Genomic DNA, 1,142,348 nt, shown 5'->3' with positions numbered 1-1,142,348 from the left:
CATAATACATTGACCTACATATGGAGTCTCACTCGGGAGTAATCAACACATTGCAGCAAAGGACAGGAAGACTGGCAGAAGCTACAGTAAAGCTAAACGACCTCTCACTCTAGTTATCCAATAACTTACTGTTCCCATTTCAAGATGGGTGAATCAAAAAAACACTTATCAAAGAATAGTGTTCTGTATCAACATACTTTTGTCAGATACCTCCATGATGGTCAACTCTAACGTTCTCTTCGACTGCTCTCCCCATGCCACATTCACATCACATAGCTGAGCCTAAACTCATTTTTAGGGATTTTTATTTTCCGGTCAGTGTGTTTACTCTTTTTGATGATGCAAGCCACTTTTTCTAGATCAATCAGTCCATGTTTTTAAAATACAAAGTCTTAGCAAGACTCAGACAGGAAGGGATGAGAGATGCTATCCAAAAGAGCAATTGTATCCCTTCAATTTGATATGAAAAATTATAGTTGAAATTAAACTGATGCTAAAATAATTGCTGCAGATTCTTATTCTTTGAGGCCAGCACTAAAGACCTTTTAGAGTTGGAGAAATCAAGCTTCAGTATCTTGCCTTTAGCTTTCTTGCTGGGGTAGCCTTGGCCTTAGATTTGAGGACATTAAACGTGCCATGTTTGGACACCAGTTGTTCCAAAATCAAAACCAATTATGTTTAGCAGACAAAATAGTTTGCATTGTTACCATGTTTACTTAAGTGCCAACAGTATGCTCAGCTCTGCACAAGATCCAAAATAGAGATGGTACCAGCCTTAAAGAGCTTAAATAATAGATCCTGCATAGAGAGGATGTGCTAGGAAGCCCAGAAAACGGGGGAGAGTAAGGTTTTGTTTTTTAATGAGTCCTCATGTTAATCCTGGAAGGAATAGGTAGTAGGGCAACAGTAAGAATACTATCTCTCTACTGCTGCCTAGCTTACCATATGTGCAAAGGCAAACTGGACCTGTGCTGCAGCTCCATGTACTTTGTACACTCACTTGGAGATGCTACAATTGAATGTTCCTTAAGAATGCTTCCATAATCTACACTAGCAGTGAAGAAGCTAAGTAGGATGCCCATCATGCTCTATGCATTGTCAGATCCAGTCTGCAATGCCATCTGCTATCATGCAAATATGCACCTAACTAAGGAAAGGGTGGGTTGTCAATAGCTATAGAAAAATAGGATGCAGAAAGCTTAACGCTGCTACCAACTCCTGAATTAGTACAAATAGTTCTAACCTCTCCCAGCACTTGTGCCTTGTGAGTACCTGCCTGAAAAGCCATGGCTTCTAACTGGCAGACAAAAGGCCAGCTAACACACTCCCCTGTAACTGTACACCACCTTCCCCACTGTTAATCAGTACAGTCATTTGATGGATGTCTTATTCTGTTGGAAATGTACTCTTGGTGTTAGTATGCCATTAGTTCCTAGTTGAACTACCTTTTGTAGTTCTCCTTACACAAGGTTCATTACTGCTCACTAACTTTAGAAGTCTCATAGAGGAGCAGCACTGGTGACCTCTGCTCTTTCACATTAAAGATCCAGTAGTAGTGTCGTTTAAGGCAGGAAGACTAAAATAGTTGCTCAGTGGAATAGAGGTTGGAAAAAAAGCATCTCTCTGTAAAATGGCATAGTAAAAGCAGCCTCCTGTCCAGTGTAGCTTTTTGTTAGGAGGCAGGGTCAAATTTTCTATTTGTCTTATAGCTAGAAAGGATTATGAGCATAGATGATACAGTAGGGTTCTGTGTTGTTTGAGTGTATTAGGACACAGCCTTGCTCCTAGGAATGTGCTGGAGATGGAAGGCTCCCTCCATGGCTAGACCAGTGAGTATACATACTAACATTCATACTTCAATCTAGGTAACTAAATCAGGAGCCAAACAGTAGTTCGGGAGCAGAAACAATGGAAATGGCATCTTTTAAGGTATGCTCTTCCCTGCCCCCAAGAGCTATGCAGAAAAGAACAAGTGTTTTGAAATTTTCTGCAGTTCAACTGAAAACCTGTCTTAAAAGATTGGATAAGTAGAGGAAGATGAGTATACAAAGCAAAGTGAACATGGTAGTGTTAATACTAATATCTAATGCTTTTTGTCCATAGGTCTCAAAAGTGCTTTACTAAGTGGTATAAGTACTATCCCCATTTTACAGATGGGAAATGGGAGGTGCAGAGAGGATAAAAGTGAGAGTTGATTACAACTTGGGTTTCTGACTCCATGCTCTTAACTACAGGCTCCCTCTGTCTCGTGGATACACAGATTTTTTGGGGGGGCCAAAGTGCTCACTCAGGCTTGCATTCAGGATAGAAATAACTTTATCACCTCTTCTCTCGGAAATCCTCTTGGTGCATTCCACTAGCTTCAGGGAACCAAGTAGTATCTATTCATACAAGTTTTGCATTGCACCTTTTGGTGTTTGGGATGTCACAAAATAACACATGTTGAGATAACTTCAGTACCCAGGCAGTAACAAGTGTAACATTTGAAATTCATAGCCTATTTCTGTGCTGAATGGATGCTCCCTACTGTATTATCCTACACTTCTTACCATGTTTCCCTGAAACAATGATGTGGGAAGACTTCAGCAATTCACCTCTTCTCCAGTCCCTTTAACTGCTACCGTATCTAAGGTGTTTTCTCAATATGAAGGTCAACAGTCTAAAGACATTGTTACAGCTCTTAAAATAACTTCAATATGGTGGATGGTCCAAAGGGTGGTAGAAAATGCTGACAGCTCACCTATAGCAACACTCTGACCACTGACACACAGGAGAGTTGCTTGAAATTGCCAGTAGAGACAAGGCAAGGCCTGTGTGAGTGGTAAATAAACCATTGTACTTGAGGGCTACAGGGGGAAAATGTGTGGTGCTTACAAAGGAAAGGTTGCTGTAGCTGGACATGTGGCTCAATGTATATGTATGTACACCAGTTAAGTGCCCATTGTGAAGTCATTTAACATAATTCCAGGCAGGAGGCAAGGAACAACCAAGGTGAGTACCAAGGGTGAGAACCCTAACCACCTTGCCATCTGAAAAAAGTGCTACTAGAAGACTAAAGCTGCCTCCTTCTAAAAATAAATCTTTCCAAATCTCATCATTATGTACATATCACCACTTACAGAAAACCGTATCTTGAAAAGGAAGCCTAATGTCCCCTGGGCAAGGTTATTGGACGTAAGCTTGTGTGGCTTGAGCTAATGCACTACAAGTAGCAGCACAGAGACTGTGGCTTGGGCTTTCAAGCTGCAGGCTGAAAGTACCCACAGCAGATCGTATTCAGGACTGTAGTAACTTTAATAGGGCATCCTTGTGGCACATTCTGCTATTGTCAGGGAAACAAGCACTCTCCATTACTGGGGGTTTGAGAGTCTGAGCTGCAACATCCATGCTATTTTTAGTGCACTAGGTTGATATCTGTTAGCATGAGTCTGTAACAAGGGGTGAAGACCTGGGGGTGGGGTGGTGGTAGAGTAGAAACATACCCTTAATGATTTCAGTAGGGTGCTGATTCAGTCCTAAAAAAGGCCATCTTGAAAAGACAACTACTAAGGAATGGTTTTCCAGATAGCTGCTGCATTTCTCCCTCTTGTCACAGACTCACTGCTCAGGGCAGTGACTGTTGCTTCAGACTGATTTGAATATATGGGGCAAGTAAATGGTGAAGAGCAGACATGAACACTTCATCTTTATAGATGGCTTAAAATTTAGGGGTTTTGTACTTGCTCTTTGGCAATACAGATTTCAGACCTTGCTGTAAAACTAATGGTTGGTTTAATGCCATGACTTTCAGTAGGCTTAGGGTGACTAAGAGGGGAGAGGGCAGAAAGAAAGGGAAGTCTTGCCTTCTGTCACATGATAGCTACTAAGTTATTAAATGGCATTTCATAATAGAAATGACACTAGCCTCAATGTATAATTACACTGCAGAAGCTAAGAAAATTTCAGCTAGTGCTACCACCTTGAAAGAAGAGAAATAATGAGAACCTATATTAATACATACATAGACTATTTGAATGGTTTCTATTGACTTTTAGGGTGGTGATGGTCAGAATTCACTTTGAAGAGTGGGCAGGGTAGACCCAGTGCAGCCTAAGCTTGGATGCTGGTGCTGTTAAACTAAGAAGATTCCCTTCCTGATGTCTGTAGAGATATATCTTTGTTGGTAACATCTACTGTGGAATGGAAAAACCACTCAAAAGCCATCTGTTCTTCTACCCTCCCTGCCCCACACAAGTATCTTAATATGACTGACTCCAATCTCTCCCCTGATAAGCAGCTGTATGGCTAAACAAGCACTTTAAGGAACTATACTTGAGTGACTAAAGCAATTTTCTAATTACAGTATCAAACTACTCAGATATGAACATAACTTTACTTTCAAAAACAAACAGGCTAGAGCTAATAATCTGTCTCTATATTACATACATTGGCTCAACGGTTGAAATGGGCACATGCTGGGCTAACACTAACCAAGGTGCAGGCTTTCACTACAGCAGCAGTTTCTCAAACTTTCAGAATCTGAATAATATGGATTGTGTTGTAGGACCTTCCCCACATAGCATAGGTCACTTCCCCTCTTAGTCATGAGCTTATCACATATCTGTGGTAGCTGTAAGAAGTGCTAACAATACAATTCATTAGCTGGACATGAGTGCCAACATCCTACAGAACCATTGCACAGTCTGAGGACTTAGAGGAAAATATATAGTTATCAGAAGACACTGAGCACAAATAGCCTGAGAGGAATGCATAGTAGAGTCTTCATACTTCCAGTTAGCAATTAAGTTAGTCTGGATTTCATTCTACCTTACTACAGAAGTCAGTAGAATGATTCAGATTTTAGTGTTTAGAATCTGACTATCACTAGAATTTACGGGTGGGAGAAAGATGTATTCTAGATGATCAATAGGAGGGAGCGTACTCCTTTGTGAACAAAAGTGTTTTTAGCATCACTTTACAAGAGAGGGCCTTAGTCCTTTACAGAAAGCCCTTAAAAGCTTGCTAATAGTATGTCAGCCTTGGGCTTTAACTTTTTCATGTCTTTTCAACACTGGTACAGTTTTATACTAATTGTTTATATTATAGTAGGACCTAGGAGCTATTGCACCAGAGACTGTGCCAACACTTTAAAAAATGGTCCCAGCATCCTAAAAAGTTTACAATTTAAGTATATAACAAGAGGCAACACATAGAGACAGCCAGGAAGAGCACAAGGAAACATTGTGACAGTCAGTCTGATAGCCAGTGAATTCAGGGCAGCAGCTGCCTCTGTTGTCAAGATTGTTGTAGGGGTTATGGCCAAGAAGAGATTTAAGAACGAACTGAAAGGTCAAGGATGTGGCTTTGCAGAGGATTACAAAGCCTCTCCTCTAAATTTGTAAGGAGCCCCACAGCAGAAAGCAAGAAGGTGCTTATTTGAAAATTTAACGTTTAGATGGTGGAGACTGGCATCAACATCACGGTATCAGGTAAGAGAACAGAGAGCAGGGGAAGTGAACGCATGTGGTTTATGCAATAAAAGGGGAAGCTAGTAGGAGGAATCTCCTTTAGGTCAACACTGTAGTTTCAATGCTAGCCTCAAGCAGGACCTGACTTAAGGTGGTTGGGAAATACCTACCCCAAAAAAAGTAGTTTAATACTGCTGCACAGCATTACCTGGGAGGTCCAATGTAGCAGCACCCTACCGTACTAGGTGCTGTATAAAAAAATAAGACAATCCCTACCCTATAGCATTTACTATCTAGATTATTGCCCTCTCATATGAATGGGAAGGATTAGTCAGTCAGTGCTTGTACTGTGTTTTGAAAGTGCACACATTAATAGGATGTAGATAAGCACAGACTAAGATGCTAAAAAGTAAAGTGCTGTAAGTGTCAAGTATTACAAAACAGCTAGTGTAGGTTAAACCTGAACAAGCAAAGCCTAGGAGTCTACACATAGATATTTTGAGCCAAGTTAGAAAGGGTCAGCTTCATTTAAGTTAGATTCAAAAACATATTTGGGAAAATATTCACTAAAAATGCTAAAATATTGAAAGTTCTATTTTAATTGTCAAATCTGAGGTGTAATGGACAGCCAATTGACAGCCATGTAACTGAAGGTTAGGAGTGTTAAGAACTATTCAGTCCAGTTATTCATTCTGTTTATTGAACTGAAGAAAGGGAATACAAACATTTCTGTTAAGTGCTGTGCACTGACATGGAAAAAGTGTTTTTTTTTTAAAAAACCCTAATAAAAACAAATCAGAAGTTATGTAGTTCCAATTGAACAATTTTCTTTTTAAAGATGTTTAAAATACTACACATTTATAAAATAAAAAAGTTAACAAAGGGTGTTCTGTAAATAATTAGTAAAACAAGTGAAAAATAAATATGAGACCCAACATTCTTATATTTTAATGTAATAATATAGCAAAGAAATTTAAACTACTAAATATAATCCAAGAGGACAGTAACAAAAAATCCAGAAAGTTTAAGAACGCAATCCTTTGAAACATTTAATATCAGTCCATAGCAAATAGTCATTACATACCAAAAGCTCTAAGTGTTAACTAGTTCCACCACAACTCCATATAAATCTTGACAATTTAGAAATCTTGAGATCAACAGTAAAGTTCTTTTCTTGATCTCTACAGCTTGGTTTGTAAGTACATACATGCTTTGATGATCCATTTTGTCCCATACATTTTCAAGGAGCCAATAACTTTTTTCCATCTGTGCCTAAAAATGTTAAGATTCAAATCTAGCACATTTCCCTAACAAGGAAAAATGTTTAAGTGAAAGATGGGGCACACTGAATTTCAAATTTATAAAAATATACCGATATTAACTGATGCCTGTAGTCAGAGGACATTTCACATACACACAACATGACTTAAAGTATGCAGTAAAACATGACCAGTACCTAGAACACTTGGTTCCATGTCTATGTAATACACACACTCACACTCTCTCTCTCTCATATATACCAAATAGGAAAACGTTCACACTTAGCTGTTTTACTGAACCCAGGTAATCTGGTTTAGCAGACAGGAAATGGGTTTATAGTTTGTGTTTCAGCAACAAGAGGCAGCTACTGCAGCAATTCAACACTGCACAATTCAATGAAGTCCACCCTGTTTTAAAAAGAAAAAAGTGTACAAGAGTTAATGAAGTTTTGCTAATTGTCTTTAAAATTAGCAGTTCTTCCTAAATCAAGTATGGTAGCTGAAAATGGACACGAACCAATGTGTATTTTTTTAAAGCCATATATAGGATTGGTGCTCCTCGTTCTAGGAGTTTCAAATAAATTAAATTGAGACAACTTATTGTTTTAGGGATATGGATTTGAAAAAGAGTCTACTGAAAGTCGGTCTTCTCTCCTCTCTGGTTGTCCCTCACATCAGCCAACAAATTTGGCTGTAAACTAGACCTGTATGTTGATTTCCCCCACCTTTATGTATATAATATACTCAACATAGACTGATTGTGTCAGTTCTACTTTCCAGGAAGCAATATCCTAATAAAGAAACCTTCAAACTTTTGTTTGAATTGGGAGCATTATTTATTGGTGCAGCGAGATGCCACTAGACACAAATACTGCCAATAGTGAATTGATTGCATTAGACGTTAATTGCTTGAAACCAGGATGACAAGTTATTGGCAAGAGTTGGATAGTTTTCCAGCTTGCATCTTTGCACTAGTTTTAAAATTATTAGGGTTACTTCTTTTACATTTGAAGAACCTGTACTAAAAGATTGAGGGAATTGGACATAAAAGTTTTTCAGAACAGAGATTTGTAACAGCAGCTTATTTCCCCCTTTGCGTTCCATCATCTCTCTCAAAAAACTACTTACCTGAACAGCACAGGCACATTCAGATAAATGGTTAAGCATAATTCAGGAAAGATTTACATTGCTGATAATGAGTAGCTATTGTGAATATTTTAATCAACAGCTACAAAAAAAAATGCAAAAAACCAAGCTTACAGTATGTTCCCCCAGAAGTATAGCATCAGTTACTAGATATAACTGATTGTTGGGGAGAAATAGGACTCTTATTTGCTCCAACCCTTAGATCCCAGCCTAGGAACATTTTTAAGCACATGGAAATGAACACATTGCAGATGAGTCTACTGCATTTGCTTTTTCCATAGCCAAAGTCTTATTTTTGGTCTATGGGCAAAAAGTATTGGTACTTTTCAAACCACACATTATGATTATGTGGTAGCATGTTAAAAATAGTTTAGGCTGCTCTTTTTAGTCTAGAGTCTAGAACAGTAGCCAGTCATCATTCACAGCCTATAGGCCTACAGGTAATCTTGCTGTCAGACTAAGTACCATAAAGCCACAGTCTCACCTTTCTATCAGTATCTGCATATCACGTGTAAGACGCAGGCACAATGTATATAGCAAACTTGGTAAGACAGACTTCTAGAAATGAACCACACCATCTAGCTGGTACAGAAGCCTTCCCATCTATATTGCATAGTTGAGTTACGTAACTAAATTTAAATGGCAATCTCAAAATGTGCTTCTCACTAACCCCATTCCAAAGTGTTCACCATGTATACATTAGGAGTAGACTCTAAAGTCCAGAAGCTTGCCGGGGGGGGGGGGGGGGGGGGAGGAGGAAGAGAAGAAAAGTATTTTGGCAAGAGAATTAAAGTTTAATATTCTTTGTCACAATTCTCAATGAAAAAGAAGGTACTGACTCAAGTGTGCTGTACTGTAGCTTACACTAGATATGGAGTCCCTGCTAATAGTTTTAGCTATAGGCGCTATGCTGAAAATCCTGTGAAGTGACTAAGCACAAATCAATCTTCTGGATTTATATTAGGGGCTTGATCCCACATTCCTTACACACACACACACAAAATTCCCAGTGAAGTCAGTGTTAGTTTTTGGGTGAACAAAGAACGACAGAATGGGCTCCACGTCATCTAAAAGTATAAAGGGTTAAAAAAAAACCACCCTTCAGTGACTGCATTACATGCTCTTGGTGGAGAAGAGATTTTTTTTTAGGTTTAAAGGAGACAGTAATGCTCTAAAAATGCTTAAAATGCCAAATTAATAGAATATATGTGAAGCCTGAAAAGTATAAATAGCAGCACAGTTGCTGTTATCAATTGTACGCTACTTTGAAGATGTAAAGCACTGTAAAATATTCAGATATTTGACTTTTATTTAAACCAAAATGGTTAGCTTGCCAAGACTGAGCTCAGTGTTCTTTGCTTCTCCTGAAACCTGTACGAGTATCACTGACACCACAGAACCAAGACGATCATCTTAATGCTGTGACATGCCATCAATGGTGGCAGGAGAAACAGAATGTTGATCTCCAGAATTAGCAGGTCAAGAGAAGAGAACTAATTTTCCATTTTTTGGTTTAAAGTTTGTTTGTAATCCAAGTCTACACAGATATTGAATTCTAATATTAAACAGTATTTTATATTTGTTTAAAAAGCATTTCTGATGAATTTTAAAGTCATTTTAGGAAGCTGAAGACAAATGAACGAGATTGAAGGTACTGAAATTCAGTTCATATTTCAGATGGGAAAATATCAAAATATAGGATGAGGTCAAATTAAGGATTGGTCTCAGCAAAAAGTGTATAATTTTTTAAGTGTTTAAGATTACATGCGAGAGTCAAAGAACCTAATGGCCATAGTCTGTTAGAATCTCTCTTGTATTATATGCCTTGGGAGCATCCATTTGGGTCCTGGCCCCACCCTTTAAAAAAAAAAAAAAAGGGTCTTATGACTGTGTTATTTCCTCCATTCCCATTACCCAACCACAAGTCTGTTTGTTCTTCCCATAGACAGTTATCCCTTCTCCCAGAGTTATCCCTTCAACCAACCAAGGAGGACACTAGAGTACTTACTTAGTCCCAGTAGGAGACTTAGCCACCCTTTTGTTCACATCTTTCATGATGGCCTGCCTTCTTCCCTGCTCCCTCTTTACTTCATGGCAGCCCTGATACTACCTTCACCATCCAGTTGAGAAGAGGGAATTTAACACCATTCCATAATCAATTGCCGAGTAGTGCAGAAGCACACTAGAGATACCAGGCCACCTGTTTATTTTGAGAAGCATACAGTACTCAAACTGTCTTTTTAATAAGAAATTAAGGAACCATTCCTAAAAATGTCAGGCTATTCACAGCACCAGCACAGAACAAGGTCCAGCAGACACATTTAAACCTGTAAACTTCAAAATACCTCAAAAACCAAAAATCTATGCATCTTTGTTAGTCAAATACTAAGGACAATTCTGCAGTTGTATTTAAGTTAGGGGAAAAATTATACAAATTGTCAATATGGATTGTAATTTGGATGATAAAGGTACTTTTAAAATTACAAAGCAAAACAACATTATCCTTGTTTCAGGTCCTTCCTAAGCTTTTATCAGAATTGTTGCACAAGTTAAGACAAAACTTGTTGCATGTATTTATGTAATCTAAAAACTGACCTTTGTCCTGTTTATTAAACTACTAGTCTCATGGTGCATTTTGATAGCTCTCACTTCTAAATAATTCTGTTTCTTCATTAAGATGGGAAATGAGGTTTCTTTTAAAAGAATACTTTACGTAGCCTGTGTAAAACTCCTTCCAGCCACTGCTTTTGACCATGTCTTGCATGATACTCTAAAAGAGCATCAGTTATACTGCATTTCATGACACTGTTTTTTAAGCTGGTTTAAATTCCAAATGTATACAAATGAAGTCACTTTAATCCTATAAATAATTTATTTTTTTTTAAAAAAATTGTGCTGTTAACCCCTTTACAGGGCAACGAGCTATGTGAAAAGTACAAAACTTTTTGTCAAGTGTGATATTGAGAGTGCTTTTGACATAGTTCACTGGTTTATCGTCTGGATTGATATATACTGCGCAACGGGCAAGGCTAGAGTCCATGAACCAAGCTGCAAAGATCTCAAGCTAAATAAGGCGGAGAGAGATTTAGAGAAACAAGAGAAGGAAATACTTTCCTATCCAATGTATACTCTTCAGACTAAAGCACTCTTTCTATCAAGCCTTCTAAACTGTTAAATAAAGTTTTCCAAACAAGCATTTAAACTTCATTACACAGAAGAGCAACAAGAACGGTAGCCCGCCAGACAAAAAGGCAGGAGGGAAAAAATATATATACTGAGTTCAATGGTTAGCCTGAATGTAGCACAGTTCTTCACAACCGATGGGGGGGGTAATTCGACACGGCGTCCAACATCGTTCTGACGACGTGCTTCATCTCAACTGGTTACTATGAAGCAAGGTGGTAAATGTTTGGCCCCGATCGGGCTTCAGAAATGGTTCTTTTTTCATGACGAGCATGTCTGTCCAGCTATCAATCATGTTGTTTGCACCAAATCCCAAGCCATTTAAAATACGACTAATTTTAAGTTAAAGAGAAGTCGTCTGCTCCAAATTCGCCATCAACTATCCATGCTACTGCATTCCTCTGAGCAAAGACAAGATGAAAGGTAAAAAAGATTAAACTTGGATAAGAAATTTTTTCAAGGTGTAACAACCTCCACTACAAGATATATAATTATAACTTACTTATATACATGTAACATACACACAAATTTAACACGCTTCAGAGTAATCATGTGCTATGGATTTTATCCTCCTCACTGAAGGGGAGCTACTCTTTTGCATTCTATTAATATATGTAACCAATAATCTTTTCGCTTTAACAAAAAGTAGCGCGCTCTGACTTCCAAATATCCTCTCCTCTCTTTCAGGAGATTAATACACAGTATTTGGGTAGGGTTTTTTTGTTACTCAACACACACTACTTGAAACAAAAAACAAACAAAAATTAGTGACACACTAAAAATAAGCAATGGAGTGGACACTGATTTAGAACGGACATGATTTTTTTCCTACTGGAATCTCTTACTTACTCTGACAATTTTTAGATATAGATCTATACTGGGAAAGGGTCACTACGGAGACAGCCCTGTTGGACTTCAAAAGTTCCCAGAGAACATTAAGTGAAAACAATTACAAAAACTGTTTGCTTATTTTCAGATTCCTGAAGTATCAGAACACTAATCTAACTATTCCACCTAGGTTATACACAGAGCACTATATAAAATAAATCCACATTGTTTTTACTTAAAGTTTACCCCCCTGCCCCACTTTTCCTGTTACTCATGTTATACAAGCATTTGCTTTCCTGTGGGAGGCAGATCTTAAATTTTAGATTAGCATACAGGTGGTAGAAATGTGAAGGGAAAGAAATGAGGAGAACATGAGCTGGAAAGCATTTTGGGTTTGTTGGGACTGGTAATAGAATACAAAGTACAGGGCTGATTTAGTTTAAGTCATTACCACCAGACAGCTATTCAGTGGCAAGTATTCATACAAGAGCTACCATCAGCAGCCACCTTGTTAGCAATCTCAGTAGAAGGGCTAGGGACTGAATAGACATGGAAACTGAAATACCCTCATTGTAATACAGGGAATTTCCTCAATAGAACTGAGACAACAGTGGGTGGGAAAACTTGCAATTCTACTGCCCGTGCTGTACCAGTTCTCTGGGGAAGTGACTAGTCACCAGGGCTATCTTTCAGGGGCATTAAATTCACTTAAGGCTAAATAACCTCATTCTGTTTCCAGAGTGAGGTTAGTATTTGTTATTTAATATTTGCATAACAGTTTGTTATTCTACATGCAGTGAACACAGGCAATGTTAAGCCATCTTGAGGTATCTAGGGACATTATAATCCACTCTAGCTCCATGCTGGGGGTTTAAATGGTTCCTGGATGCCTCTGATAGCATCACTTTCCAGCTGCATATGTTTGGGGGAATATGTAGACAGATTATTTTGTGGTCTGATTATTGAGGCCTTTTTCAGGAAACTCAATTTTGTTTGAGGGTTGTTTACTATATTATTTATATTCTTATTGTATGTTTTAATTATTGTCAAGAAATCCAAAGCAACTGGATGGATTATTTCAATTACAGAAGCTTTCTATTACAGTTTCTTTTTAAAATATACATGGAAGTTGCTTTACCTTCAATATCCTGGTTGTCTATGAAAGGTGCTGGTCCCCATATTCTAACAGTGCCATCATCGGAGGCGCTGGCCATCATGGATGGAATCTGCGGGTTCCAGCTCACACAGTTAACTGTACGCGTGTGCCCTGTCAGCTCCGCAATTGGCAGTTCACTACGTTTGTGCCAAATATACACTTTGTGATCTAAATAAAACATCGATTTGAAGCAGAAGCATGAGAAATATTGAATTAAAATGTTCTAAGCACATAAATCTCCTAATTTTTTTCATATTAAAATTGCACTCTCCAGAGACCTAAAAACATAGTATGCAAAAAAAAATTAAGTGTTGCAAATTCTAAAATTGAACCCCGCTAATGTGCAACAACACAACAAGCTTTTGGTTTCACTGAAGTCTAAATCAAAGTCTAAAGAGAGGATCTAATCAAGAGTGTGGGCACAACGCAGACATGTCTTATTAAGACTTACAACGCTAGTGAGCTCATTATCTGAGGGAAAGCATTTAAGATGGCACTGAATCTTATAATGGTCAGCCAACGCATGGCCAGAAACACAAAATCAACCTCCTCCTAAGTTAAGGCTATGCTGTTGCAAGTGGATTCAAGCAAAATACTGGTGATCAATGAACAATGTCTTGATAGATATAAAAAATTATATAAAAACTTAGAGATTTTATATAATTTTTTATATTATATACACACAGATTTACATGTATATATATATATATATCTATATATCTATATATAAAACATATATAGAAACACAATATTTAGAGGACAATCCATGTGTATTATTACATGGACCTTGTGTTAAGATGCAATATTTATGAGTAATAAATAAGGCTGCATTTAGAATAGTTAAAGCACAAGTCTTGGTACTGAGGCCTCCAAAAATTCTAACCAACTTGGTAAATGACCTAATGGGGTCATGCACCTTTAAAATTTTGCTGTGCCTCTGTTTCCCTATGTGTAAAGTAGAAACAATTACTGACCAACCTCACAAGGTAAGGATTAATTAAATGTTTGTATGGCATTTTGAAGTTGTAAAGACCTACATACTACATAGATTTCAAATAGGATTCTAAAGAACCTACTTTTGTGAACAGTAGCAACTCCTATTAAAAAAAATAGTAACTGGTCAAATAATCCATTGCAAATCTCTCAAATAAAAAAAAAACCCACACTGCTTTATAATGAACTGCATTTTATTTAAGACCAACTAGTTAAAATGAGATATTTTCTCCTAATGTAGATTAACAGCTTCTGACAAACCTGTAGATTGACTTGTTACTAAAGGCTGCATCAGGTTCTCTCAAATGGAGCTACGTAAACTGAGCTACAACAAACTATCTACTCACATGTACGTACACTACTAGACTACCTTTTCAGAATTAAAGCTTTAAGGAACAGACTAAGACAACACTTTACACAATCCAATGTGATTCTGAAGGTTAAAAACAAAAATAAAAACACACCTTACCCTGGGCCCTTACAAAACCGGCTCAACTCTCTGACCTACCTGCTAGAATAGGATCTGGGAATCATTTGGTAAAGAAATTGCTTTCTGCTTAATCAGCTCATTATGGTATTTGCATGAAATACACACCTTGTGTTTACATTTTTCTATCCCCTGATTTCAGAGGATAGAGATAAATATCCATTCTGTTATCAAATAAAACAAAACCAGTGCTCTCTCTATTCTGGGCCATAAGCCCAGCATCTGCTGTGTGGAGAATCAAAGTGTAAACACAAGCCAGTATTTTGGTGCTTGACAGTGGATGTGTGTGTAAAAGGAAAAAGGACACACCAGGTAGATTAAGGCAGAAGTCAATTTTACTTTCAAAAGAGATTTCTTATTTTCTTCCTATAAGTGCAGGTGGTAGCAAAAAGCCTATCTAGCTGACAACATACCTTTACATTTAAGAGGTTATGGCATTCTAATCTGTTACTTTTTTTGTACAGAGAGACTTTCACAGCAGCCACATTTGCAACAATTCAGTGCAAAGAGGCAACAGCCTCTGGCAGTCCGAATCTAAATAAGGTGCCATCAGCTTCAACTACAGCTGGGTAGTTTTTAGACACTGAAAATAAAAAAAAATAAAAAAAGCTGTTCTTAAGATGACCTGGAAAAATTCATTACCACATTAATGTCACACACATAGGTCATAAGTGAAGTGTCAATTAAAAAAAAAAAAAAAAAGACTGGTGTACTGTAGCATGTACACTCCCCCACACAAAGCATCAGTATGGCCAGGCACACAAGTACTAAACCCCACACTAGACTAGCTCAAAGATGAGGAGGATGACACTGCATTAGAGGTGCTATCTTTCAGCTGGTATCTTCCACTAGGTAATGACAGAGGAGAAACTTGGTTTAAAATGTAAAGATCTTTCTGTAGTTTCCACTAAAATAAAATATGTAAGAAAGTGTGTCATAGTCAACACCTCCTCTTTCTGAAGAGGCTCCACTTTGAGCTATTAAGTACAAACAGTGGCTACTCAGTTTACCTTTGTGCACTACAAATACTGGGCCTGAGCAGGGGTCAGCCCCCTCAAGTCCCATTGATCTCAAATGGGAGTTGAAGGAGCTAAGCCCCTCACAAGCCTGAACTAGTTCACTCGAAAGCAGTTTGGGACGGTAAACTAAATTCTATACTCACCATAGACTATTTTCAAGTACGAAAAACACAAATCTTAGTCACAAAAGAACAACCTTTGCTAGAGTTGCCATGTCATCAACTGCTGGATTTGTGACTTTGTTTTTCCTCCCATTATAATTAATTCCACTTGAGTTGAGATGACTGCTCTCCTGGAATTAAAATTATCTGACCACACCTGCCTTTGAAAAACTACCAATCAAATGAACTTAAGTTACTCACTACAGAACTACTTTGGCCAAAAGCACAACTGCTAATGTCATGCCTCTCAAAAAACCCAACATACCCGCACATAGTTAAAGCTTACTCAGTGCTATAAACCCATTATAGGAGAGAGACGGAAGAGGCAGAGCATACAGGCTATCCTTTCTGCTAGAGCAGGACTGTTCCTTACTGTATCTAACTTCAGCAGCACTGAGACACACTTTCGTTCACTCCTGTGGACAATAACTTTCTTTTACAGATGATCGTTGCCGGTAACAGCATTAACATTAATTAAAAATTCATTGCATCATCCCCTTTTATACCCAGTGTGTGCTTGAAATGTACATCAACTGACATCTGAAGTCTTTAAAGCCGATGTTACCTTCACTGCCACTAGCGATGAAGTCTTCGTTATGGCCTCCAAAACACGAGTGAATTGTGTAAAACCCTTGCGTAACACCTTGATACTTTCTCACTAAAACTCTGTCTTGCAAGTCCCATAAGTGAACTCCCTGTGGGGGGCAAAGAGCATGCCGAAGGTTATTTTTATTGTAAGACAATATCCAGCACCTACCTTTGAAGTATTCCACTTTTATCATTTGTTCATTTTTGGCATGTCAACAAGCTTAGGCAATAAAACAAACTATAATGTGAAACTGAATGGATCTCATGCACTAGAACAATGGCTTAAATGCTTGTCCTGTCTCTTATTCTAGCACCCAATTCTCTAGTTTGGGGTTTCCAAAATACTTAAATTCGGAAGTCCATGAAGAAAAGTTATGTGGAACACCAATATTCCACGGATGATAACTCTAGAATATTGCTGCAACGTTGGGAAGCCAAACATAGTAAAATGAAGTGTTTAAATCTAGCAGCAGATATTTTGTAATTTACAGTCAAAATATTTCTCTTCATACTATGTTTTGTTAAGCCTAAAAAAAAAAAAAAAAGAGAGATCTTCCCTTTTGGAGAATCCTACATTTGTTTATTTGTATATATGTACATACTGTGAACTTCATATGTTGTGTATGGAATACTGCTTTGTCTATTGTTTAATATCATTACAGATCCAAAATTCCCTCAGATTTTCTAAAAAAAATAAAATTAGCAGTGGTAAGAAAAAGTCTTATTTGTATTTTTAAATCTATCAACTTACCTGAGTTGCTACATTTAACAAAGCTAATCTGCCATTTTTTGAAATAGTAAATGACATAATAGGATGATCTTCTTGTACTCTGAAATCACAGGACAGACACCATAATGTTAGGAGCACTACTATTTGGACATTTAAAAAAAAAAAAAAAGTAACACCAAGAAAGCACAAAAGTTTTCAGTTGCAATACTTCCATTTATACTTATAACTAAGTGGGCCATTAGTATTATATTTGAAAGGGGATTACAACCAGAACTGAGTTTAAGTCATCTAGTTCTATTTCAGTATTTGCTGGGTCCACAGAGAAAGTATACAATGTAGATAGATATTCTGATACATTACACAGACTAACAGTTTTCTCAACAGGGGAATCGGACTAGATTTATGAGAGTTAAGAATTTGTAAGAAAAAAGGTAGTTACATGTTCCTGTCTGTAAGGTCCTCAAAGTTATAACCCCGAATTCGCTGGTGCGTGTCCGATGCCAGAACAGTCTTCCCGTCGCTCAAACACCAGAGGCATTGCACTCTCACCCCTTCCCAGGAGTCAAGGAGATTACCATCTAGATCCTGTTTAGGAAGGAAATATAACCAAGGTGTTCTTTTAAGTTAGATTTCTAAGCCCTGGTGTACAGTATGAGTTTAGGTCGAATTTAGCAGTGTTAGATCGATTTAACCCTGCACCCATCCACACGATGAAGCCATTTTTGTCGACTTAAAGGGCTCTTGAAATCAATTTCTGTACTCCTCCCCGACAAGGGGATTAGCACTGAAATTGACATCGCCGGCTTGAATCTGGGGTAGTGTGGACACAATTCGACAGTATTGGCCTCCGGGAGCTATCCCGGAGTGCTCCATTGTGACCGCTCTGGACAGTGCTTTCAACTCAGATGCACTAGCCAGGTACACAGGAAAAGCACTGGGAACTTTTGAATTTCATTTCCTGTTTGGCCAGCATGGCGAGCTCATCAGCACAGAGGACCATGCAGTCCCAGAACTGCAAAGAACTCCAGCATGGACTGAATGAGAGGTACTGGATCTGCTCGCTGTATGGATGAATCCTTGCTATCAGAACTCTGTTCCAAAAGACGAAATGCCAAAATATTTGGAAAAAAAAAAAAAAAAAAAATCTCCAAGGGCATGATGCACAGAGCTATAACAGGGACCTGCAGCAGTGCTGTGTGAAAATTAAGGAGCTCAGACAAGCCTACCAAAAAACCAAAGAGGCAGACGGCCGCTCCGGGTCAGAGCCCCAGACATGCCGCTTCTGTGATGAGCTGCATGCAATTCTAGGGGGTGCCCCTACCACTACCCCACCCATCTGTGGACACCTGCAAGGGGGGAGTCTCACGCAACTGGGATGAGGATTTTGGGGACAAGGAGGAGGAGGAGGAGGAGGATAGTGCACAACAGGCAAGCAGAGAAACTGTTCTCCCTGTCAGCCAGGAACTGTTTATCACCCTGGAGCCAATACACTCCCAACCGGGCTCCCGGACCATGAAGCCAGAGAAGGCACCTCTGGCGAGTGTACCTTGGTAAATATAATACATGGTTTAAAAGCAAGTGTGTTTAAATGATTAATTTGCCCTGAAGACTTGGGATGCATTCGCAGCCAATACAGCTACTAGAAAAGTCCGTTAATGTGTCTGGGGATGGAGTGCAAATCCTCCAGGGACATTACTAAGGGGACATTCAGAGGTGGCCGTTCCTGCTGGGCTGTTTGCCTGTGGCTGAAATCATCTCTACTTTTAGCCACGCCGGGGGGGGGAACGACGACGATGGACGGACGACGACATTTTTCACACTGAGCTGTTTGCGTTTGGCCAGCAAGGATCTTCCCTGATACTAGTCACGTAGTGGGAGGAGGGGTGAAGCCATCATCCCAGAGAATTCGGGGGAGGGGGATGTTAGTTGGGTTTGTGTTACCTGTTAACCTGAAAACCGCAGCCCCTCCTTTTAAATGGCCAACCCAACGGGTGCTTGGTATGGGAAAGGAGGGTGCTGCTGTTTGAAACCATTCCCACAAGGTATGAAGATTGAAGAAGCCGAAAGACTGTGGCTTACCATGGCTGCCTGCAAGCCGAATTCTGTTGCCTGGCCCTGCATGTGTGATCTCTCACAGCAAAACGGCAGGCCCTCAATACAAGAGGCAAAATGCGACCTTGTACCGAAGGCACATGTGCTATGTAATGTTAACAGCTTGGTTCAAGGTGAAAGTCTACCCATTGTTCTCTAAACTGTGTCTTTTTAAATACTACTCTCCCTTTTTTTCCTCCCACAGCTGCAAATGTTTCAACGCTCCCCCCTATCAACTGTGGGATAGCTATCCCACAGTGCACCGCTCCGTAAGTCTATGCTAGCCACGGTAGTGAGAACGCACTCTGATGACTTAATGCGCTTAGTGTGGACATACACAATTGACTGTATAGAGTTGATTTTTAGAAATCAACTTCTATAATATCGACCTAATTTCGCAGTGTAGACATACCCTTAGGAATTTTGATGAGAGGTTTTAGTAGGAGTAACTAAAAGAATGATGCACGAGAGAAGAGTTCTCTTGTCCCGTATCGGATAAAGTGTTGGTGATCATGAGAATTAGTATACTGTTTGGAATCGCCTTCCATCTCCACCCTCAAACCAACACAGAGACAGGAGAATCCCCTGTCCCATTTCCTTTGAGGTTTGACAGGGTCGAAATCTAAACTCCTGGCTCAAGTCAGCCAGTTATTCGACCTCAACTCTTTCAACGCCATTGCTATACCCCCAGACAGCAAGAAACCGGACCCCCAAATGGATGGAACTCCATAGCATATCCATAGGACTGATTCCTCCCTCCCTTTTTAAATGTAAATAGTTAAAAAATGATAGCTTCGCATGCTAGAAATTTAAATAGTCAATATGAATTCTATAGAAAGCTAGCTTCCTTGGCCTAAAGTGTTCACTAGTCAATGATTCCTGTGAACCAAAGTCAGAGAATGCTAAAGAAGTTGTTCAAATCAACTAAACTGACCCAGCATATTGATGTTTGTTTCAGTAATACACCTGCTTTGGTACCAAAGAATGAAAAAGTCTGTCAGGGCGTTAGTATACATGCTACTCTACCTCCAAACGTAGGAGGGCCAAAAGATTCCATGGGTAACTAAATTTATAACAAGTTAAATTATTTTTCATTACATGTTCTCTAGTGACTACCTCAACAGATAGAGAAAACAGACCCATTAACCATGTTACACCTGTTTTTACTAGAGTGGTCAAGCGATTAAAAAAATTAATCGTGATTGATCACAGTTTTAAGTGCACTATTAAACAATAATAGAATACCATTTATTTAAATATTTTAAAATATTTTCCATATATTAAATATAGGCTCAGGGCTTCAGCCCCCACTCCACTCCGCAAGAGGCTACCTCCCCGCCCAGAGATATGCAATTTAAAAAAAAAAGTTAAGTACTAATTTTGTTTTCAGGTAATCGCAGGCATTAACTGCGATTAATTGACAGCCCTAGTTTTTACTCCTAAGTACAATCTGCTGTTTTCAGCTGCAATGAAGCAAGTGTTCGGAGAGGACATGAACACACAGGTAGAACTTACACACTGATAGAACTGTCCACGTTGCCCTCCTGTTACAAAGCGTTTCCCATCTGGATTCCAAGCCACGCTGGTTAAACTGTCTTCATGAGATTGACTCATCTTTGTCCTCAGCTCCCCAGTCTGGAGAGGAAACAAAGAAAATCAACCACTACAAAGTCCAGTTTTGCCCACCCCTACAGACATATAATTAACAGATGTGCATGAAAACTTAACCTAGTGTTTCTAATTATGGACATTTCACTGCATAATTGAATAAAAAGGTTAAAAAAAATTTTAAAAAAGGTTGCACACTATGAAAGTCTTCTAGGGAGCAACGAGGAGGTGGAGCTGGGGTCATTCTAATTTTCTTTCAGCATGGGAAACTGTCAGCCATGTTCTGACTCCAGCTGCTGCAATGAGCTCCGCCTCATTTTGCTTCCACTTCAGATCTGAAGCCAGGACAGGCAGTGAGTGTATTTAATGGATTTTGAGGGAAGAAGAAAGGAAAGAAGAGATGTCAAGGAAGGAGAAAGTGAAAGATCAATGAAGGAAGGGAAAAGATAAATGAAAGGCACAGAAAGAGTGAAAAAAAGAGGAAACCAAAAGAATGCAGAGACAGTCCATTATTTTTTACTAGAAAGCAGAGTACCAAAAATCTTAAGAATGTAAGAATGGTGATAGTGGGTCAAACCAGTGGTTTATCTAGCCCAGTATCCTGTCTTCCAACAGCAACCAGGGCCAGAGGCTTCAGAGGGAATGAACAGAACAGGGCAATTAAGTGATCCATCTCATTGTCCACTCCCAGCTTCTGGCAGTCAGATGGTTAAGGGACTCCCAGAACAAGGGGGTTGCATCCCTGACCACTTTGGCTAATAGCCATTAATGGACCTATCCTGCATTAACTTATCTCATTTTTTTAGCCCAGTTACGCTTTTGGCCGGGGGGGGTGGGGGACGGGACACCAGAACTGCACCCAGTATTCAAGGTGTAAGTGTACCATGAATTTATATATTGGCGTGTGTTTATATATTATTTACTGTGTTCTTATTTATTGCTTTCCTAATGGTTCCGAACATTCTATTAGGTTGACTGCCACTGCACATTGAGCGGATGTTTTCAGAGAACTGTGAAACTGTGAAGCCACAGTGACTTAAAGATCTTTTTCTTGAGTGGTAACAGCTAATTTCGACCCTATCATTTTATAGGTATAGTTGCGATTATTTTTTCCAACATGCATTACTTTGCACTTAACACTGAATTTCATCTGCCACTTTGTTGCCCAGCCACCCAGTTTAGCAAGATCCCTTTGTAACTCTTCTCAAATAGTCCAAAGCTGCTTAAATTTTGTATCATCTGAAAATTTTGCAACCTCACTGTTCACCCCCTTTTCCAGATAATTTATGAACATGTTGAACAGCACAGGTCCCAGGACAGATCCATGGGGGATGCTCCTTATTTACCTCTCTCCATTGTGAAAACTGATCCTTTATTCCTATCTCAACTAGCTACTGATCCATGAGAGGACCTTCTCTCTTTTCCCATGACTGCTTACTTTGCTTAACAGTCTTTGGTGCAGGATCTTGTCAAAGGCTTTCTGAAAGTACTCTATATCCACTAGATCACCCTTGTCCCTATGTTTGTTGACCACCTCAAAGACTTTTTAAAGATTTGAGAGGTATGATTTCTCTTTACAAAAGCCGTGTTTACTCCTGCCCAACACATCATGTTTATTGCCGTTTCTGATAATTCTGTTCTTTACCATAATTTAAGAGCACCCTACCTGGTACTGAAGTTAGGCTTACTGGCCTGCAGTTGCCAGGATCACCTCTTAAAAACCGGCGTTACCTTAGCTATCCTCCAGTCATTTGGTACAGAGGCTGATTTAAGGTACAAGTTACATATCAATTAATAGTTCTGCAATTTCACATATGAGTTCGTTCCTTCAAAACTCTTGGCTGAATACCATCTGCCCCTGCTGACTCTTAATTTATCAATTTGTTCCAAAATCTCCTCTATTGACTCCTTAATCTGTGACAGTTCCTCAGATTTGTCACCTAAAAATAAATGGGTAGGGGGTGGGATTCTCTCTCACATCTTCTGCAGTGAAAACCAATGCAAAGAGTTCATTTAGCTTCTCTGCAATGGGTTGTCTTCCTTACAGTAGCTTACAGTTAACCATTCTCTGGATATTGCATCTTAAACTCTCCATGCTAGGATGGACTTTTGTCCATGGATTGTAAAGTAGGAGTGTCACACTCATCTGAAAGGGCCAAATGCCATGTTTCACGGTGGTCTGAGATATAAATCTACTGGGATATAAATTCTGAACTTCATACTCCCCTCAATCCTCATTGATCTCCCACTGGTATCACTGGGAGGTTTGACCAGAGTGAAATTTTATGAAGTGACTCTGCTGCCCTTTAGGCCACTACTTCTGCCTTTTGTTTCTCTCTTTTCTTTTCTCCCCTATATACTTCCTTCCCTGAAACAACTCCCTGTTCTCTCAAGGGCTACACACCCATCCCCTAAAATGATCAGCAATGGAATATGTAACCTTGATACTGAAAGGTCTTTTAAGAGTCAACATTCCAACAGAGATTAATAAGGAACAGAGTTTACCTCTCAGTCACGGTTTCAGGCTGTCTGCAAACATAATGATTATTGGTTTACACTGTTAACTTTATTTCAAATGTGATCTCTGCAGCCACAGGTGCTAGAAACCTTTTTATTTTAAATGACACCTTAGATTCTTCACAATCTGAACTTGTCCTTTAGGCCAGACACAGTCTGTATGGGCCACACACTTCTTCTAAAGCCAAAAAGTAAATTACTCTCTCAACTGTCGCACACACTGAACAAAGAGACAGGACCAAATGCTCTTGGATCACACCTACAAGCATTTCAGCACTATGTGAATGGGTCAGACTACCACACTGGCCACTTGGATCACAAAATTAAAGAAACCACAAAACTTGGATTCCTGGCTACTTCCTCACCTCGGAGATAAGCCCTGTAAATGTCACTTGAACATTAGAAACATTACAACTCATCTTTGTAAAAACCATGGCACTAAAGGAATTCACTCCTTATAAATCCTCTTGAAGTGTATCATCCAGACTTCAAAAACACCACACAGTAACTTCTCTCTAGTGTGGATGATCACTTGGAATGGAAACATTACAGTCACCCCTTGGTATTCCAGAATTGAAAGGACAGAAGATCCATGAAGAGTAGACTCACTGACAAATTAGTTTCAGTTCTGTTAACATTTAGTATAGACATTTTATATTCTACCTAGATTTTGGAAAAATCTGGGTCTATTAGCAACATTTTTAATAAAATGAAAAACTGCAATGTTTCCATGTTCACCTATATGGAAACAAGCTTACTGAAGTGATTTCATCCTTACTGAACAGTTCCAGTGCATAACAAAGCCAACTGCTAGAGTTAAACATGAAATTTTATATTAATATTGGATTGCTTACTTGTACATTCCAGAGCCAAAGCTCAGAGCAGTCATCTGGGCCACAGGCAACAAGGTAGTTGTCATCTGGACTCCAAGCAATGTAAGAAACACCATATGCATGGCCTTCTAATGTTTTAAGCAATTTTAGCTGGTGTGTATCCTAAGTAAAACAAATACATATATATTAAAAAGACTAGTCAATATTTGACATTAGAATTTGGCTGAGGTTGTCTTGACAGCAGCTCAAATTGTTTAGTCCTGAGTTTCGACAGCATTTCTACCCAATTCAGGCCTGTATGATTTGGCCATTATCTTTTAAAAGCAAAACATTCCCTTTCGAGAATAAATCTCTATTTGTAAGTGAGCAGTTATTACCCTATAGAGTAGATCCATATACACACAAAAAAGCCTTTCCAAGATCCCTAGCATACAAAGAGAAGTACTAGTAAGTATTCTGAGAATGTTACGTTCTTCCTTTATTTTGTTGTGGAACTCATTGACAGAGTTCTGTGCAAAATACTACAATATGGCCCATACCTTAGATTATGCACAATACCTAGCAATTATGCAATATTTAATTTTCAAAGCACTGTAGGAACTTTATGCAGTGGAACCAGTCTTTACACCCTTGTGAAGTAGGCAAGTATTGTTAACCAAGTTTTACAAGATGCTTAAATAAGACAGAAGTTAGGTGAGATGCCTTGGGTCAGGCAGTGAACGTGACAGAATTAGGATTAGAATTTCAGAGTTCCTGGATCCTAGTGCCATAGTCAGCTACGACACTTCCAACTGCTAGTTTGAAAATAAAATATTCAATGGACCATAATAAGAATATTTTCCTCCAGTTCTTTGTAGTTTTAGGAATGTAAGAGCCTCCGTTATTAAAGTGATATGTTTCAGGACTGACAGCCAATTATGAAGAAGTGCCTTTGTTTTAATTCTATTTAGTCATTAATACTGACGGTTTAGTTAATGCAGGAGGCATTCCTTTTGCCTACTGAATCACTTTAAAATGGTAGTAGAGTGTAAAATGCAAGATAGTGCTGAGCGATAAAAATGGTAGGACAGCTCATTAGAGTGAAGTCTTAAGATATTTATCAACTATTTGACATATTAAGGTGTTTATGGTATTCAACACCTTGTCAGTTGCTGGCTTGATCCAAACCCTGAAATGTTCCAGCTGAGTATTGGCCCATGACACTGTAGTCACACTAGTGTCAAGTCTCATGAGTCTGTCCCAAGTCTCATTAAAGATGCAGCATATAGTGATCACAGCTTATAACTGGTCAATCAGGGGAGTATTTATTAGGTATTTTTACTCTCCATTATTTGAAAACATTTTCTATTTGCCCACTATCCTTTGTGGCGTTTGTCTTTTCCCATACTGAAAAGTCTCTTCATGGATTTGGAAAACAAAAACAAAAAAAAAACACCCAACCCCACTAAATCACCCCAGCACGTAAAGAGTGCAGAGTTAACCTTCTGAACCAGTGCAGTACTGAGTCTGCACACAGATCCAGTTCCTTTGTCACTGTTCATTGCTGCTAGCCAAAGCTGAGGAAATGGGATTAGTTTAGTCATTTTCACTGCTCCAGATCAGAACCTTATGGGCAGAAGAGACCGTTCTTGCCATTTTCACATTTTCCCAAGCACTCAGAATGAAAGCAAGGACTATTCTTGCCATTTCCCCTGCTGCCCATAAGGGTCCAAACTGCAGCAGTGAAACTGACTAGACTCATTAATTACCAACCCCTTGGGAAAACAAGGACAAGCACAAAGACAGGCACTGGAGGTATTTATGGAACCTGAAAACAGGCTAGAAAAGGAGATAGATTAGGATTATTTATTTGTGCTTACCTGAAAATTTCCTTTCTTAAATAGCAAGGTCCATAGATCCTTAATGCAGAAGGCCCAATGCTTACTGCCTGAAGCAGACAGACCTCAGACACTGGCAGCAGCCTAAACTCCTTCCTCTGAAGTTGCTCTCCAGTTTAGGTTAAGATTTTTAGATTTAATTTAAAACATATGCCTACTTCAGGAAACGAGTTCACAGTTTTTTAAATTTAAGTACATGAACACCTTCACATACCCCTTCGTTTGCCTCAGATGGGCTAGGTGTACAGACCTTGCTACTTCACACACACACCCCCGTTCAGACAGAGGAGTTTTCCTATTCTTTGGTGAAGCAAGGTCCACAAATCCTATAACAGAATTTTGAGCAGTGTAAGAGCTTTAAGAAAGGGAACAAAGATACTGAAATAAACAGATTCTCTCTTACAAAAAACTTGTCTGCAGTGAAACGTGCAGCACTCCCTCCTAAGACTGTACCCACTGAAGTTTAAGAACTATTTTGCAGAATTTAGTCAATGCATTGGTTAACAGCCATATGGTCACCTGAATGGCTTTTTGCGTAAGGGCATTAAAATAAGGTTATATTTTATATAACCACAAAAATGCCTGGTCAACAAGGCTGTTCTAGAAATTGCTGGATGTCCAGGTGCACTGAGGTGTTTTTGTTGTTCGGCCAGTTTCTTAACCAAAGGATGCAAAATAATGCAGAAACTTTATCATTCCCAAAGCTATGCCTTCTTGGAGGATTTCTACTACTTGTGGAATCGTAGTATCAGTCTCTGTTCCAGTCTCTTTGCCAAATTGGAAGGAATTTGAAGCGGACATTCAGGGAAAGATATCCTCAGAGTAACCATGATTGTCAGAACAACTCACAACCAAAAAAACTCTCCCCAATTAATTCCTTTTAAATGCCAGGCAACCCATGGTGAAGCACTGCTACAATACAGTCCTTTTGCAGTGTAGAAAGGGGACAGGTCTCTTCTATCGTGCTGTTATTGTAAAATAAGTCCCCTTACGCAGTAATAATGGGGCCTCTCATTTTTCACTTCCAGATGGACCCGACTACAGTGAGAACAGTAGGAATGGTTAGAGCTACATGCGGGTTTTCAGCTGGACAGTGTCTCCATGGCAGCAACCTTCAAGTATCTTCTCCTGGACAAGAATGACTTTGCTGTGCCTCCTGGACGTGAAGAAGCTCATGGTTGGTAGTCCAAAAAGTTGTCACACACTAAAAGGCAGGGGAGAAGGTCCCATTCCTGAAGTCAGGTCTCAGCTTCCTCTTGTCTATGAAAAATCCTAATATAGAAGGGACTGGCAAAGTAGGCTATTGCCCCATAAGAACAAGATATTTGCTTCTCTCTGATGGGCTGAAAATGAATTGCCAAGAATCAGGTCCCAGCTGCATTAAAAACCACATCTCCATCTACAAACTGCCAAGAGATCTGCACTCCTCTGCGACAATGTAGATAACAAAGTAGCCGAGTACCACTATCTAACGTTAAAGCTGAGGGGATCCAGCTCAAACGGAACAAGCTTTCACTAAAGATTAGACTAATAATGGATAAAGTCTAACCAACTTCATTTTACTCTTCAAGACCTCTTTTGAGGTTTTCCTGCTATAACCAGATGGACTTCAACAACTTCACCAATATCAAAACAAACACCCTGCCACACCCTTTGCAATGTCTCAGAAAACTTACACCTAGGATTGCAGGGGTGAGTCACATGTGTCTAGGCACTTTTCCTTTTAGCCATCAGGGCCTTGAATCTTACCTTCAACTCCTCTGGCTTTTTTCTATGATGGGGAGGAGAGGAAATGGAGTACACCTTGTTGCATCCATTTTTTGCACATCCTCTTGTTCAGGGGACAGGCAATATCTCCCCTTTTGCTTGGGGCTCTTTGGACTCCTTGGGATATATATATAGGAACTCTGGAATGCATTCTGGGACCTAGTGAGTTCTCCAACAATCCCTCCCTCTGTTTTAATTTTAGCCTTATTCAAGGCAGCTCTTTCACTTGGGATCTTGGAGAGAATTCCACTCCCCCCTGACAGAGAGAGGCAGTACCTCCAGTGAAGGAAGCGGAGGGGTGCTTGGGTGGCACAGGTAGGAAGGTTCCATGAGAACCAAGATTCCACTGGTCAGAGAGCCTGAGAGGTACTTCCAAGGTTTAGATTGTCCTGTCCTTACCTTCAGGAGATGGAGAACAACCCGGGTATTCCTTATGTCCATGGTAGAAAACTCTTCAATTTATTATAGCTAAGTTAGGTTTTTCTATTATTTACTTATTATCAATATCTTTTACATCAACTTAAGTCAACTACTCAGAGTGACAGATACTACCAAACAAAGATGCAGCTATGGTTCAGGATTTTGAAGACTGCCCATGTTTTTGAACCATATTTGAATGAGTTATCAAATCCTCATTTATGTAAGGCAATACTCAGTTAAGATTTCAAACCATGGAAATTGCTGTCCTTAAAGGCTGCTATGGAAAGGTTCCTTCCCATCTTTGTTTTTGCCCATATAAATAGAGAGTGTTGGAAGATCCACGTCCTCTTATGGATTGTAGAATTTCCCAGCTTTTGAGTGCATGTTAGATTTTGCCTTTTGAGATGGTAATAAATACTTTATACAAAAGAGATAATGTTTTTAGTATTTTCTCAATCACCAGTAATTAAATCAGTGGCAGTTTTTGCCCTTCACACCTTACGTTGAAGAAGTTCCGATTGACATTTTAATGCATTATATGGATGTTGCTGTTTTAAACGGAGTTTCTCTTTTTGTATTTGCATATGTGATTTAATAAAATTGAATTGACTCAAGCCGTACCCTGGAAGTGAGCAGTCCCCAACCTTGGAGAATCTGCGATAAGACCGGATAGACAGGTGAGCTGGATTCTTGAGTGGAGATATGCCCAAACAGAAAAACCCCTCAAAGCACACAGAAGAGGGCTAGATGAATGGCTGAGGGCAGGTCCTAAAGTCCCCCCTCACTGGTTTCACCTTGCTGTTCTTCATCTGCAAACAAACACCACGATCTCTCTGTGGCCACACTGGTCCTCAGTCACTGAGGACATAGGCTGAAGGCTCTAAGATACTGTCAGAAACTGTCTGCCCTCACCAGCTAGGGGAGGGCACGTCAGTCACCTGCCATTTCTCTTGCACCTCCTTCTGTGTCCACCGGGAGAGGGACGCCTAGGCAATCCCTTTGCTAGAGAGGCTGCAACCACCAAATCCTTCTCTTTGTCACACAAAAGACAAATCTGTCCACGCATTCGATGATGGGGGTAAGAGCAAGAAAAGCAAAGTTCTCCTTTCTTCATGTTTCACTGCCAAACCACTTGCTGTTCTGCTGCTGCAAGGGGAAAATGTGCTGCTGCAGTACCTCAGGCAGGAAAGATTCCCCCCTATAGCCAGTTATGTGCTCCCCATGCCCTCCAAAATCTTAGGTCTTTTTGCTCTGAAATCCAGTTGCTCCAGATTTTAGAAGTTTGCAACAGACCAGCAGAATTCGGTTATTAATCTAAACTTTGCAAGGAGAGGTCTGTTTTTCACCTGCCTGTAGTTGTGGAGTCAGAAACTGGTGAACTAGTTAGGAGGCGGAGCCCATGTTACTCCCAGAGATTGAAAGGTCTGTTTCTACCAAAATGCTGAAAGTCCAACGGAGGATCGATCAATGGCCCTTGTCTTATTGAAGAATAGCAGGCAACCTTTCTTCCATGAGACAGATCTCACCCCACTCCAACTGCAAGGAGGCGCTGAGGAAAGGGAAAGATCTAATCTTCCTTCCAACAAGGAAATTATAGGGGAGGTATAACAACAAATGTAAGTTTAACACACACCTCAAGGCCCTGCCCCTGCAGCTCCATTCCCCAAGCTTCTGCATTGGCTTCTGGTAAATATTTTTAAGTCTCTTTCTTTGTGCCTGGTGATCAGCTGTGGCAGCACAGCTACAAAACTAGTATGGATTTACTTCAATTTCAAAGCCAAAAACGCCACAAAAAGTGTTGAACAGGGTCAACATAATTATATTGTTTTTCACAACACTAAGCTGATATCCCCTTACAAAACAAACAGTTACAACATTTCCTACTATAAGAACTCACATTCTAAGACAGACAAGACAAGACAAAAAAAGACATGGAACAATAGTTCAGGAAAAGGCGACCATGGCAGGAAACTTTTTCATTCTGCGTGTCTTTAAGGATGGATTTTGAGGAGAGGACACATGGTAGTTCTTCTAGATATAGCAAGTAGGCAAAACAGAAAGACCAAAGGTAGAGTAGAGTATCTTTCCCCATAAGTGGTCCCATTTAAGTCAAGATACTAACTGGCGTGACAGAATCAGAATAAGTGAGCAGTCTAGTAGGACTGAAAGTAGTGGAAGAAGGGCAGGAGAAAGTGAGAGCAAAAATATAGGGGCAGATAAGTTTGTAGAGCCTCTGGGTGAGGAGGCTGAAGCTGATGCAAGAGACCAGATTGAATTCAATGTGCGTGGGATAGTCAGAGTGACAGGAAAGAAAGAATTTCAGCAGCAGCATTTTCATTACACTGGACTTTCGGGGATGGGGATAAGTTTATTTTCAGGGCAAATATGAGGGTCTGAATACTCTTTGCTGAACTATTGATAGAACCCAAAAGGATTCAAATAGACTGAAAATCTGAAGAATGTTTCCCTATCAGCACATAGATAGGGAATAGAATAAGTTTGGGATAAAGTTTGACAATCTCTCGAACCAGTTATTTTGTTTACGTTCAACAATTACTTGAAACAATGGGAAGAGAAATAAATGAACTCCATATGCCCTGGTAACTATGAAACCAAATGACTGGTACGGCCTAATGCAATTTAAATCCATCTTCAATATGGCCTGTAACAAAAGTGTTCCCTTCAGCTTTACTCAGGAATGCATTTCAAATCTACTGATTGTTAACAGAGTTAATACAGTTTCTTGGAATTTCTCCAAATAACCACCATTAGAAAAGCTGTGTTTCACTAGTTTGTTCTTCTAGTGACCCTTGCTTGCTTAACATTTTGGCACAATTTCAAACACCTAAAGTGCATTTATTTTGGTATGATTAAATAGTATATAATTAATGATTCACTATGAAACTACTTGCTACTACTGGAGGTGCCATTTTGTACCACAGATCTGCCCTTAAAATCGCTTTCCTTAAATAAGCTAGAACTTTCAATCCATGTTACAAAAAAAAAAAAAAAAAAAAAAGAGAACTCTTTTCTAACAGCCTCCTGACATTTATAAACTATAGAGTGGTCTGGCTCCAATTAAAAATCATCTCTAGCACCAAGCCTTGAGAATCCTTAGCAGTAAGTTTTTCCAAGCTGTATGTACACACACAACTCGTCTGTTAACTATTTTCAAGATCCCCCACCGTTCCCCCAAAAGTAAAGAGTTCAACTGGTATATTCCCTCCTAATTTTTTTTTTTTTGGGGGGAGGGGGGGGGAGGGGTTAAGAAGAGGAGACTTTCCTTCAACTCAGATCCTGCTGCAGGACGCAGGAGCAGCTTGCAAATTTATAACAACCCAGTATAATTTTTAAAGTCTTCTCAAAAGGTTTGAGTTACAACTCTAAGAAACCAGAATATTGTGTGTGCACATGCACATTGATATGTATATACATATATCATATAGTACATTATGTATATGTATTTGTGGCACATTTCCTAATATGTTTTCAATTAGTAACTGAACATAATTTCATCCAATTCATAATGCGGTTGAAACACCAACATATCACTAGGACCTGAATAATCTCAGAGTGACAGCTCAAGCATTTTATTTACAAGAAAATACAATACAGACAGGAAAGATACTGATATCCAATAGCTAGGGTAAGGAGATTTGGCTGGTTTCTTGTAGCAGAAGAAAATAAGCAATATATAGTAACAATTTAAAACGTCAGGAGAACTTAGTCTTGAAGGAAAAAATCAAAAAAACTGTACATCCTTTCTTGATGAGTTTTGCCAGGTTTTCACAGAACACGAATCAAGAAAAGTTCCTCAAGTTGTATGTACAATGGCAACTAGTAGATAGTTGATGAAACTTCTATATGGTCTGTGAACATTTTATCATTCAAAGATGGGGTGGCATGTTTAAATGGTGAACAGGACTTCTATTTAAAATAATTCAAATAATTAATAGTAAAGAGGATTTAAAATAAAGGTCTTCACTGAAATAATACCAAAAACTTTAGGAAAGCCTTAGGCAAAAGCACAATGAAAATTTAAGAAACACTGCATGATTCAGAAGAAATGCAGATAGTTTAGGTCTTTTTTATCTTTAAACACACACGTTAAAGTCTGAGCACTTACTGGATCAACCTGCCATATAATAACAGTTGTGTCCTTTGATCCCGTTGCTAGTTTAGTTCCATCATTGGAGAATTTACAGAACCATACTTCATTACAGTGCTCTGTAAGTATTTGCTGTGTGTAACATGGGAACTGTTTCCTGAAACAAAGCAAAAACAAAACCATAGGGTTTGTTAAACACAATCCGATAAACAATTGGTAAAAACTAATTATAAAAGTAAAGATTTCTGCAGTTAACATGTATGTTCAAAAAAAAGACAGGATCGTCTTCAAAGCTCATTATGAAGATTAACTAGCCAGTATCAGTCTAGTTTGAGGGCCACTAGATATTGGTGATTTAAAAAAAAAAAGTCATATTCATTAAAGAAACCCCCCTAAATGACCCAAAAACATTAAGATGTGAATATAGCCAATCTACTAAGTCACAAGATCTTACTGTTATCCTCAGACTTCCCTCTCCATTCCTTCCTATTGTTTGTTACACTCACTGTGTCTCAAATTAAAATAAGATCTTCAGGACACTAACTGGATCTTCCTAAAGTTTTTTAGGACATACAACAGTCAATGCACCAATCTGATTGGGCCTCTAGACACTAGTGTAATAAAAGTTAAGGTTAATAAATTAACAATTTACAAACTTTTCACTTTAGTTATTTCTGGCAACTCCACAGAAGTGATTAATTATGTGCTAAAAAGGAGTAATGGAAATACTAACTTTTACAAGATCATTTTCAAGAAATGAAACTCACAAGATTTTTAATATAGTGTTTATCACTGAGGTATTTTGTTACTCTGCAAACTACATACAAACACTACCCCACTTCTGAGCAAACAAAAACAGAGCAGTAAGCTATTTCAATAGCAGCTAATCCCCCTCCCCCCAATTATGTGTCAAGGAAGATCCTACCATCAAAAAGTTAAATTCATGCAGAAAAATGGAGAGAAGTTCGGTTATGTTTGCAGCTCACCAACTGGCACTAACTACAAGTAGTTATACAGTGTTTGAAATCACCTGGCTGATTGTGTGTGTTATTTATGTCACTATAACTTCTAGAGATGCCAATGTGCAAGACATTGTGCAAACACAAGACACTCTCTGCCCCATACAGCTTACAAGTTAACAGGAGCAGGAGCCATTTTTTATGTATTTGTACAGTTCTTGGCACAAAGCAGTCCTGATCCATGACTAGGGAGTTACTGCAATAAATTAATACAATTTAGGTAAAACTAGTCATAAAACATTGTTACAAAATCTTACCTTACACTCAATACTGACAAATTCATGACACAAGTGACTGTCCTAAAATAAGTTCTCTCTCTTTATTCAATAATTTTTATTGGTAAGAGTCAGTGAAGTAATTAAGCCAATGCTGCAAAAAAGTACTACAAATTTGTTTAGTATGCCAAAGATGTGGATTCCTTTCAAGATACTCTCTGTGCATTCTTTAAGTAGCAAAACACTCTTGGTATTACACTACTCAGAGCAGCAAGCAATATCCTCCCAAAAATCAGAAAAACATAAGGCAGGAAAACACCACCCCACCTCCCCCCTTACAATTAGTTAGAACTGAAAAGAGTTGGAGGCATGCCTCCATAGTCATGGCTTTGTGGTTTTTAAGAATGGTTAAATAGAAAATTAGCCTAATTCAATATGTTCTGAGGGGTTACACGGTATTTTCAAATGGCATTTCCCAGTACCGTAACTGTTTCTAGACAATCGAGAAGTTTGTGATCTTAGGACTGTGTAAACTGAATTTGAGACACGGTGGTTATAGGAAGACTTGTTTTAAAGCATAATTTGTTATTAATGTTTACTACTGCTCTGCCAGTTCTAATACTGTATTTCTAAAGCTGCTATCCCTTTTTTAAAAAATGGGACATGGTTAAAAAAAATACACTAAATGGTTTTGTGCAAGAACATATAAATATCAACTTAATGAATGAAAGTCATGGTACACAAGCATCATTTATAGCAGCAGACCTGACCGTCACTGACAGATTCAAGGAGTCCATGCAAGTAACTTACGCTAATGCAAGGAAACAAGGAGAGAAAAGAGACGTTTTTCTCACTCAACTAACGAAGCAAGTTGCTCAGAAGTTGCACCTCACAGATAGTGATGTATGTATTAAACAGGTACTCAATCACTGTTTTCAGAAGATGTAACCACCCAAGAATATCAAGTTCTGTTCCACAAGACAAGATGTTGGTTAAGAGGGATAGTAGTTTGAACAGGTTTTGTTTAGTTAACTGAGTACTCATGCTCAATCATACTTCTCATACTGTTATTACCTAGGGAGGTGGTAGAATCTCCTTCCTTAGAAGTTTTTAAGGTCAGGCTTGACAAAGCCCTGGCTGGGATGATTTAATTGGGGATTCGTCCTGCTTTGAGCAGGGGGTTGGACTAGATGACCTCCTGAGGTCCCTTCAAACCCTGATATTCTATGATTCTCTACATTTCTGCTTTCACAAAAGTCCTTTATTACTCATCTGCTCAGTATAGCGCACTTAAACTTTAGGTCTTGTCCATACTAAAAACTTAGGTCGATCCAGCTACATTGATTAGGGGGCATGAAAAATCCACACCCGAGTGATGAAGTTAAGCCTACCTAACGTGCCATGAAAAAAAAAAAAAAAAAAGAGCTCTTCTGTCGACCTAGCTACTGCCTCTCGGGGAGGTGGATTATCTGTGCCACTGTAGTGTTTCAAGTGTACACAAGCCCTTAATGCAGGGGTACTCTATTTTTTTGTCAAGATCCAAATTTCTCGGTCAAGGTATAATCAAGGTCCAGACTCCAGAGGAAAAAAAAAAAAAAAAAATGTTGGATTTTTTTTTTTTTTAAATAATAAAAAAATTTCAGGGTCCATTCAATAGCATCCGTGGGCCAAATCCAGATCACCAGTCTACCTACTGACTACCCCTGCCTTAGTGTTTCCTTATGCTTTATTCCACCATGTCAACACCATGGTTCACCAGTTACTGTGTTTTCACAGGTTTAGAATTCTAAATTTAATCCTTTAAAAACAGACCAAAAGAACTAAATTAAAATTACCGGAATAATAATTTAACAAAAACGTGAAAGTGAATTTATTTCCAGCGTTTACAATGAAAACATTGATTAATCAAACAGACACCATCAAAACTGACAGTGTTGCTAATCCAATATCGGCAAGAGGAAATGTTCACTTTGCTCCCAAAACCTTCAGTGTTTTTTAAATAAAAGTCATCTTCCTATGCATAATCCTACAACTACGAACTGAAGTGGTAGGAGAGGAGAACCAGGTAAGTATGCAGACTCCACTTTCTAGTTCTCAAAAAGGGTTGGGGGAGTTAAAATTGGGTTGATTATAAAATAAAATGATGCAGGAAAGGGTCCCCCACCTGCCCACCATTAAATTCTCCATTATCACAAGGCCAGTAATGTGAAAAAGCTTCACCCACCACCCTGAGCCCTCTCCATCATTCCACCTCCTGAGAAGCAGCAATCCTGTCTGTTTATCTCAGTATTGTATCTGTTAATGTGATATAAGCATGCCCAATTCCAATATTGTCAGAAATCCATACAGATTAACGCCATTAAAAAATAAATAATAATAATAATAAATATGAAAGTGGAAGTTACCAGTAGACTATCCTATCAATTTTAACATTATCCAAGTTTCATTGTCTTTTTAAACTATTAGATTACTGTTACTTTAATTCTATCAATTTGTTTACACATACTTAAAAAGGCCTAAACACAAAATCCAGAATCTGGCTTCCACTGTCTTTAACTCACCTCATTATGCCCAAGCATTGCAGCATGTACGGCGCACCACATACTGATCTCAGACCCCTGCAATAGGTAGGTACAATAGGTTGAGTTGAGGACAGAGTGGAAGCCTTTGTTTTGAAGTGTCTTCTTTTGGGGGGGAAGGGGGGAGGGGAAGAAAGGGGGTACATGAGACTATGGTTTAATTGATATATATATATATACATATACATACACACCCAGTATGCACATCTGGGTGTGGAGGATACAAAATTAGAAAAAGATAAAAGTTTGACCTATGTGGGCATATATTTCCTTTGGGTGGGGTTTAGACAAGCCCAGTCTCGTTACATTTGGCCCTTATCAAATATTATTGTATTATTTTATATCACTACATCTTAAAGGAGGTTGTCTCGATTGTATTGATATCACTCTCTTGTTAGCTGGATACAAAACACAGCATTAAACACACTTCTAGACTGGCAGTAAGTATTAAAAATCAATACGGTACACAATTTATTACTGCCCTAACGTTAAGAATCCTTTCTGAAGCACAAGGACCCCAATTCCTACATACATTAAAGAAAGCCTTCAAACCACTAGTTATTCCCCAGAATTGAAATGAAGTGAGACGGCCAAAAGTCCATTGAAGAAAGGAATTTAAGACATTGTGGCAGTTAAAAGCACAAAAGTCTAAAGCCAAAACAATTACTTGAACATATAGTTATATTAAGATGGTCATTTAGATTCTAAATAAAAGTATTGAAAAGACTATTGAAATGGAAATCTTCAGTTTAAAAAATAGATACCAAATAGTCTAAAGCTAAAAATCCCATGTGGTTGGAGATACTGGCAACTTTTAGAGACAAACAGAATTACAGGGGAGTACTGAGAAGTTAGTAGCAGCTCTCTGTAGTAAGTATTTAATATGAAGAAAATCTTAATTATGAGCCAAAGAATTGAACTGCTACTCCAACCACCAAAAATATAAAACACCATCCCCTTTTCTTGTGCTACTTCAGTGTCCGGCAACTTGTGGCCTTACCCCCTAATTATACCTTTGAAATATCTACAAGCTTTGTCCTTGCATTCATGTCACTTCTGCTAGATCCCTGAGGAGCTTTAATTGTCTGAAGAAAAATACTCAAAACACAGCAACTGTTTCTCTGTGTGCATGATATACCACCATTGAGTTACTTCCTCCCTGGTGCCTGCACAAGTTTCACAACATTTTAAATTTCTAAGCAACACCAATGTTACTTTAGTTTTAAAAAATTCCTTTATTATCTAAACAATCAATGAGTTTGTGTACATGTGAAACTTGCACTCATATGTAAGAGTTAAGAAATGTGTGTGTTTTCTTATGAAACAAACGTTGCCAAATTTAAAAACATGTATGTGTGTGTTCTGTCTTACTCAGTTTGCATTACACATTTTTAGCTATGACCAAGAATTAGAGAGTGGAATGAATTGCGTGTTCTTATTTAATTTCAACTTCTAAAATGTAATAGCATTCATTAATTAAAGGCTAAATCTGGAATATGACCTTGAACAGTAAACATAGATTTACCTTACGCATCCAAGAAGTTTGAAGACAAAGAATGGGTAGTAACAATTTGATAGCTATTAGACACTGACAGAATAATCAAACTTGCAGCCAATAAGTTGCGAGTTTGTGCACCTAGATTAAGGCTAAATCCTCAATACATACACCCATCACATTAAACAGTAAATTTCATTCCCTTAAGGAGAAGTAGCCAGACATTAAGAAGCATCTTCATACATGTTCCGGAGTTTGTCTGCACAAACAGTTAAAGTTAGTCAGCTAAATGGGCCTGGCTTTTCCCAGTGTACTCCAGCATGTTCCAATTTGAAACAAATGTACCTACAGTTCAAAGGAACAATATTATGTAAGTGGATTGTATTATATATTTTAAAAAAATACCATCAATTTTAAAAGTAGAAAAAGAAATTCTTACCTACTACAAACATGGTCTATAAGCAGTGACACAGAATCTAGATTGTTATCTAGTTTGGTATTATGATATAGGCACCGGTCTCGTTGTAGCTCCACAGCTTGACGTAGCAGATTCTGTAAACGCCTTGGGGGAAGCATCACCGACGGTGGTAGGTATGCTTAAAAAACAAACAAACAAACAAAAACAAAGAAAAAATACCCACAAAAGTTACAAATGCACATTTTATCTTTGAGATCTTTACTGAATAAAAACCAATAAAAAGCACTAAATTAAAAAAATCCAACTGCTCAACTTGGTTTACAACTGTGTAACTGAGGACCCAAAGATGAACTCAGATTCACTGACGTTTTCAAACAGAACTACACTTTTTCAGCTCTCTGTTGCTTTTGATCAGCAAAAGTTTCATTTATACAAAGTAGACTGCTGCACGCTGATTTTACCAGTAACATCCTCAACTGTGAGTCTCCACTAGACCACCTTTTGTACTCACTATGAGGAATTCCCAATTAAAAGATAACACACTGTTAGTACTGCTATTAATGGAGCAGTAGAGTCCACCACATTACAGCAGTGCTTTCCAACCTCTTTTCATTTGCAGACTCCTCAAACATTTCAAATGGGAGTGCAGACCCCTTCGGAAATCTTCGACCACCCCACCCCAAAGGTCAGCGGACCACAGGTTGAAAACTACTGTTTTATACGATAGACCCATAGAATTGAAATGAGATACCAATGCTCTAGGATCAGACAGTCTCCGAGTCAATATCAAGGGCAGCTGCAATACATCCAACATGTTGGCCTATCACAAGTAAGTGACATGGAAGAAGCAACCTGACAGAGCAGATAGCAGTGAAAACAATTCATATACTTTCTACATATAGCAGAGACACTGAGAACTGAAAGCTGTTATTACAAACAGCTAGAAGCAGCATAAGATTGAGAGGCACAAGACCTAAGACCCACAAAAAAAATCACTCAGTCATTCCCATTAACCAGAATTACCTTCCCCATAAAGCACCAGTCATTGATAGTAAGTGTAATTAAAATAAACTTTCCTCGAAAGTTATCCTATTAAATGGAATGTACTAGAAAAATATTTGGGGTGTATTTAGAAAAATCTATTTAAATGCTGAACATTAAACATCTTACTCTGGAGTTTGTCCAAGAGTTTAGATCTGGAAGCTGTTCCTTTTCCTTCCCATTCTGCTTTTGCACGCAAGTCTTCTGCATGACTACACATCAGATACCTGTTAAAACAAAGTGAATGAAAAGTCCTATTATGGTCTAAACCTTTTAAAATTTTTTTTCAATTGTAAGGATGGTGTATATGGAGATGTTCCTGTTTACAATTCATATTTAAGTGAGGTGGGGTAGAGGGGGTTCTAAGAAGAGAGACCTCTGTTTGGGACCTCCCTCTCACATCAACTTATTACAGCCAGAATGTACTGATCTTTAGGACACACAAAACAGTCACTCCTGACCAACCTGCACTCAAGTGAAAGCTTGGACAAATGTATGAGGAGTCAAAGACTAGACTGGGGCAAATTAAAGGGAACAATGATGCTTTATTTTGTAAGCAATATATTTTGTTTTCCCCCCCATGCAGATTAACCCAAAAGCTTATGAATTTCAATACAAAAATCCCAACTCAGTGGACTCAGAAGTTTGACTAGTCAATGATGGCACAAAATATACCTAGATGTAAACAAAATTTACTATGCTAACTGATCCCAGTGTGTTTGAGGTATACAGATGTGTTTCAAGCTGCATCATACTAAACTTCTGAATTTCTAGCATAATAGCATTGTCAACGCCGCCAACACTACCAGGCTCTGCAATTCGTCCTTGGGATGGTGATGATACAATGCATTAGTAAGATTTATTGTTGGAGTCCGGGTGATGGACAATAGCCATTTGCTCTAGTTCTCTTTTGCTTTGTCACTAACTAGAAAGCTTTAAGGAGAGAAGGTACCAATGCAAGGTAATGGATAAGAGACAAAACAGATCTTGTTTAGACTGGTCTTCAGGAGAGATGAAAAAAAGAAAGACTGTGCACATGTTGCACCCCCTCCCCCCACTCCAAAACAAAACAACACAACCACACACAACAAACAACCCAACCCCTACATCTACCAACTTGAGAATTATTCAGCTATAGGAAAAAAGAGACTGAACATGCTTCCTTCAAAGGACACAATTCCAGTCCTTATCAGTTTAGGTTCTGATACCATAAAGGCAGTATATATAAACAGTTATTTTGGATGAATAAGGATATGATATGAATCATGATACAACAATACTGTCAGTATAATAAATTTCTTCCCCTTGCCATTTTAAATAGTAGTGATCACCAACAGCATAAATAATTCAGATTTTTAAAACAAGTTAGTACTAAAGATTGAAGAAGGAGGGGAAGAGATAAGAGACCCTACTTCTGCAATGGAGTTTTCCCCACTGACTTCAACAGGAGTGGGCCCAAAAGGGAGAAGAGTGCTTCAGTTTTACCAAGACATTAATTTTACTTATTCCACATGATTCATGTGCACTTTTAATGTTATGAAGAGAGGGCTCAGGAAATATTGACCAGCACTTGTTTCCACAGAATTACACAATCCCTCAGGATATTCTGTAGAACTAATTGTCCAAGCTTAAACACCCTTACCCACTGAGGACATGAATGCGCTCTGTATTGTATTTCAGTGGTGTCAGTTCACAGCGTAGAACTTGAAGTGCCTCCAGGACCTTGCCATCCTCCAGATATTCCAGGTACTTCTGCTGTAGCAGCAAGAACTTCATCCTCTGACATGACAGAAAGCAGCAGTCAGGGGAAAAAGGTTGAATGAAGTTTCAGAAAATGTTTGAGCCTAAACAGAACAATAGAAGCCATTCTACTATACCCTTCAGAAATACAGCTACATGTAATGTATCATTACTTCTGCCTGGTCTTTCAATATAATTGTGGTAATTACGTTAGAAGTGACCCAAAAAAATTTTTTCCACCTGCCTACTGGAGCTCTGAATATCTTCTTCTCCCTATTTTGAACCCATATCCCTTTCAGTCACTATCCTTCAAACTAGGATTACATGGGATTCCCTCAATCTCATGCCCAATCTTTAAAAAAAGTATGCTGCATGCTTGTACAAAGCATGACCAGTAGGTCAGCAAGTCAACCCCCTAACTGGTTTTACACAGATTATGTAGGAGCTCACCAAGGGATTCTCTTTATAGTTGTATAACATGCTGTAGCAACATATTAACTCTGCAACTAGGCAAAACAAGGCACCGTGCAAATTAAACTTGTTTTCCATAAGTATTAACACTGCCATCTTCTTTTTACTGAAAGCGGAACGATATAGCTTCCCACATTTAGGGCTCACTTAGCCTATATTCACTCCTATCAGAATTCCAATGTGACCTTCACACATTTTCTCACATTTCTCATCAATAGTCATTATGTTAACATGTTCATGGACACAAAATGAAGGAACGCATTCAGTTACACATTTAAAATCTGGAGCCCCCAAAATTTCTTAACATGCTGATCCTTAAGATGAAAGTGAGACCGTTTAGTTGCTTCTACTTTATATAAGCACAGCCACTTGATGTATGCATCTTTTGCCTGTCTCCACTGCTGCTAGTGGCTATCGCCATGAGAAAAGACAAACCCCAGGCCTTCAACAAGTAATGGGGTAAGAGGAAAACCTGAGAATATCTAGAGTGAAACAAAATTAAATTTTTAATTAATAAATAAATAAAATAAATAGTGACTTGCTATGCTTTCCCCATCTCTATAGAAACTGAATGAAGTGCAAGACAGATCATAAGTACACTTCAATATTTGATCATCGCCTTTCCCCATGTGAGTCCAGCAGACCCCAAAGACCATCAGCTTTTCAACACTGTATTTACTCATATTAGTGCATTATATAATTGAGCAAGGTGCTAGCCTCTTCAAATCAAGACACTTAAGAAATATAAAACATTTGTTATACCTTAACTTTACATGATTTACTGCATGTTGTTCATTTTTGCACTTCACCTTGGATAGAGTAGCTACACTGTTCTATTTGATCAGTTTCATTTAATTCTGTTTTTCCATACAATAGCTCAATGCTGAAATGTTCTGAGCTGCTAACAATAGAATATTTAAATAACTAGAACTTAATTGAAAGATATATAGAATAATTTTTGTAAATTAAAAAAAATCCTAAGTTTTAAGACTAAAGGCTAAATTACTTGAGTGTCTCTTGATTTGAGTTTTACTCAATTTAACATTTGACTGACTATGCAAGCAATATTTTAAAAGAACATTAGTTATCTCTCATTCATGTTGTTTAAGATATATAGTACAGTCATCACAATGGCATGGAGAAAGATACACTACTACAATGAGTCTCATAAAAATCTCATTCCTGCTATGCATTTGACTAGGTGAGAGATATAGATCTTAAATATTTTATCTAGTAGTGGTTTTTTCTGATGCTTTTTGAGGGAACTTAAAACATTTAGGTAAAATATTTGTTTTTCTTCAACTGGAATGCATTCCAGATTGATTATGAATACAGCCTATGACTACTACACTTCATTAAAACATTGAGTGCAACAGACCTTCTGTAACTCTTGAGAACAAACCACATGTATCAAGTTTTCATGTACATGAAAGAAAACTGCTGACTTATTGTATAGCTTTCAGAATTGTATGAAGTTAGCTAGATATGCATCATCGGACAGATATTTGTAGCTAATTTCATACTATAGCATCTTAGTTTTCCAGTACTCTGATGTCCTGTACCAGATAGGTGAGAACCCCCTTTATATTATTCTCTGTCAGTGCACAGATATTCAGTTTGTTTGCATACGGCATGAAGAGGAGGCCCATTAGAAAACAGAGTATCTGTACAATTTTTTACAGGTATAATGTTGCAGATTTTGGGGTGATGAGTCATTAGAAGTCAGCCTTCCCCTTTTAGTACTTCCTATCCACTTATTAGGAAAGTGGAGGGGTTGGTTCCTCATGGTAGGTGATCACCACATACACTGAAGTTTGGTGGGGGGTTTTTTAAAACTTTGTTTTCTCAGTTCTTATCCAGAACTTCGTGTTGAATATTCTCCAATTCTCCCAGCATTATCTCAGACAATATTTTGTTTCCTATGTATCCATCCATTCACTTTTTCTTGGTTTCCCTTATCTGCATGGAGATAACTACTTCATCCAATCACTACCTCTACCCCTTTTTAGGACCATTATGCCAGGTAATGAAAGCCATTTCTGTGGAAGAAGAAAAGAGAAGAGAAAATAATAAATGTTTTTTTTGTTGTTGTGCCAATATCAGCAATTTCATGGAAATCCCTGTAAAAGCAAGGCAGAGGCACTGCCTCCATGACTCATTTTATCCATACTAGTACAAGAAGCATGTCAAAATTGACCAACGTTCAGCCTTTATATTGTGTATAGCAACCAAGGCAGAGTACTGTTGCCAAGACAGCTGAATATGTACATTCTCACAGTTGGTTCAGAGCATATTTTCCTTTTAAAAAGTCCTTTAAACCTTTCCTTTTAAACCTGATGTACAGCATTAAAGATGAATTGAGGAAGAAGTGTTGCATTCTGCTGTTTCTATGACATAATTAACACTAAAATTGGTTCAATGTTAAAGTGACCATACATAGAGAATTGCTAGGGTCTAAGCTTTGAACAGGGTTGAGCAAAATCAGGATTGAAAAATGTTACATGGTTTAAGTATATATATTGTCAGTGCTTAAACTATAAAACGGGACGAAACTGGATGTTTTGTACTTTTCCTTAGTTTCCTAGTTATATAAAGATTCTATATAAAATATGAACTTCTTAGTGGTTTCTCTTAAAATACTCATCCAAGCTGAAAAAGCAAAGTCAGGGCCCCATCAACATCCTTACTGTGAAAACCCTGCAAACCAGATAAGCAAATAGCCCATTCTAGAACTACAAGCAACACCATCTTTTGATATTCTGAATGTCCTCAAATTGAAATCAAGAAAATTGAAGTGTTTTGATCTGTGTTTGTGGTTTGAAGTCAATGGAATGTGTGTTCGTATATCATTTAGGAACCTTACTTTAGGCTTTTATTTTTGAAAAACTGACTTGCATATATAAAAAATTCATAACAATTTTATTAGTATATTGAAAATCTAAATAATTTTTCATTGTTAACATCAAAGCAATTTTGTTTTGAAGTGACAATCATCACCACTAAGAGAGAAGTTTAATAAAAATATAATTTTAGCCTCCTAATGCTGCAACATTTATGTACATGCTTAGCATAAATAGTCCTGTTGAAGTCAATGAGAATATTTATGTGAGTAAAGTTATGTGTCTGGTTTGAAGAATCAGGGCCTTAACTTTCAATATTCTGTTTTTCCACCTATGGCAGGTTTGTAAAAATCAAATAAGATACTCTACTAATAGTGGCACTTAACAATAGCACAATTTTTTCAAGCAAGTTTAACAAAACCTCAACCCAATTTAAATACCCCCCCCCAAAACAAAAAAAAAAAGTCACTTGATTGATGTCAGCAAAATAAGTTATTCTAAACTGGTCTGGATCTCTGCTCTCCTGTCCACAGGGAGGCTGTGCATGCCATTCCTGGGACAGAAACTCTTATGCTGTTGTTGAGTAGCCTCCTCTAGGCAATCCAGCAAAGCCATTGACTGAAACTAGAGGAAGCTGCATCTAGCAACTCTCTTTTAGGTAACCAGGTACAAGGCCTCTGAGTGAAAGCAAAAGGAAAACACGAGAGGATCCTGGAGTGTATCCCCTTCCAATAAGGAATCATTACATCTTTTAGGGCTTCTCTACACAGCAAATTACTCCTGATTAACCTCCATGTGTGGACACACTAATTCCACATGGAGTTAATAAGGAATAGTTAATCTGCTCTTAATTCACACCCTAGTTTATTCCAGATTAATTTTCATGTGTAGACAAGCCTTTATCTGATACCATAGAGTTAGGAAACCTGAGAGCCCCCAGTTGGAATTCAAATGATCATTGAACATAACTGCAGGTAGAAGTGCTATTTCTCTTAAAAGTGTGATGCTCAAATTCACCTAGCTAGGATGAATACCATTATCTGACAGAATAACCCCAAATCAAGTGTAGACAAGTGAAATTTCACTTGGAAATTACAAGTGCACTGACTGAAATGCTGGCCTGGGCCAAAAACCAAAGTGGATATCCTTACATTTTTTGAAAATACCACCTAACACAGGGGTGGGCAAACTTCTTGGCCTGAGGGCCACATCAGGTTTCAAATATTGTATGGAGGGCCAGTTAAGGGAGGTTGTGCCTCCCTAAACAGCCAGACGTGGCCCGGCCCCCCGTCCTGCTTCTTGCCCCCTGATGGGCCCCCCCTTCCCTGATGGCCCCCCCAGAACCCCGACCCCTGACTGCCCCCCGCCGCCCCATCCAACCCCTCCTCCCATTCCTGACTGCCCCCCCTGGAACCCCTGCCCCCATTCAACCCCCCGTTCCCCACCCCACCCCCATCCACACTCCCTAAGTACTCCCCCCAAACTCCCCTGTCCTCTATCCACCTCCCCGCCCCCTTATCACGCTGCCTGGAGGACCAGCGGTTGACGGAGCTACAGCTGCGCCACCTGGCTGGAGTCAGCCACGCCACTGCACAGCACAGAGCACCAGATCTGCTGTACTGCCCCAGGAGCTGCAGGGGAGGGAAAACAGTGGGGGAGTGGCTGGGGGCTAGCCTCCCAGGCCAGGAGCTCAGCGGCCGGGCAGAAGGATCCTGTGCATAGGCACCGACTCCGTGGGTGCTCCGGGGCTGGAGCACCCACAGAGAAAAATTGGTGGGTGCTCTGCACGCACTGACAGCTCCCTGACCCGGTTCACCTCTGCCTCCCGCTTGAGCGCGCTGCCGTGTCCTGCTTCTCCCCCCTCCCTCCCAGCACTTGTGCCGTGAAACAGCTGTTTCGCGCAGCAAGCACTGGGGGGGGGGGGGGGGAAGGAGGAGAAGGAGGAATGCAGCATGCTCAGGGGAGAGGTCCAACAGGAGCAGGGAGGGGGCAGAGGGGCACGAGCACCCTCCAGCGCCAACAAAAGTTGGAGCCTGTGGTCCCATGGGTCGTAGTTTGCCCACCTCTGACCTAACACCAGAAGAAAGTTTTGATTTTCATGTTTGGTCCACTACTCTGGATAAGGCTTTCTTCTGGCTCCTCACCCAACTGCATCCCCCATACTATGTTACACGAAGTACAGACATGACTAGCCATATTACTCAACGGTAGTACAGGGCACAATTGCCTTTCAGTGGTGTTTACATATTAACTAAGAGGGGAGGCTACTTTTCATTTTTAGCTCAGGCCAGATGCAGCAGCTGTTTAATGAACCCACAAGTTTAAACTTAGATCAGTAGTTTGTACCTTAATATGCAGCATTTATAGCACTTCCATCTGTGATCTCAAAGCACTTTATGGGCACTTTATGCCCATGTTCACAGACAATTTATAAAATACATGCAGTACAACTCTATGTTCACATAGCTCATTTTTGATCAGAAGTTGTGAAAACTTTGACATCCAGATCACCCTTGACCAAGTCACAATAAAAGTAAGATTCCCTAGCCTATTAAAGCTTACAGCAAAATGTCAGTAAGATTGACTTTTTACATACACACACCACCGCCCACTCAACTTCAGATACATGTGGTCAAACTGCCAGGTTGAGATTCAGAAACCCAAACCCATATGATCTTGGTTCATAAAACACAAACAGCATTTCTTTCCCTAAAGGATATGGCGATTTACTGCACTTATTCTACTAAGTGCTGTTCAACATCAGCTGAATGAACACATTTTTTAAAATCTAAAATTATGATAAAGTTTGACTTAAAAACAGAAACCAGAAGATCGTCAATATAAAGTTGCCAAAGTGCGTTCACATTGAATTGAGTTGTTTTACTTTTTTCATGATAGGGTGGAAATAGATGAAGTCCAGGCACTAGTAAGATTACTAGTGATTTAAAAAACAAAAAAACCAAAAACCTGAATTATTTAACTCCCCCCACCACTAGGGCCATGAGTGGGAGAAAGATAACCCCACCCCTTAAAATAAATAGAAGTACCTACAACATCACTGAAAGTGCAAAACCCAGAGATTTAATCATCTTTTATTAGATCTGATTATGTTCTATAGATTGTCACAGCTTAGACTTTTTTTTTTGTAAAAAAATTAAAAAAATCAAGTGAGCTTTCCTTTTACAGTTGCTACTTATTGCTCTAAATTGGACTGAAATCTTGCAATAACCATAACATAATCCAGACAAATATCTTCCAATCAGCGTTAAAAAAAACTTGATAGGTCACCCCTATAAAAGTTTATTAATAGCTTTTAAAAAAAATTCAAATACTAAAACGTCTGACTCTAAAGATATGGATGATAAAACAGATAAAGTCCTATCCCCATACCTTACATCTTTTTTTTAAAAAGAAGTCTGCCACATGTACAGTAGTAAGAAAATAAATTAAAGTCAGTATTTGTTACTTTTTTTATTCATCAGACTCAGTTTAGATGAACAAAATACACTTTACAGCATCAATCTAGTTTAGAGAAGGTAGAGTCTGAAAACAAAATTCACATTTCTATAAGTTTTACTCAGTTGGAGTACATTTTCCCCAAGGTTAGGGCTGCTGATAATAGCTCATCTCAACTAATTAGCCTCTCACAGTTTGTATGGCAACTTCCAACTTACTATATGTTGGATTCTATGCATCCAATGAAGTGGGCTGTAGCCCACGAAAGCTTATGCTCCAATAAATTTATTAGTCTCTAAGGTGCCACAAGTACTCCTGTTCTTCATACTTTGGATTCTCTAAAAGCAAATTGTCCTTGTTTTCCTCTTTCGTCAAGATTACCTATTGTACAAAAATCCTCATAGTTTGACAATTTTTTCATGAACTAGAATGGACAGCACCATTTTGAACGGAATCGCGAAAACGCATATCCCCAAAATGTAAATGTTATCACAGTTCTAAATTCAATAGATGCTACACTCTTGGGAATGTAACAGGCTTCTGAATTCTCACTCCTCAGGAGACACTGAAAATGTACACACTATTTTGGTATATTCTGTTTGTATAGTCTGTCTTGACCCAGGTTTTTTTTCCTGCTGTCTTTTAAAAAGCTTGCCTTTCAATATTAGCCTGCAAAGCAAAAAACAGGTACTAGAACTATAGCTTAATAGAAAAGACTTTGGAGGGGTTAAACTTTCACACAATTACAGAACAAGATGTAACTTCTTTCAGGCAGCCACTGATGTTTTGTTAAACATCTGTTTTTCCTACTTCACTTCCTGTTCTCTCTCTTCCCCTCCCCCACCAGGCAGGAAACTCTCCTCCTGACAACAAAATGAATCAGCTAGAAGTAAAAAGCTAAGCAGCCATCAGCTGATTCCTCACTGTGTACAGCCACAGGCACTTCAAAAAGCAGTGTTACTTTTTGCTCCTCAAATACTACAAAACTAAATTTAACATAGTAAAAAAGATGTTTGAAGAAAGACTAGGGCTGTATGTAACCATTCTGATCCTGGGTCATAGAAATAAAACCAGAAACTCTTTGTATGTCAGAGTCCACGAAGTTATTGAAACCACATAAGCTGTAACTCTGTCAAGTCACAGAATCGAAACCATAGCGTGAACACACATTACCAGACTGGTCTGCTTTAAAAATAATTTAAAAGAGGACAAAGCTCTACAAAAATTCCAAAGAGTGACACACACATATTTGTTCTTTAAATGCTATCTAGAAAAGCAACAGTATTGTTCATTTTCTATAACAGCGACTATATTCCCATAACATTCTATTGCAGTATGCAAACTCCCACAGTACCTAGGTATTCTACATTGTATCTAAGCTTGGTTCTTTAAGAAAACATATAAAAATTAGCTATTTCAAACTCAGAAGCACTTTTCAAATTTCTCTAAAGTAACTGAATTAAATAAACAGTTTCAACTGAAGTTATCCAATGTATGGATTTTAAATTAGATATACAGAGTACACAATCTGAATTCTGATCCATGAAGAAAGACTTTAATAAATTCACACATTAAATACATTGAGTATTGGTCTTAATATTTTTAGGCTCTCTCTCTCACATACTACAAAATGACAGGAGACCAAATTAGTATTGTGCTTGAGACTTCAAGCTGCTTACTAAAATAAATACATTAACTCTCAACTAGGTACAAAAAAAGTGTATTACTACAATTATTCCAAACTATATCTGAAACAATTCAAGATGTGTTTCTTACCACAATTGCGTGAGGAGAATGCACCAATGGCTTAAGTTCATTCAAGTCGTTCTCAGCCTGCAAAAATTGGTATAAAAAAGAAACATAAGCTTGAAGAACCATGAAATGCATTTCACATACTATACATTTAACAGTAGTTGTGCAGTCCTATATGCCCCACATACATTACCTTATCCCATTCTCCTTCCATTACATGATTGCGGAATTTGGTAGCAGAAGGATGTTCTAAACGACATCCTGACTCTTGCATGAGAAGATCAACAGTCTGGCTGCAGGAGAGATACAGTGTAAAAAAAAACTGACCAATTTTACCCTTAAAATGCACCACCCACTGCAATAAGCCTGCAATAGATAAAAACTGACTTTTTATGAAGCAAAAGAGTTATAACCAGATTCAGAAACATGTGAACAGATAAGTATTCCAATCACTCAATTCACTTCAATAGACAGCTCTCTATCCACAAGAGTGGTTGATTGGTTTGAAAACTTGCATGAAGTGCCAAGATGGTCGTCTTTGACTAACTAATTATCTCGGACAAGCATGTCTAGATAGAAATAAACCAGTTTTTAGCAGCAAGTTGTCTACACAGAGGAAAATATAGGTTATAAACACTAGATGTGCCTCTATAACCCTCAATAGAGAATGGGTATAAAGGGCTGCTACTGCTCTGTATTAAGATGTCTGCAGAGATAGTCCTAGCCTTTGTTCATGTCAGGACTTTAAAAGGTTCGTTCCTTAAAATAAAAAATAAGCAAACCCACTAACTTGTAACCCTCCCCCTTTTGTGCTAAAAATAGCATATTTACTGTGGTGTAGCCTATAAACAGTCACAAGCTGTCTCCTGCTGTGGAGAATCTGCCTCCTATGTCAGTGGTGCATTTTATTTTATGTACTAAGTTCATTAGAATCAATCCAGCCCCACAACAGTTTGCCATCTCTCCTTTGGTACTTCCCTTGTAGCTTTATTTTCTGGGGCATCATCTATAGGAGCCCTCCGAAAATCTCAGTATCCACCTAGTTGCTATTATGTTTTATTTAGAAAAGGGGGAGAGGGGTGTTTATAAAATTCAGATGGTTCATCTCTCTGTATTTTTATTTCGCCTCCCTCCACTGCATACTCACCCAAAAATACTGCAGTGCTCTAAGCCACGGAAGAGCCAACCTATTTGTCATTTTAATTTTTTCACTCTATAGATAGCTTTTGAAAAAGCTATTAGACATATGGCCAAACCAAACCTACAAAAGCTTTCATCCAATTACACGAACACAGGCTCTGCAGTCAGAATCCTAAATACTGGTTTAATTCTTTGGTTGGTTTGTTTACAATTAACCACTGAGCTCTTAAGACTTAAACAAAACAAAAACCTCCAAGTGTCCAGGCTCCATTATGTTCACCAGATCACTTCGCCCCCACTACCACATTTGTATTGATCTGAGTTTAGTGGTATGTGATTGGGCTTTCATACTGTCATCTCTGGCAGAGGAAGCTCTACCTGTTCCCCACCACGGTTCAGACAGTCTGTCTCGAATGTACAAAGCTTGAATGGAAGAGCCTTGAAGACAGGCCCCTCACGTCATTATTTTCAACACATCAGGTCTGCCCCACAGTTCCCCTTCATATACACTTACTGATCTCTCTATACAATGGGATATCAAGCTGTGACAAGGTAGTATGTGGGAGAAGGCGGCCCCTTTCCTCCCCTCCACCGTCCAAATCTTACGTATGTGGGTCATAAACAGATTTGTTGGTCTGTCTCCCATGGGCACAAATGGTGCCCTAAAACAGAACAAGTCTCCCAGCACCATTCTTTTCCCCCGGCCCACTCCTGCACCAAGCCAGCCCCCTCCCCCACTTTTGACTCCTCTCTCCTTATCGATGTGCAATTCAGCTACATCAGCGCGGACCTACAGCAGGGGAGGGGCCCGGAGCCCGATTCCCACCCAGCCTCCCTCCTGGTCCCTGTGGAGGAGGAAGCGGGGGGGGGGGTCCACATAGCACCGCTAGAGGGGAAGGGGAGGAAAACGGGGCCTCGCCGTGTGGGGCTCCCTTACCCCCACTAGCCCCCCGCCGTATGAGGGAGAAAGGGACCGGTCTCCCTTCTGAGAGGCGCGGGCACTTACTTGAGGCCCAGCCCGTGGAGGTGCTGCCCTATGAGCCGGATCACGTCCTCGTCGGACTGCGAGAGCCGCTTCTTCTTCTTCAGGGCGCTGCCGCCGCCTCCCCCCAGCTCCGCGGCGGCCGAGCCGGGGCCCCCGGCGGCCGGGACCCCGTTGTTGACGCTCAGGCCGCCGGGGCTGATGCTGCTGCCGCCGCTGCTATTGGCCGCGGAGGGCAGCAGCCCGTTGGCGTGAGCCAGCTGCTCCCCGGCGGCCGAGCCCGACGAGGCCTCGCCGTTCTGGGCGCCCAAGCAGCCCAGCTCCGGGCCCGCCGGCCCCTGCGGCGGCGGCGGCTGCTGGCCTCCTCCTGCCCCGTTGGCCTGCATGGCGCTGCTGCCGCTGCCTCTGAGCGGGGCGGCAGGGGGGGCGAGCCCGGCGGAGAGCGAGGGGGACTGGGACGAGGTGAGGCCTGCTCTGCCCGCGGAAGCCCCGGGCTCGCCTGCTCCCTCCGCCGCCGCCGGGGAGGCCCGGGCTTTCTTCCGCGGGGGCGGGGAGGCTCCGCCGGTGTCCGAGTCGGAGGAGGAGGAAGCGGAGGCCAGAGTTTCCTCGCCGAGAGCGGCCGTGGTGGGAAGCCGGGGGGCGGGGGGGGCGAGGAAGGGAGGTGAGGGAAGGAGGAGCGGGGCCCTGTCCCCCCCGGGGTCCCGGAGGCAGCGCCGCCGCCCGCTCTGGGCTCCCTCTTGTTATTGCTGCCGCCGCCGCTGCCTGGAGCCCCCGCCCGGCCGCCCCAGGCGCCCGGCCTGCTCCGCGCCGCTGGGTTTGTCACTTCTCTGCCCAGCTGCAGCCTAATGGAGTCCGGGCCGGGACGTCACAGGAAATTCCTATACTGCCCCCTACACCCACTTCCGCCGCCCGGAGCCGGTGTGGAGCCTATGGGGTAGGGGGCCGAGAAGAGCGGGGCTTCACCCTGCTTGTGCAGCGGCAGGGGATGGGGGGAGGGCGCAGACCCAGAGGGGGCTCTGCCACACACCTGTCTAGCTGCCTCCCACCCAGCCCGGTGTGCCTACCTAGCATGTCTCTGTATACACACTGAGTACATGTGTCCTGATCTGTAATACATATGGACAGACTATATCTAGGTGTATGCACCTCTGTAGGCGAGTGTGTAAATACACACACACGTGTATATATACACACATACTTAGATATATAGATGATACACACACACATACACACACACAAAGATAGATGGATAGATGGCACACACACACCCCAACATCAAATGTGCTAAAAGAACATTATTAAGGTTGCCAAGTGATCACTGAAAAGTTAAATGCCAGAGTTAAAGTGAAACCCTAATTTGGCCCCCTTGTGCCTATGCATTAGGAGATCATCTTTAATTACATGATCCCATAGTATTTTTTCCACAGAAGCCTACTGCAGTCAGTGCATAGTATAGACAGTTCTCACTTAATGAGCAACTAATCAATATTTTGTTTTCTCCTCATTGTTTAATAACATACTAGTCAAACCCTGCTCTCAATGCAGAATTATTAATTTTTCATGAACTTTATCATAGTGTTCACAAACCTCTATGAATTTATTTTCACAACATCCCTGTGAGGTGAGAGGATATTATTATCCCCATTTTACAGATGGGGAGACACAGAGATAAAAGTAAAAAGACACTCCCGAGACACAGAGATAAAAGTAAAAAGTTCCCAGTAAGTTTGGATGCCAAACAGATACCTAGGATATAATTTGGCAGAGTACATATCCTTACATAGCACTTTATGTGTTCAAAGCACAGTTCCATTAACTTCAATTGTAGCTGTGATTGCTCAGCAGTTTTGCAAATCTGGTCCCAGGAAATGAGGAGTATAAGAGTAGTGACCACATCTGAAAAAATTAGTTTCAAGTGACTTGTCTAGCAACACATAGGAATTCATTGCAGAGGCAGGGATGGACTCCAATTCTCCAGGGTGCATTCAGCTGCCATAACCACAATACTGTCCTTTCTGCAATCATCTGTCTCATCCACTCCATATCTATCACAAGCACATTTTCATGTGCAGGTGGTGGAATCCCCTTGGTGTGGCAGAGGATGTCCCGGCTGGTACCAGCAGACTTAGAGATCTCCTGGACTACGATCAAAGGGACTGGGTAGACCTGCGGCACTTGATCAGCACATGAGGCTGTCCACCCTGCATGTCTCCTGTTGTGTGCTCCAGGAGGTGAGGGCAGCCTTGTCTCCTGCTTCTCCCACTTTCCTTGAGCAGGTGCTGCAGGAGGGTGCTCCCTGACTATTCCTCACGCTGGCCCTCTGGATCTTGTCATCCTGCCTTGTGAGTCTCCCTGCTGTCCCTGACATGCCACCTGAGCTGGCTGCACAACATCCAACTGATCCACCTCTGAACCATGCCTGGAAAAGATCTGTATGCACTCACCCTTCATACTATTCACTTCCTCACCCCCGTGTTCCACACCGACACCAGGTGGCGGGACCTGCTGCCACTGGAAGAGGGCAAGGAACCCTGGTGGGCCAGTCTGTGCTCCACTCTGGTTTCACTTCCCACCAGGGATATTAGCTGGTGGCTCCTCTGAGCCATGAGCACAGGCGTGTACCTGACGTGGTTCATGCACTCCTCTGATACATATCCTTCCTGTGATGAGAGGGAGACACTAGTACACATCTATGTAGGGTATATCAGGTGGCAGCCCTTCTTCTGGCTCCTCCAGAACCTCTTACTAAGGTTATAGCTGCATTTTCCCCTGCTTTTTCTGATCTGTGCACCCCTCCTCGTCCATCTTCTCCTGGCTTTGGCAAAGATGGCCATCCATCACACCAGAAGAAGGAAGTTGGATGGGGGGTACTCTGTGACTGTGGAGTCTATTTCCATTCCCTTTTTCAATCATATCTGGGTAGAGTTCCTACCCAGGTGGTGTCTACAAATTCCTTAGACACCTTTGAGGAGTGGTGGGCACTGTCCGGGGTTCTCTGCTCTGTGTCCCCCTCTGGCTGCCTTATTTTTAACCTTTGACTTAATAACTTTAACCCTTAACCTGTTTCTGTTTTCTCTTTCATTGTCGCAAGTACTCAACTGTGACTCGGGCTTAGTGGTTCCTCCCACTTAGTTGAGGGGGTGGGCCTTAACTTTTGGACAGGCCTAGATCTGCCTGTCCCAGTGCTAATACATCTGTCAGAGGCACATCTTCATATGTAGGTGGTGGAGTACCCCTTGGTGTGCTTGAAGATAGTCCTGGGTAGTACCACCAGAATCAGAGACCCCTGGACTACAATTAGAGGGATTGGGTGGACCCCGTGGTGCTTGGCCAGTGGACCCCGTGGTGCTTGGCCAGTGCCTGAGCTTGACTACCCTGTGCATCCACCATTTTGTGCTCCAGGAGAGGAGAGCTTTTGTCACCTATCTTGAGTGGTCCTGTGTGACAGTATTCACATAAACTGTGACTGTATAGATCATCATTGCAGCCACTGTTATATATTTGCAGCAAATATTGTACAAAGGTTGTCATGTGAGGTGTCTATAAAAAGGTTATGATTTGCTGGTTGTGATTATGATATCTGTATTCATGTATCAATTTTGTAGTTGAAGTTATAAATATTGGCTATGTACTTGTATCTCAGTGTGTTTGATTCCAAGTAGCCTCATTTAAGCAGTTGGTCAGCTTCTTGAGAAAGGACTATTCTCAGTAAGTGCCCAATCAAGAAACACTTAACTGACAATGGACTTTGGGGGATGCCAATCCACATCTGAGCTTTCCTGGGAACATTCAAACTAACATGTAAACAGTGGTGTCGGCCTGAGTCATGCATGGACATGTGACTTGCCCATGACTCCAAACTCCATCTTGCTGCTGTGAATTCCACAGTAAGAACAAAGGGGTATCCTTCCACCTGGCAGAGAATATAAAAGACCCTGGAAACCCATCCATTTTATCTTCAGTCCTGCTTCTTACTTCTGGAGGAACCTTGCTGCAAACTGAAGCTCTGAACAAAGGACTGAATGACCCATCCCAGCTGTGGATGTACTCCAGAAACTTGATTTGAACCTGCAGTTTATCCCATCACTACTACAAGCCTAAATCAAGAACTTTACCATTATTGTATGTAATTGATTCCATTTAACCAGTTTTAGCTCTCATCTGTGTTTCTTTCTTTTTATGAATAAACCTTTAGATTTTAGATTCTAAAGGATTGGCAACAGTGTGATTTGTGGGTAAGATCTGACTTGTATATTGACCTGGGTCTGGGGCTTGGTCCTTTGGGATCAGGAGAATCTCTTTTTTCTTTTACTGGGGAATTGGTTTTCATAACCATTCGTCCCTATAACAAGTGGCACTGGTGGTAATACTGGGAAACTGGAGTGTCTAAGGGAATTGCTTGTATGACTTATGGTTAGCCAGTGGGGTGAAACCAAAGTCCTCTCTGTTTGGCTGGTGTGGTGTGCCTGAGAGGTGGAAAACCACCAGTTTGGGTCTGACTGCCCTGCTCTAAGCAATTTGTCCTGAATTGATACTCTCAGTTGTGTCCCACCAGAGGCAGCATCGTTACATCCTGCTGGAGGGCACTTCCTGCCAACTCCTCAACCTCAGCCCTCCAGTTCTCATCATCAGGCCTCTGCCCTGTGATTTCCTCTCTCCGCCACCCCGGATACCTCTAGTGCACCACCTAAGCTGGCTGAGCACCATCCAGCAGGCCCTTCTCCAAACCATGCCCCAAGAACATCTCTACATGCATGTGCTTCATACCATCCACTTCCTTGCCCTCATGTCCTACCCCAACACAAAAGTGGTGGGACCTGCTGTCACTTGCGGAGGGTGGAGAGCCCCAGTACACCATCGGGACCCACGATCCACTGGGGATCTCAGTTGGCAGCTCCTTCACGGACACATGAACATGGGCATATGTTTGGCAAAGTTTACAGAGTCCCCTGACACCTGTCCTTTATGTGGCAAGATGTGACACACATCTACATAGAAAGTGTAAGCTGCTGCCCCTCTTTCAGGTACTCCAGAACCTCCTGATGAGACCCACTCATCTCAGTACTTTCAATAGGTTTAAGAGGGCACTGAGTCCATGTGACATGGTATACCAGACCCTCTGAGGCCCCCTGCTGGAGATCTTGTGACCCTGCCACACCCTGCCCCCAAAAAGGGCAGTGGAGAGGGTCCTCCAAACTGCCTACAGTGGCTGTGTGGGACACAGCCAATCAGGCCCAGCAGCCTAGTATAACAAAAGCTGCAGGGCCAGAGCAGGGTGTTCAGTGCCTTGCTGCAGCTGTAGGAGTGTGGGTGTCTGATAGAGCAGTGCTGCCAGAAACCAGGGAGAGTGAGAAAGACCCCTGAGCTGGTTGCTGGGACTCTACTAGGACAAGGCCCTGAGGTAAGGGTGAAGATGGTTTGGGGCCATGGAGAAGTGGCCCTGGGAATTTGAGAAGCCATGTGATATAGTTAAAGGTACATAGCAGATGGCTGTGATCTACAGGGTCCCTGGGCTGGGACCTGGAGTAGTGGGCTGGCCTGGGCCACCCCTACCCCCCATTAGTCACTGGGGGGAAGTGGCCTGGGTATTGAGGCTCCCCAAAGGGGGAACTGAACTCCAGTGGCACAGCTGGAGAGCTATAGCCAGGAAGCCCCAAGAGAGTGAAGACACTGTCTCCAGGGAGGGAGCCTGGGGGCACTGCTCTATCCCAGAGTAGGGACAATCTGAGAGGGTGTGCACAAGAAGTGAGTGCACCCTATTACAGTCCAATACATCCGAACTGATTGCCTGCTGCCCACTTGGGCTTAAGGAAAGGTACCTGGGCCTTATAAAGGGGGAGACAGCTGCATTTGGTTGTTGACAGGTGCTGTGGGGAATAAGAAGGCTTCTGCAAGGCTGTAAGTTAGCAGAGAAGGCTGAACTTCAGGCAAGAAGTGTTGGGAGAGCAGGAAGACAGACCCTCAGGGAGGAGGGTCTCTGCCCAACTTGAGACTATGTAAAAGTAATGAATGTGAAGAGGACAGACCTTTAGTGAGGAAGGACTGGGCCCAGCTGAAATTTGGATGAAGAGTTTGAAAGTTTGAGTTTTTTATTTTAAAAATCTTTTCCAGGGCTTAATAAATTGGATCCCAGAAGGGGAAAGTTTTGAATGTCTAGAATGTGGCCTTTTTAAGGGTCCTGGGTGGGGTGGATGGAAAGAGGCAGTTTTCAGCAGAGCCATGGACACTGCAAGATAGGTGTGCCCTTTGACATCTTCCTACTTCTGGAACAAATGATGGCTACAGGTGATGGTCTCCTTTACTACACAGGTTTCAGAGTAACAGCCGTGTTAGTCTACCCCCCCCCCCCGATGTTCTGGTTTAACTTGGATTTAAACTTGGAGAGTGGTCAGTTTGGATGAGCTATTACCAGCAGGAGAGTGAGTTTGTGTGTGTATGGGGGTGGGGGGTGAGAGAACCTGGATTTGTGCAGGAAATGGCCCAACTTGATTATCATGCACATTGTGTAGAGAGTTGTCACTTTGGATGGGCTATCACCAGCAGGAGAGTGAATTTGTGTGGGGGGGTGGAGGGTGAGAAAACCTGGATTTGTGCTGGAAATGGCCCAACTTGATGATCACTTTAGATAAGCTATTACCAGCAGGACAGTGGGGTGGGAGGAGGTATTGTTTCATATTCTCTGTGTGTATATAAAGTCTGCTGCAGTTTCCACGGTATGCATCCGATGAAGTGAGCTGTAGCTCACGAAAGCTCATGCTCAAATAAATTGGTTAGTCTCTAAGGTGCCACAAGTACTCCTTTTCTCTTTACTACACAGTGCTGATTCATTCCCAAAGCAGTTCCAGCCTGTTCACTGAATGAACCAGGTGTTCTGTAGAAAAGACAGAATGTGATCATGTAATTAAAACTGTATCTTAGTGCATATGCACCAAAGGACTGAATTAATGTTGCATGGACAACCTTAAGTCCTCCATTTCTTAACTTTTGAGTGCTTGACTTTATTAAGATTGCAATGTTCTTAACATGGTTATTTTGACTGTAACTTTCAAAAAAGAAAACTTTTAAAAAATCCATTATGGGTCATCCGTGGGGTTGGGACTTCTAAATCTACTGCAGACATCTGCCACTTCAGCTAATGGACAACTGATAGCAGTGGTAGGTTGTTATCCTCTGTCAGTGATGGACAACCTGTGGCCCGTGGGCCACACGTAGCCTGTCAGGGTAATCCGCTAGTGGGCTGCGAGACAGCTTGTTTACATTGACCGTCCACAGGCACGGCCGCCTGCAGCTCCCAGTGGTCGCAGTTTGCCGTTCCCGGCCAATGGGAGCCGCGGGAAGCTGTGCAGGCCACAGGGATGTCTAGAGACTTGCTAGAAATGCAATAGTTTTTCAAAGGTTTATAACTTGGCCACACTTGGGTGGATTTTCACAGAAATACAAGAGACATATCCTTGACACACAGGCCATCACCACCCTGCTAAACTTAAGTTCTGCTCCAAAACATAGGGGCACTATACCATCTCAGAGAAAAGGTTGCTAGTGTGTGTGTTAAACTGGCAAACCAATGTATTTTTTTACTAGCCTTGTTCTCAGAAATGACAAAAATGTCAGCATGAGGCAAAACCCTGTCATGGTAAATTTCAGCTTAAGCAGTTCAGCTTTGGTAAAATGATAAGCAATTGAAAACAGGGTCTTATAATGGCAAGTATTGGGCAATCTTCATAGGCTGTGCAACCAATCCTACCTGTAATGTGTGTTTCTGTGCATTGGTATATAAGTAGTGTATATAAATACCAAATACATATTAAATATAGACTATATATTGTATATAAATTGTGTATGCATGCACACATATATCTTTACTACACAGATATTACAGGAGTTGGCCATAGTCTGAATAAAAGCTGTATGGCAAGAAACCTTGCATCCATGCAGAGCTGTATTGACTTTCAGTAGGGCTCTGCATGTATGCAAGATTGAGTTACACCCAGAGGCTCCAAACCTGAAATCAGATCAGTGTATCTCTCTCTGTTCTCCACTGCCTCGTATCACTTGTGCGGAGTATAATTCACTGATCAGAATTCTCCACTTGCTTACACCAGTCAGCATTTTAAATCCACATTACACGGGTGAAAATCACACAAGACAGTAGAGAATCAGGATTATAATGACATGGTTGCATCACAACTTCATTTAAAGATTTGACTTTTGTAAGTCTACTAAAATTGACATGCTTAGTCAGATTCCTGAGGCACATCAAATTTCAAAGGAGGGAGCATGGTGGGGATAGTGACCCAAATTTTGGGTCATTTGAGACTTTTTTTTAAAAAACTGAGATAGAGATCAAAGTATTGCTGTGATGCAGGTGAAAATGGACTCAGTCAATTTTTACCAAGGTAGTACGTGCCATTCTCTTAATCTTGGGGGACCCAAATTGTGAATGGGTAATTAAGAAAATGTTCACTTCTTCACTTGAATAGACGTGCAGTCTGGATGGATTACAGTGCACATTGCCAATAAAGAATAAATCTGAAAGGGTTCCTGTGCAGCCACTTTATGCATGCTGGGGTAGTTCGAGGGAATGTGCTGATGCCATTGCCCCCGGTGAACACCCTGCCACTAGTTCAAACCTCTGTACACCTGTGCAATAAAAATTGAATAACTCATGTTGCTTACTACAAGTTGCCTCTTATGTTAATGTGTTTTGTTTTTTATTCAGAGGTTCACTGTGAACACAGAACAGTCAGCAGCTGGTCTAAACAAAATTTTTTATTCTATTAGGTGGGAAGGAGCTGGAGCCAGAGGACTTTGTGTGGTTGGTGGGTGGGAGGGAGGGGGACAAGTAAGAGGGTCAGATAGGGATTGCAGCTGTGGAGGGGGCAAGAAATAAGGGTAGGTGGTAGGCAAGACTTAGATTTCCTGTTTGAGGAGGAAATCTGTGTATTTTGCTAGACCCTGGGGAACAGAAGGTGGCAAGTGGTTATTTCCTGATCTCCGAGCAGATTAATGTGGTGGTTTCTAAGACTTGTATTGTAGAGGCTTGTAACTGACTGCACAGGGACCCCTTTCCACTGAAGGAAAAGACATTGGCAACCCTGGAGTGCACGTGTGTGGATTTTGGGAGATTGCTGGATTACTAGGTTGTAGAAGTTTGCAGGAGAGCAAGGAATACACCATGACATGGGGATTGCTGACTATAGGCTCATTTGGGTGGAGAGATGACCTGCCTTGGCATCATGTTTTGCCCACTCTGCAATGTTTAATGAGTGACTCAAGAGTTTGTGATCTACTGGACATTGTGATGATTCACTTGGGGAGAAATTATCTGGGCCTTATTCCTGGTGGTGGGCCATAAGCACAGACTGGTAGGATCAAGTCGTCATGCAGACATGGGATGAGCAGCAGTGGCTCCAGAACTTTCACAAGAAGAAGCAGATGTTCCTGGAGACTTGTGAGCAGCTTGCCTCAACCCTCTAGCATCAGGATATACACATGAGGGAGGCCAGGCTGCTAATGAAGCAGGCTGCTAGAGCTATCTGGAAGCTGGCTTATGCCAGACCGTCACAGGTCCATAGAGATGCAGTTTGGTGTTGGCAAGTCCACTGTTGGGATCGTGATGGTGGAAGTTTGTGAGGCAATCAGGACTGATGTACCCAAAGGCAGTGAGCATAAACAATGTCCTGAAATAATATCTGGCTTAGCAAAAATAGGCTTTCCAAACTGTGGTGGGGCCATTGGTGGACTCCTGTGCCCTCAATTTGTCCACCACAAGGAGCGTGTGAGTACATAAGGAGTAGTATCCTTTTTGGTTTATGCAGGCCCTAGTTGACCCTCATTATGCAGTCCCATCTACCATGAGAGGTAGGTTCATAGACACTAATGTGGGACGTAGTGGCAAGGTGCATGATGCCAGGGTGTTCTGGAGATTGGAACTTTACCCTCATGGACAAGCTGTGGTATTATTTTCACCCAGAGACATTGTTATAAATGTAGTCACTGCCCCACTATTATTCTGGGGGACCCTGCTTACCCCCTCTTGCCATGGCTTATGAAACCTTCTCCTGATCTCAGAGGACCTGTCATGGAACAAAATACTCAAACAGACTCTGGTTCAGCTGCAACAGCAGCACAGCACCTAGTGGGCGAAGAGCCAGGCAGCCAGTGCATTGAGCAGACACAGACTGGCACTCCCTGAGTTCTTATGGTTGGTCTGAGTAGCCTCTAGTGGGAAACGACTAATGAGGGGTAAGCTATACTAAGTCTATTGCAAGACATAGACTCTATGAATTCCTTACAGAACATGACAAAAGAAGGTTCAACTACACACTTGGTACCTGTAGGGTGATGGTTGAATGTGCATTTGGCAGATTGAAGTCCTGGTGTCAATGGCATCCAAACAGTTCTGTAAGCAATGGCAGTCTGCACTATTGTTGCCTGCTTTGTCCTCCCAGATGTTGTGCAGAGCACAAGTGAGCTCTTGCCCCAGAAATGGGCTCAATGCACTGCTAGACTTCTAGACAGGTGCACTTTCTGGCTGTGTGTACTGGTCATTACAGGGACAGGATCCACATGTGCAACAAAAATCGGGGATGCTTTGTGCACCCACTTAATGGGCTTGCCTCCTCCAATGGGTGAGGGGAATGATATAATAGGAAATTAAACAGTATTTGTAATGTGTGCTACAGTCAGCCTGTAGGTGTAGGCCAGATCCAGAGGAGGGTCTTATGAACTTACATGATGCATTATGTATAATCCCATCATGTTCCTCATCACACAGTTTGATTTACTATGAGGGTATGTATGAAAAATGTTAGCCACATCATAAAAACTGGCCACATTCTTTAGACACACATCTTAATTGTGTGATGCTTTGAAATTAAAGGGGTGGTTTATGCATGTTTAAACATGCACGTCAAAGCCCAGTTTATAGATTACTGTGAGGAAGTTCCTCTGAAATACATGTAATACACCATGATAATGACATCTTCCCTATGGAACACTTCATTTGTAAACAGTCATGTAATAGACACTCTCCATGTTAAAAACCTGATAGGGCAGACCAGCTGCCAGCAAAACTAACAATAGAACAAAAAGTGCAAAACCCAGTGAATATTAGTTGTGAGGAAATGCAATGCACAACAGTGCAAAACACTCATGCTCTATTCAGTGTCACTCAATAACTAATTATATCTGGGAGTCCACTGTCTCTCTGTTCTTTGGCCATTCTAGTGTGTGTGTTGGAATGTGGGCCACTGCAGGAGGTACATTTGGTGAGTCCAACTACTTTGGCTGGGTGGTCTGTGTCACAAGTGTGCATGAGCTATAGGACATGCTAGCATTGAGGGGATTCAGGGCATGAGCATGAGTTGCAGCTGGTGGCTGCAATCTTGCTGCCATAAGCACGGGCATTCTTTCAAAGTCTTTTTCTGCTGCATTCTGTCTTCTTCCCTCAGCCTGCATTCTTGCTCCAAAACCTGTGCTGCCAAACTCTTTTCTTTCTTTCTCTGGAATTCCAGCTGAGGGTTGGCCTTCCACAGGATCTTAGCTGTTACTTCATTTTGGACCTATTTCCTCCATGCCCCACTGCACCAAAGCTGGCATCCAAAGGCTCCTGGCTGCTTATATGCGTCATGCAGAAGTTGAAGAGCCAGCCAAGGCAAGTGAAAACACAGTATTACATAGCATCTACTGCACAGGGAGGGGCTACAGCAACTCATGGGCAAAATATGCTACTTTTGTGTAGAACACGCATAGAACCCAACAAAAAAATTTTCTTTGCTCAGACAGTCCTGTGAGCTTCAATCAGCAGCAAGACTCCAGACATCATTGGAAGATGCACTTTACAAACTGAATTTAAATTATTTATAAATCTCCACCATTTTATCCTGGAGTTGCATGGGGCATAAGGGTATGAGGTTCACTATGCTTTACTACTTGTGGTTTTACTGTCCTTAGCCAGGGCAACAACTGGAGAACACTAGAGTTCTGGAGATTCTTGACTGGTAGCGTGACCTTCTGCTCCCAGTTAGCAGAGGCTGGCCATTCATCTATGCTAAAGAGCTTTCTAGGCATTTGGTGACTGACCAGCATGCTTCTGAATGGTGAGGGCTTGTGAGCTACAGAGGTGATCCTAATAAGTATGCCCTGTCCTGTGAGAAGTACACAACCATAACCAGCCAAGAATGGGTTATAATCCATAAGTCAATGAACAAAATAATGCTTTAGGTTGGAGACAGAAGGGAATGAGTTTCACCAGTAACAGAAATGTGCTACAATCCCTGGGTTATAATAACAATTTCATTGGTCATAAACCAGAAATTTCTCCCATTTGTATATTAAGAACCAATATGGAGGCAAAACATACCTGCCTCTGATGCTACTTTTGCCTCCTGTGCTTCTGCTGCTGGTTGCTCTTGGGGAGGCAACCCAAATAGCTCCTCCAGGTATGGTCCCAGGATGTGCTGTAGCTGCTCTGGTGGCATGAAAACTAGGCTCACGTCCCAGGTTTCAGCCGATGGCTGCTGGCTCTCTGGTGGCTCTGGTAACTCAGTGTTATTAGGGTGCCATGCCTGCTTAGCAGACTGTCATATTAAATAGTATTTGTAATGTGGCTGCTGAATCTCCCTGAATCTGGTCAAACTGCTTGTACACGAGGGAGGCAGAAGATGCATTTTCAGATGTGCAGTTACTGTTCCTCACATTGCACTAGTCAGTTTTAAGCCACTTCACTCGCTCCTCACTGATGGCAGTCTGGTGGATCCCTAGTGCTACAAACTTCAAGATTCCTTTGTACACATGATCTCTTGCACTCCTACTGAAGTTGAAGCTCTTGGTTGCTTTTCACCAGAGACTTACCAGAATTTGACTCTGTTCCTCCGGCCAGCAAGCAGTGCACTTGTTTCAGGGCTTCTTCCCGTCAGTGGCCATAGCTAACAAAGGAGACTGTTAAATGAGTTTCCAGATGAGTGGTCAGCATTGAGTGGTAGAGCAACTATACTAGAACCAGGTGGGAGTTGCTTCCAGTTCCTGAGAATTAAGTTTTAGTTTAAAAGGGATGAGAAACAGGATTGTAGGAGTAGCACTGGTGGAATCCCCTGACAAGTCTGGGACTCCAAGCTTGAGCTGCGTCCACACTGCAAAATGACAGGGCTTGGACCTGAGACCCTGAATGTCTTGGGCTCAGGCCCACTCCCCCAGGTGGGCCCCGAGGGTTAGCTGACAAATCAGAAAGGTGTATGTGGATGGTGTGGGGATTTGGGCTCAAACCTGAGTCTGCACCTGGGTTTTACAATGCACAGTAGACGTACTCCTAGGAGGCCTTTGCTCCAGTGTCTGCATGTGAGTTGGGTTATAGGAATGAGGGGGGGGGGTGGGGAAGTATCAGCAATAGAAATGTTTGTATAGCAGGGAGTGAGGACTTCAGGGAAATGCTTGCAGTGGAGTAGGGCTGGGTACAGTAGTGGGGAGTGGGCCAGGGTGGAGGGAAATCCAGTGAATGTGTCCAGGGCATACCTGAGGAGGTGTGCCTAAGCAGGGATGGTGTGGCCCACCTAGAGGCAGTGTGGAAAGGACAGGCTGGCTGGCTCCATAATCAAACTGCAGGACATCCTATGTACAACTGCTTAAGCAACTTAGGCTTGTTAAGGTGATCACAGTGAATTGCAGGAGGAATCACAGCCTAAATCCCCAGTCTGTGGGGAGAGAGCGGAACACAGGTTCCCACCCAAAGAGAGGTGATGGCCAGATCCCTAAGCATTGTGTGGTGCCATCAAGGGGAGGACCCAAAAGTGCAGTTTTCTCAGTAACTGGGATGACAAGAACCAGGTGTGTGAGGGGAGGGGGTTGTTTTTGTTTTAGGGGCTTGATCAAGTGATCCCAAATTTGGACAACTAACACTATCCTGCACCCCCAAAGAGACATAGCAAATTTCAAGACAATTCCAGTGAGTACGTAGGCTTTTTTTTTTGTTTTTTGAACACTTAGGAGAGTAGACCTCTAAACAGAAAGCACTGCTCAACTTTAACTATAGCGGAGCTGGGACTCTGCTGTAATATAGACGCATACGCTCAGACTTCGCAAACCAGAAGTAATATTTTGAAGAACAAATGCACCAGACTTCTGTCCAAAAGATAATTGACAAAGTTATAAACAGCTGAAAATGGAGTTCCGAGGAAGAGTGCTGGGTAACATTAACAGCTATCACAACAGCTCTAGCTATGATAGATGTACAAACAGAATACATGATGGTGTGGAATAAATATTTTTATCAGCACTGGTGGCATCTCAGCCAGTCGACTATTCTATATAGTCACATAGTTCATAGACAGATATTTTAGAAATGCAAGATGAAACTAATTTCTATGCTCCTCCACTGTTAATGGTAAGTGAAGAGCATTAAGGCTTTTCAGACTGAGGAGCGGAAAAGTAAAACAATACACCTAAGACAGCAGTAAAAAAACACCTAAAATAGAATACTTTAGAGTTTTGACATTTTCATGTTTAAAAGCGCTATCTTGAGCACTTGTAGCTAGCCCTGTAATGTCCCTTGTCCAGCTGGAAAACTGAATCCCGGCCCCCCCCCCCTTTTTTCTTCCCAAAAGTGTACAGCTCTCACTTGTAGACCTGGAAGGCCAAAAAATATCCATACTTCTTGTCACCTGTGCAGGGCTGAATATTGCCTGTCTGGGCCTGTAATCCTTTTGCGTGTTTGTTTTTTGTTGTGGGATTCTACATTTGAGGGGTGTTGTGGTGTGTGTGTGTGTGTGTGGTTTGTTTTGTTTTTTTTGGTTTTTTTTTGTAAATGGTGACTGACTGACAAGCTGCTCAGGGGTTTGGAATGTTAGAATAAGTCCTAGTGAGATGGATTAGTGAGCAGAGTGCAAGTGAAGTGGTCAAACATGCATGATAAATTAAGTTTGTGTGTGTACATGCTTGCTTTTCTTTGCCACCCATAGCTCATAAGAAGCAAACAAAAACCAAGGTGATTGAAAAGAAAGGAGTATCAGAATGATGGCATTTTCCAGATTCTAAGCATTCATTTACTTGGCAAAGATATATTTGTAGTCTCCAAAAGATGAAACATGGACTGAGAGCAAACACCACTTTTAAGAGGTTTGTCGTCTTCCAAAAAGCAGCTTTCAAGCAGACTGTGTTTGTGTGATTCCCAGCCCTTGTCACAAGCTAACAGTACTTTAGACTCTCAATACATGCCATGCCTGCATCTGTCATTGATGTAATGCTTCAAAGGAGTCAAAGGGGGCATCTCACCTTTTGGATGAGACATCAAATTGTGGTCTTGACCACTTTTCAGTAAAGATCCTATGATGCTTCTTACAAAAACAGGGGTGTTTGAACTTGGCCAGGACACTATAAAAATTAATTTTGGGTAATTACATTCCATCTACACTCTATCTAAATAACCTCTGTAATTTCAATGGGATACAGTATTCTCCTCCACTTCCTGCCATTAGCCTTGTGTAATGCTGCCCTGTGGTGATAAAAAGCCATCGGATTTCATCCTGCAGATGATTCTACTTGAGAGTGTAGGATGTCATTGAGTGCTATGGTATACTGCTCCTAGTTAAGATATATTAGAATGCTAGGTGTATTACAAGTGTAGAGGCAAGCAAGGTAGGTGTTCCAAATGGTAGGACAGCATACTGTTGAGCCCCTGGTGGGTTCCCAGCACCCTCTCACACTAAGTAAAATGCTGTCAGAAAGGAGAAGATGCAAATATCCTCAGTACAAAGGATTGGGTGGTTAAAGACAAACAGTTCTTCGTAGCTGGGGGGGAGCCCAATAGAGGGGTACAAAGGTAACTGTTCATTCCTAGTTGGGGGCAGGGGGAATGGTCAGCTTTGTCCTTTTATTATCCAGCTGCAGCAAATGCCTCACATTTACTACTTGTAGGCAGTAAACCTGGCCTTTCCTTAGCAGCCATCTCTCAGGCTGCTGCTCACAGCTACCAGCCTCTTATGTCTCTCCTTGAGCTTGATTATCACTTTTTTTTTTTTTCCTGGTCACTTGGGGTGACTCTGGGCCCTCTGTTGCCCAGATGTTGAATTGAGTCCCTGCCCCTCCAACAATGACATGAACTTCTTTATCTCCAGTTATTCTAGACCAGGGATCAGCAACCTTTCAGAACTGGTGTGCCAAGTCTTCATTTATTCACTTCAATTTAAGGTTTCGTGTGCCAGTAATACATTTTAATGTTTTTAGAAGGTCTCTTTCTATAAGTCTATAATATATAACTAAACTATTGTATGTAAAGTAAATAAGGTTTTTAAAATGTTTAAGAAGCTTCATTTAAAATTTAATTAAAATGCAGATCTTATCAGTTTAGTGTGATCCTTGCCCTTGCTTTTCCTTGCTGAGTTTTCCAATGTCTGGCATGTATTTGGATACTTTAAGCTGCACACAGGCTTCTGAGTGATCAGTTGTTAACCGGCTCCAAGAGGGACAGATTTCATGTGTGAAAATACCTGTTCACGCAGGTATGTGGATCCAAATGCTGAAAGCATTGCAAAAGCAATTTTCTTCAAACAGTTAAATTTCACTGGCAGGGACGTCCAGCAGGTCAGAATAGAGGCCCCATGATCTTTCTTGGTAGCACTCTGCAGATCTCCAAAGTTTGCCCACAATTCTGAGCTTTTTAACTGAATGAGCTGTATTTCGTAATCTTCAACACCCATCCACTGGAATACAGACAAATCCAAGTCACTTTTGTTGAACTTTTCAGGTTTAATTAGAAAAGAAAACATTGGGCCAAATCGCTTGAAATCTGTCAGAAAATTCGGATTCCCATTCTTGCATGTACATTCTAATCTCAACATCAAACACAGTGCGCTGTTCCACGTGGTGTGATAGTGATGTAAGCAGCAAATCAGGACTTAAAAATATCCCAGTACAGTGGTGCTGGAACAATTTTTAAGGTGGGAGTGCTGAGCTGCACCCCCTCACTACCCCTGTCTTCACACCTTGCTGCCACAGCTGGGGCCAGCAGCAGAGCATCCCAGGCTAGCAGCAGCCAGAACCCCAGGCCAGCAGCGGAGCCCCAGGGACCGGTGGCCAGGACCCAGGCAGTGTGAGTGCCACTGAAAATCAGCTCGTGTGCTATAGGTTGCCTACCCCTGATCTAGGATTACCAAGACCCTTTGTTTCAGTGACTTTGTAAAACCAAGGAATGGTTTTGTAAATAGCTGTTTTACCAATTTTCGCCCAAATTTTGGACCACGCAAGTAGACGAAAATACTGATTATGTTAAGAAAACCGAATATAGTTAGGCCATTCATCTGGTTTTAAAATGAACAGTCCTGTTTTCTATGGTTTGTCTCCTCTAGTCCTGAGACAAAACTGGACATGGTTTTTGTCCAGTATTGCCTGGGGGATGCCATTTTGAAGAGCACACCACTCTGCACCTGCAGCTCATGCAGGCAGGGGCAGGCCCACACTGTTCTTGGAAGTACCAGAATGTCAGGTATTTCAAGAATTCATGAGTGGCCACCCTAAACACATTACAGTAGGTAGATGTGTTTATGAGCCACACTACTTCCCACATCCTCAATGTCCCTCTTGGCTGAGCTGCTTTGGAAGGAATATTTTCTAAATTCAGCTACATCCAAGATGGCAGGAGAAAAAGCCTAGGAAAAGACACTAGCAAAACAACTGCTGTAAGCCTACACTACCCAGGACTTAGAAATTTAGACTGAAGCCCCTTATATCAAAGCATCACAACCATGAACTGTGTGTGTGTGTTTTAAACACACACAGACACACACACCCAGCATTAAACTGCTTTTATTTTCACTACTTTTACTTTTCTCTCCTCCCCCCCCCGTATTCCTATACCCCAATAGTTACTTGGAAAACTGAAGTTAATTTTGTAGACTGATTTTTTTTCACCCATTTTTAAATTTTGTACTAAACACTGAAATTTTAAACAAAATAAAAACGGGAACTGGAGGGCCTTAAAGGTTATCCAGCTATGAACTGGCAGGGTAGGGACTGGAGAGAAGTGACCTTATGAAAACCTAGATCTGTATATTGTAATTAATTTATTAGGGTTTGGTCCTGCAAACACTATTCATGGCGGGGGAGAAAAGGTCAGGTGCTTGTGTGTCACCTTATTACATAGTGTCAGAAGTTAATTAATATCTCTGCAAAAATGGAACAAATGAAGCTGCCTTAATCTGGAAAGGCACCCAGCAGACAACTATTGAAGGTGGCTGCAGTGCTTTCAAACTTCCCTGGAAGCAAGCGATATTGGAAAAGTTATCCTCCACACTGCTACACGTGGATGCATGTGAGCGATCAGAGTATTACTGTGCAGTTCAGCAGGAATCCAAAGGGGACTATGAAGTATTAAATAGTCATTCAAGAATAGTTTTAAATCTCTCAAGAATGTCACTTGTAAAAGGCCCAATGGCCTACAAGAAGCCAGCTGCCACGACAAACCATTGACCATTATTTTATAGATCTGCATAATAAAGCTAAATTGTGAGAATGTGAACAGCTAGCAGCTGGACTAAGTAGATACCAAATTATCTGAGATAACTAATACTCAGAGTAACATTATTGTGAAAAATGCACTAGACTTTGCAAACAATGGGTATTTGCAGAACTAGTGAAAACTGCGATTCCTAACTAAAGTGTTTAGCAAGAAATGAAAGCAATCAAGTACATATAATTAAAAATGCTTAAGCCAGCATTAAAACAAACTACACTGGCAAACAAATGGTAAAGTTTGGACTTATTTGTAGTCAAGGTGGAGGCAATCAGAGCATGCGGCAAAGGTGTCCAGCACAAGGATGCAGTGTCATTCATGCAACTATTGTGCATCCTTCGAAGAAATTGAAAAGGAATACAAAAGCAAACTTCATTCAGTAATTCATAGCTAAAGGATGAAGCTCTGCTACAGAAACTGAGTTTTTCAGTGGGTCTCTTGGACCTGGTCTAAATAGTTTTTGTACAATTTTAAATTTCAGTTAGCAGGTGATTTGATACCAAAATAGATAAATTGGTACTGATGTGGTCATGTGAAGATGCTTACATCAATTTACCTTATTCCCATACATATATGGGGATAAATTCTGCCAGTACAACTGCACCCACATGAGAGTGTTTTACTGCTTTAACTATAGCCATACAAAAACTGTGTGTAGACCTATACATTAGAAAGGTTAAAGAGCAAGGGCTTACAACAGATTTGGTTGGTAGTGGGGATAAATGAACAGAATCTAAATTTCACAATAGATACTGATGATGAGTGCAACACAACCACACCAACAGTATTCAAAAAGATTAGTGATTGCCCAATTTTAAAAATGTAACAACTATTTTTAATTGGCATACACAATATGAAGCTATGATCACATACTGGCATGTTGGAATAAGGGCAGGCAAGTTTGAAATAGTAGAGCAAAAAATCCTATTCATGCTAAAATTAAGTAGTCCTCAAAGGCAGATAATCAAATGGGTATATACCTGGTATACTGAACAAAATATATTCTTAAATAATCTGAGCTGTTTAACACAATGGACTGCATTAAGAGTATAATACATCACATTAGTATAGCTCTACTGTGCCAGCAAAGTACATGCACCACATAGTCTCATTAGCATTGAGTAATACATTAAAAGATGACTTAGACAGGATGGTAAAATTAGATGTTGTATGAATTCAGACATCAATGTACTGGGTTAACAGTATAGTCACAGTAAACCCCAAACTAGTTAAGAACTTGTATAGGTCCAAAAAAATTGGTTAAGGCCATCAAACAAAAGAGTGTCTCATGAGATCAGTTGAAGTAGTGCTGTCTGGATTTCAATAGGCAAGATTACTTTTAGTTTTGGATGTAAGTCAAGGTTTCTGACAGATCCAAGCTGATAGCGAAAGTGCAAAACTCAGCATATTGGTCTTCTCTTTTGGTAAACATATCTAAGTGACTTTCCTTTCAGAATGCCTTAAGGGACTGAGGTGTACCAAAGCATCTTGTCACAGAACTATAAGGGGATGGTGTGGACGTAACTGTTGATCTGCTAGTGCAGGGTGAAAAATTATCAACAACACAACAAGGCTCTGTTATGGGCCTATATCATGCCAGTATGGATACTGATCCCTGCCCTGTAACAGGGCTATAACCGTTTATAACCCTGACCACAATTTATATTACAGAAGCACTTGGAGGCTCCAATTAAGATCCAGATCCTATTGTATTAGGCCCTGTACAGACACATAGTAAGAGACAAACATTTTACAATATAAACAGAACTGCACAGAAAGGAAGCTATTATCCCCATTTTGAGGAACTGAGACCCTGAGATTAGTTATTTGATGATGTGGCGATTATTTCTTAAAGTACATGAGTAGTCCCATTTGAATTCAGCGATTACTCAAATGCTAAAGTGCTTTCCTGAATTAAGTTTTGTGTGATCTGCCCGAGGTCACCCAGGCTGTGGCAGAACTAGGAATTGCACTCTGGTCTCTTCTGTGCCAATTCAGTATATTAGCCACAAGATCATCATCCTTTTCTGGGACCAGAAGTTTCTTAACAGTACCTCAATGCATAGAACCTAAAGGTCCTTCATTTTAGTTCAAAATTTACCTACATTCCACACAAATTTGATGTCTCTCCAGCTTTCATTGCTGAAAATTATTTACATCAAAAATAAAAAATCATGAGGTCATAACAAGAGCTAGCTACACTAAAGAAAGGAATCCCACAGCATTTTAAGTTTCTTACATGTGTAATTTTTGTGTCCTTCCTTAGTCTTCACCCATTGTGCCCCACACTGAGGCCTTGGCAGATTGAGAGAGATGCTTCTGTCTTACACATTTGTCTGCCCACCTTCTTTATCCCCTTTAACAGCATCTTTTTGTAATTCTCCCTTTCTCCTCTCTTCTGTCTCACCCATGGTCCCTCTTTTTCTGTTCCCATCCACTTGACACCATTTCTCTGACTCTCACTTTGTTCTGTCTCTACTTTTGTTAGTCTCTGCTCCATTTCCTGTGATATATTCCCCCCCCTCCCCCCCGCCATGTTTCCTGGCCTCTTCTCTCTATTTGAAATATCAGGATGGTAAAGGAAGTGTCTGTGTGCTAACATTTGAAAGCAAACAAAGAGCTAAGAGTTCTAGTACTTATGAACAAAGTAATATACATTATTGAAAACTAGAAAGAAATTTGTCGCATATTTATATATAATATGGAGGTGATACCTTGCCCCTTTGACCATCTCATCCGCGGTCCGCCCTCTTATCCATCAATCCTGGAACTACTTCTACCTCTCAGCAGCTTTGGAATTGCTGTTTTTAAAAAAAATTTTAAAACTACCTGTCGTAAAAATATTTCTTCCCCCATCCCCAAATCGAAGCCCTCTCCAAATTTACTCTGGTCTAAGGCACAGGATGGGAAATATGGAGTCATGGTGCAATAATTTTAAGGTCTGATCACTCAAGCTGTCAGGGAAATGGCACTTATGCTGCTGGGAATCTGGGATCATCCTTTCCAGTAGAATACAGTTCCCTCTGTAGCCTGGGAGGCCATGAGAAATTGGACCTTTTTATCATAACCTTCCGACGTACAGAAAAGCTAATTTAGAGCCTTTCCACAGGTTCCTACTCTTAAATAACTCCCTTTTTCTTCTTCCACGCATACAGTTGGACTCTTGGTACTAAGACCAACCTGATTTTTACCAAGAGAAGACTTAGAAATATTAGAATTTTTAAATGTGTTTTTAAAAGTTCTGTAAAGCCTGTGGCATACACACAAGGAGTGGTATGACATGGAGGTGTTATTAGCACTTGTTTGGGATGAGTTGCATAACTCATTTGAGTCTTTGCCTTGCATGAGTAATGTAGTCATCTCAAATATATGCTAATGAAACCTTTATACTATTGTCTCTGAAAAAAGAACACAGGGAGGATACATGACACCATGGTATGGTATGAAGGCTTTATTGAATTTGGGATGGCCATATTACTCATGCATAATGTGAGTAATCAGTCACAGAGAGAGAGAGACAATATATTGCCAGTCCTCTTGTTACCTATCAATATATGTTAGCACTATATATGTGCAGATGACAATAGAAATCACTATGTTCCAAGTATTGTTTCTCTAGAAATACCTAAATTTGGCTACAGTTTTCTTTAAATATTAACACTTTACCTTAGAGTTTTAACAAATAGAAATGCTGTTTCTGTGAAAAAGAACTGTGGGCTAGTGGTTAGGGCATGGAATTGGAGGCAGACCCTCATGAGTAGGAAATATTCCAAGGAAAAATACCAGCTTTGTTAAATTGGAATTAAGGCCTTGATCTTACAAATACTTAAGCACATGTATAATTTTGCTCCTGAAAAATACCATTGACTAAATGCAGGATTGGGAACCTAAAATTATAAATATGTATTGCAACAAGTCTGTCACCTGGAATATCATGGCTGTTGCTATGCTGACCATAGCTACTCAAAACTTTTCAGTAGTATCTGGAAGAAACACAAATCTTTTCTAAAAGCACAGCCCCCTGTCACTTGAGCTAAGAGAATCTCCATTAGCTGTTAGAAGTATGGGGCCTATGATACAGTTGAACAGTTCTGATTCCATTTTGCAAGGGGTAATGGTACACATACATGCTAGGCAATTTGATACTGCTTGACTACAGTAGTGTCACAGGGGCATAAATCTGCTGTAATGAAGTGGAGGATCAGGCCCTGTATCAACATTGTCAGATGAAAAATCCTTGTTCTAAAAACACAAGCGTCTGAAAAAATAGGAAATCACTGTGAATCATTAAAACCAGACAAATATTGGAAATGAAATACACCCATCATAACATTCTTTGTAAGGTGCCAATCACCCTCTGACTACTGAATCTGAATTTATGGGGTGCAGTCACCATGAATGTAATACATTCAGGTGAGTCCTGATTCCCAGCAGAACTGCTCTCTTGCCCTAGTTTTGAAACAAGTTATCTCTAAACCCACAACCAGGCACTATCCCCACATTCCATAGATGGATATAGCTCTGTCTGTCAGCACAAAGGAAAGACTTAATCTGGTAATGGAACCTCCCATCTGCAATCAGACCTGCTGAATGGTACTTTTAGGCCTCTGCAGTCCTTAAGCAACAGCACTACCCAGTGATCCAAAAAGGAGGATATCCAGGGTCCAGTCAGTACAAACATACTGAAGTCGGTGTAAGGCCCACAAACCACTAGTCAGTGGAATTCAGTTTTTATTGATCTTTGCTTTCTTGATCATTGAGTATAACAGATGAATCAAATCTTTCTTTCCATACTTGGCTCTGATCAGAGTTGGGATATTCAGTCCTTACTCTTATTGACCAGTGAGGTGGACTTTCACTTAGAAAGATCAGATTAGAAATATTTCACTGATTTTCTTAGACCTTTTCAGAGGCAGGAAAGAATGACTCATCATTTTGAGTGACACTTGCGTGCAGATAAATAGCGCTGAAACTTGTAGGAGTGTTAATTAGAGCCAAGTATAACCTGTCCTGAACTTGCTTTATTTTCATACATGTGTCTGAGTTGGAAAGTCCATGGAATCATAGGGCCTAATCCTGAAATCTTTATGGGAATTTTGCCTGTGAAAAACTGAGTAAAAACAGAATAGGGTTCTCTGGAATATGGTCCACAGTGATTGCCCCAAATGATCCTTTTTTTAGCGTTAGCCATTGTAGTAGCTTTAGGTATACCATATATTGGGCATGATTATCCTCTTACCTATACTGACTTGACATTGGTTGAACTCCTGATTCTGATCTCACACTGATTTTATATCTGTGTAACTCCACTGAATTCAGTGTAGTTACTCCTGAATCCCACTGGTGTGAGATCAGAACCAGGTCCATTGAAACAACTGAACATCTACCTGAAGGCAGGAGTTAAGGGGCAATGTAGTAAAAAGACATATGGAAAAGTGTGCTTGCTACTAGAGAATTGTCACTGTATTGGGCTTGATTCTGTAACTCTACTGACAGTAAGGGATTTACACCAATGTAAATAAGAGGAGAATCTGGCCCACTGATCTAGCTTGATTGGGATCCTATGTTAGAGAAGCAGGTGTTTCACCACTTGCTTAAATTTTATAGATAATATAAGGATCAAATTACTCCATGGATTTGTGAGAAGAAGAGATACCTTACACTTGGCATAGAGGCTTAAATATAATAGGTTTACAGGAGCAATAAATCAGCTTGATTAACCAAGTTGTATTCAAAGAGAATATGTTACACAAATGCTGCACATCAATATTGTCTGACATGTATGGATGTAGATAGCGCAGGCCATGTTTGGGGTCACATACACTATATTTTTGTTCATTTTTTAATTTCCCAGGTACATAATTTTTCATGAAGACTTGTGGGAGTTTGGTTCCTTCTTCATTCCCTCACTGACACACCATGGGGTGGCTTCTGATCTTATACTGGGTTAATACTGTTCTGTTATTTGTATTCCAGTAGCACCTAAAGGCCCTTGCCCTGCCCCTGCCCCTGCCCCACCCCTTCTCTGAGGCCCTGCTCACTGCATCACCCTTCCCTCTGTTGCTCGCTCTCCCTGACCCTCACTCACTTGCTCATTTTCATTGGGCTGGGGCAGGGGGTTGGGGTGCGGGATGGGGTGAGGGCTCTGGCTGGGGTTGCAGGCTCTGGGGTGGGTCCAGGGATGAGGGGTTTGGGGGGCAGGAGAGGGTTGCGGTATGGGGGCAGGAGTGACAGCTCCAGCTGGGGATGTGGGTTCTGGACTGGGGCTGGCGATGAGGGGTTTGGGATACAGGAGGGGGCTCTGGGCTGGGGCCAAGGAGTTCAGAGTGTGGATGGGAGGTCCGAGCTGGGGCAGGGGGTTGGGGTGTGGGAGGAAGTTTCGGGTGCAGGCTCCAGGAGAGAGTTTGGGTGCAGGAGGGGGGCCCAGGGCTGGGGCAAGGGATTGGGGTGCAGGCTCTGGGCTCTGAGAGGGAGTTCAGGGCTGAGGCAGGGGGTTAGGAGGCAGTGGGGGTGTGAGCTCCAGGCGGTGCTTACCTCAGGTGTCTCCCCGGAAGTGGCAACATGTCCCTTGGTTCCTGGAGGAGGGGAATCTCATTGTTCCAAAGGGCTGAATTCATTTGGAGTTTCACTCCCAGCTCATGTGGCTAGGCCTAGGAGGGGATTGCATGAGACCTAATGTCCTAGATAGGGGGTGTATGATGTGTGTACCCCCATACAGGCCCTGAAAAGGCTAATGTGAGCCTGAGAAGCAAGTTAGGTTATCTGGCTGCACCTGGAGGGAGAGCCAGGCTTAACTGTTCATGAAACCCAGCTGGGCAGGAACAGGCTGCTTCATATACACAGAGGATGTTTGTAGCAGAGGGGGGCTGCAAGTTCTGCTACTGGCATGTGGTGCAATGATAACACCAGTATGTGTGCTGCAAATAGCTGCTGCAGAAGCACCGATACATCTGAGGAAGAAACTATTGGAGCTAACCTTTCGGCCAAAGGTAAAAGGGAATAATGAAAATAGAAGTGCACAACAGATTTATGAGGACATGGGGAGCTTAGTAGACAAAATGATATGGATTGCCACAGACTTCCTCATGCTATTGGGTCAAAATAGGTAAAGGGGATATGTAAAAAAGAAAAATTGGGAGAAATAAAAATGTTTAGTCATGGGAAGTCAAATTACAGCTGGACAGTTATTCCCCCATTTGTGGATTTGGAATTGTATGAAAAAATGAGAATATGACCAATGAAAGTTCTGAATTTACTTATGGAAAATGGGGCCAGCTTTGCCAAGTCTATACAGACGGATCAAGAGATGACAGCATGGATTGAGTGGGAACAGCCTTCTGTGTTCCTAGTCATGGAATCCAGAAATCTAAAAGGCTATAGAATTATGTAACCATTCTGACAGATGAACTAATAGGGATAATGTTGGCACTAGCCAAGTAAAAGATGGGCAACCAGCTGCAGCTGTAATTTTATCTTATTCCTTGTCAGGCATTATGACAATCAGAACAGGATTACAGAATGCAGACATGACACAATAAGTGAAATAATATTCCTAACTATGGAAATAATGCAACCTAGTGCCTGTGTAACAATAGCATGGATTCTGGCACATATCGGAATACCTGGAAATGAGATGGTTGACAAAGCAGTAAAACAAGTTCTAAAAAATGAGAGGCAGATATTAAGATACCCTTAAACAGGAAAGAATTTAAAATTGTGGTCAAGAAGGAGCTTGTGAAGGAAGAACTATGGACTAATGAAACAAAAGGACAAAAGTTTCATGATGTATGCTCAAAAATCAAAGATAATACTACGCTCTGCAGTTATGATAGAAAAAGCATTGTAGTCATGCTATAAATAGGTTAAACTTATTAAAAAGAAATAAAGATGGACTGTGTAATGTGTGCAAAACCAAAGAAACTGTTGATCACATACTACGGCATTGTGGGCAAAATTCTATGGAAAGAAAGTTTCTTTATAAAAAAGTAAGTTTGCTTGGAATCAAAGGATTTCTCCCTAAAGGAACTCGTGAGAATGTCATGAAAATGCAACAGTGCAAAAGAAGCCTTGCTGTATTTCTTAAGGATACTAGCCTGAGTGAAAGGAGTTATAAAGTGGCTAAAAATGAATGAAGAAAGTGATGGTCACAGCTTTGTATGTTGAGGCTGCTGCACCAATCAACAAAGAGAGACCAAGACAAAGGGGGCTGCAGGGAGAGAGTCTGCAGTCACTGTCTGGGCACTAGAATGTGGAGATACCTGGAAGACACAGGATTGGAGCGAGCTCCTATGACTGACCCAACCCAAAAGTAGGAACCTGTAGCCTCTAAGGCAGGGGTGGACAACCTGAGCCTGAGAAGGAGCCAGAAGTTACCAATGTACATTGCCAAAGAGCCACAGTAATGATTTTGTGTGTGTGTGTGTATATATATTATATAATTTGATAATATATATATATTATGCATTTATAATGTATAGTTAATAGGGCTGTGGATTAATCACAGTTAACTCACGTGATTAACTCAAAAAAATTCATCGCTGGGATTAAAAAAATTACGATTAATCGCACTGTTAAACAATAGAATACTAATTGAAATTTATTAAATATTTGGATTTTTTTCTACATTTTCAAATACATTGATTTCTATTACAACACAGAATACAAAGTGTACAGTGCTCACTTTATATTTATTACAAATATTTGCACTGTAAAAAATGATAAAAGAAATAGTATTTTTCAGTTCGCCTCATACAAGTACTGTAGTACAATCTCTTTATTGTGAAAGTGTAACTTACAAACGTAGAGTTTTGTATGTAACTGCACTCAAAAACAAAACAATGGAAAACTTGAGAGACTAAAAGTCCACTTGGTCCTACTTGTTCAGCCAATTGCTAAGACAAACAAGTTTGTTTACATTTACGGGAGATAATGCTGCCTGCTGCTTATTTATAATGTGAGAAAGTGAGAACAGGTGTTCGCATAGCACTTTTGTAGACAGCTTTGCAAGGTATTTACATGCCAGATATGTGAAACATTTGTATGCCCCTTCATCCTTCGGCCACCATTCCAGAGGACATGCAGTTAATGCTTGTTAAAAAAATAATTAAATTTGTGACTGAACTTCTTGGGGGAGAATTGTATGTCCCCTGCTCTGTTTTACCTGCATTCTGCCATATATTTCATCTTATAGCAGTCTCAAATGATGACCCAGCACGTTTGTTTTAAGAACACTTTCACTGCAGATTTGACAAAACGCAAAGAAGGTACCAATGTGAGATTTCTAAAACTAGCTACAGTACTCAACCCAAGGTTTAAGAATCTGAAGTGTGGTCCAAAATCTGAGAGGGACGAGGTGTGGCGCATGCTTTCAGAAGTCTTAAAAGAGCAACATTCCAATGCGGAAACTACAGAACCCGAACCATCAAAAAAGGAAATCAACCTTCTGCTGGTGGCATCTGACTCAGACGATGAAAATGAACATGTCAGTCCGCTCTGCTTTGGATCATTGAGCAGAACCCATCATGAGCATGGACGTATGACCTCTGGAATGGTGATTGAAGCATGAAGGGACATATGAGCGCATCTGGCACACAAATATCTTGCGACGCCGGCTACAACAGTGCCATACGAATGCTGTTCTCCCTTTCAGGTGACATGGTAAACAAGAAGCAGGCAGCATTATCTCCTGCAAATTGTAACCAAACTTGTTTTGTCTGAGCGATTGGCTGAAGTAGGACTGACAGGACTTATAGGTTCTAAAGTTTTACATTGTTTTATTTTTGAATGCAGTTATTTTTGGTACATAAACTTACAAATGTAGAATTAACTTTCATGATAAAGACATTGCACTACAGTACTTCTACTGGTGAATTGAAAAATACTATTTTATTTTTTACAGTGCAAATATTTAAAATAAAAATAATATTAAGTGAACATTGTAGACTTTTTATTCTGTGTTGTAATTTAAATCAATGTATTTGAAAATGTAAAAAAACATCCAAAATATTTAAATAAATGTATTCTATTATTGTTTAACAGTGCGATTAATCACGATTAATTTTTTTAATTGCTTGACAGCCCAAATAGTTAACGACAATAATGACAACTTGTCTTAACCTTTTACTTAGTGGGACTTCTGACAATCTTAGCTTTCAACAATTCCCATGAAGTTTGGTTTGTGTTCAGTTGTGCTCACACGCAGCAGTTCTCTTAAGTGGCTGTCTGTCAAAATCTATCACTGATTGGATTCCCCATGTTTGAGTGTCAAGAGAACAGATTTACAAAGATAGGTTGAGGTAAAATCGAGATTTATTTTAGGGCTGCACCTCCGATGTTGGGGTATTTGGTCCAGTTTTCCGGAAATTAAGGGTCCCTCTGTCTTCTGAACAGATTTCAATCTGTCATCTTCCAAAAGTTCTATTTCCATCTGGGATGTTGCTTAGTCAGTGACTAAAGGGGGCTTCAGGCAATTGGCTTTAGCACTAAAAGGGTCAATTAGAAACAGCAGCAAGGAGTGGCACTGTGCAGACCCTAGCGGCTGGTTATACCGTCCCTGGGCTGGAACCCAGTGTACGGGGGGACCTGGGGTCCCGTTTCCGCTCCTGGCAAGGTGGCATGAGTCTGGATAAAGGGACAAGGACATTGGAAAGCCCTGAGGGAAGGGTGTGAGGACCAGGGGTGCAGAGTTAGGTCCAAAGACAGTCTTGTGGGGACATTGGATTCTTTTATGTTGGACTTTCGATTACTCTGGAAGGGGAAGGCTAAATCTGCCCAGAGGGCTGAGTTTCGGGAAGAGAGACCACTGTAGTGACAGAGCAGTCATAGTCAGAGGGTGCTATACAGGGAGAGAGACAGTATGCCATGCCTGGCCACAAGGAGGCGCTCCTGCAGTGAGTGAACCCCTTCACATGGGGTCTCAGAGCGGTTGTTTCATACGCAAATCCTGTCTCACTGGCTGTTGATGTTCTACCTATTGATTTCAGAGGAATCACTCCTGATTCTCACTACGGTGTTAATGACCATAGTTTGTATTATAAGCGGTCTACTCTAGAAAATTATGGAGGCACTGTATAGAGGGGAGGGCAAGGGGGACCAGCAACATAGTGAATGAAAGTACAGCTTTCAAATTGCAAGCTACATTCTGGTAATCCCCGCTATTTTTGCTAATAAGATTTTCAGCATAGGAGACTTGGAAATTATAATGCCAGAAGAGATTGTTGTGATCATCTAGTCTGACCTCCTGTACAATACAGGCCACAGAACTTCCTTGAATTAATTCCTGTTTGAACAGGAGCATGTTTTTTAGGAAAACATCCAATCTTGATTTAAAAATTGCCAGGGATGGAGAGGTTTCAGAGTAACAGCCGTGTTAGTCTGTATTCACAAAAAGAACAGGAGTACTTGTGGCACCTTAGAGACTAACCAATTTATTTGAGCATAAGCTTTCGTGAGCTACAGCTCACTTAATCGGATGCATACTGTGGAAAGTGTAGAAGATCTTTTTATATACACACAAAGCATGAAAAAATACCTCCTCCCACCCCACTCTCCTGCTGGTAATAGCTTATGTAAAGTGATCATTCTCCTTACAATGTGTATGATAATCAAGGTGGGCCATTTCCAGCACAAATCCAGGATTTAACAAGAACGTCTTGGGGGGGGGGGGGCGGTTAGGGAAAAACAAGGGGAAATAGGTTACCTTGCATAATGACTTAGCCACTCCCAGTCTCTATTTAAGCCTAAGTTAATTGTATCCAATTTGCAAATGAATTCCAATTAAACAGTTTCTCAGTGGAGTCTGAATTTGAAGTTTTTTTGTTGTAATATAGCAACTTTCATGTCTGTAATCGCATGACCAGAGAGATTGAAGTGTTCTCCGACTGGTTTATGAATGTTATAATTCTTGACATCTGATTTGTGTCCATTTATTCTTTTACGTAGAGACTGTCCAGTTTGACCAATGTACATGGCAGCGGGGCATTGCTGGCACATGATGGCATATATCACATTGGTGGATGTGCAGGTGAACGAGCCTCTGATAGTGTGGCTGATGTTATTAGGCCCTGTGATGGTGTCCCCTGAATAGATATGTGGGCACAGTTGGCAACGGGCTTTGTTGCAAGGGTAGGTTCCTGGGTTAGTGGTTCTGTTGTGTGGTATGTGGTTGCTGGTGAGTATTTGCTTCAGGTTCGGGGGCTGTCTGTAGGCAAAGGACTGGCCTGTCTCCCAAGATTTGTGAGAGTGTTGGGTCATCCTTCAGGATAGGTTGTAGATTCTTAATAATGTGTTGGAGGGGTTTTAGTTGGGGGCTGAAGGTGACGGTTAGTGGTGTTCTGTTATTTTCTTTATTAGGCCTGTCCTGTAGTAGGTGACTTCTGGGACAGAGACAAACACCTACAAGATCTCTATCAAGCATTCTTACAACCACAGTACCCACCTGTGGAAGTGAAGAAACAGATTGATAGAGCCAGAAGAGTTCCCAGAAGTCACCTACTACAGGTTCCTCTAGCCAGCCCTCAGATGCCTGCCTCCCAGCCAAACCCTTAGAGCTTCTGCTACCTGTCAGAGACCCTCATCCAGATTCCCAACCCCTAGCGCCCATCCCCAAACTCACCAACAGCACCCCAACCCTAGGCAGCACCCAGCCACCTACCAGACTGACCCCACCTATCATATCACAGCAGGATACCCACCCCCTACCTGCCTGAGCCTCAGCTGCCAGGTTTGTGCAGCTCTGTGTCCTATCCCCACAAGTACTTGTTGAAGGGTGTATAGATCCTAAGTTGCAGTCTGTGATTACTTGCAAATGATTTAATAAGCTATTTTATATTGCTGCAAATAATTGGCATACATTGTCACACATGGAGTTGCACACAACTTGGCAGCTAGTGTGTGTACAACAGCAAAGTGTTTACAGCGGCAACTGGATTGCATATCCTTGTGTGGGTGGGCCAGGCCCACTGCATTCTCCTCCTGGTACAGAGTCCTCTGCTGGGATGATGATGGCAGCTTGCACCACAGCAGTAAGCCTGGGAGCTAATACCCCGTTGTGATGCCTGGGACAGTTCAGATCTCTTAGAGATACTGTTTCAGACTGTCTGCAGACTTGGGCAGCCATTGCTGCACTGGGAACGCTCGTCACATTTTCAATATTTTCTTTGCTACCATGTGAACTAGAAATTTACTTTTAAAGCAACAATTTGAATGAAATCTCAGACTCTGACAATCACATGACTTCAGGAACAGGGGCTGTAGTCCTGGGTTTATAGTGCCTATGTCTTAATCTGGCCCATCTCCCCTTCCCCAAACTTTTACATTCTCTTCTAATTAAACTGTTTTCTTCAAAAATTTAAAGAAATTTAAAGACCCTCCTTTCAAAGAATGCTTAAAAAAAGGAGGCCTGTGGGAATTAGTCTCTGAATCCATGAAGCTTAGAATCACCTTATTCCATACCAGCAATGAAAATGGCTTTCCGAGACACAGTTTAAGAAACTCTTACTTGTATGCAAAATTTTTAACACTTTTTCTGTTGAGCATTGGAGGACCACAGTCCACATGCTACTTCAACGGTAACTGATATCTCCTTTACTAATCCTACCCTTGCAGAGTTAAGGTATTTATGATCTTATATGATTTTTTCCATCTCTAATGTTTATGTCTGGCTCTAAAATGAAATATAAACTGATGGGAGCTGGGAAAATCTTGCAAGTGCAGAGTATACTGTTGATAACTCTGACACCTAGTGGTCATTTGCAGAACCATAAGGTAGTACAGCCTTAAAGAACCTTATTTAAAATACTGAGTTTTAACTATTTTAAATTATATTTTTGAGAGTAGGACTCCCTGTATGAGGAATGATTCTATTCAGTGTAAATAAACTTTGTTGCTAGGAATGTTGTTAATTTAGTTCACCCCTGTAAAATATTAACACTTAACAAATATTCAAAAAATCCTATGTGTCTGCTTGTACGTACTTGTATGTCACAAGCCAACTCAAAGAAATAATTGGAAAAATACTGAAAATTACCTTGCCACTAAGACATGTGGCAGGTCCTTTCATTCCTAATGGTTAGAGATTAGCTCAGAAGCCTGTAAGACTAGGAGGCTTGGGTTCTGTTCCTGGCACTGCCACTCACTGTGTGACTTTGGGCAAGTCCCTTCACCATCTCCTGCCTCAATTTCTATATGTTGGGGGATGACAATTACCTCACAGGGATGTTGAGAATTAGTTAATGTTTGTCAAGTTCCTCTGAGAAATTCAGATGGGATGTTCTACAAAAGTGCACAGTGTGATTATTAGTAGCCCAGGAAGCATTCACATCCAACCATGCAAACATCAAGAATGACTGCCTTATATACTGTGTTAATATATATCATACTTACTTTATAAATTATGATAGTATAAAGTATATACCGTGTCTGATTACTATGTGGCTTTAGAGCACTGGACAGAAGTTTGTCAGTAGCATCATATGCATGTTGATAGTACCCAGTGAATACAGAAATCTAAGCTTATTATTCATATATAACCACATAGGTTTGTGTACAATGCTTTACTATAGGTGAACTGTGTTAAACAAAGAGAAGAATCCTTGCCAGATATGCTTTAAATGTAATAGCAGTGAACCAAATGGCACGTGGGTATTATATTGGGAATCTTCATGACGGATGCTGGTTTTCTGGAGTTTCTTAAAAAGAGAAAGATAGGGAGGTGAACATTAATTGGAAGGCTGTGCTCAGTGTAAGGGGTGATTCAGAAAAAGCATGCAGATGGAAAACAGCAAATGAGATGAAGAAAGTAGTGGAGCATAGACACACACCGCAGACATGAGTCTGATGTCATTGAAGTCTATACTAAAAATCCCAGTGGTGCAGGATCAGCCCCAGGGAGAGGGAGTAGAAGGCAGCCCATGTCTTCTTCCGGACTAGTGAATTCAGTTTCATGAGAGCAACAAGGTATTCCCAACAGGGCACTTTGAGGTTATATATTGAATTTCTCAGTAGAGTTAAACTCACTTGGGTTTTGAATTTCTGCCAATAACCAAGGAGCATAGCAATCCTCAAGAAACACACTCCCTGGGTCTCGATGTTCAATGGGTGGGTTTTTTTAAGAACGTGTTACTAATGTTCAGGAGGAAGGTAAACTGTGCTAGTGAATGTGTGCATTTTGGCATGTGTGTATGGAGCAAGACAGGGCCGTGCAGGATCCATTATTCAGTTGACCACCACTGCTCACTCCTTTATATAATCTGGTTGACCCATCCATCCCGTTTATTTAAAAACTAATGTTGAAATCCTGGTCCCATTGAAGTCCATGGCAAAAATCCCATTGGCTTTAATGGGGTTAGGATTTCACCCCAGTATCTTCTTTTACCTAAACAAATGGTGTGCGGGGAGGTCAGGAGAGGAAACATATTTAATAAAATAACCCCAGACAATTCAAAAAACAAACTTTGCTTAAAAAAGGGGGCCGGGGGAGGTTGCTGAATGACAAGAGTAACATATTTAATCACTTACAAAATCCATTCCCTTATTAGCAAGGAAATTAATAGTTAAAGACATTATAACTCTTACACTGCCAACATAATAAATACATTACTGTATTCTCCTCAAATTCCTTAATGTAATGCCACAACCTTAACTGTGATCCAGTTAACTGTAAACTGTATTACATGAGTAACTTCAAAATATAAACAATCCTTTTGAAACACACAATCCTTTTGAAAAGGTAACATGACCATTGAAAATTTAGACGTTAATGATCCATATTGATCAGCCTCAAATATACACTCAGATATATGTATGTTACCATAAACCAATAATGTTTTGCATTTTTTTGGTTGAATCATATATACAGCATTATTCTCAATTTCAAGTATTTCCCCCCAAAGTTCTACTGTTAGTTGATAAATAACGGATGGTTTAACATTTAACATCACTTAAAAAATTAGCTGCTACAATTAAGATATTTAGATATTAAAATCAAGGTAATAAAATAACTTCCCATGGGTTAGACTTAAAGCTGTGGTGATGGAATATGCATTTCTTTACACTTGATAAGAATGTGTTTGCTTATTGTGTAGGCAGCATAGGGATTTTGCTGTTATTAACTGTTCATTTTGTTGCTATTAAATGCTTGGATTTTGTAAATGTTGTAAGAAGGAAGTACATTATCACTTAGCACACTTAACTCCTTTGTTAGACAGTTTTTGTTGTTGTTTTTGGGGTGGGTAAGAATACAGACACTTTGGTACAACATTGTTCTACAAAGATATATATAGTACGTAGTACTGTATTGTTGTTCATAGGTACATGGTACAATCTTATTCTATACTGATGGGCCCAGAATTAGATGGTGCAGTAGAAACATGGGTATTTGGTGTAGAAATATTACTTTCTGCTTAGCAGTCCTGTGTTACCTATTTTGTATGTAAATGAAAGACTGAATGTTCTAGTACAATATAGTTCTGGCTTATGGTCATAATTGTTTCTCTCTTTTTTTTTTTTAATGTTTAAAATAGCTCTATTAAATCTAGACTCACACGTTTGTGGTTTTTTTTTAAAACATGAGTTTAACAAAGTTTATCTTTGGTCCAACACAGGCTGGACAACTCATGTCAGAAACCGATTTGTCTGCCAATGTGTTTACAACTCATTCGTTAGCCAGCATGAAGAAGGCCTTAGGTGACAGGAAGATCCCAGTCCCAGCTTGGGAGGATTGCTACAATAAATTTCATGGTGTTTGTTTTACTTGTGCTGCTCCACTTCCTGCTCTCTATTCTAGGAGTGTGTTCCCAGCGCTCCAGTACAAAAGCTAAATTTTTGAAGAAAAGTTCTTTTAAAAGACTCTCAGAATGTGTGAACATTTGTATGAGTGTGTGTTTGTTGCCTTTGTTGGTACATGTATACCGGTGAGGATAGGTGGATGTGTTCTAGAGGGAGCGTGTCTGACTGATTGATTTAATATGGGTGAGAATGTGCTGGGGAAGGGGAAGGAGTGTGTGTGAGTTCAAGGGATGTGTGTGTCAATATCTACCTGGGGAAGAGTGTATAGGAGAGTGAAGGTTTTAGAGTAGCAGCCGTGTTAGTCTGTATTCGCAAAAAGAAAAGGAGTACTTGTGGCACCTTAGAGACTAACCAATTTATTTGAGCATGAGCTTTCGTGAGCTACAGCTCAAATCAATTTGTTAGTCTCTAAGGTGCCACAAGTACTCCTTTTCTTCTTAGGAGAGCGAAGGAAATCTACATTTTGGAGGAAGATAGTGTGAGGTGTCGGTACCCGCATGTATACTGTACTGTCTCCTGCAAAGTATCTTGGGCGGTAGTGCCTGGTGTGCAATTACTGAAAACGAATCTGCTTGTCATTGCCATACTGGAGAGACCAATGATCCGTGCAACCTTTCTGACAGTGGTCAGTGCCAGATGCTTCCGATAAAGATCTCACATAGTGCATATATTTCTGCGATACTGTATTACTGTTGATTAGCTTGTGCCCTAAGATCTGGTGATTACTAGTCCTTTTCATTTCCTCCTGGACCCCTCTCCCTTCAAAGACATAAACTGGGCCACCTGTGCTCATGTTAATTTCAATAGTGGATTAAAGAGTCTCTTCACTTCCAAAATTACTGTTATCCCACCCACTAGAACATCACCCTTCTGACCGTCAGGGACTGCTCCTGCAATTACTGGACACTCAAGGCACTCATTGGCTGTGAAGTCATTCAGGGGGAAAATAAAGGTGAAAAAGGGGAGCAAATACAAGAAGCAAGGAGAGACTGCCAGCAGCCGCCTCCAGAGCATAGCAACAGGGTGAGCTACATTGCCCTGCAGAGAGACCAGAACAGATGGCTCCACCCTTTTAATCTTCTCACACAACCCTTGGCATGGCTGTATGTGAAACTGTTTAGAAAAGATCTTCCCACAAGAAGAGGCAACAGGAGGCAGACTGTTGATGTACACAGCTGTTAGAGGAGATAGAAAGGAAAATCCAAACCAGCCTCCAGAGCCAAGGCTGCTGTTGCATCAAGTAAACTAACATATATAACAGAAACAAAAACCAAGTTGATTTATTACCTATATGCAGCATTGAGAGAGAACAGGCCAGATTCATTCTGCATGATATCTTGAGTGTTGAGGAATAAAACTATGCACCTGGAGATACAAAATACCTCTCCTGGAGAGGATGGGGGAGAACCGCTATTGTTGCTGTATCTTCTTTAATGCTGTGCCAGTAATTTAAATATAAATCATACCAACTCCATAGGACACTGGGCTTCCAAGCCTGCACCTTGAAAATGGTTCTTGAAACCTTAGTATTTAACAAGCACCAGAAACCATGGCCAGTCTAAAGCTGCCTGTAATAGAGACCACGCTGTTCCTTTTGATCAGCCTGATAAGGTCATGGATCTGGCTCTTTTTTTGAAAGTGGCAAAACCCTTCCCAGATCCCAGAAATAATGAACATTGAACTCCTCATGTTCATCAGTCAGGCACCATCAAACCACCCCAGAACAACCAGTGATGTGTTGTGAAGTTGAGCCCTACCAGTCCTCTTTCAGACTTGAATTTGGATACTTGAAGGATTTTGTCCCAACAAAACCATCTATTGACAAGTTCACTACAATATTTTAATAGCACCAAAATGACCGTTTTCACTCTAGCTCCTTCTACAAGGAGATACAAACGTGTCCTGAAAGAGTCTTGCTCACTGGGATATGAATATTAGCACATGCAAAGCTATAGCTGCTAACAAACCAATTTGAATCAGAATTACACCCAGTGCAGGGATTTCTGAACTGAGGTATGTTAGTCAACAAGAGGAGTGGTTAATTTGCAATTGGAGAGCACAGGAGGTTTCAGCTAGAAAACACAAGTACGTTTCCTGGACTGACTTGTGGGAAAGCCTGTAAATCAAGAATTGGATTTTTTTAGCCATCTATGAGTCAAGAAAAGGTCTTCCTAAATTGATCTACATAGTTCCAGGATGCCAATCACCATGGCGTGTAGGCACCAGATACAAGATTTTAAATGCGTCAGTGTCGTCTGTTCAATGGAGATTTTATTCTTTTGGTAATCTGTAGACAAAGATACCAAAGGGAGAAAGAAAACTAACTGATTAGTTTATTGCTTCTTGTGTTAAACAAAGGCCCATGCAAGAAATGCCATGTCTTGCCTCTTTCAAAGAATAAAAGACATGGAATCATCCTGCTCTCTAGCAACAGGAAATTTTGTAGATGGACACCTTTCATCAAAAATACTTTGCTTGCAATCTCTTGGGGCCTTTAGGTTCTACCATCATACAAATAAGAAGGTATTTGGACCTTGCTTGGTTTTGAAGATGAGGGCCAGGACCTTAAGCTGGATCCAGTATTGAATGAAGAGCCAGTGTAGCATGCAGAGCTTGCGCGTTATGCTACCTCAGAAGAATGCAGGCCTGAGGTGATCCTGCTGAGATTTGAAACTGTAGTTCCAGAGAGATTTTTAGATTTCTAGATTTTTGCAAACCAGAGGCTCAGGCCGCTATGCAGCGTCCCTTGGCAATGGACACTTACATTATTTTTCTTTGGTTCTTATTCTATCATGATATAGCTTTTTATATTTTTATCTGCCTCTCCAGGGCTCTGCCCCTTCCATAGACCTGCTGTGGAGTAAAATTCTGGTTTAAATGTGTCCTTTTGTACAGGCTGCCCAATCTGTCTTATTGAGGTGTTTTACACACTTTCACATCTGCAGTGCTTATACATACTTTCAGTTGACAGCTCAGATGGCAAAAGAAGGGACAGCAGGGGGCACCAAATCTGCATAATTCTACTAAGATGAGATCTGAAAAGAATTTAGGGTCCCATTCATAAAATTACCGCTCTTGTGTATATAGTATAAGTTTTCACACTCAGTTTGGCTCCTGGAATTTCTTCCAAAAGCTGCTTTTTCTATAAAAATAAACTTTATTTCCCAGCAGGTACCATGGCTGGAGTGAGTGGCTATTCTCCACAAAACTTCTTGCATTTCAGTCTTTCTCCTTTTTGTAGAGGAAGAGGTAGGTTCCAGAAACCAAACTGGGGAAGATGGTCTTTCCCAGGTACAATCCAACAGGCACTTGTGCAGGTGGTATTGGGTTCATTAATGGTCTGATCCTGCAGCCCTTAAGTGTGCAGATACCAGGGTGGCAAATGAGGAATAAGTAGATGCAGACTGAAAGATACAGGCAAGACTCTAATTAAATCAAACTCAGATTTCACTGAGCACTTTGCCATCATAAGGTATATATGAACTGTCATGGGCTAGCATATTGTGACGCTTTTACTTAGGCTCTGTTCTTTTGTACAGATTGAAGATTGTGGGTGTTATCTATTTTTGAACAAAACTACCTGCAAAACCCCCCCCAAGTTTTTGTTTTGAATAGCTTCCCCTCCTGCCCCCCCTCAAAAAGTTTCACCTACTTGTATCTGTGTGAGATTTAGAGACATAAATATGGGTCTTAATCTGGAATCCTTCTTCACATGAGTAGCCTGTACTCATATAACATCTCTGGGAACACTGGTGTGAAGAAGAGCTATTTGTGTAAGGAAGTGCTGCAGGACTGGGTCCTAACTTTGGTAGCGCATGAGCACAAATTAAGGGCTTGTCTACGTGGTGGGATAATGCACATCATGGGGGCATGATTTCTAAAGTACACTACCATGTTGAGCATTAATTGGCCCATGCAGACCCTGCTGGTGTATGCTAAAGTTTCCCTTGTGTACAATGCAGCCCTTTTAAATATTTTGAAATGGTTATTTCCTTCCCAACCCACCATTTCAGCTTGCCAGCTAGAGGTTCACTTAGGTGCCCTCCTTACAGCTGTTTAACACTTGAGTGCCTTAGGCCTTGTCTAGTCTGAAGAGAAACAGAGTAGCCAAATGGCCTAAATTACAGCTATCAGTGGCCAGCCGCTGATGTAGCTGCATTGGTGCAATCCCCAAGAGTAGACAGGCAAAGCAGCAATTTGCTCTGGTGCAGCCACCCTTCTTTTATGCAGGGGTGAGCACCACTGATGCAAAATGCAGCTTATAAGCAATTTTGTCTGTTTATATGAGGGGTATTGTAATACTCGCTTATAGGAATCAAAGGATTTATTATGACACTGCAAGTAACAACTCCAGCATACACAGGCTGGACTAAAGCTTCCTACAACCACCTCCCTCTGTCAAATACAACATAATATCAAGACAAGACAATAATTTAGCATTATGATAAAGATACAGCACCACCTTTGGCGGAGCTGCTGTTTACACTAATCATTACAACCCCTTCCACCCTCCCCGCCCTTGAGTAAGAATTTAAAAGTAGTAACAAAAGTTCTGTTATTGTTGTGACTCCTAGGAATCCATGTAGACTAGCAATTCTCAGAGGTTTTGGTGTTAATTTAACAGGCTGACTGCCATCTGAGTGCCCCCTTTTACCCAGAAGTCAGTCTGCACTGCAGCACCCTGCCTCAGTTTTCCTTCTTGGACTCCACATTGCAATCCAAAGGTAATTAAAATACCTTCTGGAGTCATGACACACATTGGTCCCAGTTCAATGTCTCCCTTTCCCCATGGGTAGGGCATCCCCACCTCTTCTTCCTGGACCTGGGTTGCACTTTCTTTACTCTCTGTAGACCCAAACTGCCCTGGTGGCAGGGTCTTCTCTGCATGAGCCTTTTTCATGCTGCAGTTTCCTGAGCTTCCCCATCCTGTTTCCTGCTCTCCTCTGGCTCCTGAGAGTATGTCTACACAGTGAAGAAAAATGTGCAGCTGGCCCGTGCCAGCCAATTGGGTCTCGGGCTGTGGGGCTGTTTCATTGCTGTGTAGACTTCTGGGTTTGGGCTAGAGCCCAGGTTCTGGGACCCTGTGGGTTGTCCATAGAGCTAAAACTCTCATCCAGGCCCTCCTCATCTCCCATCCCGACCATCTTTCAATCTACTTTTCGGTGGTCTCCCTCTCAACTTCTTCAGCCATCCAAAACACTGCCTCATGCAATGGCATCTTCCCTGCCCATTCTTATGGTGAAACCCTCCACTAGCTTCTCCTTTTCCACATATTCAAGTTTTTTGTCCTTCACAGATCTTCCCTTCTCTATCAGTCTACTCTGTGTCTTATCAAGTCCTTTGGTTTTATGTCACATTACTTCATACCTTCCCATTTCCTCCTTCTCCCACTTCAAATAAAACAAAAATACAGAAACATATACTTAACCAACGATCAATTTGGTTAGAGTGGGAGTTTGAAGTAATATGCTTGGATTCTATCACTTTCCAACCTCTTCCTGCCTCCCCCCCACTTAGGGGGACAGGTCTGACTGTATAACTGCTATAATATTTGTTTCACTACATATCTACTATCTATATGGTACATTCCTACTTCTGAATAATTTCCTGGTAAATGCATTTAGATCTAAATTGTGAATTAGATTCTTCAGCTATTTAGTAAACCTCCTGGGGGCAAGAACTACATCTTCTTTAGTACTTTGAACAGAGATAAGCACACTGTAGGTGTTTCCACGCCATTATTATTTGTTGGAGTTAGGTGAGTAGAAAGTAGTGGATCGTAAGTCTTTCAAGATGCTGTATATATTCACCCCCACTACATCCTCCATTTCTGAGTCAGTTTAGTGCAGAGTGGTTGCTAAATTGCATTCTTAATTTGCAATCTACTAAAGTACTGACACACATAACCTAGGTGACTGTCACTTTGATAACAAACTGGGAGTATTTGTAAATCAAGTATGCGTGACAGAAAAAAAAAAACCTTTAGAAATGAAACCCTTTGGCAGAGGCTGCTCCATGGTACCCCCTGTAGGGCAAAGTGTGGTACTGAAGGCCTCCCCTGCCTTAATCTAGACATTTGGCTGCTTGCTTGGCACAGGGTGGCCTGTGACCTAAATTCAGCAACATTTTCTAAACAGTTAAGTAACAAAACTCAGAATTTGGCTGTCTGCGTCTTTAAATAAAGAAACAAAATTCAAAGGCAAGCACTTAGTTGCAGTACTTGAAGGCCAGGCCCTAGGGTTTGGGCTGGCACAAGGACTTCCTCCTCAATCCCAGCCATCGGTAGGGTTGCCAACTTTCTACTTGCATAAAACCGAACACCCTTGCCCCACCCCTTTTCCGAGGCCCCACCCCCACTCACTCGCTCTCCCCAGACTCACTCACTCACTCGCCTCATTTTCACTAGGCTGGCTCAGGGTACTGGAGTGCGGGAGCGGATGAGGGCTCCGGCTGGGAGTGCGGACTCTGGGGTGAGGCCAGGGATGAGGGGTTTGGAGTGTAGGAGGGTGCTCCAGGCTGGGACTGAGGGGTTCAGAGAACAGAAGGGGGCTCCAAGCTGGGACAGGGGGTTGGGGCGCAGGGGGGTATAAGGGCTCTGGCTGGGGCTGCAGACTCTGTGGTGGGGCTGGGGATGAGGGGTTTGGGGTGTAGGAGGGTGCTTCAGGCTGGGACTGCAGGGTTTGGAGGGTGAGAGGGAAATCAGGGCTGGGGCAGGCGGTTGGAGGGGGTGCGGTCTCCTGCTGGGGTGTGTGCTCTGGGGTGGGGATGGGTTTGGGGTGCAAGAGGGTGCTCTGGGCTGGGATCGAGGGGTTTGGAGGGTGGGAGAGGGATCAGGTCTGGGGCAGGGGTAGGGAGTTGGGGCCTGGTTCCCAGCCAATAGGAGCTGCGGGGGTGGGGGCACTTGGGGCGGGGGCAGAATGCAGAGTCTCCTGGCTGCCCCTATGTGTAGGAGCTGGAGAGGGGACATGCCAGCTGCTTCCCGGGAGCTGCATGGCACAGAGGTTAGCAGGGAGCCTGCTAGCCCCACAGTGCAGTGCTGCCAACCGGACAGTCAATGGCCCGGTCAGCGGTGCTGACTGGAGCCTCCAGGATCCCTTTTTGAGTGGGTATTCCGGTCAAAAACCGGACACTTGGTCATGCTAGCCATAGGTGCTGGAACTAGGGGTGCTGAGGATGCTGCCTCACCCCCTGGCTTGAAGTGGTTTCCATTATATACAGGGTTTAAAGTTTGGTTCAATGGCTTTCTGTACCCCCACTATACAAATTGTTCCAGTGGCACTGATCCAGTGCCACTCACCCAGCTCTGCTACTGAGCAGTAGTAGGCAAGCCTTCTTAACGGGCTTGCTCTTGTTTGGGGCCACTTCTATTTAATATTATGATTCTGTTTTAGTCCTACTAGGATGTTATTCAGCCTTTTTAAATGGTAACTTAAAACTAGCAATACATAATTTTGCTTCATAACTGACCTATCTTTGTGTTTCAATTTATTTGTCTTGTTTATGTCTTTTTTTTTAATGTCTTGCTGGCTCCTGATTGGTCAGTGTTTGCTCCTGGCCCTTCTAGCATCTGGAGGACTGTCTTGAAGGTAGCCCAGTCTGACTGTGTTTTCCTTGAGAAGAGGATGTTAAGGTGCCCATACCTCCCAGGGCAGAGTATGCCTGATAAATGCCCTCACCAGGGCCGGCTCCAGGCACCAGCGAAGGAAGCAGGTGCCTGGGGCAGCCAACAGAAAGGGGCGGCACTCCGTGAGTTATTGGGGCGGCACGTCTGGGTCTTTGGCGGCAATTCAGCTGTAGGTCCTTCATTCCCTCTCTTCCTCTTCCGTGGCAATTCAGCGGCAGTTCAGTCAGGTTTTTCTTTTTCTTCGCCACTTGGGGCGGCAAAAAAGCTGGAGCCGGCCCTGGCCCTCACAGACCCTTGTAGGCCATGCTTGAGAGGGAAACACATTTTCCTGTCATGTACATAACTAGTGATTGAGTGGTACCTTAACACAGAGGTGTGTGACCACAGAAATGCTGATTTAGTAAAATCTACTACAAAGCTGAACCAAAGATTTCATAGGAATGCTCAATAAAAAGGAGCAACAGTGGTGATTAGGTGTTTTTGCAAGGATGCTTTAGGTCCAGGCCCCATTTTATCTGATCTCTGAGAGTTCAGGGGAGAAGGTTGCTGAGAAATTGTTCTTGTTTGGGACCACTTCTATTATTATGCACAGAATTCTCATCTTCAGAATGATTTGTAAATTGCATTTGATTGTGCTGCATCTGAAGCAAATTTTCATGAAGCTGTTCAGTCATTGACTAGATATGGAGTAAATTAGGGCCTTTTGTATTTGACTTTTTAATGAGATGATGGTTAACAATAATGTAGTTTGAGTAATTCATAACCCCAAACAATCCCAAAAAGGGAAAAGTACGGATGAGCCTGAACCATAGTGCAGAGCCGGATCCAAAGACCAGGGGTGTCTCTCAGACTCACTGCTAGAAAGGTTTCTATTTAAAAGGCTTTCCCTCAAAATCCTGAAGGGTAGCAGCTTTATCCATTCACCACCCATTCCTTGTGCTGAAGGTTTCCCATACCTATAATTTAGCCTAAATGAGAGGAGTTAGCCAATGGAGCTGCTATTCCCATTAGGTAAGGAACAAGCGCAGTGAATTTTGTAGGGCACACACCAGCAGAGCACAACTTAATAGTCCCAAAACAGAAAAGCCTAGGGAGTCATAAACTCCAAGTTCTCATCTGCTGATTTCTCCTTCTCTCCCCACCTCCTACACATTTCTGGAGTGGATGGGGTTATGGCTGGGAAAGGGGAGTTTAACCCTTTCCTTGCGAAGTCTTGTGTGAGGTTCATCAACCCTACCACACGGATGTACTGTCAAAATTAGCAATCTGAGCAAGGTGGCTTAAACAATTTCCAAGTTTTCATCAGAGGACTCTTCATCTGAAACTGTTTCTCAGTAAGAAGAAAAGGAGTACTTGTGGCATCTTAGAGACTAACCAATTTATTTGAGCATGAGCTTTCGTGAGCTACAGCTCACTTCATCGGATGCATACCGTGGAAACTGCAGCAGACATTATATACACACAGAGATCATGAAACAATACCTCCTCCCACCCCACTGTCCTGCTGGTAATAGCTTATCTAAAGTGATCATCAAGTTGGGCCATTTCCAGCACAAATCCAGGTTTTCTCACCCTCCACCCCCTCCACACACAAACTCACTCTCCTGCTGGTAATAGCCCATCCAAAGTGACAACTCTCTTCACAATGTGCATGATAATCAAGGTGGGCCATTTCCTGCACAAATCCAGGTTCTCTCACCCCCTCACCCCCCTCCAAAAACCACACACACAAACTCACTCTCCTGCTGGTAATAGCTCATCCAAAGTGACCACTCTCCCTACAATGTGCATGGTAATCAAGGTGGGCCATGTCCAGCACAAATCCAGGCTCTCTCACCCCCCCCCCCTTTTTTTTTTCCTGGGGACACACACACACAAGCTCACTCTCCTGCTGGCAATAGCTCATCCAAACTGACCACTCTCCAAGTTTAAATCCAAGTTTAACCAGAACGTCTGGGGGGGGGGGGGGTAGGAAAAAACAAGGGGAAATAGGCTACCTTGCATAATGACTTAGCCACTCCCAGTCTCTATTTAAGCCTAAATTAATAGTATCCAATTTGCAAATGAATTCCAATTCAGCAGTTTCTCGCTGGAGTCTAGATTTGAAGTTTTTTTGTTTTAAGATAGCGACCTTCATGTCTTGTGATTGCATGACCAGAGAGATTGAAGTGTTCTCCGACTGGTTTATGAATGTTATAATTCTTGACATCTGATTTGTGTCCATTTATTCTTTTACGTAGAGACTGTCCAGTTTGACCAATGTACATGGCCGAGGGGCATTGCTGGCATATGATGGCATAAATCACATTGGTGGATGTGCAGGTGAACGAGCCTCTGATAGTGTGGCTGATGTTATTAGGCCCTGTGATGGTGTCCCCTGAATAGATATGTGGGCACAGTAAGCTCATGCTCAAATAAATTGGTTAGTCTCTCAGGTGCCACAAGTACTCCTTCTCTTTTTGCGAATACAGACTAACACGGCTGTTACTCTGAAACCTGTTTCCCAGTAGGAGTTAGGGAGGCCAATAACCTACTTAGTGTTAAGGTAGAGCTTGAGAAATATGAGTGGGATTGTTGGATGGGGTTGCTTGTAGTAATAGGGGGCAGGCAGCTCTGAGGGTCCCTTACAGGATAAAAGGTTTAGAAACCCTGACCTAAGGGGGAAGGTTAAAAAAACTGGGCATGTTTAGTCTTGAGAAAAGAAAACTGAGGGGGGGCCCACCTGATAAGTCTTCAAATATGTTAGGGGCTGTTACAAAGAGGCCAGTGATCAATTGTTCTCCATGGCCACTGAAGGGAGGACAAGAAGTGATGGGTTTAATGTGCAGCAAGGGAGATTTAGATTAGAGATTGGGAAAAACTTTTAACTATAAGGGTAGTTAAGCTCTGGAATAGGCTTCTAATGCAGGTTGTGGAATCCCCATCAAACCACCTCTCAGGGATAGTCTAGGTATAATTGGTCCTGCCTTGCCATTGCACTAGATGGTCTCGGTGTCCCTTTCAGCCCTACATTTCTATAGTTCTGTTATTCTATGATATAGTTCCACTGGAGCTAAGGGGACTATTCAAATGAGTAAATTCACATCTGATGGACTGATACCATATTTCTCAATCATAGAGTGATTTACATGGGTGGACAATGCAGGCTTGTATAGAAGAGGAGACTCACCACAGGCAGATGGCTCATGGCTGGGTGTGGCATAGCAGGCTTTTCTCCTCTAGTGCCCCCTGGCAATGATTGCTTTGGTCCCTCAGTTGTCTACCTCTTTCCGTGACTCAGTCCTCCAGCCAGGTCACGTTTTGTTTTCACTCCTTCCTGGGTAATGGGATGGACTTTTGTTGTGTTGGATGATATGCTTACATCAGGTTTTCCACCCCTGATCGTGGGCCCCATATTCCTTACATCCTCTCATCCCAGGGCTTTCAAAAGTCCTTATCCCTCTTATCTCAGGGGCGGGGTCAGGTTTTTCACACCACCATCCCCAGTGGCAGTTAGGGGAAACCAGCCCCTTCCTTTCCTCTGGGTTTCAGTCCTAGGACACAGGCCCAGAATTTAAAAAGGTAGCTAGGTGTTGCTACACTCAGCATTTGTCAATGGGATTTAGGTTCTTAAGTGCCTACATCCTTTTAGAAAATGAAGTAGGCTCTTAAATCTATTAGGTGTTGCAAAACTCCAAGCAGCAATGCTTAAATACCTTTAAAAATCTGGGCTCCCTGTAATGAGCAGACAAGGGGTGTCTATATTCAGATCTGCCTCCTGCTACCTCCATACACTTCTTCCCACCTCAGCCTGTCAGAAGGTCTTTCCCACAGCCTCTTTCTGGCCTCCCTATGTAGCCTTCGCTCTTACTATCAGGGTTTTAGCCCACAAAAGCTTATGCCCAAATAAATTTGTTAGTTTCTAAGGTGCCACAAGGACTCCTTGTTGTTGTTTTTACTATCAGGAGAATGAATGCAGAGTTTCTCTTTACAGCCCCCACTTCTGCTCCAAACTTCTTCTGTTTATAATACCACCCAGCACTTCCCTATTTGGATTTCATCATTAATTAGGCCTGGTCTACCCTCCAGGGGCAAGCAGGTAGGCTCTGACTGCCATTAATCTTTGGTCATCTGTCTAGGATAGACACCCTATGCCAGCGCTTGTGATAATGAAGTTGAAATTTGCTTTCTTCAAATATCCTGAAATATTTGCTTGATATTTGTAGTATGCGTGAATGTTCCTGTCAGTAAACTGGTATGCTAGACTGTCAAGGTTCCTCCCCCACTCTGAACTCTAGGGTACAGATGTGGGGACCTGCATGAAAACCTCCTAAGCTTACTTTCACCAGCTTAGGTTAAAACTTCCCCAAGGTACAAATTAATTTTACCCTTTGCCCTTGGAATTTCCACTGCCACCACCAAACTCTAACTGGGTTTACTGGGAAACGTAGTTTAGACACATCTTTCCCCCCAAAATCCTCCCAAACCTTGCACCCCACTTCCTGGGGAAGGTTTGGTAAAAATCCTCACCAATTTGCATAGGTGACCACAGACCCAAACCCTTGAATCTTAGGGCAATGAAAAAGCATTCAGTTTTCTTACCAGAAGACTTTTAATAGAAGTAAAGGAATCACCTCTATAAAATCCAGATGGTAGATACCTTACAGGGTAATTAGATTAAAAACATAGAGAATCCCTCTAGGCAAAACCTTAAGTTACAAAAAAGATACACAGACAGGGATAGTCATTCTATTCAGCACAGTTCTTTTCTCAGCCATTTAAAGAAATCATAATCTAACACATACGTAGCTAGATTACTTACTAAAAGTTCTAAGACTCTATTCCTGTTCTGTCCCTGGCAAAAGCAGCATACAGACAGACACAGACCCTTTGTTTCTCTGCCTCCTCCCAGCTTTTGAAAGTATCTTGTCTCCTCATTGGTCATTTTGGTCAGGTGCCAGCGAGGTTACCTTTAGCTTCTTAACCCTTTACAGGTGAGAGGATTTTTCCTCTGGCCAGGAGGGATTTTAAAGGGGTTTACCCTTCCCTTTATATTTATAACATAGACTGTCTGCAGTAAATAGATAGGAAAAGGGAGCAAAGGTATGGTGTCTCACTCTGCTGGTGCCTGGGCCACAGCTAGAGTTTGATGAGCCCTGCTGCAGCCTTGGCTAGCACAGCTGAATCTTTTTGCTCAGACAGTAGAGGTTTGTGCATTTAAATTGAGAAGTCCAAGGTTCAACCCCCACACTGCCAATGACTCAAGAGCATGGCATTACAAGTTGCCACTGAAATTAATTCTGGAAAAAAAAATCTGGCTAGTCATTGAGATACTATTGCAGCACGTAAAGCTTACAAGGACAGAATGACCCTATGAAAGTATATGTAGCTCTGAGCTGATATTGTTTTGAGGATTGATTTAAAATGCAATTGAGAGCAGTCTCCGCTAATATATGGTATGGGAAATAAGTAAAAACCCACTCCAATCACATGCTCCTTCATACTATTTCATAGCTACTTTGTAGCCCAATAATTCATAGGACCAGGCCCATAATATATATATTGGGATGGATTCTGATCTTACTTACATCTGTCTAAATCAAATAACTCCATTGATGTCATCAGCATTATATCAATGCAAAACTGGTATAAATTAGATAACAATCTGGCTCAATGTTTCCCTTTAAAAGAACTAAATAATATTGTATTGCAAAATAGTGTTTTTGTGCAGTTCTCAGTGGAAAAAATATATTTGACGTTCTTGTGAGTCATGGTATTTTGTTATTGACTGTTCAGCTATCTCAATTTGACACATGTCATTATTCTCATCCCATGATATGATTAGTTAAGATCACATTTAGCTCTTCCATTTCTCCAGTAATCTCTTCACATTATATTTCATTGATCTCCCAGTCAACAATTGCTTCAGAGATCTAAGTGACAAGTAGCATGTCTCCAGGAAACGAAGTAAGATGAGTACATTGGGAGAGAAGAGGATGAAACAGCGAGAACAGGATGAAACAGCTGACACTTATTATTGCTAAGCTTCTTGTGTCTCACAAATGAAAGTGGGAACCAGTCTAAAAAAGCAGATAAACCTTGCCTTTGCCGTTACTGATGAATACCAGGGTTAATAGGGATGAAATAGGAATGACAAAAGAATGAGATGAAAACAATACGGAACAAGGAAAGAAAGCAACAGAACATGTATGAAATACTTTGTATTTCCTTAATAAAAAGCATTATGAAGGGCAAATTTTTTTTGTTTTGATACATCCCAGTCACTGTTTCTATTAGCCTTTCTTTGTGTTTGTGACAGTTAGCATCCAGACTCCTGAGAGGGAGAACCAAGGGGCTGAACCCCAAAGAATAAGCAATTGAATCAACTGACTCTATATAATATTTTGTAGTATAAAAGTGTGTCAAGTAAGATCTTTTATGAAACTAATGACACACTGGTGATTAATACCATTGTGCAATGTATGTATTAACACTATATAAGGAGTTATGGATACCTACTAATAGTATGCTTTAAAGTTTGTGATCAAACAAAGGGAGAAACAAGTTTTCTCCTTCTGAGCCTGACCGGGAGGGACCACTGTACTCCTTTTGGTGGTAGGAGCCATGCTGGCTTCATCCCCTGTGCTGGAAGCAGAGGGGTGGGACGAGAAGTATAAGAGGCGGGCTCTTCAGCTCAGTGAAGTGGGAGCCAGATGTCTCTAGCCTGCTGCAGGATTCTGGGCTTGCTGCCAAGCAGTATAGTGCCCTGCCCATGGAGAAGACCGAGTGTGGAGAGAGCTGCTGGCACTGCTCTCTGATGTTTACCTGGAAGAGACTGAAGACTCGCAGACTATGGAGCCATGCCAATGGACGGTGGTAGGAGGTAGTCCAGAGGAACAGACATTAGTCCGGTTGTGCTGCCGGGAAGTGAGTCAGGATTTTTTGTGGGATTCTTGCTGAACCGGTGGTGAGACCACCCGCCACTGTTAAGGCCCTGATCTAAAAGCTGGTGAAGTAGGGTGGGCCAAGGTCCCCCGCTGCCAATCCCAACCTTGGGGTAGTGGCCAACTCACCCTAGGCTGGAAGAGCTGAGCCTTGTTTGTGGCTTGCCCCAGACACGAGGCAGTGGGCCTTGACTGTGTTTGTTGTCTGCCAGAGCCAGGAGACTAGGCTAAAGATTTCTAGTTACTCAGCCCCACACAGAGAGCCAGGGCCTATAGACTACTAATCAATGATGGTTTGGCTGCCTGACACAGAGAGGCAGAGTGGCCTCCCTCTGAGCCTGGCCAGGAGGGACCACTACACTCCCAGTCAGGGAAGAGGGTTTTGACCTGCTGCCTACAGTTCAGCCAGTGGCTGAACCTCTTGCAGTATTGTAAGAGGAGAGGTGTGATCCCAGGTGCTCCTCAGTGCCAGCTGGCAGAGGTCACTCAAAACTGTAACTCACACCCAGGCCTGACATACTCATTGCCCAACACGTTGTTGTCTGACTATATCCCTCAAAGGTGTCATGTAATGTATCCAATGTAAACTGGTAGCATAGTGGTCATGAATATTGTGACCAATATGGTGTATTTACAGATAGTATGTAAAGAGTTATGTATGTGTGTTGGAAATATGTTCGTTTTGGGGGACTGACTTGATAAATGAGTTTGGCTTAGACAAAGGAATGGGGATTCATCTGTCTGGGTCAAGCTTCGTAAGCCAGAGGACAATGAAAGTACTTTTACATATAAGCAAAAAGAAAAGAAGTACTTGTGGCACCTTAGAGACTAACAAATTTATCTGAGCATAAGCTTTCGTGAGCTACAGCTCACTTCATCTGATGCAGTGCGCTGTAGCTCACGAAAGCTTATGCTCAAATAAATTTGTTAGTCTCTAAGGTGCCACAAGTACTCCTTTTCTTTTTGCAGATACAGACTAACACGGCTGCTACTCTGAAACCTTTACATATAAGGTAAACAAAGCCATCAAGTTAAACAAGCAGGGTAGAAGACCATTTAACAATCACTCCTGGGAACAGAATCTGCCTCCCAGAAAGCCTGCCTTCTCTTGCGACAGAGACAATGGACTCTGAGTAATATAAGGAGAGTAAAGAGACCCTTTAGTGATCCGCCACTTAGGGGACATAGGGAACAGCATCCTGTGAGCCTGTGAAAGCTGAATCCCCTAATCCCATGGTTCTCAACAAGGGGTACGTGTACCTCTGCGGGCATGCAGAGGTCTTCCAGGGGTACATCAACTCGGCTATACATTTGCCTAGTTTTACAGTAGGCTACATAAAAAGCACTAGCGAAGTCAGTGCAAACAAAAATTTCATACAGACAATAACTTATTTATATTGCTCTATATACTATACACTGAAATGTAAATACAATATTTATATTCCAACTGATTTATTTTATAATTATAAGGTTAAAAATGAGAAAGTAAGCAATGTTTCAGTAATAGTGTGCTGTGACACGCTTTGTATCTTTATGTCTGATTTTGTAAGCGAGTAGTTTTTAAGTGAGGTGAAACTTGGAGTTACACAAGACAAATCAGGCTCCTGAAAGGGGTACAGTAGTCTGGATAGGTTGAGAGCCACTGCCCTAATCTGAAGGGCTAGGGATCCTGGTAACCTGATGTAAGTAGAAAATTGCTTAGGCAAAGTTTTTAACTTGCTAAAATTAAGTTTTAGTGACTAGATACCATGTTTTGTTTTATTTGTAACCATACCTGTTTCTTTTCATCTTGCTTAGTATCACTTAAATTTCTCTTCTTTATTAATAAACTTGTTTTATTACAAAATCATCTCAGTGCTGTATACTAGGTGAAGATTTACTCTTCACTTCATGCTGATGTGTGCTCTGTCTGGAAGCAGCAACCTTAATTTCTGTGACAGGTTTCAGAGTAACAGCCGTGTTAGTCTGTATTCGCAAAAAGAAAAGGAGTACTTGTGGCACCTTAGAGACTAACCAATGTATTTGAGCATAAGCTTTCGTGAGCTACAGCTCACTTCATCGGACGCATACTGTGGAAAATACAGAAGATGTTTTTATACACACAAACCATGCAAAAATGGGTGTTTGTCACTACAAAAGGTTTTCTCTCCCCCTACCCTACTCTCCTGCTGGTAATAGCTTATCTAAAGTGATCACTCTCCTTACAATGTGTATGATAATCAAGGTGGGCCATTTCCAGCACAAATCCAGGGTTTAACAAGAACGTCTGAGGAACAGTGGGGCGGAGCGGGGGAGGGAGGAAGGAATAAACAAGGGGAAATAGGCTTGAATAGAGACTGGGAATGGTTGAATCATTATAAACACCCATTTTTTCATGGTTTGTGTGTATAAAAACATCTTCTGTATTTTCCACAGTATGCGTCCGATGAAGTGAGCTGTAGCTCACGAAAGCTTATGCTCAAATAAATTGGTTAGTCTCTAAGGTGCCACAAGTACTCCTTTTCTTTTTTCTTAATTTCTGTGAGTGTCCAGTGAGAGAGACTGGACACTACAGAGAAATGTCTTTGGGAAATGGGGTTCACTGTTACCTGCAAAGCAAGGTTTAGACTGACAGTCTCGAAGAGTTTGCTGGCAAGGCAGACAGGCTGGAGTGTCAGGGAGCAGACACACAACTTAGCAGTAGCAAAGCTGCTTAGGCAGAGTGGTAATGCAGTGGCTCACAGTTTTGGGTGTCCTGACAATGTCGTCACAGTGTTATATTTTGTTTTTTCTGAGTAGCTGAATATTTATAAAGATCCAGATCCAAACTTCTCCAATGTTTCCATGGTGATGGTTTAGATTTGGTATTGTGGTTCAGGCTCATATTTATCTTTTGTGGGGAGAGTCTTTTGAGGCAACAGACAGAAAAAGAAGAAGCACAAAGAAAGAAAAAAGAATTTCTTTATTTATATTACAGCAGTGCCTAGAAAATCCAGCAGGGAATGTGACTGTGACCGCATTGTACTAGGTGCTGCATAAGTACAGAGTAAAATCACAGAAATCATTACAGACCGCAGGGCTGCACCCAGCTCAGAAATATTTTCTATAGTATTATAAAGAGAGGGGCTAGTGTGTCCAAGATCTACATTTAAAATATGAGTTATGTATGAGCATGGCCATTCTCATAAGACTGTATTTTTAAATAAGCAGTAATAGCCCAAAATGCTGCATCTTACATGATATCAATATTGCAGATATTGCCACTTCCTATTATGGTTTTTACAAGGGATTTTGGCTGCATTGATTTAGGGCCAAAACTATAGGTGTGGGATTGGTTTCTAATCTACAGAGCCAAACACCCTAAAATTCAAAGGTGTTCCAATTTGAGATTTTGTCGCTTACTGGTACAAGGAGAATAGTCCATTTCATTAGTTTGTTTGTGTTAATTTGGACAATCTTGAATTAAATGCAGAGTCGCAAGCTTATAAAGATCCTGTTTTTGGCAGATGACCATTCCATCTTAAAACAAAGATTAGCAACACTGTGTGCATCAAACTGCAAAACACATTTTCTGAATAAACATTTTCATAATTTAAAATATTTATATATACATGTTAGTTTGCTCATTCATGCATGCTAAACACTTCTAACAAATCATTAATTCTTTTAGAATACCCAGACCAGCCTGGTAGTCACTTCTATTGCTTTATACTATAGCACCAATGATCAGGTTTGATTTACTGCACCAATTTGCTGTTCATTGGCCAGCCAGGAACTAGGAGTGCAGCTGTGATAACACTCTCCATCTAGTGAAAGAGAGGAAGTGCTATTCATTCAAATAGCCTCTTCTCCATCTGATTAGGAGAACTGCTGAGGGACATCATAATCTGCTTTGTTCAGTCATCTGGCTGGAATGGTGGTGTCATGAGTCATGGTTTAGGACACAGGCTTTCAAGGGGGAAGTGGTCCTCAGAGCTTTTAGAGTTGGAAGACAACTTAGAGGGGGAAAAAAAGACAACACAACACCATTAAAATCTGCTGAATTTCTTCTATGCTGAACTTGGCCCAGAGCCTTCATTTCAAAGCTTAGACAAATGAGTATCTTAAGCAAGTTACCTTATCAGTGTGGATGGCACAGCAGGATCTTTAATGACTGTCCAGGGAAAGATTTCTTTTGTGTTACTTATAGACAGTCCCCACAGAAGGTTAATTGTTTTAATCTTAGCTTCTTTATGGAATTCAACCACTCATAAGATAAATGCTTATGTTGCTATGCAAAGATTTGCACTTAAAAATTCCATTTAATGTTAACAGGACTTAATAGAGATTAGTGAGAGTTATGTATGTAAAATTCCCATGCATTGGTCATAGGCATAGAACTTAGTTCCAACTATAGTTAACGTTGCCCAACATTTCCCCTTATAAGACCCTGTTTTCAGTTCCTTATAATTTTGCCAAACTTTAACTGTTTGGACTGAAATTTTCCATGCTGAGTTTCTGCCTTTGGTTGAATGTTTTGGAAAGTTTCAGGAAAGGATCGTTCCACTATTTCCTAAAACAACATTAAGAAATATGTGGTGTTTTGCCCAAATAAAAAAATTCCTGCAGCTGTTTTGTTGAGGTGCTCTAGTGCCTCCGAGCTTTAGAGCGGGTCTTTAAGGCAGAGGGGCTGCCTTGTGCCTTTGCTGTTCCCATGAAAAACTACTCCAAATTGCCCAAGTTGTAAGTCTTTGGAAAATCTTAATTCACACGTGCTCGACAGAGATTTGTTAGAGTTTGACATCTAAATTCTCTGAAGATTCCTGTATTGCTACATGGGCAGGCTGCTGCATTCTACAATATGTGGATCTTTCCCCAAGATTAGAGTTCTTTTGCTCCAAAGTACAGTGCATGGCAGCAATCGAGCTTAGAGGTCATGAAATTGTAAATGGCTGTGGTTAGTCCAAATGACTGAGGATGGGCCGAGTATCCTTGTCAACGGTCAGTGGAATAGGGCATTTTTGCAGCTGGAAGCAGAGATCAAATTATATCATTGACATTGGCTTCATGAGCTGCCACTTTTTTCAGGGCTGGCACCTTGTGCTCCAGAATCTAAGCTTTCATTTAAAATAAAAAGTCTCTCGGCTTTTTGGTTGCAAAGATAATCTTCCATAAGTAAATTGAACATAAACTGATGCAGAGATTTCTGCTTGAGTCCGCACACAATCTAAAACAATAACTCTGAGGTATGAAATGTTTCCATTCGTTTGTATGAGTTTTAACACTAATGCCCAATGATGGTGGCAATTTAAATATCAACTGTAACTATTTCAGTGTTATCAATATTCATAAGAAAGAGGGGACAATCCTATTATGAAGATCTGCTCAATCTAATGTGTGCGGCATTTCACTTTGGAATCACGAGTGGTCTGAGTTTGGTTTGTGGACAGAATTTCGGAGCGTACCACCACTTACATTTTTCCAAACTGAATCCAGTAGCATTCTGGGCTTGTCTACACTTGAAACACTACAGCACTTCAGTGTAGACGCTACATATGCTGACAGAAGAACCCATTCGCTCTTCGGCATAGGTAATCCACCTCCCCAAGAGCAGTAGCTTGACAGAATTCTTCCATCGACCTAGCACCGGGCATTAGGTTAGCTTCTGTATGTCTCTCAGGGGTGTGGATTTTTCACACCTTTGAGAGACATAGCTAAACTGATATAACTTGTCAGCATATTAAAGCCAAGTATATATATTACTGGTCTGGACTTTATTCTGCTTACACCTGATAAATGTGATCAAGTCATGATCACTTGTACCTAAGCTACCATTTAATTTTTTTAGAACCACACTGGGAGCCATTGGAGGGACCAGAGTACAGGCTTGATGGGTTCACAGTGGCCTAAACCATGCAGGAGGTGGAAAGCCACATTTTGTACCATCTGAAGCCTTTACATTGTTTTCACATTCAACTTCAGATATAGTGAATTATAGTAGTGCAGTTTGGAGGTAACAAATGAATGGCTCCCTGTTGCCAGGTCCCAATCTGTGAGGAAGGTGTGGAATGTCCTAGGGAGATGGCGCTAAGGAAGACATTTTTAATAATTGATTCTCCTCTTTGACTTATTGCTGAACTTGGATGAACTGGCCTCCAAATCTTAACACTTTGATGAATGGTGGCTGTATGCCTTCAGTGAAAGGTGGGAAACTGTGTTTGTTTTTCTCCTGGCTGACCAGAATAATTTTGGCCTGGCCTGTCAGAACCCCTTGTGGTTAGCCAATGACTCAGGGCTGGTTCTAGGGGCAGTTGAGCAAGGCAGTTACCCTGGCCACTGACTTCTAGCGGAGACCATACTGCTACACCATTCAGCCTCTCCTGCCCCTTTTTGCCACATGGCCAACTAATGTGCAATATATATTTGAGATGACTATCAGGAAAAATCATGTGCCAGCAATGCCCCTCTGCCATGTACGCCAAACCGGGCAGTCTCTGTGTAAAAGAATAAACAGACACAAATCAGATGTCAAGAATTATAACATTCAGAAACCAGTCGGAGAACACTTCAGTCTCTCTGGTCACTCGATTACAGATCTAAAAATGGCAATTCTTCAACAAAAAAACATCGAAACCAGACTCCAACGAGAGACTGCTGAATTGGAATTAATTTGCAAACTGGACACCATTAAATTAGGCTTGAATAGAGACTGGGAGTGGATGGGTCATTACACAAAGTAAAATTATGCCCCCATGTTTATTTCCCCCACACACCCCCCCCACTGTTCCTCACATATAAGAATATGGAAATGGCCCACCTTGATTATCACTACAAAAGGTTTTTTTTGTTTTTGCTTTTTTTTCTTCTCTCCTGCTGGTAATAGCTCACCTTACCTGATCGCTCTCATTACAGTGTGTATTGTAACACCCATTGTTTCATGTTCTCTGTGTATATAAAATCTCCCCACTGTATTATCCACTACATGCATCCGATGAAGTGAGCTGTACCTCACGAAAGCTTATGCTCAAATAAATTTGTTAGTCTCTAAGGTGTCACAAGTACTCCTTTTCTTTTTGTGGATACAGACTAACACAGCTGCTACTCTGAAACCAGGAAAAACTTTGTTATCACAGGAGGTATTTGACTGTGGAGCAGTCTCCAAAGAGAAGTAGTGGAAACCCTATTTCTTTGGTCATGTGCCCTGAGTGCGTGGCTGGCACACAAATGATGATGGTGGCAATAATAATACATTTGACAATATACTATACCATATACTGTGGGGAACAATCCTGCAGTAACAGGGAGAAAGCCTGAATGAGATCTAATGTCTTGTATGGTTCTTTATCACAGTAATGTATGTATTTGCAGAATTGCTTCAGAACAAAATGTTTTCCCTAGGCTTGCTATGAGGCATCAGCTGTTCTTTAATCAGTGCTAAAGTGGATGATAAATATTCAGGTGTTGGAAGAACCGTGACACAATACAAAGTATGAGGGTTTTTTTTAAACAAAGACCTATTGTTCAGCAATCTATTTACAGCCTCTCTTCAAAATGTGCTGTTATTAATAAACCCTTTAATTTCTAAAGACAGTGCTACATTTCAGGGGGAAATGGCCTTTAGATACAAAAGGATAAAAAGGTCAAAGGATTGCAATGTAAAATTTTACTGCAGCCCAGCATAACTGTAAAGCCCATTATCATTTGCAGCAACTTGCCCTCCTTAATGAAATCATCAAATCACAAGTACTTTACTGAGACTCTGTATTATAAAACATTGCTTCTAGCTAGCCATCCTAGGCCTGTTTTTTAATTACTGGCGTTGGCACTGGATTCAAGTCAGTTCTGTTTCCATGAGTCAAAAGTGTACATTAGTTAAAAATAAAACCTCTTCATTTTGAAGAAGAAAGGAAATTATATATCTGTAAACACTTGATGAAGAAGAAGAGTCTATATTTGGCTTGGCTTTAATGTAGTTATGCCCTCTGTGCATCAGGGATGAATTTGGCTTCTGCTAAGTGACCCTGGGCAAATTAGTAAACAGCTCTATCACTCAGTTTCCTTTTCTAGAAATGGATGGATGCAGTGTTAGGAGCAGTAGTTCTTTCATGTCTTGTAAAGTGCTTTGGATTTATATAGCATCTTCCAACCATGGATTTCAAAGTACTGTTAAAACAACCCCTTCTCAGAGGATCCAGAGGATCTTCTCCAGAAACGGTTTTGAAAATACCTGCCATTTTGTATAAATGGGTGCATTCCAAAGTGGCGGGGAAAGGGGGAATGCTCTTGAAGCACCTTTGACAGATAAGAAATAACCATGGCAGGGATGGCTTAGTAGTACCCAAAGAGGGGATAAATGCCATCAAAGGCAAATACCTCTCCTTCTTCTTGAACATGGTCTTAAATTTTCATAAGGTTCAGAGAAGCAAGGATTGGACCAGATGGATACATTAGAACCTCAGAGTTAGGAACACCAAAGTTACGAACCGACCAGTCAACCACACACCTCATTTGGAACCAGAAGTACGCAATCAGGTAGCGGGGGTGGGGGTGGGGGAGGAGTACAGTACTGTGTTAAAGGTAAAGTATTGAAAAAATAAAGGGAAAGAAGCATTTTTTCTTCTACATAGTAAAGTTTCAAAGCTGTATTAAGTCACTATTAAGTTCTAAACTTTTGAAAGAACAACCATAATGTTTTGTTCAGAGTTATGAACATTTCAGAGTTACCAACACCTCCAGTCCTGAGGTGTTCGTAACTGTGAGGTTCTCCTGTATTTCCCTGACCCCCAAAGGTGGCTAGGCAGTTAGTAGATAAGTACCCAGCCAGATGGTGGCAATTACGAATTTTGCTTCTTACATTAATAATTTGTTAAATATCCTTTTCAGCTATAGAATGTAGCTAGAGATGGAACTCCTTCCCAATAGCTGTATGCCTAGCTACCACCCTCTCCACATTTATATAGCTCCCCAAAACAACTTCTGTTATCTTGCCTTCAAGAAGTATGTTATTTCTCTTCCCCTCTCTCTGTCAAAAACCTGTTTTTCAAAAGTGAGTAATTCTGTGATCTTCTTAATGTCACCTCACTCCATCACCCTTCTTGTTTATTACCCTTACTCATTATATGGGGCTAGGTCCCAGACCCCTGCTTTGTTCCATCCCTATAAAGAAGTCTACTTTGAGTTAGCCTACTGGCTAATTCAGGCTCACATCCTGGTTCAGATTTTGAAACACTGGAAAGTGTTTGAAGTGTAGCATTAAGGGCATGGGGGAGAAGGGGAACCCATCTACACAAGCGGTACACCTGGTCTTAGAACAAAACTTAGACCCCAACCCTGCCAACACTTATGCAGGTGCTCATAAGCATGTGCATTTATGCAGGATGGGGACCTTTACTGTGATCAACATAAGAACAGCCACACTGGGTCAGACCAAAGGTCCATCTAGCCTAGTATTCTGTCTTCCAACACTGGCCAATGCCAGGTGCCCCAGAGGGAGTGAACAGAACCGCTAATCATCAAGTGATCCATCCCCTGTTGCCCATCTCCAGCTTCTGGCAAACAGAGGCTAAGGACACCATCCCTGCCCATCCTGGCTAGTAGCAATTGATGGACCTATCCTCCATGAACTTTTCTAGTTCTTTTTCGAATGCTGTTATAGTCTTGGCCTTCACAACATTCTCTGGCAAGGAGTTCTACAGGTTGACTGTGAATTGTGTGAAAAAATACTTCCTTTTGTTTGTTTTAAACCTGCTGCCTATTAATAGGAATGTTCTTATTCTATTTGCATCATAAACTATTCACATCAGCAGTACAGGATGCAGCGGTGACAGAAAATATTGCTTTGTTAGGCAGATGAATCCCCAGCCTTCCATCATGTAAAATGCCCCATGCTCTAATGATCATCATTGGATTCCTTATTCTTCCTTATTTCAGGATCGTCTTTGCAAAGTTCCCTCTTATCCGGGAGGGAGGGGCCCTCAGGGGAATCATTTAAAAGCATTATTTAAAATACCTCCCGCTGAGAGTGGTGGATTTTGCTGTGTATGTTTTAGTGAGACATTTAAAACCTCACTTATGGGCTGGTTTTATTAACATTCCTCCTGAAGATCGCCACAGCCTGAGCTAGCCTGGAAGTGAAGAGACACACAGGGGTGGTGGGGAGAGAAGGGGGAGAGAGGAGAAGCAACGAATCGTGGAAAAATCAGCAGCCTGCAGGACGCACGTGGTTTCCTGGGGATTTATGAAAACTCCAGAGATCTGCACGCGGTGGAGGGGGGGATGCTGCTGGCTGTGCTGAGGGCCCAGGTCCCCGCTGCTCTGGGGTGCGAGGAGCAGGGCTGCGGGGGGAAGGAGGAGAGAAGGGGAGGAGATCCCAGGACTCTCGCATCTCCTTCTCCTCACCCAGCAGCAGGTGGAGAATTTCCTTCAAAGCTGCTGCTGCGGACTGAGCGGGGGGTTCCCCTGCGCCCCCAGTCTGGGATTGTAACAGGAGAGGCCAGTGGGGGCGCGATTGAGCGTCGGGGGAGCGGAGCCGGAGCGGGACCGAAGGGAACAGAGAAAAGCTGCGGAGCGGGAGGAGAGGGCAGCGGCGGGGGCACCGCTCGCAGTCCGGATCCGGGAGGAGCAGAGAGACCCACCCCAGAGCCCCCACCCGGATCGGCGGCTTCTTCTGTGCGCTGGGACCCCCTCAGCTCCGGGTTCGCCCTCTGCCTTGGGGCGCCCCCCGGCCGCTCTGGGGGTCCCGTCCCCTTAGTTCCGTGGGGTCGCTGAGCGCCGGCTCGCGTTGGGAAGGCCCCGGGACATTGGAGGGGCGGGGAGGGGGAAATCTCCGCTCCCTGCCTGTCCTGGCTCCCCGTCTCCTTTCCCGAGGTCCGATCCCTGCTCTCCCAAGCCGGGCTCCCCCTGGGTGTAGCAGGGCGGAGAGTCTCCCCTCTCTGTTGTTTCCTTGCGGGGGTGAGACCCTTTCCCATCTCTATTTTGGGGGTAGCGGGGTCTCCTGCGCTTGGGGGCGCCCCGGCAGTGAGCGGGGGTCTCCCCCCGGAGGCAGGGAAAGGCACCCCCTCCTTGAATTTCTGGCGTTGTCTCTCCTCTGCGGCGCCGGGGTCCTCTCTGCCTGATTGGGGGTGCGGCGGGGGGGTTCTCCCCTCACCATGGCCTTCACGTTCGCTGCCTTTTGCTACATGCTGTCCCTGGTGCTGTGCGCCGCCCTCATCTTCTTCGCCATCTGGCATGTGAGTATCCGACACGCCCTCCCCTCCCTCCAACAGCGCCCAGCCCGCCAAAGCCCGGGACAGGAGCAGCCCCCGCCCCGGGCCGCCATCTCCCCCTGGCTGCCGGGCAGGGAGGTCAGACGCCGCCAAGATCCCGGCCCGGCTCAGCTCCTGGGAGCTCAGGAGGCAGCTCAGATCCCCAGCCCCAGTCGCCCCCCGGGGCTGCGACGGGTCAAGGAGCGATAACTAGGAGACGCTGGTAATGCCAGCCTCGGTGGTGGGTGCGTTTAGAAACGATTCCCGACAAAGGGAAGGAAACAACCGATGAGCGCGGGTGGGGGGGGGGGGAGGGAGAGGAAGCGGGTGACCAAGGCAGAGGGATAAGTGGGACCCTTGGGCTGAAGAAATCGGGATTTTACAGCACCCCCCCCCCCCTCAGTTTTCCTTCGTGCCTCCGGGACGTGGCTTTGTTGGCCTGGGCGCTGGGGGAGGTCCCGAGGCCCCGGGCTCAGCGCACGTGGCGTGACGGAGCCGTCGGAAGCGGTCGGAGTTACGGAGGCAGGAGAAAAGGAGCAGGGTGGGGGAGAGCGGCGGGTACTTTGCAGAGTAGGAAAGTTAAATCGGGGGCTTGTCCACGCTCACAGCGCTCCAGCCGCGGCACTGCTGAGAGTGAAGGTCTGCGCAGTGTGCAGGGAGAAGTGGGACCCTTTGGCTGAAGATAAGGGTAATTTACAGCGCCCTGTCCGGGATGCTACACAGCCAGGAGATGAGCGGAGGCAGAGCCAGCCCTTTGTTGGCTGAGCAGTAAAGCCCAGGGCCTGACCCCTTGTTAAAGACCCCCTGGGACTTTTTGCTGGAGGAGGTGTGCGAACCTTTGTTTCCTATCCAAATTCCAACTCGGCTGAAGAGGCAACCTCAGGATAAAGGTGCCCCTAGAGTTGGGTTTGTATAAAACAAGCTTTTAGGAAGCCAAAGACCAGTGAAAAGAGCCTCAGGATTTTTTAAAAATGACAGTAGGAGATCTTTGAAAGGCATGTTCCCTGAATACTGGGCCTGATCCTGTAAAGTGCTGAGCACTCTCCACGCCCATTGGCTTTTATGGAAATCAAGGGCGCTCAGTGGCTCCGTGTCTGGCTTGGGCCCATTGATCATGTTAATCCATGAGAACTGGGAAGTAAAGTGCTAGTCATTTTCATTGTCCAGGAAAGGAGGAATGGGGGGAACATAAAGAAAAGTAAATTAGATTGTTTCCATTTTTTTCCATTTTAATAATCTAATGTGTCACTAGCTACATAGATGAGGAAATTTGTGTTAAAATGTGATTTTATTTAACATGAGATTGCCCCCTTTCTCCACCTTCTTTTAATTCTCCTGCAATTATGGATATGGGGTTCTTCATGTCCTGTTCTAACTGTGTAGCTGTGTGGTGTTAAACAGGTAGGGGTGGAGGAGGGGGAGATGGAAGGGAGGGTGCGTTTCAGTAATGGGTTATAGTTAACCCTATATATAATTTGTCAATCAATTTAAAATTATTACATGTTTTGGAATCCTTTGGGATGAAGATGTGCTATATTAATAACAATAATTTCCGTAATGACATAAAAGAACTACACTGGGACCAGATAGGATAAAGCAAAATAACCTGGAAAAGGGAGAAAGCACCATATAGAGCTTATGGAACAGATGTCTGATGGAGCAGGATAGAGGGATTTAGGATTTATTATTAATGAAACATGGGAAGGATAGAGCTGCTAATTTAGGTCTGTTTAAGCATTTCAGGAATATTAAGTGAAAAGATAAACATGTCTATGTAGTCCAAACAATTTTTGAAACCTGATCATTCTAACATAATACAGGTGCAGTAAGGAGGGGTCTATGCGTTAATGCAACTGTAAAAGTTTTGTGACAGGCACTACCTCTATAAAAACATAGAGCACCTGCAGCTACTGGGCCAAACTGTTCTGATGAACTGGTGTAAATCAGTAGAACTACTCAGTTTTCTCCAGTGTAATAGAACTGAAATTAGCCTAGTCTCTTCTTGTAGAATGATAACAAATAATATTACTTAAATAAGCGGTTTATGAAAGTCATAGAATAACAGAAGATTAAACCCCCACCAATTTTTAAATGTGCCTTCTGTATATATATAAAAAACCTGACAGAGCTTTAATTATTCCCATAATGAGAACAGTAATACTCCAATTTCTTATGAAATTTCACTGGAAGATGAGGGTATATGATGCAATATATTTAGTCTTTTATTCTAAATATGTCAGTGCAGAAACCTTCCCGTCTTTTCCCCAGAATCTGACTTTGGTTCTTATATATTTATAATGGAGAGTTGATGTATTCCAAATGGATTCTCAAATTCACAACAAAGGATCTTTTTAACCATTAAGATGGCTTGATTGTAAGTCTCTTTAGGCAGTTTGGCTACTATGACTAAACTGAAGATTGACCCAACACCCAAACACTCACTAATGTTTAAAAGAGGTTGGGAGATTCAAAAGCTGAACCTGAATCTTAATTTTGGAATTATTTTAAAGAACCAGAACAAAATCCTATATTCAGACTTTGTGGTGGCGTTCAGAGACAGATCTAAAATTTGAGTCTTCGGGAAGTTTTTAGAATGAATCCATAGTGGTTCAGAATAAAATTAAAGTTCTCATTTTCATCCTGTACCTCATGCTAAACACGTCAAACTGTACTAATGGTTTGTATAATTATTATTAGTGTTACTGTAGTGCCTAGGAACTGTGAAACTAAAATAAAAGCAAAGACTAACAAAGGCTATTGTGTTATTTTTTATTTATTTTTTACTTCCATAGTGCTTTTTATCTGAGATGCTAAAAGTTCTTTAGAAACATTGATACTTGCAGCATCCTAGTGAGGGAGAGCTAATAAAGGTATATAGTATTTAACGTAAATTATTTGAAGTGTGTGAAAATAAAATCTAGATGCAATGTAGACTTCAGAAACTCTGTTAATTATCTGAAGGGTCAATACTATCTTTCCTACCTAAGGGCTGAGTGCACTGTCCCTGCAATACTCCCAATGTCTGCTTGCATGGAAAGAACTCTCTAGTTAGATGACCCATTGATTCAAACAAATCCTGTGCATGGTTTACACTAGTGATACTGTTGTTATCACTATTGAAATTTCACAGATGCCAAATTAGTGATGAAAAAGTACTGAAAATTCACACTGTCAATGCACTTCATAATACTAAGACTTAAATTCAGGTCTCCGTGGCATGGCAATCATCACACCTCTCAGATTATTTTTATTTGGAATAACATAGTTCTAAAGTCATTCTGTATTATGGACACTCTGTCCTGCTCTTGTGTAAAAGTACTAGAGAAGGTGGAAGAGAAGATGACTTCTCTATAAGTTTATTTTAATCATTTTATAGAATTTAATAGAAAATTATATTCCTGCTATATGATGGTTAAAAATAGTCTATGGAAAGGTTAGTATTTAGCATTTTCTGTGAAATTCTGTTGATGTTTAGAGTAATTTTTGCAGACCCCTAGTGGCTTAGAGTCCTTTTCAAATTCTATATGTCTTTTTCATAAGGTTAACGTACCCAGGTCCTAAAATATTTCCCAGAGCTTGTTCAAGATCTCTTATAGGGCCAGATTGTGAAACACTTGCTTATGTTTTGTTGTACCTTACTCCTTGAATAGTTACTTTGAATTCAGTGGGACTTCACGTGGAGTAAGGTACTACTCAGTGTAAGGAAGGGTAGGGCAATTTGGCCCATAGATAATAAATGTCCGATGTAACAAATATTACAAAAATAATTCTAAATGTTAAAATATGACAAGCTGGGATGTCTACATGGACTCTGTATGGGTATGTCCAGTTAGCTCAATTGTGTTAACATGATTGAAAAATCCTATTAAGATGCAGGCTATCATGTATGAAGCCTTGTTAGTTGGCTGTGTTGTTGTCTGGTGGGAGCGTGGCTTCAAATGTGTTAGCCTGCATTTTAATGGGGCTTTTTAGTCATGTTAACCTAATTTGATTGAGATAACTCAACTGAAAAACTCACCTTTGCCCATCAAGATATACTCTATGTGATTGTAAAACATTGCAGAAATGTAACAAACTAGAATATATCCCTCTATTTTGAATTACTAGCTGAAATAGCCTCTGTATGTATATATTTGGCCAAATTCTGCTCTCAGCTGCACTCTTGCAACTCAGCTGACTTCAGTAGAGTTGCATAGTATAACTGATAGCTGAATTTGGTCCATTTGCTGTATAGTTCTGTAGATTTTTCTGATTTAGTTATTAACCCAGTAGAACAAGGTCATCCTCTTCACTAAAGATCAAAGCTAACTCTATCTCCTCCTAAATCTCAGCTCTCATTGCTGCTCCTTTTAAGCAACTTTCCAACTATCCAAATCAGGATTACTCTTTGTCCTTATACTACTACCCTCAGCTAGGATTCCGCTGGCAGGTTAACATTTATCTAAGCTATGTTAAGTCTTTTTGAGTTCCCAACAGGACATAAGGTGCCACACTCATCCCTGGTATAACTCCATTGATTTCAGTGAAGTTACACTTGGATTGAATGTGCCCCAAGATGTCTAAATTGATGTTTATTCCCAGCTACTTGAAATGCGACTCCCTCATACAAAGTCCTACAACTTTGATACTCACTTCAGATTACTGTATTTGAACATCCATAAGTGGGGCCATCCTCTTTCAAATGTTTTAAGATGAAAGATGCTTCTGCTTTCAGGTTTGTCACATTAAAGGCTATGTTATCAATGCAGAGCATGGCTTTTTTCAAAATGTCTTTTTTTAATAGTACAACTTAGTAACAATTCGTAAATACAAAGTACTGTACTATTAACAGTAATTAATTATATACAATTTTGAGATCACACCACCATGTTTCTTTGGCATTAATGGAGTGTGTCCTGTGAATGCATGACAGTATTTAGCACTCAGTACTATGTAAGACTATATTAAGAATACAATTTTAATGGATAAAACTCATTTCACAATATGGAATATATATGTAGAGAGCTAGTAGGGTTATTCAATGCTTGCATAAAGAATAACATAACATCACCTAAGCATACGGGGTATTTTGCTACAATCTTAGGTCCAAACAACCTTAGGTCCAAACAGAGGACTCCATTGGCCTAGTTCTCTGGGATGGCAAAAGTAACAATCTTTCAAATCAATGGGAGTTACTTGTATCCTGGGGCAGGAGAATAAGACCCCAAAGCAGGACAATCCACATTCCTTTCCCTTATATTTAATGTCATATTTTTTTAAGAGAGAGGAGGGAGAGGGGAAAAACATTAATCCTTAAAAATAACATTCCTATAGTTCTGAGCCTGACTTAAAACCACAAATATACATTTGCAGTTATATTTGTGACAGTGGTGCTGGAACAACTTTTATCGTGGGGGTGCTGAGAGCCAGTGAACCAAACTGTAAACCCTGTATATGATGGAATCGCCTTCAAGCCATTGGGTGTGGCAGCACCCCTAATTCCAGCACTGATTATTTATGATGCATTTCCCCCTCCCCATGTTGTGCCTAGACATTATGGGGGCAGTTATTAATCCTACATACCTTTGCACAGTGATATGGATTAAAGCTGGCATTTCAGTTTTAATTGAAGATAAGGAGTGATAACAGCAAGGAGGTATGATTCAGGAATCCTCTGTTCTGTGCCTAGCTCTGCCGCTGACTCACTATGTGATTACTGGGCAAGCCATTTATATCTTTCTATGCCTCAGTTTCCTATCTGTTAAATGTGGATAGTAGAACTAAATTCTCAGGGATGCTGCGTGTGGTCTTGGTCAATTTATATCTTCAAAATGCTTTGAGATCTTCCAGTGGAAGGTGCTTTGTGTATATATATAATTTTGTTATTAATCATTCTGTATTTTCTTGCTGGTATAGATTTAATTTTATTGAAATTCAATTTTTAGTAGTTTATGCTTGGATTTTCAAAGGCATCTGAGAGAGTTAGGTACTCAACTCCTTGAATTCAATGGCTGTTAGACAGCGAACTCCCTTAAGCTCTGGCTTTCTTTAATTTTTGTCAACCTGCATAAGCTTAACTTTGGAGGTGGATGAAAAGAGCAGAAGGGGATGTCTTAAAGTTCTGTGCTGTTAGGGAAGTCAATAGTTCATTGCAGGTAATCGGTGTACTTTAGTAACCAGCCATATAAGAGCAGGTCAGTATTTTTCACATATTATGCCTCACCTATTTCTTTAGCCATGGCATGGAGGGTAGATGTCTTACCTGGAAACGGTTACAGTGATCTGTGAACTAGCTTAACCCTGGGCCTCTCCTATGTAGAAGTTGCCAGTCATCTTGGTTCAAATTATTTGCAATGCATTAGAGTATGTGTTGGAATGAAAGTTATTTCCTTAAGGGCTTGAGGTTAGCCTGGAATTTACTTCCAATTATATATGGTTAATACCATCCCTTAATGATTGATTAATTTATCTGAGTACACTTTACGATTCTTTGGAGTTAAGGCAAGGGTGGGTCAAGGTTGAGGCACATGGACAGAATAGTTACACTGCCACTGCCTGTTTTGTACCTGTTTGTTGAGGATTTTTCTTCCCTTCTCTTCCCCCTCAGTGGCTGAGCCCATTGATCCCTGCAGATTTCTTAACCTCTCCCATTTAAGGAATGAGACAGATTGAAAACGGAATGCCACCTTCTCTCAAGGCTCTGAAGAGGCAGAGCACCTCCAGGCTGGGCTGACCATAATACATTTTAATAGTCAGCTAATAACCACCTTTGCAAAAGTTTCTCATATTAATGCTGACTTAGCAGCCCTAACAGCATCAATATAATAGACAAATAAATTTTGTATCTTGAAAAAAGAAATAGATTTCAATTTGTTTACTTTGTCTCATTTAAATAAATAAATCAGCTGAAGGATTTATGATTTGTCGCAAAATTAAAAATAGTAAAATGATTTAATGGGGCCAGAAAAAAAAAGCCAGTGTGTATGTTTGAACTGTGCACATCGAGATTATTCTGGGGAGAGATTCTAAATTGTGAGCGGGTAACCATCTTGAGCTTACAAGTAGCGCCAGATGCTTCCCAAGTCACAGCCACTTCATCATCAATGAGCCATGAATTATTCTGTGGAGACTTATGTGCATTTTTATTGGAGTCACATAGAACTGTTATAATTTGAACACTGGCCAACACTGTATTTGAATTTATGTTGGATTTAGAAGGAAAATCTGCTTATTGCTGGGATTTTTCCTCTTAGTTGGTTTAATATTTTTTAAAAGCACAAGCAATATGTTTATTATTACAGTGTTTCCTAATAAGCAGGGCAACACCAGTGCCACGTTTTATTGGGCCATTAACACACCTCTCAGATAGGTTGGGAGGAGTGAAGTTATAGGCACCTGTTGTACAGATTTGCATCTTCAACCATACGAGGTGTATGTTAATTCACCCCTAGAATGTCTTAATTCAATTATAAAATGGATCCCGTGTTTTACAGTTGATTTTTCTTCTAAATACAAAAGATCTTTTTATCAAACATCTTTCCAGTAAATGGGGACGTCTGCACTGCCATTGTTGTGCCTGTTCAATGGATTAAGAATACTTACCCCCGAAGGAGCGTGAGAGTCAGTGGAGAATCTTGATCCTAGCCCTCTAGATATTGGGGCATCCACAAGGATTGTCAACTCCTTGACTTCTCTTCCTTCCCCAGCTTCTTTGACAGCACAGCTCACTTATGAGCAATATTGCCACTGACAAGCAGCAGGGTCGCCATCTTTTCCAGACTGTCCTTCAGCCAGGTCATTCTCACTGAAGTCTCTATCTTGGCCAGTTTCTAGGAAAGCAAGGAAGCTGTGCTGTCCAGGTTTGCGAGAAAGGGGATATAAGTTGTACATCATCAGGGTTAGAGCTGGTCTGGAATTTTTTTTGACTAAAAGGCGAGAGGGAAAGAAAGGAAGCCACCCGTGATTCACCTGATTTGGAGCAGGGACCTGAAACTGAGTCTCTCACATCCCAGATGATTTCCCTAACCACCAGCTTATTCTGGGTGGCTCTTTCTCAAGCTCTCCTGTAGGAGCTATTCTACTTTGTATTAATAATTAAATATTCAGTGGCCCAAAGAGATTGATTCTAGAGCCCGGTGGTTATCGCCTACACCTGGGGCGTGGGAGAGTCAGCTTCAAGTCCCTGTTTTGAATCAGACAGGGCAAGGACTTGAGCTTGGGTCTGCCACATTCCAGAGGAATTCTACCAGGCTATAGAGTCTCTCTCTGTCTCGCTTCTTGAGAAAAATTTCATCCCAGTGAGGAATGGGGCAAATGTTTGAAATCTTAAAAATTACTGACAACATAGTATTCCCAAATATCTTTTGGTCTTTTCTGGTGGCCTACATATTGCACAGGAAGGGTGACAGAATCCAACCTTAGGGACTTTGTATGAGAAAATCTTTGGGGTGAGTGAGGAGCTGTCAACACCAACCTTTGACACAACACAGGAAGGAATGGAGCCATCAAACAATAACCTCCTCCAGCCCTGCCAGTTGATACTTCAGCAATTACGTGCCACACATAGTCACAGTGATACTAAAAATGTATGAGCTTTCTCTCTGGCTTCCTTGTGTCCTGTCTCATGTATTTATATTACCACAAAGGCAGTTCCTAATTCAGCACTTTTACAATATTGTTACCCAGACAGGCTAGTTCCATTCTAATATTGTATGATGTACAGTGCCCTTTAATAGAACCGTTATCAATTATATCCCTACAGTAAAGTTCTGCTTCATATAGTGCAGTTAAAATGATTTTATACTATTAGAAGTGAAGAACATTATAAACTCTCCTCTGCATTATGCTTTGCTGTTTCACATTTGGATTTTCTATACTAGGGTGACCAGACAGCAAGGGTGAAAAATCGGGATGGGGAGGTGAGGGGTAACAGGCACCTATATAAGACAAAGCCACAAATATCAGGACTGTCCCTATAAAATCGGGACATCTGGTCACCCTATTCTATACACATACTGAAACAATGGGCAACAAGGAGGCTCCTTTGTTCTGGTAGAGCAGCATACAGCCCAGGAGATCAGCATCTCCTTTTGCTTTAATCCCTGGTAATTTTGTATTAACTTCTTTTGATGTGGCAATTGGGCATTCTTTAAGGGTTAATTACTAGAAGCAGCAAATACAGAATACAGTAATCATCCCACTGAAAAGAGTTGCATGACACCCCTGCTAAAAACATAATTGTTGAGAATTTAATGATTTTTACTGAATAGGAAAATGGTGGACAGCTAGGCGGCAGTGTTATCTAGTGGTTAGACTGGGAGCCGGGATTCCTGGATTCTGTTCCATCTCCCCCACTGATTCTACTTTGTCACCTGGGTGAGTCACCTAATCTCTATGTGCCTCAATTTTCCCTTTTTGAATAATGAATATCATACTTACCTGCCTCACACGGGGATGTGATGCTTTCTGAATAATTTGCAGCATTGCCAGTCCCAAGCATTCAAATATAATGTCTCAGGCCACCAAAATCATAACTGGATTTAAAAAAAAAATGATTTAAAAAAAATAAAGTTAGAGTTATTTGCCTTCTGATTTTTGAGATTTTAGATTGCTCTCTGGTCACATTTTCAAGTTTTATTATGCAACTAGAAGGGCTAGAAACTTACTTTATAAAAAGAAAAAAGAAAGCAAACTGAGACTCTCACCTAATCACTTGAATCCAGGAACTGGAGCTTTAAGAAAAACACCAAATATTGTGACAACTCTGGAAGAAATGGAGACAATTGGCAACACTGTTTGTACAGTCCTTTGTGATTCTTTGATGATAGATACTATGTAAATGTCAAGTGTTGTTATATGGGCCAGCTGTTTAGATGCAGTAAAGTTCAATTTCCTAAAAATTTAAATGCCAACCATCTTCATGCTGTGAGTCACTCTTTAAGTGTTTGAATGTTTAAAGTCAATGTTCCGTCTTGTTATTATGTTTTCAAGTTAAGAGTGCTGGCTAAGTAGTGTAGATTCATAGCTAACATCTCCATGCATGATTTTTTCCTCCCCTTAATAAAATTTTAAAGAGAACTCCTTGCTCACATATTGACAGCCCAGAAGACTAAAGCTCTTTTATACATTCACAGGATGTGTAGAGATAGACAGAAATGGTGAAAATTCTACCAAGATCATTTGGTTACATGCACTTCAACCGTCACCTGCCATTATTATTACTAACTCAGCGATTACAACATATCCTCAGAGATGCCATTTCTGTTTGGATACAAGTTCAAGGCTAACCTCATTCCTGAACTAGACCATATCCCTTTAATTACACGAATGTGTTTCATGAGAACATACGCGACTGGAGGGATAGAACAGGAAGATGTTTTAAGACCAGCATACTTGCCACTTCTGTGATTATCTTAACCTCACCTTCCTGCTTTACCCACCTAATCCCTTTCTTCTTATTTATGTCTATGCTCATCTTTGATTGCCCTCCTCCCATAACCCAGGTGCAACCACTGCTCGAGCAAACATGTATTTTCCTTCCCTTGGTGATGTCCACACCCAACTCTGCATGCCCTGTGGATGGAGAGGAAAAAATGGAAAGATCTTGAAACCTTTCCCTGAAAGGCCCCAGTCAAGGCTGAATCCCCTCTCTGTCACGCCAAGAAAGAAAAGAAAAGAAAGAAAATACATCTGGAGTTTAGGCATTTGCTAGATTTTAAAAGAGTAATTCCAAAAATTAAGCACCCAAACTAGCTTTCTTGGGGGTTCAGCTTAAAGGTTACAAGCAAACAAAAGCATCAGAGGTTAACACAGAAGAGATCCACAAGCCAAAATAAGAAATCAACCTGATAGTGTCTAACTAAACATTCCCTATCCAAATTATTTTAGGTATGGAAAATATTTTTTCATACCTGTTTCAAACCTTGAACAGCATTTCTGTTTGCAGCATTGCTGTTCCATCCCTGCAGCCCAGAGAACAACAAACAAAGGGAAAGTTTCTTTTCCCATTTTAAAAAATTCTAGCCTTCCCATTGGCTCTTTTGGTCAGATGCCCACTTTTTTTCTTTACCTGGGGGACTTTTAATTCTTTTACAGGTAAAGCAAGTAAAGAACAGCTACCAAGAGGAATTTTTTAGCTAACTGGCTGGCTGGGTATCCATCAAAGGGAGTTATCCCCCGGTTTATTGATCACCCTCCCCGCCATCATAGACGGTGCTGGCCAGACTGGTTCAGGTCCGGTCCACACCGGCTGGGATTTCTTCCTGGAGCTTTAGGAAAACAGAAATAATAAGATACATGCACCTCTAATTTTACTAATAATTACATGATGAACTAAACAGTTGTTTTTACATTTCAAGGACTACAATGACTTAGAATGCGGGGACATTTTTACTTGGCTGATTCTGGGAAACCTTCCCGAGAGAGTGCATCAGCCACTTTATTAGAGCCTCCTGAAATGTGTTGTATTTCAAAATCAAAGTCTTGAAGAGCTAAACTCCACCGAAGAAGTTTTTTATTAGTCTCTTTTGTGAAGCCACTTCAGTGCAGCATGGTCAGTCTGTAGGTGGAACCACCATCCTCAGATGTATGGGCGTAGCTTCTCCAGCGCATACACAATGGCATAGCATTCTTTTTCTGAGACTGACCAGTGGCTTTCCCTCTCAGAAAGTTTTTGCTGAGGAAAATGACAGGATAGAATTGTTGATCTGGTCCTTCCTGCATTAAAACTGGTCCTACACCACACTCGGACGCATCTGTGGTACAACGAATGGTTAGTTAAAGTCCGGGTCCCTCAGTACAGGGTCAGACATAAGGGCCGCCTTAAGCTGGTTAAAAGCTTTCTGACACTTTTCAGTCCACTGAACTGCATTTGGCATTTTTTTCCTGGTCAGGTCTATCAGTGCGGTGGCAATTTGGCTGTAGTGTGGTACAAATCATCAGTAACACCCAGCCAAGCCCAAGAAGGTTTGGACCTGCTTCTTTGACTTAGGGACAGGCCAATTTTGGATAGCATTTACCTTAGCCAGTAGGGGGTTACTAGTACCTTGACCCACCTGGTGTCCAAGGTAAGTTACCCTGTTTAGGCCTATTTGACACTTTTGGCCGTAACGGTTAATCCTGCCTCCCTTATGCGCTGGAAGACAGCTTGGAGGTGTTCCAGGTATTCTGCCCATGAATCTGAGAATATAGCCACATTGTTGAGGTAGGGACTGCAAATTCCCCAAATCCAGCCAGAAGGTTATCTTCCAGTCTCTGGAAAGTGGCGGGTGCATTTCGCAGTCCAAAAGGGAGCACATTAAATTCATACAGCCCTACGTGGGTGATGAAGGCTGACCTTTCCTTGGTTGGGTCACCTAGCAACACTTTCCAGTATCCTTTAATTAAGTCTAAAATGGAGATGAACTGGGCACGTCCCAGTTTCTCCAATAGCTCATCTGTGCATGGCATTGGATAGTTTTCTGGGCGAGTTACAGCATTTAGTTTACAGTAGTCCACACAAAAGCAGATTTCCCCATCTGGTTTGGGAGCCAGAACCACTAGAGAGGCCCATGCAGTCTCAGAGGGGCAGATTACACCCATCTGTAACATGTCCTTGATCTCCCTTTCTATTGCAGTTTTGTCTTGAAAAGCCATCCGGTAGGGTTGGGCTCTAATTGGGCGAGCATCACCTGTGTCAATGGAGTGGTACACCTAGTCTGTCTGTCCTGGAGTGGCTGAAAACATTGGCACAAAGTTGGTGCACAGCTCCTGGATTTGCTGTCGCTGCTTACGCCCAAGGGCCATAGAAAGGCTCGCTTCTTCCACTCCATCATTGTTTGTTCCTTCATAGTAGACTCCTTCAGGTCACACAGCGTCATCTCTCTCCTGAGCTGTAAACTGGAGAACCTTGATTTCTCAGGAATAAAAGAGCTTTAGAGAATTAACATGGTATACTTTAGGTTTTTGGGTAGGGTCTGGGAATGCTGTGAAATAATTAACAGCTCCCAGGCGCTCTTGGGCCATAAATGGCCCTTCCCACGAAGCTTCCGTCTTACTGGCCTGGAGCACTTTCAGGACCATTACTTGGTCACCTACTTTGAAGGAACACTCTCTGGCATGTTTATCATACCAAACCTTTTGCTCTTGCTGAGCATCCTGTAGGCTTTCTCAAGCAAGAGCTAGAGAGTCTTTGAGGGTGTTTTCCAGGTTGGTTACAAAGTCCAAAATGTTAGTTCCTGGAGAAGATGTAAACCCCCCCGCCCCATTGCTGTTTCACCCACTGTAATGGCCCCTTAACTTTGTGGCCATAAATGAGTTCAAAGGGGGAAAATCCCAAACTGGGATGTGGTACAGCCCTATAGGCAAAGAGCAACTGCTGCAACACTAGGTCCCAATTATTGGAGGGCTCATTCACAAATTTACGTATCATGGCCCCCAAAGTCCCATTAAACTTTTCCACTAGGCCATTTGTTTGATGGTGGTAAGGGGTGGCAACCAAGTGGTTTACCCCATGAGCTTCCCAAAGACTTTTCATGGTCCCTGCCAGGAAGTTAGTTCCGGATCTGTAAGGATATCAGAGGGCCAACCTACCTTGGCAAAAATGTCTGTCAATGCCTGGCTCATGGTTTTAGCCCTGGTGTTGCTTAGAGCTACTGCTTCTGGCCATCGGTTGGCAAAATCCATGAAAGTCAGTATGTACAGCTTTCCTCTGGGTGTCTTCTTAGGGAAAGGACCCAGAATATCCAATATCCATGCTGAAATGGAACCTCAATGATGGGGAGTGGCTGGAGAGGGACCACAACCTGATCTTGGGGCTTTCCCACTCTCTGGCACGCCTCACAAGACCGGACACAGGTAGAAATGTCCTTGCCCATACCCTCCCAGTGGAATAACTTGCCCAAACAGTCCTTGGTCCTGTTCACCCCAGCATGGCCACGAGAGTGATCATGGGCTAAGCTTAAGAGCTTTTCCCTATACTTAGTTGGAATTACCAACTGTCTCTGAGGGTGCCAGTCCTCCTTGTGCGCACCAGAAAGAGTCTTCTTGACCTGTTAAAAGAGTTGAGAGGTGGTGAGTCGCTCCATGCCGCCGTCCAAGCTCCCTTGAGTCTCTCATCCACTTCCTGCTCTGTCTGGAACTGCTCCTTTGATGCTGGAGGAGGAAGAAGCACAGATGCTTCAGCACTTCCTTTTGGGGCCCCACAACAGGCTCCTTTCCTCCACCGTGGAAGGACTACAAAGCACCAGAAGGTTGAGTAGGGCATGGGGAAGAGAGCACCTGGGCAGGAAGGAATCTGGGGATAGAGAGCACGTGGAGGGGAGAAGAAGGAGGTGAGGAGTGTGACAGGGTGACATCTTTCTTCTGCTCTGTCTATACAGACTTGGAGACCTTCATTTGTCAAGCACCCTAGCACAGTTGTATTTTCATTTGCTCTTCCCACCACCTTACTGAGCCATACCCCATAATTATTTACAACTTTGAGTTTCTCCTCAGTTCTCTGCCAAGGAGAGGAAAGGGAAAAGATCTCTCTATTCAGCAGTCCTTCTCAGTTCTGGTTCTGCTAGCCTGCCCCTCTCTCTCTGCCCTGCACTTCCCTCCTGTGCTTCTTATGCTTACTATGTTAATGGGCCAATTTGATCATTACTCCTTCCCCAGCCCATTCTAATCCACTTATTAGGCCCCATCATGTCCACCCTGCAGGGGAATTAATTGGTGTTTAAGTGACCAGGGTGTCAGTCCCAGCACTCAGTCACAAGGAGAAGAGAGAACATGTATGAGCGTGAGTGAGTGACAAGGAAAGAAGGAGGGGATAATAAGCATAAAAATTCTTGGTGCTGGGGATAGGAATGGAAGAGGAGAAAGGTGGAGAAGAGGAGGCTGCATGAGTCTGTAAGGTGAAGCTGAATATATGTGTATGTGGACTCTCTTGGGGGAGCCTGTGTAATGAGTCCTGTGTGGTTAGGGTGCAGGAGCCTACATGTATGTGTGAATGGATGTGTGGGGGAGGCAGCCCCCAAAGGTGTGAGTGGAGTCTGGGGGACCTTCAGATGTTTGTGTATTTTGCTGGAATTTGGGGGAAGGTAGTAGTGCATATGTGAGAAAGTGGGAATGGGAGCACAAGACAGAGGAAAAGAGTGGGGAAAGAGCAGGGTCAGCCTCAGGGAAAATGGCACCCTGGGTGAACTTGTATTTTCATGCCACTGGCCTCCGTTGCCTCCCCATCCATCCCCCCATCAACCCTGGTTCCCCTGCCTCTCCCCCATTCCTCTCCCCCAATTGGCCTGAGCTCCCTTCCACAGCATCACACCCCAGGCCCACCCTGCTCCTTGCCTCTTGACCACAGCTCCCTCCGACCACAATGCCTTGGGTGGTTGCCCACATCGCCCACCTGAAAGGACAGCCCTGGGAGAGAGATGAAACCATTGGTGAATGGAGGAAGAGAACTCAGCACAAGAAAACAAGAGGAAGGGATGTGTGGGAGGAGAAGGAACAATGTTCACAATATAGAAATAATATTGAGGAGATAATAGACTGGAAAGACAGAGAAGATAATAAGGGAACTAACAAAGTGAAGGAAGAGAAAAGATGAATGTAAGGGAGACAAAGTCACGTTTAAAGTGTTCACTTAATAGAAAATATAAATGCTAAGACAATATAATTAGTAACAAAATATTGGAAGTTTTTAAAAAAGAAAATGGATGGGATTAAATGGGCTGTTAGGGCGAGACTGGAAACTTGCTAAGGGTCAGCACTGACTAGCTGTCCTGCCTCTTTCCCATGATTTTTGTCTTTCTTACGCTGAACAAAATTCCTTCTCCTGGTCTCTCTTCTCTCTCCCGTCTTCACCTGCAAATATTTTCTCTGGTTGCACATAGGCCAGTAACTTATTCCATCTGTTTATTACCCTTTGCTTGAAGTGATTCTGCAGAAGCTTCCCATTTACTCTTAGCTTTGGGTTATTATGTCCCTTAGCTTTTGAACCCTTATATAGAAAATACTCCATTTCCTTCTAAGAATGTAACTCAGGAAGAAAAGACAGTGTAGATTTTATGCATTTGTTTTCTCCCTTGATGTTCATGGGGAATAATTGATATATACTCTATGTGTGATTTAAAAAAAAAGAAACAAAGGAAAGTGGTGGTATTACACGGGAGCATATTGCACAAATAAGCTGCAAATGATCTTGAATGGGGAGAGAAAACAAGGGCAGAAGAACATTTCCTTTCCTCTAGTAATAAACCTGTGATGCACAGATATGTAGGTAATACATTTCAGTTGTTTATTTCCTGGCTGCAGCTTCCTGATCTGGGCCTGGGGTATAAAACAAGGAGTAACAGGGGGATATGCAGCTCCCCTTTTTATAATAAAGCTAAGGGGAGCCCTCCCTTTTCTGCCTGTCTTGTTGTCTTGGATTAACAGCAGTTCCCTGCAGCTCCCTGTACTCCTTAGCTGGGGTGGGGACAGCTCCCCCTCCTGGCTCAAGCTAATGGACCCACTGTATGGATGACTGTCAGAATGGTTAATACTGCTGCCACATCACAGGGGTCAGTGTTCTTTGATGCCAGTGGCTTCTATTAGCTGCTTGTGCTGCAAAGTTAAAATCCAAATTTTCCCAGAATTTGGGGTTATTGGGATCTGGGTTTCTGGTATGTGCCATTATAGAAATTAGGGCCAGTTGCAAAGTTTGGATGTGGATTTGAACTTCCCATAATTCCAGTGTTTTTGGGTATGGGTATTTGGTTCAGACCCATCTTTATTATGGGCTTTCCAGGCAGGAGGAGAGAAGAGAAACTGGTTGGAGGACGCATTGTTGAATAACACAAGAATGAGTTCCCTGCTCACCTAGCATGAGACAGTCCCTGGGAATTCATTCCACGGTATTTTGTGGCATTCAAACATCAGAGTAAACTAGTTCATAAACAATAAGTCATGGCTTTCCTGATGTGTGATGTCAATGTGTTGTCACCTGCCCAGTCAATAAAGTATTGCCTTGGGTTTTCTGAGTGTAGTTAATAGCTGCCTGTGAACTCTTTAAAAAAAAGTTAAGTTACACCAGAGAGGTTTTTCACCCATTGTGTAATGCGACTTTCTACAACAAAGTGTTGGCTTCCCTGTACTGAATGTAGTAATAGGAGGCTTCTAAATAATAATAATTAATTAATAATAGAAGAACTGTGACAACAATATGATGAAGTCCCTCCAATAAAGAAAAACCTGACAGTCTGGGCTTCAGAAATTCCTCCTCAACTTGAAATTTGTTTGAAATGTATTCTGACTGCAGATATAGTAAGTAAAATCATCAGCCTGTTTAGGAACAGGCTCCGTACAACTATATTTGCAATGTCTCTTCCACATAGCTTGCTTGTTTTCATCTCCATAATGAACACCAGTTTATCAGTGCACAGCTGATTTCCCCAGCTGAATTCACTTGGTGTTGCGTGAAAGTCCATGGGTGAGTTTAAAACTATGGTGGAGGTATAGAGAATTTCTGAATTTCTCTGGATGGATTTGGTGAATAGCTGGATCCTCTTTCTCCCACTCTCTCGCAGAGAAGGTTGAAATCCTTCAATTTTGACAGCCATCTGGGTAAACAAGGAACATATTTCAGTGGCTGGGGCCGAGGAGGTGGAATGTCATCCCATATCTGCCAGAGAAACCTCCTCTTTCAATTACCATTGGATAAGATAGTTTTTAAAAGGCCTTTTCACAGCAGTTGCAAAAATCTGTCAATTGTTGCTTGTCAAGTCAGCCATCTGGGAACATCATGTTCTCAACCGTCTTATGATGCTGGAAAACTCCCAGTGGCTTGGACACAACCAATAACGACAAGTGAATATGGATTCCTTTCACTTCCAAATTTTTTTTTGCTTTTCCCAGGTATTGCCTGCAGTGTTACAATAATAATATTTAATAACTTACATGGAAACAGGGTCCTTCAAGATAAAAATTGCTATTTTGAAGGATACTATTGCATTCCTTAAAATAAACATCCTTATACACTTCCAAGACTTGGGTTTTCATGACAGAATTCTTCATTCTCAGAATAACAGATGGATTCTTTTAACTGACTGCCACATAATTATCCTTAGGAGTTTGCACTGCACTTGTCCACTTGCTTGGAAATCTGACTTTGCGGTAGCTGAGGCTGCTTGCCACGCTTGTATGTCCATACAGTCATGTCTACATGGGGAAATTTTCCACCATACCAATACCACTGTAGACATACCGGTATAACTTTCTGTGTGGACACTCTTATTCCAGAATACAGGAATGTGTATAATTATGCCATCAAATTTTCTTGAGTAGACAAAGCTGTTAAAATCATATTTGCAGGGTCAAGACTGAGCCTGTATTGTGAGTATGTGTCTTTAATTTGACATACTGTAATGCCATGTAAAAGACATAGTAGGTTAGCTTAAATCACTGAGAAAGTAAAATGAGATTTGCACGCCTTTTGAGTTAGCTAAAATACTAGTTAGTGCCTAAAAGGCTAAAAATCATGTTTGGTAGTTGGACTAAACCTGATACTCTTCTTTCCTTAGCACAACCAAACAACAAACCTAGAATTTAATATCAAGGAAAAGATTAAGACCAAGTGGCTGGGTGTGAATTGGTGCAATTCAGATTGGAACCAACAGAAATTGTGCCTGCTTACACCAGGGCTGAATTTGGCTTTCAGTTCAGAAATATGTTTTTAAGTCATGGCAGATGCATTAGGAAGTTCAAATCAGATGGAGCAAGAAAGTGCCGTACAGTTATTGATGTGAAATCTGACAAAAACAGTTTTAAACCACCCAAGGGTGAGAAATTGCTATTTTCAATCTTAGCCCCAAAGGCATTGCCTAAAGCAGACAACTAACAACATGTGTTAGTTACGGGGGTTGCGTTTATTACATTTCACATTAGTCCATTACTATTAGCCTCTTCTGTAATGCAGTATTCTGCAGGCACTAATCTGTTTAGGCATAGACATTCTTATTCTTCTAACATTCCTGATTTTCTACATACTCCCAGGCTCATTCTCTTGTTTCCCCTGCCCCCCACAGTAATCTAATAGGTTACAGCTTTCTCTCCCCCTCCCATTATTATTCTATGGGTCACTTCTACTCAACACTGAATGCATTAACGAAGTTAGACGTGCACCCCGCAAACACATAAAATGTACACAGCTTCAGCTTTTAAGTGGTTCAGTCTAGAGTTGGGCCAAAATTGGAACTGTCAATCTCTACTCCTTTGATTTTCTAGATGTGTAGGTTCAGATTCAAATCCTTGGATCTGAAGCTTCTGTAAAATATTGGCCTTTAGTCAAAGCTGGAAGAAAACCTCTGTTGTGTTTGGTGGGGACAAAGACAGAATCTCGAAGTGTTCTGACAAAACTTCAACTCAAGATCACAGAAATTCCACAGGATCAGTGGATCTTGTGAGAAAAGTTTGTGAGATTTCAGTGCCAGCACTACCCACATCTAACTCTTTGTGTATGTCTACACTACGAAATTAGGTCGAATTTATAGAAGTCGGTTTTGTAGAAAGCGTTTTTATACAGTCGATTGTGTGTGTCCCCACACAAGTGCTCTAAGTGCATGTAGTCGGCGGAGTGTGTCCACAGTACCGAGGCAACCGTCGACTTCCAGAGCATTGCACTGTGGGTGGCTATCCCACAGTTCCCGCAGTCTCCGCCGCCCATCTGAATTCTGGGTAGAAATCCCAGTGCCTGATGGGGCTAAAACATTGTCGTGGGTGGTTCTGGGTACATATCATCAGGCCCCCGTTCCCTCCCTCCCTCCGTGAAAGCAAGGGCAGACAATCATTTTGTTCCTTTTTTCTTGAGTTACCTGTGCAGATGCCATACCACGGCAAGCATGGAGCCCGCTCAGCAAACTGTCACCATATGTCTCACAGGAGGGCGCGGTGCGCATCAGAGAAGCTTTGAAAACCAGTTTCATGACTGGACAGGCTACGGTGTGAAAGTTCTGTTTGTTTCTCCATGATGAAACCCACTGCCCCTTGGTTCACTCTACTTCCCTGTAAGCTAACCACCCTCCCCTCCTCCCTTCGATCACCACTTGCAGGGGCAATAAAGTCATTGTTGCTTCACATTCATGCATTCTTTATTCATTCATCACACAAATAGGGGGATAACTACCAAGGTAGCCCAGGAGGGGTGGTGGAGGAGAGAAGCACCAGGAGGGGTGGTAGAGGAGGGAAGGACAAGGCCACACAGCACTTTAAAAGTTTAAAACTTTAAAATTTATTGAATGCCAGCCTTCTGTTGCTTGGGCAATCCTCTGGGGTGGAGTGGCCAGGTGGCCGGGTGGCCGGAGGCCCCCCCACCGTGTTCTTGGGCATCTGGGTGAGAAGGCTATGGAACTTGGGGAGGAGGGCGGTTGGTTACACAGGGGCTGTAGCGGCGGTCTGTGCTTCTGCTTCCTTTCCTGCAGCTCAACCATACACTGGAGCATATTGGTTTGATCCTCCAGCAGCCTCAGCATTGAATCCTGCCTCCTCTCATCATGCTGCCGCCACATTTGAGCTTCAGCCCTCTCTTCAGCCCGCCACTTACTCTCTTCAGCCCACCATTTACTCTCTTCAGCCTGCCACCTCTCCTCTCAGTCATATTGTGCTTTCCTGCACTCTGACATTGTCTGCCTCCACACAGTCGTTTGTGCTCTGTCAGTGTGGGAGGACACCATGAGCTCAGAGAACATTTCATCACGAGTGCGTTTTTTTCACATTCTAATCTTCACTAGCCTCTGGTAAGGAGAAGATCCTGTGATCACTGAAACACATGCAGCTGGTGGAGAAAAAAAAAGAGGCAGTGGTATTTAAAAAGACACATTTTCTATAACAATGGCTACACTCTTTCACGGTAAACCTTGCTGTTAACATTACAGACACAGCACATGTGCTTTTGTTCCAAGGTCGCATTTTGCCTCCCCACACCACGTGGCTAGCCCCTCACCCCCCACCCCCCACCCCCCCGGCTAACAGCGGGGAACATTTCTGTTCAGCCACAGGCAAACAGCCCAGCAGGAATGGGCACCTCTGCATGTTCCCTTAAGAAAAGCACCCTATTTCAACCAGGTGACCATGAATGATATCACTCTCCTGAGGATAACACAGAGAGATAAAGAACGGATGTTGTTTGAATGCCAGCAAACATACACTGCAATGCTTTGTTCTACAATGATTCCCGAGTACGTGCTACTGGCCTGGTGTGGTAAAGTGTCCTACCATGGTGGGTGGAATAAGGCTGCCCTCCCCAGAAACCTTTTGCAAAGGCTTTGGGAGTACATCCAGGAGAGCCACAAATGCCAGGGAAAATTAATCATGAAACATGCTTGCTTTTAAACCATGTATAGTATTTTAAAAGGTACACTCACCAGAGGTCCCTTCTCCACCTGGCGGGTCCGGGAGGCAGCCTTGGGTGGGTCCAGGGGGTGCTGGCTCCAGGTCCAGGGTGAGAAACAGTTCCTGGCTGTCAGGAAAACCGGTTTCTCCGCTTGCTTGCTGTGAGCTATCTACAACTTCATCATCATCTTCCTCGTCCCCAAAACCTGCTTCTGTGTTGCCTCCATCTTCATTGAAGGAGTCAAACAACATGGCTGGGGTAGTTGTGGGTGAACCCCCTAAAATGACATGCAGCTCATCATAGAAGCAGCATGTTTGGGGCTCTGACCCAGAGCGGCCGTTTGCCTCTCTGGTTTTCTGGTAGGCTTGCCTCAGCTCTTTAAGTTTCACGCGGCATTGCTTTGGGTCCCTGTTATGGCCTCTGTCCTTCATGCCCTGGGAGATTTTGACAAATGTTTTGGCATTTTGAAAACTGGAACAGAGTTCTGATAGCACGGATTCCTCTCCCCACACAGCGATCAGATCCCGTACTTCCCATTCGGTCCATGCTGGAGCTCTTCTGCGATTCTGGGACTCCATCATGGTCACCTCTGCTGATGAGCTCTGCATGGTCACCTCTGCTGATGAGCTCTGGCCAGCGTGGTAAGCTGCAGGTGACCATGGAAACAGGAAATTGAAATTCAAAAATTCGTGGGACTTTTCCTGTCTACCTGGCCAGTGCATCTGAGTTGAGAGTGCTGTCCAGAGCGGTCACAATAGAGCACTCTGGGATAGCTCCCGGAGGCCAATACCGTCTAATTGCGTCCACAGTACCCCGAATTTGACCCGGCAAGGCTGATTTAAGCGCTAATCCACTTGTCAGAGGTGAATTAAGGAAATCGATTTTAAGAGCCCTTTAAGTCAGAAAAAAGGGCTTCATCATGTGGACGGGTGCAGGTTTACATCGATTTAACGCTGCTAAATTTGACCTAAACTCCTAGTGTAGACCAGGGCTTTGTTTTCACTGCCAAAAAAGGTGTGTTTTTACTGTGGGATAACTAACCCATGTTAGCTATCCCACTGTAAAATCCCAATGAAAGCAGGCATTTGTAGTTTTTACTGGGAGGAAGGTACGTGAGGTCAGCACTCCACTCCACCCTGCACTCATGCTTGACCTTACCTAGTTTATCTTGTGGTAAAACTATAGTGCCGTGTTTCCATTAGGGTTTTAATGCGCATTAGCTATTCCACAGAAATGCAACTTTTTTGGCAGTGAAGATAAACCCTGAATCCGAACCCTGAACTACAGTTTATGCTTGATTCTGAGCTGGACCTGAACACCACCTCCTTGGCCTAAGTACAGTTCTGATTAGAGCTAGCTGGCTTTGTTTGAGTTTCAAAAACAAAGGCATTTTGAAATTTTAGTGATTTTTTTCCCCTCCAGCTTTTTGACAATCTCTAGAACTCATCATCAACCTTTATCAAATAAAAATGTTAAATTGAAATATTTGTATTGCTAATTATATTACATTAGTGCCTAGTTTTGAATCATGACCCCCTTGTGCTAGGCACTGTACAAAATGTAATAGAGAGGGCCCCTGCCCCAAACAACGTACAATCTTAAGTATAAGATGAGAGACAACAGGTGGATACAACAAACATAACTGGTCAACATGACAGGCAGCTGTCACTGCATACCTGCTGCCTAACTGGAAAATAAAAATGAAATCTGCTCTAGTTTCGATTAGCATCTTGAACTCTGTGCACACTGGCTTTTCCTTTTAACCCTCCCATGCCAAGAAAAATAAAAATCAGAGCCCCCTTCAATCATTTGCCAGTGGCATCTCAGCCTTACACCCAGTCAATTCCAAAGCTATTCAGTGACTCACTAATCTGGACTTGGTTATTTGAACGTCGTGGATCACCCCTCTTGCCATGCAAAAGAAGATTTATTATTACTATTATCATTAACCCAACCACGAATTAATTATTTAAAATATACTGCTCAGGAAAGTATTTAAGTAGTGGAGCAAAAGGAATATCTTTGATCTCCTTTTGCCTTCCCACATTTCAGTTGGCTGTAGTGGGTTATTCATCAAAGCAAGCATTCCAGACTTGCTTGCTTGGGGACCCTAGGAGTTACACAAGAGGATATTGCTGAAATCCAAGATTTTTCTTGTTTTTCTTTTTTTAAAAACTTTAAATGTTTTACTAAAAGGATTTTGGAAAGGAATAAAGATAAAGAAATATTTAAGCATGAGGCTCTGTGGCATGTGAGGCAGGCTCCTGAAGATTTTGAATGATCACTCCAGGAAACAGCTGTCTGTCATTTCCTAATGGAGGAGAGAAAAGCTCTTCATAATAACAGGAAGTCAAGAGGGTTTATTTCCAGTGAAATTATACTTGACACTGCAAAGATTACCCCAAATTATTTTGCTTTATGTCCTATACTTGCTTCAGTGATCATGCAAGTCCAATTTCCAAAGAGGTCTAAGACTCACTTAAATATTATTGAGATGCAAATATGCCCTGCTACAGTAACTTCAAGCATTAGGCAAGTTGTAGCTGAGATACTAAGTAGAAAAGAAAGGAACTAAACCACTTGAGATTATACTGAGAAATTGGTCAATATACCCATCTGGCAAAAGGGGAAATGCTGTTACAAAAATAAAGGTACCTTCTGGGTTTTAAAGATTAGCAGTTAAAAAGAACCAAAATAGGGAATATTGTTGAAGAAACCTGAAAGATAAAGAGTTGATTCTTTGATGGTCTGATAATATAATGCAACTGGAGTTGGATACTTATATCACCGGAACAAAATACACAGCAAAATCAAATAATTTTTGGCAAGCTTTAAAGTGAATGGTCTAACTTTATCCCTGCAACTTCATCCAATAGAGTTACACTAGGCATGAATTTTATAGCATGTGCTATAGAGAGACACAGTTAATACATGAATCACACACACCCCTGGGTAGCTGAGAGTAGAATGCTAGGTCTCTACTACTTTACCAAAGGAAGTGATAGTCTTGGGGTGCTAGTAATCAGCCCCCTATCTGACACACAAACAAATCCGATACATGATTATACCCATGCCTGCACAAATACCACATAGGGCCTGGATTTGGTCTCTTAGCTTTTGTACTACCATTCCTTTGAATCTGAACTTTGTTCTTAAAACTAGATTTCAGTTTTTGTTTAACTAGAGAAAAGAAATTGTAGGAACCAAACCCCATGCAGTTGTTTCTGTATAATTTTCCATGAATGCAAAGCTTTATGCCATCTCTATGTGGTAAATTGAATTTGGGAAGTGAATAGTCACTCCAAAAAATACTTATGACGACACAACAGCCATTCAGAAAATTAAGCCTCACACCTGCCATTTGTAAATTCCAGCAGCATGACTTTGATGTGAGAGAAGAGATTAAAGCTATGTCAAATCTCCCAGCTCAAACAGCCTCTAATCAAACTGGAGCCTTCGGGATTCAGCGAAGTTGGTATCTTACGAGCAGCTTTCTTTATCTCTCTGGCTCCAGCATGGTTCACGCAACTGATTTCCCTGCCTTCTGAAGAGTTTGAAGATGAAATTCCTGCTTCATTTCCTTGCCAGGGACCCTTGTTATTTTTCAGGACTTAGCAGCAAATGTAGAATTAAGCAAACTCCTTTTGGAGCCAGTCACTGAGTAAGTCATCATCAGCACTATGTGTCCCTTCCACCCCCATATGAAGGGAGCTGAGTCTACTGGATTTCCAAGAGAATCCAAAGTATGTAGGCCGTACTTTTCTATCCTGGGAAGCAGTGACTCTGAGAGGCGTAGGGGTCATCCTGGATGATCTGCTGAACTTGAGCGACCAATGCAACTATGTGGTCAAAAGGACTAATGTGATCCTTGGATGCATTAACAGGGAAATCTTGAATAGGAGAAGGGAGATTATATTATCTCTGTATTTGGCACAGCTGCGACCACTACTGGAATATCGCATCCGGTTCTAGTGTCCACAACTCAAGAAGGATGTTAATAAATTGGAGAGGCTTCAGAGAAGAGCCACAAGAATGATTAGAGGATTAGAAAAGATGACTTATTAGTGGGACACTCAAGGTGTTCATTCTATTTAGTTTTAACAAAGAGAAGGGTAAGGGATGATTTGATCACAGGCTATAATTACCTCCATGGGGAACAAATATTTGATAATGCCCTCTGCTATCTAGCGGACAAAGGTATGAGAAGATTCGCTGGAAGTTGATGCTAGACATATTAAGACTGGAAATAAAGTGTAATTTTTTAACTATGAGAGTAATTAACCATTGGAATAATCTACCAAGGGTCATGGTGGATTCTCCGTCACTGACAATTTGTAAATCGAGTTTGGATGGTTTTCTAAAAGATATGCTCTAGTTTAAAAATCAATTATTTTGGGAAGTCCTATGGCCTGTGTTTTGCTGGAGATCAGATGAGATGATCACCGTGGTCCTTTCTGGTCTTAGAATCTATGAAATATTTATCTGATTTTCCCCTCTTTTTACTTAAGTAACATTGATTACCATGGTACCACAGCAGTAGTGTCCTTGGTCCTATCATGAGGGCCTTCTTCTCTGTCCCCAAATCCTGGCAGGGTAGGATTAATAATGCTGTGACAGTGCGTTGGATTAGTGCAGCAGAATTTGATAGGCAAGTGGGGAGTTTAAGGTTTGGTTGGTTTTGGTTTTTTAAATGAGGCTGGTTGCTTTTGTTTTTTATTGGTAGGTGTGATGCTGGCAGACATGGTGCCAGCTCACGCCCTGGCCCCAAGCCTCACTAACCACTGACAAATGCATATCTGGAAACCAGTCTGGTTCACCTGTGTGTTAGGATCGTTAAAATAGATATTAGAGTTATAAAAATGTGTATAATGTTTAGACATTTTGGAATGCTTGTAGGATACTGCATGTGTTAATCCTGCTGATAGTATCTGTATCCCATGTCATAAGATAATGTTTAAATGTTTGCTTTGTAACTATAAAAACGTTTTCTAAGACTGTAAATCACCCACAGTCAGGAGAGAAGCATTATCAAGTGCGAAATGCTAATTTACCTCAAGGTGTTTTCTCCTCCCCAGCAAAAGGTCTACAGACATCAGACAAGCCACTATGGACAAAAGACTTTGTTGATTGCTTTCTGCACACTCCTGAAGAGGATATGTGCACATGCTCTTGTCCCATCACTAGGGCCCTACCAAATTCTTGGTCCATTTTGGTCAATTTCATGGTCATAGCATTTTAAAAATAGTAAATTTCATGATTTCAACTATTTAAATCTGAAATTTCATGGTGTTATAACAAAAGCTCCAAAAAGGAGTTGTGAGGGGGTCACAGGGTTATTGTAGAGGGGCTTGCGGTACTGCTACCCTTACTTCTGCGCTGCTACTGACAGAGTTGCTGCCTTCAGAGCTCGGCAGCTGGAGAGCGGCGGCTGCTGGCTAGGAGCCCAGCTCTGAAAGCAGAGCCGCCACCAGCAGCAGCACAGAAGCAAGGATGGCCTGGTATGGTATTACCACCCTTCCTTCTGCACTGCTGCCTGCAGAGCTGAGCCCTCAGTCAGCAGCTGCCACTTTCTGGCCACCCAGCTCCAAAGGCAGCAATGCAGAAGTAAGGGTGGCATAGCATGGTATTGCCACCCTTACTTCTACACTGCTGCTGGCAGGTCACTGCCTTCAGAGCTGAGCGCTCAGCCAACAGCCACCACTCTCTGACCACCCAGCTCTGAAGGTAGCGCAGGAGTAAGGGTGGCAATACTGCGACCCCCTGCAACTCCATTTTGGGTCAAGACCCACAATTTGAGAAACGCTGGTTTCCCCCTGTGAAATCTATATAGTATAGGGTAAAAGCATGCAAAAGACCAGATTTCATTGAGGGAGACCAGATTTCACAGTCTTTGATACGTTTTTCATGGCTGTGAATTTCATAGGGCCCTACCCATCACATCTTGAATGTTGGGGGAAGGGAATAAAAATTCCTGTTAAGGAGAAATTGTTATCCCTATGCTGCTTGAACTCTGAAGGGCAAAGATTTCTAAGCATAAGTGATGAGTCTCCAGCTGTTTAGCTTGGGTTAGCCCTGAAGGACATATAGAGCTTGCAACTATCATCTTTCAGAACTTAAGACTGTTTCTCATTTGGGTGTTTATGTTTACCTTCTCCAAACTTGTCAATAACTCTCATTTCTTTTTCCTAGTTAATAAATCTTTAGTTAGCTAGTTAGTTAGAGAATTGACTACAAGTTTTCTCTTTAGAGCCCTGCGTGGATACAAAATTTGCACCCAACCACTTTGGGGTTCATGCTCTGTTTCTTGGCAGTCTGCCCTGAGCTTGGCACCCATGGTCATGAGTGCGGCTGACTCTAGGGCTGCCCGAGAAGCCGAGGGAGGGGGAAAGAAAGAGGGAGGCAGCCTTGGGGACTGCTGGAGTAGCAGCGGTCCTGGGGGCTGCCCCAGAGGCGGTCTGAGCAGTGGCTCTGGGGGCAGCCAGAGGTAGCCAGTCCCCACCACCAGAGCAGGGGCCAGCCGTCGGCCCCCAGGACCTCCCAGAACAGCAGCGTCCCGGACTCCCCAGAGCAGCAGCACTCTAGGAGCAGCTAAGATTTAGTCAGGGGTATTTATAGTAAAAGTCATGGACAGGTCAGGGGCCATGAATTTCTGTTTATTGTCCATGACCTGTCTGTGACATTTACTAAAAATTCCTGTGACTAAATCTTAGCCTTAGTCACACGCCATTTCAGGCAGCGTGACAGTAGGTTTCAGAAGAGAGGTCCCATGGAACCTACCCAGAAACCCGGGAGTTAATTCATTTATAAAATAAAGTTTGAAGTGGAGATTATTGCAAGCACTGTGTGGGCCTATTATTAATCCTGATTCTTGTGCAGAGATTTTAATGCACTGGCTTTGTGCGTGTCTGAATGTCGATGTCTTGTGCCTGGCTCACAGAGAGAATGAAGAACCTACTGCTAGTGCTAGCTAAGGGAATGTTGCCAAAGGCGGCAACTTGGTGTTCGGGGGCACTGCTGTTGGATGCTGTTGTCGTTTTGTATGAGTTATAAAACTAAAGGCCAGACCACTTGAGGTCATTAAAAGGTCTCTTGGGATGTATGGGCGTTGATCCTGTGTTTTGGTCAAATTGAAACTCTGGTAATTTTACATTCTGCCAACCTAAATCCTTCACTCCCTGCAGTTTCAATTGGATAGGCTATTCTTCACTTCCTGCTGTAAACTGTTTATACAGTGTTTCTATTTACTGCTAAACAGCTGCTGTGTTCTACCCCAAAGATTGTGACTATCACTGATCCATACGGTAAAGCACTTTGGGATCCCTACTGAGGTGCAACTGCATGCAGAATTTGGCACACATTGTGCAGATTTAAAACCGTCAGTTTACTACAGTGTGTACTAGTCTAGTGCCCAGGAAGATAGAAAATCTGGGTAAAAATAGCCCCAAAATGTTATTCGGTTATCCTGGAATGCACCATAACCCAGGGGCTTAAGCACCAGGCTAGAAGTCAGGTGCACCTGTGTTCTAATCCTGGCTCTGGCATAGATTTCTTGTGTACTGTGGGCAAGTCACTGAATTTCCCTGCCTCAGTCTCCCCACCTGTAAAGTGGTTATCTCACAGAGCTGCTGTGAGGATTAACTAATATCTGTAAAGCACTTTAATTTATAAAGTGCAGTAGCATAGGTAGGTAAAATCAACATCCTCTAATACCAGACTTCCAGTGCATTGGAAAGCTTGATTCTAAGTTTTTTGTACTTAGGATTGTAACCTTTGTAAATGGTTTTCTGCTATTCCAGTGGGTCACAGAATTAGATTTGTGAGGCTGAAAATGGAATTGCTCTGTAGCCTGTAACAAAACAATCCTTAAACCTTATCAGTTCCAGATCCAAAGCTAGATCCCAATAATAAGTGATAGGAATGGGAGTGACTACAACCATGAATGCCCTCCTAGTGTACAGATAAGATAATGGAACAATTTCCTCTTTATGGAGTGACAACTGCCAAATTTAACTTGTCTGATGATTTTCAGAGATGGGCAAACGTTTAGATCTAGACTTAGAACGAAACTTTGTTGTTTGGGCCTCAGTCAGTATATTTTGTGACCCTCTCCAGTATTACTCTTTGTTTTTAGGATACTGTTTTTCTTTCTTTTTTTTAAATGTCTCCTAAACAGCAGCAGCTGACTTTGGCCCATGCCCCGGAGAAACCTGATGATTTGAGAATTGATTCTGAGGAGATAGTCTCCTCTGCAGATCTGTCCAGCTCTGGGTATCTGGAGCAGAGAGTCAGCTGATACCCTCCCACCTTTCTTAGCTCATGTGGGCCTAGCTTCACTTCAGTAAATGAATGTTGTGGTTATGTAATTTTTATGATCTTGTTTTCTCTAAACTGCACTTTTAAATTTCTAAGGAATTTCTAAGCGGTTTGTGGGATAGCTGCTATTTTGTGAGGTGATGGGGAAGGGGAGGGCGGCTGTGTTTTGGAGTAGAAGGATCTGAGTTCTATCACCTAGAAGCTCTGAGTGGCTGCAGCGTGCAGCATAGTGACAACAATGATGTTCTAGAAGGCCACGGATTTTTTACAATGTAGTTAAGCCCCTCCATTTTCAGTTTAAACCAATTTTTACAGAAAAAAATCCCAGGTTTTACAAAAAGTATTTGTTTTTTTATTTTCACCCTACTTTTGAATCATTCAAATATTTAAAAATAACTTGTTTTATTAGGAAAATACAATACATTGCAGGAGATATATGTATTACGAAAATAGATGGGTCTGTGTGTATATGCAAAGCTGCCTGATGAAGTAAGGCTATGGAATAGTCTAGAAGATACACACAATAAACAAACAGGCATGCACACAAGCTCTGAAGTGCGTGTGCATCTGAATGTACAGATGAATCTCATGCCCACTAAATACACATTTCAAGCTGTTAGCCGATAATGGTTGAAAGATCTGACACACTAAAATGGGAAGAAAACAAAAATCTGTATCAGAATACATTTCAGAACACAAGGAAATATTCAAAAGTTTAAAAAAAACCCCAAAAAACAGGAGAAAAGGATGCACTGCAAATGGTGTGGCCCAATTATTAAATGTAAATATTTATAGGCTAATAGTTCTAAGTCCACAACAGTAAACTGTTTATTCAAATGAAAAGTTTTATTTGGGGACTATAGATACATTGTTTTCTTAAACTCAGAGGTGGCATTGTGTTTTGAGTTCTGTTTAGTTCTGCAGCAAACCACACTGAATTTCATTAATCAAAGCATTAGCCTACTGAATAGTTTCCCCCCGTCCTTCTGTCCACCAAAATAAACCCTGATATTTACCCAGAAAATTATTAATAGTTTTTCCCACCAATTTTCACCTGTTTTTGTTGTTGTAATAAACACCAATACATTTCCAGGAAAAATTAAATAAAATAAAAACCAAAAATGAAGGGCCCTAAATATAGTTTGAAACAAGAGCTGAAAACTAGTTCTTCCTATACTTACCAGCCAACCCCTGAATTCAGGGTCACTCGACACCAAACGTTTAGCAACATTGCTTAAGATATTAGCAATGTTATCAGGCAGTTGAAGAAGAAACAGTAAACCCTAAACTCAGGCACTGGCGGGCAAAACATTTTTTCAGTTTACATCTCAGCTACACTCCATCTCTTGCCTTCACCTGCAATTAGTTATCAAATGTCAGTGGGCCAAACTATGCTCAGATGTACACATGAAGCTCTCATTAGAGATTTATCAGAAGTTGCTAGCATGCAGGGGAGGACAGAGTTTACCTCAAACTTTTTTGCTGTTCCCATTTCAGGCCAGTATCAATATTATGCCATTTTAAAGGCTCAATAAATGGCCAAGGCCAGATGAGAGGAAGCATTCCAAGGCATTAGTAGTTGAAAGGGTGGAGAAAAAAAACAGGAGACTGTCCCTTTAAGGGCCTGTAATGTAGCTGGGTAGGGGAGGAGGGGAATGGGCTTCCTTATTTCTCAGCCAATTGGGAGGCGCTTTCTGAAGGAGGACAGTATATATGCTGTCTTCTCTTCTCAGCACAGGGAAGATGCTGACAGAAGGAAATCAGAGGTAAAAGGTAGAGCTCCTGCTAGGGAGGGCTAGGAATAGGCAACTTTGTGAAGAGCTTATTGGGATAGAAGAAGATCTCTCTGTGTGGTAGAACTAAGAGCCAGAGCTGAGTATGAGCTTCTGGGGTGTGGTGATGGACTTTATTTTGAGAACCATAAGGACTGTTCTATTATTTAACTAGCCCCAGATGGCAGGTGGGGTGTCGGGGTGGGAAGGGTGTTAGCCATGAGAAAGACTGTGGAGATCTTAAGGACCCTAAAGATGGAAACGAGAGGCAGGCTGCTGCAGAGCCTCTGCTGGCCACAAGGGGGCAACCAGGAGACAACTGCATTGGTACAAGGTCCCACAATGAAGTTTGACTGGAACTGGGGTAAAGCCATACATGCAGCTAAAACTCTCATCCAGGCTCTCATCATCTCACATCTCAATTACTGCAACATCCTTTTCTCTGGCCTTGCCAAATGCAATCTTGTCCCACTCATACCCATGCACAGTGCTGCTGCAAATATTTTCCTAGCCCTTCACTTCGACACTTTCACTATTGAGATGTCGACTCCTGCCTCTGATTGGCCAATGATACCAGTCTCCATCACCCACTTGCAAAGTTTTCAGATGAGTACCTTTATGTTTTCTCTCATCCTGCCCCTCACGCTTGGGAGAAACTCCCCATAAACATCCATGAAGTTATCTCATTGTCCTCCTTCAAATTGTTCCTTAAAACTCTTCTTTACAATGGTGCCTACAAAAAACTGGACATCAGTTAACCTGCTGGTGTGCTGAGACCACTGCTGTTCTGTGTTTGTTGTTCTCAGACTAGTTCAGCATGGACTGATATTCACCACATTATTCAGCACTAATTTGGCACCTTTGCTGGCAGTCTGAGCAGGCAAGACACAGTGTGAATGGGCTATGAATGGACGATAAATGTAGTCCCTCCAGCTCAGGCCTGTAGTATGTTTTCATCTCAGTATTTTATTTTTAGATGTTTCTAAGATGTGTATAAATTATAATCTTCAAGCCCAAGAGTTATCAATGCAGCACCTTTTACCAGCAATGAATTCACTTTAAAGAATATTCTCAGCAGATTTCCTACCCAGAAATTACTCGTGGTCAGTTTAATAACAAAAAAACCAAACACCTGCGCTCAAGCCAAACACGCCCGTAAGGGCTCAGTGGTCAAAAATTAGAATGGCCTCCCTAAAACACAGAGATCTGGATTCCTTCCTGCCACTGCCAGGTGAAATTTTCAGTTAGATCTCTGTGTAAAGAAATAAATGGAGACTGAAAATCAGCCTCAATTTCATGCAAATACTTCTGTATTCAAAGCTGTCATTGTCTGGAGAAGCATGCATGTGGGTGGGGGGGAATTCAGGCACATCTATAAATAATGGTTGCTGTTCTGAAACAGGTGATGCCAGCACAGAATCTGTAAACTATGCAGCATAAGAATGTCTAAATTGGGGCAAATTCTGTGCTGATTTACACTTGGAGTTAATGGCCTTGCATGGGGAGAAAGTCACCACAGAGTGTGGCCAGTATGTTTATAAATCAAGGGAACTTTTATTCTGTTGTTTTATTAGATGCATAGTGTAGTGTGAGATCATAAACACAGAGACATGCTTTACACAGCAGCTAGAGAACCTCCTAACCAGGAAGTTCCTACCTTTATTAAGCTCCTTGCTACAACACATTCTGGTCCTCTCTAGTAACTGTGGAGGACCAGTAACTTTATAACCACGCCATAGGTAGCTCCAATACTTACCTTTTTCTTCCATCCACAGAACAAGTACAGCATAGGCAGTGGCAGTACAAGCTTCCTGCCATGCTGTGCCCAACAAACATTCCTCAACTCAGACCTCGAAGATCTCTTCTAGGAGTCAGAGGATAGTTCAGTCTCCATAGCCCATCCAATCTCATCTTAGTGCAAGGATATTAAATATTGCCAACTGTGATGGTGTTGGGGTTTGGGGTTTTTGTTGTTGTTTTTTCGTGTGATGTGGATACCAGTCCACCAGTAACTAAAACAATCGCTTATGACCTGAGATGAGGTGGGGGAGATAATTCTGTGGATATCACTGGCTCTGTGTATTATGCTTTTAGAGAGACAAGGTGGGTGAGGTAATATCTTTTACTGGACCAACTTCTGTTGGTGAAAGAGACAAACTTTTGTGCTTACACAGAGCTCTTCTTTAGGTCTGAGGAAGGTACTCAGTGTCACAGCTAAACACAAGGTGAAACAAATCGTTTAGCATAAGGAGTTAACATCATAAGAGACCATTTTAGGTGAAATGGGCAAGTAACACTTGTGCAGTCACAGGACAAAGGAGGCATAATGGGTTATAGATTGTTGTAATGATCCATAAATCCAGTTTCTTTATTAAGTCCATGATTTTTAGTGTCTAATAAAGTTATGAGTTTAAATTCCCAGGCTTGTGTTTTGAAGGTGTTGTGCAGGTTTCCTTTGAGGACAAGGACTGAGGGTCAAATATGGAGTGATCATTTTGTGAAAAGGGTTTGCCCACGGCTGATATAGTGTTTTTGTCTTTTATCATTTTTCTGTGTGAGTTCATTTGAGAGCACAGCGATTGCCTCATTGTTGTTGTGATGCCACATAGTTGTTTATTGGGGCATTTGATGCATTGCATGAGGTGCATCATATGTTGTAATAGGTGTGTGTAGGACCCATGGATCTTGAAAGGTGTGTTGTGGGGGGTATTGATCATCATAGCAATGGAGATATGTCTGAGGTTTTGCCTCTGTTATGGCAGGATCTGGTGCCACATGCCTGTTACAACAGGTAGTGTACCCCATTCAGTGCACTAAATGCCCCAATAACAACTACGTGGGTGACATGAGAATCACTACAGTCTCGAATGAACTGACACAAAAAATGATGTAATCTACTCTGGCATCTTTACCTGTCATATGTAACTTAAACTGTATGCTCCTCTGGGCAAGGACTGTCCTTCATTTCTTTGTGCAGCACCTATACATCAGTAAGACTATAACAAACATTTAATAATAATGCTGTGATATGAAGAGTTATCAGCTGAATACATTGCAACCTGTAGTTTGCTATTGAAAATGCCACAATTCTTTAATTTTAAATGCTCTGTAACTTGGTAGAAACAGTGTTGTTAGAGCAGGGGACTTGGAGTCTTTGATTTTATTCTCATTTCTGCTACTAGAGTGCTATATGGGCTCTGATCTGGCAAGTCTCAACCTTTCTGCACTTCTGTTTCCATATCTGCAAAATAGAGACAGTCATAACTGCTTAACAAGATTGTTTTGAGGCTTACTTGTTTGTAAAGCTAGGCAGTTTACATGCTGTGACCACATGTTTATTTCAGTTGCAGAACAGCTGTCTCATTGGATACATCTACGCTACAAAAAACTAACAGCAGTGAGTCTCAGAGCCTGGTCAACTAGATCAGGCTTGTGGGAATCACACTACAGGCTAAAAATAGCAGTGTAGATGTTCCTCCTTGGACTGGAGCTTGGGCTCTGAGACCGTCTCCCCTCACTAGGTTGCAGAGCCCAGGCTTCAGTCCAAGCAGCCATGTCCACATTTCTGCTTTTAGCCCTGTACCACAAGCAACGGGTTCTGAAATTCATCTCCACAGGTTTGGGGTTTTATTCAGTGTAGACGTACCCGCTACCTTTCTGCATTCACCATCTGTTGGTTGTGTCTACCTGTTGTCGACTCTGGGGAGACCACACTGGGAATTGTAGGCCCGATTTTTGCCTCATTTAAACCAACTTTACACCAATGTGTCTGTAGTCACTTAAATGGAGTTACTGGAGATTTCCACTACTGTAAGTAGAACAGACTCAGACCCGGTGTGTTCAGGGTACTTAAACACCAGAAAGATACAGACCAAGTAGGTGGAGTTCATAGGAGAACAACAAAAATAATGAAGGGACTTAGGTTACTGATTTATTAGGAAAGATTAAAAGAGCTAAATCGATCCAGATTGGCTAAGCAGTGACTAAGGAGATGGTGGAGAGGGATGTCAGAATGACTGAAGAGTGTAAACAGCAAAAGCCAGATCACCCTCCCCAGAGGGAAAAACCTGAGGGTTTGTCATCAGCGAGGAGTTTTCCTTAGAAAGTTCTGTCAAAGGGACAGAATTTGTTCTCCACCTCCCCAGTCCTCTTGCAGAACAAGCAGGGAGTTCAGCCTACATAATCCTCGGACCACCTCTCAGATCGTCATTCTTCTTGGAAGAGCCACTACAGGCAACGGGCCATCCACACCAAGACGCTGTGCCTCCAGACTTTGAGGCTCTGTGGTGGTGGTGGGGAGACAATGCAAGTCCCTCGCTTGGTTCTGACCCTTTGTGACTGGGTGAGAAGTGAGCCAATCTCTCAGCAAAGTGTGGGCTACACTAGACTGGTCTTTTTTTTTTTTAGCATATTTCCCCTGAAAAAATTAGGAAACAAAAAGTATTTCTTTCTTTCAAAAATTTTCATGGAATTTTCTGATTTTTTTCAGTGAAGCAAAATGTTTTGTTTCAGTTTTCAGCCCCCCCACCCCATGACAGCTTTACATTTTTGGCTTTCAGGGGGAGTTTTTATATTTGGTTCCTGCCTTTCTCCTTCATTCCACTTTTCCAGTGGAAAAGAAAAGGTAGGGGAGAGGAGAAAAAGGTGGGAGAGGAACAAAACTGTAAAATAAAAATAAAAAAAATCTATTTTTGAAAACTAAAATAGTTGTTTTTTTATTCAAAATGAAAAAAAAAGCTATATAAAAAACTGGAAAATTGTGAACAAAAGCAAATTTTTCATTAAAATTTTCCTATTACTTGAAAATCTGTAAGGAAACAAAACAAAGAAAAAGGCTGAAAAAATGTTGACCTGGTCTCGTCTACACTGTACGAAAATTTGAGAATCCTTGCTCTATGGATCAAACTTTTTCTGGTTGGGGGTGAGATGTGGGGGTGTATGATGTAACTGGCACAAATCAGGTCTTTTTCATTTCTAACTTGTCTGATTTTGTGCTTAACCCCCTTAATGTTCAAATAGCGAAATAATCCTCCGCTTCCAATTAAATCAGGTTGCCTTCTGACTTTTCCTTATTTTAACACAACACCCTTTTCCAAAACTCTCAATTTTAGGACTATGGTTTATTGCATTTATCTGTAGAGAAATGAATTCATTTTTGGAGTTCTGATCTCTGAAAAATACTATAGAAGCACATATTTATTGGAGGAGTGATTCAACCTGGCAGCGGGTCAATATGTATGTCCTATTATAGCATGACCTATCAATATTACTTTGTACAGTGATCTTGTGGCTGAAGATAGATTTGTGAAATGTATATAGTTCTGTAAAATTATATAGAACATAATTAATTTGTTATATTTGGGATGAATTTCAACCCAAGTTAGTAAGAATAGATCTTAGTAACTACTATAAAGAAAAAGACCTGGATTCACTGAAATTATTGCTGTCATTACAATGTTTGAAAAAATTATTTTGCAGATAATCGCCTTTGATGAGCTAAGGACAGACTTCAAGAGCCCAATAGACCAGTGCAATCCAGTTCATGCAGTGAGTACAGCTTGAGATTTGACAAACATTAGATATTGAATGGAAGAAGATGTGCTGAACTGTCAATGGAAAATATGCAAATAGATTTAGGAGTCCCTTATGAATGTAGTTGTAGACTGTAAGAGCAGCTGCTATTTACTCTTGATTTAGCAACCCATCAATCTGATGGTCTCAGGGTGGATTTTTACTTAGGTAGTTCCCTTTCTTGCTGGAGGTGGCTTGAGAGCACTTAGAGATTCAGAAAGAGGAGAAGTTGAAATGTGATTGTAGGGGTTTTGTGCATCTCTCAATTTTGAGGCACACTTTCCCCCTTTAAAATCCCTTTTCTCCTCTGCACCCAAGCAGTGGACTGACCATTTTCTCCATGTTTGCAGTGTTGTTGTAGCTGTATCGGTCCCAGGATATTAGACAGACACTGTGGGTGAGGTAATATCTTTTATTGGACCAATTGCTGTTGGTGAGAGCTTGATAGTTTGTTGACTCTCTCCGGAACAGAAGTTGGTCCAATAAAAGATATTACCTCACTCACCTCATCTGCTTCAAGAGTGACCCATTGTCTGTACTGACTACTCAAGGGCTTTGATGAGGGACGCAATCATCACCTTTCTGCCTAGAGGCAGAGGTCAAAATTCTCCCCTACACTAAGGGGGGATAACCCACTCAAGAAAATGAGGTTCCACCTGCTTACAGTAAAGGGTAATTTGACACAGAGGCTGTAAGCTCTGCTATACTCCAGCAATCTGTCAATTATGTAGGAGTGTGGCAGATCTAGCCCTCACTGCCACTGTGCCTCCTGCTGGTCAGTCTGGGAATTAGCTCTTTTGTAGCACCTCCTGCTGGCTGATGTCTCTCCTGCCTCAGGTCCCCGTGTCCTTCCTGGACCCAGTGCCCTTTTCTCTTGGGGTTCTGCTGACCACAGTACCCCCATGCTCTGGGTCTCCCCTCCCAGGGGAGCCCCCAACCCTCTAAGCCCACCTTGCCTCAGTGGCTACTGCCAGTCATCATCTAGCCCTCTTTCTCTGGGGCAGACTGCAGTCTGTAATGGCCACTCATTGGCAAGGGGGTTGGACCTGCTGCCTTTCCCTGCAGCCCCAGATCCTCCCTAGGCCTTCCTGTCAGGGCTCAGCCTGGGAGGTCGCCAGGCCTGAGCTCCCCAGCTCAGCCTGCCCCTTCCCCAGCACTGCTCTGTCCAAGGTACCCTTCACTCCTTCAGGCAGCTAGGTCCATCTCTCTCCAAAGCTAGAGAGAGACCACCTGCCTTCCGGCCCTGCAGCCCTTTTATGGGGCCCAGCCTGGCCCTGATTGGCTGCCTCTCAGCCTTTTCTGATTGGCTCTCAACCCCAGCCCTCTCCAAGGGCTGGCTTTTAACCCTTGCTGTGCCAGAGCGGGGTGACTACCCCACTTACAAGGAGCCTGGGCCAAATTTATCTAAATATAGACTGGAAGAAAGGGGTGCATCTCCTTTGAAAGTCTGTGGGCCAAATTCTATGGGGACAGAAACAGTTGTATCGATTACATATTGGGTAAGTGGCAAAGATTTGGCATCCGCTGTGTGACTGCAAAACAAGTATAACTTAAAAAATAAGGGCATGTATCAGGAGGTCCAGTCAATGGGTAAGAGACAGCTTTCCCTCTTCCCTTATTTTAACATATTCTTGACCTATTCCCAACATTCCTGGTGTCAAATTCAGTCCTGGTTTAAGCAGGTGCAAATTCTGCTCTCAGGTGAGCCAGTGTTAATCAGAGTGATTCCATTGGCTTCAGTGAAGTTACCCCACATTAATATCAGCAGAACAGAAGGCAGAACTTGGCCCCATTGACCTCATTAGGAGTTGCATTTGTTTCTACTATGGGCTGATTTTGGTTCCCATGTAATATCAGATTGGTGCGTCATATACATCTTGCACTGCCACCAAAGGCCACACAGATTCAAATTACAATACTTGGCCACTTAAATCCGTTTCATGACTAGTTTATTCCCAAAACGTATCTTATGCCATCTTTTATACCACCCTTGAATATGGCATTGTAAGGATAGTCTTGAACCTGAGTCTCCCAAGGAGCTTTGTACTACAGAATCATCGAGCCAGTCTAAAGTTAATATGTATGTTTATGTGATTAATTGTATCTGTTAATCTACTAAAATAAATCCACCCCTAAAATAGTAACTGAAAATGGAAATTGTAGGGAACAATCTCCACTGAAATATATTACAGCATTTTCTATGAAAGTAATATTTAGGCCTATTTATCAACGTTTCTTAATTCTCCTCATGCGTTTTTGTCCTCATCTTGTTATACAGGCACACTTTCTGTGCCTATTTCTGCATCACGGCCCAGTAATTTGTTTTGTTCCTAAACTTGTATAGTGCCCTAGAGAGAGAAACTGCTTTTGTTTTAGAATGTTAATGTAATTGGTTTCCAGGATAAGCAAGTCAATGTCTGTGTGTCCCTGTTCAATTCACGTTAGTGATTTAATTAGTTAATTAATTCATTAATCCCAGAATGTTCAGTAGTTTTCATTTACTCTGAACAAACATTGCACAGAAAATGTCCAATAAAATCCTGCAAGTTATTCTGTATCAGTAGCATCATTTTGACTCTCACCTAGCAAACTTTCTGTAATAGCTCAAACTGTATTCTCATGATACTTTCTCCTGTTCAGTGTGGATGTTAATGGGTGTTATTCTAGCACACTAGGAGAGATTTTTATGAGAGGAGGCATTTGCTCTGGTGTCATTCACCAAAAGTTTTTCCTTCTTGCCCTATTGTGTATCAGTTGGTGCCCACATTTCCATCTATTTAATTGTGTGGACTCCAGATCATACTATTTTAATGTCTTGTACTAATCAGTTTATTCTCACAGCATCCCTGCTAGGTAAGGGAGTATTATTATCCCCATTTTACAGAGAGGGAGCTGAGTCACTGAGATATCAGTCAGGAAGACTATGGCAGAGCTGAGACTCAAACTCAGGTCACCTGATTCCCACTGTAGAGTCTAAAGAACTTCCTCTTCCAGAAGACCAGGCATGTTTATTCCCAGACCTGCAATGGGAGCTATGTTGGCAGAACCTTACATCCACATGGACCTCCCATTGAAGCCAGTGGTGTTTTGCGCAACCTTACATCCCATGTGGACCCCATTGCAGGATAGTACCATAATCTGAGGAGCTTCTTGACATAAAAGGTGCCATGTAAAGGCAAATTATTACTGTTGTATCTTCCACTGTCTCCCCAGACTGAAACCTTTTTTATAGGAGAAATATAATCCTCACAAAATGGAATCAGCTTAAAACAGTTTGAAAAACACAGACAGTTTAGAGAGAATTGCCTTTACACATTGGTTCATCTCATTATTTGTTTCAGAAAGGTGACTGTAAATAGTAGCTTTTGCAATGTCTAGAGACAAACCTAAACAACCCTCAGGAGAATGTACAGTACACGCCAAGCCACTTCTCTAATTTATTGTAAGAAGAGGTGTAAAACTTCACTTACTTTTGAATTGCTCACTCCTCTTGGGCACTGTGCAACAGAGTCTGTTCTGTGCTAACCGCAGTAAATGCAGAATAATTCCGTTGAGTGTCATGGCGTTACTCTGGATGTACCCTGATGTAACCAAGAGCAAAATCTTGCCTGGTGACTCGAGTGATATGTGTAAGCAGAGCAGAACATTGTTTTACTAGTGAATTTCTCACCTATGATCCATTTAACAGAAAGCCTGTTAAAGTTTTTGTTTTGACTTTCCTTGCATCAGCTGAGGCTGCATTGTCCTTAACACTGGAATCCTCAAGTACAGTATCTTTCAGTTCATGTAAATGTCTTCTATTTTAAAAGGCTATTTTTAGCATATTACAAATACATTGTAGTAGCCTGATCAACTATAAAAGTTCCACATTGATAGAGCCTCTTGGCAATTGTAGAGGTACTTATATAAACAAATGTTCTCTGTGTGGAATCACTACTGAAGTTAGTGGGGATCTGAAAGTTTGTGCCTCAGTCTCTCTGGACCAATTCAGCCTTAGTGTAAGAATACACAAATACTGACTTCAAAGTTGTTGACCTGCTAACTTGATGGCTCAGTTTCATCTCTGGTTTGTTTTCTCGCATGTTATGGGGAATAATAATTACCTTCCTCACAAGGGTGTTTAGACAACTGAGTGAATCTATTTTAAAGTTATATGTGAGAGATAAATATTACTAGGCCAAATTCATCCTTGGTGTAACTCCATTGATATCTGGATGTAAGCCATGGATGATTTTGGCCCATTATGTTTGTGATATATTTTCTTCAATTAATTACACAATATAACCTCCCACCACTTTTTTTCCACCTTTCTTTGGCAGCGAGAGAGACTAAGAAACATTGAGCGCATCTGCTTTCTTCTGCGAAAGGTGAGCATAAACCAACAGGATCTATGACATTGATGAGAATTGAGACCATCAGATGGCTGTTCTGGGTATGTCCATTTGCCCATCCCACTGATCCTCCACCATCACTCATGAAATCTGAGATTCCAGTGCGGAAATTGGAATCAGTGTTACCTTTGAAAAACAAAGTGGAGGTAATGAGAAGGGGCTGCCATAAGTTAGGATTTCCTGACGAGGACTGAACATTTCAGAACATTCTCAGGTTCAGATTTTTGAAGGTGATGATTAGTTTCTGGAGGTGTAACTTGTGACAGTTATGGCCACATGCCCTGTGCTGCCATCAAGATCTGAGGTTTATAATTATTCTTTGCTGGACAGTCATTTACTAATTATTTGATAAATGGAGCATTTTATTTGCATGAGTTCAACCTTTTGAGTTTCTTACAGGCTGAATGAGAATGTTGAGATTATAGAGGCTGACCCTATGATGGTGCTGAGTAACCTCAGTTTATTTGGGAGTAAAGGGTGTTCTGCTCTTTGCAGGACTCATCCAGTAACGGGTTACAAATTCTACTGTAATTTAAGAATGGAATTTTTAAAAGCACTCAAGTGTTGGCCTGACTCTGCTTCCATTAAAGTCCCATTGATTTCACTGGATGCAAAGTTAGACCAACACTGAACATGTCTGGTTTCCTTAGGGTGGGATTTTCAATGTAAGCTGTGCTCATCAATGGGAGAATAGCACCAGTGACCATCAGGACCAAAATCACAATGCCCCAGCACGTGCTAAAGAAGCAACACCATTAGCTGGGAGTGAGTACAAGGCTCTTAACCTTGAATCAGGCCAAACACTAGCTGTAGACATGATCACATGCACTTAGCCAGTATATTATGCAAACTGCTTACATCAAGTCTTTTTAACCATTCTGTCTCTGAACAGACCAAGTAAAAAGATCTGACCTTGCAAAAAAGGTTTTAATAAGTGTACCTATGCACTGTATTATAGTATTTAATGCAACATCATGACAATTAGCAAAACATTCTAGCCCTTAGAAGATGTCATTAGAATGTCCAGACTGGAAAGTATTTGTTGCTGCATTGTATTCATCCTGGATGTTTCTGCTACTGTGATCAGCAATGAAATAGCTAACACTATTGACTGCCTGTGGCTATGTTCAGGACAGCTGGAAACTCAGTTTCAAAATGTTGTGATATTGGCAGTGCTAAGTACTGGCTCAGCCTGATCCCGGGGCCTGATTATGTTCTAAACAACTGTATTTGCACTAGGGAGGGACCCTACTTTATAAAACACTTCTGTTGAATAACTTGATTTATACCAGTTTAGACTGATCATGGGAACAATTGTGAGCACACTGCTATCAAGAATCATGTGTAATCACTTGCACTGGGCATCTGACAAGGAGAGAAAATATTAATCCATGCTAGCTAAACGTAAAAAAGAATCAGTACTTTCCCAGGAACTATTTTGCTGACTCAGCAGTCAGCTAGTTTCCAGCTGTGTCCCAGTTTCTCTGACAGAAAGCAACAGGTGCGTGGCAAATGTATTAATACATGTGAGTCCCGAGGGGAGTCCTTGCCCATAGGAAAGTTTAATTTTTATTGAGCCTGAGCCTCATTGCAAAGATGGTGCTTTCTGGCTAATTACTGATACTGCATACACCAGGGATCAGACTTCTAACTCACTTAAATTGTTTGTTAATGAAGCATCTCCTCCCAGGTTCTTTGGGGACACATTTGTTTTAATTGGGAGATGTGATACAGGAAGAGGAAGAAGGAATAATTACAGAGATGTGCAGTCTTCAAGTCCAATATTTACTAATAATCGCTTTTGTGTACATAGCACTTCTGGAGCATTCATGGCTAGTGGCAGAGCTTTGGGGAAGCAATTAAAACACTGAGTGTTTTAAGGACATGGGAATCTGTAGTTTGTAATGAACTCTAAAGACCTTCTGATTACTATAACATTGCTCTCTGTGTGGCTGTGGGTAACTAACCTCTGTGTGCCTGTTTCCCTTTCTATAAAATGGGGAAATAGTAACACATACCTGTTTCCTAGGGTGTTGGGGTTGGCTAACATTTTCAAAGCACTTTACAAACATAAAGCCAGCAGTCTTACTGTTAATGCCACTAGAACTGATTCTAGATTTTTGGCTATTAACCTCTATTTTAAAGGGATTTATGAGTGGTTTGTAAAAATGCGCCTCATTTCACTGTCCCAGGTTCTACAGGGGGGTCTCTCACAAGTGATCATGCACACAGCACCATACAAATCACATATAGTGAGCCCCAATGGATGAAGAGACTGGATGGTTTGTCAGAATTATCCTGGAAATCCTTAGTTTTTTTTAATGTAGTGGAGCTCATTTGCAGGGTTTGACAATAGCTTGTGTGTATGTGTTTGATTATACTGGAAGATGTTACATAATTTGATTGAGTTTTCAAGCATGGTGGGGTTGACAAAGGAGGGATCCCACTACAGCACAACCAGAACATTCACAAACATCACTATCTGATGTGAATTAATTTGGAAAATGTTTACATACCATGAAAACAATATCTCACTCAGGCAGTATGTAAAGCAGGTGGCATGTATGTAATGTTCTGGCTTTTATGTATGTGTATCGCTGCCCTCTGCTGGATAGACCTAGACCTGCTCAAATTTTCTGCGAGACAATAAAGCTTTGATGAAAAAGAGGCTATGAGCTTTGTTCAGACTTGAGTGATCCCTTGGATTACAATGTAAATGCTTTAAAGATATTATTTCCTGAAGCCAGTTTTAAAACTGGGTTCCCAGTGAGATACTGAAATTCTCCTTTATCTCAGAGGCCTGTTTTTTGGAGCTCTGTAGTATGGTCTTCCAGTCACATGTGGTTTAGCTGGAAATCACACACTTTTTGTGTATGTACATGCCCATAGATTTATTACATAAGCTGATTTACTTAAAGTATGTGCTAGTGATGCTGATAGCCGTGCAGGCTGGGTCTACACTAGCTTTTCCCCCTCCTAAAATTTGTTACCAATTTTGCAGCTCTGCTGGTGAGAACTCTACTCTAGGCAATGTGCCAGTGGTGTTTAACCATCATTGTTTGCAGTGTTGTTGTAGTCATTTTGGTCACAGGATATTAAAGAGAGTACTTTTCCCAACTCTGGAGAAGAGCTCTGTGTAGCTCAAAAGCTTGTCTCTCTCACCAACAGAAGTGGGTCCAATAAAAGATACTACCTTACATACCATGTCTCTCTTTCAACCATCATGTCATTTAGACCAGCTATGAGCAGAGAAAGGCATGGTACTTAAAATACTAGTGGCCCACTTGCTGTTGGTACCATGGGTGGTGCTGAACTGGTGTTAGCAACACTGGGAAATTGTAGGGGAAAACGGCTAGTGTAGACAAAGCCACAGTGCTAGCGAGAGGTAGAAGAGCTGGGTATTTCCCCTCAGCAATCTGGATGCAGAGCAGTGCTGTAAAGCATGTGTCGGACTTGGAGCAAGCTGTTCTTTTTCTATGTTACCAGGGCATGTCAAGAGCTTAATCCTGCATCACCCCTGGGAAGGTAGAGGAAGGATGAATTGAACTGGCAGGAGACACTGCAGTTTGCTATGCAAAGTAACTGCTATGAGATTTTTAAAAAACAGTTTATAAAACTTAGCACATACCATCTGTAGTCACAAGACTTTTTCCATAGGTGAGTAGTACTAATGTTCCCATTTTACAGCTGGGGGAACAGAGGTACAGTGGGAAAATGAATTGCCCAAATTCACACATCAAATCTGTGGAACAGCTGGAAATATGGCTCAGTCCTTCTGATTTCCTTCTGGTACCTGGTCCACTGGACTCTCCTCATGCAGATCATCTAATAGGAATTTTTCTCTTATTTATATGGTTAAATACCATGATATTTTTTAATATTTTACTGTTCATTATGATGACTGTATTATTACATTATTGGTGCACTGCACAACATTCTCTAGAGAAACTTATTTAATTGACAGATGCCTGATGGAAACTTTTTTTTCTGGTTTTAAGGGCAGTTAGGATTTTCCTATCATTAACACACTTGGCAACATGATGGAGCGTAAACACTGTAATACTACAACACTGCCCTAGAGGACAAATTTTAAAAATGGCAACTTAATAGCAGGTAGCAATTCAGATGTGACTATGGACTGCATGGGAACAATGACTGAGTTAACCTCTCATTCCCCAACAGGGAAGTCCTTCCAGGTTAAAGCAGAACATTGTCTGGAAGGGAAATCTCCCATAATATCCTCTCTCAGCAGATAAGTTCCAGACCCCAGTTTGTTCACACCCACCCTTTCATGAGCAATAAAAATGACTCTACTCGAAAAATGACTGCGGGTTTGTTTTTAAACCTAGTTAACTTCAAGTAAGATAGGGATATGAGAAGCAGAACTGGAATTGGAGTCTGTGTGGAAGGGAACTAAGATTTATAAGAGACAGATCTTTCGCCTTTCCTACAGCTGTAAAGAAAGCATTTATGTTAAGTCAAACATAATATCTCTGGAGCTGCAGGATTAGAGACATGCTGAGTCAGATCTTTATCCTTTTATTTATTGTTTGTAAATTCAGAAAGAGCAACAGGGAACACTGCAAATTTCCAGGGTCAAAGCAACTGTAACCACAAAAAGAAAAGGAGGACTTGTGGCACCTTAGAGACTAACCAATTTTATTTGAACATAAGCTTTCGTGAGCTAAGCTTATGCTCAAATAACTTGGTTAGTCTCTAAGGTGCCACAAGTCCTCCTTTTCTTTCTGCGAATACAGACTAACACGGCTGCTACTCTGAAACCTGTAACCACAAAGTGACTTTGAGAGGGACATTTGCCCTCAGAGATGTTCCAGATAATTGAAAAAAAAAAATAGGTTTTGGGGAGGGGGTTTACAATTGAAAGATAGATGTTGTATCTTTCTTTTTATTTTTGGTGTATTTGTATAAGACAATCCTGGAGACTAAAGTCCTCTTTTGTAATTTACTATCGCTTTTCCACAGAAAAGATAGAGCACGGAAAGCACTAGTGCTAGGTTCACCACACTGCCCTACCAATGTCCCTGAGCCATAACCTGGATGGAACACTTCTAGGGGTGAGAGGCCCATAATGATGATACATTGCACTTCTTCCAGTGCACTCCATTGGAAGATCTCAAGTCACTTTGCAAACATTCATTTCTCACAACAGCCTTGTGAGGTAGGTAATTATCATTAGCCCCATTTTACAGTTGGCAAAACTGAGGCACAGAAATGTTAAATAACTGGTACAAGGAGGTCACCTAGCAACTCACTGGCAGAGCAGAGGTTAGAATCCAGAGGTCTTGACTCCCAGAGGTGAAAGATTAGTGCACTAACTCCCTGCCTTGCCTTGTCTGAAGAATAGTTCATGGGGTTAAATGACAGCCAGAAGAGAAAGCTACACTAGTTTTTTTTACTCCTAAAATTTCCCAAAATTGCTACCATAGTTCAGTTCCACCAATAACAGATGTGGTGGCAACCCTAGTGTAAATAAGCTGCTGGTGTTTTAACCATCTTGTGAACTCATCCTGCTCAGTACCAGTTTAGGCAATACAATGATTAATATGCCAGTGCTTGCTGAAGCTTTTTCTGTGATAGAGTTCCCACCATTGCTATCATCAGTGTAGCTGCCTCAATGGTGGAAGATGTACTGTAGACAGGGCTTGGGTGATCAGATATGATTTTACCACCCTATAGGGTTTCAACTCTGTCTATACTAAATCCACCAAAGTAGCTACAACTTGTGGAACTGCACCAATTGGGAATTATGGATCTGAAAAATCCCAGTGTAGACACAGCCTAAAATCTAGTGTAAACAAGCCCAACAAATCAGGCCGTGTGTATGGTACATTGGCACAGCTGCAGCTACACCACTATAGTGTAGATGCTTCCTACGTTGATGGTTTTTCCATTGATGTAGTTAATCCACCTCTCCGAGAGGCAGTATCTACCTCTACAGAAGAATTCTTCCATCAACCTAGGTGTGTCTCACCGTGGGTTTGGTCGACGTAACCACGGTACTCAGGGCATGAAATTTTTCACAACCCTGAGCAACATAGCTAGATAGACTTAATTTTTAAGTACAGAACAGGCCTCAGTTGCAAAGCTGGGAATAGAAACTATACCCCTACCTTTAGTAGCACTATAAATCATTTTCAGCACTGATTAAAAATGAACCAGTTCCTAATTTAGACAGGGATTAATAAGTATAGCCATACTGTAAAGATAGGTCTGCTTTAGAGAGAGAATCTTGCATTGTCTTCACTGCCAGGTTTGTAACACAGCTGGTGCTGTCTCCTGCTCTAATGAATAGTAAAAATTTCCTTCTTGCCGCTTAGGTGCCTTTGTCATTAGAGGGGGAGACTGAATTGTTGGCCAATGAAAATCAGGTAAATTAAGTCTGTGGCAGTAGCAGAACTTGCTGTGATATTTCACAGAACAATGTAGGATGCATTTTGAGTTTTGATAAATTGTTCCTAGGACAAAGACCATAATGAGAACAGAAAATGGCATTACATGAATCCCTTCCATTAACGGAGATTGTAACAAAGCTGGAGTATATGCACTTTGTCCACTCTTGTTAGAGTCCAAAGACTGCATCCTTGTTAGTGGCTTCTTGATGCCTTCTATATTTCCTGGCATACCTAATGCGTTTCTCTTTCATACCTCATGAATATCATGACACCGCTGAGTCTGACTCACCAGCTGGGCAGCAGGAAACCCTGCAGGAGGCTCCTCCTGCTGTGTGATTGGTAGCTAAAACTCACATCAAGGGGCAATGTAAATTAGTTATGAAGAATAACCTCTGCTAGTACGAACTGTGCTGGAGCTATTTGGGCAATCATTCAGTTCACATTTTAATAGCTTACGTGTCCTTATAAGACAATACAGATAGAAGCTTCCGCCCTAGCAGACACTGCTGCACATAAAGTGATTTGAATCAGTGTTATAATTTTAAAGTTTTAAAATATTTATCATCTCATATATTATTTTCTTGGGTATTTAAACCATTTGCTTCTAACTTTGAAGCACAATTGTAAAATGGTTCTAGCTAGAGATGGCCTTGAATCACAAAACATGATCTGAATAGCTGCGGATGTAGGGAAATTTGAGTTCAGATCTAAAGTCCATGCCCAACCACTTTCTCTAATGATGGAGCATACTGACACTCCAGCTGTGAACACCCCAAAACTTCAGGGAAGTTTGAATCCCTCTCTGAACTTGACAGCCTGAACTCATCTGTATTTATTGTGCTGAGTTGAAATAAATGTTGACATTAAAACCCCAAACCACGATGAATGTGCCTGGTTTCAGTTTTTGTTACAAACTTGAAGCTCAGATCTGTTCAGGGATCTTTCCGTCTAGGGTTTTAGTTGAGGCCATAGTTTGAGGGAGGTGTCAGACATAAAATACAGCTGCAGACCCAAACTTTCCCAAAGTTCAGGTTGTGTTTGGATCTGATTTCAGGCTCATCTCTACTTTTAACAAGGGTCGGGCCCTAATAAGGACTGACCAGCTAAGCCATTTTCCCTGAAGTGGGTTTATACTATTTTAAACCTTTTCAGGAATCCTGATTCCTTTACAGGTTTGGATTGGTCTTAAATATCTACTCTGTGACTGGGACCACAAAGACTTTCTTAAACTATTTGATTACCTGAAAAAATCTTAATGCAATTGATTAACAAGTGTTTTGTGTGTGTGGTCTTATTCACCGAGGTGCTCACTTGAGCACTTTGTTACTATCTCTTATTTGATTCAAGGAATAACCAGAAACTTTTACCTTTCTAGCAGCCTACAAAAATGTTGGGTAAATATACTGTCGGGAACAATTCTGCTTTGGTCAGGGTGTGGATGAATAGCATATGTAAGAACGTTTTCTTTCTAACTTCTGTGTTGCCATTGTTATTATTTACATTTCCCTTTCATTTTTGCTCCCATTATTTATGGTAGTCCTTGGCAGGCTGAGGTACTGAAATGGATCATTGGCAGAAGTGTTTAACATGTTTAACATGAAAGCCTAATTCTTATTATTTGTATTACAGGAGTGCATCAAGATCCTAACAAAGAACAAGGCTCCTTTGAGCTAGGTGCTATACAAACACATAGTAAGAAATTGTGTGCTTTTCAGGGCAGGAACTATCTAAATAAACAAGACAGATAAAAGGTGGGAGACGAAACAGAGGTAGGAAGGCTGACAAAGGGACTTAGACACCTAGAAAATCACTGGAACAGCACTGTGACCCACAAAGCCCAAGTTAAGTGCTAGGCTCCCTATGCAATGCCTGGGGAGAGAGAGGCACTTTAGAATGCAATCCACAAAACCCAGCACACTAGGTAGGGAGCCACCTAAGCTAGCCAATGGGAGATGCTGAGGAGAGTGGTGTGTGCAAAGCCCTGCCCCTCTTATGGAGGTAGGCACCTAAGGCCAGCTACAGGAAGGTGCTGAGTTCTGCTAGTGATCAGTGAACAGGGAAAGATGTGTGTTTTTCTGCCTAATATGCATGCTGGCCCGATCTGGTAGGCTTGCTCAGAGGTTGCCTATCTCCAAACAAAACGAGCCAGGGAAGAGACGTTCCCTTTAGCTTAATAGTTAGGGTACTTGCCCAGGAAGTGGGAGACCTCCTGTTCAAGTCTCTTCTCTGCCCTGAGGGGCAGAAGGGATTTAAACAGGGCTCAGCCACCTGTCAGGTGAGTGTTCAAGCCACTGGACTATGGGATAATCTGATGTGGGGCCTCTCAGTCTCTCATGTTGAAATTGTTCCATTTGAATTAAATAATTGAGCGAGAGAGAGAGAGAGAGAGAGACTGACACTATAGCCCAGTGATTAGAGCACTCATCTGAGAGGTGGGAGATCCCTGTTGAAATTCCTTCTCACTGGGGTGAGGGGAGCTTGAATTGGGGTCTCCCACATCCTTAACCACTGGGCTAAGGGTTATAAGAGAGGGCTTCCTCCTTCCCACCCTGTCTTGTGTGGAGTTAAGCAGCCTCTGAGTACAACTACTGGATCAGGCCTCACACGTAAGTTAGGCAGGGGAACGTTTTGTGGATCGCTCTGCAGTTCAGGCAGGTGATACCCATCCAGACCCCTACGGTGAGGCAGCTGTGCACATGCTCAGGGGCAGAAACATAGGCACCTAGGGAACTTTTACTGCAAAAAATTAAGCACAAAGTGAGTTTAGGTGCCTATAGGGTTAGACGGCAGCCAAGCAGGAGTTTTGTGGATCACAGTGGTGCCTAAAACAGAACTTGGGCACCTAAGTAGAGCCAGGCCAAAGTGACTTGTCGAAGGTTACACAGCAAAGCCGGGAATAGCAATCAACATCTTCTGAGTGCTAGTTTACTGCACTACCCACTAAACTCTACTGCCTCTCCAAGCCAGCATGAGCCTGCAGTGTGTTGAGTGCCTCCCACAAGGATGCTTCAATAGATATTAAGCATTCAGTACCTTTCACAGGATTGGGTGCTGCCTGGTTTAGTCTCAGGTCTGTCTGCATATGTTGTAAAAAGGCTGTCTCTGGAGAATGCTGCATCCTGAGCTGCTTGTAATACTAGCTAATTAGATCATGTTCTTCTGGTTCATTGATCATCAGTGTAATTCTATATTGATTTTTAATTGCTTACTTTTGTAAGTTTCTTAATGATAGCCTGGAATCTCTCTGATATGCTTTATTTTAATTTTCTTAGCTGTTTTTTAAGCTCTCAGTTTAGTGATTTGTCCAAAATAGATCCTGGAAGAATTTGGGGCAAGAACTTTCAGTTTCTGTTCCCCCTGATTATGGTATCAACTTTGTGTTAGCAAGCAGAAAGCTACATTTCCTTTTAGTTTATAAATAATAACTGAAAATGTTTGCTGCTTTTTGGGGAGTTGATGTCTTAGGGATTTGATAATGGCGCATGGGATCTTTCATCTTTAGGACACCCATTCTAATCCAGCCCAGCTCTGTACTGACTTACAATTATTATAGTATAGTCAGTATAGGCTCGTGGGTGTGAAATTACTTGGTGGTTTTCAGTGTTCAGATACTTTGGTGATGTGTGCTGTACAAAACCCCGAGACTATGTTGCTAGAATGGTCTCAGCCCAGGTTTTAGTGGGCAGGAGTCCACAAAACCGCCATCTCCACAATTAGTCCTTTTGCAGACTATCAGCAGAGACTCCAAGGACTGTATATAGGCATAGGGAGTGTAGTATCCTCTTGCCCCTCATGGTGTTGGTCAGCTCTGCAGTAGATCAGCAGGGCCATGTGGAGAAGCTTGCAGTTCCACCATACTTGCTGTGCACGTTCTGTCAATATTGCACTTCTGTCTCCAGGGCTGACAATGCAGCCTCTTTTTCCTTACTTTGTAAAACCAATGTTTCTCTTGGCCTTAAAGATAGTTCTAATTAGGGTGACCAGATGCCCCGATTTTATAGGGACAGTCCTGATATTTGGGGCTTTTTCTTATATAGGCACCTTTTACCCCCTACCCCCGTCCCGATTTTTCACACTTGCTATCTGGTCACCCTAGTTCTAATAACATGTTTAAAACACTTCTAATGGGGTGTAACTTTGTTAGTCTTACACCATTGAAAATAAGATTTCAAGTAGGTTAAAAATACATTAGTACAAAATTTTCAGCTAGCTCATGGAAATCATGCCTTATGCATAATTTATTTTTAGAGTGTTTCTGTAGAGAGTCTCTTGTTAGTCAGAGAAGAAATGGAACAATTTGCAGTTTATATAAACAGCAGGATTGTCACCAGTTTGCACAACTTGGGGAAAGATGTTTCCAAGATCTGGAGGGAGCATTATCTCCCTGCAGGGGATGTGGGAGGGAATAGGAAAAGCAAATGAGATATTTTGAAAGTGGTTTGGACTCTGCAGGTTTATGCACCTACATGAACTTCATTTCCATTATCGTGCTCCCTCTGCAATCCACATAGCTGGCCAAGTCTTTCTGGTATACTCCACAGTGTAAAGTCAGGGTTGATGCAGGGTCTGATGGCCAGACCCAGATCCAAAGACAGTGAGAGGTTTTCAGATACAGGCTTTTGCTTTGGGCCAGTTGCAACACTTGGAATTAAGCTTCATCAAAATTCAGGAAGGATGGGAGAACTTGCTCCAGAGCCACTTCTCATACTAATGGGCCAAATCTAGAACTGATATAAGCTGTTGTAACTCCACTGAAGTCAATGGAACTGAGCTTGCTTACACAAAGGCTGATTTTGACTCATAGTTATAGTTTGACACTGGCCTATTTATGTCCTCTTGATTCTATTTCAGATTGTAACTATGTCCTTCACTCATCACAAGGCTTAGCTATATGGTGAGTTGCTGCGCAGCAAGTGAGGGTGTGAATCAACACTGCACCAGCTTGCCCCACAGCTACAGCACAGTGGAAGTCCCAGAATGCAGCTTAGAGTACTATGCTTTCAAGCACCAATACGCTAAGCCTGTACTCTGAGGCTTTACCGCGCTGTAGCAGTGTTCACACGGTGAGTTACTGCACAGCAAGCTAGTGCACTGTCGCTTCACACTTTGGCTTGCTGAGCAATAACTTACCATGCAGACAAGTCACTGGTCTCTTAGCTTTAAAGTGCCTAAAGCTGTCACTGACTACTGGAGGCAGGCTGTACAGGATGCAGCGCCTAGTGACTAGAGTAAATTCATAAACTTTATGGAAGCTGACATCCGCATTGTTTGATGTTCAGAAACAAATTATTTAAAGAAGCCCTGTCAAATTAAAATGAGCTGAAATTGCAATCACTCTTGTCAACTTTTGGACTGTGTGCTGCATTTGCTTTGTACTGAACAGGATTGGAATGGAAGAAGAGAAGTGAAAAAGACATAAGGATGAGATGATAAAAAAAGAAAGGGATGAGTGTAAGGGGAGAGCTCTAAGTGATAAATCAGAGATGAGATGCATCCTCTCCAGCCTCCCATTGGATGTGGGAGGTACGTCTTCACTACCTATCCCCACTGCAGAAAGAAATAGAGAAAAAGGAGACATGGGAGATGAGGAACAAGGAGAATCTTTCTATTTCTCTTAGGTATTTATACAGTCTCATTACCATAGTATCTTTGCAGTTCAGTCTTTAATGTATTTTCCCTCACAACATCCTTGTGAGGTAGGGAGGCACTATTTGTCCCCATTTTGCAGATTGGGACCTGAGGCAAAGATGAACAAAGGAATTGCCATACTGGATCAGTTCTCTGATCAATTTACTTCATATCTTGTCACCAACAGTGGCCAGCGCCAGATGTTTTAGAGGAGGGTGCTAGAAACACCACAGTCGACAGATGTGGGATAATTTGCCCTCCCTGAAGGTCTCATCCTATTCCCTAGTAAAGTGTTTCAGCTCTGGCTGAGCTACTCCTTGTGGTCAGATACCAGGCTGCTGTATTGGTTACTATGTGCTTTTACGCCTACTGAATAGCATCCAGACACTGTTTCTTAGTCTAGTGACTCCAGCAGGGAGTAGACCCCTGTCTAGTATCCCTTTTCTCTGGGGATATGGGACTCAATGTTGCAGCTGTCATTACGATGACCATACAGCAAGTGTAAAAAATCAGGATGGGGGTGGGGGGTAACAGGAGCCTCTATAAGAAAAAGCCCCCAAAATCGGGACTGTCCCTATAAAATCAGAGCATCTGGTCACCCTAGCTGTCATAGGCCCCAACACTAGTTCTGACCCCTTCAATTCTCCCCAATATCTTAAGCACACCCTCTCCAGAGCTCCACCCTTGTGGGTATTCTGGGTTACTGTTATCCATTTGTAACAATTAAAAAAAGGGAACACGCAGACTGTGGAAAGGAACTTCTAAACTTTGTCCATGAGTAAAGATACACTTTACTCATAGACAAAGCACAATAGTTGCAGATCTAGGCAAAAATAAAAAACACCTCCTTCCAGTGTTCTCACCACTCCAAGAGCCCTTTGGGTTTTGAATGTCCATTCAAAATTCCAGTACTCTTCTGTACCACACTCATCCTTGTCACTCTTCCTGTTGTCAGCCAGTGAGACAGCCTCCAGCTTGAGAAGATCCAGCCCTTAAATGGAATTCTGGCCTCTACTGTCAGGTGACATCTTAAGCAGCTTCAAAACCCACATCAGGTTTTATAATGTGTAAAACATTTCTATTTAAAATTAATTTTTCTTGAATAAAAACGAGGATACAATCAAATCTAGGGCACTCAAATGTCCCTGAAAACTAGAAATGTCCAAGCTTTCAGGACCTATCCTTGAGAAAATAATTTGAAATTCTGCTCCCCATTGGCTTAAATGGGGACAGGATTTCACTCAGTGTGTTTGTCCACATTTTTTCAAACTCTCTGAAGACTCTTCCCTTTGAAGGAATCTCTGGCCAGCTGAGCTGGTGAAACTGACAGCAGGTTGAGTGAGTACATATGCAATCCAAGAGTGTCTCCATTCAAGTCTATCTCATGTTGATCCCTGGTTGTCCCTCCAAATCTTCCAAGGAGCTTTCTCCCTCCCCAGCAAATCCCAAAGGTGGCAGGGAAGGAGTGGGAAAGAGATGGGTGTAGAGAAGAAGTAGGAATCCTTTTCTCTCGCTTGTGCACATCTCCTTGATGCCGAACATCACTGGAGTGACCTCATGCCACTCCAGCAACATATGTCTTGACTTGGAAAATCTGGTCTCCCTAATCCAAACCATCTTAGAGAGAATATTTATCATAGCACAACTTTACTCTGATCATCAGTTCATGATGGAGGAAACCACACCCCCTCTATTGCAGGTTCACAAACACCAAGACACAGTAAATATGCCATGGGTGACAATGTACAGAGAGGCCAGGTAGGGGGAATTCCAGAACCTCTGTGAACCAAACTCTAATGCTATTTAGCACCTTCCTCTGGAGAACAATAGAATCAGGTGCTGTGGGGCTGTAAACTAGGTACATCCATTTTCCAGAAACACCACGTAACAGAAGCCTAGTGGTCCATAGCTGCTACTACAACCTGGAAGGGACCTGGAGGGGAAGCTGCACTGGAACTTCAGGGTCAGAGGAGGATTTCAGCTCTCCCACCTCTGTTCACACCCCTCCCCCCATGTGAAGCCCATTTACTCAGGGTTGGCACAACATAAGAACATAAGAACAGCCATACTGGATCAGACCAAAGGTCCATCTAGCCCAGTATCCTGTCTTCCAACAGTGGCCAAGGTGCCCCAGAAGGAATGAACAGAACAGGTAATCATCAAGTGATCCATCCCCTGTCGCCCATTCCCAGCTTCTGGCAAACAGAGGCTAGGGACACCATCCCTGTCCATCCCTGGCTAATAGCCATTGATGGACCTAGCCTCCATGAACTTATCTAGTACTTTTTGAACCTGTTATGGTCTTGGCCTTCACAAGATCCTCTGGCAAGGAGTTCCACAGGTTGACTGTGCATTGTGTGAAAAAATACTTCCTTTTGTTTGTTTTAAACCTGCTGCCTATTAAACAACTGATGAGGAAGCTCTTGCCCCATCAGAGGACTAGTAATTTACGTATTGCAGGGCATTGATACCATCCCAGAATTTCTTTCTAGGCTCCTGTAAATGGTATCTGTGTGCCTGAGTTAACTGCAAGCAATTCATTTTTGTTTTGAAGCATGTTGAATCATGTTTCATAAAGAGAAAGGGAACAAAATATCTGCCTTATTGTAATATTTATTCCCGGTAAGACAGAAAGAAAGCTAAAGCTAAATGACAAGTCTGTTTAAAGCAGAAGTATCAGAGCTTTGAAGGAACGTGCTTTTGAGCCTGAGTCTAAGGTTTTTAAATAATAGATAAGAAAACATTATCTTTCATGTTTGGGGTATTTCTCCTCCCCATTAGAAAGAAATCATTGACAGACTGATACCAATGAAGAAATAAATAGGCCAGTTTCAGAGTTTTGTATTTTGTCATATAGTGTAGGTCAAATCATGTGGATAAGTGGTCTACTATCTGCTGTGAACTCAGGTTAAAATAGTCGAGTGATCACCTAAGCTTTAAATGAATGGATAGAATGTACCCCTACTTATCTGGAAAAGTGACCTACAAACAGGGTAGAGTTCAAAAGTGCAGAAAGAACATATCGCATTCAGAGAAAGTCCAGCCCTTGTTTGGAGGCAATTCATTCATCATTGAAATTGATTTATGTATGCACCTTGCCAGCACAAATCAAACTATTTTCAGTGAAACTTTGCAAGTTGCTGAGTTCTGCATTTTCCAAAGGTTTAGAAAATAATGGTTTTTATTTTTAGGCATTGTTACCTCAGGGTATCTGAGTGCTTAACAAAATATAATGAAAAGCTACATCCTGCTTATGCCTGCGGTAGGTGAATAAGGAAGGGATAGATCACAAAGGGCTAAGTTGTATGGTAATCACAAGCCTTAATAAGGAGCAGCCCATAGTTGACTCAGAGTCACAATTCTGCTTCTGCTTGCTCCAGGGACAGGGCTGGCCCACAACATTTTGGCACCTGAGGCGGGGAGCTCAAATGACGCCTCCATGCCCCCTTGCTTGGGCCAAAACTTCGGAAGGTCTCAATTCTGCCTGCTTCCTATTCTACTCCTCTCATGGTACTGCTCTGCTACCTACCCCAATAGAGGAGAACTAACAACTTAAAATGCCTTGTTCAAAAATTTTAAGTAACACTTTACTATGCAGACAAGAAAAGTTACATTTGCTGTTCAGGTTTCAGAGTAACAGCCGTGTTAGTCTGTATTCGCAAAAAGAAAAGGAGTACTTGTGGCACCTTAGAGACTAACCAATTTATTGAGCTGTAGCTCATGAAAGCTTATGCTCAGATAAATTGGTTAGTCTCTAAGGTGCCACAAATACTCCTTTTCTATTTGCTGTTCAGGCATCTGAAAGTTAACACTGGCATTTTTATCTGTTTGAATAATCAAAGTGGTGCTTTCTGTGCCTTCTTGGTTGCAAAGATTTGAACTGCTTCCTGAAGGTCCACAGTCTGGGCCAGCTCATGCTCTGTTGAGATGGTTGCAAGGCCGACCAGCCTCTCCTGTGTCACTGTGGAGCGTAGATGTGTTTTTATTAACTTCAGCTTAGAGAAGCTGCATTCTCCACTGGCAACTGTTACAGGAAGTGTTAGAAGTATGCGCAGAGCAACAAAAGCATTTGGAAAGAGGGTGGTCATCTTATTTCTGCACATATATTCTAGAACAGCCTTTGGAGTTGATCCTGCTGAAATGTATCTTGGAAGGGCTTTCAGTTCATTACCTAAATCACTCGCATCAATATCTCACATGTCATCATGTGTCAACACTGTCTCTAGTGCCCTGCATTGCTGGTGTAGGTCTTCTTCAGGTTTGTGAGGAGTTTTGGAATATCATACAATATCCCAAATATACTGCTGTGTTCCTTGAGCTGCATGAAATGTTCTTCAACTGACTGTATTGCACAATCTAGCACCTGGTTAAAGAATTCAACTTTGAATTGTTGTTTGGCGTCTCTTATGGGATTATCCTGTGCCTCATAATCAAAATGTTGTCTTATTCGGTGACTCTTGTATTCTTGAATTCAGTCTTCAGAACGTTTTGAAATCCCTCATCTGACCGGTAAGACTGTAGGTATGACTTTGCTTTGTCCAGTTGTTCCATTGCTCCAGATATATCAAGGTCAACACCTTGGAGTCTCTTGCTTACAACATTTATTTCAAACAGTATGTCATGCCACAACACTAAGGGCTTGTCTAGACTTACATTTTATAGCGCTCTAACTTGCTGGCTCAGGGGTGTGAAAAATCACACCCCTGAGCACAGCAAGTCTGAGCGCTTTAAAGCGCTAGTGTAGACAGGCTCCGAGCGCTGGGAGCTGTGCTCCCAGCACTCGGCGCTAAACCCCTCATCGAGATGGATTATCAGGAGCTCACGCGCACCACACTCGCACTTCAAAGCGCTGTCGCAGGAGCGTCCTGCAACAGTGCTTTGAAGTTTCCAGTGTAGCCATGCCCTAAGCCACACAGAAATTTGAAGTTATGTATGTTTCTGGTGATTCCATTTCCCTCTGCCACTGTTCTCCCACGAACAGTTCCTGTCATAGCATTATCTTCCATAATGGCAACTATGGCATCATCTATCTTCCCAATTTGGTGTTTGATAGGCTTTATCACCTCCACTCGACTTTCCCATCGTGTGGCACTCAGTGGTTTGTGTCAGAGAGGATGTTCCCAGATGTTGCTTCAAAATTTGCCATCGATGAGTTGATGCAGAGAAAAATACATTGATGCTTTGAATTACATTAAAAAATTCAGCAGCCTCACTGGAAGCTGATGCTGCATCACTGACCACCAAGTTCAATGAATGAGAACTGCATGGGTCAAAAAAGGCTTGAGAGTTTAACTCTCGGTTCCATGTTTGCACTCCTCTGTTCTTTCCTTTCATGTTGGCACGATTATCATAGCCCTGACCTCTCATGTCAGCTATCACAATTCCCGATCTTCCAGCTTTTTAAGAAGCACATTTGTCATACCAGCTCCTGCAGTATCATCAATGTCAATAAATTCTAGAAAATGCTCTCTGAGAGTCACCATTGCACGGACATTTTCACTAAGTTCTGTTGTTACAAAACGCACCATTAAAGTCATTTGTTCTGTATGGTTGATGTCAGGTGTGCAGTCCAGAATAACAGAGTAATATATTGCTGACTTCAGATCTGCCACAATCTTCTCTTTGACTTTTGTTGCCAGTAACTGTATGATCACATTTTGAATTGTTTTTCCAAGGTAGTGATGTGTGTACATTTCTTGGGTGGTGACTCTTCTTAGATGTTCCTGGAGTACAGCATCAAACTCAGCCATCAGCTCCACAATTTTAAGGAAGTTTCCATTGTTTGGCACATATAGCTGATCTGAAGTGCCACGCAGTGCTAGGTTTTGGGTAGCAAGCATTCTCACAATGGCAATGAGCCTTTTCAGAACATTTTGCCAGGAAAGAGACTCTGATGCAATCTTCTCTTGATGCTGATCATCTATGGTGGCCTTTAACCTTAGTCTCATCTCAAGCTCTTTCCACCTATGGAATGCTCTCTGGTGATTTGCTGCCTTCTCAGGGCATGCCAGATTTCTAGCCAGATTTTTCCAGTCCTTTGTTCCTGTAGAACCCAACGTGGCTGGAACATTCGACTGGAAGACTTTGCAACAAAAACAGTATGCAGCATTCTGGGTTTTTGAGTACATAAGCCATGGCCTCTCCACTTTGTCACCATTGGGGATTTCATGCCAGTAATGTGTTGAATGGAAACTTCTATTTTCATTGTCTTTGGGGAACATGAAGTTTTTCACTTGCTGTGGCCCATGCAGTACAAGGAAGTCCCTCAGGCTACTGCTCAAGTGGGTCCACAGTCCTGGATCATCTAGACTTAAGGAACTAAACTCATCAGCAGCTGTTTCTTGCGCCTCCACCACACTCTTCTCTGATATACACTTTTCTTCAGGAATGTGCATGGTTACATCCATTTGAGATGGAGATATGGATGCTGCAGTAGCTGCCAGGTCACCTGCACTCTGACTAACTGGAAGATCAGGCATCTCCTCACCACTCACATCCTCACCATGAACATTTGTGTCTTTGTATCTCAGGAGAGCTCCTTCCTGCTTAGATAGAAAAGCTTTCTTTGCTTTCTTTCTTTTTCAGAATGCTGCCCCAGAGGGGCGTTTTCTTCTTTCACTCATGACTGCTGTTCTATGCCAGCTATAGTGGCTCTCACCATTCAATGGAAAGGGACAAATATGCAGGCTGGTAGCAGGGCCTGAGTGAGGGAAGATATCAGCGTCTTAAGGGCCTAACTGGCTCCCCCTACTTCAGTTGACTGCCTGTTCTCCTCAAGTGGGTTCAGGGAAGCAGCAGGAAACAGGAAGCTTCCTGAGAAGTTGGTGTTAATCAGTCCAAGCTCCTGGGGGTGCCAGAGAGGTACATAAGAGGCTCCTCCTCCTCTCTCTCCCTGCAGCTCCTGCTGCTTTCTGTTATTCCCTCTCACCTTTTCTCCTGCCTGCCTGTTATGTCTCTTGTGCCCTCCTTCCTCCAGCACAGCACTCCACGATTTTTGTGCATCTAGAGCAGAGAGAATACATATGCACCAGCAGCAGACACAATTTTCTACACTCTGGGTCCTAATGGCCCCCGCCCCCCCACCACAGTCTCGTACCTGAGGCGGCCGCCTCAGTTCGCCTCATGGTAAGGCCAGCCCTGTCCAGGGAGGAAGCTGTGCCAGCCATATACCTGGTCCTGCTTACTTCCCCCTTCATGCTGGCACAGCTGTGCTGGTGGGATGGAGATGAAGCCAAGGCTCTGCCCATTCCCTACCCACTTGTGAAGGAGAGAGAGGGGCAATCCCACAGCTGATGCTCTCACCATGCACACAGATCAGTGCAGATTGAGGAGTCATGGGGAGGGGGACGACAACTTGTGTTTCTTCATTCCTCTTCACAGCACATCAGGCAGTTCACAGCTGAGCCTAAAGTCACTGTGGAAACAGCAGTGTGCATGTTGCAGATAATTAAAAAATGTGAGGTGCTTTGATAACACCTTCCATCCTAGACTCAAGATGCATTTTATAGATACAAATGATTTCAGACTCGCAACATATTTTGGGGTAGGAGAGAAGTAACTCCATTTTGCAGATGGGAAACTGAGACATAGAGAGGTTTAGTCGTTTGCTCATGATCACACAGGAAGCCAGTTGCTGACACAGGAATAGAATCCAAATCTCCTGGTCCTGGGTCTTAACCGTAAGGCTATCCTTCCTTCCTGTGAGCTGTGAGAGATGAAATCCTTTCATGCCTTATATGGATCCAGTGGCCGGTATGTATTGCTAACATGACAGTATGTCCACCATGGCAATGAGAATATCCTTTGGGGAAAGGGAACCTGCTTATTAATAATATTTATCACTTCTGTCAGTATTTAAACATTGTACTGTAAAGATCACTCTCTTAAATGACTCAATATTGCTTTTCTCCATCCTCCTTTTTTAAAATATTTGTTGCAAGGATTAAGGTGCTAAACAAAATACAGTCCTTTAATAGAGAGTCTGAGACCGTTAATTCCACCCCCACCCAGGTCGGAGGCATCTCCAGGTAGAGGGGTGGGGAGGCAGATAACATTATGGAAAGATCACCAACTAAGATCAGAGTGTTTGTCCCTCTTTCCTTATCAGAAGGATTGAGGTTAATGGTTATTTATTGAGGTTAATAGTTATTTTATTAATAAACACTTATTTTATACCTATGCCTTATAGGCGTAGTAGAGTAAATGTTATACAATGCTAACAAGAACTCATACAGTTAAAGTTGGCAGTCTTTTTCAGTGGAGTCCGGATACCAACCCAGAATCAATGTTCTGATTTTTTTTACAAAACTTAGACACCATTAAAAAAATCTGGGAAGTCTGAAAATAAAGAGTTAAGGGATACAGCTATTTCCACACTGGCATATAATCCTTCCTCATTTGCTGTCACTCCCATTTGTTTACACTGGGCAGTCCACCTTTGGTTTGGTCTCTTGTTAAGCTTCTTTAATAGAAATGCAGTTTGGGAGCCTACTTGTGATTTAATATGTTTTTTATCAAGAGCCAAATTCTTTCATCTTTACTCACTGACTAGCATTTTATTCCATGAGTAATCCCATTTTCTTCACTGGGACCACTCACAGGGAGTAGGGTCCTACTCAACTTGAGTTTTTGTCTACGCTGAAAATTGTAAGTGTTTTAAGTTTTACACACACAAAATTTGAAGTGTTTCAACATTTTAACATGGATAAATGACACTCCCTTGTTAGGGGGCTTATTCCTTCACCCACTTACTTCCCTGGTCCTTCTCGCATGAACAGAGAGCAACAATACCCGAAGTCCAAAGGTGCAAACAATTCGATGTTTATTGGGGTGAACTTCCAGCAAGCATGATTCCAGTTTCCTTCCTTAGTATCCTCCTTCCCAGCTCTGACACCACAGAGCCTTACACCTGTGTCCCTGTTCCCATTCCTACCCTTAGCTAAACATGATTCCAACTTCCTTACTCCCATTCCCTGTTCCCATTTCCCCCTTTAGCAAAACATGATTCCAATTTTCTTACCCCCATTCCCTGTTCCCATCTCACACACCCACATGCCCACCCCCCACCCACACCCAGTCACTTCCTCATTGACTACAGATTATATAGTAAAACTTGAGTTCTGCTTAGCTATACCTTAACCAATCATTTTCCTGAAATTTAACTAACCAATCCTAACATATTGTAACATGATTATGTAACCAATTATATCCCACCACCTCAATTAGTTTACACCCAGCAAAATTAATTATACAGCAGACAGGAACAATCACAGAACCAGACAGAGATTATACAGACAAACAACAGTAAAGTGGGAACTATAATGACAAAACAATACAGAAGTGAGGATTTCACATCCCAGCTATTGATAAGTGAGTTCTTGCCAGACAGGATGCTATCAAACTAAGTTTCCTTTTACATTTTCTAGGCACTTCCCTTTCTCTGGAGGTGATAGGAATACAATCCTGTCCTGATAGTGCCTAACAGCCCAATAGCACCTTATTTCAATGTGACTAGTTTGGAATGTGAGGATGTGACCGGTCGCTTCCCAGCTTATGGCTGCCTCTGCTGCTTAGCCAAAGGCCTGAGCCTAAGCACAGGGCCACAAACTGTCACAGTAAGAGAAGGCCCTTACACTGGCAGACAGTGTTTTTGATTCTTTCTTTTATACCTCTATCACTAGCCAAGTGATAAGAATACACCTAAATTCTTAGAGTATAGGCCTTTACAGACAGGCCTGAATATCTATATCCTAACATCCCTCTCCCTGTTCCCCTCCATACCGCCCCCAGCCACCTGCACCCATGCACGCCCTACCCCAGTGCCCTGCACACTAGTACTTAATTTGTGATGAAACAGGTGCTGGGGCTCAAGCAATTATTTTACTTTCATAACTGACACGGCAAGCTTAGAGGTGTCGTGGATCAGCCCTGGCACAAATTAAGCACTGCAATGCACCCATTCCATGTCCTCCATCTCCTGGCCTACCATGTCCCATCAGTGCCTCACCTTGTCATCTGCATCCTTACTCCATGCCTCTGCCATGACTAGAAGGGATTCCTGGTTTCTGGCCCAGATGTGCAATTCATGTAATGAGCATCCAGACTTAGGGACACTTGCTATCTCTATTGTCATCTGGCACTGTGAAAAGCTTCACTTCTTGGTCCTCTCTTCATGTGTTCAGCGCATATTCTTCAGTTCTAACTCAAGACAATGTTAATCACCCCAGTGCGAATGTCTGTAGGTCCTCTGAGCTATTGCTCGTGTCTGCTTTCTCCAATACTCATCACACAGCAAGCCAGAATGGATTCTTTTAAATATGTCTCCTTGCAGTGATAATAGAGCAATATAGGAACAAAGTTGTGACAAAAATAAGTGTTAGCAACCACTCTGCTTCTAATGGCCTCCTGAGAACAGACTCCTAAGCAGCTCTCAGGAACATAATTATACAGCTGATTCTCTGACGAGCTGTGTACAAGTTACTGACAAACTTTGAATCTCTAACCTGGCATATTTGTTTGATGGGAAGAAAATAAAAGTTTGCATATTATCCAAACAAAAGATTTAGGTTCTCTTCCCATTGAGTTCAATGTAAGTTTAAGTGGAGTCAGGATCAGACTCTTAATCCCTCAAAGTAGAGGCTCTATGCAAATAGGTACAATAAATACAATCGGTAAAGGGGACTGAGTTAACTCCTCTTCCTGTTCAATAGGTTGGATAGTGTTACAGCTCCTGCTCACTTTCCCATTGGGCGTCTGCCTCCTCAGGTGGACATGGATTGTACTTGAGACCTGTCGGTGTCTTTCTTGTGAGCACGTTACTTGATGTTCATGAAACTGCCAACCTCAGGCAGACCCCAGGGATGTGGCCTGAAAGGCAGATGTCTGAACATCATTTTACTGATCCCTGAGGCCCTTTCATCAATATGAGCTTGTCTGTGAAATGAATGAGATGGTGGTTTCCAAGTTCCTAATGAATGGATGTGGTACTAATTGTCAGTCTTGCTGCCAATCTTGGAAATGGCCAAAGACTGGATGGGTTTGGGGACTGAATCATCCTCTTGCCCCATAACCAGGTCCTGCCTGGTTATGACTGAGGCGCCTTGGTGAGGCAGTGCAAGGAAGCGTGCACCTCTGTTCCCGAGGCATGTACTTATACTGCAGATAATTAGAAGACTTCGGTCTCCAGGGCTGCCAGCCCAGCCTTTGTCACTATTGCCGAATTACTTGAAAACAAAGCTGGTGTTGATGTCACCTGCACTCTCTTGGGGATTCTGCTGGAGGAGGGAAGCTATAAATCTTGTCACGGACTCAGTATGGACTTTGTAAGCATGCAACCCAGGGGCCTTGGTCAAACCTGTTCTTAGTGCCAACCACGTTTTGCAGCCTCCCAAAGAAAGTGGTGGAAGCTGTGTTGCTTGGGTAGGGTGACCATATTTTCCCAAAGGAAATTTTCCTACTTCACATGGCTGACCTGAGGCCCCCCCCACCACCACCACATGCAGGACCAGGCTGAGGGCTCCACCCGCACTGCCTGCTGGCACAGGGCTGGCCCAAGACTGCCCTCTCAACCCTACACATGGGGCTGGCCCAAGACCCCCTGCTGCCTGCAGTGTTGGCCTGGCCCAAGCTGCTTACCTGAGCCCTTTCTCCTGCATGGGGCTAGTGTTGCCGCTTGCTCCCCTGCAAATTCCTCCATGGCCCCGAGGGGTCACATCCCACTTTTTTGGCAAAACTGTGCATTTGTCAGTTTGCTTTTGCCAACTGATGATCAGTCGACAAGAGCAAACGGGACAAACGCCTAGTTTTGCCAAAAATGTTGGGATGCCCGGGACAGGGCTTAAAAAAGGGACTGTCCTGGCCAAAACAGGACATATGGTCACCCTACACTTGCGTCATTTAAAGTGGGTTGGAGAGACACCCAGACAGGTGTGGGTGTGACAAGAGGGGAACTTGCACTTGAATAAAATATTTGAGACCGTTGAAAATGCTAAAACGTAATATGTGTATACAATGTGGTGTGTTTATACACAATTCACCAAGCATCTCGGTGCCTGTGATAAAGGGAGCAAACATTTACAGTGCATGCATTCCGGATGTGTGCCCGTTCCAGAGCAATGCACACACTTCCAAAGTGCCACTATTTTTCTGTATAATCCAGTTCATTTTCTTCCACTAGTTTGCACTGAATTCTTCCAGCTTGGTCTATAGCTTGCAATTAGCACAATTTAATAGCTGTCAAATAGGGTGATCACTTGTTATTATTCTCACAAAGGCTTTAATCTGGCAGTTGATATTTCTCAATAAACCCTGCTCGTACTGGGTGAGCTCTATTAAGATGGACTCTAAAGTGAAATTAAATTAACTCTCTGCTCTGAAAACCATGGATTCCGCTCTCCCCCCCCCCCCTTCTTCCACTGGCATGAATGCAGACAAATTCCACCACTCAGCTTTAGTAAGTGATCATGTGGAAAAAATTGCAAACTTCTCAGCACAGACCTCATCAGGGAGGTGCTTCAGACATCTCCAGACTCCCAAAGGAGATGGATTCGGGGGACCTTTAGCACTGGAATGGGTTACCTACGGAGGTAGTGGAATCTCCTTCCTTAGAGGTTTTTAAGGTCAGGCTTGACAAAGCCCTGGCTGGGATGATTTAGTTGGGGATTGGTCCTGCTTTGAGCAGGGGGTTGGACTAGATGACCCCCTGAGGTCCCTTCCAACCCTGACATTCTATGATTCTATGACCTGGATGTTGTCCATCCACTGACTGTTCCTGCAGTGTGGAGGATAAAAAGAGTTCAAGTTACAGTGGGTGTAAGGAAAAAGAGTCTCTAGGCCAAACACAGACTTGGTATAAACTGATGCAGCACCACTGATGGAGTTGCACCCTATTACATCAGGCCCAGATTTGGGTCTTTGACAGATTTTATGCATATGCATCATTTGCAGTTGCTTGTTGCTGCTATGTGGATGGAAAGGGACTGATCTATTCTTAACGTAAACAGACTTGTTTCCACTTGGCTAATGAACAATTTTGTGTCACATGAAGGAGACCTAGCTTCCAGTTCAATGTCCTTTCTCCTTTTATTCCTCAGGATGCAGACTCAGCCTCTAGAGGGAGCAGGAGAGTTTATGTCAGTTAACAGCTGGATAAAGAATGGCGTGGATGGGCTTGGAAGAGAATCCCATCTGGCCATTCTCTGAAAGAAGGAATGGTGCCTGGTATGAAGGGCTTTTGAAATTGGAGGTGTAAGACAAGTAATAATGTGGAGAGGGGGAGACTTTCACAGGGATGGAGTGGGTCCTCCTCGAGAAGTGGAAAAATTGTGGGGTTTCCTGTTGCTCTGGGATATTTGGGGGCATTAGCTGTGAGCTAAGGGCTTCTAAGTAGTATCAGATTCTTAGCACTTAAGTGAGTGACTTAGCAATAACTGGTTGAACGGTCTGACTTGGCTGTGACAGGTGATTTTCCAAATAGGTCCATTAATAACAAGGAAGGTTTTGTAATATTTATTCCGCCACCACTACACTTTTCCAGTTGTAACTACTATAATCTGTCTTCTGTGTCTGTTCAAACATGGCATTATTCAATAGTGGACCAAGTTAGAATATTCATTTCCCATGAAAATGATGTAATGTGCTATAAGTGTGGTCACATACAAGAAAGATCAATTCCAATGCAATAGAATAATGACAAAAGGGCAAATAACTATATAAAAAGCCATGGATGTTTTGTAAACAGAACAACAACAACATACATACAGAAAACAAGAAGCCCAATGGTTTGGGATTGAACTACCTGAGAGACTGCCTCAGCTGTGAGGTAGCTCAACTGCTGCAATTTTGATCCGTGGCGGAGTTCAAGTTGCGAGGAAAATGAGGGTGTTGTCTGGTAAGGGAGACTGACTCTGAAAGTCACCTTCCTGTGCCATAGTCCAGCAGAGCCCAGATCTGTAAACTCCTGGAGTTGCTGCAAGGTTCTATTTTCTCTTAGAATTCTGAGGAGGAGAGTACGTACGTACGTGTGTGTGTGTGTGTATTCATTGTCTGGTGCACTGGGAGATTAGGTATTTATGATGAGATGAGCGATTTTTTTTTCTGTCTATATTAAATTGTACGTTGTAATTGTTGTAAGTGCACCTGGTACAAATGATGGGTTTTGATTAAGGGATTAGCATCTTTTTCATAAAGTAAACAAATTATATTCAATAGACCAAAACACAAACTTACCCTAAACTACTTAAATAACAGTAGGATATAATGCATTTTCCTTACCTCTGCTTCTATGCATTGTACCAACCTGTGTTTCTGCTCATGAACTTTGGTCCTGCAAGCTGTTGATCTTCTTCTCAGATTTCCCTTCAAGGTCTTCCCTCTGGTGAATGTCAGCAGGCAGCATTCCTGGGCTACTACATCACCACTGCTGTTCATCAAGCAGCAGGGCCCAGAGCAGCCCAACAGCAGCAGTGTCTTACCAGTTGCTTTACTTTGACAGTTTTCTCCTCCAGTCCCATATCCTAGCACCTATCTCAAAAAATGCCAAAGCTGTGTCCAGCGGTCATCACTTGAGACTAAATTTTATCTGCAACCCTGTGGGGTTACATACATGTGACTGAGTGCAGAATTTGGCTGTTGGAATGTTCCAGGGCTACTGTCGCTAAATCTATCATCTTGGTACCTTGAATTTTCCTAGAATTGCATATTGTGGTGTCTGGTCTATATAACAGTCACCATGATTTGAGAAAGAAACACTGAAACACCATTCACTCAGGGACTACATTATTCAAGACCAATTAGTAATGGAATTTGGAGGCTTCCTTTCCTAGGTCACCGGTTCAAATTAAGAGCAGATCAGATGTATCCTAAAGTGGGTACCTTCTGACAGCTGCTGTGTGGTCTGTATGAAATGAGTTAGTGCTCTCAGCCTAATTCCTAATGAACAGGTCACCCACATCAGAAAAACTACCACCAGAATGGACTGTCTTGGAAGAGATGGCAAGGACTGAGTGGACTTGGATTTTGAACAAACCTTTTCCTTTCTAGGAGCCCAATCCAGTGCCCACTGAAGTCAATTGAAAGTTTACATTAAATTCATTGGGCATTGGCTCAGGCCCTAGGATGATTCCTCCAGCTTAGAGCTAAGGCATTGTCATAGGTGGTGGAACTAGGGATCTGGGAGTCCTGCCATGCCCCCTTCCCCGCCCCCACCTTGTAGTGGTTTCCGTCATATACAGGGTTTACAGTTTGGTTCAATGGTACTCAGTACCACAAATTGTTCCAGCATCCCTGGGCACTGTTATGGTTCAGGACCAGCTGTACCTTTGACCTCTCTCTCCGTTTCTCTCTGAACACCCTGTGAAGTGACAGGTCCTGCACTTTCACTTCTCTCAGGGCGGAGTCCCCTGACTCGCCATCTCCAGGCTATAGCATCCTGTGTACCAAAGATGATTAGTCTGCAGGCCTGACTATGTTTGGCTGCCTGCATGGATCCCCTTTGGGAGCTGTGACCAGTAGGGGACCCAGTGACTCAGATCAGCTTCTTCAAAACAAAATATTCTTGATATACATCTAAAGGAATGCAGCATTTGGAGAAAAGGGTTAAAACAACACACAGCCTACATGCCTTTGTCTTACCTAAAGGTTACATCTAACTTATCCAAGACTCCTCAGCCTCAGGGAATGAAGGTCAGTCTGCTCCCCAGCACTCACCGCCTCCTTCTGTGTCCCTCTCAACTTCAGGACTGAGGTTTTTAACCCCTCCACAATTCTTTGTTTCATTTCCCCCAGTTGGAGTTCCTTCCTCTTCCCTCTCCTCCCCAGAGTTACCAGCCAGCCTATTGACCAGAGCACTGTGGAGGTAAAACTTCAAAGGAATTGACACCTGTATTTAAGTACTAGTCAGTGGGTTATCTTCAGCCATTGTCTGCCAGGCTGAGGGTGAGCTCCTGCAGTAGTTAACCTTTTGAAACTGGGTAGCAAACAGCATAACGACAATTATATATGCAGAGGTACACATAGTATTCATTGGTTTCAGAGTAGCAGCTGTGTTAGTCTGTATCCGCAAAAAGAACGAGGAGTACTTGTGGCACCTTAGAGACTAACAAATTTCGAAGATAGCTGGGAGTGCTGGTAGCGTAGGGCCTGAGGAGAGAGTCCACATAGCCAGACAATCTACTGTTAGGGTGCCAATGCCTGAGATGATGGGGCATCCAGGATTTCCAGGTTTATGGATCTTGGGTAGCAAATAGAATACCCCTGGTCGGGGTTCTAGGCATGTGTCTGTACAGATCTGTTCCTGTGCTTTTTCAGGGAGTTTCTTGAGCAGATGGTATAGTTTCTTTTGGTAAACCTCAGTGTGATGAGAGAGTAATGGCCTGTAGAATGTGGAGTTAGAGACCTGCCTAGCAGCCTCTTGTTCATATTCCAACTTATCCATGATGACGACAGCACCTCCTTTGTCAGCCTTTTTGATTATGATGTCAGAGTTGTTTCTCAGGCTGTTGATGGCGTTGTGTTCTGCATGACTGAGGTTATGGGGCAAGTGATGCTGCTTTTCCACAATTTCAGCCCTTGCACGTCAACGGAAGCAATCTATGTAGAAGTCCAGTCTGTTTCGACCTTCAGGAGGAGTCCATGCAGAATCCTTCTTTTTGTAGTGCTGGTAGGAAGGATTCTGTGGGCTAGTATGTTGTTCAGAGGTGTGTTGGAAATATTCCTTGAGTCAGAGATGTTGAAAGTAGGATTCTAGGTCACCACAGAACTGTATCATGTTCATGGGCCTGGAGGGACAAAAGGAGAGGCCCAAATAATACAGATGTCTCCCACATTCTTCACAGACACATTCTCCGAGAAGCGTTGGGGGGAGCTTGCCCCGCTACTGGCCCTGACAATCCTGATCCCTGGATAAACAGAGGACTTTGGTCTCCAGTGGCCAAATCCTGCCTTGCCTTATGTCCACGTAGCCTCATAGAAGTCAGTGAGGTCAGTTTCCCTCCAGATTTACCAGTTTTGTACATTTTACCGATAATGGATCACTTAAAAGACTAAAACCCTAAAAAGGCTATTAAGAACAGGTATATGGGAATGGATTAGGGGATGGATTTAGGGACCGAATGGCTAGGCAGCAGTTCTGCAGAAAAGGACCTAGGGGTGACAGTGGACGAGAAGCTGGATATGAGTCAGCAGTGTGCCCTTGTTGCCAAGAAGGCCAATGGCATTTTGGGATGTGTAAGTAGGGGCATAGCGAGCAGATCGAGGGACGTGATCGTCCCCCTCTATTCAACATTGGTGAGGCCTCATCTGGAGTACTGTGTCCAGTTTTGGGCCCCACACTACAAGAAGGATGTGGATAAATTGGAAAGAGTCCAGCGAAGGGCAACAAAAATGATTTGGGGTCTGGAACACATGACTTATGAGGAGAGGCTGAGGGAACTGGGATTGTTTAGTCTGCAGAAGAGAAGAATGAGGGGGGATTTGATAGCTGCTTTCAACTACCTGAGAGGTGGTTCCAGAGAGGATGGTTCTAGACTATTCTCAGTGGTGGAAGAGGACAGGACAAGGAGTAATGGTCTCAAGTTGCAGTGGGGGAGGTTTAGGTTGGATATTAGGAAAAACTTTTTCACTAGGAGGGTGGTGAAACACTGGAATGCATTGCCTAGGGAGGTGGTGGAATCTCCTTCCTTAGAAGTTTTTAAGGTCAGGCTTGACAAAGCCCTGGCTGGGATGATTTAATTAGTGATGGGTCCTGCTTTTGAGCAGGGGGTTGGACTAGATGACCTCCTGAGGTCCCTTCCAACCCTGAGATTCTATGATTCTATGATTCTATGATTGCTAAGAAATCCACTTTCAATGCTGGGGTGCTTAGCCAGATATATGTCCACGATTAAGCACTTTGTATCTACAATTTGTGACTGTGATGAATCTCCCTTGCTAGAAAGGTTAGTGTTATACTATAAATCAAATTCTGAAGAAGGCGAAAAAAGCAGCAGTGATAAATTACCTGAGTCTGGAATCAAACTGTATAGTTGGGCCATGATTTGTCATCTGCCTAGGACAGGGGTTCTCAAACTGGGGGTCGTGATCCCTCAGGGGGTCGCAAGGTTATTATATGGCGGGTCGCGTACTGTCAGCCTCCACCTCCAAACCCTGCGTTGCCTCCAGCATTTATAATAATGTTAAATATAAAAAAGTGTGTTTTTAATTTATGGGGGGGGGTCACACCCACAGGTTTGCTGTGTGAAAGGGGTTGCCAATACTAAAGTTTAAGGATCACTGGCCGAGGAGATAGAGCTTTGAGGGTACTAGAACTGAAGCTACTGGCACAGGATAAGATGTCTCTACATGTGTTAAAAGTTCCAAAGATAAATAAAAGTTCTGTGACTGCGAGATGAAAAGATTCCGAAAAAAGGGAAAGGTTGGGCTCCATTACAATACCAGGATAGAGCTCCAAAGGGGGGTCCCTGTGGCAGCTGAACTAGTCCCAACCAAACTCCAAATGCCTTTTGTGGGGCAGCCTGACCTTAGCTGTGGGGGCTCCAAGACACTGCAAGACATGAAGCCAAGATGCCTACAAAGGTTTCTGCCTGGTGAGAAATGATTGCTGTCGGCAAGTGAATCTTTATGGTTGTAAAAAAGACCACCTGAGAAAATGAGAGAAAAAGACCAACTAAGAAAGGGGAAAAGCAGTAGAGATAGTGACAGGGCTCTATGGTCTTGTCTACAGGAGCCTTTCTTCCTTAAAATTTTATTTCCCTGTTGCTACCTATTCACTTCCACCAGCGTTGATGGTAGGAGCGTTTCTAATGTCCACCCAGTTTCTCTCTCTGAGAAATGACCCACGTCTTGGGTCCAAAGAGCCCTGACACTTGGAGCCATGTTGTTACTAGGGAGAGACTTTTCAAGGTTCCCTTCTCACAAGAGTTTGGCACAAACTGCTTTCTAATATCTACATGAGTCTCCCAGTGATTTAATCCTGTTATAGAAAATCGAAATAGTTGAAAACAATCTTCTGGTTTTTTTTCAAGGGCACTTTAAATCCCAAACAAAAGTGAAACTTCAGTACTAGATCTCCACTTTTCTTTTCAAATGGTTCAGTTATAATACTTAGCCTTGGAATAACTCTTTGTAACCATTCACTCATTTATTCTCAGAACACCCCAGCGAGATAGGAAAATATTATAATCCCCATTTGACAGACAGGGGAAACTGAAGCAAGAAGAGGATAAGTGACTGATCCAGGGTCTCTCAATAAGTCATTGGAGTGGAGTCAAGATTAGAACTCAGCATTCAATCCTGTGCTCATTTCTTTAGACCATATTGCCTCTCGTAGACCCATCTGACTTGCAGATATGCTTAGTCTACTGAAAAGCTGTTTTAAACTATAAAAATCACAGAGATGCTTTTCTGATAGACCTGTTCTCTTCTGCCTTTTCTTTTCTTCAGCTCGTGCTGCCTGAGTATTCTATCCATAGCCTTTTCTGCATCATGTTCTTGTGTGCTCAGGAATGGCTAACCCTGGGGCTGAATGTTCCTCTGGTTTTTTATCACTTTTGGAGGTAAGGCTGTCTTCTGTGTACTGGACTATTGTCACCCTCATTTGCCCAATCAACATGCGTGTATATGGCACCGGATAATGAAAACACGGCAGTAACACGAAGGATGGATTTCTTTCTCCAATCTCCCTTTCTGTACCATTAGTTGCACAGGTGGATGAAACTCAGTTCTGCTGTGGGTTCATACTTTTAAGATGAAAGGGCCTCAAACTTTAACAGTCAGTCTGGAGAAAGAGGAAAACATGAGGCATTCAGGTTCCAGTGAAGAGGATGGCATGGATTTTAAAGTTTCTACAAACCTGAATATTAAAAGAAATATTTTAATGACTTTTTTTGGGGGGAGGGGGGGGGAAGGAAAATAAAATAAAAAAATAAAATCTTAGATTAAGTTAATTAACTATTCCTACACAGTGTTGGAACACAAATACTACAGCAGCATAGTTGTGCATGAGAATCAGGAAATGATTAGAATATGAAAGTGAAACTAACCATTGCACTAGGCACTGTACAGACATAGGGCAGTCCTGGCCCGAAAGAGCCTGCTATCTAGAGGGATTGATTTCGGGTGTGGAGACGAAACTACCCTCTCAACCCTTCCATCAGGGTTGTGGATCATTGATGGGGGGAGTCTGAGGGATGTTTCCACTTTCACTATCTGTACTTGTGGTTAGGGTCGCCAACTGTCTAATTGCACAAACCCAAACACCTTTTCCCCACCCCTTCCCCAAGGCCCCACCCCATGCTCTGCCCCTTCTCAGAGGCCACTTCCCCTGCTCACTCCAGCCCCCCTCTCTCCATTGCTCACTCTCCCCCACCCTCACTCACTTTCATGGGCTGGGGCAGGGGGTTGGGGTGCAGGCTCTGGGAGGGAGTTTGGTTGTGGGAGGGAGCTCCAGGATGATGCTGGGGCAGGGGGTTGGGGTGCAGGAGGGGGTGCCAGGTGGCTCTGCATGCTGCCCCTGCCTGTAGGCACCTCCCCTGCAGGTTCCATTGGCCGCGATTCCCCGTTCCTGGCCAATAGGAGCTGCAGAGTCAGCGCTCAGGGTGGGGGCAGCGCGCGGGGACACCCTGGCTGCACCTCCACCTAGGAGCCATGGGGACATGCTGGCCACTTCCGGGAGCAGCGCAGAGCCAGGGAGCCTGCCTTAGCCCTGCTGCACCACCAGACTTTTAGTGGCCTAAAATCTCCTGGATTGGCTTCAGTAGCCTCCAGGAGATCAAGCCCGATTCCAGGAGACTCCCAGCCAAAATGGGAGAGTTGGCAACCCTACTTGTGGCCAGATTCTCTGATCTTCTCCAGCCACTTTGTGCTGCTCTGCAGAGTGGCTGGATTCTGGCTGTAGCTGTCTGCAGACAAGTTTTCCATTAGTATAAAACTGGCAGAGGCAGCCTCCCCCATCCCACCCCAGTGGGAGGGAGGGGGCATTGCAGGAGTGGGACGTGATGGCGTGGAGCTGTTCTATGCCTGATCTTCCACTGGTTAAGATCACTGAGGGACATTAAGAATTAGTTGCTTAAGGTAAAGCTTCTCTTCAGCAGCTCTAATTTATGCTAGAGCCAGACAATGTAGGATCAGGGAACTGCAGCCAGCCCCCTGGTAGCCAAGCCCCCAGTTCAACCTAGCAAAGAATCAGCCCTCCATCTGTCCTTAGGATAACTAAGGGACTTTAATTCCCAGTGCTGTCAGTATAGCACCTTTCAGGAGCACTACATTCCCATAAAAATTTAAAAAGACTTACATCATTTTTATCTTGTCAGGGTCTCTTTATATCAGGAGGGCTAAAGAATGTAGCAGAAACCCACTGCTGTGTAGCAGTGCAAAGAGCAGTGTTATAGTGAAGAAGATAATTAGGAGTATCTTGGTTTCGAACTAAAGAGTGGTAGCTCTCTCGTAGTATTTGCTACAAAAGCTCAGTACTAATTACAAGTGGAATGGCACCGTGTATTATTCTGAGTTTAGAGTGACAATCTAATTCTCAAAAAGCTTGATGGAGTTGTGAATGTGCTTTCTCTCTGGTGGGGCTGAACACATGAAAGCTAATAGTATTTCCAACACAGTTTTCGCAGAGGGGAACACCTCAAGTGTCACAAGAACAGGTGTCTGGCAAGTGTGAAAATTATATTTAATGTGCAAGGCAAAAATGTTGTTTGCGGATGGCGAGTGTTTATAGTCATGCTTTGGGGGGAATACAGTCGATCTTTATCTGCAGAGATTTCTGGGTATGTATGCTATTACTTTTATTATTATGCCTCTAGTAAGGATCAGGGTCCATTATGCCAAGTGCTGTACAAAGACACAGGAAGATGTGGGGTGAAATCATAGCCCCAATGAAGTCAGTGGAGCCAGAATTTCACCTGTGGCCCCTTTTGAAGAATCTGCAGTCTATATAAAGATGAGTGAGTGTGACAAATGCTAGAAGGGAAGGAGGGAGAGAGGACATGGTTATCATTAATGAGAAGTTAAACATCTGGTTCCATAGGTTGGCTATGTGCTGGCTCTGCATCATTTAAAAGGATGGGTGGGTTTTTAAATAAACATGTAAATATAGTCGGTTACTATCCTGTATTTTTAACAGTAATAATAATACTTTATCTAAGGATCTCAAAGCATTTAACTAGAATTGATCAGGAAATTATTTTTCCCCACAAAATAATTTAGACAAAATCAATGTATTTTCTTCAACATTTTTCTTTTTTTTTTTTGAGCTTTTGTTATAAACCCAAACATTTTCAACAAATATGGAAATTTCCCTTGTGCAGAAAAGTAATTTTCCATTCAAAAATTATTCTGGTGGCAAATTTTTCAGCCATATAACAATGCAACTAAGCCATATAATACATGCCATATGAGTAGGGCCCTATCAAATTCAAGTTCCATTTTGGTCAATTTCACAGTCATAGGATTTGAAAAATAGTAAATTTCATTATATCAGCTATTTTAAATCTGAAATTGCTGTAATTGAAGGGGTCCTGACCCAAAAAGGAGTTGTGAGGGGGTCACAAGGTTATTGTGGGGGAGGGGGGTGGGGTACTGCTACCCTTACTTCTGTGCTGTTGCTGGCGACGGTGCTGTCTTCAGAGCTGAGCAGCTGGAGAGCGGCCACTGCTGGCCAGGAGCCCAGCAATGAAGGCAGAGCAGCTGCCAGCAGCAGCAGCATAGAAGTAAGGATGGCCTGGTATGGTTTTGCCACCCTTCCTTCTGCGCTGCTGCCTTCAGAGTTGGGCCCTCAATCATCAGCTGCCACTTTCCGGCCACCCAGCTCTGAAGGCAGCAGTACAGAAGTAAGGGTGGCATAGCAAGGTATTGTCACCCTTACTTCTACACTGCTGCTGGCAGGTCACTGCCTTCAGAGCGGGGTGCCCGGCTCACAGCTGCCACTTTCCGTCCACCCAGCTCTGAAGGCAGCGCGGGAGTAAGGGTGGCAATACTGCGACCCCCTGCAACTGCATTTTGGGTCAGGAACCCCAATTTGAGAAATGCTGGTTTCCCCTGTGAAAACTGTTTAGTAATTGGGTAAAAACACGCAAAAGACCAGATTTCATGGAGGGAGGCCAGATTTCACGATCCATGACGCGTTTTTCATGGCTGTGAATTTGGTAGGGTCCTACATATGAGGTATGCAAGTATTATTACATTCTTTTTACAGATGGATAAACTGAAGTGCTTATTGGTTCAGAGAGAATTACCTGTTGTCATGCAGTTAGTCAGTGACGTAGCTGCTATTAGAATTCAGGAATCTTGATTACCTGTTCTGACCACTAGACAACACTGCCACTCATAACATATTAGTATTAGAGAGTAAGTCACAGTCACATAAGGAGGATGGTTTCAGAGTAACAGCCGTGTTAGTCTGTATTCGCAAAAAGAAAAGGAGTACTTGTGGCACCAGCAGGAGAGTGGGGTGGAAGGAGGTATTGTTTCATGGTCTCTGTGTATATAATGTCTTCTGCAGTTTCCACAGTATGCATCTGATGAAGTAAGCTGTAGCTCACGAAAGCTTATGATCAAATAAATTGGTTAGTCTCTAAGGTGCCACAAGTACTCCGTTTCTTTTTTTATAAGGAGGATGGAATGTATTTTTCTAAACAGTTAATCGAACATAGGAAGTCCACAAGAATTAATTGCTACAGGGATATATGAGTAATCTATTTAGATTAGTATCAGATTTCAACAATGGCCAATGCCATATGCTTCAGAGGAAGATCTAAAACCTCCACACTGAACCTTACTGTGGATTGCTATATCATGGGAGGAAATGGGATTTCTTCCTGACTCTGGCTAGTGATCCAGGCCATGAGGACCTGCAACCTGTAAAAATTTGATTGAGAATATTAATGTCGCTCCAGATGTTTTCTCTTGCTCTTTCAGGTATTTCCATTGCCCAGCGGATAGTTCAGAGCTCGCATATGATCCACCTGCAGTCATGAATGCAGACACCTTGAGTTACTGTCAGAAAGAAGCATGGTGTAAACTAGCTTTCTATCTCCTTTCCTTCTTCTACTATCTTTACTGGTAAGCTTGATCATTCCCATGTGGAAGTGGTACAGAGCTGTTTTTTATGTAAAAATTAAGCTTGCGCTATAGACCAACAAGAACAGACAACCTCATTCCCTTTGTCTGGAGTAACCATTTCAGTCCCTGATTCAGGACAAGATCCCTGTTCAGAACAGCACTTAAGCATGCGTTTAAGACCCATTGAGGTCATAGGACTTAAAGTGAAGCATGTACTTACGTGCTTTCCTGAATTGGGCCCCAATGCATCCTCAAGGTTTCCAATACAGTTTCATTCAACCTTCAGTCAAAAAGCTATCTCTGCTAGGAAACTAATTTTTTTTTGGTCCTTTGGATAGTCTGTTTAGATGGATGTCACTCTATATTGATATCATAGCAAATAAGTTACATCAGCTGTTAATAAGATATAATATTAGGGTCAAATCCTGCCCTATGCTTTGCGAGTTGATTCTTACCTAACACTTAAAAGAGCACTAGAAAGGGGGCTCCATGGCTGCAGGTGCATGCTTTGGTCTGCAGCAGTAAGGTGCGCTTGGCAGTACCTCTCCTGTGGCCTATCCTGAGCCAGCCTACCTTGCATTATAAAGATAGATAAGGCCTCATCCGAATGTCACTGTAGGTCAAGGAAAGACTCCAGGTCCATGGACAGCTCCACCCCACCCCTCCCCCTTACACTGTCACATTTACTAAGGGCAGAGACGAAAATGGCTGATGCAAGGAATATGCAGGGATCATGTCTAGTTAAGGAGACACCTGCATGATCCTTGCACTTTTGCTGGTAGGAGCCATGTAATTACACTAAAGCAGCTTGACAACACAAATTCATGCTTTTAATTTTAAATGAAGTTATTTTATTTTAGTTTTCCCTCTACTCCTCTCATAGCTGGGATCACGTCCGGTACCCCATCTCCAAGCACCCTTATGTTGCATAATGCTTTGTAAAGTGGGGCTTGTTCAATCAATACACTGCTGTGGGAGGCTGAATGTCCCTTCCTGATTAGCAATAGTGATAATGTAAGATCTGCTCACTTGTCAATTACAGCATTATCCTGAGGTCTAAATGTGGCATGCTGCATGTTAAAATTTGTGGCAGTTAAATTAAAAAGTAATAACTAAGAGCAAAATTATGTCTGGCCAAATCTGTGTGAGAAGGCACAAGGGTCCTGCTCCCTCTTACCCATCTGCTCCCCTTGGCATGAGTCAGATACTGTCTGAGCGGGAAGGACAGGGATTATGCTTTGTTAGCTCTCCTGGCAGTGCTAACTTCACCCATCCCTTCCTTGGCCTGTTTGGAGAAGGCAGAGCCATAGTACCTTTTCCTTCACCCTTTTGTACTGGCCAGCAGACTAATATCAGCTAGTTACAGTGTTTTCAGAATTCCCTGCAGGGCTCAGCCCCTTCTGAAGCGCTCATTTCTGTCATCCTAAAATGTGGCCAGAAACTTACCATTGCAATCTGGCCCTAAGCAATTTAGTGTAAATTACAGAATCACCTATGCCACCCCTACCTATATTATCAGAGATGGAGATACAATGAAGCAGGTCTGTGGTAGTATAATATGATTTCATAGTTATACAGAGTTACACTTAAGATATATGTATCCTGTCCAACTGATCTCTTTATTTTTGATGTTTGCTCCATTGCATGAAGATTTTTTCTTTTAAGAAATGAAACAACACCATTTCAGTGGAAACCCTGCTTTCCCTTCTGGGAATGGCTGGCAGAAATTTCAAAGATCAAACACAATAGTAGAATGGTTTTATTTTCTTCACTTTTCAGGCTCAGACATTGTCCATTATTAAGCTCATACACAACTTGTATGGAAAATGGCTAATGAGTTCATAGCATCTTGAGTGATTTCTGATACTAATCTTGAATCCACCGTAATTCAGTTGCTATAGAGAGATGGAAGGAACGTGAGCCAGTATGGCAAAGGAAGGCAAAGGCCGTTAGAGTCAAAAATTAGGAATGGAGGGTAAAGGTTATAAAAATGAAAGTGCTCTGCATACTTCAAAGGGACGCTTTCATATTGGCTCTTTCTCTTTTGCATTCAGCATGATCTACACTTTAGTGAGCTCTTAACTCAAAAATCATCATTAAAGACTGGGAACAACAAAGGATGGAGAGCAAGGACAAGTCAGCCTACAGTGATGCTTGGTAAAAAGAATAGCAAGGAGAGGAAAGCTTTGAACCTGAGCAGTAATACAGTATATGAAAGACATATACAGTAAGAATAATGGCCAACTGTGGCTCTGGAGTACCATGGAGACTAGGCTGAGTAAACTATGCTTATCTTCTGCTTCTCCATGTATCCCAGTCTGTGGCGGTAAAAAAAACCAAGCAAAAAATTATTACATGTGGAAGCAAAGTCAAAGAACTATCGGCATCTGATGGGAGATGCTGCTTAGTGAAATTGGTTCATCACAAACTGCTATTTCACAAGGAGCAAAGCTTCTCAATGACTATTTTGTATTGAAGAGTGAAGGGCGAGGATCACCATCCATGGGAATGGTGGCTAAGGATGCTGCTAATACACACGTTAAATACACAGCATTCTGAGCATGAACACTCATCGGAATCAAGGTGGGATTCATGTCAGTTATCCAAGGATGTTCATCTGACTCCAAGGAAAAAGAGTTATTGTATCTGACAATTAAGTGATTTTAATGCTTTTTTTCCCATCCATGACAAAGAAATTAATAACTTGCACTGGTAGTGCAGTGAGTTCCAAAAATATACTGTTCCTGTGATTGAATATCCAGTGGTATGTATTTTTATATTCCATCTGTGATGCAACAGTTTATGTATGGTACAATTATGTCTAAAATGCATTCAGTTGTGACCTAATTCTGTCAACCATCCAGTAGCATAGTTTTCCTCTTATTGGGGAAAAAAATTGTTAAAAATCACAATATTATGGAATGGTATAACATGAATATTCTACACACCAGAATGGTGTATACAAGATATTGTACCTGTAAAGGACCAGATTATTTTAGTCTGTAATTTTCTCATGCTGTTTCATGTGTGTTGTCCAGTTTAATCTGAAATTAATGGGCTGTTTAGTGCTTGTTTCCCCACATATTGGACAAGTATTGTGAAGGACGGTTAATCCTTTTTAAAATAATTGAATGCAAATGTTTTTGATTTCATCTTAGAATACAGGTTGATATGATGGACTGTGTGTGCTTGTGAATGAATAAATATGTATGTACACACACACAATCCAGCTATAAATATATATTAAGGTAAACTGTTTGAAACCTGTGACTAGGGTGCTGTGCTTCTGGAAAGTATTTTACACACTGGCTATTGTATTGAAAACAAAAGGTAATGTAAACAGTAATTTAACTTCTCATCTCATTGAGAAGTCCAGCCCTATACTTCTTAAATGAAAACTGCAATGTAATACAGAGATATTCAAACTACACAATTCCAAAGAAGAGTAGGTCACTATAAAGATAATTAATTGCCATAAATATTATTTGGCCAGATCCCATTGGCTTTACTCACACGTAACCCTTATTCTCACAAGTAATCTCCTTGACCTCAGTAGGACTGCAGGATGGGCCATTTGTCTCTACTCAAGGCAAAACTTTCAATCAAGTCAAAGGGTGAATTGTTTGAATATGGGGCCAGATTCTGGCCTTCACTAAATTTGCTTTGAACTTCGCCAGAAATGCAAAGCAGATTTAAAGCTGGCCTAAGTAGCTAGCTGAGGATTTCCTTAATGTAAGGGGAAGCCTTGAGTGGCATAGGGCTGGCTACATCAGCCCTACACCACCCTGCTTGTAGCCTTAAGCATAAGAGCTGTGTCTGGTGGAGGGTGTGAGGTCAAAGAGATTTGAGGAAAGATCCCTCACAGCATCTTGCAGGATCAGCCTCCAAAGAAGCAAGAACCACATAGTAGCAAACCAGCCCTGTTTACTAAATGGAGATGCTAAAATAGTGGCAGGCATAGCTGAATGCTATATTCTCTTCAAACATATACCAGATCTTTGCAGTTTTCTTGTAAAGGCAAGTTTGATTCCATAGAGTTTATCAAATGGTACAGTAAGTAGAACAGATTGTTTGTTTTGTTTTTAAAGTAAAATGGCTTTGTTTTATGATAAAATGTCTCGTTACTGTAAACAATCCAGAAACTTAATCTGAATTCCTTTGTATTGTGACTGAATGGCCTAGCATCGTAACCAGTATAAGGAGCTGAGGGATGTGTGTCACAAAGGGCAAAGAATAAAAACGTTTGCAAGACTGAAATTATCTTTTTCTATGTCTAGTTTTGCCAGCCTTACTTTAAGAGGGGCATCATGAGTGGAGCAAGAGACAAGAGGTCTGGGTTCTGTCCCTAACTCTCTAGTTGACCTGCTGTGTGCCCTTGGTCAAGACACTAGCTAGAATCAAACCTGAGTCAGGGGAGTGTGTGGCAGGGCTCCATTGTCCCAGAACCTGGGCAGAAACTGACTGTGATTCTGAAAGTCACAATCTGGGTCCTGCTTCTCCTTTGCTTCAAGAGGGAAGTACTCTGTGCAAGCCCTTTGCTGGTGCTGCTTATTTCTCTCTCTGTGCTGGCTCAGCTGTGCTGGTTGGTGCATCGTGGGGGGCAGGGCATAAACTCTGCCCACTCTCTGCCCACCTTTACCTCTATTCACCCTCAGTGGCAGCAGGTTTGTATAATTTTTGGTGGTGCCCAGAATGGGTCCAAGTCCTGCCCCCTGCCACACCTGCCTTGTAAGCTGATAAGTATTTTTTTAAATAATGTAAAAATGGACTGGAAACAGTAAGTGTTTAACAGTTTCCCTATATTGCACAATATCACTATCATAAGAAAAAATTATTTAACTAAGAATATCAGCTTTATTAATACTCTTTTGAATACGGAAACAGTCAAGCACACTCTAGGATCAATAACCCTCAAAAGCAAATACTTTCTAAAATTAAAACAAAATGTAGCCCCTTCTTTTGCAATGTTCTTCAGGAGCCAGCAAACAGTGTTTTCAATGGAATTTTAAAAAATAACAGGGGAACATTTTTCTGTGGGTCTTAAGGGTTTGTTTTTATAAAGCTAATTTTTTAGATAAAGTAGAGTTGTCACCGTACTAAGGGCTTGTCCACACTGGAGTTTCATACTGAGATAAACTGTGCCGGCACAAGTCAGGGTTAACTGGGCATGGATTGTCTACACTAGGGGCTTACACAAATGCAGCTATGCTGGTGTAAAATAACCCCAGTGCAGACAAGGCCTACAAGTCAGACAGTCTAGCACCCACAGCAATGCACACCTAAGAATCACTTATAAAGAACAAAGGAAAGAAATGCCAACTCCAAAGCAAAGAATGGGACCAGGGATGAGGGGTTCACAGCGCAGGAGGGGGCTCAGGGCTGGGGCAGAGGGTTGGCGTGCGGGGGGGGGTCAGGGCACTGGCTGGGGGTGCAAGCTCTGGGGTGGGGCTGGGGATGAGGGGTTTGGGGTATGGGAGGGGCTCAGGGCTAGGGCAGAGGGTTGCGGTGTGGGGGGAGGGCTGCGTGGTGGGGAGGGGTTGAGGGGTACATGGTGCAGGAAGGGGCTCAGGGCTGGGGCAGAGGGTTGGGGTCAGGGGTGAGGGCTCTGGCTGGGGGTGCGGGCTCTGGAGTGGGGCTGGGCCAGGGATGAGGAGTTCAAACTTTGGGGTGCAGCAGGCAGGCTGCCTCGGGGCTGGGGCCAGAGAGGAGGACCCCCCCCCCAGCCCTCTCCCCACCGGCAGCAGCGAGCTCCGGCTGGAGCTCCGGCCGGGGGAGGGCCCCCCCGGACATGACACACCCCAACTCCAGGATGCTGCCAGGAGGTCTTGGAGTCGCCTGCAGGGGGCGGGGGAAGCTGCCATGCCTCTGCGCCTCCTCCCCTCCTCCCCTCTGCAGGCGCAGCAGTCAGCCTGCCGCCGCCGGCACTGCTCCCTTAGTCAGCAGCGGCCGGCGAGGGAGTGCAGTGCGGAGCTTCAGGGAGTGCAGCTCCCGCTGCCCAGGGCACAGGTGAGGCAGGGTCCAGGGATGCTCGGGAGTGGCACGCTGAGTCAGCAGGCGGAGCAGAGGGAGAGACCCGACCCCGAACATCGGTGCAGCCGGGCCCCCAGGGCCCTGAATTTGCTGGAGCCCGGGCCCATACAACTTGCTGCCCCTGCTCACCCTCTCTGCCCATCAGTGTGGGAAGGTAAATAACAGCTGGGCACCAGCTTCCCTCCCATTGCACAGACTCCGGTGATGCAAGTAGCCCAATCAGGGAAACAAAAAGGTTCCTTATGCCCCCTTATTCCTCTGAATGCGTGTATAGCCCAACACATGACTGAGCCATTAACCTTTCAGTGCCTCTGTGTCCTCACCCATAACATGGGAATAGTGGTACCTACCTTGTGACAGTGCTTAGAGCTCTGGATGAAAGATGCATTAGAGGCTCAAGGTTTTCATACATAACATGTTCTTTGTTTATGGGAGATGAATATTTCTAAAGGAAGGAGGTAAGAGATGGAAATGAACCAAGTGTGGGGAAAACAAACCTGAAGGAGGTGCCGGTACATGTAATCTACCTAGATAGTTTGGGTTCGTTGAGATCCCCAAATTGTGGGCTTACTGACTTGGCCACACGGTACCCTGGCCTTGTAGCTGCCTTTTCATGCAGTCATGCTTAGCTGAAAAGGCAGCCCTGGGAAGGAGCTTTCTATTAGAATCATAGAATCATAGAATATCAGGGTTGGAAGGGACCTCAGGAGGTTATCTAGTCCAACCCCGTGCTCAAAGCAGTACCAATCCCCAATTAAATCATCCCAGCCAGGGCTTTGTCAAGCCTGACCTTAAAAACTTCTAAGGAAGGAGATTCCACCATCTCCCTAGGTAACGCATTCCAGTGTTTCACCACCCTCCTAGTGAAAAACTTTTTCCTAAAAGCCAACCTAAACCTCCCCCACTGCAACTTGAGACCATTACTCCTTGTCCTGTCCTCTTCCACCACTGAGAATAGTCTAGAACCATCCTCTCTGGAACCACCTCTCGGGTAGTTGAAAGCAGCTATCAAATCCCCCCTCATTCTTCTCTTCTGCAGACTAAACAATCCCAGTTCCCTCAGCCTCTCCTCATAAGTCATGTGTTCCAGACCCCTAATCATTTTTGTTGCCCTTCGCTGGACTCTCTCCAATTTATCCACATCCTTCTTGTAGTGTGGGGCCCAAAACTGGACACAGTACTCCAGATGAGGCCTCACCAATGTCGAATAGAGGGGGACGATCATGTCCCTCGATCTGCTCGCTATGCCCCTACTTATACATCCCAAAATGCCATTGGCCTTCTTGGCAACAAGGGCACATTGCTGACTCATATCCAGCTTCTCGTCCATTGTCACCCCTAGGTCCTTTTCCGCAGAACTGCTGCCTAGCCATTCGGTCCCTAGTCTGTAGCTGTGCATTGGGTTCTTCCGTTCTAAGTGCAGGACTCTGCACTTAACCTTATTGAACCTCATCAGATTTCTTTTGGCCCAATCCTCCAATTTGTCTAGGTCCCTCTGTATCCTATCCCTGCCCTCCAGCGTATCTACCACTCCTCCCAGTTTAGTATCATCCACAAATTTGCTGAGGGTGCAAACCACACCATCCTCCAGATCATTTATGAAGATATTGAACAAAACCGGCCCCAGGACCGACCCCTGGGGCACTCCACTTGACACCGGCTGCCAACTAGACATGGAGCCATTGATCACTACTTGTTGAGCCCGACAATCTAGCCAACTTTCTACCCACCTTGTAGTACATTCATCCAGCCCATACTTCTTTAACTTGCTGACAAGAATACTGTGGGAGACCGTGTCAAAAGCTTTGCTAAAGTCAAGAAACAATACATCCACTGCTTTCCCTTCATCCACAGAACCAGTAATCTCATCATAGAAGGCGATTAGATTAGTCAGGCATGACCTTCCCTTGGTGAATCCATGCTGACTGTTCCTGATCACTTTCCTCTCATGTAAGTGCTTCAGGATTGATTCTTTGAGGACCTGCTCCATGATTTTTCCGGGGACTGAGGTGAGGCTGACTGGCCTGTAGTTCCCAGGATCCTCCTTCTTCCCTTTTTTAAAGATTGGCACTACATTAGCCTTTTTCCAGTCATCCGGGACTTCCCCCGTTCGCCACGACTTTTCAAAGATAATGGCCAATGGCTCTGCAATCACAGCCGCCAATTCCTTTAGCACTCTCGGATGCAACTCGTCCGGCCCCATGGACTTGTGCACAGCCAGCTTTTCTAAATAGTGCCTAACCACCTCTTTCTCCACAGAGGGCTGGCCATCTATTCCCCATGTTGTGATGCCCAGCGCAGCAGTCTGGGAGCTGACCTTGTTCGTGAAGACAGAGGCAAAAAAAGCATTGAGTACATTAGCTTTTTCCACATCCTCTGTCACTAGGTTGCCTCCCTCATTCATTAAGGGGCCCACACTTTCCTTGGCTTTCTTCTTGTTGCCAACATACCTGAAGAAACCCTTCTTGTTACTCTTGACATCTCTCGCTAGCTGCAGCTCCAGGTGTGATTTGGCCCTCCTGATTTCATTCCTACATGCCCGAGCAATATTTTTATACTCTTCCCTGGTCATATGTCCAACCTTCCACTTCTTGTAAGCTTCTTTTTTATGTTTAAGATCTGCTAGGATTTCACTGTTAAGCCAAGCTGGTCGCCTGCCATATTTACTATTCTTTCAACACATCGGGATGGTTTGTCCCTGTAACATCAACAGGGATTCCTTGAAATACAGCCAGCTCTCCTGGACTCCTTTCCCCTTCATGTTAGTCCCCGAGGGGATCCTACCCATCCGTTCCCTGAGGGAGTCGAAGTCTGCTTTCCTGAAGTCCAGGGTCCGTATCCTGCTGCTTACCTTTCTTCCCTGTGTCAGGATCCTGAACTCAACCAACTCATGGTCACTGCCTCCCAGATTCCCATCCACTTTTGCTTCCCCCACTAATTCTTCCCGGTTTGTGAGCAGCAGGTCAAGAAAAGCTCTCCCCCTAGTTGGCTCCTCTAGCACTTGCACCAGGAAATTGTCCCCTACGCTTTCCAAAAACTTTCTGGATTGTCTATGCACCGCTGTATTGCTCTCCCAGCAGAATTCAGGAAAATTAAAGTCACCCATGAGAACCAGGGCGTGCGATCTAGTAGCTTCTGCGAGCTGCCGGAAGAAAGCCTCATCCACCTCATCCCCCTGGTCTGGTGGTCTATAGCAGACTCCCACCACTACATCACTCTTGTTGCTCACACTTCTAAACTTAATCCAGAGACACTCAGGTTTTTCTGCAGTTTCGTACCGGAGCTCTGAGCAGTCATACTGCTCCCTTACATACAGTGCTATTCTCCAGCCTTACGCCATTCTATTTTTAGTCACAATCATTGCAATGACGTTGAATAAACTTGTCACTGTTCTGACTGTTTTGGTCTCAAATACAACAAATTAATGTTGATAGCAAAGTGCTTTGACTACACATAATTAACTGCATTTAGGCTATCATTACTTATGTCTGTTTCATCCATTTCCTTGGGCCCCTAACCCCCTTGTACAAAGCCTACGTAGCTGGAGAAGGAATCCTCCAGGCCCCCAAAGTCACGTAGAAACTACACCAACCCCCAGGCTATTGTATTGGGGAGGGGGATGACTGCTAATGAATCAGCACAGTCGCTAACAAATCCATTGCTCCTGCTCCCTTCTCCCTCCCCTACACCTTAATGTGCAGGGATGCGAGTCTGGAATCCAGCATGCAGAGATGTGCATTTCCCTTGTGGAGTCCAGAAATCCTGCTTCCACTCTCCAGCAGCAGAACCACTCTGGTTTCTTCACTTCTAGCAACCCTTGACTTTTGCTCAGAAGGCCTAATCCAAAATCCATTGGAGTTAGCGGACGTTCTTCCATTGACTTCAATGGACTTTGGATCTGGACTATAGATTGCTATAGAAGTGTGGGAGTATCCCCACTGCAAAGCCATTACTGTGTCCCATCTGTGCAGGACTGAACGTTGCATCAATGATCTGAGTCATATTACTGCTCTGGTGAGTTATTCAGTCACTCGTTACTTGTGAAAATGCTGCTATATATTGTAGTCTGTGTTTCACTGGGATTAACTAAGGCTAAACACCAGGAATATTTTACAACATACATGCAATGAAAGTAGTCGTTTTTTTTACAGTTAAACTGCAGGTGTGTGAGTAATTAACTTTTCTCCATGCAAATACTATACATATGTAGCCTGATCCTGTGAGCTGCTGAGCATCCTAAACTACCAATGAATTCTTTAGGCAGATGGGGTGCTCAGCATCTTTTAGTATCAGGCCCACCATGTGTAGCTGCTTTAGGAAGGCAGAGGAAGAGACAGAGGGGTCACGGGGTACTGTAGCACTGGAGTGTATTTTCCTTTGCATGGAAATGTGATCAACTAATAAGAGATAAAAACTAATCAACTGGTTTAAAAAAACCCAAATATTTAAAGGCATTTTATTTTTCTGCATTGACACTAATGTCAGCATTTATAGTAACACCATATACATTCTTCAATCAGCTACTTAGACAAAGTGGGGGAAAGATAGGGCCAAATTCTGTTATCCAGCACAAGGCCAGAGTTCATGGAGTTTTCTGCAGGAGAGGGGATACTGGCCCCATGGTAGGGGGAACAACAACCAACTGACTATCCATATGTAGAGTGGTAGCTTTAATCTGGTTAAGTATAAATTTACAAGCATTAATCCACTGATCCTTAAGAGTAACCTCATGACTTTAATACATGGCTCCAACAAAATCCATTATGGTTTCTGGGAACTCTGCTTGAAAAATGTGTCCAGATTATACCATAGAGAGACAGTGGAGTAATTCATACACCAGTGCAAAATGAATGTAAAATGCTACCAAACTGACATTTTCCACTCCTACCTGAAATAAAGTTTTACCACCACTTTTCACAAGTGTAAAAAATCTACACAAAGTGAAAGGCAGAGGATAATCAAGCTGTCAGTGTTGGTTAAAAACTCTGCAGTGCAGATCAGAGAGGAGCATTTTGACCGTAGTTGTTTACTATTGTACAATATCATTTCTGTTTCTCTTGCAGTGTTATTGACAACTCTGCAGGGGATGGGGTGTGGGGGGGGGAATATGGAGTTAAAAGTAAATATTCACTAAAAAAATGAAGTTCAAATTTATTGAAATGAGTATTTAAAATCCATCTAGTTACTTTAAAACACACGCCTGATATATTTTCACATAAACCTTAACGGATTCTTTGATTGTGAATTACACAATCCAGCAAATGGAAGAATGGATACTTTAACAAAGCTCCATGGAGCATTATTATGTGAAGATGTTTTCTAATTGTGATTTTTCCATTTGCTGTTTCTGGTCTCCCAGCCTGCCAGAGCCCACCATAGTGATGCCCTACCCCCGCATATCTATAACAACAGTGCCCCAGTGATATGAGAAAAGACAAGCATGGTTGTGCCTTCCAAGCTGCCAAGTAACATCTTGTCATGTAACCATATTTACTCCTGAACAAATTACATCCGCTTTGTCACTTTGAATCACTTGCTCTTTCAGAGGGTGGGGACTTCATATTCTAGAACTTGTACTAGCCACATGCAGCAGTGATGTTAAATTATCTTGACTTTATAGTCATCATGCTGAAAAGTACTTTAAGCCAAGGGCAATTTTCACTGACCTATTTGTCCTTGAGTTTCAGCTTTACTGTATTTCTTGGACTGGAAAGGAGATTTATCTCTTAAACTTTATTATCAACCTCAGTACCTTGTGTTTGGAAGTCTCCCTCCCCCTGCCTTTCATAGAGTGAATTTTAGTACACATTAAAGTGACTGATAGCACTAAACACACTCCTCTGAAAATGCTCCTCAATTCTGACCTTCAGCTTCCCTGCAATTTCAGTCCTGAACAGTCTTGGAGGCAGTAAGAGGGCTATAAATGGATGATGAAGTTACATAAAATAACCAATGGAAGAGAGAATTTAAACTGGGGGCTCTTATTTACCCATTTTCATAATACAAGAACAGGGACCATTCCATGAAATTGAAAGGCAACAACTATGAAACTGATAAGGAAATAGGCATATAATTAACCTGTGGAGCTCATTGCCACAAGAAATTGTTGAGGCCAAGAGTTCAGTATGAGTTCACAAAAGCCAATACTTTTATATAGATAATGAGATAATCTAGTTACATGTGAGGGAATAAAAATGAATGCAAGATATAAACCCTCATGTTGTACTGTAACTGATGGAGTTTAGCAGACAATTTACCCTATAAATAGGTTATTCCATTATGAAGTTTTATACACCTTTCTATGGTATCTAGAAACAGCCACAGTCAGAGACAGGCTAGTAAACTAGATGGGCCATCAGTCTGATCCAGTATGGCAGTGCCTATTGTGATGGGGCAAGGCCAGATGGCTATACAAAAGTAGTGGGAGATAGATATATTTGCTCCAGGCTAAACAAATCCCAATAAGACCAGGTTAAGTGAAATGGAAGCTGCTCCAGGTCAATTAAGACACCTGGGGTCAATTAAGAACTTTCCAGAAGGCAGGGAGAATGCTAGGTTGATTGGGACACCTGAAGCCAATCAGGGGCTGGCTGAAACTAGTTAAAAGCCTCTCAGCCAGTCAGGTGGGGGTGTATGTCAGGAGCTGTGGAAGGAAGTTGTGCTGTTGGAGAGGCTGAGCAGTACACACCATATCAGGCACAGGGAAGGAGGCCCGGAGGTAAGGGTGAAGTGGAGCTTGAGGAAGTGAAGGCTGCTGTGGGAGAAGTAGCCCAGGGAATTGTACATGTCATGTTTCTAAAAGGTAAGCTAACACACTGATACTATTAGGGTCCCTGGGCTGGAGCCCGGAGTAGAGGATGGGCCCGGGCTCCCCCCCAACCTTTGCCCGCTGATTAATCACTGAGACTGGGAGACAACAGAGACTGTGCAAGGAAGGATCACTTCTCCTCACCTCCCTTGCTGGCTTATGATGAAAATGGCTCAGTAGACTGTGACCCTTCTCCCTAGAGAGAGAAGGGTTATGTGGAGGGTCACAGTGAGCCTCTGAAGCTAGCGAAATCCGCCAGGAAATGCGGGACCCATGGTGGCAAGGATAGAGCTTTGTCACGCTATATTCAGAGTCTGTTCTGAGACGATTGCAAATCCAAAATAAGTCTGCTAAATGCAAAGTAGCTTTTAAAATTATTTCATTTTCTACACTGAGGGTGACATTTTTTACACTGAGGGTGCCTAAGTTCCAATTTCAAGAGACTTGTGTGTTTAGTAGCCTAGGTCTCATGGAAAGTCACTTTTGAAATTTTACCCTGAAATTAGTGTACATATTTATTTAACACCATAAATGTACTTGAATCAACTACTTAAAAATGAAATAAAAATAAGGCAAAATCCTGTTTTCCTGTGTAAAGTTTCAGTAAAGCAAAGAAGCATGGTCATGTGCTTAAGGCAGTAGACTAGCCCTCACGAAATCTGAGTTCAGTTCCTGTCTGTGCACAAGCTTCCTGTCTGACCTTGGTCAAGTCACTTAATACCCCATTTCACAGATGGTGAATTGAGACATTAATACTTTTCTTCTACTTTTCTTTTCCTTGTCAATTTACATTATAAAGTCTTCTGGGCTGAGATTTTCGCTTACTATGTGTTTGACAAGTGCTTAGCTCGATGGGGCCTAAACTGGGATTTGAGTTAGCTGAATGCTATGCAATATTAATAATATTTTTTCCATAAGAGGGAGCAATCTGAATTCAGTGGAGTTAGTCAGGATTCATTCACACCAATGTAACTGAGATCAGACTTTGACCTTTTGGGTTGCTGCTAAATAGAGCCCTAGCAGCAAATTTAAAGGTGACAGAAATGGTGGTGTACTTTACCTATTGAGTGGAGGGAATGTGATGATCTACTGTAGCAGAAAATGCAATTAACACAAAGAATAAGTTAAAATAGAGGGGGGTTATGTTATCCCACATCTTTTTGCACCCTTTTCTTGCCTCTTTTCTTAACCCTTTGTCCACCTGGTCATATAAAGTACACTTACTTACACAGACCTTCCAACATTAAATGTAGGGCTGGGCTACACACCAACTTGCACTGAAATACCTGTTGTAGAGATATGTTTATGAAAGACTGTGATGTGAAGATGCTCCCTCAGAAGGGACAGCATTGTGAGTGTGGGAATTTGGAGATGTGCCCTTTGAGGTGTAGGTTGGGAACACAGCATGGCTGTGTGCAGCCGCTCTCTCTCCAGAAGTGCTCCGGTTTGTTTTATTTCTTTCTCATTTGCTGGTTTGTTATTTGATGAACCCAATGATCGTGACATGGTGTCAGAAGTGCTGAATGAGAAGTAAACTGCTGTCATTTTGAAGTTAACTCCTGTGTTTGCAGCTGAAAGCAGAGACAAAGGGAGGCACCAGAGAAGCGTGTGGAGTGGAGCACCAGGCACAGAGGTTTTTCCATGTATTTGGTGAGCAGAGTAGTAGCTTCACTTGCTTAAGGGGGTGTGTGCGCCAAAAATGGATGTGTTGCAACCTCCATCCGTCTGCCATTGTCAGGCAATGGTGCAGAGACCTGGAAAAAGTTCAGCCAGAGATTTGATTGTATTTAACAGCCATAGGGGCAGAGGAGAAAAATAATAAAGTGACATCATCCTGGTTTTTTTTGCATGTTGTTGGGGAGGAAGCATCAGATATTTGTAACAAATTGTTTATGTTGAAGGTGTGGATCACAGCATGGCCTCAAACAATGTGTTGCCTTTGGGAAACTCCGTCATAGATGTGGGAAAAATAATCCCAAATGCAGAAAAGTCAAATGCATTTAGTTAAAGACAATCTGATTGAGGAGTTTTTCATAGTTGTACTGGGATCTACCAAGCCTGAGGAGAGGGATTGTCTATGACAATGAATGGAACAATTATTCCTCTGAAACTGGGCATAGGAGCTCAGGTTAATATTCTGTCTGAAAAAGATTATGAGAGACTGAAAATAAGACCAAATATAAATGACAAAAATATAAGTACAAATATAAAAGACAAAATAAGTACAATATAAGACAAAAATAAAAGTAACTGGTTATTGTGGAACAAATATACCAGTGAGAGGAAGGTGTATTGCTAGCATCAACCATAAAAATGCCTTGTACGGGCTCACATTTATTGTAGTGCCAAAGGAAATGACACCAATTTTAGGCCTTGCTGCATGTGAGAAACTCAATCTGGTAAAACAGGTGCTCTCACTGTAAGGTCATACTAAACCTGGCTATGAGGCACTCTTTTGGGAATATAAAGACTTGTTTCAAGGGTTGGATTGTTTGCAGGGTGAACATACAATCTGAATAAACAAACAGGTCTCTCCAGTTATTCATCCATGTAGAAAGGTGTTATTTGTACTCCGTGATAAACTCAAGGCTGAGCTTGCAAGGATGGAAGCAATGCAAGTAATACAAACAATTGAGGAGCCAACAGAATGGATGAGCTCCCTAGTCATCGTGGAGAAAAGTAAAGGCCAGCTATGCATATGCTTAGGTTTCAGAGACCTCATCAAGGCTGTAAAAAGAGAACATTTCAAACTACCAACCAGAGAAGAGATTATGGCTCAATTTGCAAATGCTCAATATTTCAGTAAATTGGATGCATCCTCAAGATTTTGGCAGCTAAAATTAACTGAAGAAAGCTCAAAGCTATGCATATTTAATACCCCATTTGGAAGATACAGTTTTTTATGCTTACCCTTTGCATACCTTCAGCACCAGAAGTGTACCACAAAACCATACATGTGATCTATAAACATATTAATGGTGTTGACACCTCAATGGATGATATCATCATCTGGGGCTCAACGAAAGAGGAGTCTGATCATAGATTTCAGGAAGTCCTGAATGCAACTAGAGCTGCATACCTCAAACTAAATAGGGAGAAATGTGTTTTAGTGTTTACGGAACTGACTTTTTTGTTGGGGACATTATTTCCAATGAAGGTGTAAAAAGTGATAAGAGGAAGATTTGAGCCATTGAAATGCCACATCTCCAGTCAAAGAAAGATGTCCAACGGTTCCTGGGAATGATTAATTATCTTGGAAAATTCATATCTAATCTATCTACCAAAGCAGCAGCTTTGAGAAACTCCTAGAGTATAAAAATGAATGATATTGGGGTGCAGAACAGGAGGAATCATGGGAAGGTTTAAAACAACAACCGATACAAGAGCCAGCGTTGAAGTTCTGGGCGCCAGGAAGGCCTATTAAAATTTCAGCAGATGCTTCACAGTCTGGGTTAGGTGCAGTGATTTTACAGAAGCATGAGGATTGTTGGCAACCAGTGCCATATACATCCAAATCACTGACTGAGGCAGAAACCAGATACACACAGATCAAGAAGGAGCTTTTAAGAATATTGTTTGTCTGTGAGAGAGTCCATCAGTATATTTATGGACAGACAGTGGAAGTTGAAACGGACTACAAGCCCCTGATAGCATTATTTAGCAAACTACTAAAGCTTATGCCCAAATAAATCTGTTAGTCTTTAAGGTGCTACCGGACTCCTTGTTGTTTTTGTGGATGCAGACTAACACAGCTACCCCCTGATACTGAATGACTGTACCTTAAGGATTCAAATAATTATGATAAATATGCAAAAGTATGGTTTGGGTGTGACCTACATGATCACTGCAGATGCACTTTCCAGAGCAGTGACTCCTATGAAATCAAAAAAGACTTTAGAGACAGAGATACAAGCCTATACAGATCTGATTGTAAAGTCAATTCGCATAGCTAACAGGAAACTGCAACAAATAAGAGAGGAAACAGAGAAAGAAGAATCATGGGACTCCTTAAAGAAGTGACAATTAAAGGGTGGCCTGAAGAAATAAGCAGTTGCTATCCAGGTATAAGAGACTATTGGAACTGCGGACATGAACTTACTGTGATAGGGTGATTTTTCAAGGGCAGTAAGGTTGTAATCATGGGCGGCACGTGAACTGCTGGCTGGGGGAGGCTAGCCACCAGCCCTGCCCCTTCCAACCGAGACCCCCTTCTGTGCCATACCCCCCACTGCAGCCACCAACCCCCCTCCCCGCCCCAGCCTCGGAGCGATGGGAGGGCAGGTGGCACAGGCTGAGCTGGGGCTACCCCACAGGGAGATTGCAGCCATGCTGAGCAGGAATCAGGAAGGGGGAGTCTGGGGGCTGAGCATGGGCAGGGCCACGCCTGGCTGTTTGGGGAGGCACAGCCTCCCCAGCCTATGATGCCTGCTACCCATGGCTGTAATCCCAATGAGCCTCTGAAAAGAAATGCTACAGAAGATTTATGAGGGTCATTTAGCAATTGAGAAATGCAAACTGTCATAAATATAAAGGGAAGGATAACCACCTTTCTATCCACAGTGCTATAAAATCCCTCTTGGCCAGAGGCAAAACCCTTTCACCTGTAAAGGGTTAACAAGCTAAGATAACTTTGCTGGCACCTGACCAAAATGACCAATGAGGAGACAAGATACTTTCAAAGATGGGGGGGGGGGGGGAAAACAGGGTCTGTCTGTCTTTGTGATGCTTTTGCTGGGAACAGATCAGGAATGCAGCTCAGAACTCCTGTAAAAAGTTAGTAAGTAATCTAGCTAGAAATGCATTAGATTTCCTTTGTTTAATGGCTGGTAAAATAGCTGTGCTGAATGGAGTGTATATTCCTGTTTTTGTGTCTTTTTGTAACTTAAGGTTTTGCCTAGAGGGATTCTCTGTTTTGAATCTGATTACTCTGTAAGGTATTTACCATCCTGATTTTACAGAGGTGATTCTTTTACCTTTTCTTTAATTAAAATTCTTCTTTTAAGAACCTGATTGTTTGTTTTTTCTTGTTCTTAAGATCCAAGGGGTTGGGTCTGTGTACACCTGTACAAGTTGGTGAGGATTTTTATCAAGCCTTCCCCAGGAAAGGTGGTGTAGGGATTGGGGGGATATTTTGGGGGGAAGATGTCTCCAAGTGGGCTCTTTCTCTGTTCTTTGTTTAACACGCTTGGTGGTGGCAGCATAGGGTTCAAGGACAAAGCAAAGTTTGTACCTTGAGAAAGTTTTTAATCTAAGTTGGTAAGAATAAGCTTAGGGGTCTTTCATGCAGGTCCCCACATCTGTACCCTAGAGTTCAGAGTGTGGAAGGAACCTTGACACAAACAATGAATACAAGAGGTGCTGCATTGGCTGCAGATCAATCACAACATTGCTAATATGGTAGGAAACTGCTTTTCTGCTTGAAATACAAACCATGCCAACAGGCAGAGTCACTGAGACCTCATCTAGTTCCACAAAGGCTTATGAGAAGGTCAGCATTGACTTATTTACCTGGCAATCAAAGGATTATTTAATAGTGACAGATTATTATTCTCTGCATCCAGCAATTTTCGCACTTCACAGTACTAATAGTAAGTCAGTGACAGCCAGCATGAAGAGAATCTTCTCCAGACATGGAATTCCACATAAAGTCTTTAGTGATAATGGGCACAATTTTCCAATGAGGATTTTCGGCAATTTGCCCTAGATTGGGATTTTCACCACAAAACATTAAATCTAAATTACCCCATGTCAAATGGATTTGTGGAAAGGTCAATACAGATGGTAAAGAACCCTGTGAAAAAGACTTTTGACAGTGGGAGTGATTTGTACAAAGCGTTACTGGTTTTCCGAAGTACACCCCTGGAGTATGGCTTTTCTCCAGCTCAGTCCTTAATGGGAAGAAGGATCAGATCTAATTTACCAATTACTGGTAGCTTGCTGAAATCTCATAACCATGCAACCATACAGAAGATGAAAGAAAATCAGAAACAGAAGCAGAAATATTATTTTGACAAAAGGGCCTGTGATTTCCCATCTCTTCACCCAGTTGATAGAGTGCGCCTGAGGAATCACACCTCCAATACTTGGAGTCAAAGAAGTACCATTAAAGAACAGCTGCATCCAAGGTCTTGACGTAGTCCAGACAGACCAGGGGGACACATTTTGACATAGTCAAAGGGATCTACAAGTAATCCCAGAAAGTTTCAACACATTGACAGCTGAGGTGGACTCTGGCATTTCCCATCTGACTGATTCTTTATCGTGAACGCACAAAGGAGAAACTGTCAAGGAACAAGAGAATAACTCAGACTCTAATGAATGGCTGATACTGAGAAGATCAGAGCTGGAGATTAAACATCCTCAAAGACTGATGGAGGTTTGCTAACCTGCCTGGACAAGGGGTATTTGAGGAAAGTGAGTGGTAAAGACTCACTCGAGAGTGATGTGCTGGTAGTCTCTCCTCTCTAGGTACTTGACACATTGGGTTTATGGAAATGTACTACATGGATTGAGAATTTAGTATGTGTTGTTAGATACTTCTTAACTCTTTATAAGAGTTAATTTGTTTTTCTTTCAGAGGGAAAATGTAGAGCAGTGGTTCCCAAACTTGTTCTGCCGCTCCCATTGGCCTGGAGCAGTGGGAGCCGCAATCGGACAAACCTGTGGACGCGGCAGGTAAACAAACCGGCCCGGCCGGTAGGGGCTTTCCCTGCACAAGCGGCAGAACAAGTTTGGGAACCACAGATGTAGAGATGTTTATGAAAGATTGTGATTTGGAGATGCTCCCTTATAAGGGACAGTGTTGTGAGTGTGGCAGTTTGGAGATGTGCCCTGGAGGCAGGAGTTTGGAACACTGCATGGCTGTGTGCAGCAGCTCACTACAGAAGCTCTCCAGTTTGTTTTATTAAAGTTTTATTCCTTTCTCATTCACTGGTTTGTTATTTAATGAACCTCAAGATCGTTACACCTGCATCAATTTTAATTCACAGCTTTTGTTGTTTCAGTGCAAGTCTGTGTGTAGACGCTCTTATTTTGGAATAAAAGTGTTCTAGTCTGATTTTTTTTTAATTGTTAAAAGCTAAAACAAAATAAGTCACTTTTACTCTGAAATAAATGTGACCAGATAGACTTGCCATGATATAACAAAAGCTGTGAATTAAGATCTATTTAGTTACGTTAGAGCAAGTCTTCAGATAGCCCAGCTCTGAGGCCTTGTCTATGTATAGAAGTTGCACCAGTTTAACTAAAATTGAAATAAAAGCAGATATAAGCCAATGGCTAAGCAACAGAAGTGTGTCCACACAGGAATTTGCACCAGTTTAAGTAAATCATTTAAAAATCAATTTTTGTTAAAGCAGGTAGAATTTCTGTGTGTGGACTTTGCCTTATACTACCATTTACATCAGCCTGGGTCCTGGACATTCTCTTCTATTATCTCTGGGTTCAAATTCCAAGGAGGCTGTTTTTGGTGGTGGTGGGTTTTTTCTTTTTGAAATATGCATATTTTCCTTTTCCTTAAGAGATTGTATGTTATGAACTGTGAATGGATTTGAATATATCTCTACCTTCTGTAGCCAACCTTATGTATAAAAGCTATATATAGGTAAGACATAGGTATTATAAGACTGTAATGCAAGGACTGTATAACAATTAGCATATTCAAGGCCTAGCTTGACATGAGCAGCTTGGGAATAAGGAACTAACTGTTAAAAAGACCCTAAGTCACAAAATAAGTATAATAGTAAACAATAGTGTTATGTGCTGGGAAAAGATGAAGTATGGAACCTAGCCTCTTACAGTTGGTATGGGTACTTCCACTTTTTCATGTTCTCTGTATGTATAAATATCTTCTTACTATATGTTCCATCCTGTGCATCCGATGAAGTGCGCTGTAGCCCATGAAAGCTTATGTGCAAATAAATTTGTTAGTCTCTAAGGTGCCACAAGTACTCCTGTTCTTTTTAAATGACTAAGTGATCTGTCAAAGTTACGGACCCTGATATTATTGAGGTATGGAAGTACATATAATGAAAGAAGGTGGAAACCATCACTGGATATGTATAAGGTATGGAGGACATTAGTGTAACCCATTTATAAAAGGAGCTACCCAGCCTGTATGCCAGTGGTGCCCACATTTTTCTGTTCAACCCCCCTCCCTTTACCAGTAATGGAAACTGTCCGTGCCCCTCCTCCATCACTGCACAGTTGGCTCAGCAGAGGAGTGTGGGCAGAAGGTGGAGCTGCGGGCAGAACTGTGGATGGGGTTGGAGAGGGAATGCACGGAAAGTTGGTTCGTGTCATAGTAGGGGCCAGAGTGGAGCTGTGGCTGTGGCTGGAGCTGGGTTGGAGGCCAGGAGCGGAGCTGGGAGCCGGGAGCAGAGCCAGGACCAAGCCAGGAGCAGCGCCTCGGGCAAGGCCGGGAGCTGAGCCAGGGCTGGAGTGCGGCTGGGTGGTGCTTCCTTCTCACACCCTGTGGGGGCTGGCCCAAGGCCCATCGTGCCTCCCAGAATGTTCTTCCATGCCTCCCTAGTGGGGCATGCTCCACAGTTTGGGGACCACTGCTGTAGGCAGTGGGATATGTTGGGACCTGTTGACCTGATGACGACCCACTAATTGCCTCACCTACTCCAGGTTTCTCTGAAAGGGATGATGTGAGTAATACAAGTACTGGACATTCTGTATGGGCTCTATCACCTTTGCTATATTACGGTTTGTTATTCTGTTTGTTTTGCTAACAAACTTTATAATGTAACTAGTCAGAGAACATGAAGTGGATTGTGTGTTGTGTGCTCCTCAAGGTCCTCATTCTAGTGGCAATGCCACCATTAGAATCAATGTAGCTGATTCAGAGGCAGAACCCTCTCAGACCACTGCCTGGTCGATAAAATGAAATATCCCCTGACTGATCAGGCTACACTTCACTGTTAATTTCTGTGCTTTTAAATACTTTGGGGGTTTTTTAAAGTGCAAAATTCCTTGGTATGAATATCTGTGTGCACACACGCGCACACACACACACATACCTAGTAGCCACCTTGAAGTTATAGAAATTTGTTGCCTGTTAATATAATGAATAGATGTCAACGATTCTTCTATTGTCTCTATGCAGCTGCCACTTAAGCACAGCAAGCCCCAAGCCATAGAATTATGTATGAAATTACAGTCAGGGAGAAGAAAAACTGGTGGTCATGCACAGCAGTGGCTTTTCTAAAAGGTTCATTTGAAATCTGCTTTTGGGAAGTATCAGTGGAGGGTCGTTATAGAGCTGCTGCTCAGTTATTACCAGCTCCTACCACCTGCTGCTGTTTCAGAGTCTTTTTGCTGGGGAAGCTGAAGGGTCAGCTCTAAAGGGTGCTCATTTTCTGATTGCTTGGCCTTCAAGAACTAAACCCAGGATAGTGAAATGAAACATTTCATCTGACTATGTTTGATCAATCAGACCTTGCATCCACTGTAATAACCTTAAATCATCCCTGAAAATGCACCCTGGGGGTTTGTGAGGGGGTTTCATGCTCCAGGGTACCTACTTTAATGTGTTTGCCTTACCAGGGAAGCTGAAAGCCCTTTACTGTGGACACTTCCCTTTAATGTAACCTTTTCATATGGTAATAAAGTGTTTCTGAAAATGCAAAATGATTTTTCCAACACCTACTGAGCTTAAACAGCAACAAAATCTCCACTTCAAGCATATTCTTAAGTGGTGCAGGATTTTAATGGGCCTTTTCTCAATCATGGTGGAAAGCCAATAACAATGATTTTCTAATCTTCAAGGGATTTTTTTCCATTTCAAACTCCCTTTTGGTGCGCATTGACACTTAGCTCAGCCTCAAGAAAACTCAGAATGTCTTCTCAGGGGGTCCTTACTTTTCCTCCTTAGAAGTGAGCTACTCTTGTTATGCTTAGCACAGTGATCTGATGCATCACATAATTAGACTTCCCAATCTTTTAAGTGTAAATTGAATATTATACATATAAAATTTGAGCAGAATTTCCAGAGAAACCTCTTTGAATCCTGGGAAATGCAGCAAGGTATTATCAGACCATACAAGCCCCATTTTATTGTAGGTCCATGTCTCACAGCCTAGTCAGGGGACTTCACTTTGTATCCCCTTTTCCTCTGTGGTGTTGGTAGCTATGAACCTTTGATTTCTTTACCATTAGCATAGCTTTCATAGTCAGATTTTATTGTCCATAAAATTATTTATCTCTTTTTAAACTTCAGCCTCAGTACTTGACTTTGTGATTTTTCTGCAACCATGGGCCCAGATCTTGGGCTATTTTAAGATAGCTGTGTACGACTCCCTTGAATCAAAGCTGCTCTCAACCCAGCATAACTGGCTCCTGGAATATTCCGACTGCATCAAGGAAACCTCAGGAGGGCAGAGCTCCTATGTTACCATACTGGCCAGAAATTCCTTCATCCCTTGTGATTCCCAGCTGGTGGAATAGCCCCTTGGGGCCACTAACAGCAGACACAATTAAGAGCAACTTTCTTGATGATGAAAGGTGATGAGCTGCTCAGGTGATGGGCTGCTCTGTCAGTCCTAGATGTATGGTCTGATGTTCTACCCATGAATCTAGTTCAGAAACATAATTGAACGATCTAGTAGCCTTGGAGATGTGCAAAAAAAATTAGTAGAAGATGTTCAATGGGCATCTGCCAACGTAATAGTAAGAAGAGCAAATGACTGTAGATGCTTTATATCCTGTTAAAGGACACTGAGCTTTTTGTCAAACCAGTCCAAACTATGAACAATTCCGTTAAATCTCAGTCAGTGAAGGCTTGACCTGCAGGCTGCATCTGCTAAAGCATATTTGTCTAGGAAGATGATAGCAACAAGGAAAATATGCTTCTGCAGCAATACCAGATGCAACCTGTTGATATGTAATGGTAGGATTAAAACCGTTTTTTCCTGTTTCAGCCTGACAAGTGACTATGGTATGGTTCAGATTCCTTTGCTGTATTCAGAAAATTCTCATAATATGGGGCTATGTAATTCCCTTGATTATGATCAGTGGTCTTCCAGGTCCCTCTCCACGGAGGCACTTGACCCACTAGTTAGAGCCCTATTCCTGATTCCCTAGCTGACTGTGGAATTTCCACTTTTTAATTTAACTGACTAACCACCTGTTCTTGTATTATGAAACAGGCAGAACAGATGTTCCTGATCTTTTTTTGCTACACCATTCATTGTTTTATATATTTTTTTCATGTCCTCTCTTATTTGTCTCCTTTCTTAGGTGAACAATCCCATTCTTTACAATCTCTCTCTGAGTTTTTCATGCTCTGGATCAATCTCATCTTCCTTCTCTGAAGTCCTTATAGTTCTGCCAATCCTTTTTTGAGCTGGGTACTTTACACAACATAACAAATGAGGACACATAATTAATTTATATAAAGGTGCTTTAATATTCTCCATATCATTCACTATTCTATCTCTTATTGCAACTTAACATCTTATTTTTGTTTTTGGATCACAGCTGCACATTGAGAAGAGATCTTCATTAGCTGTCTGCAATGACCCCCAGATCCCTGTCTGGAATGGAAATTGAAGTAAGCCACTCATAAATTGAAATTAGAAACATATAAATGTAAGACTGGAAGGGACCTCAACAGGTCATCTAGTCTAGTTCCCCTACACTGAGGCAGGGCTAAGTAGTAGACCATCCCTGACAGGTGTTGGTGTAACCTGTTCTTAAAAACCTCCAATGATGGAGATTCCACATTCTCTCTAGGTAATTTGTTCCCAGTGCTTAACTACCCTAATGTCTGTCCTAATTTTCCCTAATGTTTGACCTAAATTACCTGTGCTGCAATTTAAGCCCATTACTTCTTGCCTTGTCCTCAGTGGATAAGGAGAACAATTTATTACCCACCTCTTCATAATAATCTTTTATATATTTAAAGACTGTTATCATGTCTTTGTCCTCATTCTTCTCTTCTCCAGACTAAAAAAACCCAATTTGCTCAGTCTTTCCTCAGAGGTCATATTTTCTAGACCTTTAATCACTTTGGTTTCTCCTCTGGACTTTTTCAGTTTGTCCACATCTTTCCCGAAATGTGGTTCCCAGAACTGGACACAGTACTTTGGTTGATGCCTCCTCAGTGCTGGGTAGAGTGGAAGAATTACTTCTCGTGTCTTGCTTATAACACTCCTGCTAATGACAGGTTTCAGAGTAGCAGCCGTGTTAGTCTGTATTCGCAAAAAGAAAAGGAGGACAAGTGGCACCTTAGACTAACCAATTTATTTGAGCATTATTACTCCTGCTAATACATCCCACAATGATGTTTGCTTTTTTTGCAGCTGTATTACATTGTTGATTCATATTTAATTTGTGAGCACCTATAGCCCCCCCAGCTCCTTTTCTGCAGTACTCCTCCATAGGCAATCATTTCCCATTTTGCATTTGTGCAATTGATTATTCCTGCTTAAGTGTAGCACTTTGCATTTGTCCTTATGGAATTTCATCCAATTTTTTTCAGACCTTTTCTCCAGTTTGTCAAGATCATTTTGAATTCTAATCCTGTCCTCCAAAGCACTTGCAACCACTCCTAGCTTGGTACCATCCACAAACTTTATAAGTGTCTCTTCTATAGGTAGGGCTCTACCAAATTTATGGTCCATTTTGGTCTATTTCATGGTCATAGGATGTAAAAAATAGTAAATTTCATGATTTCAACTATTTAAATCTGAAATTTCACGGTGTTGTAATTGTAGGGGTCCTGACCCAAAAAGGAGTTGTGAGGGGTCACAAGATTATTGTGGGGGAGGAGGGGTTGCGGTGCTGCTACCCTTACTTCTGCACTGCTGCTGGCAGGGCATCACCTTGAGAGCCGGGCGCCTGGCCAACAACCTCCGCTTTCCAACAACCCAGCTTTGACGGCAGCACAGAAGTAAGGGTGGCAATACTGCAACCCCCTTGCAACTCCCTTTTAGGTCAGGAACCCCCAATTTGAGAAATGTTGATTTCCCCTGTGTATAGTATAGGGTAAAAGCATACAAAAGGCCAGATTTCATGGTCCATGACTCGTTTTTCATGGCTGGGAATTTGGTAGGGCCCTATCTATAAGAGTGTCCACATGGGGGCTGCACTAGTTTAACTATGTCAATTTAGTAAAACTACTGGTGCAAGTTAGTATTTAGACCAAGCTCTAGGCCTGGTCTGCACACAAAATTGCACCTGTTCAACTAAAGGAGAGCTTTTTAAACTGTGATAAGGGCTACTCTCCAGGTTTTGATGGCATCACTATGTTGGTCAGGGGTGTGATACACTCATAAAACTCTTGTATAGATTCTTCCCTTCAGGAGTGTAGTAGCCTTTGTTATAAATTAATCCTGCTCCAAGGAAGAGCGCGACCACATGAGAAGTTAATGTTTAATTTATGCACGTTGACTTCACACCTCTAATTGATTTGCCTTAACTTTCTTGAGTGTTGCTGTGTAGACCTGCTCTTACTTTTGAATATGCTTCCAAGCCTAGGAGTCACTGCTATTCTCCATTGAAATGAGACTATATGGAGGTGTCAGTGACCTGGACTTGGGAAGTCATGCCTCGTGCCTGGAGCAGGAGTCACACCTAATGGTTGGACCAGGTGTCAGGGGCCAGATGCCAGAGCCTAGGGTCAGAGCTGCAGTCAGAGGCCAGATGTTAGAGCCAGAGATCACAACTGGGTTACCTGGAGTGAGGCAGAGCTAGGGGTTGTGGGCGAATGCTTTGAGCACCCACTGAACTGCTGCTGCTGCTGGGCTTAAGAGTCAATGCACTAACTCTCCCCACGATCAGGCAGTGTAGCTTGGAAGTGAAAGAGTGAGAAAATTTGTTCTTGTGAGATGACAAATCCATTTCTTTAGATCCAGGAAATCTGAATCATTTGAATAAGAAACAGTGTTTAACTGCTTTTCTGAACTGACCCTACAAATCTTCTGAGATTTACCTTCAGTGTCATTACAATCACTTGAGAGATAAGAGTGCCCTAGAGGCACTCTTGTGTTTTAATCCCCCTTCTGACACTTACTCACTCTATGACCTTGGGCAAATCACCTAACTGCTCTTGCCTAAGTTTTCACATCAGTAAAATGGAGATAATGGTATTTAAATGACTCACAGGAGTGTTGTGCAAGGGGATTTGAAGATATCCAGTGCTACACATTATTACCTACTAAGTGGAACCCTTTTGTATTAAAGGGAGGCAGCATTGTCTAATAGTTAAAGCACATGAGATGTGGGTGTTATTTCTGACTCTCCCATTGACTCACTGTGTGACCTTGGACAAATCACTTCACCTCTCTGAGTGTTTCAGTTTTCTCTGTTTGTAAAATTGGGATGACAATAACAAGATACCCATTTTTGTAAGGCACTATGAAATTGTCAGATGAAAATTATTATTACAACTCACAAATCCTGGATAGCTTAAAAATAAGGGATTCTTGAAGGGTTAATGTCATAGTATGAAAGTCCTCTTCGCAGCATAAGCCTCTAAAACAGTATCATGTAATTACTTTGGTTTTAAGGAATTGTAAATTCTCATTTGCATAGAAGGACTCCCTACAAATTCATTTAAACTTATCTGCTGTTTGAAGGAAATCTAATGTGTTTTGTTAGCAATCAGAGCAGTTCATAGACCTAGAGGATCTCACGGACTGTGACATGTTGTGTAGGAGTAGTTCAGGTCTGACGGGTGATAATTATCAGGAATTAGCAGGAGTTGACAGGCAGCTATCGGAATTATTTAGTTTTTATTTAAATTCACAGTGTGAAGAGGAAAAAAAAAGCTAAGTTGAGTTAGTCTATAGAATGACAGTGTACCTGTAATTCTCCGATTTAGGCCAACAAAGTTAATACTGTTGAGAATCTATTTGAAGATGAAACCTTGCATAACTAATTTAGTGTTTGACAAGCTATATCACATCTCAAGTACCATAGAGCAATTTGTGTAGGCAAAGTAACACAGTTCTGGCTTACAGGAACAATTTGTAACAGTGGATCAGCAATGCATTCATTTCCATTTGTGGATTCATTAGCAATATTTTATATTCCAGGCAAGTTGGTAACACAGTGATATATTAATTCTATTAAAGATATCCATCCCCAGAGGTAAGAGTAGAAAGCAAAACCACAAACAAGTTCAGATATTAAAAATTAGCATGAAACCACAGTAATAAAACATTTATTGAGAGTCACTTTTTTGGTTTTTAAATATGTCTTATTTAAACACTAAAATCTTGACATATAGGACCTTGCAACGTGAAAAAGGTTATGCGATCCATTTGACTGACGGTGTTTCTGTTTAAACCATATGTTTTGTTTTTCTGCTTCTTCACAGACAAACAGCAAAGATACTTTCCATCTGAATTTTTTTATAGATTAAGAGAACAAGACAAGAAAGAACAGAAGTAAAGTCTTTACAAAACAGTGTATAGTACATTCACTCTGACAGTCTGCTTTGCATGTGAATACAAAATGGCTACCTGTTTCTGTAGCCCATAGAATGCTTAGAGTTAAAAATGCGGTACATAGAAAATAAAGGAAAACCAATTACATAACTAAGTATATCACACAGTGGTGGCTGGTCATTAGGGACTCGTGGGATAAGCCCCACAAATAGTGTTATAACTGTGTCATTCAACTATTGTACTGGAGGCTGCAATATCACATGCTATCAATAGGAAACTCCTTATGGGTTGAGCTGCTCTAGCCCATGGAGGCTACTGTACATCTAGCTGCTGCCAGGTGAAGGGAAAGAGGCTTCTGGCCCTGCATCACATAGATGACAGGCAGCAGATGGAGGAGAGGCAGAATAAAGAATACTGTCTTTGGTAGGGCTAGCCCCACAGGGGCAGAGTATAAGCCTGTCTGCAGCACAGGGAGGAGAAACAGACCAGGAAAGTCAGATGTCTGTAGGGCTGTTTCAGGTCTCATGCAAATACTTCATGCTGCCTCTGCTTTTCCAGAACCAGCAACGGGTGGGGATATTTTATGAGAAGAAGGTACTGAGAGTGGTGGAGAATGTTGATTAGAAGTGAGAGCTTTGGAGGTTGGGCTTGTGTTCTGAGGAGTGTGAGAGAGTTCAGAGCTGATGGGGGTGGTTCTGAGCTGTGGAGAGATGTAGGAAGGGAATGGGGGGGGGTTCAGCCTAGGGAGGGGTTCTGAGCTAGTGGAGGGTGTGTTGAATTGAACAGAGGGGGTCTGGGAAGATTCTGAGCTTGGAGGTGAATGAGTAGTGGGGAATGTAGCCAACTGTGTGTGAGTATTTTTGAGGGGGGAGAAGAAGACAGTGTGGTGAGATGGTAGGGTAGATCAGGTGAGGAGACAGGCTGGATTAGGAGAGAACAGTGAAGGGTGACAGAGAAATATGGTTTTCACCTTCTTCACCATTCGTTGTAAGGTGTCATAAATATAAAGAGAAGGGTAAAACCCTTTAAAATCCCTCCTGGCCAGAGGAAAAATCCTCACCTGTAAAGGGTTAAGAAGCTAGGATAACCTCCCTGGCACCTGACCAAAATGACCAATGAGGAGACAAGATACTTTCAAAAGCTGGGGGGAGGGAAAAACAAAGAGTCTGTCTGTGTGATGCTTTTGCCGGGGACAGAACAGGAATGGAGTCTTAGAATTTAGTAAGTAATCTAGTTAGATAGGTGTTAGATTATGATTTCTTTAAATGGCTGAGAAATTAAGCTGTGCTGAATAGAATGGATATTCCTGTCTGTGTGTCTTTTTGTAACTTAACGTTTTGCCTAGAGGGATTCTCTGTTTTGAATCTAATTACCCTGTAAGGTATTTACCATCCTGATTTTACAGAGGTGATTCTTTGTATTGTTACTACTTTTTTTACTGTTTCTTTTATTAAAATTCTTCTTGTAAGATCTGAATGCTTTTTTAATTGTTCTTAAAATCCAAGGGTTTGGGTCTGTGGTCACCTATGCAAATTGGTGAGGATTTTTATCAAACTTTCCCCAGGAAGTGGGGTGCAAGGGTTGGGAGGATTTGGGGGGGAAAGACGTTTCCAAACAACACTTTCCTAATAAAATAAACCCAGACAAACGTTTGGTGGTGGCAATGGGAAGTCCAAGGGCAAAGGGTAAAATAGTTTGTACTTTGGGGAAGTTTAAACCTAAGCTGGTAAAAGTAAGCTTAGGAGGTTTTCATGCAGGTCCCCACATCTGTACCCTAGAGTTCAGAGTGGGGAAGGAACCTTGACATAAGGGCATTCTTGTTTTCCATTCTGAAAGGCAAGAGAGCTTGAACAGGGTAGAAGGCATCCCTTTTCTTCCTGCTTGGTCATTAAACTCCCTTATCCCCTAGCAAAACACTTCCTTGTGCCCTCCCACAACCACAATGTCCCAGTTTTTCATTTGAAAATATGATCAACATGTAGGGAGAAGACAGCTACTTAAAGTCCCAACTTTTATTTTAGGCACCAGTTGCCCTTGGCTTGCTCATGTGTGGCCAGATTGCAGGCTAAATGCAACCTATAGAATTCTATTGTGTGGCCAGGACTACCCTCATCCTTGATACAAAAGTCTAGTCCTCAGGCCTAGGTCTTCAAAATATTTAGACACCTAACTCCCATTGATTGAGATTTGGGCCTTAGTGACAACAGGTCCCAGCATGCTATGTCCAGTAGTGAACAAGAGATGATAGACACGGTTGGGATATACAGTAGATTCTGCTTAATAGCAATCCTGATATTAGCAAATTCTGGTTAATGGCAACGTTTCTGGGAACCAATCCCACCCCATTAACATCAGAGTTAATGGAATTCGGATATTGAAAATGGCATGTGGCTAATTAGCAGCTTTCTTTTTTTTTAAGGAAGGCCTCACCTGCAGGCAGGTTTGTGAGGCTGCAGCCATGGAACGAAGTATTGTGGGCAGTGGTGTATTATCGCCTAGGCCGAGAAGGCCTAGGCCTAGGGTGGAAAATTTGCAGGGGTGACAAATTTACAACAGCAGCCAGAGACGCCAACTTCCCCCAGCGCTGGTGGGTGCTCGTGCCCCCTGGCCCTGCCCCAACTCCACCCCTTCCCTGCCCTATTTCCTGCCCCCATTCCAACCCCTTCCCCAAAGTCTCTGCCCCAACTCCACCCCCTCCCTGCCCCTATTGGTCCCCTTCCCCAAATCCCCGCCCCGGCCCTGCCTCCTCCTCCCAAGCACATGGCATTCCCCTGGCAGGGAGTGGGGAGAAGCAGGACCCGGCGGCGCACTCAGGGGAGGAGGTGAAGTTGGAGCAGAGGTGAGCTGGGGTAGGGAGCTGCCGGTGGGTGCTGTGCACCCACCAATTTTTCTTCGTGGGTGCTCCAGCATCCATGGATGCTGCAATTCTACCAATCATAGCGTGTATTGAAACCACCAATGGTGGCGTGAATTTGTAAAAAAACTAAAAACAAGTTCATATGGGGACGGCAATTATTTCAGGGCCTAGGGGCGGCAAAATCATTAATCCGCCACTGATTGTGGGACATGTGGGGCACCCTCTACAAGCAGGTTTAGAAGGCTGCAGCCAGGGAAAGGAAGTGCTGGGACGTGTCTTTGCTAGCTGCAGCCCAGCAAACCTACCTGCCTGCATAGACTGCATAGGAGGTAAGGGGCTGCAGGTGGGGCTGGGGGGAGCGGGCAGCGCAGTAGCAGAAAGGAGTGGCTGCAGCCCGGATGTCAGAGCGGCACCATATGTCTCTCTCCACTCTCCAGGCTGTGAGCACCATGCCAGGGGAGAGCACACAGGGAAGGAAGCGCTGGGATGTGCCTAGCCCTGACACCTGGAGAGTGCAGGGAGAGGTACAATGTAGCCTTACAGGGTCCCTAGCATCCCAGTTCGCTGTAGTAAGCACTGGCATTCAGGTTACAGCCCCCTCTCCTCTGCTGCCCAGTCTGCAGGCAGGTTTGCAAGGCTGCAGCCAGGGAAGGGCATCCCAGCTCTTCCTTCCGTGGATTCTGCTTTGCAAACCTGCCTTCCGCTTATTAGTAAGTGACAGATAATAACAGGTTTCAGAGTAACAGCCGTGTTAGTCTGTATTCGCAAAAAGAAAAGGAGTACTTGTGGCACCTTAGAGACTAACCAATTTATTTGAGCAACTCTTTGCTGGCAGCCAAGGGGTTGTGGAGAAGTGGAATCTATCAAGGGTGCTGAAATTGGCAGTATTGGGGGTGCAGTAGCACCCCGTGACTTGAAGCAGTAATAACTAAATACATGGTTTCCGCTTTCAGCACCCCCACTACAAAAATTGTTCCAGCACTCCTGAAATCTTTTGTACTGTGAAGGGCCTTGAAGGAGAAGGCAGATAACTTATGTTTGATACCATAGAGAAGGTGGAACCAGTGGAGAGATGAAAAGAGAAGGGTAACTTGGTAAAAGTAATGGACTAGGAAAACTATCTTTACAGCAACATTGTGAATGGATATGAGTGGCACAAGATTGCATTTGTGAAGGCCAGAGAGAAGGATGTTATGGTAATCAAGACATGCGATAAGAGTTTTAGCTGTGTGGATGGATAAGAAAGCATCTGTAAAATACAGCCTATGCGGAAGTAATTGCCAAGATTTAGACCTAGCCTAGAGGACTTAGAGGTCTAAGCTGAAGATGACAAACATGTTATGGACCTGAGTGACAAGCAGGATGGTGGTTCTGTCCATAGTGAAAGGAGGTAGTGGCGATGACTATTGGATATTGTGTGGATATTGTTTTAGCTAAGTTGAGCTTGAGATGACAGATAAACATCCATGAGGAGATGTCAGAGAGAGAGGCTGAGATTTTAGTTTGGACAGAAGGAGCCAGGACTGGAGAAGAGAGAGATTTGTGAGTTGTCAGTGTAGAGATGGTAGTTGAATTTGTGTTTGCAGATGACATTTCCCAGAGATATGATGTAGATTGAGAAAAGAAGGGGACCAAGGATAGAGCCCTTGGGAATCCCCACAGAAAGTTGGAGGGGGGATAAGGAGGAGCCTTGAAGGAACACTCTATGGAAAAAGTGATTATAGAGGTAGGAGAAGAACCAGGAGAGGACAGAGTCACCAAAGTCAAGGGAGGACAAGATTTTAAGAGGAGGATGGTTGACAGTGTCAAAGTGGCTGACAAGTCAAGGAGGATGAGGATGGAGAACTGATTCTGAGACTTGGCTAGGAAAAGGTCTAGACTTTGGCAAGAGCAGTTTCAGTGGAGTGCCAGGGAGGGAAACCAGATTAAAGAGGGTTAAGGATGGAATTGGAAGAGAGGAACTTCAGACCGTGATTGTAGCCAAGGTGTTCAATGAGCTTAGAGATGAAAGGAGAGGGGAGATGGAGTAGTAGTTGGGAGAGGCATATGGAGTAAATTTTGGCAGGGGGTTAAAATGGGAAAGACTAAAGCATTCTTGAATTTTGAGGGGAAAGAGCCAGAAGAAAGTGAGTATCAGGGGGTAGTTGTTAGTTTGTATCCACAAAAACGAGGAGACTGGTGGCACCTTAAAGACTAACAGATTTATTTGGGCATAAGTTTTCATGGGTAAAAAAAATGCATCTGAAGAAGTGGGTTTTTTACTCATGAAAGCTTATGCCCAAATAAATCTGTCAGCCTTTAAGGTCCCACCGGACTCCTTGTTGTTTTAGAGGAGACTGAGAGGTTAAAGAGAAGAGTAAGGGAGGAGATAAGTGAGCATGAGGGACATCAGGAGATGGGATGGGATGGATCAAGTAGAAGTGTTAGAGGAGGAGCATTAATTGATGTATTGGAGGGGTGAAAGGCAGATTGCCCAGCATTAATTTGTTGTGGGAGGATCTCAGTGTTAATGGATTTATTAGAGGAGGCCGCCCAGCACTCATTTGGTGGAGTGGGGATGATCCAGCTTTAATTTAATTTAACCTCCATCCTTAGAGGTTTTTAAGGCCCGGCTTGACAAAGCCTTGGCTGGGATGATTTAGTTGGTGTTGGTCCTGCTTTGAGCAGGGGATTGGAATAGATGACCTCCTGAGGTCTCTTCCAACCCTAATAGTCTATGATTCCATGATCCTAATTGATTTGGTGTTTGTGTTGTGTGGAGGGCAACATTAATTAGCAGCTCATCGTGGAGGTCAGATTCTTTAGGCCCAAGCAGAGGGGGTTACCTGTCCCAATGAGAGACCAGGCAAGAGGGGGCATGTCTTGGATGGTGGCACCAGTGTAGTTTGGCCTGGTGAGTGGGCTTAGTCACTGGGCTAGTAGGTGTGTGGTAAACTTTTTGGCTAGGTGTGTGGTGAGTTTTGTGATTACTGCTGTTGATTGACTAAAAATTGTGCACACAGCTAGTCAGTGCTAGAATGTTCTATTATTTTGGTTAGTGTGTTCTCTTTTCTCCATCTACTTGTTAGCTTTATCCAACTGTTATCTCTTGCCTCTTGGATGATAAGCCCTTTGGTCAGGGACTGCCATTTATTATATTTGTAAATCACGCTTGGCAACCGACAAACCCTCCACGTTAAGTTGTAACACACATAGAGCTGGACTAGCAACATAGAAGTCACCGGGCTGCACATTGGGGTTGTCGGCGATGACAGCGGCGGGATTCATTGAGCTGGTGCTCGTGGAATTTGGCTCTCTGGTTGGATCATTAGCTTCCTGACTGCTGTCAGGTACTGGCAGGTGGCACGACGAGGATGCTGATCCATTGTTGATGAATGCCTGCTGGCTAGCTTCAACGGTGGCCTGGAAAAACTGCATCACACCACTGAAGATGCCATTGCTTGGCTAGATGACTACACGCACGCTAAATAAATAATTATATTTGTATAAGGTTTTCATAATGGGACCCTACTGCAGTGTAAATGACAGGGTACAAGTCCTTGCCATTCATATTCAGGTGGGAGTGCAGTGGGAGTGTATCTCAGTTGCAGCTGGAATAGAATTGCACTCTAGGATGAGGGAGGCTAACCATTTTGTCAACATCAACAGCATTACATTATAGAAATTGACTTGTGAAATATTCATGGCTTGCACTCTGATTATATAACCTTGAGATATGGAAATAATGATGCAACTCTCTCTTCATTGAAAATCATTTGACTTTGAAGGAAATAGTTTTAGTGTTTTTCTTTAATTGTAACTGATTTTTTAATTTTTTTAATTCTCTAATTTCTATAAACCTTGGATCATTGTGGCACCAATGCTTCCATTCACCTTATGTTCCTTTTGGCCAACTTGCCCATTATCTGCAATTGGAGGCAAATTCTGTTCAGTTGTCCTTTTTCTTTACTAGTACAATCAAAGAGGATCCTGTTTTTATGTAATTTTTTTCTCCCCGATCTCTTACAGAGAACCCTCTGGGAGTGTTCAAAGTGCTTAGAAAAATTTATTAGGCAGAAAGTTAAGTTGTACTACACATTTCATACAGAGCTGAGTGTGATCTATGGTGATGGTAATAGTCATAGACTGCTGTAATGTGTATTAGTGCTTTCTCAGATGCTAATGGCAGATGTTTTTGAGGAAAGGTTGTTGATGGTCACAGTTAAGTTCTTCTGACTACTGTAGTAGCTTCAGCTCCAGATTTAATACTGACAGTATGGCATTTCCTTTGATTTTACTCTAATATGATACAAAAATCCATTTTGAAGGCTTAGGAGAGATATAATAATGTTTTGGGAAAGCAATCATTTTTAAAAAATTCTTTCACAGTGAAGTTTGAGAAATGAACTGTCTAAGATGGCAATTTTTAGGAAGTGAAAATTATTTAGTATTGTCTCAGAAACTCAAAAAAAAAATGGAAATGCTAGAAAAATTTGCTAATAACAAAAATGTTGATTTGTGTGTTTGCTAATATTGCCAAAGGAAGGCAAAGTTGTATTATACAGGACAGAAATAATCATGTATTAACTCAGTGATTATACTGTGAAAAATGACCATGCATTAATCCACAGGGTCATGCTGTTATTATTGTGAGCAAAGCTTTCTGTTGATTTCAGTGTGTTTTATTGATTTCAGTGGGGAGGTCTGCTTGAAATCTGATAGCACAGTACAGCCTAAACTCATGATCCCATCACATTTTTTTCTGTAGCTGCTGCAGTATTTGAGTATGGTGCATGGAAAAAGTAATTTGAGGCGAGTATTAAGGAGATATGAAGGTAAATTCACTTGAATAGGATGGGTATAGCAGATTGGCTATCTTCTCACCACTCATTTTGAATGTACCTAACTAGTCTGAAGATCCCAATAAGCAGCTATAAAATTAACATAGGCCAAGCAGATTTTACAAAGGGTCCACTAGGCCCTTAGTATGTATTCAAAGCCACTGAAAGAGTGAAATGGCATGTGCCAGAATTGCACTGTGATGGTAAATAGGCCTGACCCTTGTGTTTCTCTTGATATTTGTTTACAGGAAGTTAGTAAAGAAAACTAGGGTGCAAAATGTTTAAGGAAATTTGAGTCAAATCTTTATCTCAAATAATATATGCACATACGGACACATTGGTACAAAAATTATCTCACAGGAAAGATCATGAAATGAGACCGTTCAAACTTCCAGGGAGATAATGGCCTGATAATGGTCCAAAAATAACAGAGACAGAGAGAAAGACAGTATGTTACTGTGGATGACAGACTCCTTGCCTGCTTTCTTTTAGGCTTGGGAAATGAAAGAAACAATGAGCTTATAGTTTAATAAAAATTGTATGTAGGTGGATATCAAAATATTCCCCTTCTCACCAGAATTTGGTAGGATCGTGCTCTTTGAAAGGAAGCCTCTCTAGCTGGAATGTGGAAGAAGTGGAAAGAGAAAGGTGACTGGTGACTTCCTTGGAACAACCAAGGAAGTTTCCAAAACCCAGATGGATGTCTCCTTTGGCGTTGGGAAGAAGCCTCATTCGTCAAAAGAGTGAAACAAGAAAAGGGTCTTTATGCACATTTCTTCGAAATGGGGTGTTTGATGGGACTGCAATGTGATAATTTGCAGCATTCAGCGCCTCTCAAATTCCTTTTGTCTTCTGTGGTGAGATGACCTTTTTCTAATATATTGTGCTTTAACTTAGAAATTAGGGTGGAGCAAAACTGCAGACCATTTTTTATAGATTTATAGATTAAATAGCTGAGAAGAATGTTCATCCCTGTTCACACCTCTTCCCCAATCTTGTTTTTCTGAAAAAGTGCCATTCAGAGTTATAATGCTGTAGGTTCTGTCAGCAAGAACAAACGTACTTTGTTGAAAGTAAGCCCATTTTAGCTTGAAAGCATCATGAAAATGGGCCTGATTTTGAATTCCCAGAGCGTGGCGGAGAGAGGCATCATCTGAGCACAAGACTGGGAGCCAGAATATCCTGAACTGTAATCTCTTACTCAGTCTTTTTGTGGCTGGAGTAGTCACGTGACATCCTGGTCTCACTTCCCCTATCTCTGAATGAGTACTGTAGTTATTTGTATCTCAGTAATGCTTAGAGGTCTGAATCAGCCTCACCCCTAACCCCTTATGTTAGGTGCCTTAAACCTATATAACAAAAAAGAAAGTCCACCCAAAAGAGCTTACAATCAAATTGTTTGACACTGGAACTGAAATCTGACCTCTGATGTTGGGGTCATTTTGGATCCTGTAGCAGTCATCTTAAAGACCACTCATTCTGAGACACTAGATGTGCAAACAGGTCATCCGAGACAAACTACAAACTGCAAGTATATTTATATAGGGCCAGATTGGCCTTGCACTTTGCATTAGTGGAGGTGGAAGGACACAAAGGGAAGGACACCCTGTGCAAGAGCTAAGGCTAATTGTAGTCCTACACCTGGTGAAGCAGAGGGGCTGCTGCCTCCATGCATCCTGGGTGCGCAAACTGTTTACAAAGTGGTGAGGAAAGAGACTGAGCCAATATTCCATCAGAGACCTGGCTGGGTGTGGAGAGGGGAGTAGACTGCATTGTCTTGAATATTCCCCCTTGCCACTGAGGAGTGGGGTTGTATATATCTTTGTTTCACTAAAAGCATGCAATACTATATTTTTCTCATTTTGTTGTGGATCAGACTGTGCAGTTAAAGTACAGGTACATATATATATATATATGCATAGGCCTTGACTTGAATATTCAACTGACAATCTAACAGGGATAATAATTGCATGTGCTATCCTACTGGGATGTTGTAAGGGTAATTAGCTACATTTTGTAAAGTACTTTCAGTATGACTGTTTTACCATGACTATTCCTCTTAACACAAGTTTCTTCAATGTTAAAGGAATCCATTCTCCCTCCATTTCAGCTTAAGCCTCAAAGGGGTATCAAGCTTTGTATTTTGACAGCAGCAACAACATAATCACATTTGGATTTTTTTCCCTATTGGAGGAGTAAAGGTAATGATGTCTTTTGAAACCCTCCATCAAGCCCCATTAACAAGCAGGCAATAAAAGCATAATACCAGTTTTAATCTTTAATACTCCAAGTTGAAACCTGTTTCAGTGCAGTGGACACAAAGGGTGGGATCCACAAAGGAACTTAGGTGTTGCATTGCTGAGCATCACAGTTCTTAACTTCTAGGAGCCTAGAAAATCACAGGAACAACACCGCAATCCACAACACCAAGTTAGGTGGTTAAGATCCCTATGCAAGGAATGGGGAGACATAGGTACCTTAAAATATGATCTACAAAGCCAACACACTAGGCAGGAAGCTGTCTAAGCTCCCCAATGGGGGATGTGCATGAGAGGGATGTATTCTAAGCCCCACCCCTCTCAGAGATAGTGACCTGAGTGAAGACTGTAAGGAGGTGCCTAACTTTGCTCGTTAGGCGCTCGTAGCAATCTATGAGCGGGAACCAGCTGCCTGGAATCAGACTGTTTAGGTGCCTTTTGTGAGAATGAGTTAGGCGCCTGCCTTGTTCCACACAAAATAGCTGGTGGAAGAGACACTCATCTAATAACTTCTAGCCTAGTGGTTAAAGTAATTGCTTGGGATGTGGGAGACTTAGGTTCAATTTTCCGCCTCTCTGCCAAAGGGGAAGAAAGGATTTGAATGGGGGTCTCCTACCTCTCATGAGGAGTGCACTAACCACCGAGTTATGGAATAGTCTGATGTGGGGCCCCTCAGGCTTTCCTGTTAAAGATGGTCCACAGTGGATAAATAATGAAAGAGTGTTTGGAGCAAGGCACTGGACCTTGGGTCTCCCACTTGAGTGTTTAGGGCCAGAATCGCCTCCAGTGTCTTTTTGGTGTAGAAGCCAGATTAAAGAGGTTGAGTTTCAATCAGTTTTTAACAACAGTCACACAGTTCATCTCGTCTCTCCTGCTTATGAGAAGAGTCACAGGACAGAACTGCAAACACCTTGGCTTCAAATGACAGCACTTAATTGATAACCCTCCCAGCCAAAGCAGATCAGAGAACTGGACCTGGACAGAGGGAATCCACAACTCTTACTCAGACAGAATGCATGTTGCTCTAAAACAAAGTGTATGATCATAAAATCAATGTGGTGTTCCACAGGCGTTGGGTGGTGCTTTCTAACATGTAATAATGAGGTGAACTTGGTGCCCACGAAAGTGAGATAGACTGATAGATGGTGGTGCTGTGTGGGGAAGCTTGCATAACAGCCTATACACGCACCATAATAGTCCAGTTCTGAGCCTTTTCTGAGGTGAGGCTGTCATTCATGTTAAATTATGTTTTTCATCTAGACAAGCAGCCATTGAAATGATCAAATTCACATTCACTTGTAACCTACCCTGAAGCCCAACTGAACATATCTTCAGAAATAAAAGGCTCGTGCCTTATTCCGCTGTGCTAACAGCAATGGGTGTAAATTAAACCCATAGGGATAAGTTACTGTTTCAGGTCAGTGATATAATGGTTCTCAAAGTGTTGTTCATGGCCCAGTTAAAGGTGGACCATGGAGCTGCTTTTCTCACAATGATGAAGCTTCAGTAAGACTACAAGAGATAATTAGCTGCCAGCTCTACTCATTCTCACACTATTTAGTTTCCAGGTGCAATTTTTTATGATTAAAATAAATAATGCAGGCTCTCCTCAGCACTGTGTATAGCAGCTTTATGTCTTTCTTTGTCAAGAGTTTCCTTAGTGTATATTCAACTGGAATCAAACTTGTGCACTCACACAAACTGGAGGGCTAGCAAATGTACAGGATGACAGAAACAAGCTGAAAAATGACACAGAGATGGGAGGAGGGATTTACAAAGACGTAAATATCAGTTAGACACCTAATTGCCATTTGTGCCTTCAAAAATCTCCCTGTAGTGCAGCAGGGGTTGAAAAGACAAAAAGGAAAGGTTTAGCATTAATAAAATATGAATTCTACACCCAAAGACAGTATAGCACAAATAAATAGCACAGATTGAAAATAGGAGGACGTAACTAAGCAGCCATATCCACCATATCAAGATTATTTTTATATTGTGTCCTCATTTAAATTATTGCTGTTTCACATAACCAAGCATGATCATTACTGCCATGAAGTAGTGGGATTGGGAGGTTGGGGGGTGAGGAAAAAGTCTACCAAAGAATCTCTGCCTTAAGAAGTGAGTCTCAATATGAAAATGTTTATTTGAGTGGCACTGATAAAAAAGCAAGCTGTATTCTATCCATGAACAAGGAATTTCAATAACCCGGTCAAACATTACAAAAATAAGAACCAGTTGATCTCTTGCATGACATAGGTTTTAGTTTTTCAAAATTGTACGAGTTATAGACTCAGGCAATCATTGTCATGAAGCAAACGCCAGGCTATCACGATAAATAAGAACCACAAATGCAGTTTTGATTTCACATTATCTCTCCTGTGCTTGGCTGCTTCCAAGTAGCTGTCACTAACTTTTGGCTCTATGAAACTGGAGGCAAAGGAGTGTGTCATATGCTGTAATTCTTTGTTGTTCTGTCAAAATCAAGTTTATAATCTGCTTTGGTGTCTTCAGCTACTGTCAGCTTGCAATGTAGAATTAAATAAATCTCGGTGGTGAAACAAATAACTGGCATATTGTTTCCCTTTTGTGAAATGTGGGGCTATTTTTAAAACATATTTTATACTCCACTGCTGATTAAAGGTGGAGGATTGACAGCCCTGGACACTGAAATCTTCTATCTATCCACAGAAAAGGTTGTGGCCTCTTAAGCATTCTTGTATGGGTCTTACCATCATACACCACCCCTGAGCTGGATAGACCATCTCCACTCCCATTCAGTCTCTGCTGAAACTGCCAATAAGATAACAGGTAGAGAAGAGAGAACAATTTGTAACCCAATAATTTGTTCGTTTTTGCTCTCCCCCCAACTCTAGTTGCTAGTAAAATTTAATCACAGAATAAACTCAACCAGTAGTTCTTGATTTGCAGATGATTCACAAGCAGTTCATTATATGTAAACAGTTTCTGTTTGGAATCTGAATGGCACTGCTTAGCTTTGCTTGTACGTAGAGGTCATGTAGCATTCTGTTCTCTGATTGTATGACTGTTGTCATAAACAAGTGTTCAGTACAAATGCTACTATTTTGAACTGCGTGTTCCAAACTTGCTTTACATGAATGTTCTCTCAGGGCTTGTCTATACTTGGAAATGTACTGAAATAGCTATTTTGGAATAATTATCTAGAATATCTCCTCATGTGGATGCTCTTATTTTGGAACAAGAGTTTCCATGTGGGGTTTTTACACCAAAATAACTATTCTGGTACAGCTATTATGGTAAATTTCTAAGTGTAGACAAGGCTTTAGAGAACATTCATGGAAGGGGTGAAGGTGTCACAGGAAGTAGATCCATTAACAACAATTTCCCAGATGAAATGAAAAAGTAAAATTTAGCCAAAATTCTTCCGTGTGTAGGGTTTTTTTGAAATCCTGGCTAGAAGGACTTTGTTTTAAGATGAGTGCCTTTTGAAAATAAACTTATCACAGGGCTCTGAAGTTCACTGCTTCTTATGTATCTAAATAAATAGTACATGGAAACAACAGCTGCATATTTTAACAAGTGTCAGCTCTGCATTCCCACATTATGATCGGGCACTATATATATATTATAATCATCTTTAATTTAATATGTAATATTTATTACTAAGTCCAAGCTGTGATACAGATAAGACGGTTCAAGTTTATATTTATGTTCCTATCAAATTATGTTGGGTTTCCAATGATGATATAACTTACTCTCTAGGCTATTATAATTTGACAAGTTTCTACCTAAATTCTTGTTTGGTATTATCATTTCCAAGTGCATTTTTAACCCTTTGAAAATATAAAGGTTTATAAATATTCTTCATAGGAAAATAAAAACATAAGAAGACAGTTTAATTACTACTATGAATGATTTTTTGATAAAACGATATTTGAAAATACTTCACCACATCTATAACTCCTCAGTTTCCATTTTCTCTATGCAATATCTTGGGGGGAAAGTGCTGGTTTGACTCCACTAATTTGTTAATTGATAACTAGGCTGATGTAGCAGAGGGACAGATTGGCTTCCCTGCTGCTTTTAGTGCTGCTCAGGAACACCCTGCAGTTTATTTCATGCTGAGTCTCCAGCACAGTGTTATTGTATCTGACCTAATTATTGAATTGGAGTGTCTAAATCTTTACACGCTCCCATTGTTCAAAAACAAAACAGTCTGAGGAAAGAGCCATTAAAATGCCATTAGAAATATCAGGCAATAGGTGCTGAGATTTGTGAAACTGCTCTGAGACTGAGAGAGGAGGTGATATTATACATTATTTACTTGAGTTTTCTATTTGATTTTATTAAACTCATGTGTCTACCAACCAAAGTAACAGTGATTCTATCTTGAAAAAATAACTTTTTAAGGGGAAAGGGGTTGAGTAAGGAAAAACTCTTCACTTACATACTTTAGAGATGGGTTCTCTGGTTCAAATGTCCTCAAACTTTGTGGTGGTTTTGAAATCTAGACATAAATTTGACAACTTGATCCTATTTTTTATTTATTTATTCTGATTGATATTATTGTGTGTCAGGTATACAAATCCACTCATTCATTTAATTATTTTTCTATATCAGACATACTCAGTTCCCTGCAGAACAAAGACCATTTTGCAGGTGGGGTTGGGAGGAATCATGCCATGTTTGGCCAGTATGGCTTACTACAGTTTCAATATAATTGTCAAGATTTTCCTCCTTCCTAAATGTATCTTTATTTGTCTGTGGTCCCTCAATGGCATTGTTTGGAAGTTCTGTACATTGCCACTTGTGGAATGTCTGATACTAATTAAAGGTTTAATGTATGTAAATATTTTGCAACCTCAAGCAGCTAGCAAGTGTCACACTCTGGGGGTATGATCTGCTAATTCTTCTTTGTATGGCAAAAGAGGTGACTAGCAAAGTTCAAATAACCAAGTCCAGATCAGTGAACCAGTGGGTAACATTGGGAGTGGCTTGATGTAAGTCTGAGATACCACTGGTAAACAATCGAAATAGGCACTGATTTACAATGTAGTCCATAGTTTGCAGCTGGTGTTCAGTCACATTGTACATCTGCCATACAATGTTATAAAATGGTTTCATAGAGCCATTGTTTCTGGAGTAGGCTGAAGCCTGGAAGTTTTTTTGTGGGGTCAGCAATCAGGTATTTGGGACACTGGAAAGAATTTTGGAATACTGTTAATGTGCCTCAGAATTGAATAAGAGTGCTTTAAGGGAGTTTCCAGCACACTCTGGGACGTACAGTTTGTAAATCCAGGAAATTTCAATTGAATAAAATAATAAAGGTTCAAATTAAAAAACAGCATTTGCATAAGGTCAGAGTGGTGCCTCTGACTCTGTTTCTAAAGTATGCATCTCCTGAGTTATAAATGAATCCCCAGTGCATCTCTCTCAAAGTGCAAGCCTGCAGATAATAAATTTGTCTTTTTTTTTCAAGTCAGTAGGTCTAGTGAATAAGGCGGGCAGTCAAGAGACCTGAGTTTTATTTAATCTGTACCATTGACCATCTGTGTGATCTTCAGTGAGTCGCTTCATATTTTCATGCCTCTGTTCCTCTCCCACCCCCGCATCCCATTGTTTATTTAGAATGTAAGCTCTTTGGGGAAGTGACTCTTTCTTGTGATATTTTTGTGCAGCATCTAGCACAAGGGGACCTATCATAGGTTGGTCGATCCTTTGGTTATGTCTACATTGCAATTAGACACCTAGTGCCAGCTGACTTGGGCTCTCAGGTTTGGGGCTGTTTAATTGTAGCATAGATTTCTTGGCTTGGGCTGGACCCTGGGCTCTAAGACCCTGTGAGGTGGGAGGGTCCCAGAGCTCAGGCTGCAGCCCAAGCCCGGAAGTCTACACTACAATTAAACAGCTCCATAGCCTGAGCCCTGAGAGCCAGAATGAGCTGACATCTGTGGGCCACAGCGTTTTAATTGCAGCATAGACATACCCTTAGAGGCAAGCTGGGCTTAGCGTTACCTATGGCTTAACAACTATCCCTCAGCCTCACTGATGAGCTGAGACAACATAAGGCTTAATTAGTGTCCCCAGCTGTGGGTAATGAGGCTTAATTAGAAAGACTGACCACTAGCTGTGGTGGTGAAACAGGAAGGCTACTATTTAAGTGGGGATGCAATTAGGTGCCTGTGAAGGAGCCTTGAGCTAGTGCCTTTGAAGATAAGGGAATAAAAAAAAAAAAAAACCACAACAAGGTTAGTGGAGGCTGAGTGCTGCAGAAGTACTATCAGTATAGGACTATGAATTAAACTTTTAGCTACCCTGAAGGGTAGTAAATGGTTGTGTGACTTGGCTGGAGTGCTGAGTCATAGAGGTCCTAGTAAGAGAGTCTAGAGAAGAAACTGATTGGGACTGCCTATTACAGCTGAGAAAGTGGCCCCCTGGATGTGGTGTGAGGCAAAGTCCATTACAAGGCTGTGTCTGGGTAGGTGGGGATGCCCTAGAGAGGTAAGGATGTGTGTTTACAGGGCTTCTAGATGCTACTATAATGCAAATAATAATAGTGTACAATTTGTAGTATGTAATACTCAAACAGTCATAACTTTAAGGATTTTTTCCCCTAAACTTAGCAAAAGATGCTAGACTGCAATAAGGTCTGTGGACTATCTAGCCCATGTTTCAAACTTCAGTTCTATGAAAAAGCATGCTTTTAAATTTCTTTTGAAAATGTATGGATTGGGTTGAGGAGGAATTTGGTTAAAGATTTACCTTGGGGTGGATACCAAGTATGGAAAGTTAGGAAAAGATCCAATTTTTCAAGTTAAGTATGTGAAAACAGGGTTATAATTGAAACACTTTTCAACTTAAAGATGTATCTGGGAACTGTTATTAAAAATAAGTATCAGAAAATGCCCTGAAATGTTTCTACCTCCACCTTTTATCATGCTTTGCCTAAGTCACTTCAGCCTACCCTTTATAGAGTTTAGGGAGGTACATGATGTGATTCCTTTCATGTAGTTATTGCCTGTGTGAACTAGACTTGCCTTTGGTCTGTAATAGATCACTGAGTGGCTCTTAGACATCTGCAACTGGATATCTTGTGATTTATATGCAGCATTCTGCTCTCTTTCCCCCCAGCCCCCCCAACCCCTGTCTCCCTTTTTAAAAAGAAAGCTGGTACTGTTAAAAGACACCAGATTGATTGGTAACTATGAAAATCACAATTTCAGATGTTTACCTGAACTGAACTAAGCTCCAAGCCTTTTTCAAGGCTGATCCTTTGAGAATGGCTACTCCTCCACTAGGGGAGTGCTCTTCACCACTTTCGAAGTGGGGGCCACTTTGGCAAAAAGCCGTCAATGTGAGAGCCACATCAACCCAACACAGACGGTTGACCACTCCAAGTTCTTTGTTGGTGGATACAGTAATATTACCATTATTGGTAATATTGCTTGGGCTCCAGGAGGGGGTGAGGGGTGCAAGCTCTGGGAAGGAGTTTAGGTGCAGGATGGGACTCCAGGCTGGGGCAGATATTTGAGTGCAGGAGGAGGTATGGGGTGCTAGCTCCAGGAGGGGGTTTGGGGTGTTGGCTCTAGGAGGGGGCACATGGGTGGGGCAGGAGCTTGGGGTGCAGTATGGGGAGGCTGCAGGTTGGGTGGTGGAAGAGCTATTCAGAACCTGCCCATTAAAAGGAACGGCACTTTCTTTGGGCAGCTCCGGCCCCGCACTGCTCCTGGAAGGGGCCAACGCACCCCTGGGGGCACATGTGGCTCTGTGCGCTGCCCCTCTCTGCAGGCATCACCCTTGCAACTCCCATTGGCCACAGTTCCCCATTCCCAGCCAATGGGAGATGCAGGGGTGGTGCTTGCAGGCAGGAGCAGTGCATGGAGACCTCTGCTACCCCCTTGGCTTCCATGGGGGCATGCTGGCCACTTCTGGGAGTGGCATGGGGCCAGGGCAGGCAGGGAGCCTGCCTTAGCTGCAGCCCCACTGCCACCGGAGAGTGCAATCAACAGGGAGCCGCATGTAGGGTCCATGGGAACCGCCACTGGCTTGCGGGCCTTGCAGTGAAGACTGCCTAGTGCAGTGTTTGTCAGACAAGGGCCTGGTGATCTCACAACTTTCCTATGTGACCTTAGGATTTGAACAAAAGTCTGCAGCAATGACAAACTGGAAAATAATCTATTTCACATAGGCCCTGATTAACTTTTAAAAGTTTTAAAAGTTAAGTATTCTCAGATGAAATTATCCTGAGAGGTTACTGTGTTTGTGTGTCGGAGAAGTAGGAATTTTTCCAGTGCCTCTAGGAAGAAACTGGAAATGGGCCTGGAAATTCTTATTTATTTATCAAAACTAACCCTTTTGTGTTGATAAGATTTTTTCAAAATTTACAAACACTCTCACAATATTATTGTTCCAGATAATGCTCCATATATATTGTAGATGAGGGATCCTCCATTTTTCTGCTTCTTTGCAAAAGTAATGGCTCAGCTGCTTCTGCAGCATTCCCTCTCCCTTCTCTGGATCCTGTGGAGGGATTTTAGGGAAGTTTTGTTACAGTTCTGGGTCAGATCTGATCTTTGTAAGTCAGACTCACCTCTTGGAGGGCTCTTCAGTATAGCCACTGCTGAATGCTCAAAAATCATAAATCAGATCCCCGAAATTATGAATCTGACTTAAAAATCATAAAATAAAGAACTTAAGTTTTTGTTATCTGACTTGTGGTGTTTGAGCCTTCAGGGTGTGCTTGGGTCACCTTTTCAACAGTTTCTCTCTAACTAAGAGTTAGAAAGTTATTTTTTTTCATTTTTTTTTAAATGAAAGCTGAGATTCTTACATATTAACTTTTCTCTTGAAGCTGAGGCTCTAAATAATCAATCAGCTGTGAAAGAGCTTCCCAGGCACAGTTAGGTCCAAATAACTGTTTATACTTACTATACATAACATGCAAGGCCTAGCTACATATACATACTACTACTCTGGCAGGATTTTGCTGGCTTCTGAAACATAGACAGTGAGGCTGCTAGAAGGCTCTCAGAATATTTAAGGAAACTACCCATTTCCTCAAGCTATAGTTACACTGCCTCTTCCATAATTTATATGATCTCTAATAATAATGCTTTGTGTTTATTTTGTATATTGTTGCAAAAAATCCAAAGCACTTTAAACTTGAATAATAGTAATAAATGTCAGGTTTCAGAGAAGCAGCCATGTTAGTCTGTATTCGCAAAAAGAAAAGGAGTACTTGAGGCACCTTAGAGACTAACAAATTTATTTGAGCATAAGCTTTCGTGAGCTACAGCTCACTTCATCGGTGAGCTGTAGCTCACGAAAGCTTATGCTCAAATAAATTTGTTAGTCTCTAAGGTGCCTCAAGTACTTCCATTGAGCACCTACAATCTGCAGTTCAAGTCAATCAGTGAGAATCTGGCCATTTATTTAAGTGGCTAAATGTGATATGTTCTGTGTCAAACATGCAGTTGGTGTCAGAATAAAGCAGAGTTCTCTTGATTCCCCAGTCCTCTCACTGGTCCAGCCATTAGACCTATCTCTGAAATGACTGATACCATTTGAGAGAGATTAAAAATCTGATGATATCCTTTATAATGGCTTTCTTTTAACATTTTATCCTCTAGTAATCACTAAACTTTCTGCATAATAGTTGCTTATTATATGGTAAACTATTGATTGTTACAGTGAGACTTTTTTTAATATGGGTCAGTGGTAAAATATGATGTGAACTTGTTTTTAATTATTTTTTAATCTGTGCTCTTCCTTCCATCATTGTCACTCTATCAATTTAAACTCTATCTCCCTAGGATAGTAAAACCACTTGAGACAATAGTAAAGTGTGGCAAAGCACATGGTGAATACTAATGCAGATACAGTACTTCATATTCCAGATTGAATGACTAAACTTCCAGCATGAGGACTGGAAGAAAACATTTAAATATTGCATGAGCTTGACAGCTTTTATAAACTGCAAATCAAATGAAAGGAAATGTGAGGTTTTTTTCTTCACAGAATGTGAGGGGTTGTTTTTTTTGAGTAATTAGGAAATGCTCAACAGGAAAAAGTTAATTTTAGTTTAGTCTGTTTCTGAGAGCAGCTGTGCATTTTTTCCCAATATGTACAGAAAAAGTGAGCTTCATTCACTTGACTAGAGGCTAGATAGAAACCACTGGAGTCAGCAGTGCCTAGGTACTTATTGTAAAAAGGGTGTGACACACAGGAATGCTGGTAAGAGACAAATCTTTATTTCCTGGTCCATTGCATGACAGGTCAGTTACAAAAGGCTAGACTGCTGTCACATGGCAGAGGTCAATATCCATTGACTCCAGGGACTACTGTTATACTTCTGTGGATCCTATTACTGCAGTGTCTGGGCACCTCACAAAGGCTGAGTTTATATTCACAGTACCGCTTTGAGCTAGCTGGAGAACTGAGCTGTAGAGAGATAAGTGACTTCTTCAAGATTGTACAAGAAGCTTGTGGCAGAGCTGGGAACTGGACCCAGTTTTCTTAGACCTAGTCTATTGCCTTAAATACAAGGCTATGCTGCCCTGGAACAGGGCAAGGCTGTCTTACACTGCCTCACTAGGAAGCAGCATGAGAGGCTATTTTATGTCTGGAGATGGGCTCAAGCAACACATTTTGGATGCAGAATTAGAGATTAATTTTAACTTTTCCCAAAGTACAGAGGGTTTCAGTTTGGGGCTTCAGAATCAGTATGGATTTAAATATAATTTTGCACTGTTTGCAGCTTAAACTTCTCTTGGCTTATGTATGACAAGCAAGTATTAGACTAATACTTTTCTTTGAAAGTTTGTAAAACAATGTACCACATTACTGGAGTACTTTTTCCCTCATTTCATTATGACAACTACATCCTAGCTAAATGTTTCACAGAAAAAGGGTTGTAGACAGTGCTGGTTAAGACAACTTACTAGTCTATTCTTGCTTGACATGTACAGGCACTACTTACTCTTGTCCTATAAGATGCTGGCTTTTGTTTTCAAGTGCAACACTATGCTCTGCTTGAACATTGTGAAGCCTCGTGGTGGCACTTCTAGATTGTACATAGATCAAGGGACAATTCCCAAAGATCTCAATGGGAATGCTGCTAGTAGAAAACATTACTGTGTATATATCTGTCAGGCTTTTAAAAAAACAAAGCTCTTCTACTGAACTGAACTGAACCAATCTGTTGACTGACTTTCTGTGGGCTTCATGGTAGGAGAGGCTTGAAGGTGGTGGAATTAGGAATAAGTTCAAGGACTGTTTCCACTGACTAGGAAGTGGCATGGAAGGAAAAGTGAAATCAGCAGTGGGAGAAGCAAACAGATCAGTGGTCAAGGTTGGTGTCATTGGTGGAGTGGATGAGGCAACAGTCATCTGCTCTTGTCTCCAGTGAAGTAGGGAGTGGAATTTAAATGATAAATGGAATTTTTTATTTCTTAAGCTGTGTGTGTGTGTGTGTGTGGGTGGCTTGTGTTACCAGAAATGCATTTCTAACTAAATAGGCTAGGACACAACAAGAAATACAGCCTGAGGAGCATGCAATTATTCAGTGTATGGAAGTGAAATAATCATGTCAGGTACACTTCCGATTGCTGGGCCTGCTCATGTCAACTTCTAATTAGACCTGTTCTGTGGCACAGAATAAATAATTACAAGCACTACAGTACTTTGTTGCTGTCATGACTGAAGTCAGATCATTATGCATCCACTGTTCCATTAAACACGTATATACAACCCAGATTAAAATAACATTATGGCTGAGAAGCTAAACTATAAGAGTAAGGCTGTTTTCCAGTTGGTTCTCCTGCACCTTTATCTCAATCCAGTTTTTATTAGGGCAGTGCAGCAGGGTTAGCCCTATCTCATCTGAGAAGTTGAGCAGTATTAGAGTATTTTTAGCTTATTGTCTTTAGAGACAGACTGTTACATTGTAGTAGAACAGGTAGCACTATCCACAAACTTGCCCTGGAAAAAGGGGCAAACCATGAGGTGGCAAAGTTTCCAAAGGATACAAAATTACTCCAATAAGTAACAAAAGGATCTCACAAAACTAAGTGACTGGGCGACAAAATGGCAGATGAAATTCAGTGTTGATAAATGCAAAATAATGCATATTGGAAAACATCAATCCCAACTATCCGCACATAATGATGGGGTCTAAACTAGCTATTACCACTCAAAGATCTTGGAGTCGTCATGGATAGTTCTCTGAAAACATCTGCTCAGCGTGCAGCAGCAGTCCAGACCGCTTACAGAACGTTAGGTACCACTAGAAATGGGATATAGTGTCATATTTACTGTCTTATGTAAATCCATGGTATGCCCACACCTCGAATACTGCTAGGTTTGCCAGGTATCTGGGGTTCAACTAGAACACCTGGTTGAAAAGGGACCCTGGTGGCTCTGGTTAGCACAGCTGACCAGGCCATTAAAAGTCCAGTTGGCAGAACAGCAGGGCTAAGGCAGGCTCCCTGCCTGCCTTGGCTTTGTGCAGCTCCCCAGAAGCAGCTGGCATATCTGGCCCCTAGGCGGAGGGGCGATCAGGGAAGTTCCACGTGCTGCCCCCATCGCCAGCTCTGCAGCTCCCATTGGCATGGCGCAGAGCCGCCTGGCCCCTCCACCTAGGGGCCAGACATGCTGGCTGCTTCCAGGAGCAGTGCAGTGCTAGGGCAGGCAGGGAGCCTACCTTAGCCCTGCTACGCTGCTGATCAGGAGCTGCCTGAGGTATGCACTGCCTGGCCAGAGCCCATACCCCTGACCTGAAACAGAGTGTTCCTCCTATACCCAAACCCCCTAACTCCCTCCCGGAGCCCCCTCCTGCACTCCAAACCCCTTGGCCCCAGCCCACGGCCCCAGCTAGAGCCGGCACCCCCTCCCTCACCTGCATCCCCCACTAGCCCTGAGCCCACTCCTGCACCCCAAACCCTCATCCGCAGCCCCACCCTATAGCCTGCACCCCCCAGCTGGAGCCCACTCCTGCATTTGGAACCCCTCATTTCTGGCCCCACCATGGAGTCCACACCCCCAGCTGGAGCCCTCACCCTTTCCTGCGCTTCAACCCCCTGCTCTAGCCCAGTTAAAGTGAATGTGGGAGGGGGGCTGGAGTGAGTGGGGGATGAGGCCTCAAAAGAGGCTGGGGCAAGCATGTTCAGTTTTGTGCAATTAGAAAGTTAACAACACTAAATACTGCATGCAGTTCTGGTTGGCCCCTCAATAAAGATATTAGAAATGGAAAAGGTACAGAGAAGAGCAACAAAAATTATGGATTTGGGACAGCTTCCATATGAGGAGATACTAAGACTGGAACTATTCAGCTTGGAAAAGAGATGACCGGGGGGGCCCTCGGGAGATATGACAGATCTATAAAATCATGAATGGTGTAGAGCAAATGAATGGGGAAGTTTACTTCTTCACATAACACAAGAACCAGGGGTCACCCAATGAAATTCTAGGCAGCAGGTTTAAAGCAAACATAAGGAAGTACTACTTCATGCAATACACAGTCAACCTGTGGTACTTGTTGCCAGGGGCTGTTGTGAAGGCCAAAAGTATAAATGGGTTAAAAAAAGAACTAGATAAGTTCATGGAGAATAGGTCCATCAATGGCTATTAGCCAAGTTAGGGATGCAACCCCATGCTCTGGGTGTTCCTAAGCTACTGGCTGCAAGATGCTGGGACTGGATGACAGGGGATGGCTTACCTGATAGTTACCCTGTTCTATTCATTTCCTTTGAAGCATCTGGCATTGATTGCTGTCAGAAGACAGGATGCTGGGCTAGATATACCATTGGTCTGACCCAGTATAGCCGTTCTTATCTATTGATGGCCATTGGTGTGTGGACTTTATTGTGTGTTATAATGCCCCCCATTACCATAGCTTCCGAGTGCCTAAATGTGTTATGACAATCTTAACTCAGAATGTACTGCTTTTGTGGATCATGCTGCGTTGCTTTGCTTTAATTTCAATTTTAAGGGCTCAGTGACTTCAATGGAAAACTTAAATGTATGAGGATTTCAGAAATTGCCCTAGTTCTATGGAAATACCTACAGAGGGGGCTCTGAGGAAGGAGAGTGCTATGAGGAACCCCCTGTGATGTTACACCCCATAATGCTTTATGGAAATATTCTTATGAATGTACATACATTGGGGGGGAGGGATAGCTCAATGGTTTGCGCATTGGCCTGCTAAACCCAGGGTTGTGAGTTCAACCCTTGAGGGGGCGATTTAGGGATCTGGGGAAAAATTGGGGATTGGTCCTGTTTTGAGCAGGGGGTTGGACTAGATGACCTCCTGAGGTCCCTTCCAACCCTGATATTCTATGATTCTGTGGTAACTGGAATATGTTTTATGCTGCATATGCCATGTAACATATCTCTACAAAGGTTATGATGTACTGAATATATTCATGTATCACTTTTTGTATTCAAAGTTATGAATATTTGCTGTGTACTTATTTAATTAGCCTTAGTAAGGCATTTGGTCAGCTTCTTAAGAAAGGAATTTGGAAGTTAAGCGCCCAATCAAGAAACACTTAATGGACAGTGGACCTTGGAGACTCCAATCCACATCAGAAGTCTACTTGGGGAGGTTCAAGGTAGCATGTGAACAATGGCTGCCGCCTGTAAAGTTCTGAATCATGCATGGACATGTGACTTGCCCATGGGACTCCAAAACTCCATCTTGTAGCTGGGTTTCTAGACAGGGGGACGGAGGGGTGTCCACCCACAAGAGAGGAATTATATAAAGTCCTGGCAGACCCCTCCATTTTGTCTTCAGTTGGCTCAAGAGATACCGGAAAGAAACTGGAACAAAGGACAGTAACCACAAGGGTGTGAGTGGCCTCTGGACCCAGACTAGGAGGAGACTAGTCTGTAAAACAAACTTATTGGAACATCTCTGAGGGTGAGATTTCATCTGTAATCACTTTCTTACTGTATTAGGCTTAGACTTGCGTGTTTTTATTTTATTTTGCTTGGTAATTCACTTTGTTCTGTCTATTACTTGGAACCACTTAAATCCTAATCTTTGTATTTAATAAAATCACTGTTTACTTATTAATTAACCTGGAGTATGTATTCATACTGGGGGGGGGGGGGCAGCAAACAGCTGTGCGTATCTCTGTGTTATAGAGGGTGAACAATTTGAGTTTATCCTGTATAAGCTTTATACAGGGTAAAACAGATTTATTAGGGGTTTGGACCACATTGGGAGCTGGGCATCTGAGTGTTGGAGAAAGGAACACTTCTTAAGCTGTTTTCAGTTAAGCCTGCAGCTTTTGTGGGATGTTGTTCAGAGCTGGGTCTGTGTTTGTAGCAGGCTAGCATGTCTGTCTCAAACCAGGCAGGGCACTGAAGTCCCAAGCTGCCAGGGAAAACTGGCTCAGAGGTAGTCTCGGCACATCAGGTGGCAGTCCCAAAGGGTGTTCCTGTGATCACAACCTATCACACCCCCAGTGGAATTTTCCCCCAAAATCACTTTGTTACGAGGGACAGTTTTCTCCCTTGGTTAGTTTTCACCACCAAGAAGTGGGTGAGCTTTGGCTCTGCTCCAATAACTCATAGGATGAAATTTTGGCCCTAATGAAATCAATGGGAGTTTTGCTGTTGACTTCAATGGAGCTGGGATTTCATCCAAGGTTGCTAAGGGGTTCTTCAAAAGAAATAGACATCATAAATTGAGAATAATCAACTTGTGATCGCCATACAGCTGAGCTGAATTTACCTTGCCCTTTTACCAGAAAAATAACTCTGTATCCATCAACATCAGAATTGGAATCTACCTCTAAATGTAGGTCAACCTTTGTAGATGGATTTTTACTAATGTTGGACCCAATCCTGCAGCCTCATACTCATGCAGCTGGCCCCCTTGCAGTCAATGGAAAACAGATCATGTGCCCACATTCCATTTATTTCAAAGAGACTTTGCTCTGAGAATACAATGGTTTCCTCATACAAAAGTGGCCTTTAAGCTTGGCACTTGTTGGTGCAATACACAGTAATGGCTCTGAAGAATTGTACACTTGTGCTAGTGTTCATGTGTTGCTTGGCAGTGAGCTACAGTGAAATGATTTCTGAGGCAAAGCCATTTTCTGGCTCTCAAACACAATTTGTGCAGCAGAAATTTAAGAAGTGCACGAAATCCTCTAGTCAATGATTTTTTTTTTTTAGAAAGGCATGGTATGCAGTGTGCTTGACTTTAGAAGTAGTGCTGCTGGTCCATCAGTTTTAACTTGTTTGCAGGTGGTGGCTGAGATCATAGTGCATAGTAATATCAATTTACTATCTGTCTCCTGCATAAGGGTATATGTCCTCCTGGTAAAGATGATTTAGGCAACAATATAGCTGATCTTTATCATCTATAATTATTGTGCTCAAACAGATTGTAATTCCAGGTGTCATTCTGCATCTTTCTAGCACCCTGTTTTGTCTCCCCAGAGTTCCTTTTAACAGAAGATGCAATGGTGAGTGCACTAGCTTTTCATCCTGTAGAGCCAACTTCAAATTCTAGTCTGTCACAAGTGAAATTGCAAGTCTTATTTTTTTTCTCTCCACATAATCAGGAGCTTTAGTTCAAGATAGTTCTAGCTATGAAATATTGGGAGTGTTTGTTGCACATCAGGTCTGAAGTGGACATACAGAAGTGGGGATGGAAAGCTTGCAAGGTGCTTTCCTGCACTATGGCAGAAATGAGTTAGCACTCAAGAAGAACAATGAGCACTAAAAATACCACAGTCCAATAGGAGTTGCTATAATACAGTTGTGAGTTTCTTCTCCATACACACTGACATGCACATTCCACTTCAAATTACTGTTAGCAGAGCTAAATGACACAAATGGGCAAAATGCTCTTTCTCATTTTAACTGAAACTCCCAGTTAACTGAAGTTTGGTTGTGGCTATACTGAGCTAGTAATCTGTTTCCATATAATCCAGTGCTCCTACATCCCCAATCCCTGAAAGCAACCTCTTCCATCTCCAGTGTCAGAAAGCAAGTTGGCATTCTCTGTTCAGTTTAGCATGCAGCTAATTCCACCAGACCTAGTCAGCCTGGGTCTGTGTCTAAACAGTGCAGGTAATGAAAGATATGACACATATTGTGATGCTGAGCCTTTCTGGCTTGTAGGGACAAAAGAGGTGTTTGGGGGGAAGGGGGATGGGAGCAAGGCTCTGATCAGAGTGTGAGATGGTGGTCCAGCAAGGGTCAGAATTAATTGCTGGTTAAGGGATGGATAGATGTGGAGGTGAGACTGGGGGTCAAAATCACCTTTCCCAATAAATTTGGGAGAGTGGACAACTCTAATTGTCTTTTGGGCAAGGAGAGGTCAAAAATCAAGACAGAAAACCACAATTTAGTGTGGGTGGTTTTTTGTTTTTTTTGTTTTGTTTTTAAATGGGCTGACTCATGATTTTTGATCTCTTGAGATTGGCAATACTGAGTCAGTAACAACCAAGGATTGTTACCATCATTAAATATTTGGTTGCCTCCATGAAATAAATTAGTAGCCTTAGTTCCTTTCTCAATGGATACTACTTAAAATACTCACCTCTTATATAGAGCTTTTCATCAGTAGGTTTCAAAGTGCTGTAAAAGGAGTAGTTATCCCCATTTTACAGTTAGGGAGACTGAGTGGGAAAGTGGCTTGCTAAAGGTCAAGCAGCAGGGCAGTAACACAGTCAGGAATAGAATCCAGGTCTCCTGAGTCCCAGTTCAGTGCTCTAGTCGGTAGGCAACACTGACTCATCACAAAAATAGCACCAAAACTGGCATCTATTAGCTCTCTTATTGATATCCTCAGCAGAGACGAAGGATGGAATGACCAAGGAGATTGAACTTGCTTTAATCTTGATTCAGGGGATTCAGACTGGCAGGCAGTAGGTGGGTGGTGGTAGTAGTAAGGTGTGGGCATAGGCTCTAGTATGTCACCATTACTCATGCTATATCTGTTCTTTTTTGGGTAAAGTTGACTGATCCTGAAGATGACCAGGAACACCCAAGACTCCCCACCAGATTGGAACTTTGCCCAGGACTCCTGGACTCTGAATGCAGATGCATTGGTAGGTGTCTCCCCTTTCAGACTGTGATACCACTGGGACTGTGGGCCCTTGTGTTGAATGTAACCCTGTTTTACCACTCTCCTCATCTTTCCTCTGTTTTTTCTCCATTTATCCCTCTGAATAAATATTTCCATTTCCTATATTCATTGTACTATTCTAGTGTGTTTTCACTCTGGGGGGTATGGAACAAGGTACCCCTAGGATGGAAGAGATCTTCCCCGCTGCTTTCCTGTGCATACCTTTTCTCAGTTGGAGCTGCCTGCAGAGCAGACTCTATTTTGGCCACAAGGTTGCTAACGTTATATCTGGATAAATGGAGGATTTTAGTCTCTAGTGATGATAATGTGAATTCAGATCTTATGAATTAACAACTTTAAAATTAAAATATTACTATTCTTACAACTTATGGGATTAGATTACATGAGAGAGCGGACTGTTTCTATGCAATAAGAAGGATACAGTTCATATGAGCTTGAAGGGTTGATCAAGCACCACTTTCCTCATTGACAGATGGGACTAAACGTGTCTGAGTGCAAGTGTGTGCATGAGAGAGAGAAAGAGGAAAAGGACTTATTTCAAAATCTTGTCAGAATGCACATTTATGCAAAAGACATAGCATTTCTTTTAGTGGTAAGACCGCTCTCCGTCCAGCTGTTTAAGATGGGGAGTGGGAGAGATGAATATTTTCACTGACAGAGTAACTGCAGGATTCATACTGTGTCGGCTGTATTCAAAGCCTTGCTGTGGGTTTACACTGGGAATGCCAGGTGTCCAGATACTAAGGTGATGGAATATGATAAGCTATGAATAGATTTTATTTATATATTTTTAAGGCAAGAAGGGACACTGATCATCTCAACTAAAATTTTCAAATAGCACTGAAGTCCCATTTTCAAGTCACCTGGTGCTGTATTAGTCAGGATATCAGACTGCTTCAAGCTATGACAGACATGCAGTGCATGTATAATTCAAATAGATTCCAAGGTAAAAAAGGACCATATTGATCATCTAATCTCACCTCTTGTATAACATAGGCCATACAATTTCCCTGAAATAATTCTGAAAGCAGAGAAACATCAAACATTAGAAAAACATCCAATCTTGATTTTAAAAATGGTTAGTGATGGACAATCCACCACAACACTTGGTAAATTGTTCCAATGAGTAATTACTCACTGTTTAAAATATACACCTTATTTCCAGTCTGAATTTTCCAGCTTCAACTTCTTGTCACTGATGTTAGACCTTTCTCTGCTAGGTTGAACAGCCCATTATCAAATATTTGTACCTCAGGTAGGTGGTGGTGATTTTATGTTCTCTTCCAGGTCACTAATAAAAAATTATTAAATAGCATCAGGCCAAGAACTGATCCCTGCAGGACCCCACTAGAAACACCTGCTCGATGATGATTCCTCATTTACAGTTACATATTTAGACCTGTCAGTCAGCCAGCTTTTAATCCCTTTAATGTCATGTTTTTTTAATGCAATGGTGTACAGTACCAAGTCAAAAATGCTTTATAGAAGCCCATGTATGTTATATCATCACTATTGCCTTTATCAACCAAACTTGTCATTACATCAAAAAAAATCAAGTTAAATGGGATTTATTTTCCATAAAACCATACTGATATAAATATTACCTTCCTTTTAGTTCTTTTATTAATCAAGCACTGGATCAGCTTCTCCATTATCTTGCCTGGGATTGATGTCAGACTGACAGACCTACAATTATCCTGGTCATCCCCTTTTTAAAATATTGGCACAAGATTAGTTTTGTTCTGGAACTTCCCCAATATTCCAAGATTTATTGACAATCAACATTAATGTTTCAGCAAGCTCCTCAGACAGCTCTTCTAAAATTCTTGGATGCACGTTATCTGGACCTACTGTACAGTGCTATGTAATAATTTTATGAACACTATGTGACTTGGCTAGCAAGGCGAAATAATTGTATATTGGGGTTATGAGACTTGCCTCTAGGAATGCACTGATCTAGCTTAATAGGAGGCTGTGAGACAAATAAACAGGAAGGCCACACTATGGTCCCAGATGGGCAATCTCCCAGTAAAGACAGTGGCATGCATCATGGCTCTAGGCTGAAGTGACATAGCTGTTTTGCCAGGCTAGGAGGATAGAGATCAGAAGATCTATAAACAATTTAAAAAGTGACTTAACTCCTGCAAAGTTGGGGTGAGTGCCCATGTAGATAGTTAAACCCCTGCAAAGCTAGTCAGTTGTGTAGTATTCTTTTATTGGGTTTAAGATGGTTTCTCTTAAATGCTTTTTGTTCTAAATACTTTCCTTTAAGGCGGCTATTTGATTGCTGTATTAACCACTGACATTGTTCTTGGAGGAAACAGAATTGGAAGGTCTGGGCATAAATCCAAACTGCTGAGGTAAATCATGGTTAGTACTAAGAGACTGCAATCCGGGGCCCAGCCTGCGAGTGGGAGAATTGTGAGGTTCTATACTAAGAGACCTCAAGCAGTCACGTGTCTAAGACCTTAAGGGGTGTATGTTTGGAGACACCAAGCGGGATCAGAGGTACAGCTTACTTAGGAACTATGACACATGCAATAGAATATTACCAAGATATGAATCTGTCATACAGTACCTATTACTTTGTTTAGAAGTATCTTTGGGTTTTTATGCCTATTTCTGCCAGTTTTCTGTGAATGTTTTCATATATTCAACTATTTATTGATCTGTTAATCCTGATTAAGGATGAAATGTAATTTCATCATTGCCTAACTTCCTCTCACTTACTAGAACTGTGTGTTGAACATTCCAGCCTATCTACATCTTAGAACACACAAAAACACCGCTCTTACTAGGCTAAGAGATGTAAAATGCAGAACCAAATGAGGGGGTGGCTTTGCTGTAATGTACTGGCTGATAGTCTGACTCCATCCTGCTCAACAGTGCATGCGATCATACTGCCTTCTAGTTACTGCTGGTTGCAGAGGCTATTTAAGCCCCAATGTTATACAGCTAGTGGAGGTATTACTTAACCTCCAAGTGGCTGAAGCCTGTGTTTTTGGAGCAAAATGTTTACAAAGTGAGTATATATGAAATGCAAAGGGGGCTTCATGACAACTTATTCTTTTAAGAACTGTTGATTTAGGCAGAGGACTAAAGACTGGCTGAAAGGAGGTGATGTAATTAACCTGTTGCTAATCTCTGAGAAATCCTCAGTAATTAAGTAGTTTCTGATAATATAGAATTAAAATTACTTTATTGAAACTGCATGTTCATTTTCATCAGTTCTCTTTTTACTGGATGTATGTGTGATGGGTAGACTGTGAGTTCACCACCTTGACCGTGAGTGTCTGGCCATGGCAGACGTGTACTTGAGCCCTCTGGGTTTAACCCTGTTACATCATTACAAAAAATAACACATCAAGGAAAAATAAATTCCCACATTCCCAGAATTAGAATCCAAGAACAACCGTTAGTGTCTGTAATGACTCAGTCTGCTGGCAGAGTGATGGGGTCCATCATATTCCCATCTGTTTGTCTGCTAGACCCCATCAGGCACACCCGTATATCCTTCTCCCTGGGTCCCATGGGTGTGACTTGACCCTTTTCTTCAATTCTTTCCCTTTTGTGTATGTATAGCATCTTCAGAGCAACATTTTGTAAATGCAGTTGTGGGTCCATAGATCATTTCAAGGCCTATTCTGTGACATTGTGCATATTATCCAATTCACCTGTGAATCCGTATTTGGGGCACTGTATTATGTGTTCAATGGTTTGGCTGTTCTCACCAGAGTCACACAAAGTCTCTCTACTCTTTGGTTTTTCCACTTGTGCATCAAGTAGCTGCATCTTCCATGGTTTGTTCAGTGTGATCCGAAGTCTGCTTGGTAGATCAAAACCAGGTGGGTGGCTTGTTGGGTTAGTAGTAGAGTGCTTTTTGGAACAGTAAATGAGGTCCAGACACTTTGCCATTTCCTGGCTGGATCCAGAGACATGCAGTCCATAGTGGTTTTCATGATTTCAGGTGGTGTTGAGTTATGTTATCCATAACCTGCTGGATGGGAATTTCTGTGTAGTCTTTGGCACATTTAAATTCTTGTGCTGTGGCTCTAGCTTGATGGATAGCTGGATGTTTGTTTGTTTGCTAATACAGCAAGCCAATAGAGGTGTTGATTTGAAAGTTCCTGTGATGATTCTCATGGATTGATTCATCTGCCTGACCACAAATTGGATACAGCTGCTAGTGCACAGTACTCTGAAACGGAGTACACTAGGGACAAGGCCAATGCTCATAGCCCTAGGTCAGTTGATTTTTCTCTTCTCTCCTCACGCCTGCCCCCCCCCCCAAGCTTGTTCCCACTAAACTTGACAGTTACTGTTTTTTGTGCAATTCTGTTGCCATGGTGGAAAGTAGGGACTACAGATTTTGCTCAATTTGAATTTGCTCTTCAGTTAGGGACCACATCTTAAAAGAAACCTTTCCCAAACTCCCTCTTCTGGCCTTGAGCTTGGGAAGGTTGGGAGTTTTTCGTCATGAGAAGCAAGCTTCCCCAAAGATCAGGACCTACCAACGTAAAGTGCACCAGACCCTGCCATAACAGATGCAAAACATGCAGACATATTTCCATTGATACGGCAATTAATACTCTCCAAACACACCTTTTGAAGATCCATGGGTCCTACATTTGCCTATCTCAACATGTGGTGTAGCTCATCCAGGGCACTAAATGCCCTATCATAATACTCTTGAATGAACTAGCACAGAAAAATAGGACAAAAACACCATATCATCCACAGGTGAACAAGTTTCACAGAACAGTCACTCCATATCTGACCTCTCATCCTCAAAGGAAACCTGGCTCATATTTTGAAACTATTGGACTAGGAGACTAAAGTCATAACTTTGCTAGACACTAAAAATCATGGACTTAAACTCTAAATCCAGTGTCTTTTATTATTAAAATCTATAACGTACTAACCCCTTCCCTTTTTTTTTTTTTTGGTCCTATGACTGCAGAGGTGTTAACTGGCCACTTCACTTTGAGTGGTCCTTTGAAATATGTGTTAACTGCTTATGCTAAACTATCTGTTCTACCCTTTTTATTTAGCTGTGACACAGCCTCTGAGTACATTTCCCAAACCTGAAGAAGAACTCTGTGTAGCTTGAAAGTTTGTCTCTTTCACCAGCAGAAGTTGGTCCAATAAAAGATATTACCTTACCTCTCTGGTCTCTCTACTACAAAGACAAAGCATTCTTTTTTTAATATTCCTCATCATCCCCTTTAGGTATGAGTCTTCCAGCCCAAATAGATTCAACCACTGGTAGGCATAAATAATCAACACCACATGCCTTGTCAGCTCATCATCCTTATAATGAAAAAGGAAAACAACCGTCGGCATATAGGTTTGGTTTTTTTATGGGTGGTGTAGTTTTAATTGGCATTTATAGGATGTTTCTAGAAAATGAAATGAATGTCTGTACATTAGCTTGAATCCTTTCTCAGCATTACAAGTAATTTATAATTAAGTAATGATGACAGATGTGGACCGCATTTCCTGGCAGATAATGACTAGAGGAGCCAAAGGCTATAGACAAAAACATATAGAATAACTAATAGGAAAGCAGCAATACTTCATTGTTACTAAAATTTTTTTCTTTTAATTGACAATCTCTATATTGGGTCACATTCCATTACAAGTTCCTTTTTACCAAACACATTCTTCTTTCACCAATCACATTCCTCCAGCTTCTTTATGGGTTTGTTCTTTCCTGATGATCCAAACACCAATTCCTGCAGTATTCTGAAATGAAAGCTGTACGCTTTATTCAGGTCTCTTAGACAAGTTTTCTATTTTACTATTAAATCAGCAAAGGGGGAAACAGAAGCCACCACTGATCCTGGAGTGTAGTCAAGCCATATTAGCAAAGTGGTTTGAGATCCTTAGATGAAACCTACTATATACGTACAACACGTTTATCCTTGGTTGCTTTTGTACTCCAAAAAGATTACTGATGTGAAACCAAAGATGATTGCCTGTACTGTGTTTTTTGTCTCTTTATCAAATATATGAATTGTATAATACAGTTGTAGAGCTCTACCAAAAGCAACTTTAATGAAGTTAGTGGAATGTTGTGCAAGCTGCACTTGTGGGGCGGGGGGGGGGGGGAGAGACTTTCTTGATTGGGCTGCTGCTTCTTTTCCTTTTTCCTTTTAGCATTGCAAATTAATACTGCAGGAATCTAGAAATGAAGGCACTGGTTAAATCTGCAAAGCTGGAGCATATCAGTTTGCTGCTAAATCTCTAATGAAACTCCAAAGCTGAAATAATTCCTGCAGATGGCAAGGTCCGCAGTAGCCTTGTCAGTTTGTTTTAGCAGAGTCTTTTTAACATCTCTTCCCCCACCCCCCCCTTCATTTGGAACTTGGGGCAAAATGTCCTCTTAGATAAGGTGGAAACTTCTCATATAGGAATAAGTGATTGAAAATCATAGGGGTCCAGTGTGCCTGGCTGTTTTACTGACAGTTGCCATATTTAGTGATTTTTTTTTTTTTTTTTTTTTTTGCTGTACAGGCTGTATTACATTTAGGCTGTCTTCCAAATTCCAATAGGAAATGGCCTCTCTGCTGAGCTGCTAGCATGGTTAGTATCTATTCTAGTGGTAATTTTTAGTGATGTGGACACCTGGGAACTGGCCCAAGAGCCAACACATCCATTTCACCCTTGTGAGAACACACTTAGATCAATGAAGTATCACTAAAGCATAATTAAAAGAAATATAATTTCACTTCATTGCCATGGAAAGCTGTGCAAAATAGAACCACTAATGTTTGTTCAGTCACAGATTTCACTCTTTGAAAATAAGTGGAGTTTTAAAAATGCAGTGGTGATTTTTCATTTGAGTGCTCAGTTTTTATATCCGTCATATAAAAGCGTTTTGGTGAATCAAGATACCTGAAATTCCGAGTCGCATTTTATTAGTACTTTGTTTTATGTCTCATAAGATATTTCAGTAGGTCAGCCTATTTTCTTTAACTGTTCTTTTTAAAATTACGAGCTTTTTCATACGAAGCAGGCAGGAATTTTTATATGTGAGATTTCTTTATTGTAAGAGAGCCTTAATATTTAATGTTGCTCTGGTAACATGGCAACTAAATTGGCAGTTGTTAGGAAGGAGGTGAATACCCTTCCCAGATAATTCTGGAATATTAGGGTGAAATTCACCCTAGGGGCTTATGTGGGATTTAAGTGTATTTAGGCCTTCTCCTGGCCCCTCCTGTGCAGAGATGGATTTCACCCTATGCCATCTGGGATATTGAGAAATGACCTGCTCTCTATTTATTCACTCTGTCCCTCCTTTTGTGTGTAGGTGGGATGTGGGGGAATCCCCAGTGGTTGGGATGGAAAAATAACATGCAGCAAAGCTGTTGAACAGTCTCCATCCAATTTATAGGTACTGTTCAAAATCAAATATTTTCTACAGTGAAAATGCATTTTTCCCCCCTCCAGGGAAAAACAGTTCACATAATTAAAACCCCCACAGTTTTCATTCTTTCTTTTTGTTTTGTAAAAAAGTTTATCTAAACCAGCAAAACTTTCTGAAGTGCATACATAGTGCCTTTGATTGCATGAATCTGCCAGGGTGGATTCGTCAGTGGTACGCTCTGTTTCCCTCCTAGATCCCTTCCTCTAGTTGTTGTATATGTTGTGATGCAGTAATGGTATTATGTTTTACAAACATAGGATGATAGGGTTCCTAGATTGAGGAATTGATGATCTAGGGGCCTGATCCTGCAAACCTTCATTCGCAAAAGTAGCTTTATCGACTTGCTTCTGCCAGTAAGAAATACTTGCATGAGTCAGGGTTCAGGGCTGGGTTCTATGCAGTTTTAAGGAGCAGCATTCTATGGCTTTGAACCTTTCAGGAAGTCACCCTGGCCCTGATTGCTCTAGGGCAGTGGTTCTCAGACTTTTGTACTGGTGACCCCTTTCATACAGCGTGCCTTTGAGTGCAAACCCTCCCTTTAAATATAATATTTTTTAAAGTATTTTTAATTTATAACACCATTATAAATGCTGGAGCCAAAGCGGGGTTTGGGGTGGAGGCTGACCACTCATGACCCCCCCCCAAGGGGTCCTGACCCCCAGTTTGAGAACCCCTGCTCTAGGGTCATCCCACCCCATACCTACTGTGGTCACATAGCTTTTTCTGAAGATGGCATTCATAGCTCTAAAATGCTGCACCCAAAAATCATGCTGTAAAATTGTATTTGTTTTCTAAATTCTTTCTTTTAAAAATATGACCAATCAAAAATCTCTAAAGGTTTTTTGTTGAATTACATTGCATCAGCTAGTGTCCTAAGGTGCTGCCGTATGTTGTACAATACTAGCACACTATTGGTAATATACATATAATAATACAGCATTGTATACTACATATGCTGTACGAAACTCTGACCCTGACACTTGAATATGTTTCCATAATTGACATTGAGTAATCATTTCCAACAGCTGATTCAACAACCCCATTCCATGTACACAAGTATCTAAAGAGGAATCTATACAGAGATAAGAACACACAATGGTAATGGAGAGATGCTTAACAGGAAGACACACACACACACACACACACACACACACACACACACACACACACACACACACACACACACACACACACACACACACACACACCCCCATCAAGTTGAAAATCAGAAAAGTGTGACTAATAATGTGGAGCCGTCTTGGCTTACTGCTGAAGTGGGTGTATGGATAGACCTCAAAGACTTCAGAGGCCTATTAGTGAATGGACATCATTCATTTTACCAGCATAGTGAAATGCCTGTGAGGTAGGTGGAAACCCATCAGATCCATGGAGATATTAAACTAATGCAGGATGATCAGTGTCACTACAATTAACATAAAAGCCATTCAGAATGACTTGATGCATGGCACAATGCCACACTTACAATGATACAAGAACCATTTGGAAAAAAGCCAGAGAATGACAGTCAAATTGGGGGTATATCATGGCTTTTAAGTCCAGGCTTGTATTTGGGGAATGGACATGTAGGGTGGCCATGCAGCAAAAGGAGGACCCAGAGATATTTTAACTGACTCAATTAGAATAACTTCAAGGGTTCCAGAGGATTGTGTATCTGAGCTGGAGCTCCCCCATCCTTTCATGGGGTGCAGCGTGCATTCTCCTTGTCCTTGCTCCATATGCTGGCTTAATTTCATCATCTTGTGAGGCGCAGGTGCTGGGCTATGAGCCCTCTTTCCCTTACCCTTCCTACCAATAGGAAATCTAAAACCAGAGTTGCCATTCAGTCTCTCAGCCATTGAGCACCAGAAATACACGGTCCCAGATTGTGCCTTCCTCTTCTTCACCGCATGCAAATGTATAATCTTGCTGTAAGCTATTTCCATATTTTATTTTAGTTCTTCTGCCATGTCCACTAGGAACTGGAGTGAAGGTGCCAAGGAAAGATGGTCATGTGGCTAATGCACAGAACTAGGAGTCAGAAGATTTAGTTTTATTCCCAATTCTACTTCAGATATTCTAGGTAACCTTGGCCAACCCACATAACCTCAATGACCTATCTGCAAAACAAGGTTGATGATTCTTGCATGCCTCATAGCAATAATATGAGGATTAATTCAACAATGTTTATACAGTGCTGTGATAGCCCCAGAAGGAAAATTCTTTGTGCAAAGTGTTAACTGAGGAAGCTCAACATAAGTATTGGCTGGGCAAGAAGACTGGAATTGGGAACAGGTGGGGGGTGTGTCTGACAGGGACAGAGAGTCCAGAGGGGAAGACTGTGATTGGCTAGGCAAGAAGACTTTGATTGGGATGAGAAGCCTTAAGAGTGGAGAGTGGGACTGGGAAGAGGGGACAGGAGGGGGAAGAGGCAGGACTGGGACAGACAGGTTAGAGAGGATGGGACAGAAGTGGTCAAGCTTGGGGGAAGGGAGGGGAAATGGATAGTCTGTGCCTATGTCATAAATATATAGAGAAGGGTAGCATAAAATCTCTCCTTGGCAGCTGTACTGAATCGCCATACCTATAAGGGGTTAAGTAGGTCAAATAACCTAGTTGGCACCTGATCAGAAGGACCAATAAGGAAAGAAGATACTTTCAAATCTGGGGGGGAAGGTTTTGTTTGTGCTCTCTTTGTTGCTCCCTCTCCAGATAGAGAGAAGCCAAGCAGGTACAAGATCTCCTGAAAATATACCTGGGATATACCTGCAGGAGGTCAGACTAGACTATCATAATGGTCCCTTCTGACCTTAAAGTCTGATTCTAGGTTATCTTTTTTTTTTAGCTTGTGAATTTTCCTATGCTACAGAGGTAGTTTTATTCCTGTTTTTGTAACTGTGAAGCTGAGCCAGAGGAGAATCCTCTGTGTAAATTTTTTTTATTTACTCTGTAAAGTCACCTTCCATCCTGATTTTGCAGGTGTGATTTTTACTTTTTCTTTATAAATAAAGTTCTTCTTCTTTTAAGAACCTGATTGATTTTCAGTGTCCTGAAGACAAAGGGTCTGGTCTGTGCTCACATTATAACCAATTGGTTGGTATATTATTCTCAAGCCTCCCCAGGAAAGGGGGTGAAGGGGCTTGGGGGGATATTTTGTGGGGATAGGGATTCCAAGTGACCCTTCCTTGAATTTTTGTGTAAATCACTTGGTGCTGGCAGCAATACCATCTAAGGACAAGGAAAGGAATTTGTGCCTTGGGGAAGTTTTTAACCTAAGCTAGTAGAATATAAGCTTGGGGGGATCTGCATGAAAGACCCCCCCATCTGTACCCCAGAGTTCAGAGGTTGGAGGGGGGGAACCCTGACAGCCTACTATAGCACATTCCCTTCCAGAGCCTGGAATGGAACCCAAGTTTTCTGAGTCTCCTCATTCCTGTGCTGTCAGCAAATATCTGTGAAACCCACTGGCAAAGTGTCCCATTCTCTTTTAGTGCTAGACCACATTCTGTAATCTTCTATATAGGTTTTTGTACCATGCTGTGATGTAGTGGTGCCTAGCCGACAGCCCACCTCTAGTCACATGGTACGGCATGTCAATATTTAGCAGTTTTTTTTATTTGTTGTGAATACATAGACCTAGGGATTAAGAGGAAGCAGTCCTGGAAACTTAGTGTTTGGGAGGAAGTCAGTCACTGTTTCTTTAAGGGCCTGGGACCAGGAGCCTTGCACAGCAGGCGGGTAAGAGCGGAGCCTTGCTCTAACCGTTGGGAATGAGCTGGGGGAAGGGACTAGTATATATGCTGCCTCCTCCCTCATAGGGGGGCAGACATCAGCAGGAAAGTCTGCTGAACTCTTCAAGCTGGGACGCTAGTTGGGAAAGGGTGCTCAGATGAAGGCAAAGCTGGCTAACATCTTTCAGCTGTTCTAAACCACTACCCCACCCCCACAGAGGAGGGCTGAGTGGGAACTCCTGTTTGAAGGAGGGAAATACTGATTTTCCCATAAGCAAGAGGCAGAGAGACAACCTTGGCCCCAGAAGGAGGGCTGAGGGTGAAACTCCCATCTGGACTAGGAAGATGAGGGACTGCTTGCAATACTGTTCAGCTGCTGCAGAGAGTAGCTGGGTGTGGCTTTGAGGAAGCACTTCTGTAGCTGACTAAAACTGTGGGGAACCATAGATCCAAGGTGGGGATAGCAGAGTCTGTGCAGATCAAAACCTGCCTGGCAAAAGTAGGAACAACTCAGGGAAGTTACTTAAGCTTAGTATCAATGTGGACACAAGAACAAATGGATATCAACTGGCCATCAGGAAGTTTAGACTTGAAATTAGATGAAGGTTTCTAACCATCAGAGTGAAGTTCTGGAATTGCCTTCCAAGGGAAGCAGTGGGGGCAAACTACATATCTGGCTTCAAGACAAAGCTTGATAAGTTTATGGAGGAGATGGTATGATGGGATAGCCTAATTTTGGCAATTAATTGATCTTCGACTACTAGCGGTAGATATGTCCAATGGTCTGTGATGGGATGTTAGATGGGGTGGGATCTGAGTTACTACAGAGAATTCTTTCCTGGGTGTCTGGCTGGTGAGTTTTTCCCACGCGCTCAGGGTTTAGCTGATCGCCATATTTGGGTTTGGGAAGGAATTTTCCCCCAGGGCAGATTGGCAGAGGCCCTAGGGTTTTTCACCTTCCTCTGCAGTGTGAGGCATGGGTCACTTGCTGGAGGATTCTCTGCACCTTGAAGTCTTTAAACCACGATTTGAGGATTTCAATAGCTCAGACATAAGTTAGGGGATTGTTACAGGAGTGGTGAGATTCCATGGCCTGCGTTGTGCAGGAGGTCAGGCTAGATCATAATGGTGCCTTCTGACCTTGAAGTCTATGATTCTATGAAGTGATAGAGGGATTGAAGGAACAGTCCTTAGTTGTCTAAAACAGCAGGGTGCTAGAGGAGAGGGTGGGTCTGGGTTCCCCTCCCATCTCTGACAAAGAGGGGAAGTACAGGCATCAAGAGTAAAAGAGGCCAAGAACCACAATGTCCAGACAGATCAAGGGAGGTGTTAAGAGGCCATCAGACTTTTCTGTTAGAGAATGGACTAAGAGGTGATGTGGTCAGAAGGCTAGGGCATGGAAACAGAGGACCGTTGTGGAACCAAGACAGATAAAGGGAGCACTAGAGTGAAAGAACCCCTCCAACACCACTTCCTGACATGAAGTCACTTTTGAGGTGAGAAGCTCAACTACATATGCTGTATCTAACTGCCGTCCAGTAGTTCATTAAGCAACATGACTACACGTGTTCTCTGGTTTGTTCTCTCATCCTCTCCCTACAAGGAGAAGTGTCTTGCAGTGGAGTGTCTTGTTTTGGTAGGGTTTTGTATTGTTCTAAATAAATACACCTGTTGCTGTGTGGGTGTGTGTTAGAAAAGGTAAGTTCAAAGAAATGCGCCTTGCACTTGGAGCAGAAAGTGGTGAGGTTTGTGATGGTTCTTAGCTTTTTGGGGGGGACTTCAGACTGCTCCCTGAGCAAGTTCTGTCTCCTGCACAGACTATCTTTACTCTTATTGTTGAGAGTTCTGTTGACCTCAGTCTTTGTTCTGGAGCTTTAGATGGTCTTTTTAGATATCCTGGACCCAGGTCCATGGAATGCTTTGAAGATAAGAGCCAAGGCCTTGAACTGTCCCAATTCTATGGGAAGCCAGTGTAGAGAGTGGATGTCAAATCTGATGTGCCCACTGCTATTGTTGCCAGTCACTCAGTTAGCTCAAGTGGCAGAGGACTGTGCAGTGGATCTACACAGTTCTAACACTGTTGATCTGTGATGATGCAACATGCTGGCATTTTTTTTCTTTTCGGTTTGCTTTCATAAAACCTAAGAAATCACACACACTCTCTCTCTCTCTCTCTCTCTCTCTCTCTGTTTGTAAGCCCTGTGATTCAAAGCTCCAGAGTAGGAAGAGCTTGCTACTTCATCTATTGATGAAAAGGGAAAAGTGTTGCCATAGAAGTCTTCATTACTATAGACTACCTACCTACGGTTCTTTTAGTGACACTTGAGGAATCACCATAACTATACATACAGTGGCTCCTCCAAACCTCCAGTTACTTAGAAATGCTCCCTCAGAGTCCAACTGGCTATGGGAGCTCTGATTTCTTAATTAGCCCCATTCAGGGACAACATGGCAGGAAACAAGCAACCCAGGCTTAGAAAAGGAATTTCTTAAACATGTACAAAGCACGCTGGAGAGACAAATATTTGGAAAATATCACATAGTCCTGAAGACAGCCCAAGTCTGATCTCACTTCTCTTGTGAGTCCTGGGTTTGGTCAGTGTCCTTAGGCTAGGCAGCCCTTCCTGCTTTCCCTTTCCTCCAGCCCTTCTGAAATGAGGTGGTGGACACATCTCCACAGACAGTATTCCCACTTTAAATATAGTTCCTGACCCCTTTGGTCAGGTTGCCTAGCAATGTGCTTCCACTGGGGGACTCCCTGGCTCCAATTTCCCACCTCCTCATCCGTTTCTGTGTAGAGAGGTTCTTGTATAAGGGCTGGTAGTTGAGAGACCAGCAGAGTTGATGGCCCTAGGTCGGTCTGTGCCAGTTTCTCATACTTAGTTGTTCAATTAGGTGTCAGTCCCCCATTACAAAACATATGCTCGCAATGGAGGTTGCAATATGATATGAGGGTTGAGCCCCAACTTGAAGGGTACAATACAAAAGGGGAGGGGAAATAAAACAAAATGCAGTCCATAATATAGCATAGATGTATCCTCAATCTGTCACAATACTGACCTTATAAATTCCCCCTGCCCCCCTTTCTTGGCATGATTTCTTTATTAGTGAAATGTTTGCAACCTTGAACAAAGTAAAGGCTGCTTCCTGTCTGCTGCATTGTGGGATGGTTTTAAAGACATTTTGATATCCTTGATCTTGACAGGTAGGTATAAATGTATATTTAAGAAAGGATTGCTAGAGTTTAGAGTTCTATTTCTGAGACTGAAATTCAATAAAATAAAGTGGGTCTATAGTAATTCATGGTCCTTTCTATTAAATTTTGGTTAAGAAAAACACTGCACCAGGTACTTGACTGATTCAGTATTTTCACTGTGGAAACAAGCCCCCTCACATGTGCTATAGGTAGGACAATAAAAATAGTTAGTTTCACCTTTATTATTTAATATAAAGGTATGTACTGATGAAACAGCAAACCACATTTTTTAATGAAATCACTAGTGTGCATGTGTCCAGCTTTTCCTCTATTGGACAGGATGAGAACTTCTGAAAGTGTCGTAGGCCTTCTCTACATTGTGGGTTTATTGCATGCTTTGCTGAAGTACACTATCTGGTGCACAGTACATAACCCTCAATGATCGTATCTGCTGCACTGTTAGTGGGTAGTAGAGACTCTCTGTCAGTTCATTTGGTAGGTGCCTATGATTCTGAAACAGGAGGTCTGTTCCCAGTACCAACGTGAAGTTCCAAGACATGGTGATATGCTGCATAGTCCCAACCAATCTATGAAGCTTCTAGGTGGACACAAATTTGCCACAATAATTAGGGACAGGGCTCAGATTGTGCCAGTATGGAGCAGCATGGCATACTGGTACTTCTCAAATTGTCATGGTGTTCTCCAAAATATTACTTTCATTCAACAAAAGTAAATATCTAGCTGTTATGATTGGGAAGAAAATATCAGAATTGTGAACTGAATGTAACTGTTGCAGAGATGTCTGCAGAAAGCATGGAACAATGCTGAATTGTGACCTACATTCATCTAGGTGAGGTGTTCAGTGAAGATAATGTAATTGTTAACATGAACTGCTTCATTTCTCCTGTAGGGATGGAGAATCGCAACTCTGCACAATTCACTGTAATCTGTGTCTTTTTGGTGCCACCAGCGGGTGGCATTTGGGGGATACCACCACTTACTTTTTCCCCAGTTAAGCAGACAAACCCAAGTTGCCTAGCAGAGCCCATGGGCACCTTCAAGTCCTATTGAGAGTGAATCAAGTTCAAGGAACCTAGTGGAACTCAGAGACTCACATTTTGAACACTTGCACAATCTACTGTGAGCCACAGCTCCTTTTTGCTGATTTATTGGGTGGAGTTTATTTTGTGGGGGAGGAGCTGGGAAGACTCGCACCACCTTTTTTCTCCCCAAATTCAACCAACTGATTAGGGATAAATCCAAACCAAAATCCTGAATAGAAACACCACCAAATTATGCGGCAGTCCTTTTATTTAATATAAGAAATAGAAAATTCAGTAAATGCTCATTCAGAATGTTTTATTGTGATATGTATTCTAGGGTTCCAGTGAAAGTGTAATACTTGGAGAGCTGTTTTTGTTCATCTTTATCAAACAAGTGTTTGAACTATGGATTTTAATCCATAATCCCTAAAAATAAGGGAACGGGTGGGTTTTAAGGAGTTAGTGCTGTACAATAATTGTTCCTTCCTTTAAAGAATCGGATTTTAAATATGAACATATTTATTACCATAACTTGTCTGATACATGGCACTTTTAAGGTTATGTTCTAAATTTTTTTTTCCTTTTGGCTGCCAGACTCTGAGCTGTTTCTTATGTGGAGTATGTGCCATTATTCAGCACAAAACACATTCAAATAAAGTAATGATCAAGACTTATACCTAAGGGGCATAAAAGCTGATCACCATAGGAGTTGGATTTTTTTCCCTTCTGTGTACAGCATTGCACAAATGTGTGGAAAATATTAGGATAGAAATGGTATAAAACACACTGGCTAATTATAATTAATCATCCCAGGTTTTTCTCTCGTGTTGAATTCTGGGTTGTTTAATCTTTAGAAGAGATTTGAGCCTTCTTATAAATGTATGATTTATTAATTTTAATAGTCTACTCTGGGGTTTTTAGAATGCAGTATAGCAATCTGCTGCATCCTAGTAAACTGATTTAAACTGAATCAGTTTATCCCATGTCTTATTTTTTTAAACTTTATTAAATCACTTGAGACATCTGTTTATCACACTGAGTGGCTGTTCTTTCTCTATTCTGAGGTTGGATCATCTTGTCTGTGTATTTCTAATCAAGCTGTTAACTAGCTTTGTGGCTCTTCAGTTCTTTAATGATGTATTTGGGTTGGGTTTGCCTTGAAGATTTTTCGCATCACACTGGTGTTTTAACTTATAAATGTTTCACTGATCTTTGACATACCTTTGATACCTTTGTTCATTATCTTTTCAGTTTTTTCAAGTTCTTTTTAAAATTCTATTTTCAAAAGTGGAAATGGACATTTTCTTGATGCTTTTGTGATTATGGTGTCCTAGCACCATAAAGCTGACCTTGTCTTCCCCAGGAAGGGGGTCTGGTCTATTTTAAATCTTACCACCTTTCTATAGTGTATAAGGGCAGGTCTTCAGTTTTTTACCATTTCAACTAAATCATTGTAAGGCCATGTCTACACTACAGAGTTAAGTTGACTTAAATTATGTCAACGATCATAAGCTGCTATAATTATATCACTTGTGCATATTCATGCACTACTTCTTGTCAGCCGTGCATATCCAAAGTTATTGCTATAGCACTGACAGAGAGCAGTGCACTATGGGTAGCTATCTCACACTGCAAATTGCCACCTTCTCCCACTAGGAGTTCTGGGAATGGATCACAGTGCATCATGGGGGTGGGATCACCACCCCATGATGCAATGCAGTTTTCTCCATCCCATAATTCTAAAGATTTCCAAGTGCGTTTTTGTGCTGTTTTTTGACAGCCCCTATAAACTTTGTGCCTGCCATCTCTGCCTGAAAGCATAGCTCCTGCACCACTTGCTAGTCTTGTGATAAGCGCTATGAACACAACACAACTGAACCTGCAGTTTTTCATGAGCTGCAAATCTGAACAAGAATCCAGGGTGCCTGCCCTGCTGTGTGCCATGGAAAGAAACCATTCAAGTTTTGATATTGGCATTCATGGAGCAGCTGCACACAGTAGACCGTTGCTATTGGGCTTGGGAAAGAAGCACTGAGTGGTGGGATCAGATTGTGATGCAGGTATGAGGTGATGAACCATGGCTGCGGAACTTTTGTAGGCACAAAGCCACCTTCCTTGAACTATGTGCAGAGTTCATCCCCGTCCTGCAGTGCAAGGACACCAAGATGAGAGCTGCCTTAATGGTGGAAAAGCAAGTGGCGATCGCTGTGTGGAAGGTGGCAACTCCAGACTGCTACTGGTCAGTCATGAATCAGTTTGGACTTTGGAAGTCCACTGTGGAGGTTGCAGTGATGTAAATGTACAGGGCCATTAATCACCTCCTGCTATGAAGGACTGTGATTCTGGGCATTGTGCAGGGAATCCCATGGCTGCAAAGCCATCCACTAGTTCCTAACTGTGGTGGGGTGATAGATGGCATGCATATCCCAATTTTTGACCCCAGGCCATCTTTTGATGGAGTATATCAATAGAAAGGGCTACTCCTCTATATGGTAGTACAGGTGCTGGTGGATCACCAGGGTCATTTCAATGACAATGTGGGGTGGTCAGGAAAGGGACATGACTCACACATCTTCAGGAACACTGCCCTATATAGAAAGTTTCATGAAGGGACTTTCTTTCCAGACCAGAAGATTCCAGTGGGGGATGTTGAAATGCCCATAGTGATCCTGGGAGACAGTCTACCGCTTACTCCTATGGCTCAGTCTGCATAAATTCTTCCATAAGAAATAGCAAGGTAATCCAGACCATAGCTGGAGACCCCAGTCTTCCAACACACAACCTCCCCTAGTACTGATCAAGCAGATGTGAGATTAAAAAAGGATCAGGCCCAAAGCTTCCTTTATAGTTGAAGCTCATCTGATAAACCTCTTGACAGCAGCTAACAGAGCAGGTATTCCTTGGGTGAAGAACTGGCAATATACATTGTGGCTTTGAAGTAAATTCCTCTTTCCTGTGTATCCACAGGTAATTAGTTGCATTCAGAGTGGTAGCTGTGTTAGTCTGTATAGGCAAAAAGAACGAGGACTATTTGTGGCACCTTATGCTCAAATAAAATTGTTAGTCTAAGCTTTTGTGGGCTAAAGCCCACTTCATCAGATGCATGCAGTGGAAAATATAGTAGGAAGATGTATACAGAGAACATGAATAAATGGGGGCTGCCATACCAACTCTAACAAGACTAATCAATTAAGGTGGGCTATTATCAGCAGGAGGGGAAAAAACTTTTGTATTGATAATCAGGATGGCCCATGTCAAACAGTTGACAAGAAGGTGTGAATAACAGTAGGGGGAAAAAGTTTTTAGTTTGTGTAATGACTCATCAACTCCCAGTCTTTTTCAAGCCTAATTTAATGGTGTCCAGTTTTCAAATTAATTCCAGTTCTGCAGTTTCTCATTGGAGTCTGAAGTTTTTTTTGTTGAATAATTGCAACTTTTAGGTCTGTAATTGAGTGTCCAGGGAGGTTGAAGTGTTCTCTGACTGGTTTTTGAATGTTATAATTCTTGACATCTGATCTGTGTCCACTTATTCTTTTGCATAGAGACTGTCTGGTTTCACCAGTGTACATGGCAGAGGGGCATTTCTGGCACATGATGGCATATCACGTTGGCAAATGTGCAGGTGAACAAGCCTTTGATAGTGTGGCTGATGTGATTAGGCCCTATGATGGTGTCCCCTGAATAGATATGTGGACATAGTTTGCAATGGGCTTTGTTGCAAGGATAGGTTCCTGGGTTAGTGTTTTTGTTGTGTGGTTGCTGGTGAGTATTTGTTTCAGGTTGGGGGAGGGGGGGCTGTCTGTAAGCGAGGACTGGCCTGTCTCCCAAGATCCATGGGAGTGAGGGATCGTCCTTCAAGGTAAGTTGTAGATCCTTGATGCGCTGGAGAGGTTTTAGTTGGGGGCTGAAGGTGACAGCTAGTGGAGTTCTGTTACTTTTTTTCTTGGGCCTGTCCTGTAGTAGGTGACTTCTGGGTACTCTTCCGGCTCTGTCAATCTGTTTCTTCATTTCAGCAGGTGTGTATTGTAGTTGTAAGAACACTTGATAGAGATCTTGTAGGTGTTTGCCTCTGTCTGAGGGGTTGGAGCAAATGCGGTTGTATCGTAGAACTTGGCTGTAGACAATGGATTGTGTGATGTAGTCTGGATGAAAGCTGGAGGCAGGTAGGTAAGGATAGTGGTCAGTAGGTTTCTGGTATAGGGTGGTGTTTATGTGACCATCACTTATTAGCACTGCAGTGTCCAGGAAGTGGATCTCTTGTGTGGACTGGTCCAGGCTGAGGCTGATGATGGGATGGAAATTGTTGAAATCATGGTGGAATTCCTCAAGCATTATCCATTCATGCAGTTCATACAAAGTTAACTACAAATTTCAAAGAGAAAAAGACAATATTACAGCACATTTCATGTAATTGCTAATATTCCCTTTTGATCTCTGAATCAATAGAATTCAGGAAAAGTTTATCATCTACTAGTTATATCTTGTGAGCTGTTAACAATGTAACCAGATTAGGTAAACCGTCAAATACAATCAGTATCTTATTCTCTAACAATATAAGTTTAGACTTTAAAGCTCTAGTCTAGCTAACATGGCTTTGTTAGCTATGTATAAGGAATGACCCTAATTACCATTTATATACTTTCCTAATATGTCTTTAAGGGTTGAATTTAGGTCATTTAGCCTGCTAGTTGCTTAACTCTGCCTAGCTCAGTGTCACACTCCATGTGACTAGTAGTGTCATCCTGCAGTGAGTAGAGCAGCCTTGTGGCCATTCTGAGGATTAACTTTGCCAGGCCAAAGCCTCTTCCAGCAGCTACACACTGCCACTCTCTCAGCCTGCAGCTCCTCTCTCACTTCAGTAAATGCAGCATCCTCTTCTGGACTCAGCCCTCTAGCTAGATCACTGTGTGGTTTTTCCCTTCCAGTGATGTGTATCAAAGTCCCTGCTCCCCAGCATTTTCAGGCAGTCCTCTAATTAACTGCCCCAGGTGTCAGGGAAACAAGGGCCCATCCTCTACTCCAGATTCTGGCTTAGGGATGCTCTAAACAGCATCTAAGGTGTGGTTCCCTCCTGTACCTTGCTGCCTTTCCATGAGCCTCTTCCTTACCTCCTGGCCCTCCCCACTTCCTTCTTGCAAGGCATGAACATGGGCTAGTTATCTCTCTAGCACCCTCCTAGGGAGTAACTGCAGACTATTCCTACATCTTCCTCTGCTTTCAGTTTCCTGTCTTCATATAAGCCCTGCCTGTACCCACACAGATGACTTGCTTCCCCTAATTCTCCCAGGCTGCAAACTGATTGGGCCCACTTGGCCCAATTCAGCTCTTGCAAGGCCAGTGGGGGGAGTATATCCCATTACAGTCCCATTAAGCTGTTTGAGTTTGGCTTCCATGTAGGTTTTGGTAATTTCTACTTCCGTATTCTCATTACTCACTCTGCCCCCAAACTCCTTATTACTCTTACTAAAAACTGAGGCAAAGTATTTGTTGAGCCATACCTAGATTATCTTTAATCTACACCCCATTCTCAGTGTTTAGCAATCCCAATTCTTTTTTTTTAATTTATATAGCTAAAGAACCTTTTTACTACCCATTTTAATGTCCTCTGCTTGGCTTGTGGCAGTTCTCACTTTTTCCCTACCCTTTCTGACCTCCAGGATAGCTTTCCTTGATGATCCATCCCTTCTGCCATTCTTTATAAGATTTCTCTTAATTTATTTGAAATGCTTGTTCATCCCGTTTGGTCTGTAACCCTTCTGTGATGAAGTGGGGATTTTTTGCTTATGTTGTATGAAAGTCTTTACTGTTGAGCCTGAGTTTTACTGTTTTGCACGAATACTGTATGTGCCTCAGTTTTCCTGTGGTTTTCCCTCAGTGGTGGGAATAGGGGTGTGTGACCTTGGCTGGGACCCTCTGGGGCAGGTGAGGCTGCTCCAGCTGCCTGTATGTATGCTATGGCCGGTGCCCTTCATAAGCCCAGACCCAGGAGGGGGATGCAACCAGGTGACTCTTTGCCCGGGAAGTGGTCCAAAGACAAGGAGGAGGAGCAACAGGGGTGTTTGAGATTGGGTTGCTGGAAGCTGGCAGTCTGCTTGAGCGGACTGGAAGAGGGGGAGGTCTAGGGCCTTTGGCCCAGGAGTCCCCAAGATGGACTTGGCTGAAAGTCACTGTTTTCTGTGCTAACAAGTTCTGTTCTACGCTGTGTTCCTGTCAACTAAGAAACCTTCTGTTTTACTAGCTGGCTGAGAGTCACTGACTGCAGAGTTGGGGTGCAGGGCCCTTTGGCTTCCCCAGGAGCCCTGTCCGGGCAGACTCGCTGTGGGAAGCGCACGGTGAAGAAGGGGATGCTGAATGCTCTGAGGTCAGACTCAGGAAGATTGAAGCTGTGTAAGCTTCTTGCCCTGGTGACAGTATGCTCCAAGAGAGGAGGTATGCTCCCCCAGCGTCCTGACTGGCTTCATATGGAGTAGTTCCAGAGTATTGCCCAGTGACTCTGTGACACCTTTGCTATGATGATTGGGTTATTGCACGTATAAACTTTTATTCTTTAAGATGACTTTCAGAAACAAAGGGACTATTACAATTTTTATTATATGTTAATAAACCTAATTGTCTGTTAGCAATAACCCCTTAAAGTCTCTATTCAGTTGAAGTGCTTTGCTGAGTTGGGATGGAATGGCACTTGTGCTAAAGTTAAGCATGTATTAAGCCCTTTGCTGAATCATGTATTAGATTACCAACTGAGTAGAGTCAACTTGAAAGTCGAGTCCATTTTAAAAGATACTACAACTTCCCCTTTGTTCTCTTGCCAATTTCTGTTTTTACCATCACATTTTCCAATTAAATGTTTTTCCCCCCTCTTGTTGCCATGGGAAGGAAACACATGAATAAGAGGGGAAACTGTAGAAACAGTGAAATAGACTATCCACACTACATATAAACCAATAAAATAGGAAAAACTTATTTACCTTCTTATCTCCTACAATTATAGTTAGAGCCCCATGAAATTCTTTGTATTTTGTAAAAAGAAAAGGAGTACTAGTGGCACCTTAGAGACTAACGTGCCACTAGTATTCCTTTTCTTTTTGCGAATACAGACTAACATGACTGCTACTCTGAAATCTGTATTTTTTGTATTTTTGGGAAATTTTGTGGCTTTTTGTGTTCTCTCCTGGGAGGGTGCAGGGGGAATGGGTTTCGCAGAATGAGATCACCTCATACTCCCCTCTCAACAGAGGCTCCTGTCCCACGGGGCTGAGCCTGGCTGCCCTCTCCAGGCATTGTGACCTGGTGCACATGGTTGCATTGTAGCTCAGGATTGACCCACCATCCCTCTGTCGTGATGACAGAGCAGTGGGTGGACCAAATTTGAGTTAAGTATGCTGCAACCCCATTCACCAGGTCGCAACACCACTCATTCAGATTTGACCTGGTCACCCCACAGTGTAACTTAAGTTTGGCCCCGCCACCACTAAGCCATGCTGCAACCCTGTGTACCAGGTTGCAAACCCTGGAGCAGGGAGCTAGGCCAAACCCCATGGGATGGGAGCTACAGTAGTTACCCTACACCAAACTCAAGTAAAGATGGTATTTCAGCAGAGCTCTAAACAAGATGAGCCAACTATATTCCCTAATAGCAAAGCAATAAGATTCCTTCATCAGAATAAGATACTTGACCTTTGGCCTCTTTATCCTTGGGAGGGCCTGAATTATTGCCTGGTAAATTGTCTGCCACTTAAATAGGTCTATAACCCAAATTCTCTGACTCAACACTTTTTGCCTGTGTGAATGCAATTTCTAAGCGTGTGATTTGGTTATTCCAAGTCACTTTAATTTAAAATGGGACAATACCTCAGTTTTTTTCTACTCAAAATTGTTAATATTCACGGCAAAGGACTGTGTGTGGGTGACTCTAAACATTTTCCTACTTCTGTTCCTGCAGTAGCTGGATCACAAAAGTTAGGAGATTTCTTCTGAGTCCATATCTATTGATTTTTTGTGATTCTTGACTTCCCCTTGGGTTTTGCAGGTTCTTGACTGTGGCAACATGTTTGTAAATCTCAGTTACTGTGTCTTCATACTGACTGCACTAGTAATCTTATTTGCTTAGGAAATATTGCTTCAGAAGGTTAATTGCTGAAATTTCACTCTGTCATTTGGTATCAGTTTCTTATTGATTATACTGTATAATAAATCATTCTTCTGGTCCTGTTTATTACTGAATTACAGTCTAGTGAGCAAAACTACTTGTCATAACCTACAATGGGAAAATTATCAATATTTACACAAATATCTTAATGTTTGCTCTCATGAACAATTTAACATCTGCAAAGCCACCTTTTTGTCCTCCTTCAAATCTCTTTGTAAAAGTCTCTCTGCAGTGATACTTACGACACACTAGATAATAGGCTACTTGTGTCCACTGGTTTTCATGCTGACCATTTTTATCTCCTTGTTACCTTGTGCTTTTGCCCCCATCTGTTTGCTTTACTCACCTGTTCTCTCTCATCTTACATTTAGATTTTAAGCTCTTTGGGGCAGGGAGCATCTCTGTGCTTATGCAGCATCATAGGGCCCTGCTCCATGACTGCGGCCCCTAGACATCACTGTAAAACAAATAACAATTTACTAAGAATTGGTAGTGGCCTAAGGTAGACTTAATGGTTTTTTAATTAGTTATTCCTATTCATTAATCCAGTACACTAGATAAATACAATTTTAAAAATAAAAATATAGTGCCCTGGTAGATAGGGAAAGACAGTTCCTGGATCACTCCAAGTCTCCTCTGTGATTCATGTAGAAACCCTTTACAAGGCAAGTTTCTTGTGTATTTTGATACAAAATTTTGCACAGACATATTCATAACCCAAAATGGAATTTGATCAGGACTGTGGGAGTAATATGCCTGCTGATAAACTAGAGAACTGGGCTATAGAAAACAAAATGAAATTCAACAAAGACAAACGTAAGGTGTACACTTAAGGAAGAAAAACCATATGCACAAATACAGAACGGGAAAACCTGGCTTGGCAGCACCACTGCTGAGAAGGATCTGGGAGTTGTGGTGGATCAAAACCTCAACATGAGTAGTCAATGCAATGCTGTTGCAAAAAAAGCAAATGCAATTTTGGGTTGTATAAACAGAAGTATATAATGCAAGTCATGGGAGGTGATAATTAGAGCCCTGCAAATCCATGGGTACCCACTTTATATTCAGGGACCATTTCCGCAGATACGGTAAGAGTAGGCTGGCATCTGTGAGGAACCCCAGCACAGGTTTTCCACCTGCCCTGGGCAGAGGGCCTGGGGGGACAGCCAGGGGCTGTTAGGATATAGATATTCAGGCCTGTCTGCAAAGGCCTATACTTTAAGAATTTAGGTATATGTTTATCATTTAGCTAGTTATAGAGGTATGAAAGAAAGAAATACAGTCAGTGATTTTGATTCTAAGGCTTTTTCTCACTGAGGCCCTGTTCTTAAGCTAAGGCCTCTGGCTAAGCAGCAGAGGCAGCCATAAGCAGGGAAGTGTATGGGCACATCCTTACATTCCAAACTAGTCACATTGAAATAAGGTGTATTGGGCTGTTAGGAATACGATCCTGTCCTGATAATGCCTATCACCTCCAGAGAAAGGGAAGAGCCTAAAAAATGTAAAAGGAAACTTAGTTTGATAGGATCCCGTCTGGCAAGAACTCACTTATCTGTAGCTAGGATATGAAATCCTAATTTCTTTGTTGTTCTATCACTGTTGTCCCCATTTCCCTATTGTTTGTCTGTATAATCTCTGTCTGGTTCTGTGATTGTTTCTGTCTGCTGTATAATTAATTTTGTTGGGTGTAAACCAATTAAGGTGGTGGGATATAATTGGTTAGATAATCATGTTACACAGTTAGGATTGGTTAGTTAAATTTCAGTAAAATGATTGGTTAAGGTATAGCTAATCAGAACTCAAGTTTTACTATATAGTTTGCAGTCAATCAGGAAGTAGGGAGGGAATGGAGGTGGGGGATTGGGAACAGGGACACAGGCAAGGCTCTGCGGTGTTAGAGCTGGGAAGGGATAGCTCAGTGGTTTGAGCATTGGCCTGCTAAACCCAGGGTTGTGAGTTCAATCCTTGAGGGGGCCATTTGCGATCTGGGGCAAAAATTGGGGATTGGTCCTTCTTTGAGCAGGGGGTTGGACTAGATGACCTCCTGAGGTCCCTTCCAACCCGGATATTCTATGATTGATTCTATGAAGGGGGACACTGAGGAAGGAAACTGGAATCATGCTTGCTGGAAGTTCACCCCAATAAACATTGAATTGTTTGCACCTTCAGACTTTGGGTATTGTTGCTCTCTGTTTATGTGAGAAGGACCAGGCAAGTGAGGGAGTGAAGGAATAAGCCCCTAACAGGGGCTGTTCAGGCCCCATGCCCAGGGCAGGTGGAGGGCCTACCTGGCTTTTATCATGGCCAGGCTGCAGCTCCAAGCCACCACCCCTCCGCAGTCAGAGCCGGGGAGAGCCGTACTGGCAGCTGTGGAGAACCTGGGTCCCTCCACCTGCCCTGGGCGGGGGGCTGCTCAGGCCCCCCACCCAGGGCAGGTGGAGGGTCCGCCGCGGCTCCCCAAAGTTGCCAGCATGGCTCTCCCCGAGTGGGATTGGCTGGGGGGGGCGGGCTTGGAGCCTCAATCCAACCCCCGGTATAGGGCCCTGAAAATCTACGGATATCTGCACATAATTTTTGCAGATCGGATGCGGATACACATTTGTGTATCCGTGCAGGGCTCTAGTGATAGTATTGCTCTACTCAGCATTGGTTAGGTCTCAGCTGGAGTACCATGCTCAGTTTTGGTCACTGCTATATAGAAAGGATGTAGAGAAACTGGAAAAGATCCAAGGGTGAGCGACAACCAAGATCAAAGGGGTGAAATGCAAGCCATATGAGGGAAAGGCTTAAGGAACTGGATACCTTTAGTTTGGAAAAGAGGAGATTAAGAGGGGCATGATAGCAGTCTTCAAATACTTGAAAGGCTGCCATAAAAAAGATGGAGAAAAATTTGAAAAACTTGCCAGAGGGCAAAGCAAGAGGCAATGGGTTCAAACTACAGCATAACAGTTTTAGATTAAATCTTCGGAAAAACTTCCTACCTGTAAAAACAGAGGACAATGGAACAAACTGCCTAGGGAAGTCATGCAAGTTCTTTCACTTGAGGTTTTCAAAAAGAGGATGGATCGCCATCTGTCTTGGATTTGTTGTGTCTAAATCATCCTACATCTTGGCAGGGGGTTAGACTAGACGACCCTTGTGGTCCCTTCTAACCCTCTGGTTCTATGATCCTATGTTGCACAAATGCCATGGGATGCTGAACACCCTCAGTGTTCAGTGCTTCAGGTTTTTGTCTCATCAAAAAGACAGCAGTCTAAAAATCACAGGCCCATTGATACTATGCTGTGACACTTGTTCGGTACTAATTTGTAGGGCAGCAGTGAGTTACCAACCTCACTTCCTGCTCCAAGATGTTCTTGGTGGTACTAATCTGGCTATCTATCCTGTGTCACAGAAGAAGGTGCTATTGCATCAGGCAGAATGCTTTATTGCAATTGTATTGTTAGGACTTTTTGAGTATGTCTATGCTGTGTTTTAAAACCTGCAGCAGTAAGTCTCAGAGCCCAGGTCTATGGATGTTGGACTCTGAAGCCCAGCCCTCTTCCCTGGGCTTCAGAGCCTGAGTTCCAGACTGAGGCACAAAGTGAACATAGCTGTTTTTAGCACTGTAGTGGGAGTCCCACAAGCCTGAGTCTGACCCGGACTCTGAGATTTGTTGCTGCAGGTTTTAAAATGCAGTGTGGACGTAGGGACGTAGCTTCTCAGATTTTAGCCCTTTCAGACTGCACGCCTAATATATACATGCACCTTTGTAAGCATTCATTGGCTGGGAACCTGGAAAATGGCAATGTCTAGAAGTTAATAAACAATATGTTTTGGAGTTCATTTCTAGTGGATAAGCATGGATGTTGCTTGAAATATTCATGAATTAGATGAAGCAGACAGTCACATCATGAGTGTTATGATTCCCCAACCTTACTGAGTGCTTCCATGCTCACTTCATCTAGTTTAAAGAGGACATATTTTAGAAATGTTCCCTCAGATACTTTACTTTGGTTGCCTTGTGTGACTTAGACCATGGCAGTTTCAAACTAGCTTTGCACTGTGTTGCATTTACCTTAGTATGAAAGCCACACCATTAACATTTCAATGGAAGAAAAACACATCCATAAATAATATATAACTGTAGTAATATTTAACTAGCAATATGTAAACTTATAATGAAATCCAAAACTACATTTAAATTAATTTAGTTTCAAATTCAAACACAAACCAAACCAAATTTTGCAAAATTTATTTTTGGGTCTTGCAAACCTTTACTTAAAACTGCATATTAAAAGTTTTTGTTGCATCCAGATAAATAGGAATTTTTTAAACTGAGTTTTATGTTGGGTTAATAGTGTGTGTGTGTTGGAATCCACATTGACTGTCATGTGGTGGATAATTTGTGTCACATACTAACTGACCCTATCTCAGCACAACCAGGAGGGTCTGCCATTACTCTCTGGGAGTATCATCACAAATCTTTCATATTAACTTTACTTAAACCAAATATTAAAACATCCCCAAATACAAATTTAAAGGCATGCAGTTTAGCAGTGGAAAAATAACTATTTCCATGTGTCATAAATATACAGGGAAGGGTAAACCCCTTTAAAATCCCTCCTGGCCAGAGGAAAAATCCTCACCTGTAAAGGGTTAAGAAGCTAAAGGTAACCTCGCTGGCACCTGACCAAAATGACCAATGAGGAGACAAGATACTTTCAAAAGCTGGGAGGAGGGAGAGAAACAAAGGGTCTGTGTCTGTCTGTATGCTGCTCTTGCCTGGGATAGACCAGGAATGGAGTCTTAGAACTTTAGTAAGTAAGCTAGCTAGGTATGCGTTAGATTATGATTTCTTTAAATGGCTTAGAAAAGAACTGTGCTGAATAGAATGACTACTTCGGTCTGTGTGTCTTTTTTGTAACTTAAGGTTTTGCCTAGAGGGATTCTCTATGTTTTGAATCTAATTACCCTGTAAGGTACCTACCATCCTGATTTTACAGAGGTGATTTGTTTACTTCTATTAAAAGTCTTCTTGTAAGAAAACTGAATGCTTTTTCATTGTTCTCAGATCCAAGGGTTTGGGTCTGTGGTCACCTATGCAAATTGGTGAGTAGGATTTTTACCAAACCTTCCCCAGGAAGTGGGGTGCAAGGGTTGGGAGGATTTTTTGGGGAAAGACATGTCCAAACTACATTTCCCAGTAAACCCAGTTAGAGTTTGGTGGTGGCAGTGGAGATCCAGGGACAAGGGATAAAATTAATTTGTACCTTGGGGAAGTTTTAACCTAAGCTGCTGAAAGTAAGCTTAGGAGGTTTTCATGCAGGTCCCCACATCTGTACGCTAGAGTTCAGAGTGGGGGAGGAACCCTGACATCATGCAACTTAAAAAAAATTCTAATGGGGCTATTCTCTTTCAACTGTTTGATGGTAACTCCCAGTAGCTTTAATTGTAGTCTTGTGCACCAATGGGAAAATAGACCCCATCATTTTATACACATCTAAACTATTAGTGACCACTCAAAGAGATCTTGGTGTCCTTGTGGATAGTTCTCTGAAAACATTGACTCAATGTGCAGCGGCAGTCAAAAAAGCGAACAGAATATTGGGAATCATTAAGAAAGGGATAGATAATAAGACAGAAAATATTATATTGCTTCATGTATGGTATGCCCACATCTCGAATACTGTGTGCAGACATGGTCACCCCATCTCAAAAAAGAGATACTGGACTTGGAAAAGGTTTGGAAAATGGCAACAAATGAATGGCTGCTGTCTGAAGAGATTTTCATAAGACTGCAACTTTTCATCTTGGAAAAGAGATGACTAAGGGGGGAGATGATAGAGGTCTATAAAATCATGACTGGTATGCAGAAAGTAAACAAGGAAGTGTTATTTACTCCTACTAACTGAAATTAATAGGCAGCAGATTTAAAACAAACAAAGGAAGTATTTTTTTCCACACAACACAGTCAACCTGTGGAACTCCTTGCCAGAGGATGTTGTGAGAGTCAAGATTTCAAATGCCATCCTTGCCAGAGGATGTTGTGATTGAGTCAAGGGTTCAAAAAAGAACTAGAAATTAATGGAGAATAGGTCTATCAATGGTTATTAGCCAGCATGGGCAGGGATGGTGTCCTTAGCCTCTGTTTGCCAGAAGCTGGGAATGGGCGACAGGGGATGGATCACTTGATGATTACCTGTTCTGTTTGTTCCCTCTGGGGCACTTGGAATTGGCCACTGTCGGAAGACAGGATACTAGGCTAGATGGACCTTTGGTCTGACCCAGTATAGCCATTCTTATGCTCTAATTAACTGAGGTTTTGGGTGGCATATCAAATGAGATCCCACTTCCTTAATGTGACATTTGTTCTCTCTTTCATCCAGTCAGACCTGTTTTTAATATGAATGTCTCTGCAAACTTCATATTTTATTTGGATTTAAGCAGTTCAGATTAACGAATCAAAGATTAGTCACTATTTAAATCTTTGGGATACCCTCATGAGGATAAACCAAGTATGGATTAACCAGCTCTGAGCAGACTTATTTTCCTACAGGTTTTCAGCAGTCTGGAAGTTTAGATAAGATACTCTTAAAATATACAGTTTTAGTTTTTTTAATTATGAAAAGTCTACAGTTTGAGTAACTAGTCAGAGGACATAACTATATACCGAAGTGACCAAGATAACTTTTAAGCAGAGTCTGATTTGAACATATTGGTTAGGAAGTCAGTTTTTGAAATATTAAATAGTGTCTTACAATCTCTAAGTCTGACTCATTTTCTGAAACTGTGAAGAACTCTTAAAATGTCATCCTGTGGCAACTAGGTAGAAAGTAATAACAAAAAGTTGGTTCAACATGTACCTATAATTGACCCACTCAGTAAAAATGACTATTATAATTCAACATCATTGTGGGAGGGATTTTTACCAAAAGTCAGCACTGTGTCACTAACTACTTTTTTTTTTTTTTCTTGAAAAAAGAAGAGAGAGTTAGTCAAAAAGCCCCTTGTATCGAAAGAGAGAACATCATGCTCTGTATACAGGCTACTTAAGGCACCAATATATACAGCAGGTATAGGTGCCTGCAAAATACAATGTAAGCAGGAAGGCAAGAGAAAATAGTATAGTTTAAATAATCTCTAGAACCTTCCTATTTAACTAAAAGATACCTGTGAAAAATGGGAAACTGTCCAATGTAATAGGAACACACAACTATAATAATACCCTTTAATTTCCATTTCACATATTTAAGAGAGAACTTGAAGTGCAAAAATCCAAAGTTATAAAAACAAATTATTTAAGAATATCAGAAGTAGAAAGTCTATGAGACTACCCTGTAGTTAAGAGTGCAATTAAGGATGGTAAGGACAATACAAAAAAGCTACATGCTCTCTTTTACACCTCTTTTCAACACAGAGAGGATGCTGGGGGGAGACATACTTTAGAAGAGCTGATCGTGAAAATAAAGTGCTGTCAGAGCTTAAGATGTCAGAAGAATTGGTGCTGGAACAAACTGATAAATGAAATAACAATAAGGTAGCACGATCACTAGTTTTCATTCAAGAGTTCTAGAGAAACTTAAGAACAAAGTGCTGCGCTGCTAACAAAAATAGGTGGCCTTTTAAAAGGCCACTATTAAACTAGAGGGTACTAAATGTAGCTGTCCTATTCAAAAAGGTGCTAGAAGTGATTCTTGGAATTCTACACCAATGAGCTTCAGTGGAGGAAACTGGTAGAAATTATAATGAAAAAACACATATGTTAACATGATAGGGACAAACCACCACAGCTTCTGTAAAGGAAAGTCACCTCTCTCTAGTCTAATGGAATATTTCGTTGTCAGTACAATAGTGGATAAAGGAATACAGGTTTACATAATTTATTTTGACTTACAAAAATCCTTTCTCACTTCAGTTTTGTCCAAGATTTTCAAAAGTGATTATTGATTTTCTGGTGCCCAATTTGAGGTGTCTTAAAGAGGTCTGATTTTTAATAAAATCCTGAGCGCTCATCTCAGAGTGCACCCCAAAAATCATGAGACTTTTGAAAATCTTAGTTATTATTTGTATTTCAGATGTGCTAAAGTCTGCATTGAGGGCCCCATAGTGCCAGGTGCTGTATACACTTAGGACAGGGGTGGGCAAACTACGGGCTGGATCCGGCCTGCAAGCTCTCACGGGGGAGAGCAGGCTGGGGCTTGCCCCACTCCAGCCCTCCAGCTAGGGCAGGGATGGGGGCTGCAGCATGGCCCTGTTGCAGCTAGGGAGCAGGGTCGAGGGCTGCTCCATGCAGCTCCCAGAAGCTGTGGCATAGCCCTACTGCAGCTCCTATGTGCTCCAAAGGCCGCTCCAGTTGGAGCTGCATGGACGGTGCCTGCGCACGGGGCAGCCCAGAGCCCCCTCCTAAACCCCAAACTCCCCAGCACCCCCCAGTGTGTCCCTACCCACCCCCCCAGCCCTCTCCCCCTAACCAGAGGCCTCACCCCCTTCCTGCACCCTGAACTCCTCATTTCTGGATCCACTGTGGAGCCCTCCCCCCCCCCAAAGCTCTCACCCCTTCCTGCACCCCAGCGCAAATGTTATGAGCATTCATGGCCCAACCTCCAATTTCCATTCCCAGATGTGGCCCTCAGGCCAAAAAGTTTGCCCGCCCCTGATTTAGGAGAAAACTGCCTGCTACAAGGAGTTTACCGTCTAATCTGGAGCTCTCCGGGAAAAGGAGGTAGTCGAAGAGTGAGAGCTAAGCACTGCTATGGATTGGAAACTGGTTTATAGGCAGAAAACGTGGCACCAGGTCCCCTGCGTGGGGTGGGGCGATGGAAGGCTGAGCAGACCGTGCGCCCGGAGCCCAAACGGCCCGGAGAGGGAGGAGGCCAGTATGGGGGGAGGCCTCCGGCCCAGCACCTTTTGGGGTTAGCCTAGGCGCAGCCACACTGACCCCTGGCGGCCGGCGTGAGACTCGACAGCGGGCATGCAGCGCACGCGCCTGACTGACGAGATCGCCGCGTGGGCCGGGCATTCGTTGGGATAACGGACCCACCTGCCGGCCCCGCAGGAGGGAGCGTGAGGGGAACATGGTGAGCCCGTCGGGCGGGGCAGGGAGGAGCCTCTCCAACTCGGGGGAAAAGATCCTCCCGTGGGGTGTGGTGCCTCCCTGAGGTGGGGAATATGCGGGAGGTAAAACCGCCCCGCAGGCGAGTTGGGGAGCGGCCACACCCCTGTCCCCGTCCGGCGCCGGGAACGGAGACCCTGTCCACTGGGGGTGGGGACTAAGGGGAGGTGTTCGCGGGAAGAAAGTTTCGTAGTCGGGGGTGGGGGAAGCTGGGCGAGCGCCTCTCTCTCGTGGCGTGGGGCGCAGCGGGAATAGCAGGCGGGCAGCAGGTCTCGGGACAGGAGAGAGCGGGGAGAGCCTCCGTGCGGGTCGCTGCGTGCGGCTGGGGCTCCCGAAGAGAGTCCGCGCTGCCTGTCCTGGCCGGGTCCCCCCGTCGCGGGGCCGTGGGAGCCCAGCAGGGCGGCCGTTGCAAAAGAGCGCGGGGACGCGGACTGTAGCCGCGCGTGTCGTGAGCTTGGCGAGATCGCTGGCCTCAGGTGTCCGTGGCAGGGTAAACGTGGCGTCGCTCTGTGCGGTCCCAGAAACCCACCAGAAAAGCTGTGGAATTTTAGAGTTCTAATTTGTTAGTGTAGGGGAGACTTTCCTCTAGTACAATCAGTGAGTCAACTTGGGTCAACTCTTGGCTTTGTCCAGTTAACCTGGAAGTCCACAGTAGTGTACTTAGCGGTTGTAAAACGGGGGAGGGTGGGGGAGATGGAGACTGGGCTCCTTTAAAACAGTGGTGGCCAAACCTTTTTCAAATTTGTGATTATTTATTGTGGCTATAAAGCACCTTTTACAAATTAATGGTCCTTTACAATTCATCAAACACTGTAGATGCCTTTTTTTCAGAGTAGGCAGCCCTGTTAGTCTGTATTCTCAAAAAGAAAAGGAGTACTTGTGGCACCTTAGAGACTAACAAATTTATTTTACAAGATGCCTTGTAATTGCTCAAACAGAATTCTAGCCTCCAGTCATCGAGATTACCCTAGCCACTGGCCTGATTTTCATGCAGTTTTGCTCTGTTTTAATTAAAGGAATAATACTTAAAGGAACTTTGTGAAATTGTAAATTTGTGAACACTCCTATATCTATTTAAAGTTGGTTGAAGTTTGTTTAGCTTGCTTCTCTAACTAAATTGATATACGTCTGAGTTTGAAGGGTCAGGGCCTAAGAATGTCAACATAAAATTTACATTGATTTATCTAAAATGGTGCAAGTCCGTGTGTAGAACATGCATTCACAAATGTTTTCTTTCTTCTTTGAGTGGAAACAATTCACAGACTGACCCCTTCAGAATGTTAGGAGGTAGACTGAGTTTTGCTTTCCTGGAGGAGCATTTTCTCCAGATGAGTACTTGACCCTCATCTGTTCACTTAGTATAGACCTGCTTACCTACTGGAACTCTGTCATGCTGCTAAGAAATAAGAATCTGTAGTTTATAATGTGCACCTGCAAGGGTGGATCAGAGCAAATTGAGAACTGCTCCCAACTGGTGAATGATTTTACTCTCATTTTAAGGAGATACTCACATTACCAAATGCTCAGAGGCTATGTGACTTTAAGAACTTTTTGAAAGAAAACATTTAGCAAAGCACTTCCACACATGCTTATGAGACTTAAGCATGTTCTGAAGTGCTCTGCTAAATTGAGACCATATATTCTATCTTTATATTTTTATAGGTGACTGGTGTTCTGTACATTCCCACAGAAAGAGTTGGAACTGGGAACTGTTTTTGAGATGGTTCTAAACTTAAAGGTTATGCCTAAAATGACCATGCTGTCTGTTTGTAGCTCACTCCTGTTGATTAGCAGGAGGATCCCATGCACTTCTTATGTGCCTGCCTCCTAGCCTTTCCAATACAGAATGTGTAGAGGTAATTATTTTTTCATGCACAATATAGTTGTTTTGCTATGTTACAGAAAATGCAGTGTATAAAATCCCCAAATTAGGGAAATGCCTCTTATGTGTAAAATGAAACAAGTGGGTCTGGACGGTTCATAGGACTGGTAATAGAGCCATCTATAGATAACTTAACAATAAATCACAGATTTATTGAAGCTGGAACCCCGGTGCTGCAGGGCTGAAGTTGTAGAAATCACATAAAATCACTGAATCCGTGACCGACTCATACATAGCCTTACCTATCACCAATGCACAGCATTTTAATCCTTTAAAGAGGCACTGTAAATCACTGACATCTGAGGATTTGCCAACACTTAAAAAGCTGCAGTGGCATAGTTGCGCTACTGTAGCGCTACCATAAAGACACTGCCTACCCTGAAAGGCAGTAGCTATGTCAATGGGAGAAGCCCTTCCACTGACATAACGCTGTCTACACCAGCTGTTAGGTCAGTATAAATGTCGCTCAGGGGAGTGGAAAATCCACACCTGAACGACGTAGTTATACTGACATAAGTTTGTAGTGTAGACCAATGCTGAACATGAAGGAACTACACACAGTCTGAGACATTTTTCCTCTGATTCACAGAATCACAGAATATCAGGGTTGGAAGGGACCTCAGGAGGTCATCTAGTCCAACCCCCTGCTCAGAGCAGGACCAATCTCCAACTACATCATCCCAGCCAGGGAAATTCATTTTCTAGAGAACATAACCACCACATTATTGGAGAATGACAATAAAACTCTAGATATCATGATGTAAAGGAAACTCGAAAAACTTTAGCACAGGATCCTTCGTGTGTCACTTAGCTACTTATTAACATAGAGACAAGAAAAATAAATGAGCCCTTTTCATTTCAGCTACAATGCCTTTAAAATTCTGTCCAAAACTTCATAAAACAAAACAAGGGCTATATTATATAAATATATGCTGTCCTGTGGACCTATAGATATGTGACAGTCTATATAGTTTTAAGAAATGCATAACAGATTAGATTTTAGTCCCTACCTGGTGAATCCAATGAAGTGAGCTGTAGCTCACGAAAGCTTATGCTCAAATAAATTTGTTAGTCTCTAAGGTGCCACAAGTACTCCTTTTCTTTTTACCTGGTAAAAATAATTCTTCTTGCATTTCTGCTCTTGCTTGTTCAGAAAAGCACCTTTTCTTCAGCCATTCAGCCTCAAATTCACTGGTGTGTTTGTCTGGCCATGTAATATACACCTTGATTATGTATCTTCCTCTGGTTTACAAAAATGCCGAATTGGTTGAGGGAGAAAAATATGCTTTTCGCTGACCTTTTGGTATGTAGGTCTTGACACTGCATGGTGGATAGAATTTGCAACTTGAGGATCCATAAACTGACTGTTTATGCAGTGAGTTAGCCATATTGGGCCAAATTCTAATTTTAGTTTTCTAGGTGTTAATCCAGAATAATTCCATGATGATTTAAACCTAGCCTGGTGTGAATTGTGTAGCCAGTACTGACTCCTATGCTGCAAAACATTGAGCAACTTATGAAGGTGATGAATACCCACAACTCCCACTGAAATTAGTGGGAGTTGAGGACACTGGACAGCCTCTCCTTAATTAAATAAAAGAAAAAGGCAAGACTTTGTGATTGACTTCTAATTTTTAAGCCCTGGACTCGGATAATACATGCTTTCCTTTTGTATCTAATAGGACAACTCATCATGAGACCACAATAGAGGCATAATCACAGTTTGGTGATTCATATCTGGTAACTGTTTTTCATCGTTAGGACCAAAGATACCTAACCCAGATGGATGAGCAGAGGACATTGCCAAAAACAAAACTGGTATCTCGTCTCCAGTTGGGACCAGAGAATACAGAAATACCACATATGGTTGAAGGAAGGTATATTATGCGTGAACAAGCTGTCAACATTGAGGAAAACAGAAGTTCACTGGTGAGAAATCAGTGTTTTTCTTTTTAAAATGAGATAAATGCTTATGTTGTTAATATCTTATTAACTGTAATCACATTACATTAAAGGACTGACTTAAGGATATTTACTCTTAATTTTAATGAGAATTTTAAGTAGAATTAGCTGTTAGCTAACAGCATATAAATCAGGGGTGGGCAAACCTTTTGGCCTGAGGGCTACATCAGGGTTCCGAAACTGTATGGAGGGCTGGGTAGGGAAGGCTGTGCCTCCCCAAACAGCCTGGCCCCAGCCCCCTATCCGCCCCCTCCCACTTCCTGCCCTATGACTGCCCCCCTCAGAACCCCTGACCCATCCAACCCCCCCGTTCCTTGTCCCCTGACCATCCACTCCTGGGATCCCCTGCCCTAACCACTTCCCCCGGGACCCCATCCCCTATCCAACCCCCCGTCCCCTGACTGCCCCGACCCCTTTCCGCCCCCTGACAGGCCCCCTGGGACTCCTATCCACGCCTATCCAACCGCCCTCTGCCCCCCAGGATCCCTTGCCCCTTATCTGACCCCCCCTTACCGTGCTGCTCAGAGCACCAGGACTGGCAGCACAGTTTTGCACAATATTCTACAATACATTTTAATGCTGTAATCTGAAAAATGATGAGAAATAATGAAAACTCAACTGCATTTGTCAAACAAATTACATTTTATTTTGCATTATTCTGGCCTTCTTTGTTCACTTGCACAGTAATTCATAAATGCCTGTCGTTCACAATGGATCACCCAGCCATTAGTGTGAGCCAGTGAGGTTCTACTGTATGATAATATTTGAATCATGGGGCCATATTTTGTCCTGACTTTACTCTCCGTACAACTCTTTGATTTTAGTGATTTCACTGGGTTGCCTGTTAGCCAAATTTCTTTACAAAATATTTTGTTCTCAGTTCTAAGTTCAAAGACATTTATTCCTGTCTTTGGAGGATGGAAAAGAGGAGGGAGAGAGAAGTTTATGTTCTGTATGAAAATAAGGGAACATAAGTGTTGTTAAAAGTATTTGAATGTTTTGTATAAATCTATTTGATTTAATTCAGTCATTCACTGGAATATTCTTTAAAAAAAGTTTTCATAAACTAAAACATCTTTTAATCTTACTTCAGAAAAAGTTGTCAATGGAAGCAGAGTTAGGCCATCAATCAGTACTTTTGAAAATCAGCTCTTAAGTGGTTTCCTCGGTTGACTTCAGAAATATTACTTGACCATCAATTCAATATGTATTAAAATTAATGTATTCCTACTTTCTTTTCTTCCTCAGCCATCTTCAGTAGAGAAGTGTCCTACTGTACCCTGTACAGCAGTTTACAGAACAGGCACGGAAAGGAAACACAAAACAACAGTAAAGGAAGGAAAGATGGGCTTTGAATACGTGTATGTAAAACTTATATTTTTTTCATTCTGTACTTCCTGTTTTTTAATTTAAAATGCTGGTGATCCCCAAAAGAACACCAAATCTAAAGCCTTTCTCTCAGATTCTGGAAAGTGTATACTTCCAAATATAAGCTTCATGGCACAGGCCCAACTCTATTATAAAGGGCCAATAATATGTAATTTACAGTGATGTAAATCCAGAGACACACCATTGAAGTCAGCAAAGTTATTCTGGATTTACAGTAGTGTAAAAGATCACAATCTGGCCCAAAGAATATCTGGGGAGGCAGAGAAAGAAGAATGCCTGTGGGCATGTCTATGCTGCAAAAAAACCTGTGGCACAAGAGTCTCAAATTAGCAGTATAGATGTTCAGGCTCTGGCTGGAGCCCAGGCTTCAAGACTCGCCCCTCGTCCAAAAGTTAACACTGCAATTTCTTAGCTCCACAAGCCCAAGTCAGCTGACCCAGGCAAGCCACACCCATGCCGCAGGTCTCTTATTGCAGGTCTCTTAGGCATACCTTGGGAAAATTCTAGAATATCAGGGTTGGAAGGGACCTCAGGAGGTCATCCAGTCCAACCCCCTGCTCAAAGCAGGACCGATCCCCAATTAAATCATCCCAGCCAGGGCTTTGTCAAGCCTAACCTTAAAAACCTCCAAGCAAGGAGATTCCACCACCTCCCTAGGTAATGCATTCCAGTGTTTCACCACCCTCCTAGTGAAAAAGTTTTTCCTAATATCCAACCTAAACCTCCCCCACTGCAACTTGAGACCATTACTCCATGCTCTGTCATGTGCTACCACTGAGAACAGTATAGATCCATCCTCTTTGGAACCCCCTTTCAGGTAGTTGAAAGCAGCTATCAAATGCCCCCATATTCTTCTCTTCCATAGACTAAACATCCCCAGTTCCCTCAGCCTTTCCTCATAAGTCATGTGTTCCAGTCCCCTAATCATTTTTGTTGCCCTCCGCTGGACTCTTTCCAATTTTTCCACATTCTTCTTGTAGTGCGGGGCCCAAAACTGGACACAGTACTCCAGATGAGGCCTCACCAATGTCGAATAGAGGGGAATGATCACATCCCTCGATCTGCTGGCAATGCCCCTACTTATACATCCCAAAATGCCATTGGCCTTCTTGGCAACAAGGGCACACTGTTGACTCATATCCAGCTTCTTGTCCACTGTAACCCCTAGGTTCTTTTCTGCAGAACTGCTGCCGAGCCATTCGGTCCCTAGTCTGTAGCGGTGCATTGGATTCTTCCATCCTAAGTGCAGGACTCGTCCTTGTTGAACCTCATCAGGTTTCTTTTGGCTCAATCCTCCAATTTGTCTAGGTCCCTCTGTATCCTATTCCTACCCTCCAGCGTATCTACCTCTCCTCCCAGTCATCTGCAAACTTGCTGAGGGTGCAATCCACACCATCCTCCAGATCACTTATGGAGATATTGAACAAAACCGGTCCGAGGACCAACCCTTGGGGCACTCCTCTTGATACCGGCTGCCAAGTAGACATGGAGCCATTGATCACTACCCGTCGAGCCTGACAATCTAGCCAGCTTTCTATCCACCTTATAGTCCATTCATCCAGCCCATACTTCTTTAACTTGCTGGCAAGAATACTGTGGGAGAGTGTCAAAAGCTTTGCTAAAGTCAAGGAACAACACGTCCACTGCTTTCCCTTCATCCACAGAACCAGTTACCTTGTCATAGAAGGCAATTAGATTAGTCAGGCATGACTTGCCCTTGGTGAATCCATGCTGACTGTTCCTGATCACTTTCCTCTCCTCTAAGTGCTTCAGAATTGATTCCTTGAGGACCTGCTCCATGATTTTTCCAGGAACTGAGGTGAGGCTGACTGGCCTGTAGTTCCCAGGATCCTCCTTCTTCCCTTTCTTAAAGATGGGCACTACTTTAGCCTTTTTCCAGTCGTCCGGGACTTCCCCCGATCGCCATGAGTTTTCAAAGAGAAGGAAGTCCTCCTCACCTAATTCTGAGGACTGTATTTAAAGCCTGGGCTGAGATTTATTTTTGTTATGTTTGTTTTTTGCATAGGATGATTTGCTTAGATCTATGGTTAAAATGATTTGCTCCTGATACAAGGAGCTTGCTCTTTACTGCTGTGTCTTATTTCCAATTTCACAGAAAAGGGTAGGAAAACATTTTTCACACCGCTCTTAAAAACAGTTTTACATTTATGCTGGTGTGCAGAAGAATATTTATATCAGTAGTGACAGTTACTTAGTACTAGTGTTTCTGGGGCGTTTGGGGATCTACATATGTATATTTTGAAAACAGTTTCCCAGATCCTGCACTTCATTAGGGCAGGGTTTTTTTTCTTTTGCTGTATCGTTGGTGCAAATTGACATAGCCAGGCTTTGTCGGATCATCTGAAGTATAGGTCGATCTGATGACATAGAGTAGGTCCTACACCATCCCTTTTTGTGGGCCAGTGCAGGGGCCATGGGTTGGGAAAAGGAGCTGTAGTCAGGGCTTCCATGAACCTTGGAAATCTTCAGGTGCTATAACAGGAACTTGAATTCGTTGGCAGCTAGTAATTTTAGAGTAGCTGTCAAGATGTTGTGATTTATGCTGGGACACATGCCTATTGTTAGCTTTTGACTGAAGTGGTTGGCCAGAGTGTGGGACTCTGTAGGTTGTTTCCACTAGGAGGAGAAACTGATGATCAGTTACATCTTTGATGCGACCTGGTTTGTTTACAAAGAATATACCATGTCCTGTTTCCCAGAACACAGGAGGAATCAAACAGCAGACAGTATTTTTTGCTCACAGCTTTCAGTCAGACCTAGAGTACACAGAAGCACACTCTAGGCTTTTTCTCAGGGTCACAATCACAGTACTTGTTCACATTGTGTCTGGAGCTTCCTTGTCTTCTCTGTTTCTCTGGTGTTTCTCCCCCCATCTCCACCAAACAATACCTAGCAAAAACCCTCTGACCACATAGTTCTAAATCCTGAGCCACTTCATGTGTGCCTTTGTTTTGGGTGATGAGGTCTGTTATATTAACTGAGATGCAATATATCGGATATGTTAGCATCTTTGGCCTAGTCACTCCAACATTAAACAGTTTTAAACAAGGTTTGAGGTTTAGTATACAAAGACCTCAGCCTACTTAGCACCATGGCAAACGTGCTGTTAAAAATCCTTTTAACCTTTTATTAAAGGTACAGAAAAGAAGAAAAAACAGTCAAAGAATTTGAAAGTATTAAATAAGTCTTTCATTTTAACAGGTTTCAGAGTAACAGCCGTGTTAGTCTGTATTCGCAAAAAGAAAAGGAGTACTTGTGGCACCTTAGAGACTAACCAATTTATTTGAGCATAAGCTTTCGTGAGCTACAGCTCACTTCATCGGATGCATACTGTGGAAACTGCAGAAGACATTATGTACACAGAGACCATGAAACAATACCTCCTCCCACCCCACTCTCCTGCTGGTAATAGCTTATCTAAAGTGATCACTCTCCTTACAATGTGTATGATAATCAAGTTGGGCCATTTCCAGCACAAATCCAGGTTTTCTCACTCTCCGCCCGCCCCCCTCCCCAACTCACTCTCCTGCTGGTAATAGCCCATCCAAAGTGACCACTCTCTTTACAATGTGTATGAAAATCAAGGTGGGCCATTTCCAGCACAAATCCAGGTTTTCTCACCTCCCCCCACCCCCATACACACGCACAAACTCACTAATAAATTGGTTAGTCTCTAAGGTGCCACAAGTACTCCTTTTCTTTTCACCTTACCTGATCGCTCTTATTACAGTGTATATGGTAACACCCATTGTTTCATGTTCCCTGTTTATATAAATCTTCCCACTGTATTTTCCACTGAATGCATCCGATGAAGTGAGCTGTAACTCACGAAAGCTTATGCTCAAATAAATTGGTTAGTCTCTAAGGTGCCACAAGTACTCCTTTTCTTTTTGTTTCATTTTAACAACATCCTTTCTTCTCATTCCCTTTAGCAGGAGAGAGTCTTTAAAGGAAAAACCTCCTTGTTTGATAGTCTCTTAAATGGGATTAAAGATGGTAATAACTGTTCTTTTGGGGATAAGAGAAGTTGTTAGTTGAGATGGGCTGAACTTGGGGTTGTTAAATTCAGTCTTAGAAGGAAAAGCCCCCTTGTTTGACAATCTATTAGATGGTATTAAACAGGTAGTAACTGTTTTCCCAAGTTACCGGGGATTCAGCTGGAGCTGGTATGGGTGTCATTGTCCTCTAGGTTCCTCTCTCTGGCCCTGTCTTGTCAGGCATCTCTCAGGAGCAGGATGATGAAGGTGAGCCAGGTGACGGTGATACTGAAGCTCACTCCAGTAGTCTCCATCTGTTGTTTCTAGTGTTCTTCCTTATTTGCTCCCCAAAGTCTTTCTTTAAGGACCCAAAAAGGAAGTGATGAGGGGAGTAGCCCATTCCCTCATTATTTTGTCTACCACTTAGGTCTAACATCTGACAAACCAATTTTGGCTCATAAACTTCTGACTCCGCATCATCTATTTTTAACAAGTGTGATTTTTAACATAGTCCTTGAATTGTATCAGCACATCCTTTTTGTTTAGACTAATTCAATTTCATACCTCTTCTCATCAGCATTTTGTTGTTATAGGTTTGGGTGACATATTACAAACTTTCACTCAAGTCTTACGATTAAACTCATGATTAGGGTAAATTTGTAGGCCCTATTGTTTCTTGCATTTATCCCAAATGAAGGGGTACTACTACACTCACCAGTTTGTGTTGTTTCACGTACCCCACAATATCATCTCCTGTTTTTTAGCTCTGCCCATCATCCTAATGGGGCCCAAAAGGGTAATACCCTAGGCAACTTACCCCATACAGAAAGACAAGAAATAGTTTATCAAATTACAGTTGATACTGTCTTAGCTACTTACATATTTATATCGTCTTTCTGTCAGGAAGTTTTCATGTCACCAACCCAAAATGTTTTACTTCCATTGAAATCTATCTTTCTTTCTTTCTTTCTTTAGCTAGCTTCCCCCAGGCAATTGGGAGAGGGCACATACAATGTGCTTTGAAGTGTCTGTTGTTTCTGTGGAATATGCTGGCTGACACAGACTCTGCCCATTTTGTTCTAATAGGAAATCGTTACTGTCACAACTTTCCCAGCCTTAACATCCACAGCTAAATTCTCAGTTTTGTGGCTACCACACTGAAATACTGTACTTCCGATACCTCCTTAAATGGTCTTTGTGGGTAACTTTGGGCATAGTCCTGGGAAACAACTGTATCCAATGCATCACTTCATTTATTTAGATGAGTTCTGTAGTTGATCCCTCTTAAGGTTTATTCAGTTAGGGCTCCTACCCTTCTTTTTCCTTGGATTGTAAAAGTATACCAGATTCTCTTTTTAAAAATTCCTCATATGATCTTACATGTAGAACCTTTTCATCTTATCAGAGGCTATCCTCAAATTTTCTCTAGCAAAGGTGTGTGTTATTTCAGTTTTGAATTGTGGGGTTTCTGTATAGTCCAAAAAGTTCATATTTCTTTGTTCCTCTTCAGGAATGCCATACATGAGATTTGCTCTGGTCCCTAGCTCATGCCCTGTCATAAATATAAAGGGAAGGGTAAACCCCTTTGAAATCCCTCCTGGCCAGGGGAAAGCTCCTCTCACCTGTAAAGGGTTAAGAAGCTAAAGGTAACCTCGCTGGCACCTGACCAAAATGACCAATGAGGAGACAAGATACTTTCAAAAGCTGGGAGGAGGGAGAGAAACAAAGGGTCTGTGTCTGTCTGTATGCTGGTCTTTGCCAGGGATAGATCAGGAATGGAGTCTTAGAACTTTTAGTAAGTAATCTAGCTAGGTATGTGTTAGATTAGGATTTCTTTAAATGGCTGAGAAAAGAATTGTGCTGAATAGAATAACTATTTCTGTCTGTGTATCTTTTTTGTAACTTAAGGTTTTGCCTAGAGGGGTTCTCTATGTTTGAATCTAATTACCCTGTAAGATATCTACCATCCTGATTTTACAGGGGGGATTTCTTTATTTCTATTTACTTCTATTTTTATTAAAAGTCTTCTTGTAAAAAACTGAATGCTTTTTTCATTGTTCTCAGATCCAAGGGTTTGGGTCTGTGGTCACCTATGCAAATTGGTGAGGCTTTTTATCCAACATTTCCCAGGAAAGGGGGGGGTGCAAGTGTTGGGAGGATTGTTCATTGTTCTTAAGATCCAAGGGTCTGGGTCTGTAGTCACCTAGGCAAATTGGTGAGGCTTTTTACCAAACCTTGTCCAGGAAGTGGGGTGCAAGGTTTTGGGAAGTATTTTGGGGGGAAGGACGCGTCCAAACAGCTCTTCCCCAGTAACCAGTATTAGTTTGGTGGTGGTAGCGGCCAGTCCAAGGACAACGGGGGAAATATTTTGTACCTTGGGGAAGTTTTTGACCTAAGCTGGTAAAGATAAGCTTAGGAGGGTTTTCATGCAGGTCCCCACATCTGTACCCTAGAGTTCAGAGTGGGGAAGGAACCTTGACATGCCCAAATATGAAGAATGCTAGGATAGATTTTGTACTCTCATTGACTATTCTATAAGCCATCAAATCATAGAATATCAGGGTTGGAAGGGACCTCAGGAGGTCATCTAGTCCAACCCCCTGCTCAAAGCAGGACCAATCCCCAATTTTTGGCCCAGATTCCGAAATGGCCCCCTCAGGAATTGAACTCACAACCCTCGGTTTAGAAGACCAGTGCTCAAACCACTGAGCTATCCCTCCCTCCAAACAGGAAAGGCCCCAATTCATAGAATATCAGGATTTGAAGGGACCTCAGGAGGTCATCTAGTCTAAACCCTTGCTCAAAGCAGGACCAATCCCCAATTTTTGCCCCAGATCCCTAAATGGCCCCTCAAGGATTGAACTCACAACCCTGGGTTTAGCAGGCCAAATATGCAGGTTTCAGTCCCTTGGGTGCTGTTCTACAAAGGTAGCCAGCTGAACCACAAAAGTCCTATTGAACTGTTCTGTCATCCCATCAGATTGTGGGTGTGCCCCCCCCCCCGAAGACTCTCAAGTTTTTTCATTTAAAAAAAGGAGGAAAAGAGGAGGAGGAGGAAAAAAAAAACATTTTTTTCTGCATTCCTCACTGCTAGAGGATTGTAGCCCCCTGCCCAGGGGCATTCCTGGCTCCAAGAGGTGCCTCTCCTGCAAGGAGTCGATTCCTGTAATGGTGAGATGCTCTCACTGTGTCTGGTGCCTGGGAGAGTCCCACAGAAGTGCTTCCCCTGCCACAGCTAAAATTGCAGTCTCTCAGGAAGTGGGAGCTGCAGTTAAAACTCCTCCTTCTGGCAAAGGCACTTCAGTCTCCAGGGGACTCTGATGCTGACCCTGGATCGTCCCCTGAGCCTTTAACTTCAAAGGGGGTAGAGTTGTAAAAAAAGCTCAGCAGACTCCCCCTGTAAAGGCTTGTAAAAAGGGCTCCGAGTCGTTGGCCAGCGAGAGGGGTTCCCCAGTACAGTCACCTCAGTACTGACGGCACTGGAATAACATGGGCTCCGAGTCGTTGGCCAGCCAGGAGAGTTCCCTGATGCAGCCACCTCGGTACTGATGGCACCAGCAGCTCTGAAGCATGGTACTCAGAAGGGAGCCTCTGCTATGAGTTCTGCCATACCAGGGGTTCAGGCAGTCAGGCTCTGAGGTAAGGGTACTGCCCCCTAAGGAGAGAGACTGGTATTGTACCATCTATAAAAGAGCGGCACAGACAAAACTCCCATCTAGGGAGTGCTCTGCATCTTCTCAACCTTTCATACTGACAAAGTACCAAGGACATTGCTCCGTGATACCGAGTGAGCGCAGAGTACCGCATGAGCTGTGGTACCCTGGAGACCTGATGGTTGGGGAAGAACTGCAATCCCCATCACTTGGTATTGGGGCCCTGGTAAACTCTCTTGGCACCGGGCTGTGTACCACCAATATCCCAGTCTGTGCCACCCTTACCCTCCCAATTAATGAGCAATTCTAGATCTTACCAAAGTCGTCTGGCAGACACCAGCCTCCATCGCTTCAACCAGCAAGAGAGGGAAAAAACCAACAACTTCATCCCTCCCGAAGAGGCAGACTTCCTGTTTCAACATCTGCAACCCAACTCCATCATAGTGGATGTGATTAATGCCCAAAGTAAGCAACATCATGCCAAGGTGATCCCATACGATCAGGCTTGGCAGGACGGCATATTTGTCGGTGACATTACAGTTTAGAATCGCGAATTACCAAACTGTCATGGCCAAATATGATTTTATTAATTATGGGAAACTCAATGTATTTATGGAATATTTACTGGAGATACAAAAAGAGCAGTTTCAGGCCATTCTTGGAGAGGGTCAGTTAATTGCCAGACTGGTGCTAGAGACAGCACTAGATGTAGCCGATACAGTGGCCTGCCCGCTCTCCATGACAGTGGTACTGAAGTGGGCTTCTTGGCTACACCTTTCTGGGTTTCCCACAGAGCTGCAGAAGAGCTCCAATTTGAAGGGCCCAAACTCCTTGTGGAGAAGACAGATTCTTCTCTCTACATCCTGAAGGATTCCCGGGCCACATTACACTCCCTAGGAATCTGTACTGCGAGACAGAAGAGAAGATACACCTCTCAGCCACAGCACAGGTCACAACTTCCTTAAAACCCACCATCTCAGCGCTGTTAGGAGCTGCAGCGTAAGGGGACCAGGGCTCAAAACCAGAAGCAGTTCGCACCCCAATCCATGATCTCTCAGACTGCCTCCTTAAGCACTTTTGACAGGCTGGTCAAGGGCCCGAACAACTATACCTTGCAACATCAGCTGCCATCTACATCTGCCTGTCACGCCCCTTCAGAAATTGCCTGGCCCTTTTTCACAGCAGTTGGGAGAATATCACCTTTGACAGATGGGTCATGGAGATTATTTCGAAGGGTTACACCATTCAATTCATGTCCCTCTCCCATTCCAACCCTCCTTCGTTGTCCCCCTTCAGGGACACTTCTCACGAGAACCTACTTCATCAAGAAATACATAATTTGTTATGCCTAGGGGCCACAGAACCAGTTTCGGTGCAACTCAGGAGCAAGGGGTTTTACTCCCATTATTTCCTGATCTGCAAGGCGAAGGGAGGTTGGAGGCCCATTCTAGTTCTAAGGGCATTAAAGAAATGCAGGAAGGCGCAGATGTTCAAGATAGTCATGCTAGCAGGCATTATTCCAGCTCTAGAGCAAGGAGATTGATTTCCAGCCCTCCACCTACAAGATGTCTACTTCCATATCTCAATACAGCCATCGTACAGGAGATTCTTGTAGTACCGACTGCTCCACCTAGGGTATTCTCCAAGGTTCTCTCCATTGTAACAGTGCACTAGCCCCAGTACAGTTAATAGAATTTATCAGCACCAACCTCGATGCAGTACAAGCAAGAACATTCCTCCTGCTACACGGACTCGCCATCCTGGAATGGATGCCTCACTAACAGGCTTGGGAGTTCACTACACAACCACAAGGTTCAGGGCAAATGACCTTCTACAGAAGCGACCCTCCATATCACTCTTTTGGAACTAAGGGCTGTCAGGAATGCCTGTGCACACTTTCTGCCTTTCGTTGAGAAAACCCACACGAAGGTCATGATGGACTTAATATGCCCTGTATGTTTTACATAAATTGCCAAGGTGGTGCCAGATTTCCTTCCCTCTGCACAGAAGCACTCAAACTTTGGAATTTGTGCATCCATCACAATGTGCTCATCTCAGCAGTGTATTTACTAGAGATACAGAATGTGACAGCTGACAGTCTCAGTTGGAATTTTTCTCACGACCACAATTGGGAACTGAACTCCGAGATGCTTTGAGATATATTTGTCCTTTGGGGAACCCTGACCACAGATCTCTTCGCTACTTACCGGAACAAGAAATGTCCTCATTACTGCCCCAGGGCTGGCCTAGGGAAAAATTCACTTGGAGACGCCCTCCTCCTCCCATGGGATGGGGACCTTTTGTCTGCTTTTTCAGAGTTTCCTCTTCTATCCAAGGTCCTGTTGAAAAGTCAATGAGACAAAGAGTTATGATTGCCCCTCCTGGCTAAGACATGTCTGGTTCCGTTACCTGACAGATGACAATATGCCCTCTGATTCATTTTTGGCCCATTTCTCACCTGCTCTCTCAAAACAATGGGTTCACCCGACCTGCGGGTCCTCTGCCTCCAGGGTTGGCTCCTTCTTAGTTCCAAGGCTTAGAGGCAGAATGCTCTGATGAGCTGAAAGATGTGTTGCTACACAGCCAAAAGTTGACTACTCGACCTACCTACAAAATTGAAACCATTCCAAGTTTGTTGTCATTCTAAACACACAGACCCAACCTCGTCTTCCCTTCCTCTGATTTTACACTACATTTTAGACCTCGAGGTCAAAAATCTCTCAGCTCCCTTTAGGTACATCTCGCGGTGAAAACAGCTTTTCACCAACACGTAGACAGATACTCAATGTTTGCTCACCCACTGAAGCGTAGATTCCTTAAGGGCATTGGGGATCTCTACCTGCATGTGAGACCACCCACTCCAGCCTGGGATCTTAACCTAGTTCTCAGGACTTTGACTAGACCTCCCTTTGAGTCCATGGCAACTTGCTTTCTCTTTCATCTATCCCTGAAGACAGCATGTCTAATTGCCATTACCTCAGGTAGACACATAGGAGAAATAGCGGCCCTGATGGCATGCTCACCATTTACAGTCTTTTTTTAAAGACCAAGTAACTCTAAGGCCATATCCTAAGTTTCTCCCTACTTTCTCTGCACTTTGCATGTGAATCAACAGATCCGTCTCCTTGTTTTTTTCCCCCCTAAAACCACATTGTGACAAAAGGGAGATGATTCTCCATATGCTAGATGTTAGAAGAACACTAGCATTCTACTTGGACAGGAGTAAGGACTTCAGGAAATCCCTACGCTCTTCCAAAGGCTCTGTGATATTGGCTCAAAGTACTACTCAAATGGGTCTCTGGTTGCATTAATCACTTTTATTAAGGGTGCAACCTGCGGCCTCCATCCAGAGTCCATACGAACACCATAAGGTCAGTTTCTACTTCAGTCACATTCCTTAAAGATATTCCTATCTCAGTAATCTGTAGAGCAGTGATTTGAGCCTCTGCCCACACTTTCGCAGAACATTATGCTATCACTGGAGATTCGGCCTCCGACGCCACCTTCAGCTCCACAGTACTCTCCGTAGTAACAGACTCCACTCCGAAGTCCCAGCCTCCGGTGGTGGATATTTCTTCGGAGTCACCTACAGCGAAGCCCCCATAGGGACGCTACTCGAAGAAGAGGATGTTACTCATCTTGTGCAGTAATGATGGTTCTTTGAGATGTGTCTCCCTGTGGGTGCTCCACAACCCACCCTCCTCCCCTCTACTTTGGAGTTCTCCATAGGGCTCTGCAGTAGAGAAGGAGCTTGGGGAGGAGGGGGTTCTCCCACACAGTGCTAGATAGCCTCAAGGCAGACCACGAGGGAGGGGAGAGCACATGTGCGGGCTCAAGACACTGCTACCAAAAATCTCTGATTAAAGGTGCAGGGGTGCACATATACTTATATTGGAGCACCTGTAGGGGGACACATCTCAAAGAACCATTTTTATTGTGCAAGGGGAGTAACTTCCTCTTTCTTGCCTTTGCCAGCATTTTATCCAATAAGAATTCTCACCTGGGTTGGCTAAGGTTTTTATATTCCTTAGCGCTGGTTTTTCCCATCTCCGATACAATATTTATTCTTAAACTCCAAGCTTTCTCACTGTTACCAGAGCGCTTTTGTTGTGGTCTGGTGAGGGGATATTCTGTTCTGGGGTGGCTGCGTTTGTGTCACGTTATTCTGATATCAGGGTCCCCTCTTTGGGCAGCTTTACATTGCGGTAGAATTCCACTCTTGCAGCCCCACATTGACTGACTGACTGTCTCAGTGGATGAACCAGGAACATTTTCACTTCTGTGAATTATGGAATGAGAGGCGACTGCCATCTTTTCTTGAATGTACTCATTCCATTGAGCAACTAATTCCTTGCTCTCCTGCTTAAGGGCAGTGTTTGCAATATGCCCTTCCAACAAGGTGGTTTGTTCAAGGCATCAGCATTACTATGCTTATTCCCAAGCCTGTATGTAACTGTGAAATCACAGCATTACGGTTTTTCCAGCTACGTGGCAAGTTATCCCTCAAGATTGCTGAATCTAAAGAACCACTGCAGGGAAGTATGGTCTGTCCAGATCATAAACTTCCTCCCATACAAATAGTGATGAGAATGTTCTGTAGATGTAACCATGGTTAGAAGCTCCTTTCAGGAGGTGCAGTAATTTGTCAGGAGATCTAAGGGTATGTCTGTACTACAAATGCTATAGTGGCACAGATGTAGAGATGCTGTTGTAGTGTAGACACTACAGCAATGGAAGAAGAATTCTTCTGTCGACCTAGCAGTGTCTATGTTGGGGATTAGGTTGTCTTAAATGTGTGTCTTGGGAGTGAATTTTTCACCCCCCTGAGTGATGCAGCTAGATCGACCTAAGTTATAGGTGTAGACCAGGCCTCATGGTTTTTTTCCAAATTGCATATTCCCTTCATAGAGAATTACCTTTTTCACTTCATGCTAGGAGGAGTTGTGCCTTAGCTATAAATGTGAACCATTGCATAAATGTTTTCTCCTAGTCAATTATTCTTTTCTCTTATTTGATTGGATGTTCAAATTATTCATACAAAATAATTTTCTTGTTCAATTCTAGACTCTCAAGAAAACAGAGAGAGAGTCCTGAAATGGCTCAGTGTGAGACGATGATATCCTTAGAGCTAAAGAGTGACACTGGAAAGAAACTTCCCATGATTCCTGTTCATGAAGAAGTCCACCATGTTATTGGCACATCAGTGTCTTCTACCATAGATAGTGAAGGAAAGTATAATAATCATAAACTTAAAATGGCAGAAAAAGAAAGCAAGAGAAAATCAAATCTGTTTTTTGTATTGGTATAGATGTACTTAGGATAATTCTTATGATGATAAGAAAAAAATTGCCTTCTGTGCATTCGTGACAAGAAGGGCACAAATCATGAATACTCCTATTTCAATTACAATCTTATTTTAATTCACTGTGCTCTTAAATATAAACTATTTCTGTCTGTGCTTTTAGTGTTTGGCTAATACATTGATTATAAATCACTTGTCCTCTGTAAAAAAAAAAATAGTGTAGTATTAATGTTTGTTCATTCTGCCTCTGCACAAGATTTTATAATAGAATTGGATTAAGTTTTGCTTGCTTACTAGGAGTGTGATACATCTTGGAATCATTAACAAATGGTGCTCTTTCTTTGAGTGCTTGTGCATGTGTATTCCACTTTAGGGGTGTGTGCACCCAGTGTACTCAAGCCAGAGAATTCTGTGGAGCATGTGTCCTGTACCTCCTGGCGAGTGTTTGAAGGTTGGAGCAGCTCCAGCCCCTATTTGGTTCCTTCTCACTGTCTGAGACTATAAGCTAGAGCTCCCCTTGTTCTGTCTTGGTCTCTTTCCTTTGTCTCAAAAGTTTTTTTTCCTTTGTAAATAGGTAGTAGTATCATTTTTAGCATTTTGAGGAAGTAAGTAATAGAGCAGGCAATGAGACCATTCTCTGATTCAGGACTGCCTGATATAGTAAGATCTCAAACCAATACTCCTAAAAGTGCCTTCTTCAAGTGCCTTCTTCATTCAAGCTCTCAAAAACATGAGAAAGTGGGATCCATCTGTCATGAGAAGATGGAAGCTCTCCCCTTCTCTGTGCTCTTCTCACAAAGAACCAACATCTGAAACTCACCCTAAACCAAAAAAAGAGCTCTTTGAGTCTTAAAAAGGATTTTGACCACAGACATTCCTCTAAAAACCTTCCCCAGGCTCTAATCCATACCAAGGTTGGAGCGATGTCTTTGGCCTGACACTCCCCAGTACCATCTCAGCTCTGGCACTGGCCACCAGGCCTCAGTTGAGTCTGGCACTGTCTGGCCTCTCACAGACTTATGATCCAGCAACTCTGTGGCTCCTGGATTATTGGCACTGACTACACCTGAGGCTTATGCTGCAGCTGGAGAGGTATGCCTATCAGTACCACAGACTGCTGTGATTCAACCACACTGAATATAATAGTGACATTATCTGTACTGAAGTCAGCACCAGCATCGGTACTGGTTTCACTCTCTGTATTGGCACTGACTCTACTCTCGGCACGACTGTTGACTCACTTAGTGACTGACACCACTGCAGCTTTTGGTCTTGGTACTGTTTCAAACACCTGATTGGTGCACCTCTAGTGGTTGATATTGAAGCAGATACAACCATCGGTACTGAAGTTGCACCATGCACAGTTCTTGGTGTACATCGCCATAGCATTGACATTTGGTTCTGTGCTGACTTTGAGGCAGCCCCCTATGCTGTTGTCAGCTAAGCCTCATTTGTTTAAGCTGCAAGCAGAGCAGCATGGTACATTATCAATCCATCGTGGCATGGCTCCTCCAGTGACATGGGACTATATTGTATGTCCTTCTCTGAATCAGATTACGGTAGAACAGTGGTTCCCAAACGTCTTCATGCTGCAACCCCCTTTGGTGTCACCTCTGTTATGCAAAAAGAAAAGTAATACTTGTGACACCTTAGAGACTAACCAATTTATTTGAGCATAAGCTTTCGTGAGCTACAGCTGAAGGGATGAAGTGAGCTGTAGCTCACAAAAGCTTATGCTCAAATAAATTGGTTAGTCTCTAAGGTGCCACAAGTACTCCTTTTCTTTTTGCGAATACAGACTAACATGGCTGTTACTCTGAAACCTCTGTTATGGTGACCTCTAAGGGTCTGAGCTGAGGGGTGTCATGCTGGAAAACCAGGTGCTAGTTCTTGCTAAGGTTTTAGGCCTCAGACAGACACTGACAAATTCATTGCTGGCAGCCAGTCTGTTTTACCTGTGTGTTAATGTTGTTAAGATGGGTATTGAACATAAAACAATGTGTTTAGTGTTTATGAAATGCATGTAAGTTGCTGCATGCATTAATCTCACTTGTAATATCTTTATCACATGCTGTAAAGCAAAAACTTAAATATTACCTTATAAGTGTAAAAATGTTTGCCTTGAAACTGTCAACCTGTCAGAAGGGATTGTCTCTTGCCCATCAGGTAGGACTACCAAAACTCAATGGGCTATTGTGGGACATCATAATACAGAGACTTTGCTAATTGCCCCTGCACAGGTTATGTACAGAAGGGCTCATCCCATTAGCTTGTATTCTGGAAGAAGGAAATAAAGATAGTGAACAACATTTTTCATCTCTTTTGGTGTTTGGACTCTGACAGGGCTGGAGCTATGAATCAGAATCAGAGATTCCCCAGGGTCAAACTGGGATAGCCCTAAAAGACATTAAGCGCTCACAGATTACTACAACCCTCACCTTTTGGACCCATAGATTGTAACTCATTTGTGTATATATGTTTGCCTGCTTTAACCTGTAAATAACTTTTTCATTTCTTTTTCCTAGTTAATAAATCCTTAGCTTGGTATAGGATTAGAAACCAGCATTGTCTCTAGTGTGAGATCAAAGGTACCAATTGACCTGGGGTAGGTTACTGGTCTCTTGGGCCTGGAAGCAACCTGATTCTTTTATGATCTCTGGTATATAGCAATCAATTATCACTAAGACCAACTTGCCTGGGTAGCAAAACAGACTGGAATGCCCAAGAGAACGGTCTGTGACTTCATGGTAAAACTGTTTGTGCTTCAGGAGTTCATATTTGTTACTGTGTTGTTGAAATCTAATTATAGAACATACAACCAGTTTGGGATGTCTGCCCTGCTTTTTGACAGTCTGCCTTGAGATTGGAACTCATGGTCATGAACCACTGCGGACAGCATGGGGGGGGGAGGTGCTTGAAAAATTAGAAGCACGAAAAACTGTTTTTGATCATTCTGCTACTCCAAACATGTCATTTTGATCCTAAATTTATATTAAAAGTTATAAAGTCTCAGAATACAGCCAAGCAAGAGCCAACTGTGCATGTCCAGTATTGCAGTAATGTGGACAGGAGAAGGTGTTGGAATGGGGAGTGAAGGGAGCTACTGAGACTTGGGTGTGTGTGTGTGCCCTGTGCACCACTACCCTCTGCTCAGGGGTTCTGTCCCCCTGCCCCCAGCAGTTGGTACATGTGCTCTGAGTCCTGTCCTTCCCCTGCGCTCAGTGTCTTCCCCCAGGTGTTTTCTGCGTACTCCCCAGCAGCTGGCCTGATCTCATGCACCACAGCGGCCGCTTCATCGTCTCCTCTGGTCCCGTTCTTGCATACCAGTCTGTGAGATTGTGGGAGCGACAACGTTGGGGCAGAGGGGTGGAAACATGTCTCGCAACCCACAATTTGGGAAATACTGCAATAGAGGACCATTACCTAGCAGATCGAGGCGATCTCAGCACTTGTCTTATTTCTCAGGTAAACACATGAGATCTTGTTCTAGTAGGGCTTATCAACATTGGCCTTGTGGGAGATCTCCTTTGAGTTTCTTACTGGCCACCCATGCTATGCACACACTGGCCTTGTTGGGCTCCCTGGGGAAGCTCTTGGTCCTTGAGTAAGGTTTTGCTTATCCATTCCAGACATGGATTTCCTTCACTTTGGCCGACTTTGCAGGCTTTTCAGCCATCTCAGATACTGTTCTTCTTTTGTACCTTGCCAGGACCTATTGAGGAAAAAAGAGTAGGAGTTATAGGCACAGATGGACTCCTGATCCATCTAGGTGCCCTGTGGGTACTAAGCAACAGTTTTGATGGTTTGAGTGAGGATGCCAGACCAGTTTTCATGATTCCAGTCTCTCTTCTTTCTTTGTTAACAGTCTATCCCATTTCTTCAGTGCTTGGTCCCAAATTACTTTGGACCAATGGGTCTTATGCATAGTGGAAGTTGGATGCATTCTTTGGTTTGTTTCTTCACCCTCCTTCCCATTCTCCTTCCCCATCCCTTTCAGGGACCATTCTCACAAGGAGCTTCTCCTACAGGAGGTTCAATTTCTCATCCAGGTGGGAGTCATAGACGAGATTCCTCAGTGTCAAAGAGGAATGGGATTATATTTTTTTAATCCCAAAAGCACAGGGGGTTTCAGGCCAATTTTAGATCTGCATCAACTCAACCAATATCTAAAAAAAGAGAGTTTTGCAGGATCATGTTGGCTTTGATTATCCCCTCCCTGGAGACTGGTATGCCACCCTCAACTTAAATCACCACATGGAAATAGGTATCCTTATCAAGGCCACAGAAAATATTTCAGATTCCTGTCATCTCATTACCTGTTTGCGGTGCTGTCCTTCAACCAATCAATAGTGCTTTGGATTTTTATAAAATCCGATGTATGATGATGGTAGCTGCCTTCCTGAGAAGGTTAGGAATCCAAGTTTATCTCTGCCTGGATGACTGACTTGTGTGAAGCCATTCCAGGATTCAGTTATTGTCCAATGTAACTCTCATCCAATCAACTTTCAAGGCACTGGGTCTGTTGATCAATTCAGAAAACGTCTATCCTCTCGCCAGTTAAGAGGATAGAAGTTATAGGGGCAGTGTTGGACTCTACCCCAGCTAGAGCTTTCCTTCCAGAGTCAAGGTTTCAGACTATTCGATCCATTGTTTTAGATCTCAAGACTTACCCAATCACAGCTGCATGGAATTTAGAGGCTTCTGGGACACATGGCCTCTTGAACATATGCAGTCCAGTATGTCACATTGCATCTCAGGATTCTACAAGATTGACTGGCTTCAGTATTTTTTCTGAGCCATTCCCATTGGAAAACATGTATTTTTCACATTTTAGACACTTTAGGCTGGTAGACAAACCTTGTCAATACTTGTGTAGGAGTTCGTTTAGTCCCTCCTCAATCATTGCGAATTATAGTAGAGGATGCATCTGCCCCGGTTTGGTGGGGGGGGGTTGCTCATCTGGGTTCTCTTCAGTCTCGGGTTATGGTATGCAAAGGACCTAATTCTTTACATAAATGTCAGGGAGTTGATAGCTATCCAGCTGGAATGCCAGGTTTTCCTACCCCGTGTCCAGAGAAAAAGTCTGCTCACTCTCACAGACAACATAGCAGCAGTGTTCTGTCTCGACAAGGAAGGGCACATTCATCCCTGCTCTGCCAAGTGGCAACTTATCTATGGGATTTTTGCATTGCCAAATTGATCCGTATCAAAGCTGCTTACTTTGCAGGAGTGCAGAATGAACTGGAAGATCACGTAGACAGGTCATTTGCGAGTCGCCACGAGTGGTCCTTTCATCCCGATGTAGCCAGATCCATTTTCCAGATCTGGGGAACTCCCCAGGTAGATCTGTTTGTAATGAGATACAACAGGAATGCTAGCAGTTTTATTTCTTACAGGGTCATAGTCTGGGTTCCCTAACGGATGCTTTCCTATTGCTCAGGATATGTACACTAGTACATGTGCAATCACTCAAAGAAGAAAAAATGATTACTAACCATGTGTCCATTCCATGACTTGTCTTCCTAGCCTTCTGCATTGGAGGCTTTCTAGCAGGGAGGAACTGTGGGGGTTGGGAGGCTGCCGCTCAGTGCTTCACACCTTACATGCAGTGGTGCGCTGCAGCAGAGGATGCTTGAGCTGCCCCAGTGGATACCTCTGAGGGAAAATCTTCTGATTACTGTGCTTGGGGCATGCATGCACCAAGAATGAAATGGCCATGTGCAACACATCTCGAAGAAAGCAGATATGAAACAGGTTAATGACTCTTTTTTCTATTCCAAAGTGGGTAACAGCTCAGGTTCCTTCACAGATTCATTCCTCCTTCTCTAAGGTTCCAGTCTGACCTATGCTTTTCCTCCCATAACACTCATTTCCAGGGTTATACTCCAGCTGAAGTAAGATGATTCTGATAGCCTCAGCTTGGCTAAGACAGCACTTGTTCTCAGACGTACACAGACTCTCAGTTCAGTTACCTCTAACGCTTCCTCCAGACAGGGACATATACTGTATTTTCTCTCCTTTCCAAGTCCTAAAGCTTGACTGTTGAATGGCTGGACTGTACTGCAAAGGACTGGGGTGGTGTGTGGGTGTTTTTTAAAGCTGTCCAGAAGATTCTTTTGAACAGCAGGAAACTATTTAGGAATACTTACCTGTGTAAATGGAAACATTTCTTGTGTTGATCAGAGGTTCATAGCTTCCTCCCCTCATCAGAAAAGATATAGGATATTTTATCTGCTTTGTTGTAGGGAATTGGAACTCTCCATTAACTCTCTAAAAGTACATTTAGCTACTATCTCTGCTCTACATCCTCCTGTCCCATGATGACTAGTGTTCTTTAACCCTATAGTAGATTCTGCTATCCCTTTTAAAAACATAACCATCTCCTCATCAAACAGACAGTTCCTCCTTGGGACCTGAATCTGGTATTATTAGCTCTAATGGGAACTCCATTTGAGGCTCTTTGGCCCACCTTCAGCAAAAAGTTTCTTTCTTCTGTTTATTACTTCTGCAAGGAGAGTCAGTGAACTGCAGGCTCTGCTGGTGAGGCCCCTGTACACTATATATTTTTTAAAGACAAAATGTTTGTGAGGTTCCATCCAAAATGTATTCCAAAGGTGGTGTCTAGTATCCACATTAACCAGATTGTCTGTTTATCCACCTTTCCCCCTAAGCCGCATACATGTAAGGATAAGAAAAGGCTTCATACGCAGGGTGTCTTTCATGCCCACTTCTTGTATATAGACAGAACAAAATCCTTTTAGATCATCTCCATGTCTATTTATATTCTGTGCAGACAGTATGAAAGGACAGGAGGCTTCAGCTCAAAGATGGTCTCATTGGATAACCTCATGTATAACCACAAATTGTGAGATAGCAAACACACTACCTCCTTCAAAAGTGTCAGCTTATTCCACAAGGGTACCAGCAACTTTCCTTACCTTCTTGAGAGATTTGCCTGCAGAAGACATCCATAGAGCAGTGACCTGCTCATCAGTGCATCCTTTCTCCAAGCGCTGTGCTATTAGCATAGCCTCCAGAGCTGACTCAAACTTTGGGAAAGCAATCCTATAGTCTTTCTTCAGATAGAATCCCAACCCCACCACCATTCCATATTGCTTGGGAATCACTGAGGTGGCATAGACTTTTGTAGGCACTCAGATTAAAAAAATGCTTACTTACCTGTGTAGTAGCTGTTTTTTAAGATGCATGCACATATTTGTTTCACGATCCATTCTCCTTCTCCGCTTCAGAGTCTATTCTATCATGATTCAGTTGTGAAGGAGGGTTGGGATGGCTCCACCCTTTATAGACTGGCCTGGGGCACTAAGACATGCAGGGTGCATGTTCCAACTGGACAGGTCTGGCTACACAGAACTCTCCGGGTCAAGGTGCACTATGTATGCACACAGCTGAGTGGAATAGACATGTGCAACACAACTCAAAGAAAATTTTTTACGATACAGGTAACTTCCCCCACCCCCTTTATTTGTTGAAAACACACCAAGAGAGAGGATTCCCATTTTTTTTTTTTACAGTTCAAAGCATCAGCTACAAAATATATTTATCCAGGTGATAAATCTACCTCCACATATCAGAATTACATGCACGTCTAATTCTAATCTATGTAAAACCTTCTCTAAGTCGGTGTATTCAAGGTGAGAAGATATTTTATGGTGATCTTGAATTTAGGTTTCTTCCTGAGAGGAGGGGGATGATAAAAATACAGTTTATAACAGTCTTCCCAAAGGCTGAAAAATACCACCTTCCTCCCTTCAAATGTATTTTAAATAAATACAAAATAAAATCATCTCTGGAAAGAATAAAAGCTTCATTAAAATGTATAGAAGAGTTCTGAAAAGAAGTCAATGGCACCTCCTGGTCTTCATGGCTTTCGGTAACTTGTGGTGCTCCCAAGATGTTAAGGTTGATCCTGCATCATTGAAATCAGTGGAAGTTTTGCAGTTAACTTTGGTGGGTGAAAATCAGGCACTTAAGTCCTAAGCCAAAACTCATTTGGAGGCGAGGGGGAGGGGAAGAACATTCTCAGGGACTTCAATTAGCTTTGGACCAGTCCTTAAATGAGGCTGAAAGGAAGGGTTGATGAACCAAGGGACTATAGCAGATATTTTTTTAAGCGAAATTGAGGGTGCTAAGTGACTTGCAGAATTGGGCCCATGGTGATGGCATGCCATGATTCAATGATTGAACAAAGCACTGAAGCACATGTTTTATTTTAAATGTGCTTAAGTCTGATTGATTAAACATGTTTAAGGTCTTTGCTTATTAGGGATACACTTAAGCATATGCTTCAGTGCTTTCCTGAACTGGGCCCCTAAAGAAGTAGGGACTGGGTTCTTTTTCTCTCTAAAAATGAAAAAGTTAATCTTTAATCTATTAAATTAATCCTTAATTTAATATATTAGTCACAGCTCTCATTGACTGCAAGTAGAATCAAACCCGAAGGAAGGTTAAATGCAAGAGCAAAATATAAAAAGACGAGTAACACTCTTATTTTTTTCAAAAATGTTGAAGGTAAAATACATGTTCAAACTGTACACTTTAATACTGATTGTTCCATTGTAACAGCAAAAGAAGTTTAATGTGGATTTCCAGTGCATTCATTGTGATGAAGAAGAGGAGTACTTATAGTTCTTTAGAAAAACTTTTTACTGTGAATATGTTAGATTTTACATAGTGATATTTTAAAAATACATTTAAATTAGAATGTTATTTGAAAAAAATATAAATTGCATAAACGTAAATGAGAATATATATTAACTGTACAATTGTAACTTTTATTCAGAAAACAAGTGAGGCCTCATGATCTACTGTCAGCAGCATAATACTTATATATTTAAACTGTTTGTTACAGACGATGATAAAGAAACTGAAATTCAAACAGTTGTTTCAGAACCAAGTTGCCACACAAAGATCTGTAAACAACAGAAAGCTGGAACATCACATAACAAACCTATTAGGGAAAAGGTTTACTCTTATGATAGAACAGGTATGTAAATCTTAGTATCCCAGACAAATTATTTTCTCAGTTACTCCATTGAAAAAAATGGAGTTACTCCAGATGCAAACTGATGTAACCCAGAAATATTTGTCGCAATGTCTTTTTGGGGACAGCTATCTACTTTTTGGATAAAAATTCTGTGGGACAGTTCTAGTTAAGATGGCACTTTAATTCTGAAAGACATGTCAGTGGCTTATGACTTTTTCTGCAAATAACCTTTAGGGTTGACATTTTTCACACTTTCTTAGACCAGAAGTAAATTTGATTATAGGGTTAAAAATATGTGATTATTTTTGAGTTCTCAGGTTAAAAATGACTGTCTGGGTTCTTAGTTGACTTTTAACATTCTGACAATTCAGGTTTAAAACTTCAGTTATGGCATGTACTGGAGTCTCATTGTAGTGATCTACTCCGGTACCATCTAGATGGATTGAGACGGGATTGGACATCCAGTGTAGGGTACTTGCACCTTTGTCTGAGGTGCCACCATTCAGCCCAAGGGATGAGCCTTCTTCAGACTCTGAGGTCTCAGTTCAGGGCTCCTTTTCAACGCACCACTCACTGAGACAGCATTTGGATGAAGCCTCTTGGGATGCTACCAGACATTCTAGGATCAGGAGTTCTGATTATCCATGGGGAACCTATCCTTATCTGCCCATTTTTAGTGGGCCTTCTGGAATCCTTAAGGACGCTTCGGAGAGCAATTTTACAGGTCTCCAACAACCAAGAAAACGCAACACCCACTAGTACTGCACCATTCTCAGACACCATCTGACCAGCCCCTGGTACCGCAGAACTGCCATCTGGTACTTCATGGTCTTCCTTTGCTACCTTATACATCTTCTGTATTTTGTTGAAGGTTGGATATTAGGAAAACTTTTTCACTAGGAGGGTGGTGAAACACTGGAATGCGTTGCCTAGGGAGGTGGTGGAATCTCCTTCCTTAGAAGTTTTTAAGGTCAGGCTTGATAAAGCCCTGGCTGGGATGATTTAATTGGATATGGGTCCTGCTTTTGAGCAGGGGGTTGGACTAGATGACCTCCTGAGGTCCCTTCCAACCCTGATATTCTATGATTCTATGATCTTTCTATCTTTCCTTGGCATCGGGAGTTGTGCCTTTAATATTGACTCCTTGATACATTGCCAGCTGTCCTGAATTCCCTTAGGTTTTCTTCTTATGGGATCTCACCTACCAGTTCTCCAAGTTTTTGTTAGTCTGTTTTGAAGTCTGTTATCCTTATTTTGTTTCTCTCCTTCCTGTCCCTAGAATCATGAAATCTATCACCCCATGATCACTTTTACCCAAAATTGTCTCCCACCTTAATATTCACTACCAATTCCTCCCTTTTGGTCAGAATCAAGTCTAAAATCGCTGTCTCCCAGGTTACTTCCTCCACCTTCTGAAATAAAAAGTTGTCCCCACAACATTCCAAATATTTAGTGGAAATGGTCTATTTTGTCATATTACTTGTTCAGCAGATATCTGGGTAAAGTCCCCCATTTCTACCAGGTTTTGGATATTTATTTGTTCTAGAATGTCTCATCCAGTTCCTCTTTCTGATTTATTGGTCTATAGTAGACCCTTACCATGAAGTCACCTGTATTTTTTTTTACACCCCTTTTACTTCTGCCAAACACACATTCAACTACCATTCTACATCTGCTGAGAGTGTAACTAAATCTTCTTTTGTCAGGGCTTCCAAGATCAGGATATGGTTTCGTAAACCCAGGCAAAAGAGGTCTCTGGAGGTCCCTTAGAATAACAGTGGGGAAAGTTACTTCATTTATGATAATATCATTTGGTGGGAATAGTGTTCCCGCCTGTCCAGGAAAGTAGAATTTCAATCAGAGGAAAATCTTGGTATCATGAACTTTTCCAGTGCAGCCCATATTGGCATCCATAATTCAGCCTCAGTGGTTGACAAGAGCCTGTATAACAATGGAGTAGTGCCTTTTGCGGTTTATGTATTCGTGTCCATAGTTTGCCCTCTTCAAGAAGCACAAGAGTCCCATCAATGTCCATGGTCCAATTAGGGAACCCCATTGTCTCAAAGTCAGCAACTACTTAGGGACATTGTTCATGCTCATCACCTTTGGGTAGATCACATACCTGATTGCTTTGGAAACCTGTGCACCACAGCCCGAGCAGTCGACTTGTCAACACCAAATTGGTAATCAAAGGCTGTGTCAGGAGTGACTAGCTTCCAGATAGCTATAGCAACCCACTTCTGGAGCAGCCTGGCTGCTCTTGTGTGTGTCGTGATGCTGGAGGACTGCTCCACAGAGCTCTAGAAATGTTGCTTTCTTCATGGGAAAGTTCTGGAGCTGTGGTCATCCCAGGTGTGCATGACAATGTGATCCTAACAGTCTGTGCTTGTGGCCCTGCTCCAGAAGCACCAGTTTACCTAGGGGGCATTAGCAGCTATACTGTGAGTTGTGAGCAGCCTCAGGCAGTTGGAGTCTGCTGCATCTGTATTGTCATTGTCCTCCTCTTCCTCCAACAGATGCCTTTTGGTAGGTCAGAAAATGCCACCAATATGTGCACCAGTATCTCTTGGATGCTCTGCCTGTTTCCTGACACAGGAGAGAAAATGCAAGTAGGACAAGTTCTTCAAATGGTGACTCCTCTATGTGGCTGGCACTGGTTGCTGGGAGAATGCAGACTCAAAAGTCATCTCAGCTGGATGTGTTTGTGGGCTGTGACAAATTCCTCACAAGTGCCATGGGATGGACAGTCAAGCTTTCTCATAATCCACCATGAACAACGGACTAGAGTGACTACAGCTGAGGTCACTTGGCAGCATAATATAGGCTGGTTTGGCTCACGTCTGCGTAGTGCAGTGTGGACATGGAAGTGTGAGACCCACGTTCAGAAATTCTATCTTAGGGTCAGTATTCAGTGTGGATGCTCAAGCATGAGCTTACAAATACCAAGCCTGTGCCTAGAGTCCCACAGACCTGGCTTTATGTTACAGTGTGGACATACCCTAAGAAACCTCTTATCTGTTCCCATTCCTCTTCCCCACTATTGGATCCTCACCCTACTGCTGAAGCGTCTACTGCTGGGGGCCTGGCAGGGATAACCTTACTGAATTTGGGGCAGCTCCGGCATTTTCACCATGGGAATTAAGAAAACTTGGTGTAGTCTGAATAGAACAATGTGTACTTCAGCAATCCTCCTCTATGTTCCTACTTCTCTCTTCCCACCATTGTTTTGCTTGCATAGGCATTGAACTCTACCACATGGAGCTAAGAATGGCAACTGTTGTCTTGTAGATGGACATAGGCAAGCCTTAGCTCTGACCCATTTGCCCTCCTAATAATGCCGAGACTGGGGAGGAGCTGAGGCTGGCTTATCCCAGTGAACAGGAAGGCAGACTAGCTCCCCCCAAAGTGGGCTTATATCCATTGAGAAGAGAGGAATGAGGAGACAGGTTGGTCTTTCTGAAAGTCACCCTGCGCTGCTCAAGTCTCAACTGCCAATTTCCTTTCACTACTCCTGGTAATCTCAGTTGAGCACCATGGTGACAGTAAGCTTAGCGTTTCCCAACCCTCCCCTACAGCAATTGCCTCATCAGGAGAAGGAGCACAGAAATGCCTTATCCTGATTTCAGGACCTTATTCAGCTCTCATGAAGGAGTAAGAGAGAGACATGGTGATCCCCTATTGGCCCCAGGGAGCATACTTACTTTTAATAGTCCTAGCACTCCATAAACCACAAAGCTCACTAACCTGCCCTGGTGAGTCTCACATTAATATGGAGTAGTGTGTATGGTATTATTAGGGGACTAACTGAGAGATATCCTTTAACTTTTGTTATATGTTATCCTTTTGTTAGTGATGGCTGCAAGATATTGTGAATTTGTGCTTTAATTAGTTCAGTGTTGTGTGTTTCTAATGATAGGTTTATTGTATATAACTAACAGTCCAGAAATGTAGTACATAGATGGATCTGTAAGTATCTATAAGGTGGGAATAACAGTACTTTCATCTGATATATGCTACCATCAGTTATTATTCTCATAATGCAAATTAATTTGTGGGTATTCATCCCCCTGGTGAATTTGTTCCTTGATTTTATTTTACTCAGCTATGTACCTTGTTTGGGTATGTCTTACAAATATAAAAAGATTCCTGTAAAAAAAAAATTGATTTCCCCTTCCCCCCCCCCCCACCAGAACCATTCGATGATGATGTCGTAAAGCATATTTTGAGGCTGAGAGGCAAACTTGGCTGGCAAACAATATTACCACCACATGGATACAAAGCTGAAGAGACGAAGGTGACTAAAATTCAGAAGATTGCACTTAGGGTAATTTTCTTTATTTGTTGAATTTTGCCTTGTGAAAATGAGGATTGAATGTAAATTTAGTTAAAATAGTTCTCCCTTGCCTATTTTTTCCCCTCTGAACATAATTCTGTCCTTAAATCAGAAGAACAGAATGCTCAGCATGAGTAAAGCATTGGTAGGATTGGGGCCTAAACCTTTAAAATCACAAGTAATATAGCCTATGCCTTGTAAGAGGCAGAGTCCTTCTGGGGAGTGGAAGGAGAGAGACACCTTGAATAGTGATGCCTGGCAGTGCTATATTTGTCTCCAATGTCCTGGGAGGGCATAGTAAGAGATGGCCTTTAATAAAGCCAGTGTGGCTCCTGTACTGTGAGATATTTAGCCAGATATTTCTTCACACTCACTGGAGTTCTGACAGCCAAAATATGTCTGTCCCTTTGTAAGTGCAGTAGTGGTGGTAAGAGGCCTCCCTGTGTTCTCTCTTCAATCAAGTGCACTCTTACAGAGCCGGACATAGTTTGGGCCTGTGTATGCAGAACAGCAAATTATGCAAGTCCTAATGGGGCAAATATTCTTTGTTATCAACAACAAAACAAAACAGTCTCTTTTCATTAGAAATTTTCCCCTGTATAGAATGGTTACTGATGCCAATGCAGCTGCATTGGTGGTAGTTCAGTGGTCAAAAATGTTTAAAAAAAAAAAAAAAAAAGTTCAGTGTAGACCAGGAATCTGATGTGCAGGAATAAGGGGCACCTCTTCATCCATCTGGATCTTTGAATGCTAACATTTATATAACTGGGATCAGCTTCAAAAGGTCAACTACTGTTGCAGGAAGTCAGGAAAATGTGCTTCATAGTACTAGTTATTCACTGATTGATTCTTTCACATTTGTTACCATTGACCCTTAATTTGTTGGTATTTTGCATTTTTCTTTAAAGTTCTCGCCATTACATCTTCACCAGTAGAAGCTAGAATGGCAGTGCTAGTGTAGACAGGCTGCTGGTGTCTGTTAGCATTATAACCACCAGGCGTAACGATGGTAGTAAAAAATAGGAATATTGAATAAAAGAAAAAAAAAAGCCTTAGTTGCTAGGCTAAGTGGATGCTCCTTATTCATAGACATATAGTAACAAAATGAAGGCCATTTGGTAAATGAAATTTTGATTTGGAATGTAGGAGGGGATACAGGAAACTTCATTTCAGGCATAGCACTTATATAGACATTGAAGAGTGTTGCAGTGAGTACAGAGCTTTGTGGTAGCCCATTATGTGTGGCTTTCTGGTGTGACCTCTGAGGTATGGAGTAGGTGCAAGCAAACAATATGCCTTTTACATTTAGCTATATTAAATGTAAACATCTAGGTACAAACAGCGTAGGCCATATTTACAGTATAGGAGACTATCCTGGAAAGCAGTGACTCTGAAAAAGACGTGGGGGTCATGGTGGATAATCTTCTGAACATGAGCTACCATCTTATGATGGTAGGACCAAAAGAGCTAATGCAAACCTGGGATACATAAACAGAGGAATCTCAAGTATGAGTAGAGAGGTTATTTTATCTTAGCACTGGTGCGACCACTACTAAAATACTGTGCCCAGTTATGGTTTCCACTATTCAAGAAGGATGTTATTAAATTGGAGAGCGTTCAGAGAAGAGAAACCAAAATGATTAAAGTATTAGAAAACATGTCTTATAGTGATAGACTCACGGAGCTCAATCTATTTAACTTAACAAAGTAAGAAGTGACTTGAGTACAATCTATAAGTATCTACATGGGGAACAAATATTTGAAAATGGGCTGTTCAATATAGCAGAGAAAGAGTTAACATGATCCAATGGCTGGAAGTTGAAGCTAGACAAATGCAGCCAGGAAATAAGGTGTACATTTTTAACAGTGTGAGTAATTACCTATTGGTACAATTTACCAAGGGTTGTGGTGGATTCTTCATCACTGACCATTTTAAAATCAAGATTGGATGTTTTCTAAAAGGTGTGCTCTAAGGATCATTTTGAGGAAGTTCTGTGGCTTGTGTTATAAAGGAGGTTAGGCTAGATGATCACAGTGGTCACTTCTGGCCTTGGAATCTGTGAACGTTTAAAAACTCTCCTGTCATGGAACAGAAGAATAATTGGATTGATGTTACTTGAAGAGCTGTATGATGTAATAATAGGTAATTTCCCAGCTAATTCTGATGACATTATTCACCATTCTGTTTTTAGTCAGTCTGTTTTAATTTATAATCCACTTATGGTAAAGTACATAATCAATTTGTAATTATGAAAAATAAGTTGTGCAGTAACTTAATGTATTTATTCTTTGCTAACAGAGACCTTTATTACTGAAAGATAGTGGAGAATATGTATATTGTCTCAGAAGAAGCAGGAACAACCCTAAGGCTCCCTATAATCCATATGATCTTCAAGTTGTCTCTGCAAATACAGCTAGACATAATAAAGAATATTGGACTGTTACTGCATCGTTTGTGTCCAAGGTATCTATCTAATAATTTCAGAATTTATGTTCACAGTAGTAATTGTAACTCTGGAGTTCTGAAACTTTTTTGTAGAATGTATATACCCCGCCTCCGATTTATGATCTTACAACATCCCAGTGGAAATTACAGTACTTGCATATTTAAATCATACATTATGACACTTGAACTCCTCTAATACCTGGGCCACACATACAGATTGATGAGTTTGCTTCTGGCTACAACTTAACAGAGCTGGGTCGTTTTTCTCAGGCAAAAGAGGCTTCTGCTTTTAGACCCAGAGTTCTGGGTTTGATACCTGCTGTCAACAAGCCATTGAGAGGCATCGCATTACACTTATATGAAAAAGTAGTATTGGGAAAGTATTTAGGGTGGATTTTTCAAAATTGATCAGCATTGGCCAACATTTGCTCCCTTGAAGTCCGTGTTAAAAACTCCCATTGATTTCAGTGGAAGCAGAATTAAGCCAACAGTGAGCATTTTTGAAAATCTCACTCAATGTATTTTTATCTGCCTTTTAGTGATTTACAGCTGGAAATAAAGAGGGAGAGCCATTGCCGTATGACTAGTCAGCTGTCCACGGACCACAATTTGAATAAGGCTGTCATAAATATAAAGGGAAGAGTAAGCCCCTTTAAAATCCCTCCTGGCCAGAGGAAAAATCCTCTCACCTGTAAAGGGTTAAGAAGCTAAAGGTAACCTCGCTGGCACTTGACCAAAATGACCAATGAGGAGACAAGATACTTTCAAAAGCTGGGAGGAGGGAGAAAAACAAAGGGTCTGTGTCTCTGTGTGATGCTTTTGCCAAGGACAGAACAGGAATGAAGTCTTAGAACTTAGTAAGTAATCTAGCTAGGTATGTGTTAGATTAGGATTTGTTTAAATGGCTGAGAAAAGAGCTGTGCTGAATAGAATGACTATTCCTGTCTGTGTGTCTTTTTTGTAACTTAAGGTTTTGCCTAGAGGGATTCTCTATGTTTTGAATCTAATTACCCTGTAAGGTATTTACCGTCCTGATTTTACAGAGATGATTCTTTTTTACTTCTATTAAAAGTCGTCTTGTAAGAAAACTGAATGCTTTTTCATTGTTCTAAGATCCAAGGGTTTGGGTCTGTGGTCACCTATGCAAATTGGTGAGGATTTTTACCAAACCTTCCCCAGGAAGTGGGGTGCAAGGATTGGGAGGATTTTGGGGGGAAAGACGTGTCCAAACTACGTTTTCTCAGGAACCCAGATAAAGTTTGGTGGTGGCAGTGGAAGTCTAAGGGTAAAATAGTTTGTACCTTGGGGAAGTTTTAACCTAAGCTGGTAAAAGTAAGCTTAGGAGGTTTTCATGCAGGTCCCCACATCTGTACCCTAGAGTTCAGAGTGGGGAAGGAACCTTGACAAAGGCCTATTAGAAAAAGAGCACTGCAATAATCTGTGCAGTCTATTTCTGTGGTACTGAACTTGATGGGAAACCTAAGTTATTTTCCAGTAGCTTGAAAGGTCTCCTTTAGCACAAGTACTAGAAACTTGTAGTTTGGAAAGATAGACTGAATGACCTCATAGATTGAGTCACTGTCCCTATGCGTGCTCCACTTCAGATGTGCGCATGTCCATGCGCTTTCAATCAGAGATTCTTGTCAGCAATGCCTGCTGGTCTGTGCCTGTGCCCTACACATTCTCATACTCTGGTACAAGAATATACAGGGAGGGAAGGATCTGCCATCACCTCCCTCCTGCCTCCACCCCTGGTACTGACACCTATAGCTCCTCCACTGGAGATAGGAGATGATATTGCCTCAGACATTTCCATCGAGCTTTCCACCACCTTCCCATTCAACCTTCCGCCTTTGAAGTATATCCCAAGGACGAGACCACAAAAACCAGTCGATGACTGACTTGTCAACCTTAGCAAGAACATTTTTGGGGACCCACTCCTTTTCCTTATGCCCCCACAGCATTTTTCTTTTTGGACCCCTTGTGCTCCTTATGGTGGCCAATTCTATAAGTGCCATCATGCAAGAGGACCTACCAAGATCAACAGCCACTGGCACCTCAGGATTCTCTTCCCAGGAAGAGACACCTTCATCTAACAAATCCTCTTCCTCACCAGACGAGACGGTTATGCCCCCACCCCCATTCTCCATGGGTGACTTCAAGGCCTTACAAAAGTTTAGGAAAAGAATCATAGAGGCCTTGTGGAACTGCTTGGAGAAAATAAAAGTACAGTGCTCCCTGGTGAATATTTTGCATATCTCCTCTCAAGAGCAAGATTACCTTGCCTGTCAGTGATGCTTTACTTACTATCACGAGCCTGTATGATTTGGGAGAAACAGGCAACCATTCCGCCCATATGCTGACAAAAAGTACTATGTATTGGCCATGGATTCGGAGTATTTTTCTCCCATTCCACCCCTAACTCTTTGGTAGTTGATGCTGTTAATGAAAGGAATAGGTGGTATTGGTCCAGATCAACCACCTCCAACAAAGAACTTAAGTGCCTGGACCATCTCAGTTGCAAAAGCTATTCTTCAACTGCTCTATGATTTGCCTCAGGACCAAAAGGAATAGTTTCAAACTCTCATTACTGAAGGCCAGATGATTGCCAGATGTTCCCTGTAAACTTTTCTTGATGTGGCAGATGTAGTCTTGTGTTTTATGGGAACTCTGTGGCAGCTCTCCGATCTCTTGTCTCATACACTCCTACAACAAAGAGAAAATATGGAAAGCAGTAGACAGCATAATGGTCTTACCCAGTCTAGTGTCAAACCTCCTGAAGACCAGTGGAAATATCTAGAAAGAGGTCCAGACTCCACAAAAAGGGACTGTCATTTTAGTGAGCTCTCAGACACTATTTTGATTTGTTGGTTGAGGGTCATGAATCACCCCTTATACTGGATCTTGCGCTGCATGCACCAAACCACCCTCCATCCACCCTATGGAGTCTTCCTCTCCCATTTCCTACCTTCCTGGGAGCTACTCACTTCCAAGATCCATCAGTCTGAAGTGATTTCAGTGGGCTATTCATCTAATTCAGTCTTATCCCCCTTCTCCCTTGTTCCCCCCCACTTTCCCTATTCAGGGATCTTTCTCACAAGGGTCTCCTAAGGCTGGAGGTATAATTTCTCCAATTTTGGGAGTGATTGAACCTGTTCCCGCTGCTTCATCGGGAAAGTGTTTTACTCCAGATATTTCTGATCCCTAAGAAAAAAGGGGATGAAGACCAATCCTGGATCTCAGGACTCTGAACATTATCTGTGATTTATCTGTGATTCAGGATGGTAATCCTAGTAGTGATGATTCATCTGTAGAACCAGGGGACCAGTTCATCACCCTTGACCTCCAGGATGCATATTTTCATATAGCTATGCACCAGTCTCACAGGTGCTTCCTATGGTTCATTGTTGGCAAGGACCATTACCAATACTGTGTTTTCCCCTTTGGTTGTTTGACTGCCCTGAAAGTCTTCACAAATATCTTCTATGTCATCATGGCCCATCTTCGTCAGATGGGAATAATTGCTTTTCCTTGTGTGGACAACTGGCTCTTCAGGTGTCATTATTTCCTCCAGGTATCATCAGCAACCAACAGGACCCTAATCCTCTTAGGTTTTGTGGACCCTTTCAATACAGAAAAGTCTGCTGTGACACCTGTACAATTTATAGACTTCATCTGAGCCACTCTAGACTGCAACTGCCAGATCATCTGGGCCGCAGTTAAGTTTGCCACTATGTCCAGCCTCATTTTAACATTACACCGGAGCTCTCAAACCAGAGCAAGTTGTTTGCCTTCAACTTTTAGGTCACATGACAGCCTGTTTGTTTGTAACACACCATGCAAGACTGCAGTCTTGATTCAGGACTGTTTAACAAATCGACTGTCCAAATATGTAGCTATACTTTACAGAAGAAGTCCTCTTCTTCATCATCATCATCTGGTGAAAGGTTTATGTGGGAGTTCCATTTTTGTGTCTGCCCCCCACAAAGATCACCACCACAGTTGTCTCTCTAGTGGGTTGGGGTGCCTATCTCCAGGACTTTACAGTTCAAGGCAAACAGACTCCCCAGGAATTGTCACTCCACATCAACTTTCTTGAACTTAGAGCAGTTCAGTATGCTTGTAGTCACTTCCTATCCATTAGGGTCATTTAGTCAGAGTAATGATGAACAGCAGAGAGCCCATGTATTATATAAATTGCCAAGGAGCAAGATCTCAGTTGTTATGTGCAGAGTCAATAAAGCTATGGAATTTGTGCATATCCAACCACATAGCCATCTCAATGTCTGCTGGGACTCCAAAACACCATAGACCTCCTGAGCAGGCATTTCTGTCAAGACCGTGAGTGGGAGTTGACCATTTTGGTCTTTCAGGAGATTTGTCTCATCTGGGATTCCCCAGGGAGAGATCCCTTTATGACACCATCCAACATGGAGTGCTGGTGTTTCTGCTTGAGGGAAGGGCATGGTTGCAACTCATGGAGAGATGCCCTCCTTTCCTCTTTCTGATCCTACAGACGTGTAGCTCAAGAGTTAACTGCATTTAAAGTTGTGGAGTTACAATGGTATAAAAGTGGTGTAAGTGACATCAGGCTCACTGTACGTAAGCTTTGAGTTTTGCACAATTTATTTCTTTATTAATTATTAGAACTGAATATTCTCAGTTGGGTACCTGAATGTAGCTCTACAAATTCCTACAAACTTTCAGTGTTTTAATTTGCATTTCTCCTAAGCTTTTATCCCTCAAAGCAGTCTTAGATTTATTTTTCTTACCTTTTTCTAATGGGGGATGGTGGGGAGAGCTAGATTTATTGTTCAAACTGTTATACAGTATTGGTACAAGATGCCTATAATCAGGACTCACCATGAAGAATTCTGTTTTCCACCAAATCCTTAAGAGGCCATCGCTAGATGCATTCGACCTTGCCACCTACTACTTGTTGTAGTACTCCCTTTTTGAGGAAGCTAATATGAAAGATAGCTAATAGCTGTCCCAAAGGTGCACCTCTCCACTGGGCGTGACCTTAATCTTTCCTAATCAGATACCGGTCCAGGATATGGAACTGAAATGACGCTGATGGATGATCTTCACATTCTCATGGACAAGTAACAATCATCTACTCTCTTAGGGTATGTCTACACTACAAAATTAGGTCTATATTATAGATGTTGATTTTTAGAAATCGTTTTTATACAGTCGATTGTGTATGTAAACACTAAGTGCATTAAGTTGGTGGCATGCATCCTCACTACCATGGCTAGCATTGACTTATGGAGCTGTGCACTGTGGGTAGCTATCCCACAGTTCCCGCAGTCTTTGCCGCCCATTGGAATTCTGGGTTAAGCTCCCAGTGCCTGATGGGGCAAAAACATTGTCACGGGTGGTTTTGGGTACATGTCGTCAGTCGCCCCTCCCTCCGTGAAAGCAGTGGCAGACAATCATTTTGCCCCTCTTTCCCGCGCAGATGCCATACTACGGCAAGCGTGCAGCCCCCTCAGCTCACCGACATCGCCGCTGTTGTGTCCTGGGTGCTAGGATGGCTAACCGTCGTCATACACTGCTTCTGCTGCAACTCTGCTCTGCTGCTATTGTCTCAATAGCGAATTTCTCCATGTTGTCTGTCATGGACTCCTGGGTACGTGTGTTCTTCCTCGGGAAATGTGCGATGTGCTAACCGTCTTCCTCCACCGCTTCCGCTGCAACTCTGCTCTCCTGAATCCACCTTGCAGGTCCTCTCGTCGTTCTCTAGAAATATCTATTCTCATGGCATCCGTCGTCAGCCACCGCTTCCGCTGCAACTCTGCTCTCCTTCAGATGCCATACCATGGCAAGCATGGAGCCCGCTCAGATCATCGTGGCAGTTATGAGCATTGTAAACATCTCGCGCATTATCGTGCAGTATTTGCAGGTTCTGGTTCTGCACAAGCAGGTGAGGAGGCGACGGCAGCACAGTGATGAGAGTGATGAGGACATGGACACAGACTTCTCTCAAAGCACGAGCCCCAGCTGTTTGGACATCCTGGTGGCAATGAGGCAGGCTCATGCCATGGAATGCCGAAACTGGGCCCGGGAAACAAGCATAGACTGGTGAGACCGCATAGTGTTGCAGGTCTGGGATGATTCCCAGTGGCTGCGAAACTTACGCATGCATAAGGGCACTTTCATGGAACTTTGTGACTTGCTTTCCCCTGCCCTGAAGCGCAAGAATACCAAGATGAGAACAGCCCACACAGTTGAGAAGCGAGTGGCAATAGCCCTGTGGAAGCTTGCAACGCCAGACAGCTACCTGTCAGTTGGGAATCAATTTGGAGTGGGCAAATCTACTGTGGTACTTTTCAATGGTGCTGCAAGCACTGGTGGATCACAAGGGATGTTTCACTGACATCAATGTGGGATGGCCGGAAAACGTACATGATGCTCGCATCTTCAGGAACTCTGGTCTGTTTGAACAGCTACAAGAAGGGGCTTACTTCCCAGACCAGAAAATAACTGTTGAGGATGTTAAAATGCCTATTGTTATCCTTGGAGACCCAGCCTACCCCTTAATGCCATGGCCCATGAAGCCATACACAGGCAGCCTGGACAATAGTAAGGAGCTTTCGGTACAAGGTCACATTTTGCCTCTTATATTGAGGGCCTGTCGGTTTCACGTGAGAGATCACACACGCAGGGCTGGGCAACAGAATTCGGCTTGCAGGCAGCCATAGTAAGCCACAGTCTTTCGACTTCTTCAACCTTCATACCATGTGGGAATGGTTTCAAACAGCAGCGCCCTCCTTTCCCATACCAAGCACCATTGGGTTGGCTATCTAAAAGGAGGGGCTGCGGTTTTCAGGTTAACGTGCAACACAAACCCAACTAACCCCTCCCCCCCACCGAATTCTCTGGGATGATCATTCTCCTGAAGATAACAGAGAGGTAAAGAAAGGATCTTGCTTGAATGCAGAAGACACCAGGACCATACGCTGCCATGCTTTGTTATGCAAGGATTCCAGACTACGTGCTCCTAGCCTGGTGTGGTAAAGTGTTCTACCGTGGAGGATGGAATAAGGCTGCCCTCCCCAGAAACCTTTTGCAAAGGCTTTGGGAGTGCCTCCGGGAGAGCTTCATGGAGATGTCCCTGGAGGATTTCCGCTCCATCCCCAGACACGTTAAGAGACTTTTTCTAGTAGCTGTACTGGCCGCAAATGCATCCCAAATCTTCAGGGAAAATTAATCATTAAACACGCTTTTAAACCATGTATTATATTTACAAAGGTACATTCACCAGAGGTGCCTTCTGCAGCTTCGTGGTCTGGGAGCCCACCTTGGGAGAGTTGGGAGGGTATTGGTTCTAGGCTGATAAACAGTTCCTGGCTGTCGGGGAGAATGGTTTCTCCGCTTGCCTGCTGTGCGTTATCCTCCTCCTCCTCATCCCCAAAATCCTCATCCCTGTTGCATGAGACTCCCCCCTTGCAGGTGTCCATGGACAGGCGTGGGGTAGTGGTAGGGCCCCCCCTCCCCCAGAATTGTATGCAGCTCATCATAGAAGCGACATGTCTGGGGCTCTGACCTGGAGCAGCCGTTTGCCTCTTTGGTTTTTTGGTAGGCTTGCCTGAGCTCCTTAATTTTCACGTGGCGCTGCTGCGGGTTCCTGTTGTAGCCTCTGTCCATCATGCCTTTGGAGATTTTTGCAAATATTTTGGCACTTAGTCTTTTGGAACGGAGTTCTATTAGCACAGATTCATCTCCCTATACAGTTATCAGATCCAGTACCTCCCATTCAGTCCATGCTGGAGCTCTTCTGCAATCCTGGGACTTCATGGTCAGCTGTGCTGATGAGCTCGCCACGCTGGCCAAACAGGAAATGAAATTCAAAAGTTCCCGGGGCTTTTCCTGTATACCTAGCTAGTGCATCTGAGTTGAAAGTGCTGTCCAGAGCGGTCACAATGGAGTTTCTGGGATAGCTCCCGGAGGCCAATACCGTCAAATTGTGTCCACAGTACTTCAGATTGCTCAGAGCTCAAATATGAAACTGCAGAAAAACCTGAGTATCTCTGGAGTAAGTTTAGAAGTGTGAGCAACAAGGGTGATGTCGTGGTGGGAGTCTGCTATAGACCACCGGACCAGGGGGATGAAGTGGACGAGGCTTTCTTCCAGCAACTCTCGGAAGTTACTAGATCGCAGGCCCTGGTTCTCATGGGAGACTTCAGTCACCCTGATATCTGCTGGGAGAGCAATACAGCGGTGCACAGACAATCCAAGAAGGTTTTTGGAAAGCGTAGGGGACAATTTCCTGGTGCAAGTGCTGGAGGAACCAACTAGGGGCAGAGCTCTTCTTGACCTGCTGTTCACAAACCGGGAAGAATTAGTAGGGGAAGCTAAAGTGGATGGGAACCTGGGAGGCAGTGACCATGAGATGGTCGAGTTCAGGATCCTGACACAGGGAAGAAAGGAGAGCAGCAGAATATGGATCCTGGACTTCAGAAAAGCAGACTTTGACTCCCTCAGGGAACTGATGGGCAGGATCCCCTGGGAGAATAACATGAGGGGGAAAGGAGTCCAGGAGAGCTGGGTGTATTTTAAAGAATCCTTATTGAGGTTACAGGGACAAACCATCCCGATGTGTAGAAAGAATAGTAAATATGGCAGGCGACCAACTTGGCTTAACAGTGAAATCCTTGCTGATCTTGAACACAAAAAAGAGGCTTACAAGAAGTGGAAGATTGGACAAATGACCAGGGAAGAGTATAAAAATACTGCTCGGGGATGCAGGAGTGAAATCAGGAAGGCCAAATCACACCTGGAGTTGCAGCTAGCAAGAGATGTTAAGAGTAACAAGAAGGGTTTCTTCAGGTATGTTAGCAACAAGAAGAAAGTCAAGGAAAGTGTGGGCCCCTTCCTGAATGATGGAGGCAACCTAGTGACAAAGGATGTGGAAAAAGCTAATGTACTCAGTGCTTTTTTTTGCCTCTGTCTTCACGAACACGGTCAGCTCCCAGACTACTGCACTGGGCAGCACAGCATGGGGAGGAGATGACCAGCCCTCTGTGGAGAAAGAAGTGGTTCGGGACTATTTAGAAAATCTGGATGAGCACAAGTCCATGGGGCCGGATGCACTGCATCCGAGAGTGCTAAAGGAGTTGGCAGATGTGATTGCAGAGCCATTGGCCATTGTCTTTGAAAACTCATGGCGATCCGGGGAAGTCCCGGACGACTGGAAAAAGGCTAATGTAGCGCCCATCTTTTAAAAAGGGAAGGAGGAGGATCCTGGGAACTACAGGCCAGTCAGCCTCACCTCAGTCCCTGGAAAAATCATGGAGCAGGTCCTCAAGGAATCAATTCTAAAGCACTTAGAGGAGAGGAAAATGATCAGGAACAGTCAGCATGGATTCACCAAGGGCAAGTCATGCCTGACTAATCTAATTGCCTTCTATGACGAGATAACTGGCTATGTGGATGAGGGGAAAGCAGTGGACGTGTTGTTCCTTGACTTTAGCAAAGCTTTTGACACTGTCTCCCATAGTATTCTTGCAAGCAAGTTAAAGAAGTATGGGCTGGATGAATGGACTATAAAGTAGATAGAAAGCTGGTTAGATTGTCGGGCTCAATGGGTAGTGATCAATGGCTCCATATCTAGTTGGCAGCCAGTATCAAGTGGAGTGCCCCAAGGGTCAGTCCTGGGGCCGGTTTTGTTCAATATCTTCATAAATGATCTGGAGGATGGTGTGGATTGCACCCTCAGCAAGTTTGCAGATGACACTAAACTGGGAGGAGAGGTAGATACGCTGGAGCGTAGAGATAGGATACAGAGGGCCCTAGACAAATTAGAGGGTTGGGCCAAAAGAAATCTGATGAGGTTCAACAAGGACAAGTGCAGAGTTCTGCACTTAGGACGGAAGAATCCCATACACCGCTATAGACTAGGGACCGAATGGCTCGGCAGCAGTTCTGCAGAAAAGGACCTAGGGATTACAGTGGATGAGAAGCTGGATATGAGTCAGCAGTGTGCCCTTGTTGCCAAGAAGGCCAATGGCATTTTGGGATGTATAAGTAGGGGCATAGCAAGCAGATCGAGGGACGTGATCGTTCCCCTCTATTCAACATTGGTGAGGCCTCATCTGGAGTACTGTGTCCAGTTTTGGGCCCCACACTACAAGAAGGATGCGGAAAAATTGGAAAACGTCCAGCGGAGGGCAACAAAAATTATTAGGGGACTGGAACACATGACTTATGAGGAGAGGCTGAGGGAACTGGGATTGTTTAGTCTGCGGAAGAGAAGAATGAAGGGGGATTTGATAGCTGCTTTCAACTACCTGAAAGGGGGTTCCAAAGAGGATGGATCTAGACTGTTCTCAGTGGTAGCAGATGACAGAACAAGGAGTAATGGTCTCAAGTTGCAGTGGGGGAGGTTTAGGTTGGATATTAGGAAAAACTTTTTCACTAGGAGGGTGGTGAAACACTGGAATGCGTTACCTAGGGAGGTGTTAGGGGGCTTATTCCTTCACCCACTTACTTCCCTGGTCCTTCTCGCATGAACAGAGAGCAACAATACCCGAAGTCCAAAGGTGCAAACAATTCGATGTTTATTGGGGTGAACTTCCAGCAAGCATGATTCCAGTTTCCTTCCTTAGTATCCTCCTTCCCAGCTCTGACACCACAGAGCCTTACACCTGTGTCCCCTTAGCCAAACATGATTCCAACTTCCTTACTCCCATTCCCTGTTCCCATTTCCCCCTTTAGCAAAACATGATTCTAATTTTCTTACCCCCATTCCCTGTTCCCATCTCCCCCACCCACACACCCACCCCCTCCCACCCACACCCACCCACTTCCTCATTGACTACAGATTATATAGTAAAACTTGAGTTCTGCTTAGCTATACCTTAACCAATCATTTTCCTGAAATTTAACTAACCAATCCTAACAAATTGTAACATGATTATGTAACCAATTATATCCCCCCACCTTAATTAGTTTACACCCAGCAAAATTAATTATACAGCAGACAGGAACAATCACAGAACCAGACAGAGATTATACAGACAAACAATACCAAAGTGGGAACTATAATGACAAGACAATACAGAAGTGAGGATTTCACATCCCAGCTATTGACAAGTGAGTTCTTGCCAGACAGGATGCTATGAAACTAAGTTTCCTTTTACATTTTCTAGGCACTTCCCTTTTTCTGGAGGAGATAGGAATACAATCCTGTCCTGATAGTGCCTATCAGCCCAATAGCACCTTATTTCAATATGACTAGTTTGGAATGTGAGGATGTGACTGTTCGCTTCCTAGCTTATGGCTGCCTCTGCTGCTTAGCCAAAGGCCTTAGCCTAAGAACAGGGCCTCAGACTGTCACAGTAAGAGAAGGCCCTTACACCAGCAGACAGTGATTTTGATTCTTCTTTTATACATCTAGAACTAGCCAAGTGATAAGAATACACCTAAATTCTTAAAGTGCAGGCCTTTGCAGACAGGCCTGAATATCTTTATCCTAACAGGAGGTGGTGTGTCAAGGTTCCTTTCCCACTCTGAACTCTAGGGTACAGATGTGGGGACCTGCATGAAAACCTCCTAAGCTTACTTTTACCAACTTAGGTTAAAACTTCCCCAAGGTACAAATTAATTTTACCCTTTTCCCTTGGATTTCCACTGCCATCACCAAACTTTATCTGGGTTTACTGGGAAACGTAGTTTGGACACGTCTTTCCCCCCAAAATCCTCCCAATCCTTGCACCCCACTTCCTGGGGAAGGTTTGGTAAAAATCCTCACCAATTTGCATAGGTGACCACAGACCCAAACCCTTGGATCTTAGAACAATGAAAAAGCATTCAGTTTTCTTACAAGAAGACTTTTAATAGAAGTAAAGGAATCACCTCTGTAAAATCAGGATGGTAGATACCTTACAGGGTAATTAGATTCAAAACATAGAGAATCCCTCTAGGCAAAACCTTAAGTTACAAAAAAGACACACAGACAGGAATAGTCATTCTATTCAGCACAGCTCTTTTCTCAGCCATTTAAAGAAATTAAAATCTAACACATACCTAGCTAGATTACTTACTAAAAGTTCTAAGGCTCCATTCGTGGTCTATCCCCAGTAAAAGCAGCATACAGACAGACACAGACCCTTTGTTTTTCTCCCTCCTCCCAGCTTTTGAAAGTATCTTGTCTCCTCATTGGTCATTTTGGTCAGGTGCCAGTGAGGTTACCTTTAGCTTCTTACCCCTTTATAGGTGAGAGGATTTTTCCTCTGGCCAGGAGTGATTTTAAAGGGATTTACCCTTCCCTTTATATTTATGACATGGTGGAATCTCCTTCCTTAGATATTTTTAAGGTCAGGTTTGACAAAGTCCTGGCTGGGATGATTTAGTTGGGGATTGGTCCTGCTTTGAGCAGGGGGTTGGACTAGATGACCTCCTGAGGTCCCTTCCAACCCTGATATTCTCTGATTCTATGAAATTCAACCTGGCAATGTCGATTTCAGAGCTAATCCCCTCAGTGGGGAGGAGTACAGAAATTGATTTTAAGAGCCCTTTAAGTCGACAAAAATGGCTTCGTCGTGTGGATGGGTACAGGGTTAAATTGATCTAACGCTGCTAAATTCGACCTAAACTCGTAGTGTAGACCAGGGCTTAGATCTCTTGTGTTTGATTCAGTTGATCATTGGATGCTGCCATCTCATCTGAAAGATGGGGTAGAAGTCAAAGGAAACCGTCTTAGTAGCTTGAATCCTTCCTTTGGGGCTTCGCTCAAAGGGTGGTGGTGAACAACTGTTGCTTTGCTTATCAGCATCCTTACGTGTGGAGCATACTGTAAGGCTCACTTCTCTCCCCTCTCCTAGTCAATATTTACATGCAGTCACTAGAAGAAATTGACACTCCACTTGCTTAGTTACCAACAAATGTGCAAATAACAGCTCTGTTTATCCTTCACCAAGGCCCTGATTTAGATGAGCATCCCTATGGGGGGAGGGTGTTTAAAACTCACTGAAGTAAATTGGGTTTAAGGATGAATTCTAGACTTATTTATGGACTTCCCCACTGATGCTGAACTCATATAACACCAGCATTTCAAGACAGTTCTTCAACTCAGCACCTGATACCCAACAAGTATAAGTGCACAGAGGTAACTCTCAAAGAGTAACTGTCATAAGCATAAAGCTAAGGGTAGCCTAGAATTCCTCCTTACCTGTAAGTGGTTAAGAAGCTCAAATAACCTGGTTGACACCTGGCCAAAAGGACCAATGGGGAAAGAAGATACTTTCAAATCGGGGTGGGGGAGGCTTTGTTTGTGCTCTATGTTGTGTGTTCTCTGGGGAAGCAGAGAAGCATCAGGTCAGAAAACTCCTTCTCCTAAAATGAGTCTCAGTATTGCAAAAAGAGTAAGTAAATAAGGCAAGGCGCGTTAGATTATCTTTTGCTTTTAGGTTGTGAATTTTCCCTATGCTTAGAGGGAGGTTTATCCCTGTTTTTTTGTAACTTTAAAGTTTTGCCTAGAGGGGAATCCTCTGTGTTTTGAATCTGATTACCCTGTAAAATTACCTTCCATCCTGATTTTACAGAGATGCTTCTTTTACTTTTTCCCCCTGTTATAATAAAGTTCTGTTTTTTAAGAATCTGGTTTACCTATTTGATTGGTAGATTATTCTCAAGCCTCCCCAGGAAAGGGGGTGAAGGGTCTTGGGGGGATATTTTAGGGAAACAGGAACTCCAAGTGGTCCTTTTCCTGAAACTTTGTCTAACTCACTTGGTGGTGGAAGCAGTACCCATCCAAGGACAAGGAAGGATTTGTGCCTTGGGGAAGTTTTTAACTTAAGATGGTAGGAATAAGCTTAGGGGGTCTTTCATGCGGGTCCCCACATCTGTACCCTAGAGTTCAGAGTGGGAAGGGAACCCTGACAGCAACAATTATTGATGTCACCTCTTTCTTAGCAGAGGTTCTCACTGAGATGATGCTTAGGTCCCTCTTCTGAGTTGATACAGTTAATTTATAACTCTGTATGAGTAGCTGAAATTGTTCCTTTCACTGTTCATTACTTTGCATGTATCACTATTGAAGTCGGTCTGCACTCATGTTGCCCTTTCATCTAATTTGGTTAAATCCTTTTGAAGTTCCTCACAGTCTTCTGTGGATTTGACTAACCTACATAACTTTATCATCTGCAGTTTTTGTTGTGCCACTGCTTGCCACCCTTTTCCAGATCATTAGTGAATGTATTAAACAACACCAGACCTTGTACACAGCCTTTTGTTGAGGGACTTTGTCAAAGACTTTTTGAAGAGCTAAATAGAGTATGTCAGTACAGTTCTACTCTGTTAAGAATTTTATAGATTAGTGGCACAATTTCCCTTTGCAGAAACTGTGCTGGTTAGACCTTATCATATCAGGCTCTTCCAGGTGTTTTATTCTATTTTTTATTATTGAGAGTGCATCATTCCTCTAGTGGTCTTACAACACTGCCTCCCCCCTCCCCGCTCCCCCCCTCTTTGAACATTGAGTCAAGCTTAAGCTGTTGGTCCTTCAGTATTCTGGGATAGAATACCTAAAAGGTGTCCTTCAAGGACTCTGAGCTTCAGGAAGCTCTACCCTTACATGAAACCTTCAAAATACAGGAAACTCTGTACTTTTACTGTTTGAATAAACTGTAATGTCCAATGTCCCTATAGTGTGACTGTGTAATCTAGTAACATTTCTAAAGGACCTATCACAGTAATGTCTAACTACTCTTTCCGGGTGCAGCTAGCAGAGATTGTTAATCATTATGAATTGTGTCGTGATGTTGGCTAGAAAGTGAAATGAGACCATCATACTCCCTTTTAACTGTAATCTAATCAGGATTTTGACTGAAGATCTCATAATTAAAAAGTTTATTGTGCACTGATCCTCTGTGAAATGTTGCCTCACAATCACACAGGCACTGTGAAGTAGGATATTTGACATTACAGAAAAGATTGATTTTTCCGAAATCCTCTTCAAGTAAATATGATGATGTCAAGCCTTTAAAACCTTATCACCACGTGGTTCATGAGGTATAAGATGGGTCAGACAGACAGATCCTCTTTCAAGTGTTGAAGTATCAGTTCAGTAAAAACTAATAGCATTTCACAGACAGACAGATCCTTATTATAGGATGAAACGTGATTGTCTTATCACTTTTTTTTGTGTAGATAACATTCTGTCCTTGACTAAAGCCCTGTATCTGTGACTTGATTCAAATTGCAGATAAAGCTATTGCTATGTTTTAAAAAGAATATAAAGAAGCAATCCAGGAACAGTTACGTTGCCTGATGTCAAGACCTATTGGCTTTGTCTGACTTTGCATAATCCTGCAACTGTTTCCTGTGCATGCAGAAGGCAAACATAACAAAGCCAGGCTTGATTAGCCTTGGTTTTTATGATTGCTTTTTAATATTCACGAGAACAATTATGTCTTAGATTTATGTCTTATTTTGGACTGTAAAGAGGAACTTAAGAACCATTCAGATTGTTGTAATTTAAACAAAATGATAATTTTATGTGCTTGTCTGCCAAGAAGCATCTTTTGGATCAATTGTATACTGCGATGCTTGAAAAAAAATATTCTGCATTAAACAGTATGGACACTTTTATATAAAAAAAGAGCTTGGTTCAAAAATTCTTGTTTGCTGCTAACAGCATAACTTAGCAGTAATAAATACTGATTCGTTGTATCCCTACATATAACTTATTGCAACAGAAAATATAATTTTATATAACTATACTTTATTTCAGAATTTTCTATTACTAGCTGAAGCTGTTCGTTATCTGTTTTTTCATACCTACTTAAGTTTATACTGAGATTAAATATGAGGAAAGAAAAACGGAACAGTTAATTTGCTACCTCTAAACCTCCTGTATATTTTACTCTTTTTGAGTAGCATAGAAAGCATGTGAATGGAGAGTCACAGTGCTAGAAACCGATGGTTAAATATATATTCCAGTCAACAAACAATGAAACATGCTGTGTTCATTTGTATGGGAATGCAGAGAGAGGAGGGATATATGTGTGGCGTTGTAGAAAAAACAAAAACCTTTGAAATGCAAAATTTTGGCTATCTGCAGTCAGCTCTGCTGGTAACATAGTATGTTGCCATGTAGGACTCCTTGGTTAATATCCAGCCTAATTCATTCTCTAACCTCAAATATGCAGGGTCTCAAAACATTCAGAAGTAGTACTCTTAGACACTGAGAAGGGCACATACATAATTTGTGAGCATCCTCTAAGAGCCTGGAAGAAAGGAGCTTCGCAATCCTACACAAGCATAGCAGCTCTTTCAGCTGCTGATTTTCTATTTGCCTACTATTGCCATGCAGCTGCTATTATTAACCAGATTTTGTTTATTAGAGCAGTTAATAAAATGTCAGATTTACTCTGTAGCTAGTAAACTATGTATTGCAATAGTAGAAACTCCATAATGTCTCAAACATCTTGAAGTAATGACTATTTTTTATTTAATTTTTCTAGTTTTCTGTAGTACACAAAGCAGAAGAAATGGAAATAGTTCCTGTAATAGAATGGCTGCTTGAAAGACAACTTTATTATATGATATGTAATTTTAATGTGTTTTCCAATGTCCGGTAAGAGAGAGAATTAATATATAAAAATAATATTAGAAAGTATTATAATCTGATAACTTGACAATGCCTTTCAAAATGCCCACTAATACCATGCCTACAATAATTTGTCAGTTTCATAAATTGATATTCTTTCCAGAGTTATGCTATCTAAGGATGACCAACAAAGAAAAAAATATTTGAGAGCGATTTCTTTTTCTTTTCTCCTCTATTTTTTGTGTGGGGGAAGATTTTTGCTTCTTTATTTTAACCTTAGACTATCAGGTTTGCCAAGCCATATCTTTTTGGTTTTTGTCAGAAGACTTTGCATACTGTACACCTGATTTTGAGAAGTGGTTTTAATCCTTCTTTCATGGTAAAGAATGCATGAAATGACTACCAGTACTCAGTCCACATATAGAAAGCTGCTGAGCAGTCCTTTATGTATTAAAGATAAAGCAAAATCTTTGGTACTAAAATTGTCTGTTCTTCTGATTCGTTATTGTGGATACATCCATAACAATGCCATAGTTAAAGGATGAGTTGACCATTTCACTTAAAGCAAGATTTAAAATCCCTCTTTTGCACACTTTGTTTATTTGGGCTTCCATTATCAATGTTGTTATCATTATCAGTTCCTAGCTTCTGATTTATATTCATTACTGTCAACTTCCTGTGTCTTCCATTTGTTTATAAATATATAATTTGTATAGCTGTCTTTATTTCCTCTCTAAATCAGGTCAGTTTTTTAGCCAATACAACCTTCTTCCTTGGTTGAAGCATTTAGGCTTCTAGTAAAGAATTCTTAAACAATTCCCAATAATCATTTGTATTTTTCTGGTTAAATTATTCTTCACAGTTGATTTGGCTCATAATTGTTTTCAGCTTTGTGAAATTGGCCCTTCTAAGTTATCAAATATATATATTACCGGTCTGGATTTTATTCTGTTTTCACATTATAAATGTGATCAAGTCATGATCACTTGAACTTTAAGCTATCATTAATTTTTAGTTCTGTGATGAATTCCTCTGTATCTCTCAAGGCCAAGTCTTATACAGAATCCCCCCATATTGGCTACAACACTTTTTGAGTTGGGAAATTTTCTATAATATTAAGAAATTCCATGGATGTTTTAGTACCGGCACCATGAAATCTCCAGCATATTTTGCTCAAATTGAAGTACACAAAGATTTAGCAGGTTTTCTCTCTACAAATTGTAGATAAGTGCACAAGGAATCAATCAGTGTGTTCCCAAATGTGATATGGTGGTCTGTAGCAGGCACCAACTAAAATGCCATCTTGTGCTTTATCTGTTAGGACATTGATCCATAAGCATTCAGGATCATTTTCTCTGCACTATTGGTGATTCAAACAGGTAATGTCAGTTTTAACATGGGGTGCCATTCTCCCTCCCCTTTTGCTTACTCAGTCCTTCCTAAATAGGTAATAGTTGTTGATTTTAACGTTCCAATCATATGATTTATTCCACCAGGTCTCAGTAATACCAACTATATCTAATTTATGCTTATAAATGAACAATTCCAGTTCCTCTTGTTTGTTATCCAGCCTCCTAACACTGGTGTATAGTTAATTAAACTATTTCTTCTCTTCATGTCCTTTGGTTCCTTGACTAATTTTGTTCTCGATATCTCTATTCTGTTCTGAGAGCTTATATCTCCTCTCTTTTTACCCTCATGTTTTATTAGTTTAACCCGTTCCTGACTACTCTGTCCAGCCTGTTCCTGAGGCAGTTGGTTCCCCTTCTACTATGGTGGAGGCAATCCAGTATATACAGCCCTCTCTCCCCATAGAATGTGAACCAATGTTCTGTAGAACCAAAGTCCTCCACAATTTACTTAGCCAGTGGTTCATTTCCAGAATCTTCTGCCTTCTTTCTTCCTTCACTTGCAGGACAGGTAGGATCTCAGAGAAAACCTTCTTCTTCAGCCCACTTCTGTGTTCTGTTATCTGTGAGACAGTCTATGACTCAGTGTTGTTAGTGCTGATATGTACCATCACCAGTGGATGCTTGTCCAATGACTTCAGAAGCCTATCCAATCTTAGAGTTGTGTCTTGTGTCTTGAGTCGGGAAGACAGCTTGCCATCCTCTTGTCTGCTTTTCCCTTACAGAATGTTCTTTTGATTAGTTGAGTAATGAATCCCCAGCAAGGATACTCTGTCTTCCTTGGATGGTTGGAGATTTCTTTGTGGGCAAGCTTGGTTTTCTTACAGGGTGGGCCGAGGTGGCATCCACAGGAGTGTCTTGTACATCTCTCTGTTCCCTGGACCAGCTGAATCTTGAGAAGTATTGTTCGTACTTTCCGCGTTGAGGACCTGGTGTTGATTGAAAAGTACCAGCTGTGTGGAATTTCTCCTGGTTGTCTTCTCCTTGGTGGCCACAGGCTGCCCATCCTCATCTGTGTCTAGCCATATGGAATGCCATTGTGACCTCTTGCCTCTGATGGCCACAAACTTCTAGGCCTCCTTTGACATCCTCTGTCTTCGACTCCTCAGTGGCCAGCTCCTTTCTTCGTTGAGCCTGGGGTATTGGTATTTTCTGAACCTGGCTGTCTAGGAACTCCTCAACTTCTCTGATTCTTAGTAATGTCTGTACTTACCCTTCCAGTCCAAGAATCTTTCACCAATTTGAAACTTCATTAACAGGAAGTCCCTTCTGGCTGCAAGCAGGAAAGAAAATAAGGCCATTGCAGGTCATCAGCACTCTTTTTTTTTTTTTTTTGGTAGCCTTCTTCAAATTGCACATTAATATAGCATTGACTTGGAAGGAAAGCCTCTCTCACTCTTTCTAAACTAACTCCAAAACTCTCTGGTTAGCTACCTCTCTTTGTGTCTCTCAAGTTTGCCTAGTAAGTGAATTTGTATACCAAGTCTCCCTGCTTAGTTTAGCTCTGTCCTTCACCACCAGAGACTTCAAACAGCGGGACTGATACAAAAGCTCCAAGGGTCAGAGCTTCCCAGCCCTTACCAAGGCACCAACAAACAGATCCGTCTCAGGTGTTTTATGCCGGGGGCAATGGACCACACTTGCAACCCTTACACAGAGAACAAACAAACAACCTACAGATAGACCAAATGCACTACTCACCAAGCCCTGCTACCTCCAAGCACAGAGTCTGGAGGGACACCATTCAAAAGTCTGTTAACTGGCCTTGTTACAGCTAAATGTTAAACATCCAAAACATTTCAAAATGTAGCCCTCAGTGTCACATTTTTTTGCCTCACTGTAGCTATATAACATGTCACAAACTCCACACTTTATTTTCTTCGCAAGGTGAAAGCCACTTTTTACATTTAAAACTCAACCAAAACAGAGTTATTCGCATTATTTCTTGGCTATGGTTGTCAGAGTTCTGAAGGCAACTCATGACCCTTAGGAGGGTGGGCAGAAGAGCAAGGGAGTCAGTTTCATAGAATAGAATTATATGACAGAGACCTGATTGTCAGAATTGTTTCCTATCCACCTACAGTGCCAATGTAAGCATGATTAATGAGATTTCAGGAGTATAGCCTGATATAATAATAAGTGAGGGTTGTTCCAGTGTGTAACTCTGCCATGTACAAATAGTATTTTCTGCAGCTCCGTGTATTGCACAATTCTGATTTGTGTGGGCTATTCCCCTCTTGTTTGCAGTGTCTGGAGTACAGCATGATCTAGTCATGTCCCCTTCCATGGTCTGCTCCCAGATCTTCTGCCTCTGCAGCCGTAGTGAAATGGTTCATTTGTGCCCAACTTTTCTTAGCCAACTTATTAGTTTATCCATTTTTTTCAGGTAGTAGCACCATCCTTTTTTCACAAGTGATGGTTCCTATGTGTGTTCCATTGTGTGTATTCAGGTACTCCATGTGCTTCATACTGGCAATTTAAATAATGTCCATTGGTCCGTGCATGCACCCCTGTTCTCCTCATGCTCCGTATGGAGCATATAAGGGGTGGAGTGGACTGACCGTCCTTCCAGTTCCTTCTTACAGCCACATGGCTTGAATCAGAACCTCCAGAGTTTCTCCTGTTTCTTCAGCCTTGTCTTCAACCTGTTTATCTTTAATATAGCTAGTGTAAATAGCTTCTAGTAATATAGTTAATACTTAATTAGATTCCCCACCAAGAGGAACTCTCCACCTCCTCCCCCATAACTCCTCAGCTCCCATACTGAGCTCAGCTCAGTATGGGAATTGGTCTACGTTCAGAAGACATGGGTGTAAAAACTCTCTCTCCAATCTGTGCTCCTTCTCAGTAAGCAACGTCCACCAACGCTGCTTTTATTGCTTTGGGGAAGCGCATATCTCTGCCAGGTGCAGTATTTGTTGCTCGTTCCCTAGCTGTACCTAGCTGGTGTGGAAATTTCCACTTAAAAAGTCACAGAAAAGGCTACTAGGCCCTGGTCTGACCCTCTCCGCATACATTGGCAAGAGTCAGCAAGATGTGCACCCCCTACCATGAGGCCTGACCTAGGAGCAAGGGGGATCACAGTCTCATCAGGAGGGCAGGGAACGCTTTCATAAATACAAGAGAAGATCCCCCTTTAAGTCTATTCCATAGAGGACTGATTCGATCCTGTCCAAGTTGGAGAAGTCTTCGTGCCCAGCTCCTAGAGACTTAGACTGTCCGAAGTCCCAGGGCCATAATAAAAAGGCTCATAAGAACAGGGCTTCATTTGGTACCAGATTGCACTGCCGCTAACCATACCAGTCATATTGCCCAGGTCAGAAGACCAAGGACTGCCAGTACTGATGTAAAGTATCTGTTGGGAACCTCCATCGTCGTCAACATATAGACCTGCCAACCCAGAGCATCCCTACTTTGGCTCCATCAGTATGGGCAGAGAGAACTCCACACAATGCAGGGAGAGCAAAGAGACATACCATCCCAAAGGACATCTTTGTTTTTCCAGATCTGCAGTCTCCCCTGTTGTTAGGACCATCCCTCAGCAGGGAGAGTTTGATACCACCAGGGGATATGGGCTATAGAATAAATCTATCTCCCATCCCCTATACTAGCCACAGCTTTCTTCCATCGGAACTGTTGGCCCCCCATATTAAACCAGATCTGGCCTTTTTGTCATTAGGAGAATTAGAGCTACCAAAGGAACCATCATCACCACCTCCAAGGGAGATCAGTGCAGGCAGGAGATCAAGAGTCTTCTGGAACCAACCTCCACTCAAACACACCCCTCAAGATTGGTAGTACCCCATGAGGCCCTCCACAACCCACTTTCAGTCGCTCCTGTTGGGGCCCATGGAACCCATATGCACAATACCCAGGGTCAGAACAATCTCATAGGAAGTCATTCCACCCCCAGCCCTCCAAGAGAACAACCAAAGCTTTCTTGCGACTCCGTAGAAGAGAACTATTAGTTGGATCTACCATTTCCACTGGTACCAGCACAACTATCTTCCCCATCTCCTATTGTCTCAGCTTCGCCATCCTTTCTGGATGGCCCAAGCAGTTTTGAGAGCTGCTGTGCAGGGTGGTGGAGGAAATTCAAATCTGCCTAGAGGAAGTCCAGGATACAAAACACAAGATCCAAGACATCCTACAACCCACAGGATCCAACTGTTTATCACTAGCGAGTCTATGAACTGCCTTGTAAAAGACAGAGGGCAAAATCCATGATACCCTGTACCTTCCAAGTCAACCACATCAACCCAACCTCACCTCCTGGCAAAAAAGATACTTTTGACCGGAAGCTCTGGAGTTGTGAACCACTGTTGTTGCTGTCTCCACGGAATCTTCCTGTCACTCGTTTCCCACAACTGGAGTGCAATAACAATGGACATGTGGGTGCTAGATATCATCCATTCCAGCGACCTACATCATCCAGTTTCTCTGTGTATCCCCTCAGAAAACCCCTTCCGTCTCTCGTCGTCAGGGACCATTTTCATAAGGAGCCCCTCTGCCAAGAGGTAGAATCTCTCCCCTGCAATGGGGAGCAATAGAGGGGTACTTCTTCAACATCAAAGAGAAGGGTTCTATTTGAAATATTTCCTGGTTCCCAAAGAGAAGGGAGGGTGGAGGCCCATTCTTGATTTCCCCTACCCCCCAATTATAATTCCGTTTGGTTACACTGGCATTGATAATACCTTTCCTGCGAAAGAATACATGGGTCACAGCTCTCAGTATGAAAGATGTGTACTTTCATGTGCATAATCACCCCTGCACAAAAGATTCCTTAGCTTTGTGGTGGGTCCTGAGCGCTATCAATTCAAGGTGCTTCCATTCAGTATACCAACCACACCAAGCATCTTCACCAAAGAGTTTCTAGTAGTAATACCATAGTTCAGATGAAGCAGCTTCAGTGTCTTCCCGTACTTAGATGATTGGCTTCTCATTGGCAGGATATGTCTAGAAGTGCTTGCATCAACCTTATCTCTGCTTCAGCATCTTTCATCCCTAACAGTCTGTGAGAGTTTGGAAAAGTCTGTCCTGTTCCCAATGCAAACTGTAGATTTCATAGGAGCAACTTTAGACTCAGTCAGGGTTCAGGCTTATCTCCCGATGGAAAGATTTCACGTTACATGCAACCTGATAGGCCAGGTTACGTGCAACCCTCAAATGTCAATCTGGATTTGTCTTTTTCTTCTGGACCACTTGGCATCATGCACCTCTGTGCACTGTTTGTCAGACTCCAGCTCTGTTACCTGCAGATTTGGCCCTGAACAGTATCTGTACTAAGCAAATACAACATGAATACCCTAGTAACAACCTGTATCATGTTGAGGACCTCACTAACTTGATGGAAAGATCCTGAACAAGTTTGTGTGCATGTTCTTTTCCTATCACCTGTACCCAACAAGTAAATAATTGTAGATTCTTCCCTGACAGGCTGGTGAGTGCTCATGGACCATCAGCTCAGGACATTTGGGTGTTCCAAGAGACCACAATGCACATCTGTCTTCTGGAACTCTGGGCAGTCTGAGAGACTTGCAAAACTTTTCTACCTTTCATTCATCCACCCCCCCCCCGGCCAAAGAAGCTGCAACTCCAACCCAGAAAAGCCTCATCTGGAGACCCAGAGCAAAGTGGGGAGAGATTCCAAGGAGAGAGACTCACAATCCAGGAGGGTATATCCTGGGACAGAATAGGATCGCAAATTAAAAATCCTGTCCTCGATCCCTAGCCCTAAAGTAGGTCTTAAATTCTCTGGGATGAGAAGCAGCGTTCATACTCTACTTCCCTTCTCCCCAGCTTGAATCAGGGAAATTTCAGTGATAATACCCCATGTTCCAGGCAGGCGGAGTGGGACTACAAAGGGGAGGACATTGAGGGAGACATACCCAGAGGGCTCAAGGTTCTGAATAAAGACCATGTCCTGGCTTTAGCCAGGCAGAAATACCTAGAAAGCCAACCTAAAGGGCAAAAAAATCCAAGAAGAGCAAGAAGGAAAATAACCAGGTAAAAAAAAAACCCAAAGAGATATTTGTCTTACACAGACATCACCTCTTCTACTGAGGAAGGGGAGCTCTCAGATTCAGGCACTGAGCACACATGGAAAAAAATGCAACAAACTCCCCCTCCCTACCCCCCAAAAGTTTAAACCTATGTACAAAAAGGTTGCATCCACAATCCAGATCCAGCCTGAATAGGCATTAGAGGATAAGCCTGAAAGCAAATACCTGCTTTCTAAATTCTCGCCTGAGACTGCAATCCTGCTGTAACCATCCTTCAAGGATGTATCAGAGAGAAGTGGGAAACTGCTAATAGGGGAAAAAGCATAAGCAGGAATTTACTTGGATATTACAAGTTGGAAGAGCCAAAAAAATGCCATTATGGATCTACCAAAGGTTGATGTTGAGGTGGCATCTCTAGCAAAAGACACAGTAATCTCATCTCGAGTGTATTTTTTCCCTAAAGATCCCACCTGATAGAAAGGTGGAAACTACCTTTGAGGCTTTGTCAGACACCCTCAGATTATCCCTGGTGGCTACATTCTTCACAGGAGTCTGTGTCCTGGCTGGATATCCTTAAGACTGGGAAGGATGGAGGCTTCTGGTCTACACTTCAGGACGTTTTCCTGGCAACAGCCTTTATGGCAGATGCCTCAATGGATGCAATGAGATTTGCAGCTGAGTCCATGGCATCCAGGTCAGCAGACACCTCTAGCACACATCTCATTTAGCTTTGCCCCAGGAAATTGATGCTCACTGGAAACAAATTCTGTGATCCTCTAAATTCACAGGCTTGCTTCTCTTTTGGGGGGAAAAACTAGATAAAATAATGACAGAAAGTGCTGCCAAACTGGAACAGACCCTCTCTGCCACACTCAGTACTCTAAGGAGGGACCACAAACCCAGCAACAGACAAAACCTTTCCTGTTGCCTATCCTCTTGGCAAAGGTACCAGAGGAAAGAAGACAGGTTTATCGGGGAAAATCCTGGAACTGGGAATCGGGTGGAAAATCTAGAGGTGGATCCATCACCTCTAAGAGCTCATTATGAAAACAAATGAATGTGCCTCCACCCAGACCTGAGTGTAGGAGGCAGAATTTCCCACTTATCAGGAGAAAGGTCTCTATCGACCAGAGACAAGTAGACAAGAAAGGTAGTGAGTTGTGGCTACTCTCTAATGGAGGGCCCCACCCATCTCTTCATCCAGTCCCCCTTCTTGAATGACCCCATCAAATGCAAACTGGTGTTAATGAATTCTCACATTTCCTGGACATAGGAGCAATAGAAAGGGTTCCCTCAGAAGAAAGATTCTTAGGTCTACACTCCATTTTTCTTAATTGTCCAGAAGCGTGGGCTGGGGTGTGGGGCAGCAGGTCAGAGCCAACCTGGGTCTCAAATAGCTCAACAAATAGATCTGTGGATCTTGCAGATGTATATATTCACATTCCCATTCAACCATGCTACTACAGATTGCTGAGATTTGCTTACATCACTGCCAACTACCAGTACCAAATGCTTCCTTTTGACTTTTTTGTCAGCTCCCAGGGTCTTTAACAAGATGCTTATGACAATAATAGCCAGACTGAGGTGCCAGGGCACTCACTTGTATCCCTTCCTAGATGACACCTTCATCAGAACTCCAACCCAAGCAACAGAACACATTGCCGTAGTCAGGTCTTTGGATTTGCTTCAAGCATATGGATTTGTGATAAACACCAAGAGTAGCTGGGAATATAAATAGACTTCTGTGGCAAAGGTCTATCTATTGCCAGACAGATTTCACAAGGTACAGAACGTGATTCCAGTTGGTAAAATGTTCAAGTCTGACCATAGCTCAATGTTTACGACTAATGGGCTGCCTGGTTTCATGTATAGGAGTCACTCCATGGACCATGTCAGGTGCCTCCAGGCCTTTCTCCTGAAAATATGGAACGTTTCATCATAATGCATGCAAGGTTCTGAATCAGGTGCTAATTTCTCTAAAATGGTGGGCAGTCTCACAGAACATTGCAAAGGTCTTCCCTATATCTTCCAGATGCACAGGTACTCATAATCGATGCTATCCTGAAGGGATGGGGAATGAATCTGGGGCACAGAAAAATGCAAGGTACCTGGAACCCCAGGGGAAATTAATCAAATGGCAGACTGGCTCAGGAGATGCACAGTCAGCAACTCAACATGGTGACTGAATTAGTAAGTCTGCAGTATGATTTTTCAAGAGCTCAGTCTTCTGGCAGTCAACCTGTTAGCCAATCATAAGAACACAAAGTGGCCAAAGTATCTCACAGGGATGCAGATGCCAAATCTCTGGTGATGGATGCTCTTTTGCACAGATGGCTACAAAGCCTGCCATATGCTTTCCCCTCTTTCCATTTCTAGGAAAGGTGATCCTGTAGATAAGTCGAGGCAAAGGCAATAGGGTGCTAACTCCTTGTTAGCTAAGGAGATCGTGGTTCTTCAACCTGTTTGAATTGAAATTGGAGCCACCAGTATAGCTACCGGTGAGACTAGACGACATTGACCAAGTCCATTCTTCCATACAGACCCAGACAGGCGCCTGCTGTCATCCTGGCTGTTGAGAGGGAAGCTTAGCTATGCTAGGATTATCCTACAAAGTGATTGGAACGCTACTGTCTGGATGAGTCTCAACGCTAAAAGCCCCGTCTTCCATTTTATTAAGTTTAACTCATTGGGTCAACACAGCAAGAATCCCAGTGATCCTGGTATCCCAGGTATCCTGTGTTGATCGGTTCTTTCCTGCTACCCAGAATGCATGGGTTCACAGACAGACTCTTGAGCTGAAGAAGTATGTCATTTATTTGGTGCTTCAGTGTGTGATCAGTCCATTGAAACAGGGCACAGCATAGGTTTAAATGCAAGCATGCTCCCTCGTTCATGAGCTCGCCTTAAATAAATTGTTACAAAGTTATTCACTTATATATTTCGTAAACACTTTTTCTGCCTTAGCACTAAGATTAGTTTGCTAACTCAGTTGTTTACCTGATCAGCTGACCCAGTTGTTTACATGATCAGATTGCTGGCTCAGCATTTTACCTGGCTGTTCTCTTTCCTTGCCAGACAAGCATCTTTCCACATGTCCACATCTAAAGTATACGTTCTACATATTACATCATTGACTTTCTTTAGGAAAGAATAAACCAGAAATTTCACCATAGGTCCATAGTCTGCCAGGTATCCGCTATAAATAATATTCTATTTGCAGGATTGCTTGGTTCCTTGACCGAGACCCCTTAGGTATTCATATTTCTCAGAGTAGTCAGATTGGCTAGAACTGCAGTTAGACCATTTTTTCCCAGTTGGGAGATACCAATCACACATCTTTTTAAGCCACTGTTACAATATCTCCATTTTACCTATTCATTATAACCTGTTTTCTGGTCACCATCATGTCTGCTAGATGAGTTTTTGAACTGAAAGCTTTATCTGTGCAGGACCCCCAGTGTGTATCATGATGACAGATTGGTGTGAAGAATCCCAGAATCACTCTTGCCTAAGGTGAATTCATCTTTCCATGTTTCACAGAAGACTGTCATCCTTTCATTCTGTCCAAAGCCACAGCACCCAATAGAAAAGCTGTTAGCACACTTTTGGTGTTGGAGCACTAACGAGCTATATCAAGCCTACTGCATCAACAAGAAGATTGGGCTTCTTATTTGTATTTCACATGAAGTGCCAAGTATCCAAACTTTTGCTAGCTAGGTGGATCAAGCTATGCATCGTTCAGGTATGTAAGGCAACAGGTACTCTTTTTTTCCAGACGTCATCCAGGCATGCTCTAGTCTAAAGGACCTATGGCGACTTTGTGGGTGGAAAGAGCTTGTGTTTCCACTGCAGAGGTCTGCAGGGCAGCAACATGGTCCTATATTAACACCTTTATTAGAATACTAAAATCAACTTTCTGTCCCCTGCAGAGGCTTTGGCAGGATGGTTGTGCAGGTGTGAGTCTAATAATAGCATTACTATTTTGAGTGAGTAAGTTGGAAAGGGGGAACTTCCTAACTCATTCTGTTCTGTGTTGTTTTTTATCCCTCCCTACTTTGGTTCACTGCTTGCTACTTCCCATATATATCAGAATTGTGGGAAATGCTGAGGTCAAGAATGGTAAATTTCTTACCTAAAAATTTCCTTTCTGCTAGCAGCATTCTCCCACAATTTTTACCCTCCCTGGTTGGCATCCTAGCCAAGGGACTGAATTTAATTTCAGTATTCATGTTTGAAGGCCACAGCCTACTGTACATAGTTTATTAGCTGGTGTTTACTAACCATATTCTACAAGTTTTTATACAGTTTTTGAATTAATCATCTGGCAGCAGGCCAGAGATTAGGGGCCTGACTATCCCAGGCTGTGCTACAGCTTTGAACTGCTTCCAGAAACTGCACACAGGAGGGGGATACCCTACACATATCATAATTGTGGGAGATGCTGCTATCAGTAAGGAAATTATTAGGTAAGGAATTTACCATTTGTTTGTTTCTAGAATGAAGACATATTTTTCCACCTGGAAAATCAATGTTCGAAGAGCTAAGATAACCAAGAGCAAGTAAGTTGCCATATGATCTGAATCAGTGGCAGAAGGGGGAACAGAATTCAGGCCTCCTCACACATAGTCCCATGTTCTAACAGCTAAATCACACTTCCTCTCTATGGCTCCATGCTTCACTATGTAAACTAGAGCTAGAGAAGTGCCCGAGGGGTCAGGACTCACAGAATCATAGGACTGAAAGGACCTCAGGAGGACATCTAGTCTAGTTCCCTGCACTCATGGCAGGACTAAGTATTATCTAGACCATTCCTGACAGTTGTTTGTCTAACCTGCTCTTAAAAATCTCCAATGATGGAGATTCCACAACCTCCCTAGGCAATTTATTCCAGTGCTTAATCACTCTGACAATTAGGAAGTTTTTCCTAATGTCCAACCTAAACCGCCCTTGCTGCATTTTAAGTCCATTGCTTCTTGTCCTATTTTCAGAGGTTAAGAAGAACAATTTTTCTCCCTCCTCCTTGTAACAACCTTTTATGTACTTGAAAACTGTTGTGTCCCCTCTCAGTCTCATTAAAATTATCATATCATAATATCACTGCAAAGAATATGGAGTGCAGTGTCAAAGGTATGTTTAAGCTAATGGGGTAGTCTGAGGAGTCAGCACTGGTTCCAGAGGCTAGGCAGTAGGTCATATGGTCAGAGCTCTGCACCATGAGCATGTGCTTAGAGCAGTGGTTCCCAAACTTGTTCCGCCGTTTGTGCAGGGAAAGCCCCTGCCGGGCCGGGCAGGTTTGTTTACCTGCTGCATCTGCAGGTTTGGCTGATCGCGGCTCCCACTGGTGGCCAATATGTCCTTCGGCCTGTGCCGCTTCGCGCAGCTCCCATTGGCCTGAAGCAGTGAACTGCGGCCAGTGGGAGCCGCGATCGGCCGAACATTCAGACGCCATAGGTAAACAAACCGGCCCCGGCAGGGGCTTTCCCTGCACAAGCGGCGGAACAAGTTTGGGAACCACTGGCTTAGAGGACTGAAGATAGGGACAGTGCATGGGCTCTGTTCAGACTCTGGAGGCTTAAAACACCTGGGGATTCAGCAGTTGGATTCCTGCTCAGTAGTTTGGCGAGGGAGAGCCCTCTCTTTGCCACCTATGTGTGTGTCAGGGTGGAAGTGGGAGAAGGCTACATGTACTCTGTCCCTTCCTTTGCACATTCATGTGTGACTAAGCACAATCTAACCATAGTTAACATAGTCTGTCTTTACCTTATTTTCAGATACTTAAATGGGAAAGGCATTGGGAAGTCATTACTCAATTTTTAATCTGTATTTAAATTCAGGCATTTTCATTTATGTAAATAGGAGTTATGCATGATTAAAAACTGAATAAGAATTCCAAAATTTTGCTGATTGATTATGGAAGCGAGAACATAATGGTGTCATTTATAATCTGTTAACTTCTGTAAAAGAGAGATAGCGGTAACATTTTTACAGTAATTATGCTAATTAGATACTGTGAAGAAGGCACTGTCATTATAAGGCCCTCTTTTCCAATGCTAATAGCTAGCTGAAAATTTTACCAGTTGTGATTTTCTATTTTACTGTCAGCAGTTTGCCCAAATGCAGTTTTCTTTTGTGTGTGGAAAGTTTGTCATAATTATCTTGGGGCACTGTCAGACTATCCAACTATAGGAAAATTGTATCTTTATTTTAAAAAAATCAAATTTACTCTTGAATAACTGAAAAATGAAGTATTTTCAAAATGTATACTGCAACCATAGTACCTTGTACTTATTATTTGTATTACCATGACATTTAGTACTGCAATCACCTCGCATCCCACAAGCTAACCCCTATTCCTCAACACACTTAGGCATCTGAGTAACTTTTTTTTGGTGATTAGTTCCACTAAACTCAACAGATGAAGGAAGTGGAGGCCTCATTGAAGGCCACATCGGCCCTGACTCCATGAAGGAAGAATTAGCTGGTGCTTAGCACCCGCTGCCAGCCAAGCTCCCACCTCTCCTGCCCGCCCCCCAGCGCCTCTCCCCCGCTGGCAGCCCTGCTGATCACTCCTCCCCCTCCATCCCAGTGTCTCTTGCCTGCCACAAACAGATGTTTCTTCAGGTGATCACATCCATTCCAATTAGGTGCGCGCGTGGCGTGTGCATGAACGTCGGAAACTTTTTCCCTTAGCAGGTCCCGTTGGGACGGCAGGGGAGCCCCCTAGAGTGGCACTCTTACGGCGGTGTATATATACTCTGCTGGCCCAACCCCCATTCAGTTCCTTCTTACCGTACGTGGCGGCGTTGGAATGTTCTCTCTCTCTCACTTGCGAGTGATCCCTTAGCTTTCAGTCTTCTAGTTAGAGTTGTTCTTAGATAGTTATCAGTTAGTTAAATACCATTGTATTCAGGTTTCTGGAAGCTAGTTCCAGCACCAGCTTTGGGGCATGCTGAAAGCCCAGGGTTTCAAAACTTGTGCTACGTGCCGTAAGTCTATGCCTCACAGCAACCCCCTCGACACCTATCTCCAGTGTCCAGGAGAGGCTCATCAGGCAGAGCGCTGCAAAATCTGCAAGGCCTTCAAGCTGTGCACTAAGAAAGAAAGAGACTTTCGCCTTAAGCAGTTGCTCATGAAGGCTGCCTTACAACCACCAGCCCCAGACCCACCGGCACCGGCTTCCTCAGTGTGAAGTGCCCCGGCATCCGTGTGCAATCCGGCACTGCCCAGGCACTGTAAATTGCCGGCACCAAGATGGGACAACCAACCTTGGCACTGGTCAACCTCTCCGGCACTGAATAAGCGTCACAAGAAAGGGGAAAGAGGGCACTCTCTCCAAAGAGCCGCTAAGCCACCTAAAGAAGCTTCCAGCCTGCAAAGACAGATTGTGGGCCCGAGCCAAGAACTGGTACCCACAGTTTTTAGTGCCGAAGAATGTCTGGAGGAGGTCCTGGAACACCTCTCTATACTTGACACTTTCGAGGCAGCAAAAGACCTCATTGAGCTGTCAGCGCCAGATCCCATCCCATACAGGGAGAAGCCTCCGGCACCACCCAAGAAGGTGCCGTCTAGAGGGAAGCCAGCAGTGGTGCGCCTCTCAAGGTGACCGTATCGGCACTGCTCACAGCACTGTTCCAGTTCGAGCTTGGCGTCCCGCTACTCCCCGGCACTCGTGACCTAGCGCAAGGTTACGGCACCAGAGGTGAAACTACCAGCAGTACCCACGGCAACAACATGCTGGTCCACGACGCCGTCGGTCTCCCATCACTGGAGCTCATCACCGACAACCTCATCGGCACTGAGTGAGAGGCACTGGTCCTGGTCCCAAGAATCCTGGTAATGTTCGATGTCCCGGTCAGCCAGGCACTGCTCCCTGGCCCGCACCTCACAGCACCCTATGGCCGCTCATTGTTCAGCACTGCCCTGGTCTTCTCTGTTGGCATCCTCCAGCTCCAAGGCTGACTCCAGTCGCTCCAGCTATAGCAGACATCGGACCGTGGCCGGCAGAGAATCTCACTCAGCATGGCAGCCACAGTGGCCTCCTCTGGGTCAGTGGCCCTTCTGGACCCCATGGGCCTACCATCAACAGCAGGGCACCATCTCCAGAGCCTCCAGGTCTGGGCACTCCATGTGATGCCATTCCAGGTCGCCACACAGACATGCATCAATGACAAGGGAGGCCGCTCTCTCCAGGCCATCCCCGGACCCCGAAGAGCAACCAGTGATGCCAGGCCCAATGCCTGAGGTGGTGCCAAGCACTGTGACACCTTGAGAGGTGTCAGCCCAGTCTGGCCCTGAAGTGTCCCAAGCCTATGGAGACACACAGAAGGGTCTAGATGAGGGAAACCAGCAGCAAGTCACTTCCTCCTCTTCCCCAGACAAGGTTGTGGTGGGAACATCAGTCTCAGGACCGCCACCAGTCGACCACAGAGCTCGCCAGGAGCTGCTCCACAGGATCACCCTCAATATGGGCCTCCAGGCGGAAGAAACGGTCGAGCAGGAGGATCCGATGGTGGACATCTTGGCTCCTGAGTGTCCCTCTAGGGTTGCGTTCCGTCTCATAAAGACTATACAGACAAATTATAATACTATATGGCAAACCCCGGCCTACATCACACCGACAGCCAGTGGGGTAGAAAGGAAACACTTCATCCCTTCAAAGGGCTACAAGTTCCTGTTCTGCCATCCAACTCCCTGTTCCCTAGTTGTTTCAGCAGTCAATGAGAAGGAACGACAGGGCCAACAAGCCTCAGCCCCAAAAGCCAAGGAGGTCAAACGTTTGGACCTTTTGGTAGGAAGGTCTCCTTCGCCGGGGGCCTCCAGCTATGCATAGCCAACCAGCAGACGATCCTTAATAGACAAAACTTCAACTCTTGGACAGCCATGTCCAAGTTTAAGGGTCGCCTGCCCCAGGACTCACACTCTGAGTTCGCTGCGTTAATCGAGGAAGGAAAGGCAGTGGCTAAGACTTTGCTACAAGCCTTCCTCGATCCAGTTGACTCTGTGGCCAGAACCATTGCCTTGGGAGTAGTCATGTGATGCTCAGCGTGGCTCCAGGCATCGGGCCTCCCTCCAGAGGTCCAGAACACCCTCCAAGACCTCCCCTTCGAGGGCTCGGGCCTTTTCTTGAGCTGCACGGCCTTAAGGATTCTAGGGCCACCCTGAAGTCGCGAGGGATGCATACGCCAGCAACCCAGAGAAAGCCCTTCAGGCCTTAGCCTCCACAGCAGAGGCAGTATCAACTGCACCCCAGACAGGAGCCATATCGCAGGTGGAGCAGAAATAACAGGCAGAGACAGCAGAATAACATGCCTAACCAAGGCCAGAATATACCCGAGCCCAGAAACAAGCAAGGGTTTTGAAGGTGCGCTCGAGGACAGTGTACCAACCCAGTACCCGGATCCATCCCCTTGGTTTTTAAACCAGCTATCCCACTTCTACCGTGCGTGGTCCCATACAACATTGGACCACTGGGTCCTACTCATGGTACAAGTGGGATACTCCCTTCAGTTCTCCTCCTTCCCTCCCTCCCACGCACCTTCCCCATCCCTCTTTAGGGACCCCTCTCACAAGCAACTCCTTATGCAGGAGGTTCGTTCGCTCCTCGAGAAAGGGGCGGTGGAGGAGGTTCCACAAGAACTAAGGGGAAAGGAGTTTTACTCCTGTTATTTCCTAATCCCCAAGGCAAAGGGGGGTCTTCGACCCATTTTATACCTTCGTGGACTCAACAAATTTATGGTCAAACTCCAGTTCCATGTGGTCTCCCTAAGCACTATCATTCCATAGCTAGATCCAGGAGATTGGAACATAAGACGCCTACTTCCATATTGCCATACATCTAGTGCACCATCGCTACCTCCTGTTTGTCATAAACCAACATCACTACCAGTTCATGGTTCTCCTGTTCGGCCTGTCCACAGCCCCCTGAGTGTTCATGAAATGCATGGCAGTGGTGGTGGCCTTCCTCCGGAAAAGGCAAGTTCGAGTGTACCCATACCTCGACGACTGGCTACTGACAGGTCGTTCCAAGGATGAAGTCCAGTCCCACGTGACAATGGTCATGGACACGTTTCACAGACTGTGTACCCAAATCGTCACTCATACCTACCCAAAGAATAGAGTTTATAGGGGCAGCCTGAGACTAGGTACAGGCAAAAGTGAGCCTTCCAGAGCTCAGGTTCCAAGCCATAGAGCAGATGGTCAAAACAATGCTTCAGTATCCCATCACAACAGTCAGGTGTTGCCTGTAGCTAATAGGGCATATGGCAGCATGCACGTATGTGGTCAGGCATGCCCGACTGAGACTCAGGCCCATAGGAGCATGACTTGCACTGGCTTACCATCCGTACCGAGACCCCTGGACCTTGTGGTGATGATCCCGGGACAGGTACTAGAATCCCTGCGTTGGTGGCTGGACCGACCAGTGGTCTGTGCAGGGGTTCCCTCCGCCAAGCCCCAACCTTCTCTGATGTTAGTAACAGACGCATCAGATCTCGGCTGGGGTGCACATGTAGGGGATCTGAGGACACAAGGTTTGTGGTTGAGGGACGAGATACCTCTCCAGATCAACCTGAAGGAGCTCAAGGCAGTTTGTCTGGCCTGCCAGACTTTTCATGCCAGTTTGCAAGGTTACAGCGTGACAGTCTTGACAGACAACACCACCGCCATGTTCTACATAAACAAACAAGGTGGAGCCCTCTCCTTACCTTTCTGCCGTGAGTCTCTTCTTTTCTGGGACTTCTGTATGGCTTGATCCATTCAGCTGGAAGCATCCTACCTTGCAGGGGTATGGAACGAGCTGGCAGATCACCTCAGCTGGTCATACCACAAGCACAAGTGGTCAATTAGATCGAACATCTTACAATCAGTCTTCCAAAAGTGGAGTTATACTCAAGTAGACCTCTTCGCCGACAAGAGCAACAGGCAGTGCTCTCAGTTCTGATCATTTCAAAACCACAGTCCAGGCTCGATTGCTGACACGTTCCTAATACCATGGGGCAAGGGGCTAAAGTATGCCTTCCCTCCTATCCCGTTCATCCACCGGGTCCTCCTCAAAATTCTCAGGGACAGGGCGATGGTAATAATGATTGCCCCGTCTTGGCCGAGGCAGCATTGGTACACGACCCTCCTAGAGCTGTCTGTAGGCGCCCCGATAGCCCTTTCCCTCTACCTGGATCTGATCCTGCAGGACCATGGGTGCCTCCTCCACCCGAACCTGCAGTCTCTACATCTCATGGCTTGGAAACTCCATGGCTAAATCCCATGGAGAGTCAGCGCTCTCACTCAGTGAGACAGATTCTCCTCAGGAGTAGGAAACCTTACACTCGGGCTACCTACCTGGCGAAGTGGAAAAGGTTTTCCTGCTGGTGTGAACCCAAGCTCCTTCAACCGCTCCAGGTTCCTATTCTGGTTATTTTATACTACCTTCTACACCTTAAGCAACAGGGTCTGTCCCTTTCCTCTGTCAGAGTGCACCTGGTGGCAATTTCAGCTTTCCATCCAGGGGAGTCTGGGCGCTCGGTGTTTTCAAATTCCATCATGGGGCAATTTCTCAAAGGGCTGGAGAGGGTGTTCCTGTACTCTCGCCCGCCAGTCCCAACCTGGAACCTGAATTTGGTCCTCTCCAAATTCATGAGCCCACCATTTGAGCCTCTGGCCACTTGTTCCCTCCTCTACCTTTCTTGGAAGGCAGCGTTCCTGGTGGCTGTTGCATCTGCAAGGAGGGTGTCCGAGCTGAGAGCTCTGACCTCCGAACCTCCTTACATGGTGTTTCATAATGACAAGGTGCAGCTTAGACCACACCCCACATTTCTCCCCAAGATGGTCTCCCAATTCCACATGGGTCAAGACATTTGCTTGCTGGTGTTCTTTCCAAAACCCCACACAAGCCTGAGACACCGCAGCCTGCACACACTGGATGTCCAAAGAGCTTTGGCGTTCTACATAGAGCGCACTAAACCTTTCCGCAAATCAAACCAATTGTTCATCGCCAGAGCTGATAGAATGACGGGCCTTCCTGTCTCTGCGCATCACATATCGTCCTGGATCATAGACTGCATTTGCACGTGCTACGAGCTGGCCGAGGTCCCAGCCCTAGTGATTATGGCTCATTCAACTAGAGCACAGGCATGTTGACTGCCTTTCTGGCTCAGGTCCCCATCCAAGAGATCTGCAAAGTGGCCACCTGGTCTTCAGTGCACAAATTTACAGCCCCCTGTGCTGTTAAACAACAGGTCAGAGATGATGCGGCGGTCAGCAGAGCTGTTCTTCAGTCAATCGTTCCATAACTCCTACCCTCCTCCAATGGTAAGCTTGGAAGTCACCTAATTGGAATGGATGTGATCAACCACTCGAAGAAGAAAAGACTCTTACTTACCTCTTGTAACTGTTCTTCGAGATGTAGTGTTCATGTCCATTACAATAACCACCCCCTTCCCCTCTGTCTCAGTCAATGGCAAGAAGGAACCGAAGGGGGGTCGGGCTGGCAGGGTACTATATACACTGCCATAAGGGTGCCACGCTAGGGGACACCCCTGCCGTCCCGACGGAAGCTGCAAATGGAAAAAGTTTCCGACGTCTGTGCACATGGCGCACGCACACTTAGTTGTAATGGACGGGAACAGCACATCTCGAAGAACAGTTACGAGAGGTAAGTAACCATCTTTTGCATCTTTTGAGGCGGGGCAGGAAGGGCCGGGGGCTTCAGGGTGGAGAGGGGGCAGGGCCTGGGCGGGGGGCGGAGGGGATTTGCGCACCCCCCGGGTAGAGGGGAAGTCTGCAACTGTGATAGGAGCTTTGATTATTCATCAGCATAAAGTTACTCTTGGGTATAAGTATTTGCAGGCTCTTGGCCTCTGGTGAATTAGACCATGTTAGTTCTTGGATAGGAAACCTCCAAAGAACATCAGGATGCTTCATTTGGTGGCATTCTTCCCTCATAGTGGGGTTTGAGATCCTCATGTAATATGGAAGATATTGTAGAAGTTCAAATTGTTCCAGTCGTTATTGATTATAAAAATTGTTTCCTACAACTTTAGGGCCTGATCCAAAGCCTTTTGGAATCAATGGGATTCTTTCCACTGAATTTTAAAGGGCTTTGCATCAGTCTTTTATGAGGATAACTGCCTTTAACATGTTAGGATATTATGTTCAGAAATAACAATGTTTAGTTTAATCAATAATAGGAAAAGAATTATATGTATCATAAAGAGAAATTACAACATTTTTGAGTGCAGTTAATGTCTCCAGGTTGAGAATATTAAAGAATTAATAGGGGGAAAACAGCATGGAGTTCCAGTTACAATATATTTCTGTAGTGTCTACTTAACTTGTAATGTTACAAAAAGAGAAGCACTTGCATACATTTTACACCCTGAGATGCTTTTCTTGTTTCCAGAACTATGATGTACAGCCAGCTTTTTTTGGCTGATGAATTATTTCTAAGCTGCTTGCTTTATATCCAAGGACTGTGTGAAGATGCATGTAACATTAATAGCCGCAAACGATCAGAAGATAATGCAATTTATTTGATAAAGGTGAGCAAAGCAACAATATTTTAAAGTGTAAATACACAAAAAATTAATGGCTCCATATATCACACTTCAGTAAATATTAGTGAAGAAGTTAAAAAGATACGTTAAGATATTCTTGCATAATTCTGAAAAAGGGCAACAAAGGCGTTTCAGGCATGGGGAATGTGAGCACATGACTGGTTATAGAGTTTTAATTTCCAACAAAACAAGTGAATGGGGAATTGGGTGTCAGCTTGCCAACTGATAATGGGACTGATTTGAAGTATCCATTTAAGAATTGATGTGCATCGTTTAAAGTGTGTGAATTGTACAGTGTATCAACAATACAATGCAGTATGTTATTGTGACATGAAGTCATTTGTACTAAGTCCCAAAAAGCTTAAAATTTATCTCACTGGTGACGTTGGGTATGTCACTTCCCTTATCTGTACTTCAGTTATCTCATCTGTAAAATGGGGATAATGATACTAACCTCTTTTTTGTAAAGCACTTTGAGATTTATGGATGAAAAGTACAAAGTAAGAGGTAGGTTTTATCACTGTTGTTCTGATTATTTCATTACATGTGTATTGTGTGGCCCTGATTGGGGCCTCCAGGTGCCATCTACCACAATATAGAAAATAAACTGTGTGAATACTGATGGAATCTGCCATAAAGAAACACAGTGATCTGAAAAAAAAATTAAGTATTCTTTTTCATTGCAATAGGAAACTAGTATTGTTTTAGACCGTTTTTTCTATATTTGACATTTGTAAACAGCTACATTTTATACATTGTAAATACAATTTTCACAATGATATTTTATTTGTTCACTGGAATCTTCTTAGCTTACTTTTCCTTTTGCCATGGACCCCAACATTCTATACAAAATATCCCTGTTAAACTAATAGTTCTTCACTGAGTGGTTTTCTAGATGTCTTCCATTCGTAATATTGCACATCCCTTATCACCAGAGTTTGGAACATTTTTCTTGCTAGCAGTCCCACTGTTGGTCCGTGGATGGTCCTGGAATGCTCCCTCCTGTTCCACCTCCAAAGGCATAAAGAGACAGGGTTGACCAACTGCCACTCAGTTCTTTCAACAATGGCCTTAGGCTAGAGGCAGAACGTTTTAGCAGTCCCGTATCTCTGTTTTAAACTTGGGCAGTTAGGTGGTGTAAACAGTTTTTGTTTTAGTCAGATAGCTTTAGATAAGTTCTTTGTTAGTATTTTAGTGTTAGCTAGTATTTTAAGATAGGTTTAACGTTTAGTTAGGTACTAGGTGATAGGCAGCTATGTGGGCTCCTAAATCTATTGGTTTTAAAACGTGCCTCTCATGTAATGTTGCCTGGTCAGAGACACTGATAAGTGTTTTAGTATGTGAGAGTGACGGATTGTCCTTCAGGATAGGTTGTAGATCCTTAATGCGCTGGAGAGGTTTTAGTTGGGGGCTGTAGTTGACCTGTTCTGAAGGATGATCCCTCACTCTCACAGACCTCGGGGAACAGGCCAGTTCTCGCTTACAGACAGCCCCCCAACCTGAAGCAAATACTCACCAGCAACTACACACCACACAACAAAAACACTAACCCAGGAACGAAACCCTGCAACGAAGCCCGATGTCAACTCTGTCCACATATCTATTCGAGGAACACCATCATAGGATCTAACCACATCAGCCACACCATCAGGGGCTTATTCACCTGCGCATCTGCCAATGTGATATATACCATCATGTGCCAGCAATGCCCCTCTGCCATGTACAGTGGCCAAACTGGACAGTCTCTGCGCAAAAGAATAAATGGACACAGATCTGACATCAGGAATCATAACATTCAAAAACTAGCAGGAGAACACTTCAGTCTCTCTGGTCACTCAATAACAGACCTAAAAATGGCAATTCTTCAACAAAAAAACCTTCAAAAACAGATTCCAACGTGAAACTGCAGAACTGGAATTAATTTGCAAATTGGACACCATCAGATTAATCCAGAATAAAGGCTGGGAGTGGTTGGGTCATTACAAAACCTAAACTTAATTTCCCCTCTACTAATTTCCCCCCTACTGTTACTCACACCTTCTTGTCAACTGTCTGAAATGGGCCACTCTCATTACCACTTCAAAAGTTATTTTTCCTCCCTTGGTATCCTCCTGTCAATTGAATTGTCTCATTAGACTAGCCTCACACTTGGTAAGGCAATTCACATCTTTTCATGTATTTATACCTGCTCCTGTATCTTCCACTCCACTCCATGCATCTGATGAAGTGGGTTCTAGCCCACGAAAGCTTATGCCCAAATAAATTTGTTAGTCTCCAAAGTGCCACAAGGACTCCTTGTTGTTTTAGCTGATGCAGACTAACACGGCTACCACTCTGTAAACTGAGGATGTATCTCCTGCACAGATGTAAGACCGGACTCAGATCCTGGTGAGTCAGATCAGTCAGTCTCCAGTATCCCCTCTACAAGTAGTGTTTCTGTGGCAGTTAAAAATCTTTGGCTGAAAAGGGACACAGTTCTTTCTCCAGCTCCTTTGAAGAAAAAGAAGACAAGATTCAAGCTGCTGTTTTGGAAGGCATAGATAGGTGTTTTCTGAAGCCCTGAAGCATGCCTCTGAGAGATTGGCACTGTTAAAAAGAGTGGCTTCAGTGCCACCTCTGCAGGTAACAGTAGCATCTACTGTATGTACTTCATTGGTACTCAAGGATTTAATACCAGGTGCACAGATGCCATCTCAGGTCAAGGGTGCTGCTTCCCTGACTACTTTCTTGTTGGTATTGTATACAACTTTACCAATAGGTTATATAGCTCAAGCATTGGTACTGATTACTTCAGCTCCCACATTCGTGGTACCATTAGATTTAGTAGTATGTGACCATTCAGAATCACCAGTGGCTCATGCTTTTAATCAGTTATTGGTACCATATATGGGTGAATCATTGGTACTGGCTATTGAACATCTGCCTGCAGGATCTGACACTCACTTAATGAAGACTCCTTCTTGAGCTAGTCATCTTTGTTTGAGAGAATGTTCAATGGCTTCTGAGGCAAGTTTGGAGGGATCTCTTTCTTGCCCGCCTGCCTATTGTTCCTGAGATTTGTCCTAAAATCAGACTTCAGAAGTCTTCCCGGAAGGATTATATATTAGATTCCAAGGCCAGAAGGGACCTCCTGTATAACGCAGGACATAGAACTGCCCCAAAATAATTTCTAGGCCATATTTTTTAGAAAAATACTCAATCCTGATTTTAAAATTGCCAGTTACATTTTTAACAGCAAGGATAAGTATGCCTAATTTCCAGTATGAAATAGTCTAGCTTCAAATTCTAGCCATTGGATCATGTTATACCTTTCTCTGCTAGATTGAAAAGACCTATTTTCAAATATTTATATACCCGTATAGACTATACTCAAGTCACCCCTTAACCTTCTGTTTGTTAAGCTAGATAGAATGAGCTTCTTGAATCTGTCACTGTAAGGCATATTTTCTAATCCTTTAATCATTCTTTTGGCTCTTCTCTGAACCCTCTCCAATTTTTCAAAATCTTTCTTGAATTGTGGGAACCAGAACTGGAAACAGTATTCCAGCAGCAGTCACATCAGTGTCAAATAGAAAGGCAAAATAAACTATTTACTCCTACTGGAGATTCCCCTCTTTATGCATCCAAAGACTGCATTAGCCCTCTTGACCACAGCATCGAATTGGGAGTTTATGTTCAGCTGATTATTCACCACGAGCCCTAAATGTTTATCAGAGTCACTGCTTACGAGGATAGTCTTTTGTCTTGTGTATATATGGCCTACATTCTGTGTTCCTAGACACATGCATTTACATTTAGCAATATTGAAACACATTGTTTGTGCCCAACTTACCAAGCGTATCAGATTGCTCTGTACCAGTGACCTGTCTTCATTACCACTCCCCCAATTTTTGTGTAATCTGCTAATGTTATCAGTAATTGTTTTATTTTTTTCCAGGTCATTGATAAAAATATAAAATATAGTTGGGTCAAGAACATTCCCCAGTGGGACCCCACTTTTATCTGGAAACAAAAGTTCAAAATGCTGACTCTTGCTGTTATATTCCTGTGAGTGAATGGACTGGATTGGTTTACAGCCCCGGATATGTTGGATGGGTATATTCACATCTCCATCTATCCAGCTTGCAAACAATATTTAGGATTGTTTAAGATCCTCAGCCTGGCAGGATCCAAGTGTGGAGGGGCTTGGTGTGGGGGGGATCCAGTTGTAGGGTTAGAGGGTTCTGTGTGGGGCAGTCTGGGTGTGGGTGGCTCCGTGGGGGGTCCAGGGGTAGAGGGGGAAGTCTGAATGCATAGGAGCTTGGGAGAGTCCAGGGGCAGAGGGAATGGGACTCTGAAGGGGGTGGGGTGAAGGTGGTTGGGGCTCAGCAGGAGTGGTCTCGGTGTTGGGAGGGTGAAGATTGGTGTGGTCAAGGTCCAGGTGCAGCTTGTTGGGGCTCAGTGGGATGGGAGTCTGGGTGCAGGGGCCTGGGTGGAGTGGTCCAGATGCGGGGAGGTGGGGTGGGACTCATCAGGGTGGGGGTTCAAATGCAGGGGAACTTAGCAGGGAGTGGTCTGGGTGCAAGCATAGGGGTCCAGATGCAGGGGGGTGGAGCTCAGCGGAGGGGTATAAGCTCTTCTAGTCTCTCTCCTCCATAAAATAAGCTTTCCATTCCCCTGACCATCGTAGTAGTGCTTGTATGTGCCTCTTCCAATTTAAATTAATCATTCTTGAACATGGGTGACCAGAATTGAACAGAGTATTCAAATGAGGTCTTACCAGTGGCTTGTTAATGGGATTAATACTTCTCTTGTCTCTACTGGAAATGCCTCGCCAAGTACATCCTAGGATCACATTTGCCTTTTTCAGAGCTGCAACACATTGATGCTCATAGTCATCCTGTGATTGACTCTCACAACCAGGTTTCTTTCCTCCTTTGTTGTTTCCAACTGATGAGCCTCAAGCTGGTAACAGAAATTCTGATTATTAGACTGCAAGTGTGTGACCTTGCACTTTGTACTGTTGAATTTCATCCCATTTCTGTCACTCCACTGTTCTAGGCTATCCAGATAGAATCATAGAATATCAGGGTTGGAAGGGACCTCAGGAGATCATCTTGTCCAACCCCCTGCTCAAAGCAGGACCAATCCCCTATTTTTGCCACAGATCCCTAAATGGCCCCCTCAAGGATTAAGCTCACAACCCTGGGTTTAGCAGACCAATTCTCAAACCACTGAGCTATTCCTCCCCCCCCGCCCCCCCCCAAAATAAAGGGGACGTGTCAAGAGGAGAGGCAGCTGTTACTTATCTCTTTTCTCAATCCAAGGTGGGGAACTGAACCAGCATCTCCAGCACCCCAGGCTAGTACAGATCTTCACGTATAATATTCTGATCCTCCCCTAAATTGATGATGACTCCCAACTTAGTATCATCAGCATATTTCATTAGGACACTCCTACTTTTTGTGCAATGTCATTAATAAAAATATTGAATGATACTGGTCTCCAGACTGATCTTGGGAAACTCCACTAGTAGCGTCCCTTTAGTCCAGTAATTTACCTTTCAGTACAATTTGTTATCTTCTTCCTGTTAGCTGATTCCACATCCACCTTACAATGTTTGTACTGATCCCCATCTTCCCTAATTTAACTGATGATTTTCCATATGGTACCATGTCAAATGCTTTACTGAAGTCCAGTTCCCTTGTCTAAAAAATCAGTTATTTTAGCAAAGAAGGAAATCAGATTAGTCTGGCATGATCTATCATTGGTAAACCCTTGTTGCATTACATCACCTTTACCATTAACTTCTGTGAATTTAATTATTCTTTCCTTCATAGTTTATTCTAAAACCTTGCATACTACCTAGGTCAGATGAAAAGGACTGTAATAGCCCAGATCACTTTTCCCCCCTTTCTTAAATATTAGTATGATGTTAGCTGTTCTCCAGTCATATGGTACTACCCCCACATAAATAGATTTATTAATACTCCTTGCTACTGGACTAGCAATCACGTGTGCCATTTCTTTCAGTATTCTGTGATGTAATTTATTAGGCCCCTTTGATTTGAGTGCATTAAGCTCTTTAGATGTTTCTTCCACCTCAGAGGTGGTACTTTTCTAGACATTCATTTCCATCAGCAGTACTGCCTTCATGCATATGCTCCTTATTGAAAACTGAGGCACAGTATTCATTTAGTTTTTGGCCATACCTACATTATCATTAATCTTCCCCTCTACATTACATAGTGGTTCATCCTCATCCTTCCTTATTCTCATTTTATTTATGTAAACTAAAAATCCTTTTAGTATTTATTATAATTTCCCTGGTAAGAGCTAATTCAGCTTGACTTTTAGCAATTCTCACTTTATTTCTACATTTTTCTAACTTCCATGATGTAGTTTTCTTTGTTCATCAGCCCCTTTTTTCCATTCCTTCTGGCTCTCTGCTTACTCATAATAATATTTTTGAGATGGTTGTTGATCGAGATGGTTGTTGATCCAGCTGGATCCAGAGCCTTTCCCTACAAGTTTTTTTCCCCCTAAGTTTGGGATGCAAATTTCAGATTGCTTTTTGTATAGTTGATTTGCAGAATTTCTAAGCCTCTGTATTTAATCCTTTAAGCTCTTCGGTCCAGTTCACCTCTTCGACCAACTCCCTTCATTTCTCAGAGTCTGCCCTTTTGAAATAAAAAATCGTAGTTGCTGACTTGGTGTTGATTATCTTTCCATTTAATTTAAACTGAATCAGCTTTTGATCACTTGATCCAAGGTTATTTCCTTTAACCAGCTTGTTACAGTAATGATAGGATAAAGAAAGCAGACCTATCATATCCAGGAATAAGTTGTCCCTATCAATACTAATAGCATTTATTCTCCAATCTACATCCAGTAAGTTAGGCTTCCGTTATGAAACAAATCCCAAAGTATTTTTCTCTAATAATATTAGAGATTATTATCCATATCCAAGATTGCCCCAGAAGGTCTATAGCAGACCCCTAATATTATTCCCACAGATCTTCTTTTACAATTCTTTCCCAAGGCGATTTTGACCCAAACAGATTGATATTTTTTTAATAATGTCACTTCATATTTCATTACAGTTACCGTTTCATTGATGTACAGTGCTATTTCATCACCTTAGTCCTCTCTCTCCTAAACACACATTTCTTTCAAAAGCTGTATGTCAGTCATGAACGCTATTCCATCATGTTTCTGTAATCCCTAGAATATCTGGTTTGACCTTCTGCACAAATAGTTCCATTTCCTCCATTTTACTGCCCAGACTCTTTGCATTCATGTAGAAGCATTCCAGTTGTTTCCCTTGGACTTCACCCAGTTTTCTAGCTGGATTGGATATAGTCCTTTCACTAAGTGTAACACCTGCCTGAATACTACTCCAATCAATGTTTCCATTTTTTTCTCCTTCCTTTTCATACTCTTACCTTGTGGTGTTCCATTATCCCTTACTGCATCTTCATTTACTTGATTTTCTTCCTACTGGGGGTTGAAGCAAGGCGTGTAGAGATTTCACAAGTTTCTCCCAACCTTCTCCCAGTATCTTCTAGCATAAAGCCCTTCTTATCAATCATTCTAGTCTTGATCCCAAAAGGTTAATACCCCAGGTACTCAAGTGGAGTTCATCAGTTAAAGAGTCTCTTTGTGAATTCTTGTCAATGGTCAGTCATCCCAAAACCTTCCTCATAGCACTAATCCTTGACACTGTACAGTCTCTACAGTTCCCCAGTGAGTTCTGATGTCCCTTCATTAATGGTTAGAGCCTTCTCAAGCTTGCAGAGGCCTTCTGTTTGTGCTTCCTCAACCAACTCTAATGATGATAATGGATACCAGTTTGGAGGTTACATCCAAACATCATCAGACTCGAGCATTGTGGCCTCAGAAAGAGACTCTTCTACATACATATGGTGTTAGAACTTTGAACAATTCATCTGGTCTGTATAATCTTTCATCTGATTCTGGCCAAAAAGTTTTGGAGATGTTGCTTACCCTCCAATTTCGCTAATTCTAAGAACTTTAATGAAGCTCAAGCAAGCCTCAGCTTCCATAAGTCTCATCGCACCAGTATGTCCCAGACAATACTGGCTTCTGGATGGTTGATACCATCACAGATCGCCCCTCTTCTGGTTCCCAACTTGATATCTGAGAACAATTGGACAATTCTTTACCTGAAAATGTCATCCCTACATCTGACAGCCTGGAAGCTAGCTTCTTGAATGAGACTTAAAAATTCTCTTCTCAAGCAGTTCAGGACATTTTAATAAATAGCAGAAGCTTTCCACTTGAGCAACTTGGAAAAGATTGGATGATTGGCCTCAGTGTCTTAATATTTCACCTTTTCAGTTTAATATACCTTCCATTTTAGATTACCTTCTGTCCTTAAAATCTTCTGCATTGTTGATTAGTTCCATTAAAGTGCACCTAGCTTCAGTATGTGCCCATCATCCTAAGAATGATGGTTTTAATATATTTTCTTATCCTACTTCTCAAAGATTTCTTAAGTATTTCCAGCTATAAAGGATCCATATGCTCCATGAATTCTGAACGTTATGTTGTCTAGTTTAATGAAAACCCTGTTTGAACCTTTAGCTACTTGTCCATTAAATCTTCTGTCCATAAAACCCGTATTTTTAGTAGCTATTACTTCTGCATGAACAGTGGGTGAAAACATAGAGTTCTGGTCCTGCCCATATGATTTTTCAGAGGGATAAGGTTTTATTTAGGACTTATCCGAGTTTCTTGCCTCAGACTGTGAATGAATTTCATGTTTAACCAGTCAATTAATGTACCACTATTTTGTCCAAAAACTCACACTAATAGAGTAGAAAGGACCTTAGTTAGAGTCCCAACTTTAGCCTTTTATCTGAACAGAACTAAATCTTTTAGGCTTTCTTTAATTATTTGTGGCATCAATAGAGTTAAAGATAGTTTTTTCTCAGATACTTTCAAATTGGACTTCAAGATGTATTAAATTGTGCTATCAATTTGCAAGTTGGGATGCCCCGTTGACAGTTAGGGCACATTTTACAAGAGTCCAAGCTACTTCTGTAGCTTTTTAATATTGTTTCAGTTTTAGAAATTTGTAAGGCACGTGGGTATCTGTCCATACTTTCGTGAACATGCAGTTGAACAGGCAACTAGAGAAGATGCAGCCTTTGATAAAGTAGTGCTTAGATCTGTCTTTATGTAAAACTTTGATATGCACCTCCATTTGTGAACTGCTCTTCAGTCTCCACAAGTGGGAGACACATAGACAAATGAATGAGGTTACTCACTTTACAGTAACTGATGAGTTTTTCTATATGTATCCATGACCTGCCCTCCTTCCCCACAATTCAAAGTCCTTACAAGATTTTGGCTGGTGAAGGATCTGAATGGAAGTTGGTCTGCTCTGTCCCTGTATGCCCTCTGGAAAGGTGGAGGCAGGAGGGGTGCATTCTGTGAGCATGTATGGAGTGCAGGAGACTGCTAGCAAGAAAAAAACTCTGACCTCTGGCGCTAGAGGGTATGCAATACTATGAGTGCAATATGTATAGACAGCACATCTTGAACAACATCAAATTACTATAAGGTAAGTAACCTCTCTCTTTGTCTTCCACTGCTCTAACCACCATATGTTTCTGTCTCACACACACATACTCCTTATTTAAGGGAGTGCACTGCACTGGTTCTGCATGACCTGCATTCATATTAAACTAATTTTTCCTCATCTTCCTGCACTGAATTTTAATTCATTGTTCTCACTTTCCAGGCTTTATGTAGCTCCTCCCCTGCCTATATTGCACTTTTCTGTCATCTCAAACTGTTCTTCCACTTGGGGGCCTACACTCTGACAGTTGTCCTTCCTCTTGTGTTCACTTTGCATTTTGGGGCCTAGTGCCTGTATGCTGCTTCTGTGCAGGAGGATGGGTTGGGATGACACATGAGCTGATGTCTAAATGCTAGGTTTTCTTTCACTACTCGTGGTATTTTTTCCATTTATTCATTTAGGTGGACAGGTCTCGCACATATTCTTTGGATGAGTTTTGTGAGGAGCAATATCAACAGAATAAAGAAGCACTTCATCAACTACAGGCTTTCAGGGAGAAAGTAATTCAAGCCATTCAAAGTACTTTTTTAAGGGTAATTATTTAAGATTCTTTGCTATTTTTACTTTTATGGTTTTATCCTGCATGTTTGTTCCTCTTCAGGTTCTATTAAAAAAACTATTAGGCGTTTGCAGTATGAGAAGAGAAGGTACCTGTACATGCAAACTACAAAAACATTTATTGTATTTTAGTTTTCCATATGATAAGATTTTCCTTTTTGTTCTTTACTCTACTTAATAGAAATACTATATTGTATATAATTTTCTTTTAAGAGCCATGTAGTTTCCGTGAGGTCTACAGTTTAATGATTTTGAAATTCAATCAAATATTTATTTAATATAATACCATGCTTTGAAGTCTACTTCAAGAAGTGGAAACTGACTGTACATGGTAAATAATTGTACACTGTCAATTGGTTCTGTCAAATGGATTAAATAAACTGAAAAAAGAGAGAGTTTTTCTTTTCTAATTTCTTTCAGTTATAATGCTCTTGGGTGTTACTTGTTACAATAGCACACTAAGAATTTTCAGACAGAAGTATGATTTTTTTTAATTGAAGGTGTCAGTATACATATTGTAAAATGGCATCTGGGTGATGCAATTTTTCTAAGACTACATACAGAGGTTTTAACTCCTGTGTATACAATCCTACTGAAGACTGCATAAGCGCCTTCTGCTCTGGGGCAAAATAAACTTGCCTATTAATGGTTCTGGTCTTGCAGCCCTTGCTTAGATTAGTAGTCCTGTTCATTTGAATAAGACTATGTAGGAGGGTAAGGGTTGCATGATTGTGCTCTTTGTTAGGGCCATAGAAACCTTTCCACTCAAATGTATAGATCTTTAAATTGTGTGGTCTGTTTGAATGAGTCTCTTCAGCCCTGTGCACCTTTGCCTGATATGTATGTGTACAAATGGAGGATTTTCACTTAGATCATGGTTCTTGTGCACCTGAATGGTGGTATCATCTTGCTCATGCACTATTTTGGAGGCTTATGTGCAGTCTTTTTTTCCTGCCTGTAAGGTGTAGGACATGAAAATATTTATTGAAAATATGTTAACAGTTATCATTCTCACTGTGCACTTAATTGTGCCTGAAGCAACCGAGGGTATGCTTACATTACAAGAGCTGCAGCGCACTGTAGTTATGCAGCTGTAACACTGTAGTGTAGACATGTGCTATGGTTTGTCACAAACAGGACATGAGTGCTCTGGTCTTGTGGGTAGGACCAGGCATCGTGCCTAGTGGTCAGAGCGGGAGTAGATCCTGGTGGTTGGAGCGGGGAGCCAAGCTAGGGGTCGGTGTCAGGGATCAGAGCTGTAGGCAGGAATCAAGAGTCAAGCCAAGGATCAGAGGCAGAGTAAAGTGTCAAGCCATGAATCAGAGCTGGAATCCAAAGCAGGGAATGAGATTAGGATAGCAATGGGCCAGGTACTGCTTGGTTGCACAGACAGCTTCCTGGAACTCCCTCCATGCTTAAATAGTACACCTGGACCAATCTGAGGATGTGTGTGCTCTAACTGGGTCTTCAGTGGGTGGCACATCCTATGGCATTTAGTTCTGCCCCACCCTGAGTTTATAGAGCATGTATTGTGGCTCTGCTGTGGCTACAGAGTTGCGGCATGTAAGCATTGCTCACCTGGACCCCACTCCTCTAGTCCTCCAGATCCTTACACAGTGATAGAGGGTTTTTTCACATCACTATATTGAATCCCTCCCAACCCCAAAGAGGCAGTAGCTAAGAATTCTTCTGTCAACCTAGTGATGTCGACATCAGCACTTAGGCTGGCTTAACTGTCTCTCTCTGGGGTGTGAATCTTAGGTGTAGATCAGGCTTAAGAGTGCCATCAATCTTTGTCTTCCAAACCTTTGGCTTCCTCTCAGAACTAAAGACAGTGAGGCCAGGTCTATGCTAAAAAGTTTAGGTTGACCCAGCTACATTGCTCAGGGATATGAAAAATCCACTACCCCGCAGAAAGTAGTTAAGCCAACCTAATGCCCAATGTAGACAATGTTAGGTTGCAGGGAGAATTCTTCTGTTGTTCTATCTGCTACCTCTTGGGAAGGTGGATTAATAACAGCAATGGGAGAACCCCTCCTGTTGCTATGATTGTCCACACTGAAGTGCTACAGCAGCACAGCTACAGTGTTTCTAGTGAAGACATAGCCTGAGAGTCAGTAAGCCCATCACAACAGATCGGACATCATCTCTGGGGAGGATTAACTAAGTGTAAGTTAAAATATACAATTCCTAGGAAAGGAGAGTGTGAGGATCGACAGGTTTTGAACTCGGATCCATAGAGTGTCAGGCATAAGAATGGCCACAATGGGTCAGACCAATGGTCCAAATAGCCCAGTAACCTGTCTTCTGACAATGACCAATGACCCCTAGTTCTTGTGTTACGCGAAGGAGTAAATAACTTACCCTTATTCACTTTCTCCATACCAGTCAAGACCTTTATAGACCTCTATCATATCCCTCCTTAGTCGTCTCTTTTCCAAGATGAAAAGTCTGTCTTTTTAATCTCTCCTCGTATGGAAGCTGTTCTATACCACTAATAATGTACTTGCCCTTCTCTATATCATTTCCAATTCCAGTATATCTTTTTTGAGATGGAGTGTCCAGATCTGCACACAGTATTGAAGATGTGGGCGTACCATGGGTTTATATAGAGGCATTATGATATTTTTCTGTCTTATCTATCCCTTTCCTAATGGTTCCTAACATCCTGTTATCTTTGACTACTGCAGCACATTGAGCAGATGTTTTCAGAGAACTGTCCACAGTGACTCCAAGATCTCTTTCTTGAGTGGTAACAGCTAATTCAGAGCCCATCGTTTTATATGTATAGTTGGGATTATGTTTTCCAGTGTGCATTACCTTGCATTTATCAAAATTGAATTTCATCTGCCATTTTATTGCCCACTCACCTAGTTTTGAGAGATCCCTCTGTAAGTCTTTGCAGTCTACTTTGGACTTAACTATCTTGAGTAGTTTTGTATCATCTACATATTTTGCCGGCTTACTGTTTACTCCTTTTTCCAGATCATTTTTGAACTTGTTGAACTGTACTGGTCATGGTATGGACAGTTGGAGAACACTGCTATTTATGTCTGTCCATTCTGAAAACTTGCCATTTATTCCTACCTTTTGTTTTCTATCTTTTAACCAGTTACTGATCCATGAGAGGACCTTCCCTCTTATCCCATGACTACATATTTTGCTTAAGAGCATTTGGTGAGGGACCTTGCCAAAGTATTTCTGAAAGTCTAAGTACACTAAATCTACTGGATCATCCTTGTCCATGTATTTGTTGTCCCTCTCAAAGAATTCTAATAGATTGAAGTGTGATTTTCCTTTACAAAAACCATGTTGACTCTTCCCTGTGTTCATCTATGTGTCTGATAATTCTGTTCTTTCCTGTAGTTTCAACCAATTTTCCTGGTACTGAAGTTAGGCTTACTGCTGTGTAATTGCCAGGATCGCCCCTGGAGCCTTTATGAAAAATTGGTGTCACATTAGCTATCCTCCAGTCATCTGATAGAGAAGCTGATTTAAATGATAGGTTACAGACCACAGTTAGTATTTCTGCAATTTCCTATTGAGGTCCTTCAGAAGTCTTGGATGAATACCATCCTGGTCCTGGTGACTTACTACTGTTAATTTATCAATTTGTTCCAAAACTACTTCCACTGACGCCTCAGTGTGGGACAGTTTCTCAGATTTGTCACCTAAAAAGAATGGCTCAAGTGTGGGAAGCTTTGCTCTTTTTTTTTCCTCTTCAGATTCTTTTTGGCCTGCTTAATTATACTTTCACACTTCACTTACCAGAGTTTATGCTTCTTTCTATTTTCCTCACTAGGATTTAACTTCCAATTTTTAAATGATGCCTTTTTGCCTCTGACTGCTTCTTTTGCTTTGTTGTTTAACCACAGTGGCACTTTTTTGGTCGTCTTACTATGTTTTTTAATTTGGGGTATACATTTAAATTGAGCCTCTATTATGGTATCTGTATAAAGTTTCTGTGCAGCTTGCAGGGATTTCACTTTTGGGACTGTACCTTTTAATTTCTTTTTAACTAGCTTCCTCATTTTTGTGTAGTTTCCCTTTCTAAAATTAAATGATGCTGTGGTGGGCTTCTTTGGTGTTAAATTTAATTATGATCACTATTACCAAGTGGTTCCTCTATATTCACCTCTTGGACCAGATCCTGTGCTCCACTTAAGACTAAATCAAGAATTGCCTCTCTTTTGGTGCTCCAAGAAACAGTCATTTATGGTATCAAGACATTTTATCTCTGCATCCCATCCTGAGGTGACATGTAACCAGTCAATATGGGAATAATTGAAATCCCCCATTATTTTTGAGTTGGCAGCCTTCTCATCATGGCCGCCATCCAGTGGCTTGCTCGTAAGTAGTGGTATGAGTGGCTAATGGAATCCTGGCACCACCAGAGGCACTGTCAACGGTGTCCTGATTAGAGGAGTGCCCAGCCCCATCAGTTGGTCCAGCTGCTGTAGTTAAGCCATAAGGAGGTACAGGAAGTTGTCTGTGCAACTGGGTGAATTCCTGGTTGGTGGCTACATTGGCCCCGGCGTTCTCACCTGACTCTTTAGCCCTGCTTTCCTGACTTATCCCTGGTTCTTGCCTTGTTCTTGATTCCCTGCCCCCTGTTTCTGACTCCAGCTCCATCCCTTGGGTTGACTGTCTGACTCTGACCCTTGGCTCAACTCCTCACTCTGACTCTGACCCAGCTCAATACTCTGACCTTTGGCTAGACGCTGATTCCTGCTTCAACCACTAGGGATGACTGCTCAAGTTCCGGTCATGACCGAAAGCTCCAATGCGCATAACAAAATTTTCAAACTAAGTTAAGCACTTAGAAAGCTTTAATGAGTTGCATGTGGATAGAATTCCCATCCCACTGTCTGGCTACAAGGAATTAAGAGGCAGAGATAAGTGTAGAAAATATAAACTTTAACTAGCTATAAATAACTTGCCCTGAGACCCAGAAAACTGAAGGTCAAATGGAGCACACTGCCAGTATTCTCAAGAAATGTGCATGACTTAGACTTCACCCCAAACCATACATTTGTATGCATTGTGAATCAAAGATATATCATTCTATGCGAATAATTGGTCTTGTTCCTCCAATTTAATGTCTCATATCCCATGAAAAGTCTTGAAAAATGTGAAGTGAAAAGTTCTGTATATTATCAAAGAAGGTATGGACTAAGTTCACTAGATTTAGAGGAATTATAAGGGATTTTGTGTGCTTTCTCTGATGATAGTTTCATCAGAGAAGTGACAGGAATGGTATAACACAAGAAGGAAAAGGGAATGTTGAAATGTATAAGCATCTAACTAGGATATAACTTCTTGGAATATTAAGAGAAATCACTTGGAAGGGATACCAAAATTAACAGGGTAAATACTAAAATGCAATCCATGAAATTAATTAGACCCTCCAACTAAAAAGAGCATCAAAATTTTTTTTATGCATTGGTGCCTTCACTGGATACTGATGGAAGCAGCAGAAAAACTAAGATCTGAAAGCTGAGAACCATTTGGAATCAGAAGGAATCAGAGAGGTCCCCTCCAACTAGTCCTTAAATCAGTGTATATAAAACTGAGGTCACTGTGCATGACACCCCATGGATGGCCTCTCCCATTGTCCAGGGTCACAGGACCCAGAAGAGATATTGAAGAATTTTGCTAAAATCTTATGTGGGAAAGACTTGCCCCCGTCTTCGGGGGCAAGGTCTAAGAAGAGTTGTTGAACTCCAGATAAGCTGCAGAATCCAGAAGCATCAGATGTATGGACCAGCCATGTGTAAAAGACTTCCTTATTTCCAGATTAGCAGGGCAGGAAGTGGTGAGATTTCATTTCAAAGATTGTATTTCTCCTGTTTTTTAATATAAATAACTGGAGGTTATTTTGAATTTTAACTACCTAATGTTATATGTGTGCCCTCCTTTATAAATCCAAGCAAATTAGCCTAAGAGAAATTTAAAACAATAACTTTAAGCAATTGCTTTTGATATTGCAAACTTTCCCTTCCACACCAAACCATTCAAATAGCAGGGATCATATTCTTAAAAGTGCCTTTAGTAAAAGGGTATCCTTATTTCTTGGGGAAACACTAGAAGTGTGAAAAACATTTTAGAAATACTGAAGAAATGATGATTAATGATCATATATAAAAATAAGAAGACATCTTGGCGATTTGTATTGTTCTTCTTCAAGTGTTGTCACTATGATTGTTTCACTCTAGGTGCACTTGTGCCACCTGTACCTTTGATCAGAGATTTCTCATAGCACAGTCTGCTTGGTCTACACATGTGTTACTCAGTCCTGTGCTCCGTGCTGTTGTTATATAGCACTCTGTGGGTGGACTGCCTTCAGTTCCTTCTTTACCACCTCAGCCTGAGACGGAGTCTTTGCAGTTGTTTACGTTGAGTTTTATTTCAGATGTGTCCCCTTAACTCTTTTACTTGTTAGCTTATTATAGTTGTTCTTAGTAGTAGTTTTAGCTTGTAGTAGTTTAAAAAAAACTTTCAATTTTTTTAATATAGTTTTCTTCTAATATCTTTTATATAGTTTCTCTCCTCCCAGGAGTTTTACTTTACTGGGAGGGCATGCCCAGTTCTCTTGGTTTCAAGAACTGCCTGTCATGCCAGGAGGCAACCCTGGTGAGTGATGGACAATCCTCATGCAGCTGTTGCCTCAGGGAATCTCATATTTCCCAAAAGTGCAACTTCTGTCTGGCATTAAAATCTAGAGCCAGAAAAAACAGGGAGATAATGGAGAACTCACTGCACTCAATCACTGACCCTGGCCAGGGGACCCCCCTCTCTGCCCCCAGTTTGCTGGTCTCCTAGTAAATCCACTGTCACTGTCTGTCTCTGAACTACACTCCATGAGGGCATCTAAGAGGAAGACCCAGGCTTCCTCCCAATGACCATCCCTTGAGTTCTCCAGGTAGGGGATCTGCCTCAAAGAAATACGGTCTCTAATGACTCCAGCTACTTCAGTATCCACTGCTCTCAGACCTGGTACCCATGAGGCTGCTGGTTCCTCAGGTACCAAGGGCACTGTCAAACCTAAAGACTATGAAGACCAAGGCTCCGAGAGGCCATCAACACCATCAGTGGAGTGAGGCGACAAGAAGAGCGCTACCTCTTCTCATTTGGAACCGAAGAAGCCTTCTCAAGGTCTTTCTATACTCCCCTTAGAGTGGTCAAGATTCACAATACCGGCAACTCCCTCAGCCACTGTCACTTCAGCGCAGGCCATGGACAAGGTACTGCAGGAGTTTTGTTTTCCCTGAGACCTTGCTGTGTTCGAGATGCCCAACTCTTCATTTCTAGGCTCTGATATACTCCCAGTACCGAGGACTTCCAGGTTGCCGGACGTTGTGCCCAGTTCTGACTGTTTCACCTCATGGTTTTGTCCGGTGATCCACTACTATGGAATGATTTGGAAGAGACGGATTCTGATGAAGATTTTTGCCTCAGTCTCCCAAATATATGTGCAAGGCTCTCCTCTGCATTTGTGTAGAGGCTCTTCCAAAGGTCTTTGAGGAGATTGGTATCACTTGTGAGAAATGGCCACAACCACCATCTAGCTGGTATGAACCCCAGGGATGCCTCCACCCATGCCATATGCACCACCTCCTTGGCCATGCTGGAACCCTCGAGTGTCCGATCGCCAGCAGTTCGCTAGGGCTTTGAGCACCATCAGTCGGATAAATAACCTTCATCACCCTCCCTGAGGTTCCAGTTTTCTAGAGAGGAAGAAATCTTTGAGGAATGGGAAGCTAAGGCTGATGAAGACATCTCTCCACTGGCCAATATCTCTTCTTCATTCCTGGGTGAGGCAGTTATGCCACCTCCTCCATCCCTGGTTGCAATTTCAAGCAGTTTCAAGACCTTGTCAAGAGAATTGTGGATTATTTGTAAATGCCTTATGAAGAGGCTAAAGAATCATATCATAAGCTGCTTGACATCCTTCATACAGCTTCATCTGCCCGCACTGCCTTGCCTGTTAACTTTTGCAGGTTCTAGAGGGGCCTCATTATCTGGCACATCCCAGTCACAATTCCACCTACATGCAAGAGAGTTGCTAAAAAATATTATCAGTCTGTCCTGTATAAGGAGAATTTTTATGTTCTCATCCCTCTCCTTACTCTTGGTGGTCGACATGGTTAATGGCTGTGGAAGGAAGCACCACGCTAAATCCAGGCCCTATCATAAGCACCTTTACTTGTTTGGTAGAAACTCATATTTGTCAGCTACTATACAGTTCAGATTTGCCTACTACCAGGCTTTAATGCCAAAGTATAATCATGCAAATTATACTAAGCTGAATTTGTTTACTGAGCATCTACTAGCAAAACAAAGAGAACAGTTCCAGGGAATTTATTGCAGAAGGCCAGCTGCGTGCTAAAATATCTCTGCAGACCTCCCATAATGCTGCTAATACTGCCACCCATTTGATTTCTACAGTGGTAGTTATTAGGAGGGCCTCCTGGCTCCAGCTCTCAGGATTTTCAAAGGAGATGCAAAATACAGTCAAAGACCTTCCTTTTGATGATATCAAACTGTTTGCTGACAACATGGACAAATCTCTGCATTAAAGGACTCGAGAGCTACTTAATATGTTCTCTTGGGATCTATGTACCTGCCCTCAAGAGAAAGTTTAGTAAGCCCCAGATAGCACAGATATCCTGTCCTGTCCTACTCTCAAGCTTCCAGAGATCATACAAACCTCAACACAAGGGACAGAGGTACCATAGAAGAAAACCACTCACTTCTAAATCTTCAACCTCACAGTCTTCCACCTTCACTCACAAATTTTGATGGGGGTGGTCGAGGTTCTGAGTTACCATCCCCATTCTTGCCAACTGCATCTATTCACCTACCTTCCTTTCTTTGGCGACTGCCTTTACCACTCTGGTGGGCTTGGGAGTCAGTCACTATAGAAAAGTGGGTTTTGAAGATTTCTGCACAGGGTACTCCATCCACATTATTTCTCTGCCACCTGCCAATCCCCCTTCCCCATCTCTCTATAGGGACCACTCTCATGAGAATCTGCTACAGCAGGAAATGGACTCTTTCCTATTCTTATAAGAACAACTATACTGAGTCAGACCAATGGTCCATCCAGCCCAGTATCCTGTCTTCCGATGGTGGCCAATGCCAGGTGCTGCAGAGAGAATGAATAGAACAGGTAATCATTGAGTGATCCATCCCCTGTTATCCACTCCCACCTTCTGCAAACAAAGGCTAGGGACATTTCAGAGCATGATTTTGTATCCCTGTCCATCCTGGCTAATAGCCATTGATGGATCTATCAATGGTGGACTCTTGGGTGCTATAGAACCGGTTCTCATGCAGCACAGAGGAAAGGGATTTTATTCCTATTTCCTGGTTCCAATAAAGAACAATGGTTGGAGACCCATCCTAGATCTAAGGCAACTCAGCATGTTCGTGAAGGCACAAAAATTCAGTATGGTGACACTTGTAGCAATAATTTCATCACTGGACCAAGGGGACTGGTTCTCAGCCCTTGACCTTCAGGGTGCATATTTCAATATAGTGATCCACCCATCTCTCAAAAAGATTCCTACATTTTACTATTGGTCAGGACCATTTTCAGTACAGGGCACTCCCTTTCAACCTACCATTTACCTCAAAGGTCTTTTTCAAAGGTGTTGTCAGTAATAGTGGCACACCTCTGCAGAAAAAGACATCTGGTGTTCCCTTACCTAGATGAGTGGCTTCTGAAAGGTTGTTCCTTAATTGTAACTTCACAGGCAACTTGTGAAGCAATAGACCTGCTCCTCAAATTGGGCCTACAGTTGAACTTTCAAAAATTCCCCTTGACTTGTGTGTGAAAGTTAGATTCATTGTAGCTTATATCATTTCAACAGAGGCAAGAGCCTACTTCCCAGTGCACAGATTCGTGGCTGTATCCAACATAGTCAACACAATCCAGATTAGCCCTCAAACCCCGGTTAAAGATTGTCTTCAGCTGTTGGGGCATATGGCAGTTGGTAGTTTTATTATAGACCGTATAAGACTGGGAATGTGTTGCCTTCAGGGGTGGCTCAGGGCTGTTTTATTCACCAAACAGACACAGTCTAACTACACTACTTTCCATACCTATCTTGGTGGGTGGAAATATCTTCACAATGTTTGTGCAGGAGTCCCTTTCACCCACACTCCCCCAATGATTGTCATAATGATGGATGTGTCCCTATTGGGGTGGGGAGCTCATCTAAACACCCACATAGCTCAGGTCAGGTGGGTGCCTCAAGAAACCACTCTATGCATCAACCTCCTGTTACTTAGGGTGGTCAGATATGATTATCTCCAGTTTCTCCCACTAATCAGGGGCAAACACATAAAGGTCATGATGGATAACATGTCATGCATGTTCTATACCAGCCAGCAAGGAGGGACAAGATCTCTCTACCTCTGCGCCAAGGCTGTCTAGCTTTGCAATTGGTGCATACGTAATCAAATTGTCATCACAGCAGCTTACCTCCCAGGAGTTCAAAATGGGACCACAAACTAATTCAGTGTGCATGGTCTCTCTCAAGACCATGAGTAAGAGATGGATTCCATCATTCTTCACCACATATTCTGGCAATGGGGCACTCCTCAAATAGACCTGTTCACAATGATGATAAACAAGAAATGTGCCCAGTTCTGCTGCAGAGGCGGGCTGAGTCACTGATTCTTGGGGGATACCTTTCACTTTCAGTGGTTGTCAGGTCTACTGTATGTGTACTCCTGACTCCTCTGATATCCAAATTTCTACATGAAATAAAAATGACAAAGCCAGAGTTATTCTAATAATTCCGACCTGGCCCAAACGAACATGGTTTTCTTACTTGATACAGCTAGCCATTTACTCACTGATCATTCTCCAGGCCTCTCCCAGGAATGAGGGAAGGTCCTTCACCCCAGTCTCGGAGTTCTTCGCCTCAAAGCATGGCTGGTCAATGGTTCAAAGGATTAGAAATGACTTATTCAGAGAGAGTAAATTTTCTGAACTTTCAGCTGCAGAAAAGTCTATGCACTACACTTACTTACAAAAATGGGCAAGGTTTGATTGCAGGTGTGACCTCAAACACATTCTGTTAACAACGTTATCTTTGTCAGATATATATTGGACTACATCCTAGAACTAAAAAACTTGGGGCTGTTGCTGATCTCTGTTAGAGTCCACCTGGTAACTATCATGGCAATCCATTCTCCAATAGAAGGTTATTCCGTATTCGACCACCCAGCGACAGAGAGGTTCCTGAAGGGGCTTGAAATCTTTTTCCACCGGTCAAACATCCTACTCTGGTTTGGGACCTCAGTCCAGTTCTGAAATGCCTTATGAGATCACCGTGTGAACTGATGGCTGCCTGCTCACCCCTCCATTTATCAATGAAAACAGTGTTTCTGGTAGCCATTACATCAGCTCGACGAGCTGGGGAAATAGGAGCCCTTATAGTATATCCCCCTTTCACAATATTTTTCAAGGACAAGGTCACATTATGACCAGATGCCAAGTTTTTACCAGAAATATCTTCCGAGTTCCGCATTAACTAACCCATTCACCTCCTGATCTTCCATCCTACACCTCACCTAGACAAAGAAGAGGCACTGTTACACACAGTTGATATCAGGAACCCTAACCTTCTATCCTGACAGAACTAAACCTTTCAGAAAGGCTCCCAAATTATTTGTCTCGTTCACAGACGGCTCAAAAGGGTCTGCAATCTCTGAACAAAGACTTTCCAAGTGGGTATCCAACTGCATTAGATGTTGCTGCCAATCTTGAAGCACCCTTGGACATGCAAAACTCACTCTACAAGGTCCATTTCCACCTTTACAGCCATTCTCAAAAATGTTCTCATTAAAATATATAGGGCTTTGACTTTGACCTCTGCACATACATTGCGGACCACTATGCAATAAGTCATGACTCTGCTTTTGATGCAGCATTCAGCTTGGCTGTGCTTTCCTTGATCAGAGAATCATAGAATATCAGGGTTGGAAGGGACCTCAGGAGGTCATCTAGTCCAAACCCCTGCTCAAAGCAGGACCAATCCCCAACTAAATCATCCCAGCCAGGGCTTTGTCGAGCCTGAACTTAAAAACCTCTAAGGAAGGAGATTCCGCCATCTCCGTAGGTAACGCATTCCAGTGTTTCACCACTCTCCCAGTGAAAAAGCTTTTTCCTAATATCCAACCTAAACCTCCCCCACTGCAACTTGAGACCATTACTCCTTGTTCTGTCATCTGCTACCACTGAGAATAGTCTAGATCCATCCTCTTTGGAACCCCCTTTCAGGTAGTTGAAAGCAGCTGTCAAATCCCCCCTCATTCTTCTCTTCCGCAGACTAAACAATCGCAGTTCCCTCAGCCTCTCCTCATAAGTCATGTGTTCCAGTTCCCTAATCATTTTTGTTGCCCTCCGTTGGACTCTTTCCAATTTTTCCACATCCTTCTTGTAGTGTGGGGTCCAAAACTGGACACAGTACTCCAGATGAGGCCTCACCAATGTGGAATAGAGGGGAACGATCACGTCCCTCAATCTGCTGGCAATGCCCCTACTTATACATCCCAAAATGCCATTGGCCTTCTTGGCAACAAGGGCACACTGTTGACACATATCCAGCCTCTCGTCCACTGTAACCCCTAGGTCCTTTTCTGCAGAACTGCTGCTGAGCCATTCAGTCCTTAGTCTGTAGCGGTACATGGGATTCTTCCGTCCTAAGTGCAGAACTCTACACTTGTCCTTGTTGAACCTCATCAGATTTCTTTTGATATTGGACTCAACTCCGAAGCTCCCTCCTCCTTAAGGGGAACTGCTCAGTAACCACCTAGAGTGGCACATCCCTAGGGACGCTATTTGAAAAAGACGACGTGGTTACTCTCACTGTGCAGAAACTGCGGTACAATCAAGATATGTATCCCTATGGTGATTCACTACCCTCTCTCCTTCCCATCTGCTTCAGAGTTCTTTGCTTCCTGACAGAGAGGAAACTGAAGGTGGTTTGCCTGCCAATACTGCATAACAGCATGGAGCATGAGGCTGAGTAATGTGCATGCACGAGTCGAATGGACGCTACTATTATAAATCTCCGATCAAAGACGAAGGGGTGCAAGCATATCTAGAATGGAGCACCTGTCCGGGCACATATCTTGAAGAACCACAGTTGCTGTACCGGTTGAGTGACCATTTCTTCCTTGGTATAGCTGCTGATCCTCAACCCTCATCTACAATGTTTGCTTTCAAGACTGTATTTATACGTTCAGTACATGCCTAGAATATTGGTTGTCTCTTCAATTGATTTGGGAAATGTTGATTTTATACTAATGTGTTTCTGCGTGAATTAATAAATTGTTGATTGGTTAAGAGTAATCAAGTGTCCTGATTAAAAAAAAAAAAAGGTTCAAGATGAAAATTGATTTGAAAAGAACCTAGCATTAAATTAATAAGCTAATGCTTCCTGGACTCAATAAAAAGGGGTTATCCTAATTAGATTCTGTTCTGATGATGGCTATAACACTTATCACATTGACAAATCTAGCTTGTTGGATACTAGATATAAAACATAGTTGGCACGATGGCAAATTCATAAAATTGACCCCCTTTCATGCCTGTATGCCCTCCTTAAAGAATCAGTGTTTAATTCAGCTAAACTGCTGGTAGATATGTCCATATATATATATATATATATATATATATATATATATATATATATATAATGAATGAATGTTTGTTCACACCACATGGAAGAATCCTGTATGAAAGCCTTATCTTGTCCAAACCAATGCCACTGGACTCTATGAGCCAGCCAAATGCAGCTTCAGTCCCCTAGAGGTATCATATGTGCTGTGTAGTAATATCTATATCTGTACTGAGACTACCGGCAACAGGACCCCCAGTCTCCTCTCCCATATATTGACCAGTCATGGCCTGCCTCCCAGAATTATTTCACAGGCTGATTATGTCCCAATGGACACCAAAAATCACCTCTGCTCTTTGCTAAATTGCACTTCAGTTCTGTGATCCAACAAATACTTCTGCCAAACCCTGTTTTGGTGACTGAGAACACCTTGGATAGTGTGCATGCAGCATGTTTGTGCAAATGCATTGACATTGAGGAATTAATTTTAAAAGTTAATGTATGTGTGTATAAACATATATTATAGTAAAAGCCTAAATTAAAGTATGGTAGGCATTAGGCTTTGAGGACACTCTGGATAGGGCCTTAGTTTATTTTAGTGTTTATTACTAATGTATATTTTTGGTTATTTTGTAATATTTATCTTTATTTATACTCTACTAACAACATATTAAAAAGATAAAAAATTACTTCTTTCAGAAGTATTGTCTTATTTAGCATAGAAAAATTGAATTTCCATGGTGTGTCTGTCTCTATGGAACTTAAAAGCATTTCTGAACAATACAGAAAAGTCTGTAATAAAAAGTTGACTGTTACAAAATGTGCTGAATGTGATGTATCAGGGAGTTAAAGCATACCTGTCTAAATTTATTTTTACTAACACTGTAGGTGGCAGAAATGAAGGGAGCTCAAAAGCTTTTTCAGTCTGTGCCAACTGACAGCAAAGAAAATCCAAAATATGTTGAGATAAGTGAATGGCGTCAGATGATGAAACGCTTTTCAAGGTTTCTTCAGCTAGTTGACAAGATCTTCCAAGAACTGCTCCGTAAACTGGTGCACAATGCTGTCCAGCTGTTGTTGGAGTTATTTAAGGATTCCAGCAACGTGACCAATCCAGATGAAAAGAAGAATGAAAACCTTATAAGGTTATTTCTGGTGCTCTAGGTTGGGAGCACTGGTTTAAAACATTTTAATTTCATTATATTATTTTCTTAAAGTAATCTGATTCTTTTTTATTTTGCTCTGCTTTTAAATTGTTTGTGGACCATCAGTTTCTTCTACATTGTTTTCAAGCCCTCTACACACATGATTTCCTTATTGTAAATACTTAGAGATGTGAGATTTGACTCTTAATGGAGACATCAGTACAGTAAGCGGCAGATCCGTGGCTCTTAGACCCAGGGCTGGGGAGGGGCTCAAGGGCAACATTAATGTGCTTTCTTCACTGCTCCAGGTGAAAGGATTGTAGGCTTCCAGATTTTGGGTGTGGGCAGTGTGCCTCTCTTGGATCTAAAGCTCCGTACTTTACCGGTCCGTGGGTTCTTTCCACATTTAGGGCCCAGATCTATAGATCCATTCTTATGTTCTGATCCAAAGTCCACTGAAGTTAATAGGAGTCTTTCCATTGACTTCAGTGGGCCTTGGATTGTACCCTTAGTCTGCAATATAAAATTGGATTTGTGTAACTTGGCTACAGTAGCATGCATTTGTGATGGAAATACATGACCTGTTGTTTTAGACTAATACTTCCTTATTTGGTTAGTGAACTTTCTTTATTTGTAATTGAGGCTGGGGAAGTTACACATAATGAATGAGCAGATCCATGAGTAAGGAAACTATGGCATTTACTTGACATTAGTTCAAATGTAACCTACATTTGATGTCAGTATTCATAGTTTGTAGTTTTTCCTCATTGAAGTGCTCTCCTCATTGAAGTATTTCAAATGTTTCTTTTAAGTGAATTTTAGTACCGTGAAAGAGTGCAGAATTAATGTTCTGGCATCTGAATTTTTTTCTTTATCCACAAAACAGATGTAACACAGCTAGCAAGTATCCAGTTATCTCTACACCACCTAATCAATGTGTCCTCCTCCCAAAGTTCCAGAGATAACCCCTAGAGGTGTCAGAGTAATTTTAATTTCTGTTTCCATACAGTTCTTCACATTTCTGCTGAGGTTACCAGGCTGCCACATGATATTGGTTTATATAATGTGTGGGATCTGGACTGGGATCACAACTCCTTTCACAAAGACAAATATATATAGTGTACGACAATATTCCATTACTACTTGTCTGAACCATATTTGAACGCATGGCCTAAAACTGAAGATCTTCATATTTCTTTACCAATTCCCTGAGTCATCCAGTTCCCCACACACTGTAAATTTTTATATTCCTTCTAGATTACATTACAAATACAGGTTTGTGTTTTTATTTGGAAAAATGATAGTTCATGCCTGATATATAAAGCCATGATGTGAAATCGTGATGTAGTGAAGTGTATAGTCTGTCTGTCTCTCTATCTCAGTGATACTCAGACTGAGGCTTGCAAGCTCTTTAAAGTGGTTGTTTAATGTGTCTCCTGCAGCTCCTTATAACACATAATTAAATTACAGAGTGTTTTAATATCAACCAATCTAAGTTATTAAGTTATTTAATATCAACTAATTAAGTTATTATCCAATCAGGATATAGATTATAAAATCATAATACTTGGTTAGTCGTTTTGCTGTGAGAATATATATAAAAATAGTAAATGAAATAATAAATGCACACTACTATGGCTCTTTTGGGTAATGTTGATTGCTAATTTGGCTCCTGAAATGCTGAGATCTGAGTATCACTGATCTTACTAATAAGTTTACCTGAAAAATAGAGAGATCTATTGAAAAAATGTTACAAACATTTTTAACGAAGCTGCTTTAGTGTTGAAAGATATAGGTAATCAGTAATTCTTTTCTGTCTAATTAGTAAGAAACATATAATATCATTTTCTTTGGTTCATTTTGTTAATTCAGTATTTATAAGAACACTCTTGTGAGACAATCTGGCCTGTTGGATGCAGAATACAGTTCAGTAGGAGTATCTGAAGAATTCATTCAAGATTTTGAGAGAGCATCTCAAGAACCATCTTTCCATTCAAGGGAGGACAAAGTTTTAAATCCTGAAATAATTACTGTAGCTGATATTGACAAGGTAAAGCAGCTGCCAAAATATAGGATTTTTCTTTGAGTGCTTGACATATATATATTCCACTGTTAGTGTGTGTGCTTCCCAGTGCACTGGAGCTGGAGGATTCTAATGATCAATACCCATTGGGGTGGTGCATACTCCCTGAGTGTCCTCATTCCTCCAACTGAGGGCATAAAGGGCAGGATTACCCATCCACCTCTCAGTTCCTTCTGACCACCTGTTGCTAAAAGTTGGAGATCCCAGTGACACCTTGTGCTCACTGTTTTTCTGTGCTCATCAATAACTTTTCTTGTGTAAATACTTAGTGTAGTCATTAGTGTATAGTATTTCCTTTGTTGTCTTCTAATAGAAGATTTGCTTTTATTTGTTTTGTTCATAAGGTGGTGCTCCAGTATTGACTTGAGTCATGCATAAGTCCCCAGGCTTTAAAAACTGCTTGTCTTGCAAGGTAGTTACGCCTGTTAATGATAGCCGTATTAGATGCCTCATCTGTTTAGGTGAAGATCATGTCAGGGACATGTGCTATTTGCAAGTGCTTCTCTAGAGAATTAAAAACCAGAGAAGCCTGTCTGAGAGAATAGCTTATGGAGAGTCATATACTTCCAGTCTGTGATCCTGGCCAGCCTGAAACTGATCAAGTGAAGCACGCCACCTCTAGAAGTGCTCCAGCAGCTACAACTTCATATGTTCCATCATTGAGGTCCTTGTCCTCTGATAGATGGAGAAAAATCCTTAAGATGACCAGAGAAAAGAAGCACTGTTCCCATGCCTGGGAACATCATCAAAAACTCCTAGGACTTCAAGCTCTGTATATATCAATGATCACTCAGGACCCAAAAAGGGCTTCTGGAGTACCTGTGGAGACTGACCCATCATACTCTCAGTGAAAAGGTACCTTATAAGTTGACTGGTACTGAACTAGTACTGTCTACATCAGGTTACTTGGCACTGGTACCAATGATGCCAGTACTGAACACTTGGGTGCCAATGAAGCTGCTACCCTCCACCGTTCTTTTGGTAGCAGTAACCCTGAGATGATTACCATTGATGTGTTCAGAGATGGCACTAATGACTGCAGCACCAATACTCTCAGTACCATGAAATCCCCAAGTGTCTATGGCAGCCAGAGACTTGCTCCGCATGTCAGTTCCAGGTTCTCTCATATGTCAAATCAGGGGTCTTGGGACTGGCTTCAGTACCATTAAAGCCAGTCTGAAGCCTTTAAATATAAGGGCTCTAGGTTACACCTACTGGCACTGCACTGTCCTTACCAAAGGAATATTCTTTTCCCCCATCAGATTTACAGAGCAGCAGAGAGGCTTCCCCTGCTAAATCCCATTCATCCAAATTTCCCCCACCATCCACATCCAGGCAGCATTCTATAAAGTGTTTTTACAAGCATACCTACAGGTCCCTGGCAAGAAGATAACTTCTTGATGTCCTTCTTGTTAGCCACCAGCTCCTTACACTTACTCCCTGTGATATTATTGAGTGCCGGGGAAATCCTGCAAGCAATGAGATCTGTCTCAACTTCAATCCAGACCAACCTTCTAGAAAAGATATTGTGCTCCCTCAAATGGCTCATCCTGTTGCTAGCTTAGCTCCTTTGGATGAGGGCATGCAGGAAGAACAGCAGATTCCAATGCATCTGTCTGTCTTCCTCATCAGAAGAGACCATTATACCTGAATCATCTTCATGGGTCCTGGATGACTACAGATCCTTCCAGGATCCCATGTAGAGGGTTGTCTTGTCTCGCGCTATCCCTGGGGTAGTGGTCCAAGAAAGCCTTCACAGATTGTTGAATATATTATATTGAGCTGTACCCAGGCAGGTATCTTTACATATCAACACCATCAAATCTTTGGACTCTGCTAAATTCCTGTGGCAAACACCAGCTTCTCTGGTGTTGTGACAGTTAGGGTCCAGGCACCTCAGGGAGAGAGCAGGGGGTCTGAACCCCGAAGAATAAGCAATTAACTCAACTTATTGTACTATAAACAGTGTCTTGGAAGGTATCATATGAAAAGTGACAGGTTTCAGAGTAACAGCCGTGTTAGTCTGTATTCGCAAAAAGAAAAGGAGTACTTGTGGCACCTTAGAGACTAACCAATTTATTTGAGCATAAGCATGAAGTGAGCTGTAGCTCACGAAAGCTTATGCTCAAATAAACTGGTTAGTCTCTAAGGTGCCACAAGTACTCCTTTTCTTTATATGAAAAGTGGTGACACACTAGTCATGAATATCATTGCATGAAATACATATGAATGATGTGTAATGGGTTGTGTGTGTGTGTGCTGGAAATATATTCCTAAAATATTTTTGGGGGGTGGACTTGATGAACACATTTTTCCTGGGCTAAGGCATGTTGTTTAGCCCATTTACCTGTGCATCCAGTGTAAATTGAGCAAGGTGATGCCAGGTACAGTGGAAGTACATTTGAATTTAAGGTAAACAAAGTAATCAACAGAAAGAGCTAATTCCCAAGAGGATGAGGAAGACTGTGTCTGTTCATCAGCAGGGGAGAATAACTTTATCTTGGGATACCCTTCAAAAGAATACATTTCAAAGGTTTGCTGGACTAGAGGAAGAAGGTGAGAGAGAAGTGCTTAGTATCCATCACTTTAAAGGACAGAAGAGGCCAGCACTCTTGACATCTGTGAAAAGTTGATCCTTCAACCATGGGGGATGAAGAGAATGAGAACTGACTGTAGATGAGAAATTGCCTGAGACCAGGATTGTAAACTTTCTTTAGACAAAAGAAAGTGTGTTACTTTTGTTTTATTTGTAACCATGCCATTCTCTTTTTCTCTTGCTTATTATCACTTAAATCTGTGTTCTTTATTAATAAACTTTATGCTTATTTTTACTACGGACCCCATCTCAGTGCTGTGTATTAAGTTAAGATGTGTTCTCAGTGAGTCAGGAGGCTGGTGTTTGTTTATTGCCTCTTTGGAGACTTCAGACTTAATTTCTGTAAGTGTCCAATGAGAGGGGCTGGATACTGCAGAGAAACATCTCTGGGGAGGTTGGGAATTGGAGCGCACTGAATGTTACTTATGAGGCAAGGTCTAGACTGGCAGAATCTTGAATAGTTTTCTGGTAAGGCAGACAGACTGATGTGGCAGTGAGCTGTCACACAGTTTAAGCTCCAGCAAAGCTCTTTCTTGCTAAGGCAGAGAGGTAACACAGTGGCTTAAGATTCTAGGTTCCCTGAGGAGACCATCACTAATCTCAAAAAGAGCTGACTTCTACTGTTAACTGCCATTGCAGGGGTTTGAGAAGCTCTTTATTGACCCTCTGCTGGGTTCTTTGGTGATAATGGTGAGGGGAGAAGGTCAGATGGGCATTTCAAATCTACTCCAAAGGACAAGGAGCCAGAGAGGCTTGATTTGCTTGGAAGGAAAGAAGACTTATTTTAGTTGTAGCCTCCAAATAACAATTACAAACTACCAGGCACTATTATTGAAATATGATTTTAATAACTGAGTCACTGAACAGATTTACTGACAAATTGCCTCAAAAAGTGAAGGACCAGTTTAAATCTGTTGTGGCTGAGGGCCAGCAAATAGCCATGACATTGTTGCAAATGACTCTGGACACAGCAGATACAGCCTTCAGTTTCATAAGTGACTGCTGTCACCATTGGGAGATCTTCCTGGCTTCCCACGTCAGGCATATGTAGGGAAGTTCCAAACTTGACCTTTATGGTGCAACCTCTTCAGTGGAAAGATTGACAAGGCTTTATACTCTCTTAAAGACTCTAGAGTGACACTAATGTCTTTAGAAATGTATACCCCAGGCCCCAAGAAGAGGCAGTGTGGGCCTCAACAGTGGGAGGCTGATTTCAACATTGGGAGGCTGATTTCGCCAGTGTGACATAAGTTTCTATGAAGAAAATAATCTACATCTGCATCAATTAACTCTACCCATCGACCTCCATCAGCCTCAAGGAAGCCAATTTGACTACTTCACTGGGAGCAGAGACCAGTCATTTTGGATTTTCCCAACCAGTCCCCGTCCTCTGGGAATCAGTTGTACCATTTCTGCAGTATCTGCAACTTCATAAACACAAATCGTTCTAGGCGCTGTGGAATTGGGATACACCATCCAATTCCACATTTTGCTGTATGTTGCCAACCTCTTTCCCCATCCCTATTCAGTGACTTATCACAAGATTGCACTGTTTAAGATGTACAGTCTTCTCTAGGTCTTGGAGCAATAGAGGGAGGTCCCTTTACAGCACAGGGGAGGAGAGTTTTACTTCTGGTATTTTCTTGTACCCAAAATAAGAGGGCATTTTCAAGCCTGTCCTGGACCGAAGGAAATAGAACATCTGTTCAGAAAGCTAAAATAAGTATGAGAGCCCCTTGCCTTCATTATCCTGTCCTTCGATTCAAACGATTGCTAAGATGCTATCGACCTCAAGGTTGCCTATGTTCATGTGGTTATCCACCCAAGGCACAGAAAATACGTAAGGTTTTTAGTGGGGGTTGTCACTACCAATATACAGTGCTTCCGATTAGCTTCTCATTAGCTCATTTCAGACAACTTGGGATCCACTTATTCCCATAACTGGACAGTTTAATTCACGGACAAGCCAGCCAACAAGTAACAGATAGCATCTGTCAAATCCACTTGCTGTTTGCAAAACTGGGTCTGAAATAAACAAGGAAAAGTTGATACTATCTTGTGTACAAAGAATTGAGTTTATTGGGGCCATTCTAAACCTTTCTGCAACCATCTACCTGCCTCAGGAAAGGTTTCAGTCCATCTAAACCTATACACCAATCTGTAGGCTCACCCAAGTACAACAGTGAGGACTTGTCTGAAATTACTAGGATGCCTGAAATGAAATTAAATAAAATCTGCCTCAGATCATCTCATCTTCCCAGAGTGCAGAATGTTCTAGTGGATTGTCTAAGTAGGAAGTTGATCAGCAACCATGTATGGACCCTGAAACACAAAATAGTTCAGATTATAGTTAACAAATGGGGTATCCGTGCTTTATACCTGTTCACTACCCACAGAAAACAAAGTGTAACCGCTTCTGTTCCTGGCCATTCGTAGTCTAGGATCAATAAGACGCATTCTGGCTTCCTTGCATCTCAGAACTTCTATATGCATATCCTTCAATTGCACTGAGTCCTAGATTTATCATAAAATTAAAATAAAATCAGACCAACATTATATTAATAACTCTAACATGGCTGTTGCAATATTGGTTTTTGGATATTCAGACTCTGTCATGACAGCCTCCTATAACCATGCAATTGTTCCCAGATTTAATCTCTAAGAATCTGAAAAAGTTTCTGCACCAAGATCCTTACAGCCTCTCCCTCACTGCATGGTTGTTGACTAGCTACAGATGCTGGAGGGGATCTGCTCATATAATATACAGAACATCATATTAACAGCAGGAAAAGCTCACCTAGAGCCATTTGCCTAGATAAGTGAGAGAGATTTTATTTGGGCCCACTGTCATCTGCTGTCACCATCCAAAGCGCAGATTCAAGGTATTTTGGAATATCTGCTGGACTTAAAAGAATAGGGTCTTTCTATGAGTACAGTAAAAGTTCACTTTGCGACCACATGTGCTAGTTACCCTTTGGTCCATGGAAATTCTATTTTCTCCCATCCCATGGAGGGAAGATTTCTGAAAGGCCTGACCTCACAGTAAGGTCCCTCCCTGGGACCTTAATTTAGTATTGGTAACAGTTATGTATCTGTATTGAGTTTTTGGACTCATGCTCTCTTCCATTTATCCGTTAAGACAGCTTTTCTCATTTTAATAACGTTGGTAACAAGAATGGGAGTGCTATAAACTTTAATAGTAGGACCACCACGTACAGTTTTCTACAAAGACAAGGTCTTATTAAGGCCTCCCTCAAAGTTCTTGTCAAAGGAGTTCCACCTAAACCAGGTCATACATCTACCAACATTCTTTCTGAAACTACATGCTCACTGGGATAAGGAGAGGTTGCACTCACTGGATTCTTGTAGGGCACTTCCTGTTTAGACAGGACAAAACCATGTAGATCCTCACTGAGACTCTGGGTAGCTTACACAGAGAAAAGAAAAGGAGCACTTGTGGCACCTTAAAGACTGATGAAGTGAGCTATAGCTCACGAAAGCTTATGCTCAAATAAATTTTGTTAGTCTCTAAGGTGCCACAAGTACTCCTTTTCTTTTTGTGGATACAGACTAACACGGCTGCTACTCTGAAACAGAGAAAAGAGATCATCTAATATCATCATGAAGCATTTCCAATTGGACCTTTGCCTGTATCAGGTCCTGTTATGACTTCGCAAAGCTTGTACCACCTGCAAAAAGTATTGCACAATGTTCCAATCATGGACCTTTATAAAGCAGCAACTTGGTCTTTGATACATAGGTTCACTCCACATTATGCCACTGTTGAAGCATTTATTGCACTTTGGAAAGGCAGTTGTGCATTTGCTGTTTAAATAGACTCTGAGTTCCTTCCACAAAAGGAGTACTGCTTGGGCTCACCAACACTAGAATATATCTGTGTACAAGTACTTGAAGAAGAAGAAATAGTTACTTAACTGTACAATAACTGGTTCTTCAAGATGTGTTAAACACATATATATTCCATGACCCAGGTTACATCACATTTACTAGAGTCTAATATCACCAAAATTTGTGTGGTGAAGGAACTGAGAGGGTTGGGCTGGCCCTGCCCTTTATGCCATCAGATAGAGGGCACGTGCACAGGGGTGCACATGTGGGAGGAAGAGCATAATGGTTTTCTTTTCCCATGTGAAAGCCAGTCTCTCCCCTGCCTTCCAGTGAATGGCCACAGTCAGTCTTTGTATTCCTCTTTCTGACTACAAGTACCACAGGGAGTTAGTGCTGCTAGTATGGTGTAGCAGCAGGTGTAGTGTCTCAGTGCACCAGAAGGATCTGGGAAGTATTAGAGTTCCTGTTTGGAATGGTATGCATCTATTCTGCACCAGTGTAGAGTGATACTTTTAAAAACAAAAATGGTCCTTAAGTTTTTTACTAAATCTATTCATTTTAGTGGGAATTTGCATGAGTTAACTGAGTGAGGATCTCATAATTTTGCTCAAGAAGATTAATGAAAATGATTGAGATTTTGAATCTGTTGTTACTATAGCATATCACACAACAAATGATTTTCAGCTAACAATTGTATACCAGTAAATATTAATTGGTTTTATTTAAACCCACCCAAGTAGTAAAATTTGTAATATTATTTGACACTATTAAAGTAGACAAGATATAATAAAACTTAAGGAGGTGTGGAAATATGAAGTATTCTACAAGTTTAATATTAAATCTACTAAAAATAGGCAGCTGAAATGAAAAGGCTTGTAATTCATAAAAAAATGCATCTGCATCCATCTCAGATTCAAAAACAGACCCATAAAAGTGGATAAGTACAACTCCCATTTTAGAATTAGGGGAAAATGAAGCACAGAGAGTTTTGTAACTTGTTGAAACCAAGAACGGAATTGGTAATAAAATTCACATCTGACTAGTCCCTATCTGTAATGGTTTAATCATTTCATCCTGTCATCTCCAGATCAGAAGTGCTGGCTCTGTTTTGTATCTGGAATAATTACTTCTAACATTCATACAACTACTTTTTAGTGAACACTTTTACACTGATGATGATCAATAATCTCCCTCAGCTTTTGGTCTTAGGATCAGATGTTTTCATTTTTTTTCACTGTATAGTGTCTTTACACAATTGATACTTGTAATTTACGCTGTTGTATAGTGTGATGTTCTGTACTTTTTATTTCTGTTTTGGGATACAGTTTGTAAGAAAAATGCTATATTAAATATTTTAATGTATCCTTGCAATTTAATAATATCTGAATATCAATTTAGGTGTTAGAAGAAGTAAAAAAGCAACTGGAAGGAGAGCAAGAATATGCACCAGTATTTGAAGTAAATATAGGTCTAAGAATTCCTTTTGAGAAGTTTAATGATAGGGGCAGCCATCAGGAGGATGAGCTGGAGTCCTGTGACATGCAAGATGATGATTATTTTTCACTGACCTCAGTAGAGTTTTTGAAGCAAAGGTTAAAAGATGATGAAAATTTGAAAAATTGTACCCAGAGTAACAGCAAAAGGGCATATGAGGAGCTGTTGGAAAATACAGAGAAACAAGAGAGATTTAAGGAAAGTCAAGGAAAAACTGACCTTTCTGGTAAGATAAACAGAGTCCTTTAGGAATAAAGAAAAGTATCATACATGAAACTGACATGTAAACTATTACCGAAATAAGATTTAGAGTATATCCAGTAGCACAGTAGAGATTGAATGAATATTATGCAAATGCTAGAATTTTTGCAAGTAGCAATAACATCATTTAAAGATTACTGTGTTTTCTGACCTTACTAGTGACTAATGAAGTACATTTAATTTCTAAGTATTTTGATATTGTAAAAAACCATTTCCATCGGTTAAGCTGTGTGTGTGTGTGTGTGTGTGTGTGTGAGAGAGAGAGAGAGATACTCTTATCATTTTTCAGTTTTTTTTAGTTACTGCTGTAAGCTAGCCCAAATACTTGGTTGTGACTCCGCATACCAGTGATGGAAACATGGAGAATAATATTTTTGAGACGGAGACCAGCAGTCCATTGATTAAGCTTAATCTTTATAGTGGCATAGCATCTTCTGGAGATGTTTGTTTCTCTCTGCAGGAAACTTTCCAGAAGCTAAAACTATGCCTTTTCCATAAGCAATGTGGTAGAAAGCATGTGAAAATATCTGTGGCCAGTCAATAAAATGTGCAGACTGCTTCCAGATATTCCTCATGTACATCTCTCCCTGGAAAGTATTTGCTGTTTTTTTCTGGGTGTCAGGTTTGGGAAGAATTAAGTAATTAGATAATTTCACAAAGACAGGTACATGCTAATGGTTGTCAAGAGTTCCTCATATACTTCAACCAGCATCTGAAGATGTGGCATTGAGAATCTCTACGGACAGCTGGAACGGCCACTAGATGTTAGTCAGATTCATCTCAAAGTGCTTCATCAGTCAGCATTCATTTTGGTTTGATGCCGAGGGGGGACTCCTCAAGTAGGCCTAATGGCATCCAAACTTCCTGGACAGTGGCAGGAGTCCCTGTCCTGAACCAAGTCGTTGGGAGCTTTCTGCTCTGGAGCAGAACCACCTAGTACCAAGAAGGACTGGACTCAGATTTTGAAGGGCAAAATCATGGCACTTTCCAATACTGGGACTGCTTCTCTGGTACTAAAACCCTCATTGGTACCGCTGGATCCAACATCTTCTGCCTCAATGATCTGAGTTATAGTAATGACTCTAGCTCTCTACTTGGCTCTAGAATACCTTCTACTGCTTCCAGAACTAGTTACCTCCCTCTCCAGACCTCAATGCCCGGCACCAGGACTTCAGCTGCTTCTGATATCACTTTGGTACCCATCTCTGTCCCTGTCCTCAAGTAAGGGGTGAGCCCGATTGGCTCTGGTACTGTCAGTAAATAGAGAGGCAGGTCACCCTACCTCCTCTGATACTAAGGGCTCCCCTTCTGGATCTGGGATAAGAATTCTCAGGGTTGGAACAGAACTATGAGAGGGACCCCTTCTGCCTGGGTAGAACATCAGAAGTCTCCAGGGCTTCTCGCCACTCCCATATGAGAGAATATCTCCTTCCCCCCCCGCCCCGCCACTCACTGATGCCCTGCTCTCTGTGGACCAGTACAGAGGAATGTGAGATCCTGCAGTGGCAATACTGGATCCCAGAAGATCTGTGGGATTACCACCTTTATACCCATTTCATGGCATAAGGACCCAAGGAGACCTAGGGTTCTCAGAGGGTGGAGGAGGAACTTCCTCAGCCTTCTCAAGAATCACAACTCCAGCAGTATGAGGAAGAATAGAAAGAAGAACAGAAGTTGTCTATGCCTGTGACATTTTCTTCTTCCCTGGATGATGTGTCGTTCTAGTTTCGCCACCATGCCCGGATGACTAAGGCCCTCCAGGACTTACTGAAGAGACTGCAGAATCACTTCATATTCCCCTGAAAGAGGTGTAGAAAGATCCAAACAAAGTGCTGGTCATTTTGTATAGATCAGTCCCGAGCAGAGTGGTGCTTTCTATTAATGAGGCCATCCTCAAAACTTCCAGGCCTCTCTGGCAGACACATGTCATGATCCCACTAGTCTATAGTTGGGCTGAGAAGAAGTACTTCATACCTGTGAAAAGGTCAGAGTACTTAATTTCTCACCCGCTTCCCAACTCATTGATGGTGTCTGTAGCCATCGAGCATAGCTGACAAAAACGACCCAGTTCTAGGCCGCATGAGAACAAAGTGAAGAGGGTTGACCTCTGTGGTAGGAAGGCATATTTCTCAGCCTCCTTTCAGTTCTGAGTTTCAGACTGTCAAGCTCTGTGACAAGCTGGGTGGCTTCACTGATAAGGTGCCTCTCAGGACTTTAGAGACCAGTTCTGGGCTCTGACTGATGAAAGAAACTGGAAACAAAGATTGGCACTTCAGACTGCCCTAGACGTGGAGGGCCTAGTGGTGAAATCTCTACTCAGTGGTGTGGTAATCAGATGCTCATTGTGGCTCTCCTCTTTGGGAATCCCAAAGGAGGTACAAACAATGGTGGAGGACCTTCCATTTGAGTGCAATGATCTATTATGCAACGCAGTGTATTCCACAGTCCTGGATCTCTGGACTGCTCTCCTCTCTCCGCAGCTCACAGAGATGGATCAGTGTTTTGGTGCTGGATGGTTTTGCCATGCCCCCTCTGCTCCTGCTTGTTGCCAGATTTTCTGCCTCCACAGCAGCAAACAGCGGCAGTTTCTTTTGCTCTTGCCCTTACGCCTTCTATTTTAATTTTTCTCCCCAATTTTTTGGGCAGTGGGGAGCAGTGTTCTCCCTCCTTAGCATTCCTCCTCCTCCCTGGGTCTGTTAACTTCTCAAGAGTTTAACCTTCCCATAGCCTCTGATGCAGTATTTCCCTACTGGCTCCTCTGCCCCTTACATGTATGGCAGAGCAGCCAAGAAAGCAACGGGTAAAATCCAAGTGGTGCTCTATATGTGAGACAGCATTCCCAGGCTTGGTTGACAGTGAGTTGTGTCTAGCCTGCACCTAGGTTTCCATCTTTAGCTCTGATAAGTCCTGGGGCTACTAGTCAGACAGGCCAGAGGGGTCCCCTGCCCACTGAGATGGCCATGACTCTAATGGGGAAAAAATAGACCAGGAACCCCACAGAGGGTTGTATCCCCCCCCTTAATCAGCACAATCTGTTGCCTTCTCCCTGTTAGCCAATTTCTTATCCAGCTTACAATGCTTGTATTGATCCCTATCTTCCCTAATTTAAGTAATGATTTTCCATATGGCCATAGCTCCACTCCATGGCTGCGGCTCTGCGGCTGGGGCTGGGAGCGTAGTTGCAGCCAAGCTGTGGTGGGGGCCTGTGGCCAGGTGCATCTCCACTCCCACTCCAGCATTGGTCCCTGGCCACAGCCCTGCCCCTGGCCCCAGACCCACCCCCAGTTCCTACCCAAGCCTCAGCCCCCTTACCCATGTCCATGCCCCGCAGCCCCGCTCCCGACCCTGACTGGGGTGTGTGTGTGCAGGCAGGGGCAAAGAGGGTGCAACCCTAAAAAGTTTGGGGACCACTGCCTTAGGGATATGTCTTAGCTCCCTCAGCTTACACTTTATGGTATCTCATCCATCATTTGAGCCCCTGGCATCCTGCTGTCTTCTATATCTTTCTCAGAAGATAACATTTCTGGTCGCTATCAAGTCAGCCAAAAGACTTGGGGAACGAGGGGTGCTTATGGCTTATCCTCCCTGTACAATTTTTCAGAGGGACAAGGTATTCATAAGACTAGATCTGTAGTTTATCTCTTAGGTGTTGCTGGAATTTCACATCAACCAGATTATGTACCTCTGTTTTACTGTAAGCCTTGTTCTATCAGAGAGGAGGTTGCATGGCTTTCACTGGACATAATCGGGGCTCTTGCCTTTTACCTGCAAAGAATAAAATCATTTTGAAAATCCCATGAACTCTTTGTCTCATTTGTGGAATTTATGAAAGGAGAGGCTCTTTCCTCCCAGACGCTGTTGAAATGGATCTCAGAGTGCATCTGACTGCTACAAGATAAATGATATTTCCTTTGAGGGCAGCATGAGAACTCACTTGACTAGAGCTCAGGCAGGATTGGTTGCTTCCCTTAGAGACGTTTCTATTACTGACTTCTGCAGAGCAGCATCTTGGAGTTCTGTACACACCTTCACTAGACAATATACACTGGTGCAAGGAGCTGCTTTTGATGCTTCCCTAGGCAGGGCAGTTCTGCAATTTACTGTGCCATAGGACTCAAGGAACCAGACTCAAGGAACCTTAAAGAGGCATTGCATGTGAATCACCTGAAGTTCACTATATATAGGGACAATCGGTCAAAGAAAGATGAGTTACTCACCTTGTAGTAATTTGAGTTCTTCAAGATGTGTTGTCCCTGTGTGTAGTACACTACCTGCCTTCCTTCTGCACCACCTGGTTCCCCTTACTGGGGACTCGCAGCAGAAAAGTAACTCAAATGGCAGTGGTTCAGCAGCCCCCTTTATTCCTTTAGGGTGGAGCATGAGGGATGGGTGGGGAGGTGCATGCTCAGACCCTCCTGACATTGCTAAAGACAAGGTCTCTGGTTTTGGGCACATGGAGCACATTCAGAATCTGAATTTTCACTACTCATAGGGTCAACACATCTCAAAGAACTCCAGTTACTACAGGGTATGTAACCCATCTGTTCTCCTCATGTCTTAATATGGCATTCCACTCAATTTGGGCAGCAATATTGTTGGACCAGAACACTCCTTTTCTCTGAATTCCTTATCTTTTAGGAATTTTAATTGAATTTTTTCTTAGATTTTGTGTTTATTGCACAAGAAGTCTCAAACTGAGGGCATTCAGCCTGCCAGCACCCTTATCTCCTTAAAAAGAGAGTAATGTCACACACACTTGACTTTTTTCCTGTTTCCATCTGTTGGTAGAAGAAGTTACAGCCACTGTTTGGACTGATTAGCATATTAAGGGATATAAGACACCAAATCAGGAGGTAAGACATTAGAATTTTGTTCAATACTTGTGCTTTCTTTTCTGTAGCAGGCAGAGCAGAAGGCAACTCTGAATCAGATAATAAAGTGGAATTAAAACATGTATGGTAAGTGTAATCTTAGAAACATATTTAACAACACATTATTCAAAGTATAACAGCTGATAGTAATGGGGTAAAAGTGGGCGTTTTAGTTGAAACCTCTATAATAGTATACAAATACTTTTAAAATATTTTACCAATATTCAGAATGTTGATTATTTTCTTTCCTAGTTCTTCATCATTCTGTACAGATATCTTTTTAATTCCCAATAGAAGACAGCTTTCTAAAAAATTACAAGGAATTGTGGATGGTCTAGAAAATACTACTGGTATGTATGCTTGTTGGTATCACTTCGTAAAGCAAATACTAGCGAATATGTAATAGAACAAAGCACTAAGCAAGAAAAGAGTAGAGGTTAGTAAATGCTATGGATTGGGCGGAAGAGAGATTTAGGAAAATGAAGAAAGGATGACAGAAGAGAGGAAAAAATAGAAGACAAAAAAGAAAGGGAGACAAATACAACGAATAGAGGGAGAGAAAAGAGGTGTGGGGAGAATAACATTGGTGGTGGTGGTCCAGCTCCTTTGTTGTTTTTTTTACAAATGTTGATCCACGCATAAATTTTGTATTGAGACTTGTATACACTACTGAAGTTTAGAGTAGGCTATCAAATGTGCGCTTTGGTAGCCCATTGGCCTTCCATACCATAAATCAGCTTATTTCTCACACTGGGTAGTTTCAGGACATTGCTTATTTATAGTATGGTATATAGAATTGATCTGGATGACAGATCAAAAATAATACGAATTTTCTTCTTCTAGAGAGTTCCTATGGGTTGTCAATTCAGGTGCCTGTACACCCCATATACCTTTGATTATATTTATTGCTAGCAATGTCTGGTTGATCCATAAGTACACCCTAGCTATCCTCATGCCCTGTACCTAGAAGAAAAATCTCTTTTTAAGGAGCCATTGATGAAGAAGATTTTTCCTAAGATTCTTATCAGTGTGTGCCCAGTTCACCCACTTATTCTTATAGGTTTCCTTCTACAGGGATTGTCTCTGAAAGGGTTTATTCAATACCTAATTGGGATGAAAATCCACATCATCACTCTCATATGCCCTGGTACGAATCTCCCTGGGCCCCTCCCTCTCTCGCATATGGGGCATCACAATGGCCTTTTTGGAATATGTGGGAACCTTTTTGGGGATAGATACGCGAAGATGCAAAAACATGCCAATGAGAAGATTCATGGAAGACAACCAGTGTTGTCACAGCCTCTTCCTATTCACTCTGTTCAGAATGAAGACATATGATGTCAGGAAGTGCAACAGCTAGGGGATGAATCACCTCTCTCTCAAAACATCACATCGACCTTGCATGATGAGGATGTTATGCCTTCATCTCCATTTTGTGTGGATGATTTTAAACTGTTTCAAGAACCGATGAGAAGAATTGCTGATGCTTTACAAATTTCTTTAAAGGCAATTCAAGAATCTCAACTCAAATTATTGGGTATACTTCAGTCATCTTCCAGTGGGTGGTGCTTCCAATCAACAAAGCTTTATTTGAGCCAGCAAAAACTGTTTGGATGAGTCGCCACCATTCCAGCTACACGTAAGAGAGTTGATAAGAAATATGAATTATCTCCCAAGGACTCAGTTACTGTTTTCCCTTCCAGTTCAAAACTCTTTTAGTAGTAGATATTGCCAATGAAAGGTCAAAGCATGGTTGTAGGTCAACCCTTCCTGACAAGGACCAAAAATACTTGAATTTATTTGGAAGAAAAAATTATTAGTCTGCCACACTTCAGTTTAGAGTAATGAATTTCCAAGCACTGATGGCAAAGTACAATTATATTAACTATAACAACTTTCATCTTTTATTAAGTTTCTGCCACAAGCATCAGAACTTTCAGTTTCAGTCCTTGATAGCTGAAGGTCAGACAGTAGCCAGATATTCACTTCAGGCTGCTTTCATGTCACTGGCAACACACACTGTGGCTGCAGCTATAGTAATATATAGAGCATCATGTCTACAAGGGTCTGGAATTCCTAAAAAGGCCCAGAGCACAGTGGATGAGCTTTATTCAGTGATAAAACAGATGCTTCACTTCATTCAGTGAAGGATTCCAGGGCAACCTTACATTCCCTGGGAATTTACACACTTGTCAATAAGAGAAAATATAAGTGCAGTTTTCACAAAGACAGTGTTCTGTGCAAATGTCTTACCAGTAAAGACTGTCTGAACCTCCCAAAAAGAAGGGAAAGTTTCAGAAGAGGCCTTCCTTTGCCAACAATATAACTATGCAACCATCCTCATCTGGGAAACAGCAATTTTGCTCAGAAGTTTGAGAGCTGCTAACCACTTGTTGCCTACCCTTCTATTCAGAGGTCACCTTTCTCTTTTCTGGAAAGCTTGGGACTGCATAACGTCCAAAAAGCGGATTTTAGAAGTGGTAACCTCTGGATACACAATCCACTTGAAAGTTATCCCTGTCCCATCCCTTTTCAGTGAGTGTCTTTTGAGAAAAGATGTGGATTTTCATTGAAGCAAGACCTCTCACTTACATTGGTAGAGAGGTCTACTCAAGGTACTTCCTAATCTCCCAGAAGAACGGGGGATAGAGACCCATTCTAGACCTAAGGAGATTAAACATCTTCATCCAGCATTCAAAGTTCAAGATGGTCATATGATCCAGGAGACTGGTTTGCACTTTGCAGCCCCTATTTTAATACAGCCATGAATATGGCTCTCACACATCTGCTATGATTCACTGTAGATTAAGATTATTACCAGTACAGAGTGTTCCCATTTGGACTTTTATCGGCACCCAGGCACTTCATCTTCGCTCTTGGTTTATTCCCATGGTGGTCACAAATGTGCATATTAATCAGGAAATTCATTTGCTGGAGTTCTATCCTAAGCCTTCTGGGAATTCTGGGGAGGCCAGATTGACTGCATTATATGTGGACAGCTCTCACTTTTTGCCAACAAAGAACTAAACCTTTCTGAGCCTCTCTAAATCGTTGTCTTGTTTGGAGAAAGACTGAAAGGCTGCCCAATTACATCTCAAAGTTTATCTTATCTGATTGATTGTGGCATGTATACAAAGCTGTTACGAAACCTTGAAAATAAAACCACCTACAAATATTAAAATTCCTTCTACAAGGGTGTAGTCTTCTTCTATGGCCTGGTTAGCGAATGTCCTTATACTTGATTTTTGTAAAACAGCTATGTGGGGCTCTGTCCAGTGTTTACTAGACTGCCATTGTTTATTATGCCCTTGTTCAAACTTCTTGAGTTGATGCCTCTCTTGTTTTGGCTGTACTTCAATCTGCTGTAAATAAAAAAGACTCTGAAGCTCCCATCCTCATAAGAGGGTTACTGCTTGGGAGTCACATGAAGTGGAACACCCATTCGGGACTGTCACTCAGCAAAGAAAGGAAGGTTACTTGCCATGTATAGTAATTGAAATTCTTCAAGATGTGGCCACTACCCACCATCTTTCCCCTCTGCTTCAGAGCCCTTAATATTTGAAGAATTCCACAGTAGCAAATGAAGTGGAGTGGCAGTTGATCCCACACTGCCCTGTATACCCTTAGTAAAGGGCACAAGGACAGCTAGAGCACTTGTGTACCATGTCTACACTGCTAGCAAAAAATCTTCAATTAAAGGTGTCTGTGCACCTCTGAGGTGCATCACCCATATGAACACACATCTCAAAGTACAGTTTCTTTTGGATACATTGGATCCAGCATCGCAATCTACCAAGAAGCCCATGGCAGTGAGGTCTTCCTATTGGTTTCATCCTTATGCTGTTGTTGTTCTTGTATATTGGCTGTCTTATACCAGTAGCAGTTTTTGCTTGCCTGGTAGGCAGGGTCTGTTGTCGGTTTGCAGAGACTGGGAGACCCAATCACAGGTGAGGTCAAAATTGGATGCGTCCCATGCCTCCAAAATCTGGGGATAATCGTGGACTAGTTAATGTCAGTATTGTTCTTTAGGGAACTGAGATAGCATGTTGTAGTGAAAGCTATGAGCGCCTCAGTTCTAATCTTGTCTTTGCCACTAACCAGCTGTGTGGCTTTGGCTAATCACTTAACCTGTCTGTGTCTTAATTTCCCTTTATATAAAATAGCATATGAAATCTGTGTGCGAGACTTTACCCGTATTGGGCAGCTTCTTATCTTAACAGATGGCATCATGTTCCTAAACATATTAGGCTTGGTTCACCCTATAAATACAATGAGGTAGGGATGCAGTTTGCATCCATCTGCTCCTATAGGAGCAGTTGCATCAAGAGAGTGGTCCATGGGAACAGTGGCAATTTTTACACTATCTTCCCACAGTAGTTCCTCAAGGGGAGAGCAACTTTAATTTCTTACTAGGTTTGCCCTCTTTGGTCGTTCCTCCCCACTTCCTAGGCTCTACCAACTGGCTTCATCTGCTCCATTTGAGTGGGACTTCTGGGCAAATTACGTCTTTGTGATTTTTCCACTGGACAGGCTTCCTGCTAATGAGGCCCAGCAGAATGGGTTATAGAATATCAGAGTTGGAAGGGCTCTCAGGAGGTCATCTAGTCCAACCGCCTGCTCAAAGCAGGACCAATCCCCAGTTTTTGCCCCAGATCCCTAAATGGCCCCCTCAAGGATTGAACTCACAACCTTGGGTTTAGCAGGCCAATGCTCAAACCAATATCTTGAGTGTACAATTTTGTGAAATTCTTTTCCTCTTTCATTAGAAAACTATTTCTGTTAAACAACCAATTTTTGGTGGTCATTTGAGTGTTCACCTAAACCAAGTTTCACTATCTATCTGAAAGGGTGTTTTGAGGATTGGTTTGTATATGGTTGTACAGCACTATGAAGATGAAAAGTGCTGAATTTAGCTATAGCAGGTAGCGGCTGATTTGCAAATTTAGTTACATATATATTAACAATCTTGCATTCTTCATGCCTAACATAGATGGATGTATATGTTCCTGTATGCCTGTTGTTCAAAAAAGTGGGGGAACCCTTACCTCTGTGTTTGTTGAAATAATAATTACATTTATACTTGCATATATTGAATATTTAGATACCAAAGGCCAAATTCATTCCTGGCATAGTGGGAGCACTTCTATTAACTTCACAAGAGTTGCCGCTACTTATACCAGTGATGAATTTTGCCCCATTGTGTATCTTCTTTTTCTTTATCATGACACCAAAAATTAGTAAATATATATGTGCAGTTATACTTGCCATGTTAATAGCACTTGTCCCTACCACTGGCACACACTAGCTTTTAGTGACAGTGTCACAGGAGGCACTTACGTGTATGCACGTTAATCTTAACTCCAGGGGTTAAAACTGGGGTCATAGTAAATGTATCCTGGCCTCAGTTACACTGGAAAAACTGCAATGGCCTCAGGATTTAACCCCTTGAATTTAGACAGAAATATTTTCCATTACTAGAATATCTTAATAGCTTTTAAAATACTTTACATCACTGTTGTGTGAAGATGAATAAATTCTGCAATATATTTTCCTTATGCTCTGTTATTTCACCTCCTGTGCGTAATATGTGGTGCACCAAATCAATATTGTTCTCATTTGTAAGTAACAAATTAATCTTTGGAGGCTTGGAATTATTCATACGTAAGTATAATTTGTTAATAGAAAAAAAAGGATTTTAGTGCTCCAAGATTTTGTATGTGAAATGAGACAAAGATTGCCATGAAATAATGATAAATTTATAAAATATATAGAAAATAAGCAAGCTATAGAAATCTTAATTTTTAATTCAGTATATTCAGTTCAGTGTGGTGATTTCTTCATTATGTATCATTGCTGTAGATTATATGGGGAAGTACAATATTAGTGTAATATTTGGAGAGTGGAAAATATGCATGCCGTTTATGATCTTTGCTTATGTATTATTGTAAATTTGAGTTCTGAGATTAGTCTCAGAAAATTAATTTGTTTGAATTATCTCTCTTTAGCTCAGGTTATTCCATTTTGTCGTGATACTCGTCTGTCAGTCTTCATTACTCAGTCTTTACATAAAATAATGCAGTCACCTGAAAATTGTACAGAATTGTGCGGAAAAGAGTATCCACCACCATGGCCCAATTGGGAGCTACTTCTAGGAACAGATCCATGCTACCAAAACAAAGTGTGTGCTGCAAAGTTAAAAATATGTATATAAGTAACATAACATTTGATTGTAAAAGTATATTTTAAAATAATCTGTTATATGTTGAATGCTAACCCTGTTTTTGGCACTATATACAACAGAAAATAACACACTCCCTGCCCTGAAGAGTTAACATTCTAATAGACACACATAAGATGCGCTGGGAAACCCAGCGCTGGTAATATTTGAAAAAATGTTATCAACTTACTTTCTGTGGGCATCATATTAGAAGTGAGTCTTTAGGAAGGACTCTTGGGAGGTAGTTGTAAACTAAATGTGAATATACCAGTCTGAATTGGTATAGGTCCTGTGTGTATTTAAAGAAGTTCAATTTATATATTTTGACAATTAGTGGTCTGAAAAATTGTTAATTTACAAAACTAGTAAATAGATATCTAAATTGCTGTTAACAGAGAAAATTTAATTAGACCAGCCTTTTGTCAAAATGAAATTTGTAACTATTTCTTACAATATTAAATCTACAGATTTTGACTCTACTGTCTATTCTTAGTAGTTCAATGGAACAAGTTGAATCTTATAGCAGAAACTTTATGCGATACTGTGCTTTGGTGGATGAAGCTAAATCTATGAATATGGAAATCTTAACACTACAACGAGAATTATCATCACATGATTTCACAGGCATCTTAAATAAGTATACAGATGATGTAAACAAGATTATATGTATGACTATTGAAAGACGCATTCATATGATTAAGGTCAGAAGTGTTAACTATCAAACAAACTGCCTGCCATATTTTGAAAGCCTGCTTAATATAATACGTTCATCATTGTATGCAATAGTTGAAACAAGGAACTCGCATCTCTTAGAAGTAAGTGACTTGATCATTTTTATTGCACACACATTTAGGGTTAATAAATGAAAATGTTATATAGCATATAGTATGTATGGTATTATTCCACACATATATTAATCAACAATATCATGAAATCAAATACTGCTTAGTTGCTATGATGTCATTAAAAGATTATATAATTAAAATGATCATTTTTATGTTTGTGAAGGGAAACCTTAAACTATGGTTCTTTTCAAAAGTTACTCTAAAAAGTCATATAGGGTTCTACATTTTTTTATTTTTCTGTTTACCATAGCAAATTTCCTCAGTTTCCAAGAAGATTATTTATTTTCTAGTTGTCAGATCCATCCATCCCTCTGATCAATCGCCTTTCATTAGTACCGTTCCACATAATCTAAGACATGCCCTGGAAAAGGAGTTTTGCATAGCAAGATCCATATTGGACTTCATAATGTATTGTGCTCTTTACACTTTGCAGACTCTAGGAAGCTATGCTTGGGGGATGTGTCATCTTCAAAATTATTTTTATAAAAAACAATTCCAGTTCTTCAAGTGGTTGTCCACATGTACGGCATTTATGGTGCATAGCATGAGGCCAATATCTTTGAAGATCAGTGCCCCATAGTTTAGGCATAAAGGATGGGGTGGGCAAAACTGCACTCCAGTTCCTTCTTTCCATTTGTGGCTGTGAGACCGAACATCTGCAGTGTCATGCCAATGTGCAACTTAATTCTCATAGTTAGTTAGCTGTAGTTTATGTAGTTAGTTTCATTCTTTGTAGCTCATTGGCTGTATATATAAACTGTAAAAACCCAAAAGCTTTGAGCTTTATTGTAAGTCCATGTGCTCTTGTCACCAGACCCTTAGACACTGTGGAGTCCAAGACCTGTCCCTCTTGTGAGGAAGCCATTTCTATCAACAATAGACAATGTAAGAGCCTTTTTGTTTGGGGGATGTGCATATACCACACAAGTGCTCTATATGCTGTTCCTTTTCTAAAAAGGACCCAAAAATCCAGGGTCACCTAAAAACATTCCTCCTTAAGAGCTCCACAATGGCTTTGTTGACTCCTGAGCATGAGAAATATATCTGATCAGACCGTACTGTCTCTGAAAGCACTCCAGTAAGTCAGTGGTTCACTTTGAGCTCCAGAACTCATTTTGTTTTGAGGAAGTCCCTCTCTTTTCCAGTGGGGTTGGCCAGTATCTCTTCAGTGTCCTCAGGTCAATTTTCTGAAGAGAGAGACCTCAAAGAGTACCAATCCCATGGTCACTGGAGACACAGATGTGCATCTCTGGCACTGAGCAAGTCCAATACAGCAGGCAGTTCAAAGCCTGTAACCGTTCCCATTGATGCCTTAACATCAAGCAGTCATCACAACATCTGTGCTCAGTCTCCAGATGCCACGGAGAAGTCTGGTATTAGCAATTGTGGACTGAAGTGCTTGGTACTGAAAGAGTCAGCTCCAAAGAGCTCAGCATGAGAGCTTTGTGCGCATGAATGTACTGTTTCTGACTCTGAAAATCCCAGTAACAAAGGACCACACCCAGAAGAATCTACCTATGGCACTGGTGTAGGGTGTGAGCAGTTATTGCTCTCTGGTACTGACTGTACTTCCTCCTGAGACCTTGCTGCCTGAGCCTCTATTTGTGGTACCCACCCAGCTCGAGGTACTGAGACATCTAATGGTAACTGACCAAGCTGACATTCTGCTACTTTTTTCTGCCAAGAAGTTACCTTCTCTGGCACAGACCTCAGCACCGTTACTGGTTCATGATCTCCCTCCTGGACACCTGAGAGATCTGCTTCATGGATGGAGGTAGCTTATTACTTCTTTGAGTGCTAGTCTCTATTTGCATTCCGTTTTAGGTTGTACATGTGCTCCATGTGCCTGTGAATGGAAGTTTTTGCTAGCAGTGTCCATTGGTCTGTGCATGTGTCCTACCTATCACCATACCAAGGCTAAAAAGAGCTATGCAGGACCAACTGCCACTATAGTTCTTTCTCACCACCCTTGGTCTGAGACAGAGCACTAGTGTCCATAGCTAGTCTGAGCTTAGCTTCTCTTTGTGGTTGTATATAGTTAGTTATTCAACTAGTAGTGTATATATTGTTTGTTGATCAGATTAGTTACCCCTCTGTGTGGGCAGGCAGGCTCAGCAAGGCAGGATCCAAGTGTGGAGGGGCTTAAGTAGGGGGAATCCAGGTGTGGTTTAAGAGGATTCTGTGTGGGGCAGTCTGGGTGCAGGTGGGTCTATTGGGGAGCCAGGTGAGGGGGCGGGGGATTTGGATGTACAGGGGCTTGTTGCGGGGGACCAGGTGAAGGTGATTGGGGCTCAGCAGTGTGGGGGCGGATAGAGCTTGGTGGGCGGGGTCTGGGTGTGGGGGGCTCACTGAGTGTTCCAGATGCTCAGGGAGTGGGGCTTAGTGGGATGGGGATCCAGGTGTGGGGGGCTTGTCAGGGTGGTCTAGGTGCAGCGGGAGTGGGGCTCATCAGGGGGCTTCTGAGTGTGGGGAGGTGAGGCTCGTCTGGAGGGTCTGGATGCATGGGGGTTGGGCAGATGAGGGAGTGGCTCCCTGTAGAGGGATCCCTCCCCCTGCAGCTGAGGCGCAATGGGTGTGGAGAGGGGGTTTTGCAGAGCTTTCTGCAGCCAGGGGAGAAATCTGTGGGTGGGTCTGACCCAGCCCAGATGCTGTGCAGGGGAAGAGGAAGTCCCATCCTCCCCAGCCCATCCGGGACTAGCAGCTGAGCCCAATGCAGGGTAGGAGCCACCAGCCAGGTCTCTTCCCCAGTCCCACCTCCTGCCCCACAGTGATTTAGGGAACTCAAAACATACTGCTGGGGAGGGTCGCAGTACACAGTATAGACTTAATGGTCTATAAACAATTGTAATCCCTGTTTTTCTCAGGGAATTTACAGTAATATCAAGTAGCAAAATAGTTCCATTAGTGGTACAGTATTCCTTCCCCGTACCATCCACGAATCAAGGTAAGACCCATTCCTCTCTGGAACCAATGGCATTGCCATTGAGAGGTCTCCTGTTCCTTCTCTGAATTCATAGCCAGTGGAAATACATCACCTTCAGTTCAAAGGACATTAGTTCAGATGGGGTATCTAGGAATGTCTCAGTCTGTGTTCCCTCTAAACTGCACACACTTGATTAGCAGAGCCATGTACATCTGGCAATGTGTGTTTAGGTGCCCTTTCCCTCCACCCCCCACTTCTTTGCAGCCATGTTGCTCCTGCAGCTACTCCCAGGATCATCCTGCTGGCTGTGCAGAGTGGGGAGAGGAGGGAGGGTGCTGATATCGGGATGTCCTTCCCTCACCCCTGTACCCCATCTCCACAGAGTAGGGGAGAGGGGACAGGGCTTGGGATTTGGAGCAGGAGCGCTGCTGAGGTCTGAACAAGCTTTCCAGGTTGTGAGTGAGTGCCTTAAAGAGAGCGCGCAATCTCTGAGACTTCCCTAGGAGTCAGCACACACAATCTCACTCACTCACTCTGTCTCTCCCCCTCCCCCCTGCCCATGTACCCCATCTCTGCGGAGCAGGGGCAGGGGGGACAGGGCTCAGGAGCAGGAGAGCTTTCAATGAGTGCCTTAAAGATACAGCACATGGTGTCTCTCAGAAACTTCTCCAGCATCCAGTTCACACAGTCTCTGTGTGTCTCACACACACACACTGTGTCTGTGTCTCACTCACCTCCCAACACACTTGGTTACTTCTTGGTACTTCCTGCAATGCACATATATTATGTAATTTTATTCTTTCAAAGTGTTGTTATTTTAGTTTTTTGACTGGTCTTTGCATTTCATAATTTTTATTTCTCTCTTACACGTAAATTTAATTATTTGAGTAGTGAGTTCTAAAATGCCTAACCTGTCCCAGCTGGAGTAATTATTCCTATGGTAACTTTTCAAAATATGTATATTATATCTAGGTTTTTTATTTCTACTGGTGGTGCAAATTCACACATTACCTCGATGCATAAAACAAAATTTATTCCAACACATGGATGGAAAAAATTAGAGGGAACATTGGTCTCAGCACTCCCTTGTTAGTGACTGTCAGTCTCATAGGATACGGTATGCTCCCTGCGGGGCTGCTGCTCCCTTCCCCTCTGAAACATCTCAGTGTGCCTATTGAATTTCCTGGGACCTGTATACAAGACATCCCTCTCTGGGACCACGTAGTGAGCATGACATAAGGCGACAGAAGGCCGTTTTAATCCAAGGAGGCTCCTTCTCCGCTTCCTAGACAGGAGAAACAGTCAGATGAAGTCAGTCAGCTGGAACAAGGGGACACCTCAGCTCCACTGGTCCTGTCATTTTCACCCAACGAGGCAATGGTATGAGCTTTGCTTTCAGTTCCTGAAAATTGTCAAAAAGGACTGCTGAAGCCCCTCAAGATACCACTAGAAGTGCAGGAGGCTCCTCAGAAATTATTGGATATCCATCATAGCTTGATTCCGAATAAGGCTGCCCTCTTTATCAGTGAGGCAGTCTGAGAGCCAGCAAAGACTGTGTCACAGATTCTGGCCACCATTGCCCCTGCACCTGGAAGAGCAGAAAAAATATGTACCAGCTAAAGGGGCAGATTATCTCTTCTCAGACCCTGTCCCAAACTCTCTCAAGCAGCAAGTAAGAAGAGTAAGCAACAGAAAAGGTCCTCATCAGTTTACAAGGATACTAAACATCTAGACCTCTTTGGGAGGAAAAAACTATTCATCACTGAGTTTTCAGTTTAGCTGTTGGGATAGAAAGAAAGAAAAGAACTTTAGTTTACATTTCCCACCCTGTCTAGGGGGATTCCCCATCTCCCTGCTAGGGGCATTTAGAAGATTCTCTAATTCTTTCAGTTAAAAAAAAGAGGAGGAGGAGGGAGAAATAACTCTCTTCTGCATTCCTCACTGCTAGAGGGTGATAGCCCTCCCTCCCAGGGGCATGCCCAGCTGGGCTTCAAGAGGTGCCTCTCCTTCAAGGAGTCAATTCCTGTAATGGAGAAAACACTCTCACTGTGTTCAGTGCAGAAGTAGTCCCTCTGCCACCAGCTAAAGCCAAGGTCTCACAAAAACCAGGAGCTGAAGATACTTCTGCCTCCAGGGGACTTCCATGTAGACCCTGGATCATCCCCAAAGCCTTCAGTGTCAAAGGAGTAGAGTTGCAGAAAAGACCAGCAGATTCTCCCTATAAAGGCTTGAGAAAAAGGGCTCAAAGCCCCAAAACTGAGTGGTTGGCCAGCTAGAGGGGTTCGCCATTGCAGCCACATTGGTACTGGCGGTACCCAGAAGTATCAGGATGCTTCTGCTGTGAGCTCAGCTGCACTGCCTGGAGGCACCAGGAGTCAGGTTCTGAGGCAGTGGTAGCACCCCCTAAGGACAAAAACAGTCTCTGTACCATCTCTAAAAGAGCTGCACCAAGTAAACCTTTGGTACCGGATGTGACAAAGCTCCCATCTAGGGAATGCTCTGCACCTTCTCAGCCATCAGTACCAATAATGTACCACAGACACTCAGATAACGAGCCCACGGTACCACAAGAGTTCTGGTACCCTAGAGACCTGATGGTTGGGAAATAACCACAATCCCCATTAGTCGGTACTGGGGCCCTGGTATCGAGCACATCCTGGCACCCGGAATCGCCCTCTGCATCAGGCCATGTCACTAATAGCCTGGTCAGCGCCACTCTTACCCAGTGACAAAGAGGATGTCATTTTCCTGGTCTCTCATTGTGGCCTGCTGTCACAATACGAGGGCACTCCTCAATTCCATCGAGCCAACCCATGATCATGGTATGGGCCCACTGGGGCAACCCCACTACCTAATACCCTGCCCCCCAGTGGCGGTATTGGGATCCTTGGGTGACTTACATATCATGGCCATCCAGTATCTCTCAGAGAGAGTCCACCAGACAGTTTTCTACAGCCTCATTTTCCAGAGCCCCTGAGCCAGGGGAGGAAGAAGCTTTTGCACAAGAGGAAGAAGGGCTTGAAAGGGAAGCCTCCCTCAGCAAACTCCTCCCAGCAAACTTGTCCCCATTTCCACCAGATGAGGCTGTAAAACCTCCCCCCAATCAGTAGGTGATGATTTTAAGAGAGCTGACCAAAAATACTACATCCCTCCCAAAGAGGTAGACTTCCTATTTCAACATCCGCAACCCAATTCCATCATAGTAGATGCGGTTAATGCACGAGGCAAGCAACATCATGGCAGGTTGACCTCATACAAACAGGATTGGAAAAGACTAGATCTCTTTGGAGGGTAGGCATATTGGTCTGCAACATTGTAATTTAGAGTTGTGAAATACCAAGCTGTGATGGCCAAATATGATTTTATTAATTATAGGAAACTCAGTACATTTCTGGAACATTTACCAGAGACACAAAAGGAGTTGTTTCAGGCCATTGTCAGACAGGGTCAGTTAGTAGCCAGAACGACGTTACTGACAGCACTGGATGCAGCTGATACAGTGGTGTGCTCAATCTCCACGGTAGTGGTAATGAGGCAGGCTTCTTGGCAACACCTTTCTGGGTTGCCCAAAGAGCTGCAGATGATGATGGAAGATCTCCTGTTTGAAGGGCTCGAGCTCTTCACGGAGAAGACAGACTCTTCTCTCCATACCTTGAAGGATTTCTAGGTCACATCACGCTCCCTAAGAATTTACTATGTGGGAATGGAAGGTACAGAAGGGAAAATGTAGTGCTCAGCCACAGCACAGGTCATGACTTCCTCAATACCCACAGTCTCAGCACTATTATGAGCCACAATGTAGGAGGCCCAGGGTTCAGAAGCAGTCAATACCTCAACCAGTGACCTCTGAGACTGCCTCTTCTAAACACTTTTTTGATGGGTTGGTTGAGGGTCTGAACAACTATAAATTGCAACATGAGTTGCCATCTACTCTGTCATACCCCTTCGGAAGTCACCTTGCCCTCTTTCGCAGCAGTTGGGTGAAGACTACCTCTGATGGGTGGGTCTTGGAGATTAATTTGAAGGGTTACACTATTCAATTCACATCCCTCCCCCATCCCCCCCACTCCTTCCCTGCCCCTCTTCAGGGACGCTTCTGATGAGAACCTGCTTCACCAGGAAGCAGATCATCTCTTATGCCTAGGGGCCATAGAACCAGTCCCAGCACAACTCATGGGCAAGGGATTTTACTCCCATTATTTCCTGATTCCCAAGGCAAAGGGAGGGTGGAAGCCCATTCTAGATCTAAGGGTATTAAACACACATGTGAAGGTGCAAAAGTTCTAGATGGTCATTCTAGCAGCCATTATTCCAGCTCTAGAGCAAGGAGATTAGGTTTTGGTCCACGACCTACAAGATGCCTATTTCCACATCCCGATACCACTGTCACACAGGAGATTCTTACGGTTTTTCTTCGGGCAGGACCATTATCAGTACAGCGTGCTCCCATTTGGCTTCTCATCTGCGCACAGGATATCCTGCAAGGTTCTCTCCATCATAGCGGTGCACCTGTGAACATTCGGCATTGTGATCTATCCATACCTAGGCAACTGCTTCCTCGGGGATCCCTCATTTCAGAATGCCGTACAAGCCACCCAGATGACCATCCACACATTTGTGCAACGGGGTCTACACCTCCGCTCACAGAAATCAACACTGACCCCGGTACAGCGACTGGAGTTTATTGGTGCCGGCCTTGATGCAGTACAAACAAGAGTGTTCCTCCCACTACACAGACTCATCACCCTTACGAATCCCATAGAGATAGTTCAGTCCAGCCCTCAAACAATGACCAGGAACTGCCTGCAACTGCTAGGTCATATGGCAGCATGCACCTTCAACACCCCAAACACCTGGATGTTCATGAGGCATCTTCAGATGTGGATTACTTCTGTCTATTCCCCAAACAGGAACAGACTAAACAAACTGCTATCACTACCCTCCACAGTAAAGCACTCTTTGGACTGTTGGACAGACCCAGCCAATGTTCAAGCAAGTGTTCCTTTCGTGTAACTGACACTGACTCTAATAATAGATGCCTCCCTAATACGCTGGGGAACTCACTAATAGGCTGGGGAACTCACCTACATGACTGCGAAGTTCAAGGCAATTGGTCTTCCACAGAAGCAACCCTCCACAGCAATCTTTTGGAGCTAAGGGCCATCAGGAACCTATGTGCACACTTTCTGCCTTTCATCAAGAACACCCACACTAAGGTCATGATGGACAATATGACCTGTAGGTTTTACATAAATCACTAGTGAGCACCAGATCTCCCTCCCTCTACATGGAAGCACTCAAACTTTGGAATTGGTACATCTTTCACAATGTGCTCATCTCAGCTATCTGTCTGCTAGGGATACAGAACATGACAGCCAACAATCTTATTCGGAACTCTTATCATGACCATGAATGGGAACTGAACTCAGAGGTGCTTCAAGACATATTTGCCTTTGCAGAACCCCGACTACAGAGCTCTCCACTACTTACCAGAACAAGAAATGTGCTTGTTACTGTTCTAGTCCCGATGTGCGGAAACATTCACCTGGAGATGCCCGCATCCTTGCATGAGACAGGGACCTCTTGTATGCCTTTCTCCCATTTCCTCGTCTGTCGAAGGTTCTGTTGAAAATTCAGCGAGACAAAATGAGTTATTCTGATTGCCCCCTCCTGGCCAAGGCAAGTCTGGTTCCCTTACCTGACACAGATGGCAGTATGTCCTCAGGTTCCTCTTAGGCCCATTTCCCACCTGCTGTCTGTTGGGATGAAGTAAGAGGCTGATTCTTCATCCCAACCTGCAGGTCTTCGGTGTACAGGCTTGGCTCCTTCTTGGTTCCAAGTTTTAGAGGTAGAATGCTCTGACGAGGTGAAAGATGTGTTGCTGCACAGCCAAAAGCCGACCACTTGATGGACTTACCTACAAAAATGAAAACTATTCCAAATTTAGTGTCATTCTAAGCACACAGACTCAACCTTGTTTTCTCTCTCTCTGATTTTAGACTACATTTTAGACCTCAAGAGGTTAAAAACTCTCACTCAGCTCCCTTAAGGTACATCTTGTAGTCACAACGGCTTTTCACCATTAGATGGATACTTGGTGTTCGCTCATCCACTGATATGTAGATTCCTTAAGGGAATTGGGAATCTCTTCCCAAACGTGAGACCACCCACTCCAACCTGGGACCTTAACTTAGACTTCCCTTTGAACCCATGGAAACTTGCTCTCTCTTACATTGTCCATGAAGATGCCATTTCTAATAGCCATCACTTCACCTCACTTCTTTCTTTCAGCTGGGTGCATAGGAGAAATAATGGCCCTAATGGCATACCCACCATGCATGGTTTCTTTTAAAGACAAAGTAACTCTGAGGCTGCATTCAAAGTTTCTCCCTAAAGTTGCCTCCACTTTCCATATGAATCAACAGACCTAACTCCCTGTTTATCCCCAAAACCACTTCATGACAACAGGGAGATGATTCTGCATGTGCTAGATGTTAGAAGAGCACTAGCATTCTACTTGGACAGAATTAAGGACTTTAGGAAATCTGCTAAGCTCTTTCTTTGGTTCACAGAAAGATCCAAGGACTCTGTGATATCGACTCAGACTATCCAAATGGGTCGTCTGTTGCCTTAATATTTGTTATGAAGGACACAACCTACTGCCTCCATACGGAGTTCATAACGCACTCCACAAGGTCAGTTTCTACCTCGGTTGCATTCCTTAAAGATGTCCCTATCTCAGCAATCTGCAGAGCAGTGACTTGGGCCTCTGCCCACACTTTTGCAGAACATTATGCGATTACTGGAGATTCAGGTTCTGATGCCATCTTCAGCTCCTCAGCACTCTCTGTAGTAACAGACTCCACTTCAAAGTCCCAACCCTCCATGAGGGATACTGCTGTGAAGTCACCTACAGCGAAGAACCCATAGGGTTCTTACTCAAAGAAGAAGTTACCTTGTGCAGTAATGATGGTACTTGGAGATGTGTGTCCCTATGGCTGCTCCATAACCCGCCCTCCTCCCCTCTACTTTGGAGTTCTCCCTAATGGGCTCTGCAGTAGAGAAGGAAGTGAGGGGGGTTCGCCCCCGTGCTGCTAGGTAACCTCGAGGCAGACCATGAGTGAGGGAGGGTGCATGTGCTGGCCTCATGGACACTGCTACCAAAGTTCTTCGATCAGAAGTGCAGCGATGCAAGCACACGTACAGTGGAGCACCCATAGGGACACACATCTCGAAGAACCATCATTACTGCAGAAGGTGAGTTAACTTCCTTTTTGTACTACCTGTCTATGAAGACTGCCTTTTTAGTAGCATTACCTTGACCAGAAGAATAGGGGATATTCAGACCCTTATGGTGGGACCTCCCTGCATAGTACTTCACAAAGACAAAGTGACTGAGACTTTACTCAAGCTTCTTACCTAATGTGGTTTCTGATTTGCATCTTAATCAATGATTCACCTACCTATCTTCTTCCCCAAGCCTCACACTACTCAGTGGGATGCCAAACTTAATACCTTCGACATTTTCAAGTATCTCTCTATTTAGAGAGAGAACGTAGCTATTCAGGGAATCTTGACTGTCTCTATCATTTGCTGATAGAATGAAGGGACGACCTATGTCCACTCAGAATGTCAAAATAGGTCTTGAACTATGTTAATGCTATGAGCTGGTCCATTTAGAGCCACCTGAACAAGTTAGGGCTCATTCCATCAGAGCCCAGGCTGCCTCTGCTGCATCTCTTTGACATGTCGCAACTTCAGAGATTGCAAAGCTCATATCTGGAGTTCAGTTCACACCTCCACTCAGCATAACTCCTTGGTAGAAGGTCCCAGACCTGATGCCCACTGTGACAGAGCTTTCCTGTAGTCGTCATCCCAGATTCTGAGCAACCACCTCAGGACACAAGTTATTATTGTGAGTCAATAGAAGTGGAATACTTGTGGACGTTCACTCGAAGAGGAAAGAACAGTTACTTAGCCTATAATAAGTAGTAACCGGTTCTTTGATATGCTTTTCTGTACATCTGTGCCACACCCAACCCTCTCCCCACTATTGTAGAGTTCTTGCTAATTGGGAGACAGTGTTAGTGATGGAACTGGGGAGTGGTTACGGATGCCCTGCACTTTAAGCCATTGGCTATGGCGCATTGGAGAATACATAGGACATAAGCCACAGCCCCCAAAGGACACTACTGGTCAAAAAACTCTGGTCTTATGTACATGGGGCCTGTGCATACCACACATGGAATACATGGGTACAACACATCTCAAATAACTAGTTACCTGTAGTGTAAGTAAATGTTCTTTTTAGTGGCAGCATTTTATAAAAAGAAGGGTCCAGCCTTAAAGTATGTCACTTTACACTGAAAAGGTGTGAAAGAGTCTTAGGCTACATCTGCAATATGAGCTAGGCCCAGGATTCCCAGTGTGTGTACACATGCTCGTGTTAGCTCTCATTGGCACTAGCACACTCAAAATAGTGTATCTGCAGTAGTATGGGCTGTGGCGGCTGTGGCAGCAGTGGCCCGGGTTTGCTGCCCCAAGTACATACCCACGGGGGTTCAGGCAGGTTTGTACTGAGGCAGCTAGCCCATGCTGCTGCTTTCTGTGCTACCATCTGTACGCTACCATTTTGAGTGTGCTAGCTCAGATGAGAGCTAATGGGAGTATGTTTACACAAGCTAGGCATCACACCCTTAGACATAGCTTTAGTGTAAATTAATATCCAGCCATTTACCTCCAGCTCTCTCTCACTTCATTTTGTTTTCTTAACTGCATTGTTCCTGACTCCTCTCCGATTATTTTGATGATAAAACAGAGAAAAATATAACCATATAAATAATTTAAAAGTGTGTGTGTGTGTGTGTGTGAACAATATAATGATTGATTTTTCATTTATTTTAGGTTATCCATTCAGCACTTAGAAAGCTGGACAAAGATCTCAGAACAGTGGAAGAATTTATTGAGCACTTGACTTTTCTGAGCCAGATTTCCTCAGAGTTGCCAATGCTAGAGACTCAGTATAACACACTTTCCCAATTGTATTCTATTGCAAGAGCCTATGACTTCTTTATTCCAGTTGAACAGGTTGCCTTATATCAGACCCTTACTCGCAGTCTGCATGATCTCAAATCAAGTATCCTTATTTGTGAAAAAGGAAAAAATGACAATATTATAAAATTCAGTGCAGATTTGGATGGCTATTTTGGCAACCTACAGTCTGAACTTAGGAACTTCAAGAACAAAGTAAGTTACTGGTCTGTTAAAACAGCATATTTTCATCTTTAGAGGCAGTCTGGTCTAATGGATTGAAAATGAGTTTAAGAACCAGGAACTCAAGCATTCTGATCCTAACTGAAAAGGAGTACTTGTGGCACCTTAGAGACTAACCAATTTATTTGAGCATAAGCTTTCGTGAGCTACAGCTCACTTCATCGGATGCATACTGTGGAAACTGCAGAAGACATTATATACACAGAGACCATGAAACAATACCTCCTCCCACCTGCTATTACCAGCAGGAGAGTGGGGTGGGAGGAGGTATTGCTTCATGGTCTCTGTGTATATAATGTCTTCTGCAGTTTCTACAGTATGCATCCGATGAAGTGAGCTGTAGCTCACGAAAGCTTATGCTCAAATAAATTGGTTAGTCTCTAAGGTGCCACAAGTACTCCTTTTTTTTTTTTTTGCGAATACAGACTAACACGGCTATTACTCTGAAACCTGGTCCTAACTGTCACTCTGGCTCATATTGTGACCTTGTGCAAATTGCTTAATGTTATATATCTCATTTTCCCTATGTATAATGTGTGGGTAATTATACTTTTGTAGCAGACTGAGGTATTAGGATTAATTATGTAATATTCATAAATTCCCCAATTCAATAAAGCACTTATGCATATGCTTAAGTCCCATTTACTATGTTTGTATATTTATTTGTATTGCAGTACCACCCAGAGACCAGTCCCTGTTGTGTTAAGTGATGTACAAACAAAAAGACTGTTCTTGGCCAAAAGAACGTGTACAATCTGTATTTAAGACAGACGAGATGGACAGTTAGTGGAAGTGCAAGGTGACAATGAGTTAGAATCATGGAACTGGAAGGGATCTCGAGGGGTCATCTAGTCCAGTTCCCTGCACTCAAGGCTGTACTAAGTATTATCTAGACCATCCCTGACAGGTGTTTGTCCAACCTACTCTTAAAAATCCCCAAAGATGGAGATTCCACAACCTCCTTAGACAATTTATTCGAGTGCTTAAACACTCTGACAATTAGGAAGTTTTTCCTAATGTCCAACCTAAACCACCCTTGCTGCAATTTAAGTCCATTGCTTCTTGTCCTATTCTCAGCGGTTAAGAACCATATTTTTTCTCCCTCCTCTTTGTAACAACCTTTTATGTACTTTAAAATTGTTATCATGTCCCCTCTCAGTCTTCTCTTCTCTAGACTAAACAAACCCAATTTTTCCAATCTTCCCTCATAGGTCATGTTTTCTAGACTTTTAATCATTTGTGTTGTTCTCTGGACTTTCTCCAGTTTGTCCACATCTTTCCTGAAATGTGATGCCCAGAACTGGACACAATGCTCCAGTTGAGGCCTAATCAGTATGGAGTAGAGTGGAAGAATTACTTCTCGTGTCTTGCTTACAATACTCCTGCTAATACATCCTAATATGATGTTTGCTTTTTTTGCAATAGTATTACAGTGTTGACTCATATTTAGCTGGTGATCCACTATGACCCCTAGATCCGTTTCTGCAGTACTACTGCCTAGGCAGTCTTTTCCCATTTTGTATGTGTGCAACTGATTGTTCCTTCCTAAGTGGAGTACTTTGCATTTGTCCTTATTGAATTTCATCCTATTTACTTCAGACCGTTTCTCCAGTTTGTCCAAATCACTTTGAATTTTAATCCTATCCTATCCTATCCTTTATGAGCATGTTGAACAGTGGTCACAGCACACTAGCTGCCCAAGAATAGTCAAATGTTTTATAGGCATCGAGGCATAAGTGGATGTTAATGGACCTTTAATGGAGCTTTAACACGTGCTTAAGTGCTTTGCTGAATCAGGTTGGACTTAAAACATGCTTAAAGTTAAGCACATACTTAAGTGCTTTGCTGAATTGGGGTCAAAACATTCTGGAAATATAGAGATATAACTAATGTTTTCAATTATTGCCACCAACTCCATTTTTGGAAAATGGAAACATCTCCTGAAAAATAAACAAGTTAATATTCAATATGTAGATGCACACCGTGCATGCATTTAAAGTGATACGGATGTGCACACAAGAAATGTTAATTCAAAATTTGAACCAAATTTATTCAAATGTTTACTGTCTGAACACAACATACTAGTTGAGTTGCCCCTGGGCTAAACACAGCTAGTGCAATACTACTGTACAAAAAAGTCATTAATAATGGTGCCTGGGGGGGCCACGCTGAGATTGCTCAATTAGGGCAAACTGCAAAAAATGGGGCAGACAATCCCCAAAACTGGTGGGTATTCTAATACTGAAAATCACCAAGCCAGCAACGGAACCGCTTCTACAATACCTTACTGGTTATCCAGAAACCAAAACATAGTTCCCTTAAAGCAACACAGCTTTGGACTCCCACCCAGACAGCGAAGTCAAATATGATGAGGATTCCTGAAAATCTTGATCATGTAAAAAGTTATACCAATCCCAAAGGATCGGACATATTACCCACCAGATTAATGAATATCTTAGATCTTACCCAAATACACATTTACAGCCAATTCTTATTAACTAAACTAAAATGTATTTCAAAAGTAGAGAGAGTATTGGTTAAAAGATCATTATACGTACAGATAGAGTAGAGTTCTTTGGCCAGTTTCGTAGTAGGGATGGTGAGCTTTAGAGTTACAAAGAGTTCTTTCAGAATTAGTCCATAGGTTACAGTCCAATGTTCAATATCAGCGTGATCCAGAAGGGTCTGGAGACCTCAATCTTGTGATTCAAACTTCCCCTGATGAAGCTTATGCAGATCTGAGATGACAGGATCAGGGCTCTAGAGTTCTTTTTATAGTTGTCTAGCAGCCTCTTGACAGCATGCTGTCCTTGGGTGAACAATAGACAATTATCGTAACTTTGAAGTAGACCTTCTATTTCTTAAGCATCACCAGTAATTAACTACATGGATTAACAAAAACTGCCCATCTCCCCTCCCTCCATTTACAGATAGTTTACTACATAGTTCAAAGAGAAATTATGACAGTGATATTACTATATTCACAGTTCATCTAAATGTTAACACGTCCTTTTGATCTTTGGATTAACAGAATACCACCATAGATGGAAAATGTTTGGTTATATTGTCAGCCTCTAACAATATGTATGTAAATACACAAAACCACAATCATTTTCTACTTATATGTCTCTAAATGTTGAATTTGGGTCAATTAACCTGCTAGTTGCTTAATCCTTTCTGGTTTAATGTCACAATAAAAAAAATAAATTTAAGACTTACATATACCACTTTCTTCCTGTGGTAAGTGTAGATTTTTGATAGATTGCATGTGCATGCAGCAGAACAAACTAACAAAATGATGTGGTAAAAGGTAGAAATTCATAAAGAATTCAATATTTTTTCAGATATTTGACTTTGAACATATTTTAAAAGTTTTATATGAGTACTGTAATTAATTGGTTACTAATAGTAGGCTCTGTACTTTGTCATTCTTAGAACACATTTTAACACATTTTTATGTCACATAGGTAAGAAATCCAGTTCTCCTCCTTAGCAAAACGTTGCCTAAGACAGCTAAAGAGATGATCCAAAGTCTTGTGGAAGAAGCTGCAGTTATTTGTAACAAATCCAGAAGTTATGCAGATTACCAGGATCTCTTTGACAGTTCCATTGCTGACATGAGATCAGTGTCATTGGAAAGGATGTCACAGAAGAGTCAAGTTGGAGATTCAAGTTCTCAGAGAGTGAATAAAGAGCTCTCTGAAGTTGAAAGTGAATTAGCTTTACGAAAACTCTTGTGGAACTCACTAGAGGAATGGGGAAAGCTTTCTTTTAGGTGGAAACATACGCTTTTTGAGAACCTTGATGTAGATTTAATACAAAAGGATGTTAACAGATTTATGCAGACAATACAGATTCTAGAAAAAGGTAAAAATACTAAAATCACTAGCTGAGGCTTGTAGCCATTCATCAATGTCTTGAGGGAAACAAAATATTTAGAAATTATGGGCTAGATCCTCAACTGGCATAAATTAGAATAATTCCAGTTATTTTAATAGGTCTGCACTGATTTTCACCACTGTTTCCTTATTCTACAAAATCAAGTTATGAGATGCAAATATGTTGAATTTGTGGTGCATTCATAATAGCTTTTAAACTTAAAGAATATTCCTGGTTCTTCTCCTTTGTGGGGGATAAAGAGGGGTTTGGACTTCTTTAAATCATAGAACATGAGGATATTGATGTCCAAATTATTCAAAAAGCCATGACCATTTGAATAAAATTAAATCAAAAAACTATAGATATGTTTCATTATTGTATTTTAATATGTTCTTATAAATGATGCCAATGGAACAAATTAATATGATAATGGAGCACAGTTAGTAGGATGCTAAAGAAAAATAATTAGAAAAATATTTTGTGTTACAACATTACTATTAAGTATATATATCTGCTTACGCAAACTGAAATAAGTCTGATATATTGCAAACATTTTATATTTTCCAAGGTTTACCCGAAAATAATATTATAATAGGTGTGAAGCAGTCACTAATGGATTTTAAAGAAGGCCTATCTGTGATTGTGTTTTTAAGAAGTCCATGTCTTCAACCAAGGCATTGGGAGGCTATACAGTATATTATTGGGCAATCCATTTCTTGGGATAAAAAGTTTACCTTGGAGGATGTTCTGCAACTCAATGTAAATATATGTTACATTATTTATACCTGACTCAGGAACTGATTAACGTTTTTGTTGTAAAATGTGATTATAATTAGTTTATTACAGCTGTATTTAGGATTAAAGTTTTACAGTTAGCTTTTAAATATATAGTCCAGTCTACTACTACTACGACTACTACTGCTACTGCTGCTCCACTTCTGCAACTTTTATAGGGATATTGTATATTTTGCAGGAATTTATACTCCAGTTATTTAGTAAAATATCTGTATTATCACTTGTTTATCTATTGTTCAACCCCGCGTAATACAGTTTTCCTCTTTAGTTGTTTCAGTACGAGAGAGAAATAATTGATATATCAGTAACAGCAACCAATGAAGCTACCCTTGAAGTAATGCTGAATAAGATAATTAACCTTTGGAATAAAACTAATTTCCATTTATCTCCTCACTGCTCTGAAACTTCAACTGTCATGATTATTTCATCTGCTGAAGATATAATGGCTCAGTTAGAAGAATCTCAAGTAACAATTTCAACAATTAAGGGTTCTTGCTATGTTGGGCCAATTAAGGTAAAGATTACTTGTGACATTTGTGTATGTTTGGAGAATAAAGTCTGTGGAAAACCTGTGCAAGTGGTGTACAACTGAAATAAATAGTATCCTTGTTGTTTACTTTCTTTTTACTTTCAAAGCCTGGCAGCAAACCTTTACTAAAGGTGTGCATTCCTGTACGCATGTTGCTGTAAACAGTTGCAGAGCTGCTACTCGGGAGGGTCTTCGTAGAACTCCTCAGAAGTTCTGTCTCCACAAGACCATTAGCAGCATTTGCACTGCAGTTACTGTATACTATATGTGATTTATTTGATTAATTTTTGGCAGTTTTTCTATTCAGCAGCAATTAGTCCTGGTTAGATTTATTTTTGTTATTAAATAGCTGCCTTTTGGTAGCACTACTGAATATGTGGTCATTTTTCAACCCTGTCAAGGATAGAAGAGAAGTTAGATCTTTCCACAGCATAGATCAGCAGGAGAAAGAGTGGGAGCAGAGCATTTAGCTTCTAAAGCATCCAGTTCCTTCTTAGCTTTCTGTCCTGACTTCCATGCCTTATATGTGAATTTGTCTAATCACTATGATTTGAAAAGGAAGGCGCTATATTTGGATGCATCTAACTTTGTGTGCAACTAGATTGATGCTGGAGGAAGATTGCCACTAATATATGTTTTGGATGGACTGAAGGGAGTCAATGTGGATGTTGCAGAGGCTTAAGAAGGTGGTTATAATAATTGATACGCACGATGATGAGGACATGAATGAGTGTTGTAGGTGTCAGGCAGAGAGAAAGGGATTGATTTGTGTGCTGTGAAGAAAGAAACAAAAAGATTTAGACATGGCCTGAATGCATGGGGAGGAGAAAGGAATTAAAAGGGTTTGAGCCTGGGTAATTGGGAGGATGGTGGTGTTGATTACACAACCAAATAAATGGATGGAGAAAAAATTATGATATAGGATAGATTTTAACCTTGGTAACTTTATGTTGTTACCAAGATCTTCAGGAAGATACGGTGGAGAAATCAGTTGAGGTGTGGGACTAGAGAGAAAAGGGACATAGGTGTGGAAAAGGAGACTTGTTCATTAGGATAAAGACGCTGAAGCTGTAAGAGTGGATGAGGATGCCCAGGTATAGTGAAAGAAGGAAAAAGGACAAAGAAAAAGCCCCCTATGACTTCCATAAAGAGGGGAGGAAAGGAAAGAAGAGTAACTACCAAAGGAGTCTCAAATGCTAAAATAGTGCCGTATGGACACAGTATAGCAGACTACATAAGAATAGCGTCCTGAAGTTTTTAATTCAGTCCTGTCTTCAAGTCCATGAGAGTTTGAGTAAGGATTTTGTCCCATAGTATTTTGCAGTGTGCATGAATTATAGAGCTAAAATCTGTATTGTGTGCAGAGTGCTTATCAAATCATGCCTTTACTTTGTAAAGTAATTAATCATGTGTATGAAACAAATTAAGATGAGTATATGCAAATTCAGTTGACATTATGATGTTTTGTAACCTGTGTTTTCACTTTTTCTGCCTTCAAATAGGTCCTCAATAATACAGATTATTTTGGGTCCTTTTAATTATATGAATCTTGATCTTACATATAAAAAATCACAATTTCTAGTCATTTTTAAGGAGTCCAATTGTTTTATATAGCTGGGTATGATTTATAGTTTTGAGTCTTAGCCCGGATTGCAACTGTAAATGGCTTTAATTTATATCTCCTAGAACTGATTGATTATTATTAAAAAGATACGCAGCTGGGTATTGCAGCTGTATCAGTATCTTAAAAGGAAACCAGATATAGTAAGTAGTTTTTCTTAGTATCAACTTGCAAAATTTTACTTGCCCTTTGTTTAAAACAAATATGAACATGTATTTTTGTCAAAAAGTTTGAAGAAATAGGTTCACAGAAATCTTCTTACTGTTCTATTGGCTTCAGTGAACAGTAACTAACAGTGAGGCTCATTTATGAGCAAGGAAAGCAGGATTCAGCTCCATAATTTATACCACAACAAGTAAAGTTAATTTTTAATTCATGCCAGTGCCCTGAAATGAAAAGATTTCCAGCTGAGTGATAGCTATTTTCTTCGTACTCTAATGTATTATTGAAACATAATATAAAACAAATTTATGGCATATCTTAGTATGTCTTTTTCAGATACAAGTAATTAGCTCCTAATGAAGCAGGTTTTTTTTGTCACATTATATAGAAGTGTGGACATTTTGTATTTAGTACTCTGCTATAGTTTGCTTAATACTCTATCAAAATTTTGTTTGGGAGTCCTTAGGTAACATATCTTGAAGTAGTAAGAATTTCCACCAAATTTAGTTTTTACTTTATATTATTCTATTTTATATGGTAGAACCTTGTAGATGCATGGGATCGTAAGTTAAATCATTTCTATCGCACCCTGGAGGAATGGTTGATTTGCCAAAGGAATTTGATTTACCTGGAACCAATCTTTCATGCTCCAGAAATACAAAGGTATATATGAATGCGTATCACGTTGTCTCAGGGCAAAGTGATCTTAGCAGATCAGAGAATTGAACCTCAAGTATGTTCAAGCATTTAAGAAATAGTGACCAATTTTTAAGAGAGGATACCATGGTGATGCATGAGACAAAAGACACAGATGAGTGGATAGCTAAACTGTAACATGATGAAGTTTGATGTCCTAGGATGGGGCACAATGCTAGAGAGGTACAATAGTACTGTGACACTGAATGTCAGGGAGCTCTATTTTATAAAATCAACCAAGGTATAAATAGCTTGAAAAGAAAAGTTAAAACATTTTGCCCTTTTCTGTATTCAGAACTGTATTTAAAATTTTTTTGATTTTTGAACTGATTCAATTAAGTTAGTGCAAACCCTGTGTATTCGTTCTTTTAATTAGCTTAATTGGATATCAAGGTAAACTAAATTGACATAAACCAGGTTTAAATTGAAATAAGAGTGTTCACACTTGGTTTTGCACCAGTTTAACTCAGATTTTAAAACTCCATTTTATAGACGAGGCTTAAGAGGCTAGATTACATGACCATTTCAGTAAAAGGCAATAGTGCAATCTATTTTTAATTACAGTAGCCTTTATCTTGTTTTTGTATGATTTTTTTTAATTCTTCGCTTGCTTCCAAGTATGGGGATGAGTGAAGCAATCACATGAAGAGGAAAAACTAGGTTACTTCCTGTTTACTAGAGTTTTCTGAATATTTTTTTCACCCCAGATCCACATTCATCCTTCTCTCCATAGTATCTTATCTTGGTCAGAAATTCAGGGGATATGTTGGATGTGTATCTTATTATAGAGGTTTTGGCAGTGATTAGTGCACATTGAGGCACTCAGATAAGTAACTCCTCACTTAACGTTGTAGTTATGTTCCTGAAAAATGCTACTTTAAGTGAAACGATGTTAAGTGAATCCAATTTCCCCATAAGAATTAATGTAAATGGAGGGGTTAGGTTCCAGGGAAATTTTTTTGCCAGACAAAAGACATATATATACACATGCACACATATACACAGTATACATTTTAAACAAACAATTTAATACTGTACACAGTAATGATGATTGTGAAGCTTGGTTCAGGTGTAGGAGTCAGAGGGTGGGATATTTCCCTGGGAATGTCTTACTGCTAAATGTTGAACTAGCACTCTGCTGAGCCCTCAAGGGTTAACACGTTGTTAATGTAGCCTCACACTGTACAAGGCAGCACGAATGGAGGGAGGGGATGGCAGCATGTCAGAGAGAGACAGAGACATACACCCTGTGTGTGGGAGAGAGATGCACATTGCCCCTTTAGGTACGGTGACCCCACTTTAAGTACACTGCCCTTTTAAGTAGATTAGCAAGTTGAGACAGCAGCTGCTGCCAGCAAGCTCCCTCTGCCCGGAGCCCTGTAGTGTCCCCCCCTCGATGCAGATGGGGTAAATAAGTGGGGGGCAGGAGCAGGGGGAAGGGGGACACCCTGACATTAGCACCCTTCTTCTCCCTTTTCCCCCCACACAACGAGCAGGGGGCTCCTGGGAGCAGCTTCAAGGCAGAGGGCAGGAGCAGCACATGGCAGGGGGGAGGGACAGCTGAACTGCCCAACAATTGATAGAGTTCTGGGTGGCTTCCCCACAGGGAACTTAGGGGAGTGGTGAACTGATGGGGGGCTGCTGGTCCACCCTGGTTCAAAGCCCCCTCCCCTCCGCCCAGCTAGCTCCAACGGGCTGCTCTTTCTGCAAGCAGTGGACAAAGCAGGTGGTTGCCAAACAACTTTAAACGAACATTGCACAACTTTAAACGAGCATGTTCTCTAATTGATCAGCAATATAACAACGTTAACTGGGACGACTTTAAGTGAGGAGTTACTGTCCTATAGTAAGAGACATAAGTGCCTAAATAGATAGATTGACCGACTAACCTGTGATGAGGCATGCTACCCTGACTCTGTGTACCTCAACATGTGATTCCAAAATGTGGGTTTGTGGAAGCAGTATAAAGGATGTAGGGAAAATAAATGGACAACATTCAGAATTAGGTATATTTGAATGCTGCATTCTATAAATTGATCTCTAATATGATCTGTGATTTAAATAGGCAGCTTCCAGCAGAAGCAAGTATTTTCTCTCAGGTCAATAACAAATGGAAAGAGATAATGGAGTGTACAGACGATGACCCAAATGCTCTTAGGGCAACCACAACTGCAGGAGTCCTTGAGATGCTGCAGACCAGCAATGCACATCTTGAAAAAATACAGAAGTCTCTTGAGGTAAAACCACACCAAAATTCCCACTGTCAGCCATGTTCCCTATCCACTAAACCATGCTGCGAATTAGTGCTTTTTCGTTAGTAAAACTTTGTGATATACTAAACAAATAGTATAAGAATCTGTAATTAATTCTGGGTGTGAGTGAGATATTTGGAAATGACAACCTAAACATACCATGTTCAAAGAACAAACATTTTGAACATATCTTTGGACATGACTCTCTGCAGATACATTTTTAACCCTTCAAAATAAAAGTCTAATGAAGTCATAAATCACTTATGAGAGTTAACTAAGCTTCAGTTTATATCTATACAGTAGTAAAAGGCAAAATCCCTTTAAAAGACTCACTAATAAAGAAGTAAATCCAAATCTTACTGTACGCTGAAGTGCTAGATAATGAGGTTCTATTGTTTCACAGATGAGTGGTGCCAACTTCATATGTAAGACTGGGCTGTATTTTACAATTACAGTAAGAGTTTAACCTCTGTTTTTTGTATGAAAAAGTTTATCTGCTTAAAATTTTTAGCACATAGATTTTGAGTAAAGTCTGCATTTTCTGAGAATTTTCAAACAAATCTGTATATTTGTTTCTGAGTTCTAATCTCTTAAAATTGGCATTAAAAAGTGGACATTTTAAGTCTCATTTTCTGGGCTTCTGTAGCTTAAAAACTAAGTACAGTAGGAACTCAGAAACTGATACATAATTAGTGTTTGGGCAGTCTCTCTAGAGTTGCATAATTATTTTGTTGTTAAAGAAAAAAATGAGTGTTACTTGTCGTAACAGAAACCTTTTGTGCAACTGTTAGCTGGCAGAGAAAATGTCCTATGTTGGCTTCTCCCATTGTCTGGCATGTTATGCAGAAGCCCTTTTGAATGGCTCAGGAAAGGAATACAACACTGGCTCTTGTCCCCAGGTCTACTATCCCTACTGTGGCAGAACAGAAATTGTAGTTTATTGTTTATGTTGTTTGATGGTTGTTCTAGTAGTGAGGTGTGTAACTCTTCTTGGAAGGGTGAGGGTGTGTAATTTTAGGTGCCCTAACTTTGCATTTCCTCACTTATGTGGTCTTGTGTTAAGGTTGGTGTGTACATAAAATTCCTAACTGTATTTGTGCATCAATGATGAGGCAAATCTGTGCCTTTGCAGTAAAACTTATACAGGTCTGCTCCTTGAGAAACGGTTGGGTTTGACTGTCTGCATGATGGGAAGGCTGGGAGAGGGCAAAGGACAGAGGATCCATCTCAGCACGGATCTCTAGCATGTTGCAGGGACAAATAAGGTAGTCTTCAGCCTGGCACTCAGCCAGGCTAGTTGGCTTGGGTGCTGGCATGAGGCTATGGCCTGATTTGCATGATAGCTACATGTTTTATGTTGGCTCTGTGAATAGGATGAATGATGTAAAGCCATGACATTTTGCCAAGAATGACAGCCATCAAGATTATATAACACCTGAAGGAGGTGGACTTGCAGTTTATAGGAAATAATTTGCAATACAGTAGTAAGTTATGATCCAAGTGCATATGTTTTTTTATTTACATGCAGTTTTTTTTACTAAATGACTAATAATAGAATCATAGGGTTAGAAGGGACCACAAAGGTCATCTAGTCTAGCTCCCTGCCAAGATGCAGGATTTGTTGTGTCTAAGCCATCCAAGACCGATGGTTATCCAGTCTCCTTTTAAAAACCTCCAGTGAAAAAGCTTTTACAACCTCCTGAGGCAGTCTGTTCCATTATCCTGCTGTGCTTACAGCTAGGAAGTTTTTCCTGAGATTTAATCTAAATCTACTATGCTGTAGTTTGAACCCATTGCCTCTTGTTCTGCCTCTGTGGCAAAAGAGAACAACGCTTCTTCATCTTTTTTATGGCAGCCTTTCAAGTATCGGAAGACAGCTATCATATCCCCCCTTAATCTCCTCTTTTCCAAACTAAGCATACCCAGTTCATTCAGCCTTTGCTCAAATGGCTTGCATTCCATTTCTTTAATCATCTTTGTCGCTCGCCTCTGAATCCTTTCCAGTTTCTCTACAGCCTTTCTATACATTTGTGACCAAAATTGGACACAGTGCACCAGCTGAGGCTGAACCAGCACTGAGTTAGAGCAGTACTATCACCTCCCTTGCTATGCTGCTGTCAAGGTTCCTCCCCCACTCTGAACTCTAGGGTACAGATGTGGGGACCTGCATGAAAACCTCCTAAGCTTACTTTTACCAGCTTAGGTTAAAACTTCCCCAAGGTACAAATTAATTTTATCCTTTGTCCTTGGAATATCTACTGCCACCACCAAACTCTAACTGGGTTTACTGGGAAGCGTAGTTTGGACATGTCTTCCCCCCAAAATCCTCCCAACCCTTGCACCCCACTTCCGGGGAAGGTTTGGTAAAAATCCTCACCAATTTGCATAGGTGACCACAGACCCAAACCCTTGGATCTGAGAACAATGGAAAAGCATTCAGTTTTCTTACAAGAAGACTTTTAATAGAAGTAAAGAAATCACCTCTGTAAAATCAGGATGGTAGGTACCTTACAGGGTAATTAGATTCAAAACATAGAGAATCCCTCTAGGCAAAACCTTAAGTTACAAAAAAGACACACAGACCGAAATAGTCATTCTATTCAGCACAGTTCTTTTCTCAGCCATTTATAGAAATCATAATCTAACGCATACCTAGCTAGATTACTTACTAAAAGTTCTAAGACTCCATTCCTGTTCTATCCCTGGCAAAAGCAGTGTACTGACAGACACAGCCCCTTTGTTTCTCTCCCTCCTCCCAGCTTTTGAAAGTATCTTGTCTCCGTTACCTTTAGCTTCTTACCCCTTTACAGGTGAGAGGATTTTTCCTCTGGCCAGGAGGGATTTTAAAGGGGTTTACCCTTCCTTTTATATTTATGACAGCCGCTTTTAATGCAACTTAAAATTGTATTTGTTTTGGCTGACTTATGTTGAGGTTGTGATCTACCTAGGGTGACCAGACAGCAAATGTGAAAAATTGGGACGGGGTGAGGGGTAATAGGAGTCTATATAAGAAAAAGACCCAAAAATCGTGAAGGTCCCTATAAAATCGAGACATCTGGTCACCCTAGATCTACCACAACTCCTAGTTCTTCAAGTAGTTTCCCTGTGAGTGCTACACTTTAGGTGGCAGTGCATCCCAGTGCCATCAATCGGAGATTTATGGTAGCTGTGTTTGCGCATGCAAAGTAGTGTGTGGTGGTGCTGTTGGTGCCGTGTGTAGCATGCGCATGACATGAACCCTCCAGTTCCTTCTCAACTGTCCTTGGCTGAAGACAGAGTGAAGGGGCAGTGTTAGCGCTTTTCCCTAAAACAGTTAAGAAAGAGCTTTTAGATAAATATTTAGATAAGTTGTTATAGAGATAGTTAGTTAGTGTCAGTGTTCGAAAAAAAAATTTCTTGTTAGCTTGTTAGACAACCCCCCCTTAAGGGATTGTTACTAGTTAAAATGCTGGGGTCTCCAGGCTTCAAATGATGCAGCTCCTGCCACAAGGCCATGCCTGTTTTAGATAGACACTCTTCATGTGTACACTCCCTGGGTGAGGGGCATATTCCCCAGAAATGTCCCCTCTGCTGCAACCTCAAAGCCAGAGCCCGACGTGACAGGGATTTCCAGCTTAAAATGATCTTGATGGAGAAGTCCCTCCAGCCTGAGGTGGAAAAGCAAACAGCCTTTCCAGGCACTCCTCAAGATGGAAAAGGAGACCTACCCTCTGAAAAAACAAAAAAGAGGGCTCAAACGTCTCCACAGAGAGGTTCGTGAAAACAGAGGTATTCTCCTGTCATGTCTCTACCCGTAATGCCATCTTACTCTAGGGTGAGCACCTATGACAGTCGAGGACCTCCAGCACTGCCGAGGTCAGAACAAAACAAACGGAGCCGAGGCACCCAGAAAAACATGCCTCCTCCATGGCACCGAGCTCACCAGTAAAGGACTCGGCACTGAGTGTCTCAGCCACCATGCCTCCATCCCCAGCACCAACAACTCAGTCAGCACTAGTAGACACCACTAAATCGGCACCGGCCAAACAACACCACCAGTCGGCACTGACTCCATCAACGAAAGGGAAAGCACCCACGGCATCGACTACTCAGAAATCAGGACCGACACAGTCTCTGCTGCACCAGAGAGACTTAGAAATCTCATCGGCACCACATTCACCAATACTCAGTGCCAAGGGCTCCCCCACAGGCTCCAGAGGAGATCACAGCCCAGAAGATATGGCACAGTTCTCCAATGATGATGAGAAGGAGATGCAGGGACAATACCTCCTATCTCCATGTCACTCCTCACCTAAGGCCCACCAACCAGTGTGGAACCACATGGGTCCAAGACACCAGATGAACAAACCATGGTGTGGACCCCCATGGATGTACCCTCCTATGGCTTTCCCAATGCAATGGGAGCTCATATAGGGTTCAACATTCTAGATCATCCGTAGCACATAGACGTAAGCTGCGCTCTAAACCAGCATCTCCCACACCACAATCCCTGGAGACACAGGAAGGGGGAGAGAGGACTCAGAGACGGGCCCAGACCATGACACATCTCCTGTACACAATTCATCTTCCTCTCCAGATGAGGTGATTATGCTCCCACCACCAACCTTGGCGGGTGACTTTAAACAGCTTCAAGAGCTGTTCAAGAGAGTCATGCAAAGCCAAGACATCCTGCTGGAGGAGGTAAAGATAAACCACCACAAGCTGGTACAAATACTGCAACCTGCATCTACCTCTAAGATTGCCTTTTCCATCAATGAGACCAACTTGGATCCTGCGGAGATAGTCTGGCAGACACCTGCTTCTATTCCACCCACCTGCAAAAGCACAGATAGAAAATATTACGATATCATCCAAGGGGGAGACTTTCTATTTGTGCACCCACTTCCCAACGCCCAAGTTGTCGAGGCAGTAAATCACCCTAACATACAGCCACAATTCAAGGTTACACCCCATGACAAAAAACACAAAAGACTCGACTTGTTCGGATGCAAAGTATATTCTTCCAGCACCTTTCAGTTTTGAGTGCCCAATTATTCAGCACTACTGGCAAAATACAACTATGACAACTATGGGAAACTTTCCCAGTTCACATCTGAGCTCCCAGATAAAAAACACACAATTCTAGGCCGTTGTCATCGAGGGCCATCTCATATCCACAACAGCCCATCAGGCAGCATTGTACAGAACAGACACTGCAGCCAGAATGATGGCCACAGCTGTAGCAATGTTTCAAGCTTCATGGCTTCAGGTCTCGGGGATACCAAAAGAACTCCAGACAAAATTAGAGGACTTACCTTTCGACCGGCAACAACTCTTCTCTTAGAAGACCGATGAGGTTCTTCATTCAATGAAGGAGACACTGGCCACGCTCCGCACTTTGGGGATTTACACCCCCTCTGCAAAGAGAGGGAGATACCAACCATATCAGAGACTTAGAGACGCCTTAAACAGGCAACAACAACAGCGACCATACGATAACCAATGCCAGCATCAATTATCACAACACCGGCAAACACCTCAATCTCAGGTGCCAACTTCTCGGTCAGCACCTCCAAAACTGCAATTTTGAAAAGTTGGTCAAGGGTTTGAACGACCTCCCTCATGAAACAGCACTCACACCTGACCCATCCCCAATTTTTGGCCATCAACTCCGGCCCTTTTACCACATCTGGACCACCATAACATCATACCAATGGGTGTTAGAAGTTATCAAGTCGGGATACACTATCCCCTTAACCTCCTGCCCATCTACCCTACCCTCTTCCCTGTCCCTCTTCAGGAACACTTCTCACAAGTACTGACTAGAATAAGAAGTTGATCATCTTCTACAACTAGTTGCCATGGAACAAGCACCACTACAATTCAGAGGGAAGGAACTCCAATTACTCTCTGACCCAGAAGAAGAGCGGGGGATGGAGACCCATCACAGATCTCCGGAAGCTCAACAAGTTTGTCAGATCGCAAAAGTTCAAGATGGTCACACTGGGTATGATACTCCCAGTGCTGCAACAGGGTGACTGTTTTCAGCCATCGACCTTCAAGATGTTTATTTCTATATCACCATTCATCCTGCTCACAGGAAATGTCTACGATTCACGATAGGATGAGAACACTGCCAATACAGAGTACTACCATTCAGCCTATCCACAGCACCAAGAGTTTTCTCTAAAACTCTAGCGGTGGTAGCGACACAACTACAGAAACAGGGAATAATGATTTCCCCTGACCTGGGCGATTGCCTTACCAAAGGCCCAACTCTACAAGACACAATGGATGCAGTCCAGTCCACTATCACACTATTCTGGGAGCTACAAATAAACAGAAATCAACCATAGACCCAGTCCAAGAACTAGACTGTATCGGGGCACACTTTGACGCCATAGGAGTCAAGGCATCATTCATTACCCCTTACCAGATTCACAGACCTCACAAACCTCATCTCAGAGGTACAAGTCAGTCCTCAAGTTTGGGCTCGCACAGTCCTACAATTACCAGGACACATGGTGGCCATGATGTTTGTGGTACGACATACAAGACTACATATGTGATGCCTACAAGGTTGGCTAAGCATGGTATACATACGAAGCAAACACAGCCTACACAAACGGCTCACAGTTCCATCAAATGTCCTGAATTCATTACTATGGTGGACAAGACCACAAAATGTCTGTATGGGTATCCCTTTCCAACAGGAACCCCTGACAACAGCGATCACCACAGATGCCTCACTGATAGGCTAGGGTGCTCACATGTGTCAACACACGATACAGGGCAAAAGGTCTCTGGGAAAAACTGAACTGCACATCAGTTTGCTAGAGTTACAAGCAGTCCACAGTGCCTGCAGACATTTCCTACCTCATCTACGGAACAAATCCATTCAAATTATGACCGACAGTATCGCCTGTATGTTCTACATCAACAGGCAAGGAGGAGCTCACAATCTCTATGCACAGAAGCCATGAGACTTCAGAATTGATGAATACAACACAATGTAAACATCTCAGCGTCTCAGCGTGTTACCTGCCAGGCTGTCAGAATGTGACAGCAGACATGCTCAGCAGGAACTTCTCTCAGGAGCATGAATGGGAGATGAATGGAGAGGTCCTGGGTTCAGTCTTCAAACAGTGGGGCACTCCCACCATTGATCTGTTCACATCCCTAACGAATCGCAAATGCATGATGTTCTACTTGAGAGCGGGACTGGGACTACAGTCTTTAGAGGGCGCCTTCCTCATCAAATGGGAGGCACAACTCACGTATGCATTTCCACCGATACCAATGATATCACACGCAATACACAAGATATGAGTAGACAGGGCCAAAGTTATCCTTATAGTCCTGACATGGCCCAAACAGGCATTTTTATCCTTACCTGTTACGCATGGTGATATGTGCCCGCGAGCTCTCCCTCGCTGGCCGGATCGGCTATCTCAACACAACAGTTGTACTCTCCGCCCGAACCTGGAGATACTCCACTTACAGGCATGGCTCCTGAATGGTTCCACCATGACAAAATAACCTGCTCAGAACAAGTTAAACACGTGTTATTAAATAGCAGGAAACGGACTACGAGAAATACCTACCTTCAAAAATGGAAGAGGTTCTCTGCCTGGTGTCAAGGAAGACACTTGATGAGCGATTCAGCACCACTACCATTAATCTTAGAATACCTATTGGAGCTGAAAAGCACTGGCTTAACGATAAGCTCAATCAGAGTCCATCATGTAGCCATTTCAGCATTCCACCAAGAGATCAATGGAACTTTGACGTTTTCACACCCAACTACGAAACGCTTCCTGAAGGGTCTCATAAACGTTTACCCAGACATGCAACGACCTACACCAACATGGGACCTCAGCTTGGTACTGAAATGCCTCAATAGACCACCATTCGAACCATTAGCCACCTAGTCATTACTCCACTTATCAATGAAAGTAGCCGTCCTGGTCACCATTACCTCAGCAAGAAGGGTGAGCAAATAGGGTGCTCATGGCAGATCCTCCATACACAACATTCTTCAAGGACAAGGTCACGTTATGTCCACACCCTAAATTCTTACAGAAAGTAACCTCAGCATTTCACATGAACCAATCTATTCACCCACTGACATTCTACCCTAAGCCTCATGGTACTCCAACAGAAGCTGCCCTACACACTCTAGACATTAGAAGGGCACTAGTGTCCTACCTTGAAATAACCAATCCTTTCAGGAAATCCCCTAGAATTTTCATCTCTACTACCAAGTGCTCAAATGGAGATGCTGTATCCACTCAGAGATTATCCAAATGGATTTCCACATGCATTCAAACGTGCTACCATATCCAGAATACAGAACCACTGGAGCACGTTAGAGTACATTCTACTAGGTCCATTCAACCTTAGTAGCATCCCCAATAACGTTCCAATACTAGAGATCTGTAAGGCAGCCACTTGGGCCTCCGTTCACACATTCGCAAAGCACTATGCAGTCACATAGGACTCCTGGGCTGATGTCATAGTGGGCCTCACAGTACTTACCTCAATGACTCGAACGAACCTGAAGTCCCCCGAGCCCTCAGGGGGCACTGCTCTACAGTCACATAAAGTGGAGCACCCACAGGGACACGAAGAAGAAGGAAATGTTACTCACCTTGTGCAGTAACTGGAGTTCTTCGAGATGTGCGCCCCTGTGGGTGCTCCACTACCCACCCTCCTCCCTTCTACTTCGGAGTTCACAGTGAGGACTCTGTGGTAGAGAAGGAATGCACTACACGTGGCACCAGCGGTACCGTGAGATGTCTACTGCACACATGCGCCCCGCGCGGACCCTGCTACCATAAATCTCCAATGGATGGCATTGAATGCACCACCACCTAAAGTGGAGCACCCACGGGGACACACATTTTGAAGAACTCCAGTGACTGCACAAGGTGAATAAGCTTTCCTTCATTCTCAGCAGTGCCGCCACCAAGCCAGTTTTCCCCCGTTCTGTATCTGTGCATTTGGTTTTACTTCCATAAGTGTGGCACATTACATTTGTCTTTGTTGAATTTCATTTTGTTGTCTCTAGCCCAGTTCTCCCATTTATCAAGATATCTCTGAATTTTAGCTTTATCCTCCAAAGTATTGGCACCCTCCACTCTGCTTTGTGTATTCTGAAAACTTGATCAGTATGTTTTCTATAGCTACAGCCAGGTCATTAATAAAGATGTTAAACAACACCGGACCCAGAACAGATCCTTGTGGAACCCCACTTGAGACCTCCCTCCAATATCACATTGTTTCTTTAATACTTACTCTTTGCAGTAGTGTAACCAACTATGTATCCACTTAATGGTAGTTTTGCCAAGCCCGCATTTCTCCAGCTTACTTATCAGAATGTCATGTGGGATTGTGTCAAAAGCCTTGCTGAAGTCCAGGTATATTATGACCACCACATTCCCTCTATCCACTAAGTCAGTTACCTTGTCAAAGAAAGAAATCAAGCTGGTTTGACATGATTTGTTCTTGGTAAATCCACACTGGCTGCTAGTGATTACCCCATCATCCTCCAGGTATTCACAAATTGAATGTTTTATACATTGCTCTAGTAGCTTCTGAAGTAGTGAAGTCAGGCTGGCAGGTCTACAGTTTCCCGGTTCTTCCTTCTTCCCCTTTTTAAATATGGGCACTACATTAGCCCTTCTCCAGTCTTCCGGGACTTATCCTGTCATTCATGACTTTGTAAATATGTTGCCAATGGCTCTGAGATTTCTTCAGCTAATTCCTTCAGTACCCTTGGGTGAATAATAACCAGCCCCACTGATTAGAATTCATTCACTTTGGTCAGAAGATCTCTGATGTGTTCTTTACTTATCCCATTCTGCATCCCTTCCCCTATACTGACTACAGTGACTTTGCTAGTCATCTGTTCACATGTTATTTTTGAGAGAAAACAAGCAAAGTAGACACTGAGCTGCTTTGCCTTCCTATCATACTAGTCATCATTATATAAATCCTTGTCAAACAGTTAGTGTAATTTAACATTTGATTATTGATAGGATTTACCTACAGCAATTTGACTGCAGTAATTTCCTCTAAAAGAGGCTGCCAGCAAAGCAACTCTGTTGCATGCAACTAATATAGGATGTGGCAGTAAGTGGCTCATTGAGGTGAGCAGTTAGGCATGTATTGCACTGACATTGCATTGTTTGCATCAGCTCCCTTTTGAGCAGTCAGTAGTCTAGAATATATTTGTAGTGGTGGACTGAAGATGTGTTTTTATATATATGTGTGTTATACATATATATTTAGAGAGAGAGGAATGTTATCCTGTGGAGTTTTAAAATGGTCTTTGTGCTCTGAGCGCTTCAACCAGAGTAAGCCTGATAAAATTATTATTTTATAAATATGCATAGTGGACTACAAAATAAGTAAGATCACACATCACTGCCACAAAGAGTTTCTAGTTGAACACAGACAAAAGCAAACCACAGGACAAGAATTCAGTCACAGGAAGAAGTGGGGACAGTATTGGATTGATTATATTTATGCAAAAAGTGGATTTTCAGGAGAGGTTTGAAGGTGAGGGAAGTGAGGAAGGGTACTTAGCTGACTTGAAAGGAGGCTGGTCCAACTATAGTGGATAGCATAAAGGGCAGAAAACCAAACACAGGAAGGGAAAAGGTAATGAATAAAGAGAGAGGAGTAGGAGCAATGTAAAGTGTGGAGGAAAAGGATGAAGTTAAGAGGGGTGTACGTATCTGGAATTCAGGGCCGTGAAAGTGAGGATGAGGATTTTGGGATCGTATTTCTGTATTATAATTTCAATGTATCTTTAAAATTATTTTCTTATTTTTTAATTTTTTTTTGGAACAGGACTATCTTGAGATTAAACGAATGATTTTCCCAAGGTTTTACTTTCTCAGCAATGGTGAACTTCTTGACATTTTAGCTAAAAGCAAAAATCCTGAGGCTGTGCAGGTAACATTTCAGTACTGCATGCTAGGAATATTCTTCTTGTTACACATAATCTCAGGCTGTTCATATTTTATTCTGTTATTTTCTTTTATGTCTGTACCATAGCCTCATCTTGTGAAATGTTTTGCGAATATCAGGAAGTTATATATACACGGACATGACCAGAACTCTCCAGTGGTAGCAATGATCAGTTCTGCTGAAGAAGAGACTCTCTTAGTGCCAAAGTATGGTATACATATATTGCATGATAATTAACACAATGGAAATTTAAGAAATTTCTGCTGATTTTCCGACAGCTCTTTACAATAAAGTACTGTAACTTTGTATGGATTCCTTGGTGTACAGATAGTGTTGGTGTGAGGTCTCTGAAACATGTGACAGGTTGCTTCAGCAGCTTCAAAGCTTCATTACGCCTCATCAGAAACATGCAGATACCATCTAATGATGGGTCAGTTTTGAATATTTTGAATGGCTTCAAATATTGTGATGTGAAGCTCTTCTCGCACTAGATTGTAACACCTTAAGGACCCATTTCAGCCCTGGAGTCAGCACATACAATTTCCACTGATTACAGTGGGAACTTCACATACTCAGAGCTGAATTTGAGTGTGGAGACCACTATAAATACTAGTGGCACCTTAGAGACTAACAAATTTATTTGAGCATAAGATTTCGTGAGCTACAGCTCACTTCACTGGATGCATTCAGTGGAAAATACAGTGGGGAGATTTATATACGTAGAGAACATGAAACTATGGGTGTTACCATACACACTGTAACGAGAGTGATCACTTAAGATGAGTGATCACTTAAGTGATCACAGCAGGAGAGCAGGGGGGAAAAAACTTTTATAGTGATAACCAAGGTGGGCCATTTCCAGCAGTTGACAAGAACGTATGAGGAACAGTGGGGGGTAGGGGAGGAGGGGAATAAACATGGGGAAATAGTTTTACTTTGTGTAATGACCCATCCACTCCCGGTCTTTATTCAAGCCTAAGTTAATTGTATCCAGTTTGCCAATTAATTCCAATTCAGCAGTCTCTCATTGGAGTCTGTTTTTGAAGTTTTTTTGTTGAAGAATTGCAACTTTTAGGTCTGTAATTGAGTGATCAAAGAGATTGAAGTGTTCTCCAACTGGTTTTTGAATGTTATAATTCTTGACGTCTGATTTGTGTCCATTTATTCTTTTACGTAGAGACTGTCCAGTTTGGCCAATGTACATGGCAGAGGGGCATTGCTGGCACATGATGGCATATATCACATTGGTAGATGTGCAGGTGAACGAGCCTCTGATAGTGTAGCTGATGTGATTAGGCCCTGTGATGGGTACCCGCATGGCCCCACAGTATGCCAACATTTTTATGGCTGACTTAGAACAGCGCTTCTTCAGCTCTTGTCCCCTAATGCCCCTACTCTACTTGCGCTACATTGATGACATCTTCATCATCTGTACCCATGGAAAAGAAGCCCTTGAGGAATTCCACCATGATTTCAACAATTTCTATCCCACCATCAACCTCAGCCTGGACCAGTCCACACAAGAGATCTACTTCCTGGACACTACAGTGCTAATAAGCGATGATCACATAAACACCACCCTATACCGGAAACCTACTGACCGCTATTCCTACCTACATGCCTCCAGTTTTCATCCAGACCACACCACATGATCCATTGTCTACAGCCAAGCTCTACGATACAACCGCATTTGCTCCAACCCCTCGGACAGAGACAAACACCTACAAGATCTCTATCAAGTATTCTTACAATTACAATACCCACCTGCTGAAGTGAAGAAACAGATTGACAGAGCCAGAAGAGTACCCAGAAGAGTACCTGCTCCAGGACAGGCCCAACAAAGAAAACAACAGAATGCCACTAGCCATCACCTTCAGCCCCCAACTAAAACCTCTCCAATGCATCATCAAGGATCTACAACCTATCCTGAAGGACGACTCATCACTCTCACAGATCTTGGGAGACAGGCCAGTCTTTGCTTACAGACAGCCCCCCAACCTGAAGCAAATACTCACTAGCAACCACACACCACACAACAGAACCACTAACCCAGGAACCTATCCTTGCAACAAAGCCCGTTGCCAACTGTGTCCACATATCTATTCAGGGGACACCATCATAGGGCCTAATCCCATCAGCCACGCTATAAGAGGCTCGTTCACCTGCACATCTACCAATGTGATATATGCCATCATGTGCCAGCAATACCCCTCTGCCGTGTACACTGGCCAAACTGGACAGTCTCTACATAAAAGAATAAATGGACACAAATCAGACGTCAAGAATTATAACATTCAAAAACCAGTTGGAGAACACTTCAATCTCTTTGATCACTTGATTACAGACCTAAAAGTTGCAATTTTTCAACAAAAAAAACTTCAAAAACAGACTCCAATGAGAGACTGCTGAATTGGAATTAATTGGCAAACTGGATACAATTAACTTAGGCTTGAATAAAGACCGGGAGTGGATGGGTCATTACACAAGGTAAAACTATTTCCCCATGTTTATTCCCCTGCTCCCCCACCCCCCATTGTTCCTCATATGTTCTTGTCAACTGCTGGAAATGGCCCACCATGATTATCATTACAAAAGGTTTTTTCCCCCCTGCTCTCCTGCTGGTAATAGCTCAGCTTAAGTGATCACTCTTGTTACAGTGTGTATGGTAACACCCATTGTTTCATGTTTTCTATGTATATAAATCTCCCCACTGTATTTTCCATTGAATGCATCCGATGAAGTGAGCTGTAGCTCACGAAAGCTTATGCTCAAATAAATTTGTTAGTCTCTAAGGTGCAACTAGTACTCCTTTTCTTTTTGCGAATACAGACTAACATGGCTGCCACTCTGAAACCTACTATAAATACTAACTCCAGAGAATACATTGTCTCAGCATTTCTGTTTGTAACATGCACAGTGCTTTATAAATCTAGAAACTGGTCAGATTTGTCGCATAACAACTGGTAAACATTTTGCATTAGAACAAATGCATTCTGCAGCCCAGTGTTTCTCACATTTCTAAGACATATGGGATGTTCTTCGTCAAGTGATTGCACACATCCATTACACTGTAGGTTGTTGTGAGCTCCAGTGCACAGTTGTCAAAGAGTTTTTCCCTTAGCGATATCCGTTGAGGCAGCATGCACACCAACAAGCTCACAGGCATAAGAAAAAAGGCACCTGACCTCCCTCAGTTCCTTCTTACTGTTTGTAATGGTTTTTGGAGCTCCCTTTCCTTGCATCTGCAAGTCTTTAGTCAAATCATGTAAATAGTGCTCATTGTAGTTCTGTGTAGTTAGTGTATTTAATACAAATTATTGTTGTTTGTGTGGATCCAGCACCCAGTCTGGGTACTGGCTCTGGTACTGGAGATATGCCGTGTTCCCTGGGTTTCAAGTGCTGCTGCCCTTGAGGTAAGGCAGTGCCTAATAGTGACCCTCACCCCAGCTGCCTTAAGTGCTTCGGGGAGGCTCACATGAATAACAAATGTAGTATTTGTAAGGGATTAAAGCCCATTCCAAAAAAGACAGGGCAGCCAGATTGAAAAATTTGCTGCTGAAATTGGTTTTATGTCCTCCATCTGAACTATCTACCTTGGTTTGGGTACTGAGCACCTCTGCTTTAGTCAGTAGTGCACATTCTGCATTACTGGTACCGACAGGCAGATTGCTGTTGCTAGTAACAAAGAAGAGTCACTGTAAATTGTACTTGGTACAAGGATGACTGAAGGAAGTGAAGAGGTCTAAAGACTCAGGAGGGTGCTCAAAGAGGATGCACTCCCCAGAGCACATCTCTAAGCAGGGGAGTTCATTGACACCAGGGCCCAGTACAGGGCTGTTCTGACCAGCTCCTGAAGCACAATCATTGGGATCACCTCATGCCCCGGTACTGTCTACTTCAGAGGCATTTGAGGCATTTAAATCTCTCAGTGCCACCATTACTGGCAGTTCAGGAGTCTCACCTGGCACTGGTGCCCAAGCTACCAGTAAGCGGTTTCACCACCACACTGGGCAGGTCCAGCTGAATTAGCCATCAAGGTGCTGATTAAGACAATGCTGCCTAAGGGGAAGGCACAGATCTCCCTGACTCTCCTTTCTTCAGAGTCTGAATCTTCCTCACTGGTACTGTTCAGTACAGCCCCACCATGGTAGCAGCAAGAGGCTTCTTCTTCATCAGACTCTGAAGTGGAATCCTATCTGTCCCAGCATAGCTAATCCCACCATCAAGCATATACTACCTGTCCACCCTGGTTTCATCCTCAGTATCAACCCAAGGGGCTTACTGAAAGGACCCTGGGGCCTTACCAGTAGCCATTTTAGAACTTGTGGGGGTTTCCCCCCTAATTAAGAGCTTCCCCACATCTACCTCAGCCGGCTCCATCTCGTGGCTGTCAGGAGCAAGCAAGAGAAGAGGGCTTGGCCAGCATGAGCTGTGCTACAACACTGAACAGGAGGGGGAATAGCTCATACAGTCTCAGAATTGTGGGAGACATTGCTAGCGGAAAGGAAGTTATGTGGTAATAAATTTCCCATTCTTTGGTAAATGTGTAGTTAAGACACAACTACTGTGAAAGGCATGATAGCTTATTCAAAATTTTAAAGCTAAATAATCTACAAACTAAGGCCCCAACTCTGCAAACATTCATATGTGCGCTGAAATCAGTGGGTTAAAATATTTTTTTCCATAAATGTAAAGTATCTTTGACTGTGAGAAGTTTTTTAAAGAATCTAATTTATATTTTATCTGAATCTGTCCAGCATTACTTACAACAGATCATTTTTTCTATTAGGTGCCTATAAAATAGGGATAATAATCCCACTTTTGTTAAGAATTTTGAAATCTATAGATGAAAAGAAAGCACTACATACTGTAAGTGCTAAATATTATATTTTAATTTTTGAAGGCTTTCTTAGTTATTTCTCTAATTGTACTTACCCAAAATAGAGATGCACACTAATTCTCTCTTCCACTTGTGTTATTCTCTAGAACAGTTTTGCTTATGTTTTACATGATTAGCATGCCATTTATGGAGCTATAAAGTATAAATATGGTATTAATCATTTATGAAATGCATACATTGCTATCTCAGTTTTTGAATCTTAAATAAAAAAGTGATAATGAAGCCAGATAACAAAATTGGACAAATTATTAAGAATGTTAATGTCAGAGCAGGGGCTTAAAAAAAGAACAGTGTACTGATTAACAATATAAAAAGGTGCACAGTATGGAAGGGAGCAGCAAAATTGCATTACACAACCTGAAAATTGGAATATGGCTGTTAGGGATTTTCAAACAATATGTTAGAGCTATGTTGGAACATTAAAAACAACAGATATTAAGCTTATTAAATCTACTGATTGGTCACAAAATAAATAAATTATAACTTAGATAGATACACATGTAACAAAGAGAGGTCAGATCTTTAGTGAAGATTTGGCCCAAGATGTTTAGGGAGTGACTACTGCTATGGGGAAATAGACTATGAGTGAAGGAGAAGATCTGCCATATAAATGTCAATAATTGGTAACTTATCTTTCATTGGAATGTGTTTCATTGGATTCAGAAATGTACATAAAACCTAAAGGTTTTATTTCCCAAGTGATTGTTCACATGGATTGCACTCTTGGTGCACATATACCCCATGCATGCAAGATTGGATTGTTTTGGCCAGCAGTATCTGTTGGAGAGGGACATTTTTGAACAATGTACCATACATTGTTTCTTCTCTAAGTAGACTCAAAAAGCTAGAGAAGCTCTCCTGAAATTGTTCCTCTTTGAGTGCGCTATGCAATCCTCTTCAGACACCAAAGGAAAGATGCAGCTAGACCTCAGTCCTACAATCAGTCTTGCTCCACAAGTGGCCTGTGAGCTGAGATTCTACCCTGTGTTCTCAGGATCCATTGACCAAGAGACCCCGTCCTCCTCCATTATGGCTTTGATGACCTCTTATGGGTGGGAAAGAGCACCAGTCCAGAATTGAGATGAGACATAGATCATCCTCTCCAGTGTGTATTGAGTCAAGGCACAAGACTTGTAGTTTACAGCTCAGTGGCGGAAGGGCATCTAATAGCCTGAGAAGAGTCCAGAGAGCACCAGAAGTAGCCTTAAATCAGAGTACCATGTATCTTCCAGTACCGATCCTTCAGCACTTGACATCTCATTACCCAACGTTCAGTAGAATGTGCTTCTGTACAGGAGGAAGAAAGTGGTGAGTAATAAAATCTTCCAGGGGAAGAACAAACTTGTGTCTAGTGTCACGACTGTGAACTCATCCTCTACTGACAAGACAGTAAATCCCTGGATTTATTTCATTCAACTTCATTCAACAGTTTAAAGGTGTTCCACGAGAGTTTGATCAAGCTCATGGCAGACACTCCAAATATATCTCTGTAAGTGGTTCAGGACAAACTTCACAAAGTCCTGGACACTTTGCACCCTTCCATGCCTGGCAGGCTCAGCAGCTCCCTAAATGAGGAACTGTTGTAACCTGTGAAAGATCTGTGGCACACCCCAGAGTCCTTTCTGATCACATCCAAGTGAGCTGACAAGAGGTACCAAGTGCCTGCCACAGGATGTGAGTACTTTTATTCCAACCCAGTACCACAGTTGCTTGTGGTAGCTGCTATCCAAGATAGGTTGAAGCAGTAGGGGCCTCCCAAATCTATACTGAGGGAGAGAGACCCAAAGATATTGGACTTATTCTCACACACAGTGTTTTCATCTGTCAGCCTCCAGATGTGTGGCTCAATGTCAAGTTCTTCTGTCCAAATAAAAATTATTTGAATTGGGACAAACTGCCACAAAAACACCCAACAGGAACTAAAGACCCATCATGTCTGAAGAAGAGCTGATAACCTACACTTTCTTACAGGCTACACACATTGTGTCCGACCCAGTGATGCATGCTATGGCTACATCAGTGGCCATGATGGGAAGACCTTCCTGGCTCCAATCTTTAGGGATTCACAGAGAGGTCCAAACATCAAAGAAGGACCTTCTCTTTAACTTTAAGGGTGAGGATCTCCATTTCTTAAAGGACTGTAGGGCACCTCTGTGTTCTCATGCCTTCTATGTGTTCTCATGGCTTTCTCTTTCCCAAGGAGAAAACAAGACCACAGACTTCCTTCATGCAGTGTTCCTCCTCTTCTTCTTCTTAGCCTCAAAGGACCTCGGAGCCATCAAGAAAGAAGAAGTTCCACTGACAATCCTCTGCCTCTTCCTCTACTGCTGCACATTCTGCGGTTTCCCCCAGCTAGCAGGTTTGATACCAGTATTGAGAGTCTGATGGATCCTCCAGAGGATCTTCTTTCTTTTACTCTGTTTTATCCATCACCAATTTCACAAAGCCTGAACTTGGATCATGTTATACCAGTGGACCCAGAAAAATTTAAATAAGGGGTATTCTATCCAATTCCACTTCCTTCCTCATGCTTCCCCCTACCCTCCCCATTTCAAGAAATAGACTCTTTCTACAAATGGGAGCTATGGAAGAAGTGCCCTTACAGTTCAGAGGTATTGGGTTTTATTCCCATTATTTTCTTATCCCAGAGAAGAAAGGAGGGAGATTGGTGTTCCATTCAGGATTTTGAAGTTACAATAAATTAATCTGTCATTTCAACTTCAGGATGATGATTCTGGCCTCCTTAATTTCCTCATTAGATCCTCAAGATTGGTTTGTGATGCTCAACCTGCAAGACTTCTACTTTCACATATCCATTCATCTGTCCCACAGGAAATACTTCAGATTCTTAGTAGGAATATCTCACTACAGTACAGGGTCCTGCCCTTTCATCTTTCCATGGCATGGAGGGTGTTCACTAAGGGCTTGGCTCTTATGACAAGTTATCTAAGGAGATAAAGGATCCAGATCAGCCCATACCTCTCCTAACAGGCTGATCCAGATCCCAAATGGTGACCAACTCAGACTTTTGGGACATATGGCCTCATGCCCTATGTGATGCAGTTAGCCAGACTTCACCTACACTGCATGCAAGAGTGTTTGAAATCAGTGTATATATGAGGAAGACATCCAATGGGCATAGAGGTCATGTCCTGGAAGTTCTCTCCTAGTTAAACTGGTGGGGAAAAGTATGCAGTGGGGTACCCTTCTCTGCACCTCTGCCTTTCAAGTCTCTGGTGCCAGACCCCTCCATTCAGCGATGGGGAGCTCAGCTAGATCACCTTTAAATCCAGGTCCTGTGTTCCCCTCTGGAAGCTTGTCTCCATATAATTATCCTAGCTCTCAGAGCCATTCACTTGGCATGCCAGGCATTCCTGCTGCTACTCTAGGGATGCATAATCCAAATGCTGACATATTATACCACAGCTATGCATTATATCAACAGACAAGGGGAAGCAAGAGGCCATTCAGCAATGGAGCTGGCGCTTTCTGAGTCAAATCACACCAGCAGCTCTGCACCTTCCAGGCCTTCAGAACACTTTGACCAGGACAAGCTGGCTAATGATGGACAGACATGTGAGATGGGTTTAAAATTGTTTGCTGCAACATTATTAATTAAACATTGGGGAGGGACACTATATTGCCCGCTCTAGCTCTCTCATACCAAACATTTAATTGGTTCCAGTGCAGGTTACAAAGCTTCTAGCACAAGCCAAACAACAACTGTTTTGGAAGAAGTGTCAGAAAAGTCAAAACATACCGTAAATTCATGGTTTATAACACTTTGCTTTTCAATAAATGTTGCATTGACCAATTTATAGGGTGATGTGGTCCCACTGGATACCACCTGCCAAAATAATCCAGTCTTGGGGCAGGGTGCATGCGCACCAAGAGTGGAATAGATATGAACAAGTCACAAAGAACTAGATTTACTTTAAGGTAAGTAACCATTCTTTTCTGGATGAGATCCTTCATGCATTATACAAGGGGTCTAAGCCCACAATCCCCATGGAGACTAAATTTCCATTGATTTCTTTGGGAGTTATGCACATGAATGAGCTGCAGAATCAGGGCCTGAGGAGTCTGTAACTCCTGGAGAAAGACAGTGATTCCAAAGGAGAGCTTCATCCAGTGTGTGAGAAAACATTTCCTCAAGTGTGTAGAATTGAGAAATAAGAGGTGCAGTAGAACTCCTTATCCCTACAATTGAAATAAAGTTCTAAGAATATGAAATTAAAATGTTCGGTTGTTTTCAGTAAGTACTGACATTTCAAATTCTACATTACAGGATTATTCGTGTTAGAGGCCCTGTTGAGCAGTGGCTAGGAAATGTAGAGAGCAGCATGTTTGATATGGTAAAAAAGTAAGTATATATTTCCCATTGAATAAAAAATTCTCTATTACAGTCATTTGTGTTATATATTTATTTGTATTTGTGGTAGCATCCAGAGGTTTCAATCATGATTGGGATTCCATTGACCTAGGTGCTGTATAAACACACAGTAGGAGATAGATAGTCTCTGCCCCCAAAGAGCTTACACTTGAACAAGAGACTTACAATTATATTTAAAAAAAACCAAGCAAGTGCATACCATAAACACTCTTATCTAGAGCTAAATGAAAGCTGACAATGTACAGAATTTCAGGCTTACATTTGGTAGCATTGGCATGTATCATTTGAGATAACCAGACTAGTCTTTTCAAGACAGCAGAGCATGATTTCACTGCTCTTGGAGCATATTTTATATGCAATTCCAGTTGAAGATGGGGGATGGTTCTCAATAGTCTAATCACGTATTAAACAGCAAACAAAATTGTACTAACACTTCTTAAAAAAACAATTGTGCAGATGGTTTAGGTGTGTAATTTTCAATCCCAACAAACCTCATTTCTTTCCACTTCATGTACACTTGAAGCATTATTCTGTCTTGTTTTGATTCTGAATTATCCTCTTCTCCTTATATAAGCTTTATTCTCAGGAGCAATCGGTAGCATGCCCCTCCCCAAACATCTGTCTCTGGACAGACGTCGCACCCCTTTGACCTCAGCCCAGGTCTCCCTTAAGAGGCGGAAGATTTTAGAGAATTCAGGGAAAGCTCCAAAGAAGAGGAACGTGATCTCCCATCATAAGGAGACAGCTTCCAAAAGGCCCCGATCTTCCACTAAATTTCCAGCGTTGGAGGCCTCAACCTCTCAACTTGGTATTATGGAAGCAATGAACTCTTCCTCCAGTACCAGCAGAGCCAGAAGATCCTGGAGTGTTTCAGAGAAATATGGCTCCAACAGGTCCATGTACCATGAAAAACAGGATGCCTAGGACATACACTTCTGTAGAATGGCACTGTATACATCTGACTTACCATCGATGCCTTCTCCCTCTGACAAAATTGAAGCACCAGACACCTGAAGCCCCAGCACCTACCTGCTCCAGATCAACAGTACTATCCAGCTCAACTGCTGCATTGGTACTGATCCACTCCATACCACAGGAATACCACTACTCCAGGGACTTATCAGATTTAGATGAGCTGGAGTCCCCACTGTTTATGGGTACCAAACAACTCTTGGTACCAAGATCCCAGTCTCTGGATTACCATTGCTTGCCAGTATTGCAAGATTCTCTGCCTTTTTTACTGGGGCCCCCGGCTTTGGAGGATATTGAGAAGGATGATGGATATATTCAGTCAGTCTCCTATTATTGGTGCATAGTGGGACAGAATGCCATACTTCGACAGCCATACTTTGACAGGTCCACAACAGGAACAGTAGAATCACTTCTGGGTACCCCCCTCTCTTCCGTATGGCCTCCCCCTCCCCCCAGGGGCCATACTAGGATCCTTGGTAGCATATCGGCAGCAATTTGCCAAATTCCAGCTCCATTACCCAAAAGGCTAGGGTTATACAGTCTCCCCATCAACCCCCCTTCATGAGAAGATCTCTGAAGAACAGGAGAATACAGTGGATAAGGAGGCTGTGACGGGTTCCCCCTAGGTGCCACCCGGAACTGGGGTACCACTGAGCCCCCTGACCCACCAGCCTGGGCTCTCTCTCACACTGTACTGGTGTGACAAGCTACAAAACCCTCCAGCCTGCACTATCACCAGCATACATACAGGTAGGGACACATCCAGCTGCAGTTACAGGCAGCTCTCTGACCAGCCCCTGCATGGGAAAGCTACTCCCAGCTCCTCAGGCACGCACCCCCTCTGGAGTAAAACCCCAGAATTATACCATCTTGTGCTGCACAGAGAACTGTACAGCATAAGCTCATAAAATTCACGCCCCCCCTTCAATCTGCCCCTGAGTTATGATTCCCCAGCTGTACAGATACATAATCAATATTCATAACTTCAGATACAAAAATACATTCATACAAATAGGATAACCATATTTGGCAAATCATAACTTTTTCAATGACCTCTTATATGATTTATCTTGCATGAAATACATCATAACTGTCATAATCATATTATCATAATATCACTATGAAGAGTATGGGGTGCAGTGTCACAGAGGTCACCCCTCAAACTCCTATTTCATCCTCATTTCCAGACAAGGCAGTCATGCCTCCACCACCATTGATGACCAACAATTTTTGCCAGTTCCAGGATCTTGTGGAGAGGTTGGTTGACAGCCTTCAGATATCTTTTGCAGAAGCTAAAGACTCACAACACAAGCCCCTGGACCTTCTGTCATTGGCAACATCCACCTGGGTTGCACTACCCGGGAAGCATCCCTAAATGCAGCGAAGACTATGTGGCTAACTTCTGCCACCCCATCTCACCAACTTGCAAACCGGCAGATAAGAAATATCATGTTCCTCCCAGGGACTCAGAATTTTTGTTCTCCCTCAACCCCTACAGACTTAATTCTCTTGTGGTGGATACTGTAAGTGAGAGGGGTAAACAGCTACCAGGTCTGTCTCATATGGTAAGAACCAGAAGAAGTTAGACCTTTTTAGACAAAAGGATTACTCATTCATATTCCTCCCATTTTGGATCGTAAACTGTCAGGCGATCATGGGCAAGTATGACTTCATGAATTACAACACTTTCAGACCATCTTTGTGAAGGGTCAATTATTAGCCAGAACATCTCTCCAAGCCTCCTTAGATACTGAAGATGACCATGCCAAATCCCTCTCCACAGCGGTTGTTATGGACAGGGCGTCATATCTCTAGCGTTTGAGGTTCACGAGAGAGTTTCAGAATACTTTTGAGGATCTCCAGTTTGATGGTCGAAAGTTCTTATCTGGAACTACAGATGGAGTCCCTAGATACACTGAAGAAATCCAGGGTCATGTTGAGATCTCTGTTATATACACCCCTATGAACAAAAGGAGATTTAGCTGGTCTCAAACTGCCCGCACCTTTCCCAGTTCTCTTGATTTTACAGAACCACTGAACCTGCTAGAAAGAGACAAAGATTCCAGAGGAAGAGAGCTCATCACCCTCCTTCAGCAAGTACCCACTTGTCCCTGAAACAACCATTAGGATGAGTTGATCGAGGGTTCAATTCCTCCTTCACCTCTAGCTTGCAAGCTACAAACTTTTTCCCATCTTCCCAATTTTGGTGACCACCTTTCCCGTTTCCAACAGGCTTGGTGGCATATTGCAACAGACAAGTCAGTCATGGAGGTTATAACATTAGGCTACACTATCCCTTCCCTCCCTACCTCCTGCAGCCCTTCTCCATCCCTCTACAGGGACCCCTCTCATGAGACTATACTGGTTTGAGAAATGCATTCTCTCCTTCAGTTAGGAGCAATAGAAATGATCCCATTTTCTCACAAGGTGAAAGGGTTTAACTCAAAGTATTTTCTCATGCCAAAGGACAGAGTGGTGACTGAGCTTAGATCTGAGACGGCTGAACAAATTTGTAAAGTCACAGAAGTCAGGATGGTGATGCTGGGAGCTATAATTCCTTCCTCGATCTACAGGATGCCTATTTCTCTATATATTTCCATTTCCACACACTGGAAATACCTGCATTTTACTGTGAGCTGGGAGCCTTTTCAATATTGAATACTTCCCTTTGGTCTCTCTTCAGCTCCAAAGGAATTCTCAAAAGTTCTGGAGGTAGTAGCTGCTTACCTCTGCTGAGAGGGAATTTTAGTTTTCCTGTATCTTGACAACTGGCTGCTCAAGGGCCAATCTTGGAAAGCTGTACTGACTTCCATCCAGACAGCCCTTTCTCTCTTCCAGGAATTGGGTCTCCAGCTAAACATAAAAAAAATCCATGTTAATCCCTGTATGGAGAATATAGTTAATGGGGCTGCAGTTGAATTATTGTGCAGCCAGGGCCTTTCTTACCATAGACAGATTCATAACTTTGGCAAATCTGATCAGGATAATTCAATGCAGCTCCCAAACTACAATGAGGAGCTGTTTACAGCTTCTGGGTTGCGTGGCAGCTTGCGCCTTGACCGAGTATGAAAGACTATGCCTGTCATGCTGCAGATCCTTCAGAAGGATCAATTCCTTGATCAGAGACAACTTGGACAAACAGGTCATGGTTCCCTCCAGGTGAAGAACTCTTTAGACTGGTGGAAAAATCAACTCAGTGTCTGTGCAGGCATCCCTTTCATCCACCCAATTCCAACAGTAACTGACAATGGACACATCACTGTTAGGGTGAGAAGCACATTTCAGTACCCTCACAACTCAGGGCAGATGGTCACCTCAGGAAAACTGTCTCCATATCAATCTGTTGGAACTCAGGGCAACCTGAAATGACTGCCTTCAATTTTTACCCCTCATCAAGGGCAGATCAGTCAGGATCATGACAGACAATGTAGCTTGCATGTTCTATGTCATGTCAAGAAACAAGGAGGAGCAAGATTCCCCTCCCTGTGTACCAAAGCTATAAAGCTATGGAACTGGTGTTATAGCTCATCAGATTCAGATCTCAGCCTTTTACCTTTCTGGAGTCCCTGTCACAGCCAATATGTTCAGCAGGCACTTCTCCTAAGACTACAAAATGGAAGTTGGACTCTCAAAGTCTTTATGGGCTAATTCCAAAGGTGGGGACTTCCACAAGTTGACCTATTCGCCACATTCAGCAACGAGAAGTGCCCTCAATCTGCTCAAGAGGAGCTCTAGGTTGCCAGTCTTTGGGGGACGCTTTTCTCTTTCCCTGGACAAAGGGACTTTTCTTTGCATACCCTCCAATGACACTAATACTAAGAGTGAGGAACAAGATCAGACAGGACACAGCAAGGATTATCCTTATAGTACTGAACTGGACAAAACAGGCTTGGTATCCTTATCTGCTTCATCTGCATGTCCAACCAATGTTCAAGCTTCTGATCATCCTTCATCTTCTCTCCCAGGATGCCACTTGTGTGCTTCACCCCAACCTCCATCTCCATGGCTGCTAGATGGCTCATTGGATTGGAATCCTCCTGCTCGACAGGTATAACTAAACAGTAGAAGAGAGTCATCTCAGATTACTTAACTTCAGAAATGGAAAAGGTTCAATATCTGGTGTCACTGTCAGCATCTTGTGGCTGAATCCTCTTCAGCCATCTTGGATTACCTTCTGAACTTAAAGAAGAGGAGGTTACTCACCCTGAGCAGTAACTCTGTTTTTTTTTGAGATGTATGTTCCTATGCATACTCCATTACCTGCTCTCCCTGCCCTTTGCTTCGGACTTTTCCTTTTTGGACATTCTGATAGAGAAGAAACTTGAGGGTGGTTCGCCCATGCAGCTCTATATACCCTCAGTGTGCAGCACAAAGTTGTACAGAGTACATATGCAGGCTGAACGGACACTGCTAATGTAAAATTTCTGATCAAGGGCTCAAGAGGCGCATGCATAGCTGAAGACGAGCACCTTCGACACATCTCAGAGAACCACAGTTACTGCGCAAGGTGAGTAATCATAGAATCATAGGGCTAGAAGGCAGAACAAGGGTCATCTAATATTACCCCCTGCCAAGATGCAGGATTTGTTGTGTCTAAACCATCCAAGTCAGATGACTATCCAGCCTCCTTTTGAAAACCTCCAGTGAAGAAGCTTTCACAATGTCCCTAGGCAGTTTCTTCCACTGTCCTACTGTTCTTACAGTTAGGAAGTTTTTCATCAAGTAATGACCCTATGGCTGCTCAACTGTAGGTGCACTTGTGTCCCTGCGCTGCTGATCGGAGAACTTCGGTAAACAGTGTCTGTTAGGCCTGCACATGCGCTGCCTCTCTTTGAGTTGCACTATGAGGCTAATCAGAGCATGTGGGCTAACCTCCCTCAGATCTTTCTCAACCTTCTCAAGCCATTAGCAGTCCATTAAGACTCATGCTTTATTTTACATACCTATAGTTAGTCTCTTAGTTATAGTTCCAGTTGTAGTTATTTTCTTTCTTATTTTATGCTTAAAAATCCAAAAAAAAAACCAACTTTAATTTCTTTCCTGGTCTTATATCTCTTTTCCCCCCCAGCGGGGTATGCTTGGTGCATCGGTCTTCAAAAAACGCGTCACTTGTAAAGAGGCAATCCCAGTTGTGGATAAGCACCCTCAGTGCATTTTCTGCCTTGGAGAAGGCCAATCCAGTAGAAGTGTGGTCTTTGCCAACAACTCCGGCCAAGATCCCTTACGGACAGAGAGATCTTCTGGAAGGTCATCTTCATGGAGGTTGCTCTCCAGCCTGAATCACCTGGCAGATGTGAATCTTCCCCAAGCCCTCTACATCTAAGGGCTGTGGGTTGAAGAAACAAGCTGCGGACCCCTTTCATAAATCATCTATGAAGAGAGCAGGACGTCCCCACAGTGAGCTCCGAGATAGCTGTAAGCGATCTCCATTGCACTTGGTATCTTTGGCACCATCAGCACCAAGACAATCTCAGTCTGGCACCCGTGGCTCATGGAGACTGACAGCAAATGGCATGGCTAGCAGGCCCATGGACCCGATAGGCACAAGCACTGAGTCATTGGCACCAAAAGACAGGAGTAAGCACTCCTCTTAAAAGATACTCCCGGTATGTGAGTCCGCATCAGTTCTGCCAGCTACGGCTGGCCTGGCACTGCCACTGACCCTGGGATGATTGGATCTAGCAGAATCCCACCATTCCAGGGACCTCTGCATGCTAGACGCATCTGGGTCCTCACTTCTTGGGAACCCTGCACCAAGCATTTACTAAGCACAGGAAGTATCCACACTGTCATGTCATGCCCCTCTCTAGTGAGGCTTCAGACAGAGAGACAGAGGAGGTAGTGTTGCAGTACTTCTCCCAAGCCCTATGTGGTACTCACTACCAACAGAGCCCTAGGATGAGGTTCAATAAGGATAAGTGCAGGGTCCTGCACTTAGGACGGAAGAATCCAATGCACCGCTACAGACTAGGGACCGAATGGCTAGGCAGCAGTTCTGCGGAAAAGGACCTAGGGGTGACAGTGGACGAGAAGCTGGATATGAGTCAGCAGTGTGCCCTTGTTGCCAAGAAGGCCAATGGCATTTTGGGATGTATACGTAGGGGCATAGTGAGCAGATCGAGGGACGTGATCGTCCCCCTCTATTCGACATTGGTGAGGCCTCATCTGGAGTACTGTGTCCAGTTTTGGGCCCCACACTACAAGAAGGATGTGGATAAATTGGAGAGAGTCCAGCGAAGGGCAACAAAAATGATTAGGGGTCTAGAACACATGACTTATGAGGAGAGGCTGAGGGAGCTGGGATTGTTTAGCCTGCAGAAGAGAAGAATGAGGGGGGATTTGATAGCTGCTTTCAACTACCTGAAAGGGGGTTCCAAAGAGGATGGCTCTAGACTGTTCTCAATGGTAGCAGATGACAGAACGAGGAGTAATGGCCTCAAGTTGCAGTGGGGGAGGTTTAGATTGGATATTAGGAAAAACTTTTTCACTAAGAGGGTGGTGAAACACTGGAATGCGTTGCCTAGGGAGGTGGTGGAATCTCCTTCCTTGGAAGTTTTTAAGGTCAGGCTTGACAAAGCCCTGGCTGGGATGATTTAACTGGGAATTGGTCCTGCTTCGAGCAGGGGGTTGGACTAGATGACCTTCAGGGGTCCCTTCCAACCCTGATATTCTATGATTCTATGATATACCCACAGATGGCTCCACCATCTTCGTACGGCCACTCATGGGCTCCACCACTGGGCTGTATGCCCCCACCACCCAGTAGCCGTAATGGGAACCTTGGGTGGCACATTGCCAGCATGCCTCTCGGGCTTCAAGCCTCACCCAAGAGCCATCAAGATACATCTCCTTGCCTGCAGCATCCAGTGCTTCAGAACCTCCACAAGACATAGGGGAACAGGAGGCCAGTACTGAGGAAGAAGTGACACCAAGGACCATGTCCTCCTCCTCTTCGGAAGAAGTCATCATGCCTCCCCAATCATCTTTAGCAGATGAGTTTCACCTCTTCCAGGAGCTGGATAAGAGAGTGGTAGACACTGTCTGGATACCATTGGAGGAAGTCAAGGACACTCACCATCAACTCTTTGACATTTTCCACTTTCCTCCTCCTCCAAGACCCAGCAAAAACTGTGTGGCAAACACCATCACCAGTGGCGCCAACCTGCAAGTGAGTGGACAAAAAGTACTATGTCCCTGCCAAGGAATCTGAGCTTCTGTTCTCCCACCCAACTCCATCATGGTGGATGCTGTTAACTCCCGTGGCTGACAACACCAGTCAAGGGCTATTCCCTGTTATAGAAATTGGAAGCACCTAGATCTTTTCATTAGAAAAGCTTACTCTTTGGCCACTCTCCAATTCTGTATCGCCAACTAATAGGCCCTCATAGCGAATATGATTACATAAATTACTTAAAACTGAATGACTTTATTGAAAAGATGCCAGAATCACATTGTGACCAATTTAAGGCCATTATAAAGGAGGGCCAATTAGGGTAAAGACATTGCTGCAATCTGTCGTAGATATGGAGGACATAGTGGCTATGGTGACGCAACTTGTGCTATGGCTTCATCTGTTGAGCTTCCTGAAAGAGGGACGGTCCACTGTTGAGGACCTTCCTTTTGATGGCACAAAGCTTTTTGCTGAAAAGACTGATGCCTCCTATCATGTCCTGAAGGACTCCAGGGCTACTCTCTGGTCACTGGATATCTAACACCAGGACAAAAGACACAAGTTAGTCCCCAATCCCAGCATCGACCACACATCTCAATCTCAATGCCACTATGAGCCACAAAGCAAGAAAGGGAAATTCCCTACGCGCAAACCACCTGGCCCACCATCTTCTTCATCTCAGCCCTGTACATCAAAGCACCATTTTTGATGGGTAGATCGAAGTGCTGTTAAACCACTCCCCCAGAGTGACACAGCTGACCAGTGTTTCACACCCATTTGGCCACCGATTGGTAGCATTCCGCAATGTCTGGGAACGCATAATGTCGGACCAATGGGTCCTAAAGATTGTTCAAACCAGGTATTTCATCCATTTTGCCTCCCTGCCTCCTCCACAACACTCTTCCCCATCTCTCTTCAGGGACCCTTCTCACGAGAGTTTACTATGACAAGACGTAGATTGTCTCCTCTAGTTAGGAGCCATAGAACCAGTACCTCAACTTCTACGAGGCAAAGAGTTCTACTCTCATTATTTCCTAATATCCAAAAGGAAGGAAGGTTGGAGACCCATACTAGACATCAGAGCTCTCAACAAGTTTGTCAAGGCTCAACAATTGAAGATGGTAAGTTTAGAAACTATCATTTCAGTGTTGGAACAGAGAGACTGGATTTTGGCCCTCAACCTTCAGGACGCTTATTTCTGTATCTCAGTCCAACTGATTCGCAGATGATTTCTCAGATTCACTCTGGGACATGACCTCTACCAGGACAGAGTGCTACCGTTCAGGCTATCAATGGCCCCAAGAGTATTTTCCAAGGTTCTCTCAGTGGTGGCCACTCACTTAAGTTCCCAAGGGATAATGATCTACTTGTACCTGGATGATTGTCTCCAAGTCACCAAATCTATGATGCACTTGTTTACAGAACTGTGCCTACAGACCCAGAAGTCAACCCTCACTCCAGGGCAATGCCTGGAATTCATAGGGGCTGACCTTGACTTGTTACAGGCCAGAGCCCTCTTGCCTCAACACAGGTTCCTATGCTTAGTCTTGCTCATGGAGACTATTCAGAACAGCCCATAAATATCAGCTAGACTCTGCCTCCACCTCTTGGGTCACATGGCAGAAAGAACACCAGTGGGTCTTCACATGTGATGCCTCCAAATGTAGTTTAGTTTGGTCTACAGACTAAACAGGGTCAGACTGGACAAATCTCACCAAGATCAAAAACTCCTTAGACTTGTGGAAGGACCCAGCTGACATTTGCAAAGGGATCCTCTTCTTGCAAACCTCGCCATCATTGCTCCTCACTGCCGATGTATCACTCATAGGGTGGGGTGTGCATCTGAATGGCCTCATGGCACAAGGCAAGTGGTCATCAATGGAGATGTCCCTTCACATCCATCTCCTCAAGCTAAGAGCTGTCAGAAGTGCCTGTGCCCATTTCCTCCCACTGATCACAGGATCACACACAAAGATCCTAACAGACAGCATAGCCTGTATGTACTACATCAATTGACAAGCGGGAACGAGATCGCCCTCCCTATGCGCAGAAGCAATGAGGCTATGGAATTGGTGCATCTCCCACAAAGTTACACTGTCTGCAGCTTACTTCCTGGGCACACAAAACTTGATAGCGGAAAGTCTCAGTCACAAATTTCCATACAACCGCAAGTGGGAGATACATTCAACAATACTTCATGATGGATTCAGATGATGGTGGACATTGTCCACAGACCTGTTGGCCATTCACATGAATAAGAAATATCCACGCTACTGCTCCAGAGTGGGAATGAGTCAATATGCCCTGGGCAATGCTCTCCTCATCCCTGGAACAGGGACCTTCTCTACACCTTTTCACCATTACCTCTACTGTTTAAAGTCTTGCTGAAAATAGACAAAGCTCATGTCATCGTGATTGCTCCTACTTGTCCGAGACAGACCTGGTACCCGTACCTGGGACAGCTCAGCTGTGTCTTCACATGGTTTGGGCCTTTGCCCTCTGGCTTCCTGAAACATGTAACACCAGTCAGCGTTCCTCATGTCTGGGGCAAAGCTTCAAAGGCCAGATATTTTTGGCATAACCAATATTGGGGAGCTTACATTAACTACAAGTAGAAATTACACAGGAAATTCCTTCAGTAAGCCAGGACCCTGAAAACACATTTAACTCTTACTGTCACAAAAGCCAATCCCTCTCTGGTCCATTTCAATATAATAGTCTTTTGAAGTTTACATATCTCCCAAGTCTCACGTCTGTCACAGTCATTATAGGGAATAGTGATGGCAATTAAAATTTCTTGGAATCCCATTTATTTTATACATCTTTTACTATGGATGCCTTCACTCTCAGAGAAGTGGTTTTATTTGAAAGAGGAGTGGTTTTTCTTTTGTAAAATTAGGTAATGTATTGGTCTGATATGGCATCAGTAAGCAGACACTGAAGCAGAAGTGGGATTTGCTTCTGTAGTCTGAACTGTCGTCATCTGGAGGAGGAATTTTTGAAACTGATGTTAAGCGCAGATATAGCAATTTGTTTTATGGACAAAATGCTTGCATATGGCATGGTAGTTCTTTTAGGGTCTGTTCTACAAGATGCAAAGCACTTAATGCAAGGTTCTGAGCACCTCATGTGACACTGAAGGTGATGAGGACTTTGCATCATTGGGCCCTTGGTGATCTGCTGTAGCATCCAAAAAATATCCAGAATAGCAAATTCTGGTTTGTCAAAATACTTGCTATATTAGCTAGTGATTATGAAGTCTGCCACAAAATCTTAGTATATGGCAGCATCAGAGGCGACCCATGCCTGTCAATGGCGGGGGGGGGGGCGGCAGCGGCAAGTGAGGGCAGCAGCTTCAGCAGTGTTACTGAGCATGCTCACTACAAACCAGCAAGTCTGGGGAGGGGAGGCATGTGAGCATGCATGCCCCCCTCCGCACATCGCCTCTGGGCAGCATAATAATTAACTAATAGTATTTCTGTGATCACCTAATTTTATTTTAATAGTATGACATGTGTTGTAGATTTGTAAATATTGGAGTGGTAGAGTGGAATCAAATGGAATTTAAACAGTGGTTTCTGACTCATCCAGGACAGGTGGTACTACTTGTGGTAAGTATCATTGCCATGGCCACTTGTATTTTGGATTTCTGTTTTAGTGAGAAACTCTGCCTTTAAATATCTAAATCCTATGCTAATAATGCCATATGAATGCAGATTTCTAAATTTCAGTACAAAATGCTTGACTACTTGGTTGATAAGATGATTCTTTAACATAAACCTTTTCATTTCTGCAGGTTTAGTCCTGCTTCTGTACTCTGGTTCTCTGATTATCAGAGGTGGTTGGAGCAATTTAAAAGTTGCTTGAGGGTGGGACCATTTTGTATTGCCCAGCAGTCAGGGAAAAAAGAGAAGGGATAGCAGTCTTGACTTGAGGGCCTCAAACTTAATAGGGTAAAAATAGAGGAATAATGGGAGGAGGGTAATTTTAAGGGCTGTAACAGAAGCTTACAGAAAAAATAGTTATATGTGAATTACATTTAAATAACATTTATGAATGTGAAAAAATCATTAGTATTTCCAGAGTCAGTTACCTGAAGTAAAATATAGAAGAATGTGATCATTTGAGAAGAAGGTTAAGATAAAAAAAAATCATCTTTAAAGTGTGAAAAGATTATATTATTTTTTCTCTGTGTTCAGAAGGGAAATATCAAATAAGCATGGGGCTCTGCTACCATTGTTCATCAAAAGCAGCACTTATCTTCATTACTCCATTATTTGTGGAGTAAAGTACTGGTCAATGTAAGGATGTCAGAATCTGGCCCCAAGTTATTAAACCAATTTGTGTATTTATGCAACATGTACTTTTGAATTCAAAGAAATAGAAATTGTAGTTAATGCTGCTAGGATAATATTTGCCTTTTTTAGAGCCAAATTATGTTTAATAAGGATTGTACAAGAAGTTTCCGGAGTTCTGATCCAAAAATGGCACTGACAGAAATTCAAGATGAACTAGTCCAACATCTAGAGCAGCTTGCAGAGATGGCATCTGATATTCTTCAGTTTCACAAGCAAACCACACTAGAGGCATTGCTTACTCTGTACATCCATTGTAGGGACATACTTTCCAGTATGATAGATAAACAAGTCTTCAAAAGGGAGGATTTTGAGTGGACAAGGTACAAAGTTTTTAAATTATTATAGGTGGGGATGATAGCAACACCTAATTACTTCCCATTATTGGACACTGTTTTCAGTTGTTTATAACTTTGCCAAACTTTAAGCATTAGGGCTGAAATTTTCTATGCTGGGCATTTACTTCAGGCTCGGGGAAGGGGGGCTGTTTGTTTGTTTTGAAAATTTTGGCCAAAAAGACTGGCCGTTTCTGGGAATGAACCTAAGGGAAAATGCTTGTTTTCCTATGTTAAAAAATTCTGGTGACCTTTTCTTTGAGAAGCTGTGTCACTCCATACTTTGCAGCAGAGACTTGAAATTTGGCAGGGGAGTAGCCTTTCTGTCAGGGATGTTCCTTTTGCCCACCCAATCAAAAACTGCCTAAACTTGACCAAGTTATATGCATTTGAAAAATCACAATTTGCACATGCCCAATAGAGACTTGCTAGAGCCTTTCAACTAAATTCTCCAAATATTCTGTCCATATTGGGCATGTTCCAGTTTGGGGCTTAGCAGGACTTTCCTGACTGTTATAGCTCTGGGTTGCTGCTGGACAGTTTGGGGCCAGGCATCAGAACTGAGAGAGAGAAGCCAGTCACTCTCCTGTGCTGTCAGTGCCCCCTCCCTCCCTCTCTCTCCTTCCCCGCCCACTGGGCCCATGGAGCGTGTAGAAGGAAGCTGCCTGGTTCTAATGCAGAGGGGACAGGAGCTGGATAGGTAGGTGTTGGGGGAGTAGATTGGGACTGGAAGCCAGGGAGGGAAATGGGAAGGGACTGGCTAGAGAGCACATGAGGAGACTGGGCCTGGCTAAGCCAAGAGACTCAGGCAAGGAGCCAGGTGTGGGGACAACACTGAGATTGGATGAAGAGCCCAGTGTTTCAAACATCAGTATGTCAAAGTGCACTACAAAACTTTTAGTATGTGATAGCAGGATCCACAAGACCCAATAGTGCCTGGCAAGCTAGTGTGCTGTACATTAAAACCCTGGTCTGCTGTGTATTAGCTGACCGTGTAAACAAGTCCTCAGAGTTTGTGGTATTTTTACTCATATATTCAGTATTCCATGTCATTATGATAAAGTGATGCTTTATTTTCAGTACGTAAAATAATTACCTTTGCTTTCTAAATTTTCTCCTATTTATGATTATTTTTTTTTGTTTGACTCTTTCTGCACCTTCAACTCTGTCTAATTTATCCCTGCATTTAAAAAATCCATGTGTTTTCCACACAGTGAATAGGTGTGTTGTTAATTCCTTTGTCATTCATTTTACAAGATTCTAATACACAAATATTATTTCAGGCAGTTGCGTTATGAATGGAATGAAATGAACACCACATGTAGGGTAGTTCAAGGTAATGCCTCCTTTATTTATGGCTATGAGTACTTGGGCTGTTCCTCTCGATTGGTTATTACACCGCTTACCGAGCGATGCTGGTTAACCCTTACTGGAGCACTACACTTGAATCTAGGAGGCTGTCCTGCTGGTCCAGCTGGTACAGGAAAAACTGAGACTGTCAAAGACCTATCAAAAGTAAGTACCATATGCTGATAGGACAGAATAAATCTAGTGCATTTATGACATTTCCTTTTAGAGAAACTATAACCAATAGTTTTTCTGCTACACAGCTTCTGTCTGCATTCATCACTAATGGGTAACAAATCTCACTTGTAGAATTTGAAGGCAATCTAGTGCTGTTTTTGGAGGTTCCAGGGCTCAGTTCAGACCACCATATCTTCTCCCTCCAACAACGTTGGCAGTTTTGTTTCTCCTTACCATTTTGTTGTATAATTTACATTTTTATTTGTTTTCTTGCAGTAGTCACTTGATTTCAGCTTTTAGCTCCTCTCTCACTTTCCTAAGGTGAAGAATTAATGGACTATTGAGACTCCCACTCTTTGCCTTCTCCAGTACAGTACTTCTTGAGTGTGATCCTACCACCCTCTACTCTGTCAGCAGAGAAGCCCTGCAGGCATGAGTCAAGTCCAAGAAGTGTTATGGGCAGCCTTTCAGGAACTTTCAAGGGCAAGCTATGCCTTACTCCCACAAATTGCCAATCCCTCGCTCTGCCAGGGAATGGGGCTTTGGGTTAGACAGGTGTGCTGGAGCCTCAGCCCCAGGCTCAGCTCCAAGCAATGAGCCATCATAGAAGGCTTGACCAGGAACAAGATGAGAACCCCTCACAGCCTGCTAAGGGGTAAATATTGCAAACACTAGAGACTCTAGGTACCAAAACGACAAAAGCAAATGTGCCCTTAATAAGGCAGCAATTTGTATAGTGAATGAACAAGCAATATAAAAATTGGGGTTTAAGCCCTTTTTCCTTTGCTTTCCCACCCTGAGGAAGAGTTTGCTGGAGCTTTTCTCCTCAAAGAGGCTCTCTTACAGTACTCTGTAACAAATCCATTGCTCTTCCTCCACTCTGCAGCATAGAATCATAGAAATATGGGACTCAATAGGGCATCTCATCCAGTCTCTGCATTGAGGCAGAACTAAGTAATACCTAGACCATTCCTGATGGTTGTCTAACCTGTTTTTAAAAACCTCCAATGACAGAGAGATTCCATAGCCTCTAGGTAATTTATTCCAATGCTTACATAGCTTTACAGTTAGGAAATTTTTCCTAATGTCTAACCAAAATCTCTGTTGTTGCTATTTAAGTCCATTACTTCTTGTCCTGTCCTCAGACAATAAGGAGAATAATTTATCACCCTCCACTTTATAACAACCTTTTATGTACTTGAAGACTGTTAACATGTCCCCCTTCACTCATCTCTTCTTCAGACTGAACTCCAGTTTTTTCTATCATTCTTTGTTGGTCATGTTTTCTAGACCTTTAATCTTTTTTTCTCTCTCTCCTTTGGATTTTCTCCAGTTTGTCCACACCTTTCCCGAAGTGTGGTGCCTAAAACTGGACACAATATTCCAGTTGAGGCCTTATCAATGCTGAGTAAAATGGAAGAATTACTTCTCATGTTTTACTTACAGCACTCCTGTGAATACATCTGTAAAGGGGGACAGACTCCAGTCTCTCCTTTGCAGGCTCTATCAGGTCTGTGTTGCTAGCCATCAGCCAATGAGAGCTCCTGGGCAGTACTTCTACAGAACTGAGAGCAGAGGTCTGCCCTCTTACACTGCCTGTCCCCTTTTGAGCTGCTCTGTTTCCCTTTTGAATGTCTGTCTCCAGTTTGCACAAGCTTTGTGAGTGTGGAAGGGCAGGGCAGGTACCAAGGTTGCTCCTTAACCCCTTGTTCTCTAGTGTGGAGTTTGTATACCACATCCCATACCCTTCCCCTCAAAAAAGGACCTGGGTTCATATCCTCCAGATCCAGGTCCCCACCCTCTCAGGGAAAAAATCTGCATTTTGGTGGGCCTTCCTAGCTCGGTGAAATACCTGAAAACTCTATGGCTTTAAGAAAAGGTACCACTATATAATTCTGGGGTTGGCATACTTTATGCAGTTTAACCAGTGAAGAGGGGCAATGGTCTGTTACTAGTGAGAATGGATTTCCCAACAAATACTGTCTTAGGGCCTAGTCTGCAGCCCATTTTACAGCTAAAGCTTCCTTTTCTATGACTGAACAGGTCACCTCCTGGAGGAAGTTTTCTGTATATATAGAGGACCAGGTATTCTTCTTTGTCAACTGCCTGGGAAAGGACTACACCCAGTCTTACATCAGAGGAGGTGTCTGTTTGTATTGTGAACTTTTTGGAAAAGTCTGATTGGCTCCTGGCACAGATGATTTTTTAGAGTCCTAAATGTCCTGTCACAGGCCTCTGACCTAATGATTTTCTTAGGACTGGTGTCCTTCATGAGGTCTGTGAGACATGCTGCAATCATGGCAAAGTCTGATATGAATCTTCTATAATTTCCTGGTAGGCTCAAAAAGTGTTGTATCTGTTTATTTGTCATCGGGATGGGGCAGGTAGCTAAGATCTGTACTTTGCCCATTAGTGGTTGTAACTTGCCCCTCCCCATGTTATAACTGAGTTATGTAATTTCCTGGTTCGCCATCTTACTGTTGGCTATCTTTGCAGTGAGTCCTGCACTCTTGAAAGCCCATAAGATAGAAGTGACATGTCATATGTGATTGTCCCAATTATGGCTGTAAATCATGTTATCTATTTAGGCTGCAGCATATTGGCTGTGAAGTCACAGCACTTGGTCCATGAGTTTTTGAAAAATAGATGCTGCCCCTTGGAAGCAGAATGGCATAGTGCGGAATTGGTATTGACTGAATGGGGTGGATATAGCTGTCTTTTCCTGTGATTCCGAGGTCAGAGATCTCTCAGTACCGCTTTGTGAGGTCTAGGGCAGAGATGTATTTGGCAGCTCCCAGTCTTTCTAGTAATTCATCCACCCTCGGCATAGGGTAGGTGTCAAACCTCGTTATTGCATTTACATTTCTAAAATCAATACAGAAGCATGTTGTCCCATCTGATTTTGGTACCAGCACAATGTTACTTCTCCACTCACTGCAAAACTGATTCCTCTCTTCAGCAGTGCTGAGATGAACGTGCCTGCATTCTCAGTCTGTGAAGGGGGACACTCACCAACAGTGCTGCCTAGTGTCAGGCAGGGGTGCAGCAAATTGTCTCCCTCCCTGAAGTCCCATCTTTTTAGTTATTGTTCTGTCTTGTGAGGACTCTCCCTTCTTTTGTGGCTCAGCTCCTGGCTAGGTCACACATTCCAATCCACCCCTTTCACGGTATACCAAAAGGAAGTCTGGGTCACAGACAGATCAGGTCTTTCACTGCCCATATGGGCTTCAAGGTGTTCACTTTATTTTGGAGACTTGGAGTCTGGGCCTTTGAACATTTAGTTTCTTCCCCAGCTGGATTCTTCATCAAGGCAAAAATTCCTATTGTTGTCCTGTCTTTGGGAGTTGGTGGGGTACCCAGGCCCACTCTCTCCACGGGGCTCTCATCCAGGGCCCAATAGTGGGCAGCTAAATTCTGCACCTTGCAGTGCTAAGTAGTTGTCTCAGATCACTTCCTACTTAAGTCCCTTTTTTCACCATAATAAATTAAAGAACCACAAATAAAATTTCTGACTTTCATATTCAGTCAGAGTTCTCCCTTCGGAGGCTTTATCAGGTCTGTGTTGCTAGGTGTCAGGCTATGAGTTTCTGGGAAGTACTTCTCCAGAGCTGAGGTCTGCCCTCATACACTGCCTGCTCCCTTCTGAGCTACTCTGCTTCCCTTTTTAAAGTCCATCTCCAGCATGTTCAGGCTTTGCAGGCGCAGCAGGACAGGGCCACCTGCGCTCAGAGCTGCTCCTTAACACCTTGTTCTCCAGTGTGGGGTTTGTGTACCCCGTCAGAACATCTCAGAATGATGTTTGCTTTTTTTTTTTCCAGCTGTATTACATTGTTGACTCATGATTAGTTTGTGATCCAATATAACTCCCAGATTCTTTTCTTCAGTATTCCTTCCTAGGCATTCATTTCCCATTTTGTATTTATGCAGTTTATTATTCCTTCCTGGCTGTAGTACTTTGCAACTGTCCTTATTGAATTTCATCCTATTTAATTGAGACCATTTCTCCAGTTTGTCAAGATCATTTTGAATCCTAATCCTGCCCACAAAAGCACTTGCAGTCCCTCATAGCTTGCTATTGTCTGCAAACTTTACAAGTGTACTCTTTTTGCCATTATCCAAATCATTTACAAAGGAAGACCCAGGACAGATCACTGCAGGGCCAGAATTCAGTATGCCCTTCCACCTTGACTGGGCATGCAGAGAAGCCTGTTACTTCTGTGAAGCCCTGCCTCAGCCTACAGTGTAATGGGAATTGTGCCTATCTGGTTTTTAGCCCTGACCCTTACTCAGAGAAGGATGCTCAGAGTCTGATGGATAGAAAGGGATCTCTCTCTTCCCCTTTTCCATAGGCTGGCTCCATATTAAAGTGTGCAGAGCATTTCTGGCAGTCTGTGAACAGAACAGATTTACATGAGGACTTTGTTCCCTATCCAGCTGTACCATAATGGGATTACAGGGAAGTAAGTGAGAAATAACTTTCTAGATTTAAAATGACTCCTGTTTTGCTGAATAAAGGCCTGAGAGGTACTAGCTCTCCTTTAAAGTACTCACTTGGGTGCTAGCCAACCTGGGTCAGCAGACAGGCATCCTTTCAGGCTCCAGGGTCCATCAAGCAGGCTATCCCTACAATCAAGCTATTTGGACCAGTACCCCTTCTTAATTAAGGGGTCCTCAAACCAGGATGCACAGGGCACATCTCCCTCCTTTAAACAGGTGAAGTACTGCATGTGCACCATCAAACAAAATTTATAAAATAAAAATATTAAACTAAAATGTTACATAAAATAATAAAGGAACTTCATGGAACTGAAGATAGGTGCAGCAGCAGCACCTCCCTGTAACATGGTACACTCACCTCTTGTGTGAGCGCCCCCTTGGCCAAGTGCACACCTGCACACTCTCTCTGACTGTCTCTCTTCTAGGATATAGCAGCACCCCAGGCTCCCTCCCTGGAGACAATGTCTTCACCCAGTTCCCTGCGGCCTTGTGCCATCTTCACCCTTACCTCTGGGCCTTGTCCTGATGGAGTCCCCGCAACCAGCTCAGGGCTCCTTCTCACTGTCCTTGGCTTCTGGAAGCACTGCCTTATCTGAGGCCCTGTAGCTCTGTTGGCCAGCTACACACCATCCACACTCCTACAGCTCCAGCAAAGAATTGAACTCCCTCTGGCCCTGCTGCTCTTCTTATAGTAGATTGCTGGGCCCTGATTGGCTGTGTCCCACATAGCCACTCTAGGCAGCTTGGAGTACCTTCTCCACTGCCCTTTTTTGGAGCGGGGTGTGGCAGGGCCACGAGGCCACTAGCAGGGGGCCTCAGAGGGTCTGGTATACCCCATCACATTCTTCCACCCCAGTAAAAACATAAACACATCTTCAGAAGGAGACTTCCTTCTGAAAGATCCCATAGATCATAAAAGCGAGGATACACTCCACAGAAATATCGAAGCCTCAATTATAGCCAGTCAGACCAAAAGTTTTTTGTATACTTAATAGAAAAATCAACTAGGTGGCAAGTCTTTGTTCTAGCACACTGGTATTCTGATCCATCTCTAGGGTTCCTCGGTGCTACAGTAATATAAATAATAATTGACTAGTGATATGATCGTTGCTGGGAATGAGGTACCTTGGGTTCTATTCTGGTCAAATCCTTGGTGTAACTTATGATAAGAGTTATGACTCCTAACTCAGTGGCTATAAGAAAGCTGTGTTTATACCCATGAATAGCAATCAGTCATTCTAAGAACAAATCTTGGGCTTCCAAATTGACACGTGAGGAGGTAGTGATATTAGTCTCTGAGAATGCGGAAACCTCAGACCTTACTGTCAAAACCAGCATAGCAATAGCTACCAACACTGGACTATCCAAAAAGTGACTATTACCCTAGCAGAGGGAAAAATCTGGAGTAGAAACTCCCAGCAAAACCTAGATCAGTTTCTTCCTAAACCGACAAAAATCCTTAGCATGACAAAGACAAAACGAGCATTTGTGTATGAGGGCTTACAATTCCTGTAGAAGACTTCCTTCTTTGAGTGCTTGCTCATGTCCATTCAGTTTAGGTATGTGTGCTCGCCACATACACCAGTGCAAGAAGTTTTTTCCCTCAGCAGTATTTGTAGGAGACCATCTCCAGCACCCCCTGGAGTGGTGCACACATGCTGCAGTATATAGAGCGCCGTCAGCTCCCCCGACCTTCAGTTCCTTCTTGCCACCAGTGACGGTGCTGGAACTGTTCTGCTTCAGCTAGCGCTGTTTCTTTCTTGTTCATATGAACTCTTTAATTCTTGTATTATAGTGTATATATAGTTTTCCATTAGTGTTAGTAAATCCCTTAGTTAGAGACTTCATAGGTCCCGAACGGGACTTTGCCTCGGGACAGAGCATGCCCCAGTCCTCAGGCTTTAAGCCCTGTGATCGCTGCAAGCAGCCCATGCCCATTAGTGATACACACAGCACCTGTCTGCGTTGCTTGGGCGAAGGGCACGTTAGTGAAGAGTGCAATATTTGCAAGTCTTTCAAGCCAAGGACTAAGAAGGAGCACGATATTCATTTAAGAGTGCTCCTTATGGCCCTCACCCCGGTACCGGAGCAATGCTCCAACTCGGCGCCGAGCACCGTGATGGTGCCAGGTCGATCTTCAGTCCCCCACAAGGGAAAGGATAAGCAAGTTTCTGTGCTGGGCAACTCTTCACCCCCATCAGGATCTTGGTCCCAAGCTCCAGTTGAGTGTGTAGCCCAGCCCACTCCCTGCCAGCCACCCTGGATAGTGGCAGAGGCTTCCACCAGCTCTGGGTACTGTCTACACCGAAGGCCCTGCAGGCAGCGCAGGAGATCATATCTCTCTGGGTGCCACCCACACAGGTTCCTGCGGTTCCCTGGTCACGGGGTAAACCCACATTCAGATCACCATGGTCCCCACCTCAGCCGCACCATTCCCCATTGCGGGGGACGTCCCACCAGTGCTTGCCCTCCTAGAGCCGCCATGCCTCTGACTATGAAAGGCATGCGCAGCGCAGCCCCATTCAGTCCCCAGACCTTGGGCACAGGCAGAGAGGCTTGAGGCACAGGTCGCCAGCGACCGGGCGCGGACCTCTGGAGGCATCTGACCCCTGGCGGGAATACTGGTCCCAGCATCCAGTATCTCCAAGAACACGGTACCACTCCAGGGACCCATCGACGGATTGATGCTTCCATTCCTTGGACCATCACCCTTCACCTAGGAGGGCATCACTGTGTGCGGGCACTTCCCAGCACTGGGCCGTTCCAAATCCTGGTCCCACTTACCTTCCCGGTACGGTTCGTCAAGCGCGAGATGTAGGTCACCAGTTCCAGGCCTTTGCGGATCTGTCGAGTGCCACTGGTCCCCAAGACCCCCTTCCAGATCATACTCCAGGCGGAGTGACTGGCATCGGCTGGGGCAGAGACACCATTCCATTCTGTCCTGGTGCCTGGGAGCGATCACTCAGGATCTAGCCCTGGTTCGGGGCAAGGTTCCCTGATGGTGGGACAAGCTCCAGTACCAGCGGTACCAGCTATATTGTCGGCATGGAAACCAGCCCCGTGGGCTCAGGCACAATGGCCGGTGCCATGGTACCCAGGGGAACCCGTGGGGGTTCACTCAGCTCTCCCAGGCCACCCGCTCAGTGTCCGGAGCCTCAGAGACACCAACTGCCTCTCTCTCCTGCCCTCCTCCAGTGCACAAAGCCTTGGGTGCAAGGACCCACAGGTCCAAGAGGGACTAAGGGAGCAAGCCACTGGGCCACCAATGGTTGAGGAGGACCCTACGGTGCCGGCATCTTCCTTGTCATTGCCAGATGAGGCTATAACGGAGGCCCCTCCGCCGAATCCTCCAGATGATGCTAAAGTGCACCAGGAAGTATTGAAGAAGGTTGCTGCCAACCTGGCCTTCAGGCAGAGGAGTTAGAGGAGCCCTCGGACTCTCTCTTCGATTTCCTCTCATCCACAGCACCAGCCAGGGTGGTTTTGCCTCTTCATGAAGGGGTCTCAAAGATCACCAATGCCCTGTGGCAAACTCGTTCCTCTGTGCCCCCCGTCTCCAAGAGGGCTGAGAGCAAGCACTTTGTGCCATCCAAAGGCCATGAGTACCTGTACACTCACCCTGCTCCCAACTATCTAGTGGTAGAGGTGGTTAACCACAAGGAGCGACAGGGTCAACCTGGGGCTACCCCTAAGAACAAAGATTCCAAGAGGCTAGTCTTGTTTGGGTATAAAGTTTATTCATCCTCTAGTCTCCAGTTGAGGGTGGCCAACCATCAGGCCCTCCTAGGATGTTATGACTTTAACATGTGGCAAGCCATGGCCAAGTTCGAGGGCTCCCTTCCTGAGTCTTCTAGGAAGGAGTTCTGGGCAATCATGGAGGAGGGCACCACTGCAGCTAGGGCGACTCTACAGGAGGCATAGGATGTGGCAGACACCGCCACCCGAACCATGGCCTCAAATGTCGCTACACGCCAAGGATGCTGGCTGCTCCTCTCTGGGTTGTCCACGGAGGCTCAGCAGTCGATGCAAGACCTTCCCTTCAATGGGCAAACCGTGTTTGCGGAAGAGATGGACAATAAGCTCCATGGCCTCAAGGACTTCTGCATGACCCTTAAAATGTTGGGCCTGTATGTTCCCGGCCCTGGTCCGCAAGCAGTTCAAGCCACAGAAGCCTCAGGGCCAGGGGAATCACCCTCACCAGGAACCTCCCCATAAGAAATCCAGAGGCTATAAGTGGTGTCGTAGCCACCAGCCTTCACAGGCTTCTCAGTCGAGCTCAGCTTGCAATAAGCAGGCAGGCAAGCGACCATTTTGAGGCTACGCTCGAGGACTATTCCCAGGATCCTTCCTTACCTATTTTTGCCAAATGCCTTTCTCCTTTCCTTCCTGCGAGGGCATCTATAATATCAGGCTGATGGGTCCTCAGTACAGTGGTGTGGAGTTACACCTTTCAGTTGCTTTCTACCCCTCCTTCCCACCCCCTCGCCCCATCCTTCTCCAGGGACCCTTCTCACAAGAGTCTCCTCTCACAGGAGGTAGAGGGGTTACTGCAGCTAGGTGCAATGGACGTCGTTTCTCCAGAGTACAGGAACAAGGGGTTCTATTCCCTTTACTTTTTAATCCCAAAGGCCAAGGGCGGTCTGTGACCTATCCTGGACCTGCAAGACTTGAACCGTTTCCTAGCGAAGCTGAAGTTCCGCATGGTCTCCCTGTCCTCCATCATACCCTCTCTGGATCTGGGACACTGGTACGCCGTCCTCGATCTGAAAGATGTGTACTTTCACATCACCATCTTTGAGGGACACAGACTCTTCCTCCAGTTTATGGTAGGTCCCAACCACTGTCAGTTTGCCATCCTCCCATTTGGCCTAGCATCCTCCTGTTTGGCCTAGCGACAGTTATTTCCCAAGTGCATGTTGGTGGTGGATGCTTACCACAGAAGTCGGGGTGTCCAGATCTACCTGTACCTTGACGACTGGCTAGTCAAAGGCAGCTCCGGGTCCAAAGGGATGTCACACTACTGTTAAGCCACTTGCCGTTGCCTCGGCCTGTTGATAAACAACAAAAAAATCCATGTTAGAGTTCATTGGAGCAATGCTTGGCTCGACCTGTGCCAAGACGTTCCTGCTGCTGTGGAGATTCAGGGCACTGACGAACCTCATCGTGGAAGTCTCTGCATTTCCTCTGACCACAGCCAGGGTTTGCCTGCACCTCGTAGGTCTCATGCAAGCGTGCACATATGTGGTGTGCCATCCCAGGCTCTGGATGTGACCCCTGCTGCAATGGCTGGCAACGGTCTACTCCCAATCCAGGGACCACCTGGAAAAGGTTGTTACTATCCCCGCGGCGGTACTTACCTTGCTGCGATGATGGACTGACCCCAGGACAGTCCTGGAAGGAGTTCCCTTCATCAGCACTCCTTACTCAGGTGAGTTGGTTTCGGATGCCTCGGACCTTGGCTGGGGGGTGCACCTCTCCAGACCCAAGGGTATGTGGTCCCCAGGGGAAATGATGCTACACATAAATGTCAAATTGCTCAGGGTGGTGCACAGAGTGTGCGTGATCTTCCTACCTCATCTGTCGGGCAGAGTGGTCAGAGTCTTGATGGACAACACAGCCTCGATGTTCTACATCAACAGACAAGGGGGAGCGCGATCCTCAGCCCTCTGCCAAGAGGCACTCTGTCTCTGGGACTTCTGCATCAACCACGGAATCCACCTAGAAGTGTGTCACCTTCTGGATGCTAAGAACATGCTAGCAGATCACTTAAGCAGGGACTTCTCCTCTCACCATGAGTGGGTGCTCCTCCCCGAGGTAACCAGCACAATCTTCAAGAGGTGGGGAACTCCCTAAGTGGATTTGTTCACTACCAGGCAGAACAGGAGTTGGCACAGGTTTTGCTCCAGATGGGGTCTGGGCAAGGGCTCCCTCTCCGATGCCTTCCTCCTGCCGTGGGCAGGAAGCCTGATGTATATGTTCCCTCCGATTCCGCTCATCAGCAAGGTCCTAGTGAAAATCAAGCGAGACAAGGCTCAGGTTATCATGATCACCCCGGCATGGCCTTGCCAGCACCGGTTCAGGATGCTATCGAGCCCAGCAGCGATCCCTCCATGGCCCCTGCTGAACCGACCGGACCTGTTGTCACAGGATCACAGTTGACTCTTGCACCCCAACATCGCGCCCCTCCACCTCACAGCATGGATGTTGCATGGTTGAACCCTGAGAAGCGGGTCTGTTCGGAAGGCGTCCAAAAGGTCCTCCTTGAGAATAGGAAGCCCTCGATTAGACAGACTTACCTGGCAAAATGGATGAGGTTCTCCAGCTGGGCAGCTGAATGGGGCATCTCCTCTTCGCATTCTTTGGTGCAGTCGATCTTAGACTACCTGCTACATTTGAGGAACCAGGGCCTGGCACGCTCCTCGGTCAAGGTACATCTGGCAGCCATTTCCGCCTTTCATCCGTCAATCCAGGGTCAGGGTCAGACGGTATTCTCCCATGACATGATCAGGTTCCTCAGAGGTCTTGAGAGACTTTATCCACAAGTTTGGTTCCTGGTCCCTCAGTGGGATCTCAACTTGGTGTGGGATGGTTCCCAAATAAATCTTTAAATTACAAAGCTGTTGTTCTATAGAGCAGGAACTTCAATTAGTGACTATTCGTCTACTCTAAAAATAATTAAAACAGTGCTTAACCTTTGCCACCCTGCTTCTGTGATTCACCGCTCATTACTTCCCATTAGGGATGAATAAGCAGAGAAGGGGTGCAGCAGAATAAGAGATTTCTTACCTGTTGATAATTCAGCCATGCTGGTAGACTGACAAATGAACAGAATACTCTCTGTAACCATTTAAAGGTTTCTGTAAAGGTAAATGACATTGACATTTAATCACAACATTTTTATATCAGTTTGGTGTCTTAATGCTAATAATTAGTTGCTGGAGTATTTCTACAGTTTTAAAAGAACTTTTCTGGTGGCCTACACTGCAGGGTAGGCTTTAGTTCTGGAGCCTTCGGCAACGACATTGGACTATTTCCAAATTCTATAGGTGGGACGTTTTACCTATTAATGATGAATTAGTAGAGAAGCTTCTACAATAGAATCTTAGTTATGAATAACAAAGTTACAAACTGACCAGTCAACCAGACACCTCATTTGGAATTGGAAGTATACAATCTGGGAGCAGCAAAGATAAAAGAAAAAAAGGAAAGCATATACAATACAGTACTGTCTTAAACATAAACTACTTAAAGGGGGAAGCAACATTTTTCTTCTGCATAGTAACGTTTCAAAGCTGTATTAAGTCAATGTTCAGTTGTAAACTTTTGAAAGAACAACCATCATGTTTTGTTCAGAGTTATGAACATTTCAGAGTTGCAAACAGCCTCCATTCCCTAAGTGTCCATAACTCTGAGGTTCTACTATGATAGAAAATGATCAGTTCAGAAATGTATTATTCCGTATGTGTGTGTGTGCTCGCACGCACATATGCATAAGTACATATACACTTATATATTATGGATACACATGCATACATTAACATTACTTGTGGTACAGACAAATAGAATTTGGGCTTGATTCATTGAGTTTGTTACAGTGTCTATTACTTTGTGCTATTATTTTAAAAGTGAACATCCTACCATATATTAATTTCAAGATGGCCATCCTCTTCCCCTGAGCTCCACAATGATATTCTGTCTCCCCTAATTTCTTAATCAGATTGCCAGATTGAACAATTGAATAGAGAGCAAGTTGCATTTTTTCCTTATAGGGAAGGAAAGATTGGGGAGGGGGGAAGGTAAAGAACAAAATTGAGACTCAAAATCTACTAAAGGTATAGAAAAGGAAAAAAACAAACAAAAAAAAATCAGAATAAACAAAATATGAAAGATGCAGCAATGTTGCCATCCCATGGCATGTTCGGATGTAGAGCATGGTTATCAGCAGATCCATCATAAATGAGAGTGGGGTACCAACCCCAAAGGGCCACTGAGGTATAAATAGTTTGTGTACCTTGACTCAACAATGACTGGGAAATCGGGTGTAACTGCGTGTCAGGATATATAATCCCACATTGGGATTGAGGGCTCTTCTGATGACTCACTGTCAACAGGTGTTAGAACCCTGTATAAATTTGGTGAGAATATTATGTTGACTGACTGTGGCAGGTGGAGCTTTTTAACTGCCCAAGATAGTACAGGCTATTAACTAGGAAGGCTTGACCTTTTGGTTTGAGAGGAGTAGGGATGAAGACAGAGATGAAATCCTTAAGTAAAGCAGGCTGGGGGAGAAATTTTAGGATGAGATTTATGTTTTTTTATGTTAGAAAGGAAACATGGTCTAGTTGACTGGGTAGTAGAGTAGGAGTCAGAAGACCTGGATTCTATTTCTGGCTCTACCAACTGACTTGGAACGCAAGACTTCATCTTCCTGTGTCTCTGTATCCACTCCGACCTTCCGTTATTTCTATTTATTTTAGACTATAAACTCTGAGAGAGATGCTGTCTCTGAGTATGTGTTTGTACCAGTTCCCTTGTACAATGGATTCCTGATCTTGCTTTGGACTCTAGGAGTTACTGTAATAGAAATAAGTATTATATTATTTGATTTTCCATTAAAGCCAAACCCCAGGAAGGGGTTAAGTGTGCCATTATACAGCTTGTGTAGACATTATTTGTAGTTGGGGAGCAGGGAAAGGAGAGACATGACCTACTCAGAGAGAGAGAGAGAGAGGGAGAAGGATGGCCGTGTGATTAAATCACTGTCTTTGTATCACAGAATACCCACGACCAATTCCTGGCTCTGCTACAGATTTTCAGTATGATATTGGGCATAATTTTTCTGATTCATTTCCTCATCTGTAAAATGGGGATACTTCACTACCTCTCAGGGGTTTTGTGAGGATAAATTTATTAATATGTGTAAGGTGCTCTGAAACTACAGGGCCATATAAGTATCCAGAGAGAGAGAGAGAGAGAAAATATTTGAAAGGTTTAAACACCAAAGAGAGAGAATTTGTTTAGTATAATTAAAGTTGGTACAAGTAGGGTAATGGCACATTTTAAATCTAGGTTGGAGAAGACACTGGTAAATGTACAATAAGAATCAGACCTGCACTGTCAGGGAGATGGACTAGATGACCTACAAGGTAGGTCTCTTCCATCTGTAGATTCTGTGTGTGATGGGTTGGGTCACAGAAGCCCCGTTGGGACTGCCACCTGATGTGCTGAGACTACCTCTAAGCCATTTTCCCTTGCAGTTTGGGACTTCAGTACCTTGCCTGGTTGTGCCAGACACGCTAGCCTGCTACAAACACAGACCCAGGTCTGAACCACGTCCCCCAAAAGCTGCAGGCTTAATTGAAAACATTTAAGAAGTGCTCCTGTCTCCAACACCCAGATACCCAGTTCCCATTGGGATCCAAACCCTAATAAATCCATTTTACTGTGTATAAAGCTTATACAGGGTAAATTCATAAATTGTTCGCCCTCTATAACACTGATAGAGAGATATGCACAGCTTTTTGCTCACCCAGGAATTAATTACTTGCTCTTGGTTAATTAATGAGTAAAAAGTGATTTTATTAAATATAAAAAGTAGGATTTAAGTGGTTCCAAGTAATAACAGACAGAACAAAGTAAATTACCAAGCAAAATAAAACAAAAACTGCAAGTCTAAGCCTAATACAGTAGGAAACTAAATGCAGGTAAATCTCACCCTCAGAGATGTTCCAATAAGCTTCTTTGACAGACTAGACTCCCTCCTAGTCTGGATCCAGCAATCACTCACACCCCAATAGTTACTGTCCTTTGTTCCAGTTTCTTTCAGGAATCCCTTTGAGGTGTAGAGGCTATCTTTTGAGCCAGCTGAAGACAAAATGGAGGGTTTCCAGGGGCTTATATTGTCTTCCTTTTGTGGGTGGAAACCCCTCTCTTCTCTGGTGCAGAATCACAGCTACAAGATGGAGTTTTGAAGTCACATGGGCAAGTCACATGTCCATGCATGACTCAGTTCTTTACAGGCCGACGCTGTTATTTACATGTTAGTTTGAACGTTCCCAGGAAAGTTCAGATGTGGATTGGCGTCTCTCAAGGTCCATTGTTAGCTAAGTACTCCCAATTACTTGAATAACCCCTTCACATTATGTTGAACAAATCTGCCTTATGTGCTTCCTTCAGCAAACACTTTAAATACAAGCATAGAGTCAATACTCATAACTTCAGATATAAAAATGATACATGCATATGAATAGGATGAATACATTCAGTAGAACATAACATTTGCAAAGATATTTTACATGGCATATCGAGCATAAAACATATTCTAGTTATGTTATATTTACACTCATAAGCATGTTTCTATAAAGCATTATGGGGTGCAACGTCACACTGGGCCATGACAGTTTGCCTTCCTTACATGAAGAGTTTTATGGAAATCAGTAAACTATTCATTGTGAGTAATTATCCTTATAAGAATTTTAATGAGTATTATATTTTTTGCAAACCTCAGTTGAATATAAAACAAATACTGTAGCTATGAAGAATGTAGTCACTCTTAAGGGTAATGGTTGTTCAGAATAAAACTTCAGCCTTGTTTAAAAGTTGAATCCTAAGAACACATATACATAATGATTTCAGGCCATTCTGAAAATAAATAAAAATATGGGAATAAATAAATCCCTAATGCAAAACCATTATAGTTGTGGGGTTACAGTGGGGATGGAACTGGCCCATTGCCTTTTATTCTTCCCTGTGTAGCTCTAAAATGTTGCATTATACCTTTAATTTATCATTTCCAAAGTGATTTTAATTGGTACAGAAATGCATCATTAATTAAAGTTTACATCAGAGTAAGAAAGCCAGTGATACTTGGAAGAACTTATGTTATGGAGGTCGCTAACCATTTTTTTAATAATGAAGACCAAAAAGATAGTTAATTGTGTCAATTCATGATAAACGTTAAGGTTTTACTGACTGTCAAATTTATGAAACTCTAATTCAGGGCATATAATTCTATAGTTCGTTGCACTGATAAGATGATACAGTATCAGACTGCTATATTTTAAGATACATCTTATTGTTTTCAAATCAGCTTTGTGAATAAAATTGGGCCATCAAGTTCATGTCATTTTCTTACAGTTTAGATGTGTTTCCCTCAACTGCTGAAACAATTTTAGTTTTTTAAAATTGATCATATTATCATAAATATTTGGAAGTAAGTCAAAGATGCTATATGGTACATATCTGGGTGTAAGGGATTCAACTATATACATCAGTTCTAGTTTCCTTAATAGCATGCTGGTGAGAATGTTGAGCTTTTTTACCATGAGACCATAGTTTGTCTGTTTTGGAAAGGATTAATTAAATATATTACATAGATGGTGCCAAAAATATTTGTGATGCCAATATTTTCTCTCTTTTAATCTATTTCATTAAATTTGCTGTATTTAATACATACATTTTATTTAGCAAAAACAAATCAGTTATTTTAGCCCTTTGTATAATTTTAATTTCTTGTCCTTTGGTTGAGCTCTGAACTGTTCAGTAGTAAAATGCTTAAGAAACATATACTTGGTAGATATGTGTTAAAAACATTGACGTTTTCAGCCTCTTTTTGGCCCGTACTTTTTATTAAGAGACAAAACTTACTGCTACTTTTCTTCTTTTAAAACTGTATATTATTAGAGAATATTGGAAGCTTTGCTTCTATGATCTAAAAAGCCTCAGAAAATGTTTACAAACATCACTGGAAAACTGATACGTGAGATGTTGACCTTTATTCATAAAACAGTAATACACCAAGGATGCAATGCTGCAAAGTGTTGAGCATCCTCAACTCCCTTTGAATCGGACTTCAGAATACAGTAGAACCTCTGAGTTACAAACACTTCGGGAATGGAGATTGTTCATAACTCTGAAATGTTCTGAACAAACTCCGAACAAAACATTATGGTTGTTCTTTTAAAAGTCTACAAGTGAACACTGACTTAATACAACTTTGAAATATTATTATGCAGAAGAAAAATGCTGCTTTTAACCATCTTAACTTCAATGACACAAGCACAGAAACAATTTCCTTGCCTTGTCAAATCTTTGTTTAAACTTTCCCTTTATTTTTTAGTAGTTTACATTTAACACTGTTCTGTATTTGCTTTTTATTTTATTTTATTTTATTTTATTGTCTCTGCTACTGCCTGATTGTGTACTTCCGGATACAAATGAGGTGTGTAGTTGACTGGTCAGTTCATAACTATGGTGTTCATAACTTTGAGGTTCTACTGTACTTAATATCTTACCGGAGGTTTTCAGTATCTCACAGCATCAGGTCTTATTTTCTCATATCTATCTTTTTATTCTTCATGTGTATGGTCAACCATTACAGTAGCTGTCTACTGAAATGAAAAAGAAAGAATGCCCTCTTTTACATGGCAAATTACATGTATACAAGTTATAAAAGAGAGTGTATAAGGTAATCAGATGCATTAATTTAAAATAGCTGAATGAATTACATAACTATTTCAGAACAAGTAATTAGTATAGCAAATGGGAAATCTCACAATGAAGATTCTCACATCTGATTTAAAAAATATAGATGGGATTAGCACAGAAACATGTTGGGTGTGCATAGAGATGCCGTGCAGGCAACCCAGGATTAGAACCAAGTGGCCGTTCAGAGAAAGATTTTTTTTTTTTTTTGGTTTCCAAAAGTAAGAATTCATGTCCCCCTGCTGTAAAGCTCTGGGTACCAGCTGAGCCACGTACGTAATTTTCTTTCTTTGGTAAAAGGAAAATGCTGTTGCAGAGTGGCTTTCTAACAATGGAAGTAGTGACTGAGATTATGGAAGATAGAGAATGGGCAAACTGCACTTAATGTGTTCAATTCTAATTTCACATTGCCCTCCTAATTTTCAAAATGTAACAAGTGTGCTCCATCATTCTCCTTCCTACTCAGCACTTGTTTTGGTGTCACTCTTTTACTTCTGCTCCCTCTGTCTGGAACTCTTCCCTTCACCCGTACCAATTGCTTTGGCATTTTCAGTTTCACCTTAAACAAATAATTTTCTTGAGTTCATAATTGAGTCACTATAAAACACTTTGGAGTATTAGGCCACATTCAGCCCTTGAGTAATTTCATAGGCTTGTGGAGTTGGACCCATTTTTACATGCCGAGATGGGTGGTTTTTCTGAAAGTAGTAGAATTTGTATAGTTTTTCTATAGGTACATAGGCTGAATTTTCCACACTGCATGTAGAATAAAAAACAAACTATAGTGAATATATTGTAATAAATTATTATTCTACAAGGGCTTATATGTGACCATTTCACTTCAGGTGTGTGCATGCCAATGCATTGAAGCCAGAGATATTTTCCCCATAATTGTACCATTAGGGTAGCGCATGCGCCCTCAGCATTCTTGTACTTCCTGCTGAAGTTATAAAGAGGCACAAATACCCCTACCCTCCACGTTTGTTTCTTCCTGCTCATGGTTCGTAATCAGAGCATAAGTCTTAATCACACTCTTTTCCCTTTCTCTTATCGGAGAATTTTTTCTACAAATTATTCTCTGTCTTCCGGAATGGAAGCTGCTTTGCATTCCCCTTAAAATCCAGCTGCTCAGTACATGGCGGTTCAGACTCCACACTGTCCAGGAGCACACCATCAGACTTGACAGTATCCCCTTGCCAGAGGGAGTTGAAGAGAAGATGCCATTATCCTTCTCCGGTGCCAGATTTTACTTTTGGAATCAAAGTGTCAGGACATTCAGGCTATTTTTAAAAATTTCCTCATCTCCAAATTTTCTTATTAAATGTTTATCTTCCACATTTTATTCTGAGTCATTGTGGGGATGCTTGGATATGTAAATTGGTATGATAAGTCTTCAATTCCCAATGGCTCAGCTGATTATTTTAGGAGATTTTAATGCTCGAATAGGTCCCCCAACAAACACAGTATCAAGGGAAGAAAACACTGAAGAGACTTTAACTCCTGCCCTGTGCTAAGAATTTTCAATGCTAAAATAATATTGCAGATGCTCTATGGGGCCAAAATTTGGTGTAGAGGCCAAATTTCAGCCTTAGTATTTTTGAGGAGATTTTTAATTCTCCCAGTTTCTACCCCTGCCTCATTTTTACATGCCTAGATGGGTGTTTTTTCTGAAAGTAGTAGAATTTGTATAGATTTTCTTAAATTTTGGTCTAAGATCTGTACTCTTCCAAATTATAGATTGGTTTGTATTTGCCTTCAGGAGGTGGAGGAACAACCTGGGTACTCCTTATTTTCATGGTATAAGACCATCCATATTATTATAGTTAGGTTTGGTTTTTCTGTTACTCCTTTGCAATATGTTTTAACCAGTGTAATCAACTCAGAATGACAGATGTTACCCAGAAGAAGATACGGCTATGATTCCTGATTTTAACTTTGCCTTTGGGTTTTCTACTTTGAAGATTGCCCATGTTTTTAACTATATTTGAATTATCAAATCCTCATTTATGTAAGATACATACTCTGTTAAGATTCCAGATCATGGAAACTGCTGTCCTTAAAGGCAGATATGAAAAAGTTCCTTCACATCTTCTTTTTTGCTCATCTGGAGCATTGGAAGATCTACCTCATTATAGAATGATTATAGAATTTTTGGACTGTAGAATTTTCCAGCTGCTGAAAGCAAGAATTTAACCTTTTTTGCTTAATAAAAAAAAAGAATTTTTATCGCCATCTCTAAAGATAATGATTTTAGTATTTTCACAGTCCACAGTAGTAATTAAATCAATGGGAATTTTTGCCCTATTAGCATTGTACCAAAGAAGAGAGTTTTTATTAAGTTCTGACTGGCATTTTAATATACGGATATTGCTGCTGTTTTAGATTGTGTATATTTTTCTTTCTGTATTTGCAAAAGACGTATGTCATATGCAATCTAGTAAAACTGAAGAGAATGCTGCCCTCAAAGGATGTGAAATTGACAAAAACTTTCCCCGAGGCTGCCCAGGATGCACTGACTCTGTCTTAGCCTCCCTGCCAGCTCTAGGGCTGTAGAAGCAGAGAACAGGCACTCAGCCTCCCTGCCTCCCCCTCCAGATCTGGGACCAGAGAGACATCGAGTTGGGAGAGGTGGGGAGGCTGAGCATCCCCTAGTTCTGCAGCTGGAGAAGCTGAGCACTCCAGCTCTATGCCTCTCCAGCCTGGAACTGGTCTTGGGGGTGGAAGGGAGGCTAAGCACCCCAGTTCTTTGCTTCGGTTTTTTGAGTATTATACTGATCTTGAATAAGTAATAAATAACATACAATGTAGTATGTTAACATTTTATTGTAACTTTGCCCTAATAAAAAGTTTTTTTACAAAGTCTTATGAAATTTTGTCCTGATTCAGGATGAACGTACATACCCACTGCTGTCAAGCAGGTTTGTGCTTGGCACACCTGAACCATGCCACTGCTGCTGGTACCTGTGCTACCACAGCTACATTACTATTTATATTTGCATTAGCTCAATGAGAGCTAGCACAAGTATATGTGTGCAAACTGGGTCTCACACCCCTAGCTCCTAGTACAGATGTAGCCTAAATGTCAACATTGTTCACTATTTCACTGTTCTTTGAAGCATGTATAAAAGAAGAGGAAGTATCGTACCGTTAAGATTTCCACAATTTATTCCAGTTTCTCAAAGTATAGATTGTACCTGTCCCCTCCCCCACAAGCTGCTTGGGAAGAAGACGTATGGAAAATGTTTACATTAAAATTATATCTACGTTGCAAAAGAAAAGGTGTGCAAAGACACGGCAACTCTGCTTTTAGCTCAGTTTTAGCAACTTGAGTGAACGTTTGTAGGGCAGCCTTGGGTTGAACTTGAGCTGCTAAAAGTTGAGCTTCTGTGTCTTCACTGTTATTTTAAACCTGCGTTAACTAACCTGAGTTAGGAACTCACTGGGGTTTTTTTGTTTGTTTGTTAGTTTTTACTTTGCAGTGTAGGCATAACCTAAGCGAAGGAGGCCTTTAAAAAATGCGGACTGGTTGTAAGGGAATGCAGTTTGTTTAATTTTCCTGAAGGGGGGCTCAGCTTTCAAATGTTTGGGAATACTTCCCTAATTGTAAATGTGAAGAGTGATGATTTAGAAATGTAAAGGGTGAATCAGACCTAAGGTGAGGTTACTTCTCTCCTTTTAGAATCATTTATAAAAATTTGTCCATCAAAAACCATTTTTCAAAAATATGCTTTCAACAACTTTTATGTCTATGGGGATGACCTTATTCATACACTATTATTTTAATGTTTCAAGAAAAGTATCATATCTGCTCTAAAACAGTATTCTTTCCCTTAGGCCATGGGAAAACTCTGTGTGGTTTTTAATTGTTTTGAAGGTTTGGATTATCAGGTAAGGCATGTTATGTTCTTCATCTCAAATAACTTAGCAGGATAGTATTGCAAAGCAGAATAAATGTAATTCCCCGTGAAATGACAGTACAATAACAAAGTTCATCCGCTACTTACTGCAGGTATAAAGATAAGACTGCCAGTGCCATTTGCTCTTTTGGGTTTTTAATTCACCAACAGACTGGTGTTATAAATTGCTAAGGAATATATCTAAATAATAATTTAGAACGTCTCTGTCAATATCCGAGCTTTTTAAGACTGTGTCTCACCTATTATAATTTAGCTTTCAAAAGGAAAAATATTTCATGTTTTTCCTGTTAGTTCTATCCTACAACTATAGTACATTTCTGTTTTGAAAACTATGATTATGATAATAATACAAGGTTGTTTTGTTTTTTTAAGGAAAAATGAATGCAGTTAAATTTAGAGATGGGGTCAGGGAGCTGTGTGCAAATCTAGATCCAGAATATGTTTAGATTAGGGTCAGAGAATACGTTTAATCTATTTTTCTGCTCCCTTGAGTAAATAAGATGATTTCTTTCTCTTTTTACTCTCACTCTCTTGTGCTTAAAGGACATTGCAGTTTTTCAAGAATCAGTATTACAAAAATCATCTAAAGCTTCAGCTATTGATACTAATTTCTGTTTGTTTTTTTTCCCTTAAGATGGTAGGAAAATTCTTCTGTGGACTAGTTCAGTCTGGAACATGGTGTTGTTTTGATGAGTTCAATCGCATAGATATAGAAGTTCTGTCTGTAATTGCTTCACAAATTCAGACAATCAAGGCAGCAAAAGATAGTCATGTTATCAGGTATTTGTTTTCATTTCCTTGATTCTTTTGCAAGTAATAGTGCCTTATAGAACTGGCTATTTACTGCTTTAGCTCTAGAAAGGCACTTGAATTTCTTACACCTGTTCCACAGTATGGTTGATCCTGTGCTGATGATAACCAGATTTAAACATTCCTAGCAGGGTTAGGATGGTTTCTCTTAAGCAGTGTGGGCAAGGTTTGTTTTTTTGGTTTGCTAAGAACAATGTTACGATTGTGCCTCAAACTATTGTATAGTTTACCTTGAAGGAGTTAGTTTATATTATGATTGAGTGAGCAGAGAATGGGGCAGAGGGAAATCCTTGTATACCTTGTTCAGAGGACAAGTTCTGCTAGCAACAAACAGAAAACCTAAATATCTGTTCGGCTTCCCCACACTCCGAAAAAGGAAACAGAAAGCGAAATCATGCCCTCATCCCCTCCATAGGTACATAAAGGCCCTAAATGCACTCAAATCACTTAGGTTCTGCTACATGTGAGTGAGGAAGAGGAAACTGTGGAGGGGTTGCACAAGAGGAGGACGCTGTACCCTCATTATAGCAGTGCTTGGTAGTAGCTCTCTCTGGAGCAGTGTGGAGGGGAGGATGTTTGAGCCAGGAGGGTAATGGGAGAGTTGTTGTGTGACCAGGTCCTTGACTGTGTAAATCCACTGACCAAAACGCTTATTGTATGTATGCATGAATGCAGAGGCTACAGCCATTACTATAGGTCATAGTCTGCAGTAATTGATGCACTGGCCTTTCCTTCCCTACAATGGAGGATTTTCACGCTCACAGAGATTCTCTGTGAAAGGCCCATTTACTTGTGCTTTGCACTTTGTTCAAGATTTGTCCCAAAGTCATTCATCTTTGTCTTCCCTCTTTCCCTCATAATTTTGCTTTGTTTTTATGCATTTTAGGGCTTCTGTGTCTTTTTAATATTTGTATACACATTATACAGTAGTATTATCCAGTTAAAATTTGCAGAAAACATTCCCCCCCCTCTTTTTTTTTTTTGGTAAATAACTAATAATGTGCTTTATAACATAGATTTGTGCTGGAAGGAAAAGAAATCCGTATCAATACATCCTGTGGAATCTTTATTACCATGAATCCTGGGTAAGTGACAATAAAAGATAGACTTGTTTGAGAATGCCGAAGCATGAGCTTCAAAATTCCCCTTTGATGCCTCATACAGATTAAACTCTAGGCTGCTTTTTGACATTAGTTTATCTTCCAGATCAGTTAGAATATTTGGCTGTTTAGTAACTAAAAAGTTACTCTCTTTTTTTCTGTAACTTGTTCCAGGACCCAAAAGGAATGATGAGACTGTTTTTCCTAATTTATGGTCATCATCTGTCCCTTAAGGCTCGGCATGTTGCTTTCTAACATATTTGCTCAAAATGAAGAGACCAAATTATTTTTCCTCTTTTTTTCCAATATATTTTTTGTACTTTCTATGTTATGAATTCATCATTTCTTTCCTCCCCATTTCCCTCTCCCTCTTTATAGTCATAACATTTGTAACTTTTCCCCTGTCAAATGGGTTTATAGCTATAGAGTAGTATTTGCCTCCTCTGCTCTTCCCCTCTTATCAGGCTGTTGGCAAGTCATGTGATTCTTCCTTTATAAAATCTCTGAAAATCTGTTTTTTCTTCATCATCCTTACACCCTAGTCTGTGCGTTGGTAACCCCTTGTCTCAGCTACCGAAACCCCCGGGGTAGTCAGTATGGAGGCTGTGGGCCAAATCTGGACTGCCAGATGCTTTTGAACAGAACCAGAAATATTTTTATTTATTTATCATTATTGTTGTTGTTTTTATTATTTTCTCTGGAGTCTGGACCTTGACTATACCTTGACCATAAAAATTGGACCTTGACAAAAACGGAATTGACTTACTCCTGTTTACTCCATGGCCTCCCTGGCTTGTCCCCTTGCATCCCTGCAATCTATTCAAGACACTGCTGCCATAATTATCTTCCTCTCTGGCCACTATTGTTGACACTCCCATGTTTAAATCCCTGCATATTGGGTTCCAGTCATTTATCACCTGAAATCTGAGTTGCTTGTCCTCCATTTCAGCCTTCTGTGTCTGTACTTCTCAGATCTTATTTCTACTTACCTCTCCTCTTATTGTCTGCTTTTCTCTCAAGTCACCTGCCTAGCTGCTGGTTTGGTGTTCTTCTCCAACTTCAATCCTCCTTCCTTATTGTCACAGATCTGGCTGAGTTCCCGCTGTTGGACACTCACTAGACTGCTATGAGGAAACCTAAATGTTGAATCCAATTTGTCTTTAGCTTGCTGGGGCTGGGCAGAGTTTAGTCCCTGTTGTGGCTTTGGGCACACACTCCCGGTGCAGACCTCAGGTCTGACTCACCTTTTGTCTATGGGGACCCTGATGTCCCAGTTCCGTAGGCCCTGAAAATTTAGTGTCCCATTTCCCCTGTGCCTCTACAGCAGCTTTTGCAGATTCCCTAGAATGCCAGCAAAGGTGTGAGTCTTCTGGCTTAGTTTTCCTCTCAGGAGTACATGATAGTGAAAGCCAGCCAATAGATAGACTTTGCACAGGATTCTATTACATATTTTCTCTTTACTTAGTAACATGAGAAATACACAGATCTATATAAAATAATTAACACACCTGTACACATATCCGTGCCTTAGCATCCTCTTCCGCTGGAGAGTTCTTTGGGCTTGTTTAGAAACCTACTGTCAGTATTTGTGCCATAAGTGCCCCCTTCCCCCAAAGCACAGCCACAGGTTATTGCCCAAAGGCTAATGCCCAGACACTTAATGGGTCATTGGACAGGATAGATGACAGGTGCCCCTCACAGGGCCCAGTAGTGGTAAGTCCGTAATGTTAAATGCCCTGCTAAGCCCAAACCAGTGCAGGAACTTGGGCCCAGTGAAACTTAGAAAGAAGACACAAAGGCTGGTAAACAACAAGGATCAGATGCAATTGTCTGCTACTCCTGTGGACAACAGCGACATAGATTTTGTGACTGCCCATCCATAGAGTGTAACTTTATTCACATGTGGACAAGAGAAAATAGGGAATAGAGAAAAGCCCTAGGAAAACTCACAATTCCAGTAGAGGCAAATGGCCAAAAAACACTGGCTCCTAATACTTGGGGTATGACCAGAAATTTTTCTGGGAGCGGATAGTGGGAACAGTAGGGAATTTAGTGGCAGGGGGTGGGAATCCCCATTATACATTCATGGAGAATTTTTACAGTAACCCAGCATTACAGTAAAATTGGCTGCTGTTGGGAACCAGGGAGAGATGAAGGTATGCATGACCCCATTAACTCAGTAATATACTGTCTTGCACTGTTCAAGACCCTTTTTTGAGCAATGCAAGTTTATTAGTTCGTTCACCATTTCATCAACGGAAAGTGGATATACACCAGCCTTTGTACACCTGAGCAGATTTACCAAGCACTTCAGGCAAACTCACTGGTAAAAGATAAAGAGTCAAACAATTTATTGACTGCAAAAGATAGATTTTAAATGATTATAAGTGATTATAAGTCTGAGTGGTTACCAAAAACAAAAAATATAAGCATGCAGTCTAAACCTTAACCCTTATCACACTGGACAGTATTTAGATCAAGCAATGTTCTCACCCCACTGGATCTTACAGTCCTTAATACACAGGTTTGTCTCTTAAACCTGGGCCAGTCTCCTCCATTAAAATCTTCTTTCTTCTCAGTGTCCTTGTCGCTTGCAGCATAGGTGGGGGAAGGAGAAAAGGCAAAGCATCGGACCACTGTGTTCCGTTTTATACCCTTAGTTCATGTGCTTGGAGAACATAAGTCCAGGCATGTCAGGTGGGCATTGTTGAGTCACCAGGCAAGATTGAGCAGTTCCCCGGGTGAGGCCTTGTGCAAGCGAGTCATTGCATTGTAGCTCCCTTGCTGGACAATGGCTGTTGATGGTTGTTTGACACCTGCCTGGGCATTGGTCAATCCAGGCAAGGCAGAAGATGCCAAGGAATGTTCTTCCATGAGTCCAGATGAGACACTCACCACTGCAACTGGACTCAGAGAGGCTCAGATTTCTGTGTGGAGCAAAGCAATGACATGAGACTTTGAGTCAGACCTTCGAACAAGTAGCAATGATCAATAAGGAGAGGATGTGGACCTCTTGAAGGCACAACAGTGCCCCCTCCTTGTCCTCAAGATGGACTGATTCTATCACATAGACCAAGACAAGAAGATGCAGGAGATCCATACACATTTACTAGTACCATGGTTATATCATTAGCTTCTTCATCTGCAATTCCTTGTGTGGGACACCTGGAGAAAGATAAGACTCAGTCTAGGTATCCTCAAAAAAGTTGGGAATGTTTGTACATCATGTCCCAGCTGCCAGTTTGTGTCCACTGACGGAGTCCCATGGGATCCAGTAGTATCCCTTCCCTTGATGGAGGCCCCCTTTGAACAAATAGGAGTCAACCAGATAAGCCCCCTAGAGAACAGTGCCTCTGTACAACAATTATATACTTATCATAGACTATGCCACCTGATACTTGGAAGCCATACCACTCTGATCCACAAACACCAAGACTATTGCTAACAAGCTGCAGAAGGTCTTCTCATGGGTAGGCATCCCCAAAGAGATCCCGATAGACCGGGAACTAATTTCATATTCTGGATGAAGAGAGAAGTCTGCACTGATATATTGAAAGTCAAAGTGCTGTGCACATCTGTGTACTATCCACAGACAGATGGCCTTTGTTAAAATGTTTAAACAGACATTAAAGAAAATACTCAAGAAATTCATCATCCAGGACCCTTGACAATGGGACCAACTACTCCCAGTCCTGCTCTTTGTCATCAGGGAAGTACCACAAGCCTCAACACGATTTTCTGCATTTGAACTGTTGTATGGACAAAAGCCAAGAGGCATACTAGACCTAGTGCAGGAGACATGGGAAAGCCAGGCTCCAAGATACAAAAACCTTGTACAATGTGTCTTAAAGTTATGTGAGAGACTGGGAACTGTGGGTCCCTACACTCAAAAAAAACCCAAAACCAAAACAAAAAAACCCCACACCTTTGAAGAAGTGCAGGAATGGCAATGACAGTATTATAATAAAGGGGCTCACCCATACACCTTCCAGCTAGGTGACCAAATTCTGGTGCTTCTTCCAAACTCAGAATCAAAGTAGATAGCCAAGTGACAAGGACCTCATTCGGTAATGAAGACGGTAGGAAGCATGGAGTATTTAACAACTGGGGGCGGGGGCGGGGAAATGTCAGCAAATTTACCATATAAATGTGCAGAAGCCAGGGAAGGCCTCTTTGTCATGCTGTACCCTGAGGACCCAAAACTAGGACCCCAAATTAATTAGTACCTGAAACAAACTTAGAGCCTCTCAGAGAGAACCTAAACTAGGAGCCAAAGGAGCAGACATCTCAACTGGTGGCCACATTTACAAAGGTGTTTTTAGCCCACCCCAGGAATATGTCCATTGCACACTATCTTTATTAATACTGAGCCCAGTAAAGTAATACAGAAGGGGCTCTGACCAGTCCCCAACAAACTGAGAGGAGAAGTTGAGAGAGAGTTCAAGGCCATATTAGAACTTGGGATAACAGAGGAATCCCAAAGTGACTGGAGGAGTCCAGTTATGCTGGTCCCAAAGCCAGATGGCATTGTGTTTTTGTACAGACCTCAGAAAAGTGAGTGCAATTTCAAAATTTGATGCCCAGTTTCATAATGTGATGCCTACCCTATGCTTTGGGTGGATGAACTCTTAGACTGGTTAGGAGAAGCCCAGTGCATCACAACTCTGGATTTGGCAAAGGGGTACTAGTAAATTCCCTTAACACCTGACTTTGAAGAGAAGATGGCTTTTTCCACGCTACTCAGCTGATTCCATTTTAAAATGATGTCCTTCAGGTTGCATGGAGCGGTGGCTACTTTTCAACGGTTGATGGAGCCACTACTCCAATCTCATAATCAATATGTGGTGGCATTCCTCAGAAATGTAGTCATTTCTAGGAAAGATTGGAATTCCCATCTGGACAAAGTATCCACTGTCCTTCAAGCACTGCGGGAAGCCAGGTTGATGGCCAACCTTGCCAAGTGCACAGAAAGTAAATGGGAAGTCCATTACTCGGGATACTTGGTCCGTGGCAGGTAAGACTGCCCCTTGTTGGATAAGGTCCATGTGTTACAGGTCTACAAAACTTCCACCATTAAAATGCAAATATGGGCCTTCCTAGGATGCCAATCTGTGAAAGATACTTTCAAGACCTGAAAGACACATCCTGCAGACACCCAGTGTAGTATAGCCTGAACTTCAAGAAGTAATTTGTCTTGAAAATAATTGCCTCCAAAATAGGTCAAGGAGCGGTCTCCATTCCCAGGAGGGACAGGAGAAGAACACCTGGTAGTGTACCTCAGCCAGAAGCTCATTTTTTTGAGAGGTATATTCGGTGATAGAGAAGGAATGTTTGGCTACCAAGTGGTTGATAGAGAACCTATAGTACTACTTCCTGGGGAACGAACTCACGTTGGTTAGCAATCATTCCCTGTTGTGCTGGCTGAATGTAATGAAATAGACCAGTGGTTCTCAAACTGTGGGTTGGGACCCCATTTTAATGGGGTCACCAGGGCTGGCTTAGACTTGCTGTGCCCAGAACCAAAGCCCACAGGTTACAGGCCCCCTGCCCACACACACATACACACTGGGGGCTCGGGCTGGCTCAGGCTTCAACCTCCCTCTTGGGGTCGTGTAGTAATTTTTATTGTCTGAAGGAGTTCACAGTACAATGAAGTTTGAGAACCCCTGAAATAGACAAACCCTAGGATCATGCAGTAGTATCTATCGTTGCAACCATATGCCTTTTGGATACAAGCACCAGGCAGGAAAATTGCATCACAATACAGATTTTCTGTCAAGAGAAGTAGGCCTTGCGGATTCAGCCTTGAGAGGGAGGATTTGTGATGAGGTTTACAACTCCCATACAGAACATAGGCAGAAGAGAGAAGAAAAACTATGCTGATCACACCATTTATGGAGACCAGCACAGCTTGAACCAGTAAAGAAAACAAGCCCAGCTATAAAAGAAGAACAGAGAATAAGGGAGGCAGAAGGGTTTGAATGAAACAGGGTGAACAATCTAACATCAGGCTGTCTTTAGGGAACACCTGAGAAGCAGAGGAAGACTGCAAGCCCTGGAACATAAAAGCTGCGTGATTCATTTTATGTTAAATTGGTGGACTGGACTAATTGGACTTGAATAGAGAAAAGCCAGTTTGGCAGGAGCTGGACCACAAAGGAAAGGAAACTGCACGCCCCATTATATGTTTTCATTATGCTCACCTTTAGTTGTATAATTACATACCTTTTTTCCACATGATGCTTGCCTTATTTAGTGTACAAGATAGATGATATTCCAGGGATATTCAATATTTCTTTTTATCCTTATCATTCAATGTGTGGTCCCATATTATGGAAACCATTCAAATCCTGCAGTGACTATAGAATTATTAATCACTGAGGTGTCCAAAATTAATGGAGATTTTAATGGTTTTTTGCCTTAATCTCATTTCATTATTTGTGAAAACCCTCCTAATCTCTCAGAGATGTTGTTGAAGATAAATTCATCAATGTTTATTAGTTCAGATAAGCAATGATGAGAATGATAGAAAAGCCCAAAAAAAGATTAATAATTCTTTATTCATTGCAGGGTTTGGGTGACCTCCAGTAAATGAAGAATGGGCCCACGTGTTAAATAATGAGGATAAAAAGAAGTATTGAATATTTGCCTCATTTCCTGAACATTATTCATCTTATGCACTGAATGAAGCAGGGATCCAGGGGAAAATACTATGTGATAATGTAATAAGACTGTCATAATGCCGTCATTTCTTTTCAGAAGTCTGTTTTTCTTGCTCCGTTACAAGCAGTCAGAAGAAATTATACATTTAAGAAGTACTGGTGATAAATGTTATATGTTCCTTGGGTGAAGGGAGAAGCATATGTCTGCGCCTTCGAAACCTGGCTGTGGGGACAGAAAAGGACTGGTAGTGAGAGACAAATGTACTTCTTTCTGCCTCCTATGCAACAGTATTCTTGTTTTAGCTGAGCCAAAAGGAACCTTTTTCAGTCTCTGAATCATTAATTTTTGTGTTACTGAAAGTTAGTCCAGAATTACAGTATGGATTGAGTGAAGGGTCATGAATTAAAGATGGACAGCCATTCTCAACTCAATGTTCTGTCTTCAGAAAACACATTTGCTATTGATCCACATTTTGTTATGTGCATTCATCCCCATGTGTTTTGATGGCGCATGCTAACTCAGATTGGTCAGATTATTGTAGTAACAGCTGGAATGGGTGTTTTGTCCTGTATAGGTTTAATGGGCAGCCTGTTGTTATAGTGCAAGTACTATTTCTCTTTACAGCAAGATTCCTTGGTTTTATTGTTAAAGTGTAGGCATAAGAAAAGAAAAAATGTAAATGTTTACCATCTTTTCACGTACAGTGATTATGCTGATCCATAGAATAAAAGTTTAGGGATGTGTCTGCATATGAGATTTATGAATATAGCTCCTATATGCATTAATAGGAATTTTATATCAAATCCTGAGAGGTACTGAATGCCAGCTGAACACACACAATGAAGGCAAGAGGAGGTGCAGGTGTCTGAATCTGCATAAGTCTTACACTCTTCTAAAAGAGAATGGAAGCATATCTGTAGATAATTAATTATCTCCTGCCTGTTTTTATACCAAAACTAATGATTGTGCATGCATGCATTTGTATTTATTCAAAACATCTAAACTTAAGGGAAATTGTTATAACCTGGCAATCCTAAAATAAATTATCTGCTGTGGACTAAATAAAATGTGTTGATGTAAGCAATAAAACTTCGCTGTTTAATTCCCTTAGGATAATACCAAAATATTTTATGTAATTAAAATATCTAAGTACTGTACCTATACTATAACTTTTTTGTGTTTCTTACTATTCTAACTCCCAGATAATTAATACAGATGTAACTTTTGAAGTCTTGAGTCATTTTCTTCTTCTTCACCAGCTACAAAGGCCGTGTAGAACTCCCAGACAATTTAAAATCTCTATTTCGACCTGTCTCAATGATGGTACCAGATTATCAACTCATTGCTGAAGTAATGTTATTTTCAGAAGGTTTCAAATCAGCAAAGTCACTCTCTGGGAAATTGGTCAATCTTTACCAGTTGGCTTGTAATCAGCTGTCACAACAGGTAAAATATAATTTTCAGAATTAGAGAGAGACAAGAGGTAATATCTTTTATTGGACCAGCTTCTGTTGGTTAGAGAGACAAGCTTTTGACGTACACAGAGCTCTTCTTCAGGTCTGGGAAACCTACTCAGAGTGACACAGTTAAATACAAGGTGGAACAGATTGTTTAGCATAAGTAGTCAACACATATTTCAAGGGACCATTTGATGTGAAGTGGCCCATTAACACCCCTTCAGTCACTGGAGGGGATGGGGAACGGGAGGTGGAAAGGCAGCTGCGGGGCATTGTTAGTGGTTTATATAGTAAGTATATAGTTCCAGGGACAACTTTTGCCTTTGTCTGCATCCAAGCAATCCCGCTGAGTTTCTTGTTCTCAAGTGCGTATGTCAATTTATGTCTGATATTCTTTAAGAAATTGTTATGTTCTTTTAGCCTTGTTAAGGAAATATATTTAATGTTTTCTAGGATCATTATGATTTTGGTATGAGAGCCATAAAGACAGTGTTATTGAGGGCTGGACAGAAGAAAAAAGAATTAAAAATACAGTGAGTAAGAGTCTAAATCTCTCCCACACTATATTACTAAAATTTAGGTCTTTATTATGGTGTCTTAACAAGCAAAATAACACACAATCTCACAACTAAAGTGTTGTGAGCAGAGAATCTTTAACAAGAGTATTGACTTACACACTGACATCACCAGCCCAGTAGATTTTAGTATGTCTCATCACAAGATGGAAGTTGGAGGACTGAGGAGCTCTGTTATAATCATTACCCTAAACAAACAAAAATGTAAAATTGCTTTAAAAATGTGCAAAAGACTTAATCGATGATAGTTACATTGAAGACTCCAGCTTTAAAAACAATCAAGATCAATATTAACTCCATTGGTAAAACCTTGATTTGGCATCACATACTGCTTATGAGCGAGCACAGAGGTGCAGTTAGAGGTTTTTATTTTGTATGTTGATACAAAGCCTTGGTAGTGGTGCAACCTACTTTCAAACAGCTAGATTTTAAGTATTAAACTTCCAGAACAGTGAATTGCTGAACACCCTCAACTCCTGTTAGCATCAGCATGTGCTTGGTAGCACCTAGGTGTCCACAGTGTCTTGTAGTTTGGGTTTGTAAAAAGAATGTGGTGCATTTCTGTCCAGGAAGAGATAGCAGACAACCAGAAGCAGACATTATCTGTTGTACTTTACTTACATTCACATGTTCAGAGTTACATCAGGGAGATAAAGAGCCAAATTCTTTCATGATATAACTTCACTGAAGATAATGAGGGTACACCATGGATGAATCTGGTCCAAAGTGTTTAGCAGCTGTTGTTATGCACATGTGGGAATTTACATATGTGTATATATTGTGACAGGGTCCGGCCAGATGGCTACAGGAGAGTAATAGAAGGCAGATATATTAGTCCCAGGCTAAGTAGGTCCCTTTTCCCTGGGTAAGTTAACAGAGAAGGTTCCAGAACAATCAGGAACCTTCTGGAGACAATTAAGACAGGCTGATTAGAACACCTGCAGCCAGTCAAGAAGCTGCTAGAATTAATTAAGGCAGGCTAATCAGGGCACCTGGGTTTTAAAAAGGAGCTCACTTTAGTTTGTGGTGTGTGTGTGAGGAGCTGAGAGCAAGAGGCACTAGGAGCTGAGAGTGAGAACATGGACTGTTAGAGGACTGAGGTGTACAAGCATTATCAGACACCAGGAGGAAGGTCCTATGGTGGGGATAAAGAAGGTGTTGGGAGGAGGCCATGGGGAAGTAGTCCAGGGAGTTGTAGCTGTCACACAGCTGTTCCAGGAGGCACTCTAGACAGCTGCATTCCACAGGGCCCTGGGCTGGAACCCGGAGTAGAGGGAGAGCCCAGGTTCCCACCAAATCCTCCCAACTCCTGGTCAGACACAGGAGGAGTCAATCTGGACTGTGGGTTCAGAAAAACGGCCAAGCTGTGGGCTGCCGTGAAGCTCCAAGGCAAGCAAATCCAGCAATAAGCACAAGATCCACCAAGGTAGAGGAGGAACTTTGTCACAATATATAAATAGTATAGACAAACCCATTTCCTGTATGGCTTGTGTTATCACTTAATTTATATAGAAAGTATATTTCCAAACATTTTCTAGGCTTCACTCCCTCTGTTTGCACCTGCTGTTTTCATTCCCTTGTTCAAATAGACCAATATTTTCCCACTCCCAACTGCTAACTTCTCATCTCCTCCAAAACCCTTGGCTATACCCACTCTTCCAACTGGTGACAGGTTTCAGAGTGGTAGCCATGTTAGTCTGTATCAGCAAAAACAATGAGGAGTCCTTGTGGCACCTTAGAGAAAAACCTAGAAAAGTCTACTCTAATTCCGGGTACAACACGTGGAATTCATCGGCGCACAATTGGATGCCATACAAGCCAGAGCCTTCCTACCACCTCACAGATTCTCCGCTATACTAGATCTGATATCCAATGTATAGGTCTGCCCCAGACATAGGCGTTGATTCCGTGGCTGCTGCAGGGCTGGAGCACCCATGGGGAAAATTAGCAGATGCTCTGCCCTCACTGGCAGCCAAGCTCTCCCTGTCCCCACTCCTCCACCTCCCAGCGCTTCCCACCTGCTGCCTAACAGCTGTTTGGCGGTGCTTAGGACTTTCCAGTGGGGAGTGGGGGAGGAGCAGGGACGTGGCATGCTCAGAGAAGGAGGTGGAGAGAAGCAGGGCAAGGGTGGGGACTTGGGGGAAGGGGGTGGAATGGGGGCGGGGCTGGGGTGGGAAAAGGCAGGGTGGGGCAGGGACTTTGGGGAAGGGGTGGAATGGGGGTGGGGCAAGGGCGGTGCAGGGGTAGGAAGAGGCAGGGCAGGGGTGGGACCAGGAGCTCGGGGTTGGGAGGGGTCAAGCACTCACCGGGCAGAGGGGAAGTCGGTGTCTATGGCTCCAGATCTCTGCCAGAATGTGCCTGCAACTTCTAGGCCACATGGCAGCAGCCACTTTCGTGATCAGACACAAAAGACTATACATGTGGTGTCTTCAGGTGTGGCTCCATACAGTATCTCTTCCCCACAAACACAGCTTCCACAAACTTTTATCCATGCCGATGAGAATCAAGGACTCACTACTTTGGTGTATGCAGCCCAACAATGTCTGTGTCTGTGTCGGAGTTCCTTTCCTCTAACCACCACCGACCATGATTCTAACAACTGATGCCTCCCTAATCGGTTGGGGAGCACATCTCCACAATCACATAGTGAGGGCAGTTGGTCGTTAACTGAATCTACTCTACACATCAACCTTCTTGAACTACGAGCGGTGCACAAAGCCTGCCATGTTTCCTCCCTCTCCTCAAACATCACACCATCAGAGTCCTGATGGACAATCTTGCCCGCAGAGCAAGATCCCATTCTTTATGTTCGGAGGCACTCAAAGTGTGGAACAGGTGTATCCAACATAACATCACCATTTCAGCAGCGTACCTCCCTGGACACCATGAATGCATTGAGCAGGAGATTCTCCCATGATTACGAGTGGGAGCTGGACATGCAAGCCTGTCAGCCCATCTTCAACCAATGGGGATGTCTTACATAGATCTGTTTGCTACTCTGCAAAATACTCATTGCCCTCAATTCTATTCCAAAGCAGGACTGGAACACAGATTATTGGGAGACACATTCCTTATCACATGGTATGTATCACTCCTCTATGCCTTCCTTCCTTTGGCCCTCCTATTCTTTTTACTTTGCAAAATACAGGAGGACTGAGCTCCCATCATTCTTAGAGCTCCAACATGGCCATAACAGGTCTAGTATACTTACCTCCTTCACATATAGTATGTCAGCCGATCTCTCTCCGTCCAACACCACAGTCCTTCCACAAGACGCATCCTCCGTCCCAATCCACAGATGCTCCACCTCAAGTCCTGGCTCCTACGTGGTTCTGGAATTCGGAAATAAGCTGTTTGTGTGCAGTCAAACAGATACTTTTTAATAGCAGGCATGATATAATTAGATGCACGTACATTTACAAATGGACTAGATTTCAATGCTGGTGTGCCTCCCACCAAGTTGACGCAGCACGTGCTCAGCTACCACTTATCCTGGACTACATGTTATACCTTAAACAATCAGGATTATCTACCAGCTCTGTTCAGGTTAACATGGTGGCAATCACTACTTTTCACTGCCACATAGATGGCTATTCCATCTTCACAAACCTGCTCACAAAACGCTTTCTGGAGGGTCTCCAAAATCTTTATTCCCACATACGAGACCTGACCCCTGCCTGAGACCTCATCCTCATCCTATGTTCTCTGACTAGACCCTCATTTGAACCAGTGGCGACCTGTTCTTACCTGCATCTATCAATGAAAATGTCCTTTCTTGTCGCCATCATTGCTGCCCGATGAGTGGGCAAAATCACGGTCCTTATGGCATATCCACCATACACACTGTTGCACAAAGACAAAGTTACCCTATGCCCACATTCAAGATTGCTACCTAAGGTTCCATCATCTTTCCACCTCAAACAACTAATACACCTTCCTTGCTTCTTCCCAAAGTGTCGTCATAACCAACAGAAGGCAGCTCTACGTACCCTAGACGTAAGACGAGCATTAGTGTTTTATTTGGACAGGACTAAACATTTCCAAAAATCACCATGATTATTCTTCTCAACCACCAAAAGATCCAAGACACAGCCATCTCTTAACAATGCCTTTCCAAGTGGATCTCACAGTGTATACATTTATTTTACGAACTCCACCACAGACAACCTCCTACCACAATTACAACACGTTCCACAAGTTCATTTTCCATATTGATAGCTTTTCTGAATAATGTCCGCATTGGTGACATTTGTAAAGCTGCCAAATGGGTATCAACAGACAGTTTCACCCAGCACTACTCTATTACGCACAATGGCACAGCAGACACTCTCCTAGGACATGCTGTCCTATCATAGGCAATACATGTCGCTCCGAAGCCCCAGCTGTCCATTTAGGGGCACTGCTTTCTAGTCACCAACAGTGGAGCACCCATAGGGACATTACTCGAAGAAGAAGAGAAGGTTACTCACCCTGTGCAGTAACTGAGGTTTTGCAGGATGTGTCCTCCTACAGGTGCTCCACTACCCCCTCTTCCCCTCTGCTTCAGAGCCTAAAACATATGCTCTGTGGCTGAGAAGGAACTGGAGGTGGTCAGACTGCACAGCGCTGTATATAAGGCCCACTCACAGCATGAGAGTGGGGAAATGTGCGTATGTGGTCTAATGGACATGGCTGATGAAGATCTCTGACCCCAGGTGCAGGGGGTGCTGTCCTACCTACAGTGGAGCACCAAGAGTGGGAGTCATCTCGAAGAACTCAGTTACTGCACAAGGTGAGTTAACCTTCTCTTGACCAACTTTCCAGATCTGTTTTGATATTCTTAATCAAATTAGTATAATTAATATTATTTAAGGTGTGTCGTCTTTTAGAAATGTGTATTCCTAGGTATCTTAGAATCATAGAATATCAGGGTTGGAAGGGACCTTAGGAGGTCATCTAGTCCAACCCCCTGCTCAAAAGCAGGACCCATCCCCAATTAAATCATCCCAGCCAGGGCTTTGTCAAGCCTGACCTTAAAAACTTCCAAGGAAGGAGATTCCACCACCTCCCTAGGCAATGCATTCCAGTGTTTCACCACCCTCCTAGTGAAAAAGTTTTTCCTAATATCCAACCTAAACCTCCCCCACTGCAACTTGAGACCATTACTCCTTGTCCTGTCCTCTTCCACCACTGAGAATAGTCTAGAACCATCCTCTCTGGAACCACTTCTCAGGTAGTTGAAAGCAGCTATCAAATCCCCCCTCATTCTTCTCTTCCGCAGACTAAACAATCCCAGTTCCCTCAGCCTCTCCTCATAAGTCATGTGTTCCAGACCCCTAATCATTTTTGTTGCCCTTTGCTGGACTCTTTCCAGTTTATCCACATCCTTCTTGTAGTGTGGGGCCCAAAACTGGACACACTACTCCAGATGAGGCCTCACCAATGTCGAATAGAGGGGGACGATCACGTCCCTTGATCTGCTCGCTATGCCCCTACTTATACATCCCAAAATGCCATTGGCCTTCTTGGCAACAAGGGCACACTGCTGACTCATATCCAGCTTCTCGTCCACTGTCACCCCTAGGTCCTTTTCTGCAGAACTGCTGCCTAGCCATTCGGTCCCTAGTCTGTAGCTGTGCATTGGGTTCTTCCGTCCTAAGTGCAGGACCCTGCACTTATCCTTATTGAACCTCATCAGATTTCTTTTGGCCCAATCCTCCAATTTGTCTAGGGCCCTCTGTATCCTATCCCTGCCCTCCAGCGTATCTACCACTCCTCCCAGTTTAGTATCATCCGCAAATTTGCTGAGAGTGCAATCCACACCATCCTCCAGATCATTTATGAAGATATTGAACAAAACCGGCCCCAGGACCGACCCCTGGGGCACTCCACTTGACACCGGCTGCCAACTAGACATGGAGCCATTGATCACTATTGATCTTATTGAAGTAGTTACCCATTTGTTTTTTATATTTATCTTTTCTATCTTTCTATAGATCAGAGCCCACACCTACATCCAGAACTTCTGACTTGTCACAGTTTATTTTAAATCCTGACACTGTCAAATTTTTAGATTTCCTCTTGCACTTCTTATAGTATGTGAACAGGATTCATAGCAAATACCATGACGTTGTCTGCGTATAAGGTTGATTTGCATTCCCTGTTTCCTATTGTAATTCCATTTATATTAGGATTATTGGTGACTGAACAGGCCAATCATTTGCCCAATCAATCAGCAATGTTCGCTAGTCATTGCTAGCGATAGACTACCAATATTGTTGATTGACTGGGCAAATGACTCTGTAGCAGGTTGGTCACCCTGCTCCTGCCCTGAGGGGCTTCAAACAGCCTAGGAGAGAGCTGTGGCTGGGGGCAAGCAGCTCCCAGGCTGATTGGGGAAAGCAGGCTCAGCTGTGGCCACACTCCAATCAGGGCTCAGCTGGCCCTTATAAGAGGGCAGTGGGCCAGGAGCAGACAGAGTCTCCTCTAGCTGTGGAGCGAGATGGGCCTGGCTGCTGGGGAGCATGAGAAGGTACCTGGAGTGGAGCCAGGGCTGGGGGAAGGCCAGAGGAGCTGGGGAGCAGCTTGTCCGTCTCTACAAGTATCTGAGATTTTTTTTTGTTAGCTCATTGAAGATACAGTTAATTGTTATATTAGTTATGCCCTAAAAAAATTACAGTATTCTGGATGAAATCCACCAGGGCATGGGGATTTACCATTTTTAAGGGACTTAATAACCTCTAGATCGTCCTCTGATTTAATATCTTGCTCCAGGGCTTCTAGGTCAGGGGTTCTAGATTTGGTATATCAGCTTTAGCTAAATATTCCTCTATCAGCTTATGGTCAACTGACTCCAAGGAGTAAAGTCTCCTATAGAAGTTTGCAAAAGTCTCACATATACCTTTTGGGCCAGTTGCCAGTTTATATGGAGCTTTCCAGACTGGAGGTATAATTTTGCTTCCTTTTAAATTTTTAGTCTATTAGCTAGTAATTTATCAATTTTTGTTAATCTTTTTGTAATATAGGTGTTTTGTGTATCTAATTGCCAGTTCAGATTTTTCGGTTTGGAGCGAATGTAACTTGCTTCTGACCTCTTGTTTGTTTTCTGCGATTGAGTTTTCTGGTGTAACTTAAATTTTTCAGCCTTGTTGACCAATGTTTACATTTCCACTTTTCTAACATAGAATTTTTTGTTAATTACGATGCCCCAATAACTGCTTTCAAGATATCCTACAGAGTGCTTTTTTAAATCTAGTCAGCATTGTTTTCCTTAAAATATTGCTTATTTTCGTGTCTGATATCTTCAACTCTTTTCTTGTCATCCCATAGAAGTGAGATGTTTAATCTCCATTTTTTCATTTTAGTGTGTCTTTCCACTGTCATATAAGAAGCCAAACTAATGCATGATATCATTGAGATGCCTCCTTGCAGTGGAGTGGACACCGCTTGGAGTCACACAAATACGTTTATTCATTAGATAGAAAATCAGGAGCAGAATTAATCTGTCCTTTATTATACTACCTCTCTGATCAATCTAACCAGGGATCTGGATACAATTATAATCATATCCAATAATAATATCTCCTTCTCTAAAATCTTCTAGTGTCCGAGATAACTTTCTGAAAAAAGGCATTTGACCTTGATTAGGGGCATAAATACTTCCTAACATTAGTATTCTATCACCGATTGTACCTTTAACTAGACATTTGCCTTCATTATCTATATATTTATCATTTACTTTGTAAGGTATATGTTTGGCAATAATGATTTCTACTCCTCTTTTATTGATATTCCTGGAGAAATATAAGGAGTTTGGAACCAGTTACCTTTGATGTGTTTATTATGTTCCTCCGTAAGGTGCATTTCTTGTTTCTTTAAAAAAAAAGTCCCATGTATCTGGGGCCTCAGCTTTAATAGCTTGAAAAGCTTCTCTTTCTGTCTTTCTTTCTTTCTAACTGCTGTTAAGACCATGTTATAGAACTGGATTGTATTAGCCATGATAAGGCCCACATGACATTCTAATAAGCAAACTCGGGAAATGTGGTCTAGATGAAATTACCAAAACATGGTGCACAACTGGTTGAAAAACCGTTCTCAGAGTAATTATTAATGGTTTGCTGTCAAACCGGGACATCTAGTAGGGTCCTGCTCAGATCAGTCCTGGCTTGGGTACTATTCAGTATTTTCATTAATGACTTGACAATAGAGCAGAGAGTATGCTTATAAAGTTTACAGATGGCACCAAGCTAGAAGGGGTTGCAAGTCTTTTAGAGGATTAGAATTCAAACTGACCTTGATTAATTGGAGAACTGGTGTAAAATCAGCAAGATGAAATTCAATAAAAAAAAGTGTAAAGTACTACATTTAGGAAGGAAAAATCAAATCCCCAAGTACAAAATGGGAAATAATAGGCTAGACTGAAAAGAATCTGGGGGTTTGGTGGGTCACAATTTGAATATGAGACAATGTCTTGCAGTTGTAAAAAAGGCAGATATTCTGGGGTGGATTAACTGTAGTGTTATATGTTAGACATGAGAGGTAATTGTTCTGCTCTGCTTGGTGCTGATGAGGCTTCATATGAAGTATTGTTTCCAGTTTTGGATGCCACACTTTCAAGTGTGGGCAAATTCAAGTGTGCCCAGAAGACAGCAACAAAAATGATAAAAGACTTAGAAAACATGACTGATAAGGAAAGGTTAAAAAAAACTAGGGATGTTTAGTTTTGAGAAAAGACTGAGGGGGAGACCTGATATGTGTACAAATATGTTATAACCAGGATGGTGATCAATTGTTGTCCTACTGTCAATGGACACGGAGAAGAAATAATTAGTTTAATTGTAGCAAAGGGGAGTGAGGTTAGATATAAGGAAAATCTTTCTAACTGTAAAGGGTAGTTATATACTGGAATAGGCTTCCAAAGGAGGTTGTGCAATCCCCCTCATAGGAGGCTTTTACGAATAGGTTAGCCAAACACCTGTCAGGGATAGTCTAGGTATACTTGGTCCTACCTTAGCACAGGGAGATGGACTAGATGACCTCTTGAGATCCCGTCCAGCCCTACATTTCTATGATTGTTGTTTTAATATACTGTGACTTGAATTCCTGTTTTACTGTATTCATTTGCCTTTTTTCCCTCCTGTTGAATAGATTTTATATGAATTTACTACTCATGGGCCTGGATCCAACTTTTATTGAAGTCAATGAGAATCTTTTATTTTATTTCAGAGTTGGATTGGGTCCCAAATGAGAAAAGTGAGCAAAATTATGTTCCAAAGTGAAATTCAAATTAAATAAACAAGTTTGATCTCACTTTGTCCTTCCAAACTCTTTTCTGTACAAAAATGTGATTATTTCCAAAATATCTGCTAAAATATACAGTGTGATGCACAATTATAAATAAATTAGAAACTGAGAATGATATTCTCCCAAGGTGTAAGACAGGTAGAACCATATATTAAATATTATTGGGTTGACATGTTTTTATAATTTTTCTAGAAATTATGATACTTGTGTTCCTGCAGAAGAAGAAGCTCTCATTATAATCAATTCAGTGAAAGAAGCTAATTTACCCAAGTTTCTGGCAGAAGATGTTCCTCTGTTTGAGAACATTATGGCAGATCTGTTCCCAGGAATTACAGTTCCAAGAATAAACACTCTCAAACTAGAGGTAATAAAATGAATAGGGCTTTTCAGGGATAGTGATTGACAACTTAAATGTCACTGTTTTGTTTTAATAAAGAAAGGGATAAAAAATCTTTAATGGTTCAAAAGTTCTTAAATTTTTTATTAAGGGAGAAACCCTGATATGCAGCAAATCAAAGTGATGTGGCTTGATGGAGGAGAGTTCTCCAGTGGCCAGGGAAATAGCATCCTTCCCCTCTCTACCGTAGGCCATGGAGCCACTATGCAACTCCTGAAGACTCAGTCCTGACCCACTTCACACAGATACATTTGAACCAGAGATCTCCAGTCCCAGATCTGCTGATTTATCTTCCATCCTTCACAGCCCCATGGAGACCAGGGAGTGGAGGCCTCCTGTGCAAGTTCCCCTCATCTGTGTTCTGTGCAGTGGAACATGTTCCACTATCTATTGGGCCCTATGTGTCTGCAGAGGAAAGGGGAAGCAGAGTTTTCCCTTAACATTTGTTGTCTGTAGTCCAGTTATTTCAGTTGTCTAAAGAAAAAATGTTTTAAAAGTAAGTCAGATTTACTTTTTTTGTCTTTTGTGTTAATTTCACATGTTGATATAAAATAGCATGGGATTTCTATTAAAGGTGGAATTTCTAGTTTGTTTGAGAGAAACCTTTAGAGTTTCTTCCTCTTCATTTGTTGAAATTTGCCCAAAGATCTGAACACTATAGAGTCTTTTCAAGTCTTGGTGGTCATGTGTAGCTGGAATTTTTGTGTGTATTGAAGAGAAAATGGCTCTCTGTCCAGCCTTCATGAACGAATATCCCTTGATTATCTTGAGATCTCTTGTGAGACTCTTGGGCCTGATTTTCCCACTACTTAAGCAATATGCAAGTCTTTGCAGTTTGAGGACCTAACTTTAAGCAGGCAACGTGTCCAACTGACTTCAGTTAAATTAAGCACTTACATAAGTCTTTGCAGGATTGGGACCTTACACTGATATATACTGAGAATAATTCTGTTTATGTAAAATCAGTCTGAGATTCCTCAAGCCCATTATTTATAAGGATTTTACAGAAAAGAGCAAGCCATAACAGTGTCATAAAGGATTTAAAAGTTCTTCAAGTTCCCTGTGAGTGCTCCACTTAAGGTGTTGGTGCGTCCCGGCACCGCAGTTCGGAGATTTTCGGTAACAGTACCTGGTGGGACGTGCGTGCACGGTAGCCGTCTCGCGGTGCTGTTGGCAATTCAACTCATGCTCACGAGTCCCAACCCGCTCAGATCCTTCTCAACCGTCCTTGGCTGCAGACGGAGCACCAACAGCAGTGTCACAGAACCATAAGTGTTAAAAATAGTTATTAGTTAAGTTAGTCCTCAGTAGTTACTCATTGTTGAACTGGGTTTCTCCTTCTTTTTCTAGCCAGTTAAACTTAAAACAAACAAACAAAAAAACCACCCCTTCCTAGGGGTTTTTTCCCTCTATTTCCTTCAGTTATCCCACGACCAAAATTGGACTCTGAAAATGCTAGCCTCTCTTGAGTTTAAAAGATGTACTTCTTGTAAGGACGCAATACCCACCTCCGACGGACACTCACAATGAATTTGCTGCTTAGGAAAGGAACACGTTCCTCAGAAATGCTCCCACTGCAGTAATCTTAAAGCCAGAGCAAGGAGAGACAGGGATCTCCAACTTAAAATGATTCTTACAGAGAAATCCCTAACACCACCGTCCGCTCCGGCAACAACCCCATTGGGGGATTCGCCAGGCACCTCCTCCCTGGACAGAGCAAGTACTCTCTCCTCCACAAGGCGAGGAAGACATCTCCTGCTGATGGAGAACTGTTGAAGAGAAAATGGTCTCTAGCAAGATTGCCACCCATGATGCCGACAGCCAGCAGGGTGAGCATGTTTGATTCACTGAGCACCTCCGGCACTGCCCGTACTGGGACCTCTGCTGGCAGAGATAAGGAGTCAAGTTGCAGGCATAAATCAACTTCCTCCACAGCACCAAGTACTCCAAGGAAGGACACAGTGCCGACAATGCCTCAGCTCGCTATGCCACTCCAATGGTGCTGCATACTCCTGAACCGATACCTGACCGTACTAAGTTGGCACCGGCAAAGGCCACACACAGGCAGATGGGATCAATCTCCCAGGCTTCTACACATAAGAACATGGCACTGCTGCCCTTGGCACTGTGCTCCCTCACTAAAGTGGCCGATATCAGAATCTCATCCACACCGGGATCACCGATACTCGGCACTGATGGTTCTCCGGTGCCAATTGCACCGGTGCAACCAGAATCACCAAATGCCTCCAGATTCTCAAGTGATGAGGAAGGTGATATGTCTTCTACTCTGGAAATTCTTCCCCATCAGGCACAGAACCACCACCGTCGCACACAAGTGCCAGGGAACGCCTACACAGGGACATGCCTCCATGGCTGACTAACCCATGGATGTGCCCCCCATGCCATTCCCAATGCAATGGGCACAGTGGGACACATGTGCAGTTTACCAAGCTCAGGCCCCGTACACCACAGAGGTGACAAATACGTCCTGTGACAGATACTGCAAATGAGCCCTTGGAGACACAGGAGGATTCTGTAGAGGAATTGGATGATTCCAACAACCAAGAACAATCAGCAACTCACAACTCATCTTCATCTCCGGATGAAGTGGTCATGCCATCCCAACCCACCATTGCAGATGACTCAAAACAATTTCAAGAGCTATTCAAATGGGTGGCACCCAGCCAGAATATCCAGCTGGAAGAGGTGACTGAAAACCAACGTCAGCTCAAGATACTACACTCAGCATCCTTGACTAAGGTTGTGCTACCGATTTAATAGTGCTCTAATGGAACCAGCAGAATTAGTGTGGCAAACACCAGCAACCATACCTTCAACATGCAAAAGGGCGAACAGGAAGTATTAAGTGCCCAACAAGGGTATGGACTTCCTATTTTCACACTCTCAGCCATACTCGTTGGTTCGGGAGGCAGTGAACCAACGGGGGAAACAACCCCATTATAAATCCAGCCCACAGGACAAGGACTCAAAAAGATTGGATTTGTTTGGCTGAAAAGTCTATTCATCAGCAACCCTTCAATTTTGCATGGCCAGCTACACAGCGGTACTAGTGAAATATGACCATGATGATTACCAAAAACTCAGTGGATTCATAGCAGACATCCCAGAAGACCGAAGGGATCAATTCCAATCCACCATAACCGAAGGGTCAGTTCATGGCGAGGATTGCTTTACAAGCGTCCCTTGACGTTGTGGTCACAGCTGTTTGCACAACAGCTACTGCAGTAGTCATGAGGAGGGCCTTCTGGCTACAATCCTCTAGAATAGCAAAGGCACAAACTAAAGACTAAAGTTGAGGACCTCCCCTTTGACAGGGAAAAAACTATTCTTGGCAAAAATAGATGAAGTCCTACACTCAGTGAAGGACTCTCAAACTACGCTCCAAACCCTGGTATCTATATGCCCCTTAACAGATGAGGGAGATACCGACCTTACCAGTGCAATTGAGAAACAACCGGACAGAGACAACAGAGGCATTTTGATAATCAAAGACAAAGGCACAAATCACAGAGACGTCGCCCTACCCAGTCTGCTACATCCCAAGCACCTTCAAACAAGATGCAATTTTGAAGCATTGGTCGAGGGTCTGACCGACCTCCCCCGACCACCAGCGCCAATAGAACCAATGACCCAAGTTTTTGGTCATTGACTCTGCCCATTCTACCATATGTGGGCCACCATCTCTATGAACCACTGGGTTTTGGAGATCATTCGAGTGGGTTATACCATCCCCTTTACCTTCATACCACCTACTCAGCCCCCTGCCCCTTCCCTCTCCAGGGACCCTTCTCACGAGCACTTATTGAGACAAGAAGTAGATCACCTGCAACAATTAGGGGCCATGAAACAAGTTCCAACACAACACAGAGAGAAAGGGTTTTACTCCCATTATTTCCTGACTCAAAAGGAAAATGGAGGTTGGAGACCTATACTAGTTCTGAGAAAACTCAACAAATTTGTCCACACCCACAGATTCAAAATGGTCAAACTGAACTCAATCATACCAGCTCTGGAAGAGGGGGACTGATTCTCAGCCCTCGACATACAAGATGCTTACTTTCACATTACATCCATACTGCTCACAGACAATTCCTATGATTCACAGTGGGACAAGGTCACTTCCAATACAGAGTACTGCCATTCGGACTGTTGACAGCTCCATGAGTCTTTACCAAAACCTTAGCGGTGATAGCTGCTCATCTACGCAGACAGGGAATACTGATATTCCCATATTTAGATGATTGCCCACTAAAAGGTCCTACCAGGATGGAAACACTACACATCACTTGACAAACCATCTCTCTATTTCACTCCCTAGGGCTACAAATCAATGAAAAGAAATGTACCCTAACTCCTGTTCAACAACTGGACTTCATAGGCGTGCACCTGGACTCAGTAGAGACCAAAGCATTTGCTACCAATGCCCTGATTCACAGCGCTGACCTCCATCATATCGGTGATCTCAGGGAGCCTGTGGGTGTCTGTATGCACCTGCCAACAACTCCTGGGACATATGGTGGCCACCACTTTCATTGTAAAACATGCCAGACTACACCTGCGTTGCTTTCACAAAAGCACAACCTACACAAAAGACTCACACCAACCCCAAAGGGCCTACATTCACTACAATGGTGGACAAACCCAATAAACGTGTGCTCAGGCATCCCGTTTCAGCAGGATCTGCCAACAGTACAAATCACAACAGATGCCCCACTGATTGGATTGAGAGCTCACCTAAACCAATATACAACCCAAGGCAAGTGGTCCCCCACAGAAACACTCTTACACATCAACCTGCTTGAATTACGCGTGGTTTGCAATGCATGCCTACATTTCCTCCCCTTTATATGAGGTAAAACAATAAGGATCCTGACTGATAATGTTGCATATATGTTCTATATAAACCGCCAGGGTGGGGCACATTCCCATTCCTTATGCACAGAGGCCTTAAAACTATGGAACTGGTGCATAAAACACAACATCTCTGTTACAGCAGCATACCTCCCAGGCTGATGGAACATGATGGCTGACATGTTAAGCAGACGGTTTTCCCAAGAGCATGAATGGGAACGGAACAACAAAATAATCCACACTCATATTTCACATGTGGGGATCACCACACATAGATCTGTTCGCAACATTAGTAAACAAGAAATGCCCAAAGTTTTGCTCACGAGCCGGACTCGGAGCATGATCCCTGGGGGACGCTTTCTCCATCAAATGGAGAGCTCCTCTCCTATCCACATTTCCATCGATACCTCTGATCTCCAGAGTGATGCACAAAATACAAACAGACAGAGCCAAAATAATACTCATAGTACCGACATAGCCCAGACAGACTTGGTTCCCTTACCTGTCATGCATGGTGATCTGCAAACTGTTCACTTTCCCTTGCCTACGTAATCTTCTCTCTCAGGACGATGGTCAAGTCCTCCATCCGGACCCGAAGAGACTTCACCCGAAGGTATGGCTCCACCCCAATGAACTAACGTGCTCAGAACAGGTAAAACAAACGTTGTTAAACAGCAGGAAACACAGCACATGCACTATCTACCTCCAAAAATGGAAAAGATTCTTCCTATGGTGCCAAAACAAACAGCTGCAAGCCGAGCACCGCTTCAACTAATCATGGATTATTTATTATCCCTAAAGAACTGAGGGCTTGCTACAAGCTTGCTTAGAGTTCACCTTGCGGCCATCATGGCCTTCCATCAACAAGTAGATGGGACATCAGTATTCACCCACCCGATTACTAAATGATTCCTAACGGGCATACAGAATGTGTGCCGAGCCAGCCGAGAACCCACACCAATGTGGGACTTAAATCTGGTTCTCAAAAGTCTAACCAGAGCCCCTTTCGAATCCTTAGCCACATGCTCATTATTTCACTTATCTGTGAAAGTGGCATTCCTGTTCGCGATTACATCAGCGTGAAGAGTTAGTGAAATAGGGGTTCTCATGGCTCAACTCCCATACACAATATTCTTCAAGGATAAAGTCACACTTAGAATACATCCTAAGTTTATGCCCAAAATATCATCTTCAATCTCAACCAACTGGTTCACTTACCTACATTCCACCTAGAACCACATACTAATGCTCAAGAGGCAATCCTGCACACACTGGAAGTGCGCCGGGCCTTAGCCTTTTACCTAGACAGAACGAAGCCATTCCGTAAATCTCTTAGACTCTGTGTCAACAACAGAACGATCAAAAGATTCTGCTATATCAACTCAGAGATTATCCAAATGGATAGCCAGCTGTAGCCATACATGCTATTCACTACATAACACTGAAGTCCCTCTGGGCATCAGAGCCCACTCGACAAGAGCTTTAGCTACCTCCACAGCATTTCTACACAATTTTCCCATTCTAGACATCTGCAGGGCAGCCACCTGGGCCTCTGAACACACATTCATGAACCACTGTGCAATCACTCTTGGCTCCGGCTTGGATACATAACTAGGCATCACTGTACTAACCTCAGCAATTGACTCCACTCCGAAGTCCCTTCCATCCTCATGAGGGCACTGCTCCACATTAATGTGAAGTGGAGCACCCACAGGGACAACACTCGAAGAAGAAGAGAGGGTTACTCACCTTGTGCAGTAACTGAGGTTCTTTGAGATCTGTGTCCCTCTGGGTGCTCCACTACCCACCCTCCTTGCCTGTACTTCAGAGTTCCCAGTAAGGACTCTACAGTAGAGAAGGAACCGAGGAGTTAGGACACGCAAGTGCTAGTTGAATCGCCAACGGTACCATGAGATGGTTACTGCGCACGCACGTCCCAACCAGGCACTGGTATCGAAAATCTCTGATCAGCAGCACCGGGATGCACCGACACCTGAAGTGGAGCACCCACAGGGACACACATCTGGAAGAATCTCAGTTACTGCACAAGATGAGTAACCCTCTCTTTTCATTTTTCATGATATTATAGTTAACGTTTCATGTCTTAGGAGTTAAGATGTGTACAGTATTATAATTCAAATAACTGGAAATTCTGAGCATGTGTCTTTGCCCATAGAAAATAAAGGGAACTCTTTTATGAAGATCTGTGACAAGGTCATGACATTGAAGGACTAAGTAAAAGAAAGAAACTACTAGGTTAATAATTTAATCTGTTCCATTTTATCTGTCAATTTGAGCTGTGCTAAACCGGATACATGTGATATTTAAGCATTATAGTTGGAATTGCAATTCCAATCAGAGATTTCTTTATGATCTTGTTAATTGCATTCTAGCATGCATCAGAAACATTTCTATGTTCTTAGGGGATACAATAACCTATTTTATTTAAACTTTTTTTAGGAAAATCAGCCCCTGGTATTGTGGAAATCACCTACTTTTCTAATTTCTTCAGCTGCTGATACTGCTGCCTTCCTAAAAATGTTTTCAGGAAAATGCATGTGCTGCAGAAGCAGTCACTTTACCTTTTAATTTCTTTTAAGTACTATTACTGTGCTAACTGTGTGATTTTTATTTTATTTTTTTTAAATCTTAGAAAGCAGTAGCTGTTGCAATGCAACAGTTATGTTTGCAGCCTTGGGAATCTCAGATAGAAAAAGTTCTACAGTTTCACAATCAAATTCTGGTAAGTACAGCAGAACATCTGTTAATATGACAAATGTCTTGAATTTGAGGTACAAGTCCAGAGATTCTTTGAAGATTTGTGACAGGATCCAAAAGATCCTAATATAATCACAAGCCTATTGAGAACTACAAAATTAATATTGGAGTAGAAAGAAAAATTATTTTTCAGAACAAAATCAAATTCATATCAGAATTCTAAAATTGTACACACGCTAAATCATTGAATTTTTTTTCTAATAGTCTATCATTTTAGGAATAAGCTCCAGTGCCACTTAGAAATGATCTTTGCAAATGTGTTTTCAGGCTCGGGTTGGTGTGATGTTAGTAGGCCCTACAGGTGGAGGGAAGACAACTGTTAGAACAATTTTAGAAAAAGCCTTGGTAATTTTACCAACTTTACGTTTGGAAAAAAATTCAAAAAATGATGGTGTTTTGCAGGTAAGATATTTGAATATCTGCTCTTACATGTTAGTTTTAAGCTACTGGGTTTAGTTTAATTTTTAATGTTGACAGGCATTTATTTTAAAGCCTGGTTCATAATTCTGCATAGATCATAATTTTTCTAGCAAACAAATTTATCAGTAAAGATCCATATTTGTTTCTTTTTTTAAATTGAGTGCTTTGGGAAAGTAACACATTAATATCATTAATACCCTGGAGAGAGTATTTTGAAAAGTGCCCAAGAAAGTTTGATGCCTAACTTCCATTGTCAGAAGGAGTTGGATGCCTAAGTCTCTTAGGCACTTTTGAAAATTGCACTCTGAAGTGTGGGGGTGAGAATAGCAAGTTTCAATGCAAGTTTCCTCACTACACTCAATCTCTGAGCCTCAATCCTTGACCTAGGAAGACCATCCCTGTGGCTGAGAGGTAATTTGTTCTTCATACTTATTCATTCAGACCTTGGCCTTTCTATTGTCTGCCACTAGTGCGCTCAAATATATCAGTGATATGGGTAGTTGTCTACTAGAAAGCGGACTGAGACAACTTTTAGTAATTACAGACCTTTGCGAGATTTGAACCAGTAATAACCTAGTAATGAAACACTTCATGTCTCATTACCAATTCCTTAAGTCATCTAGTCCCTTATTTATCGTTTAGAATTAATTAATCAGACATACACTTTTCAGCTAAGAAAACTGAAAGAGATTGATTTATATTTCAAAAAGAATACATACTTTATGCTCCCATTTTTATTAAAGAATGTCAATATCTTGCAGTAAAATTTAATTTTTTTAGTTAGCCTTTTAAATGTAAATTATTTTAGATAAGGGGTAACCCAGTAACAACATTGTAATTAAGAATTTATTGCATGATACTGAACCACAAAAAAAAAAAGTCATGTATGGTGCAACAGGACTTAGCAATGACAAATCTGGAAGTCAGTGCCACAAAAGATTTATGTAAAGAAGTCTGAAGCATAAATTACTCTTCTTTTTTTATACAGATATTTTACATTTAACTGCTAGTTCATTAAAATGATCTTATTCTAGTCTTTTGGGTAAGTATACATTTTTTAAATTGGCCAAAAATTTACTACTACTTTGAGTGATTGCTCATGTCCATTTCACTGTAGGTGTGTGCGCTTGCCACATGCACCGGTGCTGGAAGTTTTTCCGTCAGTGGTATCTAAAGCAGATGGGCTCTGGCGCTCTCTGGAGTGACGCACATATGTGCCGGTATAAGGACAGCTGCCGCCCCCCTCCTCTTCAGTTCCTTCTTACCGCCAGTGATGGTGCTGGAACATTCCCTTGCCTCGGCAAGTTTTTGACTTTTCGAGTGTTGTTTTTTGCTGTATATAATTGTTGTGAGTAGTTTCTAGTGTAGTTCTTATTAGCTCCCTTTGTGTAAGTATAGAATAAGTTAGTCTCCCATGAGACTTAGCCCAGGGACGATGCATGCCCCAGTCCCTGGGCTTCAAGCCTTGTGAGCGCTGTGAAAAACCTATGTCCATCAGCAGTCTCCACCAAAGCTGTCTGAAGTGCTTGAGGGAAACCCATGTAAGCGACAAGTGTCGCATTTGCAGAAGTTAACTGCGCACCAAAAAGGAGTGGGACATTCAGCTTCGAGTGCTCCTTATGGAGCCAGCCAGATCAGATTCCACTCCAAGCACCTCCGCATCGGTGCGGAGTGTGGCACTGGTCCTGACCTCCGAACGGCACCGATCCCCATCTCCAGTACCTGCAAAGAAGCAGAAGAAACACACCTGGATCGGGCGGTCTACCATGTCCCATAAAGGGAAGGAGAAAGCCAGAGCTGAGCAAGGTGGTGCAGCTCATCCCCTCCAGAGCGCAGCCAGACTGCAGTATCACCAGCTGATCTGTCGAGCCCCCTCCGGGACCTGCCCAACACCCTGGGAAGCAGCAGAGGCATCCAGCACCTGGCAGTGCTATCCATACCAGAGGACTTTCAGGCTGCTTGAGGACATATTGTCCCTCCCGGTGCTGCCAATGCCTGTGAGAAAAGTTGCCCGCTCGAGAGGCAATCCTGCCCTGGGGCCCTTAAAATGATCACCATCTGCATGGCACTGCTGCCTGGCACCACCACAGGTGGCATCCCGCCAGCAGTCTCCAGAGCTGTGCTGTCGGCCCTCCAACACAAGCCAGCTGGCCTGCCAGAGCTCCCAGCACCACTCCTTGGACTCCAGGCACCAGAGGTGGATTTACAGTAAAACACGGTGCCCTGGCATGGGGCACCCCAACAATAGGGGGCCCCGTGGCCAGGTAGCTGTAGGGGCAGAAAAGCTTGGTCCTGCAGGCTCTTGGGGTTCCTGCTGCAGGCTCCACACCCACTGGCAGCCAGGCTCCCCCTTCCCCGCCTCTTCCCTGAGCATGCTGCGTTTCCGACCCTCCCTCTCCTTCCCAGCACTGCCCGTGCTGCTGAACAGCTGTTTGCCAGTGCTCAGGTCGCTCGGGGGGGGGGGTAGCGGGGCCACAGTGCATTTGCGGGAGGAGGTAGGGAAGAGGCAGGGTGGAATTGGGGAAGGATGGAGCAAAGGCGAGGCCCCCGCAATCCCCCTACACATACACCCCCCCCGCCGTAAGCCGCTCAGGGCAGGGGACTGGGAGCACCCCCAAGACCTCAGCCCACACCCCCACATGCCCACCCTGAGCTCCAAACGGGAGCTCCTGCACACACACCCCATTCCCACTTGCACCCCTTGCACCAAATGGGAGCTGTCCCAAGTAAGCGCTCCACACTCCAACCTCCCACCCCAACCCTGAGCCCCCTCCTGCATCCTAACTTCTGGCCAGACCCTGCACCCCCACCCCCAGCCCGCTGCTGCACCCTAACTCCCTCCCAGACCCTGCACCCCCAGCTGTGACTCCTGCACCCCCTTATACACCCTCAGCCCCCTGCCCTCCCTGACTCCTGCACCCTCCTCACACACACCCAGCCCTGACTCCTGCACCCCTCTCACACACCCACAGCCACCTGCACTCCCTGACTCCTGCAACCCCTTCACACACTCCCAGCCCTGACTCCTGCACCCCTCTCACACAGCCTCTTGCCCTCCCTGACTCCTGCAACCCCCTCACACACACCATGCCCTCCCTGACTTGTGCACTCCCTCACACCTCCAGCCTCCTGCCAACCTGAGTCCTGAAGCCCCCCACATCCCCACCTGCGCTCCTTGCACCAAATAGGAGCTGCCCCAGGTAAGCGTTCCACACCCCAACCCCCTGCCCCAGCCCTGAGCCCCTTCCTGCACCCTAACACCTGGCTAGACCCTGCACCCGAACCCCCAGCCTGCTTCTGCACCCTAACTTCCTCCCAGACCCTACACCCCCAGCCCTAAGTGGGCCCCTCCCACACCCTAAGTCATGGCCTGACCCTACAACCCAATGTTTTTTTACATTTTTTTATAAAGTGTCCTTATCCAAAGCGCTTTACAATAGTTAGCTAACGGTACAAACAATATTTGGAAAGATCATTAAGTGGTCTGCTGAGACCTTCAGCGATTTTCAAGTGGTCTGTGGAAAAATAAGTTAGACTACAAAAACAATCAAGGTACCTCACTTTATTTTCATTTACTTCCGATTACTTATAGGAGGAGGAGGCGGAAGAAAAAAAGAATGTAAAATGGGGGTGGGGCGGGAGATAAGAGAGAATGTTGTTTTTCTTGGCTAGGTCCCAAGAAGGGGCGACAAAAATGAAGCTGCACACAGGGTCCCACTATAAATCCGCCGCTGCCAGGCACCATTCTCCAGAATCCCAGCGTCATTTGCTAGCTATCTGGCACAGACCTCCCAAGGCACGCCACCAGTCCCCAGTGGCCCAGCACTGGTCTCCTGAGTGTCTGCGTCACTCTCCAGCCTCATGGCACCGATTCCTTGAGTCTCAACGCCAGCCTCTAGATTGACAATACCGGTCTCCAGCAGCCCAACGCCAATCTCTGGAGTCATGATGGAAGTCTTCGGGCTCCCGGTCACTGGAGCCCTGGCACTGTTTCTAGAGTGTGAGTCATCTATCACTGGGCAACCATCACTGATCCAGTGAGTGCTGTCACCAGAGGACCCAACAAGTTCTGACATGCCAGCACCAGTGCCCAGGGGATGAGCACAGGGCTGACCAGCATGGAAAGGGCAAAGAGGCGGTAGTGGTACCACCTTGGTCCCCAAGACAAGTCTCTTCCTCCTCAGACTTGGAAGGCGAGGAGCTCGTAGTGCCCGTGGGCCAAGGTCACCTGCCAGTTTCATCAGGATTTCCCCTGGGACTGCCAGCAAGCACTTGGCCTCAGGGCCAGTGGACAGCTCAATGGCAGTTCTGGAACCCTTGGGGGTTCCCTCAGATATTGGAGCACGTGCAGTGATCAGTCTCAGGGACGTCTGAGAAGCGATCGGCGACAGTCTCCCGTCCACCCCAAGACTCAAAAAAGGAGTCAGAGCAGGGTGTCCAGGGGTAGTCAGCCTCAGCCAAGGATCCCCCGGCAGCAGATATGCAGTTGATCGACCCACCTGTGCCCACTTCCTCATCCTCTTCACTTGATAAGGCGTTGGTGGGGCCCTCCTATATGATTCCCCAGGACGATGTCAAAGCTCAGCAGGAGCAACTTAAGAGTTGCAGCAAACCTGGGGCTGCGGGCCAAGGAGTTGTCCGAACGTTCCAACACCCTATTTGACATATTGAGTGCAGCGGCCCCTTCTGCGGTGGTTCTGCCTGTCCACGAGGAGGTGGTAAAGTTAATCAAGGCCTTGTGGCAAATTCCCTCCTCCCTGCCTTCCCACCCCCCCATCTCCAAGTGGGCAGAGAGGAAATATTATGTCCCAGCTAAAGGCTTCAAATACCTTTACACCAACCCCTCCCTGAGCTCTTTGGTTGTATCCGCTGCCAGTGAGCATGACAGGCAGGGGCAACCTGGTTTGACCTTAAGAACAAAGATGCAAAGAGGCTCGATATGTCTGGCAGAAAGATTTATTTCGACTGCCAGCTTCCAATTGCGGGTGGCCACCCACCAAGCCCTGCTTGGTGGATACGATTATAACACTTGGCAATCCATGGCCAAGTTTTTGGACTCTTTGCCAGAGGGCTCTAAGCAGGAGTTCCTGGCCATTCTCAAGGAGGGCAAGACACTGGCGAGGGCTGCTCTCCAAGCAGCCTCAGATGCAGCGGTCTCCGCCATCAGGACCATGGTTTGGCCATGTCCATGAGAAGGGCGTCTGGGCAACAGGGATCCAGGCTCCCAGTGAGGGTTCAGCAATCAATCCAGGACCACCCCTTTGATGTCCTGGCTCTGTTCTCGGACCAAGCAGACAACAGATTGCATGGTCCAAAAGATTCCCCGGCTACATTGCGCTTCCTGGGTCTTCACATGCCTGTGCCTGCAAGAAAGCGGTTCAAACCGCAGCAGACCCAGAGTTTCGGGAGCCAGTCCAGGTTGGAGTGCTACCATAAGATGGGCCAGGGCTATAAATGCCACGAGGGCCAATTGCTGACCTCCTCTGCTCAGTCAGGCTCCACTCACCACCAGCCGGGTAACAAGCAGGCATTTTGAGGGTGCACCCAACAGTAACCTCCCAGTCTGCAATCGGGATCCAATGCCTCTCCTGCTGGTGGGAGCCAAAGAGGATGTTTCCCAGCATCTGAGAGGGAAAGAATTTTACTCCTACTGTTTTTTGATTCCAAAGGCCAAAGGGGGGTGAGGGGGTCAATGTCCCATTCTCAACTTGTGAGACCTCATCAAATATCTCAAGAAGTTGAAGTTATGCATGGTCTCCCTAGCCTCCATCATCCCTTCCCTGGATCCTGGAGACTGGTATGCCGCCCTTGACCTGAAGGACACTTATTTTCATATTTCAATTTTTCATGGCCAAAGAAGGTTCCTATGGTTTGTAATCGGGCAGACTCATTACCAGTTCACAGTGCTCCCATTTGGCCTAGCGACAGCACCAAAAGTGTTAACAAAGTGCATGGTAGAGGTCGCAGCCTACCCCAGACATAGGGGTATCCAGATCTACCCATATCTCGACAACTAGCTTATCAAGGGCCAGTTTAGGGAGTACGTCCAATGCAGTGTTGCGGTGCTACAAGCCACCTGCCACGCGCTGCACCCGTTGATAGATGAACAAAAATCAACATTGGTCCTGGTGCAGAAGATAGTTTATCAGACCAGTCTTCGACTCTTCCCAAGCCAGAGCATTCCTGCCAAAAGCCAGGTTTGGGGCAATATCAGATCTGATTGCCGAAGTCACCACCCACCCGTTCACTACAGCCCAGCTCTGTCTCAGGCTGCTAGGATACATGGTGGCATGCACTTACGTTGTTCAGCATGCAAGACTATGACTCAGACCCCTCCAGATGTGGCTGGCATCACTTGGCAAGCTCCTCACTATCCCGCCACAGTTACTCACTGCCCTGCAGTGGTTGTCCAGCCTGGTTTTGGTGTTGGAAAGTGTTCCATTTGCGACTCCACAACCTACAGTGTCCCTGGTGTCAGATGCTTTCAATCTCGGTAGGGGAGCCTCAGTACACTCAGAACTCATGGTCTATGGTGTCAAGAGGCGTTGTCGTTGCACATAAACATCAGAGAGTTCAGGGCCATCCGCCTGGCTTGTGTAGTGTTCCTTCCCCATCTGTCTGGTTGTGTAGTGCAGGTATTGACAGACAACACAGCCTCCGTGTTCTATGTCAACAGACGGGGGAGCTCGATCATAGGCCCTTTGTCAGGAAGGGACTTCTATATCCAACATGCTATCCACCTGGAAGCCTCCAACTTCCCTGGCGTCTGGGACACACTAGTGGATCGCCTCAGCGGGTCCTTTTTTTCTCTCACCACGCTTCGTCCCTCCACGTGGAGGTCGTCAAGATGCTCTTCCAGAAGTGGAGAGCTCCCCAAGTAGACCTATTCACCACCAGACAGAACAGAAAATGTCACCATGTTCTGCTCCCTGCAGGGTCTCAACAGTGGCTCGTTATTCAATGCCTTTCTCCTGTCATGGACTGGCGACCTGATGTATACCTTCTTGCCAATATCACTGATCAGCAAAGTCCTCTTGAAGGTCAAGACAAGACGGGAGTCATTATGATAGCCCCAGGTTGGCTTTGCCAGCATTGGTTCGGCACACTCATGGACTTAGTGCTAGTAGTCCCGTGGACACTTTCCAACTGCTCGGACCTGCTCTCTCAGGATCATGGACAATTACTGCACCCGAACCTCGCCTCTGTGCACCTCACAGCGTGGATGCTGCGTGGCTGAATCTTGAAGAACAAGCCTGCTCTAGTCAGGTCTGGCAGATTCTTTCAGAAAGCAGAAAGGCCTCCACCAGAGTGACTTACCTGGCAAAGTGGAAGCGCTTCTCCTGCAGGGTGTCGGAGCAGAATATCTTTCTGGTCCAGTCGTCTCTACAATCCATCCTGGATTACCTCTTCACTTTAAAGCACCAGGGTCTTGCCTTTTCATCGATCAAGGTGCACTTGACGACCATATCGGCCTTCCGCCCTCGCATCCAGGGTCGATCAGTATTCTGACATGAGATGACAGTCAGGTTCCTGAGAGACCTTAACACTTTTCACGCCGCTTTGTGATCCAGTTCCCCAATGGGATCTCAACCTGGTCCTCTCCAGGCTCATTGGCCTTCCCTTCGAGCCTCTGGCTTCGTGCTCTCTTTCACATCTATCGTGGAAGATCTCATTCCTTGTAGCTATTACATTGGTGAGGCAAGTCTCTGAAATTAAAGCTCTTAGAGCCCCCATACACGGTGTTCTACAAGGAGAAGGTAAAACTGCGTCCCCATTCAGCCTTCCTGCCAAAGGTGGTATCGCAGTTGAATGTCAACCAGGATATCTTCCTCCTGGTATTCTGTCCAAAGCCTCATACGTCCCATGAGGAGAGGCATCTGCACACCCTAGATATCAGGCATGCCCTGGCCTTCTACCTGGAGCTCACTGAGCCCTTCCGCTGATCTACTCAACTCTTCATTGCGGTGGCTGACAGGATGCAGGGCCTCCCAGTGTCTTTTCAGAGGATTTCATCCTGAATCACTACATGCATCCAAACTTGCTAATAGATGGAACAGGCTGTGCCCTCCCAATAATGACAGCTCATTCCACAAGAGCTAAGGCATCATCGGCTGCTTTCCTGTCGCATGTCCCCATCCAGGACATCTGCAGAGCCACGACATGGTCATCGGTATACACCTTCAAGATGCACTGTGCCATCACCCAGCAGGCCAGATATGATGCTGGCTTTGGCAGAGCTGTGTTGCCGTTGACACTCCATTAACTCTACCCGCCTCAGGAGGTACTACTTGGGAGTCACCTACAATGGAATGGACATGAGCAAGCACTCAAAGAAGAAAAAACGATTACCTTTCACAACTGTTGTTCTTTAATATGCGTTGCTCATGTCCATTCCATGACCCACTCTCCTTCCCCTCTGTTGGAGTTCCAGCAAGAAGGAACTGAAGTGGAGGCCAGCTGTGCCCCTTATACCGGCACATGTGCGTGCCATTCCAGAAAGCACCAGAGCCAGTCCCCTATGGATGCCACTGAGGGGAAAACTTCCAGCACTGGTGGATGTGGTGAACACATACACCTACAATGGAATGGACATGAGCAACACATAGAATATCAGGGTTGGAAGGGACCTCAGGAGGTCATCTAGTCCAACCTCCTGCTCAAAGCAGGACCAATCCCCAACTAAATCATCCCAGCCAGGGCTTTGTTAAGCCTGACCTTAAAAACCTCTGAGGAAGGAGATTCCACCACCTCCCTAGGTAATGCATTCCAGTGCTTCACCACCCTCCTAGTGAAAGTTTTTCCTAATATCCAACCTAAACCTCCCCCACTGCAACTTGAGACCATTAGTCCTTTTTCTGTCATCTTGTACCAGTGAGAACAGTCTAGATCCATCCTCTTTGGAACCCCCTTTCAGGTAGTTGAAAGCAGCTATCAAATCCTCCCCTCATCCTTCTCTTCTGCAGACTAAATAATCCCAGTTCCCTCAGCCTCTCCTCATAAATCATGTGCTCCAGCCCCCTAATCATTTTTGTTGCCCTCCGCTGGACTCTTTCCAATTTTTCCACATCCTTCTTGTAGTGTGGGGCCCAAAACTGGACACAGTACTCCAGATGAGTCCTCACTTATGCCTAACAGAGGGGAATGATCATGTCCCTCAATCTGATGGCAATGCTCCTACTTATACAGCCCAAAATGCCGTTAGCCTTCTTGGCAACAAGGGCACACTGTTGATTCATATCCAGCTTCTGTCCACTGTAACCCCTACATTCTTTTCTGCAGAACTGCTGCCTAGCCACTTGCTCCCTAGTCTGTAGCAATGCATGGGATTCTTCCGTCCTAAGTGCAGGACTCTGCACTTGTCCTTGTTGAACCTCATCAGATTTCTTTTGGCCCAATCCTCTAATGTGTCTAGGTCCCTCTGTATCCTATCTCTATCCTCCAGCGTATCTACCACTCCTCCCAGTTTAGTGTCATCTGCAGACTTGCTGAGAGTGCAATCCACGCCATCCTTCAGATCATTAATGGAGATATTGAACAAAACCAGCCCCAGGACTGATCCTGGTGTACGCCGCTGAATACCAGTTTCCAACTAGACATGGAGCCATTGATCACTATCCGTTGAGCCTGATGATCAAGCCAGCTTTCTATCCACCTTATAGTCCATTCATCCAGCCCATACTACTTTAACTTGCTAGCAAGAATACTGTGGAAGACCATGTTAAAAGCTTTGCTAAAGTCCAGTAATAACATGTCCACTGCTTTCCCCTCATCCACAGAGCCAGTTATCTCATCATAGAAGGCAATTAGGTTAGTCAGGCATGACTTGCCCTTGGTTAATCCACGCTGACTGTTCCTGACCACTTTCCTCTCCTCTAAGTGCTTCAAAATCGATTCCTTGAGGACCTGCTCCACGATTTTTCCAGGGACTGAGGTGAGGCTGATTGGCCTGTAGTTCCCCAGATCATCCTCCTTCCCTTTTTTAAAGATGGGCACTACATTAGCCTTTTTCCAGTCATCCAGAACCTCCCCCGGTCACCATGAGTTTTCAAATATAATGGCCAATGGCTTTGCAATCACATCCGCCAACTCTTTAGCACCCTCGGATGCAGTGTGTCCAGCCCCACAGACTTGTGCTCATCCAGATTTTCTAAATAGTCCTGAACCACTTCTTTCTCCACAGAGGGCTGGTCACCTCCTTCCCGTACTGTGCTGCCCAGTGCAGTAGTCTGGGAGCTGACCTTGTTCGTGAAGACAGAGGCAAAAAAAGCATTGAGTACATTAGCTTTTTCCACATCCTCTGTCACTAGGTTGCCTCCCCCATTCAGTAAGGGGCCCATACTTTCCTTGACCACCTTCTTGTTGCTAACATACCTGTAGAAACCCTTCTTGTTACTCTTAACATCCCTTGCTAGCTGCAACTCCAAGTGTGATTTGGCCTTCCTGATTTCACTCCTGCATGCCTGAGCAATATTTTTATACTGCTTCCTGGTCATTTGTCCAAACTTCCACTTCTTGTCGAAGCTTCTTTTTTTGTGTTTATGATCAGCAAGGATTTCACTGTTAAGCCAAGCTGGTCGCCTGCCATATTTACTATTCTTTCTACACATCGGTATGGTTTGTTCCTGCAACCTCAGTAAGGATTCTTTAAAATACAGCCAGCTCTCCTGGACTCCTTTCCCCCTCATGTTGTTCTCCCAGGGGATCTTGCCCATCATTTCCCTGAGGGAGTCAAAGTCTGCTTTTCTGAAGTCCAGGATCCATATTCTGCTGCTCTCCTTTCTTCTTTGTGTCAGGATCCTGAACTCGACTAGCTCATGGTCACTGCCTCCCAGGTTCCCATCCACTTTTACTTCCTCTACTAATTCTTCCTGGTTTGTGAGCAGCAGGTCAAGAAGAGCTCTGCCCCTAGTTGGTTCCTCCAGCACTTGCACCAGGAAATTGTCCCCTACACTTTCCAAAAACTTCCTGGATTGTCTGTGCACTGCTGTATTGCCCTCCCAGCAGATATTGGGGTGATTGAAGTCCCCCATGAGAACCAGGGCCTGTGATCTAGTAACTTCTGTTAGTTGCCTGAAGAAAGCCTCGTCCACCTCATCCCGCTGGTCTGGCGGTCCATAGTAGACTCCCACCACAACATCACACTTGTTGCTCACACTTCTAAACTGAATCCAGAGACTCTCAGGTTTTTCTGCAGTTTCATACTGGAGGTCTGAGCAGTCATACTGCTCTCTTACAAAGAATGCAATTCCCCCACCTTTTCTGCCCCGCCTGTCCTTCCTGTTTATATCCATCCATCACAGCATTCCAGTCATGTGAGTTATCCCACCAAAACATCTCAAAGAACAACAGTTATGAAAGGTGAGTAAGCAAGGCTTTTCTTTATATTCTTCCATTAAAGAACAATTTTTTTCTTTTTAAAATTTCTATGGATGTTTGGTTCTCACAGACCTGACAGACTAATGTATCAGCAGTGGTTGTGCAAGCTTTCCCACATACTTTAAGTCTGCAACAGGTCTAGCTGTTTCAGTCCTAGACTACTAGAATTGTGTGTTGGTTTTGCAAAGGCAAATGTCAAATAGGAACTAGGTATAGACCACATATTTATTTTTCACTTATTACATGTAACAAGTTATGAAACCAGGCCTCTAGAGTCTATGGCTAGTTCATTAACCCATTGCACTACCTAGCTCTACTTTTGAATAAGAAAACAAATATAAATTCTAATCAACATACTGAGTGTGAAAATAAATGTCATACTTTGTTGTCCAGTGTTGTGTTATTTTGAAGCTCTACTATAATGAAGGTTAGAATATTTTATGCTCACATTTCCACCATATCAAAATTAAATTAATCCTAAATTAATCTTCAATAGAAAAACTCAGATTGATAATGTGGCTTTTCTAATATCAGACTTACTGTATTTAGAAACTCAATAAAGCTTCTTTATGCTGTTTGAATGTAAATTAAACACACTTGTGGTGCATTTCAGACCTTGTTGCCGAGGACCCTGAATCCCCTTATGAAACTAATGGAAGATTTGACTGAGGCCTGGTCTCCACTGAAAAGTTAGGTCAACCCAGCTACATCGCTTAGAGATGTAAAAAAGAAAATCCACATTCCTGAGCAATGTAGTTAAGCCAACCTAACCCACAGTGTAAACAGCGCTAGGTCAAGAATTATTTTTTTGACCTAGCTACTGCTTCTCAGGAGGGTGGATTACCTACAACTACAGGAGAACCCCTATCATTGCTGTAGGGAATATCTACACTGAAGCACTGGAATGGTGCAGCTGCAGTTGTGCAGCTGTGCTGCTGTAGCATTTCAAGTATAGACAAGCCCTGAGTAAGAACTCAGGGTGAAATGCAACAAGCTTTTTATGTGCATGTTTGAGTTAGTCCATTTAAATCAGTGGGACTACTCAGGTGCTTAAAGTTATACACATGCATAAGTACCTTGCTGAATCAGGGCTTCACTAAGAATTGTTAGATTTGACCCTTTGTGGTGTATAAATGGTGTTGCAATCTGTTAGTCATTAAGGTTAAAGGCCTTATAATTGAAGTAGAATTAAGCTAATAGTAGAATACAAATTCTGCAATTAAAAAAAAGTCTTTACCTCAGAATGCACCAAAGAAAGGAAAAGTGGATACTTTTGTTATAAACCCAAAGTGTGTCAGTGTTGGTGAGCTGTATGGACAGACTGATCCTAACACTATGGAGTGGTCTGATGGATTATTGGCATCAGCAGTTCGAACATTTGCAAAATATTCAACAAAAAAATCTAAAAAAAAGGAGTCAAACACTGATCCAGCTACAAGAATCCAGGACGCTTACACTGTGAGTTCAGTTGTTATTTTAATGATTATAAGGAATATGTTACGGTCTTGCATGACCTAATGTTGACTTCTAAAGTGGGCCAGCTGTAGGGTTTTGAGAGGCTGGCAAGCTATTATTTGGGCTCTCTTCCCCCAAAACTTCTCCTTTTAGTGCAATAATCCTCTTCTTTCCCATCAAGGAGGATAGCTAGCAAAATGTCAATTGATGCTCTTTTGGCCAAATTTTATTCTGACTGAAATCAGTAAAAGCTTTGCTTTGACTATAATGGGATCAAGATTTGGCCATCAGAGAGCTGCAGATCCTAATCACACATAAAATTTGGGACTGTCCCACAAATTTGGAAGCCTCAAAAAAAAATCAATGACCCTGTTTTAGATGCAAATGTTGCTGGTTCCAAAAGTAGCTCTGCTTTTAAATCTTCAAGATGCTGTGTTTAATTATATTTAATGAATGAAATTTGTGCTGCAGAACTCTCAGCCCAGGGGGAGTGGAGCTAAGGTGGCTTTGTGCTCTGGTGGTCCTGTGCCCCTCTGTTGGAGTGGCCATTGGCATAATTTAGGCAGCCCCGGGGGCCTGCCTAAATTACAGCAGCCTTCTGGGGCTTTCCTATGGGCTATTGCACTGCCCAGAATCTTGATAGTACTCTGTGCTGTGGCCCTGCCCCTGACATACTCCTACACCAAAGCTTGTTGAGGGGGGTTTTCGAAGGAAACCTTACAGCTTTGTTCCTTAATTCTTGTACTAAAGGAATGTTCTCACAGACTGAATGGGGACTTTTTAAGCCTCTTTAATCTTCTTTGGTCCATTTACCTTGTGTAGAGAGGACAGGGTGGGGTTGAAGATCCTACCAAATATACTTATGACCCAATCCTACAGGTAAAATACTTTGTGGCTTATTGCTGTGTTCAGAGAAGTTCCTCTGAAGGGTAGCAAGTCCTGAGCTCAAGCAGCAAGTCCTGAGCTCAAGCAGCAAATACAATGGAGAAGTCAGAAATGCATTAATATATCTGGTCATATGTGATGTGCATGTTTCCTGCATGTGCTGTGTTTTGCACGAGGCAGTAACCCTTGATATGGAGCTAAACATATGCATAGTGGGCTTGCTTACAGTTAACATTTTTTGGCAGTTGTCATTTCTTGCATTTGGTAAATATTTCTGAAAACCAAACACAATAAATGTAAATTAGTAAATCTAAAGGTAGAAATTGAAAAGCTCCCCACCTCACTCCAAAGTTAAAATTTGAAATAGACTACTGCTTCATCACTGTTGAGATTGAAGCCACTAGTCCTTCAACTGCATATGACTCTAGTTTGCAGGATCTCCAGCTGCCACACATATAACAAGTTATCTCAGTTGGCAAAAGAATCACAAATCTAAGGGAATAGCTGGACTCTCGGATTTGTGTATGTTACTTTCCTGAGCAGAGTGCTATTATATATTTGTATATAAATTTATACATGGTAGAAGTATATTTTATCTCCTATCACAAGTAACTGCATAAGGCCAATTCCTCCAGGTCTGAAGGTGAAGTAAGTGGTAGGTTTGAGTGGCTGAATAACAGCAAGCCTGGAATCTAGCCCAAAGAGTATTTATTTATTTGTTTATTTTGCTTTAATCTTCCCACCTCCAACAGATCCCACGGTTCTTCAAGTAGTGTCCCTCTGGGTGCTCCACTTCAGTGGGTGCACTTGTGCCCTTAGCCTTTGATCAGAGATTTTTGGTAGCAGTGCCCATTCTGCACACGTTTGTGTCCACACAACCTCGTGCTCTACACTGAAGTTATATGAGGTAAACCACCCTCAGTTCTTTCTCAACTGCCTTTGGCCCAAGACAGAATCAGCACTTCCTTCAAGACTAGGTGTTCCCCCTCCTCCCCCCCAAAAAGAGAAATTAAGTTTAAACTACTAGAGATGGAGCAATCTTTACATCCAGCTTTGGATCCAGAAGCAGAGGACCTTCCTATACATAGACTTCCCAATACAACTAGTGCTCTGTCCACATCAACATCTCAGTCAATGGAGACCAGTGGAGAGATAGGCGGTACCGCAGCACCAAGTACATTTACAGTACTGAAGTCCTCATCTACATCTGTCTCTAAGCAGAAGTAGGTAAGGAATAAAACTCAATAAAAATCTGGTCACTATCTTACGAGAAGGCTACAGAGATCTCAGGTCCCAAGGGGAGTTCAGTGCCTGCTCCAAGTGAGACTGGTACTGCAAAGGCAAAGAGTAGTCAGACATCTAAGATAGACTTGGTAATGGGTTTGGATACCTGTACCTAGAGCAACAGAGACAGGGTTGAAAAAACCAGGCCTATCCCTGAACAACACTCGGTACCTATAACAAGAAAATCAACAGTACCAAAGACTGCTCACCTACCTACAGTACTGAGGGCATCCCATTCCAAGCGCTTGGTACCAGCTGCATCAGTACCAAAACTGTCCCACAGGTTCCCACTCGACTCAATCTTTGATACCATCAGAACTGCAAGAGTTATGGTACCCTATAGATCTGAAAATATCTTCTGAGCCAGAGTCTCCTCTCTTAACAAGTGAAGGTTTGTCAATGTCAAGACTCTCCCACTCACTGCTCTCTCTATCACCCAGAGTATCACACTGGCCCTTATCTACTCTGGAAGCCAAACAGCTGTCTCCCCATTTAGAATATGTAGAAAAGGACTCATCAGACTCTCAAATTTTGGTGCAAATTTCTCCTACTGATTCTAGGTCACATCGCCGTACCTCCTATACTGATATATTAAAGGAAGATAGACCTCAAGTGACACCCACATGGCAGGTACACAGATAGCTGCTTCCACCTATGACATTTGGGCCTTGCTGGCACCTGTGGGAATTCTACCACCAAAAGTGTATATCAAGGTCCTTGCAACTCCAGAGGGAGCAGAGAAGAGCCCATTCTCCTCAATCCTCTTTACCACCACCTATGCTAGAGGAAGAGATCAGGACTAATAAGGATAATATTTCCTCATCTCCTTATGTAGCTCTCATGCCTCCACTACCTTCTGTGGTGGATGACTTAAGGCAGTTTCACGAACTGATGGAGCAGATTGCTGACACTACAGATTCCATTGGAGGAGGTTCAAGAGTCCCACCATAAACTCCTAGATATTTTACGCACTTCAGCATCTATGAAGAATCCTATTTCAGTCACTGAAGCTCTTATGGAGTCTGGTAAGACAGTTTGGCAAACCACTGCTGCCATAGTGCCTACCTGCAAGAGGGCAAATAAAACATATTATGTTCCAGGTATGGAATTGGAATTTCTATTTTCTCTGTACTCCTTCCACTTCACATGCTATTTCCCTGATGAAAATCAGTGGCTAGCATGCTTATGTTGCCTTAACTTTCAGGTATCTCTGGAACCTTAAGCTCCTACCAAGCTAATCTTCTGTGGTGGTAGTGGAGGCAGACAATATAATTCAAAGTCCACCCCACTCAGGAAGGACCACAAGAGGCTCAGTCTTTTTGGTCATACTGTGGAACCTCAGAATTACAAACTAATCAGTTAACCACATACCTCATTTGGAACTGAAAGTACACAATTAGGCAGCAGCAGAGAGACACAAAAATACAGTACAGTACTGTGTTAAATGTAAACTACTTTATAAAAAAAAAAGGGAAAGCAACATTTTTCTTCTGCATAGTAAAGTTTCAAAGCTGTTGTGACAGACCCAGACCAGTGGGGTACAGGAGTCTGGTAGAAGACAAATATACTATCCACTGGATGAATAGTTTTCTGTTCCCTGAGTGACCAGAGCAGGGGCTGCCCTAGAGCAATCAGGAAGATGCTAGAACCAATTAAGACAGGTAAGCTAATCAAGACACCTGGAGCCAATTAAGAACTTTCTAGAATCAATTGTGGCAGGCAGGCTAATTAGCACACCTGATTTAAAAAGGACCTCCCATCAGTTAGTAGGGGGGCATGTAAGGAGCTGGGAGTGAGAGACCACAGTCCCGAAAGGCAAAAGGAAGCATCAGCTTTGCAAAACAGCAATGCGTATTGTTAATGAACAAGTGCAATTAATAACCAGGGGTTAAGCCCCTTCTCCTTTGTGCCTCCCCCTCGAGGGATTGTTTGCCGGAGCTTTTTGCCTAGTGTGACAGGGTCAGGCCAGATGGTTACAGAAGAGTGATAGGAGGCAGATATATTAGACCCAGATTAAGTAGATCCCTGTTCCCTGGGTATGGTAACAGAGGCAGTTCCAGAACAAGCAGGAACTTGCTGGAACCAGTTAAGGCAGGCTGGCTAATTAGGACACCTAGAGCCAATTAAGAAGAAGCTGCTAGAATCAATTAGGTCAGGCTGGCTAATCAGGGTACCTGTGTTTAAAAAGGACCTCACTTCAGTTAGGGAGAGGCACATAAGGAGCTGGGAGTGAGAGGATGTGCTTCTGGAGGACTGAGGAGTACAAGCGTTATCAGACACCAGGAGGAAGGTCTTGTGGTGGGGATAAAGAAGGTGTTGGGAGGGGAGGCTATGGGGAAGTAGCCCAGGGAGTTGTAGCTGTCACGCAGTTATTACAGGAGGCACTCTAGACAGCTGCAATCCACAGGGCCCTGGGCTGAAACCCGGAGTAGAGGGCGGGCCCGCGTTCCCCCCCAGACCTCCCAACTCCTGATCAGACACAGGAGGAGTTGACCTGGACTGTGGATTCCACCAGAGGGGAGGTCTCTGGGTTGTTCCCCGACCTACATGGTAGATCAGCAGAGATGGCGGGGGTTGTTCTTCTCTTTTTGCCCATGCTCTCCACACTTAAAAAGACTCAAGAGTCATACTGCAATCCCTAGGGATTTACATTCCTGTAAATAAAAAGGAGATTTAGTAGTTCTCAGATGGTGCAATGAGCATGTCCAGCTCTGTATTCAACATATCGTAGACCCTCTGAACCCCCAGCCAAGAGACCAAAAAAGAAACCACCTTTAGCTACATATTCTCCTCCAAATGACAGTTTTGATGGCTTGGTCAAGAGTCTCAACCATCCAGCTGACAAGGTCTTACCCTCCTCTCTCCTTTTGGATGCCTCCTTTCCCTTTTTCAGGATGCATGGAAGCATATGTTAGCTGACTGAGATGAGGGTGATCTGGCCTAGTGGCCAGTGGCAGCAAGCCTAGTGCCTGGGGTCAGAGCCTTAATCAGTCATTGGGAAGCAAAGCCAAGGGTCAAACCGGAAGGCAGGAACTGGGTACCAAGCCAAGGGTTGAGCCAGAGTCCGTAGTCAGGAGCCAGAGTCAAGGGTCATAAACAGAGGTCAGGAACTGGAGCAAGCAAGGTATCAGACAAGGTGGGGTTCAAGGCAGGGGCAAGACAGAGGCAAGGCAGGGGGCAAAGCAGGAACAGAGTAACGCAAGAGCAAGCATAGTGTGCATTGAGAAGCCAGTGAGCTGCTGCTAGCTTAAGAGCCAGACTGCTGTCCTCTGCAGCCGGTCAGGTTGCATGGCTAATCAGGCAGCCTGCTTCAGGCCAGTTGCACTGATGACACTGCCTGTAGACTACCTCTGTTGCAGGCTGTGAGTCCTGACAGCATATAACATGAGGCATATGGGTTTTGGAAGCCATAATTTCTGGTTACACTATCCATTTCAAATCTATCCCTACTACTTTTCTCCCCTCCCCTTCCCTTTTCAGGGATCCCTCACCATCAATTGCTAGAGCAAGAGATGACCTTTCTTCTAAGTTTAGGAGCAATAGAACCAGTTCTTGTGGGAAGGAGATTCTATTCAAAGTATTTCCTGATCCCCAAAAGAATGGAGGATGGAGGCCAATTTTAGACCTCAGGTCTCTAAAGAAATATGTAAAGCAACAAAAAAATCAGAATAGTGACTCGTCCAGCAATAATTCCTTCATTAGAAATAGGAGATTTATAGTTCAGGAGTCGCAAACCAGACATATTTTCATGTCACGATTTTACTTCACAAAAGAGGTTTTTTTGTTTCCTAGTAAACAAGGAACACTACCAATACAGGGTGCTCCCTTTCGGCCTATCTCAGAGTCAATATTTTCAAAGATTCTGTCAATAGTTGCCGCTCACTCGTGTTGTCTGGGTATAATTGTTTTCCATACCTAGATGATTGGTTGGCAGATTCTATCAGGAATTAAAGATCACATGTTCCCTGTTTCACAGTCTAGGCCTTCAAATGAACATTAAAAAGTCTGTTTGTACTTCACTCCAGCATCAGGATTTCGTAGGCACTTCCCTCGATGCAGTGACAGACAGAGCTTACCTACTGTCCAGCAGATTTTTCATACTAGTGAATCTCATATCAAAGACTTGTATCAAAGAGCAGTCCTCAAGTAACAATAAGAGATTGTCTTCAACTGCTGGGACACATCATCTTGGATCTGTGTAGGGCAGCATGCCACATTACATCTCTGAGGTGTGCAGAGGTGGCTTCAAACTGTTTACAAGCCAAGCAAACACAGTCTAGGCAAGTTACTGGCTGTTCCCCAATGGGTACTATAATCACTCAACTGGTGAAAGGACCCAACCAAAACCTATTGCAGATGTTGTGTTCTTGCAGATTCCCCCTACCATGGTGATATCATCAGATACTTCACTTTTGGGTTGGGAGGGTACATCTGGGACATCACAAGGTACAGGGAAAATGCAGCTTCTCCACATCAATCTTCTGCAATTGAGAGCTGTCAAAAATGCATGGCTATGCTTTTCTGTCTCTATTCAAGTCAAAGTCATTAAAGATAATGACAGATAATGTGGCTGTATTATATAAAATGTCAGGGAGGTGCACATTCCCCATCTCTCTGTGCTGAAGCGATAAAACTCAGAAATTGGTGCATAGCCAACCAAATAGTCATCTCAGATTTTTACCTTCACACTATTCAGACTATTCATGGCAGATGACCTCAGCAGACATTTCTTTCTAAATTACAAATGGGAACTGAACTCCAGTGTCCTCTGCAAGATATTCTTAAGCCTGAGGGTTCCTGGAGGTTGATCTGTTTGCTGTGGTAGCCAACACAAAATGGATCAAGTATTGCTCCAGAGTGGGGCTCAATCCCCAATTCATAGGAGTCATGTTCCTCATCTCATGGACTAAAGGACGACTTTATGCTTATACACCAACATTGTTACTGTTAAAGGTTATCAATAAGATCAAGCCACATTCTGTCTATATTGATTGGACCAATGTGGCCAAGACAAGTCTGGTATCCCTATTTGATCCTACTTGCCTCTTGCCCTTCATGGAGGTTTCAATCAGTTCTCACGTACTGACCCAGGATGATTGTTGAACACTTCACCCCAACCTGCAGATTCTCAGGCTCCAAAACATGATTAATTAGTTCTCGGGAATAGAGATATCCCATTTATCAGAGGTACAACATGTTTTATTAAATAGTAGAAAAGAATCAACAATAAATGCTTAGCCTGAGAAATGGAAAGGATATTATCTTTGATGTAACGGTCATCAGATTTCGCCAACTCACTCTCCTCTTCCCAGGATATTGGGTTACCTATTGGAACTGAAAATACTGGGTCTTTCTATGAATTCCATTAGGGTTCCTTAAGCAACAGCAATAGCTTTTCACACACCTATAGGGGTTTTTTCATTCCTTTGCTTATCCAGCTTGAACAAGATTCCTAAGAGGTTGATTGAATATCTCCCCACAAATCAGAGATCTTACTCCAAGCTGGAACTTGAAGCTACTACTTAATTGCCTTATGAAACATCATTTTGAGCCGCTAGCAATGTGTTCTTTATTAGATTTATCAATTTAGACAATCTTCATGGTAGCAATCACTTCTGCCCTAAGGGGGGGAAGGATTGGGGGTCTTAATGGCAGACCCTTCATTTATGCTATTTACCAAAGAGAAAGTGTCACTACGGGCACAGCCAAGATTTTTACCCAAGGTGTCCTTAGAATTTCATATTAATCAAACTGTTCAACTGTCAGTTTTTTTCCCCCCAGAACCTCACTTGACTACTGAAGAACCCATATTCCATACCAGATCGGGGTAGTCAATTATTTTTTGTCAAGGTGCAAATTTCTTGGTGAAGATACAATCATGATCCAGACTCCAGAGAAAGTAATAAAATAATAATGATAATAAGTAAGGAAAAAGATTTCAGGGTCTGTTCAAAAGCATCTGGTGGTCTGCATATGGCCTGCGGTCTACCTTCTGACTACCCCTGCATAGATATCAGGAGAGCATTATCCTTCTACCTAGATAGGACCAAACCATTTAGAAGATCTCCTAGACTACATGTATCCATTGAGGACAGAAACAAGGTTCATTCATTTTTAAACAGCAGTTATCCAAATGGATTTTTGGCTGTATTAAGATTATGACAGAAGTCACATTCAGCCCTCTTTGAGAGTGATAACACGGTCCACAAGAGCACTATCTATATCTATAGCCTTACTTAAGGATGTACCAATTGCAGGCATCTGTAGAGCGGCAACTTCGTCATCTTTTCATACTTTTTCTAATAATTATCCTTTGTTACCTTCAGCAAAAGCAGATGCTCTAGGCAATGCAGTTCTCTTCTGTATTGGACTCTGCTCTGAATCTTCCACCTACATAAAGGGGGTACAGTTCAGAAGTCACTTGAAGTGGAGCACCCACAAGAACACTGCTTGAAGAAGGAGAGTTTACTCACCTTGTGCAATAACTGGATTTCTTTGAGATGTGTGTCCCTGTGGGTGCTCCACTACCTGCTCTCCTTCCTCTCTGCTTTGGAGTCTCCCTAGTGGGTCTTTGTGGTGGAGAAGGAGCTGAGAACTGTTTGGCCATGCAGCCCAATATAGCTTCAGTGCAGAGCACAAGGATATGTGGGGTGCAAGCGTGGGCTGATTGGGAATTGCTATAAAAAAATCTCTGATCAAAGGTGCACAGATGCAAGCACACCTGAAGTGGAGCACCCATAGCAACACACATCTCACAGAACTCCAGTTACTGCACAAGGTGAGTAACCTCTCCTACTAGTTCACAGGCAGTATCAAGCAGGGAGTGACTTGTGCGATTATTTGTGTGACTGTTTAAAGAAAACAAAACATCCAGAATGTTTGACCTTCATCTTTGTTTTGTTAGTAATGTTTGGATACCCTGAATTTTACACACATTTGAGTCAGATAATCACCATAATTCAGTCAGACAAGCTTCTTAATAATAGGATGGAAGGGAAAGACTTGTATTTCTTTTAAATATCCCTCAGTTGTATAACTGGTATGAGTAAGGTTGCAGGTTTGTCGCAGTGGTAAAAACATCATGGATATATGATTTTTCTCTTTGTCCATGACTTTTCTTTGTGATTTTAATAAAGAAATGTTTTCCAAATAGTGGGTTGTGACCCACTAGTGGTTTGTGGGGTAAGGTTCTAGGTGGATTGCCAGCCAGTGCAGAGCGAAGGCCCTGGAGAGGGAAACAGAGGTTGGAGAGCGAGCTCATCCTGCAGTGGTAGCTTTTGTCCCATAGAGCTGGGCCTGGCTCTGGGGTCGCAGCACCTCCCACTAAAATTTGGCTCAGCCCTTTCTCCGTGATTATGGAGGGTGATTAGGCCAAACTGGAGCAGTGCTGTGACTCCCAAAGAGGGGAACTTGGCGCAGCCCTACAGGACGGGAGGGCAGGGCAGACTCACTCTCCAGCAGCCTCCCGGAACCTCTCCTCCTCACCAAGCCTGGATTAGTGTTACTGTGCTGGGGCAGAGGGTGCTGCTGCAGGTGGTTGGTACCACTGCAGGGGGGCATACAGGAGGCAGAGGAGGGATTTCTGTATATTATATTTAAAGAGGTACCATTGAATTTTAATACCATGACTTTATACACTATTTTTCCCCAATTCCATGACTTTTACTAAATTTATTGTGAATGCGCTGTGATTTTTTTATTTTTAAAAAGTCCATGACAAATCTTCACCACTAGGCAAGAGAATCTAGCTTTTATATTACCCAGTAACTTACACTGTAAATATTGCCATTTGTTTTAGTTGAACGAAATGGATCTAACTGATGCTGCTGTGACTGCAAAAAACAAAGAAGTAACAGAATCTTCGTACTCTCACAGTAAGTGCTATGACTGTATAAACGTGGAAAAAATGGCAAACATTTAACAAAGAAAACTCCTTTCTCTGAAGTCCATTGCTCTTTCTGCTGCCTCGTAAAGGCCTCATAATTGAAGTAGAATTAAGCTTATAGTAGAATATAAATTCTGCAATTAAAAATTTTGTCTTTACCTCAGAATTCACCAAGGAAAGGAAAAAGAGACATGCAACTTTTACTCACTTAAGCAGAATTTTCTTAAATATCCCCAGTTAAACAACTGGGACTACTTAGAAGCCAGACTGTGGTAGCCTTACAGTGAGTAATATCTTGCTCCACAAATAGACCTCATTGACTTCAGTAGAATTATTCCTTCTTTAAGGTATTGTTATTCTGGGGGTTGGGTAAAACCTCAGTGGAGCTGATGAGCATAACAGCCACTTTCCACTGAGGATAAATGAAGGAACAATTAAATGTCCCTTTGTTTAGAGAGAGCTGAAATAATAGGAGCCACCACCTAAAACACAGATAAACCACATGTAAGGCCACTCAGGAATCTGAACTGTAGGTGGAGGGGTTTCATGATGGCCTAAACCTGAACACAAGGGTGGGGTTGGTTTGACTGCTGTTTTGTGCTGTATATGTGAGATAAGGAACAGAAACACCACATAAGTAGAGAAGGAGCAGAGAAGCCCTGGTAGAGTGATCCTGAGAAAAAGTGGAGAGAGTGAGCTTTTGGGCTCAATACATACTGGCTAGAAAGGGGTTTGCAACTGCGAGCATAGAAACTGTCTCTTGTTTGAAACCTAAAGTGTTCAAGTAAACAGAACTTTGTGTACGTTCTTTGTAAATAAAACAGGATTCCATTAAAGAAATACCTGACTCCATCACCAATTTCTTCCTCTAATGCAAACAACCCACAAGAACAAATTTTGGCTAACCACGTGGTTCAAAAGGGGTAACGGTACTATTCAGCATGAGTAAGGATAGAAGAAACTCATCCACAGTGAATAAAGTTACAGGTATCATGTCAGTGGTTTGTCATTGCTTTTAACATAAACTTTCTCACTATGCCTCATGGCATTTATCTCAGTGCTATATTTTTGTATCAAATTCACACATTGTCTTAAAATTTATCCTTAGTTAACTAATGTCCAGGCTCCGTGTAATCTGCAGCCACAAAAGTTGCTACCCATCATTGATGAGTAGATTACCATAAAATCTTGAGCTGAATTATAAACTAAAACAGTGATGTCTGCCTGAATGCTTGTCTTCACTGTAACTGTTAGCTTAACTTAGTACATTCAGATTACTCCACTGGAGCCTTAATCAAGTGAGAGTGACCACATTTTGAAACAACAAAACTGTTACACAGAGTGATTTGATTAGTGGTACAGAGTGACTGGATGAACAGTTGATGAGTTCTTGTTACTCAAGTTGCTGCATCGACACTTCATTACTAGATTGAGCTTCAGCAGCACTTGAGTTTCAGCCTATACCCCCTGATGTTCCAGTTAGTTCAAGCTAAAAGAGACACCTAGCTGAAGCTAGAGATTTTTTGTGTGTGGACCAGAGGCAGGTTAGGAGTAAAACTCGAGTTATACCTTGAGCTAACAGTACAGTGAAGACAAGTCTTGAGTGTGTATAGAGCCAGAAACAACAACCCTGAGAGGTATGAATTGCCCGCATTCATCTCAATGCACCATTGATGCTAAATGTAAATGTCCAAAACTAATTATTTCACAGCTAATCATTTGAGCAGAAACAGAATTTATGATGTAATTATGCATCATCAGTGCAAAAAAATCCATGGCATATCAAAAAGTGAAAGTATGGGGACAGTGTAAAATAGATGGAATTTAATGGCAAAATAAGTATTACATGGGTTACTGTACTGATTATGATTGTTTCATATTTAATTCCATAAAAGCCTCCCTTTTCAATTCAAATGGAGCTGTGGAAGAATTTCCACTCTGCTGCACTGGAGTGCAAAATAACCAGGTGGTTTTAACATAGAATATAAGTCAAGTTTGCTGAGAAATTCATAGAAGTCTTCACTAAGGTTTCTTTTTATTATCATCTTTATTCAGATAGCACTGAAGATATGCATGGTGCTGTACAATGAATAAAATGTGCCAAGCATCTCTTTCTGTTTCACAGCTTCTGCCCTCATTCATCACTAATGGGGTAATGCTCCTACCTCTGAAATTCAAAAGCAGTCCAGTTTTGTTGCTGGAGGTTCTAGGGCAAAGCCCCACACTTCAGCTAAGGAGACAAGATACTTTTTCAAGTAATGTCCCTGTGGGTGCTCCATTTCATGTTCGCCTGTACCTTTGATTGGAGATTTTTGATAGCAGTGTCTGTTCACCTAAGTCATACACACCACACATCCTTCTACCCTATATTGAGACTATATGGGGATGCGTGGGTGAACTGCCCATAGTTCTCTCAGCTGCCTTTTGCCCAAGATGGGGTATTCTGTGTGCATGTTCTTGTTAGTATTCAATTTAGCAGTTAGTTAGTATACAGTTAGTTATTTCATAGTGTTTTGGGAAAAGTTGTTTCCTCTTTTTTCTTTTCCTTTTTCCTTTTAAAAAAAACTAAAAAGCAATTTTTAGATAAATATAGATATATAGATTTTAAAATCTTTTCCCCCTGAAAGGTCAGCTTTTGTTATTTTGCTTGGGAATGCCAGGGTCCCAGGGATTTAGAAGGTGCCTCTCATGCCGCAAGGCTATCCTGAGCAGTGACAGGCATTCTCAGTGCCTCTGCTGTTTGGGAGATGTGTACATTCCCAGTAAGTGCAAGATCTACACTTCCTTCATGAGTAGATCCCAATGGAGCAAGCCTTAACACTGGCTTTGAGTCCAGGGATGGAGGGCCCCACTGTACATAGATATCCTAGTACAGCTAGTGCCCTGTCCACCTCAAAATCTGTGGCACGGGAGGTTGCTAGAGACATAGGACATAGCAGTACTGTTTGTGTCTATGGGACTGAAATCCTCAAAAGACAGCTTTGATATCTGCCTCTAGGCAGAAAGAGATAATGAGTAAATCTCCAAGGATGTTTCAGTCTGCATAAAAGGGCTATGGAGACCGCAGGTCCCAAGGAGAATTCCATGCAGGCTGCAAGTGATTCTGGTACTGCAACGGCAGTGAAGACCGTTTCAAAGAGTCATTCATCAAAGACAGAATTGGTACCAAGCTGGAGTACCTGTACCCAGAGCTACAGACACTCTTCTGAGAAGAATTCTAAACTCATTCCTGAACAGCTGTTGGTATCGGCAACACAGAAGACTGGTCGATTACCTATGGTACCAATGGAATCAGAGTTGAGACTCTCTCATGCCAAGTGCTCAGTACCAGCTACATTGGAACCAAAGCCATCCTCCACAGCTTCTTGCTCAGAACTGTCTTTGATGCCATCCGTACCACAAAGATTGAGATATTCTTAGGACCTTATAGTATCTTTGGCACTGTAGTCTCCCCTATTAATGGGTATTGAGGGTTTATCCATGCAAAGACTTATTCAATCACTGACCTCTCTATCATCTAGTGTAACATACTCACCATCATCTGCTTTACAAGCTGAACAGTTATCTTACTCCTTGGAGTATGTTGAAGAGGACTCCTCGACTCTCAGATACTGAAACAGAATTCCCCTATTTACTTTAGAACACACTGCTCCCCTTCCTACACTGACATATTGCAGGAAGGTAGACGTCAAACAACACCCTTGTGGCAAAAACACAGATCGATGCCTCCATGTATGCCACATGGACCCCCTCAATGGCCTTTTGGGGACCCATGGACATTCTGTTGTCAAGAGTTTGCATTAAAGTCTTTGCACCACCAGAGAAAGCAGAGAAGGGCCTATTCCCCTCAACCATCTCTACCACCACCTGTGCCAGAGGAGGAGATCTTTGAAGAGCAAGAATCAGGGGCATAAAAGGAGATGACATCTCTTTCTAATATTTCCTCATCATCACCCAATGAAGGTGTAATGCCTCTATCACCTCCTATGGTGGATGACTTCAGGCAGGGCCAGGATCTAGAATTGCTGACATGCTTCAGATTCCATTAGAGGAGTTTCAGGAATCCTACCATAAACTCCAAGATAATTTATATATTTCAACATCCATGAGTATTGCCATTCTGGTCAGTGAAGCTCTCGAGTAACCTATTAAAATTATCTGGCAAAACCCAGCTACCGCATAACTTAATATAAATCAATGTCCAGCCCACACAGTAAGGACCACAAGAAGCTAGATCTTTTTGGTGGCAAATCTTACTCTTCAGTCACTTGAGTTCAGAATAGCCAATCATCAGGCACTCATGACCAAATATGACTATCTGAATTACAACAAATTTAATTCCTCTACTGATAATCTGCCAAAGGAACATCATGATCAATTTAAAGCCATTATACAAGAGGGTCAGCTCCTGGCAAAAGACATTGCTCCAGGCCCTTCTTGGATGCAGCAAATATTGCAGCATAATCTATCTCATGAGAAGAGCATCTTGTCTACAGTTGTCATGCTTCCCAAGACAAGCCAGGAAGAAGAGGTGAATGAGGCTTTTTTTAAACAACTAACAAAATCATCCAAAGCACAGGACTTGGTGGTGATGGACTTCAACTACTCAGATATCTGTTAGGAAAACAACACAGCAGGCCACAGATTATCCAACAAGTTCTTGGAATATATTGGAGACAATTTTTTATTTCAGAAGGTGGAGAAAGCTATGAGGGGAGAGGCTGTTCTAGATTTGATTTTGACAAACAGGGAAGAACTGGTTGAAAATTTGAAAGCGTAAGGCAGCTTGGGTGAAAGCGATCATGAAATTATAGAGTTCATGATTCTAAGGAATGGTAGGAGGGAGAACAGCAAAATAAAGACAGTGGATTTCAAGAAGGCAGACTTTAGCAAACTTTTATGTTTAGGGACAATAAAACCAGTTCCTGTGCATCACAGGATTCTATTCAAAGTACTTCCTGATCCCCAAAAGGAATGAAGGGTGGAGCACAATTTTAAACCACAGATCTCTAAACAAATATGTGCAGAAATTCAGGATGTTGACCCTTGCAACGATAATTCCCTCATTGGATTGGTTCATGACTCCCCACCTACAAGATACATATTTTCATGTCTCTATTTGCCTTTCATGCAAGGTGTTTCTTTGTTTTCTATACAACAAGCAACACTACCAATACTGGATGTTTGCTTTCAATCTATCTTCTGTCCTAAGGATATTCTTAGAGATTCCGTTGGCAGTTGCTGCCCACCAATGTCATCTGGGTACAGCCTTTTTTCTGTATATGAACAATTGGTTGATTAGGGTACATCTTATCAGGAAGTGTTGGTAGCTTAAAGGCAATGTGTTCTCACTTCCACAGCCTGGACCTTCAACTCAACTTCGAGAAGTCTGTTTTGACCCCAGTACAGAGTATAGACTTCATAGGAGAGTCTTAGGATGCAATGACAGGCAGAGTGTACCTTCCTTCTAGAAGATATCTCTCTGTACCGAGTGTCACCTCAAGGGTTAAGGACAGTCCTTAAGTAACAGTAATAGATTGCCTTCAACTGCTGCGTCACATGTTATCTTGCATCTTTGTAGTGGAACATGCCAGATTACATCTCCAGGGTGGCTTTGAACAGTTTACAAACCAAACAAGCACAGTCTAGGCAGATTAATGTCTGTTCTCAGATGAGTTCTGCAGTCACTCAGCTGATGGAAGGAGCTGACCTAAACCTGCACAGGTGTTCCATTCTTTTAGAATCCCTCTACCATAGTGATAACATGAAATACTTCATTTTGGGTTGGGGGGCACATCTGGGACCTCACAAGGTGTATGGGAAATGGTCACTGAAAGAGCAGCTTCTCCACTTCAATCTCCTGGAATGGAGAGTGGTCAGAAATGCTTATGTACACTTTCTACCTCTAATCAGATACAAGTCAATACAAATAATGACAATGTGGCATGCATTTATTATATAATGCATCATGGAGGAGCCTGTTCCCTATCACTCTGTGCCAAAGTGATAAAACTCTTGAATTAGTGCATAGCCAGTCACAGTGATCTCAGCTTCTTACCTCCCAGTGTTCAGAACAGCATGGCAGACTACCTCAGCAGACATTTCTTCCAAAATTACAAATGGAAACTAGACTCATGAGTCCTCAATACAGCATTCTTAGCTTAGGGATTCCCAGAGGTTGATCTGTTTGCCATAGCAGCCAAAACAAAGTGCCTCAAGTATTGTTCCAGAGGAGGTATCCATCCCCAATGCCTTGGAGATGCTTTTATTTTATAAGAACACCAACACCATATCCACCAACACCATTGTTGTTGAAGGTTCTCAACAAGATCAAACAAGATCAAGCCAGGGTCATATTGATTGTATCAGTGTGACCAAGACAGGTCTAGTATCTCTATCTAATAAACCTCATGTCTCTCCCTCTATGATGGCTTCTGATCAGTGCTTGTCTGCTTACTCAGGATGCCAATCAAACACTTCATCCAACTTGCAGATTCTGAGGCTCATAAGAATGGCCATACTGGGTCAGACGGAAGGTTCATCTAGCCTAGTATCCTGTCTTCCGACAGCGGCCAATGGCAGGTGCTTCAGAAGAAATGAACAGAACAGATACTCATCAAGTGATCCATCCCCTGTCGCCCATTCCCAGCTTCTGGAAAACAGAGGCTAGGGACACCACCCCTTCCATCCTGCCTAATAGCCATGGATAGACCTATCCTCCATGAATTTTTCTAGTTCTATTTTGAACCCTGTTATAGTCTTGGCCTTCTGGCAAAGAGTTCCACATATTAACTGTACATTGTATGAAGAAATACTTGCTTTTGTTTGTTTTAAACCTGCGGCCTATAAATTTCATTTGGAGATCCCCTAGTTTTTGTGTTATGACAAAGAGTAAATAACACTTCCTTATTTACTTTCTCCACACCAGGCATGATTTTATAGACCTCTAGCATATCCCCCCTTAGTAGTCTCTTTTCCAAGCTAAAAAGTTCCAGTCTTATTAATCTCTCTTCATATGGAAGCTGTTCTATACACCTAAATATTTTGTTGCCCTTTTCTGTACCTTTTCCAATTCCAGTATATTGTGACAAAGTTCCTCCTCTGCCTTGGTGGATCCTGTGCTTATTGGCGGATTTGCTCGCCTCAGAGATTCACGGCAGCCCTCTGTTTGGCCCCTTTTGCTGGTGGCTCAAACCTGCTGTTCACTCAGCTAACCTCATCACTGGCCAGCATGGAGAAAAGCAGGAGAACAATCCCCACAGTCTCTGCTGGCCCATCTACTAGGTTGGGGGACAGGCCAGAGACCTTCCCCTCTGGTGGGACCCACAGTCCAGGTCAGCTCCTCTTATATCAAATAGGAAGTTGGGGAAGATGTGGGGAACCCAGACCCACCCTCTACTCCGGATTCCAGCTCAGGACCCTGTGAATTGCAGCTGTCTATAGTGTCTCCTGTAACAGCTGCATGACAGCTACAACTCCCTGGGCTACTTCCCCAAGGCCTCACAGCAGGATCTTCCTCCTGAAGCTTGATCACACTTGTATTCCTCAGTTCTCCAGCAGCAAGCCTTCTCACTCCCTGCTCCTTGCATGCGTTTCACTAACTGATGGGAGGTCCTTTTTAAACCAGGTGTCCTGATTAGTCTGCCTGCCATAATTGATTCTAGTATGTTCTTAATTGGCTCTGGTGTCTTAATTAGCATGCCTGTCTTAACTGGTTCTAGCAGGTTCCTGATTGCTCTAGTGCAGCCCCTGCTCTGGTCACTCAGGGAACGGAAAACTGTTTATCCAGTGGTCAGTATATCTGCCTTCTACTACTCTGCTGTATCCAACTGGCCTGGGTCTATCGCAATATCTTTTTTGAGATGGGGCGACCATGCAGTATTCAAGATGTGGGCGTACCATGGATTTATATAGAGGCAATATGATATTTTCTTTATCTATCCCTTTCTTAATGATTCCCAACATTCTGTTCGCTTTTTTGACTGCCACTGCACATTGAGTGTATGTTTTCAGAGAGCTATCCACAATGACTCAAAGATATATTTCTTGAATGGTAACAGCTAATTTAGACCCCATCATTTTATATGTATAGTTGGGATTATGTTTTCAAGTGTGCACTATTTTGCATTTATCAACACTGATAAATGCTCCAAGCATAGTTCCTCAATGATTCTCCAGACTTACAGACATCCTGCTCATCAGAAGTACAACACATTTTATTAAATAGTAGGAGAAAATCTACAAGAAATACTGACCTCCAAAAATTGAAAGAATATCATCTTTGTTGTAATAATAGTCAGATCTTCCTGACTTGCTCTTCTTTTCCTGTGGTATTGGATTATCTGTTGCAGCTGAAAACATTGATATTTTCTGTTAATTCCATCAAGATCCGCTTAGCTGCAATAACAGCTGTTTACTCAGCCATAGGGTTTTTTAAATCTTTGGTCACCCACCCACGGCAAGATTCCTATGCGGTCTTTTGAATCTCTCTCCACAAATAAGAGACCCTACTCCAAGCTGGGACATCAACCTAGTTCTGAATTGCCTCATGAAACATCCTTTTGAGCTACTTGCTACATGTTCTTTATTAGATTTATCAATGAAGACCACCTTCTTGGTGGCCATCACTTCTGCCTGAAGGTTTAGAGAATAGGGGGCTTTAATGGTAGTCCTCCAATTTACTACAGAGCAAATATTGCTATGGCCCCATCTGAGGTTTTTCCTACTGTATGATCAGTATTTTGTATTCTTCTTCGAGTGCTTACTCATGCCCATTCTGGCACCAGTGCATGTGGCGAGCACACACACCTAATATGGAATGGACGTGAGCAACACATGTCGAAGAACAGCAGTTATGGAAATCAAACTATTCACCGCCGAGGTTTTTTTTCCCCTAAAAACCACATCAGACTAGTCAGGAAGCTATATTCCAGACCCTAGATGTCTGGAGAGCAGCCAGCCAATTCCATAATCAAAGTATTTGTACAAGTACCCCTCCTCTGTTATCCAGCCCCGAGGTCAGAGTGAATATCATGTTATCCTGCCCCTCTAAACACTCTGTCAAAAACCACACACACACACACAAACTAACCAAAAAACCTGCAAGACTTTTCCAGGGTATGAGGCCAGTGACTTGGTGGGGATTTATTTATGTAAATAAAATATCTTCTTTTTTTCAAGCATTATTAGATATACAGTTTCCAGTAGATGCCTCCTTTGAGGACATCATAAGATGCAAATGAGGACTTCTAATTAAAACCAAACATTAAACCTAAATTATTATATAACAAAAATTAATAAATTCTTTGTCAAGTGGCCTCAGCATATTCCTATTTATGGAATCTGCCAACTGGATGCAGCTCAGATTGTGGAACTTCGCTGGCAGTGCCTATTGCAGTGCTCACTCACCTCTGCCATCCAACCCATTCTCTCAGTCTTTGCAAACATTCTGAGGACAAGGCTCTGAAAGGAGTGTGGTGCTTTAACCGATGCACTCCTTTACAAAATATTATTCTCTAGAATTGGTATAAAGGTCAGATGCCCCTTTTGGTCAAGCAGTACTTCATTTGTTATTGATTAGGATTCCAGATCCCACCATCTGGATACAGGATTACATTTTGGATTACATTTTGCTTACAGGATTACAGTTTGCTAAAATATTCTAAGAGTGGAATATGCAGAGGCCACTCGAAGAAATTAAGGTTACTTACCTGTAACCAGAGTTCTTTGAGATGGGTTCTGCATATTCATACTCCCCACCCACCTTCCCTTCTTCTCAGGAGTTCTAATGATTTTGGGATTTATGGGAAACAGTGGAAGGAATTGAGATGACCAGAGTGCCAAGCTCCTTTTATAGCCTCACCCTCAGAACATTCATGAACGCTGTAGGGAACATCAAGGCTCCAAGGGGCACCGCTAGCAGATTTCCACTGTTTGAGCTGCACCAGGTCAGCACATCCCATGAGTGTGAATGTGCAGAGGACATCTCAAAGAACTGTATTTACAGAGAGCTAACCTTCATTTTTGGGAGCTTAAGTTTGCTGAAACAGTAGCTCCACCGATGAAATACAATCAGACCTACAGAAGGTAGCTTCCTTTCAAAAGACCCCACAGAACGTAAGAGTGAGAACACACTGCACAGCAATTTCAGAGTGTCAGCATCTCCATTTAGACCAAAGGTTTTTCATACTTAGTAAGAAAAGCCACCTTGATAGCAAGCAAGTGATTAATCATCTAGGGATATGATCCTTGCTTAGAGTGTGACATCTTGGGTTCTGTTGTGGTCAAACCCTTGATGTAATTTGTGATAAGAGCAATTACTTCTAACTTGGGTCTATGAGGAACCCATGTTACACCCAGGAATAATAATTAGTCATCCTAAACAGATATCTAGTGCATCCAAACTTACAGATCAGGAGCTTTTTGAGGAAACATTAACAAATGACAGGTTTCAGAGTGGTAGCTGTGCTAACAAATGAGTAGCTGATATGCAGAGAGAGACCTGATTCCTCACTAACAAAGCCAGCATAATAATCCACTGGTCACTCCAACACCATGTATCCAAGAAAGAACTGTTACCCTAGTAGAGGGAAAAATCTGGAGCAGAAGCTTCCAAGGTAACCCAAATAAATTTTCCTCCAAACCAACAAAATCCTAGCATGACAAAGACAAAAAGAGAGTTTGTGTATGACAGCTCACAATTCCTGTACAAAACTCTTCTGAACAGTCCTCCACACCGTGTCTTAAGAAATGACTGGTAATAGTAACAGCAAAGCAGAAGTTGCAAGTTATGCAATTAGAGAATATGCCAATCAGTGCTCTGTCCAGAGAAAAAGACTCATTCATGACTGGACAGTTGCTGGAAAGGATTCGTACCCATCAGTTGTTCAAAATCAAAAAGACTTTTTGAACTCAGCGCAGATAATTGCTCATCCAGGGGTCAAAACAGGGGCCTGGTCATAATTTTACCTACTTGGTAATGAATTGCAAAGGTCCAAAACTTTATTGTATCTGTCTTTTCCTGGAGGTGATCATCTCTAGCCAGTTATCTCCAGTGGTTTGGATTGCCTGTGGAAATTCCTTCTGAAGACATGGAATCATGCACCCGATGTAATGAAAAGTTAGGTATCATTCTCAGATCACACTGGAATGTTCCTTTGTGGGCAGATAAGTATGAACAACATGGTGAAAGCCAACCCACTTTTCACTCTAGACCCTTGAATACTCACTATGAATGCAAGCCTCACAGAAGCATACTTGGAAGACAAATTTCCAAAATCTCAAAGTGTATATCTGAGTTCACTTAGACAGCTGTTTAATGGTACATCAGAACAAGTAAATAAAACCTTCCATAAACAGGACCATGTGTGATTGGAGTGATGGTCTGTAGAGTCCAGTATCATGTCTTTGACCCTGGCCAGTTCCATGGTACCAGCAGCTTCCGAAGAAGGTGTAATAAATCACTTAGTGAACAACTATTGTGCTTACAGGGAAATCTTCTCTGACTTCCTATTAGAAGTTTTCTTTTGATTGAGGTGTAAGTGTTTTATATACCTTGTCAAACTAAGAGGAAACCAGAGACTGAAGCTTCTCTGGAGCAATGTAGTAATGTCCTGGGCAAAGAAGAATCTATTATCTTTCAGGACAGTTCACATAAAGGGTACTGAAAAGAGGAAAAGGGAGAGTTGAAGTATTTCATTTGGCCCAGAAGGCACTTTGGACTTGCTGGATAGCCAGTGATCTCACTTTGCACATGCAAAAATGACCAGACCTCTTGAAGTAGAGATTTCTTCACCTGGACCAGGAACAACTACAGTAAACAACCCAGTCATCAGAATAGAAGGGTAGTTCAGCATGGATTCTCCATTAGCCTCTGATACATTTTGGTATCCAGACTGAAGTCAACCTGAAAATGTCATTCATTGCTCTAGTAAAATTTACATTTTCTGATGAGAAAGGAAGCAGAAAGCTTTTTTGGGCAGGGATTGCCTCTGTCTTTGTACAGTTCCTCAGTCAGTGGGGCCCTGATCTCTAAATGTTACTGTAATACAAATTTTGTAGTCATAAAATTCTGGAGGTCTCAGCTACATTAGTGTTTCTCCAGAATGGTTGTTTGGAGTTCTAAAAACAAACACCACAGAAACATAGTGGTGCACAATAGGTTGGAACATCTAACTCCCATTTGCAAAACATCAGATGCCAAGATTGGTCAGAAAGATAGATTATACAAGCCTGTGGCTGTCTTTTTAGTGGTCATTACCGCTGAAAGACAGGTTTTAAAATTAGCTCCCTTATCAATACAAGTATCGCGTTACTGTTTCCGTAAGGAAAGGGTTATTCAGATAGCTCCAGAAATCCTTTTGTTTAAAATAAGTTACCCTTTACACAATTCCTGAGAAATAGTTCTCCCATTAATTTGTTCTAACCCATAGCACTTCTTTAGAAGCTTATGACACATGTGGATATTTCTAGCATTCTAAAGATATATCTCAAGCATATGGAGTACACATACCAGTTGTGATCAGTTCATCTCATTCTATCAAAAATGCCAAATCCTTAGAGCCACAAAGTTGCTGCAAACAAGATGTTAAAATCCTGTACCAGTTCTCATGGTAGACATCTGGGAAGCTATTCACAGGCATCCAGGAGCATTGGGGAGAAACGTGTATGAGTCTCATCTGAGGAAGATTTGCAAAGTAAAGCCTTGTCTTCAGTGCTAAATAGGTGTATTTTTTACTTCAGGGTAACTTAACATGCATGAGCTATCCCAAGGTAAAACACAATGAAGAGAAGGTACCTCAATTTTACCACAACTTGCCAAGGTCAGCACTATTCCCCTTGAGTTAAATATAAAGTTGCCTTCACTGTGGTTTTTACTGTGGGATACCTCATGTGTGTTAGTTACCCGAAGGTAAAATATGTATCTTTTTAAGCAATGAAGATAAGGCTTAAGCTGTCATTCCTCTGCAAGAGGCATCCTAATAATTAAAACTCTGCTTATCCCTCCAACTCTGCCACTTCTGTGATTCGCTGTTTGCTATTTCCCATTAGTGATGAATGAGGAGAGGAGTGGTGCAACAGAATGAGAAATTTCTAACTAGATAATTTTCTTTATATTAGCAACTTTTCTCCTCATTCAGCCCACGTTGGTAGTCTGGTAAATGAACAGAGTACAAATTGAAGTTTTTCTCCAAAGGGAGACTTAGACATATAATTGTCTTAAGGTTGGATAATACATTATACCAAGTTGTTATCTTACTGTTACTAATCAGTTGCTGGACTGATAATACACAGCTGTGGAAGAACTCTTCTAGCATTCTGAACTGTAAGGTGGAGCTTAGTGCAGAAGCATCCATTGGGCTGCCTCCAAATTCCATAGGTGGGAGGCATTAACCCATTAGCGATGAATTAGGAGAGACGCAGCTAACAGAAAGAAAATGATGAAGTAAGAAATTTCTCTTTTTCTCTCTCTCAGGAAAGAGAGAATAGAATGAGAGAGGAAGGAAAACAGAATCCTCAGGGCCCGCACATGTACAGGAGAGAATTATTAAACAAGTTATACTTAAAAAGAAAACGTGGTTTTCCCAGTTCCTCCAAGTTAAAGCCCTGTATGTGTATAGCTTTTCTTTCACATAAATATTTAAATCTCCCATTCCATGAAAGTTCTTTCAAAGAGCCATATTAGTTCTTGAGTTTACTAGAGAGCTGACTGATAAACAGGAATGGTATACATATTTAATATATATATCTGGAATAATCTAATAATAATAATCTAATATGGCATAAATACTCATGACAATTTTCAGAACTATGGATGCCATTTGGGCATTTAATATTTATGCCACTCCTTATGGCTGGATCAGTCTGCCATAGTTTGCTGAGCACTATTCCTCTACTTGTAAAACCTTCTAAAGACATGCCTATACAATTAAGTTTTCCAAAATTATTATTCTTCTCTCTTTGGGGAGGCTAGTGCTGCTTTAGGTCCTAGTCTCATGCTAACTGAATACAAGGAATTTGACTGTGTGCTGTCCCGATTAGTAGTTGTTACAATCTGTATCCCTATGTTCACCCTTTTAACAAAACTACTGTGGATTGTGTACAAAGTATGCCTTGTGGTGTTATGTGAAAACTCATACTGTACTGATCATTATTGCCCTGGTAAAATATGTGTGACAACATTGTATGTAAAGTTATAAAATTCTATTGTATGACATAGCTGAGACATGTTCCAAGTTTAGAAAAGCGGGCACAAACCAGTTCCTCAGAGACAAAAAGCAAACTGACGCCTCAGCCAGGTGTCAACAAAATCAAATGGACTATCACCTGGGTAAGTGGCAATTCTTTGGCAGAAAAAAGGGTCTGAGTGAGAAATTTACAGCTGGCAGTTCCCACCTCTCGAGACGTTCTGTCTCCTGATCTCCAGCCAGAGATGATTCTCAAAGAAGAGGAAAAGGATAAAAATGAGGAAAAGAGGCCTCAAATCACCTCTCCCCTCATCTCTACTCACACCATCAACAATACCTTAAGGACATTGAACTGGGGGGAGGGGTCCTGGCTGAAAGGACTCCAGCCAGTAAGATTGCTAGAGCATATGGTGAGAGAAACTTTTGCTTTGAATTCACTTAGCTTGTTGAGTTAGGTGTTAGTTGTGTTATACCTTTAACCGATTCTGACTTTATGCCTCATTATTTGTAATCACTTAAAATCTATCTTTCTGTACTTAATCAACTTGTTTTATTGTTTTATACAAACCACTGAGTGTTTGGATTGAAGTGTTTGGGGAACTCCATTTGATATAACAGGATTTGTGCATATCATTTTCTGTTAATTAAATGATGGACTTTATATGAGCTTGTATTGTCCAGGAGTGTGCTGGCCAGTACAAGACACACATTTCTGGGGGAGAAATATGGGACTGGGATCTTGCTGGCGTTGCCATGCAGTGTAATTCATGGGTAGGTGGCTATAGCACTCAGTATAGCTGGGAGTGATTTACATGGTGGAGGCAGTTTGTGGGCAGGCACCTCAGCTTGGAGAATTGAGGAGACACAGCTATCCATCAGTCCAGATTGAACCCTGGGGAATGTCATAGTGGTGCAGTAGGGTCTTTGTGCCTTCTTCCTCAGCTTTGTTCATGTAAACAAGGTCAGACATAGTCTAGCATACTGTGTTTGTTCTGTCTTGTCTTACACTGTATTGAACCTGCTCCTATTTTAGACTGCAAGCTCTTTGGCTCAAGGACTCTGCTAAATCCATTATACAGCACTGTTTACTCTATAACAAAAATAATACTAATATTAGAAAGAAACAATCATTAATTTAACATGTTAAATGTTTGCAAGTTTTGGATCCAGTAATCTTCTTTTACTGACGGACAGAGATGGTATGAGGCAAAGCTGAGTTCGTTTCTCAGGCACACTCAGATAATTATTGGAGTGACACCTTCCGTTCTATTAACTGTATTGCATTTCAACCACATGTAGTAAGACAAACATTTATGACCTCTGAACACTCTTGTCAGGTAGAAAATGCAACAGAAGAGCTTCTTTTTATATGTGTAACAATGAGACTATAAAATGAATGCTTTTTTTGTAGGTAAAACTATTACTGATTGGCAGTGGATAATCTTGGATGGACCAGTAGACACAGTTTGGATAGAAAACTTAAATACTGTGCTAGATGATACCAGAACTCTGTGTCTTGCAAATAGTGAAAGAATCTACTTACCATCAGGAATCAGAATGATATTTGAAACGGACAGTCTCTCTCAGGCCAGTCCTGCTACTGTCAGTCGATGTGCAATGGTTTTTGTGGTAAGTCTGTAAGAAAAATTACAGATTATTTTCTGATAAGAATTTTTTTGCCTTATTGAATTATTTGACTTCGTCTGCAAAAAATGCCAACATAACAAACTGAGCAAATTAATGTTTAGTACATTGTTAAACCACCAGATTTGTATTATCCTGTCAGTGATTTTAGAGGGAACAATACACATGTGCCAAAGGCTGTATATTTGTATCAGAGTAACAGCCGTGTTAGTCTGTATTCGCAAAAAGAAAGGTGCCACAAGTACTCCTTTTCTTTTTGTATATTTATAGAGTATTATTTTAAGTAATAGCCTCAATTTTTGTGGTCACAATTTTAAGTACAAATTTTGCACTCACAGCTTATGCTCAAATAAATGTGTTAGTCTCTAAGGTGCCACAAGTACTCCTTTTTTTTTTGTAGATACAGACTAACATGGCAGCTACTCTGAAACAGAGCTAGATAGTGACTTTAGGCACAGCCATGAGTAAAGGGCAGTGCATAAATTGCACCACCCCAGAAGTAGCACCAGGAGGCACTATGACTCAGGGATACAGCTGTGAATCACAAATTCCTCCCCTGCTTCCTTTTTGCTCTGTAGTGAGGAAGTAATTTTGCTGCTGCTGCTGTATATGGGCAGCACGTGTTTGCACCCTCAGTGTCAGTCTAGCTACGGTAGCCAGTGAGTAATGTGGTTGGAGCCAAGTCTCTGCATGTTACCTGTCCTTTCTATTTGCTCTGTGGTTGGGGGAGTAAGTGAGAATGCAGTGATTATTAGTAGTTAGGGGTCTGGTTCACTGTTTGTGTCTCCCATCTTGCTCATTTTGAAGCCAGTGCAAAAATAAGCCTCCAGCTTTATAGTCTATAGCGCAAACACATTTCTCAAGATCTATTGTAAAGACTATACAACTAATTTGATTTAATTAACAGGACCCAACTAATCTGGGATGGGAACCTTATGTAAAGACATGGCTATTAAAAGTTTCCAGAATAATTACACGAAGTGGCTTGGAGTGTCTTGAAAGTTTATTTGAAAAAAGTATAAAAAAAGGACTACATTTTTTAGAAAAACACAAGAAAATGCAGCCATTTCCCGTGCAGCAGATCGGAATTGTAATGAATCTCTGCAGAATTCTTGGTTCTTTTATTGATATAATGAGCAAAAATGGACTCTTCTTTCACGGTGAGTAAATACATTTTAAAATTAATTTAAAATATTTTTTCCTTTCATAGTAGTTTGATTCTTTGATGGTGAGCATATAATTACCCATCTAATTAGTTTGTATTCACACACTTGTTTCCTCAAGACCGGGCAAAACTAAAATGACTCAGCCACTTATATGTATAGAGTTTAAAAAATACTTTCCACTGTTTGCATTACTCTCTTAAACTGCTTGAAAATAAGTTTTTCTCTAAAGATACCATTTATACCACTCTTGAGTCTTGTGCCTCCAGAATGAGTCATGCAGAAAAATCCCTTAGCTTTTAAGCTTTTTGGCCTTCTGACATGGATGGCTCTACAGTGAGCCTATCTCCTCACCAAGACATTCTGTGCCATGGGTGATCTAATAAAAGAGGTCATCCTCAGACCTTGGACTACAGTCAAGATTTGCCTTTCCATGTTTGGCCACATGGCCTCATGCATCCATATTACACCATTTGCTAGGTTCCATCTCCATTGCCTACAAACCTGGCTTCAATCTATCTGCTTACCAGAAAAAAGACAAGATCGGTGCCAAAGTAGCAATTCTGACCAAGGTTCTGGCCTCTCTTACTCAAGGATAATGCCAGAGAAAGTTTGGATGGGAATTCCTTTCCTCACAGCTATGTGCAAGGTGACGGGCTTCACAGATGACTCCATTTTAGGTTAGGGAGCTCATATGGGCAATTGTACTGCGAAAGATGCCTGGACCTTCAGGAGTCCAGGATGCATATTAATCTGCTGGAACAAAAAGAGGTCTGTTGGGCCTGCGATGCTTTCTTTCCATTCATCCAATCCTGACATATCCAGATAATATTGGCAACATAATGACTGTCCTCTACATAAACAAACAGGAGAACAAGATACCTCCCTCTGCATATAGAGACAGTCAACATTTGGAACTGGTGTATCTGAAATCATATAACTGTTTCAGCAGTATGCCTACAAATATGCAAAGCTCCCTAGCAGACAGTCTCAGGAGACATTTTTCCTCAGACCATGAATGGGCGAGATTCACAATTCCATTCTCAATGGGAACTCCCTTCTGTTCCATGGACATACCACCTCAGTGATGTCTGTCCTCGTAAGTCATTGATACCACAGTCCTTTGGAAAATCCATCGTGACAGGGCTTGGGTCATCCTCATCACACCCAGCTGGCTGAGGCAGTTCTGGTTCTCAGACCACCTGAGGATTTCAACCTGCTTGTCCATCAACATCCAACAATTTCCAGATCTGCTAATGCAATACAATGGTACCATCAGACACTCCAACCCAGGGCCACAACAACTCAAGGCCTGGCATTTGGATGGGCATCAGAGGTAGAGCACTCATGTTCCATGGTGGTTCAATCCATCTCAACCAAAGCAGGAAGAATTCTATCAGGAGGTGCTATTCAGCCAAGTGAAAGTGTTTCTCCTCTTTGTCACAACACCGATTATCTCTAGATTCCAGTGAGATCCCTGCTATTCTAGAACATCTGTTCACCTTAAGACATTGGGTGTCTCTGTCAGTTCCCTACAGGTTCATCTGTCAGCAATCAGCGCTTTTCATTCTCCTACCAAAGACCACACTATCTTCATTCATCCTGCGATGACTAGATTCTTGAAGGGACTTGTTAGATCCTTTCCACCAGTGGTGAAGGAACTCCACCTCATTCTTTTGACTCTCACCAAACCTCCTTTCAGATCATTAGCCTCATGCTCTATGTACCATTTCTCGATAAAAGTTGCCAGAAAGGTGATCAAGCTGGGAGCACTCATGGCAAATCCACCACAGATTGCCTTTCTTAAAGAGAAGATCTCTCTTCAACTACACCCAAAATTCATCCCTAAAATAATTTCAGAGTTTCAAATCAGTCAAACCATCCACTTACCAACATTTTTTTTCTAGAACCATGCGCCTCTGATGTGGCAAGGAGGCTTCACGCTCTAGACATCTGATGAGCACTAGTCTTTTATCTACAGAGAACAAAAGCAACTAGAAAGACACCTAGCCTTTTTATTGCCATAGCAGAGAACTCAAGAGGTCAGAGAGACTCTAAATGGATCTTGGCTTGCAACACTGTTCGTTTCCAATTAGCTCTTATTTCCTCCACAGAGGGGGTGAGGGGCCATTCCACCAGAGTGCAAGTAATTTCTACAGCGTCTCTGCAAGACTTGCCTTTACTGGAAATATGTATTGCAGCTATCTGGAGCTCCTTACACACCTTTACAAGACATTATGCTTTGGTGCAGTCTTCTACTGCTGATATAAGTGTAGGGACAGCAATACTACAGACAGTCATTACATCTGCATCTTCTCATCCACCTCCTGTTTGACCACTGCCTACTAATTTCCCACGTGAAATTTACATAGTGACCATCACTTGAAGAAGAAATGGAGATTATTTACTTGTTACTACTGGAGGTTCTTCAAGATATGTGGTCCCTATCTGTATTCCACACCTTCCATCCCCCCCTGCTGCAGATGATAACTAGATTTTCAGTAGAAGGAATTGGAGAGGCGTTGGTCTGTGCTGCCCCTTGTACTCCTGGTTCAGAGCATTAGAAGATCAATTGACGCTGCTTACTAAAAATCTCTGGATTCAGGTGCATGGTGTGCATGAAAACCCATGTGTGGAATACAAATAGGGACCACACATCTCGAAGACCCTCCAGTAGTAACAGGTAAGTAAGCATCCTTAATTTTGTCACTTAAGGCCTGATTCGACCACCTTTGCTCATGTTGAAAAGTATATTATTCTTGAAATAATTACACAAAAATCATTGCAACTATTTATATAGTGAAGTATCACTCAGAATGAGTACAGGTGACAAATGGGACCCTATTTCCACTTTCCTCTGTTTTAAAGTATTTTCTTTCCATACTTATTTCTAATAAGCTGTAAATATTTCACATTGTTCCTTTTTAGTTTGGTTTGGGTAAAGAGTTAAAATATAAATACTTCTAAAATTCTGTTTAGATTAATATATATGAAAATATATGTTGTATTTGAAATGATGTAGACATTTTTTTTGTTCTATTATCTTTTTGGAAACCAAAGATTAGGTTTTTATATTATTTCAATAATTTAATAAAATTCTAACAGATATGTAATTGGTAAATAATACAAGTTCGGTGCAGCATACAATATGTTGGATGTTACAGTCCCTAGGAAATACAGAGAATAATATTAGTGTATTTCATAGTTTTATAGAGTTTCAGGCCAGAAGGGACAGTCAGATTATCTAGTCAGACCTTCTGTATGTCACAGGCCATCATATTTCACCGAGACACCCCTCTATTAAGACCAAAGACTTCAGTTTCCCTAGGACTGAAATGCTTTGGTCTAAATAAACTTTTGTGTGCCACAGTCAAAGAACAAGGTGCCACCAGTGCCCAAGGTGCCTGCAGTGGCAGGGAAATGATTAGGTGAGACATGCCAAGATAATCCCAGTAGGCAAACCATGCCATGTGCTACAGAGGAAGGTAGAAGAAACCCAAGGCCCTTGCCAATCTGACATGGGAGAAAATTCCTTCCCAGTCCCATATCTGGTGATCAGTATGCTCATAAGCATTTGATGAAGACACACCAGTAAGGCATTTAGAAAGAGAATTAACTACCATTTCAGAACACTGCTCCACCTCATCCAGTACTCTGTCTTCTGCTGTGGCCAACCTCTGATGACTCAGAAGAAAGTGGGGACAGAATATATCAACTGTGCTTTGGGGGAGGGGGAAGCAGGATTTTCTGCAGATTATCTTAATCAGAACTGCAAGTATTATGAGCACGTTAAGGGTAGTGCAGGCAATCCCGTTCTCCCCATAGCCCATGAAAGAACAGAATGAACAGGTTGACTTATAGCCTTACAGATATCAAGGCCTCTGAGCCCCTGCACATACAGGTCATAGAATTTCTCACAGAAGTTGAAATAGAGCATATCTTTTAAAGCATATATTTAAAATATATCTTTTCTTATTTTAAATGCTCCAAGTGATAGTGAATTCACCATCTTGCCTCACATGGCAAGTCTGTATGTGGAACTGGCACCGAGCCCTGCTTTGGTGCATGCAGGGAGTGTGGAGTCTCCCAGCGTCCTCTCTGTAGTTCCGTTGCAATTCTGCTACACTGGGGGCAATTTTTGGCCCTTACTCTCCTAAGTGAATTTTACTCATAAAGAAACCTATGTATGCTGTGATTCAGCTTTTTGTCTTCAGTTCATGTTAATCCAAATGAACTCCTATCAGTCTGAGAAAAAGATAATGAAAATAATACAACCAATTGTATGGTAAAGAAAAATCTGATACTAGTTAATGCTATTCTAGTAACTAACACCGCTAAAATTAAAATGGGTAAAGTTCAGCTACCACCTCTGATTTCCTAATGGCCTGACTCTTCACATATATTGGCAATCTTCAGAATAACTCATGCCTGGCATTCTGGATTCTGATTTATGAGCTCAGTCATCCCCCAATGTCTTAACCACCTGTTTTCCTACAGAGGAACAACCAGTTCCACAGTTACTACTTGTAATGCTTCCTAAAAGCAAAAGTAGTTAAGTCGATGAGCTTCTTGTCGCCCATGTTCCATGTCTTCTGATTCTCCATCTTATCTGCCCTTTCTACAAAGGGCAGCATATTCTGTGGGAGTTACTAGTAACCTAGCAGTGCATTCAGACTTATAGGTACAGAGGAAGAACAGAAAGATTTCATATGTGTGTAGAATGTTGTTTATGTTTTATGTGTACATCTGTTAGGTAGAACAATTCTTTTCTATTCCTGAGTTGGTAGAAGCAAAAAGGAATTTTCTCTACAGTCAGTCATTTGAATTATTTTCTAGAGTAAATTATGATGAAGTCATAAAAAATTCTTTGGTAAAACATAGTTCCAATGTTAATCTAACATTTTCAAAGTAGTTGCCTTTTGACATTCCGTAAAATGTGTAATGCAAATGAGAAGTTTCAAAGTTGATTGCCTAGAAAACGAAAATTAGTACAACTGTAGTTTATGTAATCTTATAAACTTATTTCATACATATGTCAAATGATGTCTTCTAACTTTTTTTTAGGTGTTGAACGTCAAAACTCTGTTGCAGGTACTTCAGAAGTGCCCCAGACCCAGCACCTCAGCTCTCAACTAACAGTTGAAGCCAAAGCACTAATTGCAAAGGCCTCAGTAGAAAAGAAAAGGTCAGCCAATGGGTTTAGATTTGTTAACAATAAGCCATTATTCTTTCAAGAAAAGAGAAACCCCTTGATAAACAGTGTATTAATTCAAATTGGATAATTAGGAGTTGGCAAATAAAATTGGTCTTCCTTGCATCTTAAAGAACAGGCTACCACAAGGTTCTATGTTGGCCCTAACTTTGTTTAATGTCTGCATGTCAAATCTTTTCCAAACTACAACCTCAAAGTGTGTGTATGCTACTGATATCTGCCTGACTGCACAAACTGAGATGTTGGATGAAACTAACTAGATGATTGTTTACAGTTTTCTTTAATTCAAGAATTTAGAGAACGATCTGAATTTTGTACCTGAGTCCCAGTAAGGTTGGTCTCTGCATATATACCGCATTCCTCCAGTATAATTATTTAGTTCACAACTTGTGATCGTGTTCTACGTCCCTCAACTTATTCATGACCACCAGCCAAACTACTGTATGTGATAGACCCAGGCCAGTTGGGTACAGCAGAGTAGTAGAAGGCAGATATACTGGCCACTGGATAAGCAGTTTTCTGTTTCCTGACAGACCAGAGCAGGGGCTGCTCCAGGCTAGGGTGGACACATGACTCCAGTTAGCCCGCAAAGAGTCAGTTGAAACCGTTAGGCTAATGAGAACACCTGACTCCTCACCTGACTCTTTGCAGGTTAATTGACCATTAAGCTAATGTGAACACCTGACTCTAATTAAGGCCCCTCTGATACTATAAAAGGGCTCACTCCAGTCAGGCCGAGGAGAGCCAGGGAGTCAGAGGAAAGGAAGTGCAGCCAAAAGGCTGGGTAATGAAGACACCCTCAAGCCACAGAAAAGGGAGCCCTATGGTAAGGGTGAAAAAGGCATTGAGAGAGAAGCGGGAGAGTTGTGTGGAAGTGACCCAGGGAAATGTAGCAACTCTGGTGGTGAGAGGTCAGCTGCCAACAGCTGCTGCCATTAGGGTCCCTGGGCCGGAACCCAGAGTAGAGGGTGGGCTTGGGTTCCCCCCAACCTGCCACTACAGAAACACCTCCTGGGAGGGGAAGACAGGCCCCTGTCAGGACAGGAGGTTAAACTGTTCTGGAATAAGCCTGTAGGGACAAAAGAGACTGAGGGAGTTCTCTCACCGACGTCCTTGCTGGCTTATGATGAAAAGGGCTCAGTAGACTGTAACTCTGGCTCTAGAGAGAGAAGGGCTACGTGGAGGGTTGCAGTGAGCCTCTGAGGCTAGCATAAACCGCCTGGAAATGCGGGACCCTTGGGGACGAGGTTGGCGTTCTGCCACAGTATCTTGGAATTGTGTTAGCCCACCCTCTACTCCAGGTTCCGGCCAAGGGACCACAGTCTCACACTGAAACAGCACCATTGTATTAGGAAAAGTGGAGTAATACTCTTAATGTATCGTGCCTTATTGGGGCTTTTTGAGAACCCTTGGCAGCAGTACTACAGAATTATTTACCATCTGGTACACAACAACTGTGTAATATGTTGCACGCCACTTGGCTATTAGTAACCATGCATGTCTTTTGAAAATGTCACCCTACCAGTCCTTATGTTTATAAACCTACTTGTTGCATATTAACAATTTATAACATATAAGTTAATGACTTGCAATGAAGCAGTTGACTACAATAGTAATAGCCTGTTGTAATATTACTGAACCTACTTCTTTTTCATTGATTCCAGGGAAGATCAGAAATGGTTTTTGGAGAAGTATCCTGACAAACTGCCATCATTGTTAGGGAAACTGTATGTCTTTGCATTTACTTGGGTAGTTGGAGGAGTTTTAAGACGAGAGGCTGATTATAAGGAAGAGTCTCTGATTGGCATAGATACCCAAGATGAGTCTCTTGTAACTGTAACACGCAGTTTCAGTAACTTTGTTCGTGATATATTTGAAGGAGAATCACCTATCGGTAAGTTCTGCTATATGTCGTATTCATTAATTTTATGGTGTTTCTATTATAATTAGTTTGAAGGTTTTCATCTTTTAGAACCAAATCTTATAAATAAAAAATGTTCATGTTTGGACTTAAAAGCCACATATTATATATATGGTTTTGTACACTTTTTACAATGTATAATACTTAAAAACTAAAAAAGATCAAATTAGCTGAATAATTATCTGTTTTCAAAGTCCCAGATTTTCTCCCCAAAATAATTTGTGTAATTATCATATTCAGACAAAGTCACAGTCATTAATAATACTGTGACTGGGAGAGGTGAAGTTGTCAGGGTAGGCCAGCCATGATTTCCACTTTGGCTGATTGCTGAAAAACTGTTCACAAAGCAGCAGAAAATGTGTAGTTCCAGAGTTGCTAATCAGTTTAAATTTAGAAGGATCATTTATTTAGAGTGTGTCTACGCTGCAAAGAAACACTTGTGGCAGGGTACATCTCCACTGCAATTAAACCCCCATGGCTGGTCTGTGCTAGCTGGCTTGGGCTCGGGCTAAGGGGTTGTTTAATGGTGGTGTAGACATTTGGGCTCAGGCTGCAGCCCAAGCTCTGGGACCCTCCCACCTCACATGGTGCTAAAGCCTGGGCTCCAGCCCAAGCCCAAATGTCTACACCATCACTAGATCATCAGGCCCCTTGGCCTGAGCCGTGTGAGCATGAATCAGCTGGCATGGGCCAGCCACGGGTTTTTAATTACAGTATAAACATACCATCAGCGCCGCAGTCTGGTGACTTTGTTTTGCAGGCCTTGCACTATGGGGCTAAAAATAGCAGTGTAGACATGCCCTCTTGGGGTGAAGCCCAGGCTCTGAGACCCACCTCTCTTGCCCAGTTTCAGAGTGCAGGCTGTAGCTTGAGCAAGGGGAGGGATAGGTCAGTGGTTTGAGCATTGGCCTGCTAAACCCAGGGTTGTGAGTTCAATCCTTGAGGGGGCCATTTAGGGATCTGGGGCAAAAACTGGGGATTGGTCCTGCTTTGAGCAGGGAGTTGGACTAGATGACTTCCTGAGGTCCCTTCCAACCCTGATATTCTATGATTCTATCTACACTGGTATTTTAGTCCCATAGCATGAGCCCAAGGCAGTTGACAAGGCTCTGAGACTCACTACCATGGGTTTTTTTTCAATGTGGCATACCCTTATTGATAATCAAAATGTATTTTTGACCTTGCAATGAGTGATAAGAAGGAGAGATGTTTAAAGTGTTTTTTTAAAAATCTAGAAATATATGTACACATTTCATTTCTTTGAGAAATAAGCTATATTGACTACTGTTCAGTTGTTTAACTTTCCAGCACCACACTTAAAGAGGCAGTTGAACAATATGAAATCTCTAATTTCTCTGGGGAAGATCCTCAGCTGGTATAAATTGTCATAACTCTTTGACATCAAATTCTAATGTGCACAAGCTGAGGATTTGTCTATCTGCTTCAGTATCTGATTCCAACTTCACAGGCATTCAGTTCCCAGCTGGAGACAGGGTTATCTTTGAGTATTTTGTGGATTTACAAACTGGTGACTTTGCACCATGGACAGACTTAGTTCCTACCACTCAGTTTCTAATTCAGCAAGGTAAGATTCCTCAGCAAAAATCTTTAGTACTGTATTATCTACTTTATTATGGGAGGATCTTTTTTCCCTTTAAATATAGTGCTTACAAAAATGAAAGATTCACACCATTGTAGATTGGAGTCCTCTGTTTATCCTCAGAACAAGTACAGTATTGTGAGTGATGGGGTAAACTATCCTCTGGGTGTTCATTGAGCATATCTCAAATTTGACTTGGAGATACCACCTGCATGGATGAGAGGATAGTTCAGTTTTTTGTAATCATCCATTTCTTAATGTCTGTGCTGAGACAGCCAACAGCATTCTCCTTCAAGTTATGGTCCCTATATGTATTCAGTCAAGGTGCACATGCACTTCATATGCCTGAGACCTGAAGATTGTTCACTAGCAGAGTCCTTTGGTCTGCACCTGTGCCCTTCTACTCCTCATGTTCCAAACCAAGGATATAAGGAGTGGTGCAGACCTACGACCTCTCTATTTCCTTTTTACCACCTGTGGCCTGAGACAGAACTTGTCTAGTATCCACAGCTTTAGCTAGCATTCTTTATTTTAGTGTAAGCAGTTGTAAATAATTTGGCCTGCTCTTTTATATAAGTTTATTCTAGGGTTAGAGATAGGTTTAGGAGCCAGAAGTCTGGGATCCCTGCCCTCTCTCTCACTCCCCTGTACAGAGTACCTAGTATGCCCAAGACCCCAGGATTCAAGATCTGTGTAATCTGCCCCCAGACCTTCCTGGTCAGTGACAACCACTTGACTGTATTGCCTTGGGGAAGCTCACATCCCCTCTATATATAATATCTGCTGCTCCTTCCTTCACTGAACCGATAAATCCCATAATTTCAGATTTAGAAGATTCCTGATGGATTGCTCAATGAAGCCTTGATCCAACCCATCAGACCCCCTTATGTCAGGCAGAAGTGTCAAGAAGTGCCCCATTCGATCACAGTTGTCTCCAGCTCCAGAACTGCTGAGAGCAAAGTTAAGGACACTAGCAAACAAAGCAAACATGACTAGGGTAAGGGTAAACTCTCTCACAAGAATAAATGTGAGAAATCCCTCTCTAAGTCCTCATTTAAGAAAAGGACTTCTTCCCAGACCCCTTCTGACTCAGGTGATACTCTATGCTCTGTTACATGTGTGTCAGGAGCTCACAAGGAGCCAGGGTACCAGTTTCTCAGCTCTGAGAACCAAAAATTCCCTGAGGAATTTCAACCGCTGAAGGAGTGAAACTATTCTCCATACCAGTAAGGGAAAGGAGCAAGTGGATGCCTCCTCCACCAATGGTACCAACTTGCATGGAGAAGGAGTTGTTGATACCAAGAACTGCCATTCACCCAAAACTGGCACCACCAACACCGCCAAGGGTTTGTCCTGTTTGTCCCCCAGCAATAAGGGTCAGATACACTATCCCAGAGGACCCTACAATCTGTGCAGACTCAGAGTTGCCAGTACTGTCAGATCTGGTCCTTGCCCACACCATTGGTTCGTCATTCACTAATGCCATCTACTAGCTGAGCCATAATAAGACCACCACCAGTACTGATGGTCCTGCCCATCCACACTGAGGATTTGTACTCCTCTAATGAATCTGGGGTCAGTGGGAGAGCTTCACGGGTTTTATCAAGATGGGAAGTCGGCCCCAACAGAGGCTCTAAGATTTAATGGGCACCTTCCCACTCCCACAGGAGAGGCTACCCAGTTCCTCGGAGGGACCGTTATCTCCTATCATTACCTCTGTGATCCCTCTCAATGGATTTATTGGAGTTCCTGGGATCCTTATATGAGATATCCTGAATACAGAACAAGAGTCAAGGCATATATCCCCACCTGGGGAAGAACCCCAACCCACTCAGGAACACTCCAAGGAAGAGAGAGAATCTGACGGCAGAGTTATTATCAACCTCACCAAGTGAATAGGTCTCATCAGCCTCACTGTCACCAGCAGACAACTATAGACAACACCAAGATCATCTTAGAAAAATCACTCTAGATCCCCATGGAAGAAATACAGGATATCATAAATTACTGGATATTCTCCAGAGCTTAGATCGTAGTAAGGTGGCATTGCCAATCTATGAGGCTATCTTAGAACCAGCCAAAATGGTCTGGCATACTCCATCCACCTATGCTTCCACTCCAAAAGGAATGGAGAAGAAGTATTTTGTACTGTCTAAGGGCTTGGCTACATTTGTGAGTTAGAGCACATTAAAGCGCCCTAGCTCACTACCTGTCAACACTGGCAAGGCACGTAGAGCGCTCTGACTCCACGGCTAGAGCGCTCCTGGTACTCCACCTCGGCGAGAAGATTAACGCTTGTTGAGCCTTGGCTGAAACACCTGGGCGTCAGTGTGAATGAGGTGTTGCATTACTGCACTCTGATCAGCCTCTGGAAACATCCCATAATCCCCTTAAGTCAAGTGGCCACTCTTCTCATTGTTTTGAACTCGCTGTCGGAATGCAGATATGCCCTTTGAAAACTCCATTTCTGACAGCTGGCATGCTTATCTGCTCCAAGACAAACTGGTGACCATTTACAAACTGGTGACTTTGCACCAAGGACAGTAAAGCAACCATTACTGTGGAATGCTGTGAGTGAGAGAGAGAGAGGTGGGAGGAGAGGGGGGCCTGCTGCTGTCTGAACTTACAAGACAGCATGCTGACATACTCTCAGCCCCACCAAAAACCCACTCTCTCTCCCCTCACATACACACAACACACTCCCTGTCACACTCCACCCCACCCCACCCCCATTTGAAAACCACGTTGCAGCCACTTGCATGCTGGGATAGCTACCACAATGCACTGTTCTCTGTGGCCATTGCAAGAGCTGCTAATGTGGCCACGCCAGTGTGCTTGTAGCTGTCAGTGTGGACAGATTGCAGCGCTTTCCCTACTGCGCTCTATGAAGGCTGGTTTAACTCAAAGCGCTCTATATCCGCAAGTGTAGCCATGCCCTAAAAGGGCATAATACTGTTTCTCACACCCTGGTCCAGACTCTTTAGTGGTGTAGCCTGTCACGAAAAGGAACAAGCAACACCAACACAGATCTGCACTCACAGATAGGGATACCAAACATCTAGACGTCTTTAGGAAAAAGAACTTCATTTCTGACACTTTACAGTTCTGCACAGTAAATTACCAGGCTTTAATGGCAAAGTATGCTTTTATTAATTATAATAGGGTCTCTGAATTCATCAACTAGCTGCCTCCAGAACACAAACTTCAGTGTCAAATAGTCATTGAAGAGGGTATATTGATAGCCAGGTCTGCCTTCCAGGCTTCAGTAGATGCAGCTGATACAGCCTCGTGCTTGGTGGCAACATCTGTAGTCATGAGACGGGCTTTGTGGCTCTGATCCTCTGGATTTCCCAAAAAGTCCAGTTAACTGTGGAGGTCCTTCAAAGAAAATTCTCTGGGTACCTATCCTCCTGCACCACAGATGAAATGCCCTAAGCCTCAGTCTCACTGACAACAGCAGCTACTTAACCCTTTTACCAGCAGAAAGCTAATGAGCCTCCTAGAAAACACGAAAGAGTACAGCAAAGTAAACAGAACTTTTTCTCTTTTTTCTCCTTCTGGGCCCAGTCTCTCACTGAGTAAGCCTTTTGACAGCACTGTCAAGAGCTGTAAACCAGTCCACCTGCCAAATCTACTCGTATCAGATTCCCATACCCCGGGTGACAGCCACCTTATCCTCTGCATGGCAACATAAAACATCAAACAAAAGGGTTCTGGAAACTATCACCACTAGTTGTACAATAAAGTTCCTGTCCATTCCCCCTTTAAAACCGTCTCCCCCATCCCACTCTAGGGACTCCTCTCACAAGAGATGCTAAGACAGACTCCCTGCTCCATCTGGGAGCCATAGAGCCAGTACTACCCCAACACCAGGGAAAAGAATCTTACTCAAGGTATTTCCGTATCCCCAAGAAGAAGGAGGCTGGAGGCCCATACTAGATTTCAAACAGTTTAATGTCTTCATCCTTCGCCTGAGATACGGAATGATCACTCTGGTCTCTATAATTCCCTCACTAAACTGGAGTAATTGGTTTACAGCTCTCAATTTAAAGGATATTTATTTTCACATAGATCTCCACCCTGCACACAGGAAATTCCTGTGGTTTATCATCATTACCAATACAGAGTGCTCCCCTTCCACCTCTTGACAGCTCAGCAAGTCTTCACAAAGGACTTGTCAGTAGTGGCAGCGTCATCGGGACACATCAACATTCTTATACCTAGAAGACTGACTGGTTGTGAGAAAGTCATGCCAGGAAGTACATGTGACAACTCTATCCCTAATCTGATCCCTACAATTGTAGGAGTGAAGGCAGAAAAATAAAAACTAAAAGCAGAAAAGTCCACTTTAGCTCCCACACAGACTATAGACTTTATTGGAGTGACTTTGGATTCAAACATGGCTAAAGCATTCCTACCTCAGGTCCAGTTCCAAGCAATGAAGGATTTCATCTCTCAACTTGGATTGAGCCCTCAGATAACAGTACGATCCTGTCTTGTTGTCATAGGCCATATGGCTTCATTATATATGTGACTCCTTTTGCAAGATTTTGTCTGTAATGTCTACATACATGGTTGCAGACAATCTATTTGCCAAGCAATCGCAATCTGGATAAGTTGTTCTTGCTTCTCCACAGGCTTTTGACAGCACTCACCTAGACGGGAAAACATGAAGATAGTGTGTGTGTAGTGGTTCTCTTCATCATCCACCACGCACAAAAAGGTTAATTACAGACTTCTCCCTACTAGGTTGCACAAAGTGCCCAAAGCTTGCAATGGTTCTATCCATCCATCCCTGCATGTTTAGGTTATGTTGGACAATGTGGCAAACTGTTTATTATATCAACAAACAGGAAGGAGCAAGGTCCACCCTTCTCTACATAAAGGCTGTCAATCTATGGAATTGTTGTATCTCCCCCTAGGCGACCACCTTGGTCGTGCACCTTCTAGAGATGCAGAGCGCTCTGGCAGACATCCTCAGCAGACATTTCTCCAAAGACAATGAGTGGGAAGTATGTGACTCAGCAGTTTGGAGCATTATTCAATGAGGACTCCTACCATGAGTTCTCTTTGCATCTCACAAGAGCAAAAAATGCCCAGCCTACTGCTCCTAAGCAGCCTGGGGCCAAAACTCCACTTTTGTGTACATTTCTAGTACAATGGTTGGAACCACTAAAGTACACATTCCTGCCTATACCTCTCTTACTAAGGAAGATCAAGCAAGGCAAAGTGTCACTGGCTCCTGTGTTGCCGAGGCACTTCAGGTTCACCAGCATTCTGCAGAAGGCCTTGCATCTGTGCATCTTCATTCAGCTCTTACCAGACCTATTGACCCAGGCCAGAGGCAAGATCACCCCTCCCAATACAGCATTTCTCCATATAGTGTCTTGGTATTTGGATGGATGACAAATTTAGAGAGGTCATACTCAGAGGTTGTACAATCCATCCTTAAGAATAGTGGAAAAGACTCCATGAGAAAATGCTATAAAGGAAAATGGAAGAAATTCTCCACATGATTAGCATCATAGGCTATCCCCAGACAGTCCTAGATCCCTATTATTCTGGACTACCTCCTCTCCCTGGAAAACACTGGGGTTGTCTCTCAGCTCCTTGCAAGAGCATGTGGTGGCTATTAGTGTCTTTCATCTTCTGGAAAACAATGAGACTTTGCTCATCTAACTACAGGAAGGTTTCTGAAGGGACTTGTCAGAATCTTCCTTCTGATGCTGAAACCTACCCCAATATGTAACCTCAGTTCTCATCCTGTCAGCATTAATGAATTCCCCATTCAAACCTTTAGCCTCATGTTACTTCACTCATCTACCAATGAAAGTTGCTTTTCTGGTTGCAATCACCTCAGCCGAAGAGTAGGTAAGCAGAGCCCCTTATGGCAAACCCTCCCTGTGTGGTGTTTCATAAGGATAAGGTTTCCTTCAGGTAACATCCTAAATTCATTCCAAAAGTAATCTTAGGATTCCATCTGAACCAGGTCATCCACTTATCTGTCTTCTGTCAGAAGCCCCATGTATCCAGAGAGAACAGGAAGGATCTACTTTCTGGATTATCTGTTGAGCCTTGGCCTTCTACCTACAGAAGTGCAGCAACGCTTAAATACCTTTAAAAATCTGGGCCCCACTGTTCAAATCAGATGCTCAGTTTGGTAGGGCAGTGCTTGAATCTATATTTAATTAGGACACCAAGTCCCACCACCCATTGATGGGGTACTGCTTTCCAAACTAGCCAAAGAGAGGGAATATGCAGAGGACACTCAAAAAGAGGTGAAGACTTCTTACTTGTGATGAGTTTTTCAGGGTTGACTCTGCATATACGCACTCCCCACCCACCTTTCTCTCTTCCTCCGAGTCCTAATATAATCACTGCAGTGGCAGTGGAAGAAACTCAGGGAATAGCAGGTGCTATGCCCCTTTTTATAGCTTTATCCTCAGAATATTCAGGAACTCTAAGGGGAAGAGCAGGAGGGGGCACATGAGCACTCTAATGACATTGCTATGAGAAGTTTTAATCATCTAGGCCAAGGGTCGGCAATCTATGGAGCGTATGCCAAAGACGGCACGCCAGCCAATTTTTAATGGCACGTGGCTGCCTGCCGGGTCCCAACCGCTGGTCCCACTCAGCACCTGCTGCCGAACCCAGGCCGGGACCCCGGCAGGCAGCCGCGTGCCATTAAAAATCCTGCCCGCCCTGGCCCACTCTTCTTCTCCTGACCCCGTGCAGGGGTAGGATGAAGAAGCTTGGTCCTGCCGGCTGCTGCTGCAAGACAGGCAAGCTCCCCACTCCCCCCACCGTGCTGCGTGCCTGCCCCTCCTCTCTGACCCTGCTGCTGATCAGTTGATGGCCCTTGCTAGGGAGGGGCAGAAGCGGAGCCACAGCGTGCTCGCTGCTCCAGGGAGGAGGCGGAGAAGACGTGGGGATTGGGCCGTGGGGAAGGGGGGTGGAATCAGGGCATATCCCCTCCAGCCCCCTGCCATGAGCCGCTCTGGGCAGGTGGCTGGGAGCACCCCCACGACCCCAGCCCATACCCCTAGCCCTCTGCCCTGATCACTGCACCCCCCTCACATACACCCAGCTCTCTGCCCTGATCTCTGCACCCCTCAGACACCCCAGCCTCCTTCCCTGACCCCTGCACCCCCTCACAACCCCAGCCCTGACTCCAGCACCCCCCACACATGCCCCCAGATCTCTGCCCTGACTCCTGCACCCCCCACACACCCCAGCCCTGACTCCAGCACCCCCCACATATACCCAGCCCCCCATGCCCTGACTCCTGCATGCTCCTCACACACTACCAGCCTTCTGCCCTGACTCTTGCATCCCCCCATGACCCCAGCCTTGACTCCAGCACCCCCCACACATACCCAGCCCCACCCCCCATGCCCTGACTGTTGCACCCCCCACATTCTCACCCCCACCGTGAGCACCAAACGGGAGCTCCTATACCCCCCCCCCCACATTCCTACCTGCATGTCTCGCACCAAATGGGAGCTGTCCAGCTAAGCACTCCACACCCAAATCTCCTGCCCCAACCCTGAGCCCCCTCCCTCATTCTAGCTCCTGGCTAGACCCTACATCCCAACCCCCAGCCTGCTCCTTCACCCCGAGCCCTGTGCTCAGTGCACTCCCACCCTCAGCTCAGTGCAGAGAGAGAGGAAGACAATGGGCTAGAACCAGGGAGAAGGTAGGTACCTGCTCTACGTGGACAGGGCCAGGATCCCAGACTGGCAGCGGGCTGAGCGGGGCCGGCAGCCAGAACCCTGGCTGGCAGGAACCGGAGGACAGAACCCCAGACCGGCAGCGGGCTGAGTGGCAGTGGGCTGAGCTGCTCAGTCCACTGCTGGTCTGGGGTCCCAGCCATCGGCCCTGCTCAGCCTGCTGCCGGTCTGGAGTTCTGGCTGTCAGTCCCTTGCCAGCCAGGGTCCCAGCCGCAGGCCCCCGCTCAGCCTGCTGCCGGCCTAGGTGAACGGAACCCCAGGCTGGCAGCGGGCTGAGCGGGCCGGCGGCGGAAGATCAGCATTTTAATTTAATTTTAAATGAAGCTTCTTAAACATTTAGAAAACCTTGTTTACTTTACATACAATAGTTTAGTTATATAATATATAGACTTATAGAGAGAGACCTTCTAAAAAACGTTAAAATGTATTACTGGCACGTGAAACCTTAAATTAAAGTGAATAAATGAAGACTCGGCACACCACTTCCGAAAGGTTGCCGACCCCTGATCTAGGCTGTGCCCACAGAGTATGAATATGCAGTCTGTCTCAAAAAACTGGTTACAAGTAACTTCTGTTTCTCCATTCTTGACCCACTGAGGCAGCTGTTATCCTGTAGAACAGCACAACTGACAAAATCCCAGGGACATTCTTGAGTTTTATAGATAAGGTGTTTTTTTATGTGAAAGTGCTTGAACTTTGGAATGACCCATCAAAGGAGATGAGACTAGTTCAAGCCAGACCATTTTCAGAGTGTGCTGCAAGACTTCCAACAATAACTCTGACAATGACAATGAATGACACTCACATGGAACCTGTAGACCTGCTTCCCCAACATGGTGACATGATTACCAGTATTTATATTGTTTAGGATCAGACACACTGACATCCATAGCAAGGGATTTCTTTCAAAGACTAATTCATAGCAAGACACCAACTGGCCAGTCAAGCAGAGCATTAAAAGAAAATGAGGCAAATTCTCTTGTCACTTACATGTATCCTTGAACAGCTGGGCCAACTACATTTCTCACAGGAAGAGCAGAAGGAAGCATAGCAGGCTTCAAGCTCAGCTGCTTCCCTTTCTCCCTCCCAGTTTGTGAAGGGCAGCCCCTCCTCCTCTCTCCTTCTCCTTCTTACCCCCAAAAGTAACCATCAGCTCTTGAGCAGTTCAGCTCCCTCCCTTAGAGGGGGCACAGCAATGGGTGGCAGCAACAATGGACCCCTGCAGAGATGTAGCTCCCAGTGTAAATTAATTCAGTAGCGGGAAGAGGGCAGCATTATCTGAATTGTATTGGGAAGGAGGAATGGAAAGAATGTGTTCAATATGGAGGCAGCATGGGCGGAAAACAACATAATTTTGTGAGTTCCTTAATCAATACAATGATTAAAAAACCAGAAATTATAAGTAAACAATCTATTTTTTAATTCAGAGACTACATCATTTTCTGATTCCCTGAGATCTGGGAGTAATAAAGACGTGAACTCTGGAAGAGGAGATACTCTAAAGCTTATACCCAATATGGATACAATTTGCTATTCTTTTCTAACAAGCCTTCTTTTAATGAATAAACATCCAGTACTTGTCACAGGTAATAAAAACTCTTAACTTCTAAAAACAAAGCAAATACTGTAGTTTGTTAAATAAATTATTCATGTCCAAATAGATTTTAAATAAAATACAGACATAGGAATTCCCTTGACTCCCTTTAGCCTAGTGTTCTTTGTTTGATAAGTTTTATTTAATACTTTATTAACCCCTTCTCCACATAGGAAAAGCCGAATATAGTATTAGTTAACATCTAATATATAGCATATGCATAACAAAGGACTGATGGTGCTGAATCTTGCAGTATCCAATTCTGTCGCTCTTATTCATGTCGAGTAGTAACTTACTCCAGAAAATACCCCATTAGAATCAGTGGGACTACTCACAAAAGGTATTACTCAATGTCAGTGATGGTAACAGAATCTGTCCCACAGCAAGATGATGGGATTTAAACCGTTCTCAAAAAAAAAAAAAAAAGCGTTTAGCAAAATGGTGGATGAATAGCAATCTGAATTGAACCTTCGAACAGCTTTTGATAAATTGACTTCCAGAAAAACTGTGAAGATGAGCCCTAAACTGACTCCTGAATCTGCAGTATCTGCTGTTGCTTTCCCAGCTCCTTTTTCCTTATGTGTAAGGGACAGTATATAATCTAAATCTTCACTTTTATGTAATCTTTGACTTTCAGGTCTTAAATTGTCCATTAAGAGAGAGATGAAAACAGCTGTAGCTTAGGTAGGAGTACTCTCATGCACAGTATGAAAACTTTCCAGTTTGAACATCACAGCTCCCCTGTGGCAGCATTTGCCAAAACATAATATTATTATCAATTTTTCTCCTTTGTACATTTGAGAAAATATTGAAAGGTATAAAATAAACAAAGATTTAACATGTGCAATATCAGTAATAGTGTGCAGATTATGAATTCATGTTTTGGCACACAGTTTTGCCATGCATATTACTGAAAATTTGATCTTAAGTGTCTCAATTCTCTGTGTCTTTGGGGTTTTTTTAGGAGACTCTGGTATTGGGAAGACTGCCATGATTCAAAATATGCTTGAAAGACTTCAGAAACAAGGAGGATTATTTGTAAAATCAGGAACAATTTTAGGAGATGTCATCTTATATAACGAAGTTAAAAAAGCAAGGTTGTAGATGGCTGTCCGGTTTTACATTTTCCATCAGTATTTAATATCATAGGAAGTAATACAATCAAAGTTTCCTTAGGATTGAGAATGAATAAATAATAGGCATTAATAATAGCATTATACTATACTTACAGTGCGGTTGAGGCAGCAGTTTTATTTTAAACCCCCATTTTCAAGTGCTTTAACTTTCTGGAAAAAAGTAATATTTTAGCCAAAATAACTTATGCTTGTTCTTAGCTCAAAGATGAATTTGTTTGAGTTTTGTGAAATTCCATTAGTTTACATTTTTAAAGAAACCTGTTTTTCATGTAATGAGAAATTTTCCAGATTTTGTATGTGGCCAGATTGGAAAATGTGTTAAAATTTAAATTAAACTTTTTTTTAAAAGTAATAATAGTCTTCACTGAGAGCAAACTGTTTTCAATACCAAAGGAAGAAGTACCTGAAAAATGTTGACATTGTTATTCACAGCTCCATTGTTAGAACTATGTATAAATTCTCATCCCGTAGAAAAAAGATTTATTTCATTACTCTGATTGTATTATTTCTTCTTGGCACTTAAGTTACAAAAATCTTCTGTGTTTTTTCCTACTTGTGTCTTCCTGATCAGTATGTTAAAGATTTCCAGTTACCTAACAGTTGATACACTCCGAGGTGCTCAGAAGAGAGTGTGGCTCTCAAATGGAGACTCAGGTATGAGATGGCATTCATTTCTAAAAGGTTTTAGGACCAGATTTTCAGTAGAGCTTTGATTTTTATCAGAAAAATTTTGCATCTCTAATTAAATTTTGGAGCAAAATGTTGGGGGCAGTTAATTACACCAACATCTGATCCTGATTAGATGTCTAACCATTTGAACTGTAGGTACAAACTATACCTGCAGAAAAAGAGGCTGAGCTGAAGTCTGTCTGATAATCTGGACTTCACATCTAAAAATGACTGTAAAGTTGTATTAATTAGTAACAAGCATACAAGTATCCTAGTACTATACTTTTTTTTATAAACATTTGAATATTTATGTGACATTGGTAGGAGAACTGAGAATACAGGCATCAAAATTAGCTCAAGAACTCAAATCATGATAAGCTTCTATAAGAGTGACACCAAAATAAACCAAGCTTTTCATCATTATTGTATTTCAATTTGATTGGAAGGACAAAGCTTGTATGTGTGTGTGGTTGTTACATTTTATTGGTGTGAAAATGTGTTTGAAAAATGTAAGTATACTTCAGCAAAGTCTTTTTGATTTTTCATCTAAGTGCATCTATAAAGAAATTTCTGGGCACTTATACAAAATTTCTAAGAAATATACAGCACAAAAATGTATTTATTTAGAAATTATTTAAGTATGCAGTAGTAGATTCACCCTCAGGGATAAAATAAAAACATCATTCGTTTAGACAAAAGTCAGGGTAAATAGATCAGCCATGCTCCATCTGAGCTGAAAGTCAATGAGCTTACTTTCTTTAGGACTAACAGAAGAAGTAAAATCTAGCATTGGAATTCTTGCCTCTAGTCCTGTGTTTCTCAAACTTTTGTATTGACCCCTTTCACACAATGAACCTATGAGTGCGACACCCCTTATAAAAAACACTTTTTTTGTGTTTAACACTATTATAAATGCTGGAGGCAAAGCAGGGTTTGGGGATGGAGGCTGACAGCTCACAACCCCCCATATAATAACTTGTGACTCCCTGAGGGGTCACGATCCCCAGTTTGAGAACCCCTGCTCTAGTCCCTTAGATATTCAAATATATATGGGGAATCACAGTGAGAGCATGCTGGTTGATGTCAGGTGTCATGACATAGCACAGGGAGATAGCTAAGAAATAAATCTTGTAGGGAATTATACATCTTAAATTACATCTACAGGTGAACAAGAACTTAGTGCAGTGTTTGGACAGTTCATGTGGTATTTTTCTAGTGCCGCACATTGCTAAGCACTGCTGCACTAGCTGTAACTTCCAACCGATCATCAAGCCCATGTAATGCACTGGCTGCTTCTTTTTTTTTGAGAGAGATGTCAAGCTGCATGTCATCTCCAGATTGAGTGCACTACAGTGTAAACTGCTTCGCTATCTCCCCTTATGACTTCACATAAATGTTGAACAGAAGGGATGACAGAAAATAATCCTGAGCAGCCATGCATTAGAAAGCCCTGCAGTTAACTGGGCAATTGCCCAACCACATGTTTTTGGACCACTGTGAAGGAACAAAAAAAGAATGGAACCACTTACGTGTAATTTCATCCATCCCAGCACAATTCACAGACAAGTCAATACAACCTTACAGCTAACAATGTCAAATGTTACTGAAAGATCTAAAAGAATCTCTATGACTGTTGTCCATTGCTAGAAGGAAACTATCAGCCAGTAAGATTGGTTCATTTTTCATACTGTTCTCTGGACTCAAGGATTATTATTACAGAAGAAATAAATCTGAGAACTCCAGATGACACAGGAGGTGCTTCACTATAACTTTCCTAATAACCTTACCTGAAGTGGAAGGTTAGAGACAGTATGGTTATGGAGTTCTGAGGATGTAAAATGCCACCACCTTAAAAGTATGCACCACAAAATGCCGCATTTGGCAAAGTCATTCATGTCCCTCAGTTTTAAGTGATGGTGCAGCACATTTCCTGTAGGGTCCTGGAATGTCTCTTGTACTAAAACTGGTACCTCTTTTGCAATTTCTTTTTGGTCATCAAGTTCTAATTCCAGAAATTTGCATGGCTGCCATGTGAAGGTTGGTGCATACAGGCTAGAATGGATATCCAGTTTCAGTGTCCTCTGTCACAATTCAGTAGAGTTGCTATTCACAGCTTTTTATTCTTCATATACAACTGAAAATACAATGTCATCAGTTAGCGTTTCTCAAATTGGGGTCCACGGACGCCTGGGGGTCCCTGAGGATACTCCAGGGGGTCTGTGAGCCCCACTGATCAACTCCTCCCCCTCCTTCCCAGCACCTGCACACCGGGGAACAGCCCAGAGCCCACATCCTGAACCCAAACTCCTCCCAGAGCTCCCACTCCCTCCCACACCCAACCTGCTGCCCAGCCCAGAGCCTGCACCCCATACCCAATCTCCCTCCTGCATCCCAACCCCTGGCCTCAGCCCAAAGCCCGCACCCAAACTCCCTCCCAGAGCCCGCATCCCCTCCTGCACTCCAACCCCCTACCCCAGTAGGGTTGCCAACTTTCTAATTGCACAAAACCAAACACCCTAGTGCCGCCCCAGGCCCCGCACCCACTCACTACATTCCCCCTCCCTCGGTGGCTCACTCTCCGCCACCCTCACTCATTTTCACTGGGCTGGGGCAGGCTCGGGTGAGGGCTCCGGCTGTGGGGTCAGGCTCTAGGGTGAGGGGTTTAGGGTGCAGGAGGGGGCTCCAGGCTGGGGGATGGGGCCGAGGGATTCGGAATGCAGGAGGGGGCTGGGGGTTGAGTCAGCGGGTTGGGGTGAGGACGGGGTGAGGGGTTCACAGTGTGGAAGGGGGATCTGGGCTGGGGGTCCAGGGGTTTGGGGTATAGCAGAGGGCTCTGGGTTTGCGGGGGCTCAGGGTTGGGGCAGAGGGTTGGGGATTGGGGTTGAGGCGCAGGCTTACCTTGGATGGCTCCCGGTCAGCGGTGCAGCAGGGCTAAGGCAGGCTGCCTGCCTGTCCTTTCACTGCGTTGTACATGCCCTGGAAGCGGCCAGCAGCAGGTCCAGCTCTAGTAGGTTGGGCGGGCAGGAGGTTCCGTGCACTGCTCTCGCCCGCAGGCACCGCCCCCCAGCTCCCATTGGCTGGTGCTCAGGGTGGGGGCAGAGCCAGAGCTGCTGGCTGCTTCTGGGGCGCAGCGTGATTCCAGGACACGTAAGGACTAGCCTGCCTTCGTGCTACGGCTCCGCCAACTGAACCTTTAATGGCCCGGTCGGTGGTGCTGACCAGAGCCACCAGGGTCCCTTTTCAACCCGGTGTTCCAGTCGAAAACCGGACACCTGGTCACCCTATGCCCCAGCCTGGTGAAAGTGAGTGAGGGTGGGGGAGAGCGAGCGATGGAGGGAGGGGGATGGAGTGAGTGGGAGGAGGGAAGAGGTGGAGCAGGGATGGGGCTTTGGGGGAACGGGTGGAGTGGGGGCGGAGCCTGGGGCTGAGTGGGAGGGCTTGGGAAGTCCCCAAAAAATTTTAAATCAAAACGAGGGTCCTTGGTTTGCTGAAGTTTGAGAACCACTGTCATAAGTAATTCTGGTGGAGAATTAGCTGGTTTTTTGGTCGTCTTCCACTGTTAAGAATTTTTTTAAACTTTTTAATGTAATCTCTATATTTGGAAAAACAATTTTTGAATAAATAATGTATATATTTTACACAGTAGCTTAGTAATAAACTTCCTTTATCTCTTTCAGGAGAAGAAAACATTTTTAACTTATGTTTTAAATATGCTTTTTTAAGATACACAGGCAATGAGATGCTTTGAATTCAAACTATAAAATTATGGTTAAATCATAGAAGTACTGAATTGTACCAAAATCCAAACAAGTAAAACAGTGTTCTATTCTACCATGCTTAAAAACATTGGCAATGCTTAAAATACCACACTAATATGAAGACAGTACGCACTTTGATTTGAATTACATTTTTGGTAGTGATATTAAAAGAAAATATTAGCTGTAATAACAGTATGCAATATTAATAGCATCTTAGGTCTGGTCTACACCACGAGGTTAGGTCTAATTTAGCCACATTAGGTTGATTTTATAAGCAATGCAGCTGTATAACCAACCCCATTTCGCTGACCTATAGGGCTCTTAAAATTGACTGCTGTACTCCTCCCCGACGAGGGGAGTAGTGCTAAAATCGACCTTCCTGGGTCGAATTTGGGGTAGTGCAGATGCAGCATTGTGCAATTTGATGTTATTGGTCTCCGGGAGCTATCCCAGAGCACTCCAACGTGACCGCTCTGGACAGCACTTTCAACTCCGATGCCCTAGCCAGGTACACAGGAAAAGCCCTAGGAACTTTTGAATTTCATTTCCTGTTTGGTCAGCATGATGAGCTCAGCAGAACAGGTGACCATGCAGTCCCAGAATCACAAATGAGCTCCAACATGGAGCAAATGGGGGACTCTGGATCTGATTGCTGAATGGGAAGAAGAATCTGTGCAGGCAGAACTCTGAATCAGCAGAAAACATGCTGATATATATATACCAAAATCGTACAGGGCATGGTGGACAGAGGCTTCACCCCGGGGATACAGCAGTGCCACGTGAAAGATAAGGAGCTCAGGCAAGCCTACCAAAAGACAAAGGAGGCAAACAGTCACTCTGGGTCAGAGCCCCATACATGCTGCTTCTATGATCAGCTGCATGCCATTCTAGGGGGGAACCCTACCACTAACCCACCACTGTCCATGGACACCTACAAGGGTGGAGTCTCACTCAACATGGAGGAGGATTTTGTAGATGAGGAAGAGGAGGAGAACGCGCAGCAGGCAAGCAGAGAATCTGTTCTCTCCGGCAGCTAGGACCTTTTCCTCACCCTGGAGCCAATACCCTCCCAAGGCATATTGTTCCCGGACCCTGAAGGCGGAGAAGACACCTCTGGTGAGTGCACATTTGTAACTTCACTACAGGGGTTAAAAGCAATTGTGTTTGATGTTTGATTTGCCCTGAAGAATTGGAATGCATTTACGGCCAGTACAGCTACTGGAAAAGTCTGTTAATGTGTCTGGGGATGGAGCGGGAATCCTCCAGGGACATCTCCATGAAGCTCTCCTGCAGGTACTCTGAAAGCCTTTGCAGAAGGTTTCTGGGGAGGGCTGCCTTATTTCGTACTCCACGGTAGGACGCTTTACCACGCCAAGCCAGTAGTCTGGAATCATTGCAGCACAAAGCATGACAGCAAATGGGTCCTGGGTTTTGGTCGCATTCATGCAGCATTCGGTCTTTATCTTTCTGTGTCAGCCTCAGGAGAGTGATATCATTCATGGTCATTCGTGGTTGAAATAGGGGAAGTTTTGTAAGGGAACAGTAAAAGGACCGAGTTCATGCTGAGCTGTTTGCGCTTGGCTAAAAGGGATCATCCCAGAGAATAGCCACACGGGGGGGGGGAAGGGTGTGCTGCACATCCACCCCAAAACCTCAGCCCCTCCTGTTAAATGGCAAACCCAACCAGCATTGCTTGCTATGGGAAAGGAGGATGCTGTAGTTTGAAAACATTCCTCCATGTTATGAACATGGAAGAAGCCAACCCCACGTACCCTTTGATTTACCACGGCTGCCTGGAAATTGAATTCTGTTGCCCAGCCATGTGTGATGTGTCACCATACCGGCAGGCACTCAATATAAAATGCAAAATGAGACCTTGTACCTAAAACACATGTGCTGGCTGCTGTAAATTGCTTGATTCACTGTGAAAGAGTCTCCCTTTTGTTCTCAGAAATGTATTTTCTTAAATTGTACTCTCCCTTTTTATCCCCCCTGCAGGTGCAAATGTTTGTATGCTCCCCTTACAACTCCGTCCCTGAGGTTATCGCAGATTAGAAGGTGAAAAAAATGCACTCGCGATGACATGTTTTCAGAGCTCATGCAGTCCTCCTGCACTGATCGGGCACAGCTGAATGCATGGAGGCATTCGGTGGCAGAGGCCAGGAAAGCATACAGTGAGCGTGATCAGAACACGCAGGAGGAGATGCAGAGGCTAATGGGAGAGCAAACGGACATGATGAGGCATCTGGTGGAGCGGCAGGAAAGGCAGCTAGAGTACAGACCTCCACTGCATCCATTGTGTAACTGCCTGCCCTCCTCGCCAAGTTCCATATCCTCCTCACCCAGATGCCCAAGAACGCAGGCTCCAGGCACCCAGCCACTCAACTCCAGAGGATGGCCCAAGCAACAGAAGGCTGTCATTCAAACGGCTTTGATTTGTAATGTGGCTACAATAAGCAATGTGGCCTTGTTCTTCCCTCCTCCCCCACCCCACCCGGGCTACCTTTTACTAGTCAGCGTTGTCAGTGATCTCAATTTTTTTTAATAAATAAAGAATGAATGGATTCAAAACAATAGGGACTTTATTTCCTTTGCTAGCTGTGGTCAAAGGTGGGAGGGGGATTGGCTTACAGGGAAGTACATTCAACAAAGGGGGTGGTTTTGCATCAAGGACAAACACACACAACTGTCATACCGTAGCCTGGCCAGTCATGAAACTGTTTTTCAAAGCCTCTCTGATGTGCAGCGCGCCTAGCTGTGCTCTTCTAATTTCGCTGGTGTCTGGCTGTTCAAAATTGGCCGCCAGGCAATTTGCCTCAACCTCCCACCCTGCCATAAACGTCTCCCCCTTACTCTCACAGATATTATGGAGCACACAGCAAGCAGCTATAACAATGGAAATATTGGTTGCGCTGAGGTCTAACCTACTCAGCAAACAATGCCAGTGGGCTTTTAAATGTCCAAAGGCACAGTCTACCACCATTCTGCACTTGCTCAGCCTATAGTTGAACTGCTCCTTACTACTGTCCAGGCTGCCTGTGTACGGCTTCATGAGCCATGGGAGCAAGGGGTAGGCTGGGTCCCCAAGGATAACTATGGGCATTTCAACATCCCCAACCGTAATTTTCTGGTCTGGAAAGAAAGTCCCTTCTTGCAGCTTTTCGAACAGTCCGAAGTTCCGAAAGATGCGAGCATCATGCACCTTTCCCGACCATCCCACATTGATGTCGGTGAAACGGCCCTTGTGATCCACCAGTGCTTGCAACACCATTGAGAAGTACCCCCTGCAATTTATGTACTGTTTGGCAAGGTGGCCCGGTGCCACGATAGGGATATGCATTCTGTCTATGGCCCCACCACGGTTAGGGAACCCCATTGCAGCAAAGCCATCCACTATGACCTGCACATTTCCCAGAGTCACTACCCTTGTTAGCAGAAGGTTATTGATTGCCTTGGGTACTTGGATCACAGCAGCCCCCACAGTAGATTTGCCCACTCCAAATTGATTCCTGACTGACTGGTAGCAGTCAGGCCTTGCAAGCTTCCACAGGGCTCTCACCACTCGCTTCTCACCTGTCAGGACAGGTCTCATCTTCGTATTCCTGTGCTTCAGGGCGGGGGAAAGCAACTCACAAAGTTTCATGAAAATGGCCTTACGCATGCAAAAGTTTCACCACTGGGAATCATCCCATACCTGCAATGCTATGGGGTCACCAGTCTGTGCTTGTTTGCCAGGCCCAGAATTGGCTTTCCACTGTATCAGCCTGCCCCAATGCCGCCATGATGTCCCAATTGCCACATCCTGTGCTTTCAGGAACATCTGTGTCCATGTCCTCCTCACAATCGTCCTTGTGCTTATGACTCCTAGCCAGGCTCTGCACATACTGGAGGATAATGCACGAGATGTTTAAAATGTTCACAAAAACAGTGCACAGCTGAGCGGGCTCCATGCTTGCCGTGCTGTGGTCTGCGCAGATAATCCAGGAAAAAAGGTGCAAAATGATTGTTTGCTGTTGCTTTCAAGGAGGGAAGGAAGGAGGGAGGGAGAGGAGACTGACAACATGTACCCAAAACCACCCGCGAGAATGTTTTTGCCCCATCAGGCATTGGGAGCTTAACCCATAATTCCAGTGGGCAGCGGGGACTGTGGGATAGCTACCCACAGTGCACCACTCTGTGAGTCAATGCTCGCCACAGTATTGAAGGCACACTCCGCCGAACTACTGTGCTTAGTGGGGACATACACGATCAACTATATAAAATTGTTTTCTAAAGATTGACTTCTATAAAATCCACCTAATTTCGTAGTGTAGACATGCCCTTAGAATGGTGAGGAGAGTAGATCCACTGTTGATCAGATATCATTCTGACCCTTAATTTTGTATATGACACAGATCTGAAGTCAACAAAGGGGTCGTATTCTGCAAGTGAAACTGATGACATTGCTCCATCTGAAAGAATCAAGGGTGTGATAGTTTCCAAAATACAGTGTGGTGCCCACACCAGTGCTGCCCAAATACAGGCATGGATTCGTCAGAAATTAATACTAAAAAGTAAAGATGCTCTTGGTGCACCAAAATCCAAACAGGTAAAACCGTGCTGTACTCTACCAATGCTTAAAAATGCTGGCAATGCTTAAAAGAAACACTAAAAAGATTGACAGAACTATTTGACTTATTTCAAAAGTGTGTCTGTTTAACTACTGTTAAATACAGTGTTGTTGTAGACTTGTTGGTCTCTCTCAACAACAGAAGTTGGTCCAATAAAAGATATTACCTCATCCCCCTTGTCTCTCTAACTACTGTTGTGTGTATTAGGCTGTTTGGATTATTGTTTATATCTGTTACTGTTGTGCTTCTTTTCAATTAGTAATGTAATATTTCATAAGTAATGGCAGGATTTCGGGGATAAGATGTTCTTAATAAGTAATATATTGTTAACCTTATTTATTCAGTCCCATTCATTTATGAACCTTATAGTCGCTACAAAAATAAATACAAAGCTTCCTAGATATTTCAGCCAGCTAGCCAGCCTACTAAATTAGCTGACTAAGTCAATGACTCTCTGACAATGAGCTGTTGCTGTTTCCATTGCTGGCTACCACCCTGGCCTCCACTCTGGACACCATTCACAAATCTAATACATTACAATAACTGTTTTAAAAATCCAAATAAGAACTAAGAAAATACATAGTATTAATCTCCTTGCATGTTCTTCCATAGCTGTGAAACCTCTCGTTTGTAAAGTCAAATGTAGTTTGCCTGGCCCTGTGCAGTTGTGCAAGGAAGAGTGACTTCCTTTCCCAAAACTGCTTCCTGCAGGTTTTATTGTGGGAGGGAATGATCTCACTCAGTAAGACTATTTATTGAAGCAGCTAGTCCTGGAACTCAAAAGGGAAAAGGCAGTTCTTGACTTAGTCCTAAGTGGAGCACAGGATTTGGTCCCAAAGGTGAATATAGCTAAACCACTAGGTAATAGCAACCATAGTGTAATTAAATTTAACATCCTTGGGCGGGATATCAAAGAAACCAGCACAATAGCATTTAACTTTTTAAAAAAAAACTCCACAGGAGGCTAGTTAAATTGAAATTAAAAGGAAAGTTACAAGAGTGAAATGCCTGCAAGCTTCATGGAAATTTTAAAAAAACATAATAGAGGCTCAAACTATATGTATACCCCGGATTTAAAAAATAAAACAAAAAACAGAAGACCAAAAAATGCCACCAGGGCTAAACAGAGTAAAAGAGGCAGTTAGAGACAAAAAGATACCTTTTGAAAATTGGAAGCTAAATCTTACTGAGGAAAATAGAAAGGAGCAGAAACTCTGGGAAGTATAAAAGTATTGTTAGGCCAAAAAAGAATTTGAAGAACAACTAGCAAAAGACACAAAAAATAACAGCAATTTTATTTAAATGCGTCAGAAGCAGGAAGCCTGCCAAAGCCTGTCAGTGGGGCTACTGGACAATTGAGGGGCTAAAGGAGCACTCAAAGAAGGCAAGGCTGTTGCAGGGAATCTAAATTAATTCTTTGCATTGGTTTTCACTGCAAAGGATATGAGGAGATTCCCATACCCAAGCCATTCTTTTTAGATGACAAATCTGAGGAACTGTCTCAGATTGAGGTGTCAGTAGAGGAAGTTTTGGAACAAATTAATAAATCAAACCGTAATAAGTCACCAAGACCACATGGTATTCACCCAAGAGTTCTGAAGGAACTCACTTATGAAATTGCAGAACAACTAACTGTGGTATAAAGAAAAGGAGGACTTGTGGCACCTTAGAGACTACCAAATTTATTTAAGCGTAAGCTTTCGTGAGCTACAGCTCACTTCATCGGATGCATTCAGTGGAAAATACAGTGGGGAGATTTATATACACAGAGAACATGAAACAATGGGTGTTACCGTACACACTGTAATGAGAGTGATCAGGTAAGGTGAGCTATTACCAGCAGGAGAGCGGGATAGGGGGGAGCCTTTTGTAGTGATAATCAAGGTGGGCCATTTCCAGCAGTTGACAAGAACGTCTGAGGAACAGCGGGGAGGGGAGGGAATAAACATGGGGAAATAGTTTTACTTTGTGTAATGACCCATCCACTCCCAGTCTTTATTCAAGCCTAAGTTAATTGTATCCAGTTTGCAAATTAATTCCAATTCAGCAGTCTCTCGTTGGAGTCTGTTTTTCCAGTTTTTTTGTTGAAGAATTGCAACTTTTAGGTCTGTAATCGAGTGTCCAAAGAGATGAAGTGTTCTCTGAATGGTTTTTTAAAGTTATAATTCTTGATGTCTGATTTGTGTCCATTTATTCTTTTACATAGAGACTGTCCAGTTTGGCCATGTACATGGCAGAGGGGCATTGCTGGCACATGATGGCATATATCACATTGGTAGATGTGCAGGTGAACGAGCCTCTGATAGTGTGGCTGATGTGATTAGGCCCTGTGATGGTGTCCCCTGAATAGATCTGTGGACACAGTTGGTAATGGGCTTTGTTGCAAGGATAGGTTCCTGGGTTAGTGGTTCTGTTGTGTGGTGGCTGGTGAGTATTCGCTTCAGGCTGAGGGTCTGTCTGTAAACAAGAACTGGCCTGTCTCCCAAGATCTGTGAGAGTGATGGGTCGTCCTTCAGGATAGGTTGTAGATCCTTGATGATGCATTGGAGAGGTTTTAGTTGGGGGCTGAAGGTGATGGCTAGTGGTGTTCTGTTGTTTTCTTTGTTGGGTCTGTCCTGTAGTCGGTAACTTCTGGGTACTCTTCTGGCTCTATCAATATGTTTCTTCACTTCAGCAGGTGGGTATTGTAGTTGTAGGAATGATTGATAGAGATCTTGTAGGTGTTTGTCTCTGTCTGAGGGGAAATACTTCACACAACGCACAGTCAACCTGTGAAACTCGTTGCCAGGGGATGTTGTGAAGGTCAAAAGTATAACTGGGTTAAAAGAATGATGATTTAATTGGGGATTGGTCCTGCTTTGAGCAGGGGGTTGGACTAGATGACCTCCTGAGGTCCCTTCCAACCCTGATATTCTATGATTCTATGAATGAGATAAATTCATGGATGACAGGTCCATCAATGGCTATTAGGAAGATGGTCTGGGATGAAATCCTGTCCTTTGGGTGGCCCAAACCTCTGACAGTCAGAAGCTGGGACTGGACAACAGGGGACAGATCACTTGATAAATTGCCCTTTTCTGTTCATTCCTTCTGAAATATCTGGCACTGTCCACTGTGAAAAGACAGGATACTGCGCTAGATGGACCACTGATCTGATGCAGTATGATCATTCTTATGTTTTTTATGTTTCTTAATATTAAAGCATTGTCGTTTCCATTTGGATGAGATATAACAGCTTCCTGTACCTTGCAGTTTACATCTGAGCTACTCATATAATGACATATACTAGGTCATTTGTGCAAGTACGCTAATTAATGTGTGTTTTAGATAAAGAACAATATAGCTGGTTCATAATTATGTGTGTAAAATAGTCACTTCATGTTAATACTCTGTAATAATAAGTAAAGCTAAGCTTAACATAACTGATATGATTTCTAATGTGGTTATATTTATTCACAGGTGATAGTGTTTATTGATGATCTGAATATGCCATTACCAGAGGAGTATGGTGCCCAGCCACCACTTGAATCAATCAGACAGTTTTTAGATTTAGGAGGTTTTTATGACACTAAGCAACTTGCATGGAAGGTACAGTATGGATTTCTGATTTTTTATCAGTTCTAATAACTTGCTCTTTGCAGAAGATTAAATCTAAGGGCTACTAACCATTTCATATTAATATTATGATCATATTTAAAAAATTACTGATAACAATGGAGTATATTTTAAATGAATTTTCCAGGAGGGATGGGGAGAGCCTTAAATGTGTCTTACTGATCTAAAAGACTAGAATTTTTTTAAAATTCTGATTTGAGAAGCAAGAAAAATTTTAAAAGAAGAATATTTTAACTGGAATTTATTTAGAAAATATGGTTTTATTGTATTCTAGTTAAGTAGATCACATTACATTTTATGAAATTAAAAATACATATACAATTTTTTAAAATCTCATATTCATCTCATACCTTGCTTCAGCTGGATAGAACTCGTCTCCCAGGATCCTTACAGAATGCCTTTTGGCCTTGCCCTTGCTCCTGAGGATCTTTTTCTCTTTTCAGAACCTTGTTTCATCACCACTGCTTTCAGGTCTTATGGTCTCTTCTTTCTGTAGCGTCAGGACATACACTTAGGGTGCCATGCATTAAGCAGTAACTAGAGAACTCCCTGACCCAAGAAGTCCTTCTCTTTATTAAGCTCCCAGTGCAACTTCTCATGGTCTACTCTGGAACTGTGGAGGACCAGGAACTCCATAACCACTCAACATTTTCCTTTCTTTATAATAAAAGATTGAAACTTAAATTATAAACCAACCTGTCTGTCTCTGTCTATCTATCTAAGAATTCAAAATAAACATTGAATTCCTTAAAATTATTTGCACTAATATGTCCCTTATCAATTCAGTTTAAATAGTCCTGAGCAATATTCTAAAGGTCAAGTCTTCTAGGGGGCCTGATCAGTCTTCCAGCCCATGTGTGTGAACTTCTCTGTGAAGGTGTGGGCTCAGATCCCAGATTCCCTGTTGTCCTGGGAAGTATTGAAGATGAATTCAAGTCCCCCAGGTAAGTCCTTTTGGAGTCTCCACTAGTTAGGATCTGAGTGTTTCTGCTACAATTTGAACAGTTCCAAATGTCTGGGAGCTTTTGTTCCCTGGCTTAGTTCAGGTAGTGCTTTTGTTCAGTGCTGAACCTTGAAGTTTAGTTACTGCCAGATTTTTATTTCATCATCCCATTTTCAAAATTCCTTCAAACAATCATAGAAATGTAGGGCTGTAAAAGACCTCAAGAAATCATCGAGTCCAGCCCCCTCCACTAAGGCAGGACCAAGTAAACCAAAACTATCTCTGACAGGTGTTTGTCCAAGGTGTTCTTTAAAACCTCCAATGACTCCACAATTTCCCTAGGAAGGCTTTTCCAGAACAAAACTACCACCTAGTCTGTTCTCTGCATTTTGTAGTTGTGCATTTTTCCTTCCAAAGTGAAGTACTTTGCACTTGTCTTTATTGAATTTCATCTTGTTGATTTCAGACCAATTTTCCAAATTGTCAAGGTCATTTTGAATTCTAATCTAATTCTAATCTAATCCAAAGTGCTGGCAACCTCGCCCAGTTTGGTGTTGTCTGCAAATTTTATAAGCATATTCTCCATAGTACCAGACCAAGGACTGACCTCTGTTGGACCCCACTAGAATTGCCCTCCCAGTTTGACAACTAACCATTGATAACTATTCTTTGCGCTAAAGATTCATATGTCCCTTCATGCTTCAGCCACCATTCCAGAATGGTGATGCTGATGGCAGGTTCTGCTCGATAACAATCCAAAGCAGTGCAGACCAGTGCATGTTCATTTTCATCATCTGAGTCAGATGTCACCAGCAGAAGGTTCATTTTCTTTTTTGATCAGGTTCTGTAGCTTCCACATCCGAGTGTTGCTCTTTTAAGACTTCTGAAAGCATGCTCCACATCCCATCCCTCTCAGATTTTGGAAGGCACTTCAGATTCTTAAATCATGGGTCGAGTGCTGTAGCTATCTTTAGAAATCTCACATTGATACCTTCTTTGCGTTTTGTCAAATCTGCAGTGAAAGTGTTCTTAAAATGAAGAACATGCTGGGTCATCATCTGAGACTGCTGTAACATGAAATATATGGAAGAATATGGGTAAAACACAGAGCAGGAGACATACAATTCTCCCCCAAAGAGTTCAGTCACAAATTTAATTAATGCGTTATTTTTTTAACGAACGTTATCAGTAAGTAAGCATGTCCTCTGGAATGATGGCCAAAGCATGAGGGGATATACAAATGTTTAGCATATGTGGCATGAAAATACCTTGCAATGCCGGCTACAAAAGTTCCATGCGAACGACTGTTCTCTCTTTCAGGTGACATAAATAAGAAGCGGGCAACATTATCGCCCGTAAATGTAAATGAACTTGTTTCTCTTCGTGATTGGCTGCACAAGAAGTAGGACTGAGTGGACTTGTAGACACTAACGTTTTACATTGTTTTGTTTTTGAGTGCAGTTATGTAACAAAAAAATCTACATTTCTAAGTTGCACTTTCACGATAAAGAGATTGCATTAATCGACTTATGTGAGGTGAATTGAAAAATATTATTTCTTTTATCATTTTTACAGTGCAAACACTTGTAATAAAAATAAATATAAAGTGAGCACTGTACACTTTGTATTCTGTGTTGTAATTTAAATTAATATATTTGAAAATGTAGAAAAACATCCAAATATTGAATACATTTCAGTTGGTTTTCTATTATTTAACAGCGTGATTACTTTTTTTAATCACTATTAATTTTTTTTTAGTTAATTGCGTGAGTTAACTCTGATTAATCAACAGCCCTAGTATATATAAATTGTAGCTCTGCCTGCTATCATTGTTCTAGTCACTGGATTTATATATTTATATTGGGGATTAATTTGGCCCATTTTCTAACTACATTTACATTTGGAGTAAGATGGAGACTTTGAAGTGGAAATCCTTGCAATAGATTGGAGCTCTAAAATTTTATTTTGTTTTGAAATGCTAATTCAGTTCCTTCCTTTCAAATTTCTCCCATTCTGTTTCTCACAGAATATCCAGGATGTCTCACTGGTTGCAGACTGTGCCCCTCCAAGTGGTGGAAGAAATGAGATTAGCCCACGTCTTCTCACACATTTTTGCCTGTTGGTTCTGCCTCAACCTTCCTTACAATCCTTACAACGTATTTTTCAGGTAATAGGTCGGATAGTTGGGGAAAATTATATCAGCAAATGGAAGTTCTTAAAATACCTCAAACAATTTTTTTCATATTAATCACAAAATTGTATGTAGTATTGTATAAGGAAAGAGGTGGCTTTAGGCATCTAAGAAACCCTCATTTGTGTGGGATTTCAAACCAGGTATGTCCTAAACATAGATTTTAGTTCTCTACTTCAGAAACACTTAAAGTTTTATGATCTTGAGTTCATTGAAATAATGTTTAATAAAGAATTCCTGGTTCTTATGAGAATTCACTGTTGTGAGATTTTTATTAAAATAACCCTTAAAGCACTGAGGAAGATTTTTAGTTTATATGAATAAATTGCATTGGAGGAACAATAAGAGATTGAGCTCATCCTCAGTTTTTCATCGTTCCTTCTCCCACTTCTCCTGCCAAACAGCTGCACCAAAGTCTCCCATCAATTGCTGTACCCTTCTTTCTCCTGGTAAAAAAAGCATCTTGCTGCCAGCTATTGTTGGGGCTGGGAAATTGAAGCAGTAAGGTGTGTGTCACTTGAAGAAAATAAACCAAGGATTGAGGAGGGTTTCCTGTCATTCGAGCAGGAATCGTCATCCAACCTGTTCCATTTCTCAGCTGCTTGGATACCTTTTCTGATCCTTGGAATACAGGATTACCCTTTCTGCCCACCTGCTAGCAACCCTCCTTCAAATAGTGCCCTTTGCCTACCAGTCCCCAGTAGTTGTCTAAGGATTAAGATGCACATACTGTATATTTCTGGATTGGAAACACCTGTGATAAGGTAGAAAGGCACTCTATAAGTCCCAGTGTATGAAGTGTTAATGCAGACTCCTCCCTGTAACATGGGTCATCAAAGGTGGGGTATATTAAGTTAACGAGGAAGTGACTGTGGTGGTGGCTACCTAAGAGAAGGGTGTGAAAGAAGCTGCAAACATCTCTGACAAGCATTGAGATTCGTTGTTCTGAATGGATTATTTTTATTTTATTTGGAATCCTTTGTTTATAAATCAACAAAAGAAAGCCTTGAGGAAGGGGATTGAAACTACTGCTCGTGAGTGTTATTCATCTTCCCTAATGGTTCCCACTGACTTACATGCGAGTGTGATCCTGCCAATGTCTCTGACAAAATACCCAATGATACATGTGTACCAGAAATGTTATCTATCGCTGTGCATAACAAATCCATTATGTAAATTCTATTGTATCCTAATCTAACTGTAGGAAACTTGGATGGATTTGTTTTCTCTCATAGGGTTATACTATATTAGGATCTCATCCTGTTACTGCAAAAACAGATGGATGCACCCATTTGTAAACATTATGAAACCATTCTCTGTGTAACATGATTGGCATTCTCTGTTCAAGAGTGAAGTACAATGGAAGAGATGTGTTGGGAAGCTTGCATAGCATTTTACTTTCCTAGATTATGCCTGGCTCAAGATACTGTGCATTAATACCTACTTTTCAGGAACACTGAATTCACTCACAGTTTACTAAGGGAAAAGTAAAAGAGACAAATCGAGATGCATTATCAAAAGACTCATTTGTGAGTCTATTCTAACTACAAACAGTAGATATTGGTTATAATTCATCCTAGTGTTTTCAGGGATTGCCATTTACACATCTCTCCAGGGACAAGGGAAGCAGCTATGCCAGAAATGGGAATTCATCCCTGGGGAAAAAGTAGATACTTGGCACATTGCAGTGACTGATGTCCACGCTATCCTCCTTCTGTCAGTGGTGTGTGTCCTCACCAGGAGTGCTTCCACCAGCTGAAGAGGGGCAGTGTGGAAGGCTCAGAGCCAGAACTCTTAGCCCTGTGAAGCTCCTCACTGGGGGCCCAGCAGCCGCCCAAGTCTCTCGCCTCCCCATTTCCCGCAGGGAGCAGCTGCCTGGGCTTCTCGCCTCCCCATTTGGAGTGGGGGCAGCTACCTGGGCTGCTTGGCTCCCTGATCAGGGACTGGAGAGCTGGGTGGGTGCTGCCAGACTCTAGCTGCCTAGCTTTCTTGTCAATTTCATGGGCTCCAGCATGGAGCCCTGAAATTGACAAGACAGCTAACAGTCAATGTAACTCAGTGTGTGTACAGATACTGTGTCTCCCTAACTACATCAACATAAGCCCTTTGCCTCTCGTGGGGTAGAGTTGTTATGTTGATCTAGTAAGGGACTTAGGGCATGTCTACACTTACCTCCAGAGCAATCAGTCAAGCACGGGTTGATTTATCGCATCTAGTGAAGATGCAATAAATCGACTGCCTAGTGAAGACGCGATAAATTGATCGCCGAGCACTCTCTCATCGACTCCGGTACTCCACCACCGGAGCGAGAAGCGTAGGTGGAGTTGAAGTGGGAGCAGCAGCAGCAGTTGACCTACCACAGTGAAGACACCCGGTAAGTAGCTCTAAGTACGTTGACTTCAGCTATGCTATTTTCGTTGCTGAAGTTGCGTAACTTAGATCAACTTAGTACGCCCCCTCCCCCAGTGTAGACTAGGCCTTACATCAGTGGGACAAGGCTGTAGTGTGTACACTGACATAATTAGGTCACGTAAGGCACATTATGTCAACCTAACTGCGTGGTGTAGACCAGGCTTAAGAAGACAAAGAATTATCCTTTACCCTTACCTCAGTGGCTGGCTCATTTGAGGATCCTCTCACAAATTCACAGATAATATATAGTACATCCTTCAAATCTTTACTAAGTTGGGTCTCCAGGTAAACAAAGAGAATTCATCCTTAGTACCATCCCAGATGATAGAATTTATAGGAGCACTTCTGGACTCCACAACAGCTTAGGTAGTAGGTTCAAAGTCATGGAAGAGCTTATAAATAATTTACTAATAATTCTCAGACAACAGTAAGAATGTGTCTAAAAATACTAGGTCACTTCATGCACATTCATCACTCCTCATGCTATACATTACCTTTGTTTTGTGCAAGGCTGGTTGAAGTCATCTACCTACCAAGCAAACACCATGTAGATATGGCAGTGCAGATTCCACAGCAGGTCCTATCATCACTAAACCACTGGAAGTAACCAGTCCAAGTATGCAGAGGTGTTCCATTTTCTCCCCCTCTGCCCACAGTCATGTTAGTAATGGATGCTTCCAACCTCTCATAGGGAGCATACTAGAATCACCCTTAGACCCAGGAACTATGGTCAAGAAACAGATCTCAGCTTCATAAATGCCTTAGAACTGAGAGCAATCTGTATAGCATGTGTGATGTTCCCACCTTTAATTCGAGGCAAAACAATACAAGTGATGATAGATGACACTATAGTGATGTTCTATATTAACTCCTGAGGAGGAGCTAGATCTTCTCAACTGTACCAAGAACCTGTTCACCTACGGAGCTGGTGCATCAGGTTTCAGATTACCTTGACAGCCATTCATCTACCAGGATCAGTGAACATCTTAGAGGATCAGTTGAGCAGACACTTTTCTTTTGACCATAAATGGTCTATAAAGGACTCAATTATAGACTTGTTTGCCACAAAATCAAACAGAAAATGCTGCATCTTTTGCTTTAGAGGGAGTCTGAGCCCAGGATTCCTATCTGATGTTTTCCTTATCTCATATTCCCAGGTTCAGATGTATACCTATGACCAGTTCCTTTAATTCTGAGAACATTGAGAAAGTTCAGACAGGATGCAGCAAAGTTGCTATTGATAGCACAGTGAGTACCAGGCAGTTTTGATTCAAAGACCTGTTAAGACTCTTGGTACAGCCCCCAAAAACGTGGCCTCTGGATCGGACATAATCTCCCTAAACAATGAGGAAGTCATCCAGTTCCAGAGTCTCTGCACCATACAGCCTGGATGCCAGCAGGCTAACTGATATTGAGAAGTCATGTTCCAAAGACGTCCAAAACATCCTGGTCCATAGCAGGAATGATTCCAGAAGACTCACTTGCAATTCCAAATGGAAGCATTTCACTGTTTAGGTGGAATAGCATTTCTCTCCATTTTAAGCTGACATTCCCTTTATTTTGGATTACTTTATCTCTTACAGTGCTTTGGACTTTCGGTTAGCTCTACAAGAGTACATGTAGTGGCTATATCAGCTTATCATCCTCCAATACATAACCACACTGTATTATTATACCCTACAGTGTCTAGATTCCTCAAAGTGTTGATATACATATGCCCTCCAGTCAGGGAGCCCCCGCCATGATAGGATCTCAATGTAGTGTTGGTTGGGTTGATTGGACTCCCATTCAGATCAATAGCATCGTGTTCCTTACATCACCTTTTCATGAAAACAGCTTTCTTAGGGGCAATCACCTCTGCACTTAGGATAGGAGAATTGCAAGCTCTGATATCAGGCCCATCTTACACTACTTTTTCAAAAGGATGCTGGTACAGCTTGTGGCTTGAATCCACCTGCAAATAGCAAAACTAGTTATGTGCTCTGGGCTTGATGGCCATTTATTTGCTCATAGAGGCATATCCAAGTGTTAAAAGGTATCAGGTTTTAACAGGACCACCATTTTCAATTCAAAGTGTTGTCTTTTGAGTTGACATAGGCGCACCATAAATTTGCCAAGAACTTAACAGTAATAAATGTCCATCTCCAGATTGGGAATACATACTGTTCCCTTTGTCTGGAATATTGATTTATCAAGGATAGCATCTTGGAAGGAGTCCAAGGATTTGTTCACATCCCCACTAAAGTGCTGAAGTCACTAAGTTTCTTCTTAAAATGATTGTCTACACAGATTTCTCTCTTGGAGCACATGTACCCTATGTATGCAAGATGGGATTCTTTTAGCCAGCTGCTCTTTGGGGCTGCTCCTCCAGCTTAGGTGCCATCACATCCCTTCCCTCCCACACCTGGGGAATAAAGGGCAAAGCTGGTCCTAATTTCTGTCAGTTCCTTCTTACCACTCATGGCAGTGACGTGGAAGCCCTGCAGTCTTCACATATTCTGCACACTGTGCAATTTACTTAGCCTTGTATGCAGTAGTATAGTGTAATTTGTGTAGTTTCTCTTTTTCATGTTTCCAGGGGTGGGAAATTAGATACATTTTAATTAGCCTAGACATCTTTCTTCGTCCCCACCACCTCTACCATGCCCAGCCATACAGGGGTACTAACATTAGTAAATAAGTAGTAAGTCTTCCTCATTAGTAAGAAGGTAAGTCACCAGGGTTTATTGTCACCCGTATGATGCTTGGATGCCCATTAAGTGTGGACCCTTCCAGTACCTTCTTTTTCTTGAAGAAGTATACATCCACAAGAGGTGTTTTGTCTGTTGCTCTTTCACCAAGTATACTCAGAGAAAGATGGAGGCGCAAATGAAATTTTTCCTCCTAGAGAATTGATCCAAGCCTTCTCAGACTTTGAGAGAAGAGCTACAGCCAGGCTTCAGACAGTGGGGTGGTGAGCTGTGATTCCATTTTGAGCTCTTGAACTACACCCACTCACAAGAACCATTCAGTCACACTTCACTGGCATCAGTGTCTGATGGGCAGAAAGAAGCACCAATCCAAAGATGAACCTCAGGCACAGGTTGCCGTTCCCAATACCTGGCAAGAAACAGAAGAGTCATCAGCTGCATGACTTCTCTTGGGCTCATTTATCCAACAGCCATAAGCCTGACAAGACCCATGCCAGTGACTCAGTACCGACTTCCAAGACAGCACATGTGGTACTCTCTAAATCAGCAAACTGCTGCCCTCAGTACCAACCCTTTGGTACAGACCATGATGCTAACTGCATTGGTACTCAGATTCTTATTACAAGTGCCTCTGTGATTGTAGCCCCAGTATCTTCCACCTCAGTACCAACTACATCCATGGTACCCGCTATTCCAGTGCTGAGTAACTTATTGGTGGACTCTGTACTGGAGTCCCCTCTCTTCAAAAAAATAAAGAGGAGTGATAGCTAACCCACCAACTCTACAGCCACTGGTACTGCAGGTTAGAGAGATATCCCTGGTACCGACCTTTCCTACACAGTACACATGAGAGACCTGTCCCTCTCTTAGAGGAGGTGGTGTAATAATTGGTTCCTAGCAGGCCTACTTTAATTGTTAGCCTAACTGATAAAGAGTGGGTTAAGAGTCAAAAATTGTTACAGTAATTTGTTATATAAAACTATTTTTAACAACCTTGTTAAAAAGAATACAAAAACCCTAAATTTAATTTAAACAAAAAGGGTCGACTGTTACCACTCAAGGACTGTGTTAAAATTATGACTGGTAAATAAGAGAAGTAAAAAATCAATAAGTCAATATTGGTGTATCAAAATTAGGCCTAATTGATGGACAAAATAATGAGAGGATAGATTATTCCACTCATTGCCTTTTTTGGGGCCCTTTAAAAGTGACTTTGGGGAAGAAGAGGGAGAACTTTTTACTATCACCACAGCTGCAGCAGAAAAATTGTTGCCTTAGCACCAGACCTTAGTACTCCAGTGGGGACATTGGACTAGGTGTAGTAAAAAGAGGTCTGGGCTTCATGGGGGTGTCACCCTATCTGGTACCTCCCATGTGCCCTCCAACTCAATACTTCTGCCCATTCCAGTCATGGCTTTATTTGGCACCTTCAGGCATACAGACAGACTTCAAGAAGCCTGCTTCATCCACTCTCTCTATGGCTAAATCATCCTCCCCAAAGAGACAAATCAGGTAACTCATTACAGCCACAGATACTTGAAAGGCAGGAGAAGAGTGAAGAAGAACATCAGCTACCAGGGGAAAAGCATCCTATCTCTTCTATGATTTCCTCACTGTCCCCTGACAAGGCAGTGAATCCACCTCCCTCAGCTGGTGAGTTTAAGGAATTCCAGGACCTAATGAGACACATGGTAGAAATCTTAGCCATACATCCCTGTCATGTCAGAAAGAGCTGACAGGAGGTACTGAGTCCCTGCTAAATGATCTAAGTATTTCTAGACATTCAAGAGCAAGTTCTCTCATAGTGGTAGCAGTACGAGAGAGATCAAAACATTGGGCCCTCCTAAGTCCACACTGAGCAAAAAGGACCCAAAGAAATTGGAACTCTTTAGCCTTAAGCTTTATTCTTCAACTGTGATCCAGAGGTATGGCTAACTGTTAGGCCCTCCTCTCAAAATAAGATTTTTTTTAAACTGAGACAATGTCTCGATTTATAGAAAACTATCCAAAGAGTAGCAAGCAGAGATGAAATATAGAATGGCAGAAGGACATCTGACTTCTCTATTGCCATAGCTTCAGTCCTCAGGGATCCCCAGGCAACAATCAAGGTCCTCACATTTTAGAATAATGAACTTTTCAACAACAGGACAGAGGAAACACCCTCTAAACTTTAGAGTCTAAAGGATTCAAGGGCAGCTCTGTATTCTTTGAGACTCTACATCCCAACTCTAAAGAAGAAGCAGCCATGCCAACATACTTTTGACAGCACTCCTCTGTCAAATATTACAGTCAGCCACAGAGGACCTAAGAGCCACTGAGGAAGAGACAGAGATTCCAGTGTAAATGACCCTCTACCTCCTTTGCTGCCCCAGGGTTGACTCCAGCATTGAGATCCTGATAGAACCACCTGAGGATCTTTTCTGTTCTACCCTCACACCATCCCTTGGCAACAACCATTTTTGTTTTTGAGAAGTTTGGTCAAGCATTACCTCAGACTAGTGGGTCCTAGAGATCATAAGCAATCCCTTCCCTGTTCTTTTTCAGAGACCCTTCTCACAAGAGACTGTTAAAACAAGTAAACTCCTTTCTATAGCTGGGAACTGTGGAGGAGGAGGTGCCCTTACATTTCAGGGGAAGATGTTTTTATTCACATTATTTTCTGATCCCAAAGAAGAACAAGGGGTTGGTGGCTTATTCTGGACCTTCAGTGCCTCAAAATGTTCATCCATTGTTTCAAATTCAGGATGGTGACTCTAGCCTCCATAAATTCCTGCATTAGATCATCAGGACTGGTTTGGTGCGCTTCGCCTATAAAATGCCTGCTTCCATATATTTATTCACCCAACCCACAGAAATACCTCAATTTCCTTTAGGAACATCCCACTATCAGAATATGGCTCTGCCCTTTGGTCTATGTACAGCACCAAGAGTTTTCACCAAGTGCCTTGAAGTTCAGGCAACTCATCCAGGTAAATAAGGAATCCAGATGTATCCTTACCTCAAGAACTGACTGATTTGAGGAAGAGTTTCACAATAGGTGACTGACTCAGTTCAAATAACCCTAAAGTTCTTTGCCTTGTTACGTCTCAAAGTTAATAGCAAAAATCCACACTGACTGATGCATAGCACAGAATTCGTAGGAATCCTATTAGACTCCAGATATTGATAGCTTACATTCCACAAGAGAGAATCCAGACTATAGCAGGGCTTATCAGTCAACTTCAAGTTCACCCAAGAACATCAGTGAAAGCATGTCTCAGACTTCTAACACACTTGACCTCATATACTTACGTCACCTAGCATGGCAAACTTCACCTACACTCTCTGTAAGAATGGTTGAAATCACTATGTCTACCCAGCAGACACTTTATGGACTAGATGGTTATGATCCCACAAGAAGTCATCATTAAACTAGTGGAAAGACCCTCCTCAGGTGTGCAGTGCAGTACCCTTCTCTATACCTCTACATACTAAGACTCTAGTGACAGACAACTCCACTCAGGGATGGGGAGGGCTCATCTAGATCACCTTTAAATCAGTAATAGTTGCTGATCTCAGAAGGCTGTATATCCATGTGTTTCCATATCTGATGACTGGTTAATCGAGGGTCAATCCAGTCAGCAAGTTTTGGACAATATCCTTCAAATTCAGTTTTTCTTTGCTCGATTTGACCTGAAAATAAACAATGACTAGTCAGTTCTGTGTCCTGTGTAAAGAATAGAGTGCATTGGGGCCATTCTGGACTTCACAATAGCAGATTGCCTATCGGCCTCCAGAAAAAAATGTCCAATTATGCTCAACCTATGCAATAATCTGCAGGTTTATCTAAGAACAATTGGAGGATCTTGCCTCAGTTTGCTCAACCACCTGGCCTCACTTACGTGACTCAGCATGCCAGACTTCACCTTTGTTGCATGCAAAGATGGTTGAAGTTTGTGTATCAGCCAAGAAAACATCACATGGACATGTTAATTCACACTGCATCTTGAGTCCTGGCTTCATTAAGTTGATGGATGGATCCAGTAATGTATGCTGCAAGGTGATCCCTTTCTCTCCTCCAGTTCCATTGAAGACGCTAGTAACAGATACATCCGCTCTGAGCTGGGGAGCAAACCTGGATGATGTGCAAACACAAGGCTTGTGGACAGCTCAGGAATCAGCTTTTCATTTACACATCCTAAAGCTGGGAGCCATTTATTGAGCTTGCAAAGTCTTCCTACCATTCATCAAGGGTCTCACCATAAAGATTAGAACATACAGTACGGCTTCAATGTTTTACCTGAACTAACAAGGCAGGTCAGAATGCACTCAGTTGAGTCAGGAGGAGGTACGTCTGGAACTTCTACATTCGTCATCGGGTCACTTTCAAGGCATCTGATCTCCCCAGAGTGCAGAATGTTCTGACAGATAACCTCAGCATAAAATTAATCAACAATCACAAATGGACTCTAAAAGATGAGGTGTTTCAAGTGATTTTCAGTGAATATGGTTTTCCCACCATAGATCGGTTTGTTATTAAAGAAAACAAGAAGTGTCATTGTTTCTGTTGCAAAGGAAGACAGAGTTCAGGGTCAATTTCCAATACATTCCTGATTTCATGGTCTTTGGAACATCTGTAGGTATTTTCTCCGATCCTGCTGATTCCTAGAACCATAAGAAAATTCAAACAGGAAGTAGCCAGTATCATATTAATAGCCCAGGTGTGGCCAACACAGTTTTGGTACTTAGACCTTCAAACCTCATCCATTCAACCTTCCAACACCTTACTGTTACTCTGAGGCATAATCTTTGAGTCATGGTCAAGTTTCTTTGCACTCTGCACCTCACAGCATTGAATGGTTGAATGGTTAATTCATCAGAAAGTCTGTCCGGCTATGTACGGAACATTCTCAGTGAAAGTAGGAAAGACTCTACTAGGAATACTTACCTGGCTAAATGGAAGAGATTTTCGATATGGCTTCATCATCATCAGTTATCTCCTTCCACAGCTCAGATCTTAGACATATTAGAATAATTCCTGGAATTCAAAAAATTCAGTCCTGTAAATTAGTTTGATGAAGGTTCACTTAGGAGCCATCTTTGCTATTCACTCTCTCATTCATTAAAGATTTGGTTTTTTTCCCACCCTATGGTAGCAAGATTTTTAAAAGGTCTGATAGGGGTTTATCCCCCAGTAGGAAAACCAATCCCTTCCTGGGAGCTTAATTTAGTCCTGGCAGGTCTCATGATTCCACCTTGGTCTATTTCACTTACCAGCAAAGACAGCATTTTGTTGGCAATAGCATTAGCAAGGAGATTAGAGGAGTTACTGTACCTGATGGCAGGACATCTGTATAGTGTCTTCCATAAAGATAATGTCTCATTAAAGGTCTGTTCCAAATTCTTACTGAAGGTGGTTTTTGATTTTCATTTGAAATCAGGTCATTCATCTGCTGATGTTTTTTCCTGAAATCCCAAACTCACAAGGGTGATGAGAAACGGCATTCTTTAGAGATCTATAGGGCACTTTCCTTTTACATAGATAGGATGAAACCGTTCAGAATGTCTCTCGGGCTCTTTGTTATATATGCAGAGACAATGAACGGTCAGACTGTTGTGGCTCACAGAATCTATAACTGGATCTCACTGTGCAACAAAATTTGTTACAAACTGGCTAATGCAAGTCCACTCCCTAGGATTACTGCCTGCTCTACTATAGCTCAAACTGCTCACTCTCTCTAAGGAATGTTCCTACTGTGGACATTGGTAGGTCTTGCTTCCACAATGGTGTAATGCTGAGTGAATGTGGGGTTGTATCTAGAGGTGATGTGAACTTTGGGAAAGAAGTTCTATAGTCTTTGTTTTAAAAGACTCCTGGTTCCCACTTCCAACATGTCTACTGCTTGGGTGTCATCAACAGTGTAATATATATATGTGGACATGCACTCAAAGAAGAAACAGTTACTTGCCTGTACACACACATTCCACAACATGCCCTACATCCCTGCTACTGTGGAGTCTATTTTCATAAGGATTTCAGTGATGAAGGAACTGGGGGGCACTTTGAGTGGCCTAGTGTTTTATCCCCTCAGTTGGAGGCATGAGGACCCCCAGGGCACATCCCTCACCCGAACAGGTACTGCTGACCAAAAGTCTCTTGGTCAAATGCACTGGACACATAGACCAGCAGTGGGTAACACATCTTGAAGAACCAAAGTTACTGTGCAGGTAAGTAAGAGTGTCTTTTCCTGTTAAAATAATAATGAAAATTGCTGCTTTTTGTCTTATAAATTTTGTTATATTTCAGCAGTTAGCAATATGCTTAAACTTTTCTTAAGAAGTGGTAACTAAATCATATACATTTTTCTTCTTTAGGTTCATCTGGGAACATACCTGTATAACAACAGATTCTTATCTGAGGTTCGGAAATGCAATGACTTTCTAACTTCCTCTTCCATAGCTGTATACTATAATATGTGCCGCAACATGCTCCCAACGCCAGCTAAGTGCCACTATACATTTAATCTACGAGATCTCTTCAAGGTGTGTTATACTGCACTAGACATTTCAGATTGCCATAAAAGTATTCTCAATTTTTGTGCATAGTGAACAAGCAAGAGCATATATAATTTTGTCTATTGAATTGAGCCTGGTTCTTGGAGTTAGATTATTAAATTAGTCTTGCCATCTGGAGTCCTATGATAGTTTCAATTTGGTTTATGACAAACAAGGAAAATAAATTTGGAGATTTCCATATAATCCAGTCTTTGCTTTTAGAATTGCCAAGATCACTCAGAAATAATTATTAATAAAAAGAAGAAAACAGAGGGCGGAATGGGATGGTCTCCTTCAGACTACAAATTGTTCGTTTTAAAAGTATTTGTTGCTGCCTACCAGAGTAGCCATACCATGAGCACTATATACTAATCTATATCTCACTTACTTGTGCACTGGTATATCCTGTTGTATCTTATCTTTATTTCCTTCCATAAAAAGATGTGTTAACATTAGAAACAAATATCTAGGAACTAAATAATTTTGGCCATTTTCAGCCCTGCTACACGTCAGCACAACTCTTTTGACTTCAGTTAAGTTGAACTTCCACTTATACCAGGGCTCAATTAACCCTTTAAGTATATTCATTTACTGAAAAGATTAAAGTTTGAATCAAGGCTGAGCATATACATCAGTCCCTGTTGTGCATGATCTACAAATATAAAAACATTTTTGTGTACTATTAAAAATTTCAATAAATTGTGATTTCAGCAAGTGTGGTGTTTCTTATAAAATAAAATACTACAGTATCCTACAGTAATGGAACTCAAACAAGAGATATTTAAGGAATTTTCAGGGCCTCATGCTGCCAGGGATGATGGGGAAGGGGAAATTATTAGGTCAGGAGTTGCTTCTATTCCTAGTATGTATGGAAAGTTGGATCATGTAAGCTCTGTATGTCGCAAATTATTCAACATTGCAAAAGGTACCCCAGGCAGCCACTTGCATTGCTTATGCTTATGGCTCACCAAATATGGGCGGTCATCTGGCTTATACCAACAGCCCTGTGGTAGGGCTTGTGGTGAGCTTTGCCACTCCATTAGGACTCCGGACCCACTGTGCCTCAAGAGGCACAATATTTTCTATAGTCCCTGATGCCTAGGGAAGATACACCTGCTGCTACATCTTATAGAGGATGCAATGTGCACTTTGTTTCATGTCCTCCCACCTTCCCTGGACAGCATGATGTTGTAACCATGGTCATAGGCCAGGAACTGTCATGTTACCATCCTCTGTGTGGGAGGTACAAGGTAGGCTTCTTGTGCCCTCCTGCTCCCTTGAATGCATGTGCAGGGGAAGAAAATACATAGCTTAAGTAAGAGATATTTGAATGCTTTAGTTCTGATTAAAATGTATGATACTACTGTTGATAAAGCTTAATACAATATATGGTAGTTTCAAAATAAATATAACAGGATCTCTTTTAGTAATCCAATTAATTTAAAACTTCATATAAACACTGTATACTAAAATTGCTAACAGGTGCTCCAGGGGTTGTTGCAAGCCCACAGGTCTGTTATTGTCTCAAAAGAAACTGCAGCTCTTCTCTTCGTGCATGAAACAACCCGAGTATTCCATGATCGCCTGATTGAATCTGCTGAAAGAGAGATTTTTTATCAGTTTCTCTCAAATGAACTCAATAACTATTTTAAGGTAAATATGTGCATTTTTCTTTAGACATTTTTAAGAAGAAGAATATTTTGTGCATTTGTTTTAGGCCCTTTTGGAAAACTTCCTTAGTTATAAAAAAGAATAGTTATCATAGATGTATAAATTAAGGGCCATGATCTGCTCTCATTCACACCGGTATAAATCCTGTGTGACTAAGAGCAGAATTTGGCCTGAAGTTAAAAAAGTTAGCCTGGTCCTCAATCCCGCATATACAGAACTCCTGCTGATTTCAGAGGGAGTTCCATGTGAAGAGGCTTGCAGGATTGGGCACTTAATTATTAGATGACTGATTCTATCTCACCCTGTGTGGGTAAACAAAGGGAGGGGGGAGAGAGGGCTTTCTCCGCCTTTTACCACAGTTGGAGATGAGCAGAAGCAAGCATACTGGAATTTGATAACACGTAAAGCTTTCTGTTGATAAAGAAGAAATATTTCTCTACATCCAGGTGAGAAGATAATTTTCCGCTGAAATTTATCTGGAAAAATAAGGAAATATCTCACCATACTTTGCTTTAGGTGCTAAAAATTAAAAAATGAAGCCAGGAACGACAATAATATACACTCTCCCATTTATGTACTGTATTGTAGTGTATTTATATCTGTTTAACTTGCTGTCAGGAAATATGAATTTGAAGCAAAGTATGAATGTTTTCAGTCTGTAGCAATTTAGGAATGTTTAAAATATTGTACAACACATTTTTTGTTGTGAATTTATTCAAAGAGGAATTATTTTATAAAAAACACCAACACTGCTTCCTATGTCACTCAGTTTTCCATGGTGTACTCTCTTAGGCCACGTCTACATTACCCGCTGGATCAGCGGGTAGTGATCGATCTATCGGGGATCGATTTATCGTGTCTAGTGTAGACACGATAAATTGATCCCCGATCGCCCTGCCGTCGACTCCGGAACTCCACCATGGCAAGAAGTGGAAGCGGAGTCGACGGGGAGTGGCGGCCATCGATCCTGTGCTGCGAGGACACAAAGTAAATAATTCCAAGTCGATCTAAGATACGTCGACTTCAGCTATGCTATTCTCGTAGCTGAAGTTGCGTAATTTAGATCGATCCACCACCACCCCCAGTGTAGACCAGGCCTTACAGATATCAATTTGGCTTAACCCTGCTTAGTCTATGAGATTTGACAAGATCATAATCCAAGATGAAATGCTGTATTTTTCAAATAACTTCACAATTTGACCAATTATTAGCACAGTGCTAAATGTAGCCTTCCAAGGCATTAACATGCCTTTAACATCTGGTGCCAGATTAACATTGGCTGCCTTAAATTGGCGCAGCCCCATTGACCTCGGTAGAGCTACATCAATTTACACCAGCTGAAGAACTGGCCATTGGAGTTTAACTAGCTATCCGATAACAGTTTGCAAGAACAAAAACAACTCCAACTGCAAGACACATTTCACTGTTTTATATTTAACCATGTTCAACGTTAGGCAGATTGTCAGCTTCTAAGGTTGTACCATGTTTTGAACGTGGCAAGTTGAAGAAAGCAGTTTTACAGGAAGAATCAAATGTAATTAGTAATATGTAAGTCACCAGGGAATTAATGATAAACAACTAATCATTGAAATATTTCTCTTGTAGTTTTTCTCTAATAGACTGCATGTTATGTTGTGTGTGTGTGTGTGTGTCTGAAAAGTTGCATGCTACAGTATTTTTAAATGTTTTCTTGCATTTGCAAAAGTTAATTGGAAATTAAAATGCACAGAAAACATCTGGAAGATCAGTCATTTTTGATAGGATTATTACCAAGGTAAATCAGTTTCATGGCCTATCAGTCTTCACCATGTCCCTTCAAATAGGTTGTGATGGATTACAATATGTTTGTTTTTCCCTGGAAGGAGACCGATCTTATGTCTAGAAACTTGTGTTAGCTGTACCAAGTCCGTGGGTTACACACAGAACAAAATGTATGCCTACAATTGCATCAGGTTTTGTAAACCAAATACAGGAATGTTTTTATTTTAATATGTATGGTTTGGGAATTACAAATCTCCTAAAATAGAATAGTGAACATTTTAATAAATACAGTGAACATTTAAAAAAAAATACTGATCAATTGATAGAGATATAAATGCAAAATAGAGTAGTCATCTGTTTGCCATACATCTATAATAAATTGATATTGATTATTGGTGAGAAGTGATTGTCATTTACAAAGTAAAGATTTCATTTTAAATGCTAGAGAACATACAATACATTGTTGATTTGTATACCCTTTACTTCAAATCCTTTTTTAAAGATGCTAGCAAAAAAAACTGTAATGCTCAAGAGAAAAACAGCATTACAAGTTACAGCCAGCCAGCCAGCCATGCTAAATTTCTGTATTTTGCTGCAAAATGATAAAGATGCTTTCCTTAGAATACACTATTTCTTGTCAAAGGCACTCTTGAATGACAAAAATACTTTCCTTATTTGAAATGGTCTTAATGGTTGAACACTTATTGAATCTAAACATGAGAGCTGAATGGATTAAACTAGTCCTGTAAGCAGCAAAGAGCAAGTTCTTCTTCAAGCAACTGTCTACATAGATCCCACTGAAGGTGTATGCATCTTGTGCATCTTTTAGTCTGCAGTGTCCATTAGGGGTGTCCATGCACCTTGTACACCCTCATGCCACCTACAGCGAGATTATAAAGAGTGGTGAAGCCTCAACCTGCCACTCAGTTCCTTCTGACCTCCCATGGCAGCAAGTCAGAACTAGTGTCCTACTGCCGCCTTGCTTAGAATTAGGGTAATAGATAGTTAGAGTCACAGACTTTAAAGCCAAAAGGGAACATCGTGATCATCTAGTCTGACCTCCTGCACATCGTAGGTCACAGAACCTCACCCACCAACTCCTGTAATAGACCCATAACCTCTGGCTGAGTTAACTGAAGTCCTCAAATCATGATTAAGACTTCAAGTTACCATTTACTCTCATTTAAGCCAACAAGTGACCCATGACCCATGCTTCAGAGGAAGGAAAACAACTCACCATCCCGGGTCTCTGCCAATCTGCACTGGGGTAGAATTCCCTTCCAATCCCAAATATGGCCATCAATTAGACCCTGAGCATATCGGCAAGACCCACCGGCCAGACACCTGGGAATGAATTCACTGTAATAACTTAGAGTCCTTCCCATCTAGTGTCCCATTTCCAGGAATTAGGAATTAGCCATTAGGAATATATGCTACTATCAGTCACAGGTGGGCCACATGCCATTGTAGGCAATCTCATCATACCATCCACTCCATAAACATGCCAACCTCAGTCTTGAACCCATTTAGGTTTTTTGCCCCCACTGTTCCCCTTGGAAGACTGTTCCAAAACTTCACTTCTCTGGTGGTTGGAAACTTTTGTCTAATTTCAAGCCGAAACTTGTTGATGGCCAGTTTAGATCCATTTGTTCTTGTGCCAACATTGGCGCTTAACTTAAATAACTTCTCTCCCTGCCTTATCCCTCTGATGTATTTGTAGAGAGTAATCATATATCCCCTCAGCCTTCATTTTGTTAGGCTAAACAAAGCTCCTTAAGTCTCCTCTGATCATCCTAGTAGCACTTCTCTGCACCTTTTCCAGTTTGAAATCATCTTTTTCAAACACAGGAGACCAGAATTACACAGTATTCCAGATGAGGTCTCATCGCCAGGTCAGAATATTTCCTCCACAAATGGAAAATCAAAGAATCACCAAATTGGGACTGTGGTGAGGTACAAATCATGTGACATCACAAACAACTGTCCCATTTACGCTTACAGTGGTGGTAGTAGGAAGATCCACCTAGCTTATCCCAGAAACATTAGAATAGCTTTCAAATCTTAAAATTCAAGTATAATCCCATCCTGTTGCTTTTCAAATGTCATACAAAAGAAGAACCAATGACTATATAATGGTAATAACACATCCCTATTGCTACTGGAAATACCTCATCTCATACATCCTAGAATTGCATTAGCCTTTTTCACAGCCAAATCACATTGTGGTTCACAGTCATCCTGTGATCGACCAGTAGAACCAGGTCTTTCTCCTCCTCCATTGCTTCCAATTGATATGTCCCCAGTTTACAGCAAAAATTCTTAGTCCCTTAGTGTATGACTTTGCACTATTAAATTTCATCCCGTTTCTATTACTCCAGTTTTCAAGGTCCTCCAGATCATCTTATATGATATTCCCATAACTCTATTCCCTGAAGAACTCCCTTAGTAGCCTCCCTCAAGCCTAGCAGTTTACCTTTCAGTATGAACTGTTGTAGTCTTTAACCAGTTCCTTACTCACTTTTCAATTCTTGTATTAATCCCCATCTTTCAAGGTTCCTTCCCCACTCTGAACTCTAGGGTACAGATGTGGGGACCTGCATGAAAACCCCCTAAGCTTATTTTTACCAGCTTAGGTTAAAACTTCCCCAAGGTACAAACTATTTTCCTTTTTACCTTGGACTTTATTGCTGCCACCACCAAGCGTCTAACTGATATATAACCAGGAAAGAGCCCGCTTGGAAACGTCTTTCCCCCCAAAATCCTCCCCAAACCCTACACTCCCTTTCCTGGGGAAGGCTTGATAAAAATCCTCACCAATTTGCGTAGGTGAACACAGACCCAAAGCCTTGGATCTTAAGAACAATGAGAAAGCAATCAGGTTCTTAAAAGAAGAATTTTAATAGAAGAAAAAGTAAAAGAAACACCTCTGTAAAATCAGGATGGTAAATACCTTACAGGGTAATCAGATTCAAAACACAGAGAATCCCTCTAGGCAAAACCGTAAGTTACAAAAAGACACAAAAACAGGAATCTACATTCCATTCAGCACAGCTTATTTTCTCAGCCGTTTAAACAAAACAGAATCTAATGTATATCTAGCTAGATTACTTACTAAGTTCTAGTACTCCATTCCTGTTCTGACCCCGGCAAAAGCATCACACAGACAGAGAGAACCTTTGTTTCTCCCCCCCTCCAGCTTTGAAAGTATCTTGTCTCCTCATTGGTCATTTTGGTCAGGTGCCAGCGAGATTATCCTAGCTTCTTAACCCTTTACAGGTGAAAGGGTTTTTCCTCTGGCCAGGAGGGATTTTAAAGGTGTTTACCCTTCCCTTTATATTTATGACACCATCTTTTCAAATTAACTAATAATTTCCCATGTGGAACTGTATGAAATGCCTACTGAAATCCAGGTAGATTAGATCTACTGCATTTTCTTTGTCTAAAAAAAAGAGTTATCAGTTCATTAGTTTGTTGTTAAGTTTCATTTAAGCCCGTTGAGTTTAAAAAAAAAGGGTGGGGTTGGGAGTCTCTTCTTCTTTCAGTCTTGCCTAAATAACAAGGGTAGGTCTGACGGCAGAATGCAAATCCCTAGGCTTAAAATATGCCCAGGATGCAAGACAGATGTGCTTGCTAAAGATGCACATTCGATATGCCTTCTTATTTCAGAGTAACCCATATACCTAGTAAGTGTACTATTTAAAACTGTCTTTCTAAGCATGTTGAAAAGATATATGATGCCATTTTAAATTATTTTTCATGGAGAAGTCCATGTCTGTATCTTGGACTCTGAGCTCTCTCCTAATAAGCAGTCTTCTTGGTTTCAACTAGTGCTTTGATTATGAGAGACACTACTCCAGGAACTAAAAGGTCTTCTGGCTCTGAAAGACCTCAGGCTTCCCTGAAAAAATCTGAGCCTTCCCATAAATCCTGTTCAGATCAGTCACTGACGGCTGCTGCCTGGGGTAGGGGGGAGTAGAGGTCTTCGGATGGGGCTCAGCACTTTTCACCATCTCCAGTACCGGCAAAATAGGCTAAAGGCTTCACAATTCTAACGTGCTGTGTCTGTTTCATTGGTATAGTCTCATTGGTATAGTGAGTTATAGAATCATAGAATATCAGGAATGAAAGGGACCTCAGGAGGTCATCAAGTCCAACCTCCTGCTCAAAGCAACTAAATCATCCCAGCCAGGGCTTTGTCAAGCCGGGCCTTAAAAACCTCTAAGGAAGGAGATTCCACCACCTCCCTAGGTAACACATTCCAGTGCTTCACCACCTTCCTAGTGAAAAAGTTTTCCTAATATCCAACCTAAACCTCCCTCACTGCAACTTGAGACCATTACTCTTTGTTCTGTCATCTGCTACCACTGAGAACAGTCTAGATCCATCCTCTATGGAACCCCCTTTCAAGTAGTTGTAAGCAGCTATCAAATCCCCCCTCATTTTTCTCCTCTGCAGACTAAATAATCCCAGTTTCCTCAGCCTCTCCTCATAAATCATGTGCTCCAGCCCCCTAATAATTTTTGTTGCCCTCCGCTGGACTCTTTCCAATTTTTCCACATCCTTCTTGTAGTGTGGGGTCCAAAACTGGACACAGTACTCCAGATGAGTCCTCACCAATGCCTAATAGAGGGGAATGATCATGTCGCTCAATCTGATGGCAATGCTCCTACATATACATCCCAAAATGCTATTGGCCTTCTTGGCAACAAAGGCACACTGCTGACTCGTATCCAGCTTCTCATCCACTGTAACCCCTACGTTCTTTTCTGCAGAACTGCTGCCTAGCCGCTCGGTCCCTAGGCTGTAGCAGTGCATGGGATTCTTCTGTCCTAAGTGCAGGACTCTGCACTTGTCCTTGTTGAACCTCATCAGATTTCTTTTGGTTCAATCCTCTAATTTGTCTAGGTCCCTCTGTATCCTATCCCTATCCTCCAGCGTATCTACCACTCCTCCCAATTTAGTGTCATTTGCAAACTTGCTGAGGGTGCAATCCACACCATCCTCCAGATCATTAATGAAGATATTGAACAAAACCCTGATGATGCAGCATGTGGGTGTCACTATGAAGCTATATATGGGGCGCTCCGCTTGATACCAGCTGCCAACTAGACATGGAGCCATTGATCACTCCTCGTTGAACCTGCATTATGATGCAGTCAGCCTTATTTCTATCATTCCTAACTCTGAGTGCTTAATTTTGCAATCTTAATAATGTTATTTTAATGTAGTTTTTGTGTCATTTCCTTTGTTTAAAAAAACCTGAAAAAACGAAAGTTTCGTCTTATAGCTTCATAGTGACACCCACATGCTGCATCATCAGGGTTGGAAGCTTCATATCCACTATACAGACCTCTGCCTCTTGAACTAACTGAGTAACTAATAGCAATAGTAGCTCATCATGCTATATATGGACTAGCTCTAGAAGGGAGTGAGATGCACTTCTTCAGTTGGTTTCACATATATTTGCTGACAGCAAAGGGATGGTGAGAGACTCCAGAATCTTGAATTCTGTTCAGGGCTGTGGAGTGGAATGTGCTCTAATAGAGAAATTTTTCCCTGTTTCCCTCTTGCTTGACCCTTTCTGCCCCTCTCTTCCAAACTGACCCTCTCACAATCGTATTACTTACCCACCCAAAGCTTTTTCTCCAAGTCCCACTCTCTTTGGCTGCCTGGTCCTACTGTCCACTCCTCAGTCATCTCATCCTAGTCTCAGTATCCTTGCCCAATTCAGTCCTCTGGGGTCCTCATCTGATCGCTCCCCTCTCCTGAACCAGCCTCCAGTCTTTACTCTGTTCCTCTCCCCACTGGCTCCCAGTCTGCTTCCATCAGGTCCTCATCTAATCTCAGTCTCCCATCCCCCACAGCAACCTGTCCCAGGCCCTTTGCCCAGTCAGCCTCAGTTCTTTTCCCCATAACCTGGATTCTCATCTGTGTCCCATCTTCCTACCACCCTTGTTTCACACCCCCCCACACACACAAACACATACAAAGGCTCCCGGTCTTATTGTCCAGCCAGCCCCCATCTCTCTTCCATTATCTTGTCTGATCTTAGTGCCCTCTTCCCACTGCCAACTGGTTCCCAGTCATCCACCCATATTTTCCTCACCAGCTTCCAATCTCAGTCTCCACCCCAGCTCCTAGTCTGCTTGCACAGCCAGTCATAGTTTTCCCTCTCCCCACAAGCTCTTTGTCCCAGTCTTTGTCCAATCAGTTCCAGTCTCAAACTTCCTCACCTGGTTCCCCCAGGGAGTTACATTCCCTCCTCCCACACCCCCCGCCCAGTCCCAGTCTCACTAGGATCCTTGTCCTAACCTATTTCTTTCCATCTTCCCTGGTCTGACTTTAGTCTCTTCTACAGTCCAGTCAGGCCTCTTCTTTCTCAACACAGCGTGGCAGCCAGAAAGGGCCTCATTGAGAGCACACGAGAGATAGTCTTCATGCTCTCAGTTCTGGTGTCTCACCCTACTCTATCACAGAAAAGCTGAGAGCAGTATTTACAGGCATGCTCCTTCACTCTGTGAGGTTATCATGTGCGCACTCTTGTCAGTGCTAGGAGCTGTGAGGGGCTGGAGCATGTTCACTGAGGATGGAATCTTCAGAGATTTTATCTTCTAAATTCTACTGAGCAAGTGCAACCTGAGATTTTTCAGAGATTTATAACTCTGCCAAATTTGGATGGATTTTTAAAGTAACAGGAAAAGGTAAATCCTTGACACAAAACACCACCTGCGAAATTTAAAGTTCCTGCTCCAAAGCATGTTGGTGCTAGATCTTTGAGAAGAAAAGGTCACCAATTTAACATGACAAAAATAATGTACTTTCCCTAATTTCATTCACAGAAATGGCTGGACCCTTCTAGCTGAAAATTAAAAAAAAAAAAAATCATCATTAGACAGATATCTAGTATGGACAATTTCAATCCAAACAGTTAAATATGGCAAAGTTATGAGCAACTGAAATGAGGGTCTAATAATGAGAACTGTGGGGAAACAATAATAGGCAGAACTACCATTTGATTTATGAGCAGCAGTGAACATTGCTTTCTAACATATAAAATAGTGAGATTAATAGGTTGAACTGTATTTTTAATAGATCACATGGACCAAAGAAAAATTGATGGAGGAGTCTACCATCTTTGTGGATTTTCTGGATATGAACACATCTCTTGGAAGTAAAATCTATCAAAATATCACTAACTATAAAAAACTTGTTTCTGTCTTGGAAGAATTCCAAATGAAAATGAATTCAATGAATACTAAGGTATAGAAAACAGATGGCTTGTTATCTGTAGCTATTAAACTAAAATTCTGAAGAGAACATTTTAGAAATATTTTGAGCATGCCAAAATGCTGTTTTTTCAAGTATAGGCATGTAAGTTGTGATAAAAAAATAATATACCTAGTTTACATTTGTACGTGCAATCTGGATAATGATTATAGTACCCAGTTACTTGATTTCTGCAAGCGGTGAGTATTTAAGTACACAAGTGTGAATTTTGCAAGCATGGCAGGTGCCCAGATGTGTTTTATTTGAAAATGTAGTCCAGGAGAGCTACTTATTTGTGTTTTATTATTTTCAAGGATGATCTTATGGTTAATGCACTGGACTGAGATTCAGGAGATCTGGGTTCTATTTCTAGCTCTGGTACAGACTTCCATGATGACTTTAGACAGATCACTTATTCTCTCTGGTCTCAGTTTCCCTTCTGGAACATGGCACAAGGATTCTGTGCAGATAAATTCATTAAAGTATGGGACACACACAGGTACTATATGATGAGCACCAATATAAGCCTATAAATAAATAGTCTCTCACCAACGAAACTGTGTTACTGACCCATCATCAAAGATTTACAACCTATCCTGAAAAATGATCCCTCACTCTCACAGATCTTGGGAGACAGACCAGTCCCCGCTTACAGACAGCCCCCCAACCTGAGGCAAATACTCACCAGCAACCACATACCACACAACAAAAACACTAACCCAGGAACCTATCCTTGCAACAAAGCCCGATTCAACTCTGTCCACATATTTATTCAAGTGACACCATCATAGGACCTAATCACATTAGCCGCGCCATCAGGGGCTTGTTCACTGCACATCTACCAATGTGATATGTGCCAGCAATGCCCCTCTGCCATGTACATTGGCCAAACCGAACAGTCTCTACACAAAAGAATAAATGGATACAAATCTGACATCAGGAATCATAACATTCAAAAACCGGTAGGAGAACACTTCAACCTCTCCAGCCAATCAGTAAAAGATTTAAGGGTGGCAATTTTGCAACAGAAAAGCTTCAGACTAACACAGCTGCTACTCTGAAATGTGTGTTACTGACCATCACTAGACAAAGTTAAACTCTCCCTACTCAAAAAGAATAATATGAAATCCACTAAATCATAGAAGCTATCATAAGAAAAAGTATTTCATTAGTTTAGCCTCCAATTTCAAAGTCTACTTACCATATGGCATGTGGTCTTATCCTTCTTTCTACCAACCACTCATTATGAATCAACTCAGTGAGACGAGAAATAATGTCAAAACTAGATTTTAAATTAAAACAGTATTTTTTAAAAAAAATCCCTCCTTTTCCCCAATTGAAAGTTAAACAATGCTAGCCTTTCTTAATTTAACATTTTTAATGTTAAATAAATGTTTAATGTTGCCAAAGGACAACATTATATGAAAAATGCATGACAACATTTCATTATTTTTGTCACCAGAATAGTTTTACAGTGTCGTAATGGAGTTATCTTTACTTTCCTATTCTCACTATTAATGAAATGTCTCTTAAAGCCTTAAAATAGGACCTCTTTTCTTATTAATTTAATAAGTAATAATACACTTTAAAAGTGTTACCAGAGAATTTCACTAACTGAATTGTTACCAATGATCCATAGCACAAAGTCTGCCTTCACATCTCTGTACATGTCAGTGCAGAGTTCCCCAAATTCAGAGATACACTGATATAGTTACACCATAGTTGGAGTTGATTTGTCAGACTTGTATATGGTGTTCATGTCTCCTGTATGCTGTAGAGCACAGCTTCCCACAAGCTCCCAGCATGCTGTTAGGGGAGAAGCAGTGCTGAGGCCATTAAAGAGAGTGGGGTTGGCAGAGTGCCATATAAAAAGAGGAATAGGGAGAAATAAGTGCTGAGATGTAGGTTAGGATGGCAACATGTAGAGTCTTGAAAGTGAGGATAAGGAACTAGAATAAATTGAGTGATAGAGACAATTGACATGGACAGCAAGGAAGAATAATTTAGCTGTAGCATATTGAATTGATTGGAGAAGGGAAAAGAGCAAGGCTTAGAGCTAGATAGGAGGAGGTTGCTATATTACTTGCAAGAGATAGCCGGGTGCAGACCAGAGTTTTTTAGTGAGAACAGTCAAAGGGGTAAACATCAACTTATTTGACATCAGCTTGCGTCATGGCTGTTATATGGTATACAGACCAAATTCTGCCTGCAGATATACTCAAGTTGAAATTAATAGTTGTATACTTACTTGCATACTGGTACGGACAGAAGTATATACAATATATTGAAGTATATATTTTTTCAAAATAATAAACACTATATTAACATCACATCTCAGCCACAGGCTTCTTTTTTAAATTTAAAAATTAATCAGAAGACAAGTTATTTGGCTAATCATCATCACAAGTTTTATTTCTGCCCAAAGAAGTCAGCAGATATGTCTAACTCTGCTATGTGCTCCTATTTTCAGATGTTGCCTCCCTGTTCCCCATAGACCATTGCTATCCCCACAATAGTTTCAACACATTTAAAAAAAAAAAAAAAAAACCAAGGAAATTTCCACACCAACATCTTCATTAACTAAAAGTTAAGCAAGTCTATTTTTGCTTCTGATCAGGCTAGAATTACAGTCTTTCACAAAGTATTTCAGTGAATTCGCTTCCTGTCCCAAGCTCAGAGGTGACATCCTGGCCCCATTTCAGTTAATAGAAATTTTACCACTGACATCAGTGAGATCAGGATTGTGCCCTGATGCTGCACAAAATTGAAAAATAATGAGGAGAAAAGCTTTACTAAATCATAAAAATTTGGGGCAAAGGTTTGGTGCCTTATATAAACTAGTTAATTATCTCTGCCTAAGATCTTCTGGAGTTCTAACAATTTGTTTTTAGTGACTACCTCACTGGTTCATATAGTGATACTTCCATAAACTTCCCTCCCCGCCTCATCTCCCTCCATTTCCCAAAAAGTAATCCCCTCTGCTGACCACGAAGCTCACTGAGGAGAGTCAAGGAGCAAGAGATTTTTGGTCATTTTGGTTGTCCCCACTGCAGTTAGTCCATCCATCTTCTTCTGCACTACTGTAAATCCACTCTGTCCCACATGACACTAAATCATCCTCTCACATACATGGTTATAATGCTAATTAACTTCATTGGGGCTGCACCACTGTAACAGAGAGCAGATTGTAATTTATAGCACTTGTTTTTGCAAACTGAGTAGGGTATTGTTGGGTAGAATGGACAGAGCGTATTAGTGGCAATATGGGTAGCAGCATGAGGATCTCTTGTAAGTGACTTTGAGAGAGGCAGTCAAGAGGATAGGAAGGAAAAGAAATAAATATCTATTATAACTTTTCTAGTTATGGGAATTGAGCTGTCTCTCCCAGTTCTTGTTGGTATGTTTCCCAGGGATAGCCCCTTCCCCTTACTTACCTACTGTAAATATCACTTGCCATGTGCAGCTGCTTTCTTATTAAAGTGAGCTTGTCTTTTTTGCTTCCCCAGACTTCAATGGTGTTCTTTAAGGAAGCTGTAGAACACACTACAAGGGCTGCTAGAGTCTTTCGGCAACCAGGCGGCCACATGATGCTAGTAAGAAAATTCATTTTTTAACATTTACATAATTCTAAATTTAAAAAATGTAAGAATCCCAATGGAAGTGGATTTTTATGCAGAATGTCCATTTGCTGTACTTACTAAGAAGATTCACCTAAGCCAGGGATGGGTAAACTTTTTGACCCGAGGGCCACATTGGGGTTGCGAAACTGTATGGAGGGCTGGGTAGGGAAGGCTGTGCCTCCCCAAACGGCCTGGCCCTCACCCCCTCTCAACCCCCTCCCACTTCCTGCCCCCTGGCTGCCCCCCTCAGAACCCCTGACCCATCCAACCCCCCTGCTTCTTGTCCCCTGACTGCCTCCTCTTGGGACCCCCCACCCCAACCAGCCCCCAGAACCCCACCCCCTATTCAACCCCCCCTCCCTGTCCCCTGACTGCCCCAACCCCTGTTCACACTCCCGCCCCCTGACAGCCCCCTGGGACTTCCACGCCTATCCAACTGCTCCCTGTCCTCTGTCCCCCGGGACCCCCTGCCCCTTATCCAACTCCCCCCCCACTCCCCGCCTCCTTACCATGCTGCTCTGAGCAGCAGGAGCTCGCAGCCCCACTTGAGCCAGCCACGCCACCCGCGCTGCCCAGGAGGAGCAGCGGGCCAGAGCACTGGCGGCGCAGCAGCAGCGCTGCAGGGGAGGAGCCCGGGATTAGTTTCCCCGGCCGGGAGCTCAGGAGCTGAGCAGGACAGTCCCGTGGGCCAGATGTGGCCCACGGGCCATAGTTTGCCCACCTCTGACCTAAACCATATTACTTTCTAGCATCTTTCCATGTTCCGCCTGATATAATGTAAGATAAAATCAGAGCTAGCACTTGTATCTTTTGAGGTTACCATCTTTAGGATAATAAGATGATCTTTGTATTATATTTTAAAATAAATTATTCTGGCACCGAATATGTTATCCATCCATCTATGTTCCCTGTATGACCATATCACCCCAAAAGTCTCCAGGAATCCTTTACCTTGAGAAGTCTTTGTTGGAGGCAGTTGCCTCCTTCTTCTGTAAGCTTCTGGAAGAATCAAGTAGCCGTTCCTCCAATCTTATATTATTTCCCCGCACATCTGTAAAGAACTTTGTGGAGGCAGCAGCTGGAAGCTACCAGTCCCCCTATTGGGTGATAGCAGGGCACAAAAGCCTTCCACTTCCTATACAGCACTTTGTACGTATGTGGGGGTGTCTGCGGTGTCTTTTAGGTCCCTCTGATGCTTCAGTAAGGCCAGGAACTTTTCCTGCTCTGGTTCTCCCTAACAGGGGCTGGGCAGCCCCAGACCACACAGGCTTTTTCAGGCTTGTGGGACAGCTGATGAAAGATGTGGATATCAAATAAGTATGAGATTAAGAAGTAAGTAGTTATCCAGCTTGAATTGTGAAAAACCTGAAGTTTATTGTTTTTTTTCCAGATTTTAGTTGAATTTCTGTGTCACTCTGAAATATTTACATTAATAAAACACATATTAGAATGTTTTTATATTAGAAACTTTACACTCTAATCCTGGTCTATGAATGCAAATTTAGAATAAAGTTAAAAGTTAAGTGATGTGTACATTAAAAGGTTCTTGTTACATCTATCCTCTTTACTGCTATTATTTACTGCTCCCCGATTTTTGTGTCATCTGCAAACTTTATCAGTGAGGATATATTTTCTTCCAAGTCATTGATAAAAATGTTGATGAGCATAGGTCAAAGAACCAGTTCCTGTGGGAACCCACTAGAAACTCACCCGTTCGATGATGATTCCTTGTTTACTGTTACATTTTGAGACCTATCAGTTACTCAGCTCTTAATCCATTTAATGTGTGCTATGTTAATTTTATATTCTAGTTTTTAAATAAATTGTCTAATGCCTTACAGAAGCCTAAGTATATTATATCAACACTATTACCTTTCTCAACCAAACTTGTAATCTCATCAAAAAAAGATATCAAGTTAGTGTCACAGAATCTATTTTCTGCAAACCCATTTTGATTGGCATTCATTGTATTACCCTCCCTTTAATTCTTTATTAATCGAGTCCCATGTCATCCACACCATTCTGTAGCCTGGGATTGATGTATTAATGGCAGGTGAGAGATCACTTATGTTCTTATGTTATGTTCTTATGTAAAACTGACAGGCTTAAAATTACTCAGGTGATCCCATTTGTCCTTATTAAATATTGGCACATTAGCTTTATTCTCATCTTCTGGAACTTTCCCAGTATTCCAAGCCTTATTGGAAATCAACATTAACGGTCCAACAAGCTCCCCAACCAGCTCTTTTAAAACTCTTGGATGCAAGTTATCTGGACCTGCAGATTTAAAAAAAGTCTCTAGTACTTACTATTAAACATCCTCCTGAGATACTAGTGGAATGGAAAGAGTGTTATCATCATCATATGTTATGACTACATCATCTGTTTTTTCACAAATACAAAACAAATATTTATTGAACACTTCTACCTTTTCTGCATTATTATTGATAATTCTACCCTTTCTATTTAGTAATGGACAAGTACCACTACTAGGATTCTTTTTGTTTCTAGTATAGCTTAAAAACTCCTTGTTGCTGGCCATAGATTTCTCCTGGTGTCCCTTTGCTTCCCTTAGGAATTATAGAAAATTGATATCTTCTGATTTATATTCATTACTATCAACTTCTCTTATGATGGTCCTTAACGTGAATATATGATGCACACAGGATTTCTTGGACCTGAATCCAGCTTGTCCTTTTCTAAGCTTTGGATCCACTGTCTCTTTCATCCTGTGTGGTATCACACCACAGAAGACTTTCCCTACAACAAAGAGTAGTAGAGTAACTCCTCTCCAGTTGTTACAGTCAGTGAGATCACCCTTTGGGGATATTCTGACAATGACTCCATTTTTCTACTGGGCAGAGTCGTCCCTTTTTTCTCAGAATTCATTAAACAGTTCTGTCAGTTTTGTTAGGTTGATGGTATCAAGTGCTTTTAGCATTTCTGCTGTAATTTGATTGTCTCCTGCCGCTTTAAGAAAAGGAGTACTTGTGGCACCTTAGAGACTAACCAATTTATTTGAGCAAATTGGTTAGTCTCTAAGGTGCCACAAGTACTCCTTTTCTTTTTGCGAATACAGACTAACACGGCTGTTACTCTGAATCCTGCCGCTTTGTTCTTCAAGTGCTTGCTCATATCGATTCCAGTTAGGTGTGCACGCACCGCGTGCATGGCCATCGGAGAATTTTTATCCTAGCAACACCCAGTGGGTCGGCTGTGGAGCACCCTGGAGTGACGCCTTCATGGCGCTTGAAATGTACCTCAGCCAACCCAGCACCTCCTCAGTTCCTTCTTACTGCCCATAACGGTCGTTGGAACTGTGGAGTTCTGCTTCGTTGCTCTCCACTCTCCCTAGCATAGTTTCTTGTTAATAGTTTACAGTTAATAGTTATAGTTCTTGATAGTTATAGTTAGTATTAGTGAGGGTGCGGGGGGTTTCCCCTCCTGCCTGATTTTTCTCTTGGGCTCATGCCCAAGGCTCCAGGATTCAAGTCCTGCGGTTCCTGCTCTAAGCCTAAGCCAACAGGCAACCCCCATGACTCTTGCCTGAAGGGTCTGGGGGAGTCTCATCAAGCAGACAAGTGCAGGAACTGCAAAGGGTTTCATCCCCGGACTAAGAAGGGGTGGGACTTTCATTTAAAACAGCTCCTCATGGAGGCGGCTCTTAGTCCTCAGCCTCCTGTGGCGTGCCAAGATCCAGCACCGAGCGTCTCGGTGCGCAGCACCCCAATGGCAGCGGTAGGAGCTGCACCGTGGTTCGACTCTGAACGAGAACCGCGGCACCGACGCTCCTCGGCACCACAACCGACTTCATCGGCCTGGCACTGCTCCCATTCTCCTGGCCAGAAGCGGCACCGGAAGCCGGAAAAGGGTGGCCGGCCTGCCTCAGAGACCAGCCTCCCTGGAACCACCCATGGAGACTCATCCCACAGGGGAACATCTAGGGGCACAGCTTATGGCTTTGGCACTGTTGACACTGGCCCTGAGGGGAGAGCCATTGAGTCCGGTGCCTCTAGACTCCCCGACACTCAGCGTGGTTGATCTTATTGCCATGACAGCATCGGCATCCCCTCAGCCTCATGCCAAGGCACTGGTTCTTGTACGTGCGGCACCGTCCGAGGCAAGCCGCCCCTAATCCACCCGTCAGTCGAGCCATGGCACTGATCCCTTTCTTGGCACCATTCCCACTTCCGCTGCTGCTCGTAGTCCCACCACCGTTCTCATTCGTGGCGCCGGTCATACTCGTGGCACCACTCTGACTCCTAGCACCAGTCCCAGTCGCGGCGCCGATCTGCCTGCTGATCGCCATCAAGGAGCAGATCCCAGACCCGACACTGCTCTCGCCGCCGGTCATCATCTCAACCCAGGTCCAGATCCAGGCGCCATTCCAGGTCCTAGTACCGGTCCAGGTTCCAGCACCGCTCCCCAGCGTTGCAGCACCGTTCCCCTTCACCTCACAGAGGTGACCCGACGCAGATCCACTGCACACCACCGTGGCCCTCACGTTCCACTTCTCGTTCTTCGGGATCGGAAGTGGGGTTGCGTTTCTCCTTACGCTGCCATTTTGACCATAGCTGCCTGGACTCAGGGGCTGGGCATTGGCAAGCGCAGGAGCAGGGTCCTGTTCAAGGGCCCCCTCAGTGGCCGTTCTGGATGCCCTGGGTGTACCACCAGGCCCAGGGTGCTCCGTCTGGGGCTTCTCGATCAGCCCCGTCCAAGCCATGAGTGCCAGAGGCTGCTGCCAGTCGGCCCGCCCTGGGAGGCATGGAGACAGTGGCGGCTTCCCTCCCCACTTCAGGACCTCCCCCAACACCAGTTCCTGGTCCAGGCCCTGAGATAGCTGGCACAGGACAGCCGGGCCCAGCCCCGCAAGAGGCCCTGGATGACCCTCTTCCCCCTGCGGCCTCCTCCTCCTGCTCCCCTGACAAGGAGGTGGCAGGCACTGCAATCTCAGGTCCCCCTCCGATAGACCTCCATGCTCACCAGGACCTCCTGCACAGGGTGGCGTGGAACATGAACCTGCAGGCGGAGGAGGTGGTATAGGTGGAGGACCCAGTGGTGGATATTCTGTCCGCAGAAGTTCCATCAAGGGTCACCCTACCCCTTATTCAGACCATCCAAACCACCGCCAGAACAATCTGGCAGACACCTGCGTCCATCCCCCTGACTGCTAAGGGAGTGGAGCGAAAATACTTTGTCCCCTACAGGCTTATAACTGTGTGTTCACCCACCCACAGCCCTGTTCACTTGTGGTGGCATCAGTGAACGAGAGAGAATGGCATGGCCAGCAAGCCCCAGCACCCAAATCGAAGGATGCCAAGTGCCTTGATTTGTTTGGGCACAAAGTTTATTCCTTGGGGCGACTTGTGCTCAGGAACGCTAATCAGCAGGCACTCCTGAGCCGTTACAATTTTAAATCCTGGAACTCCATGCTGAAATATAAGGAGTTAGTACCTCCTGAGTCCAGAGAGGAGTTTGGGGCTTTGGCGGAAGAGGGCAAAACACTGGCACGGACATCGCTGCAGGCCTCACTGGACGCTGCAGACTCTACTGCACGTATTTTGTCCTCAGGAGGCATATCTCTTGGCTGCAAGCATCTGGCCTACCACCGGAACTTCAGCAGACACTGCAGGAGCTCCCCTTTAATGGAGAGGGCCTGTTTTCGGAAAAGACAGATTCAAGGCTACAAAGCCTTAGACTCAAGGGCAATAATGAAGTCCCTGGGCATGCACACACTGCCTGCCCAGCGGAAACCCTTCAAGCCTCAGCAGTCACAGCGCCCGTATCCTCCTCGGCCAAGGCAGGATTTCTATAGGCAGCGGGGACGTAAGGGCAGAGGAAGTCCTCCAACCCCCATAAGGCAAGGCCAGGACCTGACCAAGCCTTCATCTGGCTCAAAAGAGGCTTTTTGAAGGGACACCCGACGATGGCATACCAGACCTCATTCAGAATCCTGCCTCCCTTTCTTGAATTGTTTATCCCATTTCCACCGTGCTTGGTCTTGGATGACCCTGGACCGCTGGGTCCTCCACAGGGTGGAAGTGGGATACTCTCTCCAATTCTCTTCCTCCCCGCCCTCCCACCCCTCCTTCCCCGTCCCTCTTCAGAAATCCATCTCACGAGCAACTTCTTATTCAGGAGGTTCAAACGCTCCTCGCCATGGGGTCAATCGAGGAGGTCCCAAAGGAGCTAAGGGGCAGGGGGTTTTACTCCCAATATCTCCTAATCCCCAAGGCAAAGGGCGAGCTTTGCCCCATTCTGGACCTGCGTAGACTCAAAAGTTCATGGTAAAGTTGAAGTTCCGCATGGTCTCCTTGGGCACCATTATACCTTCCCTGGAGACTGGTACACCGCCCTTGACATGAAGGACGCGTATTTCCACATAACGATTCATCCGGTGCACAGACACTTCCTGCACTTTGTGGTCAACTGCGAACACTATCAGTTCACGGCCCTTCCCTTTGGTCTATCCACGGTCCCCCGAATGTTCACCAAATGTATGGCAGTCGTGGCGGCCTTCCTTCGTCGAGGGCGTGTGCAGGTATACCCTGACCTTGATGACTGGCTTATCCATGGGCGCACCAGAGAACAGGTGCAGTCCCATTTCTGCTTGGTCACGGACACGTTTAGTTCATTAGTCCTCCTTTTCAATGTGGGAAAATCGACCCAGAGAATAGAATTCATTGGGGTGGTTCTAGACTCCGTGCAGGCATGAGCCCACCTGCCGGACACTTGTTTCCAGTCTATTGTGGCCCTCATCTGGAGCCCTCAGAGCTTCCCAACCTCATCATCAAGAAGCTGCTTGAGTCTTCTCGGCCACATGGCTTCCTGCACATAAGTGACCAGGTACGCCAGACTTCGACTTCACCCGTTACAAGCTTGGCTGGCATCAGTCTATCACCCGGATCGGGACAGCCTGAACTTGGTGGTCACCATCCCGGAGCGGATCCTAGCCTCCCTCCACTGGTGGCTAGATCCTCGGGCTGTATGCATCTTCCAAAGCCGGCAGTTTCCCCAGGTCGACCTGTTTGCCTCCCGCAGCATCGGAAATACCCAGCTTTCTGCTCCCTCCAAGGCTGCTCCCCAGGCTCTCTCACAGACACCTTCCTTCTCCCGTGGATGAGTCAACTATTTTACACCTTTCCCCCTTGTGTACAGGGTCTTGTTCAAAGTGCGCAGGGTCAGGGTGCAAGTGATTCTGGTAGCTCCAGCGTGGCCCAGGCAGCACTGGTAACCACGCTGTTGGAGCTCTCTGTAGACGCCCCAGTCCCATTGCCTCCTCTTACGGACCTGCTCACTCAGGATCATGGTTGCCTCTGCCATTCTGACCTACGATCTCTCCACCTCACGGCATGGATGCTGCGTGGCTAAACCCTTCAGAACTTCTCTGTTCAGAATCTGTGCAGCAAGTACTGATGGGCAGCAGGAAGCCCTCCACTCAGGCCACATATACGGCTAAGTGGAAGCGGTTTTCGTGCTGGTGCACTCAGCACAACATGCCCCTCTCCGGGCGTCCGTGCCTCTCATTTTGGAATATCTCCTGGATCTAAAACAGCAAGGCCTGGCGGCATCCTCCATCAGAGTTCACCTGGCTGATTCTCGGCTTTTCATCCTGGTATGAATGACTGCTTTGTCTTCGCCAATCCCATGATTGGCAGGTTCCTCAAGGACCTGGACCATCTCTACCCACAAATTCGACAGTCAGTCCCCACATGGGACCTTAACCTGGTCCGCTCCAGACTCATGGGGCCCCCATTTGAGCCGCTGGCCATCTGCTCCCTTCTCTACCTCTCCTGGAAAACAGCTTTCCTGGTCGCTATCATGTCAGCAGCGGGTCTCTGAGCTGAGAGCCCTTACCTCGGAACCACCTTACATGATCTTCCATAAAGATAAGGTGCAGCTTCGACCTCACCCGGCCTTTCTTCCCAAGGTTGTATCGGCCTTCCATATCAGCCAGGACATTTTTCTTCCGATTCTTTTATCCAAATCCACACCCCAGTCACCAGGAACAGTGGCTGCACTCCCTCGATGTCCTTAGGGCCCTTGCCTTCTACATTGAGCGTACTAAGCTGTTCAGGCTGACGCTCTGGCGGACCGGATGAAAGGCCTCCTGGTCTCCTCTCAGTGGATCTCTTCATGGGTCATGTCCTGCATCCGCGCTTGCTATGATCTGGCTGGTGTACTGACCCCGCCCCTCACTGCTCACTCCACAAGGGCCCAGGCTTCGGCAGCGGCGTTCCTGACCCAGGTGCCGATCCATGAGATCTGCAGAGTTGCGACTTTGTCCTCGGTACATACTTTCACTTCGCATCAGAGATGACATGGCGTTTGGTAGAGCGGTCCTACAATCCACGTTGTTTCACTCCAACCCCACTGCCTAGGTAAGGCTTGGGAGTCACCTAATTGGAATCTATATGGGCAAGCACTCGAAGAAGAAAAAACGGTTACTCACCTTTGTAACTGTTCTTCAAAATGTGTTGCTCATATCCATTCCAAACCCACCCCCTTCCCCTCTGTCAGAGTAGCCGGCAAGAAGGAACTGAGGAGGCGCTGGGTCAGCTGAGGTATATATCAAGCGCCATGGAGACGCCACTCCACGGGGCTCCACAGCTGACCCACTGGGTGTTGCTAGGGTAAAAATTATCCGACAGCCGTGCACGTAGCGCACGCACACCTAATTGGAATGGATATGAGCAACACATCTCAAAGAACAACAGTTACAAAGGTGAGTAACCATTTTTTTTTTCAGCTTCTTACTTACAGCCTGAACTTCTGAGAATTCTATTGGACCAGTGTTAATGTCAAGTTGATCAGATTTGCTGAAATGGACACCATCAAATTAGGCCTGAATAAAGACTGGGAGTGGATGGGTCACTACAAAAACTAATTTCCCCCTGCTTATACTCCCACCTTCTTTTCAACTGTTTGAAATGGTCCACCTTGATTACATTGGCCTCATTAGCACTACAAAAGTGATTTTTCCCCTCCCTTGGTATTCACCCTTTCTTGTCAACTGTTGAGAATAGCCCACTTCCACCTTAATTGAATTGGCTCGTTAGCACTGACCCTCCCCTCCCCACAACTTGGTAAGGCAACTCCCATCTTTTCATGTGCTGTGTATTTTCCACTCCATGCATCTGATGAAGTGGGTTTAAGCCCACAAAAGCTTATGCCCAAATAAATTTGTTAGTCTCTAAGGTGCCACAAGGACTCCTCATTGTGTTTTCTTACATTTGTTATGTTCATTATTTATTTTTATAGCTACCGTCACTTCCTCTCTAAACCACGTTGGTTTATTAACCAATACACCATTCTACTTCAATTGTGGGAGTGTGGCTTTTTGGGCATCTAGTAAAGTGTTCTTAAACCATTCCCAATTGTCAGTCACATTTTTCTAAATAAATTCTTCCTCCCAGATGATTTAGCTCATAATTGTTTTCAGCTTTGTGAAAGTGGCTCTTTTAAGACACCAGGTATATCTATATTACTGGTTTTGACTTTATTCTGTTTGCATATTATAAATGTGATCAAGTTATAATCATTTGTACCTAAGATACCAGGAATTTTTAGTTCTGTGATCAGTTCCTTGTTATCTGTGAAGCTGATGTCCAGTATAGAATTTCCCTGTGTTGGATGCAATACTTTTTGAGTTAGGAAATTGTCATGTATAATACTAAGAAATTCCAAGGATGTTTTAGTACTGGCAGCACAAGACATCCAGAAAATTGAAGTCCCCCATGATTTCACAGCTAGTATTGCCCCACTAGCACTTTCAGCAATGTATGTGGAGGTCCCACAACTGTTTCCTTCTTCCCTAAAGCATAGGGAGAAGAGAAAATATTTGAAGGAGAGGAAAAAGAAAATTACTCTTGAGACCGGAATTGAGACCCAGAGTCCTCAGCACCATAATTTACAGACCTGACTACTATTTCTGTGTCCCGGTGCAATTTCCAAAGAGACCTTCAAATTCCTATCTTAACGCCAACCTCAACTGACTGGTGCTGACGTCTCAGTACACTAGCTTTTGTTCGTACTGTAGGTGAGTCAGGTGAAGAACTCACAGTCACTCCCCTACTTTGTGCTTTCAGTTCCAGGGATGGATCAAATAAACTTTGGTGACTTCAGGAATAGACACTGAGGCACTTGCAGATAGTTCTTGGATAATGGGGCTTTGGACTCTAGGGACTATTCATCCTCTGCTATTTCCAACATGCCATACACCTGCATAAGGATGTGGCCTTTTTCATGTGGTTTTTGCTCCACTTGTGGAGAACTTTAGATGTCATAGAAAGAGATCTAGTTGTCCAGCCTCATCTCACTCCCACTGTCCTCTCAAGATGTCAAAGGCTCATTTGCTCTCTTTTGTTTGCTGTTCTGTGGATATCCCTATTGTTGAGGCACCAGCACTAGTATCATCACTGATAGCTAAGATCACTAATAATCTGAGGCCCGTGATGATGATGTTAATATTCAGGATATCTGCTCTCCTCAAGAGAATTTTGTGAGACAGTGTTCTTGAGTATCATCACCGAACAACCTAATACAATTCCAAAACATGGTGCACTGGACCATAGATGCCCTGAACCTGGTATCAATGGCAAGTGAGAAAAAATGTGTTTTGGATGTTATAAAGGCTAAAGATAATGAAAGACCTATGCTGCTTACTATTGTGAGTCTGTAGAGCAGAGGTTTCCAAGATGTGGGGCGTGTCCCCTGCGGGGCATGGAGGAATGTTCTGAAGTGCAGGACCCCAGCTGCGAGCCGTCCTGGGGTCTAACAGCAGGAACCTCAGCTACCAGCTGCCCCAGGACTAACACCAAGAGCCCCAGGCACAAGCCACCCTGGGGTTCATAGCTGTAGCCACCACTACCTTGGGGCTCTCAGCAGGAGCCACCGCTGCCCCAGGGCTCTCAGCAGGAGCCCCTGTGGCTAAGAGTGGAAGCCCCCGAGGCTGAGAGCTGGAGCCCCCCACCGGCTCACGTAGGGCCGTTCTTAGGATTTATGGGGCCCTATGCAGTATTATGAAACTGATGCCCCATGCCCAATGGCAGCCCAGGCTAGCATGTGTATTTTAGATAAGGGTGATCTTTTGAAGGATTTATTTAAAAAACTGTATGTCTGAAGATCCAAGTTTTTAAGGCTAAAGATGAATACTCAGATTGTGCATTTAAAAATCTATGCAAGGATTTTTTTAGAGACACACTAATTAAATATTTTTAAAGCAAATTTTAAACTAAGGTCCTGTAGACTAACATGTTCTGAGTAAATATTACAGTAATACACAACTGTTTTTGTCAGTAAAATCAGAAACTGACAGTATATACCTGGGGGTTGGCAAATGCCTGTTAATGGCTTCATTACCACTTGAATGGCTCTTTAACAGTTTCAGTGTTGTGCTAACAATGTCTGGCAGGCTGGAAGGCTTTTTCACTTTTAAGGACTAGATCCCCTCTGGAGGAAGATTCTTGTTCCACTTGTGGAGGACTTTAGATGTCATAGAAAGAGATCTAGGCATCCAGCCTCATCTCATTCTTTTCACTAGGAGGGTGGTGAAGCACTGGAATGGGTTACCTAAGGAGTGGGTGGACTCTCCATCCTTAGCGGTTTTTAAGGCCCAGCTTGACAAAGCCCTGGCTGGGATGATTTAGTTGGGATTGGTCCTGCTTTGAGCAGGGGGTTAGACTAGATGACCTCCTAAGGTCTCTTCCAACCCTAATCTATGATTCTATGACAACCTCAGAGTGTCGGTTTCAAAAAAATCTCACCACAAATTGATAAACTGTCTGCAAAGGAACAGGCATGCCCTTTACATTAAGTATCTGTGTATTTGAAATTTACAGGTGTAGGGAATTTAATTAAAGTTCTGTTAAGGTCCCTCTTGGGTTTATGAGTGGGCTATCAAGCATACTTTTGCATGTGTCTATTTTTGTCTGGACGGGGGGGGAGGGCCCAAAAACTGTACCTCAAGGGCGTGGTACTAAACTCAGCTCTAAAAGTTTGAAAACTGCTGTAGAGGCAGCAAGAGACATCTGTCTATCACCTGCGTAAGTGTCTGCAATTTCCAAAAATGAGGACAATCTTTATCAGATTCTTCATGAAGAATTCTTTATGCATCCCCTTGCTAATTCTCTGGTGGTTTCTACTGCCTCAGAAAAATCTACGTCTTCTAGTGCTTCTCAGTCAGCTACATCAGATAAGAAACAAAGAAGATTTATTCCTCTGCTATGTTTGTCATCGGGGCAGTAAACTATGAAGTTAAAATGTCTAGGTATCAGTTCTGTTCATAAGAAAATTTTGGAAGTAAAATTATGGATGAGAGAACAGTGGATTTAGAATTTAGTCCATTTTTAAAAGACTTCTATGTAGGCATCTCAGCATCAGTAGAATATATTTTTAGCACAGTTGGATTGGTTTGGCCAAAACTTAGGCTATGTGTTTTATGAGCAATTAAATTGGGAAAAGTGTATCAATATGGAAGGGAAGATATAAAAGACTGGTAAGCCTAAGAACTTAGTAGATTCCTTTTATTGTATTCTTATGGTTTCCTTACATAATTCCAAGCTTTTGATTCTTCATCAAGTGGTTGTTTACATGTCTTCCACTCTTGGTATTGTGTGCCTCCTAGTGCCAGATATCAGAACTTTTTCTTGGTTTGCAATCACCTGTTGGTCTGCATATGATCACTGAATGCCCGTGTGTGCTCCCTCTGGAGGGCAAAAAAGAGTAGGGTGGACCAACTACCTCTTAGTTCCTTCAACCACAGGCTTAGGGTAGAGACTGAATACTTTAGCAGTCTCTTACCACCGCTTTAAACTCAAGTAGTTTAGTTTGTTGTAAATGTTTTTAGTCAGCTTTAGATTAGTTTTTTATTAGTATTTTAGTGTTAGTATTTTAAGATTTTTTAACATTTAGTTGGGTTCCAGTACTGTCTCTGGATTAAGTTTAGAAGTGTGAGCAACAGGAGTGAAGTAGTGGTGGGAATCTGCTATAGACCACTGGACCAGGGGGATGAGGTGGATGAGGCTTTCTTCCGGCAGCTCGCGGAAGCTACTAGATCGCACGCCCTGGTTCTCATGAGTGACTTTAATTTTCCTGATATCTGCTGGGAGAGCAATACAGTGGTGCACAGACAATCCAGGAAGTTTTTGGAAAGCATAGGGGACAATTTCCTGGTGCAAGTGCTAGAGGAGCCAACTAGGGGGGGAGCTTTTCTTGACCTGCTGCTCACAAACCGGGAAGAATTAGTAGGGGAAGCAAAAGTGGATGGGAATCTGGGAGGCAGTGACCATGAGTTGGTTGAGTTCAGGATCCTGACACAGGGAAGAAAGGTAAGCAGCAGGATACGGACCCTGGACTTCAGGAGAGCAGACTTCGACTCCCTCAGGGAACGGATGGGTAGGATCCCCTGGGGGACTAACATGAAGGGGAAAGGAGTCCAGGAGAGCTGGCTGTATTTCAAGGAATCCCTGTTGAGGTTACAGGGACAAACCATCCCGATGTGTCGAAAGAATAGTAAATATGGCAGGCGACCAGCTTGGCTTAACGGTGAAATCCTAGTGGATCTTAAACATAAAAAAGAAGCTTACAAGAAATGGAAGGTTGGACATATGACCAGGGAAGAGTGTAAAAATATTGCTCGGGCATGTAGGAATGAAATTAGGAGGGCCAAATCGCACCTGGAGCTGCAGCTAGCGAGAGATGTCAAGAGTAACAAGAAGGGTTTCTTCAGGTATGTTGGCAACAAGAAGAAAGCCAGGGAAAGTGTGGGCCCCTTAATGAATGAGAGAGGCAACCTAGTGATAGAGGATGTGGAAAAAGCTAATGTACTCAATGCTTTTTTTGCCTCTGTCTTCACTAACAAGGTCAGCTCCCAGACTGCTGCGCTGGGCATCACAACATGGGGAATAGATGGCCAGCCCTCTGTGGAGAAAGAGGTGGTTAGGGACTATTTAGAAAAGCTGGACGTGCACAAGTCCATGGGGCCGGACGAGTTGCATCCGAGTGTGCTAAAGGAACTGGCGGCTGTGATTGCAGAGCCATTGGCCATTATCTTTGAAAACTCGTGGCGAACGGGGGAAGTCCCGGATGACTGGAAAAAGGCTAATGTAGTGCCAATCTTTAGAAAAGGGAAGAAGGAGGATCCTGGGAACTACAGGCCAGTCAGCCTCACTTCAGTCCCCGGAAAAATCATGGAGCAGGTCCTCAAAGAATCAATCCTGAAGCACTTACATGAGAGGAAAGTGATCAGGAACAGTCAGCATGGATTCACCAAGGGAAGGTCATGCCTGACTAATCTAATCGCCTTCTATGATGAGATTACTGGTTCTGTGGATGAAGGGAAAGCAGTGGATGTATTGTATCTTGACTTTAGCAAAGCTTTTGACACGGTCTCCTACAGTATTCTTGTCAGCAAGTTAAAGAAGTATGGGCTGGATGAATGCACTATAAGGTGGGTAGAAAGTTGGCTAGATTGTCGGGCTCAACGGGTAGTGATCAATGGCTCCATGTCTAGTTGGCAGCCGGTGTCAAGTGGAGTGCCCCAGGGGTCGGTCCTGGGGCCGGTTTTGTTCAATATCTTCATAAATGATCTGGAGGATGGTGTGGATTGCACTCTCAGCAAATTTGCGGATGATACTAAACTGGGAAGAGTGGTAGATACCCTGGAGGGCAGGGATAGGATACAGAGGGACCTAGACAAATTGGAGGATTGGGCCAAAAGAAATCTGATGAGGTTCAATAAGGATAAGTGCAGGGTCCTGCACTTAGGACGGAAGAACCCAATGCACAGCTACAGACTAGGGACCGAATGGCTAGGCAGCAGTTCTGCAGAAAAGGACCTAGGGGTGACAGTGGACGAGAAGCTGGATATGAGCCAGCAGTGTGCCCTTGTTGCCAAGAAGGCCAATGGCATTTTGGGATGTATAAGTAGGGGCATAGCGAGCAGATCGAGGGACGTGATCGTCCCCCTCTATTCGACATTGGTGAGGCCTCATCTGGAGTACTGTGTCCAGTTTTGGGCCCCACACTACAAGAAGGATGTGGATAAATTGGAAAGAGTCCAGCGAAGGGCAACAAAAATGATTAGGGGTCTGGAACACATGACTTATGAGGAGAGGCTGAGGGAACTGGGATTGTTTAGTCTGCAGAAGAGAAGAATGATGGGGGATTTGATAGCTGCTTTCAACTACCTGAGAGGTGGTTCCAGAGAGGATGGTTCTAGACTATTCTCAGTGGTGGAAGAGGACAGGACAAGGAGTAATGGTCTCAAGTTGCAGTGGGGGAGGTTTAGGTTGGATATTAGGAAAAACTTTTTCACTAGGAGGGTAGTGAAACACTGGAATGCGTTGCCTAGGGAGGTGGTGGAATCTCCTTCCTTAGAAGTTTTTAAGGTCAGGCTTGACAAAGCCCTGGCTGGGATGATTTAATTGGGTATGGGTCCTGCTTTTGAGCAGGGGGTTGGACTAGATGACCTCCTGAGGTCCCTTCCAACCCTGATATTCTATGATTCTATGATTCTACTGAGTGAGAGGCAACTATGCCAGCTTCTAAATTTCCTGGTTTCAAAACATGCCCCTCAAGTAATGTTGCTACACTGCCCAGAAATACTTACAAAAAGTGTCATTACTGTCTAGGTGAAGGACATATTCCTAATGAACGTGCTAGCTGCAGTTCTTTCAGCAAACTGTCTCAGAACAAGGACATTAAATTCAGAATGTATTTCTAAATACATGCATGAGGACTGACTCAGATCCTGGTTAGTCAAGTCAGTCTGTCTCCAATGTTCCCTCTACAAGTTGTGCTTTTTGAGAAAAAATTATCAGTACTTGGACAGATTTCAATACAGCATCCGTATATCTTCCTCATAACCAGATTTGACAACCTAGTGAATATCCTCCTGCATGTACAAAGACATTATGTAATGACTGTCAGAATGTGCCTGAGACTAGGAAGGCACATGGCATCATGTGTGTTTGTCACTCCTCCTGCCAGGCTATGACTTCGTCCTCCATTTATGGTTGACGACAACAGTTTATCTACATAAAGCATAAATATGATTGTCATTGTTCCTCAAGTTCTGATGTCTCTTCACTAATGATTTAGACCCTTCTCAAGTTTGTGTGGGCTTTCCATTGTGCCTCTTCAGCCATCTCTAACAATGATAATAGATATTTCCAAACTAGGTTAGAGGGTGTCAAGATTCCTTCCCCACTCTGAACTCTAGGGTACAGATGTGGGGACCTGCATGAAAGACCCCCTAAGCTTATTCTTACCAGCTTAGGTTAAAAACTTCCTCAGGGTACAAACTTTGCCTTGTCCTTGAACCCTATGCTGCCACCACCAAGCATGTTAAACAAAGAACAGGGAAAGAGCCCACTTGGAGACGTCTTCCCCCCAAAATATCCCCCCAAGCCCAACACCCTCTTTCCTGGGGAAGGTTGATAAAAATCCTCACCAATTTGCATAGGTGAACACAGACCCAAACCCTTGGATCTTAAGAACAATGAAAAAGCAATCAGGATCTTAAAAGAAGAATTTTAATTAAAGAAAAAGTAAAAGAATCACCTCTGTAAAATCAGGATGGTAAATACCTTACAGGGTAATCAGAGTCAAAACATAGAGAATCCCTCTAGGCAAAACCTTAAGTTACAAAAAGACACAAAAACAGGAATATACATTCCATTCAGCACAGCTTATTTACCAGCCATTTAAGCAAAAGGAAATGTAACGCATTTCTAACTAGATTACTTACTGACAAGTTCTAATACTCCATTCCTGTTCTGTTCCCGGCAAAAGCATCACACAGATAGTCAGACCCTTTGTTCCCCTCCCCCACCAGCTTTGAAAGTATCTTGTCTCCTCATTGGTCAGGTGCCAGTGAGGTTATCCTAGCTTGTTAACCCTTCACAGGTGAAAGGGTTTTGCCTCTGGCCAGGAAGGATTTTATAGTTCTGTATACAGAAAGATGGTTACCCTTCCCTTTATATTTATGACACGCCCCCCCACATCACAGATAGGGTGAAACACTGGCTGTTATTTCTTCCTGGAGCTCTAGGAGAAAACAGAATTAATAAGACACATGCACCTCTAAATATACTACCAAGTGTATAAAGACTAACAATATTTTCCACATCTCAAAGACGATTTTAACCAGTTGATTCTGGGAAACTTTCACAGAAGAGTGCATCAAGCACTTTGTTAGAAGGTCCTGAGATATGCTGTATGTCGAAATCAAAATCTTAGAGAGCTAACCTCCACCAAATAAGTTTTTTTTTGTTATTTCCCGTGGCGGTATGAAGCCACTGTAGCGCAGCATGGTCAGTTTGTAGGTGGAAATGCCATCCCCAAACAAATGGGCATAGCTTTTCCAGAGCTTAGATAGTGGCGTAACATTCTTTTTCACTGACTGACCGGTTGCTTTCCCTCTCAGACAGTTTTTTGCTGAGAAACACTACAGGGTGGAATTCTTGATCAGGTCCTTTCTGCATTAAAACTGCTCCCACACCACGCTCGGACGCATCTGTGGTTACTAGGAACGGTTTGTCAAAGTCTGGGGCCCTTAGTACAGGGTCAGACATGAGTGTCGCTTTAAGCTTGTTAAAGGCCTTCTGACACTTTTCGGTCCACTGAATGGCATTTGGCTGTTTCTTTTTGGTTAGGTCTGTCAGTGGGGCAGCGATTTGGCTGTATTGCGGTACAAATCGTCTGTAATAACTGGCCAAGCCTAAAAAGGATTGAACCTGTTTCTTTGACTTTGGGACAGGCCACTTTTGGATAGTATCCACTTTGGCCTGTAGGGGGCTGATAGTTCCTTGACCCACCTGGTGTCCAAGGTAAGTCACTCTGTTTAGGCCTATTTGACACTTCTTAGCCTTAACAGTTAGTCCTGCCTCCCTTATGCGCTTGATGACGTTTTTTAGATGTTCCAGGTGTTCTGCCCAGGAATCTGAAAATATGGCCACATCATCAAGGTAGGTGACTGCATAGTCTCCCAATCCTGCTAGGAGACCATCTACAAGTCTTTGGAAGGAGGCGGGTGCATTCCGCAGCTCGAAAGGGAGTACATTAAATTCATACAGCCCGACGTGTGATGAAGGCTGACCTTTCCTTTGCTGATTCATCTAGCGGTACTGCCAGTACCCCTTGGTTAAGTCCAAGATAGAGATGAACTGGGTCTATCCCAGTTTCTCCAATAGTTCATCCGTGCGTGGCATTGGATAGTTGTCTGGGCGAGTTACAGCATTTAGCTTATGATAGTCCATGCAAAAACATATCTCCCCATCTGGTTTGGGAACTAGAACCACTAGAGATGCCCATGCACTGCCAGAGGGGCGGATTACACCCGTCTGTAACATATCCTGGATCTCCCGTTCTATAGCAGTTTTAGCTTGAGGAGACACCCGGTAAGGTTGGACTTTAATTGGGTGAGCATTATCTGTGTCAATGGAGTGGTATCCCCGTTCAGTCAGTCCTGGGGTGGCTAAGAAGATTGGCATGTAGCTAGTGCACAGCTCCTGGATCTGCTGTCGCTGCATACGCCCAAGGGTCATGGAGAGGTTCACCTCTTCCACACCACCTGCACTTTTCCCTTCATAGTAGACACCTTTAGGCCACTCAGTCTCATCTCCTCCCTGGGCTGTAAACTGACAAACCTTTAATTCTCTGGAATAAAAGGGCTTTAGAGAATTAATATGGTTCACCTTAGGCTTTCGGTTGGAGGTGGGGAATGCTATGAGATAATTAACAGCTCCCAGGCGTTCCTTGACTGTGAATGGCCCTTCCCACGATGCTTCCATTTTATGGGCCCGGAGCACCTTTAAGACCATGAACTGGTCTCCTACTTTGAAGGAACGTTCTCTGGCATGTTTATCATACCAGGCTTTTTGCTCTTTTTGAGCATCCTGTAGGTTTTCTTTAGCAAGGGCTAAAGAGGTTCGGAGGGTGTTTTGTAGGTTGGTTACGAAGTCCAGAATGTTAGTTCCTGGAGAAGGTGTAAATCCCTCCCATTGCTGCTTCACCAACTGTAACGGCCCCTTAACCTCGCAGCCCTATACAGATTCAAATGGTGAAAACCCTAAACTGGGATGTGGTACAGCTCTGTAGGCAAAGAGTAACTGCTGCAACACTAGGTCCCAATCATTGGACTGCTCATTTACGAATTTATGTGTCATGGCCCTCAAAGTTCCATTAAACTTCTCCACCATGCCATTTGTTTGATGGTGGTAAGGAGTGGCAACCAAGTGATTTACCCCATGAGCTTCCCAAAGGTTTTCCATAGTTCCTGCCAGGAAATTAGTTCCTGCATCTGTGAGGATGTTGGAGGGCCAACCTACCCTGGCGAAAATGTCTGCTCGTGCCTGGCACACACTTTTAGCCCTGGTGTTTTAGAGCTACTGCTTCTGGCCATCGGGTGACAAAATCCATGAAAGTCAGTATATAGTGCTTTCCTCTGGGTGTCTTTTTTGGAAAAGGACCCAGAATATCCACAGCTACTCACTGAAATGGAACCTCGATGATGGGGAGTGGCTGGAGAGAGGCTTTGACCTGGTCTTGGGGTTTTCCCATTCTTTGGCAGACCTCACAAAACCGGACATAGGTAGAAACATCCTTGCCCATTCCCTCCCAAAGGAACGGCTTTCCCAAATGGTCTTTGGTTCTGTTTACCCTGGCATGGCCACTAGGATGATCGTGGGCTAAGCTTAATAGCTTTACCCGGTACTTAGTTGGAACTGCCAGCTGTCTCTGAGGATGCCAGTCTTCCTGGTGTCCACCAGAAAGAGTTTCCTTGTATAAAAGTCCTCTTTCTACAACAAACCTGGATCGATTAGAAGAGCTGAGAGGCGGTGGGTTGCTCCGTGCCGCCATCCAAGCTCTTTGGAGGCTTTCATCTGCTTCCTGTTCGGTCTGGAACTGTTCCCTTGATGCTGGAGACATCAGTTCCTCATTGGATTGTGGATCTGGGCTTGGTCCCTCTGGAAGCGATGCAGAGGATGGGGCTGTTTCCGTTGACTGTGAACCGCTCTCCGCTGGTGCACTATGTTGGGGTTCTGGCTTTGGCTGAGCCTCTTGTGTAGCGTTATCTGCTGCTGCCAGTGCAGGTTTGGTGGGACCCGCTGGTGTTGCGGTAGCAAGTACTGGATTCAGTGCTGGCAATGGTTCTGGTGCTGGTTGTTCCACCGGTTCCGGTTCTGAGACTGGCTCTGTCTGGGTCTCTGTGACTGGATCCACTACTGCTGTTGCAGACGTTGGCATGGGGTCCGGTTCCATTACCTCTGACCAGGTCCTGGTAGAAGTTTCCGGAACAGAGCTAGGCGTGACGGCATGCTTAGGCTGGCTGTGGATGACCATTCCCACCCTCTTGGCTAACTTCACATGATTGGCCAAGTCTTCCCCCGACAGCATGGGGATTTGATAATCATCATAGACTGCGAAAGTCCACGTTCCTTACCAGCCCTTGTACTGGACAGGCAACTAGGCTGTAAGCAAGTCAAAAGAGTTTGACTTGAAGGGTTGAATCGTCACTTGGGCCTCTGGGTTGCATGGAAACATGGATAGCTGACACCTGTGCTCCGGTGTCCCTCCACGTGGTGACCTTCTTCCCACCCACACCCACAGTTTCCCTCTGCTCTGAGGGTATCTGGGAGGTATCTGGGCCTGAGGACCTCTGGTGTGATTCCGGTGCAATGACTTGTAATCTGTTGGGGTTCTTGGGGCAGTTGGCCTTTACACGCCCCGGCTCGTTACATTTAAAACATCGTCCAGCTGACGGGTCACTGGAGCGAGGTGGGTTGCTGGAGAACGGTGTGGTGGGACGATAAGGTGTCTGGAGTGTTACCTGGGGTGTAGTTGGGGCCTTGGGCTGCCCCCGGTAGAAGGGTGTGGTCTGAGGTTGTCCCTTCTGGTATCCGCTCCAACTGTGACCAGGGTTGTTCCTCTCTCTTCCCTCCACCCATTTTGTTCCAGTTTGCCCCACCTCTCTGGCGGTCTGGTACTGCTCATATTGATCAGCATAAGAAGCAAGACTTTCTGCTGAGTCCATTTTTTTATCCCATAAACACTGTTTTATTTCCTCCTTGGACATATTCAGGAATTGCTCCTGAGCCATCAAATCACACATTCCTTCAAAGCTAGTTACACCCCTTCCTGTGATGCATTTATCGAACAGATCCTTTATCTAGTTTAGATAGCCACGTTACTTAGTCCAGGTCCTCTCTTAAGGGCTCTAAATTTTACTCTGTACGTTTCAGGTGTAACATGAAATTGCTTTAAAACCAAATCCTTGAATTTATTATAGTCAGAAGCCTCATTGATAGGCATCTTATTGAATATGTCCAGAGCTATTCCAGTCAATTTTGCGACCAATGTGGTCATCTTGTGAGCTTCAGGAATTTTATGGAGTGTGCACAGTCTCTCAAAGGTGAGATAATATTCAGCAATATCACTGGATTCATCATATTGTGGACATAGTCACTTCCATTTGTGGATTGTTGGGTAAGGATTGTTAGGGTTATCCGGTATATTCTGCTGAGCCTTTGCTTTCTCCATCTCCAGTGCATGCTTCCACTCTTTTTCCTTTACCTCCATTTCTCTCCTGTGGGAATCCTCTTTGGCTTTTTCTGCCTTGGGTTCTGTCATCTTAGCCTCTCTGTTTTTAACTAACTTTACACCCGAGAGTAAAAAAAAAACCCAAAAACTGGCTTGTAAATTTTTGTTATTGCTGTAACCTGATACCTATGTTCTGTGATAGCTATTCTCAGCCTACAGGGGGGAAAAATAGCTAACACCTCTGTCTCCAGGCAAAAAACACTCTAGATCTGTGAAAAACTTGTGAATTTCCCTGCAGGGAAGAACTACCCTGCCTTTAGGTAGAGAAAACTCCAGCTCACAAAAGGAAGATCCCTTTGTTATACCTGCTGCTTTGGTCTCCAGGAAGAGACAGAAAAACTCTAACTGCTTTCAGCTTAAAACCTGCTTCCAAGCAGCCCAAAAGAAAAAAAAATGTCCTTTTAAAATCCTACTGTGCTTCTGGTTCAAAATGATCCCCCCAAAAAATCTCAAAATGATCCCACCTTTGCCACCATGTCAAGGTTCCTTCCTCACTCTGAACTCTAGGGTAAAGATGTGAGGACCTGCATGAAAGACCCCTAAGTTTATTCTTACCAGCTTAGGTTTAAAACTTCCTCAAGGTACAGACTTTGCCTTGTCCTTGAACCCTATGCTGCCACCACCAAGCATGTTAAACAAAGAACAGGGAAAGAGCCCACTTGGAGACGTCTTCCTCCAAAATATCCCCCCAAGCCTTACAGCCCCTTTCCTGGGGAAGGTTGATAAAAATCCTCGCCAATTTGTACAGGTGAACACAGACCCAAACCCTTGGATCTTAAGAACAATGAAAAAGCAATCAGGATCTTAAAAGAAGAATTTTAATTAAAGAAAAAGTAAAAGAATCACCTCTGTAAAATCAGGATGGTAAATACCTTACAGGGTAATCAGAGTCAAAACATAGAGAATCCCTCTAGGCAAAACCTTAAGTTACAAAAAGACACAAAAACAGGAATATACATTCCATTCAGCACAGCTTATTTACCAGCCATTTAAACAAAAGGAAGTGTAACGCATTTCTAGCTAGATTACTTACTGACAAGTTCTAATACTCCATTCCTGTTCTGTTCCCGGCAAAAGCATCACACAGATAGTCAGAACCTTTGTCCCCCCCCTCCAGCTTTGGAAGCATCTTGTCTCCTCGTTGGTCATTTTGGTCAGGTGCCAGTGAGGTTATCCTAACTTGTTAACCCTTTACAGGTGAAAGGGTTTTGCCTCTGTCCAGGAGAGATTTTATAGTTCTGTATACAGAAAGGTGGTTACCCTTCCCTTTATATTTATGACAGGGGGCTTACATTCTACATCAGACTCAAGCATTATGATCTCAAAAAGTGATCCTTTTACATATAAACATGTTGGCACTTCAGACAATTTATCTGGATTATATATTCGTTCTTCATCTGATTCAGGGCAAGGTTGTTCAAATCAGGATGGACAATTCCTCTGCCATGTTTTATATAAACAGACAATTGGGGGGGGAGGAGCCAAGAGCATCACCTTTATATCAAGAAATACTACTTTGAGAATGGTATATACAACATCAGGTATCCCTGAAAGTAGTTCATCTGCCAGGTTTTTGGAACATTCATGCAAACAGTTTGCATGAGACTACAAATGATCTTTGAAGACATCTGTTACTTGTTACGATTCTCTGCAAATGGGGTTATATTATGGCTTTGTTTGCCACAGACCTCAATAAAAAGTGTTGGAGATATTGCACAAAGGCAGGAATCAATCTAGGCTCTGTAGCTGACACATTCATGATCTCATGGTCTATAGGTTTTCATTGTGCTTATCCTCCAGTTCCGCTGATTCCAAGCATTTTAATGAAGTTCAAACAAGACTCAGCTTCCATAATTCTCATCACACCAACGTGGCCCAGACAATACTGTTTTCTGGAACAGGTCAGGATATCAATGCCATCATTGATCACTGTTCTTCTTCATGTGTGCCCCAATGGATGATCCACTGGATGTGTACCACCCTGCAATTCAGAATTGCTAATTGCCAGGTGTTTTTTGCCAAATACAATACAATTACATTAGCTACACAAAATTCAAATTCTCTATTAAACATCTTCCACAAGAACACAAGGAACAGTTTCAGGCCTTGCTGAGGGCCAACTCCCGAAAAGAATGACTTTACAAGCTTCTCTTACTGCAGCTGACACTAGCTTATTCCATCTTGACATTTGCTGTTATGGGCCAAGCTTCATGGCTACAGTCCTCCCATGTGAGGTCCAAAATATTGTAGAAGACCTCCCTCTGGTGGGCTCAAGTTGTTTAGCGAGTCAAGTGGTGAGTCCCCACATTTCTCTTAAAAACTCCAGGGCAACCCTTTGCTCACTGGTGGTAAACATACCTGCAAACAAAGGGAGAATTAGTTGGTCTTAGACAGCCCAGAGATCCTATGCATCTCCATTCTCTGCCTATCACATGTCACCAGAATTACCCAAAAAGAAACACAGAACGTAGAAGGGAAAATTCTGAACTGCTCCACCTATATCAGTGCAACAGCCATCATCAGCCAAGACTTTGTTTTAATGCCTTGGCTGAGAGCCAAGAACATCCCCTCACCCTGGATCTGTTGCTGCATCATCCAACCCAATCTGTCTTCTGACCTTTTGGAAATCATCTCTCCCATTTTCACACCTCTTGGGAGCAGATTACCTCTAACAGATGGGTTTTGGAGGTTATAAAATTGGGCTACTCCATCCATTTCCACTCCATAGTCTCCTTACCCATCCCTTTTCTGGGACATGTCTCCCAAACTTCTCCTGAGGCAAGAGGTTCTGTCCTTCCTCCACATTGCAGCTGTGGAACCAGTTCCCTCTCAGTACAGAGGAAGGGAATTCTATTACAAATACTTCCTGGCTTCCACAAAAGAAGGACAGATGGAGATTGATCCTAGATCTGAGGATGGGGAGTACCTTTGTCAAGGTACAGAAGTTCAAGGTGATGACACTTGCAGCTAACATACCATCCCTGGATTCAGAGGATTGATTCACAACCCTCAGATATATTCATATCACAATACACCTCTCTCATGAGGTTTCTACACTTTCTTGTTGGTCAGAACCACTATCAATATTGGATCCTGCCATTTGGACTCTGCCACTCCCTGCGTGTTCACAGAATTTCTGGCAGTAATTGCCACACCGCTTCGTTGATGGGGAATGATTTTCCTCTATCTTGATGGTTTGCTTCTGAAGGGACATTCCTACATCAAAGTTTGAACTGCTGTAGGGAAAGCTATAACTATTCAATATGCTTGGCCTTCATTGCACAGGTAAGAGGCAGGACTTTCTGGTGTGCTGAAGAGAGTTCACAGGAACTATTTTTGATGGTACAACATCCAGAGCTTACATACCAGAGGATTCACATTTACTGCTGAGTTGAATTGAGCTCTCAGGAGCTGCCAGGTCATGTCTACAATTCTTTAGTCACATGGCACATGCACCTTTGTCACGTACACACTCACCTAGAGTGACCAAATAGCAAGTGTGAAAAATTGGGAAGGGGGTAATAGGCACTGTGGCAAATTGCCAGCACTACTATGATGGGTCTCATGCTTTCTCTTCTTGGGTGGGGGTTCAGGGTACCATTTTTTGCCCCTGAACTGGGGTATTAACTGCCCACTAGTGTCCGAGTGGAGAGGGAGGGACCCGGGCCCACCCTCTACTCCGGGTCCCAGCCCAGGGGCCCTAGGGATAGCAGTAAACCACTAGAACTAGCGGTTCCTTCCCCTGGGCTACTTCCCTCTCCTTCCCTTCAGCTTGTGGGGCTTCCTGCCCTCCCTCTGCACAAACCGGGTGTCCCTTTACCTAGGGTCTTGGTCTTCTTAGCCCACCGCAGCACTTCTCCAAACTCTCCTCTGCTTCCCTCCAAACTGCTCTCTGGTCCAACACCAATCCACTCTGCTTCAACTCCTCCAAACTGCTCTCTACTCCCACATCAATCCACTCTGCTTCAACTCCTCCAAACTGCTCTCTACTCCCACATCAATCCACTCTGCTTCAACTCCTCCTCCTGTCTGATTGAAGCAGGGGTTTTTTATCATGTGACTGGCTTCAGGTGCTCTAATTGGCTTCAGGTGCTCTAATTAATTTATAGCAAACTTTCTTCCCTCTACAGGGAATAAGGCTCCCTTTTAACACTTTTCTGCTGCCCTCTGGCCATGCTGTATCACAGCACTTATATAAGAAAAAGCCCCGAATATTGGGACTGTCCCTATAAAATCAGGACATCTGGTCACCCTACGCTTGCTTACCTATATCTCTACTGCTTCCAGGCCTGACTCAGAGCAGTTTATATCCCCAGCAGACACAGTCTAAACAAACTTCTTTCCATTCCATGTCATATGCTACTTTCCCTCGATTGGTGGAAGAATCCAGACAAGATATGCTCAGAAATATCATCAGCCATCTCTCTCCTCTTCCCTACTCCCCCCACTGTCACAGTAGTTTTGGACAAATACCTTCTAGAATGGGGAGCTCATCTGCAAGATCATACTATCCAGGGCAGCTGGGCTATTCAGAAGTCCATCCTTCCTGTTGACATTTTGGAGCTCAGGGCCATAACTCCACTCTCATGATGTAGTCAACCTCTCCAAATAATGACAGACATAAGGGCCAGTATGGACAATGTAAATTGTCATAGGCATACAGATACCTGGCATGAACCTTCAGTGCACATGTTCAGAAGCAGAGACATTGCTGTTTAGGGAACTCTTACTGCAAAAAAATAGGCATAGAGTGATTTTTAGGTACCTACAGGGTTCAGGGGCAGGTAACCAGTGGTTTGATTCTGTGATTTAGGGACCTGAAGTGGCAGTTAGGCACCTAAGTCCTTTTATGAATCTAGTTCTAAATACACTTGCCTACTCTGTACTACAATATCTGATGATAATTTAGAAGGCAAGATGGTTTAGTATCAATGGCAAGAACCTGGAAGTTAAAAGATCTAGGTTCTATTTTTGGCTATACCAGTGACTCATTTTATGACCATGGACAGACAGCTTAACCTTTCTGTGCCTCAGTGTTTCTATCTGTAAAATGAAGTTAATAATATTTATCTTCTGTTCTAAAGAGTGTTGAAATCCCTTTACAAGGGGTAAATGTTATTAATAATGAATAAAAATTGCCTCAAGTGAATGGAATTGTATAAAGATGTTTAAATATCTGTCAAGTCCTGCTGCATAGCATTTATGTCATCTCAGTACTCTAACTGAAGCCAGTAAACTGGTACACAGAAAAAGTGGAAACATCTTCATGCTACCTTCCAAAGCTACATACACAAGTGGCAGAACTGCTGCAGCAACTGTCCGCTGACTTGATAGTTATCTGTGTAGTTGTATGCAGTGTTGTTGTAGCCATAATTGTTCCAGGAGAGAGACCCGGCAGGTGCAATAATATCTTTTATTGGACCAACTTTTCTCACCAAGATATTACCTCATCTTCCTTGTCTTTCTAATATCTGTAGTTGTACAGTTATTTCATTTTATATGTTTTCCTCTCAATCTATTGTATAGTGAAGGGATTCTCAAACCATCTGCATATGTGTGTGTGTGTTTGTGTGTGTATAAATAAATAAATAAATAAATAAATAAATGATATCTTTCTGCAGGTTGGCCTGGATGGAAATGGGAAAATAAGCTGTGCAACCCTAGCCTGTTACTTATCAAACTGTAGCCTCTTTAGATTGTCTGTTACCCACAATTACAACTACACAGATTTCAGAGAGGACCTGAAAAGAGTCTATAGACAAACAGGGCTGGAGGGCCAGAACACTGTTTTGCTCATCACTGATTCAGATATAGTTCAGGTAAATGCTTTCTTCCATGATGTTTTTGCTAAAGTTAGAGTACTTGCATGCATGCTTGTTTTAGAGTTGTACCATTGTGCGGGTACAAATACGTTTTGTACAAACAAATGGAGACCATGGGCTGAAAATTGGGCTCTTTAAAAGTTTGGTCCTGCTTCCTTTTAAAGTCAATAGCAAAACTCCCATTGACTTCAGTAGTGCAGTATTGCTATATAGTGAGAAACGTCTTATTTCACACTGATGTGAAAAAATAGGCACCAATTTGAACAGAAAGAAGGAAATGAAACATTTAAAAGCGATCATACATTTCAATAAGTTGATTAGTTACCAAGATATATTCACAGTTCACCCATAGTTGAAAGAACAAGGTATTTGACTTTATGCTACAAAAGGCACTCGTGGCCATGGATTTCATGATGTACCTACATGCATCATTGTCTATATTTTTTTGTATTTGTGTATATTATATATATGTGCTTAATGAAGACAAAAACCTATATTTGGTGCTATCAGTAGTTGGGAATTTTTCAATACTTTGTTCTGGTGCCTGTGCAGAGCAAATCTCTTTGCTCGGACAACTGGACTGGAAACCTGACAAGAGTAGATCTTCATATAAAATTTCAGCATTTTTGTTAATGGGATCAGAGACAATAAGAAAATGGCCTCTTTTGTGGGATTTCTTTTTCCAGTTTTAGCCAAAAAAGCAGGATGAGAAAACATATGAAAATTAATAGATAATGTAAAGTTAATCAGTTTTTTCACTTAGAGAAGTTTCAGATTTCATTTGAGTTGCAGGGAAAGATTTGGGTTAATTCCTCTTTTTCTAAACTGGTCCATCCATCCTAATTGTAATCCAAATACAGTAAGGCTTAGGGCTAGAAATTTGTCACTTCATTTTTTATCAAAAACCACAGAGCAGTCTTGGTAAATTTAGTAAAAGTCGTGTGTTTAGGGGGCAATGGTGTGTAAAGTCACAGATATGAAAAGTTAGCTATACCTCTTTAAATATAGTTTACATAAATCCCTCCACTACTGCCCCCTCCTTCTTGCCCTGCAGAAGGGGCACCGACCACCCACTGCAGCTTCCTCTGCCCCAGCCCTGCAAACTTAATCCCAGCCCAGGGCAGAGGGGAGACCCTAGGGTGGGTTTGGAAAAGCTGGAATCTGTCCTATACACATCCCACTGTGGTGACTCCTGTCCCATAGGACTGGGCCTGGCTCCCCAGTCCAAGCATTGCAACCTGGCACACACAGTTACAGCGCCAGTCAGGTTTGGCCTGGCCATCCCTCTGTCATGACAGAAATGCAGCTGAGCCAAATCTGAGTGAGTAGTCCTGTGACCCTGACAGGTTTTAATGCCACTCAAACAAATTTGGCCTGGCAGCGCTGCAACCCTTTATGCCAGGTCACATTACCTGGAGTGTGGAGCTGGGCCCAGGATATGGAATCTGTGGGTCATATTCACTCTCCAACTCCTCCCCCTCCCTGGCCTCTTCTGCACACCGAGCCAGTGACTCATTTAGAACCTCCCTGCAACCTACTGGTTTGCGATCCACTGTTTGGGAAACTCATCTTTATTAAAATCACAGACACAAAGAAAAGTGGCAGATAAACAGAAAAATCACAGTATCTGTGATATTTTTAGGTTTCAGAGTAGCAGCCGTGTTAGTCTGTATCCGCAAAAAGAAAAGGAGTACTTGTGGCACCTTGAGACTAACAAATTTATTTGAGCACAAGCTTTCGTGAGCTTCAGCTCACTTCATCGGATGAAATTTCCACTGAATGCATCCGATGAAGTGAGCTGTATTTTTACCACTGAGGTAAGCCTTCAGCCCTAAAAAATGCTTTATGTTATAATATATTAGTTTTAAAAGAAAATAAGTAACAAGTTTTGCAGGGATTACTAATCGTTGTTCTTTACCGTAGGATTCTTTTTTAGAACATTTGGGCTGCATTCTGAATTCTGGAGAAGAGCTTGATTTATTTGATAAGGAAGAGTTGGAAGGTATTGTCGTGAAGCTTACAGCTGTTGCCGAAAAGGCTAACTACTCTAACAGCAGAGAAGCTATTCTTTCATTCTTCATGCAGGTACTATTTCAAATACATTAATTTTAGAGAATTTGAAACTTTTTTATCAAAATGTCCAAGGGCTAGACCCTGTTTTAGTTGAACAATGGTTTTGCCATTGTCATCAGTGTGAGCAGGAGTAGGTAGCTGTATCTAAGGCCATTTCAAAAATGCCTACCTAACTCAAAAGTTACTGAGGCACTTAAATCACTTTTGAAAATGCAACTTAGTCACGTCAAAGTTTTGAAAATTTTGCCACGTTTATATTATTACATATAATTTTTTTAATAGTGGTAGTTTTGAATTTTAAAATTTATATTTTGCATCATATTTCACCCTTTGTTTTTACATTCAACCATCTAGGATGCTTACTTAAGTATTTGATTTGCTGAAATGTTTTTTCTTCATAAAAAGAAGACTAAAGAGATGGAATGTGTGATATTCCACAGGGTACAGTCTGCACTGATGGACTGCTGTGTCCCCTTAGCTGTCCAACCTGAAATGCTTTTTACACTGCTTTGCTGGTGAACAGCAACCCCTCCTGGCTCTGCTTACTCACAGCCACCAGCATGTAAAGTCACTCCCAGCTGAATACATGAATGCTATGCCCAGCCATTCATGAATTACATAAAGGGCGACACCCACATATTCCCAGTCCCAGCCTTATGCACCAGAAATGTGTGTTTTATACTGTTCAACAGCCCTCTGGACAGTATAAGATCAAAGATAGTGCAACATTCCAACACTGGGTAATGTTTATGTACCAGACTTGTTGACCTAAGTAGAGATTCTCAAGCACTTCAGCCAAAACAAGTTTATTAACTAGCGAAAGATGTTTTTTAAGTGATTACAAGTGATAAGGCTTAAAAATCAGAATTAGTTCAAAAGAAATAAAAAGATAAACACACAAGCTAATACCTAAACTTTATCAAGGGTAATAGGTTTAAAAGCAAAAAGAAGTTTTTGTCACCAAAAGCTTACAGCAGTCTGTGCTGGCTTGAAAACCTCCAGGCCAGGACCAGTCCCCCAGTTCAATGATGCTTCTTTTGTCTTTCAAGCAATGTAGTTGCCGTCAATAGAGATGGAGGGGAAGTGGAGGTCACTGTCTCCCATTCTTATATCCCACTCCCCTCTTTGAGGATTTGTACCACTGGAGTACAGACAAACAGTCTCCCATGTATGTGAGATTTGAAAAGTTTCTGGGAGGAAATGTAAATTCTTTGTCTATATCTTCCTGCCCTGCTGGTGAATAGCCAATTAAGTAGGTAATGGTGCTTTAGCACTTTGCTGGCATGCCAATGTGTCTTTGTCTCTGAGAAATTGGTTTGTGGGTGTTACCTAGAATAACAACATATTCCAGTAATAATCATACATTAAAATCTCACAGCTTTACACACAGTGTTGTTACACACATCTTAACAGGACAGTGGTGTTCAGCAGATTGAGTTTTCAAATGATACATCACAAGGCACACTTTGTACAAAATATATCATAACCATATTAACGTGGTGAAGATGGAGTACTGGGTGTCACAGTATGTCAACAAATTTCAATTACAACTGGGGTCTGATTCTAAAGTCCATATGACTGTGTAACTCCCATTTACTCTAAGAATTAAGGATGGGTAGGGACTGCAAGATCAAGGATATTATGAGATAGCAAATTTGCTAAGTATTTGAGCCGTCTGCCTTTTCTTTTAGGTATTTTAATATTTTGTACTGTGGTTTTTATAGTCTTAAATGCGTGACTTAAAAATGATTAGGTACATTTTTACATTGTTGATCATGTATTAGTACAGTATTGTTGTAACTTAAAAAACAAAGCATTACATTAGTAAAAAGTAGTAATCTTAACATAATTTTTTAAATTAAATAATTCCAACCAGCAAACAGGTTTGGGAAAAAGAGATATTTAACTGTAATTCCCCCTGCCAAAATTAAATCTTTATTTCAGAGAGTACGTAGCAAGCTTCATATTGTTTTGGCGACAAGTCCTGCAGAACTTAACTTCCGTCACCTTTGTCGGACATATCCTGCCATTGTTAATTGCTCTACCGTTGACTGGTACGACAACTGGCCTGAAGAAGCTCTCCTGCATGTTGCAAAAAGCTACTTTAGCCATGAAGACATTTGTGATGACAGTGAGGTAACGTAATAATAGAACTTACCTTTTTTTTAAACTGTAGTTAAACACTTTTTCATTTATTGTGCTTTTGATACCAGATTCAGACAACATGGAAATTGCAGAGCCAAATTCAGCAGAGATTTAAATGGTAATGTAGGTCTGGACCTGATTTTTGCACTTGTTACATGAGTGCAAATCAGGAATAATTTTATTGAAGCCAATAGGGTTATACTGGTATAAAACTAGTATAACTGAGAAAAGAATCAGGCCCATAGAATGTATGTCAGAACATTGTTAAAACACCAATTTGATATAAAGTGAGACCTGCATGCTGAAGTGCAAGAGCAGGGAGCAGTAGAAAAACCAGTTGTCAGGATGGTATAAAATAAAATTATTTCTACATTGCAAAAATGAATACAATTATTTTTCCCACTTCCATGGTGATATACAATTTTTGGCTTGGCTTATGGCGAATTTTACAAAAGCTGTTTTACTATAGAAACCTGCTTTTCATTAAAGGAAAATTTAACCAAGCTATAATTGATGTGAAGTGAGTTTTTATTTTTTGCAAAAACAGTGACTAGGAAAATTTTGCCATTTTCAGTGCATACGTTTACGTATTTTTCCAGGGCCTGATTGTCAGACATGAAGGGTCAGAGTCTTCCCTCATTTACATTGGTGCAAATCTATTGGCTTTGTTTTTACCATTATAACTAAGGCTAAGATTTTGTCACGGATATTTTTAGTAAAAGTCAGGGACAGGTCATAGACAGTAATAAAGAATTCATGGAAGCCCGTGACCTGTCCCTGACTTTTACTAAAAATATCCGTGACAAAATGGGGAGCCTGGGCAGCTGGGGGTGGGCTGGGAGCTCCAGGGGCCCCCACCACCTGTAGGGGCTTGGAGCTCCTTATTCCCCCTCTGCTAGCAGCTCTGAGCTGCAGGAGTCCCCCACTGCATCCCACGGTGGTTGGGAGCTCTGGGGGTCCCTCCTGATGCCCTTGGCCACCGGGAGCTCCGGGGGTCCCTCCTGCTGTCCGTGGCAGCTGGAAGCAGCGAGGGTCCCCCCTGCCACCTGGGACGGTAGGGAACAGTGGGGGTTCCCCCTGACACCCAAGGCGGTAGAGAGCGGTGGGGGTTCCCCCTGCTGCCCGGAGCATCCGGGAGCAGCAGGGGCACCCCACAGCTCCCTGCCTCCACAGGCAGCAGGGGACCCTGCAGCTCTCATCCGGCGCTGGCTGAAGTCACAAAGGTCTTTGGAAGTCACAGATTCTGTGACTTTGTGACCTCCGTGTCTAAATTGCAGCCTTAATTATAACTGAAGACACAATTTGACCCTTTGTATTGTTCAGTGTCCTCATCTGTAATAAAACTGTACAGGTTTTCACTTGGCAACAAGAGCTGAAATTCTTATTCAAGTATCCTTCGCATATTCCCACTCATGGGACATCCTAACTGGTGCAGTGTAAATGGTGGAACCTTCTTATAGCAGTGCCCCTGAGGGTATGTCTGCACTGCAATCCAAGGTGTGAGAGCAGCATGGATAAACCTACTCTGGCTTTGCCCACACTACCATGACTAAAAGTATCAGTGTAGATGCAGTGGCACAGGCATCAGTGCAAGCTGTACAAGCACACTGGAGACCCTGGGTGTATATCATGTGGCTAGTCCACCTTGAAGCCCATGCTGCCCCATCCACACTATTATTTTTAGCTGCCATAGGTATGTCTATCCATACTGCAGTCACACCTCAGATTGCAGTATACTTGTATCCTTAGACTGCTCAGGCTTTCCTCCAGTCCTCTCTCTTCCACTTCCTCAAACATTCTGGAGGCAAGCTTGTAAAAAGAGACGCAGTGGGACACAAGGAAAAATCTATGGCCAGTAGAGTTAAAGACAGAGGAGGTTTTTTAATAATTAGGAACAAAAGGAATCCCGAGAATGGTATTGGTCCATTATTAGATGGAAATGGTAGAATTATCAATAATAATGCAAAAAGGTAGGAGTATTCAATAAATATTTCTGTTCTGTAGTTGGGGAAAAATTTTATTGTAAATGAGGAATCATCTTTGAGTAGGTGGTGTAGTTCCAGGGGTCCTGAAAGAGTCTATTCTTTGCCATACACTGTTTAACACTTATATCGGTGACCTGGAAGAAATCATAAAAATATCTCTGATAGAGATCTCAGATGACACAAGAATTGGGTTGGTGCAAAAATAGACAATTGAGTAATATATTACCTAATCAGCTAGCCAAGGAGGGGTTACAGCTCCCTCCCACCTGAATGGGCCATCACAGAGACATATTAGTGCTTGGTGACTCACTTTCACTCCAAGGCCATAGGGGCTTAATTTTCAATAAATAGATACATTATTCCTTAAATATTACCTGTATGCACATTTTACAATGATTAGGAGTATCAATAAGTTACAAGTATTTGGTAGAAACCTCACCTGTTGCCCTTACCATGAAAGCAGTGTATTTGGTGTAGTGAGTTTGTCAGGTCTGAGGCAGGAGTTGCTCTTAAAGTATAGTGAACCCTTTGCCAGTTGGCACCAATGGGCATCTGTGTCACACTTCCCTAGACTTCATGCTTAAATAAGAGTCAAAGATGTATACTTTTAGACACTAAGAGTGCTTTAGCTCAGTGGGTTCTCAACCAGGAGTCTGGAGTCCCTGGGGGGCCCATTAGCAGGTTTCAGGGGGTCTGCCAAGCCGGGCCAGCATTAGCCTTGCTGGGGCCAAGGTCAGAAAACTGAAGCCCCACCACATGGGGCTGAAGCCTGAGGCTTTGAGCCCAACTGGCCGGGGCTGAAGCCAAAGCCTGAGCAGTTTAGCTTCACGGAGGCCCATTTGGCGTGGGGCCCAGGCAATTGCCCTGCTTGCTACCCCCTAATGCCGGCCCTGGCTTTTATATGCAGAAAACCAATTGTGCCACAGGTAGGCCGTGGAGTTTTTATAGCATGTTGAGGGGGCCTCAGAAAGAAAAAGGTTGAGGACCCCTGCTTTAACTTACTATCTTAATAGGGCTAAGCAATTTTGTAAGTCTCCCAATCTCTTTATTTCATGTTACAACCATAAAGGTCACATTACCTGTTCACAATCATTATCTAGATGGGTTAGACAGTGTATGGAAAAATGTTAAAGGTAGCATCCATTCCTCCCCATGATGGGGTTAGGCCGTCGTCGGCTATCCCTTGATACGAGGATGATGTCTGCCAGGGGAAAAGTCATTGATGAGACTTAAGATGGCCAAGGAGTCCAATTTGTACTTTACATGTAACAGGTGGTTGCTTGGAAAGAGCACAATTTCTGGCCAGGATGCTGTACCTTTCCTTCCTCCTCTGCTGTTTCTCAGCCTCTTGAGGAAGGCGATTCTCTTCAGAATGGGCTGAGGCTGGATGTATGATGTGACAACATTGCAGTCTATTGCCAGCCAGCTCTTCCCAATTCATGCAATGCCTCCCTTCTTAAAATATACTTTCAGGGTGTCCTTGTAGCTTTTCCTCTGTCCTGCATGGATCCTCTTACCACCACTAAGTTGAGACTTACTTCAGAAGATGAGTTTCAGCCATCCACACGCAATGACCAGCCCAGTTAAGTTGATGTTTCATAATTAAGGGTTTGATTTAGTCATGGATATTTTTAGTAAACATCATGGACAAGTCATGGGCAATAAACAAAAATTCATGGCCTGTGACCTGTGTGTGACTTGTACTATAAATACCACTAACTAAATCTTAGCTGGAGGGGCTGCTGCTCAGGGGGAGGGAGCGGCACCAGCTGCCAGGGGCCATCAAGTAGCACCTGACCCCGGAGCCACTGACCCACCCCTGCAACTACTGCCAGGGGTTGCTCACCTGCTGGTGCTGCTGGGCTGCCCCCGGTACCACTGCTCAGGCAGTCCCCAGGGCCAGCTGCACCAGTTGCTGCTCAGGCGGTCCCTGGGGCCAACTTCCTGGGGCCACCTGAGCAGTGGCCAGTGTGGCTGTCCCTGGGGCCACCTGACCACCTGGCCCTGGGCAGCCTTAGAGTCCGCCACACTGGCAGCTGCAGAAGTCACAGAGGTCGCAGAAAGTTACAGAATCCATGACTTCCATGACCTCTGTGACAGACGTGGAACCCTATTCATAATTTCACCTCAACATGGTGATGTTAGCTGCAGAGAGAATGCTGTCATTGATGCGATGGTCTTCCCATCTGATATGGAGAATCTTCCAAAGGCAGCTCTGTTGGTACCACTCCAGATGCTTAAGAAGGCTTCAGTACGTCATTCATGTCTTGCACTGATAAAGAAGAGAAGGGATGACTACTGTATTGTAGACCAGGATCTTAGTTTCCATTTGCAGGTCTCTGTCAGTAAAGACACAAAGGAGCAACTTTCCAAAGGACACACTGGCACAATGGATGCTATGTTCAATCTCCACATTGAGATTGGCTGTCTGAGAAAGGTGGCTACCAAGGTAAGGAAACGCTCAACTTTCCAGGGGTTCACCACCAGTGACAATTTGTGGGAGAAGGGGGGCAACTAATGCGGAGGCAGGATGGTGGAGCACTTTAGTCTTCCCATTCTTGAGGGACAGTCCCAAACTATGATAGGCTCCTGAGAAGAGATCTAGGATGGATTGCAAGTCAACCTCAGTGTGTGCATGATGGCTTGCCAGATTTCCTCAGAAGATGGGGCGTGGCAAGAGGTTCTATTACTGGATGCTGAGGAATGCACTCAATGGTGGCACCTGAGACTTCAGATTCACGGTTCAGTAGAGTCTCAAAATGTTCCTTCTAACATTGCTTGAAGGCCATTGCCCTTAAGAAGGGTGGAGTTGCCTGGGATTGTAGAGGGATTGTGCCATTTGAACGTAGATGGCTCTCGTTGCTTGAAAAAAGCTTCTCATGTCATGTTGATCAGCGAAACTCTGGATCTCCATGGCCTTTGATTGTCACCACTGATTCTTGATGTCATGCAGCTTCCTTTGAACTACAGCTTTAAGACAATGATAAATCTCTAGTATTTGCTGATTAGAGGGTTCATTTTGCCAAGTGCAAAATGCGCTTCTCTTCTAGCGAATAAGTGCTGTGATTTCCTTGTTGTTCTCATCAAAACAATCCTTATGGCAGTGAGTGGACTATCCAATCAGTTCAGCACTTGCCTTTGAATAATGGTCTTGAACTCCTCCCAGTGTGTTTAGATGTCATTGATCTTGTCAGGTAAGTCAGAGAGCCTCTCAATGAGGTGTTGCTGAAGAGTCTCACAACTAGCTTACTTTTGAAGTTCCTCGTGTTAAATCTCTTTGACATTACTTTTGGTTGTTTATGGTGTTGTGGTGCAAGCTGTATGTTCATGATTGATGTGACTAAGCGATGAATGTAAGACCGCTTGGAAACACCCATGTTACGAACACTGGCATCTTTTTTACTGTCATCGTCAGAGCCTGTGATCGTCCATATTACACGAGCCATGAGAGGTACAGAAGAGTGCTGGACAGACCGTCACTGGGGTTAGGACCAGAGCAATAGGTACTGCTATGGCATGTCTTAGACATGTTCCAGTTGCTGAGATCTGTAAGGCTGGTACAGGGAGCTCTATACATACATTTACAAAACACTGTTCCCTAGATCTACTGTGTAGATCAGACACTCAGTTTGGTAAGGCACTACTTTATTCTCTATTCAGTTAGAACTCCAAGTCCCACAAACCATTCATGGGTACTGCTTGCCAAATTATCCTGTGAGTGGGAATATTCAGAGGACACTCCAAGAAGGAATGGAGTTTAGTAACCTGTAACTCCAGTTCTTTGAGATCGACTCTGCATAGTCACATTCCCTGAACAACTTCCCATCTTCCTTGGAGTCCTAATAAAAACTTGGCTCTGGGGAAGTGGTGGAAGGAGTTGAGCTGGCAGAGGGTGTCATGCTCCCTTTTATAGCTTCACCCTCAGAATATTCAGGAACAGAGGAGAGGGGTAGGAAGAACACATGATTACTCTAAGAGTCACTGCTACAACAAGGTTTCATTGCCTAAGTTGCATCAGCTAGGACATCGCCTGAGTGGGGATATGCAACATCAATCTTGAAGAATTCTGGTTACAAGTACATAACTTTAATTTTCTATTAACTTTGCATGCCGGTATATGAATCATTATTGTATTAATTTATTTTATTATTACTAATAATATAATAAGCATTAATTAATAAGCATTTTATTTATTTATTTCCTGTGCATTTAACAATGTTACATGAACCAAAATCTAAACAAAAATGAATACTATAATTTCAAAAATATGAAGATTTTACTTTTTCATACTTATTTAGAATCATGTTGTCTTCCAGAACTTAACAAACATGGTTGCCCAGGTATGTGTTGAAATCCACAAAAGTGCATCTAAAACAACTGAGAAATATTTGAAGGAAACTAAAAGGCACTACTACATCACTCCTAATAGCTATTTGCAATTCATAGACACCTTTTCAAGCATATTACAGAGCACAAAAAAGAAAAGTCTGTTTAACAGGTGAGAAATTAATAACATTTCCCATTGTGCTCTGCTACAATGTACAGCCACATAAAATATCCCATTTCAAAGGAGCAAAATATCAAAACCAAACAATGGGTCAGATTTTCAAAATTAGACTACTAAAATATCCTTGTAAAATCTATGAGCGTGTATGCACTAATATTGTGCAATAGAATACAGATGCATAAGAGACATTGTGTGCACAATTACCCATTTAGAATGCATAATTTTATATGTGCAGTTACCTGATATTATTTCTAGGACTGTTGATTAATCGCAGTTAACTCATGCAATTAACTCAAAAAAATTAATTGCAATTAATCACAGTTTAATCGCACTGTTAAACAATAAAATACCAATTGAAATTTATTAAATATTTTGGATGTTTTTCTGCATTTTCATATATATTATATTCTGTGTTGTAATTGAAATCAAAGTGTATATTTTTATTACAAATATTTGCACTGTAAAATGATAAACAAAAGAAATAGTATTTTTCAATTCACCTCATACATGTACTTTAGTGCAATCTCTTTGTCATAAAAGTGCAACTTACAAAGGTAGGGTTTTTTTTGTTACATAACTGCACTCAAAACAATGTAAAGCTTCAGTGTTCTTGTTCAGCCAAGCGCTCAGACAAACAAGTTTGTTTACATTTGCAGGAGATAATACTGCCCACTTCTTATTTACAATGTTACCAGAAAGCGAGAACTGGCATTTGCATGGCACTTTTGCAGTTGGCATTGCAAGGTATTTACGTGACATATGCTAAACATTTGTATTTCCCTTCATACTTTGGCCACCATTCCAGAGGACATGCTTCCATGCTGATGATGCTCATTAAAAAAAAATGCATTAATTACATTTTTGACTGAACTCCTTGGGGGAGAGTTGTATGTCCCCTGCTCTGTTTTACCCACATTCTACCGTATATTTCATGTTATAGCAGTCTTGGATGATGACCCAGCACATGTTGTACATTTTAAGAACACTTTCCACTGTAGATGTGACAAAACACAAAGAAGGTACCAATGTGAGGTTTCTAAAGATAGTGTGACAGGGCAAGGCCAGATGGCCATAGTAAAGTAGTGGGAGACAGATATATTAGCCCCAGGCTAAACAAATCCCTGTTACCAGGATAAGCAAATGGCAGCAGCTGCAGGTCAATTAAGACACCTGGGGCGAATTAAGATCTTTCCAGAAGGCAGGGAAGACAGCTAGGTTGATTGGGACACCTGAAGCCAATCAGGGGCTGGCTGAAACTAGTTAAAAGCCTCCCAGTTAGTCAGGTGGGCACACATCAGGAGCCGTAGGAGGAAGCCGTGCTGTTGGAGAAACTGAGCAGTACAAACCATATCAGGCACAAGGAAAGAGGCCCTGAGGTAAGGGTGAAGTAGATATTGAGGAAGTAGGGGTTGCTGTGGGGAAGTGCCCCAGGGAATTGTACATGTCCTATTTCCAGAAAGTCATCTACGATAGCTGCTACTATTATGGTCCCGGGGCTGGAGCCCGGAGTAGAGGGTGGGCACAGGCTTCCCCCTCACCTCCCTGATTAATCACTGAGGCTGGGAGACAAAAGAGACTGTGCGAGGGAGGGTAGCTTCTCCTCACCTCCCTTGCTGGCTTATGATGAAAATGGCTCAATAGACTGTGACCCTGGCCTCTAGAGAGAGAAGGGCTACGTGGAGGGTCACAGTGAGCCTCTGACGCTAGTGAAATCCGCTAGGAAGTGCAGGACCCACGGAGACAAGGAGAGAGCTTTGTCACAATAGCTATAACACTCGACCCAAGGTTTAAGAATCTGAAGTGCCTTCCAGAATCTGAGAGGGTTGAGGAGTGGAGCATGCTTTCAGATGTCTTAATAGAGCAATAGTACAAAGCGGAAACTACAGAACCAGAACCACCAAAAAAGAAAGTCAGCCTTCTGCTGGTGACATGTTACTCAGTTAATGAAAATGAACACACATCAGTACATACTGCTTTGGATTGTTATCCACCAGAGCCCATCATCAGAATGGAGACACATCCCCTGGAATGGTGGTTGAAGCATGAAGGGACATACGAATCTTTAGCACATCTAGCATGTAAATATCTTGCGACACCAGCTACAACAGTGCCATGAGAACGCCTGTTCTTGCTTTCAGGTGACATTGTAAACAAGACGTGGACAGCATTATCTCCTGCAAATATAAACAAACTTGTTTGTCTGAGCAATTGGCTGAACAAGAAGTAGGACTGAGTGGACTTGCAGGCTCTAAAATTTTACATTGTTTTATTTTTGAATGCAGATTTTTTGTACATAATTCTACATTTGTAAGTTCAACTTTCATGATAAAGAGATTACACCACAGTACTTGTATGAGGTGAACTGAAAAATATGATTTCTTTTGTTTTTTACAGTGCAAATATTTGTAATCAAAAATAAATATAAAGTGAGCTCTGTACACTTTGTATTCTGTGTTGTAATTGAAATCAATATATTTGAAAATGTAGAAAACATCCAAAAATATTTAAATAAATGGTACTCTATTATTGTTTAATAGTGCGATTAATCGCAAGATTAATTGTGATTATTTTTAATCACTTGACAACCCTAATTATTTCTAAAGATCCCAAAGTCAATGTATAATAACTTATATTTTACTTAATCTTCACACTGTCCGTATACTAGAGGCTGTTTCAAAATATTAAAAACCACCTAAAATGCATTTGTTAAACTAGAGGCACCCAAGCAGGTGGAAGTAGTTGTAAATTATACTTCCCTGGACAAGCTAATCTCTCCCTGGGGCAACAAAATTACCCCCACAATCCTGTGTCTATCCTGCAACACCGTCTGTACAGTTGAGATTGCATAATAACCCTGCCAGGTATGATTCCTCAATGGATGTGGTAAATCAGCTCACCTCTGGATGCCCGTCCCTGACCATCTCTCCAGCTCATACTGCAAATATTTGGGCTGTGTCGGCCTTTTGTGGGCCTTCATTGGAGGGGAGGTTATAGCAGATTTCCACTGCTACAGGCTATCCCTCCACCCCTGCAGTCAGATTTTCCCAGAGCAGAAGGTAGCAGAGACCATGGAATGAAACTGGACTGTTATCTTTAATGACAAATAAAAGAACACAACTTAATTTTTATTTTTAGGGCTTGTTTTTACAATGGTCTGACCAAGCTCCTGGAAGCAACATCACTGGTTACAGAAATGCAAGAAGAGTTGCTTGTCCTTGGCCCTCAAATAGAGCAAAAATCAAAGGTATTTACAAATTACTTTCTGAAGTAGGCTTTAAAAATCTTCTGTGACCTCCCATTCCACCTCCTCCTCTCCACAAAATTCAGGACCCAAAAACCTACTTGTTATTATCACTCTTGACAGTGAGTTATATTATGCCCTTTCTCCTTCAACACTTTCATGGCTGACAGGAGATTCAGACACAATAAAGACAAGTCAGTTTCCTGATTGGCTCATGAGAAAAAGAAAAAACAATGCATTTCTGAAATGTTTCAGCCTTCTCACTATTCAGTCATCTCACCAAGTGTATTTGAAATTCTGCAGTCAAAATGTTTTGTAAAGGAAAAAATTTTTTTTCCTGTTAGGAGATAGAAGAACTAGTGGAAAAACTTCAGAGAGACTCACTAGTAGTAGAGCAGGTTCGAACTCTTGTTAAACAGGATGAAGAAATCATGGCTGAGGAAACAAAAGTTGTGGAAGAATATGCTCAGGTACCGAGTCTCTTGTGGTCTCTTACAGATTTTGGTTTCTGTGGGCCTAGTTTTTCAAAGCATTAAAAACACTCTGGGCATTAACAACCTTGAAAGATCCAGTTCTATTTATGGTAAAAATAAGTTCCAAAAAGTGCAGAAATTTTCATATGCCTCCAGCATAGATATTGTTTTTTTAGAAATCTTCACCATATTATAAAATTAGAAGTAGGAAAAACTGATAGATCTCTGTTCTAGTTCTTTCAAGCATGATTCTGCTTAGAAAAGTAACTGTGCATGAATAACACCTTAGTACTTCATACCATCCTTTTGTGTGTCTTACTCACAAAACATACATTTTCCTACTGTTGGTTACAATATACAGAAAACTGTTTTTGTTCAAGTACATATTGCCAAAAGAAAATGCCAACTCTGACTTTTTTCTGTGGGTTGTGGGGGGTTTTGTTTGGTTGACTTTTTTTTTTTTTTTTTTTTTTTAACAATGTAGCAAGCAACTGAAGAGCTAAATGCTGTATTGCCAGCTTTGGAAAAGGCCCTCGCTGCCCTAGATGCATTGGACAAAGCTCACATTGCAGAACTCAGGTAGGTCTGTTTTGTTTTAAAACTTTGTCACTGTTCCAACTAATAGCAGTCTTCAGTTCTGGAATAATGCTGCTGGCAAATTACACAACAGAGCAAAGGTTTCCACTGACGTTCCTTCCATCCATAACTAAAGAAAATTATTCTGAAAGTGCAAACAATGTAATCTTGCCTACATTTCAAGCTGACTCACTCTTTTACTCTTAATTCTTTATGCTTTCATGTGTCAAATTAGTTCCTATGGGTTAGTTTATTCTCTTTCTAAATAGAGACACAGACACACCCGCCACCCCTATATTGGGTCAAAAGGGACTTGTCAGAAATTTTCATTTTCTACACAGACCTTTCTCGGATCTCAGTAGTTTTCCTCTATTATTATAGGTTTGTTTTTATTTTCTTCTCCCTTCTATTCATATAACAATATAGTATTTTGTAGTATAGTTATATACTAATTAGTAAGAACACATAGAAATTAGTATTAATTTAGAAATTAACATAATAGCTCAGACTATTGAACCATCTAATCCAGTAGCCTGTCTTTGAGGTGGGCCAATACTGGATGATTTAAATGAAAATATACAGCACCATACTTTCTTTGTAAAAATGTTTTGTATGAAACTGTTTATTAATTTTCTCAAATATTTGTTTTTTGTTTTTTTTTTACAGAGTATATACTCATCCTCCTCCTCTTGTACTAACTGTTATGAATGCAGTTTGTATTCTACTGCAAAAGAAACCTAGTTGGGCAACAGCAAAGCTCCTCCTTGCAGATGCAGGATTCCTCAAGAAATTAGTTACCCTGGATAAAGATAATCTACCAGAAAAGGTAAAGTGATGGAATGGTGCCCAATAATTTATCTTCACTTCTTCTAGGATTCTTCAAAGGGTGTTGATTTTGTCTTAATAAAGACTGAATTTTGTATAACAACTTTGAGCCAGATTCAGTCCCGTGTTGCAGCCCCTTTATGCCACTGTGGCAGGATGAAGGGGCTACAAAGGGGGCAGAGGCAGAAACAACCGCTGCAGAATCCTACTGTCATGGGTAGGCTCTCTCTTCCCAGCATAGACCTGACATAAATACCTTTATGCTGGACTCCCTGGCAGCTCCAGAAGTATGGGCCATATCAGGGGCAGGATGGGAGGGTGAGGAAACAGGAAGTCATGAGCACACTGTGCTGTCTGCCAGTGTAATTGTCCATAGAGGGCTATTACAAACTGGCACAATTTAGATTAGCTCTTGGGCTGCTCTGAGTTGACATGAGGTCTGGGGACAGAACAGAGGAGGTGCAGAAGTGTTTTAAAGCTTCCTTTCCCCTCAACTCAAGTGGTTTAGTGCTTAATGCAGAAATAGAGGAACACAGAATCTTCCCCTTTCTATCAATATGTAGAAAAGAATGGATGAGAGTAATGCTTTTAGAAAAAATTAAACCAGTAGTTTCTTCTTTGCGTGATTGTCGATATATATTTCAGTTTTGGTGCGCATGCTCCCCATGTGTTTTTTTGGCCAGCAGCATCTGTTTGGGGCTGCACTACACCCTGAGCGTCCTTGTGGTCTCATACTGAGGGCAACAAAGGTGGAGGTGGTCCACCTGCAACTCATTTCCTTCTCACTGCCTGTGGCTGTAAGACAGAGCTTCCTAGTATCCATGACACATCTCTTTTTAGCTTATTATACTAGTTCTTTTGTACATATTAGTGTTAATTTAGGAAAAGATAGGATTAGTTGCCATTTGGCAAATTTTTTATACGTTTTTGTTGTTTAGGAAGTTTTTAAATCTCACTTCCATCACCAGAATTTTCTTCTTAATATCAAGGTTTAGGGGTGTTGTAATGATTTGGGGAACCTGCCTATATACAACTTCTGAATTCTGTTTGGTATTTTGAACTCAGTATACATCTGTATCAAATAATAACCCCCATTTTGTTTTCTAAGCACCATTGCATTTGTGAAAACTGTTCTGTGCCTTCACCTTGTGTGAGGCAAACACACAACCAGACTACCACTGCTTACTCAGCTACCAAGATTCAACCCTCCAACAGAGCCTGCAGTGACTCAGCACTCAGACATGCTTTAGCAGCCTATCCCTGAGCAGGGCCTGGGTCAAAAAACTGCAAGGCAAAGGTATTTTACTGATGGCATCAGATGTCAGGTTAGTCTGTGCTACAGCACTGCTCAGCCAGGAACCCTCCCACTGTCTCATAGGTTACAGACTCCCTCTGCGTCTAGCCTGCCCTTGGTGCAATTCCTGTCCCAGCCTTACCTGAGCCTTGTTCCAGCTTGCTTCAGCCTTGCCCGTGCCCTGTCCGATTGCGCTCAAGCCCTGTTACTGACCCATTCCAGCCCTGCATCCACCTCCTGATCCCCTAGACCCTCAGATTGACTCCCACCCAGCTTCAATCTTTGGCCTGAATCGGGACTCCAGCTATAATCCTGATTTGGTTTATCTATGGACTCTGATCTCAGTTCTGACCCACAGCCTCTCCCCAACTCAACCCAGACCCAACTCTGTGATGGTCTTCGATCCTTGTATCTGTTCTTGACCACCTCTCCAAACTACCAGGTCTGCCCGCCTCAAACCAGAGTCTGACAATTCGCAGGTACTGGTGAGGACTCAGCTAGAATACTGTGTCTGCACTTTCAGAAATATGTGGACAAATTGGAGAGGGTCCAGAAGAGAGCAACAAAAACAATAAGTTTTAGAAAACTTGAACTGAGAGGAAAAGTTAAAAAAACTGGGCATGTTTTGTCTTGAGAAAAGACTGAGGAAGGAGCAGATAACTGTCTTCAAATATGCTAAGGGCTGTTATAAAGAGAATTGTGATCTGTTGTTCTCATGTTCACTGAAGATAGGATAAGAAGTAATCGACTTAATTTTCATCAAGGGAGATTTAAGTTAGATATAAGGAAAAACTTTTTAACTGTAAGGATAGTTAAGTAATGGAATAGACTACCAAGGGAGGTTGTGGAATCCCTATCATTGGATGTTTTTAAGAACTGGTTAAACAGATACCTGTCAGGGATGTCTAGGACTGCAGGGTCCTGCTTTGGCACAGTGGAATGGAGTAGATGACTTAAGGTCCCTTCGAGCGCTATATTTCTATGATACTATTCTATGATGTAATTCTGTGTAAATCTAACTGAAGACAGTAAAATTACTATGGATTTACATCAATGAAAATGATCCTGCCCGAAGTATTTATAGTGGGTTTTTCTCCTCTTCACATAACTAAAAAATATTTTCCGTTGTCTTCTCCTTAAGCAACAAAGAACACTGTAATAACTCTTCAAATCATTGTTCTAATATTTAACCTCTTTGGGCTTTTAGGTTTTTCTGCAATTGAAAAGATATGTAAGTTCACCTGACTTTAGACCATCAAAAGTGGGACTAGTGTCTATTGCCTGTTGCTCCATGTGTCACTGGATTTTAGCTTTGGATCACTACCATGAAATACAAAAGGTATCTTATTTAATAAAATTATCATTATTTCCAAAAACTCTTTTAATACAAGTTCCTATAAGAATATATTTGGTAGATCTTCTATTCTTAGAATATGATCTTTCATATACAAATGCATTCAACAATAACTGAAATTACCTATTTAAATTAGTAAGAACCTTCATGCAAAACAGTTGTTCTACTGGAATATTGATTCAGCCTCTTAGGCAAATACTTACCCATAATAAAGCTCATGGGCCAAGTTCTGTTAGTAATATCTGTGCAATCTATCTAAAAGCAGTAATCTCAAAATAGAAATGGTGAAAGTTAGTTTGCAAAACCCATGCTACTTATATTCCAGGAACTCAACTAGATGCCTTAGAGTACATGGAATAAAAAACAGAAATATTAAAATCTGTGCTGACTCAATCTCACTTCCATGTTATGCAAGCTGATAGAAACTGGGCATGATTAAAAAGCCAAATAAATTTTCAGTACCAATTTGTTCTTTACTATCTCTCATCATATATAAATCTTGCTACATCTATGACCATCCCTATTGTCCTTCCCCGGATCTTTTCATTCTTGTCTTGTTGGGAGATCGAAGATTTAATAGCCCAGAAAACCAATCTTCTGTCTTTTTGAGGTTCTCTCTCTGGATCAGGATTGAGACATATTTGGAGGTGCTCATATTGTTCCTGTGATGTGGATAAAGAGAGATTTAGCCCTTCTTTCCTTCCCTAGGTCCTACCAGACACTTTTCACAACCAGTAAATTCACTTTTAAATACAAAAACGTATTTTAAAAATATTTTATAGAAATTCAATTTTAAGCAAGTTCTAGGTAAAGTAGAAATAGGAATTTAACACTGGTTAAATAAGAGGGGCAAGATTCAGGTCCCAAGTACTTTTAGATCAGACAATGGACTTGTTTTCAGACCAGCTATAGACCCATGTACTTCCCCATGCAGATTGCTCATACGCTGCTTTTGTAAAAAAAGCAATCTACTAGCAATCTCAGACATACGTTGCAACTTCAGAGGTGATTTTATTGTTACTTAAATCTAAATAAATAAGCCAAGTAAAAGAGTGCATCTCTCAAAATATAGGGTCCTGACTCCAGGTACCACCCTGGAATATTGGTCTCCATAGCTCCAGCTGCAGAGGACCTGTGTGATGTGAACTCTGCAAGATTTTGGGAGTGGGACACAAAAATTACACCTTATGATTCCCTTCAGGCCATTTTTGGGTGTGTGTTGTATACAGTCTGAGCCTTGAATTTAGCTGTAAGAGTGTTTTGCCCAGTATAGTTATGTTCTTGAATAAAATTCACATGGTATAAACAGTAGACTAGGGTAGTTTAATTTGTTACAGCATGTTAAGTTTGACTAAACTCAATATATATGATAACATAACCGATAATATTTAGGTCTGTCAAGTGATTAAAAAATTGCGATTAATCGTGCTGTTAAACAATAGAATACCATTTATATAAATATTTTGGATGTTTTCCACATTTTCGAATATATTGATTCCAATTACAACACAGAGTACAAAGTGTACAGAGTTCACTTTATATTTATTATAAACATTTGCACTGTAAATATAAAAGTAGTATTTTTCAATTCACTTAACTCAAGTACTGTAGTGCAATCTCTTTGTCATGAAAAGAAAGCTCAAATAAATTTGTTAGTCTCTAAGGTAACACAAGTACTCCTTTTCTTTTTGCGGATACAGATTAACATGGCTGCTACTCTGAAATTTGTCATGAAAGTTGAACTTATAAATGTAGCGTTATGTACAAAAATAATTGTATTAAAAATAAAACAATGTAAAAACTTTAGAACCTACAAGTCCACTCAGTCCTACTTCTTGTTTAGCCACTTGCTCAAACAAGTTTGTTTACATTTGCAGAAGATAATGCTGCCTGTTTCTTGTTTACAATATCACCTGAAAGTGAGAACAGGCGTTAGCATGGCACTGTTGTAGCCGGCGTCACAAGATATTTACCTGCCAGATGCACTAAAGATTCGTATGTCCCTTCATGCTTCAGCCACTATTCCAGAAGACATACGTCCATGCTGATGATGGGTTCTGCTCAATAATGATCCGATTGCATGTTCATTTTCATCATCTGAGTCAGATGTCACCAGCAGAAGGTTCCTTTTCTTTTTTGGTGGTTTGGGTTCTGTAGTTTCCACATCAGAGTGTTGCTCTTTTAAGCCTTCTGAAAGCATGCTCCACACCCTGTCCTTCTCAGATTTTGGAAGGCACTTCAGATTCTTAAATCCTGGGTCAACTGCTGTAGCTATCTTTAGGAATCTCACATTGGTACCTTCTTTGCGTTTTGTCATATCTGCAGTGAAAGTGTTCTTAAAACGAACAACATACTGAGTCGTCATCCAAGACTGCTGTAACATGGAATATATGGAAGAATGCGGGTAAAGCAGAGAGCAAGAGACATACAATTCTCCCCCAGAGAGTTCAGTTACAAATTTAATTAGCGCATTATTTTTTTAATGAGCATCATCAGCATGGAAGCATGTCCTCTGGAATGGTGGCCAAAGCATGAAGGGACATACGAAAGTTTAGCATATCTGGCACGAAAATACTTTGTAATGCCAACTACAAATGTGCCATGCAAATGTCTGTTCTCTCTTTCAGGTGACATTGTAAATAAGACGTGGGAAGCATTATCTCCCGTAAATATAAACAGATTTGTTTCTGTTAGTGATTGGCTGCACAAGAAGTAGGACTGAGTGGATTTGTAGACTCTAACATTTTATATTGTTTTGTTTTTGAGTGCAGTTATGTAACAAAAAAATCTACATTTCTAAGTTGCACTTTCATGATAAAGAGATTGCATTTTGGTACTTGTATGAGGTGAATTGAAAAATACTATTTCTTTTATCATTTTTACAGTGCAAATATTTGTAATAATAATACAAAGTGAGCACTGTACACTTTGTATTCTGTGTTGTACTTTAAATCTATATATTTGAAAATGTAGAAAATCATCCAAAATATTTAATACATTTCGATCAGTATTCTATTGTTTAACAGTGCAATTAATTGCGATTAAATCAACAGGCCTAACAATATTTCCATTATAGAAACAGATACATGGCGTGAAAAGAGTGTGTACAATATATTTATTGGGATTAAACATTTCAACAGTTATCACATAAGCACAGCACAATAATTCTGTATGTATATTCAGTGTCTGTGTAATACATACATATTCAAATACATACACAGAAGATGTAATACAAGCGGTCGGGTCCTGTCTTATTCCTTGAACTGTGTGAGGATCCCCAACCCTATTCTGAAGGCAGTTCCATTTCCATTGCACTCCATGGAAGACTGTCCATCCAGAGATCTGCATGGGTGGAGGGGACAGGCAGTTGAGCAAGCCCAGCTCTAGGGAATGATGTGCATTGTCCATACACCAGGCCTCTGTTAATTTGACAGGAAAAGTAATATAGCCTCTAAATAGGGTATATTTAGGCATCTGCAACCAGGAAAATCCCTGACATTGCAGCTCCATTGGGTGCATGTTCCCAAGAAGCTGAGGTGAGGCACAAAGCCTGCCTACTGTCTAGTCCACGCCTACAGTGAGTTTCAAAACCTGCCTCCCAATGAAACCATGTGAGAAGATCTTCATGAGGGAAAGTTTGTGGAATCTTCCTCTCAAGGCCCCTATTTGCGGAGATGTTAAGTATATGTACATGGAGAATGATAATTTTTTATTCCTTTTTCATTCTTTAATAATGTAATAAACCACCCTTTATTTAACAAATTGATGCTCAGAAGGGGGAATCTCACCACATATTGGTATGTAGCTAGAGGCAGGGAAACAGATGGAGCAGGAGGTGAAGTGGAGCATCCGGACCCAAATGGAGATTTAAATAGAGTGAATACGAATGAGGGAATAGAGCCAGGATGTAGGGAGGTTTAGGTAGAATGGTTATGGAGAGTTAAATGGGAGGTGAGGTGATGGTGTGGGAAGGAAGTTATTTGATAGGCATATCCTGGGGGCCAGGAGAAGGGTCAGATGGGGAAGTAAGAAGTGTATGGGCAGGTTAGATTAGGGTAATTGGAAGAAAAAGGAGTGGAGTGGGAGCAGCAGTTACCAGGGAATGAAAGTTGGACAAGCCTCTAGGATTCACATAAAATCAGGGAGCAAGGGTAGGAGCTAAGCAGAAGAGTTAGGAGTAGAACAGGACAGGTAGAAGTACCTGAGGAGACAGCCACTGACAGGAACACTTAGAGCTCTTTGCTTTCAGATCCTCGCTGTGGTGAAGGGGATAACTGCATTATCTTCTGACATTGCTCACAATTCAGAATTTGGCTTTTCATTTGAAATCCTCTTCCCTAAGTGTATGGAGTGCTTTGTCTTTATTTTCTGCCAGAGAATTACACCTTAGATCTTCAAAAGAAGATAAGTTAACTTTGGTCTGGGAGAACCAATGAATAAAATATTTCAAGTTACAGTCACATGATCATGGATTACTGTGCAAGAAGACATCATTGGATGTTTCCTCACACACCAAAAAGGTCACTCGAGTTTGTCTTCACGAAAAACTGCTGTCTTTGATCTCTCCACCATTAAGTTCCCATTCTTTGACCTCATATAATTTATCACTCAACCCCTTGCTCTCCAGTCTTGCCATGTAGACTTCCTCCAAACTTCAATCCATCAATATCCCTGATTTCTCATAAATGGTCAGCCCTGTCTCCTCCCTTTCCAATTTTCAACTCTTTTCAGCTGTAAACTCATCAAGCTCACAATACACAACTGCTGTTTTAAGTTATCTTTCTCCAGTTCCATCTTGGATCTCCTCTATTGTAGCTTCTGACCTCTTCACGCTATTGAAACTACTACTCTTAAGGTTTCTACTGACCTGTTCCTGCCCAAGTCTTGGAAACAATACTCCATCCTCCTAATCTTGGCACGATAATCACTCCCCTCCTGCTAGACATTCTTCCTTCCCTTGGTTTTTCTGATAGTCATCTCTCCATATGCCACTCATACTATTCCTTCAGCATCTCTTTCAATGGGTCAACCTCATCCCCTTTTACACTCCATATGCACATCCCACAGGGGTCTTTCCTCTGAATTCTCTCCTTGGCTGATCTCGTCCTCTTACATCTTAATCTACCATCTGTTTGCTGATGACTCTGAAATCTGCTTGTACATTCTTCGCAGCCTCCCTCCATCTAGACCCATGTCTCTGCAAGTCTGACATCTCCTCCTGGATCTCTTACCATTAGCTCAACCTTAACATGGCCAAAACTGAAATCCTTATTTTACCAAAAGGTCAGTTCCTCTTTCTGGCCTCTTGATATATTACCCCCACATCTATTCATCCATCCATTGTACTCCCCCTTCTAATCCACATCAGGCTCAATTCTTGTCTTATCTTTAAGGCCCTATCCTAATTCTCTCTCCTATGACCCATTTTTACCATGATGACTTAGTTGCCAACTCTTACGATTTTATACTGAGTCCCCCAATATTTTGGAGTTTTTCCTTGAGGTGCCAATTCCAGGAGTCATTTAATTACCTGACAATCTCAATTTTAATTTTTAAAGCATAAGACTCTAGCCCTCATGGTTGCAGAGAAAAGTTTGAAAATATAAACCCTAAAGAGTCATAACAGAAAAAGCAAATAAAGAACTCCAAATCTATTTTTAAAATTTCAGAATTTAATACAATTGCCTGATTTTTGTTTTCCTGATGCATGTTTTGAGTATTTGGAGTTTGTATTCTATATATGTAAATATTTTCATTTATACTGAAAAAATAAGTATATCATAGAACTTACATTTGTGTTTGATTTTATACATGTCTTAAAATAGTATGAGAAATATGTGAACATTTTAGAGAAACAGTTATGCTTACCTTGAACTATCTGAATTAGAAGCCAAACAGATACTTTCGTTGATCAATAACTTCTAATGTGTTTATTACAAACAATTGACATTTTACAGACTGAAAGAAAATGTTAATCTATACAAGAGCTTTTCCTCAAATGTTCTGCATGTAAACCCCAGAAAGGCAGACAAAACAATCAAATGCAGCCAGTAATAAAATAAATCAAAAGGAGGCATATACCCATGAGAGAGCGTATGGAGGAATAGCACAGAGTTGCAATGAATATAATATAATTTATGCACAGAATGAAAGATTTGGGTAGTCACTTGTCTGATTTGGACATCCTTTTGATTCACTTTTAATATTGATTTTTCAGTCATGTTGGAAAGTACAGGTTGCCACATTTTCTATGACTTGAGCTAAATATGTCATTATATAACTATACTATAAGATCCGACGTTTATTTTTCTTGGAGACTTTCTTCAGTAATATGCACCTAGGTTAATAAACATGGCCTTATGATGTCAAGGTAGGTATTTGCTTATGTCTACAAGCTAAACAAAGAGGGTACAATGAAGAAATGGGAAAATGTAGTTTATACTTGTCTAAGTCTGCATTAGGAAATAAGATGACCAGCAGATAGTTCTTTCATGTCAATACAAACATTAGCAACCAATACCATTACCAACCAACTGATAACCATTAGTATTTCAGTTAGCCTAACTTCGCACGCCCAGTTTTGAAAATCTTTACCGGGGTGACTGCAGGAGAAAGGTGGGTGTTGGAAAAAGTCATTTTTCAGCTTTCTGAAAAATTCAAAAAAATGTAAGTGGTATTTAACACACTGTATACATTTTCTTCATTCAAAGTGAAGTGTAGCCTGTGATACATCTTTTTATCTAGTTGGTGAAGCCAAAACAAATCCGGGTTACTGAAGCTCAGGAAGTACTAAGACTTGCCCATCAAAAACTGGATGAAAAACAAAGAAGTTTGGCCTTGGTGAGACATTTCTCATTATTATATGTTATTGCTTAGTTATTGAAGCATGAAAATATTCATATTTTTCATAGCCCCTACTAAAACTTGTACCAGTTATTTTTATTTTAAAAGCTTCTGAAGGGAGAGACACTTCTTTACTAGAGAGTTGGGGCCCAGTCCTACAGTCCTAAGACTGTGGAACTCCTGTGTGATGTCTCATTTACTTCAATGGGAGCTTTACCTGCACTAGGACTGCAAGATCAGGCCTTTAATCAAACTTCAGCAAAGCTTAAAAAACAGTGATTTCTTCAGAGAAATAGCTTCCAATGCCTCCTGGTTTGCTTCATTCCTCTCAACCAACTAGAGTTCAAATTTGGGACACTGACCTTTACAGTGGGAGGAGGACTTATTAATGCAGGAAGTGTTAAACAAGAGAAAAGTAATCAATAGTAATAAATAACCCCAAAAGAACAATTTCAGTACCAAGGGAAAATGTTGCTCCAAAACGTAGGAAAGGCCCACTTGAAAATGAATAGAAATTTGTGTTGTGCCTATACTTCAGAGAGGGTAAAGGCTAGAGGTGACTTAGCCTCAAAATTGCTGTGATCATTTGCCATTCGTGGATTGACATCTTATTGTCAGACAGTGAATAATGAGAAGACTAAGTTTTAGAGCAATGCAAGAGTAAGCTCTTACTTTCTTAAATAAGCTCAAGCCTGTTACATCGGTAGCACATGTAGTAATAGAAGCAATGAAGTAGGTCTCTTAAGTCTGATAAATGGCAGGCAGGCGCCCCTCAGTCAAAATAAAAAATAAAAACCTTGATCTATTGTCTGCCAATCGATTATTAGATTGAAGAACATGAACAGAACTTAGAGGCAAGCTATCAAGAGAGCATAGCCCAGAGAGAAATGCTAGCAACTCGAAAGCAACTGGCAACTCAGCGTCTACAGCGAGTATCGATATTAAGTACAGCTCTGGCGGATGAGATGGTATTGCCTTTCATTTTTTGTATTGTCCACTTTTTGGCCTCAGAGCATTCAAGCATAAAAGTGTCATTTTTACTTCATTTACATTTTTCAGGGGTGGGAAGCTGCCTCCCCTTTTCGCATAGTGCTTCCCCTCTCCCACGTTACCGTATGGCTTACCGTGCTGTTGTGGCCTTTTGTGCTGGCCTGTCAAGTTTAATAACTAGATCCCAGCCCTGGGCAGAAGAAGAGGAGAAGTGCCTTTCTGAGGATTATTCTTGCCCAATAAAAAACAACCTTCCCACCTTTCAACAGCTGCACCTTAGTTTCCTCCCTCTAGCAGGTACAACAGTATTTCCAATCCCTTGTACTGCAAGGCAGAAAGAGGCCTCCCCTATTATGACTTGTTCTGCAGGGCAGGAGGAAGTCTTCCCTATCATGACTAGTCAGTACTGAGGTGCTTCAGTAATGATTCCTTTCCTTGGTCCAGAGTTGCAACTGTCACTTCAATTACACTCCCAATTTCTATTCCACATAATTGTAAACAGTAAACTTTGATACATTTAAAAACAGTTACATTTTTATTGTAAATGATATTTCATTTGGATGTGTTAGGAGCGATGGAAAGAATCAGTTAATAACCTGGACAAAAGGCTGCAAGGGATTATGGGTGATGCCCTTGTTTCAGCAGCATGCATTATCTACAGCGGCGTGTTATCAGCAGGATATCGTCAGCAGCTAATAAACGAATGTCTGAGATTGTGTAATGAGAACATCATTCCTGTGTCTCCAAATTATTCCCTAATAACAGCTATGACAGAAAAAAATGAGGTAATAACATGAGCAGATGGTGAGGGGCACAGCTGATTTTTTTACATCAAAATCAGGACTTCCCCCTTTCAGAACACTTGATTCCAAACCTGATTTACTAAGAGTAAAATGCAGAGGTCCAAGTATTTTACTGAGATTATTTACAATCTAGATTGTTGTGTTTTGTTGCATCACATTGTTTATGTCTTTATATATAGTTAATTGTAAGCATTGTATCCATGCAATAACAAGGATTGTCAAAAATGTAAAAATATTCAAATATTGAAAATTGAAACTTTTCTAGGTCAGTAAATGGCAAAATGAAGGTTTGCCTCTTGACCAGTACTCCATTGAGAATGCTATCCTTGTTAAGACTGGACAACGATGGCCTTTACTAATTGATCCACAGAAACAGGCTTACAAATGGATTTGTCAAATGGAAGGTGACAAGCTACGACAAATCCATGCTTCTGATTCCAATTACCTAAGAACTTTGGAAAATGCCATGCAAATTGGAGACTCCATTCTGCTACAGGTAGTATGTTTTAATTTTGGGGGGGTGTCGTGGGGCAACGACTCACCCGCGCAGCACCTCTTGTTGGTTGTCCTGGGAATTAGCTCTTCCGGCCAGGAGTGCCCTCTGCAGGCCGGTGTCTTGCCTGCCGCTAGCCCCTGAGTCCCTCCCAGACCCCAGTGCCCTCCTCATCAGGGTTCCACCCCAGCAGTAACCCACAATCCGAGTCTCCCCACCCAGGGGAACCCCTATCCCCCTCCTTGCCTCAGTGGCTACTGCCAGTCACCATCTAGCCCCCTCTCACTGGGGCAGACTGCAGTCTGTAAAAGCCACTCATCATTGGCAAGGGAGGTTTGAACCTGTTGCCTATCTCTGGGCTGCCCCTCTGCAGCCCCAGTACCCTTTTATAGGCCTTTCACTAGGCCTGCAGCCTGGGGGTTTGCTCAGCTGGAGCTCCCCAGCTCCCTCTGCCCTTCCCCAGCACTGCTCCACCCTAGGTACCCTTCTTAGCTTCCTAGGCAGCCAGCTGCTTCTCCCTCTAGGAAGCTAGAGAGAGTATCTATCCTCTTCTGGCCCACAGCCCTCTTATAAGGGCCACCTGGGCCCTCATTGCACTGGCTACAGCTGTGGCTGCTTTCCCAATCAGCCCAGCTTTTCCCCTGGCACAGCCCTCTCCCAGGCCTGTTTTAAGCCCATCAGGGCCGGAGCAGGGTAACCATCCCACCACAGGGGGGTTCTGAGTTAATAACAAGGAAAAAAATTCCCATCAGAAAACTATACATGTAAGAAGAATAGATTGCATTTGAATGTTAATTTCCCTTGTCAAAGGTGTAAGAGTAGGAGAGCAATGGAAGTGATGGAACTACTTTGTAGTTTTATTTATTTAAATTTAATAATAAACATCTGTCTAAAGCTCTAGGAACCTGATTCTCCTCACTGACACTGATGTAAATTAGTAGTAACTCCAGTGATGTCAATGGAGTTGCACTGTGTTAAAACTGGTGTGGAGAACAGGCCATGAGCACTGACAGTTTCTCCATAAAACCACATACCTACAAGAAAATCTCAGTCAGCTACATGGACTGCTATGGGATCAGAATGCCAGAGCCATCTGCATTGAGGACTTATGCCTCTGCATTAGCTCTGTGTCCTTGCCATCCCCACACTTCCATTTCTAGGCAGCATGATTCCAATGGAATATCACTGACAGGGTGTCTCTAGTACCCACAGTTCCTGGGTCCCTCTTTAAGGGGAGTTCCAGGCTGGGCACAGAGGATATGAATATCCTTCCAGAAATTAAATGTAACGATAAAACCCAAGGTGTATATCTGATTTTGAGCTCACAAAGCTAAATAATTATTTAAGCTTATTAATTAACCATAATGATTGCAATGTAGACAATATATTTATGGGTTTTAGGATCTTACTGAAACTTTGGATTCAAATTTAAAGCCAATCTTAAGAAAGGAAATCTACAGTAGAGGAGGTAAAGACTTCATCAGGATTGGAGATGCTGAAATTGAATACAACCACAACTTTAGGTAACTGTCCTCATTAGTGACAATTGTTCTAACTACTATTGTATTAAATTGTACTATATATTAAATTACACTCTCAAAATGTATTTTAAGAACATTATTAAGGTAGCAAAGTAAAGTTAGAAAATGCAAGTGTTAGAGGGCTTATTCCTTCACCCACTTACTTCCCTGGTCCTTCTCGCATGAACAGAGAGCAACAATACCCGAAGTCCAAAGGTGCAAACAATTCGATGTTTATTGGGGTGAACTTCCAGCAAGCATGATTCCAGTTTCCTTCCTTAGTGTCCCCCTTCCCAGCTCTGACACCACAGAGCCTTAGACCTGTGTCCCTGTTCCCATTCCTACCCTTAGCCAAACATGATTCCAACTTCCTTATTCCCATTCCCTGTTCCCATCTCCCCCTTTAGCAAAACATGATTCCAATTTTCTTACCCCCATTCCCTGTTCCCATCTCCCCCTTTAGCAAAACATGATTCCAATTTTCTTACCCCCATTCCCTGTTCCCATCTCACATGCCCACCCCCACCCACACCCACTCACTTCCTCATTGACTTCAGATTATATAGTAAAACTTGAGTTCTGACTAACCAATCCCAACATATTGTAACATGATTATGTAACCAATTATATCCCACCACCTTAATTAGTTTACACCCAGCAAAATTAATTATACAGACAAACAATAGCAAAGTGGGAACTACAATGACAAGACAACACAGAAGTGAGGATTTCACATCCCAGCTATTGATAAGTCAGTTCTTGCCAGACAGGATGCTATCAAACTAAGTTTCCTTTTACATTTTCTAGGCACTTCCCTTTCTCTGGAGGTGATAGGAATACAATCCTGTCCTGATAGTGCCTAACAGCCCAATAGCACCTTATTTCAATGTGACTAGTTTGGAATGTGAGGATGTGACTGTTCGCTTCCCAGCTTATGGCTGCCTCTGCTGCTTAGCCAAAGGCCTGAGCCTAAGCACAGGGCCACAAACTGTCACAGTAAGAGAAGGCCCTTACACTGGCAGACAGTGGTTTTGATTCTTTCTTTTATACCTCTGGAACTAGCCAAGTGATAAGAATACACCTACATTCTTAAAGCACAGGCCTTTGCAGACAGGCCTGAATATCTATATCCTAACAGCAAGAATTAAGGTTGCCTGTGCAATCTTAATTCAACTCCCTTGTGCGTATCCATTGTGATACTGTATTGATTTATATGATCACATATTATTTTTTCCTCAGGACCCCTGCTTCATTCAATAAGAGCATGGATAGTGCTCATTTAATGAGTAGCTATTCAATACTTTGTTTTCTCTTTGTTGTTGAATGTGTGCCACATGCCTTATTTACTGCACAGTATAAACTCTGCTTTGAAGACAAAATTATTAGTTTCTTCATGGTCTTTTCTGTGATGCTTATCATTAAGGTATGCGATTGCTTCACAAACATTAAATAATTCATTTTCACAACACCTCCATGAAAATGAATTGTATTGTCCCTATTTTACAGAAGGGGTATTGAGGCAGAGAGACATTAAGGTCAAAAGTATCCACTAATTTTGGGTGCCTAATCTGAGACACCTAGGCCCTGATTTATCAGAGTGTTAAACTTAAGACCAGCTTTCTGTTGAAAGCTTGACTCTTAAGTCGCGGTGAGCAAACTTTTTGGCCTGAGGGCCACATTGGGGTTGCAAAACTATATGGAGGGCCGGGTAGGGAAGACTGTGCCTCCCCAGACAGCCTGGCCCCCGCCCCCTATCCGCCCCCTCCCACTTCCCACCCCACATCTATCCAACCACCCCCTGCAGCATGTCTGAAGCCGCGCCACCTGGCCGGAGCCAGACACACTGCCGCTCTGCCCTGCAGGAGCATGCAGCCCAGAGTGCTGCCTGCGCGGTGGCATAGCGCGGTGGCATAAGGGAGGGAGGATGGCGGGGAAGGGGCCAGGGGCTAGCCTCCCTGGCAGGGAGCTCAAGGGCCAGGCAGGATGGTCCCACGGGCCGGATGTGGCCCACGGGCTATAGTTTGCCCACCTCTGCTCTAAGTGTTCTAAAATCCACATGATTACTAGGATTGCCATGAAATTTGATGTTCCTCATGGGGCACAGAGTTCTGTTAGTGATCCAGAATTGGGGCCATTTGACCAAGTTGTTCCCAAGATACAGCCCCCAGAAAACACATTCTGACACTTTTTGTTCACAGGTAGAGATCAAACCAGGGCTCAGATCATCATACTAGTGTTACACTCAAGGATATCTCAACAAAGTGCATGGCACCCACCAGCCTTTTGGGGAAAATATTATTTGAAATAGAGTTTGCTTCTCCAGTTAGGCACGTGCCAAGCAGTTCTAAGGCTGATTTATCATGAACGTATTTACACTCCTAATGGCTCACACTGCACATGTGACGAGAGAGAGGCTAACTACAGTATCTGGAAAATTACTTCTGTGTCACAGGACCTGTGTGGCTCTGAGATATGTTATTGAATCTGAGCATTGCCCCAGGCACTGAGGGTATATCTTCACTGCAATTAAATACCTGTGGCTGGCCCGTGCCAGCTGACACAGGCTCGTGGGTTGCAGAGCTCGGGCTAAGGGGCTGTTTAATTGCAGTGTAGATGGTTGGCCTAGGGCTGGAGCTCAGGCTTTGGGACCCTATGAGGTGTGGACCACCTCTACACCACAGATAAACAGCCCCTTAGCCTGAGCTCTGCAAGTCCAAGTCAGCTGGCACGGTCCAGCCATAAGTTTTTAATTGCAGTATAGACATATCCTGAGAGTTTAAATCTGGTCCAGATTTGTAAAGTGAATACAGGAGAATATTCAGAGGCGATAAAACTATTTTTGGAAAAGAAAATAAACTGCACAAGCAAATGCTTGTTGGGAGGGGAGGGTGATTAGAGGTGAAGGTGTAGGTAATAATGGGGGAGGGGAGGTTGGCGATCTGGTGATGAGGATTGGGCAAGGATGCCAATTAGGGGGAGCAGGGGAGGGCGGAGCTCCCCCCCTCCAGTTTCATACAGGAGGTGTGCAAGCTCCCTGGTGGAGCTCTTAACTACAGAACAGCATTAGTGTGAAACGTAAGTTCTGAAAAGGAGAGGTGCCCCTGGGGCAGGGAGGCAGTATTTTGTTTACAGAGACAGGGTGATTAAGGTAAGAAAGGGATGGTGATTTAGCCTTTAACTTAGTATCATGGTTAAAGTTGCTCCCTCCCCCCCCACCACCACCAAAATCTGAAATGGTGCCTGTCAAGGTTCTTTCCCCACTCTGAATTCTAGGGTACAGATGTGGGGACCTGCATGAAAGACCCCCTAAGCTTATTCTTACCAGCTTAGGTTAAAAACTTCCTCAGGGTACAAACTTTGCCTTGTCCTTGAACCCTATGCTGCCACCACCAAGCGTGTTAAACAAAGAACAGGGAAAGAGCCCACTTGGAGACATCTTCCCCCGAAAATATCCCCCCAAGCCCTACACCCCTTTCCTGGGGAAGGTTGGTAAAAATCCTCACCAATTTGCATAGGTTAACGCAGACCCAAACCCTTGGATCTTAAGAACGATGAAAAAGCAATCAGGATCTTAAAAGAAGAATTTTAATTAAAGAAAAAGTAAAAGAATAACCTCTGTAAAATCGGGATGGTGAATACCTTACATAGAGAATCCCTCTAGGCAAAACCTTAAGTTACAAAAAAACACAAAAACAGGAATATACATTCCATTCAGCACAACCTATTTTACCAGCCATTTAACAAAAGGAAATCTAACACATTTCTAGCTAGATTACTTACTCACTTAACAGAAGTTCTGAGGAGTTATGAAGAGCATTCCTGATCTGTTCCCGGCAAAAGCATCCCACAGACAGACTGACCCTTTGTTCCCTCCGCCAGCTTTGAAAGTATCTTGTCTCCTCTTTGGTCATTCTGGTCAGGTGCCAGGGAGTTTATCCTAGCTTGTTAACCCTTTACAGGTGAAAGGGTTTTGCCTCTGGCCAGGAGGGATTTTACAGTTCTGTATACAGAAAGGTGGTTACCCTTCCCTTCATATTTATGACCGAGCCCCTGGGATTGGAGGAGGGGTGGGACACTGGGAAGGAGGATAGGGGCAGGGACACCTGTCAGCCCCACATTCTCTCCCATATGTATGCCACAATCTGGAACCCCCCCAGTCCATCTACAGGGGTATGACCCTTTCTCTGCCCCTCCACATGTGAGCCAGCTTCTGGAGGAGGCTTGCCTATTTGGAGAGTGAGATGTTCTGAGCTGCTTTCCCTACCCACCACGTGAGCTGGGATCTGGGGTTCCCTGCCCATGTGTGGGGTTTGACCTCCCTTCCATGTCCCCCTCGTGAGCCAGGTTCTGGAGGGGGCTAGTTGTTCTGGAGGTGCTTGAGCCCCATTTTCTATTCCCATCAGGTGATCTGGGATACCTTGCCCTTCTAAGGGGATCTGAGCCCCTCTCCTTAACCCCCACATATGAACCAGAACCTGAGAAAGCCTTGCCTCTGTGGATGGGGAGCTTAAAACAGACATGCTGCTCAGAGCATGCCCCCCAAAATACAATGCTGATACTGGGGTGAGGAACTGAGAACAGTTTGCTTGACACATATCAGAAACTCTCCAGCACTGGGGGGGCAGGAAGGGAACACCCATTGACATTGGGGGAGGGATCATACTTCTCAGAGCTATTGTTTTAGCCTGTATTTATCTGCATTGGTAATTCTTTCAACTGAGAATCTCACTTAACATCCCTCTGAGCCTGCTGTAATGCTGATGGATGTGTAGAGCCCCTCTGCTCCATTCTCCCTGTAATTTCATACAATATTATAAAGAAGTGCTAGCTCTTCTTCAGTTAAGGTTGGGAAGCCCTTCCTGTGTAAAGCACAACTCTTCTAAATGCTCTGAAACCTGCATGTTTACACAGTTTTTCTTGAAATTTGCTACGCTTCATGTCAGTTTAGGGGGTAGGGTTAGCTATGCAAAAGTAGGTCATTTCAGCAAGATACAGCCCCCAGGGAAAAAATAGCATTTCACTAAGTTCACATTCTAGCAACTTTGAAGTTTGAAACCTACCATGAGTAGAAATCTGAGAATGAACAGTAAACATTTGAGAAAAATCTGCCTCAGTCAAAGTGCGTTTTTGATTTTTTTTTTTTTGAGAAGTACAATCTGAATACAGAATATTCAGAAGGCACAGGAACTATTTTTGAAAAGAAAATAAATTACACGTATGAATGTGCACTGGGACTGTAGGGGTGGTTAAGGGGCAAGATAGGTGGTAATTGGGAGGGGCTGTGGGGGTGTGCCATGAAGGATGCAAGTATCCTGGAGAGGAGGATAAATAGGAATGGGTTGTAGGAGAGGGAAGAGAAGCTGGGGGGCTCAGGTAAGGGAGAGAGGGTAAGGATTAGAGGGAATGAGAGGGGAAAAAGAGAATTGGAGAATGAGGTTGGGGGAGACTTTCTGCCCTGAATTCTCTCCTTCCATATAAGTGATAGGATCTGGAGGAGCCCTGCCCCTGTGCAGGGGTCTGAGCCCCTCTCCTTACCTGCTGTGTGATCTGGGGAACACTGCTCCTCTTGGTCTGTTTGAGCTTCTTGACCTGCTCCTCCATGGGAGATCTGGGGGGGAGGAGGAACTGAAGGTTACAGATTTAAACATCTGAAATCCAGAAAATGAATAGTTAAGTTACACATCACTGATATGTGTGGTTGGAGCTGGTGAAAGTGTATGGGAGATGGGCTCAGTTTGGAGAAGGGGCAGACTGAGTGGACCTGAGGCATGGCTGGGGAAGCCTGACTGAAGTAGGTGCAGGAGTCCCATCTGCAGGTGGGCAATGGAAGTGAGGTGCTAGTTGAGTGTGCATCTGTGGCTACATAAGCAAGGTAGTGTGGGGCCCTCCAGTAAAGTGCTGCCTGTGATATTTTTAGTCAGCAGCACAGGGCAGGAGTCAGCAAGGAGCAACTTCTTACATGTTAATGGCTTCTGCCGTGCTAATTAATGGCTGAATGGGATGGGAAGGAGAGGGGGAACTGGAAATGTTGGCAGAGGGCTATATGTTCCAGGGAATGGTGGGGGATCAAGAGATGGAGAAGGAGAGAGACATACCAGATTTCTCTCTCACGCTTGAAGCTACTGTAACAACCAAGTAATAAAACTATTGAGGGTTTAGCACATAGATATGGGTGAGATTTTTCTCATCAGCTCTGTTAGCAAATACACACTGGCAAAATTTCAAAGCATGACCATTATCCCCATTCCTCTCTAATAAAATGTTAGGATGGGGGAAGAGCACTTAGGAATTATGTACCAATCATGTCGTCTAGTGGAAAAACCACTTGTCTGGGGGACTATTCCTGGCTCAGCCACTGGCCTGCTGGGCAAGTCACTTCAACTTTCTGTACCTCAGTTTCCCACATGTAAAATGGGGTTAATGATGTAAAGTTCTACTGCTGAAAAGCACTGTATAGAAGCTAGGAATTGATCTGTACTTAAAAGTGAGGTTGACATAGCTACATTGATCAGCGGTGTGAAAAAACACACCCCAACATAGCTATGCTGGCCTAACACCCGGTGTAGATGCAGCTGTGTTGATGGAAGAATGCTTTTGTCAACATAGCTAACTTTGTTAAGGTAGGTGGTGTCCCTATACCAACAGAAAAATCCCTTCCATCAATGCAGGCTGCATCTACAATATGCAGTTATGCCAGCATAGCTACAATGATATAGTTATGCCGGTATTGTCTCCATATATCTATCCTATATCTTTTATTACCTAGCCACAGAAACATATCAACTGCAAACCTAAGTGAGAACTACAAATGCCTAAATGAGCACTAACTCAGGGGTTCTCAAACTTCATTGCACCATGACCCCCTTCTGACAACAAAAATTACTACACGATCCCAGAGGCGGGGATTGAAGCCTGAGCCCGCCACCCAGGGCTGAAGCCCTCAGGCTTCAGCTTTGACCCCAGGCAGTGGAGCTCAGGCTTCGGGCCCCAGCAAGTCTAAGCCTGGTGACCTCATTAAAACGGGGTTGAGACCCACTTTGTGGTCCCAGCCCACAGTTTGAGAACCGCTGCACTAACTCCTACAAACCAACATTTCTCTTTTTCTGTTTAAAAAAGAACTAGGAAGTTAAATGGCAAAAAACTCCAGTAAGGCAGAGTTAAGGTTGCCTGGTGATAGCTTGTGCCCTTCCACAACACTGATTCAGCAAAACTCAAATTTTTGAAAACCAGGAATACAGAATTAAGATAAACACCCATACAACCTTAACTCTGCCCTCTTTGAGTGAGACCCCCACAAGATCCATAACTCACATATTTGCACTCTTTGCATTGTAATGGACAGGAGCAAACTGCGCTTCCCTATGTTCAAACTATGAGCCTACTCCCCCAACAGAATACCATACTTGTAAAATTTAACAATCACTTTATACCCTTTTACAGCCCCTTCACACTTACACACAGGTCACCACCTAAACTTATACTTTCTCCTGCGCATCATGAAATCCAGACTTCTCTCATATCCCCCTCACTATGACAGTACCCATGGTAAGAAGACCCCAGTACTCTCTACTGAGACAGACTACACAATTCTGTACTGAAATGATGCAGACTGGACTATCAAGGTACACATGCATCTCTTTCCTTTGATAACACAAATGGAGGGGGACTCAGAACCAGATCTCCTCATATCACAATCACAGCTCTTTCAAGTTGCTCCAACTTATTCCTCCTCTATTCAGTACAGTTACACCTAACACAGAGAATGCAGTTGGAGTGCATTCAGATAACTGCCAGTAGCTATTGCTAGTTCCAGTGAGGGCAGAGTTAAGGTTGCGAGGGCATTTACCATAATTCTATATTTCTGTGTTTTCAGAAGTTTTAGTTTTGCTGAACTCAATATTCTGGAAAGGGCACAAGCTATCAACAGGCGACCTTAATTTAATATAGCATTTTATATGTTCAAAGCACAGATTCCTTTGACTTCAGTGGCAGCTGTGAGTGCTCTGCACTTCTACAGATTTGACCATAAGCTCTCAAGTCAGGCACCCATAAAGTGAAGAACACCCAATTAGTGGTCACCTGTGAAAAGTTTCATTTAAGTGAAATGATTAGCATAATATAGGAATTCTGTAGCAGGAGCAGGGACAGCATTCAACTGTCTTAACCATAAGACCATCCTTTCTCTTCCTGAAATCCATAAGGTCATTCACCACGCAACTTCCTATTACTGCAGCAAATGGGGCAGAGGTCACACAGACAGCAGCATCCTTCACTACACAACCTGTATTCTGTCCCTAGAGCAGGCCCACATGAGTTATCAATGAGTTTTGACCCTTTAAATCCACTGCATAGACTTCTGCACCTTGAGCTAATGGAATAACTTACAGCAGTAGTAAATTGTCAGCCTTTATGTGGCCCAGAACAAGAAAAGGAAACTTTTCCAGTAGGATTCACAGATATTTGATGACATCAGAGGAATAGTGAGACTTGGTGTTGTGGGTGTGGGACCCCCTGCATCCTCACCAGTCCACAATTTGTACTGCTTACACAGTCTTCCCCGTTTGAGGCACACATGGGATTTCTACAAACAAAACAAACAAAAAGGTACTTTTTCATCTCCTTCCCCTGCAAGAGACAGAGTCAGAGTGAAAGAAAAAGACAAATGTGGTCAGTCTCTTAGGAGGTCTTTTGGTCACCCCTTTGGGATTCAGTTTATCTGAATGTGTAGTGTCCTTAATCAGGGGGTAGGGTCACACAGGGACAGGTTGCTCGTGAGGTATCTACAGTTCATGCCCCAGTCTGCCATGGGGTGGAGTAAAACAGCTTTATGGTGGCTGACTCCTCATTGGGGAGCACCTGACAATCTGGTTACCTTTTCCATTTACCTCAGTCCTGGCTGTGGGACACCTCCCATTCCTACCCCTATTTAACAGGGATAAAGCTGGGGCTAGGGCGGGAGAAGAGAAATAGCTGATTTTCTGGAGAAAAAAAATAGAGCAACCCTGAGGCCATTCTGACTTGTAGTGGGAGTCAAACCAACTCCCAGACAAGATCAAGAGGACATAAAAGTGGTGTGTAGCCATCTTTTCTGCCCCCTCACCTCACCTCACTCCACCCCTTTTGGTTCTGCAAGGGTCTAACCCAATACCCAATTTATTTTTAAAGTGTTCTTAGTGTTGCTGAAAGATGCCAGATTGAAAGCGCTAGACAAGAAACATTTGATACTCAAATCCTGTTGTGATGGATGCCCTCTTAATATACTTCTTTAGATAGATTTTCATTCACAGAACACGTAAAGCGTGGTCAAAGAAAGCACTGCCTTCTCTCACCTCAACTTGCCAATGTGCTTCATGCCTAACCTGAAGTTCAAATTAAAAGAAAATGTATGAGTAAGATATGTTGATATATGCATTACTACTTATTCCCTTAACACTTAAAATGCTTTGTGGTTTCAGATTATACATAACGACGCAAAAAGCCAACCCCCATTTTCTCCCTGCAGTTTGTAATGTGGTCACAATGATCAACTTCACTGTAACATTCCAAGGTTTGCAGGACCAACTGTTGTCCACTGTAGTAATTCATGAAACACCCAAATTAGAGCAACAACGTTGTAAATTATTGCAGAGTATCTCTGCTGACCAAATCACACTCCGAGAGCTGGAACAAAAGTCACTTAAACTGCTCCAGAAAACAGAAGGTAAGCAACAATGTTACAGAAATTGAGGACACACTGTGCATCTGTTTGAGGAAAGTATAGAACAAAATTGCTTAATATGCTATACAGTAATGTGATAGTGAACATGGATAATTTCTTAATGTGCCTTGCAAACAATAAACTTCTGCTTCAGTTTCTTCTATTAATTCTTGTGTGTGAAATTATCAGGTAACTTTATTTCTGTGAATTTATTTTCATTACAATTTATGTAAAGTATGAAGATAAATATAAATTATACAGCAAGACAATAAATTCCATATAAAAGCAAATAATGTGAAGTACAATACTAACATCAGTTAGGTTTTGTGTGAAACTTTGTTTTTGTTTTTTGGGGGTTTTTTAAAACTAACTTTATTAATACAAATACACTTTATGAAGTAATCTCCATAAAATACAGCATGGCTTATTTTTTAAAAATGTGTTAATTTGTCTGCTGCATTCTAGCTCACAAATTTTCAATTTGAATAAAACCTTTTTTACATTTTAGGACACATATTAGATGACCAGGACCTCATTGACAACTTAAAAAGAACAAAAGTTACTTCAAAAGAGATTTTTGAGCGTGTTGAAGCATCAGCAAAAACAGAGGCCACAATTGAAAAAACACATAAAAGCTATCTCCCTATTGCAACTCGAGGTGCTGTGCTCTACTTTGTAGTGGCAGATCTTATTAAGATAAACTATATGTACCAGTTTTCATTAGAGTGGTTCCATAAAATCTTTGTAGAATCTATGGATTCTGTGAATAAACTGCAAAGTCAAAATTCTCTGTCAGATTCAACTTCTTCTGTATGTGGAACAGTACGAGCCCTTAGCCAGCAGAGAAGAAAGCATTCCACCCAAGAGCACTGGGAAGAATGTGAGAATGAGACGGACAGCTTTAACAGGCATCTTAAAGATATAATTGACATGTTGACGAATAATGTTTATAAGGTGAGGTGTCACCAAAATACAATACAGTTACTTACACAGGAATCTTCTTAATTACTATAAGATGCTTTGTGTCTGAAGTTATGTCTACACTATGAGCTATGGGTGTGATTCTCTTGCTTGTGGACGCATACTGCTAGCGTGAGTATAAACAGCAGTGTACCCGCAATAACTTGGGAAGCCGCAGCGGAAGCACGGCTCAGTTGTGCTGAGTACGGCCTCCTCTGTATGTACCCATATGTACTCAGCATGGTTCAGCTGTGCCTCCATTGCCTCTACCAGTGCTACTGTGGCCACACTGCTATTATGCTAGCAGTATTCAAGCAGGAGAATCACAGCCCTAGTTTGTAGAGTAGACATTGCTTTAAATATCTCCTTTGTGTGTTTTCTAAGTATATTACACTATTAGTATTGACACACACCTTTCCCCCTCTACAGACAGTTTCTTCTGCCCTCTTCACTGAAAACCAGCTCTGCTTCTCTTTCCTGCTCTGCACTAAGATCATGCAGAATAACTGTGGTGAAAATCAAGCCCAAGACGAACTTGGATTCCTACCTGAGAATGAGTGGAACTTCTTCCTCTACTCCAGCATGTTGGCAAATATTATGGATACACAATCAGAGTTTGAAAATTATGGTAAATAAAGCTCCTATCCTTCAGTTATACTTATACAACCCCACTGAAATTAAAGGGGCCTCATGAGTGTAACTAAGAGCAGAATTAGATACCTTTAAAGAAACACAGATGAGGTAATAAACATATATACTTAAATGTCTTTCTTGCCTCTGCTGTTAATAATACTTTCTACTCTGTTACAGTGAAGTCACTGGAGTTTCTCTGGTTTTACATCATATAACTGAGAATAGAATTTGGCCCTTATAACAGTAGAACTGAAAAGTTTGAAAAATCTCATCAAATGTTCAATAGTGAGCCTGTTATTGTTGTTGTTTGTTTTTCCTTCTTGAACTGGGTTTGACTGTAAATCTTGACTAATCTGCTTATATCCAATTTCACTTTCTGATTCTCATGCACTACGATAATTCTGTTGTGTGATAGATTGCAAATATTTCAGGAAAGTATTTAAATACAAAAAAATACTTGCATTTTTATAAACCATGAAAATATTTAATTAACAGGATTTTTGTAAAATATAAGCCTTTTATTGTTATGTTTAATATAAAACCTAAAATTTGGATCTGAACTGCATGACACAGTGCCATTGTAACAACATTTCTTCTTTGAGTAGTGTTCCTATGGGTTCTCCACTTCTGGTGCACATGTGCCCCATATGCCTTTGATCAGAGATCTTCAGTAGTAGTGCCCATTCGGCCTGAGCATGCACTCCAGACATCCTCATACCAAGGTATGAAGATATCTGTAGAGCTGTGTGGACAAACTGTCTTCAGTTCCTTCTCAGTTGCCCTTCAGCCTGAGACAGAGCGTTGAGCATGCCCATTTCAATAGTTAAGTATAGTTATTCTTTTGTTTCTTTAGTTTCATCTAGTTCATAGTATTTAGTTTTTGTGGTTCTGTTGTTTGTTATTTTCTCCCTTTATTTTTCCCCACTTCAAGGGTTCTTATATATATTGGCATTTTTTTTATATACCAGGATCCTCAGGTTTTAAACGTTTTCCCTCATGCCGGGAAGCTCTCTTAGTCAGTGATGAGTCTCTTTCCACAGATTAAAGAACCCATCACAGTATGGGATTTGAACTTTTTCCTCAATTCCCTTATGAGATGTTTCTTTTGAGCCATTAGCTACATGCTCTTTATTTCACCTATGCATTGAAACAGCATTCTTGGTGGCTGACACTTGTGCCTCCAAGGAGCAGAGAAATGAGGGCATTAATGGCAGAGTCTCCCTTTACAAAGTGTTTCAAGGGAAAAGTTTTGTTATGACTACATCCCAAATTTCCATCTCAAGTGTCTTCTGAATTTAATATTAATCATGTCATTCATCTCCCAGTTGTTCTCCAAAAGCCACATCAGACCAGGGAGGAAGCTACCTTCCATACCTTGGATATCAGAAGGGTATTACCTTTCTATCTAGACAGAACAAATCTATTTAGAGAGTCTCCAAGACTGTTTCTATCCAAGACTCTCAAAGTGGACCTCTGGATGATTTATTTCATGTTACAAATCTATCAACATCTAATCTCCTTCTAGGATGCTAGCTCATTCTACAAAGTCTCAGTTTACTTCTGTGGCATTACTCAAAGATGTTCCAGTTGTTGAAATTTGAAAAGCTGCAACTTGGACTTCACTGCATATTTTTTCTAAACACTGTGCTTTGGTTCATGCCTCTAGCTCAGATGCTGCAGCTGGCTGTGCAGTTCTGTCCTTCAGTATTAGACTTAACTCTGAAGCTCCCTCCTCTTTCCAGGGATACTGCTCAGAAGTCACCCGAAGTGGAGTACCCATAGAGACACTACTCAGAGAAGAAGGAGAGGTTACTTTGTGCAGTAAAAGGAGTTCTTTGGGATGCGTCTTTCTATAGGTGCTCCACTCCCCAGCCTCCTTACCCTCTGCCTCAGCATTTCCTTTTGCAGAACTTTGTGGTAGAGTAGGAACAGAGAGTAATTCACCTGCACAGCTCTATGTATCTTTAGTATTGGGCTCAGGGATATCTGGAACAGATCCATGGGCTGAATGGACACTGCTACCAAAAATCTCCAATCAAAGGCAAATGCGGTGCATCTGCACCTGAAATGGAGCACCCATAGGGGAACACATCTCAAAGAACTCCAGATACTGCACAGAGTAAATAACCTCTCATTCAAATTAAACAGCATTAACATTGGTAGAATAGTGTAATGGTAATGTAACAATGCTGTTTTAACATCCAAAAAGCATAAAGAGTGATCTTTCTACAGTTTCCTTTATATTATCAGTTTATGTTCAAACTTAAGTGAACAGACCATAGTTACTTTTTTTGCATCAATTAATTTTACTTGTATGACATGTGGATGAAAATCTAAGAAGCAAAGGATGAATGTGTTCTAATCCTATAATTCTTGTTCCTTAGGTTCATATATGTTTAATAAAACTCCTCATCTCTGGATTACTGAATCTATGTGGAAAGAATGTCAGTACATAAGCACTCACATGCAACCTTTCAATCTCTTGTGTGACTCCCTTGCATCAAATTCCCAACAGTGGAGTTCTTTCCTAAACAGTGGTAACTTATATTATTTACTTAGCACACGTTACAAGCCAACATCATCACAACAAGGTACAAGCTCATAATTTTACTTTATTTTGTTTAAAACTTTAAATAATCTTGGGTAAGGAGTCGTGTATCCTCAACTGTGCCTAGTAAATCTATATACAGTGTTGTAGCTGTCAGTACCAGGATATTAGAGAAACAAGGTGGGTGAGGTAATATCTTTTGTTGGACCAACTTCTGTTGATGAGAGAGAGAAGCTTTCAATCTTACAAAGAGCTCCCAGACCTGAAGAAAAGCTCTGTATAAGCTCGAAAGCTTGTCTCTTTCACCAACAGAAGTTGGTCTAATAAAAGATATTACCTCACTGAACTTGTCTGTCTCTCTAATATCCTAGTACTGACTTAGCTACAACAACACTGCATATAGATTTGTTAGTCACCTCTACCGCGTAGTAAAGCTGTATGTCAATCAAGAGGTTTATGATGACTTTATAAACCAGGAAAGTAACATTTATAAGGCTCTGATTCAGGAAGATACTTCAGGCTTGTTTACACACACAAGTTGTACCACTTTGATTCTACCAATTTAGTTAGTGGTACAACCTTTGACAGGGTTATTGGCCTAGTACAGTGGTCCCCAAACTTTACACAGTCATGCCCCACCCTTACCCCATCTGCGCCCCTGCAAGCCGGGGCCAGGAGTGGGGCCACAGCTCCGCGGGGGGGGACAGACATTGACAGGAGTAAGGGGGCAAAGGCTAGGGCTTTAGCTGGGGGTGGGGCTGGGGCTGGGAACAAAGTCTCAGCCAGGAACGAAGCTGCAGCCAGGGCCTGAGGCTGGGCACAGGGCTAGCGCCAGGGCTGTGAGAAGCTGTGGCTGAAGGCCGAGGCTGGTGGTGGGTCTGAGGGCGGGAGCAGAAGCTGCAGCTGGGCCACAGTCAGGGGCTGGGGCTGGGAGCAGAGCCACAGCCAAGAGCCCGGAGCCAGGGCTGCGGCAGAGCTGGGGGCAGAGCAGGGCTGTGTGGCACTCCCTCCCTACTCCCTGTGGGAGCTGGCCTGGGCCCCACCACTTCCCCCCAAACATTCTAGTGGGCGTGTCCTACAGTTGGGGACCACTGGCCTAGTGGATGGGAGGGAAGCTGTAGACATGATATATCTTTATTTTACTAAGGCTTTTGACACAGTTCCACATGACATTCTCATAAGCAAACTAAAGAAATGTTGTCTAGATGACATTATTTATAAAGTGAGTCAAAACTGGTTGAAAGAATATTCTCAAAGAGTAGTTATTAATGGTTCATTGTCAAATTAGAAAGATGTATCTTGTGGGGCTCTGAAGGGGTCTATCCTGGGTCTGATACTATTCAATATTTTCATTAATGATTTGGTTAATCAAGTGGAGAGTATGCTTATAAAATATGCAGATGACACCAAGCGGGGGGAGTAGCAAACAGTTGGAGGGCAGGATTAGAATGCAAAATGACCTTGACAAATTGGAGAATTTGTCTGAACTCAACAAGATGACAGTCAAGAAAGACAGGTGCAAAGTACTACACTTAGGAAGAAAAAAAATCAAATGCACAACTACAAAATAGGGAGTAACTGAAGAGGCAGTAGTACTGCTGAACAGGGTGTGGGGGTTATAGTGCATCACACATTGAATATAAGCCAACAATGTGATCCAGTTGCAAAAAAAGGCTAATATCATTTTGGGATTTATTAATAGGCGTGTCCTATGTATGACATGGGAGGTAATTCTCCCACTCTTCTTAACACTGGTGAGGCCTCATTTGGAGCATTGTGTCCAGTTCTGGGCATCTAGGAAAGATGTGAATAAATTGGAGAGAGTTCAGAAGAAAGCAAAAAAAACTATAAAAGTTTAGAAATCCTGACCTATGAGGAAAGGTTTAAAAAAACTAGGCATGTGTAGTCTTGAGAAAGGATGACTGAGGAGGGCACCTGATAACAATTTGTAAATATGCTAAAGATTGTTATAGGAAGGACTGTGATCAATTGTCCCCCATGTCCACTGAAAGTAGGACAAGAAGTAATTGGCTTAATCTGCAGCAAGGAACATTTAGGTTAGGTATTAGAAAAATCTTCCTAGCTATCAGGATAGTTAAGCATAAAATAGGCATCCAAGAGAGGCTGCAGAATTCCCATCATGGGAGGTTTTTAAGAACCGGTGAGACAAACACCTGGCAGGAATGATCCTGCCTCAGCACAGGGGCCTGGACTAGATGACCTCTCAAGGTCCATGATTCTGTGATAACCACCTCCCACCCCATATCAGAAGGTACACAATTATACCACTATAAAGGCACTCTATCCTGATAGAGCTATTCCTGTACGGGAAGAGGAATAAGCTATACTGATGTATGGCATCTTTATACCTGTATAATTGGGTCCACATGGGGGGCTATACCAGAATAACTATATTGGTAAAACTTTCACACAACTCTGTAAATCATCCCAGATACACTTTTGTGATTGTGTTCATATCAACAGACCTGAAGGCTTACTGTGTAAAGTTGGCTGCATATAATGCTATGTACTGTAATGAACTGGTTGCTGTACATGTATACCACTGCCCTCCACTGGATAGAATCTGAACTGCTCTAGTGTCATAGGCCCTGTACTGCTAATAGCTATTGAGATTCTCCTTTAGCTGAAATGGTAGGGGTTTGTGCTTTTGGAGCAGGATGTCTACATTCTCTACAACTGTAGAGTCCTAGAGGGCTAGGGATTTGTTACAGTATTATTCAGATGATGTCATTCTTGAAACTGATTCAATTGATAAAAATCTTATGTTTAGCTTTTAAAAAGTAAACAAAAAGCCATCTAAAGTCTTTGATCAATGGCTACTTTTGGTGAGGTACTAACTGGAAAATATAGTTAGGCAGCTAAGTGCTAGTCTTTTTTATTTCTGTTGTATATTTGTAACTCTGGTTTTATGGTTCTATAACAGATACAGACCTGCAATCAGATGCACTGAAAGAAAGAATTGGGCTTGATAGTGCCGTGGTAGACTTTCATTGGGAGAATCTTTCTTCATTTCAAAGAATTATATTGGTAAGAAAAGAAAATGATGAAGGAATATTCTTTTACCAAAAGTTTTAGACACTGTTGACCACTTAGTTAGATATAGATTTGAGAGGACTTTATAGCTCCTAAATTCCAAAATATTTGTCAATGATGTAATGTTGAAGACACATAAAATAAGTTTGGCAAAACTCCTATAAGAAAATAAAGGGGGCAGGTTTCACAGAAAGCTATTTATAATGCAATTAAATCATGTTTTTTTCTGAATAAATACATTACTGTTCATTTTGTGAAATAAAAAGAATTATAAGGAGATCCAAATTCTCATCTGCATTCAGGTTGCTTTGCACCATACCACAAGTACAAAGGTTTGGTTCAGCCACTTCTCTGTCATGACAGAGAGATAGCCACACCAAACTTGAGTGAGAGTTGTTGCAACCTGGTGCACAGGGTTGCAGTACTGCTCAGGTTTGGTGTGGCCATCCCTCCATCTGACAGGAGGGCAGCCAGGCCAAATCTGAGTGAGCGGCATTGTGACCCAGCGCACAGGGTCACAGTGCTGCACAGTTTCTTTTGTTTTTTTGTTTTTCCCGGTTGTTAGCAGCCCCCTAAGATGACGGTCCTGTGCAAGTGAAATGAGTGCACATTGGTTAATCTGGCCCTCTCTCCAATTCCCAGTTTTATTAATTTTACGGATTTCATAGAATCGTAGGACTGGAAAGGACCTCAAGAGGTCATGTAGTCCAGTCCCCTGCACTCATGGCAGGACTAAGTATTATCTAGATCCTCCTGACAGGTATTTTTTTTTAACCTCCTCTTAAAAATCTCCAATGATGGAGATTTCATAACCTCCAAGGCAATTTATTCCAGTGCTTAACCATCCTGACAGTTATGACGTTTTTCCTAATGGTCAACCTAAATCTCCCATGCTGCAATTTAAGCCCATTGCTTCTTGTCGTATTCTCACAGGTTAAGGAGAACAATTTTTCTCCCTCCTGCTTGTAACAACTTGTTATGTACTTGAAAACTCTTATCATGTCCCCTCTCAGTCTTCTCTTCTCCAGACTAAGCAAACCCAATTTTTTCAATCTTCCCTCATAGGTCATGTTTTCTAGATCTTTAATAAATGTTGTTGCTCTTCTCTGGACTTTCTCCAATTTGTCCACATCTTCCCTGAAATGTGGTCCTAATCAGCATGGAGTAGAGCAGAAGAATCACTTCTTGTGTCTTGCTTACAACACTCCTGCTAACATATCCCATTTGCCTGATTTTAAATCCTGCAGCAATACTCCTTTCTCTCACACACAAACACACTGCCTCCCTCTTATACCCATGTCAATATACACATACACACACACACCCATGCACACAAGAACCAATCATCCAATCTGTTGTTCACTTACTCTCTCCCAAACACACTTATTAAAGCGGTTATGCCCCTTTCCTTCAATAGTCAGTTATCTCTTTTTCCAAGGCTTAAGCTGCTTCCTTTTTTACCAAGACTTTCATAGAACTTTCTTTGTATTTAGGATTCTTCTGAGAGTGATTGTCCACACAGATTCCACTCTAGGTGCATATGTGCCCCATGCATGTGAGATCAGATTCTTTTAGAATAGCAGTGTCCATTGGGGCTGTGCCTGTACACTGGGAGCCCTCATGACTACCATAGCTCAGGGTGCTGTTTAGACTAGCTATCCCAGACAGAACCTCTCCATTTATTGAGGAGGCCTATTCCTTCTCCAGAGCATAGATGGCCTCCTTCGAAGGATTGTGTACTTATACATTCCACTGTAAGAAACAAGGTATCTCTGAAATCTGTTCACCTTCCAGGGGTAAGGAACACAATTGTGGATTTCCTTCAAAAGGATTTCATAGACCAGCATAAGTGCCCAATGAGGAAGGGTATTCTTCTCCAGGTCTTCTACTAGTGGAAGGAAGCATCTGATGATAAATTTATTTCTGGCTAACCTGAACAACAATTGCAAGAGAATTTGCTCCACGGTGAGCCATAGCCCCAGTTCCATTACAGATGCCTTCCTTCTCCTCTAGTCCACTCATCTCCTATTTGCATTCCCTCCAGTTCTTCTCATTCCAAAAGTACTCCAGAAACTGAAAAGGCACAAGGCAACATTAATCCTAGTGGCATTGGCTTGGCCAAGCAGTATTGGTTCACACACCTACATCAGCTCTCCATCAAGTCACTGATAACCTTGCCCTGAGTCAAGGATCTCCTCTCTCAGAACCAGGGCAAGTTTCGTCTTCCAGCCACCAATCTCTCCACCTCATTGCATGGATGATCTCTGGTTGCATACTCACAAGAGAGTGTGCCCAAGACAGCTTGGTGAGCATCAGAAAAGAATCTACTAGAGCCACATACACAGAAAGTGGAAGAGGTTTTTGATCTGACCGCAATCTCAACAGTTACTGCTCCATCACACAGAGGTTAGACATATACTAGACTGCCTACTGCATCTGAAATCATCTGGCCTTTCAAACAGTTCTGTTCACTTCGCCATATCTGCAGTACACCATGTTCTGTTCACCATATCTGCAGTATACCCACCAGTAAGTGGGTTTTCTATTTTCTCTTACTCTTTGGTTTCCAGATCTAGTCAATGTCTTCCTTCCCAGGTCTGATTCAATAACATGAAGGGATCTTAACCTAATTCTTTACAGGCTAATGGGTCCCCCCTTTGATCTTCTGGCAACAACTTCACTATCTCTGTTATCTATAAAGACTGTGTTTTTATTGGCAATCACCTCACAAGGAGAGTTTCAGAACTTCAAGCTCTCCTAGCTGACCCTCTTTTCAAGGTCTTCTATAAAGATGCAGTGAAAAGCAGGCTGTGTCCATACTGTGGAGTGTAGCTACATACAGCAAAAAAGGGTTCTGGCAGCAGGGAAAGGCTGCAGTGGGGAAAACTTTCCCCTACCAGAGCCTTTCCCCGCTGCAGTAAAAGACTCCCCACTGCAGAGCCTTTCCCCACTGCCTCCCCCTACCCAGAGCCTTTCCCTGCTGCTGGAGCTACAGCAGGACATAGACATGGGATGCACTTCTTGGGCATGTAGAGAGCCATGAGGTTCTCAGGTGGCTTTACTCACCTAAGCAGTGCCTCACCATTTACACTGATATTTACACGTGTGCTAGGGAACCATGCAGTGTCTGTATTCTACACACTGCCATAAGTGTAGACATAGCCTTATCTACACCCAAAGTTTGCCAAAAATAGTGTCAACTTTCCACCTGAATCAAACTGTCCATCTTCCAGTGTTTTTCCCAAAACCCCACACTTTCAGAGTTGAAAGATTCCACACTGTAGATGTTCCAGTGTTCTGGCATTCTATTTAGACCACACTAGGTCCTTCAGAGCTCTTTCAAGCTTTTTGTAGCCTATGCCAACAGAATCAAGGGCCAACCCATGTCAGCTCAGAGAATTTCATGTTGGATTTCTGACTACATTAAACTCTACTATGATATTGCTCAGTTCTCTCCTCCACTGAGAATAACATCTCACACTACCAGAGCTTAGTCCATTTCATCAGCTTTTCTGAGTAACATCCCAATAACAGATATCTGCAAAGCAGCAATGGGGTTGTCTCTGTATACCTTTTCCAGACATTATGCTATCACTCAAGCCTCTCATAACAATGCAAACTTTGGAAGTTGGTGTTACAGTATCTGTTCAGATGATCCTAAGTCCTAGCATCTGTAAGGGAACTGATGATGAGTCATCTGCAGTGGAATGTACATGTACACAATCACTCGGAGAGAAAAAAGTTCCTACCTGTACAGTAACTGTTGTTTTTCAAGATGTGTTGGGCACATATATATTCCACAATCTTCCCTCCTTCCCTGCTACTTCAGACACTAGATACATAGCAGTGCAAAGGACCAGAGAGGGAGGCAATAGATACACCCCTTTTATTCCCTTGGCTTGGCACAAGAGGAGAGCAGGGTTGCATGTGCTGCCGAGCGGTACTTCTGGCAAAAATCACGGACTCAAGTATGTTGGGCACCCATATACCTGCAAAGGAATGTATATGTGCACAGCACATCTTGAAGAACACAGCTACTGTTCAGGTATGTAACTGTTTTTTTCTCACTGGTTCATCTTCACTCCCCACCACTTCCCAGACCACTGGAAATCAAGAAGGACAGAGGGCAGGGAACCACAAAGAATATCCATCTTTGTACCCCCTTGTGCCCTCCACCACAATATGCCTAACAACCTATCAGCCATGGCCTTACTGATCTCTGTGGGATATAAAGCTTTATGCTACAAAGCCCAGTTCTACTGTGACTAGATTGAAGTCTCCCTCTCTGAAGAAGCAGATTCAACCTCCTCCAGTTCCTCATGTACTGCAACATCAGATTCTGGAAGATGAGGACATTGAGAACGTAGATTACAACTCCCCAGACCAATAACACCCTCTCCCTCAATGGTGTCTTGTTCATTGCTTGAGGAAGCAGTTAATCCACTTTTTTGTGATTAATTTTTCTATTTATTTTCATAAAGAAACAGACAATGAAATGTAAAAAAAGATAAATGACTTATAGCTTTTATATGTTTCTGAATACTGCACGCTTCACGGGATTTGCAACAGATTTATGGAATTACAACTTACTAAAGCTGCAAAACCAGACAATACAAAACCAAGCCATGCTACATAGACATTACATGTTAGGATAGGGGTAATTAATAAAATAGAAGTACATGAATAGGGAGAGGAGGGAAGGAGGGGACTGGAGTGAGAGGAAAAAAGAGGAGGAGTTAGGTGGAATTAGAGGTCTGGCATTCTTTGAGCTTTCTCAAATGTATTTAGAAATGGGGTCCAGATTTCTTTGAATTAATATCATTTCTGTCTACTGTGATAAGCTATTCTTTCTTTGGCTGGTAACTCAGACAGGTCCAAATACTGCTCAGTGCTGGAAATAAGCCTACTCTTCCATTTATGTAAAATCATGGGCTTGATGATAAGTGCAGCCCTCACAAACCAGTCTTTGTGTCAAATTTAAACCCAGTTTAGCAGGTAAATAACCTAAGATATAATTTTAGGATGAGGTTTGGCTGCTGAGGTCGAGCACTGTTTTAACTCTTGAGTTCACCTTTTTCCAGAGCTGCCTGAACTTTGGATAGTCCCATAGCACATATATCAGGGTTCCTTTTTCTTTGTTATAAAGCACACGCATCAGAAGTTAAGGCCTTTATCTTGTGCAACCTCTTTGGCATCCAGTATATTTTGAATATAGCCTTTTGTTATATCAAACATAGCCTGAGATCCACAGAGGCATTTTTAACATGATGTAATATGCTCTGCCATTGAGATTCTTTTAAGGGCTGTGATAAATCCCCTTCCCTCACTTTCACAAAGAACTCCAGACTAGAACAAAAGAACAAACGAATGTCCATACTGGGTCAGACCAAAGGTCCATCTAGCCCCGTATCCTGTCTTCCGACAGTGGCCAATTCCAGGTGCCTCAGAGGGAATGAATGGAACGGGTAATCATCAAGTGATCCATTCCCTGTCGCCCATTCCCAGCTTCTGACAGAGGCTAAGGACACCATCCCTGCCCATCCTGACTAGTAGCCATTGATGGACCTATCCTCTATGAATTTATCTAGTTCTTTTTTTAACCCTGTTATAGTCTTGGCCTTCAAAATGTCCTCTGGCAAAGAGTTCCACAGATTGACTGTGCATTGTGTGAAGAAATACTTTCTTCTGTTTGTTTTAAACCTGCTGCCTATTAATTTAATTTGGTGACCCCAAGTTCTTGTGTTATGAGATGGAGTAAATAACACTTCCTTATTTACTTTCTCCACACCAGTCATGGTTTTATAGACCTCAATCATATCCCCCCATAGTCGTCTCTTTTCCAAACTGAAAAGTCCCAGTCTTATTAATCTCTCTCCTCATACAGATGCCGGTCCAGACCCCAATAGTTTTTGTTCCCCTTTTCTGAACCTTTTCCAGTTCCAATATATCTTTTTCGAGATGGCGACCACATCTGCACGCAGTATTCAAGATGTGGGTGTACCATGGATTTGTATAGCGGCAATATGATATTTTCTGTTTTATTATCCATCCCTTTCTTAATGATTCCCAACATTCTTCCCCCAGACCCTTTATGGCTTTCCCAGAAAAAGTTAGAAGGCAACCTATGTCCACAGAGAGGTTATCAAGTGTGTTTCTGTCTATATTTAGTGGCTCTCAGCAACCCCACTACACAAATTGTTCCAGCACTCTGCAAGCCACCCTCCATCCCAGATAATCAGAGTCCTGTTCTCTTGTGAATCTTGTTGGCAAAGGAACTGAGTGGCTGTTGAGGCTATGCTGTCCTTTATGCCCTCAGCTGTGGTGGTTGCAAGTTCTCAGGGTACAGGTACAACCCCAAGGGACACTGCTATCCAAAAGAATCTGATCTCACACACGGGACACATGCACAACTTGAATAGAATCCGTGTGGAAAACACATCTCAAAGAACCACAGTTACCATGGGATAAATAACATTTCTTTCGCCTTCTTTTTAGCTTCTAGTCCTGATTTTATTGCACTTCTTCCCATATTACTTGATAAGTACTTTACTTTCCCATGTAGATGTCTTTTGATTCATGTAAAGTGAGAGGTATACAATGACCTAGTGGTTTTAATATTGGTTAAGTAAAACACAAATGTTGAGATTTTGGAATCTTTTAGAACTGTATAGTACAAAACAACCTGACTTTATTTTTATCACAGGCATAATTATTATGCTAATATTAATTTAAATGACTTGATGAATTTGTTCTCTCATCTTTCATTGTTAGATTAAAATTCTCAGACCAGAAAGTTTAAATAGTGCAATACGAAAGTTTGTTATTGAGAAATTAGGAGCCAGATATCTTCAGACTGGAGGAATTAACTTGAAAGAAGTGTATGAAGACTCCAATGCCAGCACTCCATTAATATTTATTCATTCTCATGGTGAGATACTTATAAACTAAGAAGGGGCACATAAAACCTGGTTTATGAAGCATTACATTTCAGATTCTAGTTTAGCTTTTATGTTCAGTAGGTTTCTCCTGCTTCCTAGAGTGTTACCAACTTTTGCATTCATGTTACCCTTGTCTTCTGTTAAACTGAACAGCAAAGTGTGAAACTGGGACTAGACAAAAATCACAGAAAAAAGGAGGGTTGTGAGGGATGCTCCACATCAATCCACCAGTACATCTGGCCTTGGAACTCTGCTCCAATCTTCAAATTCCCCTTTAAGACCCAGTTCCAAGGTAGCTGCTGGTAGGGGAATGCCCTGCTCCTCGTCACCAGAGCTAAGGAGAGTGGTGAGGCAGCACAGAGTTACAAGGCCTGGCTTTAAATGGATTCCCCAAAAATCCATGGGCAGAGTTTTTCTCCTTCTAGACTGCCTCTCGTGGTTTTTCCATGGGAGTGAGTGCTCTGGCCCTATATTATCTGTGCAATATTTAAAATAACACTAAATAAATAACTTAACCAAAAACATTGGTTGAACCACACTAGCATTTTCCTGATAAGCAGTACTTCTGCTGTTCAGTATCATTTGCTGTGATAGTTACCATTTTTAGAAATACTTGAACTAATACAATCAAACCATCATTCTTATTGATCAGTCTCTCAGTGCTTTCTTCTGATAATATAACATTACCCATTTTTCCTCACCCCATGATTCCCTTATAATGAAATGTATAATATTACAAAAATAATAACACAGAGTACTATTCTTACAAGTGAGGTAATTCAAGATGACATATTTTCAAATATGTAACTCTAAAGATAATTTTCGGCTGTGGTAGCCGCATAAATAAATCAATTCCATGTTGTTACACAGGAATAGACCCAGCAGCTCACCTTCTGCGCCTTGCACAGGAAATAAAAGGAAGCACACAGCATGTGAAAATGATTTCTTTGGGACGTGGTCAGGGAAGCAAAGCTGAAGATTTGATACATAAAGCACAGTTGTTGAGAGGACAATGGGTTTTCCTCCAAAACTGCCATCTTGCTGCATCATTTATGCCCAGGCTTTGTACTATTGTTGATTCGTAAGTGTTTTATTTATATTCAAAATATAAATTAAGTTATAAACTTAACCCAGCCAAATCTGAAGCAATCAGTATAAATGCAAATATCAATCTTTTTAACACAAGAGGTATGAGTGAGTTCTCAGAAGAGGAACTGGAAAAAGTTTTCTTCTTCGAGTGTTTATATATTCTACTCTTGGCCAGCAATATCTGTTGGGCAGTGCCTACAACCTGAGTACCCTTATTCTCCTCTCCAGAGGGCGTAAAGAGGAGAGCCATGCCAACCTACTCTTGATTCCTTCATACCACCCAGGACTGAGCGACATAACTGAGGACAGTATTTGTCTCTTGTCCACTTGTGACTGTTAATACAATCATTTTGTATATAGTTGCTTTTAGTGTGGGTATAGTAGTTTATGATAGATTTCTATTCTGCATAGTTTTTTCTCTGTCTTTTAGTTACCCAGTACCAGGCTTCTGACCTTACGGCTAAGCAAAAATCACCAGGTTTCATGCCAGGTGGCTATACCCTTCAATGACAGGCATAATAGATACCTATTTTGTCTGAGTGAGTGGTATATTACCAACAAATGCTCCATTTCTTGGTCTTTTTTCCAAAAGAACTCAAAAGCAATGGAGGCTTATTTAAAGCTGTACCTCCTCGGCAATCCTATACTTGGTCCTGGACAAAAAAGATCTGCCTGGATCCAAATATTTTTCTACTAGACATACACTGGTGAATGTGAGTGCCACAACTTCCTTCATGGTTCCAACTCCCAAAAAGTACTTAGCTACTTCCATTTCTAAATCCTCTCTGTCAGAGAGATTCAGGCTGTTACTGAATGTAGCAGACTGCATCAACTTAGTTCTGTTCTTTCCAACAAGAACACCAAAAGATTAGACCACTTCAATAGGAAGAGTTTTATCTCAGCTAATCTACAGTTATGCATTGTGAATTATCAGACCTCAATTCCAAATATGATTTTATTAATTATAGTAAGTTTTCTAAGTTCAGTTTCTAAGTTTCTAAACTGCTCCAGGAACCTAAAACACAATTGCAGACCATTGTCTGAGTGAGTGGACAAGCTGATAGCAAGTGCTGGAGGAACCAACTAGGGGCAGAGCTCTTCTTGACCTGCTGCTCACAAACCGGGAAGAATTAGTAGGGGAAGCTAAAGTGGATGGGAACCTGGGAGGCAGTGACCATGAGATAGTAGAGTTCAGGATTCTGACACAGGGAAGAAAGGAGAGCAGCAGAATATGGATCCTGGACTTCAGAAAAGCAGACTTTGACTCCCTCAGGGAACTGATGGGCAGGATCCCCTGGGAGAATAACATGAAGGGGAAAGGAGTCCAGGAGAGCTGGGTGTATTTTAAAGAATCTTTATTGAGGTCACAGGGACAAACCATCCTGATGTGTTGAAAAAATAGTAAATATGGCCGGCGACCAGCTTCGCTTAACAGTGAAATCCTTGCTGATCTTGAACACAAAAAAGAAGCTTACAAGAAGTGGAAGATTGGACAAATGACCAGGGAAGAGTATAAAAATATTGCTCGGGGATGCAGGAGTGAAATCAGGAAGGCCAAATCACACCTGGAGTTGCAGCTAGCAAGAGATGTTAAGAGTAACAAGAAGGGTTTCTTCAGGTATGTTAGCAACAAGAAGAAAGTCAAGGAAAGTGTGGGCCCATTACTGAATGATGGAGGCAACCTAATGACAGAGGATGTGGAAAAAGCTAATGTACTCAATGCTTTTTTTGCCTCTGTCTTCACGAACAAGGTCAGCTCCCAGACTGCTGCACTGGGCAGCACAGCATGGGGAGGAGGTTACCAGCCCTTTGTGGAGAAAGAAGTGGTTCGGGACTATTTAGAAAAGCTGGACGAGCACAAGTCCATGGGGCTGGATGAGCTGCATCCGAGAGTGCCAAAGGAGTTGGCGGATGTGATTGCAGAGCCATTGGCCCATTATCTTTGAAAACTCATGGCGATCCAGGGAAGTCCCGGACGACTGGAAAAATGCTAATGTAGTGCCCATCTTTAAAAAAGGGAAGGAGGAGAATCCTGGGAACTACAGGCCAGTCAGCCTCACCTCAGTCCCTGGAAAAATCATGGAGCAGGTCCTCAAGGAATCAATTAGAGGAGAGGAAAGTGATCAGGAACAGTCAGCATGGATTCACCAAGGGCAAGTCATGCCTGATTAATCTAATTGCCTTCTATCACGAGATAACTGGCTCTGTGGATGAGGGGAAAGTGGTGGATGTGTTGTTCCTTGACTTTAGCAAAGTTTTTGACACGGTCTCCCGCAGTATTCTTGCCAGCAAGTCAAAGAAGTATGGGCTGGATGAATGGACTATAAGGTGGATAGAAAGCTGGCTAGATTGTCGGGCTCAACGGGTAGTGATCAATGGCTCCATGTCTACTTGGCATCCGGTATCAAGTGGAGTGCCCCAAGGGTCAGTCCTCGGGCCGGTTTTGTTCAATATCTTCATAAATGATCTGGAGGATGGTGTGGATAGCACCCTCAGCAAGTTTGCAGATGACACTAAACTGGGAGGAGTGGTAGATACGCTGGAGGGTAGGGATAGGATACAGAGTGCCCTAGACAAATTGGAGGATTGGGCCAAAAGAAATCTGATGAGGTTCAACAAGGACAAGTGCAGAGTCCTGCACTTAGGACGGAAGAATCCCATGCACCGCTACAGACTAGGGACCGAATGGCTCGGCAGCAGTTCTGCAGAAAAGGACCTAGGGTTACAGTGGACGAGAAGCTGGATATGAGTCAACAGTGTGCCCTTGTTGCCAAGAAGGCCAAGGCATTTTGGGATGTATACGTAGGGGCATTGCCAGCAGATCGAGGGACGTGATCGTTCCCCTCTATTCCACATTGGTGAGGCCTCATCTGGAGTACTGTGTCCAGTTTTGGGCCCCACACTACAAGAAGGATGTGAAAAAATTGGAAAGAGTCCAGCGGAGGGCAACAACAATGATTAGGGGATTGGAACACATGACTTATGAGGAGAGGCTGAGGGAACTGGGATTGTTTAGTCTGCGGAAGAGAAGAATGAGGGGGGATTTGATAGCTGCTTTCAACTACCTGAAAGGGGGTTCCAAAGAGGATGGATCTAGACTGTTCTCAGTGGTAGCTGATGACAGAACATGGAGTAATGGTCTCAAGTTGCAGTGGGGGAGGTTTAGGTTGGATATTAGGAAAAACTTTTTCAGGAGGAGGGTGGTGAAACACTGGAATGCATTACCTAGGGCGGTGGTGGAATCTCCTTCCTTAGATATTTTTAAGGTCAGGCTTGATAAAGCCCTGGCTGGGATGATTTAGTTGGGGATTGGTCCTGCTTTGAGCAGGGGGTTGGACTAGATGATCCCTGAGATCCCTTCCATTCCTGATATTCTATGATTCTATGAACCTCCCAGGAAGTATCAGAGAGCACAACATAGCAGACAGAATGTCCTTCAATCATTCTCACACCAGTCTCCGGCCAAAATGTCATCCCCCTCAGACACAAACCAGTCCTCCCATTTACTTGGCATCCACATGATGTTTGGTGGCCATCTAGGTAATTTCTTATCTCCATGGCACCTTATTACATTGGACTGATGGATTTATGACATCATCACCGCTGGCTATACAATTGAATTTCTGTCCATACCTACTACAAAATCTGCATCTCCATCTCTCTTCAGGGACCCTTCTCACATAAGGATTCTTAGACAGGAGGTGTTCTCCCTACTCCAGCTGGGAGTTGGAGAGCCAATCGCTCCTCAGTACCAGGGGAAGGGCTTTTATTCAAGATACCCCCTCATCCCGAAAAAGAGGGGAAGTTGGAGACCTATTCTAGACTTCAGACAACTGAATATCCTCATACATCATTCAAAATTCAGGATGATCACCCTTGCCTCCATAATCCTCTCTCTAAACAAGGGCAACACGGAGTGCAGCACTCAGTTTGAAGGATGGTTATTTCCACATAGACATTTATCTGCATACAGGAGGTCCTTGCACTTTACAGTGGGCCTAGAACATTATCAGTACAAAGTGCTTCCCTTTGGTCTCTCAGTGGCCACAAGGGTTTTCACAAAGATTTTATCTGTGGTAGTGGCTTACTTGTGTTGCCAGGGCATCCCAGTATTGCCTTACCTCAATGACTGGCTGCTCACAGGTCGGTCATATCAGGTTTTTGAAAGGCCTTGTCAGAACCTTTCCTTCAGTACTGAAACCAACACCAACTTGGGACCTTAGTCTTGTTACTCCTGGGGGGATTCTGTACCAAAAAATTAAAAATTCTGCAAAATTCTGCAAATTTTATTTGTCAAAATAATACAATATAATCACACCAGTTTCAATTGTTTTGGTAAGTTATTTAAACTACAATACAGAAAAAGGTCACATTAACTATTCAGCATTTCCTGAACACTGAAGAATCTGAAGAAGTGAGGTTTTTACCCACGAAAGCTTATGCTCAAATAAATCTGTTAGTCTTTAAGGTGCCACCAGACTCCGTGTTGTTTTTGTGGATACTGACTAATACGGCTACCCCCGTGTTAACATGAAAGTTAAGTTCTTCTTCGAGTGTTTGTTCATGTCAATTCCAATCAGGTGTGTGCACATGTACAGTAGCCAGAGAATTTTTCACTTAGCAGCATCTCTGGGTCGGCCTGGGTGCCCCCTGGAGTCACGCCTTCATGGAGCTCAATATAGAGTGACAATAGCTGGAACTTCCCTTTGCTCTTGCTTCAGGGGATCCCGCTCCCAGCACGTCGTCTTCGGCGCAAAGTGCTCCGGCACCATCCTTGAAAGATCCGGCATCGAAGAAAGACATGGGCAAGGAAGTTCAGCACTGTTATGGAGCCCCTGGGGGGCACTCCAGCCTTCGGCACAGGTCCCAGTCACCGGCACAGAAGAAAAAGAGGTCAGAGAGAGGCAGATCCCCCTCAGACAGACCCAGGGACCAGCCACCAGTGGCATCTCAGTCGAGCCATGGCTCAGAGGCTCAGAGTGGGGCCACGTTGACACCTGCTCAAGCAAGGCAGTTGAATCCGGGCCCATCTCGCTCATTGAACCCATTGGAGCACCTGCCTCTCCCATCCACCCCGGAGGCTTTTGTGGCAGTGCAGGTCCTGCTCAGACTCACAATACCATTCTCACCACCAAGACAGGAAGGCGTGCCGGCGCCGCAGGCTCCATCCTGGCACCCTGGACAGTCTAAAGGGAAACGGGTGATGACGGCACACCGATCCCCATCACCTCAGCACCTCCATCAAGGGAGCACAGTCAGTCCCCTGGTTCTCGATGCTTTATGTTGAGAGGAGCTGTGCCACCCTGGTCCTCCTGTCCGAGTCGGAGTCAGACTCATATTGCTCTGAGTATAGTAGGAGCAGAAGATCCACCTCTTGGCACCATAGGAGGTCCCGCCTGACTCAGTGACCCTTTTGGACTCAGTGGGCCTTTCATTAAGCCCAGGGTCGGAGCCGTGGGTCCCACTCAGGAACAGCAGCAGTGGCATCCGTGATGTTCATTCCACCACGATCAGTGACAGAGCCATTGCCTTGGTCATTAATGTCGACAGCTGTGATGCCACTCTCGGTATCAGCACCAGCCTCAACCACACCTTCGGCACCAGAGGCGTCAGTGACACAGATTGTGACTTAAGTGCACAATGTGCCTTTGGCACTGCCGACAGAACCAGTGCTGCCTCCATTATCAGCGCTGGCTGCGATGGCGCCTACAACAACCCCAGCGCACATGCTGCACCAGGCACCAGCATGGGGCTCGGTGCCAGTACCAGCCCCCACACCTCTCACAGCACCGGGACCAGGCCAGCCTATTGCAGTCCCCCCAGGTTCATGAGATCCCTTGGGTGGGGATGGTAGGGAGCAACCACCTCCCCTAGTGGCCGCCGCCTCCTCCTCCTCACCAGATGAGGCCCTGGCGGGCACTTCAATTGCCCCAGCTCTGGAAGACTCCAGGGTGTTGCAGCAGCTGCTGCACCAGGTCACCTAGGGGTTGGGCATTAAGGTGGAGGAAGTTGTAGATGATGCAGACCCTATGTCAACATCCTGGCCCCTTCTGGCCCTTCCCGTATTGCCTTGCCATTAATCAAAACAATTAATGGACTTGAATAAGACCCTGTGGCAGAACCCAGCCTCACTGCCACCTACTGCAAAGCATAATGAGTGCTGGTACTTTGTGCCCTCCAAGGGCTACGAACATCTCTAGTCCCACCCCCAGCCTGACTCTGGTGGTGGATGCTGCTAATCAGCGGGAGAGGCAAGGCTTCCAAGGCACTTTCCCCAAGAATAGGGATACAAAAAAATTAGACTTTTTTGGACAAAAGGTTTACTCCATGGGGGGATTACAACTCTGAATATACAACCAGCAGGCCAGTGTCAGCAGGTACTCCTACAACACCTGCTCGGTGATGGCTAAATTCACGGAGTTGCTCCCCTCTGACTCCCGTACCGAGTTTTCGGCGTTGGTTGAGGAAGGGAGACTGATCTCAAGGACAGACAGCATTGACGGTGCAGATGCGGCCACCAGGATTATGGCCACAGGAGTGGCTCTGAGAAGGGGCTTGTGGCTCCAGGTTTCTGGCCTCCCATACGAGGTACAGCAAACCATTCAGGACCTGCCTTTCGAGGGTGAGACTCTTCTTAGAGAAAACTGTCAAAAGACTAAACAGCCTTAAAGACTCCAGAGCCATCCTGAGGTCACTGGGCCTCTATACACCTTCAACACAGCAGAGACACTTCCATCCACAGCCTCCTCAGCAGTTCAGTCATCAGAACTGCCAAGATGGTTCTAGAAGGAGAAATCGGAGTGGCAGGAGAAGGCCATGTCACTCTCTGGCCAGAGCTCGGGACAATCCAAGCCATCTTCAGGGGCCAAACCGGCCTTTGGAAGGTGCAGTCAAGGCCGGCACACCGGAGCAAGATCTGGATCCACCCCGCCTTACCTTTTTGTCCCAACTATCCGCTGGGTGCTCCACACAGTAGAGAGGGGATTCTCCATCCAATTCTGTGTCCTCCCATCCTTTCACCTGCCTTCCCCGTCCCTCTTTAGGGACCCCTCTCACGAGCAACTCCTTATACAGGAGGTGCACTCACTCCTATCGCTAGGGGCAGTGGAAGAGATTTCTCAGGAGCAGAAGGGCAAGGGCTTTTATTCCCAGTATTTCCTAATACCAAAAGCCCATCTTGGACCTGCAAGAACTCAGCAAGTTCATGAAGAAACTCAAGTTCCGCATGGGCTCTTTGGCCTCCATCATCCCCTCACTGGATCCAGTAGACTGGTATGGCGTCCTTGATTGAAGGACGCGTATTTTCATATTGCAATCACTCAGCCCCAAGAAAGGACCTCAGGTTTGTGGTGAACAATACCCACTACCAATTCACAGTCCTTCCTTCTCTCACTTTTCCCAGACACAGAGAATCCTCTAGTCTTCAATTATGATTGTTGGGCTTACCATGCTCAGAAAACCACATAGACTTCTGATTTGTCAAAGATATTGGTGTCTGCACTGTTTTACCGTATGCTGAGCTCTGGGGAAAGGCTACAGCTCCTTGACTTTAGCTAGCAGCTCCTGACCTGGACCTCAGTGGAGGCTCAGTGGAATACAGCTGTTGCTACTATTGCTGCCCACAGTACCCTTATCCCTGAAGGCAAGAGAACTGTCCCCCATTACTACCCTAGAGATTAGTCTGACCAGGGAGGGCCCCTCATGGCATGAGCAGATAGGCTGAAGGTGCCTTTCATTATCGAGGAGTGAGTGAGGAGTTCACCTACAATATCTGAAAAGGGAAGATCACCATCCAGTATATCCATGAACAAAAGGTAGGGGCTGTGGGGTTTGCTGCCAGAGATCGGTGAAAGGGGATCCCGCTATGAACCTGTTGAATTCTCTCCTCTACCCCCTGCACCACTCACTTGGAATGCAGCTGAGTCTTTTCTGACCCTGGCAACCCCCAGTACGTATCAATTAGCTACCAGGTAGGAATGACAATTCCCAGTCTTATAGTACATCCTTTTTGGTTCTAATGTGAGTGGATAGCATCACATTAGAACTGGACCATGATGTCAAGGTTGAGATTCTCTTTTGCAAGACCCACTAGCTCTCTTTCAATGCTTAATACTTCGAAGAGTAAGACAAAAGCTGGAGAAATCACATTATTTCTGTCCAGGTTGTTTCATTTAAATTACTTGAGCAAATGGTAATGAAATTTGATTGTTAAAAGTTTGCATCTTGTCTTATATATTTGGTAGAATAATAATTATGTTACCAAACTGCCTGTCTTTACAGATTTACCCAGCCAAACATAAACATGGATCCTCAGTTTAGACTATGGTTAAGTTCCACACCTGATCCTTCTTTCCCCCTACCTATCCTGCAGAAAGGTTTTAAGGTAAGGGCATAGGCGGCAAATAATATGGGTTCCACCAATGTTTGGGCTTATATTTTCAGAGACATTCCATCCATAGGATGGACTGAGGCAACTGCCAACTCTCCCCAAGCAACACCAGGAGCGGGCAAGGCAGAGCAGAGAGGGGTAGGCTGGGGCCAGGCCACTCGCTGCTGCCAGCACCAGGCCCCCCGCTAACCTCCCAGGCTACTCTGGACCCCGTGTCCCCCTGAAGTGTGTGGCCCCCCCAAAGTGCGGGACCTGGGGCAGTTGCCCTTGTCTGTCCTATGGATGAGACAGCTCTGCTTGGACGCATTCTGGGCACCACCAAAAATATTACTAGCCTGGCGCCCCTGGGTAAGGGTTGATATAATTTGCTAAAACACCACAATCAGAAAGTTGTTGTGGTTTTGGCTGTGAATACTCAATTTGAATATTTCAAATTTCTCATTCTAATATTAATATTATCTTAACAAGAAACAGAGCCAAACCAAAACTCTGCACTCCACCACCCAACCTTCATGAGGGAACTCAACTCCAGTTCCCCCAGTTTGTGCACTAAAGCCAGTGGTGAGCTGGAGCTGGTTCCCACTGGTTCACTAGAACCGGCTGTTAAATTTAGAAGCCTTTTAGAACCCGTTGTTCTGCGAGGGACAACTGGTTCTAAAATGGCTTCTAAATTTAACTGGCCAAAAGTGGCGCCTTAGGCCACTGGGTGCTCCAGCCCTGGAGCACCCAAGGGGAAAATTTGGTGGGTGCAGAGCACCCACCGGCAGCTCCCCGCGCCCAGCCCCAGCTCACCTCTGCTCCGCCTCCTCCCCTGAATGCGCCGCCCTGCTCTACTTCTCCACCCCCGCAGGCTTCCCGCGACTCAGCTGTTCGCGTGGGAAGCTGGGGCAGGCTGAGAAGCAGGCCGCGGCTTCTGGCTCAGGCCCAGGGAGGCGGAGGTGAGCTGGGGTGGGAGGTGGGTGGGGGGCGCGAGGACGGCCGCCCACGCTGCAGCAGGTAACCCGGGCGGGGGAGAGGAGGGCGCCCAGGGGAACCACTCCACGCCCCAGCTCACCTCCACCACCCTCGGCCTGAGCAGGAAGCCGCCGCTTGCTTCTCAGCCCTTCCTAGCTTCCTGCCAAACAGCTGATTTGCGGGAAGCCAGGGGAGGAGCGGAGAAACAGAGCGGGGCAGCTCATTCAGGGGAGGAGGCGGAGCAGAGATGAAGTGAGCTGGGGCCGGGCGCAGGGCGGGGACCTGCCGGTGGGTGCTCTGCACCCACCAAATTCTCCCTGTGGGTGCTCCAGCCCCAGAGCACCCAGGGAGTTGGCGCCTAAGGCGCCACTTTTGATGTGATCAGTGGGGGAGCGGCCACTCTCCCGGCTCCTGCCCTAGCTACGCTCCCCCACCCCTAGGAGCCAGAGGGACCTGCCGGATGCTTCCTGAGAGCTGTTCCAGGTAAGCATCTCGTGGACTCCCCACCTCGCCCCCCCAGCAGGTGCCTCTGGCTCTTAGGAGTGGGGTGGACACCCACTAGGGTGGCCCACGAGTTCCTCCTGCCCGGTTCTGGGGACAATCAGGGGACAGGGGAGGGGGGTGGATGGGGCTGGGTGGGGCGTCAAGGAACGCGGGGGAGTTGGATGGGGCAGGAGTCCATGGGGGTGGGCAACCACCCCCTTGTGGGGTGAGGAGGGAACCCGTTGTTAAGATTTTGGCAGCTCATCACTGCGTACAGCGCAATTCTACTCTGAACTAGATGGCCTTGTGTCAAGTTTCCTCCCCCACCCTGAACTCTAGGATACAGATGTGGGGACCTGGACGAAAACCTCCTAAGCTGACTTTCACCAGTTTAGGTTAAAACTTCCCCAAAGTACAAATTAATTTTATCCTTTGTCCCTGGATTTCCACTGCCACCAAACTCTAACTGGGTTTACTGGGAAATGTAGTTTGGACACATCTTTCCCCCCAAAATCCTCCCAATCCTTGCACCCCACTTCCTGGGGAAGGTTTGGTAAAAATCCTCACCAATTTGCATAGGTGACCACAGACCCAAACCCTTGGATCTGAGAACAATGAAAAGGCATTCAGTTTTCTTACAAGAAGACTTTTAATAGAAGTAAAGAAATCACCCCTGTAAAATCAGGATGGTAGATACCTTACAGGGTAATTAGATTCAAAACATAGAGAATCCCTCTAGGCAAAACCTTAAGTTACAAAAAAGACACACAGACAGAAATAGTCATTCTATTCAGCACAGTTCTTTTCTCAGCCATTTAAAGAAATCATAATCTAACGCATACCTAGCTAGATTACTTACTAAAAGTTCTAAAACTCCATTCCTGTTCTATTCCCAGCAAAAGCAGCATACCGACAGACACAGCCCCTTTGTTTCTCTCCCTCCTCCCAGCTTTTGAAAGTATCTTGTCTCCTCATTGGTCATTTTGGTCAGGTGCCAGCGAGGTTACCTTTAGCTTCTTAACCCTTTACAGGTGAGAGGATTTTTCCTCTGGCCAGGAGGGATTTTAAAGGGGTTTACCCTTCCTTTTATATTTATGACACGCCCCCCAAATCTCAGCTAGGGTGAAACACTGGCTGGGATTTCTTCCTGGAGCTCTAGGAAAAACAGAGTTAATAAGACACATGCATCTCTAAATATACTACCAAGTACATAAAGACTAACAGTATTTTCCACATCTCAAGGACGATTTTAACCAGTTAATTCTGGGAAACTTTCACGGGAGAGTGCATCAGCCACTTTGTGAGAAGCTCCTGAGATGTGTTGGATGTCGAAATCAAAATCTTGGAGAGCTAAACTCCACCGAAGAAGTTTTTTGTTAGTTTCTTTGACGGTGTGAAGCCACTTCAGTGCAGCATGGTCGGTTTGCAGGTGGAAACGCCATCCCCAAACATATGGGCGTAGCTTTTCCAGAGTGTAGACAATGGCATAACATTCTTTTTCACTGACTGACCAGTTGCTTTCCCTCTCAGACAGTTTTTGCTGAGAAACACTACAGGGTGGAATTCTTGGTCATTTTGGCCAGGTGCCAGCGAGGTTACCTTTAGCTTCTTAACCCTTTACAGGTGAAAGGATTTTTCCTCTGGCCAGGAGGGATTTTAAAGGAGCTTACCCTTCCCTTTATATTTATGACACCTTGTTTCTCCATATAAAAAAGAGACATTTCTAAAGACATTTATAAAGACCTGTCTGACTACTGAATATTTATTCCCTTCCCCCAAGTGAGCTGAATGTTATTCTTGCAGTAACAAGAAAAAGTCAGAATTCAAACATCCTGGATTTGTTTTTTAAAATGTATTTTAAGTTCAAGAGTTTGATACAAGTGTATGTTGTAGCAATGAAATAAAATGAATGTGCTCTAGGAGAAGATGGTGTCACGAATAAAACACTTTCATCTCTTGTTTTCCTTGAAGAAATAAACAGAATTTTTATGGTCACATCTTTTCTTGGTGGATGAGTGCTCCATTTTCCACTCTTTTAATTTGAGTGGTTTTCTGGGAATATGTCATTTTATATACACACATCCTTTAAGGTCATTAGGTTTACTCATTCTTGTGGCTAAGAAGAGCTGGATGGTGCTGTTGAGTCAGCTAGAGGAGGCTATTTGAAAAGAATTCAAGGTGGTCCATCCCCCATAATGCCCTTAGCTCCTGCTCAAAGCAAGAGATTAAGCTTCACACTGCATTCACTTTTCAGAAGACTATCCGCTAAAAAAAAATCAGGTCTCAGTACTGCAGATAAATTGATTTGAGTTTCCTGTTAGGGCAACATAACAGCTGTGCTCCTTCTCAAAAGCAGTGGTTGTTCAATGGCAGAGATCCCACCGCAGAAATTTTTATAAAGTGCAGTAGTTCTTCATATATTACTTTGACTCTTTAGGCCCAAATTCAACACTTCCATGGTTTATTTCCACCTGCTCAATGCTTAATAGTTCCACTTTAATTCCTAAATTTATGACCACATGACTACCATGATGGCAAAAACAAAATAATCTCTGCTGAATATTGATACTCAACTTTCAGAAAAAAATTATATATTTATATTGTTTATATTAAAATATTTCTTCAGAAGCAGTGTAATTGAAAACTAATGAGTTGTTTATTTACATTATATCCTACAGAATATTGTGTAATGTTTTCAGGAAAAATGCCCCGCTTATGCAAAAATGGTGAAAATAGTAGTGTCTAACCCACTGGTTTTCAGAAGGATAGTTGTAATCAGCCATCACTGAAATCACTTAGATTTCTTCAAGTGGCCTCTCTAGTCCCACTTGTGGGATTCAGTACCCCTGGCATCATGTTGCAGACTTTTTCTAGTGAATGGCATCCAGGAGAGGGGGAGTGGTCTCAGCTGCCTTTCCATTCATTTTTAACTGCTGAAGGTGCAGTGACCCTGAATCACATAGTGTGTGATGCTTTCCTCATCTTTTTCTTTCTTTTGTTTCTGTCCTTTGTGACTATTTTCTTTTTAAACAGTTAGATTAACAGCACAGGTTTCTTCAGTTTGAAGAATAAAGAATAAATGGTACCCAAGGGGCACAGGTATCATCTGGATGACCCGCAGGAGTGGGAAGGCCACCTCAAACTCGCCTACTGATAGGGGAGGCTCCTCAGGCCCAGTTCACTAAGTCTGGCAATGTGTAAATCCACCATCAATTTTGCCATCCATTAACTTAAAGTGGCTGTGTTCCTGTCTTAAGCCAGGCCCATCTCCATGGTCTTATCTGGGTGAGCCCCATGCCAAGGTCCTGGTGCCAACCAGCACCAAGGTCCTTCGATCCCTCCTGGTCAATCTAATTCAGTACTGAGGTACCAACACAGGTGACATGCTGCCAAAGTCTCCTGATCCCTCCAGACTGACCTATTCGTCACCAAAGTCAGCATCCTTGTCACGGTGTCAAAGTCCCTGTATTCCTCTGGGTCAGTCTAATTCCAGCATCCTTGATGTGTGCTAAGGGTCCCTTGGATTTCTCAGGGTCGACCTAATTTGATGCTGACATCCCAATACTGTTGATGTAGCATCAAAGCACCTGGATCCCTTTGGGTTGACCTATTAGCATTGAGGTTCTGGCACAGTTGATGAAGTGCCTAGGTCCCTGGATTCCCCCAAATTGACCTGAGGTCTCAGTACTGTTGATACATCCATTGCAGGCCTTCTGTCTTTTTTGTAGAATTTGCACAGCTGTTGCGTGAAGCCCTGTATGTAAATATATTGAAATAGAAATGTCCTTTGCTGAGGTCTGATGTGGGAGAATGAAATTATGATCACTTCCAACATTCTCTTGTATTGCAATCTACAGCTGATGCTCATGTTGGTAGTTTGCAGTCCTTGTTCACGTAGACTTCCTCAGGGGTTATACATCTTTCTAATCTCTCACAAGTGGGAATATATGGAGGCCAGCTGAGGAGGAAAGAGAGGTTACTTACCAATAACTGTTGTTCTTTGAGAGTATTGCTGCTGTATATTCATACTCCCTACTCACCTTCCCCTCTTCTTTGGGGTCTCAGGTAAAGAATTCCAAAAGTGGCAAAGGAATTGAAGGGTGGTTGGGGCCGCACCCTCTTTTATACCCTTGGAATCCTCCACAGAGGGAGCAGGGGGTAAACGGGTAGCATGACAGGTTTGGCTAGTCAGACCTACGAGTCAGAGTTAGGAGTCAGTAAACCAAGTCAAGGGTCAGAATCAGAGGTGGAAGTCAGAATCAAAGACTGGGGCATGGATCAGGAACAAGGCAGGAAAGCAAGTTCAGAAACACCAGAATCAGGAGCAGGCAGGGAAGCAGGAACCAGGGACAAGTCAGGAAAGCATGGCTCAGGAGTCAGGCAAAAAGGCAGGGTTCAATGTAGCAACTACCCAGTTGCACAGATAACTTTCTTGTCTCCTTCTGGTTTAAATAGCACAGCCAGACCGATAGGTGGGGCCGGGCACTCATCCAATCAGGACTTTGATTGCCAATGCCTTTGTTGGGGCTAGGGTTCCATTAGCCACTGAGCCCACCAGTTACTAGCAAGCCTCCAGATGGTAGCCAAAATGCAAAGGTTGCTTGGGGACCCGAGGAACGTGGTTCAAGACTCGTGGATCCTTATGGGGGTCAGGTGACTGGCACCAATGGATGTTGATCACTAGTAAAATTCCACAGCTCAACACAAGGAGTATTATATCTTACAAGTGTGAGGGACAACACTTTCCAAGAACAACAGTTACTTGTAAGTAATCTCTCTTTCTTTCCAGTTGATCATATCCAATTCAATAACTAATCCACAAAAAAAGAGTAAAAGGGTTTTGTTAGATTTCATCAATCTGCCTGCAGCATATTAGTTGGAAAATATAATAATAGTAATACACTTGCCTTGTTTCCCTCTTTTCTTTTTTTAAAGATGGCAATAGAACCACCTCAGGGTCTGAAAGGAAAATTACTTCAGACATTTGGATACACTGGCAGCGGAGAGGTAACGGAAATTATCTTCAACAACCCTGAATGTGGCTTATCATGGAAGAAGCTGGTGTTCAGCTTGTGTTTCTTCAATGCTGTAGTCCATGAAAGAAAAAAATATGGAGCTTTGGGCTGGAATGTCCCATATGAATTTAACTCTTCTGATTTAGAAGTAAGTATTTTTCAAAAAAAAAAAAAATACCCGAAAGAAACAAACAAAAAGTTATCTGGAACTCTAATTCCTAGGTTCATGAATGCTTATGCTAGAGATGGGTCTGAACTGGTTTCCCAAGTACACAAATTCAGTGTCTCAGGCCCATGATTAGCTTATGCTGTACTTTGATTCTAAGTTTGCCTCCCAGGAACTATTCAGTTTCTGGGAGACAAAATCCCAATAAGTTTAAAATAAAAAGTAAACATTCCAGGGTCAGACCTGGGAAGAACCCAGTGATCATTAAGTATTTATAGATGTATCTCAAAAAGAGAAGATTATGGAAGACCACCATGTATCATTTTTCCCTACAATACAGGAAGGGTACCCCATATTCCTTCCAATACCACTAGTGGTATGGATCATGAAAACTCTGTGGAGAAACAAAGACTCCATAATTCCTGAAGCCAACAGGTAATTGTTCTTCTTTGATCACTGCACATGTGGATCCCACTCATGGTGTGTTGGGCACCCCAGTGTAATAGTTTGCAATATTTTCACTAGCAGTGTGCAGTAGGGCTCGCATTCACACTCCGCGTGCCCTCATGCTCCCCTTCCCAAGGGTATAAAGAGTCTGAGACCCTAACTTCCACTCAGTTCTTTGCAACCACCCTAGGCAGAGCAGATGGAACAACATTAATATCCATTTTATAGTTACTTGTTGCTTAGATAGGATAGTAGTTACTTTTTAGTAATTGGAACTTAGTAACACTAGTGAATTCTGTTACTCTACTTTTTTAAAAGATACATTTTAATTTTGTTTTTTATTCTCAGGCAGTAGGTTTTTAGTTTAGATACAACAGCACTGAGCTCTATGGTGATAATTGAACCTACCAATTTACCCTAATTGTGGGCTCAACTGTAAAAAGTATGTGAAAGTTCAAAAGATGTCACAATAACAGATAATAACAAATGTTGATAGGAAACATTACAAACGGGAGACTGAATTAGTCCAAACTAAATGGAAGTTATGGGGCCTCATCATAAGCAGCTTGATATCCTCCACCTTCAGAGGCCCTTATAGACTTACCTGTTAATGAGGCTCTTTTAGATCCAGCAAAGATTGTTTGGCAAACACTAGCTTCCATTCCCCCTACATGTAAAAGAGCAGACAGGAAGTATTACATCTCAGCAAAGGACTCAGAGTTTTTATTTTCCCACCTCTCACTTAACTCCCTGATAGTAGATGTGGTGAAGGAATGTGGTAGGCAGCACCATGCTAAATCAGCACCACATGATAAAGATCACAAGTGCCTGGATCTATTAGGAAGAAAGGCTTACTCCTCAGCCTCTCTTCAGTTCAGAATTGCCAATTATCAGGCCTTGATGGCAAAATATTACTACATCTGCTTTACCAAACTCACCTCCTTTGTCAACCACCTATTAGCAGAACACAGGGAGCAGTTTTAAGTGATTGTGGCAGAGGCCTAACTATTGGCCAGAACAATGTTGCAAGTCTCCCTTGGTGCTGCTGATGCCACCACTCTTTCAGTTGCCACAGCAGTGGTAATGAGAAGAGCCTCCTGGCTCCAGCTCTCTGGTTTCCCTAAGGAGGTTCAAACCATGGTCAAGAACCTTCCTTTCAATGGTTCTAAATGGTTCACAGATTTGATGGATGAGCCTCTGTGAATATTGAAGGATTCCAGAGTGACTTTGCATTCTCTTGGCATTTATACCCCTTCATACAAGAGAAAACTCGACAAGTCTCAGACAGCACAAAGATCCTGCCCAATCCAATTCGTCCCCCCTCAGAGGGCAAATGAACCACAGGTGCTGAGTTTTCAAAATGTTGGGGGGTGCTCAACCCCAGGCCCTACCCCCACTCCACCCTTCCCCAAAGGCCGCACGCAAGTTTCTCCTCTTTCTGCTTCACCCCTGCCCTGCCTCTTCCCCCCACTCAACCCCCACTCCACCCCTGTCCCGCCTACTCCCCCTCCCTCCCAGCCTCCTGCCTGCACGTCGCAAAACAGCTGATTGTGGTGGGCGGGAGGTGTGGGAAAGGAGGGAGGGGAAGGCACTGATATGACCATGGGGCCCTTGGTGGGGGGGAGCTGATGGGGAGCTGCCGGTGGATGCTCTGCACTCACCATTTTTTCCCCGTGGGTGCTCCTGCCCCAGAGCACCTACAGAGTCAGCGCCTATGATATGAACCACACCTAAGAAGGCAGAGGTTTCAGAGAAGGAAACTATCCACTTCTCAGCCTTCTGCCTCACACCCATCCACTTCCAAACAGCAATTTTGGCATGTCTGTTGAGAGTGTGAACTACCATCCTCATCCTCTCCTGCTGCACCAGTTCACGAGCCTTCCTTCCTTTGGCAAACACCTTCAGGACTTTAAGCGAGCCTGGGAGTTAATCACTACAGACAAGTGGGTCTTGGAGATCTTTTCCACAGATTATTCAATACACTTCACTTCACTTCCCCCTTCTCCATCCCTCTTCAGGGACGCCTTTAATGAGAGTGTGCTTCACCAAGAAATAGACACTATCTTATGTTTGGGAGCTCTAGAATCAGTCCCCATGCAGCACAGAGGGAAGGGGGTTTATTCAAGGTACTTCCTGGTATCAAAAAAGAGTGGAGGTTGGATACTCATCCTAGATATGAGACTACTCAACACCTATGTGAAGGTGCGGAAATTCAAAATAGTGATGTTTGCAGTAATAATTCCTTCACTAGAGCAAGGGGATTGGTTTTCAGCCCTCAAACTTCAAGACACTGTTGACTTAGTGTGATGGGGTGGACTAGGCTCTGAGGCCCCCTGCTGCAGGCTTTGTGACCCTGTCACACCCCACCCCAGAAAAGGGCAGTCGAGAGGTCCTCCAACCTGCCTAGAGCGTCTGTGTGGGAAGCAGCTAATCAGGGCCCAGCACACTAGTATAAGAAGAGCTGCAGGGCCAGTACAAATTCAGTTCCTTGGTAGAGCTGGAGGGGCATGGATGGTGTGTGGCTGGCTGAGGGAGCTGCACACATGAGGTAGTTCTGCCAGAACCGGGGAGAGCGAGAAGGAGCCTTAAGCTGCTTGCAGGGATTCCATCAAGACAAGGCCCTGAAGTAAGAGGGAAGATGCCACAGGGAAGTGGCCCAGGGAATTAGAGCAGCAGCGCAACTTAGATAAAGGGACACAGCAACAGCTGCTATTTACAGGGTCCCTGAGCTGGGACCCGGACTAGTGGGCGGGCACCTCGGTCCTCCCAACCCCCCATTAGTCACTGAGGGAAGTGGCCTGGACTTAGAGGCACCTCAGAGGGGAAACTGAACTGTAGTGGCCCAGCTGAAGAGCTGGGGCCAGAAAGGCCCTGAGAGGGCAAACACATTGCCTTCAGGGAAGGAGCCCTGAGGCACCTCTCTATTCCAGAGCAGGGACAAACTGAGAGAGGCATTACAGAGGGCACTGAAAAGGCCCCTGTAGACAGACTGTGTATGATTTGGCCACGGGACTGAGTCACTGAAGACCCACCAAAGAGAAAGTGAGTGTGCACTTGGCCATGGGGTGCTCGCGAGACGTGAGTGTGCCTTTGTTAAACTTAGAAATTACAAATTGAAGGCACAAAGACTGCTAGCAACAGTGCATATTTCCACATCACTATGCATCTAGCCATTCATCCCACAAATGGTTCCTCCTCTTTGTTATTGGCCAGGATTACTTTAAAAAATGAGTGCTCCCCTTCAGCCTATTATCTGCCCCAATGGTCTTTTCAAAGATCATATCAGTGGTAGCAGCCCAACTCCACAAGAAAGGCCTCTTCCTCTAATTGGGTCTACAACTGAATATACAAAAATCAACATTGACCCTGGAACAGAACCCAAAATTCATAGAGGCACAATTCAGTGATGGCAAGAGCCTACCTTTCTCAACACAGGTTCGTAGCCCTCACCAATGTAGCAAACATGATTCAACTCAGTCCACAAACCATGGTCAGGAACTACATTCAATTACTGAATCACATGTCAGCCACCAACTTCAGTACACCAGACTTTGAATGCACTGCTTCCAAGGATGACTCAGAACCGTTTACTTGCTCGCCAGACACAGTCTACATATGCTCCTTTCCATACCTGCCTTTGTGAAACAATCTCTCAATTGGTGGAAGAACCATCACAATGTGTGCACAGGAGTTCCATTCACAAATCCTTCCCCAATGGTCTTATAACAATGGATACCTCTCTGTTAGGCTGGGGAGCACATCTAGAAACTCGCATGATCCAAAGCAAGGAGATGATGCTACATATCAATCTCCTGGAACTCAGGGCAGTAAGATGCACCGGTCTCTGATTCCTACTGCTAATCAAAGGCAAGCACATAGAAATCATGATGGAAAATATATCATGCACGTTTTACATTGACCTCCAGGGGGAGCAAGTTCCCCATCCCTTTGCACCAAGGCAGTCAGAGTTTGGAATTGGTGCATACAAAACCGTATTACTATCACAACAGCCTGTCTAGCAGGAATCCAGAATATTACTGTGGATGAACTCAGCGGACACTTCTTCCAAGACCATGAATGGGAAATAAATCCCAACATATTACATCCCATATTCCACCAGAGGGGCACTCTCCAGATAGATCTGTTCACCACAGAAGCAAACAAGAAATGCACCCGCGTATGCTCGAGGAGCGGATTGGGTTCCGAGTCCTTAAGGGATGCTTTTCAGCTTCAGTGGTCATCAACCCTACTGTATATGTTCCCTCCAACTCCTCTAATAAGCAAGACATTGCTCAAAACAAAAAAAGAATAGGGCCAAGTCATCCTAATAACCCCCACCTAGCCCAGGCAAATGTGGTTTCCTTACTTCCTACAGCTGGCTGTTTGCTGTCCAATCATTCTTCACAACACTCCCCACCTCCTCTCCTAAGACCGCGGGAGAATTCTTCACCCCAATTTCAAGATGTTTCCTCTCAAACATGATTAAGAGAGAGCTCACTGGGGTAGAGATCACCTGTTCAACAAGTAAAAAGAGTGCTACTACACACTAGGAAACAATCTACTTGCTACATGTATTGTCAGAAATGGACACATTTTGCCAGTTGGTGTGTCCATAGACAGCATTCACCAATGATTGCATCACTTCCAGATATACTAGATTATACCTTAGCCCTAAAAACTTCCGGTTTATTGATTAGTTCAATAAGAGTCCACCTGGTAGACATCACAGCCTTTCACACACCCCCATTCAGGGCTCTTCTATCTTTAGCCTCCTAACCACAGGATGGTTCCTAAAAGGGCTTGGAAACCTCTACCCAGTGGTCCAACATCCATCTCCAATATGGGACCTCAATCTGGTCCTTAAATGCCTCACAAGACTTCCCTTTGAACCTCTGGCTTCTTGTTCACTACTCCATCTGTTGACAAAGACACCATTCCTGATAGCCATCACATTGGCATGATGGTTTGGTGAGCTAAAGGCCCTGATGGCATATCCCCTTTTTGCATTGTTTTTTAAGGACAAGGTCATGCTTCGACCTCACACCAAATTTTTACCTAATTTTTTACCTCTTCTGCATGCCACCTCAGTCAGACAATTCACTTGCCCGTCTTCTACTCCATACTGCATCTGAACCCCAAGGATGCAGTACTGCATACCCTGGATGTCAGAAGAGCTCTGGCCTTTTGTCTAGACAGAACAAAACCCTTCAGAAAGACCGAAAAGTTATTCATCTTGATAGCAGACAGATCAAAGGGGTTGGCACTCTCTAGCCAAAGACCTTCCAAATGGATTTCACACTGCGTTAACTCCTGCTACGCATCTCATAACACTGAGCCGCCCTCGCTCATATACACCTATTCAACAAGGTTCATCGCCTCCTCCACGGCCTTCCTTAATAACGTACCAATCATCAAAATATGTAAAGCTGCCACTTGGGCTTCTGTGTGTACGTTCTCTGAACACTATGCAATCACCCATGACTCCACTGTGACACGATATTCAGCTCGATTGTACTTTCTGCTGTACTGGATTCAACTCAGAAGCCCCCTCCACCTTAGAGGGTACTGCTCAGTAATCACCTAGAGTGGAGTACCCATAGGGACACACATCTCGAAGAAGGACAGTTACTGCACAGGGTGAGTAACCATTTCTTATCCCATCAATAAAAGGATTGCCATCATCTGATTCCTCTTTAGACTTCAGCAGGAGGCCTTCACTGAAGAATAGAGCAAGTCAGAAACAAAAAAACAATAACAGTAAAGGCAATACAAACTAGCCTTATGAATGTAAAGATTTAACTCCTAATTACTTTCCTTGGTATCCTCCAAGTTGGGTGAATGTGTGTCACCCATAAGATCCTCAACTGTGGCATATTGACCCCCATGATCACAGTATCTGCAACATTCAGGATGAGTTCCCCACAATACATGGAGCATACATGTAAGTCACTTAATTCAAGTTCTTGAGTGTCACATCATTCTCCTGCTTAGATTGTGGAATCAGAAAATCAACAGAATTATAGTGATAAAGATTTCCATACCTACTCAACTGGCGATGTGCCAACCAATCACTCTCCAGCCTGTTCCTCATTTCCTCTCTCACGACACTAGCTAGGTACACCACCCCAATCTCCAGCTCAAGGCATGGCCCTTTGCTAGTTCCAAAGCTTGGAAATGATCTGTTCGGAGTATATAAAGGTGATACTGTTACATCTCAGGAAGCAAACTACTTTCACATGTATGTTCAAACTCTGGTGACTTGAGACGCAGTACTTCTACATCCTCTCCACTACCACTTGTGTGAGATTACATCCTAGAACTAAAGATGTCAGGATTACCTGCAAACTCCATAAAGGTGCATCTTGCAACCATCACTGTCTTCCATCATAAGATAGAAGGTTGTTCTGGTTTTGCTGATCCTTTCACAAGAAGAATTCTCAAGGGAATGAGTAACCTCTTCCCACAAATCAAATGACCTACATCGGTATGGGATCTCAACCTTGTCCTCAGGTGCCTTACAAAGCCTCCCTTTGAACCCATGCCCATCAGCTCTCTTCATGAAAACCACATTCCTAGTATCCATTACTTCCGCTCGGAGAGTGGTAGAGATAGGGGCTCGAATGGCATAACCTCCCCTCCCCCCCGTTTATAATCTTTTTCAGAGACAAGGTTACACTATGACCGTACCCCAAGTTCCTACCAAAAATACCTTCAGACTTTCATATAAACCACACTGGGACAAAAGGGAGGCGACATTACACACATGATGTCAGGAGACCACTAGCCTTCTATTTGGATAGGACTAAGTCCTTCAGGAGAGCTCCCATACTATTTCTCTCCATTGCAGACAGAGCTAAGAGATCCTCAGTTGGTAAACAAAGACTGTCTAGATGGATATCGGACTGCATTACCTGTTGCTATCATTCTCACAACATTCAGCCTCCTCCTAGGGGATGAATGCACTCCATGAGATCTCTCTCCACTTCCACAGACTTCCTCAAAAACATTCCAGTCACAGAAATGTGCAGAGCAGTGACTTGGACATCTGCTCATACATTTGCTGAACGTCATGCAGAATCAATGTCCAATGCCATATTTGGTCCACTGTCTTATCCTCAATTCTAGACTCAATTCCTAAGCCCCACCCCTCCATTGGGGCACTGCTGCGGAGTCACCTGCAGTGGAGCACCTGTAGGGACTCGAAGAAGATAAGTTTACTCACCTTGTGCAGTAACTGTGGTTCTTCAAGATGTATGTCCCTGTGGGTGCTCCACTACCTGCCCTCCTCCTGCTTGCTTGGAGTTTCTTACCAATAAGCTCTGTGATAGAGAAGGAACTGAGGATGGTTTGCCTGCAAAGCGCTATATAGCCCTGATGCAGGGCATAAGACGAGGAGAAAGCAGAGTCAAATGGACACTGCTACCTAAAATCTCTGATCTGAGGCACAGAAAGTGCAAATACACCTATTGGCGCACCAATATTTTATTTTAATCTGTTTTTATAGTTAGTATGCAGCTAGGAGGGTGTTCTTGAAGGATTCACCTATATCATGAGGTTCTGATGATGATAACATAACCACAAGAAGAAAAGGAGTACTTGTGGCACCTTAGAGACTAACCAATTTATTTGAGCATGAGCTTTCGTGAGCTACAGCTCACTTCATCGGATGCATACCGTGGAAACTGCAGAAGACATTATATACACAGAGACCATGAAACAATACCTCCTCCCACCCCACTCTCCTGCTGGTAATAGCTTATCTAAAGTGATCATCAAGTTGGGCCTTTCCAGCACAAATCCAGGTTTTCTCACCCTCCGCCCCCCCCCCCCCACAAACTCACTTTCCTGCTGGTAATAGCCCATCCAAAGTGACCACTCTCTTTAACAAGAGTCAAGTTAAAGTAACAATACTAATGCTTAACTTCAATCTTTTCCTCCAAAGGTTTCCATACAGATCTTGGGGATGCTTCTGGCAAACAAAGAAGAGATTCCTTGGCAAGCAATGTGTTATCTGACTGGAGAGGTAGTCTATGGAGGTCGTGTGACTGACCACTGGGACCGTCGTTGCTTGCTCAGCATTCTGAACAATTTCTATAACCCTGTTGTATTGCAGGAGGGTTTCGCTTACTCTAGTGATGGGGTAGGAAAAATATTTTATCTCTCACTATTCTCAAGTGTTGTAATAAGTTGTAGCTTTATACTGCATCAAATATTTTCAGCCTTATAAATTACTGAACTTCAGAATATGGATTTCCAAATCTAAATTTTGAATAGCAATTAATTGTTAAACTTTACTATGGCACAGAAGGCTCTCATCATTCAGATTAAAATTGTATACATGCACCTGTATGTGTTTTTTGGAAATGGTTGGTGAAATACAATATACTTAGTTGCATTGATCTGAATTACAGTGGCACACTTTGATTATCATACTTGTATGAATTTTTGTAAATAAAATAAGAGCTCAAGGTGCATCTCTATGGTCAAAATGCACCACTGTCATTTTATGCGTTTGCATGTGACTGACTTAGTGGCAAACTTCTGGAAATGAGCAACAGAAGGATTTATTTGCACACTCTTAGCTCCTGGGTCCTGCTTTGCTGTGGTACCAATAACAAAATGACCCCCCCATTTTTAAAAAAAATCATGTGATGTGATGTTTAACTACAAAGGGGTATTGAAAAATGGCACAGTGTGGTAGTGAGATTACAATCACACTTTAAAATACATTATAATGTCTTATAATTATAGTCAGATATATGTACTGGGATATGAAATGGCATTTGATCCTTTTAAGATCCTCTAGCTAAGCAGGGATACAGGCATTTACTCGGAAACAAGTTACCCCTGAGGAGCATGGGAATTTATTGTGAGTAGAAATTAAACTAAAGCCTGTTTATAGCAAAACCAATGTAGCATTTTTAAGAAAAAAATTGATTCTTCAAGGGCTTCTGTGAATTCCCATTTAGGAGATCTAGCACCTCTAGCATCGATCTGCAGAATGATAGAAAAGAGTTACGTCCATTATGGAATGCAGGAGCGCTTTTGTGCTAGGATATCATCGGCTCCATTGACATAAGGGAGTGCATCCCCTTGACCATCTCAGTTCCTTAGCTGCCAAGAGCTAAATGGAACTATCTGTTGTGTCATAGTCCTGGTCTACACTAGGAGTTGAGGTCGAATTTAGCAGCGTTAAATCGATTTAACCCTGCACCCATCCACACGACAAAGCCCTTTTTTTTACTAAAAGGGCTCTTAAAATCGATTTCCTTATTCCACCCCTGACAAGGGGATTAGCGCTGAAATCGGCCTTGCCGGGTCGAATTTGGGGTACTGTGGATGCAATTAGACGGTATTGGCCTCCGGGAGCTATCCCAGAGTGCTCCATTGTGACCACTCTGGACAGCACTCTCAATTCAGATGCACTGGCCAGGTAGACAGGAAAAGGCCCGCGAACTTTTGAATTTCATTTCCTGTTTGGCCAGCATGTCAAGCTGCAGGTGAGTGCAGAGTTCATCAGCAGAGGTGACCATGATGGAGTCCCAGAATTGCAAAAGAAGCTCCAGCCTGGACTGAACAGGAGGTACGGGATCTGATTACTGTATGGGGAGAGGAATCTGTGCTATCAGAACTCCGTTCCAGTTTACGAAATGCCAAAACATTTGTCAAAATCTCCCAGGGCATGAAGGACAGAGGCCATAACAGGAATGCGAAGCAGTGCCGCGTGAAACTTAAGGAGCTACGTCAAGCCTACAGAAAACCAGAGAGGCAAACGGCCGCTCTGGGTCAGAGCCCCAAACATGCCACTTCTATGATGAGCTGCATGCCATTTTAGGGGGTTCAGCCACCACTACCCCAACCGTGTTGTTTAATTCCTTCAATGGAGATGGAGGCAACATGGAAGCAGGTTTTGGGGACGAGAAAGATGATGAGGAGGAGGTTGTAGATAGCTCACAGCAAGCAAGTGGAGAAACCAGTTTTCCCAACAGCCAGAAACTGTTTCTCACCCTGGACCTGGAGCCAGTACTCCCCGAACCCACCCAAGGCTGCTTCCCAGACCCGAAAGGTGGAGAAGGGACCTCTGGTGAGTGTACCTTTTAAAATAGTATTCATGGTTTAAAAGCAAGCATGTTTAATGATTAATTTGCCCTGGCATTCACGGCCAGTACAGCTACTGGAAAAGTCTGTTAACGTGTCTGGGGATGGAGCGGAAATCCTCCAGGGACATCTCCATAAAGCTCTCCTGGATGTACTTCCAAAGCCTTTGCAAAAGGTTTCTGGGGAGGGCAGCCTTATTCCATCCGCCATGGTAGGACACTTTACCACTCCAGGCCAATAGCACGTAGTCGGAAATCATTGCAGAGCAAAGCATTGCAGTGTATGTTTGCTGGCATTCAAACAACATCCGTTCTTTATCTCTCTGTGTTATCCTCAGGAGAGTGATATCATACATGGTCACCTGTTTGAAATAGGGTGCTTTTCTTATGGGGACATTCAGAGGTGGCCGTTCCTGCTGGGCTGTTTGCCTGTGGCTGAACAGAAATGTTCACCGCTATTAGCCACGGGGAGGAGGAAGGGGGGAAGGTTTAGCCACGTGGTTGGAGGAGGCAAAATGAGACCTTGGAACGAAAGCACATGTGCTATGTAGGTAATGTTAACAGCAAGGTTTACCGTGAAAGAGTGTACCCATTGTTCTATAAAATGTGTCTTTTTAAATACCACTGTCCCTTTTTTTTCTCCAGCAGCTGCATGTGTTTCAAGGATCACAGGATCTTCTCCTTCCCAGAGGCTAGCGAAGATTAGAAGGCGAAAAAAACACACTCATGATGAAATGTTCTCTGAGCTCATGCTGTCCTCCCACACTGACAGAGCACAGACGAATGCGTGGAGGCAGACAATGTCAGAATGCAGGAAAGCACAAAATGACCGGGAGGAGAGGTGGCGGACTGAAGAGAGTAAGTGGTGGGCTGAAAAGAGGGCTGAAGCTGAAAGGTGGCGGCAGCGTGATGAGAGGAGGCAGGATTCAATGTTGAGGCTGCCGGAGGATCAAACTGATATGCTCCAGCATACGGTTGAGCTGCAGGAAAGGCAGCAAGAGCACAGACCACCGCTACAGCCCCTGTGTAACCAACCGCCCTCCTCCTCAAGTTCCATAGCCTCCACACCCAGACGCCCAATAACGCGGTTCGGGGGCCTCCAGCCACCCAGCCACTCCACCCCACAGGATTGCCCAAGCAACAGAAGGCTGGCATTCAATAAGTTTTAAAGTTTTAAACTTTTAAAGTGCTGTGTGGCCTTTTCCTTCCCTCGTCCACCAACTCTCCCGGGCTACCTTGGCAGTTATCCCCCTATTTGTGTGATGAATTAATAAAGAATGCATGAATGTGAAGCAACAATGACTTAATTGTCTCTGCAAGTGGTGATTGAAGGGAGGTGGGGAGGGTGGTTAGCTTGCAGTGAAGTAGAGTGAACCAAGGAGGGGGAGGAGTTTCATCAAGGAGAAACAAATAGAACTTTCACACCGTAGCCTGGCCAGTCATGAAACTGGTTTTCAAAGCTTCTCTGATGCGCATCGCTCCCTCCTGTGCTCTTCTAACCACCCTGGTGTCTGGCTGCGCGTAACCAGCAGCCAGGCGATTTGCCTCAATCTCCCACCCTGCCATAAACGTCTCCCCCTCACTCTCACAGATATTGTGGAGCACACAGCAAGCAGTAACAACAATGGGAATATTGGTTTTGCTGAGGTCTAAACGAGTCAGTAAACTGCACCAGCGCGCTTTTAAACATCCAAATGCACATTCTACCACCAATCTTCACTTGCTCCACCTGTAGTTAACTACTGTCCAGGCTTCCTGTGTATGGCTTCATGAGCCATGGCATTAAGGGGTAGGCTGGGTCCCAAGGATAACTATAGGCACTTCAACATCCCCAACGGTTATTTTCTGGTCTGGAAATAAAGTCCCTTCCTGCAGCTTTTGAAACAGACTAGAATTCCTGAAGATGCGAGCTGTACCTTTCCCAGCCATCCCACGTTGTTGTCGGTGAAACGTCCCTTGTGATCCACCAGTGCTTGCAGCACTGTTGAAAAGTACCCCTTGCGATTTATGTACTCGCCGGCTTGGCGCTCTGGTGGTAAGATAGAGATATGGGTTCCATCTATGGCCCCACCACAGTTAGGGAATCCTATTGCAGCAAAGCCATCCACTATGACCTGCACATTTCCCAGGGTCACGACCCTTGATATCAGCAGATCTTTGATTGCATTGGCTACTTTCATCACAGCGGCTCCCACAGTAGATTTGCCCACTCCAAATTGATTCCCGACTGACTGGTAGCTGTCTGGTGTTGCAAGCTTCCACAGGGCTATTGCCACTCACTTCTCAACTGTGAGGGCTGCTCGCATCTTGGTATTCTTGCGCCTCAGGGCAGGGGAAAGCAAGTCACAAAGTTCCATGGAAGTGCCCTTATGCATGCGAAAGTTTCGCAGCCACTGGGAATTGTCCCAGACCCACAACACAATGCGGTCCCACCAGTCTGTGGTTGTTTCCCAGGCCCAGAATCGGCGTTCCACCGCATGAACCTGCCCCATTAGCACCATGATGCCCACATTGCCAGGGCCCATGCTTTGAGAGAAGTCTCAGTCCATGTCCTCATCACCGCACTGACATCGCCTACTCACCCGGTTTTGCTTTGCCAGGCTCCGGTGCTGCATATACTGTTGGATAATGCGTGTGGTGTTTAATGTGCTCCTAATTGCCAAAGTGATCTGAGCAGGCTCCATGCTTGCCATGGTATGGCATCTGCACAGAAAAAAGGCGCGGAACGATTTTCTGCCGTTGCTCTGATGGAGGGAGGGGCAACTGACGACATGGCTTACAGGGTGGCTTAGGGAATTAAAATCAACAAAGGGGGTGGCTTTACATCAAGGAGAAACAAAAACTGTCACACAGAATGGCCCCCTCAAGGATTGAGCTCAAAACCCTGGGTTTAGCAGCTCAACCCACTGAGCTATCCCTGCCCCCTGGTATTTCAGGCAGGACTGAATCTCCATTAAACTTTTCAAGGTGCCCCTGACAGACCTCACCGAAACGATTATTGGCCATTGATTTCATGGAGGGAGGGAGGGGGGAGCAAATGAATACAAAACAAATCTGGTGTATTTCTTGTTTTGATCCACTCCATCTATCTTTTACATCTTTGGCTGGCAGCAGACAGTGCAGTAGGACTGTAGCCATCCTCATCTCCTGCCTGCTCGGCAGAAGACGGTTTAATAGGACTACTAGCCATCCTCATCTCCTGCCTGCTTGCCGTAAGACGGTACAATAGGACTGCCGGCAGGACTAAAGAGAATGACCTGGTCGAGTCACTCCTAATTTAGTCCCTGCACCCATGTCTGCCCAGGCACTCCTGACCCACCTTACCGAGGTGGCCAGGAACACCTCGGACATGACGACGATGGCTATCAGGCCTACTGCACCATCTGCTGCCACAAGGCAATGGGTTGCTGCTGTGTAGCAATGCAGTACCGCATCTGCCAGCACCCAGGAGACGTACAGTGACAGTGAGCTGAGTGGGCTCCATGCTTGCCATGGTATGGCGTCTGCACAGGTAACTCAGGAGAAAAAGGTGCAAAACAATTGTCTGCCGTTGCTTTCACAGAGTGAGGGAGGGTCTGACGACATGTACCAGAACCACCTGCGACAATGTTTTTGCCCCATTAGGCATTGGGATCTCAACCCAGAATTCCAATGGGTAGCGGAGACTGTGGGAACTGTGGGATAGCTGCCCACAGTGCAACACTCTGGAAGTCGACGCTAGCCTCGGTACTGTGGAAGCACTCCGCCGAGTTAATGCACTTAATGCACTTAGAGCATTTTGTGTGGGGACACACACAATTGACTATATAAAAACAATTTATAAAAAACCGACTTCTATAAATTTGATCTAATTTTGTAGTGTACACATACCCATAGACTCATAGATTCATAGACTCATAGATATTAAGGTCAGAAGGGACCATTATGATCATCTAGTTTGACCTCCTGCACAATGCAGGCCACAGAATCTCACCCACCCACTTCTGCAATAAACCTCTCACCTATCTCTGAGCTATTGAAGTCCTCAAATCATGGTTTAAAGCCTTCAAGGTGCAGAGAATCCTCCAGCAAGTGACCCGTGCTACAGAGAAAGGTGAAAAACCCCCAGGGCCTCTTCCAATCTGTCCTGGAGGAAAATTCCTTCCAGACCCCAGATATGTTGATCAGCTGAACCCTGAGCATGTGAGCAATATTTACCAGCCAGATACCCAGGAAAGAATTCTCTGTAGTAACTCAGATCCCACCCCATCTTACATGGCATCACAGGCCATTGGGCCTATTTATCATGAATAGTTAAAGATCAATTAATTGCCAAAATCATGTTATCCCATCATACCATCTCCTCCATAAACTTATTGAGTTTAATCTTGAAGCCAGATAGGTCTTTTGCCCCCACTGCTTCCCTTGGAAGGCTGTTCCAGAACTTCACTCCTCTGATGGTTAGAAACCTTTGTCTAATTTCAAGTCTAAACTTCCTGATGGCCAGTTTATATCCATTTGTTCTTGTGTCTACATTGGTACTGAGCTTAAATAATTCCTCTCCCTCTTCGGTATTTATCCCTCTGATATATTTATAGAGAGCAATCATATCTCCCCTCAACCTTCTTTTGGTTAGGCTAAACAAGCCAAGCTCCTTGAGTCTCCTTTCATAAGACAAGTTTTCCATTCCTCGGATCATCCTAGTAGCCCTTCTCTGTACCTGTTCCAGTTTGAATTCATCCTTCTTAAACATGGGAGACCAGAACTGCACACAGTATTCCAGATGAGGTCTCACCAGTGCCTTGCATAACTTGTATAACACCTCCTTATCTCTACTGGAAATACCTTGCCTGATGCATCCCAAAACCGCATTAGCTTTTTTCATGGTCATATCACATTGGCAACTTATAGTCATCCTGTGGTCAACCAATACTCCAAGGTCCTTCTCCTCCTCTGTTACTTCTAATTGATGCGTCCCCAGTTTATAACTAAAATTCTGGTTAGTAATCCCAAAATGCATGACCTTACACTTCTCACTATTAAATATCATCCTATTACTATTACTCCAGTTTACATGGTCATCCAGATCCTCCTGTATGATATCCCAGTCCTTCTCTAAATTGGCAATACCTCCCAGCTTTGTATCGTCCGCAAACTTTATTAGCACACTCCCACTTTTTGTGCCGAGGTCAGTAATAAAAAGATTAAATAAGATTGGTCCCAAAACCGATCCCTGAGGAACTCCACTGGTAACCTTCCTCCAGCCTGACAGTTCACGTTTCAGTATGACCCATTGTAGTCTCCCTTTTAACCAATTCCTTATCCACCTTTCAATTTTCATATTGATCCCCGTCTTTTCCAATTTAACTAATAATTCCCCATGTGGCACCATATCAAATGCCTTACTGAAATCTAGGTAAATTATATCCACTGCGTTTCCTTTGTCTAAAAAATCTGTTACTTTCTCAAAGAAAGAAAAGGAGTACTTGTGGCACCTTAGAGACTAACCAATTTATTTGAGCATGAGCTTTCGTGAGCTACAGCTCACTTACACGGCTGTTACTCCGAAATTTCTCAAAGAAGGGGATCAGGTTGGTTTGGCACGATCTACCTTTTGTAAAACCATGTTGTATTTTGTCCCATTTCCCATTGACCTCAATGTCCTTAACTACTTTCTCCTTCAAAATTTTTTCCAAGACCTTGCATACTGCAGATGTCAAACTAACAGGCCTGTAGTTACCAGGATGACTTTTTTTCCCTTTCTTAAAAATATGAACTATGTGAGCAATTCTCCAGTCATACGGTACAACCCCTGAGTTTACAGATTAATTAAAAATTCTTGCCAATGGGCTTGCAATTTCATGTGCCAATTCCTTTAATATTCTTGGATGAAGATTATCTGGGCCCCCCAATTTAATCCCATTAAGCTGTTCGAGTTTCGCTTCTACCTCAGATATGGTAATATCTACCTCCATATCCTCATTCCCATTTGTCATGCTACCATTATCCCTAAGATCCTGTTTAGCCTTATTAAAGACTGAGGCAAAGTATTTGTTTAGATATTGGGCCATGCCTAGTTTATCCTTAACCTCCACTCCATCCTCAGGGTTTAGCATTCTTCTTTCTTTGTTTTCTTCTTATTTATATGGCTATAGAACCTTTTACTATTGGTTTTAATTCCCTTTGCAAGGTCCAACTCTACTTGACTTTTAGCCTGTCTCACTTTATCCCTACATGTTCTAACCACAATAAGGTAGCTTTCCGTGCTGATCCCTCCCATCTTCCACTACCTGTATGCTTTCTGCTTTTTTTTAATCACCTCTCTGAGATGCTTGCTCATCCAGCTTGGTCTACAACTCCTGCCTATGAATTTTTTCCCTTTCTTGGGATGCAGGCTTCTGATAGCTTCTGCAGCTTTGACTTGAAGTAATCCCACGCCTCCTCTGCCTTTAGACCATAAATTCTTCAGTCCAATCCACTTCCCTAACTAATTTCCTTAATTTTTGAAAGTCAGCCCTTTTGAAGTCAAAAATCCTAGTCGCAGATTTATTTTTGTTTATCCTTCCGTTCAATTTGAACTGAATTAGCTCATGATCACTTGAACCAAGGTTGTCCCCTACAACCATTTCTTCTATGAGGTCCTCACTACTCACCAAAACCAAATCTAAAATGGCATCCCCTCTAGTCGGTTCAGCAACTACTTGATGAAGGAATCCATCAGCTATCGCATCTAGGAAAATCTGAGCCCTATTATTATTACTAGCAGTAGTCCTCCAGTCTTTATCTGGGAAGTTAAAGTCTCCCATGATCACACAGTTTCCATTAGTATTTACTTCATTAAAAACATTAAAGAGGGCTCTATCCATATCCAAATTAGATTCCGGCGGTCTATAGTACACCCCAAGCACTATCACAGGAGAGGCTCTAGTAGTTTTTTCCCCAGTGTGATTTTTGCCCAGACAGACTCTGTCTTATCCATTCCATCGCTTCTTATTTCTTTACATTCTACCTCATCATTGATATACAGTGCTACTCCACCACCTTTACCTTTATTTCCGTCTTTCCTAAAGAGCACATACCCTTCAATAGCTGTAGTCCAGTCATGACTGCTATTCCACCATGTTTCTGTTGTCCCTATAATATCTGCAAAAAGAAAAGGAGTACTTGTGGCACCTTAGAGACTAACCAATTTATTTGAGCATGAGCTTTCGTGAGCTACAGCTCACTTCATCGGATGCATCTAATATCTGGTTTCACTTCCTGCACCAGTAGCTCTAGTTCCTCCATGCATATAATATCTGGTTTCACTTCCTGCACCAGTAGCTCTAGTTCCTCCATTTTGTTACCTAGGCTCCTCGCATTGGTGTACAAACATCTTAATTTTTGCTGTTTGGCCTCGCTCACATTCTTTACCCAATTAGGCACAGACATTCTACAGCCAGTATGACCTATTAGACTGGTATCCACACTGCCCTTCCTCCTTATGTCCATTCTCCTACCCACGGCTGTATCCTTTCTTACTTTGTTTTCTTCCCTCTCAATGCTAAAATCCGGCATGGAGATTACCTGGATATCTCCCAACCATCTCCCCCAAATTCCTAGTTGAAAGCTCTCTTAATCAGTTGTGCCAGCCTCCATCCTAGAAGTCTATTTCCTTCCCTACTCAGATGAAGTCCATCCCGAGAGAACTGTCCTCTGTCCATGAATGCCTCCCAGTGGCCATACATCCCACAGCTCTCCTTATAGCACCACTGCCTGAGCCATCTATTGATAGTCATAATCTTGTCACACCTTTGTTGCCCTTCTCCAGGAACAGGCAGAATCCCACTGAAGATCACCTGAGCCTGGATTTCCTTAAGCGTCTTCCCCAGCCTGGCATAGTCTTCCTTGATACGTTCCAGTGAGAATCTACTGGTATCATTTGTTCCCACATGAAGGACAATCAGTGGATTCTTTCTCGTTCCCTTTAAGATCCTTTTCAACCTCAGGTCCACATCCTGTATCTTAGCACCTGGAAGACAGCACACCCTTTTATTCTCTGGATCAGCTCTGGTTACAGGCCTGTCTATTCTTCTCAGTAAGGAGTCCCCGATCACGTAGACCTGCCTTTTCCTGGTGACGGCGCAATTCTCCAGTCTATCCCCTGTTCCCTCTGGCTGCAAGTTCTTTCCATTCCTGTTCACCCTTGTAATCCTCTTCAACCCATCCTGTATCCTCCTGGGGCTCATATTCGGTGTAGTCTCCATTGACTCTTCCCCTGTTCCTATAGGACTAGCCGCTCTTCTCTTCTTCCTTGCCCTTCCACCTTCAGTGATCACTTGCTGAGCCCCTTCTTCATTTTCCAACTCTGCAAACCTGTTCTTGAGCTCTATTTCTCCTTCACTAGTCCATCTTTTCCTCTGCCTGGTTCTCTTAGTCACATGCTTCCACTGTCCACTTTCCTCACCCAGCAGTCTCCCCTCAGAGTTCTTCGGTCCTGCTTCCATCTGCAAGTCTGAGCTTTTCCCTTCAGCTGCCTCATGTCTTTGCTCCATAATCCACTCAAACCCCCTTCTAAACTCAACCAGACTTTTCACCTGCATCTCCAGTCCTCGGATCTTTTCTTCCATCAGCTCTATCAGACGACACTTTATGCAGACAAAACTCTTTCCAGGTACCCCCTCCAGGATCATGTAGCTTCCACATCCAGTCATCTTCATTGTGTCTTCCACTACATGGGTCACTCCCACTGCTGCCTCTGTCATGGCCTTCCCACCTAAATCCTGTTAATCTGGGAAACACAAACCGCACCAAAACACCACCACCCACAGCAAAAACAAACCCCAAACAAGCACCACAAGACAAACTCCCACTCCAACTCCCCTGTTTACAGCTCTGTTTGCTGGCTCCTGTGCCACTGCAGCTCTCTGTGCTGCTGCCTGACTGGCTAGTTAGCCTGTTTTCTTCTCTTATTGGTTATTTAGAGGGTAATTGTTGGGATAATTTGCCTTGGATTGTTCCCAAGACAATGTCAGGTCCCAAACTTGGTAGGGGATTCAAAAGGTATGCAAACTGTTCAGCCCTCATTCCTGAGGCCTGGACTACACTGTGGGGGGATCGATCTAAGTTATGCAACTTCAGCTATGGGAATAATGTAGCTGAAGTCGACGTACTTTGATCTACTTACTGCGGTGCCTTCACTGCAGTAGGTTGATGGCTAACGCTCTCCTGTCAACCCTGCCTGCACCTCTTGCCCTCGTGGAGTACCGGAGTTGACGGGAGAGCACTCGGCGGTCGATTTATCGTGTCTAGACTAGATTTATCGCTGCCTGTCAATCCAGCAGGTAATGTAGACAAACCCTGAGACTGACACACATGTTCAGTGTCTAGTGTTCCAGGGAGAGGCTCATGTTGTGTCACAGTTCATAATTTGGCATGCCTTCACTAGTTGGACAAGGAATGACAGATGGTGCAGGTGCCCTTGGCTTCCTTAAGCTTTCAGCCAAACTGTCCTAGCAGTCCTTCAGGAATTTCAAAGTCTGCCTCTTCTGCCGAGGTCTTCCATTAAATATCCCATTGCCTCAGTCTTGGTGCTGCACACAATACTGGGCCTGACATCAAGCTCCCCAAGTCATATATCTAGTGGGGTTGAGCATCCTGCCCAGCATGTCAGCGCCACAGGCTCTATCAAAACAGACTGCTCCGGCACTGTAGTCTACACTAGTATCAGCATTGGCACCAAAAACTGCCTTGGTGTTCTTAGAATAGACACTGACACTACAAATAAAAGACAAGCTTCCAGATCTCCTCATTGCAGAGAGATGTTTGTTAAAATTTATAATTTAGAGAAGCTCCCTCATAAGTGACAGCATTATGAATATAGGAATTTTGAGACATGCACTGGCGGCAGGAGTGGAGAACACAGGGTATGTGTGTACCATGGACACTTGCAAGTTTTCTACTAAACGTTTATGCCTTTCTCATTCACTGGCTTGATGTTTAATGACCTCTAAGATCATTATATCATGTCAGAAGTGCCAAATGAGAAAGAGACGGAAGTAATTTTTAGGTTAATTCTGTGTTTGAAACTGATAACAGGAAAGAGGAGAATGTGGAACAACAAACAAAGAACAACAAAGGCTTTTGTACATATTTTATGAGCAGAATAGTAATTTGATACATTTAAGAAGGGAAGAAAACCAAAAAATGGATATGTTGCAAACTCCATCCAGTCTGCAATTATCAGGCATGTTGCAGAGAACTGGAAAAAATTCTGAAAGAGATTTGAATTGTATAGGGGCAGAGGAGAAAAGTGATGAAGTGAAATCATCTGTCTTTCTGCATATTGTTGGGGAGGAAGGATTGGATATTTGTAACAACTTTAAGTTTGAAGAAGGTGAAAGCATGAACTTAAGTAAAATACTGACCAAATTTGAGGAATATTGCATGCCAAAAAAGAATTAAACCATAGGCGCCGACTCCATGGGTGCTCTGGGGTTGGAGCACCCATGGGGAAAAAATGGTGGGTGCTGAGCATCCACCAACAGCTCCCCTATCAGCTCCTCCCCACCTCCATTAGCATCTCCTGCTTGCTGGACAGCCCCACAGATCAGCGCCTCCCCCTCTCTCCCCACTCCTCCTGCCTGCCACAATTGGCATGCAGGAAGCAGGCAGTGGGGGAGGAGCAAGTATGTGTCACACTGGAGGGAGGGGATGGAACTGGGCGGGAGGAGGCGGGGCAGGGGTGGGGCCTTGGGAGAAGAGGTGGCGTGGGAGTGGGTCCTGGGGCAGAGCGGAGGGTCCAGCACCCACTGGCACTTTGGAAAGTTTGCGCCTGTGAATGAGACCTTTGAGAGAGACAATTATTTTACATGCACACAAAAAAACTTAATGATAGTTTAAAGTAATGTGTCACAGAATTAAGGAAGCTCAGTGAGACCTGTGACTTTGATGAACTGACAGAGATTCTGGTCAAAGATAGCAGTAAAGACAATGTTTTAAGAGAGAGACTGCTCCGTGAACGAGATGTAACTTGAGGAAAAATCTCTCTGTATATGCAAAGCAGTGGAAACTGTGAAAGCACGCGCCAAAGAGTTGAATTCCCTAGAAGGGGTTATTCACACACTAAATACAAAAGAATATAGCCAGAAAAGGTCAGATCAAAAAATGCAATCACCCACTATGAAAGCAACTGCTGAGGGGAGAGTAAATACAGATTATGTGGAAAGTGGATCACAGCATGGCCCTAAACAGTGTTTTGCCTTGGGAAGCTCTATCATAAATGCTGCAGATTCCAAATGCAGAAAAGTCAAGAGCATATAGTTGAAGACAACCTGGTTGAGGAGTTTTACATAGGTGTGCTGGAATCAAGCAAAACTGATGAGGGGGACTGGATCCCGCCAGTGACAGTGAATGAAACCATTATTCTACTCAACTTGGACACAGAAGATCAGGTTATTATTCTATCTGAACAAGATTATGAGAGACTGAAAATGAGATCAAAACTGGGACCAACAAAAATAAAAGTAACTGGTTATTCTGGAATATACCATTGGAGGAGAAGTGCCTTTTTAGCATCAGATATGAGAACGCCACATATAGGCTCCCAATCATTGTAGTACCAAAGTAAGTGACCAATATCTCTTGGCTTAAAGACACATTCTGAGCATGACTACACAGTGACTTAGTGCCTGGCAAGTCAGCTTGCTGCACACTAACTCAGCATGTGGACATAGCTACAGTGCACTCCAGGACTTTTACTACTGCCTCTTTAGCTTGTCTAAGATAGGATCCTGTGTAGAGATTTGCAAAGCAGCAACATGGAGTTGGGTTCAAACTTTTACTTAGCACTATTTGTTGGATTTGGCATTGTGTCCCATTGCTTGGTTTGGTAAGGTGGTACTATGGTTCATTTTTGCCTAGAATTCCTCAACCACCATCCTCTGATGGGAGCATTGCTTGCTAATCTCCTGTAAGGGGGAATGCACAGAAGCCCTCAAAGAAGAAAGAAGGGTTGGTTACTTGTAACTGTTGTTCTTCACGTGTTGCCTGAGTTCATTCACACTTCCCACCTGCCTTCCTCTCTGCCTCAGAGTGCTTTATATTCCAGGAGAAAGATCTGAGGTGTCAGGCGGGGGAATATTCTGTTATGAAAAAGCACATCTGCAACCCCCAGCAGACATGGCTTTTTACATAAGTCCCCAGCTCAACACACCCATAAGTGTGAATGCACAGAGACAACTCTTGAAGCACCATAGTACTAGTAAGTAAAACTTTTCTGCACAGCTAAGTGTAGCCCCCAGAAAGATCTCTTGTACTGCTACCTCTGCTACTCAGAAGTGCTAGGAAAAATTAGGAAAGTTAACTCTGATGCAGAAACAATTGAATTACTAGCTTAGAACTATCTGAACAACACAGTGACAGCATTAATTGAAAATATTTTTCTTACTGAATTTTAAAAATAACTAACATATATATAAAGCAAAAACACCCTGTAAATTGACATAAGTTTACAGCGCTTATGGGAGGAGGAGAATACTGCATTCTCTCCATGTCTTGTTCCTTTTTTGTTATTTTAAAGGATGGTCAATTGATTTATCTTATATTAATATGTGATATTTTGGCCCATATATAAACTTATGAATAAATTATGCTGTTTATTCCTTTGTGTGTGTCTGTGTAAATGTATGCATGCGTGCATGCATGCATATACATAAAGAGAGAAAGATGAGGGAAGGGATATATACTATTTTTATATAAACAGTACAGAATGAATCCTCATAAAAGAATCCTACCACCCCCAACCCATGTATAAATGCATGTGTTAATCAGGTAACTGGTCAAGCAGAAGGGTATTTGCAATATAATTCCATTCTTCTTCAAAGTGGCTTGTGTATATTCCCACCTGTAAGGAATATCAGGCACCACTGAGTTTCAGGAATCTTTTAGAAAAGCAGTCCCTGTTAGGGCCATATAAGCAACCTTGAAAAAAAGTTACTTATGTGTAACCTTTTTTGCACTAAGCAGCCTTTCATTAAGTAGGGAAATAAAATAGTTGTCATTTATTTTGCAGGTATATCGACCCGTGTCTGCCACAGATAGCTTACAAGACTGTAGAGCCTATTTAGAGTCTCTGCCAGACACTGATTCACCAGAGCTATTTGGAATGCACGCCTGTGCTGGAAGAGCATTCCTGGAATCTCAGGCACAAACCTTTATTGATACCATTGTCAGTATGCAGCCAAGAATCAGCATGGACACCCTGATCATCAGGTCAGTGTTTTAAAAAGAAACTGTTTTGGTGACAAAACAAAGCAGGATCTATGAGCTAAAAGAGTTAGAAAGTTATTTGTCATGCTTGCCCACAATTTTAAAGCTTATTTGTATATACTTAACTCTAATTTACTGAATGAGTAAAACAAGGGGAGTGAGTTAATATTTTTTTATTGGACCGACTTCTGTTGGTAAGAAAGACAAGCTTTCAAGCTCCACAGAACTCTTCTTCAGGTCTGGGAGAGGTACTCAGGACTTATCTACACTTAAAACATTGCACTGGTACAGCTATGTCGCCACTGTAGTGCTTCAGTGAAGACACTACCTATGTTGAAGGGACGGCTTCTCCTCAGGGTATGTCTACACTACGAAAGTAGGTCGAATTTATAGAAGTTGGTTTTCAGGAAAGCGTTTTTATACAGTCAATTGTGTGTGTCCCCACACAAATGCACTAAGTGCATGTAGTCAGCAGAGTGTGTCCACAGTACCGAGGCAACCGTCAATTGCACTGTGGGTGGCTATCCCACAGTTCCTGCAGTCTCCACTGCCCATTGGAATTCTGGGTACAAATCCCAGTGCCTGATGGGGCTAAAACATTGTCGCGGGTGGTTCTGGGTACATATCGTCAGGCCCCCTTTCTCTCCCTCCTTCCGTGAAAGAAAGGGCAGACAATCGTTTTGCACCTTTTTTCTTGAGTTACCTGTACAGACGCCATACCATGGTGTCAAGGTTCCTCTCCCACTCTGAACTCTAGGGTACAGATGTGGGGACCTGCATTAAAAACCTCCTAAGCTTACTTTTACCAGCTTAGGTTAAAACTTCCCCAAGGTACAAATTAATTTTATCCTTTGTCCTTGGAATATCCACTGCCACCACCAAACTCTAACTGGGTTTACTGGGAAATGTAATTTGGACACGTCTTTCCCCCCAAAATCTACCAACCCTGGGAAAGGTTTGGTAAAAATCCTCACCAATTTGCATAGGTGACCACAGACCCAAACCCTTGGATCCGAGAACAATGAAAAAGCATTCAGTTTTCTTACAAGAAGACTTTTAATAGAAATAGAAGTAAAGGAATCACCCCTGTAAAATCAGGATGGTAGATACCTTACAGGGTAATTAGATTCAAAACATAGAGAATCCCTCTAGGCAAAACCTTAAGTTACAAAAAAGAGACACAGACAGAAATAGTCATTCTATTCAGCACAGTTCTTTTCTCAGCCATTTAAAGAAATCATAATCTAACGCATACCTAGCTAGATTACTTACTAAAAGTTCTAAGACTCCATTCCTGTTCTATCCCCAGCAAAAGCAGCATACCGACAGACACAGCCCCTTTGTTTCTCTCCCTCCTCCGAGCTTTTGAAAGTATCTTGTCTCCTCATTGGTCATTTTGGTCAGGTGCCAGCGAGGTTACCTTTAGCTTCTTAACCCTTTACAGGTGAGAGGATTTTTCCTCTGGCCAGGAGGGATTTTAAAGGGGTTTACCCTTCCCTTTATATTTTTGACACGCCCCCCCAAATCTCAGCTAGGGTGAAACACTGGCTGGGATTTCTTCCTGGAGCTCTAGGAAAAACAGAGTTAATAAGACACATGCATCTCTAAATATACTACCAAGTACATAAAGACTAACAATATTTTCCACATCTCAAGGACGATTTTAACCAGTTGATTCTGGGAAACTTTCACGGGAGAGTGCATCAGCCACTTTGTGAGAAGCTCCTGAGATGTGTTGGATGTCGAAATCAAAATCTTGGAGAGCTAAACTCCACCGAAGAAGTTTTTTGTTAGTTTCTTTGACGGTGTGAAGCCACTTCAGTGCAGCATGGTCGGTTTCCAGGTGGAAACGCCATCCCCAAACATATGGGCGTAGCTTTTCCAGAGCGTAGACAATGGCGTAACATTCTTTTTCACTGACTGACCAGTTGCTTTCCCTCTCAGACAGTTTTTTTGCTGAGAAACACTACAGGGTGGAATTCTTGATCAGGTCCTTTCTGCATTAAAACTGCTCCCACACCACGCTCGGACGCATCTGTGGTTACTAGGAACGGTTTGTCAAAGTCTGGGGCCCTTAGTACAGGGTTAGACATGAGTGTCACTTTAAGCTTGTTAAAGGCCTTCTGACAGTTTTCGGTCCACTGAATGGCATTTGGCTGTTTCTTTTTGGTTAGGTCTGTCAGTGGGGCGGCGATTTGGCTGTATTGCGGTACAAATCGTCTGTAATAACTGGCCAAGCCTAAAAAGGATTGAACCTGTTTCTTTGACTTTGGGACAGGCCACTTTTGGATAGTATCCACTTTGGCCTGTAGGGGGCTGATAGTTCCTTGACCCACCTGGTGTCCAAGGTAAGTCACTCTGTTTAGGCCTATTTGACACTTCTTAGCCTTAACAGTTAGTCCTGCCTCCCTTATGCGCTCAAGGACTTTTTGTAGATGTTCCAGGTGGTCTGCCCAGGAATCCGAAAATATGGCCACATCATCAAGGTAGGCGACTGCATATTCTCCTAATCCAGCTAGGAGATCTTCTACAAGTCTTTGGACGGTGGCGGGTGCATTTCGCAGCCCGAAAGGGAGTACATTAAATTCATACAGCCCAAGATGTGTGGTGAAGGCTGACATTTCCTTGGCAGATTCATCTAGCGGTACCTGCCAGTACCCCTTGGTTAAGTCCATGGTAGAGATGAACTGTGCCTGTCGTAGTTTCTTTAATAGTTCATCTGTGCCTGGCATTGGATAGTTGTCTGGGCGAGTTACAGCATTTAGCTTATGGTAGTCCACTCAAAAACGTATCTCCCCATCTGGTTTGGGAACTAGAACCACTGGAGATGCCCATGCATTTCTAGAGGGGCGGATTACACCCATCTGTAGCATGTCCTGGATCTCCTGTTCTATAGCAGTTTTAGCTTGAGGAGACACCCGGTAAGGTTGGACTTTAATTGGGCGAGCATTACCTGTGTCAATGGAGTGGTATGCCCGTTCAGTCTGTCCTGGGGTGGCTGAGAACGTTGGCGCAAACCTAGTGCACAGCTCCTTGATCTGCTGTTGCTGCATACGCCCAAGGGTCATGGAGAGGTTCATCTCTTCCACACCACCAGCACTTTTCCCTTCATAGTAGACACCTTCAGGCCACTCAGCGTCCTCTCCTCCCTGGGCTGTAAACTGACAAACCTTTAATTCTCTGGAATAAAAGGGCTTTAGAGAATTAATATGGTACACCTTAGGCTTTCGGTTGGAGGTGGGGAATGCTATGAGATAATTAACAGCTCCCAGGCACTCCTGGACCGTGAATGGCCCTTCCCACGATGCTTCCATTTTATGGGCCTGGAGCGCCTTTAAGACCATGACCTGGTCCCCTACTTTGAAGGAACGCTCTCTGGCATGTTTATCATACCAGGCTTTTTGCTCTTTTTGAGCATCCTGTACGTTTTCTCTAGCAAGGGCTAAAGAGGTTCAGAGGGTGTTTTGTAGGTTGGTTACAAAGTCCAGAATGTTAGTTCCTGGAGAAGGTGTAAATCCCTCCCATTGCTGCTTCACCAACTGTAATGGCCCCTTAACCTCACGGCCATATACAAGTTCAAATGGGGAAAACCCTAAACTGGGGTATGGTACAGCTCTGTAGGCAAAAAGCAACTGCTGCAACACTAGGTTCCAATCATTGGAGTGCTCATTTACGAATTTACATATCATGGCCCCCAAAGTTCCATTAAACTTCTCCACCATGCCATTTGTTTGATGGTGGTAAGGAGTGGCAACCAAGTGATTTACCCCATGAGCTTCCCAAAGGTTTTCCATAGTTCCTGCCAGGAAATTAGTCCCTGCATCTGTGAGGATGTCGGAGGGCCAACCTACCCTGGCAAAAATGTCTGCTTGTGCCTGGCACACACTTTTAGCCCTGGTGTTGCTTAGAGCTACTGCTTCCGGCCATCAGGTGGCAAAATCCATGAAAGTCAGTATGTACTGCTTTCCTCTGGGTGTCTTTTTTGGAAAAGGACCCAGAATATCCACAGCTACTCACTGAAATGGAACCTCAATGATGGGGAGTGGCTGGAGAGGGGCTTTGACCTGGTCTTGGGGTTTTCCCACTCTTTGGCGTACTTCACAAGACCGGACATAGGTAGAAACATCCTTGTCCATTCCCTCCCAGTGGAATGACCCCCCCAAACGGTCTTTGGTCCTGTTCACCCCAGCATGGCCACTAGGGTGATCATGGGCTAAGCTCAAGAGCTTGGCCCGGTATTTAGTTGGAACTACCAACTGTCTCTGAGGATGCCAGTCTTCCTGGTGTCCACCAGAAAGAGTTCCCTTGTATAAAAGTCCTCTTTCTAAAACAAACCTGGATCGATTAGAAGAGCTGAGAGGCGGTGGGTTGCTCCGTGCCGCCGTCCAAGCTCTCTGGAGGCTTTCATCTGCTTCCTGTTCGGTCTGGAATTGTTCCCTTGATGCTGGAGATATCAGTTCCTCATTGGATTGTGGAGCTATGCTTGGTCCCTCTGGAAGCGATGTAGGGGATGGGGCTGTTTCCGTTGACTGTGAACCGCTCTCCACTGGTGCACTAGGTTGGGATTCAGGCTCTGGCTGAGCCTCTTGTGTAGGGTTATGGGCTGCTGCCGGTTCAGGTTCGGTGGGGCCCTCTGGTGTTGAGGTTGCAAGTACTGGATTCAGTGCTGGCAAATGGTCTGGTGCTGGTTGTTCGGCTGGTTCCGGTTCTGGGACTGGTTCCATCTGGGTCTCTGGGACTGGATCCACTACTGTTGTTGCAGGCATTGGCCTGGGTTCCGGGTCTATCACCTCTGACTGGGTCCTGATAGAAGTTTCTGGAACAGAGCTAGGTCCACTAAGGAAGCATGGATAGCTGACACTTGTGCTCCGGTGTCCCTCCACGCGGTGACCTTCTTCCCGCCCACACTCACAGTTTCCCTCTGCTCCAAGGGTATCTGGGAGGTATCTGGGCCTGCGGACCTCTGGTGTGATTCCGGTGCAATGAACTGTAATCTGTTGGGGTTCTTCGGGCAGCTGGCCTTTACATGCCCCAGCTTGATACATTTAAAACATCGTCCAGCTGACGGGTCACTGGGGCGAGGTGGGTTGCTGGAGAACAGGGTGGTGGGACGAGAAGGGATCTGGAGGGTTCTTTGGGAGGTAGGTGGGGCTTTGGGCGGCCCCCGGTAATAGGGTGTGGTCTGGGGTTGTCCCTTCTGGTCTCCGCTCCAACTGTGACCAGTTTTCTTCTTCTCTGCCACTTCCACCCATCTGGCTCCCATCTCTCCTGCCTTGATTACAGTTTTGGGCTTCCCATCTAGGATGTGTCTTTCTATTTCCTCAGGAACACCCTCTAAGAATTGTTCCATTTGCATTAGGAAGGGCAAATTTACTGGAGATTCAACACTTGCTCCTGATATCCAGGCATCCCAATGTTTCACAATGTGGTAGGCATGTCGGGTAAATGACACGTCTGATTTCCACCTTAGGGCTCTGAACCTCCGACGAGAATGCTCGGGTGTTATCCCCATTCTGACTCTCGCCTTGGATTTAAACAGTTCATACTTGTTCATGTGTTCCTTAGGCATTTCAGCCGCCGCCTCAGCTAAGGGTCCACTGAGCTGCGGCCTCAGCTCTACCATGTATCGGTCGATAGAGATGCTGTACCCAAGGCAGGCCCTTTCGAAGTTTTCTAAGAAGGCCTCAGTATCATCGCCTGCCTTGTAGGTGGGGAACTTTCTGGGATGGGAAGTGGTACCTGGAGAAGGATTGCTAGGGTTTGTTGGTATATTCTGCTGAGCCTTTACCTTCTCCATCTCCAGTGCATGCTTCCTCTCTTTTTCCCTCTCCTCCTCCTCCAGCTGCATGAGTTCTGTCTGTCTTTCATGTTCCCTTTGTTTTTCCTCAGCCTGAAATCTGGCTAATTCCAGCTTTTGTCGAGCCGTGGATTTTGTCATCCTAACCTCTCTGTTTTTAACTAACTTTACACCCGAGGTTTAGAATAAACAAACAAAACTTGGCTGTAAAATTTTGCTCTGCTGGAATAGAATACCTATTCTCTGATAGTGATTGTCAGCCTACAGAAAAAGACAATTCCCTTGTCTCTGCTCTGGCCCCAAATCAAAGCAAAAAACCTCCAACTACTTGGAAACCTGCTTACCAGCAGCCCAAAGGAAAAAAAAATTCCTTTTCAAACTTGTGCTCCTGGTAAAAAAAATCAAAATCCTAAAAAAAAGCCCCTGCCACTTTTGTCTCCAGGCAAATGGGTAGAACACCCCCCCTATTTACTTTTAGGGGGAAAAAAAACTTCTGGTTTACCAAGACTGTGAATTTCCCTGCAGGAGGTTAAGTACCCTGCCTCCAGGCAAAGAAAACCTGCAATTCACAAAGATAATCCCCTTTTGTCTCTGCTCTGGCCCCAAAGCAGAGAAAATACAAGCTGCTTTCCAGCAGCTCCAAAGGAAAAAAAAATTTCCTTTTTAAAATCTGTATTTCTAGTTCAAAAAATCTCAAATTGATCTCAAAATGATTTCAGGTAAATCCCACCACTCTGCCACCATGTCAAGGTTCCTCCCCCACTCTGAACTCTAGGGTACAGATGTGGGGACCTGCATGAAAACCTCCTAAGCTTACTTTTACCAGCTTAGGTTAAAACTTCCCCAAGGTACAAATTAATTTTATCCTTTGTCCTTGGAATATCCACTGCCACCACCAAACTCTAACTGGGTTTACTGGGAAACGTAGTTTGGACACGTCTTTCCCCCAAAAATCCTCCCAACCCTTGCACCCCACTTCCTGGGAAAGGTTTGGTAAAAATCCTCACCAATTTGCATAGGTGACCACAGACCCAAACCCTTGGATCCGAGAACAATGAAAAAGCATTCAGTTTTCTTACAAGAAGACTTTTAATAGAAATAGAAGTAAATAGAAATAAAGGAATCACTCCTGTAAAATCAGGATGGTAGATACCTTACAGGGTAATTAGATTCAAAACATTGAGAATCCCTCTAGGCAAAACCTTAAGTTGCAAAAAAGACACACAGACAGAAATAGTCATTCTATTCAGCACAGTTCTTTTCTCAGCCATTTAAAGAAATCATAATCTAACACATACCTAGCTAGATTACTTACTAAAAGTTCTAAGACTCCATTCCTGTTCTATCCCCGGCAAAAGCAGCATACCGACAGACACAGCCCCTTTGTTTCTCTCCCTCCTCCCAGCTTTTGAAAGTATCTTGTCTCCTCATTTGTCACTTTGGTCAGGTGCCAGCGAGGTTACCTTTAGCTTCTTAACCCTTTACAGGTAAGAGGATTTTTCCTCTGGCCAGGAGGGATTTTAAAGGGGTTTACCCTTCCCTTTATATTTATGACACATGGCAAGCATGGAGTCCGCTCAGCTAACCGTCACCATATGTCTCCTGGGTGCTGGCAGACACGGTACTGCATGGCTACACAGCAGTAGTTTATTGCCTTTTGGCAGCAGACAGTGCAGTATGACTGGTAGCTGTCATCGATGTAGTCCTGGGTCCTCTTTTAACTGACCTCGATGAGGTCAGGGGCACCTGGACAAACATGGAAGTGACTCAGCCAGGTCATTTCCTTTTTAAGTTTTGTGTTATGGTGATTGAGTCCTACCATCAGTGCACTGTCTTTTAATCAGCAGCCAGCAGAAGATGATGGCCAGCAGTCATACTGCACCGTCTTCTGCTGAGCACCAAGGAGATGACAATGGCTAGCGGTCGTACTGCACAGTCTGCGGCCAGCAAGATGTATAAAGATAGATGAAGTGGCTCAAAACAAGAAATAGACCAGATTTGTTTTGTATTCATTTTCTCCTCCCTCCATCCATGAAATCAACGGCCTGCTAAACCCAGCTTTGAGTTTTATCCTTGAGGTTTTGAGTTCTATACTTGAGGGGGCCATTCTGATTCTCGCAAAGCCACCCCCATTGTTGATTTTAATTCCCTGTAAGCCAACCCTGTAAGCCATGTCGTCAGTCGCCCCCCCTCCGTCAGAGCAATGGCAGACAATCGTTCTGCACCTTTTTTCTGTGCAGATGCCATACCACGGCAAGCATGGAGCCTGCTCAGATCACTTTGGCAATTAGGAGCACATTAAACACCACACGCATTATCCAGCAGTATATGCAGCACCAGAACCTGGCAAAGCAAAACCAGGCGAGTAGGCGATGTCAGTGCGGTGACGAGAGTGATGAGGACATGGACAAAGACTTCTCTCAAAGCATGGGCCCTGGCAATGTGGGCATCATGGTGCTAATGGGGCAGGTTCATGCGGTGGAACACCGATTCTGGGCCTGGGAAACAAGCACAGACTGGTGGGACCGCATTGTGTTGTGGGTCTCAGACGATTCCCAGTGGCTGCGAAACTTTCGCATGCATAAGGACACTTCCATGGAACTTTGTGACTTGCTTTCCCCTGCCCTGAGGTGCAAGAATATCAAGATGCAAGCAGCTCTCACAGTTGAGAAGCGAGTGGCAATAGCCCTGTGGAAGCTTGCAACACCAGACAGCTACCAGTCAGTCGGGAATCAATTTGGAGTGGGCAAATCTACTGTGGGGGCCGCAGTGATGAAAGTAGCCAATGCAATCAAAGATCTGCTGATATCAGATGATGTGACCCTGGGAAATGTGCAGGTCATAGTGGATGGCTTTTCTGCAATAGGATTCCCTAACTGTGGTGGGGCCATAGACGGAACCCATATCCCTATCTTACCACCAGAGCGCCAAGCCGGCGAGTACATAAACCGAAAGGGGTACTTTTCAACAGTGCTGCAAGCACTGGTGGATCACAAGGGACGTTTCACCAACATCAACGTGGGATGGCTGGAAAAGGTACAGCTCGCATCTTCAGGAACTCTGGTCTGTTTCAAAAGCTGCAGGAAGGGACTTTATTCCCAGACCAGAAAATAACCGTTGGGGATGTTGAAGTGCCTATAGTTATCCTTGGGACCCAGCCTACCCCTTAATGCCATGGCTCATGAAACCATACACAGGAAGCCTGGACAGTAGTCAACTACAGGCGGAGCAAGTGAAGAATGGTGGTAGAATGTGCATTTGGATGTTTAAAAGCGCGCTGGCGCAGTTTACTGACTCGGTTAGACCTCAGCAAAACCAATATTCCCATTGTTGTTACTGCTTGCTGTGTGCTCCACAATATCTGTGAGAGTGAGGGGGAGATGTTTATGGCAGGGTGGGAGGTTGAGGCAAATCGCCTGGCTGCTGGTTATGCGCAGCCAGACACCAGGGTGGTTAGAAGAGCACAGGAGGGAGCAGTGCGCATCAGAGAAGCTTTGAAAACCAGTTTCATGACTGGCCAGGCTACGGTGTGAAAGTTCTATTTGTTTCTCCTTGATGAAACTCCTCCCCCTCCTTGGTTCACTCTACTTCACTGCAAGCTAACCACCCTCCCCACCTCCCTTCAATCACCACTTGCAGAGACAATTAAGTCATTGTTGCTTCACATTCATGCATTCTTTATTAATTCATCACACAAATAGGGGGATAACTGCCAAGGTAGCCCGGGAGGGTTGGTGGAGGAGGGAAGGAAAAGGCCACACAGCACTTTAAAAGTTTAAAACTTTAAAACTTATTTAATGCCAGCCTTCTGTTGCTTGGGCAATCCTGTGGGGTGGAGTGGCTGGGTGGCCGGAGGCCCCCGAACCGCGTTATAGGGCGTCTGGGTGTGGAGGCTATGGAACTTGGGGAGGAGGGCGGTTGGTTACACAGGGGCTGTAGCGGTGGTCTGTGCTCTTGCTGCCTTTCCTGCAGCTCAACCGTATGCTGGAGCATATCAGTTTGATCCTCCGGCAGCCTCAACATTGAATCCTGCCTCCTCTCATCACGCTGCCGCCACCTTTCAGCTTCAGCCCTCTCTTCAGCCCACCACTTACTCTCTTCAGCCCGCCACCTCTCCTCCCGGTCATTTTGTGCTTTCCTGCATTCTGACATTGTCTGCCTCCACGCATTCGTCTGTGCTCTGTCAGTGTGGGAGGACAGCATGAGCTCAGAGAACATTTCGTCACGAGTGGTTTTTTTTTGCCTTCTAATCTTCGCTAGCCTCTGGGAAGGAGAAGATCCTGTGATCCTTGAAACACATGCAGCTGCTGGAGAAAAAAAAGGGACAGTGGTATTTAAAAAGACACATTTTACAGAACAATGGGTACACTCTTTCACAGTAAACCTTGCTGTTAACATTACCTACATAGCACATGTGCTTTCGTTCCAAGGTCTCATTTTGCCTCCTCCAACCACGTGGCTAAACCTTCCCCCCTTCCTCCTCCCCGTGGCTAACAGCGGTGAACATTTCTGTTCAGCCACAGGCAAACAGCCCAGCAGGAACGGCCACCTCTGAATGTCCCCATAAGAAAAGCACCCTATTTCAAACAGGTGACCATGAATGATATCACTCTCCTGAGGATAACACAGAGAGATAAAGAACAGATGTTGTTTGAATGCCAGCAAACATACACTGCAATGCTTTGTTCTACAATGATTCCCGAGTACATGCTACTGGCCTGGAGTGGTAAAGTGTCCTACCATGGCGGATGGAATAAGGCTGCCCTCCCCAGAAACCTTTTGCAAAGGCTTTGGGAGTACATCCAGGAGAGCTTTATGGAGATGTCCCTGGAGGATTTCCGCTCCATCCCCAGACACGTTAACAGACTTTTCCAGTAGCTGTACTGGCTGTGAATGCCAGGGCAAATTAATCATTAAACATGCTTGCTTTTAAACCATGAATACTATTTTAAAAGGTACACTCACCAGAGGTCCCTTCTCCACTTGGCGGGTCCGGGAGGCAGCCTTGGGTGGGTTCGGGGAGTACTGGCTCCAGGTCCAGGGTGAGAAACAGTTTCTGGCTGTTGGGAAAACTGGTTTCTCCGCTTGCTTGCTGTGAGCTAGCTACAACCTCCTCCTCATCATCTTCCTTTTCCCCAAAACCTGCTTCCGTGTTGCCTCCATCTCCATTGAAGGAGTCAAACAACAAAGCTGGGGTAGTGGTGGTTGAACCCCCCTAAAATGGCATGCAGCTCATCATAGAAGCGGCATGTTTTGGGCTCTGACCCAGAGCGGCTGTTTGCCTCCCTGGTTTTCTGGTAGGCTTGCCATAGCTCCTTAAGTTTCATGCGGCACTGCTTCGAGTCCCTGTTACGGCCTCTGTCCTTCATGCCCTGGGAGATTTTGACAAATGTTTTGGCATTTTGAAAACTGGAACGTAGTTCTGATAGCACAGATTCCTCTCCCCATACAGTAATCAGATCCCGTAGCTCCTGTTCAGTCCATGCTGGAGCTCTTTTGCGATTCTGGGACTCCATCATGGTCACCTCTGCTGATGAGCTCTGCATGGTCACCTGCAGCTTGCCACGCTGGCCAAACAGGAAATTGAAATTCAAAAGTTTGCGGGCCTTTTCCTGTCTACCTGGCCAGTGCATCCGAGTTGAGAGTGCTGTCCAGAGCGGTCACAATGGAGCACTCTGGGATAGCTCCCGGAGGCCAATACCATCTAATTGTGTCCACAGTACCCCAAATTCTACCCAGCAAGGCCGATGTCTGCGCTAATCCCCTTGTCGGGGGTGGAGTAAGGGAATCGATTTTAAGAGCCCTTTATGTTGAAAAAAAGGGCTTCGTCATGTGGACGGGTGCAGGGTTAAATCTATTTAACACTGCTAAATTCGACCTCAACTCCTAGTGTAGACCAGCTCTCAGTGTAGATAATCCAGCTCCCCAGGAGGCAGTTGCTAGGTCAATGGGAGAATTCTCTTGTCAACCTAGCACTGTCTAAACCGGGAGTTAAGTTGATTTAACTGCCTCGCTCAGGGGTGTGGATTTTTCACACCCCTAAGTGACATAGTAATGCCAACCTAATTCCCTAGTATAGACCAGGTCTTAGGGCATGTCTACACTACAATCTTAAGTCAACCTATGTTAGGTTGACTTACAGCCACCTCAGTAACTACTGCGGTAGCTGATGTCCACACTGCCCTCCTTTTGTCGGTGGTGCGCGTTCTCACCAGGAGCACTTCCACCGACTGAAAAGGGGCTATGTGGAAGACTGAGAGCCAGGGCTCTCAGCTATATGTAGCTACCCACCGGGAGCCCAGCTGCCCCCTGGGGCTTCTCACTTCGGCAGGGAGATCTGCATCTGGAGTCTGGTCAGCTGCCATGCTTCCAGTGGGGAACTGAGAGCCTGGGGGGCAGCTGGACTCCTGGCAGGAAGATTCCATGCCCGGAGTCCGGTTGGCTGCTGTGTTCCCAGTGGGGAGCCAAGAACCCAGGGGGGCAGCCAGGCTCCCTGCCAGGAGTCTTGGTGCAGCTGGGCTCCCAGTGGGGAGCAGGGGCAGCAGGGCTCCCAGCCGGGCGCTCTGGTGGCAGCCCAAGCCAGGAGCCTGGGTGGCAACCTGGCTTGAAGCGGAGACCTGCTAGCATCCCAGCAGGAGAGCTGGGCTTTCCTGTCAATTTCACAGCTCTAGTGGAGCCGTGAAATTGACAAGGTAGCCAACACCCCATGTAAGTAATGCAGTATCTACACAGACACTTCATTGCCCTAACTACACCGACATAAGCCCCTCACAATATAAACAGACTTTAGTCTCCTCCGTCTTAAAAACCCACCCTTGATCTCATGTTGCCTGTGCAGTTATTGATTATTCTTTCTTCTCTCCTTCATCTCAAAACTCATTGAATGCCTCATCTTCAACTGCTGTATGGATTTTATCTCCTCCAGTTCCATCCCTAGACCCTCTGCAGTCTGGATTCTGATCTGTACACTTCACTGAAACTGCTGTCACCAAACTCTCTAATGACCTATTCGTGGCCAAATCCCAGGGCCTATACATTTAAATATTCTCATCCTCCTTAAATTCTTGGCTGCTTTTAACATAGTCAACTATGCTATTCTTCCTCAAGTCTTTTCCTCCCTTGGCTGTCATGATTCTCTCCTTTCCTGGTTCTCTAATTCTTCCTTCAGTGTTTTATTTGGTGGAGTCTCCTCCCTTCCAACTGTTGTGTTCTCTGCAGGGTTAAGTATTACTGCGTAATTCCAGAGGCCTTGCCACATTAATTAAATCTAATCTGCTGCATAGTAAAAGAGACCTTGCCTAGAAAAGAAAATGAGTATCTTCCTGGCCGTATTTTAGATTTACAGGCATCATTGTAACCTAAATTCCAACCCTCAGCTGGTTTGTTTGTGTTATATGGGTACAGTATTCTGTTCTTTGTGTATTGTGCAAGTCAAATATATTCTAGCTCCCATAAAACAACCACTAGGAAAATGATCAAATGTCCATGTAACTAACTTGCTTAGTGAACTGGCTATTTATCTGTAATTCCTAGTTTAAAATACTTATACTGCTTTGTCAGGAATCTGCCTTACTGCATAGATCATTGACTCTTCCCCAATGTCATGCTGAAAGGACCATTCTTTTGGAATATCCCCCACAACCTAACTCTTCAAACATATCCACTCATCTAACAACAGAAACCTGCTAGAGATGGTCTAGAAATTTTAGAATTAGAAGTGGGGAGATTAGATGATCTCCTGTTGGACCCCTCCAGCTCTGACAATTCCAGAATTATAAATCTTACCTTTTTTTTTTTTTTTTGCCCCTTCCAGTGGTGGAAAGAGCCAAGATGAATTAGTAATGGAAATAGCTTCTGACATTCTAAGGCAGCTGCCACTCACTGTAGAGGAACAAGATACAGAACTGATGCCTGGAACTGAACATTCTTCCAAAATGAAAACCACACTGGGAAGGTTACTGTCAGGCCCCATTTGGGCTGCTCTTGCAAGAGCTGCTAAAGGTCAGAACAACGGTTTACATAATGTTTAATTAGAAAGAAACTTTTATTTTCACAAATTAATCTTTTATTTTAATATTCCTTCTCTGTTTTTAACGTTCTACTGCACAGTTTCTCTCCTCATTCACAACATGCCCCCCACCTATGAAGCCCTCACCAACCCCAAGTAAGAAACTTAAAACTTCTCCTTGAATCTCATCTACCAAAAGTTGCAACTCAGAGTCCCATTCTGGTGCCCTGGCATAGAAGAGAAAAGTGACACCAAACACTCCTAAGGACAATGCTGCCTCTGATACGGTGTAAGCACCATATGTTCTAACAGCATCTTCAGCACTGAAAGTTTTGGCACCTCATCCCTTGTACCAATCACAACCTCCTCATTACCAACAGACATTTTCAGCACCAGATGTTTTGGTGCTGTAAATTCTGGCATTGAAGCTTTCATGGTACTGCCCAATCTACCTACAGGTTTGGTACCGGAGTCTTTTCTATTGGAGTACTTAAGAGATGTCATCTCCAAGCAGCCTGTTTCTCTGCCTCCATCTAACCTGGCACCTTTGTGTAGACCTGATACCCCAGAGAAGATTGTTCCACCCCTGGAGGAGGTTTGCTATTTTCGTTGTCCTCTCCAGATCACAATAGAGACTTCTCTCCTTCCTTCCCCCACTCACCACCCTGGGTGGCACCAAGGAATCTAGCAGAACCTCCAGAAATGACTCCATTAAAGGACATAGAAAGAGGGCAGGTATTCTCAAAGAACCTCCATTTTGTTATCCTCCCAGATATCCCCTTGTTCCCTGATGAAGCATTCAATCCATCTTTCTTAGGTTCTCAGGACAAATTGTTTCCTGCTGAGAGGTGACCCGGCCTCAGACAGACACTCGGTGTGTCTGGTGCCTAGGGGAGACACACATTCCTCAGAAGTGCTCTCACTGCATTAACCTGAAACCTCGCACCAAAAAAGATAGAGACCTATGTCTCAAACTTCTGTTAATGGAGAAGCCTCTGTGCCCAGCATCTGATCCAGGTCCGCACACTCCCCCTAACCCCCACCGCCCGGAGAGTATTCCCCAGCAACTTCATCCAGCTCACAGTGGAAGGCTCACTCCTCCAAAAAGGCAGTGAGGAAAAGGGCTTCAACTTCTCCTCTCAAGGCCAAAAAAGATGCAGTCCCCAGTCTGGCTGAGTACTTATGAGGCACTGGGATCATCCGGTGCCATGCGTACCGTGAAAGCCAGTGACGCTAAGGGGGCAGGCTCGGAGTCAGGGGGAAAACAGAAACCTACCTCCTCCTCTACGGCACCGACAGAGCTGCCACAAGATGCCACACCGAGATGTTCTGCCCAAGGTACGGTGCCACCTCCTGTCCCGACAACATAGAGCACACAGAGGCCAGCACTGACAACCACGACTACAACAGCACGGTTGGCAGTGACCACCTTGGTGCAGAAACCATTGGCACCACACTTCTTACCTGCATGTCTCATCAACACCTGAATCATGCCTTTTCTGTACCAGTGTTTCCCTGGCACACGTAGCACTGCGTCAGCTCACTTCACCTCTGGCCCCTCCATTCTCCAGTGAGGAAGAAGATACTGAGGAGGAGGTTGTCTTCTCATCTCAGCACTCCTCTCCTATTCAATCTGTTAGAGGGCTTATTCCTTCACCCACTTACTTCCCTGGTCCTTCTCGCATGAACAGAGAGCAACAATACCCGAAGTCCAAAGGTGCAAACAGTTCGATGTTTATTGGGGTGAACTTCCAGCAAGCATGATTCCAGTTTCCTTCCTTAGTGTCCCCCTTCCCAGCTCTGACACCACAGAGCCTTACACCTGTGTCCCTGTTCCCATTCCCCCCCTTAGCAAAACATGATTCCAATTTCCTTACCCTCATTCCCTGTTCCCATTTCCCCCTTTAGCCAAAGATGATTCCAATTTCCCCACCCCCATTCCCTGTTCCCATTCCCTCCCCCCACCGACTCACTTCCTGATTGACTGCAGACTATATAGTAAAACTTGAGTTCTGCTTTGCTATACCTTAACCTATCATTTTCCTGAAATTTAACTAACCAATCCTAACATATTGTAACATGATTATGTAACCAATTATATCCCACCACCTTAATTAGTTTACACCCAGCAATATTAATTATTCAGCAGACAGGAACAATCACAGAACCAGACAGAGATTATACAGACAAACAATAGCAAAGTGGAAACTATAATGACAAAACAATACAGAAGTAAGGATTTCACATCCCAGCTATTGATAAGTGAGTTCTTGCCAGACAGGACGCTATCAAACTAAGTTTCCTTTTACATCTTCTAGGCACTTCCCTTTCTCTGGAGGTGATAGGCATTATCAGGACAGGATTGTATTCCTAACAGCCCAATAGCACCTTCTTTCGATGTGACTAGTTTGGAATATGAGGATGTGACCGGTCGCTTCCCAGCTTATGGCTGCCTCTGCTGCTTAGTCAAAGGCCTGAGCCTAAGAACAGGGCCTCAGACTGTCACAGTAAGAGAAGGCCATTACACCGGCAGACAGTGATTTTGATTCTTTCTTTTATACCTCTATAACTAGCCAAGTGATAAGAATACACCTAAGTTCTTCGAGTACAGGCCTTTACCGACAGGCCTGAATATCTATATCCTAACACAATCTACTACAGTTCTGGGTCCACCTATACAGCCTAAAACCCATCACAGGGCTGACACCCAGGGTATGCCCCCCCCCCCCATGGATGTGACTGCTTATGCCATTTCCCATTCAGTGGCCCTACTGGGACCTATGGGGGGCATACAGCCCCTGAACCCATATAGGGAGAGGCTTAGATCTCCTACACCACCCTCAGTTTCTGCACATATTGGGCACGTGTGGACAGCACATCTTGCAAAACCACAGTTAGGGTAAGTAACCATTCTTTCCAAGCTTTGATGAAATGTTAAATCAACTTTCTTGTAACTAAAAAGTTCTACAGAGCCATTAGTTGAATAAGCCTAGGTTATGTGGATCAGCAACTCACTATCACCAGTTATGCTCCTGAACAAATTTTAGGATATTATCTTACTTTGTGCTAATATATAATATAAGGGAGACATCTACCTATGACTCTGTCAATTTTTTCTAGCTTTTGATGTGCAATAGGATGCCAGAAACATGGAGAATTCTTCCCTTTCTTTAATGTTAATCTGGGGAGGAATTTTCTAATCTGTATTGCTCAAACATTTGGTCAGTGCTTTAACCAAAGGCTGACTCATATCTAGCTCTAGATTCATGTGTGCATGCATGTGAAATCCCAAAAGAAAATACAGATGTCGTGTAAAATACTTGTTGGCATATTTGAGAATCCTATGAGTCCACACTTATGTTTTAGTCCCAAAGTATTTCAGGGTTATTTGAGCTTCACCTCATTGATCTGCTGCAATGATTTGGCTGAAAGAGTCTAACAAAATAGAAAACGGAACAGTAAATAAATTCTAGATCTGTTGCTGTTGGACTATATTAATAATTTTATCCATATTTTTTCAACGAGAATAATAATTTTTTAAAAGGCCCAAAACTGAAGTCCATATTTACTCCTTAATCAGGCAAACTTCCCAGTAATTTCAGTTGTAGTAGTGTCCAAGTAAAGATTAAGTACTGAGCAAAGATTACAGGATTTGCACTATTAATAGTTAAGAGAAATTCAAAATCTGAAAGAAAACCAAATTCCTATCTAGATTTGAGAACTTTGATAAACTTGGAAATTGGCACATTTGACATTCACTTGTTGCTCTAATATGTTAAGCCTGCTGGTCTCAGACAGTGTTGCAGATACTGTGTTCTGTGGAAGCCACAGTCACAAAAGTGACTACACAAAGAAAGGAGGTTTTCCTTTTTTGCTGAAAAAGAGAAGTAAATTACCTTGAATTATAATAAAACTTGATCTTCCATTTCCCTGCCTCATTTAAGTGAGGAACACAAAGCATTGAGACAAAAAATGTCTCAGACATTCTAAATGTCATTTATGCATCTTACTTCAAACCTGCGGTTTGCTGATAGAAGACTTTTGATAAAGTTAATGCCCTAAATTCTCTCCCATTACTTCACATGATGCAAAGTGGCTTGTCCCTAACTCAGCATAGGAGAGAAACTAAGGCAATATTTGCAAACTTGAATGTCATGATAATGAGCAGCTCCTCACTTCTCTATGGGAGGAAAGCTCCATCTGATATTACTCTTTTTTCCTTTACCAGGACATGATCCTTTTATCAATTCAGCTTTGTTAAATGTTCTTCGCCAGGAGATTGACCGATTTAATCATTTATTGTCTGTAATAACCATATCATTGCATTCACTTCAACAAGTTATGAAAGGAGAGATTATCTTCACCACAGGGTTAGAAGAACTTTATAACTCAGTTTTGAAGTCCAAGGTGCCTGAGTTCTGGCAGGTAAGATTAAAGCCTCTTTGTTTACATGTGCAGGTATAGATAGATCAATAGATGGATCTTAAGCACTGAGGGACTCTTCCAAACAGGCTTTTAGTAGAGGATGATTCAATTCAGGAAGCTCCCTAGAATGAGGGAGGGAATTTTTAGTCTAAAATTGTGGCCCTTTTTTTAAACCAAAAAATTGTGTGAAATTTTTTCACTTTTTTTTCTTTTTCCTTTCTACCACTGAATGCAATATAATGACTCATGGCTAAGAAGTCTTTTTATTTTATTTTTGAGTGTTTGCTGTTTGTAAGCGGGGGAGTGTTGGTTTTGTCTTTGTTTTGTGGTTGGTTGGCTGTTTTTTGGAAAAGTCACAAAGTGACCAAAGAATGAACCTCTCTATCTCTGCCACTGTAACTTTGCAACAATTGTAGAAAGTTTAAAAAGTGACATTTACTAGAGTTACAGTTTCATTTTCCCTTTTGTCACTTCATAAGTTTTCCAAAGTTGAGGCAGCTTTGAAAAGGCAGAATGGAAAAAGGATATGGAAAAAGAAAAGTCCAATTAAAAATCTTGATGTCATTCATTTTATTGCACTAACTAGCATAAAGGGAAAAGGGAATGGGGAATTGAAATTTCAAAAATATTTTGCAAAAAAGTTTGAAAAAAAATAAATTGTTCCACTTTTAAATCCTGGGAAATGAAAAAAATTCCATTTTTTTTGCAAAGTTGATCTGGTTTTTGAACCTTCAGTGACATAACTGATCTTTTCACATATGTGTGTTGAGCACAAAGAAAGCATGGTGATATAATCACAGTACAAATGCTTAGACAGATTGATCTAATGTGACACTTTGGTTTTTGAGGAAACCCCTATTACAAGTGTGTTTTGGAAAAGCTGTGCATTTCTGTTTTTGTTTTCTTTTTGAGCAAGTGTTTTCTGAATTTTAGTATTTTGTCAGATTTTGACTCTTATTTAATTTGACACTTTGGAAAGTCCATAGAGTGAAATCCGTTACAGGAAATTAAAGGGCATTTCATAGTGAGCACTATCAAAAGTCTGAGAGTTGTTTCTGAGTGTTCTTTCAAAGGCTTTTAATCTACAATTTGTCCCTTTCTACCTCTCATGTGCTGATTCCCTTCTGCAGACTCACTGATAACAGTTCCAGTTTATAAACTGGCTGTATTTGATATTGTAGTGGTATTTAATGAGATTCTGCTTTTCTGTCATTTGCACCAGCTACATTCCTATATGTCAAATAAGTCTTTGGGATCATGGATTGATGACCTTATTCTACGAGTGAATTTCTTTGCAACCTGGGCAAGCCAGGTCATCACCTATATACAGTTAAGGTAAAGTGAAACATGAAAAAAATAAATAGTAGAGGTAAAGGAGAAAACCGTAATAAAATTAAAATTCTAGCTGGAACTCTAAACCAAATACTTTGGGTGACATGGACCCCCCACCGGCTCTCCTCCTGAGTACCCCTTAGGATAGGAGGCATGACTGGGGATATGAGGAGTGTGTCAGGGTTGGTCCACAGCATGTAGTGCTGTGAAGATTCTGGGTAGTGCTGCTGCCATAGGGCAGCTCAGAGAGGCTAACATAATTTAGGTAGGCCCCCCCACTCTCTAGAGCTGCCTTGATTCACAAAGGCACAAAGGGTGGTTATGCTGTATTATGAATTATTATTTCTGTTATCATAGTGCCTAGGAGCTAAAGTCATGGGCCAGGACCCCATTGTGATAGGTGCTGTACAAACACAACAAAAAGACAGTCCATACCCCAAAGAGCATACAGTCTAAGACAAGAGATAACAGATGGATACAGATAAACTGAAGGGGGCAGTACAAGAAAAATATGAGATAGTATCGGTCAGCATGATAGGCTGTAGTCTCAGCACAGCTGTTGTCAATTTTTTTGTAGACCTCATGGCAAAGGAGAGTTTTAAGTAGGGTTTAGAAGGATAGAGAATTAGTTTTGCAAATGTTTATGGGAGCTTTTCCCAGGAGTGGGGGGCACTATGAGAGAAAGCACAAAGGTGCTTGTTTGAAAATTTAACAAGTGGGCAATGGAGGTTGACATTATGGACCTATCACAGGCAGGAATTGACCTTTCAATACTGAATGAGATGATAGGTAGGGTGGGGATAGGCTGTGAAGGCCCTTGAAAGTGAAGACAAGTAGCTTATGTTTCATACAACAGAGACGAAGGAGCCAGTAGAGTAGTGGTGGGCAAACTGCAGCCCGTGGGCTGCATGCGGCCCATCAGGGTAATCCGCTGGCAGGCCGCAAGACAGTTTGTTTACATTGACTGTCCGCAGCTGCAAATGGTCGCGGCTCATGTTCCCAGCCAATGGGAGCTGCAGGAAACGGCAGCCGGCATGTCCCTGCAGCCTGCATCACTTCCTGCAGTGCCCATTGGCCGGGAACAGCAAACCGCAGCCACTGGGAGCTGCGGGCAGCCAGTCAATGTAAACAAACTGTCTCTCGGCCTGCCAGCAGATTACCCTGATGGGGCCACCTGCGTGCCGCAGGTTGCCCACCACTGCTGTAGAGAGATACAAAGAAAGGGGTGACATACTAAGTGATGGGCTAAGAAAACTATCTTTGCGGCAACATTCTGAATGGATATGAGCGGGACAAGTTTGTATTTGTCAAGGACAGAGAAAAGTATATTGCAGGTAATTGAGACATGAGATAATGAGAACCTTGATGAGAGTTTTATCTATGTGGATTGATAGAAAAGGCCATATCATAAGGAAGAGGACCAAGGACACACTCTGAGGAACTCCCCCAGAAAGCTGATGGGGAGATGAGGAAGCTTGTCTGAAGAACATGCTGAAAGCATAATTAGAGAGGAAGGAGGAGAACCGGAAGAGTACAGAGTCACAGAAGTACAAGATTTTAAGAAGAGCATGATTGCCTGTGGCGAAGGTGGCTGACAGGCTAAGGAGGTTGAGATTAGAGTATTGGATCTGAGCTTTGCTGAGAAGAGGTCATTAGAAATTTTGGTGAGAGCAGTTTCAGTTGAGTAGAAAGGGGCAGAAACCAGACTGGAATACTTCTAGAATGGATTGGAGGAGAGTAACTGCAGACAGCAATTGTAAGCATTGTGTTCAATGAACTTACAGATGAAAGAGAGAGAGATTGGTAGTTGAAGAACCAAATGGGATTAAAGGTGAAGGTTTTTTAAAGATGGGAGAGATGAAAGCATTTTGAGGGGAAAGACCTAGAGAAGACTGAAAAGTAAAGGAGAATAGGCACCGCATAGAATCTCATGCAACTTGAGGAAGTGTATTAAAACAAGGAGAGACTCAAATTGTCAAGATGAGTAAAATAGTCCCTATTCAAGCACAAATCAGACATCAGGAATGGTAACATACAAAAGCCAGTAGGAAAATGCTTCAATCTTTCTGGACATTCTATAACAGATTTAAAAGTAGCTGTACTTGAACAAAAAAAACTTCAGAAACAGATTTCAAAGAGAAACAGCAGAACTAAAATTCATTTGCAAATTTAACACCATTAATTTGGGCTTGAATAGGGACTGGGAGTGGCTGGCTCATTACAAAAACAGGTTTGCCTCTCCTGGAATTGACACCTCCTCATCTATTATTGGGAGTGGACTACACCCACCCTGATCAAATTGGCCCTGTCATCACTGGTTCTCCACTTGTGAAGTAACTCCCTTCTCTTCATGTGTCAGTATATAATGCCTGCATCTATAATTTTCACTCCATGCATCTGAAGAAGTAGTTTTTTACCCACGAAAGCTTATGCCCAAATAAATCTGTTAGTCTTTAAGGTGCCACCGGACTCCTTGTTATTTTTATAGTGTGATTTATAATTAGGTTAAAAATCTAGGATAACGTAGAAAATATCTAAACAGAATCTATGTGTGTGGAAGTTTAAAAGTCTTTATACTAAACAACACAGAATGTTTTGAGCATTGTTTACATGTAAAGATTTTTAAACTTTAGATATATCTTATTCTTTTTAAAAAAAAATTCTTATATGATCCATTTTGCTTGAAGAGTGACCCTTACAGACAATTCTCTTTAACATCACAGCCAGTCAATACTTGGTTTGACCATGATTTTCTTTTAATTTTATTGAATGTTCACTGATGTTGAAAGGTGCTGGATTGCCAGCTCCAGAGAGTGAAGTCCTCTGTTTAGCTAGAGAACAGGTTCAGTATAGGCAGCAAAAATGCAAGCTTCTGACCCCCAGCTTTGTCTGCAAAAGGTCAGTCTCCCTTTCTATGCAATACATTGTCCCCCTGCTCAGACAAGTAGCAAGTGGTTGTAAGGATTTTGTGATCTCTAGACACTTGTCCAGTACTGGACTGAGAGCACCATCTCATTTCATGTAAATAATAAATAGCCATTGCATTGTCACATTAGACATGGGTAGTTAAATCCTCCTTGACTTTGTCACATGAGCAGCTATTTACCAATGAAATTATTCACATAAATAAGGAGAGCAAATTTTGGCTCGTACCTTATATAATATTTAAGATGAAAGGCTCTGGCGTCACTTTGAGGTAACTAGCTTTCTCTCCCATATGTGAATTGAATAGTGAATAAAATACATTGTATCAGTCACAAGAGCTCACCAAAGCGCCAAATTTAATTCACAGTTGTCTGCTCTTAAATAGCATTGATTTAATAATATGATTTGCTGTGATCTTACTAGTTGCATTCAGACATTAATTTGCTAATTTTTATGTGTTTTAGCTAAAGACGTTTAGAAAATTTGCTAGGGAATTCATATGCCTTTAAGAATAATGATGAAGAAAGATTGTTTTCAAACAAGTGAGCTAGGGTTTGAGGGTTTTTTTGAGGGGGACTGAACGTTAAAAAAACCTGCTTAAGCATTTATTACACTCTTTTAAAAAACAGGTATAACAGCTTAATGATGCTTCAGAAACAAACCAAAACATCTGGGATCTCATTTTCATCACCGACTGGCGATAGGCCCAACATATCCACCAACAGCATTCAGGGAAATCCCAGTCGCTTCTGGCTTTCAGGGTTTTTTTTCCCACAAGGTACACTAGTAAATAGGCAGTCATCAATAATGAATAGTGATTTGTAATTTTTTCTTCTCAAATCTTCTGCTCTCTCAGTCTTGGAACTGGGGGATGGGGGAGTTTCATGTCTTAGAGGCAGGCAACTGGTTCTTCCTTTTCAGGGCAATCGGTCTTCTGTTTTTGCAGAAAATCATACCAAAACTTGGGCTGTTTCCCAATCTATATTCAGTTAATACTTAGTTTTGATTTAATTTATATCTTCATTTTTGGCTGACCACTTAGTTTCAATGCTGCTCGCCTCATTAATAATTAAATCAGAAGACATTATTTTGGAAAAGATTGGCCAGTTGATGCTTCCTTAAATCTGCCTGGATTACACTAAAAGAAAAGGAGTACTTGTGGCACCTTAGAGACTAACCAATTTATTTGAGCATGAGCTTTTGTGAGCTACAGCTCACTTCATCGGATGCATACCGTGGAAACTGCAGAAGACATTATATACACAGTATATATAATGTCTGTGTGTATAATCTCTGTGTATATAATGTCTTCTGCAGTTTCCACGGTATGCATCCGATGAAGTGAGCTGTAGCTCACAAAAGCTCATGCTCAAATAAATTGGTTAGTCTCTAAGGTGCCACAAGTACTCCATTTCTTTTTGCGAATACAGACTAACACGGCTGTTACTCTGAAACCTGGATTACACTGTTACTTTTCAGCAAAGATTATTTTGAAGGCAGTCAAAGGCTGCGTGCATAATATAGATCATAAAAATAAGGCTGCAGATTATATAGCAGTATTGGCTATCCATGTGGATCCTCTTTCTGTGTGTACTTTATATTTTTATGCTTCCAAAATGGTATTGCACAGCTTAGCCATATAACCTTTGTCATTTTTCATTTACTGATTAAATGATGACCGCTCATGGTGGCATCCGAAACTGAATTAACTGCCAACAAAAGTCAGGGCTATTTGGTTATTACACTGTAGTATTATGGCACCAGCACTTTTTTCACTGCATATTGCACCTGTGCCCCCTCACACAAGTTGAAGTTTAAAATGACTGGAAAAAACATTGACTGTGGGAGGAAGGTTTAAGGGGTTGGAATAAATGCCCCTATTGGTTTTAAGAAATTGTTAATACATTATTTCCAATGGCCTCATTATGAAAATGAACTGAACTTGGAACTGCTCAGTGTTGATACCTGCGATTTTTAGATGGAGTGTCTAGCATTATGTGACGTGTGTGTGTTGGGACTCTCGGGAAAAAAAATGTGTGGGTCTTATGAGGATATCACCGTGAATAAACCTCTTCAGTTAAAACATCACGATTTAGTTCTACTCAGCAAATTCATTGTGTAAAAACTTAGGGCTAGATCCAAAAAGGGGGCCTTAGCATCAGCATTACAATGCCTAATGTTTAGGTGTCCTCTGCCACCTAGCGGCAGCTGCATAAGGCAACCAGTCATAAGACTATGAATCTGTCACGGAGCCTGTGACTTTACGAGAGCTCCACGACTTCAGTTCAGCCCTGGGCGGTGGGGTTCCAGCTTCAGCACTGCATGAACAGGACTTAAACAGTTTTGTGTATGCCCACTGGCAGAAATTTAGATGCCAAGAGGACTTTACATGCCTATAGAGTTAGGCAGCAGGTGAACTGGGGTTTTGAGGCGCTAAATATTGATGGCAGTTAGGTGCATCTGGTGCATTGTGGCTCTGTCACTAAGTAAAAAGAGCCAATTCCAGATGTGCGCAGCTAAGAAGCTATGGGTTAGCGCCACAAAGGCCTTTAGGTGCCTAACTGCCACGTTAGGCCCTGACAGCCAACATTCAGGCACCACTGAGATGCTCAGAACCACCCCCCCGCCCCGTCTGTGCGCGCACACACAAAGTTTCTGCCAGCAGAGTTCCCAAGGCACCTGAAATTTGTGCTGATGGGCACAATCTGCCAAGCTGTTCATGCCCAAGCCCTGGTGGGAGTCTCAAACTAGGCATTCCCCGGGCCCCAGCAAACAGCTAGGAACAAGAATTTTCCTGTCTGGATGGTTTGTGCATGTCTGTATCCAACTTACTAGAGCACTCACCCACAATGAAATCGCCAATCTGCCTGAATCAGTGTAGCATTGAGAAAGGCCCCTAAGCCAGGTCAGCCCTAAATCCAGGTATGGGTTCATGGCTGTGAAGCCCAAGCTGACACTAGGCCCTGCCTAAGTCCCAGCCCTCTCCTCAGTATTTCTTAGTGGCTAGCTTCCCTGTTTGGTATAGAGAGCCTGGATGGCCACCTTGGAGACGATGATTCAACACAGTGGCAGGGTCCTTAAAGGTTAGGTATTGTGATGCCTAAATCCCTTTCTGCATTTAACCCAGATTACATTTTTGTTATTTTTTTACTCTTGCAGAGAGCACAGGTCTAGTACTGAGCTGGATGCTGTTCTGGATCATGTATTAACAACAAATTTTAATTGTTTAAAAAAACAAAAACAAAAACAAAAACCTTGACTTTCAAATTCAGGGCAGGGAGTGAAGGGAGTGAGAGACTCTACTTGTCACTACTGCATATTTACATTACAGAGTAGCTTTAACTTGAAAGTCACTGAGAGATGGCACTCATGGAATGATATGCCAGTTTTCAGAGCATTTTGGGTTTGGGATGGCATAGCAAACGTGGGCCTCAGAATAAACTCGGCTCTGTTCTTAAATACACTTAGTGTTTTGATACTAGGTTGGTTTGTATTTTATTCCTGCAGGGTTTCTTACTGCTGTGCTGCAGAACTATGCTCGTCAAAATGGAATCTCAGTGGATTCTCTAACTTTTGCCCATAGACTGCTTCCTACGATCCACGATGAAGACTGCAACCTCAGAGACGTCAAAAGAAAACAAAATATAATACAAACTGCTTTTAAGGTAAGGGCCGTAACGGCAGCTAGAAGCCAAACTAAATGCGGTAGGGACCAAGGTCAGTTCTAAAACAGGGGTTTTTTAGACATCCTTGCCTGCGGGCTATTGCTCATTCTCCACCCCCTCCTCCCATATTTAAGTTGTCCTTGCTTTGTTTTAAGTTGTTCCTAAACCACTAACATTATACTCATATTCATAAAGCTTGAGTCAAACACCATGATGCTTTGAATATGTAGCGAACTAGAAAATACCACCCTGCCCTCTGTCCCATTTTGGTGGTTACAATTCATCAGCAGAAAATCAGAAGTAAAACTTTTTCATTTCTGTTTATTTCCAACTCATCCTTAGAAGATTGACTATTGCTAGTACCTATACAGAGAGGGCTTTCAGCAGGCAGAGTACAAGACTGAAGGGCTCTTAACCTCAGTATATACAGAACATGCCCACGGCTGCTCTGTTAGTAGGTCCCAGCTGGACCCTCACATTGAGGCCAGGCCAGCAATTAGGAGTGCATTTCTGACAGCAGACACCAACAAAATTTTGAGAATGGAAACGCAGCCATGAGAGACAGAAGGCAAGGAAATTAAGGGATAGCACCTCTTTACTGTCTTGGATAGAGGGGGCATAGATATCAGTATTTGTGGTTGTAAGTGGGTAAGGAGCAGTGAGTACTAGAGCAATATACTTTGCAATTTATTGAGAACAAGTCCACTCCAAGGGTTATGGTCTTATTTACTAAACCCTAAATTGGCTGCTCTAACAAGGTATTACCTTGAGGTAGGTAATGGCAGTTAATCTGATTAATCACAATTAATCGCAGTTTAAATTGCACTGTTAAACAATAGAATATCAACTGAAATTTATTAAATATTTTTGGGTTTTTTCTACATTTTCAAATATTGATTTCAATTACAACACAGTATACAAAGTAGACAATGCTCACTTTATATTGTTATTTTTATTACAAATATTTGCACTGTAAAAATGGCAAACAAAAGAAATGGTATTTTTCGATTCCCCTCTACAAGTATTGTAGTGCAATCTCTTTATCATGAAAGTGCAATTTACAAATGTAGATTTTTTTTTGTTACAGAAATGCACTCAAAAACAAAAGAATGTAGAGCCTCCTACACGTCCACCAGTCCTACTTCTCGTTCAGCAAATCGCTAAGGCAAACAAGTTTGTTTACATTTACGGGAGATAATGCTGCCCACTCTTAATTACGACACTTGAAAGTGAGAACAGGCGTTCGCATGACACTTTTGTATCCGACATTGCAAGGTGTTTACGTGCCAATGTGCTAAACATTCATATGCCCTTTCATGCTTCGGCCACCATTCCAGAGGACATATTTCCATGCTCATTTAAAAAAAAAAATGGATTATATTAAATATGTAACTAATCTCCTGGGGGGAGAATTGTACGTCTCCTGCTCTGTTTTACTCGCATTCTGCCATATATTTCATGTTATAGCAGTCTTGGATGATGACCCAGCACATGTTCATTTAATAACATTTTCATTGAAGATTTGACAAAACACAAAGAAGGTACCAATGTGAGATTTCTAAAGATAGCTACAGCACTCGACCCAAGGTGTAAGAATCTGAAGTGCCTTCAAAATATGAGAGGGACGAGGTGTGGAGCATGCTTTCAGAAGCCTTAAAAGAGCAACACTCCGATTCAGAAAACTACAGAACCCAAACCACCAAAAAAGAAAATCAACCTTCTGCTGGTGGCATCTGACTCAGATGATGAAAATGAGCATGAGTCGGTCTGCACTGCTTTGGATGGTTATCGAGCATAACCCCTTATCAGCATGGACTCATGTCCTCTTGAATGGTGGTTGAAGCATGAAGGGATGTATGAATCTTTAGTGCATCTGGTACATAAATATCTTGTGACACTGGCTACAACAATGCCATGCGAAGGCCTGTTCTCACTTTCAGGTGATATTGTGAACGGGCAACATTATCTCATGCAAACTTGTTTGTCTGAGCAATTGGCGCAACAAGTAGGACTGAGTGGACTTGTCGGCTCTAAAGTTTTACATTGTTTTGTTTGTGAATGGAGGGGTTTTTTTAATATAGTTTAACTTTTATGATAAAGAGATTGATCTACTGTCCTTGTATTAGGTGAATTGAAAAATACTATTTTTTTGTTTTTTAAAGTGCAAATATTTGTACAGTGCTCACTTTGTATTTATTTTTAATTACTTTGCTACATTTTCAAATATATTGATTTCACTTACAACACAGAATACACACATCCAAAACTATTTAAATAAATGATTTATTAACAGTGCAATTAATTTTTTTAATCACTTGACAGCCCTACCTCATAGTAATACCCTGGGGGCCCCCATTGTGATAGCACCGTGAAAACAAAGAGACAGTCCCTTCCCTGAAGACCTTACAGTCCCCATTAAAACAAGAATAAGCAGCTACCAAAACTACTAGTATGTTGTTATATAGAGTTGTTATGACTTGGAACTATCAAGCTGTGCACAAACACCCTGCTCCCCTCTGCTTTCACATAAATTAAAAAAATAACCATGGACTTCTTTCCTGCTTGAACTTGTTTTCCTTCTTCACGCTGGACTATACCCACCGTACCTGGATTTGGCATTCCAACTTCCTTTAATGGTGGGTATATTTTATGTTTAGAGTATGCCATCTTCAGGCTGCCAACCACCATGCAGCTGGAAAATTTTCACTCACTCTAGGTGTAAAGGGGCCAGATGTACAAAAAGGGAGGTAAATTCCTTAGCAATAGTGTCTGTTACTTTATCCTTTACAAAAAGTTACTGTGATATGGAGTCTGACCTTTAAAATGAGAGTACTGAAGACTAATTTGTCCCTTTTAGCATGTGATGTCTCATTAAATGATAGGTGGCTGAACATTACCAATAAATGTAAAAATACTTCATGACTGATGTTCTTTAATAAGTCTTTACCAGCAGCATCCTTAAGGATGCCGAAAAGCAAAGTCTTGTTCTCTACCTCACGATATATAATCCAAGTATTTCTCTCTCTCTCTCTAATCATAGGGATCTTCCCCACCTGAAAATGGTGTTCTAGTTTTTGGTTTATATATAGATGGTGCACGATGGAGCCCTACAACACATGTGCTGGAAGAACCCTTTCTTCATGACAGATTTTATCCACTCCCTGAAATAGCGTTTTTACCACAGCAGGTGAGAGCTAACTTCAGATGTAGGTTTTGCCATCTATTAGCATAAAAGTCAGATTTGTTTGTAGATGGCATAGCCATCACTTTGGGCTGCCCATGGAAATACCAATGGCTTCTATCTGTAGTTCTTACTTGGGCAAGCACTGTGCTGAGTGGAAATTTTGTATGAATAAGAATTGGAGCTGATCCCTGAGTCAGCTAAGGAAAAGGCAAGATTTAGTTTCTAATGTAGTGAAAATAGGACTAGATCCCCTAACCAAAAATTGTTGGGGTACATTTTCATTTGGTTTAACTATGTACCTGGTATTAAACAATCCTGTTGTGTCTGGATTATAATTTTTAGATTATCCAAGCAAGGCACACATGTCCAGATGAGGAACAAAGAGAACTAATGCATTATGAATGTCCACTTTATCGGACTCCTCAAAGAGCTGGAATATTGTTATCTACAGGTCTGTCCACTAACTTCGTAACAACAGTTAGTCTACCAACCATGAGAACTTCCAGTCACTGGGTTACAAGAGGGGTTGCAATGCTGTGCCAACTGGATGACTGATAAATTGGAAGAAGAGAAAAAAAACACCACCATTTATTGTTCATGAAACCACATCTTATCTGCTGTACAACTAAGACTGGGGAGTGTAGTGGTTTCAAAAGCATTAGGACTAATAGCAGTCAGACAGCTAGTTGCTGTACAAATACTATCAAGATAACGTAGTACCTTCCACACTCCTTGGGTTAAATAAATCTTATTTAAAAATCTGTAGTTTGATGTACAACATATACTTTCCTCCTGCTTTGGTTTTATCCATTCACTTACCTCCCTGGTATCTGATTATTCATATGAAGTAGTGTGTTTAAATTCTGTAACTACGCACTCTCTCTCTATAGGCTAGACAGAAAAGTAAAGCATTCTAAGTAGCACTGTGATTTAAGTTTAAAGAACACAGTTGTTAACCGCTCCAATGAGAAGACCTTTTAGATAGTATTAAAAGTGTATTCCTCACTTCCATCCATGGTAATTTAAGTATTTTACCAAAGTGTGGCAGCTAGCGTGGAGTTATCAGAGCCCACTTCAAAATGACAGGGATAATCTTCGTGTTATAACTGATTAGAAACTACTACTTCAGTTGCTTTGTGCATTCCAGTTTTGCCAGGTTTAAAAAGAGCAGCCAGATTATATTTACCACTGATCTGGTATGAAGATCTTTTTCACTTCAACAAAATGTATATGAATATTAATGTACATTTTAGCCTCTGCACCATCATGAGAAAAAGACTGCAAATAGAATTTAGTTACTTACACTGAGGATGCACAAAAATTAAAACTTTGTCCCAACATATATTAAGAGTACATGTAAACCTAACACTGCTCCCCATCCCAAAGCACACAGGAGGAGACAGAATTAGGTACCAGATTCTTCTTACCCAACAGCAGGCTGACCAACATTCAAGGGCTGGGCCTCTTGTCTTCTCTTGCAAGGACATCTTACCATTGCAGAGAAAATTAAAGGCACTATTTCATGGACAGCCTCCCCATTATGTTAGAAAAATCTCATTCCCACCCCTACATAAAACAGCACAGCATTAGCTGGGGCTGGGTGAGATTAACCAAGCAAACTAATGTGGTAGGTGCCTCTCACAGTGTGAAGATACATTTGTAACAAGTGTGGATTACTCCTGATTAAACCAAAAATGTGAAGAGGACTGTTTAAATAACTTTGCTTAAAACGTCCAAAAACTTGCTGATAGAGGATAAATGCTGCCATTAGTGAAGGCCAAGAAAGTTTTTGCAAATAAAACATCTCATTTGAAATTTTGTTTCTCTTCAGGTATTATACAAATGAAGATTCAGCTGGCACGGTTTTCTTAAAAATGCAATTAAATAAGTGATCAAAATTTGCACTCTACCACTTTTAAAAACAATTTTATTTCAGGTTACAGGTTGGTTGTTTGTATAAAATTCTACTTAAGAATCAAATTTACATCAAAAATATGAGCATACAGAACAAATTGCAGTTGATATATACCCATGTCTCTGAGGAACAGCATGCAGACTGTAGAAAGGTTGCTAGTTTATTTTTCAGTAGCATAATTTAACCTCATTAAAAAGAGTGGTACTTGTAACCACATGTTTTTTCCAAGAATCAAAATATTTGGTGTTAAAATATTCTCCTAACAACAGCAACCACATGGACCTGCTGAAGCTGTCATGATCATGTTGAACAAGTTATGCTATATTCACTAAAAGGACTCTCAGTGCATTTAAAAAAAAACCAAACACACTAGCTTTTCAATTATCACTATTTTTAAAAAATCCAACTATTCAACATTTTTAAAATTTGTAGTTTGATAGAAACCCTGACTATGGAGTACCTAATTTCCCTCCACAGTGCAATTAAAATTCAAGACCAATGACTAACTAAATTTTAGTATCTGGAAAAAGCTACCAACTGAAAGACAAGCAGGATAAAACTAGTTCCCCAAGGTTCATTAATGCAAAATTACTTCAGCACTCACTCAGTCTTATTAAAAATTACCCACTTAGTTAATCAAATAAAAATTAAACCTTTGCAGTGGGACAGAATTCCATTCTTGGGATATAAAGAACACAACTGACAGAAGTAGCTAAGAAATATACATGCTAGTTAAAAAAAGTCAAATATATACAAAAATATATTAGAATGTGACAAAGATTCACATAAAAATTGATTTAAATAGAAATATTGAAAAAACTTAGCTATTTGCAACAGTATAAAAGGCAAAACCTACATTTGAGGTAGTAGTAATGCCAGATTCACAAACTTTGGATTGAATATATTTTCTACATTTTCATAGCAAAATTTGTCAACAATATTTAAATGAACACTTCAATTAATTTTTGAGACAATCAATACATTACTTTACAAAATCCTTAACATTTTTTTTAAAAAATACTGGAAATGGTTTTAGTTTCTCCCTGTTCCTAAAAAAGCTATTGTATCTCACATTCTCAAACACTGTACAGCAAAAACGTGAAGGTTTTATAATACAGTCAATGGATCCTATGGTACATTAAGAGCTATTTTACAAAATTCAGAGCAAACACACTATAGCTATTTTACTTCAGAGTGTGTACTACACACCACACCTTATAATACCTTCCATTTATCACTGAATGCAGGACTATGTTTTTTAGCTCCTCACCGCTGGGAACCAGCAAGTGATCGAAGAAAAATGAGCTGGATGGAAATCTTATTCCCTTAATATAACAAAAACATACATCACATCACAGTGCTCAATTAAATGAACTTTTTCTAAAAAATATAAACTCAGTAGATTAAAGTTTAACTTGAAAAATTGGGTAATCATGAATAAAAAGAAACTTACAAAACCTTACAATTTTGATTGGGTAGTAAACCCCAAAACCTTACACCCTACAGTTGTTGTTTTTTGTTTGGGGGGGGAGGAGCACATTTTTTCAGGGGGTAATACTGAAAGTCAGTTAAGTATGTGAGTTCTGTGAACTGTCTATTTGCTTATCTTTTACTTATTCATACATCACAAGGTAACTGGTTTATTCTAATTGAACACACTGTGTAGCTTAAAATGACTAGTTGGTAAATATTTGGAGAAATTATGTCTAATAATCATATTTGTTTGTTCACTACATCGTTTGATCACATCTTTAAGAAAAGCCTAAAAATTAAACAAAAAGACCAAGTGCAAAGGTATGGGGCACGTTTTTATTTGCAAAGAATCTAGAACTGCAGACTTAGTTTGCAACCCAAATTCCTGGAGTACCTTAGTAGATGTAAGGAAATATACGGTATGGTACACGTTGACAGTATCTTTCCCATGCCAGGCCATATTTTTTCTTACACTGATGTTCATCACGAGCTTCTCGATGAATAAGCAAGCAGGTGAAATAAATCATGTAGAAATATGGCAAAATATGATTAAAACCTGTAGAACACAGTTGGAAAGTCATTGTACATATAGCAAAACTCAGAAAAATATGCTGGTATTCAGAGTTAGAGTAAAAACCTTGAAATACAAGTCATGATACAGGTATTGGGTTCCAACCATACGGTCAAAGATTATACAAAACACAACATCTTATCTATACCGAACTGTATGGCATGTGCCTGCTCTGGCCTGTGAGCATCTTCAAAGAGATTGCATCTATTTGTACAGCGCTGAACACCTTGTTAGCTAGCGCTCAATATTAGGATATACCAAGACTGCTATGGCACATTTTGCAGGCAGTTTTGTCTATACTACAGACTAATAGTTTGCTTTTGGAGGACAAGTACAAGGAAGAAGGCATGTTTTAGTTTTGTAAACCTGCTCTCTCTGTTTTATGTACACATGTGACAAATTTTACAATGCTTAAAGCGAGTAATTTTGCACTAAAGCTCACAAATGCCCACTTCCTGTAGACTAAAGCAAAAGGGAGATTCAGGCAGAAAAATGCATTGAGAGAACATTATAGTATTGTGAGATGCATAAAAATGCAAGGAAATGCAAAGGTGAAGTATCCTCCCTACCTAGAGCTCCAAATTTAAGGTAAGAAAGACTGCTGCCAGTGCTCTTTAGGTGAACTTCACTATAGTCAAAATATTTAAAAGCTGAAATAATTTATATTTGAAGCTAAATGTTGAATTTCCATACTTTCTGAAGTTTGGATTTTTTTTTTAAACTGAAACATTTTTAATAGTGGAAGATTTGCTCAATTTTAGCTGCATCCTAATTCTAATGCATAACCTTTGGAGTTTAAAAAAATAATGTTCAGCTACAGGAGTTCAACACACAGCCCCTTCATGTGTGTTTGCTCTCACATCAATTCATTTGGATGTACTCTGTTTTGAGATCCTGCCCGTATCTGGTGATGCCTGTCCCTATGCAGCGGGAAACCCTGCCTACTGAAGAAGTGCTTCCTCTAGCTCCATTTGTAAAAATCATAGCCCAGCTGACAGCCCCAGGACGAACAAATGAAGAAGGGGCTCACTAGTCAGCCATCCCCAGAAGAGCATAGGGAGAGCAGGAGGAGTCAGAAGTTTATCCAAAAACTAAACCTGGTTCAAAGGGGTTATATAGTGGGACACCAGATGTCAAATCAGGCTTACGCCACTGAATTTAACTTTCTGTTAATTACAGGCAGTCTAGCATCTTAAATAATCATTGGCAAATTAGAAAATGGAAGTCAGTTGCCAAAACACATGCACAAATTTTTAATAGCAAGCACTTTAGTTTCAGGATCTTACCACATGGTAGGGACCAAGCCAGAGCCATGATAATATCACCTAGATAGTTAGGATGACGAACCAAGCCCCACCAGCCTGTGACTAGAAGACTTTTTCCAGCTGCAGTGGGAATACATTTCAAGTCTGCGTACAGAAAGTAGGATATAAAATAACGTTTAAAATGTGCATGTAAAGAGTACATAATTGAGAGATATTGTATGGATAGTAGTAAAAATTTGAACATTAAGTTAGCCAAAAGATACTTACGAGCCAATTTGGGATCGTTTGGATTCCTCCGAAATGCATTTTTCTGTGAGTTTGCACCACGGAAAATGTAATACCCAAAGACTAAAATAAAGAAAATAATTATTTTCATTTCATAATTGCAATAGGTTTCAGTAAACTTTTCTATCATCAAAATATCCTCTTGTGCAATCAGAAGATTATTTCATTAGGCACATAGTTATAATTACCCAGCTCTCAAGAATCACTCACTAATGGAACTGAAATATTATAAAGAAAACTTGGGTTTCAAATATTAATATGTTTCATATTGTATCTGAAGACATATATATAAGTATAGGATTTTGGAGAATCTTTACCAAGAACTTTGCCTTTTTACAAGTTTTATTTTTAAACATGATGCCGGGTTTTACATTTCTATTAAATAACCCACAAGAGCAACTGTGTATTCCTCAGCAATACACCTATTTTGGGAAAATACATGCCCAATATACCACTGCAAGTAGATGTACATCCAAAAGGCCACAACATTTCATGGTTGCCTCCTTTTTTATTACTCTCCTCATATATACTACTACAGTCTCACCATGTTTAATTGCCCACTCTCCCCAGAATCTCCCACAATTCTGATATTTATGGACTATTCCCCTCTTGTCTGCAGTTCAAACTGTTGCCTAGATTGTGCTAGCCACACCCCTTTTTCCAGCCTGCTGCCAGATCTTCTGTCTCCACAGAAGCAAAGTGACAGTTCAGTGTAATGAAGGTTGAAGAAGCCGAAAGACTGTGGCTTATCATGGCTGCCTGCAAGCCGAATTCTGTTGCCCGGCCCTGCATGCGTGATCTCTCACACCAAACCGGCAGGCCCTCAATATAAGAGGCAAAATGCAACCTTGTAGCAAAAGCACACGTGCTAGGTAATAGTAACAGCTTGGTTCAACGTGAAAGAGCCTACCCATTGTTCTCTAAAATATGTCTTCTTAAATACTACTCTCCCTTTTTTCCTCCCGCAACTACAAATGTTTCAATGCTCCCCCTATCATCTCCGTCCCAGAGGCTAGCGCAGATAAGAAGGCGAAAAAAACGCACTCGCGATGAAATGTTCTCTGAGCTCATGCAGTATTCCCGCACTGAAAGAGCTCAGCAGAATGCGTGGAGGCAAACAATATCAGAGTCCAGGAAAACAGAAAATGAACACAAGGACAGGAGGGACGAGCGAGATGAGAGGTGGCGGGAGCAAGATGAGAGGTGGCAGGATGCAATGCTGAGGCTACTGGGGGATCAAACCGATACCTCCAGCATCTGGTGGAGCTGCAGGAAAGGCAGCAGGAGCACAGACCACCACTGCAGCCCCTGTGTAACCATCTGCCCTCCTCCCCAAATTCCATAGCTTCCACACCCAGACACCCAAGAACGCGGGGAGGAGGCCCCCTCTGGGCACCCAACCACTCCACCCCAGAGCACTGCCCAAGCAACAGAAGGCTGGCATTCAATAAGTTTTGAAGTGCAGTGTGGTCTTGTCCTTCCCTCCTCCACCACCCCACCTGCTGCTTCCCTCCTCCCCCAACCCTTCCGGGCTACCTTGGCAGTTATCCCCCTATTTGTGTGATGAATTAATAAAGAATGCATGACTTTGAAACAGTTACTTCATTGCCTCTGCAAGCAGTGATCGCTATCTTTGTCCATCCTCCTCACAAAGGTACCGGGGGAAAACCCTGGAACCAAAGATTGGGTGGAAAATCGAAAGGTGGGTCCACCACCTTTAAGAGCCCACTATGACAACAAACAAATATGCCTACATCCATTTCTGAATCTAGGAAGCAGAATTTCCCAGTTCTTAGAAGTATGATCTCTATCAACTACAGACAGCGGGTAAGAGAGGCAGTTACTTCTTCAAACTAAAGGCTCCACCCCATCCCTTGTTCATCCAAACCCCCATCAAACACAAGTTGGTGTTAAAAACTCACATTTTCTGGCCATAGAAGCAATAGAAAAAGTTCCCTCAGAAGAAAGATTCTTAAAGACTATACTTCATTGTTCAGAAGCGCACCGGAGGGGACTGTAGGTGTCCCAGAGCTATCCTGGATCTCAAGCAGCTCAACCAAGTGGATGAAGAAGATTCTGGATTGAGATCCTAGCGTCAACAGTAGCATCCCTGTCTCAAGGGGACTTCCTTGTTTCTGTGGATCTAGCAGATGTGTACCTCCACATTCCCATATGACCATGCCACCACAGACTGCTGAGATTTGCATACCAGTTCCAAACGCTTCTAATTTTTTAGCCTTTCATCCACCCCCTGGGTCTTTACCAAGATGCTGGTGGTAGTAATAACCAGGCTCCAGTCTCAGGGCTTTCACATGTCCTTATCCCTTCCTAGATGACATCTTGATCAGAGCTCTGATCCAAGCAGCAGCACATAGTCCAACAATCCAGACACTAGATCTGCTTCAAGCACATGGATTTGTGTTAAACACCAAGAAGAGCTTCTTGATTCCCTCCCTTCACAAAGACAGTTTACCTGGGAGTGGAAAGATTTCTCTGGCAAAAGGTCTACCCATCACTAGACAGATTTGACTGGACCAAAACTTGATTTACCTGTTAGTAAAGTGTGCAGGCTAACCATAGCTCAACGTCTATAGTTACTGGTCCTCCTAGTTTTATGTATAGGAATCACCCAATGAAGAAGGTGCTTATCAGGTGCCTCCAGGCCTCTGCCCTGAAAGTATGGACCCACTCACCACAATGCATGCAAAATCAGGCACTGGTTCTGAACCAGGTGCTGAACTCTCTAAGATGGTGGACTATCCCATTCAACAGTGGTTCCCAACCACAGGTATGCGTACTTCTGGGGATATGCAAAGGTCTTCCAGGGGGTACATCAACTCATCTACCTATTTGCCTAATTTTACAACAGCCCACATTAGGTGTCTAAGTCCCCCTTGTGAATCTAACACAAGTCTATTCTTTGCAGTAATTGCTAGCCAAAAAATATCCCCTCTTAAGCAACTCATTGGTTGCCCAGAATATGTTCAGGTTTTTTTAGTGTACATAAACCTAGAATACTTAATATGCCTGCTCAAGAACTATTGTAATGGGGGCCTCACAATTTTTAACTTATGGTGGGGAACTGAGACAGAGATTAAATGACTTGCCCAAGGCCACATAGGAAGTCTGTAGCAGAGAAGGGAAATGAACTCCGGCCCTCCTACGTGCCCTATCCACAGGACCATCCTTCCTCTCTCAGCTAAGGAAATAAAGCATATTTTTGTAACTGTAAAAAATTTTCATGACTTACTATTCAGAATAATAATTGCAGAAGCAATAGGCCAAGAAATTTCACTAGGATGATTGACTAAATAGAAGGCTTGTAAACTGTAGACGAATGGAATCCATACCAAATCTCCAAATGCTAGCATGAACCCAAACCCATCGTGGGTAATGTCCATTGTAGTCAAGATAGCTTCCTAGAGAAATCAGGAAGGAAATTTACAATACATAAAAAAAAGCATGAGTACATTAGTCTGTCACAATTTAACTAGATATGCAAGCAAAAGTTTAATATACACTGAAGGGAATGTTAGTTACCTCATTCCAAAGAGCATCCACCACATAGAGAAGTTGGAAACTATTAACCAGGATCATTGACAAAGATGGCTCATTACGATCCTGTACCTTCATCTCAGCCAACAGCATTGCCAAGTTAATAAAAACCTAAAAAGAGTCAGATTTCATTACAAATTTTGCACAAATTTAAAGGCACTTATTTCTACCATGTTATAGTTCATTTTTAAAAGCAGACGGTCTGGCAATTTAGACCCAAGATTTAGGTTACATTTATTTAAAAAAAACCTACAAATTTTACAAAAAGGTAACTCATTAGTAGCCATTGTTCAACAAAGTATAGCCTCTGCATAGTCACACTTTTAGAATGCTTAATACAAGCAATAAGAAAAGGAGGACTTGTGGCAACTTAGAGACTAACAAATTTATTTGAGCATAAGTTTTCGTGAGCTACAGCCAATGTGACAGAGCTGTAAAAACTGTTCTCATGAGATCTGTCATGACAGTTTTAATCATGTCTTCTAATACACAGCTGTTTTGCACATCTCCCCCTCTTTCAAACATATATTTCTTTACCACAATTAAAAGTTTTCATATTTAATAAGATCCAAGCAAGTGAAACAAACTGGTTAAAAGTACTCATACTCACCCAGCCAATTAAGCCTGGACGTAACTCACAGAAGTATTTGAGGTCAAAATTTCCAATGCGAGGGTTTAATTCACGTCCAATGAAAAAGTCATAAACCAAGTTCCCTGCAAACAAAATGCACATGCTTCCAGTAATGGCTTTCTGTCTGTTCCCCACCACCTTCCTCTGACACTTATAAAACAGCTATTACTTTATCTGTGGTTAAAAGTCGTGCTGTAATCCTAAAATGTGAATTAAAAAAAGCTATAATGGAATTTTCCGTGAGAGCCCTCATATGGTAAAAACATAAGCTAAGTCTGCCTAATAATTGCTTGAGGAAATTTTTCATCTTTTATTACTCCTTGAAGTTTGCCTCTTTCATAAATTCTGCTGTCAGGAGCTTGTGAAACTTCATTTTCTGTGGTTTCAGAGTAGCAGCCGTGTTAGTCTGTATTCACAAAAAGAAAAGAAGGACTTGTGGCACCTTAGAGACTAACAAATTTATTTAAGCATAAGCTTTCGTGAGCTACAGCATCCGATGAACTGAGCTGTAGCTCACAAAAGCTTATGCTCAAATAAATTTGTTAGTCTCTAAGGTGCCACAAGTACTCCTTTTCTTGTTTCATTTTCTGTGACACAGTGACATCACAACCCCCATGTCCAAGTTACATATAACTAATCTTAGCTGCTCCTACTCTTAAGTTCCCACCCCACCCCTCACTCTGTGCTGGACAGCAGCAATGTACCTTCAGCCAAGTACATGTAACAGTTTTAATCAAGAAAATGAAACAATACATAAGTGAATAAAGTGTGACTAATTTTTTTTTTGGTGTGTGTGTGGGGGGGTGGAAGTGGGAGAAGAGAGAATAGTATATGCATATGCTAGAAGGCAGAATTCTTGTTAACTTTTGAAGATGGACAAGAAGGACAGAAATGGCTCAGCTGGCAGACAGAAAAAATCTTATATAGAAGAAACATAGAATACCATTTTTAAAAAGTCACCTTTTGAACATTAGAGCTATACTTTTAGAAGCACAATTATTGAGACAATTTCTCATATTCCTTCTTGTTCACTCCCATGCACCAGCAAAAAGCCAGTAAGCTCAAGTTTTCAATAATTTTCTTGTTTCACTCATTCATTTTATCCGATAACTCCCCTTGTTAGTCATCATACTGCTATTCCATTAGAAGCAACACTGTCAGTTTAATGTCGTGTTATATACACACATTTCTGCAGTTAACCAGCAAGGTCTGAAGTCCTATCCCCCCCCATCCTGTTACAAGTAAAAGACAAAATTACTACTATCATAACTGTATGTTTAGGAAAAAAAATCTACTTTTATTTGTACATTTGGTAAATTTGTGCATAGTCAATCTTTTCCCCCAATTTATCACTGACCCTAAAAAAACCTGGTGCATATGCTTAACTTTGCATAAATGAGTAGAACCACCACTGGAGCCAAACTATCCTTCCAAAAACTAAGTTAAACTACTAGATTTAAAAAAGGATGCAGCCAAGTAAAAAACAACAAACAAAAAAACAAACAGAGTTAAAATAATACATTGAAATTCTCCTCTACCCCTACTTCCCACTGCCAATGTTTCTAGTTTTTCAGTCAATCATTTTCTCCCTGCTCCTCCCCACAAGCTGTTGTTGGAAAGCTTTCAACAAACAAGGGAAAGTGTAAAAGTGACTATACAGAAGACTACCAAATGCTGAAAACTGAAAAAGAAAAATAATTTTCCTCTCATCTCTAAGGACAAGGCTACATAAAATACTTCAAATAATGCTGCTGAGTTCATTATGCAAAAAAAGGCAAATAAATTTGAGGTGCTATGCAGCATCTGTATCTTTATTAAAAAACATTCAACTTGCAATATAAATATGAGAACAGTAAAACATATAATGATTAGCCAGACCATTATGGCAATTATCCTAAAATGTACTTAAGATTTGACTTAGCAAAGACTTGTTCGTACAATGAAAGTGTAATAAAACAGAAGGGAGAAAAGGTTTGAAATATTACTCACACACTTACCAGAATTTCCACCAGGTGACAGTTCTTCCTTAGGTGCTTTCAGGGACCGGGCATAGAGATAAATGCTCAACAACACAGAAAAAATTGCAGCAGAGACTGCAAACTGCAGGAAATGGTCATATAAATAATGAAGCTCAATTTCAAAATATAAAGAATTTCCAACAGCGGCAGCAGTCAGGACAAAAGCATAAAATCCTTTAAAAAAGACAAACAAACAAAAGTTACAAATAAGCCAAGTCAAAAGACATAACTTTTAGTATAGCAGTCATTCATTACATTTGTGCATGATTTTGTGAAGTTTTGAAAAATAAAATTTAAAGATACCTACAATGACATAATTATCTAATTTTTTAATCATGTGTATAGATGTGCCCCAGTTCAGCTAAGCATTTAGCAGAATCAGGGCTTCCATGTACAGGAGGGGTGGCCAACCTGAGCCTGAGAAGGAGCCAGAATTTACCAATGTACATTGCCAAAGAGCCACAGTAATACGTCAGCAGCCCACACATCAGCTCCTGCCCCAGCGCCTCCCGCCCACCAGCAGCCCCGACAATCAGTGCCTCGCTCTCCCTCCCCGCAACTCCCAATCAGCTGTTTTGTGGCGTGCAGGAGGCTCGTGGGTGAGGAGAGATCGCGAGGTCATAGCAGGCTCAGAGGAGGGGTGGAAGGGGTGGAGTGGGGACAGGGCCTGTGGCAGAGCCAGGGGTTGAGCAGTGAACACTCCCTGGCACACTGGAAAGTTGGCGCCTGTAGCTCCAGCCCCCAAGTCGGTGCCTTTACTAGGAGCCGCATATTAACTTCTGAAGAGCCGCATGTGGCTCCGGAGCCACAGGTTGGCCACCCCTGATGTATAGGCATAGCAACATGCATGTAACAGGCCAAGCAGAGGTCATGCTGGCTGGAAGAAGAAAAGATTTTTTAGGAGTTTTCAGCCACAGTCTCCTCTGGTTGAAGGTCCATACCCACAACTGATCAAGCCAGTGTGCAGTTTAGAACTGACCCTGGATTCCAGGTTTATGCTAAGCTCTCAACATAGCAATGTCTATGAGCAATGAATTCTACCACCTCCAGCTGGCTAGGGTCGCATAATGACTTGGTTTTCAGCAACACACAACAGGACTACAGCAATACAGTCTACCTGGCCTACAGTTAATACAAAATGCAGCAGCCCCCTCCTCAGCAGCATAGGTTTGATGTGCTTGAGGGTAACCTATCTATTCACTTCACTGGCTCACCATAGAATATTGCATCAAGTTCAAGACTTCAGTACTTTTCTTCAAGACAAGTAATAATCTGGGCCTGGATTATCAAACAGGTCACCTAAAGCTCCAGGACAAGGACCACCGTCTACAGCTATGATCCTCTGGCAACATATCCACCACAAGGCTAAAAGCTCAGTTGTGTAGGAGATAAAAATCTTTTGGGAGATCCAGGAATGTGCTCTCCCACAGAAACTAAACTAAACCAAACCACAGGCTTTGCTGCTTTCCATCCCACATGCGCACACATACCTCTTCAATCTAAACTTCATAATAAAAAGCACACACATCATCACACACACACTTGAATGTCTTTTTTTTTTTTTTATTTTCCACTAGGGAAAAATAAAAACAAAAAGATAAGCACCACAGAACAGATGCTAGTTACATGCAGTGTTGTTGTAGCCATGTCAGTCCTAGCATATGTAGCCATGTCGATCCCAAGATATTTGATATTTTTTATATATATAAAAATAGCCTGGGATCGACATTGTTACAACACTAGTTGACATTTACTAGACCTGTCTCAACTTCTTAAAGCAGTACTAAAAGGTGCTCAATACACGATGATGGTGCAGTGTAAGAACCTGAACAGAAAAGGCAGAGGTTTGGACATCAGTGTTGTTTTCTCAACAGTAAGAAAAACTTTCTTTCGTGAGCAACTGTCTTATTGCAGTGTGTTGTGTTGCTCAGCACAAGAGGATCTTCTGAACACTACTCTATAGGTGTTAAGGGGACAGAGCGCTGAAGCATACAGAGCTGCCCAGCAGAAACATGGGAGGGCCCTTTTGAAGCACATCTTGTCCTTGGAGGGACAGGGGATGTGAAAGCATTGAGAGTTAGGTTAAGAGATCCTATAGGATGAACTGCTTATTTGAAGTGGAAAGGTGAGAGCAAGAACTTGAGCTCTAAACATTGCATGCCAGGTAAGAAAGCAGGCAGGAACAGACTTGTTACCTGAAGCCCAAGATAGAGGGGAGCCAGAGTCCCTTGTCTGCTGCAACTGCCACAGGCCTTGGTGTAAGAGTCATAGCTGGGCTTGGGGGTGGTAGGACCCTGTGATCATTCACTCTGCTGGATAAGTTTGAATAATGGAAGGGAAACCTTTGGTCCAGAAAGAGTAAATAGCGACAAAGGAGAGAGTGCACAGAATACCTACTCTCCATATGTATTTTTGTATGGCTATTCTATTTTCAAAGTTTTGCTCTATTATTGTCCGAGCTTGTGAGGGCATGCACTCATCTCTTTAAACACATTAACTTTTGAATGCCAAATTGAGTTAATTCTAAAATATCAGGGAATATTCTGGGCATCAGTAGCCAGAACCTTATTGATTTAGGGAAAATTGGAAAACCAAGAGAGGGGGAAAAGGGAAGACACACCTCTATCCCCTGTTTAACAGACCAACTGCTTCAAGCACCTGTGCAATTATCTGTAGATCAAATAACTGGTTGATAGCACTCAATAATGCTTTCCAGCACAATACTGCTAATTCAGCTATGCCCATCTTCCCAACAGAGTTTAATGTATGACACCCTGAATAACTTCCCTCCAGACAGAAAAATTACAAATAAGAATGATGGAAGAACAAAGGGCATGCATACAGCCCCAGCATGAGGGGAGATTAAGGGACTCTGGTATGGGGGAGTAATGGAGCAAACAGAACCTCTGGGCCAGGAGACTGGCAGTCTCCCTGGCATATGGCAGAGTGGGGAATGGACAACACACAGCCCCCAGCGTTAAGGAAGGGGTAAGGAAGGGCATTGTAGGGAGCACGTAAGGAGTGCCTGAAATGGAAGGGTATAGATGGGTGGCACACAGGGATCTTGTGGGGGGAATGGACGGAAGCAATGAGCCCGACTGTGTCATGTGCATATCCTTCAAAAGCTGCAAACTGCACAACTCCATAGTATTTATGAAGGGATCACCATGAGAAGTTACTTGAGCTACAAACTGCTCAATATACTGAGCATCTTGGAGTTATCGGAACAAAAAAAAAACACACACACAAAATTTTGTTTCTATGGACAAGGACAGATGCACCAAAACAGTAGGTCTCCATAGCTATGCAATTACTTAGCAGCCTCCAAAGTAAGCTAGGAAGTATAACAGACCAAGAAAGACAGGAGATAACATAGCTTTCCTGTTTTTAGTTACATTAGGAGTGATTTTAAGGAAAATGTGAGCATGGACATGGAATCACCAAAGGTAATAATACAAACTGACTTGAGTTAGCCCAATGATCACTTTATTCATGTTGCACAGCTACAGAAGACATTGGAGAATGTGTGCCCCCCAACAAGCCAACATACAAAAGCAACACCACAAAGCAAAAAACATTCACAAAACATCTAACTTTTCCCCACTGTTACTACACAATGTGCATTTTAATTAACCTGTGGCACTGAGTTAATTAAAACTGAGTGTCACAGATTAGACAAATTTCAAAGGAGACTATTGAACACACTTACCATTTATTCTGTATTGTAGTCTTCTTCCATTCAAAAGTGGCATTCCTTCTACAATCTTAGAAGAGAAAGGATGAAAGACTAGTTGATTTTTTTAAAAAACTTGATTCAAATAATTTCATTTGCCAACATGACAGAAGTTCAGTCATGACAGTCAACTAGAGGCATGCCATCAACTTGAAAATCTTACTCCTTTCTAAAATTTTTGTACCTTCTGTAATAACTAGCAACAGCTGATTTCATTCAAAAATGAAAGCTAGCAAGTCTATTCTCTCCATCACTTAATTAGTTTACAGAAAGCATTGTCAAATGCAAAGTATAATGTCAGGTTCCCTTCAGTTAGCTTCCCATTTATTTTGTATTTTCCCACACAGAGCAGGGAGGGTCATTTAAAAAAGGGAAAATAAAATAGGAAAATGTGGTTTACAAGGGGAGTCAGGAGCAGGTTCAATACCTGAAACGACTTTTCAATCTTTTTTTTTTTTTTTTTAAATAGAGACAAGGTAGGTGAGGTAATTATCTTTTACTGGACCAACTTCTGTTCATGGAGGAGACAAACTTTTGAGCTACACAGAACTCTTCTTCAGGTCTGGGGAAGGTAACCAGAGACAGATTAAAGCATACTTAAGGGTTCACACACACAACCACAGAAATGTTGGGTGGGAAAGGACTGCAAGAAGTCATCAAGTCCCGCGCACACCACTGAGGCAACACTAAAGACTAAGTAAACCTAAAACATCTTTGACAGGTGTTGGTCCAAACAGTTTTTAAAAGCCTCTAAATGATGGGGATTCCACAAGCTCCCTTGGAAGCCTATTCCAGCACTTAACTACCCTTATAGTTAGGAAGTTTTTCCTAATATCTAACCTAAATCTTCCACTGCTGCAGATTAAGATGATTATTTCTTATCCTACCTTCAGTGGCCATGGAGAACAATTGATTACTGTCCTCTTTATAACAGCCTGTAATATATTTGAAGACTTACCAGGTCAACATCTCAGTCTTTTCTCAAGACTAAACATGCCCAGTTTTTTTTAACCTTTCCTTATAGGTCAGGTTTTCCAAACTTTTAATCATTTTTGCTGATCTCTTCTGGAGTCTCTCTGATTTGTCCACATTTTTCCTAAAGTGCGACACCCAGAATTGGACACAGTGCTCCAGGTGAGGTCTCACCAGTGCTGAATAGTGGGATAATTACCTCCTATGGCTAATATATAACACTACTGTTAATCTACCCCAGAATATTTGCCTTTTTTGCAACTGCATCATATATTCAATTTGTGATCCACTATATCCCCCAAATCCCTTTTCAGATGTACACGTCTACCCCTTTATAATGCGACTCAATATAACGCGGGTTCGCATACAAAGCGGTAACGCTCCGACACGCTGCTCTGAGCAGCGTGTTAAGGGGGTCGGGCTGGAGGGGTTGGATAAGAGGCAGAGAGTCTTGGGGGCGGTCAGGGGCTCCCCCCCCCCCCCCACGGTCTGGGAGGAAGGAGCTGGGGGAGGGGGGGAAGGGTCCACTTTTGGAGGCCCTGCAGTCCCAGAGTGGCCCAAGGGATTAGCGGGGGGCTGGGAGCAGACCGCTTCGCTTCCCTCACCCCAGCCGTGTCGCTCGGGGGAGGGGGCTTGGGGGAAGGATCCCCCCCCGCACTCACCGGCAGCGGGGGAAGTAGAGCAGCCCAGCCCCAGCCTGCTCTACTCTGCCAGCTCCCAGTTGTGGCACTCCTGTTCCCACCACAGGTGAGGGTGGGACCTTTCCCCAACCCCCACCCCAGCAACACGGCTGGGGCTGGGGCAAGGAAAGCGGAGTAGGCTGGGGCCGCATCGCTCCACTTCCTGCCGCCAGTGAGTGCAGAGGGTGTCCTTTCCCCAACCTCCCCGCACTCACCGGCGGCGGGAAGCGGAGCGCCGCGACTGGGAGGTGGTGGAGTGGAGCAGACTGGGGCCACGTTACTCCGCTGCCTGCGAGCACCTGTCAGGGGGCGGGGGTCGCTGGAGGGGGCGGTCAGGGAACAAGGAATTGGGAGGGCCAAAGCAAGTTTGATATAACGTGGTCTCACCTATAACGCAGTGAGATTTTTTTTTGTCTCCCGAGGACTGCATTACATCGGGGTAGAGGTGTACTACCACATAACCAATTATTCCCCATTTTGTAGTGATACAATATTTTTCCTTCCGAAATGAAGTACTTTACATTTGTCTCTAGTGAATTTCATCTTGTTCATTTCAAACCAATTCTCCAATTTGTCGAGGTCCTTTTGAATTCTAAGCCTGTCCTCCCAAGTGCTGCAATCCTTCCTGGTGCGGTGTCATCTGAAGATTGTATAAGCATACTCTACACTCCATTATACATGTCATTAATGAAAATATTGACTAGAACTGGACCCAGGACTGACCCATGTGGAACCCCACTAGATATGCCCTTCCAGTTTGGCAGCGAATCATTGAAAAATCCTTTTTGAGTACTTGTGGCACCTTAGAGACTAACCAATTTATTTGAGCATGAGCTTTCGTGAGCTACAGCTCACAGACTAACACAGCTGTTACTCTGAAACCTGTCCTTTCTGAGTATGGTCTTTCAACCACTTGTGCACCCAACCTTAGTGCAATTTCATCAAGACCCTCATTTCCCTAGTTTGCTTATGAGAATTACATGGGACTGTGTCAAAAGCCTCACTAAAAATCAAGATATATCATGTCTCTACTTCTCCCCTCAACCCTGCCATCCATTAGGCCACTAACCGTGTTAAAGAAAAAAATTAAGTTGGCTTGGCATGATTTGTTCTTGACAAATTTATGTTGGCTGTTCCTTATAACCATATTATACTCTAGGTACTTACAAAATTGATTTTTTGATAATTTGTTCCAGTATTTTTTCAGATATCAAACTTAGGCTGACTGGTCTATAATTTCCTGGGTCCTCTTTGTTGCCCCTCTGCAGGCCTCTGGGACATCATGTGATCCCGGGGAGTTCTCAAAGATGATGACTAATGGTTCCAAGATTGCTTCAGTTAGTTCCTCAAGTACTCTAAAATGAATTTCATCAGGCCCTGCTGACTTGAATATATCTAACTTCTCTAATTATTCTTTAACGTGTGCTTTCCCTTTTTTTGGCTTGTATTCCTTCCCTCTTGTTAATATTAATTCTGTTGAGTATCTGGTCACCATTAAAGTTTTTAGTGAGGACTGAAGCAAAATAGGCATTAAATACCTCAGCCATCTTGATATCAGTTATTAGCAATCCTTCCCCACTAAGTAATGGGCCTATACTTTCATTTGTTTTTCCCCTTGCTCCTAATGTATTTAAAGAACTTCTTACTGCCTTTTATGACCCTTGCTAGGTGTAATTCATTTTGTGCCTCAGTCCTTCTGACTTTGTTCCTATTGTTTGTACTATTGTGTATAATGCTTGTGCTATTCTTTGTACTCCTTAGCAATTTGTCCATGTTTCCACTTTTGTAAGACTTTTTTGATTTTTAGGTAATTGAAGAGCTCCTGATGAAGCCATACTGGCCTCTTACTATTCTCCCTATCTCTCCTTCACATTGGGATAGTTTAGAGTTGTACCTTTAATATTGTCTTCTTGAGAAAGAGCCGACAATACTAAAATCCTATTTCCCTTAGTTTTTCTTCCCATGAAACCTTACCTACCAGTTCTCTAAGTTTGTTAAAGTCTGCTTTTTGAAGTCCATTGTTCCTCTCCTGCTCTCACACCTTCCTTTCTATAGGATCATGAAATTTATCATTTCATGATCACTTTTACCCAAAATGCCTTCCACCTTCAGATTTGCTACCAATTTCTCCCTGTTGGTCAGAATCAAGTCTAAAACTGTTGTCCCCCTAGTTACTTCCTACACTTTCTGAAACAAAAGTTTATCCCCAACATATTCCAAATACTTATTAGAAATTATGTTTTGCCGTTTTACTTTTCAGACAAATTTCTGGGTAGTTAAAGTCTACAATTACTACCAGGTCTTGTTTTGCATATTTCTGTTGTTCAAGAAATGCTTCATCCCATCCACCTACTCATCCTGATTTGATGGTCTACGGTAGACCCCTGCCACGACATCACCCTACAGCACATGCTATAGGCCACTTAAAATGAAATGCACAATTAAAAGTTAGCAGGCAGTAAGGTGCATAACGAATTGTAATGAGCCATAAAAGCACTCTCTCTGTTTAGTCTACATTTTTAGTGTCTAGCAGAGTTATAATTTTAAGTTCCCACGCTCATCTTTTGAAGGTGTTATGCAAGTTTCCTTTGAGGATAAGGACTGAGAGGTCAGATATGGAATTAATGCTTTTTGAAGCGTCCACCCCAGGTAACATGATGTTTTTGTCTTTTATTATCTTTCTATGTCAGTTCATTCGAGACTATAGTGATTGTCTGGTTTCACCCACATAGTTGTTTGGGGCATTTGATGCGCTGGATGTGACAGACATGTGTAGGACCCATAAATCTTGAAAGGTGTGTTGTGGTGGGTGTTGATCATTGTAGCAATGCAGGCATGTCTGCAGGTTTTGCACCTGTTGTTCTGACAGGGTCTGGTGCTGTTTTGAGTTGGTGTGTCCTAGTCTGTGGGGAGCTTGCTTCTGATGATGAGCTTAGTGAGGATAGGGGATTGTTTGAAGGCCAGAAGAGAAGTTTTTAATTTTTTTAATTGACTAGACCTCAAGTAGACCAAGTCCCTAAAAAGCATTCTTTCAAATATTATTTAGAGGGCAAGGAAAATTAACGGGAAGAGAAAGACAGAAATACAAACATTAGCTATGTTTATAAAAACTTTCAAGGAACTTCTATAAGCATGGGTGTCTGAAATCTCAGTGAAATTTATGTCTGAAGAAAGCGAGAGGTGGCAATTTTTACACAAGTGTTACAAAGTCAGAAGCTTCTGTTTCCCAGAGTAGAATCAATGAAGAGTCCAATGACCGATTTTAAACAGTCAAACTAAAGGATTGTCGACTTGTATAGAAATTGCCATTCCAAACTAGACCAACGGTTATCTACTTTTGTAGTCTTTCTTCCAGGAGTGGGCAATATCTGATTCTTCAGAGAAAGGGTAAAGAACAATATAATGTAGCTGTCCAATTGTGCATACATGTGTAGGAGTGGGATGGTTAGGAATGACTTCCTGAGCTTGCAACTTCCCAATAATGAAGCTTATATCTTGAAGTAAATACTCTCTTCTATTTGACGTAGTGATGGAACCATATAGAAATTCAGTAACAGAAGCTGGTAAAAATGTATATGCTCAAAAGTTACCATATGTCATTCTTCTACGATTCTGTCAGTGCATCAAGTCCATTTTACTACATGATCCCTAAATGATAAATGGTTACTGTATAGTGTATTGAGGGACTGGGATATATGACCAGAAATCAGACTTCTGGCAGCAAGGGTTTTCAAGGTGGCAGTTGTGTAATTTAAGCTTTCAACAAATCTGAAGTAGTTATATTCCAATATAGTATTGATAAACAGATAGTTATTGGTTAATTAACAGTATTTCAAATAATGGAATCAAACCTTCTATCAACCCAGCCCACAAAACCCTCCAGAACACATTTACTACTAGAAGTTTACCTTTCCAACTGGCAGTAAGGAAAACAGAGCTTGAAGAAAGAACCACAGAAGAAAGACACCAAACACTCTGGTCTCCCATAAACTATCAAATGCTGGCAAAGGAGGGAAGTTCATAACACTGGGGTCTTCCTGTTTGCACTTCAACAGCAAATAAAATACAGTGGCAGGCAGGAAAAATATCATGCAAAAGGCCCCTGTAAATAAAAACCACACAATAGTAAAAGAAACTTGGAAAATAAAAACATCCCATTAGAACAATTCTCAATCTGTAGATTAATAAACCCATACATTATTTCATACCAGGATAAACACTTATTTGATAAAACAAACAATTGCATATAATGCTATCAAAGATTACCACTATGTGTTTACAATGGCTGTGTTAGCCACAAGTGAAAAAGTCATCCTAAATAAGTGCCAATTAAAAATAATAATAAATAATAATAATAATAATAATACCACGCTACATAGTTTATTTGGTTTTAAAAAAGAGGATTTCTATAAACAAACCACGCACTCTAGAGTTACCTTAATACCAGAAAGAGAGTGGTAAAAGAAATTTTATAATGTAAAACCATATATAAATTATCTAAACTGGCATTTCTATAAATTGGTGTTGCTGTTTTAGAGCAAAACTTCTTCTCTAGAAACAGACTATTATAAACAAAGAATTCCATAACCTTAGATAATATAAATAAATTGCTTTTAAGACAGGAAATCTTAAAACTGCCAACTCAACCAGTTGTGAAGTTGGACAGTGTAATTTTTTTTTTTAATTCAAACTAGGTTCAATGTAATTAGATCAGCGTAATTTTAAGATCACTGTTTTCATCTAGACTCTTTAAGGAGAGCAGTTGAAGGTGCTCTGAAATTTAGAATATTAGATCCAGTGCCAGTGGAGACAGATTATCTTGCTGTGCCCTGTGTGACTAATCAAAAGACAAAAAATAAAATAATAGAAAGGTAGGATTGGAGAGGACCTCAATAGGCATCTAGTCCATAGATGAGGCAGGACTAAATATTATCTATAATATCCCTGACAGGTGTTGGCCTTACCTGTTTATAAATACCTCCAATGACAGAGATTCCACAACCTCCCTTGGTAATTCATTCTAATCCTTAACTACCTTTACAATTAGGACATTTGCCTAATGTCTAACCTAAGTCTCCTTGCTGCAGTTTATGCCCATTACTTCTTGTCCTGTCTTCAGTGGATAGGGAAAAAAACTTATCCCCCCTCTTTTTATAACAACCCTTTTACATACTTGAAGACAGTTATGTCCCCCCTCAACCTTCTTTTCTCCAGACTTAACTAACCCAATTTTTTGGGTCTTTCCTTGCAGGTCTTGTTCTCTAGACCTTTAAATATTTATGTTCCTCTCTTCTGGACTGCCTCTGAAGTGTGGTGCCCAGAACTGAACACAGTACTTCAGTGGAGGCCTTATCGCTGCTGAGTAGAATGGAAGAATTACTGCTCATGTTTTAGCCACGAGGTGCCACAAGTACTCCTTTTCTTTTTGCTCATGTTTTGCTTACAACACTCCTGCTAGTACATCGCACAATGATGTTTGCCTTTTTTCCCCCCCTCTCAACAGTATTACAGTGTTGACTCATATTAAGCTTGTGATCCACTACAACCCCCAGATTGTTTTCTACAGTACTCCTACCTACACAGTAATTTCCCATTTTGTATGTGCGAATGTGAGGGGGTGTGCCAACCCTGCACTAGCCCCGCAAGGGTTAACCATGCACTTTGGGGTCAGGAGCCCACGCCCCCACTGGGCATACTCCAGTTGGAAGCAGTATATAAAAGGTGGCAGCTTAGCTCAATCAGAGCTGACTGAGGAGAGCAGATGCATGCTGCAGGCTCCTACCAGGGAGCTGCTAGAACTCCAGCCTGCAGAGCCTGAAGGCACTGAATCCACACCAAGACCCCAGTCAACCACAGAGAATGTAAGAGATGGAAGGCTGCTACCCCTGAAGGAACTACAGGATTCAGGACAAACAGTATGAAGTGGCCCAGGGAACATGTTTATTGAGCAAGGGACCTAAGCCTGAAGCCAGGACTACAGGTTCTGCAGGGCACTGGGTTGGGACCTAGTAGAGTAGGGTGGGCACAGGTCCCCATAGCCTAATACTAGGCCCCACAGCCCTGAGGCCAAGGGCAGCCCCATAGACTCTAGCTTCTAGCCCCAACCAAGGGAAGCTCCCTAATCTCTGTCTGCTAGGCCTCGCCAGTCTTACTATGAGAAGCCACATTCACCAAAAGGGCGCGTTCTCCCCCAACGGTCTGAAATCCTGCTACAGCGCAATAGATTATTCCTTCCTAAGTGTAGTACTTTGCATTTGTCCTTCTTGAATTTCATCCTGTTTATTTTAGACCATTTCTCCAGTTTGTCAAGATAATTTTTAATTCTAACCCTGACCTCCAAAGCACTTCCAACCCCTCCTAGCTTGCTATCGTCCATATATTTTATAAGCGTTATTCTCTATGCTATTATCCAAATCATTTGAAAAGATATTGAATAGAACCAAACCCAGGACAGATTCCTGCAGGATCCCACTCTATATGCCCTTCCAGCTTGACTGTGAACCATTGATAACTACTCTGAGCCCTGGGCTACATTGCGAGTTTAGGTCGGATTTAGCAGTTTAGATCGGTTTAGCCCTGCACCCATCCACACTACGAAGCCATTTTTTCCTGACTTTAAGGGCTCTTAAAACCGGTTTCTGTACTCCTCCCCGATGAGTGGATTAGCGCTGAAATCGACCTTGCTGGGTCCAATTTGGGGTAGTGTGGATGCAATTTGACGGTATTGGCCTCCGGGAGCTATCCAAGGGTGCTCCATTGTGACTGCTCTGGACAGCACTCTCAACTCAGATGCACTGGCCAGGTAGACCAGTTTGCAGGTAGCCCTGCAAACTTTTGAATTTCATTTCCTGTTTGGCCAGTGTGGCGAGCTGATCAGCACAGGTGACCATGCAGTCCCAAAATCGCAAAAGAGCTCCAGCATGGATCAAACAGGAGGTAGTGGATCTGATTGCTGTATGGGGAGACAAATCCGTGCTATCAGAACTCCGTTCGAAAAGACAAAATGCCAAAATATTTGAAAAAAAATCTCCAAGGGCATGAAGGACAGAGGCTATAACAGGGACCCGCAGCAGTGCCGCGTGAAACTTAAGGCGCTCAGGCAAGCCTACCAAAGAACCAGAGAGGCAAACGGCTGCTTGGGGTAGAGCCCCAGACATGCAAGTTCTATGATGAGCTGCATGCAATTCTAAGGGGTGCCCCTACAACTACCCCAGCCCTGTGCGTGAACTCTGTCAATGGACTCTCACGCAACAGGGATGTGGATTTTGGGGGATGAGGAAGATGAGGAGGAGGAGGAGGCTGAAACATAGCAAGCAAGCAGAGAAACCATTTTCCCCGACAGCCAGGAACTGTTTCTCACCCTGGATCTAGTAACGTCCCAACCCACCGAAGGCGGGCTCCCGGACCTAGAAGGCGGAGAAGGGACCTCTAGTGAGTGTACCTTTGTAAATATAATACACGGTTTAAAAGCAAGCATGTTTAATGATTAATTTGCCCTGAAGACTTGGGATGCATTCGCGGCCGGTACAGCTACTGGAAAAGTCTGTTAACGGATATGGGGATGGAGCGGAAATCCTCCAGGGACATCTCCATGAAGCTCTCCTGAATGTACTCCCAAAGCCTTTGCAAAAGGTTTCTGGCGAGGACAGCCTTATTCCATCCTCCATGGTAGGACACTTTACCACAGCAGGCCAGCAGCACGTAGTCTGGAATCACTGCATAACAAAGCATGGCACCGTATGGTCTCAGTGTTTGCTGGCATTCAAGCAACATCCGTTCTTTATCTCTCTGTGTTATCCTCAGGAGAGTGATATCATTCATGGTCACCTGGGACCATGGGAATTTTATTAAGGGGACATTCAGAGGTGGCTGTTCCTGCTGGGCTGTTTGCCTGTGGCTGAAATCATCCCCGCTGTTAGCCACGAGGTGGGGAAAGGGATGAAGCGATCAACCCAGAGAATTGGGGGTGTGTGTGGGGAGGGGTGTTAGTTGGGTTTGTGCCACATGTTGTGAAAGTAGAATGAATTATATTGAAATTATAATTCATTGAAGAAATGCTACCTGAAGGGTTTGTTGAAATATAGTTGTCAGGAAGAGAAACATTAAGGAGTGTGAGACAATGGGTCCTCAAACTAATTAACTTAGAGCTCCTACTGAGCTAGGAGATTGGTAAACGTTAGTATGCAAATAAGATATGTATGTATATTTGTCAGTTTCTGCTTTCTTTTGTCTCTTATGTTAAATTGGCTTTGGCTTAACTATATAAATAAGTTATCTTGAGCCTCAGAGAGGGGCTCACATCTGGGTGCATTAGCAAAGCACTTTGCTAATAAACAGAGTGGTCTGACAAATTATGTGAGTCCTGAATCTGACTTTGACAACGATAACCCGAAAACCGCAGCCCCTCCTTTTAAATGGCCAACCCATTTTAAAGGGCCAACCCAACAGGTGCTTGGTATGTAAACTGAGAGTGCTGCTGTTTGAAACCATTCCCACGTGTTAGGAAGGTTAAAGAAGCCAAAAGACTGTGGCTTACCACGTCTGCCTGCAAGCCGAATTCTGCTGCCCGCCGGCCCTGCATGTGTAATCTCTCACACCATACCGGCAGGCCCTCAATATAAGAGGCAAAATGCAACCTTGTAAAGAAAGCACACGTTCTCTGTAATGTTAACAGCTTGCTTCACTGTGAAAGTTTACCCATTGTTCTCTAAAGTGTCTCTTTTTAAAGACTAATCTTTTTTCCCCCTCCCACAGCTGCAAATGTTTCATCGCTCCACGTATCATCTCCGTCCCAGAGGCTATCAAAGATTAGAAGACAGAAAAAACCGCACTCGCAATGAAATGTTGTCTGAGCTCATGCAGGCCTCCCACACTGAAAGAGCCCAGCACAGTGCATTGAGGGAGACAATGTCAGAGTCCAGGAAAGCACAAAATGAACACAAGGACAGGAGGGAGCGAGAGGAGAGGAGGGATGAGCAAGGGGACAGGAGGGACGAGCGAGAGGAGAGGTGACGTCAGCGTGATGAGAGGAGGCAGGATGCAATGCTGAGGCTACTGGAGGATCAAACTGATATGCTCCGGCATAAGGTTGAGGTGCAGGAAAGGCAGCAGGAGCACAGACCACCGCTGCAGCCCCTGTGTAACCAACTGCCCTCCTCACCCAGACGCCCAAGAATGCGGTGGAGGGCCTCCGGCCATCGCCTACTCGCCAGCTTTTGCAGGTTCTGGTTCTGCATATACTGCATGATAATGCACGTGGTGTTTAGAGCGGTCACAACTGCCGTGGTGATCTGAGCGGGCTCCATGCTTGCCGTGGTATGGCGTGAGCAGGAGAGCAGAGTGGAAGCGGAAGTGGCAGAAGGATGACGATGCTGACCGCAATATGGCGCCCGCATGGAAAAAGGCGTGAAATAATTGTTGGCTGTTGCTTTCATGGAGGGAGAGAGTGGGGAGCAAGGGGTAGGCTAGCAGCAGATGGTGCTGCTGGCTGGGAGAGCAGCCTGAGGCAGAATGGTCCCCTCAAAGATTGAACTCACAACCCTGGATTTAGCAGGCCAATGCTCAAACCACTGAGCTATCCCTCTGCCAATATTCCAGGCAAGACTGAATCTCCATTAGACAAAACTTAAAGAAGAGAATGACCTGCATCACTCCCATTTATTTGCAGGCACCCCTGACAGACTTTACTGAGGTCTGCCAGGAGCACCCCTGGTCTGCCCAGGCACGCCAATCGACCTGACCGAGGCCGGCCAAGAGCACCCAGGAGACGACAAGGACAGCTACCAGTCATACTGCACTATTTGCTGCCACAAGGCAATGAGCTGCTGCTGTGTAGCAATGCAGTCCCACGTCTGCCAGCACCCAGGAGATGTATGGTGACGGTGAGCTGAGCGGGCTCCATGTTTGCCATGGTATGGCATCTGCACGGGTAACCCAGGAAAAAAAGGCACAAAACGATTGTCTGCCATTGCTTTGGGGGGGGGGGGGGGCCTGAAGACATATACCCAGAACCACTCGCGACAATGTTTTTTGCCCCATCAGGCATTGGGATCTCAACCCAGAATTCCAATGGGCGGCGGAGACAGCGGGAACTGTGGGATAGCTACCCACAGTGCAACACTCCGGAAGTCCACACTAGCCTCAGTACTGTGAACGCACTCCGCCGACTTAATGGTCTTAAGTGGGGACACACACAATTGACTGAATAAAATCGCTTTCAAAAAATCCAACTTCTATAAATTCGACCTAATTTCATAGTGTAGACATACCCTTAGTATGATTTTACAACCAGTTGTGCACCCACCTCATAGTACGTTTGTCTAGGCTAGATTTCTCTAGTTTGCTTATGAGATGGGCAACTGGGACAGTATTAAAAGCCTTATTAAAGCTGAGATATCAAATCTACTTCTTCCTCCCATCCACAAGGCTCATTGCCATCAAAGGATATTAGGTTTGTTTGACATGATTTGTTCTTGACAAATCCAAGTTGGCTGTTATTTATCACCTTATCTTCTAGGTGCTCACAACTTGATTATTTGCTCCACTATCCCTCCAAGTACCAAAGTTAAGATGACTGGTTTATAATTCCCTTGGTTGTTCTTATTCCCCCTTTTATTCATAGGTATTATATTTTCCCTCTGATCTCTCCCATTCTCCCCAGGTTCTCAATGATAATTGCTGATGGCTCAGAGATCTCTTCAGCCAGTTCCTTAAATATTCTAGGATGTATTTCATCAGTCCCTGCTGACTTAAGCCATCTCACTTGTCTAAGTTAGGCCACGTCTACAGTAGCAAGCTTACAGCTGTACCGGTGCAGTTGCGCCACTGTAAAACTGCTTATGTAGCTGCTCTATGCCAACAGAAGAGAGCTTGCCCATCAACAAAATAAAACCGCCTCTATAGTAGCTATGTCAACAGGAGACGCTCTCCTGCCAACATAGCACTGTCCACATTGGCACTTCTGTTGATGTAACTTATGTTGCACAGTGCTGTGTTTTTTTCACACCCCTGAGGGCCATAGTTATACTGACAGAAGTGGTAGTGTAGACATGGCCTTAGATGTCTATTAGAGAGACAAGGTAGGTGAGGTAGTATCTTTTATTTGACCAACTTCTGTTGGTGAGAGAGACAAGCTTTTGAGCCACACAGAGCTCCTCTTCAGATCTGGGAAAGGCGCTCCCAGCATCACAACAAAGTGCAAGGTGGAACAGTTTGCTTGGCATAAGTAGCACATGCTGATAAAGGACCATTCAAGGCAGAGTGGCCTGTTAACATCTTTGCAGTCATAGGACAAAAAAAAGGGGGTTAGTGGATTACAGATTGTTTTAATAAGCCATAAATCTGTCGAGTCCATGTTTTTCCATGTCTAGCAGGGTAATAAATTTAAGCTCCCAGGCTCATCTTGTTGTATAGGTTTCCTTTAAGGATTAGGACTGATATAGAGTGATCGCTTTTTGAAAAGTGTTCACCCATAGATAGGTGTTAGTGTCTTATTTTCCTGTGAAAGTTCATTCTTAACTTGTTTTTCCCTATTTTAGCCTCAGATCCTACCCAATTTACACTGATGTTCATTATGTTAGTTATCAGATCACTGCTAACCTTTTTGGTGAAAACTGGAACAAAAAAGGTGTTTAACACTTTTGTCCATTGTTTTCTGTTATTGTCTTTCCCTCCTCATGGAGTAATGGGCCTATCTTATCCTTGGTCATCTTGCTTCTAATGTATTTGTAAAATGTTTTATTGTTACCCTTTATGTCCCTAGCTAGTTTAATCTTGTTTTGTGCCTTTGGCCTTTCTAATTTTGTCCCTAACGCTTGTGGTTTTTCCCCCCGCCACATCTTCCATGATTTGACTTTTTTCCCACTTTTTGGAGGAGTCTGAGCTTCAGGTAATTGAAGACCCCCTGGTTAAGCCAGGGTTATCTTTTACTGTACTTCCTATCTTTCCTATGCACTGGGATATATCTTTAAAAAGCTGCCAACTCTCCTGAACTCTTTTTTTCCCCCTTAGACTTGCTTACCTACCAATACCTGCTAATAATAGCTATAGATATAAAGGGATTTATTCGAGGGTTGTGTCCAACTACAGTAGTATAAATTAACAAATAAGTCACCACATGCAACAGGCAGTGGTGGTTAGCACAGGCACTGTGTGAAAATGTGTGTGCCACATTCGAGGTGTCTGTATTCACAGAACTAAGTGCAAGAATGCTTCTCTCATGGATTTTTTTCTAGTTTTGTCCTCTCTAATTGTAACCCCAAAGGGCTACTTCTGTAATAACAAAGAATGTAAGACTGAAAACCCAGCATCCCAAAGCAATGGTACTCCACTATTTCCCTTTGTAAACTATTCCAGATTTCAATCAACTAATGGTCAGAAATCTTTCACCACCCCTTATTCAGCCAAAATTTTCCTTGTCTTATTTTTATAGCATTAAACCCAGTTATTTTGCAATTGTCTTTTAAAAAAAATAAACTGATCATACTAATTCCATTGAAGTAAAGTACATTTGCCTTCAGTAGTTCTCCAAAAGGTAGAATATCTGAGTTTGAGACAACTGGCTTTTCAAATTATGAAATTTAAAGATGCTTACTCTAGTAACTTCAAGGAGTATCCCAACATGCAGTAGAAAGATCATGATAATCGCTCATCTGCCTCACAGCAGGTCACAACAGAACCAAGTGTGAGGTATCAATGTCACCAAAGGCAAACAAGATACAGTAGCATCAGATGAATGACCATAATTGGGGGAGAAAGAAGGGAATCTTTGAGAATGGCAACGTGATATCAAGTAAAAATAAATCTGTGACTATCACTATTGTTAACATACATACCAATTCTTCCACCAAACTCGAGCTCCTTTGTTTGTGTTGATACTTTTTCAGTAGTTTTTGCTGTCTCAAAAACTCTCTGTTCCAAAAATATTTCTTCCTTTTTCTTCTGTCTTCTTGGATGTAAGGTATACTGGTCAAGCACATGCCCAATTTCTAGCTCTGATTCAACTTTCTGCTGATAAAAAACAAAAGGTTACAAAAACCAAACAATTACCATTTCTTATTTTACAGAGTGGTGTAATCAAGAGAACATTACTCAGATCTGAGCACTGAAGTACAATGCATTTTTCCTCAGTTAAAAGGTATTCGACTATATTAGCAGTAGAAGAGAAGACAGCCAAAAGGCAAACATTCTGCTTAATAAGCACATCTGCTGTCTCCACCCTTTCCAATTCTACAAGCTCTAGTCCTCCCTTCAGATGAGTGTTAACCTAAATGACCACCTTCCCCTGCTAGAAGAAATTATTTTAAAAAGCAGCCATGGAATTAGTGAAATGAGTGCTAAACTTCACTACTCAATCTCTTCTTGGCTGTGTGTTGCATTCCAAAGCCCTCCCCTTAATTTATATATTGTCCATTTAGATAGTAAATAATCTCATTAGGACAGAATCTCATCTTCATACCAATCTGTAAAATGCTTAGCACCATACTAATAACAAACACTATTTTCTGGTAACGCTGCAGATTTACTGTGGTCATAAGACATACAGTTCTTAGCTCTCTCACCTGTAATATTTTGTAGGAAGTATCATTCCTTTCTGTACTATCAGGTTCACCATTGTACCTGCTAGTGTTGTTCTCATTCAGTTTCTAGTTAGAAGAAGAAAGTGAATTTTTAAATGCGACCATTGAAGTACATAATGAACAATTAAAAAAATATTTACCAACAGTAGTGTTTGTAACAACAGTAGACTACTGTAATTAAAAAAAATAGAGAAGGTATTTTGTTATCCCTCCCCATTTGTTTACTTTGAGCACCTGGCAGCCTTTTTTTGAAAAACGAGTAGAGGCAATCTCCACTGTTTGGATGCGTCTTAAAGGAAATAGGGGAGAGAACTCCTTTAAAAGTAGGAAAATAGTAAATCAGGAAAATCAATTGGGGGAATTCAGGGGTAGGTACAGTTTCCAAATCACTTATAACTCAGTGAACTGAAACGTCAATTACAAAAAGTGTGTCCATTTAACCATTTTGTTACGCAAGCTAATTCATTCTCCCAAAATTGTTTGTTCTGCAGAGGTACACAAAAAAGGAGCAGACCTGCCAAGTCAAAAAGATGCCATTTAACTTATACCTTTCCACACTAAAAATAGGAGCCAAATATGTCCTTCAGACAAACCTGAAGTCTGGCTACACAGCTTTTGAAAAATCTAACTGATCAAATAAAATTTTGGTTCTGGTTTCAGTTTCTGCTTCACAGCAGGGAGGCTCAGAAAAACCTGCCTGTAGCTAAGGAGACAGAACAAAATTATGAATTCTTCAGGAGCTAGTCACTCCTACCATGCCAGTGTTCAAAATGTCTGCTCCCTAAGCTTTAAGCAAGTTGAAACTCCACTGTTCTGCATTATGAGGACCCTCATGCACAGAAGGAGAACTGCAGGCCACAAGTCAGAAACACAGCATGTGGGCATGTTGTCAACAAGCTATGCCCTGGGCCTTTAAGTCATCTGAAAGCTAGAAAATTAGGTCATTATAAAACAAAATCCAGAGCACAAGCCACAGTATGTTTTTAAGGAGTTATAACTCAGCCAAATGAAAAATAATTTTAATGGATTAGTGAAAGGCACATTTTTAAACTAGAAACTATGTCCCACCCTTATTTCAAGTTCCCATCTCTTCTCACTGAAGCACTTCAAAACAAAGTTCTTATAAAAGCAGACATGTGTCACCTCTGCTAATCTTCATTCTCAAAAGCTGCTAGTCCATTTTTAATCAAAATTTTCAACACAAATTCACTTCCAAGTTAGAACAAATGTGCAAAATTTCAGCTTGAAAGCCAAAAGTTTGACAGCTAAAAGCTATCAGAAAATGATCCTTTATAATGAAAACATTTATGCATCCTCATGCATAGGCAAGGCCCCATATACTCCACAGCAAGTTAGTTCTAAATTCTGCACCAAAATCCCAACTTTCTGCAGCAGCTTCAGATAAATTTTTAATATACAGGTTTTTGATTAATTAAATGTGAAAATAAATATAATCAATTCTGCTGCACCTGCTCATTTTGATACTAAATTTGACTTTATGTTGTCTCCACATTTTCAGTGTGGCACAGATATTCATCTTTAGATTTCAATATTAGCAACAATTAAGATAAGTGGGACAGTTCAAACCTCTTAGAACTAGCGCTTCAAGTTCTGTGCAAACTCAAGGAGGTATTACTGCATCCTCTTTACACTTTACACATTTTCAAGTTTCATAACCATGTAAGCTAGGAAATTTATTTTGTTAAAATGAAAGTGGAGCTTCCTGAGCATAATTCTACAGCCAGGCCCTGACCATAAGCAATACTATGCTTATAATAGCAACTGGGAAGGAAATTTGTTTCAACCTCTATTTACAGTGCTATTAATTTTTTTCTTTAAATCTAGACACATACCCACAGATCCAAATCTTCAAAGTTTTCACTCCTCTAAAAAAATGTCATTTTAGACTATACATGTTTATAGAACATAGTACATATCAGTGCAAGTGGACAGATCTCAATCAGAAATGAATCCAATACCAGAAGAGTTAAGTTAGTTTCCCGAACGGTTTTCTTTTTCTCATCTCTAGATTCTCTGCTTTGGGAGGAAGAACGACGTTTGCCTTTTGCTGATCGACCAGGAGAACGAGATCTGGATCTGCTACCACTGCGTCTGGAAGGAGAACTGGAGGAAGAATTGCTTTTTCGAGGTTTAAACGATGACACAGACTGAAAGAAATAGGAAACATTAAATATGATTTGTAAAGTTTTTTCTAAATGAAAGAACAAGTTGAGTTATAAAGATACAATTAGACATAGTAACTTTAGCTGTTATTTCTCAACATATATTTGTACCGCTGAAAACATCTAATACCTATAAAAGTGTTTAAATATTTGTAGTAAATTTAGGACTCAAAGGGACTCAATTTTCAGCTCTAGTAATTGAACAGTCACAGGGGTAATGCAAAGCTTCCCTACTCAGCTAACATTCCATAAGACCAAAATGGCGTGAATCTCATTAGTATTTAATCCCTATTCTTCCATTTCAGGTTAATATCAAAGCAACTGAGGCAAGACAGGCTTAAGTATATGGTTGCTTCAGGTCTCATTAATCCTTGCCAAATTTGGGTGCACACCTGGGTATAGCACAGAGATTTCACTAACAACATTGTAATACATTCTCCCTCTAGCAGCAGTAAAGATCAAGGTCTTCATGTCAGCTGCCTATGATACCACTGACTCTTCTCACAATCCCAGCAGGAATAAACAGGCTGCCTTCTGAGATCTTGTTCCAGATATCAGAACGGGGGGAGGGATAGCTCAGTGGTTTGAGCATTGGCCTGCTAAATCCAGGGTTGTGAGCTCAATCCTTGAGGGGGCCATTTAGGGATCGGGGGCAAAAAGTGGGGATTGGTCCTGCTTTGAGCAGGGGGTTGGACTAGATGACCTCCCGAGGTCCCTTCCAACCCTGATATTCTATGATTCTATGATATTGCAGAGAATAGTTTTTGGAAATTTTCTGCCATCTGTACTCTCTCATGGAGTTCTGCAGAACTCTAACTTGTTTCCCCTGTTGTTCAGTGTGTACGCAGGTCCCTGAGGAAGACTGGAATACAGTATTTTCAGTATGCTAATACCACCCAGCTCTATTTCACGGTCATCGATCCAACCAGTTCTGTTGAATGGCTTCTCCCTGAGATTGTAGAGATTAGGCGCATGGATGAGACCTAGCTGTTGCACTTCTGCAAAGATGCTGCTACTACACTAACAGGAGGGCTTTTCCCTCCGACAGAAGTACCGCCTCTCATTGAGGTGGATTAACATATTGACAGGAGAAGCCCTCCTCTCAACATAGTGCTGTCGACACCAGAAGTTTGCTTGATATAAATGCACTGCTCAGTGATGTGGATTTTTCACATTCCTCAGTGACGTAGTTATACCCATATAAGTTTACAGTGTAGACTTGACCTCAGTCTAAAATAAAACTAACGTAATCTGAGAGAAGCAACTATAAAATGAGATATGACAACAATTATCTTCCCTTTAATGTAAGGTGTGTGCCTACTACTTGTTAAAGTTTGCATTATGACAGTATGGTTGAATTCCCAGCTGCTGCTCAATGATTTATTAGCAGCTGTGGTAAGGAAGACTCATCGATATCTGACCAGGAGACTGAAACCACTTCATTCAGATGTGAACTCTGTTACTTCTGCATTTATCACCCCAAGATTAGATTACTGCAGTGTGTTTTGCACAAGGCAACTCACTTTAAATCAACCTAGAAACAGAGTGCTGTAGAATGTGGCAGCCCATTTAAAAAGCAGTATTTCTCACTGAGAACACATAACACCAAAGTTTCAGGATCCACACTGGTTTCTGGATGGAGTTTAAGATATTGTTTTTCACATATAAAACTGTAAGGGTAAAGTTTTCAAAAGCACCTAAGATTGTATCTTCACTAGGAAAAAAGTATGTCTAAGGCTAACTCTACTCTACACAGCTTTTAGCGCCATGGCCGTGTCACTACAGCCATGGGGGGGGAGAGTTTTGTCGTTCAATTGCCAGTGTAGACATTACCTCACTCGAGTAAGGCTATTAGAGGTCAAATCCTAGTGAAGACAAGGTAATCTGTAGCTTTCGCACAATTTAGCAGGTTAAGTTGGTGGCCGACGCTAACTCAATTTTCTAATTTGCATTAAGAAACGACCAGTCTTTGATAATGATGACAAGGCCACAGTGATTTAGAGACCTACATCCTACTGACTTTCAGTAAAAATTTAAATGTCTAAGTCATTTGGGAACTATTTGGAAATTTTATCCTCAATGGCTTGGGGACCTGCCTACTTTGAAAGGCACAGCTATTCATTCAAAGTGATAAAGATTATGGAAAAACCTGACATTAGGAAGGGACCAGTAGTAGAAACCTTAGCTTTTCTTATCAGGACTTGTTCAGGACACAGCCAAGGAGATGTTAATATCTCTGGTCCCTTCTCCTCACCTGATCTGAACATATTTCAGGATCAGGAAAGAGAGGAGTTTTTTTGTCCCAAGAGTGGTGGTGAAAGCCATGACGGTAATGCAGATTTTTATTCCCTTCATTATCAAAATTGCTAAATGTTGTTCAGAAAAGCAGTGTTTAGAATAGATAGCAACCCTGCCCCAAACTGAACGGAACAAGCTTTCATTAGTCCTCATATGCATGCTTCCTATCATTTAAACATATTTTTTCTTTCTAAAACAATTCTAACCTCATCAGTAGCCATAAGAAACCCCTAACAAACAGATTCTCATTTGAACAAAAAGAGTTCACATAATTCCTTTGACTCTTTGGTGTTGAACTGCGATTTTAAATAACTTGCTTATAAATTAAAATGACCTTTCCTTCATCTTTCACCCACTTTAGACTATTTAAGACTTCAACAGAGAGTACAATTCAGCATAATTCCACGAGTTACCAATGGTGGAAACTGAAATGTTGAGAGGATTCAGGCATTTTTACCACCGTGTCATCTAGATTATCTCTGGAGTAAGCACCTGATAACACACCGATGAAAACGCCTCACCCAAGTCTACAATACACAACCACAATTACCATCTCTCGTGGAGAATTCAGAGTCCCATTTTTTCTTGTGCAACACAGCCAACTACAGAAGACAAGACTGCCATCTAAAAATTAGACCTACTATCTGAAAGATCTTTTTAAAAAACAACTTTCAAGCCATTACACAAAAAAAAAAAACAAAAACACACAAAAAAAGGAAGTATACTTCCTTCCATTCTTTTGCAGCTCGTATGTAAGGGTCAAGATTAAGCAGTATCTTAGAGTACCATCCACTTAAAAACCATGTCTAAAAAGGTTGTACCTTCTATCTGTAATATTATAATGGAAATGTCTTCCTCCCTGTGTACTTTATGCATTTGACAGCATTTGGTGTCTATTCAGTTTTAGCATTCTGCTGCTGTCAGTTGACTTCCTGTCTCACGCATTAGCACATAGATATTACATTCAAGGGAAACTCATAGGCAGGTCCTACAGGAAGGCATTCACAAGTAATAGCAACTGAACGAATTTAAGAGGCAAGAAGCAGGCACATGGCATAGAGTAAGGAGGAGAGGGATGGGCCTGAGCCCGTTGCCAACTGTGTCCACATATCTATTCAGGGGACACCATCATAGGGCCTAATCACATCAGCCACACTATCAGAGGCTTGTTCACCTGCACATCTACCAATGTGATATATGCCATCATGTGCCAGCAATGCCCCTCTGCCATGTACATTGGTCAAACTGGACAATCTCTACGTAAAAGAATAAATGGACACAAATCAGATGTCAAGAATTATAACATTCAAAAACCAGTCAGAGAACACTTCAGTCTCTTTGGTCACTCGATTACAGACCTAAGAGTGGCAATTCTTCAACAAAAAAACTTCAAAAACAGACTCCAACGAGAGACTGCTGAATTGGAATTAATTTGCAAACTGGATACAATTAACTTAGGCTTGAATAAAGACTGGTATTGGATAGGTCATTACACAAAGTAAAACTATTTCCATGTTTATTTCCTCGCCTCCCGCACTGTTCCTCAGACGTGCTGGAAATGGCCCACCTTGATTATCACTACAAAAGGTTTTTTCCCCCCTCAAATAAATGTGTTAGTCTCTAAGGTGCCACAAGTACTCCTTTTCTTTTAGGATGTTTGGTGTTATTCTCCTCATCCCTAAGAACTCTACTAGTCGTCACTGGAGCAGAATACCCTTACGAAAAGAGTATTTTTTTAATTGCTCTGTACATACTATTTTAAAAAGGGTATTTTAAAAGAAACTTAGATTTTGTTTTTTAAATTGGCTTACTTAACAAAAATCTAGCTAACAGCTCTGTAGGCAATTCCACAATTGTGTGGTACAGTCCTGTAATGGGAGCTCTATTTGTGGAATACTTGCAGGCCTGGGCCTTCATTTTCAAAATATATCACCAAGTTTTCTAGATAGCAAATGGGATCAAAGTTCTTAAAACTTTTGATATAGTACACATTTTGAACTTAGTCAAGACCTCAGTATGGATTCTAAATATTATTATACAGATGAACACTTACCCTTATATCGCTTTCCCTCAACTCAAGCTCAGTTCCATCTTTGTACTGAACAGTGTAAAAGTGAGTGAGGTCATTATAGCTAGTTATTTGTACTTCATAATAGAGGACACTTCCTGGCCAACGACCCATCACCACCTCACCAGCTGCAAATCTTCTGTTTGGCATTTTCCAAAAGAATCCCTAAAAAAAAAGTACATCAAATGACAAATTTAAGCCAGACCTTCATTCCCACCTTTTTTCCCCTAATCTTTCTGTACAGAAGCACAATTGTGATGGTCTATTCTGGAATGCAAAAATAGAGCATTCCAAATCTGTTGAATCTACGTGTGTTATCCATATTATGCACCAAAACAAAAAACCTATTTTAAAAGAACATTATTAAGATTGCCAAGTCAAGCACTCAGAATTTAGGAAATACCAGAATTAAAGTTGCTTGTGCAACTTTAATCCATGTGCCCCCAGAGAATATATTATGATACAGTCCTTAATGACATGATCACAAACTATTTTTTCCACAAGATCCCTACCTCATTCAGTGCACAGGATGGATGGTACTCACTGAAAGAGCAGGTGTATTATCCATATTGAATGACATACTGCCTCATGTCTTATTTAATGCACATTATTGAAACTGCTCTGAAGAGAAAATTATTAAATTTCCTCATGGGTTTTTCTATGGTATACATCATGATAATATCTGAGTGCTTTGCAACCATTTATTTATGTATTTTCACAATACTTATGAGATATGGAGATGATATTATCCCCATTTCACATATGGGGAGTTGATAGAGAGATTAAGATCAAAAGTAAAATGACCAGATGTCCTGTTTTTAAAGGGACAGTCCTGTATTTAAACCCTCCTGCAGGTGTCCTGACTTTTTCTGCAAAATGGGCGAACTGTCCTGTATTTTCCGTCTCCCCACTCCTCTCCCATCAGTCTCAGTAGATCCTGCTGTTGGCCGGATCCCTGCTTGCCAGCCTCCCACCCACCAGTGGTGAGTGGGGGGATCCAGCAGCTGACGATGGGGGTGTGTGCGCGAGTCTGGTAGCGGGATGAAGATGCAACGTGTGGGGCTGGCCACTCCTCCTGCTGGTCCATCAGCACAGCCCCTGCTGCGTGCTGGCTCTTAGCCAGCAGGGCCCCGCCCATCTGTCCCATTTCTGACCAGCACTGACTGCAATGGCTGTTGTGTGTGGGCAGATGCCAGGCAGCAGTTGGTTAGGTGTTGCCTCTGCTACCCACCCATCAGCTCCTCCCTGCTTTGCCCCTTCAGCTCCCCGAGCCCTACTGCTTCTCCATATCCCCCCAACTGGAGCGCATCCCACTCCCAGCGCTGCACAGAGAACCAGCCCCTGGTCGGAGCGCTGAGCTCACCAACAGCCCGGCCAGCAGGCTCCTTCCTTCCCCCCCTCCGCCACTGGCTGGGCCAACACCCTGGGAAAGCCCAAAACCCTCTGGCCTGGGGTGCTGGCCAAGCGGAGCCCAGTCCTGCCTGCGTCAAAGCACCACATAGCGCTGGCACAAGGAAGGCTCTCTCTGCTAAGCTCTGGAATGGCGGGGGAAAGGACGAGGAAGCCATTTCCAGCCTGCTCATGACCTGAACCTGCAGGCTCCAAGCAGCCCACCGGGCAGGGGCTTAGCACCCTCTTCACCCACCCCCCTCAGCAGAGCTGTCCCTCGGCATACGCAGCTGCGTAGGGCACCATGAAATTTGGGGCACCAAATTGTCCCAAATTTCATGGTGCCCTACACAGCTGCGTGCTGCATACGCGGCAGCACCAGCTCTGACAGCCAGCTCTATCCCCCAACCACTGCCTGCCCCCACCAGGCCGGCTGCAGCCACTGCAAGGGGCAGGGCCGTCCCTACAGGGAGTGTGGGACCAGGGACAACTCCCTCCTCCCCGCCTCTTAGTCTTCCCCCCTGCTCCGCCCCTATTCCACCTCTTCCCCGCAAGCCTCTTCCCCAGCAAGGGACGCTGCCTGGAGGATTAGCAGGGGGCCTGCACCAGCAGCAAGGGTCAGACCTGACCCTGCACTCACCAGCAGGAAGCGGAGCAATCTGGCCCCAGCCCGCTCCACTCTGCCAGCTCCCAGCCGAGTTGCTTCACTTCCCACTGCCGATGAGTGCAGGGGTCGGTTCTCCCCGCCTCAAGCAACACACCTGGGGGCAGGGCGGGGGAAGCCGAACCAGCTGTCAAGAAGTGGAGTGGCCCCGCATTACCTGTGAGTGCGGGGGACAGTCCTTTCCCCAACCCCCCCTTGCACCCAAGCAACACACCTGGGGCGGGGGGAGAGGACTAGGCTGGGTTGCTCCACTTCCTGCTGCTCATGCCAGCCTCCCCATGTGAGGCCCCCCAAAGCAGCCTCCACAGCTCCTGTCTCCACGGTTCTGCAGCCCTTGAGTATGAACACCCCCCCACACACACATACATAGGGCACCATAATTTATGGGGATGGGGCTGCCTCTCACCCTGGGTCCTGCCCCCAGGGAGCACAGGGCTGCTCTGTCCCCTAAGCACCTTCCCCTGCTGAGCCACCTCTCTGGCCAGTTCCTTGAAGCCCCTGCAATCAGGTTCCCTGGGCCCTGGTGCATAGTCGTTGGAACTTAACCCCTTTCTGCCCATGCTGTAGATGGAGGCTACTGGCTTATGTCAGTGGCCAGCAGCAGCCTGGAGGTGTTAGCTGCCTTTCAACACTGTGCCAGCAGGAAGGGACAAGCTCCTTCCAGCCGGTGGGGGTGGAGGGGGTGGCCACAGGGAAGAGATGAGCCCTGAAAGACACAGGCCAGGTCATCCCTCCCCACCCACAGCTGGAAGCAGCTCCCATTCCTTCCCTCCTGCACAGTGCCAAAAAGCTTCTGCTGGCCACATTCTGTGTGTTGTCTCGGGAAGACCCGGTGCCAGCTACCAGGAGAGGCGGGTCCATCCCAGGGGCCCAGCCAGGCATGAGGGCACCGAGTGCTGGCGAGGTAGGGTTGGGTTGCTTGGTCAACACCCCTCCCCACCCCTCCAGCGTGAGCAAGAGGTACCAGAGTGTGTGTGTGTCAACCCTCCCTCTATGAACCTGAAAGTCTTAAAAGATAAGAAGGTAAATAAAATAAATCCAACTAGGAAGTATTTCTTTTTAACGGGGGCTCAGTCAACTTGATGTTAATTTAAATGTTTGTACTGCATAGTTCTGATTTATTCAAGCGAATTCAACGGCAATCAGAGTAATTTTACCAGGTGTCCCGTATTCAGCATAGGAAAATACAGTCACGCTAGTCAAAAGTATCCACTATTTTTGGGTGCCCAATTTGAGACCCTCCCCCAGGGCCCGATTTCCCCCTCAAGTACTTCACATTATATAGCATGGGGTGGCCAAACTGTGGCTCATGAGTTACATGCGTCTCTTTTACAGTTAAACTATGGCTCATGGAGCCACCACCGCGCCCCCCCGCCTACTTTCCCCCATTCTCTGACTACCAGACTGGGTAGGGGGACGGGAGGTTCGGGGCTTCTGCCCTGCAGCAGGGCTAGGGGTTTCTGCCAGAGACCACTAGTGCCTACTGAGGGTGGAGGGCACAGTTTAAAGGTTCGCCCCCATAACAGTTTGAGTCATGTCCCCCGACCACCAGCAAACCCCCACTACCCTCAGGGGCCAATCCCTGCAGCTCCCAGGAGTTAGCTCCACTGCAACAGAAAACAGCTGGGAGCTGCAGGGAGGGGCTTCTGCTTTAGCTCTGTGCAGAGAGGCAGCAGCAAAAGCAGAGGCTCTCCCTGCAGCTCTCAGTTCTTTGCCACTGCCTCTCCCTCTCCCCAGGTCTGCAGCTCCCTGCTGGCTGGCTCCAGCAGCTGCCATGCAGGGTGGGGGCCTGTAAGCACCATGGGAACAAGCAGGGCCAGAAAAGCCTGGCAAAAATTGGGGGGGCGCATGACCCCACAAGTCGCCTCTGGCTTCTGCCCAGCAGAGAGGAATTCTCGGGGCTTCAACCCCATGGAGCATGCCTGTCAGGGCTTTAGCAGAAGACAACATCCCCCCAGGCTGAAGCCCGAGACGAAATCCCCCCAGGCTGAAGCTCCGAGTCACAGTAGGCACTTGTGCAGCTGAAGCCCTGAGCCCTAGCAACTGCACCTTGGCTCTTGAACTTCTGAAGATTGTTGTATGTGGCACAGCGGGCCACCCTTGATATAGCACTTTATATGTTCAAAGGACAGTAATCACTGACTTAAGTTGCAGCTGCAAGTGATCAGCAGTTCTGCAAAACAGACCTCTCCCCCTTCCTCCCCCAAGTTGAGCACCCAGAAAATGAGGAACACATAATTAATTACAACCTCTGAAAGTCTGGTTTAAGCAACCTGAGTAGCATCACATACTCTATGGCAAAGGCAAGGATAGAGTCCTGTTCTCCAGGGTGATATTGAACTGTCTTAACCACGAGACTTTTTTCAGAGTAACAGCCGTGTTAGTCTGTATTCGCAAAAAGAAAAGGAGTACTTGTGGCACCTTAGAGACTAACCAATTTATTTGAGCATAAGCTTTCGTGAGCTTCAGCTCACTTCATCGGATGCATGAGACTATCATTCTGTTCCTGCAATCCCTTGCTTCAATCACAACACACCTTTCAACTCTGTAACAAATGAAGCAGGGGCTTCTACAAGTCACAAATCTCCTTCACCACACAACCTCCAGAGCAGGTGTACCTTGTGCCCAAAATGAGGCAGGGCTTCTGTGGGAACATATAGTATGTGAACATGTAATTAGAGACTGTATTATAATGCATATACTCCTCCAAAAGGGGCCAAATTAAGGTTGTGTGGGCCTTTCTTAATTATTATGTGATATAACTAGATGTTCATTTTGTTTTCTCTCCACTATTCCAACATAGGAGACCATCTGACTGAAGTCCTAGAATGAAAACATCAATTCCAGGACTTTCCTATTCCAGGTAATCTTCATTTTTGTTGAGTTCATGGATGCCACAATCAAAGCAGTTACAGATCCTCTACCTTCAGATTCCAGTTATTTGAGTAATAAGTCACGCTAGAGGTATGGACAAGATCACTTCACCGCACTGCTGAGTAAAGCCAGTGGAAAGTGTGGTAAAGAGGTTTATAGGGTTAGGTCACACTGATCATATGCTTCAAGGGAAGTGGACAGAAAATAGAAGTTCTACTGGCATCGGCAAAAGGTGCAAAACTACTCTGTTGCATCCCTGAGAAAGACCAATAAAGGTATGGTAAAACAGCAGAACAAACAAGGCCTCCCAAACACATACTGAGGGACCCAGAAGAACAAAATATTCAATACACTGGATCGCCAGTCTGCCCTAAAAGAATGGGCAAACTAATTCCGATCTGTAAATCCGATTTATTTGAAGGTATTGGATTTGTTTTCTGTCTTATCCCACTCCCAACCTCTTTCTGTGAGAGCTCAGGATCCAATGCTGATAGCCCAAAAGGGGTGAGGATCTTGAGGATGCTTTCAAATTAGAGAGCCATCAGAAGTTTTAGAGCTGGTTCGGAGGTACTGCTACCTCTGGTGCTGAATGACACATGCATAAAGTGAGCTAGAGAGACACATGAATATTCAGAGGCCACACAACAGGGACGCATACAGGAGGCCTCCTGCCCTTCTTACTGACCTGATCTTTGGACTAGCTAGGGATAGTCATACCTCATGTCAAGAGAGAAAGAGGCAGGAAAATGCTTTCCAAAAGACCAGGTCCTACCACCAAAATGTTACCCTTAAGCAGCTTAAGGCCTCCTTGCACTCTTGCTGCTGTGGAGTGCAGAAAGAGCTATAGCCCCTTTGAACCACTGAATGGGCATCCAATAATACTGTCTTCCCTCAGAATCCTTTAGTAGCCCATCCCCCTACCAGGACTGAAGGGAGAAATAAAACTGAAAAACCTTTCCTGTTTGGAAATGTTGGGCGAATGACAAAGGAACCCACAGCTTTGCCATACTGAGGAGAAACATTGAGGAGGAAATATTGAGGAGAGCTGAACATTTATGCATTATGCTGTGCATACTAGAAGAGAAAGCTAGTTTTTCAGAAGACAGAAGGTGAAGAGAGACTCTCCATACTTTGGAGATAAGGAAGAACATGCCAGTAGTCATAACTAATGGAACAGCAGGTATTCACAAAGGAGAAGTTATTTTATTCTTAGTTTTGTGTTCAAACATTCTGTAAGACACATAATTTTAAGACCACCATTTCCACTATTTGTCTGGCTACTTGTTTTGCACACGTAAATGCTGGCATCTACCACCATTTTAACCATTGTGTAATCTGGACCTGATTAGGTAACATGATTAAAGTTAAAAGGAGTACTTGTGGCACCTTAGAGACGAACCAATTTATTTGAGCATAAGCTTTCGTGAGCTACAGTTCACTTCATCAGATGTAGCTCATGAAAGCTTATGCTCAAATAAATTGGTTCGTCTCTAAGGTGCCACAAGTACTCCTTTTCTTTTTGCGAACACAGACTAACACGCTACTCTGCTACTCTGAAACCTATGATTAAGTTAAAGCATCAGCGGTCAATGGGACCTTATCCATACTACTGTTCCCACCACTAACAGCAGTGAACATTTTTAATGAAGAGTGGCTGTCTCTATGCTAGGTTATATCATCAGTCCTCCTATGGTCAACATGTTCTCTAGCTGCTCTTCAAACTGCCTTTTGCATTTTAGTTTCACAGTGCAGTTTCCAGGCCATGGACTGTACAGTACTTAAATAAAATTTAATCACCCTTTAGGAAAAGCTCTCCACAATACTCACTAAGGCATGGCCTTCAATGGAAGAAGTTCTCACAGTACATATGTACATTTTTGTACAATTGGGGCCTAGGAGATTATGTTTGCCCACACCATCACTCATGCCACTTTCACATTAAATCAACAAACCTGAATACAAAAACTTCAGGCCCAACCATAATTACATTTACAATCTTAATTATTTGTATAGTGCCAATTTAGAGATTTGATTAGAAAGAATGGAATCAGCAAGCTAACTTTTTAAGAACTAAGAGGACTAAAATACTATCTTAATACTGTTTTTAAAAAGTCAGATTATACATTTTTACATGTAATTTAATGCATTTACAAAATCTGGAAAATAAAATGTGTTTGCAAGCAAACTTAAATTGGCTTAGAGCAAAAACAAAACAATACTTTGATCTGACTTTAACTATCCTTATATTACATATACCAAAATAGTATAGTAAAATAGCTGGGTGTCAAGTCAAAACATTAGTTGGTGTATCTAACACAGAAGTATTTTGCATAGTATCTTTCACACCAGCCTTACCAAAAAATTAGTACCTAGTTTTTTGTCGCGTTAAGGGGCACAGGCAAAGAAGAAAAGACAGCAACACCACTCCATCTCCCCATTTCTATACAGTATTTACATTTTAAATTTAAAAGCAACTGACAAAGACCATCACTGACAACTACCAAATACCCAACTGAAGAGAAAACCTGCTAGCCTTTGTAAGGCGAATCTTGAAGATAGTAGAGAAGGGTGCATTCGTTCCCTTTAAATATACTTTCAACCAGAAACATTCAAAATGGAGGGAAAACGTCATTATTTAAACTTTTCCCATTTAACTTGACAGAAACGCTTCAATGATCAACGGCTAGAGCACGACATGGAAATGGAACAACCAGATCTCAAGTTTGCTTTGTGGATCGGGAATCCTCCCCCGGCCGTGCGAGTAAAGAGAATGGACGGGGACAAGGAAACGACCCGGGGCCATCACTTTCCTCTGCAGCCCCCCCCGAAGCCCCGCTTTTGCGCGCGATATAAAGTCTCGCTCTTGTTTGTTTCGCAGCATCCCGCGCTCCCGCCGGCGCCAGCGTCTCAGCCCGCCTGCGCCTCGCTCGTCAGCTCGGACGAGGCGAGGCACCCAGTCGTCGTCCGGCTCTTTGACAGGGTGTAAGCGGGGGGGACACAGCCCCGCCCCAGAGGGGAGCCGGCCAGTCTCGCCCGCTGGAGAGGGCGCTACACGCCTGTTTTCATGGGCGCTTCAGCTCGCGGGGCTGCCCCGCCACGAGCCTCCCTTTGGTCACCGTCCGCCCCCAGCCGCGTACAAACGGGAGGGGAGGGCGGATAACGGAACCGGTCACCGCCCGCTCGGGGATGCGAACGCCACCAGCGGGTTTGCGAACGAGCGGAACAAACAGGGGCGAGAGAGGCTCGGGGGGGGGCCGAGACGGGAGCAGTTTAACGCCAGCACCCAAAAGCACAGAGCGAAACGTCTCAGCACCGCGAGGCCCCAGAGCGTGGGGGAGGGGAAGAGAGGAAGCGACAGGACGGTGCCCTTCCTCCCGGGAAAGCCGCTACGGGGGCGTGTCCTGGTCCCCACCTGCCCTCAGTCCCGGATCCTTACCTGGGCTGCCGCCCCCACCTGGCCTGGCAGGAATCGCCTCTGCGACACGGCCGGGCCGAGCGGACCGGACCGTCGACGAGCTACGGTAAACCACCACCCTGAGCGACGGTTACAGGGCCGCTGGCGCGCGCGGAGCTTCGGCCGCAGCCCCGCCCCTTCCTGCGAGCTGCTGGGCGCCAACAGTCCCCATTGGCCAGGTCGCCGGGTTTGAATCGCGACCGAGACACGGAATTGGCTACGAGTCGGTGGCGCGTTCCACCCTTTTGTGCCCCGGTCGGGCCCTCCAAGTGACGGAGCTGCCCCAGCAGGGAGCTGCAGGTCCAAGTTCGTCCCCCCCGCCTCGGGGAAAGGAAACTTCAGACTCGCTCACTGGGACACTCAAGTCTGAGCACCACCCCCGGGCTCTGCCTCATTGGGGGGTGGAGGAGACAGATTCCCTCAAAGGACACTAACGCCCCGAGAAAGGGACGTTCCCTTCCTTCTGTCAGAGCCAGCCACCTGCCACTAGGTTGCCAGCCCTCCAAGATTGGTCTGGAGTCTCCAGCAATTAAATATTAATATTTAATTAAAGATTATGTCATGTGATGAAATCTGAGGAATACATCCAACCCCCCAGTTGGCAACCCAGGAGGAAGGGAGACTGACTCAGGGAGGGGAGAGGGAACACCTAAATAGCTGAAAATGGTTTCACTGATTGAAAAGCGCTTATACAGAAGTGTTTTTTTAATATGTGGACTCTGGTCAGCAGTAAAGCCTCTTCACCATACACGCTGCAGCGGCGCACCACTATGGATAACAGCTGTGCCACTGCATCACTGTATGTATAGACATAAGACACAACTGTTCCTTTTCCTCGGAGACAAAGAGTAGATCAGGCCTTTTTCATGTAAAGAAAAAAACCCCACAAAGACAAATCTGAAATCTTCAGGAGAGAAAGATGGTTTGCTCATTTGCACTAGCATTATTCCAAGTACCGATTTAGGGGGATCAATTGCTGACAGTCTTTGACAGCAACAGGTTCATTTGCACAGATAGACAGAGCTTGGCCTATTCTCCACTAATGTTCCAAAACATAAGCTTAACAAGCATTTTACTAATAGGTTTTATCCACATCTGATGATGGACAAGGATGAGGGACAATCTCAGCACATGGGAAAAACTTCACAAAGACATCATGCTAGTTTACGTCAAGTTAAAGCTTGTGGAAGGGTTCAGGGAAAGGAACACAAGGTTTGGGATGGAATACGGTTTTAAGGAAAACTCTGGAATAGTGCTGTGTATGACACTCATTTTAGCTCCATTGTGTACAGCCTTTGTATTAAACACTTTTCTAAACTGTTAGTACATCCCAGCAGCAGATGGAAGTACATCCAAAATTCTGACTCATAGAACCAAGTTTGAGGACTGTATAGAGGTTATAGGCATTAATTCATCTAGGTTTTTATTTACCACTCAGTCATGTGGTAACTTCCTAGCCCTGGGAGCTCTACTTTTTGGAACCTAGTACCTCATAAAATTGTACACAAGAAGGTATACGCTTCAGGGCTGTATCTAACTCGGGGATGGGCAAACTATGGCCCGGAGGCCAGATCCTTGAGCTCCCACTGGGGAGCAGGGTCTGGGGCTTACCCCACTTCAGTGCTCTGGCACCCAGCCGGGAAGCAGGGTTGGAGGCCGCTCCATGTGTCTTCCAGAAGCAGTCACATGTCCCCCCTCCAGCTCCTATGCATAGGCGGTTCCACTCCACGTACTGCTCCATCCATAGGCACCACCCCCACAGCTACTATTGCCCAGGAACCAAGGCCAATGGGAGCTGTGGGGGCAGGGCCTGCAGAGGGGGCAGTGCACAGAGACACCTGGCTGCTTCTCCACAAGGAGCCAGAGGGGGGACATGCTGCTGCTTCCAGGAGCTGCTTGAGGTAAGCACCACCTGGAGCCTGCACTTCTCCCTGCACCAGCTCTGATCCCCCTCTAAACCCAGCCCAGAGCACCCTCCTGCACCCCAAATTCCTCAGCCCCACCCGAGAGCCTGCACCCCCAGCCCCCACACCCCACCCCTGATCCCTCTCCTGCCCTCTGAACCCCTTAGTCCCACCATCCTACACCCCAAACTCCTCAGCCCCACCCCAGAGCTCACACCCCCAGTCGGAGCCCTCACCCTCCTCCCTGCACCCCAACCCCAATTTGAGCATTCATGGCCCGCCATACAATTTCTATTCCCAGATGTGGCCCTTGGGCCAAAAAGTTTGCCCACCCATGATCTGATTCTCATTTAATCACATTCATCTGTGGGCTGCAACAGTAATAAGTTCACCAAGTATCATGAGAATTGGCAATACTGTCTAAAGTTCAGGTGATACTAAAAGCTATATTGAGACAGTGATCAGACACACTTACAATCTTGTCTAAAGATTGCAGTATTAGAAACACCTGAGTCTTATCTGCATCATCTGTAGGCAATTACTCCATATCTGACCTCTCAGTCGTCATCCTCAAAGGATACCTGCATAACACCTCTTAATTCCCAATCTCGTCTTTTGAACCCATAACTCTACTGGACCCTAAAAACCACAGACTTAACAAGTACAGGTTTTATGGCCCATTACAACAACTTGTAACACACCCTGCTAACTCCATTGTCCTATGACTGCACAGGTGTTCATTGCCCACTTCATTTGAAGTGGTCCCCTACAGCATGTGTGAATCCCTTATGCTTAACAATCTGTCCCACTTTGTATTTAGCTTGGACTCTCTAGTTTCCTTCTCTAGACCTGAGGAAGAGCTCTGTGAAGCTCAAAAGCCTGACCCTTCCACCAACAGAAGGTGGTCCAATAAAGATATTACCTTATCCTCCCCCCGTTGTCTAACTACACAGTTTGACAGCCTAAGGGCTAAAGATACAATTTTCTCTCCCTTCATTTCCATCTGCAGGAATTGGATAATTTTTAATTAATATTATTATAGGTAGGCTAAGCCAAAGAATGTAAATTTTTCTCTAAAGAAGCTGAGGTTTTTAAGTCATGCTGCTTCTCTGCCAGGAGTTCCAGGTTCATGGGCATTTGGTGCAAAGACTCTGTCACCGATGCTCATAATACTCCTCAGGGCATTCTATGCCAAAAAATTAAAAATTTTGCACACATTGTTTTAAAATTCTGCAAACTTTATTTGTCAAATGTGGAGGCTTCAGCATGGCATTGGGGAGCACATGCCACTGGCTGCACAGAGGTGGGAGATAACTTTGCAGCTCCCCACTCCCGGGACATGGAGTCAGTGGTAAAGCTGCACCCAACCCTGACACAGCACAATGATCAGCCTTGCCCCAGAAACACCCCAAAGCCCTGCCCCTCTGTGCCAGGTGCACCTGGACAGGCAGGCTCAGCAAGGCAGGATCCAAGTGTAGAGGGGCTTAGTGTGGGGGGAATCCAGGTGTGGCTTGAGAGGATTCTGTGTGGGGCAATCTGGATGTGGACAGTTCAGTGGGGGAGTAGGGTGCAGGGCGGATCTAGATGCACAGGGGCTTGTTGGGGGGTTCTGAGTGCAACGATAATGAGACTCTGTAGGGGGGTCCAGGTGAAGGTGGTTGGGGCTCAGAAGGGGAAGTCTGAATGTGGGGGGAATAGAGCTCGGGGGGGGGCTAGGTGTGGGGGGCTCAATAGGTGGGTCTAGATGCTGAGCAAATGGGGCTTGATAAGGTGGGGATCCAGGTGCAGCTAGTTAGGGCTCGATGGGGGGCGGGATCTGGGTGCAGGTGACTCGTCGGGGTGGTCCAGGTGAAGGGAGAGTGGGGCTCATCATGGGGGTTCTGGGTGCGGGGAAGGGATGAGGCTCAGTGAGAGGGTGTGGGTATGAAGGGGTCTGGATGCACGGGGGTTGGATGGATGGGGGAGCAGCTCCCTCTAAACGGATCCCTCCCCCGGCAGCTGAGGAGCGATGGGTGCAGGAAGCATGGGGTGGAGTTTGCAGAGCTTCCTACAGCCAGGGGAGAAATCTGGGGGTGGGTCTGAGGAAGGGCAGGGCAAGAGGAAGTTCTGTCCTCCCTACCCCAGCTGGGACTAGCAGCTGAGCCTGGTGCAGGGTAGGAGCTACCAGCTGTGTCTTCCCCAGTCTCACTCCTGCCCCACAGTGATTTACCTCTCTGCAGGCTGCCCTGGGCACCCAAAACATACTGCTGGGGAGGGTCACATGACTGCTTTCGTGGCTTCCCTTTGCTTCCCTGTCAAAAAGTCATTTTTCTGCGGGGAAACAAATCTCCGGTGAACATAAATTCTACGCATGCGCAGTGGCACACAGTTCCCCCAGGAGTAACATAAGATTGCCTCTTGAGGTTGACAGCTCCATTATTTCAGGGGAATGTAGCTGCCCTGGGAGATGATGATCTGTGTAAAGTGATAAATTTTGACTTATTTCATGAGTGGTTTTGAATGTCAAAGTCACAACCTTGATTTTGACCCACCATATGACAAGGAGCCAAAGAGGAAGTGTAAATCGCACATTATTTCCTGCCTTTTTAAAATACTTCTGTCTTTCCTGGGGGGAAGGGGATTGTCATATGTGGGTGTGACAAAGTAAGAATTATAATTATACTAGTTCATATTTTACTTTTTAAGACATCTATTGTTGGATTAGCACCTTTCACCAAGGATCCAGAAGCACTTTATATAATAAGATTTGCAACATGCCTGTGATGTTGAATGGAAATACAGGACCCGCTTCACTTAACCACCAGAAAGCAAACATCTCTTGGATTAAATGCAGTAGACCAGGGGTTCTCAAACTTGACCCCTTAGGGGTCGCGAGCTGTCAGCCTCCACCACAAACCCACTCTATCTCCAGCACTTATAATGGTGTTAATATATTTAAAAGCATTTCTAACTGATGGGGGGTCATACTCTGAGGCTTGCTACGTGAAAGGGGTCACCAGTAAAAAAGTTTGAGAATCACTGCAGTAGATAATATTTTTGAATGTCACAAACAAGATATATATACAGTTTATGTATTTAAAATTTATAATAATTGGTGGTATCCCTTTAAGCCAGCCTGACACAAGAAAGTATATGAGAATGACTGGCATATTTTGAAATCAGGAAACCTAAGCAATAATATTTCTTGTTATCTGCACAGAAATATATTGTGAAAAGGCAACATAAATGCACTATATTTATTTCTCAATAAAATTCAATTTAGTTTTTTATTTCCACCAGTAAGGCAAGTGATTTATCTATTTTACACGTGCTCATTTAAAATTAATTTAATACTGATGTATGTATTTGGATTAAAAACCTCAAAGTCTTCTCTTCATCCTTAATATACTGAATAGTCAATGGCAATGCAAGCTCCCCTTCACTGTCCTGCCAAAGTTCCTCAACTCTGTCATGGAGAATTGACATGACAGGGAGTTTATTTTGTAGCCCAATCAATATTTCACTTATCCATCAAGACCGCCAAGAAGGCTAAAAATAAACATGTTCATTTGCTTTTGTGGTGTAAATAGTATCCATTAAAAGACTGACAACCCCATCCACGCAGAAACCATGAGTTAGGCCCCGAGAAATCATATGACTATCTTAAAAATCCTGAGATTCTAAAAGTACTCCTTTTCTTTTTGCAAATACAGACTAACACGGCTGCTACTCTGAAACCTGAGATTCTAAAATTAATACATTGTGCATTGTTTTTATTTGCTTTCTGATTTTTGAGCCTTTGGAGTTTGTTTTCAAGATTTCCTCTGTAGTTCTGACAGCTAGAAACTTACAGGTTTAAAAATAAATTAACACAGATTCTCACCTAATTAAGTCAGTTGGAGCTTTAAGAATAACACTAAATATTGTTGGACTCTTAATACAATTGAGAGAGTTAGCAACACTTCATTATGAACTGAACCGAGACATCATTTGTAACAAACCAACAGTGTGAGTGTAATATCATGTATTTCCACGGTATGCATCTGATGAAGTGAGCTGTAGCTCACGAAAGCTTATGCTCAAATAAATTGGTTAGTCTCTAAGGTGCCACAAGTACTCCTTTTCTTTTTGCGAATACAGACTAACACGGCTGTTACTCTGAAACCTGTCATCATGTATGTTGGAATATACAATTCAAAAATTTCACTGTGTTGGTAATAAACCATACATATGCCCATAAAGGATGACAAAATTCAACATGACTTATGTAACTAATCAATAAAACACAATTTTCAAGTTGCCTATTTCATTGTAATACTCATTTTTTCACTGTCACCTATATAATACCCAGTGTGAACTCTATTATACTTAGAAAACTTGAAATTCACTTTAAGCTCAAGTATTCATCTAAAGTTTGCTTTTCACAGATATTCACATTAGTATATCTCAAAAGCCTTAATATTCACAGAAACCAAATCTGAAAGTGAAATCCACTTTCATTTTCAAATGAAGATTTGTAATAAATGATTTCCACTATATGTTCAGCTCTGTCCTTAACTTTCCAGTTCTGCAAGGCAATGGAAATCTTGGTGCAAATACTAATACCAACCCAGAAAGTCTATTTTTTTTCAGCTTTCTTACTAAGAAGAACAAACACCAATTTGTATTTTCTTTATCAAAATGCCCTTTGTATTCATTTTATGTTCCACTACATAAGCTATTAAGAGGCTTCTAAATTAAATCAGGCACACCATTGAACCAGAATCAGTGTCACAAAATCATGTTAGAGTACAGATTTGAAACAATCCAGTTAGTACAAATTTGCTCTTTAATCCTATTAAGACATTTATTTTTGACTGACGGACATTAGATAGATCTTAGTGCAAGGAGCAGAGCAACTGAAGCACGTTTCTGACCTCAAGTGGACAATCTGTTTCTGAACTGTAATCCAATATTGCACAGTTTACAGTGATAATCTATTAGGATTTGTTTTCAGGCAGACAGTTTGTATATTTAAACAAAGAAAGATCCAATTCATGCTTACAGTGAGCCAACTTTATTTTACTAGTGATAAAGGCATATAATAAATTGTCTAAATATGTAGGTTTTCAATTGTAATCTCATTTGGAGAATAATATGCTTTCACAGTGAAAGAGGGTCTTTTGGAGTTGTTTGTCAAACCTGGATTGGAGATCTTGTAATTTGAACAATTGAGGATTTATTTACAAAATTCAGCCAATGTACTTGCTGGTATGGATGTTAAATTAAGTGGTCATTTCAGATTAGTAATCTAAGATGATCCAATAACATTTCAATAATTAAAACATCACAAACTTGAAATCTAGTAAATTTAAAAAGGCTAAACTACTTTCCCTGAGCCCCCTGCAAATATATATGGCTTTACAATCAATTTTTTCTATTTTCTTTTTATAAATGAAATCTCTCTTTTGTTGCCTAACTCACCCAAATAGGGAGAAGTGGCAGACTATATACAAAGTCACGAAAGCTTATGCTCAAATAAATTTGTTAGTCTCTAAGGTGCCACAAGTACTCCTTTTCTTTTTGCGAATACAGACTAACACGGCTGCTACTCTGAAACCAGAAAAAGTATTGTTTTTCCTCTAATCATTTTCATTTTAGTGACTGCAGGTATTGATTGTAACAATCGTGGGAAAATATTTTCAGACAGCTGGGGATATTTAAAAGGGCTGTGTCCCTTTAAGAATCTGAAACTACAAGGTAGGAATGTGCTTGAAGCTGCAAACCTGTAGATCTTGGGCAGGGGAATCTCAGCTCCTGCTTCCAAAGCAGTATGGCTCGGATGAAACTTTGCCCATGATTTTCTCCTCTAGCTGTTGCCCCTTATCTACTCCTCATCATTGGGGCAGAATATACTTCAGATAATGTTGAATAAGTGAGGATTAACTGAGACAGGGACTTCCCACAAAGTCAAGGGGATGGTGAGAAAACAATGCTGGTGAGCAGTAGTGTGACTGTCCCACTATCCTTGCCCCCATGGAGAAGCGTCTGCATATTCAAGGGAAGTGCCTCAGCAGAAGAATGCTTTAAAAGGAAATTGAACAATAGATCCCAAATCTCCCTAGCAGAGGCAGTTTGCAAAAGGCTATGTCTGAGGTTAAAAGGAAATATAAAAGTGATGGACTATAGTAGGAATTTCATGTGGGTAGTTACATCTGTGCTCCATATGTTACACTGTTTTCTGGTTCACGTCCGCATGTAATTTAAGATGTGCGTTGAAATCTATAAAGCCCTACATCATGCCTAGAGACCTAACTATTTTAGGCCCTAATCCTGCAAACAACTTATTCCCATGCTTAAAATTACATGTGAGTAGTCCCATTGACTTCAATTATGCTGAATCTGTGCACAAAATTAAGTATGTGAAGGTTTGAATTACCAAGGCCTTACAGACTGCTTTTCCCCACAGTACGCACCCACCCAAGAGCAGAGTTCAGCCCACTCATTCTCAGTTAACAGTCCCAAGATTTAAAACTCAGAGGCTGGCGGCAATGTATTTTTGGTGAACAGTCCATAATTCTGGATCTAGCTTCCCTTCCTGCCAGAGCCTGAATTTGATGACCTTCAGGAGCCCCCAATTGTTTATCCATGCCCTTGCCTGAGTAAGGATTTGAATGGGAGGTACTTTTTGTCTAACTGATTTGGCTAGAGACAAAAAGAAAAGAAATAAGAATGGTGGGGAGAAATAGGAGGGCATTGGGGAAGGGGGCACACACAGAGTCCCTGGCATGGGCTGCCCCACCCACCTTTGCCACCCATACACACACAACTCCTGGCATGGGCTAGTTCATTTTTCATCCTTTGTTACTGGTTTACTTTTAGCATTTCACTTACTTTGAAAAATGAAACTATTCTAATTAGTTTATGGTAAATTTCTCATCTTGGTTCTTATACCCTAACATTAATCAAAATGCTGTAGCGTTTGATTTACAGTCCTGACAGAGGAAAGTTTAAATACTTCTTTAAAAAAAAATCCAAGGCTGGGGAATGCAGGGGGGGAAGGGCAAAAACTTACTGAACACTGCTGGAAAATTTTGTAATATTTTGCATCAAAACTACTTGGCATGTCAGTTTAAAGAGAAACTATTAACAGAGTAGAAAAAAAGATTTGTTAGTAAATAGTCTAAAGATTGATCTTTTTGAACTTTTAAAAAAATATTATTAATAGGAAAACTGCCAACAAATCAGAATATTCTTTTGGGAGAATCTTGTAGTTAGGATAGAACAAAAAGGCAGGACTCCTACCTCCTATTTCTATCTTTGCCACTAATTTATTTTGTGATGCTGGGCAAGTCATGGGGGTTACATGTTGAAGATACAAAGTAATAAATACATTTTACTTTTTACCCAGGCAAAGCTCCTATTCAGTCACATACCGCACATTGAGCTAACAAGAGCGAACTACTCATAATTCTCCAAAATTTCCTTTGCTTGGGGCTGTTCCTGCAATATTTATTACTCCTTTTTTCTTACAGCAGAACTCAGCTCTTCAGTCCTCATTCAGACCTTTACAACTGAGACTAAATCTAATTGCATGCACTCTAAGTATCCAGTTAACTTTGATTTTCTCTTTTCCACACTCATGCAGTGACATACCTAGCAGCCAGCCTTTGTATCAGTGAACACAATAATACTTTTTGTAACGATATAGTGTAATTTTTCATCTTTTCTTTCAAAAAACAAATTTTCATGACAAATTATTACGTTCATCCTTTCTTGTACATTTTCCTATAGTCGTATCCTCTTTTTAAAGATTTCTGTATTAAGATTTTTTTTCTCTCACTTGAAAATGGTAAATAAATGTTATGGAACAGACAAATAGCTTTGCAAAGGTACTCATTAGTCCAGTCAGAGACAGGATACTGGACTAGGTAGACTTCAAGTCTGATCCACTATGGCAATTCCTATGTTCCTATTATTTCTCCTTTTTAAAGATGGGGAAAGTGAGGCAAGAGAGGTTGAATTATTTACCCAAACTCACACAGAGAGCCAATGACAGAGCAAGGAATACAATCCACATATTATAATTCCAAGTCTCATGCCCTGTCCAATGGACTGTATTTCCCCCCACCTCACAATTGGAACTATACAGGCTGGCCCCCCTGACCACACAGAGCCCCATGGATTTCAGTGGGGCTTCAGGCAGGCACAGGAATTCACATGCACAAAGCTGACTGCAGGGTCAGCTTTGTGCATGTGCTGCCTCTATTAACAGCCTGTAGGAACTCCAAAAACAACAGGCTCAGAGATGAAAACTAGTGAGATTTATTAGAAATTTTAAAATGCAGAGTACACAGAAAACAAAGGTGTCTGTTTTATAGCTACACACACTAAAATGAATACACCTGAACTTCGGGGAAATGCAGATCCACATTAGAGCTTTGCAATTCAGGTCTCATCTGTGATACACAGCTCAAAATTCAAAATTGTACATCTGATGAACTGAAAAACCATCACACTATGTAGCTTCTGTGGTGCAGATCACACAGCAAGCAGATCACACAGCAAGGAGGCTTTCTGGGCAGCTTATTCATGATAATGGGATTTCTCATTTGCATCAGTGCTACTGATGTTTGTTCAGCAATATTTTTATCTAAAAATATCACCTTGAACGGGGAGAAAGGTTATGAATAAGAACAGAGGAAGGAAGAAACTATCATGAAAGGGCAATCTTTAGTTGCTAATAAGGGAACATGAAAGGCGGCCCACTCCATAAAACAATCTAGGTGAAATTCAGCTCCCCCACAAAACCTTGAGTGATTGAGCTTTATGTGCATGAAGTGCATGGAGGCTGTGAGCAAAATCCCTTAGCAGCCACTCCTCCAGTCTATCTGTTGAAATAACACCTATAGCCCATCTGTGCCAGTTGTGTGGGGCTCTGGGGACAATGGGGACTTGTCAGTACTTGGGATTTTACCCATTGGTGACCAGCCATTGATGCAGGTTCACCCATGCAAATCCCTATTGTAGACAGGCTACTCTGCTATAAATCACGATTCATACTGGTGCAGCTACAGCAATGGCTGGGCACAAATGGGTGGAATCCCCAGTGTATGCCGTGGCTTAGCCTGACTATATTGGATATTTGCACAAATGCAGTTGTACTAGTAGCTGGCCACCAATGGCTATAACCAGGGCAAATCCCAGTATCTGAATAATCACAGATTCTCTGACTTTTTCTCTTATCTGTTGCCATTGCTATACATGGGGTCAGCAGAGATCCTCTCTATGATGTACATGCATTATCGAACTCACCTATACAGCTAATTAATTGGTAGATGCTCCCATACTGCCCCATTATTATGCATAAGTGAGGTGGAGGCCTTCCAGGGTATATCCACATTAAGATGTATTTCACCTGTACACTAATCTACTGGTTAAAAAAAGACAGTTCTTTATGCCTTTATTTTATCATAGATATTTCCCAAAACAACTTTTTGTAGTTTTTTTAAAATACTTATTACTCACTCATTCATAATAGGCTTCACCTCAAGCAATTGAACCTACTTATGGAGGTACTGAGCTCCTTGTGATAAATCAGGAATATATTTTAATGGTAGCAAGGTTTCAGTGAAATACCCATGACAGCTACCTATTGAAAAGCAGAAGTTAATACATGATTACACAGTGAATTAAACAGACATTAAAAGAATGCAGTGAAATACTTTTGTAAGCATTGTTTTAAATCTGCATAGCACTGGACGAGGAAGGCAAGGGCCTCCAGGAAAGAAGAGGAGAAAAGAGAGGCCTAAAAGGGAACTGAACTGTATTAGCTCATGCTTTGTCTACTGATGGTTTCTGTAGAGCCCGCGGGCTGGTCTACACTAGAAAGTTAGGCTGACATAACTGTGTCACTCAGGGGTGTGAAAAACCCACAGAGACATAGTTAAGCCAATTTAGGGCTTGTCTACACTGCGAAGTTGTTGACAGAACTTTTGTCTTTCATGGGTACTTAAAAAAGCCCCCCTGCGAAAGACAAAAGATTTGCCAACGCAAGTGGCAGTGTGAACGCGGCTTTGTTGGCAGGAGCACTCTCTTGCCAACAAAGCTAATGCTGCTCACGGGGCTGGAAGTATTTTGTCGGCAAAAGTGCCGACAAAGTACCGAAAAAGAGCGTTTATACACGCTGACTTTTAGCGACAAGGCTGAGTCAAGACAAGCCCTTAAGCACTAATACTAGGTTGATAGAAAAATTCTTTCATTGACTTAGCTACTATATTTACTGTCTAAACTACAACAGCACATCTGCAGCTGTGCCACTATAGAGGGTGGGGGGAAATTGAGTACATCATTCCTCTCGCTGGAGACATAGGTTGGAAACACAGGTGCCAGCTTTTTCCGTTGCCCAGGGGTGCTCAACCCCCGCTCCACCCTTTCCCTAACCCTAACCCCTGCCCCTTCCTGCCCAGTTCCACCCCCTCCCCCGAGTGCACCCTGTCCCTGCTCCTCCCCCTTCCTCTCAGTGCCTCCTGCATTCCGTGGAACAGCTGATCACAGTGGGTGGGAGGCACTGGGATGGAGAGGGAGGAGTTGACTGGTGGGGCTGCTGGCGGGTAGGAGGTGCTGAGGGGATGGGGGGAGCTGGCTGCCGATGGGTGCTAAGCACCTGCTAATTTTTTTTCTGCAGTTGCTCAAGCCCTGGAGCACCTACGGAGTTGGTGTCTATGGTTGGAAATACAACTGCAGCTGCTTCATTCTGAAATGCTTTGGCAGGCCTTGGGTCTTGCCTGCCACTTGCTCTCTCTTGTGTTTGAATTTAGTACATTAATATGTTATGCATTAGAAGGTTTCTTTGTTAAATTTGCTTTCTGCTTTTGTAGAAGAAAATTGAATCATGAGACTCTGATTTAACAAGAAAAACAATGGCAGGGAATCCAAACCTGTCTGGTCCAAAAGCTTAAGTCTATACCACTTGAGTTACCACTGTCAGCAGTACAAGGGTGTATGACACACAGTTTAGCAGTTCCAGTTCCATCTACTAGGAGACTGATACACCCACACACATCTTTTGGTTAAGACCATGATCCAGGGATCAGGAGAGAGGGTTCAATTCCCACCTGAATATTGGGCAAGCCATTTAGTCTCTGTGTCTCAGTTCTCCATCTATAAAATAGGAATATTTCCCTACCTCAGGAAGAAGTTGTGAGGATTAATTAATTAACGTGAAGTGCGCAGACACTATAGGAGTTGTACAGGTGGATATACTAATTTTATTTTTAATTTCTCAGTGATAAAGTGGTGGGGCGGGAGATTGGAAGTCAATGGAAGTTATGTCATTGACTTAATGGGGCCAGGATTTCACCTTTAGAAAGTGGAAGATTCCTCATTAGATCTCAATTTAAAATAGGTCAGATTGGAGACCTACAATTCCACCTTTTTGGAGAGTATAAAATACTTTCAGACACTACCATTTACCAAGGGTTGTGGTGGATTCTCTATCACAGGCAATTTTAAAATCAAGATAGGATGTTTCTCTAGAAGCTCTGCTCTAGGGATTAGTTTGAGGAAGTTCTATGGCCCGTGCTATACAGGAGGTCAGACTAGATGATCACAACCGTCCCTTCTGGCCTTGGAATCTATGAATCTACAGCTCTCAACAAGTGTGTGTTGGGCACTTGCATTCTGGGAATTTTTCCAAAATGTTATCTTCACAAACACCTTTAAAATAACTGGCCAGAGTTATAAATAGCTTTTACTTTGCTGCATGTTTTTTAGCTTTTGCCCAGGAATACACAGCAAGGAGAAGGGGTACGGTGTTTACAAAGTGTTTTCAAATTCTCTACGCAGGAGAAGTAGAAAAATTACATTCAAACTTTGATCTCTACATGAGTTGTAACAAACTTCCTTTTTGTTCTGTAACTACATGAATTTATAAATAAGGCCCATTATTGGCTAAGGGAGGTTCATGCTATTCTCAGAGACCTTGTTATTACAATAAGCTTTCTTGCCGCAGTATCTTCTGGTGAAAAGTTGAACACTCATTGTTGACAATGCGACCCTTACATTGCTCCAATGACAGGTTCTTGGGAAAGGATCATCTCTTTCAGTATGAAGAGTATTAACAAAAGTGTGTATTGCAATAACTGCCCATGAAGTATTTTCCAAAGGTCCATAGATTTTGTGATATATGAGCCAACATTTTTCAGCCATATCAAAGGCAATTGTACTAACAGAACAAAAGAGTTTGAAATGTTCAAACCAAAGCATTTTTGAATCCTAGGATGGAATACAATATTTAACAAATAAGGTGTAGGCTAAAGGAAAAGCTAGTTTCCTCCATACCAAGTGCCTGTAACTCACAACCAGCTTGATGGAGTTTTTAAATCAGTGACTTCTGGCCTGTTTGCATCAGTGTAGCCATCACAAAGGGGTTGTAAGGCATCCTGACATAGGGGCTTCTCTGCCAGGTGGATGGCCACCTCTGTTAGCTGTGTACCCCACGACCCTGGTGCAAGAGACTCTTCTAAGAGCATGATAAGGATAGGAAGGAGCCTGGGTAGAGGGTACCTATGCTCCATCTATTCTGCTATAGTCAATAGGGGCCATTTCAGAAGGTGTGTAAGTTAGGGCAGTCCATGAGGGCTGAATTGATCCGCAAAATAGGGGAGGCATATTGAATGCTTTCTCAGTTCCCGCATCAGGACCTGCACTGGATGAGGGGATGAATTTGAGCCTTTGTGCCTCAGTGTCACCGTTTGTAGAGTGTTAATGATGACATATCCCCTATTTCACCGGGGTGTTGTGAGGTTTAATTCATTAATATCTCTAAAGTGCTTTGAGACACTCTAATGGAAAGTCCTGTAACAGTGCAAAGCTGAGGTTCTTCATGCAATCTATTAATTGCAGCATCTGGGGTTTTAAGGGAAAGCACCAAATGCCACAAGACTTGTGATAAATTTGTGAGAGTTGGTAACTTATTTACTGAACAAACTAGAGCAGCTCAATTTCATCCTATCTGAATCATAGCTATCCTCCTCCCTCAAATGGCATTAATATGGATGCCCCCGAGGCACTCCAAACAGCATATGTGCTAGTTATGCTGCATTTTTTCTAACCTCATACAGAAGAAGATACCATGCAGACGGAGTTCAGGATTGTATTCAGCCTTCCCTACTTCCTGTTCTGAAGGCTAAAATACATGGTGCTACATGCAAAAATAGCGGCATCCAGGATGCAAGACATATTGTGGTTGAAACACGTAACTGTAGCTGTGATGCCAAGTTGCATATTAGTATTTCATTTTTTTTTTTAAGGTAAGTTTCTGGCCCTCATAGCGGAAGAGAAATTTTGAAAAAATGAAGTGAATACAGACTGAAGAATCAGAAATCAGAACACAGATAAAAAGAACCCAAAAATTATTTTAAAGAAACAATGATTTCTATGCCATCATTAATATTCTTGTCTTACCCATGATTTCTTCAATACTTGAGGCTGGCAATACTGCACAATGCCTTGCGGTAGCTGGGATGGTGAGCAGGGAAAGCAAGGGTTAAAGGAGGCTTTGTAGGGGAAGCTGAAAAAAAATGAAAAGGCAGAGAGAAAGCAGTACAAATTAATATACCTTGTAGCATCCCTGAACAACTAGTACTATACCACTAGAACAGATTCATCTACAAGGGATGTCAGCTTTGCCTTTTTGTCCCTCAGCTGAGCATTGACAGACAGAGTCAGTGCTGAATCTAATTTGCATAAAATGAAGGCATTTGGATCCAGATGAAGCATTGCCCTGGGGACATTAGTCTGGGACCACTCCTCAATATTAAAATAAAAAGAGGAGGAAGGCCACACCTTGCAATTTGGCAACCCCATAAAAATGTGGTCACTTTGCAAGACCTGCTCTCTAACCACTTCAACAGTAGGACACTTTGAAATGCTGGTCGCTCTCCCTATCTCTCTCTGTTTTAAAGCAAAGGTGAAAGCATCAACTAGGGAATAATGCCAGTTTCTTTAATTCCCTGCCTCCTCTCACAACACTAGGAGGCTTCCACATTTAGCATACTTTGCTGAAGTGATGAGACCTGAAGCAGAGGCAGTAGATCAAGTGGTCAGATGTGGTATATCCCAAAAGACTAGCTCCTATCTAATGGCTTTAGAAATAGGGGTCTGTCTTCAGAGATAATACACTTAAGTTACATTTACTTCAGCTGAGTTATTTCCTACATACACGAGTGGAACAGATTCTGCTAAGGACATTCCCTGAATTAACTCCATGAACTTCAATAGTGATTACAGATTTACACCAATGTAAACATAGGTGTTGGAACTAGAGGTGCTGCTGCATTGCCCTGGCTTGAAGTGGTTTCCATCCATGGATGGCAGGTGAAATCCCCCTTCAGGAAGGCTAGCCTCTGGGCCCTGTCCCTTCCATACCCACCCTCACCCATCAGAGCCCTGAGCCCCCTCCACCGTGGCCAGAGGAGCCTCGACAGAACCGACCCAACCCTCGGGCCGTCAGCCAGGCAGAGCACGCACCTGACCTCCGGCCTTAGCACTGGTCTGAGCCATTGGCTCAAGCTGCCCCAGTCCAGGACAAGCTTCAAGCTCCAGGCCACTGGCTGGAGCTGAGCCCCCGCTGGCTTTTGGGGAGAGAAGGGTGAGGAGGATGTGGTGAGCAGCAGAGGGGGGAAAGGGGTCTTGTATGGAAGGGGGGTGAGGAGAGATGCAGCAGGTGTGGGGGACCTTTGGAGAGGGGGGGTGGAGTGGACTTACCAACCAGCAGCTGCGGTGGATGGTGGGGGCCTCGGGGAAGGGGTGGAGCAGGGAGGGGAAGAGGCAGAAAGCAGGCGGGGCCACCACATCCCAGGCATTTGGTGGCAGGTCAGTGGCAGATGCACCAGGGGAGACTTAGCCTCCCCTTCCCTATTATACCTGTCACCTGTTTCCAGCATATACATGGTTTACAATTTGGTTCAATGGCTCTCAGCACCCCCCTATACAAATTGTTCCAGCACCCCTGAGTGTAAAGGAGAGCAGACTTTGGCCTCTCGGAGTTACATTGGCATAAAACCACGAGTGATCTGATTCAGGCCCAAGAATCATATACGTGTACCTGTACTCAGTAATTTCTCCAAGGTATTTTTCATGCCTAGTTTTATTATTGCTTGCTAAAGATTTTGTTTATTTAAAGGAGAATGGAAAAACGTATTGAAGAGATATGACTATCAAAATTGTAAATCACGTTGGTGGCATTTGGACTCAGTTCACTCAACAAAATATAGCCTTGTATTTCAACACCTACTATCATAGCCTTTCTGTACCATTATACTAAATAAAATAATCATGAAGAAGAAGCCTCATTGATATGGCCCTACCAAATTCACAGTCCATTTTGATCAATTTCATGGTCATAGGATTTTAAAAAAATTGTAAATTTCATGATTTCAGCTATTTAAATCTGAAATTCATGCTGTTGTAATTGTAAGAGTGCTGACCCAAAAAGGAGTTGTGTGTGTGTGTGGTCGAAAGTTTATAATAGTGGAGGGTTGTGGTACTGCTACCCTTATTTCTGCACTGGTGCTGGGAGTGGCACTGCCTTCAGAGCTGGGTGGCCGGAGAGCAGAGGCTGGTGGATGGGAGGTCACCCCTGAAGGCAGAGCCACTGCCAGCAGCAGCGAAGAAGTAAGGGTGACATGTATGGTACTGCTACCCTGACTTCTGTGCTGCTGCTGGCAGGGCACTGCCTTAAGGGCTGAGTGCCTGGCCAACAGCTGCTGCTCTCCAGCCACCCAGCTCTGAAGGCAGCACAGAAGTAAGGGTGGTAATACCGTGACCCACCTAAAATAACCTTGCAACCCCCCTGCAACTCCCTTTTTGGTCAGAACCCCTAATGTGAGAAACGCTGGTCTCCCCTGTGAAATCTGTATAGTATACGGTAAAAACAAAAGACCAGATTTCATGGGGGTAGACCAGTTTTCACGGTCCCTGATGCGTTTTTCATGGCCATCAGTGTGGTAGGGCCCTACTCATTGATGTTCAGTTACCACAATAGCTGTCCAAGTGACTATTAGAATAGGGTTTTATTGTAATCTTGTGGTGGTCCTTCCTGGGCATGAAGAAGTTACAAAACAGTTTTGATGGCCTTACATTTTTCATTTTGTTACAAAAACAAACCAAAAATATCCACAAAAACTTACTAGGGAGTGCACTGGATGAACAAGATCAGAACAGGTTTCAGAGTAGCAGCCATGTTAGTTTGTATTCGCAAAAAGAAAAGGAGTACTTGTGGCACCTTAGAGACTAACAAATTTGTTTGAGCATAAGGTTTCGTGAGCTACAGCTCCAATGAAGTGAGCTGTAGCTCACAAAAGCTTATGCTCAAATAAATTTGTTAGTGGTGGTGGTGGTCGGGGACTCTCTACTCCGGGGGACTGAGTCATCTATCTGCCGCCCTGACCGGGAAAACCGAGAAGTCTGCTGCTTGCCGGGGGTAAGATTCACAATGTGACGGAGAGACTGCCGAGACTCATCAAGCCCTCGGATCGCTACCCCTTCCTGCTTCTCCACGTGGGCACCAATGATACTGCCAAGAATGACCTTGAGCGGATCACTACGGACTACGTGGCTCTGGGAAGAAGGATAAAGGAGTTTGAGGCGCAAGTGGTGTTCTCGTCCATCCTCCCCGTGGAAGGAAAAGGCCTGGGTAGGGACCGTCGAATAGTGGAAGTCAATGAATGGCTACGCAGGTGGTGTCGGAGAGAAGGCTTTGGATTCTTTGACCATGGGATGGTGTTCCATGAAGGAGGAGTGCTGGGCAGAGACGGGCTCCACCTTACGAAGAGAGGGAAGAGCATCTTTGCGAGCAGGCTGGCTAACCTAGTGAGGAGGGCTTTAAACTAGGTTCACCGGGGGAAGGAGACCAAAGCCCTGAGGTAAGTGGGAAAGCGGGATCCCGGGAGGAAGCACAGGCAGGAATGTCTGTGAGGGGAGGGCTCCTGCCTCATACTGAGAATGAGGGGCGATCAGCAGGTTATCTCAAGTGCTTATATACGAATGCACAAAGCCTTGGAAACAAGCAGGGAGAACTGGAGGTCCTGGTGATGTCAAGGAATTATGACGTGATTGGAATAACAGAGACTTGGTGGGATAACTCACATGACTGGAGTACTGTCATGGATGGTTATAAACTGTTCAGGAAGGACAGGCAGGGCAGAAAAGGTGGGGGAGTAGCACTGTATGTAAGGGAGCAGTATGACTGCTCAGAGCTCCTGTACGAAACTGCAGAAAAACCTGAGTGTCTCTGGATTAAGTTTAGAAGTGTGAGCAACAGGAGTGATGTAGTGGTGGGAGTCTGCTATAGACCACCGGACCAGGGGGATGAGGTGGATGAGGCTTTCTTCCAGCAGCTCGCGGAAGCTACTAGATCGCATGCCCTGGTTCTCATGGGTGACTTTAATTTTCCTGATATCTGCTGGGAGAGCAATACAGCGGTGCATAGACAATCCAGGAAGTTTTTGGAAAGCGTAGGGGACAATTTCCTGGTACAAGTGCTAGAGGAGCCAACTGGGGGGGAGCTTTTCTTGACCTGCCGCTCACAAACCGGGAAGAATTAGTAGGGGAAGCAAAAGTGGATGGGAATCTGGGAGGCAGTGACCATGAGTTGGTTGAGTTCAGGATCCTGACACAGGGAAGAAAGGTAAGCAGCAGGATACGGACCCTGGACTTCAGGAAAGCAGACTTCGACTCCCTCAGGGAACGGATGGGTAGGATCCCCTGGGGGACTAACATGAAGGGGAAAGGAGTCCAGGAGAGCTGGCTGTATTTCAAGGAATCCCTCTTGAGGTTACGGGGACAAACCATCCCGATGTGTCGAAAGAATAGTAAATATGGCAGGCGACCAGCTTGGCTTAACGGTGAAATCCTAGCGGATCTTAAGCATAAAAAAGAAGCTTACAAGAAGTGGAAGGTTGGACATATGACCAGGGAAGAGTATAAAAATATTGCTCGGGATTGTAGGAGTGAAATTAGGAGGGCCAAATCGCACCTGGAGCTGCAGCTAGCGAGATGTTAAGAGTAACAAGAAGGGTTTCTTCAGGTATGTTGGCAACAAGAAGAAAGCCAAGGAAAGTGTGGGCCACTTGATGAATGAGGGAGGCAACCTAGTGACAGAGGATGTGGAAAAAGCTAATGTACTCAATGCTTTTTTTGCCTCTGTTTTCACGAACAAGGTCAGCTCCCGGACTGCTGTGCTGGGCATCACAACATGGGGAATAGATGGCCAGCCCTCTGTAGAGAAAGAGGTGGTTAGGGACTATTTAGAAAAGCTGGACGTGCAGAAGTCCATGGGGCCGGACGAGTTGCATCTGAGTGTGCTAAAGGAACTGGCGGCTGTGATTGCAGAGCCATTGGCCATTATCTTTGAAAACTCGTGGCGAACGGGGGAAGTTCCGGATGACTGGAAAAAGGCTAATGTAGTGCCAATCTTTAAAAAAGGGAAGAAGGAGGATCCTGGGAACTACAGGCCAGTCAGCCTCACTTCAGTCCCCGGAAAAATCATGGAGCAGGTCCTCAAAGAATCAATCCTGAAGCCCTTACATGAGAGGAAAGTGATCAGGAACAGTCAGCATGGATTCACCAAGGGAAGGTCATGCCTGACTAATCTAATCGCCTTCTATGATGAGATTACTGGTTCTGTGGATGAAGGGAAAGCAGTGGATGTATTGTATCTTGACTTTAGCAAAGCTTTTGACACGGTCTCCCACAGTATTCTTGTCAGCAAGTTAAAGAAGTATGGGCTGGATGAATGCACTATAAGGTGGGTAGAAAGTTGGCTAGATTGTCGGGCTCAACGGGTAGTGATCAATGACTCCATGTCTAGTTGGCAGCCGGTGTCAAGTGGAGTGCCCCAGGGGTCAGTCCTGGGGCCGGTTTTGTTCAATATCTTCATAAATGATCTGGAGGATGGTGTGGATTGCACTCTCAGCAAATTTGCAGATGATACTAAACTGGGAGGAGTGGTAGATACGCTGGAGGGCAGGGATAGGATACAGAGGGACCTAGACAAATTGGAGGATTGGGCCAAAAGAAATCTGATGAGGTTCAATAAGGGTAAGTGCAGGGTCCTGCACTTAGGATGGAAGAACCCAATGCACAGCTACAGACTAGAGACCGAATGGCTAGGCAGCAGTTCTGCGGAAAAGGACCTAGGGGTGACAGTAGACGAGAAGCTGGATATGAGTCAGCAGTGTGCCCTTGTTGCCAAGAAGGCCAATGGCATTTTGGGATGTATAAGTAGGAGCATAGCGAGCAGATCGAGGGACGTGATCGTCCCCCTCTATTCGACATTGGTGAGGCCTCATCTGGAGTACTGTGTCCAGTTTTGGGCCCCATACTACAAGAAGGATGTGGATGAATTGGAGAGAGTCCAGCAAAGGGCAACAAAAATGATTAGGGGTCTGGAACACATGACTTATGAGGAGAGGCTGAGGGAACTGGGATTGTTTAGTCTGCGGAAGAGAAGAATGAGGGGGGATTTGATAGCTGCTTTCAATTACCTGAGAGGTAGTTCCAAAGAGGATGGTTCTAGACTATTCTCAGTGGTGGAAGAGGACAGAACAAGGAGTAATGGTCTCAAGTTGCAGTGGGGGAGGTTTAGGTTGGATATTAGGAAAATCTTTTTCACTAGGAGGGTGGTGAAACACTGGAATGCGTTGCCTAGGGAGGTGGTGGAATCTCCTTCCCTAGAAGTTTTTAAGGTCAGGCTTGACAAAGCCCTGGCTGGGATGATTTAATTGGGGATGGGTCCTGCTTTTGAGCAGGGGGTTGGACTAGATGACCTCCTGAGGTCCCTTCCAACCCTGATATTCTATGATTCTATAATTCTTTTCTTTTTAAGATCAGCACAGTTATTCAGAGCAGAATTTTAGCTACATAGGGTTAGGCTCTCCTTCTCCCCCCTAACTTTCAAGGAAGATGAAAGCAACAGTTTTAGTAAATAATGTCATTTTACTCTAGGCCCACTTACAATACAATGGAACTGTTTCAAAGTCATAGCTCCCTCTGGATAATCATTCACACAATAGCTATACATGGCAAACAACTAAACATCTATGGAAAAAATCCCAGTGAGACAACATCTGTGAAACATGATAAAAAGAAAGACACTGATGTACTATACTTCAGAGTCGTCTTCCTCCTCCCCCATTTACAAAGCAGGAAGACCCGGCTTGATTCTGGTTATCAATCTGTGGTTCTGCTCTCAAGTTTGTCTCCTGCTTCTGATCTCCTGGTAACCTGACCCTGCCTGCTTCCTGACTCTTGATTCTCAGTTTGCTCTCTGGCCTGGCTTGTACTCTGACCTCCTAGTATCTGACCCAGCCTGACTCCTGCTTTGACCACTAGGTCAGACTGCTGATGTCCCAGTTGTGACATATATACAAAGATGACTTTAGGTATATCCTTATATATGGGGCATACACTTCCAGGATCCCAAGGTTACACACACATGCCTCAGTTAGAACACTGTTTCCAGTTCTCCAGCTATAACTACAACTGTAGACTCAGACTGGACTAGTACCACTGTGCTGTGGGAGACACAAAATTATCTAATAGCTCCTTTCTTTCAGAAAGTTGTACTTTGGCTTTTGTAATCATCAGTTTCTTCCATGATGCCTGCAAAGTCTAGACCGAGATTTAGGGATACTGTGTGGTGACATTAGGTTGAGTTAGTCTGGGAGCTAGAAAGAAAGGCCCTGTGGGTGGGGGTGCTCTAAGATAGTACAGAGACTCAACCACATGGAGGAACAGTTGCTAAAGAACCAAGAGGCAGAAAGATTCATAGGCAATGGATGGCCACAGGATATTGTCTCTGGCATGCAGAAGTGAAGGGACATTTTTACAAGTACGGAGAAAAGCAGATGTGGCCTTGCATATAGTACATTATGCAGATCCACAGAAAACCTAGGGCTGGACCTGATTAGGGGTCTTTTTAGGTTCTATTGCGAATAATTTAAAAGAAACTACAATCTGGCTTCATAACCCAGGGAAATGCCTATTTGCTTAAAGCTGTTTAAGCCTATGACACAAAGTGAAAGTGCCTCTTGTTTCCAGACACAGCCCTACATCTGGGACCAACTTATTGTTTCTGAGACCACAGAGCACAGTTCAATCAATTCATAGAATGTTCCATATTTTTAAGTAACTGGTCTTTAGCAGTTATGTAGAGTTCAGGCTGTCATGGCATGACTGTGTAGAGATTTATTCAGACTAGAATTAGACTGCTGTACACTTTGGACCTGGGATTTCCATGGCCTGTGGAGGGTAGGATCTTGCTTTAAGATGCAGCTTTATTTGGTTCTTTACCCAGATTGCTCTCACTGGCATTTGACAATCACTTCCCTGAACAGCATGAAGCAAGAATCCAGACCTGCGGTCTCCCCACATATCCGTATATGTCATACTTATGATGAAAGGCTGGCTGACCAAGCACACTCAGACATAATCACTATTTAAATCCCCATGGAAGGACGCTCTGAGGCAGCCTGACCTAAAAACACCCTCAGAGCCAAACACTCTTGCATGAAAACAAAGATGTTTCCGGCTTATGCTTAATGCCTACTCTCTTGTCAACAGGCATTCTGGCTCAGAGTCTATTTACCTTTATAGGTTGACTATGGCTTGGAGCCAAAGAATAGACCCTTAGTTGTTCATGTAGGCTAGAGGTTTCATAGCACCCTTCATACTCAAGGCATCTTCAAGTACTTTAAAAAGTCAGACAGACTGCTGCTGTGGCCCCATTGTAGGGTTAAGCAACATTACATTTTCCCTTTGTATCTCTGCAATTTTGAGTGGCAGTTAGAACCAAGATACAAAAGTGATGAGCATCTTAGAAATACACAGAACAAACAAACAGTACATTTACATAAATAGCATTTCAGCAATGACACAGAGTATTTTCAAAAAGTATTCTTGTATAATGTTTAAATTTAAATAAAGACCCTTTATAGAGCACCAGGCTACACACAGAGCCAATCAAGCAGAAGACCCATGGTTTACATTTGAAAGTGAGTGTTGCTTTCACATTCAGAGCTAGTATTTCCTCTTCCTGTACACAGCTCCAGCAGGCTTTTGAAGTTTCTCAAGTTCTATAAATTTCCTCTGTCAGAAGAGCTGCATTTCTTTGTTTAAAAATATTTGTTTGCCTCTCACTGTTCCACTCCCACTCCTTAGCTGCTCTACCTAACTCAGGCTTTTTCAAAATTAAACAAAAACTTGATATTTCTGTTTGCCCACTTGCGTCTCTCCACTCCCATTAGCCTTTGTGCTTTTAGCCATCTTGTTGTTTTGTTTCTTCTTACCATTGCGGCACAAGTGGGATTGAGCAAAGTTACTTTACTGTGGACATGTCAGCACCACCCCACACAATTTCCTTATTTATGACCAAAAATCCTGAAATTTACTGAGCACCAACAACTTGCACTGACTTTCTTTTGCAGGATGAGGGCCCCACCATTCTCCAAAGATTTCTTTGAGGGGTAGAATTGAGCTTTAAGGCACAATAAAGTTACTATTTGAGACCTATAGCAGTTGATGCATCAGCCCCTCTTTTCAATTACAAAATGTACCACAAGTCAATATGATTGTTAGACTTTGTTGAGAAGTGCCGGAGTGGAAGGGCAGATGCTACATCAGGAGTAATAATACACAGTGTTGGGCGGGAATGTGAGAGTGAAACACAAAGGCTATTGTCAGGACAGCAATGGTGTGTAGACCGAGCTGGATGTAAAGGAAATCATCAAGACAGCTTGTGGGGGATGGGGTGAGAAAAGGCTCATTAATGTAATGTTTGATCTTTGTCGCATATTTCTGTTCACAGGTATTCCTCTCACATTCTGGAGTCAGGTAGCTTGTTACAGCTTGGGAAGAGTTCCTGGCAAACAAGATTTGCTGAGTAAAACACAATGACAAATGTAACAGCATTTCCCCCTCTTTATGTAGCAAGATAAAAAGATCAGTCTCGCTCCTTATGGGAATGCTTAAGTACACTGACAGGCAGAACCAAAAAATGTAACATACTGAAGCCAGAGACCAAACTCTAACTGCAGCATGTATACCCCAAGGCAGAACTCTTGCAGTCCAAAATTCTTAAGAACCTGACTTATGGAGTTTTAGATTTCTGGGTCTTAGAGAGTGACTTTCTTACTATATTTAAAATCTTTTCCTTAATTCAGCCACTTTTCAGCTTTGCTTGTCCTTTTTGCTAATGATGCAAGACATAATTTTTTAAATAAAATTTTCAGCCCAGCTCCTCAGTCCTTCAGAAGCTGTGACATCTTTGCCATTTCTATGGGCACAAATTGTTGCAATTAACACAGGATTACAACTCCACTGCAGGATAGCCAAGTACATTTGTTACCTATTGAACCAGAAGAGGAGCAGAGCAGGGCTTTGGATCCATGTTCCACTCCTGATAGATCCCACCTCTTGTACTATTGAGATTGAATACGCTTTACTAGTATATAATCAATGCTAAACCTGCATTGCAAAAATGATTGGCTGGCTTCTGAAAGTATAGCCAACCACAAGGAAGATGGAGCATTGCAGCATGGCATTGGGATCAGCACATTAAAATAGACAAATCTGCTTCTAATTTAAGATGTCTAGAGTGGTTGCGACTTGAAACCATTAGTCACTTTGGGCAGATGATATAGTATATTTGGGATCATAACTGTAAAAGTGGAAGGGATGGGAAATCTAAAATCATAAGAGCTGGAGACTGAAGATATGTATCTGGTAAGATTATCTCCCTGTCAATAAAAGGACAATTCTTTACTAGAGATGGACCCAAGGAAAAACTCTGGCTCCATTTTTATGCCTTGAGCCTACTTCTGTTTTTATACCATAGTCTCATGTGTTAACCTGCTACAAGAACAGGTAGAAAGGGGAATTGGAAGCATTATTCAACCATCTCCAGCAGCAACACAGAGAAAACAGAAAGCAACCAGTAAAATAAATAGGTTTGTGATTTTAATTTAAAAAAATATTTTTTGTTCCAGTTTGGCCTGGAGTAAAGTTTTTTCATGTAAAGGCCAATCTCATAACTATAGAACCATTTCAGCTTAATCTAACGGGAGAGTTTCTTTTGTGTGTGTGATACTAAATAATTTCAATTAAAAATATGGATGGAAAAATGAACAAAGACATGGCAAGTTAATGAAGACTCACTTTTATGGGACTGGGGCAAAAGCAATTAGACTTATGATAGGTCATTAAAACATCTGTATGGATCCACCTATTAGCTTTGTGACTTTAGACACAGGAATATGAACAGTGTAGGAGAAAAAGGCTTTAAGGCCTTGTCTGCGCTAGGGATTTGCTCCAATTATATCCACCCGTGTAGCTGCACTGGTATAATCCTAAAGCGTACAGAGGCAAAGCCGCTATTTACACTACTGAAATTTACTCCTGAATAAAACCAGGTGAAGCTCCACTAGTGCAAATAGTGGCTCTGTCTGTCTACGCTCGACATTTACACAGATGCAGTTATGTTGGTGGCTGGCTACTAATGGATGTAACTGGGGCAAATCCTCATTATAGACAAGGCCTATGTTTTAGAAGCAAGAAAAATAGTGTCTTCTACAATGGATAGTTTTACAGTGATTCCCTTGCAATTAAAAAAAAAAAGGGAAAAGAAACACAAACAAGTTATCATCATTTCTCCCCTTTCCTTCATTCTAACCCCTGCCAAACCATACTTTTCATTTATTCTTTTCCATCCTCCTCCCCTGAATCTCTCTGGAAGGTTGTGGTGAAGGGCACATGCACACATGGCTGACACATCCACACAAGTGCATTTCAGTGCTCCACACAAGTAGGCTAGTAGCTTGTAGTCTATAACAATTAAAATGCCTAGATGGTTTTCAGCTGCACGTGTTTACTCCCATTAGATTAGGAATGTCAGATGAGAAATCAGAACTGGCAACTGAATCCAAGACTTCGTGTTCCCTAGGATCAGACTGTCAAATTAATTTATTTCACACTAGGTGAAGTGTTGTGTGCCCATCTTGCTTAGAAGACCTGAACTGATTTTTCATTAACTTGTTAATAATGTACCTGGGTGCTTTGGTGGGGCAGAAGGGAAGGCAGAATCTGGCTAGACACCTTTTTTGCTGCCTTGGCCAACCCTTTCTCCCTTATATTTCCAAGGTTCTTTGAAGCTGTAGGTTTAGATACACAAAACAGTGGTAATATTTTAAAATAGCAGCTGATTTGTCCAAATATCTCTGTATATTCTAATAATTGTCCTGCTGGGTGCCTAGACAGAAAAAATGGGCTTTTGCCCACCCGGTTGAGGAATTCTTATCTGGTGTTCACATAGATAAATATAGATTTCCTGTAAGGTTAGTTCCCGAAATCCATTACAATTTAAACAGCAGCTTTGCTTAAACTTTGTCCCAGGTTTACTGGATATCACGTTCTTTTGTTTGAAAAGAGAGAGAGGGCTTTTCATTCCAGAATTTTCTGTGCCTCCCCATATGGGCTACCTGGAATACACAGCCCATTTCAGCAGACTGTGCCTTTCAATGACTAATGTATTACAAATTTCGCATTAGACATCAGCCTGAGCTGCAAAATGTGGATGTGTTCAGATTCTGAACTCCCTGTGTGCATGCATATGCATGTACACTCCCTGCCCCCACCCCTCAAGCTTGAGAGATTGGATCCAGTGTTTCAGTTTAGCTAGAGAAACAGGTCAGCCTCGAAATTCCAGTCTGGATTTTGATGCTTTCTGAAAGTTGAAGACTCTTCATATCAAGGATTTTGGCTCACCATTGTAAAAGGTCATTTTAGGACCATTCCTAGAGCCCAGAAAAGAGAAAAGAGACTATACTGATAATAGGTATCTGCTTAGTGTGTTGATGCTTCATACAGGAAGGTCCAGCCCCACAAAGGGATTTTGGTATTGCAACTCTGTGTTGCAATGCCTAACTTTCAGGTGACTAGAAAATCACTGGAACAACAAGAGGATTCACAAAGCCTGATTAGGCACATAGGCTCCCTATAAAAAGGATCAGATCCACAAAACCCAGCATGCTATGTGGGGAGCCATCCAAGCTAGCCAATGAAACATACCAAACAAGAGGTGTGTGTCCTAAGCCCCTCCTCTCCCATGGAATTAGGCACCTCCCTGCAGCCTAGACATAGCCAGGAACCTCTCCTGGAGGCAGGCAGCTTAGGTACCTAAGCCTTTTCTTGTGAGAATGAGTTAGTGCCTGCTGAACTCCACGCAAAATGGCCAGAGGGTTGGGGGGAACGAGGCCCTCCTTTATAACCTTTAGCCTAGTGGTTAGGGTATTCAGCCAGGCTGTGGGAAACCATGTTTTGATTCTCTACCCTGACCAAGGAGGAGAAGGGATTTGAACAGGGGTTCCATGTGAGTGCCCTAACCACTGGACTCGAGTGATCCTCTTTCTGTCCCCAGACCAATTTAATTACTGTGAAATGGCTTCAACAAGAAAGAGAGTCCCACATCAGACTATCCCATAGTCCAGTGGTTAGCCCACTCAGCTGAGAAATGGAAAGCCCCTCTTCAAAGCCCTTCTCCACAGACCAAAGGGGAATTGAACCAGGATCTCCCACATCCCCCTGGAGTACTCTAACCACTCGGCTAACAGACTTGCTTTCTTTTCTCCAGCCATTTTGTATGGCATTAGGCATGCTCAGAGCATGGCTACCAGATCAGGCCCCACAGGGAAGATGGAGAAGTGGTTTCAGGTTTGCACAGGGACTTAGGCATAGAGTTAAAGGCCAGGAGGGACAGCAGGTCATCTAGCCAGACCTCCTGTACACCACAAGACATCATCACCACCTGACAACTGAAATTAGACCAAAATATTACAGCCCTCAGGAGACTAGATCAGTGGTTCTCAAACTGTGGGTTGTGACCCCCTTTGAATGGGGTCGCCAGGGCTGACTTTGACTTGCTGGAGCCCAGGGTTGAAGCCTGAGCCTCACTGCCCAGGGCTGAAGCCAAAGCCCAAGGGCTTCAGCCATGGGAGGCAGGGCTCAGGCTGCAGGCCCCCTGCTTGGGGCTGAAGCCCTCAAGCTTCAGCTTTGGCCCCCCTGCCCAGAGTTAGGTGAGGCTTGGGCTTTGGTCCTTCCTCCTGAGGTTGTGAGGCAATTTTTGTTGTCAGAAGGCGATGCAATGAAGTTTGAGAGCCCCTGAACTAGATAGATCCCACAAGCAGAGCATAGGAGGGACTGAGTTGCATCAGTGCCTGAGGCAGGAGTGACGGAAGGTCCCTAAAAGTGAGGGGGCCACCAGCACTCAAACCGTGTCCCCACCCCCTGCCCTGGCCCTTTCCCCTAGACCCTGCCCTCACACCGCCCCTTCTCCCCAAGCCCTCACACTTGTGCCATCCCGTCCCTCAAGACCCCACCCCACACTGCCTCTTCACCCCAAGACACCTTCCCCGCTCACTCTTTTCCGCCCCTCACCCCCATCATTTGCCCTCACAGCCAGTAAAAAGTAGAGGGGCCATGACCCTCTGGGTTCCCCTGTTCCAGTGCCCCTGCCCGAGGACCCTGCAAGAGCAGAGATATGATTAAATGAGATATACACAGATAATTCTGGCAAGTGACCTGCACCCACATGCTGCAAAGGCAGGCAACCCCCCGCCTAAGTTCCCTCTAAGCTGCCTGGCTGCGCAGCTGCCTATTAAGCCCCATGCAGGGACTCTGGGCTGCGGCAGGGAGAGGTGCCCCTCCCCGCTGGCCCCAGCGCAGACCTGCCACAGTTGGGGAGAGGAGCCCCTCTCTCAGACTGTCCCAGCCCAGCCCCGACGGAGCTGCCACGGCCAGGGAGAGGCGCCTCTCCTCCAGCCCTGAGCTGCTGCAGCGAGATGACTCCCCCCAGCCCTCTCTTGTCCCACTGCAGCCCCAGGGCAGTCTGCACCCCAAACCCCTCATCCCTGGCCCCACCCAGAGCCCCCCACATCCCAACCCTCTGCCCCAGCCCTGAGCACCCTCCCGCACCCCAAACCCCTCATCCCCAGCCCCACCCCAAAGCCCACACCCCCAGCCAGAGACTCATCCCCCCACACCCCAACCCTCTGCCCCAGCCCTGAGCCCCCTCCCACCACATGAATTTTGTTACGTGCTCCACTATGGAGGTGTCACATATCCCCTCCATAGTGGTGCACATAACAAAATTAATTCCGCACACAGATATAAAAAATTAGAGGGAACACTGCGCCCCACCCCCTCAAGGGAGATAGGTGACCAGACACATAGACTGAGGTAGCATCTTAGGTGCCTAGGGAGCTTTTACAGTGGAAATTTAGGCTGAGTGAGTTTAGGCACCTATAGGGTTAGGTGGCAGCCAAGCAGGAGTTTTGTGGCGTGCAGTGGTGCCTAAAACTGGGATTTGGGAGACTTAAAATGGGGTTTAGGCATCCTAAGTCTCTCTGTGGATCTGGCCTGAAGTTCTTTGTTTTCTTCAGTCAAATGGATATGCTGGAGCTAATTCAGCATATCACTGTGCTTGCTTTCTTCATAACCAGTTCTTTCAATTACAACAGTCTTTCCTGTATTGATTACATCTATGTGCATCTACAAATATTCAGTAATGGGCTCTTTAGTCTAACAGAGAAAACTAAAACATGATCCAAGTATAACACGGCTGGAAGTTGAAGCTAGACAATTCAGACTAGAAATAAGTTGTACATTTTTACCTGTCAGGGTAATTAACCAGAGTGGTCCCTTCTGGCCTTGTATACCATGCCCCAAAGAAAACAGCTACTGCCATCAAGATTGTGCATATACTTAAGTTGAGCTCTTTGCCTTCTATTCTTCTGAAGTAAACCACCACAAGTCAGAGTGAAAGGGATTATGATGAATTATGTTGCTGTCTCTGCAAAAATACAAAGTAATGATACACTCAAAACGTCACTCACATGATACTGCTGGTGGTTTGAGGAGTCCGAGTTTGACTTAAGCAGAGAACAAACAAGTATTGTTATGGCTTTGGCATTTGCCTCCTGATTTACTGCATTACAAATGAAACACTTTTTGATTTAGGATTTATAATGCCTTGTATACAGAAACTGCTCTATAAACCCTCCAGCTCCTTCTTCTAATGAAAAAAGACAAGAAGTTAAAAATAGAGAGTGCTATGTGGGCTAATCAATACACCTTTCCCCTACTCCACCACCCTTCAAGTTATTAAAAAAATTAGATAAATATGTGTGGGATTAGTGTTAATTTCATGAATATCAGAGATGGCAAATGACAAGTCACACACAGTCTACTCCCTTGCCAATGAGGAATTATTCCTGCCCACTATCCCAGGAGCACTTCGTCCAGTTTTAGATGACTGGACTTCTATCACATCCTATTGAGTTCACTCTTAAAGAAATAAGTCTCAGACTGTCCAGATCTCCCACACTAAAGCAGTGGGTATAGCCATTATACTTGTTAGGTTAAGGAGAAGACAATCGTGAAATTATTATCTGAAACAAGAAAGGATAAAACATCATTCATCCTTTGCTGCTATGGTGTATCCCTTTTCTCCATTAGTCCACTGTCTTGTATGTGTTGAGATTGCAAGTTGTTGAAGGAAGGCTTGGACCTGTCTTCCCAATAATTTTTTAAGGGCCTAGCCAACTTGGGTGCTGTATAAATACGTCTTGTACAGCTCTATATAGGGCCTAAAGTACAGCAGTTTCCACTATGCAAGTGAACACGGTTGACCTGAATTTATAGTGCTAATTTATTACGGCTCACCAATGATCTGACCAGAAAATACCTAGGTTCTTGTCCCAGATTCAGGCTATAGAATTAGAGAACATAGGGAGTACAATATCTTGTATGGACCCTCGGCATGTGTGGGGACAAAACCAAATTTTCAAGATCTTTATTAAAATCAACAAGAGAGTAACCAAAGTTACAAACCACAGTGCCACAAAAAAGTAATACAGCTCTATAGTCCCTGGTGGTAACATCCCTTTTATAAGAGGCTACTTAAACTAGCATACTTGCTTGTCCTTCCTTGGACACCTGATTGTGGGAGACAGAGGACCAGCCTCGTCTCTGGCCGAATGAGTTTGATGCTCCAGGCTCTTCAATCCCAAACTGGTAGAGATCAGGTTCAAGTGTTGAATAGCTAAGCTATAGAATCATAGAATATCAGGGTTGGAAGGAACCTCAGGAGGTCATCTATACTGCAGATGCTAAGCTGATAGCTTAACAGAAGATAACTATGAGAAGGAATGACCCCTCCTTATGGTGGTTTGCCCTCTTATAAGGTCCTGACACTGTCCTGAAAATTCACATCAATGCCCAACCTTCCACCCAGATAAATCTTTGGGTACACTTACTGAATAGGCTAGCATATTCATCTATATTAAAATCAATTATCTCATCCTCAAAACCATTAGCTTTGGCCTAGATCATTACTTCCATGTTCAGTGGTATGCAGAACCTCATGGTTACCGGTATTTTCCAGAATTTTGATGAACACATTCAGTTTTCTGTTCAGTTCCCCAAAGTCAAAAGAGGTAACCACTAGGCCATTAGTCTATGCCAAAGATTACAAACACTTATGCTAACTTTCTCTAGCTAATCATACAGGATACAGGCCTGTATGTTCCTTGAGTTACAGCCAAGGATAATGAAGAAATGTGTACTGGAATTATTCAGTACAAAACATAATCCCAGAGAATAATAATCAAACCAATAAAGAAAACAGATTATATAATATAGCAAGCTAGCAGGCTAGCCCCATGGGCCACAAAACCCTTTGCATCATGGAGCAGCGCTGTGTAGCAGCTCTCCATACTGGACCATGGGTGTGTTTTGGGAGCAAGGAGGTGCGATCCTCTGCCCTGGTTAGGATTCCATTTTTCAGCCCTTGCACAACCCATCCACTCTGACTGGGTGCAACTTGCTAGACGTTTGCTCAAACAGCATCAGTTACCTTAAAAAAAAAGAAAAAAAGAAAAAAAAGATTTTGAGACTACAATCACCTAGCCATCCTCATCCTGTTCTCCCTTCCCAAATCTATTCAAAAATAAATAATTGAAGTCAACATTCTTGACTTACCACTTTGTCCACGCATTTGTTCCCCATTTTGAGGTCTGTGCCTGCTGCTAAAGATATTTTACAGCAAAAAAGTTAAGAGCATCCATGACAAGTACAGAATATTTACTGTAAAATAGCATTTGTGCATAAGCAATGTTGTTATTATAGCTCCACAAACTGAATTTCAGGAATGGAACCATGAGAAAAAGATTTGTTTCTCTCTCTAAAAGTATTTAATTTCAGAGTATGGTGCTAAAAGATTTTATTATTTTTCTCATGATAACTCCAGTCCCATTTTGTCTTTAATTTAGACTATCATAAGATTTATTGTTTGTTGGTAGGCAGAGTTCGTAATTCACACGAAGACACTGAATAGCATAGAAAGGATTTATTTTGTGCTTGTGGGATTTGCTCTCAGTTTGGAATATTGCACAAGACTGAATAGATTGTTTCCCCCTGCAAATCAGAGAAACTGTGCTAACAGGATCCATCCTTTCATCAGGAAGTGGCCTCTCATTATAGTTGCAACACTATGTCCTGAGCAAGTGGAAAAGGAAATTCTTCAACTGGAGAGAGTTCACAGAAATAACAACCTCAAGGGCATTCAGGGAGCAGATTCTGTTGAGATTTGGGTGAAACACACAAATTAGAAGTTATACAGTGTGAAAAACAAGGATGTGCTTTTGATGAAAGAACATTCAAGACTTTAAGGGTCTAATAGGGTTAGTTATTATGCAACTGACACTAAGAGAACAGCAGTGATTAGTGTTTCTAAGAAACAGCCCTAAGAATGCTCTGACCTACCTTGCTCTTATTGTAGATATTCTGTATAGAAGCTAACTGATGTAGTGATCAGCTTTTATAGGCTGACAGAATTAATGTGGCATCATTAGCAGTTATGGTTGCCTGTGGAGAAATAATTATGCAAGTTATGAAATGGCAATTATTGACCTGGCAGTGGCAAGACTGGGATATAGTCAGAGAAGAAAACAGACTACCACATTGATTCTCTCTCTCTCTATGGACAAGCGTGTATGTATATTTTTTGGAAAAGGGCACTATCTTAATCCAAAGGGAAAAGAAACACATAATTGGACCACTGTTCTAGCATCAGAAGGCTGAAAGTATAAACAGGTAAACTGGACATTTGTCAGGGCTTACTGAAATTCTGCCATATGAAGAGACTTGCTGACCACACTGCATATGGATCTGCAGTTGTTTTCTTAACCTCTTTCTGTTCTTGTTACCAATATACAACCTGACATGTCTGTGGCACACTCAGGGTTTTCTAGCTGTAGCAAATGAAAGCTTGATTGCCAGTGCACACCGATAACTGACTCAATGCTGTGGTTTCTGTACTTTAGATAATTCATTTCCTGTTACAAGCTGCAGCCTGTTGATTTCTCTGCATTATTGCTAACGTGCCAGCAGTGCAACAGACATTTTTGTCAAACATGCAAATTGTTTCAGTTCATCCAATTTCTGTAAATCCCCCATTTGGCATAGAATAGCTGAAATAGCTACTAGAATAAGAGACTAAAAATAAAGTATCATCTAATTTAGATATAAATTAAGCTTCTCTAGATCTTTAGTGTTTTTTTTCCTGGCACATATCACTGTATTACTGAACATCAACAGAATAAATATACTAAATCAAGAGTACTGGTGCTGCTGAGTTTCATAACAAAGCCTCATAAATGCTTACAACCAAATTATGCTCTCAATTAAATCAATGTCAGTGGAGTTAGTCTGGATTTACACTGGTATAACAGAGCAAAATTGGGCTCTTACAGTACAGTATCATGTACATAGTGCCAAGAGGTGCATAGTAATTTTCAGACAGCTTGATGAAAAGTTTTTTGACCTAAACAGTTTACAATCCAAGTAGCCGTATCTATTGCGTCCATTATATCAGAATCCAAGTTTCATGTTTGAATGGAAGTAACTTCAGAAGGAATGTGGGTATACGTAGAAAAACATTGCATTATACACTGATAACAGTGCTTTTTTGCTTTACTTTTTTGTCATATTACAGCGAGGTCTATTCCAAGATGATCCTCTAACCATAGATCCTTACTCATTTATTACTGCTACAATTCAAATACAAAGATTTGCTGATAGTTATTTGAAAGACTCTGCTAGAAATACGGTCAGGGCACAAAAGTATTTCATAGTGGCATTAGGTTAAGAGTGATTGGAATACACTGCTTGTGTACTGCAACTTTTGCAAATAAAAAATAATACCAATATCTCCCAATTTTAAACCTTTATGCAATTTTTCAAGAATTTCTCAAAACATAATGCAGTACACACTAATGCATTTTTTTCCTTGGAACAGATACACTTAGACAATAGTCCAAGAGACAATTTGGTTCTTGAAAAAAGTTTAATATCAGACAATGGATTCTGCACAGCATAACAGCAGCAGCTTATAGGAACGGATGGAACACTTCAATAAGAAACACTGGGTTCAGGAGCTTATCACAGAAGTGAAATATGAGGAGACTTGTTGGATGAGCCTGTACATCTCTCTCCAGTACCTTTTGTAGAGTTTAGACACAGGATGTAAAAATTAATTTTAGACAGCTGAGTAGTGTCAAATAGGTGTATTTTACTTAAAAATGGCTGGGATCATCTAAAAACAGATTTTACAGGCACTTCCATAACCTATAATAATCTCTTCTTGTATTTAAAAGAAAAAGAGAAAAGAAACAAATTAGTATTTAAAGCTCCATGGGAAGCCCAGGATCAACACAGCTGAAATGACAGCTCATTTTCATATGAAATAATAAATAAATATACACAATTCTTCCCAAAGTTTCGACTGTACTTGATTTTTCTAGTGACAATATAGGTATCATGATGCCTGACATAGGCCATATTTTCTGTCCTGCAGCTCTGCACCAATGTCCCTAAAAACAATGAAGTAAATAGCATTAAGGGAATAATATTGGGGAAATGCTTACAAATAAACTGTAAATCATAGAATCATAAAATCATAGGACAGAAAGGGACCTCAAGACAGGGGTGAAAGTAAGTCAAGTGACTTACTGGTACTCTGGGGACAGCTCTGGCTCCCTCAACCTCCCCCCTTCCCTCAACTCCCTTCCCTCAACTCCCTCCCCACTTCCCTCAACCCCGCCCCTTCCACCAGCTACTGCTACCCTGGTGGAAGGGACGGGGTTGAGGGAGTCAGAGCCAGCCCCAGCCCACCCTGTAAGGTAAGTGCCCCCCCCAGGGTAGCAGTAGCAGCCTGGGGCTCCGGGGGCTATTTAAAGGGCCCGGGTCTCCCCTCTTCTACCACCCTGGCCCTTTAAATAGCCACCGGAGCCCTGGGGAAGCGGTGGGTCTCCAGCAGCTATTTAAAGGACCAGGGCAGCAGAGACAGCTGGAGCCCCGACCCTTTAAATAGCCCCTGGAGCCCCCGCTACCCCAGGGCTCCAGCAGCGGGGCTCTGAAGGCAATTTAAAGGGCCTGGGACTCCAGCCACTGCTGGGAGCCCCAGGCCCTTTAAATTGCCCCCTGTGGAAGCCGGGCTGCCCCAGTACGGTGCACTGGCTCTTGCTGGTACGCTGTACCGGGACATACTGGCTTACTTTCACCTCTGCCTCAAGAGGACATCTAGTCCAGTCCCCTGCACTCGTGGCAGGACTAAGCATTATCTAGACCATCCCTGACAGGTATTTATTTAACTTGCTCTTAAAAACCTCCAATGATGCAGATTCCACAATCTTCTTATGCCGTTTATTCCAGTGCTTAAACACGCTGACAGTTAGGAAGTTTTCCTTAATGTCCAACCTAAACCACTTTGCTGCAATTTAAGCCCACTGCTTCTTATCCTATCCTCAGAAAGTAAGAACAATTTTTCTCCCTCCTCCTTGTAGCAACCTTTTATGTACTTGAAAACTGTTATGTCTCCCCTCAGTCTTCTCTTCTTCAGACTAAATAAACTCAATTTTTTCAATCTTCCCTCACAGGTCATGTTTTCTAGACGTGTAATCATTTTTGCTGCTCTTCTCAGGTGCCTTTCATCCACACTGACCTTTCAAGAAAAGGAGTCTATATTATTAACCTTGCTACAACACTGAGAACAACATCTGCAGAGGAAGTATACGAACCCCTTAACATTAATTTGGAGGAAGCAAATCCTAAAAAGAATGGATTTACTCTGATGCATCATTACTTACAGCAAGGATGGGAAAAAATTATGATGTATTTCTGGTTCCTAGGTCTGATGTTCTGAATGGTTCAACAGAAAATTTCTTTAGCATTTGGGATTCCCAGGCCTTTTGACCTATAAATAAAAATTTAGCATAAATTCTGCAGTTGTAAACCTTGCCACCAGGGGCCACTAACAGTAAATGTGCAGTAATGAAAATATTACAAACAAGAAAGAAGACAGATAACAAAAAGCCACTTTGTGCATCAGGATAGTAGATTGATCTGCCTGGATTTTATTATTTGTTCTGTTATGGTAGCACCTAGAGGCCCTGATCAGAATCAGGGTCCTGCTGTGCTACATGCCACATAGAGGTAGACACGGTTCCTGCTCTGAAGTACTTATTACGTTTGGTTTTCAATTAAATCATTGATAATTGGAACTTAATCTATATCTCTGACTTTAGTGTCTCATGCTGCTCTTGTGTTAAGCACAGCAATAGGCATACAACATGACAAAGGGAGGCTTTCACTCATTCCAAGCATCAAAACCACATGGGACCAATGTTAGTCATGTCGGAAGGCACTAAGCTATTATGGTGATGTGGGAGGTATAAGAATCTGAATAGAATGGAGTATCAGATCTTCATATTCTGGTTTAAACTCCATGTATAGTTCAGAGATCTAATGGTTCTGTGTGTGGCTGGATGCACACCTGGATCTCTATTCTCTTCCTGCTGGAAGCCAATGGGATTAACTGAGGCCTCTGACATCTCTCTCTCATCTTTTAGCCTGCCTGTCACTAGAGAGTGCACATAAAAACTTGGTATGCTAGTCATATCATTTCCAAAGTAACAGGTTCCTACGTTGGTATACAGCAGGAAGTCCCAAACGTACTTAATCACAGGCTGCATTGTCAATTTGCCTGGATGTCAAGGGCCACACTTAATTTGCACACCAATTGAAGCAGTCTGTAGTCACCTTCCTCTTCCATACGGAAGTATGGCTCATGCCGGCTACAAGTCCCAGCAGACATTGATTCATTTTGATGTGAGCAGCCCACATAAGTGCTATATTCAGAAGCCACAGGTCTCAGCAATCACAAGGATGGCCACATGGTTGATTGTAGCATCTGTGGGATGCTCTTTGGCCATGTCCGATGTAGACACTTCTGCTTATTCTCTATAATCCAAAAGAGTCCCTAAGAGTTTCTTTCTACCTAAATAGTCCCCCCCCGAAAAAAGAAAAGAAAAGAAGATAGTGTTTCCAATAAACTAGCCAGACAATACGTTTTTTTCTTGGAGATGTTGGGAGGAAGGTAGAAGAGACACAGCATTTCTTTTCCTACAGTGGCTAGAGAAACAGTGTAATCAAATAAAAGGACCCACCCAGCTGCATAAGCACATCTAATGGTTGCCAATAACAGCTGCCTGAGGAGTCTGATAAGGCACCAGAAGCTTAACATCTGGGATCTACAACTTATCCAAGGAGTGGCTCACTACCCTGGCAAGAAATGTGACAACACTGGCCTGCTACAGCTGGCTGAGAATATTTTGTATTCAATTTTGTTGTTAAAAAGGACCCATAAACAGAGGTGGACGAAGGATAAACTCAAGGTAGCTTAGTACAAAAAAAGCAAATGACATGGAGTGGGACATTTAAACCACAGAGCATTAGCTAATATAGCAGAACTTCTGAAGACAGTGGGTGAACACAGAGAAACAAGAAAACACACATAATAGCGTAGTTTGGAATTACCTCCAGGAAACATGAGAACAAGAAAAAACTTAACTCTTAAATCCAGACAACTGCTCAGCACCATTTCAACTCAAGCCAGATAGGTCAGCTCTGTTCTAAAGGACTGGGAGGATACCAAGATGATGTAGGAAACAAGAAAACCACTCTCTCCTCAAGCACCTGGTACAGCAGACTAGATGTGGAAAAATATCACCTAGGCTCTGGGGTTTCTAACAGCTGAGGCATTGTGCTCATGCTATTGATAGCGTGGGGGGTGTCATACCAACCCCTCTGCAAATTTGCAGACCAGACATGTGGGCTTTCTTCATGGCCACTGATGTCCCCATTTTCTTAAACCGTCCCAGAGATGTCTATAGAACTATCTGGAGGCTATTAGGGTAATTGCAACCAGTACTAGATAATTGCAGAGATGATCACAAAGCAATCTTTAAGCAAAAGGTGCAGAAACACCCCTCTCCCGCCCACAGATATGGTAATCTCCATAATAACTGCATCTTTGCCCAAAATGTCTGTATCTCAAGGCAATGCCACCAGATGAGAAGGCAAGAAAGCCATATTGCCTGCTTCCTTCTGGCATAGCAGTCCAATTGAAGTGTTAATGGTGCAAAGCTTAGGTATATGTTGAGTGAATCTTTATTTGTATTTCTCTTTTTATTTTCTTCCGCTCGCCCCACTTCCCCTGGATGAGAACCCAGCTCTCTAAGGTGTTAGGGGAGGACTGGCCAGCAGGGGCGAGGTCAGGGCTAAGGGTGATGGTATTGAGGGTCGGGGATACAATGGGGGGGGCAGTAAGAGGGGGACAAGGGCAGGTACTAACTGGGCAGAAATGTGGTACCTTTAAGGCTAACCTGCCTGCTTCAGAGAACCAAGGCTCTACATTTTGCTCTCTTAGGGACTGACAAATAAAAGTTATTAAGAGTATAAATAAGCTCAGTGCACTATGGACCCACAGTACAAGCTTAGAACACTCAGTTCAATGTCCATTCTTGCATCTCTGAATATCTGTACTTCCATGTGCCAGGTGTCTGTTCTGAAACTGATGGGACATGTTCATAGGATTATTTAACATTTATATTGTGGTAGCAACCTGAGACTGCAAACAAGTTGTGGTCTCATTGTGTTAGATATTGTGCACAAATATAGTAAATGACAAGAATGGCACAAGTCACAAAGTTTAGGAGGTATCTGGATCCATGGTTTTGGTTTGTACTCATCTTTATGTATCATGTCACAGAACTGAGTCATGTGATTTCCTGAAGGCTAATACTGTGTTACTGAAACCCTGGGAAATTCATAGAATCAGAGGGTTAGAAGGAACCAGAAGGGTCATCTAGTCTAACCCCCTACAAGATGCAGGAATTGTTGTGTCTAAACCATTCAAGACAGATACAGTTCACCTGTATCTTCTCATCTTAGTAACTGGGCTTGAACTCAGCAGCTCAGAGCAGCCCTCAAGGCTGAAATAAGAAAATACATGCAAAGAGGAAGATTAATTTAAATTAGGGCTGTCGATTCCAAAAACTCCAAAAAATTAACTGTGATTAAAAAAATTAATCGTGATTAATCGCAGTTTTAATCGCACTGTTAAATAATAGAATACAATTGAAATTTATTAAATATTTTAAATTTTTTTTTTTTACATTTTCAAACAAATTGATTTAAATTACAACGTGTGATAAATGAAGTGGGTGGGGGAGTTCCCTTATGTGGACACCCAGCTAGCCAGTTAGCTATAGAATCCCTCTTGGTAGTTGTTCTCTACTTGCTTAACCTGTACAGGGTTAACAAGTCCACAGGTAAAAGGAAAAAAGTGGGCACCTGACCAAAAGGAGGACTAGAACTTTTTAAAATTGGGAAAAAAACTTTCCCTTTCTCTTGTTGTTATTCTTCGGAGAGAGAGGAGAGAGCAGAGACAGGGCTAAGACTATGCTGTAAAAGCTTTTTGTCAGGTATGAAAATCATCAGATCATACCTAAACCTTCTCATTTAAAACCCCAGGTATGTAAGTATATCAGAAAATGTCTAGAAATATGCGATTAGGTTTATCTCTGTTTATTTCTTATTGGCTTGTGGACTTCTCTGTGCTAATCCAAAATGCTTTTGTTTTGCTTGTAACCTTTCAGCTGGACCTCAAGAAGGTTATTCTTGATGTTTAAATTTTTATAAGTGGGTTTTTTAAATCTAGCAAAAGCCTAAGTTCCAGATGTATTTCTTCTTTTTTGTTTTTAATAAAATTTACCTTTTTTGAGAACAGGATTGGATTTTTGGTGTCCTAAGAGGTTTGTGCACATGTTGTTTAATTAGCTGGTGGCAACAGCTGATTTTCTTTGTTTTCTTTATCAGCTCTTCCCTGGAAGGGAGGTGAAAGGGCTTGAGGGTACCCCACAGAGAGGAATTCCCAAGTGCACCTTCCTGGGTTCAAAGGGGTTTTTTGCATTTGCGTGGTGGCAGCATCTACCCATCCAAGCTCAGAGAGAAGCTGTAACCTTGGGAGTTTAATACCAGCTTGGAGTAGCCAGTATTAATTTTTTTAAAAAAGGAGTACTTGTGGCACCTTAGAGACTAACAAATTTGTTAGTCTCTAAGGTGCCACAAGTACTCCTTTTCTTTTTGCAAACACAGACTAACATGGCTACTACTCTGAAACGTATTAATTTTTAGAATCCTTGCTGGCTCCCACTTCCTGCACTCAAAGTGCCAGACTGGGGAATCAGCCTTGACACAACACAATACAAAGTATGCAGTGCTCACTTTATATTATTTTTATTACAAATATTTGCACGGTAAAAATGATAAAAGAAATAGTATTTTTCAATTCATCTCATACAAGAACCATAGTGCAATCTCTTTATCATGAAAGTGCAATTTACACATGTAGGGGTTTTTTTGTTACATAACTGCACTCAAAAACAAACCAATGTAAAACTTTAGAGTCTACAAGTCCACTCAGTCCTATTTCTTGTGCAGCCAATCACTAAGAGAAACAAGTCTGTTTACATTTACAGGAGATAATGCTGCCTGCTTCTCATTTACAGTGTCACCTGAAAGTGAGAACAGACATTCACATGGCACTTTTGTAGCCAGCACTGCAAAGTATTTATGTGCAAGATACGCTAAACATTCATATGCCTCTTCATGCTTTGGCCACCATTCCAGAGGATGTTTCCATGCTGATGATGCTCATTAAAAGAATAATGCATTAATTAAATTTCTGACTGAACTCTTTGTGGGAGAATTGTATGTCTCCTGCTCTGTGTTTTACCCATATTCTGCCATATATTTCTTGTTATAGCAGTCTCAGATGATGACCCAGCATGTTGTTCATTTTAAGAACATTTTCACTGCAGATTTGACAAAACGCAAAGAAGGTACCAATGTGAGATTTCTAAAGATAGCTACAGCAGTCGACCCATGACTTAAGAATCTGAAGAGCCTTTCAAAATCTGAGAGGGACGGGGTGTGGAGCATGCTTTCAGAAGTCTTAAAAGAGCAACACTCTGATGCGGAAAGTACAGAACCCGAACCACCAAAAAAGAAAATCAACCTTCTGCTGGTGTGTCAAGGTTCCTCCCCTACTCTGAACTCTAGGGTACAGATGTGGGAACCTGCATGAAAACCTCCTAAGCTTACTCTCACCAGCTTAGGTTAAAACTTCCCCAAGGTACAAATTAATTTTATCCTTTGTCCCTGGATCTCCACTGCCACCACCAAACTCTAACTGGGTTTACTGGGAAACGTAGTTTGGACACGTCTTTCCCCCCAAAATCCTCCCAACCCTTGTACCCCACTTCCCGGGGAAGGTTTGGTAAAAATCCTCACCAATTTGCATAGGTGACCACAGACCCAAACCCTTGGATCTGAGAACAATGAAAAAGCATTCAGTTTTCTTACAAGAAGACTTTTAATAGAAGTAAAGAAATCACCTCTGTAAAATCAGGATGGTAGATACCTTACAGGTAGATTCAAATTTGAATTAGATTCAAAACATAGAGAATCCCTCTAGGCAAAACCTTAAGTTACAAAAAAGACACACAGACAGGAATAATCATTCTATTCAGCACAGTTCTTTTCTCAGCCATTTAAAGAAATCATAATCTAACACACCTAGCTAGATTACTTACTAAAGTTCTAAGACACCATTCCTGCTCTATCCCCGGCAAAAGCAGCATACAGACAGACACAGACCCTCTGTTTCTCTCCCTCCTCCCAACTTTTGAAAGTATCTTGTCTCCTCATTGGTCATTTTGGTCAGGTGCCAGTGAGGTTCCCTTTAGCTTCTTAACCCTTTACAGGTGAGAGGATTTTTCCTCTGGCCAGGAGGGATTTTAAAGGGGTTTACCCTTCCCTTTATATTTATGACACGCCCCCCAAATCCCAAATAGGGTGAAATGCTGGCTGGGATTTCTTCCTGGAGCTCTAGGAAAAACAGAGTAAATAAGACACATGCACCTCTAAATATACTACCAAGTACATAAAGACTAACAATTAACAATATTTTCGACATCTCAAGGACGATTTTAACCAGTTGAATCTGGGAAACTTTCACGGGAGAGCGCATCAGCCACTTTGTTAGAAGCTCCTGAGATGTGTTGGATGTCGAAATCAAAATCTTGGAGAGCTAAACTCCACCGAAGAAGTTTTTTGTTAGTTTCTTTGACGGTGTGAAGCCACTTCAGTGCAGCATGGTCGGTTTGCAGGTGGAAACGCCGTCCCCAAACATATGGGCGTAGCTTTTCCAGGGCGTAGACAATGGCGTAACATTCTTTTTCACTGACTGACCAGTTGCTTTCCCTCTCAGACAGTTTTTTGCTGAGAAACACTACAGGGTGGAATTCTTGATCAGGTCCTTTCTGCATTAAAACTGCTCCCACACCACTCTCGGACGCATCTGTGGTTACTAGGAACGGTTTGTCAAAGTCTGGGGCCCTTAGTACAGGGTCAGACATGAGTGTCGCTTTAAGCTTGTTAAGGCATTCTCTTGTCACTTTTCGGTCCACTGAATGGCATTTGGCTGTTTCTTTTTGGTTAGGTCTGTCAGTGGGGCGGCGATTTGGCTGTATTGCGGTACAAATCATCTGTAATAACCGGCCAAGCCTAAGAAGAATTGAACCTGTTTCTTTGACTTTGGGACAGGCCACTTTTGGATAGCATCCACTTTGGCCTGTAGAGGGCTGATAGTTCCTTGACCCACCTGGTGTCCAAGGTAAGTCACTCTGTTTAGGCCTATTTGACACTTCTTAGCCTTAACAGTTAGTCCTGCCTTCCTTATGCGCTCAAGGACTTTTTGTAGATGTTCCAGGTGTTCTGCCCAGGAATCCGAAAATATGGCCACGTCGTCAAGGTAGGCGACTGCATATTCTCCTAATCCCGCTAGGAGACCATCTACAAGTCTTTGGAAGGTGGCGGGTGCATTTCGCAGCCCGAAAGGGAGTACATTAAATTCATACAGCCCGAGATGTGTGGTGAAGGCTGACCTTTCCTTGGCAGATTCATCTAGCGGTACCTGCCAGTACCCCTTGGTTAAGTCCAAGGTAGAGATGAACTGGGCCCATCCCAGTTTCTCTAATAGTTCATCTGTGCGTGGCATTGGATAGTTGTCTGGGCAAGTTACAGCATTTAGCTTACGGTAGTCCACGCAAAAACGTATTTCCCCATCTGGTTTGGGAACTAGAACCACCGGAGATGCCCATGCACTTCCAGAGGGGCGGATTACACCCATCTGTAACATATCCTGGATCTCCCGTTCTATAGCAGTTTTAGCTTGAGGAGACACCCGGTAAGGTTGGACTTTAATTGGGCAAGCATTACCTGTGTCAATGGAGTGGTATGCCCGTTCAGTCAGTCCTGGGGTGGCTAAGAACGTTGGCGCATACCTAGTGCACAGCTCCTTGATCTGCTGTCGCTGCATACGCCCAAGGGTCATGGAGAGGTTCACCTCTTCCACACCACCCGCACTTTTCCCTTCATAGTAGACACCTTCAGGCCACTCAGCGTCCTCTCCTCCCTGGGCTGTAAACTGACAAACCTTTAATTCTCTGGAATAAAAGGGCTTTAGAGAATTAATATGGTACAGCTTAGGCTTTCGGTTGGAGGTGGGAAATGCTATGAGATAAATTAACAGCTCCCAGGCGCTCCTGGACTGTGAATGGCCCTTCCCAAGATACTTCCATTTTATGGGCCTGGAGCACCTTTAAGACCATGACCTGGTCCCCTACTTTGAAGGAACGCTCTCTGGCATGTTTATCATACCAGGCTTTTTGCTCTTTTTGAGCATCCTGTAAGTTTTCTCTAGCAAGGGCTAAAGAGGTTCGGAGGGTGTTTTGTAGGTTGGTTACAAAGTCCAGAATGTTAGTTCCTGGAGAAGGTGTAAATCCCTCCCATTGCTGCTTCACCAACTGTAATGGCCCCTTAACCTCACGGCCATATACAAGTTCAAATGGGGAAAACCCTAAACTGGGGTGTGGTACAGTTCTGTAGGCAAAGAGCAACTGCTGCAACACTAGGTCCCAATCAGTGGACTGCTCATTTATGAATTTACGTATCATGGCCTCCAAAGTTCCATTAAACTTCTCCACCATGCCATTTGTTTGATGGTGGTAAGGAGTGGCAACCAAGTGATTTACCCCATGAGCTTCCCAAAGGTTTTCCATAGTTCCTGCCAGGAAATTAGTTCCTGCATCTGTGAGGATGTCGGAGGGACAACCTACCCTAGCAAAAATGTCTGCTAGTGCCTGGCACACACTTTTAGCCTTGGTGTTGCTTAGAGCTACTGCTTCCGGCCATCGGGTGGCAAAATCCATGGAAGTCAGTATGTACTGCTTTCCTCTGGGTGTCTTTTTTGGAAAAGGACCCAGAATATCCACAGCTACTCGCTGAAATGGAACTTCAATGATGGGGAGTGCCTGGAGAGGAGCTTTGACCTGGTCTTGGGGTTTTCCCACTCTTTGGCATACTTCACAAGACCGGACATAGGTAGAAACATCCTTGCCCATTCCCTCCCAGTGGAATGACCCCCCAAACAGTCTTTGGTCCTGTTCACCCCAGCATGGCCACTAGGGTGATCATGGGCTAAGCTCAAGAGTTTGGCCCGGTATTTAGTTGGAACTACCAACTGTCTCTGAGGATGCCAGTCTTCCTGGTGTCCACCAGAAAGAGTTTCCTTGTATAAAAGTCCTCTTTCTACAACAAACCTGGATCGATTAGAAGAGCTGAGAGGCAGGGGGTTGCTCCGTGCCGCTGTCCAAGCTCTCTGGAGGCTTTCATCTGCTTCCTGTTCGGTCTGGAACTGTTCCCTTGATGCTGGAGACATCAGTTCCTCATTGGATTGTGGACCTATGCTTGGTCCCTCTGGAAGCGATGTAGGGGATGGGGCTGTTTCCGTTGACTGTGAACTGCTCTCCGCTGGGACACTATGTTGGGGTTCAGGCTCTGGCTGAGCCTCTTGTGTAGGGTTATGGGCTGCTGCCGGTTCAGGTTCGGTGGGGCCCTCTGGTGTTGAGGTTGCAAGTACTGGATTCAGTGCTGGCAATGGGTCTGGTGTTGGTTGTTCCGCTGGTTCTGGTTCTGGGACTGGATCCACTACTGCTGTTGCAGACATTGGCCTGGGGTCCGCATCCATCACCTCTGACCAGGTCCTGATAGACGTTTCCGGAACAGAGCTAGGCCTCACGGCTTGTTTAGCCTGGCTGCGGGTGACCATTCCCACCCTCTCGGCCCGCTTCACATGATTGGCCAAGTCTTCCCCCAACAGCATGGGGATGGGATAATCATCATAGACTGCAAAAGTCCACGTTCCTGACCGGCCCTGGTACTGGACAGGCAACTTGGCTGTAAGCAAATCAAAAGAGTTGGACTTGAAGGGTTGAATCGTCACTTGGATCTCTGGGTTGATTAAATTGGGGTCCACTAAGGAAGCATGGATAGCTGACACTTGTGCTCCGGTGTCCCTCCACGCGGTGACCTTCTTCCCGCCCACTCTCACAGTTTCCCTCTGCTCCAAGGGTACCTGGGCGGTATCTGGGCCTGCGGACCTCTGGTGTGATTCCGGTGCAATGAACTGTAATCTGTTGGGGTTCTTGGGGCAGTTGGCCTTTACATGCCCCAGCTCGTTACATTTAAAACATCGTCCAACTGACGGGTCACTGGGGCGAGGTGGGTTGCTGGAGAACGGGGTGGTGGGACAATAAGGGGTCTGCAGGGTTCTTTGGGAGGTAGGTGGGGCTTTGGGTGGCCCCCGGTAATAGGGTGTGGTCTGGGGTTGTCCCTTCTGGTCTCTGCTCCAACTGCAACCAGTTTTCTTCTTCTCTGCCACCTCCACCCATCTGGCTCCAATCTCTCGTGCCTTGATTACAGTTTTGGGCTTCCCATCTAGGATGTATCTTTCTATTTCCTCAGGAACACCCTCTAAGAATTGTTCCATTTGCATTAGGAAGGGCAAATTTACTGGAGATTCAACACCGGCTGCTGATATCCAGGCATCCCAATGTTTCACAATGTGGTAGGCATGTCGGGTAAATGACACGTCTGGTTTCCACCTTAGGGCTCTGAACCTCCGATGAGAATGCTCGGGTGTTATCCCCATTCTGACTCTCGCCTTGGATTTAAACAGTTCATACTTGTTCATGTGTTCTTTAGGCATTTCAGCCGCAACCTCAGCTAAGGGTCCACTGAGCTGCGGCCTCAGCTCTACCATATATTGGTCGGTAGAGATGCTGTACCCAAGGCAGGCCCTTTCGAAGTTTTCTAAGAAGGCCTCCATATCATCACCTGCCTTGTAGTGGGGAACTTTCTGGGATGGGATGTGGTACCTGGAAAAGGATTGCTACGGTTTGTTGGTATATTCTGCAGAGCCTTTACCTTCTCCATCTCCAGTTCATGCTTCCTCTCTTTTTCCTTCTCCTCCTCCTCATGCTTCCTTGCCTCCATTTCCCTCTTGTGGGCAGCCTCCTGTACCGCCTTCTCCAGCCGCAGGAGTTCTATCTGTTTTTCATGTTCCTTTTGTTTTTCCTCAGCCTGAAATCTGGCTAATTCCAGCTCTCGTTGAGCCGTGGATCCTGTCATCCTAACCTCTCTGTTTTTAACTAACTTTACACCCGAGGTTTAGAAATAAAACAAAAAAAACTTGGCTGTAAAATTTTGCTGTGCTGGAATAGGATACCTATTCTCTGATAGTGATTGTCAGCCTACAGAAAAAGACAATTCCCTTTGTCTCTGCTCTGGCCCCAAATCAAATCAAAAAACCTCCAACAACTTGGAAATCTGCTTACCAGCAGCCCAAAGGAAAAAAATTCCTTTTCAAACCTCTTCTCCTTGTAAAACAAACAAACAAAAAAATCAAAATCCTAAAAAAAAAAAAAAAAAACTCTTGCCACTTTTGTCTCCAGCCAAATGGGTAGAACACCCCCCACTCCCCCGTTTACTTTTAGGGAAAAAAACCCTCTGGTTTGGAAGACTGTGAATTTCCCTGCAGGAGTTAAGTACCCTGCCTCCAGGCAAAGAAAACCTGCAATTCACAAAGATAATCCCCTTTTGTCTCTGCTCTGGCCCCAAAGCTGCTTTCAGTTGGACCTCCTTTCCAGCAGCCCCAAAAAAAAAAATTTCCTTTTTAAAATCTATATTTCTAGTTCAAAAAATCTCAGATTAATCTCAAAATGATTTCAGGTTAATCCCACCACTCTGCCACCATGTCAAGGTTCCTCCCGCACTCTGAACTCTAGGGTACAGAAGTGGGGACCTGCATGAAAACCTCCTAAGCTTACTTTCACCAGCTTAGGTTAAAACTTCCCCAAGGTACAAATTAATTTTATCCTTTGTCCCTGGATCTCCACTGCCACCACCAAACTCTAACTGGGTAACATAGTTTGGACACATCTTTCCCCCAAAAATCCTCCCAACCCTTGCACCCCACTTCCCGGGGAAGGTTTGGTAAAAATCCTCACCAATTTGCGTAGGTGACCACAGACCCAAACCCTTGGATCTGAGAACAATGAAAAAGCATTCAGTTTTCTTACAAGAAGACTTTTAATAGAAGTAAAGAAATCACCTCTGTAAAATCAGGATGGTAGATACCTTTCAGGGTAATTAGATTCAAAACATAGAGAATCCCTCTTGGCAAAACCTTAAGTTACAAAAAAGACACACAGACAGGAATAATCATTCTATTCAGCACAGTTCTTTTCTCAGCCATTTAAAGAAATCATAATCTAACACACCTAGCTAGATTACTTACTAAAGTTCTAAGACTCCATTCCTGGTCTATCCCCAGCAAAAGCAGCATACAGACAGACACAGACCCTCTGTTTCTCTTCCTCCTCCCAGCTTTTGAAAGTATCTTGTCTCCTCATTGGTCATTTTGGTCAGGTGCCAGCGAGGTTACCTTTAGCTTCTTAACCCTTTACAGGTGAGAGGATTTTTCCTCTGGCCAGGAGGGATTTTAAAGGGGTTTACCCTTCCCTTTATATTTATGACATGGTGACATATGACTCAGATGATGAAAATGAACATGCATTGGTCTGTACTGCTTTGGATTGTAATCGAGCAGTGCCCATTATCAGCATGGATGCCTGTCCCCTGGAATGGTGGTTGAAGCATGAAGGGACATATGAATCTTTAGCACATCTGGCACAAATATCTTGCAACGCCAGCTACAACAGTGATAGGCAGTAGGCACAAACTTGTTTGAGCGATTGGCTGAACAAGAATTAGGACTGAGTGGACTTGTAAAGTTCTACATTGTTTTATTTTTGAATGCAGTTATTTTTTGTGCATAGCTCTACATTTGTAAGTTCAACTTTCATGATAAAGAGATTGCACCACAGTACTTGTATTAGGTGAATTGAAAAATACTATTTCTTTTGTTTTTACAAAGTGCAAATATCTATAATAAAAAATAAATATAAAGTGAGCACTGTACACTTTGTATTCTGTATTGTAATTGAAATCAATATATTTGAAAATGTGGAAAACATCCACAAATATTTAAATAAACAAACAGTATTCTATAATTAACAACGCAATTATTCATGATTAATTTTTTTAATCGCTTGACAGCCCTAATTTAAATCTCTGAAGTTTGTGCCAGTTTGGGCCCTTAATATTCCTCATGGAATATTCCTTGGAGGCAGCTGGATCCATAGATGTTCCCCCATTCAAGGAGAGATAGTTACCCTCTCCAATTGTACTCAGGAGATGATGAAACTAGCTCCTCTTCTTCTACTATAACAGGAGACTGAACAGGGGTGTGTTCATGCAGACCTGTGGAGAGCCCATTTGCGCAGCCCCCAGGCATTGGTAATGGAAAGGCTCCCAACTATACAGGGCAGTTTTAAAAATGTCTTTATCAGCACTGCTAGTTATTCATGTGGTTTGTTGTCAGCATCAATGTGCATTGTTTTGCCTGCATCCCACACAGAACCGTTTTGGCCCCACTTCTGCTCACAGCCCTCTTGCCTCTGACTGTCATATTCTTGCATTAAAGGAATGCAAATGAAAGTTGCCTTTGCTGGGGATTTTCTTTATTGCTAGTGAGAAGTTGGTGAGATTTGCCCCCGAGCAACCTTAACTCTGAGCAAATGCAGAGTTGCATTTTGGCTATAAACTGACTGTGTCTCTTTGTAGCTCATCAGGAAAGAACATAATGCAAACCACAGTAACCAAGATTTCCCTTTTCTTTTCATTTTCCAGTTTTAGCAGGTTGCCTTGTCTCTCAGATCAGATAATTGAAATACAGTGGCCTCTTCAATTTTTGAAAATTTCACCTGAAGATAAGCAGGGTGGAGAGCAATGATCCCTCTAAGTTTTAACAGGCCCTGTGCGCAAAAAATTTCTTCTGTGCTGCCGCCGAAGCCAAAAAAAAAAAAAGCCTGAGTGCCGCTGAAGCCAGAGGGTGCGCGGTGTTTTGCCATGTGCGCGGGGTTTAATATCTGTGTGCGCGCCCACACGCACAGCTTAGAGGGGACAGTGGTTGAGAGTATCACAGAAATATAGAGCAAATAATTTCTCTGCAATGACTCTAAGATTTGCTCTATAAAGTCGCTTAAAAGAATGAATGTAATTAAGTAAAAATACCAGCGACTCTCACGAGCTGCACGGTTCATAAAAGAAAATGAAAGCAACAGATGCAGAGTCCTCCACATTCACGATTTGTAATTGGTGGGCCTTTCATGGTTAGGATTTGAAGTGTTCCTCTTGTGATAGAACCTAGTCTTCTGAGAACAGTGAACCTAGCTTTAAGGACCCATGCAGGATAACTTGATCCAGTAGACAGAGGGTAGACTGGCTTCTAGTCCCGGCTCCTACATAGTCTTGTGATTTCAGGTACCTCTCTTTAAAAAAGGGGACTACAATTCACTTTTGGGAAGGTCTTGAGGTCTATGGATGAAAAATACATTCAGTACAAAGTATTTTTATTATTAGTTTAAATAAAAAATGCAGACCGATTAGAGAACATCCAAACTTTTAGTTCTTGTGCTCTGACACATGCATTTTTTGACAGAAGCCACTACAAATTTTTAATAAAGGACTTACAAGTTTTGGGGCCCACCACACACTTGCTGTCCTCAGTCAAGCAGGAATTCCATTGACCTGAACGGGAGTTTTGGCTGAGTGAGAACTGAAAGATCACCTCCTGTGTAAGATAATCACTTTTGTGCTGTGTACAATAACCTGCATCCTATTACGTAGTCTAATTTTTAACTTGTACGGAATTTAAGCTAAGAGCTGTGGACAAAAATTTCTTCAGGATGTTATTGAGTAATCAGTATTCAGTTTGGTAATGCAGACTATGTTATTGTATCCAGCTGGTGTAGTTCTAAATCATCAGCTATTAATGCACAATCAGACATACATCATAATGCAGTAGGTTGTGAACTATGACAAGTTTTGGGGGCCTTTCATTGTAAGAATAGTGGCATGCATTGGCAGACTAGCCACTGGGCCAACGGGGTCCATGCCCAAGGGCCCTGGCTAATTGGGGGGCCCTAGAAAAAAGTTATTTAAAAGTTGCAGTAAAACTGAAGATGCATTAAATTTTTTTTTTAAAATGCAGTTTAACTTAATTTCAATAATTTGAGCTACATGTGATGAACTATGGCACTTCACAATGAACAACTGTAATAAAATATGAATCGAAGACAAATGTGTAAAGGCTTTATTATTTAAATAGCATGTATATAAGATTTTATTTCTATTACAAATTAAGGAAATTCAAATAAACTTATTTAATTTTAGTTAAAGTAGCTTTCTCAATAAATTAACCATAAAAATAGAAAATACAAAATTAACGATTAAAAAGTTGCAAAGCTAAAAGCACTCAAGTTAGAAAATACCAGAATTAACATTGCCCATGCAACCTTAATTGGCTCCTGTGAAGGGATTGACTCACCGCTAGCACCTTCTTGTGGCCAGACATGGTATAGCAGCACTCCCACCCAGATACCTCCTGCTAATGGTCACTCCATGCCTGCAGTGGTCTGCCTCTTCCTGTGACATGGCCCTCCAGTCAGGTCACTTTAAAGTCTCTCCCCTTTTGGGAAAGTCAACAAACAAAACCAGGGGGAATTAACACAAACAAACAGGTTCACAGATAATAGAGGGGATAGGTGCCCTCTCTTTCCTCAGGGAGGGGCCTTCAGGAGGTGGGTGCTGAACATCTACCATCAACTGAGCTGGGGCTCTCCCTCTTAAGCTCTTTTCACCAATCCTGACATGTTGCATAGGTGTGACAGGGCGGAGCCAACTCAGCCTACATTGTTCAGTGTGTTGTACCCCACCACAGCCCCCCTTGTATGTATGCATTATGGGTATGAACCTGAGTCTTTAATTACATGATCATATATATATATTTTACAGAGGATCCCTGGTTCTCTCTGTGTACAGGACAGATCTGCTCTAGGGATGAATTGGAGTTGTGTTGTCTGCAGGGCCCCTGCTACATTTGTTGCAGAACTTGGTAGGTGTCTAGTGAATGAAACAGAGGATTACAGCTAGAGAAAGGACGGTCTCAAGGTTAGGGCAGTTGAATGTTGCCCTGGAGACTTGGAGTCTACCCCTGCCTCTGAGTTCCTAGGTGATGCTGGTCAAATCACGTACATCAGACTTTTTAACAGGTAGTTACTTCTGAATGTAAGTAAAGGCTGGATCATAATGCATATGCACAAGGGGGGAAAATTAAGGTTGCATGGGCAATGTTCATTCTGGCATTTCCTAACTTGAGTAATGGATCTTTTAATTGTTAACTTTTTATTTCCTCATTTTTATGGTTTTGTTTATTGATGAAAGCTGTCTTAACTAACAAAAATTTATGTGTGTGTGTGTGTGTGTTTTATATTATATGCAACATTCCCTACAACCTTACTTTAAAAGAATGTGGTTGGAAACTCAAGCACTCAGAAATTAGGAGCTGGTAATAAGAATTTAGAATCTTTAAATATACAAGTTCTATTAAGAAAATATCCAAACGCTGTCACAATGGCTCAGCAGAGTCAGTTTTGCCTCTGCTCAGCAGAGGGTGATAATTCCATTCCACCAGTAATTATGTCTCTGAATGCAAACAGGTAGTAGATGTGTTGAATAAGATATTGCCATTTATTAAAAATATTCTCATCACAGGATTCCATGCTGACATCTCAAGCTTCTAGCATGAGCCAGATCAATAACTCCTCTAGCCTATCTGTGTGTACACATCGCCTATGAGGGGAGGAAGGCAGGTGCCTGAAGGTGAATGTTGCTCTTGCTCCCTCCCACTGGTAACATATTGCCAGTGCCTCAGTCCCCATGAACCTTGCAGTCATTCTCTTTGATGTTCCATGCCTCCTTTTAGAATCATAGAATCATAGAATATCAGGGTTGGAAGGGACCCCAGAAGGTCATCTAGTCCAACCCCCTGCTCGAAGCAGGACCAATTCCCAGTTAAATCATCCCAGCCAGGGCTTTGTCAAGCCTGACCTGGAAAACCTCTAAGGAAGGAGATTCTACCACCTCCCTAGGTAACGCATTCCGGTGTTTCACCACCCTCCTAGTGAAAAAGTTTTTCCTAATATCCAATCTAAACCTCCCCCACTGCAACTTGAGACCATTACTCCTCGTTCTGTCATCTGCTACCATTGAGAACAGTCTAGAGCCATCCTCTTTAGAACCCCCTTTCAGGTAGTTGAAAGCAGCTATCAAATCCCCCCTCATTCTTCTCTTCTGCAGACTAAACAATCCCAGCTCCCTCAGCCTCTCCGCATAAGTCATGTGTTCTAGACCCCTAATCATTTTTGTTGCCCTTCGCTGGACTCTCTCCAATTTATCCACATCCTTCTTGTAGTGTGGGGCCCAAAACTGGACACAGTACTCCAGATGAGGCCTCACCAATGTCGAATAGAGGGGAACGATCACGTCCCTCGATCTGCTCGCTATGCCCCTACTTATACATCCCAAAATGCCATTGGCCTTCTTGGCAACAAGGGCACACTGCTGACTCATATCCAGCTTCTCGTCCACTGTCACCCCTAGGTCCTTTTCCGCAGAACTGCTGCCTAGCCATTCGGCCCCTGTAGCGGTGCATTGGATTCTTCCGTCCTAAGTGCAGGACCCTGCACTTATCCTTATTGAACCTCATCAGATTTCTTTTGGCCCAATCCTCCAATTTGTCTAGGTCCTTCTGTATCCTATCCCTCCTCTCCAGCATATCTACCACTCCTCCCAGTTTAGTATCATCCGCAAATTTGCTGAGAGTGCAATCTACACCATCCTCCAGATCATTTATGAAGATATTGAACAAAACCGGCCCCAGGACTGACCCCTGGGGCACTCCACTTGACACCGGCTGCCAACTAGACATGGAGCCATTGATCACTACCCGTTGAGCCCGACAATCTAGCCAGCTTTCTACCCATCTTATAGTGCATTCATCCAGCCCATACTTCCTTAACTTGCTGACAAGAATACTGTGTGAGACTGTGTGAAAAGCTTTGCTAAAGTCAAGAAACAATACATCCACTGCTTTCCCTTCATCCACAGAACCAGTAATCTCATCATAAAAGGCGATTAGATTAGTCAGGCATGACCTTCCCTTGGTGAATCCATGCTGGCTGTTCCTGATCACTTTCCTCTCATGCAAGTGCTTCAGGATTGATTCTTTGAGGACCTGCTCCATGATTTTTCCAGGGACTGAGGTGAGGCTGACTGGCCTGTAGTTCCCAGGATCCTCCTTCTTCCCTTTTTTAAAGATTGGCACTACATTAGCCTTTTTTCAGTCATCCGGGACTTCCCCCGTTCGCCACGAGTTTTCAAAGATAATGGCCAATGGCTCTGCAATCACAGCCGCCAATTCCTTCAGCACTCTCGGATGCAACTCGTCCGGCCCCATGGACTTGTGCACGTCCAGCTTTTCTAAATAGTCCCTAACCACCTCTATCTCCACAGAGGGCTGGCCATCTCTTCCCCATTTTGTGATGCCCAGCGCAGCAGTCTGGGAGCTGACCTTGTTAGTGAAGACAGAGGCAAAAAAAGCATTGAGTACATTAGCTTTTTCCACATCCTCTGTCACTAGGTTGCCTCCCTCATTCAGTAAGGGGCCCACACTTTCTTTGGCTTTCTTCTTGTTGCCAACATACCTGAAGAAACCCTTACCCTTTTACCCTGTCCCCTCCCTCTAGCTCTGCTTTGCCAGTAATCCTTTATCTTTGTCTCTCTATTCTCCCCTCAGCCACTCATGACAGAGTAGATTACGCTTCCTGGGATTTGCACTACTAATTGCTTTGTTCAGGTTTTATTCTGAGTGAAATTTTCTTGTTCTTCGATAAAATGGACAATGTTGCACTTATTTTGGAGCGATAAGGGATGATCTGGAACATCATCATCAGCCAGTGAGAAGCTGTGGCTCAGAGGATTGATAATAGAATATGGACTCTTTCTTCTCTAGTCTGCTGGATCAAATCCGAGCAAGTCAAATGCTCATGCCTTTCACCCTTGAGCAGCAGCCTTTGTGAAATGAGGTGGTAATCTCAGTCCAGTTTCTAGTGGATAAACATCCACAATACAACAACATCACAAGGGGTCCCATCATTGGCAGTCTTAGTAGAGAGCCTAAAGATTTAATGGGACTAGAAAGTAAACTATTATCTCATCATTACAGTTTCTGTTTAAGCACATTGAGAGAGACAGAGTAGAGGGGGGGAGAAGGGAACTTATACTACCTGGTCTGCTAAAGACTTCAGGAATGCAGGTGAGTACATGAAAACAGAAGAAAAGATTTAAGAGTTTAATACAAACTAGAACAATCTATCATAGGAAACTGATTGGGCTTCTCACATGGCTAACACTGATAACGACAAACGAACCATTAAATAACATGTCAACATGCTTTCTCTGTTAGACTCTAAACCCCAATCTTATTAGATTAACACCTGAATAAAGAAGATGCAAAATATTTCCACCAGTGATTGAACTCATGTACTGAGTACAGTTTGGGTCTTCTATCACAGCTGGACAGCATGCCTTCAGAGCTGCCCATGCAGTAAACATTGTTCTGAAGCACTAGTGGAAACCGTCAGTTTGCAAACCTTCGCTCTTTATGGCATTATCTCTTCAGCACTCCTGTCTCTCTCCCACCTCACCTAAGTAATATTTTAAAGACCATCTGATACCTGATATTTCATATCTGATATGAAAAAAATTCAATTTAGGGACTAGACAATTTTGCCTGTGTATTAGAGGTTTTGTATTTCCCTTTCCCCCTTTCAGTTATTACTATAAATATTTGCATTAAAACAGCTTCTTTGTTGCTTATGACAGGTTTCAGAGTAACAGCCGTGTTAGTCTGTATTCGCAAAAAGAAAAGGAGTCCTTGTGGCACCTTAGAGACTAACCAATTTATTTGAGCATGAGCTTTCGTGAGCTACAGCTCACTTCATCAGATGCATACCGTGGAAACTGCAGCAGACTTTATATATACACAGAGAATATGAAACAATACCTCCTCCCACCCCACTGAGTTCATCTGCTCTTGTCACTTCTCTCTCACCCAGTTATGATCCTTTGTCTCTGACCTCACAAACAGCAGGTGGTAAGTTCCTAAGGATCAACAATTCTATTTTCATGCAAATACCCTTAATATGACAATAAATATGAAGAACACACATAAAATAAGTGTCAGATGGCAGCAAAATAGTCTCAATAGAATGGATTTCAGGAGGTATGAGCAGTGCTGAAGAGTTGGGTCATTTTTACTTCAGTTGAATTTGGGGGTTTCAGAGTTTGAGGTTATGGGGCAAGGAGCACTCGCCTGAGTGAAAACTTTTGCCAGCTCATTTGCATCTTTTGGCCTTTATCCACCTAGCTTCAGTATTTCTTTTAGAACAGTGGTTTTCAAGACTAGGTCTAAGATTTCCAAAGGGGTCTGTACCTTCATTTTAAAATTTTTAGGGGTCCGCAAATGAAGAGAGTTTGAAAATGACTGCTTTAGTAAACCTCATTAGCAAAAGAAGTTACATGTTACAGAGGGCAGGGTGATGGGTTACAGTAAAATGTTACATTTATTTCTAGCACTACATCTGTCAGTCTCCTTAGGTGGTCTATTTCAATTTAGTTTAAATTCTTTGTCTAAATTTAATTTCTGAAGGTGATGTTTAGGGGAGTGAGAGTTGATTAAACTGTCCAAACAGTTTACTTTCATCAGAACAAACAGTATTGTCCAACATGAGAGGTCTTGTCATGATAATAACTGTGACACTGCTGTCCGTCACTGTAGTTTAGTGCAAAGAAGTTTAAATAACCTATTTAATGTTTAATCCATCTCTGACACACACAAATAACTCTCAAAGAAGAATGGAGGATATTTTTAATTTGTATTCTCTGGTGGGATTTATATATTTTATATTAATGGGGAAGAAATATTAGAAAAATTCCTTTTTAAAAGTGTACAAGTGCTATACTTTGGCAGTGGCATCTCTCTTCCTTTTTAGTTTTAATTACCTATTGTACTTTAGCTGAATGCAGTGGAATGGCAAAATTCACCCTATTAGAAATAAGAAAAGGAGTACTTGTGGCACCTTAGAGTAACAAATTTATTTGAGCATAAGCTTTCGTGAGCTACAGCTCACTTCATCGGATGCATTCAAAAACCCTTCTGGAAAGTACAGCCAGTAGCGAAGGGCGCCATATGTCACACAGCTTCCCAGCTGCGATGGGCTTTCCATGGGGCTTGGGGAGGGCATTTCCCAGCTCAGGCCAAGAACAGCGCAGGGGGAGGGGGTGGGGAGCTATATTTAAAGCCACCCAGTGTATTTATAAAAGCCCAGATAATTTGCACCCTGCAGGCCAGTTGTGTGTGTGTGACTATCTCAGGGGGGCTTTGTCTGCTGAAAGTGTGAAAAACCTCTGGAAAACCTGAGTAACAGAGGTGACCTATAAGAATGTCAGTATCTATATTCTTAACTCTCCACCGCAGGCAAACAGGGTTATTTTCATGCCCTGGGCATGGCAGAATTTAGCAGAGCGATAGCTCCAAGCAGACAAGGGTGATGCTGCCGGAGGGTTATTTCGGGATGTGTTTCTTTCCAATCTTTTTTTTTTTCTGTGCATTTCTTTATTTTACTGCACCAGGGAGTGTTTTTCACCTTAATGCATCCGATGAAGTGAGCTGTAGCTCACAAAAGCTTATGCTCAAATAAATTTGTTAGTCTCTAAGGTGCCACAAGTACTCCTTTTCTTTTTGCGAATACAGACTAACACGGCTGCTGCTCTGAAACCTATTAGAAATGTGGTTTCAGTTCCCACAGACCCTATTTTTCTTCTTCATTGACCCCACTTATTTTAGATGCTTCATGATGTAACACAATATGATGCATTGTATTGGAGATGAGCCTTCACGCAAACCCACTGTAGCTGCTGTCTCTTACAGGTTACTTTTAAAATTGTGGTCTTGTTCTGGAGCAGATGCTGTACATTTGGGTGGTTATGTTCCATGGCTTGCTGTGTTTTTTCCTTGTTTAATAACTACAACCATGCTGCTTGAAATGATGCTTTGGGGTTTTCTCCCCTCACTGCCCTTTTATCTAATTATGGACGATCAGTTTTCCTTCCCCCTCACCTTTCTTTTTTTAACTATAGCTTTCACATTCTTGTCATTTAGAAACCGGAGCTCACAAGATAACCTGAGGGAGAGTCTAGTACAGCAGAACTTTTGCTGTTGCTGTAGTGAGCCAAAATAATAGTATTTCTCCTAGTTACTGATGAAATAATGAATTGTGTGATGTGTGGATCTCCTAGACCTGTTGCTTTTAATTTCTATAACCCAGGTCACTCTAGTTCAGGCTTGCAAAACAGACACACACGTACCAGCTCAGAAACACAATCTATTCATCCACCCTTTACTCACCTGGCAAAGAATCCCAATTTTACCTACTGCAGATAAGCAGAATGTCTCCAGGCTGCAGTACAGTGAGATTTTACTTCTCAGTGAGTTTCAATGGTCTAAAAACATTTTAAGTGGTGAATCTAAGTCTGACAGTATACCAGAAATGAGACTATTTAAAAAAACACTTGTGTTATAGTTTACACAACTATACATCTACAGCAGGGGTGAGCAAACTTTTTGGCCTGAAGGCCACATCTGGGTGGGGAAATTGCATGCAGGGCCATGAATGTAGGGCTGGGGCAGGGGGTTGTGGTGTGGTGTGCAGGAAGGGGCTCAGGGCAAGGGATTGGGGTAGAGGAGGGGTGCAGGGTGTACGAGGGGGCTCAGGGAAGGGGGTTGGGGCGCAGAAGGGGGTGCGGAGTGCGGGAGGTGGCTCAGGGAAGTGATGCAGGGAGGAGTGCGGAGTACGGGAGGTGACTCAGGGCAGGTGGTTGGGGTGCTGGAGGAGTGTGGGGTGCGGCAGGGGGTTGGGGTGTAGGCAGGGGACTCAGGGCAGGGAGTTGGGGGCAGGGTGTTGGAGGGAGTTGGGCTCTGGCCCGGCGCTGCTTACCTGGAGCAGCTCTGGGGTGGCAGCAATGCACACCAGGGCTAGGGCAGGCTCCCTGCCTGCCCTGGCCCTGGCCCTGTGCAACTCCGGGAAGTGGCCAGTACCACATCCCTGCAGCCCGGGGGGGGGGGGGGGGGGGGAAGGGGCACAGAGGGCTCCACACACTGCCCTTGCCTGTGGGTACCCCCCCTGATGCTCCCCTTGGCAGTGGTTCCCCGTTCCCAGCCAATGGCAACTTCAGGGGAGGTACCCACAGGTAAGGGAAGCACGCAGAGCCCTCTGCGCGGGGCTGCAGGGACGTGGTGCTGGCCACTTCCGGGAGCGGCGCAGGGCCTGCGGGGATGGCTGTCCCGTGGGCCACATCCAAAGCCCTGAGGGACCAGATCCAGCCCACAGGCCATAGTTTGCCCACCCCTGATCTACCCCTGATCAGGGTATGACTGACCCCATTGTGTTAAGTGCTATATAAACATATAGTAACAGAGATTCCCTAACCCAAAGAGATGGCAATATAAATAGACAAGACAGATGAAAGGAGAGAAAAAGGAAATATTATCTCCGTTTTACAGATGGGGAACTGAGGTTCCAACACACTAAGATCACATAGGAAGCTCTGTGATAGAGAAAGGAATTATACCCAGAGCTCCTGAGTCCCAGTTCGTGCCTTACCCAGAAGGCCGTCCTTTCTTTCTAATTCACAATATATTATGAATTTATAAATAATCAGGTAGAATGTTAATCAGTTGAATCATATGGGTATCAAGACATTGGATACTTTGGTAAAATATAAGAGAAGAAGTACTGCAACCGTCTATGGAAAAAAAATAAACACGAACTTGAGTTGTTTAAAAAGTTTTCAGCTCAGTATTATTTTTAATTCACAAATGATATTCTCTGTGTATATATAAAGTCTGCTGCAGTTTCCACGGTATGTATCTGATGAAGTGAGCTGTAGCTCACGAAAGCTCATGCTCAAATAAACTGGTTAGTCTCTAAGGTGCCACAAGTACTCCTTCCCTTAAATAAGCATCTCTTTCCTAAGACTCAAAGCAGCCACACTTACATTTACTATCTTAAAATTGATCCTCTTTGCTCATTCAAATTGCACTTACCTTTAGCTTCTGCTGTTTCCACTTTAGGACTGATTATAGCTGAACAGACATTGACATAATGTCCTTTGAAACCATAAAAGCCTTACTGACGTGACCAGATTTAAAACCAGATTTTTAAAATTATTTACTTATTTATTTTGCATGGAGAGAAAAAAAAGTGGTCTGGTTATTCCTATCTTCACTGAAAGAATCTTACATTCTTTAAGTGGTCAAGAATGTATCCAGTGACTTCTGAGTCCTGAAACTTAAAACGATTCTAATTATCTGTAGTTCCTTGTGTTTCCCTTTCCTAATCTTTTCCTTAGGTTCTTATTAACAATTACTGCCTTTTGTTTATACAGTATACAGATATCCTACCCTCTTTGTTTCCCACCACTTCCCTTTTCTACCTCTCCTTGATAATGTTCTAATTTAGATTCACCTTCTACGTGGATTAAATTCTTGACACTATTTTCTCTTTGAGACATTACTAGGTCATAATGGGCACTGTAAATTAAACTTTTAAACCATAGATGTATCACACACATTCTCTCTTACATCTTTAAAATAGGCGGAGCACATAATGAATATGCAGTATGTTCTGGGTTATCTATATTGAAATGATAGATGGGAATTGCTTAAAAAGACCACACGATGCCACTACTATGCCACAGAGACAGAATTATAAGAGCAACTAAAATACCTGATAAGACAGATTTTAAAAGAGAAACTTAAGAATAAAAGACTAGTATATATCCTTATGAAATTATCCCTCTAGCCTCAAAACCTTGTTTGCCTTTATTGCAATGTATTTAAAGCAGCATAGTATTTCCAGCTCCCATACAGCATTAAAGATTTGTTGACAAAAAGAGCCGTACTGTAACAACTGCGAAAATACATAGCTTCCTGTCCAGCAGAAATAATCCAATTCTTACCCCAAACCAAAATACTATTTTACAATGCAACATTTAACAGGAATAAGGATTCTGACATAAAACCCTCAGAAGTCCACATTCACTGATGACAAATGCAGGTGCCAGTTCTGTGTGGGTGTAATTTGTCCAGAAAACAGGAATTGGGAAAGTAGCTCAGATACCATGGTATAAACTGATAAGTACTGTAAATTGTACGGTTTGATATTTGGTAGATGTGTGCAGAACAAATGTCAGCTTTCATACTAAGGAAAAGGCTGGTCTTGTAAAGGCATTGGACTGAGACACAGGAGATCTGGCATCAATTCTCTGCTCTGCTACAGCGTTCCTATGTGATTTAATCTCATTTAATCTCTCTGTGCCTTAGTTCCCCCATTTGTAAAATAGGGATACAAATTCTCCCACCTTTTGTCTGCTTAGTCCATTGACATCTTTATGCGTTTGTACACTGCCTAAAACAATGGAACCCAAATCTCTCTCACTGCCTCTAAGTGCGGCTGTAATACAAATAATCGGGGTCTGAAATGGGAAAAAGCAGGAGGGCGCAATGTAAAATAAAATAAAATATTTAGTTATAATGGCTGTTAAAACTGAAAACTTACTGATACTCATTCCCCACTCCAGCTTCTTTATGCCAGGTGAAAGAGCCAGAGCAGGAGTAAAGGGGCCCTAAAGCCCAGATGGTGGGATTTTCAAAAGTGCCTAAGGGCTTGTCTACACTGGCACTTTACAGCGCTGCAACTTGCTTGCTGAGGAGCGTGAAGACCCCCCCACCCCCACCCCCGAGCACAGCAAGTTTCAGCACTGTAAAGCGCCAGCATAGACAGTGCCCCAGCGCCAGGAGCCGCGCCCCTCGTGGAGGTGGTTTTATTAGAGCGCTGGGAGAGCTCTTTCCCAGCGCTCTGCCGCGACCACACAAGCCACGTTGAAGCATGGCTGCAGCAGTGCTTTAGCGTCGCCAGGTTAGACTAGCCCTAAGTGACTCAGGAGCACAAATCACATAGAAGCATAAGTCCTAAAATCATTCAGTACTTTTGAAAATCTCACCCAAAGTCAGGGTGGATAAAAATCAAAGATTAAAAAAAAAAAAATTGGATTTTTTTTTATTTAAATCAGATTTTTTTTTATAAAATGCTTTTTGAGGAAAAAACCTATCTAAAAATAGTTTTAATTAAGATACGTTATAGCTCAAAGATATCTCATCATGAAATAGGGATTATAAATTCTAATTCTATAGTATGAGACAATATATTCATGTAATGTTTAAGAAAAGTTTTGTAAATGAGTTCCAATATTTCATGGATTAGGGACCCAATCTTATGGGGTTCTAGGGGCTTCAGTATAGATTATTTAGGTTAATCTTTCTATCTACCCAATGGGACTCTGTGTTCAGTCTAGAACAGGGGTTTCCAAACTTGGTTCGCAGCTTATTCAGGGTAAGCCCCTGGCGGGCCGTGAGATGCTTTGTTTACCTGAGCATCCGCAGGTACGGCCGTTTGCAGCTCCCAGTGGCTGTGGTTCACTGTTCCTGGCCAATGGGAGCTGCAGGAAGCTGTGGCCTAGCCAGTGGTGTTTCACACAGATCCCATTGGCTGGGAACAGCAAACCACAGCCACTGGGAGCTGTGAGCGGCTGTACCTGCGGACACTAAGGTAAACAAAGTGTCTTGCAGCCTGCCAGGGGCTTACCCTGAACAAGCCGTGAACCAAGTTTGGGAACCCCTGGTCTAGAAGACACCAGATATGCTTAATTTTACAGTTCTCAAACTGTGGATTTGTGTCTCCAGAGATAACATGCTTGTTAACAGCAAAAATGGTTATAAATAAATAAATAAATAAATAAAATATAGAGGTGAGAAATAACAGACCTCAACCCTATTGTCCCTCTGCAAATTTGTGTACACACAGAGTCAATCCCTTACCACTCTCTAAAAGTGCAAAGTTTCAAAAAGTTCAACAAATAGAAGATTGTTGGGGGCGGAATAGATGTGGACAAGGAGAACAACTCTGGAGATAAATGTGAGACGGGAGGGACAGGCAGTAGAAACAAAAGTGAAACTGTTTGAACAGCATATTCAAGAGGTCTTGACGTCTTTCTGAGTGTAGTCTTAATTGATTTGAGAGCTACCATACCGTTCTCTCACTAGAAGGGAAAACCTATAATGGCAGCAGGCCATAAAAGAGACCCACTTTGGAAATATTCTAATGAAGTTCCTCTACCTATGGGTAAGACAGGCATGCGTGCAAAATGCAAACAGTGCAACAAAGAAATGCAAGGCTGGTTGCCCGAATGAAACAACATGAGAAGTGTTCCTTCTCAGGAGGAAGTGGAGTTGAAGATGATGAAAGGAACATGTCTGACCACGCAGGATCTTCAGATTGGTAAACTTTTTTATTTCATACTTCTTTCTTAAGGACTGCCTGTCTTCCTTCTGGACTATTCTTGAATTCTCATGTTTGAGCAAAAAATATAGTTGTTACTCTATGGTACTATCATTTTAGATGCTGTTGTGATAAAAAAATAAATAGCTGAAATAGGCAGATCTTCCTTTTACAATTTCACCTTTAAAGTAGTACTGAGTGTCAGTGAATGCAGTGAGTAATACTAAATGAGCAGTATGGCACTAATAATTAAATAACTGCATTGACTTATTTTGTTTAGGAGAATCCATCCTCACTATATAGAATTCTGAAGACTATCCACCTTCAAGATCACCATCATTTTCTATAGTTTCAGAGTTATCTGCCGATGATAGTGTTTCAGTCACATCATTTATGTCCATAGATAAGGCTGTGATAAGAACCAGCAGATTACAAAAAGAGGTAATTGATGAAAAAATTGCCCCGTTTGTTTATGCAACAAACTCTCCTTTCCGTATGATTGAGAACCCACGTTTCATTAACATGGTTCAGTCATTAAGACCAGGATACTGTCCACCCAACAGAGCAGATGTCGCAGGCAAATTGCTGGATGAAGTGTATGAAAGAGAAACTGAGCAGTATGCAAAAAGATCTGGAGGGTGAAATTGTTAACTTGAGTCTTGATGGGTGGAGCAACGTCCAACAACGATCCTGTTGTATGTGCTCGTGTGACAACAGAAGAAGGGAATGTCTTCCTTACAGAAACAATTGATACATCAGGAAATGCATACACAGCAGAACACTTACAAGTAGCAGCAGTAAAAGCTATAACAAACTGTGAAAAAAAATTCAAATGTCTAGTATGCAGCTTGGTCACAGACAATGCTGCAAATGTATCCAAGATTAGAAGAAATTTAGAAGAGAGTCCCAAGCTAATAACATACGAATGCAATGCTCATGTGATGCATCGTCTAGCCAAGACTTCAGTGTTCCAGAAATAAAGGCTAATGTTGTTGAAATTGCAAAATACTTCTGTAACAACCACTTTGTAGCAGCTGCTCTGAAAAAAGTGGGAGGAACCAAGCTTACTCTCCCACAAGACAGGCGATGGAACTCAGGAGTGGATGGTTTTGAGCGCTAGATCAAGAACTGGCCTAATCGGATGACAGTTTGTGAACAAAATCGTGAAAAAATAGATGGCACCGTCACAGCCGAAGTTCTCAACATTGGGCTTAAGAGAAATGTTGAACACATGCTGAGTACCCTACAGGGAAACAGCTGTTTTATTGCTGACGCTATTGAAACTTGAAAGGAACTGAGTGAGATCTTAAAAAGAGAAATATGCAATGACAGAGAGTTAAATTACGAGCATTAAGAAAACGAATGGGACAAACACTATTTCCAGCTCTTTGCTTGCAAATATTCTCAATGCTCGGTACCAGGTTGCCAACTGCTGAAGAAGAAGAGTTGGCTATGATATGGACATCCAGCAATCATCCTTCCATAATGCCAAGTATAATAAACTTCAGAGCGAAGGGTGAACCATTCAAGAAATATGTTTGCTGATGATGTTTTAAAGAAAGTCACACAAGTGAACTGGTGGAGGTCACTTAAGCACTTGGATTCAGAGACTATTGAAGTGATAATCTCACTTTTAACAGCAGTAGCTTCTGCTGGTGTAGAAAGAATATTTTCTTCCTTTGGACTAATTCATTCCAAACTGAGAAATTGTTTGGGACCTGAAACAGCAGGAAAGCTTGTTTTTCTTTTCCAGATTATGAACAAACAGGAAAATGAAGGTGAAGACAACTGAGTTAGCTGCAGAAGCCAATATTTTAAGTTTCTCATGTTGACCTGCTGACATAGTTGATTTAATTTTTGTTTTTTTTAATATTTCATTTAACTATTTTAGTTAAAAACAATTTTAACAAAAACAAACCTGATTTTAAAAAACTTGAATGTTGAACTAAATTCAAAAATTCATATACTTATTTTGTTAAAATATGTTTGCTGTTGAAGAAAAAAACTCGAGAATACATAACATTGTTATTTTAGTTAAATAAAACAATTTAAATGTCTGTCTGGTGATGTTCTCCTCCTAATACAGCATAGCAAGAAAATCCTCCAAATATTAATGATTAACCTGTTGAATTAGAGATAGTTCACCTCCCAATGACTTCATAAATAGCTGCTTCAATTACTTTTGGTAAATGAAATAACCAATCATTCATTTTCTGATATAGCTGTAAAACTAATCTGAAAGGTTTTCAAAATAAATCACTTTAAAAATGTATAGTGTGTACCTTCTAAAAATGAAACCAACATACATCTCTGAGTTGTGAAGAATATGTACTAAGGTTAAACAACCAACAAGAATGCACTTTTATGTTGAAAGCCATGATTAAATCGAGTCTTCCTGACTAGTGATTTAAATCAAATCCACCCTGCCCAAAGCAACTTGTAAAAAGCAAGGAAATAAAATACTAATTTTAAAGGCAAAGAATGCACTGTATTAAAGCACATAAACCGTATGGAGAAAGGAATGGTCCCCCTCTAGAATATATAAACACATCAAAGTGCCACTATCATAGCAGCAAGAACTCTGGCTTGCCAGTGCCTTGCGCTTCACTGAGACTTCTGCGCACACAAGCAGAAAATTATTGTTTCAGAATTAAAATAAGCCCATTTAGCAAGATTGCTTAGATGGCAATTTTCAGAGCCTATTTTAATGTGTTGCAGAGTAATCTGACTTTGAAAATATGTAAATAATATTATCCTCCCAGACCCTAACAGTGCAGGGAGAAGAGAGCAAGATTATTCAGAGCATTTAAAAACAAGAGCTAGTTTCTGCCAAGGAGCAGCTGTATTTGCTTTGAAAGGAACAGAAGAAAAGACTGAAAATTAACCTTTTAGTGCCATTGAGTATGACTACATAACAATGCTCTTTGCAACTGGGAGAAAGACACAGAACCTAGCTATTGTGAGCTGTGCTTTTGGACTGCTACCTCAGATGAACAGTGGCTTTTTTTTTTTTTTTTTGGTATCTGAAGAATTTGTTTATCTTAAAGGTAATCTGCAAAGGGGGGTGGGAAGAGGCGAACTGGGCTTGTGCTCTTTTCAGTTGAAAGGTTCCCCTCCAAAATAAAACCCTTCAAAATACTTTTAAAAAACATTTGCAATTTTGGTCCTATCTGATATGATTAGAGAACTAGTAAAATAGTGACATATCAAAGCCAAGAGAGTGAAAGTTGAGGTATTAAGAGGGGAAAGAATTTTTAGGTCTGTCTACACTCAAACTTACATTGGCGTGGCTAAACTGATGTAAAAACCCCTGTGGCCTTATCTAGACTGATATTTAGGGTATGATGTTGGCATGTGCTAACATGTCCATTAAAAAAAAAAGTCTAGTGTAGGCAAGACATGCTGCCTTTAGCACATACTAAGATGGTCAAATTAAAGCAGATTGTAAAATGTTCTCTGAGCTCCACTTGGCTCCCTTGTGGGGGGCTTGACGGCGCGGGGGGGGGGGAAGAGTAGGTTTCTTTACAACTATATCAACTGAAGGCTTTAAACAAAGCTGAGATTCTGGGGAACATAATAGTTTGAGAGAGGAGCCAGTTCACCATGTACCAGCCCAATTAGATCCCTGTGTTCTAGGATCTCAAGAAGGTTAACGAACTGTATGTTGGAACCCCAGAACAGATGCAACTCTAAAATAGGTTTGCAGAGTTTGTTCATTCATAATTTTGAATGTGTTGGGGATATTTTTGTTGCAGTTTGTTTGTAATGGTTATTTTTGTCAATAGATGCATTAGTTATGTTAATCAGAGAAATGGAAGGTGCCTAAGGCCATGGCTACACTTGCAGATGTAGAGCGCTGTGAGTTCAACCCACCTTCGGAGAGCGCTGCAGGGAAAGCGTTGCCGTCTGTCCACACTGACAGCTGCAAGCGCACGGGCGTGGTCACATTTGCGGCATTTGCGGCAGCATTGGGAGCAGTGCATTATGGGCAGCTATCCCACAGAGCACCTCTTCCCATTCTGGCGCTGTGGCTTGTGGGAAGGGGGCGGGGATTGCAGGGCATTCTGGGTCCTGTCCCAATGCACCGTGATGCATCGGTTCACATCCCAGCATTCCCTGTGCTTCCATCCACATTTGGTGCCATCTTTCAACGTTTTTTGTAGTGCGCGCTCTGTCTTCCCTTTCGGTCTGCGGGAATGGAGCCCGAACTGCTGAGGAGGATGCTGACGAGTCTTGCCAGCACATCACGTTTGGCAGTCGAGTTATTCCTTAGGATCCAAAGTGACAGTGAGGGCTCCAACGATATCGACTCGAGTAACGCATATGACATGAGTTTGCTTGTGGCATTCACAGACATGCTCACCACCACTGTGGAACGCCGCTTTTGGGCTTGGGAAACAAGCACTGAGTGGTGGGATCACATTGTCATGCAAGTCTGAGATGACGAGCAGTGGCTGCAGAACTTTTGGATGAGAAAAGCCACTTTCATGGGACTGTGTGAGGAGCTCGCCCCCACCTTGTGGTGCAAGGACGTGAGATTGAGAGCTGCCCTGATGGTGGAGAAGCGGGTGGCTATTGCAGTCTGGAAGCTGGCAACTCCAGACAGCTACCGATCGGTTGCTAACCAGTTTGGAGTGGGAAAGTCAACCATTGGAATAGTGTTGATGCAAGTTTGCAGGGCCATTAATTGCATCCTGCTCAGAAGAACCGTGACTCTGGGTAACGTGCAGGACATTGTGAATGGCTTTGCACAAATGGATTTCCCTAACTGCGGAGAGGCAATAGATGGCACACATATTTCAAATCTGGCACCAGCCCACCTAGCCTCTGAGTATGTTAATCGGAACGGCTATTTATCTACAGTTCTCCAGGCGTTTGTGGATCACCGTGGGCATTTCACAGACAACGCAGGCTGGCCCAGAAAGGTGCATGATGCACGCATTTTTCGGAACACTGGCCTGCTCAGGAAGCTGCAAGCCGGGACTTTTTTTCCACAGACCAGATCACCGTAGAGGAAGTTGAAATGCCCATGGTGATCCTTGGAGACCCCGCTTACCCTTTAATGCCATGGCTCATGAAACCCTACACAGGGAGCCTTGACAGCAGCAAGGAGTGGTTCAACAGGCTGAGCCTGTGGAGAATGAGTGGAGTGTGCTTTTGGCCGTTTAAAGGGCCGCTAATGCTCTCTGTATGGGAAGCTGGACCTGGCCGATGACAGCATCCCCGCGGTTATATCCGCGTGCTGTACCCTCCATAACATTTGTGAAGGGAAGGGTGAACGATTCACTCAGGCATGGAACTTGGAGGTTCAACACCTGGAGGCTGAATCTGAACAGCCAGAGAGCAGGGCTATTAGAGGGCCCAGCGTGGGACTGCAAGGATTAGGGATGCCTTGAGGGAGCAATCTGAGGCTGAAAGCCACCAGTAATGTCCGGTGCCTTGCACGGGAGCGAAGTGCAGTGGTTCCAATGTTAGTAGGAATCTGTGTTTGCTACGCTGACTTGCAGTGCCTGTTTCTTTCCTGGGATAAGGTATCTTTTACTTTATGCAATAATAAAGAATGTTTTCAAAGCCAAAAAATCCCTTTATTGAAAAGAAAATTCAGTTATTGAAAAGAAACACAACTGCTTGGGGAAAAAAAGGGCAAGGGGGTGGGGTGGGGAACTGTACAATCACAGATTTGCATATGTCCTGTTTGAAGTACTGTGCAATGAGTGCTGCACTTCAGGATGGCTATACTGCATGGAATGGGGGTTGAGTGCAGAGGGTAAGGGTCGTAGTTTTCAGGGCTGGATGGTGACGCAACAGGTGTTGGAGGCAGCTGGGGCAGTAAGAACCCGGATGTTGGGGAAAGTGGGTTGGAGATGACATGAGGGCACAAGGGAAAGAGTTTTGGGACAAGGGCGGCGGGGCGGGCGTGGTAGTCCTCCCCCTGCATGGCTACGAGCGCCTAGATAGTTTCCACTTGGCGCTCCATTATGCTTACCAGCTGATCCGTGTTTTGCTGCCGGAGCACCGCGCTTTTGGGCCGGCACTCCTCATTCTGCTGACGGATCCTCCTTTCACTCTCCCACGACTCCTGCACTTTTTGATTTTCATTACTTGAATGCTGCATTACTTCATGCAACATGTCTTCCTCGCATCTATGTGGCCTCTTTCTGATTCTTTGGAGTCTTTCGGCCGGTGATAACACGGACGGCTGAGATTTCAAGGATGCATCTGTAAAGGCAAAATGCAACACTTTACAGAGGCAGCATTGTTCACACCAGACAGAGCAATGATTCCCCCATACTTAAGGGCAAGCACAGTCTACACAATAGCATAATTTGCCCATCCCAAAGCAAGAGCACATAACCCACGGGAGCCCCAAAATGGTGAGTAAGCACAGCGTCAAGTGTGACTGATTGTTTCATGGCTGTACTGTCCTCTGGGTTTCTGTGCCTTGGGGAGAACCAACAGTAGCAGGGGGCCCCTACACTGAACTGGATGAGACCTTTGAAGAGATCACTGAGGCCTATTACCGCGATATGAGAGAGCACATCAACGCCCATTGCACATCTAGGCATACATGCAGCTCTAATCCTCCTCACCCCAAGAGCCCGCACCGAATACCTTTCTTCCCAAAATAAAGCTGCTTACTGAGATCCTCTTCTGGTGTTTGTCCTTTCCCAAGCACCAGCTGCTGCAACTGGCTACCTTCCTCCTGGCTTGAGAACAGCTCCTGGCTGCATGCATCTAGGGATTCTGGGGTGTCTTCCTGCACCTCAGCACCCTCGCTCCCGCTTTGCTCCTCCTCCTCCTGCCTTGTTGCATTGGGCTCTGAAGTGTCCATGGTGGTCCTCTAAGTGGAGGTGGAGTTGCCCCCAAATATCGAATCCAACTCTTTGTAGAAACGGCAGGTCATGGAGGCAGCACCGGAGTGGTTGTTTGCCTTGCGGGCTTTGCGGTAGGCATTTCGCAGCTCCTTCACTTTAATCCTGCACTGCACTGCGTCCCAGTCATGGCCCCTTTCCATCATGTCCCTTGACATCTGCCCAAAGGTATCATAATTTCTACGGGTGAAGCGCAGCTGGGACTGGACAGCTTCCTCCCTGCAAACATTGATGAGGTCCAGCACCTCACCATTGCTCCATACTGGGGATCGCCTGGCGCGTAGAGGCATGGTCACCTGGAAAGATGCACTGAGAGCACTCCACACCTGGCTGAGCAAACAGGAAGGGGATTTTCAAAATTCCCAGAGAATTTAAAGGGCGGGTCTGACGGTTGGTCACCTGAGGGCAGGGCAGCAGAGTTCAAAGTGATGACCAGAGTGGCTAGAATGGGCATTGTGGAACACTTCTGGAGGCCAATCAGAGCGCATTAACAGGACAGGTTGTCCACACTGGCGCAGCAGCACTTCAGCGGGGATGCGGCAAACGTTATTCCACTCGCTGAGGTGGATTACCAGGAGCGCTCTAGCCACGGAGTCAGAGCACTCTATGTGCCTTGCCAGTGTGGATGGGGAGTGAGCTAGTGCGCACGGGGCTCCTTTATTGCGCACTAACTCGCAAGTGTAGCCAAGCCCTAAGAGAGAGACTCCCCTGTAGCCTCAGGGAAAGTGTGATGACCTGATAACAGAGGCTGGAAAGATCACTGCAGACAGAGCTGAAAATAGAACCCAGACAAACCCAAGTCTTATCCACTTTTCGACACTGCCTTTCAGAAGGAATCAATCAAGTATCTGCATGTGTAATTCTAACTAACTGTGGATCACTGTGCCTCTAGTGGCTAGATCATACAGAGTCAGAATTAAAGGCCAGAAGGGATCACTGGATTAGAATTCTTCTTTTAAAATCTAAAAATGTAAATTTAGGTCAAATTCTGCCTTCAGATGTGTAAGTAGAGCAGAGCTCTCATTTAAGGCAATGTGAAGTTGCACATCTACACCTCAAGGCAGACTAGCTCCTAATAATTTTGTGCAAATAACACCTCAGATTGCACGTTTGACTTAACGTCATAACATTTTAAATGTTCATGGTACTTGACAGATTCCTAATAAAGCTTCTTAAGGGTATCTTTGGAGTAAAATTAGTGCTTATTTACTGATCTTTCATTAGTCTAAGAAATAAAGCACCAATATTAAAATGACTGTGAGAAAAATTAAAAATTCATCGGCTTCTGCCTTCACACTGTGTATTGTTCTTTAGCTCAAATGGTAGAAACTCAAGCTGTTAGCTCTAGAGATCCCAGTTTAATCCCTGAAGATGATGCAACCAGGGGCATCATCATGCTTCCCTGTGCTGTCTCTAACTACGAGATCATAGCCCACTCCCAGACCTAGGAACAGAACCCAGGAATCTTGATGCCCAGCATATTAATGCTAAAACACACACAGTTGTATAACTCAGCCTGTAATAAAGTATGTGTTTATCTCCCTCAATGGTCTGCTCCTTGTAGAGAAAATAACAGCACACTTTCACCCCTCCCTAATTCCTATAGGTGAAGTGGTAGAGGTCAGTTTATGAGGCCATAGAGGAAAAGTGCATGTAATTTAGCATGAGGACTCTTAATAGTTCATATTATTTTATATTGTAATACATATCTAGAAATTAGTTTGGCCATTGGGCTAATATTTATTTTGTTTTATGCTTAGTGTTTGTAGTTTGGTTAAATTGGAGGTGCCCTTTAGGAACAGGATAGGGCATATTGTATAGACTTTGTATGAAAAACAGGAGATGTCACTGGCATGCAGAGGTGCAGGGGCTGTGCCAGTGAGAATTCCAAAAAGGTCAGAATTTGATTTAATATACTTCTCTTTCAGACAAGTATCTTTCTTGCAGGGATAACGTTATCTTTTGTAAGGGGACTGGATGAGGTAGGGCTTTGCTAATGACCTTCAGATTCTTTTGCCTTGAAGTCACTCATATGAATCCAGACCAAATGAATAGGGATTAAAAGTTGTTCCCATCTAATAGATGTCTGAGGGCCTCCACTTCCAGATCCAAGATCACAAAGTCCTTACCACACTTTGGACTACTTGGCAGACTCATCAGAGAGGCTACGAAATTTACTGGCCACAAAAACCGAACTACTTATGTTACTGCTAGTAGAAGCTGCCTCATCCCCTGCCACCCCAGATGAAAGCTGAAGCAGGCAAGGCATGTGGGAAACTTGCCCTGCTGTTGCTGTGCAGAAAAACTGAGGGCTCCACACCTGGAACTGCAGAAAACTTGGCAGGGAATAGGACAGGAAACTGTGAGGATTCAGAACATGGGGGCAGGAGGCAGACTAAGGGAGTGCAGGGGAATGTGGCATTGCAAAGAGGGAGAATGTAATGAGCTGGAGACTGAGGGGAAAGGGAAGGAAATATAGATAGCAGGTGAATGCAGGAGGGCTGTTGGGGGACAGGAAATTCGGGGGAGCATGGAGACAAATTGTGAGTGGGGCAATTATCTGTCCCCTATATAGGATACATCCTGTCTATATATATGGAGGGGAGTAGAGAGGCAGCTCTGACTCCTCAGAGGATAGAAGTGAATAAGCAGCCTCTTCTGAGTAGCAGACATGCAGGGGATGCTTTTTTGTGTCTGTATTTAAACTTGAATTTTGAACCTGAAATTATTACACAAAATGGGGATGGGCAGCTTCCCCCCAAAATGGTCAGAAAAAAAATCAGAGAGCAGGTAAAAAAACACGTTTGTTTAAAAAATCATGATTTTTAGACACCAGGGTTTGGCAATACTGCTGCACTGGAATGCTAGACATGGGATGGCAGGCAGGGCAGAGTTAAGGTTGGTGGTAGAACTGTAATTTCCTAATTGCTATTTAGCTATTTTGAACTATGGGTACAACAGTATTTTCTTCATTTGCAAATACTATTTTTTAAAAAGACAGGAAATTTGAAGTATCTATATACAGCATTAACTCTATTGAATTAGACTTTCAGATTCCTTTGTACAAAATTATACCATTTAGCAAAGAATAAATTACAGGCTTTGGCCATTTTGGGGCTCAGACTCTGGAAGAAAAGCCAAAAGGGGAATAAGGCTTCCTGGGTTATGTGAAAACAGAAAATATTTAGTTCAAGCTACAGCCTGAGAGGGCCAGCATTTCTCCTCAGGGCCTGTTAGGGAATAAGAGAAAAGGATGGGATAGCACATTGTGCGGAATATCCTGGTCCCCCCAAAAAAGAAAATCTGAATTCATCTTGGAAACAAAACTGGGAACTGTTCTAAAGGTCTTATCCAAGTACAAATAATAAAAGGACGTATAAAAGAAAGCGCAGTTCATTCCCTTGTCCACTTGCTAGACAACAGACTGCAATTAAGGACTATCCCAAAATAAAGAAAAATTAAGTCCATTGGCTTGGAAAAGGATAGAAAAATGGGATCGCAAAATCTTCATAACATGAAATTGAGCTTCCAATTAGCAGCTATTTTGCTAGAGTGGGCAGCCACTTATTCCACTACTCTGAAAAATCGGTTAACAGAGGAAACTTATCCAAATGGACCCTCAGCCTCCCCACACAAACACACTCCCTGGGGTAAAGCAGAACTCTTTAAGAGTACTTAACAATAGATTTATTGCTGCTGCTAGGTATAACAGTGCCCTAAGCATAGGACATCCTCATTTAAAAAGCTTATAATAAATCCTTGTGACACCTCCCCCCTCCAAAGCAGGCTGAAACGTAGGGGTCTGCATAAATAAAATCTAAAAACCAAGGTACTAAGCATAAGCCATGCTTTTCTTTTCCATTTCCGTAAAACCTACCATCGCCTGTCTTTTCTTTCATCTCTATTCTATTTTCTCACCCTTTTGTTTTCTTTTCTCTTTCTCCAATTCCTCCCTTCTCCCGGTCCCATCTTTATTTTTCTATCTTATCCAGATAACTGTAAAATCATCTACAGGCATGTCACTAAACTGATGAGGAGGAATGAAATACTGTAAAGATGGTGAATGTTTTAAAAATGTATTTCATAGAAATGGTAACTTTTAAAAACAATGCTCTTTGGCACTTCTAGGGTGCCTCTCTCCACACTGATTGGTTTAGAAATAATCCGAACTAATAAAAAATTTAACATTTCTGCTTGAGAAGGTATTTGAGTGTTTCAACTGCAGATAAAATAAGTGTAAGTTCATAGCTAAAGAGGAATATGAACATGAGCTTTTTGGAACCTGAAGGCTGAAAAACAGCTGGAAAATGCTGATGTACAGATTTTGGAGTGGACAGTCCAATCATCCTTCTGATAGTCTTCAGTCTATACAAAAGCTCTTTGTACAAAAACTATGGTTCTTATCAAATAAAAACTACTTTGATTCTTCCACTGTTCTGCATCAATATATCTTGACATTCTAAATCCCCTTTATAGTGAAAAGCAAATAGTCAAAGGGCTTGACAAGAAAAAACAGGAACTTTAATCATCTTTCCATAACACAGAAAAAACACAGTTCATTAAATGCTGGAAAAGAATACACATTTTGCATCCATCTTAAATAGTTCAGCATTTATTTAGTAAGAAAAAGTGATAGCAAGAGGTATAGAAATGAAGCATCTAGAAACCAACAAAGCAGAAATGTGTGGGTGTAATGAGGGAAGTGGAAAATAAGAAAAGCAGAGTAGACCTCAGTGATAAAACTGATTAATGCAAACATACTTTGTTGTATTCAAAATTTACATATCATTAATATCATGCACACACAAATTAAAATTAGTGGTTACATGAAATCTGCATGCAGTTCATACAATGTCAGACCATTTGTAAGGCACTGTTTTTGTGTGCAGAAAAAAATACTTATTTCTGGTAAGTCTCTTTGAAGCATTGCACCTAGAAGCTTTTCTTTCTATTTTCTGAGCATTAGCCTTTGTATCATTGGCACAAGACTAAGAAGTCTCAGCTTACTCGTTCCGTTTTTTAAATGATTTTTTATTTTAAAGCAGCTATGAAGTCACTTATGGATTATCTGACAGGTTAATGAGAATTGTTATTTTAAATTGTTACTTCCTTTCCCACTCCACCCAAACTTAACACTATCAGAATTCAGCAGCAGAACTTTCAGCTTCTGTAAAACAATGTTAACGTTGTATAATTCTTGCTCTAAATTTCATCATTATTGTAACATAATTTCCTTATTAAAAAACAAGGGTCACCATGCTAATAATATTAAATCATTACTATTTACTTCACATTTAGAATCTATATTTGCATTGGATTACCAGATAACTTTTATTTTAAAAATGCTGCCATGAAAGAACCTTTAATGTTAATTCATAACATTTTTAGAAAAAAGAAAAGGATACAGACTAACACGGCTGCTACTGTGAAACCTAACATTTTTAGAGTTGCTATATTCAATCATATAAATATTAATATTTGAAATCAGTAACTAAGATTTAAAACACAATGTAATGCTGTGCAGAAGAAAACTTGCAAGTGTAGAAGGTATACATGATAATCAATTAAAAAACTATTTTGAACCATTTTATCACACCTTGGAGGGTGTTACAAACACAAGGCCCAACAGCCAGTTTCCAAGTGCAATAACCATCCTTAAATTCCAGTTGGATTTATTGCTAATATGAAAAAGAATGTATACATAAAAATAAGAGAAACAGTGGTATTTACTGGATATTACAGACATGACATCACCATTAACAAAAGATAGAACTGTGATGTCCTGAAACATTGCAAACCATACAAACAGCCTATGGATTTACTATTTACTATTTTTTTCAGAGTAGCAGCCGTGTTAGTCTGTATTCCCAAAAAGAAAAGGAGTACTTGTGGCACCCTAGAGACTAACAAATGTATTTGAGCATAAGCTTTCGTGAGCTACAGCTCACTTCACCGGATGCATTCAGTGGAAAATACAGTGGGGAGATTTATATACATAGAGAATATGAAACAATGGGTGTTACCATACACACTGTAACCAGAGTGATTACCAATAGCTCACCTTAAGTGATCACTCTGGTTACAGTGTGTATGGTAACACCCATTGTTTCATGTTCTCTATGTATATAAATCAGTATTTTCCACTGAATGCATCCGACGAAGTGAGCTGTAGCTCACGAAAGCTTATGCTCAAATAAATTTGTTAGTACTTGTGGCACGCTAGAGAGACTCCTTTTCTATTTGTACTTTGTTCATTTACCATACTACCCAGGTGGGTTGAATACGCAGAGAAGCTGCTAGTAGAAAGAAAATGATCAGGTAAGAAATTTCTCATCTGTTGCACAGCTTCTCTTTCCCATTCATCACGAATGAGAAGTATCAAGCAGTGAATCAGAGAATTGGGGAAGGATAAGCAGATTTTTAATTATTATAGTAGAATAATAGGCAGGAATGGAAGTTCCTCTCCATATAAAGCAAGAGCTTTGTAAACTAAGGAATTATATGGGAATCAACTCTTCCTACCAAAGGATGTCTTTGTGGAGAAATGCAAGTCTTCCTCAGATAAAGTCTCATATACTTTTCCCACATCGCTTCCCAGCTGCCTATCATGTGAACTGGTGCAGGGTTCTAACATCTTGTGGCCACAAGACCCAGGCATTTTGGATGGCATGACAGGAACAGGGTAGAATTGGTATCTGTACTCTATATGCTCAAGAATAACCTTTTCCTCACGACAATAGTAATGTGGTTCTTGTACTCTTAGACGAACTAATTCCAAACACTGTTTTTCTGAGGTAATGGCAACTAGAAAAGCCAGTCAGCCACAGGGCTGTCATTCTGATTAATCTTGACATCTGATGATTCTCAGATGTAGAGTCTGATGTGCCTTCCTATGGAATGCAAGTAAGGCTGGTACTTATGTTTTTGTGATGCTTTGTTGAAGGACTCCAATCAACAATAATGGAGATACTCTAGTGTAGCTGAAATCACTAGAATCTTATTATATTTGTATTACACTAGCATCTAAAGGTCAGGACCCTCTGGTGCTGGCACCATACAAAACAAACAGTCTTTGCTCCAAACAGTTTACTGTTTCCCTTTGCACCAGGAATATAATTTGAACAGATTATTGAATGAAATTTGCTGGTTAAATTCTGTCAGGATACCCAACATAGGCTAATGGAGAATCCCTCCTGAATTGCACTTCGCTTCTGATTCCTGGGTTGTTACATAGGTCATCCAGATTTGTATGAAAAAGGAGTTCATGTTTCATGAGTTATGGTGTTTTCTGCAGGCTAGACAGCTGACGGACCTCCATTGCACTATTCTCAAGTGCCTTCTGGGAGGACTGGGAGGATTTCAATTCTCCCTTTTCCTGTATTCTTTATCTGAACTTTCTTGAAAGGCTGCTGATTCTTTTCTGCTCAGGACATTATTTTCATTGTTGCAGAGGAGATTTTCTCTCTGTTTACACCCTGGTTTTGGAAAGGATATAAATACTCATGCCTCAAACAAAAGACTACTGTAAACAGGAGGTAAGAAAAAACTTCCTCCGCCTGCACCATCGTTGCCTGGTATGTGGCTTCCTGCCTCATCTTCTGAACCAGCTGGTACTAAGCACTATCATAGATAGGAACTACACTCGATGAACCACTGGTCTGATCCCATATGGCCTGTTTATATTTTTATTCAGACATGCCACTGATAGAGCGGTTGAGGAGAACTAAAAGGATATGTGGTTTGAGATTTTGGAAATTTGTCTTGCAAGTATGCTTCTGCAAGGCTTGCATCCATAATGAGTACTGCAAGGGCCTAGACTGAAAACTGGGTTGGCTTTGTATTCGGTGCATGATTCCAAGCCTGAGAAGAAATTTCTGCAAGTACATTTCAAGAAACCCACTCAGAGGATGAAGCTGATACATAGCATTAGCAATCCTAGTCACTGGAGATACTTGGCTAAAGATGATCACTGCCAGGAAACAACTTATGCAATGGAGTTTCGGATCTTTTCAAACGTTTACCATGATGGCACAATTATGGCCAGAGCCCTGTATTGACCCCTGGGTGAACAATACTGTGTACTGGGTTCAAAAGCTCTCAATTTTGGACAACTGGTGGGTATGAATCCTTTTTAGTAGCCATCCAGTTATGGGTCTGTTTTTCTGGATAGTGCTATACATGGATATAGGTGTGAAACTTGTGGCCTGAGTCTTCATTCAACTAGTACCAGCTATTAAAACTCCAGGTGCAGAGAAGCATCTGGCATTCCCTGCCTGGTCTCCCATCCAAGTATTAACCACAGCCAGTTTAGCTTCAGAGATTAGACAAAAATCTATGGTGTTCAAGGTGTTATGCCTGTAGATATGGATCGGAAGTAAGAGTCTTATGTGGGAACTATGAGTTCTTATACACAAATGCTTGTTTGTTCTTTGTCATGCTGAGAATTTTGTTGATAAATGAAAAAAACGCATCTAGGTTTCCTCAGAGACTTCTGCTCCAGATTTTTCCCTCTGCCAGGGTAATAGTCCTTTCTTGGCTACCCTTGGTGTTGGTAATAACCCACCAACACATTGCTACAATGGCTTTGATAGTGCGGACTGAGGTCTCTCTGCTAGCTCAGTTACTAATATATCTAGTGTTTCCCCAAACAGTAAGTTTCCTGTAAGTTTATGCACAAGATAACTGTTTAGAATGACTGACTGTGTACGGAAGTAACATGGCTTCCTTGTAACCAAGTTAGAAGACACTGCTTAACATCAAGGATTTGACAGAGCAGAATGCAAGACATCTTACTTTAAGCAAGGATTAGATCCCTAGACAATGAGCTACATCAGGGGTTCTCAAACTGGGGGGTTGGGACTCCTCAGGGGGTCGTGAGGTTATGTGGGGGGTCACGAGCTGTCAGTCTCCACCCCAAACCCCACTTTGCCTCCAGCATTTATAATGGTGTTATAACCAGATAAAAAAAGTATTTATGTTGGGGTACACTTAGAGGCTTGCTATGTGAAATGGGTCACCAGTACAAACCTTTGAGAATCCCTGAGCTACATGCTTGCCACCAAGTAGGCTTTTCTTAATATATGAAAAATCTTTGGTCTGACTGGCAATAGCTCAGGTTTTGAAATTGCTGCGTAGCATGTCCTCGCTTTTATACTCTGTGGGGTATTTTAGAAGGCAATCTACTTATGAAAGTGTGAATGTCTCACTGGTGGTGCTACTGTTACACCAAACTTTGGCTCCCAAATCCTAGGAACTGTCTTTGTCTTTTATGTGAGAGACAAGATGGATGAGGTAATGTCTTTTAGTGGACCAACTTCTGTTGGTGAGAGAAACAAGCTGCTGAGCTTACATGGAACTCTTCTTTAGGTCTGGGTAGGGTGACCAGACAGCAAGTGTGAAAAATCGGGATGGGGTAGTGGGTAATAAGCGCCTATACAAGACAAAGCCCCAAATATCGGGACTGGCCCTATAAAATCGTACATCTGGTCACTCTAGGTCTGGGAAACATACTCAGAACGTCACAGGTAAATACAAGGTGGAAAAGATTGTTCAGCATAAGTAGTTAACACCTATTTCAATGGACTATTCAAGATTAAATGATCCATTAAGACTCCTACAGCCATAGGGGGGCAAGGAAGGCAGCTGGGGGGGGCACTGTTAGTGGGATTGTGGTAATAAGCCATAAATCCAATGTTCAGTCCATGATTTTGTGTCTAGCAATGTTATGAATCTAAGGTCCTAGGCTCATCTTTTGGAAGTGTTGTGCAGGTTTCCTTTGAGAATAAGGACTGACAGGCCTCATAAAGTGACTGCTTTGAGCCTTTTTAACATTTTAGTTTAACATTTGGTTTTAACCAGTAGTCCTCATTTGGATCTTATGAGTTTGTCAGAGGAGGCAGTATATGGGAAACCACCTAATAAGAGCTGAAAGGAAAGATTTTATTAATATTAATCAGGACATTGCAAGCCACCTGCCTCCTTTCCTGAAAAAGTCCTAACAGTTGGTGGCGGTTTGTTTTGTTTGGGGTGATTTTTCTCCTGGATGTTTACAGGGGGAGGGTAGCAGGCTGCTCATCCTGCCTTGGGGAATCTCTTCATTGAGGAGGGGTACTGATACTAGTACCTAGACTGTGGAAGTAGCTGGCTAGATGGCCCCAGGAGATTAAAAGGCCTGCTCCCCAGGCTGTTTAACACTCAAGTACTGCAAGAGGGGTAGAGTTACTCAGGGCTTTACTCAGTAAATAAGGAGTCATTTTGAACATCGGAAGAGATTTCTCACTTACCCTTCTGTAATCCCCACAACGGTGCAGCTTTGTGGGGAGTGGGAGTCTTTATGTGCCTCTGCTCTGGTCACAGACTGGCTGAAGTATGGAGCCAGCCTGTGGAGCAGGGGAAGGGGTGAGACCCCTGCCCGCCATTCAGACTCTGAGCACCTCTCCTTGGCTGTGCAAGCACTTACGGCTGATGATTAGCAGACACAACTCCTCCCATCCTGCTGCTACTGCCTGAAATCTGAGCCCCTTTCCTTGGCAAAGTGAGAGTCAGAAGGCACAATTCCCATTACACTGCAGCCTGAAGGAAAGGTCACAGAGGTGACTGGTTTCTCTGCATGTCCAGACATGCTGCAGGGTGGGGGAGGGGCAGTGAGCTTGATCGAAAACACTGAGAGACTCTCTGTGGAAGCAAAAAGCTCCAGCAAACAATCCCTCGATGGGGGAGGCGCAAGGAGAAGGGGTTTAACCCCTAGCTTGTTATCGCACTTGTTCATTAACAATACTCACTGCTGTCTTGCAAAGGTGACGCTTGCTTTTGCCATTTTGGGACTGGAGTTTACAAGACTTACCCCTAAGCATCACAAGAAGCTCCCAATTCATAGTGAGAAGAAAGGGAGCTCTGTAGCAACCCTGCTTCTTTCCTCAGGGATCTGAGGACCCCCTCAGTACCTGGGGGAAAGGCTGACTTCAGATCCTTTGACAGGTACTTCCCCACTCCAGCCAGAGTCTGTTTCAAGACTTATGCCCTGAATTGCCCAGATAGCATCCTCCTTGTCCTTAGACTCTCTTCTGGAAATGCTCAGAAGCTCCTGATGAGGTTTTTCTGCTTTGGAGTCATGGCTCTTCAGGGTGGGGGAAACCCAACATGCCAGTCTGACTCTGAGCTCCTTGGCCTGGCAACATGAGGGTCAGCTAGCTGTGAACAGTAGTCAGGCATAATTTATCCTCTCCAGAGACTTTAAATGCTGCCTCACATAGGGAACATTGCTTAGATTTAGCCCAGTATTTGCAGTGCAACACTTCTCTGCCCACATACTGGCATGAAGTCCTAAAGAGGACTACTGCTAGTGGCAGATCCAGGTAGTTGAAACAATCATGCTGCCAAATTCCTGATCCAGGAGGAAGAGAAAGATTATATATTGCTTTTGCACAAAAAATGAATGAAATTGAAGCTATATACCAAAACTGTCAGAAGAAATTTAACTGCCAACTTATACCACCGTTGGGGGGAGAAAATCTGGTGGCCTGAGCAGAAGGGCAGAGCTTAGTGCTGGAGCCTCCAAATTCCATGCGTGGGGGCATTAACCCATTAGTGATGAGTAAGTAGAGCAGCTGTGCAACAGAAATTGAGTGTGCTCCTACTAACTGCTCTGGATGCCTTCCATTTTAATGCTATGCAATGGCTCATAAAGGTGCGACACTGGGTACAACAACATTAGATTAACAAAATGTAGGACTCCAGGTTCCACAAGAAACTGTCTTAGGAAAAGCATTTGTTCACTATGGGGACATTTACACTCCATTTATAAACTCTGAGAGATTAGTTAAGCAGGACAGCTGCTTGACCTTCCGTACCATCATTATGGCTGGCAGCACGAAAAACTTAAATTTACCATTTTTCTTCCAGTGACAGGTGATGTTGGTTGCCAAGCTTAAGCCATGTTACCAAATGAGTTATAACTACATCTGACTAGTTTAAAAGTTTTGTTTAGTGGATCTATCCTGAATTGCAGTCCTTAAAACTTTCATTAGACTACGCAATCCGCATTATCTCAAGCAATAACACTATACATTAGATATTACTGATTAGACAATCAAGCTAAATAATTCATTTCATTTCAATAACTTATATTCTTCTCTTTGAGTTAACTCCTCCTTAAGAAATAAGGTGAGATACCAGATCAGAAACCCGAATCACGGAAATGCCTTTTGATTATAAGCACAAATTAGTTGTCTGTAGAAATACAGGCTGATTTTTGTCTTAGATTTTCAAGCAATATATTAGCAATGTAGCACCTTCATCCAAAATCTTCCTTGATTTCCCATGGGATGCAAGTTCATTTAATTCTCAATGTTTCTGTATATAAAACTTTCCCCATTAAAAGAAATAGCTTGAGACAACTTTAATTTCTTTTTCAACTGCATCACACTCTTAACTCTAATTGAAACCAGCTCTTTTCCACCTGCCTCTTGTCACAAATAACAGGCTCAACCCCAACAGGATATGTTTAGGAAAGTTCCCAGTGCCTCAAAGGGAAAGATCATGTCAGTCACAGCATGATACACAGATGATTCTGGAAAGCTTTTTTTTTTTTTTTTGTTCCCCCACCCAATCCTTCCTTCCTTCTCCACTGGCCCATGGAAAATTATGAAGATCCTCTTTCTATTTTGTGAGCTTCATATTTGGTTGGTAAAATAATCACGCTCAAAAGCAACAGCATTGCATTGCAATTAGCCTTGCATTTATAGTCATATTTCACGTGATTATGCCAAGAGAATGTTACCAATTTTGATAGGTTTCAGAGTCACAGCCATGTTAGTCTGTATTCGCAAAAAGAAAAGGAGTACTTGTGGCACCTTAGAGAATAACAAATTTATTTGAGCATAAGCTTTCGTCAGCTACACAAGTACTCCTTTTCTTTTTACCAATTTTGATATAATTGATTAATTTATTCAGAATTAGACACCTCTGTCTTCCTGTCTGAGCTGTTGTTTATTGTATTTTAACAGCTCTTTGACAACAGTGGATAGGATTTCTTGACATTGTTTCAGTACCTAGTTGATAATCCTGACACTTGTAGCTAAAGGTTTAATGCATATCTTTAAAAATTGCTTTTGGAGAGCTTCAGATAAAATTGTATAATACAGCCACCACATGCCTATTACATATATCCTGTGCCCTTGCACCTCCCATACCTTGCTGGGAATACTCAGCACCCTCTAAGTATATACACATGATTAAAACTTACACTTCAGCAGTGCAGTCTTGAATTTGCATTTTGTGAGCATAGGTTTTTAAAGAAAGACAAGTTAAAGATTAAGTTATTGTGAAGTACTTTTCTACAATATGAGACTTCATGTACACAATTCTTTGTACTTAAAAGGGCCAAATGAAAGTTTTTCATTTAACTTTTTAAAAAATGATTGAGAACATGAGGGTCTTTTCAGTTTTTGCTCCCAAGAGCAAGGGGACATTTAAGTAACCTAGGCCTAGGGCTTGACCCATCTTGAAATTGCTATCTGATAGGAGAATTTTTTTAAACAATAGCATTAATGTACCAATAAAAATCTTAAATAGCCACTGCTAAAAAACTGTCACAGTTAATTCATATGACATTTGTAGCCTGGTGCTTGAGAGGCAGTCAGCAGAGGGAGCACAGATTCATTAAACCTTTGTTTTCAGGACTGTACAGAAGGTATCAAGGCGGTTTGTGAAAACAAAGCAAGCAAGCAAGCAAGCCTGTATTGCTTTGTGCTCCCATAAGATACAAGAGGTAAGTGGAGGAAAGAAATCAATGTTTCCTAAATGGAATAAAATGGAGAGTAGAGAAATGTTAGTCTCAAGGCTCGAATCCAACAAATAATATTTGAACAGTTACTTGGAGTATATGTTAAACTTGTCAGGCAAGATTTTTCCAGCCTTCTGCACAGCAATGTGAATCTTTAAGGGTGGGGTTTCTTTATTACTAGAGTTTAAATATTTTGTTACACGGGGAAACACAGCAGAGAAAAGGTTGGGAAAGTTCAATCTAGATTTTTTTCATAGCATTTTCTTGGACATAAGGGCAATAGCCTGTGCCGAGTCAGACCAATAAAGGGGATCAACAAAGCAAGACTGACAACAACCGTCTTGAATTTATGTACAATAGTTTTTCATTCATAATTTTCCAAACTCCCTTTGATAACATTCTTTGTAGAGCAAGCATTTAAAAAAAAAAAATCCCTTGAAATTTATACACAGAACAGCAATATGTAAACTATCAAGTGGTAAAATCATAGACTAAAAAGGTATTTTTTGCATTTCAGTAAGACCCATTTAGGAATTACAACAGAATCTTCTAGATTTACCATTTATCAAGCTCCGCAAATGAATGGTGGCAACATATATATATATTGCAATTTTATTTCATTCGCTCAAACAAAACAAAGTTAGCATGTAAGAAATTTAAAATGACACAAATATGGTAAAAATAGCAGAGAATGAACTGAAAACTAAAAAGGAGATAAACCTAAATGCATGAAAATTCAACATTCATTAGTGTTTCATCTTCAGTTTTGATTGACACTTGATGCTTGAAAACTTTTTTAAACAATGAACTTGAAATCATGACAACTATCTGAAGAGATTTCAGCACCAGCACTAAGATTTATACATTCAGTTTGTTTGCAACTGACTTGTTAGCCACTTGTGTATAGCACAGATTTATCACAGATCAGATCACAGTGTTGAGGAAAGCAATACCTTCCTGGAATTAGAAAGGATCTCCTAAACTGTACTCAGTTTCAGACATCCACTGTACAAAAGCACAGAACCATCATAATATGGTTTTTAAAGAACTTATTTCAACAGTGAGCAAAATAATCTTAGCTTCTGTAGTTCATTTTAATTACGGAAATCTCTGGCAATGGCATAACTGTCAGTATGACAGCAACTGGTTACAGTAAGCTTTAATTCAATCAAATTTTCTGGAAAGGACCAATTCAGCAACATGAGATTATGTAAAGTATGTATGTAGAAACAGCCAAAAAAAGACATCTGCTCTTCTTTCTTTTAAACAGAAATCATGTTAATTTTAGACCAAGGCACAAATGTTTAGTGCATAAACCAGGTTTCTTCCTCTCCCCCCTCCCCCCGTCTGACAGTTTAATTGTTTATTACTACTTTGGACCACTTATTCCCATTACATTTCTAGCAGGCTACTCTTGAACTTCCTTAACAAACAAAATCAAACATGATTTCTGACAAGAATAAACTTTCTTAATGTTAAAATGTTTGCAAAAACAAAAGGTATCAAAGATGAAAATGCCTCCTTTTATTTTGAGCTTGCTGCAATTCGTTTAATGCCTTCACTAATGCATGAAGAAAGATAATCAGTTTTTGGAAAAATAATTATATACTGATTTAGGTAATATTTCCATTGTAGAACAAGTTTACAATTCGAGTCTCTATAGAAACAGGAACATGTTTAAACTGGAGAAAAATTCCTTCATTCAAGCCTTTCAGAAGCAGAAAGTGCTGTTGATTTGCTTTGGTTTCCAGCACTTAGGAGCATATGCCATTTAAAACTTTTGTTCTATGAATGGAGCTAAGTAAGCTGTAACACGAACAATGCCTTCAAAACCACAGGTAATTTTTTTTCTAATCAGCAGTATAGAAAAGCAAATATGGCACTATTACAGCTTGGAAAAATTCAAGATGCAATGAAAAAGTGCAGATTTTGATCCACAATATTTTCAAAGCATTACGGATCTGACTTGCAGGATTTTTATTCCACTGAATTTTATTAGTTTAAAATAAGATTTGCATATATGATTTGCATATATTGCACATATATGTGTTTTAACACATTTTTAAACCATGGGAAAGGGGAAAGTGTCATCTCCCCTGAAAAGTTCTCACGTTGTTCACTAAAGCTAATGCTGCCCCACTACTGTTCTTTTGCTTCCCTTTTTCTTTTTCTGCTGTGACCTTGTGCTCTAATGCTCCATCATAGCCCTTGCCCTTGTTTCCTCAGAGAGTCAAAAAGCAGCCTCAGAGAATACAGGAGCAGGTAATTGTTGTGCATCCTGTACTACCACAGGTGCATCACTGGTAATCGCTGATAAATTTAAATCGACTTGGATTTTGACCAAGCTAAGAAATGAAACAGAAGGGAGATGGGAGTTTTAGAACCATTATTGAATCGGAAATACAAATAACTCAAGAAATGATACCAAAAGGATTAAGTACCTGGTTCTGTTAACATGGTTACTTATAAAAGTCACAAAATTTTCCTCATTATTACACATGCATGTAATATGAGGAAAAATAGTGCAGAAATTAATAAAAAATAGTTTTAAACCGAAACTATCGCCTTCCCCTCCTCCCGCCTCAACTCTTTTCCTTGGCATTAATTAAGCCTTAAAAATGAAAAAGGCTACTTAATATTTATGACATGCAATGTTTTTTGTTTAATTAAAAAGCTGATTGTGTTGTGTTAACCTTAGAAAAATGTCCACATGCATAAATCTTTAAAAAAAAAAAAAAAAAAAAAAAAGCAGCCTGAAAATCTACTGTAAATCTACAACATACTAATGATTTACTTTTGACCACTGGTTTGTATTATGTAGAAGTCTTAGATTTGGTAAAGCATTGTAACAATTTAGGAAGGCATCTACATCTCTGCTTGCTTTTTTGTTTACAAAATTGCATGAAGGCTAACTAGAGAGGCTTCCTATCATAAAATTCCAAAAACTTGATATACCCTCGCTTTCTAGGTGATATTGCCCTTTAAAGCATACATTTCTAATTATTTCATATTTTGTGATATGAACTTACATATCTGCTCTTTGACGTTATTAATGGAAATATCAAATATGACAGGAAGACAAACCTGAGATACATTTGCAGTACAACAGGATAGCTTGCTAAATCCTTCATTAATAAAGAAAACCTCTCTGAAAAGCCTTCCCAAGCTTTTCTCCTTTTTTGTGTTAACAATGAATTCTGAAATATGTGCAATTTTATCTTGACATGAGAACATCTCAATGCACTGTGATCTTGTCTGACAAATGTGGGAATTTCTGCATAATCATTACAGTAACTTTTAAGACTCTTTTCCACCCTGTTGTAAAGGTCAGAAAAAAGCAGCAAACTAGGAAGGAAAAAGCATATCACCAGAGTGATGTGTCTGAAAGTTTTCAGAATGTCGTTTTCCCCTCCTTCCAAGTGTTCGTCTCCGTTTTCTTCTAACAGCTCACAAAATGTAGTTGACTTTATACCAAGTGAAAGAGTCACATTGGCTTAGTCCTAGTCTTTCTATGCAGTATTTGACTTGCTCAGTTCTTGCCTGATTGCTGATTAGGGAAGAAAAAAGCATAAATTAACATTATATATCTTTAAAAAAAAATACACTTGCCTAGACTGACACGTCTGTCCTTTGAACAAAAAGTTCATCCTACCAGAAGCCACCTTGTTAAAAATATAGTATACTGGACATTAAGACTGTTTGACACCACGAAACAGAATTTAATTCTGACCCCAGATTACATCTTTTTTCTGGCATAAAATATTCTGATATTTGATACTTCAGTTTGTTTCTCTGTCTCCACCCACACTACTATCTTTTTAATGGAATGAACCACAACCAGTACACGTGTCAGGAGGAGGATTTGGGTTATATACCGACTTCCGCCATATTGTTTAAGTGGTCGCAGTATGTAGCATAGGTGACAAAGCAAGCAAAAATGGGAAGAAAAAAGAGGAGAGGGAACTGCTACATTAATGCATACAATAATTATTCATCCCAGTATTGAAAAATTAGTGTGGACCATGAGTAATTCCAGGGGCAAGTTAATGAGAGAAAGGAAAGAGAGATATCATTTGATTCATAAATATCTATAGAATCATCATTTCAATGGTGTCACCCGCTGCAGCATGAAGGGGGGGAGGGGGAGAAGGAGGAGGTCGTGTCACTGGCCCTTCCCCCACTACTTCCAACCTCTAGTTCCTCTGTTTTTTGGAAATTTTGATAATACAGTGTCATAGGAAACGGATTGCATTGGGTAACATTTAAAAGCCCTTTTCTCCCACAAAGACAGTGGCACCAAACATTACAAACTTAGAACAATGATGTAGATACATATTTGAGAAAATGTTTAAAAGCCAACTTTTTTTTAATACATGCATGTCAAACTTGCAGCCCTCACAAAGTTCAACTGTGGCCTTTGACTGACCGTACTGTGTTATCAGTTAATGCTCAGAACATGATACCTGATTAGTTTTTTTAGTGTTACAGATTACTATAAATGGAAGGAGTGCTTCAAGTTGATTCGCCATCATCTACAAAAAATAAATGATTCAGAGGTATTGATCATCAGCTTTGTTTGTTATGCCAAAGGAGTTGTAATGAGGCACTGATTGAACATCAGCATCCAGCCAGAAATTACTGGAATCCATCTGCAAATAGTATGTACACATTTGCATATCATACTTTACATCATATAATTAATTACAATCCTTAAGTAATTTATTACAAAATCCTCATTTTTACTTTGGTTTTGATCATTTTAGGCATCAACCAGTAGCTGAATTTGTGGAGAATAATATCACAGAAGACTGGTTAAACACACAATGCTTGGTGGCACTTTACATGCTATAAGAAGTGAACCAATATCATAGAAGATTAGGGTTGGAAAAGACCTCAGGAGATCATCCAGTCTAACTCCACATCTTTACAGTGATATGTGAAATTGGCTCCTTTGTTGATGGCACTGGCATTCCTGAGGCCCCAGGTATTTTGCATAGTGACAGTACTGTGAATCAAATTCTTAAAGGGAAAAAGTTGTGATATGCTATAAAAGAACACACCCAAGCACTTGCTGCCCTTAAAAAATGCTACCTAGATGTCTTCTTTGGAAAGCATAAAGATGTGTTTGAAGTCATTTCCCAAAGGGAACAGGACTTACGAGACCTGTTCCCTGCATCCAGTGTGCATTCCACTCTCAATGACCTATTGTGCACAAAGGAGAGCTTCAATATCACAGAATGGGTCAAGCAATTTGAAGAAGATGAGTCAGCAACAAAGCCAACTTTCGGGATGGTGCGGTGATACATTAAGATGGTTGAGTCTTTCCTGCTCTTTATTCCATCTGTCAGGACTGCTAATTGGAATTTGCACCTCACAGCACTAGAAGATTTAGTCAAATGCTTTTTTGATTTAGATTTAGCCACCTATTCGGCAATGATTGCCTGGTATCTCGCTGAAATAAGAGGTGTAGAAAAGTCTGACCCTGATATACGAGATGAATTTCTAAAAGGAAATTGGGATGTTTAAAGGTTGCCAGTTCCCTTCTGTTCAGTTGGTTCAGACAATGGCCCAGCACATGAAAAAGAGCAATGAAAGTCATTGGGGGAGTTGGTGGGCATAATAGCACCCACATGATCTTGTTTTTCCTGACAGGCCCAGAACTCATGTTTGACAGGTATGCAGAAGAATCATTAAAAATATTACCAGAGAGAAGAGACTCAGTAGTATTGTGCCTGTCCAAATCAAAATAATTGACTCCACGAACATCTTCAATGTCACAATGAAGCTACTATCTCATACTCACACAAACTGCACACCCTGCAGGAAAAACACTCCAGCATGCAAAGAATTACTCAAAGAATTTTGTCATTGCATGGTGTAATGAAGCTGCTGCCTTGCATCGTTCTGGGGAGTTTCTTCGTAGTTCCCATGAGGAGGCTGACGCTACCATTATTTTGCATGCTATCAGTGCCACAGAAACAGGTGCTCTGGAGCTCTGGATTTTTGCACAAGACATAGGTGTTGTGGTGCTCTCTGTCAGACCCTACCCAAGATTTCTGCAAGATTGTTTTAGTGCTTGCTGCTGGGGAACAAACTCACCATATATCCCCCAGCAATGTGTTCTTATCACTTGGACCACCAAAAGCCACCGCACTGCCAGGTTTCCATGCCCTTTCAGGATGTAACACTCCTGCAAGGCCTTTGGCTGGAAAGACCAAATTATTTTATTGGAAGGCATTCGATTCAGCTAAGGCTCTCTCCCTCACTCTGAAGATGCTCAGCACGGCTGACACAGTCACTGATGCGATCATAAATGCACTAGAGGAGTCCATATGCCAAATTTACCATTTGAAGACTAACATTACAACACTTTGAGTTACAAAGGGTGGATGCTTTCCAAGAAGCAGACAAATGGAAAAAAACTGCCACTGACAAGAGGTGCATTTACACCTGCTCCTGAATCAATCCTTCAGATAATCAAATGCTGGTATACAAAGGCCAGATGTTAACTGCCTTGTATAGAGATGTATGAGTGCGGCACAGACAAAGATCAGCCTGACAATGTGTGTAGCTGTTGTGCCCCCGATGGAGACAACACCAACAGTGACTTTGATGAATAAATGTTTTCAGTCCTACATGTCCAGGCTAACTTCCCTAGTATTAGCCAAGATCATTGTCATTTTTATGTAAGCAATGCAACCCTGTGTTAAACTATAATTAAAAAGGTGACTTTTAAACAGTTTCTTAAGCGTGTAGCTACATATTTATTATAGATGTGTCATGTTTTGTATCATTGTGTTAGTGGAAAAAGGGCTCTTGAATGATACCTAACTCTGTCCATTCCCAATGACAACATATTATCAAAATTTCCACCAATCAGAGGACCTGGACCTCGGAGCTGAGGGAAGGGAGTGAGTCTCCCCTGCTATGCTGCAGAGGGTGACACCACTGAAATTATGATGGCAGATTTTATGAATCAAATGATACCTCCTTTATCTTTCTATCACTAACTTGTCCCCAGAATGAGGTTTTCCTAAATTATACTTCCAGACTACATACTGTTTTCTCTATAATGTGAAAGATTTAATTCAATCTTTGATTCAATCTTATTTAATCTTTTTATTACTGACCTGGGCACAAAAAGTGGGAGTGTGCTAATAAAGTTTGCAGATGATACAAAGCTGGGAGGTATTGCTAATTTAGAGAAGGACAGGGATACCCTACAGGAGGATCTGGATGACCTTGTAAACTGGAGTAATAGGAATAGGATGAAATTTAATAGTGAGAAGTGTAAGGTCATGCATTTAGGGATTAATAACAAGAATTTTAGTTATAAGCTAGGGACGCATCAACTAGAAGTAACGGAGGAGGAAAAGGACCTTGGAGTATTGGTTGATCATAGGATGACTATGAGCTGCCAATGTGATATGGCTGTGAAAAAAGCTAATGTCATCTTGGGATGCATCAGGAGAGGTATTTCCAGTAGGGATAAGGAGGTTTTAGTACCGTTATATAAGGCACTGGTGAGACCTCACCTGGAGTACTGTGTGCAGTTCTGGTCTCCAATGTTTAAGAAGGATGAATTCAAACTGGAACAGGTACAGAGAAGGGCTACTAGGATGATCCGAGGAATGGAAAACTTGTCTTATGAAAGGAGACTCAGGGAGCTTGGCTTGTTTAGCCTAACTAAAAGAAGGCTGAGGGGAGATATGATTGCTCTCTATAAATATATCAGAGGGATAAATACCAGAGAGGGAGAGGAATTATTTAAACTCAGTACCAATGTGGACACAAGAACAAATGGATATAAACTGGCCACTAGGAAATTTAGATTAGAAATTAGACGAAGGTTTCTAACCATCAGAGGAGTGAAGTTTTGGAATAGCCTTCCGAGGGAAGTAGTGGGGGCAAAAGATCTATCTTGCTTTAAGATTAAACTCGATAAGTTTATGGAGGAGATGGTATGATGGATAACATGGTTTTGGTAATTAAATATTCATGGTAAATAGGCCCAATGGCCTGTGATGGGTTTTAGATGGGGTAAGATCCAAGTTACCTGGGAAAGAATTTTCTGTAGTATCTGGCTGATGAATCTTGCCCATATGCTCAGGGTTTAGCTGATCGCCATATTTGGGGTCGGGAAGGAATTTTCCTCCAGGGCAGATTGGAAGAGGCCCTGGAGGTTTTTCGCCTTCCTCTGTAGCATGGGGCACGGGTCACTTGCTGGAGGATTCTCTGCTCCTTGAGGTCTTTAAACTACAATTTGAGGACTTCAATAGCACAGATATAGGTGTGAGGTTTTTTTTTGTAAGAGTGGTGGGTGAAATTCTGTGGCCTGCGTTGTGCAGGAGGTCAGACTAGATGATCATAATGGTCCCTTCTGACCTAAATATCTATGAATCTATGAAAGTAGGCAACAATCACTCTGTTCAGGGCTGATTAACTCATTACTGGACACTTGGCAAACATACACAGATGCTGCTTAGTTTAAATGAAGCAAAATCTATGCACTAGGAGCCAGTCACTGACTGACTTGGATAGAAAAGGGTTAATTTACACCTCTCCTGTCCAGGTCAGTCAGCTATTAGCACCTGCTGCATGGATGCTGTTCCATTAACCTCCAGGTGCCTGCCTCCCCAGGACTCTGAGTGGCCCCTCTCCCAGCTGGCTTCCCTGTCCAGCACCTGGATAATGGCAGCAAAGCTCCATCTGGTTCAGATACTGGCACAACAGCTAGCCCCATGACAGCCAGGAGGAGGAGCAGTGCTAGCTACCCCATTGACCATTAAGGTTTGGCCTCACCACCTCTCCATCATGACAGGGGGACAGTAGGACTAAATTTAAATAAGCAGCTTTGTGACCTGGTGAATGGGGTCACAGCACCACTCAGATTGTCTCTCCGTTATAACCCCCTGAATTGGGTCCTAGGTACATGGCTAAATTGCCTATTTCTTAATCAGGTCTTGACTCTGCTACTCTGATAATATTTATCATTAATAATTATAAAATATAGTGTCATCAGTACTGCCAACCCCAAATTTAAAACAAAAACTACGCCACCCTCCAAAAAAATTCTGAGCCTGGTTTTCAAATTATGAGATTAAAACAACAATTTTGGAGTTTTTTGTCTTTTGGTTTTTTGAGCCTTTAGGGGTCATGTTTTCAAACTCTCCCAAAATGAAGAGGGTTAGAAATCTACTTATTTTAAAATGAAAGCCGTGATTAATGTAAAATCCCACTTTCTTGAATCACGTGATTAAGAAAAACACCAAATATCAAGAATTATGATAAAATGTTGAAAGCAGTCATTAGTATAAAATGTCACAGGATAAATACTGACTGTTTTGAAATATGTGCCTCAACTGCTCTGGCTTTTATTTTAAGTGGTACATTATTATATGACAATCTTGCCTTTCCTAAACTAAAGCAACATCATGAGATGGAAAACATCTGCAAGAAGGATCTTGCTCAATTTCTGCACCATCCATCCATCCATCCACTTATAAAGACAGACATTGCTCAGCATCATTGCTCTATCCAAAAACCCTGCAGATAAGGTATAAAGTACCTGATTGTGCAAGAATCATCAAAACAAATTAGGATAAGTTAGTTTTTCTTTTACTATGTGGTAATGAGAAAAGGAGTGGACATTAGAAAGAGCAGTTCTATCATGAACTTGGCATTCTAGAATCCTCAGAATGTAGACAGAATCTTAAAAATAAGTTTCCATTTCTACATCTTTTCAGCTTTAAGAAATGCCTATCCATTCCTTAAGACTTGGAAATCCAAAATATGTAGTGAATCAAGTTCATACTCACCATCAATGAGTTCTTCCTTTAATTTTGTTAATTCCTTTCTCATTTCATCTAAAATATCCTATGGTATCAGAATATAAGTAATAATAAATCAGTGTGGTTTAAACTTTCAGCTAAGAAAAAAATGAAAGTAATTCTAATTTTTGTTCATTTTGAAACATCTCAAACTTATATTCCAGTCTGTATCGATATCTTCAAAATTCACCCTTAAACTCCCTTAGTATTAGTAAGTAATAAATATCCTTTTTTAAAAATATGCTTCCCAAATCTTATAATTGATTTCTATGGTACTTATCCCACCTGAGGTGGGAGGTATGTGAGTTACAAAGATTTATTGCACAAAATTCATGTTCTCTCACCACAAGTGGTGGCAATTTATGTAAAACTAGCAAGCATAGCTAGAACTACAATTGCCCTGCAGATAACATGTGAAAATCCAAAAACAAACAAAAAGAGAACCTAGACCAACAAATTATTCTCAGTTACACAGATAAAAAGTAGAATCTGACAGTAGTGCTATCATAATGCCCCCTCTCATCTCTCTATCTTCTTTCCTATTGCTGATTTGATATTTTAGATGATAGTCTGAAAATGCATTTAAATCCAGAGTGTGAAGGAATACAATTCTTGTGAAAATGTACTTTTCAACTTGGCATCATCGATAATCATTGAGAACAACAAAGAACCATACAAAGGACTGCTGTCTTGCTAAAACTTTACCATTCTCCTCAATTGTTATTAAGATGGTACACTTTTTTGTTATAGCTGAAAATATTAAATCAAACACAATAATCATTATCAGTTAAAACAATCTTGAGACTATATTCCTGACTTTGCTATATGTCATTGCAAAATTATAGCTAGTAGAAAGTATTTAACCAGATATAAAAAAAGTATCTTGGATTTAGGTTTGAAACTAGGCAAAGGTTAAAGTTTGGTATTTAATAAAGAACTGTTGAAAGTCTTTAAAAGTTCTGCTATTATCTATTCTGAAAAGGTTTCTATTGAAGGTACTATATACCTGCTTCAATCTGTCATAGTCTAGCCCTTCCGACTGTACTCCATTGGCACTGGTTTGCCCAGATGGTGTAGATTTTGGTCTGTAGAACATAAAAAAGAATCAATGTATTACAGGTCTCTAATTACTGTACTGTATGTAGGCTTATTACAAAGCAGACTCCCCCCCCCCCCAAAAAAAAAAATTAATACGTTTTGTTTATAGTTACTATCTTCCAAGATTGTGATAAAAAATTAGAATGAAAAGAGGATTTATATAAAGATGTAGGCAGCCCCAGAGACACCAAAGCTGTACATACAGAATGGAAACCACCAGTAAAGGGCATTTTCCTGACATGGAAATATTAACTATTACATTAATATATAATGACAAGGTGGGTGAGGTAATATCTTTTATTGAACCAATTTCTGTTAGCAAAAGTAACAAGCTTTTGAGGTACGCAGAGCTGTTCTTTAGGTTAACAGGTACAACACTGCAAACAAATAATATATAATGAATTATTAGTTCAAAACAGGAACAATTGAAGAAGCAGAACTATTTTTGTCAGTGATATCTTATTTTCTCCTCCTAGAGCACATGAGAAAGGAAGAGCATCTCCTCTGAATTTATCTTGTAAACCCTTTATATATTTTTCTTTTTTAGTTTAACTTCTTACTCATTAAAAAGGGGCTTATGTCACAATGACCTTTCCCCTCTGATTAAAGAAGGCAGTATGCTGACCCTGCTACAATGTAATACATGGTGTGCCTCCAAAAAGAATGCTGGATTGATCTATTCAAAACATGCTTGCAAACTGTGTGAACCAGATGATTTGAACATTTACAGAAATTACTAGTTTGGAAGTTGTAACACATTTCTGATGCATGTAATCTTTTTCCTTTAAATCACCTACAAATTTGTTTGCAGAAGACTATGCCACATTTTAAAAATGTTCTGCATGCAGAGCTAACATTCTTAAGTAAACAAGCTACATAGGAGGTTTTCAATAAGATCTCCACATTTGTATTTTCTGCCCTCTTCCATCCATGTAGTGTACATCGCTCACACTTGGGAACATAGATACTTGCTGCAGATATCTCCATGTCTCAGGAAATGTTTGCCTGATGGGCTGGTGTGGTACATTCAAGGGATGAAAGTTTTGAAAATAAAATCCAACCACCTTCCTTGAAAATTATGCATTAACTTTCCCTGGATTCCTGAACACTTTTGAGACTTTATAGAAATTCCTGTGTAGTAGCATACCCAGGATCTCAGGCCTTGCAGTAAATTGGCTCACATGCGCCTTGATTTAGGTAGGCTACACATGCCTTGGAGAGTTCAGTAGACTCTGTATACGACCCTCAGAGTGGCATGGGAGAGAGGGGTAGATGCCTGAAGCAGCCATCCCCTGCCCTCCTCTCTACCTGTGCTGCTACCCAGAATGGTCCACTCCTCTTGTCTAGTTTACCTGTTGAGTATTCTAAATAAAATTGTGGCCACTCTGCCAAAGATTCCTGATGTTTGTCTCTCTTCACATTTACCCCACAACATTGAACAACTTAAGCATTCATGTTCAGTTTTGGTGTATTAATTACTTTTGAAATCCTTTTTTCTTCTAACACCTTGCCTCTGCATCATTCTGGGACCATTTTTTTAAACCACATGCTTCTGTTTGCAGTGTGATTAAGTTTACAGTTGATTTCAAAATTTGTTTTCTTTATGTTAGAATTAACCTGGTATTATGGTAAAGAATCTCTCTAGTGGGGTAGGAGGAAGCAGGTTATCTTTCACTGTCTGTCTGACTGCACTGCTCTGAATAGAAAGGTAGAACAAGGCTGCAGTTTTTGGCTTTGGAACTTTTACATAAGAGAAACACTTAAAAAAAAACCCTGTGTTTCTCCTAGCTTTTGTCATCTCAAGATGAAGCTTTATTTACTGAAACAAGGGACGTCTGTGACTGGGAGCAGAAGCCAGTGTGGGGACACAGCTCAGCAACGAATGTCCCCTCCCATGCAGGATATATAACATGGCCTCAGTTCTTCCCACAGCTCCATAAACACAAAGCAGAAAATTTAAGAGTCATTAAAAATAAATTGATAAAGAGAAATGGGGGCTTGTCATATCTCCCTCCTTTTAATGTCTTCTCTTCCTTCCTTCGCCTTACCATCTAGCTAATCCCTTTACATTTAGCCAAACTCAGGAAAACTGTATCCCTCCCCCCACACCCGCAACCTCCACAGAAACGAACGGAAAAATATCATGGAACTAATACTATGCTCGCAATCCATCATTATTTTCATGGTGTATCCTTTTTCCTTACAGCCTAAACAGAAAAGGCAGACAAAGGGTAAATTCTTTGGGACATGGACTTTCTATTACACTATGTTTTTACAATGCTTAGAACAGTGGGTCCCATTCCTGGTTAACCTCTAAGTGCTACCTAAGTTGATAGAAATCTCTCTGGAAAATATTTCTAACAGCAGGAGAAAAACTTTATCACTTCCCACCCCAGCTTTTCAGTTGGACTGGTACTGTACACTCAGCTACCAGATAAGCTTTTTCCGATATTACAGAAACTTTTCTAACTGGTGTGATTCCAGACAGAACATGGGCTTTCCCCTGCACTATATTCTAGGCTTGTGGTGTATGTAAAAGGATATTAAATGAAAAACAAATCTGAGATACAAGAGTTAAGATTTTTTTCCAACCAATTTATAAAAGCCTATCTGAAAAACTTGACACCCAAAATACACGTTTATGCCCATAGTGTAATCCTGGAGAGGAGATACTTGAAACTAATATGCCTGAGGGTTTGTTTACACTAGAAATGCTACAGCAGCACAACTGCAGCTGCACTGTTGTAGCATCATTACAGTTATGGAAGGGTTCTTTTGTCACTGTAGTAAATTCACCTCTGCAAGATGTGGTAGCTAGGTCGATGGAAGAATTCTTCCATCGACCTACAGGTGTCTGTACCAGAGCTTAGGTTGGTTTAACTACACTGCACAGGGTATGAAATTTTTCACAGCTCTAAGTGACGTAGTTAAGATGACCTAGCTGCAGTGTAGAATAGCCCTGAGGCTGTTCACCTTTTCTAGAAAGCAAAATCCTCACTGCAGATTGAAGAATCCAGTATTTTATTTTAGTAGTTTCATGGGTAATATGAAGGAAAAATACCTTCTCAAATGATCTGAATCAGAGCAAATTGAAATAAAAGTTGATCCAAGGATTTTAAGCTAAACTGGGAGCCAATACGATGTTAGAACATGTGGAAAGTTAAATTGTACAGTGGAAGTAACTGAAAACTACAGTTCACCTTGCACCCCACAGAACTACTACACAGTTTGTGCTAATGCTATGAAGCCAAGTCACAGTTCAAAGTCTGTTGTATAATCTTTAGATACTGAACTCTACTATATTTCCAGATTAAAAAAACTCCTTGTTTGAAACTTACAGTTTCACCACAAATCTGCAAATACTGTTGAAAATGAACACAGAAGCTGGTAACTAAATGTCCGAGGGACACATTTTGCTAACAGAATGTAAGCATTATTTTTGTTTTCACACAGGTAGTTTTCCATATACCAAGAGTTCTTCTATATACTCCATTAATGTCCCGTCAGTCCCTGAGGATTTCCATCAAGTCTCATTTAACTGTTCCCACTCTCAGTGTCTTGATTTATGACTAAAAACCCTGAGTGGGAAAATGGGAGCTACTCTTCCAGAACCAATAGTGTGGTTGCTGACTAATGACAATAGGAACAAAGTACATACAAACACAGACTGCTTATGGTTTAGAACTTTAAAAAACATTGCCAGTGTTTGCACTCCTATTCACGTTTCCTGTCAACATTACAATCATAATTTGTCTGAGAATTGGAAAGGAAAGTGTCTATAGACAAACCTAAATTCTGCTACTCAGGGTGAAGACATATTAAAGAAAGTATTAAAATTATATGCTTTTCCTTCATGGACGCGTTGGTCTCTTGCAATAAAGGAATTTTGTTCTATCAACCCCATCAACTCTAATTTCCTTCGGAATATGATATTTTTAAAAATTTCAGTCAAATCTAAAGTTTCCACTTACAGTATTTGGTACCCTTCATTTCTCACAGCTGCACTTGTAGGTGGCTACTGATACTGCCAAGAGAAACTACTATCTAATGAAAACACAGCCTCCAAAACATCTCAACCATGAAGTTCTGAGATTGCTACTGAGCTCTCCCATGTGGCGATTCATAGCATTACCAACCAAGACTGTGAGCCAACTATAATACGCAATAAGAGAACTTGATTTAAACATGCAAGATAAAGATTTGACTCATGCTAACATGCAAAATACCACCACCAAGATAATTAGATAATGGGGGAACTTTTCATACAAAAGAATAGGTAGTCACCACAGTGTTTGCTTTCATGAAAAAGACATTAGCAAAAACAATTTTTAAAAAGTTGAGAAGTTTGTCAGTAATTTTCTAGATTGTACCACACTTTTTTTTTTTTTAAGTGAAAACTATTTAAATCCTGTACCATTCTGTCCAGAAATATATTTAGTCTTTTTTAAGTACTTTCTTAAGGCACTTTCTTTAAAAACAATTTAACCCTCTGAACACTGGCATTTTAAAAACTGCTAAATTAGTTGCTTTGGATGCCAGATGCATAGTTTCAGCCCCCCCCCAAGGTTTAAAATATGCTCAGAATTACACAATCACAATTCTGCAATTGTCTTTGCAACATAAACATGCTAATATGTTGAATGATCAGGGTATGCATTTAACATGTCCTTTCTTATAAAGAATGATCTTTTAGACATTTATGTTAGACAAAATCTATTCAGTGAGCAGATCACTGTTACTGTATGATGAACAGCAACTATTCTTTTAGCTGGGGATACCAGTTGTGAAATACAGTCTGGGATGAAATACATTCTCGGGAAGTTAGTAGCTAGATGATTCTATGTGCCAATCTTACTACTCTGAAAAACCGTAGCTTCTCAGGCCTGGTCTACACTAGAGAGGGGGATCGATCTAAGTTACGCAACTTCAGTTACGTGAATAACATAGCTGAAGTCGACGTACTTAGACTTACTCACCGCGGTGTCTTCACTGCGGTGAGTCGACTGCTGCTGCTCCCCTGTCGACTCTGCCTGCGCCTCTCGCGGCGGTGGAGTACAGGAGTCGACGGGAGAGCGCTCGGAGGTCAATTTATCGCATCTAGATTAGATGCGATAAATCGACCCCTGCTGGATGAATCGGTGCCCGCTGTTCCAGCGGGTAATATAGACATACCCTCAGGACATTACACCTTGATAAGGTGCTCTTGAGACTGTAATCAGACACACAGTTATACTGTAATCCACATGTTTAATTACTGTATAATTGAGATTTTTATATAAGTGAAATTAGAAGTTGCATGGAGTTACTTTACAATGAGATCTATTTTTGACTATAGGACTGTTTTCTGGGTCACTATTGATCAGATGTTGAGTTATTTTAAATTGCATGGGAAAACATGGTACATTCTGCAATTGGGGATGAAAAGAAATTCTACTGCACCCAAGCAGCATGATATACATCTTAAGCACCTTATTTTGAACTGATAGCAGATAAACTGCCTTGCACTTAAAATTACCAGTGAAGCTACCTATCTTTAAGGATTCTGAAAATGGATACAACTATAACCAAAGGAAAGACGGACAAACTGTTAAGAGGAGCTTTATGTCAGTGGTTCTCAACCAGCGGTCCAAGGCCCCTTGGGGGGCCGAGAGCAGTTTTCATGGGGGCTGCCACGTATGGCGGGCATTAGAATTGCTAGGGCCTAGGGCAGAAAGCCAAAGCCCCACTGCAAGGGACTGCAGCCCAGGACCCTGAGCTCCACCACCCAAGGCTGAAGCTGAAGCCCGAGCAACTTAGCTTTGCTGTGCTCCCTGTGATGTGGGGGCCCAAACAATTGCCCTGCTTCCTACCCCTTAATGTCAGCGCTGGCTTTTATATGCAGAAAAACAATTATTGTGACTGCCATGGCATTTTTATTGCATGTTTTGGGGGGGGCGGGGGCGCTCAGAAAGAAAAAGGTTGAGAACCCCTGCTTTATATCATTTGTGTTTGTGGTGATTACCGATCCATGTAGAAAAGCCCAGCCCTGTTCTGTCAAGTTGATTAATTAAAAAAAAAATCTCAAATCCTAACAGGATGATACCTGTTTAATGAATCATAGGACCTGTTTTCAGAAACAATCAGATTTTTCCACGGAGACTCCCGTCTATGAAGGGGGAAAAACACTAACTTAGGCTATATTAGAGCTAGGTTAATATGCAGTTTTAGAAAATGAGTTATATTATAGTTTAATTACTATACCAATTAAATCCTGAACACTAAAGGAAAGGATACTTAAGTCATTTAGAAGCCTAATTTTAAATAGGATAAGTAGGTATTTTATTTATTTTGCACATTTACTATGAATACTAACCTCCCTGTTGAGTCTCCTTGCTTAGTTATTCTGAAAAGAAAAAATCCTGCTTTACTTGTCAATTTTTCAGACATGTCCAACAATCCTCATATGCAACTTATGTCCTCTCTACATATATTAGAGGGAGATTTCAGCAGGGCTTAGCCGGAAGGAGACTCCTACTACCTGTAAATTGAGCTTTGGTGACAAAGCATTAAACAGTCTGGACCAAGGTACTCTAAGCAGCCGTGCTCACTGACTAACTAGGGACAGAAAGGCCTTTAGAAAGACAGTTCTCAGCATACGTCTTTGCTAAGGAACAGACATCAAGCTTTCAGTGGCTTGTAAGGTATGAAAGGACCTTCTTGTGGCAACCTTAACACACATTCTATCGAAGCTTTTCCCCCTCAGCCCATGAAGCATCCACGGCCAATGTTGATGGGGGAAGAGGGTCTTGGCCATGGATGCTTCATGGGCTGAGGGGATAAAGTAAGACCTTTATCCGCTTGGATCTGCTGTTGCTAGAAAAAATAACTTTTCTGTTATACCTTTCCAGGTGACAAATATGGAGTCCTTGTTTGACTGGATGAGTTCTACATAAATACAACTAAAAGGCTCTGACTCATTCAAACTATGCCAAAATCTCTCCTTGGAGGATTTAGAAGATGGGCAAAATCTTGGTGGGGCAGTTTCCTGCTATGAAAGAAGACTCAGACTTGTGAATAAATACTTGGAAACAGCTTTATTCTTACAGAAGGTCATAAAACATTCTTAACAGGAGATGGCAGCTCTCTGGCTCATCTGACTGAAGTAATCATGATGATAAAGGCTTTTTAAAAAGAAGATAGTACAAAAGTTATGACTATAGAGGCAGGTGGAAGAGGAGGTTATTTAACTGGAGGTTCTTCTAGATGTGTAGTCCCTATCTGTATTCCACTGAGGGTTTACACATGTACACCATGAGCCTGGAGTCAGAGAATTGAAAAGTAGTAGTGTCTGTTGGTCTGTGCACATGCCCTGAACTTGCCTCATGGTTTCGTCCAAGGTTATAAAGGGAGGAGCGGACTGACTGTGTCTCCAATTCCTTCTCCACTGCAAATCAACAGAACTGCAACAGAGGAGAAGGAGAGAAGTGGACTACAGACAGGGACCACACACCTCAAAAAACCTCCAGTTACAGATAAGTAACCTCTTCCTCTTTGTGTGATAGTCCCTATTGTATTCCATTGAGGGCAACCAGCAAGCAGTACTTAAGTTGGAAGAGGGCGCAAGTATGTAGATGGGAGAGATGAGTGGAGGACAGCTGCACTGAAAGAGGCATCTGCCACTGAGTCTTCCACCAAGGCAGGGGTAGGCAAAATTTTTGGCCCTAGGGCCACATTGGGTACAGAAATTGTATGGAGGGCCAGGCAGGGAAGGCTGGGGGAGGCTATGCCTCCCCAATCAGCAAGACGTGGCCTGGCCCCTATCCAGCCTCCCGGAACCCCCACCCTCATCCAACCCCCCCTGCTCCCCACCCCTGACTGCCCACCAGGACTCCCACATCCTATCCAAAAACCCCTGCTCTCTGCCCCCTGACCATCCCCCTGGGACGCCCATCCCCTATCCAATCCCCACTGCTCCCCACCCCCTGACGCCCCCTTAGGCCCCCCGACCCCTACCCAACCCTCCCCCTGCTTTCCCTGCCCCACATTACCTGTGGGGTGGGGGAAAGCAGGGGCTCAGTCCTTTCACTGTGCATTTCCCCTGCTCCTTTGGCTGCTCTCCCTGGCAGTCAGGCAGGGCTCGGTCCCTGTCTGGGCTTGGCTGCTGGGGACAGGGGCCAAGCAAACTTGGGGCTGAGGGGGCCCTGGCTTGCTCTGCCCCTGTTCCCGGCAGCAGGGCCCAGGCCCCTTAACCTCCCCACTGCAACCTCCCCTGCTCAAATTTCCCCGTTCCCCACCCCCTGACCGCGCCAGCCTAGAGCACCAGGTCTGGTGGTGGTGTAGCCGTACTGCCTGGCCGGAGCTGCAGCCACGCTGCCCAGGCTCTGGGGGAACTGTGACTGCGAGGGTGGGAGGGAAGGGGCCAGAAGCTAGCCTCCACCTCTCTGCACTGCCGAAGAGTTGGGCTGGCACCTCCTCAAGCCTGTCCTGACCCCACTCCCTGGCAGGAGCTCGGGGGCCAGAGAATAGGGTCCTGCGAGCCGGATGTGGCCTGTGGGCTGTAGTTTGCCTCCCTCTGCACCAAGGCATAATGAGTAGCGAAGGTGTGAACCAAATTCCATGTGGCCACTCTACATATATCCTGAAGTGGCATGTCATAGAGGGAGGTCATGGTTGCAGCATGGGCTCTTGCTGAGTGGGTCCACACATCGAGGGTGGCTGCTGCCCCTTATCTCTTTCAGCTATTGCAATAAACAGAGCTCTCCTGATCGGTTTTGTCCTGTGTAAGTAGAAAGCTAAGGCCCTACAGACACCTAGGGAGTGGAGTCTGTTACTCTTCCAAAGCAAGCAGTTTCAGGAAGAAAACAGGTAAGTGGGTAGGTTGATTAATGTGAAATTGTGAGACTACCACCTTTGACAGAAGTTTGGAATGCAGAGGTGAGGATATTTTTATCAGTACAGAACGTCGTGAAACGAGAGCCCGCCATCATGGCCCCAGGTTCGCCAACTCTTCCTGCTGACATGATAACCACCAAGAAGGCGACTTTCAGGGAAAGGAGAGACGGTGAACAATGTCAGCAGATCAAAGGGTGGTTTTATTAACATAGATAGGATCAGGTTGAGATCCCATTGGGGACCAACGAGTTGTACAGGTGAAAAGATTCTAATGAGGCCCTTCCAAAACAGGTGAGTAAAGATGGAATGCCCCTCCGCCAGGGAGCAAAAGGCACTAATTGCTGATAGGTGGACTTTGATACAACTAAGGGCAAGACCCCATGCCTTCAAGGACAAGAGGCAGTCTAGGAGGAGGGGAATCCCCACCATTTCTGGGGAAAGTCCTTTGTTTTCTGCCCAGCAGGTGAAGTGTGTCCACTTGGCTTGGTCACCACGCCTGGTCGAGTCCTTCCTGCTGCTGCAAAGGATATTTTGTACTTGTGATGAACACGCCCATTCTAGATAAGATGCCCGTCCAAATACCAAGCTCTGAGGTGAAGTGCTGTGGACTGAGATGGCTGATGCTGCCATTGTGTTGTGTCAGTAGATCAGGCAGGGGAATTGGGGGGCATAGATACATGTGAAGGAAGTTGGGAAAACAAAACTGTCTGGACCAGTGCAGGGCGATCAGGATGACCGTCGCTTTGTCCAGTTTTATTTTGGGCAGTACCCACAGCAGGAGTGGGAGAGGAGGGAAGGCATAATTGAATTGATCAGACTGGGGAGGATGAGGGCATCGCTCTGAGAGTGCTGCCCCAGAACCCTCTTGAGCAACATACACTGCATTTTCTGTTCACTGAGAACACAAAGAGGTCTCTGATCGGAGTTCCCCACCAGTTGAAGATGGCCCATAGTACATCGTCACGGAGTTCACGCTGGTGGTCAATCACGAACTGTGTGCTGAGTGAGTCCACAATCACATTCAGTGTCCCTGGGAGACAGGCTGCAGACAAGATGATCTTGTTGATGCACCAGTTCCAAAAGGTGACTGCTTCTAAGAGCAGAGCCAGCAACCTCACACCCCCTTGTTTGTTGATGTAGGAACACCGTTGTGGATTGTCCAATATGAAGAGACTATGATAGGAATGAATGATGGGGAGAAAGGCCTGGAATGCCTTTCTTGCAGCTCAGAGATTCAGAATATTGATGTACATTCTGGATTCCCGAGAGGCCCACATTCCCTGAGTCATGTGTCCATCCATATGTGCTCTTCAGGCTAGAAGGGAGGAGTCTGTGACAACAGTCTTTTCCAGGAATGGGGGCAGAAAGGGAACTACTACACAGACCTGACAAGGTTCCTTCCATCTCTGGAGGGATGAGAATACCTTGGGGGGAAATGTGAGCCTGAGGTCCATGGTGTGATGAATTGGCAAGCAAACTTTCTGGAGCCACATTTGGAGGCAACGAAGGTGAGGATGAGCAAAGGTGGTGACGTACATATACAAGGCCATGTGACCCAGGAGGGAGAGGCATGTCCTGGCTGTGACTGACAAATTGTCGGTTACACAAGTTATGAGTTCTTGCACAGTCTGGAATCTTGCCCTGTGGTAGGTAGGCTCAAATCATGACTGAGTTGATGGTGGCCCTATGAAGTCTAGGCATTGTGCAGGTTTAAAGGTGTACTTTTCAGTATTGATACTGACCTCAAGAGAGGAAAGGAGGCCCAGCAACATAGAGGTTGAGGCCCAAGCTTCTTGTCTGGACTGTGCTGCCAGGAGCCAATTGTCGAGATACGGGAATACAAGGACCTCACAATGTCTTATGTGGGCTGCCACCTTGGTGAACACACTGGGAGGCATGGTGAAAACTCTATAATGGAAATGTTCTGTGTCAACTATAAACCTCAGGAACTGTCTGTGGTTTGGATGAACGTCTATGTGAAAGTAGGTGTCCCGCATATTGAGAACCTTAAACCACATGCCTCTTTCTAATGAAGGGATGACTGCTGCTAATGTAACCATCCGAAACCTTGGTTTTCAAATGAACCGATTGAGAAGACGAAGGTCCAGGATAGGCCTCCATCAGCCCTTTTTCTTGGGTATGCAGAAGTAAGCTGAACAGATGTTTCATGATATTCTGGAGGAATAAGCTCTGTTGCTCCTCACTGTAGTAAGGAGCAGACCTCTTAAGTTCTGATGCTGTTGTGAAAGTGGTCCATGGAAAGGGATTGGGATGGGGGCTGTGGATGATGTAGCATGCTGAACTTGATGGTATAGATATGATGGATGACATTTAGCACCAATTTGTCCATTGTTATTGCACTCCAAGCTGGAAAGAAGAGTGCTGGACAACCCCTGAAGGGGATGGAGTGCTCTTATGACACTAAGTATTATAGTTGACAGATCTCTAGGAGTTCTTCAGAAATATCATTTCTGTGGTGGTTGTGTCTGGGAGGAGGAAGACTGCGAAGATGGTCCCGGAGGGCGCAATCTGAGAGCTTTCTGACTCTTGCATGGTGGTGCATAGGGCCTCTGATGGAAGAACTGCATGGTCCTTAGTATTGTGGAGGTGGGCGATGGAACTGGCACCTTGGTGCAGGCACGGAAATGCCCAGGGAAGGCAGTGTAGCTCTGGAATCCTTGAGAGTGTGTAGGGAATCATCTGTTTTTTTTGGTTAAAAAGATGGGATTCATTGAAAGGGAGGTCTTCAATGGTATTTTGTTTCTCCCTGGGGAAACCAAAGGTGTTGAGCCATAATGTCTGTCGCATAACTATACCCGTGGCTATGGACCATGAAGAAGGATCCACTGCATCCATAGCGGATTGAAGCTAAGTCCTCACCACCAGTTTACCCTCGTCTATGATCGCTGGGAAATGGACCCGATCTGGCTGTGGTAGTTTTTCAGCAAATTCGCCCAGTTCACAGTAGATTAGGAAATCATATTTGGTGAGCAATGCCTGGTAGTTTGAGATTCTGAACTGAAGACTTGCCGATAAGAATACCTTACAGTCCAATCTCTTTCCCTCCTTATCTGATGGAGTGGAGCGTGGATACTTCCTTGGAATACTCCATCACCACTTGGACCACAAGACAGGGAGGGAAGTATGAAAACGGAAACTCAGACCCCTTAGCAGACACGTAATACCGCTTCTCAGCCCCTTTGTGAGTAGATCTACATGTGGCCTGTGTGCGCCAAATTGTCCTCGCAGGCTCAAGTATAGTCATTGATGGGTAGCACTACTCTACCCAGTGCTGATGAATGAAGGATGTGCAGGAGCTGGTGTCGGTTATCCTGTACCTCCTCTGGTAGATTTGAAGCTCCCCTGCAACCCTCTTTAGGATATCCTGAAACTGGAAGAAGTTATTGGGGGTGAAAGGGATGCCGAAGCAAGTGTTGCATTCGGAGAGGAAGACGGAAATCTGCTCTGTCGATACCACTGGAACTGGGCTAAGCGGTTCTTCCTCTCTCACCAGTTCTGAGCATCTGCTGGAAGGTGCATTGGACAGGAAAATTGGAGAGATCTCCCTTGCTGAACATGTGGGTCAAATGGCTGGTATTGTGGCTAAGATCTCCAATATGGTTAGTATGATGGATCCTTAGGGTGTTTTGGAGGATGCCTTGGTGTGGGAAACCAATGGCTCTGAGGCAGCTGCAGCTGAGGATAATGCCACAGAGCAGATGGCTTCCTGTAGTAGTCCTGGTGGTGGTATGTGATGGATGGACCTTGACCCTCATCTAACTCAACTGAAGATGAGAACTTGGAGACAGGTTCCATAGGCGGTACTGTCAGAACTGGCAGAAGTGTGTGTACAACTAGAGCGGGAGATGAATGATGACCAAGAAGGAAGGCGGGCAGGAGGCACGGATTTTAAAGCTGGGGATCTTCAGCATAGTCCAGTATCTGCACATGAATATGGCGGGGGGGAGGGGGAGTTGGAGACAAAAACAGGCCCCCAAACTAACTATTCTATTCAAATTACTAAAAACTACCTAAAGACAACAATAAAAATCTGTAAAAATTAACTGTATAAAAGGTTGCTTGAGAAAGTGCATCACAAGCAAATGGACACTAATTGTTCCAACCTGGACCATGCGGCAGTGAGACAGAACTGGGAGATGCAGTCGGTCTGCCCTGCCCTTTATCACTTTGGATAAAACCATGAGGCCAGTTCAGGGTGCATGTGCAGACCAATTGACACTTCTATTTTTAAATTCTCTAGCTCTGTATGCACGGTGAGCCAGATGCATGGTGCACATGTGTAAACCCTCAGCATAATACAGTAGCTTATGCTTATGCTCAAATAAATTGGTTAGTCTCTAAGGTGCCACAAGTACTCCTTTTCTTTTTGCGAATACAGACTAACATGGCTGTTACTCTGATACAGTAGGTACCATCACTCAAAGAACACCAAAGATTTTAAAACCAAGTTTAGATTCCACAGATGGACCACAAGGTTAAACTTGGTTTCAGGCAAGATACAGCACTAACAAAACATCTCATATAGAAATGAACTTGTGTTATGAACTTTTCCATTTTCCTTCTGATTGCTCCAAGAATGGAAATTTATCCTTGAAGGATGGTTGGTCATTGGTTATGAAAGCATGTGTCCCAGAGACCATTGTTTAAAATAGCAGTTCCCAAACTGTGGGTCAGGAACCCAAAGTGGGTCACAACCCCTTTGAATGCAGTCACCATGGCTGTCTTAGACTTGCTGAAGCCTGAGACCCACTGCCCAGGGCCAAAGCCAAAGCAGGACTCAGGTTGCAGGCCGCCGGCCTGCTGAAGCCCTTGATCTTCAGCTTTGTCCACCCCACCCAGGGCAGTGGGGCTTGGGTGGGCTCAGGCTTCGGTCCCCCTGCTGGGGTTGTGAAGTCATTTTTGTTGTCAGAAGGGGGTCGCGGTGCAATGAAGTTTGAGAGCCCCTGGTTTAAAAGTTCAGACAACAAAATATGGTGGAATGCCTTCTGGATTCCAAAATAGAATCCCTCATACAAATAGCATTTTGTGACTAAAATCTCCCACAACTGCCAGGCTGTCAGTTGTAAGCTGGACAGACCTGGTGAAAAAGAGGTCTCTGTTGCAGCACATACTGCCTGATGTGAAAAGACACAGGCAAATAAGGCAGCCACCTGACCAGGCTAGGTTAGTGTGGCATCATATGGCACAGCACTTAACTTCAGATAGTATTTGCATTAGAAGTGACAGAAAACAAAGCACTTGTCCTGTAGTAGGAACAGAGAAGTCAACTGCTAGAGCCTGCCTAGTTCTTGGAAATTAGAAAAAAGGTGCTAACAAGCTGATTGTGCTTGGTGCTGCTTTCATTTTCAAGCGCAAGATCTATGGGGATGAGAATATTTTGCTAGTGACAGAAATGTGGCATTCAGCTACAGCAGGGGTGGGCAAGCTTTTTGGCCCAAGGGCCACATCTGGATGGAGAAATTGCTTGCAGGGACAGGGCAGGGGGTTGGAGTTCGGGGGCGGAGTGTGGGAGGGGGTGCAGTGTGCAGGAAGGGGCTCTGGGCAAGGGGTTGGGGCAGAGGAAGGGGCTCAAGGAAGGGGGTTAGGGTGCAGGAGTGGTGTGGAGTGCAGGAGGGGGCTCAGATCAGGGGGTTGAGGTGCAGGAGGGGTGCAGGATGCGGCAGGGGGCTCAGGGCAGGAGGTTGGGGTCCAGGAGAGGTGCGGGGTGTGGCAGAGGGCTCAGGGCGGGGAGTTGGGGTGCAGGAGGGGTGCGCGGCACAGGCAAGGGGTTTAGGGAAGGGAGTTGGGAGGCGGGATGCAGGAGGGGTTCAGGCTCGTGTTTCCCTCATCTGTGGGTACCTCCCCTGAAGGTCTCATTGGCCGTGGTACCCCGTTCCTGGTCAATGGGAGTTTTGGGGGAGGTACCCACAGGCAAGAGCAGTGTGCGGAGCTCTCTGCCCTCCCCACCTCCACGGGCTGCAGGGACATGGTGTGGCTGCTTCCCGGAGCGGCGCAGAGCCCGCGGTGGTGGCAATCCCACGGGCTGGATCCAAAGCCCCGAGGGGCCATATCCAGCCCGCAGGCCGTAGTTTGCCTACCCCTGAACTAAGGGATCTATGTTTGATTATTTTTTCCTCCCTCTCTGTGTCATTATCACCAAACTGTCCTTTCAAATTTTAACAACAAGAATCTCTCATTATATTTGAAAGAGAACATTTTCCTCAGGGTTAAATTGAGAATCTGGCTGTCTTTTTTTTAGATCCTCACATGGTATTTCTCAAGGGAAAAAAAAATTATGTTAGACTAACTCAGAAATTTCTCAATCAGAGTTCCTCAGCACACTTGTATGCAGGACATACAGGATCATATATTGAACAATTCCTTGTTTTTTACTTTATGGACAAATATATGCATTTTAGGATCTTTATGGGAGCATTAGTTAAGCAATTTATCCCAAAAGGTAGAATGGCTATCCTGGCCATTTCTCTGTCAGCTCTGTTATCTAACTAGGCACTGACGTTCTGTCTGAGGTATTAGCAAAGAATTGGGTAGTGTGCTGAAGGATCTTTCTTTGCTGTATCCCTCAGGATGATGTTGGCCCAAACACATTGCTTAAGGTTGTCATAAGAATCAGATTTGGGTGAGATCATCAGGCTTTTGCCTAAATACCTAGTTGGGTATGTATATTTCAAACCATCATAATACAGAGGGACTAAGCTGTTAGGCAGATTCATCTGCTGTTGAATGCATGAATGAAATCTCTTACCTGCCTTTAGTGAGAGGACAACTCATGTTTAAGGATTGAGGGACATGCATCTTGAATGGAAAACAAAATGTTTCCATAACCAAAGTTATACCACAATCAGCGAAGTTGTACTTTGGTATTTGTTAATAAGATTCTACTTTGTTTAGCATTTTGCATTCATTCATCAATCCTCCTCAAAACTCAATATGAATATTCCTATACCCATAAAAACATTAGAAATGAAATCTTTTCAGCTGCCTTATTTATGATAGTTAGATGGTATTTATTATTTTTATTCTAATAATTTTTATGCACAATGAGTAATGACAATGCTACACATCTGAGAAAGATAAGTACTGGTTTAAAAAGCAGCGTACCTGGAGATAACAGGAGACTTGCTTCCATTCACTGTATTTGTTCTTTCCCAAGGTTTCCTTGTTAGTTCTTTAGATATATAAATAAAATTGTTAGACACACCAGCTTTCATATTCATTCATCACTGTAACAATGCATATGAAGTAACTTCAGGTAGCTTTGACTTAAGATATTTAACTTTTACCATCTTGCATTCTTTATTAAAATTAAACCACCACCTGGAAAACTATTATCTTTTTATTTATTTTTTTAAAATCAGCTACACTACGTGTAGCGCGGGTAGCACCTAACTGCCTGAATCACAGATAAGGGCCCCACTGAGCTAGGCGTAGAAACATGTAATAAAAAGATGGCCCCTGCCACAAAGAGCTTAAAATCTATAGTTTAACTATTTCATTCCTTCAGATATGAAAGATGATTTCATTATGTTGTAATATCTGTGTTCATGGGTATTATGGAATAATATTAGATTTTTCAAGTTGGCAAAGTTCTCTGTTTTGAGTTGTGAACATGTCTTTCAAAAGCTGCTTATGATCAGTTCAATACAATTGGAGAAAGGATAACATGGCTCCATAGGGCTTGAATATTTTCCATCAATGAAAAAGTGTATTGCACTGTGTATTGTACTAAAAGGAATATAAGTTTCTCAAGTGCCTTTAAACCTCTAATGTTGGTAATAATGTATTGTTTTGTCTTTGATATGAAATAAAGTGAGACCTAAAAGTAATTAAAAAGTATATTGATTTAGCTAACAAGTACAAGTCAAATCAGCATGGCCTACTAGATAGGGCATCAGTTGGATTAGGAGAAAGTTTCTGTCCCTGGTTCTTCCACTGGCCTGCTGCATGATGTCATTTCACCTCTCTGTACCTCTGGTTCCCCTCACACCTTCTGTCTTGTCTATTTAGATTAAACTCTTTAGGGCAAGGACTGTTTTACTCCGTCTTTGTATAGCACATTGTGCAAGAGGGCCATAATATTGGCTGGGGCCTCTAAGTGTTACTCTAACAATCACCTCTTTAGATTCACTGTATTCATATTAATGTTGAAAGCTAGCCCATATATATTCAAGTTCTGTGCTCCACCTAGTGGAGTGTGTTTTCAGTTCTATTAGAAATTCTCTAAGAAGTTTTGGCTCACTACCTCGAGTCACCTACAGCAATCTAGAGACAAATACGGGTACATGATCATGGGCAATGAGATGCACTTCTGTCCAACAGTTCAGAAGGACTGCGTAAGTCACTGGCAGGGTACAGCCAAGAATCAGCTATTAGTGATTAACTGCAATAAATAAAAGTCCATTTCTCTGTCTAGAGTCCCGTTGTAGTAGTTATATATCAGAGGAGGAGCCATGCTGCAGAGATATTAGAGGTATACACTTTATTAATATAAGTTTAGAGATATTAGTATACAAGTATACTTTGTCAAGGTACAATAACAACTGCTAATAGTCCAGGTCTGACCAAGGTAATCTATTTTTTTCCCCCCATTTGAACTCCTATCCCTGCCAGTGTTCTGTGATTGTTGTCAAGCAATTTGTTTGATAGCCTTCTTCTCTGTTCCCTGCCAGTTGCCTCTTAACTCCCACACACACAACTCAGTGGGTCCCTGCACTAAGCCAGGAGTTCTGGGGCAAGTTCTTTTGGTGTATTTCACCTGCTCTTCCCAGGTGGTACGAGATGTTTGTACTACTACTGGATAGCAACAGAGACTTAGCCATTCAATGGCAGCATACATGAGGTTTTGATTATGGGATAAAAACCAGATGGCAAATTTAGTACAGTCTACATTTACAGCTTTCTCCCCACATATTACTATTATATCAACGACCGTCTATCCTGCAAACACATTGCCATTAGCCTTTGTTAATTTTTTAAAACTTTGAATCCAGTTCAAGAGTTTGCAGCTGTACATTTCATGTGAAGTTTTACATTTAGCTGTGTATGGTAAATGCCAGACAACAAACCCATTTAAAAATTGCATGACTTTGTTCACCTCAACTTTGTTCAAAGACTGTGTACTCTCTATATTAAGGCTATCAGTGGATTTGTGGACAGTAACGTAAGAGAAAATAGTTAAGACTAACTATAAATGGGGATAATTTGAGCCTTAGACAAATTATTACCAAAGAATAAAAACAAGATTTATTTTTAACCAACAGGAGAGTGGGTTTGTGGTGGGCAGGGGGGGGAGGAGGCGTGGGGAGAAAACCTGGATTTGTGCTGGAAATGGCCCAACTTGATTATCATACACATTGTAAGGAGAGTGATCACTTTAGATAAGCTATTACCAGCAGGAGAGTGGGGTGGGTGGAGAGAAAACCTTTTGTAGTGGTAAACACTCATTTTTTCAAGGTTTGTGTGTATAAAAAGATCTTCTGTACTTTCCACAGTCTGCATCCGATGAAGTGAGCTGTAGCTCACGAAAGCTTATGCTCAAATAAATTGGTTAGTCTCTAAAGTGCCACAAATACTCCTTTTCTTTTTGCGAATACAGACTAATACGGCTGTTACTCTGAAACCACCCATTTTTAACTACTGATCATACTAAGATACTTATGTTATTTCATTTTCATTATAAAACACTCAGGATTATGAATTCTGATACCATAACAAAACAGTTTTTAATAAAACTTCAGCACTAACACTTAAAGGGAATTTTGAAAAGTTAAAGTGCACTTCACAGATTTATACTACCTACCAGGTGTGCTTGTTGAAGAAGGCTTGGAAGTTGAAGGCTCTGATTCTTCCTGATTAAAATGAAGAGAAAAGGCTTTAGAATCCTGCAAATCTGGTCAGATTGATGTAAAGTTGTTTAATGGAATTGTTTAAATATTTATAGCTAAATCTTTTTCAGGCAGTTAATGAACTCTGTTCACATAAAATCTCACTAGAAAGTACAGAAGAAATTTGCAAGAACTAAATTGAACATTTAAGACAACCCCATTGTACTTGTACCCTTTGAAAAAAATGGAGGTTATATTTCCCATTAAGGCAAGCTGTAAATGAGCTGTAATTTGAACCACTAGAATAGCTTTCTTATATGGCCTTATATTAAATAATTCAAAGCACACAAAATAATAATCAATTTACAGTTTTATCCTCTTTCTGCTCTGGTTCTGTTGATCCCTTTTCAGCAATTCTTCTCCTAAAAGACAGAAACGTGAGTTAAGAATGAAAGGTAGATGGCTAAAGTTATCGAAGTTATAGCTACAAAATGGAAAATATTTGTTCAGTATTGTTAAAGGCATACACAACTTGAAATCTAGATCAACTTAAAAACAGTAAAAAGCAGTTTCAAGTATACACTTTCCACTGAGTCTTCTAGCCAACAAGTGTGGTTCTGCAACCACATTTTCCTATTTAAAATGTTGGTTTTTGCTCCCACCCTGCTGAGCAAAAGACATACGCAGAGGAAAGTAGCTACTTGACTATTCACAAGTGAAAATAAAATTGACTATACACAAAGTACTATGAAACGCACAAAGGAAAAATATTTCTGTAATTTTTCAGTTGTAGTTTACAATAGTAGGTACATTCTATGACAGAGGTACGATTTTTAAGTTTGCACTATCCCTTTAAGATTACTATGAAACCATCATACTATCTACAGCTCTATAAGAATAAAATTATCTGTTTACCTCCTGGCCAGGAGGGCACTCATTTCTTCCATTAATCCACTGCCTCCCAAGGGAAGTGGTCCATTTCCACGAACAGTGTCTGTTTTAGATGAAGCTCCTCCACTTGAACTAGAGGACTCTTCACTCTTTATGACAGTACACAAAATAATAATATATTTGAGAACTATTTAATAACTTCATGATTTTATATTCATGCAGAAAACTACTAACGTAACATTCTACAAAATCATCTGGGCATAAAATACAGCTTCAATGAATACACCTAACAACACTGCTTTAATTAGTCAAGTATTCCTGCTATTCAAGTTATTAATATATGTTAGTAGAAATTATTCCAAAATTACCCTCATAGAATTTAGAAGTGTAAGTCACAGACAAATCCAGATTTACATTTACCCGTGACACTTTCCTAAGTTTGGCTCCAGCGAGTGCAGCTGCTAGTCCAGTTAAAGGGCGACTGTCTTCAGACATAGATCCCATAGAAAATCCAGAGGTAGGGAGAGGAGGGGCAGGAGGTGGAGGAGGAACAGGAGGAGGAACTTGGCTAGGAAGAGGAGGCGGTGGCGGTGGCCCTGAGGGTGGAAGTGGAGGTGGTGGTGGAGGACCTGGGGGAGGTGGGATTGCTGCTGAAGACTGGGCTGGGCCAGGTGGTAGTGGAGGTGGGGGTGGAGGTGCAGGTGGTCCTTGGATGACACCTATTTGAAACGAAAAACAACATTAAGAATTAAGACTAGCTGGATTTCCATTGAAATAAGGGCTTTTCTTCTTAATACATACTACGAAAAAAATGTCTTCCTAAATTAACTAGAAAAATATTTTGTCTTGTTTAAACACAGAAAAAATAATCCACCGTCGGGGAAAACAAGCTTTTAAAATACATTAATAGTCACTATACTGTACATAATACTGTGGAAGAGAACAGGTTAGCTAACAGAATCCTTAGACATGCAACACAATGACACTAGTCAGTCTTCTCACTATAACAAAAAAACTGCTACATAAACAGAAAAGTGGGTAGAATTTTTAAAGAAAACCAATAAGGAACAACACAAGCACTACAAATTATAAGAGAAAAACACTCCTTCACCTGATAACTCAGAATGAGTCTTGGCTCAAATGCAAACCTAAAATGGAATGTTACTTTACTAGCAGGCGCTCCCACTCCACCCAAACTTTTAAAAAAACCTTTTAAACGTTATTGTTCAACTGAAAGTTCTGAAACTTGACTTCTAGACTTACATAAATACATCTTATCTGTAAATATTGTAGAACTCAACTCTAATTATTAAATACAAAATACATTAGTGAGTTAGAGAGTTGTTATTCTTGTAAGATAAAGTTTAGAGGGAGAGCACCTGTTTTTAATTTTGTGAAAAAATACATTTCATACGACTCCTTTAATTCTGTAAATTCAGAATTATACACAGTATGTTTTGAGGAAGAGCATTGTTTAAGTATTACTACAAATGCAAAAAGAGTTTATTCCATGAGCACAAACAAGCAACGATATATGAAACTGTAACTTAATTTTTTTTTCACTTTTTCTGATTATTATAAAATGGTCTTAATAAATTATTGGAGTGGAAGATAATCATCCAACTTAATAAATTTAAGAGCTTGACTTCACATAAAAGTTGCACCAGTTTAGCTAAAATTAGTATTTAGTTTAACTGGTGCAGACATATACATGGATACTCAAATCTTTTTAATCCTTGTTTATGTCAACTTAAAACCTGTTACTTGTTTACTTGAATTATTTTAAACTAGGTTTATATCAAATTAAGAGCATGCACAAGCTTTTGCATCACTGTAACTAGAATTTAGAACTAATTTTAGCTAAAGTGGTGTGACTATGTGTAGATCTTGTCTAGCACATGAGCGTGTGTATTCACAAATTCACACAGTTCAGATATATCTTGTAGTAATTACATACATATAGCTAAAACTTGAACTACCTCATAAGTATCAGTAAATGGTTCGGATTACTTTTCACTAAGACCAAATCACACATTCAAAGCTCCATCATATGCTCCTTGGTTCACACCGCAATTAGGAATTTACTACTACTACCTAGTTTTAGGGAATTCTAAATAAACTAATGATGCAGAATTCATCAAATCATCACGACTCAATTGATTCTTGAAAAATAAGACCCAACGATTCTAGATATGTATTTTATATCTTTCACAGAGTATATTATCCCAACTCTTCTTTTCAGAGCTTTATAATATCCCCTATCATCCCTTCAAAAACTGTATTTTGTTGCAGTATTAAGATCATTGCTATGTTCAAAAGTGTTTCATTAAGTCAAGACACTTAAAGGTTTTGATGCAAATTGGTTTTGGGTCCATTCCTGATTAGTTAATTAGTAGCAATAACAGAAAGCCTTACCCTGCTGGGTCGGAGGTTCAATCAGCTGAGAGGCTGCCTGCAAGACTGGCTCAGAAGCAGAGGAGTCTCCCAGCACAGAGTTTAGAGAGTTCTCAACAGAGGCAGGGGTAGCTGCAGAGGGAGAAGGGAGAACACTAGGCTTGGATGAGGGAGTTGAGGCATTAGGGGAGCTAGGAGAAGGCGAAGTTTGAGGTCCAGAGAGTGAGACAGGTGGAAAGGAAGGCAGTGGTGGTGGAGGTGGTGGCGGCGGCGGCAGCGGCGTTGGACCTGAGGTAGAAGGTGAAGGAACTGAGTAAGTTACAGACTCAGGAAGCCCATTGGGAGGAGGAGGAGACTGGGGCATTTGGGACACAGAACTAGAAGCAGAAATTGGGAGGACAGGTCTTGGACCAGTAGCTTTGCCCGGTGGGCTGCTGATCATTACTGGAGGAGATGGGGGAAGTGGTGCAAAACTGGGAGCAGACCAGACAATGGACTTTGTATTTGGGGGCAAAGAAGTTGGGGCATTCACAGGAGAAGGTGGCCGAGAATTTTTGTTCAGAGGACGAGGAACTGTAGCATAATGGGGAAGAACAGGGTGGAAGGCTGAGCCTAAAGATGTAGCAAAACGTGATGCGGAATGCCTTAGTGGCGGTGTAGGGGGAGTGGAAGTCGGTGGTGCAGAGGTCACTACAGCGTAATCCGGAGTGGAATCTGACCCTGGTGCTGATATTGCTTTTGCATATGATGGAGGAGGTGCTGAAGGAGGCTGGCAACTGGAGTATTCAGGAAGTGGTGTGCTAAACAGGGAGTTGTCGAAAGATGAAGCTGGACAGAAGATGGAAAGCAGCAGCAAAGGCAGGATAAAAAAGGAGAGAGAGAAAAAGGGAGCTAATGAAGCAACAAAATCAGCATTCAAACAAAATGTATAAATGTAGACTATAGTTAGTACCAGAGGATTAGGCACAAGTGAAAATACTGTTAGGAAAGTTTTTACATACTATAAAAATCTACTTTTGATTTCATCAACTATTTTTGTGCCAACATTTGAATTTACAAGCACATTCTGGAAATCTAAAGAAATATGGCATAAGTTCTCAAATTCCATTTGTGAAATGGATCAGGCAACACGATTTATTAACTGGTCCTTCCATATCAGCTTTATCTTTGGTTGGTTGCAACTCAAGTGTAGTGATCTTAACATTCATGTTAATTTCACCAATAAAACTAACATATAGGCAGTAAGTAAACCTGATTCTTCCCCTCCCCAGAATAGGGAGATCACTCCACACGAGTAAAAATATTCAAAGCGTAACACAAAAAACAATACTTTCTTCTCAAGCAATTTGTTTTACATTAGATAGTTTAGTTTCAACAGCAGTTGATTTCTCAACAGCAGTTGATTTCTCACATGCACTAAGTTAAGTAATTAATTAAGAAATGCTTAACTATATGTCTCATTACATCAGAAAACAAAGTTAGATCCTGGCTTATTTTTGGATCCTAGCTTGTTGCAGATAGTTTACTACAGGTTATATCTACTGATACATGAAAAACTGATATCTTAATACAAACCATATTAATTGATAAATAAGAAATAAGACTCTTGGTGAGATATCTGCCTTGCAATGTTACCAAGCTGGCTTATGCATGTGCACACTTACAGAGTGTACAGATTCTCTTAAGCCAATGGTGTCATTATCAGAATACATAAAAACGTATATGGTCTTGCTTAATTGATCAAAGTAGACTAGAAAGTACTTAGAAACTTTAATCTTCAAATGGTCATGTCTTCAGGTGCCAACAAATTCAAAAACCTTTTGTGCAATTAGAAAATACAGTGAACAATAAGCACCATTTACCCATTTTATTTCAGTTACTGGAAATTATGACAATTCTAGAGAAAAGGATGTTCTCCTGAGGTCAGACATCCAGAATTATTATAGTTAAAAAAAAAAGAAGCTAATCCTAGAAAAATCAAGAAATATGCAATTGAGAAACAGTTTTTTTTGGTCTTCACATAAATACTTACTGTCAACTCTGCCCTGTCCCACTCCATTGACCAAACACAAACAATCAAGCCAGTACTTGAATACATTCAGTTTTGAAATTCTTACCAGCATTTGAAATTCTTCTCTCTCTCTCCCACTCCAGTTGTTCCCTTTCTAATTGTTCCTGGCGTTCTCTTTCTTGTCTTTCCCGTTCAAGTCGTTCAAGTCTCTCTCGATCTTGCCTCTCCCTTTCTTGTCTCTCCCTTTCTAGGCGTTCTTGCCGCTCCCTTTCTTGCCGCTCTCTCTCCAACTGCTCCTGTTCTAGTCGCTCTCTCTCAAGTCTTTCCCTTTCTAGTCTCTCTCTCTCCAGCCTCTCCCGTTCCATTCTCTCACGATCCAGCCTCTCCCGTTCAAGCTCCTTCTGCCGTTGTTGCTCTTGCAACTGTCTGCAATAGAGAAAACAAGGGAAAGGTTAAACTGGAGAAAAGATGCACGAGTACTATTAAGTAACAAAATATGTGCAAATCTGCTTTACCATTGAAGTTTTTTGTGAGCTCATTTGCCTAAGGCTCCTGTTGTAAAAGGTCTTGACTAAGATAAAAAGGTGGTTTTTAGAACATGTTGGCTAGCATGTGCTAAATCTACAGTAATAGCTGATGTTTTACATATGCTTAAGTACAACTTGTCTTGTCCACATTAGTTTTAGAATGAGAATGAGTGGCAGCTAACACACCTTTTTCCTGGTTAAGACAAGTCCTTAACGACTGCACTCTGTGTTCCATTTTACAATAATTAACTTTGTTTGCTGGCTAAATTTTTCCGAGCTCTTAGTTAAGTTCTGTGTCCATATTTGTTCAGATCCCTGAATGCTGGACCATGTTTTTATAAAACAAAAACAGATTAATGAAAATTTCCTATTAGAATCTAATAAGACAAAAAGCCTTGGATTTCAATCATATATTTAAGAAAGCATTACAATAGCACACTGAGACACACAAATAAGATGACTTATGATGGGACTAAAATTCCACACTATTAAGATTAGAAGGCAGGGGATTGCTTAGAGGTGCTCCAGACTGAAATTGGATGAAGATGAATCAGTCATGGTGCGGTGATACATTAAGATGGTTGAGTCTTTGCTGTTCTTTATTTGATCAGTCAGGACTGCTAATTGGAATTTGCACCTCGCAGCACTAGAACACTTTCTGAAATACCTTTTTTGCTGTCAATTTAACCAACTATGCTGCAATGACAGCCTGGTACCTCATTGAAATAAGAAGCGTAGAAAAGTCTGACCCTGACATATGGGAGGAATTTCAAAAAGGAAACTAGATTGTTAAATTTCAGGTTTCAGAGTAACAGCCGTGTTAGTCTGTATTCGCAAAAAGAAAAGGAGTACTTGTGGCACCTTAGAGACTAACCAGTTTATTTGAGCATGAGCTTTCGTGAGCTACAGCTCACTTCATCAGATACATACCGTGGAAACTGCAGCAGACCTGCTGCTGCAGTTTCCACGGTATGTATCTGATGAAGTGAGCTGTAGCTCACGAAAGCTCATGCTCAAATAAACTGGTTAGTCTCTAAGGTGCCACAAGTACTCCTTTTCTTTTTAGATTGTTAAAAGCTCCTTTCTGTGCAGTTGGTGCAGATAAAGCCCTAGAACATGAAAACAGAGCAATGAAACTCGGGGGGGGGGGGGGGTCATTTTTTGCTCATCTCCTCGTCACATCCAGACCACAGAGTGATGTTGAACTATGAGAGACTTCGGGAGAGTACAAGTGCTTTGTGGCACCACAATTGATGTTTGAATTCAATGGAACTGTTCAAATGTGCCAGGCAAAAAACAATCTAATGTACATCTCGCATGATCTTCCTACACCAGCATCTACTGGCAACATGACCAGTACCTTATGCCTACATAAGCGTAGCAATCATAGATGGTATGGCTGAGGTACAAACTCTTGACAAACCAGAAACTATTAACTCCTGCTGAGATATGGCTGAACACTTCATGATGAGGCTACAGAGAAAATACTGAATATATGACTAATTCCACCTTGTGTTTGACACATATGCACAGGAACTGATTAAAAATATTGCCAGAGAGAAGAGACTCATGGTACAGTGGAGTTGCATCTTATGCAGGGGTTAGGTTCTAAAGTTAGCGCGTAAGGCGAAAATTGCATATAGTCAAATTACCCTTGAAAATCCCTTAAATAGCCCATACAGTACAGTATACTGTACATGGTTTTATGTATACAACCCTGTACAGTAATATGTATAATGTATACAGTAATGTACAGTACATAATAAAGAGTACATATGCAAAATAGAATTTTACAGTACTGTATTTTTAATTACAGGGGGGTAATTACAGGGGGTCATCAGGGCTTGATGTCGATCCAGGAGACGGAGGTGATGGAGAGCTTGGGTGACGGAAAGCGAGTCGTAGACAAAGTGGTTGGCTCTGGTTCAGCTCGAGAAATTGATTGCATAGGCTCATCTGCTGCTGGTTGTTTTTCCTTGAAAAACACAGTGATCGGCAACTGTCGCTGTTGTCTCGAGCTGCTCAAACATTTCTTGATACGGTCTCAAATCATCCGTAATACTAGGTTTGATTTTGAGGCTTTGTTCCATAGAGGGATTGTATTCAGAAATTAAATCATTCAAGTGTTTTGCTGCTTGGAACAATTCAGCAAATTTATGAAGATTCCAACTTGCTGGCTCTTCCTGTTTGTTGTCGTCATCTTCGTCTTCTGTAGACGATTTTATCAGTTCCGCCAACTCTTTGTTAGTTAATGTTTCCCTATGGCTCTCAATTACTTCTTCAATTTCTTCCTCAAGGATGTCGACGAAGCCATCACCACCCACTTGCCTGGCCGCCTCAACAATGCGTTTCACTTCTTTGTCAACAGTCAGGAAACCCTTAAAATCATTCACACATACTTTCCATAGGTTTCACCAACATCCATTGACTGTTTCAGGCTTGATTGCATCCATTGCCTGTTTAATATAAGTGATGCAATCAGCAATGTTGAAGGACTTCCAACACTCTATCACATTAAGGCCTGGTCTACATGGGGGCGGGGGGGGGGGGGGGGGAATCAAAGATATGCAACTTCATCTACAAGAATAGCGTAGCTGAAGTCAACGTATCTTCGATCGACTTAGAATCACTTACTCTGCGTCCTCGGGGCGCGGGATCGACGGCGGCCGCTCCCCCGTTGACTCCGCTTCCGCCTCTCGCCATGGTGGAGTTCCGGAGTCGACGGCAGAGCGATCGGGGAATCGATTTATCGTGTCTACACCAGGCACGATAAATCGATCCCCGATAGATCGATCACTACCTGCCAATCTGGCGGGTAGTGTAGACATGGCCTAAGATTGGGATCAGCGTCCATAGTGCTATGTATCTGTGAGAACGTAAGCCTCGTATACGTGGCCTTGAAACAACGAATCACACCTTGGTCAACAGGCTGGAGGTGGTATGGGGGGGGAGAGGAGAAAGACGACTTCAACGTTATTATGCGCAAACTGCAGGGTGGCCAGGAGCATTGTCTATGATCAGCAACCCTTTAAAGTCAACTCCTTTCTCTTTGAGGTACCGCTTGACCTCCGGAATGAAACGCTTGTGAAACCAATCCAGAAATAATGCTGCCGTTACCAAAGCCTTTTTATTTGATTGCCAGAACACAGAAAGGAGATTTTTGTTCTTGCCTTTTAGGGCACGGGGATTTGCAGCCCTGTAGAGCAAGCCCAACTTTATTAAATGCCCAGCCGCATTGCCACAAAAACAACACTGTCACATGGTCTTTAGCTGCTTTGAAGCCAGGGGCTTGTCTTTCTGATTTCGAAGTGTAAGTGTGGTTGGGCTTTTGTTCCCCCCCACCCCAGAAGAGCCCAGTCTCATCAGCATTAAAAACTTGTTCCAGAAGATAGCCCTTTTCTTCTATGATTTTCTTTAATTGTTTGGGGTAGGCTTTTGCTGCCTCTTCATTGGCAGATGCAGCTTCACCAGTAATCTGCATGTTTTTGAGGTTGAAGCAGTTCCTAAAACTGTTAAGCCAACCTTGGCTGGCTTTGAATTCCTTCTCATCAGAAGGCTGTCCCTCTTCGGCAGGAGGTTTGAACAGCGCATAGAGGCTAAGAGCCTTTTCTTGCAATGTGTTGCCACCGATAGGCACATGTTTATGGTTCATGTCTTCCAGCCATAAGTTTAATGCCTTTTCAGTCTTCACTAAAGTCTTATCATGCACCTGGCTCGTCACCTTAGCAGTTATTGGAGCACTTGATGCCAGGGCTTGATGAATTTCTCTCTCGAATCTTGATGGCAAGGATGCTAGATTCGTTGTGGCTATATTTACGCACCACGCTAGAGACCAACATACCGTCTCTCAGTAAGTCCAACACAGCCAGTTTTTCCTCCAGTGTTCGAACAGCTCGCTGTTTCTTTGGTTGAGCACCAGATGAAGTAGTTGGCTTGTGTTTAGGGGCCAAGTTACACGAAAAATATGTACAGTATCTTTAAACACTAGAATCACACTCAGCGTGGCGAGATGCTCACACTATGAGAGGCATGTGGGAACTGAGACCGACTGAGGGAACAGCAGATTCATGTCTCCCATCTCATGCTCACTCCGGGGCATACGTTCATTGAGTGGAATGGTGGGCGGAATCACTCACACTATTTCCAGTATCTTGTTATTTTTCTTTCTTTCTTTTTCTTTTTTTTTTTTTTTTTTTGCCAAGCACGTATAGTTGAATTTGCGTAAATTAAATGCGCATATGATGCGGCTCACCTGTATTGTACTTGTCCAAACCAAAATAACTGACTCCACAAATATCTCAATACTTGTCTGATACTTGCACAAAGGACAAGTTAACCACATATTTTTCAGGAAAAATGCTTCAACATGCAAGGGGTTATCTGAAGAATTCTGTCATTGCATGGAGTAACGAAGCTGCTGCCTTGCACTGTTCAATGGAGTTTCTTCGTAGTACTCATGAGGAAGCGGACACTAAAATTTTCTTGCATGCCAATGCCATCAGTGCTAGGGAGATGCTACTGAACTCTGGATTTATGCAGTGCTCTCCGAGAGACTCTACCCAAGATTTCCACAAGATTCTGTTTTTATGCCTGCAGCTGGGTAATAGACTCGCCATATCTCTCTGAGATGTGTTCCTATCACTCAGATCATCAAAAGCCACCGCACTGCCAGGTTTCCATACCTTTTCAAGATGTGATACTACTGGAAGATTGGATGGAAAGACCAAATGATCTTACTGGAAGCCATTTGATTCAATCTTTGAAGACTCTGACCCTCAATCTGAAGAGGCCCAGAATGGCTGAGACAGTCACTGATGAAGTCATAAATGCACTAGAGGAGTCCATATGCCAAGTTTACCATTTGAAGACCAACATTACAACACTTGCAGAGTTATACTGGAGGACATTTTCCAGGAAGCTGACAAATGGAAAAAAATTGCCATTGACAAAGAGTGCATTTATACCTGCTAGTGAGAGGGCAAATTATCAAGCAATGGAATGGATCTGGGATGAGCAAGCACATCCAAAACTACTGTCCTCTATCAGTCTTGGAGGATGGACTGATCACACCAGTTGTGTGTGAAATATTACCTGCTCCTGAATCAATCCTTCAGCTAATCAAATGCTTGTGTGCAAAACCACCCTGCAAATGATTGGCCAGCAGCCTATCTTGTATGGAGATATGTGAGTGCAGCATGGATGAAGATCAGTGTGACAACGTGTCTAGTGGTGGTTCCCTAGCAGAGATGACACTGATAATGACTTTGATGAATAAATGTTTTCAGCCCTACACATCAAGGCTAATTTCCCCATGATTATCCAAGGTGAGTATCATTTTTATGTAAGCAATGCATCCTACGTTGAAGTATAATTTTTAAAAGTTGCGTTTTAAACATTTTCTCAAATATATATCTACACACTTGGTTTGTCATGTTTGGTATCACTGTTTGTGGGAGAAAGGGCTTTTGAATGATCCCTAGCTTAGCCTATTTCTAACAACACTATTATCAAAATTTCCACCAATCACAGGACCTGGAGCTGGGAGCCATGGGTGGAGGGGGGCAGAGAGTTCCCACCGCCATACTGCAGAGGGTGACACCGCTGAAATTATGATTCTGTTGATTTTTATTAATCAAATGATACCTTCCTTACTTTTCTCTTACTAACTTGCCCATGGAATGAGATTTTACTATATTATGCTCCCAGACTATTTCACCATTTTCTTTTCTGTGTCTAAGGGACCAGGCCTCAAGTCATACTCTAAAACATATTCGTTTCCCAAGGCCACACAAACTACTGTAACAATTGCTGTTGTTCCTACCTAGTTTCTTTTGACTTGGGGGAAATTCTAATCTACATTTCCAGGGAAGACAGACATGTATTTTTCCCCCTCTGTAATAATTATTAAATCAGACCATTCATGTCACTATTAAATAACTACTTAATAATAATTTAGTTATTCTCTTAGGACATTCTACTCTGGTTGAAATATTACAGAAATGTTAAAACTGTGCCACAAATGCTATATTACAGCCAAAAGTTAATTACAGCATCACTAGGACACAATTATTCTAATTACATTTTAAAATGTGGGTTACTAGAAAACTAATATCTGATTAGCACTGAAAAGTCAAGATGGTGTACTGGTATCTTGGTGCATCACAAAAGAGATACAAGTTAAACATGTAGATATGTTCTTAGAATCATAGAAGGTTAGGGTTGGAAGGGACCTCAGGAGGTCATCTAGTCCAACCCCCTGCTTCAAGCAGGACCAATCCCCAATTTTTGCCCCAGATCCCTAAATGGCCCCCTCAAGGATTGAACTCACAACCCTGGGTTTAGCAGGCCAATGCTCAAACCACTGAGCTATCCCTCCCCCCTAAATAGGACTCTTTCCTATCTGCTAGAATGTGATTGTGGTTTTCAGTTTAGCTTTTTGTTTTGACTAAAATTCACTGGAGTAAACAACGCCTTCCAGGGGTGGAATGGACCAAATTACTGTCTACTATAGATAAATGACTGGATCTAGACCCTTATTCCCTTTCTATAGTAGCATACACTAAATATCTGGTATAGGTCACTTAGAGGAAGTAGTGGAAGGGGCAGTGGAGAGGCCGAAGGATAGAATGCAATACTGTTTGTGGTCCCTGAATACCACAATACACAGGAAATGTCTGTGCAAGGGGTGCATACATGATGATATAAAAATAAGTGTCCTGAAGGTCCAGGGAAACAAACCAATCTTCTGGATCCAGAGAGGGAATTATTTCTGCTAGAATTAGTATTCTGAACCCCTGAGAGTGGACAGAGGTGTTCACTGACATTAGGTTCAGAATGGGTCTCTATCACCCATTTTCCTTCAGGAACAGGAAGTACCAGGAACAGAACCATTTTCCAATGAAGTCTGGTGGGACAGGATTGATCTCCTCTAGTGTTAGGAGGGATTGCACCTCTTGCCTCAGAAGACCTTTGTGAGAAGTAGGGTGACCATATTTTCCTATGCCCAATACGGGACCCCAGGCAAAATTACTCTTATTCAAGCAAGTTCAACGGCAATCAATCAGAACTATGCAGTACAAACATACAAATAAACTGACGGAGCCCATTCAAAAGAAATACTGCCTAGTTAGATTCTTATCTATTTTCCTTCTTATCTTTAGGGTTCACATGGGGAGAGGTGACACGCACACTCCCATACAGCTCTCTCACACAGGGAGTGTGGTGGGGAGGGGTGGTGTTGACTGACCGACCCTCCCCACCCTCCATGCCTGGCTGGGCCCCTGGGACGGACCCACCTCTCCTGGTACCAGGCTCTGCGTCTTCCCAAGGCAACTGCTGGTGGGCAAGCGGCTGGTGAGCAGGGATTTGGCCAGCAGCAGGACCTGACAGTACTGATTGTGGGGGAGACAGAAAATACAGGACAATTTGCCCTTTTTAAAGAAAAAGTAGGGACACCTGCAGGAGGGCTTAAACACGGGACTGTCCATTTAAAAACGGGATGTCTGGTTATCCTAGAAATATGGAAATGAGCATCCTGAAGATCCAGGACCAAGAATCAGTCTCCCTGTTCCAAAGTTGGACTAACTGCTGCTAGAGTGACCATCCTGCATTTTTTATAATTGATGAACTTGAGTGCTCCAAGGTCCAGTATGGGTCTCCAACCCCCCTTTTTCTTGGGTATTAGGAAGTAAGGAGAGTAAAAATCTTTGCCTCGTACTTGCTGAGGTACGGGTTCTATGAGGTACGGGTTCTATCACATGGAGGAAGTGATATATCTCTTGTTGCAATAAACTCTTGTGAAAAGAGTCCCTGAAGAGGGACGGGGAAGGGTGTTGTGGGGAGGAAGAGAGGTAAAATGAATGATACCTATTACGGATGATTTCTGTCACCCATTTGTTGTTTTAAAACCTTCTGCAGATGACAAAACAACTTCAAGCACTGCTCTCTAACACTTTGGACCCAAGAACTGAAGCTTGCACAGACAGAAAAATGCCTCAAGGAATGACCTCACTGAAGTAAATAAAGCATTTAGTGGGCAGGTCTACTGCAGACATTTGAATTAAACAATACACAATGTTTGAAGCCTGACATCTGTCAGTCTTAACAATAGCTCACGCAATACAGAGTCAGGTGTTCTGTCCTAGATCTCCATCATTGGGGATTTTTAAGACCAGGTTGGACAAACACCTGTCATGGATGGTCTAGATAATGCTTAGTCCTGCTTTGACTGCAAGGGACTGGACTAGATGACCTCTTGAGAGCCTTTCCAGTTCTATGATTCTGTGAACAAGGAGAAGTACCTGGGATAAACCAGTCAGGAATTCGAAACAGTGCAAGGTCCCTTTTGGGAATAGACAAAGGTCTAACAGTAAAAATAATAATAATAATCACAAACAAAACTATAATAGTATGAAGAGCATCAGGGACACAGAGATGGCCCTAATGCCTATTGGTTTATATGGAAACGAAGGACATCCAAGACTCAGAGAAAAAATAAAGGGGGATTCTCAGATTTGTACTCCTCACACCACCCCAATGGTTATTGCTTTTCCAGATTATTCCTTGCATGCACCATTGTAGATCCCTAAAAAAATTATATTATATTCCCGGAGGAAAACATAAGTTAAGATGAAGGTTGAGTAACTTAAGGATGAAATGCATTGCCAGCTGTTGCAATAATTCCCCCAATCAAGCATTATAAACTCAGGAAATTCAGAGTTTAAGGTTACACTTAGAATAAATCCAAACATGTTAATAGAGGAAATGCTGTTAAGACACTCAACCTTAACTCCTCCTTAAGTTGTTTATCAGACAAATTTAAAAATGATTTAAAATTTCGTACAGCAACATCAGACAAGAATCCCATAGAGAATGCTACCATGTCATATTTGAAGATATGTAGTATCAACCTTAAATTAAAAACACACCACACAGATTCTGCAATACACCAAAGCAGCAGAAATCAGCCAAAGAGTACTGATGAATCTGGCCCTTAATTTTTAATTGGTTTATCTATTTAAAGGACTATGTTGCAGAGACAGGGAAGAGAGCGGAGTCTCAGAATGTCTGTGCTTTAAGGGCTCCCCCTGCACTCTTGCCTCAATTCCGCAGGTAGTACTGCCTCAATGTGTAGTCTGTTATGACAATATTTCAACATAGGAGATTAAATATAAAAACCATGTTCAATAGCTGTGTAACAAATTTACTTTTGTAATACATTAGCATTATATGTAACGATTCCATTGTCAATCTGACTGTATTAAACACATATTAAATCCTCAAATTGACATATTTGTTCCATGATATTTCCTTAAAATGTCTTTTTAAAAAAAATAGCAGCTCAACTGGGCAGCTTTCAATTTGGTGCCCATATACCATAGTGATGGGTGCACTAGAAAATGTGCTTCTTCTGGGTTTCTTGGATTGTGATAACTTGATCACTCACTTCAACTTAAGTGAACAGGACCAGGTTCTGCAGCATTCTGCCTTGCAGAAATCAAATTACAGAAAACCTCCACAAGTGAAACTTCAAATGATAAAGAACTGATCTAATTTAAAATAATCCAACATCATAACAATCTTATCCAGGACAAATCACTACCAGACGAGACTTCTATATAGGATTGCCAACGCTCCTGGATTGGCTGGGAGTCCCCTGGAATTGGTCTCAATCTCCTAGTAGGTGGTGAAGCGGGGCTAAGGCAGGCTCCCTACCCGTCCTGGCTCCGTGCGCCTCCTGGAAGAGGCCGGAATGTCCTGCTCCTAGGCACAGGGGGTCTCTGCGCGCTGCGCCCACCCCAAGCGCTGACTCCGCAGCTCCCATTAGCCAGGAACCGCAGCCAGTGGGAGCTGTGGGGGCAGCGCCTGCAAGCAAGGGCAGCACGTGGAGCTGCCTGGCAGCCCCTGAGCCTAGGAGCCACAGGGACATGCCGCCGCTTCAGGGAGCTGCCCAAGGTAATCACTCCCCAGCCGGAGCCCGCACCTTCTCCTGCACCCCAACCCCCTGCCCTGAGCCCCCTCCCGCACCCAAACTCCCTCCCAGAGCCTGCACCTCAAACCCCCTCCCATAACCCAACACCCTGCCCCAGCTCAGAGCCCCCACCCCCCAGGCCAGAGGGTGCACCCCAACCCCTTGCCACAGCCTGGTGAAAGTGAGTGAGGGTGGGGGAAGAGTGAGTAACGGGGGGCGGGGGAGATGGAGTGAAGGGGGGGGCCTTGGAGAAGGGGCAGGGCAGAGGCATGACCGCGAGAAGAGGTGGAGAAGGGGGCGGGTCAAGGGTGTCTGGATTTGTGCGATCAGACAGTTGGCAACCCTACTTCTATAGCACGTGTAGTGAGGAATGACAGAACCAGTTCCATAAAAGGGCCTAGGAAAATGTAAAGAGAAACAAAATAAAGATAACCATGATCAGATTACAAACTAACTACTTTGTTTATTTAAAAATCATGAAACCCTATTTAAAGAGATTGCAGTAAGAATAAGATTGCAAACAAGAAACATTGAAAATAATTAAAGCTAAAATACATAAATTCTCAAATCTGCTCTTCAAATAGCAATGTACTTTTTGTTAACTGCAGCAACTGAAGCTACTATTATATAGTAAAACCATATAGTTACGAATACCAGAGTTATGAACTGACCAGTTAACTACACACCTCATTGGGAACTGGAAGCATGCAATCAAGTAGCAGCAGAGGAGGGGGGGAAAAAAATACAGTACAGTACCGTGTTAATTGTAAACTACTAAAAGTTTAAAGAAAGATTTGACAAGATAAAGAAATTGTTTCTGTGCTTGTTTTATTTAAATTAAGACAGTTAAAAGTAGCATTTTTCCTTTGCATAGTAAAGTTTCAAAGCTGTATTAAGTCAATGTTCAATTGTAAATATTTGAAAGAACCATAACACTTTTGTTCACAGTTATGAACATTTCAGAGTTACAAACAACCTCAATTCCTGACGTGTTCATAACTCTGAGGGTCTACTCTACATTAAAAAAGTTGCAAGTGTAGTCAAGACAAGACTGCCTAATCTTGAAGGGGTAATTCAGTTCTCTCCACCACCTTCTTTTTCCACTTCTAAAGAAAGGAAGACGCTATTCAACTAAAATAATGTTTTCCAGTCTATTAAACACGCCCACGTTACCTGACGTCTCTATCATATATCATCTGATCAAACTGTGCTTACTAGACCTAAATGAAGAGTTATTCCGTTATATTTTAGGCTACTATTAATTATATTTTGTCTACACTTAAGACATTTTGCCAGCATAGCTATGTTGGTTAAGGGTGTGGAAAAAAAACACAGCCCTAACTGACACAGCTTTGCCAGCCAAAGCCCTAGTGTAGATGGAAGTTATACCAGCAAAAAAGTCCTTTTGCCAAAATAAAATGCATCTACACTAGGAGGGTTTGCCAGTATAACTTTCTAATGTAGACAAGGTCTTAGAAAGCCAGACATGATAGGAATAACCTCCTTGAAAAAAGCTCTACTATGAAAGGAAAGACAGACCCTTTTCTACAAACAAATGGAAGGAGGAGTTCTTAAACTCATTATGGAGAAAATTTAGGTGTATCATCTCTTACCCATTTTCCTTTCCTACACTCTCTTCCCTCCTTTTTTTTTTTTTTTGCCCTCTTATTACCCACATAAGTACTCCCCCTTCCACTATGCTGCACAGAGAATCAGGAAAAGCCACAGATGTAACTAGTAACAGGCTGTCTTATAAGGCCATCCCCACAAGCCTTGGCATAAGGGGTGTGATGGGGCAGGGCCACTGCAGATGCCTCTGTAGTGGTTCTGGGTAATGCAGCTGACCATAAGCATCTCAACTTTGGCTGCCTAAGTTATGCAGTTTTGGCCCCACAGCAGCCCTGCATTAGGAAGGTACAAATGTGGCTTTTAATATCTCCATACCCCCTACGCTTCCCGCAACTGGAGTGGGAGTTTTGTGCTATTTGAATAAGATACGTAGCACAGAAATTGCAATGTTTTATAGCATTCTACTGACCACGTCAAAATGTGAAAAACTTGCTAAATAATTTATATAACATCTTAATGCCATTCAAATCTTTTCAGTTATAGAATGAGGTTAGTTATAATTAGGGTTGAATTAAAGAGCTTTCAACAATACTGTTAAGCTTTAAGTTTAAAATAAAATATATCCCTTTCTAAATTTTCCAATCCACCCGAAATAAAAATTATCACCTTCTCATTACATGAGCCAATCTAGCACCATGAACTAAAAACTCCCAAAACATTAGCAGTGGCATAAATCAAAACCATTCTCTGTATACACACTACTCTGTACAGCAGCATAATTAGACTTGTGTTCTGCCTTTACTTCTGTCAGTAACTTAACCTCATGAAAGTAATAAACAAAAGCTATAACAGAACTTTAAGACATTTAACACTTAAGAAAACATCTAACATACATGCTGTTTCTTCTGAAAACTAATCAGACTCTTGAATACTCACAACAGGAGCCGGTCAATCTGTGGTCCATTACTTCTTTGAAGGACAATGGGAGGCCTATACACTTTCATTGAACCTACAAGCTATACAATTATTCTCTTCTCATGTGTTTCTTGTCCTCTTTATAAATACTTGTATGCAGAGGTGATGATTTCCAAGCTATTTATAGACCTTAACTCAATGAGTTCTCCACTGACATGATAGAAGATATTACTCCCAGTGCCTGACTCAGAGGCCTCACAATATATTATTTATCACAGCTAGACTAGGAGGTACAATATTATAAACACAACATGACTAGCATGCAAAGGCATGATATGAACTAATGTTCTGTATTAAAACAGAAGTTATAATGCTTATTTGTTCTTAAGTCATTTAAAAAATACAGACACCCATTTGAGAAAATTCATTGAATAACCAAAACCAATCAAATTTACTCAAACGTTCACATTTCTTTCACACATCCTCTATTGTGTTAATCCCTCCCTATACCGACTACCATTGCCCCCATGACAAAATGGGGAGGGGGGGGTTCACATTTGATAATCTGTTTTTATCAAAAAATTTGGCTATAATATGTTGGAAAAACTGCAGCACTATATTTCCTTTATTATGCTTTGAGGCCTATCATTGATCCCATATAAATGAACACTTAAGAATAACTGAACACTTTGCCTTCAGTTTTGCTTAGTCATTCTGCCTAATGCTAGGGGGCACATTCTGTTATGAGCTAATGTTTTAGAAAAACTTCAATAAATAAAATGAAGATAGTACTAGCAAATTGGAAGAGTAAGATGTCAAATGGCCAGACAAAGTATTTAAATATTGATTTGACTGCATGATGTGTAACTATAGCCTTATAAAAATGACTCATGTAAAATGTTTTGGATTACATGTTTGGTGCTAGTGACTTTATTTATTGCACATTTAACGATGTAATAAGTCTATAATTTCGATACAGATCCATTAGGTCAGCAGTATCAAGTACACAGTTTAAAGTAAAAGAATTTAAAAGCATTTGAGCCTTAAGAGGATGAGATTATAAATCTATTATACACCAAAGGGAAAACATTCAGTATACATATGTAATTAAAATTCTTTAATACATTTTATTTTGTAGCTCATCCAAATGTTTCACATTACTAAAATATGTTCTTTCACCTTGGACAGTTTTAATCTCAGTCACTAATGTCCCAATCTTGCCAGGTGTTTAGCATCCTCAATTCTTGAGCACTAAAATGTATCTGCTAATTCTGTCTTTTCAAATCAATGCAAAGAAAGGCTGAACAGCTGCCTGACTAGAGATAACATCTTCACTAGTGCTGCTTTGGAATTCAATAGGTAAAATGTTGGTTGCTGTAGCCCAGTGTATTATAAAAGCACAAAAAGGAATCTTAATATTCCTAACTGAAGTGAACAGCAGGTATTAAGAAGTACACCTATGATTAATAAATCTGGTTATATAATTTTTTGATTAAAGATTTGCGAGAGAAACCTTCCCTTGTTATTTGTAGACGGGAAGTCAATCTGAGACATTTATATAGCTCTTGGCTGAAAATTCTTAAATATGCCATTTTTCCTATCCATGGTTGAAAATAACTTAAAGGACTTACGTACGCAGGACGGCTGGGGTCCTGGGCAAGGGGTTGGGGGAGAGGCGGCCTCAGGCAGAAGGGTCAGGGCTGGGGCCAGACTCCCCCAGCCAGCCCTCCAGCATTCCCCAGCCATGTGCCCCGGGCTCCAGTAGCGATTTAAAGGCATCCCTCTAACATCAACTGTGTACTGGCCTGTACCAGTGGCCACTTTCTTACCGGTATGCCGTAAAGGCTTACTTTCACCTCTGCCTCTATCTCAAATACATATAATTAATCCACAGTGGTATTCAACTATCTCTGGGGTAAGGAGCAGCAATAGCTCATAGCAGCATTACACAGCAGTTGAAGACCATTTGAATTATTATAGCAGATTAAAACACAAACTCTAGGGTGAATTTAGATAGGCAAAGTTTCATTATCCAACTAGGACAGGCCTCTGGGACTAGCACCTTTATTCTTCTGCAAATTTACCATGTGCTCTTTAATGACCACATTTGTCATAGAAAACCTTTGGTAAACTGTCCATCCAAATGGTGGCCCTGCAGATTGGGAGGGAGGTTTTAGAGAGGCTGGAAGTGCTGGACATTTGTAAGTCTGGTCTATGCCTAAAAGTTTAGGTCAACCTAGCTATGTCACTCAGGGGTGTAAGAAGTCACACCCCTGAGAGATGTAGTTAAGCCAACCTAAGTCCTGGTAAAGAAACTGCTAAGTTCTCTTGAGGGGGTGGATTTACTACAGTGGCAGAAAAACCCCTTCTGTCAGTGTAGCAAGTGTCTACACTACAAGCACTGTAGTGTACATATCTTGATACGTTCAAAATGCATGCAGAACAGGGGTTCTCAAACTGGGGGTCGGGACCCCTCAGGGGGTCGCGAGGTTATTACATGGGGGATCGTGAGCTGTCAGTCTCCACCCCAAACCCTGCTTTGCATCCAGTATTTATAATGGTGTTAAATATATTTTTAAAAAGTGTTTTTATCTTAATTTATATGGGGGGTTGCACACAGAGGCTTGCTATGTGAAGGGGGTCACCAGTACAAAAGTTTGAGAACTACTGATGTAGAACACCTTTCTTAAATGTTCATTGTTCCCTCAATTATACAAAAGACTTTTCCTGAATATTTTGGTGGTTTTTTATTATGACAAGAAAGTCTGTGGGAATTTAAAAGATGTTAACACAAACAACTGTACACCTCAAGTTTAAAGTTAACAATTATATTCAGTTTAAATAATGTATTTACTAAAGAAAAACTGCAGAAGGATTTAGAATTACACATTCTAGTCAAATATTTCACAAAATTATGAGTTTTCAAAATTATCTTGAAATCATTGAAAAAAGCAAGGGTAGGTGTAGTCTTCCGATTCAATAAGTGTACTCTTCTTGGACATAAGTTTTGAGTTGAGGGGGCACTGACCACCCACAGCAGCACCCTCATCTGAGCTCAGTGTGGAGGGAAAGGGCTGGAGAGTGAGCCTGCTGGCATTGCAACCTGGCACACGGGTACACAGCACTACTCGGGTTTGGCCCGGCTGCCCTCTATCATGATCGAGGGGCAGCTGGGCCAAATTTGAATGAGTGGAATTGGAACCCAGCATAAATGATCGCAGTGCCACTCAGGTCTGGTACCTTTGGTTTCATGATTTCTTTGGGTGCAGCTGAATCCCTGAACCCATGCTAAAGCTGCCTCTGTGGAACCGTGACCAAAATGCAATGCTTTTCCAGCCCTTTTTGCTGCAGATAGTAAAGCCATCAGCGTATAAGTAAACACACACTGAAAGTTCTTTAAAAAAAAAAAGTCCACAAGGCACCAAACTTGAAAATGGAAATAAGTTAGACACAAACAAGAAGAGTACAATAAATAGAACTGAACTCCTCTTCTAGTTTTTTAACTAGAACTATCTGTTTCTGTTCACTACTTCATACATAAGATGCATGCAAAAAAAACAAGACTTGAATTAAATCCATAAGTGTTAAATTGGTATTTCATTGCTAATTACTTGATATTGAAGGTTTAACATTTAACTTGTTTCCTAAATTCCACTGAAAAACACTATTTTGGTTTAAGAAAAAAGTTATACAAGGCATACCCCGAACTGGAAAGGTTAGGAAATATTGTATCCTGTTGTCAATATTTCCCCTGGGAGGGAAAGAGAACAAGTGAGCCCCATGCCTCGCCCACACATCTCCTCTGTCCTTGCAGTCCACTCAAAAGCATCTTGCACTCCAAATTTGGACGGCGGTCTGCCTATTGACTACCCCTGCCTGTGAGGGATCACAACCAGAAAGGGGGCTATTCAGTCCCCATTGCATTTTAATCCTTTACTTCTTTCTATGGAGAAAGTGCCCTCCCTGTCACTCTTTACTGACTGACAGAGAATGTTAATAGGCAGAGATATCTAAAGTTCAAGAATGAAGGTACAGTATTTAAAAACAGAGACTTGGACTGGAGAATAAATCAGTCTGGTTGAAAGTTGTGGTACTGAATTCTCCCAATATTCCTACTGGTAATCACTACCTTAGTGACTGGCCAATGCCAGGAAGGTCTATGTTGTCCAGACTGGTGGATCCCTGACCCAATATTTATCTGCACTAGGTTTTCACACTGGTATAGCTGCAACAGTGTAAGAAATGATTTGGAAAGGGTAAGCTGTACCACCGCAAGTCGCTTGTTTTTCATACCAATGTAGCTGCACTGGTGGGGAAAATGAAATAAAAACACCATAATATAGATAAGCCCTTGAAGGTGGAATTTCCGACATAGCTAATCTATTTCCCTTTGTCAACATTATTACATTTCTGTTCTATGCCTCCTTTAACAGATTGGCTCTTGATGACATCTTCAGCAAACGTGCCTGGAAGTTCTCTGATGCCATTTAAGCTGCTGGGTTATTGTGGTACTATTTTAAAAAGTGAATTTATCAAAATGTGAGCTTCAATTAAAAAGTTTGTAAGACTAAAGTTACCAGCAGATTATACCAATTAGAAAATGATTTACTTTGTTTAAATAAAAAATTTAAATGGCTGTAAATACTAAAAAAGTTAGATTTAAAAATAGGCTCTTATTTTTATGAATGGTTGAAATTGTACTGCAACGTAAGTACTGGGTACATCAGTGAATTATAATGAACCAATTGAGCATTAGGAGACTTTGAGCATTCATTTTTCTAAAAAGTCTTCTAACTGATATTGGGAATATAGAGCCTTTAAAGAATGTAACTGTGTGTGAAGGAATAAGGGATAATCCTCTGGATCAGAATGCCTGGAGCTGGCATGGCTACCTAGTCAAACCACCACCTGCACCCGAGGAAAGAGGTGGAACTTAATTAGCTGACCCTGAGAGAAGAGGACAGCAGGAATCCAGAAAGGGGACTGCAACGTACTCCAGGAAGCTAAATGCCTGGGCTGGTGCTCCCAACGGACTGCCACAGGAGGTACTGGTGAAAGAAATTGTTCCGAAAACTAAATGGACAAGAGGACAGTCCTTGAGGGCCCAGGCTCTGAGGTAGGAGCCAGGAAATCTTGTTACAGTAATTACTGGTGCAAGAGACCAACTGGAGGGAAGACATTGCTATGTTTGCACAGACTTAGAAGTAAGAGTCTGCAAGAGGTGGGACTGTGTTTGTTAAGTAGGCTCAACTAAAGAAACTACCCCAGCTGAAGACAGTTTCCCAGGACTACTTGAGAAGCACAAATGAGGGTTCTCCCACGGGACGAACTGACAGGAGAAAGGAACTACAAGATGGGCCCAGTCTTTTTCCCTAAGAAAGAAACTTCACGAGAAAGCAAGCAATGGGGCACCATTTGAGAGTTAAGACAAAAGAACCAAGCCAAATAACTAATAATATTATATTTCGATTCAGAGGATTGTAAAGCTTGTTGAAAAATGTTCAGGTATATTATTTCAAGGAACACACATTTTACTTTTCAATATTAAATCTACATGGTACAGTTAATGCACAATAAATCTAGGTCATTGCTATTACAATGTAAAATTAAGTTCTATTGGTATCTCTCTCCATAGCTGAGTATCAAAACCAGGTAAATACGCCATTAATGTACCCTTGTTCGCTAAAAATCTTACCTTCTCTGGATTTCCAACTCTTCTTGTGATGGGCCATTTTGCACTTGTGGGGGGAGTTGTGAATTCTGTCGAGGCAATGTTGGACCTGTGAGTGAAGATTAGAAGTGAATGTAGTTCAACTTTCAAATTACAAAACGGCACAGGAAAGTAGGACAGAGAACACATGGAGTTACCTATTTTTTTTTTCTTTCTAGCAAAACAAAACAAGCTCCATAACACAATATAGCAAATGAAAACTGCAACAAATTAATTTGTGTATTCCCAGAACAGATTTATTTGAAATGGATGAAAGTTCAACTGGAATGCAAAAATAAAGGTTTTACATATGATGAGACTTAACACTAAACACATGTATTCAATAAGCTTTGAATAGGCTCCCAAATTTGAGATTCTCTGAGACAATAAACAAACACTGTTGGGAAAAGGGGAAAAGACTCAAAGAATTCAAAAACTCACCTAAAAAGAACACTGGAAACGAAAAACAGGAGAGAAAAAACATCAGAAGCTTATCACCATACTGACAGTATGAAGATAAAAATTTGTTCCTCAAGTTGCACTGAAATTTACTTTCCACATTTTAGCTTGTCATCTCAGATCAAATGTAAATTCCTTGGACCGAATGTAAATTTTTTACTAATTATGTCTAACACTTTTATCTTAAACTCTGAATTTGCAGCCGGAGCTCAGAACTGTCACTTTCAAGGGACACAGACAACTTTAAAAGTACATTAATTTTTCTTAAAACTTACTGTTAAAAGTAACACCTAAGATTACTGTATAAAGTGATTAGTGAAAAAAAGTCAGTTTGCTTTGTACATTTGGCAACACTTCATATCTAGTAATTTTCACTGACTGCTCTGTATAGTCAGTCGATTTCTTCTTTTGTATGTGTGGGTCTCACATAGCAATAGAAGTGATTAAAATTTTTAAAATAGGAAAGTGTCATTGTAAAACCACAAAATTTAGCAATAGGATTCAAAGTACTATCTTAAACCACTCATAACTTTTATTTTTAAAGCTAGATAGTCAGTGTGTCCACTTAAATATGGTGCACTAAATACCTAGTTTTACTCTGTGGTCTCAATTTTTCTAAGTTCTCTATCAGAGACAAAATAATCTACGTAGGAGTTGGTTTTCATTCACATCCTTCCTCCACCCAAGGGAATGTCCTGAAAGACCTGTCTCATAGCTTTCACTGTTTACTCTGTACTTGTTCTTAGGTTAAATTGAGTTTATAAGAGATTAATAAATATTATATAATATGTGGATTTTCACTACAGCTCCCACTTAAGTAGAAATGTAAAATTATGTATTTAATATGTAATGATCTTAGGAATTGCTTGGTATACCTCAAATTGTGTTCCATTATGAATGAGATGACTGACCTATTTATAAAAATAAAGTGTTCCATGTTTTCCCAAATATCCTCAAATATTTCCTATTTTGAGCCAAATAAGGAATTGTTTTGATTTTGACTTTTGTATGGCAGTAATACCTAGACACAGTGTGACTCCCAATACCACCATTTAAAAAAAAACAAACAAACAAAAAAAAAACCCACACACCCCCAAAAAAGTCTTATTTGCATCATAAGCAGATACACTCTGTGGCTAAAAGTACAAAGAGTACAATATAATTCCTTAGACATGTCTCAAAGGATACAACGTATTGTTTACTAGTTGGATATCCAACTGAGTTTTTGAAATGTGACAGACTAGGTATCATCCAAGAGAAAAAACATTTGATATGAAATATAAAAATAGCAAAGGGGTATTAGACTGTGTGGGTATGCTGTTCTCTAAACTATCAACTAAGCAAGGGAAAACAGATTGCCTTAGGGCCCTGGGGAAAGAGGCTAACCTAGTCAGAGACAAGAAAAGCTATGTAAATGTTAACAGACCTTATTCAATAGGGAAGAAATACATGTGCATGTTATGGAAGGCAGTAGCAGACACTTAGATGCTGTTTTATTGTATATTCACGCTTTAATGTGAGCAAACATCTTTTGATCTGGTCCATGTCAAAAACATACTGAGGGTCCAGAACTCAATTAAAATTATACATACATTAGTTTAAAAAAAAATATAAAAAACATAAAAAGAATTCAGAGTAAAAGCTTACTCAATTGTGTTGTGATTGAGAAAATATGGTTGTCCATATACTGATAGGCGATGACTTCCGGTCTAAAGTGGTAATCAAGGATGTTCACACCTAAACAAAGGGACCTAAAAAGTATAAACAAGAAGGGTACAAGCCAAAGGGGGAGGGAGCGGGGAGGAGGAGACTTTCAGTGACTCAACAAGTGTGTGACTGAGCAGGGTTAGTTGACTTGATGCAAATACATGCACCTGGCTCTACCACTGGGCTTACATCGCTGGTAGCACTGATGCAACTACAATTTTGCTGGAAAATGGGCATAACACTTTTTAGAATAAAGAAATATTAGCAGATTGAGGAAAGCTTTGGGTGACTATAGTGTAAGAAATTGTGGTCGGGGGGAAGCTCCAGTTAGAAGGCAATCATTGCATATATCAAGTATGCACTCTGGTGCATGCATAAAATGTATGGGGAAAATAGGGATGGGCTGGAATTAATTTTTATTCATTTTTTTAAATGATTGATTAGGCATTTTTATGGATTTCAATTCTGCAAAATAACTGAACAAGCCAGATTTGCTTATTTCTCCTAAAAACTCAAAAGGCATTTCAAATGTTGAACATCTGTTTTACGTCCTGATCGTTTTAAAGGACATTAAAAAAAAGCAAAAAGCTTTAAGCACTTACAATCTCTATTTGAAAAATAACAAGTGTATGTACAAATTTGGAGTACAATATCTTGTGATAAGTATACTGTTTCTCTAAAAGAGGATTTTGTACAATGATATAGAAAAACAGATGCCTCTGAAGAGATTTACCACGACCTTAAAAGAACAGGGCAATTGTTTAGATAGTGTATCAGCACCTAAATAAAGTGGAATAAACACCTGGAATAAAATGTGTAGGACAGGAGAAGATAGCACAGAAAGCCCACGTTGAAAACATACAGTGGACAAATGTTTTCATTCCTTACTCTTACTTTTTAAAAAGTGTAATTTCATATCTAGATTCTGCAAAAACAGTAAGAGAAGGAAAATTTCAATGAGATACATTCACTTTTATATTTTGATATTTAAAAAAAGTCACAAAATTAAACAAAAAAAAACCCTAGCCAGAAATATTAAAAAACTGGCTGGTTATGTTGAGGCAGCACAACAGGATATTTGCTGAATATCTGGTGCAAACTGAACACTGTTTTGTTTAAAGAATGCATCTGACACCTAGAAGATGGAACGTTTACACAAGAAGGCAGCAGCATTGGTTCTATAAGAGTCAAATGTTTTTCTGGGGTCTGAAAATGTGTTTATTACTACAGTTTTTTAAAAAACATTTTGCTCTAGCCTGAGGTTTTTTAAAAAGTACCTGATGCCAGCTCTACTACTACAGCAGAAAACACAGTATAGTATTTATAGAGGAGGGTATTCCTGTCCTTCCTGACTTAGTGCCTTATGAATACCATAATAAAAAAAAAATCTAAGTAACAGCTCAGTACATGAACTAGTGCAACTTCTGAACTGCATTTACAGTTTTCCTGAGAAGATGTCTTTTTTCATTTAACATTCATGTTTCAGGTTGCCCTCCAGGGCATCCTGATGTGAGTTTATTTCTGGTATGGGAAATTATTTCCACACAATAATTTAGAATTAATCCATTTGGATTACCTGTACTTGCAATATCTTCATCTCTCCACTCCTAACCTATTAAGACTTCACAATGTTAAAAGCACTTGTTTTTCTGAACAGGTAACAGTCAGCACTAAAGGGATTTGTTTACACTGATAGCAAATATTGGCATTAGGTGAAAATTAACTGGTTCAAGTACTTGAATTCTGTGTCATCTACAAGAAAATCATATCCAACTGTTGTCCAAAAACCCAGTCTCATCCAAATATATGTTTTTTGTCTTGACATAAAAATATTGACAGTACATTAAGGCTTTTTCTTCTCATGCAGCCCTATATTTCCTTCAAGAACTACTCCATGACAACCTTGACTGCATTACAATGCGAAAGACAGTTCATTTCCAAGAGCTAAATGACCTGAATCCAAAGGTGACTGCCTGTCTGCCAAAAGTTGCATGAAAACCACAATTGTAAATGGAACTGTATGCTGTTTTTGCCAGTGTAAACTGGAAAAAAATTGAGGGGAAAAAATACCATACATAAAACATAGGGACCACATTATGCCTTTCCATTTCTCTCCTTGTGATATACATAAATGGTTTCTTCATAGTCAACGTGGATTACATTTCCTGTACACAAACTTCTATCAAGAAAGAAGACCAACCATTTATTTATTAACAAAAAGCTATGTTTAATTACAGGTAACGTTGCATCGGGATCCACTCCACCAACACAAAGCCTTAAAAGCATAGAAAAGCACAGTTACTTACCTTACAGTAACTGTGGTTCTTTGAGATATGGATCCTGCTTTTGTAGGTAGACCCTCCCTCAAAATTCAAAGCCCATGTTAGCTGAGGACTCCAGAAGTGGGAATGGAGTGAGGGTCTTGGGATCCACACTGACTAAACATCTCTAACAATCACAGTTACTGTAGGATAAGTAACTGTCCTCTTTGAGTATGTGTCAGTGTGTATAGCAGTATCCTCTTGAGCAGTGGTTCCCAACTGTGAACCCCTCGGGGTTTGTGAAATATATCAGGGGGTTCTCAGAAAAAAAAATTCTATAATGGCGGACAGAACTGTCCCTAGGGACCCCAGGCGCGGGGGTCGGCAGTCCGACCCCCCTGACCATGACTTCCTGTCAGAACACATTTAAGCTATGTTGTAGTCATGCGTTGTTTGCCTGGACTGCTCAAGACCCAAATGCTTGTGGGAGGAATTCTTTATTTATTTGAGTTGGCTTCTTAAATACCTTCATGCTGTTTCACGTCTGGTACTCCTTGATGAAACATGTAGGAGGTTTAATCAAAGGGATATGAGCTACAACAGTGAAATCTTGGAAGAGTGTTGCCGTTTTCATAATGTAATAAAATAATGTAATGAATAATAACGTAATAATAAATAGTGTGTAATAAGCGTGTGTCAAAAAAATTAAATTATTTCCAAGATCACTGCTTCTATAATTTATGCTCAAGTAAGGGAGAAAATCTCTGGAAATATTCATCTTTAGGAGGGGGTTCGCGGATCGTTGAAGTTTGGGAACCACTGCTCTTGAGGATGCAGAGCATGAGGAGTATCAGCTGCATTAGTTGATGATAGAATGAAGGTCTCCCAAACCTGGCATCTGACCTTGCAGCCAGGTTCTGTGTATAATGCTTAACAAACATGACTGGACTGCTTCACATAGTAACTTTGCAGATTTCAGATACTGCACATTGCAGAAGCATTACTGGGATGCTGCTTGAGCTCTGGTGGAGTGAGCTTTAACAGTGGGAGAGGTACACCAGTTAGCTGATAGCACAGAGATACAATGTATTATCCCATTTAGAAAGTCTTTGGGATTAAATTGCATGACCTTTAGACTGGCCAGCACATAAACAGACATGGTGATGGTCTGAAAGATTTGCTCCTGTCAGTACAGTATCGAAGAACCCTGAATATGGCCAAGGTGTGGAGTTTCTTCTCTGTCTGCATGGAATATGGCCTTGAGAAGACACAAGGAAGTTGACTGATTCAAATGGAATTCCAAAACCATGTGAGAAGGAATTTTGCATGAGGAAGGATGAAACTACTACTGCACAGTGATACTTTACGGGGGACTAGATCAACCTGAGCCAGACCTCAGGTCTCAGGCAAAGTGTGGCAAGCAGCATCCCATATGGACATATGGCTTAACAACATAAGGCAGGTCCACACTGTCATCAGTGGGTGTGAAGTCACAGTATTTGGTAACAACCAGAGAGTAAGAAATCTTAGAGTAAAAGTATCTCCTTTCTATGGTGGAATTTTTCCTGGCGCCTATGAACTCTATTGTCTATGATGGTGAACTAAGAGAAACAGTCTCTCATCCCGGGAGTCCCAGCCAGGTGAACGTTAGAAGGGCACAGCTGAAGCCTATCAAAGCTTCCTGATGTGATCTTCCTCCCATCAGCCAATCATTCAGATACGGGTAGCAGTACACACCCTGGTTCCTTAGGTGGGCTGACCCTATGGGTAGGCATTTTATAAAAACTTTCAGTACCATGGAGAGTCTGAAGGGTGGTATCTTGTACTGATAATGGTTTGGCCCCACTATGAATGCTGAGTATTTCCTGGGGGTTGGGTGGGTGGCGATGTGGAAATATGTGTTCTATAAGTTGAGAGCCACAAACCAGTCCTGAGCTTGAAGGGACGGAATAATGGAGGAAAGTATTGCCATCCTGAATCTGAGGTGGCATATGTATTTGTTTAGCTTTCTTAGGTCAAGGAGAGAACAAAGAATCCTTTTCTTCTTCAGAATGACTAAGTATCAGGAGTGCAAACCTCTCCCCCGTACACCTTGAAACCTGTTCTACAGCTCCTAATGAAGTAATGAGGCCACTTCCATTTGCAAAAGACTCATGAGGAGGGTCCCTGAATAGAAATGGGGAAAGAGGGTCAGTAGGAGGCAAGGAATCTAACAGAATGGCATAGCCACAGACAACAATGCTCAATACCCATTTGTCAGCTGCAGTGTGCATCCATGCCTGATGAAAAGGGGCAAGCTGGTTTCTGGAGGTCAGCTCCAAGGTGGTTTTGGTGTAGCTCCTGATTATCTTGTCAAACTTGCTGCTCTTCATAGGGAGGTTAGTGCATGATGGAAGAGATGGTGGCAGGCTCCTGTGTGAATAGCAGGGTCAATTTCTGCATGCATACTGAGGCTGCTGACAGACAGAAAGATGGCATTCTCCATCTCTGAGGTGGCACTGGAAAAGCTTATGGTATAGTGCTGGGATATACATGCCCAAGGATCTGACTGTCACTCTAGAATTTCTCAGAGAATGTAGTGCGTCATCCATTAATGTGATATATAAGTCCACACCTTCAAAGGCCAAGTCCTCAACTGTGGATGTGTATAAAATGTGCTTGAAGGCCTTGGATGGGACCCGGTAGCACTCTTCCACATGCACTGAGGTCAAGGGGAGCAAGGCCAGGGTGTGCCATAAACTCTTTGTTGGGCATAAAATGAAATCACTGATTGGGAGAGCAATTCTTGTGGGTGCAGAGGAACTGACAATAGCCCCTGGAAAGTCCAGAAGTTATCAACAGCCAGGTGTCAGGCCACAGTGATTGCTTCATCTGAGGATGAACAGGATTCTTTAGGCAGGAAATGTTGCTATGTCTTCCTAACTACCTCTGCAGCATCTTCAGGAGGTTTCCTCCTGGTTCTGGTGAGGGTGCTCCAGCCAACACCACCATTGGTGACCATACTTTTCCTCCTTTTTGCCAAGATCTAGAAAGGAGCCCCACTCCAGAATCTGTGGGATGGTGGGCCTCAAAGCCAGTATGGCCATAATGGTAGGTTGTACTGGTGCTGGCCAGACTCTGGGAGACCCATCTATTGCCAGTTCTGCACTGGGGCTCAGTACCAAGTCTTCAGAGTACCAATCTTATCTCTCAGGTGATGGCTCCCCAGTCAAGGTGGGGGACGAAGAGTGACCCAGTAAGGAGCAGGAGAAAGCTCTCCACAAACTGCAGTTCCAGTGGGCATCGTTCCGGCACTGATGTTAGTGGAGCTGGTCTGGTTGTCAGCACTGTTGTCATTGTTAGGTTCACCGCAGAGAGTAGCCATGAAGAGCTCTCAAATAGTGTATCTTGTTCCAGGGCTGGAACTCTCATTACATCACATAAAGCCTGAGGCACTCATTACACTACATAATTTGAACATATATTACATCTCAACTGTACTCTCATTACATTGCATAAAGCTTAAGAAAGATCTGCTCCCCTTACTTCCTGCTATGCCTGCCCCTTCTTAAATGCCTCTGTAATCAGTATGGCCTTTCCTAGGACAAAAGGGTTAAAACTTACCCTACCCACCTCAGGATGAGGGTTGCACATCCTATCACACATCTTTCCCAGGAATGTAGATAGGAATACACATAGTAGAAGCCCTGCTCCTTACCAACCCAGGGATGGGGTCTACATACCCCATCACATCCTATTTAAAAGTTACTGAACTACACATACCAAGAGCAACCTGCTGTATTTAAAAGTTTGCTCACTTCCTATAACATGCTGCAGCCTGTCATGGACTTAGAAATTGGATGCGGTCAGATATAGCTATGTCAGAAGGCTGTATGCCTGAACTCCAGCACCACATCTACCTACTCTGCTCCTTCCCCCTCTTGGTCTCCCATCCCTGCGCGAAGCATGCCTCAATATTCAACACCTGAAACCCAAATGTGATACAAATGACAAAAGGTGAAACTCCTATACAACATAGTTTAGCCAAAATAATTGAGTGATTACCATAGTTTTTATATTAAAAATGTTTAAAAGATTCTTCTCACTGGTGTGAAACACATGCAGTTATAACATTCCGGAGAGATCAGCAACAGAATTTGAACCCTGAACCCTCATATCTCCACTTCACACTTTTGTAGCGGAAGCGGGTAGAGGTAACTGATAGACATTTTTGGACCAGTCACTAGAGCAGGGGTGGGCACACTTTTTGGCCTGAGGGCCACATTGGGGAATAGAAATTGTATGGCGGGCCATAAATGCTCACAAAATTGGGGATGGGTGTTGGAGGGGTGAGAGCTCTGGCTGGGGGTGCGGGCTCTGGGGTGGGGCTGGGTATGAGGAGTTTGGGGTGTAGGAGGGTGCTCTGCGCTGGGATCAAGGGGTTTGGAGGGCGGGAGGGGGATCTGGGCTGGGGTAGGGGGGCGGGAAGGGATGCAGGTTCCGGCTGGGGGGTGTGGACTCTGGGGTGGGGCCGGGGATGACAGGTTTGGGGTGCAGGAGGGTGCTCCGTGCTGGGATCGAGGGGCTGAGCCGCGTGGTGCAGCCCCCGACCCAGTATCCCGGCTGGAGCACCAGACTCCCCAGCAGGATCTCGGGGGCCGGCTTGAAACTTTATCAGTATACTCTCTACCCTTACATCCAGGTCATTAATAAAGATGTTAAACAACACCAGGCCCAGAACAGATCCCTGCAGAGCCCCACGTGAGACCTCTCTCCAATCCTACATCATTCCATTAATAGTTACTCTTTATTCACAGATGTTTAATCAATTATGTATCCACTTAATGGTAGTTCTGCAAAGCCCGCACTTCTCCAGCTTACTTATCAGAATGTCATGTGGGACTGTGTCAAAAGCCTTGCTGAAGTCCAGGTATATTATGCCCACCACTTTACCCCATCCACCAAATCAATTACCTACCAAAGAAGGAAATCAAGCTGGTTTGGCATGACTTGTTCTTGGTAAATCCAGAGTGGCTGCTAGTCATTACCCCTTAATGCTCTATAAACAAACATTACCCTTGAGTAACTGATATTTTCTAAATAGGCACATGAAGAAGAAACATGTAAAGCAAAGTACAGACTGCAGAGTGTTTCAAATTTCTTGCAAATGGGGTCCCTAAAAAGGTAAGACACTCCTATGAGTTGAAACCTGTAATGTAACCTGAACTACGGTATAGCTATGGCTACACCATAATAGGCAAGGTTGGTAGCACTGTTGTTAGAGTTGCTGAACATTTCCCATTTAAAAACCTGTTTTCAGTTATTCCTAACGTTGTCAAAAACTTTATGCATTTGGGCTGAAATTTTCCAGAAAGGGATTGTGTGGAAAAAAAATAGTTTGTGATCACATAGTTAAAGACAATATCACAATGCATATTAATCGGGGACCAAATTAAGGTTCCAGAGGCAACCTTGATAATGATATATCCTAACTTTTGAGTGTTTGACTTTGCATTAATATTCTTAACTTTTTTTAGTCTAGTCCAAACCAAACAAATCCTTACATCTGAAAAAGTTCTACACAAACTCCTGTTTCAAGAAGCTTTAAATGACCACTATACAAGATAATTCACAGGTTGAGGTTTTCAAAGCAATCTAGGGGATTTAGACATCTCTTCCATTAAAATTAATGGAAGAGATGGCTAAATCTCCCAGTCTACTTTGAAAATCTCCATCAAATTTAAAATTATTCTAAGATATCCTACCAAGATACCTACAAGAAATTAGCCAATTAATATCCAGACAAACAATAGATACTGATATTTATTTTAAAAGCTAATTTATGTTTTCTACTTCTATCCCATACTTTTTCATAATTGTGAACTCTTCAAGGCAAAGATAGTTTTTATTTAAATGTGTGTGTTTGGACGATACCTCACACAGAGGGCATTACTTTAACTATCAGCTTCTGTATTCTCATGAAAGAAAAGTCAAACATTTATATTTCAACTTTGTTCTTTAAATGACTAAGCACAAAAAAAAACCCCAAGTGTAGGCTTTTGGCTGTTTTAAACAGTTTTATTCTCAACTAAGGGAACTGAAGTACTACTGTACAGCTAGTGAATCTGATTTTATTGATATAAACCCTATAGGAAAAGAAATTATTTTTTAAAAAAACAAGTATCTTTTAAAAATACTTAAAGTGATTGTAGTTTACTAGACTGTGTGATCACACACTCCAAACTCCTTTTTAATACCTTCTTTTCATATCTGTAGTTGTACTTACAAGACTCTAATGGGAAAAATATTCCATGACTTGCAGTGATTACAATGCAGACAACCAGCAGCACATCCAAGTACAGTTTTCTGCCAATTGTGGCATTTTTCCCCATATCTATACTTGGTCCATTCCACTGTCATATGCATACACGTCTCCTAAATTGCCTACAATTAACAGTGTTTTCACATTGCATTTGTTATTAAAAATATATCAGAAGTATTAGAGTGACAGAAAATTACAGAAACTTTCCATGAAAGGAGTGTTGAAATCATAAATTATTGCACTTCTTCTCTGGACAACTCTCCAGGGCAAACGTGAGCTCTGAATGATCAGTATTTACAGGATGTCAAGTTAGAGATACAGCTTCAGATATCCAGGACATTGGGCTATGGGTTGGTTCAGTAACACAGAAAGGAGAAATTGTGCACTATCTTAGCAATCTTTAAATCATAACTGTTGAGGGGAGCAGCACAGGTGCCTACTTCATAGCTAGAACACATGTAAAGTAGATGCACCAGAAAAGATACTACAGCAAATAAGGGATTAAATAAAAATTTAGAAAGCAAAGAGTGCTACATAATAAATACAAACTCTTGTAGCACCTTTCAGAGATCTCAAAATGCTGTGGAAACATTAAACTCCAAGCTCCTGTGAGACTGGTGTCAACTGGATAAACTGAAGGTTCAAAGATTAAACGAGTCACCCAAGACATCACATTATCTAACAATACGCATCAAAGTGAGAACTGGAATCCATGAGTCTCTCATTCTAGTCCCTGCACAATACTCCCTCCTCTTCTTAGCAAGAGACATTTGCCATAAGGAGGGCCCTACCAAATTCATGGCCATGAAAAACGCATAACGGACCATGAAATCTGGTCTCCCCCATGAAATCTGGCTAGTGCAGGTGAGGGGCAGGACTGGGGGCTCCTACCAGGCACCGGGTTCCAGCTGCTAGTTCTGGCCGGGGAGCGATGGGACTTCCTCTCCCCCTGCAGGAGCTGCTCCCAGAGCCAGGTCAGACCCACCTCTGCGAACCTCCACCTTCTGGAGGAAGCTCCATGGCTGCTGGCTGGAAACTCAGCTGTGAAAGCAGCACCACCAGCAGAAGTGAGTGTAGAATGCTACGGTATTGTCACCCTTACTTCTGCGCTCCCGCCAGTAGCAATGCAAAAATGAGGGTGGCAATACCATACTATGACACTCTTACTTCTGCACTGCTGCTGGTGGCAGCCCTGCCTTTAGAGCTGGGCACCTGGCCAGCAGCTGCTGTTCTGCAGCTGTCCAGTTTGAAAGCAGTGCCGCCACCAGCAGCAGCACAGAAGTAAGGGTGGCAATACCACGACCCCCCTACAACAGCCTTGCAGCCCCCGCCTCCACCACAACCACCTTTTGGGTTGGGACCCCCACGGTTCCAACACCGTGAAATTTATTATTTTAAAAATCCTCTGGCCGTTAATTTGATCAAAATGGACCATGAATTTGGTAGAGTCCGAGCCATAAAGCAGGATGACCTATGGTACTCTTCAGTCAAATTCTGCTTTCATGTGGCAATTCAAGCATACACCATATGAGTTACAACCAACAAAAAACAGAGGCAGCATAGGAAGAGCTGACCTGGTAAAACAGACAGTGAACATTGCTATGTTATGTCTATGCAATATTATTTTGTAAATATTTAGTAAGCATTACTTGGCTGCACTACAAATTTCAAAGACAAAATTCACGAGGCTGGTATGTTTCCTATAGAGTGTTATATTATGACCTTCAAACAATAACCTACCATCCAAAGAGCAAATGCAGTTAGCCATTTTGAAATGGGTTCTCTCTGCAAGCTGTGCTATCATCGGGACAAAATGACTACTATTTTTTTTAAAAGATACATCTGTTCCCAGTAAATTAAGTTTGCTCAATCATTGTGTCACTATTTTGCTCAAACCAACTGAAGAAAGAGGGGCATAAGCAAAATAGTGCCAGGATGACTGATTGACCATAATCACTTGCAGAACACATTGCGGAGTCTGTTCACAAGACCATATTATCTTCACAAGTTTAGTGCAGGAATGATAAATCACTAGATTTGATAGTTCATTCATTCTGCGAACTCATGTTACTGAAACCAGAAGAAAAGCTAAAACGTTCATCCTTTATATTTTAGAATGATCTAAAATGCAAAAAATGTTCTTGTAATTACTATAATTTTCTCAGCAAATATGTATCATTAGAGACATTTTATAAGGCTCTCTTTTTCACCAAAAGAATAAGAGTTATTAAAAAAAATTCAGTGTTACTGGAAACAGTATAGCTGTAACTCAGTCAACTAGGCAAGATTTATACAGCAATACTTTGGTTCAGGAAAGGGAGCTCTCTGAAAAAAGTGTTTTGAGATAGATGTATAAACATATGTAATTCACAGTGCAATCGTTTAATAATTAAAAACTGCTAAGTAGTCACGAACTTAAGTAACACTAACATTAAATTAAACTATCCTCACCCACACTAAAATAGGTTCTGAGGGGTCTGTTATTCAAATCAAAATCTGAAATATAGCTTTTCAAAGGAAGAATGGATTGGAGGTAAATAGCAAGTTGACTGATGGGGAAGTATGAATTTTAGAATAGCAGTAGTGAATTGTTTAGTTATTTCAAGGAAAGTTCACAATCACTTTTTATGAACTGAAAACCTCCCCCCTCTCACATTTTCCTCCACTAAAACAAAATTATTTTCAGGGACAGGAAGTTAGGATTTGCCAGTGAAATCAATTTGATTTTGAGCTAACAGAAGGACCTGAGGACCTGTTACTATAAGAACATCAATCTCATTTTCCCCAAACAAACGAGCTGTTCCAGCTATCTGATTTTATTTGCACAGAAGAGATTATTATATCACCAAGAGGTTTTAGTAAGTGTGACATACAAATAAAAACAAAGCATTATACTCAACACAGCAAAATAACTTAATATTGATCATTAAAATTCCTCCTGAAGTAAATATTAGAAGGAGTAGCTCAAAAACATTTATTAAACAAGGAGCATATGCAAGAGTTTCAAAACCACAGTAAACGTATATGTTTCAGTTAAGAGCACATAGCTCCGTCCTAGAAACTAGTTATTCCTATTTTCATAAATTAACTGCTTAATATCCATCAAATAAGATATAAGCTACCTGGGGCATAGCCTTTCTCTTTTTGTTCTGGATTTGTACAGCACCTTTCACAACAGGGTCCTACTCCATGATTAGGACTCCCAGGCACTACAGTAATACAAATAGATAACCTGGAGTGCTAGTAAGGATCCATTTCAGACTACGGACTCAAAGATAACAATATTTGCATTTACACAGAGCTTTGTGTTTTCAAAGGGCTACATAAACAAACATCAACATCCTGTGAAGTCATTAAATATATTACTTTTACACTGGGAAAAACATACAATAATTAAGTGACTTGTCTCACCACCTAGCCAGAAAAAAAGAGGAAAATGATTGAAACAAACTCAGACCTGTTTGCAACTTTGGAGTTTATGAACCCATGCACAAAACTATTCTGCCTCAAAGATAAGGAAGGCATTAACAGGTGACAAAACCACGCAATAATCCATTTATCAACCCTACTCAGAACTACCAAATCTTCCCTTTATGGCTTCTTCCTGCCTTTAAAAATCCATTTCCTGCTAGTCATTCTATAATGACTTGGATAATGGAGTGAAGAGTATGTTTATAAAATTTGCCGATGACATCAATTTTGGAGGGGTTGCAAGCACTGTGGAGGGCAGGATTAGAATCAAAGTGTCCTTGATAAACCGGAGAATTGGTCTGAAATTAACAAAGTGCAATTCAATCAAGTCAAGTGCAAAGTACTACACTTCAGAAGAGAAAAAAACCCGCACTATTACAACATGGAAAATAACTGGGTAGGTGGTAGTATGGCTGAAAAGGATCTGGTGGTAATATTGGATCACACACTGTGTAAGAATCAACAATGTGATGCAGTCACAGAAAAGGCAATTATCATACTGGGGTGGGTTAGGAGCAGTGTTGTGTATAAACCACATGAGGTAATTTCCCCGCTCTACTTGGCACTGATAAGGTCTCAGCTAAACAACAGTGCCCAATTTTGGGCATCTCACTTTAAGATAGATGTGGACAAACTGGAGAGGGTCCAGAGGAGAGAGAGAGAAAAAAGGATGAAAGCTTTAGAACACCTGACCTATGAGGAAAGGTTAAAAAATGGGCATGCTTAGTCTTGAGAAAAGAAGACCAAGGGGGGACCTGCTAACAGTCTTCAATCATGTCAAAGGCTGTTACAAAGAGGACAGTGATCAATTGTTTTCCACGTCCACTGAAGATAGGACAGGCAGTAATTGGCTTAATGTGCATCAAGGGAGATTTAGGTTATGTGACAGGGTTGGGTCAGATGGCTATAGGAGAGTAATAGAAGACAGATATATTGGCCCCAGGCTAAGTAAGTCCCTTTTCCCTGGATAAGGTAACACGGAAGGTTCCAGAACAATCAGGAACCTTCTGGAGACAATTAAGACAGGCTGATTAGAATACCTGCAGCCAATCAAGAAGCTGCTAGAATCAATTAAGGCAGGCTAATCAAGGCACCTGGGTTTTAAAAAAGGAGCTCACTTCAGTTTGTGGTGTGCGTGTGAGGAGCTGGGAGCAAGAGGCACTAGGAGCTGAGAGTGAGAACGTGGACTGTTGGAGGACTGAGGTGTACAAGCATTATCAGACACCAGGAGGAACGTCCTATGGTGAGAGTAAAGAAGGTGTTGGGAGGAGGCCATGGGGAAGTAGCCCAGGGAGTTGTAGCTGTCGCACAGCTGTTCCAGGAGGCACTCTAGTCAGCTGCATTGCACAGGGCCCTGGGCTGGAACCCGGAGTAGAGGGCGGGCCCTGGTTCGCCTCAAATCCTCCCAACTCCTGGTCGGGCACAGGAGTCGTCGACCTGGACCATGAATTCAGGAAAACGGCCAAGCTGAGGGCTGCCGTGAAGCTCCAAGGCAAGCAAATCCGCCAATAAGCACAAGACCCACCAACGTAGAGCAGGAGCTTTGTCACAACTGGTGTCGGAAGTGGGATCTGGTGTCCACAGAGCGGTGGAAGAAGGAGGGTGTTTGGAAGAAAAAAGAAAAAAAAAAGGGGTGGGGTGGGGGGAGAAGAGGGTCTATTTTTATTTTTTTTCACCACAATGGAGGAGTGAGGGCACTGATACAAGCCACGGCTGCCGAGCAAGAGGCTACTCGTGTCCAGGCAGCCGCCCAACAGGAGGCAGAGCAGCTGCAGCAAGAGACTAATTGCCTGCTGATGGACCAGGCTGCTCAAGACCAGGCTATGTTGCGGGAACTGGTAAACCAGGTAAAGGCCCTCACAGAGCTCAACTATGATGGAACAGAAATCATGCGGGCCAGCAATTGGCTGCAGAAAATGACGCAGGAGGATGATGTAGAGGCATACCTCCTGGCCTTTGAGAGGACAGGCCTGCGGGAGGCTTGGCCCAGAGAACAGTGGTCTGGCATCCTTGCTCCATTCCTGTGTGGGGAGGCCCAGAAGGCCTACTATGATTTGCCTGAAGAGGCTGCGGCAGACTACCCCCAGCTGAAAGCAGAGATCCTGGCCAGATCTGGGGTAACGACCGCACTGCGGGCCCAGCGATATCATGAGCGGAGATACTAGGAAAACAAAACCCCGCAGTCCCAATTATATGACCTCATCCATCTTGTATGAAAGTGGTTATGAACTGAGTCCTGGAGTCCGGAGGAGATACTAGAGGTTCTGGTCATCGACCGGTACATGAGAGACTGGGGAATGCCTAGGGCTCCATACCGATGTTACGCCTGCGGGTAGTGGGGACACATAGCTGCACAGCGTCCCTATGCCGAGGAGCCTATGCAGTGTAACCTGAAGAACTGGGCAGACCCATGCTCCCTAATCCACCTTGTGGGGATCTACACTAGACCAGTGAAGCTAAATGGGGTAGAGACCACAGCACTGGTTGATTCGGGGAGTGCTATCACGCTTGTCTCAGGGAAGCTCGTGAAGCGTAGTCAGCTGCTCTGGGCTAAGTGTACGGGGATAACATGCATCCATGGGACAGTTGGTTATTACCCCACCATCCCAGTAAAAATTGAGATTCAGGGGAACACTACTGAGATAGCAGCAGGTGTAGTCCCTAAACTCCCTTACCCAGTGCTCACAGGGAGGGACTTCCCAGGGTTTGGAGACTTACTCCGGGTAGGGGAATTGGAGAAAGGGGGAAGCCCTGAAAGTAGTGAGGCATCCACCGTAGACTGTTAACCCCCAACCTTCTCTGAAATATTCCCAGATTTGTTCTCCACTCCCCGACAGCATAGAAAGATGAAAAGGGAAAGAAGGGCAGCTAAGGCCTTGGGAACCCGAATACTGGCCCAAAGCCAGAGGGTCGCTCTCGTAGGTAGGCGGACCCGAGCAGCTGAAAAGGAGGCCACCCAGCAGGGAGAAGTACCCGAGTCTGACCCACACCCTAACGCCTCTGAGCCAGTAGAGGCAACAGAGACTGGCCCCCTAGATCTCGCGCAGATTAGCCCCGGGAGAGGAAATTTTGGACGGGACCAGGCTGAAGACCCAAGGTACGACAACATTAGGAAGGAGGTGACCGAAATAGATGAGGTCCCCATGGAAGGGAAAACCCAGGGACCAGGACCCTACTTCATAATGAAGAAGAATCTCTTATACCGGGTTGCACCAGTACAGGGAAAGAAGGTACAGCAGATCCTAGTACCTCAAAAACACAAGAATGCTGTATTAAGTCTGGCCCATTGTCATCTTTTTGGGGCATTTGGGGGTAGAGAAGACCCTGGCATGGGTCCTGCGATGATTCTTCTGGCCCGGAGTACATAAAGAAGTGCGGAGGTACCGTGCATCCTGCCCGGAGTGTCAGCTGCACAGTCCCTGTCCCCACTTGAGGGCACCTTTAGTACCCCTTCCCATCATAGAGGTCCCCTTTGAGCGAATAGCCATGGATCTAGCGGGACCCCTGGAGAAGACAGCCCGGAGCCACCAATATATACCTGTCGTTCTGGATTATGCTACTCGCTACCCAGAAGCCGTACCCCTGCGGAACATGGCCTCTAAAATGATAGCTAAAGAGTTGGTGGGGATCTTTGCCCGAGTGGGGCTACCAAAGGAGATATTAACAGACCAAAGTACCCCACTTATGTCGAAGCTAATGAAGGACCTCTGTATGATGCTCCATATACATACCCTGAGAACTTCAGTCTATCATCCGCAGACCGATGGGCTGGTGGAAAGGTTTAACCGAACCATCAAGGCAATGATAAGGAAAGTGGTAAGTCGAGATGGGAAGGATTGGGACACCCTACTATCCTACCTTATGTTTGCAATCCGGGCGGTACCTCAGGCCTCAACAGGGTTTTCCCCCTTTGAATTATTATACGGACGCCACCCCCATGGCATACTAGATATTGCAAAAGAAATCTGGGAAGAGGAACCCAACGAGGGGAGAAATATAATTGACTGTGTGTTGCAGATGCGAGAATGGATAGCCCGGGTCACCCCTATTGTATGGGAACATTTGGAAAAGGCACAGGAGGCCCAGTGAACCCATTACAATCGCCAGGCAAAAGTCCGACAGTTCCAACTAGGGGATCGGGTGATGGTGTTGGTACCATGGCAGAAAGCAAGCTTTTGGCCCAATGGCAGGGGCCCTATGAGGTGGTTGAACCCTGTGGGGGAAGTAACCTACAAGGTGAGGCAGCCAGGATGCTGAAAACAAGAACAAATTTATCACATTAACCTCTTAAAGCTGGCACTAACGAGAGACATGTCTAGTGGCCCAAGAGACCCCGATCCAGGGAAATAATATGCAGGAGCAGATCAGGATATCCACTGATCTGACACCAAACCAGAAGGAGGAGGTAACTGAGATGATCAGCCGATACCAGGACATGTCTTCAACCAAACCAGGCCGGACCACCGAAGCATATCACCACATTATCACAGATCCTAGGGCAAAGGTAACCTTAAGGCCCTATCGGATCCCAGCAGCAAAAAGGGAGGAGATCAAGGCAGAGGTAAAAAGGGATGTTGGAGCTGGGAGTCATCGAAGAGTCCTACAGTCAATGGTCAAGCCCGACTGTGTTGGTGCCCAAACCTGATGGCACCACTAGGTTTTGTAATGACTTTTGCCGGCTGAATGAGATATCCAGTTTCTATGCATACCCCGTATCAGTGAGTTAGTTGACCGCCTGGGCAATGCCCGATTTTTGACCACCCTTAATTTAACAAAGGGATACTGGCAGACTCCCCATGCCAAAGATTCGAAAGATGCGGCATTCTCTACACCAGAAGGTCTGTTTCAATATACTGTTCTTTTTGGACTGCATGGGGCACCTGTCACCTTCCAGCATCTTATGGACAAGCTCCTATGGCCCCATACCAGTTATGCAGCAGCATACCTGGATGATGTGATTATTCACACCCCCGACTGGGAAACCCACTTAGGAAAGGTGGAAGCGGTTCTGGACACGCTAAGACAGGCTGGCCTCACAGCCAACCCAGCCAAGTGTGCGATTGGACTAGCGGAGGCTAAATACCTTGGCTACATTGTAGGAAGGGGCATGGTCAAGCCCCAACTAAACAAACTAGAGGCTATCCAAAATTGGCCCTGGCCGAATCGGAAAAAGCAATTCTGGGCATTCCTGGGTGTGGTGGGGTACTACCGATGATTTCTTCCCCATTTTGCTACCAGAGCGAGTCCCCTGACAGACCCCGGGGTCCAGACATGGTGAAGTGGACAGATGCTGTAGAGAAAGCATTCATGGATCTACAGACAGCCCTTTGCAGTAACCCCGGGCTTATAGCCCCAGATTTCAACTAAGAATTCATTTTACAAACAGATGCATCTGAAGTAGGATTGGGAGCTGTCCTATTGCAGATGGTCGGAGATGAAGAACACCCAATCCTCTACCTCAGCAGGAAACTCCTCCCGAGAGAGCAGAAGTAGGCCATGGTTGAAAGAGAGTGCCTAGCTGTGAAATGGGCCATGGAAACACTACGTTATTACCTTCTGGGACAACGGTTTACCCTTGTGACCGACCATGCACCCCTCCAGTAGATGCAGCGAAATAAACAGGAACACAAGGGTGACCAGATGGTTCCTGTCCCTACAACCTTTCCAATTCACCATAGAACATCAGACTGGAAGCCACCATGGCAATGCAGATGGCTTGTCACGAGTACACTGCCTGACATCCCAAGTTGCCCAACTCCGTAGTGTTGGGGGGGGGGGGGGATATGTGACAGGGTTGGGTCAGATGGCTATAGGAAAGTAATAGAAGAAGATATATTAGCCCCACGCTAAGTAGGTCCCTTTTCCCTGGATAAGGAAACAGGGAAGGTTCCAGAACAATCAGGAACCTTCTGGAGACAATTAAGGCAGGCTGATTAGAACACCTGCAGCCAATCAAGAAGCTGCTAGAATCAATTAAGGCAGGCTAATCAAGGCACCTGGGTTTTAAAAAAGGAGCTCACTTCAGTTTGTGGTGTGCGTGTGAGGAGCTGGGAGCAAGAGGCACTAGGAGCTAAGAGTGAGAACGCGGACTGTTGGAGGACTGAGGTGTACAAGCATTATCAGACACCAGGAGGAAGGTCCTATGTTGAGGATAAAGGTGTTGGGAGGAGGCCATGGGGAAGTAGCCCAAGGAGTTGTAGCTGTCGCACAGCTTTTCCAGGAGGCACTCTAGACAGCTGCATTGCACAGGGCCCTGGGCTGGAACTTGGAGGAGAGGGCGGGCCCTGGTTCCCCCTAAATCCTCCCAACTCCTGCTCAGACATAGGAGTCATCGAACTGGACTGTGAATTCAGAAACACGGCCAAGCTGAGGGCTGCTGTGAAGCTCCAAGGCAAGCAAATCCGCCAATAAGCGCAAGACCCACCAAGGTAGAGCAGGAACTTTGTCACAGTTAGATATTACAAAAAACTTTCTAACTATAAGTATAGTTGAATATAGGAATAGCTTCCAAAGAAGGTTGTGGAATTCCTGTCACTAGAGGTTTTTAAGAACAGGTTAGACATACACCTGTCAGGGATGATCTACATAGATTTGGTCCTGTATCAGTGAGGAGCTGGACTGATGATCTCTCGAGGTCCCTTTCAGCCATATACGTCTATGCTTTTATAATCATCCATTTTATCCATACCCTCCAAATCTCTAGTTTTATTTCAGCCATCACTTTGTTCAATCTTTCTTTAGAGACTGACATGGGTGTTCATCTTTTATACTCATAGGACACTTGCTCTACATGAGGGGTGCACGATATCTTATAGCAAATCAACTATAATATAAATATATATATATAAATCAACTGGGTTTTCAGTTAAGGGTTTGGAAAGGTATAGTGTAACAAGAACCCAACAAACACAATTACTCAAAGAATAATTGGACCAAACTCCCCTAAATTTCACTACAGATTGACCTATTATCTATACTAACATCCGAAACAAAAGCTATGCTGGGGTAGAGGAAAAATCTCTCTTCGTAAGTATCAAAGTTAATTGTATCAATACTATGATAAAATTATTGTATTTTAGTTTAATTCTATCAGAGTTTTTAAATATGAATGCTATTATCTGCCTAAAAGACCACTGTCCATGTTTACCTACAGTACTAAGAAATGTGACAATGTGTTAAAAATAAAGTTGGCATAACGTCTCCAAGGTTGTGCACAAAATCGTAAATGCAGCCCTCTGTTAAAAAAAATTGCGTTAAGACAGTTGCGACTTGTATTAGTTTTACTAAAGATCAATACCTAGCATCAACAGAATTAAAATTAAGTAGTTTAACAAAGTTTACATACATTAAACTCTCTTATCCTCAAAATGAAAGATACATCCGTGATTTCTAAGTTAGGCCAATTGCAGCGTTTTAATGAAATTCTCTGACTCTTACTCCCAGACTTTCACTCAATGCTTTTATGCAATACATTATTGAAATTTAGGATGCTATACAATCACTTGGTTAATAGTTAGAGGCAAACAGAACCCTGCTAAACACTTAATGATCCCCAAAACTGTAATACAAATAAAGTCAAAGGTAATACTTCTTTCGACGTTATATACAATAGGATTATAAAGGAATAGCAATACACTGTCAGACAAAGACTAATTACAAAGTTCCTGTTATTAAAATACATATTTTAGTTCAATGTTTTGACACACTGAAAAGGTAATCTTTCCAACGAATCCAAGTTGTTTTGTATTTAAATTTGCTTGTGGAAACTCTGTTTCACTAAAAGATTAACAACAGCTATTACTATAGAATCTAACATTAAAAAATGAAGTCTAACAATCTTATACATTTATCCTCCTTTTTTCCTTTAATCAATTTTACATTTAAACAAGAGAAAAAAAAAACAACTTACAAGCAAAAATGGAGATATTATCCCATTTCTGACAACACAGATACTGCCACATCCCATTACTATTCTGGCAAGAAGAGAGGACAATGCCCTCCAGAGAACTGTCAGAATGCAAGTAAACCACCATTCTTGCAACTCAGCAGGATCAGCTTCCACCACCCCCCCCCTACACATTTTATAGATGCATAATGCAATCTGAAGTTTAGAATTCTTGAAGAGCACTTTTGAAGGATTTCCCCTGTCTTTAGCAGGTTCTTAATTTCATTCTGGTAGCTTACTTGTCACATATTCTAATAAGGCTGTTTGCATTCCCGAAGACACTAAATTATTCATTCATGATATGCATAATGCTAACAGCACTCCCCCTACCAGCACTGGTTCTGTTAACTGTATCTTTGCTGCTTAAAAACCAAAGAACTATAAATGAACATATATCCTCAGCTTTAAGAGTATTATGTATTTTGTAAGATTTGACTAATAAAAATGAACTATGACTAGTCTTACTTCAAGCCTTAGTTTAGTAATCAGTAATAACAACAAGTTTCAGAGTAGCAGCTGTGTTAGTCTGCATTCGCAAAAAGAAAAGGAGTACTTGTGGCACCTTAGAGACCAACAAATTTATTTGAGCATAAGCTTTCGTGAGCTACAGCTCACTTCATCGGATGCATTCAGTGGAAAATACAGTGGAGAGATTTATATACACAGAGAACATGAAACAATGGGTGTTACCATACACACTATAACAAGAGTGATCAGGTAAGGTGAGCTATTACCAGCAGGAGAGCCGGGGGGCGGGGGGGACGGACACGGACCATTTGTAGTCATAATCAAGGTGGGCCATATCCAGGAGTTGACAAGAACGTCTGAGGAATGGGGTGGAGGGTGGGAAATAATGTCTGAGTGGGGGGTGGAGGGTGGGAAATAAACATGGGGAAATAGTTTTACTTTGTGTAATGACCCATCTACTCCCAGTCTCTATTCAAGCCTAAGTTAATTGTATCCAGTTTGCAAATTAATTCCAATTCAGCAGTCTCTCGGAGTCTGTTTTTGAAGTTTTTTTTTGTTGAAGAATTGCCACTTTTAGGTCTGTAATCGAGTGACCAGAGAGACTGAAGTGTTCTCCAACTGGTTTTTGAACGTTATAATTCTTGACGTCTGATTTGTGTCAATTTATTCTTTTACGTAGAGACTGTCCAGTTTGGCCAATGTACATGGCAGAGGGGCATTGCTGGCACATGATGGCATATATAACATTGGTAGATGTGCAGGTGAACGAGCCTCTGATAGTGTGGCTGATGTGATCAGGCCCTACGATGGTGTCCCCGAATAGATATGTGGACACAGTTGGCAACAGGCATCAGAATGCATCCGACGAAGTGAGCTGTGGCTCACAAAAGCTTATGCTCAAATAAATGTGTTAGTCTCTAAGGTGCCACAAGTACTCCTTTTCTTTTTGCAGTAGTAATAACGTAATTTCAGAGAAAGATTTAACTTTCAACCTGAAAATTATTTGTTAGTTTCCAGATGAAACTAGTATAGCTTTTCCCTTTTCTGATGTGTATTTGTTGTTTCTTTTCTCTTTTGCAATTTAAGTAAGAGATGCCTAGGATTAACTAAGATTGTTAGGGGAGTTTGGTTCTTTTAAATTGTCCTTATACCAACTTATATCCAGAAAACTATATACTCATTTAAAAAACACAAGAAAAACTGATGGTTATAAAAAAAATGATGCCAATCAAACCCAGAGGATTCCTACATAAATCACAATTATTTTGAGATAGAAGCGACTATATGGAACAACCTATGCAACTACTACAGACACCATCCTATAAGCATCTTCTCTCTCTGCCCTCATCTCCTTTCACTACTAACTCAAAGTCCCCTCTAGATGCAAGTCGCACATACAAATTTATTCTTCTCATACTCATTCTTAAACCACTCGCTTGGGCTAGCATTTCTTGAGACCCTAAAACAGATACTCCACAATAGCATTTGTTGTTCCTTCCCAGTTCAGATAATATATTTTCTGAGAGCTCTATCGCAGGGGAATAGATTGTGGTCAATACTAGACACCTCATACTATGTTACTGTTGTATTTTTTAAAACAGGAGTATTATATGGGCAACCCTGAAGAGGAAAAAAGCAAAAGACATGTATGCATATCATTAATTACCTATGCCTTCCCCTATTTACAGCTATTCTCTTAAAAGACTGAATATTGTAAGTGAAGACTCTCAAATGATTATCCTCATAGCTTCGCTCCTTTAACATTTACCCTGTCATTTCATTCACTTTTTGACTGCCAAATTGAACTTTTCAGGAAGCAGATATCAGGAACTTTCCTTCTGTTACTGTGTGAAACAATTTCCCTTCCTTACATCTACAGTATGCAAACCTTCACAAGAAGTACTATTGTCTTTGCTATAGGTGATTGTTCTTGTACTCACCAATACCAATTTAAAAATACACTCCTGGAAGATTATTAACTTAAAATCAGACATTCCTTTCAACTGAACTCTGGATAACAGTGCTAGATATCTTGCAGCTGTCAAGGTTCCTTCCCCACTCTGAACTCTAGGGTACAGATGTGGGGACCTGCACGAAAACCTCCTAAGCTTACTTTTACCAGCTTAGGTTAAAACTTCCCCAAGGTACAAACTATTTTACCCTTTGCCCTTGGACTTCCACTGCCACCACCAAATATTTATCTGGGTTTATTTTATTAGGAAAGCGTTGTTTGGAAAAGTCTTTCCCCCCAAAATCCTCCCAACCCTTGCACCCCACTTCCTGGGGAACATTTGCTAAAAATCCTCACCAATTTACATAGGTGACCACAGACCCAAACCCTTGGCTCTTAAGAACAATGAAAAAAAGCATTCAGTTCTTGGAAAGAAGAATTTTAATAGAAGTAACAGTAAAAAAGAAGTGAAAATAAAAAGAATCACCTCTGTAAAATCAGGATGGTAAATACTTTACAGGGTAATTAGATTCAAAACATAGAGAATCCCTCTAGGCAAAACCTTAAGTTACAAAAAGAGACACAGACAGGAATATCCATTCTATTCAGCACAGTTTAATTTCTCAGGCATTTAAAGAAATCATAATCTAATGCATATCTACCTAGATTACTTACTAAATTCTAAGACTCCATTCCTGTTCTGTCCCCGGCAAAAGCATCACAGAGACAGACCCTTTGTTTTTCCCTCCCCCCCAACTTTTGAAAGTATCTTGTCTCCTCATTGGTCATTTTGGTCAGGTGCCAGTGAGGTTATCCTAGCTTCTTAACCCTTTACAGGTGAGAGGATTTTTCCTCTGGCCAGGAGGGATTTTAAAGGAGTTTATCCTTCCCTTTATATTTATGACAGTAGCTGATTAAGGATCCTGATGCCTTCTGACCCTCTTAGATGTATGATTACCCACTGTTTAATTCAATCTTTCAAAGCTTCCTAATATTAATAACATTAAATACTAAAATATCAAGTATAAAAGTAGTTAAACTTCAAATTGAAGATTTTTTGGGCAAAGTCACATTTTTAACATTTACAATGATCCAGATGACCTCTGAAAAATACCAACATGATTACGTAATATCACTTCATCAAGTTATGAATAACTCTACAATTTGTCTGAAGAATATGCCAAGCATAACTGTCATGCCAAAAGAAAATATTTTAGTGTGTTTTCCACAACGCAAGAATAGGTTCACTAACATATGAGCAAACCAATTGCAACTACACACTGGCAGTCAAATTTCATTATTTTTCTTCTATATTTTCTTAGTCTGCATAGTAAGCAATTCTTGCAGCAGAACTGGACAGGTATAAATAGGATTCTCCTATTCAGTTTGAAGAATCTGAAGGATTTTAATATTGTTACACATAGATCTAGGTAAAATATATCCTCTTGAAGATTAATATTTTTAAATATAGATTTCTCAAATTTGTTTCACCTTTCACTATTCCATCTTGGGTTAAATACATTTGTAACTATTTTAATATATAGTAGACAACTCAAAAGGACCAAAAAATTAGATCAACCTACCCAATAAGGAAACTGCTCCTAAACACTAAAATTCCCAGTGTAACATTCTTAAAAATTTGTACATACTTTAAAAAAAGAAAAGTGATTGAGATTTGCTTTTATAAAAAGCTATTTAAGTTTAGGGCAGTTTCAGCACATTTCCTAGCAATAGAAGTGCTGACGACATTTGAGCTGCTGAGCCAGTGATTTGTCCAGGTGAAAAAACTTCCATGATGTAACGAGTAACAGAAAACGGGATAGAGAAAAGCCCTGCACTTTAAAGTTGTTGTTAACTAGTGCAGATAAATATCTTTCACATATGTACATCAAAACAGGTTTTTGTTTTTTGGTCTGGAGAAACAAGGGAAACTTAACTATGAGCTCCATAAAACAAGCTGGATGATGAGACATCCTGGTTTTCATATTAAATTAACAGGCTGGTTAAACGTCCTTGCCTGATGATCAAATGTCCAGGGCCCTTTCCTTTGCCACAGCTAATTTAAAGTGTATCTTGGACCAAAACATATTCAGAGTTTGGGCACACCAAATAAAGATATTTATTTGGATGAGAGCTAGCTAGCCAAGGCTTAATCCTGACAAGACTGAAGTGATATTGATTAGCAGCTAGAGATGCCAAGAATAATATCTGCCCCTTTAATTGAGGTTGTCTACCTTTAGTTGGGTCAGGTTTATGATGTAAAAATATGGTTGGGCTCTCAGCTGCTACTAGGAAATCAGGCAGCAGCAACATTCACAGACAGCTACAGGGTTGCAACCATTCCTTTCAGATTAGGACCTTGCAACTATCATCCATGCCCTTGTCACTTCAAGATGAGATAAATATAATGACATTTACACAGAGCTGCACCTTAGAAAGCATTCAGAAACCGAAGCAGAGGCAAAATGCAACACTCTGCTTGGTAAGTAGAGTACCTGACCATGATTCTATTCAATCTATGTTTCATGTGCTGCATGGGCTACCTATAGGTTTGTGTGTGATTTTTAAGGTGGTTTTGACCTGTAGAGGTCAAAATGGTTGAGCATCTATGTACTGGAATGCCTTTACCCATGTCATGCCATCACAGCTAAAAGCAGCAGAGATACTAGACATGAAGCCCCACTAAAGGGACTGCTAGCAGGGCATTCTCTAGGAGAGCTCTATGGCTTTGGAATTTACTCACTTTGTCCAAAGTAGTCCAAATCCAATGACCTACAGGAACACCATAAAAGCTCATCTTTCCACCCTCTTCCCCCCGCCTCTTCCCCCCCCCCCCCCAGCTTTTGGGGAAGTGGTTAGGAAGCAGCAGGAAGGGGAAGATTAATTGAGTTGTTTGGTTTGTTGATAGTCGGTTGCGTTGATTGTACGGCTGTGCTTTAGTTATATTTTGTTATTTTTTCTTGTTTCAATTTTTAAAGTTCTGCCAGGAGTCCCTCGAGAATACAGACAGGCACTCTTTATTTAGACTTGTATGAACTAAAAAAGAAATCAATTGTTCAGAACAGACTAATTCAGGATGTATGTGTGCAGCAGACTGCTAGAGCTTCTGCTACTAAAAAAGTAGCAAGAGTGTACTTGAGTGTGACTGGATATACTTTATACTAAATGGTACAAGACCCATCAAATTCAAGTAACCTGCACACATGGACCATTACAAATATTTAGGTTAAATGAAAAACTGGACGTGTTGGATGTAATTGTTAAGGCATGAGAGCACTGCTGAGTCTCATGCAACCTCACTGCATATGTCATTTCAGTCTTTACGGCAGCTCAATTCTGGTGAAGAGGTGATTATTAAAGTGGCATAATGTCATAATAAGGAAAATGACAAAGCGTTCAATGACAGCTAAGAAAGAAAAAAGTGCAGAACTATGACAAATGTGATTCCATTTTACTCTACGGTGGTTCTTATATTATGCCAGGCACTCATACTATGGTGATAGATGCCAGTACAAACCCGTAAGATAGAGGGGTCCAGAAAAACACAGCTGCCTGAAGCCTGAGCTCGGAGTGGGATACCAAATTCATCTGCTTCCATCAACCCACAAAACTTATTAACCTTCCCAAAAAGCAGCACAGATTTGAAGATGGATTCTACAAAAAATCCAAACATTTTAAAAAAAGATACCTCAACTAAGAAGAGTGTTACTGGCTCAGAGTGTGAAGAGACCTCTCAAATTCCAAGTGACAGTAAAACCAGGCAGAAATGCCAATGCTGAAGAAAATCAAATGGTTATCAAAGTGGATATTTTGGAGTAGATCTCCGAGTTTAAGGCCATGAAAGGATCTGATGCCCAATCTTCTAGCAGTAATGAAGAAAGCTACTGATGTGAAAAGAGTATGTCACTGTGCCAGAAACTGGCCTAAGAGAAACAAGGGAGACACAGTCATATGGCACTGATGGAACAGAGAGAGAGAGAGAGAGAGAGATGCAGCTTAAACTGGATGATATAGAAAACAGAGTGAGAAGGATCATCATCAGAATTAAGGGAATAACTGAAAACACTGATGACTAAAATACAATCTGGTATATAAAAACTTTAATTGCAGAGTTGTTACATCTGAGCTCTCTGGAACAGATGAAGTTCGAGAGAGCACACAGGGTACTGCTTCCCTGGCCTGGACCTCATAATAATGGACCCAGAGATCTAATTGTGAAATTTCACTATCTGAATATGAAAAAGGCCAGAGACCATTCACTGCTCATACTCAGAGGCTACAAGCTACGATTTTTCCATGACCCCTCTGTCCTAACTTTAAAAAAGAGAAGGGAGCTGGGGGGAAATTACAGCAGCACTCAGGATCGCAGATATCCACTACAGATGTAAATTCTTATTTAAACTCTCATTCAGCTTCCAAAATCAGTATTATACAGTAAGAAACTTTAAACAAGAAAAAGGTCTCGCACATCCAGGATGGGGCACAGGCCCCCTTTGGCCTTCGGAATAAAAAAATACCAGGAGTAAAACCCTTTCCCTCTTTATTCCATGGGAACTTGCTCTATGGCCCCCAGTAGTAGGAGGGCTTGCACTTCCTGGGTGAGCAGTGAGGGGGGAAAAGGGGTGGGAAGGAGGGACTGAAAGAAATTAGAGGTGTACCTTACTGCCACTGTATTGAGAACCCAGTGGTCTGTAGTTACAGCGGTCCAAGCAGGGAGGTAAGGCAACAAGCGGTGGGAAAATAAAGGATGAGACAGATCCTGGTTGCAGGCTGGGAGGTCACCCTACCACTAAAGTATATGAAAATAGTAAGAACTGATAACTATCCACTAAGCGTAACTATTTACAAAGAAAACCACTGAATAGGAACCACTTGCTAGAGCAAGGGAAGCGTTCCAGCACCAACACGGGCGTAAGAAGGAACTGAGGGAGGAAGGGGGCCGGCGGCATCCTTATACTGCACATATGGGCACCACTCCAGAGGGTGCCAGAGCCGGTTCCCTACAGATACCACTGAGGGTAAAAACTTCTGGCACCAGTGTATGTGGTGAGCACACACACCTACAATGGAATGGACATAAGCAAGCACTTGAAGAATATATGATCATTTGAAGGACTGCTGGAGCAAGTTAAGTTGATCACAAACTTATTCAACTTATTTCAACATCTGAAAAAAAATATATTTTCAATGTAATATATAATATGATACTTGTCAAATCAGAATGATTATTTCATCTTCATTTTCTCTAAACAGGAAGTCTAGTTTTAGCTGTATTAGTCTTATAACCTGGAATCATATTTTATTTGCAGATCTTTGTTCAATAGCTATGTAACAGCAAACAGTATTATGCTTAGACAAATAATTTTTGTTCATGATTTTCACTATACACCAATATTCTCTAGGTTATCCATGCCTAAAACAATTTTAAAATCAGTTATAGTTAAAGTAAAATAATATTAAATTCATAGTGATTCTCCCAGTGCCTGATCTGAAGCCTGTTGATGTTAATGGGCTTTGGTTCAGGCCCAAATGATTTCACATCAAGTATATTCAGTTTATAAGTTAACTGCTGCCACTGAGAGCTGTGGGGGGCCATGCCTGCAGAGGTCAAAGTAAACAAAATGTCTCAAGGCCCACCTGATGGGCCTCATGCCAAAGGTTGCCAACCCCTGTTCTAGCCTGACAAACTCCAAAGAATTAAGCTTTGTTTTTTTCCACTTACATCACTAGTATCAACAACTTATCCTTGATAGCAAACTATCTGTAGTTACAGTAGCATGTTCATAAAGCAGCTGTTTTAAAGGATTATGCTGCTACCATTCACATTTTAGTAGCAGTATGTAAGTATGCTACCTGTATTCAGAGCTAAGTGCAAACTGACTATTTTTATTTAACTGTTAAAATGTAGTGAAATATTTAGGTCAGAATGAATTTAGACTACTTATTCCTGCTTTCTTATTTTCCTATATTTAAATAGGTCACAATCTGACTTTATATTCAACTAAGCTCAAGGAACAAAAGGTAGGAAGCTAAAGAATACTATTTACAAAATAAGGAACATGTATACAGGGAAACAGTGTAATAAAAGAAGCAATCTTCTCTTTAGCATTATATTTACTATTCAATTTTTTCATTTTTGTGCTCAAGGTAATCTGACTCTTCTCGGCCTTTCCCTTATATAGGGCATCAAAAGTTCTATATAACCAAAGTTTCTCTAACAATTTAGTTGATGTATGAAGCAGAACATAGACTTTGAAATGCTAGTAGTAGAAAGAAATGGTTTTGGTTGGCTAAATAAGTAAGTGGGTTTCACTTGAAGACACAGGTAATACTTTTTGTTGACAAAAAAAAATCACTTTTCTGACTAGCGACATCTTACAAAGGGCAAGCATTCCAAAACTGTTCTATTTCAAACTGTTTGCACAGTTTACATGTTGCTGTAATTTCCTTGTCCTTTTCACAAACAAAATATTTGGACTGAAATAAGAGCTCTTTCCTTAATGGCACAAACAAATTCTGACTCACTACAGAATCAAGGGACAGTTTGGTAGCGAGGAACAACAATTTTATACATGCATGAATATCTGGCAGGGAAAATATAAAAACCCTGGAAAAATAAATTACTACTTGCAGAATTATCATGACAATTTATCATCACATGCAAAACATCTACTTGCTGATTCTCATAATGATGAGGAAGCAATTTTACTTGCTTACCAAAAAAACTGCCCCAGGAAATTTTGCATACCAGCTATATTTCTTTCACTTTTCCCTCTTGCATTTAGAGCTTTTTCCATTCTCCCATCCTGCCAGCATACTGCTAATTAAGGTCACATTGTAACTGAAGACATTAAATATCTTCACTCCTCATCCAAATTCCCCCCAATGAAGGTTTGGGCAAGAATTTTATCCTTTATTTTTATTTTTATTAAGGATTCACACAAAAGAATTAGATCAACTATGAAATGTGTAAAGACTACACATTGAAGCAATGTAATTTTGATTCATTTAAGTGTCCTACAAACTTCCAGTATCTTTTACAAGTTTATAAACCTGGAATAAAATCCAAGATTTACATTTCACTGTAATTTGGAATTTACTACATAATTTATGCTTATTTGTGTTTATTACATACAATTGTTAATCTAACCAAATGAAGAATACCGATACTTTTCAATACTATTTCCAACTCTTCTAAATTTGAAATCATCCTTAAAAATTTTAACAATCTGGCAGGAACTGTTCTCTACACTAAGGTTTTTGACAGCAAATCTAGGTTTGCTAGATTGCTAAAGATTCCTTCAGAAAACCTTGCAGATATAGCTCAAGAAGCCAGGATGTTGTCAATTCTCTGTTACTAGTGGCTTCTTTAAAAGTGAGACAAACTGGAATTAAGACAACAATATGCCTATTAAGCTTACCAACTAAAGCACTGAATCAATGGAGGCTAAACTCCCAGGATTGGGGAAGAGATGTTAGATTTTCTTCATTTGACTTCCCCTTTTAATAATAAATTAAGATATTATATAAACAAAACAAAAAAAGAAAAATCTGTATAAGATTCACAACATTTTCTCTAGAAAGGAAAATCCTCAAAAACATCTTGAGGAAAGAAAAATTAAGATTTAATATTTAATTTATTTTCCACATTTCTACAAGTAGTAGATGAACTGCTCTCAAGGATGGTATTTGCGTGAATGATAATCAAAGCTGGTAGGAGAGTTTAAGCATATAAATACACAATCAGCTGAGGTGTCTGGAGGCCCATCCGTACTAAAGAAATAGTATCTTCTCCACTAAAAAACCCAGTCTGCATTAAGAATCACAAAACTTGGCATTGAAAGGTCAAGAAATTAAGATTTCAGTTTAAATTTTTCATCTAATCTCTATATTCTGAATAATCTGCAGTCAAAGAAAAAGTTTAAAAGCCTTACCAGTTTCCTGTGAATTCAACACTTCTAAGGCATGCATCATGGCACTTGCGAAGACATTGGCATCTTCTTTACTGCCAAAGTTAAGACCATACACCTGTCTAGCATCACGCCACTGGTGGAAGGTCTGCGTAGCTTGATTGTACTTCAATCCTTTTGGAATGGCACAATTTATTACCACCTACAATGACAAAGTAAATACTTGTAAGTAAATTTTAAGTCTCAAATATTTACTGTAATTTTTCCCCCCAATACATTTAAGCTTTATTTAATTTCTTTCCTGTAGACATTTTTGATTATTTAACTGTTTCATCCTGTTTTTAATAGATACAACACCACTTAGCTACTCATCAGGAGACCAGGTAAACTTCTCCTTTTAAGCCAAGTCCCAACACTGCCCCAAATCTGCGGGGAAAACCTGGGGGCCATCAATTTCTGCATAATTTTAAGTTTTAATTTTGTACTTCTTTGAAATATATGAACTTTGTGATGTGAGCCAAGACAGCGTTTTCTTCTGGACTTTGAGAAGTATTTACTGTCCCCTTTTCTCTCAGTGGGGTGTTACTTTGCTATTATTAAGCTTCACAGTTCAGTGCCAACACTGACTGTTTTTTCTATGACCATTTCATTAGGAATAACCTTGTAAACTGTGTGTGTGCTTGGATATCAGAAGTTGTTTACAACCCACAATCCCAAAGGCTGTCTCTGAGCTATAACATGTCTGGTGGCTTTCTGTGCATAGCAGGCAGCAAGAAAATTAAAGAGATCTTGGGGGCGCTGAGTAGATAGATATAGGTAGTTCCAACAACGAGATAAGCTTATGGATACTCATTTGGCAGGTAATTGCAAGGTTTAACATGGACTCCACTCTACACAGATAACCACTCTTCGCCTGCGAAGCAATGTTGACAGTTATGCAAGAGTGGTGCTATTTGTGAAAGTCTCTGGAAGTACTACTCAAGAGATTAAGAAAAATAATGGCTAAGGAAGTGGTCTTCTAATGGCCTTCTAATGAGCAGCACTGTACATGAAGTGATCTGTTTTAAGTGTTCCAAATATACTGAGATGGGGGTTGCCTTATATATGGTTCACTACAATGACAAAAAAGTCTGCATTAAAACACAGCAATTATTTACACTAGACCATATCAGTTGGCTTACAAATAAAAGCAGTGACCGTTCTTATTGATCCTCATATCCCTCCCAGGCTGGGCACTGCACAGAACCTCTCCAGCCATGGATCCAGAACACCCCTCTAGATCAGGACTTGCAAAGGAGTCCTTAGGCAGCAGTCTTATGGCTCTCTTCTGTATGGCGGACAGCCAGATATGGGACTTTTAGGGCCCCTACACTGCATAAAGTGGCCAAAGTGGGGATGAAGGTCTGTCTCACCTGAGTATATCAATAAATGTAGAAGTTGCCACAACTATTAAATGTTTACAAATATAGTCAAAGTCCTTCCCATTTTGAGATATTTTTAAATTAAATGTAAGTATAGTTCAACACTGAAAATGTAAAAGTGGCACATTCTTACTCCACAGATCTGATTCCTGTATGTCCAGAGACATACTGTACTTAAACAAAATATAATATGTTGTACTCCTGTTGGACCTACAGAGCCAATACAGATGAAGAAACCAGAAAAGGATACTGGTGTGTTTGCTAGAACTCAATATTTGTTGACAGAATCTTAATTGTTTGTGATGAGTGAGCCAGAAAGAACGAAGCTTAGACACGAACTGTAAATCTCCACAGGGATAAAAGACCTGTGGCACGGCTGCAGCTGGCCTGGGTCAGCTGCACTAGGGCTCGGGGCGCTCAGGCTGTGGGGCTAAAGATCACTGTGTAGACGTTTGGTCTTAGGCTGGAGCCCGAGATCTGGGACCCTTCTGTGGCACTGCACCCCATATTCTTCACACTGATATTATTATGAGATATGATTATGACATAACTATATTTTATGCAAGATGGGTCGTGTGAGATGTAACTGAAAAGTTTATGATTTACTGAATATGATTATCCTATTTGTATGCATGTATCATTTTTGTATCTGCAGTTATGAATATTGACTATTAATCTGTATTTCAAATGTAGTTACACCTGGGTAATGCCCACTAGACAAGCTGTTTTCAATCTAGATAGTGGGTGGGAAAGGGCCTATTCAGGGCAATGGGCCATTAGGCAAAAACAATAGGCCTCAGGAGATGCTTATCTCCCACCTGGTGAGCCATCCAGTGAATGCTCCAAACAGCCTGAGAGTCACGGCTACTATAACTCTACAACATAGGTAGGCAAACTTTTTGGCCTGAGCGCCACATCTGGGAATAGAAATTTATGGTGGGCATGAATGCTCACAAAATTGCGGTTGGGGGGCAGGAGGGAGAGTGAGGGCTCTGGCTGGGGGTGCAGGCTCTGGGGTGGGGCTGAGGATGAGGAGTTTGGGGTGTAGGAGGGTGCTCCAGGCTGGGACTGAGGGGTTCAGAGGGCAGGAGGGGGATCAGGCTGGGGCAGGGGCACAGGGAGAGGCTCAGGAGTGCAGGCTCCAGGCGGTGCTTACTTCAAGCGGCTCCCGGAAGCAGCAGCATGTCCCCCCTCCAGCTCCTACGTGGAGGCATGATGGCCAGGCGGCGCTGTGCACTGCCCTGTCTGCAGGCACCACTCCCACAGCTCCCATTGGCTGCAGTTCCTGGCTAATAGGCACTGCAGGAGTGGTGCTTTGGGCAGGGGCAACGTGTAGAGCAGAGCCCCCTGGCTGCCCCTACGTGTAGGAGCCAGAAGGGGATATGCCACTGCTTCCAGGAGCCACATGGAGAGGTCCTTGACCCTGCTCCCCAGCAGGAGCTCAAGGGCTGGATTAAAACGGCTGGCAGGCCAGATCCAGGCCCTGTGCTGTAGTTTGCCCTCCCCTGCTCTACAAGGACGTGCGATGAGACCACATGTCTCTAGACTCCATCTTGGGATGTCAGTAATTTTCCACTGACTGGTCTGGGAACCAAGCTTTGATGCAAAGGGTTCCTGCCATATACAAAAGCTATATAAGGCGGCGAGTGACATCATTTGGGGATCTTTGCTCCCCACAAGACAACTCCTGGAAACACCTGAGGAAAAAAGACAGAACTGGGGGAAGTACTGGACACAGGCTAAAGGGATTTTTAGCCTGAGAACGAAACACCTGGGGATTCCAAGCTGTAAAGCAAGTGCTAAGTGCAGCTCCCCCCTTAAAAATCTGCAGCCTGCTTATATCATCTCTTTGATAATGAACAGCGGATTCTCACCTGATCTATTTAGTATACAGTAACTCCTCCCCTTAAAGTCGTCCCAGTTAACACTGTCTCATTGTTACGTTGCTGATCAATTAGAGAACATGCTCGGTTGAAGTTGTGCAATGATCCCTTATAATGTTGTTCAGCAGCCACCTTTGTCCACCGCTTGCAGAAAGAACAGCCCATTAGAGCTAGCTGGCGGGGGCTTGGAACCAGGGTGGATCGGCAGCCCCCCATCAGCTCCCCGCTCCCCTAAGTTCCCTGTGCAGCAGCTGCCCAGTAGGCTGTCAACTGCCAGGCAGTTCAGCTGTCCCTCCCCCTACTGCTGTGTGCTGCTCCTGCCCTCTGCCTTGGAGCTGCTCCTGGGAGCTTCCTGCTTGCTGTGTGGGGCTGGTCAGAGAGCCTGCTTGTAACTGCAGCTGGGTGTCCCCCTACCTGTATGTATGCTGGTGAAAGTGCAGGTTGGAGGGCTTTGTAGCTTGTAGTACAGTGCGAGAGGGAGCCCAGGCTGGTGGGTCAGGGGGCTCAGTGGTACCCCAGTTCCAGTTGGCACCTAGGGGGAACCATCACACCTCCATCCTCACAGGGTCCAGGAGCGCAGGCTCCAGTCCAAGCGTGAACATCAACACAGCGATTTTTCAGCCCTGGAGCCTGAGCCCTGCGAGCCCGAGTCAGCTGACCCAACACAGCCATGGGTTTTTTATCCCTGTGTAGATATATCCTCAGATTCCACAGTGAGTTTATGGGGCTGGCAGTGTGAAACAAAATCTTTACATGTGAACTAACCGGAGTTGATCTGAAAGCCATTAACACCAAGAATATGTACCTGCGTGATACCAAAGTCATTCTACAGAGTAGAACTGCATTATTAGATAATTTTATGGGCTCAGACCACAAAGTTTTGTATGCAAACATGGTAAGATTTCCAGAATAGAAGACTTTAAAAAAAATTTCTATCTATTCTACCTTTTTTATCTATTTGAGAAAACGTGGACCTTATTCTGCTTCTGTTACATCAGCTTAACATCAGTAGTTATATCTATAGTCACATCAGTTTGAGTAAAACTGCATTTTGTCCATATTTCTTCAATTGAAATTCCACAGTATAAATCTGCATTAATTTACAGGTAAGGTAGTTTTACTCAAGTTCTTGCACTTACTTAGTAAGTTTACTGCTGTTAAAGCTAAACCTTGAGAAGTATGGAAGTGATCAGTTAAGGTAACATTTTATTATTGTTGTAGTTTATGCATTTGATTAATATTGATGTGAAAATTCACCAGAAACATTCCCATAACAACATTAACTCTAATTCACAAATGTATAGTACCAGTGAATTTTCAATATACGCATCACTACACACTTTTCATGGGACATGATATCCACGGATTAGTAACAAGTATGTTAACAGTTTTCATACATACACCTCTACCTCGATATAACACGAATTTGGACATAATGCAGTAAAGCAGTGCTCTGGGGGGTGGGGCTGCGTGCTCCAGCGGATCAGTGCGTCAGGCTCTGACATGCTGCTCTGAGTGGTGTGTTAAGGGTGCCAGGCCGGGGCTGACAGGTTGGATATGGGCAGAGGGTCTTGGGGGGCTGTCAGGGTACAGAAAGCAGGGAGGTAGGGTATGGGGTGGGGTCCTGGGGGTGATTAGGGATGGGGGGGTCTCTGGAGTTGGCAGTCAGGGGACAAGGAGCAGGGGGGCTTAGATCGGGAGTGGGGTCTCTGGAGGGGGGTCTCTGGAGGGGCAGTCAGGGGACAAGGAGGGGGACAAGGAGCAGGATGGGTACTGCATACACCATGTTAGTTCTAACAAAAATGATTTGCTGACTATTAAGAACGGAAATGCTTGAGGCCAAAGCAAGTTCGATATAACATGGTTTCACCTATAACGTGGTAAAAAATTTTGGCTCCCGAGGACCGCGTTATATTGGGGTAGAGGTGTACCTTGAGAATCAAACAACATAATTGGAATGTATAATGTAAATGTTGACGTTAATACTAAGTAAATCATTAACTTTAAGAGCAACAGAATGTTGCCTTAGTTTATCATGTGCATACATTAAAATTCAGTATTTTTTTTTGTTTTTGAAATAGTTCCTAGGTATTTTCTATAAAGGTTATACTATTCACTCTTACAACCTTAGCTAAGTTGACATTTCTATAAATGAAAATTTATAATAGCCAGCACTGCCAAACAAAGAATTTATAATCCAATAGCAGGATTTTTTTGAAGTTACAGGAGACTGAACAAAAGGCACCTGTCAAGATCAGAAACATGACTGACCATTATACCATCAGTAATTGTCACTTTATATTGGAAAGTGGGAATATTTTAAAGTCAAAGTAAATTTGTCAAGTATGCCTTAAGATACATTATTTTATCATATATTAAAGTTTCCAAACACAGACATTTATCATCCAGTTTTAGAATGCACACCACAGACACTATCAATTTTTGCCATAGGTTTATGAGACAATCAATTTGCATGGTCAGTAGTGAAATATCTGAAAAAAGACCCATTCGTTATCAAAAATATTGATATATAAAATTAGAGATGGAACATGAGAAAAATGACCTTCTTTCTAGTACTACTTTTAATATTTCAGTCAAATGCCTTTAGTCAGGACAAACCATTTTAAGTTACAGAGGTTCACAATTAAACCAGTATTGCCTCCAGAATATACACATCCAGATAAGTAATCAGGTAATTATACAAAGATCTTTATAAAATATATCAAGATCAACCTAAAACTAAGTTTCAAAACAATACGCATAACAAAAACAGAACCCATCAAGCACTGAATTTCATTAGTGTTTTTTCCTAAGAAGGCTCCATGGCTAACATATAGCAACATCTCAGATATTAACATTCTACAAATACATCAGAAGCAAGAGGAAGACCAAGGACAGGGTAGGCCCGTTACTCAATGAGGTGGGAAAATAACAGAAAATGTGGAAATGGCAGAGATGCTTAATGACTTCTTTGTTTAGATTTTCACCAAGAAGGTTGGTGGTGTTTGGACATCTAACATAGTGAATGTCAGTGAAAATAGTCTTTTCCAGATGTCTGTGGCAAATACAGTGCCAACCTATAAAAAGGGAAATAAGGACAACCTGTGAAATTACAGACCCATCAGCTTAACTTCTATACCAGGAAAGATAATGGAGCAAATAATTAAGCAACCAATTTGCAAACATCTAGAAGATAAGGTGATAAGTGACAGTCAGCCTGAACAAATAGTTTTCAGAGTAACAGCCGTGTTAGTCTGTATTCGCAAAAAGAAAAGGAGTACTTGTGGCACCTTAGAGACTAACCAATTTATTTGAGCATGAGCTTTCGTGAGCTGTGCTCAAATAAATTGGTTAGTCTCTAAGGTGCCACAAGTACTCCTTTTCTTTTCGAACAAATAGAGTCAAACCAACCTGATAGCTTTCTTTGACAGGGTAACAAGCCTTGTGGATATGGGGGAAGTAGTAGACATGGCATAGCTTGACTTTAGTAAAGCTTTCAATACTGTCTCGCATGACCTTCTCATAAACAAACTAGGGAAATGCAACGTAGATGGAGCTACTATAAGGTGGGTGCAAAACTGGTTGGAAAACCTTTCCCAGAGAGAAGTTATCAGTGGTTCACAGTCATGGTGGAAAGGCATAAGTGGGGTCCCGCAGGGATCAGTTCTAGGTTTGGTTCTGTTCAATACCTTCATCAATGATTTAGCTCACCGGTTCTCAAACTGTGAGTCGTGAACCCAAAATGGGTCACAACCAATGGGGTTGCTAGGACTGCTGTTAGACTTGCTGGTGTTCAGAGCCGAAGCCAAAGCCTGAGCCCCATCGCCTAGGACCAAAGTTGAAGCCCGAGGCGCTTCAGCCCTGGGTGGCAGGACTCAGGTTACAGGCCCCCTACCTGGGGCTGCAGCCCTTGAGCTTCAGCTTTGCCCCCCCAGGTCCAGGGTGATGGGGCCTTGGGTGAGCTCAGACTTCAGTCTCCCCTCCTTAGGTTGTGTAGTAATTTTTGTTGTCAGAAGGGCGTCGCGGTGCAATGAAGTTTGAGAATCCCTGATTTAGATAATGGCACAGAGAGTACACAAAGTTTGCGGATGATACCAAGCTGGGAGGGGTTGCAAGTACTTTGGAGGATAGGATTAAAATTCAAAATGATCTGGACAAACTGGAGAAATGGCCTGAAGTAAATAGGATGAAATTCAGAAAGGACAACTGTAAAGCACTCCATTTAGGAAGGAACAATCAGTTACACACATACAAAATGGGAAATGACTACCTAGGAAGGAGTACTGCGGAAAGGGATCTGCGGGTCATAGTGGACCACGAGGTAAATATAAGTCAACAGTGTAACTCTGTTGCAAAAAAAGCAAACATCTTTCTGGGAAGTATTAGCAGGAGTGTTGTAAGCAAGACACGAGAAGTAATTCTTCTGCTCTACTCTGTGCTGATTAAGCCTCAACTGGAGTATTGTGTCCAGTTCTGGGCACCACATTTCTGGAAAGATGTGGACAAATTGGAGAAAGTCCAGAGAAGAGCAACAAAAATGATTAAAGGTCTAGAAAACCTGACCCAAGAGGGAAGATTGAAAAAAAAAAAACTGGGTTTGTTTAGTCTGGAATAGAGAAGACTGAAAGGGGACATAACAGTTTTCAAGTACATAAAAGATTGTTACAAGGAGGAGGGAGAAAATTGTTAATTTCTGAGGATAGGAGCAATGAGCTTAAATTGCAGCAAGGGAGGTTTAGGTTGGACATTAGGAAAAACTTCCTTTCAGGGTGGTTAAGTACTGGAATAAATTGCCTAGGGAGGTTGTGGAATCTCCATCGTTGCAGATTTTTAAGAGCAGATTAACAAATACCTGTCAGGAATGGTCTAGAGATAATACTTAGTCCTGCCATCAGTGCAGGGGACTGGGCTAGATGACCACTGGAGGTCCCATCCAGTCCTATGATTCTATGATTTAAAAAAAGTTTAGACAGTTAACGACAATCTCAGAGTCAGAATCTGTAATTCTACCAGTTGAGTTAGAACTACACCAAAATAATTTCACAAATCACAACACGACAGGAACTAGTGTATCAGCATGCACATTTTGCTTCAAGGACGACTGTCAACCCTAAATACCATATTATTTCACACTTTAAATTTAGTTCAGCTTCAGAGAAAGATAATCCAATTAATATTTCTGTATTTTTTTGTTTTAAATGAAGATTTGTCAAACTTTGACATCAGAAATAAAATGCCTTGCCCTTATAGTGGAATCATTTTAACACTAGAGAGATTAACATCTACTCATTCTTTGTAGAACAAACAAAAACAATGAGTTTTGTCACTTTTGCTTCTCACTACATTCACTCTCATGGACAATTGGATGTTGATGAGATACCCAATACAAGAGTACTACTTTCACATCACCCTCCATAGCATTGGTGTCCAAACTTTTCCTCTCAGCCCCCCATCAGTAACGGAATGTGTCCGCAGCCCCCTGGGCCAAAAGCCGAGCTGCGGCCAGAGTTGGGAACAGAGCTGCGGCCGGGAGCAAAGCTGCAGCTGTGGCCAGGAGCAGCGCCGGAGTGGAGCAGAGAAGGGCTGGGGGTGTGGGGATTGGCCTGGGCCCCACAGTACCCCACCTCAATGTTCCTGCACACCCCCATAGGGGACACGGCCCACAATTTTTGCAACCTGGCATCATTTTCAAAACCACTCTTAACCAGCATGGAGGGATCACTTCTGCATGTCATGATCCTGACAGTTACTAATACACAGAGGCTGCTGCACATGTATTTGAGATCATGCACCCAAGTGATGGTTGCTTTGGAGGCTAGCTGTCACACTACCAAGCTGATCTGGCTAAAGGAGAAAGAGGGTGTCAAGCTGCTACTTGTGGATGATCTTTTCCTGGGAGCAGCTTCACTTACTGCAGAGCAGTTTCTGGACTTGGGAAATGAGCAGTAACTGGTAGGAAAACAAAGTGATGGAATCCTGGGGATGACCAGCAGAATTTCAGATGACAAAGGCCACTTTCCTAGAGATCTGCAGGGAGCTCACCCCAAATCTACAGCAACAGAACACCAACATCAATGCTCTTCTAAACATGGAGAAATATTTGGGCATTCCCATCTGGAACCTCAACACCCCGACTGCTTCCAGTCAGTGACTAACCAATTTGGTGTGTTAGGTTGACTGTTGGAGCTGTTGTCATATAGGTGTCATACCAAAAAGAAGGTGCTGATTGGGTGGGCCAACAATGCTCAGAACCACTAACCACCACACAACAGGACCATCAGAGGCTCGTTCACCTGCACTTCTACCAATGTGATATATGCCATCATGTGCCAGCAATGCCCCTCTGCCATGTACATTGGTCAAACTGGACAGTCTCTACATAAAAGAATAAATGGACACAAATCAGATGTCAAGAATTATAACATTAAAAAACCAGTTGGAGAACTCTTCAATCTCTCTGGTCACTCGATTACAGACCTAAAAGTGGCGATACTTCAACAAAAAAACTTCAAAAACAGACTCCAACGAGAGACTGCTCAATTGGAATTAGTTTGCAAACTGGATACAATTAACTTAGGCTTGAATAGAGACTGGGAGTGGATGGGTCATTACACAAAGTAAAACTATTCCCCACCTCCCCCACTGTTCCTCAGACGTTCTTGTCAACTGCTGGAAATGGCCCACCTTGATTATCACTACAAAAGGTTTCCCCCCCATCCCCCTCCTGCTGGTAATAGCTCACCTTAAGTGATCACTCTGGTTACAGCCTGTATGGTAACACCCATTGTTTCATGCTCTCTATGTAGATAAATCTCTCCACTGTATTTTCCACTGAATGCATCCGATGAAGTGAGCTCTAGCTCACGAAAGCTTATGCTCAAATAAAGTAGTTAGTCTCTAAGGTGCCACAAATACTCCTTTTCTTTTTGCGAATACAGACTAACACGGCTGCTACTCTGAAAAATGCTCAGGACGTTACTGATGGATTTGCACGCTTTGGATTCCCAAATTGTACCGAGCACATTGACAGAAACCATTTTTGCCCCCTGCATCAGGCCTCAAGATTTATAAACAAAAAGGGTTATTGCTCCAAGGCCTGTTTGATCATTGTGGCACATTCAACGATATTTATGTGGGGTACTCTGGAAAGGTCCATGATGGAAGGATCTTTTGAAACTCCCATCCGTTTTCCCTAATGAAAAATTGAACTTCTGCTAACAAGATCACTATGGACATTAACAGTGTTGTGAATCCCTGTGTTATTCTGGGAGACCCAGCTTACTCTCTGTTTCCGTGGCTTACCAAGTCTTTTACTGAACTTGGATAGAAGAAAGGACCTGTTCTTCTATACCTTGAGTAGCTTCAAGATGACAGCGAAACATACATTTGGAGGGCTGACAGGGAAATGGGGATGTCTAAGAAGACTCGAGGCTGCTGAGCAATATCTGCCCTGTGTTACAACTGCTTGCTGTATTTTGCACATCTATGAGAACAAACAGAGCCCCACTGATATGTGGGAGGTAGAGGTGAAGAGACATTCAGAGTGCTATGAGCAGTGAGACAGCCTTCCTCTGCAAACTGCAGCAAATCATCAACGGCCACATTGTCAGGTATGCCTTGTGCTCCCTACTAAGGGCTGAAAATGCTGAAATGATATTTCATTTTGCTTTCTTGCAGGGTTTCATCGCCTTGTGTGTCAGCTGTAGTCTTTTGTGGCTCAACTGTTTTATACAAGCTTTGGGCAACAGTCTATTGAAAAATCATTTGTTATATTTAAGGGATGTGTAATTATTTTTCAGAAAAGCTCAAAGTTTACATTAAAAACTTTAATAAATATCAGACAGTGCAAACAATAAAGCGATTAACTGAACAAATCTGTGCAAACTTTAACCATAGTCACACAAACCACAAAAATTAAACAGTGTAAACTTTGGAATAATGAAAACATGTGAAACACATCCTTAAAAGTACTGAGTGCACACATTTGTGTTGCACTTTTCACAAACATGATAAGGTGCAGGAAATCTGCCTGTTGTCTTTTCCCGAGGTGTAGAATGACAAGGAAAGATGTCATCACTTGTGGTTGTTCACATGAAGGTGGAGTCCCAGATTTAGCTGTTTTCTCTATCTGCGAGTGGGGAGGGAAGTGCCTCTGACTGAAATTTTGGGAAGCATACTGCTACTCCCAGATAAGCTCTGTTGCCAAGGACTGCGGAACACGGCTGAGATGTGATTATGGCTGTAGGAGGTAACATTGTATTAACATGTTCTCTAACAAAGCTGTGTGCTTCTGCATCAGTTCAGGGAGCTGTTTCTGCAGGTCCCTGTCTTTTTCTATGACTTCCCCTTTCAGCTCTGTCTTTCTCCTTCTCCACAAGGAGAACTCCCCTCCAGTCCTATTGTCTTCTTGCTCCTCATGTGTAGGAGACAAGGGGTCACATATTTCATCCTTGTCTTCCTTTGCTTGACACAGAGATTTGCCAGGCTTTCGGTAGTAAACAACATTCCTGTCCTTGGGGGTTTTGGGGCTTAAGGTGCAGAAGCTGGGCAACTGAGAAACAGAACAAGTAGATACTGTACAAATTCCAGTTTCCATGCCAACAATGATAAAAAAAATTCCCTCAGTTTTGGAAGGCCATTCCTGTAGCCTCTTCCTAGACTGGGATGGGCTTGAAAATGGTAAGATGTTTTCCATGTTACTTCCCCTTTGCATAGGGATCCTGTTCTTATTATGGGTTGCTGGTGTGGTGAGTGGCAGGGGTAAAGGGGTAAGTGGCAGGGGTAAAGGGCTTGTTCTTGGGGTGTCCGTGGGCGATGGGGTGCTTGCTTTGGAGGATATTAACCTGATACAAGTCACAGTGCAACGTTCATGCCAGAACAGAATGGTTTCTTTGCCTTAAATTCTGTTTTTTCTCACCTACAGGCATTTACAAAGTGCATTAAAAAATAAATAGAGTTCAGCAGTAATTGTTGAGAATGGAAGGGGTTAGCAATGCTGGCAGTCTGATTACAGCTAACCAAGTGCCTTATAATTTCTATGCCTTTTAGATGCCTCCTTTTGGGAAGTATAACGCACAAAATGCTATGTATAGCTGCAAGTTCAGGCCATTGTTCAAAGCAAAGTACTTTTTATATTATCTTATTTTTATTACCTGTGGTTCTGTAATTTATGCCTCTTTATTTAAACCCATCACAGTGCCAATAGCTTGAATGGGATGGGAGTTGTAGGCCACAGCAGTCAACTGAGAGGACGTGGGAAAAGGGATGAGAAATAGGGGTAGGGAGTGGGTGCCAGTCCTGCTGGGGCCCATGGACTATTAAAATATAGGGGTCAACAATCAGCTACTGAGTCAGACTCCTCCCCACCCCCCAAATTGTGAGGAAATATATGACCTCTTCATGACACAATGAGGATACATGGGGCAAGGCTGCTGTAGCAGTGCTAAAATAATGAGAAAGGTATGTGGCTCCAGGAGTGTGTAATCGCAAATGGGGTGATCCTGGTTGCAACATTTAAATGGGGATGTAACATTTGGTCTGTATGACTCCAGAGCATTACAGGGTATTCTTGCCAGCAAGTTAAAGAAGTATGGGCTGGATGAATGGACTATAAGGTGGATAGAAAGCTAGCTAGATTGTCGGGCTCAACGGGTAGTGATCAATGGCTCCATGTCTACTTGGCAGCCGGTATCAAGTGGAGTGCCCCAGGGGTCGATCCTGGGGCTGGTTTTGTTCAATATCTTCACAAATGATCTGGAGGATGGTGTGGATTGCACTCTCAGCAAGTTTGCAGATGACACTAAACTGGGAGGAGTGGTAGATATGCTGGAGGGTAGGGATAGGATACAGAGGGACCTAGACAAATTGGAGGATTGGGCCAAAAGAAATCTGATGAGGTTCAACAAGGACAAGTGCAGAGTCCTGCACTTAGGATGGAAGAATCCAATGCACCGCTACAGACTAGGGACCGAATGGCTCGGCAGCAGTTCTGCAGAAAAGGACCTAGGGGTTACAGTGGACAAGAAGCTGGATACGAGTCAACAGTGTGCCCTTGTTGCCAAGAAGGCCAATGGCATTTTGGGATGTATAAGTAGGGAAATTGACAGCAGATCAAGGGACGTGATCGTTCCCCTCTATTCGACATTGGTGAGGCCTCATCTGGAGTACTGTGTCCAGTTTTGGGCCCCACACTACAAGAAGGATGTGGAAAAATTGGAAAGAGTCCAGCGGAGGGCAACAAAAATGATTAGGGGATTGGAACACATGACTTATGAGGAGAGGCTGAGGGAACTGGGATTGTTTAGTCTGCGGAAGAGAAGAATGAGGGGGGATTTGATAGCTGCTTTCAACTACCTGAAAGGGGGTTCCAAAGAGGATGGATCTAGACTGTTCTCAGTGGTATCTGATGACAGAACAAGGAGTAATGGTCTCAAGTTACAGTGGGGGAGATTTAAGTTGGATATTAGGAAAAACTTTTTCACTAGGAGGGTGGTGAAACACTGAAATGCGTTACCTAGGGAGGTGGTGGAATCTCCTTCCCTAGAAGTTTTTAAGGTCAGGCTTGACAAAGCCCTGGCTGGGATGATTTAGTCAGGGATCGGTCCTGCTTTGAGCAGGGGGTTGGACTAGATGACCTCCTGAGGTCCCTTCCAACCCTGATATTCTATGATTCTAGGGCACACAGGCAAACAGAAAGTAGATTCTGGTGTGATGCCTTGTAGTATGGGATAGCAGTTGTACTGTCAACTTAGTTCAAAATACAGATGCATTCACATGAACTTAACACACTAACTCATTCCAAAATTAACTAAATCCACTTTCAAAGTAGGTTATTCAATTTCCAGTTATTGACTGGTTTATTTGAAAGAAGAATTGCATCATGTGGACCCAGGAAATTTTAATTTGAAAAACAAAAGTTAGTGCAAAAAAGCTTCTTGGTGTAGACATGCCCTAAGTGTAAGTACGCAAAAAAAAAAAAAAAAAAGAATCATAGAATATCAGGGTTGGAAGGGATCTCAAGCGGTCATCCAGTCCATCCATCCCCTGCTCAAAGCAGGACCAATCCCCAATTTTTGCCCCAGATCCCTAAATGGCCCCCTCAAGGATTGAACTCACAACCCTGGGTTTAGCAGGCCAAAGCTCAAATCACTGAGCAAAGTAAGGCACCAAGGCTATTGTAATTAAGTTTTACTTGTACTTAATACCTATTCTCCTCCAAACTTTTAAATCTTTCTTAGTTGAATAACTGGACTGCTGTCTATATAAAAGTAAATTACATAAAAATCAAATTGAAATGAGGTTCACTTTTAAAGTGAAAGCATCTCTCCTCATTCCCCGACACATATGCCTGGCAATATTGGTATTTTAGATTGCTACACTATGCTATCCACCTCTCAAACACCAATCAAAAGGATGGCAACCCCTCTCAAAGCCAGGCCCCTTTTTGCAATTGAAAAACAGTGTCTAGCAAAGATTGCCCTAGTACACATTCAGTGAGTAAGATATTCCCTTCTATTTACTTCCACACCCAGATGAATAGCTTCTTTTAAAAAAAAAAAATACGTCGGAGCAGCAATTTCCAAACTTTATTAAAAAGAATGAGGAGTACTTGTGGCATCTTAGAGACTAACAAATTTACTTGGGCATAAGCTTTCGTGGGCTAAAGCCCACTTTGTCAGATGCATGCAGTGGAAAATACAGTAGGAAGACGTGTGAGTGTGTGTATACACACACACACACACACACACACACACACACACAGAGAACATGAAAAAATGGGTCTTGCCATACCAACTCTAACTAGATCAATCAAATTAAGGTGGGCTATTATTAGCAGGAGAAAAAAAAACTTGTAGTGATAATCAGGATGGCCCATTTCAAACAGCTGACAAGAAGGTGTGAGTAACAGTAGGGGAAAAATTAGCATGGGGAAATAGTTTTTACTTTGTGTAATGACTCATCCACTCCCAGTCTTTATTTAAGCCTAATTTAATGGTGTCCAGTTTGCAAATTAATTCCAGTTCTGCAGTTTCTCATTGGAGTCTGTTTTTGAAGGGTTTTTTTGGTGAAGAATTGCGACTTTTAGGTCTGTAATTGAGTGACCAAGGAGGTTGAAGTGTTCTCTGACCGATTTTTGAATGTTATAATTCTTGAAGTCTGATTTGTGTCCATTTATTCTTTTGCACAGAGATTGTCCGGTCTGGCCAATGTACATGGCAGAGGGGCATTACTGGCACATGATGGCATATATCACATTGGTAGATGTACAAGTGAACGAGCTTCTGATGGTGTGGCTGATGTGATTCGGTCCTATGATGGTGTCCCTTGAATAGATATGTGGACAGAGTTGGCAATGGGCTTTGTTGCAAGCATAGGTTCCTGGGTTAGGTTTTTTCGTTGCGTGGTGTGTGGTTGCTGGTGAGCATTTGCTTCAGGTTGAGGGGCTGTCTGTAAGCGAGGACTGGCCTGTCTCCCAAGATCTGAGAGACTGAGGGATCGTCCTTCAGGATAGGTTGCAGATCCTTGATGATTCACTGGAAAGGTTTTAGTTGGGGGCTGAAGGTGCCGGCTAGTGGTGTTCTGTTACTTTCTTTCTTGGGCCTGTCCTGTAGTAGGGGACTTCTGGGTATTCTTCTGGCTCTGTCAATCTGTTTCTTCACTTCAGCAGGTGGGTATTGTAGTTTTAAGAACGCTTAATAGACATCTTTTGGTGTTTGTCTTTGGCTGAGGGATTGGAGCAAATGCGGTTGTATTGTAGAGCGTGGCTGTAGACAATGGTTCGTGTGCTGTGGTCTGGATGAAAGCTGGAGGCATGTAGGTAAGTATAGCAGTCAGTAGGTTTCTGGTATAGGGTTGTGTTTATGTGACCATTGCTTATTAGCACTGTAGTGTCCAGGAAGTGAATCTCTTGTGTGGACTGGTCCAGGCTGAGGCTGATGGTAGGATGAAAATGGTTGAAATCATGGTGGAATTCCTCAAGAGCTTCTTTTCCATGGGTCCAGATGATGAAGATGTCATCAATGTAGTGCAAGTAGAGTAGGGGCATTAGGGGACGAGAGCTGAGGAAGCGTTGTTCTAAGTCAGCCATAAAAATGTTGGTATACTGTGGGGCCATGCGAGTACCCATAACAGTGCTGCTAACTTGAAGGTATACATTGTCCTCAAATGTGAAATAGTTGTAGGTGAGGACAGTCACAAAAAGTTCAGCCACCAGGTTTGCCGTGACATTATCGGGGATACTGTTCCTGACGGCTTGTAGTCCATCTTTGTGTGGAATGTTGGTGTAGAGAGCTTCTACATCCATAGTGGCCAGGATGGTGTTCTCTGGAAGATCACCGATGAATTGTAGTTTCCTCAGGAAGTCAGTGGTATCTTGAAGATAGCTGGGAGTGCTGGTAGCGTAGGGCCTGAGGAGAGAGTCTACATAGCCAGACAATCCTGCTGTCAGGGTACCAATGCCTGAGATGATGGGGCGTCCAGGATTTCCAGGTTTATGGATCTTGGGTAGCAGACAGAATACCCTTTGTCAGGGTTCTAGGGGTGTGTCCGTGCAGATTTGTTCCTGTGTTTTTTCAGGGAGATTCTTAAGCAAATGGTTTCTTTTATGATACAGTTCTGCGGTGACCTGGTATCTTACTTTTGACATCTCTGACTCAAGGAATATTTTCAACACACCTCTAAACAGCACACTAACCCACAGAAACCTTCCTACCAACACTACAAAAAGAAGGATTCTGCGTGTACCCTCCTGAAAGTTGAAACAACAGACTGGACTTCTACATAGAGTGCTTCCGCCAACGTGCCCCGGCTGAAATTGTGAAAAAGCAGCATCACTTGCCTCATAACCGCAGCCGTGCAGAACACAATGCCATCCACAGCTCAGGAACAACTCTGACATTATAATCAAAAAGGCTGACAAAGGAGGTGCTGTCATCATCATGAATAGGTTGGAATATAAACAAGAGGCTGCTAGGCAGCTCTCTAACACCACATTCTACATGCCATTACCCTTTGATCCCACTGCGGGTTACCAAAAGAAACTACACCATTTGCTCAAGAAACTCCCTACACCCTGAGCTGTTTTCAAACTTTTGAAGCTAAGCCCCCCACCTCTGAGTTATAATTTTTGGTTGTGCCTTCCTCCCCAACCCAGACAGGCTGGGTGACCTGCTGAAGTAAGTCAGGGGGTGGAGGTGGCACTCGCTCTCTGAGTACCGCTGGACCCTGCCCACCCAAAATTGAAGTCAAACTACACCTATGCCTGAGCGTCTGGCACCCCAAGCCCACAACCCCAAGTTATGGGGGGGGGCTCAGAAAGAAAAAGGTTAAGAATCCCTGCTGTAAAGTCATCTGGAAGGGACAAGTGTGAGGGCCCCACTACTGCTCTTCTGGTGAGATGATGATGGCACCACTGGTGGAGGGGTGTGGAAGATTCCACTGGTGTCGGCAACTGCTCCTCTGTCCCTATGTCAGAGCCCATGCCTTGTTCTGAACTCTGTGTCAGTGGTGCGGGGGGTAACTTTTCCAAGGCCTGAGAGGAGTGATGCAAATATGGCACTGGTATCATTGGAAGGTCCCACGGAATCCAAAAGGGCTACTGAGCTAGCCAGTGGCCCTGCTGCCACGCAGCCGCTGCCACCGCAGTGTTGTCCTCCAGAACCCAAGGGGATTGCTGTTTATGTGGTGAAGGGCTGAACTCTTGATCCAACTCATAGAATCATAGAATATCAGGGTTGGAAGGGACCCCAGAAGGTCATCTAGTCCAACCCCCTGCTCGAAGCAGGACCATTCCCAGTTAAATCATCCCAGCCAGGGCTTTGTCAAGCCTGACCTTAAAAACCTCTAAGGAAGGAGATTCCACCACCTCCCTAGGTAACGCATTCCAGTGTTTCACCACCCTCATCGTGAAAAAGTTTTTCCTAATCTCCAATCTAAACCTCCCCCACTGCAACTTGAGACCATTACTCCTCGTTCTGTCATCTGCTACCATTGAGAACAGTCTAGAGCCATCCTCTTTGGAACCCCCTTTCAGGTAGTTGAAAGCAGCTATCAAATCCCCCCTCATTCTTCTCTTCTGCAGACTAAACAATCCCAACTCCCACAGACTCTCCTCATAAGTCATGTGTTCTAGACCCCTAATCATTTTTGTTGCCCTTCGCTGGATTCTCTCCAATTTATCCACATCCTTCTTGTAGTGTGGGGCCCAAAACTGGACACAGTACTCCAGATGAGGCCTCACCAATGTCGAATAGAGGGGAACGATCACGTCCCTCGATCTGCTCGCTATGCCCCTACTTATACATCCCAAAATGCCATTGGCCGTCTTGGCAACAAGGGCACACTGTTGACTCATATCCAGCTTCTCGTCCACTGTCACCCCAGGTCCTTTTCTGCAGAACTGCTGCCTAGCCATTCGGCCCCTAGTCTGTAGCGGTGCATTGGATTCTTCCGTCCTAAGTGCAGGACCCTGCACTTATCCTTATTGAACCTCATCAGATTTCTTTTGGCCCAATCCTCCAATTCATCTAGGTCCTTCTGTATCCTATCCCTCCCCTCCAGCGTATCTACCACTCCTCCCAGTTTAGTATCATCCGCAAATTTGCTGAGAGTGCAATCTACACCATTCTCCAGATCATTTATGAAGATATTGAACAAAACCGGCCCCAGGACCGACCCCTGGGGCACTCCACTTGACACCGGCTGCCAACTAGGCATGGAGCCATTGATCACTACCCGTTGAGCCCGACAATCTAGCCAGCTTTCTACCCACCTTATAGTGCATTCATCCAGCCCATACTTCCTTAACTTGCTGACAAGAATACTGTGGGAGACCGTGTCAAAAGCTTTGCTAAAGTCAAGAAACAACACATCCACTGCTTTCCCTTCATCCACAGAACCAGTAATCCCATCATAAAAGGCGATTAGATTAGTCAGGCATGACCTTCCCTTGGTGAATCCATGCTGGCTGTTCCTGATCACTTTCCCCTCATGCAAGTGCTTCAGGATTGATTCTTTGAGGACCTGCTCCATGATTTTTCCGGGGACTGAGGTGAGGCTGACTGGCCTGTAGTTCCCAGGATCCTCCTTCTTCCCTTTTTTAAAGATTGGCACTACATTAGCCTTTTTCCAGTCATCCGGGACTTCCCCCGTTCGCCACGAGTTTTCAAAGATAATGGCCAATGGCTCTGCAATCACAGCCGCCAATTCCTGCAGCACTCTCGGATGCAACTCGTCCGGCCCCATGGACTTCTGCACGTCCAGCTTTTCTAAATAGTCCCTAACCACCTCTTTCTCCACAGAGGGCTGGCCATCTCTTCCCCATTTTGTGATGCCCAGTGCAGCAGTCTGGGAGCTGACCTTGTTCGTGAAGATAGAGGTAAAAAAAGCATTGAGTACATTAGCTTTTTCCACATCCTCTGTCACTAGGTTGCCTCCCTCATTCAGTAAGGGGCCCACACTTTCCTTGGCTTTCTTCTTGTTGCCAACATACCTGAAGAAACCCTTCTTGTTACTCTTGACATCTCCTGCTAGCTGCAGCTCCAGACAAGTCTCCCCTCAGTGACCACCTCACGTGTCTGCAGCTGACATCAGGGACGGAAGACCAGTGCCTAACAGGTAGTAACCAATGATTTTCCAGAGAGCGGTGCTGCGTTAATGGGGACTGGTGATGTGAAGGTTAAGAGTGGTCCCGTACAGGTGGCAACTGGCACGCCAAAGGTCATTTGGGGAAGGAGACTTGCACACACCAAGGTGTTGGGGGAGAAGGAATGGTACTGGGAATGCGGAGTTCAGTGCCTTGAGTAGGCTGGCAATCCGCGCTGCAATGGTGGGGACCGCAAACGTGGAGCCAGTGACCTGGGGTGTATGGCCACGGACCATGGTTGCAGAGCTGGGGATCAAGGTTGCGGAGTCGAGGAACAGTGCCTCTGCTCCGGAGACCAGCAATACGCCTCTGTCCTTTGAGGTGAGCCCATAGCTAGTTTGCCCTTGGATTGGGGATGCAGCATAGGCAGTGCCGGAAGGGCCAAAATATCCCCAGGTGTCGAAGGCACTAACAAGTGCCGAGGTCCCCTGCTGCTCCCAGGAGTCAGAAGCGGATCCCTGGGTGCGCTTAGTAGTTCAGTCAGAGAGGTACCCCCTTGCAGCTCTGGGGTGGGCGGACCTGATAACTTTCCCTTCTGTGCTCGGTGCCAGGGAGCAGCTGCACTGTTTCTTCTGGCTCTTCCTCCTCGCCTCTTCCATTATCTGTGGGGGCACCCAAAGGCTCTGCCCACGGTCAATTGCTCTTCTGAATTTACAACTTGTCATCTGACAATCTCATCAGCTCACAAACTTCCTCTATCATCACTATGCTGAAGACTTTAATGCTCCAGTTTTTATGGATAGAAAGAAAGGCAGTAATACAAAAAAATAGGAGGGGGGGGGGAAGAGTTCAGAGAAGAGGGTACTGTTGTAGTTGAGTCTGGATACAATGAGGTTTCTGAATGAAAGATCTGGCTTTTAGGATGGCTATAAAAGGTTGGAGCTGCCAAGTAGGAAGAAGTGTAACATTTGATTATGGCATTGATGTGTAGGGCAAAGGAAAGGGAGTGGCAGTCAAAAATAATCCCCCAGGATTGCGGGCCTGTAACTGGGAGGATGACGGCGTTGACAGTGAGAGAAGAAGGGAAATCGAGCAGGTCTAGGAAGAAAAATTCTGTTTTAGCGATATCAGAGCTTAAACAGTTTACTGTGAATTAAGTTGGCTTGCACATAAATTGCTTCATGTTGTTCTCCTTCCCTGTCCACTTGTTTGTCCTTACAGCAATGACCATACTTTCCTCGAATGTTTGGAAAATGCCCAATATGTCCTGGGCGATATCATAAGCTAAATTTGTATTTTTATTATTTTTGATAGTCCCATTACTTTACTGAACAGAGATTTCTTAAATGGAATAAGTATAATAGTTAAAACTAAGTTCCCATTGAAAATTATTAGAGGTTCACTTACCTGATGATCTTGAATTTTCCTGCCCACTACTCTAAATGTATTATTTCCTGTGTGATGATATATATGAACTCTACTGAATCCAGTCGACCCACCAGCTGGTACCCATTTCTTATTGGTATCATCGTAGACCATAACTGCAGCTCGTGCTTGGCAGATGCTCTGTTCACTATTAAGACAAGAAAACAGATATTTAAGGTTAAAAAGTAAAAGCAGAGTTAAGGCAAATGAAAGCGCTACATGTAAACAAAACACACACAAAAATTACCGGGCAAGTTAAGGTAACCCTACAGGAATTTTACCTTTCATCAATGTAGAATTGCTAGCACCATAGCACAGCAATTGTTTCACTTACAGTGTATCATTCTGAAGTAGAGTTCTGCTCACAAAAGGTATGAGCAAAAAGAACCGTATTAATGGTAAAGATGGACCAATATATTTAGCAAAAAAATATAAAGAGTATACTTTAGTTTAAAAAAAAAAAAAAAGGGAAGCATCAGAGAAGGGGGTCAGCTTATGAACGGGTATAGAGAGAGGGAGAGGTGGGACACAGCCTCTCCGCTTCTGGCCAGGCTGCTCTCCCTCCAGCGTCCAAAGCAGCTACAGCTCCGGGGTTGGCAGGCTGTGGCCGCGCCGCCCAGCCTGCCAGAGCAGGCTGCGGCCAGGCCAGGGACATCCTCCCCTGGCCCTCCCCAGATAAGGTGGGAAGGGATGGGGAGAGTGTGGGGGTCCCAGGCTAGGGGTGGGGTCATGGAGGGGGGAGTCCACAGGGGTTACTCTCCTGACCCCCAGCTTCTCCTCCCCAAAAAATTTCCCCACCAGTTGCTGTCCCGGCCCCTCAGGGTAAGCAGCTGGCGCACCAGGACACTTTATTTACTTAGGTTTACCTCCATGTCTGCGGAAACTCAAGGTAAACAAACCATCTCGTCCCACCAGCGGCTTATCCTGATGGCCTGGGAGCCAAAGTTTGCCAACCCCTGAATTATAGGGTCGGGTTATGAATGGGTCATAAACCGGTTCCTTTATAAGCCGACCCCCCCCAAGATGGATAAGTGAAAATGTTTATGATCGAGTATATACGGTACTTTCCATGCCTTTCTAGGTTGCCTCCACAGCACAATGCAGTGAGTTTTACATTACCAGCAAAGTACATATTGGACTGGCACTTACTCAGCCATTTTCCAACAGATGTGGAGTGAGGGGCTGCAAAGGGGCAAAAAAGCTTTAATTTGCTAAAGTGATGAATGCCACCATATTCTAGTAGTTAAAGCCACTGTTTTAATGTTAGGGATCTGCAGTGAAAATTAAACAATCAGTTTCAGCAATTTGAGAAATGTAGGTGTAAGCATTTAAAAGTAAGTATGCATAATTTCTACTAAATACAACCATGTATTGACAGAAAGGTATAAAAATGAAAACCCAGTATTGGCATATCAAGCTATTTTGTTATCAAAAACGGCTGGCACTGGCAATCAACCTGAAAAAGAAATTATTATTTCTCCCACTTCCCAAAAGGTTGAAATTACTCTGTTATACATTCAACTGGAGAGTAGTTACTTATTTTGCTTCATAATTCTGGCTTTCTGACACATACAAGAGCAAGAAAAATATAAGCTCTGTAGAATTGTTCTTGATGGTCATGGATTGTTAATGGATATGTTACTATCTACAAACATGAATGTGAAAGTAACAATAACTGGCCAACTATTTTTAACAAGTAAGCATGCATCAATTGCTATAGTTTGGCCACCCCTACAGTTAATTAAGTTGCTATAAAATCACCTGAGTCACATCTAGGACATCTGAATAGCACAGCATTTAGAACACTCATTTGTAGCCAATATTTACTACTTACATCGACCAGGTATCAATTACTTTTTTAAAACTTAAATTCTAAAGCCTAGTTGGAACTGGTCTCAATATATTAAGGTCTCCAACCAAAGTGAAATAAAAAAGGAGAGTGGGGTACATAGCAGATGAATGCTATTATCAGAGTCATTTCTGGTTTATATGCTTTAGTCTTCATTTTACTGTGGGATTCAATATAGTCACATCTCTCGGTTAAGCTCAGTTAGAGCTTCACTTCTGTGAAGTACATCATACCCTTCTTTTAAAGGATCAGTAGTAAACCAATGCCACAGCATGATGGGAAGCACACTCCCGGGGGAATTCTGTGCCAAAAATTAAAAATTCTGCATGCAATATTTTAAAATTCTGCGTATGTTTCTTGCCAAAATAACACAACGTAATCCCACCAGTTTCAGGTTTTAGAGTAGCAGCCGTGTTAGTCTGTATCCGCAAAAAGAAAAGGAGTACTTGTGGCACCTTAGAGACTAACAAATGTACCTTAGCATAAGCTTTCACGAGCTTTTTTCCCACGAAAGCTTATGCTCAAATAAATGTGTTAATCTCTACGGTGCCACAAGTACTCCTTTTCTTTCCACCAGTTTCAATTATTTTGGTAATTTATTTCAAAATGCCTGTCATTTGAATCTGTAACAAACAAAAAAGATTCAGGAAATGTTTTTTGACAAAGATTCCTTACTAGTTATATTAATAAAGAATTTTGAGTAATATAATACTGAAACATATTTCCCTTCAGAAGCAGTGCAAAGGCTTAGGGAAGTCAGGGGTAACGGAGGAGCTGAGGGAGAAGGAAGTAATTGCTGGGAAGGAGGCTGGGAGCAAACCTGAAGTGTTGTTGGGTGTGGGGGATTGGTAGGGAGCCTCCCCCATGAGGGCCCTGGATGCCTTCTAGCCTCTCCCATTCAGTCAGACACATCTCCCCCCATGTCCCTCCTCCCTTCATCCCCAAATGTCCCCACTCAGCCACCGTTCCTCCCTCATCCCCATGTGTCCCTGAACCCCCACTCCCATTCAGACCCTGGCTTAAAGCTGTCATCCCACTAGCTCTTGTACCTCCCCCCGAGTCTGTTTCCCCACCTATTAGTGCTTCTGAACCACAGTCTATGTGACTCCCCAACAGCCCCGTATGCCGCACTCTGTCCCCCCACCCCATATCCCGGGCCTCCTCACCTGGCCCCATGGGTAGAGAACTGAGGAATGCAGCCACTGCCCCTTCCCTATCCACAGCTGACTGTTCCTCCAGCGAATAAAGCTGAAAAAGTTTAATCAAGGCTCTACCCTCCACTAGGGTTTGCTATGTGAAGTCAATTGTACTTGTTCTTTTAAGTTATTTAGTTGATTTTGAAAATCCCATCTTTAGGTACCTAAACATGGGCTCAGGCACCAAACTTTAGGCTCCTATTTTGAAAACTGTCTTGTATGTATAAAAAAAAATTCATAAAATTGTTAAACTATTGAAACTAACTTTCTGTTGTCAACACTGAAGAAATAGAGTTTTAAAATGACAAATTTTACATCACTGAAAGAAAAGATTAAATACACAATTTTAGCTCTTAGAGCTGGAGACACTTATGTACATGCTTGTTAAGCATGAGTAGTCTCACTGAAGTCAGTAAGTCATTAGGACTATTCATGTGAGTAATGTACCTGTTGACGTGTTTACACTATCAGGGCCTTAATTTCCATTTTTTGTGGTTTTGCCTTTAACAATTTTTACAAATTTCAAATAAAGTACTCTTCCCAACAGTGGGATTTAAAGATAGCTTTTATAATTTAGTTCATTACAAATTTTAATCTTAACTTGTAACAGCACAAATTTTCAAGTTTAGAACAATTGTTTAAATTGCTCCTGCTCTGGATCTGGTGTTGTGTGGTTGGGTAAGGGAAGCCCTTGAAGAAACAAAGGTGTAACCTATACCTTAAATTTTAATAAAAAACAATTTCTGGATTCTCCCTTTTCCGAGAGCTTGGAAACGCAAATCTGCTCTAGAACCTGCTTAAATCTAAAGTTGCATCTCATCTACGGACCAGTTGTACCGTAAGATCTAAAGCTGAAAGCCTTAAGAGGGAGTTGCATGTCAAAGAAATCCATTCAGTTTTTTGTGTTTCATAATTCGTTCTTTTGTCTGTGGATTAAAAAACAAACCTGATGCAAATAAAATAAGAGCTTGTCCCACTGCAGCCCATCTGTTCTTCCTCCGATTTTCCAGTTTTAGTGGCAACCATTTCCACAGCAACAGGCAAATATCAAACAGGTGTAAGATTTCATTGCAGGACAAGCAGAAGAAAGTTTTTACTCAAATATGCATCTTGATGTCAGAGATAACTGACAATTCCATATAATAAAATATTAACCATCATCCTAAAACTTCTGGACTTGATGAAATTGAGCACAGCTGGTCAAAGTATATTTCATACTAAATAAACTCAAATCAAAATGGAATTGTTAATTCACATTTTAGCTTGTGTTCCATTCCCCTTGTTAATATTAACCTTGGTAAGGGTCTAGTCAGCATTGCTTTTTTTATTGAAGACCGAAGCAAAATAGGCATTAAACCACCTCAGCCTTCTTGGTGTCAGCCATTATTAGCTCTCCTTCCCCACTAAGTAAAGTGACTCCTCACTTAAATCGTCATGGTTAACGTTGTTTGGTTGCTGACCAATTAGAGAACATGCTCGTTTAAAGTTGCACAATGCTCCCTTGTAACATCGTTTGGCAGCTGCCTGCTTTGTCCACTGCTTGCAGGAAGAGTAGCCTGTTGGAGCTAGCTGGTGGGGGCTTGGAACCAGGGTGGACTGGCAGCCCCCCGTTCCCCTAAGTTGCCTGTGTGGCAGCCGCCCAGCAGGCTATCAATTGCCAGCAGTTCAGCTGTCCGTCCCTCCACTGCCATGTACTGTTCCTGCCCTCTGCCTTGGAGCTGCTCCCTGGAGCCTCCTGCTTGCTCTGCAGCAGGGGGAAGAGGGGGCTAATGTGAGAGTGTCCCCCTCCCCCCACTTACTCCATTTCCATGGTGGGAGAGGGAAACATGACAGGGCTCAGGACGGAGGGAACTTCCTGGTAGCAGCTTTTATCTCAACTTGCTGATCTACTTAAAAAGGCAGTGTACTTAGAGTGGGGTCAGTATACTTAAAGGGGCAATGCGCATCTCTCTCTCACACATGGTGTCTCTCTCTGTCTGCCATGCTGCCTCTCCTCCCTCCATTCGTGCTGCCTTATAGAGTGTGAGGTTACATTAACAACAATGGGTTAACCCTTGAAGACTCAAGCTGATTGCTAGTTCATTATTTAGCAGTAACAACAAGGAGTCCGGTGGAATCTTAAAGTCTAACATTTATTTAGGCATAAGCTTTCGGGGGTAAAAAACCACTTCTTCAGATGCATTTAGCAGTAAGGCGTTCCCTGGGAAATATCCCACCCTCAGACTTCACCACCTCAACCAAGCTTCACAATCACCGCTGTGTACCAGCATTAAATTGTTTTTATATATAAGAGACACACCCACACCCACCCACATCTTTTGTCTGGTGAAAAAAATTTCCCTGGAACCTAACCCCCCCCCCCCATTTACATTAATCCTTATCAGGAAATTGGATTCGCTTAACTTCGTTTCACATAAAATCGCATTTTTCAGAAACAGAACTACAACGTTAAGCAAGGAGTGAACCTACACTTTACTTACTTTCTCTTCTTCCTATTGCATTTTATCTTCCTTTCTGATTTTATCCTCCACATGCCCAGGTTGTTCTTTTGTACTTATCCTTAAACTGTCCATGTTTCTGCTTTTTGTAGGATTCGTTTTCTTGACTTTCAGGACATTGAGGAAATCCTGATGGATAGGGCCCTACCAAATGCAGGGTCCATTTTAATCAATTTAACAGCCAGAGGGTTTTTTAATTGGTCAATTTCACGTCTTCAGCTGTTTACATCTGAAATTTCACAGTGTTGTAACCATGGGGGTCCCGACCTAAAATGTACCCGGAAGTGGCTTTGATCGCCCCTCCTCCCCGAGCTGCCATGCAAGGGAAGGACAAGTCATGTCTCTCTCTCCAGCCCAGCAGGGACACTCAGCTAGGAGCTCCCTGACTGGGGCGCTTCCAGGAGCAGGGGGATCTCAGACCCACCTCCACAAGTCTCCTCCAGCTGCAGGAACCTCCGGTGCTGGACAGGGAGCTTCCTGAAGGAGGGGCAGGCACTCTGAGGTGGCTCAGATCCCCCCGAGAGCAAGAGCGACCATGCAGGGGTAGGACAAATCCTTTCCCTCTCCAGCCCAGCTGGGACTTGCAGCTAGGAGACCTCTGACTGGGGCACTCCCAACAGCAAGGGGGAGATCAGATTTCAGGGGGAAGGGCTTATTTCAAGGTCCAGGACACATTTTTCACGGCTGTGAAACTGGTAGGGCCCTCCTGATGGAGCCATAGTGACCCCTTAATAGTCTTTCTACCTTTCCTTCATATCAAGGTAGGTTGCTCTTATGCCTTTAATATTGCCTGTTTCAGAAACTGTCCGCTCTCCTGAATCCTCTTTTCCCTTAGATTTTCTTCCTAGGGGACCTTACCCATGAGATTTCTGAGTTTATTAAAGTCTGCTTTTTTGATGTTTATGGGTTTGGACTGGACCGAAAAAGCTGTAAGCATCCCTGTTGTTCACAATAATTCACTATCATCATAAAAGACAAAAGCACAAGGCTTGCAATGTACCTTAACATAAGTAACACTGCCACAGTGGCTTAAGAATTACATCTTGTATATTTTTGGCTCATTTATAAATCTCTTCTCTACAGAACATTTACCTGTAATTTCTCATCTAAGATATTTCTCTAGGTTTTAGGGATGGACTGTCTATTCCAAATAACCACCAACATGACCACTCAAAGATAAAGTTTCAGAGTAACAGCCATGTTAGTTTGTATTCGCAAAAAGAAAAGGAGGACTTGTGGCACCTTAGAGACTAACCAATTTATTTGAGCATAAGCTTTCGTGAGCTACAGCTCACTTCATCGGATGTAAGGGTGAGTCCAGAGAGGTGAGGAGTTTGAATAGCAATCTGTGTTGCTCAAAGCATTTCACTAGCTATCATGCTACTGGTCACACACAAAGATTGTTTTCAGTGTACTCAAAGCAGATATCTCTGCACAAACACAGCATTCTCTCCTTTCTGTTTGGAAGCAACATGTTTTGAAATTTCTTACTAAATCACTACCATGGAATTTTTTTTAAATAAAATAAAGTCTTTGCATTACAAAAAAAAAAAAAAAACTTTCTCCTGGCCACTCTTTATATACTGGAAATTTATAACAGATAGATCACACAGAGAGCTATGAAATGGGATATTTTAGTTTACATTTTCTCTTCATGTTCCTCCAACAGTCTCATGCCACCTGGATCCAGATTCTTTCTTCTCTAATAAAATCCATGTTTCCACTCATTCCTCAAACTTCTCCCTTCAAAGCATCTTCTCTCTTGCTTGTACCAAAACGTTATCCAGAAACTCTGCATTCACTCCATCTGTTTAATTCCTTCATGGGAGACTCAAATCAGTGGCTCTGCAAGCAAAGGTTCTACACAATAAACACACTCGGTTCCTGTGCTTGCTAATTTCATGCAATCGAAGAGAACATTATTATTGCCTGGCTCTTTCATCTCATTGAATATAACTTCTCTCAAGAGGAAAGAGTGCTTTCTTGATAGTTCTTGCTTCAGCAACAGTTTGTTAAATATCTCCAGCTAGAGATCAGAATTAAACTGATCTGGAGGAACACAAAAAGGTTTGAAATCCTAATTTATAATTAATGCAGTTTATAGTCTGCAAATGAAGACAAAATTGTATGCCCCTACAGTTATTTTAAAATGTTTGGCTATAAACATATGCTTCTAGGGAAATCTGCTCACCTGTTACTTTCCCCCTTCTGTGCATGATGGTTTTTGCTTATGTTATATTTGAAAAGTTACCAATTTAGCACTTATAGAAGAAAAAGAAACTTAGACCTACTATATGTAAATTGATGGAATTACTTATTTTGTTCTTTAATGAAAGCTAGTATTTTAGATTTTGATTTAAAATGTTTACTTTTTCCATTCACTAAGCACATTAATTGAAGTCAGAATCTTTGAATAGTGACTTTCTGAAGTTGTGTAATTTTTTGCAAAGTTTCAAGAAGAATGCAAGACCTTCTCTCTATATATAGCACATCCTGAGAATGAATAAATTAATGAGAGTCACAATATACCGTAACTGAAAGGACACCAGTTGAATGTTTTTTAGCAGAAAGTTTTATTGGTTTCAAGAGACATGATCTTGTCAGTTTTTAAAACTTGTGAGCTTGACACCATCATTAGAACCTGAACAGGTACACACTTATGAATACATGAGGTTTTCTGCATACTGTTTCTAAGATAACAATGGCTGCTTCTTCTTAAGGTTTTTATAGAGGACATTCATCTCTATATTTATATGCAAGAATTTATGCATTTCTCTGAGGGTTCGGGGAGGTTTTTTGCATGATGACTTAGCATCACTGTTTTGTTGTATTGTGAAACACCTAGTTTGATTTGTTTTTGCTAGAATGATTCCATGGAGTGGGAAATAGTCAGTTAGTGGGAATGGGCATGAAGAACATCTTTTATGCAAAAGACTACAGCCAGTTGTTTAAATGCCTATGGAAGCTCTTTCCAGCAGTTCTGGTTGCACACCTCATCATTCTTTAATTTTGATATTTTCATATTTTTTAAAAAAACAAGCTAGCTCTGAACACTATATTAATGCAATATTAAAATTTTAACTGGTGGCTCTAGAGTTGAGCAATTCCAAGTCAAGCACATTCCGAGAGCAATTTTACTTTTGCTTGAATATACACATTACAACAGGATCTTTCTTTACATATAGATCTAGCACTGCATAATGTGATTTACTGTATGGTAAATAAAGAACTCCAACTTTTCTTGTAGCGTAAGAAGCACATATGTAGTCAGGGTATATTTATTTAAATGGAAGTGATTTAAATCACCAATTTTTATCATGATTTAAATCAGCAACCTAGACACATAGATTTAAATAATTTTATCTTTGTTTTGGATGTGTTCTTTTTAGTATATTTAAATAAATGTTGATTCTCATTAGTTGGTCGCTGCTTTGCAACTAAATATAGTATTTACACTACATTTGTTGCTTCTTTTTGCTAACCAGGAGGATACCATATATCACACTAATTTAAGCCAGGGGTCTCCAAACTACGGCCCGGGGCTTCCCTTTGTCCGGCCCTCCAACCAACAGGGGAGAAGCAGCGAACAGCTGAGTAGGCACGCTGAGCAGGCAGGAGGAGGGGCCACCAGCAGCAGCTCATGCGGGGAGGCAGCACAGCTGAGCTGTGTGGACGGGTGAGTGTGCCCGGGAACCAGTCCCTCCGCAAAAGGGGAGCCAACTTAGGGGAGAGTTGCTGCTGCAGCCGAGCAGGCACAGGGAGAAGCAAACAGGCAGTATTTGAATTTGTATGATATAAATTGAGTTTTTAGACAAAAATTAAAAAATAAAATGAAATTATTTTTAATGTACTGACAAATAGTGTGATTTCACAGTAGCTGCATCGATTAACTTATATACCTGATTTAGAATTTAATGCAACACTGACACAGTAGTGTTTTTTTTAAACCATTTTGCATATATTTAATTTCTTTCACAGTCGCTTCGGCCTGTGAAGCCCCTTCAAAAATCTAATATGGCCTTCATCTCAAAGTTTGGAGACCCCTGATTTAAGCCATTATATAGCTTAACTTGCATTTATTCAGATTCTCAATTTTTACATGTTTTATAATATTAGAAAATTGTGAATGATGCATTACTTATTTACTAGATGATTACACAAATCAAGTCAATTTAAAGCTCTCTTTGGATGGAAATTGAATTTAATTCAAAGGCACAAACTAGATTTAAAAATTAATTAAAACTATCTCAAATGTGTTGGACACAAAAGAAAAGTTTATATCAAAACACGTTTTGCACTTCAAATTAACTTATTTATTAAATAAAGGAAAAATCTGCGGTTAGTGATTGTTTCTAGCTACCATGGCCTTCAAGTTTTCAAAACCAATAGATCTGATTCTCTCCCAATCTATGGATAGAAACCAGGTGTGAGAGGAGAAAAGGCTTTCCTGATTTATAAAAACCCAACCAGTTTCTTGACTTTGAATGAACTACTTGAATAAATTGAAATGAAGAAAATATTCTGTCTACATCTTCAGAAAGAGGCTTTTGCAGTCGAAAGCTAGTTTAGCACTTCAACGAATTCTGAGTCCAGATGATTAGCCAACAGCTTCTGCCAGTTCAGTGGTTTGACTTTCTTTAAAACTCTGGCAGCAAACATGTACTGCCTAATATTTTATTTAAATGAAATGGTTTCACTAGTTTATAGTAAATTTCTGGCTTAACACAGGTTTGTCTATTTCAAATAGATGTATTAACCCCCCCCCCCAATATTTAAATAAAAAACCCAATTTAAATAAAGGGTGGATAAAAATAGATTAAAAAGTTGGATTTTTTTTATGTAGTACATGTATGCTACAAGGACATGTAATGGAAAAACCTTATTGTAATTAAGTGTGTAAGTGGACAAAGTTAAAAATCCTATGGGAATATTACAATCTCAATTTTACATAGGAATTAGTGCCGTTTTAGCATTCCATTTAAGAAAGATTATTTGTATATAAAAGATATGGATTAATTTTTCAAGCATCTTATTTCAGCCAAAATAATGTGTTGACTCAATATTTTCTTGTTTGCTTGTTTTGAACTTAAATGATAACTTTTCTAGGGCTGTTGATTAATTACAATTAACTCGTGATTAACTAAAAAATTAATCACGATTAAAAAATAGAATCGCAGTTTTAATCACATTGTTAAACAATAGAATACCAATTAAAATGTATGAAATATTTTGGATGTTTTTCTACATTTTCAATTATATTTATTTCAATTACAACATAGAATACAAAAAGTGTACACTGCTCACTAGATATTTTTATATTTGCACTGTAAAAATAAATATTTTTCAATTCACCTCATACAAGTACTGTAGTGCAATCTTTTTATTGTGAAAGTGCAACTTACAAATGTAGATTTTTGCTTGTTACATAACTGCACTCAAAACCAAAACAATGCAAAACTTAAGAGCCTACAAGTCCACGCAGTCCTACTTCTTGTTCAGCCAATCGCTAAGACAAACAAGTTTGTTTGTATTTACGGGAGATAACGTTGCCCACTTCGTATTTACAATGTCACCAGAAAGTGAGAACAGCCGTTCGCATGGCACTTTTGTAGCCAGCATCGCAAGGTATTTATGTGCCAGATATGCTAAACTTTCATATGCCTCTTCATGCTTTGGCCACCATTCCAGAGACCATGCTTCCATGCTGATGACGCTCATTAAAAAAAAGTGTGTTAATTAAATTTGTGATTGAATTCCTTGGGGGAGAATTGTAGGTCTCCTGCTCTGCGTTTTATTGCATTCTGCCATATATTTCAGGTTATAGTAGTCTTGGATGATTACTCTGGACATATTGCTCATTTTAAGAACATTTTTGCTGCAAATCTGACAAAATGCAAAGAGGGTCCCAATGTGAGATTTCTAAAGATAGTTACAGCACTCAACCCAAAGTTTAAGAATCTGAAGTGTCTTCCAAAACCTGAGATGGACAAGGTATGTAGCATGCGTTCAGAAGTCTTAAAAGAGCAACACTCCGATGCAGAAACTACAGAACCCAAACCACCAAAAAAGAAAATCAACCTTCTGCTGGTGGCATCCGAGTCAGATGCCGAAAATGAACATGTGTTGGTCTGCACTGCTTTGAATCATTATTGAGCAGAACACGTCATCAGCATGGACTCATCCTCTGGAATGGAGGTTGAAGCATGAAGGGACATATGAATCTTTAGCACATCTGGCATGTAAATATGACGCCGGCTAAAACAGTGCCATGCAAACACCTGTTCTCACTTTCAGGTGACATTATAAACAAGAAGCGGGTAGCATTATCTCCTGCAAATGTAAACAAACTTGTTTGTCTGAACGATTGGCTGAACAAGAAACAGGACTGAGTGGACTTTTAAAGTTTTACATTATTTTATTTTTGAATGCAGGGTATTTTGTGCATAATTCTACATTTGTAAGTTCAACTTTCATGATAGAGATTGCACTATAGTACTTGTATTAGGTTAATTGAAAAATACTGTTTCTTTTGACACCTGGACTTTAAATCACACCTGGAGCTGCAGCTAGCAAGAGATGTTAAGAGTAACAAGAAGGGTTTCTTCAGGTATGTTGGCAACAAGAAGAAAGCCAAGGAAAGTGTGGGCCCCTTAATGAATGAGGGAGGCAACCTAGTGACAGAGGATGTGGAAAAAGCTAATGTACTCAATGCTTTTTTTGCCTCTGTCTTCACGAACAAGGGCAGCTCCCAGACTGCTGTGCTGGGCATCACAACATGGGGAATAGATGGCCAGCCCTCTGTGGAGAAAGAGGTGGTTAGGGACTATTTAGAAAAACTGGACGTGCAAAGTCCATGGGGCCGGATGAGTTGCAAACGAGAGTGATAAAGGAACTGGCGGCTGTGATTGCAGAGCCATTGGCCATTATCTTTGAAAACTCGTGGTGAACGGGGGAAGTCCCGGATGACTGGAAAAAGGCTAATGTAGTGCCAATCTTTAAAAAAAGGAAGGAGGATGATCCTGGGAACTACAGGCCAGCCAGCCTCACTTCAGTCCCCGGAAAAATCATGGAGCAGGTCCTCAAAGAATCAATCCTGAAGCACTTACATGAGAGGAAAGTGATCAGGAACAGTCAGCATGGATTCACCAAGGGAAGGTCATGCCTGACTAATCTAATCGCCTTTTATGATGAGATTACTGGTTCTGTGGATGAAGGGAAAGCAGTGGATGTATTGTTTCTTGACTTTAGCAAAGCTTTTGACACGGTCTCCCACAGTATTCTTGTCAGCAAGTTAAGGAAGTATGGGCTGGATGAATGCACCATAAGGTGGGTAGAAAGCTAGCTAGATTGTCGGGCTCAACAGGTAGTGATCAATGGCTCCATGTCTAGTTGGCAACTGGTGTCAAGTGGAGTGCCCCAGGGGTCGGTCCTGGGGCCGGTTTTGTTCAATATCTTCATAAATGATCTGGAGAATGGTGTGGATTGCACTCTCAGCAAATTTGCGGATGATACTATATTGGGAGGAGTGGTAGATACGCTGGAGGGCAGGGATAGGATACAGAGGGACATAGACAAATTGGAGGATTGGGCCAAAAGAAATCTGATGAGGTTCAGTAAGGATAAGTGCAGGGTCCTGCACTTAGGACGGAAGAACCCAATGCACAGCTACAGACTAGGGACCGAATGGCTAGGCAGCAGTTCTGCGGAAAAGGACCTAGGGGTGACAGTGGACGAGAAGCTGGATATGAGCCAGCAGTGTGCCCTTGTTGCCAAGAAGGCCAATGGCATTTTGGGATGTATAAGTAGGGGCATAGCGAGCAGATCGAGGGACGTGATCGTCCCCCTCTATTCGACATTGGTGAGGCCTCATCTGGAGTACTGTGTCCAATTTTGGGCCCCACACTACAAGAAGGATGTGGATAAATTGGAGAGAGTCCAGTGAAGGGCAACAAAAATGATTAGGGGTCTGGAACACATGACTTATGAGGAAAGGCTGAGGGAACTGGGATTGTTCAGTCTGCAGAAGAGAAGAATGAGGGGGGATTTGATAGCTGCTTTCAACTACCTGAGAGGTAGTTCCAGAGAGGATGGTTCTAGACTATTCTCAGTGGTGGAAGAGGACAGGACAAGGAGTAATGGTCTCAAGTTGCAGTGGGGGAGGTTCAGGTTGGATATTAGGAAAAACTGTTTCACTAGGAGGGTGGTGAAACACTGGAATGCGTTGCCTAGGGAAGTGGTGGAATCTCCTTCCTTAGAAGTTTTTAAGGTCAGGCTTGACAAAGCCCTGGCTGGGATGATTTAATTGGGTATGGGTCCTGCTTTTGAGCAGGGGGTTGGACTAGATGACCTCCTGAGGTCCCTTCCAACCCTGATATTCTATGATTCTATGACAGGTTTCAGAGTAGCAGCCGTGTTAGTCTATATCCGCAAAAAGAACAGGAGTACTTGTGACACCTTAGAGACTAACAAATTTATTGGAGGATAAGCTTTCGTGGGCTACAGCCCACTTCATCAGATGAAGTACTCCTGTTCTTTTTACTGTTTCTTTTGTTTTTTACAGTGCAAATATCTGTAATAAAAAAATATAAAGTGACCAGCATACACTTTATATTCTGTTATAATTGAAACAATATATTTGAAAATTGGAAAACATCCAAAAATATTTAAATAAATGGTATTCTATTTATTGATGGCTGCGATCAATTGTGATAATTTTTTTTTTTAATCACTTGATGGCCCTAAATTTTTCCACTGTTAGTTTCAGGTTTCCCAGAGGGGGACACACTGAAGACTGATCTCACAGAAATGCGTATCACTACTACAAGAGAAGGCATTTACTTGCCAATATCCATTTCACAGGAACTGGTTCAATTAGGAAGGGGCTTCATGCAATAAAACTCATACATCTCTAACTTCAAATTCAATCAGTCTTTACTTGGGGGGCCTGTAAATAGTAATTAAGAATTTGAAGGCTTTGAAATTCTACAAGGGAAAGAATAAGTTTCATTTTAAAGCCAATTTTTTATGACTAAAGTCTTTATATTGTAATAGACAATATTAGACTTGAATTGTACAATAAATGCCACGACATTTAAATAAAAAAAATTTAAAGTCTTTTAGGCTTCAAATAAGAGTATTTTTAATTGGCCAAATTATGTAAACAAGGTAAATACTAAAAACTGACAACTGAATAATATTTAGCCCTTTACAAAGGGCTGAGTATGAAGACTCATTCCTCAATTTCCTGGAAATTGAGGTAGAAAGTCAAGCGATTTGCCCAAGGTCACACAAGAAATCCATGACAAAGCTATGACTAGAATCCACATTGTCTTACTGCCAGCGCGGTGCACTGGCAACTTCTCTCTGGAACACATTTTATCATAAGTTTAGACAACTGAGAGAAATGTCAGCATACCTTTTTACTCCCGTGAAACACATGGAAGTGTGACAGTTACATAGAAACTTTTTTTTTTTAAAAACAGAAGTTAGAAGCTATTTCTCTTCAGTAGTCAGCACGACTAACCAAGCTGTTAAAAGTCCAGTTGGCGGCACAGCGGGGCTAAGACAGCCCTGGCTCCGCACAGCTCCCGGAATTAGCCAGCATTTCCCTCCGGCTCTGAGGCAGAGGTTCAGCCATGGGGGCTCAGTATGCTGCCCCCACCCTGAGCGCCGGCTCTGCAGCTCCCACTGGCAAGGATCCATGGCCAGTGGGGACTGAGGGGGCCGCACCTGTGGGCGGGGGCAGCACCTGCAGGCTGGGGCAGCATGCAGAGGCTCCTGGCCATGCTTCCACCTAGGAGCTGGAGGGAAATGGTGGCCACTTCTGGAAGCTGCCTGAGGTAAGCGCCACTGGAGCCTGCGCCCCTCATCCCCTCCTGCACCCCAACCACCTACCCCAGTCCTAAGCCCCATCCCACACCCAAAATCCCAGAGCCCGCATCCCCTCCTGCACTCCAAACCCTTGGGCCCAGCCTGGAGTACCCTCATGCACCCCAAACCGCTTATCCTTGGCCCCACACCAAAGCTCTCACTCCAATCCTGTGCCCCAGCCCTCACCCCCTCCCACACCTGAACCCTCTGCTCAGCCCTGTGAAAATGAGTGAGCAAGCAATGGAGGGAGGAGGTTGGAGTGAGTGGGGGGCAGGGCCTCTGAAAAGAGGAATGGCAGGGGTGTTCAGTTTTCTGCAATCAGAGTGTTGGCAACCCTACAATAAGGACCGCTGGCTTCTATTAAACCTGTCACTATAATATTAGTAAGACTCTTCGATAGCATACACAAGTATCCAACATACCAAACATACGTCCATGTAACTACTGTTTGTTTACAGATCATCCTCTGATGAACAACTTCACTAAAAATGGTCAGGCGGTACTGCTATGCCTACAAATGTTGAAGAGTGAGATGAACATCCTTTCTTATGCTTATTATTAGGACATTAGGTTCTTCCAAATGGCTGTCCAAATTTTCTAAAGCTATTTAAAAAAAAAAAGTCAGTCCTTTTAAGTCCTATATTTTATAAAATTTAAATAAATCCTATTCCTCTAAATCATCTGAAAAAACATGGCTACCACCATCTACTTTTTTTTTTATAGGCAACTGCATCAAAGCCAAAAGGAGCATACAATATTTTAATGCTCAATTGCTCTTGTATGCCAGACACTTTTAAAACCTACATGATAAATATCCAGCACGACAGCACACTTTTCACAAATTTTGCACAGAACCCCTAAATGAGAGGCAGGACTAGAAGCTTGAAAGCAATGCCCCAATTTCTAATTAAGTCAGAGAATCACCTGACATGAACATCTGTTTCCCTAAAATAAAACATATTGCAGAAAGCTTAGCCTTGTATTATAATTATTTTCCTTTCCCACCTCAATCCTCTTTAAAAGCAGTACATGAATTTTAGTGCATGCAAGATACAGTCACTCATTTAAGTAAATAGCTGTAAAAACTTATGAAGTCCAGAATTAGATATGAGCACTGTAGGCAGTTACAAACTTCATTCTTCAATCTGTTCCTTTCTGATTAAAGATCTATTCCCTAGAGCTGTACAATTACCTTTACTACTTGATATGTCATTTTCTACACTGAGACCAGTTAGACTTGGGGAGTTTCCAAATTTGGAACTGCAGAATGGCAACACAATAATCTATTTTTTATATATCAGTTTAAATTGCCTATGAATTAGGAAGCTATTCACCATTTTTTTTTTTATATTTTTGCTGAATTGCTGAAAACAGATATTTTTAAGAGGGAGATTCATTTACAAATTTAAGCTAATAGGTTGGAGGAATCTTTCCAATCTAAAAATAAAAGTTGAGTAAACATGTTAATGTTAACAGCTTTACCTCGTTTCAGCACCTATTCAGCACCGCAGCTAAAATTGAAAATGCCACAAGTGGCCAGTGGCAGTACAGCCAACTTGACAAATTGCATATCTTAACATCCCCAAAAAGGAACCCACTAGGGCAGATAAGCAAGAAGCTCCTAAGGGCTTCTGCTAGGCAATTCTAACCATTTTATACTCTGAACTACTTCAACTTTGGCAAAATGGCTTCATTTCTTGATTTAGATAATCTTGTCAATGTTTGCCTTCCCCTGAGAACCTTCATTTTGAGGAAGATTAGAGAGAACATTATAGTGAGGCAGTTCTGGCAATAACTGGACTCCTAAGATTTCTTGAATCCCATCAATCAATTTTAAGCACACAACATCCAGAAACTGCAATAGTTATGAGGAGATAGATAAAGATAAGAGTGTGTATGTTAATTATTTACATCAAGAACTTTCGACAGAGTTGACCACAAGGTGTTTGTTACCTACTATGGGGATTCCAGCATGGGTACACAGAGTTGCTCTAGGTTGGCTACATTCCTTTCTTTCTACAGTCCCAGATGGTAGTATAGAGCAACTACGCATCTGCCCCGAGGAAGATGCACAGGTATGACCGTATTACCAATGTTCATAAACTGGGGATCATATGTTGGTTCCTTTGTGCTCTTGAACATCAAAGTAGCAGCAACTTGTCCTTTGTTCATCAATATTTAGTGAAGATAGTGACCAGGTAGGGACCGTCTAATTGTGGAGGTGAATGCATGGTTACGCAGGTGGTGTCTGAGAGAGGGCTTTGGATTCTTCAACCATGGGATGTTGTTCCGGGAAGAAGGATTGCTAGGAAGAGATGGGATCCACCTAATGGAGAGGGAAAAGCATCTGCGCAGGCAGGCTTGCTAACCTAGTGAGGAGAGCTTTAAACTAGGTTCGCCAGGGGATGGTGACCTAAATCCAGAGTTAAGTGGGGGAGTGGGATACTGGGAGGAAACACAAGGAGGAGAGTACAAGATGGGAAGCCTCCTGATTCATACTGAGAAAGTAGGGAAATTGGCTAGTTATCTTAGGTGCATGTACACGAATGCAAGAAGCCTGTGAAACAAGCAGGAAGAATTAGAAGTCCTGGCACAACCAAGGAACTATGATGTAATTGGAACAACAGAAACTTGGTGGGGCAGTTCACATGACTGGAGCACTGTCATGGACGGGTATAAACTGTTCACGAAGGACAGGTATGGGAGGAAAAGTGGAGGAGTTGCATTTCACGTAAGAGTGGTATGATTGCTCAGAGCTCCCGTATGAAACTGGAGAAAAGCCTGTTGAGAGTCTTTAGGTTAAGTTTAGAGGCGAGAGAAACAATGGTGATGTTGTGGTGGGCGTGTGCTATAGGCCACCAGATCAGAAGGATGAGGTAGACTAGGCTTCCTTCAGACAACTAACTGAAATTTACAAATCACAGGCCCCGGTACTAATGGGGGATTTCCATCTCCCTGACATCTGCTGGGAGAGCAATACAGCAATGCACAGACAATCCAGGAAGTTTTTGGAAAGTGTTGGGGACAACTTCCTGGTACAAGTGCTGGAGCAACCAACTAGGGGGCTGCACTTCTCTTGACCTGCTGCTTACAAACAGGGAAGAATTGGTAGGGGAAGTAGAAGTGGGTGGTAACCTAGGCAGCAGTGACCATGAGATGGTTGAGTTCAGGATCCTCACAAAAGGAAGAAAGGAGAGTAGCAAAATACTTCAGACAGACTCCCTTAGGGAACTGATGGGGAGGATCCCTTAGTAAGGTAATATGAGGGGGCAAGGAGTCCAGGAGAGCTGGCTGTATTTTAAAGAAGCCTTACTGAGGCTGTAGGAACAAACCATCCAGAAGTTCAGAAAGAATAGGAAATATGGCAGGCAACCAGCTTGGCTTAACAGTGAAATCTTCGGTGATCTTAAACTCAAAAAGGAAGCTTACAGGAAGTGGAAATTTGGACAGATGACTAGGGAGTAAAAAAAATATTGCTGGAGCATGCAGGGGTGTAATCAGGAAGGCCAAGGCACAATTGGAGTTGCAGCTAGCAAGGGATGTGAAGGGTAACAAGAAGGGTTTCTACAGGTATGTTAGCAACAAGAAGGTGGTCAGGGAAAGTGTGGGACCCTTACTGAATGGGGGAGGCAACATACCGACAGATGATGTGGAAAAAGCTGAAGTAGTTAATGCTTTTTTTTGCCTCAGTCTTCACAGACAAGGGCAGCTCCCAGACTGCTGCACTGGGCAACACAGCATGGGGAGTAGCTGAGCAGCCCTCAGTGGTGAAAGAACAGGTTAAGGACAATTTAGAAAAGCTGGACATGCATAAGTCCATGGGTCCAGATCTAATGCACCCAAAGGTGCTGAGGGAGTTGGCAGATGTGATTGCAGAGCCATTGGCCATTATCTTTGAAAATTCATGGTGAGCGGGGGAGGTCCCAGACGACTGGAAAAAGGCAAATATAGTGCCCATATTTTAAGAAGGGAAAAAAAAAAAAGTACGAGGGGAACTACAAACCGGTCAGCCTCACTTCAGTCCCCAGCAAAATCATGAAGCAGGTCCTCAAGGAATCCATTTTGAAGCACCTGGAGGAGAGGAAGGTGATCAGGAACAGTCAACTTGGATTCATCAAGGGCAAGTCATGCCTGACCAACCAGATTACCTTCTATGATGAGATAACTGGCTCTGTGGATACGGGGAAAGTGGTGGACGGGATATATCTTGACTTTAGCAAAGCTTTTGATACTGGTCTCCCACAGTATTCTTGCCAGCAAGTTAAAAAAGTATGGATTGGATGAATGGACTATAAGGTGGATAGAAACCTGTCTATATTGTTGGGCTGAATGGGTAGTGATCAATGGCTCGGTGTCTAGTTGGCAGCCGGTATCAAGCGGAGTGCCCCAAGGGTTGGTCCTGGGGCCTGTTTTGTTCAACATCTTTGTCAATGATCTGGATGATGGGATTAATTGCACCCTCAGCAAGTTTGCAGATTACATTAAAATGAGGAGAGAGGTAAATACGCTGGAGGGTAGAGACAGGGTCCAGAGTGACCTAGACAAATTGGAGGATTGGGCCAAAAGAAATCTGATGAGGTTCAACAAGGACAAGTGCAGACTCCTGAACTTTGGAAGGAAGAATCCCATGCACCGCTACAGGCTAGGGACCAATTGGCTAAGCAGCAGTTCTGAAGAAAAGGACCTGGGGATTACAGTGGACGAGAAGCTGGATACGAGTCAGCAGTGTGCCCTTGTTGCTAAGAAGGGCAACGGCATATTGCGCTGTATTAGTAGGAGCATTGCCAGCAGATCAAGGGAAGTGATTATTCCCCTCTATTTGACACTGGTGAGGCCACACCTGGAGTACTGCCTGCAGTTTTGGTCCCCTCACTACAGAAAGGATGTGGACAAATTGGAGAGAGTCCAGCAGAGGGCAACAAAAATGATTGGGGGTTGGGGCACATGACTTACAAGGAGAGGCTGAGGAAACTGTGGTTAATTAGTCTACAGAAGAGAAGAGTAAAGGGGGATTTGATAGCAGCCTTCAACTACCTGAAGGGGCATTCCAAAGGAGGATGGAGTTGGGCTGTTCTCAGTGGTGGCAGATGACAGATCAAGAAGCAATGGTCTCAAGTTGCAGTGGGGGGAGTGGGCCTAGGTTCGATATTAGGAAACACTATTTCACGATGAGGGTGGTGAAGCACTGGAATGGGTTACCTAGGGAGGTGGTGGAATCTCCAACCTTAGAGATTTTTAAGGCCCGGCTTGACAAAGCCTTAGCTGGGATGATTTAGTTGGTGTTGGTCCTGCTTTGAGCAAAGGATTGGACTAGATGACTTCCTGAGGTCTCTTCCAACCCTAATACTCTAGGTCTTTCTTTAGAAGCTGATCTTGACATGTTTTCCAGTGCTTTTGTCACCTTGAGTTTGGACTATTCCAGCATGCTCTGCATCTGAATGCCATTCCAATAGGGGCAAAACATAATTTAGTAAACACTCTTCCTATTCTTCGTACTAATCTCCACATAGGCATTAAAATGGATTTTCAAAGCTGCTTGCTTCCAGGGTGGGTAGCAGAATCATCCTTTACATGTTGACATCCAAAACAAGGTGCACTATATATAAATAGCTCCTCCATCTTCCTCTGAGCGCTAAGCACGAAGAAGAGTTCTGCCAAAAGAAAGGAAATGGTATGGGCTAAGAGTGGATGATCAATATGCAGAACTTGGGTGAACTTACGTATCATTCATGTGGCCCTCTACCATATCTCAATTCAGCAGACAAACACTTGAAGACATAATTGTTGGTACTCCTCAGGACTGAACTTTGATGCTTAACTGAAAGAAATTTTGCTTGGATTTACTTATGGAATGAATGCCTTGACAGCTGAGAGGACTACCTGTCTGAATTAAGAGTACAATACTATATCTAATTAGAGAAACTCCCAACGTCAAATAAAAAGCCTCATCTGAGTGGAAATAGAAGCCATTGTGATGTCTTATCTAATGGACAGGAAACATGATACCTCCTGCAGGTGTTCCATCTAGGTAGTCCTGTAAGAAGCAGAATGAGGTTCCAAGGTCATGCTCTGTGACCTTGAAGGCTGGAATCAGGTTGATGTCCTAAAGAAGCATTTAATGTTTGATTTGTACAAAACTACTTCTTCTGGAACATGAGAGAACATCATACTACAGAGATTTGACCTATTTGCTTATACTTTTATACACCCCACGGTAAGACTGTCCTATAGGGTATCAAGGCTGTTTCATTGTTGTTCAGTGATTTTGCCCCAGTCAGTAGAAAGCATTCTATTGGTTGATTTTTCTTTTGGGGTCCATAAGAGCAACATGACTCCAATTATTTATTCACTGTCTGGTCCTGGAGGAACAATTGGTTTTGCAATACCAGACCTCCTCTGAAAGAGAGGCATCAGAAAATCCAAAGCTAGGTAAACAAGGTTTGAGAGTCATAGCCTCCAGATCCTGAAAGGCATAAACAGTATACTGCCACTCTTGTTATTATATTTTGTACTGTCCTGGTGACTAGTAGAAGGGGTGGGAAGACATAGCAAGGACTTTGACCAGATTTGCAAGAGGTCGTTTACCACTTTTCCTGTGTCCTGACACAGAAGCCTCAGGCCACTTTATTTACTGTTTCCAGATACAAAAAAGGTCAATCATCAGTCCAGCAAATTGACCTACAATGAGTGAGATACTTCTGCGTGTAGAAGCCACTCTGCTATTCCAACTTCTGCCACATACGATTTGATGTGCTCTGGAGTTGACAGCATCTGCTGTGCCTGGTGCCCTAGGGGAGAGTGGGTGAGCACAGTCGGAAGAGTGCCTGCTGGTACAGGATATAAGGACTCAGGTGAGATCTTCCATTTGATGCATTCATCTTCTGGGCTTCACTCCCCTCATGAAGATAGGGAGCTGCTTGCCTCAGCATCAGTTCTTTTGCAATCCTGCCAGTCTCCTTTCCCGCCAAGGAAGCAGGGGAGCTGAGGCAATTCCGCCCAGCCTGCCCTCTTTCTTGCCCAGCACCGCTGGCCTCTCCAATCCTCATGGCTCCTTCCTTGGCTGAGGAATTAGGGTGAATATAAATCTATATTTTAAAAAAATTAAAATCTGATTTTTTCAGTTTAAATTAGGTATGTTTCTTTTTAAATATAAACCTGTTTAAAATTAAATTGGAAATTATGGCTACCTATACTAAAAACCTAACCTTACTGTAATATATTAAAGTCATTTAAATGAAATAAAAATATTGAAGCAGTACATGTTTGCTGCTGAAGTTTAAAATAAAGTCAACAGTGACCTGGTGGAAGTCACTGGCTAAGCACCTGGAACCAGAGTGTGTTAAAATGTTAAACCAGCTTTTGACAGCAAAAACTTCTCTCTGCAAGTGCAGAGAAAATTTCCCCTTCATTTTAGTTTATTCAAGTAGTTCAGTTTAATGACTAGTTCACACAGTCAAGAAACCAACAGGGAGTAGAAAAAGCAGGAAAGCTTGTTTTTCCTCTTCTTATCTATGAATAAAAATGTGGTGTGAGATCATGAAATTCACTAGTTCTAGAATCCTAAGGATGTGGTGACCAAAAATAAACAGTTCAATTCACTAACTTCAGATACTACTACCTTTGTTTAATAAATTAGTTATAATACAAAATGTCTTCTTATAAGTCCAGCACATTTAAGGTAGTTTTATTTAATAAAAAATTTTAAAATGCTGTTTGGTGCATTTTAATGTAATTTCAATTTCCATCCAAATACAGCCTGACAAGTAAAAAAAAATGAATAATCTAGTTAATAAAAATCCATCACTCACAGTTTTCTAGCCAAAAAACGTAAAAATTAAGAATTCGATAAAATGTATTTTAAGTTATATAATTACTTAAATAAATGTCTATAGATATAGTTTATTCTCTTCATTGGAAGAAAGTACCAAATTTAGTGTAAAGACAATATTTATTTGCAAATCAGCATTTTTAATGGTTACCAACAAGAATCAGCTTCTCTTTAGAAAAATAAAAACCAAAAACAAATGAAAAACAAGATGAAAATCAATTTAAATCATGGTTTCCTATTTACTGATTGAAATCATGATTAATATCAGTTTGATTGAAATAAATCCACTTCACAGCAGAAGGGAGCAAGTTGACCCTGTCCATACTGAGCTGTAAGAAAAACTGTTCTCACCCCACAGAGTTCCTTGACCTCCCCAATAGTCACTCAGTAAGGGGGTGAAGCAGGAAACAGATCTTTTTCCTTTGCAACTGGCTCTTCTGGGCTTAGTTCTCTCTATGATGCCTGTCGGGGAACCACCCTCTGGCACCCCTCATATGGAGAAGCAGAGCTGAGGGAATAGTTTCCCCCAAAATCAGATGCAACCCGAGGATGTAGCTAGGGAATTACACAAATTGAACCAAATAGCTATATTAAACATTTTAAATAAAATATGGAATTTTCCTCAGAAAAACTCCACCACTGGACTGGCTGAGCTGCTGGGGAGGCAGGGGAAGGAAAAAAACAAAAAAAAACCCCACCCCCACAAAACAACCCTGTTGGCAAAGAATTCTGCTCCCATTAAGGATCAAAAGGGCTTCAAGTCCCATGTTATGCTGAGGTACTCTTTCAATAATTGAATAGTTTCTCTCTCAAGGGAACAATTTTTAACTGAATTAATGGGCAGTCTTCCTGAATCAGCACAAAACTTAAGTCTATACCAGATGCACCAGGCAGGCTAATTAAAGGTGGACTGCAGTCAAGACTTCAAAACTAGAGTCCTATATAACTTGTGATTTGGTATGGTTTAAACTAGGTCTTCTACCACTCCAAACTGTCTTATTCTGACCCTTACAGTTTACACTTGTTAGTTATGCTGCTATGGAAGCAAAATTTGCTATAAAAACAACAGTAAAAACCTGACAGACCCAAAAATGATTAGCGTCTCTTTCTCGATGTAGATACCAAGACTGCCAATCAACTTCTGCCTTGGACCATTCTGGCTTGATCCGAAGTGCTCAGCACATACCCTAGAAACCCCATCATAGTGGGAGCAATATCTATACTATATGTACCTCACAGCTTCAGTCCTGCAGTATTCCTACTTAGTATCACGTGGAAGTAAAAATGAAACATCTAGCTAGACTACAAAGTCCGTCCATAATCTGCACAAGTGACCTCCTTACTATTAATTTAATTTCTGCCATTCTGCTAAGAGATTTACTCTAGTTCCCTAGTCTGTACAATATAACAAGGGGCCAATACAAGCTGCACCTGAATTCACTTCAGCTTGAAGCACCTATACACAGCATGCTTTCCAAAGCTGTTTCAGCAAGCTACACAGTGCCCAATCACGATCAATAGCTAGCTTCAGTACCAGGTGCAAGTAGAAAAGGTGTCCAGCCAATTTTTGTGCCCCAGCATAGGATGATTTATATCAATATTCTAGATTAACATGTTAAGTCTTTCTGAAATGCATTAATGAAGCACCTGCACAATTCTAAAAACCGTAAGTACTCTGATATTACCTAAACAGTTCATGAGTGTTTCTCATAATTTCAAAAAGGGAGGAGGCCTTACAATTAAATTTTCTGTGTACCTCCTTTCAGTGCCATTTCTGCTAACCTGCACATGAAGAAACTCAGGAAGACTCTAGCCATGCGAACTGTCAAGGAGCCAAGCCTGAGTCAGAGGATCTGAAGTTGGAATGAAGTGAACGACCTGCATCTTGGGAGAGGAGATGAGGAATGATTTGAAGTTTGATTGCCAGGCACATGGAAAGATGAAGCAGGTAAGGATACCAAGTTGGTCTCAATCAAGTTGGAGCTACAAGGATAACCCTGGCTTTATCCTGTCTGATCTGGTTCATCACTCTCAGGGCTCGTCTACACTACCAGGTTTAGTTGACAAAACTTATGTCGACACCCAAAAGTCGACAAAACAAAAATTGCCAAAGGGCGTTCACACTTGCTCCATCTGTCAACAGATCATGTCCACACTGGGGACACCATCATTGACAGGGTAAGCAATGCACCGCAAGAAGGAAAAGCTGATCGCTGCACATCTTGGGATTCTCTCCAAGTTCTTCCACAGCCCCCTCATCGGCCGAAAGCAGCATCATGAGTAGCTCTGTGAGCTCTCCATGTTGAGGAATGGTAAAGCAGCACAGCAGTTTGTCCCCCTCTCCCTGAGCAGCAGTCTGCCTGCTGCTGTGTTCCCATTGCAGGGCAGAACAGGAGCCTGCCAATTATTTGCTCTTTGTTTGTTCCCCAAATGGAGCAGCACACAGATATTTCCCGGAGCTTTGAAAGGGGAGGGGTGCATGCCTGCAAGCCAGCAAAGATCTAAATATTGAGCAGAGGAATCAGGGAAGGCATTGTGGGATGCTGGCGGAAGCCAGTTCTGTCGACAAAACAATCAGTAGTGTCTACACTGGCTCTTTGTCAACAATAAAGGGAGGGAAAAAGACAAAAGTCTCTCTTAGGGGTGGACTTTGTCGCCAAAACTGGGCGTTTTTCACAACAAAAGTCCCATTGTAGTGTGTACGCTCTTGCTGTTTTGTTGCCAAAAGGCAGTTTTTGGTGTCAAAACTTGACAGTGTAGACAAGTCCTCAGTATTAGGGGGCTTGGGGGGGAAACATACAGAATAGGCCTTTTGTCCAAGGTAGTAGAAAGCCATTTCCTAGAGAGTGACGGCCACCCTAGACCTCCTCTTGAGCAGAACAGATGACATGTCTGGTTCAGAGGCGGCAAAAGAGGTCCATCTCTGGAAGTCCCCAATTTTGGAATATACTGTGGATCGTTTGAGAATCCAATTCCTACTTGTAGTCCTGGGAGAAACATCTGCTGAGATCATCGGCTATGGTGTTCTGAACGCCAGGGAGGCAGACAGCTAAAATATGAATATGATTGGTTATGTAACAGTACCACAACTTCACTGCTTAGTCACACAAAAAGGGGGCTCTTGCCCCTCCTTGCATGTTGATATAAAACATGCAGGCCATATTTTTGTCCCTCATGATCCCTGATTGATATGCCTCTGATAAGGGACAAAAAGGCAGGCATTCCTGACTGCCCTGAGCTCTACCAAGTTGATGTGGACATTGGTTTCCTAGGCAACCATTTCCTGGACTTTGAGACTATTGAGATAGGCCTCCACCATCCCAAAAGGGATGCATCCGTCATCACAATGATCACTGGAGTTGGACAAAGGAATGAATGCCTGCATTGACGTGCTGATCTTCCCCCAGTCTAGAGAATCTTTAATATGATGGGGAACCAAGACATGTTTGTCTAAAATGTGCTTGTTCAGTGTCATTCTGAGCCAGCCCTGGAAGTAACGAAGGCATAACCTTGCATGATTGGTAACGAAAGTACAAGCTGCCATATGACCCAGGAGTTGTAGACAGTTTCTGACTGAGGTTTAAGGACACTCTTGAATGGTCCTGACTAGATACGATATTATGAATTTGTCCATAGGAAGAGAGGCGCTGGCTGTCAGTGAATCCAAGGATGCCCCAATGAACTGTATTTTCTGTACAGAAATTAACATGCATTTTTAAACACTGAATTAAAGACCCAATTCCAGGAATAGAGAAAGGGCTGTCTGAGTGGATGACACCATTGCTTTGTAAGACAGACCCTTGAGCAGCTAGTCATCGAGATACAGGAATACTAAAATTGCTCTTGAAGACAAGCAGCCAACACCTCCAGGTCCTTTTAAAACACTCCTGGAGCCCAGGAGAGTCTGAAGGGAAATACCCTGTATTAAAAATGATCCTGGCACAGGTATTTTCTGTGAGAAGGATATATCCCTATCTGGAAATGGGCATCTTTTAGGTAGAGGGCTGAAAACCAATCTGCTGCATTTAATAAGGGAATTATAACTGCAGATTCACCATCCTGAACTGCTGAGACTTTACAAATTTGTTTAATAGTCTTAGATCCAAAAATCTGTCTCCACCCTCCATCTTTCTTTGGTATGAGGAAATACCTCAAATAGAACTCCTTCTCCTTGTGTAGAGCTGGGACTGGCTCTATCACTCCTAATCAAAGAAGGGAGTTTATTTCTTGTCCCAGTAAAAGTTCACTAGAGGGGCTCCTGAAGAGGAATGGAAAAGAAGGCTAGAAAGGAGGGAGGAATGTAAAAATGGACAGATTAGCCCAGTTTTATTACCCTTATGACTCAATCTATAGTGATCTGCTTCCATGCATGTTGAAATTGGGAAAAATTGGTCTCAAAATGGGGGAAAGTTGGCTAAATGTTGCAGCTGGCAATCTAAAGATCCGAGAGAATTTGGTCCTCGACCAATCTGTCAAAACAGATGTTCTGATGTTGACTGAGTAATCACAGGAGGAGGATGAGCAGCCTTCTTCCTCTGAACTTTACATCTCTTCTGGGGGGGGGGGGGGAGGGGGTTGGTGGGTCTTTGGGACCCTGAGAATTGGACCAGACGAGATTTCTGGGCTGAATTTTCTTTTATTCATAGAAGTACAGCCAGACAGAGATCAAAACATAAACTCCGGAGTCTTTCAAAGTGTGAAGAGACTCATCTGTGGTTTCTGAAAACAACTTCAGACCATTAAAGCAGAGGTACTACACAGTGCTTTGGACCTCTCTGGGAAACCCTGACAGATGGAGCCACGATGCCCTGTGCATAACTACTGCTGTAGAGATGGACCAGGCAGCAGTGTCAACAGCATCTAAGGATGCTTGAAGACTGTTCTGGCTAATAATTGTCCCTCAGCCATGATGGCCTGAAATTGTTCTTTTTTTTTTCCCCCTTTTCTGGAAGATGATCAATAAAGATCCACGAATTTACTGTAATTTGTGGAATTGTATTTTGCCATAATTGCTTGACAGTTAGAATTCAAAAATTGCAGGGTCACGGATGAGTAGGACTTCCATCCAAAGAGGTCCAGGAGCTTCTGATCCATGTCCAGGGAGGACTTGGAGTAGTGTTGCTTTCCCCACTTGCTCACCACATCGATCATCAAAGAATTAGGTGTGTGTTTTGGTGGGGGTTGGGGAAAGACACAGTTACCTTTTCCGTAACTGGTGTTTTCTGATGTGTTGCTCATGTCCATTCCATATTAGGTGTGTGTGCTCACCACATGCACCAGTGCCGGAAGTTTTCCCCTTAACAGTATCCCTAGGGGACTGGCTCTGCCGCTCTCTGGAGTGCCACCCGCATGGCGTGGTATAAGGTGTGCTGCCGGCTCCAGACAACCTCAGTTCCTTCTTGCCAGAAATTCCGACAGTGGGGAAGGAGGGCAGGTTGTGGAATGGACATGAGCAACCCATCTCATTAGACATAACTGTCTTTTCTTCTTTGAATGCTTGCTAATGTCCATTCCATATTAGGTGACCCAAAGCAGTACACCTGGAGATGACTAGGAGTTCACAGATGTGTAGACTGCAACACAGCTCTGCTGAACCCAGCGTTGTCTCTGGCCTGTTGAGTGATGGCATAATGAGAGGAAAACACATGAACAGAGGACCACGTTGCAGCTCTACAGATGTCCTGGATAAGGATGTGTGCCAGGAAGGCTGCCAAAGACACCTGCATGCTTGTCAAGTGGGCTCTGACAATCGGCGGCAGCAGCACCCCCACCAAGTCCTTATGCATGAGGTAATCCAACTCGAAATCCTTTGTGAGGACACCAGGTGACTGTTCATCCTATCCACTGTAGCGATAAAGAGTTGAGTTGATTTTTGGAAAGGCTTGATACATTCTAAGTAGAAAGCCAAGGCCCTCTCCCCACTGGTCTTGTGTGGTTTGGGACAGAACACCAGGAGGAAGATGTCCTGGTTCTTTTGAAAGGTGGAGAGCACCTTTGACAGAAAGGTCAGGTGGGGCCGCAACTGAACCTTATCTTTGTAGAAGATAGTGTCCTGAGATCAAGGCTTTAATTTCAGAGACCCATCTTGCCGATGTCACCACCACCAGGAACACGACACCTTCCCTGACAGTTGGGAAACGGAGCAGGAACCCAGGAGCTCAAAGGGTGGGCTGGTGAGTCTAGAGAGGGCCAAGTTAAGATCCCACTGTGGGACAGGAGTCCATACCTGCAGGAAGAGTCTCCCAAGGCCTGTCAAGAATCTGACTGTCATGTCAGGAGACACCACCACCTGGCCCTGGATCAGTGGGTGAAAAGCAGAGATGGCCGTGAGATGCACTCTAATGGGAGAGTGTGCCAGGTCCTGGTTCCTCAGATCAAGGTCCACTCCTCTGGGTTCAGTCATGCAGCATCCAAGCCTGAGAGGTGGAGGGACATGAGGTTGGGGTGCAGGAGCCGACCGTGGTTCTGTGACAGCAGGTCCGATTGGTTGGGCAGAGGCCAGGGAGGGGCCGCTGCCAGGTTCATAAGCGTGTCGAACGAGTGCTGGCGAGGCCACGCCGGGGCGATCATGAACTTGTGCCTTGTCTCTCTTGATCTTTGCCAGGAACCTGCAGATGAGAGGAACCAGAGCGAATGTGTATGTCAGGTTCCCTGACAACAGGAGGAAGGCACCGGTGAGGAGTCCTTGCCCAGGCCTTGCCACCAACACACCAGTGGCAGTTCCTGTTTAGCCTGGTGGAAAACAGGTCCACTTGGGGAGTTCCCCTCCTCTGGAAGATCATGCAGGCTACCTCTGGGTGAAGCGAACACTCATGGTGAGAGCAGAAGTCCCCGTGATCCACTAGCGTGTTCTTGATGCCAGGGAGATACAAGCTTCAAGATGGATTTCGTGGCTGATGCAGAGGTCCCAAAGACGGAGTGCCTCCTGGCAGAGAGTGGACAAACGTGCCTCCCTCTGTCAGCTAAAACTGGAGGCCTGGGAACGGTGCCACAGGAAAGGTGACCAGTGGGGTGTTGCCGAGATCGGTACTGCTTTGGTGGGGTCTGATACCAAGATGGTGGAGAGGAGCGCCAAGCCAGAGATCCTGTCTTTGCTAGAAGTCGGAGATCTTTGAGGGATCAGCGATCTGTGCTGTGGAGTCAGCAACCATTGCAAAGATGATGGCGGCTGGTACCGGGTGGGTAGACATCAACACTGTGAGTACAGCATTCATGCCAAGAAGCCACGGAGCACGAACACAGAGCCAGCAATCTGGGCCTCCAGCTTAGAGGCTGTGACTGCGGGGGGTGGGAGGGAATTGGGGCCACAGAGTAATTGATCAGTGCCATGCCTCCAAGCACCAGCAGCTCCCGAGCACCCATTGTGGCAGGCTTATAGAGGGCTTCCCCTTAGAAAGAGGTGCCTCTGCAGCTGACTGGAGATCCTGAGGTATAGGCGGTACTGGTAGAGCCTGCAGCACTGAAGGCACCATCAGATGCACAGGTCCCCTACTGCTCCCTGGAGTCAGAGGATTCCTAGTTGGGCTAGGAGCCTTTGGTAGAGAGGCTGCCACTTGGTGCTCCAGAGAGGGCAGGTGGCCTGACATGGGTCCTTTACGTGCCATTCCCTTCCTGTCTTTGCTTGAAGCTGGAGAGTCCCCTGCTGTTTCTTGTGGGGTTTTCTTGGCACTGGTGCCGGTGAGTGGTGCTGGGGTAAGGTCAGTGCCAGTGGAGCACTCTGTACTGATGCAGACATGCTTGGTGCCAAGTCGGAACAGGATGGCTCCGAGGCCAGTCTAAGAGTCACCTTCTTTAATAAGGCTTTTAGATAGATGTATTTATCCTTCTAACCTCCCCCATTTACATTAATTCTTATGGGGAAATTGGATTCGCTTAACATCGTTTCACATAAAGTCGCATTTTTCTGAAACAGAACTACAACGTTAAGCGAGGAGTTACTGTAGTGGACCTACACTTTACTTACTTTCTCTTCTTCCTATTGCATTTATAAGACCTTTCTGATTTTATCCTCCACATGCCCAGGTTGTTCTTTTGTACTTATCCTTAAACTGTCCATGTTTCTGCTTTTTGTAGGATTCGTTTTCTTGACTTTCAGGACATTGAGGAAATCCTGATGGATAGGGCCCTACCAAATGCAGGGTCCATTTTAATCAATTTAACAGCCAGAGGGTTTTTTAATTGGTCAATTTCACGTCTTCAGCTGTTTACATCTGAAATTTCACAGTGTTGTAACCATGGGGGTCCCGACCTAAAATGTACCCGGAAGTGGCTTTGATCGCCCCTCCTCCCCGAGCTGCCATGCAAGGGAAGGACAAGTCATGTCTCTCTCTCCAGCCCAGCAGGGACACTCAGCTAGGAGCTCCCTGACTGGGGCGCTTCCAGGAGCAGGGGGATCTCAGACCCACCTCCACAAGTCTCCTCCAGCTGCAGGAACCTCCGGTGCTGGACAGGGAGCTTCCTGAAGGAGGGGCAGGCACTCTGAGGTGGCTCAGATCCCCCCGAGAGCAAGAGCGACCATGCAGGGGTAGGACAAATCCTTTCCCTCTCCAGCCCAGCTGGGACTCGCAGCTAGGAGACCTCTGACTGGGGCACTCCCAACAGCAAGGGGGAGATCAGATTTCAGGGGGAAGGGCTTATTTCAAGGTCCAGGACACATTTTTCACGGCTGTGAAACTGGTAGGGCCCTCCTGATGGAGCCATAGTGACCCCTTAATAGTCTTTCTACCTTTCCTTCATATCAAGGTAGGTTGCTCTTATGCCTTTAATATTGCCTGTTTCAGAAACTGTCCGCTCTCCTGAATCCTCTTTTCCCTTAGATTTTCTTCCTAGGGGACCTTACCCATGAGATTTCTGAGTTTGTTAAAGTCTGCTTTTTTGAGGTTTACGGGTTTGGACTGGACCGAGAAAGTTGTAAGCATCCCTGTTGTTCACAATAATTCACTGTCATTATAAAAGACAAAAGCATCTTTCAGAGTAGCAGCTGTGTTAGTCTGTATCCTCAAAAAGAAAAGGAGTACTTGTGGCACTTTAGAGACTAACAAATTTATTTGAGCATAAGCTTTTGTGAGCTACAGCTCACTTTATCAGATGCATGCAGTGGAAAATACAGTGGGGAGATTTTATATACACAGAGAACATGAAACAACGGGTGTTACCATACACACTGTAACCAGTGTGATCAGATAAGGTGAGCTATTACCAGCAGGAGAGAAAAAAAACTTTTGCAGTGATAATCAAGGTGGGCCATTTCCAGCAGTTGACAATAACGTGAGAGGAACGGGGGGGGGGGAGGAACATGGGGAAATAGTTTTACTTTGTGTAATGACACATCCACTCCCAGTCTTTATTCAAGCCTAATGTAATGGTGTCCAGTTTGCAAATTAATTCCAATTCAGCAGTCTCTCGTTGGAGTCTGTTTTTGAAGTTTTTTTTGTTGAAGAATTGCCACTTTTAGGTCTGTAATCGAATGACCAGAGAGATTGAAGTGTTCTCCGACTGGTTTTTGAATGTTATAATTCTTGATGTCTGATGTGTGTCCATTTATTCTTTTATGTAGAGACTGTCCAGTTTGGCCAATGTACATGGCAGAGGGGCACTGCTGGCACAAGGACTGGCCTGTCTCAAGATCTGTGAGAGTGATGGGTCGTCCTTCAGAATAGGTTGTAGATCCTTGATGATGTGCTGGAGACTTTTTAGTTGGGGGCTGAAGGTGATGGCTAGTGGCATCACTCTTACAGATCTTGGGAGACAGGCCAGTCTTCGCTTAAAGACAGCCCCCCAACCTGAAGCAAATACTCACCAGCAACCACACACCACACAAAAGAACCACTAACCCAGGAACCTATCCTTGCAACAAAGCCTGTTGCCAACTGTGTCGACATATCTTATTCAGGGGACATCATCATAGGGCCTAATCACGTCAGCCACACTATCAGAGGCTCGTTCACCTGCACATCTACCGATGTGATATACGCCATTATGTGCCAGCAATGCCCCTCTGCCACATACAATGCCCCTCTACCATGTACACCGTTACACAAAGTAATGCCTTTTCTAAAAGCATCTTTGACTTCCTCTCCAGACGCTCCTACCATCTGTACCCACTTTCCTTTCTGCACAGAATCTCAGATTTTTTCGAAGAGAAAAATCAAGATCCAACACAACCTCCCCACCCTTTCCCATCAGCGACAGGAGTCAGAGTTTGTTTTGGGAAGTTTGTCTGCTCACCATCTAATCTTCCACTTGCCCAAGTAACCCCATCCCATCTTCTGATCTCCCTTGCCCCTTTCTCAACCTCTTACTCTCCTTCTCCTTCAAAATACAAGGGTGCATTAGTCTCTCCACCCTTGATCCTACTTGCCTCTGCAGCTAACTCTGCTCCTTCTACACACACCATCTCAATCATCCTTCTTCCATTCATCTCCCAAGTTCACTGATTGCACCATCTACAACTGCAATTTGGAGTTCCACTACTCTTATTCTATTCTAGAAACTCTTCCAATCCTGCTTCTGACACTTGCACATCACTGAAACTGCTCTCACTGAAGTCTAACGCACAATTCCTAGCCAAATCCAAGCCAGTACTTCATTCTCATCAAGCTTACATGCTTTTCCATGCGACCCCTTGTGTATCTGCAAAATCACCTCATTAGCTTCCTTCCAACCCCTCCTCTGCTGCCTACAAACAACTTGACAATGGTTAGATATCTGATGTGTGGTGATTGCTGCTTATCATATTGACAAGTGTTGTTTCATAATTACCTTATGCTCCCCCTGATTTTTATTCTCCAGTTGTCTATTGTCTTATACTAAGATTGTAAACTCTTGAGGGTATATGGGTGGTTCTTCTCTTGTGTTTGTACAGCAACAAGCCAATGGAGCCTTGAGCTATGACTGAGGCCCCAACAAGCTATTGTGATACAAATAATAAATTTAGAAACCCCAGAGGTTTTTGAATGCTGAAATTCCTCTGGTAATCTACTACGAAGTACCAGTATTTGGCTTCCATCTTAATTCATGTGTGCAACTAATGCACTTCTGATCCAATACTGGTAGTTTTTTTCTCTTGTTATTTAAAAGTAAGCAAATCGCCAGGGCTTGGCTTACATTACAGACTTATGTCAGCATAACTATGACACTCAGGGATGTGGATTTTCTACACCCCTGAGCAATGCAGTTATACCAACCTAACCCCCAGTGTAGACAGTGCTATACTGACCTCTCAGGGAGGTGGAGTACCTACAACGACGAGAGAAGCTCTCCCATCAGTGTAGACAGCATCTTCATTAAGCACTACAGCTGCATCAGTGCAGCGGCAGTGCTGTTATGTGTAGACAAGCCCAAGAAGGCATAACACAGGGAATTTCTAACGGACAAGCAAGTGGATTGGATAACAAGTTTCTTCCCACCATAAACTTTGATTCTAGGACTTAAGATAATACAACACCTGGATGCTTGTCCTGGCAAATGTATTACTCCCCAGCAGGTTACAAGACAGTTCAGAAAAAACCTACATAGAAAACAGAAATAGGTCAAGGTAATCGCTTTTCCTTGAACTTATTCGGACCTGAAATCATAATTTTGCACCATCGAAGCAAAAAGCACAGCTACACAGGGAGCATAAATGGCAATACTGAGTTGACATAAGGCAAACTCATAAGACCATGTAAACAGAAGCACATATTGACAGAGAAAGTGCTTCACAGATGTTAGGTAAGTGGCAAAGTTGTTGTTTTAAGGAATCTGAACCAAGACTTGACATATTCACCCCACACAATGTGCTCTTCCTTGTTTTCAGAGCCACCTTTTAGGTTCATTCCCCAACCCTATGTCAGGAGACATAAGCCCACACTTCTCCACTCTATAGCACATAATTGGCAGAAGGACTCCACACTGGCAACATGCAAAGCTACAGTTAGTTTATATTTGCATTTCCTTCCTCCACTTCCTGCCATTTTTCTGAAAGGAATACAACACACTAAAGCCCTGTGCTCCAATTTTTTTTTGCAACAGGTTTGCTAAGACAACCCAACTGAAGTACTGTGATGACTAAAAAGGACTTAAGTGGAGAGTCAGCAAATAGACAATGCTAACACCAGAAAAACTGAGTCTGCCAGATTGACAGGAGACCCAGTATGCTCCCAGAAACAAGCCACAATTACAAATTCAATAGCTTATTTGCCATATGACTAGCAACCATGAAAGTGAAGGTTTAGATGGTTGCTACAGAGTTACTGAAAGCATGTTCTAAATGCTGGCACAGAGTACTAAGAGATTCAGAGAACTATGAAAAAAAGCACAGAGCAGGTAAGCAAGAGATGAGATGCACCTGTCTTGTCAGTCAGTACAGCTGTGAGATAAGCCACAAGTACTACTAATTATATCTCAAATTAGTTATAATCCATTCCAAGTTATTACAAGACAAAGACACTTCAATTCAAAAATTCCTCTCAGCAGAAATATTTTGCTCTAAAAAACTAATTACTCGTGTATACTATATTAGAAGAAACAGAATGATTAGCAATTACAAAATCTTACTTAATGTATTAGACTCTCCATTAAAGTTTTAATTTTAATATATAGATTATTGCTTCTTTAAAAATAGTCTACAATCTCATGGTATTTTGTATACTTAATTCTTGGGCGAAATTTCATGAATTTAAAGAACATGGAAGCAGCTCAAATATTTTAAGCTCAATATAAACACGACTATAACCCAATGTAGTGTGTTCATTAAGGTGTTTTTTTTATTTTTTTATTTATTATTTTTTTTTTTACAATCACATCACAATTTATCAGATATAATTCCTTTAAGGGTACTGCCTCCCCGCCCTCCGCGACAATCCCAGATCTTGTGATGAAGTGTGAGCAGCTTCCAGCTCCCACAAATTCCATTGTGACTCCTGCCATTTACTTAACCTCCTCCAATAATCTCCAGCATTCCAACATCTTTCTAACAGCACTGTATTTAGACTTGCAGCCAGAAAAAACAGGGGAAAGGCCGGAAAATCACTCCATCATCAGGAAAAGGCTACTAAGAAGAACAGATAGGCCTGTCACCAGAGCTGATCCGGAAAACAGAATGGTGTGCTGTCTGACAGGAGCTCAGATACTGGATGTGGATGTGAGGCTGAAGAGGATCCTAGTGGGAGCAGAAAAGAATCCACTAACTGTCCTTCATGTCAGAACAAATGATTTTCGCTGGAACTTATCAAACGAGACTATGGCATGCTGGGGAAAATGCCTAAGGAAATGGAGGCTCAAGTGATCTTGAGTAGGATTCTGCCTGTCCCTAGAGAAGGGGAAAAGGCAGCGACAAGATGACTATCAACAGATGGCTCAGGCAGCAGTTGCTGTAAGAAGGGCTTTGAGATGTTTGACCACTGAGGCATTCATGAACAGAGGACTGTTCTCATGGCATGGACTCCACCTGATTAGGGAGAGAAATAGAATTCTGGGATGGAGGCTGGCACAACTGATTAAAAGAGCTTTAAACTCGGGGAGACAGTTGGGAGATGTTCATGTAATCTGCGTGCCTGATTTTAACATTGAGAGGGAGGAAAATCAAGAAATAAAGGATACAGCAATGGAAAGGAACAGAAGTGGGTAGAAGAATGGACATTAAGAGGAAGGACAGTGCGGATACCAGTCAGATAGGTGATACTAGCAGTAGAATGACTGTATCCAATCGGGCGAGAAATGTGGGGCGAAAACAAGCAGCAACAATTCAGGTGTTTGTACACCGACACAAGGAGCCTGGGTTACAAAATGGAGGAACTAAAACTACTGGTGCAGGACATGAAATCAGGTATTATAGGGATAATAGAAACATGACAGAATAGTAGTCATGACTAAGGCTACGTTTTAGTCACAAGTATTTTTAGTAAAAAAAAAAAGAAAAAAAAAAGGCCATGACTTTTACTATATACCACTAACTAAAACTTGGGCTGGAGGACCGCGGGTGCTCAGGGGGGGCAGGCTGGGGGTGTCACAGGTGCTGGGGGGGTGTAGCTGGCTTGGGACCCCTGCTGGTGCTGGGGGGGGGAGGGGAACGGTGCTTCCTAACTTCCCAAGTAGGCCCCACCTTGGGGCCTGTGGGGATGGATTCTCCAGCACCACAGTCTGACTATACAGCAGGAGGGCACACTCCTTGCTGATTCAAGCTGATGTAAGGAAAGTTCCTTGGCCTGGGTCCAATTGGGGTCTCATGGCTTTCTCCATAAGGTACTTGCAGAGACAAAGTGCTCACGCTTCTTGGGTACAGCTGGAGAATGACCAGCAAATACTTCACCGAGCCAAGATGTGAGCTTACCCCAGACAGCAGAGGCAGCATTGATGGTCTTCGGTAACCAAGGAGGACAGTGGACAAGAGGCGCAGAGTTTGAAGTCCGAAGTCCTGGGCATAGTTTGGTACCTGAACAGGCACAGAGGGGGTACACCATATATAGAGCCCTACCAAATTCACAGCCATGAAAAATGCATCATGGACTGTGAAATCTAGCCTCCCCTGTGAAATCTGGTCTTGTATGCACTTTTACCCTATACTATACAGATTTCACAGAGGAGACCTGCACTTCTCAAATTGTGGGTCCTGACCCAAAAAGGATTGCAGAAGGGGCTGCTGGCAGGGAGCCCAACTCTGAAGGCAACTCCCCGCCAGCAGCAGTGCAGAAGTAAGGGAGGGTGGGGTGTATTACAAGAACCTTGCAAACCCCCTCCACACACACACACACACACCCCCACCCTCCTTTTTGGGTCAAGACTCCTATAATTACAACATGAAATTTCAGATCTAAAATAGCTGAAATCATGAAATTTGCTATTTTTAAAATCCTATGGCCGTGAAATTGACCAAAATGGAGCATGAATTTGGTAGGGCCCTAACCACAGGCTAATCTAAATCTAAGTAGTATTCAAACTAATAAAATCTATTGAAAGCTATTAAAAACTACTAAAACTATGAACCATTTACAACTCAAGTGATATTGCAGAATGACATCAAAACTGTGGACGTTAAGGGTTCCAACCCAGACCAAGTGGCAGTGAGAAGGAACTGAAGAGCCCATCAATCCACCCTGTGGGTCACGCATGGTGAGCATGCATGACCCATAGTAAAATAAAATAGGGACCATCACTCAAAGTAGTAGTTTTGGTTAACTCAGACAGTCCTGTGCTGAGAACCTGCTGAATTTCTGTAGCCTTCTGGTCCCAGCTCTAAATGCATACATAGTATTAATCAAAGCTTGCGAAGACACATATGAGGCTTCAAAGACTCTTCAGCAATGCCTGAATCTGCCTAGTAGGTCTCTTAGGGATGCAGTCCCTTCTACCTCCAGGACACCTGTACCCATTCTCAGATCCTGTCAGCACTTGTGTCTAATGGTGTCATAGGGCAATGTGATCATGCTCTTACAGGGACACATTGGTCATGGACCACTGCTTTCCACATCTTTGTGTAGGTGGGTGGGTAACATCTAAGAAATCTTATAGAACAAGGATGTCTTGCTGCCCCCTACCACTTACCTTTCCCTGCTCTGGTATCTCTCCTTCCCAGCTCTCATCAGGCGAGGCATACCTTCCCCCAAATCAAGAATTTCCTTCCCTTTATGATATTTATAGCATATGATATTTATAGCATAAAGGGGAAAGATGTCCTTTTCTTGCTTTTGTTTTTCCTTCAAGAAGAATCTGAGGTTTGGAATCCACACATACTAGGTGTGAGCTGAAGTGTTCCTTGTTCCCAGCAGGATTTCTTTACCTGACTGTGCTACAGAACAAAAAGGGAGACCGACCTTCTTCTGGGTATGTGTGTGATGGAAAAGGAGCCTCCAGAGGATGAGCTGTCTCCACCTGCCAGTGGGAGGAACTGCAGTCTGGGCACCTGGACTGGTACAGAAGATCAAACAAATTAACCAAGTATGGTGTCTCACACTACTCTGGTATGATAGCCATTAATGTGGAATTTAATTAAAATGCTGCTGAGCTGCAGCCCTTCCATTCCCTTTTGTTCATTTTTAAGTTACCACTGTGTTTGTTACAGAGTATTAATGTGCGAGTCTTAAAAAAAATTAAGATAACACAAGGGACTCAAGAAGGTAAGGGGAGAGAGAATAAACAAACCAGAAGACTGAGAAAGAAAGGTAAAGAATTCACAGCTTTTTAAAATTATGTTTGCTGGCAGTTAACAGCTCTTGCTGTCTTGATTGGCCATTGTGTTGTCTAGTCACCCAGTTTTGAGAGATCTCTTGTAACTCTGTTTTGGACTTACTATCTTGAATAGTTTCGTATCACCTGCAAATTTTGTCACCTCACTGCTTATCCCTTTTTCCAGATCATTTATGAATATGTTGGACAAACAATTTCACACAAGACATATTGAGATTAATTGTGTCCATAATTTAAAAGTTGTACAAATTATACTAAACCTGTCAGCCTCATGTTTAAATTATTTCTTCCTTCCCTTCATCTACTCTAATTCTCCAAAAAAGAACACAGACTATTTCAACTCAGTTTTTTGTGTAAGAAACTTACTGGAAATTCTTAAAGTTGTAAAGTTTAGCTTTAAACAAAGAAGAAAAGTTATATTGGTAAGCAATTATTAGAAGCATGGCCAGCCTCGATCTTTTTCCCCAAACAGCTCTGTAAAGCAGGGAGGCAGAGGGAAGAGAAGAGATGCATCTTGGAAGGGGAGAGGCTTTTCAAAGTAATTTCAGTGTTGATATTATAGCAGGGAAGAAGGGTTTTTTAAGCTATTAGGCTGTTGGGGCCAGCTATGTTGCTACAGAAGAATGCTGTAGTTTCTTTCAACTCCCTCCCGCAAAAAGTTATAGGACTTGTGTTGTGTGTATATTACAGAACAAAACAACCTAAGTGTCTCTGGAAGCACTCAGTTGATTATGGAGCATAAAACTGAACATACCACAATTAACAAATTGGTGTGGTTAGGGCTATGAAGTTAGCTACTCCTTTTTGCATATACTTTTCCAAATTTAAAAGGCATTTTAAGTGTAAAATGAGAGAACGTGTAAGATTAAATAATTTTTAGTCTTGCATAGCTTCATATTGTACATGTTCAATTTCTGCTGCATTTTAATTCAAGTCAACAAGTACAGTACTCATATGAGATTGACGAAACAATTTATGAATGTCTGCTGCAGGTTTAAAACAAGTATGCTACATATAGATACCTTACACAAAGCAAAGCCTCAAACCATAAAAGCCAGCAAAAGCAACAGTATTTCATATGCTAATGTCAATGCTTAAGTTACTTACAAAATCTAATCTAAAATTAAGTTGGTTTCAAAATCCAGGAGGTAAATTTTCAAGCGTTAACCAAAATTTAGTTCCACAACCCATTGAATTTTCATATACAATTAATAGTGATTAGTGTCTCACAAATAGTTATAAACCTTGGAATACAACTGCATATGCCAATGCATTAACCACAATTTCACTTAACATGCATTAACCACAATTTCTCTCACACACACATTCCATTCTGTACTTTTTTTTTAAAAAAACAGTAGTACAAATTAACAAATATGTATGTGTAAGGGATAGATTTTTGCATGGTAACATATAAACCACTGAAATACATACACCTTGTTTCACATGCATGGCATTCTTCCCAGGCATTTTGAAATGAAGATCAAATCAACAGCCCACTAGTTCTTAAACCTAGACGTTTCTTGTGTCTCATCAAGCAGTTTCATCAAGGTAGTAAAACATTCACTGAAATACGAACTTGCACATTAAAACATTGACTGCAGCAAAGTGTAGTGAAACAGTTATCCTTCAGTGTCTCACTAGTGAATCTGATAATATCTTAAAGAGATGAGACTTATTTTGGAGAGTTTATATTATTTTCTACCACTCTTGTCCCCATACCATGTCCCCTATGGAAGTCAAACTAGGCTACTAAACATTACATTTTCAGTTATCTTTCTTGTCACTTGTCAATTACTTAAGTGTTTGTTTCACAGCCCACACAGGAAGAAAGTAATTTCCCAAACATCATACTACATTTATTCCAGAATCCATCTAGAGACAGTCTCTAGATTTTTTTTTTTTAAGTTTCAAATTCAAATGGTAAAGTTAATTAAAGTAATTAAAAGCCAATGTAAGGTTTTGGCCCAGGATTTCATATGACACTGAAATGGAATTATTTTGGCTCATATTTATATTTAAATGTTTTCAGAATCCACAAACTACTATTAAACTTCTCCACACAAAAACGTCTCTCCCTCTTTTGAAATCTTATGACGTTGCTTGGCAATATAACTCTACTGCCAGGAACACAACAAACACCCCTTTTTGTCTGGCTAGAAGTCTGATCATATTGCACAGGTGTCCTTTACATCTGAAAAATAAAAAATGGCTAGGCAAGTACTTACTTGTAACCAGAGTTACAGCAAGCATCTGAAGAAAAATGGAAATGTATATATCACATTAAGTCTTCTGTAGAAAGCCTGAACTATAACCTCCCCTTGGAGTATGAACATGCAGAGATATGTGCAGAGAATACAAATTTAATATATCCTGTACTAAGTGACATTCTGTTTGTTGCATAGCAACAGGAATCTGCTGCAGAAAAACAATATGGAACTTCCTTTCTTGACCTGGAAAGCTACAATTAACCGTATCAGTCTTTCTGAAAAATATGAAGCCCCATAGTACATACAACTGCAAATAATATTACAAATGTAACAAACATGTAAAGTTGCTAGGCCCAATATTTAGCCTATTTTATGTTAGCAGAATCTTTCTACTTGAGAAGCTTTTTAGAAATTGGGTTTCTGTACTAATGAGTTTCATTCTTGACATACCCCAGTTCTGGCTTGCAACCTGAAGCATGCTATTTCTACAGAATTTTGTCTTGGCCATTATGGTAATTTTAATAGCTCCTTTAAATATGTATCTATATACACACACACATATATACACGCACCTATTACATTTTTTATGCCAAATATTGATAACAGAATACCTCCCCCCCCGTCCAAAAAGGAATTAAAATGCTCCAAGAATACTAGGAAAAACTCAAAATATAGCTTATTATTTGCGAATGGTTTCGATTTTTTTTTTTTTTTTAAAAAAAAGCTTCCTAACAGAATAGTGAAATTAAGCCCAAACTACCTTACGGTTTTTTCCTTGCCAAGGTGATTTCAAAACTTTAGATGATGTTCAGAGTTTCACAGATGTCAAACTATTCCCATACAGCAGAAAATTTCCGAGTACACCTTAATAGGGTTTTTTATATTTGACTGACAGTACCCTAATTCTTGGGGGGGGACGGGGACGACACAGACTGTACTGGCACTACGCTGGATACATTTTCAACTCAGTTACAATGACCAAATACTACTATGAATAACTACTGCTGTTTTCTGCTTTATTCTTCCTTTTATATCCACTTACTGTATATTGTTGTGGCTATGCAAGCTATATTTTAGTTATATTTATGCTCAAAAGTATTAAAAAGAAGAAAACCCCAAAGTGCTGGGAAACTGATGTTTTATATGGGACATGAAAAAGCTGAAACACCAAATAGACTGACACCAATAGCATCACTGGCCACTTCTCTTGACCCTCTCAAAAAAGGCAAGGTTGAGTTCCTCAAGAGCCAGGATCAAAGTAGTCCAAAGATCAGTCAACAGCTAACGTCCCCACTACAGACATTTCTCCATGACAAGAAACTCAAAGTTATATTTCCTGCTTGGTAAGGAAATTATTTTTAAAGAGGTAGGCAGGGTATGGAATTTATGCAAGTGAAGACTGTGCTCAGTTTACACCATCACTTAATAAATCAAGACTTGCAACAATAAGGGAAACCAGCTTTATAGCTCGTGTTAGACAAGGAAGTAGTCAGTGATTTGCAGTACTAAGTTTTGCAGGTGTTTAAAATGCTTTACAGTCACACAGGCCTGAAAAAGAAAGTCTGCTTCTCAGTGCAGAAAGTGCAGAAAAAGCGACTTGTCAGATTTGTCATTAGTATTTTTAATCTTTTTGCCATTATGGGTGTTTTCCAGCTGCCAATAAAGAAAATGGCAGAACTTCCATAAACTTCACTGAGAGCATGATTTCACTCTGTGTGTCATGAAGAATTATCAACCAAAAAATTTTCTGCCTGAATAGTTTACTACAAGGTAAACCAGATAGATACAAACCAGTCTTGATTCATTAATGAATCAGTTAATAGGCCACGAACAAGTTTCTTACTCTTTCCTTTTACGAAGGGAAAACCTTAAGAATTCAGACACATCAGACAGCAAGAACAGTTATTTCCTAATGTTTCACATGAAGCTAGCCAAACCACTTAATCATTAATCACTTTGCAGACAGTTGCCTTAACTCTGAATCTTCATTCTGGAAGTACTTATCAAGCCAGTCTCATTTATGATGGTTTTCAGGATAAGTTAAAATTAGCTAAAGATAAAGACCTCAACAAACAAGGCAAGTTTTGGTTTTTTTTTTTAAAAAAGTGTATGCCAAAACTATCTAAGTAATTCCTAATGCACCTATCACCTACACAGGCAGCACACAGAGGTTAGTATCATAGTCTATAATAAAAATAGTGTTATTTCTTAACTTGCCCCAATGCATAGGTGTGTATGATTTTAAGGTTGGATTTTCAAAGTGCTAAACACTGGCCTAACACGGCTCCATTTGAAGTCAAGGGGATTACTACTATGGTCTTCAATGGAAGCAGAGTTAAATCCCTCCAGTAAGTGATGATTTTTTTCAGTCTTGTTTATGGGTACCATTTTTGTGGGAAAGATTGCTGAAAGTTACATCTTGTATCTGAACCTCTATACAGTCATGCTTAGACTCTGTTTGACCTGTGGAATGCATACGAAGAGTTGGGCTCCTTTAACTAAGGATACTCAAGAGCAGACTGATTTAAATCAAGGTGATTTGAAATGGATTTAAATTACCAGGTGGAAAGCCTCAATTTAAATAATCCATTTTAAATCAACATTCCCATTTGTACTTCAGTTATTTTCTAAAGAAAGGTGCATTCTCACTGGCTGACATGCTGATTTACAACTAAAGAGAGCCCTTGGCACTACATTTGGTACATCTGTTTGCTAGCTAGGAGGGTACACTAACTTTTTACATTTATTTAAGCAGTTATACCGTTTAATATTTTCATATTAATTGTACATTTTCAGTACGTTAGAAAATGGTGATTGATATATTGCTTATTTACTAGTTAATTAACTTTTTGCTTATATTTGTGCTAAGCTGCATTAGGATGGTAACTGTAATTTAAACAAACAAAAAAGCACATAAAAATTTTTACTGAAACACCCTTAAATGTTTTGATACATGAACTTCTCATCAAAACATGTTTCACTTTTACAATTAAATGATTTATTAAAGGAACAGAAGGATTAACTGCAGTCAGTGAATTAAACATTGTTTCAGGCCAGCCTGTAAAATTTTTCAAATATGACAAAGTGAAAGTGACTAGAGCTTAAGCTGTTACTTGCTAATTCCCCTGAAAATGAGAGTCTCCTAAGCTATTTAAACTGCTTTTCAGACTTATAAACCCAGTAGATCTCATACCCTCCTTCCCTGTTTTTATTCATAGACCGAAAGAGAAAAAGAATTTCCTAATTTTTCAGCTCCCAATCAATTTCTCAACTTTGAATGAATTAGTTCAAACAAAGAAAATATTCTTTATGCCCGCAGAAGAAGCTATTGTTCTGAAAAGCTGTTTTAGCACTTCAACAAACTCTAGGTCCAGCTGCTTAGCTAGTGACTTCCACAGTTTAAGTGTTCAGAGTAGCAGCCATGTTAGTCTGTATTCGCAAAAAGAAAAGGAGTACTTGTGGCACCTTAGAGACTAAAATTTATTTGAGCATAAGCTTTTGTGAGCTACAGCTCACTTTATCAGATGCATTCAGTGGAAAATACAGTGGGGAGATTCATTGTTCCATGTTCTCTGTGTATATAAGTGTTACCATACACACTTTAAGAAGAGAGAGTGATCACTTAAGGTGAGCTATTACCAGCAGGAGAGCAGGGGGAGGGGAGCGGGGGAACGCTTGACACCTTTTGTAGCGATAATCAAGGTGGGCCATTTCCAGCAGTTGACAAGACCCTGTGAGGAACAGTGGGGGGGGGGAATAAACATGGGGAAATAGTTTTACTTTGTGTAATGACCCATCCACTCCCAGTCTCTATTCAATCCTAAGTTAATTGTATCCAGTTTGCAAATTAATTCCAATTCAGCAGTCTCTCGTTGAAGTCTGAAGTTTTGTTGTTGAAGAATTGCCACTTTTAGGTCTGTAATCGAGTGACCAGAGAGATTGAAGTGTTCTCCAACTGGTTTCAGGGATGTGACTTTCTTTAAAACCATCAAACACATACTGCTTGAATGGTTCACCTGCAGCACTGAAGTTCATTGTAATTGGCATGACTGATTGGATGATTATTAGATGCCCATGTCATAGCAGCAATATCTTCTTCAGCAGTTAGGCATCTACCCTGATCCTTTGTGTTGAGAATACTGGCAAGAAAATGAGTTGGAGTCAGTGCTTCATCGATTGCTTCTTTACTGCCTGCAATTTAATTTTGTTGTTGGTTATTTCTTTCTTCAACACCTCTTCGAAGTTCTTTCCAAGTTTCAGCAGCATGAGCAATACAGCAGCCATCTTTCTGCAGTCTGTCCAAGGCTATGGAAATATGCTGAATATACTGAAACCTATCCTCTACATTTCATTTTAATCCGATATTGACTATTTTCGTTATGATAGTGCCATCTATTTTGTCAAGATTTTCTTCACACATTGACAACAAAATAGCCCAGCCCTTAATAAATAAAGGTTTAGCTGCAGCACAGCTGGTGGTACCAGCAGAAACTCTGAATTTGTAGACACTGTAGATGGACGTTCATAATTCCTTATGTCTAAGATAGACCCTAAAAACAAAAAAGCAGGGGAAAAAGTCACTCACTATTACTCAGCGCACTGCTTTAAAAAAAGTGAGACTGTAAATGAAAGATTAATAAATCATAAGAACTTAAATCTACTTAAATCCTTAAGCAACATACTGACCATCTTGAAAGACATGAAATGTTAAAATTCATAAATGTCTAATAAAACTACTTTTAAACAGGAAACATCACCTACAATGTTTGACTATGCTCAGCAATTAAAAATAATTTCAGAAGTCCAGCATTAACAGTAAAAATTTAACTGATACTCACACAAGTAAAAATTCCAATTATATTTTGAACACAAACAGTTTGACATTCATAATTAATCCACACACAAACACAAATTTATGACAATAATCTAAATTTATCATTTACCAGCATAGTAAGACATGGCAGGTAGGTCCATAAGAATGATGCAAAAATAAATTTACTAACCAGTTGATCCAGATTGTTCAGACACGTTCACATCATCTTCAGTCATTGCCTTCTGAGGTATATTTTTCATAGTGCCGTTTCATTCTCACAACCAGGCCTTGCATCTCTTTGTTGCACTGTTTACATTTGGGATGTGTTCCTTTTTCTTTTTTCTTTTTTTTTTTTACCCAGAGGTACAGGAATTTCTTGAAAATATTCCCAAATAGGGTCTTTTTTTACAACCTGCAGCCATGGCAGGTTTTTTCCCTTCATGTCTCCAGTGTTGAAATCAACACTTAGAGGCTGTATTCTGAAGAACATTGTCCCTTCTTTCTATTGTGTCCCACTTTGACACTAGTGTTGCTCCTTTCTGGCTGCAAACACTGCACTTCTCCCTTGTTACATAACTCCTCCACTCCATCCCCAGAAAAATGAAAACAAATCCAAGACTTCAGTTCATGTAATACACATGCTTTTTGCAGCTCAGTATTCCATTTGTTTAGAGACAGAAAGGGAGGCAATTGAGAATTAATGGATTTCTCTTTCTTTCAGAGTAGCAGGTTTCAGAGTAGCAGCCGTATCTGTCTGCATACACAAGAGAGCAAGGCCATTTACCAGAAGTGCCAAGAACCAACCAGAATCAAGGGCAGGGGAGTATTTTTCCATGAGCTAGAGAGTAAATTTCCATGTTGTGTGGGGTAACAAATATTCATAATTCGAGAAGTGAACACTCAAAGCTGAGGTACAGAGAAACTATAAAACAGGAGTATGAGCCCACACAGGTGGGCTCAGTGCACATAGCAGCAGCCAGACTGGGTTAGACCAAAGGTCCGTCTAGCCCAGTATTCTGTCTTCTGACAACGGCCAATGCCAGGTGCTTCAGAGGGAATAAACAGAACAAGTAATCACCAAGTGATCCATCCCCTGTCACCCATTCCCATCTTCTGGCAAACAAAGGCTAGGGCCACCATCCCTGCCCATCCTGGCTAATAGCCATCAATGGACCTATCCTCCATGAACTTATCCAGTTCTTTTTTGAACCCTGTTATAATCTTGGCCTTCATAACATCTTCTTGCAAAGAGTTCCACAGGCTGACTGTGCATTTTGTGAAGAAATACTTGCTTTTGTTTGTTTTAAACCTGCTGCCTATTAATTTAATTTGGTGACCCTTAGTTCTTGTGTTATGAGAAGGAGTAAACACTTCCTTATTTACTTTCTCCACACCAATCATGATTTTATACACCTCTGTCATATCCCCCCTTAGTCGTCGTCTATTTCAAGCTGAAAAGTCCCAGTTTTTTTAACCTCTCCTCATATGGAAGCTGTTCCATACCCCTAATCATTTTTGTTGCCCTCTACTGTACCTTTTCCAATTCCAATATATCTTTTTTGAGATGGGCCGACCAGATCTGCACCCAATATTCAAGATGTGGCCACACCATGGATTTATAAAGAGTTAATATAACATTTTCTATCTTATTATCTATCCCTTTCCTAATGATTACCAATATTTTGTTTGCTTTTTTGACTGCCGCTGCACATTGAGCGGATGTTTTCAGAGAACTATCCACAATGACTCCAAGATCTCTTTCTTGAGTAGTAACAGCTAATTTAGACCCCATCATTATATTTGTATAGTTGGGGTGATGTTTTCCAATGTGCTTTACTCTACATTTATCAACACTGAATTTCATCTGCCATTTTGTTGTCCAGTCACTCAATTTTGAGAGATCCCTTTGTAACTCTACACAGTCTGTTTTGGACTTAACTATCTTGGGAGTAGTTTCATATCATCTGCAAATTTTGCCACCTCACTGTTCACCCCTTTTTCCAGATCATTTATGAATATATTGAATAGTACTAGTCCCAGTACATTCAGTACAGACCCCTCGGGACCTTTTACCTCTCACCATTCTGACAACTCACCATTTATTCCTGATCAGGACGGTGTCATATGAAAACAGAAGCTGGGTTCCAACAGCTGTGATGACTTTGCCAGTCTCTCACACCCAGTAGCACAGCCCATGGACCCCCCACAGGATCAAGCCCTTAATACAGTACATGACCTATTGTGCCATATTTTTAAAGCTTGATCTCAAAAGTTAGACGTTTTTCCTCCGATTCTTTCTTTGTACAGAAAAGCAGCATTTCACACTCAAAGGGGAAATTTTTTAGTTTTTTTTATTTTTTTTTTTAAACAAAGGCTCAGTCATGGATTCAGCATATTTATTTTTTATTTAGATGTTTTAAGAGATTATAATAATTTTAGGCCTTAACATTTTGTAGTACAAATTCAGATTTCGCTTTAAACAAATTTCTTTTTAAAAAGGAAAAATTTTACCCTAATCCCCCCTCCCCCAATGCATTTTTCCAGTTTTGTTCCCCAGACTGTGCCATGTGGTAAAAGGAAACAGGTGCCTGTATTACTGTGATGAATGTACTTGATTATTGAAGTCTGATCTAAAAATAAATTATACTGACTCTGAGAACTATTTTCTTTAAATTCACTATTAAGTTCAAAAAATAAAGTTTTGTGATGCAGATTTTTTAAATAGTTTTTTAAAAAAATAATTTAAATTTTATTCAACAAAAAATCTATTTTTATCCACCCGAGACACATCCCTAATGCCCAATACTGTAGGAGAAACATTCAAATGTTTTTAAAGCTAAAACATGAAGTAAAAACGTCTTACTCTTCCTCTGGAAAGTGTGAAAACTCAAAATAGGTAATTTACTTTAGGAATTTCAATTCCTGATTTATTTTTCCTCACAATCTTCAGTTACCCAGTAGACACTGTAATTTCCTAGCAACATAAATGGCTTAAAAAAATTCCCCCTTTTCTGTGCTCCAGAATCTAAGCTTTTATTTTGAATGAATTATGTCTTTCCCCATTATTGTTGCACAGGTGGCCTTCCAAAACGTGAACCAAAAACCAACTCAAGCAGTGATATCTATCTGCATCTGCAGATTGTCTGAAACATCTCTGAGAGAAGTGTGTATTCATCACAACATGGTGTCTCTGAAGCCTCAAGACAACAGTTAAATGTCAACATTGTTAGCTATTCAATTATGGCCCATTTCTGTGCTTATGTACAGTTGCTGGAGATAGTAATAAATATTAGAGCCACGGGTTCCTCAGGTGGGAATCTACACTATTGTCCACCACATTTCAAGTTACTACTGTCCTTGTCCAAAACAGGAGAGGAAAGAGAAACACATATCCTCCTCCCAGTTCTAAATGTTGCCACTACCCCATGGATACCAAAACAAAAACTAAGTCCCACTACCCAGTTGCCAAAATCTCCAGTTTCCCCAATAACTAGAGCCCTGCAAGTCTGCGGATACCCACAAAAATGGTCTGCAGATCAGATGCGAATACAAATTTTGTATCCACGCAGGGTTCTAGCAATCTCCACATAGCAATCTGAATGCCGCTGTTAACGGATGGGATGGAGGCAAGGCAGATGCTCTGACCCCAAGAGCAGAAGGTATGAGGGGCCCGAGAGGTGGGCAGGTATGGGGGGGGGGGGGGGGAGAGCTCTGACTGCAGCACACATTCACCCAAACGGAGCAGCTGTCATAGGGTTGCCAACTTTCCAATTTCTAGAAACTGAACATCTCTGCTCTGCCTCCTCCCCTTTAGGCCTCACTCTCCACTCACTCCTCTACCTCCCCCATACCCTGCGCCCAGCCCAGGGAAGGCCGCACCCATGTCTTCACTAGATGCGCTACATCGGCGCAGCTGCATCCATGGGTGGTAGCGAAGACAAGTCCAGTCTTATCTCACTAGGGGCCCTTCTCCATGGCCATCTGTTGCTGATGTAATACCTCCCACACTTCTGCTCACAGACCATTTTCCCTGGGCCAACAATTAGGCTACAAGCCAAACTTTTTATATATATCCTATATCTGCTCTAAGAAAAGAGCGGCCAAGCCTCCTTGGACCTACCACTCAGTCAGATCACACTGTCTCTTTCCCCTAATCTAATGTCTGCCTCTTAAACACCTTGACAGTAACCAATTACTGAATGCAGTTACTGTCCCTTTATGAACTATGGAAGACTACTACGTCCAAGCTCCCGAGAGCCCTATTTAGCTTTCTGGCTCCAGATCTCCCAGCCTAGTCTCTCCTGGTTTACCACAGGCTCTGTATAGATCTGTATCCAACTGCTGAGTAAACTCATGTTAGGACCAGCTTGCTCCCCCGCTGGGCTCTGGGCATCTTCACCAGCCTCAGATTCCAAGCTGCTTCTTGCTCCTACTGCACTATAGCCAGCTACCTTTCTGAGACAATCTCTTTTGGCAATATGGTGAGACAGTGGGTCTGTCCTACTACCAGTACCTCCATACACACTAGTAGTGAACCTGCTGCTCAGCAGATTCATATTACCTTTGCAAGCTTAACAGCTGTCTATTAATCCAGGAAGATCTCTCATCCTTTACAACCAAAATATGCTCCAATGTTCAGTTCATCCGAGCTGACCCAACGAAGACTGACTCCTGATATTTATAGTTTATCAGCAATGAGTGATTAATAATACTGCTTTTATGCTGGTTAACACTTGAATTTCATATTAACAGCCACTGTTACTACTTTTTCATTAACATGGAATATCTGAATGAAAAATGACTACTAATAAAATTAACAAAAACCAGTTATTTTGTTACTATTTGGCATCAGTTATGCTCAGGAAAGTGGGTTAGCATTCCATCTATGCTTCTTGGAGGATGATGCACAGTAAGGCTAACCTCAAGTCTTGGAAACACCCAAGTTTAGAACTAAGAGTGACATGCCAGGAAAACAAATTTGGAAATAAACCTTTGGGTTCTTTAGGTCTTAGATTATCAGATGTGTATGGAAAGTTAGCAGCCCTCTTCAGCCATTTGCTTCTTGCAGCACAGATAAGAAACTAGGAGCTCACCAACATGCCTCATGTTCCTCCTTTGACTAGATGTTTTAATAGAACATGGCACATCTGCAGCTAATATGTGGATATTCTATATACACGCTCCATACAGTATGCACAGGAAATAGATGTTGCCAATCAACCTGTCTCATTCAGACCAGAGTGACCAGATTTTGAGATTAGACTGAGTGATGCATTAATGTACACTGAGCGACTGAAATATATTTCTCTACGTTTACTACAAATTTATGAGCAGCACACTGGTCACACTATTTTTATGAAATAAAAACAAAATAAAAAAACTAATAAAAACAGAAGTTAAAATTGCCATAAGAAGTCAGATAAGAAGTGGTGTTATACTCTAGTTTTCTGAGCCAGTAGTTCATTGAATTGGAAATAGAAATTCAGAAGTATTTTTCAAACTTCTCCCTTTCTGAAAGAATGAATATTGAGCAGGGAACTAACAAAACACAAATCTCCCTAGGTATTAGAAAAAGAAAATAAAAATTAACTGAATCAATGTCTATACACATTATTTTAAAATCCATATTTTCTAGACAAGTCAACACGTTGATCATCAAAATATCTAGTTTACTAGTAATTAAAATGTTTCTACTAAATTCTAAATCTGATCAGCAACTAGAGCTACACATGCATTTTCAACCCCTGAAACAGAGCTGAGATTTAAGCATTGTCCAGCCCCTTTTGCAGTCATTCCACAATTCTGATTTATGACCTCTGCCATAATTAAGTTCATCATGATTTTTTGTTTGTTTAATTGTTTGGCCATCAAGCAACTCCACTGCATTTCAAACATTAGAATATGTTTGCTGTAACACAGCAAAATTAGTTAAGCTTATTTCATAGTAGTTTATTGAAACATTAACTAACTGCACATACCAAATGTTAAAATCATTGCACAATTAAGTTCCTCACTAGAATTCAGTCATTTCAGTTTTTTTAAGTTTAAATTCTCAACTCTTGCTTATAAAAAATTTGCTATTTCATTAACTCATACAAAATAGTATGGACTCGTAAGAGATTTATCACTGGATGAAGGGTTCTGCTAAAAAGTACATACATTTATTTCCCACTGATTTCACTGACAATTTAACACAGAGGGCAGACAATATGGTATTGTGCCCATCTAGGAGTGCATTACATTATGCTGTTTTATTAGCATATTTGGCTGCACCCATAAGAGGGAAAGAGATTGAAATGGCATATTCTAAAATACCCAGAGAAATGTAAAAAAAAAAAGAAAAAAGGGGGGGGGAATAGGTTCTTTTAAATGTTTTAAAATTTTACTTGTTTATGTAGTGAACTTACAAACAGACTGATACTGAGTAGTGAGCAGATAAAACACCAACATGAAGACTTCACAAGTAAGCTTTTTTTTTTAGTTTACACAGACATTAAAAAATAAGCTACCTAGAGAAAATTATATTCTGTGTATAATACATGAGAAGTTTAATGAAACATTTGCTATCTTATAGAGATTAAATTTAGCATTTGAAAAGTTTCATTTATTAGCTCTAAAAGTAGACAGCTCTCATGCATCTCTACTAAAAAACACTGAAAATTACATTGCAAGGTTCCAGGATAAGATTTTGCTCAGTTTGCAAACCAAAGTGATTTTTCTGTCAATACTTTAAAGTCAACCAATGATCTCTCTCTCTCTCTCTCTCTCACTCTCACTAAAAGCTGTTTGGGTGACTTTATAAAAAAACCTAGATATTTGTCTACCTCTTCCAAATACAGAGAATAATAAAGATTCTGAGATCAAACTTCCACTGACAGTTTTGTTGAAAATGCACAAGACAGAACAGAAACCAGATCACTCTTGCATTGGTGTATTGACTCTGTAAGGTTAACAATACTAAAAATTGTTTGCCAAAGTAAACAAATATGACCCAGATAAAAAGTGAGCAGTTATGTTGAACAAGGGAGTCCCATTTCTGATAGTAACTTTTCGGACAAAAACTCTAAAATCGTCAGTATGCTGAATATCTAGGATATCAGAAAGAAAAAAAAGTGAACAATTTCAAGTATAAAATTCTGACCAGAGGTATAATCCACAGAATTAAACAGCCTATCAATTTTCATTACTAATAAAAATGTCTCATCTCCACTCCAGCAGAGCAATAAAAAGTATAAGGAAGTTAAATGAAAGCCATCAAATGTACAAAGATTCTAGAAGAGAACTCAGATCTTAGCAGTAAGTACTAAATCCTAAAAGGGACATTTTGAGAAGTTATTCTATTTACTGTTTGAGCACCCAGGGTGCTCCGAACTGCACAAGGCAATGAAAATAGTCCCCACTTTGAGGAACTTACATTCTAAATTTAGTTTTCTGTGTATAGCCACTTCTGTGATATGAGGTTAATGAGAGGAGTGAGGTTTCAAATTTCGGAAGAAAAGTAAAATACCAGAACCTCTGAACAAAAAACACACGCCACAAAAAATACAGCCACTTAACACAGCTTAAAGTAGAATCTTCCCGAATCTGTTTGTGCTGCAAATCAGCTATAAACATAGCAAGTAAGCACTGTTAAATCAACAGATTTGATTTCTGACACCACACAAAAGTGCTACTTTGCTGGACTTGTATCTCACTTCAGGGTGCAATCAATTTCTATTTTTCCTCCCACATGCTGCAGTGGATGCAGGCAACTTTCTTGGCCGTACTTTCTTAAAAGGAAACTGTGTGTCATTATTGAAAGGATGTACTAATTTTAGACTAAATAGAAATGGCTCTTACTAATGTTTCCTTATGTGCTCCAGCTTGGTCTAGCCACTTTCTAATGTAAATAATTATGAAAGGTAGATTTATTTTCCTTGAGCATGGATCTTAGCTTACACTTTATTGTCCCCACTTAAATAGAAAGCAAGCAAAAACATAGTCTCACTTAACTCCACAATTTAGCTCCTGTATTGACTTTAAAATGAATACTTATCAGTAAATGTCAAGATGCAAATCAAAGAAAGAAAATTAGGTGGAAAGATTAATCTGAGGAAACATAAGAAATGCACGGCACTGCATAAAAAGTGGAAGTAGGGCCTTTCACCCCTTTCTAGAGGCAACTTTTATTTGTAAATATTTGGTGGAAACCTAGCATGAAATAAAAGTTACAAGAATGAACTAAAATGTCAGTTGTGCACAGAAGCCAGTGCTAAAAGTCACTTATTTTCAAAAGCATTAAGGTTATAAAGAAGTAGTGTTTTTGTTTTAAGTTCTGTCTCTGCTATGGAAATAAGCAGGATCCTACAATTACAAACCTGACTCTAGCCAGGTGATTTAGATACAATTGGCACGTATACTTCTACACTACTGAATAAAGCAGACATGAAGTATCAGGAATGATTTTAGATGAAAGGTCAAAGTTGAGAAAAAACATAACCTGAGTTTAAAAATGGATTTTCCCAGTAGCAGAAGATGCATGCAACTCTGCTTAGTGCTCTGTTCCTACCCTAGTTATGCATGAAATACACAGGGTGCACAGGGAGCCAAGTTCCATTATGAAGTACTCCCAGTCTGATGCACACATAAGCCTAAGGCAGGGTGAAGAACTCCTGTCACAGATGCTTGTCTACACTACAAATTTTGATCTACATAAGTAGGTAGCCACGTATGTATGTGGAATATACTTAAGTTAGCACTTAGTATGCTTACTAACAGTGCTTGTGTCAATGCAAAGTGCAGTGCACCACGGGTAGGTATCCCAGTGTGCCACATTTCACCTACGCAGCACAATGTCTTTTGGGATATTTTCACAGCTTGTTGTGGGATAGAAATGAGTCATGCAGGGATCTCCAGGCACTAGGCTTCAAGTTTCCAGCATGCAACTTTCTCCATTCCATAATGTAATCCATATCCCATAATTTTCAGGCTTTTTTAAGAAAATGTCCCACAAACCCGCACAACCCTTTTTGCCATCCACCATCTCTGACAAAAGCATGGAACTTGCACTGCTCCTTTCTCACGAATATTGCAAGTACATGACGTATAGTCCTCCAGTATTTGCGAGGACATAGGACTAACCATAACAAAGGGGGACATGACAATTTCTTCAAGTATGAAGTATTGTTGTAGTCGTGTTGGTCTCACATTATTTGACAGACAAGGTGGGTGAGGTAATATCTTTTATTGGACCCACTTCCATTGGCAAGTAGACAAGCTTTTGAACCTACACAAAGCTCTTCAGAAGAGCCAATTTGAACATATGTCTCTCTCACCAACAGAAGTGGATATTACCTTACCCACGTTGTCTCTCTGATTTCTTCGACGTCAGACTGCTAAGGGACATAATGAAACAATTAAAGGATGTTGGTGGCATTTCAAAAGCAGCTGCAGATAGTGAAGCACTGGTTCTGGGCCCAAGAAACAAGCAGCAAATGGTGGGATCACAAAGGAATGCAGATTTGGGATGATGAGCAGTAGCTGTAGAACCTTCGGATGTGAAAGGACATGTAATAGGGTGCAGCGGTCTCGGCAGTCTAGTGGTTGGCACATCTGACTTCCAGCTCCTTGCTTCCCTGACAGAGGTGCCTCAGTTCTTAAGGAGATATGGAAGGGGGACCTGGGCTAGAGCCCTGTATGAAGCTACACCAGCAGGATCCTCCCAACAGAAAGTATAAATCCACTGCCCTGAGCTACTTCCTACCTCTATCTCTTCAGTTTGGTGCATAGCCATTATAGTCCAATCTGTAGTGGCTTAACTCAAATAGCACCCCCTTTGTGGGCCTTATGTGTTATCCTGCAATGGCCTAAGGGACCTTTGGGCAGGGCAGATGCAAGATTGGAGGGGCCTAATCCCACAGTCTCTCTCTAGTTCATTAACAATTCACTCACTGCTGGTGCTCTTCGGTCTCTTCAGCCATCTCCCTCGCTCCCTGAAGCGGTTCTTCTTCCCCAGTGGCTGTCTTGGCTATCAGGCTTCTAGCAATGATTCCCTCATGTAAGGAGGCAGCAAGTGCCTGCCTCCTTGCCAGTCAGCTCTGAATTGAGCCAGGTTCTCTCCTCTTCTTCTCCCTCCAGGCCTGGCATTGGTTGCAGATATAGCAAGGCAAAGCTAGCTGGGTTCACAGTCTCTCTCTAACCCTTTTTGTGTTGGTTTGAGGCTTCTCAGCTTCACCACATGCCACATTCCTAGATCTGTGTGCCAAGCTTGCCCAGCCCTCCAGCACAAGGACACCAGAAAGAGATGCACTGACAGCTGAAAAGTGAGTGAGAATAGCACTCTGCAAGCTTGCAGGCACCGGCTGGTTTTGGTCAGTGGGAAATCATTTGGAGTTGGAAAATCCACTATGGGGGCAGTTGTCATGCATGTGTGTAGATCCATTAATCATGTCATGCTATACAGGACTGTAACTCCCAGGAACATGCAGGAAATAGTGGATGGATCTGCAGCAACGGGGCTCCCAAATTTCAGTGGGGGCAAAAGACAGCACACACATCTCTATTTTGGCACCAACCCACCTTGCCATAGAGCAGGGGTGGCCAAACTTACTGACCCGCCAAGCTGTATACGACAATCTTCAGAAATTCGAGAGCTGGGGTGCACCTGCCGGGGCTTGGGATTTAAGCCCCTACTTCTGCTGAAGCCCCAAACCCTGGCAGGTGCACTCCGCAGGGCTGAAGCCCCAAGAACCACCTCCCTGCTGGACAGAAGCCCCTGCGCCACCATCCCACTGCAACGCCTCACAGATATTATGCAACACACAACTGGTAGGGGGAGAATTGGGGGATGGGGCTGTGAGGTGCTCCATGAGGCACACGTTAAATGTAAAAGAGCCACATGCAGCTCGTGAGCAACGGTTTGGCCACCCCTGCCATAGAGGATATCAACAGAAAGAACTACCTTTATATGGTTATGCAAACATTGGTGGATCACCAGGAAAGCTTCACTGAGATCAGCACGGGCTGGTCAGGGAACTTGCACGATGCTCACATCTTTAAGAACACAGAACTGTTCATAAAGCTGCAAGCAGCGACATTTTTTCCAGACTGGGGATTACCACTGGCGACACTGAAGTGCCAGTAGTGACCCTGGGAGACAAAGCCTACTCCCTTCTTCCCTAGCTCATGAAGCCACAGACACCCTGACAGCAAAAAGGAAAGATTCAACTACCAGCTCAGCAGGTGCAGAATAACAGTTGCTAGATTGATAGGGATGCTGCTGGTGTTTTACTCACAAGATTGGATCTTGGTAAGAAAAATATTGCAATGGTTATAGCTGCCTGTTGTGTGCTGCATAATATCTGTGAGGCAAAGGTGAGGGGGAGGGGGGGGGGTTGCTGTCTGCTAAGTCTGAACAGACAGACAAAAGGGCCATCATAAGAGCTCAAAGTGTACCTATGCAGCTACAGGATGCTTTGAAAGAACACTTTAACAGTCAGCCACATTAATGTACTGTGCTGGACTGTGCTCTGGCCCTGAAAGCTTGGGGGCTGTTAGAATTGATATAGATTTATAAATATTATACTGTGTCTTTTAGTGAATCTATGAATATGCGGTGCTTGCTGTCAATTTACCCATATGACTGGGTGTTTTGTTGAACCTATGAGTTCTGTGGTGCTGCACAATAACAAGAACTGGGTGCTTTGAGTACTACTATGCGTTTTGCAGTATGTGTGGTGAACTAATAAAGATGACTATTTCAAAAACAATTCTGAGTGACAAACAGTGCAAATAAAGAAGGACAACACAATACAAACTTTTAACTTAAATTAATGGAAAAACTTTAACATTAGCGAGGCAGCAAACATTTCTGACCATTTCAGCGCACAAATTAAGTCCATTCTGGCTTCACATACACCAACTGTGCCTCTCTCAGATCAGTGTATATGAAGCTACAGAACTGTCTTTCTTCTCTGAAGTTAAGTGGTAGGAGTAGGGATGTGGCCCATGATGCCATGTGGAATGTTGAAGGTATGGAGAGCAGCCACCATGGAATTCTCCAGAGACTGCAAAAGATGGTAAGTCTGTGATTACTGAACCTGTAAGGTCACCTAGAGACAGCACTATTTGGGCTTGCTGCCTGAGAAGCTCTTTATGTCCCGGTGCATCTCCCTTTCCCTGCTGGGATTCCTGGATCTTTCTCCATTTTCTCCTATCCTCTCTGTCCCTCTCCATGCCATCCGCCACGTTGGCGCTGAACATATCCTCCCTATCTTCTTTCTCCTCCTCATTCAGGTCAGCCATTTAACGGGTATAGAGGGGGCACCCCTCAAGGTCGCAACAGCTACAGATAAAACAGACGCATCACTGGTTTTACAGTCACAACGGAACGGGAAAGATAAGTTTCAAAACTCCCTTCTCTTATCCCCAATGGTGCCTGCTGAAGTCATCGCGGAGTGGCATGGGAAACTGTCCTACCACAGAGGAAGAAATAAGACAGCCATCCCTGGAAACCTTGATGAAATTGCATGGAGATATTCTGCAATATCTGAGGAAGGTACAAGGGACATCCCTATATACATAAACTGCTCCAGATACCCTTCCCCGCACCTAACCCTACAGGGAACGAAAAGCAGATAGCACTACAACAAAGGTAGAGTTATCTCTCCTTGTACGAAACAAACAATGAAAAGTCAATACCTGTGTCTTGGACACAAATCAGATATTAGGAATGGCAATATACAAAAACCTGTAGGAGAACACTTCAACCTCCCTGGACACACAATAGCAGATTTAAAGGTAGCCATTCTGCAGCAAAAAAAACTTCAGGACCAGACTTCAAAAGAGAAACTGCTGAGCTTCAGTTCATTTGCAAATTTGACACCATCAGCTCAGGATTAAACAAAGACTGTGAATGGCTAGCCAACTACAAAAGCAGTTTCTCCTCCCTTGGTGTTCATACCTCAACTGCTAGAAAAGGGCCTCATCCTCCGCGATTGAGCTAATCTCGTTATCCCTAGCCTGATTCTTGCTTGCATATTTATACCTGCCTCTGGAAATTTCCACTACATGCATCCGACGAAGCAGGTATTCACCCACAAAAGCTTACGCTCCAATACGTCTGTTAGTCTATAAAGTGCCACAGGACTCTGCCGCTTTTACAGATCCAGACTAACACAGCCACCCCTCTGATACTTGATACCTTTGTCTTACTAACTTGGGGATGGGCTAGGATCCATCTTTCTATTTAAACACTAAGGGAAATTATATGCACATACTTACCTACAGTTCCTTCCCCTTCACTGGATTCATCTGTGCTCAGCTTGAGGGACTGGTTAGATTGTGGTAAAGTCACAAATGGATCCTGACATAGCTAGACCCTCTCCACATCTCCCCCCACACCTTTCTCCTTACTATTCTTGACAGGAGTCTGTGTCTAAGGCTCCTCCAAGGTATCCACGGTAGTCTTCAGGGTGGTGGGGTCTCTCTCAAATATGGAAGGCAGCTCATGGTAAGAGTGGCAGGTCTGCAGCTCAGCACCATATCAATTGTTGGCCTCTCTGGCCTTGTGGTATGTCTGCCACAGTTTCTTCACTTTCACCTGGCACTGCTGCTGATCTCTGTTATATCTCTTCGCCTACATCCCCCCATGCAATCTTTTTGTAGATGGCCACATTTCTACAGGTAGTCCATAGCTGTGCTTGCATAGCCTCTTCTCCCCACAGGCCCAGATGATCCAGTTCCTCCTGTCTGCTCCAGGCAGGAGCATGTTTAGTGAGCCAAGCCAGCATGGTTGGCCAGGCAGTTGAACAGAACAAGGGAGAATTGCTAGGTGTGCTTGCCAAAGCAGGCAATCAGGAAAAGGCATTTCAAAAACACAGAGGGGGTGGATTCTAGTTTCTGAGACCCCTGGGCAGTGGAATTCACAACTGTGACCAGAGCAGTAACTGCTAGGCATTTTGGAACAGTTGGAGAACCGTTAGGGTTGAAAAAGGTCACACAGTATCTACACTTGCACTACATTGACCTCAGTATTTTGATCATGGCTCAATGCTTTCAGGAAGATGGTTTTATTGCATGGCCTTAACAGGGTACTTACATCAGCTGAAGACAAATTTGACTATACACACATGCATAAATAGGTCAACACACATCAACTTATGTCAACCTAACTTTGTAGGATAAACCAGACCCCAGTGTCAGGTAGGCGTTCAGTGAATAGGTGCTGAATGAAGAACTTCTTCCCATTTTTGGGGGAGGTACAGAAAGGACTATCTGGCCCTTCATGCACTACAGTTCAAAGTGGGAAGAGAGAGAAGAGCAAGACAAATTTAACTGACTGCTTAAAAATACAGAGCCTGGCATTAGAATCAGGAGGAAGCAGCCTGCATGCATGCTTCCAGATTGATGCTGAATTTTAGAATGCCTTCCTGGACTCCCACCCCATATCATTTGTAATGTTTAGATCTCTGCAATATAAACTTGATAAGACGGCCATAAGTAGCCTTCTATGAAGAATATGCATTTTGGGTGATGTACATTTCAATTATTTAAACTTGTGGAATAAAACCTTATAAATCTACTATCAAAATAATTCATTAAACTATCCAGAGACTTTGGTAAGAGCAGTTGTCAGATTCCATGTGAGATGGGGGGGGGGGGGGGGAGTGCAAGAATTACTTGCAACTGCCACAAATGAAGCGCTAGCTAGCAAAATCTGCAATAATATCAGACAGATGACTCAATGTGTCTGTTAGGCTACATCTATACTAGGAGCTAGAGACGCAATTTCCAGCTCTCTCACACATACTTGTGCTAGCTTGATGAGAGCTAGCACAAGTATAAATAGTAGTGTAAGCCATGCCAAATATGTACCCACGGGGTTCAAGCGGGTTTGTATTCGGCATGCTGCCTCTGCTACTGCAGCTACATTCCTATTTACACTTGCGCTGGTTCTCACAGAGCTAACACAAGTATGTGTATGCAAGCTGGGAATCACACCCCAAGCTCATTGTGCAGACACAGCCTCAGTCCACTTAGAGCAAGGAAAGTAAACTGAACTGAATTCTTGTGCCCACCTGAAAAGTCTGCCTACACTTCCAATTTTACTCTAGAGAAATGAGCAATTTAGTGTTTGGGAACATGTACAGCAATACAGTTTGATTTAACTGACTGCTATGCACTTTCAATATTTTGTCAAATATTTCAAAGCTAGATTACATTTCTATTCCAAATATGTAATATGTCATGCAGGTAGTAAAAGCTACAACAAAAGCCCAATTATGAAATTTTACCCTATACAGCAAAACATGCTGCAATAAATACCCTTCTTATTCTCTCATTCCTCAGTTACTGGCTCTTTCTGCTTGACCAATATAAACAAAATTAATTTAAATTACCATAAATTTATAACTGTCATGAGTAGTGTCACCTTTTGGCATAACTCTAGGACACACCTGAGATTCCTCAAGAATTCCAAATCCTAATGAAGCTAGCTTTGCTACTACTGGCTTGGAACTACTTTTTCTTCCCATTTCATTAATAGAGTAGTGAATGAAGTCATACCTTAACGCAGCCTTTAAAATGTCAAGAAAACATACTTGCACAGACCCAAAGTCTGCTTGACTGATTTTTGATGATTGATATACATAAAAGTTTTACCCAGAAAGAAATTTACCCAAGGCAAGTAGAATTTTTGGAAGGTTGTTTTAAAGAAATCTAAAATCAAAATAAAAAAGGTTAAATAAATCATGAATGAGGAAACCATACAACTTGCTAAGAAATGGACTGCATTAGAAAGATTAGATCTGCTACTTCTCCTGTTTAGAAATTCAAGTGCTATTAAAAATGTAGTATAACCTATAATAAAGGGGGACAGTCAGACCCGGACATTTGTAAACAAAGTAACACATTAGAACGAAGTATTAAAAATGAAAATTTTGAACAGTTCATTTACTGTTCTTTATGAATTGTAGAAAGATGTCAGTCATCAACCCCTAAGATACAGATATTCAGAGTATTGTTCAATAGAATTAAACAAATGCTGCTATTATATCACAGTAAGAAGCCACACCACCACCAAAACAGGAAAGTTATATCATGCGAGCAGCAAGATATACAATCACTGTAAATTACTGCATTCTTAAAATAAGATATTTTAACAGCCACTTTTTTCAGCATTCCAATTGGCTATGGAAATCCCTAGTCACATATACCTATTTCTGGATATCTATTATTAGATTAGTCCATTCACATAACACACTATATTCAGACCAACACCTAGTCTGTCACTTACATGTCTGTTGCTCTTTTTGCATTGTAAGAATCAACTGTTTACCTTGGGGGCGGGGGGGAAGTGGGAGAGAAGGAAGAAAGCCTACTGCATAGTTTTGTTTCAGAAACAAAACTTGTTTTGTTACAGGCACTTGTATTTATTCCTGAGCAATTCAAGATTTAAAATTCACCTGAAGTCGGTGTTCAATACCAAAGATCTACATAGCTATTATATAATGTTCAGACAACTACAAACAAGCCACTACAAAATTTAATTGCCATGGTCTGGTATTTACCCTTGATGTTTACATATACAACCTATTGTGTTGTTTATTACATTGCACAGATTTCAGAATTTGGTTACAGTTACAGCAAGCTATATTTAATAAGGGAAAAATTGGTAAGCTACTGTATTTCTTAACTTCTGGCCACCTAGCTACCCCAAATATGGCAGCAGCCATTCATAAGTCAGACCAGCGTTACTTCAGAATTGGGATGACAGGAGAATAGTTTTCTGATCACTTTGCCGTATGTGCCTTATCGCATGCCTGAGTGCAGAAAAGTGTACACTGAAGTTATAGTTCAGAGCAATTTTCTCTACCAGTGTACACTGGAAAGATTATGCACATCTAGTCCTTTTGTATTGGTCAGAGTGTCAACAGTATACATTCTGTCTGCTTATTATAAATCAAGCTATAAGCTTGTTTTCTATTGAAAAGTGGAAGAGCCTCCATCTCAGAACTACACCTTAGTTTATGATCATTTATATCTAAATGCTTGTCTAGACTATGATAAAATACTTTAAAAAGGTGTTAGCTATCAAGTTTTAATACTTGGCCTGTCTGTGCTAAGTTGTCTTTGATATTGAAGCATAGGCTCTTCCTGTTGTCATCGTGCCCCCCTCCAAAGGGTTTACCTTAACCAGAAAACATGTTTTAAAATATAACCTACTTGTCTATAAGACTGTGTAAATAAAAATTAACTAATGCCTTTAAACTAATATGTTTGAGAAATATACCTTTTAACCTAGTTTACACAAGCCCTAAGAGAACATGAAGTCTTGGCTACACATACATGTTGTACCTATTTAACTAAATGGATTGAGAAACTGATTCAATTTCACACTGTCCAACACAAGGAGAATACACTGATTTAACTAGTTAATAAACCAATTTAGTTACACTGATACAATCTGTATGCTTGGGCAAGACTTGGATTATGGAATTCCCGAAGAATTCTTGAGGTTCCTTTAAAATATCAGCAATCATTCACAATGAACATTTAATTTCAGACAACTTCCCACTTTAAAAACAGTTGCCATTTAGTATTTAAAGATAAGGAGTACTTGTGGCACCTTAGAGACTAACCAATTTATTTGAGCATGAGCTTTCGTGAAAAAAGCTCATGCTCAAATAAATTGGTTAGTCTCTAAGGTGCCACAAGTACTCCTTTTCTTTTTGCGAATACAGACTAACACGGCTGTTACTCTGAAACCTGTATTTAAAGATAGATGCACAGACTTTTACCATACTTATGAGATGTTTTGCTTATACATATACAGACAGTTTAAAGTTGATTATACAAACACCTATTTAGATAGCCTAAGGGGAGGGTCTACATTAGAAACTTTTGCTGGTAATGTTGGTTGGGGCATGATTTTTTGCAACACTTCTAAACTAGCAAAAACTCTATTGTGCATACAATTATACCAGCATAAAGGTGTTTTTGCCAGTATAGCTTATTCCACTCACTGAACCAGTACAAGCTATAATGGCAAAAGAGAGCTGCATCTACAATAGGAGGGCTAGTTGGTATAACTATACCAACAAACCTTTTCTAGTGCAGACATGGACTAAGTAAAATGATTGTCTCAAAGCTGCCTAAACAAATTCACCTCTAAAATATGCAGCAAATTATATATAAAACTAAGCTTTTTAAATTATCAAAATATTCAAAACTACTATGCACAAAATATGCAGTTATTATGAATTAACTGAGTATTTTTCAAGTGTCAAAAAGCTAGCCACTTTGTGAAAAACAGCTGTACGAATAATAGAAAAAAGTTATGATTTAAGATTTAAATTACAAAACAGCTTTGAAAAACTCAATTTAAGGCATAAATAACTACAAACAAAACACAATAAAGCCATCCGAGGAACAGAATACAAGAAAAAAAGAAAAGAAAAAAAGAACCAAGCTCTCCATATGCCAAGCCTGCATGCATATTTGCCCTTGGGAAAACAAAAAACCACAAACCTTAAGAAAAAAGTTTAAAATAGAAACTTCTTACATTTGTGAAGAATTCCTATGACTTGACACTTTGTCACAGCAAAGGAATGTGCGGATTATATCACGTAAATCTTACTGTTGCGTTCTAAGGACTTGGCAACTGCTGATAATTAATCTTTAACACAAAGAAGATTCAAATCTAACTACAGGACAGACAATATCTTTTGAAGGGCAATTTACACCCCCCCACCCCCCCCAACTGTTTAACCTAATGGGTAGGCCTATACGGATTACAATAACGCAACCCCAAATATACCACCCAAATATACCAGCATTCAGTCTACCAAGTCACATTTCTCACGAAGTCTTGCACCAATCCAAAAAGAGCTTATGGACACAGAACAGGCACGAAACGGCTGGAGGGGGTGGAAAATAATCTCCAAGCAAATAAGACCACATAAAGGTTCAGTCTCTTAGACAAATGGACACAGACACACTCCAAAAAAAGCGAATTATTAATGTATGGCTCGATGTTTGCATCTGAATTAACAAATCCTACGAACAATATATTCACGACTGCTGGGGGAGAAGGGGGAGGGGGATTTTGCCTCTATTGATTACACAGGGAAAAACCCAGCTGCTGCTGCAATGCAACACACACCGATAAAAGGGCAGCGCTTCTCCCTCCCCGCCTTGGACACGGGATCGCGAGCAGCCTCTAGCCCCCCCAAAAAGGACGCTTCAGGAGCTCACGAGCCGGCCCCTCGCGCCACACAAATCACGGGGACTCTCTCTCTATTGACGGACAGCCGCGCCCGGCCCGCTCCCCAAGGCGCCGGGGGGGTTGGCCATTATTATCCCTGCGGAGCCAGCCCTGCCTTCCCTGGCCGGGCCGGCGCCCGAACGCCCCTGCCGGGGAACAGACACAACGGCTGAGACACAACGGCCCCCAGGGTGTTTTCACAGAGCAACAAGCCAACGGCGCAAGAGAACCGCCCATGGAACAACGCCCCCCCCCCCGCCTTTCTCCTCAGACCCACAGGGCTGCCCCCCTTCTCCCAGCTGCCCCCCCCGCCTAGGCCCTCCTCCCACCGGAGATCCCCACAGCGCACCCCCTGCAAACACCCCGGTGCGGGGGTGGGGCGATGAGCCTCGGGGCGGCCGCTCACCTCATGGCGCTGCCCGGGCCGGGGAGCCGCTCTCCCCCCGTCCTCTCGAGCGGGTGCTTCAAAGGGCAGCGAGTCCCTGAGTGCGAGCGAACCCTCCGTTCGGCCGCCGGGTCGGGCCAGACCCGACCACAGCGGGGAGACGCGGGTGAGGGGAACGAGGAGGAACAAACCAACTCGCGGAGTAGGGGAAAGTGGAAGGGACGGGAGCGCCTACACCAGCGCGCGGGCGTCTCGAGACACCGGCTTGCTTGAGGGAGTTGGAGGGGGGAGGCACGGCCGCACGCAGGGGACGCGGTGGGCGGAGCGGCGACGCCACGCCCACTACTGGTCTGCGTTTCGTGCAGATTCTAAAAGGAGAAAGAGAGGGGACGTGAAGCAGTTGCGGGCAAAGCGAACAGGGGTTAATGTGCTTTGGCGACCCCCAGTGGGGAGTACTGGTCCCTCTGCACACTTGTATAGCGTTGGGGGTCTCTGTGCCCACAAGCACCCCATGCAGTATTGCTGAATCCTCCAGTGGTCTCTCCGCAAAACAGAAGTTCATGTATTGCATATGACCACTCGGTGCTCTCCCTCTATAGTTGCATTGTATGCTTACTATTCAAACCCCAGGTGATTTCTCTGCACTACTGCATTGCATATATGGTTGAATCTTCTTACAGCCCTTTCTACACAGCACTGCATTCATTACTGGAGAATACTGTAGTGGTTTCTCTGCATGTGTGTAGTGCATTCATTGATTTCTCTAGTTGTTCCCCTGCCTATCTGCCCTGCAATCCAATGGTCAATGCTCCACTTTTTCTCCTACACACATCACTCCTTCGGTCATTATGAATCTGCAGCGTGCATCCACATGATGTTCCCCTGAATACCGCTGAGGTTTTTGCTGGTTTTAGACACATTAGTCCCCCTTGGAGATTTTTCTGTGGCCTCTTTATGCTAGCTCTGCCAACGCAAAGCGCCATAAAGCCCAGTGAATTGGCAATATGGGAAGTTCCTGGATAATATACATCCCGCCAGAGAGCTCTATCTCCTTCTCCTGCACTCCCCCCAGGTAGAGGCATGGTAGGGTCAGAGGACCAACAGTACCCTCTTAAAAAGAAAAGGAGTACTTGTGGCACCTTAGAGACTAACAGATTTACAGCTGAATATAAATTAGAGCAGCCCTCAGGCAATGACTGGATCAGACCACATGGTTGCATCCACCTCTCCTGAGGTGCACTCAAGCTCAGCTCAGCCACAACTAAGAAAGGAAATCATTAATTTTAATTCCCTCCTCCCTGAAATCCATGGAATTGTTTCTTGCCTATTGCACTTGGCATAGCATAAGGGTTTAGGGAAAGGGGAGGGCAGTCAATTACATTTACAGAGTCTTCTTTACAGCTAAGGGGGCCCAATCAAATGACTGTGCAAAGCCCCCATAGACTTTGCAGATTTGAATGAACCAGGCTTGCACATGTCACTATTAGGGTTTCCATCCCTCCAGGATTGTCCTGGAGTCTCCAGGAATGAAAGATTATGTCATCCGATGAAATTTCCAGGAATATGTCCAACCAAAATTGGTAACCCTAGTCACTATGCCCAATTCTTTCCCCAACACTTTCTCCACTTAAGACTTGATTCAGCCACCTTTTCTTCTGCTGAGTAATCCCTTACTCCACAAGTTACATAGTCCCATATGCAATATAAGTAAAGTTGTAGAATTGGGCCCTTAATTTTTTAGGAACATGTACAATCAGGGCAGCCTACTAAATTAACTCTACAGGTTAAATTATTCCATGCTTTTGTAAGTCTTCTAATTACCTTTCTATGCTCCCATGAGCATAAGATGCAGGATGTGATTTTAGAAAGCTGCGAATATTATTTCAGCCTCCTGAACATTGGCGGTCACATCTTTTAGTAACCACATGTCTGTAGAAAAAACAGATTTATATTTTGCTTTTAATTCTCCCACTGGATCAAACACATGGTATACAGAACTTCAGTCAATTCTTGTTCAGCCAACTTCTGTCATTCACTGAATACACATTCTCTCCCCTCTCAGGTAGCCGCAGGCATATTAATACCTTTACTGTTTCTAGCCATAGGGTGTGGGTGTGTGTTTTCTTTTCTTCCCCTTCCAAAAAAAATCACACCGGTTTCTCTAATTTTTAGATTAGGAAAAATTTAGAGGAAACATTTCTTTAAAAATTACCATGGTCACTCTATACATTTCTGTTCTCATTTTCACATAATTGATATTTACTTTAACCCCCTTGAAAGCATTTAAGTCACATTTATTTCACATTACACAGCCACCTCTTCACTGGACAGCACCATTTCTTAAACAGATTTGTCCATAGTTAAGTAACTAGTCCAGAGGTAGAGTAAGGGAAGATAGTGAAGAAATATATTGACCATCTGTTAGAAAACAGATTAAGAAAATGAAAGAAGATCTGAAACTGAAGCTTGTGACCATGTATATGGAAGGCAATTATACTTCTATTGGCACGAAGATTATGTAAAAATATTACTGTAGAGGTGAATCACAAAATGCAGATGAGTAATCAGAAAACGAACAAGTATTAAATATCCTTCCCAACAGGTAGGTAACTTTGGCCAAAATATAAACACAGACTGAAAAAGGACTAAATTTGAATCTGACAAAGAACTCTGTTTACTGTTCTTGGATTACTGCTCTAAATGCCTGTAGCATTCAAAACTAACAAACAAGCAGTAGAATGCAGATCACCCATACTTAATATATCACAGTTTGCAAGGCATGAAATATTACAGGTTCTGATGGCGGCTAATGGACCCCAATAGTTAAATACATTATTTCAAGAATTCACTAAGATCTGAGATTATCACCAAAATGACAGACAGACAGTGAAAAGTCTCTTGCAGTCAGCCAACCATAACAATAAGGATCTGTATCTAGTTGCACTGGATTTAAGAATACACCAGGAGAAGGAATGGCATCACCTTCACAGATGGTAATGGGCAAATTAACAAGGATGTTGCTTTCATCCAGACCACACCACACGATCCATTGTCTACAGCCAAGATCTACGATACAACCACATTTGCTCCAACCCCTCAGACAGAGACAAACACCTACGAGATCTCTATCAAGCATTCTTACAACTACAATACCCACCTGCTGAAGTGAAGAAACAGATTGACAGAGCCAGAAGAGTACCCAGAAGTTATCTACTACAGGAAAGGCCCAACAAAGAAAATAACAGAATACCACTAGCCATCACCTTCAGCCCCCAACTAAAACCTCTCCAACGCATCATCAAGGATCTACAACCTATCCTGAAGGATGACCCATCACTCTCACAGATCTTGGGAGACAGGCCAGTCTTTGCTTACAGACAGTCGCCCAAACTGAAGCAAATACTCACCAGCAACCACACACCACACAACAAAAACATTAACCCAGGAACCGATCCTTGCAACAAAGCCCGTTGCCCACTGTGTCCACATATCTGTTCAGGGGACACCATCATAGGGCCTAATCACATCAGCCACACTATCAGCCACACTCGTTCACCTGAGCATCTACTAATGTGATATGTGCCAGCAATGCCCCTCTGCCATGTACATTGACTAAACTGGACAGTCTCTACGTAAAAGAATAAATGGACACAAATCTGACGTCAAGGATTATAACATTTAAAAACCAGTCGGAGAACACTTCAATCTCTCTGGTCACTCGATTACAGACCTAAAAGTGGCAATTCTTCAACAAAATACTTCAAAAACAGACTCCAACGAGAGACTGCTGAATTGGAATTAATTTGCAAACTGGATACAATTAACTTGGACTTGAATAAAGACTGGGAGTGGATGTGTCATTACACAAAGTAAAAGTATTTCTCCATGTTTATTCCCCCCCCCCACACACACACACACACACACTGTTCCTCACACGTTCTTGTCAACTGCTGGAAATGGCCAACCTTGATTAACACTACAAAAGTTTTTTTTTCTCTCCTGCTGGTAATAGCTCACCTTACCTGATCACTCTCATTACAGTGTGTATAGTAACACCCATTGTTTCATGTTCTCTATGTATATAAATCTCCCCACTGTATTTTCCACTGCATGCATCCAGTGAAGTGAGCTGTAGCTCATGAAAGCTTATGCTCAAATAAATTTGTTAGTCTCTAAGGTGCCACAAGTATTCCTTTTCTTTTTGCTTTCTACAGGAGCTCAGTTATTCCAAACTGGAGGAAAAACAGAATTTGCTAATAAAACCAAATGAAAGGCAAATTAAACAAAAATTTTACTATGAGAGACCCCGGTTCGTTGAGAGTGTTTAATACCGAAGCCAACCACCTGCAACAATCTGGCCAATTGTCCTGAATCAGCCAAGAGTTTTCCTGCCATTGAGGCAAAAATGACCAAAGAAACCTTGAAAAAGGGCTATTCCAGTATTGTGCATGTTGGTGGTAAATGTAAAATTGATGCCTGAAACATCAAAACATGTTCTGAAACAGTTAAATCAAGCAATTGAGAAGTCTGAACATTGATATCTGTATTTTATCTAAACTGGCAGGAGAGGTGAAAAGAAAGTTAAGGACTATGTTTTTCTTCTCAAACCATCCCGACAGGTTTTCCAGCAGGGAATGGCCATTGTACTTTCACCCATTGCTCAATAGGCACTGCAGAGATGGCAGGTGATTAAGAAGTGACTTTTCAGCATCTGATTCCATAATAGCTGCGGATATCTTACCATCCTTGCAGTGTATGGTCCAACCAAGGCCTATAACGGAGCTGCAGATAATTTCTTCCAACAACTGCAATCAATTAGTAATGAAACTCTGAGAAGAGATGTCATCATGATCCTGGACAACTTTAATGCACAGGTAGGAAAGGATAGTGACCTGCACAAGTACTCTCAGGAAGTTTGGTATCCAGCAGAAGAACAGAAATGGTAAACAACTGATAGAATTTGCAGCTCCCAATAACATTGGGATTGCTGATTCACTCTTCCATCACCCAAGATTCACAAACAGAGCAGGTACAGCCCAGATGGTTTCACTAGGACTGTTATTGATCATGTCCTCATTAACAATAATTCGTGATCAACAGTCACTGATGTATGGGTTCGCAGAGACAAAAATGTGCCTCCTACTTTGAAAATAAGTTAGTGGGCTGAAATTAGTCTGATTCAACCAAAAGCTCTTCTTACAACCAAGCTATCAGATGGCTTTCTGTTCTGAACTCCTTAGGGCCATCAAAGCATTAGAGACTAAAATCTCACTCCCTCGGTCATCTGATGAGGAATGGTGTTTCAAGTCATCAGGGCTGATTGCTGCCAGCTCAGCTCTGGGGCCTTTGCCCTTCCAATGTCACCCATGGATCAGTGAAGAGACAGATACAACGGTTAGAGATGAGAAAAAAGTGAGGGTACAGTTTGAGTCTTCAGAGACACTTATGTTGAGAGCAAAAGCAACAGCTAAATGGGTTCAATTTCAGAACATCAAGTTTTGTGTTAAAAAAAAGGAGAGAGAGAGAAGGAATCCTGGCAAAATCATCACATCCTTTATTTAACTATGCAGTGTTTGTGAAGGAAAGTGCCACCAGCTTATTCAGCATGGAACTGAGATGGCAACATCAGTCCGAACCTGAAGGATCAATTGCATCAGCGAGACGATCATTTCAAAATGCTCCTCAACAGATGCTCATTCCCTGCAGTCCCTCTTCCATTTCAGAGGGGCTGGAAGTTCCAGTACAGCCACCTTCCTTCAGCCAAGAAGAGATGTGCATCATAGTCCATAAGCTGAAGTCTGGGAAGACAACAGGAGTTTGTAACATTACCCCTGATGTGCTGAAAACAGGCGAGAGTATTTGTAGTGCCATGGCTATAGGGCTTCTAGACCATCTGCTGTACTAATACCATCCCCAATGACTGGAAGAAGGTTGTTATTCTGCCTCTGTTCAAAAAGGGCAATAAGTATTACACTGTTGTCAATCCCAGGGAAAGTCTTTGTTTCCATGTCAATGTCCTGAATAAACAATGCCCTTCATGGCAAAAACCAAGATACTCAGGGCAACTTTAGACCTGGCCATGCCACTGTCAACCAGATCTTTACCTTAAGACAGCTTTTTGAGAAGAAGATGGCTGCATTTCATAAGCTATGAGCAGCACTTTTTATAGACTTCCATCAGCCTTTGGATTCAGTGCATCAAGCAAGTTTGTCATATCTGATGAAGTGACTTGGCATCCCTGGGAAGATCGTGTCAATGACAGAAGAGTTCTATAATGGAAAAACAAAACAAAAAAAAACGTGGTTCAGTCAATGGCAGATTCATAGTGGTTCCTTTTGGCCTTGGAATCTGTGATCATCATCCAGATAATACTAAATTGCTGGCCATTATCATCAAACAGCCTCCAGCTCCAGCTCAGAACCTGCTCAGTATTAACCTGCCCAGACAGAATATTGAGCATGTGTCAACTGTCAGGTCAGCAGTGTCACAGACAGTGCTGGAAGATGCTTGGAAGATGTGTACACTGCTGCCATGTTTTGGGCCCTTCAGTTGCCTCTGTAGGGATGTTGTGACAATGTTTGCTATGAAGCTCTGGATCTACAGAACCAGTGTTACACTGACTGTGTTGTACAGCAGCAAAATGCTGGCACTGAGGAAAGCTGAAGAACACTGAATTAAGCTTTTAAATGCTCATTGTTGTTGTCAGTTGCTCCATATCAAGTAGCAGGACAAGATCAGAAATGAGGATACTCAAAGCTGAACCCAGCAACTACCTCCATCAGTGGTGGCTTGGTTTCAGCAGCTTTATCAGTACAAACTCACTAGAATGGGAAGACCAACAAATTAAAAGAATGTGTACAAAAGAATGCCACTATAACGCTGGCGATAACGTGGGCATCAAAACTATCGGTGGTATGAAAGGATTACCAGAGATGGATGTAAACTAAATATCCAACCAGACCACCTTGCCAGAGATCGATGTGGATGGTGCTCGATTTGCAAGAAGGCCACCTCCCTTTGGGATCTGCCATGATGATGATGATGAGATATAAAACTACTCTCCCCCCAGTGTAGACCAGGCCTTAGAAACGTAGCACTGAAAGAGACTGCGGTGGAACCAGGTAAACCTAGATCATCCCCAACAGGTGTTTATTGTACCTATTCTTAAACCTCCAATGACAAGGATTCCACAACCTCTCTTGGTAATCTATTCCAGTGCTTAACCATCCTTAGGCCTGGTCTACACGGGTGGGGAGGGGGAGGAGAGCTAAGTCGGTCTAAGTTACGCAGCTTCAGCTACGAAAATAGAGTAGCTGAATTTGACATACTTAGAGCTACTTCCATAGTAAGTTGACCGCTGACACTCCCACTTTGACTCTGCCTGTGCCTCTCACTTCGGTGGAGTACCAGAGTCGACAGGAGAATGGTCACCAGTCGATTTATCGCATCTTCACTAGATGCGATAAATCGACCCCCACTGGATCAATCGCTGCAGAGGTAAGTGTAGACATGCCCTTAGAGTTAGAAATTTTTTTTCCTAATATCTAACCTTAATCTCCCTCGTTTCAGAGTGTCCCCTCAGTCTTCTTTTCTCAAGACTAAAACATAACCAGGTTCTTTTACCTTTCTTCATAGGACAAGTTTTTTAAGTCTATCATCATTTTTATTGCACTCCACTGGACTCTCTCCAATTTGTCCACATCACTCCAAAAATGTGGCACCCAAAATGACATAGTACTCCAGCTGAGGCCACAGTAGTGCCAAGCAGAGCAGGTCTTACATATAACACTCATACACCCCAGACTGATATTAGCCTTTTTTACAACTGCACCACAATATAGACTCATTCAATTTGTGATCCACTATAAACCCCAGATCCTTTTCTCCTGTACTACTGCCTAACCAGTTATTCCCCATTTTGTAGTTGTGTATTCGATTTTTCCTTCTTACATGTAGTACTTTGCATTTGTCTTAAGTGAATTTCATCTCATTGATTTAAGACCAATTCTCTAATTTGTCAAGGTCATTTTGAATTCAAATCCTGTCCTCTAAAGCAATAGGAATCCCTCCCACCTTGGTGTCATCTGCAAATTTTATAAGCATACTCTCCAAGTAATTAATGAAGATATTGATTAATACCAAACCCATGACAAACCCATGCAGGACCCCACTAGATATGTTCTCCCAGTTTGACAGTGAATCATTGATAACTACTCTTTGATATGTTTCAGAGTAGCAGCCGTGTTAGTCTATATCCACAAAAAGAAAAGGAGTACTTGTAGCACCTTAGCCCTGGTCTACACTAGGACTTTAGGTCGAATTTAGCAGCATTAAATCAATGTAAACCTGCACCCGTCCACACGATGAAGCCCTTTATTTCGACTTAAAGGGCTCTTAAAATCGATTTCCTTACTCCACCCCTGACAAGTGGATTAGCGCTTAAATCGGCCTTGCTGGGTCGAATTTGGGATACTGTGGACACAATTCGACGGTATTGGCCTCTGGGAGCTATCCCAGATGCTCCATTGTGACCGCTCTGGACAGCACTCTCAACTCAGATGCACTGGCTGGGTAGACAGGAAAAGAACCGCGAACTTTTGAATCTCATTTCCTGTTTGGCCAGCGTGGCAAGCTGCAGGTGACCATGAAGAGCTCATCAGCAGAGGTGACCATGATGGAGTCCCAGAATCGCAAAAGAGCTCCAGCATGGACTGAACGGGAGGTACAGGATCTGATCGCTGTATGGGGAGAGGAATCCGTGCTATCAGAACTCCATTCCAGTTTTCGAAATGCCAAAACCTTTGTCAAAATCTCCCAGGGCATGAAGGACAGAGGCCATAACAGGGACCCGAAGCAGTGCTGCGTGCAACTTAAGGAGCTGAGGCAAGCCTACCAGAAAACCAGAGAGGCAAACGGCCGCTCCGGGTCAGAGCCCCAAACATGCCGCTTCTATGATGAGCTGCATGCCATTTTAGGGGGTTCAGCCACCACTACCCCAGCCGTGTTGTTTGACTCCTTCAATGGAGACGGAGGCAACAGGGAAGCAGTTTTTGGGGACGAAGAAGATGATGATGATGATGAGGTTGTAGATAGCTCACAGCAAGCAAGCGGAGAAACCGGTTTTCCCGACAGCCAGGAACTGTTTCTCACCCTGGACCTGGAGCCAGTACCCCCCGAACCCACCCAAGGCTGCCTCCTCGACCCGGCAGCCGGAGAAGGGACCTCCGGTGGGTCTACCTTTTAAAATACTATACATGGTTTAAAAGCAAGCACATGAAAGGATTAATTTGCCCTGGCATTCGCGGCTCTCCTGGATGTACTCCCAAAGCCTTTGCAAAAGGTTTCTGGGGAGGGCAGCCTTATTGCGTCCTCCATGGTAGGACACTTTACCACTCCAGGCCAGTAACACGTACTCGGGAATAATTGTACAACAAAGTATTGCAGTGTATGTTTGCTGGCGTTCAAACAACAGCCGTTCTTTATCTCTCTGTGTTATCCTCAGGAGAGTGAGATATCATTCATGGTCTCCTGGTTGAAATAGGGTGCTTTTCTTCAGGGGACACTCAGAGGTGCCCGTTCCTGCTGGGCTGTTTGCCTGTGGCTGAACAGAAATGTTCCCCGCTGTTAGCCACGGGGAGGGGAGAGGGTTGAGGGGGTAGCCATGCGGTGGGGGGAGGCAAAATGCGACCTTGTAACAAAAGCACATGTGCTATGTATGTAATGTTAACAGCAAGGTTTACCCTGAAAGAGTGTAGCCACTGTTTTATAAAATGTGTCTTTTTAAATACTGCTGTCCCTTTTTTTTTCCTCCACCAGCTGCATGTGTTTCAATGATCACAGGATCTTCTCCTTCCCAGAGGCTAGTGAAGATTAAAAAGAAAAAAAAATGCACTCATGATGAAATGTTCTCTGAGCTCATGCTGTCCTCCCACACTGACAGAGCACGGACGAATGCGTGGAGGCAAATAATGTCAGAGTTCAGGAAAGCACAAAATGACCGGGAGGAGAGGTGGCGGGCTGAAGAGAGTAAGTGGCGGGCTGAAGACAGGGCTGAAGCTCAAGTGTGGCGGCAGCGTGACGAGAGGAGGCAGGATTCAATGCTGAGGCTGCTGGACGATCAAACCAGTATGCTCCAGTGTATGGTTGAGCTACAGCAAAGGCAGCTGGAGCACAGACTGCCGCTACAGCCCCTGTGTAACCAACCACCCTCCTCCCCAAGTTCCATAGCCTCCTCACCCAGACGCTCAAGAATGCGGTGGGGCGGGCCTCCGACCAACCAGACACTCCACCACAGAGGATTGCCCAAAAAACAGAAGGCTGGCATTCAATAAATTTTAAAGTTGTCAACTTTTAAAGTGCTGTGTGGCATTTTCCTTCCCTCCTCCACCACCCCTCCTGGGCTACCTTGGTAGTCATCCGCCTACTTGTGTGATGAATGAATAAAGAATGCATGAATGTGAAGCAACAATGACTTTATTGCCTCTGCAAGCGGTGATCGAAGGGAGGAGGGGAAGGTGGTTAGCTTACAGGGAAGTAGAGTGAACCAAGGGGCGGGGGATTTCATCAAGGAGAAACAAACAGAACTTTCCCACCGTAGTCTGGCCAGTCATGAAACTGGTTTTCAAAGCTTCTCTGATGCGTACTGTGCCCTCCTGTGCTCTTCTAACCGCCCTGGTGTCTGGCTGCGCGTAACCAGCAGCCAGGCGATTTGCCTCAACCTCCCACGCCACCATAAATGTCTCCCCCTTACTCTCACAGATATTGTGGAGCGCACAGCAAGCAGTAACAACAGTAGGGAATATTGGTTTCGCTGAGGTCTAAGCGAGTCAGTAAACTGCACCAGCGCACCTTTAAACGTCCAAATGCACATTCTACCACCATTCTGCACTTGCTCAGCCTGAAGTTGAACAGCTCCTGACTACTGTCCAGGCTGCCTGTGTACGGCTTCATGAGCCATGGCATTAAGGGTTAGGCTGGGTCCCCAAGGATAACTATAGGCATTTCAACATCCCCAACAGTTATTTTCTGGTCTGGGAATAAAGTCCCTTCCTGCAGCTTTTGAAACAGAACAGAGTTCCTGAAGATGCGAGTGTCATGTACCTTTCCCGGCCATCCTACGTTGATGTTGGTGAAACGTCCCTTGTGATCCACCAGAGCTTGCAGCTCTATTGAAAAGTACCCCTTGCGGTTTATGTACTCGCCGGCTTGGTGCTCCGGTGCCAAGATAGGGATATGAGTTCCGTCTATGGCCCCACCACAGTTAGGGAATCCTATTGCAGCAAAGCCATCCACTATGACCTGCACATTTCCCAGGGTCACTACCCTTGATATCAGCAGATCTTTGATTGCGTGGGCTACTTGCATCACAGCAGCCCCCACAGTAGATTTGCCCACTCCAAATTGATTCCCAACTGACCGGTAGCTGTCCGGCGTTGCAAGCTTCCACAGGGCTATCACCACTCGCTTCTCAACTGTGAGGGCTGCTCGCATCTTAGTATTCATGCGCTTCAGGGCAGGGGAAAGCAAGTCACAAAGTTCCATGAAAGTGCCCTTATGCATGCGAAAGTTTCGCGGCCACTGGGAATCGTCCCAGACCTGCAACAATATGCGGTCCCACCAGTCTGTGCTTGTTTCCGGAGCCCAAAATCGGCGTTCCACAGCATGAACCTGCCCCATTAGCACCATGATGCATGCATTGGCAGGGCCCATGCTTTCAGAGAAATCTGTGTCCATGTCCTGATCACTCACATGACCGTGCTGACGTCGCCTCCTCGCCCGGTATCGCTCTGCCTGGTTCTGGTGCTGCATATACTGCTGGATAATGCGTGTGGTGTTTAATGTGCTCCTAATTGCCAAAGTGAGCTGAACAGCCTCCATGCTTGCCTTGGTATGGCATCCGCACAGAAAAAAGGCACGGAACGATTGTCTGCCGTTGCTCTGACGGAGGAAGGGGCGACTGATGACATGGCTTACAGGGTTGCCTTACAAGGAATTAAAATCAACAAAGGGGGTGGCTTTACATCAATGAGTATTTCAGGCAGGACTTCACGGAGGGATCCAATAAGAAATGGTGCACCTAACTAATTGTTCTTATTGGAACAAGCAGGTTGGTCTGGCCTCTGATTCACACACGGCTAGATTTACTTCGCTGCACCTTCTCTGTGAGTGACTGCAGTGTGACCTAGAGGAATGAGTCCCCTAGATGGGGGTGTGGGGGAAGCAAATGAGTACAAAACAAATCTGGTCTATTTCTTGTTTTGATCCACTCCATCTATCTTTTACATCTTTGGCTGGCAGCAGACGGTGCAGAAGGACTGCAAGCCATCCACATCTCATGGCTGCTCGGCAGAAGATGGTACAGTAGGACTGCTAGCAATCCGTATCACCTGCCTGCTCACCATAAGATGATTCAATAGGACTGACTGCAGGACTAAAGAGAATGACCTAGTCAAGTCACTCCAAATTTAGTCCCTGCGCCCATGTCTGCCCAGGCGCTCCTGGCCGACATGGCCAGGAGCACCTCGGACAGGACGATGACAGCTACCAGTCCTATTGTACCGTCTGCTGCTACAAGGCAAAGGGTTGCTGCTGCTGTGTAGCAATGCAGTACCACGTCTGCCAGCACTCAGGAGACATATGGTGACGGTTACCTGAGCAGGCTCCATGCTTGCCGTGATATGGCGTCTGCACAGGTAACTCAAGGAAAAAGGCGCAAAACGATTGTCTGCTGCTGCTTTCACGGAGGGAGGGAGGGAATGGGGGCCTGATGATATGTACCCAGAACCATCCACGACAATGTTTTAGCCCCATCAGGCATTGGGATCTCAACCCAGAATTCCAATGGGCAGCGGAGACTGCGGGAACTGTGGGATAGCTACCCACAGTGCAACACTCCGGAAGTCGACGCTTGCCTCGGTACTGTGGAAACACTCCGCTGAGTTAATGCACTTAATGCACTTAGAGCATTTTCTGTGGGGACACACACACTCGAATATATAAAACCGATTTCTAAAAAACCGACTTCTATAAATTCGACCTAATTTCGTAGTGTAGACATACCCTGAGAGACTAACCAATTTATTTGAGCATAAGCTGAACCTGAAGCAAATACTCACCAGCAACCACACACCACACAACAAAAACATTAACCCAGGAACCGATCCTTGCAACAAAGCCCGTTGCCAGCTGTGTCCACATATCTATTCAGGGGACACCATCATAGGGCCTAATCACATCAGCCACACTATCAGAGGCTCGTTCACCTGAGCATCTACCAATGTGATATATGCCATCATGTGCCAGCAATGCCCCTCTGCCATGTACATTGGCTAAACTGGACACTCTCTACGTAAAAGAATAAATGGACACAAATCTGACGTCAAGGATTATAACATTCAAAAACCAGTGGGAGAACACTTCAATCTCTTTGGTCACTCGATTACAGACCTAAAAGTGGCAATTCTTCAACAAAAAAAAACTTCAAAAACAGACTCCAACGAGAGACTGCTGAAATGGAATTAACTTGCAAACTGGATACAGTTAACTTAGACTTGAATAAAGACTGGGAGTGGATGTGTCATTACACAAAGTAAAAGTATTTCCCCATGTTTATTCCCCCCCCCACCACCACTGTTCCTCAGACATTCTTGTTAACTGCTGGAAATGGCCCACCTTGATTATCACTACAAAAGGTTCCCCCCCACACACACACACTCTCCTTACCTGATCACTCTCCTTACAGTGTGTATGGTAACACCTATTGTTTCATGCTCTCTGTGTATATAAATCTCCCCGCTGTATTTTCCACTGAATGCATCCGATGAAGTGACCTGTAGCTCACGAAATTTATGTTCAAATAAATTTGTTAGTCTCTAAGGTGCCACAAGTACTCCTTTTCTTTTTACTCTTTGAGATGGTTTTTCAACTAATTTTGTACAACTAAATAGTAAATTTAATCTAGACCACTTTTCCCTAGTTCATTTATAAGATCATGTGGGACTGTGGCAAAAGCTTTATTAAAATCAAGATGCATCACATCTACTACTTTCTCCCATCCATTAGGCCAGCAACCCTGTCAAAGAAGGAAATTATGCTGTTTTGGCACTGTTTGTTCTTGAAAAAGTCATGTTGGCTATTCCATGCAACTATTATCCCCTAGGTGCTTACAAAGTGATTGTTTAATAATTTGTTCCACTATCTTTCCAGGTATCACAGTTAGGCTGACTAGTCTATCATTTCTAAGGTGTTCTTTGTTCCCCCTTTTTAAAATAGGTATTATGTTTGCCCTTCTCCAGTATAAAACATATTGTGGAAATGAACAGCAAGAGATACCACAGAAATAAATTAAGATGACTTGAAATACCTGAACAACCCAGATTCCTGTTAATACAAGAGAAAGAGGTGAAAGACTGATTCCTCAAGACAGAGTGAGGTGCGATACAATCTGTAACAGTGCTAGAAAAATCATTTCACATCTTGGACTCACAGAGGTCACCAAATACAGAGTTATTCTGGGTATCAGCATTGTCAAAATAACCAAACCCAAAAAGCACCTGGATTAAGATAACATAATAATAAGCCTGGAATGAGTCATTAGCAGCCATATGCAGGGAAAACCAGACAGATTAATACAGGGTTAAAATAAACTACAATTGACTAGTTAATTGACTGAAAAGTTGCAATTCTTCAACAAAAAAAACTTCAAAAACAGACTCCAGCGAGAGACTGCTGAATTGGAATTAATTTGCAAACTGGATACAATTAACTTAGGCTTGAATAGAGACTGGGAGTGGATGGGTCATTACACAAAGTAAAACTATTTCCCCATGTTTATTCCCTCCCCCCCCCACCCCCACCCCATTCCTCAGACGTTCTTGTCAACTGCTGGAAATGGCCCACCTTGATTATCACTAGAAAAGGTTTTTCCCCCGCCCCGCTCTCCTGCTGGTAATAGCTCACCTTAAGTGATCACTCTCGTTACAGTGTGTATGGTAACACCCATTGTTTCATGTTCTCTGTGTATACAAATCTCTCCACTGTATTTTCCACTGAATGCATCCGATGAAGTGAGCTGTAGCTCATGAAAGCTTATGCTCAAATAAATTTGTTAGTCTCTAAGGTGCTACAAGTACTCCTTTTCTTTTTCCTTTGCAGGTCACCTTTAAAGGTGCTATCATAGAGGAATTAAAGTAGTTTATTGGTGGGGGGGGTGGGGGAGAGGGAAGAGAATAGGCACATATCTGGTTACCAGTATATAAGTATCTATGCTACTGAAATTAGCATAAAAATATATTATGACTCACACTTTGCTTATATATACTAGAGATCTAATCCTCAGATATATTAGGTTTCAGAGTAGCAGCCATGTTAGTCTGTATCAGCAAAAAGAACGCGGAGGACTTGTGGCACCTTAGAGACAAACAAATTTATTTGAGCATAAGTTTCATGGGCTACAGCCCACTTCATCAGATGCATAGAATGGAAGATATATATACATACAGAGAACACGAAAAGGTAGAAGTTGCCATACCAGCTCTAAGAGGCTAATTAATTAAGAAGAGCTATTCTCAGCAGGAGGGAAAAAAAACAAAACAAAAAAAACCTTTTGTAGTGATAATCAAGATGGCCCATTTCACACAGTTGACAAGAAGTTGTGAGGATACTTAATATGGGGAAATAGATTCAATTTGTGTAATGATCCAGCCACTCCCAGTCTCTATTCAAGCCCAAATTAATGGTATCTAATTTGCAAATTAATTCTAGTTCAGCTTCTCATTGGAGTCTATTCTTGAAGCTTTTCTGTTGCGAAATCGCCACCTTTAAGTCTGTTAGTGAGTGACCAGAGAAGCCGAAGTGTTCTCCTACTGGTTTTTGAATGTTGATTCCTGATGTCTCATGTGTGTCCATTTGTTCTTTTGCATAGAGACTCTCCGGTTTGGCCAATGTACATGGCAGAGGGACATTGCTGGCACATGATGGTATATATCACATTGGTAGATGTGCAGGTGAATGAGCTCCTGATGTCGTGGCTGATGTGATTAGGTCCTATGATGGTGTCACCTGAATAGATATGTGGACAGAGTTGGCATCGGGATTTGTTGCAAGGATAGGTTCCTGGGTTAGTGTTTTTGTTGTGTGGTGTGCGGTTGCTGGTGAGTATTTGCTTCAGGTTGGGGGGCTGTCTGTAAGAGAGGACTGGTCTGTCTCCCAAGATCTGTCAGCATGAGGGATCGTCTTTCAGGATAGGTTGTAGATCTTTGATGATGCTCTGGAGAACTTTTAGTTGGGGGCTGAAGGTGACTGCTGGTGGCAATTTTGCAACAGAAAAGCTTCAAGAACAGACTCCAACAAGAAACTGCCGAACTAGAATTAATTTGCAAAGTAGATACCATTAACTTGGGCTTGAATGGAGACTGGGAGTGGCTGGGTCATTACACAAATTGAATCTATTTTCCCATGTTAAGTATCCTCACACCTTCTTGTCAACTGTCTGAAATGGGCCATCTTGATTATCACTCCAAAAGTTTTTTTTTTGTTCTTTTTTTCTCCTGCTGAGAATAGCTCATCTTAACTAATTAGCCTCTAAGATTTGGTATGGCAACTTCCACCTTTTCATGTTCCTCTGTATGTATATATATCTTCTTACTATATGTTCCAGTCTATGCATCTGATGAAGTGGGCTGTAGCCCACGAAAGCTTATGCTCAAATAAATTTGTTAGTCTCTAAGGTGCCACAAGTACTCCTGTTCTTTTTGCAGATATATTAGGGTCATCCCCCTGTGTAGAGCGATCCACTGGTAGCATAGAATTACTGCTAATACCTCCGACATCACCCCACCTAGACCCAAGTTCCTGTGGACAACACAGGGTCCTGGCCAGGGGGAAAAAAGGATGTGATAGAAGCTTTCCCAGGCCCCAACAATCCCTGACTGCCATATTGATGTTTTGGGGCCATTAACAGCTCACAAATTAGAACTGCCTTCAGGCTGCTGGATTTGATGTCAAGGGATTAGATTGGTGATCAGCATCGCCAAGATCAGAGGACTTCAAGATGGCTTAAAGCCACCTTTGCATCCTTCTCCAGAGTTGTGCTTCTCAACTATGGCTGAGGTTTGTGGTCTAGATGTTATCAGAAGGCTAAGAGATCTCAATCTGAGTTGAGTGCTATGCCTTCTCTTCAACCAGCCTGACTCTTGGGAGCTTATTGTATACTACAGACATGGCTCAACCAGGCATAAGCCTGTTTGAAGACAGTGTTTCTATTTAATATCAGCCAGCTGCAGGAAACTTGGCAGTCTACTCCTGAGAACTGTTTGTGAGCAGACCCAAGTGAGTCAGTCTCATAACAGTGTGGGCCACCTTCTATATAGGGTCATGAGGGGGATGCATGACTCATGCTTTGGAGGCATCAACAATCAGGTCTGAATGTATCAAAGGAAGCCTGACTCTTTCAGGGAAGTTTCCCCATTTTCTCTGAAATAAATTTTCCATTTTGAAATATTTGTTTCTTTGGGACTGTCACAGGGTCTTCTCAGCACTAGTACACCTCCTCTTGGTCACTCTGGGGTTTACCTGGTTCCAAGTCTGATGGCTTCTTTCTGCCTCTTGCTCAATGCTCTACTTTTTCTTCCTGGTTCTCAGTTCCAGGTCTGATGGCTTCTTTCTGCCTCTTGCTCAATGCTCTACCTTTTCTTCCTGGTTCTCAGCAAGGCAAGATGCTCAGCGTTCATGACTTAACCCTCCAGCCAAGTCACACGTGTCCTCCCCTTCCAGGATATCAAAGTCTCTTCTTATGAGCTGGCTCAGGCAATCTTCCAATTCACTGGCCAGCTGGTGCCACTTCTTCAATGGCTGGCCAGGGAACACAAGCCCACTCTCTGCTCCAGATTCCACCTCAAGGACCCACTAATCTGTAGCCAAGGTCTGTTCCGTTCCAGACCTTTCTGTCTTTTCCCTGAGTGATTCCTAACCTTCTGGCTCCCCGCCTTTCTTTGGGTTTGCCAGCCCCAACACTCCCTCCTCCCAGGGGGTAACTGTAGTCTACACTAACTCTGTGGTCCCCGAACACACCTCCCTTCTCCCCAGGAGTGAACACAGACTACTTTTTTACATTCTCCCCTCTGCTGCTAACTTCCTGTCTTTATAAACCTAGCCCAGCTCATTTCTCCTCAGCTGGGCTCCCTCTTTATTCAGTCAAGGGATTAGTTAAGCCACTCGATTCCCCTCACCTATGGCCTGTTTGGTTAACTGTCCCCCTTCTTAGCCTACATTAAGTCCTTCAGAGCAAGTGTGGCATGAACACCCCATGTATTTAGGAAAAAAATGTGGCTAAGATCATCTCATCAGATACATATCTCACTGTTGCAAAGGTCCTAGGGCAGCAGTATTCATTCAAGGTCACTTCAGCCTTCTTCAGTACACTGCGAATAGCCCTGTAGTTTGAGAGGTTTCTGGAGCTGGCAAAAATAGTTTATTTTCTTTTTTTTGGTGATTTTTTTTGAAGGTTGGGGGTTTTTTTAAATCTGTTTAGGGAATTTTTGGGGTGGGGGAGTGGGGAGACATTTATTTGATTATTTTCTGTAGAGGTATTACATGGAAAGAAAACATCATTTATAAAACAGACAGAACCTGAGAAGTTCTGTGATGGAAAGTTAAGTGAAAGAAGTTAAATTAAAGGAGTGATTTGAGGGAGAAGACAGATGTTTAACCTATGAAAAGAAGAAGTTTATTCCAAGAATACAGGCCAAGGCAAAAGAGCATGGCTGTGTCACTGTGCCCCTATTCACTCATTACACGATCAAAACAGAAATAATTTAAATAATATAATTTATTCCTACCACTGATGATGCTCATTTATCTATTTCACTCAGGACTAGACCATTAAACTGATGTAGCTCTGTACAATTCCATGGAGCTATACTAATTTACACAGGTTGAAGATCTGACCTTTAGTTTAGACAATGAAAATATGCTAGTCAGTGTTATTTTTTTAAGTCACTTTTAATGTCAGGTTGCCATGTGTCAGCACATTGCTTAAATGTTTGGGTAGCACATCCTGAAAGGAAATGCTTGTAACCAAAACAAAGAACTATTTAAATTTATATGTCAAAGGTTTTCTATTCAAATTACATGTGTCCTCCTCAACCTTGTTCTTGTGAGGTCACAATCTGTTATTTTAGCATTTTTAAGAGATTGCCAAATGTATAGATTGGTGGAATGACTCAGCAGAAAAAAATACAGGAACAGTCGGCAAGGTCTTTTCTTGAAGGGATAATGTTTACTAAAAATAAAAATAAGCAGAAAAGGAAAAGGAAGCAAAAAACTCACCAGGGTGGGGTTCAACCCAGTCCAAAAACCCGTGAATGTGAAGCTCAATCTTTGTAACATGAGCATTTTTTTCTCCTATCTTATCCAAGCAAACAAACAATCTATAGAACTTAATTCGAGCCCCTCTATAACAAGAAGGGAAACATGAGCTGAGGTTAACCCTTTTTTCACTCCTACATCCTATCACACATTATAAAGAATCAAGAAAGCTAACCACAAATCGGGGCACTGTGCATCCTCCAATCCATTCCTAGCACTGACTCAAATATTTTGGATTTTTTTTTTTCCAAAAAATTAAACAGTTTTGTAAAGAGATTTATTTTCATTTTCTCAGATTATCACAAAATTATTAGTCAAATTACAGATTATTACTCATTAAGAGTTTTGTGTTGTGCTGTGGCCTACTTTGTAGGGGCAAAAATCTCTCTATAAACACAGTGCTTCAAATACAATTAATTGTGTGCTTTGTCAAATGCTTCCCTGACCTCCAAAAATATTTTGATTGTTGTGTTGACCCTTGTCTTTCATTCACCTCCCACCAGTCTCTGCATTGTTCCTTTTGACTTCTTTTGTGGTTTCTGGGGTGACATTTAATTTAGACCCTGTATGATATCATCAACGTCATCTTTTACTTTCCATCTCATTTTCCTCTCCCATCTCTTAATGGTTTTACTTACCATCAATCTGAGTACTTTTTATGCATTACAAATAAAATCTTTTTCATCATTATGTACTTTGCTATATTAATCTTTCTTGTTAATGTTTTAGGAGAAATTGTACCTGGCTGCTCTAACTTACACTGGGAAATTGGCCCAGCACACAGCTGGTTCAGTACTGCGGGAATGCAAAACTGTTTAAAGCCATTTTTACCCTGTTTCCTCTTGAGCTGTGTTGTATGCTCCTTAGTCACAGTCAAGGATCTGAGCCATTAATTAATCATCATTACTAATTTGATGCCAACAGTGCACTTGGAGCTATACATGACAAAAGAAGACATGCTCCCTGACCCAAAGATTTTCAGTCTAAGGGTGTGGTCTTACAAGGCATTATACCCCAGTGAAATTCTTGGGAGTTGAGGGTGCTTAGCACCTCGCAGGAGTGGGCCTCAAACAGATAAGACAAATCAGACAAAAAGGTTCTGATCCTCCACTATGCTGTCAAATATAATGGAGAGGGGTGACTGCAGGAGGAATGATTGTGGCTTCCTGAGATACAGCCACCCTGCATAAGGGGTCCAGGTATAACCTATGCTACTGGCACTGCTCACATAAGGTCCCATACAGCAATAGAGGATTAGGTCTGCCATGCCTCCTCTTTTCCTTTATATCAGAGTTTATTAGGGCAGGAAATGGCCACCTTGCTTCTACCAGCTGTAAGCCATTGGAGAAGTCTCCCCAAATCTCCAGTTGGTTTAAAGCTACTTTGCACTGTCCAATGTGGCCTTAGTGGACCAAAGAATCCAGGTCAAACTATACTGGCTGACCCAGGGAAAGCTACCCTGATTTCAGTGGTAACAAGATCAGCCTTTCGAACATCCTTCTCTTCCCTCCCCCCCCCATGGGTGGGTGAAAATACTTCTACTAAAGGGACAAGGTAGGTGAGATAATATCTTTTATTGAGCCAACTTCTGTTGGTGAAAGAGACAGAGCTCTTTTACTGACATTGGTTAGTGTTTGTGGACTATAAATTTAGAAATAACTTAAAATAAAAATAGTGCCTGAATAAAGGAGATGATGATAGCCTTTTCGCTTCTTCCCAACACTGCAGTATTTGCTTTTTGGCGACAGCTATAGCCAAATCCACAATTTGGATTTCAAATTTAGCAAATGATAAATCATCCAGAAGACCCAAAATACACAAAGTAGCAGTTGTAAAAATATCCTTCTTCAGTGTTTCAGAAGTAGCATCACAAACATGTTGCCAAATGAATTAATGTTTCTATAGAAAGATACAAGGAGAAATGAACTCTGTAAGATCTCAAAACACCAACACATGCTGTTATCATTACTATAACTAACATTAAATTCCAAAGTAAGGTACATTCTATAAAATAAATTAAAATGAATAGCTTGCAATCCAACCTCCTCCATGCTTTTAAGAATATGGTTCCATATTTAAACCACTTTTTAAGTGAAATATTAACTCCACTGAGCATTTATTCTATACTTCCTCCATTAGCTCAGTTCCCATTTTTCATAAAATAACCACAGAAATATAGTAATGGACCTTCTACTGTTCCTACTGGTCTTAATGGAGCAGGAGTAGGCCTGATATTTTTTCTTGATGATATAATCCTATCTGTTTGTTGTAAACAAACTTTTATATTATTATTCCATTTATCATGTGGCCCAGCCAGGATTTATTCACTTTACACCCATAATGTAAATATTACAATGAACTGATTATGTACATCACTTACCTCAAGTGGATGGAATCAGAACAGTTAAATGATGTGTCATAGCTCTATACTGCTAATGGAGATTTGCCTTTTAAAAGAGAAAAGAGAAGAATTTCTCTGATATTCAATCTAAATTTTCCTTTTCTTAATTTTATCCTATTCCCAATTAAACTTAAATATTTCTCCTCCCCCTCTGAGTGTTTACAACCTTGTAAATGTAGGTTTTTATCATGTGTCCTATTGGACATTACCAAACATTTTAAGTTACTAAACAAAGTTTTAAATATTTCCCTGGATCAATTCCTCCAAATTCCCCGCCACCTCCCCTGACAATCTTCTCAGAATTCCCTCCACTTTATTTATTTATGGGACTGAGTGCCAAGAACTGAACTCTTAATTCCAAGTGCAGGTGGCCTCTTGTTCCTTGATGCAATGCCTCTGTATACACACATGAATTCACTTTTCACCAAAAGAATTCCAGTAGGGGTGTTGTCTGTAGATACTGTATATTAAAAACTAGGTAATACTAGTTGTGTGAAGCAAAGAAAGAGAGATTTATAACAAAGCCCTAAGGGATGTTCAGACAATCTGTTTATTTAACTGTGATGACTGGCTGAATATTCCTAACTCTCTAATTGTGAATAAAGGTTGCCTTGTGCAGCGGAATGACGCTCATCACAGCAGAATGAATAGTTCATTGTTAATACACCGGGGGGGACGGAAGGGCGGGAGAAAAGTGACAGCTTTGTATAGTCTTAAATTATTATTATTTATTTAAAAAAATACTACAACTATAGGACTGAGATAAGCAGCCTGTCACCTCTCAGCTGCTGCTGGTTCAAAACCAATCCAGGTTGGTTGTAACCATAACCATTAGCATCTGATAGCTACAGAGTATACATCAAATAATCTGTAAAATGAACTGATATGTAATGCCATGAGGATGTACTTAGTATTTTTTACCTATTTTTGTGGACAAATCCTGCCCCTTTAGCCACAGAGGGCCCCAGATGCAGTGGATCCAATGCAGCACTGCGTGCAGGGGAAAAGGGGCAGGATTTGTGGCCATGCAATGCTTGGGGCCGTGCTCTGTGGGGGTCCTTGGATGTCCCTTTGCAGCAGGATCTGGGGTTGGAGAGAAAGACGTTATTTAACAACAGGGAGAAAGAAAACATTGTCAACAACGTTAAAATATGATGGGCTATATCCAGCATTTGTTCTCCCCCTCATCCTCCCGGTCAAGGCAACAGGTGTTCCTTGTGTATATATATGTTTGGAGCATATATTCACATATAGTAGTTTTGTACCAAACTGTTTTATATGATACTATTTTAAGCTTGAAGTTGAACCTGTAGCAGAGACATAATTCCGAGATCATTAGATATTTGAACAGGTGGACTTAAAATTTATTGTTCCAAATTATGTTTCTAAAACATAAAGGGCCAGCCATTCAGCCCAATAAAGCTGCTAAGCATCACCCTGATAGCACAAAGCTGGCTTAATCAGTTAAACGAGAAATCATCTGGCTCAGACAAACACCAACCACCACATGCCTGTCCCCACTCAAGCTGGTGTAGGTAGCATGTCTGGGGCATTGTTGGGGAAAAGAATGTGGTTGGAACACTACTGAAATCCAGTGATCCCAGCGGCAGAATGGCCCCTCAAGGACTGTTCAAATTGGTGAAATTTAGAGCAGCCCTGAGGCTGCTCCAGGCTATACCAGGGGGCTGAACCAGGCATGGCAACTGTGATGATTAGATCACAACACTGGCTCAAAGCTATCTTTGCCTATTGTTCTCCTCTGCTGCACATAGTGGAGCTGTGGCACAGATGAGGAGCAAGCCCAAAGAATCCTGAACATCTGTTGAAGTCTTCAAACATAGATCAGATCATATTTAGTCATTTATTCCAATTAATCTTTCTGTACTCTGAAGTGCTGGGTTTTAATTACTTGGCCTGGTTCAGTCACACTTTTTAGCACTTCTCATTCCTTAGTGTATATATGTTTCATGATCTGATTCTTGCTTGGCTATGTGGAATGTCCTTTTTGTAACACTAGGTAATAAAATCTTTATAAATTGTTTTCTTTGGTTCAAAAATAGAAATTATGTTTTCCAGCCATTGCTTTTGTGAAGTTTGAAGGAGATGCACAAAATTCCAGCTGGATTTATGTGTGAATGTAACATGTTAGAGTAAGCTAACAAGAGCCATATTCTACTCTCTTTCTGCATGTGGAATCCTAAGCAAGGGCTGAGGCAGTTCTTGGATTTCTATGTGCCAATTAAGATATTAGACTCTATGAGAGTCTGCCACACAGAAATGCTGTTTATTCATTTGGATTCATTTGTTCTGTAAAATGTTTTATATGCGTCATTTGCAGGCAAATCTTGGCATGGAGACTTGTGCTCTAAGAAAGAAATTATTTCAGTACATTATAGGCTGAGTCTTGACACATAACTACATTTTACACACTTCAAAATCTGTGCAAATTTTTGGTAATATGGCTTTTCTAGACTAATGGACCAGATCCTCAGCTGGTGTAGGTTGTACACCAGTTGAGGATCTGGCCCTGTATTAATAGGCTTCTTTTTTCCTTTGGTGTAAAACAAACCTGGCCAGATTCTCTTTTATAGAAAGACCCCTTTACAACACTCTGAAATTGACACCCACTTTAAAGTCCCTTTCCACGGAGAGGCTGGTGCAAAGGGGCCTTAGTGTGAATAAGATTCTGGCTCAGAGTCTTTGATTCTGCAAGGCCTTGTGCAGCATGCAATGGAGTGTGAAAAGTTATTGGGCTCCATGACTACCTTTCCCACAATTTATGTCACTGCCACCTTTCCTGGGCCTCCCAACAGTTTCTTCCAAGACTCCCAAGGCGTCAGAAGGGTGTTTTTATGTCCTGCCTCCTGCTGAAGCAAATTTGCTAAATCACTTACAAACAGCTCTTCTTCAGAAACTTGGAGTACCCCATAAACTACTTTTCACAAGCAAAGCCTCTTGACTTTAACAGGAAACTCCTGATTTTAACTACACCCGCCTGAGGTTCTGACCTCTTCCAGATGTCTGCTGATTTTTGTCCTACTATTGCATTCTCAGAGCTGCTTATGTGGATGGCTTATAAATGACTCTGTTCTAGTTCTTCCACTTCACATGACTGTCATGTTGTGAAGAGCTTGGGAGTTGAGAACAGATGACCCAAGAGACACTGAAGAGAGTGTCAGCCTACCCGCCTGCCCAACATTTTCAGCATAAAAATAATCTTCTTCCCCTCTTCCACACTATTTGGCTGTTTTGAAACCTATAACTGAAAAACACTATATAAAAGAGTTAAGTATTCATAATTATTTATTATTATTCTTGTTAATTGGGAGAAGTAAAATTACCCAGGAGGCCAGAAATGGCAGAGGATGCTTGCACTGCAGTGTTCATTGGTGGGGGAAACAGGAAGAACGTTTAACCAGAATCAGGGCTCCACTGAATCCTGTTTCCTGATTTCTACATCTTCAGCTTTGAAACAAAGTAAACTTTTCCTCTTAACTTCATTTGGAATAGAATTTTATCCTAGGAGAAGCACTGTACACTATAGTGTCAGTTCCTGAGGCACCTTCTTTGCAGCACTATGGGAACAAACAAACAGCAATCTGGTGTGCATCAGAGATGGGCCACTGGTGAGTAGCTAACTGTGGAGTCATGGTATACAATAGGAGGAGAACCCCTGATTTAGTCGGGAGATATATACATTCATTTTGTATGCTCCACATTGGCGATACAGTAGGTCTCGTAAGAGGACATATCCTGTTACATTGTCTCTTCAGCACTTTCTGTTGAGAGGAAAAGGCAAGAGAGCGGGGCATCCTTCACACTCTTGCCTTTCAGCACCATGCCACTGCCAAACATTCCTTCACTTTTGTGTGCATGTTCTTTTATCTTTCAGCAGCAACCACATCAGTTACATAACAGGGGTCATGTCTGGAAATAAGACCTTCATTTGAGTAAACTCCAAAACCTAAAATAATTTTAAAAACAGACAATTGATTTCATAAGCAGACATGGTCCTAAACACCAATGGGTGTCTGTTATCTAAACGGTCTATCTTCTGCAGCTGAAGCAGAACAATAGTCTGAACCAAAGCCTCAGATTGAAATATGCATGAACTTCAGGAGTGTGGGTTGAAATCTGGATCTAGATCCAAATTTACAATTTTGGATTAATTTCTACTCATAGACTGTTTCTTAGAGATAAAATTCCATTATTCTGGTTCAACTAGATTGTGAATTGGATTAATTCACTAATCATTCTCCTCTAGAAGCTTACGCTTAAAACTTGGGCCACATCATCTGGGAAAGGAATGGACAATTCCCATTGATTTCAAAGGAAGCTATGTATTTATATTCTTCGGACTGATGGGATCACTAGATTATTACTCTGTTAAAGTATCAGACCTGTCCAGTAGCAAAATTTGTGAGAAGAGAAAAACTGGCAGTTTGATCAGCAAAGCACAATATAAATACCAAGAGAGGGGGTGAACTGGAATGACAGAAGTGTTATAGCTCAGAAATGAAATGGACTGGAGAGCTTCAAATGTATCTGTCCCTACTGTACCTGTTAGGGCTTCACTTTGAAAAATATTAAAATTATCACTTATAAATATGTGTAAATTGTCCCACGTTAATTATGCCAATAGAATGTTTGCCTCACACTGCACTGTAACATAAATGAAGTTTGTAATTAAATTAGGGGGTCCATACATCTTAACAGCTGATGCAATGAAACAACACCAGTTTCTCTCTCCTTTAGGGCTTTCAATGGCAAAGGAGGCAAGGGTAAGATTTGCCCCTATATATTTTGTCTGTAGACTGAGTTGGAACTCTTCTGGATGAAAGGCACTATAGGCCAGATTCTGCCATCTTTATTCATGCTGAGTATTATCTTACTCCACAAGTAGTCCCATTGAAATCAATCCCTTTTCCAAAGGGAACAGCCCTACAGCCTCTTAAAATGGTGTTATATAGGTTATGTTTATACAGCAGCAAGCCTTTGAATAAACCAAGTCTTGGAGCTTTCTTACAGAACACGAACCACTCTATTTACACAATTATAAATCATCTCTTGTCATTAGAATTTCAAATACAAGGGAAATAAACCTCCTGAATGATTCCCATATGGACTCATTTAACAAGTTTCATTATGTGGAAGGGATACACAGCAGCTGAGGACTAAAATGGCTGCTCAACTTTGCATTTTTCAATGTTTGCCAATATGTCTCACAACTGCGCATATTCCAGCTCCAGTTCTAGCCCAGTGCTGAACTACAAATGAACAACTGGATCTATGGGTTCTTCTTACAGTTTATATTAAAAAATTAACTGATAGTGGTCAATTTTGTAGCATTGGAAGTGACTCTATTCCTTATATAACTCACAGATGCCTATAATTGGCCATTTACCAAAATCATACTGGATGAAGTTTGTATTACAGCCAACTCCATCCTTCTAACAGCTTCTGAGCCTCACACTTTTAGAAAGGGAGAATAGAGATCTGGAAACAAAAAACATTATGTGTGACCTACATTTATTTACCCATGTAGTTATCCAGACTGCACAAGCAAATCAGGTATTTGTGTACACAAATGGCACGATAAACATCTAAATGGCCAATGACATGCACAAAGACTTGATCTTAATGTACAATTGTAGTAAATTTGTCTAATGACGTAAGTGTCCAATTACACCTGTATTTTGCAAGCAGACCTCCAATCTCCCTGTCTGACACTGTGGGTCTCTCTCTCTCTCTGTAATAACTGCAGTCCATATCTATTATTAGAAGAATATACAGTCATGCTATGTCAGAGTGGCTAGCCCTTTAAGGGGAGTTGGGCCCAGCCTCACCTGTGACTGATCAGCTACCTCCCAAATGAGATTAAGGGTATGTCTACACTATGAAATTAGGTCAAATTTATAGAAGTCGGTTTTTAGAAATCGGTTTTATATATTCAAGTGTGTGTGTCCCCACAGAAAATACTCTAAGTGCATTAAGTGCATTAACTCGGCGGAGTGCTTCCACAGTACCGAGGCAAGCGTCAACTTCCGGAGTGTTGCACTGTGGGTAGCTATCCCACAGTTCCTGCAGTCTCCACTGCCCATTGGAATTCTGGGTTGAGATCCCAATGCCTGATGGGGCTAAAACATTGTCACAGGTGGTTCTGGATACATATCGTCAGGCCCCCATTCCCTCCCTCCCTCCATGAAAGCAGCAGCAGACAATCATTTTGCGCCTTTTTTCTTGAGTTACCTGTGCAGACGCCATACCACGGCAAGCATGGAGCCCGCTCAGGTAACCGTCACCCTATGTCTCCTAGGTGCTGGCAGACATGGTACTGCATTGCTACAGCAGCAGCAACCCATTGCCTTGTGCCAGCAGACGGTACAATAGGACTGGTAGCCGTCATCATCATGTCCGAGGTGCTCCTGGCCACATCGGCCAGGAGCGCCTGGGCAGACATGGGTGCAGGGACTACATTAGAAGTGACTTGACCAGGTCATTCTCTTTAGTCCTGCAGTCAGTCCTACTGAACAATCTTATGGTGAGCAGGCAGGTGATACGGATTGCTAGCAGTCCTATTGTACCATCTTCTGCCGAGCAGCCATGAGATGTGGATGGCTTGCAGTCCTTCTGCACCGTCTGCTGCCAGCCAAAGATGTAAAAGATAGATGGAGTGGATCAAAACAAGAAATAGACCAGATTTGTTTTGTACTCATTTGCTTCCTCCCCCCGCAACCTAGGGGACTCATTCCTCTAGGTCACACTGCAGTCACTCACAGAGAAGGTGCAGCGAGGTAAATCTAGCCATGTATCAATCAGAGGCCAGACTAACCTCCTTGTTCCAATAAGAATAATTACTTAGGTGCACCATTTCTTATTGGAACCCTCCGTGACGTCCTGCCTGAAATACTCATTGATGTAAAGCCACCCCCTTTGTTGATTTTAACTCCCTGTAAACCAACCCTGTAAGCCATGTCGTCAGTCGCCCCTCCCTCCGTCACAGCAACGGCAGACAATCATTCCGCGCCTTTTTTCTGTGCGGACGCCATACCAAGGCAAGCATGGAGGCTGTTCAGCTCACTTTGGCAATTAGGAGCACATTAAACACCACACGCATTATCCAGCAGTATATGCAGCACCAGAACCAGGCAGAGCGATACCAGGCAAGGAGGAGACATCAGCACGGTCACGTGAGTGATCAGGACATGGACACAGATTTCTCTGAAAGCATGGGCCCTGCCAGTGCATGCATCATGGTGCTAATGGGGCAGGTTCATGCTGTGGAACGCCGATTTTGGGCTCCGGAAACAAGCACAGACTGGTGGGACCGCATATTGTTGTGGGTCTGGGACGATTCCCAGTGGCCGCGAAACTTTCGCATGCATAAGGGCACTTTCATGGAACTTTGTGACTTGCTTTCCCCTGCCCTGAAGCGCATGAATACTAAGATGCGAGCAGCCCTCACAGTTGAGAAGCAAGTGGCGATAACCCTGTGGAAGCTTGCAACGCCGGACAGCTACCGGTCAGTTGGGAATCAATTTGGAGTGGGCAAATCTACTGTGGGGGCTGCTGTGATGCAAGTAGCCCATGCAATCAAAGATCTGCTGATATCAAGGGTAGTGACCCTGGGAAATGTGCAGGTCATAGTGGATGACTTTGCTGCAATGGGATTCCCTAACTGTGGTGGGGCCATAGACGGAACTCATATCCCTATCTTGGCACCGGAGCACCAAGCCGGCGAGTACATAAACCGCAAGGGGTACTTTTCAATAGTGCTGCAAGCTCTGGTGGATCACAAGGGACGTTTCACCAACATCAACGTGGGATGGCCGGGAAAGGTACATGATGTTCGCAACGTCAGGAACTCTGGTCTGTTTCAAAAGCTGCAGGAAGGGACTTTATTCCCAGACCAGAAAATAACTGTTGGGGATGTTGAAATGCCTATAGTTATCCTTGGGGACCCAGCCTACCCCTTAATGCCATGGCTCATGAAGCCGTACACAGGCAGCCTGGACAGTAGTCAGGAGCTGTTCAACTACAGGCTAAGCAAGTGCAGAATGGTGGTAGAATGTGCATTTGGATGTTTAAAGGCGCGCTGGCACAGTTTACTGACTCGCTTAGACCTCAGCAAAACCAATATTCCCACTGTTGTTACTGCTTGCTGTGCGCTCCACAATATCTGTGAAAGTAAGGGGGAGACGTTTATGGCAGGGTGGGAGGTTGAGGCAAATCACCTGGCTTCTGGTTACGCGCAGCCAGACACCAGAGCAGTTAGAAGAGCACAGGAGGGAGCAGTGCGCATCAGAGAGGCTTTGAAAACCAGTTTCATGACTGGCCAGGCTACGGTGGGAAAGTTCTGTTTGATTCTCCTTGATGAAATCCCCCGCCCCTTGGTTCACTCTACTTCCCTGTAAGCTAACCACCCTCCCCTCCTCCCTTCGATCACCGCTTACAGAAGCAATAAAGTCATTGTTGCTTCACATTCATGCATTCTTTATTCATTCATCACACAAGTAGGGAGATGACTACCAAGGTAGCCCAGGAGGGGTGGTGGAGGAGGGAAGGAAAATGCCACACAGCACTTTAAAAGTTGACAACTTTAAAATTTATTGAATGCCAGCCTTCTGTTTTTTGGGCAATCCTCTGTGGTGGAGTGTCTGGTTGGCCGGAGGCCCCCCCCACCGCGTTCTTGGGCGTCTGGGTGAGGAGGCTATGGAACTTGGGGAGGAGGGTGGTTGGTTACACAGGGGCTGTAGCAGCAGTCTGTGCTCCAGCTGCCTTTGCTGCAGCTCATCCATACACTGGAGCATATTGGTTTGATCCTCCAGCAGCCTCAGCATTGAATCCTGCCTCCTCTCATCACGCTGCCACCACACTTGAGCTTCAGCCCTGTCTTCAGCCCGTCACTTACTCTCTTCAGCCTGCCACCTCTCCTCCCGGTCATTTTGTGCTTTCCTGCACTCTGACATTATTTGCCTCCACGCATTTGTCCGTGCTCTGTCAGTGTGGGAGGACAGCATGAGCTCAGAGAACATTTCATCACAAGTGTGTTTTTTTTTCTTTCTAATCTTCACTAGCCTCTGGGAAGGAGAAGATCCTGTGATCATTGAAACACATGCAGCTGGTGGAAAAAAAAAAAGGGACAGCAGTATTTAAAAAGACACATTTTATAAAACAGTGGCTACACTCTTTCAGGGTAAACCTTGCTGTTAACATTACATACATAGCACATGTGCTTTTGTTACAAGGTCGCATTTTGCCTCCCCCCACCGTGTGGCTACCCCCTCAATCCTCCCCCCTCCCCGTGGCTAACAGCGGGGAACATTTCTGTTCAGCCACAGGCAAACAGCCCAGCAGGAATGGCCACCTCTGAGTGTCCCCTGAAGAAAAGCACCCTATTTCAACCAGGTGACCATGAATGATATCTCATTCTCCTGAGGATAACACAGAGAGATAAAGAACGGATGTTGTTTGAACGCCAGCAAACATACACTGCAATGCTTTGTTGTACAATGATTTCCGAGTACGTGTTACTGGCCTGGAGTGGTAAAGTGTCCTACCATGGAGGACGCAATAAGGCTGCCCTCCCCAGAAACCTTTTGCAAAGGCTTTGGGAGTACATCCAGGAGAGCCATGAATGCCAGGGCAAATTAATCCTTTCACATGCTTGCTTTTAAACCATGTATTGTAATTTAAAAGGTAGACTCACCGGAGGTCCCTTCTCCGGCTGCCGGGTCGAGGAGGCAGCCTTGGGTGGGTTCGGGGGGTACTGGCTCCAGCTCCAGGGTGAGAAACAGTTTCTGGCTGTCGGGAAAATCGGTTTCTCTGCTTCCTTGCTGTGAGCTATCTACAACCTCCTCCTCCTCCTCATCTTCTTCGTCCCCAAAACCTGCTTCCCTGTTGCCTCCGTCTCCATTGAAGGAGTCAAACAACACGGCTGGGGTAGTGGTGGCTGAACCCCCTAAAATGGCATGCAGCTCATCATAGAAGCAGCATGTTTGGGGCTCTGACCCGGAGCGGCCGTTCGCCTCTCTGGTTTTCTGATAGGCTTGCCTCAGCTCCTTAAGTTGCACGCGGCACTGCTTCGGGTCCCTGTTATGGCATCTGTCCTTCATGCCCTGGGAGATTTTGACAAACGTTTTGGCATTTCGAAAACTGGAATGGAGTTCTGATAGCACGGATTCCTCTCCCCATACAGCGATCAGATCCCGTATCTCCCGTTCAGTCCATGCTGGAGTTCTTTTGCGATTCTGGGACTCCATCATGGTCACCTCTGCTGATGAGCTCTTCATGGTCACCTGCAGCTTGCCACGCTGGCCAAACAGGAAATGAGATTCAAAAGTTCGCAGTTCTTTTCCTGTCTACCTGGCCAGTGCATCTGAGTTGAGAGTGCTGTCCAAAGCGGTCACAATGGAGCACTCTGGGATAGCTCCCGGAGGCCAATACTGTCGAATTGTGTCCACAGTACCCCAAATTCGACCCGGCAAGGCCGATTTAAGCGCTAATCCACTTGTCAGGGGTGGAGTAAGGAAATCGATTTTAAGAGCCCTTTAAGTCGAAAAAAAGGGCTTCATTGTGTGGACGGGTGCAGGGTTCCATCGATTTAATGCTGCTAAATTTGTCCTAAAGTCCTAGTGTAGACCAGGGCCAAGTGATCATACAAGCCAGCAAGTGGCTCAGTTGAAAAGGACAGCTGTAGAGGAAAGTTGGTCCCTATGGCAGACCCTGAAGGCAGGGGGGAAAGAAGAGATGTAAGGGGAAAGGGCTCTGGCCACCTGCAGAAGTCCTTGGATCAGGAAAAAAGACCAGGTTTATACATTGAACTTATGTTGAACGGCTTTTAGTGTGTCTGAAAAATAAACTTTCCTGCAGAGAGGACTTGAAAAGACTTTGCCTACATGCTGTAACTCCATCTCATAATAAAGGCTATAATTTTTTTCCAAAGAGGTTGTGGAAGCTGTGGCGGCTGGAAGCTGTGGGGTACCCCCACCACATGGTGACCCCCCTCCCCCGGAGCTCCCGGCCACCATGGGCAGCAAGAATCCTGGAGCTCTGAGACCCCACGGGCAGTGGAGGCCCCTGAAGCAAGCCCCCATAGCTGGCCAAGGGGTGTGGAGACCCTGAAGCTGAGCTCCCCATTTTGTCACTGATATTTTTAGTAAAAGTCACAGACAGGTCACAGGCAATAAAAAAAAATTCACAGAAACCCATGACCTGTCTGTGACTCTTACTAAAAATACCTGTGACAAAATCTTAGGCTTACTCATAATTATTTATTATTTGAATTTAATCATGTGCTTAATAGTACTTTACAAAAGAATCAGTCCCTTGCCTAAGGAGGTTGCAATATAGCTCAGAAATGGACAAGAGAGAGCATACATGAATAGTGCACAGTGTCAGAAATTAAAGGTAGATCTTGCATTGGTTATCTCAAAATTATGACGACATTAACATGCTACTTCAGCTTCACTTTCATGGCTGCTCTATGAAGTCACCAGATTTTGCAGTTAAGAGTATAACCGTATGTACTGCTGAGGGTACATCATCATCTATCTAGTATCCACTGTATTTCTGATTATGTTTTGATTTGATTCACCTGGATTTCTTTAACATTCCCTCCCTTAAACAGGTATGCATCTAAAAGAGCTCCACTGCAGGAGAATAAATGCTACATAGCTTTCAGTCATGAGGGTTAAATTATGGCTTTTCGCCATAGCTCTCAGCAGAAGTGGTACAGAGGCACACCACCCCAAAGGAAGCTCCAAGAAACATTTCACCTGAGATGCAGGCTCTATGGTTCACAAGTGCTGGAGTAGGATGGGTGCTGTTAGGCCCTCTTATAAATTATAGCACCTGCTCCCCTTTTGCTTCACCAGGCCAATACCACTGACTAGTGCAAGATTTGGAGGGATGGGTGCAGGAGATGTTGCCCTGACTCTTCCCATCCTGTTGGGGATTTCTAGAGTCATTAGTATGCAGGGGTCTCGATAACCAGAACAGTGCTAGGTCCATCTATCCAAGTGCTAGGGAAGAGAGCCTCAAATCAGCCCTAACTTTGTAGATAAAGCACTTGTATCTGATAGTAAAACTCCATTTATATTAACTGATCTCTTAAGAATTACTTTTCATAGAGACAGGTTTCAGAGTATCAGCCGTGTTAGTCTGTATTCGCAAAAAGAAAAGGAGTACTTGTGGCACCTTAGAGACTAACCAATTTATTTGAGCATGAGCTTTCGTGAGCTACAACTCACTTCATCGGATGCATACCGTGGAAACTGCAGCAGACTTTATATATACACAGAGAATATGAAACAATACCTCCTCCCACCCCACTGTCCTGCTGGTAATAGCTTATCTAAAGTAATCATCAGGTTAGGCCATTTCCAGCACAAATCCAGGTTTTCTCACCCTCCACCCCCCCACACAAATTCACTCTCCTGCTGGTGATAGCCCATCCAAAGTGACAACTCTTTACACAATGTGCATGATAATCAAGTTAGGCCATTTCCTGCACAAATCCAGGTTCTCTCACTCTCTCACCCCCCTCCAAAAACCCACCCCCATACACACACAAACTCACTCTCCTGCTGGTAATAGCTCATCCAAACTGACCACTCTCCAAGTTTAAATCCAAGTTAAACCAGAACATCTGGGGGCGGGGGGTAGGAAAAAACAAGAGGAAATAGGCTACCTTGCATAATGACTTAGCCACTCCCAGTCTCTATTTAAGCCTAAATTAATAGTATCCAATTTGCAAATGAATTCCAATTCAGCAGTTTCTCGCTGGAGTCTGGATTTGAAGTTTTTTTGTTTTAAGATAGCGACCTTCATGTCTGTGATTGCGTGACCAGAGAGATTGAAGTGTTCTCCGACTGGTTTATGAACGTTATAATTCTTGACATCTGATTTGTGTCCATTTATTCTTTTACGTAGAGACTGTCCAGTTTGACCAATGTACATGGCAGAGGGGCATTGCTGGCACATGATGGCATATATCACATTGGTGGATGTGCAGGTGAACGAGCCTCTGATAGTGTGGCTGATGTTATTAGGCCCTGTGATGGTGTCCCCTGAATAGATATGTGGGCACAATTGGCAACGGGCTTTGTTGCACATTGTGTAAAGAGTTGTCACTTTGGATGGGCTATCACCAGCAGGAGAGTGAATTTGTGTGGGGGGGGTGGAGGGTGAGAAAACCTGGATTTGTGCTGGAAATGGCCTAACCTGATGATTACTTTAGATAAGCTATTACCAGCAGGACAGTGGGGTGGGAGGAGGTATTGTTTCATATTCTCTGTGTATATATAAAGTCTGCTGCAGTTTCCACGGTATGCATCTGATGAAGTGAGCTGGAGCTCACGAAAGCTCATGCTCAAATAAATTGGTTAGTCTCTAAGGTGCCACAAGTACTCCTTTTCTTTTTTCATAGAGAGTAGTTGGTCCTGAAAGAAAGCTATAATCTAAAAAGATCTTTGTAGACTGAAGACATATGGGACAGAAAGCAGCCTGAATATTACCATTACAGTATCTTAACTATCAAGAATACTTTTGGAATTATGCTTTTTTCATTTAAAAAATGGTTTGGAACTGAATATAACAACTATAACATATCATTCTTGACATTTGCTTTCGAAGTCTCATCCACTAATAGAATATGAGCCTGTTTCTCCTCTGTGTTATACCAATTTTACACTGGTGTAATTGTACTAAAGTGAGTGAGTTACTCAGGCATAACAGAGAGGAAGATTAGACCCTAAGTATTATTTTTATTACTTCTTAACAGCACTAAGCAGTAAACTGAAACAAATATTTGACAACAGAGGCAGCAAAGTAAGCAGTCCCCTTTTCGACAAGCTTGCAAGTAGGAAAAATATTGCTTAGGGTCATACTCTGTATTGTCATACACAGATTTAGTGAATGGAATGCATGATATGCTTACTAAGCTACTTTGGATAAACATGGAAAAAATCTGGCGGAGCTGTCACAGACCACAGTGGTTTCATGTGCTATGTAATTTGAAGAAGAGATTCCTTTGCTATGTGTCACTTACCTTTATTCATCACTGTCACCCAATATTTCGTAACCATTAATTCTTTTCTGATGTCCACATGCAGATTTTTTAAATATAGAAGCATAAAAAAAGATGAGAACTGCACATTCTTATCTGGTGTCACAAAATGTTCCACAAGCAGCTATGCTGCTCTTCTTTACCATGTTTGGAAACAAAGGGAGAGGATGTTATTGACTTATCACGCTACAGCTACATCAATTTCCCCTTTGCATTTTGAAAACAGAGCTCCTATATATGATACTATGGACTGCGCAGCTAGCACAGCCTGTACTTAAGAGTACTTGACACTTTCCACCATAAGACCCTGTTTTCAGTTGCTTAGGACTTTGCCAGATTTTAACAGTTTTGACTGAAATTTTCCATGCTGGGTATCTGGTTCCAGTTGAAAACAAACAAACACACACACTTTAATTTCAGATAAAACAATTCAGCCATTTATCAGGATGAAGTTAGTGAAAATACACTGTTTTGCCTATGTTAAAACATTCTTACAGCTGTTTTGTTGATAAGCTCTAGAGCTTCCATGCTTTGAAGCAGGGATTTGAAAGTTGACAAAAGGGTTGCATTGGTGTGCCTGCCTTTTGCTGTTCCCGCCTTTTGCTGTTCCCATAAAAATCTGCCAAAATTTGGCCAAGCTATGAGCCTCTCAGTTCACACATGCTTAGTAGAGACAAACAGTGACGAGACTGAACAAAGGGGTGGAGAATGAGGTGGAAGAATGAGGGGAAGAGCTGTGGGACTGAGACAAGGAGTCTGGGTGGTGATGGTGACTGGGACAAGGAGGATGAGGGACTGGTATGTGTACTCTGGGGGGGAAGGAGACTGGGATGATGAAATACAGGGTGGGGTACTGGGACAAGCAGCCAGGCTGGGGGGATTTGAGGAGAGAACATGGCACTGGGACAAGGAGCCAAGGTTGTGTGTGAAGAGACTGGGGATGACATAGGCTGGAGGAGCTGGGCTAGAAGGATTTAGGTGGGTCTATGTCACTAGATACCCTTCCCTCAGAACCTGGAATAGAAACCAGGATTCTTGAGTTTCAACATTTCTCTGCTATCAGCAAATAGCTACGAAACCCACTGGCAAAATGTACACCTCATTTCCCTCTGGCCCACTTAAAGCACGACGACCTACTACTGTTATCACTGACTCTGTTTGTTCATGTGGCAGAGGTCTGTATTATGAATCTAAAAGCTCTAACCTTGTTAATGAACCATGTGGGTGTCAATAATGATGCTGCATGATGAAATTTCTGTTCTTTTTAAAAAAGAAACCTGAAAGCAAGGAAATTCATGGAAAAATCTATGTTAAAAGAACATTAGGCTGTACAGGCAAGCATTCAAAAACTAGGAAATACCAGAATTAAAGTTTCCTATGCAACCTTAATTCAGCCCCTTTATATGCATGCTTTATGATGCAGTCTTTAATTATATGATCACATGCTATTGTTTCCATAAGACACCTGCCTCTTCCAGAGCACAGGAATTCTTCAAACCTTTTGTAATTAGCAGGAATGGCCAATTTTGTATTATACTGGTGCACGATGATAATCTAAAGAACCTGGATTCAAATTTAATAATTAGGGCCTTTTTCTATAATGGGACAAACTGGAACCTTGACTTTAACCACCCCCAAACTTTCACCTCTGGTTTCTTTCCCCCCCAGCCTCCTTTCTCTTCCCTTTTCTTTTATTTTCCCTCTCCTTTTTCTTTCCCAATTTGCTCTTTTCTTCTTACTTTTCTTTTTTCCCCCCCTCACCCTATTTTCCCTTCTTCCTTGCTTTTTCCCCGTAATTACCTCACCCTCTTTCTTTCCTTTTTTATCATCCTTATTTCCTTCCTCTGTGACAGTGATGTCAAAAAGACCCATAGATAGTAAGCTCTTTGGGGCAGGGATAGTCTTAGTTCTGTGGTTACACAGCAACTAGCACAGCTGGATCATGTTGCATGACCGGGGATTCTAGGCACTATAGCAATACAGATAATTAACAATTATAATGGATCCAGTCCACTGTTGTAATTATATTGCCCACAGTAGATATTCAGATTGTTTGGAATCTCAGCTTTAATTTTCAAAAAAGTAGGTTTCTAGTCCTTGTGGCTACAAAGAAACATTCCAAACATGAACCAATTGTAAATCAACGTCATTTTGTCTACCTGAGTCTGCAGAAAGCCTGAAGCAATGACTTAGAGGGTGAACTTCCCTGCCCCTAAAGCCCAAAGTCAACATTTAAATATCAACACTATTCCACTGCTGATCATATTAGCGAATGGAATGGGATCTGGGAGTCATGGCAGGGAAGTAAATGCAGAGGGAAAAACACAGAACACTCACAATGAAGGTAAGAGGGAGAGAGAAACATAGAAAAAAAGATGGGGAAGGATGAGAAACCAAAAAGCAGAAGTGACGGTGGCCTAAAGGAGATCAGGTTTCAGAGTAGTAGCCGTGTTAGTCTGTATCCGCAAAAAGGAAAGGAGTACTTGTGGCACCTTAGAGACTAACAAATTTATTTGAGCATAAGCTTTTGTGAGCTACAGCTCACTTCATTGGATGCATTCAGTGGAAAATACAGTGGGGAGATTTATATACATAGAGAACATGAAACAATGGGTGTTACCATACACACTGTAACCAGAGTGATCACTTAAGGTGAGCTATTACCAGCAGGAGAGCGGGGTGGGGGGGGACACCTTTTGCAGTGATAATCAAGGTGGCCCATTTCCAACAGTTGACAAGAACATCTGAGGAACGGGGTGGGGGGGGGAGAGGAAGGGGGTGGGAAGGGAATAAACATGGGGAAATAGTTTTACTTTGTGTAATGACCCATCCACTCCCAGTCTCTATTCAAGCCTAAGTTAATTGTATCCAGTTTGCAAATTAATTCCAATTCAGCAGTCTCTTGTTAGAGTCTGTTTTTGAAGTATTTTTGTTGAAGTATTGCCACTTTTAGGTCTGTAATCGAGTGACCAGAGAGATTGAAGTGTTCTCCAACTGGTTTTTGAATGTTATAATTCTTGATGTCTGATTTGTGTCCATTTATTATTTACGTAGAGACTGTCCAGTTTGATAAATGTACTTGGCAGAGGGGCATTGCTGGCACATGATGGCATATATCACATTGGTAGATGCTCAGGTGAACAAGCCTCTGATAGTGTGGCTGATGTGATTAGGCCCTATGATGGTGTCCCCTGAATACATATGTGGACACAGCTGGCAACGGGCTTTGTTGCAAGGATAGATTCCTGGGTTAGTGGTTCTGTTGTGTGGTGTGTGGTTGCTGGTGAGTATTTGCTTCAGGTTGGGGGGTTGTCTGTAGGCCAGCTGTCTGTAAGCCGGAACAGGGCTGCTACTCTGAAACCTGGCATTATGCAAGGCACTGAATTTAGCTGTATGGAGTGGAAATCTATCAACTTCATGAAAAAACTCATACAGATACAGACAGACATCATCTTCCTTTCCAAATCCAAACAGATGCACATCATACCAAAAGGACTGAAGGTAAAAAATCCATTACAATCTACATACCACACAGACTATGCTGACAGCTTGTGCCACACGCTCTCAAAGAAAATGCAGAACCACCTGATCAACATCCTCTACAGCAAACAGGGAAAGATTAAGAATGAGCTCTCAAAAATGGATACTCTCATAAAAAACCAACCTTCCACACAAACTTCCTCGTGGCTGGACTTTACTAAAACTAGACAAGCCATTTACAACACACACTTTGCTTCTCTACAAAAGAAAAAGGACACTAAACTATCTAAACTACTACATGCCACAAGGGGCCACAACAGTGGTTCCCTTAACCCACCCAGCAATATTGTTAATCTATCCAACTATATTCTTAGCCCAGCAGAAGAATCTGTCCTATCTCGGGGCCTCTCCTTCTGTCCCTCCACCCCCACGAACATGATACAGTTCTGTGGTGACCTAGAATCCTATTTTCGACGCCTCCGACTCAAGCAATATTTCCAACACATCTCTGAACAACATACTAACCCACAGAGAGCTTCCTACCAAGACTACAAAAAGAAGGATTCTGGGTGGACTCCTCCTGAAGGTCGAAACAACAGACTGGACTTCTACACAGAGTGCTTCCGCTGATGTGCACGGGCTGAAATTGTGGAAAAGCAGCATCACTTGCCCCATAACCTCAGCCGTTTAGAACACAATGCCATCCACAGCCTCAGAAACAACTCTGACATCATAATCAAAAAGGCTGACAAAGGAGGTGCTGTTGTCATCATGAATAGGTCGGAATATGAACAAGAGGCTGCTAGGCAGCTCTCCAACACCACTTTCTACAAGACATTACCCTCTGATCCCACTGAGGGTTACCAAAAAAAACTACAGCATTTGCTCAAGAAACTCCCTGAAAAAGCACAAGAACAAATCCGCACAGACACACCCCTGAAACCCCAACCTCGGGTATTCTATCTGCTACCCAAGATCCATAAACGTGGAAATCCTGGACGCCCCATCATCTCAGGCAATGACACCCTGACAGCAGGATTGTCTGGCTATGTAGACTCTCTCCTCAGGCCCTACGCTACCAGCACTCCCAGCTATCTTCGAGACACCACTGACTTCCTGAGGAACCTACAATCCAACGGTGATCTTCCAGAAAACACCATCCTGGCCACTATGGATGTAGAAGCCCTCTACACCAACATTCCACACAAAGATGGACTACAAGCCGTCAGGAACAGTAACCCCGATAATGTCACGGCTAACCTGATGGCTGAACTTTGTGACTTTGTCCTCATCCTATTTCACATTTGTAGACAATGTATACCTTCAGATCAGCGGCACTGCTATGGGTACCTGCATAGCCCAACAGTATGCCAACATTTTTATGGCTGACTTAGAACAACGCTTCCTCAGCTGTCATCCCCTAATGCCCCTACTCTACTTGCGCTACATTGATGACATCTTCATCATCTGGACCCATGGAAAAGAACCCCTTGAGGAATTGCACCATGATTTCAACAATTTCCATCCCACCATCAACCTCAGCCTGGACCAGTCCACACAAGAGATCCACTTCCTGGACACTACGGTGCTAATAAGCGATGGTCACATAAACACCACCCTATACCGGAAACCTACTGACCGCTATTCCTACCTACATGCCTCCAGCTTTCACCCAGATCACACCACACGATACATTGTCTACAGCCAAGATCTACGATACAACCGCATTTGCTCCAACCCCTCAGACAGAGACAAACACCTACGAGATCTCTATCAAGCATTCTTACAAATACAATACCCACCTGCTGAAGTGAAGAAACAGACTGACAGAGCCAGAAGAGTACCCAGAAGTCACCTACTACAGGACAGGCCCAAGAAAGAAAATAACAGAACGCCACTAGCCATCACCTTCAGCCCCCAACTAAAACCTTTCCAACGCATCATCAAGGATCTACAACCTATCCTGAAGGACGATCCATCACTCTCACAAATCTTGGGAGACATGCCAGTCCTCGCTTACAGACAGTCCCTCAACACCCCCCCCACACACACACTGTTCCTCAGATGTTCTTGTCAACTGCTGGAAATGGGCCACCTTGATTATCACTAGAAAAGGCTCCCCCCCCCTCCCTCCGACTGGTAATAGCTCACCTTAAGTGATCACTCTGGTTACAGTGTGTATGGTAACACCCATTGTTTCATGTTCTCTATGTATATAAATCTCCCCACTGTATTTTCCATTGAATGCATCCAATGAAGTGAGCTGTAGCTCACGAAAGCTATGCTCAGATACATTTGTTAGTCTCTAAGGTGCCACAAGTTCTCCTTTTCTTTTTGCTAAAGGAGATCAGATTTTCTCAATGAGTGATACAGTATGTGACAAAGTACTGCATAAAGTAAATAATAACAATGTAGTTACTTCATCAAGGCTGTATTTCTCTTTAGTCTCTGTGCAAATCTCTCACTGATTTCAGAGAAAGATCCAGTGTTAACCTAGGAGAGTATGAAATCCTGAATTTATATCCCATCCCACAGACCATAACAAAACATGGAAACAAGCCTATTCCTATGTCTGATATCTCTGCTCTATTATCTTCCTTATCTATCTACAGGATAGTCAATTATTTTTAGTCGAGGTCCAAACTTCTAGGTCAAGGTATAGTCAAGGTCCAGACTCCAGAGGAATATTTTCAAACCTCAGTAACAATTATGATAATAATAAGTAAATAAAAAGATTTTGCAGTCTGTTCAAAAGCGCCTGGCGGTCCAGATTTGGCCCAGTCTGCCTGTTGACTACCTGGTCTACTATCTTCCCTTGTAAGGGTCTGCTCCTGCTTTTACTGAAGTTAATGGGAATTTTGCAATTGACTTCAACAGGAAGAGAGTTGGGCCCCATTTGTGGATTACTGTAAATAGAGGCCAGCCTTGGCAACCTGCTTGCTGAAGAGCCAGTTCCATTCCAGAAAGTAAAGGATGTTTTACTGACAGCATTAATATACTATGAAGCAATAATACTCCTGGGCTCTGGCAAATTATGGAGCAACATGACGAAAACTGCAGAATCCACAATATTATTCTACCCACTGTTTTCCACTGGCCCTAATTACAGCTTTGTTGCTAAACCCATATAATTTGATTTTTAAAGCATACCAAAAAGGCAAGAGCTCAGCAGTTTACAGAGCAATTCCACATAGTTTGTGGCACAAATATATTCTGGTTGTACTTGACATTATGATGAATAATTAGTATAAATTGTTTTATATTCTGAGAAAATATAAGCACAGTAGATATGAATTACTAAACATTGGAGAGACAAAGGGTCTCATCCTCTGACTAAAGTCAATACAATTTGAAGGTACTAAACACCTCCCAGGATTAGGCCCTGAGTTCACTCTGATAAAAAAAAAAACTTTTTGTATTCCAAAAAGCTTAATGTTGTATAATTGTTTATTTTAGCGCTGATCAAAGGTGATAGATTGAGAGCTTGGGGACCTATTCCCAGAGGATGTAATTCACCCCTGTGCAGAAGGCCAGGAAAAGGTCCAGACAGCACTGAAGTGGTGCCTAGGCCATGTTTACAGGGCAATAAAATGCAAACTTCCTCCTTCAGCCCACAGCAGTCTGTCTATATTCCTCACCCTTGACTTGAGGTCTGTTGTTGCTCAGTGATATGATAGCTCAGACTCCAATGGACATTCAGTCCTTGGCCTTTCTGCTGTGAATTCCAACTACCAGGGGCTAAGTAGTGCTAATTGTGGTGCTGATTTTCATTATAGCCACTAGAAACTGAACTAAAACCACCAACTCATTTCACACAAGCTACCAGCTAATAGACGGTACCAACTCTCAGGGTATGTCTACACTTAAAACACAACAGTGGCACAGCTGCAGTGCTGCAGCTGTCTGCTTCTCCCATCGGCATACCTAATACACCACCCCAAGAGGCAGTAGCTAGGTCCACAGAAGAATTCTTCCATCAACCTAGCACTGTCTACCTGGGGAGTTTGGTCAGTATAGCTATGTCTCTCAGGGGTGTGGATTTTTCATGGACACACCATTGTAAAATCCTAACGTATAACAGGTCTCACTCACAACCAACCTGGTTTGCATTTCAACCAGTGATGTTGGCTGTGGAGCCTTTAACTTCAATTACCAACCCCCAAAGTCATCCAGTCTCTGTATTTTTTTTTAAATGAGGCTGATCTGCAGACCACAGAGATTGAAGTTTAAATGGAAAGAAACACATGTAAAAATGGGAATACAGACCTCCCAACAGTCCTGGGTTTAACAGGACTGTACCCTTTGACCCCCAAAGGCCCCTGGGTTTAAAAGGACTGTACCCTTTGACCCCCAAAGGTACCCCAACTGTACCCTCTGTCCCAGTTGAAGGGCAGTTTGTTCTGGGCCCCCCTTTTGATAGGGCCCCCAAACAGAATGGTGTTCTGATCAAGCAAACAGGGCACACCACCACTAAAATTTGACCCTGCCATCTCTCCATCTATGGCCATTCACTAGGTCACAATGCCAATTAAACATGACCCTTCTGCCTCTATCTATGGAGGGGCAGATGGGCCAAATTTGAGTGGCACTGCATCCTGCTTTTAGCCACTTGAAATGTTGGGAGGTATGGGAATGTTCAGTTCTCACTATAAAATAAATTGCTATTTATATACCCTGTGGTTTCTAGGTCAAGTCATACAGCATTTATTACAGCTCTTTTATTTCCATCAGTATGGTTTTTGCCATTTGAGTCCCTGACATCTCTCACTTCATTTACTGATCACCTGCAGTTTTGATACCTGAGGCCTGATCCTGCTCTCACTGACCAAAAACTGAGTTTGGCTACTTACTTTTTTGCGGGCAGCATTTGGGAACTGGGCCCAAGCAACTAATGTGGAAGGCAGCACAGGATACTGTTTTAGAGGTTAAGGGAGTATTTTTCCCTCATTATCTTGTATTTCTGTTTTAATTGCAGCAAGGTGCTTAGATGCCAAGGCAACAGAGACATTATTTATAAAGCTTTAACTAAGGAAATAAGCATCTGGTGAGATGTTTCCTACAAGATTGTTTTATTGTAACAGTTGAAGACCAGACACTGATTGTTACTGATTTTATTTTGCTTTCAAGGCAGCATGATTAAAATCTGGATTCTTATTAATTTCACTTTTTTGAGGCAACAATGCTCTCCTAACTAACTCCCTTAGCTGCTATCCTCAAGATCAGAAGCAAAGCTGTCATTAATGCACTTTATAGTTGCCTAGCTGGCAGTGTAAAAGGAATGACCCAAGAGCATCAATTCTGTGGTGCTTGCATTCTTCATTTAATTATAAAATAAAAATATTTGCATTTATAAGGGGCCTGATCCTACAAGATACTGGGCATCCCTTGTGAGCTGGAAGTCTGACCCCAGTTCTAAATGACTTCAGTGGAAGTTGAGTGAACTTAGCACTTATCAGATTCCGTTTACATATTTGTGCTGGCATGAAATAGGACCGATCATTTTTTTCATTTTTGTCCTCATTCACATAGTCTGTTTTAGGTAGGGGATTGAATATCATTGTGTCCAGTCATCCAAGTAACCTCTCAGATATTTTGTAAGATATGCATACTTTTTTACTGCAGTGCTTTTAACAAGTTACATAGGCTAGCCATTGTCACATATGCTGTACGGAAGCATCCTCTGCTTTTGATTTTGTTCCTTCTGTTTTATATCTCAATCCTTAGAAGTGAAGGTTTGTGTTTCGTCACTGGCTAAAACTTCTACCCAGATGCTTCTTCCCACTTGTGTTACTGTATTTTCTTCTCGATCTTCTTGCTGCCCTGTGTAATGTCAGAACTTTACTACTGCTTAGGTTAATGTTATCCTGGCAGAATTCCAATTCAGGTAATTATACCCAGGTTTATCTAAAGTTTCCTGCTGTAGTTTCATTGGGAGAAGTCATTCTTCAGTTCCTATCCTAAATTGTTCTACAGTGTTGCTGATGCTGGTAAATTCTGTAGCTAAGTAAGAGGTGGCTGCATTTCAGTGTTCAATGAATATAAAACTTTCTGATGGGAGAATAATAATATGGTAAAAACAGTTTATAAAAAAACAGGATTGCCCCTCTTAGTAAGACAGTTATCATATGTAGTAAAGGAGAGGGAGAGGAGAAAATTTCGGTCACAATTGAAATAGAGACTTTAAACTGTAGATTACCACTCTGAATTCAGTCCACATTTGTTATGTACAAAATGGCTATTCAGTGACCTATTGTATATGACGTGAGTTGGTGGTCACAGTCCACAAATGTACATATCAATATACCACTCGACACTCTGATTAGCAATCCCAGCAGAGAGGCCAAGGATTGAATGGGTATGTCTACACTGCAACAAAACACCCACAGCTGGCCCAAAACACCTGTCAGCTGTATCAGACTTTGGAGGCTCAGGCTGCAGGGTTAGAAAATTGCAGCATAGGTTAAGCCTTAGCTCTGGAACCCCATGAAGGGTGAAGGTCCCAGAGCCCAAGTTCCAGCCTGGACTAATACACAATTTTATAGCAGTCAGTTGACACAGGCCTGGCACAGGTTGTTTTATAGACATACCCAATGAGACATGGAAAGAAAACTATGCTCTCACGGCTAAAGATGGTCCTTCAGAATCAACGATGAGGCACATTGCAAGGAGACAGTATGAAGAAAGTTTGGATTGCTGATGTCTGCATTGTGCCTACTTAAGGAGTTGTAGCACCTTGATTCTGAGGCTAGTTCAATGCTGGTCCCAATGTACATTAGTGCAACCTGTAGCAAGGGGGTGTGGCCTCCCGCCCAGATGGACTGAGAGACAGCTGCAACCACATCCTGGTGGACAGAGCCAGGACACCCATGCCCCAACCCTGCCGGAAGCAGAGGGGAGGGACAGGAACCCGAAGTATAAAGGACAGGCCCTCCAGCTCAGAGCCTTTTTCACTGGCAGCTACCTGACCTTCTCCAAGGTCCCCCGCAACTCATACTCTTTCTATATGTGGTTTTCTTTGATGTCCTGCGTAGTTCATGGTATTCACTGAATGTTCTCTCTGATGTCCTTAGCTGCTCAGGGTCTTATATGGGATCCTCTGTACTGGAGAGGCCTTCTCTGGTTTTCTCTGTCACTGAGAGGCCTTCTCTGAGATAACCTGCAGCTATTATTCTCCTCCAATCCCCTTGACACACCTGATGTCTCCCAGCACCCACATCATTAGCAGCTTTCATCCTTTTCTGATGCCCCCTGGCTGTAGTTTGGTTCTCTTTGATCTTTCCCAGCTGACTCTCAGCACTATCCTGTTATCCCTTCTTCCTCCTCTCTGATCTTCACAGGCATCACTTGCTCTTTAATACTCATTTCCATATTTATTAATTTGTTTGGTGCAGATCATTGTCACTCATCTACATTAGTGACCACGTAGCCAAAAATGCCCATTTAAACTTTTGTTTTGCTTCTATGAAGAACCTGCTTTGTTTTAGAAAATGTATAGCTGCCTTATTTCAGCACAGTCATGTCTGCATCAGGAGGTGTTGACTATCGCAGCCTCTTGCAGCTGAATTTGGGGATTGTGGAGGAGAAGACCTTGCCACGAGAGGTCCTCTATAATATTAGTTGCCATAAGAGAGAGCCACCTTTTTGAGGTCCCTGAGGTGAGGAGTAGGGCTCTAGAAGCTTGGCTGAGGTTCAGTTCATGCATGCATATTAATCTTATTTGCATTCTGTTGTAAAGGTACAAGACAACTGTGACACCCATACAAACGCAATGGTGTCCATGAACATTAAATTTTCAGGCAAAGTTGTGTGCTCTATAGAGATGAATGAGACACTGTAAAAGGCTGTAAGTTGCCGAGTTGCCATAAATGACCATGTGACAAAGTAATATTTTTGAGTCCTGTTTGGGCTTCAGCTTCCCCATACGCTGCATTGTTACCTAGTGGGTGTAAAGGGACTGTCTGCTATCAGGGCAGGCTATCACACATGTGTGAATGGTATCTAGTTGTCTGGGTCTCAAGTCGCATATCAAGGGAGCTCTTGAGAAAACGAGGGTAGATTCAATTGCCCGGTCATTGAAACGTAGCAAACAATGACCATAGATTGTCCCATCTCTCTGCAGGAAGTGGAGCAGCATTTCCCCAGTTTGAGAACAAAACACTGACGGGTGTAAAGTGGGGGTTAAGTGTGGACTGCGGGAAGCAGTTGGGGCACACCTGGGAGTCTGACAAAGAAGATCAGATGGACTGATGTAGATGGACCTTGAACAATGGGGTTCATCTACAGCTTGGCTGGGCTCTGAGCTAAACAGAATGGACTATACTTTAACCTTCATTCCTCCATGCTAGCCTAATGATTTTCCATGCTGTATTCTAGATGACGAATAAACCCTACTGTTTTGACAACACTGTGTGGTACTGCACATGCTTGGAGAGGTGCATTAATCCCTAAAAAGTGTATAAGTCTCCACTGGGGGTCTGTCTCACTTGGACTCACTAAACCGAACTCATGCTGCAGGCACAGAGGAGTGCTGAAGGCACAGAGATCCAGTCTAAGGAGTCAGTGAAGCCATGTGGCCTACCTGGGAGGAAGAACGAGACCCCTAGGAATTCTGGCACAACAAAGGGGTTCCTCCTAGAAATCGTTCCAAAGCTGGGACCATAGCACTGATCCTGTGGATCTGTGACAAACCATATGGTGCTAGGAAACATCAGGAGAAGATGTGAGCTTCCAGAGGCACTGAGGAAGAGTAAAGACTGCAAGTTGAATGGGATATTGCAGAAGGCTGCATAGCGCCAAGAAAACATCCGAAAAGACCATGAGTAGCTACAAAGATTGCACAGTCTGGAGAAAACTAGAGAAGACGGTGAATTGCTCAAGAAGTTGGCCACACAGTGCCACAGAGACCAGGGGAAGCACAAGAAAGGATGCAAATTGTCAGAGGAACTAGAGAATTCAGCATATAAACACGGGTCAGAGACAACAGAGAGAATGAGATCTGTCAGGCCAGAGAAATGAAGGTCAGATCTCTGTTTTCCCCAAGTGGCTCACAGAAAAAGACTGTGCTCTGAGAGAATCCTGCCTGCTTCTTTCCTGGAGCTGGGAACATAATCCCTTTCAGTGCTAACTCAAAGAGATGAATGCCTCCGAATAAGCTGCCAACACCATTTGTGGGAAATAACACTATAAGGACTCATGTGTCTCCCTTAGCATTTAAACTGGTCTTGGAAACCACAGAATAGGAAGTAGAAGTAATAACTTAAGGGAAAATGAAACACTGTAAGGACTACAATTATACCTGCTCCTGTGAAGGTATGCTAGCGGGAGAAGACACAGGGAATCCTTTTACCCTCCTTCCCCAGCATGCTCGTGCAGCAGGCAGTCATCATTTCAGTTTTTAAAAAAGCAATACAGAAACAATGCTTAAAATGTATTTTATTGCTGCCACTTCCAGCTCCAAAGCATTATCTATACCGGGGCCAACATTCTCTACTTGTCGTGCTGATTAGCTCTGAAAGGGTGTCTCTTGGTGGGGCCTGGCCAGGATGAGGGCCTCAATTCTAGTATGCTGATATGGTTGTGCTGTGAAGCACATTTCCTATTTCCTATTTAAAACCCTCTCTACACTGCACTCCTCCCCAGGGGATGCCACTGTGCACTGGTGCTCCAGCAGTGAATCTCTTCCCTTTTTCCAGCACAACTGAGCCTTGAGAGAGACAGATTCCATAATCTGCATTTTGATTTAAAAAAAATAAAACCCCTGTTTTTGGTGAGGCTTTATTAAGTGCAGCATATCAGTAAAAGATTTCCAGTCCCTTTAGGTCAAGGCTCTCAGATTCTGCATCACGCTCTGATTCAGCCTCCATTAATGCTTCCTCATCAACATCACTAACAATGGTCTCCTCACTGGGGGTATAACTAGGATTATACTTACTGCCAGAATCCTCTGGCACAGAATCACTGTGAGTCAGAGCAGGAAAATAATTAACCCTCATGATATTTCTCTGAGGAATGAAGAGAATATATAATAAGATTTATGGGGTACTGAATTAATCCTGCCCCTGAGGAAAAGAACTTCCAGACTCTGAGGTTAGCATTGCCACTCTTGAGATAGGAGGTTGCTGTATCAATGCGGGAAAATTCTCCACCACACGTATAACCAGTGTGTATTCTCAACTTACTATAGTTATTTAAACAGCAAACTGCTACCACTTACTAATCACTTAATTCCCTCATGAGAGCAGGGCTCTTTGAGGGCCCACACAGAGCTCCCTGCACAATTATTCAGAGTAACTCCATCAAAGTCAATGGTGTCACAATATTGTGAAGCTAGCGAGAGCTCAGAATCAGACACTTCAACTCCCTTATACCAAACTACAAGTGTTTAACTGACACAGCACCTTCAAATTTGTCCCTCCGCATTTTCTCAGCTTAGAAGGCCAGACTGATGAGTATATGGTTAAATCTACAACTCCACATGTAGAAGAGGCTTATTAGAAAATGTGCACCACACATGGGGAATTTCACAGCCTCCTGGAAGAGAAGCTACATAACGAGTCAGATACACAGGTTTATATTTTTGGAGCTTTCTTCAACTCTAAAGGAACAATAATAATAAAAAAAAAAAATCAATACAGTGGCAGGCATCCCCAGCAAACCACATTAACATTCTTGATCACGACCCATAAACCAGTGATTTGATTTAGTGGACCTGGAGGAGAGATAGTATGGTCCCTGCTGGCCTGCAGATATCTCCAGAGAAGTGCATACCATAGAGATTTCTGTCTGTGAAAAGCAAGACATCCAAGATCTGGAAGCCTCTGTGACCCTAAGAGCATCCTCATGCCAGAACGCAAAGGACTCCCTGCTATCTAGCAGCGAGTTTCAGCTGGTCTGACCAGCTCAGTGTAGCTCAACTCACTACTGTTATCTGTATGTAAAAAGATGTCATGTACATCACTGGAAAACTAATAACTCACTGATCACTAATATTCTTGCATGATTTATGTACAGTCAACTCACAAAGGATTATGAAAATGTGCTGAAATTATAACTAAAATGTATTTAAACCAGGCATGTCTGGGACAATTGATAAAGAGTTTTTTTCCAGACAAAGGAAGAGGCCAACATTGCAATCCAGGTTGCAATTCAATCTGCTATTCATATGTATTGGAGACTGTAGGAAGAGAGAATTTGCACTGTAAAAATCCCTAGTAGAGAAGACAGCATGGAGTCTACACAGACAGCATGACCTCCACATCCCGCAGGGAAAAGGAACTCTGTCCATGGATACATTTCAGAAGAATTAATCTGAAAGGTTTACTGAGCTATAAAGAGAAGGGGGAAGAAACCTTAAGTTATCCTTCACCTGAGGTGACAAGGAATACCAGCACCTTGGATTCTATGTGGATCCTGACTAAAAGCTAGTCAGCCATTGCTCGAAAAGGAAGATTGCTGAACAAACTACCTTGAACAAAGACTATTGCTTGTTACATCAGGTCTTAGCCATTAAAAAGTGTATTTTTGTTTGTACCCCGTTCTACCTGTCCCTTATACTTGAACTCACTTAAAAAGTAAAACAATTAAAAAGAGATTTTATCTGAACAAACCCACTGCTTTGATTGAAGTGACTGAACTCCAGTCAAGGTAACAAGCTGCTGTTTCTGTCTCTTTAAAGGAGCAACCAAATTAATAACTTTCTGTGAGTGTTCCAGGAGAGAGCTGGACACGGCAGGGAGACCGTGTGGGGGCAATTTTGGACTGGGCGGTGGGTGCTGGTGTCACTAACAGTAAATGGGCAGTGGAAGCCATGGTGTGACCTGCATGCCTGTAGGCTGGGTGTTAGCGTCTAGGCTGTTAGCCACAGCAGCATAGCATTTAAGGTACCCAGATTTGCAGGACAGCTGGTGATAAAACACCTGTACTGATCTTTGTTTAATCTGGCCGTGACAGCCTCACAATCTTTCGCACCTCTGTAGGGAATTTATTTAGTTCAAAGCAACTGTGTGTACGTTTTTGCACAGCAAATGCTATGTTTGCCAATCTTCCTTTCATGATCATTGTTTTAAAACAACAAAAGTAAACTGTACAGAAGGAAAGTTAACATTACAACAACACAGACTTACCCTGTTTCTAAAGAAAAATGGAGAAAATGGTGGGAGATGAACAACTGGTTTGTACAGGCAAATGATCAGCCTTGCTCCAACCTCTTTGTGCTGCTCAGGTGGCACAAGAAGTAGAGACTGGCTGCATCCCCATTGCTGGGAATTCCTCTGGATGGGGGAGTCCCTTGGAAGCATAAAGCCAGCACAGCTAGCTCCTACACTACTCTCCCAGGGGCAGGAAGTATATTGGGGCCAGGAGGAGGTATGGCGTGAGTGAACTGAGCTCTGGTTATGTTCAGCTGCTAGATGGTCAAGCAGGGACATGAGGAAACTCAGGGAGCCACAATCAGCTTCCTGATGGCCCCTCGTCTCTCCTGTGCCCGCAGAGAATCTAGCTTGTAGATTTTTGTTTATAGATTCACATCCTTCATGTATATACTTTTGACATGACTTGATCTGATACAGTCAGGACACAATCCCACTCCTGTAAAAGTCACTGGGAGTTTTGCCATTAACTCTTGTGGGAGCAAGATTAGGCTCATAATCTGCTTTGTATTTACTAACAAACAGGTCAGCAATACTTGCTAATATAACAGGCAAATACTTCAATCACTTAGGATGAGATTATCTGGATGTGTATTTCAAATCTTGGCAGAGCTTATCCCCTTCCATATAAAGTTACAGTACAAATCCTTGCATGGAATTAATGCAGACTCCTACACACATTTCCCGCCCCGGCCTCCTTATTTTTGAAACTATTTTAAATCTTATAAAAGTTGCCAGATTGGTAGCTTTGAAAACATAATTCCTTTGCAACAACAAACTAAGCCTATCAAAGGCCCAGATCAACACAGTGACCTCTGTGTCAAGGTACATAATGGAAATTCTGCAAGCTGGGTGTGGGGAAACAATTCAAGGCAAGGATCTTGGCTTTCAGACATGTCTCTACTGGGCCTCTTAATCAGCATGATGCCCTACAGCTACTCCCAGTCTGGGTAATACATGCTTTATATATGTAATATTTCAGGGTTTACAATATTGTAGTACGAGAACAACAAAGTTGAGTGTTTCATGCCATTCCAGGAATGCGGAGGGGGATAAAAACATTCATTCATCTCCTTTAAAACCTTCCTTTTAAATGTAAATCTAAACTCTACCTGCACCAACATTCTATGAAATACAAATACCCCTTCAGTGTTCCAATCTGCTATAAGAAAATAGGGTGATAAATAATAGTCAACAGAATGTCAAGAACAAATAATGCCAAACCAACCTGATTTTCCTCTTTGACAGGGTATCTGGCCTAGTTTGATTAGGAAGAAGCAGCAGACATGAAATATCCAGACTTTTGTAAGACTTTTGACAAAGTCTCACATGACAGTCTCATGAGCAAACTAGGGAAATATGCGCTAGATAAAATTATAAGGTATGTGAGCAACTGTTTGAAAAATATTTTCATTAACAACTTGGATAATGAAGTAGAGTACACTTATAAAATTTTCAGATGACACTAAAGTGGGAGGGGTTATAAGAACTTTGGAGGACAGGATCAGAATTTAAAATGACCTTGATAAATTTGGGAACTGGTCTGAAATCAACAAGCTGAAATTCAATAGAGACAAGCGCAAAGTATTACACTTGGAAGAAAAAATCATATGCACAAATACAAAATGGGGAATAACTGGGTGGGCAGCAATTCTGCAGATAAGGATTTAGGGGTTATTGTTGACTCATTGAATTTGTGACCCACAATGTGGTGCTGTTGTGAAAAGGGGAAATATTATGGGATGTATTAACAAAACAGGAATGTCATATACAGCAGTGGTTCTCAAAGCCGGTCCACCACTTGTTCAGGGAAAGCCCCTGGCGAGCAGGACCGGTTTGTTTACCTGCCACGTCCGCAGGTTCGGCTGATCGCGGCTCCCACTGGCCACGGTTCGCTGCTCCAGGCCAGTGGGGGCTGCGGGAAGGGCAGCCAGCATGTCCCTTGGCCCGCACTGCTTTCCGCAACAAGTGGCAGACCGGCTTTGAGAACCACTGATATATAGGACATGGGAGGTAATTGTCCCACTCTACTCAGCACTAGCGAGGCCTCAGCTGGAGTACTGTGTTCCGTTCTGGGCACCACACTTTAAGAAAGATAAGGACAACCTGGATAAGAGGTTTAGAAAACTTGACCTATGAGAAAAGATTGAGAGAACTGGGCATGTTTAGTCCTGAGAAAAGAAGACTGAAGAAAGACCTGACAATAGTCTTCAAATATGTAAAAAGTTGCTTTAGAGAGGATAGTGATCAATTGTTCTCCATGACCACTAAGCGTATGACGGGAAGTTTGCAGCTAGGGAGATTTAGGTTAGATATCATCATAAGGCAATCTTTTCCTCAGGCACCCTCTTGCAGCAGGCACTGATATGACCAGTGTGCCTGCCTCAATTTCCCATTTCTATAGCCCATGCAAAGGAACAGTCTCTCAGCGTCCAATACAAAAAATACATCTGGGAATAATTTATTCACATACACTGTGACACTGTATGGATTCTGGGGGACATTTAGGATATTATGAATACCAATATTGTGAAATTGCAGTGAGTTATGCCAGATATAACATTTTGCAGATACCTTACGCGACATAATTTGCCAGGTATGATAATCTCGTGTATGTGTTTATCACCTTTGTACTGTAAGTTATATGTATGGTACATCTGTAGTTCCACACTTATGCTGTGCATCTGGGTGACACCCCCAGACAGATTGGCATTAGCACTGCCTAGCCTTCTTGCAACCTTATCAAGGGACATCAGCTATACAACTGACCCACTGAGAGAAGGCAAGGGATACACCTTATGACTCAGCAAGGCATGCAGGGACATGCCTATTGACAGAACTCTAAGGCTTCCAGGCCATGTGCTGGGCAGCTTGTGTTTGGAACAAAGGAAATCAAGCTGCATGGCAAAAGGCTATAAATGGCAGCTCCATCATCTCCATTTTGTCTTCAGGCCTGCTTCTTACCTGTGGAGTAACCTTTCTACAAACAAAGCTCTGAACAGAGGACTGAATGACCCATTCAAGCTGTGGATGTGTTCCAGAGGGACTTTCAAGACAGCAAGCTCACCAATACTGATATATTGGACTTTGAAATCTTTGTTTTTATGTGATTGTTTTAGCATTTAACAACTTCTTGTTCTTACTTTTTCCTTTATAATAAACCTTTAGTATTAGACACTAAAGGATTGGCTGGCAGCATGGTATTTTGGGTAAAATGCAAACCTATACTGACCTGGTAACGTAGCTGACCCTTTGGGGTCAGACGAACATTTTGTATATGTGAGTAGAGTTTTTTAAATAACTTCTCATGGTACTGGACGTGTGTGCTGACTGAGAGCCAGATGTCTGGAATGGAATAAAGGGGGCTGTGTGATTTCTTTTTTGCTTCTTGATAACCAGCATGGGAGATCAGAAGCAGAGTTTGTGACTGGTTGGGGAGTTTAAATTCAGTGTTATCCACCAGTCTTGGGAGTATCTGCTCTCCCTTTTGCAGCCTGCCCTGACCTTGGCATTTCCAGTGAGGGCTACCCCAGGCACCCTGGGTTACGTACACAAGTGCAGCAATTCCCTCAAAACTTTGTAGTAAAACTATTTTCCAATTTCCACGCTAAACAATCAGCAAGTTTTTCCTCATTCCCCTCTCTCAGGAATATCACCAGCAAGTCACCCACCCAAGAGTCAATAGCAGTATTTTGTTCTCAGTTTCCTTAGCCCCCAGTCCACGGCCACACTGCCTGAGTGAGTAGGCTTCCCTCAGCCCTTCACTCATGCCTTCACACTGAGGGCTCCCCCTCTGGCAGTATTCCACTCTTCCAGGCCTACCTGCCCAAGGGTCCTGCTGCTGCTCAGGGGATCCCATCCTCCCACAACCACCCTCTTGTCTCTAGGGTCAGCTTCCCCGACCACGCTGGATCTTCTCCATTTTGCTAGAGGCCACTGCCCAAGCCTTCTGCTCATCAGAGGTCGCCCAGCTCTGGTCAGTTCTCACCAATAGCTTTCCTCCAAGCTCTTCATGAGCTCAATTACTGCCCTCCTTCTAATCAACCCCTGCAGCTCTTACCGGATGTTTTTCTCTCTCTTAGATCTCAGGCAACTAGACCCATTGAGAGAAGTTTAGGGACCCAGTCTATCATATTAATTGAGGCCTCACACCCTCACATTTCATTTTATTTACACAGACATTACAAACATTTTAGGGGCCCCCAGTACAATTGTCCCCCATTTCACCCCTCTCATTAGCCCTGCAGGCAGCTCTCACCAGGCCATTCCTGACTCTCCCTCAGGCTCTAGTCAACCAAGTCTCGGATTTGGTCAATTTCCTCCCTTGTGGGGGCTAGATGCCCTCTTTTAAGCCCAGCTGGGGTCAGCTGACAAGTCACAGGTGTCACAGGTGCACTAGCTTCTTTCCTTTTAAACAACCAATGCCACTCCGAGACAGATAGTTAAGCACTGGAACAGGTAGTGGAATCCTCACCATGGGAGGTTTTTAAAAACAGATTAGATAAACACCAGTCAGGAGTGGTCTAGGCATACTTGGTCCTGCTTCAGCACAGGGAGAAGGACAACATAACCTCTTGAGGTCCCTTCCAGCCCTACTTTTCTACAGCAGCATGCAAGGAGCCTGTAACAATTCTATTACACTATGTACTTTATGTAAGAGATGGTCTATGCCAGAGGTCCCCAATCTGTGGGGCATGCCCCTCTACGAGGGCATGGAGAAATGTTCGGGGGGCATGGCTGGGGCCTGGGCCAGCCCCCACAGGGGGTGGGGAGGGAGTGCCCCCCAACTCCAACTGCCAGCCTCGGCCCCTTTACTCCTATCCGCGTCCCCCTTCTCCTGGAGCCATGGCCCCGCTCCTGGCCCCAGCTCTGGGTGTGTGTGTGTGGTGGGAGGGCATGGACCGGGGTAAGGAGGGGTGCACAAGGTAAAAAGTTTGGGGGACAGGGATCTATGCACTATGAATATGCCTACACTGGAACTGGAAAATGTGAATTCCAGCTCAAGGGGAAATATCTGCACCAGCGCTTATTGTGCTGTCACACTAAGAACAGCAGTGTAGCCGTAGTGGTGAGAGCAGCAGGAGCAGCTAGCATCCCTGAGTACTATCGCAGCTGAGACCACAGCTATGTACTGGGGCAGCTATTCTCTCTTGCCAGTCATGTCATGGCAGATACACCTCTATTTTTAGCATGCTAGCTTGATCAGAGCTAGTGCTGGTATGTCTCCTCAAGCTGGAATTTACTCCTTCCAGCTTCAGTGTACACATACCTTATAAAGTGAAACAACCCCTTGAGTGGACACAGTTATACCTGTATAAAGTAACTTACGCTACACCCACATAAGCATTTTTTTACTGGTATAACAGTGTCCACGCCTGGGGGGGCTGTGCCGCTTTACTACATCAGTTTCTAGTTTAATATAGCTCTAGTGGTACAAAGGTGTAGACCAGCCCTAAGTCACTACTGTCAAGTAAAAGCCTCTCTTCTATTTATGGAGTAATGTCAGAGATCAATGCATCTCCCGTTTACGCAAGCTGATGATCTGGCCTATCCTCTGTAAGCTCAGAAATTCCACTGAATGGTGATATGAAATCTACAAGTAGTTAATACTAACGATATTGGACTGCTTGCAAAGCGGCACAATTGCTGCTTCGTGAGCTGGCAGCCAGATGCTGTTCTTTTCCCTGCAGACCAATTCTAGGACTGCTATAACACTTTCAGTCTCCATGGCCAGAGTAGTGACAATATAGATTCTGCTCCCGACCATATGTCTCCTGTATGACAGCACATTACTTTGAATAAATTATTACGCTGATGGGATTAAACTGAGCACTATCATCACTTAACAGAAAAGGACATATCTCCCTAACAGATAAACATTCAGAGTAGCGTGAAAATTTTCAGAGCGGTGCCCAGAAAGTGAAAGAGCAACTTCTGTTAACGGCAGGCTGAAATGCATTTGTAGTAATACATCCCTTGATATTTTAACGGCTATTCAAATATGTGCCTACAAATCCTTGCAATTATATTATGCAAAATCACCTCATTAAATAACAATGGTCTAGTGGTTAGAGCAAAAGGCTGGCAATCAAATCTTCGGAATTCTATTCCTTGCTCTACAGTTAACTTATTGTGTGACCTTGGGAAAGTCACTTAACTGCGCTGTGTCTTATTTTCAGCATCTGTAAAATGGCTATAGCAATACTTAATTATCTTGTAAGACCATTATGATTATTGGTGTAAAGTCCTTAGAGATCCTCAGATGAAAGGTGCTACAGAAGTGAAAATCAGTCATTTATTTATTTAATAATATAATTAATAAATGTCTCTATTTAGTAATTGCTCAGACTAAGACTGTGATTCAAGGACACAGCCACAGAAAGGCGCAGCACATACCTGTGTTCCTTCAGGAGCAGTGCAATAAAGGAATTACGGCTTGGTTGTCCATGTTATAAACCACCACAGAGCTTGGGTTGCTTGTGATTGTGGGACAGATTTTCAAAGGTATTTAGGTGCCTAAAAGTTCATAGATGTCTTTTGAGATTTTCAAAAGTGTCTAAGCAGGTTAGCCACCTAACATGCTTAGACACTTCAAAAATCCCAGTAGGTGCTCAGCTGCATCTTTAGGCACCTAAATACCTTGAAAATCTTGCCTTGCCAGACTGATATTTAGATCAGTTCAAGCCCATGGTGCATTACAGTATACACAAATGAACAGAAGGGATGGTCACTGGCTGCTATGACAGAGATCTCACCAAGCCCAATTTGCTCTCATTGAAATTAACAGGAGTTTTGCCATTAACTTCAATGGGAGCAGGACTGGACCTACTATGAACAAAAGTTAAAATGTCAACTTTAAACATGAACTAGTTTCTAGGCTGTAATAATCATCTTATTCTAACTTCCTTAGTAGCGCCTCATTCTACTATAGGTGTCCCAAGTCACTGGGCCTGATTCTAGTCTCTCTGCTCTTTTATACCCAGATAACTTCAGGGACTTCACGTTACTCCTGATGTGAGATCAACCATGCTAGACCAAATTCTGCTCTAAGTTACAACATTATATGCACAAAATAGCAACTCTGTATTTACAACAGCGTCACTAAGAGCAGAGTTTGTCCTATTGTTTCTATTCACATCCATAATTTAACAACATAGCATACAATGAAGAGCCTGCTTGGCCTAGCAGCAGTCTTTTTGCAATGACAGAAAAGAGCATTAAGTTCTACCCCAAAGCTCTAGAAATTAAGCATGTGGACTCTATCCAGGAATGAAAAATATATTTGCACATGGAATCATGGCACCTGCTTCTTAGTCTAGACAAAAGCATAAAATATGAAAAACAGGAAAACAAATGCCTTATCCTGAGAGATGCTGAGTATCTGTAACTCCCATTAAAGTCAGTAGGGGCTGTGGGAGCTCAGCATCTCCGAGACTCAAACCCTAAAATGTGATGATATAAGGTTTTTTTCTACTCTTTTTTCAACATTTTACTTATGACAAGGAAGGTGGTAGACATAAAACAAAGAATGCACCATGTGGAATTCAGATACAGAAATATAACTATACAGAGCCGAACTTGCAGCGGCAATGCATGTAGAAGCTTGTTCTAAGAGACATTGTTAATCATGCACATGCAGGTTAGATGAAAGGAGAAGGCCTGAGGGAAAAGCACATGTGAGATCCACTCCGCTATACCAATGCTTATGTTATTTCTTCACAGTTTCTTATGGCACAAAATCCCAGGAAGGAAAGGCATTATCTGAGATGGTATAGGAGACTATAGCTAGAATACATTAAATGAGACTGAGAAAAGAAAGCTGAGGCTGCATATTATATACAACTTCCTAACTGTGATGGAAGAGTCATAGTCAGCAGAATAAGTTCTCAAATGGAAAGTACACGAGAACACAATTCAAGAAAGGAGCCCAAAAAAGAAAAGGAAGAAGTTCAATACCTTTGTCTTATGTTTAAAAAGAGCTGCTTTTTTATTCCCAAGTACTCAAAGATTATTGGCTCAACAGACATGAATGTTCAGTATACATAACTTTCACTAGACAGACAGCCTACTGAAAAATTTCTAGGATTCATATCTATCACTGTACTCACTGGAGATTACTTGGGGAGTTTTGGACATATTCAAAAATATAATTTATAAATAAATAACTATCAAGCTCAAAGTTATGACTATGTTTCAAACACAGCAAGAAAATAGTCCGGCCTCCAAACAAGTTTAAAACAACACTGTGAAGTGGCAGATTACATACCTGGAACAGGTCATTCACTAAGGCTCAATTTTTTAAAAATAACCTCTGATTTTAGGTACCAAATAATTGAGCCTGATTTTCAGAGGAACTGAGCACTTAGAGGTTCCGTTGACTTCACCTCAGAAAATTAGACCTAAAGTGATGCACGCCGGGCACCCAAAAATTGAGGTTCACAGAATCAAGGGCCACTTTTGAAACTTTTGGCCTAAATCTGGTGGGCAGTTAAACTGCAGAATGTTACATATTTTTGGCCTTATTTTCTACTGCCTTACACCTTGTGTAAAGACTACCACCTCTTTCAGTGGGCATAAAACACTACCAAATCAAAATGGTAGCATTTTTACACCCACTTTGCAGAGCTGTCAAGGACTATACAAGATGCAAGATAGTAGAGAATCAGACCATCTGGGCTGGACTGTCTAGTCTGCTGAGGCCACTCTTAGGCCCCAGCAATGTACCCACTGTGTTCAATTAAGAGTTGAGGTGGTCAGGACCTCGGAGAGTCAGACCCAAGGTGTCTGAAGTTGAGTACCTGAAAAATGAGGGAAAAGTCTGGCCACCTTTAAAAAATTAGGCTGAAGATTCTGCTGTCACTCACTGCTGCATACTCCCTCTCTCCCCCCTTTCCACCAGGATTGTTGATACTATATATAATATTCACAGTAGCAATTTATTAACTTGTGGCAGCACAACTACTGAAGGCTCTTCCACAGTTGAGCTCCACAGTAACAACCAGCTAATCTGATTTAGAGGGGTAGCTGTGTTAGTCTGGATCTGTAAAAGCGGCAAAGAGTCCAACGGCACCTTATAGAGTAACAGACATATTGGAGCATAAGCTTTTGTGGGTGAATACCCACTTCATCAGATGCAAGTCTGTTAGTCTATAAAGTGCCACAGGACTCTTTGTAGCTTTTAATCTGGTTTACTGACTCAGAGAAATATATACCTCCTTAGTCTTCACTTCTTCCTCTCCTGCCAAGTCTCCCACTCTTTCCCTTGCAAGCCCCCTCCTCCCATTCCTTTTTTGGTCAGCAAAACCATAGCTAGCATTTCCTCCTTTTATTAGTAGAGTCTGGAGCTGCTCTGCTTAATTTTTGGCTTCTCATATTGTAGACCCGCATTGCTAGCTGTTTTTCTGGTTGTTTATATGGCCACACCATTGAGGTTTGTTCATTTCAATATAAGTAATCTGAAACAACAGCTTCCATTGTGATTCAGATCTGGAAGTTTTGGGTTTTAAGTATATCTCCCTAAGGCAGATAATAGAATGCTGCTCTTTTTGCTTGTTTGTTATAAAAGGGCAATTAGATGAGCTTTATAACATGGGCAGGACTAAGGGAGCAATCTGATTGGCCATGGACTCTACCTCTGCAATTAACAATCACAGATCAGTAAGCCCAAGCAAAAATAAATTTTAAAACAATTAAACAGGGAAAAACATGCATGAGTGTTCCTGCTTTTCTTTTTTAAATTAAAATTAATCAGTGTTAAATTAATTTAGAAAAAAACAGGAGTCCCTAGGAGCACTATAATTCTATAACCTGTAGTCTCTTGCTGAAATCAGTAGCTTTAATTTCAGTTTAAGCCTGAGACACAGTGTCTGTTGTGGCTGATGTGTTTCCGAGCTAAACAGAGAAACCAGTGATTTTTTTTCTTTTCCTAAAGATGTTTCTATTCTGCACATAGCCAAGTTCCAGCTTAATGAGAGGTCTTCCAACTTGGGAAAACTTGAAATACTTTCAACTTTAAAAGAAATCCATTTCCCTTTCACAGGGTTTACATAACTTTTGTGATAATGTTTGCTAGTTACTACAAGTTTAAATCCAGATTTGGCTCTCTTGTGGCCCCATGTTCTCAATAGACCTTTCTCTCTCACAGCCCTTCATCCTCCCACTGGGGAGCTGGGAATGGGCGATTACCTGGATGATTACCTGTTCTGTTCATTCCCTCTGGTGCACCTGGCACTGTCCACTGTGGCTGAAGACAGGATACTGGGCTACATGGACCTTTGATCTGAGCCAGTATGGCTGTTCTTATGTTCACTCCCCACAAGCCCACGCTCCCTCACCCCCTCTGCATCGTTTCATTTCCATGCAGCCTTGCTCCTTCACTATCTTTCTGCAAGACCTCTCTCCTTTGAGGCCGTATCTTTTTTTAATATCATCCCCTCAGGGATTTCCTCCCTGTTTGCCCCATGTTATCATTCACCCAGAGCAGAACCTAGCTTCTTTAAGGCCAGGGTTCAAATCTGAGCCAGAAACCTGAGGCAATGGGCTTTTAAGCTGATATAGAGTCCAAAGACATATGAACTTGCATAGCAGCCCAGTATTGCCAACACCAGTAAATGTTTCAAAATTATGATCCTAGCATCCCCCCAAAACAAAACAAAACAAAACTTGGTCTGTTTCTGAGCCCTTGGGCTGCAGTGGCTTCACATTTTCAAGATTTTTTTTCCGCAGGAAGGCGGACAGAAAAGACAGTTTGATGTGATCTAGGGCAGATTCTCACATAGTCTCCTGACCCTAGCAGCTGGGGCAGCCACAGAGGCAGCCACGACTACAAAGTTCCCCAAGGGCAGGGACTTGAAGCCACTCGCCCTGGGCCTGAGCCCCACCCCACAGCTGACCCCTGCTCAGCCACTCACCCGGGCTGGGGCCCGCAAGAATACAGCCGCCTGGAGGCCTGGCTGAAGGATACACACCTGAGCCCCGCAGCGGGATCCAGCCTGAGATTAGAACCAGCGACTCCGGGAGCCGCCTTCACGCCTCAGGGTTACAGCCATCGGCAGACTGGGCGGAGCAGTAGCCAATGAGTGCGCTCGCCTCCCGACAGGCGGCAAAGCGGGAGGGGCTCTTTGGGCGGAGGAGGCTGCCGGGGTAGTTCTATCCCGCCAGGCCTGCAAGTGGCGCTGTGATACGGCTGCCTGGAGCAGCTACTCTCCACAAGCCCGATAGACCCTCCCCGTGCCCGCACTTCCGCTGTCAGGGGAGGGGACCTCTCAATAATGTGCTTTGCGATTGGACAGTCTGTTTTGCCACCCATTAGAGAGGCGCGATACAGAGCATCACTCCACCCCCCGCGCCATCTTGCTGCGTGTGCGCTAGGGAGGGAGTGCTGAGCTGTGAGAGCGAGTCCGAGCCGGCCGGGAGGATCTGTTCCCGCCATGCCGCACTACCAGACCTGGGAGGAGTTCAGCCGTGCCGCCGAGAAGCTCTACCTCGCCGACCCCATGAAGGTACGGGGGGCGGGCGGAGAGCGCCTAGGGGGCGGTACCCGTCCCCTTTAGACACCGGTCAGGGCGGGCGAGGCCCCTGCCTTGCGGGTCCTGGACGAGCGAGTTCCCCTGGGAGTGGCCGGAGGCTGGGCTGACGGGGAGCCCAGCGATTCTGGAGACCCGTTCGGGTGACTGCGTGGGGCGCCTCCCCCAGCTAGCCGCCTTCGGCGTTCCCGAGCAGAGCACGGAGCCGGCTAGGGTGACCAGACAGCAAGCGTGAAAAATAGGAGCCTATATAAGAAAAAGCCTCAAATGTCGGGATTGTCCCGATTTTATAGGGACAGTCCCGACAATCTGGTCACCCTCGAGCCAGCCGATGCCCGGGGTCTCCCAACACAATTGCCTGCTGCTGGGAAGAGCCTGAGTCGCTGCAGGTGGCATGGCAGGAATAGCCCACCCCCAGGGTAGCCTGGCACCCGCGTAGTATCCATGAGACGTGAATCTGCCTGGGACGCCGATATGCCACGAAGCCGTCGGTGCAGTCTGCTCTTTGCGCTTCATACTGGTTCTTCTGGTCGGTCTTATTCCTCCAAACACACAAACTCTTAAAGGCCTAGATCTGGTGTGTCTGCCTTCCTCCCACTCTGAGGTGAGGTGGCATTGGTTCTTCCGATATTGGAGTCACCAGTCTTGCTTCTGTTGAGCGCACAGTGCTTCATAACAATGACTCACCCCTATCTCACTATCTGGAAGTTTTCTTTCAGAATCATCTTAATGCTCTTGTTTTAGTTTTACTCCATTACTACTTGTTCTATGACCTTAGACTTAACGCTGAGAAGGGAGAAATTATTTGTACTTTCAAATACTCTTGAATGGTTATCATGAGCCACCTTACACCCTGATCCTTTAATGGGGCTGTTCATAGGCAGACCTTATTGACTTTAGTGGGATTCTGTGTCAGCCCAATGCGCTGCCTATATGGAGGATCAGGGTATTAATGATCACTGTCAAGCTGTATATGTTTAGCTCTTAGGATATATGTCACAATATTTAAGGACTAATATTAAGAGAACTTTATCTTAAAGCAAAATCTAATTTTGTAACAAACTGTAAAATGAAATGATAAAGTATTCTCTTAACTAAAACTTACTTTAATAACATTTTTACTTTAACAACACATTTAATCCATCTGATGGCAAAAGGGGCTATATAGCACGCTTGAGCCTCTTAAATGTCATAGCTGTAGTCATATTTGATGTTTTGGTAACTGGTCTGACAGCTGTATTTGAACATAGCATGTTGAGGATCAGTGCCATGCTATTTATGTGTTAAAGCTTTAAATACAGAATGTATGTATTGTTACTTTTGTTAGAAGGTTGTGTGAATTTCAATATGGCAGCTCCATATTTTGGCCCATTTATTCCTTCATAGTAATGCAGAGGATGCCATTATTGTGTGCAGCATAATTAAGTTATGTAACTTTTTCAGGAAAATTAAGTGACTTCAGGAAGGAGTACTAAACTCAAGTTTCCTAGTCAGTGCCTGCTGTGTTAGAATAGTGTGGGTCTCCCACAGCTTAATTATTGGAATAATTCCTTCTGGTGATATATTGCTCACTCAGCCTTGAGCAGTTGAGAATCCTTCTCTAATTCTTGAAAAGAGAAATTTTAATGTTGAGGTCCAATAACTCTGTATATCTGCTCTTTGTATTTGAAATCTGGCATTAGTACTTTAAACTTCTTGCTATTGCCTTCTAGGAATAGGATATTTTTATTTTCTTGAGATAAGATTGATATTGCAAAGTTTTTTAATAGCAGCTGTTGCATAGGCAAGTCCTGTGCAATACTATAACCAGTTCAATAGCTTCATTTTCCACTGAAGTAATGTTCATTTTTAGGTTGGCTGCATTACAGCAAATCCAGTCTATAGTTGTCTGTCACTTGACAATGACACTGCAGCAGCCTCCAATGGAGTTTTGAATAGGTGATTTGTGGAGCAGAGTGGAATCTGTATACTGTTACTACTGTTTATTTATAAGGGAAGTGTTTCTCCATTTGGGTTACATGGAAATCTTAGTGGGAATGTCCACCTACAGTGACACTATAACTGACACAATGCAGCATTAACCATTTTAATATGACTGAATGTCACTCTGACCAGAGTTTTTCTGGTGACTGTTATGTTTTATCTAGTATGCCCCAAGAAGAAGGGAGGCAAAGCGTGCAGTGCTGTTTCTGCTATTGCCCTTTTACTTGTTAATTTAGAGCGTAGAAAAATTTACTTGAAACCTGTTAGCCAGAGTGAACAATATATATGCTGCCTTGCTCCTGTGGCTATGGCCTCCAAAGCCATATGCCCTGATGTGTATATTACAACTGGTTACATTTAAAAATGAAACATATATTTAAATGCCCTTTCTTGCTTTTGTCATATTTTGACATCATTCCAAGCTTTTTTCCTTGTTCCTTTTATGGGTTTTTTTTTTGCTCTTCCTGATCTTTCCCTAGATTGTGTTCTCTCTTCCCCATAGTTTCTTCTTTCTTCTGTCAAATCTTTCTATTTCCTTACATTTAAGTTCACCACAGTACTCTTCCACTCATCCAAATAATACATTTGTCCCTATCCCTAAACACCTGGATTGTAATTTTGCTGGACACCAGTCTGGAGGACTAAAGGCTAGTTATACCTTGGTGACAATGGGATTAGGGAGGAAAAGGGCTACTGTCCAGGAACAGTGCTCCAGTACTCTGCTTCCCTGCCCCGCCCGGTCAGGAGGAGTTCAGCAAATCTACTACACACCCCTCCTTGGCCTAACCTGTTTGGGTTGCTGGAAAGGAGCATTCTTCTGAGGCCTTTTCCTCTGCACTCCATCCCCTCCAGAGCTGTCTTTCGCTGTGAAAGTGGGTAATGTCTGTCCTGCTCTACCCCTTCCTCAAGCTCTTTGCTTATGTAATGGAGGAATGATCTCTATCTTACACGATTCCTCAGTTTTTTAGCTCCCAGGGGCACATCAGCCCACTACTTTGCTTCTTGTCAAGTTTCTGCTTGACTACTCCCTCAGTGTCTGCCTCTGCTCAGCTTTGCTGAGCTACAGCAGTATGAAATTGACCTGATACTTGTCAGTTAAACTGTTTCCCAAAGAGTTCTGAATAGCAACTGCAAAGGTGATCCCTCTTAGCTTTCCCAGAGCAGCAGAGTGAAACTGTGAGCAACATGATGGGTATTGGAACTATTTTCTGCAGATATAGGAAAATAACTAAATGCAAGACAATGCAATGTTATCATTTGGAAGGTTCTCTAAAACTATAAGAATTAGAAATAAATATATATAATTTTTTTTTAAATGAAAGGTTAGATTCTGTGGAAGTTGATGGCACTTGCCAGGAAAGCTTCCTATTTGCTATGGATGAGTGGATTTTTCAAGGTCTCTGCTAATATTCTTTGAGAAGGGGGTTCAATGGCAGGGAGGAAAGAAAGGAGTCTAAAAAAAAACCCCCCCCAAAAAAAACTTTAAGGTATCAGTTACCAATTAGCATAAAAGCATAATGCTTTTCAGTGAGCAGGCATTTAAGATTTGATTTGGCAAATGCTGAAAGTGGTTTGTGGGAAACATTTCAAAAGTTATTTGAGCATAAGCTTTCGTGAGCTACAGCTCACTTCATCTCTTCTCTCCCCTCCTCTCCTCCCCCGTGGGTATGCTAAGGCCAGTATAGCTCCAGTTTATTAGATTCCTTCTCTTGAAAGGAAAAGGAGGATAGTAATTGCTAGGTTCCATTATATGCAACTGTCTTCTTGCACTAATATTGCATACTGGGTTAAATCTGTTTAAAGGATATCTTCATAAACAAGAAACTAGCTACCTTGGGTACTTGGATTATACCTATCTGTTTTTTAAGATTATTTCAATGTTGATAGTCGGGATTTACAAAATTTACTGAACACCTACCAAGCCAGAGGCTGATGTGGAAGTTCATGGTGGAGGAAAACCAGTTAGGTCCTGGTAAAAATCTGTTTATACTAGTACTTGTGAAGGAGAGGGTGCTGGAGTTCTTCTGAGATGCCATTCCTGAACCTTGCTCAGGAGTCTTTCTGTCACTGACTAGTAAGTGTCTGTCTGATAAGTTTATTTAAAACTACCCTCCTACCCACCCAGCTGTCCTTTTGGCTTCTGTAAAGAAGCAGCTGTCTTCTCCCATATATCCTAGAACCACCTGACTTCTGCAAGGATATGGGGTTTTCACTGCTTTGCTGTGTGGGGGGTGTCCTCTGGCTGTTCTAATAATCTCTGCTATTCTACCCTTCCATCTCATCTAAGTAATCACATGAGACACGTCCTGTAGAATCAGAGAGCCTCAGAAGTATTTAGAAATATGATCTTTCCTTTTCTCCTCTTGTTCCAGTGGAATGTAGCTGTCATAGTCAAGGGAGAGGCAATCTCTTGAGTAACTAAGGCTAGTCCTGTGAGGAGGAACTAAGAAGACAAGGACCTTGAACTGCTTTTTTTATTTAATGGGGTACCATTGCAGAGAGCGAAGCACCAGGGCTGCGTGTTAATAATGACCAGATTGCTGTGTCCTGTACCATTTGGAACTTTTTCAAGGTGTATATGGCTTCATTTCTAGAAATAAGTTGAAATCAAATTTGGAGGTCACAAATGCATGGATCACCATGGGCAGTCCTAAATTCAGTAGGATGGAGTACAGTCTTCTGGCCAGATGTAGATGGAAGTGGACTTCTTTTGTCAAAATGGTTTTGGGGTATTGAATACATTGAGGAATCCAAAAGGATCCAAGCCTGCAGACAGGCTTAATCAGAGAGCAGATGCCTTCAATAGCTGGGGATATCATAGAAGGCAATTTCTTCAAAGTGCTTCCCTCTTTTCCAAGAAGCAGCCGGGTGAAATTGAGAATTCTTTCTGGTTTCATTGTTGTCCATAGGGTTCTGATTTTAGCAGATTTGAAACTGATAGCCTTATCAGTTTCTGGTTGGGAAAACTATTAACAGCAGAGGCATTGGAATAATCTGCCCACCGACTCATAAAACTCAGATAACTTCCTTGGTTGGTGTTTGGAAGGATTTCTTTACCACAGTGGCTAAAACCTTTTTTAATATTAAGGTTTAGATACTGCAGAAATTAATAGCATAATGTTGAGCTGACCCCTTCCACATTTACCACAGCGAGTAGCAAAAATGAATTTTTTCAATTCATTCCAATGTGAGAATCGCTCTGAAAAGTTGAGTGGAACATTTTAAGTTAAGCATAGTTTTCTTTAGTATACGTCCCCACTAACATGGCTGTGGGGGTGGGGAGACAAGGGATGTCTCAACAGTGTTAATTGGTCTCCTCTAAAATTATTTCGCCTTTATGAAGTTCTCCTTCTTCCCTGAAGATATGACTAAGTGTATTGCAGATGCCATGGATTATGTGGGTTGCAACAAGGACCATTTGATGTTAAAACTGGTGTAGAAAGTAGTTGACCCTACGAGTCTCTTATTACACTACCTATCTAGTCGTCTTGACCTCAGACCACTTGGAGACTTCAAAGTGGGGGAGCCTGGCAGCTTTCCTTGTATGTTAGTGACAGTGTATGAGACAAATCCTGACTTAGAAGAAATGTTTACCCTTAAGCATGTGATGATCATAGCATTTCTGGTCCCTTTTCTGAGCCAGTCCCGTAATCTCCATTCCACAAACCAAATGGGTAGCTAGATGATTCCCAGTTGTAATTAATCCTCCCCCATCCTACCTATATCTCTTGGGGGAATGTCTGCACAGCAAAAAAAAAAAAAAAAAAACCCCCTATGGCTAGCCTATGCCAGCCGGCTCAGGCTGCGGAGCTGTGTCCTTGCTGTGTAGGCTTCCGGGCTTGGGCTGGAGCCTGGGCTCTGGGTCCTGCGGGATGGGAGGGTCCCATAACCCAGAAGCCTACACAGCAAGGAAACCGCCTGAGCCAGTTGGCACAGACTAGCCACAGATTTTTCTTTGCTGTGTAGACGTATCCTTGGTATCAAACCTGTAACATTCCTTTCCCCCATGGCCTCTCTTATACCAGACCCAAAGCACTCCTTGACTCAGTGTTGGACACCTGGGGAGCGATGTTGTAAATAAAAAGATATTTTCCCCCCAGTCGGACTTGGATCTAACCATGCTGATCTTCTACAGTAGAACCTCAGTTATGAACACCAAAGTTATGAAATAACCAGTCAACCACACAAATAAAAAGCAAGTACAGTACAGTGTTAAATGTAAACTACTTTAAAAAAAAGGCGGGGGGGAGGAAACCCCCCTTTTTGTTGAAACAAAAACTTTCCTGAGCATTGAGGAATCAAACAGTAAACATTTTGGTAATGCATGGGTTCTAAGTGAAATGGATCACGAATTGACAAGTAGTTTTCTTGATCAAACCAAATTAAATGTAAAATAACACCTTTTAAATATTAAGTTGTTCTATGCTAGAAAATCTTTGTGTGATGTGAAAACCTTGTCTATCAGTAATTCCTAAAATGTTTTCTCATTTCAGGTGCGTGTGGTTCTTAAATACCGACACTGTGATGGGAATCTGTGTATCAAAGTAACAGATGATGTAGTTGTAAGTAAAGAATGTTGTGACCGTAAAGCTTGATTCTGCAAGCTTGTATTTTAAGACAGTCTATCATTTAATTTGAGTGTAAAAATTGCTATGAGAACTTCATATATAGATGGTTCTGTAAGCTAACTTTCTCAAACCACCAAGCTTCTTGTACTCGGAGTATGTGTTTGAGAGCCTCTGATGCTAGCTTGGTACCCTATTCTGCACCCACTGAGTCTGAGACAAAGTTCCTAATGATTTCAAGGAGAATAGGATTGGGTCCTTATTTCCCTTTAAGGGAACTTACTGGGTTTCTTTTGAGGGTTATAACTGAAAATGCTGCTATTCTTATTTTGCTTGTATAAAAGTCTTGCAGTTAAAGGTAACTCCTTTCTTTAGTTTGTGTGGTAATGAGAAAAACAAAAAACCACTACCAGAGAGAGGGGAAATGAATAAGGCTAGGTCTAACTAGAAAAGGTTTGCTGGTATAGCTATTCTCGCAAACCCTCCTAGTGTAGAGACCCCTTATACCACCATAAAAGGGCTTTTGGCAGTATAACTTACACTGCTTTGAGTAAAATAAGCTCTACTGGCAAAAGCACTTTTTTATGGTGTGTTAACTCCATCTGCAGTAGGGCTTTTGCCAGCACAGAAATGCCCCTCCCCCCAAAAAAAAAAACAAAAACAAACCCCATATCCCTTCCTAATGTTGTATTGGCAAAAATTTCTGGTGTTGAACTGTCCTGAAAGTCTAAAACTTTTAAATATTTAATGTACACGTTTGTTTGTTGGCATAAAATGTAAATAAGGGAGACTTTCAGTGGAGCATGTTTTATAACGCAATCAAGAAACTTCACTGAAGTGAGGAAAAGACAAACTGCAAACAAACACAAAATTCTAGATATTGATCCTCTCACCCAACACCCCACAGAAGCTTGGAGAAATAACCTGGTATCTGGCTACTCCACTTTTCATAGGGGTCTCTATGAATGCAGTATTGCCAACTCTAATTATTTTATCATGACTCTTGTGATTTTTTTTTGGGGGGGTGTTTTAAGTCATCTGAAAACATGATGAAAGGCTGCCAACTCACAAAATTTCCCTTTATACAAAGTGGCCCCATCTCCTGTTACTTTCAGTGGGACTGAAGCTAGCAAGATAGACAGGGAAATGGTAGCCCATATGCATGTGGAAAAGCTGCCCTTAATATAGTTGGCTGCCACTTCCCCCCGTTTTCAGTTAAACTACAGCTATGCCTACAGGTAAAATGGCTGTCACTCTGGTTTAGGGGCTAGACAGGACACAGGGATTGAAGAGCAGCAGACACATTAAAAGGTGGATGGAAAGAATGCAGTAGGAGCTGGACTCGAGAGCTGCAGGGGATATTGCAGAGGTCTGGAGCAATGGGAGGCAGGGAGAAGTTGGGGGTAGAAAGTGTTGTCCAGTCTCAGGCTGCCCTCTAAGGAGGGGTCAATAGTTCTTTCAAATTTAAGCCTACTTCTCTTACTCAAATGTCCTGTATAACCCCAATAAATCAGACTGAATTCAAAAGTTGATGTTAGAGCCTGCATCTTTTATGACAATACCATACGATCAGCTATATGTTCAGTGGCATCTCTTGGGAGTATTTCTCACACATTCTTGTAACCTTTCCTCCCCTGAATTAGAATGCAGCAGGGCTTTTTTTTTAAATGGCTTTAGTATTTAGTGTCTCCTCTAGCTGACTTCTGTCCAAACACGCTGGACGGATGTTTAGGAAAGGGAGGAGTGTAGGAGCAAGAGGAAAGGGCAACACACAGAACAATAAAGAAGGGCGAACAGCACGTGTAATAGTTCATATTGCTAGTAGTTTGCCTTTTAAGATACTGTTTCTTCAGGGTTGAGGCAAACTAAATCCATCTAGTCTGTGCAGGCTTCTCCTAGAAGAGTTGATCAGTGTCACAGAGACCAGACTGTGGAGGAGAAATAGTCAGGCATCTGTGGATGGCTAATTACAGTACAAGGGATGGGCTCTGAAGGCTAGAGGGATGTTGAATTAGGGACATTCTTAATTGAAAAGACAGATCTGTTAGGAGAAATCCCACAAAGTAGGAAATTTGGGGTAAGTTGAATCCTGAGCTTAATGTAGTTTAAAACAGCCCCACTTTACTCTCATCTGCTTGTCACCAAATCAGTGGTCAACTTTACTGACAAAGGCAAGTTTTACTGCTGTTCACTCTGCAGAGGCAGTATAGCTGTGGAAAGACTGAAGTAGGTTCTGTACTGCATGCCTTAGTTTAAAGAAGTTTTAATGTGAATTTAATGCGAGTAAAGCTGCTGTATTGACAGCCCTGGAGACTGAAGCTTTCTATTTTTATTCCTTTGCTAAATCAATCTGGACAGCTGGGTTGTTGTTGTATTCATGCTATACAGACAGAGGGAACTAATCATTCTTGACAGAAATGTTGGCTATATTCCAAGTCACCTGCTGTTTCAGCTGGTATCCCCAAATCCATGAGCTGCCTCTTAGGCAAACAAAAGTATTTGTGGCCTCTAGCTGCAGTAAATTTAAAATTCCAGTTTGCCAAGCATCAGTACGAGTGTCTAGTACGTAATTATGATCAGACAGTGGCATCTTATTTCTGTTTATAATGTGCAATGGGGAGGGAAAACCTCACATGAAGAGAACTTCTCCTTATCTTAATCAGCCAGGTGGTTCTCTGATTCTTCAAAGCTTCTCTATAGGGAAATACCTCTTGATCATAGAGACAATGCATTATCGCCAAAGACGAAAAAATCTTGAATTTTGTTCACTTCTAAGCAATGCTTAATCTGTCACTGCTAGTGACAAAATAAGTATATCCCTAAAAGTATGAAGATCTAAGCTGGGGAAATGCAAGGAAAGTATAATTTCTAGTTCAAAAAATCCGCTTTGGTGATTACAGAACACCGAAAGGAAAGAATCTGTTTCATGTGTTACCACAACAATTTCTTCCATCACAGGGCAGCTTTTGGCCTGCTGCTGAGATTGTGTGGTTTTTGTTGTTGTTGAGAACTCCTCTCATTGTGAAAAGAGACCTTAGCCTTTGCAGAAAAGTTTAGGCAAAAGAGAATAAATATAAACCCCCTTTAGTGTTAAAATACACCATTTCTCTGAATCAAACCTCAATCTTTTGTATCCTGCTTAAGTTTTTCATTGAACAATTAGACTGTAGTTCACGGGTTTTTGTGCTAACCACCTGGACTGTGGTCCTTTGTAGAAGATACTTGAAAGCTCAGTAGTGCTTGTGTAATCATGAGACAAGTTAGACTGAGGGAAGCAAGCTCATTAAACTTGATCTGACCGCTAGAATATTCACACTTCAAATAGAATGTAAACATGTACAGCACATTGCTAAAGGGGAAAGACAAAACTATTAATATGAGTTTAGAGTGGATGTAAACTACAGCTGTTTAATATTATCCAGAAAGTTATGCATAGTGCTCTAAGGAATGTCAGTACTAAAAAGATGTTAAGTAGGCATATATTAATTTATTCCAGATTGTTTTCTCTTAGTGTTACACAGATTTTTATCTGTATACAACATTGAATATAATGCACTGTATTCAATGCTAGCCTTACGGCACCCAAGATTTTTGCAAGTTACAGTGAGGCTTTAGAACAGTGGAGTTCTAAGTGCAAACTGCATGCTTGATTTTTTTCAAAACAGAAAGCAGTCCCTAGCATTGAGTTTGCAGTGTTAATGCAGACGCTTTATATGGGGGACCCAAGGAAGATTGATTTATTTTATATATTAAATAATTGAGTAATTTGTCATAGAGTTGGAAGTTAAGGGTAGCTCTATGTTGCCCCTTCACGTGTGGGACACAGTACAGATGGCATTGATCAGAGTCCTTGAAGTCTTTCACTTTGTAGTGTAATCTTTCTGGTGTCAGAAATATGTGAAATTAATATTGAAACTATAAATCATCACAGATATGAATAGCTTGAAATAAAACCTGATATTCACTAACTTTCTTTTGACAGTGTCTGCTATATAGAACAGACCAGGCTCAAGATGTAAAGAAGATTGAGAAATTCCACAGTCAGCTAATGCGACTCATGGTAGCTAAGGAATCCCGCAGTGCTGCCATGGAAACAGACTGAATTGCTGAAAGTAAAATGAAAGCTCCAGTCATATTTCACGGGAAGAAAATATCACTTGGATTTGAGCAAACATTTGGGACAGGAGATGTTTTATGTAACGAAGTGGACTATGAAAAGTCTGAAGCATTTTTTTCCTCGCCCTAGACTCCACTTCAGATAACTAGGAAAATAAATGCTTTCAGTGGAAAGCCTCTATTTATTTTTGAAAATTAAGCAAGAAAAATATATCCTCCATGGAAAATATTCTTACTAGTCTTGCTTAACATACCTTTAATCTGTAAATATTTTCTTTTGTAAATCTACAATACTCTAATTTGAAAATGAAAGGAAACAAGTGTATCCCTCTGGAAAGTGAGAGCATGTCTTGAACTTATTTGCATTCATATACCCGTGCTCGTGTATTTTCACAAATGAGAAAATGTATATTAATCTGACCCACTAATACGATAACTGTAAAACTGGATCTAATAATCTTTTACATCTAATGATATATTATAACAATTTAGAAATAGAACAGACATCTTCTAAATTAAAATTGCCAAAAATTTTGTGTAATATTGTGCAACTAGCAAGTTTTTACGTAAAAGGTTTCTAGCTTTTAATATTATGGCCATAAGGTGTATAACAGGCTTCTAAAAGCCTGTGCATAATGGTTCCACAGAACACATTCTAGATTGCTGGTTCAAATACAAAGTTGTCATTCATCAGATCCTCACCATCTGAAAACTGTTCAGTAGCCTATGTGAAGTTGGAAGGTCCCAATCCAGTTATCAAGCAAGTGTTCATATAAAAAGAATCAAGGTCATATTTAAAAGTAGTTGGCAGAGAGGTTGAACTTCCTTCTTGCTGGTAGAGGTTTGACTCCCAGGGCAGAGTTGAGGCATGCTAGAGAGGACACTATGGAAGCTTCCACATGTAATGCCCAGGATGTGACCTGTTCTGTAGATAAATTACTTCAGTGTCCAAGTCTTAGTACTTGCCAATGTTACATTCACTTTAATTTTAAAAAAAAAAAGTAGACTGTAACAACTTGAATTCACAAGTGCTAACATGTTTACCAAACTTATACCTTAAACATCAAAGCAAAAGAATGTAGTCAGTCTTGACACGCATGTGGCTTAAGAAGCAATGTTTCTTATTGCTACCTTTGTTTAATGGTAGAAGATTCTGTTTACTCTTCTCTTGAACGCTTCCTGCTTGAAGACCAAAATGTTGGAGTTGGACACTTGCTTTGAATAGATACTGTATACTGTTGTGAACTGAACTCCATTTGGTTAAATGCCAAACTGACTTCCTGTATATAACCATTCTACTACTGTAACTGAGTTTTCTCCTATGCTAATATTTTGGTCAACTCCAAACCTTTAAAAGAAAAGAGCTTGCAAACTGAGTGTAAATGCTGTACTTAAATACTCGTTATCTGCTCTATTTTTTTAATAGAAACAATTGAGTTCTCAAACTTAACTGGTAATGTTGCTACTTAGAAGGAATGGAATTCCCAGTTTTTTGCCAAAGGTTTCATAAATACCCACAAAGTTAGTTTATTCCATTAAATTATTCTTTCAGTAGAATGTTACATGTTATTGGAAGATATTTTAGCATGTCGAACTGCCGTTTGCCATCTTGAGTTCTGGCCTGTAAGGTTTGACGTCAGCAAAATACATTCAAACCAAGACAAAGGCTCTAATGAAGTCTTATTGCTTGGATATTTTGTCATGTCAACAAGACTGAGTTTGTTTTTGTGTCCTCCCCCTGCCTTCCGTCCTGTTCCCCACAAAAGCACTGGTTTCTATTTCAACTTTACTTCCTCATCCTGTTTAATGAGTGTGATGTTGAGGATGGGTGTGCATGGAGGTCTTAGATTGTGTACATATTTCTGAAGTAAAGCAAGCGTAATACTCTTACAAAACTAAGGATAGTGGCAAATAAAATGTAAAAGTCCTAAATCTGGACAAAAACTGACCTATACCTGCCACCATAATGCTGAGGATTTTTTTAATAGGTACTTCAAAAGATCTTAAAGTTTACAAGTATTAGAACAACATAGTGTTTTTAGAGTAGTTTGTGTTAAACCTACTGCACCTTTCTTAAGCATTCTCGTGCACTAAAGCACAAGGCTATCCTCTCCTAGAGAAGTAATTCTCAAACTGTGGGTCGGGACTCCAAAGTGGGTCATGACCCTGTTTTAATGGGGTCACCAGGGCTGGCATTAGCCTTCCTGGGGCTGAGGCATAAGCTTAAATCCAAGCCCCGCCGCCCAGGGCTGAAGCTCGAGGGCTTCAGGTTGTAGGCCCCCTGCCTGGTACTGAAGCCATTGAGGTTCAGCTTTGATACCACACCCTGCCCAGGGCAGTGGGGCTTTGGCTCCCCCCCCTTCCCCCGCTCCCCGGGTCAGCGAGGCTTGGGTGGGCTTAGGCTTTCGTCCCCCCTCCTGGGGTCATGTTGTAATTTTTGTTGTCAGAAGGGGGTCATGGTACAATGAAGTTTGAGAAGCCCTGTCCTATAGGGTTATTTGCATACAGGAAAAGCATACAGTACAGAACTAAGGACAGATTTAAATATGCTCTCTGCAAGCAAAATGGATACAGGGGACAAATGAAGTACGCTAATAGTTTTCTCCAGATGTTGTTCCTAGGCGTTATGTAGACAGGCAACATGTCAGAAGGTGTATTCTCAATCTGCCTTTCAGTACTAAATTTAACAGTAGTGTTCTACTGTGGACATGATCATTAGGATGGAGTTTTACTGTAGCTTAAGATCCCACTGTTTCTTCTAAATATGATCTTCTTTAAAGTTAGACTAAATTAGAAATGCATTTAGTCCTTGGGAGAAAAGTCCAGAGCATAATAGTCAATTTGGCAAACTAGCCATGAAATGCCAGTAACACCGCAATCTGCTATCCCCCTGGTTCATTTGACTTGTGGAGACTTCCAGCAAGGGTACATACTACAGAGATGTTGGTAACAAGGCTTTTTACTGTTCATGGATTTCAGTCAGTGAGTTGATCTGTGTCCTACTGCCAGTCACCTGTGTCATCCAACTTTTGTGGTCCATATTTTTCATTAAGCTGTGTTGACCATATAGCATAGATCTTCATGGAGATTTTAATTGGACTCCGTGTGGGACTCAGTCTGTCCTTTGTTTTAGTGTTGTAATTCTCTTGATTGTTTTTTGTTTTTTTTTTTCATTAGACTATCTTCTCTTGATCCTCAAAGGAAGAGGTGAAACCCTTACTCCCACTGGTTTGGGATGTGTTTATTCTTATGTGAAGCTATGTCCTTTCTACTTTCCTGTGGAAGTTCAAACTCTAGCTGGTGTGTGTATATCAATCAACAATTTTTATAAAAGTTAGACCCTTGAATGCAGGAAGGTACTTAACTGAGCTAGAAAAGTGGGAGTTTAGTCACAAATTTAATTTTATTCTTTTAAAGCTTCTAGTGGAAGAAGCCAAGTGCCTAAGTCACTTCTGCAAATGGAATTTAGCATTCTAGGGGCTTCAGGACCATTTTGAAAATGTTACTGCTGTTTTAAAAAAAAAAAAGTCTTAGTAATTTACTCCATATTATATAAAAGCATGCAGAATACTCAACACGTTTTAGTTGACCAGGAAGGAGACAATCTCTTGGTTTCTGGGTGAGACACCTGGGAGCACTCTCAATTTTAAGTAGAGGATTTTCAAGATTCAGAGAGTCTGATCTTTATAGGAAGACTAAGTTGTCATAAGGTTCAGTTACTCCTACAATATGAAAAAATAAGAAGACCATCCTTATCAAGCAAAGTGACAACTGAGGTGAAGGAGAGATTTGCTTCAGTAAGGTCTGCAACACAACTGTGTTGTCTCGTAGTATTCCTTCCCTCCAGTTTTCTGGTCAGTTCTTCTATTTTGCTAAAGATTTTTACCTGTTTTGTTTTTTTTTTTAAATGAGCCCATTGATTCTCATCTCAAGTCTTGTTTCTTTACAGAACTGCATTTCCTGTCTCAGCCCTTCTAAGTCTTTAAGAAGCAGTGGGTGACTTTAGAGGAAGAGAACTTAGCTAAGACCTCTGAACTCTTGTTTAGGTATTGTACTTTTGAAAATGCTTTATGTGAAGGAACCTTTTAAAAACTTTCTCTACCTTCATGGTGAAGCTATATCACTTTCCTCCTGATTAATCAAAGATGTGTCTTGTGCAGGAATGGTTAAGGTGTTTGTCATTCATGCTTTTTTGAGGCTGGTGGTGTCCGCAGGGACACTTCCTTGGCATTGTCCAACAATCTTAAATCCCACTTCAAAAAACTTTAGAAGTGCAATTGCTTATATACCAGTTTTTGCTCAAGCTATTGCTCAGGATGATCTAGCTGGAAAAAGCACAGAAGCATCTGTAAATGGTAAAAAGTCTCTTCACCCTCAAACAGGTTCATGCTTGTCAGTTCAAAGAAACAATGTTATGTGACTCATTCAAACAACCAAATTGTTTAAGAACTTCATAAAAAAAAAAAAAAAAAAAAAGCCTTCAAATATTCAAGTGTTGGCAGGTCTAATATACAGGTAGTGCTAGGACTAGATTCTTCTTTGAGTGGTGGTCCTTGTGTACTCCCACATGGATATGCATGTGCCTGAGCCCAGGATTTTACAAGTGGTGTCTGTTGGCCCCCATACCTTTCCTCATGCTCCAAAACAAGGGTATAAAGGGTGGCATGGGCTAAGCCCTCTCCAGTTCCTTCTTACTGTGGCATAATCCGAGTCAGAATCTTTGTTGTCCTGAGATCCTTTCTACTGTATCATTGCTCTAAATATACTGGCTGGGAGCGGCAAACCGCAGCCACTGGGAGCTGCGGGGGGCCGTGCCTGCAGACGATCAACATAAACAAAATGTCTCGTGGTCCGCCAGCAGATTACCCTGATGGGCCATGTGCCAAAGGTTGCCGACCCCAGTGTATAATTTCATTTTTATCGTATATTCTAGCATAGTGTAGTTAGTTTCCTCCCTTTCCTGGAGAATTTTTCTGCTTCAGAAGTCTGGGATTATTCCTAGGGTCCTAGCATTCCAAAACTGTTTTCTGCAAGCAACAACCATCAACGCTGTCTCTGCTGCTTGGGTGAGGTTCACATCTGCAGCAACTGCATTTCTTTTCTGCCCAGAACTTGAGGGTCAGTAACTAAAACTTAGAAAATATCTGATGGAGAAGGTAGCGAGACCCCAATCAAGTTTGGCTTGGGAACCTCCTCCCCTGACCTGTACAACAGTCTCAGGAAGCAGGCTGCTCCTCTCCAAGCATGACTTCAGGAAAGGAAGCTAAAACTGCCAAGACTAAGGAGAAGGCTTCACATTAGAGTAAGGGGCACTTTCATAGATACAAGGAAAAGTCATCTTTGTCAAAAACTGTCATGAAGAGAGAGGATCCCTCCCTGATTCTGGCAAAGTCGTGAGAGACTGTGCATGGGTGCTGTAGGATGATAAAAATTAGAGTTATCTTAAGTTTGGTTAAGAAAAAAAATTCACTTTACAGTTCATGGCCAGTAGAAAGATGGCTCCAATCAGCAAGTAAATGAAGGCCATGAGAATAGTAAGTAGTGTTACTTTAATGGGGGAAGGATATACGGTTCCTAAAATAAAAGCTACAGTAACACGATAAACACAAATTGTCTCAAAAGAAACAAACCCAAATCATCCCACTGTTCTGCTGGTAAGCAAAGCTGGGAAGGGGCAGGAAAAAAAGAGGCGGCCTTGGAAAAAGGAAAGAAGCTCAGATAAACTGCTTCAAACTAGGCTTTTGCTAAAGCTAGTTAGCTGAAGGGTATAAAGAGAGCCATGAATCCAAAGGTTTTGTCAGACCCTACCTGATCGTGCTGGACCATACCAGAATGAGATGGGCATCCCTAGGTCTGGCCTAGTTGTAAGTCTACGGATCACCTGCCTATAAATATTATTACTGTATTGGATGTAGTGACTGCTTATTTTTAGGATGTTATACATGTTTAGAGCAACTGCATAAAGTACCATTTGGCCTTCAGATTTAATTAAGGAATTCATAGTTAAATTGGTGTTTTGGTAAGTTCCCATAACATTAACAATATTTGAAATTATTAATAATTCCAACGGACACTAAGGACTACGACCAAAGTAAATCTCTGCAGGAAATGGTGGTGAGCAAGGGTAGGGATCTGACAGCTCTGATAGCAAAGACTCAGGTTAAATAGCTTGCAGTGCTCTTATCCAGTTTTAGAGCCGATGTACCCATATCAGCACGGTCCCATGTGGCTCCGACTTCCAGTGTGACTGGGGAAGCTCCAGTTCAGACAGTTTCTGCAGGTGGACCTTCCTCATACTCCAGGGTGGTCTGAGAGCTTTGATCTGACCTGGCCACATTCACCCCTCCTATCAGGATCTTCTTTATTCCAGGACATTGTTACACCAGGGGAAGAGACTATCCTCATGATTCAGAGTTGTTCTCCCTACCCACCTGTCAGTCTCAAGGCACAGCCATTGATTGGTACCATCAATTCTGCTGGTAGTCCAGGGTCTAGCCTCTTCTTCTGCTGAGTTGGATGCTCCGCAGGAGTTTCTGCAGCTCTGAGGAGAGATGGCCTGGACAGAAGCCATAGAAGATCAGGGTTCCGGCCTCTGCCCAGACACAGTTGGCCATGAGACAGGTGGTAACCTATGCCCTGGGGGGGTCCTCCGCTGACAATACTGGAGACCATGGGAGCCCCACCCTAGACATCCAGGATCGATGCATGAGCCCCATTTGTTATCACCTAGCCATCTATAACTTGCTCCATGGGAGTATTTGGAGGAAGGTGAGCCAGTTCTAATGGTTCCAGGAACAATGTCGTCATCTTCACTGGCTGAGACGGTTTCTTCATCTTTTCTGTCTCCACCAGATGATTTTAAACAATATCAATAGCTCATTCACAGGATAGTGGCAGAACTACAGTCAGTTTAAGGAAGTCCAGGAGCCTCAGCATAGAGTACTGGACATTCAGCAACCTTCTGATCTCAGTCGAATGTCCCCCTCACCCCACTGAGGCCATTATGGACACAGAAAAGATGGTTTGGCACATTCTTGCTACTACTACCCCTAAGACTACTTAGGTGGACTACTACCCCTAAGGGTATGTCTACACTACAAAATTAGATCGAATGTATAGAAGTCGATTTTTTTAGAAATCGATTTTATGCAGTTGATTTGTGTGTGTCCCCCCAATTAAGACCATTAAGTCGGCGGAGTGCATCCACAGTACCAAGGCTAGTGTTGACTTCCAGGGCATTGCACTGTGGGTAGGTTTCCCACAGTCTCTGCTGCCCATTGGAATTCTGGGTTGAGATTCCAATGCCTTATGGGGTAAAAATATTGTCGCGGGTGGTTCTGGGTACATGTCATCAGGCCCCCCTCTCCCCCGTGAAAGCAACGGCAGACAATCATTTCACGTCTCTTTTTCCTGGGTTACCCGTGTAGATGTCATACCATGGCAAGCATGAAGCCCGCTCAGCTCACTGTCACCATACGTGTCCTGGGTGCTGGCAGACACGGTACTGCATCGCTACACAGCAGCAGCTCATTGTGTTGTGGCAGCAGACAGTGCAGTACAACTGATAGCCGTTGTCGTCTCCTGGGTGCTCTTGGCCAACTTTGGTGAGGTCGGTCGGGGGTGCCTGGGCAGACAGGGGTGCTCCTGTCAGACCTCGGTGAGGTCTATCGGGCTGCCTGGACATAAATGGGAGTGATTCCAGGTCATTCTCTTCTTAAGTTTCGTCTCATGGAGATTCAGTCTGCCTGGAAACCATGATGGCTACAGTCGTACTACACCGTCTGCTGGCGAGCACCCAGGAGACTATGATGGCTAGCAGTCGTACTGCAGCATCCGCTGCCAGCTTACCCCTTGCTTCCCCCGCCCCCCTCCTTCCCTCTGTGAAAGCAACGGCCCACAATAGTTTTGTGCCTTTTTCCATATGGGTGCCATATTGCTGTCAGCATAGTCATCCACCTGCCGCTTCCGCTGCCACTCTGCTCTCCTGCAGATGCCATACCACGGCAAGCATGGAGCCTGCTTAGATCACAGTGGCAGTTATGAGCATTGTAAACATCACGCGTGTTATCCAGCAGTATATACAGAACCAGAACCCGCAAAAGCAGGCGAGGAGGTGATGGCAGTGCGGTGACGAGAGTGATGAGAACATGGACACAGACTTCTCTCAAAGTACGGGCCCTGACAATTTGGACATCATGGTGGTAACAGGGCAGGTTCATGCCATTGAACATGGATTCTGGGCTCGGGAAACAAACACAAACTGGTGGGACCGCATAGTGTTGCAGGTCTGAGATGATTCTCAGTGGCTGCAAAACTTTCCCATGCATAAGGGCGCTTTCATGGAACTTTGTGACTTGCTTTCCCCTGCCCTGAAGTGCAAGAATACCAAGATGAGAGCAGCTCTCGCAGTTCACAAGCAAGTGGCGATAGCCCTCTGGAAGATTGCAACGCCAGACAGCTACCGGTCAGTCGGGAATCAGTTTGGAGTGGGCAAATCTACTGTGGGGGCTGCTGTGATCTAAGTAGCCAACACAGTCGCTGAACTGCTGCTATCAAGGGTAGTGACTCTGGGAAATGTGCAGGTTATAGTGGATGGCTTTGCTGCAATAGGATTCCCTAACTGTGGTGGCGATAGATGGAATGCATATCCCTATCTTGGGACCGGACCACCAAGGCATCCAGTACATAAACCGCAAGGGGTACTTTTTTATGTTGCTGCAAGCATTGGTGGATCACAAGGGACGTTTCACCAACATCCTGGGATGGCCGGGAAAGGTACATGATGCTCGCATCTTCAGGAACTCTGGTATGTTTCAACAGCTGCAGCAAGGGACTTTCTTCCCAGACCAGAAAATAACCATTGAGGATGTTGAAATACCTATAGTTGGGGACCCAGCCTACCTCTTGCTCCCATGGCTCATGAAGCCATATACAGGCAGCCTGGATAGTAGTCAGGAGCTGTTCAACTATAGGCTGAGCAAGTGCAGAATGGTGGTAAAGTGTGCATTTGGACGTTTGAAAGCATGCTGGCAGTTTACTGACTCGGTTAGACCTCAGCAAAAACAATATTCCCATTTTGACAGGTTTCAGAGTAGCAGCCGTGTTAGGCTGTATCTGCAAAAAGAAAAGGAGTACTTGTGGCACCTTAGAGACTAACAAATTTATTTGAGCGTAAGCTTTTGTGATTCCCAGCATTATTACTGCTTGCTGTGCGCTCCACAATATCTGAGAGAGTAAGGGGGAGATGTTTATGGCGGGGTGGGAGGTTGAGGCAAATTGCCTGGCCGCTGATTACACGCAGCCAGACACCAGAGTGGTTAGAAGAGTACAGGAGGGCGCGGTGCACATCAGAGAAGCTTTGAAAACCAGTTTTATGACTGGCCAGGCTAAGGTGTGAAAGTTCTGTTTGTTTCTCCTTGATGAAAACCCGCCCCCCTGGTTCACACTACTTCCCTGTAAGCCAACTGCCCTTCGATCACTGCTTGCAAAGGCAATAAAGTCATTGTTGTTTCAAAATCATGCATTCTTTATTAATTCTTCACACAAATAGGGGGATAACTGCCAAGGTAGCCCAGGAGGGAAGTGTGGGGTGGGGTGGGGGAGGAGGGAAGGACAAGGCCACACTGCACTTCAAAACTTATTGAATACCAGCTTTCTGTTGCTTGGGCAGTCCTTGGCGTGGAGTGCTGGGGGGCCTGGAGGCACCCCCACCCCCTGCATTCTTGGGCGTCTGGGTGAGGAGGCTATGGAACTTGGGGAGGAGGGTGATTAGTTACACAGGGGCTGTAGCGGCGGTCTGTGCTTCTGCCTTTTCTGCAGCTCAACTGTACACCAGAGCATATCAGTTTGATCCTCCCGTAGCCTCAGCATTGGCTCCTGCCTTCTGTCAGCAAGAGGACACCACCTATCATCTTCAACCTGCCACCTGTCCTCATATTCATATTGTGCTTTCCTGGACTCTGACATTGCTTACCTCCACACATTCTGCTGGGATCTTTCAATGTGGGAGGACTGCATGGGCTCAGAACACTTCATTGCGAGTGTGTTTGGTTTTTTTCGCCTTTTAATTTTCACTAGCCTCTGGGATGGAGATGATAGGGGGAGCGCTGAACTATTTTCAGCTGTGGGAGGGGGGAAAAAAGGGAGAGTACTCGGCCTTTTGGCTAAGAATGTGGTAAAGCCTTCGAACTGACCTGCAAATGGGATGCCAGCAACCACTTCCTCGCCGGGGGGCGGCTTCACCCGTTTCGCCGACTGGCAGTTCATCCACTGAGCCCGGCTCAACTGCGTCCCACTCAACGGAGCCGTCCACCACGGGAACCGAGACAAGCGTTGCAGGAAGTGCGGCTACTCCAACGAGACCCTGCCCCACGTCCTGTGCAGCTGCAAGCCCCACTCCAGAGCCTAGCAGCTGCGCCACAGCGCCATCCAGAACCGTCTAGTGAAAGCCATCACACCGCGTCTGGGGGAGGTCGCCGTGAACTGCGCCATCCCTGGTACTGACAGGCAGTTGGGACCTGACATGGTAGTCACCGACGAGGCCCAGAAAAAGATCATCCTCGTCGACGTCATGGTCTCCTTTGAGAACAAGACCCCGGCCTTCCACGAATCCCGAGCTCATAAGCTGGAAAAACTTGCCCCCCTGGCCGACACCCTGAGAGCGAAGGGCTTCAAGGTGCAGATGGATGCCCTGATGGTCGGAGCCCTGGGCGCTTGGGACCCCTGCGACGAGTGTGTGCTGTGGACCTGTGGGATTGGTCGATGCTACACACAGTTCATGTGGCACCTCATGGTCTCAGACACCATCTGATGGTCCAGGGACATACATCGAACACATCACCGGCCACCGAGAGTACCAGGAGGTGTGAGCCGGTATGACCTCGTGCATCAACTATGGGAAAGGGACTGAGAGACTTTTTTCCATTGGACCATATGAACTGGAACCATAAACTCACTGAACATTAAATCCCACCAAATGAGGGTAGATCCATCCTCATCATCGTATCCG

General features: G+C 42.6%; 6 protein-coding genes across 13 annotated transcripts; 3 read left to right on the top strand and 3 right to left on the bottom strand.

The window, feature by feature from the left end:
* Positions 1-6,370: 6,370 nt before the first annotated feature.
* Positions 6,371-52,100, bottom strand: WDR26 (WD repeat domain 26). 4 transcript variants are annotated; one of them, XM_077813693.1, is made up of 15 exons: positions 51,391-52,100; positions 49,438-49,537; positions 49,269-49,325; positions 40,628-40,764; positions 39,115-39,212; positions 37,966-38,122; positions 36,014-36,136; positions 32,237-32,375; positions 24,068-24,208; positions 20,604-20,723; positions 17,437-17,582; positions 17,019-17,097; positions 16,245-16,374; positions 13,002-13,187; positions 6,371-11,436 (listed from the first exon to the last, which is right to left on the bottom strand). In XM_077813693.1, exons 1-15 carry the CDS (start codon positions 51,750-51,752, stop codon positions 11,411-11,413), a joined length of 2,001 nt encoding a protein of 666 aa, XP_077669819.1. In that variant the 5' UTR covers positions 51,753-52,100; the 3' UTR covers positions 6,371-11,410. The 4 variants fall into 4 exon arrangements, 3 of the variants coding, with proteins under 3 accessions (XP_077669819.1, XP_077669817.1, XP_077669818.1); XM_077813691.1 differs by having other exon boundaries at positions 36,014-36,070; positions 51,391-51,892; XR_013345708.1 differs by lacking the exon at positions 6,371-11,436 and adding an exon at positions 14,913-15,082 and having other exon boundaries at positions 13,051-13,187; positions 51,391-51,892.
* A 60,205-nt stretch (positions 52,101-112,305) lies between these two features.
* On the top strand, positions 112,306-191,938 carry CNIH3 (cornichon family AMPA receptor auxiliary protein 3). 2 transcript variants are annotated; one of them, XM_077811924.1, is made up of 6 exons: positions 112,306-112,386; positions 149,272-149,340; positions 153,684-153,731; positions 185,234-185,346; positions 189,713-189,856; positions 191,911-191,938. In XM_077811924.1, the coding sequence occupies exons 1-6, from the start codon at positions 112,306-112,308 to the stop codon at positions 191,936-191,938; spliced, it is 483 nt and encodes a 160-aa protein (XP_077668050.1). The 2 variants fall into 2 exon arrangements, with proteins under 2 accessions (XP_077668050.1, XP_077668051.1); XM_077811925.1 differs by lacking the exon at positions 153,684-153,731.
* A 113,816-nt stretch (positions 191,939-305,754) lies between these two features.
* Positions 305,755-754,311, top strand: DNAH14 (dynein axonemal heavy chain 14). The gene is given in 85 exon segments (XM_077812193.1): positions 305,755-305,941; positions 310,132-310,265; positions 312,574-312,738; positions 329,193-329,305; positions 341,186-341,248; positions 350,083-350,221; positions 360,224-360,322; positions 374,906-375,162; positions 377,035-377,212; positions 385,089-385,410; positions 390,346-390,403; positions 390,569-390,692; positions 397,001-397,348; positions 409,206-409,547; positions 413,042-413,217; positions 413,248-413,441; positions 414,022-414,212; positions 414,517-414,762; positions 417,102-417,223; positions 419,322-419,493; positions 430,345-430,449; positions 430,552-430,670; positions 439,653-439,727; positions 451,424-451,511; positions 452,328-452,578; positions 453,874-454,105; positions 474,929-474,982; positions 475,646-475,791; positions 476,838-476,906; positions 484,844-485,030; positions 485,495-485,574; positions 495,091-495,262; positions 502,821-502,910; positions 503,213-503,290; positions 512,205-512,222; positions 515,945-516,199; positions 526,164-526,239; positions 541,848-542,065; positions 542,988-543,240; positions 548,308-548,428; positions 550,120-550,349; positions 551,824-551,961; positions 561,134-561,292; positions 562,265-562,397; positions 563,008-563,090; positions 571,258-571,451; positions 574,933-575,061; positions 578,058-578,198; positions 589,679-589,846; positions 591,341-591,511; positions 600,383-600,577; positions 604,063-604,149; positions 631,401-631,598; positions 633,525-633,686; positions 635,619-635,810; positions 642,121-642,302; positions 645,447-645,555; positions 645,897-646,022; positions 646,510-646,604; positions 647,268-647,427; positions 649,928-650,059; positions 656,819-656,914; positions 657,745-657,885; positions 658,477-658,692; positions 658,976-659,206; positions 660,605-660,726; positions 670,179-670,423; positions 670,929-671,198; positions 671,250-671,374; positions 671,810-672,008; positions 674,398-674,604; positions 677,506-677,609; positions 684,387-684,543; positions 685,424-685,634; positions 693,923-694,025; positions 700,404-700,631; positions 709,039-709,236; positions 724,224-724,423; positions 738,031-738,218; positions 742,454-742,650; positions 743,873-743,985; positions 747,537-747,685; positions 750,415-750,572; positions 753,613-753,759; positions 754,099-754,311. Coding segments are annotated over 85 exon segments (13,719 nt in total).
* A 1,355-nt stretch (positions 754,312-755,666) lies between these two features.
* LBR (lamin B receptor) lies at positions 755,667-799,553 on the bottom strand. 3 transcript variants are annotated; one of them, XM_077813687.1, is made up of 14 exons: positions 799,344-799,476; positions 790,966-791,145; positions 786,411-786,599; positions 784,414-784,497; positions 783,688-783,862; positions 774,763-774,956; positions 769,179-769,233; positions 765,449-765,643; positions 763,431-763,534; positions 762,806-762,931; positions 762,516-762,684; positions 759,248-759,328; positions 759,002-759,124; positions 755,667-757,700 (listed from the first exon to the last, which is right to left on the bottom strand). In XM_077813687.1, exons 2-14 carry the CDS (start codon positions 791,128-791,130, stop codon positions 757,540-757,542), a joined length of 1,821 nt encoding a protein of 606 aa, XP_077669813.1. In that variant the 5' UTR covers positions 791,131-791,145; positions 799,344-799,476; the 3' UTR covers positions 755,667-757,539. The 3 variants fall into 3 exon arrangements, with proteins under 3 accessions (XP_077669813.1, XP_077669815.1, XP_077669816.1); XM_077813689.1 differs by having other exon boundaries at positions 783,688-783,859; XM_077813690.1 differs by having other exon boundaries at positions 759,002-759,328; positions 799,344-799,553.
* An 85,296-nt stretch (positions 799,554-884,849) lies between these two features.
* ENAH (ENAH actin regulator) lies at positions 884,850-1,057,758 on the bottom strand. 2 transcript variants are annotated; one of them, XM_077811921.1, is made up of 15 exons: positions 1,057,713-1,057,758; positions 991,618-991,783; positions 970,349-970,526; positions 937,837-937,921; positions 919,267-919,586; positions 917,171-917,977; positions 915,176-915,474; positions 914,780-914,904; positions 914,232-914,286; positions 913,840-913,888; positions 911,142-911,208; positions 901,231-901,293; positions 895,057-895,135; positions 894,039-894,096; positions 884,850-887,767 (listed from the first exon to the last, which is right to left on the bottom strand). In XM_077811921.1, exons 1-15 carry the CDS (start codon positions 1,057,715-1,057,717, stop codon positions 887,730-887,732), a joined length of 2,394 nt encoding a protein of 797 aa, XP_077668047.1. In that variant the 5' UTR covers positions 1,057,718-1,057,758; the 3' UTR covers positions 884,850-887,729. The 2 variants fall into 2 exon arrangements, with proteins under 2 accessions (XP_077668047.1, XP_077668049.1); XM_077811923.1 differs by lacking the exons at positions 901,231-901,293; positions 917,171-917,977.
* A 62,746-nt stretch (positions 1,057,759-1,120,504) lies between these two features.
* On the top strand, positions 1,120,505-1,133,051 carry SRP9 (signal recognition particle 9). Its single transcript, XM_077813686.1, has 3 exons — positions 1,120,505-1,120,652; positions 1,127,153-1,127,221; positions 1,131,207-1,133,051. Exons 1-3 carry the CDS (start codon positions 1,120,581-1,120,583, stop codon positions 1,131,324-1,131,326), a joined length of 261 nt encoding a protein of 86 aa, XP_077669812.1. The 5' UTR covers positions 1,120,505-1,120,580; the 3' UTR covers positions 1,131,327-1,133,051.
* Positions 1,133,052-1,142,348: the final 9,297 nt, after the last annotated feature.

Source organism: Eretmochelys imbricata, chromosome 3 (genome assembly GCF_965152235.1).
Source record: "Eretmochelys imbricata isolate rEreImb1 chromosome 3, rEreImb1.hap1, whole genome shotgun sequence".
Classification (NCBI taxonomy): Eukaryota; Metazoa; Chordata; order Testudines; family Cheloniidae; genus Eretmochelys; species Eretmochelys imbricata.
The sequence above is the reverse complement of the archived record's forward strand: the minus strand, read 5'-3'. Positions and strand labels throughout refer to the sequence as shown.

Bases quoted from the DNA above. Each gene is read 5' to 3' on its own strand.
- WDR26 (XM_077813693.1), bottom strand. From the start codon at position 51,752: ATGCAGGCCAACGGGGCAGGAGGAGGCCAGCAGCCGCCGCCGCCGCAG. The intron at 36,137-37,965 runs GTAAGAATTTCT...CCCCCCCAAAAG, and splicing joins ATAGACCATGTTTGTAGTAG to AAGACACTTCAAAACAAAGG. The intron at 16,375-17,018 runs GTAAGTTGATAG...TGCCCCCCACAG, and splicing joins TGTTAAATGTAGCAACTCAG to GGAGTTCACTTATGGGACTT.
- CNIH3 (XM_077811924.1), top strand. From the start codon at position 112,306: ATGGCCTTCACGTTCGCTGCCTTTTGCTACATGCTGTCCCTGGTGCTG. The intron at 153,732-185,233 runs GTGAGCATAAAC...TCTTTTCTTCAG, and splicing joins TCTGCTTTCTTCTGCGAAAG to CTCGTGCTGCCTGAGTATTC. The intron at 189,857-191,910 runs GTAAGCTTGATC...TTTTGCATTCAG, and splicing joins TTCTTCTACTATCTTTACTG to CATGATCTACACTTTAGTGA.
- LBR (XM_077813690.1), bottom strand. From the start codon at position 791,130: ATGCCAAACAGAAGATTTGCAGCTGGTGAGGTGGTGATGGGTCGTTGG. The intron at 765,644-769,178 runs GTAAGTGTGTTC...TCTTTTTTAAAG, and splicing joins ACTACAATACAGAATAAATG to GATTTTATGCTTTTGTCCTG. The intron at 762,685-762,805 runs GTAACTAACATT...TGATTTCTCTAG, and splicing joins TGGATGCTCTTTGGAATGAG to GAAGCTATCTTGACTACAAT.
- ENAH (XM_077811921.1), bottom strand. The intron at 937,922-970,348 runs GTAAGGCTTTTA...CTTCACTCACAG, and splicing joins GTTGAATTCACAGGAAACTG to GTCCAACATTGCCTCGACAG. The intron at 915,475-917,170 runs GTAAGGCTTTCT...CGTTTCAAATAG, and splicing joins TGAACCTCCGACCCAGCAGG to GTGTCATCCAAGGACCACCT.
- SRP9 (XM_077813686.1), top strand. From the start codon at position 1,120,581: ATGCCGCACTACCAGACCTGGGAGGAGTTCAGCCGTGCCGCCGAGAAG. The intron at 1,120,653-1,127,152 runs GTACGGGGGGCG...TTCTCATTTCAG, and splicing joins ACCTCGCCGACCCCATGAAG to GTGCGTGTGGTTCTTAAATA. The intron at 1,127,222-1,131,206 runs GTAAGTAAAGAA...TTCTTTTGACAG, and splicing joins AAGTAACAGATGATGTAGTT to TGTCTGCTATATAGAACAGA.